The sequence below is a fragment of the Triturus cristatus genome, chromosome 11, assembly GCF_964204655.1.
Source record: "Triturus cristatus chromosome 11, aTriCri1.1, whole genome shotgun sequence".
In the NCBI taxonomy this organism is placed as follows: domain Eukaryota; kingdom Metazoa; phylum Chordata; class Amphibia; order Caudata; family Salamandridae; genus Triturus; species Triturus cristatus.
The window spans coordinates 1,081,974,976-1,083,128,408 of NC_140594.1; the positions used below are offsets into that span (position 1 = coordinate 1,081,974,976).

Genomic DNA, 1,153,433 nt, shown 5'->3' on the forward strand with positions numbered 1-1,153,433 from the left:
TCTCTCATTTTTGCAATGTCAGGGAAGGGGACAGCTAGGGGGTTAAGTACTGATGAGGGGGAAATAACAGGCCTCGACTGCTCCACTATTGTAATTAATAGAAGCCCTTCTATTACAGGGTTGGCACAATCACCTATAGAATGTGCAATATTCAAAGGAGGGGCCTCATAGACCATCATCGGCTCCGTTATTAAATCTTTATTACCGGGTATTCACAGAATCAATTTCATCTTCCAGGATCATACCTTGTGATGTATTTTGCAAGGGCTGGGAGGGACTTTCCATACTAACTGAAACATCTATGTTTTCTTTAAAACCAATTCTCCTTTGCTTCTTTTTTGGGAATCTTCATATTGGTTTCATCTTTTTCCCTCTACTCTTTTTCTTTTTCCCATTTCTCCTATTTTTATCCAGGAGCGGAGCTCCTAAGACATTATCTTTCTCACCACTTAATTAGGTTTTGAAAATGGGAAATACTTCCTGGTCTATCCTTCTAGGTGAGCCCACCAAGCCCCTTCCTTTTAGCAGAATCAGGGGTAATCTGTCTAAGTTCAGATACAAATTCAGGGATCTTCTCTTGCATCACAACTTTATTAATTATCTTATCAATTTGGGGATGGGCATCATGAGTAGTACTGATTAGTTGATCACTAACCCCATCAAGTATATTCTCTAAACCTCTTCTGTCTTTACTTCCACATTTACTTGTTCAGAATATACGCTTGAACTAGTCTCCCTCTCCTGATTACTTTTTAGTAGTACCTTTAGTATTTGAGTTACAGTTTCCAACACACAGTCAGACCCTCCTACAAATTTTTCGAGTAGCATTAAAATAGAAGATAATAAATGTTCTAAGGAAGCTTATGAATCCGAAACTATTTTATCTTTCCTTAGAGTTTGACTGGGTTGGGTATCGCTGATATTTAAATCAGGAGTAAAAGAAAGATGTGATTGCAAGAGAGAATGATTAGATTTATTTGATGGTGTACTACTAAATAATTGTAATCCTATAGGAACTGCTATTGCTGGAGTATCTACTAGTTCCATAATCTTGCTAGTATCATGAGGGATATACCTCCTATAAAGCTCTAAGTCCAAATCCGGGAGAGAAAAATCTTTATTTTGGACATCCTCCTTTAGATAGGGGCCAAGGGGTTTATCTATGATTGTATGCGGAATATGTGGTGTTCTGAGCAGAATTACATCTGCCATCTTAGGAGATGGTGAAGTAGATTCTAAGGGTACCAGAGAGTCTGGAGGGCCAATCGGGTCCCCAGGGCACCATACTGGATGCCTCTGGGATTCTAGAGGGTTTTCTCCTCCATGTTTACTATCAACAATATGTGAATCTATGACCTCAAATATGTCAACCATATCATTGACACTAATAGCATTAGCAATATTGACAGTTTTAACCATTACCCCATCATTCCCAACGACATTTTCTCCCCTATTCCGAGTGGATGAAATATTTAACTCAACTTGAAGATTTTTTTCCTTTCCCCTTTCCCATAAGCTAAATATTTGACTTTTCCCTTTTGACAGCATGCCAACAATATCCTTATTGCGTAAGGGATTTGATTTAGTTTTTGCACAAGTCCTGCCCACAATTAATCTCCCTGACCTGAGTTTTCTTACCGTCATTTTACTTAAGGCCTGCTCAATGAAATACACTACGTCAAATATATATATATATATATATATATATATATATATATATATATATATATATATATATATATATATATATATATATATATACCACAAAAAGTTCTCCGATCAGTGAGCCACAGACCCTGCAGGGCGGGTCAGCGCAGCGGCACCGGAGCTATCCGCAATCAAATCCAAACAAAGTCTCCCTTCTTTACAGAGAGGCGCGCCGACACCAGATGAAATTGGCAAAATGCTTTTTATTGTATACACGGAGCCCTTCAGGTCTGATACACCCAACGCGTTTCTCCTCTTACAAGGCTTGATCACGGGTGGAAGGTTTCTGCCTTTGACTAACCGCGTGATATTCACCACTGCCTTTATGTCTTTTTGCAGAATGAACTACAAACAGGTGAGTTTGTTTTTCTTTCTTTGAACGTAGCATGGCAAAACTTTATTCATGCTCCTTGCACAGTTGCTACTCAATGTTTAAAAGAAGAATGTTTGTAGATACATGATTCCTTTTAAAATCAGTCATTATCCGTGGCTGCTCGTGCTCAGCTTTTCACACAACTTTCATCAGCAAGCGGAAAATCCATCTCACATCCCTTGCCAGCTCACCTTCGTTTTTCATCTGGAAATTATTTCCGTCTTTTAACACTTGGTTTGCAAGGCGGGCCGGGCTCACAGCAAAATTAATACCACAAAAAGTTCTCCGATCAGTGAGCCACAGACCCTGCAGGGCGGGTCAGCGCAGCGGCACCGGAGCTATCCGCAATCAAATCCAAACAAAGTCTCCCTTCTTTACAGAGAGGCGCGCCGACACCAGATGAAATTGGCAAAATGCTTTTTATTGTATACACGGAGCCCTTCAGGTCTGATACACCCAACGCGTTTCTCCTCTTACAAGGCTTGATCACGGGTGGAAGGTTTCTGCCTTTGACTAACCGCGTGATATTCACCACTGCCTTTATGTCTTTTTGCAGAATGAACTACAAACAGGTGAGTTCGTTTTTCTTTCTTTGAACGTAGCATGGCAAAACTTTATTCATGCTCCTTGCACAGTTGCTACTCAATGTTTAAAAGAAGAATGTTTGTAGATACATGATTCCTTTTAAAACCTGTCATTATCCGTGGCTGCTCGTGCTCAGCTTTTCACACAACTTTCATCAGCAAGCGGAAAATCCATCTCACATCCCTTGCCAGCTCACCTTCGTTTTTCATCTGGAAATTATTTCCGTCTTTTAACACTTGGTTTGCAAGGTGGGCCGGGCTCACAGCAAAATTAATACCACAAAAAGTTCTCCGATCAGTGAGCCACAGACCCTGCAGGGCGGGTCAGCGCAGCGGCACCGGAGCTATCCGCAATCAAATCCAAACAAAGTCTCCCTTCTTTACAGAGAGGCGCGCCGACACCAGATGAAATTGGCAAAATGCTTTTTATTGTATACACGGAGCCCTTCAGGTCTGATACACCCAACGCGTTTCTCCTCTTACAAGGCTTGATCACGGGTGGAAGGTTTCTGCCTTTGACTAACCGCGTGATATTCACCACTGCCTTTATGTCTTTTTGCAGAATGAACTACAAACAGGTGAGTTCGTTTTTCTTTCTTTGAACGTAGCATGGCAAAACTTTATTCATGCTCCTTGCACAGTTGCTACTCAATGTTTAAAAGAAGAATGTTTGTAGATACATGATTCCTTTTAAAACCTGTCATTATCCGTGGCTGCTCGTGCTCAGCTTTTCACACAACTTTCATCAGCAAGCGGAAAATCCATCTCACATCCCTTGCCAGCTCACCTTCGTTTTTCATCTGGAAATTATTTCCGTCTTTTAACACTTGGTTTGCAAGGTGGGCCGGGCTCACAGCAAAATTAATACCACAAAAAGTTCTCCGATCAGTGAGCCACAGACCCTGCAGGGCGGGTCAGCGCAGCGGCACCGGAGCTATCCGCAATCAAATCCAAACAAAGTCTCCCTTCTTTACAGAGAGGCGCGCCGACACCAGATGAAATTGGCAAAATGCTTTTTATTGTATACACGGAGCCCTTCAGGTCTGATACACCCAACGCGTTTCTCCTCTTACAAGGCTTGATCACGGGTGGAAGGTTTCTGCCTTTGACTAACCGCGTGATATTCACCACTGCCTTTATGTCTTTTTGCAGAATGAACTACAAACAGGTGAGTTCGTTTTTCTTTCTTTGAACGTAGCATGGCAAAACTTTATTCATGCTCCTTGCACAGTTGCTACTCAATGTTTAAAAGAAGAATGTTTGTAGATACATGATTCCTTTTAAAACCTGTCATTATCCGTGGCTGCTCGTGCTCAGCTTTTCACACAACTTTCATCAGCAAGCGGAAAATCCATCTCACATCCCTTGCCAGCTCACCTTCGTTTTTCATCTGGAAATTATTTCCGTCTTTTAACACTTGGTTTGCAAGGCGGGCCGGGCTCACAGCAAAATTAATACCACAAAAAGTTCTCCGATCAGTGAGCCACAGACCCTGCAGGGCGGGTCAGCGCATTTTGCTGTGAGCCCGGCCCGCCTTGCAAACCAAGTGTTAAAAGACGGAAATAATTTCCAGATGAAAAACGAAGGTGAGCTGGCAAGGGATGTGAGATGGATTTTCCGCTTGCTGATGAAAGTTGTGTGAAAAGCTGAGCACGAGCAGCCACGGATAATGACAGGTTTTAAAAGGAATCATGTATCTACAAACATTCTTCTTTTAAACATTGAGTAGCAACTGTGCAAGGAGCATGAATAAAGTTTTGCCATGCTACGTTCAAAGAAAGAAAAACGAACTCACCTGTTTGTAGTTCATTCTGCAAAAAGACATAAAGGCAGTGGTGAATATCACGCGGTTAGTCAAAGGCAGAAACCTTCCACCCGTGATCAAGCCTTGTAAGAGGAGAAACGCGTTGGGTGTATCAGACCTGAAGGGCTCCGTGTATACAATAAAAAGCATTTTGCCAATTTCATCTGGTGTCGGCGCGCCTCTCTGTAAAGAAGGGAGACTTTGTTTGGATTTGATTGCGGATAGCTCCGGTGCCGCTGCGCTGACCCGCCCTGCAGGGTCTGTGGCTCACTGATCGGAGAACTTTTTGTGGTATTAATTTTGCTGTGAGCCCGGCCCGCCTTGCAAACCAAGTGTTAAAAGACGGAAATAATTTCCAGATGAAAAACGAAGGTGAGCTGGCAAGGGATGTGAGATGGATTTTCCGCTTGCTGATGAAAGTTGTGTGAAAAGCTGAGCACGAGCAGCCACGGATAATGACAGGTTTTAAAAGGAATCATGTATCTACAAACATTCTTCTTTTAAACATTGAGTAGCAACTGTGCAAGGAGCATGAATAAAGTTTTGCCATGCTACGTTCAAAGAAAGAAAAACGAACTCACCTGTTTGTAGTTCATTCTGCAAAAAGACATAAAGGCAGTGGTGAATATCACGCGGTTAGTCAAAGGCAGAAACCTTCCACCCGTGATCAAGCCTTGTAAGAGGAGAAACGCGTTGGGTGTATCAGACCTGAAGGGCTCCGTGTATACAATAAAAAGCATTTTGCCAATTTCATCTGGTGTCGGCGCGCCTCTCTGTAAAGAAGGGAGACTTTGTTTGGATATATATATATATATATATATATATATATATATATATATATATATATCAAAACAAGAAGGGTGCCCCAGTGAGGAGGTCACACCCGAAGAGGTTTCAGCACACCACCGCCGGCAGCAGCACTGACAGGATGCTCACATGTCTCCAAGGCCAAACGCGTTTCGAGCAATCATCCGCTCTTCATCAGTGGCAAGAAATGTAAATGCAGCCATTTTTTGAATCCATGATTTTTATTGCAAAAGTCCCGCCCCAATGGGCGCAAGGCATTTTGGCTGTGATAGTCCATAAATGATTTCCAGGACTCAGGATTCTGTAAACCCCAGTGGGTGCCACATACTGCATTGAAGTCAAACCTAGTGGAAAAAAAAAAAAATAGTATCCCAAGTGGGTGGAAGTACATGTACAGGAAACACTGCAATGCTGCCAATTACAATCCGGAGAGCGAGGCCCCATTCGGTCCAAGCGGTGCCGCGATTGCGAGCACCAAGGATCTGCTCCAGATGCAGCGGGACCTCCTCGCGGCCGGACCAGCCGCATTACATCAAAACAAGAAGGGTGCCCCAGTGAGGAGGTCACATCCGAAGAGGTTTCAGCACACCACCGCCGGCAGCAGCACTGACAGGATGCTCACATGTCTCCAAGGCCAAACGCGTTTGGAGCAATCATCTGCTCTTCATCAGTGGCAAGAAATGCGGTGGTGTGCTGAAACCTCTTCGGGTGTGACCTCCTCACTGGGGCACCCTTCTTGTTTTGATATATATATATATATATATATATATATATATATATATATATATATATATATATATATATATAGATATATATAGATATATATAGATATATATATATATAGAACAAATAAATATTCAAATAACAGATATGAAATAAATTACATTAGTTGTATTTGTTACAGACTTATTCCTAATTGCATATTGTCCCGAAACAAAATAGCTAAAGCCAATAAAGTCCATTCCCTGTTTATAAAATAAAAAATCCAAGAGCTTGGCCGTGGGATATCCCCCTGTAGACTTTCTCTGGGGTCTCTATGCCCCCTTTAATAGCTGAAGGAAGGAGAAATCCAAGAGAAAAACGTTTGCAGGGCAAGGGGGTTAGATTGTTAATTAGGGACGTAGCTGCCAGGTAACAAGGCTTTTAAATTGAGCTTCCTTCCTCAACCTCTCGCCGGGCTCCTCTTCTGCCTCCTCACCAGATGGGAAGCGCCAACATTTGCTCCACACACTCCACACACCCGCCGGCAGACGGAAAAACTGCAAAACAGCAAACCTGTTTTGTCTCCCGTCTTGCCTTGGGCGGATACAAAGGAGATGGTCAGTGAGGAATCGCACCTTTCCTCTTGTGGTTGAAAGACACAACACGACAAGAAGAGCCCCAGGGCCACAGACTGAAGCCGCCGGCTCCAGACACCCACCTCAATAGAAAGGTGAGGGTGAGAAGGGTGAGGGTCACTAGCGGCTCCTGCCGTGCCCCAAGGGCAAAACTCGTGGCTCCAGCCGCGCCTGGGATCACGCGCGGCACTGCCGCGTTCAGGAGATCTCTTGCGACTCCTGCCACCTCCACGAACACCCGCGGCTCAGCCGCGTCCAGGGAATCACCTGCGGCTCCCGCCGCGTCCACAAACACTCACGACAAGGTAAGGCCGCGTCCGAGAGACCCCCCGCGGCCCCCGCCGCGCCATCAAACACTCACGGCTCAACCACGTCCAGAAAACCACCAGCGGTTCCCGCCGCGTCAGCACACACCCGCAGATCAACCGCCTCCAGAGAACCACTGGCGGCTCCCGCCGCGTTAGCAAACACCTGCAGCCCAACCGCATCCAGGAAATCCCAGCACACAGCACGCGACGGTGAGTCAGCCCACTTCACTCGTCCACCGGAGGGATTCCTTCTAAGCAGGATAGCGGGATAGCGTCAGGCACAAGCTCAGTCTCCTGTCTTCACAAACTCTGTTAGTGCTTAGAAGCCTCTGACTTGACTGACGGGCTCCTCTGACTCAGCTTACTCGGCTTGCTTTCATCTCTTTGTCCTGCCTCACCGCTGCTCACCACTGGTCCTGTGGAGCTGCTCACACCGTCGTACCATCTGCCGTCTGCCGTGGCAGGCTGTGGAAGGCTGTGCGAGTCTATAATTTAATGCTGAAGTCTCAGGGCACGAGGTGCGCAAGGGGCACGGCGCCAACTCATGCCGATGCTGCACCAACCCGGCCCCACTGCCCGCCTCCGCGCCTTGCAGCCCACTCTGCTCCACTCAGCCTGCCTGGTTGCCGTGGACCCCAGGTACAGCACAGCGCCGGGAGCAAGAAGCAGCAAGGCAGCAATTTCTGCGTCCTTCCTCGCGTCTCCTCAGAGCCTCACAATCGGCGGTCAGCAATCAGCGTGAAATTCCGGCACGGAGCCAGTCCAACCACAGGACTGGGCTCTTTTGTCTCTGGTGGCCATCTTGGGAGATTTATTTGTTATGAAGTTTCCTAATTTTGTCATTTACTGCAGTCTCCTCAGTAGGAAATACTTTCAGTTTTTTACTTTGGTTCCATCAAGAAGGCATTCAGATGTGTCACACATTTGCCATAAATTCTGAATGTTAGCACTCTAGTTGCTCATTAGATCACTGTAGTAAAGCTACTGCTCACCAGGGAAGTCTGCTGCTGGTATTCAAAGTGCATGTTTCAGTCTGCATGTCAGAATTTTTTTATGAAATAGAAGAGGATTTGAGAAGTAAAAATGTGCCCTAATTTTTGTTTCTGCAGCACTAATCATAATTTATATGGCAAAATGAACCCCCTCATTTTGTTCCTTTATAAATTAAATGTTTTAAGTGTTACCACTTTATTCCAATCAAGATGGCTTCAGGTGTGCCATACTTTTGTCATAAGTAAGACAGTAAGCGCTCTAGTTGTTCGTTAGAACACTCTGGGACATTCTGTCATTGGGCTATACTTGGGCTACATCTGGGTGATATTTGGGCTACATTTGGGCTCTCTTGTCTCTGGTGGCCATCTTGAGAGATGTATTTGTTATGAAGTGTCCTAATTTTGTCATTTACTGCAGTCTCCTCAGTAGAAAATACTTTCAGTTTTTTACTTTGGTTCCATCAAGAAGGCATTCAGATGTGTCACACATTTGCCATAAATTCTGAATATTAGCACTCTAGTTGCTCATTAGATCACTGTAGTAAAGCTACTGCTCACCATGGAAGTCTGCTGATGGTATTCAAAGTGCATGTTTCAGTCTGCATGTCAGAATGTTTTAATGAAATAGAAGAGGATTTGAGAAATCACTCAAAATGTGACCTAATTTTTCTTTCTGCAGCACTAATCATACTTTCTATGGCAAAATAAACCCCCTCATTTTGTTCCTTTTTAAATTAAATGTTTTAAGAGTTACCACTTTATTCCAATCAAGATGGCTTCAGGTGTGCAATACGTTTGTCATAAGTAGGACTGTTAGCGCTCTAGTTGTTCTTTAGAACACTCTGGGAAGCTGCAGTAGAACACAAAGGAATCAACTGACAGTCTCTGCCCTTGTTCGATGCACATGTTTTACTGGGAATATCAGACTTCATTCCCACATGACTGAGAAACATAATGTGAATTTACAAAAAATATGCTCTCAGTTTAGCTTACAGATCACCTTCCAAAACTCTGTGGGAAAAGCATGAGAAAATAGTTTTCTCTCAAACATGAATTATGATATCACAGCAGAAGGCTTTTTCACATGGTAAAATCACCTTAGAACACACCACAATTCCTAAAATGAGTATGGAACCATTAACAAATGATTTATAATGTAACTAAAGTCTTAAAACCTTCTATTAACTGCAATGCTTTTTAATGAGGTGCTATCATGTATATTGGTCCCAAGATGGCTGCCAACACTTCTTGGATGAAGTACTGACAGCCAATCAAATCTCACGATGAGATGTGTGGTTAGGCTCCGCCCAGATATATCTATCTATTTAACTCTAATTTTCTCTGGAACTACTGAACAGATTTACACCATTTAAGCAAAAGCCACAAGTCTGAACTGAGGACTACCTCTTTGCCAAATTTGGTGTAATTCCGTTCAGCAGTTCGTGCTGTAGCTGCGTCAACAGGTCCTATGGGAAAATGCATGGGGAAAACGCGTTTTGGGACCCCCCTTTTTTTCTTGGCCCCCGCTTGACGAATCACCATACAATTTTCAGAATAGGAGCGGACCGGAGCTGGACAAAAGTTTGGAAAATTTCGCGAAGATTCGTCAATCGGCGCCAATGTTATTCCGAATAGAATGTTGCACATTTCCTATGGAAAATAGGTCCTAACTATAACTACCTACTGGCGACTGCCAGTAGGTAATATATTTATATGTATATGTATATATCATTTACTACCACTTTTTGGGAGGAAGAATAAAAATTGGTGCCCCTGAGTAGGTAGTTTTTAATCACTACTTAATTTTTTACACTCTGCCCCTCCTTACCTTTGAGTTGGGAGATCCTATACGTGCTTTGCACTCCAGCTCCTTCCCATTAGGGGTTAAGTTGTAGCTCACATGGGGTACCTTGCGGTTCCCATGTGTTGGAGGAACCCAATGATGAAGCATGTCACCCTCGGGTGAGTGAGGGTTTTCGTCCAAAACTAGTTTGTGCCCTACCTTTATCAACCTGGCTTCAAATTGGTGCTACCCTATACATTGTGTGTTTGACGATTTTCTGGTAGAAGTATTCGGTGGCATTATTCTACCTCTGACCCTCGTGTGCGGCATACATATGTATATATCATCAAATGTTATATATCTATATATCATAAAAAATGTATTTCCGCTTAAAAAATACATAACACTCATACATCTAAAATGCAATTCATAAAAACATTAATGAAATTAAAAACAGTAGGTTGCAGCCAATACTAGCAAAAGAGTCAAAACCCTAAATTTGCATTAGCACAGAGAGATTAAAGACAGAGCAACAATGTTCTGGTGTAATAAAAGTGAGTACTAATATAGCTTTAGATCCAGGGTGCAAAACAAAAATGCTCCAAACAGGAACACACAGAAATGAATACTTCATTGTTGAACGCTATGCATGCGGAAAAGCCAGGCAGCTTGAAGAAGCTTGGTCATCGCAATTACAATCACCTCGCTAGCATCTAAATGCAGAATCCGAAGTGCAGCCGCATACTACGGGAATCCCAGGAGTCTGCACAAAGGTTTTAACCATTGCTTATGAGTTTTGGCATAAGACGGACAAAAGAAAACAAAGTGATGGAGGTATTCTTTGGCCTGATTACAGGAGGCACATCTGCTCAAGCTACAATGCGTTGTGCCCATTCCTGCAAAGACTATTCACTGGGAGAATCCCATACCTCCATTTTAGGTAGAGTTGTAATGGGGTAGTTACTGGGGAGAATGCCAAAAAACAGTTCATAAGTAGGGATAATCTCAATATTCAGAAATGAATCAGGCATGTTTCCTGCTTTGAAACTTTACAGTTCGCTCAGCCGCAGATGCTCCTTTAGATGATTTATAATCACAGTGTGAGGGATGGACTTAGCTGTACCTGGTGAATCCTAAAGAGAGGACATATCAATTGCATGATGCAAGGACTTGATGTGAACTAGCCATCTGATCTTTTTCCACCCCAGTGAATTTTGGAGCGCCTCACTCAAAGTTCTGTAGGATTCCAGTTCCTCTTTAGACCAAAGTCTATGCCAATACAAGATTGATCTAGCCATAATATCATGATTAATAGGATAAAGATCCAGTTCTAGGATCTGGGGAAAAAAGGAGCACTCTGCAGAAAGTTAAGAATACTCCTCATAATCATATTTGCTATTTTACAGAGTTGATCCAATCCAGCAGGTCCCCAGAGTTCTGCACCATACATAACTGAACTTTTCAACTTAAGATTGCAGATCTCATCACTGGGTCAAGAAAGTGTCTGTGGACCTTCTTGCACAATTTAGACACAGCCCCAACTCCCTGTTGGAGTTTCAGTGCACTTTTCCTTATATGTGTGAACCAGCTAATTTTTTGGATTAAGCGCACCCCCAAATACACAAACTCCTGTACTTGTTCCAGGGAAACACGCTGCGCCGCTACCTTAGACCTGGCTGATTTATATATGTATATATATATATCAAAGCTCCAAAGGTACGAAGCACTCGCAGGGTTTCATGCAAATATTTGTTAAAAGCAGTTCTCCAGAGGCATTTCGGCGTGATGCCTTCTTCAGTGTTTGAACTGCTAACATATGGTACCTGGTGTCCCATTGGCTTATAGTCTGTGTCTCAAGTTCTAATTGGTTGGTTCTCAGCCAATGGAAGGGCAGCATCGCTTTGATGGATATGCCACGGCTACAGCGTGTCGCCGCACCAGCGCTGGCACCACAATCAATTAAGTCTCTCATCAAGCCTATATGGCAGATTAGTTCATAAACTCCCGATGGATGGATTAATGCCAGCGCAATGCGTGTCTCACGCCATTGTCCGTCACGTTCGAGCAGTCCCTGTTGGCCCTTCAGCTTGGGCGGTAAGTTGTTCATACACCAGGTACACCCCTCGCCAGCCGCTGGATGTCATCCGAGACGTAGCTACAGGCGTGGATATATATATATATATACATATATTTAAAGAGTTTCCTGTGTATTCTTTCAAAGATTATCAAGAAGAACAACAGGAGCGGCACACCATGAGACTTGCACAATAAACTGTTTAAATATTGACGGCAGCTGTCACCGTAGCTGGCACCGACACCGTGGGAAGGTGAACTGCGAAGGGCAGCAATACCTTTGGACTTTTGCATTGCATAGCAGTTCCCGCCGGTCAGGACGGATATTGCAGTGTGTGATAAGTGACATTTACGGTAAGCGTGCACAGCGGAGTTAGGGGGTGGTATTGCTGTTTTTATCACAAATTAGAGGACCGCGATATCGAACCGCGCTGACTCCCCGTTTTTCCCTGCTGATGCATGCTATTACCGAAAATCACACCCAAGTAGCATATTTGGAACAGGTATAACTCTACAAGTTCCGAGTTGAACTGTGAATGTAAGGAGACAAGCTTTGGAAGTATGAGTGAATGGGAGAAGAAAAGAAAAGCTACAGCATTATCATTATTTAATAAGTAGTTAGACGCAGGACAGATTTCTACGACCAGCCACTATGGGACAACTGGCACTGAACCCTCACTCAAAATAAAAAAACTGATATTATTGGAAAAGTTAAACAAATGATGGGAAGTCATATTGCTGACATATACGTGGAAGTAGCAAGGGACCTCAGAATTGCTATTGTACCAACGTATGAAAATCCGAATCCGGACTTACTGGCAGAATGGCCAGCATATATGGCAAAAACATGTAAAGGGATATTGGAAAAGCAAATAAAATACCCACAAATTGATCTGGACACAACAAGAAAAGAACTAGATGCCATTAGAATTGAATAGGAAAAAGTGAAACCAGAGAAAGCAGTCATTGATTTCATCAAGACATTACCCAACAAATTAAAAGAATACGAAGAAGCAATCAAAGTGAAAAGTGACAAAAAAGACGTATCACAAACGTTTTGATTGGGCACAACGAGATCTTTGATCTTCCCTCAATCAGAGGCAGGAAGAGGTTCTCTCAACAGGATCAAGTTCCAATCTGAGCTCTGATTACGAGGCCTGTAATACAAGTATCCCTTTGGGGTGCACCCTTTAACATTCCTGCACAAGTTCCAGTTGATGAAACAGAAAAAGAAACAGGGATCGTTGGATGAACACCCAACAAGGGGCAGAGGAAGAGGCAGAGGTCCAAGAAGAGAAAAGCCAAAGAAACAAAAAAAGATTCCGACTAACACAGTGAAGGGGAGGCAGAAGGAAATACAAAATACACAAAACAGACATCGACGCAAACGACAAATCCATCGTCAACTTGTCGTCCAGAGTATTTAAGCCTGAGGAAATTCACTGTTGCGCCTGGGTCTCTCGTTCTGCCAGGTGAATGACATCAATTATATTGATGCGAGGATTGATCTTTTTCTATACGTTAGGAAATTGAAACTGATAAAACTGTACAAGATGACGGTTGGACAAAAAAATAACACCTACTTTTCGAAGTGGAATGAAAAGCTTTTCAGATCTCCAGGTGGGAGATATGGAACTAATATTGGATTTGCATGATTTAAAGAAACCAACAATGAACAAAGATCACAAAGTAATATAGATCCAATTCTGGAACATTTGGGCCTAACATCCAATCAAACAAGTCTTAGTGGTCTTAAATTAAAATCGAGGTATAATCCAAATGTACCACACGACAATATTGAAGGCATGATCCATGAATTGGAAAATGAGACATAAGAGTACCATGCCTATCTGGGATAATTTATCCAAAAACAACGTATGTCATTGAAGGATTTGAAAAATGATCCTAAAATTACCATCAAGCCCTCCGACAAGGGGGGCAACATTGTAATTATGGATATTGAGCAATACAGACTGAAGGCTATGCGACAACTATTGGATTATACCTGTTATGAAGAAATTGGATGGGACACATACAAAAGGGTAATCAGAAGTTTCCATGATCGCCTGAGAGATTGGAATCAAACAGGATTGTTGGACGATGATGACTTCAATTTTTTGAAAACTGACAATCCACGAGTGCCATGTTTATATTTATTGCCAAAAATCCATAAAAATCCCACAAATCCACCTGGGCGGCCAATAGTTTCCTCTAATGGAGACCTATTTGAAAATACATAGATCTTCTTGATTTGTTTCTTTCGCCTTATGTTCGAAATTTAAGATCCTATTTTAAGGAGCTCTGACTTTTTGAGACGCATCCATGATGTCCAGTGGGAAGAAAGCTATATGATGATAGCTCTTGATGTATATTCTCTGCATACATGTATTGAACAGAAAAAAGGAGTAGAAGCTTGCATGTATTTTTTACGCAGTAGACACATCACACTCTAGGGACACAACAAGATGTTGGAGGAAATGATGTTGTATTGCTTGAAACAAAATAGGTTCCTCTTTGAAAAGACACTATATCGCCAATAGTCTGGTGCAGCGATGGGAACATGTTTCGCCCCCAGCCTTTGCCAATTTATTTCTAGGCTGGTGGGAGGAACAGATTGTGTGGACGGAGGCGAATGAAATATACACTGATCACATTCCAGTCTGGATCAGGTATATTGATGACCTTTTCCTGATCTGGGATGGCCCACAGCCGTTAGCAATGGAATTTATCCAAAACTTAGAGGTCAATGATCTGAACCTGAGTTTTACCCACAAGATGAGCATGGATTATTGTGAATTTTTGGATGTAGATGTGAGAATTGTAAATAAGCAAATAGTAACTAGTTTATTTTATTATACCGTCCTGCATGTCACAAGTAATCATCCTGCACCGTTAGTCCAATGTATACCCTATGGGGAACTTTTGCGAGCACGTCGCAATTGTGGCACCAATGATGGCTTCATACAAGAACAGGCTAGAATGGAACAAAGGTTTAAACAAAGAGGATACAGCAATAAAATACTGCTTGAGGCAAAGAATAAGGTGAAAGCTAAGAGTCAAAATGATCTGCTCTTTAATCAAGTGTCCAGATCGAATTCCGTAAAAAATAAACCCCTATAATGATCACAACCTACAGTAGAGGTGCATGGACACTACGAAAAGCAATGAAAGCCCATTGGAGTTTGCTAAAAACTGATCCGGTGATAGGCAAACACATAAGTAACTCACCTAACATCATGTATAGACGTCCAAAATCCTTGAAGGGCCGTTTGGTCCATAGTTATCAACAAGAAACAACTGCTACACAATGGTGGAATCCAATAAAAGGATTTATGGTATGTGGTGCTTGCAAAGCTTGTAAAAAGAGCAAAAGTAGTAAAACCTATGTAACACACTTAGGAACCACAAAAACTATAATGAAATATATTACTTGTACTAGTGACTTTGCTATCTACGTATTGGAGTGTCCATGTGGGCTCAGATATGTCGGCAGCACCAAGTTACCGTTGAAATCGAGAATTTTGCAGCACTTACGTGCAATCACTAATCTCGATTCCAACTATCCAGTAGCCAAACACTTTGCTGAAAATGATGACAGCAATAGGAATCATTTGCAGTTCTACGGAATAGATAGGGTTCTGCCACACCAAAAGGGAGGGGACAGAGAAAGAAATCTACGTATCCTATAATCAAGATATATAATTGATTTAAACACCAAGACCCCCAATGGATTGAATAGTGGAGAGGAATTGGCAACTCATATAGGATATCAAAAGTAGAAATCATTGAGAAATAGTCAGCTTATGTCTTCCATGGATATTTTAATCTAATCACCGATCAGTATATTTTAAGGTTAGGACAGTTAGGGACCCTCCTATTCACATCTACCTACCTAAAATTAAGCGAGAGATAATATTGTTAATATCTACACCATTTGGGTACATGGAGGTCATTTCCCAACGATGTAAACCTTCAATCTGGAGTAGAGAGAAAAGGAAATTTTTATTTTCTTTTGGAGGGTATAGCACTGTCCCAATATTTCATCATGGGTGTAGGGATTTTAACGCTTTAGGGGTCATTACACTCACACATGCTCCAATTGGAACATAATGCACCAATATGCAGTCTTTCCCAGCAATGTAGATTCAAACAAAAATTAGGGTAGCGGTACTGGGAATACATTACTCACGATTGTTTACTATTGAAGTAATTGAAGTACAGGATGATACAGTTGTACTGCATGGAGGAAGCATATTGTATGCGGTGATTACAGCTTCTATGCAATGACAAATCACAAAGATCACGATTTGCCTATCCTGTAGTAATAAATACGTTGGTAACGCGTAGTGGTTATAAACCGCCTCTACCCGCATCGTAAAATTGTTTATGCCCAGAAGAAGTATGGAAATCATACATATTTTGTTTATTATTAATGAATAGGTGTTCTCATTGGAGTTAAAACAATGTTTTGAATCAACTTTATTGACAAGGGCAGCAGGAATGACAAACATTTATGCTGACAATTGCTATTGAAAAATCACTGCTTACATTTATCGACTTGTCACTGCTTGAGCACAGGTACAAGAACGGTAAAATGTATTTTATTATAAGTTTGGATGTGGGCATTCTCATTTCGCTTTGGCAATATTGTGTAAGAGCTGTATGAGGAATTAAGAGTGAACTGAAGTATTTCTCCACTTTCAATGAACTGGAATCTATATTTCTATGGGAATTTGCATTCACAAATTACTCGATAAAGGCTAAGGCCGAAACGCGTCGTCTTGGTGCAAAATAAACTATTGTGCAAGTCTCCTGGTGTGCCGCTCCTGCTGTTCTTCTTGATAATCTTTGAAAGAATACACTGGAAACACTTTCAATTTTTATGGCAGCTATCACCGTAGCTGGCACTGACACCGTGGAAAGGTGAACTGCGCCTGCGAAGGGCAGCAATACCTTTGGACTTTCATATATACATATATACACACATATATATATCTATATATATATTCACTTAAAAAACCATAGGTTTCACACATGTTATAGCTAGGTGGATATTTCACTCGTAAAAAACCAATGAAATTCCCCCGTTATAGTTAGTTCAGATAACTATAACTCGCGCGCCCGCAATCCTCTGCTCATGACGTCACATATTACATCACTCATGACATGGTCAGTGGCATCACTCTTGACATCACTGATGACATCATCCTTGTGATAGAGTGGCGGTCGCGCGAGTTATAGTTATCTGAACTAACTATAACGGTGGAATTTCATTGGTTTTTTATGAGTGAAATATCCACCTAACTATAACATGTGTGAAACCTATGGTTTTTTAAGTGAATTTGCAAGGTTTTTTAAATGCTAATTCCTAACTATAACGTGTGTGAAACCTATGGTTTTTTCAGTGAATTTGTACGGTTTTTTAAATGCTAAGTTATGTATGTATTATTATTTTTTTTATACATTTATTTTTCAATAAACTACGTATAAATGTTTTTTTGTTTTTTTTAACCCCTTGCATGCTTCTGACGGAACCACTCCGTCATGAGCCATGGGCGCCGTGTGCTCATGACGGAGTGGTTCTGTCATGCTGCGGCCGTTGGCGGCCGCTCCTCCCACGCGGCGCTAATTCCCCGCCTGTGCGGGCGATTAGCGCAAGTGGGTGGAGTCATGACGGAACCACGCCGTCATGAGCACAGCTTGCCCGTGACTCATGGCAGCGTGGTTCCGTCATGAGCATGGCGGCGCCGCAAACCCCCCAAACCCCCCCAGCGCTGCGGCGGAATTTGCACCGCAGCGAAGGGGTTAATGGTTTTTCACCGTGCGCGCACGGTGCGCGCACACTCTCGATTTTTTTTTTTTTAAATGTAAATGTTTTTTTCTGCCTTCCGGGTCCTTCAGGGACCCCCTGACAAAGGCTAGGGAGTCAGGAACTCTCTACCCTGCCCCCTTTTCACGTTCGCCACCTTCCTTTTCCACTCTCGCACTGAAAACAAACAAAATGGCGGCCGTCACTTCCTGATTTCGACCGATTCGAACGTTGACTGACATGTAACAACCAATCAGAATTACGCTCGCGCACATTAGGGTGCGCGCACGGTGCGCGCATGGTGCGCGCACGGTGCGTGCACGGTGCGCGGCTATAGATATGTATGTGCTTTTAACTGCAATTTTCTCAGCAACTACTGAACATATTGACTCCATATATGCAAAAGGCACATCCCTGACCTGAGGACTACCTCTCTGCCAAATTTCAAGTAATTCTGTTCAGCCGTTCGGGCTGTACCTTCGACTAAAGGTCCTAAGGGAAAATGCATGGGGAAAACGCATTTTGGGACCCCCTTTTTTCACGGCCCCCGCTTGACGAATCCCCCCGAGACTTTCAGGGTAGGAGCTGAGCGGAGCGCCCCATTAGTTTTGAATATTTCGCGAGGATTCATCAACCGGCGCCAAAGTTATTCAAAATAGAATTTTCAGATTTCCTATGGAAACACGGTCCTAACTATAACTATCTACTGGCGACCGCCAGTAGATAATATATATATACATATATATATACATATATATACACATATATATATTCTGCTCTTCAGGGATATGTCCAAACAATGAGCCGCACTCGAGACACAGGTAAGCACTTTCCCGTATTGATTTTTATTGGTATAGACAGTCGCGCTATCGTAATTCGCCGCACCTGAAAGCCCAACGAGTTTCAAGTCATTTCTTCATCAGGGGCCAATCAGAAGAGGGCAACTGGAATACCTTCTCTCCATACAGCGATATCGTGCGCCCAAATGAGGGCTCTGATTGAGACATCACATTGCCTTCTGGGAGATGATGTCTGCAATTCACTCCTCTATGGATGCCGTCTCTATACCATGCGGTGCACTTCTGTCCTCAATCTATGTCCTATGCTCCACTCATGGGCCCAACATCGCGAGAGCCACGGCCCCCTCTCTCGGGGTGGTGCGGAATCAGCGGCAGGACGGCCGCTTGTTATATTCTGCTCTTCGGGGATATGTCCATACAATGAGCCGCACTCAAGACACAGGTAAGCACTTCCCAGTATTGCTTTTTATTGGTATAGACAGTCGCGTTATCGTAATTCGCCGCACCTGAAAACCCAACGTGTTTCAAGTCATTTCTTCATCAGGGGCCAATCAGAAGAGGGCAACCGGAATACCGTCTCCCCATACAGCGATATTGTGCGCCCAAATGTGCGGCTCTGATTGAGACATCATGTTGCCTTCTGGGAGATGATGTCCGCAATTCACTCCTGTATGGATGCCCTCTCTATACCATGTGGTGCACTTCTGTCCTCAATCCATGTCCTGTGCTCCACTCATGGACCCAACATGCGAGCTCCGTGGCCCCCTCTCCCGGGGTGGTGCGGACTCAGCGGCAGGACGGCCGCTTGTTATATTCTCCTCAGGCAAACCTACACAGAGGCTGTTGAGGGCTGTAAGCGGTATCCATCCATACCATGGAAAGAGAGTTCTCTTGCTGCTGCTGGCCGAGTGCGACTCAACTGATGGACACATCTTGGAGCTGAATGTATTTGCGGCCATCCTGCCGCGGAGTCTGCACCACCCCGTGATAACTGGGGGCCACTCGACAAGGTATTCACCAAATCGATTATGTGGGCCAACAGCAGAGGATTTAGGACGGGCCCGCTTGCGGGGTCCAATGTGACATATTAATAACAGAGTATAATGCGTGCATCCATTTAAGGGGATGATCGATTACGAACTATACTTCTCATAATGCACAGTTCCATATGACCATCCCATTGGAGGGAGTGCAGTATTTAAAAAGGAACGACATATGCACGCATCCTTCACGTGAAAGCCTCTGAAGAGAAAGCTGAGGAGCTTTCGAAAAGCGTCAGGCAAACCTACACGGAGGCTGTTGAGGGCTGTAAGCGGTATCCGGCCATACCATGGAAAGAGAGTTCTCTTGCTGCTGCTGGCTGAGTGCGACTCAACTGATGGGCACATCTTGAAGCTGAATATATATATATTTCCTATGGTAAGAGGGTCCTAACTATAACTACCTACTGGCGACCGCCAGTAGGTAATATATATATATATTTCTATTTTGAGTAAAGTTGTTGGAGTCTGTATTCTAAAAAACTAGGATGCACAGCAGCACTAAGCACCAATGCATATACTTCTTTTATGTCTATTGTTATGTAACAGGAACTGCTTGAAATAATGAAACAACTTCCTGGTTCATTGTAATGACTCACTGACGAAGACTGTGGTGTCAAAACGCGTCTGAGTTACCAATTACTAAAAACTTCTCTAAAGAAAAATTGTGTGCGACTGTTCTTTCTCGCGCCTGGAAATTGCGCGAAAAATATGTTGTTTAATATATATATATATATATATATATTCACTGAAAAAACCATAGGTTTCAGGGGTGTTATAGTTAGCTGGACTTTTCACTTGTACAAAACCATTGAAACTACCCCGTTATAGTTAGTTCAGCTAACTATAACTCACGCGCCCGCAATGCACTGCTGATGACGTAACATATTACATCACTCATGACATGGTCAGTGACATCACTGATGACATCACTGATGACATCACTGATGACATCACTGATGACATCACTGATGACATCATCCAGTGAATGTGTGTTTTTCTGAAAATTAAATATGTTTTATATATGTATATCTCAAGGTCGATGGAAGAATAAATGGGTATATAAGTGTCTAAATGGATTACTTGTTTTTGAAAAATTGATTGTGTAACTGACTGATTAAGTGTATCATAGTGAATACATGGCTTAGTGAGTAATGTTTAAATATGTAAATATCTGTATCAGTCTCTCACTTTGTGTATAAGTGGCTGCATGGGTTGGTGAGTAGCTACATGGGTGTCTATATAGGTTATTAGTTGGTTTTTTGAGTATCAGTCTGAGTGTCTGCATGGTTCGGTGGGGGGTATTACGTAGTGCATAGGTGCATGAATGAGTGACTCACTGTTTGTATGTGTTGAACACAGCATGTGTGCAGGACTGTATGGGTGGATGAGTGTGTGTAAGGGTGTGTTAGTGAGTGAATGACTGTCTCAATAGTGTCTTTATGAGTAACTACATATGTTTTAAACTAGTATATGTGACTATTGGTGTATATATGTGAGTATATGTGAGAGTGAGAGATTGAAAGAGTTCCTGTATGAATAAGTATGTGTTTCTATAAGTGATTGTTTAAAAGACTAAGTATGTGTAAGTTTCCGTAGAAGTAAGTATGGTGGTGTGTGTATAACTGTATATGCAAGTAAATGTATGTTTGATTCTTTATTAGCATGAGTGACTATGTGTGTGAGTAACTCTATGGATGAGTGGCATTGTGTAACAGGATGTATAGGTGTATGAGTACATATGATGAGTGAGTACATGTATGAGTGACTGTATAGGACTGTTGGTGAATGAGTGGATGTGTATGTGGATCTTAGAATTACTGAAGAGGTTGTTGTAACTGGTATTGGTATGTCCATTGTTTTGAAAATTTTAGTCTCTATTTTTGAATGTGTGTATCAAAGGTTATATTAGGGTGAGAGGAGGTCTGCCACTCTATCACAAGGATGATGTCATCAGTGATGTCATCAGTGATGTCATTTGAGATGTCATCAGTGATGTCATGAGTGATGTCACTGACCATGTCATGAGTGATGTAATATGTTACGTCATCAGCAGTGCATTGCGGGCGCGTGAGTTATAGTTAGCTGAACTAACTATAACGGGGTAGTTTCAATGGTTTTGTACAAGTGAAAAGTCCAGCTAACTATAACACCCCTGAAACCTATGGTTTTTTCAGTGAATTTCTGAGGTTTTTTAAATGCTAATTCCTAACTATAACGTGCCTGAAACCTATGGTTTTTTCTGTGAATTTCAAAGGTTTTTTAAATGCTAATTTCTAACTATGCCTACAGAGATAGGACATGTGAAGAAAGAAGAAAAAATGCACAGAAAGAAACAAAAGAAGTGCAGAAAGAAGCAACAGAAGTCCTCAAATACGAAGATAAGTGCAGGAAGAAGGATAACGTGCAGAAAGAACAAAAAGAAGAGCAGAAAGAAGCCTTGTTGCAAAATCATCCTGTACCCTCAACTTTTTCAGACGGATACTGGTGGTAACTGAGTCTGACTAACCAGTCCTAGAGCCAGTGCTATGTTAAAAGACACTTAGAATACAGTGAAAACACCTACATACACTAGGGAACATTATGCGTTGGGGTCCCCCTGTGATTAGCATGACCTCCTCTGTAAGCCCCTAGTGTATAATAGGGCATGGGGATTAAAACTACCTCTTAAAACAGGCCACAGGGCGTTTTTGCACACGTTAACTCAGGCCCCGTCCCCTCCCTTCACCACTGTGTAAACACGCCCTGTGTCCATTTTTAGTTGGGAGATTAAGTTCATTTGAATCCTGAGGGTCCCTAGGGTCCAACTAGCCCACTAGGTACCTCCAGTAAGTGCCACAGAGCTGCGTTGCAGAGAGGTGTAAAAAGTGGCACGGCCTGGACCACCTCTCTGCAATGCAGCTCAGAGGCGCTTACTGGAAGCACTTGGTGGGCTAGTTAGCCCCCAGGGGCCCTCAGTATTGAAGGGAAATTATATCCCCAATTTAAAACGTGCCATAGTGCGTGTTTGCACACGTCACCTCAGGCCCCGTCCCCTCCCTTCACCACTGTGTAAACGCGCCCTGTGGCTGTTCTAAGTTGAGAGATTAAGTCCCCCTGAATCCTAAGGGTCCCTAGGGTCAAACTAGACCACTAGGTACCTCCAGTAAGCGCCACAGAGCTGCGTTGCAGAGAGGTGTAAAAAGGGGCTTGGCCTCAGAACACCTGGCTGCAGCGCAGCTCCCTGGCGCATACTGGAGATGCCTGTTGGGGGCGCGTTTGCAGAGTGCTGCACGGAGGGGGCATGGCCTCCGGCACGATGCCAGTCTTTTATTTATTTTAGTTTTTTAAGAAGGGGGGCTGTTTGGTTCCCCTTCTTATTCTAATTTATTGGCCCTGATGACCCCATCCCCCAGGGCCAGTCTCCTAATTATATTTTTTTGACCCCAATCCCCAGGGCCGGCCACTGTTTTTTATTATTTTTAAAAAATATATATTTATAGACACACCTAGGACATGCTGGACAAACCGTACGTACCTATCACCATGACGATTTGCGTGATATTCATTAAAAGGCGACTATGCATGCAATGAATCCACGTGGAATGTATTTACACCACTAGTGAAGCTCTGACATGTCTGATGCCCTACCGTGCCTAATCCTGGTAGACACCCTTGTCGTTTATTTATACAAACATGGGTAGCTATTGACGGGCACATTTAATACACATGCACACCAAGCCATTCAAAGGGGATTCGACAAAAATTCGACCAAAACTATGCAAGAAACCCCCCTCACGGTTAATAAAACACACATCCACTGCCGGATGTGTAATACTTTTTATTTTACTCTCTGGAAAGGAGACGAACATCACTTGAGAGTCACAGCGTGCTCCTGACAGAGCCCAATGCTGTGTTACACCCACCATTGCCTGCCGAGTGCCACACACCTCTGTGTTGTATTCCACTAGCTAGTGCATATGCTATGACACTCTCTAGCCCATGTGCACTGTAACACCACCCCGTGAATATGTCATGCCACACTTGTCTTCGCACGGGTTATATTGCCCCATCTAACGTGCCTTTCTCGATGCCTATGTTATAACGCACAGTGCTATGCCATACATATTACAATCTGGGATCCATATCTTTGTCACAGTGCATATGCAACGTTACACTCCCCAGCACATATTTTATATTACAACTTTAGAGACTAGTTAGGTTACACAACACTGCCCTGTGCATATTACACTCCAAGGCGCATATCGCATAGCACGCGCTAGTGCCTGTGCTATCTCGCGCTCTCCAATGAATCTGTCATTGCGCACAATGTATTGCATATTATATTTCATGCCCGGTTCATCTTATATCACACTTTTTGGTGCATAGTTTATACCATACACTATATCTAGTTTTCATTTTCAATCGTGCTCTCAGGACTATGTTCTATATAACACTGTGTTCACCTACCCTTTTCACAGGCATTACATTTTGCGATAGGGGGTGGAGGGTCAGGGGGTGTTTCTGCCAAGTGAGCCCGGAGTCACAGTCACAAACGTCCTCTTCTTCCTGAATAAAAGTGAGATTATGCTGCATACTTGTTCATATTTTAAGTAGTTCGCACAGACACAATGTTTTAAAAACAATAAAGTTCCTAATACCCGCCTTCTCTGAACAGTTAGCTTGCTGCCCCATCCCCTTCCTCCCTATCCTCTGTTGTGTGAATCCATGGACTAGCCTCCTCCCTCCTGCCATGCATGGTCTGATGTGCTGCCACTGCCCTCAATTTAGTATGATGTACCAGTCCACTCCTCCTGCCCTCCATTGCCCAATTCTATGCCCCATCATTGACCTCCTGCTTAAACTCTGTGCTTAGCGTGTTGCCCCTATTCTCCTTCCCCCTGCCCTCCGATGTCTTTGTGCATGCCCCTGCTCCATCCTTTTTGCCCACCATGTCCCATGGACCTGCCACTCCTATCTACTCTGAGTGTTCTGTTGAGCTGCCACTCCCCTCCCACCTGCCTAGCATTGTCAGATGACTGTAACCTGTCCCTGCCACCTCCACCCTGCCTGTCCACATGCCATGCCCCTATCCTCTTCCTCCTGTCCTACATGGTCCATTGTACTGCCACACCCTTCTGCCCTCCCTGGTCTGTTGTGCTGCAACTGCTCCTCCTGCCTGCCCCGTGTGGTCTGTTGTGAGGTCCCTTCCCCTGAACTTTCTTGTCTGTGCACAGGTCCTGACCCTTCCTTCTATCCTCCATCGTCCTTTGTGCATGCCCCTCCACCCTCCTTCTTGCCCATCATAGCCATTGTGCTGCCACTAACCCTCCCACTTGCCATGCATGGTCTTCTGTGCTGCCATGGCCCCTCCCACCTTCCCTGTGTGGTCAGTTAGCTGCCCCTAACCCCCTCCCACCTTCCCTCCATGGTCTGTGTGTATGCCATCACAGTCTCACTGTTGCTCTTCATGGTGTGTCTTGCTTCTAGTGCCCATCCTGCCTGACCTCCATGGCTATCTTGCTGCTCCTGCCCTGCCCCCTTGCCCCCAGCCCTACTCCCTCCCTCCTGGCTTGTCTGTTCCATTGTAATGCCCCTGATCCGTCCCTCCTGCCCTTTATGGTCTGTTATACTGCAGCTTTCTCTCCTGTCTGTCCATTATGGTCAGCTAGCTACCATTGCCTCTTGCCCCTCTGTTCTCCGTTGTCCATGTGCATTGTCCTGTCCCCTCCCTCTTGCTTTCTATGGATTGTTGTGCTGCACTCCCGTCCTGCATGCCCTGTGTGGTGTATTGTGCTGCTGCAAACCCTGATGCCTGCCCTGAAGGGTCAGTTTGGTGCACCTCTCCATGTCCCTCCTGTCCTCTGTTATCCAAGTCCATGTCCCTATCCCATTTCCTTCCATGATCCAATGTACCATACTTGCGAACATTTTGAACTTGGTAAGAGGGAGATTTTGAAAAAAAACTGGGGTATTGATTTTCCCCTTTGAGTTAAATTGAAAAAGAGGATATTGTAGACAGGAGACAGATCAAATAAAGCCCATTTGAGCTTAAAAACATTGGACGTTTCCTGGCTGAATCGGGTCTGTTGGCATGTATGGTTGTACTACCATTGCCTCTTCCTTCTGCCCACAATGGTCTATTACATTGCCACAGCCTTGAAGGAGGGTAGATTTTGTATCACAGTGGGCCCCTGGCCCGTTCTGTCCACACCTGAAGTATGAGACCCTTGTCCTTGCCCTGCCAGCTGCATTTGTAGGCCGTATTAAATTGACAAGCGGGTCCTGTGTTGCTATATAATTATCCTGAGACATCCTTACCACTCAGCCAGCATAAAACCCCTGTGTAGGCCCTTCTGTTCAATATGTAGGCCTCTTTGTTAAATTGACCATAGCTCTGCAATTTTAGTGTATAGCAGTCTGAAGGCAGGTCTGCGAGGCCTTCTGATCCAAACTAGTAGCCCCCACCCTACCTGAGTGCTCCGTGCTCGGTATCAAAGTTCAACATCCCCCTGAAGCTGTCGACATACAGTAGGCTGCATCCTGGACTGGTACTTGCTTCCTGGGCAGGTTTCCCGCTTTTAAGGAAGTGGCAACCGCAGAGCGTCAAGTTAGGAGAACTGAGGAGATTTTATACATGAATATATTGAATTCCCATACAATACCCATTATTTTCTGCTTGCTCTATGGAACTTACGATAAGCGATTGGCCTGAGAGACTGACCTTTTCACCCAGTCCATTGTCAGCATTAAGTGGGTAAATGACGAAATGTCTGGTAAAATCTGCAGACGAAGCTTTTGGGTAGCATACGTAGGTAGATGTAGCGTGCAAAGGAGCTCACAAAATGATATAAAAAGGGAGCACCCACAGATATCGACATACTACCTCGCCGTCTGTATGTAGGTTAACAGGCAGTGCAGGTTTTCCCCAAGAGCTGGGAGCTCTTGTCTTCCTTTGCTTAAAATGTCTTGCTCTGCTTTGCTTGAAGTATCTTATTCTATTTTACCTATATGAAATGTCATGTTATGTTTAACCATTGTTCTCTTTACTTTTGCATTTAAAAGATTTTGTATTGTAATTGCAGGAATGCTTGCTCTAAGAGTAAACGTGAGTGTTCCTAGGTAACATTTTCCTTGGTGTAACTTGTTTCTCATGATGCATTTATAGATGTGTTTTCTCTCTCTCTGTCAGTACATTAATTGAGATACAGAGAATATTATGACAGCTGTATGATTATCTGGATTCTGTATTTTGTACTTTATGTCTCTATTCTGCGGTTTCTTTGAAGTTGCATCTTCTCATTAAACTGCCATTGTATTCTGCCTCCAATTCCATGTCTCATATGTCTGTTTTCTTCATTTTTGGAGCAAGCGTTCCTAGGCACCCCGGCTCAAATTAAGGTGCCCCTTTTGTCCCTGACTCACTCTCCTGCTCAGTTCTGTGGTGGCTCCCGGGGATCTGGGGACCGCCCCTAGCTTCCTTGACCCGTAATAGATCTTCCCTCCAACAGCCTCTCTTGCAAGTCCTGTATTGTTGGTTTGTTGCCCCTGCCCCCCTTTCCACTGCCCTCCATAGTCTGTTGTGCTTCCACGGCCCTTCCTGCCTGCTCAGTGTGGTTAAATTGTTGCCTTTGCACCCTCCTACCTGCCTTCAATTTTCAGAGTCCGTGCCCCTGGCCTCTGCCTCTCAACAGTATCCTAATGAACAACTAGATTGCTAACATTCTATATTTATTACAAAAGTGTGGAACGCCTGACATCATCTTGATGTAATCAAAACTGTAATACCTAGAGCATTTCCTTTAGAAATTACATATATGAGAGGGTCTTATTGGCATCAAAATTATGGTTAGTGCTCTAAAAGACTAAAATAAGGACATATTTTCTGAGTTTTCAAATAGCGACAAAGCACTTTTAAATTATTTGTTATCTTTATGTTTTTTTATCCAGTTGACCACTTGATTAAATGTTGCACTTAGGGGAGAGGATGTGGTGTTACTTCCAGAACTGCAGACTTTGCAACTGGGGAACCAGGTTGAAGTTTCTGCTTCAGCTCGACATTCTGTGATTCTGGTCAAATCACTTAGTCTCCCCATGTCTACAACCAAAATGAATTTGTTCTTGTGTGATGTAACCAATGCTCATGTAAAGCACTCCAATACCTGACAAGTCTGCACTATATAACACTGCAAAAACACAAAATAATAAGTGTTTTGCACACTTCTGTCATTGGGCTATATTTGGGCTACATCTGGGTGATTTTGGGCTACATTTGGGCTCTTTTGTCTCCGGTGGCCATCTTGGGAGATTTATTTGTTATGAAGTTTCCTAATTTCCTCATGTACTGCAGTCTCCTCAGTAGGAAATGCTTTCAGTTTTTTACTTTGATTCCATCACGAAGGTATTCAGATATGTCACACATTTGCCATAAATTCTGAATGTTAGCACTCTAGTTGCTCATTAGATCACTGTAGTAAAACTACTGCACCATGGAAGTCTGCTCCTGGTATTAAAAGTGCATGTTTCAGTCTGCATGTCAGAATTTTTTAATGAAATAGAAGAGGATTTGAGAAGTCACTCAAAATGTGCCCTCATTTTCTTTCTTCAGCATTAATCATAATTTCTATGGCAAAATGAACCTCCTCATTGTGTTCCTTTTTAAATTAAATGTTTTAAGTGTTACCAGTTTATTCCAATCAAGATGGCTTCAGGTGTGCCTTACTTTTGTCATAATGAAGACAGTAAGCGCTCTAGTTGTTTTTAAGAACATTCTGGGACATTCTGTCATTGGGCTATACTTGGGCTACATCTGGGTGATATTTGGGCTACATTTGGGCTCTTTTGTCTCTGGTGGCCATCTTGGGAGACTTATTTGTTATGAAGTTTCCTAATTTCCTCATTTACTGCAGTCTCCTCAGTAGGAAATACTTTCAGTTTTTTACTTTGATTCCATCAAGAAGGCATTCAGATGTGTCACACATTTGCCATAAATTCAGAATGTTAGCACTCTTTTTGCTCATTAGATCACTGTAGTAAAGCTACTGCTCACCAGGGAAAACTGCTGCTGGTATTGAAAGTGCATGTTTCAGTCTGCATGTCAGAATTTTTTAATGAAATAGAAGAGGATTTGAGAAGTCACTCAAAATGTGCCCTAATTTTTCTTTCTGCAGCACTAATCATACTTTTTATGGAAAAATGAACCCCCTCATTTTGTTCCTTTTTAAATTAAATGTTTTAACAGTTACCACTTTAATCCAAGCAAGATGGCTTCAGGTGTGCCATACGTTTATCATAAGTAGGACTGTTAGCGCTCTAGTAGTTCTTTGGAACACTCTGGGAAGCTGCAGTAGAACACAAAGGAATCAACTGACAGTCTCTGCCCTTGTTGGATGTACATGTTTTACTGAGAATGTCAGACTTCATTCTCACATGACTGAGAAAGATAATGTGAATTTACAGAAAATAAGCTCTCAGTTTAGCCTATAGATCACCTTCCAAACCTCTGTGGTAAAAGCATGAGAAAATATTTTTCTCTCAATCATGATATCCCAGCAGAAGGCTTTTTCACATGGTGAAATCACCTTAGAACATACCACAATTCCTAAAATGAGTATGGTACCATCAACAAATGATTTATAATGTAACTAAAGTCTTAAAACCTTCTATTAACTGCAATGCTTTTTAATGAGGTGCTATCATGTATATTGGTCCCAAGATGGCTGCCAACACTTCTTGGATGAAGTGCTGACAGCCAATCAGATCTCAGGATGAGATGTGTGGTTAGGCTCCGCCCACATATATATATGCTTTTAAATGCTATTTTCTCAGGAAATACTGAACAGATTTACACCAGACCTGCAAAAGGCACTTCCTTGACCTTATGGCTACCTCTCTGCCAAATTTCAAGTAATTCTGTTCAGCCGTTCGGGCTGTAGCTGTGTCTAAAGGTCCTATGGAAAAATGCATGGGGAAAACGCGTTTTGGGACCCCCCTTTTTTCTCGGCCCCTGCTTGAGGAATCCCCCCGAGACTTTCAGGGTAGGAGCGGAGCGTAGCGCCCCACCTATTTTGAAAATTTTGCGAGGATTCGTCGACCGGCGCCAAAGTTATTCCAAATAGAATGTTGCGGATTTCCTATGGAAACAGGGTCCTAACTATAACTACCTACTGGCGACCGCCAGTAGGTAATATATATATGTATATATATATATTTGTATTTCTAAATGTTACTAATTTTAAAATAGTAACATTTAGGATGACAATTATATATATATATATATATTCCCACCAATGGGAAAGCTGCGGGACATTTTAAAAACGAGGTTGGGCCAGTATCTTGAATGTGTGGCATCTGACGAAGGCCGAATTGGCTGAAATGCATTATGCCCTGCCATTCCAGTAAAGACTTTCCAACAGAATTTCCCCCGTGTGGCCTCTGCTTCTTCAGTCTGGAGTAGTTTTTGGGGATATTGCAGCACGTTAAACAGAGACGCGATAACAGAGGCCCCGCTCTACAAGTTGGCCTGAGCATCACTGGTCTTGCTTCTGCAAAGGTGTTTTCGTTGTCTGAGGTATCGGAATGGCCCAGGCCCGCCTCACAGGACAAGCAAAGCAAGGGCGGCTGCAGCGCAGTTCGGGACTTCACGTAGGGTGGGGTACATTGTTTTCACTGCCCCTGCCCGGTGGAAACTTGGAATGGGGGTTGGAGCATTAAAGGGGACTCGAGGAAGCCCTGGGATTGCATACCAACCAAGATTTTAACATTTGTCTTCACCACGTTTTGTCCTGCACCGCGCCAAGCCCACACGGGCATAACAACCAACAAATTCCCACGTAGCACTTCCCAGAAATAGTGAACTCTGAGACTTGCAGTTCTGATGAGCAGCGACGGAGTGCACGAACACATGACCTGGGGTGGAGCGTGTTCTCACCAATGGGAAAGCTGTGGGACATTCTAAAAACTAGGTTGGGCCAGTATCTTGAATGTGTGGCATCTGACGAAGGCCGAGATGGCCGAAATGCATTATGCCCTGCCATTCCAATAAAGAACTTCCAACAGAATTTTTTGGGATATATATATATATATATATATATATATATATATATATATATATATATATATATATATATATATATATATAAATATATTCACTGAAAAAAACATAGGTTTCAGGCACGTTATAGTTAGAAATTAGCATTTAAAAAACCTTTGAAATTCACTGAATGCAATGCACTGCCGATGACGTCACATATTACATCATTCATGACTTGGTCAGTGACATCACTGATGACATCACTGATGACATCTCAAATGACATCACTGATGACATCACTGATGACATCATCCAGTGAATGTGTGTTTCTAAAAAATGTAAATATGTTTTATATATCTATATGCCAAGGTGTATTTAAGAATGAATGGGTGTATAAGAGTCAGGATGGATGATTAAGTAGGTGTGTGACTGACTGTATAAGTGAGTGATTAATTGTGTCTTGCTTAATTCATGTGTTAGCGACCGATACAGACATTCACACAGTTTAGGTTGTCAGTTGGTGTGTAAGCAGTTCCATGGTTTGGTTAGCAACTAAATGAGGATCTATATGAACTATTGATTGCTTTTCTGAGTACCTGTTTGGGTGCCTGAGTTTCTGTGTAGGTGGGTGGGGGTGTGACTGTGCATAGATGTGTGAGTGGATAACTCACTGGGTATATGTGTTCAAGTCTGTATCTGTGAAGGGCTGTATGGCTGTGTGAGTGTGTGTATGAGTGTCTTGGTGAGTGAATGGATGCCTTAGTGGTGCATGTGTGAGTAACTCCATATGTGAAAGACAGTATATATGAGTGTTGGACTGTATACATGACTATATGTGAGAGTGAGAGATTGTGAGAGTGCCTATATGCATCAGTGTGTGCTTGTATTAGTTATTGTATTAGCGTGTAAGTATGTGTTAGTATATGTTTAAATAAGTGACGTGGTATGTGTATAACTGTACAGGTGAGAAAATGAAAGGGTGATTGATTATTTCCGTTACTGACTAGGTGTGTGAATAACTCTATGAATGAGTGTCTGTATAGATATGTGACTGGATATGATAATGCTGTATTGATGGCTGACTGTATGTATGAGTGACTGTATGGGTGAATGCATGGATGTGTGTGTAGACCTAGGAATTAGTGAGTGGATATGTACTAACTGGTATTGGTGTGTTCATGGTTTCGAAAATTATAGTCTCTATTTTAGATTGGGGGTATCAAGTGTTATATTAGGGTCTGATGAGTTGCATCAGATTTTGACGTGGATGATGTCATCAGTGATGTCATCAGCAGTGCAATGCGGGGACGCGAGTTATAGTTAGCTCAACTAACTATGACAGGGGAATTTCTATGGTTTTCGATGAGTGAAATGTCCAACTAACTATAACATCCCTGAAACCTATGGTTTTTTCAGTTAATTTCAAAGGTTTTTTAAATGCTCGTTTCTAACTATAACGTTCCTGAAACCTATGGTTTTTTCAGTGAATTTCTAAGGTTTTTTTAAATGCTAATTTCTAACTATAACGTGCCTGAAACCTATGGTTTTTTCAGTGGATTTCAAAGGTTTTTTAAATGCTAATTTCTAACTATAACGAGCCTGAAACCTATGGTTTTTTAAGTGAATTTCAAAGGATTTTTAAATGCTAGTTTCTAACTATGCCTACAAATGTAGGACATGTGAAGAAAGAAGAAAAAATGCACAGAAAGAAGCAAAAGAAATGCAGAAAGAAGCAACAGAAGTCCACAAAGACGAAGAAAAGTGCAGAAAGAAGCAAGACATGTGCAGAAAGAAACAACAGGGGAGCAGAAAGAGGCCTTGTTGCAAAATCATCCTGTGCTCACAACTTTTTCAGACGGGTACTGGTGGTAACTGACTCTGACTAACCAGGCCTAGAGCCAGTGCTATGCTAAAAGACACTTAGAATACAGTGAAAACACCTACATACACTAGGGAACACTATGCGTTGGGGTGATTAGCATGACCTCCTTTGTAAGGCCTAAGTACATAATAGGGCAGGGGGATTAAAACTACCTCTAAGTCAGAGGTGCAGAAATATGCTACTTTAACTAGTAGTCACGTTTGCAGAGTGGTGGAGAAAGGGTGATGGGCGTCCAACCAACGCTCAGGAATTCTGCTGCGTAGGACTTACAGGAGGTACCAGGAGGGATTCTTGGCCCCCAAACTCCTTCAGGACTATATTGGACTTCATCCCCCATCCCGTAGTCTGCCACGAGGCACGTTTACAAAGTGGTAGAGAAAGGGGGCCATGGCCTCCGTAGACGTCGTGGTAATCCCACTGTGTTGGACTTACTGGAGGTAACAAGAGAGGTAGTTGGCCCCAAGGACATCCTTGGGGGCCAACTTCCCAAACTATTACCTCCAGTCAGTCCCACACAGCAGCACTGGTAAGTACTTGTACCGGGCCAAGCCCACTTTGCCCACCACTCATCAAACGCGCTCCCTGGCATGCTCTTGGATGGGGATTGAAGTCCCCTTCACTGCTGGGGGTCCTTTAGTGGACAACTAGCCTACCTTTTACCTCCAGTAAGCCCCACGCAGTGGGATGGTGAGAGGTACACAAAGGTCATACCCCCTTTCTCCACCACTCTGCAAACGTGCCCACTGGCACGTTGTAAGTTGGGGGATTAAGTCCCCTTGAACCCTGAGAGTCCCTGGGGTCCAACTAGCCCACCAGGTACCTCCTGTAAGCGCCACAGAGCTGCGTTGCAGAGAGGTGTAAAAAGGGGCGTGGCCTGGCCCACCTCTCTGCAACGCAGCACAGTGGCGCTTACTGGAGGTACCTGGTGGGGTTGTTGGCCCCAGGGACCCCCAGGATTGAAGAAGAATTAATTCCCCAACTTAAAACGCACCACAGGGCGTGTTTGCACACTTGTCACCTCAGGCCCCGCCCATTCCCTTCACCACTGTGCAAACGCGCCCCGTGGCGTGTTTTAAGTTGGGGAATTATGTCCCCTTGAATCCTGAGGGTCCCTGGGGTCCAACTAGCCCACCAGGTACCTCCAGTAAGAGCCACCGAGCTGCGTTGCAGAGAGGTGTAAAAAGGGGCATGGCCTGGACCACCTCTCTGCAACGCAGCGCAGTGGTGCTTACTGGAAGCACCTGGTGGGCTAGTTGGCCCCCAGGGGCCCTCAGGATTGAAAGGGAATTAATTCCCCAACTTTAAACGCACCACAGGGCGTGTTTGCACACATGTCACCTCAGGCCCCGCCCCCTCCCTTCACCACTGTGCAAACACACCCTGTGGTGCATTTTAAGTTGGGAGATTAAGTCCCCTTGAATCCTGAGGATGCCTGGGGTCCAACTAGCCCACCAGGTACCTCCAGTAAGCACTACAGAGCTGCGTGGCAGAGAGGTCTAACAAGGGGCGTGGTCTGGACCACCTCTCTGCAACGCAGGCCTGTGGTGCTTGCTAGAGATACCTGGTGGCCTTGTTGGCCCCCAGGGGCCCTCAGGATTTAAGGGGAATTAATTCCCCAACTTAAAACGCGCCACAGGGCATGTTTCCATACATTTCACCTCAGGCCCCGCCCCCTCCCTTCACCACTGTGCAAACATGCACCATGGCACGTTTTAAGTTGGGGGATAAAGTCCCCTTGAATCCTGAGGGTTCCTGGGGTCCAACTAGCCCACGAGGTACCTCCAGTAAGCGCCACAGAGGTGCACTGCAGAGAGGTGTAAAAAGGGGCGTGGCCTGGACCACCTCTCTGCAACGCAGGCCTGTGGCGCTTACTGGAGATAAACGGTGGGCTAGTTGGCCCCCAGGGGCCCTCAGGATTGAAGGGGAATTACTTCCCCAACTTAAAACGCGCCACAGGGTGTGTTTGCCCACATGTCACCACAGGCCCCGCCCCTTCCTTCACAACTGTGCAAACACACCCCGTGGCACGTTTTAAGTTGGGGGATAAAATTCCCTTGAATCCTGAGGATCCCTGGGGTCCAACTAGCCTGCCAGGTACCTCCAGGAAGTGCCACAGAGCTGTGTTGCAGAGAGGTGTAAAAAGGGTGTGGCATGGACCCCCAGATTTGAAGGGGAATTAAATCCCCAACTTAAAACGTGCCACAGGGCGCGTTTGCAGAGTGTTGCTGGGAGTGATCTGGGCCTCGGCACGATTGTGTCTTTTTTTATTTTTAATAAGGGGGGCTGTGTGGCCCCCATTCCTTTCCTATCTTATGGGCCTTGGGGACCCCATCCCCCAGGGCCTGACCCCTATTTATTTTTTTAATGGAAGGGGCAGCATGGCCATATTCGGCTCAGGGACTCCATCCCCCGGGGCATGGCCAGTGTTTTTTTTTATTTAATATATTTGGAGGAGGGCTGCGTGGCACCCCTCCTCATGCCATTTATGGCCCCAGGGACCCCTTCCCCCAGGGCCAGCCTTTGCAGTCTAAAAAAAAAAAATTATTATAGGGGAGGGGGGCCACGTGGGCCCCTCCCGGGCCACTTCTGGCCCTGGGGACCCCATCCCCCAGGGCCTGGCCACTTTGTTGGGGAGCGTGGGGGGAGCCCCAATGCCCCACGGTTCCTCCAGCACCCCGCCTCCTGCAGGAGCGGGCATTGCTTTTCCACATGGGGAGCTGCTGACATGCAGCTCCCCGTGTGGAAAAGCAATCCAAACCAGAGTTTGCTCTGGCAGGGCGGGAGCCGCGAGGCTCCTGACCTGCCATAGCAAACAGCAGCGTCCCGGGGGTGGGCACCCCGGACACTGCAGGAGCTGACCCTGGGGGGACCCCACCCCCCAGGGACATCAGATGCTCCAGGAGGGGGGCTGCGTGGCCCCCGCATTTAAATATTAGTGCCCCGGGGAGGTGGTGGTCCCTGGGGTGTGTGGGGCGGCTCGAGCCCCCCCACACAGGTGAATTTTTTTTTTTTAAAAGCCCTGGGGTGGCGGTCCCCGGGGCAGCGGGGGGGCCATGTGCCCCCCCTAATTAATTAATAAAAGCCCCGGGGAGGTGGCGGTCCCCGGGGCAGTGTGGGGGGAATTGGGCCCCCCACTTTTTTTCACTGCCCCCGGGACCTGGCCCACCCGGGGCTTAAATACAATGAAGCACGGGAGCCCGCGCTTTGTTTTCTTTTATTTTCTCGCCCGGATTCACGCACCCAGCGCGAATTCGGCTAATTTTTTTTTGAGCCCTGGGGGTCCTTGTGGGACCCCCTTAGCAGGCCTAGGGGGTCAGGGTGTTTCTACCCTGCCCCTTTTTCTTGTTTTTTGCATTTGTTTTTCTGTTCTCTTGTGCCTCGGTTACCGAGGCACAATATGGCTGCCAACACTTCCTGGTTTGGAGTGTTGACAGCCAATTAGAATAAAGCTCGTGGTCGGGAGGGTGTGCGGATCCTCCGTGCCTCTAAATATATATATATTTTTTTATTTCTCAGGAACTACTGAATGGATTTACACCATTTAAAAAAAAGGTCTCTTTCTGAAACAAGGGCTACCTTTTTGCCAAATTTGGTGTAATTCCATTCGGGTTGAAGCCATGTCTAAAGATTCCTATGGAAAATAACATGGAGAAAACACGTTCTGGGACTCCCCTTTTTTCTCGCCCCCCGCTTGGCGAATCACCCAGAAACTTTCAGTATAGGAGCTGACCGGAGCGGGCCACAATTTTGAAAATTTCACGAAGATTCGTAAACCGGCGCCAAAGTTATTGGGAAAAGAAAAAACGTTTTTCCTATGGAAACTAGGTCCTAATTATAGCTATCTACTGGCCTGTAGATAATATATATATATATATATATATATATATATATATATATATATATTCAGTGAAAAAACCATAGGTTTCACACATGTTATAGTTAGCTGGACATTTTACTCGTAAAAAACCAATGAAATTGCCCCGTTATAGTTAGTTCAGCTAACTATAACTCGCGCGCCCGCAATGCACTGCTGATGACGTCACATATTACATCACTCATGACATGGTCAGTGACATCACTCATGACATCACTGATGACATCTCAAATGACATCACTGATGACATCACTGATGACATCATCCTTGTGATAGAGTGGCAGACCTCCTCTTCCCCTAATATAACCTTTGACACACACATTCAAAAATAGAAACTACAATGTTCAAAACAATGGACATACCAATACCAGTTAAAACAACCTTTTCAGTAATTCTAAGATCCACATACACATCCACTCATTCACCAACAGTCCAATTCAGTCACTCATACATGTACTCACTCATCATATGTACTCATACACCTATACATCCTGTTACACAATGCCACTCATCCATAGAGTTACTCACACACATAGTCACTCATGCTAACAAAGAATCAAACATACATTTACTTGCATATACAGTTATACACACACCACCACACTTACTTCTACGGAAACTTACACATACTTAGTCTTTTAAACAATCACTTATAGAAACACATACTTATTTATACAAGAACTCTTTCAATCTCTCACTCTCACATATACTCACATATATACACCAATAGTCACATATACTAGTTTAAAACATATGTAGTTACTCATAAAGACACTATTGAGACAGTCCTTCACTCAATAACACATCCATGCACACACTCATCCACCCATACAGTCCTGCACACATGCTGTGTTCAACACATACAAACAGTGAGTCACTCATTCATACACCTATGCACTACGTAATACCCCCCACCGAACCATGCAGACACTCAGACTGATACTCAAAAAACCAACTAATAACCTATATAGACACCCATGTAGCTACTCACCAACCCATGCAGCCACTTATACACAAAGTGAGAGACTGATACAGATATTTACATATTTAAACATTACTCACTAAGCCATGTATTCACTATGATACACTTAATCAGTCAGTTACACAATCAATTTTTCAAAAACAAATCATCCATTTAGACACTTATATACCCATTTATTCTTCCATCGACCTTGAGATATACATATATAAAACATATTCAATTTTCAGAAAAACACACATTCACTGGATGATGTCATCAGTGATGTCATCAGTGATGTCATTTGAGATGTCATCAGTGATGTCATGAGTGATGTCACTGACCATGTCATGAGTGATGTAATATGTGACGTCATCAGCAGTGCATTGCGGGCGCGCGAGTTATAGTTAGCTGAACTAACTATAACGGGGCAATTTCATTGGTTTTTTACGAGTAAAATGTCCAGCTAACTATAACATGTGTGAAACCTATGGTTTTTTCACTGAATTTCTAAGGTTTTTTAAATGCTAATTCCTAACTATAACGTGTGTGAAACCTATGGTTTTTTCACTGAATTTCTAAGGTTTTTTAAATGCTAATTCCTAACTATAACGTGTGTGAAACCCATGGTTTTTTCAGTGAATTTCTAAGGTTTTTTAAATGCTAATTCCTAACTATAACGTGTGTGAAACCCATGGTTTTTTCAGTGAATTTGCAAGGTTTTTTAAATGCTAATTTTTTTTTTATTCTTCAATTTTTTCAAACATATTTTTAATTTAATTTTCTTACCTTTTATAAAGACTATGCTTAAATTTTTAAAATCCTTAAATATTTTTTTTTAATATATTTTTTAAAATAAACATGTAAAATTTATTTCCAGTTCTTTTTTTTTTTTTTTTTTTTTTTTAGTACGCGTACCGTAAGCTCACGGTAAGCGTACGGTTTACGCAACGTCCGTAATCTATCTACGCTGCTTGCGTATAGTTACGCACTTTGCGTAGCCGCGCGTACTGCGCGTGGGACGCGTGCGCGCTTACGCCACACGCGCACGTTACGCGGAAGTGCCGGGGAGTGACTGTTATGCGCATGCGCGCAAGCGCGTGTCTTTTTTACGCGCACGCGTACTTTTTGCCGTAAGCGTACCGTAAGCGTACCGTAAGCGTACGGTAGGTCATGTGATCTTGAAACACAACTTTTGATTGGTTGAAACTACTTTCAGTTCTAGAACTCTCCTACACCACACCCATTCCCCTCATTTCTGCTTGTGATCCCTTGGGAGAAGGAGCTGGTTTGTCTTTGGGATATGATGGCAGAACAGCAGAGCTCTTCTGAGAGTGAGGCTAGCACTAGCAGCACTGTCTTGAGGCAGAGATCGAGGAAACAAAAGCCTTCTTATGTTTGGGATTATTTTACTTTTCCAGAAGGCCAGCAAAAGGTGAATGCACCCTTAGTTACTTGCAGGCTGTGTAAGCGTGTACTTTCTAGAGGTAATCCTGACAGGAAGTATTCCTTTGGGAATCACACCATGAAGAGACACCTCCAGGATGTACACAGAAGGACACATGGTCATCTTTTTGGAGGTTACTCTTCAGAAAGACGAGCCAGTACATCCACAGCAGCTCAGCCTGGACCATCACCTGCAGGGCTTACTCCTTCTTCTGCAGGTCAGGTGAGCCCTTCATCTGTGGGGGGAGAATCTCCTTTTGCTGGCCCTCTGGAAATGAACCCTCGATTTCGGAAGGTTGATATTCATTGCACATTTTGTAAAGATCTAATTTGCCATAGGGAGACCAGTGTTTCCCTAGTGAACAACAAAATAGATCAGCACATTTGTCGCTTTGAATAATTTTCCCATGCTTCCTTTCCTCTGTCCCTGCATGAACACAACGGTTCTTTTAAGAGCCAACCTTATCTTTCATCTTTTTTTTACATATGTTTTTTAAAACTTTTTTTTATTTTTTTTTACCGTACGCGTACGGTGCGCGTACTTTTTTTTTTTTTTTTTTTAAAAACACTAAAAATCATTTATCAGATTACATTGTCCTTGAGAGACTACAATTATTATTATTGACTTACCATACTCACTGAAAAAATATTTATTCATTTCTTTTTTTTAAAAATAGTTTTAAAAATGATTGTAGTTTTCGAAAATTTTCTATATCTATCTGGAAAAAAAGAAAAAAGTATTAATATTTTTTAAACATTTTATAATACAGTACACATATTTACATTTTTTACCAAAAAATCTTTTTGCCTTATTTTTGCTGTTTTCAGAATATATTGCATTTCACTATAAATTGTGAAAGCAATTGCATTCATCATTTTACAGCGGGCAAAAAAAAATACCAATCACAAAGATTGTATTAAAAAAGCCCTGATTCTTTTTTTAATTAAACTTAACATTATAGAAATGCATAATATTGTAAAAAAATATCATCTAATACCAATACCTATTTCTTTAAAATACCGTCTGATATGTTTGTTTCAGAACTATAATCACAATATTATATCTCAAATAACTCCAAAATACATCTGATTTCATTTCCTTTCGGCCAAATAGTAATTTTAATTTTTTTTTTGGAATAAATTTCCAACGGAAATCCAATAAAATTCTAAAGTTTAATTTGTCCAGATCTCACCGATTCTCTGTAACATTTTGGTTCACGAAAATTTTTTGAATAATTTATTTAGTCCACAATAGAATTGGTTACTTTTCCACATGGCCAAATAGTAATTTTTTAAATCATTTTTGAAAAAATTTCCAATGGCAGTCCAATAACATTCCAAAATTTAAAATGTGCAGAAGTTACCGATAATCTCTAAATTATTGGTTTTTCAAAATTGCATTAAAAATTAAAAAAGTCCACATTACAATTGGTTATCTTTCCATTAGGCCAAATGATAATTTTAAAAATCTTTTTTTTACAAAATTGCAATGGTAATCCAGTAAAATGGTAAAATTATTTTGTCCAGATCTTGCCAAGTCTCTCTAAAATTTAGGTTTCAGGAAGATTAGATAGGAATTTGCTAAATCAAAAGGCAAATGTTGTTTGAAAATCAATTGGGAATCATTACACAGTGTCCAGCCTTTTTCACATTTTAGATAAACTGTGTAATGTCCAGAAGTAACAGTAGGTCCATCATGGAAAATTATTGCAACAGTTACAAAAGTTTTTCCTGAAATTGATAATTGCTGTCCTGTAAACTTCTTTATTAAAGTATCCAATTTTGAACCATCAGCTCTACATCGTTGCATCATTAAAATTACATACTGTCCGTATTCCTTTAAAATTAATGTTGAAAACATGTCAGAATTACACTCACCACATTTCATGCTATGATTAGCATCTTTAACTAATTTTGCAAAAGTGACTGTTTTACTCTCTGGCAATGTCAAATAAATAAACCTTTCATTATCAACAATAGAGCCACATATATTATAACAATTATCACAACTATGTTCCCATTTATAAGAGAGACCAAAAAAAATGTCAATGGGAACTCCTTCTTCTTCCACTACCTGAAGAAAATACATCAAAAATTCATGTGCATCTTGCTGTTCATTTTGAGAAAACTGTGTTCGTCCTGAACATACATCTAAAAGTTTTCTAATGTCAGTAGCACTTTCTATTTGAGTTTTATCTTTACTCAGCTTTTGAAAAAGGAGACTCAGCTCTGAACAGAATCTTTTTCCCTGATTTACTATTATCTGCTCTTGCAAACTTTCCAGATAAAATGCAACATTCAGCACTACATTTGCGTAGCAGTTGACACCAGAGCTATTTTCAAAATGACATCCTACAACCTGTTCTTCATTTTCCTTTTTCTTTTTGCTTGCAATTACATCACTCCTCTTTTTTTTCCTCTTCTCTACATCTTCACTACAGATATTCTCATTTTTTCTTTTACGAGAAACTACACGTTTCTCCAACACAGGATACTGACCTAAATGAGGAGTATAGCTTCTTCTTAATCTATTATACTCCTTTACACAATTTGTATCAGCACTAACTTTTGATTCTTCAAAGTCTATCATGAATAAACCTGATAATGTTTTGACTCGTGACAAAGCAACATATGCCATATCTTCTTTGAACACAGTTGAACCAATGTTCACAAATGCACAATCTACAGTCAATCCTTGAGACTTGTGAATAGTTACAGCATATGCTAGAGAAAACGGAAACTGCTTCCTACGTACATATAAGTCTTTCACAAGCATAAAACGAACTGTACAACGACAAATATCTTTAACTTCATCTATCTGATCAAATTTTATTTTTAAACATTCAATTCCTTCTTTTTTCTGATAATTAATAAAACCCACAACTCTTCCCATCGCTCCATTAACTAAACCTTTCTCAACATCCAAATTTCTCCTTAAAAACACTCTACAGTTCATGCAAACATATAGATTTTTTCTAATCCAGCTGTTTTGGAGATGTTCTTCTCTAGTGAGTCCAATTTATTTTTCAGTTTGCCTGTTACTGTGACAGTAATTCTTCCATCCTCAATTTTGTCCACTGCTTCCAATTTCCTGATCTCTTCCTTTTCCAATTTCAAAAGCTCCTCATTGAATATTGAGCATTCACGTAGAGTAGGCATTAAGCAGATGACACTTTTGTTTTCTGCAATGTTCTTGTATATCTTCTCTGCAACTATTTCTTCCTTTGGAAATAAATTATGTAGCAGCCGAGTCTGTAATGCTTTTTTGCCAGCTTCTGTGAGTAGTCCAATCCTGATATCTTTCAGAATACTTCCATATTCTTCATCGTTTGCTTGCCTCATATTAGTTGTAAGTTCCTTGTACTCAAAGAAGGACCAAATATTTGTATTACCGATGCTTCCCAATGACTTCTTCGTGTCTTCATGTGTCACAGTATTAAACACTGGTTGTCCTTTAACTGGAGTAAGTTGCAAAAGATCTCCAAAAACTATGACGTGTTTTCCACCAAATAACACGTCATAGTCTGTCTTCAAAATTTGCTGCATTCTTAAATGCACAAAGGCAAGCATTAAGTTTGATACCATGCTCACCTCATCAATAATGAGAACTTGCATCTTCTTCAATACTCTTGAAACTTCCAAGGATGCTTCTCCAGTTAGCTTGTTGAATTGTATTTTGTTCTCATGCTCCACTGGTAACATTAGCAAACGATGTAAGGTGATTCCTTTTATGTTATATGCTGCTAACCCAGTTGGAGCAGTAACCACACAAGACAAAGTAGAATCCGTTTTTTGCTTTAGGTAGCTTCTGATGACTTTAATTAGGAAACTTTTTCCAGTGCCAGCTTGTCCGCTTACATACATCCTGATTGGATGAAATGATGTGCATGAGCACTCTTTTTTTACATGTAGAAATCCGTGATCAATTTTGTTTTTGATCTCTTCATAAATTTGTTGCTGCTCTTGATTCAGTTGTCTTTCCAAATTTTCTAAGTCTATAAATTCTTCTTGAGCTTGATTCATAGCTGTTTCCACTTCATTCATGGCTATTGATGCTTCATTTTCAACGATTGGTTGTCCTAGGGGATCTTGACTGTGTGTTCCTGAACTTTGGCTGTCCTGAGAACTGTCTCTAGCTATTTCTGCTGCAATTGTAGTTTCCTGTTCAATTTCTTCATTTAACATTTGCAGATAAGTTGTGAATGTATTGCATTGTATGCTGTCTTTGCAAGCATTAAATGAATCCTCATAGCTTTGAAATTCTCCCAGTAGTTCATCCTCTGTACGCCATGGTTTAAACAACTGTAAAAGAGCCAAGTAGTAAAATTCTTTCTTGTCGGTAGTGTCGCAACTCAGCTTCCGGTGATTTATCAAACTTCCTTTGGTTTGCTTCACCAAACATCCTTCTTCACCAACAACTTTATATTTTCCATTATTAATGTCTTCTGCAGCTTTCCGTGAATAAATGTAGTTCTGCAACACTTCATAGAGACACATGTTCTCCAGATGATGACTTCTCTTGGGATAATATGTGTCCAACATGTTTGTTTTCAATATATCTGTACTTTCTGGGTCATTCTCGGCCAAATATTCAATTTCTCCAACAGATTTCAGTACCCGATTTCTCATTGCTGCAAGGCCTAAACTTGCCCAAATTATTCTTCTTGACTTCGAGTAGAGACTTGCAGAAGATAACCTATCTGAACATTCGTAGGATCCAATTTCTCGATGCGATAACATCTTCAAACTGAAACTGTACAGCTTCTTACTGACAGTCTTCTCGTGAGAAATCTCTTCCCACATTTCCTTCAATTCTGTTTTTTCTGATTTCGTAATGTAAGACGTTACATATCGTGCAACAGCAATGGAATTGTCAGCTACATACTGTATATCCATGTTAGCGTTCCACATGGATAAAATGACTGGGTTGTAGTCATTTATATTTTTTGATTCTTCTTTTCTTTTAAGGTTGTAGGTATTCTTAGGTGATTTTCTTGTGATAGTATGTCTCACAGCTGACATAAAACTGTTTACTCTTCCATTTGAAAGAACAGGTCTAGGAAATCCAAATCGACATTTAGTGTAGTATTTTTCTTTGCTCTTGTATTTCCGTCGACAGTATTTTCCACACCGATGACTTTGGAAACGTAAAACTTGCTCCTTTAACTTGTTCTCTTCTGTGCTTTTTGGTATACCACATGTTGCATATTCTTCAATGTAAGATAACACTGCTTCATCAGTATCTGTTCCAAACTTTGGGGCATCCTTGATCCACAACAGCATATGAATATGAGGAGCACCTCTTGCCTGGTACTCTTTTCTCCAAAAGAAATCCACTACTTCTCCAAGGGGTGGATTTTTTTTATTGCAGATGAAGGACATCATAGCCTCAAATCTATGATTGAAATATCTGCAAACATTAACCGGATCCAATGAGCACAGTTCTCCTGCTGTCTTGTATTCGATGTTTTTAATGTTTGAATTGGCCTCTCGTAGAAAATCCAGTAAATCATCCCAAGCGTACTCGGCACAGCTTAGGGTAAGGAACCATGTTGGTGTTCCTAAATTGCGTAACATGCATTTTAGTTCACCATGGCGTCGGTACCAATATTCATTTGTCCCACGCTGACAAGCCATCAGATTGATCAGTTGTGTTTCCAAATGATCATCTCGGTGCTGCACTTTCTCCATAAAATCCTTAGCAGACACATTTTATAAATGTACTCCACTTTTTAAAATGTGATTTACTGCATAAGACAGTGCAGACAAGTCGCTTTCAAATAAAAGATGGAACAAATAAGGAATACTTTGTCGAAATCTGGGATCTTCAGCATATAGTCTTGTAGTCCGATACTCTGAAGCTGGAATCTGTTCTGGACGTTCATCGTATCGTCCTCCTTTTCCCGTAGGAAACAGCTGGGGAAAACATCGAGCTTCCAAGCTCTCCTCCCATACACTCACGGGAGTTCCTTTTGCTTTCTTCATCTGAAAGAGATCAATATTGTCTCCCATAACTTCTTTCGAATGAAGAGGATGTATGCTAAAATGTTCATAAATTTCTTCTTCCTTTGTCTTGTCCACTTTTTCAATTTGTCCAGTTGGTGTTTCTGTGTCTTCTTGAAAATCTTCGTCTTCTTCTTCTTCTTCTATATAAATTGATTCATACCATTTGTTATTTTTTTTCAAATACAAATTTGCTCTTTGTACTTTCCGCACATCTACCAGCTCCTGCCAAATCTTCTTATTCTTTGTAGGTACACCATTAACCAGAATAATTAATGGTTCAGTTTCCAAAGTATCCGCATCAATAGTTTCCATATTTTTTTTCAAATCCAAGGGCAAATACACCACTCTACCTTTTAAACCTCTCAGTAAATCTGAAGGAGGTAATTTACCAGTTTTGGGCTCCATACGTACTATGGTCTGGAACGGATGAACACATTGAATGAGTATAGACTCATATGTATTTAATTCAGAAAGTTCAGCAGGAATAGCATCCAATTCTAAATTATTATGTACAGCTCTGGTCGGCATTCTATTTTCCTCTAACTTGTTGTAACAGTATTTACAAATACGCTGATCTTCACCCAATTCAAAACAATTTTCAAGAAATATATATGTGGCAAAATCCATCCACTTATAATTATCTTCATTTTCACTCTTTCTGTAGAGATCAACATTCCTAGTTTGTTTTCTATAATGAGTTCTGCGGCAACAAATACAAGTAACATTTGGTCTTTCATTAGAGACTATTGCAAATTTTGTTATGTGATCATTAAATGTCTTACTTACAGAAGGTTCTACATTCTCTTCCACTTCTTCCTCATTTACTGTGTCCTTCTCTGCACTGTTTTGTTCAGGACCAAAGTAACAAAACTGAATTTCATCAACAACCTTCTCTACATCTGATACCGTTCCTCGGAACAGAGCCCTATTCAATTCATTTAACTTTATTGCTGGACTTTTGGCAAAATACAACCGTCTCACAAACTTTCTCATTTCAGTATGATGAACAGCCAGCATCCTAAAATGATGGAAAACACTATTGCACACTTTTCTAGATAGACAAGCCAGAGAATGACCCTGCAAACCAGTATTCTCTCTCACTCTGCATGGATCCAGACTTTGAAGCACCTTAATCTTCTGTTTTACACTTTTTTTACTATATTCTCTTAGAAACTCTCGAAATCTGTCAATAGATTCCTGACGCACAGTGCAAATACTACTACAATTCCAAGTGTACACTGGGGCTTTAGGACGTCTCCCCATTGCCTCATCTGCCATCACTTGTACCTCATCTCTTGGAACCATTATCTCCTTCTCCATTATGCAACCATTTTTTACTTCGTATGAACGACCTCTGGTGTCAACTGCATGCTGCAAACTATTACTTTGAAAATAGCTCTCTTCATTAAAAAAAGGTTCACTACTTGAACTATGCATCCACTTTCCTAAAAACACTTTACAAAAGTTTGTTCTGTTCACTACTCTTTTGCTTTTGCTTTGTGATTTCAGTACATTAACCATTGTATCTAATGTACGCATCCTATTCAAAATTAATATGAATAGTTTCCTTTTTAATTCTAATGCTTTTGCTGCAATGGCTTCAATTTCTTTTTTTCTCTTGTAATATTTTGCCTTTTGCTTATATTTCTTCACATCCTTTATCAAATTGGACATAACTCTTCTCTGAAACATTTTTCTACGTATCTCTTTAAACGCTGTTTTTCTGTTTATGTAAAACTTTTCAGTTGCAGAAGGTATATTTGCATTAACTAAATTCTCAATTTTTTGCTGTTCCCTTCGTTTTGTTACATTCTTCCCAGGACAGACATTTTGTACATTTTTCTTTGTTTTGAATATTTTTTTAAGAAATTGTTTTTTCTGCTTACCAGAAGATTTTTTCTTTTTCCCAACATGAGCATCTTCTACTAACTTTGGTCCTCCAGTTGTCTTCAAATATAGTTTTTTTTTTAGCGTTTTTTGAACTCGAGATTTTGTAGGCATCTTAAATTTTGTTCACTGTTCTTCAGCAATACCTGAAAAAAACTAAAAAAAAATTCCTTTATTGTATTTAAATATATTACTACATTTCTTTTCACAATAGTCACAAAACAAAATTTCTTTGCCAATTTGAATGCACACTTACTGCTCTTTTTTTTGGGCAAGTGAAAATCACTTTTACAGACTGACACATTATGAAACCTTTTTTTTTAATTTATTTAATTGCACTTGTCCAAGCTGTTTTTTTCAGACCACCACCATGTGTATTCGCGGTGACTGCCTACATTCCAGCAAGGGCAACCAGCCTTAGTGATGCTGAATGTATTTGCATTACAGACTTAAAACTGAAAACCCCACTCGCTTGTAAATACTGTGCATGACTATACATGGCAAGCACATGGGTGTGTGCTAAGACTCTGCTTCTTCCCCCAAAAATTCGCTCCCCCTTTCCATCTAATGCAACTGTGAAATCACCAGAGCAAGACGCAATAAATCTCTGCCTATAATTCCTCTATGCACACAGAGTCATTTTTTCACATTAGTCCCAAAACGAAATTTCTTTGCCATTTTGAAAGCACACTTACTGCTCTTTTTTTTCGGGCCAAGTGAAAATCACTTTTTACAATTGGAAATCACTTTTACAGACTGACACATTATAAAACCACTTTTTTTCATTTATTTAAATGCACATGTCCAAGCTGTTTTTTCAGACCACCACCATGTGTATTCTCTGTGACTGCCTACACTCCAGCAAGGGCAACCAGCCTTAGTGATGCTGAATGTATTTGCATTACAGACTTAAACCTGAAAACCCCACTCGCTTCTAAATACTGTGCATGACTATACATGGCAAGCACATGGGTGTGTGCTAAGACTCTGCTTCTTCCCCCAAAAATTCGCTCCCCCTTTCCATCTAATGCAACTGTGAAATCACCAGAGCAAGACGCAATAAATCTCTGCCTATTATTCCTCTATGCACACAGAGTCATGTTTTCACATTAGTCCCAAAACGAAATTTCTTTGCCATTTTTAAAGCACACTTACTGCTCTTTTTTTTTTCGGGGCAAGTGAAAATCACTTTTACAGACTGACACATTATGAAACCTTTTTTTTTAATTTATTTAATTGCACATGTCCAAGCTGTTTTTTCAGACCACCACCATGTGTATTCTCTGTGACTGCCTACACTCCAGCAAGGGCAACCAGCCTTAGTGATGCTGAATGTATTTGCATTACAGACTTAAACCTGAAAACCCCACTCGCTTCTAAATACTGTGCATGACTATACATGGCAAGCACATGGGTGTGTGCTAAGACTCTGCTTCTTCCCCCAAAAATTCGCCCCCCTTTCCATCTAATGCAACTGTGAAATCACCAGAGCAAGACGCAATAAATCTCTGCCTATAATTCCTCTATGCACACAGAGTCATGTTTTCACATTAGTCCCAAAACGAAATTTCTTTGCCATTTTGAAAGCACACTTACTGCTCTTTTTTTTTCGGGCCAAGTGAAAATCACTTTTTACAATTGGAAATCACTTTTACAGACTGACACATTATGAAACCACTTTTTTTGATTTATTTAAATGCACATGTCCAAGCTGTTTTTTCAGACCACCACCATGTGTATTCTCTGTGACTGCCTACACTCCAGCAAGGGCAACCAGCCTTAGTGATGCTGAATGTATTTGCATTACAGACTTAAACCTGAAAACCCCACTCGCTTCTAAATACTGTGCATGACTATACATGGCAAGCACATGAGTGTGTGCTAAGACTCTGCTTCTTCCCCCAAAAATTCGCTCCCCCTTTCCATCTAATGCAACTGTGAAATCACCAGAGCAAGACGCAATAAATCTCTGCCTATAATTCCTCTATGCACACAGAGTCATGTTTTCACATTAGTCCCAAAACGAAATTTCTTTGCCATTTTTAAAGCACACTTACTGCTCTTTTTTTTTTCGGGGCAAGTGAAAATCACTTTTACAGACTGACACATTATGAAACCTTTTTTTTTAATTTATTTAATTGCACTTGTCCAAGCTGTTTTTTTCAGACCACCACCATGTGTATTCGCGGTGACTGCCTACACTCCAGCAAGGGCAACCAGCCTTAGTGATGCTGAATGTATTTGCATTACAGACTTAAACCTGAAAACCCCACTCGCTTCTAAATACTGTGCATGACTATACATGGCAAGCACATGGGTGTGTGCTAAGACTCTGCTTCTTCCCCCAAAAATTCACTCCCCCTTTCCATCTAATGCAACTGTGAAATCACCAGAGCAAGACGCAATAAATCTCTGCCTATAATTCCTCTATGCACACAGAGTCATTTTTTCACATTAGTCCCAAAACGAAATTTCTTTGCCATTTTGAAAGCACACTTACTGCTCTTTTTTTTTCGGGCCAAGTGAAAATCACTTTTTACAATTGGAAATCACTTTTACAGACTGACACATTATAAAACCACTTTTTTTGATTTATTTAAATGCACATGTCCAAGCTGTTTTTTCAGACCACCACCATGTGTATTCTCTGTGACTGCCTACACTCCAGCAAGGGCAACCAGCCTTAGTGATGCTGAATGTATTTGCATTACAGACTTAAACCTGAAAACCCCACTCGCTTCTAAATACTGTGCATGACTATACATGGCAAGCACATGGGTGTGTGCTAAGACTCTGCTTCTTCCCCCAAAAATTCGCTCCCCCTTTCCATCTAATGCAACTGTGAAATCACCAGAGCAAGACGCAATAAATCTCTGCCTATAATTCTTCTATGCACACAGAGTCATGTTTTCACATTAGTCCCAAAACGAAATTTCTTTGCCAATTTGAAAGCACACTTACTGCTCTTTTTTTTTCGGGGCAAGTGTAAATCACTTTTACAGACTGACACATTATGAAACCACCATGTGTAACTACAACAAAAACAATTCCCATTTCTTTTATTCATTTCTTAAGTTACCACATACATCCCCTCTCAAACTGTAAACTCACCTTTAAAATTAGTTAGTTGTGAAAGAAATGTGACACTCAAACAGCAGATTATCAGAGCCAGGATCTCTGTTGTGTTCACCTCTCTCCTCTCAGCAGAACCAGATAATGGCAAACTTTCCCTCTATTTTTCCACACATATACATGTAAGTTTCAAATCTCAGTGCTTCCCCCTTTTTTTCAAATGTAATCACACATTTCTATTGGTTGAAAACCAACCCTTTTCCAAAAGTACCCTTCCCCCAACTTGACTTCTGCCTAGTACCCTTCCCCCAACTTGACTTCTGCCTGCTACCATAGCAACAGCTCATGGAACACTGCTGTGTAGAGTTAGGTCAGAAGTTCGACACACAATGTTTCAATTCCACAGAGCAAGAGTGCTTGACTTTTCAAACCTTACAGCAAATCCATAGTACTGTTCTTTGGTTACACATTTTTTTGTACCAATACAAAACATGCTTCTATTAATTTACACATACAGCCTAGTTTTTATTCTAGAATGGTATGAAACAGCCAATCAGTTCTTTTTGTTTTGAAAAAAATATGTATGCCTCCATTTCCAAACTGTCTTTCTTTTCATATTGCCATTCTACTGAAAGACACCTCCTGAGTGCATCCAGTTCTCCTTTGAAGATGTTCACAGTGTGGATTGTAGGGCACAGCTATGTCTTCTGGAGTGAAAAGTTTGCAGAGAAAACAGGTATGGTGAGAGACCTTGCTTTGCCAAATGTAGACATTAAATGGATTGGTCAGAGAGGGTTAAAGTGGCACCAATTGATGCCATTGGTGAAATCCTTCATTCAAATCCAACACCCTGACCTCATAATAGTGCACTGTGGTGGCAATGACCTAGGCACTTTGACTGGGGTAGGTCTGGAAATGCTTATGAAGGACACCTTTGCACAACTGTTTACACTTTTCCCTAAAACTGCCTTTGTGTTTTCCAACATATGCCAAAGGCAAAAATGGAACTGGTCCAATCATTTCTGTCCGCAGATTGACAAAGCAAGAAAGCACGTCAACAAATCTGTTTCTGCTTTCCTCCGTGACTATGGTATGGGTTCCATTTACCACAACAACTTGCGTTATGACATGCAAGACATTTATAGAGGAGATGGTGTGCACTTCAATGATGAAGGGAACAGAGTCTTCCTCTTGAACCTTAGACTCTGCATCGGTACTTACTTGTAGGTACCACTAAAAAAATGACTTCATAAACACAACAGCTCTTTTTAGAGCTCCCTAATTTCTAAACTCTTAAATCTGCTTTTCATTTATTTATTTTTATTTTTTTTACCGTACGCTTACCGTAAGCTTACCGTACGCGTACCCCGTGATTTTTTTTAAAATCAATAAATGTTTTTTTGTACTTTTCTGTCCTTCTTTGACCCCCTTACAAATGTTAGGGGGTCTGTAACTCTCCTCATTGCCCCCTTTCCTTGTTTTCTCTGTTTTTTTTCTGAGTGAAACACACAAAATGGCGGCCGCCGCTTCCTGGTTTCGGCCGATTCGAATGTTTACTTAGATCTATGGGCCAATCAGAATCTCCTTCGCGCACGCCATGTTTCTTCCGTACGCTTACCGTAAGCTTACCGTACGCGTACCCCGTGATTTTTTTTAAAAATCAATAAATGTTTGTTTTGTACTTTACAGTCCTTCTTTGACCCCCTCACAAATGTAAGGGGGTCTGTAACTCTCCTCATTGCCCCCTTTTCTTGTTTTCACTCTTTTTTTTTCAGAGTGAAACACAGAAAATGGCGGCCGCCGCTTCCTGGTTTCGGCCGATTCGAATGTTTACTAAGATCTAAGAGCCAATCAGAATCGCGCTCGCGCACGCCACCGTACGCTTACCGTAAGCGTACGGTAAGCGTACCGTAAGCGAGCTCAGATATATATATTGATTTAAAGGCTATTTTCTCAGAATCTACTGAACAGATTTACACCAAACCTACAAAAGGCACTTCCTTGACCTAGGGACTACCTCTCTGCCAAATTTTGAGTAATTCTGTTCAGCCGTTCGGGCTGTAGCTCGTTCTAAAGGTCCTATGGAAAAATGCATGGGAAAAACGCGTTTTGGGACCCCCCTTTTATCTCAGCCCCCGCTTGACGGATCCCCCCGAGACTTTCAGGGTAGGAGCGGAGCGTAGCGCCCCACCTATTTTGAGAAATTCGCGAGGATTCATCGACCGGCGCCAAAGTTATTCAAAATAGAATGTTGAGGTTTTCCTATGGAAACGTGGTCCTAACTATAACTACCTACTGGCGACCGCCAGTAGGTAATATATATATATATATATCGAGCCACACTCTCAGAGGTTACCAGGACGCTTATACCGCGGTTACATAATGCATGTATAGAGAATAATTACACAATTTAGAATTGTTCTGAATACAGTGATAAGCACATGAATATTCCTCTTTTTTTGTTTAATTTCCTATTGCTTACCCACTGGGGTTTTCACTTAGTTGGCATACATATGATTAATTTATAATTTTTATTTTCACCCACTGGGGTGTGAATGAGATCTGTTTATCAATATATGGTGGAGTATAATGATTTTATCTCTGCTGAAATTTCTACCATGTTATTTGCAGTAATTCGAAAGTGTTTTTTAAGATTCTTTTGAATTCCAGCATGAGCCAGAAATTTGTACCTAGCGTCTCAGGAATGTTTACTCCAGCTTTCCTGTGACATTATTGTATTTGTCACACCTATCATAGTGATGTTTGTTATTTGCGACATGCTTGCACTTGATCAGAGGCCAGAATTTAGGGATGTAGAGAGTAGGGATCTACCCGGATTTTTCTCTCTCTAACTCTGTGCTTATTCACAGGCAGCGCGCAATGTTTGTTACTACTAGTTATAGTAATAAAGTTATGTTGAAAGACCTCAAACCGATACTTATCGCAGCGCAGCCGTCAATACTCTCAATTATAAGTAAATTGTGCACATAACATCGCTGAGGCTTAAATACAACCATTCAGTTATTAACACGTGCGAACTTAGTACACATTATACATTATATGTTTACAATCCAAGGTGTCGATAATTATTGTTGTTATGCGCAGGTTTCTAATCATTGTATTTATACAAAGATAAATGTTTAGAAGAGTCATTGATATAAGAACGATTATAATTTTGCAGTTCTTTATATGTAAGTGGCACCTCTTTAAAATGGCCGACAATTTAGGAACCATGAACTGTAGTTCCTATGTATAAGTCCTATTTCTGTTTTCATTATTTTCGTCACGTTTTTTGTTTAAAATCTGTAAAGCACAAAGCGTGTAACTACCCGTGACCAAGGCGGTTACGCCGAAACGCGTTGGGTAAAAGTGGCTCGATTTTGATGAATAAACCACTGTGAAGCCGCAAGACTGTGTTTGGACTTTCATTGGGAAGGAGTGCATCGGATGCGTTGTTGCATTGTGGAACTTAATATATATATATATATATATATATTTGAATCAGTGCAAATTTTTCTTTATTGAGGAACGCCCTGGACCTCCGCCATTACGCGTTTCAGCCTGCCAGAGGCCTTGATCACATGACACGCCATGGGAGTGCTCTCACCAACTTAAAGTGCTAGTGCAAATCACATGATACGGATGTTAGGTAACCATGAAAAACATACTATTACTAACATAGTCTGTCTTCTCAATCCCAGTTTTCTTAAAATTCATTGTATAAATACAATAATTTATCAACATCATCCAATACACATCAAAATTATTTAAACACAATAATCATGTTAATACATAAATAATCAGTGTTAAAAACCAGACTGGCAAATGCATCATTAAAATCAATATAGTGATAAAACTTCAATATAATGATAAAAGTTGCATCAGTTGATCATTTCAGATCAACGAGTTGGAATCAGATAACCCATTCCATACATAAATAAGCATCTCATACATAAATACATGTGATTCAATGCTTAAAAAATTTAATGTCATTGATAAAAATTATGAATTGGGGACATTGAGTTTAAACTCCTATAAGCCTGTGTCCATTAAGATCACTTTATATGTTTTTGGATGATTGGGTTTGTTTTTAGAATACTGCCCAAGTGGGCCATGAATACCTAGATCAACCCCTATCAAAGTACTTGTGCCTAAAGTGCAAATGATATTACCTTGCTAAATCACAGCTGTGATTTAGTCAGTGCAAATGTGCAATAATAAATAAAGTTCTGTGAAAGATAAAATTAATGTCAGCAACAGCGATATATCAGTTGGTATAAATAAAGACAATATTTAGAACCAGATGCAGTTTAAGAACAATTATAGACAGGTGTAAAAGTCCTCACTGGAGTTAAGACCAGATGGTGTTTTACTGTCTAACTCCAATATATACCTCGTTTCAAGTCTCCTGAGCAGTGCCTCCCGGTTCCCTCTCCTCCTCAGGGGAAGGATTGAATCCACCACATAATATTTCAAATCCTCCAATCTCCTGTTGTGGAATTCATTAAAATTCCATGCAACCGGGTAGGTCATATCGTTATTAGTGAAGGCCCTTATGTGCTGGAGTATTCGTTTGTAGACCTGCAACTTGGTGCTACCCACATATTGCAGGCCACACGAACACTCCAGCACATATACTGCAAATTCCGTTTTGCAGTTGAGCATTTTAGTTATCGGCACTGGTTTGGGCTTGAAGGGCGTTACGTATGAAAATGTGTTACTTCCATATTTACAAGCCCTACATGAGGTACATTTATAAAACCCCTTCCTAGCACATAGCCAGCTTTTACCTGTCCTCACCTCAGGACTACTACTAACTAATGAATTGCTCATTGAAGGGGCTCTCCTAAACGTAATGTTGGGAGATTTAGTGAGCTGGCCTCCAATAATAGGGTCATTTTGTATTAAGGGCCAATTGCTGTTGAGTATCTTTCGTAAGGAGTTATGTTACTGGCTGTAGGTTAAGATCAATCTTGTAGGTTGATCAGATTGATTTTCTTCAGGTATCACAGTATCTTTTGGGCTTTTATTAATCAATGCCGTTGCTCTATACATTTTATTTACTTTTTTAATGGCACTATTGAGCACTACCTCTGAGTACCCTCTTGCTCTGAATCTGACCTTGCTTTCAAATTGAGCTTTGTGACATTCAGAGTCTGTACTACAGATCCTGCGTATCCGCACATTTACAGGTAGGGAATGCTGTGGATCAGATGTTTAGGGTGATTACTCAAGGCGTGCAATACCAAATTGCCCGCTGTGGGTTTCCTATGCATTTTGGCTTCCAATTTATTGTTCTCAATATAAACTTCTCCATCCAGAAAAATTATAGATTTGTTGCTCATTTGAGCCGTAAACTCCAAATTCAAATTATTGACATTGATCTGTTCGATAAAGTTCTGGGCACTTTCATCATTTCCTTTCCAAATTACGAACAGATCATCAATAAATCTGTACCAACAGATAACATGCTTTAAAACAGTTTCACCATGAGTTGCCATGAGGACCCGTTCCTCCCAGAACCCCATATGCAAACAAGCATAGCTCGCGGAAAAACAAGCCCCCATGGCAACCCCGCTCACTTGTTGAAACACTTAATTTTGAAATAAGAAGTTGTTTTCCAGACACATTGTAATCATTGTGCTCAACATATTATTGTGCATGTACATATACATTGGTTTGGTACTCAGATAATGCTCAACAGCTTTAACCCCGTCTTGATGGTGTATAAACTTGTGACATCCAGGACATGAGTATGAAATCCTCCTCCCACCCAATTTCGTTTAACTTTCGTAGGAAGTCTCCTGTATCCTGTACGTATGATGGTAATTGCCTCACGTGCTCTTGGAGGAATGGATCAACGTACCGTGAACCATTCTCCATCAGACTTCCTTGGGCCGAGATGAATGGCCTCCCTGGTGGTTTGCATAGTCCCTTATGTATTTTAGGTATAAAGTACACCACAGGGATTACTGGATGGTCTGTCCTCAAAAATTTTAATTCATCCATACACAGTAATCCCACTGTATTCCATGCCAGCAGCCTACTGTAAAATTCCTGTCATATATTCTTGACAATTTGTATGGTGCTTCAGATGATTGAGGGCTTCCTCCATATAGAGGTCCCACGGCCAAAGCACCACATTGCCCCCCTTATCAGATTGACGGACAATAATGTTATCATCTGATTGTAATCTCTTCATAAATTGATAATACATGTTATCCTGTTTGCTATATTTCTTTGGGGCATGAATAGTTGATAGGTACAGTTTTTTCAATTCACCGGTCACTTTGTCATTAAATACATCAAGGTTGTCCTTCATCATAATGTGGAAATATGGATTTTTATGATCAGTTATGTCCCCTATCTTGGACCCCAACGGTTTCATGTATAAATCACAAGTACATGTATGTTCCCTCCAGTTCCAGTTATGAAGACGCAAACACATGTGCGTCCACCGTCAACATGTCCTCTTTCAGATCCGCCATGAATGGGCCGGATATTCTATTCCTAAGTATGAAAGGCCACCGGCTTTATATGGTTCATTTATCCCATTTTACAGTCCAGGCGAGTAGGCCTGATTCTGCCATTAAGCCTTTTCCTGCCTTCTGCCTCTGAAAGCTCCAGTCTGAGATCGCATCTGTATCCATGAACTTTGTCCTACTCCCTGCGCGGCTAACGGTGCCTGACTCGGCCTGTCTGCCTGCCAAAAACTGTATTTCACCTTCAAGATTATCTGCTCTGCTCCGCTCCTCATCCAATACATTCCTGTCTAGTAGCTTAAGTAAACATTCTTCCAGCTACCGAGCAAAGGGCCCGGCTTCTCTGTCTTTATGCAAGTAATTCATAGCCCTGTTACTATGGAAGATTTCTGCCCTTGCATCTAGTGTAGACACTTAGACGCTTGTACACGCACTAACAGTCAGTATAGTCAGTATAGAATAAGATTCTATCCTAAGAGACCTCTCTTTTTGGATAACACAGTTCTTTAAACATAGGATATTAGATATGATTTGGGATTAGGTTGACATAACCCCAGACTTCTGTCTCCACATGTAGAGCTAAATGTCAAGTCCCATTCTCCCCCTAGTTGCACGTCAAATCACACGTCATGCTGCTGCGCACGCATCTCTGCCAAGTATTTTTGCTGACATTGCGAAATTCTTTCATGGAACCACCCATTTGTGACATCATACCTAATGACGTTTTTTAGTTACGCCTAGTTACACCCATTTTAGTTACGCATGTATGTCTTTATCTCTGTTATCAACTGTTACGCCTCCTGCATCTGTTTCACTGTAATGCCACTTCTATAAAAATGATTACCTGTCAATAATGTGGAGTCCTTCACTTCCTGAACCTCCGTGGTGATGGAATATGAAGTCCACAATTCGAATTGTTATTGGAATAAAGCCCGTTCCGAACCTCTAATACCACGGATTCTGCCTCTTATTTTAGTGAGCTATTCTTATTAATTTTCCGCATCAAATTAAGTACCGGTAATTAAATTATTTACCACATATATGGCGCCCGAATAGGGACACTTTCTCATCTCACGCGCCGGAGGTGCGTTGCAGGCCCGGTCTCCTGCCACAGCTGGATGGACAACAACGCGTACCCACAGGATTTCCTGTATCTCCCTCCTGCCGAGCGGGGGTAACTGAGGCTGCGATCAACACCCAGACGAGGCGGTGAGAAGTGCGAAGTATCCCGACCAGAGCCTAGCTGAGAGAGCAAGATCCGAGGTATACAGAGGCCCACCAGGTTCCGAAGTTCCGAAGTTTCGAGTCGAGTCCAGTCCGGTCCAAGTCCAGTTCAGTTCAGTTCCGAGGCCTTCCGTTCCGAGCTACCCGGTGAGTACCATTGCCGGGGAGGCGTTCTGACGTGCACATAGGTTGTGCCGGTCAAGACGGGTTTGGGTACACAAATCCGGTCTGCACTGTTTCAGCAGTGTATCTGTACTGTTTAGCAGTATATCTAGTATGTCTAGTATATAATTCAGAATTACCTAGTTAGTGCCGAGTATTATGCTTAGTGACTAGTTTCCCTAAATGGCCATCATTGTTGTTCATTAAATGTTAAATGTTAAATGTTTTAAATACGTTCTGTATATTGTGGTGTGAATGACTGTTCATTATTGTATTTTGTTGTATTAAACGTGTTCAAAATTAGGTATCAGATCAGTTCTCAATATGCCGCTCTTTTCGAAATTAAGACAGATCAAAACTAGAAAAGGGGTACTCGAAGAAGCTGTTCCCATTCCTCCTAGGGACACTCCAGGGTACTTCATGTATCATAAACATGGCCTAGACGCCATATTATTTCTTGATTTATGGGTAGACTACACCAAGGAATTACCAGAAAGTCAGAGGTGGCCCGCAGCTGGGACCTGGGATGCAGATTGCATCATGAAAGTAGAGGAAGAATTATGGAAAAAGAAAGCTAGACAATCACAGAAAGATGCCATTGAATTATGGCGTAAAGAATCATATAGACGTACAGAAAAAGCACTCAGACAGGAAGAGAAAAGTAAGGAGAATTCAAATAAAGTCCGAGAAAATCTATTAATTGAAGAAGGTACCCGAGTAAAATCAGAACAAGTAGACAGACAAAGAAATGCCCTTATGAATGGTATGTATCCTCTTCTGGCCGAAGGGTTACCTAAGGCTACCCCGGAGATACCAAAAGACTTGCCACCTCCATTATTTCCGATAAAAGCACATCCCAAAGGGCATCCCAGAACCGCAGAAGATGTTTTCCTTTCCTCTTATTTAGACGACGCAGCTCCCGAGTATGCTAATACTGCACCACATAGACCGCCTGCCGAGGGGGTTCAACGCCAAGACCCTCCGTCTGTACCTCCGCAACAACAAACTCCGACACAAGTCCCGGCAAGCACATCTGTTTCTACAGCTGTACCCACACCTATGGTTGCTATATCACGTTCAACGAATCCTTTCACATCCAGCACCCCAGGCGGTGCTACAGGAGGTACAGCAAACATTTTTTCCACGCCACCCAGAGTAAATAAACTTTCCTTTCAAGAATTAGCCCACCAACGTACGCCCAAACTAGTAACTCCCGACATGCTTAAGGAACTTCTAGTAGATTGTAGATATGACCCTGTGCCCGGCAAAGAGGACGAAATGCTGCTGGCATCATTACGTATCCGACGAGCTGCAATATATTTAGGGAGGCTACCAGGAATGACTACACATTTAGAAAATATATATCACTTTGTCCAGTCAGGGCGAGATTCTGAGAGTATTAATAGAGCCATGGAGTACCAGAAAGTGGAGATACAGGGGGAACTGTTACGTTTCCTCATAAATTGTGTGATCAGAAATCAAGACCGACCAGGGGTAAATCCGGAAGAAATGCGAATTCTTACCACATGGAGTCGGAATATATCAGAGGGGAGACATAATAAACTATTAAGTATAGTAGCTATGTGCCGAAAGATCCGCAAAGAAGTAGAACGAATACACGAAGAAAGATTAGCGGTAGACCAGCCTGAACAAAACGAGGAGGAGGAAGAATTAGAACTGCCCACAGGACAGTTAGAAACCATGGCCTATGTAGGTAGAGGAAGATCTTGTAATAATACTAGATGCTTTACTGATCCGATACGTCCGATACGTCCAGATAATAACAGAAATTTCCAAACCCCTATAATAAATATAAGGTCCCCCGAACATTCGTTCCAAGCCGCTGACAAATTACTCCGAGAACGAAGGGGTTATCATATACTCGATTCTATGGACGAACAAGAATTAGCCAGATCAGCCGTTCACTGGGTTGATAGTCCCGGAAAATATAGTGATGATACACTAGCGCACACGTTTTTGAACCTCACCCCAGATGAACAGCGTTTAGCTGGAATCTACATGATTCAACAACTCCTTATATTATATAAAAGCCAACACTCCGATCCTGGTCCCTTACCTGATATATTGACTGAATTACTCACGAATAAATGGAGAGGTTCAGGTACTGAGTTAATTAGAGAAATACTAGAATCCAGAAAGCAGTACATTCTTTTTGTATGTCCCGAACATGTCTCACTGCCCATCAAAGAAAGAACGACGTATTATATGGATAGACAGAATCCCTTACGCGAAGTGCACCCGATAAAAGGTGATGACAATCAGTTTAAACGTGTGTTTGTATACACACCCATATCTAAAATGGAACTATTAGAAATGAAGAAAGTGGTACCCAGTCATGACAAAGACCCAGCGGGTTTCCACCGTGAAATTAAAGACATGTTGCTCATGGGAGAGTATACCTATCCCGACATTATGAAAATATTAAAGGTATTAATGCCTGCGGGCATTTACGAAAAACTCAAAGAAAAGGATTGGGAGGTGGGAGACCAAAAGATAGATTGGACAGCATTAGAAAACGAGGAAACAGCTCGAGGTCCAGGTTTAGGGCTTGGGGAAAAGACCAAAACACTACCAGGTTTACTAGTACAGGTACTGCCACGTTTATTAACTACGAAAAAGGAAGACTGGGGTGCAATCTCAGCCTGTAAACAAAAGCAAGATGAAGACACTAGTGATTTCTATGCCCGATTCGAAAAATGTTTTGGTATAAATAGTGGAATAAAAGCAAGTAGCGAATCGTATCCACATCTGTTTGTGACAAAATTAGTTGAAAATGCCTTGCCCTAAGTTAAGAATAGAGTATTGAAATTCGAGAGTACCTGGCAAGGTAACACTCCGTCACAAATGTTACAAATGCTACAGTACCATCACAATAGAATTAGAGAGGAACAAGAACATGAACAAAGACGCATGAAAGACACGAAAATGAAAATGCTAGTTTCCCAGACAGTTCCAGCTGACGGTCATAAAAAGGGTATGACACAGTCCAGTGTTTCAGCAGGTTCTGTAAAAGGGACATGCAACTATTGTAAACAGCCAGGTCATTATGTACACGATTGTCCAGTTTTAAAACATAATATCGCCATAGGTAATACAAAAGAAAGACCACGGCCACTTAGACAGGATCAGAACCAACAAGGAGCCCCGCAGCATGCACAGTCCATGCCAGCTCCGCAACAGTCTATGCCAGCTCCACCACCGCAGCCTATTGCTGCCACACAAACAACGACACGACAGATGTACCAGACCGCACAGTATGACTATCCTGATTATCAACGATACTCATGAAACAGCCTAGAGAGGGAAGTTGGCTTACCCCTTATCGAGGTCCCTGTAGATCAAGAAGGACCTTATGTACACAGTGAACTATTAGGCCAAGATAGGAAATTTTTACTTGATACAGGGGCAAGCCGAACAACCATAAAACGTAGTGAAGTTCCAGGGGCACCCCTCTCAGGCTCACAGAATATTTCCCTTGGTTTTTCAGGAAAACCTATCATTAACGAAGTATCACAGCCTCTTCCACTTACGATTGGTCCCTTGACACGAACTACAGATTTATTGCTTACTAAATCATGTCCAGAAAACCTGTTAGGTATAAAAACATTGAAAGCTCTAGGAGCTATAATATGTTGTTCTCCGGAAGGAGTAAGATTGTTTTTACGTGATTTCAAAGGGCACTATGTGTCCCGAGACATGGATCACCGACTGCAGACTTTACCCACACATTTATGGGCACAAGGCCCTACAGATGTTGGTTGCATGAACATTACACCATATCGAGTCACACTAAAGACAGGAGTGGTACTACCACGAATGCGACAATACAAGTTACCCCCAGATGCTGTAGTGGCTTTACTGCAAATCATTGACGAGCTTATTACCCAAGGAGTGGTTGTGGAAACCGACTCCAATGTATGTAATTCCCCGATAATTCCGATTCTTAAACGAACTGATCCAAAAGCCCCGCCAGTATATCGATTGGTTATTGATCTGCGCGAACTAAATAAATGTATTGTACCACAATACCCCGTAGTCCCAGACATTTCTTCATTACTGACAGCCATTGATTCCGAAGCAACATTCTTTACTGTAATTGATCTCAAGAATGCCTTTTTCAGCGTCCCTATAGATCCGGAAAGCCAATACTTGTTCGGATTTAGTTTAAATGGACGAAGCTTTAAATTCACACGCGCACCTCAAGGATTCAAAGAAAGCCCCAGCATCTATAGCCAAGCACTGAAACGAGAACTTGACAGTATCCACATGCCAGTCAACACTGCCCTGCTTCAATATGTCGATGATCTGCTGATCACCGCTAGAAGCGAACCTGAATGTGAAAAAGCCTCACTGACGGTTTTACAATTTTTGGCCGAAAAGGGGCACAAGGTGTCCCCTTCTAAGCTGCAATTCTGTGTCCAGCGAGTTGTTTACCTTGGGCACTCGCTGTCCAAGGAGGGAAGGCAGCTTACGTCAGATCGCATCCAGTTAATTGCTAACATGCCAATACCCAAGACACAAAAGGAGGTACGGGCTTTTATAGGCCTCACTTCATATTGTAGGCAGTGGATCCCTCAGTATGCATTTCTAGCAAAACCACTCATTCAGTTGACAACACAGGAGGCAGCCACATCGACTGTCCTCCCTTGGACTCAGGAACATACACAAGCTTTTGAAAGCCTAAAGAAAGCTTTATGTCAAGCACCTGTTTTAGCAACACCATGTTACAATAAACATTTTACGCTCTTTGTTACAGAACGCGAAGGTACTGCCTTGTCAGTACTCACACAGGAACAAGCAGGATCACACAAACCATGTGCTTATTTTTCTAGTACATTAGATCCCGTAGCTCAGGCTCTGCCTGCGTGCCTGAAATCAGTGGCAGCAACAGCTTTAGCAATCAGACAAAGCGATGCCATAGTGTTAGGACATCCATTGACAGTACAAGTACCACACGCAGTAGAGGTTCTCTTGAACCGCACACAAACACAACACTTGACTATAGCGAGACTCACCGGTTACGAATTAACATTGTTTCAGCCACACATAGAAATCAGACGTTGTAATACGTTAAATCCTGCCACACTGTTACCAGTAGGCGGAACAGATCCATTGGCACATGATTGTATTGAAGTCATTACTGTCACGACGAAACCCAGACAAGACTTGACAGATATCCCTTTGACAGATCCAGACTTGACATTATATGTAGATGGGTCATGTATGAGAACAAGTACAGGAGAGTTAGTGGCCGCTTACGCAGTCACAACAGACACTGAAGTCATTGAAACAAATTGCATAAATACCTTGTCAGCTCAAGCAGCAGAGCTCATCGCTCTGACACAAGCCTGTATTCAAGCCACAAATAAGAAAGTCAACATATACACTGATTCACGTTATGCATTCGGAGTTGTACATGACTTCGGCGTGCTGTGGCGAGAGAGAGGTTATTTAACTTCTCACGGTGCCCACATTCAGCACGGACCCCTCATTCATGCCTTATTAGATGCGATTCATCTACCCACTGCAATATCAATTATGAAATGTAAAGCTCATACGAAAGTTACTGATATCATTTCCCAAGGCAATGATCTAGCTGACAGAACAGCTAAACAGACTGCTCAAACTCACACATCTGACATGACAAAGACAATAGTTCCGACACCAACACATTGCATGACGGTTAAGGATCCCGCTCTTGATATAATTGACATACAGACACATGCTACACCAGATGAAATAAAGAAATGGACTGAATTAGGAGGGATCCAAACGGATCAAGGATGGATGACGAAGGAAAAATCTGTATGGTTCCTTCCTGACTCTATGGTTCAAGTTATCATTAATACAATACATAGTCCAGCGCACCTAGGAGAAAAAGCTATGCTAGACAGCATTCAACACATTTGGTTCAACAAACACTTACGAGCAGCAGCTAAACAAAAAGTTCGTACCTGTATGATCTGTTGTCAGTTTAACCCAGGTAAAAGCATTCCCGTAGAACAGGGTGGATTTCAGCCTCCTGATCACCCTTTTGAAGTCCTCCAGATGGATTATATCCAGATGGAACGATGTCGAGGATTCAAATATGTTCTTGTAGTTGTCTGTGCTCTTTCCCGTTGGACAGAGGCATACCCAGTCTCAGATTACACTGCCCCGACTACTGCCAAACAGTTAGTTCGAGAATTCTTCCCACGGTACGGTTTACCACGTGTTGTCTACTCAGATAACGGCCAGCCGTTCTCATCCGAACTAATGAAACACGTTTCACTTTTGTTAGGCTATCAATGGAAATTTCACTGTGTCCGACACCCCGAGGCAGCAGGTCTCGTGGAACGACATAATCAAACTCTGAAAATTAGATTGTCCAAAATATGTAGGGAGAAAGGTGTCGATTGGGTAGTAGCCTTACCAGTTGCACTCTTTTACATGAGAATGGTAGCGCACTCTCGAACAGGGCTATCCCCTTATGAGGTGATCTTTGGCAGACCACCAAATATGTGGGGGACGCCTATACCACGCAAAATAACTGATGTTGACTGTAATATGCTGACAGATTACCTGGCTTCCTTGATGTCTGCACTACAATCTTGTCGTTCACAGGTAGCTGCAGCCTTTCCCGACAACACCGAGGTGAAACCCCATGACGTAGTTCCCGGGGACCTGGTGTTAGTGCGGAATTTTGACCGGAAGACTCAGCTGGATCCTAGGTGGAAATCGCCTCAACTTGTACTACTCACCACGAGGACAGCCGTGAAGATCGAAGGTCGCAAAGGATGGCTACATTCAAGTCATATCAAGAAATTTCATGGACTACCGTCTGATGTAAACGTTACACCTCGCGTGTCTTCACCGATTGACTCAAAGCTTCCTTTGGTTGAACAAAGCGATAAGGAACTATACAAACTAAAATTACGGTCTAATAAGTCAGACAATTTGATTGTTTAAGTCCTCTCCAAGGTGAATCGGTCGAATTTGTCTCTGACATGTATCCCCTAGACCTGAATAGAGAAAGAAACGGAAAGATGCAGTTGAAAAGGCATGCGTACTGTAAATCACTGCGTAGTCATTGCACAGTGACGTTATTAATTTTGTTTTTCTTAAGTCTTTTAATAATCGCTGCAAGTATATTGTTGCACATATATTATCCTATTTCTAAACACGTTTACAATGTTACTGCTGAACATTCTTTTAGTGAATTACCCCCGCATGAGTTGTCCTATAGATTTGCGCTGCGCAATAACACTTTTATTAGTATGTTACATCATTCCCATCAGACTAGCAATGCTACAAATTGTTGGATATGTGGCCGACTCCCTCCCTATCAGAACTATAAGGGAATTCTGCCTCTCTTTCCATATCCGTTCACACACAATGGCTCCTGTGGAGCATGGTTTAGTTTAATTAATTCCCTAGATTCGAATTCCGCAGTTTATCAAGACAACTGGGTATGGGGAAACCTGAACTTAGTTTTACTTAAAGTCTGCTACCCTGACAAGGAGGGACTTCCCAAAAGAACAGGAACTGATCTAGAAAATGAAGTATACGGATTAGGTAATTTCACGCTTAATCTCATGATCCTGAATGTTGAATCCGAAGCTGCACCAATTTTGCCCGCTATGTCAGTATTTCCAGTTAAAGGTGAATTGTGTGTAAGAAAGAATGGTTCCATACATATGGGCCATAGTAGATGCACCACTGTAATAGAATTCAGTGATCAAGGCAAGTCTACATTTAGAGCTTCTCGCCATTCTTACTTCGTATGTGGTCAGACTGCATATATACGTTTGCCTCTAGATTGGGATGGTACCTGTTACATCGGATTCCTTTTGCCACCTGTTTTCCTAGCCCCTCCTGATTATCATAGAAATACCCATTTAGTACACAATAGAGAACGGAGAGATCTCCCCATTGTCGATTACACTGAAACAGCATGGGAAAAATACACAGATTTCAATAAAGGTCTCTTTCCCTATATAGGTACAGTTACTAATAGTAAGTTGATACGTAGATTAACCAGAACCCTTGAAGCAGTAGTGAACGAGACTATTTCCGCCTTAGGCAATTTAACAGAAGAGCAGTCTGCTATGCGGATTGTTGTGCTTCAAAATCGTCTTGTCCTTGACGTCATCCTGGCCGATAGGGGCGGAGCTTGTAGGGTCATCGGATCAAGTTGTTGCATTTTCATACCAGAAAATTCGCCGTCAGTATATAAAGCCATAACTCGCCTTCATAAGATTGTAAGCCAGATACACCAGAATCCAGGCACCTGGACTTGGTCCGGTTGGTTCTAGGGCGTGTTGTCAGCCTGGGGATGGAGAATGCTCTCCTTCCTAGGTATTGGCTTTCTCATACTATTCAGTTGCTGCTTATGCCTACAATGTGGACCAGCGATTTGTGGTCTGTGTGCCACATCGTGTATTCCACCACCAAGATTTCATTCATCCCGGAAGAAGAAAGAAGAACAAATGATGCTATATGAACAGATCGACGGATTGATGAAGATTGATATCTCCTAAGGGCAAGTAGGGGACAAGGAGGGAATGTGGAAATATGGATTTTTATGATCAGTTATGTCCCCTATCTTGGACCCCAACGGTTTCATGTATAAATCACAAGTACATGTATGTTCCCTCCAGTTCCAGTTATGAAGACGCAAACACATGTGCGTCCACCGTCAACATGTCCTCTTTCAGATCCGCCATGAATGGGCCAGATATTCTATTCCTAAGTATGAAAGGCCACCGGCTTTATATGGTTCATTTATCCCATTTTACAGTCCAGGCGAGTAGGCCTGATTCTGCCATTAAGCCTTTTCCTGCCTTCTGCCTCTGAAAGCTCCAGTCTGAGATCGCATCTGTATCCATGAACTTTGTCCTACTCCCTGCGCGGCTAACGGTGCCTGACTCGGCCTGTCTGCCTGCCAAAAACTGTATTTCACCTTCAAGATTATCTGCTCTGCTCCGCTCCTCAGCCAATACATTCCTGTCTAGTAGCTTAAGTAAACATTCTTCCAGCTACCGAGCAAAGGGCCCGGCTTCTCTGTCTTTATGCAAGTAATTCATAGCCCTGTTACTATGGAAGATTTCTGCCCTTGCATCTAGTGTAGACACTTAGACGCTTGTACACGCACTAACAGTCAGTATAGTCAGTATAGAATAAGATTCTATCCTAAGAGACCTCTCTTTTTGGATAACACAGTTCTTTAAACATAGGATATTAGATATGATTTGGGATTAGGTTGACATAACCCCAGACTTCTGTCTCCACATGTAGAGCTAAATGTCAAGTCCCATTCTCCCCCTAGTTGCACGTCAAATCACACGTCATGCTGCTGCGCACGCATCTCTGCCAAGTATTTTGCTGACATTGCGAAATTCTTTCATGGAACCACCCATTTGTGACATCATACCTAATGACGTTTTTTAGTTACGCCTAGTTACACCCATTTTAGTTACGCATGTATGTCTTTATCTCTGTTATCAACTGTTACGCCTCCTGCATCTGTTTCACTGTAATGCCACTTCTATAAAAATGATTACCTGTCAATAATGTGGAGTCCTTCACTTCCTGAACCTCCGTGGTGATGGAATATGAAGTCCACAATTCGAATTGTTATTGGAATAAAGCCCGTTCCGAACCTCTAATACCACGGATTCTGCCTCTTATTTTACTGAGCTATTCTTATTAATTTTCCGCATCAAATTAAGTACCGGTAATTAAATTATTTACCACAATAATCGGACAGAAGGTAGATTTGACTTTAAATGAGGTCTTTGTTGTACCTCCCAGCAGTGGATTATCTTGACTGGCAACCACTTCACTTTCAGTTTCGTCATGGAGTTGCTCCAGATCTCTTAAAAGCCCTACGTCACCTGCCGTCAAGACTGTGGGGCTGCCAGTCACTGCCATTGGTGCTTCATTGGCTTTACGTTTTTGCGTACCTTGCATCAGATGAAATTTTCTCAATTTCAATTTTCGCACAAACTTAAATAAATCCACGCACGTTTCAGCATGATCAAAGTTGGATTTAGGGCTAAATGATAACCCCAGTGCCAGAATCTTCCTCTCATCCTCACTTAATGTTATTTTTGTTAAGTTTATTACAGTTCACGAGCCCACATTTGATATTGTTGGCACTACTTGCGCCTCCATCCCCTGTTGACCGGCTTTCTGTTTGTTTTGCCGCTGTTGGGAATGCTGGCGTCTTGCCCGTCGTTTTTGATTCCTCGGCTGCTTGATTTTACCTTTTGCACACGTGGGCATAGCGTCTGCCTCCTGTCTTGCCGGAGGTAGTCTACTTCCTGCGCAAGCGATGGCTTTTGAAACCCCAACCCGCTACTTGATCCTGGTTGGTCTGTTTCTGACTCGCTCTCCACTGCCGAGCTGAGTTTAGTTTCTGATGTCTCAACCGGCGCATTGCCGCCTGCTTGTGATTTTAAAGGGACACTGTTCTTATTGGCTGCTTTGACAGAGTCATATTTCTTAGCAAAAGTAAACACGCGGCACTGTTCATAGTCAAGCTTGTCGTGCTGAAATTTGAAAGCCTTGCGCTTCTTTATAATTTCCTCCTCTTTTTGTAAACGTGTCATCATATCATCTCGCAATTTCTGCAAAGCCTCCATCACTTCCAATTTGCTAATTACTTCATTGATTTCATCAATTTTAACCTGAAGCGCCGCCCGGTCACTGATGGCTACTTTACCAAAATCTGGACTAATTTCCACCTCGAGGATTTCAAGTTACTATTAGCCCACTCGGCCAACACAAGTGGATCGGGGTTCTCGTAGCTCGGGGCTAACATGATTCTTAGACCCCTTGGGATCCTTCCCACCTCTAAATATCGTGACAGGGGTTTACGCTCCCACCACTTCGATTATTCTGTTCGCATCAGTTTCTCTAATTTCTTGAACAGTTCCTTAGTACTCGAATTACCGGCTGATACCGCGCTAGGTTGCGCGCTAATTATCATTTCCCCGCTTGGGGAGTTATCAAATATTTCACACGCTGCTGCCTCGCAACTCCGTAGTGTGTCAGCGGACATGGGGCAATGTATATATTTGTCATCCTAAATGTTACTATTTTTAAATTATTTGTCTTCCTAAATGTTACTAATTAGGGAGGTTTTAAATGACTGAGAAGATAGGTATGATGAGTAAGCCGATGAGGGAAAGGGATGCTGCACTTATGAAGCCATCTCTCTCTGTCACTGTTGGTAGCCCCTTAAAAAAATACAATGTGTCTGAAATGACTCAACACCCATACCTCCTCTCACATGTTTATTCAATTAGTTTCATGCCTTCATTAGCAATTCAGTGCTCATGTACTTCAGCCATATCCTCAGGATAGGCTTTAAATTCTACTGCTTCTAATAAAACAAAATGATGTTCAGGGGAGCCTCACTTTCGTCTTAAATGCTATCTGTTCTTCATTAGAACTCTGTGGCGATGCAACAGCTGATTACTAGGATGTTAACCGACAGACTGCTGCTGGTGTTATAAGCATGTTTCACTCTGCATGTCAGAATGTTTTACTGAAATGGTTGTGGAAGATATTTGGGATCCATATTTATCTACGATAAGAAGAAACCCATCATTGTGCACATTTACTGCCATGTTCTCTGTTTTACAACTTGGATTCCACCAGGTTTTATTCAGAATGTTATTGCTCTAATCGTTCATTAGAACTTTGTGGAGAAGCTGCAGTTGATTATTAGGGAGTTAAATGGCAGATTGCTGCTGATGTTGGAAGTGCATGTTTCGTCTCTGCTTATCAGAATGCTTCACTGACAGAGACGAGGAAGACATCTGAGAACTCACAGAAGAAATGTCCTCATTTTAGCTTTGTAGAGCACTAACCATCATTTCTATGAGAAAATGAACCACCTCGTTTTGTTCATTTCTAAAGCAAATAATTTAAGTTTTACAGCTTTGCTTCCATCACGATGGAAGTCAGGTGTGCCACACTTTTGTCATCAATGCAGAATGTTAGCACTCAAGTTGAGTATGTAAGTAGGTTTTTATTGTCTGATTAATAAAAATCATTACAATACATATTACAGCACAACTCACAGATTTACATCAATCAGTATCAAAATCAAGCCATGATAAAAAAATTAAGTGCTTGGCTATAACCTTATCTCATCTGGAAAAGGAGATATTTGCAAATTCATCAGTTTGAATCTCGATTTAAAATGTTCTTTAAAGAGGTTTTGTTGATTTCTGGAGCCCAGATGGCTGGTAGTGGAAGGTATGAAAGCACAGTGATAAATAGGATCTCCAAACACTCGTAAAATCAGGATTGGTAAGTTCTTGCCAACACAAATTTGCTAAAGAGCCAGGTTCAGATAAAAACAAGACATGAAGACTTTTTGAACAAGCATTTGCAATGCAATCGGTCTTGCATTTACGCAAGTTTAAGCTATTGGCATTGTAAATGACAATGCTTCTTATGTATGCTTTGAAAACCAAATCATAAAAGGCATTGTCATTTACAATGCCAATAGCTCAAACTCGGGTAAATGCGAGACCTATTGCATTGCAAATGCTTCTTTTCACTCGCTAAGATTGCCCCTAAGCCCCGTCCCCTCATACGAGGGAGGGTGCCAATAGAGGAGGCGAGCGCGGACTTGCTGTGGGGAGGGAGTGGGCAGCGAAGAAGCAGAAGCATGTTGATAGCAACAGCTGCTCCTGGTTCAGCACGGTATCCCTAAAGTGGGCGCCGCACTTATTCTGAAAGTTTAAAAAAAGAAAAGCGAGAGTACGGCGCCCCCTTTAAGGACACAGTGCTCAATATTAACGTTTTTTTTCAAAACAGAGCACCTTGTCCTTAAAGCGGGCGCCGCACTCAACATGCAAATACAAAAAAAAAGCAGCCGCCATTGTCCCCAGTGTCAATAAACAAAATAGTGCTCACCCACTTATAACGCAGACCGTGTAACAATCTACGTAAAAGGTCCAGTCGTTATGAGCGGTAACAAATGCACACAATGAGGGACTAACAAGCCTTTTTACGAATCAGAAGCCAGCATTTAAGCAGTACAATGACACAAGCCAATGACAAAATTGGGCGGAGAGTGGGCAGGGCTTCCACTGCATACTTTATTAAGGCATGCCTCGCAGGGCGAGCAGCGCATGCACACTGCCGCTAGTGTAAACCAAACTCCAAGTGGATTTCTACCTGGCCTATGTTCTTCCATATCTTGAAGCTTGATTTATAAGCCTTAATTTGTAACTGGTCCAGTAGTTTAGCATTCACACCTCGAAAGATTACCTAGCTATAGGACAGTGCAGGAACCAGTTTTGCCTTCATGATTCTTACCAGACACTTAGGGCCATATGTAGGTAAATTACATTTACCTATTCTTAAATACCGAATTTTACCGATTCGGTATTTATGAATCGGTAAATGTAATGTAGGTAAAAAAATACCGATTCGGTAAGTGTCGGTATTTTAGAATCAGTATTTACCGATTCGGTAATGGTAACCTGTATCTCATTGATTCCTATGGGACAGGAGGCCCATAGGAATCAATGGGAAGCCAGTTACCATTACCGAATCGGTAAATACCGATTCGGTAATGGGGGAAGCTCAATCAAGGGTCGCAGAGTGTCACATTGACACCCTGTTGCACCCCTGATTCCTGCATGTGTGGACATGTGGCACACATACATGCCCTGAGGGCATGTGTGTCTGCCACATTGCACACATCTAAGGGCCAAATAATGCCTTAACTGAGACATTCGTCATTTACCACCAACTTTCAGTTGGTGGTAAATAACGAATCCCCACACCCACCACACACTCCCCCTACATCTCATTTCTGTATTCGGTATTTACCGAATCGGTAAAATTACCGATTCGGTAATTTTACCGATTCGGTAAATTACCGAATACAGAAATGATCCCCCTACATATCAAAAGCCTAAATACCGGTCGGTAACGGTATATTTACCGAAAATCGGCCGTAACCGACCGGTATTGGGCTACCTACATGAGGCCCTTAGTACTTTAGTTGTTCTTTACAACACTTTGGTGAAGGTGTAGTAAATCTCTGGGTAATTAACCTGCTGCTACTGCTGTTTGAAGTACATTTTACTTGGAATATCAGACTTTATTTTCACATGGTTGAGGAAGCAAGTGTCAATTTATAGAAAATGTGTTTTCATTTTATTTCGGGATCACCTTCAAAAACCTTCAAAACCTCCATGAGAAAATCATGAAAGAAAACGGTTTTCTCTCCAACACGATTCATCAAATCTCAGCAGAAAGGTCGGCATTTTCCGCTAGTAAACCTCATCTGCAAACTCACCATAACTCCTAAAAGGAATATATCTCCTCCAGCAAATGATTTATATTGTGACTTAAATCTGTTTTGTTAAAATGTTGATGCTATTAAGAACACTCAATTTATTTTGCGCACATGGGGGTTATGAAAAAGAGACATTTTACTATACTTAGGAACCTGTAACGGCATGGAGGCAGGGCTATGTATTTGAATACCATATGGAGAGTTGAATTAACCCGGATGTATCTGCTTACCTAATTGGATTTTGTTTTACCTCATAATGTTGGGAATTGCAAAGTTCGAATTCAAATGTAATCTATAAATATTGAGTTCAGCCTAAATAGGCAAAAAAAAATGCCACAAAGTCAGAAATTATTATACACTTAAAAAAACATCCAATAGATATCCATAATTTTTCATCAGTTTTTCAAACACTATAAAAATTACCAGCCTAAAACAAAACACATCCCAACAGTTCATTATATATTTCATTTAATCACATGGTCTCTGAAGTGACAATTTTTGAGAAATAGCAGCAGCATACTCATTTGATAAAAATCCATGTGTAAGAAAGAACAATAAAAAAAGAATAGGAGTTTGATGTCTACGGTTGTGAACATCTAGTGCTGCTTTCTTGCCGAAAATCCCCTTGCTTCCATAATTGGTAGTTGTCTGTGTCCTGGTTTTAATCAGCAGAATTTTAATGAGGTACGGTTGTGAAAAATCTGGCTGTGCTATGTCAACACGTCTGTTACCTTTTATACATACTTCTTGATCATGCAGCTGACTATCTACGTTAATTACTATTTTTATTTCCTTTTTCCACAACCCTAACCATTCTCTCCTGTATCTTCCTGGACCTATATTCAGCTTCAATCACAGAAACATATTTTGAAGGTTAGCCGGTGGGGTTCCTACTGCTGTGCGCCATGTTATAACACAATTGTTTTTTGTCTTTATTAACCGTAATTTAGGAACCTGAACAGTGGATTCTTGGCCATGATGAAATAAACCCTTAATTTATTTTTACTTGCACATCCATGGAGCACTGGCATTTTTCTCTGTTGCAGAAAGGTTCCTCCTAGACCTCTCCGCAGCATTTGACACCGTCTGCCACCGCACCCTAGTCCAACGCCTTAACGACACTGGCATCCAAGGAAATGCCCTGGAATGGATCATCTCCTACCTCTCCGGCAGAACACAGAGAGTACGCCTCCCTCCGTTCCGCTCTGAAGCCACCGAAGTCATCTGCGGCGTCCCGCAAGGATCATCGCTCAGCCCCACCCTCTTCAACGTCTACATGAAACCCCTCGCTGCCATCGCACGCCAACACAACCTCAACATTATTTCCTACGCCGACGACACCCAACTGATTCTCTCCCTCACCAGAGACCCCGACACCGCCAGAGCCAGCCTACACGAAGGAATGAAAGACGTCGCCGATTGGATGAACATCAGCCGCCTGAAGCTGAACACGGACAAGACAGAAGTCCTCATCCTGGGACCATCGCCCTCCGCATGGGACGACTCCTGGTGGCCCCCGGCACTAGGCACCGCACCCAAACCAACGGACCACGCACGCAACTTGGGCGTCCTCCTGGACTCCTCCCTATCGATGACCAGACAAGTCAACGCCGTCTCCTCAGCTTGCTTCCACAACCTTCGCATGCTCCGCAAGATCTTCCGATGGATCCCGATCGAGACCAGGAAGACGGTCACCCAGGCCCTCGTCACCAGCAGACTAGACTACGGAAACACCCTCTACGCCGGTACAACAGCCAAGCTTCAGAAACGACTTCAACGTATCCAGAACGCCTCTGCCCGACTCATCCTGGACGTCCCCCGACGCTGCCACATCTCGAGCCACCTAAGAGACCTGCACTGGCTCCCTGTCAACAAGAGGATCACGTTCAGACTCCTCAGACTCCTCACCCACGCACACAAATCCCTCCACGACCTGGGCCCAAGATACCTCAACGACCGACTGACCTTCTACACGCCCCCCCGCCAGCTACGATCCGCGAACCTCGCCCTCGCCGTCGTCCCTCGCATCCAGAGAACCACCGCTGGAGGAAGATCCTTCTCCTACCTGGCGGCTAAGACATGGAACTCCCTGCCCGTGCACCTGCGACTGACCCGGGACCACCTCGCCTTCAGGAGGCAGCTCAAGACCTGGCTGTTCGAGCAGTAGCAGCCCCTCTCCCCCAAGCGCCTTGAGACCCTTCCGGGTGAGTAGTGCGCTATACAAATTTCTTGATTGATTGATTGATTGATTGTCATTAAAAATATGAATGTGTGTGCGCACACACACACACACGCACACACACACCATGGAAGTGAAAATAAAGGTGGCCCAAAATCTCTTAGTATTTAGAGTAATTGTGCTAAAAACCCATATTTACACATTTATTACTAAAATACAAAGGTCAAATTTGGTTTTATCATCTCAGTAATTCAGTGCTTAATTTGAGCTGGTGTTACAGGTGCGGCCAACAACACTTATTTTTTGGGGTCTGGCACTTATTTTTCCAATTTAAATATTTAGGAGAGCAAGAGAGGTAACAGCACACAAATCGTAGGGATGGAGAAAGAGAAAGGCAGAAACACCATCACAAATCGAGGAAGCAAGAATCTGTAAGAGTAAGATAAAGGGGAAGGGGTGTCTGTAAATAGATTAAAGAGGCGTGAGGTGGATTTAAGACTAGACGGCGTAGGTATTCAACCCACACTAGGTTAGGGAGGGGCAGTGCTAAGCTCCCGTGATGCCAGAGGGAGGAGGAGTGGTTTCTGCACCTTAAGTGTGCATGACGGGTTGGCTGGCGGTCTTGGGTGGCTAAACCGTTATGCAAACTTAGTATGTTCTCCACTGGGCTGTAATGCACATCCTGGGTGGAGAACATGCACAGGCTGTCAGTCCCGGTCTGAGTGCCGAACCACGGAACTCAGACCAACCACAATACTGCTGTCATGGTGAGCCAGTAGAAGGGCAGCGACGAAAAAGAGGCTGTGGCTGATGACCGCGATGTGCAGGTAAGTCTTCTTTTTTTCCTAGCCTCCCTCCCCACCCTCCTGCCACTGTTCCCTACCAGCCACCACTGCATAAGACTCAAACAAAATTTGGCCTGCTCTGAACACAATCATGCATGAGTGTCCATCTCTTTTTTACTGTGTGCAACAAAGGTTGTCCCTAGCACATGCCTGGTCTAAAGTCATGCCCTGTGCCCAACTCCGTACAAGCATTCATTCCCTACTGCTCACATCCTTTGAATATGCACAGAAGGGATTGGATTAAGGGCGTGCCCTTCTGCAAAGCCTTATTCACAACTCCTCATGGGTGGCCAACTTCCTTTTAGACATGTACATCGAGGTTTGGCTGTAGTGCCCGGCTTCAAGCCTGGGTTTGCACACTCTGAAGCCGGGCTTGAGAACTGTAGACAGACCTCGAGGACGGCAACTTCAGAAATTACATTTTTCTAACTTTTTTTCGTTCTGTTCTTTAATTCTTGCAGGGCCACTAAAATTAAAGGATCACTCTCTCTAGGCTTCTGGCCACTGTCTTCATATTCTGTGTTTAATACCATTGCCTCTTGCGTCCTAGAGTCCTATTTGGGTTTTAAAAAAATATTTCTTAGTCCTGTTCTTTTTAGATTTCCCCGTCTTGTTTAGGGGCCATTGTGATTTACCTCACACTCAAAACGTAGGGGCATATTTACAAGCCCTTATCACCACCACGTCACTTTCAGTGATGTTGTGATGGTGATAGGGGCCTCTCCTTATTTACAAGGCAGCGTTAAGCAGCTTAACCCCTTCAGTGCCCATGACGAGCTGGACTCGTCATGGGCCGCGGTTGCGCTGTGCCCATGACGAGTCCAGCTCGTCATAGACCCCGCCCGCTAATGCAACGGCCGGCACAGGGCGGGGAAAGGGGCGGGCACTCAAGGGGTTAACGTGGCTTGAAGCTGCCTTGTAAATAAGGCAGCCTTCCATGCTGTATTTAGTATGGAAGAGGAGGGCTATGGGTGTTGTGTTGGGCTTTCCACTGCAACACCTATTGATTTTTTACTATGCCCCAGATTTACAAGAGCAGTTTAATAGGAGGCTGCGCCAAAATTAAGACCAGGGAAAACTTGGTCTCAAACAGGTGAACGAGGAGAAATGCTTTATTTCTCCTTGTTTTTGCTGTTTCCATGTGTGCTGCCTTGTGCAGCATACAGAGAAAAAGCAAATTGCCTATGATTGTTTATGTGCAGGAAGGTGCCCCTTCCTGCACATAAACAATAATGTTTAAAACGTGCAGTTTTGCAAGTTCTACGTGTGTTGCTTTAGGCAGCACACATAGAAGTTACAAAACGGCATTTTAAGATTGTTGACGTACAGGAAGGTGGCCCTTCAACACAGGAACCCTTACACTTTGGCTCAAGGGTGCCTGCGTTGGTGCTAGGCAGCTAAAGTTAGCGCCAGTGCATGGGGAAACGCAGGACTGCACCATATTCTGGTAAATATGGTGCAGCTCTGCGTTTCTGGAGTGGCAGAGCGTGTCGTTAGCCTTCTTGGCTTAACGACACGCTTCAACACTTTATTGTAAATATGCCCCTCTGTTTGTTGTCCCCAGGCAGGCTCCCTGAATTTCTATCTTGGAAGTTACACAGTGGGTACAGTTACACCTAGCTAAAAATGTCCTTGCTTTCTAGTCACTACTGTATCAAGGATGCCTGGGGACCTGCTTCGAGCAAGGAAATTGGCCCCTTTGACTGCTGTAAGAATTGCCTGGTCCCCCCAGGCTCTTAGCCACAGTGCCACTGCACCTGCTGCACCAATGTTATCTACGCCCCTGTTTCCAGACATACATATTGGGGTGTGAGATACTTTAGCAACGTGGACTGAAAACCCAAATGTGAAAAGGTAGCCGCGGCATACAGGGTGCAGCCAAGGCCGGACCGGGATCGCAAAGCAGGCCTGGCAATTACGTCTGACCGGCCAGGGGTTGGGGGGGTCGGGTCTGGCGGGAATACTGCTGCAAAAATGGCCCCTAGTAACAAAAACGGCCCCCACTAGTCCAAAACCAGCTCCCACCCTTCCAGCCTACCAGGAAAACGCCCATTGCCTGCTACCGCCAGTCCGGCCCTGGGTGCAGGTTTGTAAACGACATGTCACGTTTTGTTAATATGACCTATATAGCTTCATCTTCAATGAATACACTTAAGCCCATTGTTTTGTTTTTAATAAAATCTGAAATGTGCTAGCGCCATCTGAATTATGTTTAACTGGTCAGGGCAATCTAATATGAGACGGGACAAATTAAATCCGACACCAGATGACACTTCCCGCGCTTTAAAATTAAAGTGACTATCTAACTAGCACTGTTAGCTAACACAATATAATTTTCTGCCCTTAGGGGGAATGCTGGGAGGTCAATTCATGTTGAACAGTAATTTTATCATATCATGAACAAATATACAGATAATTGACAAGGCCAACGCTTGTTATGATTGCAATATGCAAGGAAGGGATCCGTAGCTATACGCAGGGCCACTTGAATTATGCGGCAATAGAGAACCAAATTATGCAGCAGTGTTGACTAAATTATGCTGATAGAAAAGGCAGATTATGGAGCATTATGACATTTTAGCGCACATTTATATAAAAAGCCCCCGAGCATAGATACACTGCATCGGTTTCTTGAAATGAAAAGAATGCGTGTGCAGCAGAACTTATTGAAAATATTTTTCACCCCAAAGTTATTATTTTGACTTGCATGGAATCTTAAGAATGCAGTTTATTTCATCTCTGTCTCTTCTAACTCCAAAGATAATACAATGTATGTTATAAGACAAGTGCACCTTTATTCCTGCTTTCTTTTGAGTATTTCTTTATTGCTGTGAACAGCAAAAACACAAGCCAGTATACACATTTTCTGTATGAAAGGTGTCCCTCTTTTATTCCAAATTTTACGTTTTCAAATTAGTCATTAGCTTTCAGTTTACGAATACTTGATCAAACTTTTCAAGACAATATTGCACGTTGTGGGGCAGATTTACAAGCCCCTTGAGCCACTTTTGAGTCACCCTTTCCTGTTAAAAGTGACGCAGAAGTGGCGCAAGGGGCTTGTAAATCTGCCCCTGTGTATGTAGACAGTGTCTCAAGTGGAGGCATTACAAGGACTGAAGACTTGTGACCTTAAAAAGAGAAATAAAATGTTTGTCACTTTCCATATTCTTTCTGAGTACCACATAAAATATCAGCTGTTTTTATAATAGTGTCGCTGCAGTAACACACGTTTGCATGAATAAAGATTGTTAACATTCTAATGACAAAAAAGAAAACCTTATTTGCACCCTCTTTGAAGAATTTTCATAAGAAGATATTCAAATATGTAAGATTTTTTCATACACCATATGAAAGCCCTTCTCAGTTCATCAATTGGGCACATTCAAGCTGTCTGGGCAAGAGTTTCATCTCATTAATATCTAAAATCTAAATACAGTAATCAACAGCTTACGTGACTATCTATCTTTCACAAAGTGGATGTCACTATGTAGCACCAAAAGTTAAGAATTTTTTTATAACGTTTGAGCTCTCTGAACGAAGAAACAACTTATTTTTTTGAGAAGATGCAAATTATGTAGCAGATGGATTAGGGGGCAGCTCTTTTAGTTTTTTGGCACCTAAACTATGGAACTCCCTCCCTCTATAACTTAGGCAAGCAAAAAACAGAGGTTCTGTCCGGAAAGATTTCAAAACATGGCTTTTTAGGTAGGCTGCTGGTTCTGTTGGCTTTCTGTAACATTTTTTGGGAGTTTCTGTCCATTTAGTGCTGGGACACTTCTTTCAAAGTCAGTGGCGTAGCAGGGGGGCAGTCCACCGGTTTTTGGGGGCGGCAGGAGTTGTGTCTGTTGACTACGAGAATCCCCCAATTACCAGATATCTGCAACTCTATCATATGACAAAGAAAAAAAATTAACTAATCCACATTAAATATATATGGAAACTTTTACAATCTGAAACATTTTCATTATCATACAGCACTAAAGTGCCATTAAATTTGAATAGATTTGATTAGAACAGTTGTAAGCCATTACCCAACAAGAGGAGAAGGCAAAATGCCTAGTAGTGTATTAAGTTGTGTCTATTGGATAGTGACATTATTCAAATGATCACATGTTGGGATATGTTCTGTACTGTAAATGTAAATATTTATGGATTTATATGTATTATATATTTGTATGTGTTTTATACTTTCAGCCCTGAGGAAGTTCAGTAGAACGAAACATGTTGTCTTTGATTGACATTAAGCAACAAGAAGAAAATGTCTGGAAACTAATAAAGAAGAATTACGAAGCATTACTGTCTGGATCTCACATTTTAATTGTTACATTCTTATTTGGGTGTGCCCTGTTGTTTTTCAATATACTATTCTGTGTTTATCCTCTTCTTCAGATCAAATGCCACATAGTTCACTTGATTGGCATGGTCTATCACCCACACGAGAAAAGGCTCCTAAACTCAATGTGGAAACATCAAAATTTCACTTTGAAAATTTACCAATTCTGGTGATGTAGGAAGCTGCGGAATTTGGTACCTGACTCGGCTAATGGAAGCCTACCAAACCCATACATTTCATAAAACTAAACACCCTAGGGGAGCTCTGTGTAGTGTGATTTGTATGGAACTTCTTATGTTTATTATTGAAACTGCTTTGCAAGCCTTAAGGTTTGTCTAAACTCACTCCTTTGCCTAACATTTTTATGAAGGAAAGTTCCTGAATCTGCACAAAATTCCAACCACCCAGAATTTCCACACTTCTTCTGATAAAAATAACACCACACTTGTGTGACTGAACCTATTGCCAATGATGGGAAGAAACACAGAGAATTGACTGTCTAGGCGCATGTATGTTCATTATTTTGGGTCTGATGTACCAACATTTAGAATAGCTATTTCCAAATAGTGATTTTTGTCAAATCGCTAATTGGTAATCACTATTCTTAATATATGAAACATTTATTTTCAAATTAGAAATTCCTAGTGGGTCGAAAATTGGCGTACCTCTTGATTATTAATGAGGTAGGTCGCAATTTGCACACATTAGGGATGACACCCATCAAATTGTGGCCTGCTGAGGTCAGCATACCACCATGTCTGTGATTGCCTTTAGGTAAAGCAATATGTCTTTTTAATGCATCCTGTTTTCCATAAAGAACCACTGTCTACTCTTAAACAATGTTTTTGTTAACATTCGCAACGGGGAAGGGTTACCTAGGGACCCCTTCACATTTGCAAATGCCTTACCACATTATTTGAGGAGGAGTTAAAACATTAATGCCTTGCAACCGTAAATGAGCACCAAAATGTTAATATATACCACTAGGATTCTGTTTTAGGACGGGACGCCCTAAACACACCCATTTCAAAAAACAAATTGGTAGTTGGTCGCAAACCCAAATTCGGATTTGGTAACTTGTTACTGAATATCAATTGGAGGGGATACAGTCGGAACACCGCGGTCTAAACCACGAGTGTTCTGAGTCCGCAAGCTTAACCACGCTTGCCTTAACCATGCAAATGCCTTAACCACGCATGTGCGTGGCTAAGGCAATGTGCGGTTTAGCTACGGGCTACATAGGACGGAAGCAGGAAGCAGGGAGAGATCCACGGTGAGGTAAGTGGGGCTGGTGGGGTGTCTTGGGGGTAGTTTTTTGGGATGGGGTTGGTCTGGGTACTTTTGTGGGCTCGGGTTGCTTTTTTCTTTGTGGGCTGGGGTGGGTTGGGGTGGGTGGGTGGCTTTGTGGGCAGGGGGGTTGGTTTGTTTTGTGAGCTGGGGTTTTGTGGGCTGCAGGGTGGGTTGGGTTGTTTTGTGGCCTGAGGGTGGGTTGGGGAAGTTTTGTAGGTTGAAGGGTGGGGCGGGTGGTTTTGTGGGTTGGGGTGGGTCGGGGGTAGTTTTGTGGGCTGGGGGTGGGTCGGGGTTAGGTTTGTGGGATGGGGGTTTGGTCAGGGCAGTTTTCTGGGCTGGGGGTTCGGGGATAGTCTTCTGGGCTGGGGGGTTGGAGGTAGTATTCAGGACTGGGGGGGTTTGGCACTAATTTTCAGGGCTGGTGAAGGACTGGGTTATTCTTAAGACCCAGCGGTGCCAGGGGACAACACCTGAAACCTTCGTGGGTTACCTGTTCTGGCGTACCAAACACAGAGACACGGGACACTTCCAGCGACGTCAGAGATCAGCGTTTATTTACTGCAGGGATACAGAGGTCACAAGAAGTACACAACGTGTAGGTTCTCGGAGACTGCTTCAAATTCGTAGAAGTGGGTCGCTCCTTTTATACACGTTTTTTGCCATAGCACAGTATGGCGAACAAAGGTTACAACTCGGTTCCCACAATAAACTTCAAAAGGGTTGCGTTCATGTTTCAGGAGGCCGGAGCATAATTACAACAGTCTTGCCGGTTCCCAACTGTAAAAACATATTCCCTCCGCAATAAACACATTTCCTCCCAACCATAAACGCATTAAGGAAGGACGAAAAACAGAATGCAGGGAAAGGACAAGGATGCACAACAGGTTAGAAAAGAGTGTTAGGGGCAATAAAGGAAACTCGATAGAGGGGTCAAAGACCTCGTGTCTAATGTATGCGTGACTGAAACAATAGACCGGAGCGGCAAGATGGGCCTTGAGCGGGGCCATCTGCCTCACTCGTGTCATTCCCCTCATCGTAAAAGTCACCTCAAAGAAACACGTGTCCTTCGTGCTAGCTTGAGTGTCCCAGGGTCACGAAGCGGACAAAAAGCCCGTTCGCTGGCTACCTGAGGGCAAGAAACAAAATGGACGCTGTATCTAAAATGGAACCCGAGGGTTCGGATGCACGAACCCAAAAATGAGGCGAACCATACGTGGCTGTATTGCGAAACTTCGTACACCCACTATACTCGTCATTTGCGGTTCATAGATACCAAACTCATCCATATTCGTCACCACTCAAAAGTGCCGTCCCGTCTCACACGGAACCTCACTGGGGATGGGGCTAGTTTTTACAGCTGGGGGTGTGGGGGGAGTTTTCAGGGTTGGGGTCAGGCGTAGTTTTCAGGGCTGGGGGTTGGAGTATTTTTTAGGGCTGGGGGAGTGTTGGGTGGTTTTTTTAATTAGGGGTTAGGGTATTAGGCATCAGGGGAGGGGAATGGCTAGTTGGGGTACTTTTTAGGGCTTAGTGGAGGACGAGGCAGTTTTTAGGGCTGAGTCAGGGCTGGGCTGGGTTAGGTTAAGGGAGAATGTTAAGGGACACGGTTTAAGGCATCAGGGCAGGGGAGGGCCCAGTGTTGGGGTTGGGAGGGGGTAGGGGCATTTGCACATCAGGGCGGGAGGGGTGGGGGGAGTTTGTACCTAAGGGCGGTTGGGAGGGGGTGGCGACCTTAGCCATACATACCTCTTTACCATTCATGCCTTTACCACAAAAATTTGTTGTAAAGGCAGGCGTGGTTAAGGCGTGGTCATTGAAAGTAGGGCTGCGGTTGGTGCTACAGCGCCCTAGGAATAAACATGCTGCAGTTCAGAAGGTAAATAAGAAATAAACGTGCCTTGAAATTTTGATTTTATCTTGTCACATTTGCATTGCATTCATAGACAGTTATTTATCAAATGTCAGAATATGTTTTCTGACAAACTGATGCTTATTCTTTTAACATGGAGACTTTACTTTTCTTTCTCTGACTGGAATGTGAGAGGATTTGGTAAAGTGAACTCTGACAATCTTGCTGTTGTACATGGAGTGAGAAAGGAAAGGATACAGGTTGTCTATTTTTTCTAATACACAACAAACAAATACCTGTAGGTTACCTCTACAAATATTTCAAAATGTATATGCAGCTAAGAAAGCACAAATGAAGCACATTTTAATATGATTAAAATAAATCGTGACACTTTCCTTGGTGATGTGCAGATTATCAATATTGACTGAAATCCCACACATTATCAGTTGAGTCCTATATAGTATTATAAGTAAAACTGCATGTCTTAGCAAATTTAGTGGCCATTTCAGTGGAAAGGGTGATGTCTGTAAATGACCATGTGCTACCACACCATGCTTTAGGAAAATATTTGCAACAGTGTGCTGTATAATGCATCACCAACTAAATACCACCCCTTTACCACTCTCCTGCTTAAAGAGCATGGCACATTTGCTACAATTTTTCTTTTGGTAATGCTTCTATTTTTCACAATCCATATGACTTCAGTGCTGTAACTATTATCTGATCTTTCTGGTAACTTTCCAAGCTCTTCCTTCCTAACAGTCTTTCTTAGTCATTAAATTATTTAATGCCCACCCCCAGATCCCCCACAATCCTTAACCAATGTTTCAATAAAGCTTTTCCAGTTTCTTGCTTTTATGTCACACTTTTACATCTGGAATCTGTAGTGGCATAGCTTAGTCTCTGAGATTCAGGGGGTGAATCTCGAATTTCCCAACTAAACAAAGCAGTAGGCTGAGTCAGATGACCAAGATTTACGATGGACTGTTTGCATGAGGAACAGGGTCAGTACTGATACTGATATAAGTGGTCCTCTGTATAGAGTGGCACAGTGTACAAAAAATCAATGGGTTGGAATGCTATCTTGAGCAATTGCCACTGGTCAGACTATTTGCAAGTATTCATCCCATCACCTTTTACGTGTTTGATTGCCTGTAGTATGCCTGGAAACTAGAGACTGGTGCTGCTTTCCAAATCTATTACTGCCAATGCTTCAGAATTCTAAAGAGTAGTACATTTGCACCCATCCAAGAAGTACTTCTGTGGCTGCAGATGTATTATTTGTTTTGGTAGAAAGTTGCTATATGGGCCTGAATCGCAAAGGTAATTTTCACATTTTTAGTAAGTTGCACTTTTGACTAAGCTTACTACTTTTTGGCTATTCGCATAATCTGAGTGTAAATTTTCCCTGAAAGTATAACTTACATGTCTCCACAAAATTCAAGGTACTGGGGGCTATTCACACTCAGCATTTTTTGTAAATGTTGTACTACTACAATAGTAATAGGAAATGGACTAGAAATTGCCCTTCATAAACTGCACTTCAAAAGTGCTGCTGCAAAAATCAGTAGTACTTTAGAAGTGCAGTTTGAGAATAGCATTTTGTAGTAGGTTTGTACCGCTATTGTAGAACTACAAAGTGTACTACAAAATGTAGTTTGTGAATACCCCAGCTTCTTCACGTAAACCCTAATGTGGCCTAGATTCTATTTGTAGATGGAGCAACAATTATAATGTATTAAATCAATTATAAGAGGTGCTGTTAAAGTGCATATCCTGAAGTCAAATATTTAAAAGTGCTCCCATGTGGGATAATAAAGTTAAAGGAGACTCTGAAATGAAATGTTGGCTTTGGATCACACATTTCAGACAAGCAGGGAAGCCAGTATTGATTCCAGTTTACCTGGTTTCACATTTTGAAATTTAACAACCAGATGCATATCTCTGTTCCTCTCTCTCATTCCTGTTTCACAGCAAAGGTCCCTGTTTTGTCTTTTGTTCTTGACCCATGGGGAAAACCACCACAGAAACAGCAGACCCAACTCAGGGCCCCTGACCCAACTACCAGGCCACAAATGCATTTATTGACTGGAGTGTCTCACCTCCTAACTCTCCTCCTGATGCTATGCCCCCTGTTTCTGTGCAGAGTGAGCCCATCTTTATCTGAGAATCCTTGTAGATAGTTACAGCAAAATAATGCTCAGTTTTTTTGTTGTTTAATTTTTGTGGCGTCTTAACCATGGATTCCATCTTCCAAGCTGCCTTGAACAAGGATGCTAGATTTCGGGTATTTAATTCTTACAAAGGAACCAGTAGTGAAGCAAGCATTCCATGGGCCCTGGGGCAAGCAATGAAAATGGTCCCTTTGGCAGCTGTTGGGGTAGTAACCTACAACAATTAGCAGTATTCAATAGCCAATCATGGCTCTGCACCTGCTCCACCCATGGTAGCACCACCCCAGCATTGCTTGATGTGGTCTTCCATTTTGAAGCCTTGTTCTCGATTTCAGGCTGGACAATGACTTCATAAAAGGAAATTGTGTTTGGTCACAGACATAACCATGAGCAAAATGTTGTTACTCTTAAAATAAATAGTTCTCATAATAATTCTTTATGTAGGCTCGATGGTAAAATTGCATGTGGATGGTCAAAATATGATAAACATGGTTCATTTTGAAGTAAAATCATGCTTGTGAGGTGAGGCATTTAAAGTTGCAAGTTCTAGATATTAACCAGTTTAAATATATTTCTTATGGTTTTTCAAGCATTGCACTTCTATCAAGCATTGTTCTTTTTTTGAAAAGAGTAATATAACAAGAAGCAATTAAAATAGCAATTATAGCGATTGCTTCATTCAATTTAGTATTTTCTGGTATATTATTATAACACAGGATACTGGGTACACGAGGAATTTCCATAATTTTCCTTATTTGTCTCCTTGGGTGCCGACAATGGCCTGGGTACACCCTGCCTTTGTTTCCTGCTCCAGCTCTACTGTTCCTGCATTCTTGACATGCCTTATTACTAGAAGTATTTTCTGAGTGTCCAAAATATAGCTATGTTCTCAGTTATTCATCATCAAAGCACACAATCACTGATTTACAGATTTTTGCATTTACCCGCTGAGCCATCCTCAGTAAAACACACACACACACGCACGCACACACGCACACACACACGCTCACACACACACACCCTGTACTTGCAGACTCTCACTCTGGAATTCCACAGATATACACAGTGCGCTGCTGATGCAGCAATTTAGTACCAGTAGCACGAATAGCACTGACAAATGTAGCTGATTTTACAGCAGCTCGAGTAAAAAAATCTACTTTGAGGGCCTGCCCAGGTTAGAAAATCTACGTGGCACCAAATCTCGGTCGCGCTTGCCAGCTTGCATTTCTGGAACCTTGCGGAAATAAATTCCGCCACGCAACGATTGTCAAAATTTGCCCGGAACTCCACATTACATGGAGTCGCCAACTTCCACCAATTCGGCAGACAGAATGAAACAATACACCCATCCTTACACACAACACAAACATACACACTCTAACTAAAACCAGGAGCCACATTATAGGCAAGACCTACTGTCTTTCCCAATGCTTACTTAATAAGGAGTTAATGTTATACATGAGTAACTTTAAAAGTATCCCAGCATGATGATTCATGGTAGGCACATTTTCACAGTTTTGAGTGCTGTAATTATGTATTCCACATACTTTATTCAGGGTAGTTTGGTGCTTGGCCGCTGTTATTCTTTTTGTGTTTATTGGACTCTGCTCCCTCTTGAGTCAACATCAGTAAAGGAACGATGCTGATGAAGTATGCAAGTGCACCATGGGGGTGAAAGGAGACACAGTGGGGTAAATATTCTGTTTCATTAGTATGTGTCAGTCAGATTTACCTTGAATAGTGCTTCTAATTCCAGCCTGGTAGAATGAAAAACAAGCAGTGAGTGGTGCTAATTAGCTTTGTTTGGGTGTACGAATTTAAGCCAGAAATAGTGCACTACACAGAGCTATAAAATAATTGTACACATGGCAAGAAAAGACACTACTGCTAGCAGCCCTAACCAGAACATTGGCACAGCTGTCTTAGGAAAACAGTGGGGTTAATCCAGTTTTCACACTCACTGTATTAACTTCCTACAATTACCCTAGCCGACATCCTAAGCACCTGGCAATGTAATTCTGGTGTGTGCATGGTGCTGCGCACTAGTCAAAATGTGGTATGATGGGTCAACTCAAAACAAATGCATAAATAAATACTAAACTACATAAATAACAGATATAATGGCTGACACAAATACAACCGGAGAAAGGTTCAAAAGCAGGATGGAGCATACTGGGTTGATGTCAAGAACTCATCTATGTGGCAGTCGCATGCACCAATGTACTTAGTCCCATATATACTAAACTTTGAAGGAACACAATACAGCAATGGAAGTTGCTCATTTGCTTTGCTTCAAAGCGAAAGGGCAGAAATACACCATATCTAATAAGATATACTGCAGTTCAGCTCTCTCGTATTACTGGTGTACTTCTGACTGCTTAGCGCCAATGCAGGCACCCCTGCGCCATGATGCAAGGATGCATTTGTTGTGGTCAGAATAGTTTTTGAGCAAGAAGGGACACCTTCCTGCACAAATACAATTTTTACAATCTTAGTCCTCTTGGTATATGTGCTGCAGAAATAAAGATATTTCTCCTTGTTATGCCAGCCTCATGCAGGCGGCACATTCAGTTGCGAAGCATTCTGACTTTAGTAAACATGGGTTTGCGTCAAAATACATGAATGGATACACAAGGATGCCCATGGTCCATCCATATACCACCTCCACGACACAAGGTAACACAAAGGAGCACTGCGTTGTGTTACTTTTGAGATACAATCCCACTCAATGCCATGCAAATCTTGATTTGCATAACTTTGTAAATCTCAAGATGGATTTTCCATCGTGATGGGAAAAAAAAGTTATGCAACCTCAATGTAAATTCTCAATAAATCTGGTCTTGTATATTATCATTGAAGCTGCCGGTACTTCATTTGAGCCAGTGGTTGTTAGTTTGGTAGCACCTGTACCTATTACTGGAAGTGAGGTCTCATGTTGGTTGATCCCCCGAGCAGTCCTGGGACTTATGCATTCAGCACAGTCCTTATGTCAGTGATAACATGCATCACTCTTGGGATGGAAGGGGAACAAATAAACCATTTCAAAGGTTTTTGGCACCAGCGAATCTGCCTCCCCATTTCCATGCTGGGCAGCATACCTCCAAGCAGTAGAGTTGTTGGCCCCACAATTATTGAATAATTTCAATTTTAATAAGGGCAGAGCAGCTCAATACTTTCCCATGTGAACATGCTATCAGAACCTCCTGTCTGTGTCCTCTGTCAGGAGAGGGCCTTCATGCAGTAAGTGCGACAGGGCATACTGTGCAGCGCTAACTGTAATCTGTGGCAAGAAAGCCTTTATCATGATCTGGCTGGTGATGACAGTGGAAGAGTCTGTTAAGGACATGCAGACTAATGATTTACACTGATGCAGGTAGGTGTTTCAGGCTTCAACATTATGTGTAGCAATGAAATCCTGCTCCGAACCTGGGCTGCGTGGGGCAGAGCGGCCAATGTGCCTAAGGCAAGCACTTCATATTACTACGGTTTTTAGGTCTCGGCTAGCGATGGCTGCGCTTGCGCAGTCTCGCTCGCGAGACATAATGACTTGGTAGAAGAGGGGCTTGAACCCGCCCCTCTTCTGCCCTGTTCTCCATTGGCTGGCCTCGTAAATGCTGGCCAGCCATTGGACAAGAGGTCCCATCACTCCAATCCTGCCCCGTCCTTTTCGGATCGGGGGGCGTGTTTTTTGCGAAAAGTCTCAGGGAGGAGACAACAGCAAAACACGCCCCCGAATCCGAAAAGGACGCTCCCTTTCTCCGAGGCATTTCTGCTCTGCCTGCCTCGGAGAAAGGCGGTGGTGTCCCGGCGTCCGGACGCATTTGTTAATTGCCAGGTCGCGATCTTCTCATAAGGTGCGTGCTTGTTCCAAGGGCAGTTGAAGCCCTTCCTGGGTCCCTCTGCCCACAACCACAATACCAAAACACAACACCTACACGCCTCGCTAAGCCTACTCGAGCTTTTTTCTCTACGTCTCTAGTCTAAAGCCCTTGCCGATTTGAGCATGTTTATCTAAATGACGCACTGTTAGTAAAAAAAAAACAGTGCGCCCTCCTAAGGGAATCGTAAATATAATGTCACTTGTGGGCGGGGCCGTTTTCCATAAGCGGCCATGTTATTTCCAGGCAAAACGAGGATTTACCAATTGAAAGCAGGAAATATCATGGAGGCGTGGCTCAATTCTAACGGCAGAATGCTTCGCTTCGCCTGGAAGCAACGTGGCAGTCACTCAAGACACTGCCCGCCCATTGCGCAGCACATGGTGCGCAGACCAACGTCTACGTTTTTTATGGTGGATACTATTTTCTCGCGAGAACAACAGATGGCAACCCAGCGTCCATTTCACTCGAAGGGGCATGAAGGCGGCCATGTTGGCATAACTGGGGTTCCCCTGTGATGGTCTCTTCTAAGTGGGAGGTTTTTGTTGTCCATCCGCATCCATCCGGACCGGTGGAACGTTCCCAAACCGGTAGCAGCCATGAGCGGCGGGACGCCCTATATTGGCAGCAAGATCAGTCTGATCTCCAAGGCCGAGTTTCGTTATGAGGGCATTTTGTACACCATCGACACAGAAAACTCCACCGTGGCGCTGGCCAAAGGTGCTGGAAATGGGTTTGGAGTTGGGGTTTTAGGCAAGACTGCGAGTAACAAAATTGTATCGGCCAATGGTTTGGGTCTGTAAGAGAGGCTTGGGTAGGGGAGGTCAGGGGTTTGGGGAGGGGTGTTTAACTTCCATAGCCTCCTTGTTGGCCTTCCCAACGGGGAGAGGGTGTACTGTTAAATATTTTTATTTGCCCCCTAGCCGCCCGCATGGATGTGCTTTGAAACCTCTGGTGGTGATGTGGTCTGCACAGGTGAACTATCACTTTACCCTTTCATATTTCACTTTTGTTTTCAGTGGTACCTCCAGTTCTCTCCCAGTTGTATTACTCTCTGCGTCCCGCTATCGATACAGCCCTATCGCGTTCTTTGTTTCTAAAAGTGCTTATCAACATCCTTGCTTGTTTTTAAAGTGCCACATATAACGGCTTCACTGAAGCGTGGCACCTCTGATCCCATGTCATTTCTTTTCAGAATAGGAGCACTTAATTGTGTGTTTCTGTAGCCTCTACATCTGTTTCCTGAAAGCATCTGCTGATGTGCAGTGAACTTTTCACATACATATTTGTGCGTTGGTTTTTCTCTTAAGTACGACTTAATCGGAAAACACTGCAAGTAGTAGTGTCTGGGAAAAATATCATTCTACTTCAGCCCCATTAACTTTATTTACTGAGAATGCTATTTACTGAGAATTATATCTACTGATGAAAACTCGCGGTAACTTCATTGTGTATGTCTTTATCTCCTAATGAACAACATGTCAGAGTTACGTGTATTTGTTTTTCTTTCATATGAGACTTGAAACTGTACAGGGATGGTGCAAGTGTCTCTCCCCATGCCATATTTGTAAATGATGCTCGTGAGGTAATTATTACCCTTTCTTCTGTAGTTGCTTTTCTCTGTTGGTTTGTAGTCTGACGGAGGATTGTGACCGACTCGTCTATTGAAATAACTAATTTAATCGCTGTAGTAGGCAAAATAAATGACTACTTAACTTGGCTGCAGAAATACTTATTCACGTTCCTTTTTTCGCTGGATATATATTTTAGGAAGGGTAGAGAGCTGAAGCTGCCAGTGTTGCAGCAGTGAGCACGATTTGAAAAACTTCACAAAGCGTGGCTATCTTTGTTTGGCGTCTTTCTGCTGTATGACATTTCAGTTGCAACAGAAGTTTAAATTCTCTACAAGGGAGAGTTACGAGATGGTACGTTATAATTAGGGCTCCCGGTTTTATGGTATTTTTTTTTTTTTAACATTTCAGTCTGTATTTATCCATATTTATTTAGTGTTTTGCGGATAAATGAAGTTGTAAAACTGTAGATTTCCATATTTATTTAACTGATAAACAGTCATACTTTGGCTGTTGTGTTTTAGCTATTTAAGCTACCAAATATTACATAACGATACATCCACTGGTAAATATTAGCATTATACCACATATATGTTGACATACCATTATTTAAAGAAATTTCATCCTGTTTTTAACTTCCCATGCTGTCCGTCTTTTCAGACAGCACGGAGAGTCACTTAAAAGAAGCTGTTTTCTGTATTTATCCACTTTTAAAAATAAATGCAGACAGAAAACACATTGCTTTCTGTCTCTGTCTGTATTTATCTGTAAAAACGGAAAACCGGGAGCCTTAATTCTAATGGAATATCTTGAAGTTTGAGTGTGTTTTAATATGTGGGAGTATACTAACTGAATTAATTGAAACTGAATGTAGTTTTTTGGGCTGTATACGATTTAAGCCATGCACCCTGCACTTCTCGATTAGCTTGAGCACACATCGGCACACCTTGTATAAACTATTGTTGGTATGGCTACAGTTGAACGATACACGAACAGGCATGCATACCCACTTATAGAGTGAAGTGCTGTTTAAAATATTTAACCACTGGAGAACCAAGCAGTTGTTCAAGCAACAAACTACTGTGGGTAATATGGACAGCATTTATTGCTAGCTTGAGAGCTGTATGGTGCCGAAGGACTGAAAATGGTGCCTCAAAAAGTTAGTCTCGAAATGGCTTGCAATATAGCCACGCAAACCTTACCTCAGTAATTTCCAAGTAGTGGAAAGTGAATAATGGAAAATAATGCATAACTCAAAGCTATGTTATGGAGGTTGCCTGTATGGAACTGGAAAGTTAGTTTGAGACCCTTGAAAGTGCACAATGGAGATGGGGTTCCTTTGGTGTGCCAAAGTACATTTGTAGATCTTTTGGAAAACATGTGGATCCTGTAACTAGAGCTTGTATCTTAATCTAGGAATACCCAGCAAATTAAGTCCAATGTGGAATCCTTTTTCATGTTTCATATTGAAAGGGATGTCGCTATGGTGTACAATAGTTTATGATGCTTCATTTGTTTGATAAGATAAAAAAATTTCCAGGATAATACAGCGTCACATCTTCTGAAGCATGAATTTACATGGGCACAGCTTGTTGGTGAACAATTTAGAGTTTGAACCCTTGCATGGGCCATTCTGCATCTCTCTCTGCGAGAGAATATTCCACTTGCAGATGCCTCTTCAAGCCTACTAGTAATAACTGCTGTCAGCATATTAGTGGCTTATGGTGTTAAGCAAGTTCCTGACACCACTGGGTAGATTCTGCTCTCACAGTACGAGTATATTGAATGCCCTTAGGTCATTAACCTGTACCAAATCTATATGTGTAGAAAGTGTGAATTGGATTGCTCTGCTTATGTGCATCATCAAATGATGGGTACATGAGAAGTAGAATACATGTTTTTTGTTGCCTTTTCCAGTGGCATTGTTCCTTAGTATTTTTAGGTCAAGCCTACAGCGCTTGCGCTGTTAAGTGATCTGTTGTAGGTACTTTGTGGAGGTCTGACTCCTCCGACGCTTTGGATTGGCTTTCATGTATGTCCTTAAAAAATTGTAGCCTACAGATGGCAACTGGTGGGTGCATTTTGCACCTTTTCTGGCAAGTTAACTCCCATGGAGTATTGCCGCGGGAATGAGCAGGGACGCGCACTATGCTTGCGTGCTGATTACCAGGAAGCACTTCTGAGACCTTTTAACACCTCCCAGCCCGTCGCTGAATATGAAGTGAGTGATGACTTATGTATCAAACAAACGATAAATCTCTGCTCAGGCCCGGATATGGGTCAAGACCCCACCCCCCGCCCACCCCCCCACCCCTCTCTCGGGTTCAATCGTACCTAATTTGCCTTTCCCTTCCTGCTGACTCGTCAGCAATAGGCTCTGTAAATACAGCTTTGGCTGGAAAGAAGACAGAGCTTCGCCACTGCATTTAGCTTAGGTGCAGTTGTAAACACGATGTTTTCCTTTTTGTTTCGTGTGCCTGTCGTAAAATGTTCTACTGATTGGTCTTTACCCAGCGCGCCGCGTCCCGGAATTATCAATGCCACTGCGTGGGCAGCCATGCAGCGCGTGGATTGTGGACACAGTATGGATGCACTGTTTGCTCTTTTAATACATTTTTTTTTTGTGTTGCATCATAAAAATGTGTAACTCAGATTGATTTTTAAAAAAAATTATCTATAATGAATATAGCGTGTACCTTATTACTAGCAGGCATGTGGTGACTTTAAAGTGCGTGAGCTTGCAGGAGAAATACGGTATTCTCTCTCGTGACATCACAAGCATATGGAAATGTACACAGGAAAAAACAAAGGCTCAGTCGAAGGGAAGACAAATGGATAACAATTTGCTGGCTATTTGGTACAAAGTGAAACGAGAACACATGGATAAATCACGGCTTCCCCAATATAAATTGTATGATTTTAGGTAAGTATATTATTTCACCAAAACTTGTTTTCCTTCATTATTGGTTATGAAAGTACGCTTAAAAATGTGCGTTCAGAATGCCCATGCACGCCCCGCACTGCAGGACACCATGAACACTGTACAGCTGCCCGCAATCTGCCCCGTGCTGCAATCAGTCATCCCGCCTCCAGGTCCGCATTATGATGGGGCATCCAGTACTTTTCCCCAGAGTTTCTCCTTTACTCAGCTCATATTGGTCTTTAAATTGTTTTATGTGAAGTGACCACTGGTTTTGTCTGTTTCTGGTGCCAATTAAAAGGTTTTTTTGTTACAATGTCTGAGATTGAAATATGACATCAGGAGATGGACCGGTTCGGACATTAAGTTTTACTGCACTGATGAGGCCTACCCATCCTGGAATGCCAGCTCCAAAGTTGTGTGCCACTTGAACATTGTCCAAACGCCCTAGGTGAAATCAAGTGTTTCTCTGATGATGGTGTTTTGTGAGAAAACGGAGCAAGCCCGACACCTAGCTATGTTTGTGTAATGTGTGTCTCGCTTGAGACCAGAGCGTGCAAACTTACCCATGGTTGGTTACTGATGGGGACCTTAATAAAATGGCACACATTTTGGAATCGTCCTATATGATGTGTTCGACAGTAGATTGTATGCTTGTTTCTGCTTTGGCTCATCCTGTACCTTTCATGCAGCTGGTCATACCTGCTCCCTCTAGTGTTCAGCGCCTTCTAACTTGGCTGCACACTAGGTTAATGTGCTTCTAAATGTGATTCTATAAAGCAGCTGTCTAGCTATCGGAAGCCGCCGCCTCCTATTGGAAATTCGGCTCTTATATGTTGTGTGTGGATCCTATTTATATTCCATCCCTGCTGCTTCCACTTTGATTGTGCGGAGCTCTGAAACCCATTTTGGGGCAGGTTTGCATGATATATAGTTTTCTATGTGTAAATCAAGTTTTCCTTGTTGAAAACCTACCAATAACTTGGGGATACAGAAAGAAGGCTAGATAAAAGGTTTCACTATGTCGCCGGTTAGGTTACTCTGGCTGCTCTCACTGCATGTTCAGCCAAAGTGCTTGCAGTGTAGTCAAAACTGAGCAAAGTACTGTCTTGTCCATATGGCCCCAATAATTCAGGGGAATCCCTCTGGGCCAACCCCAAAGTAGGTGGTGATGCTGCCCACAAATCTAGGGCTGGCTGATGCATGGATGTGAAAGTTGTCATCCATATGCCAACTGAAGAAATCAAGGCTAACTTCAGTGACGAATCACTGTGTACATCTTCCCTTCCTCCCCCCCCCCCCCCCTTTGCCAAGGATATTTAGAGGACATTTTTGTTTTAGATACAGATACCTGGGAAATGGAGAAGGGCTACGGATGCATGGAGGATTATGATTCATAAGTTGATCCTGCCTCTTCAGCAGTTTATGTTAAGTCTTATCCCCTTTTAACAAGGTACGCCAAGACACTATTATTGTAGCAAGAGAAATCTTTTCAGGCCCAGCAGTCCAAAGGCTGATAGCCAGGCGCTATAGCTTCAGCTCTTGGTGGCAAATATGTTTAGTCTTCCCATCGATCACCTGAGATTCTGGGCGTTTTTTTGTCTTTGGAGCATAACACAAATTCCTTTCCTACAGCCTCTCTAAACAGGCCAAGAAACTTGACACTTTGGCTCACAGTTTTCCCTCTGGCAGCTTGGCTTTTACTCACTGCTAATGCTGCCTGCCTTTTGGACCTTAATGTCAATGCTTTAGGCGAACTAGCAAAGCTTTGTGGTCCGTATGCCAGAGTACAGGAAGAGGCCATTTTCACACCTGGTGAGTGATGAACTTGTTGCTTCCAAGCGCATACTAAAATGTGGCTTTGACTGTAGGCACTGTGGCCTGTTCTAAGGGTGCAGTGCTCATGCTATAGTAACACATGAGGGTGCATTCCACAGTTTTTATGTCGAGCCTGGGCAGCGCAGCTCTGCGAGGCATGCTGTATAGAGTTGAAGCCCCGCTCACTCTCCACCCATATGTCATTGGCTTTTGTCATTGTCCTTTGTAAATGCTGGCTTCTGATTCGTTAATAGGCTTGTTAGTCCCACCATGTCTTCATTTGTAACCTCCCATGAGGACTGGACCTTTTACTTCTGTTGTTACACGGTAGGTCTTATTTAGTCTGTAAGTACTATTTTCTCTAATGAGTTTCTCCAACTGCTGGCACCACATGCTTTACTGCAACTTTAAGTGCGCTATGCGCTCTTTCACTCTCCAAGCATCGCGGTACAATGGCAGCTACTTCTACTAGTTCACATCAGTCTGTTATTATTGCCATGATTTGTGTAGTGCCCAGTTCCTATGGATGGAGTCGATTGCTACCCCTGCTGATCAACCTGATCTTCTACCTCATTTATGATCTATTGATGCTCTGGACATTGGCAATTAGAACCCATAGATGGTGTTACGTTTCAAGGGACTTATTGAATTCATCTGTGTATCCGCCAGTTTTCAAGTTCTGCTGTTACTCTGTACAGTAGGTCTTAATGGTGAGTGATGCTGTCTGGTGCAGAGACATTTTGAAGAATTACTGGATTGCTACAGCAAATTGCAGGCATGGGGAATTCCTGTCGCCTGATGTCCATGGTGTATTGTTTTGGGTCAAGAACAAAAAGTCTTCATGTTTTTGTAGGCATGGCCCTTAAACCACAATCCCTTTTGGTGCCACTTTTCAATCTTGCTGCGAGAGCAAGATATGTATCCCACTTTATAACAGTTTAAAACTTTTATTAATTGTCAAACTGAAATCTACTAGAATAGGTGACAGAAGACATTACCATAGATGCTTAATCATGCCCTGATGATATTCACACAATGTAGTACTCCAGTGGCCTGTAGAGGCCAGAAAAATAAGAGGGAAAAAATGCATAACTAACAGTCCTCTCAGTCTTTTTCTCCCCAGTCTGGTATACTGTGTGGAAGAATTTTGTGGCTCTCTGCAAGATTCCTGAACTTCCATTCCTAGAAATGTGAGGAAAATATGATTTAAGCCAATGAGATTTGCAAGGTATTGCGGGCAAGAAAATGTAGTTGGATCCACACAAGCTGTTATGCACACAAGCTGTTATGCCCAGGATTCCCCTAAATGTCTAGTTTTAAGAAATGTCTTTTGTTGGTTGGTTCCCTAGGGTGGAGGCCACGTCTGGGCCCAAATTCTGTAGCTACCCACACTGCCATGCTAGAAATTTGATGATTCCACGCTGCATCTTTGGCCTTAACTGTCGTAAGCCTCCACCGCACAAGTGGGGTACCGTTTATTAGGTCTCGGCTAGCGACGGCTGCGCTTGCACAGTCTCGCTTGCGAGATTTAATGTTTTTCAGTAGTGGGGCTTGAACCCGCCCCTTTTCTGCATTGGCTGGCCTCTTAAATGCTGGTCAGCCATTGGAGAAGAGCGTTGTTTGAAACAAGCCCGTCTTTTTCGGATTCGGGGGTGTGTTTTTTCGCAGCCTTCTCTTTTTTAAGCCCGGCCCTTTTACACTGGTGGGCGTTTTTTTAACATTTTTTTTTTTTTTTATAGGGACCTTCTCGTGATTAGGTCTCGGCTACCGAAGGCTGCGCTTGTTGATCCTTCGGGCCGAGTTTGCGCTGTATAAATATGCACACACAAAAATAGGTGGCTTTGGAGAACGCTATTCGTGTCCTTTTGTTGGCGGGGAGTGCTTTGGTTCTGTTCTCATGGCGGCTCCCTCTGTCACAGGACGGGTGCACAGTTGATCGAGCCGAAGCCCACTGTGCCGAAGACCGGCTTGAGAACGTCGAGGTCACGCTAACACACGGGTAAGTAAAAGCGGCCCGCCACATCCACAACAACCTCCTAATTATAGGGGCTGTTGTTTTTAATTTTGTGCTGCCGCTCCAGTCCTGTATCTGTTGGTCAGCCGTCGGCTTCCACTGTCCGCAGACCACCCCTTCTATTGTCCACAATTTGCAGTTCCCAGTCACACACCCTTTTCTGTCCCTAGGCAGACCCCAGACCTTCCCGCCTGCTGTTCTCTGGTAGCCTCTCTTCTCACTAACTCTGTACTCATCTCCCCTCACTGCCCACAGCAGATCTCCCTCCCATCCTCTTCAATGGGATCCTCCTGATCTCCTTTCCAGCCTCTTCTCACTAACTCTGTGCTCAGACCACAGATCTCTCACCCATCCTCTTCTCAGCCTCTCTCCACAGTCCACACATCTCCTCCCCTGACAAGCCACTCCGGAGCCCGCAGGTCTCTCTTCTCATTCAGGATCTCTCTCAGCCCATCATCTGCCTCTGCTCACAGACCGCAGATCTCTCACTTCCATTCTCGCTCCACAGTCGGCAGATCTTCCGCCCCGAGTCGCACCTCCGGAGCCTGTCGACCTCTTTCACATCTCACTCGGTTTCTGTCTACTTAGCCCCTCGTCTTCTGCCTCAGTCCACAGACCTCATCTGTCACCCATCCTCTCTCCGCAGTCCACAGATCTCTCTCCCATCCTCTTCCCAGCCTCTCTCCACCGTCCCCAGTCGCCTCTGACCGCTTCCCCGTCGTCTACACATTCCCCAGACATCTTCCACTTTTTTTTGGTTTTTGTTGTTGTTGTTGCATATTTATATAGCGCGAAACTTGACCCGAAGGTATTGGAGCGCTTTACATGAGCACTGTATTTACATTACACATTCAGGCACGGGAAGATTAAGTGATTTGCCCAGAATCACAGGATGTGGACGCGACCCCGAGGCTCAAACCCTGGTTTCCAACACCAAAGTCGGCAGTCTAGCCGACGGACCTCATCCCCTCCACTTTCAATCTCTCTCTCGTTTCCTGCTGGTCCTCGCCAGGCCCCGTTTTTGGGGGTCAGCCCCACTGACAGGCGTGTCTTGCTCCTCGTGCAATGGCGTTTATTCTCTCATAGAAGAGCTGGGTTCAGTTTAAGCCACCAAGTTTGGTCACCTAGGGGCTAAAAGCATGAACAGATCGGAGAGCAACACCCCCCCCCCCAACTCTCCAGCCACCACAACCGTGTGGCGGTTTCCGAAGTGCAAGTACCAGTTAAGGGGGTACTGGTCGAGGAACTCCAAACAATACACTTTGGGGGAACGTGTAACGGGGCCCCGCATTTGCGTGGAAAAAGGATGTTCGCTAGCTATATTAGTCAGCAATACTTTATTTTTAAAGCAAAATTAATCTAATACATCTTTCAATAATAATGTTCATTTGTTGACAGTAAAAGGTTCCCAAACAATCTTAAAACGGTGTCCCTTTGACAAGTGGATCACGTATTCCCACACGGTGCACGCGGTGAATTTCCTCTCTCAACAGTCATAGTGCCGGGAAAAAATATGACACTTTATTTGTGACGCAGCAGCGTGTGTGGGTTGCTCTATGTGAATGGCTCTGTGTGGGTGCAAATGCAATAGGCCTCGCATTTGAGAAAGATTAAGCTATTGCCATTGTAAATAACAATGCCGTTTCTTTAAATGTTTTAAAACCGATACATAAACAAAAATAATGTCATGAGCAATGCCAATAGCTCTAACTTTAACAATGCCGAGACCATTGCATTGTAAATACTTGTTGTGGTTGATCTGGATTTGTCTGGTGTGACGGAGTTCTGAAATCTCCATCTCTTCCTCTCACAGGCATGAGAAATGAAGTCCAGGGTGTTATTTTATTTTTGGTTAAACAAAACAGTTGCACTTGGTCAACTGGGGCTGTATTACAGATAGTTATATGGGGGCACAACATGCATGTGCCCCTATTTGGGGGCCCCTGGGACACTTTGGTATTACAGAAGGGGGCCGCAGACCCTAGTGGGCCCGCTTCTATAATACAGATAGTGCTGGTGCACATGTAGCACCAGCGCTATATCAGAGGGTGGTCCTTAATTTGCATGGGGGGGGCATGCTAATGAGGGAATATCTTTGCCTCTGTACTCACGCCTTATTATGGACAGGTGCAAAAATAACAATTGAAGGGTCCGAAGGCTGAACAATGTCAAAGGTTCACCCCAGGTACAGAGATCTGGGCCTAAATCCATTATGTTTTTTTCTCACCATGCCATTGCACTTTAGACCCAGCCATATGCAAATCAGTCTCGACCCTGCTCCCCATGGAAACAGTCCATTTTGAACTGCCAGGACAGATCTTCCATGGACCGGAAACAAGCATTGTGGGACCGGTTTCAGGGTATGACCTATCATCAGCCAGGCTAGCTTGATTCCAGTGACATGGAGAGCACGGGACCCACATCTGGGCATACCAGTCCTTCTCGGGATGACCAATGCAAAAAGAACAATTGATGGATGGAATGCTGAAAAATGTCAAACATTCACCTCTAGTACAGAGATCTGGGCCTAAATATATAGATTTTTTGCTAACCATTCCCTTCTAATTTAGACCTAGCGATATGTAAATCAGTCTCAACCCTGGTCCCCATGGAAAAAGTCCAGTCTGAACTACCAGGCCAGATATTCCATGGACCGGAAACAAGTATCCTGGGATCGGTTTTGGGGATCACCCATCATCAGCCAGGCTAGCTTGGCTCCAGTGACTGGGAGAGCACGGGACCCACGTCTGGGCATACCCCGTCCCACTCCGGGTGACATCTGGGCATACCCTGTCCCACTTAGGGTGACAAATGCAAAAAGAACAATTGATGGACATAATGCTGAACAATGTCAAACATTCATTGCCTGTACAGAGATCTGGTCCTAAATTCATAGTTTTTTGCTCACTATGCCATTCCAGTTCAGACTCAGCCATATGCAGACTAGTCTCGACCTTGCTTCTCATGGGAGCAGTCCAGCCCGAACTGCCAGTTAAGGCCCTCGTTGGACTGGAAACAAGTATCCTGAGACCGGTTTTGGGGTATCACCCCTCATCAGCCAGGCTAGCTTGACTCCAGTGGCATGGAGAGCACGGGAAATATGTCTGGGCATACACGCCCCCCTCTTGGTGACAAATGCAAAAAGAAGAATTGATGGACGGAATGCTGAAGAATGTCAAACATTCACCCTCAGTACAGAGATCTGGGCCTAAATCCATCATTTTTTGCTCACCATGCCATTCCAGTTTAGACCCAGTCACATGCAAATCAGTCTTGACCCTGTGCCTCATGGGAACAGTCCAGCCCGAACTGCCAGGCCAGGTCCTCCTAGATCGGAAACAAGCATCCTGGGACCGGTTTCTGGGTATCACCACGTATTAGACAGGCAAGCTTGACTCCAGTGTCATGGCGAGCACGGGATACACGTCTGGGTATACCCATCCCACTCTGGGCGACAAATGCAAAAAGATGAATTGATGGACAGAATGCTGAACAATGTCAAACATTCAACCCTAGTACAGAGATCTGGGCCTAAACTCCTTGTTTTTTTCCCTCACCATGCCATTCCAGTTTACACCCAGCAATATGCAAATCAGTCTTATCCTGCTTATGGACCTGAGCGCAAATGCAAAGAAGCTGTCAGGAAAGTGTCCCACGAAAATGTGGTGCACTGTCAGTGTGGGCATTGATGGCAGCCACCTGGAGGTTGCCGCCTGCACTGTGAAGCGAGGAGGGGCTTAGAAGCAGCTGCTCCGCATTTCACTTGAATGCGCTGTCCTCACGGCAACAACAGTTTGTAGCTACCCTCGGAGCCGTCCATTTACTGCAATAGGGTGCACATTCCCTGTTTGTGCACGGTGCACCTATTTAAAGGTGAGCTGTGGTGCAAAAGAAAAGGCGTGCCCTATATGTAATAGGGCCCCTGGTTGGCCATAGACTCAGCCCTTCCCTGTCACAGAAGACAATAAGTATGAAAGGCAGTGGTTTGGCCATTGACTCACAGCCTGCAGAATGCAGATCCACTTTGTTACAGATAAACAGTGAGTCATTATTGTTAGAATCGGTTACTGTTTGACTGGGTCCTGAGCCCTGGTCATGCAGTAACCGCAGTCCTAGTCCGAGTAAGGCACAAGCAAACCACAAATTAACCTGTGGTCAACCCCCTGGTAGCTTGGCACAAAGCAGTCAAGCTTAACTTAGAGACAATGTGTAAAGTATTTGTGCAACACTTCAAACTGTAAAACTGTGAAAACACCATACTAAAATACCACACACCAGGTTAGATGGATAGATCATAATTGAATGAATAAAACAAGACCAGAACAACAAATATCTGATCAGTACAACCAGAGATATGCATTTTTAAAGAATACACTTCAATATTGTGCCTAATAGAATAAAGCGCCAACCATAGCATCTGGTCACGTTGGACTGGATGAAATTCAAAAGTTCTGGCTGACTCCAATAGAGCACGGGTCAGATACAGTCCCAGATTTGTCCAGCTGAAGGTTTACTTTCTCAAGTTTTGTGCTAAGAGTCCTGTTCGCATTGGAGGGGGCCACTGGGAGAAAGGAGCTCATGCTGGCAGTGGTCAGTGTGCGTGAGAAGCAGACTGGGCATCGCAGATGGATGGGTTGGAGCCTCGTGTTAGCAGTCCTCTGCGGCGATCAGTGATTGCTGTGCAAAGAGATGGGCTGGTGGCGGTTTGCTCTGATTTTCTATGCGACCGGGGCGGTTCTGGTACAAACGGGCCATTCGCTTGGGGGCCAAAAGTTTGATTTCAAGAGCTCCAGAGTCACAACAAGGGTCCAGGACCTGAGAGGCACCACTTGAGGGTCAAAATCTCACTCAGGACAGGTCCAGTAGCTCTAGGGAAGCCTGCTAAATCCCTGAGGCTCAGATTAGGAGGCCAGTAGACTAGCCCCTTGACCTACTCTGGGGTCCTGGGTTCAAGATGGGTTGAAGGTCCAATTCTTCCTCCCAGGCAGGAGGGCAGCAGGCAGCAGGTCAGCACAGTAGGAAAGTAACTCCTTCATAGCAACAGTCCAGCGTCTGTCCTTCCAGCAGCACAGCAGTCCTCACAGTAATGAAGAGTTGGTGGCTGAGGCTCTTCTTCTATATATACCGTAGCCCTGGTGATGGAAGGTGGGAGAAGATTCTAGACAGTGTCTTTGAAATGCATAGAATTCCCAACCTCTCTTGCCCTGGCTATAACCTGGCTGAAGTGACAATGTGAGGTCGCTATGCCCTTTGTGTGGAGGTAGGACACAGCCTATGCAAGTGTAAGTGGGGTTCTGCACAGCTCCTCCCTTCCATCCTGCTTTTGATGGTCCCTTCAATCACAACTTAGCTCCCAATGTGTGTTGCTGTCTAGGAGGAAATCACACAGCCCAACTGCCAACTACACAAAGTCATGTGATCAAAGACAGGCTCGGGCACCAAATTGGTAAGGCAAGAAAATTGCAACTTTCGAAAAGTGGCATTTTGAGAACTGCTATTTAAAATCCTACTTCAGCAAAAGTTGGGATCTTAAATTGTGATTACAGAGACAGCAAACTAGAACCGGTTACCTCTTCCCATTTGGAAATTGCACTTATAAAATGAAATAAGGCAACTCTAATGTTATCCTATGGGAGAGATAGGCCTTGTAGTAGTGAAAAAATGTAAGAATAATTCAGTACCAGGATATGTAAAGTGCAAAATTAAATGTCCAATTTTTTAAATACACTGCACCTTTGGGGCTGTCCAGGCCCTACCTTAGGGGTAACTTATATTTATTAAAAATGAAGGTTTGGGCCTGGCAAAGGGTTCATTTTGTCAGGTCAAATTGGCAGTTTAAAACTGCACACACAGCCTGTGCAATGACAGGCCTGAGACATGTGTAAAGGGCAACTTAAGTTGGTGGCAGAATCAGTGCTGCATGCCCACTAGTAGCATTGAATTTACAAGCCCTGGGTACATGTAGTAAACTTTACTAGGGACTTAAAAGTAAATTAAATAGGCCAATTGGGGATAAGCCTAAATTACCATGTTTTAAGTCGAGAGCATGAGCACTTTAGCACTGGTAAGCAGTGGTAAAGTGCACAGAGTCCTAAGGCCAACAAAAACAAATTGAGCAAAAAGTGGAGGGCAAAAGGCAAAACGTTTGGACCTGCAGAGAGGGCCAGGTCCAACAATTATCAAGAGCAGCACAGGCTGTAGTTAGTGGCACTTCTTTTTCTTTGATGGCTGATCAGAAATGTGTAGCAGACAAAATTACTCTATTGGACTATATAGTAGACAAAGTCCAGGGCTACTACAAGTGGAGTCCATCCACAGCTCTTTGACCCAGGTCCTGGATATTTTGAGGCCTCACAGCCTTATTTCAATATGGATAATTAATAAAACAGTAGGCTCCTTAATGCAACTGACACAGCTACACAGCTAACGCCCAAATTCAATCTTCACAGTACTGTGGTAATTGTAAAATCAGATGCCCTAAATCCATGCCAGTACTGTGCAATTATGATTAAAACCCCAAGGCTGGTCAACTGCTGTGAGAGACCATTTTTCACATTCATAAAACCACAAGGAATTCAAGATTTCATGAAAGTATGTGGGGAGCTGTGGATGTTTTCTAGTGAGATAAGCACTGTATGCTCCACATTAGAAAACAGCTGTGCAATGAGGCATGGCTGCTGCTGCAGTCAAAATCTCATGCACTTTTTCTGGCCAGAATTACTAGCTGGGAAAATTGGCTATGGTTACTTGCACAAAATCAGGAACAGGAAATTCCCATACAGTAATTTTGCCATCTGTGACTCTGAATCAGTGTGTAGGTGTTCACATTCCCTACCATACTCATCTTCTGAATTATAAGCTGATTCTTGGTTCGGAAATGTAAGAGATACTGAGATTAAATGTTTAGTTAGTCAGAACTTGCTGTTCCCTTGGAATGAATCACTGCAATTATATTAAGACCTGTTAAATATTAGAAACTCCCTCTTCCTTGCCTACACTTTTTGACACAGGTTATGCAGTGTGCACATTGAAAGGTTGTTCAGGTACTTCTGCAGTGCTTAATTTGAGCCTGTGGTTCCCAGTGTTCAGCACCGGCACTTATGACAGTCTGCCACATGATGGAGCTGTTTGTCTGTTTAGAAATGAGCACAACAACAGATGTTTATTGATTCAGTATACATTAAAAATGACTAATAACTGCCACCCTCTGCATTCTTATAACTTAGGGGGCCTGGTACAGTCTGACTTGTCTCACTTTTAGGAGTGTGATGATTAAAAGCTTTGTGTGTATTGCCATTGGCAGCATTGGTAAGGACAATCAGTGGTGCAAAGTTCTGTGGTCTTCTAACAAGGACCCTGACACATGTTTCTTTTACAAATTAAGCAATGTGTAGCAGTCTCAGGCTATGTGTTCTCCAGTTATAATACATGACTGTGCCTGTAATGGAACAGTGGCTCTCCAGTTCTGGAAGTGGATGGAGGCCTCTTAACTAAATATTTGGGATGGGATACGTATTGGATTATTAAGCTATGTTAACAGTTAACTGTTATTGCACAATCTGCTTTACCAAATCAGTTTAGAATGAATTTAGTTTCGTGCAACGCACTTAACAATAGGGAGGAGAACTGTCAAAATTGTGGGTTTTCTGCATTCGGAAATGAAGGAAGAGGAGAAAAACACAGGTTTTCCAGGGGTTGGGCCCGGTGGCATAGCTTGGTCTGTAAAACTGAAGTGGGGGAGGATTTTGAGATTCAGAGTTTCCGACAATCACGCTGGCATATCATGTTAATCATTATATGGGAAGCAGCGCATGATGGGGATTGTGGGAAAGTGGAAAAGGAAAGGAGTGTGAATTGAGAGGGGTACTTAAAACACAGTATTTTGTACAATAACCATGTTTCAAAACCTTAAAAACAGAGACGAGAGTGTAAGTGTGTGGGTTTTTGTCTGAGTGAGTATTTAAAAATCCCAAGTGAAATCCGACAGACACCTTATACAGAAAGCTCCGGTGCCCAACTATTTATTAACTAATACATTTATTTGGGGGTGTAACAACCCAAACACCCTCCTGAAGCTACACCCCTAGTTGAGCATGTTTACTGCTGTGAACAACCACAAACTATTATGTTTGTGGCTGAAAACAAATTGCATCAACAATTTGCTAAATATTTACAGGTAATGTCTGACTTTGTGAGAAAAGAAAGGGATAAACTGTGTACTAATGCATATGTAAGCATTATTTATACCTGCAGAAGATGCCACATGATGGAATCTCTGAATGAAGGCATTTTGAGCAGTCGAGTACTCCTGGAAGTCTATGTCTGCCATACATTTCTTCCTATACTCCTGTTATTCTTTGGCCATATTTTGGTTGCAATGCTGCACTGTGTAATCTGTGGACACATGTTGCTGTTGTGTCTCTTTATTACTCATTTTATGTTATCCCCACTAATAGTCACATCATAGGGCAGGACAGTGTCCTGGAAATAATAGGGAATGGCAGAGTATTATGGCAATTTTAAGCCATGGCACCAGTTAATCATCTTCCATCGCAGAGAACACAGAGGATAATGAGTGCCCAGCAGAGGAGAGGAGCAGGAGATGAGGGTGAGGGTGAGGAATGGATGTGGAGAGGAACAAGTAAGATGGTGATCTGTGAGAGTTGGGCTTGGAGCAGCATAATTTGTATCCCACCCTAAGATACTATAGGAGGGCATTATAATCATGTGTAGTCAGCACTCAGATATATTCTATGCAATTAATGTTGCTGAGAAAAGATGGGGTATTCCATATTTAAAGTACTCTATGTGAAAACTATATTTATAAAGGGTGTGCCTGGAAATTTGACAAAAAGAAATTCCTGCAAAACGTTATTAATATGTTAAGAGAAAGCTAAAATGTATAATGTGTCTCATTGTGAAGCTGAGGAGGAGAGGCTGTGGCGGAGCGGGCAGAGGTGCCGACTCAAGAGCTCGGGATCCGGGCTTGCATGTCTGCTCAACATCCCTTGATTCTGGGCAAATCACATAATCTACCTCATGCCCTTGGACCGCGCTTTGATACCCTCACAGGTGACAATCTGCAAATTATAATTATTATATGATATTTGTGCAGACTAATGTTTAGACATGTAACAAGAAATCATATTCATATTGGTGTATTTTGAAATAACATCTTTTATGCAATCTTGCAATGTATTCATTAGTTAAGAAACTGCATTTGCTACGTGTTTGGTAATGTGCACATATTTGTAACCTTGTGTACCATTAAGTTGACATGATTTTTCGGCCTCAAGCACAGTTCATATGCTCAACACACGTTCACGTTTCCAGCCTAGCATTTATTTGCATTCACCCTTCAATGTAGAATGTGTTTGCTTGCATTTTTGCTTCCGCTGCAGGCACGGACAAAACCTCATTAGTTAGTAAAGAAGGGTTTCTCTTTTAGTAAGATAGCAAGGTATGAGAAGATAGATTTTGGCATGGAGAAATGCAATAATGAGCAAGGTGGTGAGTTCTCATGGAGGAAGAGAAGAATGGTGAAGTCAAGAATGGCCAAGAATGAATGAAGTAGTAACTTATCGATGTGGTATTGATGGTGCCACTAGCCAATTTGTGCCTTGATCATGGAATGTTACTGGAGCTGATAACATGGTTTACCTTGGAATGCATACTAATATCTTATGCTGTAACGTAGTGAGGGTCAGAGAGACATCTTAGGACTTCATGAGACACAGACCTCGTCTTCTGCTTTGAGTGGCTTCATACTACAGGACCCTTGGTTGGAGTTTCTTCTACTGAAGACTATGACAGCTGACACATTTGATATTATTCATGCTTACTCAATGCTTCTTGGTTTAGGGTTGTCCTCTTCAAGGTAGTGTGGGGAGAGATAGCATGCTCATGCTTACCTTTGATAATCAATTGATGCACTTTAACGGTCAATTCTTTTTCCTCATACTTGCATCGTCATAATCAAATTAGTTGTATGCATTTAGTTATATATGGTAAATTTCTTTAGGAGATTTGGACTCATTCTGTTCGTCCTATATTTCTATACTGTAGTGTTGAGACTGATTTATTTCAATCTGTATCTGAATTTATAATTAAAACCTTACTAATCGCAATCCTAGTTATCCGATAGTTATTGTGGAACCAAATTGGTTATACTGTATTTAGACTTTTTATTGTTATTGTTGCTCCCTCAGACCTCTCATGCAACTAAAAAGACCATTTGCTTGAGTGGGCCTGAGCTTTCTGAGGCTAAAAGGGAGTTTCGGACGATGGGATGGCGGGGTGGATGGTGAAGGACAATAGGGGTAAAATGGCTAAACGTCACCTGTGGAGAGGGGTAACTTGGGATGTTGTGGACAGAGAAGAAGTGAATCTACTCCACAAATAGGAGTGTTCCATTGAAAGTAGAGTCAGGCTTTTACAACACAAGTTTGTGAAAAGGGCCCTTTTAGTAAACACAAATCGATATATTTAGTGGTATATTTTCTCAAACTGCTTACATGATTAAGCATACACTCTCACTTTCACTGTGAGGTCGAAACATTAGAGATAAAACATTCTGTCTGTGTCCAATCACAATTGTTTTTCCCCTGTTTCATCTGATGTCCATCTAATAAAATATGGTCATTTTTTAATATGTGCAGAACCTTATTAGAAATGGTAATGTATGCCTGATTTGTGTTGTGCCATATTCAGTATCAATTCATTTCAGAGCTCTTTAGGGAAGCATATGTATGTTTGGTAAATATTATAGCCGAACAGCACAATTTTGCAAAACATATGCCTTATTTATGGTCTTGCACATATCAGTAATTTCATCCATTTGGGGGAAGTAATTATGTGCCTGTTCAGTTATGAATAATTACCCAGACTGTTTACAGTTTAGAAACACATGTATTTAATCAAAGGATTGAAAAGAGTAATTTTAAATTCAATCTTCTATAGCAAATCGGGTGATCTGTGGACATCTAGATAAAAAACATATATGAAGTGCCAAATTTCCATATTCAATTACAAAAGTGGATGCAACATGTTTTAGTTCTTTCTTTCTAAAATCAGTTCTTCAGGGCTAGCCTGTCATGTTTTCAATGTTACATAGAATTAAAGATGCTTCCTTTAAACTAGACCAAGCTTCTACTTTGTACATCTATACCAGCTTGGAAGGAGTATTAACAAAATTGATTTCGAAGATCTCATTTAATAAACATTTTGGGAGAGAGCAGGAAAGGCCAATATCTACTAAGTTGTGTCATTGTTTTACTCTTGCCCTAATGCTGGTGCACAAATGGGCTCCCTAGCACCATGCCAACAGAGCGGAAGGTTGCGATGATCTCCTTTTATGGGCAATGTCCCCTATGGGCAGTAGGTCAGTCACCCCCACAAGTGTCTGCTGAAGCGATATTCGCCAATACCCTCCTTAATACCAGGAAGTCCTACTTTCGGGTTGAGCACCACCAGCCTATCTAAAACTTATGACAACTTCTTTCCAATGCCCTTCCAGAAGCCCATTTGTTGAGGACAAGCCCACACCATGTGGAAAAAGTCCACATCCAGTTAGGAGCAGCAAAAGCAGGTTGGTTGGGAAAGCTTCCTAGCCCTCCAAAATCGCCAGGGCATAAGGTACTCAGCATGAAGGTAGAATAGTTTAATCATTCACAATTTGAATCAAATGGCTAACCCGTGAGGGGCCATTTAAGCATCTTGCCGTCCTCGTCCCCTCGTGGGCCTATCCATCCTACCCAACTCTGCCAGAGAGATAACAGGGCCTCGGGGGCATTGTTCAGGGTGCTGTTTAGGTGTGTGCGCACTTTGAGTAAATTGCATCAGTCTCAGTACATGAAATTCCACACACAAATTATGCAAAATGCTAATCTGGCATTTAGCACTTTATTTTTGTGCAAAATTGATCATTACTCCCATTTTAGACGTGAAGATGCTTTTTGTGCTAAGAAAATAGTGCAAAAAAAGCAGTGAAACAGGAATTTTCGCCATGCCTAGTGCTAGTGTATTCACCATCAGTGGCGGCTCCTCCACTAAGCGGAGGAGCACCGCCACAGTACTTTTAAGCAGTATAAATAAAGGAAAAATAAAATGATAATAATCTAAGTTATTATCATTTCAGTTTTTCCTTGTTGCAGCAGCTTTACAGGTAGGGCTGCTCTGCTGACAAAGCAGGGGAGGAGCGAATGAATGTTTGGCCGCCGTACAGGGCTGGCCAAACATTCATGCGCACTTTGCATGTTCTCCACTCAGGCTGCATTACAGCCTGGCCTGGGTGGAGAGCATGCCCAGGCCCCCAGTCCCTGTCTGAGCATCGAACCATGGCCCTCAGACCAATCACAATGCTGCATTGAAGAAATATGATTGGCTCAGGGGAGCCTGGGTGCTTCCTGGGTGCTCTGTTCCTGTTCCGGGACAGACGAAGGTGGAGAGAGCGGCGAGACGCAGCGAGGTGATAAGGCTTTTTTCCATTACCCCCCTCTTGCCCCCGCCCTCCGCCCTCTCACCCCCTATCTGTGCCAGTCGCCACTGTTCACCATAGGAAAAAGAAGTGAGTCTTTGATCAGCACACCACCGATAAATTCCCTCTCTAGTGAGCGAAATAACCAATCGGTTTGGCACTTAATATTGAATTAGTTTGTTTCATTTGCACTCATAAATACATGTCGCAGTGTACAAATATTGCTAATGATCTGAATTGTTGCGCTGTGATTTACATTTTTTTGGTTTTGAATTTCATATTTTTATTTATAAAATAAATGAATAATGTGTTTGATTCAATAGCTGAGTCAAAACGAGAGTTTTTCTTCTGTGTTTTCTTACAAGTGTACCCTCGCACTCACTTCCACGGTGAAGTAAAAAGCAAAACGATAAGATTGTGGGAATTCAGGTTCCTTTGGCTTAAATCCTGTTATCTCCCATCATCCCACCAGAATGCACGTGCCATACTCATGGTATTCTGCACGACCACGCGCGCCAGTGGTAGCTGCCAGTGCTTTATGGCACGGGTTGTGTGAAGCACATAATATATAATGCCATTATTAGTACTCTTGCCAAGCGCTCCAATGCTGCAAGTTTCCATGGTAATAAACATATTTTAACACATGTTGCAGAGAAAAAAAGTGTTATTTTTTGAGGTGGCATAAGCCTTCTGAATGACAAGCAGTCGAGTCTTGGTATATTTGCGTGGAACATGTTCAATAATAAACATTATTGTTAAAGATCCCACCTGGCATCTCTCTAATCCTTACATTCTTCAAATATTTGAAACTAGGTTGAAGGAAGGTGAGCTTTAGGTATGGAAAGTCTGTGTTTGTGCTGCACAGCGCCACGCTCTTAGTTTAATAATTACATTTGACTTTTTATTTAAAACAGTATTATATATGAATGAATTCATTTGGCCGGATGGCGCTGTGAGCGAAACGCCTAATGCTGAACCCACCAAGGGACCTAGCCCGGGGATCATGCTGCCCATTCTCCCATCCAGTGGCGTACCAAGGGGGGGGTGGACCGAATTTTGGGGGTGACGGTTTCCCCCTCCCCAACCCTGCTCCCACCTGCGGCCGCCTGCCGTAGCAGGGCGGTGACCGCAGGAATCTCCAGCGCCCCCACCTGCTCTTTCATTAGACCGACGCGGGCTGCAAACGCTGAGGCCGCCACGGTCGGCATAAGGCCTAGATACGCCACTGCTCCCATTCCTGGCATTTCTCAGGTGGGTTTGGGACTGACCCGGCTTAACAATGTCCCCAAGACCCCATCCTAGTCGCAGATCCCTAGAGAGTGGGTCTGGTTTGAACATTGTTGCCAGGGCGGATTTTGGTTTCCAGCCGTGCCTTACTCAACCCAGTATCCTCCAGAGGTAGGAAGGTGCACTGAATACTGTTACATTGGGCGTCTACAGTGCTTAGAAACAAAACGTGCCACAAAAACACAGAAACAAAACAGGCTGGGACATATTCACAAGGTGATTGAGCCACAGGAACATCACTTTTACAAACCGTTACGGTGGTGCAATGCCCAGTGGCGTAATGAAACTTGAGGGCCCCCCCTGCAAGGTACATAGAGCCCCCCCCCTCCAGACTTAATCAGGAGCTCTCAGGTCCGGGTATTTTGATGAGCGGACCCCTGGACCTTGGGGGCCCCCCGCACTGCAGGGGCTGCTGGGGCCTATGTTACGTCACTGGCAATGCCCTGCACCACATTTACAAAGCGGCGCTCAGCCCCTTTACATGGCTTAACGACGCTTGGAAATATGGTACCCTTTCAAGCAGGTATCTAGGTGAGAGGGGCGTGCAGTGGGTGTTACTGTGGGCGTTCCACTGCAACATCCATTGTGTTTTTTACGCTGCCCCAGATTCACAAGGATGTGTGAAACTGACGCAGCGCCAAAAACTAACACCATGCAACAGCAGGCGTTAGAATGGGGCAACAAGGAGAAATACTTTCATTTCTCCTCGTTTTTGCTTTTTCTATATGTACTGCATTGTGCAGCACACATAGAAAGAGCAAAACACCATTCATGATTGTTTATGTGCAGGGAGGTGTCACTTCCTGCACATAAACAATCATTAAATAATAATGATTTGCTACTTCTATGTGTGCTGCAGAATGCAGAACACATGGAAGTGACAAATAATGGTTATGTGCAGGAAGGGACACCCTCCTGCACACAATCATTCCCTGAAATGCAGGCACCCTTTCACTATGGTGCAAGGGTGCCTGCTTTGGCACTAGGCAGCTAATTGTAGCGTAAGCGCTAGGGATAACACAGGGGTGCTGCGCCATGTTGTTGCAAATTCGGTGCATCCCTGCGTTTTGCAAATGGCGGAGCGTGGTGCTGCAAATGTTGCCGCACCTCCACGCTCCCCCATTTCCTTGTAAACATTCCACGCAATCTTTCAGTAGGTGTTTTGTTTCTTGTTTTGTTTTCCTGTTTTTATGAACAAGATGGGAGATGTGGTGTGCACAATAACTGAGAAATGTGCATTTATTTCTGGAAAGAACTACGCCATGTAGACTTGATTTGAAAAGCAAATAGGCATTCATGTGAAAAGCTACAAGCTGCATATCTCCCTTCAGTGCAGGTGAAATGAAAGGTTCTGGCCACTTAACCTTGTGCCGCCTTATCCATTCTTACCTTTACTCGGAGCTCTTTCATCTTTTAACGCATTTTTATGATATGAGAAAGGAATGCACTGGCATGAAACCACAACAAAGACCCATCACTTAAGTGCTACACAACAGGAATTTGAAGGTCAGGTACTCGAATGGAAGAGTAAGCAAGGATTGAAGAGACCCAGCAGGGGAAGACAAGGAAAAAGGAAAATGCATGCTTTCCCCTCACTATTTTCAGCCCAGGAGATTAACCAAGAAGGACAACAAGGAACAGGGGAAACTTAAAAGACCCTCATCAGCTATAAGGAACAAAGAAAACACAAAAGACCCCCATCAGCTGTAAGGAACAAAGAAAACACAAAAGACCCCCATCAGCTGTAAGGAACAAAGAAAACACAAAAGACCCCCATCAGCTATAAGGAACAAAGAAAACACAAAAGACCCCCATCAGCTATAAGGAACAAAGAAAACACAAAAGACCCCATCGACCATAAGGAACAATGAAAACACAAAACAGCCTCTCTGCTATTTCATGCAGTATTCAAGGTTGGTAGGAGTGGTGTAAGTCCATAGTCATGTCATGTTATGGTGTCTTTGATGCTCTTGCAAAACTATGTGTACACTTTGTTATAACTTCATAGCATTATGAAGATCTGCCGTGCAAAATTGTAAACCCATTATTGCTCAAAGAGACAGCTGGATTGGTTTTTCAAAACGGAGATGATTATTTTCATGGTGAGTAGATTAAGTATATGTAAAGGCACATTTTGTTCTATTGACCATTGCAAATTACTCACTAAAAAAAGGAAAAATATACACAGGTTTTAAAACTGCAACCCTAATGTAGGCCCTAAATACCCATAGGGCAGGGTACATGGTATTTAAAATGTAGGACATATGTTTTTAAGTTTGACATGCCCTGGCAGTGAAAAATCTCTAAAGTCGTTTTTCACTGTGGTCAATCCATGCTCTGAATGAATGAAAGCAGATTTGTAACGCGCAACTCAGCCCAATGGGCATCAAGGCGCCTATAACATAACAAAAGAAGTGGGTTACATCATAACACCTTAAAATGCATAGCTTCTGTTTTCGGAATAGCTAGAACACTGATTTTATTTTTGCGCATAAAAAAACAATGGCTTTCTCGCCATGGGAGCATTATCCCTTGGAGGGGCAGCCATTTGAAAGTTGTCCTTGTCACTTACCACCAGGTTCTTCATGATGGAGATGGGCAGTGAAAATTGGCCATGTGTCTGTCCAATATAAATATGGTCAAACCTACAATGGCCTTTACTCTGTTGGGCCGTGTGGGTAAGTGTAAGCAGCAGAGACGGAGCAGTCTTCGTCATCCACACACTGAAGGTTGACCTGACGCGCGAGGACCATTAGCTTGTCGGTAAGGTTAAGCTTTCCACCAACATTTAAATCCGCCCTTAAGTACGAAGGTAGAATCTTCACCAGGCAAAGGCGAAAAAAGGGAGAAAGGGACATTCCTTGTGCATGAATTTTGAATTTCTCCTGCTCGAAGCTTTCCTGTCAAAAGCAAACAGCATCACTGGGACTTTGTCTGACAGCTATCCGGCCTTGTGGAACCCATCTAGGGCTGCCTTGCCCTGCTGAAGATTTTTGATTTCCATTTCAAAGACTAAGGGTCTGATTCCAATGCGGTTTGGAAATCAGTCCGACTGAATTGGTTTGAGAATGGTTTCCGACCGACTCGGATCGGGAGAGTCCGACTGAACGATTACGATGCATCCGGATGCTTCCGGATACGATTCGGTCGGACTCCCATTGACTTCAATGGGAGCCTATGTTCCGACCGAATGCATAGGCTTCCATTGAAGAAAAGGCTGGCTAGGGAAAATAGTGTGCCCTGTGGCGGGCACCCCCACGGGCCCAATTGCGAAGGTTCCAGGTGCAGGGGGGCCCGCTGCGGGCCCCCAAAGTCTGATTCCGACTGCCGATTTGAGTCAGACGGCACGATTCGGAAAGGCTGTCCGAATTCAGCATTGTAATCGGTCATCTGGAAATGCGGCCTGTAGAGGAGTACAAGTCTGCTCCGTACGCTCGGTCATTCCGAATGCCGTCGTGTTCGGATTAGGATACTCCTAACGCCTAACTCACATGATAATCGGTCGGAAACCTTTCCGATTTGGTCAGAAAGACACGTTCCTGATCCGATTTGGACGGAGCAAATGCTGTTAGGAGGCCTTCGAAAATGCATCGAAATTGGCCCCTAAGTCAGAAGGTAAAGCTTCTGACCATGTTAAACCTGGTTTCTGTATCGTGGTCAGTCTTAACTTTTGACTTTGACCTGTTCTAGCATGACCAGTTGCTCATGGGTGGAGCATAACCAGTTGCTCATGGTTGGAGCTTTGTACTTTTTGGAGCTAAAACTTAATTCAACCTTTAAAAATTCATATCTTCAGTTCCTTTTTTGGGATGTTTATACTTTTGATGACATTATGTTAATTAAAATATTCTCTACTGTTATAAATTGAAGTGGTATTTATATTGTGGTGTGGTTTCAATTTTTCAACAAATGTGTTACTGATAAATGCTTTACACATTTCTTCTAAGTGATCTTTGCTACAGCTAATTAGGGTTTAGTTCAGGTTTAAAATATGGAACTGTAACTTTATAACTTTGTGAGAACTCAAATCCTACCCAACTAATAATCCACATTATACACAGGACTTTCAAAAACATTTTGTAGATCAATGTGATTTGGGTTACGTGAGTTCTACAAAAAGGTAAGCAAGGCATTCACTCACACACAATATGCTTTTGAGTGACAGTGTTAGAGCACTCCCTTGACAAAGCTAAGCCATAATACCATGGGTTTACAGCTTTAGAGTTTAGGATTGAGGACACTCTGCAGTTATTCCCATCCCATGACTTTTATTGCCACAGAACTGTCAACTGTCTCAACTTGAAGAAGAGTTTTGCTTTTCTCTGTGTGGTAAACAATCAAGTGTCTGGTGAGCCCAAACTCTAACATGAGGACTTTACTTTGTTGGTATTGTGGGAGCCGAACCCCAATATTAATCTGAACCCCAATAATTGATCACTCCAAAAATTACCAATCGTTTTTTGGCTCCAGAACTCTCATTTGATCTAGTAGTTAGAGAATGCACTCCCCATCAGGTAATCAACAATGAGCAGAGTCAATGAGTATAAAATATAGAGCACATAAAGGACTGAGATCTGGATAAAAAAATAGGCAACACATTGTATTACAGAAAATGTGATGGTGACACAAAGGAGTATAGGCAAAAATCATTGTGAATAATTTCAATAGAATACAGAAAAATAATGCAATATCATAAAATGAGCTTGGCATATCCTAAGTAGAAGTTCTAAATGCCACACTCATAAAGAGTACTGACAGCATAATAGGGCATCTAAAGTAGCTCCCAAACGAGCTCGGAGAGAGTGCATGGGCCAATAAGGCAAATGGCATAGAGAGGTAGAAAAGAAATTTGAGCAGCAGCGGTTCCAGCATAAGCACAAGTATAGCCAGCTCGGAGCGTAAAAATCTCGAGAAGCCCACCCAACATGGGGCACAGAAGGTTTATAGCAAAAACCCCAATTTTATTAATAGATTTTACAAATTCAGCATAGCATGATCATGGTGAGGGAGGTGCATTTGGCAAATCAGAGACAACAATGTAATGACTATGACTTACTAAATCAATTAAGCATTAACCCATTTCTTAAAATAAGAGGAATCTTCCATTTATTCCTCAGCAACTACACTCTGGTGATTGTACAACACAAATGAAACATTTCTTGAACAATGGCTCATAGAACTCACACATCTCTTCTAGAGTTTCAAGCAGAAGTCCTTAAAAATGATACCTCTGGCACACCAAGACAGTCAAATTCACAATTCTATCCTACACAATATTATCCACATAATATTTCCCACGTCAAGTGCTCAGTTGTGTCAGGAAAAACAGAAGAGATAGTTTCTGCTGAAGGACACTGATAGGAGGTGGAAATGAGCAGGAACAAATTGAATAGAAAACAGAAACAGCATCCATTTTAGAAATAATGGTGTACAGCATGTAACTGTGACCCAATTCCTTCCCAGCTTAATCTACTTCTATATGATCTAAGCAACTCAGTTTATTATCAAATGTATCCATACATCAGTTACGGCTCCATGCACCATTATAAGCATAATATTTTAAAACAAATTTGGCATGAGATTTGCACATTTTGCACATTTGAAAACACTCTACAACAGTTTCTACTACTGATATTATCATGCCCTATTGGTACCCACACATATTGTTCATATGACAAATAGGCATGCATATGCACGATTTATTAATAGTGGAACATCAAGGAGTCATACTGTCATTCTTGTCATTCAGGGTACTGAAAAACTCTCATAAACAGACCCTGAATGTACTCCCTAATCTTGTGCCTATGTGGCTCCCACTTTGTTACTTCCCCCTGGTCAAAAAGACCAACAATACAGTGCAATATTTCCTGTCATTTCTGTTTCCTTACTCTACACAACTTGGTGTGCTTGAGGCTGCCCTCAATGCCAGTTTCAGCCTTTAGGTAAATTGATGCTGTCAGCATTGATTGTAGCAGACCAGTTGTCACAGAGTGAATTCAACCATACTTTCCATAGATAGCAGAAAGCACAAGTGAGCCCTTTCATGCTAGCTGACCCAAGGAAGTATGCATGCTAAAGAGCAGCAACACCCCATAGACTTATTCTTATTCTATGATGTACCAGGGAAACTATTTTAGCTTTGTTAATTTGACATGAGCTCCAATAATAGAGATGCGGATATGTCAAGGCAATACACTGTCCTCTGACCCTGAACTTTGCATAAGTGGTGCCTATTGTGCTGTCATGCTGATCTCCTATTTGCTTGCATAGAAGACACCGGGTTACCGGGAGGGGGATACATATAAATACCATGGGGCTTTTGTCTCCTGCTCGATCTGTTTAGGTTTGGATGGTTCGAATCGAAATCGCGCCAACTTTTGGTGTGGCTTACTGGAGAGATCAGAATTATAAATATATGCTTACAATTACTGAAGACATTTAGCTATAATTTTATACAAAAACTACTAACACAATTACTCCTGATTCTTTTTCCGGTGCTTCTCAGATGTTTTATACAGTCTTTAAGCAGTCCTTTGATGAGGTTGTCTTATTCTTATTATGCCAGCATTTCTTCTCTCTCTCTCTCTCTCTCTCTCTCTCTCTCTCTCTCTCTCTCTCTCTCTCTCTCTCTCTCTCTCTCTCTCTCTCTCTCTCTCTCTCCCTGTTCATATGTAAACCATGAGTTAGTGTCACAATCTCTCCATATGTAGTAAATCATCAATTCAGGCAGCCATTTATAAAAGCATTACCAGGAACTGCAGTGACAGCCATTCCTGGCAATGCATATTATTTTGTGCTACAGGACTGCGGCAGCAGCACGCAGCCCTGTAGCACAGAGTATAAAGAAAATCCTGAAATGGGATTGAAAAGAAAAAATATAAAGCTCCTCTCACCATGGGAGTCACCTCCCATTGCGGGAAGAGCATTATAATGATTTTACTGTTCCTTACCACCAGGTTTTGCCTAGCGGTAAGAAACAATAAATGAGGTGGCCCTGTCGAAATTAGTAAAGATAGGACAAACTTGAGGAAACCCGAGGAGACTTTTCTTGCTATTGCCTCATTAGTAGCTCGCTCTCTACTCCCATATACAACAAATGGCTCAATAAAATGAAATGAATGAGGGCCTTTGAAGAAGCCTATGCGATGCAAGTAGGCTCTTCCAGGAAGTTTAATAAAAACTAGAAGTTTTTGAGCAATCTAGAAAATTTGATAGATGAGTAGTACTATCCTAAAACGGAATCTAGGCTTTCTTTTATATCAAAGTTTGGTGTGACATGGAGTATTTAAAAAAAAGCTTGGAGGATGCACCTGATTAGTTTTAGCACTTTAGTACATTCTCTTTAGCACTGGGAAGCTTTATTACTACTTTACTAAAAAAATGTGCATCTTTTTTTGTATAGCTCTTTAAAACATATCTTGGCAGCTATGTATGATAGTTTTTTAGGTCTCGCGCCTAGCGTTGCAGTGCGCAACACTGCTCGCGCAGCGAGAGACCTTTTGTAGGGGTTTCCAAATGCACCTAGAAATCGCACACACTCGTGCGTGTGCTTTTTCTTTTGATCCCCGTGATTGGCTTGTGCGTGTATGTTTTTCACAAACAGAGCACGCAACAGGCCAAAGGCAGGCGCATTGCTCCGCCCACGGCCTATTGGTGTCTATTACGCGCACCGGCCGTCATGTGGTTTCAATTCTCGTGCCCAGACACGGGTGCGATAATTGAAATCACATGTCTCGCTGTGGCGCGCGCACATCACTCACTGGCTTGTTTTCCAATGGCGAACGCAGAGACCACGTCGCTTACACTCCTGGAAGGAAGGAAGGAAGGAAGGAAGGAAGGAAGTAATTACCCCTTGTATTTCCTTTGTTATGACCTTATGTAACTTGAAACTGTCGTCATCCGATACGTTCTCCGTAATTACCATTTGTATTGGTTCTCACTTGTGTACTGTATAGTGCTCCGTTACCCTTGGGTCATGTACGCGCATGATAAAACAAGGGAGAATATGACATTACAGGTCTATACCTATGCGGTACATGATGTAAACAGGGAATAGTTCTGCATAGGCATTGATCACTTTTCGCCCAACTGTCCCGGACCCCGCCAACGTTCCGTCGCTTTGCCTCCTGGACTCACAGGACTGCATCATCCTCCCAGTGTGTCCTTAATACTACCCGCCCCCGAGGGCCCTCTGCATATCCCGAAGGCAGCCGTCTGATCCACAAGCACCTGAGTAACTACCCTGCCGGCTGCCCTCAGCACTCCCCAGCATTGCTCCCTGTATAGCGCCTCTTCATCCCTCCACAGACAGCGCTTCACCCCCAGTCACACAGGGCCAAAATACTCCACTCCCCAACCCCAGGTGTAGCACCCACCAGTGCCTGGCACTGCAAACCCCCACACTCCTCCACTTCCAGATGTGGCAGGAATGCCGAGGGATTCCTGGGAAGCCCACCCCGCCCCTTCAACCCGAGGCCACAGAGAAATGAGGATAGCGGGAGGGGAGAAACCCAGATGTAATTGGACTCAAGGGGCTGTACGCCAGCCTCCCGGAGGAGCGCTTCCCTCTTATGTGCAGAAGCAGCAGTGGCCACTCTGTGCCCCTGACTCGACCTCCTCTATACCTTTGTACCCAAAGAGGTGGACACGTAATTATTCTTTTTTTTGGGACTGCAAATGAGGCTCTCGTAGCAGCGCTCCTCCACTGCCCTGCCCCCTCACGCGTGCTTCCACGGTCCCTTAAGCAGCCGCTATGACCGTGATTTGCTGCATGATAGTCATCCCTTGTAGTTTTCGATAACCTCAGCAGATGCCAATTGGCCATTACATTTTCAAAATTAACTTTTCAGATTAATTTCCGAAACCTCGGAATCGTTCTACATCCAAGGGATGAGGCGAATAGCGCCAAACCGTTCGTTTAGGGTGGCGCTCCCTGTAGTGCCTAGTAGAGCAGCCCCCCCACATCCCAGATTTGACGGCCCGCGTAATTGATCATCTCCCGCCTGCCCTGGCCTCCTTATTTGAGAAATACCTTCTCTTGGACAGCCTCATCCCCCAACCCGGTCTCCCCCCTACTTTATCCTGTAAAAAGACCTGTCACTACCTCTTCCTTAGATATCTAAGTTGGTGCCTCCCGGCGTGCTTTTTGTCCAACCCTATTCAGCATGTATGTGCTTGTTTTAGGATTACCCAGCCTTGCCCACTATGCTCGTCCCTTTGCCCTGAAACCACGACCCTCCTTCCTTGCTTCTACAACACCGTGCTCCCAACCCCTAACCCTTTCAGCATTCCTTCACCTCCATTGAGCCTCCCGCAGTCCAGGAAACAAATTCCCTTTAAAGGCCTCACCTTGCGCCTACTCCCCTGCCATGCGACCCTCCCCATCCATCCACATTTGCATCCCGACCCCCCCTCCCCATCCCTCCCGCTCAAGGTGCCGCTAAAAGGTCCGTCAAGTGGCACCCATACTCCCCGTGAGAACGCAAACACTCTGGCCCATGCCTTTATGCCCCCATTGCGTCACCCAGACCGAATTCTTCTTTTTGATACTGTGGGTGATTAATACTCTGCCCAGGATCACCGGATGTTGTTGAGCCACGCCTGCGATCTAAACATTATTCCCCTGCTCCTACGTCAGCAGTTCTGAACCCAAGGCCCCTCCACTCCTGCATCCAACCACTAAATACACTACTACCAAGCCGAGGCTTCCGCAGCAGCTCCCCCCCCACTTCACTGCAACCCGCCAGCACCTATCCTCTAGAACCAACCCAACCATGCCAGACTGATCCCCTTTCATGGCCAACCCCGCTCCAACCTGTGACAAGCACCACAACACCCATCGTCCAACCCCAGGATGCGCACCTCCCCACACATTTCTCCTGCAATCCTGTCTCCCTCCTTGCCCAGCATGCCCACCACAAATTGCAAACTGCCACCACCAGGCCAGCCCCAACACCCCAGCCTCACCATTAAGCCACACCATCTCCCACACCTTGCTCCACTCCCGCCTATATGAGATCGTCCATCTAGACTTTTTCCAAAGCTTTATATGTAGTGAAAGATTTATTTTGCTGATCTCTAAGAAGTAATACTGCATATTACAGAATGGAAATCTCTAATAAATGCATAAGTACAAATAATCTAGGACTCTGCAGAAGAGTGTTCAGCTGTAGTGTCCTTGCATGCCATGAATATAGACTCTTATGTGAAGGTTTTGTTTTGGTACGTTTGTGGAGGGTAAGGTCTTGTAATGATCATTACAGGTGGCAGAGATGTTTTATTTATCATGCTGCTTATATAGCAAGGACTTCATTGCATGGGTAGCACATCACTTCACATACAAAGACAGATTTCATAGAACTAGATAACAGCACAGAGAATTACATCGCAGATGCAAAATTGCGAGGAAAATAGAACAAGAATAGAAGCTCCCGTAGCAAGGGATGGGTCCAATAATTATCCTGTTGCAAATGGAGCATGAATAGTGAAGTTTTAGAGCCCTGAAGAAGGCTAGGGAGTTTCCATTGCATCGCAGTTCTTCAAGGAGGTTATTATAAGTCTTGGGACTTGATAGGAGAATGTTTAAGGAGCTTTTGATATTTTTTTTACTTCACTATCGTGAAATCGTGTTTTTTGTCTAATGTTTCTCTGGCCTCTTGTGATATGGAGCTTGTTTTTTAGGTATGAGTAGGAGGGCCAGCTAAGGTGAGTCCCCTTGTGAGTGAACAGACTATTTTGAATTAATTTCTAGCCTCATGCAGCTGCCTGTGTAGGTCTCTTTAAATGGATGTGATGTCTATTTGTATTGCTCCCTTCACCAAGTGTGAAGCAGTGTAAGATGGCTGAGGGGTGCTGCCGAGTATTTGTGGAGGCCAGCTAGCATGGTGTTGGCATCATCAAGGTGAGTTTGCACCAGTGAATGAACTGGTTTTAGCCAGCTAATATATGTGGGTTTGCACAGTTTGCGCTGTTGACATTGCAAATGATAATGCCTTTTATTTTTGTTTTCGTTTTTAAAACATAAATAAAAAGCATAGTCATTTACAAGGCCAATATCTCAAACTTTAATAATGGGAGACCTATTGCATTGCAAATGCTTGTTACTGTAAGCGGCGTTTTGTTCTTGGCATAATTTTAGTAGATGCAGCTTGGAAAGTTAATTAAATTGATTTTATCCTAATGTTATCTATTATTGATTCCTGTTAATTTAGTCTATATGTGATTGTTATGCTCTCGATGCTCTGCTCAATAAAAAATTAAAACAAAAAAAAAATGACTACATGTCCGAACATCCAAATTGGGAAGACATGCATGTAGCCATTTCTCAGATGGCCCTTACTCCCTAGGGCCATTGGAGACGTTTGGCCATGTTGGAGAAAGAGCATAACTGAAGCTCCACCCATATTTAAATCGGGCATGCAGACCTTCATATTGGCAGTATGAATACTCCGTTGCTGTTGCAATGGAGTATACATGCAATCCATATATAAATCGGGCCCTATGTGACTAAGGGGTTGTTTAATTCATGGCAGACAGCTGTGCCATCGGGATGGAGTAAATTACTCTGTGTGCATGGTGGAGAGGCCGCCCAACCAATTTTTAAATGACCACCAAGCAGGCTGTCATATATAAACACATTGCCAGGGTCCACAATGACAGTGGTTCCTGTCAGTGCACACAGCTCTCTGCGGCAGGGCTGTGGCAGCAGGACACAGACCCGTAGCACAGAGAAATCCTTTTTTCTTTTTAAAAGCTAATGATATAAAGCTCGCCTTGCCATGGGAATCTGCTCCCAATGGGGGGGGGGGAGGGGGGTAGGGGGGGGCATTATAACGATATTACTGTTCCTTACCGCCAGGTTTTACCTGACAGAAAGAAACAGTAAAAAATGACCTCATGTCCGCCCATCCAAAGCTGTTCCGCCATGGCCAAACTTCTCTGACGGCCCTGGGGGGTGATACGTTTGGCCACGGTGGAGACAGAGTAGTCTCCCCTATGACCAAACTGAAGGTCTCCCCATTGAAATCGGGCGGGTGGACCTTCATAGTGGCAGTATGTATACTCCATCGCCATTTCGTATACATACCACCAATTTATGAATCCGGCCCTACGTCTGTTATCTTGAGAGTGCTCTTCACAAATGCACGTTTCTGGTACAAATATTTGTAACCAATGACTAACCTTGTCTGGATTGTTACACCTGTGAACCATTGGTAAAATGTTTGTGTTTCCCTTTTCAAACATGGTAAAATTGGTATACACCTGATTACCCCATTTAATATACCTATCAGCCCTTAGTGTCGGGTAACACCTTTATCCAGGGTCCGTAAATTAAATGCTACAAGCGGGCTGCAGCACGCATTATGCTACACATTAAAGCAGCACTGTGAACCATGTCTCAGGCCTGCCTTTGCAGCTCGCAGGGCAGTTGTAAAATTCTATGTTCAATCTATTTTAAAGCGATCACAGACTGCTAGCCCCAGTAGGCCACCATCGTAGTGTGTCACAAATTGTGTCCTATTCATTAATATTCTTAAGGTCATACTTATACCCAGTATGATTTCGAGTTTTAAGATATCTATCAGAACATAGGTTGGTTCTTAAAAATCTTTACTGTTCTCAAAAATACTGCTCACAATTTGCAACCAGTATTATGAGACTAGGTATTTGTACACGAGGCCCCTAGATCACTATACTCTTAAGAGGATCTCTGCAAAGAAACTACAGCACAATCACTTGGACACAAACGTGCATTCATTTGCCCCATGACATAGATTGATCCCATTTCAAATCTGTGGAAATATTTAAAATAATTAAATTAATGTGTACCATTCAAAGCAGGTGTTATTAAATCCAGATCCCCCTAATCATCAGCATAAAAAAAATTAATCAGGGATGATATTCTGTGTTATAACATGACTGTCAATAAAGTTTTAAAAGGGAATTAGATATCAGTGCATCAATAGATAGAATCATGGCATGATTTAAAGGGATCACATGGTTCTCCTAATGCGACCAAAACATAGGATTTTATCATCAACGGGTCCTTGGGGACATAAGGTATGTAACGCTCTCAATGCATGTGGACTAAAGAGTTAAAAGATGCTAAGCTGAGGCTCATCGCCTTTAAGGTACTGCAGAACATGATTGGGGAAATATTAGCCTTTCTCCCAGGAGCCCTCAGTTGCAGCATCACCACACCTCATAATACTGCATCAGAAGGAGAACTTTACACAGTGATGATAGCTATGCTAGGAGGAGCTCAGGAGAGTGGTTACAGAGTCCATCAGGAGAAAGGTTAATTTCTGAAATAAAGTCTTGGATTATTGAGGTATGTATTCCATTATGCTTGGAAAAAGACTGCCACAAAGAAAATGTGAAGCGGGAACTTAGCATCCCAGACACAAAAAGTCTTGGGTATACTCATAGACCTTGGAAGATTCATGCTGAACACTGCATTCTTCAGCAAACCCTTGCATATCTTGTGGCGAGAAATACATATTGGAGCTGTTCTGACAGGGAGGCATCAAGAAGCATGTAAGTCATGAAACACGCCTTTCTAACCACTAGGACTGTGTTGTGACTCATTCCAGCCACTGTGGCTTCGGTTTGCATGTTCCAATTTCAAAAAAACAATTGGTCCTTCAAAAACATGAATAATAATGAATAATAAATATAGACCAGAATCGGCACTATATTGCTTTGAAATGTCCAGCCGGACATATGAATTTAATGATGTACGCAATGAATAAAATGAGAAACAGAATAGAGTGGGACTAGAAGCGATGGTGGTCATTTATCAGCGACCAGTAGACCACTCACCCCAGGCATTGATACTCTCATACAGAGATACCGTTGTAATCCATTGCTATTTTTACCATTTTACAACCAGTGTTTTTTCAAATTAGATCAGTGGCGGCTGTCATTTATGGAGACTGGGGGGAGGGGGGCAAACCGCCGCTGTCAGTGTCATGATGTCTGAGTGCAGAGGGGAGGGATGGAAGTAGAGGGCAGGAGGAAAAGAAAAACAAATCACTTACCTGGCTTGCACATCCTCGCCCCTCTCGATCTTCTTCTCCACTCCAGCATGGGCCCAACCAACTCCCTTAACCAATCCTAGCGCTGCTCTCATGCTGTGCGAGCAGTTCCAGGATTGGATGGGGCATGCTGGCTGGACACTCCTTCAGGCCCTGTAGGGTTGTGCTTGGTCGCCATCCAGCTGTCTAAGACAGCTAGGTGGATAGCTTTAAAGTGCAGATGTCACTCTGGCCAGTGCAAGACAGCCGTCCAAAGTGACATGGGTACTTTGGAGCATCCAGCCACAACTGCTCCTGTCCTCTGCTACCAGTCGGTAACACGGGTCATGTCTCTTGCTTCGGGGAAGGCAGGCTGCTGCAGTTCGATGAGTGCGCATCTTGGAAAAATAAAATGGCAATGAAATCTTTTGATTGCACTTTTAGTTTTCCTGCGAGTCTCACAGCGGTGGGCAGGCCCGGACTGGCCGTAGCGGGCACCGGGCAATCCCCCGGTGCGCCGCACGGTTGGGGTCCGGTTTTGGGCCCGTGGGGGCCGTTTTTATTACAGGGCCGTTTTTTGCAGCTTAGCTGCAAAATCGGCCCTGTAACAAAATCGTCCGAAAACCGGCCCTGGGAAAGAGCTCGGCGGCACCCCCAAGCCCGGGGGAGGGGGGCAGGGGAGGGGGCCGGCCGAGCACTTTGCCAGGGCCGGTTTTGGTTCCCAGTCCGGCCCTGGCGGTGGGGGGGGGCAAGTGAAGAAACCGCCACTGATTGACAACCTGATCCAATCAAAGACGTGGATTTTGCAGTTGCAAAACCATGATTTTAGCATTGATAAATGTTCAGGTGCTGATAGCCAGGGCCAACAATGTTGGTGAAAAATAATGACAGAGTAAAGATGTGAAGGACATCTAACCTGAGCTAAAATTGGAATTCCATAGAGCATATTATCAAGCCCCTTATCACCGTTTTAGCGGCAGTTTTCTGCCGCTAAAGCGGCGATAATTTTATCGCCTGTCTTGATAATATGCCCCGAAGTGCGGACTTTAAAAAGAACGTGCGGAAATGAGTTTGAGGGGTTAGGAGGTTCTGTAGATAGATTAAATATGTATGAGGATGTATCAAGACTACTCAGCCTCGGTATCCGGTACCACAACCTTCTGAGAAAAGGTTGGGCCCCGGCACGTATTATTTTACAAATTAAGCACTGGCCGCAGGGGCACACAAAAAGTATTGTAGTGAAGACTAAAACCTACATGAACTAAAAATAATTTTCTTTGTTACGCAGTCTACAGTGTCCAATGACAGGGACCAAAAAGAGGGACAGACAGAATAGACAAAAACGTGTTTTTTAAAGCCTCCATTTAGCGAGTAAAAAAGAAAGAGACGGGAGTCTTATTTTCACACCAAGCCGGGCCTTTTGAGATACAGAACTCTACAGCCGAGAAATAAAATGTTAGCTTTAAGCATTGAGAAACACTGCCCACAATAAATCCGGAGATGGAGAGGGGATAAAGCTCTTAAGTAACAGAATGATCTCCCGAAGCCACTGAGCGCAGAGTGATCCTCGGCACAGTGCAGGAACTGAACTTCTTCCAGATGAGCACAGTGCATCTGAGCCCTCTACTGAACCCGAGGCAGCACGGCCACACGGTGCGAGGTATTACTTGTTCCTGGGTGCAGGATGGAACATTTTCAGTTTTTAATAACACCCTTGCAAACACCCAGTACTTTTCCAAGAGTAAGAATGAATGCTCAGAGCTCTGCTGAAAAACTCTTTCCGAATGATTGTTCCTTACAAAAAAGGTCACCATACACAGCAAAACAACTCTAGAATTGTTTGCACAGTTAAATATGACAGAGGGTAAACATATTTTAGTACGTGACAGCAGGGGATAAATATCATCTGTTATTTTATGTTAATTATTCTTGTAGAGCGCTCGAATATCCGGAGGCGTCTTGGCGCTAGCTGAACTGCAGACAAAAACAGAAAGTAAGATGGTTAATGGAAAACAACCACGTTTTCAGAGATTTCCTAAATGCCAAAAGGTTTGTGGCTTCGATAAAGAAAGGAAGGTCATTCCACGCTTCAGTAACATTAAGCACGAAGCCTCTGCCACCTAGGGTGACCAACTGGCACGGGTGCAAATTCAGGACAGTGAGTGTAAAAACTCAGGAAAAAGATTCAGGACAGAAGGTCAAAATTCTGGACAAAACTTCGGGACAACAGGTAAGTTTTAAAGACACATCTGAGGAAATAGCGCGATAATATACAAGTAAATAGACAACCAACATAGGTGTAAGTCACAATAAGTTTCTATTAGGTAAACAAAAGCTCTAACTTGTACAAATGTGTGACCGATTGCATATGCTTGTTTTTTTAAAAGTGACTGGACAATGGTAATTCCATCTAATGTGTTGCATTTTCTTTTCCTTGCCTTCAGGCCCCCCACATGCCTTAATTGCCCAGACTGGCCCATTGCCATTCTGTATGCCACAATCAGCCAGCAGACAGAGGGACAATGGGTCCATTACAGTCTGTGAGAGGCTGGGGAGGGGCTGCTCTTGAGCACAGAGGAGTGCGAGACGGCCCCAGCAGGGAACTCTCAGAACACTGAGGCTTCTCAGAGGTGAGCAGTGCAGGTCGCTGTCAATCCCCAAATTATGGACAAAAGGCGTCCATAAGAGGGATCATCACGGACAATGGATGTGACTTCCAATTAACGGACGGCCCGTGAAATTTACGGACGGTTGGTCACCCTACTGCCACCTCAAGTAGCACGCTTGAAACTGGGTGCTACCCAGTGCTTAATTTGAGCCGGTGGTTTCTAGTGCTCAGCACCAGCACTTAATCCTCAACACCAGTGCTTTCATTCATATATGGGGAGATTAAGTGATTTGTCCAGAACCACTGGGAGTTGAGCCCAGAGCCGGCTTTAACGGTGGTGGGGCCTGGAGCGACAACATTTTTTGGCATCCTCAAGACCCCCTCTTCGAGCTCCCTCACTACCACCGAGCAAAAGGGCCCCTCATTTCTCCATAGCCCCTCTCTCACATACATTTCATTGTAGGCTAGCTTTACTATGAAGAATCTGCATCTACCCAAAGGAACCCTTTTTAGCAACACATGCAGACATAATAAAGAAGGGGAGAAAGGACATAACGTCCTAACATATTTTATGCAGTTTGCATACAGCTCTTCGATGACACTCCTTAACATTCACTGTTCTACTGGCATATTAACCTTCTGCGCTACATTATGACGAGTCAAAACTGCCACTAGACAAAATCCTCAACTCTCTCTCTAGCAGGAACTTTAATCACATGTTATCTTCACATTTTTACTGCTGCCTGAAAGCTGGGCGCACAATGAACTCTGCCATAGGTGTTTTTAAATCATAAGGTATTGCTAAACACAGCGCCAACCATGAAGTCAGCTCCCACGTCCCGAGGTCAGCGCCCAGTGCGACCGCACCAGTTGCACTGCCCTAAAGCCGGCCCTGGTTGAGCCTTCACCAAGCCTCGAACTTGGTTGCACAGCTCCGAAGTCGGCAGTTCTGGCCATTACACCACATCCTATCCCTACTTTCATGGTTAGCAGTTGGTTCTTTTTTAGAAGGCGCTAACAGGAGAAATGGGCTGGTACATGCTGCCTCCTGACAAGAGCCCCGGCACTTATTTATTTACAAATTAACCACTGGCACTACCACAAGTTTAGTGGATGCCGATCGTAGAGATCTGGCAGGTACATCATACCAGGTGAAGCTTTTCTTTAAAAAGTACGGAGCTTTGTATACAATAAAAGGCTCTTTGAACCTCACCCTCTGCCTTACAGACAACCAGTGAAGCTTCCTAAATCAATAGAAGATGGAGCTGCGACTGGCACCCCCTGCGAATTTCTGGAAATCCAGAAACTTTCTGGGTTTTAGCTGCTAAATCATTTTCAGTACATAAGTAGTGCTCCACTAGTGCGACTTCACATACTCCCAAATGCTATTCACTAAGGTCTGGGCACAGAGCTCTGCATAACCAACTCCCATCTCTTATGTGCATAGTTCTCCACCGCGAATGAGGAGAAATCTGCACACATAGGCAGTGCTTGAAATGGAAAGATAGACCAGGTACCCTATACCATAGTACCTACTTGCTTCTGAGAAGGGCTGGTACTCTCCAATTAAAATTGGGAGAGGATGTGACCTAACAGCTAGGGCGGTAGATCACAAATCCGAGACTCGAACCGGATTCAAATCTCAGCAATGACGCTCAACATCCTGTGATTCTGGACAAATCACTTAGGGCCCGATTCACAGAACTAACTTAAGACAAAATCCTAAACTTACTACCATTTTGGTATTCACAGAAGGCACTTACTCATTTTGGTATTCACAGAAGTTAGTAGTCCTAACTTTAGGACTCCTAAATGCCTTCTGTGAATACTGAAAGTCTTAAAGTTAGTTTTTTCTCAGTTTAGGAGTAGTAAAGTTAGGACTCCTAACTTTAGGGCTCCTAAATGCCTTCTGTGAATACCGTAAGTCTTAAAGTTAGGATTTTTCTCAGTTTAGGACCTAAACTGAGAAACAACTGGTGCTCATGTAAAGCGCTCTGATACCTGATACGTTGAGGTCAAGTTTGCGCTATATAAAACTCCGGGAAAAAAAAAAGCATTGCACCTCTGCTAAAAAGTGCAGGTACTCTCCCCCTCAAAATAAAGAAGTGCAGCACTCCATACCTGACAGTATCAGCCTATTTAAAGCACTGCACATAGGTATATGTTTTTGATGCAAATATAGTAAGGACAATGAATAGTCGCTAGAAAATGGAGAATATCTATTGCAAAATACAAGGATTAGATGAAGAAATGAAGAGGGGCACAGACTGGACCTTGCAAATATTTAAAGAAAACACATCTACAAAAAGTTCATCAATCAACACTCAGTTAAGCTACCGCCACATTTACTCTAGGAGAAGCACCGCCCACAACAAGTTCAAATCTACTCCAGCCACGCTTTGGAGTATGTCACAGGAGTGTCAGCACTAAGATTAAAATAGGAAAAACTAAAGAAAAATGTTTATATTGAAAAAAAATTCCTATAATATAATCTGAAGGATGTTTTGTACAAATTTTTTATATTTTTAATTACAATATAAAAACACAGGCGCCCAACAGTAAACATAAGCAGACATAGTAAATACACATGGATACTGTAGCCTCTAAGGTTACAATTCCACCCTACAAAACAAACTGTTAATGGAATAGGGTCGGGGAATCAATAGCCATGACTTCACAACACCAATCAGTAAAAGTCCTGGGAGAAATTTAGAATAGTCTGGTGTAATTTGTGTGATTTCGGGAAACTTGCTTTCAGCTTGTTACTTAAAATTTCCAAAATTACACCATTATGTCACTTTATGTAATTATGTGCCATTCATGACAAATAATTTACGAGGAATGCATGGAACAGCAGAGCACGAGCGGCTTTTGTTTGTTGTGCTTTTGTTTAAATGTGTTTTGATGCAACAAATTGGATGCTAGGGAACATTTTGAACTAAAATACAGCGCAAAATGACAAATTATATTGCTTGTAACTACACACACTTGTTCTAAAATTTCACACAATCACATAAAAGCAAATTGTGCAAATTATGCACACCCCTAATCAGCAGCTGAAACCTGATACACCATCAACTAATCGCACAGGCGCTGGCTAAAGAAAAGGTCTAGTGACAGCCAAATATTTTTTTTTCAATGTAGACAAATGTCTTCATCACCCTGGCCCTCATATTGAGGGCAATTACTTGCGAAAGAGAGAAATATCTACATCTTTAGTATATCCAGCAAAGCAGTACCTGATATGATCCTAGACATGGTTGCAGACCGGGAGCAGGAACTTAATTCACCTAAAGCCTGCTGACAGGCCATGCGTGCACATGTGAAATAATAATGACACTGCACTTTCCAGCTACTGGACCTGTCCAGAACATCACTGGAGACCTGATGAGTATCTAATAGGCAAGCCAATCATGATGGTTGCATCAGAAACTGAGATGCATCACCAGGCTGGTGCATTAGTGTATTGTTATGCCACAGTCACCAGTAGAAAGGAAGCAGTTGGCAAGGGAATTCTATGGCACTGACCATCTCCGTTGAGTATTAGGTGCATTGGTTGCAAACACAAAGAGATGATGATGGACGGAGCGCTGAAACTTTTCAGACACTTACACCCGGTAACAGATATGGGTTGAATCCATCGTCGTTCTTTAGCTCACTTCGCCACCCCAGTTCAGACCCAGCCATATGCAAATCAGTCTTATGGGAACAGTCCAGCCTGAACTGCCAAGCCAGGTCTACTCTGGACTGGAAAAAAGCATTCTCGGACCGCTTTCAGTGTAACATCCCTCATCAGCCAGGCTAGCTTGAATCCAGTGGCAATGTGAGCAAGGGACCCACGCCTGGGCATACCCTGCCAATTTAGGGCAAAAAAAGCAAACACAAAGAGATGATGATGGACGGAGCGCTGAAACTTTTCAGACACTCACCCCCAGTCACAGATCTGGGTTTAATCCATCATCGTTCTTTAGTTCACTTTGCCACCCCAGTTCAGACCCAGCTATATACAAATCAGTCTTGACCCTGTGCCTCATGGGAACAGTCCAGCCCGAACTGCCAAGCCAGGTCTTCCCTGGACCGGAAACAAGCATCCTGGGACTGTTTTTTTATGGTAACACCCCTCATCAGCCAGGCTAGCTTGAATCCAGTTGCAGAGTGAGCATGAGGCCCACGTCTGGGCATATCTTGCCAACTTAGGGTAAACAAAGCAAATACAAACAGAGGAGGATGAACAGAGCGCTGAAACATTTCAGGCACTTACTCCCAGTCACAGATCTGGATTGAATCCATCAGCGTTCTTTAGCTCACTTCTCCACCTTCAGTTCAGACCAAGACAGATCTGTGACTGGGGGTGAGTGTCTGAAAAGTTTCAGCGCTCCATCCATCATCTCCTTGTGTTTGCATCACTGGAGACCCGATGAGTATTTAACAGGCAAGCCAAAAATGATGATTGCATCAGATACTGAGATGCATCACCGGGCTGGTGCATTAGTATATTGTCATGCCACAGTCACTAGTAGAAAGGAAGCAGTTGGCAAGGGAGTTCTATGGCACTGACCATCTCCGTTGAGTATTAGGTGCATTGGTTGCAAACACAAAGAGATGATGATGGACGGAGCGCTGAAACTTTTCAGACACTTACACCCAGTTACAAACCTGGGTTGAATCCATCATCGTTCTTTAGCTCACTTCGCCACCCCAGTTCAGACCCAGCCATATGCCAATCAGTCTTGACCCTGTTCCTTATGGGAACAGTCAAGCCTGAACTGCCAAGCCAGGTCTTCTCTGGACTGGAAACAAGCATTCTAGGACCGGTTTCAGTGTAACACCCCTCATCAGCCAGGCTAGCTTGAATCCAGTGGCAATGTGAGACAGGGACCCACGTCTGGGCATACCCTGCCAACTTAGGGCGAACAAAGCAAACACAAAGAGATGAGGATGGATGGAGCACTGAAAGTTTCAGACACTCACCCCCAGTCACAGATCTGGATTGAATCCATCAGCGTTCTTTAGCTCACCCCAGTTCAGACCAAGACAGATCTGTGACTGGGGGTGAATGTCTGAAAAGTTTCAGCGCTCCATCCATCATCTCCTTGTGTTTGCATTGATTGCACCCACAAAGCACTACAGCCGCCCCACAAATAGAAATGCAATTTCCATAAGGGACACTGTTGGAAAACCGTCAGTGTGCGAGATGTCTTGGCACCAGGGGCTGCTTCACTGATGTGTACACTTTCGTTCTTAAGTGCACACACAACAGCTAAATTTTCTGACAGTCATCTACTGGACATCAATTGTTTGCTGGGGATTTCGGTGACATGTGGCTATTTGAAACGTTCCATAATCCCAGGCAAGTAGCCCCCTTCACTTTCTCTCTGTTTTCTTTTAGTTTCTGTGCCTAATGTGAAGTAAAACTCTGTAATAGAGGGAGATTGTTCATCTTTGTAGGAATAGAACTCATTAGCAAATGTGGAGTTTTCCCCATTGACAAACAGACAGTTACATATAGGAAGAAGAAGTAAAGTCAGTCTGCACCATTTGTGGACCAGAGCACAATTGAGCCCTCCCCCAGCTTGTTGATTCTTTCATCCAAGCAGCCCCCAAAATTGCTGAGGAGAGGGATGAGAGGGACCTGCAGAGGAAGTGGAGGAAATCAGGGAGAGGGTCCTCCAAAATGTTCCTCATCTCTATGCTGAGAAATGCAGTATGGATAGATATTTGAGCAGATTTCACCAGGCACTGTAGTGCAGTGGTTGTATGTATGCACCCTCGAGCCAGAGAGAGCCTCAATGGCTAAGAGAACCTTTGGTGCTCAGCACACCTGAAGGCACATGATGTGCTGGGGGTAACCTCCTGGGAGCAAATGTGGTACCATTGTCTAATCCCACAGCAGAGGAGGTCCCTGAAAAAAGCTTGGTTAAACCCTCATACTCAGCTTGAAGCTCATGCGCAGTAGCACACTGTTGAGCCATTGCCCATAGAAATTGTGTTGCTTTATTTGTGAATTGCAAATGCTATAGTGTCTGGTTAGTTCCTTCATAGGACTTGTCATGTCCATTTTGCCTCTGTGCCATGGATTCATACATAGAGTGTAATTGAGAGCATGTGTTCCATAAAACTATTGCCTGCATGTGTCAGATTTGCCTAATTTTATGTGTTAAATGCAGTTCTTCATCATCATTCAGCCACTCAGTCCATTGAAGAGATGTAATCGAGCAGCAGCTGCTGCGTTGGTGTTGAAGGGAGATGTGCCAGTTCTGATATGCGCAAAGGTGTTGATTCATGGATTCTGCTGGATCCACACAGGAAAGTCACTTTCAAGGGTCCAGGATAGGATTGGCACCACTTGGAAAGGCAGGACTCACGGATGGCTGAGTCCAGGTACTGTTTCAGGGTTTGAAGAAGTCCTTGATGGCCCTGAGACTTCAGAACAGTGGGTAATCCAGCAAGTCTTTGGAGTCACTCTTGGTTCAAGTGAGATGGGTCCAGTCCTTGTCCTCAGCAGGGCAGAGGGTAGCAAGCAGCTCACAACAGAAAGCACATCAGAGCAGAAAAGCACTTCATCCAGAGCAGCAGTCCTGCAGAGTAGCAGTACGTTTAGCAACACAGCAGTCCTTCTTCCTGACAGGGAGTAGGGCTCACAGTAGTGACAAATGAATTTGTCTGTTTGTCACTACCAGGGCATGCAAAACCTAATTTCATGTTTAACCTTTTACTTACTCAGCTCCCTGCCCTATGAGCTATCTAGGACCTACATTAGGGGTGACTTATATGTAATATAAGGGGGGCTTAAGGCTTGTCATGTGGCTTTAAATGCCATGTCGAAGTGGTAGTAAACTGCACACACAGGCCCTGCAGTGGCAGGCCTGAGGCAGGTTTGAAAGGCTACTTGTGTGGGTGACTCAATCAGTGCTGCAGGCCCACTAATAACATTTAGGTTACAGGCCCTGGGTGTATGATATGCCACTTTGCAAGGGACTTATAAGTAAACTAAATATGCCAATTGTGTTTACACCGATGTTACCATGTTTAAGAAAGAAGCATATGCACTTTAGCACTGATCAGCAATAGTAAAGTGCTCAGAGTCCTAAGGGCAACAAAAAGAATCAGCAAAAAGAGGAGGCAAGCAGGCAAAATATTTTGGGGAAGACCAACCTAAGGATGACAGGACTAACGCTATTGTAACAAGGACAGCAAGTATTGTTATGTGCATTAAGTAGTCCAATGTGGACTCATGAATCTTTTGTTTTATCACTGTTCCTATGTAGCAGGTGGGCAAAGACTGAGAAAAGCCTTGGTCGCTAATAGGGCATAGGATAACAAAACCACCACTGAGGATGAGGGAGAGGGCATCATAAGGGTGAGTGTGCCCACTCAGAAAGTAACAAGTAAAGAGATAAGGAAGATCAAACAACCATGGCATCCTAGGAGCAGACTCCTCTGATATTGGGGTCTGAAGCTGTCCTCTGCACCTGTGATCAGGCCCATATAACAACAGGGGGTGAAGCTGCACCCCCGTCACCCTTCCACCTCCAGAGAATATCCACAAATAAGATCAGGGACTAAGAGTGAGATTCACCCCAGAATCAGTGAGCCCTCTTGTTTAAGCCCATCCCCTCAGTACATACCCACGGCTGGAAAGCAGGGGAGAGCTTTGCGTAGGTGATGAGCACAGGCTACCAGCACTGTGAGATCAGTTTCCTCTTATCTTACCGGACTGCACCATAACTCTCAATTCCAAAACACATTCCTCCCAACCCGTTGTCTTTGTGAGGCCCAGTGCATCTTCTGCCTCTGTCCCCTGAACTAAACCAGTGTGTGGGACTGCTCGGGAGAGGTCATGTTCTACCCCATAATCTACAATACCTGCGCTGGAGGAGTAGCTGCAAGTGGTTCAAATCTGTGACCAATAAAATATCCTGGAGCTTTTGCCCTCAACCCAGAAAAACAGCACTGAAATGGCACCTGTGATGGGGTACTCATTTTTGATCTGTGTTGAACCCTATGAACTTTAATGTGGATTTTAATCCCTACTTTGAAGTTTATTACATTTATTGGGGCTATTGTTTGGAAATGTTCTTAGACTTTGTTGATTTTCCTCATTGGTCGATGTATATAGACTTTTCCCTGGCGTGTTAAATGTACTTTATTTGCCAGCCACCCTCCAATTTGATTCTTCCTCTCTGGAGTTCTGACTCTATTTTTGTTCTCACTTCCCTCCCCAAGTTCATTTAACATGTTAACATCAGCCCCAGAACCCATATCCAAATTTATTTTTAAATACATTATGTCATTACTGTTCTAAACTTATTTAGAGGTTTTCAGATTGTGTGGGTATGCCCGTGCCTGTGGAAGCGGGGACCAGCTGGGCAGTGAACCTGCGGGGCAGACTACATTTCCCAACATTATAAGTGCAAGGAGGCACTTGAAAATACCGGCGCTGGCCCGCGGCCGCTGTAGCCCGTGCCTACGGAAGCGGGGACCAGCTGGGCAGTGAACCTGCGTGGAGACTACAATTCCCACCATTCAAAGCGCTTGAAAATACTGATGCCGGACCGCGGCGCGGGACGCGCCCGGGCAAAGCCCGGGGCAAGGGCAGGCCCATCCATGCCTGTCAGAGCCAGGAGGAGGCAGAGCTGGTCCCCCTCTAACGTTTGCGCCTGAATCAAGGGATTGTTACTTGTAGTTGTTTATTACTATAGCACTGTTATTATGGTAAAGCGGAAGGGACTTGCCGAAAAAATAGGTGGAGGGACGGTAGCGACGTTGGATGCGTTCCTGACCAGAGTGGCAAGTGTTCTTTACCAAGAAATCGAATTAACTGAAAGGCGCGTATCAATTGAACGAGACTTCTCCTCAAACTCAGTCACCACCATTACTAATATCATGCGATCTTCCACCGGGTCAACGCAGACACTCCCCTGCCACTTTAGTTCATCCTGCCACAACGAGGAGGGAGCTGGATCCCTCTCCCCCTAATACATCTCCAAAGGGCACTTTGCGCAATCACCCAGCAAAACGCCGCCAGGCAGGGAAGGCTCCGAAGCCAAAAGAATCTAAATTACCCCGTGTTTCTAAGCCAAAAGGCCCACAAACTAGTGCGGTCACAGCGAATTCTATATTATCACCGCTCCCAGCAACTGTAAATATTTTACCGCCACAACCAGTTCGGATGACGTATTATGGGCAGAAGCGAGCAGAAGGATACCTATTATATTGGAGCCCATTCTATTCAGATTGACGCAAATTGAACAGAGATTAGCGGATTAAGAGATGCAGAACCATTTGGTCCTATCCCTAGTGGAGCCCCCAAGAGACCCTCTTGTAAGTGCTCCTATAACCGGAAACATAGTCCACTTGAATAAGGATTGGGGACCGCCCATTCTACCGACATTGGTAACCCCATCCACCTCTACTATCAGGGTTTTAGGACACACACCAGTTAGCACTGCGAATCCCAATGTACCTCTGGAGGTTCGAAACCCCCAAGGAATGAGTTTAAGAGATGTATTTCAGCAGGTTCCAACAGCCGAGGAGAAAATAAGAGTGGTCGCCCAGTCAGTAGGAACAAGAGAGAACTGTCCTGTGGCTATAGATAATTATTGGCAGCAGGTCTTACATCTTCCACCAGCAGCCTCCCCTCTGGTACTGGTTTTGGCGAATGTATCCCCGCTCTGAGAAAATCTGAACGAATCCACGATACGGTTAATGGACAAATATCTCCAATGGCTAACAAAGAACCTTAAGGACTCCGGACTGGGGAGCCACCAACTGGCTAATACAATTATCATGGCCAGGAGAGTTGGTGGGTGGGCAACTCAAGCAAAGTTATAACCTGCGACTGTGTGGTGATAAATTTAAATAATGCCTCCGCTGGACATTTTCTCCTAGATAATCTCTATAGATTTTCTCCCAGGAGTTCACAGATTGTTCCTTTACCACTGGACATTTTTTATAATCAGGGTCCAATGTCACTTATGGGTTACAGGGTCAGGAAAATGCCTAAACAACCCTTCCTGAGACATAGTGAGGATTCTAATATTACTTCAGAGGTAAGGTTGTACAATAGATATACAGCATTTTCAGACCTGGAATCTTGCGACTGACTAATGCCATCAGCCCCCCAATTAATAGGTATAGCAATTATATCAGCATCTCCAGTGCCTAGTTTGCAGGAGATCTTGTTAATCCCTTCATCTGTAGGGAGGGTTTCTACAGCTGTAACTCCTGTGCTCAGGAGAGCCCTCCTCGATTATTATATCACCATCGAACTTCACAGAGGAAAATAGGACTAGCCTAGCATCCTGGAATGTGGCAGGAATAGCCTCCAAGATAGGAAATTCCCATTGACATAACCTTTGTCAATCACTGGAGATTATATTCTTTCAGGAGACTTGGGCCAAAGACCAAGCTTTTTTCCCAGGGTTCCACACTTTTCACATGCCCGCTAAACCATCACAGTTAGGGCATAGCGAAGGGGAAACTAATAACCTTAACTTCTGACACAATATCCACACAAGTAAGGCAGGTTGGCCTTTCGAATAGCCTTTTCCAGCTCCTTCAACTTGAATATAGGAAAGAAGAGATCTGGCTAGTAATTAACTATTTAACAATGAATTTGGGAAAGATATGAAGGCAGTGGTAGAAGAACTAGCAAATGAGATAGAAAAAACCATTGCAAACATAAATAGGGGCCCTGTTAAAATCATTTAGGTGGGGATTTTAATATGCATCTTTGTAAGTTTAGCGGGCTATGGTGTGTGGCTTAGAAGACCCCCAGGGTAACCCTCTTCCACATTTTATGCATAACGAAGATGGTGAAGTTTTGAATAGACTACTATACAAGTGGAATCTGGGAATAATTAATTACATAAATGCAGGTGAGATAGGGATAACATTCAGGAGGGGAAATCAAGAGTTTTCGATTGACTTCATTTTAGCTTCTGCCTTGTTAAATGAGAAAGTGGTCCCCACAGGTACCCTATTTTCTTGTCATAGCGACCACGCTATCTTATTTACCCACCTAAGTATTCTGAGTAAGGTAAAAGAACATCAACAGGTAACAGATAGCGTGACCCTAATCAGGAAAAATGGCTACCAACTTAAGTGGACACAGGCACAGAAACTGAATCTGGTCCCCGAAATTCTAGCCCAAGCCAGGGAAGACATCACATATTGTTTGGAGGAGAGCTCTTCCCCTTCATTCCTAGTCACCCAGTTTAGAGCCCTTTTAATGAAGTTGAAAGAGGTTCTCACTCGCTTGAAGTCGCCAAATATTATCCCTACCACCCGCTGGTTTGATTCATTATGCTCTACTGCTAAAAGAGCCCCTGTCAACGCTTTAAAAACTCACCCTAGAGATCCCGTCATGATACGAGTACTGCGCAATGACTATAAACAAGCGAGAAGAAGAAGAGAGAAGAATCTTAGGGAGCAGGCCTGGGAAGATCTCGAACAAGTGGCTATCTCAGGTAGATTTTAAAGATCCGTCCTTAAATACACATGTAGACGAGGAAGCATGGGTGGGACATTTTGAAAATATCTTTGGCTCCAGTATTTCCCTACCATTTTTACCCCCCGAGCTAGACCCCGTATCTCATGGCAGGCTAAGCTTTTCAATATCGAAGGTTAGAATGGAGCTGGAGGTTTGTGCCCCTGGAAAGGCACTGGGCCCTGATGGTGTGCCAATCGACCTCTTCCAGGAGAACTATGATATGTGGGTCCCTCTACTGACAAACGTTTTTAATACCATTGTGGTAGAGGGTCCTTCACCATCCTGGAAACAGAGTGTAATAGTGTCCACATGCAAAAAAGGAGATAGGGGGTCCCCAAAGAACTATCACCCAATTTTCCTTCTGGACACCACCGTCAAGCTCATGGGATGGCATGTATTAGGCAGACTGAAGGCTTGGGCCGAAGAACATAGGATCTTTATGCATGAACATTATGGCTTCCGGAGGGGAATGGGGACGGTGGATCAATGCCTAAATCTCTCATTATCCATAGATAAATATACTAAAGCTAAAAGCGGGAAGATCTACATGGCCTTCATGGACTTGACCGCAGCTTTTGATTGTGTCTCTCACCAGAAGTTGTGGCCCATGATGGAAGGGATGGGCATTGATCCCCCGATAATCTGCTTTATTCGCCAATTGTACGCCAATGCCACTGCCTGTGTATGGTATGGCAGGAACGGGGAATGCACACGCTTTTTTAAGATCGAGAAGGGAGTAAGGCAGTGATGTGTCCTTGCCCCGTTTCTTTTTTCTATCTACACTAACGGAGTAGAAGCCGCCCTAACCACCTCACCTTTCGACGTGCCCACATTTGATCATATTCATCTTCCGATACTGGCGTACTCTAATGACGCAATATTAATGGCTAGACCTGGGGTAACCTTATAATCCCTTATAACATCGTATACATCATTTATGGCTTTCACTAGACCTAAAAGTAAATATATCTAAATCTTTTATAACCATAGCAGGAGCGGGTAGAGGAGAGAAACACCGCCATTTCCATTTGGCCGCAAAGACAATGAGGTGGTAGATTCATTTCCATACTTAGGAGTCCTTTTTGATAAAAAAAAATCCTGGGCTAACTTGGTGGCAGCAAGAGCACAAGGTATGGAAAGAAGCCTCCAAGCTATCAAGACCTTTGCTAAGAAGAAAGGCGCCAGCCCCCTGGACACGATTAAAAATATCTACTGCGCAAAAACCAAGGATGCAACAACCTACAGGGCAGCAGTCTGGGGGATGGCAAATGTAGACCAACTCCAGAAATTGGAAGATACCTTTGACAAAACTCGAGTATCATTATCACACTCAGTTTCAAATTATATTTTACATCTAGAATTGGGGCTACCCTATTTGAGTGATTTTATAAGACTGGCCCCAATCCTGTTGTGGCTTTCAATTTGGCGTTAATTTAACCCAACGCATCATTCAGGACTGTCGGATATTGGACTACTGTAAGAGGATAGGTTGGCTTAAATATGTAGAGGCAGAAGTGACTGCATTGGGGCAGGGTGAATTATTTAAGGACCCTGACTCGTGTAGGATGGTTTTGAAGCAAAAAATAATTGGACTATTTATGCACAGAGCAAACTATACCCGGAGGGAAAAAAACACACTTCCAAAAAACTTCCCTTGCATATGACCTAATTCCACCAAGAGCAGGGGAAGGTTTTTCGTACCTTTCTTGTATTACTAATGAACAGCATAGATTTATTCTATTGCATTTTCGTTTAAACCTGATCCCACTGATGCTAGGATACCCAGAGAGGAAATATAAACTCTCAGATGTGTCACCCTGCCCATGTAATAATCAGTCTCTTCAGTCAGACCTGCATCTAATATTATTTTGCTAGTATTATTTTGATGAAAGAAAAGCATTTATCCTTCCAATTTTAAGGTCCCATAGATTTACACAATGTAGGGTGGCTTTGTACTTTTTAAAGGCTCTCCTGCATCCGTTTGTGTGCTTTTCCCTTGCTTAATTTCTTTGGGCCTGAATGAGAAAAAGGAAAACTCGGGGGCTGTAGTCTTAATTAGCAGCCACTATGACAAAACTAGACCCATTTATGTAACACAGGCCTAACTGCTTAAGAGACCTGCTGGATTTTAAATGATTTTAATGGTTTATGATATTATCTTTGTTATGCATATGGCTAATTTGATAAAATGGTTTTAAGTCTTTTTTTTATACATGGTTATATGTTGCCTTAATATTTTGGATGAATTTGTGTTTTTATGATCTGTTTTAAAAGATCGAATAAAGTGTTGTGATTGACTCTTCCTCTCTGGAGTTCTGACTCTATTTTTGTTCTTACTTCCTTCCCCAAGTTCACTTAACATGTTAACATCAGCCCTAGAACCCATGCCCTAATTAATTATTTTTTTAAATACAAGAGGTCATTACTTTTCTAAACTTATTTAGAGGTTTTCAGATTGTGTGGGTATGCCTGTAAACAAATGTTTGCCTGTTGACCTAAGAATGAATGATACATGACATAGATGCTACAACACATTCTATTCCATTACTTGCATGTGCCTATGGCCAGGCCCAGGCCACATCAGTTGATACACAGGTATAAGTTATGTGCACTTGCTATTTATTCAAATCTTTTTACAAAAGATGTTTACTGTTTCATAGTATGTGTTATATTTGGTGAACACAAAAGTAGGGGTATGTTGCATGAGGATGGAGCAGTGACTGTAGAGTGAAGTGTTCATGGGTGGGATGGTGATTAGTGTTCACAACCACAAGTTGGGGTGTCATCTACATCACTGCCTATGGAGTACTGGACTCACATTAGGTTGATCATTTTGTGCACTGGAGGCCCTTAACGTGGTGCAGGGTGCTGGAGGGCTTGTGTGGGAGCAGGTAGACTTTTGAGGTGGGCCCTTTTCGGTTGTTTTGTCCCCAAATGTTTTGAGGTGACTGATGTGGCCAAACTGCTTGAAAAAAGCCTGTGTGAGAGGGGCTTTAAGAGTTGTATTATTCTGGCATGGGGCCTTGCATCTTCCTCTCTAAATACCCAGAGATGTTCTCTCAACTTTATGATGTTCATGAGCTCCTCATTTCATGACAATCCCTAACACAGAAAGCTGTTGTTGAGAGACTAATCAAAAGACAGCAGTTGATGATGCCAATTCCATCGGCATGTGAGGCCATCGAAAGCAGCCAGCTGCTTTTCCTTCAAGTAGAGGTTGGACATATGGAAGGCTGTAGGGGGGATTTCTCAACAGGATGAAGGTCAGTCGCATTAGGAGTTTAACTTTCCATGTGTACATATGGAGAAGCACAGAGTTGTTCCTGGGTGGGAGAATAAAAGAAGGAAGGCAACTGTGGTACGTGCAGACTGAGGGGTGTTCGGAGGTGACTCTGACATAGCCAGGACCAGTATCTGTAGCTTTTTTTAGTACCTGGGCATTTCCAACAAAAAAGAGTTCCCCAGGAGATTAAATGCTGGCTGGCAGTCATATGGTTTTTGAGGTTTCATCCTGTGTGGGACCAACAATCTTCATATGTACACTACTAGAACCCCTATGTACCATTGATTTTATGTATTTTGTTCTACTTTTAGCCTTAGCATTAGCTTCTAAAATGAAATAAAACATTCATAATCTGGCACAGTTCAGACATCACGAGCTGTCGACTTCACTGCAACCAACTATGGAAATTCACAAAAGGATCATATGAACTACTCTGCAAATGGTTCTGTTCAAGCATCAAGAAACCAGACTATGGCTAAAAACATTCCTCAGGATCGTAGAGTGATGGTGCTTAAACTACCACAGTAACATATTAATGGCACATCATGCCCTATTAGATTTTCTATAACACAACATAACATATTATCTTAGATCTTTGAGTCAAGGGAAGCCAAGCTAGGCTGGTGCCATCTGTAATGAAGTTGTCTGAATTTTGTATGTTACAATCAGGTAGACAAGCAAGACCATTTCCCCATCAATGGGCAGCACATCCATACCTTCATAAACCACAATCATAATCATATGGTTGCACACTATTGAAGAGTAACAGAATGCACTTACCTAATATACTTTATTGTTTGTCAAAGATTCTAATAACACTTTTCAGTAGATAATAATGTTTTCTCCCTTGCATCTCTAAAGTCACAACTGTTACATATATTGTCATTACTCAGACAAAATCTCTTCATTTTCTAAGGCATGAAAAGAAGGAGGTGTACACTTAAAAGAGGGTGCTTCTGCAGGCATACTGACCCAATCAATGTATATACACAAAATAAAGATTTTTCTGAATTCCTCAGAATTCATCACTTTGTCATATTTCCATTATCTCATCTCTAATTGTCCCTTAAGTCGAGTAACAAGAGGCGTTTGACTGGAACATAAACTTTTTAATTGAAGATATCTAAACATGCTAAGCGAACTTAGTGTCTGATTCACAAAGGTAAACTTACAGTTTTGTGTAAGTTTACGATTGTTTGGAATGCACAAAGGGCTTTATGAGTAGTATCTTTACGAATGCAGAGTTCTCCACTCATAAAAAGCCTATATTTTGATCTGCTGAAACTCCACCACAGGGTTGGATGCATGTAGGTCTTTACCAAGGTGTAAATCTATACTCTAACCCTGAGGTAGAGACATCTAAGGTTGAATTTAGAAGTGTAAAGTTCCTACTAGCAACTTTCCACATGATTTACCACCCTGAGGATATCCCTATGGGAAAGTATAGGACAAGCATTTGCAATGCAATAGGTCTCGCATTCACGCGAGTTTAAGCTATTGGCATTGTAAATGACACTGCCTTTTATTTAAGTTTTAAAAAAGAAAACAAAAATAAAAGGCATTGTTATTTGTAATGTGAATAGCTCAACCTTGCGTAAATGCGAGACCTATTGCATTGCAAATGCTTGTTCTGCAAATGTAGAGGGGAGTAGAATTACGTGGTGTCGAGTAGAGTGGAAATATGCAGAGTGAAATTATGATGTGTGGGGTGAAATTATGTGGCATGAAAGTATGTTGAGTGGCTTGGAACTGTGTGGCATGGAGCTGAATTGTGAGATGTGGAATTGATTGGCGTGGTGTGGCATAGACTGCAATTGTATGGAAATGAATTATGTTACCTGGAGTTAAATTATGTGGCATGGTGTGGAATTAAGGGATGTGGTGTGGAATTAGTTGGCATGGCGTGGAGTAGGATTATATGGTGTGGTGTGGAATTGTGTGGAGTGGAATTGTGTGGCATGGAATTGTGTTGAGAGGAATGGAAGTATGTGTCATGGAATGGAGTGGAAATATGTGGCATGGAATGAAATTATGTGGTGGACTTGAATTATGTGCCACTAAGTGGAATTATGTTATTGAGTGGATTCATTAATAGTGGAGTGGAATTATGTGGCATGGAATTACGTTCCATGGAGTGTAATTATGTGGTATGGCATGGAATTAATTGGTGTGGATTTGTGTGGTGTGGCCTAGAATTGAGGGGTGTTGAGGGAAATTGTGAGACATGGAATTGTGTGGCGTGGTATGCAATTGTGTGACATGGAGTGCAATTCTGCGGAGAGGAAGTATGGGGGTGGAGTGGAATTATGTGATGTGGTGTGGAATTATGGGGTGTGGTGTGGAATTATGTGGCATGCAATTGTGTGCCATGGAATGGAATTATGTGGTGTGGATTTATGAGAAGTGGAGAGCACTTTATGTGGCATGGAATTATGTGGAGTGGAATTATTTTGCATTCACTGAGATAGACATGTCACTGTGTGGCGTGAACTACAATTATGTGACGTGGTGTGCAATTGTGTGGAGAGGAATTCAGTGCCGTGAAGTGGAATTATGTGACATGGTGTGAAATCAAGTAGTGTGGCATAGAATTAGGTGGCAAGGAGTGGAATTATGCTCCGTGGAGTAGAATTATGAGATGTGACATGGAATGGTCTGGCATGGAATTGTGTGGTGTGGAATTGTGTGGTGTGAAATTATGTTGGTTTGGGGAGATTAAATTTAGGTGGTACAGTGTGGTACAATGTGGAATTATGTGGTATGGAGTGGAATTATGTCTCATGGAGTGGAATTATGTAGCATGATGTGGAGTCATGTGATGTTGCATGGAGTTAAATTATGTGGGATGGAGTTGAATTGTGTGGCATGGAATTGTGGGGTGTTGACTAGTGGAATTATGTGGTGTAGAGTAGAATTAGGTGGCGTGAAATTATGTGGAGAAGAATTGTGTTGCATGGAATTGTTTGGCATGGTATTGTGCGGCATTGAGAGGATTGGAATTATGCAACATGGAGTGGAATTATGTGGCTTGGATTGGAAATATGAGGGTGGAGTGCACTTAGGTGGCATGGAGTTGAATTGTGTGGTGCAGAATTGTGTTGCATGGAGTGTAATTGTGTTGACTGGAGTGGAATTGTGCAACGTGGAATTGTGTGGCGTGAAATGCAATTGTGTGATGTGGAGTGCAATTGGGTGACATGGAGTGTCACTGAGTGGAGTGGAAATCATATAGCATGGAGTGGAATTATGTGACATGGTAATGAATTGTGTGGTGTTGAGTGGAATTACGTGCCGTGGAATTATGTGGCATGGAGCCGAATTATGTTGATTTGAATTGTGTGGCTTGGCATTACATGCCACGGATTGGCTTTAAGTGGCGCAGAATTTTTTGGCATGGAATTGTGTGGTGTGAAATTGTATGGCGTGCAATTGTGTGCCATGGAGTGAAATTTTGAGACATGGAATTGTGAGGAGTGCCACTGTGTGACATGGAGTGCAATTGTGTGGAGTGGGATTAAGTGATGTGGAGTGGAATTATGTGACGTGGTGTGGAATTATGTGGTGTGGAGTGAAAGTGTGTGGCATATAGTAGAATTATGTGGCATGGATTTATGTGATGTGCAATTTTGTCGCATTGCAAGGAATTGAGTTGAGTGGAAATATGTTGAGCTGAATTATGTGGCACGAAAGGGAAGAGGCATTATGTGACACAGAGTGGAATTATGTTGTAGGGAGTGAAATTATGTGGCATAGTATGTGGCATGATGTGGAATTATATGTTATGCACTGAAGTGGAATTATGTGGTATGGAGTAGAATTATGTGGCATGGAATTGTGTGAGTGGAAATTTGTGGCATGAGTGGAATTATGAGATGTGGAATTGTGTTGCATGGAACTGCGAGGCCTTGAGTGGTGTGGAATTATGTGGCATGGGGTGAAATGATGTGGTATGGATTGGATTGAAAATAGGTGGAGTGGAATTATGTGACTTGGAGGGGTAATATATGGCATGAAATGATGTGGTGTGGAGTTGAATTACGTTGCGTGGAACTTGGTTGCGTGGGATTCTGTAGCGTGGAGTCGAATTGTGAGACATGGAATTGTGCAGCATGGAGAGCAATTGTGTGGCATGAAGGGCAGATGTGTAACTTGGAGTGCAATTGTGTGATGTGGAATGCCATTGTGTGGAGTGGAATTATGTTACACTTTGTTGAATTATGTGGTGTTCTGTCAAATTATGTGGCATGATGTGGAGTGGCATTATGTGATGTGGAGTAGAATTATGTGACATAGAATTGTGTAGCATGGCGTGGAATTGTGTTGCATTGAGTGGTGTAAAATTATGTGGCATATAATAAAGCATAATTATGTATAGAGGATTTGAGCTCACTGATGGATTGTTATTCAGCTGCTCACTGCATACATCTATTGTAATCAATTGCTCTTAAATGCACATCGGAGGTCAGCGAAATTAATTTAAACCGCCTTCCTTTTCTTAAGTCATGGAAACAGCTGTATTTGTGTTCATATTTTTCAAAAATGTCTGTAATTCATTTCAAACAAACGACGTTTTCGGCAAAACTCACACACGCTGGCGATTGTGTTTTCAGGAACATATATTTCCCGAGAGATATTTACCCACGCGTGTAAAACCGTGAAAGTGAGGGTTTCAGAATATTGCTGGTACGGATTTCTCGAAACATGCATTTCAAACTCAAACTACAGCAGCAATTTGTCAGAATTACTCTCTTCCCCGTTCCTCCAGACAAGATGCGTCATCGTGCATCTTACGTCTCAATGTGCATGGGGCAGTTCTCTGGTTCACACGCCACCAGTTTATCAACTGAAGCAGCAACCAGTGCCTGTGCGCTTATCCCCAAGGCCATTTCAGGAACAAGGCACTTGCGGGATCCGTAGATGTGCTTAATGAAAGAAACGCTAACAAGCAAACATTGGCATAGGTACTGAAGATAGCTCCAACCCCCCCCCCCACCTAGTTTAAAATAGCCCCCCCTTAAAGTGTGTATGTAATAGCGCCCCTGACAGCAGATGCAGTGTTTTAAACGTTGATTGGAGAGCTCTGGGGCCAGCATGCATTGGCACGGTGTGATGGTCACTCGTAAAGAAGAACCCACGTGTGCCGGCAGGAACGCCAGTGTAATTAGTGTTGTCAGAGGGAGAACACGTGGAAAGTATGCGGCCAGGAAAGTGTGAGAATGAGCCGGTTAAAGCAGGGCGAGAGGCAGAGAGGAGTAGGTGTTTTTAGCGAGATGGAGAGGGAGGGAACACGGAGAGCTATGAATGCAAAGAAAGATGTAGCGGTGAGAAAAGGAAGGGTGTAAAAGAGGAAGGTATTTCACGGGTTGCTGATAGCAGGGAGAACGGATAAAGGCAGAGGAGGAGTGAGAGAGGTGAAGCTGGCGAAAGATGAGGAGGGAGCGGGGTGTATGCTCAGAGCTTTGTCATAATGTGTGCTATTAAACGCTGCAGGGTGGCACGACTTGATGGGCAGTGCTCACGAGAGCACACCGACACCCAAACACATGGCATGTGACTCGTGTCGGTTTGTACAGATTTCTATCTGATTTTCATAGTGTTTAGCATTATTGGGGCCCCATAGGTCATTTAAGTGCCTGCTGCTTGTTTCCTCTGACAGACGGTCACTTGAGAGCAATGTATCGGAGTTCGGAGCTGATCAATAACGTGTCCACAGGACCCGATGTGTTCTCGGCTCAGAGGGGAAACAGCAATTAAGGAGGATGTCTCTGTCTCCCTTCACGCCCAGGGAGGAGGGAGATGCGAGCAGAGCATCAAAGGGCTGGGTGAGAAGGGAGGGGGGAATGCAAGGGTCAAAGCGGCGAAAGTGAAAGTAATCGAGCAGAGCATCAAAGGACTGGGTGAGAAGGGAGGAGGGAATGCAATTAGCAGAGGAGCAGCTGTGCACGTGCATGTGATCTCGTGCACTCAAGGTTTAGGCCAGCCAAAAGTGTGGGTAGCACTTTGAAAATCCCACATATAAAATGTCTCTTCGAGCCTTTGGCTCGCGAGACCTAAAAAACAAATACATTTTATTAACTTTTGTAACATATTAAAATATTTTTATGAAAACAACTACAACACAAAAAAAAATATAACAGCATATTGAGTTTTAAATAGAAATGTTTATTGAATAAATAAATACTTTAAATATATGAATGTATTTAATATTTTATAACTATTCATTTTTTAACAAAATCAAAAGATTCCACCCTCACTGTTATTTTCATTTTTAAATAATATTTAGTACATTAAAACAATTTAATTAATATAAATGATTGTATAATTTTTAATAAACATTCAAAAATATACTTTTAGTCTTTTAATAACTTAACGATTACATTTTAAAATAATAAACACTTTTTTTCTTACTTTTGTATTAGATTTTAACACTGAAATATATAGCTATTCAATTTATAAGTCAAACTATTTTAATTATTTTGGTATTGTGTTCTACTGGATGTTGTTTTAATTTCCTACTGCAGTGGTCATGTGTTGTGCTAGACTTTCTCCAAGTCTGGACTACAGTTGCATGGGTTCCATTTTGTGACCTTCATGGCTGTAGAAGCGTTTTAAGAGTAGTTTTGATCTTGCTTTATTGTGGGGTTGTGCTTGTATTACCATGTCCCTCCATTAAACCCTCCTTGCATTTCTCCAAACTCATCACATTTAGGAATATTCCCAATTTTATAACCACTGTCCCTGGTCCCTCCCACATTTACACCTGCATTTATTACGTAGGTGTGCAGAGATCTCTGCATCTAACAGCTAGGAGTGGTGCAAATCTCTGTCCGTATGTCAGTGAATAGCATTTTGCAGTTTGTGAGTATTAATACAGTAGTATGCTTCATATACTACAAATACAGCTTTTGACTTGGCCCTTTTGTGTTTAAACCATACAAATTAGAGTAGGACTTTTCGCTCTACAATGTAGGTCTCTGGAATCCTCAAATTTATTTGTGTTATACCTCAAAGATCTTTAAACAAGAAGGAAAGAGCTGTTCTCCCTTGAATCAGAATCCCCGTTGTACAGTAGGTGCATGCAGGGGTTGGGGAAGCCAATTCTCAAACACCCAGGATATTAAAAAAGAGGGGGGGAGCACACTGCCTCACATCCCAGCACTCAGTTTGCCCCATGGTAAATGCAGTGCATGACAACACTTACTTCAGACAGTCTTTAGTTTTTCATCCTTGTTGGTGCAGCCAGTGCTGTGTACCTCTAGACAAGTGTTTCAGGATAGCTGTCCATCTTCAGTAGAGAGCAACACATTCCTTTTGGGGGTGCTGCAAATGCTGCCCAAAGTCATCTCAGGTCTCTGCACCACTAATTGGGCAAAGGTGCATCAGGCAGAGCTCGTCAGCTCTTTAGCTCAAGGGAGACTTTTCAATCAAAAAGAGGGTGGAAGCACACAGCCTAACATCCCAGCACTCAGTTTGCACCTGTGCATTATGGTAAATACAGTGCATGATAACACTCACTTCAGTGAAAGTCCTTAGTTATTCAACCTTGTTGGTGCACCCAGTGCTGTATATCTCTAGACATGTGTTTCAGGATTGTTGTCCTTCAGTAGAGAGCACTCATGATATTAGGCGAGTGATCTGGCTCATGTTGATGTCCTCCGCTCCTTCTACTGGATTTCCAGTGAAATGCTTTCACTGCAACAGAAAAGTGTGCACCACTAGAGGTCGCGCCAAAGTGATTGCATCAATGAGGAAATCACAAAATCTTTTTGGTCTTCACCAGCACCTGCCTACAGTTTTACCATCAATATAATGCTCTTGATTGTAAGCAACAGCTCACCATATTTAACATAGCAGATCCAGGCTTCCCCTCACACAGCTCGCCTATTGTGTCTTGAAAGAAACTCTTCTAAAGTCCTCCAAGTAACTACAGGGAAACGCCAGCTAGAGCATCCATTAAAAAGGCATATACTGTCGGTAGGGAAGATTATTTTTTTTTTCCTCATCATCCTAGCAATATGACCAGTATCTTTGACCTGCATATCAACCAGCATGGACTCCCCGGTTAAGGAAAGTTTGCAACTCTGTTAAATGGTGAATTTGAGCTGCAAAAAAACTAAGAGTGTCATTTGAGGAGTGGCTATATAAGGAATCTGCTAAAAATCATCAGAGGTCCCTCTTCACCACACCCCTGCTTCTCCTAATTCATACAGAGTCAGGGTAAAAGCTGAATTTCTAGTGGCAAAGCCTTGTATGACAGATATAGGACCACATCTGTAGCATGTTGCAAGGTCCGTTGTAATTCCAATTCTGATTTTCTCTACCTAAGACCTCTAGTCAAGCCATGACAGTACTAGGCAGGAGAAGAACAAAATTATCCCTCACATGCAAGGAGAAATCTCCAAGCACATCAAGGATTTGTACTTTTATGTTTTTTCTGAAAGAAGCCCCCACTTTAGGAGTTTATTGCTGAAGAACAAAAACATGCTGACAAGTCCTCCATGACATTGTAACCTGGTCAGAAGGGCATTGTCATCAAAGGTGGTCCTGCTGTGTCGACTGAACATATTTGATGGGAATTCCTCACCAAAGCAATATAATTTCAGTTGGGTGGGCCGTTCTCGCTCATCCAAGTTGTATGAAGGGAGGCCTGCCATATTTAAAATAAGGCCCACTTCCACATATTTTTGTGAGCAATTGTCAATCCATCTAGATTTGGCACAGATGTCAATAAAAGATTTTTTTTTTTTACATTTTAACTTTTCGTCTTGGATATCTTTTGATACTTAAGACCTGCATGCTAACTCCTAATCACCAACAATAAAACATAGTTCTACTTGACCTGAAGTACTTTGAGATCTCTGAAATCAGACAGTCTTTGTCTGAGCCCACTTACTGGGTATAGGTGGAAACATCCAATCGTGAAATTTTAACCTGAAAAGTTAACAAAATTGTCAGCTGTTTTTGGTGTTTGCATTTCTACCTCTTTTGAACAGCTGTAAAAATAAGAAGCAAAGTTTTGAAGAGTGACTGTTATGTACCTTTATAATGTCCAAACTGTCTCAATTCACTCCTTTTGCTCCTTTGAAAGGTTGCATCTAGTAATAAAAAGCTCTTCCTAGTGCTAGTGCTACCACCTATCCACTGCTGGGGCCCTCATCGGGAGGCCACCACAGTTTGCACCTCACATTGCCACTGTACTTACACAATTACTAACCATCACACTAAAGTGTGACAATTCAGACTGTTTGATGCCACCAAAGCTAGAAGAATGGCTTGGGTGTCAGGTATTAATTCTTTTTAATATATATTGAATTAACAAGCAACAGTTTTACTTCTCTTCTATAAATTACACAAACAGCACCGCCATGTGGCAGCTGTGCAGGTTCAGGCAATTAAGTGTCATGCCGAGTACCAGAAAACCACCTGCTCATATTAAGCATTGCACCTTTCCTCGATATTAAAACCTTGAACGGAGTGAGACAAAGTGAAACAGTATTATGACATGGCACTTCGCTCGGACAGTGTGGTGATTAGAAATGTTAGAAAAAAAGTGCAGTCGATTAATTAAGCTTGAATGTGTTGCAGTTGCATGACAAATGCAAAAAGAACAATTGATGGACCAAATGCTGAACAATGTTAAAGACTCACCCTCAGTCAGAGATGTGGGCCTAAATCCAGGGGCATAGCTTTGTCAATGAGATTGGGGGGGTGAGCTTCAGATTTTCCAGCAATCACGCCAATAAATAATGTCAAAATACATAATAGGACAAGCAGGGTACATGAGAGAAGATAAAGGGACAGTGGAAAGGGAGACGAATGCAGATTGACAGGTGTAGTGAGAGAAAACAAAATATTTTGAAAAATAACCTACATTTTTTAAATTTTTTAAGACATTCAAATCAAAGAGGGAGAGAGTGTGTGTGTTTTTTTATCAGCATTTATTGTTATTGTTAATTTATATTTGTAAAGCGCCAAATCACCAATGGTCTCTAAGCGCTCTTGACCCAGAACCCCGAAGTTCCTTAATTAGTTGCTGATCGCACAGAGAATGGGGAGGGGCTTATCCGAAAGACTCAGAGAACAAAATAGTTAAGTTTCTTCCTGAAAAAGAGTAACCTAGCTTCCCCATGTAGGCTCTCCGGTAACTTGTTACAGAGCTGGGGAATCACAACCGAGAAGGCACGCCCTCCCAGAGTGGCTCTATTAAAGCGCGGATAAAAATTCCTGGTGAAATCTGAAAAACACCTCACCGTACCCAAAAGCACATGTACCCGACTATTTACCTGAAAGTACATTTATTAGCTAGGTGTAACACCCCAAACACCCTCTAAAGCAATGCCCCTGCCTAAATCCATTGTTTATTTGCTCACCAGGCAACCCCAGTTTGGACTCAGCCATACGCTAGTCAGTTGTGGTCCAGCTCCCCATGGAAACTGCCCAGCCCGAACTGCCAGGCCAGGTCCTCCCTGGACCTAAAACAAGCATACTAGGTCTGGTTTCAGGGTATCACCCCTCATCAGCAAATCGTTTTGCAATTACATAACACTAACACTTTGGAGTAATTACAAGGTCGTGTTTTTAGGTCATAATTAAGTAATTACCCTCTGGAAAGACAGATCCCATGAATGTTATTGAATAAACTAGGCAACACCATAAAAGATTATCTCCTCATCCAGGCTTGAATGCTTTATGGACACTAAATACTAGCAACACTCAGCTACGGCCCATGCAGAGAAGAGCGATGGGGCGGTGGGGCGAGGTGGGGGGGATTTCGACAGATGATAACAAGGGAAAATTAATTATTTATTTAATTTGCCCTGGTGGTCGTCTGCCGAATTCTCCCTCCCCCCCCACACGGCCCCACCGCTCTTACTTGGACGGGCCCCGGCTGGCAACACCAACAAACTCAACCTGATTAACTGGCATGTCCTCTGTGTGTTTTGGGCATTCCCGCTGAAGTGCACTGGTGGCGATGAAGGATAGCAGTCAACGTTCAGAGATAGGTCGATAATCAAAATAAGAAAAGGACCAAATCCCTCAGATACTGTTCAACCCAGCAGAGGTCATGTTAAAAGGCCTACAATAGGCATCTGAGTTGTCAGGGTCAGAAAAGAAGACTTCAATGCCGATACCCTCCATGAGCCCTAAACATTCCAGGGTTGTTTCATAGTCTGTACTATCAAAGATCTCCACCACTTCTAGCAAGGCCAGTGCAGATGGGTGGCCAGTGACCTGGTGAAATAGTTTTGACTCATAATTTAACGCCTCATTCACCCACCTTGGTTGGGGTCTAAAACATTCTGCACAATTGCTGTACACCATGGGCCCGATTCACAAAGGTAAAGTTAGACCAAAAGTCTAACTTAGACCAAAAGTCTAACTTAGACCAAATGTTTAACTTTGCCACTTTTCGTTATTCACAAAGGTAAGTTACCACTAGTAATTTTACTAGTGGTAACATTACTTCTAGTAAGTAACTTTACTACTAGTACCTTCACTAATATTAAAGTTATCTTTGTGAATTCCGAAAAGTAGTAAAGTCAGACTTTTGGTCTAAGGTAGACTTTTGTTTTACCTTTACCTTTGTAAATCGGGCCCCTTGTCTTCTAAGCACCCAGATATTTTTCAAGTAGCAGATTCGGCTCAGGTTGATGGAACACGAGACGTGGGGTTCGCAATGTTTAATTGAAATGGAGACATCACTTCTCTGCAGAATCAGATAACCCAATCTATGCATTTCCTCGTGACTTGTGTGATAAGATACCCATGGGAAGGGAAGCCCTCAGGGGCGGACCCTTAGCAATGGTGGAGGAGCGTCGGCCCACTGGCTCAGAGCCAGCAGCAAAAAAATAAAACGATATTTCAATATAGTTTTATTTTCAAGCTGCTAGCTTTGCCTGCTTGCACAGGGAGGGGCTGGGTCCAGGCATGGAAGGGAGAGTGCTAGGTGCACTCCCTAAGTGCTCATGTGTGTTTGGCTGGCCTCCTTGGGCTGACCAAAACACACATGCGCACTTAGGTTTCTCCAGCCCAGCTGTGTTGAGCAGCCCAGCTGATTAAACCCCACATACTCCATGCTCTGAGCAGTGAGTCTTCCTAGCCTGCTCAGGATTGGGCAGGGAGTCTGTGACATAGTCACAGTGTGTCTTGCTGGGACAAGGACGTCCCAGCACCAAGGCTTGAGTGGGAGGTGGTCGGCAGCAGGTAAGCGTAACTGTTAAAAAAATATTATTTAAACACATGCCCCCCTGCGGCGCTCCCCCCGCGCTCACTCTCCTCCCCCCGGCTCCTCTACTGGTAGCCCTTTCACTGCCCTGATGATGAATAAATAAGTTATAAAAATGTATAGAAATTAATTGATTCGGTAGCAGCGAAAGGGTTAATTGTTTACGCCTCTCTAAATCACCTCCAGAAGAGTCCCCATGACAGCATAAAACATGCAGTCTGTATAAAGTTGGTGAAAGTAAGACAATGAATAAAAACTCATTTCATTTTTGGATAGTTGGGAAGCGGATAGATTGTAGTTCAATGCTCTGCCTGATTAGACCACTCTGAATTTGGCAATTTGCATGGGATTGTTATAAGGCATTGCAAAAAACTAAACTGGATTATCTATCAGTAAAAATGTATTTGAAATGTAAACATAAACCGGCAAGAATAATTGAAGGGCTGGGTAAGCAGCAAACGCAACAGCTGAGTTTTGCGTTTGTAGAAGAGGCAAAGGGTAAACCAGAACATAAGAAAAAAGCCAATAAGAACGTGTGAATGCCTTCTGTGTGCCTCTCAATTACACCAATTTAAACAGTGAGTGTGAAGGAGCAGCAGGACAAGATGATAGATTGCTGGATAAGCTAACTGTGGTTGAAAGTGACATAATATAGAAATGAATGATAGTCCTACTAGGAAGCAATAATGCAGGAAGTGTTATAAATTGTGCTATTATGCTACCACTTGCCAGTCATCAGGAGAGCAAAGTTGTTATGGATGTCTTAGGTATGTCAAATTGGAACAGTGGGAATAATACACGAGGAGCATCACTCCAGTTAATGAAATTTGGAACACAAAGTGCAGGCTGGTTGTATAAAAAGACTATGGGAATGCTGCAAATAGCATTAAAGATGCAGTTGATTGATTCAAGAGTGAAAATATCAATGTTAAAGGAAGATAGGTTTAGGATGCATTTGTTAAAGATAAAACAGACCCAGAACGCCACCAGAATAGCATGTAACTACATCCAGTGTTTAATTGCTGCTGGTGGGTGGTTGACGCTAGTTGGAACCCTAACTCATTGGGGGCCTGAACTGATTTTCCATCATCAGATTTTGACCCATTCCAAGAGAGAGAAAGGTAAACAAGCATTGGTAAATGCATTAGGTTGTGCCTATGTGATTACTAATACACTGTTTTTAGTTGTAATTTGTAGCTTGCTGAGTAGTTGTACAATATAAGTTACAATATGTCTGTTAAAGTGTTATGACTTGTTTATGTACAAAAAGGGCAGCCTGTTGAGCTGTTATAGTATTATAGTGCGAGTAAGCAATAGCATAATTCTGAAAAATGAAATGAAAGAGGGAAATAATAGAATTAATTAATGCACTAGAAATATCTAAAACAAAAGCCTTAGGTTTAGCTATTTATGGAGCAGAACTGTGGGGTAGTGGGAACACCGACAGTCTCTCTGTGACCGAAAATCATTTAATAAGATCTCTTTTCAACCTCCCGGCTGGCTCTCCTCTGACTCCTATATTTCTTGATCTGGCCCATATAAAAAAATTCTCACATGATGGAGTACAAGCAGTACATGTTTTGGTACTGTTTATGGACGACCGAGGATCTTGCTCCCTATTGAGTGGGACTCAGGGATTTTATGGTGTTGCTCAGTGGTAGTAAAATCCCCTAATTCTGTTCCCTTAGAGAACTATTGAGAAAATTGGGGACGGAGGATTATTGGACTGACCCGGAGGAGATGTCCTCAATTATGACAAGTAGGGTCAATGACATCTATTGAGAATTTATTATGGTGGAGAATGTGTCTAAACCTATGGGTTCACTTACTCAACAGTTCTTAGATTTTAAATCCTATCCACTCTTTGAAGATACCATTGATTAGATTGTTCCGCCATTGGCACGGAAATTGTTTCTTCAATTTAGGTATAAGACTCTACCTATCAAAGTGTTCTATAGCAAATGGCGCAGCCATTTTCTCTCTGATATCATATGCCCTGCATGTAAAGGAAGTCCTAGATCATTAGTCCACCCTTTATTCTCTTGCCATTATTACGGTAATCTGAGGTCTAAGTGGATAATCCCCTTGTGCAGTCTCACTGGTCCTGGCCTTTACCTAGAAGTGCCCAGAACACTTAGTACAGATACTAGAAGAGTTGTGGTATTTGGCCTAGTTACATTCTTGATGGTCCTGTGGGTTAGACGCTCAAAGTGCCCTGCATAACATACTTAGTCTATTGTATCTATTAATGTATGTTTTTGCAATAAACAATATTTATTGTTCTTTTATGGCTTTATTTTGATACGGGATTCTATGCTTTTAAATAGAATGTTGTATTTTTTTTTGTCCATTGACCCCTCGGTTTCTATGTTTTTAGGAAGATACATTTTGTACTCCAAATCATTTTTAGTGTTTGTAATGTATGTATGTATGATCTGAGATGTACTTTATAAGATCTTTGTAATAGCCAAAAAGATATGTTGATGATGATGAATTAATTGGTGTAATAGCAATATAATGTATTTAGAGGAGTTCTGACACCTTTGGCCAAGTGCCACTGCACCTGCTGCACCATTCAAATCATGTCCCTTGTGCCTGCAAGGTAACTGCATTTGTGACTGCCTGTTTAGTTGTAAAATATAGCAATATTTGGTGTTTAGTGGAGTTATAACAACTTTTGGCTCTGGTGCCACTGCACCTGCTGCACCCTTTAAATCAAGCCCATTTTAACTGCAAGGTAACTGCAATTGTAACCTCCAGTATAGTAGTAAAATATAGTAATGTTAGGTGTTTAGAGGAGTTTTGACAACTTTTAAGCCCGGTGCCCCTGTGCCTGCTGCACCATTCAAATCATGACCCTGTTGTCTGCAAGGTAACTGCACTTGTGACTTCATGTTTAGTAGTAAAATATAGCAATTTTACGTATTTAGTGGGGTGCTTAGAGCTTTTGTACCTGATGTTACTGCACCTGCTGCATCATTGAAATCATGACCCTGTTGTTCACAAGGTAACTGCAATTATGACTGCATGTTTAGTTTTACATGTTAGCAATAATCTGGGTTTAGTGTGGTCCCTAGAGCTTTTAGCCCTGATGCCACTACACCTGCTGCACCATAAAAATCAAGTCCCTGTTAACTGCAAGGTAACTGCATTTGTGACTGCCTGTTTAATAGTCAAATATAGCAATATTGTGTGTTCTGAGGAGTTCTGACAACTTTTGGGCCCGGTGCTACTGCACCTCCTGCACCATTTAAATCATGACCCTGTTGTCCGCAAGGTAACTGCACTTGTGGCTGTCTGTTAAGAAATAAAATATAGCATAGCCCTTGTATATTAACTTTATTTTTAACACACAATGTTATCACAACATCTAGAATTTGATCATAATTACCAAATAGATTAAATTAAAAAAATCAATCTGATAATGCTACTAAGTGCAAAGAAAGGTACTGAGGAATGAATAGGAAATGCCTCAAATGTTCTAAGGGTAAAGCATCTGCTTTACACAACTAAGTACTAAAAAGCAAGCATTCCAGCATATTGTTAGAAGCTGCCTGCCTTTTCTGTGGGAAGAGATCTTATCTTGACAGTGAATGGGGCTTAAACAGTTTGAACAGCTTTAGTAGAAGTATTGTAAATGCGTTCAGCCATGGGAAGTTAACAACAACAAAAAAGTTCCACACAAACATGAATGAACACAGTAATTTGGCTATGGGAACTGATAAGAGCCCCCTTTTAAGATATATTAAATTCAAGATATTTCACAAGCACAATGCAAGTGTTGTGTAGGCGAAACCGAAAAAGGGAGATAGAAGGAGGAAGAGAAGATATGAAAACAAAGCCAAAGGATGTAAGGAATAGGAAGAAAGGGATAAGGATAAAGGAAGCATTGAACGGAGGAAGAAAGAAGCATGAGGTGAAATCAAAACTAGGTAGCCATGGGATTCTGCAAACCCAGCATTTGCAAGTGCTCTTGGGGGGCTCCTGAAAAACGTTTTTGGCCCTTGCACTTTTGTTATTGATTGCATTTTTAGTGCATAGTTAATAAAAAACGTTGCAGTACACAAACAGTAAAACATAGAACACATCCAGACTCATTGTGTACAATAGAAGTTATGCCAGTATCTAGTGGACTCTAGTCCCAGGGAACTGGGGGAGACAGCTGATGAGTATTTGAGAATCAGGGTTTCTAATCAACATCAGGAGGGTGATCAGATAAAAGAAGGACAGCCCCCAAGGGAAGCCCAGCAAAAAGATGATAAAAAAAATCTAAAGACCCACAAAACACCTGTGCAGGGGAAAGGGGCCACAAGCCAATCTATTTTCAAGGGTATGGGTTATCAGGGGAGGTGCTCGGACCCTGCAAAGGCAGGAAAGTTCCTTGACCTTATGAAGGCTGGAAACTGTTATGACTGTTTTCAGCCAGGACACAGGTGAGGAGATGCTGTCTGTACAAATAAGCCCCCCACTGGTGGCCAGTCCCAGGGGATTGCCAGCTAGGTGTTGCGATGGAGATTGCCCCAGAGATTGGGAAGGGTATCACGGAGGCAACCTTAGTGTCCTTGGGTGACGTGGAAATTGCAACCCTGGCCACCTTGCCTCCCAGTATGGAGAGGTACAGGCAGAGGTGTAAAATCAAGGCTCTGAGGGATACAGAAGCCAGTGTGACTATGCTCATAGAGAAACTGGTTTCCCTAGGGCAGATCATACCTGTGTGTATCACCAGGTAACATATACAGGCAGCAGATCCAGACTCCATCCCATGGCAATGGTGAGTTTGGAATAGGGAGGTGTGACAGGCCCTAAGAAGGTAGTTGTGTCTCCTACACTACCACTAGAGTGTCTACTGGAAAATGATCTCGAAGCATCTGACTGGTCAGGGGTGGAGAGAATGGCCCATGAAAGGATGCTGGCTCTTCCTCATTGGGTATGTGCTGTGACCAGGTCACAGATCGCCCAGAAGGGAAATGCTGGACACTTGGACCCTGGAACAATGGGTCAAGCATCCAATGACAGTGGTAAGGGCACAGGGTCTGGTGACCCTGCCCAAAGAACTCTAGAGGTGAAGGAGGAATCTGGACCTTATGGGGAGGATCTGACCTCTGAGGTAGGGGTTCCACCTCTGCAAGATCTGTCCAACTTGGCATTATTGACTGGAGCTGGTAGACCCTCCAGAGAGGAATTGTGTCAGTGGCAGAGAGAAGTCCTACTCTTGAGAGCCTGAGGCAGACTGCCCCAGGCAAGAGAGGGTGATGTCAGTGGATTCTACAAAGTCTACTGGGATGAGGGAGTACAATATACTGAGGCTAGAGTCCTAAAAGAAGGATCCACCAGGAGGTTGGTGGTTCCCCAAAACTATAGTGAATTCCTCCTTACATTGAGCCATGACATCCCCTTGACAGGTCATTTGGGTCAGAATAAGACTTGGAACCGGTTGGTTAACCATTTCTATTGGCCCACCATGTCTGCCAAAGTGAAGGGATTTTGCAGCTCCTGTGCGACCTGTCAGGCCGGTGGCAAGACAGGGGGCAAGCCAAAGGCTCCCTTGATTCCACTACCAGTGGTTAGGACTCCCTTTGAGAGGGTGGGTGTGGACATTGTTGGTCCCCTAGATCCACAAACTCCATCAGGGAACATATATATCTTGATGGTAGTGTACCATGCCACAAGATATCATGCAGCAATACCCCTCAGGACACTCACTGATCCTTCAGAGGCTTGGGCCCTACTTAGTGTGTTCACCAGCGTGGGTTTCCCAAAGGAGGTTGTTTCAGATAGAGGCACGAACTTCATGTCTGGCTATCTGAAGTCCATGTGGGAAGAATGTGGCATTACCTACAAGTTCATCATCCCATATCATCCCCAGACTAATTGTCTGTTGGAAAGGTTCAATAAAACCCTGAAGGACATGATCATGGGTTTGTCTGACAAACTCAGGAGGAGAGCGGACTGCCTACTGTTTGCATACAGGGAGGTGCCACGAAAGGGGTTGCCTTCAGACCCTTTGAATTCTTGTTTGGGCACCCTGTAAGAGGGCCATTGTGGCTGGTGAGAGAGTCTTGAGAAAAGCCTCTCAGGGAAGCCAATGGCAATGTGTTGGATTATGTACTAGGCATAAGATCTCACATGGCAGAGTAAATGTACAAAGAAAGCATAAACCCGGAGGTCAGCCAAAAGCTTTTGAAGCTCTGGTATGACCAAAAGGCTACTATGCCTGAGTAGACTGCAGGACAGTTGATGTGGGTGTTGGAGCCTGTGGCTCCCAGAGTCCTCAAAAACATGTGGACTGAGACCTACACAATCCTAAAGTAGAAGAGTGATGTTACCCGCCTGGTACACTTTAACACCCCCAGGAATCCCCAGAGGGTCCTGCATGTCAATAAGTTGAAACACCACCTAGACAGGGCAGAAACGAATATGTTGATGGTCACAGATGAAGGAGGAAAGGAAGCAACTGATCACTTGACAGATCTCCTCTCCACCATTGTGTAAGACGGGTCAGTGGAGGGAGTTGCACTCTCTCCCAGATTGACAGACCAGCAGCACAGAGGCTGCAAGCAGGTGCTGTAGCAGTTCTCTTTGACCCCAGGTATCACTGATTGGTGTATACATGACATTGGCACTGGTGCTAGCCTACAAACACATTTACACATTTACATTTACATGTCAAAAATAAACAATACAGGTTGTCTGACCATGTCAGAACCAGCATCAAGGCTGACATAGCTAAGATACTGGAGTTGGGGGTAATTGAGCCCTCTGATAGTCCATGGGCCAGCACAGTGGTGCTGGTACCCAAAAATAATCCCCAAGGGAGAAAGAAGGAGTTAAGGTTTTGTGTGGACTATAGAAGATTGAATGCGGTCACTAAGACTGATGCTCACCCTCTACCTAGAGCTGATGAGCTCATTGATAGGTTGGGGGCTACAAAGGACCTGAGTGCATTTGATTTGACCTCAGGCTACTTGCAGATTGCCCTCAGTGAAGGAGCAAAGGAGAGGCCGGCATTCTCCACACCAGAGGTACATTACCAGTTCAAAGTGAAGCACTTTGGCTTAAAGAATGCACCTGCCACATTCTAAAGGTTGCTGAACAGGGTCCTGTCTGAGCTGGAGCAGTACAGTGCAGCTTATCTGAATGACATAGCTGCGTACAGTTCCACCTGGGAGGGCACCTGGACCACCTGAAGGGAGTGGTTCAGGCTCCTCAGCAGGCGAGACTGACTATCAAGGCCAGTAAGTGGTAAATAAGGCAGAGTTCAGTGATATACCTGGGCTTTCTTGTGGGTGGAGGTCATTTTTCAACCTCTCCAGTCCAAAATTCAAACCATTTTGAATTGAGCAGTTTTTACAACCCAGCCAGAGGTCAGGGCATTGCTTGGTCTGACTGGGTATTGTAGAAGATGTGTTCATAAGTATGGGATCATTGTGACTCCCCTGACAGAACCCACTTATAAAAAGCAGCCCAAGAAAGTAATTTGGACCCCAGAAGGCCTTTGACATTCTGAAAGAGGCTATGTCTTCAGCGCCAGGGTTACTGTCCCCTCACTACACAAAGGAATGTGTGGTTAAAACAGGTGCTTCAGTACAAAGGATTGGGGCAGTGTTGATGTAAGCATATGAGGAGGGCCTAGATCAGCCAGTTGCCTTCATTAAACGTGACTTCTCCCCCCAGAGAACAAAGATGGAGTGCCCTTGAGAAGGTAGCCTTTGCTGTGGTCTGGACTCTGAAGAAGTTGAGGCCATACCTTTTGGCACTCACTTCCATGTTCACACTGACCAAAGACCCACTGACCTCTCAGATGGTGCATGCAGATGAGGGGGGAAATCCTAAACTGTTGAGGTGGTTCACTTCCCTACAGGTATGGACTTCACAGTGGAATGCAGATGGACTTTCTGGGTTTTTCCACTTAGCTTAGGAGGACTACCAGGGTGTAGGTTAGTTACTCATTACCTTTCATCTGGGGGGGGGGGGTGAGAAAGTCATCAGTTTTACCCTGATCACCCCCATCTTTTGACTGATACTGATGGTAATTGACTCTAAATGTGTCCTGGGCTCTGCTAACCAGACACAGGGCCAGTGCTCTGCGTGAAAGGTATATGGTAATTAGATGTAATAACAATTGGTATGACAACCTACCTGTAAGCCCCTAGTATATGGTAGGGCATATAGGTTTAGAGGCCCAACAGATTTAATGCACTTAAGAGTGCACAGCTGAGTTCCCTGCTGTGTTTTAAAGGCATCCCTGCTTTGCAGGTTGCTTTTGAAAGTAAATTATATGCAAATTTGACTTCGGAATTAAAGGTACTTCCAAAGTCTTAAACTACCTTATGTGTGCATATATCTCACCCCCAAGGTCTCCCCTAGGTGCCCCAGGGGTAGAGAGCCTTGTAACTATAAGCAGGGACATTATAAAAGATGTTTAACATGCCCTGGTGAGGAAAAAACTGCCAATTTAATTTTCTTCCTTTATAGCATATTGGCTCCATAGGCTTACATGGGAATACTTTAATAAAGTGTAAATATTGACAGGACCCAGCTAAAAATATACTTCAAAGTATTAAAATGATAGAATAAATCCAACAACTTGCCAAGGTTAGATTTATTATAGCTATCACAGAAAATAAGTTATAGAACTTTCTTTTCTGATTAACTAAAATCCAGCCTTCCAGCAGCCTCCCCTGATTGGCCCGCCTTTGGCAGGCTGAGCCAAACTGCTCTGATGAGGTGTGAAGTGGCCTGCATAGAGACAACGGACATCTGGTGGGAGGAGCTCTGCAAGCTGCAGAGCAAAAGGCAGGAAGGGAGCAGGGTAACCAAACTGGTCTTCAAAGAAGAAATGACAGTCAGAACAGGACTTCCAAGCCTTCCAATCCTCAATCGTTGCAGAAATCCTGAGAGACACACCACGATTTTCCGGACAGTTTATTTATTTCTAAAGTCATGTCAACAAACTGTGGCAGACGCGTTTCAGCTTGCGCCTTTCTCCACTTCATGTTTTCATCCTAGAACTTTAATTCATTTATGCTATCATATTCCTTAGTCCATCTGTCTGTTCTAGAGTTATTAACTGGACCACATCTCCCCTTTTCTACAGACGAAACTATTTGACCACCATTTCTAATCCTCACGCTAAGTTATTATTCTCAAATACCATATATAAATTGTTGTATTCTTTGATATTGCATTATGTTTGCACAGTACCTCTTAATTATAAATACCATTGATCAATTTACTGACATTCTGCTGATGGTGTGAACAAAGATAAATATTGTAAACATATCTATGTTACTAATTTCATTAATACATTACACATATTCTCTCCTTAGGTCTGTATATATAATTGCCTGTTTCGTCACATATATCAATAACATCCACACCCAGCCAGCAATTCTCTTATATTATTAAAGTGATATTGCAATACCAAAAATTATTTAAAAAAGTGAGCCGAAAGGCTCATAATAAAATGCTAATGCATTAATCAAATGCTTCATCAGTAGAGATCTAACATCACATTTAGCATCCCATACATATATCAATTGATTAATATTCGTAGACCATTCTCCACACGCAATTAAGTATCATATTTATATAAGCATGACAACAAATGCAATGTCCCATAACAATTTTTCAAAGTTGATATATACATATCATCCTATTCCATAATTATGTGGAAATAGAAGAATGTCATAGTATGGGACTGCTTAACATAACGTGCAATGTGCAGAATGTCATGATCATGTAAACATTCAGTTGAGTACTGATGTACAAATGTTAAACTTAATGTAAGGTGCAATATGCAATCCTATTTTAACATGCATGAAATGCAATGTACATTTTATTACAAAAATATATGTATCTTATTAAGTGCAAATGCAGAGAATATCTCAGCTTAACGTAAAGTGCATTATGCAATATATCGCAACAGCAGATAACCTTTTATGTAAAACCAGATCACTATTTAGAAGTTCATCCTTAACAGAAGGGTGGATAAATATAATCCCTGAGAATAGTGTGGGGTTCTACTCCCTTATATATACATAAGGAAATCCCCTGTTCCAGAACTCCATAATACCAAACGTGCTAGTGCATCATGTAAAGTATAACCAATTCATCATAAAAACGATACAACACGTGCAGACATTAATAAACTGTTAAAATTCCTCAGTCTCTCTTCAATTTTTTTGTACAACTCATTCTCCTTATCCTTGTACTTGAAGGCCCAATATAATTACAGTCCTCCAAGATGTTATTATGTTTCTCGTGCGGAGTTAAAATTATATAGAGTGCACCATCGTATATAAATCTCAATAGTCTTTACACTGTTCCTCAGTGATACAACCTTGATCCATTCTGGGTTCATATATTCTGTTTGAATGCAAGAAAAGACATTCTCATATCACCATTGAACCCAATTACAGATATAATTTTTTTTTTTACACTTGAGGTACAAACCCTTTTGCAGAGAACTATTTCAACTGTTCATTATGTTTGTTCATTATAAGTAGAAATGTAACTCTACATCTGAATTACGTCACCAAGGTTCCTGTCAGATACCACAATTACTGAACAGAGAGTGACTAACATATGATAAATGGCCCAGCAGGAGCGATTCACGATGCTTGTACTTCCACACCCCCTGATGCTCAACTAAGCAAGTTGGTTGTACACAGCACTCATTCTGGCCGAGCACCAAGGGTAATGGGACAAAATGTGAAAATAGCCAACTGCTGACTGTAGAAAAGCTTCCTTGTACCCCCATTAATATATTAATATTTCGAATTTGCAAAGCACAAACATATCACCCCTCAATGGTTTCAAGGCGCTGCGGGCCATTGGGGAGATTAAGTGAGCTATTTTCCAGAGTCACATGATCCTGAGCTGAGCTGCCACTGGCGATTGAACCACAGGCCCAGCTCTCCAGAGTCAGCCACTCTGGCCGCTGTGCCACACCTCTCCTATTTCAGGCTCATCTGTCATCTGCCTCTTAGTGTGCGAGTACTTGAACAACTACAAGAACACATTTTTCGGGTTTATTCAAAAACAAAACCCTTTACAGCTTTTTATTTACAGTTTCAATCATTTACATTGTCTCTCTCTCTATGTAGTCGCAATAAACCATTTAATTTGAATGAGAATCCTTTAAAACATTAGTTCTTTCTCTTCTAGTTATATCTTCACTAGAATTAAACTAGTCTCTGAATTTGGAAGACACTTCGTGATTTCCTTAATATCGCTCTCTGGTTATTGCAGATTGCACAATTCACCAAATAATAATTAAGTACCTTGTAAATATTCAAGTATCTTGCATTTTTATCCACCGAGTTCTTTCACTGATGCTCATTCATGTTCACTAAGTTCTTCACTTATGCTCAACCATGTTTCTTTTGTTCCAAATTCCTGACTTGCTTGCGTGTATAAAAGAGGTAAACAATAAATGTACTTTGCTTTCTCTTGTCTCTTTTATTTCTTGCAGATCGTCGATATCTTCTTTGAGCAAATGCAAGATTCACAGAGGAAGAAGATTTCCCAGATGCGGGTGATGTTTTCACTAGAACTTCGATTGCCTAGCAAGGGGTGTGGTCCAAGGGAGTGGTATTTACACCGTCCTAAAATCAAAGATGGCTGCCACAATCACAAGACTGTTTCGAGAATTTTCTGGCTTATTCAAGACCATTCTGGCTTGTTGCCATGTGCTGTCAATGTCTATTTACTGCCTTGTTCCAGAACCTTCTGGTTTCTTCCTGAACTTTCTGGCTCGTTACAGAACCTTCTGGATGTCTCCAGTTAGATTGCAATGTTATTTCAAAATCTATCTATAAGCGATTAGTTAACAACCTTGTTTCCCAGTCCTAAATTATGTTACAGTTCTATTACATATTAACACTTGAGAATATACCCAAAAGGACCAACCCCCTGGGATGTTTTGTGAAACACCTGACCCTGTAAATTGGGTGGCTAGGACAGTCCCCCCCCCCCTTGATAACTGCTGTCTCTGCGAGTGACCTGGCTTAGTGGGATTCTGCCTGAGAAAGTTGCAAAGGTATTGTGGTGCATGGAGATAACTAGCAATTTTCCAAGACCTTGCCTCAAGACCATACCCTTTTCAGTCATTTAAGTAGTAGACTTGACCTCATATTTTCTTAGAATCAAGTATACGTTTGATTTCATATTCTTCAATGGGAGCTGTTTGGCCGGGTTTGAGTAATGAAACGTGGAATAAGGGATACAACTGAAGTGTTGAGGCAAATTATCTTCATGATAGGGTATGGCCCATTGCATTTTGGTTATAGTTTTCTATTGCCTTTCAACATCAAATATTTAGTGGATAACCAAACTCTTTTACCAATTAGACACTGAGGTTCTGTGGAAGCTTACTAAAGCTTACTCCTCTGTTGTGCTAACTCAATGTGTTATTTATCAGATTTTAGAATGGACTATAGGTTAATGCAATGCTCCTGCACTACGGAGGGATTGGAGGTTGCTGGCCATTCAAATGGAAAAAGTTTGGATGATAACCATTTGTGCAATAGAAAGGGGACTAGCCCAAGGAAGTGTGTCCACAAATGCCTTCAGTATGAGTGATTGTTAAACACCTAGGATACTGCTCTACCATTTGATTTAGGCATTCTGTTTTACCATCAGTTTTTTGGGAAAAACTAGTAGATAAGTGAGCATTTTTTTTTTTATCACAGAGCATTACATTTGCCAAAAATGTGAAGAGAATTGAGTGTCTCGATCAGTTATAATCACACTAGGAATGCCATGTAATTAGATAATATTTTGTGAGAAAATGTGTGCTAATTCAATAGCAGTAAGTAATTTAATCAAAGATCTGAAATGTTGGTTAGGTGATCCATCAGTACTATAATGACTATGCTTCCTTGATTGTGAGGCATTTCTATGATCAAATTCATGGAGATGTTATGCCATGAGCTAGGTAGAATGGGATTGGGGTGAAGCCTCCTGCTTTTATTGTGCTTTTTCTTAGCTGGAGCACAAAATGCACAAGTTGTGATGTTTCTTAATATTGGAATTTAGTGTGGGACACCAAAAATATAATTGAGCAGTAGCAATAGATTTCTGGAATCCTGCATGACCCCCCCACATAGGATTCGTATCCAGGTTAAAACTTGACGGTGCACATCATGATTTGGGAGATAGAAATTACCTTGATGATACAATAGCACATCCCTCTCTTCTCTGCCTGGACCTGTCATCTTATAAATATTCCATATGCGCTATTTTTGTTTGGTTAAAAAGTCATGAGTGAAGTCTCTGATAGTCACTTTATTATAAACCATTCCTGGCTTTGGGAGCAATAATGGTGGTTTATAAATTGGATCTTGTCTATTTTCTACTGAAGTGACATGAGACCTAGAATGGGCATCCGCCTTCCCATTCTGAGGACCTGGAGGGTATCTTATTACAAAATCAAAATCTGAGAAAAATAATAACCATCAAAACTGCTAAGGAATGAGGTCCCTGGCGGTTTTTAAAAAGTGTAAATTCCGGTGGCCAGAATAAATTTCAGTGGCATGTCTGGCCCCCATCAAATAATGGCACCATTCTTTGAATGCCCTTTTTTTGTCAACAACTCTTTGTCTGTGATACTATAGTTTAATTCACATGGGGTACATTTTTTGGAATGATAAGCTACCGGACGCATCTGACTGGTATCCAGGTGAGGCTTAGAGAGAACCCCTCCAATTGCGTAGAATCAAGCGTCCGCTTCAAGTATGAATGGGAGGTCAACTTCCGGGTTCTTCAAGCTAAGCGCTTTAATAAATTGTTGGTTCAGAGTTTGAAATGTTTGTTTGGATTCTCCTGTCCATGTAAATGTAGCTTCTCAAGAGGCGGGTGATGAGTTAAACGATGGCTGAAAAGTTTTTAATGAAACATCTGTGAAAACTGACAAATCCTAGAAAGCTTTGACAAGCTTTTACACTTAATGGAGACTTCAATTGAGTTATAGCAGTCACCTTTTCTCATCCAATCGTATGCCTTAAACATTTATGATATACCCTAAAAATGAAATTTCTGAGATGTGAAATTGGCATATTTCAAGTTTTGCTATCAAACCATATTTTCTACATAGACTCAAGATGGCCTCTACATGACCAATATATTCCTAAATGGTATCTGAGTACATTAAAATAGATTATACAAAATATGTTGAAGTATCCTCGCAGTACATCGTCCATGAAATATTTGGAAGGCAGCCGGGGCATGGCAGAGTCTGAAGGCCAGGACCTGATACTCAGGCAATATTTGGTCCTGAACACTGTCTTCTCTGTGTCGCACTGCCGGACTCTAACAAGATGGCAAGTGCATACATCCAACTTGGTAAATATCGTCACCCCTTTCAACTGATCCAGCAACACCAGTTTCAGAGGAAGAGGATACATATTTTTGACTGTCACCTGATTTATTGCTTGATAGTCTATGTATGTACATACCTCCCATCCCTTCTTGGGCACAAAGAAGAGAGAAGAGGACGATGGCAACTGAGATGGTCGCATAAACCCTGTTGCTAAGTTCTCAACTAGGTACTCTTGCAAATGTTGGAACTCTGGCCCAGTCAGGACATAGATCCTGCTACGTGGAATTGCTGCCGTAGGGACAAGATCTATCCAGCAACCATACTCTTAATGTGGGGGCAACTGACTGGCTTTTTGTTTATCAAACACTTCCTGATAATCTTTATACCATTCCAGAAGAGTAGTAATACAACAAATCTGAGATTCTGCTCTTCTGTAAGTGTGGTATTGGACCAGGTTCTCTTGATTTGGATCTTGAAGTACTACCTTTTTTACACAATCTTTCTTCCAAAATCCAAAAATCATTAGTACTGACCACTGAACTGAGGGGTTGTGGAGTGTTAGCCAAGGCGTTACCAATATGAGCCTAAATTATGATTGTAGGGAAAGTGCCACTTTTTGACATGGTCACCCCCACTTTTTACTCACTGGTACTGATGCTCTTGATTGGAGGTGCACTGAATCCCTGCTAACCAGGCCTCAGTGCCAGTGTTCTTTCCCTAAACTGCACAAATGTTAATTGTAACCCAATTGGCAAGGACTTTAGCACCCCTATAAGAATCTGGTAAATGGTACCCGTGGTATCCAGGTCATGGGTACTAAAGAGGCACCGAAAGGGACCCACAAACTGAAAGCAGACTGCCATTGCAGGATGCATGAAATGGTCCAAGCTATTCTGAAAACACAACATTGCCCACTCCCTGTGTGCAATGCCCATGTACACTGCATGTGCTATATGTAAGTCACCCCTACAGCAGGCCTTTAGAGCCCATTGAAAATAATGGTGTTTGGTATCAAACACCTTTTCTTGATAAATCTGTACTAATGCCAGTATCAGATTTATTAGGACATGCACCCAAAGGGCACCTTAGGGGTGCCAACTGTAACCCTACTTGTCAATTAGGGCCTGATTATGACCTGGAAAGCCTTCAACCGCAGGTCGGAGGCTTTCCGAGCCCCATTGCGGTTTAGTTTCAACTGCCACATTACAATGCAGGTGATCAAAAGTGAAACCTGCCGGTCATTTCGGCTGGATTCCAACGGGCTCAAGGAGCCCGTCGGGCAGGAGGAGGCCTGCCCGTAATCCCTATGGATGAAGTTTCTGCAGTAATGATTACAATGCCAGTTTCCAAGAAGCTTTCCATGTGGGGCTTTCCGACCCGATTCCACAACTTTGTCGGACAGACGTGAGTCTGCCTGACATTGTAATAACGACCATAGTGTGTTGGTTGACTGTTATCTTCCAGTCTGCCACCACAGCCAAGTTTTTGACCCCCGGAAAGGGAGAGCCCCAGGTCTCGGAGGTCAGGAACAATGCCTGCTCAGGAGAAGGTGCTTCACCCTCCTCAAGCATGATGGCTAGCAAATCAGCATATCAAGGACAGAGGCTTCAGAGCCTCTACCACCTTTGATATGCGACCCAGCTTTCCCCAAGACCTGGGGAATTTCACCCCCTGCCTTGGGGCCAATTTGACACCAGAGAAGGCAGGAAATGAAATATTCACGAGGCATGCTGCACCCAGAAGCTGGTCCTGCAGCTGTGCATCATCCCCAACACTTGGAGGACTGCCCAGCACTTTAATAACCAGTGATCATCTCATTTGGGGTGGAGGAGCCATCCACCTGCATTGTAGGAACCAACCGCATCTGCCTGGTTCACCGCATTGCAGGCCATCAGGTCCACCGAGGGAGTATCACATCAGGAGGAGGTCTCCGTGGCTGCAGGGTCTCAGCCCCGTGTCTTTGCTGAGTTTCACATGCTAGACCCATCCAGGAGCTCCCCTGCACTAATACCCTGAGCGCCGGAGTACTTGCACCAGCCAAAGCTTGTAATGTGTCCAGACCAGACAACACTGCCTTAGAAATCTTGATACATGACCAGAGACATCAGAACAGATGAGACACATGACCAGAGTGGCCCTGCCATTTTATTTTCCTTCCCTTTGCAGAACCAACGGACAACTGTGAGAACCTCTAACTCCACTGGCTAGCCAGCCAAGACCTTCTGAACCCGAGATCCAGAACCAGGGCAGTGATTCCTGACTGTGTCCCTTTGGCCTAGGGGTCCGCACAACCTGAGACCCCCTTTGGGTTCACTCGGACCTGCCCCCAAGGCCAGCCTTGCAGCCTTTGTTTCAGGTCCCCATTGACTTCAACAGTGTAGTGCTCGAGGCTACCATCCCGACCAGCACCTCTGCACCCGAACACCCCAGGGCAACTAACCTGAAACTGATGGCGGTTCTTTGGACCTTGGCCACCAAATCCATAATGGCCCCTTTCAACTCCGACTGCAAGTATCTGTTTGCTGTGTATGTCTTTCCTCCCATAGGATAGCATTACCACGTTCAAGGCTCATACCTCAAAAAACGTTATTGCAGTATTTTTGCAATTCATTTGTAAAATCAATATCTCAGCTTAGACAAATGTCATTCTAAAGATCTTGGTGTCTAAATTCTTATAAAAAGCTATACTATTTTTATAAATGGGTCTCAGATTTCGTGACCATTTATTAACTCTGTGTGTACAACAAATGCTTATCACTCCCGACTGATAAGCCTAAGTTGCTTGACCACACTACCACAAATAGAACACTTGGGATTATTTAAATAAGCCCTGTAAATCAATAAAGGTCGTCTGGACTTTTTGCATGGTGTGCCCTTACATTGGCATCACTACATAAAAAGCCAGCCTCCTACAGTGGTGCGTCGATTAGATCAAGCCTAATGTGTTAAAAATGATTCTCACCAATTCCCATTATTACTGGGCACGTAGGGGCGGCTCCACCGGTGTGGCAGAGGAGCGTCGCCCCACTGCTTACAAGCAGTGCAGAAGCAAAAACATAAAATGATAATAACTTTCAGTTGTTAGCATTTTATGTTTGGCTGCTTTGTGGGCAGGTGTGTAGGCGGACTGCTCTGAAAGCAGGGCAGTGTAGGAGTGGTTTACCCATTCCTAAAAATGCATAGTGACTGTTTGGTCGGCCTTAGCAGGCCGCCCAAACCGGTCATGCATTTTCCCACTTTTCCATGCAGGCTGCATTACAGCCTGCTTGGAGAACAGGGCCACCCCTACAGACCCTGGCTGAGTGCTGTGTCACAGGGCTCAGACCAATCACAATGCTGCAATTGCAGCATTGTGATTGGCTTAGGGGAGGGAGCCTGGCTATCTGCTTCCTGTTCCTAATATCGGGAGCAGGAGAGCAGAAGCAGCAGCGAGGGACTGGGCGGCGGCAAGGTCAGTGTTATTTTTTAATTTCATTTTTTCCCTTCCTCCCGCAATCACGACCCCGGCAGGACCTCCCCTCCCTCCGTGAAGCTCGCTAGTCATGCCCGCCGCTGCTGTGGGCACGTATGGTAGCAAACTGGTCCCCACATCAAAGCGGTTCTTTCCGCCACTTTTCCTGGCTTCCATATTTCTTTCCTGATACAAGGAATTCACAATTCTCTAGCAAATTTCTGATCGATAAAATTCCCAGTGGCCCCAGAATGCTACCAAAGCAGGAATCTCTCGTTCCTGTTCACTTGGTAATGGGAAGGGAAAACCTCATCTTTTCTCCCAGGAACACTGCTGCACTGCTATTTTCTGGGACAATGCCTCACGCCTCCAATAGCTGGGACTCCAGGCAAAAAAGCAACAGAGTTAATGGGCTTATCCCGCACAAGACATGTGTTAGACATGTCATCCTTAAGGTGGTCTTCCCCTATACATTTTGCCTGCTTACCTCCAATTTTTGCTATATCTTTTTGCTGGCCTTAGGACTCTGAGCACCCTAACACTGCTCACCAGTGCTGAAGTGCATGTGCTTCTCCCCTAAACATAGTGTCATTGGTGTATACATGATTGGCACACTTAGTTTACTTATAAGTCCCTTGTAAAGTGGTATATCATATACCAAGGGCCTGTAATCTAAATGCTACTAGTGGGCCTGTAGCACTGGTTGTGCCACCCACACAAGTTGCCTTTCAAACCTGTCTCAGGCCTGTGTGTACAGTTTACTGCCACTTCGACTTGACATTTCAAACTACCTGCCAAGTCTTAATCTCCCCTTTTATTACACATAAGTCACCATTAAGGTATGCCCTAGGTAGACCTAAGGGCAGGGTGCCGTGTAAGTAAAGGGTAGGAAATGTATTTTTCTGTGTTGCATGTCCTGATAGTGACAAACAGCTAAATTTGTGTTTCACTACTGTGGGGCATACTTCTCTCATAGGCTAGCATTGGGAATTCTTTAATGCACTTTTAAACTGTAAGTCCTGATTAGAAAGGAATAGCTGCATCATGTTTTTATATCTTTGGATTGGTAATGATACATCTTCTTTAATGGTAAAGTTGGATTTAACATTAATATTTTAGAGCTGCCTCTTTTAGAGAGTGGACATTTTTCTGCTCTTAACTTAGCTCTGTGTGCCTGCAGCCTGTCTCCAGTACACGTCTGGGGTTAGTGACAGCTACACTTTGTGCATTCTCTCTCGAAAGCCACAAACACATGAAGGTTGGGTGTGATAGAGGACTCATCCACATTCATCTGCATTCTTCCTGGGCATGAAGAGAGGTGGGGAGCTGACACTTACACTGAAATAGGCAGTGTCCTGTTTCCCACACAAATGGCTGACTACCCCCTGCAGATAGCATGGCAAAAAAGGCTGGGATGAAAATGGATATGTGCACTTCAAGGGCCTGCTTTGAAGTCACCCCCCACTTCAAATGCACATTTGGGTATAAGTACTGGACCTCTGAACCTACAAAGGGAGTACACTACTGGACCTGTGAAGAACTCTGCCAGGAGTAAAGACTGCTGTGCTGCAAGGATTGCCATGCTGCTTGACTGCTGATCTGGAAGAACTGTTTTTCTGCTCTGCTGTGCTGCCCTGCTGCCTGCTGATCTCTGCCCTGCTGAGGAGAAAGAGTGGGCCCATTTCACTTGAACCCAGAGTGACTCCAAGGGCTTGCTGGCTTACCCCCATGTTCTGAAGGTTCAGGGTCAATAAAGAATTCCTTTAACTGTGCTCTGCCATTTGCTGGTCCTGTCCTGCCAAGTGGTGGCTAACTAAGTCCGGGGCCCTACAAAGGTGATTTATGCTGTCCAGAACCATCAAAATCGTCACAAAGACGACTTTGTGCCGATTGCCCTTTGATGCAGATCCAGGAGCCAATCGACAACATCGCTTTTACAGACTGCACAGCTCTGCGATGACAGACAGTTTGGCTCAATGACAATGCAGTGCCTGTATCGTACAGGGATTCTTCACCACCTGCGCAGATCAGAACTGACGCATCAAGTCTTCGACAGCGACACTTTTCTTCATCCAGGTTACCTTTTCAGCAGAACCTGCATGAGTTCTGTATCCGGGAGGCCCTCCATTGTGGTTAGCCTGAACTTTGGATTCACCCCGGTCCAGCGCGATGTCAAGTAATCCCCCTAAGCACTATTTGACTCTATACACTAAGGAACTTATTTACAAGCCCCTTGTGCCGTTGGTGCATCACTTTCTAACATGGGAAAAAGTGGCGGATTGGCGGTGCAAGAGGCTTGTAAATAAGCCCCTTGATTTTGGTTTAATCTTTAAAAATTCATAACTCTGGTTCTACTTATTAGATTTTTGTTGTTGGTCTTGTTGTACTCATAAAATTATTTTCTAGTTTTCTAGACCTGTGTGGAGTTGTTTTGTGGCGTTGTCATTGTATAACTGCGTGTGAGTATGTGTGTGTGTGTGTGTGTGGGTGCGCGCTACACAAATACTTTACACATTGCCTCTTTAAATAAGTCAGACCGCACAGGTTATCTTTTAATGTGTATCTGGCTTACCCTGAGTAGGATTGTGGTCTCTACTTGGACAGGGTGCATACCTCTGCCAACTAGAGCCCCAATTTCTAACAACATGGAACTGTAGAGCAGCAAAACAACACCTTTCTGCTGTGTTTTTTGGGAGCAGCTTTAGGAAAGACAGGAAGGCATTTGCCAAAGAAACTCCTGTCCAAGAAATACCATCTAGAGTTTCAGGAAATTAAAATGAACAAAATAGTTCTGATTCTCCCAAAGTGCAGCACATAGTGAGAATTAGATCAATGGCACATGTGTCATTTTCCGCCACCCCTGGCTCTTTAGTCATTTAGCTAGAAACACCCTGCATTATGTCACTGGTATTTTTACTTCTACCATCGTATGTCTGGGTGCAAAATTACAAGTTGTTGCCTAAGGTGCCAGGACAGGCTCAAGATGCCACACATGACACAGATCCACTTGATAGCTATGCTAGTGCAACTGCACATGGAAGTTTAGAAAAAGCCAGCTACCTTGGACCTATTTACATGGAGAAAATGAATGGCAGTCTACCACAAGGTACCTTCCATTGTAGCATTGCAGCTCTTCATAGTTTTCCACCAGCATCATGCTTCTTTTTAGCACTCCACACTTCCTCCACCACTAACTTTGTGGCAATCCCTTGCTCCTCTCCTACTCAAGAGAACATTTTTTAATGCAGGGAAGGGAAGACTACACCTTTCAGAAATCTGCACATATTTAATTACATGTAGCTAAGACAGCAACACTGGAAACAAGCCCTACTTTCCTTTCACAGTGGGAACTAGGCTAGGGACAATGCCTTTGGCTGATGGCAGATTTGAAGGGCGTCCTGTGTGGCTTCACAGCCTCCAAGGACTCATGCATGAAGAATGGAGGTCTTCTGCTAAAGCAAAACCCAGGGCAACAAGTCACTGATGAGCTATGCTGCTCCTTCTTTTATTTAGAAACATTATACGTGAGCACCTCACTATCATATCTCCGACACAGCCACACTCATTCCTGAAAAACACCCTGCAATGATCCATACTGTGCTGGAACATCAAGACCTACATAAGCACAGAAAGCACATTTGCACTCACAAGAAATGGAGCATCATAGGATGCAAATTTCCTCTCATTCAACATCCAAGAAATGCAGCAACATGGGACACAGTATGACCCCTTCACCTTACAGATATACTCCTTCAGTCCTTCATGCAGGGTCCTATCCTGATTGCCTCATTGCAGAAATGCATCCTCAAGTGCTGGATCTGACCCATGTAAATGTAAATGTAAATGTAAATGTAAATCCATCACACAGTCCAGGATACCTTCTTGTGGGACCTAGCTATCATTATTGCATCAGGTACAGTGGCACTGGGCCCTGGGATGTGCATCTGAACTAATGAATGTCTTTTACCAAAAGATAGATGTAGGTTGGCCCATTGTCATTGCTTGCTACAGGACCCATTGCTACGGTCCCCACTCTCAGTGTAGGATATCCTTCCAAACCACTTTCAATGTCAGTGTTCACAACCAGTTAGCTCTTGTATGCCAGAGTAGAGAGAGTAGTCCTTTTGTGGAAAATGCCAAACCTTTGAATGCCCCCTAAAATAGTCTTCCATCTCTCTGGCTGCTCTATCATCTGGCTGAAATGGTACCGAATGGACCCTCCGCCAGCATAACCTACATACATTTGTAAAGTGGATTCTTACCCCTTGGGGCACCGATGGTACTGAATAACATGTTTGCTGCTACTCAACTTAATTGCAATTATTTTATCAAATCCAGAGGGACAAAAGGTCCAGTGGACCCAAATGGATCCAAACCTGTGACAATTAGGTCAAAAACAGTTTCTGAAGAGGATCCATTAGTTCACCGAGGCAGTCACTAGCCTGTCTGGGCCAATTATTTTGCTTCATTTGTTTGAATCCCTTAATACGAAATCCAGTTTTTCAGTTTCTAAATAAAGACCTGCAAGTTGCTTCATTTAAACTGGTGTTTGTTAAAACCTTAGCACTGGGTGAAGGTGGCACACATGACGTAAAGGTCTTTCACAGCAATGGCCACTGGCCTTTGAAGTGAGAGGTAGTACTGTGTTATGTCTACGTGTGGTCACAGCAACGCTGTTACCCAGACCTGAGCCCAAATAACCACCTGAATAATATAGGGAATGTTTTTTTTCTAGCTGTGGCATCAATTAAAAAAATCTCTGGTGTAAGACCTGTCAGCCGTAGGGTGGTTTTCCCCCCAAACATTTTGCCTTCAGCCCTCCTATTTTAGTTTATCTCGTTTTTACTGGCCTTATGAATCTGTGCACTTTACCACTGCTACCTAGTGCTAAGGTGCATGTGCTTACTCCTTAAAACATGGTAATAATTGCTTATCCCCAATTGGCATATTTAATTAACTCATAAGTCTCTAGTAAAGTGGTACTACATGTACCAGGGCCTGTAAATTAAATGATACTAGTGGCCTGTGTGTACAGTTTTAAACTGCCAATGTCAACCTGGCAAAATAAACCTTCTTACTGGTGTGTTATAATGCACTCACTATTAACATGAACTTAATCATGCAATTAACATGTATACACATAAACCCCTTCAATGTGATATTTGACCTATTTTAGTCACATTTTTTCAAGCTACAAGGTTAGATTCGATAGACATAAAAAAAATTTGGACTGTATAGCGAATCGTTGATTGTTCAGTGTTGTTTGTCGATCATGATTTCATCACTGCAGACTCGATCACAACGCAGGTTCTTGCATCGCAGCCTCACAGCTCCTCAGAAATTATGCATCACCTCGTCTGGGCAACGCACCCTGAACTTCGCAGCACAAGCCCTCATCCATGGGATTCTCGACAATGAGGCAGGACCTAGTATCTCAGTTCCGCAGCACCTTGGCACTTCGGAACTGAGGCATCAACTTGGTTGTGCGATGCATCCTCGACGTGGGACCTCAATATTCTCCGCAACAAGTACTTTAGCTACTCTCATTCCACGGGCTCTCGCTCAGCTGGCCTAGCTGGGTTTCTGTAGCTGGCCCACACTCCATCAGGGTTGCCCTGAACTTCTGACCTTGTCCCTGTCAAGTGCGACCAGATACTCACAGTTGGCGCTTTGTTCTTTTAGGCACTATTTTTACTGAAATATTAAAAGCAGCACATCTCTGGTTCTACTGACTGGATTTTTGTTGTTTTGGTATTGTTTTTTTTATTAAATGGTATGCTATTTTTCTAATTTGGTTTGGGAGCCTTTTTTGGTGTGTTTTCACTGTGTTACTGTGCGAAGTGTTGCACACACACTTTCTACATTGCCTTTTAGTTAGGCCTGACAACCCTGTGCCAAGCTACCCCAGTGTTGAGTACAGGTTAATTTGGAGTTTGCTTTTGGCTTTTCCCTGACAAGAACTGGGGTTTCTGATTGAAAAGGGCTTCGCCTCCCCAACCAGTAACCCAATTTCTTACAGTTTCCATTTCACCTTACCATTATGGGACTTTAAAAGGTCACGCAAAAGCCTGTGATACAGGGATGCATCTGTGAAAATTGGTGACCATTCTAGTAGATATAGGCTCAGATTTACTTACGGTTTGTGCAGGACCTCACACAAACCAGAGCGACAGAAAATACAGAAAGTGGCAAATGCTATTTACTTTACTGGAGGGTATGTGGTGCAGTGGCCAGAGTTGCAGACTCGGTATCCGTGTTTGAGTATCGACGCTGGCGCAACATCCTATGATTCTGGGCAAATCACTTAATCTCACGTGCCCATTGACAGAGCCTGGATACCCTCACAGGTGAAAAGCTGCACTGTATACATCTACAAACTTAATTAAAGCAAGAGATGTTTTGCACTGGCAAAGTGTCCTTTTCATAATGTAAAAAAATAGTTTCCAAAACGTTGTGTCACAGTGGCACTCCTGGAGCGAATTAGAGCAAACCCCATTGTTTTGACACAAAGCCCGATATACTAAAATAGCTAGATCAGTATTTGTGTCAAAGTTGCCACAACTTCAAATTACAAATCACAGCAAATTTCACACTGGGTTCGACCCTATTATACTGCTCCACACTCCCCCAAGGCAACTTTGCAAAGAAGATCACAGACCTCATCACTCCCATAGTCCTTGACACAAGAGCTTTCATACTCATAGGAGAACTCTATTTCTATCTTTATTACCGGACTGCCTCCAACTCAGCTGCCCTTCTGGACAACCTTTGGAAACTGGGGCTAACTCAACACACCTCGGAGCCCACCCACACCACTTGACACACTGTAGACCTTATATTCATATCTTTCGAGAATATGATTATCAAGATCTGTCACCCGGAAAGCCCACACCATAGTTTTTTCAATCTACATCTATCAACCCAGAAAATCTCCCACAGCGGGCCCAGCAAACCAACACCGGCACAACCTAACAGAACAGACTCGACAACCAACTTCACAAGAACAAACCAGAACCAACAGGCATCTTAGCACACAACATTGAGAACTTCAGCAAGTGGATCACCAACTGAGCTGACACTCTGGCCCCAATGAAATGAAGAAATGCAGGAAAAACCAGAACACAATCCTCAAAATGACCAAGCGATACTACAAACAACTGGAATGGAAATGGAGCACTAGCAAAAGGGAAGATGCCTACAAAGACGCCCCAAGGAGGTTCCATCAGCTCATCCAAGGAACCAAGAAAGGGCCCTAGTCAAATGATAAATGCAAAAAAGAACAATTGATGGACAGAATGCTGAAAAATGCAAACATTCTGCACAGATTCACAAAGATCCATCATTCATTTGCTCACCACACCACCCCAGTTTGGACCCAGCTATATGCAAATCAGTCTTGACCCTGTTCCTTATGGGAACAGTCCAGCCCGAACTGACAAGCCAGGTCCTCCCTGGACCGGAAACAAGCATCCTGGGACCGGTTTCAGGGCATCACCCATCATCAGCCAGGCTAGCTTTAATCCAGTAGCGCAGTGGGCACGAGACCCACGTCTGGGCATACCCTTCCAACTCATTTTTAGGGCAACAAATGCAAAAGGAACAATTGATGGACAGAATGCTGAACAATGCAAACATTCACTGAGGAGATAGTCTTTGGGAGGAACACCTCAACATAGGAATCCACCTGTTGGCCCACAGAACATGGACCCACCCCCATGCCTGCTTCCAGGTAAGAAACCTTAAAATCATCATAGACAACAAATTGGACATGACTATTTAAGTCAATGAAGTGGTCTTAGCCTGCTTCAACATACTAAGTATGCTGAAGAAAATCTTCAAGTGGCTACCAGAAAACACTATGAAAACAGTTACCAATGCCCTCATCACCAGCAGACTAGGCTATGGAAACATCCCATTTGCAGCAGTTACAACCAGCAGACTGTTCAAAACAGCATCCAGACCAGTCCTCAACCTTCCACGCTGAGCCCATATCACACCACACTTTAAGAAATCCACTGGCTCCCAAAACACAACTGTGCACACTTTAAACTCCTCACCCACAAATTGTAAAGCTCTCCAGAACACAGGCCCAGACTACCGGAATAACCACATTCACTTCCACCAACCTTCTGAGATCAATGCAGTGAAGGGAGCCAAACCTTCTCGTACCTGGCACTTAAAGCCTAAAATTACCTCCCACAACACAGTCTTTTTCCTTCTTGAGTTTTGCAAGGAGCAAGACACCTTTTTTCCGAGTAAACCCTTTGGGCTGGCATCATACACCTGCTAAAAAGCACCTGGATATCCTCACATGTGATTAGCGCACTATAAAAACACAAATAACATAACAGTATAGCAAAAGCTAATGGCTACTTGAATTAGATCCAAACAATGTGAAATGTTTCATGTCTCAAAAAGAATAACACATTGCATGTGTGCTGAAGTGACAGCACACATCCAATGCATGTGAACTATTGGAGTATGGCTAGGCATTGGAATTTCTGCTAAAAATATGTCTTATCTTATAGTCAGTATAGCTCATTGCCTCTAGCAGGGGAATTTTATCCAAACAAAAATACAGTCTACATTGATTGAAGAATTCCTTCATTTGTAGATACTTAAAGTATGAACTATAAGGTATATCAAAATCCTGCTGTATGTCTTAAAATAAGCACATTTGCTCAGATAAAAACATATCCCCAATCCAAGTGAGTGCACATTGCTCCCATTGCCTTCCAATTACATCAAAGAAAGAGTGGAAATCGCCACAAAGGTGTGTATTTGTTATAATTTGGAATCTTCATTAATTTTCTAACCTTACTCCAACATTTTCAGGGTTTAATTATGCTCTTAAATTGAACTTTCTTAAAATAACTCAGCTCCAGTTGTCAGAGCAGCGTGCCACGCACCACTCTCCCAGCTGCGACCTCATAGGTAGCTGGGGCAACCATGGGGCACGCTTGATCTTCCCTATCTTTATTCTCAGCTGAAACAATATACCCATCTGCTGTAGAAGAGTCGACCAAGAATAGAACGATAGGCGAGGAACTGCCCAGCCACCACGTTTCTGCTGGAGAATGAAGAAGTTCAGAGAGCGCCTAACTTTCCAATATTGCCATATGAAGTTTATAAAAATTGAGTCCAATTTCTTCAATATGGATCCTTCAATCTCTAAGGGGATAGATATAAGTATAGTGTCTTTAGTAACATTACCATCTTAAGAATATTACTCCTATCGATTAGTGGCAGGTGTAGCCCATTCATACACCTTAAATCTGCAGATATTTTACCGACCAAACAATTAAAGTTAATCTGAATAATTGTATCTACCTTAGGATTGATCCTGACCCCGAGATATGTGGCAGTGCCCACTCGTTGAATATCGGAGTAGTAGATATTCTCTGTACAAATGTTTAGAATCAAGGCAGGTACAGCGCCTAAATATCTCCTTGCTTTGGCCAACCCTTATCTTCCCAAACGTAACCTCCGTTCACAATCTCTCTCATACTTCTGTGTTCCTAGATTGATTTAAATTGGCTAGAATGGGTGGTAAATCATTTGCCTACCTGGGTCCGGCACTTTGGAATACTCTCCCTCCCTTTATTCGTAAAGAAGACAACTATGGCAGATTTCGGAAAAATGTTAAGACTTGGCTATTCGAATGTTAACGTGAATAGCCAGTCTCTTCACCCCTGACTTTCTTGACTTCCTTGACTTTCGTGATGGTAACTCGGCGCCGGGAAACCCTTTTTGGGTAGCTGTTGCGCCTTATAAGTTTATGAAATAAATAAATAAATAAATTATCTGCGTCTTCTCCTTACTCTTTAAGTACCGTGAACCTTGACCATATTCCCCGGCCCTAGCTTCAACCTCCATTATGCTCTCAGGATCAATAGTAACTATTACGATGTTGTCTGCATACACCAGTACCTTGATTTCATAACCGTTTTTATTAACCGGTTTTATTGCCTGATTATGTAAGATTTGCTCAACAAATGAATTGATATAGAGGGCGAATAAGAGTGGAGTGCAGGACACACCTGTCTTGTCCCTCTAGCCACCTCTATTTTTCCAGAGTCTTCGCCCATTAAATGAAGTCTGGCATATGGATTTACGTACATTGCCTTGATAGCAGTGATCATTCGGGGGCCAAATCCCTTTACCTCTAAAAGATAACGAAATCCGTACCTTTCCAAGATTCTGGAGGAAGCCCAATCTGTTGTACTCCTAGGAACAGATCTAGGAGAAGGAGAGCTAATTCAGTTTAAAGTACCTTGTGTAGCTTCAGCGGCCTTATATCAAGGCTCGCTGCTTTCCCTAAAGCAAGTTGGTGTAGAGCATTTAATACCTCTTTGAGTGAGATATCAGCTTCCAATTCCTGCCTGGCGGCTTGGTCTATTTTTCCACCCAGATCCACCGCCCGAACAAGCCCTAGCGCAGCCACCTGACAATCATCCCAATATAGATCTTGATAAAATTCTTCAAATGCACATAAAGTATGACTAACATCAGTTGCAATTGACCCATGCTTTCTTTTTAATTGAGGCAACATTATTCCTAGCTGCTTTCTGTCTTGTACGTAGCGCTAGTAGTTTTGCAACTGACTCACCATGTTCATAGCTCTAATTCTTATGAGTCTAATATCCCTCCGCAATTTTCTGAGTATAGTAGCTGTTTATCTCTGCGTTTACCATTGTAACTTTAAGCTGAATTTGTGCTACATCTAATCTGTGACTAATCCTTACCACATGCTCTTTTTCCAATTCAGCTAACTTTTCTAGCAGAATCCTACTCTAGGACTTCTGTTTCCTACTACGTGCCACAAAGCTGATGAGCTCTCCCCTCAACCCTGCTTTAAAAGTATCCCACACAATACCCTGTGGGGCACTATACCTATTAATGTCAAAATAGCCAACCACCCAACTTCTTATATGCTCTATGAATAAATCATTTACCAGTAGTTTTCTATCAAAAGTCTATTTGTAATGGCGCTTATAATTCCCTTGGACCACTACATCAAGAACCTAGGGATTATGATCTGACATAAGCTTTGGCAGTTTCCTAATCCCTACTTTATCCAACTTTCTACCAGAAACCAAAATATAATCCAGCCTGGCATACTTTTTATGTGGGCAAGAAAAGTACTTGTTGCCAGGGTGAGAGGGGTGTTTAGTGTTCCATCGTCAGGGGAGAGGAGTGGACGCATCTAGGAGGATGGCGAGGGACGCACCTAGAGGCAAGTGTGGCTACAGGGGTCTCTATCACCCTCATCCCATGGGGCAATTAGGACCCTGTTTTGGGGTTTAAGAATCTTAGTTTTGTTAGAGGATGACACAGGTCACGCTAACATAGTGGTAACATCTGACCAGATTCGTAAGATAGGAGACATATTTTTCGTCCTGATGAATGCCACGAACCCTTTGGGCCAAAACGGCAGAAACATGTTGACGAGAATGGTGGTTCCTACATTGGTTTTTAAAATCACTTTTTCACGGGCCCCCAGTTAGATTTTTAGAAGTGCCTCCCTGTCTCCAGGTGGAGGCCTGCTCTCTACCAAACGCGTTTTTTAGAGAGCGAGGACTGCCAATAATGAAGCATGTCACCTGGTGGTTTGTGAGGACAGTTATTGACATTTTTTTAGATGCCTAGCACCCCACTGATTCAGTGCTCAGTGCTTGTGAGGATCTGGTCGCAATTCTCAATGACTATTTATTCAGGGTAGCTTCTTCCTCTTCTTCTTCTTCAAATATCAGCTAGGCCACAGCTGGCCATGAGTGAGGTCAATGCCCTGTGAACTCGTGGGTCTATTCCCTGATAGTTACTCGTTTGGAACCTATCCACTGCCTGATGTATATTCAGATCCCCACAAATTATCAGTGAATCTGACCAGGACGCTAATTCCACCTCCAAGTCTTCCAGCACTTTAGGATCATCCTGCTTTGAGCCATGGATAGAACATACTGTTAATCCCATATCCAGTTCAACCAATGCTCATCTACCACATTTGTCCACCAGTTTATGTCTCACTGGCCCCATTTTATTCCTAATAAAGATAGCCAACCCTCTGATATTAGTACTCTGAGAGAAGCAAGCCAATAAAGTATACCCTTTGATCGATAGCATTTCCCACCTACCCCATGGGATATCAGTCTCGTGTTAGCAAATTATATCAGGGGCTACTGATCCTAGAATCTCGGCAACCTTGGACTGCTTGGCTTTATCGTTTAACCCAAACACATTAATGGAGCATATAGTTATTCGATCCATTTGATATCGAACAAAATAACAATGCATGTATTCTCTTAGTCATATTTTGCCAAGATTCCAAGAAACCTGCTTTGTTCACTCTCCGGATTTTTTTTCGTATTTTCTAACCATACTCCCCTTCAACCCCTCTGCCCTCACTACCCCCACTCCTACCCCAGGCATTATCTTCTATTCCACCCCATCCTTCCACAGCCCCGAACACTCACCATCCTCCCCTTCCCCATATACCCCCAGCCCTGAGAAGTATGCAGACCGCACATCGGTCTGTGAGAAAGATAAAGGCAACCTCTTCATCCCATGGCCAATCATTACAAACAACTAGCTAACATCTATTCATCACCTATCCCTTATCCAATACATGACAGAACTCTATTTATACATATTTACAATATCTTAATGGACAGTATACCAGATGATCTTGAGAAGACTGAAAAAAACTGGGCTAGGAAACTAGAGGAGGCAGAGACCAATCTAGATATGTCACTTGGATTAGCTTCAAAGATCTTCCTCTCAGCCAATTTGAAGGCTCAAAATTATAAAACAATATCCAATCTATATTTCACCCCAGCTAAGCTTTTTGGGTGGGGAAAAAAGGAAGATGATAAGTATCCTAGGTGTGGTATTGGCCCTGCTGATTTGGTTCATATGTTTCACAGCTGTGATGAGCTACTACCCATGACAAATGGCCTAGAGACATTTTGGGAGAAATTATTTTGGAGAAGGATCTGTCTCAGCCCACTTATATTGTTACTTGGGTATGATAACAACAGCAGATTAGACACAACTCAAATTAATGTTATCTTCATATCAGTAGCAGTCGCTAGGCTTTTAATCACAGCAAGATGGAACAATCCAGAACCCCCCTCATTTCAGACGTGGCTTAGTCGATATACAACCAAGAAAGAACGTTATATAATTGTAATGGTAGACAGGCTAGGAAGTGGGGACTAAAGATCTGGTCCCCTATGTCAGCTTGGTTGAGTGGTGACCTGATCACCTCCGGTTTTTATAAACTCTTAAATATTTATATGCTCAATCATTTAAGTGAGGAGTTTAGCCTCTTTTCTTTTTTCTTTTTTATACCCTATATCTCTGAAGCTACAGCATTTGATATGAAACACTTGGCTATTATATATATTTGTACATTCATGTTGATGTTTTATACCCAATCTTTTTCATGTAACCATAAATGAAATTCATGGATGATGTAAAGTATTTATTCTCAAAGGTATGCTCCTATGTTCTTATTTCTATGTCATTATAATGTATTTGATTGTACGCTCTTATCTCTGGGTTAATAAAATATTAAAATAAAAGGAATTTCTACTAAAAAAATATGCCTCTGGGCAACATAATGCACTGCTCTACCACTTTATAGGCAGCACATATACTCAATGTGTGTCTTATAGAACTAATCCTTGTTCCTTATTCCTTATATTTATCAAATGTAATAGATGGCTATGTTAATTTTAAATAAGACATACTTATATCTAGAGTAATCATAATTAATGTATTTACTTTAAATGGAATGATATATACGTTCTTTAAACGCAATCACTGTTTGTTATGGTAACTGTACTTGCTTGGAAGCCATTGTGAATTTAACATTAACCTAACTTGTAACCGAGCCCGATGATAAAAATTTAATTTTATGAAAATTCCTTGCCAGTATTTTGTTTTTCTTTCTTCTGCAGGTGTCTTACAATCATGTTTGTTAAGTTAGGATAGGCTAATTTTTTACTGTGTTAGACTGATAGTTGCAATATAATGAGAACTTGGCATCGGACATGGAGACTGAGACAGTGGGAGAGTTCCTCCTGTATCAGGCAGACCGACCACTGTTACATCCGAGGTCGCCCAGATGGTTGCTTCTTTGTTCAGCGTTGGGAAACTATAAAGTTTACTTGCTCCTAGGGAGTGGTGATTCTTGATTGGTCTGTTTGGAGGCAACTGATATGGAGAGTTTTCTAGAAGTTTCTTTCATGCTTTAACTATGTGTTCTTTGGAACAGTTTTAGCAGACCTGGTCCTGACCATGAAAAGAAGACTTCTTCTCAATTCTGCTGATTTTGTGTGTCCTTGTGTTGGGCTTCATGCTCGAGCACTCATACTTTTCCCCTTGAACCTCAAACTTGGTTCATTTGATGTCCGTTCCTGCCTCACAAAATTTCCCCTTGCCACTTTTGATGCTTTATTTAGAATCAGGAAGTTCCTTTATGGAGACTGCTTGGTTGATATTTTGCTTGCTGTATGTAATTCTATTTTGCATCTTTTTCCATATAAGATACAGATTGAGACTGCCTGTACATGTAAAGTATGTTTTTGCAATAAATATTTTAAATTTTGTCTCAGTGAATTAACTTGTAACCTGCACTAATTTCCTAATTCACAGTGCAAACACCATCCAATATTCATGGGAGAGAAAATTATTTTAACAATGTACATTCAATTCACAGACTCATTCAACAAATCACTGCAATAAGAGTGGATAGATAAAGAGACAGAAGGCATGATAATTCATACATTTGCAAAAGGTGTGCAAATTTGAGACAGAATAATAATTAGCCAAAGGTGATTATGGAAACCCAACTCTCTGGCCAAAAAGGGCTGGTGGTGGTCTCCTGATTAAGACTCAGGAGACAAAGTCTATAGGACAGGCTCAGGACAGGGTAATACTTACTAAACTTCTCTATAGACCCGACGCACTGGGACGCATCCCTCACTTGCACTCTCTCCCACCTAGATATTCTTCCGGAATCTTCGATCTAATCAAGTATCTTTCAGAGGTGAATCTTTTCAGTCTGTTCTCTCTTTCCTCGGCAGCAGTAGTTCTTGCCTCTCTCTTGCACTCGTGCTTGCCTCGCCTCGCTTGCATGCATGACATGACAGCAACTCTTAAAAATTAAGTTACTCTAGTTATAGTCTTCATCTATGCATGTCCCACCCTCAAAAGTTACAAATCTTGATGAAATACGAACTCTGATTGGACAGGGACAGGGGAGTTATCATCACCTTATGCTGACATGTTTAATTTTTAATAATTCCTTTGCCTAACAAAACCCATCCCCTTTAGCTAATTTAATATTCTGTCTCATTTCCGTTCACATGTATTTAATGTTTCTATTCAAAAAAACATTCAATTCAGTTCTAGAGTCAATAAGACTTTTTCACACGGCAGGTGTCCTTGGCTCTTGGCAGTCTGTCAGTGACTCGGTCATCAGGTCACATCACTATTACACTGCGCGTGTCTAGCTCGCATCCATTTTCAACGCCATCTTTTCTTTTGTGTGTCACATGAGGCCCAAACGTACACTATTAACCCCTTCGCCGCGGCACGAATTTTGCCGCGGCGCTGGGGGGTTTGGGGGGTTTGCGGCGCCGCCATGCTCGTGACGGAACCACTCCGTCATGAGACACGGGCACGCTGTGCTCATGAGTGGTTCCGTCACGACTCCGCCCACTTGCAATGTTCGCCCGCACAGGCGGGGAATCAGTGCCGCGTGGGCGGAGCGGCCGCCAACGGCCGCAGCATGACGGAACCACTCCGTCATGAGCACACGGCGCCCGTGGCTCATGACGGAGTGGTTCCGTCATGAGCAGGGAAGGGGTTAATAAAGGAAAGCATTAGCAGCGTCAGCTCTTTTTAAATTCAGGCAAGCATATGCCAGGCACGCGGTACCTCAAGACCCAATGTTATTTGTTTCTTCGCATGCGTGACAGCTTTCCCTCTCAAAACGGGTTAGTCACGTTACTATCTACGTAGTTCTAATTCGCACATGCGCAAAAGCGTCTTTCAGTTTAAAGCGGGTTTTAGCTGCGTTGCGTTCTATTTTCATTAGTTAAGCATTCGGAAAGCTCTTATTCCCATATGTAAATGTTGTGCGTGCATGTTAATTTCGTTTTCTCTACTATTTCTAATAATAGTACTGTTAATGAGGGATTGCTCCGAGCAAGTTTGGTTTTCTTGAATCCTTGCTCCATCACCTGCATGGGCTGCGTCAGGGTGCAAGGCTGTGTATCGCACAAGCCAGGGCAACCGATGGCACCAGCAGCAGGCCAATCTTGGTAGATATAGCGCTGCACCCCTCGAGCAGAACAGAACAGTAAATTTGGCGCTGTACTGCTTTGCATGAGAAATTAGTGAATATGGGCCTTCGACTTTCAGCCAATTTAAAGTTTGGGAGTTAGATTTACAGCGAGTTCTGGATATCAGATTATATAGTCCTGGTTAATTTAAAGGTGCTAGGAGAAACTCAAACGTGTATGTGTTTAGAAAAATGTGTCAGCCGTCTGAGGCTAACTGCTTGCTTCCACACTTGTGTGAAGCGTCTACGGAATTACTCTTCTGCCAAATTCTGAACTTGGAGCGCTGAAGAAAAACAATTCTACAGAAGAAAGCGAGCATTCTTTGAAGTGGAGGGGTTCTTAGAATGTAATGTTTCAAACAGCCTTGAGGGCACTGTGGTGGGAGCTAAAAAAAACACACCTTGTTGTTGAAGTCGGCTCCTGCAAAGTAAGATTTTTTAATGCTATTTCCTCTCCTTGTAAGACTTGAGACAGAGATGTTTGGAAGCGAGAGAGGGGAGGGGGTGGGGGTGGAGAGAAAGGAGGTGCGCCCCCAGCAGGAACTTAATCTTTCATGAACTTTGCTGAGAATCACAATGTGCGTCGCTTTCTTTCCCTTGCATCCGCTCTCTGTGCGTTCTTCGCGCCAACATCTTTATGACTGTTCGGTCCCCCGAGAGGAGCGATGAAAGGCACGAAAATAAAAGAGACTGAAATAAATGCGGAAAAGTCAGGCATAGCTTAGTGTCAGGAATGGCAGGAATAAGAAATTCAAGGGGTTAGTCTGAAACGGGGTATTTTGTTTGCGCTCCTACTAACACCTACTACCAGCACATATCTGGGCTGCGAGGCAGCTACCTCTTGAGGTAGGCTTCTCTGCAGAGGCAGCTGAGTCACTGGAGGGGCGGCGGGGGCTTCCAGTGCAGCGTGAACGACCTCTCCACGCGTTGGAGGTCAGCACAGCTCTGCTGAGAACAAAGGTGTGATGGAAAAGCCCCAGGCAGTCCATTGTAATCATTTTCGAAGGAAGCAGCCTAGATCTGGGTGACTTTGTCTCAAACCTTAGACTCGGGTTATACAATATTTCTAATAAAATCTGCCTTTGAATGCAGTTAAAGTGGAAGTGACGGCAATCGTCAGTATTTTTGTCCAGGTTGTGTAGGCAGCTTTAGTGCAGTTTTCCACCACTACTACCAGGGTACTGAGGGGCATACATACTAAGGTTTGTGCAGGCATTCGCGCTGTGTAGTGCAGCACATCTCTGCAAATAAGAAGTTACCGCACAAGTCCTATAAAAAAAAGTGGGGGGACTGACCAAGTGAGACAATATGCAAATGACCTCATGAAGTCACGACCTAGCGCTATAAAATAAATAAAATAGTGCTACTTAAATTATTTGTGCCAATACTGGGACGGACAAACCCATTTGACAGTCTTACAGTGTCTGCATTTATATACAGGGACAGAACTAAGGTATAAGCATGCCTCTCTTAACCCCTTCGCTGCGGCGGGAATTCCGCCGCGGCGCTGGGGGGTGCGGGGGGGCAGCGCGGTGGCGCTGTGCTCATGACGGAGCCGCTCCGTCATGAGCCACGGTTGAACTGTGCTCATGACGGAACGGTTCCGTCATGACTCCGCCCAGTTGCGTTGTCCCCCCGCACAGGCGGGGAAACAGAGCCGCGTGGGCGGAGCGGCCGCCAACGGTCGTGGCATGACGGAACCGTTCCGTCATGAGCACACGGCAACCGTGGCTCATGACGGAACGGTTCCGTCATGAGCGGGGAAGGGGTTAAGTACCGGTGAAGAAAAGGCAAGCTGCCTTTGTTTCCCTCTGTGGGTGGAGGAGTGTGGCTCAATGGTTAGAGCGGCAGACCCTGAAGCAGAGTTCTGGCCAGGGACCAGGGTTCGATTCCCGCCTCGGCGGGGCTCGGTCTCAATTTCCTCGGACTTGTCTATTCTCGCCTCGGTGCCTATTCTAATCACGGGCCCCACGCTGCAACTCTGGGCAATAGCTTGCTTAGCCTCCACATCAGCCCCAACAGCGCTAAGGATGCCTGGCTTCATCCTGGGGGTGCCCAGGAGTGGACACTTCACAGGGAAAGCCAGGAGGGGTTCCACAGCGGTATGAGTATCAGCGCCAGGAAACTGCAAAGGCGACACTGCAAGGTGGCCGTCTGGTGACAGTGCGCTCTATAAGTACCTTGACATTTACATTTACATCTAAATGTAAGGTTCCAGGCGGCCCCCAGTCAGCATATACAAACAAAAGGATGCCGGATAGCCCCCTAACTTCGGCCTGGCTGTAGGTGAAAAAAAGCCCCCTGGCTGCCTGCACGTTGCTGCTGGGAATGGAAAGCAGACAACATACAGGCGCTGCTGAACGTGTCCAACATACAGGCGCTGCTGAACGTGTCCAGGTGTCTTACACTGGGACAAGTTCAACATACTTCTGTGGAGCCTAACTTCTTGGCAGGGGAGACGGCGTCCACCCTGTAAAAATAGTGGGTGGACGCAGTGTACCTGCGTGTACCCCCGACTCGAGCCCTACAAGTTACTCTGTCCCAATTTAATGGTACCCAGTTTAGGATGGACAGACTGGAATTCAAAGGCGTGACTTGCACATCACTGTGTTTCATTCATAAGCTTGACACTCACTGACCACGCTGCCAGCTGTGCAGAACTAGTACAAGATTGCACCATCACCATTGCATTCTATGTGACATGACAATGTTGTGGCAAAACCGTGCAGGGACTGACGCAACCTGCCCCAGAGTGTGATGTGATGTAGTTTGAATGGAGGTGTATTTTTAATCATTAAATTGACATTCATTGCAAATCCAATAGCTCTGGCTTGCTATAGGTGCCTGTCTTCTCCTGTGTAATAGGAGTATGTGTGTGATATGCTTGGATGCACAGACGGAAACACACGCATAGCTTCTTATATGCAAACAGACGGCACTAAAATGCAAACACACACACACACACCATGCATGCAGTCAGACAACAAACCTATGGAAATATATAGGCACAAGTGGATGTGCATTAGATGCATACAAAGATGGATTGATGATTGGTTGCTTGCATGAATAGATGGTAGGATGATTATGGCTTCATTTAATGGTGGGTGGTGGGATGTAAGGGTGTGGTCGCATTTGGTTCTGTTTGTAGTTTGACAGAGTGCTTCAAGGATTTTGTGATTTTGTTCTGTATGGTTGAGGTCTCTAGATTTCACCATTTCTAGCTCCCTTTTAGCAGAGGGAGGGTGAGCTAAGGTTAGGATTTTGAAAGGACTACAGAAGTGAACTGACCAATCCAATTTAAGATATTTGCAGATTTAATTATTTTACAATTGTCAGATATCGGGTAGAGCACTTGAGGGTAAGGAAGATGCAATGGTACAGTAAGTTAATAGTTATAGGAGGGTTTTGTCCAATAGCAAGGACTTGAGAAGAGATGTGAGCGTGCCTTCATATTTTTCCCAGTGGAGGTTGAGGTCACCAAGAACAATCTAATCAAAATTGGGGACGAGTTGATCAGTGCTATAATTAAAGAAATCAATACCATTCTATTTTTAGACAGTTGCGCAGTTAAGGATGCTCAGTGGTGTAGGTGTTATGTTTGTAAACTCCACATTAAGGCACTTGAACATGCATGAATTACTGAGTTATTCAGTTTGATTTTAAGGGATGTTTGTGGATAAGGACATCCAACCACACCATTGTTTCTGCTCAATAGTGGTGGAGGATGTATCCTAGTAGTAGGATCAGACCTAATGGCGGTATGGGAGTGAGCAGAAACAGGTTTCTCTGAACGTAATAGGGGAAGGATGCTGAGTGTTTAAACCATATTTATTTGAGTGTCCTGGGATGCGTTGACTTGTCGTGGGAACCACTTCATGCCACAGATATACAATGATAATCCATTTCTAGTGAGTGCCCAACATTGGTTCCTGATGGCCATATTCATGCCAGATATCCAAGGCATTCACAGGGGATGCATGAACAAGTTTTAAATGAATTGGCTGCTTAGTCAGAAGTCCTCCTCAAAATGTTTGATGGATCTGACACTTTAGGCCAAACGACAAAGTTTCATACATTTAAAGGAAATATTAATATATCGAATTTCCAGCTCAATGAATGAGATATGCCTCAGAGGTGAGACCTATCTCTCAGGTGCTTACCTATGCAGTGACCAGTAGGTTGGGAATTCAATTGTGGGCAAAGCCTAATCAGCCCTCTATTAGTTTTGGAGGTTGATAAATTGAATACTGTTAAATTAAGTTATAGTTAAGTTAAAAATAGCAGAAATGCAATATAAAGCTTGATAATAAAAATGTAATTAGTATTAAGAAAATTAAGAACAAAGAAGTAGTTGAGAATGGCTCAAAGCCAGTCATCATGTGATTAGAAAGTGTAGCATGGGGCACCGCATACCTGGAGTAAAAGAAAATAAAAAAATCATAGGAGGGTAATAAAGACATAAATCATGAAGGATCCAGTGAGATCAAATATATGAACAAAATATAATTTCTCTGACACCGTGTATCCATCCTGATGGATGGAATTTGGATTAGTAACTACTGGTGTGCAGTTCAGAAGAGCAGTTTTGATGTGATGTGTAAGACAAGGGTCACAGGGATGAGAGAAGGTTCGCAGGGATGAGAGGAGGTGCTTCTTCTGAGGTTGCTTAGGCAGAATGATGTTTGATTTTGTGTAGGTCAAGTACCTTTGGGGATTGTGGGCAGTGATAGAATGAGTGTGCATTCTGAGATCATTGACTATTCAGTGTTTTGAGATTTGTTTCCAGGTTGGGCTTTTCAAGCATTGGTGCCTTAAGTGAGGTGCAGCTGGGGGCTTGGAGAGCAGTTCTTTGGAGGAGAGTGCATGTGGGAGAGAGCGAGATAAGAGAATGCCATAAGAATTTTTATCAATTCATTCAGGTGAACAGTCTCACTGTAATATCAAGCAGTTTATTTTGGGGATGGATGAGAGATGTTGGCTCTCTCAGTATTAAGTGGCAGTAATAAAATATGAGGGTGGTAGTCATGCCTCTCATGTGAATCATGCCTACATGGGGTGTGGTAATTATGTGGAGAGTCAGCTTACTACTGAGAGTTGTTGGGTGATAATAGAGAGATTGTATGAATTGAAGCACATGAGCATTAGATGTTGTACTCAGTAGACATGGTATGCGTGATATCCCTGTTAATGTCCCTTGCCATGGTATAAGTTTTTAGAGCCTTCAGGGAATGCAATAGAGTTATGTAGGTTAGTATCTGAGGATTGGATCATGATCACTCCAGTTTCATAGGGTCTAATGTGTGGATAACATTTCTGGTTACGGTAACCTCAGATAGTAAGCAGTTCAGTAAAGCTTTGAGAGTAATGACCTGAGGAGGAATCAGGCAAGGCGGTATCTCTGGAGGAGACACCATTCTGTGGGAATCCAAGTGGGCCAGTGTTTCTGGACCCACAAATGAATCTGGTTTTACAGGTGCAAAGTCTCATCCAGGAGAACCAGTTGCTGCTGGAAGGAGGACAAGGGCTGCAGATGGAGGCAGAGCCTGTGATCACCTTGACTTCCGAAGCTCCATTGGGAGCTGGCAGTGTTCTCCCCTCACTCATGCCTTGCCCCTTCCTGGAGATCCAGCACTTCAACCCCAACCTCCCTCCTCCAGCTCCACCTGCAGATATGCCAGGTGTGAGTCTACACCCAGTTCTTAACTGTGAAGCACCAGGCTAGAGTCAGAGTCCCAGGGCAGACAGTGCTCTCTCCTGTCCCTGCTACAAAAGAGAGAGCACGTAATGCTAGCCCCAATGGGCAAGACTGCCCCACAAATTTAGGTTTAAGTTTATTTCGATTTGCATGATTAATTAACATAATAGCAAACATTCACAATAAAAAGTTCACTGGGACATTTAAAAAAGACAGATCACAAAAGATACCATTAACAAGTAAAAAGTAAACACAATCACATGATTATTCATAACAGCAGCAGCGGGAAATAGGAGCTTTTTACAAATGTGGCTGAAAACTTCTCCAAACTTCTGTGACTTCTTCCTGAAGTTCCTCTTGTGTGTTCAAAGTGTTCAAAATACCAATTGAAGGGTCTACAAGCTCTGAGATGGTCCTTGGGATGTTGGGACTACAATTTCCACAATGCACTGTGCCAAATCTTTAAAAGTTCACTGGATGCACTCCAGGCTGTTGACTTCTTGGTGGAGATGATGTAGGTGATCTTGATGATGTGGGCTCTGTTAACCTGTAGCTTTCAGGGAAGCTTAATCCTTGTGAATCCAGGCAAAGTCCTTAGGGCTGTAGTTCCAAAGTGTGCCGTCCTTCTTCTCTTGATTTTTCCAGGCCGGGATCTGAGTTGTCATTCAGCTCTCCGATATTTATTCAGTGGTCCTGGGTGACAAGCAGCGGGGTACCCCTGACCAATAGGAATCAGGGTGCCACCCAGATGTATGACCACAACCTCCACAATATGGCATATCTTTGTCCCAGAAAACACTATTCTTCCAAAATTCAAAATGGAGAAAGTCTCTCCTGAAGAGTTAGCTGTGGCTAAGCCAACCCACTGGTTTGGCCAAGATTATCTAACAATCCCCTTCCAGCCCCCTCACTAATCTAATTACTGGGTGTTAGATCTGGGGGTCTCTAGTTGGCAGGGTAGGTACCACTGTCCAAATAGGGACCCTTGCTTCTAGTCCGGGAAAGGGGGATACACTGTTAAGATAACCCCTGCTCACCCTCTAGGTAGCTTGGCCTGAGCAGTCTAGGCTATCAAAGGCAATGTGTAAAGTATTTGTACCAACACTCACAGTAACAGTGAAAACACCACAGATTTACTCCACACCAGTTTTAGAAAAATAATGTATCTTTACTAAAAACTTCACAAGACCAAATACTACAGACAAACCAACATATAATTCAAAAGGTTACTTTAAAGATAGTTCAAGAGTTTGCAGAAAGTACTCCAGGATGTCAAAATCAGTGTCCTGCACAATGCGACTCTCAATGCACAAAATGCGACACTCTCGTGCCCAACAGTACCTGTAGTTGCGATAAGGTTCCCAAAAGCTATAACAAGGAAGCTTGCAAAGGCGATGCGATACTCCTGAGATCCTGGGGAGGCTTTGCAGCAGCCCTGCTTCACGCAGCAGAGGTGGGTGCGCCGGCTCCGATCTTTAAGGGGAGGATGCGATGACTTTGGCCTTCGTTGCGTAAGTTTCTTAGGGGGAAGCTTCACGCACAGGTTCGATGCGACACTCTTCGATGTGGTGCGATGCGTGGCGCAGCGCTGCCTTCCGGCGCCGCAACTCTCGATGCGCCACGGGACGGGACTCTGCGTCGACGCACGCAGCGACTGGAGACTTTCACGCACCGGCAGTGGTGCGGTTCGCAAATCAATCAATCAATCAATGACACTTATAGAGCGCGCTACATACCCGTAGGGTCTCAAGGCGCTGGGGGGGGGGGGTGCCGCTACTGCTCGAACAGCCAGGTCTTCAGCTTCTTCCTGAAGGAGAGGTGGTCTTGGGTCAGGCGCAGGTCGGTCGGGAGGGAGTTCCAGGTCTTGGCGGCCAGGTAGGAGAAGGACCTTCCTCCTGTAGTCGCTCTTCGGATTCGGGGGACGGCGGCGAGGGCGTGGTTGGCTGATCGGAGGTGGCGTTTGGGTGCGTAGAAGTTGATCCGGCTGTTGAGGTAGCTCGGGCCTTGGTCGTGTAGGGCTTTGTGTGCGTGGGTGAGGAGGCGGAAGGTGATTCTTTTGTTGACGGGGAGCCAGTGAAGGTCTCTCAGGTGTCCGGTGATGTGGCTGGTTCGTGGGATGTCGAGGATGAGTCTGGCTGAGGCATTCTGGATCCGCTGGAGTCTCTTCTGGATCTTGGCGGTGGTACCGGCGTAGAGGGCGTTGCCGTAGTCCAGTCGGCTGGTGACGAGGGCCTGGGTGACGGTCTTCCTGGTCTCGGTGGGGATCCACCAGAAGATCTTCCGTAGCATGCGTAGGATGTTGAAGCACGCCGAGGAGACGTTGTTGACTTGCCTGGTCATGGAGAGGGAGGAGTCCAGGATGAAGCCCAGGTTGCGTGCATGGTCTGTCGGTTTGGGTGCGGCGCCCAGGGCGGGAGGCCACCAGGAGTCGTCCCAGGCGGAGGGTGAAGAGCCCAGGATGAGGACCTCCGTCTTGTCAGAGTTCAGTTTCAGGCGGCTGGTCGCCATCCACTCGGCTACCTCTTTCATCCCTTCGTGCAGGTTGGCTCTGGCGGAGGCGGGGTCGTTGGTCAGGGAGAGGATCAGCTGGGTGTCGTCGGCGTAGGAGATTATGCTGAGGTTGTGTTTGCATACGATGGCCGCGAGGGGGCTCATGTAGACGTTGAAGAGGGTGGGGCTCAGAGATGATCCTTGAGGGACGCCGCAGATGACTTCGGAGGCCTCTGACTTGTACGGTGGTAGGCGGACTCTCTGTGTTCTTCCGTCGAGGAAGGAGATGATCCATTCCAGCGCCTTGTCCTGGATTCCGATGTTGCTGAGGCGCTGTACTAGGGTGCGGTGGCAGACCGTGTCGAATGCCGCGGAGAGGTCTAGGAGGATGAGGGCCGCTGTTTCTCCATTGTCCATCAGGGCTCGGATGTCATCGGTGGCGGCGATGAGGGCGGTCTCGGTGCTGTGATTGGCTCGGAAGCCGGACTGTGAGGGGTCGAGGGATCCGTTCGTCTCGAGGAAGGCGGCCATCTGCTTGTTGACGGTCTTCTCGATGACTTTCGCAGGGAACGGGAGGAGCGAGATGGGGCGGTAGTTCTTGAGTTCGGTGGGGTCCGCTGTTGGTTTCTTGAGCAGAGCGGTGAGTTCGGCGTGTTTCCAGCTCTCAGGGAAGGTGGCGGTGTCGAAGGATGTGTTGATGATGTCTCGCAGGTGGGGTGCGATGACAGCGTCGGCTTTGTTGAAGACGTGGTGAGGGCAGGGGTCGGTCGGTGATCCGGAGTGGATGGAGTTCATCGTGCGGATGGTGTCTTCGGTGCTGATCGGGGTCCAGGCGTGGAGGGTGGTGGTGGGGGGTGGTTGTTCGGTCATGGTGTGCGTTGGTTGGTTGTTGAAGCTGTTGTGTATGTCCGCGATCTTGTTGTGGAAGTATGAAGCGAGGGAGTTACAGAGGTCTTGCGATGGGGTGATGTCGTTGTTTCCTGTGCTGGGGTTGGAAAGCTCTTTCACGATGTTGAAGAGTTCCTTGCAGTTGTGTGCGTTGTTGTCCAACCGGTCCTTGAATGCTGTTTTCTTGGCGGCGCGGATCAGCTGGTGGTGCTTCCGGGTGGCAAGCTTGAAGGAGGTCCTGTTGTCCGGTGTAGGTTCCCTTCTCCAGACTTTCTCGAGGGCTCGGCAGTTCTTCTTGGAGCTCTTGAGTTCGTCGGTGAACCACGGGGCTTTCTTGCTGCCGGGTCTGCTGGGCGGGGTCCTCAGAGGGGCGAGTTCGTCCGCGCAGTTGCTGATCCACTTCGTGAGGTTGTCGGCGGCCTGGCTGGGGTTCGCTGAGCTGGCAGGAGGGTGCTGGCTCAGGGAGGTGGCGAGCTGGTCTGCTGTGATCTTGTTCCAGCTTCTGCGGGCGGCCTGTTGCTGGTGGTGGTGGGTCGTCGTTCTCTTGAAGGTGAAATGGACGCAGCTGTGGTCCGTCCATTGAAGCTCTGTGGCGTGGCTGAAGGCGATGTCTGTGCTGGAAGAGAAGACTGCGTCGAGTGTGTGTCCGGCGAGGTGGGTGGGGGTGGACACCAGTTGCTTGAGTCCAAGATTGGCGAGGTTGTTGAGCAGGGTGCTGGTGTTGCGGTCGTTGTTGTTCTCCAGGTGGAAATTGAGGTCCCCCAGGAGGATGTAGTCAGCGGAGGGGAGGGCATGCGGGCTGACGAAGTCGGCGATGTCCTCGCTGAATTGTGTGCGTGGTCCAGGGGGTCGGTAGATCAGGGTGCCTCTGAGGGTGGTGTTCGGGTTGGTGTGAATCTGGAAATGCAGGTGTTCGGCGCTGGTCAGGGTGTGGTCGGTGTTGGTCGTGAGACGGATGGTGTTCTTGTGGATGATGGCGATGCCTCCTCCCATCTGGTTGGCGTTGCGATCCCTCCGGATGATCTTGTAGCCCTCTGGGATAGCGATGGCGATGTTGGGAGCTGAAGAGGCGTTCATCCAGGTCTCCGTGAGGAAGGCCACGTCAGGGGCTGTGGCGTCTAGAAGGTTCCAGAGTTCGATGGCGTGTCTGTGGACGGAGCGGGTGTTGAGCAGGATGCACTTGAGGTGGGTGCTGCTGGTGTTCGACTTGGCGGGTGCTGGAGCGAGGCAGGTCCGGATGCAGGTGAACTTGCAGGCGTGGCAGCTGAAGGGTCCGTGGGTGCGTCGTGGTGTGGCTTGATGGCATTCTGGGAGTCGGCCGGTGTTGAGTGCGATGAGGGTGGCGGCGGAGTACGTCAGGCGGGTCGGTCGGGGTCTTCGGGTGCCAGGGGTCCTGGCGCTGGTCGCGATCCGGTCGCGGACGGGCGCAGACGGGCTTACCTTTGGCGCGCCTTCGGCGCACAATCGGCGCGCCCGCTGCGCGTGACCGCTGCGCGTTCGCACGGTCGCCATTTAAGGCGAAGTGCGCGGGTGGGCGGAGCAGCTGGGAGGCGGGAGCGGGGAGGGTTACAGAAGAGAAAAAAGGGGCGGGGACAAGCGGCGGTGGCGGGAAGGGAGAGCGGAGGGCGGCGAGGTAGGCGGACAACCAGGAAGGAAGACGTAAACACAGGAACAGCAAAATATTTAAAAACAGGCACAAATGGGGGCAAAAAACAGGGAAAAAACAACACTTGGCAGCAGTAGCAGGAGAGCCGGCAGCCGATCACGGAGCACGCCGGGGGGGCGTGGTCAGCGGCAGCGAGGCAGCAGGGCAAGGGGCACACGCAGCAGCTGGTGGCCGTGCGGCGCGGGGGTGTCCCACAAGTGGGTCACACTCACCTGCGTCGCACGGTCGCCATTTAAGGCCAAGTGCGCGGAGCAGCTGGGAGGCGGGAGCGGGGAGGGTTACAGAAGAGAAAAAAGGGGCGGGGACAAGCGGCGGTGGCGGGAAGGGAGAGCGGAGGGCGGCGAGGTAGGCGGACAACCAGGAAGGAAGACGTAAACACAGGAACAGCAAAATAGTTCTGGTTCTGCGACGACCCTCGCAGCGTCAGGAATCTTCTCGCACCGGGACGATGCTCGACGCACTCGGCGATGCGGGGACCCTGCGTGTTGCGATGGTGCCGCGATGAAATTTTCCTCGCACTCTCGTCTTGCGACACGCAATCGGATGATGCGTTGGGTACCAGTCACTCTTGTTCACGCTTCTGCTTCCCAGCTCCCAAACACAGCAAAAACGACCTCCTGAGGCCCCAAGACTGGGCAAGCACTCCAAGGCAGGTCAGAACTCCTTCAGCAGAGTTCCAGGGGAGCTGGTGGTGAAGTCCTTTTGTTCCTGGGACTTCTTAACAGGGAGCCAGCTCTTCTCAGGCCCTTGGAGATCAGAATCAAAAGAAGGGGACACAGCAAAGTCCTTCCCCTCTCCTTGGCAGCAAAGCAAAACAGCAAGCAGGCAGTCTTCTCCTCTTCAGTCCTTTTCAGCTTTCTCCTTGGCAGAGGTTTCTTCTTAGTTCCAAAGTGATCTAAAGTTTTAGGTGTCTGGGGTCCTCTTCTTATACCCCTCCAAGTCTTTGTCTCTTGTGTTTCAGTGGGGGGATTCCCCTGCTCAAACCGGTTCCTGGGTGTGCTCTGCTCTGGAGCACCTGGTTCCTTTCAGAGTGAGGGGCAGGGTCGTTAGACGCTCAGCAGGAGGTGGAGCCTTCTTTGTGCCAGCAGAGGCAGAGTCCTCAGCCTGGCCAGCAGGGGGTGGAGCCAGCTTTGTGTTTGTCAGGGGCAGCCCTATTCAAACCCAGGGACTACTCCTCCCACCCATCTAAAGCAGATCTCCCTATTCACCCTGCTGCTGACTCATCCAGGCTCCTGGAGCCACCTAGCCCATCACATGACACCAGTCAGCCAACCAGCACACAGGCACACAGGAAGGTTAAACAGGAGAATAGCTACTTTCTAAAAAGTGCTATTCTCACACAGTGAATTTAAAAACCATCTTGCTAAAAAGATGTATAATTAAATTCTGAGCACAGAGATACCAAACTTTGATTTTCTATCTTGCCCTTATGGGAAGATAGGCATGTAAACAGCCTTCCCCATTCTATCCTATGGGCAAGATAGCCTCTCAGCAGTGAAAAACGAAAATGGCTGTAATTCACTACCAGGGCATGTTACACACCTCAGTACATGCCCTACCTTTCAGATACACTGCACCCAGCCCAGGGGGGTACCTAGGGCCACCATAGGGATGCCTGACATGTACAGAAAGGGAAGGATAAGGCCTGGTCAGTGGGTGCACTGGCCAGGTCGACATGGCAGTCCTGGACTGCACATAGGCACTGCAAGCAGGCCTAAGACATTATTTTAGCGCTACTCCTGTGGGTGGCACAATCAGTGCTGCAGCTCACTAGTAGCATTTGAATCACCGGCCCTGGCACACGCAGTGCACTTTACTAGGGGCTAACAGGTGAAACAAATATACCAATCAGGGATAACCAATCAATACAACAATTTACCAAGGGAGCACTTGCACTTTGACACTGATCAGCAGTGGCAAAGTGCCCAAAGCATCTAAACCAGCAAAAACGAAATCCAGCATAGCATCAAAAAAACACAGGAGGTAGAGGCAAAAAGTCAGGAGTAACCACGCCCAAGATGCCAGGTCTAACACGTGTCCTCTCCAGCTGAAAGTGGGGAGAACTACCCACCCTCTTGGGAGTTCTCATCGCTAAGGCGGAAAAACCTGGACAGACCATCAGCGTTGGCGTGTTCTGTACCGGGGCGGTGTTCCACCGTAAAGTCCATCCCCTGTAGGGAAATGGACCACCTCAACAGCTTAGGATTCTCACCCCTCATCTGCATCAACCATCTGAGGGGCCTGTGGTCCGTCTGAACCCGGAAGTGAGTCCCAAACAAGTAGGGTCTCAGCTTCTTCAGCGCCCAGACCACAGCAAAAGCTTCCCTTTCAACCGCACTCCACCTCTGTTCCCTGGGAAGTAGCCTCCTACTAATGAAAGCTACAGGTTGATCCAAGTCCTCATCATTTAGTTGTGAGAGCACCGCTCCCACTCCATGCTCAGAAGCGTCTGTCTGCACTATGAATTCCTTGGAGAAGTCAGGCGCCTTGAGTACAGGTGCTGTACACATGGCCTCCTTCAGGGCATCAAAAGCTTCTTGGCAGGCACTGGTCCAAATCACTTTCTTCGGTAACTTCTTGGAAGTTAGTTCTGTCAAGGGGGCCACAATGGTGCCATACCCCTTGACAAAACGGCGATAGTACCCGGTGAGTCCTAAGAAGGCTCTCACCGCTGTCTGGGTTTTGGGGGGTTCCCAAGCCCGGATGGTATCTATCTTGGCTTGTAGGGGCGCCACCTGGCCGCTTCCTACCTGGGGTCCCAAATACACCACCGAACCCTGCCCTATCTGGCACTTACTGGCCTTGATAGTGAGGCCTGCACTATGCAGAGCCTTCAACACTGCGCAGAGGTGTTGCAAGTGTTCTTCCCAAGTGGAGCTGAACACAGCGATGTCATCCAGATATGCGGCGCTGAATTGCTCCAGCCCGGACAGTACCTGGTTGACCAGTCTCTGGAATGTGGCAGGGGCGTTCTTCAACCCAAAGGGCATGACACGGAACTGGAAGTGCCCCTCTGGCGTTGAAAACGCAGACCTCTCCTTGGCCCCATCAGTTAAGGCAATCTGCCAGTACCCAGAAGTTAAATCAAACGTACTGAGGTAGTTGGCAGCTCCCAACCGATCCACGAGCTCATCAGCTCTGGGGATGGGGTGTGCGTCAGTCTTCGTGACAGCATTGAGCCCACGGTAGTCCACACAAAACCTAAGTTCTGGAGTGGCACCTGGCGCAGCAGCTTTCGGTACGAGTACCACTGGGCTAGCCCAGGGGCTGCTGGAGGGCTCAATCACCCCTAGCTCCAACATCTTAGAAACCTCCTTCTTGATGCTGGCCCTGACCTTGTCAGCCACCCGATAAAACTTCTGTTTCACAGGCATGCTATCTCCAGTGTCCACATCATGGACACACCAGTTGGTGATACCGGGGGTCAGGGAGAACAGAGATGCAAACTGACCCAGCACATGGCGACAGTCCCTCTGCTGTTCTGGGGTCAGGGTGGGCGAGAGGACCACTCCATCCACTGACCCATCTTGCTCCTTAGCTTCCAGGAGGTCAGGAAGTGGATCGCTATCCTCCTCCATCCCTGCATCTGTAGCAAGTAGCATTGTTATTTCAGACCTCTCAAAATGGGGTTTGAGGCGGTTCACGTGTAGGACCCTCATGGGGTTCCTGGGAGATCGCAAGTTGACCAGGTAGGTCACCTCACTCTTGCGCTCCACCACCTCATATGGCCCAGTCCACTTGTCTTGGAGCGCGCAAGGCTCCACTGGCGCCATCACCCACACCATCTGCCCAGGTTGAAATTCCATCAGAGTGGTATGCTGGTCATACCACCTCTTCATCTCATCCTGGCTGGCTTCCAGGTTCGCCTGAGCGAGGGCCCGGAAGCGCTGTGTCTGGTTGCGGATGGCCAGCACATAGCTGAACACATCCTGGGGGGTTTTCCCAGGGGATTTCTCCCAACCCTCCTTCACCAGACTGAGAGGTCCTCTAACAGGGTGCCCGTACAAAAGCTCAAAGGGACTGAACCCCAGAGACTTTTGTGGTACCTCCCTGTAGGCAAATAACAGGCATGGCAAAAAGACGTCCCACTTCCGTCTCATGGGCTCCGTCAGCCCCATGATCATGCCCTTCAGGGTCCGGTTGAACCTTTCAACCAACCCATTTCCTTGAGGGTGGTAAGGAGTGGTGAACTTATAAGTTACCCCACACTCCTCCCACAGAGACTTCATATACCTGGAGATGAAGTTGGTACCCCGGTCAGATACCACCTCTTTGGGGAAACCCACACGGGAAAAGATCCCCATCAACGCACGGCCCACCACCGGGGCTGTGGTTGTCCTGAGAGGGATAGCCTCCGGGTACCGGGTGGCATGATCCACCAGGACCAGGATGAACCTGTTGCCTAAGGCTGTCCTGGGGTCCAGTGGCCCCACAATATCTATCCCCACCCGCTCGAAAGGGGTGCTCACTACAGGAAAAGGCTGGAGAGGGCCTTTGCATTTTCCTCCAGCCTTGCCACTTGCCTGGCAAGTCTGGCATGATTTACAGAAGGAAGCGACGTCCGTCTTCATCCCGGGCCAGTAAAAGTGGGTGGCAAGCCTTTGTCGGGTCTTGTCCTGCCCGAGATGTCCTGCAAGCGGCACGTCGTGAGCCAGACCCAGTAGGAAGTCTCTGAACTTTGCGGGTACCACCAGGGTACGTGATCCACTGGGCTCAGCAAACCTAGGCTCACTGTACAACAAGTCATTCTCCCAGTAGAGAAAAAAGTTCTTCGGATCAGCACCTGCTGCCTGGTCTGCAGCCTGGTGCCGCACACCTTCAAGAGTAGGGCAAGTCTTCTGCGCACGGCAGAACTCCTCTCTGGAGGGACCACCCTCTTGCTGCCAATGGGTCAGCTCAGGTATGTCTCCCAGCTCAGCTACCTGTTCCCCTGTAGGCTCCAGGGCATCCCCCGTAGGTTCTGCTCCTTCCTGGACCGTGGGAACAGTGGGGGTGGACGCACCACGCCCCTTGCCCTTCCTCTTTCTGGCAGGGACCTGGGCCACTGTTTCAGGCTCCAGGTCTGCTTCACAACCCTGTCTGGCTGCCATGGACCGGGTGATCACACAGACCCACTCAGGCAAACCCAACATCTCCAAATGAGCCTGGCGTTCCACCTCCCTCCATGGGGAACTCTCCAGGTCATTACCTAGCAGACAGTCTACTGGCATGGATGGACTCACAACAACTCTGAGAGGACCTGAGACCCCCCCCCCCCCACTCAAAGGGAACATGTGCCACCTTGCAAAGGCGCACAGAGTTGTCTGCTGACATTACTGGGTGAAGTACGTCTGGAATGATCAGCTCCTCAGGGACCCACTGACACCTGACCGTAGTCACACTGGCTCCAGTGTCCCTGAGAGCCTCCACCCTCCTCCCATTGATGGTCGCCCACTGCCTGTACTTCTTAGTGTTATCAGGGACAGGGGTTTCCTGGACCATCTCTGTGTTTCCTAAAGAGACAAGGGACATAACTGCTAAACCCTCCAAATCGCTAGAAATTAAATCCCCACCAAAAGCTACACTAGCTATACCCGGGGTTGGAACACCAGAGGGTGCCTGGGATTTCTTGGGACACACAGGAGCTTTGTGACCCAATTCCTGACAGTGATAACACCTAATGGGACCCTTGTTATCTGACCTGCCCTTAGGGGGCCAGGTTGGTTTGGGTTTTGACTTGGGGGGCTGGGACTGGTTACCCTGCGAACTATTTTGGGGTCCTTGTGAGAACTCCTTTTGGTTACCCTTGTCCCCCCCACTCTTCTGCTGGGGACCCTGCCCACCTTTGGCAATGGTACCCACAATTCCTCTGTGGACCCTGGTACTGGTCCAGCGGTCCGCCTCCTTAGCAAGCTCAATGGGGTCCGTCAACTTGCTATCTAAAAGATGCTGGCGCAGCTCTGGAACACATAGACTACTCAAGTGCTCCCAACTAATTAAATGTAACAACCCCTTGTAATCAGTTACCTTGCTGCCCTTCATCCAACCTTCCAGTGCCCGCGAGTACAGATTCACACACTCCATCCAAGTCTCAGACTCTTTCTTCTTGGAATTCCTAAACTGCAGTCTATACTGCTCTGGAGTAAGTCCATACCTGAGACATAGGGCCTCCTTCATATTGGGATAGGTCATGGTACCTGCTAATTCTAAGGGCTCTAGAGCACTCCTCCCAGAAGCCTCAAAATGTTTCCACAGGCCCGCCCCCCAATGCTGTTCAGGCACACCATTCATCCTCAATGCAATTTCATACGATGTGAACCAGGCATAGATATCCTCACTCCTGTTATAATTCTGCACTAAATCTTTGGGGATATATACTTTACCCCCCTGCACCGGCTGTGCGCTGCCACCATTTGAACCGGACTCCACCTGCTTGGCCTTGATGTCCAGCTCCTTCATGCTCAACTCATGAGCCAAAAGCAATTTTCTTTCCTCCAAGGCACGGGCATTCTTGCTCTCCTCCGCCGCCTTGTCTACTTCCATTTGCTTCATTTTCATTCTCATTATTTCCAATTCATGGTCTCTCACCCTTTGATTCTACTCCAACTCCTCTGGAGTGAGCCCCCTACTGGAATGGGAGCTGCCAGCCCTTGAGACTGTTCTGCCCACGGGCAGATCTTGGGGAGAAAAACCATCCTCTTCATCTGCATCATCCTCCTCTTGGGCCTCCCACCAGGCCTTCAAGACTTTTTGGAGCTCATCCTTTCTAGCTCCGCTTTTAAAGGGGCAACCACGGTCTTTGCAGAATTGCTTGAGTGCTACCACTTCGTACGAATACAACTCCGTAATGGAAAACTCCACTTCTGCCTTCTCACTTGTTGCCACCTGAGACATGATGCTCTTGAAGAGTTACTCAAAAATAGAATCAAGAAAAAAAATATAGTATGCGGTTGTCTATTGGTCTGCACTCCTAGTGATGTACACCAATTACTGTGGGTCAAGTACAAATACAAGTTCAATCCTCACCGCTGACCACCAATGTTAGATCTGGGGGTCTCTAGTTGGCAGGGTAGGTACCACTGTCCAAATAGGGACCCTTGCTTCTAGTCCGGGAAAGGGGGATACACTGTTAAGATAACCCCTGCTCACCCTCTAGGTAGCTTGGCCTGAGCAGTCTAGGCTATCAAAGGCAATGTGTAAAGTATTTGTACCAACACTCACAGTAACACAGTGAAAACACCACAGATTTACTCCACACCAGTTTTAGAAAAATAATGTATCTTTACTAAAAACTTCACAAGACCAAATACTACAGACAAACCAACATATAATTCAAAAGGTTACTTTAAAGATAGTTCAAGAGTTTGCAGAAAGTACTCCAGGATGTCAAAATCAGTGTCCTGCACAATGCGACTCTCAATGCACAAAATGCGACACTCTCGTGCCCAACAGTACCTGTAGTTGCGATAAGGTTCCCAAAAGCTATAACAAGGAAGCTTGCAAAGGCGATGCGATACTCCTGAGATCCTGGGGAGGCTTTGCAGCAGCCCTGCTTCACGCAGCAGAGGTGGGTGCGCCGGCTCCGATCTGTAAGGGGAGGATGCGATGACTTTGGCCTTCGTTGCGTAGGTTTCTTAGGGGGAAGCTTCACGCACAGGTTTGATGCGACACTCTTCGATGTGGTGCGATGCGTGGTGCAGCGCTGCCTTCCGGCGCCGCAACTCTCGATGCGCCACGGGACGGGACTCTGCGTCGACGCACGCAGCGACTGGAGACTTTCACGCACCAGCAGTGGTGCGGTTCGCAAACTGGTTCTGCGACGACCCTCGCAGCGTCAGGAATCTTCTCGCACCGGGACGATGCTCGACACACTCGGCGATGCGGGGACCCTGCGTGTTGCGATGGTGCCGCGATGAAAGTTTCCTCGCACTCTCGTCTTGCGACACGCAATCGGATGATGCGTTGGGTACCAGTCACTCTTGTTCACGCTTCTGCTTCCCAGCTCCCAAACACAGCAAAAACGACCTCCTGAGGCCCCAAGACTGGGCAAGCACTCCAAGGCAGGTCAGAACTCCTTCAGCAGAGTTCCAGGGGAGCTGGTGGTGAAGTCCTTTTGTTCCTGGGACTTCTTAACAGGGAGCCAGCTCTTCTCAGGCCCTTGGAGATCAGAATCAAAAGAAGGGGACACAGCAAAGTCCTTCCCCTCTCCTTGGCAGCAAAGAAAAACAGCAAGCAGGCAGTCTTCTCCTCTTCAGTCCTTTTCAGCTTTCTCCTTGGCAGAGGTTTCTTCTTAGTTCCAAAGTGATCTAAAGTTTTAGGTGTCTGGGGTCCTCTTCTTATACCCCTCCAAGTCTTTGTCTCTTGTGTTTCAGTGGGGGGATTCCCCTGCTCAAACCGGTTCCTGGGTGTGCTCTGCTCTGGAGCACCTGGTTCCTTTCAGAGTGAGGGGCAGGGTCGTTAGACGCTCAGCAGGAGGTGGAGCCTTCTTTGTGCCAGCAGAGGCAGAGTCCTCAGCCTGGCCAGCAGGGGGTGGAGCCAGCTTTGTGTTTGTAGGGGCAGCCCTATTCAAACCCAGGGACTACTCCTCCCACCCATCTAAAGCAGATCTCCCTATTCACCCTGCTGCTGACTCATCCAGGCTCCTGGAGCCACCTAGCCCATCACATGACACCAGTCAGCCAACCAGCACACAGGCACACAGGAAGGTTAAACAGGAGAATAGCTACTTTCTAAAAAGTGCTATTCTCACACAGTGAATTTAAAAACCATCTTGCTAAAAAGATGTATAATTAAATTCTGAACACAGAGATACCAAACTTGGATTTTCTATCTTGCCCTTATGGGAAGATAGGCATGTAAACAGCCTTCCCCATTCTATCCTATGGGCAAGATAGCCTCTCAGCAGTGAAAAACGAAAATGGCTGTAATTCACTACCAGGGCATGTTACACACCTCAGTACATGCCCTACCTTTCAGATACACTGCACCCAGCCCAGGGGGGTACCTAGGGCCACCATAGGGATGCCTGACATGTACAGAAAGGGAAGGATAAGGCCTGGTCAGTGGGTGCACTGGCCAGGTCGACATGGCAGTCCTGGACTGCACATAGGCACTGCAAGCAGGCCTAAGACATTATTTTAGCGCTACTCCTGTGGGTGGCACAATCAGTGCTGCAGCTCACTAGTAGCATTTGAATCACCGGCCCTGGCACACGCAGTGCACTTTACTAGGGGCTAACAGGTGAAACAAATATACCAATCAGGGATAACCAATCAATACAACAATTTACCAAGGGAGCACTTGCACTTTGACACTGATCAGCAGTGGCAAAGTGCCCAAAGCATCTAAACCAGCAAAAACGAAATCCAGCATAGCATCAAAAAAACACAGGAGGTAGAGGCAAAAAGTCAGGGGTAACCACGCCAAAGATGCCAGGTCTAACACTGGGGATCCTGTCTGGCTGAGGGTGCAGGATGTGGGGATGATGCTGTGTCCTGTCCAAACTGTCATTTCCTCCTTGAAGACCAGTTTGGCCCCTCCTTCCTGCCTTCTGCTCCTGCAGCTTCAGTTCTCCTCCCACAGGAAATCCTTTGTCTCTCTAGCAGGCCACTTCACACCTCATTAAGATATCTTGGCTCCGCTTGGTAGAGGCTGGCCAATCAGAGAAGGGCTGCTGGCTCACAGAAAAGAAAGTTCTATAACTTATTTTCTGTAATACTTATATCAAAAATGCACAATGGCGAGTTGTTGGATTTATCATAACTATTCTTGTAAGTCCTTGAGTTACCTTTTTAGCTCCTTTCTATAAATAGTTATACTTAATTAAAATTTTCCCATGTTAGCCTATGGAGCCAAGGCATTACAATGGGGGAAAATGAAATTGGTAGTTTTTCCCTCACCAGGACATGTAAACATCTTTTATAATGTCCCTGCTTATAGTTACAAGGCACCCTACCCCTGGGGAAGACCTTAGGGGGTGACATATGTACAAATAAGATAATTTACTACTTTTGAAGTACCTTTAATTCCAAAGTCAAATTTGCATATAATTCTACTTTAAAAGCAGACTGCAAGGGAGGGCTGGCTTTTAAAATGTCAGCAGGCACCACGGTAGTGCACACTTAAGTACATTAAGGCCTCTGGGCTTCTAAACCTATATGCCCTACCATATACTAGAAACCTACAGGTAGGTTGTCAGTACCAATTGTAACTATACCTAATTACCATGTACTTTTAATCATAGCACATGCCCTGGGTCTGGTTAGCAGAACACAGGGCACAATCAGAGACAGAAGCCCAGCATCCAGTAGTCAAAATGGGGGCAAAAAGTGGGTTGACACTCAAACATTCCCTGGTTTCTCACAGGAGCCGCTATTGTGTGTCACACAATGGCGCCATGTGAGTTGGCAGGTTTGAGAGTGCACTGTACCTAAACAAGTTAAATTAGTTTGGCACTTCTTGCAGTTATACTTGTTTTTTTTTTGGTATTTGCAAAACTCCCACGTCTTTGTATCCCAAAACTATACTTGAATTGAAGTAGAAGGGGACAGCATGAAAATAACAAATGTTTTCAGTTTTGAAGCATATTAATGGTCCCATCCAAATTACGAGATCCAGGGTAGCTCTGTGGATCTGTGGAGCTTCCCCTCGGTGGAAGTCTGGATGAAATATTATTATAAATTGAGAACTTACCAGGGTATCAAAACCCATAGCTACCAGTTCTCCTGGTGTTTCTTAATAACTCAGGGGAACCTCAAGGTCCTACTTGTAATCTGCATTAATTCCACAGTAATGTAACTGGTACCTCTGATAGTTCTAATTCTGGGGGGAAGAGGGTGTGAGAAGGAGGAGCTAGTGAAGGAGATAACAAGAACCTCTTAAGAATTGTAGGAAATGAAATAAGGGGAGAAAAAGTGCACTTTGCAGGATTAAGCCATTAGGGGAACTTTGATTTGAACCATAATCTCCTTGTTTTAAGAACTGGGGACCAGATGTACTAGGAGCTGGTTGCAAAATACTGGCCACGATTTGCGACATTTTTGCGATCAGTGACGTATTTTGCGATCCAACCTATTTATTTATGAATCAGTCATTTTTCAATATTCCAAACCATTGGGAGTTGCAAATTATCCTACCCAATGAATATTAATTAACCGTGGGTGGTGAACTCCGCTGGCAGAGCTTGCAAAGTTTTTGCTCTGCTTGGCGCATGGAGTATTGGCACCTCCTGACGCCGCGTAGCGGAGTTTGCCAACGCCGGCCCACCCCTAAATTTCAGTAGGATTGCCATGCTGCTCTTGCCAATCACAAGTCTCCTCAAATTATAATGACAGTAGCGACGACTCAAACTTGATCAAACTAACTTGATGCGCCAACCCTACCCTATTTATATGCACCTGAAAACCTGTGTGTTCAGTTATCTAGCTCTATATCTGTCTCATTCTATTAACGGCACACACTGGCGGCCATATTGGAAAACCTTGTGCCTTGCATTACTATTAATATATATATATATTGGGATCACTCATCTTTAATGCAAAGCTATCGGGTGACGATATTGTCAAAGTACCTAAGAAGGACCGAGTTTCATAATATATTGTTATTTTGGTTTCCCGGCACACACTGGCGGCCATATTGGAAAACCTTGTGCCTTGCATTACTATTAATATATATATATATTGGGATCACTCATCTTTAATGCAAAGCTATCGGGTGACGATATTGTCAAAGTACCTAAGAAGGACCGAGTTTCATAATATATTGTTATTTTGGTTTCCCTATTACTCTTCCACTGCACCGGCAAACCGAGAGTTTAGGACCGCAGCCCATTTGTTCAGCTTCCTCCAGTCTTCGCCCACAGTTGCCATTCAGCTAGCTTCATGCTTACCTTTCATAGGCCAGAAAGGCACTGAAGCAGACACTTGCACAACAGGAACATATGAGGGGATGCAAATCACTCTGCCAGGAACTGTTTGCATAGTGCAATGCATGACTTGAGACGCTTTAGGCACCGGGGCAAAATGTGTTGAATGGATACAACTAGCGTAGATTAGGTGAACTAATGCAACTCATTTGTCATTGGAAGTCCAGCCTAACCTCATTCTTTCCAAATCGGGTGGGACCTGTCTACTAGTATAAGAGGGTGGAACAGATAAATGCACATGCAACTACAGCAAATTAGCACTTTGGAATTCTGTATAATGCACTAGAATTGGCTGGGATGCCCCTAATGCTCCAATCGCAGGTTACCTTATACATTAGCAATACCGCCCACTTACAGATGACTCTCCAAGCATTTCCTGCTGTAGGACTGATTGTTAAGCGAACTGGCACATCGGAGAGAGAACATAGCATGCTGGGACAGGAGTGTAGGAGAGTAGGGTCTGCTTCACATGGTTACCCCAACTTTTTGCTGGTGTTTCACTGTTTTTCGACTTTAGTCTGGCTGGGAGCCTGCCATTCAGGGCCCCAGCCTAGCTGCTTCCTCTCTAAATTGATTCCATGTACTTTAGGTACACTCCAGATTGGATTCTGGTGTACCCTTGTGAGTCCCTAGTATATGGTATACTATGTACCCCAGAGGCCTACCAGGGGCTGAAGCATGTATTATGCCACCCCTGGGAAGCCCTCCAAAATGACACCACAGGTCTGCTATTGCAGCCTGGGTAAGGTGGTGCATGCACCCCTTACTGAGGTATAGGTTCACTATACCTCACCTATCACTGCACATAGAAACCTATCAGTCACCCATATGGCAGGCCTTATCAATCCTGAAGGCAGGGAGCTTGGTTATATGTGAGAGGGTGCCCAGGCATGAGCTGAGCCCCACTGCAGCCTTCGGAATCTCTTCTCCGGGGTTGTCAGTGGTGCAGCCTAACCAAACGGTAAATGCTAACTTTGGACTCACTGCATGGAAACATGTCGTATTTGGTGTCAAACACCTTGGAATCATACCCCAACACCAGTAACTGGTGCAGGAGTATGATCCCACCCTTCTAGAGGGAGAGACATGGCAGTACTGGTATACCCGGTAGAAACGTAATAGAGCCCTGGCATCACAAAATGGATGCTGCAGCCACAGACACGGGTCTGGCCTCCTGCTGCTGACCAAAACTCCGGCATGGGAGGCCTGGACAATAGGTTTCCTGTCACAGGGAGGTGTAACCACCTCCCAGACAGGCTGATGTGTATTGAGGCTGGTTTGGAGCACTCTCAGAGTGATTTGAAGTCCTGCACTGGGGGCACATTTGGTGTCCCTGTGCATAGTCCAACTCCAACCGATTCAGGGGCTTCCAGCCCCTGCTCTGGCACAAAACTGGACAAAGGAAATGGGTGTAGCCACCCCTCTTTCCAAACCCTCCCATGGGTGGGTCCGCAGAGCTAGTCCAACCCCTTCCTTAGGTATAAGTAACAAACCCCTGGCAACAGGAATTTAGATATCCCTGAATGAAACTCTGAAGCTGAATCCTGGAACTTCGATGCTCTGCTTAAGACTAGAGGACTGAAGAAATCTCCCTGGGGGTCAATGAGTGACTCCCCTACTTGGCAGGCATCAACAAAGCATTTTGCCGGTCTGCATCGCCGAAGCTCTTGCCGGACTCCGAAGTATTTGCAGCCCAGGGAAGAGGATTTCCAGGCATCTCAGAGGCCGACCCGAGTCCCCTGCAAAGCTGAGACCCGCATCCCTTGCGAGTAGCGTGGAACCGGAACTCCTAGTCACCGTGCACTTTTGCAAGTGCATTAACTTCTCGACGTCTCTTGAAGTCATGCTCGGGGTTACTTGTAGCCCCTACCTCGAGCAGAGAATCCACCAAAGATTGTTGGCCTAGTCACCCCGAGTGACCCGGGGGCCACCATTTTGTGTTTCCTCCAGAGGCTCCTTCGGGATCCCTGGTCCGTCAACTGGTGAGTCCCTGAGAAGGCAACTTTGATTTTCCTTGGGCTTCCCTGGTAGCTCCAGATGTGCCCTGACTTCCTACCAAGTGGTGAGTCCCTCAGACCTTGCTGGTCTGCACCAAAGCATCTTTCTCCTTTCTGCGTGGGTTGCTGTTGCCAAGGCTTGTTGTGTCCAATCCGGGCACCAATGCCTGCAGTACTCAACATCCTTTGTGGGACAGCTCGATTCCAGCTCCTGGTCATCCTTGACATCTCCGGGTCCTCGTGGCTGAAGAGTCAAGTTTCACCTTCTTCACCTGAAACTCCCAACATCGGTGGGCATTTGTCTATCGGGGCCCTAGTCACTGGCAAGTGACCCAGACTCTGTCCTCTCCGCTTTCAGGTTCTTCACATCTTCGATCCAGGTTTGGATCGCTTCGGACACTTCGCATCTTCCCGGCAGCAGCACTTCTTCGCCAGCTCCCATTGAAAACGACGATGCGGCCCGACACCATTTGACACCTATGCACCCGGCTTCCCTGGGTGAGGTAACACGAGTACTCCAGTGCTCCTGTGCGTGTTGACCATAGAACTTCCTAAGTTCCAAAGGGTTTGGTCCTGACTCATTTCTAAGTGTCACTAATCTTTAAAAATCTAACAGCGACTGTCCCCATAGAAGCTAACGGGAGCTTGCGGCTGTGTTCTCACACTGCACACGGCCCCCATGGGTACCCTGAGTCACTACCTTGGGTGGTTCCTTGGGGTCCCAGCGATTCTACAGGCTCTAAGCCTTGTGTCTAGTTAAGTCGTGGTTCTTATACCACTATTTTAGAATATGGTTTGGCTCGCCCCTAGGGCATGAAGTGTATTTGTGCTATTTTACTGTCATATTTGAAGTCTAACTTATGTGTTTAGACCTCTAGCCTCATAAAGAGACTAGCAGGATGTGTTTAGAAATAATTACAAATATTTCATATATATACCTGGTGTGGTTGTCTTTCATTTAGCCATTCAAGAAATTATAGACTGGTAAAACAAGCTGCTTTACATTCCTTCAAGACTTAGCCAGAAGGCTGCTCTCCATAGCTACCACTGGGATAGCTTTCAATAAAGGTTGTCTTTACCCTATCATCAATAAGGGGTTGTTTGGACTGGTTCAAGGTGCCCACTATAATTAGTGGACAGCATATACCAGGCTAACTTCTCACAAGGAGCACGATTTGGAGTTGGCATAAACACATCTGGAACAATCTGGTTGGTGCAGGAGAAAGCAGAATGGTTGCTGCAGGTGAGGGGGCATATCAAGATGGAACAGGAGAGCTCAGGACAGCCTAACATATGAGAGACATGCTAGTAGGCCATTGCATTTATGCCTTAATTTGCGCTGCTGCAAAACTTTTCATAAGCTAGTATCAAGTAAAGCACTGCAATCGTGTAAAAGCCTGCTCAAGTCCCCTCCAACTTTGAAAGAGTTAACAGCGGGTTCTGCCCAGCTTAGCCCAAAGAACGCCTCTTTGCCACAGGGCAGGGACTCAGATTTTGCAAAACTTCTGCTGCGCTGTTCACGTCCATCTCCTGTGCATTGGACCTGAGGAGGGAGCGACTCAAGCAGCTGCACGCACAGTACAAACCCCCTCGCCCCCTAAACCTTTGCCACTTTAAGGATGCATCTCTCCCTACCGGATTTAGATTTGGTGGGACATACTGAAATGTTTTTATGAAAGGGTCATGCACTCTCTAGTGAGGGGTGCCAGCCGTGTTGTGCAGCTCCACGACGTTGACCGAGAGGAGACTGCTTTTTGGTCTCGCCTAGCGTCACAGCGCATGTGTTGCTCGCTTTGGCGAGATCTATTGTTGTCGATTTAGCTTGGGAAGGGGGACAGAAGATGTGCAAGAGTCCGGACAGGCGATGTGCACGTGTACGGCTCGCGGTGTTTCCTGCGTTTTATCTCAGACGATTTCAGCTGATGCTTGTTCTGCAAGTGAGGTGCGCTCGTCACTTCACCCTACCTTCAAGTGAGCAGGCTTCTGTGATTTCTTCTTCTCTGGGGTTACACACTGACAAGGCCAATAATTGACACTGTTACTTAGCAGCCTTTGCAGGAGAAATAAACATGGCATATACCCGCACGCAGTCTCTCCCCGCCAAGCTCAGGTCACTGACTCCACCGCTCTAATGCTACTGTCAGGCTCGGGTCCGCCCGTACGCTCTCCTTCACCTCACAGGGGATTCTCGTCACTGGCCTTGCCCAATCTGTGGTTCCGTTGATGGCCCCAGCCCACCGCACCTCTCCGATGCAACACTTGCCCGAGTCAGAACTTCCCATTTAAGCCCAAACGGGCCATCCGAGTCCTGAACATTGGCACGGGGCTGCCCTTCCTTGACCCGCAGCGGCTAGAAGCGCATGAACCTGTCCCCACGGCTCTGTGGACACACTGCACCGCCACTTCCTCCCTCTCCCTTCACCGTGTTGCCCCCGTCACACCCCTACTTCCTTCCTTCTCCAAAGCGCAGGCCTCTGGCTACCTCTGGACACACATGACCTGGCCCGGCTACAAGAATCAGAAAAAAATGCTCCTAAAACACAACAAAAAAGCATCTTATTAACAACCCAGCACCGCACCGTGCGCGCACATTCGGTCTGTGGCCTTTTCATGGATGGAGACAGTATATGAAGGGTAGAAAGATTTAGGTTGTTGGTGTATATTAAATATAGTCCCCTCTTTCACTAATGGCCACATTTCGGGCAGTGTGCATTTGTGTGGCAGGCTCAGGTCTGCCCGTACACTCTCCTTCACCTCGCGGGGGATTCTCGTCACTGGCCTTGCCCAATCTGTAGTTCCGTCGATGGCCCAAGCCCGCCGCGCCTCTCTGATGCAACACTTGCCTGAGTCACAATAGATCTCGCATTTATGCAAGCTTGAGCTATTGGCATTGTAAATGACAATGCCTTCTATTTATGTTTTAAATAACAAAACATAAATAAAAGGTATTGTCATTTACAATGCCTCTAGTTCAAACTTGTGTAAATGCGAGACCTATTGCATATGCTTGTTTAAGTAGGTGCTGTCCGGAGCCAAATTAACTGTTTCCTTTTCCAATCTGTTGTATACTAGGGCGGAGCGGCGCTCCATGGAATTTCACTGAGTTTTTATTCAACTCCTTGGAATTCCATGTAGTGCAACTCTGCGAACTCCACCCACCCTTAATATTAATGTGGTAGTTCGCAAATTTCAGCCCACTCCAATTCGTAGCCATTACAGGGATGGTGGTCTGCTGGGCTCAGCAGGCCTCAATGTCTGTAACTGCTTTCAAATAAAGCAAACATTTTTTTTTAATGCTTCCCTTTTCTTTTTTTTAAAAGGAAACAGGGATGAGCTTTAAATAAAAAAGAACTAGTTGAACTAGCATTTTCTAAAAGGAGGCAATGGTCCATGGGACCACTGCTTTCATTTGAAAACATGTGCTTAAAATTCAGATAGGGGAAGCGCCCCCTTTGGGAACCTTTCCCATTTACGAATGAGATATCACTACCTTGGCGTGATTGGTAATATACTGATGTTTTGCAACCAGATTTCAGTTGCAAAATATTAAACATCCCATTCCAAACCTGTATTTTGTAATTTCTTTCTAATTCATATTACTGTGGTACATCAATATTGTTACTGGTGGGACTGATGTTATTTATATCACCAGCGTTCAGGATCACTCAAGAAGATGTCCTCAGGATTATACTCAAGATATTGCTTTGACTTCTGATTTACTGTAAATGCTGGCAAAATATTTATCCTGCAAACATTCAGGGGCATATTTATATGGAGCTAGCACCTTCCTAGCTCATTTTGTTTGACGCAGCGGCGGCGTAATCAGTGCTCCACACTGTTCCATAGCAATGGGTCCAAATTGTAGGTTTGTAGAGGCTTGCATCACATTATACCTGCTCCAGGTATAATGTATGCAGGGCAGGCGTTCCCACGTTAAAAGCCATGTAGAACGAACGTAGTGAAATTTGCTACTTTTCACTGTGTCACTCACCGGCTTGACTGCGTCAAAATCCCTACGCCTTCTCCAACCAGGCATAAGGATTGATGCAGGGCGTTTAACCTGGGACTTGCCTCTGTGGGGCATATTTACAAGAAGATAGAGTCGCTGCGGCATCTTTTTTTATGTGGCTGTGGCGCAAGCTGTGCTCCACACTGCTCCATATTTACAAGCTGACGCATTGGGCCAAATGCGTCAGTTTGTAGATTGCCTGCAACACATTATACCTGCTCCAGGTATAATGTATGCAGGGTAGGCATTCGCACATTAAAACCCAGTTAGAACTGACGCAGTGAAATTTACAACTTTTCACTATGTCACTCTACGACTTGACTGTGTCAAAATCCCTACGCCTTCTCAAACCAGGCATAAGGATTGATGCAGGGCTTTTAACATGGGACTTGCCTCTGTATTATGATGCATTGATGGAGTTGCATCAGTCTTACGACCAACTCCATCAGTGCATCACTTTAGCGCCAAAAGGTGCCTCAGATTTTTTGACGCATCTCTGAATCCTTGCATCATAAAGCACTGTATTTTAAATACAGCGTATCCAAGACATCGTTAGGGCATTTGCAGCAGGTACAAGTATTCTGATGCATCAATCAGGGCCGGACTGGCCGTAGCGGGCACCGGGCAATCCCCCGGTGCGCCACACAGGTGGGGGCCGGTTTTGGGCCCCTGGGGGCCGTTTTTGTTACAGGGCCGTTCTTGCAGCATAGCTGCAAAATTGGCCCTGTAACAAAATCGGCCGAAAACCGGCCCTGGCACAGAGCTCGGCGACTCCCGAGGGGGCCGGCCGAGCACTTTGCCAGGGCCGGTTGTGGTTCCCAGTCCGGCGCTGGCATCAATGCTGATGCGTCAGTTCTTGGAAATATGCCCCTGTGTTCTGACGCAATCCTGGAGTCCCGTCAGTCTTAAGACCAACTCCAACAATGCAACACTTTAGCATCAAAAGATGTATCAGAATTTCTGATGCATCCGTGAATCCTTGCTCCTTTGAGCATTGTATTGTAAATACAGCATATCCATGGTGTCATTAGGGCATTTACGGCAGGAGCCAGTAATCTGACGCATCGATGACGATATAAATATGACCCGCAATTTCTTATGTGAGGTGTAAAACATTTATCCAGATGGATGTTTACTTTTGGTATGAAGGAGCAGGGCTAAAATGTTCAATGTTATTTAGTAATGGTACACCGCTGTGCGAGCGCTTTAAACTGAAGTGCGCATCCTTGTTGTGATGCAGGAATGGCCCTCTGGCCTTCTCTTATACAGATACATGTCACCCCATGTAGTAACTTAAGGGCACCGCTTCCCTGACATTTACCCAGGTGGTCAGATGCATCCATTTAGCATGTGTAACCTGATCCCCTCCATTCCTCCGTGAAGGTCGAACACCAGGATGCCCAATAGCGTGGGCAGTATATATATATAGAAAAGGGAGTATCACGGAAAAAATATACATACAATTATTCATAGAGAGAGCACATTTAATTACCCTTTCAAAAATATTAAATAATCGAGATAGAATACATCTGGCATCATTTGCAGTATATCACAAGGAAACAGGCGTTTATACAAAGAAAGATACAGACACATATATCACATACCATCAATACAATATATAACAACAAACAATTAACCCAAACAAAAACATTTTTTTGAGAGTGTCCCCTTACGAGGTATCAGGCGGACCACTCGGAGGTAGTCAAACTAAACAATGGGGAACACAAGCAATGAGGGCAAATATAACCCGAACTTTGTTACATGTGTCCCGGCGACAGTCTGTAAATCACTGAAACTCAAGTGACTCCTCCATTCAATATCTGTCGACGTGACCACGTTTCAGCCAAAGTAAACTTCAGGCCTCTTCAGGACAGGGGTTAAATGGCAACTAAAAAAATATATAAGGGGGGGGGGTTTCACCATTAAAATATATACAAGGATCTGGAACTAAGGGTGGTAACCAAGTCGTGCGCACAAGCCCAATAGCCAACAAAGGAACAGATAACACCCTATGTGCCAACGTGATTTATAAAGAGGAGAAGGAGATAAATATTAGTCATACAACGCAAGGTGCCTGGGGATATCTAATAGCAACCCTGACCCTAGTGTGAAGAGACATTAATTAAGTGGAGACAGAACTTCCGATAAAATCTCTTATATAGCCACCATCCTGGTGTGCTGTATACATGTGCCCAATTAGAAACCTTATATCCCTACTCATACAAAACATAGATACACTCACATGTATCTTCCAAATTCAAATCCAAAATAAGCTCACTCGCAATCGATGGGAACGTTCTGTAATTGAGGAAAAAATGGAGCAACAACGTGTCACCGGGGCTGCTGGGGAGGGGATATAATATACACAAGGCATACTATCGTCACATACATCAAAATGCACCTACCTAGTAGAAACTTAATCGCGCTTCATAATTTTGCCTTCGGTAGTGATCAGAACACCGTTTCACCAACTTAATCGCGCTTCACCACTTTGCCTTCGACAGTGATCATAACACCGTTTCACCAACAGTTTCTAAAACAATAATGGAGACAACTATTATGTATGCTCCGTTATTACAAAGCCTATCTAAAACGGTCTGTCCGGGGAGAAGGGGAGGCACTTACTAGGTCAAACACGGGCTGTCTCTTAACTCGAATCCTCAAAGGCACGCCAATCCAAACACACGCGGGTTCCGAAGTAACGGAGCCAAACGCGTCCGACCCGGAACTAAATACTCGCGCTCTACAGAGGTCCCTCCCTCTGCCAACGAAAACAAGGATATCGAAAGAGGACTAAAAGGCATCTAAGGCTCATAGCGATCTCGGGTCTTCGAGTTCCATAAGTTGGAAACAAACTCCTCTGACTATATACAACACGGGGCAACAGTATATACAGAAACATTCAATGAAACTATATTTAAAATAGACAACACCATAGCAAAAGGAATCTAAGGCTCATAGCGATCTCGAGTCTTCGAGTTCCATACGTTGGGAACAAACTCCTCTGACTATATACTAGATGCAGGAATGGCCCTCTGGCCTTCTCTTATACAGATACATGTCACCCCATGTAGTAACTTAAGGGCACCGCTTCCCTGACATTTACCCAGGTGGTCAGATGCATCCATTTAGCATGTGTAACCTGATCCCCTCCATTCCTCCGTGAAGGTCGAACACCAGGATGCCCAATAGCGTGGGCAGTGCTTCCCCTGTCTTAACCCACCCTAGTACACATTTTTCTTTCTCCATATAAAATCTCAAGGCATTTGTGTCTCCAGCCGAGCATCACTGCCCATTTATCCCATAAGACATTTCATAGGGACAAGGGAGAGTGAGGGAGGGGTGGGCCTAGAGCCACTGGAAGCCAGTTTTCGAAGGTCGATGGCCGCCACCTATATCTTCACTAGATTTATTTCAGCAGGTCAGTAGGAGCAAAAGTAGAGAGAGCAGTAGAAAGACAGTGAAAGAGAGACAATGAGAGAGTGCTGGAGAATGAATAAATAGAAAGTAAAAGAGGGAGGGAGCAGTCCTGGTTTGAACAATTTCCCTGGGCTGCTTTGAACTCCCAGTCTGGCCCTGGACTCCAGCAGTACAAAGTGGAAGCATCAGCACCTACCCACTCTCCACTCTGCACCAACTTCTCCACATCCTCTCCAGCTACTAAAGTATATCTCACCCATTTGCAAGGAAAGCTTGCACTGCAACTGACTGTTCTGCATGTGTCCCTTATGAGAGGGCCTGTTACACTGCAGCTGCTCCAATTTGTATCATAAGCCTGCACCATTGCTGCCAAATCTGTGCATGATGCATTTGGGAGAAAGCTGTGCAATTCTGCGGCATCGGCTGCACCTGTCACTGTTTGTGAAGGCTTTCATTTCTGTTGCCTGTGCTGGACCTGTCTAGTTCTGGAGAGTTGTTTAAACCTCTGTTGCCTTTGATGTCTTGTTTGCAGGGGAAGCTTGCACCACCTCTGCCTGTGCTGCATCTTTGCTGCCTTTGCAAAGAAGTTTTTACTATACTATTACTGCCTGCGCAGCGTGGTTTCTTTGTTTAGGGAAATTTGCACTTCTGCTTACTGCCCCATGCATGGTCAGAGTGAGCGTTAGGCAGGCTTGCACTCTTGTACTGCAATGATCAATACTGCACCTGTTCATTGAGTGTGAAGAATGTGTATTTATAATTTTTCAATGTTATTCATGGTTTATGTCATTGAACTCCCCACAACTAGCTTTCAGAAGTACCCCTGACCGTTCAACCTCTGCCTGTCCCTGAAAGTCAAAGCCTAAAAAAAGGTACCAACATTTGAGTGAACCTTCAGTGGTAACTGACTGCTACTGGGGCTGCTCACTATTTTTAGCGTTGCAGCGGGAATGCGCTGCCATCACTTTGCGAGGCATGCAGTATATACTGTAGTGTGGAAGCTTTGTGGAAGCTCCACCCACTCTCTGCCCATTGGCTTTTGTCTTAAATGCTGCCTTCCGATTGGTTTGAGGCTTGTTAGTCCCTCCTCATTCATCATTAGTATCCTTCCACGGCTATTGTCCCCTTTACTCCTAGCACTATTTTCTTCCCTGTCTCCCCACCCCATCGCCCCCTCCCTCAGTCTGTGACTTTTCAACCTCCCCTGCCCCTCCCCCCCACTCTTGTTTGGGTTTTCTTGCCTGCCGGCACTTTCGTTTTCATCTTTATTGTTGCCACCTTGAAATATGCTCGTTCAAGATGCGTGCTGTACAAAAACTTCTCTTGTTTAATGAACTAGATTTTAATGTTACTCTAAATATTATAAGACTCTAGGCAACATTCGGGGTATGCATGGCAACTGACGCCTCTTAGTTCACAAATGGCATTGTTGTCGGGCAGGAGAAGCGGCAGTGTTTTAACTCATGCTTAAAACAAGCACTTTTAATAACTTCCTCCCAATTCAGTGCTATAATCTTGTGTACTGAGGTGACGCGCTAAAGAAATGCACTTTTTTTAATTCTGAAGAGACATTATCACACATTTACATCATGTTTACTGTATGATTAACATGCTGATCATTTTCACGTCTCGCCCACTGACTCGTATACGCTTGCCTCTTCTCCGGCTGGCTCTACCTACTAATTAATATATTGGCTTGCGCACCTCTAACAAAGAGAGATGAATGGATACATGACAGTGAGCCCGGTAGATGGTAGAAAAATAGACTGGTGCAGACAAACAGACAAAGTCAGTCTCCATTGCCTCTCGTCAGAATCATCACTTTCAATAACCTGGAAATCTGCCAGCAACTCCTGCATGCCCCAACCTCATCCCCCTCACCTATTCTTAGCAGAAGCGGCAGATTCTGAGCTGTGCCCTGCTGGTGCAGAGGAGCACGGCAGAGTCTGTAGAAGTACTAGGATCCCTAGCCTCTCCGGGCAGGCACCTAAGCCTTCCGGGTGCCTTCACACTCAGGATAAATGAATACATTTTGTTCTGTGCTTTAGTCGCCCCTCTTGAGCACTGTCTGGTAGATGAACCTCTGTGTTAAAAAACACATTCAAAGAGGTGGTTGGGTACAAACAAACAACCGCCACAATACCGTACGTTTTGAACGTGTAGTTAAATAACTGCTCATCGAGTACCTCATTGGCTGATCATTCCATGGCACTACCAAAACTACATTTGGAGGCATTTGCTCAACTGTAAAAGACTCCCTTCTATGGGTCATTTAACAACTCAGGGCTTTGGGGTTAGGTAACCTACTTTGGATGCTGTGTAAAAGAGTAAATACAAAAATTAATGCAATGAAACTAAGCAACCAGTACTGTCTAAAACACTATGAAAACTGGATTCTGGCATTTTGTTTAGTTAATGTCGATTTCCTCATAGATGCGAGTAAAGTACTCTTAATATCTTGATGAAATCCGCACTCTTTTAACTAATAGCACCGGGCGACCTTTGACAACTAGGCAATGAATACATTTTCATGTACCCCCGAAGCCCCCCTGCCCTCGCCCAGATGGCAAACTTCATTGCCTCCCAGTGTTTTGGCGATAACCAAGACGCAGGAGAGTGATTCAAATAGTCCAGAAAATGAAATAAAAGCCGAGATTCAGATTCACATGCTCCGATCCCGATCGCGTTGTTTAGTCTGTAAGCGCTACTTTTATAAATAAGTTTCGCATTATTAAAGCACCACGGTGTGCATGTGGGGCGACATTCACCCATGAGGTACGTACCAAGCAATTGTTGACACAATCCACACTGTGTCTTTTTCAATATATTTATTACGAAGTGCAGGACCTTTCCAAGGGATTTTGCACACTACATACATTCACTCCAAAAATAAAACGTGTAGGTAAAAAAGAAATTGCCATTTACAACGTCAATAGCTCTAACTCACAAATGCGAGACCTATTTGCATTGCAAATGCTTGTTCTAACTGGTTTACCTACAGATGATATGTTTTTTACTTGGCCTCAGTAGTAAGACTGTACATCTGATCCACAAAGCGAAGAGACATCATTGGATGAGCCAAGAGTTGCTAAAGGAATGGTATTACCAGAAGGAGATAATGACTGTCAATGAAGGAAGACAAGAAGCAGCCTCGATAATGACACTTGTGATTCCTAGGGCTTTGAACTACAAACAAACCAGACCCTACAATGTTCTGAGGAAGATCAGTGATGTGCTTTATTTAGTTGTCATGGATGCTAGCCATAAACCTCACTGGGTATTTCATCTGGCATGCCGAATCCATACCATTGTTTCATGAAAATGGTATCAATCTTATTAACTTGGGTAATAGGTGTAAAATACAGTGAGCCCATTTTTGACTTGCAATGAGGTGATCTCACAGATGGCTTAGTGAGAAAGGTAAATCTCTTTACAGAAATTAAAGTGGAAAAAGTTAAAGTACAAGTAAGTCATAGAAGCCATGAAAGACAGTTGTGTGCTTTACTAAAATTAAAACAAGTACATAATAAATGAATCAATAAATAGAAAATATACCACTGCATCACTATAGAGCCTCTCTCCAACAGTCTCAAAGGGGCAGCAAACAAACCCACTGCCAGTATTGGTTCCCTCAGTGCCAAAGTCCAAAGGACGTGCCCAACTCCAATATATGGAGAGATTCATACTGTCCTCCTCAAATGGGCCCAGCATGCTGCTGACAAATAGCATCATGCATTTTAGTCAACACTGCCCAACGTTCAAGTTATAGTATAAATTCTGTATCAGTCACCCGTGCAGTACTCGTCTATAACTTTGTGCGGTCCTTTGCTGCCTTAATTATCATCCTGATTTCCCTCTTGTTGGTGATCTGTTTACTTTTCCTGTGTTTGGTTCTCAACAGATAAAAGCAAATCATTCATTCATTCAGAAAGTCTTTATTTATGATTATTCATCTTAAAAGACATACTATACAATCAATTTAAAAAGCAACAATCAAGTTAATACATCATAATTAAAATGTGATGACACAATTCATAAAATGTAAAATGGTCATAAAATCAGCTTTATAAGTAAAAATGGAGGGAAGCAAGTTGGGCTAAAATCCTCCGCTCCTTTCCCTGATTGCCCAAGACCAACTAAGAAATTTGGCTACACCAACAATAATTAAGTCTTTGTCACCAATTTTTAACAACCTTTTAGCAGACAGGGCAGAGGCTGTGCCCAGTGAGCGACACAGGGGTTTAAGCCATGTGTTCCTAGGTAGTTGGTAAGCTGGGCAGACATAGAGGAGATGGCTTATGTTTTCAGAATGCTCAGGGCAGAACGGACACCTGTCTCCCAGGCCTATTTTCCATTTTCTGGTAAAGTCCCTTAGAGGGAGCGTTTCCACCCTGAACTGGTGAAACAGCCTACGATCTCTGGGCTTTGTGATCAGGTCCCAATAAGCTTCAAGAGAGGGTTCGTCTTTAAAATCCAAAAAGGCTCTGGTCAAAGGAGAGTCCAATAGTATGTTGATCCTTCTTGATTTGACCAAACTCCAGAAAGCCACTCTTAAGTCCGATTTTGATGGGATTACAGTAGATGACGGGGAAAACCAGAGGTCTCTCATGCCCATATCTATAAGGAGGTTTTTGATGGTTTTTAACCATGAAATCTTATTGGAATGGTCCAACCCCCTTACTTCGAGTAGGGCCTTAGAGAATTGGACTAATTCCTGATTCGACCACAACCTTCTCCAGAAATATAACATTTTTAACTTGACGACTTCCTCAATTGGGTTGCAACCAAGATCAAACAATAAGGGAATTCGTGGGGTCGATTGTGGGAGTCCTACTAGCGATCTAAAGAATTTGTTCTGGGCCAGTATTAGGTCTGACAGGTTGCAATTCCCCCAGATCTCTGCACCGTATAGAACGGCTGGGGCGATTTTCGTTGAGTACAACTTGATTACTGGGGCTATAGGTTTGGTGATGGATAGCCTATGTTCTCTTAATAAAGCTCCCGCCAACTGTGAATGTTTTAAAGCCAGAAGCTTCATCTGGGGGGCCCAGCTCATTTTCTCACCAATGGTTATGCCCAGATAAGTGAAGACCTTGGCCTGTTCTAGTGGCTTCCCCCCCATAGACACTTTTGCTGCAACATCACCTGCCCCATGAAGGACCATAAATTTAGTTTTGTCCACATTAATCTCTAACTCATGTTCGCTGCAAAAAGCCTCAAATCGATGTAACGCCCGTTGTAGTCCCTGACGGGTTTTAGATAATATCAGGGTGTCATCAGCGAACATGAGTAGAGGGACCCTTTGTCCGTCTAATTTAGGTGCGTCAGTGGGATGGTCCTCAAAGTAGTGTACTACACCGTTAATAAATAACGAAAACAGTGTGGGAGCCAGGACGCACCCCTGCCGGACTCCCTTCTCGACCTTAAATAGATTAGTGACTTCGCCAGGGTTCCCCCACCGAACCTGAGCATAGTTAGAGCTGTGGAGCTTGACCACGAAGTCGACTAACTCCCTGGGCATCCCTAGCCTGAGTAGGACTTCCCATAGTTTGAATCTTGGGACGAGGTCAAATGCGGATTTTAGGTCCACAAAAGCTGCAAAGATAAGACCCTTGCCCAACAAGACCTCCTTCCAGTAAATTAGAACAAATTTAAAAACCTGATCCAGTGTCCCCATGCGTGCACGAAACCCTACTTGGAGGATAGATAAAATCTTATTATCGTCAATCCAACTGTGTATTCTACCTAGAATAACACGGGCGATAATTTTTTGCAGTGCATCAATGAGGCTTATTGGCCTGTAATTCCCTGGGGCAGCACGATCTCCTTTTTTATAGATCGGTATTATTTCTGCGCCCGACCAGGATTCGGGGAAAGAAGTTCCCCCGGCCAGGGAATTCATTAAGTTGGTAATGTAGGGGACCCAAAGATCTTTATCCTGTCTAAACAGGTCTGCAGGAATGCAGTCAGGACCAGGGGCCTTGCCGCTAGGTATATTTTTTAAAACCGCTTCAATCTCCTTTGTGCTAAATCTTAATGGAACCTCTATTTTAGTTTGTAAAATTGCGGGACAAGGAGTTCGAACTGGGCCCTGTTGGTATTGTGCCTTGAAGTGGGCAACCCAACTGTCAGGTTCCACATTATTGGTTGGGGCTTGAGTCCTTCGTCCATCTCCCCGCCTTATTAGGTCCCAAAAGTGGGACATATTCCTGCCTTTACAGGCTTCCAGCAGGTCCTTCCAACGTCCCTCATCCCACTCTTTTTTGGCGTGTTTTATGGTTGATTTGTAATTGATCCGTGCCTGCTTAATCAAAACATAAGACCTAGATTTAATAGCAGACAAGAGGGCTTTGTGGGTGGACCTACAGTGAGCGTTATACCATGTGGTGGGCTCATGTTTCTTTTTACTCCCCATGGGTTTTATGTTAATGAAATATGTCTTAAGCCTATTTATGAGGTCCGAGTGGATTTTTGGTAGTTTATCGTTAAGGGACTCTTGTGTGTTGCAGGTGTTTATTTCGCCCAATGCACTTGATATCAGGGCCCTTATACCTAGCACCTTAGTCTCGTCCAGTGCCACCTTGTCCCATTTAACTCGTCTGAAGTCGTTGCCAATAATTAATGGGGCACCACTTTTTATTGGATTACCACTGGTCTGTTGTGCAAATCCCTGGATATCCACTGTCAAAATCAGTGGATTATGATCACTTTCTGGCCTAGTTTGTATAACCATGTCAGACACGATAGCAAATCACATATGATACTTAGCCCACATGAAATGGTGCTCAGAACCCTATCTGCAACATCATTATGAATCTTTGTTTAGCCTTTCCTATTTTCTACTTGCTATTCTCTGTTCTCTCCCTTTTTGAGTCCACAATTGTGATCTTCCAACATTGACCATCAACTATGCACATTTGCTTCTCCATACAGCAATCCTGTGGATGAGTCAGGCTGTAAATGTTCTGATAATCACATGAATCTTGCTGAGACTCTGTGCCCTGGAGTTTACAGTTACTCCAATGGCCACAGTACTTATCTAACTTGTGCATGGCATCCGCCTCACCCGCACCCGCACTCAGGTCTCTCATTCACGTTGCCAGCATGACTGTTGACCCACTACATTATGGTATGTGTCCTCACTACCTTTGGTACATTCGACTCATGCAACGATGCAATACTAACTTTGATTGCTGGTCCCAGGAAAGAGGTGACTCTGTCTGGACAAAGACAGGGTAATGTCTTAGTTTCAGAGGAAGTGATTCACATCCTCAGTGATGAGCTGGAATATGCAAAGTCTTTAGTGAAAATATTATGGTCCTGGAAAGTGTGGGAAAAGTACTTTTAGGAAGGGTTGAAAAATAATAATGGTGAATTGTCGAAAGTGCTACCTTGATGGCACAGCAGGCAAAATGTTAGAAATACTGTTTTGGAAGCTATTATATTTAATATAAAAGCCGTCTGTGTTTGTGGTATTGCAGTTGATTTACCTGAGCCTCTCCTGTGGCTTCAATCTCTCATACTTTTCATGCACAGTATGAAGCAATGTTAGTTTGGTCTCTGTGGGGCAGATTTACAAGAAAGTGACGCATCTGTAGAGATGCGTCACTTTCCCTGCGCCAACATGCAAAACCCTTGCGTCACCATGGATGTGCCGTATTTACAATACGGCGCACCAAGGCGCAAGGATTGACAGATGCGTCAGAAATTCTGATGCATCTGTTGACGGAAAAGTCACGCATTGCTGGAGTCGTGTCGCAAGCACGATGCAACTCCAGCAATGCTCAGGGGCGCCCTATGCCTAACGTACTGCGTCACTCCTTACGCCTGCTTCAAGCAGGCGCAGGGTATTGACGCAGCATGGACATCAAAGTGACTCAGTGAAATCTTGTAGATTTCACTGCGTCACTATTACGGGGCTTCCTGCGACGGAACGCCAACCCTGCATACATTAAACCTGACGCATGTTTAATGTGGCGCAGGGCTTCACAACGTGACGCATCTCCCTAGATGCGTCACGTTGTAAATGAGCCGCAACTTTTACGCTGCTGCTGCGTCACAAAAGTGACGCAACGACGGTGCAAAAGTGACGCAAGGGGCTTGTAAATCTGCCCCATTGTATTTTGTGGTACATGATTTCTGGCACCCTTTTTCTATCTTTGAGATTTTTTGTTAGGCCCCCATACTTCTATTTCTCATACATGATTTAATTTATCAATAGATAAGCTATATTTTGGGGGTTTTCTGCCCTTCATGAGTAACCATCCCCTTAGAGATGTGAGTCAGTTCTTGGTCTGGACAACCCTCAGTGTGGTAAAGAGTATGGTTGCTTCTTTATATTGTCCAAAAACCTGTGCCTCTTCGGGCCTTGAATTTCTATTCAGTTTTATACTTTAGTACTGAAAAGCATTTTTCTGGAGCTGGCATCCCTAAAACTATGTCAGGACACTTGCTTAGACAAGCAGTCACCTCTGTGAAGCATGCACTCCAAATGCCTGGTCATTTCTTGCTCTGTACTGAGTATCATTCTTACACTCCTGTCTTAAACAGACATCAGATAATTCCTAGGCCACTTTGGTCCGGGGGTCCCTTCCCTTCTAAGGAACGCTTCTTCTATTCTGTTTCACCAGAAATAAGCAACTTTACATGTTTCATTTCCAGTAGCAGCTCACATAGGGCATGCAGCAGGGGCGGTGCGACGGGGCGGGGGAGGGGGAGGGGCAGGGTGGGGGGTTAGCAAACACGGACATAGGACGGAATGGAGGAACGTAATTATTACGTTCCTCCGTTCCGTCGTATGTCTGTGTTTGCTACCGCTCCCTCGCCCGCCCACCTCCCCGCTGCATGCCCTATGCGAGCCGCTACTGTTCATTTCTATGGTGTATTATTTTTTTCTTTGGTCTGCCTCTGCCTGTGTCATGGTAGAGGCAACAATAGAAATCTACATTTCTTGAACCGAATTTGCATTTCAAGAATTTTCTTACAGTCATGTGCACAAGACATAGAAGAATCATTTGGTGTAGCTGTTGGATTGGAAAACTCATTGCAGTTTGCTTTGTGACCTAAAGGCTGTTCCTCTTTTTGCCTTACCCAATATAAGAGGGTTATCCTTATTTTGGGCCTCTCATATCTGCCATAGCCCTCCTCCTCCAACTCCAAATATTAGACTGGTTCAGATTACTTTCAGATTACCCTGTGAATTATCTAATCACACACATTTTTGTCGCTGCCACACTATTGCTTCAAAGATAGTCACGTTTACCCTGTTGCCGTGCATTGATTTTCCAAAGTTGGCTTTGATATTGTATGAAGAAGCCCATTGTTTGCCGCAGTGATTCCAAATTATTTCTTTTGAAATCAGATTACTATCTGGTCTCTGCAGTTGTGCTGTGGATTAAAAAATAAAATATGTGAGTGTTGTTTTGATGAGGTCTGTCCTTTTGGCATGATATCAAATATATCTTGGTAATACTGAAATTGACTCTATTCCAGCATTTACATTTGCAGCTGTCAAAATTAAAGTTCAGTCATGTTTTTATAAAAGGGTACAATCTTCAAAGTAGTCAATACCAATAATCAGGGATAAGTCAGAATCTGTTTTGTCCTGTTATTGAAGAGCTCTATCAAGGATGCAAGGCAATCAATATATATATTTTACACTTAAAGAGGTTACAAAATGGTGGAAAGCGAATAGTGTCTTGCTGAATAGTTATTTCCAAAATCTAATAAGGAGTCTTATAGCTCCAACAAGTGAATCTAGTAAACTTCTAAAAATGGAAAGTGAGGTATGCATGAGAAAATAATGTGTTAAATATCAACTGAAAAAATATTGTATCTTAAATATTCTTTACAAAAATGTCTCTTCATTTGAGTTAATAGTCTGTGCACTGCCTTGTCTTACTTTGGGGCTTATTTACAAGCCCCTTGAGCCGCCGGTGCGTCACTTTTTGTGACACACCGGCGGCGCATTTGCTGCCCCATATTTACAATGACAGGAAGGAAGGCCACCCTGCATGGCTTTCCCTGTCTATGCATATACAGCCCCTTTACACGCAGCACTTTGCATGAAAGGGGCGTTCCATGGGTGTTGCTGTGGGTGTACCCACGCAACACCCATGGAGCCATACACATTTCCAGATTTTCGAGAAATTGTAAACCTGGAAATGCATTGAACGCTACACCTCCCCAGGAGAGGCATACGAAGGCGCAACAACTAGAAATATATTCATTTCTCCTTGTTTTTTCCTATTTCTATGCGCGTGCTGCATTCTGCAGCACACATAGAACGAAAACCACCTCTGGTGATTGTTTATGTGCAGGAAGGGACATAAACACTCATTAAAATAATGACATTTTGCAAGTTCTATGTGTGCTAATGCCATTTCAGTTTGTTTATGTGCAGGAAGGGACACCTTCCTGCACATAAACAATCCTCCCCATGACGCAGGCATCCTTGCACCATGGAGCCAGGCAGCTAAATTTAGCACCAGCGCAAGGTAGAGCAAAGGGATCCGTCATATCCTTGTAGATATGACGCATCCCTGTGCTTTGAAGTGCCGCAGCGTGGCGCAGCCAAAGGGCTTGCGATATAAATGAGGCCCTTTGTATTAACTAAAGCATGCAAAGCTTAGTACATGGCAAAAAGGATTTTGCGTCAGGGCTGCTCCCTAAAAGTGACTTTAATAAATCTAGACCTTAGTGAACTGTTCCAAGTGGGATATTTGTCACCTTCACTAAACTTCTTCTGATACAAAGTTTCAGTCATCAGAGCAGATGCATGCCTCCTTCTAACCGGGAGAAAACATATGCATTCATTTTCGAAATTAGACAAGTTGATGTAAAAAAATAAGAAAGTATAGGCACCCATACGAAGTGACAGGTGACATAACTATATAAACAAACTATATTTTTGAGCACACATTGTGTGAAAATCGAACTTTTATTCCCTGAGGTAAAAACTGACATGTTTACAATTTTTAAACAGGTGCACTTGATTTCGCCTTGCCATTGCTTATCATTCACTGAGCAGCATTGCCATATGTTTCATTTTCCTTGTTCTATTTCTGATTCATAACATCATGATTGCATTGTATCAGTAAAAATGCATTTAGAAGTTTTGTGCCAATATCAGTGAGCAAGTTCTGAAAAGTTTTTTAAATTACGGATACGATATTACCATAAAATTGCCAACAAGTAGAACATTTATATGTTTTGACGTAAACATTTCCCCCAAGCGTTTTATTTCCCCAAAAATCAATCCCTCTGCATGTGACCATCATTAGACGTCTCAGATGGTGATTAAGATGCGACAATGGTCCAGAGGCCGATTCACAGACGTAATCTGAGAAGAAAGTAAAATTTTACGACTTTCGGTATTCACAAAGGGCATTTACGAGTAGTAAACTTAGACTTTTGGTCTAAGTTAGACTTTTGGTCTAAACTTAGTCTCAGATTGCTTCTGTGAATCGGGCCTCAGTTTCTGAACATCTCCCATGATGTTATAGGACATTCTAATGAGATCATGAATGGGCATAATGAGTTGAACTTTCTTTTTCCAGTCACCAGTTACCTCTGTGGGGATGAATGTGCTCACATTGCGCAGACGTGTATTTTCCTGCCTGTTCTAGACTTTAACTTTCTCCCCCATGTTTTCCTCCACTGGCGCAAAAACTAAAGCCCACTGGATGGGCTCTCCGTGCCTTTATTTGCTCCCCCTCTGAATTCTACTGAATGGGGGGTGGGGTGAATTAAAAGTATATCACCACACAATGGGGCTCATTACGATGCCGGACGTCCGAGCATCCGACCGGCATTGTGTGGGAACAGGGACCGCCGGATAAAGAGTCGGCGGCCCCGCTTCCCAAATCATGATGCAACCGCCTTCACATTGGCCGGAAAGTGTATTTCTTCCATTGTGGCTTATAAAGAAAAGTACCCAAAGATGATATTCTTGAAGGAGCTGATCCTCTCCCTCTTCATAGATGTGGAGCTTGTTTAATGTCCGCAGGAAAATAACCCATGTCAACATGGAATTCAGAACCAGGCGGTACCATGCGATAGTCACCAGATAATGCGTCAACTGACCGTGTTAAAAACAACGCAACACCGCAAAAATGCGAAACGTTGACGCAAAAAATCCTGCGATGAGGCCAATCGCGATACCAAAATCCGCAAAAATCAGCCGCAGGCCTGCAAATCACACGCGTCTGGTGGGAAAATGCACCATAAAAGCTACAAAAATGACACACCACAAAGAATCCAAAGTGCATAGCAACATGGATGCACCCTAACCCAGCGCAGAGGCCAACGCGAACCCCACTAGTGCCACAGACTAGCAGCAAGGAACAACGTGGCTGGGATAGGCCAAGGAGAAGAGGGAGAGGAAGACGAGGTGCAGTCCGCAGAAAAACAAGACCAGTGTCATGGAGGTGACAGATCACATACCATCAACTGTCCCACAATCAGACTACCTGGAATACAGCCGGTGTGTCGAGGAGGACAATGGATGAGGCCAAGAGGCACTGGCATGATGTGGAAACCTAAACCAGCCCCAAAGCCACTGCCAACAGGAAGGCAGCAACGGTGACAGGAGGTGGGAGTCCTGCGCCACAGTAGGAGCTGGAGGAAACAGAGGCAAGTCATCAGTGTGGAGACGGTGCAAGGAGGTAGGAGTACGGACACAGCTTGAGAGGACCTGACACAACAACAACAGGGTGAGGATCCAACAGGGACTGGGGGACGGGGAGAGATGGGCACTATGGCACATATGCACAACGAGGTGTAGCACACCTCACAACCACAATGACACAGGGACTTGTCCCCCATCCCCATGGCACACTGCAGCACACACACATAGCAATCACAGCACATCCCCTGACAATGTGGCACAAAGTGCAACACCGACACTGCAGAACAGGGGACACAACTGGACCCGCCCATGCGCAGAAACAGGCCAATCACATTTGACAGTGCAGGGAACTGTGAGATGCATATGTGCGGGTACAACCTCACATCAGTCATGTAGTCCAAATGTTCACTGACCCAAACCATATTGCAAGCACCCCCCAAACAGTCACAGGGTACATTGTCACACAGTCTGCATGTCTACAAAAACAATGCGACAACATAAATGTCAATACAATGTCAGCATGCATCTCCCCTTCACATTGCGGAGGGACAAACAACACCTCCAGCAGGTCAGACCAGACAACCCATCAGTGATGCCGGAGACGAACACCACACCTTCGACACCAATGCCCTACAACAGCCCCTGGACATCCCACGCAACCCACCACCAGGACCAGGGCAGACAAGCTACTAAGAGGAGAACCCAGCCCCTGCAATAGACCACACAGCATGGCGCACCCACAAGCACGGCAGGCTCACAACACTTCACCGACCCACACATGGCACCCCAAGGCCAGGTGTCAGAACGCCAAAAGGAGGTGGCCCAACAGGTGCGGGTGTGGTCCACACCCATGGAAGGCGAACTAGAACACATACGTGGGTGTCCAATACCCTTCAGGGACCACCTACACCCCACAAAGAAGACCCACACTGCCATAGAGACACATGCAGATGCACATTCCAAGAACAGAACCACACCTAGGGGCACGCACATATCACACACCCACATTGGCTCTGCGTACGATGGCACAGTCCACTCCTGTTACGAATGGAGTGGGTGACGACAAAGCAACATGTCCTAGTTCGAACCCGCTGCCTGCGGTGACATGTCTGCGTCCGCTGTACACAGCACAATGTAATGTCATAGGGCCCAGGGCTCCCATGCATACGACAAGACCACAGGGACACACACATATATCATGTTGAATTTGCGATGGGCACATGCGCCCGGTCCCCTTTATTGGCAGGGCCACATGTACAGTGACACTTGTGCTGGATGTGTGTGGGGTGAGTACAAGCCAGCCCGCACTGAGTGCTTGGTGCTGGCAACAACATGAACAGTGGACACCGGTGCAATGGAAACAGAAAACACCAGCATAACAGAGTCAACTGCAGAGCAACATAGAAGGAGCCGGAGCAAGGACAGAGGTCACCCAACATTCAGTCAGGAGGTTCTGTGAGTTGCAGTGCACTGAGTTAGGGGCACTAGAGATGAGCGCACTCATGTGAAGAAATTGCGACGACTGTGTCCCTTCGGGTTAGTCCTGATGCAGATGCAGTGGGGTGTGTTACACCTGCATCAAATTCCTCATTAACGTCCCAGGTCTCCCACACTTTCTGAGGTGACAGTTGCATCCGCATCCGCAGTCCACAGCGCAATACCCAGTAATAGATCAGGGTGTGTAGCTTGACTTCCACCTCCAGTCTGCATTCCTGCCTTGGTGATGTTGCCTCCTGCCTTCCCATTGTCTGTGCCTTCTCCCGTCCGCACACTTGACACATTCTTCATCATAGTCCCATGTCTCCTCACTGTATGAGGTAACATTGTTGCGTGCACTGTCCACAGCACAGTACTCAATCAGAACAGGTCCATGAGTTGTGGTGCACAGAGTAAGTGGCCCCGGATGCAGTGCGGCCGGCACAGGCACACCGCCATGGGACGGTGATTTACGGTGCAGTGTGATAGGGACACATGAGCTGAGCGGGACCTCGTCGATGTCCAAGGTGAATGAAGCGGAGTGTTTCAGGGGACAGTGGAAGGTGTTTTTCCAGGGCCTGATGCATAAGGCAGAACCAAACAGACACAGGCAATATGTAGGAGATGAATGCTACAGACACCTACTTGACAGCAAATCAGTATCGGCTACATGATGATGATGAAAACACCCAGGCCATAGTCTTACATGCCACCAAAGTTCAAACAGGGAATGTACATGGAACATGGGTCACAGAGTCAGTGGCACCAGTGCTGAAAGCGGATGCAGTCTACGATGATGCGTGTACAATGACATAGAATGTGCCATAAATAAATCATGTCTCTGTTCCACATGTGTGACCTACTTGTCCGCAGTGCAGTCCAGAGCCATGGCTCAGCAGGGGCCCGCAGCCACGTGTCGTTGGCTCGCGATGCACAGAGTTAGTGACACCAAGGCAGTTGTCTGTAGTGTTCGATCACCTCCGTAGCGATGATCTTATTCCCTCCGGACTGCAACGCATCATCCTCTTATTACTCGCCTTGCGTGCGATGACATGTATTCTGCCTTTGAATAATTGATGTCCAGTTCCAATTCTGTGACCTACTCGTGCGCAGCATAGGCCGAGGGCAGTTGTCCGCGTAGGCCCACAGACACGTGTGGTTGTAATGCTATGCACAGACTTGGTGGCACCACATCGAAGGGAGAATAGTGACACGAACTCTGCCTTAAATGATGTTCCCTGCCATGGTGTAATCAAGACTCAGTTCCAAATGTGTGACCTACTTGTCCATAGTGTAGGCCGGATGCAGCAGTAGAGTATGTCAATGAGAAAGGAGTAAAGCGGGCCTGTGTCGTGGAGGCCGTGATGGTCTGAGGAGGCTGCCAAAGTCGCGGGCCTCGGGCTTAGAGCTTGCACCGGCATGTGGTGAGCCCTCTTTGACCCACGCCGGTGTCGGAAGGTGGACAGTATGGCCTGGCTGCACAGGGGCGGGCCTGATGGGTTAGGGTCCTGCAGGCCGGGGTACGGCAGGCGCACAGAATCGCAGGCAACTCCGCTCATGAGGATGGCGTTGGCCTCGTGGCTGGGTGAGAGGTGCCGCCCTGGCAGGGATGTTGGGCATTCCGGAAGAGGACCACGCCCAGGGCTACGCGCTTTTTATTCACACCCCTAAGCTGGCCAGGTGTACGCCGGGCCATCCCACTCCGCTCACGCTTACAGGGGGGAAGTAACAGGCAACATTTCCATGTACTCCCCCACTGGCTGGGGTGACATGGTTGTGTCCACTGTCCACTACACTCCATACACCAGCGGTGTATGTCACCGTGGATATGGGTGTGTTCGGCATTGTGTACTTTCCCAATCATTGTTCTCCTGCCTGCTTCACACATGCCTGGTTGCCACTTCTCCACACATTCTGCTATTGTGTGGCTGAGGTGTCATGCTGTTGATGGCTCATGTTCACGGCTTGATCAGGTTAACATTGTGAGTAGTTCTATCGTGTCTTGGGGGTGGGCATGTTGTTTTGAATGTCGTATGTGATTTTGTGACGTGTGCATTGCCAGGGTTATGAGTTGCATGGTTGTGGAGTTGAGGTGTGTGGGTGTTCGTTTGGTACTTGACAACGTGCAGTGCATTCCCATTGGTGCCATCCTGTAAGCGCTGGTTGATGATGGACTGTCGGAGGATGAAGGAATCATGCACACTGGCTGGGTATTTGGAGGCGTGATTGGTGGAGGTTCCACGGTGTTCGGTTGTTGATTGCACATTACTGTGAGACGTGTGCTTTCTGTTGCGGTGATTGTGTGCTGTGTTGGCAGGGGGCACAGGTATGACATGTGTGCTGTGGATTGCCCCCAACACGTGCGTGCATCCAGCTATGTCGTATGGTCCTTGCTTCGTGTCCAGCGGATCCTGCACATTGTGTTGGACGTATAGGGACTGGGGTGACAGGCTGATGGTGTAGTCCAGTTCAGGTGTGAGGGACTTGGATGTGGCTGGCTGTGTGACTCCTCCGACTGTGGCGGGTGTTGGTTGGGGGGTAGCAGGGGCCAACAGGTGCAGCACAGCCAGCAGCTTTGTGTGGGGTGGGGTGGGATGTTGGTTGTCTGCTGTGTTTGTGCCATCGGCCTGTTGGGCATTGTTGGTCAGAATGTGTAGGATGGTTATCCTTTTGGGCCTGTAGTGGGCAATGACATTGTCAGGTGCTGGGTCTGTGAGGCTTGTGCGTTTCCTGGGGGTCCGCTGTCTTTGTCTGCACTGCCTCTGTGGTGGTGTTCCAGGTGGGGTCCTGGGGTGGTGGCAGTGGGTGTTGTGGCCCTCTTGGGTGTCTGGGCAGCATGACCAGTGGCTTCATGGCATCTGTTGCCCTTCCGATGTGGCTCTTGGCTGGTCTCTGTTTTGTGGTGCAGGCTGTGGTCCAACTTAGCACCAGGTCAGAGCAGGTGTTATTTTCCTGCTGCTAAACCGCCTTATCGCCGGTTTTGTTTTCTTAACGCAGTTCTGTCTGGTTGTTGTGAATGTTGTGGAGTGGTGTTGTCGTGGCTGTGGGCACGGGAACGCCTACTCTGCATCTCATTAGCGATGGGCTTTTGTGGCGATGTTTTTTGCGTCTCCTATCACAGGTAAACTGGTGCTCTGGGCTTTTAACACCTGCTTGTTAATGGGGCGATCGATTTATCGCAACTTTGGCTGCGATAAAGTGCCGTTAACTTGGCAATAGTTTCTTGTGAATATGCCCCATGTGTACAAAACATTAGCATGCCTGTGAATAGGTGTGAAGGGTAGGAAGCAGCTTTTAGATAAGCCTGAAGCAGCACTTGTAAGAAATTGTGTGTAAGCCCTGGTTAAGCAGCAACCACAACCCTTGTCAGGGTGTAACATGAATCAAACCTAACTTAACCAATGCTTAACCCTCTGGTAGCTTACCACAGAGGAATCAGCTTAACTTAGAGGAAATGTGTAAGGTATTTGTGTAACACTTCAAACAGTAGTAAAGTGAAACCGCCACACAAAAAAAGTAGCCCATTCCTAGTTAGAAAAATAGAGCATAATTTAAAAAAGAAAACAAGATCAAAATGTAAAAAATCCAATCAGGAGAACCGGATATATTCAATTTGAAAGAATTGGGTAAAAATAGCACCAAAAGCACAAAGCGCCAATTGTGGATATCTGGTCACGTCCCAACTGCAGGGACCAAGTTAGCACCTTAAATCCTGGTGTGCAGAGCGTTATGAGGATCCACGTGAAGATGCATCACGCATTCGGAGCAATACGTCGGTTCTGAGATGCGCATGGCTGCAATGCGAGGACCTGTGTCACCGTTGAGGATCATGTCAATGGGGCTTGTGATGCAAAGTTCGGATTTGAGGATGCGGCACGCAGTCTGGGCGATGCGTCCATTCTGAACAGCTGCAAGGCTGCGATGCAGAGTCCATCATTTCTGCCAAGGCTGCCGTCAACATGAGATGTGATGGCCTGCACCAAGGATGCATTATGCAGCTAGGGTGATGCATCTGTTCTGAAGGGTCTTGATGCAATACAGGTCTTTGTGATGGGCTCAATCCACATAGCAGCGACAAAGCATCGGTTCTGCTTGGGTTTTCGCAGTGCAGTAGAGGAGATGGTTTGGTTCTGCTGGATCCACAGACACTGGCAGAGCACCTTAAGCCCACTTCCAAGGGTCCAGGACTCAGGTGCACCACTTGGCAGGGTAGACTCACAGATGTCAGCGTCCAAGTGCAGGTGTCAGGTTGTTGGAAGCCTATTATGTCCCTCAGGTTCCAGATCAGGAGGCCAGTCAACTTGTCAAGAATTCCTGTCATACAAGGGAAACACGCCCTTATGTAAACAGGAGAGCTGTTACATAACTCAAGGAAAACACGCCCTTATGTAAACAGGAGAGCTGTTACATAACTCAAGGGAAACACGCCCTTATGTAAACAGGAGAGCTGTTACATAACTCAAGGAAACACGCCCTTATGTAAACAGGAGAGCTGTTACATAACTCAAGGAAAACACGCCCTATAAAGGGAGGAACCGGGAGGTACAACGCTGTCGGATATTGTGTTCACACCGACGTACCTGCTTCGTGAAGAGCAGTGTTCCGGAGTGGTGCTCCAGTAAGGCAAGAACGGAGGTAGGTTGAGTCGTTACTCCCTGGGCCGTGTCTTGCCCCATCGTCACCTGTGAAGGACCCGGAAGCTCTACCGGTCAACCATTGAGCTTCGCTTTTTGACTCGGCTGAGTCCAAGCGCAGTGGCGCTTTTGCTGGTTGGAGTCGTAACTCCCAGCCCGACCAGAGACACAGGGACTGCCAGCTGTAACGCACACCAGGAGGTGTTTGCCGCGTTACAGACTCAGAAGTCCACAGGATCGATCGAGCGGCTGCTCTCGGTTCAGTCTTCTTGCTTGTGATTGGGGTATCGGTGACGCATCACCAGGAGGTGACTCCGCGTCCCGGTGCAGTCTGAGGAAGAGGTTGAGCGGCTGCTCCCTTCAGGTAGAGACCCCGGCTGGGTGTTTCCCCGACTCCTCGATTCTCCCCAACACTCTTCGTGCCCCTCACAGCCTACCGATTGGCATTGTCGGCCATTTCATTTCTGCCCTCTGTTGGCATACGCCGGGACCGGCGTATATGCAGAGGACGGTTAGGACCATCCGTGCTGTGGGCTGGTAACGTACTTAGCCTGGAGGATTCCAGTGACTATAACTTGTTTATTCTTTGTATTATATTTGCCTTCATTAAAACAACTAACCCTTCACTAGTGGTTGCGTCCTCATTGTCGTGTCTGTTAAACGATCCTGAGACGTTCAGGGCGTTACACAACTAGCCGTGGGAGTCAATCTGTGTTCTGGGTTTAAGTGATGCAGGTCCAGTCCTTTACACCCAGGGAAGAGGGCAGCAGCCAGCAGGCCAGATCAGCACAGCAGGTCAGCAGTTCCTTCAGAGACACAGTTCAGCAGAGTGGTTGTCCTTTCAGCAGTACAGCAGTCCTTTTTCCTGGCAGAGTATGCACAGGTCCAGAAGTGTACTGGAGATTTGGTGTCTGAAGTCCAATATTTATTCCCATTTCTGCCTTTGAAGTGGGGGAGAAGCTTCTAGAGGCTTCCCTTTGAAGTGCACAGGTGCCCAGCCTCCCCCTGCCCTGGCTCCAGACTAACTACACGGGGTATGCACGGGGTACGCTGCCCTTTCTGTGTAGGTAGGATACTGCCTATTCCTGTAAGAAGGGTTAGGGCCAGCTCCTCCCTCCCATCCTGCCAGTGATGGCCCATACAGTCACACCTAAGCTCTCTATTATGTATGGCTGCCTAAAAGAAATACACAAAGCCTGACTGGTAATTACAGCCATTCCTGTGGCCCAAAAACAGACTACAGGCACTAAATGGCTAAGGAATGAAAATGCAACTTTCTAAAAGTGGAATTTTCAAAATGTTAATGCAAAATCCAACTTCACCATAAGTTAGGATTTCTCATTAGTATTCCAAACACACCAAACATGAAACCTATTCCCATTTGGAAATTACACTTATATAATGTAATAAGGTAACCCTAATGTTATTCTGTGGGTGAGGTAGGCCTTGCAGTAGTGAAAAATTAATTCAAGAGTTGTTCACTACCATGACAGGAAACACTTAAAAGTACATGTTCTACCTTTTAAATACACGGCACCCTGCCCTCTGGACTGTCTGGGGACTGACTACCCTAGGGGTGACTTACATATATATATAAAAAGGGACGTTTTGGGCCTGGCAAAGGAATAATTTTGCCAGGTCGACATGGCAGTTTTATAACTGCACACACATGGGCTGCAATGGCAGACCTGAGAATTGTTTAAAATGTTACTTAAGTGGGTGCCACAATCAGTTGATTTACTGGACCGGGGCACAGGTGGTGCCAGTTTACTACGGACTTACAAGTAAATTAAACATGCCAATTGGAGATAAGCCAATGTTACCATGTTTTAAGGATTGTGCACATGCAATTTAACACTGGTTTGCAATAGTAAAGTGCCCAGAGTCCTAAGGCCGGAAAAAACGAGATCAGTAAAATTAAGGGGAAGAAAGCAAAATGTTTGGGGGAAGACCACCCTAAGAGTGACAGGTCTAATAGTGCTTTATTACATTGAAACAATGAATCTTCCATGACATAGCAATTTTTGACAGCTCGACACATCTCGGCTCGATCATGTCAGATGCAGACTGCATACAGAAATTATGAGAATACAGGACAGGTTTTTAAGGGTGCACAAGAACATAGACATGGTATATATGTACATGGCCGTGTGGTGGTTAGGTAATGACATTACTATATAGCAAGTCAACCACCATACGTGGTACAAAGGCACTCAAAATCTGTGACCTGGTGACAACATTGGTCACAGAGTTGATTGCACCAATGGACCTATTGTTGATGCTACTGTTAAATGAACATAAAGAACTAAACTGCTAATGTATGTAAACATGGTGCTTGGTGTATGGATGAAAGCTGTTGAACTTAAGTAGTCTTATTGTTAGAAATGGGATCTCTGGTTGGCTAAGACTTGCGCCAAAGCCAGGCAAAGACCACCACTCTAGTCAGGGCAAGGGAGTTACACGTCGAAGATAACCCCTGCTCACCTCCTTGGTAGCTTGGCACGAGCAGTCAGTCTTATCCCGGAGGCATTGTGTAGAGCGTTTGCGCAACACACACACAAAGCAGCAACACACTAGGCACACCACAAAAGGAACTCCACACAAGGTTATATAAAAATAGCCTTTGTGTTATCATAAACACATAGAATAGTAATCACACAATGTACACTGTGCCACCTGGCACCAGGCAGTATTTACAGGGGATTATATACAGAACCGGGCCAATCGGGCCACGGTCAGAACCATCAGAATGCAGGTAAGTAAATATAACACACAACCAGTCACTGCTGGCACACTAATGACCTCAGCATTATCACATTAGGCCTAAAACATATTAGGCCCAAACCTCCTATGCATAAACACATTACGCAACTAGGTACTACCACTAATCATCATAACATGACATTAGGCATAACAAGCATAAAAACATTATGCAATAATCACGTTAGGCATTACAAGCATAAAGACATTATGCAATAATCATATTAGGCATTACCCTCATAGGCAGGTACCATACTATGAAGGATCCTATTAGGCCTAAACCCAGGACTGACACCCAGGCCATCGGGCCTTTCACTTGGGGCGTCAATGCCCTATGTCCAGAAAAGTTAGGGCTTCTCCAGGGCTATCCCATTAGCCCTCTGGTTGCCAATGCAGCAATTAACAGTGCGCCGTTGCACCAGCCTAAACGTAGCAGCTGCCAGTACTTGCTGGGCAGCTGTGGACACAACTTGGAGGCACTGGCACCTTGGTGCCCTCTGGACCTCCACCGGGGCTTTCTAACAGATATGGCCAAAATGTTGCAGCTGCCCCTCCCTCGTGGGGCAGCTGGAAGCACCACCTAACAGACACTGGCACCAATGTACCTCTCCGTCCCACTCCGGGACTCTTAAAACAGCATGTGCCCCCTCGGTGCAGTGGCCTGCTATGGCGGGACCACTGAGGAAATTGGCCTCAACCCTGGAAATAGCTGGCCCCCAACGGTGGAGATAAGCATGCAGCTGTCTGCGACCACGCGGCTCAGCTGCCAAGAAAATACCAGGACGGCTCGATCTACCAAGAGAGGGGGCGGGGGTGCAACTCACCCGTGTCTTCCTCTAAGAATGCCCCTGGTCCTGGAGGTAAAATCGCAGTGAGGATGCTCCTCGAATCTCGCCTTTGCGCCAGCTTACTCACAGCCCCCCCACCGGCTTTTCACCCGCTCCCGGCCTCGCACCAACAAAGCACGGCTGGGAGCGTTTTTACCTGGAGAGTTGCTCGCAGAGCTGCTTCTTCCTTGGCAGGCGTCTGACGAGACCGGAGCCCTTCCCCTCAGGTGCGGCCTCAGTTGAGACAGGGCGTCTCGCAACACGGTCTCTTGTGAGCCGGGACTTCCTGCCTCCGCTCTGCATCGTGATGACGTGGTGGTGGGAGTCCCGCTTGCCAGGCAACGCTCCGGCTTCACTTGGGCTGCAGAGCGGCTCTTCCCTGATTACGGACCCGGCCAGGCCGCGGCGGTGATTTCACTGCAGAGATGCGGGGTGGGGACCCGCTTGTAGAAATTAATTCAGAAGGCGGCCATAACGTGGGTTGGGCACCCGTTTGTAGAAATCAATACCAAAGGCGGCAATAACGCAGGCTGGGCTCCCGCTTTTCCCTTGCCAAGTAGGGGAATCCCACACGATCGCAGCTCAGTGCTGCAGGTCCGAAAACTGAGGCACTCCTCCCAGCAATAAAGAGCAAAGCGCTCTTCACCAATAAAGGCAAAGTGCTCCCAAGGTGCTAGAAAGTTTAAAGTCCAGCACACAGGGCCCTCCAGCAGGGAGGCTGTCCCTCGTGGTGGTTCCTCCTGGAGCCCAGTAGCAGCAGGCCCCCCCAAGTCAGGAACAGCACAACCACTGAGAACATTTTCATGGGGTCACAGCCTTTATATTTATATCAGTAAATCTCTTTGTGTCACAGCACAGGGCTTGGGGATACCAGTCAGAACTGGTTTAGGGGGGATTTGGAGCACTTTGTTTTGCCCAGCTCCTCTCCCCTTTGTCAGGTGGGGGCTCAGTGATCAGACACACCACAGGGGGGCGGAGCCAACATTCACTAGGCAGGCACAATTCTATTCAGGGACCAGGGTCTTCCCCTCCCCCTACTCAGGATGCAGATGTCCCTATTCAGCCTAGCGCTGACTCACCCTGCCCCTCCTGGAGCCACCCACACCTCACTAGCCCCTGTCAATCACAAGCCAGACATGCAATTCACATCAGGCAGGAAGACACATAGCACACAGAAATGCCAACTTCTAAAGTGGGCATTTCTCCACCAGTCACCATAAATCTGCGCACACCATTGCACAGCATTTATTCTCACGAGTTCATACATACTAAACTCGCCCCTGTACTCCTCTTATACCAGGAATTACCATGAACACACATATCCCCCATGCATTCCTATGGGAGGGCAGGCCAATCTCACCACACGCACTCAGAGAGCTCACGCACTTTACACTGGGTCACAGTGCTAAAGTGCCCAGAGGCCTAAAACCACCAACACTACACAGGGAAAAGGCTAGGAGACAAGCAAAAAGTTTAGGGGTGAACCTGCCAAAAGGGCCAAGTCCAAAACTTATTACATGTGTTTGTCACATCTGCAATTCAGAGGACTTTTCTCACAGCCCATGATGGCTGCTGCTTCAGCCCTGTAGATGTAGATAGGTTTATGTAGTTTATGGATTAGTACGACAGATGAGGTGTCAGGGACATGCTCCTCTCATCATCTGCTAGCACCTTAAGTGCATTCCTCAGGAAATGGCTGATGTTCCCCAGGGAGTCAGAGATCCATCTCCTGAACATGATCATGCAATGTCAAGGTGTGGGTCACAAGCCAACTTCCACAACATATAAAGAATAAAATCCCATCACCACTTAAGCTATATGCAAAAGCAAGAGCCAAATGGAAGACCATTCTGGGAATGCTATTGCAAGACAGAGAGTGGGATGCAGTTTTAGCATATTGTAAATTAGTAAGCAAAGACACTAGCTTTAAAAATATATATATTACAAGGGAAACCACAGGGTGCATATCTCTCCACAATTGTTGCATCAAATGAACTTGGGGCAAATGACGGATGCCCTAGGTTCTAGGACGATGTAGTAACATTTATTCACACTTGGTGAAGCTGTACAATAGTGACTGTTTTTTGGGAAAGAGAGATATGAATCTCCAATACTCATTGTTGTTCCCAGCCAAACCTAAAGTTATACAGGACCAGCACGCCTATTTCTTTACTAAACCCTTATCCGCCTGGGACTGCAAAAAACACCTGACTGTCCTGGGCATCTCTTCCATCAATGAGTCAGGAACACAGCCAAGGGCCCAAATGCGGTGGGGGTGTCGAGACTGCGGATCCAAGGCCCCCCCCCCTCTCATCAAATCTGCCTTCCTACGAAGGCAAACAGTCGGCCAGCACCATGATCATGTCGTTCTGCCAACCATTGGTGCCTTCGGACTCGGACAGCGCATCCACCACCAACGTTGACTGCCTTGGTGCCGACCTGTCTACCCCTCCATGATCTGTGACAGGCCCAAAAGTTACCCCACAAACATTGATGACATACTCTGATTGCCTCAGGGGGGTCAGGGTCTGGACTCACAACTTCTGTTCTGTGGGGTCCGGCAGTGACTCGCCCCCTCCAGCCGGGAGCTTTCTATCTCGCAACTCCCGTGGACACTGCTATGTCATGGAACTGACCGTGCCAGATGTTGCCCCTCTCAACACACCCACAGGGCGTGGGCCCCGGTGGTCTAGTGCCAGATCCTCATTCAGTCTGTAACCCTGACTGCCCCTCCAGAGCTCTCCGTCTGCCTTCTGACCCCCTATCTTTTTCCAGATACTTTAGTTTGACTTGCCGATTGATGCTGTCGCCACCACCCCATCCACAATAGCTACGCTGAACTTCAGTTTGGACAAGCAGCCTGGTGCTGCCAGCTTTGGTCACAGTTCTGGCTTTTCCTTGTTGTTTCAGCAGTTTTGTCCCCATGCAGTGTAGGCAGCCATCACAAGTGCCAGGGGAGGGAAGAGACTACCCTTGTGTCAGCACCGCCCCATCCATTTTAGATGGCACACCGTCCTCAGACATAATTTCTTACCCTCAACATCAGGAGCATGCTCACAGTGCACCCCCACTATTCCATATACTTTTACCTAAAGCGACAACACACACATGTACGTTTCCTGCAGGAAACCCTTCTTACTAGTATAGAACTACAACTCCTGTGGATGTGGTGGTGGGGAGTGAAGTATGGCACAAGTTATTCTGCATACACCAGAGGAGTTTTAATCTGCATCCACCCAGGCACACCCGTTTAACTACTGGCCACCGTTGTAGACAGCGAGGTCAGGAATGACTTTCACGGAGGGGCACCTTGATGGAACCCTAGTACTCCTAGGTTGCATATACGAACACAGACCAGACCGGTTTCTCGGCCACTTTATCTGGGGTCCTGCCACAATGTCCAGACATCCCCTGGATACTGGGTGAGACTACAATAGTGTACTAAAGGCCCACCTTGATAGGTCTCATCCACCTTTCCCGCAAGCGCCCACTCACCTCCAGTCTGCACAATTTGCACACTGGGCCAGACATTGGTCATTGACAGATGCCTGGAGGGCTCATCATCTAACTCTCAAGCAGTACTCACACTATTTAGCCCTCCATGACTTGTATGTCTGCATCGCTTGCTTACTCTGCACGCTCCTCCAATACCCTCTTGCAGTGGAATCTCCGCCCTCGGGGGCAGACCTCTACTCCAACTGCGGAGATTTCACGCAGAGTGCAGAAACTCTGGCCCAAGTGTGGAAACTCTGCAGTTATAAAGATACTACTCATAACTTACCTTTGTGAATACTGAAAAGTAGTAAAGTTTGACATTTGGTCTAATCTTAGACCAAAAGTCTAACTTTACCTTTGTGAATCTAGGCCATAGTTCGGGCCCACTTTTCTAATTTGGCACTACTACTTGCCAAGAGATTTATTACCCTTACATTGAAGGGCCTCCCAGCCACCGGTCCTGATTAAATGGCAAAATGCACTTCTCCGATGTGGGGACACCAGAAGCACAAACTTGCATCACGAGGAGTCCCGCCACCTCCGTAAATGGCCCATAGCTGGCACTTAGGACACCATGCTTTCCAAATTCTGCGAGGAGATGTGGGAAGCTGACATACCTGAGGCACCAAGACATGGACCATCTACTTCCCCTACCCCCTTCCTCCTACTCCCCCACATGTCTGAAACATTATATATATTCATAGCTCCCCGAACACGCCAAGGGAGCCTCTCTTGTGCATGTCCCCTGATGCTGCCTGCTATCCAGCTTCATCATGAGTCACATCCCCTGCTATAACATATCCCTTTGTGCCCTATCCGTCTGCCATAACACGTCCCCTGACACTGTGATTCCATATATGGTTTAGCCCCCCCCTTCGCTCCCATTCTGAGCTCGACAGCAGACTGAACCTTGGACTAATGTGTTCATGTTGCCTTATGTCAATTCTGATCGGCATATTATGTTATCAATATCATGCAATTTCATATTGTACTGGTAAAATGACTCAATAAAACATTTTTGGAAAAAAATGCTTATACATGTGAGTGAATCATCTCCCAGGTGAAGGAATGGCGTTCTTCAGTTTGGGAATGCCTAAGGACGTTTGTGTAGAGTGGAAAACCCTCTGTGTTTGTGGGTGTGGGTATTCAGTAGCTGTTCAAGGGCCCACTTTCATGATTGGACATTTTCTTCTTTCCAGGGCAGGTGTACGTCTGTGACCAGTGTTGAGTTGGGCATTAAACCCCTATAATTCTTTTTAGGGGCATTATTCACTGGCAAAATATTTTGCTTGGGGAGAAACAAAAGTAAATAAAAATTATTTGTACTATGTGTTATATTTATTTATACACTTTGCAGAATTACGCATGAAAAATGATTTGGCCTGGGCGAGGAATTCAGAAAGACAATACAAGCGTGCTCCTGAGAAGCTGCGACTGTCGCAGCTAACCAAACCTATGCAAATATTTACCCCAGGTGTGAACCAGTGCAATATTGTGAGATTTCCGTTGTAAACAACAGGATTTCACTTACTTTTGTGGGATTTTGCTATAATTCTACACCTGCAGGATCCGGCCACAGAACATCGGGGCATATCAGCAACAACCGGCGATAATTATCGCTCAGCGCTCTTAGCGTGAGGATAATTATCGCCGGGTAACGTGGATTTTTATCGCTGAGATAGTGTGCTATTAGCAACGCTTATCTCCTCAGCGATAAAAATCCTCACGCTAACTGCCTAACGTGAGATTATCGCTGGAAACCCAGCGATAATCTCACGCAATGTGGCGTTAGCTTGTTGATAGGGACTCACAAACGTAGCCATGATATCCATCTTCCATAGGATATCATGGCTAAGTCAGTCCTGAAGCAGGCGTAAGGAAAGTAGCGATAATAGGGGTTATCGCTACTTTTCCTGACGCTATACTTCATAGCGTGGGGCTTGATGATAGGAGAAATGTCGCTTGTCCTGTCATGTTAGGTCAGGAACGCCCACTTTAGAGATGCAAAGCTGGGCGTTAAGAAACCCCACGCTAAAGCAAGGTTTCACGCGTTAGCGTGGCCTTGCTAATTAGGCGATAAAAGCGGCGATAATTTTTTAACGCCCGCTTGTAAATATGCCCCATCATTTGTTTTCGCATTACGTGTGTTTGCTGTGCTCCAGAAATGTGTATTTCTCCCACCACCGCTCTTGCAAGATATCAAAAGATCTTCTTTGATTAAAGGAAAATAATTTGAAATAACAGCCGCAGCATTTCTCAAAAGCAAGACATATTTTAAATCAGGCAGACGGTGACAGGGAAGAGTTTTTTCACTTATGAGGACTGACACATAATTATCTCGATAATCAAACTGAATAAAACAAAGGCCCCAAAACACTTAAGCAGTGTTTGATTTTGTTAGACAAATGAATTACTTTTGAGCAAGCTGCAATTAAAGATCCACGTTAGCCCCTCTGAAACTAATGGTGAACGATTGACAATTCTTGTTCAGAGTTAGGAATTCATTCTCTATAAATATTTTTTGGCATTACTTTTTTTAATATATTTATTTTCAGTTCCTTTTTGAATGAAGCGCATAGATTTTTGTTAAACAATTTAGGCCAGAACATGGAGTTTGGTGGCAACGGAAAAATCTCTGCTTTCTAGAGGAAGTGATGCTTTCTCAAGGAGATTCCAAGGCGGAATTTCTCTGAAATATTATGCTTGTATTAGATAAAAAAAACACTATCCAATTATCTTCCAGAATAAGAACTTTCTTCACTAATCAGAACTACCGTCCAAAACTACAGCTGACCCTATGCATTTAATGTGTCTTTCTTGTATGAATATGTTTTTTAATCTTAATGATTTCATTTAATTATAAGTTCGTAGCGGATTTCCCATCTTTAACCCCTTCAGTGCCACGCCCTTTCCCCCTCCTGTGCCGGGCGTTTCATACGCGGGTGGGGTTCATGACGAGATAGTCTCGTCATGGGCACAGCGCGACCGTGCTCCATGACGAGACTATCTCGTCATGGGCACAGAAGAGGTTAAGGTGAATGAGTTAGTGGCTTGGGTGTAAATAGTACATAATATAATATATTATAGCATTATGCTCTACTGCTGAGAACTTTACTTGTTGTTAATAGCCCTCAATATGAGTTACAGGGCAGAGCCACTGGCGAGAGCCTATAACGAGAAAGAGGATTTTAATAATTGGTATAGATCAAGGCTTTAGAGTTATGATGCTGTTATACCATTCCACCGACTGAGGGGGAAGGGTTCTAAAATGATACCTCATTTGTGTGGGTAGGGCAAGGGCCTGTAACTGGGAAGAGCCAAAAACATAGGAATAAAGAGTATAGCACTGCAAATTCTAAGCTATACATTTTTTTAAAAATACGTTTTTAGCCAATTCTACATTGGACACCCACACAAGTGATGCATCATTTTACTCGGGAGACTGAGGGGAACGCTGTGGGGTTGGAGATTTGTGCCGGCATGGCGATTCCACACAAACATATGTGGAAAATGTGTTTTTTCAGCTTAATTTGAGGTTTGCTGGGGTTTTCAGGTAGGAAAACAATGGGGGATCCACGCAAGCCATACCTCGCTGGACTCCCCGGTTGTCTAGTTTTCAGAAATGTGTGAGTTTGGTAGATTCCCAAGATGGCTGCTGTGCCCGGGCCCAAAAACCCAGGTGACCCCCTTTGCAAAACCAGGTTGTTTTGTGATAGGTCATTTTGATGTCTCCTCAATACGTTTTGGGCCCTTGCCTGTCGCGGGTACTTGGCCCACCCACGCGAGTGAGGTACCATTTTTATCAGGAGACCTGGGGGAACATTGGATGGTAGGAAATTTGTGTCAGCCCGCTAATCCCACAACTTTCCCACACAGAAATTTGTGAAAAATTAGATTTTTTTTTTCAGATAAATTTGAGGTTTGCAGGGGATTCTGGGTAGGAAAACGTCGGGAGGTCCACGCAAGCCATACCTCTCTGGATTCCCCCGGGTGTCTAGTTTTCAGAAATTTATGGATTTGGTAGATTCTCAAGATGTCTGCCAAGCCAGGGCCTAAAACACAGGGGCCCCCTTGCAAAACGAGGTTCTTTTGTGATAGGCCATTTTGATATCTCCTCAATACGTTTTGGGCCCTTGTCTGTCGCAGGTACTTGGGCCACCTACACGAGTGAGGTACCATTTTTATAGGGAGACTTGTGGGAATGCTGGGTGGTAGGAAATTTGTGTCAGCCCAGTGATCCCACAACTTTCCCATACAGAAATGTGGGAGAAAAGTGATTTTGTTCAGCTAAATTTGAGGTTTGCAGGGGATTCTGGGTAAGAAAATGTTGGGGGGTCCACGCAAGCCATACCTTACTGGACTCCCCCGGGTGTCTAGTTTTCAGAAATGTATGGGTTTTGTAGTTTCCCAAGATGGCCGCCAAGCCCAGAGCCAAAAAAACAGGGGACCCCTCTTGCAAAACCGGGTTGTTTTTTGATAGGTCATTTTGATGTCTCCTCAACATGTTTTGGGCCCTTGCCTGTTGCGAGTACTTGGGCCACCCACACGAGTGAGGTACCATTTTATCAGGAGACCTGGGGGGAATGCCAGAAGGTAGGAAAATTGTGTTTTTTCTGATACCAGTATATTATGACTCTGTAATGCAAGAAAAATGCTTGACTATTGTCACATTTTGAAGGTTTGCATGGCACTGTGAGTAAAAAAAAACTTGTTGGTATCCATGAGAGGCACACCACCCAGCACTCCCCATTTTTTGGGGTTTACAGAAATATCTAAAGTTGGTAAATTTTCCCTAGAGACAGACTACACCTTAGCACAGAGAGACAGATGAGACAAATGTAACTGCCTATCCATCTGTTCCTCAATTACACACACATACTGGTTGGATTTGGCACGAGGGTGAGTGAAAGTTTCAAAATTTATATTTAATTAACAAGAGATTTCACAAAAACGAAATGCACTGTTAAAAATTAAAAGGTTTAAAACCTGAACCAATGATTCATAGCTCCTGAGCTGTAAACCTCGGCAAGGCACCAACCTCTTTACAGGCCATTCACACACATTTTTCATACGTGACACACAAGACCATTCACACACCCAGCCGTGGGCCCAGCACATTACAACATTCACATCAACAGACAGCACCATTCATGGGCTCATCACTTGCATGCACACACATGACTGACGCAGCAATCACACCGGCTGGTGGTTGACATAGTGTGTGCAGTGGCATTTGGCTAGCAGAGTGTGTAATGACCAGCAGCAAGTCACTACTCACACACCGCCAGCCAAGCACCAGCCCACACACATCGCCAGCCAAGCACTGGCCCATGCACACCGCCAGCCGAGCACCGGCCCACGCACACCGCCAGCCAAGCGCAAGCCCATGCACACCACCAGCCAATCACCAGCCCACACACACCGCCAGCCAAGCGCCAGTCCACACACTCCGCCAGCCAAGCGCCAGTCCATGAACACTGCCAGCCAAGCGCCAGTCCACTCACACCGCCATCCAAGCGCCAGTCCACACATACCGCCAGCCAAGTGCCATTCTGCGCACACCACCAGCCAAGCGCCAGTCCACGCACACTATTAAAAAAGATGTTGACAAGAAAGAAAACACAAACCAATTGGAACTAGATACAGACCTATAACTTCAAACACAACAGCGGTAACTAGAAACATCATTCTAATGCAAACCAAGAACCTGAACAACAAATAAAAAAACATACAGACCAGGCAGTATACTATTATACTCACAGTTGCTCCCAAACTTTCTTTTAAGTCTTTTACAATCTGAAACATGTGGGCACACACAGCCCAGGATTAGAAGGACAATCGGCACAGTGCATACGACTCTCCTTCTGCATACCTCTTCGCAAACAGACTCTACATCTCTTACAGGGATTGTTTCTTTTGAGCGTGGGAGGAATTAAGTTGGGAAAGTGGAGATCTTTCAATCTAAACTGGGAGGTTGTCACGTGCACACCAAAAGGTATGAAAAGTTGTCAAAAAAGTAAAAGAGAATGTATATTTCAAAATTTAATCAAACTGGAGAGTGCTGCACAGTAACAGAGGGCTGCCACTCCCTCATGAAACATGAAAGTGTAATGTGATTCAAGACAGTGAGTCTGGAATAAAACTGTGTGCACAGCTGGAAAAAGATACACTTACTAGACCAATTGTTTTACAAATAGTGATACAATCTCATCGAATGTCATAACAAACACAATGGACTCACAATGATGCCACCATTAGTTATAATTTACTAACAATAAAGCCAAAGAATTTTTTCAACATCGTTCAATATGCCAGCCAGGCTGGGGGGTAGGTGGGCCTAAAAACAGAAGGCCCCAAGGGGGGCAGAAACAGCCAAAATATTTAACCCCATAAAGGGAAGAGACCCTTGCCCAAGGGGCCGCTCTCCACAAACATTTATATAAAAAAATAAATCCCTGGAGGCCCAGTGGGCCATCTAAAATATTTTTGGCCCAATCTACCCCACCCCCAGGGTGCAGAAATGGCTATACAAAATGCACCTCAAAAGGGAGCTACCCTTGTCCAAGGGGCCACTCCCCACAACCATTTATATAAAAATATAAATCCCTGGTGGCCAAGTGGGCCATCTAAAATATTGTTGGGCCAATCAAATGGGAATGACCATTGCCCAATGGGCCGCTCCCCACATGCATTACATATATAAAAATAAAAAAAATAAAAAAAAATCCTTGGTTGCCTAGTGGACCCTCTAAAATTATTTTTGGCCGATCTGCCCCCTCCAATGGGGCAGAAACGGCCAAACAAAATGTCCCCCAAAGGGGAGCGACCCTTACCCAAGGGGCCACTTCCCGCATATATTGCAAATTAAAAAATAAACTAAAATATAAAAAATCCCTTGCCCAAAGGGTCGCTTCCTGTATGCATTAGAAATATTTTTAAAAAATTAACTAAAACAAAAATATTATATAATATATAAATATATATATAATTAATTTGGGCCGATCTGCCCCCTCAGGGGGGCAGTAACGGCCAACCAGAATGTTCCCCAAAGGGGAGCGACCCTTGGCCAAGGGGCCGATCATCGCATACATTGCAAATTAAATAAAAAAATCCCTGGTGTTCAGTGAGAATTCCTGCTGCAGGATCGCACGATCCTGCTGCAGGAATGCTCAAAGAGACATCGGAGGAAAGGAAAACCCTTACCTTTCCCCCGATGCCTCTTTGAAAACAAAATCCCTCCTCCCCAAGGAGAAACTCACCTTCTCTGTCCTGTATGCGCTGGAAGCGAATGGCTTCCACCGCGTCCAGTTTCATCGAATGATGTCAGCGTGCGATGCGCACTGATGTCATTAGGTGATATGTAGGAGGGGGCGGGGACATGGGGGCAGCGGAAGGGCTTCCGCTGTCCTTCCCAGTGGGGGCAGCATGATGGGCAGCCCACAGGGAAAGCACCAGCGCTTCTCCCGTGGATGGGTGCTAGGACCGTGTCTCAGGACTGCTCCCGGCCCTTTGAGCGCAGAAAGGGTTAAAAGTAAGGGTGGACGCAGTGCTCCGCTCCGCCCATGGAGTGTGCATAGTACTGCCCACCCACCTCCCTCCCGTCCTCATTTTACAATTATTAGAAACATTAGATAAAGAAAAATTACTTACCTGAGCTGCCGCATCCCGGGGCTCCATCTTGCTGCTTCCTGGATAGCTTCTTCCTCACGAATACGCATGCGCGGGCGCCCGCGTAGTGGGGCTACGCGAAGTGTGTGGGTGGGCGTAGATTTGCCCCCACTCCGTATTGCTTCATGTAGCCTCACTACGCCCAGGGCTGGTTAAAAGGCACTTTCAGCGTCACTTGAATGTAGTCTTTTTCATTTCAGACTTTGAAATTTCAATGACTTCTTGTAATCATCATTCATTACTGTTTAAATCTAATTCATTTTCAAATCTTTTCTTTCTTTCACTGCCCGTCCTCTTTTTAAGTAATATCTATTGCTTTAAATAATGCAAAAAGGAATAACAAACAAGGCACTATGATTAGTATTGGCATAAATATAGGTTTCAAGATACCTCCTCCTGCTGTTGTAATCCAATTTCCAATTGTTCAAATCCATTTTCCAAAATTCTCTAAAATGCTCGGTGTTTCCAACTCTCCTAATTAACGTTTCATACCTGAAATGTTCTTTGCAAATTCCTTTATTTTCTTACTCTTGTCAGATCTGCACAAACAACAATGGGTTAATTTGAGCATCTCGCAGACTCCACCTTTTTTCTGTGAGTAAAATGCCTAATTCTAAGCGATTCTGCAAAACCATGGCTCTAATTGCTACCAGCTCAGTTTTCCTACTAAAAAAGCTCCATAAGTACTGGTTGCCAGCTTGTTGACAACAGTTGACAGTTTCCTAACCTTTTCATCATTCAACATAACTCCTACAGGTGAAATGATTGCATCAAAAATATCTCCCACTAATTCACCTCCACTTTCTGCACTACGTGTGTGTCTATGTGCTGGTGTCATTGTTAATGCATCTATACTATTCACATGGTACCATGGGTAAATTGCAAATACCCTCCAAATCAGCAGGAAATAAGCATTATGTCCACAAACAAAATAAGCTCCTAGAATTATAGATTCTTCTCCCTGTAAAATTTGACATGCTCCTCCCATTCATTCCAATTTATGTTTACAGCTACTAATCACTTCATGTCTAGTTCATTTGGGTGTCGTTCTTCTATAAATGGAAATTCTTCCTCTATGTTGACTGTCTAATCTTAATTTCGGGTAAACCATTTTCTTTCGAAATTCATCTTCTTGTTTCCAAATGTTTTTCAAAACATCCCTTTGTTTATATTATACATGTTATGTTAGTGTTTCTTTCCTCTAAAGCCATAATATTAAGTTTTTCTAGTGATCTCATTAAGAAGTTAAAATTCCTTTGATAAGCCTTAACACTATCTATAGGTATATGTGGTATGAAGTAATACCAAGCTGTGTCAATGCTTGCGGATGTAAATCATTGCTTTCTACTATAGGTAAGAAGTCATAGAACAGAAATATTCTAAATGTTCTTGTCTATATTTACAAGTGAACGCAGTATACTACATGAAGTTCCATAGGATAATGGCATATTATAATATGAGGCTTCTTCTGATGCTTATGTTGGCAGATTAGCACAGACCTAGCAGTCTTTTGCTCCCATGGTGTGTGTGTAATCCTGTGCTAACCTAGAATAAACGTTTGTTGTGTTATCCTCTCTATTGTATTCTACAAATGAAGTCTTCAATTGGTCTTCATCACTCATGTAAGTATACGTTTTAGTTGCATTTGCAGATCTAATATCTTTCTCGGGTGTTAAGTAAAACCCTACTAGCACAATTTTAATCATAATTAATATTATTACGAGAATCGAACACGTAATACATTTGCACTTATTTCCTAGGCAACACATGTCTGTCTAGAGCCAAAATAGATACAGCCAAATCCAAAGTTCAACACAAAATTCTGTAAATGGCTTCTTTATATGATTATCTTCCTGCAAAAAATCTTCATATGGACAATCCTTAACCCCACTCTGTGTTCTTCTAAAAATGTTACCCCTACTCTTCTGCTGCAGACATGCGCCTAGGTAAATCTTATTTAAAATGAAATATAGAACTTAGTTAGTGTCAATCTCCTTTGTTTCTTTTAAACTACCTGTTAAGCTGTTTCCATGTATCTTTGTAATTGCATAGTTTGTTCTTGTCAAGTACATTTCATCCAACAATGCTCACCGTGGTGAATTAATGGAGGTTCAAACAATTCGGACTTCGCATTACACAACTCATCTATTGTGACATTCAGTACTTTGTCTACTTAGTAAGACCACTCAGGTGCTGATTGCCTCAGACAAGCCACTCTTACTCTTTTTGATCTTCTCAGCTTTTGCTAATTACCTTCTGTATCACTTTTATCACTTGACTCTATATCTTCTGGAATAGTTGACGGCATCCGATTAACTGATATACTCTTTCTCAACCTTCCCTGAATACTGCTTTGTGGCCATTGAACTTTACGGGTGAATCTTATTGTGTCCGTGCTGGTTCCTTCCCCTGGTTTGTCTAACTGTACTGATGTTTTCTCAGCCACGTTTACAAATCAAGGATCAGTCCCTGCTTCAACTTTGTTAGATACTTCAATGCCACTTTGTGAAACAACAGGCACTTGGATTGGTGTTGCAGTCTGCAAATCTTCACTCCTTTCTTCTTGTTGCTGCTGCTGTGATCCTAATATCACTGCTCTTTGCGGGCTCACAATGTGGTGGTGCAGTGACCAATCCCCTTCATTCAGGATCAAAACACACAATCACTTCTTCAGGATTTCTTACTTTCTTTTGAAAGAAATATGCCCTTGTAACCAGAAACCTGATTTTGATACAATTTCCCCACTTATATATACTGTAGAAGGGCACACTGCTGTTTTCACACACAGGTACATAAACTGGTAGCGCAGAGCGCAATCCTGCTTTGCACATCTGATTCCATCAATAATGCAGTAGCCTGTTGAGCTGGTACACGTTGTCACACAGTATCTGTATAGGACAACGAGAGGCCCACAGTCACACATCTTTATTCTGCGAGGTTTAGTGGGGGTTCATTCTGGCCTGGGCACTAGAGAGGGACTGCTGCTGATCTGTTCACACTCATAGACTCCCAGCTCAACTCGTGTCCTGCTCAGAGTGAAATCACCATCAAACACTGCCTGAGGAGCTGAAAAACACATGCCAATGGATCAGTGTGTACAACTTAAAAAGGGTCTTCAGAAGTTTACTCTCCTCTCTACTGCACACGATTAGCACCTCCCCAATAACGCACACACTGCTGCAAGACTCGAAAAAAGATAAACTTACATTTGTTTCTTCTGCATGTCCAACTGTCCGCACATCCGCTGCCCTGTCTGCTCAATCAAGAAGATGTAGCGTACAATGCTGAGGTATCCTTATAAATCAGTCAACCAGGGCAGCGGAGTGCTCTCAGTAAACATGTGCTGCGTGAAGAGTCACACCCAGGGTGCTAACAGTAGTGGTGGTGATGTGGGTAATATGTTGAGGTCAGAAGTTGCAGGAGGATAAGGGAATGCCAGGAACTTGTCCTTATCCCCCACACAATCATTCAGAGTCGCAGCATCTGCCACGCAGCTCTCACCTCTTCCTGCGCTGCAGTGATCACCGACTGCAGACCAAGCCCCGCCCTGACACCAGTTGTAATCCCAACTACCGGCTCGGCTTGACATCTATTTTTGCGGGTCTCCAAAGATGAATTTATAACTGGAAGTGACATCTTTTGCAACAGAAGAACAGGCCACTGAATCAGTGCCAAAAGTAACGCTGTGCATCACTAGGAGAGAGCGCCAATGTTGAGAACGCTGGTAAACGCCACTCTGTTTGCAGTTGTGGAGGTTTTTTATTACTAAACTCCATGTTCCAAGCAGAGTGTGGAGTGGCAAAAAACTCCATTAACTCTGCCAGCGAAGTGGAGTTTGCTGCCCACCCCAGGTCAGGGCAATCTGGTAACTAACAAAATGCACCACATCAGCCATTCCTTTGCAGTAACCAAGTATCATATTAGCTGTGTTCAAAAGTGCATTTGCAGGTATAGCCGGTAGTCTCATTGCACGGCCTATCAGTATCTCATGTAGGGATAGGCTAGTTTTTCTATCAGGGATTCTTCTAATACTAATTTGAGGTAAGCATCTGGCCATTTCAGTGATGATGAAGCACAAACTTTAGCTAGTCAAGACTTGATAGTCCAATTCATTTGTTCAATTATACCTGAAGCTTCAGGTTGATAGCTGCAATGCAGTCTTTGCTCCGCCTGTAATGCTGTGCAAATCATTTTCAGGACTTTATAGTTAAAGTAAGACCCTCTATTTGATTCTAGAGAGACTGATATGCCGTAACTGGGAATCAATTTGTGCAATAAACTTTTTGCTACAGCGGGACTGTCATTTCTTCTGGTTGGAAAGACTTCTACCTATCTCGAGAAGACACATACTATGACCAGGACATATCTCAGCCCGCTATCGATAGGCATTTCAATGAAGTCCATCTGCATTCTGTTAAAAGGTCCACCTGATCTCCCTATGTGACTCATTTCATTTCATTTAATCAGCTTTATTCGGTGCAATACAAGTCACCATAAAAGCAAAACAATTACAATAAAAAGCATGCATAACACATCATTTACACAATTTAAAAAAAATACATTTGTGATATCTGAGCAGACAGTTATGATAAAAGACATGCATAACCCGTCATTTACACAATTTAAAAAAAATACATTTGTGATATCTGAGCAGCTCATAAAATGCATATTTACAAATACAATGGCCATAGCATACTATCCTGCAGAAATGATTTTTAAAAAATACAACTATGTAACAGCTCACGAGAGTGCTGGTATCATGTCTTTAAAAACTTTAGTTAAAATGGCACATATATGTCAATATAACGAGGTAGTCCACGTACAAATCAGTGCATTAAAATCTAAAACACTTCAATACAGTGCCTTCAACCATTATTCAATCCTGGTTGCCCTCTAGTGTTTCTTATTTTCAATGCAACTTTCAGAAAACTTGTTATACATGACAGGGTCAATGGGTCCTCAGCCCTTTGTAAGTACAATAGAGCGGCCCTGGCTTGTCTAAACTTGCCGTTTTTTAATATTCTTACTAAGTAATGACGCCTGGGAAAAGAATAAAAAGGGCATAACAATACAAAATGAAGGGAATCCTGCGGAGATTTACTATCGCAGCCGCAGGGTCCTTTCTGCTCAATCGTGTCGGTATAACCCACAGGGTCTGCCAACAAATGATGTATGAGGTTGAGCCTAAAACGAGTAAATAAAAACCTGATTTCTGCGTTATATATCAGACTGAGGTATGGTTCCATGCCACCTACTGTTTTGGTGGGGCTGTAAACGCAAGCTAGGGTCTTCCTACCCTCAGACTCAGATCTACAGTCTGCGGCTTTCCTCAGGAGCAAGCTCTTAATTCTGACCTTATCTTGGGGTATGATTGTGGTTGGGTTAGTAAAAAGGTCTAGACATTCTATTCCTTCTAGTGTCAGTTTTACATATTTAAACCACTGGATACGCATCCCTTTATCCCTGCTGATGCAGTCTCTAATAATTTCCCTCCCCAATTCCGCATCTGGATTAGACCAGATCCTCAGCCAAGCCATAACAGGCCTGGCCTTAATGAGATCTTCGATGTATGGCCTCCCTAGTTCGGCATGGGTGATGTAGGCTGGGGAGCTCTGGGGCGTTTTAAGTATTCTCCGCAGGAATTTATTTTCCTCAACTTGTATTTGTCGTACCCCTGCGAAGCCCCAGACTTCTGCGCCGTACATAACTTTGGGGCAGCAAATAGCGCCATAAAGGTGCATAACCTGCTCCGGCGACCACCGACCCAACCTACGGCCATAATTCATTATTGCTCCTGTGGATGAGATCAGTTTTGTGCACCGTTCTTCAATTAAAAATTAAAAATTTAAAAGCCCATCAAATATAAGACCCAGGTACGAAAATGTTTTTACTTGTTCAAGTGTGTGGGTACCTATCCGATATGTGAATTTTTTACAGGGTTTCTTCCCGGCTATTAACACATAAGACTTAGTTAGATTGGCTGCCAGGTCTAGGGTATCCATAAAGTCAACAAAGCCATCTATCAGACATTGCAGCCCTCTTGGGGTGCGTGCCAGAAGGACCGCATCGTCTGCGTATAACAGCACTGGAATTGGGCGAGACCCTACCCTCGGCGTATCAACATTCAATTTGCACAGTGCCTGTTCCAATTCGTTTATATACAGGGAGAATAAGAAAGGAGCTAGAATACAGCCCTGCCTTACTCCACTCGTGCAATTGAAAGGTGCAGTTGTGTATCCCGCCAAATTGAATCGTACTTTGGCGGAGGTATTCCAATGGAGTGCTCTCATGATATTTACAAGGCCTGGCTCTACTCCTAATCTGATCAACAGACTCCATAATTTTTCCCTGTTCACTCGGTCGAACGCGGCCGAGAGGTCCATGAATCCCAGATATATTGACTGATCACTGGCTATAGTGTATTTTGACACCAGTAAATAGAGATTCAGGCATTGATCCGTAGTTGATCTACCGGTCCTGAACCCATATTGTAAATCCGAGATTATATGGTGCTCCTCTGCCCAGTCCAGTAGGCGATTTAGTAACATTCTACCTAAGATTTTTGCGGTTACGTCAATTAAGGAGATAGGGCGATAGCACTGCGGGTCATCCTTTTTGCCCTTTTTAAAAATAGGCACTATAGTGGCTGTTGACCAAGAGCGTGGCATACCAGTGGCCACAGCTGCATTGATCACACGTGTCAATATTGGGACCCAGAATTCTATGTTGGATAAAAAGAGGTCTGGTGGTATCCCATCAGGGCCTGGGGCCTTATTATGTGATAGTCCCAGGATGCCCGCTTTAGTTTCACCAAGGGTGAATTCAATCACTGTCCTCCACGGGCAAATTTTCTCTTCAACCTCCTGGTATTCATCTAAAAAGTTATATAATTTTTTAAAATGATTAAACCAGCGCTCTGGTAGGATAGTTGTGCCAATTACTGGTGCTGCGGAATCCTGGAAGCATGGGTTGTTTATGGTACTCCAGAAGGTACTTAAATCCCTCCTCTCCGCGGCTTCCCTTAAAGTTTCCCAGGTTTGGGACTGTAAGGCAAGTCTCCTGCACTTAATGGCTTTTTTATAGACAGTCCTACAATGTGCTATATGGGGTTTGTTTCTAGGTCTCAATTTTAGGCTTTCCTTGAGGTCTTTCTGTGCCCGTGAGCAATCTTTATTAAACCATCTAGGCACATTAGTTTGTTTGGGAGGCCGGGAGGTTTTTAGTAGGCTCTCTATGCGAATGGCCATTGATTCAAAAGCTTTAGTCACTGTGCAACCATCAGCCAGGGGATCAGAGCAAATTTCAAGCTCTTTGCCCCCTTCCTTAATTAAGTTCTTGAAAAAGGCGTTTCCATCAATACGAGACCACTTTAAGCGCCTCCCCTGATCTGTAACCTTCTCAAGACTGCCATCCGGCGTACTTCTTATTTCTTTATTGGAGGACCAATTTTTAATCCATAGTGCAAGTGGATTATGGTCACTGAATATACTCCAGTCGACTGTAGCCTCTTTTATCCATTCCCAAAATAAGTTGGAAACTAATATAAAATCTATTGTGGAACTGCACCCCCTCCCTTTAAAAGTTGTTGGAGGGCCGGAGCCTTCATCTACACTCACTAAATCAAGTGTGTGTTTAAGTGAGTGAGTTTTCATCACTTTCTCTAGCTCCCGCCCCTCTTTCGTGTGTTCAAAGTGCAGACCTTTTGTCAGAGTGCAACCGGACCAACCCCCCATGCAAGATTTTAGATGTTGGCACAAATGGCAGTTTAGGTCACCCACCAGGATTATATAGGGAGCCACTGTGGATTTACTCTGCTCTATAACAGCAGACAATTGAATCTGCAAATCATACAATATAGAACCTTCCTTGCTCGATGCTGTAGCGTTATAAAAACTAACAAGGATGAAACTCATTTTATTTCTTTGGTACCTTAAACCCAGGAAGTAGTTGGATTTCCAGTTCAAACTGGACCACACTCCTTCCAGTTGCAGGTCCACATATACAATTAATCCCCCAGTGGGCCTACCTGGAGCTAGTTTTTGTGCGGGGACAGCAAAACAACCATATCCTTCTAGCTGGAAGGGGTTATGGTCCACCACCCACGTTTCCTGGAGACAAATAACATGAAACCTAGTCACATATTCCCTCCATTCATTGTTATCAAATTTGGAGGACAGGCCAGCTATGTTCCAGGATACTAGACCAATGTCACCCAACCTTGGCTTTTCGATGGGAGCAGCAATACTGGGAGAGGGAATATGCAGTCAATCGGCCCCCTCCAATCCGGAAAGTGAAGTAAAACGGTTGGAAGTGGGGATATTAAAAGTGGGATCTACCATCAGCTGAGCACTCTGATTTGTTGCGCTCACGTAATTTCCTATCAGAGATCTCGGGTAAAAATAGCTTAAATCGTGGGTGGATATACCACCATCATTCCCCTCTGGAAGCCAGTCTCTGATATAGTTTACCACTCTATGGTCTCTGAAATTGACGATTATAACATCGCCTTTTACATTTTTAGGTCTTTGTCCCACCCAGTTCAGCCTTCTTACATGAAGAATCTCACCGTCTAAGTTGGGGGGTAATGGTCTGTTCACTCTAAGCCAGTGCATTGCTTTGTTCTTAAGAGTATAATACCCTTCAAATTTCCCACATTCTAATTCAGGAACCCCAGTGAGTGCCACAACATATGGAACTGCCTCTGGCGGGAGATCAATGTGTGCAGAAGGGCCCCTAGATTTTTTATCTGTGAGTGCTCTCTCAACGCCTTTACTTGACTCATAGGTTTGACTGTTTGGAACACTGCTACACTTTGACTTCATTGTGTCTGTGTGCTTATTCTGTGGGGCTGTACAATTCTTATTAGGAAAAGAAAGCGTCTCAGCACCTTTTCCGGGGATTGTAGTGTTTAACATGTGTTCTCTTCCCTACATTCATTTGTTGACATGTCATGGACGTTTTTGAAATTATAGTGTATTTGAAATATAGAACATAGAGGGAACTAGAAATACATGGCTCAGATGTCCTAATTTGTGGTGCAATAGAGCACAACAACCGCAGCTGCTTAACTGGATTGCGTCAGTGGGATAGACAAAAAAGGACTGTATCTACCAATATATGGTGTCATTTTTCTCTCCCCCAAGGCTGGTCCCCTTTTGACAGACATGCACCAAAGTACACACCCTTGCACAATAGTGCAAGGGTGTATGCATTCTATCAAGCATAGGTTTTGTACTGAAAAGGCAGTCTGTCAATACAAAAACAGTTTTAATACCTTTTCAAAATATGTACGTGTGCTGTACAATGCATTGGAATTTAAATACTACCAGGGCTCTTTGTACTGGATTTGCATTACAAACATAACTAAGATCCGGTGCCTGAAGAGTCTTGTCATGGCATCCCTCCCTAAGTGTGTGTATCCATGAAGTATTGTGTCATTGGAAACAACAAACTATCAGGTAATACTGGTCTCACATCAGATGACATCCATATCTCATTTGCATTTTTCTCACAACCTGCACTGATTTAACTTTGTTGTTCTGCTTCTGAAACATCTTCTTGTACTCACTTCAATTCATCCCAAGTATGAGTTACTGTCAGCAACATAGAGAATTGAGTGTTCTTCTCAGACTCACATGTGAAACTTCCATAAAATGTGCAGACCAGCAAGGTACAATGCCATGCAATTGAATCAGCATACCTATTTCAATCAACAATCAACAAAGCTTTATTTCGACACGTAATGTCATAAAAGCACAAAGCACATAAAACAATTACAAATTCATTATTTTTAAAACATGTCGTTAAAAAAACAGTTTGGAATAAATATCTAAAAATGTATTAAATTTTTGCAGCTTTGAAAATTAAAAACAATATTGTAAAAAAGTTTTAATTGGACCTGGTAGATTTTTGCCTGATTAGCCATGCCCATCCTAGGAATTTCGCCACTCCACAGACTAAGGTGGTATTAGTGGTGGTTTTAAGGATTCGCATAGCAACAATGTGATCCCTTGTTCCTAACAGTAGACATGCAGGTTTAAGCCATTTCGTCCTAGGTGATAGGTAGGCTGGGCATGCAAAAAAAAGATGGGAGACGCATTCGGTAACACCAGGACAGAAAGGGCAGTCAGGGGGGGTCTTGTGGGGGGGTTTCCACTTACTAGTATAGTTGCAAACTGGAAGCGTCCCAAACCTGAACTGGATAAAAAGTGACCTGTCCCTGGGCTTGGTAATGAAGTCAAGGTATGGTTCTAAAAGAATAGTTGACTTATGTTGATAAAAAGCCTCTGTCAACCTTCCAATGTTGGGGTCTCTTTGTTCCGAGGCATCCACCCAAGCCCAATAGGCTCGCTTAACTTCAATCTTTGATAGAGGTTCCCCCGCTGGCCAGTCAGTTATAAGGCCGGTTGCAATCAGGAGTTTTTTTGTATTTACAAGCCACTCAATTTTATGGGCACCTTGTAGGTTCATAACCTCCCTGAGCCCTTCAGCATAATTAGAGAGCTCAGGGGTTCGCCACAGCCGCGCCCAGTATAACAGGGGGCGGAGAGTGGCTAAATCCCTAATTGAACGCCTGCCAAAATCACTAAAGAGTGGTTTAGTCGGGGTACCCCTGGGAAGTGATACGAGTTCCCTGAAGAACTTGTTTTCATTGGTAGTCAGTGAATCAACACAACTGTAGCCCCATAATTCGGCGCCATAAAGTGCACTACCCACAGCCTTTGCAGCATAGATGTTTAGCACTGGGGTAATAGGTTTGGAAGTGGAGGTCCGAAATTCCTTGCCCAAAGCACCAGTTACTCTTTTCAGATTAAGTGCCATTTTATCTATATGAGGCTGCCATCTGAGCCTGTCAGAGATTCTGATTCCCAGATAGTCAAACTCTCTGACACGCTCCAATGGTTTCCCCTCTAGGGTCAGAGTGGAACCAGAGTATTTTGAGGGATTAAAATAAAGGAGTTTAGTCTTGGTGGTGTTAATGACGAGGCCTCTGCGCTCACAAAACAAAGAGAAGCGCTGTAGCAACTTCTGTAAGCCAGACGGAGTTTTTGATATTAACAGGGTGTCGTCTGCGAAAAGAAGTGCTGGAACTTTATCGCCCGCCAAAGCGGGAACATCCGCTTCAACTTCAAGCAAAAAAGAGACCACGCCATTGACAAATAGCGTAAAAAGTGTTGGCGCCATGACACACCCTTGCCGAACCCCTCTATTCACTGGGATTTTATTTGTTTTCTGGCCCTGTGATCCCCATCTGATGCAGGCATAGTTCTCTTCGTGCATTCGGATGAGGAGTTTCAAAATGTAGGAAGGGATGCCCAGCTCCTCCAAGATTGACCACAAACGGTCGCGGGGGACCAGGTCAAAGGCGGTTTTAAGGTCAATGAACGCAAGGTATAAAGCACCCTTGCCGATAGAAACCGTCTTCCAATGAAGAAGCATTAACCTGAAAGCTTGGTCAATGGTGCTGGTGCATGCCCTGAAACCCGCCTGGAACTTGGTTAAAATCCCTTCCTCATCCACCCAGGAATGTATCCTCTCCAAAAGAACCCTGCCAACCAGCTTCTGACCTGAGTCGATTAAGCTGATAGGGCGATAATTCGCCGGGTCACCCCTTAGGCCCTTCTTGAAAATGGGGATTACTTCTGCACCCTTCCATGACTCCGGCACCGGGGATCCACTCAATAGGCTGTTAATATAAATGGTAAAGAACGCAGCCCAGCCTGTTGGATTTGCTTTAAAAAGGTCTCCCGGAATGCCATCAGGACCTGATGCCTTGGCAGATACAATCTTATCTATAGCGGTTTGGACCTCTTTCTCCTTAATGGTGGGGAACAGGACATGGTCATGCGATCTTTCTGTAATCCCAGGGGTGGAGAGCTGGTCTACCACAACCTCAGGATCTGCATACAAGTTCCTGAAGTGGTTGAACCATTCCCCATCCGTGATGTGATTAGGGATTTGCGCCTGGGCACCGCTGGATGATCTCCTCATAATAGACCAAAAAAGCTCGCCATTTTTTGCTTGGCTCGCTAATTTCAGGGAGACCCAACGCTGTTCTTCCCAGAGTTTCTTAGCAGATACGAGGGCTTGCCTGTAAAGCTGCCTCGCTTGCCTAACCTCAGCAGAATTATTAGATTTAATTGCGGAAATTAGGCAATTTTTCTTGGTTCTGCAGTCTTTATTAAACCAATCGTTCTCTCTTACAGCTCTTGGGATGGGTTTTTTCCTGCGGTCAATAAACAGTGCCCCAATTGCATTCGTAGAATCCACATAGACTTTAGTATGGCTAGAGATGTCCTCAGATAATGAGGAAAGCCTAGTGGTATAGTCAGCAAGAATATTCTCCAACTCAGAAAGTTTGCTGTCGCTGAGGGCGATTTTAGACCATTTAAGGAATCTTCCACAGTTAGAAGGCTCAAGCTGTTTGGTCAACAGCTGCATGCCTAGTAAAGGGGAGGTATCCTGTCTATGCCAGATTTCACGCATGGAGAGGGACAGGGGATTATGGTCACTGGATGTAGATGGAATTACAGCCATATCGACAACAAATTTCCATCCCCTCTTGTCAATTAAGATGTAATCTATTCTGCTTTGGCTGCCTACTCTATTAAAAGTGTTAGCGCCCACTAAATCAGAAGGGGTGCGCCCGTTGGCAGCTCTTAGGCCGAATTCCAACGCTAAGGCGTTCATTTGAATTACGGCAGGGGTCCATCTTTTGACAGGGTTCAAGGAAAGTGAGGGGATATTCCATCTAGTGTCCTCATCATGTGCACCCAGTAAATCTTCTGCGGCAAGTGGTTCAAAAGAACAGTTGAAATCACCGGCGACAAAAAGATAAGATTTCGGGGTGCATGCAGAGAGTAACTCTGTGAGAGCTGAGATGGTGAGCGACTTAGCACCCCCTTGAGTGCCACGGGAATAAACGTTGAAAAGTTCCCAGGGTGGACTATTCTGGGTGTCTTTAATAGTGAGCCTCATTATATCAGGCGTGGAGCGACCATCAATGGTGACCTTCAGGTTAAGATCCGCCTTGATCCATACCATTAGGCCACCAGAAGGGCGCCCACGACCTGACGAAATAGCCGGGATAAAAAAGCAACAGAACCCTGGTTTGTATATTGGATCTACGCTCCAGGTTTCCTGGAAGATACATATATCGTATTCTTCTATGAAGGTGTTCCAGTCAGGGAGATCTAATTTGTTGCGTAGACCAGCAGTATTCCAAGAGACAATCTTAAGAAGACTAGGTGTGGATACCCCGGAGGTTGAGGAGTATGTGGAATAAATATGCGGGGGATCAGAGCTACTAATGGGCCTCGTCGGGCTCGCTGACATAGTAGGTGGGTTCAGCCCCAAAAGATCAGGCACTAAGATGGGCTCTGGGGGACCAATTGCTGAGAGGAGTGGAGGAGGGGCTAGGGTGACTTTACTAACCTGCAGTCAATCGACAGCTTCAAGGCTGCTATTTCCCATGGCAAGGTTGCAGTTACCATTTTGATGAGCTGCACATTTAACAACTGGAATTTCTGTTGCGACTTGAGAGCTTCCAACAAATCTCTCACTTGCACCCTGTTTCTAATGGGGGTTCTTCAAGAGGTCATGGACAATGCCAAAGCCGTACTGACTATTTGTAAATATAGTCACTCTCATTTGAGCAGTTAAACTGCATGCTCTGGTATGGGCATACAATTCTGCAACTTGTGCTGACCTAACCCCTTACAACCATGAAGCTTTGATGGCATCATTTATTGTGCACACAGCGTAAGCTGCTCTAAGGGTACATTCACTGCTTCTCAGACATGAGCCATCCACAAAAACGATATGGTCAGGCTTAATCAGAGGTTCATCCTTAATATCATGTCTAGGCTTTGTGCATAAATCTGTGATAACTAGGCAATCATAATCAACTTAATAACAACTATACAATTTATAGGCAGCAAAGTATTCAGATTCAAAATTTGACATCTCTTCAACACAATATTCTCAGATGACAACATTCTCTGCTTCTATTTAGTGAGCTGTTAGACCTGTCAGCCCTTTGGGTGGTCCCTCCTCATCATTATTTATTTTGTCCCACTTTTGCCTCAAACCCTGTTAGTATTTTTTCCTTTTTGGGAACCACCAGACTTTTTAGTATTGATGCAGATTCAGGGAGCCATTTTATCTACCCCTGGAACTTCTGTCTGAGGGCCTGGAGCACAAAATGGTGGCCACCTGTGACATCATCAGAACCCACTGGAACCTACTAGAACCTTCTGCAACATTCTGGAACCCTGTGACAGTTGGAGGCGGTTTGGAATGTTTGGAAGCTAAGCCAGAGTGACAGTTGGAGTTGGCAGTTGGCACCTGACTGGTGAAGAGAGAGCAGCAGAAACCTGAAGGAGGAAGGAGTGAGGCAGCAGGGGTGGAAACTTGTGCCTGGAGTGGGGTCCATAAACCCACCCTTGATACTAGTCCCTACTGACTGAGCCCAGCCTGGAGCCCTGTGTGGGAGAAAGCAAGAAAAACCATCTTAAGGACCTGGACAGCAGGAACAGGCCTTAAAAGTAAAGAACAGCAAGTACCTGACCTGGTTACTGGTAACTACCTGAAGTCCGACGTCGAGAAGCCTAGAGACCTGGAGCCCGAGGTGGAGAAGCGGCGCTGACTGGAAAGCAGACGTCGTACCCGGAGCCGCCAGAGGTCGAGAGGGGGCGCCGACGGAGGTCGTGGAGAGTACCAGAGGTTGTGGAGGAAGTCACCCGAGGTCGAGTGAGCGGCGTCGACGGGGGAGTGAAGTCCGCCCTCCGGAGTCACCGGAGACCGAGGTGAAGCGTGCCGGAGGTCGGGAGTGGAGATCGCACTCCGGAGTCGCCGGAACCTGAAGAGAATCGTGCCGGAGGTCGGGAGTGGAGGTCGCACTCCGGAGTCGCCGGAACCTGAAGGAAGGAGCACCGGAGGTCGGTAGTGGAGATCGCACTCCGGAGCCGCCGGAAGTCGACATCGAGCCAAGGCCGCCCGACGTCATCGAACCGGAGCCGCCCGAAGTCGACATCAAGCCAAGACTGCCCGACGTCATTGAACCGGAGCCGACATCGAACCGAGGCCGCCGACATCGAACCGGAACCGCATACCGGCGTCGACAAGAACTGTCATTGAGCCGAGGCCGCCGACATCGAACCGGAACCGCCTCACGGCGTCGACACGACTCCAGCGGCGTCGGAGCTTCATAAAAAGGGCAGTAAGTGGAATAGAGGGCGCCTAAGGCCCTGTGGAGCCCTGAGAGACTATCCTAGGGGCTAGAGAGGTGCTGGAACCAGCTTGATTGTGCCAGGGGTGAGCTGAGACTAATACAGAGGGGTTGTGTAGTGTGGGAGAGCCAGATCTCTAGATTCCCCCTTGATCTACCTCAGTTTAGGCCTCAGCCTTGTCCAAGCCAGGGAGTATACCCCTCAGGCCATTCACCTAACCATAAGCTGTGACTGGGCCAAATCAGCCCATAGTATTTTAAATGTGATCTGATTTTACAAATGTCATTGTGGGCTGATATTATTTATTGAGGGTACTGTATTTATTGTATTTATCTAAGTTATTCCTGTGATGTATTTATTGTCCTTAGCTAACTTATTCCTGCACAGTATTTATTGCTTCACAGTATTTATTTGACCTGATCCTATTTATTGCACCTGTAAAGTGCTATTATTTATTTGACCTGCACTTTTTAAGAAAAAGCCTTGTGTACTGTGATTGTATTATTATTCATTTAATCAGCAACTAAGAGAAAAGAAGATAAAGAGATATATTTTCAGTATAATTTTTAAGGTGTAGTGTCGTTTTTGGAACGGATGCACGCATGGTTATTGTGTGGGTATGACGTATGCTTAGCACGGTGCCTGACCCCTGACCACTCGAGCCAAGCTACCACAGTGTATGTCCGGGAAAATCCCATTACCACCCTTCCGGTGTGGGAGTGGGGTTTTTCTAACATAATTGGTGTTTAGTGGTGGGATTGAGCTGTGCCTACGTATACTCGACAATAACTGTGGGTAGCCCATAGGCCTACACCTGGAGTTTTCACAAAGCGGCCTTCCTAATTGTGAGTTTTTGTTTTTCCAAATTTACTCTGGTGGTGGGAGGAGGTATTATATAAGGTACCCCCCTGCATAGCTTCCGCAAATACCTGTCTTCTGTTCTGAGTGGGCAAAATGGAGTTTGTGCTAGAAGACCTGGAAACCTATACTGTGGCCCAACTCAGGGAGTTTTGTCAGCGGGAGGGGGTGTATTGTCCCCCAGGAGCAAAGAAGGGTGCACTCCAAACCAGCTTAAGGGCTTGGGGGGAGGCACGACGAGAAAGCAAGGCTGAGGAGGAGGACAGGGATAGAGAGCCCGACAGTGAGGGAGCTGGTTTGTACCAACCTGAGGTGGGGAACCTGTTAGCGGGGCCCAGGACACTTTCCAGGAAGGGCAGCAGTGCCTCTAGCGATGGCTTGTGTGAAGTGGAGTTAACAGACCGGAGGGAGAAAAGACAGCTCACATGGGACTTAGCAAGGCTGGAGAAAGAGAAGGAGGAACAGAGGATGGCTCATGAGTTAAGGCTGAAAGAGATAGATCTTCAGATCCTAAGAGCTAGGGCACACCCTGTTCCTAATGGTGGCAGCAAAGACCAAGAAATCACCAGGGAACCCAAACCCTACCTGCCAAAGGACATAGTAGCTAGCTATGGAGTGGGTGACGATATCGCCAAGTGGCTAGCGGCCTATGAGGTCTCGTTAAGGGCCCATGGGGTTCCAGAGAAGTACTGGGGAGGGGGATTGTACAAGTACATGCCTCCAGCTGGTAGGGATGCATTATTGGCCCTAGAGGAGGATGAGCAGACCCACTACCCCACCATGAAGGTGGCGCTCATAAGAAAGTTTGGACTAACACCCGAAAAGTACAGACAGAAGTTCCGGGGTAGTCACAAACTGGGCACACAGAATTGGGTGGACTTCCTGGACTATGCAAAGAAGGCACTAGAGGGTTGGATTCAGGGCAGTGAAGTGAGGAACTACGAGGGGTTGTTTGATTTAGTACTGAAGGAACACCTGCTCGAAAAATGTTTCCCTGAACTGCGTCAACACCTGGTGGATAGCAAGCTGACCAATCCCCGGAAGCTTGCTGAGGAGGCGGACATTTGGGCTAGTACCCGGGTGTCCACAAGGGGGACTGGAGGGGATACTCAAAAGGCCGGACAGGGCGCCCCCCAGAAGAAAGAGGGAGGGGAAAAGAAAAAGGAGTTCTCCAAAGGCCCCCAAAATAATTTCCAAGGTAAGGGAACAGGATTCACCCCTAGGGCTAACCCACCCCGAAACCCTAATCCTGGCCAGAGTCAGCAGCCAAGGGTTGTCCATTGCTTCGAGTGCGGTGGCGTTGGACACTACAAGGGAGATGCGAAGTGCCCGAAACGACCACCCCCTCCCATTGGAGAAAAGGCCCCCGGAGTAGCTAGTGTAGTGCTCGGGGAGGAGATGCCTTTAATTAAGGGAAGGGAGTGGGCGGGTGTCACTTTAGTGTCCCTGGGAGAACGGGAGATGGTTCCTAAGATCCAGGTGCCCGCAAATACTATAAAGTATGGGCAGTGGGTCACCATCAACGGCCAAAGGGGGGAGGCTCTGAGAGACACAGGAGCCAGTATGACTATGGTGCGTAGTCAACTGGTGTCTCCAGAGCAGGTGATTCCCGATGTACTCCACCCTGCCGCGATGGCTGACGGCAGAATGGGCCACTATCCGGTGGCCGAGGTTCCCTTTGAATGGGAAGGGGTTGCAGGTTCACTTCGAGTTGCCGTAAGCCCTGCCGTGCCAGTCGATTGTCTGCTAGGGAATGACATGGAGCACAATGCTTGGAAAGAGATGGAATACCGGACTCACACTGAGATGCTGGGTACACCTGACTGGGCCTGTGTGAGCACAGGGTCCGCGACTACCCGGAGAGGGAGTTCGTTTCGGCTGGAGCCTGGAACAAAGGCCCAGCCAGCTGCCAGTCAAGGGAAGAACCGAGGACAGGAGGAGCCTGCCTCGGCGTCCGCCCCCCGTAGGATGGATAGGCCACCGGAGGTGGTGGACCAGGAGTCTGCGGTGGGGGATGTCACCGAACTGGAGGACCTACCCATCCCGGCCGAGTGGCACGTGGAGGGAGGCCCGTCCAGGGAGGAATTCTGCCAGGGCCAGAAGGAGTGCCCTACCCTTGAGGGACTGAGGCGACAGGCCGAAGCCCAGGCAGCAGGGAACGTTGAAGGGAACTACAGTGTTTACTGGGAGGATGGCCTCCTCTACAGTGAACCCAAGGCACCCCTACATGGATCGTCACGAGCCTTGGTAGTCCCTCAACGTTATCGAGCCTTCCTTCTGGAGTTGGCTCACGAGATCCCCTTGGCAGGACACCTGGGGCAAGACAAGACCTTCGCCCATCTTGTCCCACACTTTTATTGGCCTCAAATGAAAGTGTCGTCCGATACCTACTGCCGGACATGTGTGTCTTGCCAAGCCAGTGGGAAAACAGGGGTGAAGCTGAAAGCTCCCCTGGAACCACTTCCTGTCGTTAGCACCCCCTTTGAAAGGGTGGGCATCGACATTGTGGGTCCGTTAGATCCACCTACTACAGCTGGTCACAGGTTTATCCTGGTTTTGGTGGATCATGCCACACGGTACCCAGAGGCAATACCTCTGAGGACCATAACAGCACCTGTTGTGGCTAGGGCCCTGATGGGAATCTTTACCCGAGTGGGTTTTCCCAAGGAAGTTGTGTCCGACAGGGGGACCAACTTCATGTCAGCGTACATGCGGGCCATGTGGAAGGAGTGTGGAGTGACCTACCGGTTCACAACTCCTTACCACCCCCAGACCAATGGTCTGGTGGAGAGGTTTAACAAAACCTTGAAAGGCATGATCAGAAGTCTGCCTGAAAGCCTGCGGAGGAAATGGGACGTCCTCCTACCCTGTCTACTCTTTTCTTACAGGCAAGTGCCACAGAAGGGAGTGGGCTTCAGCCCCTTCGAGCTTTTGTATGGGCACCCTGTACGTGGACCTCTCAACCTGGTGAGAGACGGATGGGAAAGAACTCCCAGAAAGCTTCCCCAGGACGTGGTGAGCTACATGCTGGCCTTCCGGAGCCAAATGGCTAAGTTGTGGAAGCAAGCTTCTGACAACTTGGAGGCCAGCCAAGCAGTAATGAAGGCATGGTATGACCACAACGCTCACCCGGTGGAGTTGGAGCCTGGCCAGAAGGTGTGGGTGATCGAACTGGGAGAGCTTAGCGCCCTCCAGGATCGCTGGTCAGGACCCTTTGAGGTGTTGGAGAAGAAGGGTAAGGCTACCTACTTGGTGGATCTTAAAACCCCTCGTCAGCCCCTACGGGTGCTGCATGCCAACCGCCTCAAACCCCACCACGAGAGGCCCGAAGTCATCTTGATGATGGTGACTGACGGAGCAGAGGACGCGGGAAGCGAGCCTCTCCCCGATTTGTTTGCGTCTCAAGAGAAGGATGGGTCGGTGGAGGGAGTGATCCTCTCCCCATCTCTAACTCCTGAACAGCAGGAGGACTGCCGCCAGGTCCTGGGACAGTACTCTTCGTTGTTCTCCCTTGTTCCGGGTAGGACTCACCTGTGCGTCCATGACGTGGACACAGGAGACAGCCCACCTGTGAAGTCCAAGATCTACCGGATGTCAGACAAGGTGAAGGCCAGCATTCATAGTGAAGTCACTAAGATGCTGGAGCTAGGAGTGATCGAACCTTCTAGCAGCCCCTGGTCCAGTCCGGTGGTACCAGTACCAAAAGCTGCACCACCGGGTGCCCAACCGGAACTGAGGTTCTGTGTGGACTACCGGGGACTGAATTCAGTAACTAAAACTGATGCTCATCCGATCCCTAGGGCGGATGAATTGATTGACCGGCTGGGAGCTGCCCAATATCTAAGTACCTTTGACCTTACTTCTGGGTACTGGCAGATCTCTTTGACTGATGGAGCAAGGGAAAGGTCAGCCTTCTCCACGCCCAATGGCCACTACCAGTTCTGTGTGATGCCCTTTGGGCTCAAGAACGCACCTGCCACGTTTCAGCGCCTGGTAAACCAGATCCTCACCGGAATGGAGAGTTTCTCTGCTGCTTATCTGGATGACATAGCCGTCTTCAGTAACAGCTGGGAGGATCACTTGCGTCACCTGCAAGCTGTTCTCCAGGCCCTGAGACAAGCTGGATTGACGATCAAGGCCAGCAAGTGCCAGATCGGGCAGGGGTCGGTAGTGTACCTTGGACACTTGGTGGGTAGGGGAGCGGTGCAACCCCTCCAGGCGAAGATCGAGGCCATCATGGCCTGGGAACCCCCCAAGACACAGACTGAGGTCCAAGCTTTTCTGGGCCTCACGGGATACTACCGCCGCTTCGTGAAGGGGTACGGTACCATCGTAGCCCCCCTCACGGAGCTCACGTCCAAGAAACAACCTCGACGGGTAGTCTGGACGGAGGCTTGTCAGCAGGCCTTTGTGAAGCTGAAGCAAGCCATGTGCGAGGCCCCGGTCTTAAGGGCCCCAGACTTTTCCAAGAAGTTCATTGTCCAGACAGATGCATCAGAACATGGCATTGGGGCAGTGTTATCGCAACTCAATGAAGAGGGTCTGGATCAACCCGTGGTCTTCCTATCCCGGAGACTACTTCCCAGGGAACAGAAGTGGAGTGCAATAGAGCGTGAAGCCTTTGCAGTGGTATGGGCTCTGAAGAAGTTGCGGCCATACCTGTTTGGCTCGCACTTCCTGGTTCAGACCGACCACAGACCCCTTCGTTGGCTGATGCAGATGAAGGGGGAGAATCCCAAGTTGTTGAGGTGGTCTATTTCCCTACAGGGAATGGACTTTCAGGTGGAACATCGGCCTGGAGTGGACCACGCCAATGCAGACGGTCTCTCAAGGTATTTCCGCCTTAGTGATGAGAACTCCCAAGGGGTTGGGTAGCTCTCCCCACTTTCAGCTGGGGGGGACGCGTGTTAGACCTGTCAGCCCTTTGGGTGGTCCCTCCTCATCATTATTTATTTTGTCCCACTTTTGCCTCAAACCCTGTTAGTATTTTTTCCTTTTTGGGAACCACCAGACTTTTTAGTATTGATGCAGATTCAGGGAGCCATTTTATCTACCCCTGGAACTTCTGTCTGAGGGCCTGGAGCACAAAATGGTGGTCACCTGTGACATCATCAGAACCCACTGGAACCTACTAGAACCTTCTGCAACATTCTGGAACCCTGTGACAGTTGGAGGCGGTTTGGAATGTTGGGAAGCTAAGCCAGAGTGACAGTTGGAGTTGGCAGTTGGCACCTGACTGGTGAAGAGAGAGCAGCAGAAACCTGAAGGAGGAAGGAGTGAGGCAGCAGGGGTGGAAACTTGTGCCTGGAGTGGGGTCCATAAACCCACCCTTGATACTAGTCCCTACTGACTGAGCCCAGCCTGGAGCCCTGTGTGGGAGAAAGCAAGAAAAACCATCTTAAGGACCTGGACAGCAGGAACAGGCCTTAAAAGTAAAGAACAGCAAGTACCTGACCTGGTTACTGGTAACTACCTGAAGTCCGACGTCGAGAAGCCTAGAGACCTGGAGCCCGAGGTGGAGAAGCGGCGCTGACTGGAAAGCAGACGTCGTACCCGGAGCCGCCAGAGGTCGAGAGGGGGCGCCGACGGAGGTCGTGGAGAGTACCAGAGGTTGTGGAGGAAGTCACCCGAGGTCGAGTGAGCGGCGTCGACGGGGGAGTGAAGTCCGCCCTCCGGAGTCACCGGAGACCGAGGTGAAGCGTGCCGGAGGTCGGGAGTGGAGAACGCACTCCGGAGTCGCCGGAACCTGAAGAGAATCGTGCCGGAGGTCGGGAGTGGAGGTCGCACTCCGGAGTCGCCGGAACCTGAAGGAAGGAGCACCGGAGGTCGGGAGTGGAGATCGCACTCCGGAGCCGCCGGAAGTCGACATCGAGCCAAGGCCGCCCGACGTCATCGAACCGGAGCCGCCCGAAGTCGACATCGAGCCAAGACTGCCCGACGTCATTGAACCGGAGCCGACATCGAACCGAGGCCGCCGACATCGAACCGGAACCGCATACCGGCGTCGACAAGAACTGTCATTGAGCCGAGGCCGCCGACATCGAACCGGAACCGCCTCACGGCGTCGACACGACTCCAGCGGCGTCGGAGCTTCATAAAAAGGGCAGTAAGTGGAATAGAGGGCGCCTAAGGCCCTGTGGAGCCCTGAGAGACTATCCTAGGGGCTAGAGAGGTGCTGGAACCAGCTTGATTGTGCCAGGGGTGAGCTGAGACTAATACAGAGGGGTTGTGTAGTGTGGGAGAGCCAGATCTCTAGATTCCCCCTTGATCTACCTCAGTTTAGGCCTCAGCCTTGTCCAAGCCAGGGAGTATACCCCTCAGGCCATTCACCTAACCATAAGCTGTGACTGGGCCAAATCAGCCCATAGTATTTTAAATGTGATCTGATTTTACAAATGTCATTGTGGGCTGATATTATTTATTGAGGGTACTGTATTTATTGTATTTATCTAAGTTATTCCTGTGATGTATTTATTGTCCTGAGCTAACTTATTCCTGCACAGTATTTATTGCCTCACAGTATTTATTTGACCTGATCCTATTTATTGCACCTGTAAAGTGCTATTATTTATTTGACCTGCACTTTTTAAGAAAAAGCCTTGTGTACTGTGATTGTATTATTATTCATTTAATCAGCAACTAAGAGAAAAGAAGATAAAGAGATATATTTTCAGTATAATTTTTAAGGTGTAGTGTCGTTTTTGGAACGGATGCACGCATGGTTATTGTGTCGGTATGACGTATGCTTAGCACGGTGCCTGACCCCTGACCACTCGAGCCAAGCTACCACAGTGTATGTCCGGGAAAATCCCATTACCACCCTTCCGGTGTGGGAGTGGGGTTTTTCTAACATGAGCCTATTATGGATCATGTATCAGGTCTTTGTTCTGGGCTATAGAAGCTCCAAAAAATGGTGGAACTTTACAGTTAAAGGCTATCCCATTACTATTCTCTAACTCTTTTCCAGACTAGTGATCACCACAACAATGGCTTTAAGGCAGCCTTGCAATCCTTCAGCAACAGGGTCAAGGGTGGTTGAGAAGTATGACGCAGGTTTTCGAACATCACCATGCATCTGAGCAAGCACTGGGAGAATGCAGCCCTCCCTCTCACTGCAAAACAATGTACACTCTTTACTTTAATCTGGCATTCCTAGTGCTGGGGCACAACAAAGTTTTTCTTTCAGCTCTAGGGCAGCTTTCAATCAATCATTGTCCCATGGAAGTGGATTATACACATCCGTTTGGTCAGCTTCAATAAAGTCTTTGGTATCCACTGTCTACAGTGACCCGAGCAAATTGTCTCCTCCTCCTGTGCTATCATAGTCTCAATGCAACGAGCTTGCCATTTTTTTACTAAAAAAGTGGAAGCTATCCTTCGTAATTTTTCAAATCTATTGATTCAACTGCCTGTAAGGACAATCCCGCATGTCATTCGAGAAGCGGAGGATAATATTTTTTTTACTGCGGACTCAACATCTAAAATAAAGTTTTGGTCCCTGTTAAATCACTCAACTTTATTGGCCATCTTACACTCCATCAAATCGGGCTCGTCACTCAATCTCTTCCACCTAATAAGCTTTGTCTCGAAAACCTGAAAATATTGCAGGTGGTGCTGAACCTTCTTAACCTTTCTCTCTTAGAAGGAAGAGTGTCCCATAGTTGGAAACATGCTTTGATCATCTCACTTTAAAAAAAAAAAACTTTGGTCCGATATCTCTGCTGACTATTTTTTTCTAAATTTTGGAGAAACATGTTAATTCATGTCTCACTTCATTGTCAAGGCCCAAACCTTTTTACACTTCTTACCGTCAGGCTTCATGGCAGGCCACAGCACTGAATCTGTCCTACTAGGCATCATGAACATCTTAGACGTCATGTCTAGATGAGGAGGAATTGGCCGTGAATGTTCTAATCGATCTCAGTGTGGCCTTTGATACTGTGTCCCACCCTAGTTTAGTTGAAAGACTGATGATGTTGGACCTTGACAATACAGCACTGAACTGGTTTACATAATTCCTTAAAGATTGGACGTTCCAAGTTATCTCTGCTAATAAGGGGTCGGTGTCTAGGATTCTCACCCCGTATCATTTCTTACTGTTATGGGTTATCAGAGCCACTGTTAAAACTGTGGCATTCCCAGACCTCTACCCCTCTCAGAAAAAAGATCCAAGTCGTAGAAGTTTAAAAGAAACAGATTACAAATCCAGTTTCAGAGAAGGTTCCAATTAAAATAGGTTCATTTGAGAAAAGTCACAAATGTGTTGTTTGTAACTCAAGCCCCGTAAACTTGTTGGTGAGAGGTTCACTGTGCAAGTTGAATTGTGCAATCTATTACACACTGGATGGTGTGGAATTTCAGAGTCATGATGAAGATGCAGAGTTTAAAATGGGTCAAAAAAGACAGCTGTAGGATTGTTTACATTAATGACAATTGAAGAATTACCTTCTGATTTGAGAGAGACTGTGAATCCAGTAGTTTGGGTTTTCACAGGAAAAGATATTGGACTGATTAAAGGTGTAGAACCAGTCCGAGTTACCATAAAGGCAAGTGCAGTGTATCCAAGAAAATCACAGTACCATCTGACCCCAGAAACAATCGCAGGAATCACACATGTAATAGAAGACATGATACAGAAAGGAAGTTTGAGGTCATTGATTGGGAGTCAATGTAACTCTCTGATCATGGGTTTTCAGAAACTCAGTGGAAGTATAGGAGAGTCCAAGATCTTGGGAAGATTAACGAGAAAGTTCTCCCATGTTGTTCTGTAGTACTGAATCCAGCCACAATACTTTTTCAAATTCCATGTACTGCAAAATGGTTTACTGTCATTGATCTTGGTCAGGCTTTCTTTTCAGTGCCAGTGCACGAGGATAAATGCTGTGCTTTTTTTGCACAAAATGTGTCCTCACACCAAAAATAGGCTAAGGATGCATTTCACGATACAAAATAGTACAGCATGCCGAAGCCAGTATTTCGTATAATAACACATATGATTTCATGTCATTTTTGTGCATTTTGTGTTATCTCTGCAAAGGAAATTACGAAAACTTTGCCCACTCCTAGTTCATACTCATTACATATGCTCACACTCTAAACAAATGCCAGTCAAATATGAGGATGATTGTGGAAATTCTACATATGTAGTGGCTCTATTTATTACTATGTGGCGGGTGGCCCCTGAGGACTGCTGAGTAATACACGTCAGCATGTACTGATAACTATCAATTTTGCAAAATATGGGCATTTCCTAACAATAAATGGAACAATATGGAGTTCAAGAGGAAAGGATAAGTAGAAATGTTACATTTTGTTTTTTAAAAAGAGTGATGATTTCATTTTACAGTCTGTCATCAGGAGTGGTTGAAAAACACTACTTCACATTTTTCAAAATCTGCCCTTAGAGGTTCAGGGGAACAATAGTGCTAAGAAAGCAAAGAGGAATCCAAGATCATGTAAGGCTGCCTGTCAGGATTAGGCAGGAAATGGGTAAACTACATGGAATCCCCAATCTAAAGTTGTGGTCATAATCTACATTTCCTTACTCTTGAATGCCTATGACAGAATTGTCATTTGCTTTTGCAGAAAAAAATATTTAACTATAAAATAGAGTGATAAACAGACAGATTGATAGGGGTGCATTATTAATGCTGGGGAATCAGGTCCTGATTTAAAGTTAAGACAAAATGTCCTTGTAATAAGGTGGACAGATATCTCTCACTACAGTGATGGAGATCCCGTCCGCCAAACTCTAAATATCTATCAGGCACATGCATGAAAGCCAAAACCGGTCGCAAACGGGCATATTCTCAGAATCTGCCCCTTTGCGACCGGTATTTTTGCATTTGGGATGCATCATCCCAAATGCAAAAATCGCAATTTAAGGAATCTCAAAATAGCGATTCCTTAAATTGCGATTGCATTTAAGGAATCTCAAATTAAGATTCCTTAAATGCAATGCATGAAAGTGTAAAAAATAGCGATTTCGCTATTAGCAGGAGCAAATTACCATGAAGCTGGACTTCATGGTAATTTGCTAAAACTTAGAAAAAACACTTTTTTGTTTTTTTCTAAGTTTCATATTGCACACACACATGCCCTTAGAGCATGTGTGTATGCAACATTTGTGCAGAGTTCACATACATGGGTGCAATAGGGTGTCATTTTGACACCCTTGCACCATAGAAATTGCGGGAGCAATTTGCGAGTACCTACTGGTACTCGCAAATTGCTCCCGCAATCTCCAATTCATTCCTATGGGCCTGGAGGCCCATAGGAAGGAATGGGAAGACATTCCTTAATTGCGACTCGCAATTTAGGAATTTGTGGGAATCGCTATTTCTTTAGCGATTCCTACATGCATAGGGTTTTGCTATTCCTTAATTGCGATTCCTTAATAATCGCAATTAAGGAATCGGAAAACCCTATGTTGATGCATGTGCCAGTAAATCAGATTCTTAGACCAAATCAACCAAAACCTTGCACACCAATTCTTTATAATCTGCACAACGTATTTGATATCTATACAAAAATCATAGCATAGACAACATTTTCAAGACATTTATTGATAAATGTGTTATATGTTGTGGTTGTTGCGTGTAGGTCACATATATGTTTGTTTGTAACATAATTTGCATTAAAAATCTGTTACTGAATAGGAAATAAATCAGGTAATGTCTCATTGCGGAGTATAAAGGATTAATCAGCAAGATCCGGGTAGATTTGCTATTTTTGAGAAGGAGTGCGGCTCAGAACCAGCACCTTTTTAGCTGTTATATTTATGACATTTGTTGTTAGCAAATTGCTCCCTTTAGATCAAATAACAAATATCCATTCCTTTGCTTTCCTATTGCAAATGACTTTTATCAAGAGTGCGGTCCAAATGGGCAAAGACTACAATGCAGTGATTTCTTGAATGAAAATACAAGGCTATAAATAGGACGTTTCACTTTTGTGGAAATATCTGGCAGTCCAATGTGCACTCTCCAATTAACATGCATGAACTATGCCAACTTATTTTCAACACTAAACATATGTTTGCAGGGTCAAAAAATACCCTGATGCAAATGTTAAGAAAAAAAATATCTCTGTGCAAGTAAAATGTGCTCTGAAAGGTAGATATGTTTAGCAGGTAGGTTCCAAATAATGGGAAGTAGAGAGGGCAAATGCATCCATTTTGTGGATGTAGTTACCTTTAGTGCTGTGGCTTAATCTGGTGGATACCTGACTGAACGTGCTGCAACAAATACGCAAGTGTTTAAGATTGTTACACATCACTGTGCTGGGATACTACATTTTTTATTGGCTTAATTTGGTTTGATTCCTAGCAGAGAATGAGTTAGCATTAATTATGAAACATGAGGGGTGGACAACAGCTTTTGATTGTATGGATGTATGTCTTTTTCCTATGTGAGGGAAGAGCATTGCAGTGCCAAGAAAACCAGTGCCTACTTAGAGTTTGGTGGATGAGCACTAATAAACAAACAGATATAGGGCCAGATGTACGACCATTTCATTTAGCGCCTCGCAATTTGCGTCACATTGCAAGTCGCATATTGCGAGGCGCTAAATGAAATGTACAACAGTGTGTTTAACACTGTTTGCGATTCCCAATCGGGTCGCAAATTGCGAGGTTCATTAATATTAATGAGCCTCTCGCTATTTGCGAGCCCATTGGGAATGCCAGCCCTCCCAGGGATGGTGGCCTGCAGGGCTTAGCTGACAACCATGTCAGGAACTGCTTTTAAATAAAGCAGTTTTTTTTTAAATGCAGCCCCTTTTCCTTAACCCCTTCCCCGCTCATGACGGAACCACTCCGTCATGAGCCAAGGTTGCGCTGTGCTCATGACGGAGTGGTTCCTTCATGCTACGGCCGTTGGCGGCCGCTCCGCCCACGCGGCGCTAATTCCCCGCCTGTGCGGGCGATTAGCGCAGTGGGCGGAGACGTGACGGAACCACTCCGTCATGAGCACAGCTCAACCGTGGCTCGTGACGGAGTGGTTCCGTCACGAGCACAGCGCCACCGCGCTGCCCCCAAACCCCCCCCCAGCGCCGCGGCGGAATTCCTGCCACGGCGAAGGGGTTAAAGGAAAACAGGATGCATTTAAAAAAAAAAAAAGAAACATTTTTTCGTTTAATTTTGTAAGGGCAGGCAGTGGTCCCTGGGACCCTTAAAAAATAATTGCACATGCATTTGCAGAGAGGAAGGGGTCCCCTGGGGACCCCATCCCATTTGCAAATGCATTACCACCTACTTGAAGTAGGTGGTAATTGCGAGTGTTTTGCAACCACAATTGCGGTTGCAAAACATTTGTACATGGTTTACATTTACAACTAGGATTTTGTCTCAGTTAAACTTAAGTTTGTCTTAAGTTTAACTTAAGACCAAAACTTAAGTTTAACTGAGACAAAAGCCTAACTTTACTACTCCTAAATGCCTTCTGTGAATATCAAAAGTCATAAAGTTAGGATTTTGTCCCAGATTACTTTTGTGAATAGGGCCCTAAGTTCTTATAGCAAGATACGGGAGGCTAGATTAATTCGAATGCCAGCAATTCCACAGCACACAAGAATAACTAATTCATAATTTTTCTCAAAAATGTTTGGGATGCAAGTGCCACAAGCAGGATTCATAAAACCAAACCTAACAGGCATTGGTAAATTGTTTAATAATAAGCAGTTTTTTGTTGTAACTTGTAGCATGCTGAGTAGTTGTCCAATATAAGTTACAGAAAGTCTGTTAGAGGCTTAAGAATTTTTATGTATAAAAAGGCATTATATTGTGCTATTAATAGTGGTATAGTGCGGGTAATAAATATCAACATTTAGAAAAATGAAATGAAAGAGCGAAATAATAAAATTAATTGATGTAATAGCAATATTATGTGTTTAGGGGAGTTCTGACAATGTTTGGGCCAAGTGTCACTGCACCTGCTGCACCAATCAAATCATGCACCTAGTGCATGCAAGATACCTGCATTTGTGACTATCTGTTTAGTAGTAAAATATTGTAATATTTGGGGTTTAGAGGGGTTCCTAGAGCTTTTGGCCCCGGTGTCACTGCACTGCTGCATCATTGAAACCATGACCCTAGTGCCTGCAATGTAACTGCACTTGTGACTGCCTGTTTAGTATTAAAATATAGTAATATTAAGTGTTTAGTGGGATGCCTAGAGCTTTTGTCCTGGTGGAACTGCACCTGCTGCACAATTCAAATCCTAACATTATTGCCTGCTAGATAAATGCACTGGTGACAGTCCTGTTTATTACTAACATTTTGCAATAATCTTGGTTTAGTGGGGTTCTTATGGCTTTTGGCCCCCGTGCCACTGGACCTTCTGCACCATTCAAATCAAGTCCCTGCACTTGTGACTGCCTGTTTAGTAGTCAAATAGAGCAATATTATACGTTTAAAGGAGTCCTGACAACTTTTGGGCTGGTGTTACTGCACCTGCTGCATCATTCAAATCATGACCCTGTTGTCTGCAAGGTAACTGCACCTGTGGTTGACTGTTTAGGAATAAAATATAGCAATATTAGATGTTTACTGGAGTGCCTGGAGCTTTTGGTCCCAGCGCCACTACACCTGCTGCACTATTGAATTCATGAGCTTATATTTGGTGTTTAGTGGAGTTATGACAACTTTTGGCCCTGGTGCCACTGCACCTGCTGCACCATTTAAATTAAGCCTCTTTCAATGGCAAGGTAACTGCAATTGTGACTGCCTGTTTAGTAGTAAAATATTGCAATATTGGCTGTTTAGAGGAGTTCTGACAACTTTTTGGCCCGGTGCCACTGCACTTGCTGCACCATTCAAATCATGACCCCAGTGCCAGAAAGATAACTGCACTCGTGGCTGCCTTTTTAGTTGTAAAGTATAGCAAGAATACATGTTAAGTGGGGTGCTTGGAGCTTTTGGTCCCGGTGCCATTGTGTAGTATTCTGTCTTTGTAAGTGTAATACTATTCTACCACATGCCTAGCCAATGGAATGCTGCTTTGATGATGCGGTTAAGAATGTTGGGAATCTGAGAGCAGGGTTGCAGTTGAGTGGACTGAGCAGCATGCTGGCTGCTCCTCCTGGGGTCTGTACCGGACTTAACTGTATGTCCTGTAATCTACTTCAACAAATCTACTGAACATCCTCTACACGTCTGGACCTCAGTTACTACACATTGCATCTGCTGCACTATTGAAATCATGACCCTAGTGCTCGCTACATAATGTACTTGTGACTGTCTGTTTAGTTGTAAAAATAGCAATATTAGGTAATTAGAAGAGTTCTGACAACTTCTAGGCCTGGTGCCACTGCACCTGCTGCACCATTCAAATGATGACCCTGTTGTCTGCAAGGTAACTACACTTGTGACTGCCTGTTAAGTAGTGAAATATAGCAATTTTAGGTGTTTAACCTCTTCAGTGCCCATGACGAGATAGTCTCGTCATGGAGCACGGTCGCGCTGTGCCCATGACGAGACTATCTCGTCATGAACCCCACCCACTAATGTAACGCCCGGCACAGGAGGGGGGAAAGGGCGTGGCACAGAAGGGGTTAATGGGGTGCCTAAAGCGTTTGGTCCTGGTGTCACTGCAACTTCTGCACCATTGAAATCATGACCCTGTTGTCTGCAAGGTTACTGCACTTGTGACTGCCTGTTTAGTTTTAAATGTTAGCAACAATCTGGGTTTAGTGGAGTCCCTAGAGCTTTTGGCCCCGGTGTCACTGCACCTGCTGAACCATTCAAATCAAGTCCCTGCACGTGTGACTGCTTGTTTAGTTGTCAAATATAGCAATATTATGAGTTCAGAGATGTTATGACAACTTCTGGGCCCGGTGCTACTGCACCTGCTGCACCTTTCAAATCTTGACCCTGTTGTCTGCAAGGTAACTGCACTTTTGGATGCCTGTTTAGTAGCAGAATATAGCACAGTTCTTGTACATTAACTTTAACCTGCAAAGTTCATTAAAACATTTAGAATTTGATCATAATGACCAAATAGATTAAGTTGAAAAAATGAATCAGATAATGCCTACTAATTGCAAAGAAAGTTACGGAGGCATGAATAGGAAATGCCACAAATGTTCTAAGGCTAAAGCATCTGCTTTACACAACTTAGTAATAAAAAGCAAGCATTCCAGCATACTGTTAGAAACTGGCTGCCTTTTCTGTGGGAAGAAATATGATCTTAACTGTGGAAGGGGCTTAAACAGGGTGAAGAGCTTTAGTAGAAGTGTCGTAAATGCGTGCAGCCAGGGGAAGTTAACAAAAAAAAAATCCACACAAAACCGAATGAACATAGTAATTCGGCATTCAGTTATGGGATATATTGAATACAAATATTGATGAGATATATTGAATACAAAAAAATTCCGCAGGCGAAACCTAAAAACAAACTCTGCACATGTTGAGTGTAAAAGATTGCAACGGAAAATGAGTGGCGCAATTATAAAAAAAAGTGAGACTGACATGCTGAAACACTGAAAAAAATTATGAATTGTTTCTATCAATAAAAAGAGCACCGAATTCTAATAACAGAGAGCACCAACAGGTAAAAAATGTTTTAATAAGTGATCAGGCACCAGGTAGTAATACATTACACTATGTATGTTTTGAATGTCAACCAACCTGCCACTGGGACCTAGCTTAAGTTTTTTAAAAAAATTCACTATTAAAATAAAATAAAATAAATCAGTCTTTTAGCTGAGATTAGCATGAAACCGTAGCTTTAGCAATGGCAATAACAATCACATTTAAAATTTACGGGATGAATAAGTAGGCTAACTCAGAAAGAAAAGAAAAGTTGTACGAGTGGCTGTTTACAAATAAAATTTATTTAAAAAAACTAAAAGTAGCATACTTAATATAGATTTTTAATCTGGTAGTAATTCATAGAAATATTTAATTCTATGTAATATTGTTAATATCGATGAATGACTTTGCATACACCTCTTCACAATCATCTCTATCCCTCAGAATATATACTTTCCAACTACTAAAGAAGTTATACTAAAGTATGTATGTATGTTACTATTCGAACAACCACTATTTGGTTTACTCGCCTGAAAATAAAAAAGGTTTTGATATTCTACGAGAACATATGCTGTTAATCACCATAACACTTATTTTACAAAATATTGTAGCTATAGCATTGACTAACACAGGTCGATATCAATGTATTATTCCTAACTCCACATATATCTAACCTGATTTATCTAGGAGAATTTATTTTGGCCCCATGGCCGAGAGGTTTGGTGGCAAAATGCAGCTTGCTAAAGCACCATAAATCCTAGCATGGTCCTGATACATGATGAGTGCAATTCTGGCCTGGAAGACTGGTTACATAAACTGTGCTATTTTTGTTTTGCTCTGAGCTAGTTTGCAAGGAGATGCTATTCATCAACTTATCACATATTGTTGACAGTCTGATTTGTTTTGCTCCTGTTGGTGCTGGTTGGTGCCATAACATGTATTCATGCATTTGTTATATGTTTTATGTCATTTATTGTGCCACATTTTATTGCATTATATTGTGTTTTCAACACTGCCAAAATGTGAACATGTATATTTGTAACTGAAAGGCATCACTGGTCGGTGGAAAAATAAATGAAGACAAATATTTTACCATTACAACGATGTACCAAAGTGTTGCCCCTTAATGCAGCCCAAAATGGAAGTCAGTCTTTAGCAATGTCTTATTTTGCAGTATTCTGAAAAGTGATGGACTAGGTTAAAAGTGGCCCATTGTTAACAGGGTAGATCCAGGCTTCACATGTACCTACTAGTGTGGCTTCCTGGCTTTTTCTCTAGTTCAACTTTGACATTTACATATTTATTTTAGGTACTTGGGCGGCATGGAGTCAAGAAGTGAACACTGCGAGAGTGGTGTGAACAGTGCAAGCCCGCATGGCGTGTCCCAGAGAGCAAACTCAAGCAATAATGCAAACATCATCCATGAAATTAATATAGGCATCCCTGTACCTGCACAGGGGATCTTCAGATCCTGTGATGGACCACTGGAAGAAATGTTGGTGGACAGAGCTAAACAAGCAAACATTTTAAAGGAAAAGCAAAGCACTGATTTACAGAGATTGAGCATTAAGCGGAAGTGTGACACCGAAGAGATGTTTTGCACAAGGAAGGAGCCTAGAATATTAGAAATTGACTATCAATTAGTGACCGTGCCCCTGCCACGCATTCCGCTGAAAAGCATCATGGATGTAGAGACAAGGTTGGTCTATGTGGATGAGCAGGACATCAACTATGAATTTGAGGAGTCTCTAGCATCAACCAGCGAGCAACCGACACTTGAAGAGGGAGAAATTGTGGATCTAATAGGTGCTTCCAGTTCCAACCTTCGACCACAGACAGACAAATGGCTCCAGATGTCTTTGAAGGATGCAAGCACTTGTTACAGGCAAAAGAAGTATGCTGTAGCAGCAGGGAGGTTCAGAACAGCACTTGAGGTATTGCATTAGAGGTAGTCATTTCTATCATGATGTTAGTTCACAGCTTCGCCCCTCAATGTGTGTTCTCCAAGTGGCATTGGAGTGCTGTGTTTACACACTTTGGGCCATATGTAGGAAGCCTAATACCGGTCGGTAACGGCCGATTTTCAGTAAATATACCGTTACCGACCGGTATTTAGGCTTTTGCTAAGTAGGGGGATCATTTCAGGATTCGGTAATTTACTGAATCGGTAAAATTACCGAATCGGTAATTTTACCGATTCGGTAAATACCGAATCCTGAAATGAGATGTAGGGGGAGTGTGTCGTGGGTGTGGGGATTCGTTATTTACCACCAACTAAAAGTTGGTGGTAAATGACGAATAGGTGTAAAAATGCATTTTTGTGCACATTGAAGTGTGCAATGTGGCAGACATACATGCCCTTAGGGCATGTATGTGCGCCACATGTGCACGCATGGACGAATCAGGGGTGCAACAGGGTGTCAATGTGACACCCTGCCACCCATGATGATGCCTCCCCCATTACCGAATCGGTATTTACCGATTCGGTAATGGCAACTGGCTTCCCATTCATTCCTATGGGCCTCCAGGCCCATAGGAATGAATGGGAAGCCAGTTGCCATTACCGAATCGGTAAATACCGTTTCTAAAATACCGACACTTACCGATTCGGTATTTTTTTACCTACATTACATTTACCGATTCATAAATACCTAATCGGTAAAATTCGGTATTTAAGAATCGGTAAATGTAATTTACCTACATATGGCCCTTTGGGCCCAATTCACAAAGGTAAATATAGACTTGAAGTCTAAGTTTACCTTTGTCAATTGGGCCCTTAGACTTTGGGTTTAAGTTTAAATTTGTGCATCAGGCCCTTAGACTTTAGGTCCAAGTCTACCTTTGTGAATTGGTCCCCTAGATTTCAGGTCTAAGTTTACCTTTGTGAATCGGGCCCTTAGATTTTGGGTCCATGTTTAAATTTGTGCATTCGGCCGTTAGACTTCAGGTCTAAGTTTACCTTTGTGAATCGGAGCCCCAGACTTCAGGTCTAAGTTTACCTTTGTGAATCGAGCTCCTAGACTTCAGGTCTAAGTTTACCTTTTTGAATCGGGGCCCCAGACTTCAGGTCTAAATTTACCTTTGTGAATCAGGGCCCCAGACTTCAGGTCTAAGTTTACCTTTGTGAATCGGGGCCCCAGACTTCAGGTCTAATTTTACCTTTGTGAATTGCCCTGTGTGTGAGTAGTGCATCCTGGGCAAATCTTTGCTCTGTACCAGATTTCTCAGCCCAAGGCAGTGGAAAACGTCCTCATCAATATTAAAGAGACAGGATTTATTCTAAAAATCTTTATGACTATCTGCAAATGCAGGGATCGTGGGATGGAATGGTGAGCGGTTGTCCATCTCCACTTTTCGATATTTGGCAAATAGAGGAAGCGTAACCTGCTCCCTTAGATAGACTAAAGTTTTAATGTTTAAACAGTGTCTCTTGGTGACTCTGGGAGAGTGTGGTCTGCTACCAAAAATGCCTAGAGTGGAAGTTGCATCTGACAGACAGCATCCACTGTGCAAATGGTTGCCAAGAAGTGGGTATTGACATGCTTTTTGATTACTAGAGTGGTTGTATACCATGCGCACATTTCTTTGCAAATCACAAGTAATGTGAAATTCTTCCAAAAAACAAGGAATTCTACTGATAATGGGAGAACCAATCATAATTGAAGAAGATTTAGAAGCCATGTTTATCCATTCCTTTTTACTTCTATCACAAGAGTGGCTTACAGATGGGTCTCAATCTAAATCTTTACCGAGGGCATTAATGTAAATCTACATGATTTAAGGCCTATATTTTTCAGCCTTTTTCCGGATAAGTGAAGTATTTTTCCTCCTCCTTTCACCATTGTTCTTTGTTAAAGGAGAGAATTCAAGAGCTCCTTCATCAGCACTGCTGGCATCCAGTGCCTAGCTTTTGGGCCTATGTTGTCTCTTTTTGCAGCACAGGTGTTATTTTGACCCCCTATTACCCTCTTCCTTGCTTTAAATAATTTTGTATTTTTAATTTGAGAGTAATAAACACAAGAAAACCAAATCATGACATGAAAAAGTAGCATAAAAGCAATTGTGTTTCTTTGTCATGCCCTCTGGGCACTCTTGCCAGCCGTGTGCACTAAACTCACACAGATATATAATTGCTGGACCTACCAGTGGCGTAGCGGGGGCCCCTCTAATAGATGTTCTTGGGGGTAAGGTTCTCAATACTGGACTGGTGGAAGAGACTCAGGGAGTGCTAACGGTCCACCCTGGCTGCTAGCAACCCACGCTACTCTGCAGGTCCCTAACCACATTATGCAGGGACCGCAATTTACTAGTTCGTCATAATGAGGGCCTAACAGAATGCCAGAGATTCCTCACAGAAGCTGGGGTAACTTTGTGGTAAGATTGTTTGTCCACTGAAGGAGCTCAGTCGAAGAACGACCTTTACAACGCGATTGTTACACCGCGATAGCTTTACAACGCAGTCATTACAACGCAAGTCGTTACAACGACTTGCGCTGGATGGCACTCTAAACTAAGGAATAGTATGATTTACTATTTCAACACCTTCCCTACTGTTTCATAGGCTAGAGTTGGAATAGTAAATCAAGTTTCAAAACTTTATTCGGATAATAGTAATCCATAAAAGCACAAAATACAATTAACATTGCAGATGTACAATATGCAAGTATTTACAAGATAAAAGCAACAAATCGTTCATACTTTAAGACATACGGACACGAACCGCAGTTTTTAAAAAGGAACCCACATGGAAAACAAGTTCATGAATATCCAGGGTTAATATCATTGAAAGTGCGACATCCAGGCTAATCGGTTTCAATTTTTTAAAATACGGAGTTAAAAACCATTTAATTTACAAAAGAATAAGAAATGTAAAATTGTTTGATCACTCCGGCAATCACATGGGCACGGCTCGACAATTTGATCATTATGATTCCATAGCGGGAAACTAAGAGCATTTTTGATAGTGCCAGCCCTAAGGCGAAATAAGAGGCCTCGCTCCCAGTGGCTCATTGGGAGAGTTAAGTAGCTGGGTATGGGATAAGTTAAAAGATTACGGGCTAGGTATCTAGTAACACTAGGTTTCAAGGACTCTCTCGCCACCCTTTCGTCACTGAGCAGTGTATAGAGAGCTTGTTTGAGTACAGACTTGGGTGGGAGCTGGATGGTGGTGGGATCAGAAAAAACATTTTGAAAATTCGCACTACCAAGAACGCTCTGCACCCCAGAAAGCCAAGGGATGGACATGCCTCTGTCACAACATAAACAATCCTCTATAATATCCCTAGTCAATTTAGCGGCAGGATTTTTCCAAATAGCCAGCCAAAAATGAGCAGGGCGAGCATGAATAAAATCCCCTAAAAAATGCAACCCTAATTCTTTATGACATATGTAGTGGGGAGAGGAGATGGGGGCACAAAGGATAGTAAATCATACTATTCCTAAGTCCAGCGCCCTCCAGCGCAAGTCATTGTAACTTGCGTTGTAACGAACGTGATGTAAAATACCGTGTTGTGAATGTATGTGATGTAACGTCATACATTCAGCTCAGTCACATCAAAACTCTTTCCTCTCCTCCCATAGCTTAACACTATGATCCCTTGCAATTTTCCTTGCAATTTGTCACTGCCAGCTGCTTCCAACATTTTTCCATCAATGGCAATAAACAGCTGATTTGGGGTATTTTATTTACTTCTTCAGTAGGGTGTAGTTTTGTATGGCAGCTACTTCTTACATATCATTACTGGTGCGTTCCTTTTGCGGAATTCCTCTAAATTAATAAATTAAAACATGAACATCCCCAAATTTTGTATTTATCACTGAAATTACCTCCATTGTTGGTTTGTTTTAAGGATGGCTCACATGTCTGGTCATATTGCTTCCATTGCTGTCATGAAAAACCCCTCGATAGCCGCATTAAAGAAAACCCTCAACTTGTTCTTTTAAGTCGCCTGTGTGCAAAAATAATGGAAAGAATGAAATATGGCTAGAAATGAAAGAAATCAGGCCAAATAGTCACATTGCCAGAGAAAAGGATGTACCTATCTCACATCACCTGACACATACAGTTCAAATAAAGCCAAAAGCTAGGCAGCCAATATATCATGCCAGGAGAGACAAATTGACTCAACTGTGATAATTAAGGTAGGTGCAAGCCAACTGGGTTTTAGACATTGACATTGTTTCTTCTTTCATTCTGAAAATGGTGTTTACTGTTTTAATGCCGCCTGAGTAGTCCATAAAGAGATTTGCAACCAATTTTTTTTGTTTGTGTTGTGAAGCTTTGCAGTAAAGGTGCAGCTCTAGGAAGACCATTTGAAGCATCAGCAGAAGACATCTCAAGTGTTGCCAGCTTCATTGAGACAAAGCTTGTGGCCTGCTACCTGCGGATGAGGAGACCTGACCTGGCCCTCAACCATGCTCACAGGTAACACTTGGAGTAATGCCTGGCAGATGTCACTAGCGCCTTACACAGGTATTAGAGCAAGCACTTCCGATGGAGCTGACCGCTTTCACCACCACACCGCTCCCCAATTATAAACTCAGAAGGGTTATTTACAATAAAATGTTGGAGTGTGGTGTTACGCCAAAATGTACATTTTTTAAATGCAGGGATGTGTTGTATTTACAAAAACACAGCGCACCCACTGGTGCTAAACAAAACCTGCCCAGCGCCAGCACATGCACCCTTGCGCCATGTTGCAAGGGTGCCGGCACTGCAGGGGTGATTATTTATGTGCAGGAAGGGACACCTTCCTGCACATAAAAAATCTTGAAAGGCAAATTGCTGTTTCTAAGTATGCTGCAGAATGTAGCACACATAGAAAGAGCAAAATATTAGGAGAACTTAATAATTTCTCCTCGTATCCCCAACCTAAGACCAGGTTTTACCTGGCCTTAGTTTTTGGCGCTGCTGCCTCATCCTTGTAAACATAGGGTAGCGTCAAAAAGCAATGGTTGTTGCGGCGGAACGCCCACTGCAACACCCATTGCAAAGGGCTTATTTACAAGCCCCTTGCGTGTCAGGTGCATCAGTATTAACATCGGAAGAAGGAATTTACCGGTGGTGCAAGGTTCTTGTAAATAAGGCCATAAGTGAAGCGTGAAAAGGGGCCTTATTTACAAGGCCGCTTTGTAAAATGGGAGAAGGGTAAATCGCTGGTGGCGATATCCTCTTGTAAATATGCCCATTCATTTCTTTGAGTGCTGTGACCAATATGCACTTTTCTTACTTCCAGCATCTTAGAGTAGCTAAATGACTGAAAACTCTGTAGGGGTGGGAGAGATGTATCAAGTGAGTTTTACAGAAAACCTTAACGATGCAGATGACTTCTACCACCATTACAACATTCGTCTATAGCAGGCTATATGTCCTTAAGTGTGAATTACATCAGAGTGTGACTGACAGATGAAGACAACTGTGAGGTGTGAGGAGGTGTAAGTAGGGCATGAATTGTGTGTATAAAGACATATTTCTGATACAGATCATATGCACAACTCCACAGCACCCCGCAAGGACATGCTTAATGATAGCAGTGTTGTGACTCCACATGCACTCGTGTGGTTTACAACACAAGAGTGTGGCTAAAAAAAACTAAAAGCTTTATTGGATGCTGGATGGGAGTGATGTTTCTATGAAGTGACGTGAGTACTGGGAACACATTTCTGAGACGGATGGCTTCTTCCACCACCACATCACTTCTCTCGGGCAAGTGGAATTTCCTTCAGTTCTGTGATTCACATGCACTTGTGTTATTTATAAGAATGAGTGTAGCTAAAAGTTTAAAAGCTATTTGGGCGGGGAGATGTTACAATCCCATGAAGTAAGTAGGAGAGTAAACATTTCTCATACACATGACTGCTACCACTACCACAGCACACCTCTGGCAAACGCTATCCCATTGGTTCTGTGACCCACACGCATCTGCATTAATTACAACATAAGAGTACAGCAACAATATTAAAAGTTTGTTTGGGGTCGGAAAGAAGTTGCTAGGGCATGAAAATAGAGTTAGAGAAATATTTGGGGGCATATCAGTAACAACCGGCGATAATTATCGCTAAGCGCACTTAGCGCTAGGATAATTATCGCCGGCTAGCATGGATTTTTATCGCTGAGATAGCGTGCTATTAGCAACGCTTATCTCAAAAGCGATAAAAATCCTTGCGCTAACTGACTAACGTGAGATTATCGCTGGAAACCCAGCGATAATCTCATGACATGTGGCGTTAGCTTGTTGATAGTGACTCACAAACTTAGCCATGATATCCGCCTTCCATAGGATATCATGGATAAGTCAGTCCTGAAGCAGGCGTAAGGAAAGTAGCGATAACAGGGGTTATCGCTACTTTTCCTGCCGCTATGCTTCATAGCGTGGGGCTTGATGATAGGAGAAATGTCGCTTAGCGACATTTCTCCTGTCAGGTCAGGAACGCCCACTTTGCATCTCATTAGAGATGCAAAGCTGGGCGTTAAGAATACGGGTGCTAATGCAAGGTTTCACGCGTTAGCGTGACCTTGCTAATTAGGCGATAGAATTATCGCCGCTTTTCATCCGAAAACGGCCGCTAAAGCCGCGATAATTTTCTATCGCCGCCTTGTAAATATGCCCCTTGATTCCTACCACCACTGCAGTCCTCCATGGAACAAAATTATTTTTATTAGTGTTGTGACCCTTGTACGTTTGCATTGTTTACAACACCAGAGCTCACGAAGGGGCATATTATCAAGAAACGGCGTTAACATTATCGCCACTTTAGCGGCAGAAAACTGTCGCTAAAGCGGCGATTATGGGCTTGATAATATGCCCTTGAGAATTCCCATAGAAGCCCTTGTTCTGGTGTCAACATGGGCTTCTATGGGAATTCTCTGCGGCATATTATCAAGCCCAATATCGCCGCTTTAGCATCAGTTTTCTGCTGCTAAAGCGGCGATAATGTTAACGCCGTGTTTGATAATATGCCCCTAAAAGACTAAAGGGCAGATTTATAAACACTTTGAGTTGGAGCAGTGGTTAATTTGTAAAATAAGAAGTGCCGGGGCTCTCTTCAGGAGGCAGCGCTAACAGGAGAAATGTGCTGGTGCAAACTGCCTCCTGACTAGAGCCCCGGCACTTATTATTCAGTAGAGGACTTGGCCTAATTGCTAGAGCTGCCGATTTCGGAGCTGGGGAACAGGGTTCAAGTCTTCTGCGTGGCTCAACATCCTCTGATTCTGTAGAAGATCACATGCCTTCCAAATGAGTGTGTCCTTATCTGGTGCTATAAGCACCGGTGCTGAGGATTAAGGTGCCGGTGCTGAGCACCGGAAAGCACCTGCTCAAATTAAGCACTGAGTTGGAGCAAAGCAACAAAAAGTGATTCAAACCGGCACAAAGCGTTCATGAGCCATTTACCTTCCAGTTTGAAATTGGTTTTGCACTAAAAAATAGTTAGTAAAGTCATGTGAATAATGCGTTGTGCTGCTTTGCTTTACTTTGCCTCTAAGATGAATCTAATGGGTGGTACAGTGACGTGGTGGAGGGTTTCCCATGCAACCACCCATAGTATTTGATGGACAGCTCCATCTATCAACAATGATAGACAGGACTTTGTGCAAAAAAAAACCTGCTCACTGAGGCAGGCACTAATTAAAACGTCTCCTTACCTTTCTAGTACAGTATGTGTGATGTGTGGTGCACTGTAAGCACACTTACAATGTGGGGAAATATTTAAAGTTAATCTAAGCACAGTGTTTTGAACTGACAGAATTCCTTTCCACCACAAAATGTCTGATAAACATCACATATCCACCATTTGCCTATGGTGCCAAGGTGTGTGCATGACATTATGCAGCCTGTTTGAACACCAATGCAGGGGATGACAGCAGCAACATCATATGGTTGTAGATGTGGTCTGCACTATCTTCCTCCTTGCGCAACACAGAACATCAACTTTGGTTGCTACACTAAGGCCTCATTAGGATGTCGGGCGGAAACTTTCTGTCTGACACTGTCTCGGATTCGGAAACTGACCGACTTGCGGTCGGCGGTTCCGCCCAACCGATTACGATGTGACCGAACACTGTTCGGTCTGAGTCCCATTGTTCCCTATGGGAGCCCGTGTTCCACCTGACAACAAAGGCTTTGTTAGACCTGGCACCATTGGCGTGGGTCTCCCTTCCATTTTTTGCTGTTGCCTCCTGTGTTTTTGATGTATGTTTTGCTGGTCTAGATGCTTTGGGCACTGTGCCACTGCTATTCAGTGCCACAGTGCAAGGGCTCCCTATTATAAAGTGTTGTATTGGATTAGTGACTCCATGATTGGTTCCTTTGATTTACTTTTCAGACCCTAGTACAGTGCACCATGTGTGCCCAAGGCCAGTAAATCAAATGCTGCTGGTGGGCTTGCAGCACTGGCTGTGCCATCCACTGAAGCAGCTTGTAAAATGTGACTCAGGCCTGCCATTGCAGAGCCTGTGTGCAGCCTGGGGCTGCCATGTCGACTTGGCAAGTGCACCCACTTGCCAGTCTCTAAACCATCCCTTTTCTACATTTTTGTCACCCCTAAAGTAGGCCCAAGGGCAGGGTGCATTGTATGTAAAAGTTAAGACATGCCCTGATGTGTGTAGCATGTCCTGATAGTGAATTACAGCCAACATCGTTTTGAACTATTGCAAGGCTACCTGTTCCCATAGGCCAGAATGGGCAGTTTGATTAAAACATCTTATAATCCTAACTGACTCAGGGAACTAGGTAGAAATTCGAGTTTAGTATGCCTGAACTCAGAATGATAAAATACATCTTTTATTGAAGTTGGTTTAGCATTCGGTGTTTGAAAATACCACTTTTAGAAAGTAGGTATTTTCTTGCCTAACCATCCAAGGCTGCCCCTGCTAGGTTGTGTATTCCATGTCTGGTTTGTGGGTGACAGGGGCTGGGGTTTCTCCAGGAGACAGGGTGAGTCAGCACAAGGCTGAATAGACCTATCTGCATGAGGAGTGGTGGGAGGAGTAGCACCTTGGCATGAATAGGGCTGTGCTTGCCTTCCACAATGCTGGCTCCACCTCCTGTGGTGTGTCTGATGACCCTGGCCCACACTGACAAAGGAAGAAGTTGTGCACTGGCAGATTGCACCAAGAACCGGTTTGGACTAGGTACAGACACTCTGCCTTCAGAGACAAAGGATTTTGGTGTATAAAAGGGGGGACCCAGAACTTGAGATCACTTCTGGTAATCAAGACGAAACTATGCCAAGGAGATGAACCAATGAAGCTGAAGGAGAAGACTGCCCCTGTGCTATGCTGTTGGGGTTGGCCTGCAGAGGTTACTTTATTGCCAAGGAAAGGAGAAAAGGAACTTTGTGTGCACTTTTACATTCTTGAGGAAGATCTCCAAGGGTTTGAAGCTGAGCTTGCCTCCTGTTCTGAAGTCTCAGGGATAGAAAGACTTCACCACCAGCTCCCCCTGAATTTCCTTGCTGGGAATTCTACCTGCAGCGAGGTGCCTACTGTTGTTTGGGCCCTCTGAGAAGACGGCGTGTTGCTGGGAGCTGGAAGTGCAACACAACGAGGAGAAGCGTGTCACCGCTGCAGCAGTTGCCGTTGCATCGCCGAAGAAGCGTGCCGCAGCTGTTCGCCATCAGATCACCAAATAAACACGTTGCATCACAGGAGAAGCTTGTCACCGCCACAGAAGTTGCCATCGTATCACCGGAGAAGCGCATCGCAGGGCCTGTCACGGCTCAGAAGTTACTGAGTCCGCCGCACGGCCGCCAGGCGTGCATGCATTGCATCCAACGTTATCGCATCATGACGTCATTTTGCCGAATTGTCACATCGCATCGAGGCACCATTTTGTCGCATCATCACCGAACCGCAGTAAGAAACGACACATCAACTCCCCACACAGTAAGGAAGCGAGCCTCAACTCCCCTGCGAAGCAGTTAGGAACCGACATATCTACTCCCCTGAGTGTAAGGAATGACGCATCAACTTCCCTGCGACCCTCTTGCTTGCTTTGCCTGACGCATCTAAAGGTACTTTGAGAGTAAAGTGTTGCATTTACCGTCTACCTTGAACTAAACTATTTCTACTATTTTAATGTCTATTTTTGATTACAGTATTGTGAATTTTTGGTATTTGGTCTTGTGTGAGGTCGAGTAAAGATTACTTATTTTTCTAAGCTGGTGTGGTGTCCATTTGTAGTGTTTTCACTGTATTACTGTATGTATTCACAAATGCTTTACACACTGCCTCTGAGATAAGCCTGACTGCCCGTGCCAAGCTACCAAGAGGGTGAGCAGGGGTTATTTTAGAAGTGTATCCCATTCCCCTGACTAGAAGCAAGGGTCCCTATTTGGTCAAAGGTACCTACCTCCGCCAACTAGAGACCCCCAGTTCTAACAGGCTCCTATGTGGAAATGGGTGGTGTGTGTAAAACCCTGCACCCTGTTAAAGGCCCCCACGGTGCCTGCCACATAGTGCAGGGTTTTACAGGGGGGTCCCATAGGTACCCCCTTGGCCCCCAACCAGAGGCCGCAGGATGAAGCGGGCCTTGCTGGGTGTCCCCAAAGACACTTGCCGACAGCCTTTTCATGTCAGACAGGCCAACTCGAAAAGGCTGTTGGGAATCGACATCGTAATTGGTTGGTCGGCAACGCTGTTCATAGAGGTGCACAATGCAGTTCTGACCGTCACATGGATACTCTGAGAGCCAGTTGGAACTGATTCAGAATGACCGTGTGGTTTAGTTTCCGACCGTGATCATCGTAATCGGTCGGGCGGATTGTAAGCCGACCGAGTAGGTCGGAAGGATTCTGACGCGGTATAGGGAATTCCGACTGTCGGGCAGAGGCTTTCCACCAGACATAGTAATGAGGCCCTAAATAGTGCACCATTTTAATATATCTGCCCTGAAAAGTTCGGTGGAAAGTGGGAGGAGTGCTACTATGGTGAGATGTGGGTTTTGAACAAAATATTCCTCATACAAATGACTTCTACCACAATCATAGCACACCTCTACCAGTATGCTATCAGAATATCAAAGACAAAATATCGTCTTGCAAAAATATGATGGGCATAATATCTGCTACCATTATATTGTGAAGTTAAGTGTATATAGGTAAGTGTTGGTTTACATATGTACCTTGACAATATGTAACTTGAAGTTATGGGATGTGGAGTTAAAATATTGATTCCATACTTACCTATACATCATTACCTTCACAAAATTGTGGTTCTCAGTACTTAAATCATTAAATTATGCTTTTCAATATTTCTGTACTCGATATTCTGACATATAACCTCCTCTATGACATGTTTTAATACCTTCAGCATTGCTATCCACTTGCATTGGTGTTATTTACAACATCACAAGCACTGATTCCAATTTGCTCAGAATCAAGGCACCATTTTTCGCACCTCAAAAAAACAATATATAAATTAGGTAATTTATGCAAAAACTATGTGTTATGTTACATTATATGTGTTTGTATACGGCACTATCCCCCGTGGGTATTTACTAGCACTTCTTAGGTGTGTGAAACTAGTCCCAGTAGGGGAGTTACAAAAAGATACAAGTGTTCAACTTCTTTTGGAAGTCAAGGAATGAAGAGGAGGCTCTGATGTGGAGGAGGAAGTCGTTCCATGCTTTAGATGCGTTATATGAGAAGGCTCGACCACTAGATCTGCTTCTATGGATGCATGGAACGCGTGCTAGGAAGTGTCCAACTGAGCTTAGGTGCTTGGAAGGTTGGTGGAATGTATGCAGTGGTTCAGTAGGCTGGGCCTGAGTTGTGTAATGCTTTGTATATGTGGGTGAAGTATTTGATGTGTGCACACTTGTGCATCAGGAGCCAGTGGAGCTCCCTTAAGTGTGGTGTGATGTGTGACCTGCGTGGAAGATTTAGGACGAGTCAGGCAGCTGAAATCTGGATGGTCTGTAATCTTTTCATTAGTTGCTTGATGATTGCTACATAGAAGGAGCTCCTATAATCTAGACTGCTGGCTATGAGTGCTTGTGTGGCGGTTTTTCTTGTGCTGTTTGGTAGCTTCTTGTATATCTTTATTAACATCCTCAGTGTGGAAATAGGTCACAGTGACTGTATTGACCTGGGCAGGTATGTCCAGTATATTGTCAATAATGATCCTGAGGTTTATTGTTGTGTGCTGGGGATGGGAGTTTGTCCAAGGTCTGTAAGCCACCAAATGGAGTCTTACAGTGAAGCAACCTTTTCGAATATCACCACTTCTGTTGTATCAGTGTTTAGCTTAGGAGAGTTGGACTTCATCCAGGGGACACATTACATATAGTGCCCAAGGGTCACAACAGGAATGTGCACTCGCTTTCTGCACCCCCGAGTATTACTGAAGGTGCCACAGACACTTGTGTGGCCCCTTCTATAATACTGATAGTGCTGGCGCATCACATTAGATATCTGAAGAAGCGATATCTTCAGAGGGTGTTCAGAGGGTGGACCATCATTTGCATTGGGGTGTGCCCCCAAGCAAATGAGTGACTCACTTTGCCTCTCTGTCCGCACCTTATAGAGTGCTTATTGGAGGCGCACTCAAAGTGCAACCGAAAAAGATGGTGCGCTGTTGGTGCGCCCCTGAAGGCAGACATCTGAAGGGGAGAAAGGGGGTCCCATTGACCCCTCAGACATCCTTCTGTAGGTGGGTGCCGTCACTAACCACTCTTTAAAGTACAAGCAGATTGCTGCCTGCACAGAGAAACATGGAGCGGCTTGGAATCAGCCGCTCCATATTTCGCTGAATGTGCTGCTCCCATGGCAGTGCGAGTTCATGGTTGCCCTGGTAGCAGAACATTCATTGTAATAGGCTGCACTGTCCCTGTTTGCGTCATGGTGCAAACAAGGACAGTACGCCCTAAATTTAATATGGCCTAGGTGACCACTTTGATCACACAAATGATGAAGATGTTCCTTATTATGGTGGATTTGTCCGAGAGAGAGAGTATCAGTTTTGTGCCTTCAGCGTAGGATAAGATTGTGATGTCATGAGCGCAGATGACGAAGGCCACTAGAGTCATGTAGATGCTGAAGATTTTAGGGCTGATTAACAGTAACCTTGAGATACTCCCCAGATGAGTCCATGAGCTTCTGAGGAGTAAGGTTCAAAGTTGACTGTTTGGGTTCTTCTGTCTAGGAATGAGCAGATCCATTGGAGGGTGGGTCCTTGAACACCAGTCTTGTACAGTCATCTGATCAGGATAGGGTGGGAGACCGTGTTGAAGGCCGCTGAGAGTTCTATTAGAATGAGGGCTGTGGTTTCCCCTGTGTTTAGGATCCTCTGGAAGTTATCTGTTGTTGTGAGGAGGACTGACTCCATGGTGTGGTAGGGTCTACATCCTGATTAGGTGCTTTTGAGGAGCTGGTGGTTTGTAAGGTAGTTGGCGAGGCATCTGTTGATGGCTTTTTCTAGGACCTCGGCTCAGTACGCTAGGAGGAAGATTGGTAGGTAGTTTGCAAATTTGCTTGAGTCAAATTGGTGAGAAACAATGGCAAAATGAGTATAAAAAGCAATGGCACAAATGCTGAAACGAAGAGATAAAAATGATAAAAACAGCACAAATGCTAAGATTATGTGACAAACGTGTCACTTTACAAGCACACAGAAGGTGAAAAAGAGTGACAGATATAAACAAAAGCACGGGCCCACATGCTGAAAAATAGGGGGAAAAAGTGGGGCAAAACAAAGGCACAAATGATTAAAAAGAGTGACAAATAGAGGCAACACAAAGGGCACTCAAGGACAGCAGGGACAGAGCAAAGAGTACAGAAAATAAGTACAGAGACAAGAACAAAGGTCATGCAAGTGAGATATAGTGGCAAGATAGCAAGTGAGAGAGCGAGAGAAGAGAACGTGAGAGAGGAGCAAGGCAGGAGCTTTGAAGCACTGGAGCCAGGACCGAAAGGGCCTTGTCTAGTCCGAACACTGGTCCGAGTTAAGTCCTTTGGGGGTAGGGCTTACCACCTGCTTAAATAGCACATATTACAAGATTTGAGGCTTTAACACGCAGGTCTTGCTGATTAATGCACCAAAATCCGCATAGTATAGTAAACATTGTACACTTTTTCCCTGTTCAATTTCAACAGGATTGAGTAATACACCAAGGGGCAGATTTACTATTTCTGGCGCATCTCTGCTAATCAGCAGGGATGCGTCAGAAGAGTTGTGATGCATCTGCCCACCCGTACGCCACCACTGATGCGCCGCATTTACAATGCAGCGCATCATGGCGCACGGATGGGCAGATGCGTGTCGCATCCCCCGGTGGAAAGGTGGCCCATTGCGCAGCTCCAGCAAGGCTCGGGTGCCCCTATTCCCAAGCTTCAAGCAGGCGCAGGGTTTTGACGAAGCATGGCCGTAAAAGTGACTGAGTGACATCTTGTAGATGTCACACAGCCACTTTTAGGAGGCGTTCCTGCGCCGGAATGCCCCCCCCCCCCCAGGGCTGGAACGCCCACATGTGGCGCTGGGCTTTACAACGTGACGCATGTCCCTAGATGTGTCACGTTGTAAATACCCCGCCTCATGGCGCTGGCTGTGCGCCGCCGCTGCATCACAAAAGTGACGCAACGGCGACGCAAATGTGCCATACGGGGATTGTAACTCTGCCCCCAAGTAATTTCTGGTTGCGTTAAATAACACCCAACTCGGAATTCCGACTAACAGGATTTTGCACAGGGGTCAGAAAACACCAATACACTCACAATCAGGGCCAGAGTGTCTCTAGATTAGGGGATCTGTGTGGTGGGGTGATATAGACGGTGCTGTGCATAAAGATGGCATTAGGGAAAACATTTCTGATACAGATTACTTCTACCAGCACCACAGCACTCCTCTATTACAGACTATTTGCCCCTCAGTGCTGTGTAGCCTAAATGCAGTTGTGGAGTTTACAGCTCCAAGTTGTTGCCGAATGTGTAAAATCTCTGTGGGAGGAGGTAGAGATGTTTACATGACATGATGCTGGTATTTGAGAGAATATTTCTGACACAGATTGCTTGGCCACAGCACTGCTCTGTTACAAGCTTTGTGTCTACCAGTGTTGTGTAGCCCAAATGTAGTCGTGCTGTTTACAAAACCAGGGTGTAGCTGAGAGACTGAAATCTCTGTGGCAGGCGGAAGAGATGCTCTGTGAGCTGATGCGGGTGCTTGAGGAAATATTTCTTCCACAGATGACTTCTACCATCCCCACAGCCCTCCTCCATGACAAGCGTCAGCGTGTGAACCACGTGCACTTGTGTTATTTACAACATCAGAGTGCAGCTAAAAGATTAAAAGCTCTGCGGGCGGCGGGGGCGAGTGTTTGAGGGCTGCTGGAAAGATCATTTGCATGGCCATCTTTTATATATGAACATGAAATAAACCGAGGGGAACTCAGATCGATAATGGCAAAATGATCAATAATTTAATTCAGTTAATAATATAGGAACGTGGAATAAATCTGTATGTTCCCGCCGCCCTCGTCCCGCGGAGCAGAAGTGCAGACGAAGATACATACTTTAATTTGAAAACATTCTGAGACACAATTAACATAAAAACCCAATCTGAAGCATAATCAATAGCAGTATTTCTCAAAAAAAGAGAAATAAATTACTCTGATTGCTTGTACTATAAATAGCCGAGAGCCATCCGTTACCCCGGTGGATTGGAAGAGGGCTGCTTCCTGGTGTGTTTTTTCTGTTATCTCGCGCATTGTAAAAAGCTGATCGCAATCATAGAGAAAAATTAAAATGTTAATTTTCTGCATTTATTTCCATTTACTGGAACATTTGTTACTGTAATTTCATGTAAATTGAGGATGCACTGCATATATATCAAATATGCAAATAGGGACGTTCTAAGCAAGCCGCACATCATTCTGTAGACCTCACTGCATCTGCATTGTGCGGCAGAGAAGACGCTCTGCGCATGGTCTATTTTTAAAATGAGTCCCAGGAGCAAAATGCCCAGAGGGTCCTTCCTGCTTTTCTGCAAAAACAGCATTCTAGGCTTCGAGCAAGTTACAAACTGTAGACAACAAAAACACGCACGCAATGAGCACCCTCTAAAAAATGGTTCAGCCGCTGCATTGTCAGTAATGATGTTTAGTCCATCAGCTTCATTAACTTCAATTTAGCAAACATTAGCAAGAATTTCTATAGGGCAGAGGCTCATATGTTTCCTTTTCTTTGATGTCTGTCTGCCATATCTCCGTTCTGTTCATCCCAGGGCACTTAATCCAACATAACAGGTTTGATGATGTGACTAGCAGCCATCTTTAGTGTTTACAAAATGGCGTCTGTTGACCTTGCAGCAGAAGGGTCATGCATTTAATCTTATTGTGCATTCAGGTGCGTTCCAGCATCCTTTGAACAGGCCACTTAGTCTAACATAAGAGCTTTGATAATGTGACTAGAAGCCATCTTTACGGTTTACAAAATGGCATGTGTTGACCTTGCAGCAGAAGGGTCATGCATTTATGCTGGTGGTGCATTCAGGTGCCCTCCAGCATCCTTTGAATAGGCCACTTAGTCTAACATAACAGCTTTGATGATGTGACTAGCAGCCATCTTTCCGGTTTACAAAATGGCGTTTGTTGACCTTGCAACAGAAGGATCATGCATTTCTGCTGGTGGTGCATTCAAGTGCGTTCCAGCATCCTTTGAACAGATGGACTCTGCTGGCATTTTGTCGCAGATGAAGAAGCTGGAAAAGTCATATGTCTAGGGAAAGCATTAATCCATGCCCAGATGTTTAACACAATGATTTCAGATGCATTTTGTGGCCATGATGGGCCCCCATTTTACATTTCCCGCAAGAGGTGCCAAACGTGGTTCATGAAACCTATTTGACCAAGGAGGCGCCAAAAGTAGCTTTACATTTTTTTTTTCATAGGTATTGCAACCTAAGAGGAAAATTGTGTATGTGGCTCTAGCGGCTGTTTTTCTACATTATGCCCAGTAATACACCATATCCCCCACCCATATTGCAGTAAATTAAGGGAAACCTGTGTATACAGTTTCAAAGTAATGATCAAAGACATCATTTCCTTGTGGATACCCCCATAGTATCTGTAAGACTAAATACAAACATTTTAAAACATAGAATTTCCCAGGTCAGTGTACTCAAATAAAATAAAGCATGCATTCCACCATGGGGGAATCAAATTAAGAAGGTGGCTTGGTGGCGTACACACTTAAATTCACTTCCATTGACAACTAAGCTCCACATGAGGTTCCCAACATTTCAGACCACATTAAAAGAGGCCTGAATGGCAAACTTGCCACCACCACCATCTGTATTCATTCATCCTTATGGATCCAATCTGTATTGATTAATGAATGGAATTATCTCCTTTATCTCCTTCCCACTCCCATCCCACTAGATAACAGGGAGGCTATAATTCATCATTACATATGGCCCCAATTGTTTCCGCATTTTATTCTCCTCCCCATTTCCGGATGGTCTGACTGACTAAATTAAGGTGGGATTATATATATATATATATATATATATATATATTCACTGAAAAAAACATAGGTTTCAGGCACATTATAGTTAGAAATTAGCATTTAAAAAACCTTTGAAATTCACTGAAAAAAACATAGGTTTCAGGCACGTTATAGTTAGAAATTAGCATTTAAAAAACCTTAGAGATTCACTAAAAAAAACATAGGTTTCAGGGGCGTTATAGTTAGCTGGACATTTTACTCGTACAAAACAATTGAAATTCCTCCGTTATAGTTAGTTCACCTAACTATAACTCGCGCGCCCGCAATGCACTGCTGATGACGTCACATATTACATCACTCATGACATGGTCAGTAACATCACTCATGACATCACTGATGACACTTCAAATGACATCACTGATGACATCACTGATGACATCATCCAGTGAATGTGTGTTTTTCTGAAAATTAAATATGTTTTATATATGTACATCTGAAGGTCGATGGAAGAATAAATGGGTATGTAAGTGTCTAAATGGATGATTTCTTTTTTGTAAAATTGATTGTATAACTGACTGATTAAGTGTATTTATTGAATACATGGGTTAGTGAGTAATGTTTAAATATGTAAATATCTTTATCAGTCTCTCACTTTGTGTATACGTGGCTGCATGGGTTGGTGAGTAGCTACATGAGTGTCTATATGGGTTATTAGTTGTTTTTTTGAGTATCAGTATGAGTGTCTGAGTGTCTGTATGGTTCGGTGGGGGGTATTGCCTAGCGCATAGATGCATGAATGAGTGACTCACTGTTTGTATGTGTTGAAGACAGCATGTATTCAGGACTATATAGGTGGATGAGAGTGTGTATGGGTGTGTTAGTCAGTGAATGACTGTCTCAATAGTGTCTTTATGAGTAACTACATATGTTTTAAACTAGTATATGTGGGTATTGGTGTATATAAGTGAGTATATGTGAGAGTGAGAGATTGGAAGAGTTCCTGTGGAAATAAGTAGGTGTTTCTGGTATTGGTATGTGCATTGTTTTGAAAATGTTAGTTTGTATTTTGAGTGTGTGTATCAAAGGTTATATTAGGCTTAGAGAAAGTCTGCCACTCTGTCACAAGGATGATGTCATCAGTGATGTCATGAGTGATGTCACTGACCATGTCATGAGTGATGTAATATGTGACGTCATCAGCAGTGCATTGCGGGAGCGCAAGTTATAGTTAGCTGAACTAACTATAACGGGGGAATTTCAATGGTTTTGTACAAGTGAAATGTCCAGCTAACTATAATGCCCCTGAAACCTATGGTTTTTTCAGTGAATTTCAAAGGTTTTTTAAATGCTAATTTCTAACTATAACGTGCCTGAAACCTATGGTTTCTTCAGTGAATTTCAAAGGTTTTTTAAATGCTAATTTCTAACTATAACGTGCCTGAAACCTATGTTTTTTTCAGTGAATTTCAAAGGTTTTTTAAATGCTAGTTTGTAACTATGCCTACAGAGGTAGGACATGTGAAGAAAGAAGAAAAAACACACAGAAAGAAGCAAAAGAAATGCAGAAAGAAGCAACAGAAGTCCTCAAAGACAAAGAAAAGTGCAGGAAGAAGGAAGATGTGCAGAAAAAACAAACAGAGGAGCAGAAAGAGGCCTTGTTGCAAAATCATCCTGTACCCTCAACTTTTTCAGATGGGTACTGGTGGTAACTGACTCTGACTAACCATTCCTAGAGCCAGTGCTATTCTAAAAGACACTTAGAATACAGTGAAAACACCTACATACACTAGGGAACACTATGCGTTGGGGTAACCCTGTGATTACCATGGCCTCCTCTGTAAGCCCCCAGTACATAACAGGGCAGGGGGATTAAAACTACCTCTTAAAATGTGCCACAGGGTGCGTTTGCACACGGGTGAAGGGAGGGGGGGTGGCCTGAGGTGACTTGTGTGCAAACACACCCTGTGGCCGTTTTAATTTGGGGGATAAAGTCCCCTTGAATCTAGAGTGTCACTTGGGTCCAACTAGCCCACCAGGTATCTCCAGTTAGCGCCACAGAGCTGCATTGCAGAGAGGTGTAAAAAGGGGACTGCCTGGACCACCACTCTGCAACGCAGCGCAGTGGCAGTTACTGGAAGCAACTGGTGGTCCAGTTGGCCCCCAGGGACCCTCAGGATTGAAGGGGAATTATTTACCCAACTTAAAACGCGCCACAGGGTATGTTTGCACACGTCACCTCAGGCCCCATCCCCTCCGTTCATCACTGTGTAAACGCACCCTGTGGCAGTTTTAAATATGGAGATTAAGTTCCCTTGAATCCAGAGGGTCCCTAGGGTCCCTAGCGTCCAACTAGCCCACTAGGTACCTCCAGTAAGCACCACAGAGCTGCGTTGCAGAGGTGTGAAAAGGGGCACTGCCTGGACCACCTCTATGCAACGCAGAGCAGTGGCGCTTACTGGAAGCACCTGGTGGGCTAGTTAGCCCCCAGGGGCCCTCAGGATTGAAGGGGAATTATTTCCCCAACTTAAAACACGCCACAGGGCATGTTTGCACACTGTTTGGCTCCGTCCCCTCCCTTCGCCACTGTGTAAACGCGCCCTGTGGCCATTTTAAGTTGGGAGATTAAGTCCCCTTCAATCCCGAAGGTCCCTAGGGTCAAACTAGCCCACTAGGTACCTCCAGTAAGCGCCGTTGCAGAGAGGTGTGAAAAGGGGTATGGCCTGGACCACCTCTCTGCAACGCAGCGCAATGGAGCTTGCTGGAAGCACCTGGTGGGCTAGTTGGCCCCCAGGGGCTCTCAGGATTGAAGGGGAATTATTTCCCCAACTTAAAACACACCACAGGGCATGTTTGCACACTGTTTGGCCCCGTCCCCTCCCTTCGCCACTGTGTAAACGCGCCCTGTGGCCGTTTTCAGTTGGGAGATTAAGTCCCCTTGAATCCTGAGGGTCCCTAGGCTCACAGTAGCCCACTAGGTACCTCCAGTAAGCGCCACAGAGCTGCGTTGCAGAGAGGTGTAAAAAGGGGTGTGGCCTCTGAACACCTCTCTGCAACGCAGCTCCCTGGCGCATACTGGAGGTACCTGGTGGTCTAGTTGGCCCTCAGGGACCCTTAGTATTGAAGAGGAATTAATTCCCTGACTTACAAATCGCCAGGGGGCGCATTTGCACAATGGTTAAGGAAGGGGGCGGGGCCTGGGGTGACATGTCTGCAAACACGCCCTGTGGTGCGTTTTAAGTTGGGGAATTAATTCCTCTTCAATCCTGAGGGTCCCTGGGGGCCAACTAGCCCACCAGGTACTTCCAGTATGCGCCAGAGAGCTGCATTGCAGACAGGTATTCAGAGGCCACGCCCCTTTTTACAACACTCTGCAACGCAGCTCCATGGCGCTTACTGGAGGTACCTGGTGGGCTAGTTGGCCCCCAGGGACCCTCAGGATTGAAGAGGAATTAATTCCACAACTTAAACCACGCCACAGGGTGTGTTTGCACACATGTCAACTCAGGCCCCGCCACCTCCCTTCACCACTGTGCAAACGCGCCCCGTGGCGCGTTTTAAGTTGGAGTATTAACTCCCCTTGAATCCTGAGGGTCCCTGGGGTGCAACTAGCCCCCCAGGTACCTCCATTAAGCGCCACAGAGCTGCGTTGCAGAGAGGTGTAAAAAGGGGTGTGGCCTCAGAACACCTCTCTGCAACACAGCTCACTGGTGCATACTGGAGGTTACTAGTGGGCTCGTTGGCCCCCAGGGACCTCCAGTATTCAAGGGGAATTAGTTCCCCATCTGCAAACGTGCCAGGGGGCATGTTTGCAGAGTGCTGCAAGGAGGGGGCGGGGCCTCCGGCGTGATGCCGGTCTTTTTTTTATTTATATTTTAAGAAGGGGGCTGTGTGGTCCCCCTTCTTTTCCTAATTAAATGTCCCTGGGGACCCCACCCCCAGGGCCTGCCGCCTATTTTTATTTTTTTTTACACTGAAAGGGGGCCGTGTGGCCCCCTCCGTAGGACATAATCGGCCCAGGGGACCCCAGCCCCCGGGGCATGGGCATTTTTTTTTATTGATTTGGAGGGGGGCTGCGTTGCCTTCCTCCTCAGGCCACTTATGGCCCCGGGGACCCCATCCCCCGGGACCGTATTTTGTTTTCTTTTTTTTTTAAATACATTTTTGAGGAGGGGACCCCCAATTTTATTATTTAGCGCCCTGGGGAGATGAGTCCCCGGGGCATGTTGAGGGGCTCGAGCCCCCCACACAGGTTATTTAAAAAATAAAACAAGCCCCGGGGAGTGGCGGTCCCCGGGGCTGCGGGGGGCCGTGAGCCCCCGCAAATATTCTCTTAAAGCCCCGGGGGTGGCGGTCCCCGGGGCTTGGGGGGGCTGTGATTCCCCCGCACATATTGTAGAAAAGCCCCAGGGGGTGGCCGTCCCCAGAGCTGGGGCCTCCCATTACAATAAAAATATTGCTCCTGGGACTTGGCCCACTCGGGGGCTAAATAGTAACGAAGCGCGGAAGTCCGCGCTTCATTTTTTTTTCGCGGCCGGATCCGCGGATCCGTTGCGCATTTTGCCGTTTTTATGAAAAATAATAATAATATAATATTTTGGGCCCTGGGGGTCCTTGTGGGACTGCCTAAGCAGGCGTAGGGGGTCAGGGTGTTTCTACCCTGCCCCCTTTTCGTGTTTTGCTCATTTCTTTTACTAATTTCTTGGGCCTCGGTTTTACCAAGGCACAAGATGGCTGCCAACACTTCCTGGTTTGGAGTGTTGAAAGCCAATTAGCATAAATCTCGTGATCGTGAGGGTGCGCGGATCCTGCGCGGCCATAGATATCGAAACTTTTTAAATTTGGATTTTCTCAGCAACTACTGAACAGATTTACACTATTTAACAAAAAGGGATCTTTCTGAATCATGGGCTACCTTTTTGCCAAATTTGGTGTAATTCCGTTCAGCAGTTCGGGCTGTAGCCGTGTCTAAAGTTTCCCATGGGAAATTGCATGGGGAAAACACATTTTGGGACCCCCCTGTTTTTCTCGGCTTTCGCTTGACGAATCACCCCGAAACTTTCAAGATAGGAGCGGATCGGAGCGCCCCACGAGTTTTGAAAATTTCTCGAAGATTCATCAACCGGCGCCAAAGTTATTGGGAATAGAATGTTGTGAAATTCCTATGGAAAATAGGTCCTAACTATAACTACCTAATGGCGACCGCCAGTAGGTAATATATATATATATATATATATTAGCTCCAAACCGGGTTCCTTGCATACGAATCAGGCACCAACTCAGTGGGATGATTTTAAAGAAATGCTTTATTTCAAAAGCTGTGGCACAGATGCGTTTCGGCGAACGAGTCCGCGAAGCGCATCGTGCGTACATGGCCCATCCCGCTTAATGTGGGCACGCGGTGCGCGCAGCGCACCGCGTGACCACTGTGCGTGCACGGCACTAACTGCGTAAAGTGGGGGCGCGGTGCGCGAAGCGCACCACGTGCTCACTGTGCGCGCACGGTGCGCGAAGCGCACCGTGCGCGCACGGAACGAACTGCGTTAACTGGGCGCGCACGCCACGAATGGCGTAAAGTAACTTAGCATTTAAAAAACCTTCCAAATTCACTGAAAAAACCATAGGTTTCACACATGTTATAGTTAGCTGGACATTTTACTGATAAAAAACCAATGAAATTCCCCCGTTATAGTTACTGCAGGCAACTATAACTCACGCGACCGCAATCTTCTGCTGATGACATATGTGTCTTTATGAAAAAAAAATATTTGTAATATATGTAAAGCTAAAATTTAATGGAAGAAGACATGGGCAAATAAGTGTCTAAATACAGTATTAGCATCAGCAGAGGATTGCGGTCGCGTGAGTTATAGTTGCCTGCAGTAACTAGAACGGGGGAATTTCATTGGTTTTTTATCAGTAAAATGTCCAGCTAACTATAACATGTGTGAAACCTATGGTTTTTTCAGTGAATATAAACATATATATATATATATATGTACATATATATATATTCACTTAAAAAACCATAGGCTTCACACATGTTATAGTTAGCTGGGCATTTTCCTCGTGAAAAACCAATGAAATTCCCCCGTTATAGTTAGTGCAGGCAACTATAACTCACGCGACCGTAATCCGCTGCTGATGACGTCAGATATTACATCACTGTATTCACACATTCATATACCCATGTCTTCTTCCTTTTTTTTTAGCTATACATATATATATTTTTTTTTTTCAGAAAGACACATATGTCATCAGTGATGTAATATCTGACGTCATCAGCAGCGGATTACGGTCACTATAACGGGGGAATTTCATTGGTTTTTCACGAGGAAAATGCCCAGCTAACTATAACATGTGTGAAACCTATGGTTTTTTAAGTGAATTTGCAAGGTTTTTTAAATGCTAATTCCTAACTATAACGTGTGTGAAACCTATGGTTTTTTCAGTGAATTTGTACGTTTTTTAAAATGCTAAGTTACTTCACGCAGTTCGTTCCGTGCGCGCACGGTGCGCCCACTTTACGCAGTTAGTGCCGTGCATGCACGGTGCGCAAAGTGCACCGTGCGTGCACGGCACTAACAGCGCGCCCACGTTACGCTTAATGGGCCATGTACGCACGGTGCGCTTCGCGCAACGTCCGCACAAGGAGGACACATGATACGCTTTGTTGTTAAGGGTTTAGGCTTAAACTGTTCATTATTTATAAGCCATGCATGCACACTGCGCTACGCGCAGCATGCGCACACGGGGGGACTGAATTTTGAATTTTTTTAAAAACCATTTACACCGTGCTCGCACGCTGCGCGAACCACGCGGAATTTTTTTCATTCCTATAGTGCGCGCACGCTTCGCGCACTCGGCGATTTACCGAAAAAAAATAAAAAAATTTAATTGCCCTTGGGGGACCTCCTGGGACCCCTTGACCCCTGCTAGGGGGTCAGGAACTGTTCAGCGTGCCCCCTTTATATGTTTTTCTCCTTTGTGTTTCACCCCCCTCTCAGTGCGAGAGACAAAATGGCGGCCGACACTTCCTGGTTTCGACCGATTCGAATGTTTACTAAGATGTAACTACCAATCAGAAGTACGCTCGCGGGCGGCCGAGTGCGCGCACCCTGCGCACACGCTGCGCGCGTATAGATATATATATTGATTTAAATGCTATTTTCTCAGAAAATACTGAACAGATTTACACCAAACCTGCAAAAGGCACCAAACGGACCTTATGGCTACCTCTCTGCCAAATTTCACGTAATTCTGTTCAGCCGTTCGGGCTGTAGCTGCGACTAAAGTCCCTATGGAAAAATCCATGGGGAAAACGTGTTTTGGGACCCCCCCTTTTTCTCGGCCCCCGCTTGACGAATCACCCCGAGACTTTCAGGGTAGGAGCGGAGCGGAGCGCCCCATTAGTTTTGAAAATTTCGCGAAGATTCGTCAATCGGCGCCAAAGTTATTCAAAATAGAATTTTGAGATTTCCTATGGAAACTCGGTCCCAACTATGACTATCTACTGGCGACCGCCAGTAGATAATATATATATATATATATATATATATATATATATATATAATTGGTATCTCAAGGTGACAGCGACATACTAGCTTCCTAAACTTTAAGGAAAGAAAATCTAGAAACTGGGTCCATACTGTCTCAAATTCTTGTGCATCATGTGTGATCACAAGACCTCATTTGTCCATCCCAGTCTATTGCATACACGGTTGAATAATTCTTAAAATGTTGATGTTCTCATTTCACCCCACAGTGCCACGATGGTCTGCTTCATTGCACTCAGGGCTAGTGATTAGTGACACCTGTCTGCCCCACAATAATTTGAATGGAAACCTGTGTGCATTGGGCAGTCCTAATAGAGTGCAAGCTGGGAATGGTGATGTGTCTGTGTGGAACATGACATCTACTGCATCTCTGACCTCCTTCCACTATGTCTGAAGCTTTCAGCATTGCCAAGGTAGGTGAATTTGGGTGACCTTGTGTACACATCCTGCCGCATCTGTTTGAATGGCTAGTCTTCCATTCACAAAGTTTCTTAGGGGGTAGTACAAATAAATGACAATTTTGACCAGGGTCTCTCTAACTTTCATGGTACTTCCTTTTGTGCTCTCATATTTGTTTGTTCAGATCACTTTCTTCCATCTGACTCGACTGGGGATTTCCCTACCATTGATTGATAGGTGCAGAGAGTGGCCAATCTGTCAGTACTGATATCTCTCTTCCTCTGGGAATTTGTGTTCCTTTTTATGGTGTTGAGCACTTTAATACCCTTCTCATTAAAAATATCCCCCACCTTGGTGCATCTTTTTGTGATCCATTCCTGAAATGGTAGTGGACCAAGTTCTTGAGTAAATCATAGGTGTGAAAGGGGAAGGGATGGGAAGGAATTTTGTCACCTCGCACTCCCACACCCCCCGTTTCACTATGTTGCTCCACAAACTCAAAGTGGCCCTGGTGACAGAGGTTGAATAAAGACCCCATGCTCTTGGTTTCTTTTCTATCCACAGTACTTTCCATAATTTGGAGCCAGCAATCACTTGGTCAGCGATGAGCCAGTGCTTCTCCAATCTGGCCTGTTTCCACTACAGAAACAAAGCTGAGAGGCTTTGTGATATTTTGAAATGTTAGGCTGCCCAAGTCCCACTTGTCATGCAGATGTGATCATTCTACGTCTGTCAAGCATTGGTCGATTTCCATTCTCTCTACTTATTAAATACATAACCAAAGAAATAGCCAGCTGAGCTGTGCTCTCCTTTTTCATGGACTTCTGAATGGACATATGCCTACCTCAGGGTATTCAATGCATCTGTAAGAGATTGGGAGCACATTTACTAAAGTTTCATGCAACACAGGGCAGCAAGCACATTTGCTAGGCTGCATGAAAGGACAAAGATGCTCTATATTTACAAAGATATGGAGCATTTCCACTCTCTCCTCGCATTGGTGCACTGTGTGAAGCCTAGCGCCAATGTAGGCACCCTTGCATCATAGGCCCACTTGCACCACAGCCACAGTGCAATGCTGCCTGCATTACAACCATGATTGTTTTTGCATAGGAAGAGACACCTTCCTGCACAAAAAGAGAAAAGAAGAAATAATGAGAAGAAATAAAGAATATTTCTCCTCTTTACACCTCACTGGGGAAGGGGTAGCATTTTAATACATTCTCAGGTTTACAAGTCTTTGTAAATCTGGGAATGTGCCATAAACCATGGGTGGATACACGAGAATGCCCAATCTCCTCTCATAAAACTCCTCCTAGTTGAAATGTAACATAAAACAGCGCAAACAGCGACCTTGCCTCTCAAGCCATACAATCAGGCCTTGTGTGGCTTTGTAAATATTACTGAAGCCTTTGTGTTGTCCTTGCATCGCCTTGTGTGACGCAAGGAAAAAGAACAGGCGTTTATAAATATAGACCCAGGTGATGATTTTCCACCCATTTAATGGAATGCTAAGGCTTAATGGGTGCCCCCTGATATACCGTCTGTTTAGAGTGCAAATTGACCTGGTTAACATCTTTATGCCAACAAAGAGCGACGCTTGCGAGATTCTGTACCAATTGCAGTTTGTGTCCTTTATATGCCATTTCTCCCTGGGCATGGGCAATGGACATTTTTTGCCATTGCTTGGCTCACCATTCACTGTGTACGATGAATGGAAAGGTTTGTTTGCTCCACCAATTGAGGGCAATGAAGTAAAGTAGTGTGCATCTGGAGTACGGTAAACCTCGCAGACATAGACAAATATAATTCCACAGCTGTGTTTTCCCACCATTAAGGGTCATGCTCCAATTCTTGGTACATTTTTGGCAATCTTTATTGTGGCACACAGAAAGCAAGATGCAACTTTCCAGAAGGAAACAACATGTTTCCTATAATTCCTATTGATTTCTGGTCAGGATCTAAGTGGTACATTTACTAGAGGTGCGGGTGGCATAACGCACAGCAAAATATAGCGGTGCTGTTATAAAAGTCTGCGAGTGCAGCACATAATAGAGCTGCAATCTGTGGCAGCTAGTGACCTTCAAAAGTGGTGAGGCATAATCATTGGTTCGAATTCCAATGAGCTTCTTCTTGAAGGGTGCTCTCACACTTCCTTGCACTAAAAGCCTCATTTACAAATATTTTGTGTAGGTCAGCACCACAAGTCTTTTTGCTGTGCTGCCCAATGCCAAATTGCAAGGGCAGGAATGCACCGAATCTACGAGTGCCAGTGCACAATTTGGTGCATTGCGCCAACACAGGCACCCTTGTTCTGCGTTGTTGGCAGGATTGTTTATGTGCAGTTAGGGACACCATGGAGGCATTGTCCTCATTCTTTGTGTGCTGCAGAATGCAGCACACATGGATAGAGGAAAAACTATGATAAAGGAAAACATTTCTCCTCATTACACCTGCTGGGGAGGTATAAGGTTTTGGTGCTGCTCCAGGTTTATGTGAATTTTTTCATCTCGGGCAGCGTCAAAATCCATGGGTGTTGCATGGGAACACCCGGTGCAACATCCATGGAATGCCTCCTTAACACAGAGTAAGGCATGCAGCGCATTCTCACACATACTGATCATTACTGTCACTCATTTTCACTCACTCTGACTTACTCCTTCACTGACTCTTTCTCTTTTTAACTCACACACATAGTCACACTGACATGCTCACAGTGCTGGAATGGCGCAGGCACATTCATGCACCTGTGTCAGCAATCAAAACATGTCACTAGCTGCTTTAGTTTGTTGCTTATCCGAAGCGGGTCTGCATTTAATTTTTATTGTACCAAGAGTTATTAATTATTCTCTCTTGATACAATAACAATGGACCACAAATCAAGGAGGGTATAGTGTATCTGTGGAACCCAAAAAGGAGAGCCGCCACTGGTCCAGGGACACCCATCCATCAAACCAATCCATCCATGCAATCATCCATCCTTTTATGTATCCACCCTCCTTTCATCATCCATCCATCAATCCATCCAATCATCCATCCATACTTTTCTTTTCCATCCACCCTTTTGCTCCATCTATCCGTCCTTTCACTCCATCCATCCATCTTCCTCCCTGTGGCTCATTCATATATTCACGATTTCACTCAGCCATCCATCCTTACAACCATCAAACTACCCTTGGTCCCATCAATCCATCCAGCCATCCATCCATCAATTCATCCATCATTCTATCCATCCACTCATACATCCCTCAAATTACCCTTTCACTCAGTCATCCCTTCTTTCACTAACTCATTCACCCTTCATCCCATTCATCAATCGTTCCATCCATCCACCATCAACTCCTTCTTCCATCATTTCACCCTTTTTACTCCTCCATTCATTATTTCATCCTGACATCCATCTACCCTGCCTTTCATTCATCCATCTATAGTTTTACTCATCCATCTTTACATACTTCCTTTCACTCATCCATCCTTTCACTCATTCATCCATATTTTCACTCCATCCATTCATCCACCTTTTTACACTTCCACTCTTCCATCCATTGTTTCACTCATTCTTCCATCCATCCATCTTTTCTCTTATCATCCATCGATCCATCCTTTCACTCCTCTATCCATTCACACTTTCACCCCTCCCTCCACCCTAACTTTCACATGTACACCTTCTCTCCCTTTCACTCTTTCGCTCTTCCATTCATCCTTTCACTAATTAATCCATGCATCTATCCATCCACCAATTCATACGTCCATCCATCCATATCCATTCATGTATCCATCCACCCATCTTCCCTTTCACTCACTTACCCTCCCCATTCATTATGAGCCTTTGTCAGCCAAGGTGCAGACAGAAGAGGGCCATCAAGAACCCCGCTACCTCTGTAGCTGCTAAAGCAGGAATGGGGGCAGGGGTCGGGATGGGCGGTGATGATGCCTCTAATGCAGAGGCTTAACTGCACACTTACCTCTTAGTCCACTTGTGCAATTGTTGTCTGCAGCTGGTTCCATCATTCTCTTGGGCATCTACTGTTGAGATAAGGAGCACTCTGTATGCTCAGCTCGATAATGTTTTTTTCAATGTGAAGCCAAATACAATACTAAACAAGTGTTAATTCCAGGAGAGCAGCCCCATGCACTCCTCCTACAGCTTGCCCGTCTGTGATAATCAACAAATTGTTGCAACCTACTCCCTCCTTGTCTTCATCGGCCTGCCCCTCCCACCCCCCCCCCCCAGCCTCTGAAGTGAAAGGAGTTTTGTAACTCCTCCTAGGGCCACTGTTCATGCTCCCAAAAAGCAACCGGATCCATGAAATTCGAATTCAGCATTCCCTCTCATGTGATGTCACTGCTTTAGCTTGTGCCTGCAGGTCGAAGACAACCTCGCCCGGCTGACGCTTGCAGAGTAGGACATCTGCAAAGTTCACAGAGTAATTTCTTTTCAGCTGCTCTGTGATTATTTTTCCATGTTCTTGCCTCTTCCCCAAGGGTGGCAGGGCAATGCCCCTTTTGCCCATGAATACCAGTCACCCCTGGCCTAAATGTGTGAGTTTTAAAACACATTTTATTATCTATACCCCTAATTGCATGGAGTTCTAAAGATGTCTATCCATAATCTGGTGGCCAGCCACTTTCATATGTACTTCAACTTCCAATGAGGCTGTTTTTCAGTAAAGGGTCTCTTCTGAACCATAGAGACACTTTGTTTAAGGTGCAAGGTTGGCACTACTGAGCAAAATCAGGAAGTAAAGGTCCCTTCTGCCCCAAAGTATCCACATCCTTAACAATTAACAAGGGTAACCTCACAACAAACCTACAGATACTTTTGTACAGCTTTTTTTAGATTGTAGCAAGTTTTACGGTAGGATGCAATAAACTGGGATATTAAGGGGCGAGAGCCATCATTTGACCGGATGGGGCTATTGTTATTAAATCAAATATAGAAAGCCGGATGGATCACTTTCTTCTGTTTCAGTTTGCACCAAAAAAGATGGAGGTTTTCCAGGTTAGAATCAAGTACGAATGCAACTATGGGGTCAAATAGACAAAGTAAAATTGAATAAACTAAACAATGTCAATTTGAAGCAGATGATGATGACATTTGTTTTTACACAAAACCTTTCTTCTTTTGAAGTAGGAGTTCTAGCACCTGTATTTTGTATTAAAAACATATTTCTACAGATTATTTAAAACGAACCAATTATATATTGGACTTCCTATTATGCCTTAATTTGATTAATTCCTTAATATTTAGAGAAAAGGAGATATTGCAAACTGAAAAAGTCTATTCTTTAATTTGTAGCCAAAGGCAGTAGAACATTTATAACTCAGAAGAAAACTGAATGATCAAAGACAAACAGGGAACTAACAATTAACCCCTTCTATGCCCATGACGAGATAGTCTCGTCATGGAGCGCGGTTGCGCTATGCCCATGACGAGACTATCTCGTCATGGACCCCGCCCGCTAATGAAAGGCCCGGCACAGGAGGGGGAAAGGGCGGGGCACTCAAGGGGTTAAGGAGACGTGCATCGCAACTTCACCTACCCGGAGTCACATCAGGAAGGGGGGCACCCTCTCCAGACGCTCCTGCTCACCCGCCGTGAGGGCAACGGCCGCCAATTCAGCTACCCGGTCTTTCTAGCCATGACAGGAACGGCGCTCAGAGACAGGGTCCACTCACCCAGCATCCTTTGCCTGCCGCCTGACTCTGACGCCGTGCAGCGTGTCAGGAGGCGGTATTTCAACGCCCCAGCCTCCCGTAGTGCGGGCCAAGGGCGGGACTGTCCTTGCCCGTCAGTGACCGGTGGAGACTGGGCTGGGCCATCCCTCTGTCATCTTGTTCCTTCCGTTAATTGATCATCCCCATTAAGGTGAGTGCGCATATATTTTTTGTCGCGCACTGGACAATATGGGAAAGCGAGGGGGCGACCCCCACAGCAACCTGTTACCTCCAGCATAGATAGCATGCTGGAAAGGGCTGTAAGCATCGTAGCTAACGAGATTGAATTAAGTGAGAGGTGCCTTTTGCTTGGCATTGTGGCCCCTCCGATGACAGGCCCTACGTCAGGGGGAAATCATGCTACCACCTCACCTGTTTGTAACTCTAGCGCCCGTTCGCATAATGGCTGCATTAATAACTCTACCATTGATATCGAGTCCAGTGATGGTGTTGATATTGTAGCTCAGCCAGCAAAGCTGGCTCCCAACTCAGCATCGGTGGGGACTGAGATAGTTTCTGGGGCAAAACAAAAGAGAAAGCCAGCGAAAATGGTTACTGCAAAGAGGAAGCAACCAAACCGCGTAACCTCATCTCGCGCCACCCTGAGCTCCTGGATACACACCCCAGCCTCTGTTAAGACTTTTGAAGCACCTACCCAAACCTTAACCAGGGAGCTTGACAAATCCATTGGAAATCAGACTGATGCAGGTTCTCCTTTTTTAGAGGGTCATAATAATCAAGGGGACCCATTCACCTCTTTTGTTATAGATACTGTGTATGGACGCATTAGAGACCTATTGGATAATAAATACGATGTCTTGCGGAAAGGGCTGGAACGTTTGGACATGTTTAGTGCTAATTTAAATACACAGTTTAATCCTATTGAGCTGGCCAATATTAGGTTGGCGCCATTGACTGGTGTCTCTAATTCTAATCCTGATATTTTAGTCAATGCACCAACAATTGCTCCAACTATTGGTATTTGTGTAACCTGCAAAAAGGTAAAATATTGCTTTGCTCCAGAGCATAGCAGGGTAACAAATAACATTGTAGACACTGGTCGCGCTGCTAGCCATGGCCATAACCGGTCAGTTAAAAACTTGCAACTGACCTACGATCCTCCTACTTATTCTACTGGTGCTCCAGCCCTCGATATTTCTAAAGGTATTAGATCAGGTGAGGGTGGTTTAGACCCCGAGCTCATTTCAAACCTTAAGTGCAGTCAGGAGTCATTGGACCTACCACCACCAGCTTGTCCCTATGTATTGGTCCTGGCAGGAGTACCACCTTTCAAAGAAAACCAGGTCGAAACATGGGACCAATTAAGTAATAAAAGCGTTGACTGACTCTCAAAACATAAGGGATTCAGGGCATCATTTACTAACAACATCATTATGGTGCGAAGAGCAGGATGGGTGGGACAGTCCCCAAAAAACATCGAGGGGGACTGTATTATTCTCAATTTTCGAAACCCATCCTTGGTGAAATCAATAGTAATGGCCCAGGAGACCCACGCCAATGTTTCAACCCAGATCTGGGCTTTGCCTCTGGGATATTTTTATGAGTCACATTCGGGGACCCTAAACACCGCAGCTCCTGTCTCCACATACAATAGGTTTTCGACCCTGTCTGATATGAATAATCAGGATTGACTTCTCCCCATTGCTGTGTCCTCTAAGGCAACTCCTTTATGCCCTGAACCCCTAGCTTGGGGCTCTTGTACTCCAACCACGCTCACCGTTGTCCCCAATCCTGAACTCTCAGCTCGGGGCCCCTGTATTTCAACTATGCCCACCCCTGACCCTGATCTTGACTTAAAAATACTAAGTTGGAACGTCGCCGGCCTGGCTTCTAAAATTAACTTGCCAAACTGGATAGAATTTGTCCAAAAACAGGACATCCTAATGTTCCAGGAGACATGGGCAACTAGAGACCTATTTCTGGAGGGGTTTGAGTGTTTCAATTCTCTTGCTTCTATTCTAAACCTGGGTCGCCCGTCAGGAGGCTTGTCAACTTGGATAAACATCTCTGCAGGTGGTAGTATAAAGGCCTTGGATACCAATAATGACAAATTCCAGGTAATTATTTATAAAAGAGGGGTTTCTATACGTTTTATCAATTTTTATATAATGATTTTCAGAATTTACCAAATACTAATTTTGCTAATCGATTCAAATTTATAAACACTGTACAGAACTCAAATAGTTTTCCTAATTTGGCAGGGATCTGCTTAGGGGGAGATTTTAACGCCAAGATATTTAACGGTAGCTATACACTGTTTGCTCTGGTACAGAGCCCAACTAAACATGTATGATGGTATTCAGCGTCCTGTGCGTACATATCACCCACAGCCAATTTTGCAATAAGTGCTTTACCTTGAACTAGCATGGCACACTGATGAACATTAACGTCCACATCATCTGTTTTTACTTTATGCCTTGCAGATGTATCTGATTTGTTGCAAAAAAAACCAAGAATTTTATTTGGAACTGGAATTTCCAAACATGTTTTAACTGAGCTACCATATAGATCTGCATCACTATGTTTTCTTTTTAGAGTCCATTGCAGATTTGAATTGCTGCACTTGTTAATACACAATTTATGCCACACTGTATTGTTAGTCCTTAATATCTACTCAATACCAGAACCATCATTGGGCCGTTCTAGGTCAATATTCAGAGGTACGCATTCCAATTCTTTAACTTTCTTCAGGTTATGGTCTAAAACACTATATCCAGACCCACAATGTTTGCATGTAGCATCTGCTGGGCTAATAAGTCTTTCTGATGTGCTTTCCTAACAAAGAACACAGATGGATCAATTTGTTGCAACATCAATCATCATGCTGGACAGCTTGACCACCTGTTGTGGGTGTTGCAATAAGGTATTGGTTCAACATGCTACTTATTTTCAGGCAGTACAGAAGACGTATTGTAGCTGCAAAAAAAAGGGTTCATATTAATATATGATGCATATTAATAAATCTTGGTACATTTCAATAAGTATGACTATTTACACCAAGGGGCCGATTCCGATCCTGGAGAAACCGGGTACGAACTGTCGGACGGAGCATTTTCTCCGTCCGACTCATGCCCGGTTAAAAAACATTACAAAAATGCAAGTACGATTCGTATGGAAACACTATTTCCGTTACGAATCGTACAAAACACCGACCGACGAAAATATACATACAAATGTGATCCGGGAAAGCGCCGACGTGACGTCGGGACGCATTCAGGCTGCGTTTCACGAACCAGGAAGTACGATCCGTACCGACGTCACCCCGCACGGATTATATTTTCCGGCTGCCAAAAACTGCCGGGAAATCAGGACGACGCGCACAAGGAGCACCTGTACGCGACGGACAGCCATGAACCCCAACCTACGTGTCATCCCAGCCCCCATAGCAGTCCACCTGCTCTACAGGAACCGACGCAGACGCCGCAGAAGGTCAGAACAACACCCAGGGGCAAAGGGAGGGGCAGGGGCAGGACACATAACCCCCACTCAAGTCACAAATCATACATGCCCTGGACATACCTGACCTTCAGGACCTGGTCACTTCGAGGGGGTGGGGGCCTGTCCAGCAACGCATGCGTCCACCACAACGGAAGTGGATGTTGACGCGAACAGGCAACACAACAATTCTGGTACGTACCGTACCCACGCCTTAAGAGCGTGGGTACGGGTCGTACCACGCCCACCCCAACGTCACCCCAACAATGGCGGTACGGCCCGTACCCACGTTCTAAAGGCCTGGGTACGGGCCGTTCCAGCACTGTTGGGGTGATGTAGGGGTATGCGTGGTACGACCCGTACCCACGCCCTGAAGGCCTGGGTACGGTGCGCACCCCTACGGCACCCTATTGGGGATCCGCACCGTACCCAGGCCTCAAGAGCGTGGGTACGGGTCGCACCACGCGTGACCCTACGTCACTCCAACAATGGTGGGACGGCCCGTACCCAGGCCTTTAGAACGTGGGTACGGCCCGTACCGCCATTGTTGGAGTGACGTAGGGGTACGCGTGGTACGACCCGTACCCACGCTCTGAAGGCCTGGGTAAGGTGCGCACCCCTACGGCACCCCATTGGGGGTCCGCACCGTACCCAGGCCTTAAGAGCGTGGGTACGGCTCGCACCACGCCTGACCCTACGTCACTCCAACAATGGCGGGACGGCCCGTACCCAGGGCTTTAGAACGTGGGTACGGCCCGTACCGCCATTGTTGGAGTGACGTTGGGGTACGCGTGGTACGACCCGTACCCACGCTCAGAAGGCCTGGGTACGATGCGGACCCCTACAGCACCCCAACAATGGAGGTACGCACCGTACCCACGTTCCAAAGGCATGGGTACGGGCCGTACCCAGGCCTGCAGAGCATGGGTACGGGTATGTACGGAGCGTACCCCCACCCGTGTATGTCCCGAGAGTACATGCCCAGACACAGGAGGGGTGGGTGCAGAGTCCTCCCAGCAGTGCCCAGACATAGGAGTGGTGGGTGCCTATCACTCCCAGCAGTGCCCAGACATAGGAGTGGTGGGTGCCTATCACTCCCAGCAGTGCGTAGACATATGAGGGGTGGGTGCCAATCACTCCCAGCAGTGCCCAGACAAATGAGGGGTGGGTGCAGAGTCCCCCCAGCAGTGCCCAGACATAGGAGTGGTGGGTGCCTATCACTCCCAGCAGTGCCCAGACACAGGAGGGGTGGGTGCAGAGTCCTCCCAGCAGAGGAGTGGTGGGTGCCTATCACTCCCAACAGTGCCCAGACATAGGAGTGGTGGGTGCCTATCACTCCCAGCAGTGCCCAGACATATGAGGGGTGGGTGCCAATCACTCCCAGCAGTGCCCAGACAAATGAGGGGTGGGTGCAGAGTCCTCCCAGCAGTGCCCAGACATGGGAGTGGTGGGTGCCTATCACTCCCAGCAGTGTCCAGACACAGGAGGGGTGGGTGCAGAGTCCTCCCAGCAGTGCCCAGACATAGGAGGGGTGGGTGCCAATCACTCCCAGCAGTACCCAGACACAGGAGGGGTGGGTGCAGAGTCCTCCCAGCAGTGCCCAGACACAGGAGGGGTGGGTGCAGAGTCCCCCCAGCAGTGCCCAGACACAGGAGGGGTGGGTGCAGAGTCCTCCCAGCAGTGTCCAGACACAGGAGGGGTGGGTGCAGAGTCCTCCCAGCAGTGCCCAGACACAGGAGGGGTGGGTGCAGAGTCCCCCAGCAGTGCCCAGACACAGGAGGGGTGGGTGCAGAGTCCTCCCAGCAGTGCCCAGACATAGGAGGGGTGGGTGCCTATCACTCCCAGCAGTGCCCAGACACAGGAGGGGTGGGTGCAGAGTCCCCCCAGCAGTGCCCAGACACAGGATAGGTGGGTGCAGAGTCCTCCCAGCAGTACCCAGACACAGGAGGGGTGGGTGCAGAGTCCCCCCAGCAGTGCCCAGACACAGGAGGGGTGGGTGCAGAGTCCCCCAGCAGTGCCCAGACACAGGAGGGGTGGGTGCAGAGTCCTCCCAGCAGTGCCCAGACATAGGAGGGGTGGGTGCCTATCACTCCCAGCAGTGCCCAGACACAGGAGGGCTGGGTGCAGAGTCCCCCCAGCAGTGCCCATACACAGGAGGGGTGGGTGCAGAGTCCTCCCAGCAGTGCCCAGACACAGGAGGGGTGGGTGCAGAGTCCCCCCAGCAGTGCCCAGACACAGGAGGGGTGGGTGCAGAGTCCTCCCAGCAGTGTCCAGACACAGGAGAGGTGGGTGCAGAGTCCTCCCAGCAGTGCCCAGACATAGGAGGGGTGGGTGCCTATCACTCCCAGCAGTGCCCAGACACAGGAGGGGTGGGTGCAGAGTCCCCCCAGCACTGCCCAGACACAGGAGGGGTGGGTGCAGAGTCCTCTCAGCAGTGCCCAGACACAGGAGGGGTGGGTGCAGAGTCCCCCCAGCAGTGCCCAGACACAGGAGGGGTGGGTGCAGAGTCCTCCCAGCAGTGCCCAGACGCAGGAGGGGTGGGTGCAGAGTCCTCCCAGCAGTGCCCAGACATAGGAGGGGTGTGTGCCTATCACTCCCAGCAGTGCCCAGACATAGGATTGGTGTGTGCCTATCACTCCCAGCAGTGCCCAGACATATGAGGGGTGGGTGCCAATCACTCCCAGCAGTGCCCAGACACAGGAGGGGTGGGTGCCGAGTCCTCCCAGCAGTGCCCAGACACAGGAGGGGTGGGTGCAGAGTCCTCCCAGCAGTGCCCAGACACAGGAGAGGTGGGCGCAGAGTCCTCCCAGCAGTGCCCAGACATAGAAGGGGTGGGTGCCTATCACTCCCAGCAGTGCCCAGACACAGGAGGGGTGGGTGCAGAGTCCCCCCAGCAGTGCCCAGACATAGGAGGGGTGGGTGCAGAGTCCCCCAGCAGTGCCCAGACACAGGAGGGGTGGGTGCAGAGTCCTCCCAGCAGTGACCAGACACAGGAGGGGTGGGTGCAGAGTCCCCCAGCAGTGCCCAGACACAGGAGGGGTGGGTGCAGAGTCCTCCCAGCAGTGCCCAGACACAGGAGGGGTGGGCGCAGAGTCCTCCCAGCAGTGCCCAGACATAGGAGTGGTGGGTGCCTATCACTCCCAGCAGTGCCCAGACACAGGAGGGGTGGGTGCAGAGTCCTCCCAGCAGTGCCCAGACATAGGAGGGGTGGGTGCAGAGTCCCCCAGCAGTGCCCAGACACAGGAGGGGTGGGTGCAGAGTCCTCCCAGCAGTGCCCAGACACAGGAGGGGTGGGTGCAGAGTCCCCCCAGTAGTGTCCAGACACAGGAGGGGTGGGTGCAGAGTCCTCCCAGCAGTGCCCAGACACAAGAGGGGTGGGTGCAGAGTCCTCCCAGCAGTGCCCAGACATAGGAGGAGTGTGTGCCTATCACTCCCAGCAGTGCCCAGACATAGGAGGGGTGGGTGCCTATCACTCCCAGAAGTGCCCAGACATATGAGGGGTGGGTGCCAATCACTCCCAGCAGTGCCCAGACACAGGAGGGGTGGGAGCAGAGTCCTCCCAGCAGTGCCCAGACACAGGAGGGGTGGGTGCAGAGTCCCCCCAGCAGTGCCCAGACACAGGAGGGGTGGGTGCAGAGTCCTCCCAGCAGTGCCCAGACACAGGAGGGCTGGGTGCAGAGTCCCCCCAGCAGTGCCCAGACACAGGAGGGGTGGGTACAGAGTCCTCCCAGCAGTGCCCAGACATAGGAGGGGTGTGTGCCTATCACTCCCAGCAATGCCCAGACATAGGAGTGGTGGGTGCCTATCACTCCCAGCAGTGCCCAGACCTATGAGTGGTGGGTGCCAATCACTCCCAGCAGTGCCCAGACAAATGAGGGGTGGGTGCAGAGTTCTCCCAGCAGTGCCCAGACATAGGAGTGGTGGGTGCCTATCACTCCCAGCAGTGCCCAGACACAGGAGGGGTGGGTGCAGAGTCCTCCCAGCAGTGCCCAGACATAGGAGGGGTGGGTGCAGAGTCCTCCCAGCAGTGCCCATGGAAAGAAAAGGGTGGAGTACCCACAGATACAATGTCTACAATTGTCAATCAGGTGCTCAAAGACCCTGCAGAACACGTAACACATGTGTGTGAGGCTGGGAGTACACACATGCATAGTGTGTAAAAGGGAACATGTCCACATGAAGTCATGTCAATATACTCCATACACGTACAGTGACCACCAAGGATGCCACTAATGATGCATGTGGAGACTTTGCCCAGCATGCATGGCCAAAGTTGAACGGATCCGTCACACACCAAGGAAATGTAGACACAGCTCAGCACAACATTTTTGCAAACACCCTGCAGGGAAGATGTCAGGGTCCACAGAGGAAGGAACACACCTTGGGACAATGTCACCATGCAGTAAGAGCTTACATGAACAAAGATATTTCGCAAATACCTTGTGATGGCACACAGATACCAGGGTCCACCCCATGAGCAGCACAACACTACATTTCCCAGACACCTAACACATTATCACCACCCCAAATCATGGAGCAGCACCACCAACAGCAATACCAGAAAAGCAGTAGTGTTCAAAGGAAAAAAAACATTGCTTTATTCAGCATGAAAAAAAAATGTGTTAATAAAAGTTCAATATGTACAACGCCCATAGGGCAGTCCATAGTCCAATTCCTGGTGGGGGACACATAGGGACGCGTGTCCCCTAGCTTGCCTGCACAGTTCATACCTCCTTTGCTTCCACAGGGGGGGCATCATGTGGGGGGGAAGGGCCAGGCACCGCAGGGACAGGAGGGGCAAGGGTAGGTGTTGTGGGTGCAGGGACGGAGGACTCCACCACAGGGGGTGGGGCAGCGCCAAAGTTGGTGGTGAGAATGGCGCTGCACACGGTTGCAAGGTCACCCAGCGTCTCCCCTGCACCCGAAGGAACCACAGGCCCCAAGGAGGGGGGGGGGCGGAGGGATGGGTCGCAGCGCTACTGGGGGAGGGTGTGGACAGGGGGGAGGACTCAACTACTCTGACCGGGGACTTCTTAGACCGCTTGCGGGGTGGTGTCACACTGGGGCTCAGGGACAGAGCGGCCATGAAGGAATCTTTGTTGGAATCTTGGCCAGGAGAGCTGAGGGAAGTTGATTCGGAGGGAGTGGGTTGTGACGAATGTGGACTCCCACTGTGGCTGCGTGTCTTCCGTTTGCCCCCCGACCCAGTGGGTGTGCCTACTTCACCCTGTGTGTGTGTGAGAGGAGGTGTGCGCTTGGCCTTCCCTGGTGGTGTGGTGCCTGTGTCTGGTGGGGTGCATGCATGGGGACGTCTCGGTGTGCTTGGGACAGGCATGGGAGTGGGAAGTGTGGATGGTGCAGGGGTAGGGGGGACGCAGCGCTGCAGGAGATCCACTGCTGCAGTCAGTGTCGAGTTTATGGACCTCAGCAACTGGCGTTGGTCAGACTGCGCAGCTGAGATGCCCTCCATGTATGCCTCCATCTGGGTGAGCACTCGGGTGTGGCCATGGAGGACATTAAGCATCGCAGTCTGACCAACCTGCAACTGGCGCAGGATGTCCACAGACTCGGCATTCACAGCAACAGTGGAGACAGGGGCAGGGGGTGCGGTGCCTGGCAAGAAGGAGACACGTGGTGACCTAGCACGGCGGGAAGGGACCCGAGCAAGTGGGAGGCCGGTGATGGGAATGGAGGAGGCGGGTAGAGATGGAGTGCTGCTTTCAGCTGTGGGAGCAGCCTCCGCCCCCTCTGGGAGCTCAGCCTCGGACCCGTCAGCGTCATAGTCGGTCGTGGGACTGGACAGGTCCTCCGCCTCACTCCCCTCGGCCTCCGTGCCACTCGATGCGCCAGACAAGACAGCACTGCTGGCACTGGTGCTCGCTCCCTCCTCACGGTCCGTGCCAGTGTCTCCCTCGGAGTCCCCCGACGATGCTGTGGGCAAGGTAAAGAGACAGAAAATAATCAGACACCTGTATACATATGTCACATGAGTCAAATCTACATAGGTCAAAGTGCATAGCCTGAAAAGCAACATGAGTAACATCTACAATACAAGGTACATATGTAGGCCCTGCAACACACAGTTGGTTGACCCACCATGCCACTGAGAAACAATGGAGAGCATGACACAACAGCAAATAACTTGACATCAAATTGGACAGAGGAGCCAGGCTCTGGGGACAATCGTGCACAGCATCTGCACCACACAGCGTTGCCAAAAAAGGGATGAGCAGGAACCATGTCTATTAACTTTTGGCACATGCTGCAAAGCTAATACATTAAACCATGCCCAACATGACTGGGTCACTGCACCTTGAGTGTATGTCCAGACAAACATCACATACAGGCCACACCTAGCAAGGAGACTCCAGATTTTGACATGTAGGCCTTGCCCGCACAAACCACCCCCTACCTGAGACAATGTGATTGAGACAGAGGAAGTTCTTACACCTCTTACTCTGGGATAAAACACATGGCCTGCACTAAATCCTGATTGTACACAAACTACCCCTGGTGCGCCTGTCCACATATATCAGTGACAGTCAACCATCATCAGATTGTCGTACCAAGACACACAGGCACTGCCCACTGTGAGTATGCACAAGCAAAATTGGGTCACCCTGTACAGTGGACACATGTAGCACAGTTTACGTAAATACGGATGAGGCCAGGGTACAATGCCACAGAGCCCAACCTATGCCGAAGACACAGAGAATGTCCATATTGTTGGGTGACACACATGATACCTAGGAAAAGGTGCCCCAGGGCACAGTAGTGGCCACACTCCTCCATGGTCCTGTATACATATGACTGCAACTGAAGCAACCGTCCCTGCACCATGCATTACTCCCACTCATGCACATCATGTCAGAGGGCACAACATTGGACATGCATGCTGTAAGGCAGTACACTTTTAAGACACACTCCTATATCGGGACTCACCATCAGTGCCAACTGACATGGACCCCACAATGACTGAACTGGCCAGGGCACATGCAAGGTCCCAAAACCTGTGACACACCACCCCCACACATGATGCTGCAAGCATTGGGCACTTGGATTAACTGCCAGCCTAGTTAACCTTGTGCAAGAGTGACTACACACGGACCAGGGAACACATGGCAAGGAGGGGAAGGGAGGAAGAACAACACCGGTTTACATTGGGGAACAGGTTATGCACTGCACATTTAAACCCTGGCAGTGTATCCATGCAACTGCGCACTTCCAAAAGCTGGTGACACACGACAAACACACATGTACCTACCCCCTTCCTGCTGCTGCTTCTCCCGTAAGCACCTATCCAAGTCGGGGAAGACCACCGCCAGCACACGCTTCTGGATGTGGGTCAGACGCCGGCGCCCACGGTTCTTGTGGCTCTCAGGTGAGTCCCCCAGCAGGACCCGTGCGATCCTCCTTGTCCAGCACCGGATATCCTGCCAGCGTTTCCTCACCTGGGCTAGGCGCCGCTTCCGACCCTCCGTCTTCCTCACGGCACTGACGGCTTGTCTCCAGATCTCCCCCATGGCATTGACGCCTACCTGTGAGGATGCAAAAGTGAGAATACTTTAATCCACCTGAGCAATGACACAGAGACACACATATTAATCATTTGTCTTGTTTGAACAGGGCATGGTATGCAGCCAACTCATTGCACCTTTGTCATAGGGACATTATCCTCTGGGGAAGGGCTAATGCACTAGGTGGCATTGAAAGTACACAGGTGGCATGATGGGTGCAACACAATCAATGATCCAGGCTCACACTGTGCATCACAAGCTACACCAGGAGTATGTACAGCACCTCAAAGCAGTAACATGCTCCAGCCCACTGACGCAACCTCAGCAGAGTACACAGACACACACAGGCACAGGACAATCACCTGCCATTGCCAACTGCGGGTACAAACCTCACTCTGCCCATGTGCCTCTAGACTGGGGGGTGTCACAGGTGTGGGGCTGGCTCAGCACGGCAGTCACACAGCACTGCTCCCTGCTCACATCAGATGGCCAGGGTATATCCATCCCTCATGCAGCTGGCGTGCAACACTCCACATATGCACTCACCCACATGACAGGGCACTTACACACACACCAATGTCCAGGGGACGAACACATCATTTGGACACTCTCAGCACAGGTACACTAAACAAACACACATCTATGGGTACTGTCACCTGTCACACTGGGGGGACCACAGACTCACATCAGGACTGTCGAAACAACATTCCCAGGAGGAGTAGCCATGCTGAATGTGGCATGCACCATGCATTGATTGTCACAGTAAGCACTATGCATGTGAGGAGTGCACACAGGAACTACAGCATGCTCTGCATGGGAGACATGAGGCCTTCCCCACCCTGGGACCCACTCTAAACAACACTGCATGTCTGTCACACATGGACACAATGCCAGAAGTCACAGTCACAAAAAAGGGACACAGTCTAAGCTAGTGGAGTCAGCACTCACCTGCTCCCCTGGTCGACCATACAGCATGGTGTACTGTGGGAGGATCACATCCACCAACGCCATATTCTCCTCCATGGTGAATGGCTGGGCCCTCTCCACAGACCTGGACATGGTGCCAGAGGAATCACGAGCAGCAGCAGTGTTGTGGAATGAAAGGATGTGCCGGCAAGTGCTCTCTCATGGGACCTGGCTGCCTTATATCTGCCTTGCTGGCCTGTTTCATTTACAGGAGTACAGAGTGATTGGTCAGTCACATTAGCATCCTACGTTTCCTCCAATCCCTTTAAACCTACCCCAGTGAGTGGCTTTGCATGGTTTAAAAATTGAGCATGATGTCAAGTCAATAACCACTTTGCAACAAAGTATATTGTTTCCAACCGACTTTTGCTGGCCACCTGATGCAATAATTCTAACTTTAAACTCCGTCTCCATGACAACCAGCATGCATTTAGGCCCTTATACTTGTCCCTCATGTGTCCCCTATGTTATTTCAATATTCACACACAGGTACGGTGCGTTCCAGGGCCCTAGGGCACCCCAAATATAGTGATACGGACCGTACAGGCGTGTGTAGGGTCCCTATCACTATGGGAGTGCTGGCGTATGCGTACGCCATAGTAAAACGGACCGTACACGTGTGTGTAGGGTCCCTATCACTATGGGAGTGCTAGCGTATGGCATGGTGCAGGCAACACAGTACTGTGTGGGGACACACTGTTTGTATGGCTGTGCCCTAGGCCATATGGGCTGAAGGCATTGTTGTGTGCTTCTGAGTTGCTCAATGTTAGTTTTGAGGCCCACCCTCCCGGCATCGGGGACATCCTGTCTTGTGTTGGTGTTTTATGTGGCCTGTGACTTGGCATGGCCTTGCTTGGTGCATGGGGCATGGAGGCGCTAGTGGCATGTGTGTGTTTTTGGAGTGTGGTTGTGTCCGGTGCTGGCTTTGGGGGGGTTGCGTGCATGATTGGGATTTTGGTTGTGTATGGCATTCCCCCATGTGAGGTGAGTTGTTTGTGTACTCACCAGGGTCTCGGACTCCTTCTACTCTGTGTACTCCCACCGGCGGCAGCGTGGCCATCACCTTCTCCTCCCAGGGATGGTAGTGTGCCGGTCTGCGGGACGGCCCTCCTCCAGTGATGTTCCCCTGGTTGTGACCGTCCGTCATTTTGCGGCGGACCGTCCTCCGCAGATAGTACCACCTGGCTTGGCACTCATGCCTGGTCCTTCTGGTGGCCCCAACAGCATTCACAGCATTGACAATCCTCTGCCACATGGCTGATTTTGCGGATATGCTGGTCTGTCTGACCAATGTTCCAAAGAGCTGTGGCTCGACTCTGATGATTTCGTCGACAAGGATCTCCAGCTCATCCTTTGTGAACTTTGGATTCTTGTGAGTGGGCATGGTGTGGGGTGTGGGTGTGGATGGTTGTGGGGGTGTGGGTGTGGATGGTTGTGGGTGTGTGAGTGTGGTTGTGAAGGTGTGTGTGTGTGAATGTGATGAGGGGGTGTTTGTGATGGTGGTTGTGTGAAGGAGTGCAAGTGTAAGTTGTATTGATGGATGTAGTATGGTGCAGTGCGTTGTCTCTGTGGTCTGGCAGTAGTGGATCTGTTGCAAAGGATCATGGTTTGTGTGTGTTGGGCCTTTTTATTGGTCCATTTGTGGGTGTGGCTGTGTTTGAACTTTGGGTGGGTGTGTTATAAGGAGTGGTTGTGTTTTGGGCCTCTGTTTAGCTGTTTGGAAGTTGCAGGTCAGTGTATAGGATGCATTTGGGCTTGTTGGACATGTTTTGTGGTGTTGTGCGAATCGATTTGACTCTCCTTGTGTTGTTTTGCTTTGTCCTGGTTCAGTACGAGTGTTTTTGGCGTCTGTACGGTGCGTACATGGGCCATGTTGTTGTACAGTGCTGACCTTTGCTATGGCTTAGTACGACTCGTACATGCGCGATGTTGGGTGAGGGTGCTGGTGTAGGGGCCTGGGGTAGGGTGCGTACAGACACGGGCAGGGTGTTGATCCGCACCGTCCATAGGTGGTGGTGTTTCGCACCGTACATACAGGGGGGGCTGGGTGTACGCTCCGAACATACACTGGTGGGGGTACGCTCCATACATACACGGGTAGGGGTACGCTCCGTACATACACAGGTGGGGGTACGCTCCGAATATACACTGGTGGGGGTACGCTCCATACATACACGGGTGGGTGCACTCCGTACATACACGGGTGGGGGTACGCTCCGAACATACACTGGTGGGGTGTTGGTACGCTCCATGCATACACGGGTGGGGGTACGCTCCGTACATACATGGGTGGGGGTACGCTCCGTACATACACGGGTGGGGGTACGCTCCGAACAAACGCTGGTGGGGTGTTGGTACGCTCCATACATACACTGGTGGGGGTTCGGCGCATACATACACGGGTGTGGGTACGCTCCATACATACACGGGTGGGGGTACGCTCCGTACATACACGGGTGTATGCGCGTACATACGGGGTCTGGGGTGGGGTGTTCGGCGCATATGCGGGCACATGTCTCCATGGTTGCTATAGGAGTTCGGTCCGTAAGGTGTTTTTTCCATACGGTTGTAAAATCGGACGGACGGGACGGATCGTACTTGCGCGGTCGGTCTTCAATTTTCTGATTCGTACGTTAATTCGTCCGGGGATGTGTTGGACACATTTTCCGACCCAACGACGTGTGGGGAAATTTTCCTAATGCGATTCGTACGGACTTTTTCCCATACGAATCGTACTTGGCAGTTTGTACGCTACTTGTACGATTCGTACATAAAAAAATCCGGATACGATTCGTACGGGGAAAATTTTTACAGGATTGGAATCGGCACCTAAATGTATAACAGATTTTAATTTTGAAGTTTTCGGCATGGTTTTGGTGGCCATTTTGGTTTTATATTTATGATTTCACAGTCTAGATCCAAAATACTGACATGCACTGATGTGTACACATGAACCTTTGTGCCAGATTTGATGCAAATTTGAAGATTTTAAATGATTTTTTGATATTTGTCACCCTTCTTGGATTTAGATTAGTCAATATGACGTCATAAGCAAGATCTAATTAGGGTCTTGCTCTATTATGATTACTATTGCAAAGGCAAAAATCTGTATCAACTTTAAGCTTTCTATCACAAAGTGAATAATTTTCGTTAGAAAACAGGCTTAACAGCCATACTTTAGGGCTGTTGCCTTACAGAGCTTTGTGACAGATACACTGTCCCTTAAGAATAGACTGCTTGATCATAGGCAAGAAATGAAGCATGCAAAACGGTTGAAGACTTAAGTGTTGTGATGAAGTTCACGTAAAGGCATACAGCAGTGGACTGCCTTTGGTGGATCCTTTATAATACAAATAAGGGCAGCCCTACAAATAATGCAATAAAAAACAGAGTACCCCCTCAAACCAAGGGGACACCATTTTAAACCAGATTTACCAATGCGCCCCTCAGTGAATTTAAAACACAGAAATATGGCGACACGTACTCTACATGCACTTTGTCTTGCAATCCAAATAATACACTTCCAAGTAGTCGGAAAAACGCTAATGTGAATACCAAACATCTAGAAACCATATCTAAATTTAATCAGATAGACAAATATATAATGTATCAAAAATTCCACTTACACATAATAACATGTACTACACATACACACAAAGGACAAAGGAAGATTCCTTTTAAAGACAAGTCAATCTATCTTTAAACAGATACATCCCTACCAAGTGACCGACTAAGCATCTATGAAATGTATCAATCCCGTAAAAATGTCCAGTGTAGGTAGATTGTGCCGCAATATATCGTTGATGTGATCTGGTGGGTTAAATTTATAAATTCCACTTTCTTCAGGATTATAAATTTTTATCTTAAAGCCAAAAATGTTCACAGCATCCATAGGGCAAAAAGAAAACAATGGATAATACCGAAAGAGATATTATTGTTCAACATTCTTTGAACATAACATCAAGACATACATTAAAAGAGAACAATGATGTCACACACAAAACTGAGCGTACACTCTGAATAGTGGAACAAACGAAGGGGTGACCAAGTGGGGCAGAGACACACAAAGGCCTGACAATGTACCTCATTTGATACTGGTACAAGGATCACCCGGCCAGTTTGATTTTATGGCTTACCAATAGTGTTAGAAAATGGCTCCCTAGTTGGCAGAGGTATGCAACCTGTTCAAGTAAGGACCACAATCCTGGTCAGAATAAGTGAGATACACAACCTAAATTAACTTGTACTCACCTTCCGGTAGCTTGGCACAGAGCAGTCAGGCTTAACTTAAGAGGCAAAGTGTAAAGTACTTGTGCAACACTTTTACAGTAACATAGTGAAAACACCACAAAATGACTCCACTCCAGTGTAGAAAAATAAAGAATATTTCTATGAGTAAAACAAGACCAAAACGACAAAAATCAAATAAGTAGAACTTAAGATATGATTTTTTAAAGAATAGACTGTAATATAGTGCTTAAAAGCAAATATTGCTTAGGTGTTACCTGAGGCTGTTCTGGAGCAGAGTAAATCAAAAGTTAAGACTGACCATGATGGAGAGCAGGCCTGCTAGAGGCCCCATGCAGGGACCGCTGAAAAAGTACCTTGGATGTAACAAGCATCTGCCACGAAGACTCGATGTGTCATTTCCGATTACCGCATTCGGATTGATGAGTCGGTGTCGAACCTCGCAGTCTGGTCCTGCGTCGTCATCGAACCCCCCTCGATACAGGCGATTCATTGTTGTCCAGCCTCACGGGCAGGAGCCGCACCAGCGTTGAACCTCTGACAATGCAAGTGTTGCTTAGTCTTCGAGCGGCACAGTCGGGTCCCCGTTATTGCCAAGCCACACAGGATGACCATTAATCGGCGCTGTATCGGAGTCGAAGGGCACTGCATCGTTTCTGATTGGTGCAAAGTCATCAGGACCCACTTTCAATGCCCGGGACTGGATTAGCATCTCTTGCCAGAGCAGGACGCACAGGTGGCAGAGTCAAGCACCTGAAGCAGAGTTGAAGGAAGCCTTTAAAGGCCCTGAGACTTCAAAACAGGAGGCAAGCCAGCAAGTCATTGGAAAAACCTGGTTTCATTGATGTAGAGAGCAGGTCCAGTCCTTCTCCCTCGCAAACAAGAAGCAGCTGGCAGCAGACCAACACAACAAAGCAATTAGCAAAGTGGCAGACCCTCATACAGCAAAGCAGCTCTTCTTCCTGGCAGAATGACCTTAGTTCAAGCAATGTTCTCAAATCATGGTGTCAGAGGTCCAGTATTAATACTCAGGGCACAAGTCGGGGGTACATGTGGGTGGACGGCGTCCACACACTATTTTCACAGGGTGGACGACGTCCACCCAGCTAAGAAGTTGGGTCCCACTAAAAAATATATGAATTTGTCCCTGTGTAATTTGAAAACACCGGGACACATTCAGCAGCGCCTGCACATTATTTTCTGCTTTTGATCTGCAACAACGGGCAGGCGGGGAGGTGAGGTTCTCAGTTAAGACTCCTGCTGGGCCCATAATGGCCGAATCTGAGGGGTCATCAGGCCTCCTTTTGCTCGAGTCTCCTGTTTGGGAGCAGTCAGGAGACTCACACCTAGAAGCAAATGCAGCAGAAGGGAAACAAAGGCTCACACCTTGTTAGCACGTCACACATACTTTAAAGAGGCATCTTTTCACTTTGTTCAGGCTCTGTTTAGGAGATATGCATTTACTGCAAGAATGTCAGATGTGTTGGTCTTTCTCATTATTTACACAAAATAAATAGCATTTATATAGTGCCTTCTACCGCTGAGGAGGCGTTGTAATAGCTTAAATATCACTATATTTTCTTGTAAAGAACTATGGGTAGAGGAGGTTTACGCTGACAAAAGGCAACATTGTTTTATGTGTAGGTTACAAAAGTGTGAATCTTCTGCCTAAATCAGGAGGGTTTCCTTGTATACTCGAAATGTGCTCCAATGTACTCATGATAGACATGTTAAGCATATATGTGGGGGCTTAATATCTGATGTCACTTCTTATGATGCTACTTTCTGTGATGTTTCATGCTGTGATGTAACATGCCGTGATGTCATGCACCATGATGTCATGTGCCGTGATGCTACTTGCATACTGATTAACTAGGTTAGTCCTCCCACTTCTTTTTTTAGGACTTGTGCCCTGTTTATACTCATTTGAGCCTTTGAAGTAGGGAGAGTTTAAAGATATGATTTGAAGTCCACAAGGCCCTGCCTTTCATGCCCCGGCCCCAGACTCACTACAGGGGGGTATGCAACCTTTGTGTGGGGACAGGCACTGCCCTATTCAGGTGCAAGTGTCAGCTCCACCCTCTCTCCCTGCCTCAGGATCACCCATCAACATGCAGGCTGGTCAGTCACACCTACTCTGCCTTTGTGTGTGGCTGTCTAGAGGGAATGCAGGAAGCCAGCAGTCATCCACCCCTGACGTGTATTCCAGGGACAGGCAGAAGGCACCAAATTGTTTAAGTAAGAAAAGGTCAAATTTCTAAAAGTGGTATTTTCAGAACTGCAATTTAAAAACAGACTTGCCAGTTCGAAATGGCAGTTTAAAACTACACACACAGGCTCTGCAATGGCAGGCCTGACACATGTTAAAAGGGCTACTGAAGTGGGTGGCACAATCAGGGCTGCAGGCCCACTGGTAGCATTTAATTTACAGGGCCTGGGCACATGTTGTGCACCTTATGAGGGACTTAAATTAAATATGCCAGTTGTGGATAGGCCTATGTTAACATGTTTAGATTACAGATAACATGCACTTTAGCACTGGTTAGCAGTGGTAACGTGCCCAGAATCCTAAAGACAGCAACAATGAAGTCAGCAACACAGGAGGTCAGAAGGCAAAAGTCAGGGAATACCACGTCAAGGGTGCCAAGTCTAACATGTGTCCCCCCCAGCTGAAGGTTGGGAGAGATACCCAACTGCCTGGGAGATCTCTTCGCTAAGGTTTAAGAACCGGGAGAAATCATCAGCATTGGAGTGGTCTGCTCTAGGACTGTGTTTCACAGTAACGTCCATTCCATATAGGGAGCTGGACCACCTCAGCAGTTTGGGATTCTCACCCCTCATCTGCATTAACCATCTGAGGGGCCTCTGGTCTGTCGGAAGCCGAAAGTGAGTGCCAAACAGGAATGGCCTTAGCTTCTTCTGTGCCCAGACCACAGCAAAGACTTCCCTTTCTATCACTCTCAGCCTGTGTACCCTGGGAAGTAGCCTCCTTCTGTTGAAGGTTAAAGACTGTTCCAGGCCCTCTGCTTTTAGCTGTGAGAGCACAGCCCATATGCCATGCTCAGAGACTTCCGTCTGCACAACAAACTCTTGGAAGAAATCAGGGGCATTGAACACAGGTGCTGTGTGCACAGCTTACTTCAGGTTCTCAAAAGCTTTCTGGCACACCTTAGTCCAGATCACCTGACGTGGCTGCATCTTGGAAGTCAGCTCTGTCAAGGGTCAACAATGGTTCTATATCCCCTGATGAATCTCCTGTAATAGTCAAGAGAGGCCCTAGAAGGCTCTCCCTTCTGTCTAGGTCTGGGGGGTTACTGAGCCAAAATGATGTTGATATTGGGCTGCAAGGGCTATACCTTGACGTCCCCTACTTGGTGTCCGTAGAGCACATAATCCACCCGATATCTGGCACTTGCTGGCCTTGATAGTCAGGCTTTCACTCTGCAGAGCACAAAGCACTTCCTGGAGGTGGTGCAGGTGGTCCTGCCAACTGCTGCTGAACACCACAGTGTCATCTAGGTAGGAGGCACTGAAGTTCTCCAACCCAGCCTGGACCTGATTGACAAACCTCTAGAAGCTGGCAGGGGTGTTCTTCAAACCAAAAGGCATGACCTGGAACTGGAAGTGCCCCTCTGGTGTTGAGAACGCTGACCTCGCTTTAAACCCCTCGATCAAAGCAATCTGCAAGTACCCAGACGTTAGGTCAAACGTGCTGAGGAACTTGGTGCCCCAAGCCAATCAATGGGCTCCTCAGATTGGGGGATAGAGTGTGCGTCACTCTTAGCAACCGCATTGAGCCCACGGTAGTACACACAAAACCTAAGTTCAAATGTGACACCTGAACGGGAAGCTGTGAGAACCAAAATCACTGGACTGAACCAAGGGCTGTTTGAGGGCTCAATAACCCCTAAAGCAAGTATCTTAGAGACCTTCTCTTTGATGCTGGCTCACACTTTATCAGATAACCTGTAAAGTTTGATATTTACAGGCATGCTCTCCCCAGTGTCAATATCATGGATGCACCAGGTAGTGACTCCTGGGATAAGGGAGATTATAGAGGCAAACTGTCTCAGCAACTGGTGGCAGCCCCTCTGCTGATCTAGGGGTTTAAGGTAGGGAAGAAGCTCACTCCTTCCAACAACACACCCTGCTCCTTGGAAGAAAGGAGGTCAGGAAGAGGTTCACTCTCCTCTTCCATCCCATCACCAGTAACCAAGAGCATGGTAATCTCAGAACTCTCAAAGTGGAGATTGAGGCGATTGACACGCATCTCCCTTAAAATGTTCCTAACAGTCTTGAGGTCCACCAGATAGGTGTCATCAATCTTTCACTCCTTCTCCTCATAAAACCCAGACCTAGGTTCTCCTGTGTGAGTTTCCTGAAGCAGGCTGTCTAGTTGCAGAACACCAGCATGTAGCTAACTACATCCTGAGGTGACTTCTTGGGAGCGTGATCTCAGCCTTCCTTAACCAAACTGAGAGGTACTCTCACAGGGTGCCCATACAGAAGTTCAAAAGGGCTGAAGCCAACCCCATTCTTTGAAACCTCACTGTAGGTGAACAAAAGACATGGCAGGAGGATGTCCTACTTATGCCTCATGGGTTCGGGTTAGACCCATAATCACGCCTTTGAGGGTGCGGTTGAACCTTTGAACTAACCCATTGGTTTGGGGGTGGTAAGGAGTGGTGAACTTGTAGGTTACCCAACACTCCTTCCACATGACCTTCATGTAATTGGACATGAAGTTGGCACCCTGGTCAGATACCACCTCCTTGGGGAAACCCACACAAGTAGAGATCCCCATCAATCCCCTGCCCACAACGGGTGCAGTCTCTGTCCTCAGAGGGATAGCTATGCATACCAGTTGGCATGGTCCACCAAGACTAGAACAAATCTGTTGCACATGGCTGTCTTGGGATCCAGAGGCCCAACATTGTCAATGCCAACATGCTAGAAAGGGGTGCTGATAACAGGAAAAGGGCCTACAGAACGCATCTGAGGCCTTCTTCATTTCAGGCAATTAAAAGTGGGCGACAAGCCTGTAAAAGGTCTTGTCTTGTCCCAAATGAGCAGCCATTGGCACATCATGATCCAGACCCAGTAGGAAGGAACTGAAGTATTGGGGTACCACCAACACATGTTGCACCAGACCCAGGGACCTTAGGCTCACGATACAAGAGATCATTCTCCCAATAAATCATGTGCTTTCCCAGGCGTCACTAGCTGCCTGGGCCTCAGCCTGCTACCGAAGACCCATAAGAGTAGGGCTCCCTTTCTGTGCCTTGCAGAACTCCTCCCTGGAGAGACCAACTTCCTGCTGCTAGTTGGTCAGCTCAGGCAGGTTCCACAGTTCAGCTACATACTCCCCTGTAGGTACCAGGGAGTCCTCCTCAGGGTCAGCCTCCTCCCGGACCGTGAGAGTTTCAGGAGCTGTTGGCCCCCACGCCCCTTGCCCTTTCTCTTTTTGGTAGGTACCTGGGCCATTCTTAAAGGCTCCAGGTCCTCTTGACAACCCTGTTGGGCTGCCATGGACTATGTGGTCAGGCACACCCACTCAGGAAACCCCATCATCTCCAAGTGTACCCTGAGTGTCCCTTCCAGAAGGTATGCTCCAGGCCATTGTCAAGCAAACAATCCACAGGCATGGATGTACTCACAGCTACCTTAAGCAGACCTGAGACCCCCGCACTCAAAGGGAACTGAGCCACTGGGTAGTGGCTCTCACGATTATCAGCAGCAACAAACTAGGTGGAGCACATTAGGGACAACCTGCTCTGAAGACACCAGATGACACCTGACAGTTGTCATACTGACTCCTGTGTCTCTCAGAGACTCCACCCTCTGCCCATTGATGGTGGTAGACTGACTGTACTTTCTAGTATTTTTAGGCATGTGGGTTTTCTGCACCATCTCTCTGTCACCCAGGGACAATAGGGTAACCTCTACGCTCCAAAACTTTCTGGGGCAAACTCATCTCAAAGTGCTACTCTAGCCAACTCCAGTGACTGCCCATTGATGGGGAGCTCTGCCCATTTGAGACACTTGCCATCCCCTTTGTAGTGTCCTTCTTGCTGACACTCATAACACTCCACATGAGCCTTTTCTGCAGACCTACTGTCAGGGATCCACTTCTTTTTCTCATCAGCAGGTGGACGGGAACCCTGACCACCAGAAGTAGTTTGGGGCTCTTTAGTGAACTCCTTGCCCTGGTTTTTGACCCCCCTTTTTTAGGTAGGGACCCTGCTTACCATTGTGGTGATCCCTCCTAGATATCTTCTTGTGGACCCTGATGCTGACCCAGTGGTCCTCCTCCTTAGCAAGCTCCCTGTGGTCAGTGAGCTTACTGTCAACAATGTGTTGATGCAGATCTGGAATACCAAAGCTGAACATGTGCTCTGTTGCACACAAATTATACATCCCCTGGTAATCCTTTACCTCACTGCCTTTCACCCAGCCATAAAGTGCCTTGTAAAAGGAATCTACACAATCCACCCAAGTCTGTTTTGGATAGCTTCTGGCTATCTCTGAACTTCTGTCTGTATTTTTCTGTGGTCATATAAAAATATATACATATACAGATATAAAGTCTAAAACAGGTTTTCACGTACTGATATATATATATTTATATTTTTGTTGTAAAGGCATGCGTGGTAAAGGCATACATGTGGTAAAGACTTGCATGGTAAAGGCAATGCATGGCAAAGGCACTGCGTGGTAATGACTGCACAGTAATGGTAATGCATGGGAATGACTCTGTGGTAAAGGTTGTTTCCCCTGGGCTAACATTCACTAGCTCAGTTTATCAAGACAGTATCTCACTGCACAAACATCCCTATGCTCTGTCTGAGTACGTATTATATTTCATGTAAATAAATGTGAAACAATCAAATGAGCTCTGAATGTTTAGGCTCATGTAACCATTATGGATGAAAATCTAAAGACTGCAGGATATGAAACCAAGAGTACTCCTGGAAGCATCAGAAAGGAAAACAAGAATAAAACATGGAAACAATTACCCCCACAAATATTATTCAGTCTTAATATAACCAAACTGAACATACCTTACAGCATAGCACTTAGGCTGAGGTGCACTATGCACTGCTTTTATATGTTGCTGAAACTTTTGTTGCTTACTCATTTCTTTGTCGTCATGAAAAAATTAAGATCAAAATTGACCCACAATACAATGAGAAAATATGTGAAGGGTGTATTTTACACCCAGGCAAATAAGGGCAGCTGTTGGAAGGTGGTATATTAGTAGGTGTAGGTAGGGCCCTATCACTAGTAATAAAGCCACAATCACAACATAAGGTTCAGTCATGGTCTCAATAAATTATTCCCTTGCTCAACCCTAGGTAGGTGACAATAAGAAGGCAGGCTTTACTTAGGAGACAGGTGTGTAAAGCATTTAAAAACACCAATACATTAAATAAGTAAGACACAACACACAATAAAAATCCGACACAAGTTTATAAACATCAGAAATATTTGTATCTTTAAAAATGACACAAAAATGACAAAACCCCAATGGAGGGAACAGGAGATTTTAATTTTTAAAGAAGAAACACTTTCCAGTGCCTAAAAACCAAAAGCACTAACTTGGGACTTTTTGTCACGCTTGACCAAGACAAAGTCAAAGTTGGAGGTTGACCGCAATGGAGCGTGGGTCAGATACACTGAGCAGGAGGCCTCAGTCAGGTATTTACCTTCGCACTTAGTCGTTTTCTGGAGCTTTTTCTCTCGACGCCTCAGCGAGGCTCCTCGTCAGGCCAGGTTTCGAGTCGACAATGGCGGCTTGGTTCAGCGTGAGGCCTCAGTGAAATCCTGGAAGTCTTCAGTGCTGGAGTTTTCAGGGGGACGAACCTGAAATCCACGTCATGTCGTGGATCGACTTTGGCGGATTGACTCTCGTTGACGGGTCGGTCACCTTATGGATCCTTTTACCAAAAAATCTCCAATCTTCACCAAGCTTCTGGATCTTCTTCCAGAAGGTCCTTATGGGATTTGAAAGTGTCCACAACACAAATCCAAGGGTCTAGAGTTCTAAGATAGTCCTTGGTCCTTGGAATGCTGGGACTATGTTTCCCAGAATGCACCTGGCAAACTCCTTAAAAGTCCCATGGACATCCAGCTGAGTTCTTCTTGGTAGAGCTGATGCAGGTGAAGCTCTTTTAAACTGTTGCTTTCAGGGAGTCCCCTCCTTCACTTCTTGAATAAAGGCAAAGTCTGTAGGGCTGTAGTTCCAAATGTGCAGCAAGTGCAGTAATTTAGAGTGCAATCCTTTGGTGTGCAGGCCAGGGTTCCAGTAGGGCAGTCCTTCTTCTCCTTGTAGTTCCAAGCAGGGGTCTGAGTTGCTTGGCAAAGCTGCCATATTTATTCACAGTTCCTGGGTGACAAGCATGGGGCACCCTTGACCGATGGGGTCTTGGGTGCCACCCTCAGGACTGACACATTTCTCCAAAGACTGCCATATTCTTGACCCAGAAAGCACTATTCTTCAAAAATCCAAAAGTGAGAAACTCTCACCTGGCGGTTCAGATCTGGCTAAAGCAACCCACTGGCTTGGCTTTGTTTTCCTAACACTCCCCATCTGCTAATTTAATTATAGGGGCTCCTGTCTAGCTGTGGGGTGCAAGATGTGGGGTGCAAGATGTGTTGTGAGCCTATGTCCTGTCCTAACTCTCATTCCGTCTTTGAAGACCAGTTTGGTTACTCCTCCCCATCCGGACTTCTGCTGTGTAGCTGCAGTTCTCCTCCCACCAGTGTCTCAGCTCAGGCCACTTACCGCCTAATTAAGTTTGGCTCAGCCTGACAGAGGCTGGCGAATCAGAGAAGGGCTGTTGGAAGGATTTTTTTGGGTGAGTTTTTTATAGTGCGAACTAGACCCGAAGGTATCAGAGCGCTTTACATGAGCACCAGTTGTGTTACAGCTGGACCCATTTATTTTTTTAGGCACGGGATATTTAGTGGTTTGTCAAAAATCTGAGAATGTTGAGGATCCCTGCTGAGACTCAAACCCGGTTCGCCAGCTTCAAGGACAACCGCCCTGGCCGTTAGGCCACATTCTCTCCCTTAGGCTTCATTTTGGCTCATCAGAAAAGCAAATTCTATAGCTTCGTTACTGTGATAGTTATCATGGATCTAACAGTGACAAGTTGTTGGATTTATTCTATCATTTTGATACTTTGAAGTATATTTTTAGCTCATTTCTGTTAATAGTTATTCTTTAATAAAGCATTCCCATGTTAGCCTATGGAGCCATTTGTGCTACAATGGGGAAAAACTAAATTGGCAGATTTTTCCTCACCCGGGCATTTAAAACATCTTTTATAATGTCCCTGCTTACAGTTACAAGGCACTCTATCTCTGGGGTACCTAGGGGAGACCTTAGGGGTGACTTATATGTACAAATAAGGCAGTTTGAGACTTTGAAAGTACCTTTAATTCCAAAGTCAAATTTGCAATTAATTTACTTTTAAAAGCAGTCTGCAAAGCAGGGCTGCCTTTAAAATGACTACAGGCAACACCGCAGTGCACACTTAAGTGCATTAACTCTGCTGGGCTGCTAAACCTACATGCCCTACCATATACTACCGGGTTACCGGTAGGTTGACATACCAATTGTAACTGTGCCTAATTACCATATAACTTTTTCACAGGGCACGGGCCCTGGATCTGATTAGCAGAGCCCATTGCATAATCAGAGCCAGTTACTACCAGTATCAATCAAAAAATGGGAGGCAGGTGGGTCAGGGCACAAAGGATGACTTTCTCACACCGGTAGACTGTTTTCTCTGCATGAGTCTTGAGTAAGTATTCGTGGGTTATTTGGCTGTCATGTAAGCGAAACAAAGATTCAAATCAAGAAACATTACCGATGATCAGAGACAGTGAAACACCACACTTACATGTGCAAGTTGCAGTCATCTACGAAAACGTAGCTCCCACAATGCACTGTTCACAAACTCACAAAACAACATGCCACATTGTATTATTGTTCTGGTTGCGAGCAGGGCATTGGGAGAAGTTATGCTCGCACAGCCAGGGTCAGCCCAATTATTTTTGCTGCCTGTGTGAAAATGCTTCAGTGCACCTCAACCCACGTCACCTTCCTGGCATAAACTCACTCACATACACATGTAGCACACACACAAAAAACACTACAGTATTCCCCTATTGTAAATTACACCATCTCACACCTAAAGGAAACATTGAACATGGGCTCATACGAAGTAAGGCATTTTGCATTTTCTACCAGTGCAATTCGCAATTTCAGGCCATTAGGAAATGCAGAATGCCATTTCCGTATGTACGAAAGGCTAATTTTTGTGGTGCATTTTGCAAGTTCCATCATGTAGAAACCACATTTTGGGAATTCTTAAATAAGAAATCACAAATTGGGATTTCCAAATTACGAATTGCTAACACTATGTACAATGGATTTCCTAATGGCTAATGATCATAACATGGGCATTTAGGAAATGCAATTAACATCAATGTGTATCAGGTGGTAACCAGGTGCAAACTATAAAAAGTCACCCAAAATGCAAGAATTAAGAATATATGTAAGAGTGCTACATTGTATTGTATACTTAGAAAAGAAAAGTTGACAGCTTGACTCTTTTAAGGATTAGTTAATAAGTTTGATCAACAGAATTCTGAAAAGGGAATGTAAAGTGAATGGCCATATTTCAATCTAATGTAATCACTCAAATCATTTTTGCAATACACATTTATTGCATTGAGGGTCTCGGATTATTCTTTAAGAGGCACAGCCTCAGATTGCTGTACCTGTATTTTATTTTTATTTAAAATGCACACGCTGCGCCTTTTTACACATTGTTCCGCTAATGGGACAACTGAATGCTTAATAAACACAAGATTGAATCGGAGACATCAGCGCTGATCTCGGTGTCATTTACGCTTGATGAAACAGCAGGGGAGGCTCATTAACGGCATCATGCTCTGTTCTTCTCATTTGCATGCTAATACCCAGAATGCTCGCCCCGTGCCGCATCGGTAATGGGGTTGCAGAGCGCATTACAGAGTCTGCAGCAGACAATATGTACCTTTGCATAGAAAAGTAGATGGTAATTTGTTCAAAACAATTCACTGCAAACTACTGAACTGGCAGTGTGACAGACGGCACCCTAGTTTACTAGTAATAAAGTCCCATGACAGCAAAGAGTCAAAACGACAACTATATGTGGACTGTTTTCTTTTCTCGTACAAATCTGCTGCGTTTCAGTTGCAATAATAAGAACTGGTCCAGAATATTAAGTTCATGTTCTGTTTATTATAAAGGTGTAATACTGTTCAGAATCCAATGATAGTGTAGCCCTTTATGGAGATTCATGAACGTCGAATCACAAAAATCCCAGGGGTATCAGAAGTGACATCATCCTCCCTTTGACCTTTAATGACATCACAGGAAGTGACCACATAAACACACCCATGGTGGTATTACTTGGCAGCTATTTAGTGCTGAAGGAGCAACACATGTTGAGATGAAGTGACATCATCCTCCCTTTGACCTTTAATGACATCACAGGAAGTGACCACATGAACACGCCCATGGTGGTATTACTTGGCAGCTATTTAGTGCTGAAGGAGCAACGTATATGAAGATCAGTGTAAATGCAAAGAAAGATTAAAGCGTTTACTGCTACTACAAGGCAGTCACATCTGGTGACCTCATAGCACAAAAGAATAGCTTTGGTGAAGTAGGAATGAAAAATCAGTAAATAATACTGGGGACTGGCGACCCAACATGATGTGCATTAGTCATGTGTACTTTAGGGTCTGGTTGAGTCAACACTGCAGAATCCAAGGTCAGCATCAAAATCCAGTTTTGAACCTGCAGAAGGAGAAATTGTGTCTGAAGAAATCACACTGTCTACAGCACTTTGACAACGGGCATACTGTAGACTGTGAAAGACATTTGTGATTATTGTTAAAGTCATGTACACAAAATTCAAATGTTCCTATAATCAATTCTGTCTGATGTATTGGCCTGTTTAGATGATTAGAAATATTATTTTTTCTTGCAGTTTCTCCCATTATTGTAGTAAGTTGTGTGCACTATAATCTGCGTACAATTTGTGCGATACAGTGTTTTTCAACCTTTTATATGTTTTTATCAGTATTGAATAAAATACTTGTATTTTCTTAGTTTTACCTTTTTTTGGTGGTGGGGTTATGTTCTGGTGATATCATTTTGTGTATGAATGTATGGTTCCTGGTGAATTAGTTTGCCCAAAGGGGATTTCTTTCTGACCAAGGTTTATTTGGTGCCCTACTCCTTTGGTGGTAAGAGGGGCCCCTCGCATTCTTTTTGAGAAGGAGGAATTGTGTCTGAAGAAATCACACTGTCTACAGGCCATCCGCCAACCCAGTTGCTCTGCGAGTTAGAGAATGACCCCTAACAACACAGCTTAGAAATACCATGTGCCAACAACTGTTTCCATCTTTCTGAGCTTTATGAGCTCCCATTTTTGATTCAGAGTATGATGACTGATATGCTATTGTATTCATAAGCCCATAATCAAATTTCGGATGCAAACTGCTGTGTGCGCCTAACACAGAACTTCGAGTTGTTGTATGTCGGATTATTGTCAGGCCTGGGCTAAAATTCCGTTCCGCTCGCGGAAATTGCGATAATTTGACATTTTCGTGTTCCGCGGAGAGCGCGAAAATGTAAAAATTTCCGCAATCTGCATTTTACCGGAAACTTTTGCTTGCTCGCGCAGTAGAATAATACATTCTCGCGTGCGCGCGATCGCATTACCTGAATACCCGCGTTCGCCGACAAGTTTTCCCGATCAGGTCGTGTTCTCCACGAGATGTTGGATTGTTGGTAGCCATTTGCGCTGTCTCGCAACAGTTCGCGCTCGCAGTAACGTCATTCGTCGCGCGATCACGTCTTTCTTCTCGCGATCATGCACCGCGAGACAAGTGAAAACAAGATGGCCGCGCCCGCGAGCAACCGCATGGGTAAGATGGCGACCACGCAGAAAATACCACGAACGGGCGGGAAAAAAACTTCGGCATCTTCGCGATATTTCCGCGTGTTTGCAGAGATTTTTAACATTTTCGCGCTAATTTGCGAAAGTGAATTTCGCATATTCCGCCACCCCTAATTATTGTTAGGAAAAATTTCATCTGACAGAAATATTGGGCCCTGAATAATGTTACAAAAATATTGCCCTATTGGGTATGGATTTTCTATTATTAATTTAAATGGGGGTGATTTAAAAAAAAAAGATATTAAGGACAATGCTATTTTGATCATAATATTCTAGTACCATGCCTCCAAGTTGATTGAAAATTCACTCTTCTCACAAACAGAGGTGTGATTTCAGGTTGTAAATCATGATGTTACAACCCAAAAACTAATGGATGTTTATGCAGAGTAGATTCTCCAACGGAGAAATATGCTTTTATCATGGAGTAGGAAAAATTACAAAAAGTTATAAAGTGCAAACACATTTTACCATGACATTTCCTGACACAGAAATCTGAATGTCCACACCTCTGCATGAAAAGCATTTATTGTATATTATGGTACAGTGCTTTGTACCCCAATGAAGTGTCCATGTGCTTTGATGGAAGGGCAGTGTGCTACTCCATTTGTTGAAAGGATATGGCTTTGTATTGTAGTCTACTTGGGAAGTGTTTCAGTGTCTGAAGGGATAACTGGAGTTGTGTGTTGACATGTTATATATCGCTGCGCGTGGGCAAGTAGGACAGAGAAAACGAGTGAGAGGATGTTGAAAAATGTTGCGTCTGTTTGGAAAGGGGGTGGAAATGCAAGTGGCTTGTGTGGGAAGTGTTTTGATGTCGTGCATGATAGGCAGTGGCGTGTCTTATCACGGCATCACAAACATGTAGCTGCTACTATTTGTGGTGTGAAGCAAAGGAGAGGGAAAGATAGATGTGCATGGGATCATAACTTTGATACTTATGGAGAATTTATTGAGGTATGACCCTGAATCCTGTGCCATCTATACATTCCTTGTGCTTCGGAATGGATCTGTTTCTTGATTGGTCAACCATTAGTCATCTGTTGGGGTCATTATTACCGCCTTCATGAATTTGAGGTGGGCCGGGATTTTTTCTGTCTTCCTCAAGAGGGAGCAACCTTGTATTATCACCTTTACAGACGCAGAGGTTCCACCTATGCGTGCTTCATGTAGGGAGGGATGGTCAACTGTGCTACCAATCTAGAGTGAAGGCACCTGTTTGGTGAGCATCTTTCCAGTTTTAACTGCATGAAGGTTGATTTCCATATATGACACGTATTGCATATTTTAAGTGGCCTTAGGGTTATGTGACAGTGACAGCTTATCATGAGTTCCCCTTGAATCTTTTGTGAATTAGAGAAATGCTGAAAATATACTCAAAATGTGAGAGTAGGCCTTTGTATACATTTCCTACTTTCCGTCTTTTGTGAATTGGCCATATAATGGTTACGTTCTGAACAACAAGAATAACACGGGTGTTCTATGCGCTTTACCTAGTTACAAGGTGAAGCCAACAGAAAATGAAGGGATTTCTGCAAAATCACATTTCCTTTCAACAGTGGCATAGCAAGAGTGATGGTGCAATGAATGAAAATAGGCCCATAGACTACAGGCTGGATGGTAAAACAAATAAATAAACAGGGTTCAATGAGCTCTCAGTGCCACTGCATTGATTGCTACTTCCCTGTTTGTAAGTCAAGTGGAGCCCAGGAACTGGATCACCTCAAATGTTTTGTCTTGGTGGCATTAGACAATGCTTTTGGTTCTGGCTTCAACCCAAAAGCAGTTGGGTAGATTACATTTGATTTATCAGCTGTAAATGCTGTTGGAGGTTTTTGAAACTATTGTGTATTTCAAATATATAATAAAGGTGGAACTAGAAATACATGGGTCAGCTGTACTAATTTGTGGTGCAATGCAGCACAGCAACCAAAGATGCTTTACTGCATTGTGTCAATGGGATAGACAAAAAAAGGACCGCATCTACAAATACATGGTGTTGTTTTTCTGTCCCCCAGGGCTGGTCCCCTTTCGACAGTTATGCACCAAAGCACACATCCTTGCACAGTAGTGCACGGGTGTGTGCATTCTATCAAGCATAGGTTTTGCACTGGAATGGCAGTCTGTCAATACAAAAACTATGTTTTAATACTTTTCCAAATGTGTATGTGTGCTGTACAATGCATTGGAATCTAAATACTACCAGCGCTCTATGTACTGGATTTGCATTACAAACTTACCACAAATCCGGTGCAAATTGGTAGTAAATCTAGGCCTTGAACTAGTCGTAATCTGTACCAAAGCAAGCACCAAGAGATGCCACTGTTATAATGTTAGGTATGAATGTTAAAGGTACCTAAATACAACTCTATTCTTAATGGTAGAATGGTTTATACAGTGCTAGCATCACTTTGGATGCTAATAGCTCTGACAGATCAGCACTGGACGTCTGATCAGCAGCCCTTTTTAAGAACTGCACCAGAATAGTGACTTATATAAAGTGCTAATATTTGTGCTATAAGAAGCCTTCTATAGATCTCTCGGATTACGCAACTTTTGGATCAACCTACCCAGTCAAAATCCACTCGGAGTAGTGCTGTTGCAGCACCATTAGGTTTTCACACAAAGTAACAGCGTCATAGGTTACAGGTTACTCATTTTTATGTTATTTGCATTGTAGGTTTTATGTGTGGCATTACCTCACACCACCTCCTTTGAGATAATGCTTGAATGCTCAACTAGAGCGACACAGACTCTTTCTATTATAGACTGAGGGGCATATTATCAAGCCCAATATCGCTGCTTTAGCGGCTGTTTTCGGACGAAAAGCAGCGATTTAAATTTCGCTCTATTGTCAAGGACACGCTAACGCGTGTTTCCTTGAGGTAGTAGCTGTCTTTTCCCCACTTTGCATGTCAGCGATATAAATTGCTAATGACATGAAAAGGGGGGCGTTCCACACTAAAATGACATGAATACTGTCGCTGACCAAACTTCCCCCTATTATTAATCCGGCCCGGACAAAAGTCGCGCTAACCGCGATTATCGCTGGTTTCTAATGACTGTTGAAAACCTGACTTACCCATCTTGTCAATGGCAGGTGGATTGTCAGGCTGAGTCTGCACTTGCATATTAGCAAGCACTGCAATAGTGCAGTGGAAATAGCGCTTGTTTTCTAACGCTATTGCTGGTTCTCGCCATTATCACTGGATTTTGCATCGCCTCTGAGATAAGCGTTGATAATAAAGCGCAATCTCGGCAATGAAATCCAGCGATAGCCGGCGATAGAAAAAAATGCGCTGAGCGCGCTATACGATATTCATCGCAGTTTGTCCATAATATGCCCCTGAGTACCTAGGGGCATATTATCAAGCCAGGTGATAAGATTATCGCCGCTTTAGCGGCCGAAAAATGCCGCTAAAACGGCGATAATGGGCTTGATAATATGCTCTATGGAATTCCAATTGAAGCCCATGTTAGATGTGAAGGACATCTAACATGGGTTTCAATTGGAATTCCATAGAGTATATTATCAAGCCTATTATCGCCGTTTTAGTGGCATTTTTCGGCCGCTAAAGCGGCGATAATTTTATCGCCTGGCTTGATAATATGCCCCTTAGTCTCCCATATAGTGTGGCAGACCAGTTACTGTGACTGTAATAACTGTAATAACAGTTGTGATAAATATATATATGTACAAGATACTGTAATGGTAACATGGTAAACACAATGGTAAATCAAAGCAGCTTTTTAACATTTGTACTTCTATGCTTACCTTATGAATATGTTCAATTATTTCCCAAGAAAAGTTATTCTAAGAATCCTTTTGTATAAGGCTTATTCAAGAGTGCATTAAAGTCTGCCAATGTAAGTGTGATGGGTGCTGGCTGATACATTTATTAATTATTTGTTTTGTAGTTCCAACATAAATCAAGTCGAATTCACACAAATACTGCTTATGTTGTAGTTGAATGCGGTTTATTTTCAAACGGTATTATTAGGCTCAATAAAAAGAATATGGTTGTAAAATTATGTACTATGTATGCATTACACTTCTAATCTCCCAAAACAGATTACAAAATCCATGCTATAGTGATATTGTCTAATGGCGTCTCCTCTTTACATGCTTTGGAATCTCAGATGCTTCACAAATTACAAGGAGAAACAGGCTTTTATCAATTATATTGCGTTGTTGTGGAAAAATGCCCTTTTACACTGTTGTTCCATTTTTTGCTAAATTTTTATTGCTAGTTTTTAGATTCTGCACACTGTGGCACTGCTGTCCAGTGTATATCAAAAAGGGTACAGAGTTCCTCAATTGCTGTCCAGTGCCCAGTGTATGTGTTCTGACCTGTAACACATGTAGAAATTGGCTAATCTCTGCTTGGCATATTTGGCTCTCCTACAAGGCCATAGTTTTTGGTATAGGAACTGTACCCATGGCATGGGAAATTACATGCCACCTGTGGACTTCAGCACTTATTGCATATTATACTAGGAACTCCACTAGTGTAACAAGGAATCATGACTTCAGGTATACCATTGCAGCCTGACTGCTGCAGTTTAAACCTGCAGGACGATTGTCGTACTTTGAATTTCGGGACCGCGTAGGAGGCAGGGCTCTACCCCTTTTCTCTTTCGGTATTAGCGAACCGCGAATGGTCAATGCGGTATGTACAAGTGCTTTGTATAACGTTCTAGCTATGAATGCACTGTGTATACATTATTATACATCACTACGTGGGTTCCATCTTAGAGCGGTGGCCATCTTATGGTTGCCCTCACATAGGCTACATACATATCATGAAGCAAGTACGGGCCTTTAAAGAACATGTGCTTTCCTTTGACTTCTCTGTGACCAGGGCAGCTGGCTCCGCTGCCCCAGGTCAGTCCGGTCTCACGAGTTCTCCGTCCCCTGGCCACCTGTGATTAGCATCAGGGCTTGACACACCATAAAGCCTTTTCATCCCACACAAGCCTCCAGCTAATCTCTTTCACACCTGACTGTTCCTGCTTTATGGCTTGTTTTATCAACAGGAGCTGCCCGTGTTTATTGGGGGTCAGTTGATATCTGATGTGGGATCTGAGCCTTGCTGGGTAAATAATTGCGGGCTGGCTTAACTGGAATGTGGGATGGTCATCATGACTCTGCCTTTTCGTTTGAAATGTATACATTTATATGGCCGTATCGTAAACCAAGGAATGTGTGCCTGAAGCAGAATATTCTGTATTTAAGAAGAAGCCCGTTTCTGTGATTTTCAGCAGTCTCCTGAGAACATACACGCTGTTGTACTTCTAGGATACCTGTAATTGGTCTGCAGCCAATAAACTGATCTTTGACTTCACCCAGAAGACTCTGTGTTTCTGTAGGTCTGAAACAGGAAGAACCCGAAGTCTTAGGGTGTGTTCCCCTGCACCGCTGGGCTTAAAATACCCAGTACTTCACGATCTGTTAAAATAATCCTTTTTGACAGTGTTCCTGTTTATTTTATTTTTTTACTAGTCAGCCAGTAGTCCAGGGGTGGGGGATTTTCCTTCATTGCACTATCACCCTTGTCACATCTAACCCCCAGTATGAAGCAGGCACTGTAGCACAAAAAGTCAAAGAAAGAAGTCTGGTAGGACAAAGGCAGAGTCCTTCAGCAACAGGGTAGGGGATATACAAGAATGGACTTGGTGTCCTGTTGTCATCCTTTCAAGTATGCTAAAGTGTTGGCTCAGGATTTGACGATGCAATGAGTGTCGACGGAATACCCACAGCCCTACCCTGCATATTCTCTGGAGCTCAGAGGAGTCCTCTCATACCATCCAGGTCAGTCTCTTGCATGCTCCTTTGAGCAATTTCACACCTCTTCCCGGGCTGAGCACAGGCTGGTAGTTGCCGGAGAGTTACTGCAAATTAGCTCACAGGAATCTTAGGCAGAGAAAGGTAACACAGGATATTTCAGGGCATCTGCTTTCATCTGCATACTGATGGGTATTCCTGAGGAAGAGGTAAGGGAGGACCTGACACCTAAACTTCAATAGGTAGGGTGCCGTCCTCACACAAAGCACTGTTCTAAACCCCCACAGGTAGGCTGGCAAATAGATCTGGGCTGAAAGGGGACCGTTGCACTTCAAAGACTTTGCTTTGAAGTCACCTCAAAGGTACTTTTGGGTATAAGTACTGGGCCTCTCACCCCCTAAAATCAGACAATTTCTGGATCTTGAACTGAAACTCTGTCAGAAGGACTGAAGTGCTGCTTAAAGGACTCAACTGGGCTGCTTGCCTGGGAGGACTACTTTGCTGCTTGTTGCCTTGCTGCCTGCTGCTCCTTGACTCTGCAGAAAGGAGAGATGGACTCTCTGCTTCACTCTAAGTGGTCCCCTAGAGCTTGTTGGCTTGCCCCCTATTCCCGAAGTCTCAGGGCCATCAAAGACTTTCCAATAGCCATGGGCCTATGCTCTCCGGGAGCAGCGTTTGCCTAATCATCAGTGTGGTGGGTGAAATCCCTAGTGATTTTGGTTACCTCAAGCGTGCAAGGTCTTTGGAGGGCCTATAGATGCCAGCGCGTCCAAGGGAGACCCCTTTCACCGTGGCTTCAAGTTGCCTTGCCAATACAGAGATCACCAATGTCTTCAACTGTAAGCTGCAACGCCGGAGGGTGAAGCCTAACCACCGAGTCCATATGCCAATAATCGGACCGCCGAACTTACCCCAAATCCTCAAGGACAACCTGGCGTGGCCCTTTAATTCACCATCTCCCAACTCCTCCACAATTCTGCACAGGGGAAAGACACTGTGATTTGTGCACTAGACCGGCGAGGTCCTTAAATCCGATCTGCACACTCGCGGGCAGCTGAACTTCCTGCTCACCCTAGTCCCAAGGGACCCGTGCAGATCCTTTCAAAGAGTTTTGGTTGGGCACAAGATTACATGGGTGCTTTTTCTGAAGCCCAGTGATCCTCTGCTTGGATCAGGGACCTTTCACCTACAAAGTTCCAAATCCTATATAAAAAAGGTACTATGTGCTCAACATAGTACTCAGGGGACTAGTGTGAAACCCAGGGCTTTGTCTGCCTGACAGCCAGCTTTAATTGTTTTTGTTTTACTTCAGAAGGTTCTGAGACCAGCTGGAAGAACAGTCTAATAGTTATGAAGAACTTATTTATTTATTTGCGGTTTTTATAGAGCGCGACACTCATCCCATGGGATATCACGGCGCTTTATACCAAAATAAGGACTGCTGATGGCGTATGCTGAGATGTTTAAGGATTGGGGAAGAGATGGGTTTTCAACTTTCTACGAAAGTGGAGATAATTTGTAGTATGTCTTAGGTCAATGTGGAGGTCACTCCACCTTTTTGCTGCTAGGTAAGAGAAGGAGCGGCTACCTGTTCTAACTTTGTAGATGCGTTTGATTTTAGCCAAAGCTGATTGACATGAGCGTAGGTTCCTATTGGGCACATAAAATTCAATTTTCCCTTGGAGAATTGTGGGGCCAGTCTTGTCTAAAGCCCTATGGGCATGGCTAAGCAATTTAAAGGCAGCCCTCTGACGCATCGGGAGCCAGTGAAGTTTCTTTAAGCATTCTGATGCCGAGTCTCGTTTACCTTTGTTGCAGATGAGTTTGGCCGCCAGATTTTGCAAAACCTGTAGGCGGGAGAATAAATGTTCGTTCATCCCTACAAACAGCGCATTGCCATAGTCCAGGCGACTGACCAATAGGGCCTGTGTGACTGAGCGTCTGCAATCTAGGGGTATCCAGGGAAATATCCTGGCGAGAAGTGTTAGTATGGCAAAGTCCTTGCCAAAAAGGGATCGGACGTGATCCTTCATGGACAAGGCATCGTCCATGATGATTCCCAGGTTCCTGGCATGTTGTATTGGAGTGGGGGCCAATCCCAGTGAAGGTGGCCACCATGTGGCATCCCACATGCGTTTGGCACCACCGAACAGAAGATTCTCCGATTTACCTGCATTCAACTTTAGGCGGTGATCATTCATCCATTGTGCCATTTCGGAAAGGCAGTCATGTAGCTTGGTTTTGGTTACATCTGGCCCTTTGTCAATGGCCACCATCAGCTGCGTGTCGTCCGCATAGGAGCAGATGCCAATGCCCCACTTCCTTCCGATGTCAGCAAGAGATGAAATATAGACATTGAAAAGAGTGGGGCTCAGTGAGGCGCCCTGAGGGACCCCGCTGCCGATGGGGTTGGGCCTTGAATGGAACTGACCCATATGTACTGCCTGGGTACGGTTGCTCAGGAAAGAGTGTAGCCTGTTCAATGCCGTGGATTGAACTCCCTTGCTCTGAAGTATGTTCATCAGACACTCGTGGGATACCGTGTCAAATGCCGCTGACAGGTCAAGCAGTATCAGCGCCACCGCTCCACCTTGATCGGTGGAGGATCTGATACTGTCCGACACTGCCAGCAACGTTGCCTCTATGCTGTTATTGGCTCTAAAGCCAGTCTGGGAGGGATCCAGAAGGGAGTTACTTTCTAGGTACCTAGTCAGCTGTGCATTGACCAATTTCTCCAGAGCTTTAGAGAGGTAAGGAAGCTGGGAAATCGGTCTGTAGTTCTCTGGATTGAGAATGTCGGATCCCGCTTTTTTCAGAAGGGGGGTCACAGAGGCATGCTTCCAGACATCAGGGAAGATAGCAGTGATTAACGATTTATTGAAAAGTTGAGTGATCAGGGGGCAGAGCGTAGGCGCAATTTCTGAAAACACGAAGTGGGGACAGGGGTCCAAAGGAGATCCAGATTTAACTGTGTTTAGAACTGCTAGAACCTCTTCTGCAGAGAGTGGTTCAAAGCTGGTTAAGCGGGGTGCATTTCCTGAGTCTGGTGGGGCTGTGGGTATTTCTGGTAGCATCGCAATCTTAGATGGGTTATCTGAGTTGCTGTGGGTATGTTGGGAGGTGAAAGTAGAGTATATTTTCTTGATCTTTTCAGAAAAGAAGATACTGATACGCTCACAAGCCTCGGTCGAGGGGGTGAGTGTTTGTGAAGTGCTGGATGGTTTGCTAAGCTCCTTCACTATCCTAACAGTTCTTTCGCTGAATTACTGTTTTCTTGAATACGCTGAGTAAAGTAATCCTTTTTTGCATTTTTGATGGCAAGAATATACTGCTTTCGTTTATGGACATAGGTTAGTCTCGTTTCGCTGTCTTTGGACTGTCTCCATAGATGTTCAGTTTTTTGGCATTCCTTTTTAAGATTTTTTAGATGGGGGGTATACCATTTCTCTGTTATAGATTTTTTTCTGGATTCCCGCATCGGGGCTAGTTTATTTAACGTTTGCAATATTCCAGCATCTAGTAGGGCAACATCATTACAGACAGAGGAGTCCTCCGATAATTTAATAATAGCCTCTTGAAAGTGTTTCTCAAAATTGGATTAGTTGATTAGCCTCCAAGCTCGTTTGGAGATATGAGGGGTTACCTTGGATTTCGGAGGTTTACCGGGAAGGTCAAATGAGAAGGAAATAAGGGAGTGGTCCGACCAGGATAGGGGGTGGACCTCTCTTATGTTGGTGGATTCGATATTAGGAAATAGTAGGTCTAGTGTGTGGCCAGCTGTATGAGTGGGGCCCACTACCCACTGCTTAAGATTGAGAATTCCCATGTCATATTCAAGCTGGGAGGCTCCCGGGGCATCCATTTTCTCGTAGTGAATGTTAAAATCGCCAACAATTAGATAATTTTTGTGTTTCAGACAGAGTGGCCGAAGTTGATTCAATAATTTGGCGCCGAGACTGGTTTGTTGTCCAGGGGGGTTGTATATAACTGCACCAGCTAGGATGGTAAGGCCCTCGTAAAGTACTTTAAAAAGTAAGGTCTGATGTTCGATGTGGGCAGATGTAGGTTCCACAAAGCATGTTAGTTGTTCCCTGAATATCACAGCAACCCCCCCTCTTCTTTTACCAGGTCTGTCTTGCGTAATGATTTTGTAATTAGAGGGGAGGGCGTTTGCTAAGTCTGGAGCATTGGTCTCGGATAGCCAGGTTTCGGCAATGAAAACTAGGTCCGGGGTCTTAGATATAAGTAGATCCCAGATGTCCAGGGCATGTCTAGGTAAGGATCTAGCGTTAAAATATAGACAGTTCAGAGTCAAGTGATTTTTTGCATGGGTTGTATGGTTTCCTGATGGGGTTTGACCCATGCTGGACCAGCGACAAGCGAGGCAGGAGATTGGTCCATAGGATAATCCTGGCCCCGTTTGGGTACATAGATGTGTTTTTATACCCTTATTATCATTATGAAAGGCTAGCAATTCCATTGGTGTGGACAAGTTTTGAGTCGAACCAGCAGGGGGTATAGCCCCTAGTCCCGGCCGGTCGCGGACGGGCGCAGACGGGCTTACCTTTGGCGCGCCTTTGGCGCGCTGGTGGCGCGCCCGCTGCGCGTCCGGCCCAGGCACATGTTTTGGAAGGGAAGGAGGGGGCGTGGCCTCAGGGCGATGGGCGTGGCCTCACTGTCCTCGTAATTGGCGGCAAGAGAATGATTACACCCGCAGCAGCGTTTAGATCGGCTGTGCGGCGTGAGCGGCGACTCGAATTCAGAGGGGAGTGCTCAGGGCAGAGTGACACACAGGTAAAAAACAATTTTGTAGCAGATTGATTCTTTAAAAATAGCGAGCAATACTCCCGGCTTCCGCCTCAGGAGCTGTCTTTTTGGTAGAAAATTGAATTGCTGCTGTGAAAAGGAACATGCCTCTCCATAAGGATTAAGGTGTACCTAGTCCCTGGCATCTGTTGAAAATTCAGAGGAAAAAGATTGAGGAGAGCAAACTGTTCACATCTCATGTTTGTGTGGCATAAAGTCTCTTCAGAGTGGTTCTAGGTAGGAAACAAAAAGACGTGGACTGTGAGCACTAAGGATCATTCTCGGCAGTAATCTGAGAGGAATATTGGGCTTTGAGTTTCCTTATTGCCAACAAGACATCTGCTTGTGCATGTCGCATCACTAGGGGATGTTGGTTTTTGGCTGGGTACAATGACCCAAGAACTTTAGTCACCTAATGGCTGTACCTAGGCGTTAGGGTACCATTTCTAAGACCATCTGTTCACTTTGAGGTCAAGCACACATATGGGAAGGTCATTCTTGTCTTTTAGAGCCATACAGGAGCCCTGGATACTGTGCAAAAGGAAGCCAACAACATTTGAAACTGTCAAGCAGTGGAAGCATATTAACGAACATGATACTCTACAAGAAACCACAATGACACAATACTTTACTTTACTTTACTTCGGCATCTTGGCATAAAAGTTCTACCACAAACATACGAATTACGACATGTATTTCTTATAATGCAATAAAAAAACATGAACTGGTAACGGCTCTATTAAAAAAAAATCAAAACTGTCAAATGATGGTATATAAAAATGGCCATAAGTAAAATGTACAGAGGAACAATAAAAGATTTGCAATATAATACATTGAATGTATACATATAAACCGCCAATCCTCAATGGACATAAATAAAATGTTCAGTGGAAAAGTGAAATACTTGCAGTGTCATGCATTAAATTTGTCCACACAAACCACCACTCCTCAAATGATAGAGGTCACATAACCTAATAAAGCCATTAGGTAGGGTCAACTATCATTCACCCTCTGGGCCCTACTCCTAATACCCCACATTTGGACCAAAAACCTGGCCACCGCGCATGCAAACAGGGGCCTAGCAACAGGCTTCAAAATTCTCAGTGCATCCCTATGGTTATTAGTTCCCAACTGTTTGCTAATTGGGCCCACGAGTTTTCCCTCTGCATCACATACAGCGGAAAAGCAAACATTACATGGGCTACGGTTTCTTGGTAAATTTTACATCCAGGTCAACTTTCTGTAGGCACTTGGCTGCTATTCCATTTTACAGTGAAGTCATGCAAGGGCAGGGTGCCAATCCTAAACTGGATATATAGTTTCCTGTCCCTTGGGAGTTCTATGAGGTCTAAGTAGCCCTCCAGGGATCGATCCAGTATGTGGGCCATAAAATCTAAAGTAAGCTTCGTCCATGCCTCGCTGTGGAGTTCGCCCTGGATTACCCACTCCCAGTAAAGTTCCTTTATTTCACTTTTCCGGGGGAGCAGGGAGGGGTCGTTGACTTACCAGATATCCCCCAACCCGATGGCCGTAAACAAGTTCTTAACACCTCTTAACCAACTAATTTTATTAGAGGTATACCTTCAGCTAACACCCTCTAAAGTGCGGGCGTACAGCAATAATTCGGGGGTCGACTAAACCCTTGACCAGAACATCAATGGACGCAACTTAGCTTTGGTGGCGATGGAATGCCTACCCATGTCCAGCTAAAGGGGTGTGCTCTGCGGCAACATTCCTAAGGAATTTATGTTCTGAGCTATTAAACTCCTCCATTTGCTCCAGACCCCATAGTTCTGACCCATACATCACAGAGCTCAATACTTTGGCATCATATACATGCAAAGGCAGCGCAATCGGCTTGGTGAAAGACGAACAATGCTTTTTACCCAAAACCCCAGCTAACTGCTTATGTTTCAGAGTCATATTTAATATAACGCGGCGATCTAGGCTGCGTGTTGTATGTTGATGTGGACTCTGCTTATGTAATTGTACTTTGCTGCTGATTTTAATGAGCACGCCTAAAAAGCTTTTTTAAAACAGTATATTGCACTTCTTGTACTGACCTGCTTTTCGCTCCCTCGTGACCCCGTTCCGTCCCGGCTTTGTGCCGTTTGTGCGGAGGGTCAGTTCGAGGAGTCTCACTCCCTGCTCGCGACACCACTTCCGCCCTGTACGACATCTTCGCAGGTTAGCGGTCTAGTGCTGCCGAGCCTGAAGAGTATTTAGACTTCGTTTGCTGCCCCCAGCCCATTGACTAACGCGGCGATCTAGGCTGCGTGTTGTATGTTGATGTGGACTCTGCTTATGTAATTGTACTTTGCTGCTGATTTTAATGAGCACGCCTAAAAAGCTTTTTTAAAACAGTATATTGCACTTCTTGTACTGACCTGCTTTTCGCTCCCTCGTGACCCCGTTCCGTCCCGGCTTTGTGCCGTTTGTGCGGAGGGTCAGTTCGAGGAGTCTCACTCCCTGCTCGCGACACCACTTCCGCCCTGCACGACATCTTCGCAGGTTAGCGGTCTAGTGCTGCCGAGCCTGAAGAGTATTTAGACTTCGTTTGCTGCCCCCAGCCCATTGACTAACGCGGCGATCTAGGCTGCGTGTTGTATGTTGATGTGGACTCTGCTTATGTAATTGTACTTTGCTGCTGATTTTAATGAGCACGCCTAAAAAGCTTTTTTAAAACAGTATATTGCACTTCTTGTACTGACCTGCTTTTCGCTCCCTCGTGACCCCGTTCCGTCCCGGCTTTGTGCCGTTTGTGCGGAGGGTCAGTTCGAGGAGTCTCACTCCCTGCTCACGACACCACTTCCGCCCTGCACGACATCTTCGCAGGTTAGCGGTCTAGTGCTGCCGAGCCTGAAGAGTATTTAGACTTCGTTTGCTGCCCCCAGCCCATTGACTAACGCGGCGATCTAGGCTGCGTGTTGTATGTTGATGTGGACTCTGCTTATGTAATTGTACTTTGCTGCTGATTTTAATGAGCACGCCTAAAAAGCTTTTTTAAAACAGTATATTGCACTTCTTGTACTGACCTGCTTTTCGCTCCCTCGTGACCCCGTTCCGTCCCGGCTTTGTGCCGTTTGTGCGGAGGGTCAGTTCGAGGAGTCTCACTCCCTGCTCGCGACACCACTTCCGCCCTGCACGACATCTTCGCAGGTTAGCGGTCTAGTGCTCCCTCGCCTCCAGTATTTAATGGCAATATGGAGGAAGCGCAGCGGGAGCGCCGTCTTCGCGCCGAAGTCGCGCACAAGTCAAGCCCGTCTGCGCCCGTCCACGGCCGACCAGGCCCAGGGCCCTGCCGTAATGCCCAATTTTTGTCTTATTCCTCCTCCGATCTTATGAGACTCAAATCTTCAGGACCCGTTCCCGCCCGTGCTGTCAGAGCGGCTCAGGCATGTGGCATTTTCGTTCCTTCTGACTTCTCGACACCTGATTCTCTGTACGACCCTTCCCCCTCACCACCACAGATCTCCGCCTCCTTATTGATTTACTATCTTAATACCCGTTCCCTTATCCGCCATCAGCTTGAGATTTTTCAATTATTGCATCAAAGCACCATAGATATCCTTCTTTTAGCAGAAACCTGGATCACTGAAAATTCAGCCCCGGACATTCTTGCAGCAATCCCTTTGGGATATTATATCATGCACACAAACCGGCCTGCGGGGAAGACTGGTGGCGGAGTGGCGGCCATCATCCGCTCGGCACATACCTTCTCCGAGGTCACGGCGACTTCTATCCCTAAAACTGATCACTTGGCACTAAAATTCACTTCCCCTAAGTCGTCTTTTATCTGTGTTCTTGTATATCGACCCCCCGATTATATGCCTCTCTTTCCCAAACTCTTTAGCGATTCTATTGCCCAATTAGCAATTAACCACGCTAACCTCGTGGTGATTGGTGATTTTAATTATTGGCCTTCTGATGTCCACGAAAGCCAACTGTCGGTCGAATTCACTGACCTTCTAAAAGGCATGAATCTTTCCCAACACATTCACACCCCCACTCATCAAAAAGGTCATATCCTCGACCAAGTCTGGACATCTGACCTCGACATTTCATCTCCTTTAGTTTTCCCTTGCTCCTGGTCTGACCATTACTTTATCTCCTTCTACCTTCATCTGCACATTCTGTGTCCTCCCCCCCGCATTAAGAATCTTATGGCCCGAAATTGGAAAAGAGCCAATCTGTCTGAATTTTATGACACTCTAGCCTCTACTGCTCCCACATCTCTGACCTCTCTAGAGGGACAGGCAGACAATTTTGATGAATGGATACGTCAGGCTAGTGACAAAGTAGCCCCTCTAAATAAGATCAAAACTAAGCGCCCCCACGACGCACAACAATGGTTTACGGACCAACTCAAAGCAGACAAACTTGCTTTGCGGCAAGCTGAACGCCGTTGGCGTCGCCATTATGACCCACAGCTAAAACTTGTTTATACTGGGGCTTTAAAATCCTATAAACAATCGATCCTGACAGCCAAGACGGCATATTTCTCACAAATAATCCTGGACTCTAATAACAAATCGAAAGATATTTTCTCAATTGTAAATGAGCTCTCCCTGCCGGACAGGGTCACCCCCCAGTCCCAGCCGACCCAAACCCTTTGTGACTCGCTAAATTCCTATTTTATAGAGAAAATAACAATCATAAGGAACAATATCCCGAACCCGGCATCTCCTATTCCCCCCCCTCTCCCTCCAAGAAACACTAGTACCTTGTCGGAGTTTCCACCTATCTCTTTCCAAGAATTCGCCTCACTCCTTCTCAAAGTCAAGTCAGGTTCCCCCAATGATTGTTGCCCCCCGCAGATTTTGAGAGAGGCCCTCCTTGCATGTCCAGGCCCCCCCCTAGCACTACTCAACAACTCTCTTGCAATGGGGGAGGTCCCTCTCTCCTTCAAGCAAGCTGCCATCCTACCCATCCTGAAGAAATCCAACGCAGATCCCACAATACTCAGCAACTATAGACCCATCTCCCTCCTCCCCTACCTAGGAAAAATCCTGGAGACCTACGTTACCCGCTGCTTGAGCTCTTTTATAGAGAAATCCTCCTATTTGGATCCTCAACAAGCGGGATTCAGACCCCTCCATTCCACCGAGGCGGTCACAGTAGCAGTCTTGGACACCCTTAGGAAGGGCGCTGACAATAACATCCCCCAGGCCCTTGTCCTACTAGATCTCTCGGCGGCATTCGACACGGTCGATCATACCATCTTGAGCGACCGTGTCCACAATGCCGGCATTCAGGGAGTGGTCCTCGACTGGCTCAGATCTTTCCTCCACCAGCGATCACAGTCTGTCCATCTCTCCACTTTGTCCGCACCCTACACATCCCTTCCCTGCGGAGACCCACAGGGCTCTGCATTATCCCCGCTTCTTTTTAATTTGTATCTCCAACCCCTATTAGCCTCCCTTCGCAACTCCCCGGTCACAATCTTTAATTACGCGGACGACCTTCAGTTAATTTTTCCTATAGATTCCCTTCCTTCCTCCCGCGTTAATTTCCAGACCACTATGTTGACCATTGCGGAGTGGATGTATCACAGCCACTTAAAGCTGAACCCTACCAAAACTGAGCTCGTTTTGGTAGGAGGTCCTAATCACCCATGGAATTCCACCTACTGGCCAACATCTCTGGGGACAGCACCCACTCCCGTGCGCTCAGTCAAAAGCCTGGGGGTGATCATTTCTGAAGATCTCTCGATGAAACCGCAAATCAACTCGGTCACTTCAGCCTGCTTTTTCCACCTCAGGCGGATCCGTAAGATCAGCAGGTTTCTTACTAAAGACGCCCTGACCCAAGTTGTTATTGCACTCATCACCTCCAGGCTCGACTACGCCAACACGCTGTATGCGGGTATCCCGGCCTGCCTCCTTCACCGACTTCAGCTGGTGCAGAATCAAGCTGCCCGCCTGATTTTCCACCAGCCCAAACATCAGCACGTCACTCCCCTCCTCCATAGTCTGCATTGGCTCCCTATCTCCAAACGTTGCACTCACAAATTGGCATGCTCTACCTTCAAGGCCCTCTCGAATGCAGCCCCCGCGTTCATCTCTTCGTGCTTGATTCGCTATACCCCTTCTAGAGCTCTTCGTTCAGCTTCTTTCAATCTTCTTGAGGTCCCCAAATTTAAAAGGAAAAAGCATGGTGGCTTGAGTTTTTCTGTCCAGGCCTCCTCTACCTGGAACTCTCTGCCACTTTCACTCCGTCTCTGCCCACAGTATGACTGTTTCCGCAGACTTTTAAAAACTCTGCTTTTTCATTCTGCGTATAACTAACCCTCTCATCCTGGATCACGCTACCTGTCAATTGAGCGCCAAGAAAAAAATGGTGATAGCGCGCGTTACAAATATTTTTTAACATAACATAACATATGGGGTTTCCATGACAAGCTATCCGACAACTTTAGGACTAGATACTTAAATTCACTAACTCTCTCAAGCTGCATTCCCCCAAGAAAGTCTCGTCTCCTATAGGATTTGTGGGGGCTCAGGGCCATGAACTTGGTTTTGCTTACATTTATTGCTAAGCCTTTGGCATCACAACATTCTTCAAAGTGGTTAAAAAGCCGCTGTAGCCCTCCCAGTGTTTTGGACATCAGCAATGTGTCCGCAAAGAGGAGTGTCACTACTTTTCCCCTCCTAACATGAGAGCATCAGTTGGGTTCATTGTTAAAAATTGCACAACATTATTAATAAATAGAGAGAAAAGCATTGGTGCCAATACACAGCCTTGGCACACACCCATGTTAACAGGGATTGGGTGGGTAAGTTGCCCTTGTGAGCCCCAATGTACCCTAGCAACATTTTCTTCATGCAGGTGGATCACCCATGTTCCAATTTCCTGTGGCATGCCTATATCGTTAAGAGTTTGTCGCAGTTTCTGCCTGAGAACTAGGTCAAATGCTGTCTTGGGATCTATAAAGGTGACAAAAGGACTGCCCTTTCCAATGGTCACTCTTTTCCAACAAAGTAAAAGAAAGCGGAAAACCTGGTCGACAGTCCTTGTTTTCTCTCTAAAGCTGGCTTGATAAGGGGTTAGTACTTCCTTTTTCTTTGACCCATGCCTGTACCTTTTGCAGGAGTGCCCTGCCAAAAACTTTCTGGATCGAGTCAGTTACATTAATTGGCCTGTACTTACAAGGTTGGGCCTCATCACCTTTCTTAAACAGTGGCACAACTTCTGCTTCCCTCCATGAATCTGGGACTGGTATGCCATCAGCTATAGCATTGAATAACACATACATATATGGTGACCGATGAGGGGTATCCCAAAGAAAGAGGTCACCAGGTATACCATTGGGTCCCGGAGCTTTCGACGGGACTATTGTACTAATTGAGGTCATTATGTCCTTTGAAGTGAAGAAAACAAAATTCGTTTGGAAATGCCTTCTAGGTTGTTCTAGCAAGGCGTTTGGAACTTCTTGATCAGTATAAAGAGTAGAAGAATGGAAGTGCCAATCATAAGCAGAGATGTGGTGTTCCAGTTCTGGGGCTCCTGACTTGTTGCCCCACACCACCAATGATCAGAACTTTTTGCTATCCCTAGCTTGACATGCACCCTTGAGGAACTGATACCTAGCTTAGTCCCAATCCCTCTTTGCTTTCAGGGGTTCTAACCTATATTCTTTCCTATCATTTCTAGACCCCTCATGGTCCCTTAATTTGTCTGCTTTTATTAATTGGGACCTGGAGTGCCTACAGGCCTTGTTATACCATGTTTGTACATTCTTGTTGGTATGCCTTGGGTTCTTCGTGTGTATTGCCACAGTAAAATAGAAACCTGTGCGCTCGAAAAAATGAGCATTCGTTACTTCCATTCTCCTTCCTGGGTTGCCTTTAATGCTGCAACTTCTGCTGTACAGGATGGCAGATCCCTGTGCATATTCTGGAGATTATCTTGGTCTGTAGATATTTTATGCCACTTGGTGTGACACATATCATCTGTTGGCCATACCTCTTTGGTTGCCAGCCACTAGGTCTTCGGCAGTAAGGATAATTCACTCTACATTGATATCATTGTAAGGCAAAGGGGGTTGTGATCACTATCGACTGTGTCTCCTACGGGCATGTCTATTACCTTGTGCCAGAGCCTCAGGTCCAGCAAGATTTATTTGATATGGCTGGGGCCATCTAACCTTTTAAAGGTATTTGCACCCAGCTTTTCAGATTTAGTTCTGCCATTGGCTGCCCTAAGTCCGAACTGCATGGTTATGGCTTTAACTTGGAGTGCTAGTTGAGACCACCTCTTAGTCCGCTTTGGTTCAATGAGGGAACAGCCCACTGGTTCACTTCCTCTTGTGCTTTAACTATCTCCTCCTTATCGAGCAGTTCAAATGTGACATTAAAATCACCAGAAAGGAATGGGATTTCTCTTGCCCAGGAGCTCCCCCAATTTATAATGGTTGCTGAGGGTCTACCCCCACTGGTGCCTCTCACATAGACATTGTAGATGTCAATGATGTTACCTGTGGTGCCCTTTAGGTGAATTTCCATGACATCTGGAGTATCCGAGGGTAATTCTGATACGCTGCAACAAAAGCTGAGCTTAACCCATATAAGTAAAACCCCCGCTGGGCATCCCATTTATTTTGGATTGCCAGGGCACAGTAACTAGCATATCCTGTCCTTATATGCTGGAAATGTGCTCCAGGGAATGGGGCCCGGTCTATCTGAGACATAGATTGCAAAACTACCAGCAAGACCGAGCCCTGAGATCAAATCACCTGAAGTTGCTCAGAATTCCTTGTCTCCTTAGGGCCAGGATAGGCAGTAGAGCATTCTCAGTTAGAGCTGCAAAGCTCTGGAATGCTATGCCTCTCCACATCCGCATGATGGAGCCAGACCGGCCTTCAGTAGAGCTCTAAAAACCTGGCCCGTTAACCTCTCGTAGTTCCTCTTCTTGTGTCTTCTCGCTGTGAATCTTCAACCCAGCTCCGGGACACCTCCATTGGAGGTATCCGCATGCTCTATAAAATGTTCCTTTTTTTTCATTTCAGGTCTCTTGAAGTAGACATATATCGAACTTCTCAATGAACTTATTCCAATGCAGGAGGGAGCGTTTGCTCTTCACCCCTGTCAAATTCCATGAGACCATCGCAAGTTGTCTCCATTGATCTATCGTTATCGATTAGAATCATTGCATAAAAAGGCTTCTTCCCTGAATAAAACATCAAAACATATTAAATAATGAATTACTGGTTAAACTGTGTGTACCAAAAACATTTGAATAATTTTTTATAAACATTTTTTAATGTAATTTATTTTTATATTTGTCTCTCCATTAAATAAACGACCAAGAGGCCTGATTGTCTGTGGGGGCATCTGTGAGCGCCTGCCATCTAGATAGGAATCCAGAAGTTTGGCTGTCTATTGCTGACTTTCTGAGGGCCTGAATAAAAGATAAAAGGGCAAACATCGAATTATTTCCAAGAGAAGAAGTCAATAAGGAAGCGCGAAAATGTCAGGAGTACAGGCCAAGTGGTTTAAAAATGACTTTTAGCAGACTGTCTTTAGATTACAGAATGAATGAGAAAACAAATGAAAGCCTCTTTCGTGTTTGCTTTAGATGATAGCTTCCCAGAAATATGCAGCACATTTTAATATTTAGACATATTTATCCACAAAATTCGACTTTTATTAGGCCACTGCTTAAAATTGCATGTGTTGATATATTTGAAATATCTTCATGTTTTCTGTGCCAGAACAAAACATGTGTGTAAAATATATGATTATCTGCTGATTGGAACAAAAAACTAGTTAAAGCCAATTGATGAGTTTTTTTAAATGTCTGTCAAATTATGATCAAAATGGTTAGTTTCAACTGTTTTCAAGATCTGTTTTAGTGTAAATACATAAAAGTGTCCTGTTTGTCTCTGTTTTGATGCTGCGCATCGATGTTGAACAGCCATAGCTCCTTACAACGCATGCGATTTGATCGCATGCCATTACAACACGGTCGTTACTAGTCCGCAATACCATTATATCGCAAGTCATTACAACAACTTACATTAGGGGGCGAGCTGGATTTAGGCATAGTATTATTTACTATTCCTACTCCAGTTTGCGCAATAGGAGGGAAGGTGTTGGATTGTAAGTACAATACCACTGCGTGCCCTACTGCGAGTCGTTGTAATGACTTGCGATGTAATGGTATTGCATACTAACAATGCGGTCGTTGTAACGACCGTGTTGTAATGGCATTGCATTGTGGAGAAAGCGTTGTAAACGCTGTTTCCCCCATAGTTCATGATGTTTTCAAATGTCTGAATTTGGTGCTGGTTTTAATCAGGGAAGATTTTCCATAGGAAAACGTTTATTTATTGAACGTGTGCAGGTGATTAAAAAGCATTTGCTTTGAAACTTCCACTAGTAGAACCTATGAAAATACTCACAATTAAGGTAAAACAATGCTCCAAGAACAAAACTTAGTTGTACGACTGTCAACATTCTCACCCGCAGTGTCCTATGAGCTTGTCCTTCTGCCTTTATAACAATTCAGTCAAGTTACACATTAGTTTTTCAGAGGTCAACCTGAATCTCAACCTGAAAGCTAAATTTGAACATGAAAGAGCATATGAATGCTTCAGCTAAAAGTGCCTTCCATATGCTGAACTACCTTGAAAAAGTCAAGCCCTTTATCCCCATTGAAGACCTAAAGACTGTGGTGCAATCCTTAATCAAACTGGACTACAGAAACGCAATGATTACAGGTGCCCCAAAAACACACTTAGCTCCTTTGAAAGCTACATTCCACGCAGCGGCCAGGCTACTGTCGGCGAAGAGTAGCTTTGACCACATCACTCCCACTCTCAAGAAACTCAACTCGCTACCAATCGAGGTAACATATATACTCAAAACTGCCTGTACACCCCACAAAGCTCTCTACACGGAACAACCAGTTTACCTTGCAAACAAACTATCAAAAGCTGGCCAAAAGAGACCTCTTCAAAGCTCAAACAATCTACTCTTGATTACGGCCAAAAAAAAAAAAAAATCTGACACCCGCTCCTTCTCAGAGAAGGCTTCCAGAATCTGGAACTCACTGCCTCAGGTATTACGTGACAATTAGTCATACCATAATTTCAGGAAGAAACTTATATTCCTTCTTCTCAATAAATACATAGACCATTACCCCTAAGCCATCTGGCTTGCCTTATGCTCCTACCCTGCACTCCCCAAATGGATCTGTGCATCACTACCTACTACCTCGGGACTAACTGTGGATCTACTCTCCCCACCTATGCCACACCCTACCATATCTACCTCTTAACTATATTGTCAACATATCATATGGTCTATTGTGCACTTCTTGTGTATACAGTTACTATTTATTTGTATTTACTTCATGTATGTGCATTTACTCCATATGTAACTCATCTAACTGTTGCAATTCTCAACACCCTACCATACTACCTCTGAACTATATCTTCCACATATCCTGCTGTCTATCGTACACTCCTTGTATATACTGTTACCATGTGTTTGTAGTTATTCCATCCATTTGTATTTATTCCATATGTAACTCGTATAACTACTGCTTTGCCAACTCTGCAAAGCACTCTGATACCTTCGGGTCAAGTATGTGCTATACAAAACTTGATAAATGAATACATAAATATATATTTATTCTGTCCCTTAAACAAAAGTAACAGTAATGAGAACATCAGTAAAACATCAGTAAAAATGTCTATATAAAGACTGAATTTCTCTTGTTGGCCAAGAGAACCAAGCAACCCCAGACTCAAACCTGGTTCTCCACATTTACCCTACCAGGCTTAACTCCTACCCCACCAGCTGACAGATCATGCAAAATCTCTGTGAAGCAACCTCAACACAGACCTCTCAATTAATCAACACATCACAGAAAGACCAAGATAGCTTTGTTTTAACTCTTCATCTTGAAGAAAGTAAAGTTGTTTCTCATGGAAGACAACTTCAGAACAAGTGCAGAAGCATTACTCCTTTCCCTTCTAGATAGAGAAATGTCTTTCTCAACAGTCTTCCCGATATTATCCTAGGACCTCTGAAAGATATCCTACACTTAGAGGCCTATTATCATGGTGATCCGCCCGCCAAACTCACCGCCGGATGGCCGTTTACCCCCCGCCACATTAGCATGGTGGGGGGTACCGCGGCGGACGGAAAGACTGTCTGCCGCTTTACCGCCCGCAGGCAATCGTCACGATTGCCTGCTGGGCGGAAAAGGCACATAATATGGTGGCGGTGCATCCATATTATGATGGGTGCGATAGAATGCCTTTCCATGGCGGAGACTCCGCCATGGAAAGGCATGAGGTCTTTGGCTTTGGGGGCCTGTTACAGGCCCCCGGGTGTTGGGGGATGGGGGTGCACATGTGGGGTACCTATGGTACCCCCCTTCATTGGCATGCACAGGGTGGCAGGCACCGCACGGTGCCTGTCACATTGTGCATGCCAATGCACAACATGCCTTTTTAACATTGTGGGGTGTGCTGCTTAAAGCACCGCCTGCCACAATGTTAAATGTGGGGGATGCGACCGCCAGGGTGGTGGTCGCATCCTAATAGACACAGCAAGACCACCGCACCTCAGGCAGTCGGAAACGTTTACCGTTGTGGTGGAGGGCGGACCTTGTCCGCCCGCCATCGTAATGGGCCCCTAGTGTACAGCTCATCAAGGACCACTGAAAGCTATCCTACACTTAGGTACAGCTAATGAAGGACTCAAAGAAATATGACCACATCACCCCCACTTTTAGAGACGGGGTCCCACGTCCAGCCCTGAACATCTTCAAGACTAGCTCCATCACATAAAGGCCTCAACAAGACCCCAGCTTACCTTGAAAAAACTAGGCAAATGCCGGGGACAAAATCAGATCAGGAGTTTCAATATTGCCAGGGATCACTGACTGAATATCGACGGACAGAATATCGAGCTACAGGAATATCGAGTCTACAATATCGATGGACAGAATATCGACAGCCTATCTCTACAATGGTAAGTACAAAAATATCGAAACCAAAAGATCGTTGTTTCAAATATAGTATTTAAAATATAGTTTTTTTTAAATGTCTTAGAAATAATATAAAAATAATTAAATAATAAATATAATTAATGAAAACATAGAATTATTAAAAAATGTTAAAAACTGATACATGATAAATGTAATATAAAAAAATTAAACATACATATTTAATTGTATATATATATATATTAACTTAATAATAATATTAATAAATAATTATTAACTATAAAAGTAGGGAAATATTGGATAGCGTAGGGGATAAAATTACTATTCCCACTACAGAAAGTGCAACAGTAGGGAAAGTGTTGGATAGCGGAGGGGAATAATTTGCTATTCCCACTCCATCGAGTGTAACAGTAGAGAAAGTTTTAGATAGCGGGTGGGTACAAATTACTGTACCAACTCCAGCGAGTGCATCAGTAGGAAAAGTGTTGGATAGTGGGTAGATAAAAATTACTATTCCCACTCCAGCAAGTGCAACAGTAGGGAAAGTGTTGGATAGCGTGGATGTAAAAATTACTATTCCCACTCCAGTGAGTGCAACAGTAGGGAAAGTGTTGGATAGCAGGTATGTAAAAATTACTATTTCCACTCCAGTAAGTGCAACAGTAGGGAAAGTGTTGGATAGCGGGTATGTAAAAATTACTATTCCCACTCCAGTGAGTGCAACAGTAGGAAAAGTGTTGGATAGTGGGTGGGTAAAAATTACTATTCCCACTCCAGTGAGTGCAACAGTAGGGAAAGGGTTGGATAGCGGGTGGGTAAAAATTACTATTCCCACTCCAGTGAGTGCAACAGTAGGAAAAGTGTTGGATAGCGGGTGGATAAAAATTACTATTCCCACTCCAGTGAGTGCAACAGTAGGGAAAATGTTGGATAGCGGGTGGATAAAAATTACAATTCCCACTCCAGCGAGTGCAACAGTGGAGTGTAACAGTAGGGAAAGTGTTGGATAGCGGAGGGGAATAATTTATTAATCCCACTCCTGCAAAATATTGAACATTAATTAACAAATAAATAATTAAAAAAAAAAAAAAATACCTCCCACTATATTCCCCTATAAACGTCACAACCAATATTGTAAAATATTACACAATTAACATAATTATTTAACAATTAATTAATTAACTAATAACAATTACCAAGCAAATTAAAAACAATCAAAAATAAATTAGTTCACACAATTAAAACTATAAAATACATTTAAATAAATAATGTATATAAAAAAATACACATTTTATTAAAATGTAATTACTTCCCACCCTACTCCCCTATCAACCCACAACCAACTCATAAATAAATGACACAATTAACATATTTACTAATTATTTATTAATAATTAATATCCAACTAATAACTAATTAATAAAAAAAAATTACACAATTAACAATATAAAATAGTAATTACATAGATATTCATTAATAAAATGATTAATTAATTAATTATAATTAAATTACTTCCCATGCTACTCCCCTATAAAACCACAACCCGCTCCTCAAAAAATTACACAATTAACATATTTATCAACTAACTATTAATCATTAATAACCAATTAATAATTAATTAATAACAAATTAATTAACACAATTACCAATATAATTTATTAAATGCAAAAATAGTAATTATTAACATTATTAATTAATTAATTAATTTAAATTGAATGACTTCCCACCCTATTCCCCTATAAACCCACAACCCGCTACGGAACTAAAACGCAATATTTATGTTTTTTTAAAAATCAATAACTTCTAAAAAATTATAATTAAATATAGTGTAATTAAATTATTTCCTACCCTATTCCCCTATAAACCCACAACCCGCTACGGAACTAAAATACGCAAAAATTAATTAACATAAAATGAATTACTTGTAAAAAATGTAAACATTTATTACAAAAATAAGCTAGACTTTTAACACATATACTAACATATAAAACACACACACAAAAAAATATATTATTAACAACGATATCTTTACTAACGATATTACTAACATCAATATTAATTAAAATGATATTTCTTAACTGCATGTCAATATTCTGATTGACATTCTTGATGGTCGATATCCTGTCATATCGATATTTAAACATCGATATAATGGTATATCGATATTTAGACATCGATATTATGTCTGCATACCTATCGCCAGACAAGGGACAACATTTAGCAAAAAAGAAAAAACAGACAGCCGCCTTTTCCAATCATACACATAGGATCCGGAATAGCACCAGATCAGTAATACCACTCTATAATTTGGGAAAAAGCTGAGGGCACACCCCTTCAAATGACACAGCCCCTGACCCAGTAATCTACCCTGTGCCTTCCTCCAATGACTGTCTCTTCCCAATGGCCATGCCTTTGCTCAGTGTTCCGTTGGTCTCATGCTGGGTTTGAGATCTCCAAATTACAACACATGTATACATGCATACAAACATACAAGCAGTGGCATAAGAAAACTCTAGGGTGCACCCTTGCAAAATACATGGAGGGGACAACCCACCCCCAGACCCAATCAGGAGCTCTCATTCACCTTTGCTGTAACACGCACGATTATCATATTATAAAGTGCTTAATGATCTTTGGAATTTAGCGCAGTGTAAAAATAGAACAATAGTTTTATTCAGACTGGCAGGAAAACTCAATGTGATGAGTAGTAGTAGCAAGGATGGTCCACCACCTGTGCACAGTGCCGGAGGGGACCCCCTGGACAGCTGGAGCAAATTTTACTCCACTGCAAACAAGATTGCATGCAAATTACTTACAACCATACATTTTAAATTGTATTACGTAAGGAAATATTCATCGCTACCTTTGATAAGTTCAAGAATGCCCTGTAAGTTGTTATGGAAAAGGTGAATTTTATGGCAACACCAAGTGGTTCCATCTTGCTAACACAAAGCGTAAATGCCACCAACGTTGAAACATGCTTGATCATCTTAAAGTAGAACCTCCTAGTATTGAACAACTTTACCAATATAAGATCTCCACAATATCACCTACCTTGATCCCTAAAAATTGTTTAAGTTTTAGTTGGACATATGCTGATTTATCCAAAGCGTACATTCTGCTACTCTGTAATTGAGGGAGTCTTGGAGGATGGTTTATCTCTACAAGGCCCCCTCAGCAGTATTTGCTGTTCCCGAACAATTGTGCTGCTTGTGTTTTTAGTAAATAAAGCTAAAATGAAAGGAGGGAATTTTAGGACCAGCAGGCTGGGAAGTCCGCACAGTGAGTGTGCTAAGAGGAATTTTCAGATCGAGAAATGCAATAATATCAAACAAGACATGTTTTCCCCTTGTGAAACACTTTACAATTCAATTAATGCCTTGTCGCATTGTATTTATCAATCAGTCATTCAATCAGTATTTGTTAAGCACGACTACTAACCCGTGAGGGTCTCAAGGTGCTGGGGGAGTTCATTCAAAAGTGTTTCATTACTGCAGTCCATGCCACAGCTTTGAAGAACTTCTTAACAATTCTTTGCCTTTTTAATTCTGATTCAAACAAGAATGTTTGGGAAATTGTGTAATATCATACGGAAATGCTCAAAGACTTGGTAAGAGACACGGTTTGCCGGGGATCATGGCCAAGACTACGTATTGTACTTTCATCAATCTTCAATATAATTGATCATACTTTTTTACTTCTCTGATTTAACAATCCATACTGAATAAAAGACCTTGAAATGCAATGATTATTATCCTTCCATCAAAGGGAACCATGTCTAACAAGTAAAATTAGTCATTTTTTCCCAAAATGTCTAATGTGATCAATGGGTGTGAGACAAAAGGCCAGGTCTACTGATTTTTTCATGCAGTGCAGTGCAGCAACCACATTTCCTGTTCATTGCTGCAAGAGGTGGAGAAACAGCACAGAGCTGTAGCTACTGAGATTGACCTGCTGCTGCTGTCATCTTCCTTGCTGTCATGTGTGCCACTACAGTGCTTACTTTGCAAAAGAAAGATTGCTGGGGACCAAATCTCTGCTCAGAAGCTAGGGGCCGGTGCAAATGAATGTCGGCACAAAAATACCAAGGCTGTTAGTTTTGAATCCACCTCCTGTCTCTCTGATCCACTATCAACCTCTCCCTGGCCAATTATCTCACTCTTGCAGGTTCCCACTTTCTCTCTTTGTGAAGGTTTGCTGTCTTTCCCTTCCTCCGTCTTTCCGAACTGTGTGCTTTCCTCTCTCTTCGCTCAATAAATGTCTGAGACAAAAAAATAAGTGCTGGTCCCCACAAATAGGTGCTGGTGCCCCCCAGTGGAAACGACCAGCTCAGATTAAGCACTGGCAGCACACAGCCTTGCAGAAGTGTGCACTGTTGTGCACAGAATTTATATTTGAAGTATACCCTATAAGTACAAATTCCACTGCCTAAACAAATTATGAAACACTCCATACACTGAATGTGTGCTGTGTGCTGAAGCACATATTCAATGTATGATTTCTTTTGAGAAATGAAAACAGTTTTCCATGTTTGCAACTGATTCAAAGAGGCAAAGGTTTTTGATGCAAGGCCAAGTCTGGCTATCATAGTAGATTGGGTTGTGAGACAAAACCAATTGGTGTTTGCATTGATCTACCCAAGTAATACCCCAGTGACACCTCCTTGATGCAAAGCCAATGGAAGCAACAGACAGCACATTTTGGGATGAAAAAGTGCACCTCGCTAACAAACAAACATCTTTCTCCTTGGAAAGTAGATACCAATGTGAAACTTTGTGTAGCTCTCTGCCAGGACAAGGCTTAGTAAAATCTGGCCCAGACTGTCTTGCTTTTCCACAGCTCGTGCAGTGCCAGACAAACAAACATTGTTAAAGGTGAATGCTGGTGTCCTCCGCTAATTGGTTTAAGTACTTGATCTGCAATTGACTGCTGGGCTCCTCAGCCTCCTTAACGTTCTGGCTAGATGTGGATGAGCAGTGAAGGTAAACCTGAAAGAAGGTGGATTGGAGTTTAGGGTTAATCAACATACAGTTCAGAATAATTATCAAAGTAGCAATAAAAATGCGAATGTCCAGACAGCACTTGCCCTTTTTGCGTGGTCACCCCTTTTTGCTGGCTTTCTTTGTTGGTGTATAGACTCTGAACACTCTGATGCTGCCGTCAAGCACCCAGCTCACATGCTCTACCCCTAAAAACATTGTGACCGGGCTAATTCTTGCTTGGCGTATTTAACTTACCTATAGGTCCCTAGTGAATATATGACCCTACAATGTGTGCTGCTACCACGCGGTAGGTAACAACGCGGTTGTTACAACAACCGCGTTGTTACCACACGTGGCATTACATCGCAAGTCATTGCGACTTGCGCTAGGTAGTGCACTGGACTTAGGAATAGTATGAATTACTATTCCTACACCAGTTAGCACTACAGTAGGGAAGGTGTTGGATTTAAAATCCAACACATTCCCTAGTGTTGTACACCTCCAAGCGCAAGTCGTTGAAACGACTTGCGATGTAAAGCCACGCATGGTAACAACGCGGTCGTTGTAATGACCGCGTTGTTATCAACCCACGTGGTATTGCCAGTGTTGTAAACCCTGTCTCCCATCCCTAGTATATGGTTCATTATTCTACAAGTTAAATGCCACTAGTAGACTGCAGCACCTATATTTCCACCACTAAAGTGACTAACCCTGGGCGGGTAACGCCGCTCCGCCAGCGGAGTTTGTGGAGATTTGCCTACTCTGCGCTCCGTTGCGAACACGGAGGTAGGCAAAACTCCGCCTCCATGGCGGAGCGGAGTTAGCCGCTCCCTCCCCCCTCCCAAATTCTTTAAAAAAGATAAAAGAAGGTACCTACCTGAGTTTCTGCTGCCTCCCCTGCCTGGCTGCTCTCCTCCCTGCTCCTCTTGCATCCTTCTTCATTAAAAAACACTATGTTGTATGTCTTGTGAGTGCGCATGCGCTAGACGTGCAACATAGTGTTTTTGTCAATGAAGAAGGACCTGAGGAGCAGGAAGAAGAACGGCCAGGCAGGGGAGGTGGTAGAAACGCAGGTAAGTGCCTTCTTTTATCATATTTAAAGAATTTGGGAGAGGGAGTGAGCGGGGAGGGAGCAGAGCGGAGTGAAGCGTACCTCCACTTTGTTTTTTTCAAACTCCGTGGAGCTACGCGTAGAGGCACTACGCCAGCTCCGCCCACCCTTAAAAGTGACAAGACAAAGCATGTATTCAGGCCTGCCCCCAGAGCGTGCGTGTAGTTTTAAAACTGCAAATTCGACCTGGCAAAATGTAAACCTTGATTCTTAATACTGAAAAGTCACTCCTAAGGTAGGCCCTAAATACCGATAGTACAGGGTGCATGGCAGTAGGACATGTATCCTTACGTTTTACAATCCTGGTGGTGAAACATCTCTAAAGTCATTTTTCGCTGTGGCAAAGGTTGGCTCTCCCATAAAAAAGCACTGGGTTACATTATATAACCTTATAATATATAGTTTAAGGCTGGGAAAATCTAGAACCATAATTCTAGGACTCAAATTAATAGTAATTTAAAATTCAATGGAAAGGTCAAGTTGGTTTAAATAACTATTTTGAAAACACCACTTTTAGAAAGTTATCATGTTCCTGATTAAAGACTCTAGTAGCCTTCTTAAAGTAAATCCCCAGCAGTCGCCAGTAGCCTGCTGGGTGGTGGGAATTGTCCTCAGTAAAGGGAATAGAAGGGCCTTGGCTAGGAGGAAGCGTTCCCTCCTCCTGTCTAGAGGGCCTGGAGGGGGTACCCACCATATTCACAACCTGCAAAGGAGCATCCCCTGTCACAGGCAGATGTAGCTCACACCTAGGCCAGTCTCTGCCATTGTCCAAGTAGCCATAGTCACAACAATCCTGATGTGGGGAAAACCTGTTCCAGAACTGATTTGCAGGTGGAGTTTCTCACTTCCCTAGGATACACCTCAGGGGTATGCCCAGAGCTCTGCACAAGGGAAGAAAGATTTTTGCCAAAGTGGTTTTATGTAGAGAGAGGCATTGTTGGATTTTTTTTAGTACAATGCACAGGAATTGCTGCAAAGGTGGATTGGGGCATCCTTGGAAACTTTTACCTCATTGGTCAGGGAGTGGCCAGGAGTTTACCCACCCACAGGCTAGCACTATGATTAAAAGTGGTACCCTTAGTACCGTCTTCAGAACACCTCGGGACCTGTTATAGACAGAAAAAGGGCTGCACCTGCTGTTGAATCTGCGGGGAGAAACCCCAAGGGTAGGACTTGCTCCCTACACATACCCAGAACAGAAGAGTGGACTCCAAGGGCTAGTAGGCTAACCTTCTGTTCAACTCCAGGAACAAAATAAACTGCAAGAATCCCAATTCACTGCTGATTTCAGCTTCCCAGTTCCAACTGGATTTTCCCTACACCCTACTGTTGGCTTCTGGAAGATTGAGTAATAAACCTCTTGGGGTGTCCAAATGTTTCTGGTCCCTCGGCTGGTGTTAAAGTGTACTCATTTTCCCTTGTACATTTCAAGATTGGACACTTAGAAACTTTTTATCAACTGTTTGCAGCTTGGGATCCCACACATTGGCCCTTTTCATAGAACAAAAGCTATGCTGAAATATCCTCATCTCCTGCACTGTTGTGACTGTTTTCAGGCACTGGAATGTCTGCATCTCCCCTCTTTCTACTTTCCTCATGATTATATGGATTTAAATGTTTGCATTTCCCTTCAATACCTTTCCACTGGAACCATCTTGGTTGCTTGCCCCTGGGCTGCCTTTGTCTTTTATTTTCATTTTGAGATGTTGCCTTTCTATAAATGTTTAATCTTCTGCTGCTCTGATCACTTCATTTGTTCCCTTGACATTCCCGATGAGCTACACAACGGCTCTTCAACTGGAGCCTAACTGGTACAGTATGAGCTGGGCAGTTTTCTGGCAGGTAGTTTTTCATACCGATTTGAACTTTGAGATATTTGGGGCATTTATAACAGAGGAAGAGGCAGGAATACTCTGATTATGGGAATTTGTGAAATAGCATGCAGGATTTGGTGTTTCCACACTGATTTCTGTATGTTAGTGTTCAGTATTTCACACAGAGACTTCACCTGCTTGCTCTTGGACAAATCTCCAGGTGAAATACTCAAGAGCCACAAAGTTACCTGGAAACTCATAATCCCAATGGGGCCAGTAAATCCTGTTACTAATATTTACCAGCCCCACCAGGAGTACAGTGGGATTCATAATAGGTAATTGCAGAATGTAGACCTTTAATCCCTCTCCTGTATTGTGACCTGCAGTGCCACTCCTCCTCACTACCTTATTCTGCACCCAATGAACTAAGCTGTAATGCATCTCAGCTGCCACGTCTTTCCTCACTCTTCAAGTTTTCCTATACCCCATCTCATTTCCACATTTCTTTCTGGTTTCAGCTTTGCTAAACACTTTAGTTCAATGTTCATCGAGATATAACTTCCCTGGTATCCCATCTGCAATGTTCAGGATACAGATGCCAATCAAAATGGGTCATGATGCGGATCCTTGTGACGGGGGGCGTGGCTAGGCGCCGATGTAGAGGGAAGCGGACTCCGGGGCTCCGTTCGCTGCTTCCCTCCACTCGCAAAGATCCTGCCGACATTGCGGTGCCCCTTGCTGCGGAATAGGTGTCAGACCTGCCAGTGCTGGTGAGGAGCACTTGTGGACCAGTGGCGGTGCCTCGCAGGCGGCTCAGGGCTGACTTTGTTCCCGGGAGCCGAACGCCGCGAGGACAAGATGGCGGCCGTGAGCCAATGCGGTAGCTATCTTTGACCCTGAACAAGGTGCCCCCAGGACTGCAGTGAGTACTGCCGGGTGTAAGGCGTGCCTCGGAGATTGCGGCGCCAGCATTGGGGAGAGAAGTGCCCCACAGGCCGCGGGAGTGCTTCTAGCTGGAGAAGAACAATATCATCGCAAGATGACGGCAGACGGCCATTGCAGTCTGCATATATGAGTGGAGGCCTGGGGACCCGTACTGTGGAGGTGGCGATTGGGCCCTGATCCGCCTAAGCTGGCAAGCATCAAGTGGAGCTGGGAGAGCCCTGAGCGCTGGGCGGTGGAGTGGTTGTGGACCGGTGGCAGCGCCTCGTAAATGGCGCAAAGCCAACTTTGTTCCCGGGAGCCAAGCACCGCGGAGAGAAGATGCCAGCCGCACGCCGATGAGGCAGCTATTTGTGAGCCGAGCGGGGTGCTCCCGGGACCGCAGTGAGTACTGTCGAGTGTGGGGTGCACCTCGGGTACCTGGAGTGGTGCAGAGGCGGGACCCTCTGGGGTGACAGTCGGCGCTGGTGCACACACGGGGAGTGCCATTGGGGGCCGCAGACTCTGTACCGCTGGGGAGCTGCTCTCCCACAGCCTTGAGCATCGCTGGGGTGAGCGGGGGAAGTGGATTGGCCGCGCCCTGCGGAGCTTTACTGGATTGGCAGCGGACGCCGGAGCTTCCAAAATGGAGGCCGGAGCTGGCTGACGCACATGGGTGCATAGTGGAGAGCCGCACTACTGCCCTACAATTGAAACCCGCCTGCAGGAGAGGTGAAGCCTGGGAGTGAAAAGCCGGAACCTGCACACTCAGGTTGTTTCTTCGCGCCCAGTTGCGCAGCGTGCTGCTGCTGCGAGAGAACACGATCCCTCCAGTGAAAGGGACGCCGCAAGAGGCTGGTGCTGGAGATGGGCAGCTGTGGGGTCAGCCGCGGGGGGGCTGTTCCTGGACACATGAGGTAAGTCCCCTGCTAGCCGTAACAGAGCCACCTGGAAGACACGAGGACACTGTTAGTGTGGCTGGGATGCGCTGGAGGGCCTGAAGTTCACGTGCTGCCTAAAGGTGTGGTCCTGAGTGGGGTCACCGGATGTTACAGACTGCTCCACATCAGGGGCAAATGATGGTGTCAATTGTACTGGAGCACTGATTGCCAAAAGTGGGGCAGTGGGTGCCCTCATCGGAGCGCGAGGATTGGATCGCAGTGTTAGTGGCGAGTTGCGGAGGCCTCGGTTGATAGCAGGGCTTCGATGAGTGCGGGCTGAACTCTCTGCAGAAGGGACGGCTACCCTGTTTCCCCGCTGACCTGGCACTCCTGGGCGGTGCTTACTCCCCACTGTGACATCTAAGGAGAACAGATTACTGTGCCGATATGCATCCCCTGACGCTCCCGGTGATCGCTGCCCGCGCTGCTCTTCCCTGTGCTTTCTAATTAGAGGACTGGCGTGATCCCGCTCTATTGATCAAAATGGGCCGATTGTCTCGCCGGAAGGACTTCTCGGCCTTACATGTGGAGTGAACGGAACACTTAACTGATGATGAGGAGGAAGGGGCAGACACTTCGAGAAACAAGGCAGCAATGGGTCCCACGCTGGTGGACATAATGCAAGCAATCACCTCCTCAAGGGAAGCCTTGGAGACCAAAATAGACGCTATAGGGGTAGATCTCAACCTGCTGAAGGATGATCACCGCAAGCTCAAGGAGCGAGTTAAAGCCACTAAGAAGACCTTATAGGAGGAACCAGACGCGCTCTCTACCTTTCAGTGCTCTCTAAAACTGGTGGAGGACAAGGTCAGGATATTAGAGGTGAGAGCGGAGGACAGTGAAGGGTGCTCTCGCAGGAACGACCTGCGCATAGTGGGGATTCCGGAACTGGAGGAGGGAGAAGACGCCGTTCAGTATATGGAGAACTGGCTCCGGACTGCGGTGGCCCCGGAGGGTCTCTCCACCTTCTTCGCCCTTGAGCGCGCACATAGAGTCCCGGCCAGGCCTCCTAACCCGGGTGCATCTCCACAACCGATGGTTGTGCGCTTGCTCCACTACCGTGACAGGGACCACATACTACAGCAAGCGAGTGGGAAACAGAATCTCCACATCGCGATTGCAAGGGTGATGATCTTTCCGGACTTCACCAGGGAAGTGCAGAAACAACGCGCTTCCTTCCTTGCCCTGAAGCGGAGACTCCGGCAGCTGCAGCTACCATACGCCATGTTGTTCCCAGCACGCCTCAGGGTGGTAGACGGACCCACCACACACTTCTTCACCACCCCGCAGGACGCATGGCAATGGCTGGAGGCGTACAGACCAAGAACACGACCTGCTTCTCCGCCGAGCACTGTGGATTGCGGATCCCCTGCACGCCTGGGGACACAGAAGCCCATAACGCCGCCGGATCTTCAACTTGAGAGGGACTGGGCTGTGCAGGCGGTTGCAGAGATCAGCCGCGGTGGAACTAGCCCAATCTCCACTGCTACTAGCCCTGGTATGGGCAGCCTCGAGACTTCCTCTACCAGCAGCACAGCTGGGGACATTGAGACTGATTTTCCCAAGACTACACCCCAGACGGCGGACCTACTCATGTAAGATGGGGGTATGAAGTTGGATGAGGGAGGGCTCTGATGTCACGAGGGACTGGCTATAGATCACGCAATCCTCCGGGAGGTGCGGGAAGATGGCAACGGACATGAACTGTAACTGGGGGCTCCCTTGTCTGGTATGAGTGGGAGGGTGGCCGGGGGGGTCTTTGGGTCCTAGTGGGTCAGCACATGCCTCACCACGTTTAGCGAACAGTTGATAGTTGCACTAGTTTGGATGGGAGCTAGTTCGAATGTACCTGTCCTGGGGAGTGGGAGTTGGGGAGTTCAACGGGTTGAATGGGGTTCTTATCGGGGTCAGGCATGCCGCTGGGGGGGGGTCAGAATGTGAAGACGCTGAAGAAAGTGCCATGGGATCCACCGTAGGTATTAAATGTGTGACCTGGAACGTCAGGAGAATGCATACTATGTCATGACGCCATAAGATACACGCTTACCTTGTGCAGAGAGGGGTGCAGATTGCACTACTGCAGGAGACGCACCTCACAAAACAAGAGGGGGAGGCTCTGCAGCACAGATGGCAGGGGCCGGTGTTCTGCACAGCTTATTCGGCCTTTGCCAGGGGCACCTTAATTTGGGTTCGTGCAGGGGTCCCATTCCAGGGTACTAGACAGCTGATTGACCCAGACGGGAGGTACGCGGTGGTTGCGGGGCGTCTTGACGGCAGGGACATTGTGTTGGGCAGCCTATATTCCCCTAACATAGATCAGGCTGCATTTTTTGCATGTCTCTCAGGGCAACTGGTGACCATGCTAACAGGGTCCGTATTACTGGGGGGGGGGATTTCAATTGTACTGAGGATGTTTACCTGGACCTCTCGCACCCCCCTCTAGCAGATGCCCCAGCAACCAGACTAGCAGCGGTGAGACGAGCATGACAACATCAGTGGGGACTGACGGACACTTGGAGGGCATCACACCCAGGGGATAGGGACTACTCTTATTTCTCTTCTTTGCATGACTTACATGTTCGCCTTGATTCCATACTTTGCTCGCCTGACCTCCACAGAGGGATTGCCTAGAGTGAATACTTAGCTAGAACAATTTCAGACCACAACCCGCTGTTGATATCGCTGGATTGGGTGAGGGGTCGCCCTGCTATCCCAACTTGGCGGCTGCGGCCGGAAGCATTGGAGGATCCAGTGTTCAGGGGCACAACAGGCGCAGCGATAGAGGACTATTTCGAGGTCAATGCTGGGTCGGCGACAAGCCCACTAACGGAATGGGATGCCTTTAAGGCAGTGATCAGGGGACACTGCATAGGGGAAGTGGTGGGAGTGCGGAGGGTACTGTTACGGGAGGTCCAAAGTGCAGAACATAACCTTAGGAATGTGGAGAAAGAGAGACCGGGATGACCTGACAAACAGGAGGGTCTCATTGAAGCTCGCAAGGCTCTAGCGGTGCACATAGAACGATTGAGATGCTTTGACTACAAGGCTTATACTGCTTGGGCTCATGCCGACCGAGACAAGTCAGGTGCACTACTGGCATGGCTGGCCAACCCAGCGAGGAGGGGGTCGTCGATAAAGGAGTTGAGGGACCCCGGTGGTGACGCGGTGTATACTCAGTGTGCTATTAATGAGCAGTTCCTGCGGTATTACACGGGGCTATACCAGAGTAACATTGCTCCAGAGCTCCCGGGTGACGTGGATTTCCTGACTGCAGTGGAACTCCCCTGGATTGAGAAGAAGGAGGCGGAAGCACTAGGCAGGGATATAGAGGTGAGAGAGATTCCTAGCACCATCAAGCACATGGCTAGGAACAAGACGCCGATGGGCTTCCCGTGGAATTCTACTTTACATACATCGATGCACTGGCCCCGCGCTTGGTAGCCCTGTACAATAGAGCAAGATAGGAAGGTGTCCTCCCGGCCTCTACGCGAGAAGCAATAATTGTCCCCCTTCTGAAGCCGGGTAAACCGGCTTGGGATCGGACTTCTTACAGGCCACTGGCCATGCTCAACTTCGATTACAAGATACTGAGCCGTATGCTGGCTAGTAGATTGCTGACTCATATGCCGACCTTAATACACGTAGACCAGGCAGGGTTTATCCTGGCTCGGAACACAGCGATGAATGTTCAGAAACTCTTACGCATTTTAAGGGCCAATACTTATTGCAAGGAATACGCCTGTATTTTCACGGTCGACATTGAGAAGGCTTTTGACAGCCTGGAATGGCCGTATCTTTTTAATGTCCTGAGGGCATCCGGCTTGGGGGACCGATTTGTGGAGTGGGCGGCGATACTGTACAATAATTCCACTGCTAGGGTCAAGACAGGGGGACTGATCTCTGCTACCTGTTCAGTGGGAAGGGGCACGAGACAGGGGTGCCCGCTGTCCCCCCTGTTATTTGCCTTGGCAATGGAACCCATGGCTGTCCATGCCAGGACGGGTAGATATTATCAGGGGCTGCTAGTAGATGGCCAGGTGCAACATATAGTGCTTTATGCGGATGATCTGATTTTGTTCCTTGCCAACTCGGGTGAAGCGCTTCAGGGCGCTAAAGATTTGTTAAGTACGTTAGGGAGGATTGCGGGGCTCCGGGTCAATTGGACCAAGTCATGTCTGTTCCCTGCCAGTCCTGTCAGAGCTGAAATGCAGAGTGCGGAGGGGGTTTCATGGGAGTCCAATTGTTTGCAGTACCAGGGAACTCGGATCTACCACGACCCCGTGGATCTCCTGGAGGGTAATATAGGGCGCGCTGTGAATTCTGTCTGTGGCGGGTATGATCGCACTTGTGAAGATGGTCACTTTACCCAGGCATCTTTATCTCTTTGGGATGCTCCCCATCTGGATCCCGCTCAAGATCTTTGCGCAGCTCACCTCCTTGATCACGGGGTTTCTATGGGGCAGTGGGAGGCGCAAAGTGGCACTTGTCGCTATGCAGCGGCCTAGGGCGGAGGAGGGTTTTGCCTTGCCGTACCTTGAGGCCTACTATCACGCAGCGCAGCTCCAGTGGTTCATGGAATGGGAGGCGCGATGAATCCGGGATACGGAGGATTCGGGTGGGCAGGATCCCAGTTAGGACCAGCTCTCTCGGGTGCTGCTGTGGTTGCCAGTGAGTGATAGAACGATTCCCCCAGACTTACGAACGGTGAGGCAATGTTGGAATCGCCTGGCTCGGAAGTCTCGAGTACAGATCCCGTATGCGCCAGAGATTCCATTGCGGATATGTGAGGCACTACCTCATGGTGGTGACTGGAGCAAACTGCGCCAATGGGAAGATGCAGGGGTCATCACTATAGGAGACTTGTTTGAAGAGGGTAACCTCCTCCCCTTCGATGACCTGTTGGAGCGCCACGATCTCCCATGAGGGGACTTTCTCTTCCATGCGGCACTAACAGCAGCCATTAGAAAGCGCTGGCGAGAGGGGTTGGTAGAGCCTACGACGCTCCTGGCCTGTCAGTACGTGCTGATGGCAGCAGGGACAATCAAGGCGGTTACATGTCTCTATAGGAGGATTACACATGACTTGCGACAACCGTTGGTAGACTTACGCTGTAAATGGGAAGCAGACTTGGGGGCGGCCATTGGGGAGAAGCAATGGGGAGAGATACTAGAACAGGCCTGGAAGGGCACTAGGAATGCACACTTTCAGTTAATTCACTTCTATGTACTGCACAGGGCCTACCTTACACCTGGGAAAATTAACGAGTACTTTGGGGTATCGTCCATCTGTCCAAGAGGTAACCTGGAGGGGACAGGGTTCTTCCATATGCTTTGGGAGTGCCCATGCCTGGGAGAATACTGGAGAGGGGTGACAACTGATCTGACCACAGTGACAGAGAGAGAAGTAGCATTGATTCCTGGTTGTTGTCTGTTGCATTGGTTCCCACATACTGCTAAGACAAACGTTACTAGTAAATTTATCGACTTGGGGTTAGTACTAGCAAAGAGAGACCTTACCACCCATTAGAAGTCAAAGAATACCCCCAACCTTCTGAGATGGAATAGGGAATTAGTGAAATGGGCGGAGAGTGAGGGGACCTGCAGGCTACGAATGGCTACGCACACATGGAATGAAAGGTCGATGGAAATGGCACGTCCCTGGATGGCATTGGTGAACCTGATGAAGCACCCGCCTGAGGATAAAGATGATGCGGTGGAGGAGAGGGGCGAAGCACTGGGTGACTAAGTCCAGCGATTCCATGTATACTTGTACATAGTGTGGGGCCTGGGAGGGTACAGTTGCGGGCTCCCATTCATCCTCTCCATGATATTGATCCCTGAGCTCTGGGATGTGAGGGACATAGGACACGGTGTATGTATTAGGTGGCCACGAATGGATATTTTCTTGAGGGAGCGGCATGCCTGAGTGGGTTGGGGTGTGGGGGGTGTTTCCTGGGAGTTTGGGAAGAGGGGGAGGGGGGCAAAGTATGATGGTGGGTGGTGTAATAATATGTCTTTAGGAATCAATTTCATTTGTACCGAATCCGATTTAAAGGGTGGCATTTGCACGAGGCATGCCATTGGGATGTTCATTATGGGAGGTGCTCTGGGGCAATCACACACAACCAGACACATGGAGGGGAGGTGGTCCTGTGAGCAAACATACCTGTTACCCAGCCGATGAGAGGGTCGACGCTGAGAAAAGAAGGAGGACCTTACCAAAAGAGTGGGGGGGACACCTGTACTGGACTTTAATTGAATTGCTCGATCATTTGTTGTGCCCTCCGGGCTGTTTTTCTCATGATGTCACATTTAAAAAAATTAAAAAAGCAATAAAAATCTGTTTACAAAAAAAAAATGATGCGGATCCTTGTGACACCGCATTGGTCACCACAGACTGTGCAAGAAAATGACAGCTTTGCCTTCAAACTTCTATGTTACTATACACATCACTTCTTTCAGCCTGGTACTTATGGTGTGACCATGTGCCAATGTGAAACAGACGTGCAATATTTTAATTTCTGTATTCTATAATAGAAATATGACTAATAAGTACTTTGTAGAACTCAGACACCACCGACCGAAAATTAAGTTTGTCCTCCACCATGGTAGATCATCTGAAGATCTCAAACCTCCCAAGTTTCCCGTTTTTATTCCTTGCATAGTGTGTTTCAGGGGTCTCCAACCTTTTCTGTAATTAGACCTACTTATGTTCAATGAAACGAATTGAGAGCTACTATTATTAGTGTTGTATAATCTCAATTTTTTTATATGTATATTAATTCAACCAAGCAAAAGCTTTTTAATTCAATAACTGATTGGAGATCCCTGTTGGTTTTTAGTCTACTTGAACCAGTTCTAAAATTTGTTTGACAAATCCCAGAATGAAAAGACAAAAGAAATGGCTGGGTTGAGGTGCTCACACAGGGAACTAGTATACTTGCAAGTTCTGGCCATCCCTGGCTCACTGGTACAGCTCCCATTGGCTTCTCCCCATCTTCAACAAGTTCATTGGCTTTTATATTGACTACCAACTCTGATTTGAAGAACTGGTGTTTCCTAAAATAAAAGGAAGCGTAAGGTTGTGTGACTATGCGCTCGATTGTAGAATCCATGTTCGTTCTCCTGCAGGTACACACATAATCCAAAAAGACTTTACCAGTGTGCCACTAGGTTCTCCTTCATCCTTCTCAAAATATTATGGGGCAGATTTACAAGCCCCACGAGCCACTTTTGCGTTACATTTAACATGGGAAAAGTGACACAAAAGTGGCGCAAGGGGCTTGTAAATCTGCAAAAATGTATTATGCAGCATTTACCAGACCCTTGCTTCAAGGGACAAAAATTGAATTAGGACCCTTATATAGGATAGGGAGGAGAGACCCAAGAGCATCCTACCCTCTCTAACAGGGGCGTAGCTACCACTGGTGCAGCAGGTGCAGTGCCACCAGGGCCCAAATCCTCCATGCGAGTCACACTGAGCCCTGATCCTGCTGTATTTTACTACCTCAACATCAGTCAAAGGGGTTATTTTCTTTGCCTGAGTCAGGGACTAGGGTATCAGTCCTACACTACTGCTCTCTATTTTGTTTAGTTCCTTGCCATACGAGAAAGGTTGAGACAAGAATGGTGCTCATCAGAAGAGAACAGTCTCGGAAAGAAACACACATATGCTATGTAAATGGATGGGTTTGCTTGCATTTACCAGGAAATACTATAAAAGGTGAATACTTTGGGGCAGATTTATGTTGCACTTGCGCCACTTTTGCGCTGCCGTTGCGTCACTTTTGTGACGCAGCAGCGGCGCAAATCCTGCGCCATGGTGCGGGGTATTTACAACGTGACGCATCTGGGAGATGCATCACGTTGTAAAGCCCTGCGCCACATGTAGGCGTTCCAGGGCAGGTGGGGGCGTTCCGGCGCAGGAACGCCTCCTAAAAGTGGCTGAGTGAAATCTACAAGATTTCACTCAGTCACTTTTAGGCCCATGCTGCGTCAAAACCCTGTGCCTGCTTGAAGCAGGCGTAAGGATTGACGCAGCATTGTACAGATAGGGCCCCTCAGAGCATTGCTGGAGCTGCGTCGCGCTTGCGACGCAACTCCAGCAATGCGCCACTTTCACGGCACAGATGCGTCACGCATCTGTGCCGTTTTTGCCCCATGGTGCGCCGCATTATAAATGCGGCGCATCCATGGTGGCACAGCTGTGGCGCATAATAATTGGCGCATCCCTGCTGATATGCAGGGATGCGCCAGTTAACATAAATCTGCCCCATAGTTGTTTTGAACTGCATCTACCATGATGCACCTGGGGAGGATTGTTGCAGGCTTGCCTAAGCAGTGTGTTATCAATAGTTTGGTATTTTTCTATTTGCCCATCCGAGGTCAGATAAGTCATTTAAGGGTCACTTAGCTCATATCAAAATATATTGCTCCAACAGATATCTTTCTCCAATAAAAGATGCCTATTTCGACCACACTTCAAAGTCTGTGCATTCGTTCGAGAGGGATTTAGGATAAATAGAAATTAGCAGAGAACTTGCAATACGATAGAAAAAATACTTGGAGCTAGCGGCGCGTATGCGGGTAATTATTTTCAAGCTTTGGTGACGAAGCTTAATTCGCTTTATTAATCCTCGTCAATGTTTTCCCTTTGGCTGAAATTCTAAAACTTGAGGGGCCTCATTTATGAAAAGTGACGCATCACTGCGTGAAAACAGTGATGCGTCACTTCACTGCGCCCTCCCTGCGACTCCAATGATGCGTCATATTTCCAGTATGACGCATCATGTCGCAAGGAGTCACAGAAACGTCAGTATTTCTGACGTATCTGTAGGCGCAAAAGTGACGCATTGCTGGAGTGTGTCACGAAAGTGACGCTACTCCAGCAATGTGTCCTTTCACATGGGGCAAGCCCCATGTGAAAGGGCCTGCGTCAGTCTTACGCCTGCTGTGAGGCAGGTGTAAGATATTGACGCATTTGCACCCTAGAAGTGGCGCAGTGAAATCTCGTAGATTTCACTGCGTCACTTCTACGATGCTTACTTACGTGGGAACGCCCACCCTGCATACATTATACCTGACGCAGGTATAATGTAGCGCAGGGGTTTACAAAGTGACGCATCTACCTAGATGCGTCACTTTGTAAATATGGTGCAACAAGGTCCAGTTTTTACGCCGCTGCTGCGTCACAAAAAGTGACGCACCGGCGGTGCAAAAGTGACGCAAGGACTCATAAATGAGCCCCGAGGTTTTCAAGATAGCTGGTTCATTTAAGTGGCAGTTCGGGCTGGACTGTTCCCATGAGGCACAGGGTCAAGAGTGATTTGCATATGGCTGGGTTCAAACTGGAATGACATGGTGAGCAAAAAAACGATGGATTTAGGCCCAGATCTCTGCACTGGGGTGAATGTATGACATTGTTCTGCATTCTGTCCATCAATTGTTGTTTTTGCATTTGTCACCCCGAGTGGGACTGGTATGCTCAGACGTGGGTCCCGTGCTCTCCATGCCACTGGAATCAAGCTATCCTGGCTGAGGAGGGGTGAAACCCTGAAACTGGTCCTAGGATGCTTGTTTCCCAGGGAGGACCTGGCTTGGCAGTTCGGGCTGGACTGTTCCCATGAGGCACAGGTTCAAGACTGATTTGCATATGGCTGGGTTCAAACTGGAACGGCATGATGAGCAAAAAAAAGGATGGATTTAGGCCCAGATCTCTGTACTGGGGTGAATGTATGACAGTGTTCTGCATTCTGTCCATCCACTGTTTTTTCATTTAAGTACTAGCCATTGGCATCCGCTGTGACCTTTGGGTTACAAACTCAAGGACAAACCAGTCATTATCCCTTCTGATGTCAGCACACCAAACAGAAAAATCTTCTAATTTAAGCGATATGTAAAGATGTTATACTTATAAAGAATCTCACAGTAAAGTCCTCTTCAAAAGGAACAGTTAACTATTCGAAAAGTGTCTTGAAACTTTTGGCATTAAATGTAGTGGTGCTTTTTTTGTAACCTTCAATCCGTTTGAGCTTGATACAATGGTTTTACTCTGCAAATGTTGGAGTAGATCGATTATGTGGCAAAAGCTTAATTATGTGGAAATGCCATGGCGGCAGAATCGTCACGATTTCAGCAGAGTCCCGGTCATAGCCAAAATAAGATATTCATGTGCTGTTAATGGGAACTTGCTCGGCCTGATGATGCCTGCAAATTCTACATGAGAAAATGGTACCCTCACGTTTGTCCCAGCTTTGCAAATGTGGTTATCCTTGAATGTATAGAATGGAAATGCTTAATGGAGCGTTCTTAAATTAATATGTCATTATCTGTTTATATTAGACACTGGTAAAAAAAAACAAGAGAATACAACGTGCATTCTGAAAATACATTAAGCTTATTTTTACTGTAATCCAAAACATAGTTTTTTATTGTCTATGAATGTAGTAGATTTTTTACATGTTATTTTCTGTTAAGCTGTAAAATGTATTATGATGCCTGTAATAATTAATATTGTATCAAATTCTGCCGCTGCCCTGTTAACATTTATAATATATACTATACAATCCGTGGCAGAAAATGTGCAGGTGTGGAACACAAATATTAAATCTCATATATTTGAAGATTTCCTTGGCTTTATTTCACATATATCCACAAGCTGTTTACATACCCCTTTCGCTACCATATATTTGTTTTTTATGTGTTTTGTGAAGTATTCACGTTTTCTTTGCAGCCATTTAGAGCCCTATAAACCTCCCCTCTCGTGTCTCTTGTGGTGCTCAGTACTTCACATGGGTACCAATTCACAATGGAATTATGGGTACGTGGAGCAGTTTTTTGGGAGTAATACTTTATCCACTCATAAATGAATTGGCCACAAAATAGCCAAGCCCAAAGAGTGAAAGTCCTTTTTCTATTTCTACTATTTGTATATGTGTATTCCAGGACTATTTCCTTTTTTGGCATTTTAGGGCCATTTCACATAGGCATATAGGAGTACATCGCTTTAGGAATCCACTCTTAGTGTCAGTTACATCAAACGGCGAACCAGAGGCAAATACCCCGCGCGTTGTTTTCCAGCACTCTGAAGACCAGAACTGGAATTCCGTACCCAAATTACCCTCGTAATTGTTTGAATCAGACCGGAGCATGATAGAAGAGGCTTTCGTGTCGCTTGAGGCATTTTTAGGTGGACGGAACTCAAGAGAAGAAATAGGTAATTTCGCCTTAAACCTGAGCGGTTGTTTAAGGTACTAAATAACTATATAGTAACCTGGATCGTACCCAGAAAATGATGGACTGTTAATGCAAGTTATGCGTTGGGCATCGGTGTTTGATGTAACTGACACTAAGAGTGGATTCCTAAAGCGAGTCGCGCTTGGGTTTTAGTATTGAGAAACTCGTAGCGGGCAGAGAAAGAGGAGTTTTCTTTCTGGCCAGCTTTGAAGCTGTTGTAGCTCTTTGTATACATCTGTTTGGACACTTTTAAGAATTTGTTTTTACACACTGGGAGTCATTATTCTTTCCTGAGGAAGGTGATGGTCAAAATATAGTGCCTACACCGAAACGCGTCGATGCACTAAGAAGGAAAGCCTACTGTAAATCTATATAGACTACTGTTATTTAGTCTTGTAATAATGACTGTGAGATAAAATTTTCTGTATATAACATGTGATCTGTGCCAGATTCAGTCTTTCTTTCCAGGATCAGGAACTATTGTTCTCCCAATTTTAATACTGTTTGTTAGCTTTTGTGAGTCTATTTATTGTTTTAATGAGTTTTTTTTATTGTTCTCGAGTATGAATTTTGATTCATTTTGCTAAAGATTTTTATATGTGTGTGTGTTTTTTAACAATAAATATTATACATTTTATGTACATAATTCTCTACTTATTAAATCTGTATTGCCAATTGAGATTAGAGTTTGTTATTTGATTTCCTTGTGCATATGTCGTTGTCTTCCCATTGGTAACATAGGGTTTCTTCTGTGAGTGTGGATTTATGAATGTGTATCTACCCATAGGGGGTTTCTTTTGACTAAAGTCGTTTTTGGTACCCTTCTCCTGTGGTGTTTGGGTCCCTTTCTCTTTTTGAAACTTATGTACAATGCACCCTTTCACGCTAGGGGCGTGCAGTGGGTGTTCCACCGCAACACCCATTGTATTTGACGCTGCCCCCTATGTACAAGGGTGGCGTACATAGGAGGCAGGGCCACATTTAACAGCAGGAAAACCCTGCTTTTAAGGTGGCGAAACGAGGTAAAATGCATTATTTCTCCTCGTTTTTGCTTTTTCTATGTGTGCAGCCTTGTGCAGCACACATGGAAAAAGCAAAATGCCATGGTTTGTTTATGTACAGGAAGGTGTCTCTTCCTGTACATAAACAAACCTTTTTAAAAATGCCATTTTGTAACTTTCATGTGTGCTGCATGAAGCAGCACACATGAACGTTACAAAATGGCATTTTAGGATCGGTTATGTGCAGGAAGGGACAACTTCCTACACATAACCAATCCTCCCCTGCACACAGACACCCTTGCACTCTGGTGCAAGGGTGCCTGCATTGGCGCTAAGTTGTGAAACCTAGCGCCATCGCAGGGGGAAACGCAAGGCTGCACCACATCCTTGTACATATGGTGCAGCCATGCGTTTCCGAAGTGTCGTTAGCCCAGGAGGCTAACGACACACTCCGCCATGTCGTCGTACATATGGCCCTCAGTGGCTGAACACCACCTTGTAAATATTGACAATGGCGCGGAAACACCTGAGCTTAAAAAAAAAGTGATGCCCCGGTGGCGATGGGGGCTTGTAAATATGCACATGGACCTCTAAGATCGGTATGTATAGATTTCGCACTTTGGACCTTGCTCTCTCTTCTTTGCCTTCTCGCTTCAGCCCCTTCTTTCTCCCTGTTTTTTGAATTTTTTCTTACTTTTTCGATTTTTTGGGGTTTTTTGCCACACGAATACTTCCATGCATGTGGTCCCCTCTCCACCGCCACCACCCCACTTTTACACTGGAACCGTCCTGGTTCTGAGATTTATTGCGCCAGGCCACAATCACATTAGGCCACAGGTGACACAACAATACGAGTACAGAGTAAAAGTTCAGCCATCAGATTTACCATCTGATAAACTTGCAAATGACTAGCTATAGGTATGCCTCAGGGTTATTTACTGTAATTAATTGCCTGCCTAGTCGGGCTGCATCAATTGCCATAGAGTACGCCCTGAACTGCTATCATTATGTCACCCAGATATTTATGTCACCACGGACTCAGACAACAGGGAACACAAATACATTAGAATATAGGGACGATTAGCCATACTGCATACTGTATTAGCCATAGTGTGTTTACCCACATGTTTTTAAAATTTGTTTCCCCTCCCATTTGCACCTCCATTTCCCCCTGCTTTCTTTTTCATTTCTGTTCCCCGCATACCCCTTTGCCCCCAATGTCCACTGTAGCATTTCTGTATGTAATTGAGTATGTTTATATGTTCTGCACGTATATTTATTGTATGTGTTACACGCATATTTATTTTATGTATTGTAACTTTCAGCCCTGAAGAAGTTCATTGTTAATGAACGAAAAGCGTTGGCTGGAACTCAGTTCCGTCAGATGACTTTGGAAATAAAGAACTCACTTTTTTATGACACAACTTTATAAGTGAATATGCTTATTGTACAGACCACCTGGGTAGTGCACCACTCCAAATTCTGGTAAAATGCCATGGTTTGTTTATGTACAGGAAGGTGTCTCTTCCTGTACATAAACAAACCTTTTTAACCCCTTCCCTGCTCATGACGGAACCGTTCCGTCATGAGCCACGGTTGCCGTGTGCTCATGACGGAACGGTTCCGTCATGACAATCCTGTCGGCGGCCGCTCCGCCTGCGCGGCGCTGTTTCCCCGCCTGTGCGGGGCGACAACGCAAATGGGCGGAGTCATGACGGAACCGTTCCGTCATGAGCACAGCTCAACTGTGGCTCATGACGGAGCGGCTCCGTCATGAGCACAGGCCCGCCGCGCTGCCCCCCTGCCCCCCCAGCGCTGCAGCGGAATGTCCGCAGCAGCGAAGGGGTTAAAAATGATATTTTGTAACGTACATGTGTGCTGCATGAAGCAGCACACATGAACGTTACAAAATGGCATTTTAGGATTGATTATGTGCAGGAAGGGACACCTTCCTACACATAACCAATCCTCCCCTGCACACAGACACCCTTGCACTCTGGTGCTAAGTTGTGAAACTTAGCGCCATCGCAGGGGGGAACGCAAGGCTGCACCACATCCTTGTAAATATGGTGCAGCCATGCGTTTCCGAAGTGGCAGAGCGTGTCGTTAAGCCCAGGAGGCTAACGACACGCTCCATCACGTCGTCGTACATATGGTCCTCAGTGGCTGAACACCACCTTGTAAATATTGACAATGGCGCTAAAACACCAGAGCGTCAAAAAAAGTGATGCCCCGGTGGCGATGGGGGCTTGTAAATATGCCCCACCCCCCCTCCCAGTCTTTCAGATATTCTCTTAGAACACTTTGTGCAGGTTGGGTCCTGTCGAAGTTGGAAGGAGTGTACCTAAACTACACTCTGCCCTCGAGCCATGGACTTAAGGTGCCGTTGCGCCATTTTTTAAGGAAAGCTCATACAGACAAGTGTCCTTGATCCCTGAACTGTGTGATCTTCGATCCTTTCTTGATCGTATGTTTCTGCGCGCGCTCGTTTGTCTGTGTGTGCGCGCGCGCTCGTCTCAATTTGTGTCTTCATATTTTTTGTACATTGGCAGAAGGGTTTTCTGGCGAGCTGAACATCGGGTGCCTCGGCATCTTGCAGATGTACTTCAAACACTGATGACTAAATCTTCAGATTAAAGCAGTCAGAGCCAAGTTGATCAAAGATGTTATCCACACGATGGACCTCTTTTGATAAATATGTCATTGGCGCTCTTCCAAGGGCACAACTGTGCGCAATTACGAGCTATTCACGGAGCCGCGCCGGAGGCTCCGCTAACCACAGATCCGCATTCATTTTTATTGGCACAGCCGAATCTATATGTCAGCTGTGGGACATCTTGCGATATATCTCCCCGCGTCTTTTTTTTTTTATTGAGTTTATCTCAGAATATCGAGTTGCCTGTTTGCATTTATTTCAGTGTTGTGCAAGCACGCCGAATGTAGAGAGACGAACCTCTCTTTATGTGCCCGCGCTTCACGCCAGTTCACATAAAAACATAGGGGCAGATTTACAAGCCCCTTGCGCCACTTTTGCGCCACTTTTGCGTCACTTTTAAGATGGGAAAAGTGACGCAAAGGTGGCGCAAGGGGCTTATAATAAGCCCCATAATAGTCTAAGCGAAGAGAGAGATGGGTTCACTTGCATAACCCGTGCGCATTGTACTAAGCCTAATGGGGCTTATTTACAAGCCCCTTGCGCCACCAGTGCGTCCCTTTTTCCCATCTTAAAAGTGACGCACCGGCGGCGCAAGGGGCTTGTACATAAGCCCCATTGAAATTATGCAGAGTTGCGCATCTGTCGAGGGAGACGGTGAATGAGCAATCATGCCTGGGATTCGAGGTACATGTGCAAAGGATGTCTAACAGGTGCATGCGTCTCGGGCACAGCTGGATGACGGGCGTGTGTGTTGTACAGTCGAACTTTGAATGACTCTAGTGTCTCTCTCTCTCTCTCTCTCAGGAGCATCACTTTAAATCCCTCCTACTTCCGGAATCATCTCCGCCAGGCCACCGTCTTTCGATTGCTGGACAGATATACCGAAGCTGCGAGGTAAGCCTAATGTTCCCCTTGCCACTGCCCCAACTTCAGAATTCATTAGCTAGTTGCTCCGGATAATGTCCTTTATAGCCCTGAAATAAATTGTAAATGTGTTCATATGTTCAAATGTCGATCCTAAAATATGAACTGCAAGATATTTAAATTCAAAAACAACTTTATTCGGATGTGGTTTCGCCCATAAGGGTAGAATAAATACATTAAATACAAATAAAATAAAAAAAGCATACCATAAAACAGTTAAAAATTGCATAAATCATAAAAATTCAAGAGGGGCAGCAAAGACAATGAGATTGAGCGGCATAAATTATAACAACTAAGGGGCAGAATTACAAGCCCCTTGCGCCACTTTTGCATCACTTTTAACATGGGAAAAGTGACGCAAAAGTGGCGCAAGGGGCTTGTAAATCTGCCCCATAGTACCTCGACCTCTTTCGGCATATGTTAAAAAGGAACTAGTATAAAGTAACGCCTTTCGCATGGGGCTTGACTCATATGACCAGGTCTTTTCAACAATATGCTACAACTTTTAATAATACCTTAGTTCTGTAGTACATTTCTAACTATGTTTATGCAGCGCAGTTAGTGCGAGCCTGACGATGCGAAGAGTTTTTTTTACCGAAATAAATATACAACATTGGCTGCGCAGCTCCTGCTTCTGATGCCGAGTGGCAGTGCTAACGATGCCTCCAAAGCATCACACTTTAGCAAGTGTGACATTTTGCCTTACTGGAGGTCACCCAAAGCTGTTGGGAGGCCAGGAAGAGTGGGTTTTATCATTTTTAATACATTCCTATCCTAAACACGCACGCTGTGCAGCGTGCTAAAAAATAGTCTGAGAGCACCACAATGTGTTGTACTATCATAAACAAGGGCCAGTGTGTATAAAGCACCAGCAAGCACAGGCACAAATTAAGCACTGATTTGGCCACGCAGGATGGCCCACAAAGAATAGATTAGACTCAATTCAGAAAGTTTTTTCTGTGAGACGTTCTTATTTCCTTCAGTGTGTCTGAATTTCTCATGAATTTCCAGGCCTGAAATTCTTAAATTTTTTTATTTAAGCAGATTCAGGTATAACTTGCTTAAGAATTTGAAGAAGTAAGAAATGCTCAGTTATGGAAAAAACATTCAGAATGAGGTCTATGAGTAAGCGTGTCAACCACATTAAAATTCATGAGTATCTCACTGCTAAATCCACCTCATCACCTGCTGGGAGCACACCGCTGACCCACACAGAGGTTCTTGGCCACCTAGCAACCTCCCCAGCAAATGGTCCAACACACCCACACCACCCACTGGGCCCACCCGCACTCTTCCTGACATTCCCATCACTGCATTATACCAGATGCTCTGTCTGGCATGTTGCTTTTTGTCTCTGTCATAATTTAAATCCTGCATTTTGCTGAGTAAAGAAAGTCCTGTATTTGTTTAAAAATATAGCTTTGACTGGACATTCATCTTTATTAAGTATTACTGCTGATATTCTCAATCCTACTTTCATCAAACCTCAAATGGTGTATACTTCACATGAAAGTCCCAATACCATGCTGTGCAGCCATTTTCAGGTGGGGCAGTAACATAAGTTCATCTGTTTGTTGCTGGAATGGGGAATAGCTAAAGAAATCATAATTGAGAACCGATTTTTAATGTTTTTTTCTCCCTTTTTAAGTCTCGCCTACACAGCGCACATGCGCTGCTAAGGAAAGAGACCTTTAGAAATCGCTCCAGGCTTGCAGCCCAACACGTGTACGTGTTCCATTGCCTTCAATGGCAACGCGTGCACGTGAGGCGATTTACTTGCGGGAGCGAGCGCCGCCATATGGTAGCAATTAAATCATGCAGGCCCCCCTCCTCCCCGCTGCTTCTAGCGCGCACGCGCACACACACAACTCCAGGGCTTGTTTTTTTTTAACTTTAAGCGGGAGGCGCGCGTGCGGCCAATGCTTGTTTCTTTGGTCTTCGGTAGACCTGAGTTCAACATCATGAGCTGTTGTATTGCGTTTTTTTTTTTGCTCCTATAAAATGTGATGCAACGCTAGTTTTACAAGCCCGCACCCACTCTAGTTTTTTTTTCCTTTTTTTTTTATCTTTAGCGTACAATTGTAGCTGAGTAAATAAAGGCAGTGCTTGATAACGTGGAACGGCCAAGAGCTTAACTCTGCCCTTGTTTTAATTGGTCTCAATATGCCCATAAAACTGTGTCGTATACATTCCATCAATATTGCAGCTCAATAAAAATGAGCTTTGCAGTACAATATAATTTTCAAATCTCTGACTCTGCTTTACTTTTACTTACGAACAAAAACACAAATAAACAAACATTAGTCACTCAAATATAGCCCACGGTACAGTAGTGATTTGTCTTTGGTGGAGCAGCATTGATGCGCATCCACGAATTTCATTGGTTCAGTGTTAGGTGTTGCACAAGTAGGCAACACATGCTTTACATTAAACCTGCACATGTTCAATCGTAGGGCTGTGTGCTCGAATCGGAACTTGGGGAGTGGAGAGGGGGTTGTTTGCAAGCCTGTGCTTCACATGGAATTTCAGTGAATGACAGCATTTCCCTTAACACTGATAATGAAGTGCTCGCTGTAATTAAATATTTCCTGCGCGAAGCGTTGCTATCTGTAATATATGCAGTGTAATCACCTTCGTATTTCAGGCCTTTTAGAATACTTTGTAAGAGCGGCTTTTATTCCTCAATGATTTTGCATGGCAATTTTGAAACCGATTGTAAGCTCTGCTTATCAACAGAACTTTTTGTGGCAGTACATATCTGAGCTTCGATAGCTCAGTCCTTATTGACGCCTTACTGCTGCACACACAGAATTATTCTAGCTTATCGATTCCTAGAAGATCACAGATACGTGACCAGTGGTCAACCTAATGAGATCCTTTGACTTTTTTGCAGTTGCGGTGACATAATATGTGGCATCCTGCACAACTGGAGTCTGGGAAAGGAAATGAGCCCTGGGTCAAAGGAGAAGGACAAACTAAATGACAGTAATCATGTCAGATTTACTGTCTTAGTGTGTGCACACTATTGTGTTCTGTGTCCTAAATGAAAACTGAACTAAACAAGCATTTGCAAAAGGTCCCGCATTTACGCGAGTTTAAGCTATTGGCATTTTAAATGACAATGCCTTTTATTTATCTTTTAAAAACAAAAATAAAAGGCGCTGACATTTACAATGTCAATAGCTCAAACTCGCGTAAATGCGAGACCGATTGCAGTGCAAATGCTTGTTCTCTTAGATTTCCCCCATCCATATTTACCTGGTGAAGTGTGAATGGGGAAATTTCTAATATGGAAGCATTCAGGTGAAACTCTTAAGCCAAATCCTCTTGTAAATGTTTGGCTTTGCAGGTTTAAACTGCAAATTCGACCTGTCAAAATGACCTCTTTTGACAGGCCTCACACCTACTTTTAAATATCAAAAAGTCACCGTTAAGTTGGCCTCAAAAGCCAATAAGGCAGGGTGCATAGTATTTAAAAGTAGAACATGTAAATGTTTAATGTTAAACAATAGCTTACAGTGTGACTCCCCACCCCCCCCCCCAAGCTATTTTCATTGTAGCAGGATTAATAGCTCCATTGGGAAGCATTGTGATGCAATATTAAATGTAATATTTGCTAACTCTGCTTAGGAAGCGGCTACAGAGTTCATCTTTGTATTTTTTAAAATATTTATTACAAACCCCATTTATTAGCAATGCCAGATTTGCAATAAATATTTGTTAGAAATTGGATTTTTTGTTGGGGGGGGGTGTGAACCCTTCTCCAGCAGCAACCACAATCCCTGTCAGGGTAACCATAAGAATTCATTATATTAATCTGTGCTCAACCCTCTGGTAGCTTGGCACAAAAGCTGTAAGGCTGAACTTATAGGCAATATATAACGTTTTTATGCAGCAATTAGAAGGTATTATAGTGAAAACATAACACAAGGAAAATCTTAAATCAATTTAGAAAATAGAGTAAAGTTTAATAAATTATCTGATACCAAAACAAAACTATTCAATCAGTAGAACCAGTTATGAATTTTAAAAGTTTTTAGTAAAAGCTAGTGCCTAAAAGATCAAAGCACCAACTGCGGACATATAGTTGTGCAAGACTGCGACAAAGTCAGAAGTTATGGCTGACCGCGATGGAGTGCGGTTCAGATACAGAGGGTAGATTTGGCCTAGTCTCCACTTACCTTCATATTTAGAAGAAACTTGGAAGTAAAATGTCTGGGAAACTAACCTTCAGAGGGGCAAGGCAGCTGGCGTTGCCCGATGAGGAGGCCTCGTCATTGAGGACCCATTGGGCAGTGGCGGACGGTGACATTTGAAAGTGGTGTGGCGTAAAATGTTTTGCATACTTCAGCATAGCGAGCGAGCGTAGCGAGCGAGCCCGAACAACCAAAGGGGGGTTCTGGGGGGTTTTCCCCCCCCGAGAAAATTTTGAAAAAAGAGTGGAAAAATGGTGCCTTTTCAAGCAGATTTGAGAAAGCAGAAAGGTTAATAAAGCAATGAAGAAAGTGCAGTTATTACAGTAATAAAGAGATCATGTCATATAACATAGGTAGCTGCTTATTCAGTATAACCACAGAGCTTCATAACAGACTTTGAGATATAATGCATTTCTGAGTACCTCACAGGTGTTTTTTATTTAACAAACAACTAAACAGGTGGCCGGAAACTAGAAGCATTGAACATACATATGTTTACTTTTTGTATCTAAACTCAGCACGTCTGTCTTTAAGAGCAGCAAACTTTTCAATTACTTGAACGTTAAAATCAGAGATATTTTGAACTAACTTGCTCTCTATAGAGAGCATTGCCAAAGCATTCAGTCTTTCCTGAAGCATGGTGTTTCTTAGGAATGTCTTAATCCTCTTTAAGGCAGAAAAAGATCGTTCTGCCTCTGCTGTTGTCATAGGAGTGGTTAGGACAATTTTAAGTAAAGTCACTGTCTCTGTAAATGTCTTTTTCATATTAAGTTTATGAATTAAAGTCAGCAAAGCCCTGGCATCTCTGGCATTTCGGTACACAGGCATTGAGTACAGTACATTCAGCTCACTTTTGAGGTCCTCTTGGTTGAGCATAGGATAAGCTTCCACAGCCTCATGCAGAGCATGCTCAGGGAAGGATTCACCATATTTTGCAAAGTTTTGACTTTCCAATAATGCGGCACTCACCAAATGTTTTGTGAAAGCAAAACGTTCTTGTGCATACACAATTACAATGTCACATATCTCCTTTGCATTTCGGACCAGAGTGGTGATGTTTTTCCTGTGGTTTGCAAAAATTGAAGCCTCTGGCAGTTTGCTGTCTAAATTGTCAACCTCATTTCTCACTATGCTTATGCGCTCGACAAACATAGCTGTATTTCTTTTCACAGAGACAGTATCGATCTCTCGTGCTTGTAACTGATTTATAAATTTTCAACAGCTGACATTATGTCTTGAAATAAAAACAGAAAGAACTGAAACTCTCTTTTTTCTAGTGTTCTAGCAAAGCCACGGGCTTCACTTTGAGTTTTGAAATCAAAGGTTTCATTGACTTCTATATTAAGAAAACATTTCACAAGGTCCTCCCTATATTGATATATTAGTTGGACTGTACGTATGTTAAAGTTCCAACGAGTTGAGTATCCCCTTGGAACCCTTTTGTCCACAATCTCCTGAAGTGCTTCTGTTCTTTTTGGGGAACGTGAGAAGAATGCTGCCATGCCTCCTACATCCTGAAAGAAAATTCGTGTCTCGGAGATCTTTGATATTGCCTGCTGCATAATAAGATTAAGTTGGTGGGCGTAACAGTGCACGTAATGAGCATAAGGGTACACATCTCTAATTCTTTTCTGTACTCCACCAAGGCTTCCACTCATTACGGACGCACCATCATAAATTTGTGCAATAAGTTTTTTTTTTGGTGCACCTCTGGAAAAATGAAGTTCAGTTGACGCAGTATAGCTGCAGTAATGGTTTCTGCAGTTGAGTCTCTTAAATGAGTGAAACCATAGAACCTCTCCACAACATTATTGTCATTGTCCAGGTACCGAAAGACTAATATGGACTGTGTTTGTGTGGCCACATCAGTGGTGTCATCAGCCTGAATAGCCACAAAGTCTGTGTTTTGCAACTCTTGGACAATATGGCTTCTCATAATTTCGAGCATACACTCAAGGAGTTCATTTTGTATAGTTTTAGAGGTGCCCTTAAAGACTGTAGTAGTTGCTAAATGTGCTTCAATTTCCTTGTCTATGCTTGCTATTAAATCCACAAGGCCTTTGAATATTCCTGGATTTGTGGAATCTTCATATTCACCATGGCCTCGCAATGCCAGTTCGAAAGCACCACAGAAACGAATGCAATCAGTTATTTTTGATAGTATGTGCCTATTCCGATCAACTGCTTCATTGTGTTTCTGTATTGTTTGGCGGTTTACACTGTTTATGTGCTGCTCAATCGGTGTGTCTCCCAACATTCCCAGTCTTGTTACGTTTTCCATATGCTTTCTTGTGTGTGCATGCTTTTTGATTTTTTCAGACAGATGCTTCAAGTCTATCACTCCTTCTCTTGTCCAAGGAAAATCACCATTAAACAGCAAGCAGGGGAAGCAGAACAGTTTGTTTCTTGACGGACACCCTGTAAGCCATTCAGCTTTTGTGTACCAGGTGGTTGAGAATGTACGTGTGTACAATTTTCCTCTGTCCTGGGTAACTTGTTGTAGTTGTAGGTCTGGCCGATCAGGTCCTAATCTCTTTATATGTAGTTTATCTTGTAGTGGCCGTGCATGGAATGACCGTGTAATTAATTGTTCTACCGTATTCATCATGGATGTCGATGCTGTCCTTACCAATATGAAAGAAGCCTGTCAATAGTCAAAGTACAACGTATAAGATTTGGTGCAATAATATCAAATTTCAGTATAAGTACATCTATCATGTGCATTATCGCAATATATCTCCAAAGCTCCCCTTTGGACAACAGGACTGCTAAAAATACAGCCTTACTGCCTGCTGCCTCTGTGTGCCATAGTGGTTGCTGAAGACACTGCAAAAGAGACTGTTTGAGGGCCTTGAACAAGGTAAGGGATAGATAGTGCCTTTAACAACCGTTAGTGCCCAAAGCACAGGGCTAAGGCTCAGTATTAGTAAATGCTATCCACTGAGAGAACAATATTCAGAATGTGCACCCACCCCAACCACCATCTAGAGTGACCAGTGACCACAAACATAGCCCTAATTCCAATATAAAAAAGGATATCAGCAGTTTCCTTACCTTTAACACTGTTGTTTGCTGGGTCGTAGACGGGATGGAAGAGCAGCAAAGGAGGTTGGGTCTTCCTGTTCTCTGTCCAAAAATTGCCCAAAAATTAGGTAGTGGTTCAGTTAATGTTTCAGGCTTTACCAGGTGCTGAAAATAAAAATATAACAATTTATTTTTGAAACATTAGGGTAATTAAACAAAGACTGGGGGGGAAAAAACATAACGCTACAATTTTTACCTGCTTGCAGTTTGCATGCAGCTCTTACATGACAGTTAATAATAGCTCACTGTTGTATGTTAGGATTACAATTTACAAACTGCAAGTAACAAAATAATCTCTCTGACAAAGGCAGTGACTCACTGACCTATTTACATCATGTGCATTTTGTGATCTGCATCAGGTACATGTTCTTTGCAGCAGGCACATTAACCTTCTGAAGTTCTGCGCTACCTTTCTATGAGTCAAAACTTCCATTACACAAAACTCTGATCTCTCTCTAGGAAAAACATTAACAATATCCTCACAATATGCTCCTCATGCACACCAACACCCAAAGATACTACACACATTATTAGATAGTCCATTTCACCCTCACACACAATAGATCACCAGTGCCATGTAATGGGCAGCAGGATGCCCTCTAAAACGACAACTCAATACAAACTACTGAGTAATAATGCTTCTAAACAAGAGAAATGGCACAGTTCATTCTCTCACTCATTCAGATACAAAACTCACATCAAAGCGACTCTGTGCAAATTTAGACTCAGAAACGGCACCTAAGCGGCTCTTCCATTAATCCAGTAGGAATAGCTGTTAACCTGATTACACTGAAAAGTCCCACAGTTGGATTTACTGTTTACCTAAAATCTTAACAAAGAATTGTTAATACAAAGATACCCGTGACCTGTTAACCTCGGAGACATCAACATTTTTGATGTCTCCGAGGTTAACAGGATGCCCCTTTCAGGCCTTTCCTCCCTGCGCTCCGGAATGACTTGTAAACCCCCTGGTGCAAGTCAAAAATACATTGCAGATTAGGACAAGCACTTGCAATGCAACAGGTCTCGCATTTACGTGAGTTTGAGCTATTGACATTGTAAATGACAATGCCTTTTATTTATTTTTTGTTTTTGAAACATAAATAAAATGCATTGTCATTTAAAATGACAATAGTTTAAACTTGCATAAATGCTTGACCTATTGCAGGGCAAATGCTTGTTAATTTCAGGGGTATGGCCAAAGGTGCTAAGTTGCCAAGAGATGCAACAACTGGTTTATATTGTCGCTCCACTGTTAAATGTTGGTAGTGGGTATGTGGACGCCTTAACGACACCTCCCTCCCCCTTCGGTCTGTGTTCGCTGTTATTAGTCCATCACCCCCACGATGGCTTTCAGTCTTCCTTGTTGACCCCAAATTAACTGAGACAGATCCCGCCGAAAGCCTGTCTAGGAGTCTGCCCCTTCACTGCACGCGGCTGAACCTGATGCTTGTCACACATGTTCCATTATTAACCTATTACTGTACCACCTAATTAAGACCATATTAAACATACACTGCCCATACAGCGGTAAATCAAGCGGCCAATGGAAGCAAAGCAGAACTCTTTTGACACTTACACAAGAGGGGCTTGTCAAGGCGAGCCATATTTATGTCATATTTCAGCGAGATTACCCTCTTGACTATCGGACTCCACCATAATTCATGAGCCACCATGTTGGTAGATTTCAATTGATTAGGACACCTATAGTAATTAATACCAGAAAGAGGCACGTCCAACAGCAGCCATGTCAGCACCAGAGTGTAATTGAAAGGTGCCGGGGAAGAAGGGGGTGACGTATATGAATTCATAATCCCCCTTCCCAGGATAGGTCCGAGTGGGGGGATATGTACCAGACTATAGCAATAAGTAGCTTAAGGTAACCAGCAATTGTTTGAGAATATTCTGGCTCTGTGTTCGGCTCAGAGCGAAAACATTTTAGTAACTTTTTTATCTAGAAAAAGACATTTGTCAAGCTGTAAAGTGTGAAGCGGATGAAAGGTCTGGTAAGTGTGGCAAATTAATAATTACGCGGAACGGTCACACAGAACTCACAGTGGAAATATGGAAATTAATCTTATGGTAATGCTTAGCAGGTTAGACTTTCGAAAGCTAGCTGCTAGTTTGCTGGTATTGCTAGCGGTCAAAGTGGGCAGTGCGTATTGGAAACTACATTTCTAACCTCTTTTGATTTTATCAAAACGGTTTCCGTAAGGTTTGTTAAAACAATTACTGTTTCAGATTGTATGATATTAATCTTATATGCAAATAAGGCAAGGCTACTTGCGGGGTGATCCGAGAGCTCATCTCACTTCTATACCTTATCTGTGACTTGCCTGGGTGTCTCTTAGCGTCCCCACACGAAGCCTTGCTCATTATTGCGACATCGATACCACATGCAGCACAAATGTAGACCCCACCGTTTTTTGTTGGGACAAAGTGTGGCAAGTTTATTAATCTTATACACAAATAAGGCAAGGCTACTTTCGGGGTGATCCGAGAGCTCAGCTCACTTCTATACCTTGTCTGTGATTGGCCTGGGTGTCTCTTAGCGTCCCCACATGAAGCCTTGCTCATTATTGCGACATCGATACCACATGCAGCACAAATGTAGACCCCACCGTTTTTTGTTGGGACAAAGTGTGGCAAGTTTATTAATCTTATACACAAATAAGGCAAGGCTACTTTCGGGGTGATCCGAGAGCTCAGCTCACTTCTATACCTTGTCTATGATTGGCCTGGGTGTCTCTTAGCGTCCCCATACGAAGCCTTGCTCATTATTGCGACATCGATACCACATGCAGCACAAATGTAGACCCCACCGTTTTTTGTTGGGACAAAGTGTGGCAAGTTTATCAATCTTATACACACAGAGGCAGGGCTGATTTCGGGGGTGATCAGAGGGGTCAGTAAATTTACATACTTTATCTGTGCCTCTGTACTGTCAAGAGAGTGAAGCAACAGACATCTAAAAAATAAGAAAGCCTTTTCCCCAGGGTGCCTGTTATATCAAAGATATGAACATGGGTGCAGTTGGTTAATCAGAACATTTAAAGGCTTCTTGGGAGCCAGTATAGGCTTTACTTGAGGGGAGGCCGAGGGTGAAAGGTGAGACGGGGAGAGGGACATGTTGGGGACGGGGTTACATTCTGCACGTTGAAAGGAGGGGAAGGAAGCTGGTCTCAGTTATGTTCTGCAGGGTGAAAGGAAAACTTACATTTTTATATGGATGGAAAGAATAATTAAAGAGTCTTGACGATTCGTGCTCCGCTCGTGACTCGGTGACTGCAGCCTGACGCGTGTCGTCTCTCGTGTCTGTCGAGTGTTGAGTGTCGAGCACTGGCGCAGTGACGTGGTGCGCCGACAGCGTAGGAATGGCCAATCACTACTGCAGGGCTTCACATTGCCGCAGTGTGATTGGCCATACGCGGCACCATGAGTCATCATGATGACCATGCTGCTGCTGCACTGCGCGCGCGGTGAAAGACTCAGCCAATCCTGGCGCTGCATTACCAGTGCCACTGCGCCAGCAGCGCCAGGATTGGCTTAAGAGCAGGGTTACTCCCTGCCCATAATGAGACCCGGGGGGCTGCGTCATGAGACGCACCCTCGGGTCCCAGTCGCTGCTGATGTCGATGGGTGCTAATAGATAAAAGCCTAGTGTGAAGTTCTTTGTCAGTGTACAACAAGCAAAGTGGCTAGGTTATGTGTCTGCGCTTAATTATGTGTAACAAAATGTCTTCTGAATCATAAATCAAAACTTGTTCTACCAAGGAGAGAAAGTAGCCACGAGATCCTTTGGGAAACAATCGATCAATCAATCAATCAGGGGTTTGTAAAGCGCAACTATTCACCCGTGAGGGTCTCAAGGTGCTGGGGCGGGGTTCTGTTGGGCGCTGGGGGTCATCTGAAGAGCCAGGTTTTCAGGTCCTTTCTGCATTGGAGCAGTATAGGGCTTTGCTGGAGGTGTATGTTGTTCCAGGTCTTGGCTGCAAGGTAGGAGAAGGACTTTCCACTCATTCTGGTCTTCTAGATGTGTGGAATGGTGGCCAGACAGAGGTCGGCTGATCGGAGGTTTCTCTTGGGTGTGTGGAAGGAGAGGCGGTTGTTTAGGTATGCTGGTCCGATGTTCTGGATGGCCTTGTAAGTGTGCGTGAGGAGTTTGAAGGTTATTTTTCTTTCGATGTGGAGCCAGTGGAGATCACAGAGGTGTTGGGTGATGTAGCTGTGATGGGGGACATCTAGGATCAATCTGGCTACGGTGTTCTGGATGGTCTGGAGCTTGCAAAGGAGTTTTTTGATGTTTCCAGCATAGAGGGTATTGCGTAGTCCAGTCTGCTAGCGACGAGGGTGTGCTTGACCATTTTTCTGGATTTGGAGGGGATTCATCTAAATCAGGGGTCTCCAACCTTTTCTGTAGTGAGAGCTACTTCTGCTCAAGGAAAGTGTTCCCGAGCTGCTAGCAAATTTTATACCTGTAAAATAGTGACTACAAAATGTTTTTCTGAGTAGGCGGAGGGTGTTGAAGCAGGCTGAGTATACGGCATTGATCTGGCGGTTTATTGTGAGTGATGAGTCCAGTATGATGCCGAGGTTTTGTGCATGGTCTGTTGGGGTGGGTGGAGTTTCCATGGGCTTTGGGTCACCAGGTGTCACCCCATGCTGAGGGGGTGGAGCCAAAAATGAGGACTTTTGTTTTGTCAAAATTGAGTGTCAGGCAGCTATTCTTCACCCAGGTGGCGACGGCTTTCATCCCTTCCTGAAAGTTGTGGCTGGTGATGTTGGGTTCCTGGTGAAGCAGAGGCTGACCTGGGTGTCATCGGCGTAGGAGACTATGTTGAGCCCATGGTTTCTGATGATGTTTGCGAGGGGGGCCATGTAGATGTTGAAGAGGGTGGGGCTGAGGGAGGATCCCTGGGGTACTCCACATCTGGTCTCTGTTGGTTCTGAGAGGTAGTGCGGGAGTCTTTCTCACCGAGTTCTGAGTTCACTGAGAAATGAGTTTATCCAGCCGAGGGCCTTTCCACGGATGCTGGCGTCCTGGAGTCTGGTGGCTAGTGCAGTGGGAGATGGTGTCCAAGGCAGCTGAGAGGTCCAGGAGGATAAGGGGTGCTTTTTGACCGTGATTGAGGAGTGCGCAGATGTCATTGGTGAAGACAAGTAGGGCGGTCTTGGTGCTGCGGTTGATGCGGAATCTGGATTGGGAGATGTCTCGGATGTTGTTGGCTTCAATGAAGTTTGCTAGCGGGGTGTTGACAGCCTTTTCAATGACCTTGGCTGCGATAGGAATCAGTGAGATGGGCCTGAAAATCTTGATGTCCATCGGGTCTGGGGAGAGTTTCTTCAGGAGGGGGTTGACTTTGGCACTGTTTCCAGTCGTCGGGGAATGTGGAGGTCTCAAGAGAGTATTTGATTATCCGGCGTAGCTTGCGTGCAATGGCTGTGGCGGCTCTGTGGAAGATGTGGGGGAGACAGGGATCTGACATTGCTCTGGAGTGGATGTTCTTCATGGTGTTTAGGGTGTCATCTGCCGTGAGTGGGGTCCAGGTGAGTAGGGTATGTTGGGTGGTGTCGCTGTGGGTGGGAGCTGAAGGGATGCAGAGGTCCTGGTTGTTGAAGTTGTCGTAGAGCATCTTAATTTTCAGGTAAAAAAAAAGGTGCTGAGTCTATTGCAGAGGTCTTGGTAGGGTGGGAAGTCAATTGTTTTTGCTACCGAGTTCTATACGGATACATGAAGGGCCACCTGCAAAACATACCTGATGATCCTCTAGCCCGTCTGTCTCCTCTCGTTCCTCTGGCCTTTCCATTGTGATGATAAGGAAAAAAGTCTGAGTTTTTATATCTAAAGAGAGTTCCTAATCCTCACAAAAAGATGCTCGAGTGAGGCCATATTCTCGGCCAGAGAACAGACCCTTTTTTTTCCAGGCCCCACCAAAAGCCTTTCTAGTAGCCTTCTGTTCTTTCTGGATTAAACTGAAGAATCCTACATATCGTATCTAATGCTTCACCAAAAAAAGTAACCCATTGGCACCGCCCCTGTTTCCTTATTGGCAAGCTCAGTAACTTAGGATTGATTTTCATCAAAATACTCTTTCTTCTTGCCATAAATAGGGTTTCAATTCCCCAATAGACAAACTGTCCTTTGCACCCACTGGTGCACCTCTTCAACATTAATACCTGTATTATTTAGATACGCCTCTCCACACATATCAAAACCTTCGCTCAATGTCCCAGCAAATCCAGCAATCTCTCTTGACACCCAAAAGGCCCTTGTTCAAACCCTTTCTTGGATGCCGACCATATTTCTGTTCCAGAATACTGACATTTCAGGATCCAATTCAATTTTATAAATTACCTTATCACTCATCATAGGTTCTTGGACTTTCTGACTTCAACTGTGTCACTACTTCCTTTAGCATCTCACAGCTGATCCAAAACCCAACATATTGTGCTACTTGATCCTCTGGGGACCACCGTGCAGATAAGGGATGTTGAAAAAGGGTGGACAAAAGATATTCTCTCCTTAAGGATCCATTGTACCTTCTCCTCTTCCTGATCTGAATCATCCAGTTCAGAATTGCAACTTATTTCAATATCACACCACTACTTTATGTCTTCTCACAAGCCACCACTTTAACACCCCTCTTCTTGTCCTTTATAGCCTTCTCTTCCAACTCCAACTAAGTTGCCTCTCTTTTTCTTTCGCAAGAACGGTCTTGTCCTATCAAACTATGGGTCATATCTTATTTATTTTCTGTGCCACCTTGCTCCCTTCCTCACCAACACCTACCTTACCCCTCTCTCCACAAAGACCAAAAACACTCCTCCTTGCTTTGGAACCATTATTAGTAATCCCCATAGCAGGCATTAACATTTCTACACAGTCATCTAACCTTTTTCCCAACCGTTACGCTAACAATGAGAATCCCTTGTTGGCACAAGCTTGAATCTTCTTATCTAATCTCTGATTTTCCACTATGTCTTCCATTTTTATGACTTAAATCCACCCACCTTCAAAGAAATCAAACTGCCTCTTTATATTTCCTTAATCCACCTTCTAAGAAATAAATTGCCACCTCATATTTCCTCTCAATCTGTACATCAGAGTATAGTGAACCAAACACCACATCCATATGTTTAAGTCTTTCCTCAATAAAAAAACCTTAATACCCAAAACATGTCTGCCGAAAATTCATATCCAAAGCAAACACTGATAAAATGGCTGCTGTACACATGCCCGATGCACTCATTTACACCAGCTTGAAACTGACAATGCACCATTTACCCTGCAAGTAAACCAAATGTTCACTTTAAGAGGAGCTCACAAGGCAAGCAAAGCTCTCACCAGTCTGGTCATGCACCATGCTTTGGAACGCAGCTGCACGTGTGTGCCAGACACTCGCTGCATTAAAAAAAAAACTCTTGTGTCATTAACAGTAAGTTGTCCTGAAATATGCTCTAAAACGTGTCATGCCTCAAATGCCAAATACCACAGCTGTTATGTTTACCCTGTCAATAAACTAACATTAAATATTAACACTACAGACTTTCAAGTAATTTAATAGTATCTTTGCAATTGCAGATACTTCACTGTTGAGGCACAGAACTCCACACATAAAAAGATAGGCTTGTCCTATCTTTTTATGTGCAAGGTTCTCCGCCTTGACTGAGGAGACACCTCGACTGTGGAGTGTCCACAGTCGTAAAGTTACTATTAAATTGTAGTTTTGTGAATACCAAAAAAGAGTAAACTTTCACAAAAGTGTAAGTTTACCAGGACCTTTCGATGGTAAATAATGTATATGATAAAAACACTAGAAAAGATAAAAAAAAGTTTTCAAAATCCTCAAGAATGTAAAAACTATAATATTGATTCTAAAAAAGAAGAATCTTTAACTGTATAAAATATTAATTATTAAAAATAAAAAATACGTTCATAGCATTTCATTTATTTAACATTAAAAATAACAAAGATTGTTTGTTTAAAAAATACATAGAAATGTTTTTATTAAAAAATAAAACATCAACATTTTAATTAAAACATATGTATTAATTAAAATAGTGATCCATACTTCAAAAAATATTTGAACATTTAAAAAAAAAAGACAAATAAATATTGCAAAATCGCAAAAGATCAAATAGAATAATATCATATAAAAAATTATAATAAACTGCATTTATTCACAAAATGTAAAACATTATAGGCCCGCGCCACTAAGGTAAACTTACACTTTTGTGTAAATGTATTCTTTTTTGCTATTCACAAACAGATAGTTTAAAAAAAAGTTTATAACTGCGTACCCTCCGCAGTCATAAAGTTCTATTTGTGAATAGCATAAAAGAGTAAAATTATGCAAAAGTGTAAGTTCACCTTTGTGAATTGGGCCCAATATTATCAAATTTAAATATTTAAAGAATATATATAAAAATAAAAATACAGTAACATTTATTTAAAAAAATATAAAAATACAAAAGTACAGAAATACAATTAAAAAACAATTATTTTCAAAAATAATTTCTTTTTTTTAAATATTTTTTTTTATTTTCATCATCACAAATGACACATAAGTACTATAATGCAAAAAAAAAAAAAACCTAGAGAAAAATGTAACATCACCTTAGTAATAGATAGAAAAGGACATAGAGAATTACAAGGAGAAGGAGAGCAACAATCATAAATAAATCAAACAGGACCATGTAAACAAAGTTTCATATAATACTTAAATAATATAGAATTATATAATCAAAAAGACATAGGTCGCCACAATACTTCAAATTTAGCTAAGGAGTGAATTCCCCTTGCCTTTGCTAGGGCAGCCTCTAAACCGTAAGTTTCCTTAATTATGACCCAACAATCCTCAACCAACGGAGGTGTGGGAGAAATCCATACCCTGGCTATAGTTAATCTAGCAGAAGCCATCACAATTGAAAAAAGACATGCCATAGCTGGATTATCCTCCCTATATCCCAACATAATTTCTAAATCAGTAAGTGGTTGATCCAACCCAATTTTAGACTAAAAGTTGTTCCATTTTCTTCCAAAAAACCGTCAAAACTGGGCATGATATAAACATGTGTAATAAATTAGCAGCATATAATCAACATTTAGGGCAGTGTTTTTTATCACCCGTCACATTTCCTTTGGCCCATTTAGCTATTTTAGCCAGAGTATAATACAACATACAGACAGTACGTAATTGCTGAAGTTGCAATTTAACAGAGTGTACCGATTTTTTCAGATTCCCTAATGCTTGTTTGATCATGCTGGGTGAGACCGCTATGCCCAAAGTTTGACTCCAGCATTCGGCTAATTTTTTACTACCATCTAATTTAAAACCATGTAAATGTGTATACATCAGCTCTATTAGAGATTTAGTCTTTCTTCCATATATACAATCCCAGACGTTTGACTCCATAGACTCAGTTATCCTTAGATTTGAAGTCAAGTAGTTTCTTACTTGCAAATATTTAAAGAAGAAATGTGATGGTAAGTTATAAATTAGACACAAATTTTCAAAAGATTTGATTCCTTTCTCACTATATATCTCACCCACCCAGACATGTAATTCCATACTTAGCCCAAGATTTACCAGCCTGATCCTGAAAAACCTCAGGAAAAAGAGGATTCCCCCACAATGGGCATTTGTTATGAAATAGTGATAGTTTACACTTAGAAGACATATCTCTCCAGACATATACAGTATCCCTCACAGTCTTAAACTTAACTCTTTTGAAGTAGTTAGGGTCATTTATTCCATATAAAAACATATCCTGTTGATTACCTAAATTAAACTTAAAGAATGAATCCGTCTGGTCCAAGCCCAACAAACAGCGAAACCGTCCGGTAAATGAGGCCCAAAAATATATTTTGAAATCCGGGAAACCTAGTCCGCCTTGTTCGTATGAAGATTTAAGTAGCTCCATTGCCCTCCTAGGTTTCTTATAGCCCCATATAAAACTGCTACAAATACCCTCAAGTTTTTTTAAAAAAAGTATTAGGAATTTTCAAAGGTATTGAGCGAAAAAGATATAGAAATTTAGGAAGTATTTTCATTTTAATTAAGTTACATCTGCCAAGCAGTACCAAGTGAAGCCTATGCCAGATTTTGAACAACTTAGTAGTCGCCTGTAAGAGTGGTACATAATTAAGATCAATAATCTGATTAACTTTAGCTGTTATCTTTACCCCTAGATAGGTCACGGTTGTATATGCCCCAGAAATAGATTTATGTATCCCGGCTGTAGTGAGCACCTGAGTTTTATTAACATTTAATTTATACCCTGAGACATTACCATATTTCTCTGCTTCTTGCTTAATCCTCATCACAGCCTCACTTGGATTAGTTGCATAAACCGCTATATCGTCCGCATATGCCGTAAGTTTAAGTTTGAAAGTACCTGATTCCAGCGGATTAATGTACGCACAAGATTGTAAACTACGTAAAAATGGCTCTATGTATAAGGCAAAAAGTAGTGGAGACAGAGGGCAGCCCTGTCTAGTCCCACATAGAATCCTAAAAGATGCTGATCGGGATCCCATATAGGAAAGATTTGCTTGTGGGTTACAATATAGAGCCTGTATGCAAGATTGAAACTGCGTACCTATACAGATCTTAGACAGCACTGCCCATAAAAACTCCCACCTCACACGGTCGAACGCTTTTTCGGCGTCTAATAAAATCATTCCAAAATCTATTTTCCTTTGCTCTGCATAGTCGAATGCTCCAATAGCCATATTCACGTGAGCAGTGGTATCCCTCCCTAGTATAAATCCATGTTGTCTTTCAGAAACTAGATCCGGCATAAGCGGAGCTAAACGGGTTGCCAAAATCTTTGAAAATATCTTTGCATCTGCATTAATAAGAGAAATTGGCCGGTATGACCCACATTCAGTTGGTAGTTTATCCTTTTTTAAAAAGAACACAATCTGTGTCTGGTTTCATGAAGTCGGCACTGCTCCACTGACAGCTACAGATTGTATTACACTAGTAAGGGGTAAAAGCAAGGTCTTCTTAAAGGTTCTGTAAAATTCAAGCGGCAGTGAATCAGTGCCAGTAGCTTTCCCAATAGGTAATGTTAATAATGCTGCCTCCACCTCTTCCATCGAAACCATTTCATCCAAAGTAGCAATTCTCTCACTATCTGCCACTGGAAGATCACTATTAATGATGTAGCTTAATACCTCATCTTGATTAGAGGGCCATGTAAGAGAATAAAGCTGTTGATAAAATAATAGAAATTGCTCCAAGATATCTGAAGCTTCAGTATACATTAGCCCGTTTACCCCTTTAATAGAATTAATTTTAGTTTTCGCTTTTGTTTCTGCAGTCTGATATGCCAATACATGTCCTATATGCTCCCCGTATTCATATTTTTCTAAACGATGCTTACAATAATTAGCAGCCATTTTATCCCTTAGAAGCTGTTTAACTAAGATTCTTGCGTCGATTAGTAAAGAAAACACCCCATCCTGGGCCATTAAATCCTTTTTTTTAACTGCTTCTACATGTTGATTCTCCAAATCTCGCAAATTATATACCAAAGTCTCCATCTCACTTTTTCGTTTTTTATTCTGTAAGAAAATATATTTTTGTGTAATACCACGAACATACGCCTTCATAGTATCCCACACAATTACTGGAGATGCAGATCCAGCATTTGTTCCGAAGAATTCCTCCAATTGCTGAGTAGTATGTACCAAATATTTGTTATCCTTCAGCAAGTATCTAGGAAAAGAAAATGGCCTAAGTTCTTTTTTCTCAATTTTAACCCGGAAAGAAAAAATAATGGGGTTGTGGTCAGAGGTTACCCGAGGGCAACTTTCCATTTTTGATGTTAAAAGTAGACTATCAGACACAAGGGCCATATCGATCCTAGAATATGATTTATGAGGGGCCGAATAATAAGTATAGCCCGGTATTGAAGGATATATATATCTCCAAGCATCTTTGATAGACTGAAGTCTTATCATTTGTAGGATTACTCCGCGAGTTTTACGCATTCTTAAATTAGTGCTTTTCCCAGTGGAGTCTATACTATAATCTATGGCACAATTAAAATCCCCCATAACCAATTTTTTCCCCTAATAATTTCAAATAAATTAGTAAAATAAATATTGCCCCACATGTAGCTTTAAAAATGTAAAATATGACAATACCTAAAAGAAAATAGACTTGTAAACCAAAACAAATGTAAAACAATCCAATAATATAAATGTTTATACCATTTAATAAAATTAATACATTTTCTATTAACAAACCTTTCAAAAAAATCAAATTATAAAAAGATTTAATTTGAATAAGGACCCACCCAATACCCCATAAAACCAACATCCCGCTCTTAAAACATTAAACCATTTTATATTTAAAATAAATGTGATAAAAATTAAATATAGATATACAAAAATGTAAAACAACATATTGCATACATTGATGTTATCTACAACGATATTTGTAACAATAATATTAAATAGAACACTAAATATTAACACTGAAACATTAACACTAAAAACCAATATTCTTAACTGCAACATTTAAAACTAAAATATTTTGGTAATCACAATATGTAAATGAAAAAATATAATGATAACACAATACTTTTTTCATAATTTGATAAAACACCAACCATTCAAATTAGACAAATGCAATGCAACCACAATCTGGGGCAATTCCTATCAAAAACATAGAACCCTACCTCATTGCCTTCTCAGCCCTAATTTTATTCTTCAGTGCTGTCAAGATGCTCTTGTTCAAGGAAAGATCTGCCGAACAACAGGTTGGTGGTGGCATTCCCCTTTTAGGCCTTTTTACAATTGAGGAATAAATTCAGACTCTGGTGTGAATGGGTGCACCTGAATCAGGGTAACAATTTGCATGCAAATTTTGCACTGTTGTCAATGTTACCATCCTGAGTGATAGTCAAATTTTAAAGCATACAATAGATAGAAATGAGTGTTACTAGCACTTTATCACCATTCTGCCCCGCAGAACTTGAATGGTGTGGCAATACATCACCCAGGATTAACCAAAACCTGCATTGTAACATTGTCTTAGGTGGTTATCACAGGTGGTATTACCTCCTGGTACTCGTAGAATGCATAGGGAACTCACTACATTCTTTTTTTGTGTGGTCATATTTTATTGTTTTTTTAGACAAAACTTTACAACATGTGAAACATGTAGCAATGGAATAGACATGAAACATTAGTTGGTGCACCAATGGGAGAGGGAAGTGGGAGGGAAGGATCAGGAGAGATAGGAGGGTGGAGGTGCAGCAATGAAATGATTCATAACATCAATAGCAGATTCAGTATAGTTAAACAATCAACCGGGTGCCAGACCCGTAGGTGCATGGGGCGGGAGCAAAAGGGATGGGGGAGGAGGCCGCCGTCCTGGCCATGGGGTGGGGAAGATCACGAGTTTGGTTCCGTAATGAGGAGTATGTAAAGAAGAAGCGTGGTGTGCTGTTGATGTGGAGGGGTTCAAGGAGTCAGTCCAGAAAGAGTAGTAAGGTATCAGCATGGTAGGATTGACGAGGTCCCCAGGGGAGGTTTGTGTGGGGGGTCGTGAGTGCGTGGGAGTGGCAACCCATGATGAGGAAGGGGTCTGCCTGCCTCTGTGTCTGGTGGGTGGGCGGGAGGATGAGTGATGGTGGGTCAAAGGGCAAAGGAAGGGAGAGAGAGGGCTATGGGCCAGCCAGGAGGGGAGTGGGAGCATCACAAGAGGGAGTGGGGGATGGGGATTGCTAGGGGTCTTGGGGGTGGAGGGGAGAAGAGAAAGAGGGAGAGGAGGGAGTGGGTGGGTGGGTGGGGACAGCAAAGAGGAGAGGGGAGTGGGAGGAGAAGGGAAGAGTGAGGGGGTAGGGAGGGCCTGGGTGTCTCCTTGGGGGTTCATGACATCACGTGGGTCCCGTAGTCGGGACAATCGGACCTATGGCTACTGAAGGGGGGCACTAGGGATCAGCAGCCCGACTCCCCAGTGAACTGAACGTGACATTTTGTATGGTTAGTGGGGAGAGGGGAGGGGTAGGGGGCAGCGATGTCATGACCCACTTCAAGGGAACTACATTCTACCAGTAATTTATATCACCTGTTGCCTAAGAGGCAAATTTTGCTTTGCCAGACTTTGTCCATTGGAAGCAGTCATAAGGTGACATATGAGTAAAATACAAAATAACTCAATACAAAGTAAATAAAAGCATTGAACTAGGCATGCTAAAGGTAAGTACCAGGCTACCATTTGGTAGTGCCTACAATGCATCAAGCACAAAATGTAACTCAAGTTTCACAAAACACTTAACTGTTGCACTGCTGGATATACAAACCTGCAGTGCATATACTTCTCGACTGAAGCAATGAGAAAGAGTATTTGTGAGTGTTCTCCTTGTACAGCTGTTCACTGCCTTGGATATTTAGTCTGAATTTGCTGGAATATGTTTAATTGATTTAAGTGACATTTGGGGATTACATGCAGTCTCATGTAATTGGATTCCAGGTCTCTGGAGGACTGCAATAGAAATTAGCTTTGCAGAAAGGTAGCCTATAAAAACAATCTGTTTCAGTCTGTGTTAAGGCAACGCATAAACATCCTTTGTGCAATCACTTTTAATATGCAGATTTAATAGAAGTACAATAATGTTGTAGCATCATTCTAATTATGAAATTGGATACTCTTTCGGATGGTATGATCCTTATCATGGTTGAACCACATTTTACTCTGCAAAGTAAGATCTACGGGTCTCCAGGGGCTAACACTCTATTTGCTACAGTAGTCTACAGCCATAGAATTATGTAGCAGCACAAATATATCACTTACAGCTAACAGCCCACAGTAGAGCACTGTAAGCACACTGCAACACATTTACATTCATAAATACTAACCATTTTAATATAAAGAGTGTTTAGCAAACCAAAGCGGCATTTATATATGCAAATCATACCTTTTACTACGTAATGGAATAGTCTTCTTGTAGATGGTTTCTTAACAAAGCCATTGCACAAAAAATTGCTACTGGAAGCTATTGTCAACCTCTAAGACATCACATCAACCTAACAAATTGTATCCTGACATAATACCTTCCCCAGGGCTCCAGGCTTGGTGTAAGACTGTTACTTCCTCAAAGAGCACTACGAGGATGATGGAAGATAACAGACGATTGTATTTCTTTGGGGGTCAGACGTAAAAGGCTTTTTCTGTTGGATATTAACGCTTGCAGATTTCTTGTTTGAACCCTTTCCCAGGTATAGGACTGGATTCAGAATGTTTTCCTCAGGTAGTCTCCATTATCAATATCAGTGTCAGGTGGGGCTGATGACATTTACAATCAATCAATCAATCAATCATAGTATTTGTAAAGCGCGCTACTCACCCGTGAGGGTCTCAAGGCGCTGAGGGGGGGGGGAGGGGGGGGGGGAGTTTCGCTACTGCTCGAAGAGCCAGGTCTTGAGGAGTCTTCTGAAGGCGAGTAGGTCTTCGGTCTGCCGTAGGTGGGTAGGTAGGGTGTTCCATGTCTTGGCGGTGAGGTAGGAGAAGGATCTGCCACCGGAGGTTGTTCGTTGGATGCGGTGGATGACGGCGAGGGCGAGACTGGCGGAGCGGAGCTGGCGGGTGGGGGTGTGGAAGCTGAGTCTGCTGTTCAGGTAGGCTGGTCCGGTGTCATGGAGTGCTTTGTGTGCGTGGGTGAGGAGTTTGAAGGTGATCCTCTTGTGGACGGGGAGCCAGTGTAGGTTTGTCAGGCGGGGGGTGATATGGCTGCGGCGGGGGACATTGATGATCAGTCGGGCGGAGGCATTTTGGATGAGCTGTAGTCGTCGTAGGTGTTTGGCTGGGATTCCGGCGTAGAGTGCGTTGCCAAAGTCTAACCTGCTGCTGACGAGGGCGTGTGTCACCGTTCATCTTGTTTCGGTCAGGATCCACTTGTAGATCCTGTGAAGTGTGCGGAGGGTGTTGTAGCAGGAGGAGGAGACGGTGTTGACCTGTTTGGAAATGGAGAGGGAGGAGTTGAGGATGAATCCTAGATTGCATGCGTGGTCGGTGGGTGTCGGTGCTGTCCCCAGAGTGGTCGGCCACCAGGAGTCGTCCCAGGCCAAGGGGTTGGGTCCGAGGATGAGGACCTCCGTCTTGTCCGAGTTCAGTTTCAGCCGGCTGCTCCTCATCCATTCGGCGATGGCCTTCATTCTGTTGTGGATGTTGGTTTTTGCGGTGCGTGGGTCCTTGGTGAGGGAGAGGATGAGCGGAGTGTCATCGGCGTAGGGGATGATGTTGAGGTTGTGGTAGCGGGCCACTTGTGCGAGGGGGGACATGTAGATGTTGAACAGCGTTGGGCTGAGGGAGGAGCCCTGGGGGACGGCGAGATGATGTGGCTTCGGATCGGAAGGGTGGGTGGCGGACGCTCTGGGATCTGCCGGAGAGGAAGGATGTGGTCCAGTCGAGGGCCTTCTCTTGGATACCGGCTTCTTGGAGGCGTGTTTTTAGAGTGCGATGGCAGACCGTGCCGAAGGCGGCCGAGAGGTCCAGGAGGATGAGGGCGATGTTTCGCCGTTGTCTAATTGGCGCCTGATGTCGTCTGTGGCGATTGGGATTGGGACGGGTCCAGGATGTTGTTGTCTTCGAGGTGGCGGGTCAGTTGCATGTTGACGATTTTCTCGATGACCTTCGCCGGGAACGGGAGCAGGGAGATGGGCCGGAAGTTCTTGAGGTCCTTGGGTTCCACCTTGGGCTTCTTGAGGAGGGCGTTGATTTTTGCGTGCTTCCAGCTTTCCGGGAATGTCGCTGTTTCGAAGGAGATGTTGATGACCTTCCGTAGTTGGGAGGCGATGGCTGCGTCTGCCTTTTTGAATATGTGGTGTGGGCACGGGTCTGTCGGAGATCCTGAGTGGATGGAGTTCATGACCTTGCGTGTCTCGTCGTCGCTGATGTTGGACCAGGAGGTAAGGCGGTTGGCGTTGTTGGTGTTCGGAGGTGGGGTGGAGTCTGGCGTGGTCGGGTTGGTCGTGGTGTTGAAGCTGTCGTGGATGTCAGCGATCTTGCAGTGGAAGAAGATGGCTAGTGAGTGATTTACAGAGGTTTCTTGCAGATCCACCAGTGAAGATATGGGTTTTTCTACCCCCTTTCACCCTCTAATACTATAGCCATAGATCTACACAAAGCTAGTGGGTCAGATACAACAATGGGAAGCAGTTAACTAACCCTGAGGGGCCAGTATCTGCTAAATCAGCTTATCATGCAGCTACAGTCAAGAAACTGGCAGAAGCATTGAACATTGACCTTTACAAATACAGAGATTTGACAGAGAAGCAAATATTGGATGAAATCTTTCTCTTTAATGAGGCATTGATGGATCAGTTTAATGAGTCCTGGTCTGAAGCCCAGTCTGCCCACCTCTATTGAAGACGGCCTCCAGAAACACCAACCGCCTCCATCTATCCCTTCTTTAATGTCTGACCATTCCACGCTGGAAGGTTTGGTAGTTCAGGATTTGGCAAAGAATCTAAACCAGAACACTATCCCTGCACATCCAGTGAATGGAGATTAAACAAGCATTTGCAATGTGATCGGTCTCGCCTTTGGGATTTTATGAGTGTTTACACATGCATTATATTATCTTATATTATTGAAATGGACTATGTGGCAGTGAACAATACTGTAAACATGGAGGCAGGCGATCATGGTGGTAGCGACATGGAGGCTGGCAGTGATGATACCAGAAGCTGACAGTCATGATACTAGGAACATTGAGGGTGGCAGTCACGATTCTAGAGACAAGGAGGCTGACAGTCACAATCGTACAGGGAAAACCCTTCAATCTGTGATAATTCTATAGAAAAAGCAATAGTGAAGTATTGCTAGAGAGGGAATGACTCGATCTTCATGCCAGAGGAGTTGTGAGCTGGCAGTCAAAAGTGTAGCGTGGACCCCATAAAGGGGGGCTACTGGCAGTACGGAGGGGTCCTGCACAGCAGAGGAACACGCAGTCGGATTCCCGAGGCAACGGAAGCAGGTACTTGGGAGCCCAGAGACAAGGGAGATGTTGGCAATCAAGGTCCCAGAGACATTTGAAACTGGTAGCCAGTTTCCAGGGGTGCTGCATGAATGGAGATCATTTTTCACACACTCGCCATTAATTTACTGGCTGGTAACATCATTCTCGTTAAAGCACTTGGAAATGTAGGCTCTGCGGACCTCCGAGCAGCTCCTGGACTTCAGGTCCCCCAGCGCAGGGGTTATCAGAGCCGCTAAAGTGCAAAGCAGGTGCAGGCAGACCATGGCGGAGGCGCTGGGACTGCGGCACATGGGCGGCAGGCGGAGCAACGAGACACAGCACGAGAAAACCTAGACATGGAGCGTCCTTGGCTGGGCCGGAACGATGCACAGATTTACTGCTGGCGTTCCAAATCAGGGAGTTACGGAGTACTGGCACGTAGATTCACGCAGGAAGCGCGAAATCACGGATTCAGATTTATCACGTCACTTCCAAATTTCATGGACCCAGATTCAATCAATAGTTATAGATAAAGCTAAAAAGAAAAAAAGAAAAACACATGGATGTTGTAAATCCTTACTGGAATTCAGAGTAAAGCAGCAGCATTTTTTGGCAGATTTTAGGCGCGCATGCGTACGATGTAAGGCATCGCGCGAACGCAAGACAAAAAACTAGTGCAAATTCATCCACCAATCACACAACAAACAAACATTTAAAATGCAATAGGACCTGTATTTACGCGAGACCTATTGCATTTTAAACGGAAGTGCGGGTGTCCAAGAAGGCACAAACGGGAGGGGGGTGTGGTCTGAGAAATCACGGACTGTGGGAGTGTATGGGGGAGGCAGGGGAACCCAACAGTTTTAAAAGTAAAGGAGCCGATAGCCACTGAAGGACAAAAATGACGAAATGGCCGTCAGGAGGCGGGACTAATAAGCCAAAAACCAATCACAATGCAAGATTTAGAATTTAAGCCATTCACAAAGCAGTCCGGAAAGTGGGCAGAGCTTCCCCTGCTATACTGTATACTGCATGCCTCCCAAAGCTAGCAGTGCATGCACTGAAACCCTAGGCGAGTCCGATAAAGGAGGATTCTTTGGGAAACAAAATTGCTGCTTCAAGAATTCTGGAACTTTGATCACCTAATGCCACCTGTCGTTTGGCCATGCTTTGCAGGAGTTTATGACCTTTTAGTCGTTCTTGCCAAAACTTCTCAACCATCCCTTCAAGGAAATTCTACAAGATGTATTGGATGTATTTAGGCAGAGTATAAAAAATGGCTCGGACTTGGTAGATGCAGTTGCTTGTTCCACAGTATCGTTGGTGTTTTTAAGATGCCATCACTTTTTTCAACATCATACACATTGCAGACCAGGCAGCTGTCAACAGAGACAAGATTGTCCTCCATCCTTTTCCAATCCTCTGGCTGCAGGACCACTCTAGTTTTTCTCAGGAAGTTGTTCATTTACACCAGCTGGTGTTAGAGTTTCAGGAATGTCTACCAAGATGACTAGAGAATACCTTAGATCAGGGAATCTGGCAGATTCTCACAAAAATGGATCATGCTTTCCCCTCTGTCTTCATGATAACATCTTAATGATAGAGATTGCTGCTCTCGAGAACAAAAATGGTAGAGTTGATTCAGATGTCATTATTATAATTGTAATTGCATTTATATAGTACTTACTAGCCCTAACGAAGCATCAAAGTGCTTTTTGGCAAGAAGCACGCTACTCTGCAACCCCAAAAGTATTAGTGGTGAATTAGCAAGGGGAAATCTGAAATTAATTTGAGCGGTGGACATGTTAGTCTGTTAGTTGGATTTAAAAGGATATTGGAGGGATAGAACAGGTAAGGGTCTAGAAAGTGTTTATTTTGAGATCTTAGCAGTTGGATGAGGTTTCAAATGAGTAAAGGAGAGATTGAGGAGGGTCAAGTCAAGTATACTTCTATTTTATTTCATACAAAATCATAAAAGAGTTGGAAAACCACCATTAAAAAGGAATACATGAACTGAACATTTTAAAACTTGTGTTAAAAAGTGAAAAGACAAGAAGATCGTTTTGCGAGCAATTGACACTGATTGAGTTAAAAAAAAGTTAGGACATACTGTCAAGGCAATGTAAATAGGAAAATATAAATCACTTTTATTGTCCAGTTCTTTTGTCTCAATTTTCAGGAATTTTATTGCTCTACAAGACAGTTGGATCGATGACCCGCCAAGACATTGAATGACTGTGGTTCTGCAAGTTCTTATTTGTTCCTTCTTTAAGACTTCCCAAAGGACCGTTTTTCGGATTTCTAATAGGAAGGGGCAGACACAAATTAGGTGCAATAATGACTCGTCCCCTTGTCCGCACAGACGGCATTCCTTGGATTGCCAGGAACATTTTCATTTTGGAGTCAGGTCTTCGTTGAGAACAACCCTAGCCGCAGCAGCGTCAAGTAATGCTTTTTCTGGAAACAAAAGTGATCCAACAAGTGTGTTTGAGGTTTCATCCTCTGATATCCTTGAATCACTGCCCATGCATGATGTTTCTTTGAAAATGCTGTTTTATCTGTTAGTAAAGAAATCCGTTTGATTGCCTTGTTCGCTAAGGATTTGAAGGTGGAGTACGTCGTGAGGGTGAGCCAGGCCTCCTCCAGCTGTAATGCCGAGAGGGATTCCTTTAGAACTTTAATAATTGAGTTGTTAAGCCTGGCTTGTTTTTCAATTTCTACCCAACAATGATGGGCTAGAGTGTTATCGTCAGCATCTCTCATCCTCCAACAGTACTTCACTAGTGCACCTTGTCTGACAGGAATCTGATATTCTAATCGAATTTGAGCTTGTGAAATGTGTCTCTTGAAAAAAGTGGATAGTACTGTGTTTAGAGCTGTGGAGTCTTTGAGATTCAAGATTTCTGAGCCGTATGATATGGAGGGTAGAAGCATAGCTGCAATGACTTTTAACAAGTGCCAGGTAGAGGAGCCTATGAGGAGGGAAGAGTCTCTAGATGAGGATTAGGGAGAGAGATGAAGTATCAAATGAGTCTAGGAGGATACATGATGAAAGGGTTTGAAAGGCTTGTTTGGGAGATCTGAGTAGTAAAAGAGGTTTGAGATGATGCAAACAGGGATAGAGGAGGCAAGAGTCTAGATATGGTTATTTTGGAGATCATAGTAGTAGTAGAATGGGATTTGGGATCAGTCAGAGAGTGGAGGTAGAGGATATATTGAGAGAGGTATAGTACTTTGGAGAGAGTAGTGGAATGAGTTTTGGGATGAGTCAGAAAGTGGAGATAGACGATACAGAGAGAGTAGTGCATTGGAGATGCTGAATTAGGAGTAAAGTAATAACTACAAAGATACATAAGTACATAGAAGGTATATATGTATATGGCAGGAAATATAACTGTGGTTAAGTTGTATTTATTAAACTCAGACTTTCATGTGTTGCTGAACTGTAAGCTAATTTTCTTTTAATATTTTTCCTTTTTTTGTTTCAAATATTTCGGTAGCGAAGCAGTTGTAGGTTAATAGTTTTGATAAAAATGTACTTATTTATGCAGCGATCAATAGACATATTAAACATAGAATAATATAACAATAAGTAAATATGTAAATTTATTTTTTAAAATGTAATTATATTTTAATTTTTTGCTAAAAACTGTGTAAATGCAGCATCGATCACATGTACTTACAATCCAAACAACAAACCATAATTTCATTTGAAAAACAAGGGTCAATCAGGTAATATATTACGCAAAATAATCAATAAATCATAAGCTAGAGAAAGACATAATGTAACAACAGAATTTTCAGAATGGACTAAGAAAAAAAAGAATTTCAATTTATGAACAAGACACAATCCAGGAGGAGAGGGGGCCCCAGATCCTATTCCCTTTGATCCTATCTTTTCTGCCTCTCCTTCCATAAAGTGCCTTTCCTAATTTATATATATATATGTAAAAATCGTCCCTTCCACTGCTGGAAGGTTGGAGGTTGTGAATCTAGCCAGGCTGAGGCAACACAGAGCCTGAGAACTGCTATTGCTATACAAGTGAGTTCTACCCCTTTGTTGCCGACTAAATCATTTACCCCTAATAACATCAGCTGTGGTGTCAGAGGAGCATCTTCATTAAGGACCTATTGTAAAAAGCCTCACATTCTATGACTGTTAGACCTGGCACCTTGGCGTGAGTCTCCCTTCCACTTTTTGTTGCTGTGCCTCATGTGTTTTGCTGGTGTTAGCTGCTCAGAGCACTGTGCCACTGCCAACCAGTGCCACAGTGCAAGCGCTCCCTGTATAAAATGTATATGTTGGTTGGATTCCATGATTGGCTTATTTGGTTTACTATCAGACCCCAGTAAAGAGCACCAGGAGTGCCCAGGGCTTGTAAATCCAAATGCTGCCATTGGGCTTGCAGCACTGGTTGTGCCACCCACAGAAGCAGCCTTGTAAAATGTGTCTAAGGTCTGCCATTGCAGAACCTGCGTGCAGTCTGGTACTGTCATGCTGACTGGGCAAGTGCACCCACTTGCCAGTCCCTACGCCTTCCCTTTACTTCATGTGAGTCACCCCTATGGTAGGCCCAAGGGCAGGGTGCATTGTAAGCATAAGGTAGGACAAGCCCTAATGTGTGTGGCATGTCCTAATAGTGAATTACAGCCATTTTCGTTTTTCACTATTGCAAGGCTACCTGTTCTCATAGGCCAGAATGGGCTGTTAGAATTGTTACATTCTATGATCCTAACAGACCCAGGGAACATGGTAGAAATTCGAGTTTAGTATGCCTGAACTCAGAATAATAAAATACATCTTTTTGTAAAGTTTATTTTAATATTCTGGGTTTGCAAATACCACTTTCAGAAAGCTGGTATTTGCTTGCCTAACCATTTCAGACCGCCTCTGATATGATGTGTATCTGCTGTCTGGTTTCTGTGGGTGACAGGGCTGGGGAATTCCAGAGGGCATGGCTAGGTAGCCTGGTGGTGAATAGAGAGATTTACATCCAGATGGGTGGGAGGAGTACACCTAGACTCTGAATAGGGCTGTGCTCTGCCACCACAATGCTGGCTCCACCTCCTGTGGAGCGTCTGATGTCTCTGCCCTGCACCCTGAATGGAAAGTCAGAGACATGTCAACAAAGTGCTCAGGCACTGGTTCTGGCTGGGCAAAGGCCCCTCTACCCCAGAGGAACAAAGGATTTAGGGGTATAAGTATTGGGACCCTGCTCCCAAGAAATTAGATCCTGCTTGACAAGAAGAACCTCTGCCTGAGGAGAAGGAACTGGGAAAGCTGTAAGGAGGAGTACTGTCCCTGACCTGGGGGATTGGCCTGCAGTGGTTGCCCTGCTGCTGAAGGAGAGGAGAAGGACTACAAAAGACTTTATTTCAACTTGTGCTCAAAAGATCTCCAAGGGCCTGAGTAGAGCTGGCCTCCTTTTAAGAAGTCCCATGAACAAAAGGACTTCACCCCCAGCTTCCCCCTGAACTCTGCTGTGTGAGTTCCGCCTTCCTAGAGTGCTGGAACCAGGTGTGGGGGCTCTGGAAGTTGTGCCTGCTGTTGGGAAGCTGGCCAAGAAGAAAGAAATCAAAGATCTTCACTTTTTGACGCACAGCCGACTTAGCAAGAAAAATTCTGTTGCACCGCTCGTTAGCGTGCAGAATTTTCTCGCTGAGGACATCGTCGCAGAGTCTGCTGCCGCTGAGCCCGATCAGCGCTGGGAAAATCATCGCCCCGCTCGTTAGTGGGCCGAATTTGATCGCTACCAGCCCCGATCCCCGCTCCGCCTGTTAGCGGGCAGAATTCTATCACTGCGAACATAATCGCAGAGCCTGCTGCCGCTGAGCCAGATCAGCGCTGGAAAAATCATCGCCCCGCTCGTTAGCGGGCCGAATTTGATCGCTGCAGACATCGCCGCAGAGCCAGCCAAGATCCACGCTCCGCCTGTTAGCAGGAAGAATTCTATCACTGCGAATTACGTCACAGAGCCTGCCGCTGCTGTGTGGAATCGTCGCAGAACAAGCCAAGATCATCGCACTGCTTGTTTGCGTGAGGAATTTTATCGCTGCGAATATCGTCGCAGACCCAACCAAGATAATCGCTGGTGAAATTGTCGCCCCGCTCGGGCCGAATTTTGTCGCATCGTGTCTTAGCGAGTAAATTTCTACCGGAAAAGCTACGCCTTGATTTTCAACGCTGGAGCACCGCTAAGAACTTTTATCGCATCACCAGGTACTGTGGGTTAAAACTGACGCTAAGGTGAATGATTTTGTCGCTAACCTAAGAACTCTTTCTGAAATCATATTCTTGAACTGTGTATGTCCTTTTTGTCATTATTTGGTCTTGTGCTAAGTCTTTATATAAAAGATCACTATTTTTGATATAAATCTAGTGTGGTGTCCATTTGTGGTGTTGTCCCTGACTTACTGTATATGTTCACAAATGCTTAACCTATAACGCTCTGAGATAAGTCTTGTCTGCTCGCGCCAAGCTACCTAGAGGGTGAGCAGGGGTTATTTTAGGAGTGTACCCCTTACCCTGACTAGAGGAGAGGGTCCCTGCTTGTCACAAGTACCTACCTGTGCCAACCAGAGATCCCCAATTCTAACATTGGTGGTCAGCGGTGAGGATCCTGAATTTGCATTTGTGGTTCATGTTCAGTGATCAGTGAACACCACTTAGTGAGTTCAGACCATAACGCAGCTACATACTTTTTGATTCTTTGTTTGCCAAGAAATCTCCATTTTTTTTAAAGTCATGCCTGGTTCAGTCAATGGGGAGAGGGCAGCATCTGTAGTCTCTGACATTGAAGGAGTAGAATGGGAAGAAGAAAAACTAGAGGACTACACAATAGCCCAGCTGAAGGGCTTCTGCAAAAAATGTTTGGAGTTTCCCAGTCTGGGTGCAGAAACAAGTCCCAATTCCACAAGGCGCTGAGGGCCTGGATTGAGTCAAGGTCACCTGAGGATGTGGTGGTAATTGAACCAGCAGAAAGCGTCCATAGCTTTGGCAGAGGCCTGTCACCAGAAGAGTTGGCAGACAGGAAAGAAACCAGGATGCATGAAATGGAGATGGCTCAAATTGAATGGGCAACTGTAGCTGGAAAGCAAAAAACTGGCTCTGGAAGAGAGAAAAATCCAAATGGAGCATAAAATGAAGTTGAGGGAATTGGATCTAAAGGCTAAGAGTTTAGAGCTTACTCCCTCTGGTGGCAACACACCGCCAGTGCAGGTAGAATCAAGAGTGTACATACCAAAGGAGGTGGTGAAAGAATTTTTAAAGAATGATGACATACGCAGTGGTTCAAGGCCGATGAGGTAGCCATGTCTTCCCACCGGGTCCCTGAGAAAGATTGGGGAGCGGGGTTGTGGGGGCGGTTCCTGTGTGAGGGGCGGGACACACTGCTAGATTTACCCTCAGATGTTCATAATTCTTATCCACACATGAAGGATGCTTTGATGACCAGATATGGGTTAACTCCTGAGTTGTATAGGCAAAGGTTCAGGGGTTGCACAAAGATTCCTGGAAGTACGTATGTTGAGTATGTAACTTTTTTCTGCAGAGCACTGGATGGTTGGGTGAAGGGTAGCAAGGTTGATGAATTTCAAGGGCTTCTTGATTTAATTGCATGGGAGCACTTGTCCAGTAACTGTTTTTCTGAGCTATGCCAGCACCTGATTGATAGTAGGCTGACTAACCCTAGGAAGCTTGCTGAGGAGGCGGACCGCTGGGTCAGTACCAGGATCCACAAGGGTCCCATGGGAGACTCCACCAAAGGTGGGCAGGGTCCCCAGCAGAAGACTGGGGGGGACAGGGGTAAACAGAGGGAGTTCCCAAGAAGGCCCCAAAGTAATCCCCAAGGGAACCAAGAGAAAGGTTCTCAGCCTCCCCCACCCCCGAAGCCGACCGGGGCCCCGACAGGTCCCCCTGTTCAAAAGAGGCCCCCAAGGTGCTACAAGTGTAGTAGCCTGGGTCATTTTGCCTCTGATCTAAAGTGTCCCCTGTTTGGTAAACCAGCACCCACTGGTGCTCCACCCCAGCAGATGGCTAGTGTAGCCCTGGGAGAGGAGAGGGAAGTCCAAGGTGGGTGGGGTTCTGTAGAAATGTCCATTGTCTCTTTAGGAGACCGTGAGGTGGTCCCTGAAAACCACCTGCCCAATAACATTAAGAAATATGGGCAGTGGGTGACCATCAATGGCCAAAGGGTGGGGGCTCTTAGAGATGCAGGAGCCAGTGTGACAGCTGTCAAGTGTCACCTGGTGTCTCAAGAGCAGGTTGTCCCACATGCATTTTTCCGAGTTGTGAACGCCGACAACACTGCGAGACAGTGTCCAATGGCTCAGGTTCCCTTTGAGTGGGTGGGGGTCTCTGGTACTCTTCAAGTAGCTGTGAGAACCGCCATGCCTGTTGACTGTTTGTTGGGGAACGTTTTGGAGAGCTCCCCTTGAGAAAAGGTGGAGAAGAGTGATCACCTGAGGATGGTGGGCCTGCCTGACTGGGCATGCGTGACCACCCGGTCAATGGCAGCCAGTAGGGGTGCTCAAGAGGTCCTGGAGCCTGAGAGGGAGGCCCAGGGACCGGCCTTAGAGAGAATAGGCAGGGGGGCGCGGGAAACCAGCCCCTGTCGTTCCCCCGGTCCAGGAGGAAGAAGACCTTGAGGGGGATGCCCTGGAGCCTACAGGGGAACAGATAGCTGAACTGGGGGACCTGCCTGAGCTGACCCATTGGCAGCAGGAAGGAGGCCCCTCCAGGGAAGAATTCTGCAGAGGGCAGAAAGAGTGTCCTTCTCTCGCAGGTCTGAGGCAGCAGGCTGCAGACCAGGCCAACGGTGGTCAGTCTGGAACACATTTCATTTACTGGGAGAATGACCTCCTATATTCAAAGCCTAAGGTTGCTGAGCCTGGGTCAGCCCGTGCGCTGGTGGTACCCCAGAGCTGCAGAGCCTTCCTACTGGGGCTGGCTCACGATGTGCCATTGGCAGGACATTTGGGGCAGGACAAGACCTTTGAAAGGCCTGTCACCCACTTTTATTGGCCTCAAATGCGCAGGAGTTCAGACACTCACTGCAGGACCTGTCAGACTTGCCAGGCAAGTGGAAAGACTGGGAGGAAGCAGAAGGCTCCTCTCCAGCCATTCCCTGTGGTCAGTACCCCATTCCAGCGAGTGGGGATAGACATTGTGGGGCCCCTGGACCCCAGGACAGCCATGGGCAACAGGTTTATCCTGGTCCTGGTGGACCATGCCACCCGGCACCCGGAAGCCATCCCTCTGAGGACAGTGACGGCCCCCGTGGTGGGACGTGCACTGATGGGAATTTTCTCCAGAGTGGGATTCCCTCTATAGGTGGTGTCTGACCGGGGTACCAATTTCATATCCAAGTATATGAAATCCCTTTGGCAAGACTGTGGTGTAACCTACAAGTTCACCACACCTTACCACCCCCAAGGAAATGGGTTGGTTGAGAGATTCAACTGTGCCCTCAAGGGCATGATAATGGGTCTAGAAGAACCCATGAGGCGTAAGTGGGACATCCTCTTACCATGCCTTCTCTTTGCTTACCGCGAGGTGCCACAGAAGTCTCTAGGGTTCAGCCCCATTCTTTTCCAGTTTGCCCTTATCCACTCTGGTTCTTATCACCATGACTCCTTCTAGGTAATTGCATGCTTTAAAAAATACAACATACATATGACCTCTCCCCTCAATTGCATTGTCTATGAGCACAGATGAGGCACATCAAGAGGTCTGCACTGTGCATATTTATTGTCAGTGGTTATCGGTGGTGGGCACCAGCACTCATTCTTGGGTCCTAGACTTCAAGAGATAGAAAGAGAAAAAGGAAAAACTAGAAAGGAAAACAGTGCAAGCAAAGATGGAAAAGAACCTGGAAGGGTGCAATGAAGATACAGAAATTGAAGGGTGATAGAAAAAAGACAAATGGGGTGGAATCAAGACTACGCAGCCTTTCTATTCAGCAGCTCCAACATTCGGCAACAAGAGTGGGCTATTATTACAAACTTTGGACTCCTGTACTTTTTGTACAAATTAAATACCGGGCATGTGCCAGGGACCCATATCCATTCAATGATGTCTGTTACCGTGTCTTGGCTGATGCACCTTCTTTTGTCATAAGCAGTAAAAGGCTGGGAAGAAATTGTAATTGTGTCAGTAAACTATAACTGGTGTATTTCAGAGATTTTCTTTGCTTTTAAATGTTATTTTTCAATTTATTTTAACACCTAACTATCACCTCACCTTAACCATTGATTTTGTCAGTAAATGTCTAGGGTTATATTTTAATGTAAGCTAAGATAGATCTTACAATGTTATTAAAATACTTAACTATAATGTCACTCTAACCTTTGTTTTTTTCAATTTTAATTATACATTCACACACACACACACAAAGAACACATATATAAACACATATCACACACACACACATATATATATATATATATATACACTAGACAGATTGATTGATAGATAGATAGATAGATAGATAGATAGATAGATAGATAGATAGATAGATAGATAGATAGATAGATAGATAGATAGATAGATAGATAGATAGATAGATAGATAGATAGATAGATAGATAGATAGATAGATAGATAGATAGATATTATTGCCACTGGATAGTTATAGTTAGGTCAGCGGTTCCATAGGAAAGGCGTTTATTGTGTTGACAATAACTTTGGCCCCGTTTGATGCATCACTATGAAACTTTCCAAAAAGATCCTACCTTTTGACTAGTTTGTGCATTGAAAGTGTTGGGTGGTCCGTCAAGCAGGGACTGAGAAAAAAGTGGGTCCCAAAATGCAAAATCCCCTTGCATTTTCTATAGACTTTTTAAAAAGGGCCACAGCAAAATCTGCTGCGCAGAATTGCGCCAAATTTGGCAGGAACCTAGATCTTGGTCCGTGTATTGTGCTTTTTGTAATTTGGTGTAAATATGTTCAGTAGTTTTTTTTAGAATTAAGGGTAAATAATATTTGTATATCTGGACGGTTGAGTCCGCAAGAGGCTGCAGAGACTCATGCGGAAGCATCTGTTAAAAAATGGTGCATTCTTATTAGCCCTGGGAGCATTTTTTTCCCTTGAGGAAGTAACCAGCATCCTGATTCCACACCAGCAACATCAGAAACATTTTGCGGTCAGCCATCACAGGACTTAGGTCCTGAATAAAAAAAGAAATAATATAAGGGGGTAGAGCAGGGATACGCTGCCGTCCTGAGCCCCATGGGGGATCCAGTGGGACACCCCCCCCCCCGGACCTAAATACAAAAAAACACTATTTTTGCTGTGATCCACAGGATCGGGGAGGGGCCTTTTTTTCTAAAATTAAAGGCCTGTGGGTTGGGGTCCCCAGAGCCTAATGAGGCTTGGGAAGGGGGGCAAATGGCCCCCATTCCCTGTAAAATAGTTAAGGACCTGGATGATGTAAAAAAACAAAGGTTAAATTAACAGTATAGTTAGGTAAATATATCAGTGAAAAAATTGACGTTTTGAACTAAAACAATACACAGAAATTCATCTGTTGTATAAGGGTGTGCGAAGTTGAGTACCACTACGCGGAAATTTGCAGAGTTGAACAAAAACTCTGCTGTGTGACTCCGTTCTGTCTCATCCCAATTAATTAAACAGACACCTCACACACCTTTGGTAAAACAAGTATCTCTATCTTCACATGCTAAAATGCATATAGTCATCTCACAAAAATGAATATATAGATAGCAAGCAGTGAGAGATGTGATGATTCTGGGGTCCTCCCTAACCTAGTATCTTGCCCCATAATGCTTTGCTGGGCCTTTGGTTCTCATTGTATTTTTGCCCATAACTTTGCTTTGGGTGGTCCTAGGGGGATGGGACCGCCACTGAATCGTTCAGCATAATATGCTCTTTGTGTTCAAGGCATCTGCTTGGTCCTTCCCCTAGGTTAGGGGGGACCCCAAAATCATCACCTCTCTCATTGCCTGATATTTTTCACTTTTGTGAATTGCTTATATGCTTTTTAGAATGTAAAGTTAAAGTTGTTTTATCGAAGGGTTGTAGGTGCAGTAGATAACACCTCTAGTCAGAGTTTTTGCATGACTTCCGTGTTTTCAATGTAATGCATAGTTAACAAATCTCCGCAACTTCTGCTAGTGGAGCGGAGTTCATTGCCCACGGTGCAGCTGTAGTTAGTAAAGCTAACTACAACTTCCAGCCACGCACTACTTACAACCTCATAATATATTACTCATGGCTTGTTCTGGGACATCATTTATGACATGACTGATGACATCTCAAAAGTAAAATTAATGCTGACAGTTTTTTCAGTGAATATATATAGATATTTTATCTATATCTATACATATAGATATAGATATAGATAAAGATACATGTACCTATACATATACATAGAAACAGACAGGTTTACATTTTCAACTTAACAAAAATGTGTAAAGCGTTTAGACGTACCAAAAAAGTTCCACATTCAAAAACCCAACACAATAAAAATACGACTCATGTTTATGGACATAGAGAAAAATTTAATATGCAAAATAACACCAAAATAACACAAATCCTATAAAGGGAACCAGAGATATGAATATTTCAATAATTATGTGACAAAAGGGCCAAAAAGTGGAAAGAGCCAATGGTAGTCAATAGTTGCTTTAGACTGAGACCTAGGGGCCGATTGCGATCTTGTCTGGAAAGCATTCTGACCGATTTGTATCTGGAATGCTTTACAGACGACTCAGATCGGGGGAGTCCGACAGAGCAATTTGGATGCATCCAAATGCTTCCGGATATGATTCGGTCGAACTCCCATTGACTTCAATGGGAGCCTGTGTTCCGAGTGAGAACACAGGCTCCCATTGAAAAAAGGGGTGGCTAGGGAAAATTGTACATCCTGTGGTGGGCACCCCATGGTGCCTGCTACACTGTGCATGGATTGGAAGAGGGGACCCATGGGTACCGCTACAGGCCTGATTTGGAGGACCTCGAGTGACAGCCGTTTCATTTCAGGCAAACCAAATCAGGACGGCTGTCTGAATCGCTCATCATAATCGCTCACTTGAAAACCGTGTCCCTAGAGCTGTACAAATCGGCTCTGAAAGACTCAACCTGTCCCAATGTCTTTCGGAACTGATTCGGAAAGTTCTAACGGTTTCCGGGTATCGTAATCAGTTGTTCGGAACTGGGTACGATTCGGTTGAAAACAGGGGTTCCGAATAGGATTCGGCAAACCCAAATCCGAATCGGAGCCCTTCGGAATAGGATCATAATTAAGGCTTCCGTTTTTTTTGTTTTTACTGATTTTTACCGACAAATACAGACAGAAAACAATGTGTTTCCTGTCTGTATTTATTTTTAAAAGTGGAAAAATACTGAAAATGGTGCTTTTTGTGAGAAACTCTCCATGGTTTCTTTCATGAATTCTAGGCAACAGCTGAGCAGGCAGAAAGCATGGAGGGTTAAAATACAGGGTGAAATTTCCTTAAATACAGGCATATTTTAAAATATATTGGTAGTATGATGCTAATATGTACCTGTGAGTGTAGTCTTTTGGTATACATGGCTGCTTATTTTGCTAAAACGTGACAGGCATCCATGTTTGAGTGCACATTAAAGAGTCAACCAAGGGAGCAGCTTTATGATCATTGGAGAACATTCTGTCCTTACATTTCAAGTAGAGAGGCTCCAGCCTCCGCAGGTCCTAGCCACAGGTCACAGATTCCAAATGCAGCAAGTTCAGTCTGACTGGTATACCTTTGCAAGTTCAGCAGTGTTCTTAGAAAAGCTATATAACATAATGTATATTTGTAAAGCACATGTTCACCCAGAAGGGTATCTTAGCATTGAATAACAGATGTTTGTTGTTACCCAACTGAATGGTACTCATTTTATTGACCTCAGAAGGATGAAAGGCAGAGTGGACCCATCAGGATTTGAACCTGTGACCATGAGGTCGAACACAGGCCCCTATAGTGGACCTATTAGTTCACTACAGATTTGGCAAATATGAGGGTTCAGCTGTGTATGGTTTACCTGTTGGTGGGGTACACCCTAAGAAACAGAGTCCTTCTATAACAAAGGAAGTAATTGTTTCACAGGCACTGGCCTACTTGCTATTTCAGTAGTTCCTATTTGCTTCACAGCAAACAAAACCAAAATGCAATGTGTCAGGGCAAATTAAAGATGATAACGTTCTTCGGCATCCCTAGTGTTCTTTAACATTTAACACTAAAATCGAGTTTGAAACAGTCACTGTACCCACAACAAAACTCAGAGAGAGAAGTCTGGTAGGACGAAAGCAGGGTCCTTCAGCAATCAGACAGGTGATACTCAAGAATTGTCCTGGCATCCTGTTTGTCCCCTGAAAAGGACAGCGCTTAGAGACCTGCAGGTATTAAGCGCTTTACAAACTACAATTAACATAACATAACAAAACATTTACATATGCTTCAGACAGATCTGTGATGCAGAATTTGATACTGTGCCATCAACAAAATGCCCTAGCCTCAATCCTAAATATTCTATTGAGCTCAGCTCTGCCCATTCAGGCCAGTCTATTGGGGGTTCCTGGAAGGAATTTAACTCTTTCACACCTATTCCTGGGATGAGCATAGGCTGGGAAAAGCTGGAAAGTTAATTCAAATTAGGCTCATGGACCTTCAGGCAGGGAAAATATAACTTTCTAAAAGTTACCTTTCCTTACAATATATTACAAATCTGATTTCTCCATTGAATTTGATTTCAATACCTATTAAAGATAGTTAGTTAATTATTTTTCTAGCTATTCCCATTCCAGACATACAGTATTAGTAAGTTAATATGTACACTCATTTTCTACATAAAAGAGCTAGACCTGCCACAGTGAAGCTACTTTTAGGACCTTGTGACTGTAGGGGAATAGTAACATTAATTTTCTACAAGTCCCACTTTTAAATACCATTGTGGTATACACAACCTACCAAGGGGTGACTTACGAATATTTAAAAGAGGCTTATTCCAGTCAAAAAGGGTTATCTTAACAGCTCACACTGTAGATCTGAATCCATGTTTTCATTTGCAACAATAGTGGATGGCACAACTAGTGCTATAGTCCACAGATGACATTTAAGTTTTCATGCCATTGGTGACTTTATGCACTATATATTTTTGCCCTGCAGAAACGTTAAATACGCCAATTAGGGATTAGCCAATGTCTACATGTGTTAGGGATCAGAGTAAATACAGTGGCCAATGGAGAGCAGTGCCTCAGTGCGCAGAGTCTAAAACCAGCAATAAAACTCAGCATTAGTTGGGGAGACTATGCAAAGAGAGGCTTTTTCTCACAATATTTGTCTACCAAAATGTTACTTTTTAGAAATGAGGGTACTGTTAAATAGTGAAATTTTGAACTAAAGAAAAAAAATGAAATTTACCAGCTGTAGAGCTAATTATATCTAGCGCCCCAACCATGCACTGCTCATGACCTCACATATTACATCACTCATGACATGTTCCGTGACATCATTTATAATATCACTGATGATGATTCAAATTACATCATTGATGACATACTGATGAAATCAACCAATGAGTGTGTTAGTTTGGTTTACAGTATACATAGTGAAGGGTGTCTACCATATTACTTTTCTACCTAATTTTGTACAGCCTATGTCGAGCTTATGGGTGTAAGTGTTAACAAAACACTTGTGCTCCTAAAGCATCATAGGTGTGTGGAGGCATTCAACATGCTATAAGTGTTTGCATTGAAGAGTAACCCTGTGTGCAGGTGACTGTTGACAAATTGTGTTCCACACAATTTTAGGCTCTGCAGCAGAAGTTTGCAAGAGGGCAAAGATTCTATATGCAATATACTAAGTATTGTAAGCAGCCTTGAGTAAGTAGACAGAGTCATCTCAGCATGACATTTTCTACACAACATAGAAGAATGTGTGCATAACTTGCAGAAAATGGGCTATCTGTAACATTTTCACGACAATTCGAAGGCTACAGGTAGTATAATCTTTAGCACCTTCAGATGTTGCTTATTTTAAGCGAATAGTATATTTTTTGCCCAGTGTTGCATAGAGTGTACCCTGTTCTTAGTAAATGCTTTTTAATACTCTGTAGTGTATTTTTCAGGAGAGTTTCAATATCTGCAAACAGTGTGGTACAGGGTAAACTCTCTCCATAGGGTGAAAACTGTTTACAGAACCCACTTCTCATCTCATATCAACTTCATTTCTCAATGTAGGTTCGGTGACTGTCAGGGGTTTGATACAGATAATAGTTGATAAAAGTTGTAGTAGGGCATTAGGTTTTGGAACAGACGGTCAGTATTTTTAGAAACTTGGGGTAACATGTATCAACCAAATTTGCGTTCGTAAACTGGCCGATTCGCAGAATCGGTCTGTTTGTGAACGCAAAAAAAGTCTTTTAACATGTGTCAAAACCCATTACATGTAACCTGTTATCGAATCGCAAAATGGGTTTGCGATTCGGTATTGGAAGGGGCGTTTTTAGGGTGTCCCTTCCAAACAGCAAATCCTAACGGTATGTATGAATGTTTTGTGACCATGAATGCAGTCGACAACTACCTGCTCTTAAAAAAATGGAAAAAAAACTTTTTTTAAAAGCAATCAAGGACATGGTGGCCTGCACCTCTTTAATTATGTTTGCCCCGGGGAGGTATAAACAAATGACAAAGTCTCAACTGTTATCATTGACAAGATTAGTTATCAAGCATGCACAAAACATTGGAAAAAAAGGAAAGTAGGGAGACTCATTTTTTGTTTTATATGTGCCCAAGGCATCATATATTTAGTATTTAGAGGAGTGCAAGACATTTGAAGAATCAAGGCAACAAGGGATTTTAGAAACATTGGAAACAGTTGTATCAGCACTGCATGCAATTAATACATAGGTAACCCGAAAACTTTGTGCACACAAGTGCTCATGATACTCAAAGGTGGAAGACGCAGGTGACAAGTGAAAAAAAAGTGGTTGTGCAAGGTGAAGAAGTGACAAATATATACAGAGGGACTTATGGTTCATAGTCAGTTATTCACATGAATTTTTTACACATATTTTAAAGCTTTTTTATAGACCAGTAGAAGTTGCACTGGTATGTCGATGGCGTTTCAATCCTAGTGATTTAGGATCATCCTCAGGACCGGATTACTGAATGAAGGTGCTGAAAGCTTAGGTGGAAAGAGGAAGTGGAGGAGGAGGTTCACGACGGGTCAGTCAGGCTTGATCCCACGGCAAGCATGGAGCTAGAAATTGGTATGAATGGGTGAAACGTGGAGCAGAGGCGGGCATGGATGGAACCCAGAGGTACTGGAGGCGGAGTACTACTGAGCAAGCGTCCACGGTGAGGAGCGGTCAATCAATGAATGTGGACCGTGTAACAGTGAAGAGGTGAAAGGTTGGCAGCGCGCACGGTTGTGGTTGGAATCCGGAGGCAAATCTGGAGCAAAATTGTCCAAGGTCTGCGGTATCATCACCAACCTGGGCGGAGCCCCGATCCTTAGGTGGCTGTCCAATGGAGCAGCTGGCAAGGGACGATCGGATTGTAGTAGAAGCAGACGGGGCCCACGATGGTGCTAGAATCCGGGTGTGTGAAGCCTGGGTCAGATCTCATGCACGAGATTGGGAGGGGTCGCAATTCCACTGCGGCTTCAGTTGTAGATCTGAGAAGTCTTTACATTTCTCTGCAACTACTGAACAGATTTGCACCATTTAACAAAATAGTGCTTCTGGGCCAAGAACTACCTTTCTGCCAAATTTGGTGTAATTCCGTTCAGCAGTTTGGGCTGTAGCCGTGTCTAAATTTTCCTATGAAAATTAACATGGGTAAAAAGCTTTTTGGGACTCCCTTTTTCTCAGCCTCGCTTGAGGGATCACCCAGAAATGTTCAAGACAGCAGCTGAAGTGGCTGCCCCCATAGTTTTGAAAATTTCACAAAGATTTGTCAAACAACAAACACCCTGACACCCAAGGCCTGTTCAGGGGGGCCGCAAAAAGCATATTTTTAAAAAGAATTGGTGGGATTCACGGTGGATCAGCGAATTCAGCAGAATATTTTTTTAAGCAAAGCGCAGGTCCCGCACTTCACTTACATTAGGCCCCAAGACGGGCTAGTTCCGGGGGCAATTAAAAATAGTGGTGCGGTGGCCCACATGGGCCCCCGCAGCCACAGAGATCGCCACCTCATCAAGGCAAATGTGTTCAAATGCAGAGGGGGACCACGCAGTCCCCCGTAGCCCCGGGGACTGCCACCATCCCGGGGCTATATTTCCAAAAATGCGTGGTGGGTCTCCAGCCTCCCCACGCAGCCCCGGGGACCGCCACCTCCCGCGGGGATAATTATGTGAAATGAGGGAGCTCTGCGCCCACCCTGCAGCCCTGGGGACCGTCACCTCCCCGGGGCTATGTTTACAAATATGCATGGGGGGGCTCTAGCCGCCCCACGCAGCCCATGGGACCGCCACCTCCCTGGGGCTACATTTAAAAATAATGTGTGGGTGGCACCAGCCCCTTCACACAGCCTCAGGGACCACCACCTCCTCGGGGCTAATAAATGGCCCTGGGGACCGCAATCCCAAGGGCTGGCTCCAGCAATGTCCTGAGGTGCCCACCACCAGGACATTGCAGTTTGCTCTAGGATGGCAGGATAGCAAACTGGTGCTCCACTTTGAACAAGCTAGAGCATTTTGCTCTTGCTTGTTCAAAGTGGAGCACTTTGCTTTTTACCTCCAGGGAGCTGCATGTCAGCAGCTCCCTGTGGAGAAAAGCAATGCAGGCTCCCTCAGGCTCCCCCGCGGTCCCAAAGGAGATGGCCATGACCCGGGGAAAGGGGTCCCTTGCGGGCAAAAATGGCCCCGGAGGGGGGTCGCTCAGCCCCCTCTTTTTTTATTTAAAAAGAAAATGGCCTGGCCCCCTGGGAATGGGATCCCCAGGCCTGAAATAGGCCTGGTGAGAGGGACCACGTGGGCCCCTCCCTGAAAATTAAATGATTAAAGAAAAGCAAAATGCCTGACCCCAGGGATGGGGTCTTCGGGGCTGAAAATAGCCTGGGAGGTGGGGTCCCTCCTGGAAAATAAAAAAAGAAAAGTTGGCCGGGCCTTGTGGGATTCGGTCCCCGGGGACAAAATCAGCCTCAGGAGGGGGGGTCACACCGCCATCCTCCCCTTTTTAACTAAAATATAAAGAAAGGCCTAGCCTCGGGGGATGGGGCACCCGAGGCTAGAATCAGCCCCAGGAGGGGGGCTGCACAGGCCCCTCGCTTTTTATTTTAATTAAAAAATGAAATGGGTCAGGCCCTGGGGATGGGGTCCCGGGGCCAAAAAGGGTCAAGGGAAGGGGGCCACTCAGCCCCACTCCGTAAAATGGAGAAAAAAAGCAGAGGCCCCGCCCCCTTTCTCCACTACTCTGCAAACACGCCTCCTTCCACACTTTTGGTTGGGGGATGAAGTCGCCTTCACTGCTGAGGCTCCTTAGAGGCCAACTAGCCCACCTGTTACCTCCAGTAAGCCCCACATAGTGGGATTGCAAAGAGGTGGTCAGAGGCCACGCCCCTTTTCCCACCACTCTGCAAACATGCCTCTCGGCACACTGCTGGTGGGGCGATGAGGTCCTCTTGCATCCTGAGGGCCTCAGAACTAAAGTGAACTTCATCCCTCAAGCATAAGTGCGCCAGGAGGTGCATTTGCAGTGTGGTGGAGAAGGGGGGCGTGGCCTCTGACCACCTCTCAGCAATCCAGCTGTGTGGGGTTTACTGGCGGTAACAAGAGAAGTAGTTGCCCCAGGGACCCTTTGTTGATGAAAAAAAAATATATATATATATATATATATATATATTCACTGAAAAAACCATAGGTTTCACACATGTTATAGTTAGCTGGACATTTCACTCGTAAAAAAACAATGAAATTCCCCCGTTATAGTTAGTGCAGGCAACTATAACTCACTATAACTCACGCGACCGCAATCCTCTGCTGATGATGTCAGATATTACATCACTGATGACATATGTGTCTTTATGAAAAATAAATATTTGTAATATATGTATAGCTAAAGATTAATGGAAGAAGACATGGGTAAATAGGTGTCTAAATACAGTGATGTAATATCTGACATCATCAGCAGAGGATTGCGGTCGCGTGAGTTATAGTTGCCTGCACTAACTATAACGGGGGAATTTCATTGGTTTTTTACGAGTGAAATGTCCAGCTAACTATAACATGTGTTTTTTCAGTGAATATATATATATATATATATATATATATATATATATATATATATATATATATATATATATATATATATATATATATACATCACTGAAAAAACCATAGGTTTCACACATGTTATAGTTAGCTGGACATTTTACTGATAAAAAACCAGTGAAATTCCCCCGTTATAGTTACTGTAGGCAACTATAACTCACGCGACCGCAATCCTCTGCTGATGCTAATACTGTATTTGGACACTTATTTGCCCATGTCTTCTTCCATTAAATTTTAGCTATACATATATTACAAATATTTTTTTTTCATAAAGACACATATGTCATCAGCAGAGGATTACGGTCGCGTGAGTTATAGTTGCCTACAGTAACTATAACGGGGGAATTTAATTGGTTTTTTATCAGTAAAATGTCCAGCTAACTATAACATGTGTGAAACCTATGGTTTTTTCAGTGAATTTGCAAGGTTTTTTAAATGCTAATTCCTAAATATAACGTGTGTGAAACCTATGGTTTTTTCAGTGAATTTGTACGGTTTTTTAAATGCTAAGTTACTTTACGCCATTTGTGGCGTACGCGCCCACTAAACGCAGTTCGTTCCGTGCGCGCACGGTGCGCTTCGCGCACCGCGTGCCCACGTTACGCTAGATGGGCCATGAACGCACGATGCGCTTCGCGCACCGTGCGCACATGGAGGTCATATGATGAGCATCGTTGTGACAGGTAAAATATATGTTTTTTTTATCTCTGATGAGCCATGCACAAAAGGTGCCCTGCGGGCACGTTTTGCACACGGGGTGGGGAGAATGTGGATATTTTTTTTTTATTATTATTATTTCTTAGCGTACGCGTACGGTAAGCGTAATCGGCGAAATTTTCGAAAAAATTAAAATTGCCTTTTTTCACTTGGGGGATCGTTGGGGACTCCCTCGACATGGCTAGGTGCTTGGGAGCTGTGTAAACAGCCCCTTTACATGATTTGCACTTTGTTTTTCAACCCCCTGTCAGAGTGCGAGAGAGAAAATGGCGGCCGCCGCTTCCTGGTTTCGACCGATTCGAATGTTTACTAAGATCTAAGGGCCAATCAGAATCGCGCTCGCGCACGCCACCGTACGCGTACGGTAAGCACACCGTAAGCGCACCGTAAGCTGCCACAGATATATATATTGATTTAAAGGCTATTTTCTCAGAATCTACTGAACAGATTTACACCAAACCTACAAAAGGCACTTCCTTGACCTGAGGACTACCTCTCTGCCAAATTTCAAGTAATTCTGTTCAGCCATTCGGGCTGTAGCTGTGTCTAAAGGTCCTATGGAAAAATGCATGGGAAAAACGTGTTTTGGGACCCCCCTTTTATCTCAGCCCCCGCTTGACGAATCCCCCCGAGACTTTCAGGGTAGGAGCGGAGCGTAGCGCCCCACCTATTTTGAAAAATTTGCGAGGATTCGTCAACCGGCGCCAAAGTTATTCAAAATAGAATGTTGCGGATTTCCTATGGAAACGTGGTCCTAACTATAACTACCTACTGGTGACCGCCAGTAGGTAATATATATATATATATATATATATATATATATATATATATATATATATATATATATATATTCACTTAAAAAACCATAGGTTTCACACATGTTATAGTTAGCTGTACATTTCACTCGTAAAAAACCAATGAAATTCCACGTTATAGTTAGATCAGGTAACTATAACTTGCGCGCCCACAATAAACTGCTGATGACGTCACATAGTACATCACTCATGACATGGTCAGTGACATCACTCATGACATCAATGATGACATCTGAAATTACACATTGTGGATTGCGGTCGCGCAAGTTATAGTTACCTGATCTAACTATAACGTGGAATTTCATTGGTTTTTTACGAGTGAAATGTACAGCTAACTATAACATGTGTGAAACCTATGGTTTTTTAAGTGAATTTGCAAGGTTTTGTAAATGATAATTCCTAACTATAACGTGTGTGAAACCTATGGTTTTTTCAGTGAATTTGTACGGTTTTTTAAATGCTAAGTTATGTATTTTTTTTTTTTTTTTTTCTGGTTTTTCACTATGCGCACACCTATGCGCCTCGCATTTTTTTACGCAGTTACATTTGTTTTTTTCTCCCTTGTGGGTCCTTTAATTTATTTAATAAATGTGATTGTTACTTCTTTATTTATTTTTTTTATTTTTTTTGCCGTGCGCGTACGGTAAGCTTGCCGTGCGCGTACCCCGCGATTTTTTTTTTAAATTATTAAATTAATTTTTTGTACTTTTGGGTCCTTCTTGGACCCCCTGACAAACACTAGGGGGTCTGCAACTCTCTTCGTTGCCCCCGTTTCACATTCCCCACCTTTGTTTCTCAGTGCGAGAGACAGAAAATGGCGGCCGACACTTCCTGATTTCGACCGATTCGAATGTTTACAGTGATGTAACCACCAATCAGAATTGAGCTCACGCACGGCACCGTACGCGTACGGTAAGCTTACGGTAAGCGCACGGAGCGCGCTTACAGATATATATATTGATTTAAATGCTATTTTCTCAGGACCTACTGAACAGATTTACACCAGACCTACAAAAGGCACATCCTTGACCTGAGGACTACCTCTCTGCCAAATTTCAAGTAATTCTGTTCAGCCGTTCGGGCTGTAGCTGTGTCTAAAGGTCCTATGGAAAAATGCATGGGGAAAATGCGTTTTGGGACCCCCTTTTTTCTCAGCCCCTGCTTGACGAATCCCCCCGAGACTTTCAGGGTAGGAGCGGAGCGTAGCGCCCCATTAGTTTTGAAAATTTTGCGAGGATTCGTCGACCGGCGCCAAAGTTATTCCAAATAGAATGTTGCGGATTTCCTATGGAAACACGTTCCTAACTATAACTATCTACTGGCGACCGCCAGTAGATAATATATATATATATTCACTTAAAAAACCATAGGTTTCACACATGTTATAGTTAGCTGGACATTTCACTCGTGAAAAACCATTGAAATTCCCCCGTTATAGTTAGTGCAGGCAACTATAACTCACGCGACCGCAATCCTCTGCTGATGACGTCAGATATTACATCACTGTATTTAGACACTTATTTACCCATGTCTTCTTCCATTAATTTTTAGCTATACATATATTACAAATATTTTTTTTTCAGAAAGACACATATGTCATCAGTGATGTAATATCTGACGTCATCAGCAGAGGATTGCGGTCGCGTGAGTTATAGTTGCCTGCACTAACTATAACGGGGGAATTTCAATGGTTTTTCAAGAGTGAAATGTCCAGCTAACTATAACATGTGTGAAACCTATGGTTTTTTAAGTGAATTTGCAAGGTTTTTTAAATGCTAATTCCTAACTATAACGTGTGTGAAACCTATGGTTTTTTCAGTGAATTTGTACGGTTTTTTAAATGCTAAGTTATGTATTTTATTTTATTTTTTTTAAGGTTTTTCACCGTGCGCGTACGGTACGCGCACGGTGCGCTTTGCGCACCGTGCGCCCACATTACGCAGTTCGCGGAATTTTTCCGTTTCTACCGTACGCGCACGCTACGCGTACTCCGCGGTTTTTCGCAAAAAAATTAAAGGAAATTTTGGCCCTTGGGGGTCCTTCTGGGACCCCCTGACAAAGGCTAGGGGGTCAGGAACTGTCCACCCTGCCCCCTTTTCACGTTCTCCACCTTTGTTTTTCACCCCCTCAGACTGCGAGAGACAAAATGGCGGCCGACACTTCCTGGTTTCGACCGATTCGAATGTTTACTAAGATCTAACAACCAATCAGAATCGCGCACGGCAGCGTGCGCGTACGGTAAGTTTTACCGTACGCGCACGGTGCGCGCTTATAGATATATATATGCTTTTAAATGCTATTTTCTCAGGAAATACTGAATAGATTTACACCAGACCTGCAAAAGGCACATCCCTGACCTGAGGACTACCTCTCTGCCAAATTTCATGTAATTCTGTTCAGCCGTTCGGGCTGTAGATTGGACTAAAGGTCCTATGGGATGTCATCAGTGATGCCACTGACCATGTGATGAATGATGTAATATGTGACATCATCAGCAGTGGATTGCGGGCGCGCGAGATGTAGTTAGTACAACCAACTATATCGGAGGAATTTCAATGGTTTTGTTTGAGTGAAATGTCCAGCTAACTATAACACCTCTAAAACCTGTCGTTTTTTCAGTGAATTTCTAAGGTTTTTTAAATGCTAATTCCTAACTATATCAGGCCTGAAACCTATGGTTTTTTCAGTGAATTTCAAAGGTTTTTTAAATGCTAATTCCTAACTATATCAGGCCTGAAACCTATGGTTTTTTTCAGTGAATTTCAAAGGTTTTGTAAATGACAATTTTTAATGTATTAATTGTTATACTGATTTTTTTTATACTGATTTACTACATTTTTAAAACTATTTATTTTTAGATATTTTTTTAATTACATTATACATTACAATACAAAATATACTTTCTCAGAATGAATTACTTTAGTTTAAATACTTTGCAAATAGGCAATAGACTTTTAAGTACAGTAGTTACAGTTGTTGTAATGGCCAACACAATTTCAAACACAATGCAACATTGAACTCAAAGTGAATTTCTAGTCAAATGCAATTAGTTACTTTATGGATTACTTTTCTAACCACAGGACTGGATCCTAGATTCAGTCCTTGGACATCTCCTGTAAACAGTTGAGTAAAAGTGTTTTGGTTACAGTAGTGATTTTTAAGGAATATTATTGTATTTTAAAAGTTGACAGAAATTTTTTCACATAGAATCACCAATGTTATCCTATGGCAGAAAATTCACTTAGCAGGTAAGTAGTGTTATCGTTACATTTTCTTACTCATTCGTGGATCCTGGCTCCAGCACTGGTGAATCTCCTGGAAACAGTTGAAAGAATGTGTTTAAGTCATACAGACGATTTTTTAGGAATATGTTTAGTTTGTAAAAATAGACAGAAACTTTTCTGCTGAAAACCACACAATGGATTCCTATGGAAGGAAATACAAGTTACTGGTAAGTACGCTTAGAATTACTTTTTAGGGTCAGTGCTGGGCTAAAAGATGCAGCACTGGGTTCTCTCCTGATAACAGGTGAGTAAATCGGAATTCGTAGTTCGGCTGATTTTAGAGGAATATTTTTACGTTTCAAAAATGGACTCTTAGAAACATTTCTGGTGAAAACCACACAATGGATTCCTATGGAAGGCAATACAAGTTACTGGTAAGTACGCTTAGAATTACTTTTTAGGGTCAGTGCTGGGCTAAAAGATGCAGCACTGGGTTCTCTCCTGATAACAGGTGAGTAAATCGGAATTCGTAGTTCGGCTGATTTTAGAGGAATATTTTTACGTTTCAAAAATGGACTCTTAGAAACATTTCTGGTGAAAACCACACAATGGATTCCTATGGAAGGCAATACAAGTTACTGGTAAGTACGCTTAGAATTACTTTTCAGGGTCAGTGCTGGGCTAAAAGATGCAGTACTGGCTTCTCTCCTGATAACAGGTGAGTAAATCGGAATTCGTAGTTCGGTTGATTTTAGAGGAATATTTGTACAATGGTGAAGGAAGGGGGCGGGGCCTGACGTGACATGTGCAAATATGCCCTGTGGCGCGTTTTAAGTTGGGGAATTAATTCCTCTTCAATCCTGTGGTCCCCTGGGGGCCAACTAGCCCACCAGGTACCTCCAGTATGCGCCAGAGAGGCCTCATTACACCTCTCTGAACACAGCCCCCTAGCGCATACTGGAGGTTCCTGGTGGGCTAATTGGCCCCCAGGGAACCCCAGTATTCAAGGAGAATTAGTTCCCCCTCTGCAAATGCGCCAGGGGGCGTGTTTGCAGAGTGGTGCAAGGTGGGGCGCGTGGCCTCCGGCCCGATCCTGTCTTTATTTTTTTAGAAGGGGGCCTGTGTAGCCTTCCTTCTTTTTCTAATTTATTGGCCCTGGGGACCCATCCCCCAGGGCCTGCCCCCAATTTGTTTAAAAAATAAAAAAAAATCCGGAAGGGGGCCGCGTGGCCCCCCTCCTGAAGCCATAATTTGCCCCGGGGACCCCATCCCCGGGGCATGGCCCTTTTTAAAAAAAATAAATATTTTGGAGGGGGGCTGCCTTGCCCCCCTCCTGTGGCCACTTATGGCCCCAGGGACCCCATCCCCCGGGGCCGTTCTTATTTTTTTGCATTTAAAAAAAAAAAAATGTAGGAGGCGGGCTGTGTGGCCCCCCTCCTGGGCTACTACTAGCCCCGGGGACCCCATCCCCTGGGGCTGGCCCTTTTCGTTGGGGGCCGTGGGGGGGTCCCCAATCCCCCCACAGTCCCAGCCGGCTCCCTGCGTCCTGCGGGAGCCGGCATTGCTTTTCCACAGCTAACATGCTGCTCCCCATGTGGAAAAGCAATCTGCTTTGCTTCATTGAAGCGAGAGCTGGTTTCCCTGCTCTCGCTTCAATGAAGCAAAGCAGTTTGCAATGACAGGGCGGGAGCCCCGAGGTTCCCGCCCTGTCATTGCAAACTACAGTGTCCCGGGGGTGGGCACCCTGGGACACTGCAAGAGCCTGCCCTGGGGGTGGCTGTCCCCAGGGCCTATACAAGGCTCCAGGAGAGGGCAATGCGCCCCCCTCCCACATTTTGAAGTTGCCCCGGCGGGTGGCAGTCCCCAGGGCTGGGGGGGCCTGGGAGCCCTCCCACACCAAATTTTTTCAAGCCCCGGGAGATGGCGGTCCCCGGGGCTGGGGGGGCCTGAGAGCCCCCCCACACTTAATTTTTCATTATGCCCTGGGATTTGGCCCCCCAGGGGCAAATTAGCATATTTTTTTCTATTGGCCGGATATGCGCTGTCCTGTTTTTTTAAAAAAATTGGGGTCCTTAGGGGTCCTTGTGGGACCCCCTGAGCAGGCCTAGGGGTCAGGGTGTTTCTACCCTGCCCCATTTTCGTGTTTTGCGATGTTGGCTGCCAACACTTCCTGATTCAGAGTGTTGGCAGCCAATTAAAATTCAGCTTGTGATTGGGAGGGTGCACGGATCCTCTGAGGCCATAGATATATATGTACTTTTAACTGTAATTTTCTCAGGAACTACTGAACGGATTTACACCATTTAACCAAAAGGCACGAGTCTGAACTGAGGACTACCTCTTTGCCAAATTTGGTGTAATTCCGTTCAGCAGTTCGGGCTGTAGCTGCGGCTAAAGGTCCTATGGGAAAATGCATGGGGAAAACGCGTTTTGGGACCCCCCCTTTTTCTCGGCCCCCGCTTGACGAATCACCAATTGCGATGCGTGGGCTCAAACGGGCCAAATCCCGGGGGCAATATTGTTTATGTAAAGAGGGGCCCAGAGGTGCCCCCCAGCCCGGGGACCTCCACCCCCGGGGCTTTTTTCAATTATGTGCGGGGGGCTCTCAGGCCCCCCAGCCCCGGGAAACAACCACCCCCCCGCGCTTCAAAATGTAATGAGTGGGGGGGCTCAAATGCCCCCCCAAGCCCGGGGACTGCCACCCCCGGGGCTTATTACAAATATGTGGGGGGGTTCACAGCCCCCCCAGCCCCGGGGACCGCCACCCCCCGGGGCTTATAAATATATGGGTGGGGGGCTCAAAGGCACCCCCAAGCCCAGGGGACCGCCACCCCCGGGGCTTTTTAAAAAAAAAATACCCTGTGTGGGGTGGCTAAAGTTCCCCCACACACCCCGTGACCGCCACCTCCCCGGGGCTCTAAATTTTTAAATGGTGGGGTCCGTGACGGACCGCCCAGCCCCGGGGACCACCACACCGGGGCTTTGTAGATTGTGGAGCCTTGTCATGGCCCTGGGGAACGCCACCCCCCAGGGCCGGATCGTGCAGTGTCGCAGGGTGCCCACCCCCGGGACACTGTAGTTTGCTACAGTGTAAACGCACCCTGTGGCCGTTCTAAGTTGAGAGATTAAGTCCCCTTGAATCCTAAGGGTCCCTAGGGTCAAACTAGCCCATCAGGTATCTCCAGTATGCGCCAGGGAGCTGCGTTGCAGATAGGTGTTCAGAGGCCACGACCCTTTTTACACCTCTCTGGAACGCAGCTCTGTGGTGCTTACTGGAGGTACCTAGTGGGCTAGTTTGACCCTAGGGACCCTTAGGATTCAAGGGGACTTAATCTCTCAACTTAGAATGGCCACAGGGCGTGCTTACACAGTGGTGAAGGGAGGGGACGGGGCCTGAGGTGACGTGTGCAAACACACCCTGTGGCGCGTTTTAAGTTGGGGAAATAATTCCCCTTCAATCCTGAGGGACCCTGGGGGCCAACTAGCCCACCAGGTGCTACCAGTAAGCGCCACTGTGCTGCATTGCAGAGAGGTGGTTCAGGCTGTGCCCCTTTTTACACCTCTCTGCAATGGTGCTTACTGGACATACCTAGTTGGCTAATTTGCCCCTAGGGACCCTCAGGATTCAAGGGGAGTTAATCTCGCAGCTTAAAACGGCCACAGGGCGTGTTTACACAGTGGGGTAGGGAGGGGACGGGGCCTGAGGTGACGTGTGCAAACACGCCCTAAGACGTGTTTTAAGTTGGGGAAATAATTCTCCTTCAATCCTGAGGGCCCATGGGTGCCAACTTGTCCACCATGTGCTTCCAGTAAGCGCCACAGTGCTGCGTTGCAGAGAGGTGGTCCAGGCCGTGCCCATTTTCTCTGCAACGCAGCTCTGTGGTGCTAACTAGAGATACCTGACGGGCTAGTTGTACCCAAGGGACACTCAGGATTCAAGGGGACTTTATCCCCCAAATTAAAATGGCTACAGGGCGTGTTGGCTCACGTCAGCTCAGCACCCCCTCCCTTCACCAGTGTGCAAACGTGCCCTGTGGTGCGTTTTAAGAGGTAGTTTTAATCCCCCTACCCTATTATATACTAGAGGCTTACAGAGGAGGTCATGCTAATAACAGGGGTACCCCAACGCATAGTATTCCCTAGTGTATGTAGGTGTTTTAACTGTATTCTCACTGTCTTTTAGCATAGCACTGGCTCTAGGACTGGTTAGTCAGAGTCAGTTAACACCAGTACCCATCTGAAAAAGTTGTGGGTACACGATGATTTTGCAACAAAGCCTCTTTCTGCTCCTCTGTTTGTTCTTTCTGCACGTCTTCCTTCTTCCTGCGCTTTTCTTTGTCTTTGAGGACATCTGTTGCTACTGTCTGCATTCCTTTTTCTTCTTTCTGTGTGTTGTTTCTTCTTTCTTCACATGTCCTACCTCTGTAGGCATAGTTAGAAACTAGCATTTAAAAAAGCTTTGAAATTCACTTAAAAAACCATAGGTTTCAGTTACGTTAAAGTTAGAAATTAGCATTTAAAAAACCTTTGAAATCCACTTAAAAACCATAGGTTTCAGGCACGTTATAGTTAGGAATTAGCATTTAAAAAATCTTAGAAATTCACAGAAAAAACCATAGGTTTCAGGGGTGTTATAGTTAGCTGGAAATTTCACTCGTACAAAACCATTGAAATTCCACCGTTATAGTTAGTTCAGCTAACTATAAATCGCGCGCCCGCAATGCACTGCCGATGACGTCACATATTACATCACTCATGACATGGTCAGTGACATCACTCATGACATCACTGATGACATCATTCTTGTGATAGAGTGGCAGGCCTCCTCTCACCCTAATATAACCTTTGATACACACATTCAAAAATGGAAACTAAAAGTTTCAAAAAATGGACAGATCAATACCAGTTACAACAACCTATTCAGTAATTCCAAGATCTACATACACATCCACTCATTAGCCAACAGTCCTATGTAGTCACTCATACATGTACTCACTCTTCATATGTACTCATACACCTATACATCCTGTTACACACCGCCACTCATTCATAGAGTTACTCACACACATAGTCACTCATACTACTAAAGAATCAAACATCCATTTACTTGCATATACAGTTATATACACACCACTACACTTACTTCTACAGAAACGTACACATACTTACTCTCTTAAACAATCACTTATAGAAACACATAATTATTTATACAGGAACTCTTCCAATCTCTCACTCTCACATATATTCACTTATGTACACCAATACTCACATATACTAGTTTATAACATATGTAGTTACTCATAAAGACACTTTTGAGACAGTCATTCACTCGCTAACACACCCATACACACACTCATCCACCCATACAGTCCTGCACACATGCTGTCTTCAACACATACAAACAGTGAGTCACTCATTTATGCATCTATGCGCTAAGTAATACCCCCCACCGAACCATACAGACACTCAGACACTCATACTGATACTCAAAAAAACAACTAATAACCCATATAGACACTCATGTAGGTACTCACCAATCCATGCAGCCACTTATACACAAAGTGAGAGACTGATACAGATATTTACATATTTAAACATTACTCGCTAACCCATGTATTCACTAAGATAACTTAATCAATCAGTTATACAAACAATTTTACAAAAAAAAAAAACATTTAGACACTTATTTACCCATTTATTCTTCCATCGACCTTGAGATATGCATATAGAAAAAATCTTTAATTTTCAGAAAGACACACATTCACTGGATGATGTCATCAGTGATGTCATTTGAGATGTCATCAGGGATGTCATGAGTGATGTCACTGACCATGTCATGAGTGATGTAATATGTGATGTCATCAGCAGTGCATTGCGGGCGTGCGAGTTATAGTTAGCTGAACTAACTATAACGGTGGAATTTCAATGGTTTTGTACGAGTGAAATGTCCAGCTACCTGAAACCTATGGCTTTTTCTGTGAATTTCTAAGGTTTTTTAAATGCTAATACCTAACTATAACGTGCCTGAAACCTATGGTTTTTTAAGTGAATATATATATATATATATATACACACACACTGATTTTCCCTTACGTCCCCCTTTTTGTTTTTCTTCTCCCTTTGACATACGTAAAGTGTTAAAACGCTACTGATATTATCTAATATTTTCCATATATATATTTCGATTATAGTTGAGTTTAATTTTGTGCGTTGTTTTGACGACTTGTTACATTACGTATATAAAGTAAAATAAAGCATTTCAAGTGTAAAAGAAAAAACATACATGTGTTGCCCTAACTAATATCTACATGGTACATTACAAGTAATGTGCACATGCTGTTGTCAATGCTCTTCCACTGATTTCCTTCTGCAAAGAGTTGTCCAAGCCTGACCCTTGCATCTGGCATTCACGGTGCTTTCTGCCTCTGTCAATAGGAGCGCCATGATTGCTGACTACATGTACTGGCTGTCAGGAAGCAGCGAGCCGCGCATCAGCAAGCTCATCAAGCTGTATTGGCAGGTAACAATTGATGGGCAACCAGGAGGGCTCAGCCCGGCGCACTTTCAGAGCCAGGATGAAGGATGGGCGCTTAAAGGACTGCCGACAAGCGGAGCTCTGGGCGCATCAATCAGCAGGGTGGTAACATATTTATAATGAAGCTGGAGCCTTGAAGCCCTGTTAGTAAATATTTTAAGATTCCTCGCGCCGCTTTCAAGCAGAAAGGTGCCAAACGTACAAAGGAGGTCGAACCATAGCAGGCAAATGTTACTGGAAGCAAATCTTTTTTATTTGTTTTATTTGGATGTGATAATTATGCCGCACACTATTAGCTACATTATGCAATTAATTCAGCTGAAAAACCACAGTGTTTGCTAGGGGTCTCCAGTTTCCATATCAAAATGGAACTGCGTTTCTGGTCGCCAGCTTTGTTTTTCATTCTCACCTTCACGCACAAGCACTTTGGAATAACATGTGTATTTGTATTGTATTGTAATTACATTTATATAGCGCTTACTACCCCTGACGGGGCTTTGAAGTGCTTTTTCGGAGAATAGCACGCTACCCCGGAACCCGTAAAGGATTAGTGTTTAATTAGTATATTGAAATATGAAAGTAATTTGAGTGGTGGATAGGTTAGTCAGTTATTTGGATTCAGAATGATAGCGGAAGGATAGAAGAGGGAAAAAAGGTTTCTATTTATATAGCGCTTGTTACCCCTGACGGGGTGCAGAAACGCTTTTTTGGTGAGTAGCACGCTACACCGGAACCTATAAAGGATTAGTGTTGAATTAGTATAGTGAAATATGAAAGTAATTTGAGTGGTGGATGTTAGTCAGTTATTGGGATTGAGAAGGATAGCAGAGGGATAGAAGACGGGAAAAATGGTTTGCATTTATATAGCGTTTGTTAACCCTGATGGGGTGTTAAAAGTGCCTTTTTGGAGAGTAGCACGCTACTCCGGAACCCATAAAGGATTAGAGTTGAAAATTAGTATAGTGAAATATGAAAGTAATTTGAGTGGTGGGTATGTTATTCAAATATTTGGATAGAGAAAGGTAGCTGCAGGACAGAAGAGTGAAAGAAGTTTGCATTTATATAGCTCTTGCTACCCCTGATGGGGTGTTGAAGCGCTTTTTTGGCGAGCAGCACGCTACTCCAGAACCCATAAAGGATTAGTGTTGAATTAGTACAGTGAAATATGAAAGTAATTTGAGTGGTGGATAGGTTAGTCAGTTATTAGGATTGAGAAGGGTAGGGGGGATAGAAGAGGGAAAAAGGTTTGCATTTATATAGAGCTTGTTACCACTGATGAAGTGTTGAAGCACATTTTTTGGCAAGTAGCACACTACTCTGAAACCCATAAAGGATTAGTGGTGAATTAGTATAGTGAAATATGAAATTTGAGAAGTGGACATGTTAGTCTGTTATTTTGATTGAAAAGGTAGCACAAATGGGCTCCAGTAATAGATTGGAAATGTAGGTTGGAGAGAATCTAGTGGTAGATAGCTATAATTAGTGTAATAGCATGCTTTTCAAGTATGATGTCTGTGAAGGGGTGGATGGATGGGAACGAGGTATTAAACATAGTGAACTTGGGGGATCGCTGATTATCATGAATGTTTATCTTGTCCCTCCCATGAATGGGAGAATTTTATTATGGTTCTATCATTAATCATATATGTTCATGGAATTATGTTGGGATGATGTATTATACGCTACAATATTTTATTTTGGGTTTATTTATTTGACTTTTATAACTATGTGCAACATTGATTTGATCAAAGGATGATAATTAAAAAAATGTTTTAAAAAATTTAAAAAGAAAAGGATAGTGGAGGGATAGAAGGGTGAAGGATACAGACTTTTATTGTTTGTTTTGAAGGTCATAGCAGTTGGAGGAGGGTTGGGATGAGTAAAAAGGGATGTGGAGGGGAAGAGTCAGAGGGAAGAGTTTAGAAAGGCTTGTTTTTGGGGATCAGTATATTAAAAGAGGTGTCAAATGATGCAAGGAGTGGTAGAGTAGGGGAGAGTCGAGAAAGGGTTATTTTGGGGATCAAAGTAGTGGTATGGGGTTTAGGATGAATGAGAGAGTGGATGTAGAGGATATATTTATAGAGGTATAGGGTGAGAAATAGGGTAGTGAATTGCAAAGAGTAGTAGAAAGAAGTTTGAGATGAATCAGAGAGTTGAGGTAGAAGATATAGGTATAGGGTGAGAAATAGGGTAGTGCGTTGGATATGCTGAATTAGAAATAAGGAATAAATATATAGATCCATAAGTACATGGCAAGTATATAGATGCATAAAGGAATTAAGTATATGTAGATTAAAGATGCAATAGATAAACTCTGGTTTTCAAGTGTTGTTGTGCTTACAAATTTATTTTATTTATTTTAAAGCGCACATTCACCCAGAAGGGTATCATGTCGCTGAATAACAGATGTTTATTGTTACCCAAATCAATTGTACTCATTTTATCGACCTCAGAAGGATGAAAGGCCGATTGAAGCCACCGGAATTTGAACCTGTAACCATGAGGTCAAACACAGGCCCCTACAGTGGACGCATTAGCCCACTAAGCTTAAGCGTAATCTGATGCTAATTACAAAGACAGATTTTAAGAATTGTAAAAGAGAGATTTGCTATCTGTTACAAGCAGTGCATAATTTGTAAACAATTAAGTGCCAGGGCCTTTCTCAGAAGCCACTGCAGCCTGCACCACCCATACCCTGCTGGCAATGGCAGTACCAACATAACACCTAACCATCACACTCCTACAAGTGTGGCAATTCAGACTGTTTCAGGCCACACAAAGCTTTAATAATGGCATGAGAGGCTGGTATTACTAATTTTCAACTTATATTCACTTAATAAACATGGTTGTTTTGCTCATCTCCAAATTAAAAAGATAGCTCCATCATGTGGTGGGCTGTCACTAGAGCTGGTGCTGACAATTAAGTGCTGGTGCCAAGCACCGTAAACCACTGGCACATATTAAGCACTGGTTACGATTTCAGACTGGCAAAAGTGCCTTCTGATCCATTGCAGTAGTTTGTATCAGTGATTTGTAAGCTCAATTACCGTTGCAAACCATCAGTCTGATACCCAACTTGGGATGGTCTTTTATTTGTATAGGGAAGCTGTACCTGTTGGATAGCTTTCCCTTTCAGAGACACCCTTTGTTGGCCTTAGGGTTAGCAACCTGCTGGGAATCCACATTTTGCACCGTGACTCATTAGTACATGAGGTGCATCACAAGACGCAGAGCAGGCCGCAAAACGTCAGAGCGTAATTTGCAACCACTTTTTGCGACCTGCCATATGATACTTCAGGCTATTAGAGCCTTGTGTACAAAATGTACAGCTGTACAGCTTCAAATCCCTAAATAGCGAATAATAACATTTAGCTATTTAGAAATCGCAAAATGTTATGTGCTATGAGTTCTGTCTTAAATAGTGATTTCTCAGGATTCATTATTTAGGAATACCAGGACTCGTGTATAAAAAATAAATTTTGATAAAGCGGGTCACAATTTGTGCACCGACATTTACCAACTATATTTGTATTTTGTGAACCGGCCAATGTACTAATAGGTTGGTTCACAAAATACAGAATTGCAGTGAGTTGCAGTTCTACGTATCTCATTAATATCCATGAGGTATGTCACAAAGTGCGACCCACTATGATTGGCTACAATCACAGGGATGGTGGCCTGCTGGGCTTTCTGAGAAAGTTTTACATACATATTTTATTAGTAAGAAGTGGTCCATTGGACCACTGGCAACACCTAGAAAATTATTTTGCAAACGTTCACAAAGGGGAAGAGGTCCTATTATAGAATAAAAATCTGCAAGGTAGCAGGTCTAAGACAACAACTTGAGTGAATAAAAGTTAAAACCAGAGGAGTAAAGTCTTCCAAACTGTTGTAGTGTCAAAGTCTATCCGATGTCCACAGACAGGGGGAGAGACTGTGATACAGTCTTTCTTCAGTGCTCTATGTTCTTATGTTTGCTGTTATTGTTCCTGAAGCATATGATGCAGTAGTTGTTCTTATGTGAGGACTTGATGAGTGGTGTGTTTTTTTTCTTCAGTCTATTAATGTTTATTTCGGGGAAAACTCCATGAAACATTAAATATTTATAGCGATAAAAATAGTTGAAATTAAGTATTACAATATAAAACACCCGTACTTAACCAATTCAGTTACAAACAAAAGAAAATGCTAGGCCAATACTGAGTCCATAAAAATATTTATTTTGTGCCATCAATGGGGAAGTATTTGCTCACAACAAAAACAATACAACCAATTGTATCAGTTTTGAGGATCCATCTTGCAATTAAGGGCCATATTACGATGTCGGTCGGAAAGCCTCCAACCACTGGTCGGAGGCATTCCGACTGACATGGTGGGTTTACATTCCGACCGCCGTATTACAATAATGTTGGTCGGAGTGTTAACCGGCCGGGGAAACCGACTCTGGTCCGACAGGTTCAATTGGCTTATAATCCCTTAGGGACGGCATTTCTGCCGTCGGGATTAGGATTTCATTTTTCGACAGCCTTTCCATGTTGGCCTTTATGACATGGAAAAGCTGTTGGAAAGCGACTTTGGGGGCACCTAGCAGGGCCCCTTTCCCCCCCGGCCCTCCAGTTGTGGCCCTGGGTGCCCCCCAGAACATCCCTGCACTATGTGACAGGCCCTGTGAGGTGCCTGCCACATGGTGCAGGGATTTTCACAAACTCCCATTTCTCAATGAGAGCTTGTGCTGCAGCGGTTACTGCCAACCGCACAAGCTCCCATAGAGAAATGGAAGTTTGCGACCGCATCATGTGTGCTTGCATCGTAATAAGGTATGCGGAACCGCCAGCCTATGGTCCGGCGGTTCAGACACCAAAACAGTGTAGGTCGGAGGCAACTCCAACCAACATCGAAATCAGGCCCCAAATATTTTCTGACACCCAAGTTCTTATATTTCGGGCGTATACATTTACAACGAAAATGATGGTAAACTGAACAGAAGAACAAAAAACGCTCCTCTGTCTCAGCTCATGTGTCAGCTTCCTCCTTGGCCTGGGTCCATTTATTATTAAAACTATTTATTTATAGGTATAAATCTGATGTACAAGTTTTTTCCAAAAGATAGTGTTATATTATCTCAAAAAGTCTCACATATAGAGACAAACTTTTCCTATAAATCATACAATTTTTGGCCATTTCTCCTTAACATTTGTCCTGTACATAGCTTCCAGTTGGGCCACTGATGATCTTGTAATCCTGGTGGGATCATCCCAGAATTTGTCTAAACCAAAGCAATAAAACCAGGTACCTCTGGGTTTCAGCCATGGAGGCATATTATCAAGGGCCCGCGATAAAATGATTGCCGATTTAGCGTCTGTTTTCGGGCGAAAAGCGGCGCTAATTTTATCGCATTATCATCAAGGACATGCTAGCGCGTGATTCCATGCCTCAGCGCCTGTTTTGTAAATGCTCAGCATCGCAACGCTAATGATATGTAAAGGAGGCGTGCCTGTCAAAACTACACGGAAGAATATCGCCAACCGGGCTTCGCGATATTTACAACAATGTCCCGGCCGCCGTAGCGATACACAAAATCGCGCTAACTGCCCATTAACAATGGATTTTAACGTCTGCTAAAATCCAAACTTTTGTTATAAGGAAAATCCAAACTTGGGCATACTTTGCATGGGAGGTGGCTTCTTGGGTTACAACCACAGGGTTGTATCAGCAAGGTTTTCGCCGTTTTTAGGTGAACATCGCTGGATTTCCAGCGATGTTTGCACTTTTTCCCACCATGGCTGGAATTCTTATTGCCAATGCGCTGAGTGTTGTTAATACAGCGCTAGGTTGGCGATAAGTTCCAGCGATAGGCGGCGATAAAAAAAATGCGATAAGCGCGGTCAGCGATAATTATCGCTGCCTCTTGTTAATATGCCACCTGGAGTCTTGCATATTCCATCCAGAGTAAATATTTTGCTGCGACTATGGGCCTAATTACTAGGCTGGTGATACGAGGCCTGCTAAAGTCACGGAGGTGTGGTGGTGACAGTCAATCAACGCCACACCAGCGGTCCGTCTGCCCCATTACGAGTTGGACAGTCAGACTGCCATTGCAATACCACAGCCACCAGGGAACCGCCGCTCACTGGCGGCGGTGTGGTGGTCAGGGCCTTAGTAATAAACTTGTGGTGATGCTGCAGTGCTGCCATGCATATTGTGAGTTTCAGGACCGCCAGAGGTGTCATTGAGGTCTTTTCTCCATGAAAAGGCTGGCGGTCCAAAAACTACAGGGCCCCCTGTTGTCAATGTGCAATGGGATGAATGAAGGGTGCACAACATGTGCCCCCCGTGTGCATGCACCCCAGTTCCTGTATGGCATGGACTTTACAGCCCATGCCATGCAGGAACTGTTTTTGGCTATTTTCAGAGGCACTGAAATGGGACTGTCAAAAACAACCAACCAGACACGATAAAATTCGTAATCTGGTGGGTGGTGCAACCATGGGTTTGGCGATGCAGGAGGAGACCGCCAGCATGACGGTCCGCTCCCACGTTGCCAAACTCATAGGCCCTATATCTGCATGCCTCTGCTTCAACACTATATCCAGCCCTTACAGTAGCGGTTTTAAAGTGACTAAGTACGCAATTCTTCATCAAATAAAGGGTATAAGCGGGGAGTTACAGGCAAATTTATGACCAACCTGATTAATTTGCTTTCCTATACGATGAGAGCCCCGTAATTTAGCCCCATACAGGGAGCGTCCTGTGCCATCACTCTATATACCTTAAGTGCCAGGGTCACAGACCTAGAGCAAGTAGCTTGAAACATTGGAAGAAATTGTTAACTTGATCTTGCACATAACCCCTACATCATCCCCCACTATGAGCCTACCCTTATATTCTCTGTGTGCCTGAAACACCATGGATTTTGCTTTCGTAGTGTGTATCTCTAAGCCCCTTAGTTTACAAAATTCTTCACACCTATTAAGTAGAGTTTGCTTTCCCATTAGTAGGCCTGGGCAAAATTTTACTTGCACTGGTATAATTTTGGTGATTTTGCATAGAGAAATTTATGCGAGATTACTGGCATTATGCCATTACCTCACGTCACGTTATTTCGGCGAGAAAGTTTAAAGTAATAGGTACCGTTCAGGTTATTTTTAACACGAGCGGCACTTCAAGTAGATTTTTTCCCCAAGCAGAAAGTTTGGTGAATTGTTTAATGCAAAATTACAAATCCAAATGTGAGCTGCTGTGTTTTGAAGATGAGCAGCAATAACTTTAACATGGGTGGTCAACAAACATTTAAGGTAGATATTTTATCCAAGCAGACCATTTGGGTAATATTTGAGCGAAAACCTACAAATCGAAACATGGACATGTTTGCATGCAAACGACTGGAAATCAACTCAAAATTATATTTTCAAGTTGAATTTTCACCTAAACAGACCATTTGGGTAGTTTCCGAAGTGCAAAATGCATTTTGTGTAATTATGGGTTATTTTGCATACTTACGCTACAGCAAATTAAGCAGGTTTCGCACACCCCTAGATATTAGCAGAGTATCATTTTCAAACTAAAGGGCTGGGATTTTAATGCCCTTAATTTTAGGGGAGTTACTATCACAAACCATCAAAAAAATCCATTGTTGAGATAAAAGGAAAATAAGGTTGGCATTAACATATACTCTGGTATCTGATCAGGCATCTCTCCATTAGCTTCCCAACATACTTAGGTATAAGTATCTGCATATAGCCAGACTAAAATTGACATATGATTTTCTGGGGCCCTCGTACATCTGATTATCTTCCATACACAGTCTCTAGGGACCAGATCAAAAGCATCCCTTTGATCGACAAAGGCCATATATAAGTGTACTTTCCTTAATGAAACAACCTTCCAATAGATTAGGACAAAGTAAAACACCTGATCCATGCTGTTGATCTTAGAACGAAACCTGGCTTCATGGGAAGACAAAATCTGTGTTTCCTCCATCCACACTTGCAATTTATCTGACACCTGCTTGGCAAAGATCTTTTGTAGATTATCTTTTAAGCTGATGAGTCTGTACTTGGCCGATTATCGCTATTATCTCTCTTATATGGGATAATTTCGGCCTCCTTCCAGGTGTTGAGGATAGTATCACCATGCATAATAGCATTTGATAGTAAATTATGATATGGTGCCTATATAGTAGGTTCTGCGTGAAAGAGATCTCTGGAGATTTTGTCTGGTTTACGAGCTTTCCCTTCCTTCATACAATTGATGGCCTTTAAAACAAAAATAGTGGCTCAGGGTTAATTCTTTTGAAGATACTTGTATAATCCTTCGAATCTAGGCCCAGATTATGTTTTTCTAATTGAGTAGGGATGGAGTAAAGATTGGAAAAGTGCTGAATCCAAATGTGTGGATGAATGTGGTGTCGCTCTGCTGAATATATGCTTGCTACCATGCGCTACAATGTGCCAGACAGTTTTGCGGTCATTTGTCTTTGCTGCATGAAAAAGATCTTGTCAATTCCCTGTGTGCCAATTCTCCCTCAAATTTCTAAACTGTGTTTGTACAATTTCTTAGCCTCTTGGATAACTTCACGGCTATAAATGTTAAGTATGCTCAGAAGGTTGGGTTTGGCAATCATGCATTTTTTTGTAATCCATGGGGTAGTTTTGGTATTTGTTTGAGAACTACAACAACATTTCCTTTAAAGGAAGTCCTTCATGATGTCAAACATAAGGTTAGGGACTTATTTAATGAATTCTGAAATTCTGAAGCACAAGCACTATAGACTTTGGCAGTGATCTTAGGCTTAACTTGAATATTTGGACATTTGGCAGATCTGCAGTTCTTTACATTAGTTCTATCTACATGTGGTATCTAGCTTTGTGGTATTTTTTAGGGAACGTGAGCACTTGGCCGAACATGTTTTTTTGGGACCAATTGCCTTGGACCTATCTATATGTGGGATCAATCAAGGTTTTCCCTGGCCGTGTGTTTCTCTTTGGCTTCAGAGAGGCCCCACCAGTCACCTGTTATTCAATAGGCTTGGGTGTGGGTCGCAGGACCTGTCTGACCACGTATCTCTGACTCAGGGTTAATGGGGAGGTCACCTTGGATAAATCCAACAGCAATGATGCGAGTTCACTGTAACTCCTCAAAATAATATTGCAGTCACTGGTATCATTTGTATCGACATTCTCAACATTGCGTGTACAGTTGTCATAGTGTACATTGATATTGTCTTTACTGATATTGACATAGTTATGCATTCCTAAATCATGGCGTACATCGATATTGCTTTTACTGGCAACAACTTTGTAATTGAGGCATAGATTATGGAATACATTGACATTGCTACTGTTGTTATTGTTGCTGTTGTGCTGGTATAGATTATGGCATACACTGACATTGGATTTATGGGCATTAACGTTGTTGTACGGGCATAGGTTGAGGCATACCTTAACAGTGCATTTATTGGTATTGCCGTTGTCAGTCCTGCACATCATATTTACCCATTCCAACATTTGTTTAGCTTGTAATTGTGTTTTAATTATTTTATTAGTCGCTAAGTTACTTTCCTGACCAAGGAGTGGGTGCAGCCGCGGTCGGTAGTAGGAGTTCCTGCAGGACGATGACGTGGGGAGGGGGAGGGACAGGGTGGGGGGTAGTAAACTATGGATTACGGAGGTTTACAGGTAAGTAAACATATAAATTAATAAAACGAATTTCGTTGCGTGCACTGCATCGCATTTGGGGATGCAGTGCACGGAACGAAATTCGTTTTATTAATTTATATGTTTACTTACCTGTAAACCTCCGTAATCCATAGTTTACTACCCCCCACCCTGCCCCTCCCCCTCCCCACGTCACCGCCCTGCAGGAACTCCTACTACTGACCGCGGCTGAGTGGGTGTAGTGGTTCCCCTCTTGGCCCAACTTTGGTTCTCCCTTGGTTACACATATTAGCTGTTTTAGGCTGCCCTTGCTCTGCACAGCTACACATAATACGTTTGTTTTTGTGACATGATATTATTTTAGAAATACGCTGTACATGTTATTTGTTCTTCAGTGACTCTTCTTGGGATGCAGTCCAAAGATTTTGTACAAGGTCGCACAACATGGTGTACTGCTTTCTTGTGCCTGGTCTGCAACATCTCCTAATGTTTTTAGACATGACATGGCAGCACAGCTGCAGTTTTATAACACAGTAGTTCTTAGCATATAAACCATGTCTCTGCCCCTTGTAGAGCAGATAGGAGAATTCCAGCAGAGAGACAAGTTTTGGAATGGAGACAGCAACCTTGTGTAAACTGAGTTTCCACCTATTATGTGGACCACCTAACTACACCTAACTACACACACCAGGTATGGGGTCTATTGCTAATCCCAGAGATCACTAATATATCCCTGCGCTCACATAGTGAGTGTAGACTTGGATAGATATCTTGTGCCATGGTTGGGTTGTTCATTGTTTACCGCCTGCTAGTAATGTTGATTACGTTGCCTAGTTGTATCTGTTTACTAATCACAGTACACCTGCTTCAAAATAGACTAGTTTCAATAAATATATTGTTAACTTCCTTTGTGTCTTTCTTCTGTTTACTATGGACATGTATGAATGAGTGAGAACTATAGGTGATGATCTGTTTCCACGATTCTCTTGGGGACTAGAGGTTCATGTTCCAGGTTTGCCGAAATAACCTGTTACTCTGAAAAGGTTAGGAGTTTAGGTGAGGCACTGTAAACTAGTCTAATTTGTGCCTGCAGGTAGAGATACTCAGTCCCTACATTCTGACGTCCTGTTCTCCCAAGGTACAGCTCTGTTTCCAAACAGAATCCCTGCAACAAATGTTCTGCTACATTCACCTCCCAGACCATATCTAACCCTGACTGTGTTACCTGTGTGAAGCACCATTATTACTTGCATAAGAATGTCTACCCGTAGCTCTACCAAGAATCTCCGTAACATTGTCTGATCCACAAGATCGAATGCTACCTTCAAGTCAACAAAGTTTAAATACAACAAGGACTTATAGGAGATCATATTTAGGCATACTGATTCATCTATGGCTCCAACCCTTGATCTAAAACCACCTTGTGCCTCAGTTAAAATGTTTTCCTCATCCACCCAGTCTTGCAATCTATTTAAGAAAACTCTACCAAGAGTAATTGGAGGGGCAACCTTAGTCACCCTTCTCAAAGAAGGGTACTAAAGTGGCTGAGCGCCAGGAGCAAAGGACACTATTTGTAGCTAGGGATACGTTAAATACTTTTGTGAGAAATCTAGCCCATAGTTGGGGGTCTCATAATAAAGGTCAATAGGCACTAGGTCCCCGCCTAGTGTCTTGTCATTTTTTATCAGTGCCCTATCTACTTCTGGTACTTGGACATAAATGCAGTTTACACTTTACGTTGGTCTTCTTCGGGCATCTGGGAATCAGGAGAATTGTTAGTATCAGTCTTGTACAAAGCACCAAAGTATTTCGCTCAGGCCTTTGGATCAATATGGCATTTTTGCCTATTTGCCTACCCCTCTTTACAAAGGTGACAACTTCTCAAAACCTTCTGGTGTTTTTCATAATTAAACTCTCCCTCAGCACAGCACATATTCAATTCTGCTGAGCTAATTTCTTTGTTTCTAGGAGGCATTTGTACTCCCACCTGTATGTTTGGAAGTATATTTCACTCTGTAAATTATGATGGTTCTGCATTAAACCTTTTCAAGGCTAAACTCTTCATGTTAAAACATTCAGTGTCATACGTGCTACAGTGCTTTCTACCCATTTTTGATCATGGAGTTGTTTGCATCCAAAATATTATCACTGTTATCAATTGAAGCATTCAAGATAATAGCCCCCTATTTTACCATAATAGCTGCAAGGATTAGATTTCATTTGTATATTTCTTTTTGTTCCATCTTATACTACTCCTATTATTGGTTGGGAAGATCTCAGTCCCAAATTCTACCTTGCTATTGATACCAACATAAAGATGCTCCTAGTGCTCATTTTAACACACAATACAACAGGATCATGGTCGCTTTCAGCTCTTTTAGTAACTGCAATATCAAGAACATTCTTCCAACATTCTAGATAAATGTTAATATAATCCATCAGTGATGCCCTTCTACCATTATCATAGACCATTTTTGCAGGACAATCGGAAGGGGTATGACCATTGATAAACCATAGCTGTTAACATATTAAGAATGATGAGAAAGCCTCGCCCTTCTTAGTTGTTTTATATAGACTCATAGCTGGCTCGGGAAAGGCTGAAACAATGATCTTCAATCAGTGCGTGTTTATTAACAATAGCATAATAGTGTGTATAAAAATGACTATGTCAATTTCAGATGCCTTCTCCCTTTACATCTTCCAGTTTCCTGTCCAATATCATACTCGTGCTCCAATATGTTCAACATAGTCAAAAACATTCACCCAAATCACCTGGATCTCAGGGGACCAATCAGTTGAAATGTAGACATTCAGAATGTCAACCTCATCAACGTCTTGATTAATACTGGAGAGCCTCACTTGCAGAAAATTGGGAGAAAGATGTGCTGCACCTAAATGCTCTAACCCACAATTCAACTCACTGGACACCCATACAGAAAGGCCCCCTGATAAGCACTCCTTTTTAGAGATTTTTGCTGGTACACTTATTTGCAAAATTGCATTTACACTACTTTTAGACAAGACCCATTTTTACTGAAAGCAAAATACACCATGATTAATAATAAACTTTAGATAGTCCTCATTCTCCAATTTACTGGTTAAACCTGCAATATTTCATGATAAAATGTATAGGCAGTCCTCGTTTAACCTAATTTATTTCCTTATCCTCAGGTGCCCCATATAAGCCCTTTGCAGTAGCTGATGGTAATTGGCTCCTTGTTAATCGGTCGAGCTGCCCTTTAATGAAACTTCTACTGCCGCTTACCAGGGCTGTTGCTAGCCTTGACATGTTTTGACATCTTGGTTTATACACTGTTTTTTCCGTGTTTAAAAGTTTAATTGTCCTTGTAGTCACACAATTTTCGTAACTGGTCTCTTTAGATCCCGTACTGTTGTTCTTTTCGGTGCTCTACGGGGAGCAATGCTTACTTGGACTTAGCGATCATTGTTTCCCTCTTTGGGGCTAATTATGGCATGGTTAACGTTTGTCCCTGCTTGTTGATTGGTAACATGGAAGAGCAACTACCCCTATTATGTGGACCTCACCCAGATGGTTTAGGATTGGCATGCTTTTGTTTAGTGCTGCAAATTCCACTTTATTTGTTTGAACGTTACTCAGTCCAGGCACAGCTTTTTGGTTGACCAGGGTTACTCTTCTATGTCTTTTGATGTCACTACCTTTAACTCAGGGACTGCATATAAAAGGGCTAGTAGCCTAAATCTATTCAGAGGATTCTTAACCTCCGCATCAGGGAAAAGCCAAATAGGATCCTAAACTCTTTGAATATGATTCAGCGAATCGGCCCGTTTGCGAACGGTAAAACCCTTGATACATCTGGCCCGCAGCTTACACCCCTGTATTATGTATCCACACTGAAATACTATCATTCAACAGACAGAGAAGACATCACAAACATAATACATGTGCCTTTTCAATACTGCAAAGATACCAAAATATTAAAATGGGGCATTAGCATCCTGCTACTAAAGAAATACACAGCCAACGCAGTAGAGCTGGCAAACTAGAAGCATCTCTAGTCCCCCCATCATGTGCAAATTAATAGAGAGAGAGCTTTACCAAGTCCAAGAATTTTTTATGCAAACTATATTTCTTATGATATACAATAACATGTCAAAGTTGGAAGAGAAACAGAAACTCCAATGTTCAATGCCTGAGAAAAACCAATCTTTTGAATCTGGTACACCGGACATTATCTTCCATCTTGATTTATTGGTGACTTATGACACTGAGGATCACAAAATTCTCCTGGAAAATTAGAAAAAGTATCTGGGTTACAGGATTGGCTCTCCATTCCTTTCCATTCCATTCCTTTAACTAAATCCAAAGTAATAGTAAGGCATATACATCTATTCTACCAAATCCTGCACCACCTGGACTCACTTCAGTCACCATTAAGCTTCAACATTTAGATAAGATCTCTGGCATAATTTCGCACATTCAATTCCAGGCATATGCAGGTGATATTCAACTTCACTCCAGAACAGGACAATGACCCAATGAAACAAAACAACATAACAATGTGAATGAAACACACCCATTACAGACCGAAGGAGGACTTCCATCCACTGGAAAGCCTGAAAACTGAAATTCTCATCATTGATAACTGCACAACAGCAATTCAAGTGGCCTGGGTAACTGGAATTAACAAAAGCCCTGCAAAATCGTACACACCTTCTAAGTATGAATTGACATGAATCTTTTTTTTAAACTGAAGAGTAAAACACATCACCTACCACTCAAAGAGCCCTATTTGCTTCTGGTAACACAAACAATATAGTTCAACACTCAGGGCCAGATTACAATGTAAGGTAGCTTTCCACCCGACATCATAGGTTTCAGTCTGGCTGCCTTTTTATGATGACAGCAGTCAGAGTGTCAGAGTCAACTCTGCGGGGGGGGTTCCAATGTGCTGCTGACGGGCTGAAGGATCCTGTCGGAGCATCGGAAGCCACCATAATCCCCAACTGGCGATCCGCTGTCAGGATTATAATGGCACTTTCTGTCAGCCTTTTCATGTCGGCCATTTCGGCATGGAAAGGCTGCCAGAAAGTGTCTTTGGGGGCCCCTAGCACGGCCCTCTTCCCCCAGGGCCCTCCGCTATGGGGCTGGGTGCCCCCCTAATCATCCTTTCACCACATGGTGCCTGCCAGACGGTGCAGGGATGTTTGAAAACATCCATTTCCCAATGGCAGCTCGTGTTGCGGGCCTTTTCAGCACAAGCATCCTATGGACGGACGGTTCCAGACCTAATTAGGCCCTACGTTTTCAAAGGTAAAATGGACTAAGCTTTAACTACCTATAGAAATTGAAACCATATTACTTCCTAAATAAAAACTGAGATCAAGCTGAAGAAATCTGATTAGACAATTGAGATTCACCCGTAAAACTCAAGGAGGCAAGAAGATCCCATTCATTGGTGCAGAACTAAGAAACTCACTGCATTCAGACCTGAGGAGCAACTTGAATGTAATGCCCATAAGACAACTGGCAGCTACCCTATTCTTACAGGAGTTTGCCCAGTCATCTATCAGACCAACTCAACCTTTCTATGAAAAATATGGCCCGACTGCCTTTCTTGGAAAGCCCTAAAGTCTCCTATTCAACCAGGTCTCGCTTCATTTGGCTGAATAAAAAGGACATAAGAGAGGAACCTAGGTCAATTTATCAGCAAAGTACTTTGCAATCACCAGCCAGCTGATTTAAAAATAAAATAATAATTGAATAAAGTGTACCACGGTATTGTTTTCATATTAAAACACATAGGCCCTGATTACCATGCTTACCAGTTGTGGGGATACCATAAGGCCGAAATCTCCCATTATGTCTGCTTTTCTTCTGGTAATGGGGGGAAAACCACACAGTCCCGGAGATACCTGGTCCTTTCCCACATGCTTTCCCAACTTTCTATGGAGAAAATTACTGATACTTTCCACCTGCGCTGAGCAGACAGAAAGTGTCAGTGGAAGGGTTGGTGAGATTGAGATAGTTGGGGGGTCGAAGAATCAGGGTTGGCCAGTCTGGCGGTAGCATTGTTTCCTTTCCATGTGCTGCTGGAGTTGGGCTTGTCAATCAGTCAATCAACCAGCATCTGTAGCGTGCAGTACTGCCACCCCTGGTATCTGGGTGATGGGATGCGAGGTCTCCGTGGAGAAGTCAGGTCTTGAGAAAACTGCGGGAAGAGGGAAGGAACAAGCAGAGAAAGGCAAAACAGAAGGCAGGAAAACGAGTAAGCAGAAAAGACAAAATAGAGAGAAAAACAAGTGAGCAGAAAAGACAAAATAGAGAACAGTAAAGCAAAACAAGAGCAGAAGAGTAAGTAGGTCAGTAACATATTTGTAAAGCGCAACGTATGCCGAGGCGTCTTGGTGCTAAAAGCAATGCTTCACAAACTAGCCAGGGGACAATTACATAAGTTCAGAGGAAAAAAGCCAGGTTTTAGGCGACTTCATAAAATAAAGTCTGTTAGGTTGAGAATTAAGAGAGGAAGGCAAGGCATTCCATAGTTTGGCCACCAGGTAGGAGACGCTTCTGCCTCCCCATTTGGCCTTTCTGATTCTAGGGATAGCGACGAAACAGGCATCGGCGGACCCCAAGTCACGTTGAGGGATGTACCAGACAAAATGTTTCCGGAGGCCACACGGCCCAAATCCATGCAATGCCTTGTGGATCATACATAGTGCCTTGAATTTTATCCTCTGTTGGACTGGCAGCCAATGGATGTCCTTGATGCTGATCGGTATGGAGCGGAATTTGGGAATTTTCAGCAGCAATAAGGCAGCAGCATTCTGAGGAGACTGGAGTTTAGACTGCAAACGTTTATCTATTCCTAGATAGAGAGCATTGCAATAATCTATTCTGCACAGAATCAAGGCAACTGTTAAATTTTTTTGGGCATCTCCAGTGGAATAAAAGGGAAAATCTTCCTCAAGATCTTTAAAAGGAAAAAACACGAGGATGTAATGTGATTGATCTGTTCTGAAAAACAGAGTTGGTTATCAAACAGAACATCCAGATTTCTCACTTTATTTACTGGGTCAGCACGCGGTCCGGCGTCATCAGGCTACCTGGAATCATTCCAGAAGGAGGGCTCATTCCCAAACAGTATCACCTCCGTTTTCTCTGTATTAAGCTTTAAGATAGTTTTCATGCATCCAGCTGGTAATATCCACCAGGCAGTTGTTAAACTGACTTGCCACAGGGTTTATGTCAGATGTAATAGATATGACTATCCGTGTGTCATCCGCGTAAGATATGACAGAGAAACCATAGGCACAAATGAGTCTGGTCGGGGGTGACATATGTGACAATGTTGACCAATGGGGGGGATAATGATGATCCTGGAGGAACCCCTCAGGGGAGGGAAAACGAGTCAGGTGTACACTCCCCAAGTCCCCAAGTTACTTTGGGGCATATCAACAAGGGCTTTATCTCTGCTTTTTTGGCTTTAAAAGCCAAAAAAGGAGAGATAAAACTAGCGCCCCATCAACAACAGGGTGCTGCTAACATGCAAATTTGCATGTTAGCACCCTTTTACTCTACGCTTCCCCTTGCATCTCTAATGAGATGCAAAGGGGGCATTTCAGAGTAACATAATAGGAGAAATGTCGCTAAGCGACATTTCTCTTATTATCAAGAATGTCGCTAACCCTGTTAGAGACAAAAAAAGCAGCGCTAACCGCGGTTAACGCTGCTTTTTTACGTCTGGTATTTTTCTGACTTAGCCATGATATCCTATGGAAGGAGGATATCATGGCTAAGTTTGCCTGTCCCTATCAACAAGGTAACGTGAGATTTTCGCTGGGTTTCCAGCGATAACCTCACGTTAGCCTGTTAGCGTGAGGATTTTCATCGCTATTGAGATAAGCGTTGCTAATAGCACGCAATCTCAGCGATAAAAATCAACGCTAGCCGGCGATAATTATCCTAGCGCTAAGTGCGCTTAGAGATAATTATCGCCGGTTGTTGTTGATATGCCCCTTTGTGTTCTCTGCGTGAAAGGAAAGAGGTGAGTAAGGTTAGGGCAGGGCCTTTTCTTCCTACTGTCTCTAGCCGCCTGACTAACAGCTGCTGATTGACAGTGTCAAATGCAGCCAAGAGATCAAGTAGGATAAGGGCAGCTCGCCATCCCCTATCAACCTGCATGTGAATTTCCTCTGTGGCTATAACTAATGCGGATTCTGTGGAGTTATTAGGTCGAAACTATGTTGGGAAGCATCTAAAAGAGATCGTTGACTCCAGAAACACCACCAAATTCTCATTCATGGCCCTTTTCAGTTTTTTAGTTGGGAGTGGCAAACAGGATATAGGTCTGTAGTTCTTAACCTCGGTAGAGCCTAAAGATGTTTTCTTTAAGATAGGACATATGCATGTATTTTTCCATGCAGTTGTGAAATAGCCTGAAACAAGCACTTTGTTTAAGAGTGGAGCGAGGCACGTGGCAATGGTATCTGGGGCCATTTGTAGTACAAAAGGAGGGCATGGGTCAGTGGGGGGACCTGACTTAGTAGTTGCAAGTAAATGCATAACTCTATCAGGGGTTAGAGAGGAGAAGCTATCCAGTTTGTTCATAGTGTCATGCGACTAATCAACATTCGATGGTGGAGAGCCTAGAGCTGGGATAAGTGTTTGCCCATAAATCTCTCCATAACGATGTCTACTTTAGATTGGAAAAAGTTAACTTTTATCACAGAAAGCTTGGTCAAGAGAGAACTGTTTACCATGCTCAAGCTTAGAAAGCGCTGTGACTGTTTTAAAAAGTTCTTTGGTTTAATTTTTTGCTGACCCAATTTTCCTTAAAAAATAGTTGATTTTTGCAGCTTTGATAGCCGCTTTGTACTTGTCTAGAGCTAGCTTATATTTTATCTTTTCATCTATGCTGTACTCTTGCCTCCAGATACATTCTTGCCTTCTGCATTTTGACTTAATTGTTGTGAGTTTGACATAGTACCAAGGGCCTGAGGGATTTTTCCTACAGCGTTTACTGTTTTTCTCTAGGGCCAGTAGAGTCACAGCGGAACAAATTCAATTGCCAAAATTAGAAGCAGCAATGTTATTGTCAAGCCCTAGTATAGGAAAGCAGACTCCAGCCCTAATTTATTGATTTTTCACCAAGTCTGAGTTTTAATGATAGTGCTATTATTAATGGAGGATGAGTCTTCAGCTGGGAGAGCCAGTTCAAAAAAAATGGCACTATGACCTGTCCACGCAAGTGGAAGTACTTTGAGCAAAGTAATATTGGTGTTGTTGGTAAAAATTAGATCTATCTTGTGGCTGGCCATGTGGGTGGGTTCAGTTGCAGTCTGTTTTAGCCCAAACAATTAATACAATCCACCAAGTGATCAGTTTCATTAATGTCCTTGCAATCAAGATGAAAATGTAAATCACCTAACAACGTAAAAGTGGGGGAGTCCATTCCAGGACTCCAGGAAGGTTTGAATGGACCGCACAAATCGATCTCTGGTGCCAGGCGGGCGATTTATGAGAGCCCCCGCAAAAGTACTAATGTTACTAAATTTAAAAGTAAACAGTAGAGCTTCTCCTTCTAAGTGCGGGGCAGGGCCAAACAGAGGCCAGAAAACCAAGAAGAAAAGGCCAGGCAGGGGGCAAAAAAATGTGCAGAAAAGGCAAAACTGGGAGCCAAAAAACAAGCAGAATAGGCAAAATGGGGGGCAGAAAAACAAGAAGGAAAGGCAAAACAGAGAGAGGAACAAGCAGAGGAGGCACAAACCGAGGGCAGGAGGGAGACAGGCAGCGATGGGTAGCGGACTGCGGACAAGCTGTACAGGAGAACTGTTACAGAGGGAGTTGGCACGAGGACCTGCTCAATGGGGTCAAGCTGCGGACTCCAGTAAGCAGGTTCTGGGGCTCTGGGAGGCAGAAGGAGGTAAACAATGGGAAGAGGGAAGAAACTAGCAGAAAAAGGTAAAACAGAGGGCATAAAAATTAGCAGAAAAGGCAAAACAGAGGGCAGAAAAAAGAAAAAAAAGGCAAAAGAGCAGAAGAGGGCAAAAACGAGGGCAGAAAAACGAGCAGAAAAGGCAAAGCAAAGAGCAGAAAAGGCAAAATAGGGAGTAGAAAATCGAGCAGAAAAAGACACAACAGAGGGCAGAAAAATGAGCAGAAAGAGGCAAAACAGAGCAACAAGCGAGCAGAGCAGGCACAAACAGAGGGCAGCAAGTAGACAGGCAGCAGGAGGTAGTGGACTCCTGGCAAGCTAGACAGGAGAACTGTCTCAGGGGGAGCTGGCATGAGGACCTGCTCCTAGCTGTGCTAAACAGTTTTCATGCCCACAACCCCTGCAGTAAGTAACAGGGTCCGGTGTCCCCTGGTCCGGCTATTTTGGGTCTGGAGTTTGCGGCCCCGATAATTTTGAGCTCGTAGACACTTTGAATTGCAGGTGGTGGAATTCTACCCCGGCGTATAGCTCCAGGTGAAATTCCACCACTCCTAAACAGGGCCAAAGTGGTAATGTTAGCTTCAGTCTTCCATTTATCAAACCGTGGGGCATATTTACTAGTAAAGTGAAAAAGTGTGTTGTTAAGCCAAGAAGGCTAACGACATGCTCCGTCACTTTAGACAATCAGGGCTGCACTATATTTACAAATATATGGTGCAGGCCTGTGTTTCCCCCTTTGCTGGCGCTAAATGTAGCTGCCTAGCACCAACGCAGGCACTCTTGCACCATAGCGCAAGGGTGTCTGTGTACAGGGGAAGATTGTTTATGTGCAGGAAGGTCCCCCTTCCTGCACATAAACAATCTTTAAATGGCGTTCTGTAACTTCTATGTGTGCTGCTTAATGCAGCACGCATAACAAGTTGCAAAACGTAGTTTTTTTTAAATGATTGTTTATGTGCAGGAAGGGACACCTTCCTGCACATAAACAATCTTTGGCATTTTGCTGTTTTCATGTGTGCTGCACATCGCAGCACACATGGAAACAGCAAGAACGAGGAGAAATTAACGTTTTGCCAGGGTAAGACCAAGTTTTCCCTGGTCTTTAATTTTGGCGCTGCCCCATATTTACGCTGCCCTTGTAAATAAGGGGCAGCATCGAAATCAATGAGTGTTGCGGTGCAACGGCCACCACAACACCCATTGCCCTCCCCTTTCTGAAAGGGTGCCTTGTAAATAAGGCAAAGCCACTATCGCCCTCACAACGTCCTGAAAAGTGACGTCGTGGTGGCGATAGGGGCTTGTAAATATGCCCCTGTGATTGGTAGCTTTGGTGGGATACCTTCCCTAGTTCTGCATGTAGCTGCTGACTGCTTAAACATCACATTGTCCTCCCTAACCTTCCAGGGGGGTCATCTGAATACAGTGTGAATGCTCCCTTTCACAGGGTTATGGATTGTCAGTGCCTTTGCTGTCAAGCTTCACTGCGACTGCCAGGAAAATAATGAATATTCAATGCAGATTGTAGATGCACATGCACACATCCACTAGATGAATAAATGAGAATATATTATATGTTTAAAGGGAGCGTTGCATTGTCGATTGAAATAAACTATACAGTAGAAAACCTGAAGGCTGGACACTGATACTTCAATATTACTTTAAATTACACACAGATTGGTAATGTTCTGACCATATTTATGTCGTAAGAGTCTAAACTGGAAAAACAAATCTTTAAATGATTTACTGCTTTCATATAAAACTGCCTGTAACACTTATTAGTAACATAGACTAACTAACAGCCTCTCAAGCCACAACACTATTGCTCAGTGTTATGGGTGTTGTGCAGAACTCCCATGATCCTCCTTGTTTCATTTCGCCCCTGTAATCCAATATAATGTCTGTATTGCAATATTCCCAGCCATTCGGGAGAGTGACTGCTTCGCCTCGGCTGGTGCCATTAAAATAATAAAAACATCAATAGGACATCAGGAGCAGTTCCTAGTAAGATGCAAATGTCCCCGCGCCCGAAATATCACAGCTGCAATGCACTACTACTTTTAAATAGAAGTTTGAGATTTGTTGCTGATTTTAAATGGACAGATTAATAAATACAATTCAGTCATCCCATTGGTGGTTTTCCTATTAAGGCCTGGAGTAAAGAAGTGATTCACAAAAAATGAAGCATAATGTATGCTAAGGGCAAATTTAAGCTTACAACCCTTTGTACATTTCGTCTTTTGCTTATGCACAAGAAAACGAGTGATTTGTGCACGTCATTGATTAGAAATCTGCGTACCTAATGCATGCAAAATGTGCACACCGGGCCAAAAACCAGTCAATGAGGCCCTTAGCTTGGTTTGCTCTGGTGGCTTAGTGGAATAATATGTCCATTAAAGGGGCTTGTGTTTGATCTCATGGTCACAGGTTCAAATCCCGGTGGGTCCACTCAGCCTTCCATCCTTCTGAGGTCGATAAAATGACTACTGTTGTGTAACAATAAACATCTGATATTCAGCACCAAGAAGCCTAGGGGTGAACTTTATGTTATTTATGCACATGTAGACGGTGCATGACATATTTAGTATGTCATCCATGATTAATACAATTTACAAGCTTGACTGCATATCTGATTGCAAGCATGTAACCTTTGTATAGCTGAAATGTTCGTACCTGCGTACAGTGAACGCTGTGCCACAAATGTTATGTGGAGTATGGCAGGTGACCACTAGGCCGGAAGTTAGCGTGGTTTGCCTGGCACATAGAGTTTACATCTTCCATGTGGAGGTAGTTTCTTCATTTCCCAGCCCAGGACCCTTTGTGCCCCTTATGTATCTCCTGGCCAGGAAAGTTGAGTGTTGGTCGCATGCCCCCAATAGGGTAGAGCGAAAGTCACTAAGACGGGCCCTTAAGTCATGGGTTTTCTGAGGTGAACAAAGTTAAAACCAGTGCTTAATTTGCGCACAAAAAAAAGTGCCAGCGGGGGCAAGATGGCTGCCGACTGACCTCAGTGAGAGCTGCAGCAGTTTCTCGCGCCCCCTGAGGCGCCTAAGGATGTGCAGCTAATGGGATATTATGGTACCGTGCTCTTACCTGTTCGACTCGCTGGTTCGACTGCTGGTGTTCGGATGTCGCAGACGCCTGCGGAGATCAAGTGGATTTGTTTTGGCTCTCCGGTTGCTATCGTTAGAGGTGCCACTGGACCTGTCGACAAGCTATGGCCCCTAAAGCGAGCAAGACTGTTAAAGAGGCTGCTAAGCACCCCTCAACGGAGGCTGTGCGGGGACCGAGTCAAACCCGACGCGGGGCCCAGCCGAAAAAGGGTGATGAAAGCGGGACTAAGTCAAAAGATGCTGGCGTGGCAGTTGGAACTCGTCTCCGTGCGGCGGTGGCGGCTGTGGAGGGCTCTTTGCGGCAGCCGACCGTTGTAGAAGACTTCATGTCAGCTACAGCTTCTATCGCCTTTCGCGGAAGGCAGAAAACCCCCAGCTTGATGGAGACCGCAGCACTGGGCATGATGGAGGCTGCCGCGGCCAATACTAGTTTGGCGAGCCCGGATCAACTTTCTGCCATGATAGAGCATGCAGCGGGGCTGAGCGCACAACCCGGACCGGAGCAGGATCTTCCTGCGAACCGGGATCTCAAAGATGCTGAAGAGGAGCTCCAGCCACCGCAGCCGTATTCCCCAGAGCCGCTGGGAGAACAGGGTGAGACCGCGAGTGGAGATGGAAGTCCCGGGGAATCCGGTGATCGCCTCCCCCAGGTTAGTGCCAATGCCATTGCTCTTTCTGGTAGGGCAGGCGATAATGGTCCTGTTTCCACCGCGGATGGTGGTTTGATTAGCAATATTCGCCTTGTCTCTTTAATGGAAGCCTTGCATATGGCCGTATCTCTGGGCAATGCTGTTGGCCACATCCCGACCCCATTGTGGTCCATAACACCCTTGGGGTCCCCAGAAAGAGGACAAGTTCTATTCACTTAACGACGACTCAGAATCGCCCACGCCCAGTGATCCCAATACCTCTGAGGAGACAGATTCGGGGGAATCTTCTACTACACAAAAAACGCTTCGTAGTAGGTCTTCGGCTTCGAAGCGACAGGCAAGGTCCAGAGCTAGACTCGCTAAATCGGACTCAGCCACGGCTCGTAAGTTTGAATGGGATTATTCTGCCACAACTATTACCACAAGTATGACTTATGGAAGTGACTCACTGGTCGCTGCGCAAGGAGGCTCCATTGGCTCTGAACCTGCTGCTGTTCCACCCTCGCTAGAGTTATTGTATGCTACTCTCAAACAGATGCAGGGGGAGGCTATACAAGAGAGCCGAAGATCACTCCAAGCCACTAAACAATTGCAGGGCTCCATCCGCAAAGTAAATAAGCTGCGCACAGATATGGCTGAAAGGGTTACTCATATGGAAGATAGAACTGTTACCTTGGAGGAGAAAGTTGACAAGCTACAGGTATTCAAGGAATCCCAGGAAAAGCAATCCTTGGACATGTGTTGGAAGCTTGAAGACTTTGAAAATAGGCAACGCAGAAACAATGTACGGCTATTAGACCTGGCAGAAAACGTTGAAGGGAAAAATATCATGTCCTTTGTTCTTTGCTGAAAAGAGCCTTTCCCGATCTTGCCCACTGTACCTGGGAGGTGGATGTACAGCGGGCACATTGCTTTCCTATGACTTGGAGGAAAACCAACGCAGCTAGTCAAGGGGAGCGACCAAGAGCAATTTAAATTTATATTGGGAACTTTCTCCCAAGACAGGCCATAATTGGCACAGCGAGACCAGATTCCAAACTGACTTTTGAGGGACACACCTTCTTTGCTCGCCCTGATTTTTGTCACACCACGGTTGAGCGGAGATGGAGACTCTGGCAGCTGATAACTCCTTTTCAGGGGATGGGCTGTGAGGCATTTTCGTTATTCCCCGCCCGGCTTAAGGTCATCCTAATTGGGAGGGTTCGAATGTTCTTTTCGGAAGTCAAGGCACAGGAATACATTACCAAATTAAAGGATGCGAGGGGGAGGGATGGAGCTGGCCGCATATCGCACGGGGTCCGACTGCCGATTGATTATTGATTTTGATTTTGATTCAGGGTTTGGTGCTGCGGTGACCTGAAGCTTATACTGGAGCTGGTGTAACCCCCATTTTTTTCTTTTTATATATATTTCTAGGTGTAGATTGCAACTGGGGGTGGGTTTATTTGGTGTTATGGGGCTTTGGGGGAGGGGGACTGCTGTGACTTGAGATGTGAAATCGGCTGCCATACATAGGTCATGCTCGACCTATTTGCCTATAAGGTCTGTTGGGGGGGATGGGGGTGGGGTGGTGGTTTCCTGGTAGGGGGGGGTGGAGGGGTGGGGTGGGTAAGGGCACAGCACAATATTGTACAGTACAATACATGAGGGAAACCTTGGTAAATAGCTACGGTAATGGGAAGAAAATGAGCTTTGGTAGACTAATTTTTGTTGAATTAAAGATGCAATCATGGCTGTCTTTAGAAGGAAATTTTGTAATATGGTATAATGAGTTTACGAATTGCTTCAATTGATGTCTGTGGGCTAAATGACCAAGGCAAAAGGCAAAAGGCTGCAAATTTTTTTTTAAACCTTGCGACTTGATATACTATTTATCCAAGGGACCCATATAGAGGGCACCAGAGGTAACATTCTGGATCAGCTTGGATATAAGCTTATGGTTAATACCAAGCAAGTTACTCGAACAAGAGAGGTTGCTATTCTTACTTGAAGAAGGGATATAAAGGTTAAAAGAAAATTAGCTGATAGATGGGGTCGCTGGGCTGTGGTCGAATGCTCATGGGAAGGTGAAATATTTACAATTTGCTCTGTTTATGGATCAACCGGTGATGACCCTGAGGCTTTTGAATTTTTGGATACTGAGCTTGCAACATGGCCCACTCCTGTAATAATATGCGGGGATTTTAATATTAATGGGTTGGGTGGACTGTGGGGCAATCTGGGAGGTGGATATTCTGGTCGAAAAAGGAGGGTTTTTAAGCTCTCACGAATTTAGCTTGGAATAATGGACTTACTGATGCGTGGGCTTATTTAAAGCCCAAAGACCCCGGTAGTAAGTTTTTTTCGGCACCCCATAAGGCTGTTTTTCGACTTGATTACTTCTTTGTGTCTCTTTTTTTATTTCAAGGTTTAGGATAGAGAAGTACCCCTGTAAACTCTCGGACCATAACCCCTTAGTTCTCACAGTTACCTTTACTGGGGGGGTAAGGACCTTTGAAAGGGGGCTCCTAAAAAATCCAGAATGTGTGCTCCACATGAAGGGATGGATTAAGGAATTCTAGGATATTAACAGGGAGAGTGCACGTACAGGGATAGTTTGGGACACGTTTAAAGCGGTGGTTAGAGGTGAGACAATGAGCTACAGTTTGTACCGGCAGAAGAAGGCGGCATAGCAATAGGAATTACTTAGTAAAACTTTGATTGAAATAGAGGAGGAGCTTGCTATAGCTATTAATGTGAGTAAACCAATCAAGGATATATTGCTCCGTCGGGCCCTAGTCAAGGCCGATGTCGGAGATCGGATGGCTGTTAAGGCTGCGGAAAGCTTTTTGGCAAAAAGAGAACATTGCTATGAGCTAAGTGAGCGGGTGGGGCATACTCCCGCAGTGAGATTGAGACAAAAGAGCACAGCAGGGGAGATACTTGAAATTGTGAATGATAGTGGGAGTATAATGGCTGACTCATCTGGAATACGGGAAGTGTTCCGTCAACTCTATCAACGCCTATATAGTGAGGAACCTCCGATGGAGCAGAGCTTAATTCAGGAGTATTTAAGTAAAATCCCCTTGCAGAGCATTGACCCTGAAGACAACAAGATTCTTGAGGCTGTGTTGACCCAGGACGAGATTTTTTGGCGCATTGCGTAGTTTACCCTCTGGCAAGGCTGCTGGTCCGGATCAGATCCCTCTAGAGTTTTATAAAACGTTTGTGGATGTAATTGGACCTGATTTGGTTGATATCATTTGCCAAGTTCAAAAGGGTGGTTTTGCTGCCGAGTCATGGTCAGAATCAGATATTATAATTTTTTTGAAAAAGGGTAAGGCACCTAAAGAACCGGGGTCATATAAGCCAATAACTTTTATGAATAGTGACGTCAAAATCTTTTCTAAAGCAATGGCGACAAGATTAAATCATATTATTGGGAAAACAATTCATCCTTGTCAACATGGGTTTATACCTGGGAGGGGAACAACGCAGCATATTCGTCGGGTAATAACTCTTTTTGATGCAACTGAGGTCTCAGGGGACCCTATGGCTTTTATGCTTTTGGATGCTGAAAAAGCATTTGATAGGGTCTCCTGGGACTACCTATGGGAGACTTTGAGATGGTTTGGCATCGGGAGAGGATTCATTGAAGCTATTCAGGTTCTGTACAGAGCACCTACATTTCGGGTTAAGACTGAATGGGGGCTATACCACACCTTTGTTTATTAAGTATGGGACAAGACAGTGTTGCTCATGCTCTCTTCTCCTTTTTGTCATCTATATAGATCCTCTAATACGATTGCTGGAGGCTAATAATGAAGTTAAGCCTATTGTTAGTCAGTATCTGGAAACAAAAGTATTGGCCTACACAGACGATGTTGCCATCATTACCGCAAATCCCTCAACTGCACTAGCTGCAGTTGAGTCGGTAGCATATGACTTTGGCAGATTCTCTGGGTATGCCTTAAATAAACAAAAAACCCAGATAATTAAGAACGGGAATGTGGATTTGGACAACCCGCGAGTAACCGAATCAGCTGTTTACCTGGGCATTGCTATTACGCCGAAACTAGGGAAGCTAGTGGCAAGGAACATCAAGCCCGTAATTGGGAAGGCAAAATCAGATTTTGAAAGATTTAACAACTCACATATGTCATTAGTGGGCTACTGCAATGTGGTAAAGATGGTGTTTTTACCTAAAATACTTTACCTGTTCAGGGCAATTCCTTTTGAATTTGAAAAACATTGGTTTGCGGAATTGGAGAATATGGTAAATCAGTTTATCTGGGCGCAAGGGAAAACCAGCAGGGCTCTTAGGTTTATGTCATTGCCTAGGGAAAGAGGTGGCTTTGCCGTCCCTGATTTTAAAATCTATTATTGGGCGGCGGCTCTCCAATATATGAGTAGTTTGTTTGGGGGGTGCTCTATTGATCCCTGGGCCTAAGCAGGGCTCCCGGATGTGTGTAAGCTATTGCTTGGCAAACAAGCAGTGAATTGTTTTATGAAATTTACCGAGCCTAGTTAGTTTAAAATCTGGGTTGCACTTAAAAAGAAGACGGGCCTTGGGAGAAATAACTGCTATACTCAGCTGCATAAAAATCATATGTTTCCGGGAATTGTTTCTGATGTAATTATGGCAGAGTGGGCGAGGCGGGGGGTTCAGAATGCTGGTATCTAATACGGATGGACGGAATCCGTCAATTTAATGATATTCAGACTGAGTTTGGCCTTGAAAGGAGTATGTTTTTTAAATATCTGCAGCTGCAAAGTTTTTTTAGCAAGAATGTGGAAGGGCTCAATGGCTTCGGCAAAGTGAAAGTTATTAATGCTATTAGAGATGGTAGGAACTGCACTATAAAGATAATGTATGCTGAATTAGTTCAAGCAAGTTGATTTGGAAAAACATGCGGACAAAATGGACAGAACGGCTGGGTGTAGAACCGGAGAAGTTTTTTGACTCCTTAGAACTGGGTCAGGCGGTTGTGTGCTCGGCAGGACTTCAAGCTCAGCATTATAAGACTATCTTTGCACTCTATTACACCCCGGACAGGATTGCACAATGGGGGGGGCAGGTGGGAGTTAAATGCTCACGGTGTGACTCGATGGATGCTGATCTAGCTCACATGTTTCCGTCCTGTCCACATCTTGAAACTTTGATAAACTCCATCGAGAAATTTCTTGATCTGACATTGGGCGTGAAAGCTAAGCTAACCCCGGCTTTGATACTTCTCGGGGTTAGCAGCAATGGAGCACAAGACCCATCTTATTGCTTCCTTTTCCTGGCTATGGCAGTAGTACGAATATGCATCGCTTCAGCCTGGTTAGATCCAGACCCCTAGCATTCCATCATTGGCTTGCACGGTTGTTGTCAATGTTTAATGTGGAAAGAGCCATTTATGAGAGAAAGGGCAAAAGAGGGAGACTGCTGGGCAGGCGCATTTGGGCTCCTATTGTGAGTCTCAGGTTCTTAATGGCCCCTGAATTATTTGATTGCACGGGCGGGGAAATTTATTGGTATTGTTACTCATATCAAACTTTGCAGTTTGTATATTTTGTTGTGTAGTGAGGGCTGCCCTTTACATACATACATTGCTAAGTTAGCATAACCGCGTTAGATGTTAGAAAGCCATCTTGCCGCTTTTCCTGCTTTTGCACACGACACTGCAGTTACATGTTATTATTTGAAAACTGCTTGCTTGCCTTTTTTTGCATGAGAACTGTCTGTTGTTCACATCTCTAGCCGTGAGCTGCGACCTTGGTATGAACATTGTGTAAAGAAACAGTCTGGGTCGCCAGACAATGCATGTTTTCGAGTTCAGGTTGATCGGCCCACTATTTAGCCATAATACGCACGCAGCTGCAAATACCTGAAAGTCGAGTGCTTTTAATATTGCAGGCTGCATGCTTAATTCACATTCTGAAGACGAGCTTTCCCAGGAGAAGAACACACCTGATCCTGTGATGTGATTCCACTAAGCTGATCTTTACGGTATGGGGTTCCCCATTTATGCCTAGAGACCTTCTACTAGTTTAATAATACTAGTTTACTAGTGAAAGGAAGGTGGCTGTGTTCCACTGTCATTTATACTATGATTACTCCTTTCATTTTCTATGGTATTGTATCAATGCTGATGGTTTTGATTTTAATCATTTGTCTGCTTATGTTAGCCAAAGTACTGCATCTTAGGACACGAGGTTTATAAAATAAACTCCTTAAACTTTACCGTGTCTTTGTTTACTCTTGTTGTGGACTGATATGAGAATAATTACGAACAGGTATTTCTGATTCCCACCATTCCTGAGAGTACCCTAAGTCGCTTGCTCTGGGTTGTCTACACATTGGGACCTCCGTGATAATACGGATAACGAATGGGACACTGATGCTGGTCGGATAAGGGATTCTGGGTTCTGAGGTGAGTTTCTGGTACACCACAATTCACTGAGGTCCTGGTTTCCTGCGCATAGTTCTGTGTATGAGCAGAATCCCCGCAACATGGCGCACCTAACGTTTGGTCTAATGATCTGAAAAACCTTAGTAGTGCTTGTATTAGTCCATGACACCCTCACTCTTGTTTCCGGTTGACGGGAGTGACGGATTTTAACCTACCTATTACTGACGTGATAGGTTCATTCAAGCTTGATCATTAAAAAGGTGTCTGAACCCTTGTGCTACTGATTAAACCCGTTGTAGTTAATTTTTTGTGTCCACATGCCGGTCGATATTCCGGCACACAGCCGTGCAGCCCTACGACATCACTTGATGCAGTATGGGGTGCCGGACAACGGTATGGCGGTAATTTTTGTGGTAAGTGCTGATGCGTTATTTCCTTATGAGTTGTTTTACTCTTGGGTGACTTTGCCGGCGGTGGATAAGGGTGATAATACGTTTCACTCCCACACTGCCACGGCACTGCCTGCAAACTATACGCCATATAGGACTCAAGAAATTCCTCTTTCTGCTTGGCAGCATACTATTTGGTTTAATGGCGCCCTTCCCCATGCGGTTACACCGGCTACAATGGGCCCTTTGTCCATCGCCTCATCCCCGCTATCGACAGGTGACGGTGGCTGAGTTGCGTGTGCTCCACACTGCCCTTATTACAGTACATAGGGCTTTAGTGCAGTACGTGTCACGCAACGTGCAGGTGGGGGCACCTGCTGTTGCAGGACAACCGACTGATCACCATGCAGTGGTTATTAGTCCGGTTATGGTTAATTCGGGGATGGGCAAGCGCCCCCAAAATAAGGATGAATTACCTTATTGGCTTGCTGAGAAATTTGACCAATTGGAAGCAGTTTTTCCAAATGCTAGTCCTGTGGAGAAACACAGGATACTCACCATTAGTTTTCCGAAAGACTTAGTCCCAGAAATGGCCAATTGTGACAATTGGGGCAAGGTCTTTGCCGGGACGTACTCGAAGTGCTTCGGCACTCCGTCTATGTCTGTACTTCCCTCCGTCATTAAACGTGTTCAAGAGAATCACGGCGTGGAGGCAGCTGTAGAATTAGGAATGCGGCTTGTCGGGGTCTTCGATGTGGTTGCATCCATGGTAATGGGCAACCTCAAAGGAGATGCTATGCAATTCCAGGTGGCTAATAAATTGGACGCCGTGGACGAACTCGACAGACCCAAGCGATTCGCAAAAATTATAGCGGAGGCTTATAGAACTGTTGGCCGAAGTGCTTTAGGGGTTAAACCAACAGTTAAAATTCCAGATGTGCTACAGCAAACCACGGTGAGCTCGTCTGGTGATAACAAATGCCCAAATTTTCCAAAACAAAATTGGCGTTCAAAGAAACAGGAGAAGCAGCAACAGAAACAGGGGTCTCGTCCTGCAGTACAGTCGACTAGTGAACGCACATATGATCTGCGCGATCGCTCTAGTATTAAGTCACCTGATAGATTTCAGGTTTCTGAACAACGTTCTCCTCGTTCTTCACAGGAAACATCGGCTACACAGTACGGTGGCGGAGACCGTGGGAAAGGACGGGGTGCACAACAAGGTCGTGAGCAACCCCGTCAGACTGACGGTAAAGGCAAGCAGGATGAGTTTGCACGTCAACGACCCCCGTTTCAAAAGAAGAAAGTTGCTGCGCTAACAGCGAAGTATGCCACAGATGGTGAGAACGGAGCTTCGGAATCTGACATGGGCACTAACACTGCTGGACAGCGCGGCGGAAGTTACAGTAGTGCGACAAGCACTGCGTCCATATCTGGAGGCGACAGCAACTGACATGTTCATTACTGTTGAAACTGCTGATACTAGAGTGGCTCCCCCTGATAGGCTATACAATATAGTCCTCTTAATTGAAGGTGATATACAACGTACAATTCAAGGGATTTTTTGGGATAATCTGACCTCTTCTTATGACATTCTCTGGCCCCCGGCTTTCATTTTAGATGCTCCTAGAGGGGAGGAGGTGATCCTCCCGTCCTTTGCGCACACAGTGCCAAAGGACCAAGCTAAAAAGTTCGCTGAGGAGTGGGCTCTGGTGCTTGCACCAGCGTTATATCGTACTCAAGTTGGCTGGGATAAATTGTCCCCCATCCATGAGATTCCATTGCAGTCTGAGCCCCAGCCACAGCCCCAATATCCCATGCGTCGAGAAGCTAGACCTCACGTCGCAGAAATCCTTGAACAATTGGAATATCAAGGAGTTATTGAAACATGTGTGTCACCCAATGAATAATCCTTTATTCACTGTGACGAAGCCTGATGGGTCGTACCGCCTAGTTTTGGATTACCGGCATTTAAATTCTCATTGCCGGGACTTGTGCGGTACAGAATACTCACAGTTCAGCTCTCGTCGATAGTCTCGTGCGAAAACGGTTTAAAACCACACTTGACATTTCCAATGGCTTTTACAGCCATCACCTGTCCTCTATTAGCAGTCAGTGGACAGCGTTTACTTCAGGCGGCAAACAAAAACAGTTTAAACGACTAGCCATGGGCTACAAAAATAGCCCTGGTGTCTTTGCCTCACGTGTAGTCTCTCTTTTAGAGAGCATTGACCCTGATGCGTACTCGTATGTCGATGATTTCTATCTCACGGACGACGAGTTGTGGCCGCATTATTGTTATGTTGGCAGACTTCGGTTACAAATTCAATTTTACGAAGTCTCACATTGCAGAATTTACAGTGCTGTTCTTGGGCTACGAGCTCAACAATGAAGGTCGAGGTTTAGCTCCTCACTTTCTGGAGAAGTGCGCATGCTTGCGTGCTCCTACAACACTGAAGAAATTACAATCTTTGCTGGGCTTTCTGAATTTCGGTCGCACGTACATTCCTGATTATGCCCAGCGTTTCAAGCCGCTTTATGCCTTGGTACAACCTACTTTTTCCAAATCGTGCTGGCTGCCGGAGCATTCAGCTATTTTGCAATTACTGCAAGCTGATCTTCTTGCTTCAAAATACTTATTGACACGTGACAACCGCACTAGCCTGGTGATAAGAATTGTGCCTGGTGCAGTGGGTTTCACGTACTTAACGTTCAATGAGGGCGATGTCGTCCCCATTGCCTACAAATCACACCTGTACACTTCGGCTGAACTGCGCTTTTCCTCTGTCGAAAAAGTTCTTACGGCAGTGCAGATGGCGATTCTTAAAGAACAAGCGCTGTTGCAAGGAAAACGCATGTTGGTTGTCACACCATATCCTGCCCTCGAGGCAGTGACGAAAGCAAGTGTACCAAATTCTAAAGCTTTGCATCCTCGGTGGATACAATGGGTCACTTCCTTGACATCGCCTGATGTCACCTATATCTTTGATGCCTCATTACAGACTCAGGAGTACTTGCAGTATGAATTTGTTCATCCGGCTCCTTTGTCTTTGCGCCCGCTCAAAGATTACCATTGTGTCATTTACACTGACAGTTTGGCGCAGCCGGTGATTGGATCGAATCATGCCTATTCAGCGGCCTGCGCAATTGTGGTGGGTACATTCGTAAATGGTGAATTCCAATCTGATGTCGTGCATACGCAGTCATTGGGTGATTGTACCACACAATTGGCGGAGCTTCGTGCTCTGGTGCTTGCACTGGAGTTTGTTGACCCCCAAGTGACTACTCTTATAGTAAGTGACTCGTTTTATTGTGTTCAAGCCTACAACGACAATCTACATTTTTGGTCGAAAAATGAATATCGTGATTTCAAAGGTAGCAAAATTAAGCATAAAATGCTTTGGGTTCGAGTGGCAGAACTTAAAGAACGCCTGCCGCTCGTGAATGTTATTCACACTCTTGGTCATCAACGAGTTGGTGTCCATGCTGTCGGAAACAGCTTAGCTGACGAGGCAGCAAAAACAGAAGTGGCGACATACTTAGTAGCAGCAGTTACAAGATCCAAAAGTAATATTGATGATGACATCTTGGCAGCTATAGTTGCTACAGAGAAGGGAACTAATTACCCGAGGGGTTTCCCTTCCCGTTACCATTATCACTTAAGTCCTGATAATGTCCCGTTAGTGAGGATTAACGACGTTGGTGACAGATTGATTCCCAACGCGGACTGCAGACCTTCTTTGATATTAGCAGCTCACGAGGGTGTGGCCTCAGCCCACGCCGGCGTTGCAGCTACTGTATCTCTGTTACAACAGCGTTACTGGTGGTGAGGTTTATATAAACAAGCTCGCGCATATGTTCTTGATTGTGACATTTGTCAGCAGATTAAACCTTCAACTGCTGCGCGCCCACCACAAACTCAGTTGTATATATCTAATAAACCACTTGGGTGCGTTTATTTAGATCACTGTGGTCCTTTTTCCTCTGATACTGCGTACAAGTTCATCTTGGTTGCAGTGGATTCGTGCACACGTTTTCTGTGGGTATGGCCACAAAGGAGTGCTGATGCTGATGCCCGTACTGTCATCAGGGATTTGCGTGTCTTTGTGGGAAGTTTTGCATGTGGTACCTTTCATTCTGATCAGGGCCCTGCGTTCGCCTCTAAGGCGTACAAAGAAGCCATGAGAAATTTGGGGGTCCAAGTCAAATTTTCGTCTCCCTACCGGCCTGAGGGCAATAGTGTGGTGGAGCGGTTGAACCGTGATTTAAAGCAATCTTTGACAGCTAGGGTTTTAGGCACTGGCCGGAACTGGCTAGCCCATTTGAATAACGTCCAACGTGCACTTAATAATCTCCCTAGAAGGTGTCTGGGTGGGTGGACCTCATACATGATGCTCTTTGGCATAAGAATGTTTGTCCCGGACCTTGATGGTTTAGACATGGCGGCGTCAGCCGCACCCTTTGACGTAGATGATCACTGTGCTGTATTGCAGACTCTACAAGAAGCCAGAGACAGTCTCGCGAAGGAACATATGCCCTCCACATCTGATGCTGCGCTTCAGATTCCGGTAGTCTGCTGGCTACCTCGAGTTGGTGACCTGGTCCGTGAGAAGGTGGAGAACAAGAAGGAGTTTGGCCCCTCTTATTGTGCCCCGGTTACAGTGCTTGGCGTGCAGGGTACACGAACAGTCATTTTACCTCCACTTCCTGGTCGCAAGGATAATAGTTACATCTCCATTGACAATGTCAAACTACAGCGAGTGGCCGATTCTTCTTAGTATGACTCCAGTGGTTTCTTGCCCTGCGATGCTGAGAAACTCTGTTTTGGCTCCAGCTTCTACCACCTTGTCTGATGTTGCCATCGAGATGCATACAGTTACTGATCCTTTGTTACTACCACCAGCTGGTGGTCTGCCTGAAGATACTGAGTATCCTTATCCTGCGGATGTACAATTGCCTGTTTTACAATCCACAGCAGTTATCAGTCCCGTTTCTCCTTTGACACTAACTCCGTGACTTCCAATGCCACATCGAAAGTTTCTATTTTTGCTGTCTGGTTTAAGAGACATTTTTTAATTCACCCTTGGACTTACATTTGGCTGCTGCTTATATGTATTTTTTTGTTCATGTCCATTGGATTTGTGGTGGTCTTTTTTCAACTTGTGAATGGACACTACCGCAAAGAAAGATCGACAATTAGACTAATTGATGGAACTTTGGCCCCCCACTCCTCGTCACACATCATGAAAAGGGACCAGACTTTTGTGAACATTACTGCCTGGCCAGTGTTAGATGGGATTGCGTGGGATGCTGTTAAATTTCAGATTCATGGTCCGACTGTGGTTATCAATGTACCAAATGTATTTCGTGTTTCTATGGGTGATGTAGTTACACAAAACATCCGTTCTGATGATTGGGACGTTCAGGCCATAGAAGCACTGTTTTCTGATTTGAAATATTATGCTGCGTTTGATGCTGAAGATTTGTATTTAGATACTGCTAATTATGGTGAACAGTTTTTCTATCAACATTACGGCAATCACTTCCTGCATAAAGTAAATACGTTTCAAAATTTTGTGAATTTCACCCAATGGGAACATTGTCGAACACCAATTCTAGGTAGTTCAACCACGTTGATAGACAAATTCACATATTTTACTGATTTCAGAGTTTCCAATCCTGCCTCCTTTTATTTCAAAGTGGCAGCTGAGTCTGCCTCAAAGTTCTGATGGATACATCTGCCAGTGGATTCCTCACCTTGTGACTATCCCCTGCGCCAGCATTCCACGGAACTTTTTTTTCCCAGCTCTCTACGCCGACGTGGTCGACGTCATAATGCATCGGCTCCGCTCGCGACTCCGTATGACGTCACCGGAGCCATAAGAGAGCCACGTCGGCATGATGACGTCAGTTCCCTTTTTTCCGCGCCGTCGACGCGCAACGGTTTTTCTAGCACTCTCCTGCTACTTTGTAGTCGTTTGGTGTTACTATTGGAAAAAATTTGTCATGTCTTCGACAAGGAAGTCGGGTTTTAAACCCTGTAGGGAATGTGGGGGCCACATGTCTATGACAGACCCCCATGATGATTGTTTGTGGCGGCTTCCATCCGACCACGACGTGGAAGATTGTTCCAGCTGTAGGAGGATGAATCCCAAGGCGTTGAAAGAAAGGGAGGCGAAGCTCTTCATGGCCAAGGCCAAAAAGGAGAAGAGAGGTAGGAAGAAGGAGAGATCGAGGCCGGAGTCGTCGACTTCGCATTCTTCGAAGTCGAAGAAACACCATAAGAAAAGGAAACATTGCTCTCGGCGCCGGTCTTCGAAGATCAAGGCGTCGAGATCGACTTCGCCTCGACGCCGAAGAAAGGATATATCTCCTTCTCCATCTCCTTCTAAGTCTCCTGTGGGATCTCCTTCGCCGATGCGGGCTCCAGCGCAGTCTCTGGCGCAGTCCCCGGCGCAGTCACCGGCGCCGTCACCGGTTCCAGTGGAGTCTTCGGCTTCTGAGGCTGAGCAAGAGCAAGGAGAAGAGCCTTCTCTAGAGCCCGATGAGCCTGCGGCGCCTGTGGAGAACACTGCGGTGCCGGTACCAGGTACTCCGCAGACGGATCCAGGTCAAGGCCATTATCCACAGTTCCCGGCTCCGGGTATGGATTCGTCACATTTTTTTAATACAATGTATGGAATCTTCCAACGGGCTGCCTTCCCATCCGGTGCACCTGCTGGTCCCGTGGGTTCTTTGGCCTATACTCTGGGAGTGCCGCAGCATTACGCTCAGGCCCCGTTTATGCCCTTCCTGCCGATGGCGCCTTCGTGGCAGTTTCCGGCGCCGTCTGGGGATCCGTCTCAGCTTCGAGTGGATCGACCTTCTTCGGAGCCTTCTTCGACGCTGTTGCCGTCTACCTCGGTGCCGCGTCCGGCGCCGCCGACCCCGACTCTGGCGCCGCCGACCTCGACACCTCTGGCTCCACCGACTCCGTGTACGGCGTCGGCGATGCCGGTTCCACGGATCCGCTCAAGAAGAGAGGCCCAAAGGGTTTTGGATGAAGAACGATATAGAGTGGAGGTGGAGGAAGGTGAGGTTGACACGTCCTCTGATGAGTTTGAGGGGATTCAGGAGGCTAGTGGGCCGGACACGACTCCGGAGTGGGAGCATTCTTCTACTAGGTCCTCTCCGCCGCAAGAACTGGCTCCCTATCATATGGTGATAAAAAAGGCCGCAGAGCTGTTGGATTTGCAGTTGCCCTCTGCGGAGTATAAGCCTAACCTTCTGACGGAGGTGTTACACTCGCCTACCTCAACCAGTGAGCCTTTGCTGCCTTTCAATGAGGCTATTTTGGAGCCAATTGTGGAAGTCTGGCGTAAGCCGCTATCTTCACCAGCGGTCTCCAGGCAGGTGGCGAGAAGATATAGGGTGGCACCTGGGGATCCAGGTTTTCTATCTTCGCACCCTTCGCCAGAAAGTCTAGTGGTGCAGGCGTCATGCTCGAAGCATGCTTCAGGAGCATTCCCTCAGACTCCTGCGGTCAGGGAGTCCAAAAAGGTTGATCAAGCCGCTAAGAAAACCTTTTCATCTGGGAACATGGAGCTTAAGTCCACTAATGCCACGTGCTTGCTAGGGCGCTATGTCCATTCTTTGATGGACTCGATGAAATCTTTAGCCCCTAAGCTGCCAGACGGTGATAAGGCGTCCTTTATGGAGGTGGTCGCAGATACTCAGGCCGCTGCGAAACAAGTGATTCAGTCGGGCCTTGATATGGCTGATTCAGTGGCGAGAATAATGGGGTCGTCTATAGCCACTAGGAGGCAGGCGTGGCTTCATTCGTCTGGCTTCTCTACGGACGTTCAGGCCACATTGGTGGATTTGCCCTTTGACGGACAAAAACTTTTTGGTGAGAAGGCTGACTCTGCCCTACAGAGATTTAAGGAGAGTAGGGTAACAGCTAAATCTTTAGGTCTGCAGGCTCCTGCTAAAGGATTTGGACTTAAGAAATTCAGGGGTTTCGGGAGGTCTTCGTTTCGCTCCTACCGGCAGCCTCAGCAGCAGCAGCAGCAATAACAGCAGAATCCCCTCTATAGGTCCTATAGAGGGAGAAAAGAGGTCGGAGAGGTTCTGGCCGCAACCCCTCTTCATCTTCTGCCTCGTCTGCTCCCAATGAAGCTTCAGGGAAGCAGCCCTAGATCCCCCATCCTGGATCATGTAAGACCTGTGGGGGGTCGGGTGTCCCACTTTCTGCGGGGTTGGAAATCTGTTACAACGGACCTTTGGGTTTTAAACCTCGTGGAGACTGGGTACGCCCTTCCCATTCGGGAGTTTCCTCCCCCTTACCCTCCTTGCCAAGGTTACTGCTTGGAAGACCATCTGCTTCTTCTGCAGAAGGAGGTGCTAGCTTTGCTTCAAAAAGGTGCGATAGAGGTGGTTCCGGAGCAGGAAAGGGGTCAGGGATGCTACTCACGGGATTTCCTGATTCCCAAGAAGGACGGCATATTGCGTCCGATACTGGACCTCAGAATCTTGAACTTTTACCTGAAACAGGAGAAATTCAAGATGCTGACCCTTGCGCAGGTTCTTCAAGCATTGCAGCAAGGAGACTGGATGGTGTCGCTCGACTTGCAGGACGCGTACTTCCATGTCCCAATCCTGAAGTCGCACAGGAAGTATCTCCGTTTTACGGTTGGGTCGCAACATTGCCAGTTTGCGGTCCTCCCATTTGGTCTTACCACTGCACCTCGAGTCTTCACGAAGGTGATGGTAGTGGTAGCGGCCCATCTCAGGAGGTCGGGGATTCCGGTTTTCCCCTACCTGGACGACTGGCTTCTGAAGGCAGAGTCCCCAGAGATGGTGCAGCGTCATCTGCAGGTAACATCTCAGCTGTTATTCGAATTGGGTTTTTCGATAAACGTGCCCAAATCTCACTTGGTGCCCTCTCAACGCAACCTGTTCATTGGGGCGGTACTGGACACTACTGTGTATCAAGCATTTCCTCCACCTCAAAGAATTCTCGACATTCAGGAGATGGTCCCTTTATTCCACAATGGAGCGGTTGTTCCAGTTCTGAAGGTCCTTCGCCTGCTCGGTCTGTTCACCTCCTGCATTCTGTTGGTCAACCATGCACGCTGGCACATGAGGGCGCTCCAGTGGTGCCTCCGCAGGCAGTGGTGTCAGCACAACGGAGATCTCAGGGAGTCGATCAGGATCTCCAGAGAAGCTGCAGCGGATCTATCTTGGTGGAGCGTGGAGGGCAATCTGTCTCAAGGAAAGCCCTTCCATCTGCCTCCATCAGTGGCCACAGTGATAACGGATGCCTCCACCTTAGGGTGGGGTGCTCATCTGGGGGATCTGGAGATCAAGGGTCTTTGGTCTCCAGAGGAGAGGTTGCTTTACATCAACCTTTTGGAATTGTGGGCGATTCGTTTGGCACTCAAGGCCTTCCTCCCTTCCCTTCGCGGTCAGTCTGTTCAAGTTCTGATGGACAACACTACCGCGATGTGGTATGTGAACAAGCAGGGAGGAGTAGGGTCGCATTGTCTCTGCAGAGAGGCCCTGCTTCTTTGGTCCTGGGCTCAGGTCCATCGGATTTGTCTGATGGCAAATCATCTGGCCGGGGTGCTGAACGTTCGTGCGGACAGTCTCAGTCGGCAGTTCTCCGCCGACCACGAGTGGAGGCTCCATCCGGAGGTGGTTCGTTACATCTTTCGGACGTGGGGGACCCCTCGGGTGGACCTGTTCGCCACCCGCGAGAACGCACACTGCCTGTCGTTCTGCAAACTACAGTTTCTGATGCAGGGGGCGTTGGGGGACGCGTTTCAGTTGAGTTGGGGCTCACAACTCCTTTACGCGTTTCCTCCCATACCCTTGATTCCTCGGGTTCTGAAGAAGATTCGCCAAGACCGGGCCCAAGTTATATTGATCGCCCCGAATTGGCCAAGAAGGGTGTGGTACTCAGATCTTCTCCACCTCTCCTCGTGCCCTCCGCTCCATCTCCCTCTGAGGGCAGACCTCCTCTCGCAGTCGGAGGGGCAGGTTCTACACCCCCACCTCCAGAGCTTACACCTTCATGCCTGGAGATTGAACGGGGCAACCTGAGTTCTTTCTCTCTCCCGCCTGATGTGGTGGATGTTATTTTATCGGCCAGGCGACACTCCACCAAGTCCATTTACTCCTTCAGGTGGTCCAAGTTTGTAAAATGGTGTGGAGAGAGATCCATTGACCCTTTAAAAGCCCATCTTTCTGAGGTGCTCCAGTTTGCTCTTTTTTTGGCTCAGCAGGGCTGTGCTGTGGCCACGGTCAAGGGCTATCTTTCGGCCTTATCGGCTTTTCTATGTCTACCTGATCAACCGTCATTATTTAAATCTCCGGTTGTACTGAGGTTTATCAAAGGCCTTACAAACAAGTTTCCTCCTTCTCCTTTTGTAATGCCACAGTGGGACCTTAATCTTGTCTTAACTTTTCTGATGGGGTCCCCGTTTGAGCCTCTTCATAGTTGTCCTCTGAGGCTGTTGTCCTTTAAGACGGTCTTTCTTGTAGCCATAACCTCGGCAAGGAGGGTGAGTGAGCTTCAAGCTCTTACTTCTAAACCCCCTTTTCTAACATTACATGCTGAAAGGATGGTACTCAGGACCAGGGCTGCTTTCCTGCCCAAAGTTGTTACTCCGTTTCATTTGGGGCAGTCTATTACTCTCCCTGTTTTTTATCCTCCTCCTCATCCCTCCAAAGAGGAGGAAAGACTTCATCGCCTGGACCCAAAGAGAGCTGTGAGCTTTTACTTGGACAGAACGAAGGACTTTCGTCTGGACGATCAGCTCTTCGTGGGTTATGTTGGACATTCCAAAGGAAGAGCGGTGCACACGCGCACTCTATCAAGATGGATCATCCTTGCCATCAAGATCTGCTATGCCCTGGCTGGTAAGGTTCCTCCTGAGGGTATTAGGGCTCATTCAACTAGAGCTAAATCGTCTACATCTGCTCTGGCCCGGGGTGTTCCTGTGGTAGATATTTGTAAAGCCGCGACTTGGGCCTCTCTCCATACTTTCGCAAAGCATTATTGCTTGGACTCTGAGATGAGGAGGGAGGGCCACTTTGCGCGCTCTGTCTTGCAAGACTTTCTGGTATAGGAAGGTGGACACCCTCCTCCGGGAGTGGGGACTGCTGTGGGAATCTATTTACAAGGTGAGGAATCCACTGGCAGATGTATCCATCAGGTGGATACAGTATCTGCCTGTGGATTCCTCACTGGCCCACCCGCCTCCCCGTTGTCCACCTTTGTATACCTTAAAAGTTGTCTTGTTTGAGATGTTGTTATGCTTTCTGGTACATTTGTAGGAAATGCTTATTTTGTTTAGCTTTCCTTTTGTTTATGTACTGTGTATATTTGGTTGTATATTGTATACTGTGTATACTTTGAATCTGTCATTGGTCCACCTGTGCGCCTCGGAGGCACGGAAAAAATGGGTGGAACTGATGTCATCACGCCGACGTGGCTCTCTTATGGCTCCGGTGACGTCAAACGGAGTTGCGAGCGGAGCCGATGCATTATGACGTCGACCACGTCGGCGTGGAGAGATGGGGAAAAAAGTTCCGTGGAATGCTGGCGCAGGGGATATTCACAAGGTGAGGAATCCACAGGCAGATACTGTATCCACCAGAAAAAGCGTTACCGAAGGTAAGTAACTTGTTCGTTAGGCTGACGCATACAAAATTGTTATATTCTAAATCCTTTATGGATGATTTGGCAATCAGAGGGTATGATCTGTGGAAGGCTGCTATTGATCTTAAATCGGTTTGGGGCTCCAAACCGTGGCAGGTACAGGGAACAGAAGCTTTGCATCGTGCCTGCCTTATACCAAATCACATGTTGTTTTTAAATTCAACAATCTTCCAAACCACCTGCCTTGGATTGGCTACTTCGAAAAAACTAAATTTTCCCTCTACTCCGGATATGGGTGCTTATCCGAATTGGGATAACCAAACAGATCTGTCCCTTGATGTGTTGCAGTCATCTATCTCTAATACATCCTTCAATATTTCCAAATTAGATCCGGAAGGATGGTTAATATGGCAGACGAGCTCAGATTCCTGTCAACATCGTTTTCTGGGTTTAAGACCTGGATATACGAAGGTTTGCGTGGATCCTCGTTTTGAATCTTCTCATTCAGTTACTACCTACTCTGTAGGGAAGTGATGCCAATCTTGGCTGCAACATTTCACCCTGGCGTCTGTTAAACTTCATTTATCTAAATTACATGACAAAATAGATTTGAATGATTTTGTTAAGGGTCCTGTGGGTGGCAGGTCCAAAAGATGGGTGTATGCTGTTTCTAACAAAATCTGGAAATTATCACAAATCGAAGCTGCTTCCAGATTGAGGGCTATTGATCAAGCCAATATGGAAAAAGTACTAGCTGTTATAGATAATAGCAATAACACCCTTTCTTCCAGAAATTACACTTTACACAATATTGTTTCTTCTGTTGTTGATATTGTACAGGACGATGTGTCTGTTTTGTATCATGGTCAAAATCAATTGCGTTTTGTAATGCAGTTTGCATGGACATTGCAAACGTTAAAGGCTGGGAAAGTCCCATGGGACTACATGAATACTCCATCTTTGTTTCTTCCCTTTAATATAACTGCAAAACAACAATTTATGTCCATGAAAGATACAACATACTCGTTGCTGCATATTGAAAAGTTAGAACCTTTACCTTTCTCAGTGGCCGAATTGAATTCTGCTGTGTGGCTCATCCACAGGTTAATCACACTGCTGTTTCCTTTGTTTAAATTCAGTTCATACATGAAACATTATGCCCTAGGTAGATATGAAAAATTGGGTACTGCCCTCCTGCATGAAGTTTGGTCCCTCCCCTTTACATATAGATGTACAAGAGATGGTAAAGACGTCTACTTGAAGGGTGAGGAATGCACATCCACACCTGCTCATTCTGTAGTATGTAGGCACATTCAACTGCATGGTGCATGCAATGTTCACGCTCCTAATTTAGCTTGCGTCCTGAAAGGTATTCCTGTGCCTGCTATTACACCATCGTTCACGCTTCTGTCTAACGGTAGTTATTTGCTTTTAAATAATGAAGCTTGCTGCGGGATGCTAGTGGGAATTCCCTACATAGTGACTGTATCACAGAGGGTAGTCTGCTGTAAGAATGTCCTTTTCCCACCCCCGCATGGCCGGCTGGATGTATCCATCTGGCCTTCGATTCCAACCTTGAAAGCAGAGTTCAACAAGATGAGCATAATAAGGGCTCTATTGTCTCACTTCTTCCCGAGAAACGATTTTCCTTCACGTAGCAAATACGCGCACCGAGGTGCAGGCGCTTTTGACTACTGATCTCCCCTTGCATTTTGGGGCCCTGATTCAAACTATCTTTAATGCCTCGTCAACAAGTGGCTTGGCACATTTTTTCAAAATTGTGGGCTCTGGCCTCGTGACCTCCTTCCAAACTATTTTTGGTGTGATCCCGGCATTTTTTCATTCTATTTTTTCCAGCGTCTTTGGCGGTCTCCCGTTGATTCTGGCCCTCGTAGCAGGAGTGCTGTTGTTGATCTGCTTGCTGCGTAATGGCTGCACAATTTGTGTCACACGACAGCCTGCCTCGGCTGCTACATCTTCGTGACCGGATGCTTGAATACTATGGCACATTGCCACTGGCAACTTTAAGCATAGCTTATGGATTGTCCTTCCGGTTTTCCTACTTTACATGCGTACAGCCTGTTTGCCTAGACTGTCCCTTCCAATGGGCTCGGGATTTGTGCTTATCAAACTCGGTGTCTCCCGCCCCGCATTATGATCGACTAATGAGTCCCCTAGTGGCTCATGAGTTGGACTGTTCTGGTGTCGGGATTATGGCCTGTGGAGCAGCACATGGAGTCCTGGGGAATTGGGACGTCGGTACGGCTGCATATGACTTTCTGGCAAGGAGTTATCTTGAAGAACACGTTGGTTGTCCTCTGATGGTACTAGAGGCTCCAATTGTTGAGGAACATGTATGTTTGTTTCCCTTATTGAACTGGATGGCAGATACTTTTACAGACCATTCCAAGATTTCCTCTTGGAAGCTGTAGCTACTTACTGTGCATACACGTTGATGGATTAACTGGGAGGTCATCCGACTTTACGTAGCACAGATTTTTTTGATTTTTTTTAATTATTATATTTTTTTTTTCTTCTCTCTTTTTTTATCATCAAGGCTCTCTGAGCTTTGTCATTAATCTTTCCATTCGAAATTTGTTCCTTTTTCTTGTTTTTTTTTTTCTTCTCTTCGAACTTTCACTGCCCTTTATATGGATTTCCGACTAGTGCACTTAGTTCCGTTCTATCGAACTTGAACTCTGCGTTCCTTGATTGTATCCCTATTGGCTAGTGGTCCGATCAAGGGGGGGTGTAGTGAGGGCTGCCCTTTACATACATACATTGCTAAGTTAGCATAACCGCGTTAGATGTTAGAAAGCCATCTTGCCGCTTTTGCTGCTTTTGCACACGACACTGCAGTTACATGTTATTATTTGAAAACTGCTTGCTTGCCTTTTTTCGCATGAGAAGTGTCTGTTGTTCACATCTCTAGCCGTGAGCTGCGACCTTGGTATGAACATTGTGTAAAGAAACAGTCTGGGTCGCCAGACAATGCATGTTTTCGAGTTCAGGTTGATCGGCCCACTATTTAGCCATAACACGCACGCAGCTGCAAATACCTGAAAGTCGAGTGCTTTTAATATTGAAGGCTGCATGCTTAATTCACATTCTGAAGACGAGCTTTCCCAGGAGAAGAACACACCTGATCCTGTGATGTGATTCCACTAAGCTGATCTTTACGGTATGGGGTTCCCCATTTATGCCTAGAGACCTTCTACTAGTTTAATAATACTAGTTTACTAGTGAAAGGAAGGTGGCTGTGTTCCACTGTCATTTATACTATGATTGCTCCTTTCATTTTCTATGGTATTGTATCAATGCTGATGGTTTTGATTTTAATCATTTGTCTGCTTATGTTAGCCAAAGTACTGCATCTTAGGACACAAGGTTTATAAAATAAACTCCTTAATCTTTACTGTGTCTTTGTTTACTCTTGTTGTGGACTGATATGAGAATAATTACGAACAGGTATTTCTGATTCCCACCATTCCTGAGAGTACCCTAAGTCGCTTGTTCTGGGTTGTCTATACATTGGGACCTCCGTGATAATACGGATAACGAATGGGACACTGATGCTGGTCGGATAAGGGGTTCTGGGTTCTGAGGTGAGTTTCTGGTACACCACAATTCACTGAGGTCCTGGTTTCCTGCACATAGTTCTGTGTATGAGCAGAATCCCCGCAGCAGTTGGATAAATTGTGATCTTTATGAGCCTCTTTTAACTGCCTAGTGAAGCAGGATGAAATGTTGTTTTCCTTTGTGATTGTTAAACGGATTTGATTAACCCTCACGGTTTAATATGTCATATAATTTTGTGCTGTTTATCTAAAAAATCTTAACAATTATTAATATTTTTTTTAAAGTGCCAGGGCCCTTCTCGGAAGGCCACTGCAGCTTGCACCACCCATGCCCTGCCAGCGCTGTGAATGGCAGTACCAACATAACACCAAACCATCTCACTCCTACAAGTGTGAAAATTCAGACTATTTCAGGCCATGCAAACCTATAATCATGGCATGAGAGACTGGTATTATTCATTTTCAAAGTACATTCACTTAATAAACTCGGTTGTTGTGCTCATTTAAATACTAAAAAGACAGCGCCAAATATGTGGTGTACTGTCACTAGAACCGGTGCTAAAAATTAAGTGCTGGTGTCAGTACTGTAAACTACCGGCACAAAGCATTGGCTGAAAGTCCACCATCATAAAGCCTTTGTTTCTCTCACCTCAAAATGGGGCAGCGGAACCCTAAATTTGGCGAGAGGGGGTGCCTACTTTGTTTTGGCAGATGTTCTACATCTGCAATACTCAGGGCTTTAAGTGGGATGAAAACAACTGATGGAGTCTCTCAAAGGGGCGTGGCTGATGTAATCAAAGGCAGGGCTTAAAAATACGTAAGCTAAAAATCTGTGCTTAGCATAGAGTGCTGCCCGACTTGTATTTTGCTGTTTGTGTACTTGCATCCAGAAATATGATACATCAAGTAACATCATACCTATAAGTCAGGACTATTTACTTTGTCAATGGATGTTAGTTGCATACGTTAAATAAGCAGCAACTATGGCTTGCATATAATATTGAAAAAGCTTCTACTTAAAGCCCTGGTGATACCAATGGAACGTTGCTGCTCTTGAGTTTCAAAAAGAGAAGGGAAATGCAGAGAGAAAATGACTCTCTTGAAAGGATTTCCCTTCCCCTACAACCCTCACGTGGCATGACGTCATGCTGTAACTTCTACACTAGTGAGAAGTGAGCAGTGTGAGTAGGGCACATCGATGTGCCTGCTGTGACTGCAGTTCAGGGAAAAACAGACGGCCTGTGCCAGGGCACAAAACAGAGACCAATAGAGACCCGTTTTGAGGCCCCCTTTAAAAAACTGCCGGTGCTCAGCACCGGTGAGACCCAGCCCACTTAAAGACCTGGCAATACTCTAAATGGCAACATTAATTCTTTAAAAAAGGCCCTCTCCTGGAAGCCCAATGTCTGCTGCCAAAGGCATGAGCGTAATTTCACTGATTCCCCCAGTGGCAGCCACCCTCCCCAACTGGCAGCATGAGCTCACATTCAAAGTAAGGGTGGGCGACAATTTCCGTTCCGCTCACGGAACTTGCGAAATTTCGACATTTTCGCGGTCCGAGCTGAATGCGAAAATGTTGAAACTTCCGCGATCCGCGGCGGAACGGAAATATGCAGGGCAGGATTCATTCTGGCACGATGCTCCTGTCATTAACCCCTTCGCCGCGGCAGGACTTCCGCCACGGCGCTGAGGGGGGCTTGGGGGCAGCGCGGTGGCGCTGTGCTCGTGACGGAACTGCTCCGTTACGAGCCACGGTTGAGCTGTGCTCATGACGGAGTGGTTCCGTCACGTCTCCGCCCACTGCGCTAATCGCCCACACAGGCGGGGAATTAGCGCCGCGTGGGCGGAGCGGCAGCCAACGGCCACAGCATGACGGAACCACTCCGTCATGAGCACAGCGCAACCGTGGCTCATGACGGAGTGGTTCCGTCATGAGCAGGGAAGGGGTTAAACCGCAACAGGAAGCACTTACAGATATAAATAAAGCAGGTGCCCGAGTTGAAGTTCAAATTCTGTAACGCATTAATCAGCACAAAAGATTCGTGAGCACGGTGGAGGCTAGGCAGGTGTGCTTTCTCCCCATATGTACCGTCAACAATTTGCTGTAATCCTTGATGGAGCTCTGTGCACCCATGTGTTTCTCAAGCGCAATCCCCGTGTAGTTCCTGACACCAGGAGGTTCTGTCTGCTGCTCTGATCATTCTCTGGCCCTTTATAAACAAGAGGCATGTGAACTGCATGGAAGCCCCGCCCGTTTGGCCCCAGCCCACACACCAGCAGTGTGCAATGTCTTCCCGCCCTTTCCCCACTATGATGGACAGTTCACTCGAGGGACCCCGGCGCCCGTCGGCACGGTGGCACAGTTACAGACACACATGGTCGCAGGAGACAACTCTTCTGGCCCTTTACGCAGCTGTAGTGTAGGAAAAGCACTATACATTTACCCAACGAGGTAGCACTTACTGATTAGCCAGTAGAAAGTACTCCAGTTGAGTAGAGGTATTGCGCAAAACGGTGGCATCCTCTTGGGTAAATATGCAGGGCAGGATTCATTCTCGCACGATGCTCCTGTCACAAAAATTAAATCTCAACAGGAAGCACTTACAGATATAAATAAAGCAGGTGCCCGAGTTGAAGGTCAAATTCAGTAACGCATTATCAGCCCAAAATGTTCGCGAGCACGCGAAATTTCACGCGATCGCAGAGATTTTTTGCCATTTCGCAAATTCCGCCTACCCCTAGCAATGGCTGGTCATTAGAGTTTCAAAATGTCTTAAAAGCAAAGGTAGCGAATTGAAAAGAATCTGGTGAAGGCCTATATAGTGAGAATGCAGCTGACAGATGAATTCCCCCTCATTAAAACCCCCTGAGTAAATTTTAAAGCAAGAAGCTTTGAACAGGTTGAGGCTAAAAGAAGTAAAACCCAAGCCTCGTCCTGCGCAGTTCCAGCATTTGGGAACTCAACCCCCGTCCACCTGAAGATCTTGTGAGCTTGCAAAAGAAACTCTAAATCTACTTATTGAACCACTTTTCCAAGAAATCTGAACCCTGATGAGGTAATGATTGTTGTTTTCTTTTTGTTCCTGGTCTTAATCCTAGCTTCTAAACTATAGCTTTCTCATTTCCCAATTGAATTTCCTCTAGTCTGTTCTTTGTTCCCTCTTTCACTTCTTGCATCTGATACCTCACCTGTATCTCTAAGAAAGCTGACTTTGGTAGTTCTTACACCTGTACCATAAAACCTCCCTGCCCAACAGATCCCTTGATCTCATGGCGTGTTTTCTATGCTCTCTTTGATCCCTGCGCCCCCTTGTTCACTTTCTTTCTCTTTACCTTGATCTCCTGAACTGTTCTTTTCTGATGCGCGAATAAAAATTACCTGGTGCAGCTCACAGATATAGAAAAATCATAACCAAGAATTTCACACTCTTTCGATCACTGGGCTACAATGGGCTTTTTCACATTTCCTGGCTTGCCATGTCTACTTTTCATCCAGAGGACTCAACATCTTCAAGTTCGCAATGGTTTGGTTTATTCTCAAGCAGAACCAGTGCTATGGCGAATAGGAGTGCTAACAAGATGTGTCCTGAACGCATCAGGGCGTGGCTATTACCCCAACACTAGGCTTATGGCAAACATCAGGTTTCTGAGAAGACTGCAACATTCACAATTGATATTACTCTGAGATAGACCACCTATGGATGTTGACATCACACATCCCTGTTTCATATCACCCTAGTGCTTAATTTCAGCAGGTGGTTTCCGGTGCTCGGCACCGGCACTGGTCAACACCACACTTATTACAGTCTACCACAAGGTGGCGCTGCTCATCTAATTTAGAGATTAGCAGAACAAGGGTTGCTTCTGTATACAGTATACAATAATAACTACTAATACCTGCCTCCCCAGGGACCTGGAATAATCTGATCTGTCGCACTTGCAAAGAGATGGTTAGTAGTTATTTTGGTACCGTCATTGGCAGCGATGACACGGGCAATGGGAGGTTCAAACTGCAGTGGCTTCCTGGTCAGGGCCTGGGCACTTAATATTTTACAAATTAAGCACTGTATCATCCACATAGGTCCCTTGTCCCCTGAAATAGATATTATGTGCATCCTTGGTGGGAGGCATGTGAGCCACCGATTTCACGTTCAAGAGTAGATACAAACACAGGTGAGTAGATGAACTGAACGCGTAAAAAGGACAACCAATCACAATGGGGGTAGGAAGGTTAAACCAAGGAGAGCGTGGTAGACCCCTTGACTGGTGCCCTGCTTTGCCATAGAAGGTACGGAAGTGGAAGTGCTGCGGAGGAGAGAGGGTAGTGGGTGCTATTACAGTGCTGAATTTCTGAAAAAATAAGGGCCCTCGACTGCACTGGCCCATTGCTTCTGTCAGCACCGTCTATGACAGAACCAACATAACTGCTAACCTTGAAACCCTACTAGTGTGACAATTCCAACTATTCTAGGACCCCAAAGCTGTAGGAACGGCTTGGAAGGCAGGTAGTAGCCATTTTAAGGTATATTGAATTAATAACCAGCTGTTGGGTTTGTCTCTAAAATTACACAAACAGCTACACCATGTGGCAAAACTGCCATAAGTGCTGGTGTTGACAATTAAGTGCTGGTGCTGAGCACCAGAAACCACCGGCTCACATTAAGCACTGGTGCTATAGATACCATGGAGGGTGTGATTGGGAGAAGAAAGCAAGGGTGAAAGGGAACGGGAAGAGAAGTGGGGTTTTGATCTAAATCTTGGTGTGCACAGTGGTGTAACACAAAATGATGGGCCCCCCTGCAAAATTAAATGAGTGGTCCTGAGTATCCCATATTTCACAGATATTCATTAGTCTTGGTTTGAATTCATTTGGCTCCCCTTGAAGAGTTGCCCGCCCCCTACACTGCGGGACATACATTGCACCCCTGGCCTGAACCATGTTTCAGGTCACAGTAACTCGTTAGCATTTATAAAATAAAAGGATGGGTTGCAAATCTATTGATATTTTCCACTCCCTTTTCTATCGCTGTATTCCAATGTAATTTATAAATTATAAGATTATGGAAGCATACCATGTTTATACTCCATTTATTATTAAAACACAATATAAATACGGAAAAATACCAATAGGATGGCCAAAAAATAAATATGGGTAAATACAGACGGAAATGTTGAAAAAATAAATACCATAAAACCGGGAGCCCTACTTATAATTCATTAAAAAAACCACAAATATCAGTTCAGGCTGTTCATTTAACGAAGCACCAGTACCCCCACCTTGTTTTCACCTTATGTTTATTTATCTTTCAGGCTATGATCGAAGAAGCCATCACCAGAACTGAAACTTTCTCGGTGATGTACACGCCATTTGCGATTAAATTAAGGGCAGACAAGAGTGAAAAAGTGAAAGAGGTTTTTGCACAACAGCATCCCAGTTACTTGGAGTACGTGTACACAGGTATGGCATTTACATCATAGATGGCATGGTCCTTGTGCTGTTCACAAGATTACTTCTAGTGACTGAGGCAAGGAACTTGGGAATATTTCATGATATGTTCCTGCTACAGTAGTCTGAGCTTCGCCTGTTTGTGATTCTGTCTAAACTGCTGTAAGCGGGGGACAGGGAAAGAAGGTACATCCCTGAGGGGTACAGACTGGCTGTTAAAATGCTTTGTGCATTGTTTTGTGCATATAAAAAATGTGCACTCGTTGAGGGCCACATAGGGTTGATCTTAGATAGTTAAAACTAAGGGCCTAATTCAGCGACGGCCCGTATAGGGCGTGTTACCGGGGCGGTGACGTGGGGCAGAGGAGGGGCAGGGTGGGGGGTTGCAGGTAAGTTACGGAAAAAAAAAATTGTGGTGCGCGCTGCATCGCCAAATGCGATGCAGCGCGCGCAACAAAATTTGTTTTCTTTATTTTTTCGTAACTTACCTGCAATCGGCCATATGCCGCATTTTGCAACCCCCCACCCTGCCCCTCCTCTGCCCCACGTCACCGCCACCGCGGCCGTCGCTGGCCTAATTTACTAGTTTCTGGTGCAGGGCAGCACCGCAAGTCTTCTTAGAAAGAGGAAAAAATGAAACATAGTTGTCTCCTGGCCACATTTTTTATGCATTCCCAGGTTTATGTGATTTTGTAAATCTGAGAATGTGCCAATATCCATGAGCATTGCCTGGGAACACCCACCGCAACGCCCATGGCACGCCTCCCTGACACAGAGAGAGGCAATGCAGTGACTTTCTGCTGCATTGCCTTACACCGTATCTGTGAGGCCATGAAAAGCGACGCGTAGTGGCTTTGAGTAGCCTCGTACATATGGGTCAGTACACTGCACCGCCGGGGCATTCAAAAAAGTGACACATTGGAGGTGCAGGCCTCCTGTATTCACATTCTATTCCCCTTTTTTATATGGTTCTATGTACAGTTATTTGCCTTTTTATGTAACTCGTGTAATTGCTGCTGTGCTAACTCTGTAAAGCGCTCTGATGCCTCCAGGTCACGTTTTCGCTATACAAAACCGGATAAATAAATAAATAAAAGTGAGACCCTAAATTCGGATAAAGACAGAAGAAGAGACAAACACATGGTGGTGCGCATATTACCCCACTGAAATTTAAACAGATGAAAAGGCACACATCATCTCCCTGTGTAGGCAAGATGGAGTTGGGCTCCATTTTTGGGTGGTCCTATCCTCAATTGAAACTTTTTGGGAAGGAAATCTTAAATAATGTGAGTTGGGTGCAGGGATACCTACGACGACCTAACCCTGCAACGGCCTTGCTTGGTAGACAACCCAATGAATTGCTGAAAAGTGGAAGTCCGCAGCCATGCCAACAGTACAGGACTAGGCAAGCAAACTGCGAACACTATTGACAATAAGTAGCAGCTGGTGTTGTGGAAGAGTGGTGTGCCGAAGGGAAATGGGTCACGGGGTGTCAAAATAAAATAAATATTACCTACAACCCGGCAACACAGCTCTGGTTGGAGACAGCTTCAGTGCGCATGGCGGTTTGGCTGCCCAGAGATGGCTGGCCAAACCCTCACGCGCATTGACAACAGTGCCCACCACCCCTCCTGAAGCCTGTCATCCCCCATGGCCCCACCCAGGAAATGAAAAATTCTCATGGGAGTTACATGATACGGGGGGCGGGGGTTGGGGGTAAATATGAAAACATCCCGTGCCCTCTGGCTGCTTACCTATGAGGAGGGTGGGCTATCATTGGTTGTCCAAAATCTCTGACAACAGTGAAACAATTGTGGTAATTTGATGGCTAGTTTTGCTAAGTGAATTACTGACTAAGAAGCTTTTGTCAATTAAGAGCAAGTTTTTTTTTCAAAAAGTAATTTTGAGTGTACTTGGATATAACTCTCTTTGCCTGTACAGCGGGGGACTTTGGAGGAGGGACGTTGTCTCATTTGAAGTAAAAGGGATGCTGTAACAGGTGCTTGACCAGAAATACCAATAAAATACCATTGAATGAAAAAAGGGAACATTTTTCAGGTAGGCTAGCTTTTTTGATGTTTTCATTCACTCTACATCTTGGCTAATGTCAGGTTTCACAATACCATGGACTCCTCAAAGGACGGATCAAAATGCCTAGCTTCATGTGATCTTCTGTAGTTTCCCCTTCCTAGACTCTGCTGTGCGTCACAGAACTCTCCCAGGATAGGTTCTCAGACGTTTTAAATAAGCAATTCTTTTGCAAATTTAAAATGTCATTTTAAATATGCAATTCTTGTTTTTAATGCATAGAAATGTATCTGTTCAAAAATTGTCAGGCACAGTGATCCGAGAGTCTGAATCCTGCACCAAAAATCAGGGCTACATGGAAAACATAGGGCAGTTTCACAAGAAAGTGCCGCTGCGCGGCACCACAAGCCCTTTGGCTACGCCACGCTGCGGCACTTTCAAAGCACAGGAATGCAACATATTTACAATGATATGTCGCATTCCTATGCTCTCCCCAGCGCTGGCGCACAAACAGCTGCCATGCGCCGGCGCCGGCGCAGGCACCCTTGCACCATGGTGCAAGGATGCCTGCGTCATGGGGAGATTGTTTTTATGCAAGAAGGGGCACCTTCCTGCACAAAAACAATCACTGCATGCATTTTCCTCTTTCAATGCATGCTGTAGAATGCAGCACACATTGAAAGAGGAAAAAAACGAGGGGAAATGAAAACATTTCTCCTCGTTGCGCCTCGCTATGCCACCCCTAGGGTGGCGTACCATACTGACCAATTTCCAGGTTTACTATTCCTTGGAAATCTGAAAATGTGTCTGGTTCCATGGGTGTTGCATGGGAACACCCACAGGAACACCCATTGAACGCCCCTTTCACGCAAAGTGCTGCGTGTAAAGGGGCAGAATTTACAAGGACAGGAAAAGCCACGCAGGGTGGCATTTCCTGTGCTTGTAAATATGGGTTGAGAAATGCGCTGCCAGTGTGTCACAAAAAGTGAAGTATTGGCAGTGCAAGGGGGCTTGTAAATCTGCTGCATGTTTTTTGGGCTGGTCTAAGGATTCACAGGTCTGGCAGATATCTTAATATCAACTTCATTCGGAATCATCTTGCCGCTCAGGTGTCATCTTGCATGTCATCTCTTAAAATGCTTGATTTTATTTATTTATTTAAGATTCCAAAGTTAAATCCTCTTTCACCTGTTTCTGAAAGCTTTTTCTTCATTACATTTAAACAGTTGTCTTGTAGAATTGATTTATCTTTAGTCAACATTCACCATTTTTCATCTCTAGGTAGTATATATCTATATCCTCAATGAGTTTTAAACCCCATTGGGTTCTTCCTCGTTTAGGAATAATTAATTCTAAAAGACAAATGTTTAGTTGAAATTAATTAAAAGGAAAAAACTCAGAGAAATTGAGGAAAGATGACCCAACTTGTGATGGTGGCCACTAGTACGTTGGTCAGTTAGGAACCACTGCCCCACAAAATCCAGTAACTGGCATACCTACAATTTTGCACCAAATTAAAAGGCAATGTTGAGTTTTAGAAAGGCACGGGCTTAAATATTAAACCCTCTCAGACCATACAGCTCTCTGTGGTCGCACCAGAGAGTACAAATATGCAGGCACTAAGGCAAAAAAGAATATTGCTATTCTCACATTACCAAATCCTACAACTTTTCCACGCAACTTTGCCATATCTACATGGAACTTGCTGCTCCCTCTTCTGACTTCTGCTACAACATCATGTCATTCTTCTTCAACAAAATGGACTCCCTATGAGCCCAACTCACTGTTACCAGAGATTACTCCCAAGTATATTTTCATTGATTTCCCACCCTCAGCAGCGATCGCGTTCTATGAGGTTTTGTGCCTGCCATGGAATCAGAAGTCAAGAACATCCGGACCACTGTCACCTCTCCGTCCTGGGAGACTGCCAACGCCAAAGTCATCAGTTTTAAACTCCTGGCTTTGTTATTAATCATCAGCAACCAAATAAATAGTTCCTTAGCAGGGAGGAATATCATCCAGGCCAGTAATGATGCCATCATCGCCTCCATTTGAAAGAAATCCATATTAGAACATTGTAATGTTGGAAGCTCCATTCAAAACAATAGAGGGCTCCGGGATTCTAATGGCCGGTAGAAGCCGGGAGCTCCAACATTCCAATGTTGTCGTTCACAACTGTTGCTGTGAACAAAAGGCCTCACGGAGCCCGAGGGGCCTTTGTTTTACAAATTAGAACATTCTGCCCTCTAGGGACAGAATGTTCTAATAGCCTTAGAGCCCTCTGTAGCGCGCTCTACCAGCCATTAAAGGCCCGCTCCCTTGTTATCCTGTGATAGATCCTGCAATAGATTTATATTCAGCCTCCCATGTCCAATAATGCTCTTAAAACTGTGGTCTCACAAAAATTCTCCTCCCATTGGTGATCCAACGGACTCTGCAGCGACTTTCAGTCTGGATTCAGGCTGCAATGAAGCACAGAAACCACTCTCTTAAGCATCAAAAAGAAGTTCCTCTCTACCTGAGAGTGTGGCCACCTCTTTGTACATTTACTACTTGATCTCATGCCTTTGACATCATTAATCACCAGATACTTATCAATCTTTTGGCAACCTTTGATGGTATTGGAAGCATTTCTTTGGTGTGGATCTCCTCTTTCCTGAAAACCATATGCATCAAGAATAATTGGGCACCTTTGAGGTTCTGGACTTTTAAGAGTCCAGAGGTGTCAGGGAAACAACACCCGAAGACCCCTGAGTTCCACCTGTCTCGGTGCACAAATAAACAGAGACACGGGCTTCTCGATGGCGGCGTCAAAGACCAAGGTTTATTTACTGCAGGGACACAGAAATCATAGGAACCACACTGAGGCAGAATCTACGAGACTGTTCAATTCGTATCAAGTGGGTAGCGCCTTAAATACAAGAAAAATGTCTCGGGGCAACATTACACAAATATTTCAACATTACACAAATATTTCTCATGCCCAGCCCGGTATCCCAAGCAGACAATAAATAAATATCAAACAATGATTAGTTGTAGGTTTTCGGTATTCGATCAGGTTCTCTCGACAGTTCTCCATTCTTCGCCCGATCCTCCCCATCATAAAAATCGTAACCTCCCCATTGTAAAAGCCCAGAAGGAAAGGAGCAGAGCCAGGTGCAAAGGATTGAAATGTAGGATAAAAGGTGTTTATGGATCATAAACGGGCAGGGCAATCGTCTTCAGCCTTTCAGTCAGGACAACGGACACAAGAACCAGTATGGCAGGACTGGCCTCAGGCAAGGGAGGCAGCTTGATTCTGCCTAGTCATGCAGCGTCAGCCTTTCTCGGGCTCGAGCTTACGTGTCCTTAACAAGGTGACTCTGCCGGGGTCATCGTCTGTTCATTGACTATGTGAGGGCAAGAAACAAGATGGATGCCGTAACTAAAATGGATGCCATGGCTTTACAACAGAATGCCCTACTTCTTAGTGAATTCATGCTAGTTGCGCGGCGAAAACACTGTCATGCCTATAATGGATCATTTGCGGTTCATTGGTACCAAAATCGTGTCAGTACTATGATACCGAATTCACGGGTTCGGATCGCTACAGAACCTCAGACCGTCCTTTTGCCCTTACATAGGCAATAACTCACTCTATGTCAGAGTCCATTTCTATGTTCATCAGGTCACTGATATGTTGTTGTAGCATTACTCTATCCCGTGGCATATCTCTGGAAACAGGTGGTTTTCTTATGCATGAGGAAACACAAACGCTACATAAGGCAGGGCCACACTGAATAATGAGACAGCATGAGAATAAAAATACCAACGCAACACCAATGACCATTAGAACCTTCCACCCCCATGCAGATAACAGATTCCAGAACCATCCCATAAGTGACCAGTCACCTTCCTCTACATGAATGGAGTCGGAGATTTTGTGTAACTTAGAGATGGCCTTGTATACTGTTGGCGTATTATCTGGGATAAAAACGCAGCAACTTGATTGGATCATTTTGCATACCCCACCTCGATCTGCAAGTAACACATTAAGAACCATACGGTTCTGTAACGTCATGAGGCGATCCGCTTGAAGCTCAGCCGTTAGGTTACTAAGGGCACCTGCAGTTTCGGTAATGGTGGATTCAACGACTCGTGTTAGTTGACGCAGGTTTCTACTGTTGACCATAGGCTCCCAGAACGGAAGGTAACCTTTGAAAAAGTCTCCTGCTTCTTGGCCAGCAGTATCTTCTTTACTGAATACACCTCTCACAACTCTTGTTTTGTGATAGTCCGGTGCAGCAGTGTATGTCGGAGGTAACAGTCGAGCGATATAACATGAGCCTGAGAAGTCAGCGGGCAGCCATGTATATGCTCTGTCTTGACAAACAAAATAGGTACCCTTAGCGGCTAAGAATGCTGGGGAAGATTGTGACGGGAACACGTATGTTTCAATACAGTCACTCTTCCCAAGTCGAGCTTTCTGATTCCTCCCATTCCCTTGCAAACAGACCTGACCTTGGTGGGGTACGACCCAGATCGGAGTTGAGCTCTTCCGTTTGTTCTCGCCCAGAGTAATGCCATATTCTGTAATTTTCCACCCCATGTAAACTCGCAACTCATCCTTGGGAATGTACGGAGTATTATTGACATCTCTCACCATGTCAGTGATTCCTTTTACCAAGGCTCTATTAGCAGAGTTATACCGGGTGGAACGTGGAGGTCGTGGAGGGTAGGTCTCTAGAGCATAGGCGAACATGGTCTGAAATGCCCAGAATGATCCATTATAACTGAAAGGCAGAACCAAATAAGGGATGCCCTTGTCCATGGTATGTGGTATCAGGCCACATACCCAGCAGTTTGTTGTGTTAACCACTAGTTGATGTTGGTGCAAGAGCTGAATGAAAGTGTTGTTTATAAACTCAGAGCGTCGAGCTTGTTCGTGAGCAGGAAAAGGGTGGAAAGAATGAATAGTACCAATAGTTGGGGAAGCAGAAATATGGGGAGATACTGTAGACATAACAGGTGCAAAGATCAATTGAATACCAAAAATAATTCCGCCTACTAGAGTTGTAAAAACAATCAGAAGTGTCAGAGCACATTGCATTAGGAAACATTTGTTATGTAGTATATCATATAGTTTGGTCTTATGCACATTTATGACTTTAACCCGTCGTAATTCAGGAAGCTCCATCTTCTATAACCGTTCGCAACGGATGGTTTGTACCTGTTAAAAACTTACCTCTATCTATCCTGGGAGTTCCCAAGATAAACAGAAGAAATCGACCTAATGTCTGATTCCCTGTAAATTAAAACAAGGCACACGTTACGACCCTACGGTAACCCAGACGGCAAGGTAAAAGGATAGCAAAAATTTAAAAAGAGCAAACTTCCTGACAGTACGGGATGTAATGCAATCAAAACAGTTTTACAGTTTTTCAAACAAAAATGTAGTAATGCAATGTCATCAGTTCATCACATGAGAACGAAGATTGTATCTGTACTTTCCAGGTCTGGTTTGGTCTGGAAATAGCTGGTCCACAGGTGCAGAAATGTTCGACTCCACAGATGACAATTGTTCACTTTGTGCAATACTTGGTTCAGGGTTCAACGGAACGGTTTCTGCTGAAGTGTCAAAGTTCTGTGTTTCAGTTTGTGGACGGTCCGTTAGATACTCTGTATCACTGAATGGGATGTGTCTAGGAACAGGTTCTGTCTCGGATACACCAATTCCTCGTCTAACCCAGTTGTCATAGGGAAGTGGAAGAGGGACACGCTTTGTATGGCTGGCGTGCACCCAATTCTTCCTGCCGGCCAGGCGTACTGCAGTTCTGGTTACAAGGAGGACCTGGAATGGGCCTACGAATCTCGGCTGAAGGTTTCGGGTGCGTTCGAAGTTTCGCACCACGACCTGGTCCCCAGGTTTCAACGTGTGGCCTGGACTCTCCGGCAGTTTAGGCAAGGATTCGAATACCTGTTGATGAATAAGACTCAGCTTAGCAGTCAGATCATGAAGGTAATCAATCAACATTGGGTATTCAATTTGCCTAAATTCCTTTGGCCTAGGGACTCCCCAAACATTAGCAGGGCGGCCGAACACAATCTCATATGGGCTAAGCCCTACTCGAGAGTGTACCGTCGCTCTGGTGGACAGTAAAGCTAAAGGCAGGGCATCTGGCCAAGAGAGACCAGTGGAAGCTTGAATTTTCGCAAGCTTCAGCTTCAGGGTGCCATTGTACCCTTCCACCAAACCTGCTGACTGTGGATGATTCGCACTGTGGAATTTCTGTACAATTCCTAGACCTGCACACACACTCTTCATAACTTTCCCTACAAACTCACTTCCGTTGTCTGACCAAACAATCCGTGGCATACCATACCTAGGGAAATATTCTTTGAGGAGGATTTTGGCAGTAGACATGGCAGTGTTATCCTTTAATGGGTATGCCTCAATCCACCTTGAAAAGGCACATACTACCACTAGGACATACTTAAGATTGTTACATCTATCCATGTGGATATAGTCCAACTGAATCACTTCAAAGGGACAAGAAGGGGGAGCAAAGTGGCCAGTTGGGGTTGGGGTTCCCTTGCCAGGATTATGCATCAGGCACACCATGCAGTTTTTCACCACTCTTTCCGCACACTTCGTAATTCCATCATTCTTCCATACTGGAGCTAACATTTTACAGATCCCTTTCGAACTAATGTGCGCCGCTCCATGCGCCATCGTGACTACTGCAAGTACATACGCATTGGGTAACATCCAACGTTGCTGCTCAGACAGATCAACCCAACATCCACTCGAATCCATTTTACCTGTTTTCTCCTTCCATTCATTCTTCTCATCTTCAGTTGCCTCATTTTGGATTGCTTTCACACTGTCAATCGTATTCTCACACATTCCTGATTCAGCAATCCATCTTGCAGACGTTGCAACGTACATTCTGCTCATCATGTTCTTGGCCGTTTCTTTAGCGACCTCATCAGCAAACGCATTCCCTCGGCCAACATCATCCGTGATCTTTCGATGTGCACTGCACTTCACAATCGCAACTTCATTCGGTAGGGTCAGGGATTCTAATAGATCGCTGACTAACTGTCCATGTTGGATCTTAGCTCCATGGGACGTGAGAAAACCTCTTTCTTTCCACAGACGTCCAAAACTATGTGCAACGCCGAAGGCGTACTGGCTGTCAGTAAACACATTCACTCTCTTTCCCTCAGCTAAAACACACGCTCTTGTCAATGCAATTAATTCTGCTGCTTGGGCAGAATTCTGATTCACTCTTGCAGTCTCAACAATCGTACTCAAAGTCGTAACTGCATACGCGGCCGTTACATCACCATTCTGGAGTTTGAAACAGGACCCATCGACATATAACGTGCCGTCTGGGTCTGATAACGGAGTATCTTTTAAATCGATTCTACCTTTTGTCTCTTCCTCAGTTCTGAAGCAACAATCATGGGGTTCTGAATCACTCGACTCCTGGGCAATCGGCAACAGCGTTGCTGGATTCAATATGTTGCATCGCTTGATCTGAATGTGACTTGCCAAAAGTGTCAGCTCGTAGCCTGATAATCTAGCACTGGTGAGGTGCTGAGTTTTCGTTCTATTCATGAGTGTATTCACAGCATGTGGAACCATGACTACTAACATGTTGTTCATGACTAATCCAGCAGACTGTCGAATAGACACTGCAGCTGCTGCTGTAGCTCTCAAACAACTTGGCAAAGCTCTGGCTACCGGATCTAATGTGGATGAGAAATATGCACAAGGCCGCTGTTTGTCACCAAATTGTTGCGTTAATACACTCAATGCACAACCTTCTCTTTCATGGACATATAGAGTAAACGGCTTACTGTAGTTAGGAGTACCCAACACAGGAGCTGAACACAGCGCATCACGTAAGTCAGAGAAGCTCTGTTGACATTCATCAGACCATGGCAAAGGGCTTGGAACACCTTTTCCAGTCAGGGCTACCAAAGGTTTCGCCATGAGAGAAAAATTTGGGATCCATTGCCTACAGTATGACGTAATACCCAAAAACGCACGCACTTCTCTCTGTGTGGTTGGTACAGTCATCTGTGAAATTGCTTTGATTCTCTCTGGGGTCAACCTTCTTCCCTCCTTTGACAAAAGATGACCTAAGTAGGTCACTTCTTGGCAACAATATTGCAGTTTAGAAGGTGACACCTTGTGATGTAAGTCTGACAAATGACGCAATAAAGAAATTGTAGCTGCTTTGCAAGTTTCCTTGTCATCAGCGGCTAGTAGAAGATCGTCTACATATTGGATCAGAGCGACACCATGAGGAAGTACAAGAGTATCTAGTTGACTTTTTAGTGCTTGGCTGTAAATTGAAGGGCTTTCACAATAACCTTGTGGAGCGCGTTTGAATCTGAAACTGCGTCCTCCTAGGGAGAAACCAAAAATGTCTCTACTTTCTTCGGCTATCGGGATGCTGAAAAATGCATTTTTCAAGTCAATTACCGTGAACCATGATGCCGATGCAGGAATCAACGTTAATAATGCAGTGATATCTGGTACCACTGGAAACTGTGGAATCACAATTTTGTTAACCTCTCTGAGGTCGATCACAAATCTGTAGATTGGAGGTTTGGAAGGATCAGTGCGTTTCAAAATCGGCAGAACAGGACTATTACAAACATTTCCTCTAGTTTCCTCAACCACATCTTTCTGCATCAAGTCCTTTACAATCAGTAAAAGTGCTCGTTCACCTTCATTTGAAATCCGATACTGTGGGATTCGTGGAAATTTTACATTCGCTTTTAGACTTACCACGTAAGGCGGAATTTCCAATAGACCTACATCGTTAGGGCCAGTTGCCCAAAGAGTATCAGGAAGAGAACGCAGCTCCGGTGGGAGCTTATCCATCGACATGTACATCGGAGAGATGACTTTTCTGCCTAATGTGAGCTGTACTCCCGAAGGAGAACAGTACAGTGTCGCATGCAGGCGTTTCAACAGGTCTAAACCAAGCAGATTCTCATTACAACCAGTAGTTAGGATAAGGGGCGCTTCCAGTTCGCATGGCCCAACAGAGATAGATAAAGGATTAGACACAGGATTGTGAACAGGGGCGCCTGAGAAACCTACTGAAATGTTCGTTAAGCCGGACAAAGGTGCGCCAGGGAGTTTCGCATGCATGATTGAACTTTTTGCCGCACCAGTATCCAACAGAAACGGTTCGACCACGCCTGAGGTAGCTACTGCGACATAAGGTCCACTCTGATCAACTGGAACTGATACTACTCCCTCTCTCTGTCTTCGGCTGTCCTATTGCTCGCTTCTATAGATCTCTTCATTATGATCGTAATAATCTTCAACATGGTACTGTGGAGATCTACCTAGTTGCGTAGGTTGTATATTTCGCTGGTCGAAATAATTCGATTGGCGATCAGTCTGTGGTGTCATCGTACCACGCCCTCTACCTCTAGGGGCTTGCGTAAATCCAACATTTCCTCTCTGAGCTGAGATACCACTAGTTTGAGGGTGTAGTACTGGACACTCGTTCTTATAATGACCCTCCTTTTTACAATAGGCACACTGATTCCATGCTAATTGTTGTCGGGGGAAAGTTATAATTAAATCTTTGGGCCGCCCCTTGCTGAAATTGTGGCTGCGGTTGAAACCGAGGTTGCTGCTGTGAATCTGACTGATTCGAACGAGGCGGATATGCTTGTTGCAACAGAACTTTGGTTTTTAAATCTTTCGTTTTCTTTTCTGATTTTTCCTTCTCTTCTTTTTCTCTATTCTCGTAATACTGAGCAGTTGCTAGTATCTGTGCTGTCGTCGACACTGCCCATGCACTTTCTGAATCTTTTAACTTATTACTAAGCTCAGGTAATAAATTAAACACAAACTTATCAACAAACAACCTCTGACCTCCCTCGGTACTCATATCTTGCCCACTGTGATCTACGAAAGTCTCTTCAAATCTAGTGAAGAAGTCAGAGACGCTTTCGTCCTTCTTTTGCTTACATGCTGATAGTTTATCCCAATCTACTCGCAACGCTGGCATCAGCGTTTTCATCAGATTAATTATTCTGCCAGGTAAGTCAGCAATCAGGGGTTCAGGTTTAGCTCCGCCAACCTGTTGTGCATCTGCCGCTACGATAGCTGGCCAATCACCTCCTAAGGCAACTGGGTGGTTCTCTTGCCGAATCTTGGCCCATATAGGCTGTGGCACTACATTACCAAATAGCATTTCAATGTCTGCCAAATTCATGATACACGCTTGGACTGTTTGCGTTAACTCTTTATAATAACCAGCAGGATTTTTACGAGGATCTGGCAATGCTTGCTTCACTGCTAATACTTCAGCTCGCTTCCAAGGGATATGTATCCACACTCTTTGGAATTGCGCTGGGGCAGCTGCAATACCAAGGGCCGCATCAGCTTGAACTGCATCACGCCATATGGGCGGAACTTCCCTCATTGGATACTGACCTCGTCTTTTTCTAGTTATCGGTGTACCATCAGGGTCTCTTGTCGCCCTTAAAGGGGACTCGTCCCTATAAGCTAAAATCAATTCTATCGCTCTTCCTACTTCTGAACCTATCACCATTCCTGCGGCGAATTTCTGCTGAATATTTATTAAATCAGAGGGAACTGTATCTAAGTCATCATCTTCCCATTCTTCACGCACGAGAGAACACATCACGTCAAAAACATAACGTTGAGTCGGTTCATTCCATTGCATAAATGTGTCTAACACTCTTCGTGCATCATACTTCGCAGCTTTCGACATCCATCTAAGAGCTGTCGAATCTAACGTGTCTCGTTCCTCGGGACCGGGAAACTGGCTACGTCTCTGTATAGAGTCAGAAACGGAGGTCCCAATTAAAGACCTGTAGAGAGGAGTTAGGATATTAATCACAGAGTCGGTTATCTTCCGACGAACAGAAAGCGGAGTCAAAATGTTAGGGCTCGGGGACAGGGCAGTTGAAGCAGGTGAAATAGTAAGGGTGGGAGTAGTAGGTAAAGCAGTTTGTGAAACGATAGGCGGAGCAGGCAACCCAGGGAGAGGGGGTGCCGTAGGATCATTGATCACGGGAAAGACAGGAGCTGGATTCAAAGGAAGTGGAGCACCTATTCCATGCTGACCAGCAGCTGGCTGTACAACAGGTAGTAACTGTGGTGCTGTAATACCCTGTGCATACGGTGGAGGTGAACTCAACAGATAAGACAACAGGGGATCCTTTTCGGGGTCCTCTATCGGCTCAGCAGGACAAGATGGCAAGACAGGGTAGCATTTATCGATCGCCAGATTATGTCTTCTCTTCGCTATTTCTATTGCTTTTTCGGTCTCGTTGACATGCAGCTGCCTAGCAGACTCCATTAAGGTCAACCCTTTCTCTTTCTGCTCTTTCTTTGTTTTCCTAATTTCTCTCTGTTTGGCTTCTTTGCGCCATACGCGAAAAGAATCAAACATTGCCGGCCGTGCTTTTTTCTTGAACAATTTCATTTCTAAATTATCTAGAATTTCACTTTCAAAACTACCATGCGGTGGCCAACTAAGGACACCATCTTTCTTAGTATAACAGACCCATACTTCATTGTACGTAATAGGACCCACACCATGTTTACAATAGAGCTCATATGTAGGAGTTCCAATCGGAGGAACCGAACACGAATCCTCCAACCGGGAATCCCCGTTGCAACGTAATAAGGACAAGAAACAATTTTTGCTCTTAATCATGATTATAAAGACAAATTCCAACCAAAATGCGCAGAGAACTTAGGCCTACCAAAAACGAACCAATACCAGATACAAAGATTATCCTAACAAGAGCGACCAATGATAATCTACAAATCCATAAACAAACGTATCCAAATGACCAGACTGAGCACTACCCAATTAATACTTAACTGAAATGTGGAAGACGTCACCAGGGAGAACCCGTCTATGTCTCGCCGTACTAAGGTCTGCACCTCGGGTCCAAGACAGGGCGACAGTCAAGGCAGCGGTCCTCTGTAGCCGTCTGGAAACGGGAACCCTCGTGGAAGAGATCGTCGGGCCACTTTTACGACATGCAGGGATCGATGAAGCGGGGTACCTCCCTCCGGAATCTTCACACGAAACTTCTCGAATTCTTCAGGCTTTGGACCGGTACCGGATGACGTCGCCCCACGTTGGGCGCCAAATTGAGGTTCTGGACTTTTAAGAGTCCAGAGGTGTCAGAGAAACAACACCCGAAGACCCCTGAGTTCCACCTGTCTCGGTGCACAAATAAACAGAGACACGGGCTTCTCGATGGCGGCGTCAAAGACCAAGGTTTATTTACTGCAGGGACACAGAAATCATAGGAACCACACTGAGGCAGAATCTACGAGACTGTTCAATTCGTATCAAGTGGGTAGCGCCTTAAATACAAGAAAAATGTCTCGGGGCAACATTACACAAATATTTCAACATTACACAAATATTTCTCATGCCCAGCCCGGTATCCCAAGCAGACAATAAATAAATATCAAACAATGATTAGTTGTAGGTTTTCGGTATTCGATCAGGTTCTCTCGACAGTTCTCCATTCTTCGCCCGATCCTCCCCATCATAAAAATCGTAACCTCCCCATTGTAAAAGCCCAGAAGGAAAGGAGCAGAGCCAGGTGCAAAGGATTGAAATGTAGGATAAAAGGTGTTTATGGATCATAAACGGGCAGGGCAATCGTCTTCAGCCTTTCAGTCAGGACAACGGACACAAGAACCAGTATGGCAGGACTGGCCTCAGGCAAGGGAGGCAGCTTGATTCTGCCTAGTCATGCAGCGTCAGCCTTTCTCGGGCTCGAGCTTACGTGTCCTTAACAAGGTGACTCTGCCGGGGTCATCGTCTGTTCATTGACTATGTGAGGGCAAGAAACAAGATGGATGCCGTAACTAAAATGGATGCCATGGCTTTACAACAGAATGCCCTACTTCTTAGTGAATTCATGCTAGTTGCGCGGCGAAAACACTGTCATGCCTATAATGGATCATTTGCGGTTCATTGGTACCAAAATCGTGTCAGTACTATGATACCGAATTCACGGGTTCGGATCGCTACAGAACCTCACCTTCCTCTCACCAACATCCAACATGGTGTTTCCCAATACTCTGATTTCTCTCCCATCGTATTTAATGCCTCTGTGGCCCCCTTGGCAATAGCCCTTGATATGATAAGAGACAAAATATACACTCATGACACAAAACTCCACCTACAGCCCAAAGAAAACCCTTGCAACTTCCTCACATTATTCTATTGTCTCTTGCATACTCATATGTGGATGCAAAATAACTAGCTATGACTTAATGGGGAAATGACTGGAGTTCTTCTCATCGACTTTTCATTCAATCCTCTCTCCCTATCCCTTGACCCAAGGATTTTCTGTCTCTGCCCTTACCCTGGCGAACCAAACATACAACCTCTGTTTGATCTTCAATAGATATCTCTGACCTCTCCACAAATACTTGTTGTACACAGAACCACAATCTTCCATCTTGGACAACTGAAAGTGATCACAGCATTGTTATATTGCTCACAGAAAATTGCTTCTAAACTTGTAATGGTTTGTCCCATCTGAAGTTTTGTAACACTCTCTATGCAGGCCTGTCCATCTTATGCCTCACTAAGGGGCGCATTACAGTGGCGTAACGATCGCCACCGCCGAGCCGGTGGTGGTGACCGTTACGCCATCGTAGCGTGAAATACCCCCACCATATTATGATGGTGGGGGGGTATCGCAGCGGAGGCAAAGTCCGCCCGCCGCTTTTCTGCCGGTCGGCAATCCATGCACTGCCAGCCATATTACAATGTGGCTTGCAGACAGGCCTTTTCATGGTGGTGATGCCGCCATAGAAAGGCTGGTGGTGATTGGCTTTTTTGGGGTCCGTTGCGGGACCCTGGGGGTGGGGGTGCACTTGGGGGGTACCCATGGTACCCCCCTGCAGATCCCTGCACCAAGTGGCAGGCACCGCGTGGTGCCTGCCACGTGGTGCACGGAAATGCCAGGCATGGATTTTGACATCGCGGCGGGTGCTGCTGTAAGCAGCACTCGCTGCAATGTTAAAATGCGGAATGCGATCACCAGGGTGGCGGTCGCATCCTAATTCGCGGTGCGGGACCGCGGCATGTCTGGCAGCCAGTCCCAACACCGTGAGGATAGGCCCCCTAGATCCAGAGAGTACAAACCAATTCTCCTCGACATGAGTACTGCCTTAAACATGATGACCATGTTACTTCTGTGCTTTATTAACTCCAATGGTGGTACCCAGCCTGTTCTTATCAGAGCAGGGACAAGACCGATTTGCATGTGGCTAGGTCCACACTGAGATACCATCGTGGTAAAATAATTATGCTACCCCAAGCGAATTCCAGTATTTAGATCTATTACAAGCATTTCTTCCATCAACTATTGTATGTTTGATGTACCATAACATTGTCTATGTTGCGTCCAGCCAATTAACAGGGGTCCCTTTGTTGCTTCCCCCACATTCCCCTGGGGGTCAGATAATAAAGAGCATTCGGATTGTCCAAAAAGGCTTTTTTTCCCAGTGGCCCCCTTGGTACTGAGCTGTCTGATTGGTTGGCCGCAGCATCAACAGGAATGTTGCTGTCTCAGTTTTAAGACTTGTGTACTCTTCCCCCTTGTCCTGAGTTTTGAAAAACGATAATGTATAGGGTGTCAGGGTAGGGGTATCCTGACCTCTTGACCATTGTGGGGGGGCCCCAGAAGCACCCCCTCTGGAGTCTAAATCATAACACAAATAATTTTACGCTGCTGGCCACTCAGTACTCTCTCTGGGCCCAGCGAGACCCTCCTGTTTGGTGCTGCAGGACAGTGCAAGTGTTAAAAAGTGAAGCTTGCACCATCCCACAGTCCCTTGGAGGTCTGCCTGTGGCCGTAAAAAAAATATGAAACAAAAATTTGAAAATGTGTGGTGGAGGCCTGTTGGCGCTGCTTGACTGTGGGAGGTTAGCTAGAAACCCACTCACAGCAGATCGAGCAAAGGGACTGACTGCAGGCTAGACCACGCAACCAAGACCCTGCCGCTCACACCTGTGGTCCGTGTGTGGTTGGGATTGGCTGCTCATGGGGGTTGGGCCATGCTCTGTGGTCAACACCTTGCCACACACGGCCAAAGGAATGTGCACCCTGGGGTTGGCTGCCCATGAGGTTAAAGCCACCAGTGACGACTGCTGCCATATAAAGTTGGGGGGGAATAATACAAATTAAATAAAAAAGACTTACCTAACTCTGCTGCCCATTTCGATGCTCTTCTGCTGCCTCCTCGTTGCTCCTTTGCCGCGCAGCACACAGATCAGGCTCCCAGACGCCCCCTACCAAATCCTGACGCTGCTGTCATGCTATACTAAGCATAAGAGAATCGCTGATATTGGCCTGGGCGGGCAGATCCGACCCTAACTCAGGCACAGGGAGTCTGTGCCATGTCTCCACCTGGCTATGGAATACAGCTGGGTTGGAGACACCTAAGTGCACATGTCAATTTGGCCGCCCCAAGATGGTTGGCTAAACCGGCATTCGCACTTACAGTGCCCACCACCCCTACTCCCTGCCATAGTCCGGCCCCACCCTGCCCTAGACTGGCATTGGCTCAGTCGGTAAACAATTAGAATTATACAATTCTTTTAGTATCATTTTGTTTTTGGTGGCTCGTAGTGGGGCGATGCTTCTCTGTCATTACGAAGGACCCGACATTGATAGGCGGAAGACCTGGACAATGTCCCTCGATAGTTTGTCCACGATATTCTTGTATCACAATATTCTTAGCCTCAATATCCAGTACCACAATCGATGTTTGATCATGTATCAAACAATCATTTGGGCAGTACCATTTGACATTTCTCCTTCAAACATCAAATGTCAATGTTTTATCAGGAAACTGGGGAACACATGTCTCAGGTGCAGAACAACAATTCATACGGGCAATCTTGGGGCCTCAGTTGGTGTCCTGCTCCAGTGCAGAGTTTCTACAATGGCTCCACTCCGGGAAACAGTCATTGCAACGCACTACCTTTACAACGCAGTCATTACAACGCAACTGCATTCACATCGCATGCCATTACAACGCAGGCATTACAACGCATGTCATTACAATGCATGCCATTACAACACATTCCATTACAACGCCTTATAAGGTAAGTAATGGAGATTATTGTAGTTTTAGCGTGGATATGGGTATGATGGTACATGGGAATAGTAATTTTTACCACTACACTATCCAACACTTACACTACTGTTGCACTTACTGGAGGGGGAATAGTAATTTTTACCCCTACACTATCCAACACTTACCCTACTGTTGTACTCACTTGAGTTGGAATATTAATTTTACCCCTAGACTATCCAAAATGTGCCCCACTGTTACCCTAAAAGCATTATGTGCTGTAATGGTATGAGTTGTAATGGTATGTGTTGTAATGGCATGTGTTGTAAAATCATGCGTTGTAAAGGTAGCTGCAATGTAAAAACCGCATTGTAAAGGCATGTGTTGTAATTGTTTGCGTTGTAACGTCATATATTCTCCACTCCATATGGTATTCATTGTAGTTTCCAGGCAAACTTTTGAAAAAATGGCAATACATTAAATACATTTTTTTTCATTGTTTATGCTCTTTTGTTACTTCGACATGAAACGTGCTCATCTTTGTAATGCTAGAGCCATATCCATTTCCCACTCTTGTACACATGCTATTACTGTTTTTTTTTTTGTAGTTTGCACAAACTTCTTAAAGAGCTCTGCATTTGTTTAACTGCCGAATATATTTTTTTCTTTAAAAAAAAAATGCGTTTTGGTACTTGGGTGCTCCTGCCACTGCAGGGAATGTACAGCTCACTCACTGCCTGAGACCTCGCCATGTCAGCATGGCCCCAGAGCACGCAATATCCGTCTCATGATTAACACCTTATAATCTAGAAATGCGCCTCAGTGAAGGCATCCTAAGCAAAAAACGATCTGGAGCCCCAGCTAATTACAAACGAGGCCCGAAGTGACACTGGCCAGGCGCAACATTTATTTTATAATCAATACTTACTTCGGAAGCATTTATCACATTGTAAATACTGGTCTTTCTTTTCAAGCTTGTAAATTGTGTATCGAAAAAAAATTAAAATGGGGATATTTTCTGCATGTTTCATTTTGCACATCCACTTCCCTTAAAGGCCCTCGTTATTCTTGCATGCTGCAAGGCTTATGTTCCTGGCCAGCTGTCACGTGACCTTAGGAACCTCATCAATTACCTCTGACCCTTTTAACAGCACACTAGAAGATTTCGTCTTTTTTCTACTATAATACATGTTTATGACAAAACACATAGAAATTGTATACCTAAATGAGCTTTTTCAGATACAATTAAAAACTTGCAATGGTGTGGAAAATAAAATAAGCCTTAGCAAAGCAAATAGGTCTGGCTTGTGAAGAACAATGGGAAAACGTCAAAGTGAAAAACAGCTCGTATTACCGTTTTTGTTTTTCTCTGCGTTTTATTTTAGGAGCGCATCAGCATGCACTTGTACTAGGAAATAAAACAGTAAACACGCATAAAGGGTAGTTATATATTTTGTGAATATTTGTTTTGGTGGATTTGTTCACGCGTTAGTACAGTGCTGCCAAAGGTACTCTAAATAGATTAGCGCAAATTCTTGGCTGTGCAATTAATTGGTTGTAATGGGAAAGAAAGTGAGGCCTTGACTGCAAAATGCAAAGTTGAAGCAAGTGCAATAAGCTTATGGTGGCTTTAGAAACAAGCATTTGCAATGCAATCGGTCTCGTCTTTGGGATATGTATTTAGCTATACAGCACATTAGCCTGGGTGCGGAAACATCTACTTTTCTTCAACATGGAGGAAAAATAAGCATCAGGTATGGGAACACATGGAGAGAAATATTGCCTCTCAGCGGGAAATGGTATAGTCTGTTTTTAATATAAAATCAGGGCCTTCGGTGGTCATATCACTGAAAATACAAGATTTGAAAAAAATATTATAGTCTACGGGAGCTCGTGGAAGACAATTTCTATGGACTGGAATCTAGAGAATGCTAAAGTGATTCTGGTATTTTATTGACCTCTGCTGGTCGTTTTCTATCAAGAAATTTGAATAGAAGCAGTTGCCAGAAAAATTAAAAAAAGAAAGTCCCTCAGCAGAAAGCAATTCTGGTATTTTACTGACCTCTGCTGGTCATTTTCTATCAAGACAGTTAAATAGTGGCAGTTGAACAGAAAAAAAGTCCCTAAGCAGAAGCAGACAAGTCCTAGGGCTGATCTCCAGAGACCACAAAGTACATACACATATAAGTATATACTAAAGTATATAAAAGAGGTCCCAAATGCTCGACCTAATAAGGCTGTATTTTGCGTATGGAGTCTATTCACCACGATGCTAGAGGTAGAAGAAGTTACATGGCACACTCTTTAACCTTCAGACTTTTACTCAAATGCATGCTTACATATACACACACGTTCACACTTACACACTCTCTCTCACGTTGACACACTCTCACCCGAAAGCCTGCACACGATATACAATTACCTCAGCTACCAGGGAAGGTGATATTCCAGCTACTTGCGCTCTATTATTTTTATTACACTAATAGTGACTTATGTCATATTTTTTTACTGTTACTGTAATAAAAGATTCACGCAAAGCCAATGGAGCCCAACCAACGTCCTTAAGGAAGATCTGCTACTGTTTTCTGGCACTGATTATGCCCCCTCTGAGGCCAGTGGGCACAAAGTCAGTGCCAGGGGACAACAAAGGGCAAGCCAGGGGTTGCAGCTCCGACCCCTGATGATATCTAAATAATGTACATGATTGCGCGTGTCGGAAAATGGGCCGGTTACTGAGTGGTAAGCTTCATTATTTCAAATTCAAGGATTCTCCATCATAACACTTAAATAGCCTCATCCTACACACAGAATATGGATGTCTAAGTCTCTAATTAAATGCTTCAAAATCTGCACTATTCACACTGGGGGCCTGATAAAATGGGACCATGCTCAGCGGCGGCTACTCCGCAATGGCGGAGGAGCGTCGCCCCTCTGGCTGAGACCCAGCAGGTGAAAAATAAAACAATATTTTACTATAGTTTTATTTTTCACCGGCTGGCTCAGCCAGCGTGTGCAGGGAGAGGTGGGGCCAGGGCCATGGGAGAGGGGAGAAGGTCTGGTTCCTGCACTGTAAGTGCGCATGTGTGTTTGGCCGGCCATCTCAGGCTGGCCAAGCACACATGCGCACTTAGGTTTCTCCAACCTGGCTGTATTAAACAGCCGGGCTGGAGAAACAGCACAGACTCCCTGTCCTGAGCAGAGCGTCAAAGCAGTTTGCTCAGGCCAATCCCCGCACTGCTCTCATGCTTGAGAGATGAAGAGGTTGCATGGGGAGTCTCTGATGCTGGCCCAGGGGCTGCTGGGACCCATGAAGCATGGGAGAACTGAGGCACGAGGGGGCAGAAGCAGCATTAGGTATGTTTTTAAAAGCCGTGCTCTCCTCTCCCTTGCTCCACCCCCTCTCTCTCTCCCCCTTACTCCCCCCTGCCACCACTGTTTACATGCGTCAGCCACCACTGACCATGCCCCTAGTACTCACTGTAATACAAAGCAAAAGGGAACAAAAAAACTAAATACAGTGTTCCCTCCCCCACATGAATAGAAGGGGAGACGGAAATCAGGAGTATGACATTGAAGACTTGAAATCAGAATAAATGATGCTCATATGTAATTAACCTGATCATTACGTCCTCGTTCAACTTCCTCGTCTGACTCCTTACGGGGTACACACCACAAACATACAAAGATAACTTAGACCTATTTATGCAACACCCTGTGTCCTTTCGATTCGGCATCAAAAGAAATCTTTTAAAGGCCCATCCCAAAGATGCCACCACACCAGCCCCAAAATGAGGTGATAGATTAATATCCCATTTGTAAAGGGTAGAGGAAATGAAAGTGTAAGAGGATGCCCAGGTAGCAGCATTACAAACATCCTTAAGAGATGCTCACTTGAAATTGTTCATGAAGTACACTCCTCTCTTAGATCTACTCTGAGCTAAAACTGAGGAATTCTTGTCAAAAGCTTCATGGGTCCAGAGAACAGCTAATTTAACCAAGGGCTAACAATCGCGGTTTTAGGTCTCTACAAGTAGTTCCAGAAGTGATAAAAAGAGCATCAGTCTTATCAAAAGGAGCCATTCTATACATGTAAATAGGAAAGCTCCATGAACATATAATGAGTGCATCCCCACCTCCTTATTTGGAGAAAGAGCAGGAAGAAAGCTGATAAGACTACATCCTGAGAGTGGTGAAATTCTGAAGGAATTTTGAGGAAAAATTCCAGACTAAGCCAGAAAAACATTTTTTAAGTGAAAAGAAAGAAAGGGCAGCAGTACAGTAAAGCATAAAATTCTTAGATGACGTGAGTACAAAGCAACTAGAAATATTACCTTCAGGAAAGGAATCAGATAGAAGTTTTTCAAAAGGGTCCCTTTACAACTGCTGGAAAGGCAAAAGGAGATTCCAAAAAGGGAAAATAGAATGTTTAACTAGCATTTGCAGGAAAAAGCTTCTGAGTGTTCGAGAAAGCGGGGGGGCACAGAGGGTGATTTAGAGTCTCAATGGGTTGAATCACTACCCATTTATTTCATAAAGAGGAAACAGCCAACCTAACAGGAAACCGACAAAGAGAAAATATAGAATCTTAGTTGGAATGCAAGAAGATCAGTATGTACCAGGAGTCAACATTTGCACAACAGCAAGAATAGACCTTATGGCTACTTGACGTCTTCATTCTTGAAGGCAAAGGGCAATCTCTTTGAAACATCCCTGTGCTTGGAGATGCAACCTCTTTAGCTCTAAACTGACATCCTGAGATGTAGGAGGGTGGTCTCTGGGCAGAGAAATCTCAAAGGAGAGTGATGGATAGGAAATCTCCTCAAAGTAAGAATTGAGAAGTTAAATTGTAAGACCAAGATCTCCAAGGCCACAAGGGAACTACCAGGAGAACCTCTGGTCTATCCAGCTGAATCTTCTGAAGAAACTGTTTCAAAAGATAAAGAGGGAAATTCATTCATTCATTCATTAAAAACTTTATTTCGGTTTTGTTAAACAAACCATAAAAGTACACACAAGTGCGACACAATAAGAATAAATATTGGGAATAAGTTCATCATTAGGATACATCAGTGCTGAGTTAGCAGGAATTTTAGGCGGTACATACTTATAAATCCAGGCATTTTCTATATTTAACAGCCGACTTTAAAAACTCTAATACAAAAAGAATACTATCACTACATAGTAGTTGTAAATACACATGGCAGGTCTGATCTGATAAAAATCAAGTTTCTTTAAAAGCGGGACCAGATAGCGTTTGCGGGGAAATTCGTAAAATTTACATAAAAACATAAAATGCAGCATGTCCTGCGGGGAAATTCCTTTTGGCAACTTCAGAGACAGGGTATGGAAGACGGTATCCCTTCGTGATGGACCAGAAGGAGGGAGAGCAGAGATACAAGAAGACACAGGATGAAGCCAAATCTCCAGAAGCAACTCACCCTATATGACCGTATCTAACAAAAGGAAAACAACTAACTCAATCATCGCAACATATTATCAGGAGACAAAAATGCACATTGGATTGCATCAAACTTTCATGCAAGAGCCCCTACAAATCTCTAACTGTCCCTACACGACTTTAAAGTGGAAATTCTAACCTAATTATAATCTAAAGAAAGTTTCAGTAAAAATGAAAAAAGTTGTCAGCCGTTAGAGCCCTCCAAAGAAGTACTACAACTAGGGTCATGTAGCGTGAAGCCACAAAGCCAAAGATGAGGTCTGTACCTCAAGGCGTCCTAAAGCAAAAGTGTTAGCTGTCGCTAACTATGTTCCAACATAAGCAATCGCTGCATTAAGGCACCTCCCACAGTGCTACTAGTATTTTTCCATTATTCCAGCATCCTTCGGCTTTCTTTCTCCGCCCAAATGTTCACACATTGAGATATTTTGTGCGCCCTTGGTGCCATCTCCTTCTCCCATGAGAACTCGTCTCCCATCTCTTATTGCATTTCTTCTTCTCAGGCCTCTCTATCTACTAGGAACAAAAACTCTTTCTCTCACCTAATGAAGCCTTGTCTACTTGCAGTGGGAACACAACATACATGTAACATTCCATGGTGCAAACAAAATGCAATTTCAAACGTTATCTGCAAAATGGATTGAAAAGGCATTTGAGGTCTACAGGTAGGCTAAATCAACAATACGCAGGTTACATTATGTGTGCCCTTCTACAAGCAAATAAGCCCTATTTTCAATATATACCTCAGCAGTTATACATGGCAAGTCTTAAAATATTAGTGTCAAGAGTGTAATATTAAACAAATTAGCAAACACATTTAGTTTGTTATCTCTTAACAATGAGTTAATGCACACTTTTGTCAGTTACATTTCTAAAGTACACCTAAGATTTGCGTTAATCATGAGGATACTTAAACATCTTGTATTCCTCTTTCTTCTTTTCTCATATTAGTCACATAGAATATATGCGAGTGCAGACTAACCATGATTATAATACACACTTACTGTCAATTCAAAATGAGGGGCCCAAACTACTCTCCTCCAGTTTCAGTGATGAAAGAGATGTTGAAGCAGTGGACCAGGGGGCCACCATTAGACAATCGGCCATCTCACCCTGGACATGTAGACAGTCTGGTGCCGAAGACTGAGGCAGTCTTAGTAATGAGGAAAGATCAGAGAAAAGTTTCATCTTCCTTGAAGGAAGAAAAGAGTCCTGCCCCAAGGAGCCTTGTTAAGATTCTAAAGAAATCTATGTCAATGCAAGACCGCATATGCCTGGTAAATGACCTTGACTCCCTTGCATAAATCAAAAAACAAATTAACCAATTGTATATCTAGGGTAAAGGCTGGATACCCCTAGAATGCAGCATAACATCCAGAGATGCCATAATAAATGGGACGGCTTGAAACTGATAATGACAATGGAGAACGCATAATCTTAGATACGTCTGAGATCTTGGGTTGCCTGGAATCTGTAAGCTTGTATAAAACAGATCCGGTGAGGATACAAAGTCTCAGAGAGCTACCAGGGGAGGCTTGGCTGAATGTAACGATCTTGAATAGTACTTCTAGAAGAAAGTGATTCATTTCCTTAAAGTATAAAAAAGGACAGAAGTCTCCTGAATTCTTTTTCATGATAAATAAGGTTGAATAGTTACCCAGTACCTGACCTTCCCAGGAAAGGCTTTTTGAAGAGAATGCCAGGACAAAATAACAGTACACTCCAAATACTTCACTTCTTCCAGGAGCTCAAACTGGTGCCACCAACATCCGAACTTGAGCCAAGCATTTTACTAGGTCTTCTAATTGTGCATGAAAGTTGTTAGATCCACTGAGGGTCTAGTGGAGTAGGAAACGTTTTTGGGAATTATCCTCTCACAGTGAGCTCGACCAAATGTAGCATTGAACAACTTTCAAAGAACCAGAGGCCGCGCCAGCCACATAACAGAAGCCAAAGAAAATGAGTGGTAAAAAGCAGTCTTGCTCTTTCTTAGCAAAGAGCTGAGGCATACATGGCCTTATTCACAAATGTAAACCTACACTTTTGAGTAAGTTTACACTTGTAGCAACTTTACTACTTTTTGGTATTCACAAACTGCAAGTGTAATTTTACTACCAGTAAACTTCCACTTGTAAACTTACTAGCTGTAAAATGTCACTCATATGGCCTGATCCAGAAAGTAAACTTGCACTTTTATGTACATGACACTTGCTGTAGTAACATTACTGCTGTTTTGATATTCAGAAACTACATGTGAAATTTTTCTACTAGTAATTTTACGAGTTTAATTTTGCTACTAGTGACAGTCTTCACCAGATTGCATCTCTTAAGACAAAGCTTTAAAGTGGCTTAGAAGCACTTTAACTGTATGTGGCATAACTGCTGACTCTGATTGCAAAATGTAAGGAAGCAAACATTCTCTTAACATCTTAATCTGCTCTCTTGTCAACTAAGTCTAAAGTAACAGCATCCTATGAGATGATGGTTCTTTGAGAAGATAGTTCAGCTATTATGGAGTATATTGTAACTATGGGAGGAAAGTCCTCCCAAACGTTTGGAAGAGGATAACATCTGTCCAAAAATCCAGGGAACACTGGGCGATCCATATCCTTCAGACAACCAGGTTCCTTTCTCTAATACTGTTGAAAAAATTAGTCTTCATCCAAGGGAGGGACAGTATCCTGGAAAGCAAGGTTTGTACTGATGTGGTGTAAGAAATCTTCTAGCTGAGCAACACCCTGGATATGTTGACCCCTTGGGTTCTGATTTTCCTCCACATCTGGTTCTTGATCAGAATGTAAGTCATTTTAGACCTCAGACATCTTAGAATGAGATGGTAATGTTCAGCCATTTAAAGCAGCAGTGATAGTTTGATCTAAGAGCAGCTGTAATATAGCACTGAAAAGAAAATTTGTTGTTACAGCATCCTGCTCTGAGGATGAAAATCCTGCCACCTTGGAACAATGCTTTCTCCTTGTGCTCATTGTGTTCTCCATTGGGTTCAATTACTACTCTGAAAGTAAATTGTTCATACTCATTTGCAGCCACCAATAAACAGTTCCCATATATGTTTCTGTTTCTATGAAGGCGTCACCACTGGCGGTGGACTAGGGGAAGACCGCCTCTCCCTCACTTAAAAAAATGCAATGACATCTGTCACTCCACTGGAGTATGGCAATCACAGAGGTAAAGGCAGGAACACTAGTCATTGAGGACCACTAAAACAGGACCTGAACTACAAAGCTCTTCGCCTTGCCAGATGATAACTTGCTCTTCGCCTGCCGAAGTACATCCGCAGGGACATCTACTAAATGGTGACCTTGTCTGCAAGATAAGCAGGGGTGCTGGTTCTGAAGGCAACAGAGACATTTACCAAGATGGCTACAATTTGTTAGCCCTGTCAAAAGGCAGCAGACCACTGTACATTGTCAAAGGCAAGCATAAAGGCAATTAGTAGTAGGAGAGGAAGCTGGATTTTGGACTCTGGTTCTATTTTGTTGGTTTTCAGAACTGGGGCCACGATTAAGAGGGACGGCCGGGGACATTGATATTGTGCCACTAGAGGTGAAATTCTTGAGCGGGCACAAGACGAACCAAAGCAAAAGCATTTGCCAAGATTCTTTTGATTAATTAAGAGTGGAAGTCGGAGGTTCTAAGACGATCAGATAGCGTATTAGTTCCGACCATAAATGATGCCGACTAGCAATCCAGCAGCGTTAGTCCCATGACCCGCCAAGCAGCTTCTGGGAAACCAAAATCCTTAGATTCCAGGGGGAGTATGAGTGCAAAGCTGAAACTTAAAGGAATTGATGGAAGGGCACCACCAGGAGTAGAGCCTTTGGCTTAATTTGACTCAAGACAGGAAACCTCACATGGAAAGAATTTGACAGATTAATATCTCTTTTTCAAATCTGTGAGCGGTGGTGCATGGCCGTTCTTAGTTGGTGGAGAGATTTGTCTGGTTAATTCTGATAACAAATAGAGACTCCTCGATGCTACCTAGTTACATGACCCGCTGCGGTCGGCGTCCATCTTCTTAGAGGAACCAGTGGCGTTCAGCCATTCAAGATCGAACAATAACAGGTCAGTGATCCCCTTAGATGTCTGGGGCTGCAGACACGCTACACTGAAGAGATCAGTGTGTCTACAGCTTGTTGACAGGTGCGGGTAACCCACTGAACCCCATTCGTGATAGGGATTGGGGATTGCAACTATTTCCCATGAACGAGGAATTCCCAGTAAGTGTGGGTCATAAGTACGCGTTGATAAAGTCCCTGCCCTTGGTACACACCACCCGTCGCCACTATCGGTTGGATGGTTTAGTGAGGCCGCCACTGGCAGACATCCAGTATCACATCTAATACTCCCAGAAGTTATGTATGTCAGGTCCCACCCTCTTAGCCCTTCTAGGCTTTTGTTTTGTAATAGGTTTGCATGCATGTTGAGAAAAAGTTTTTTATCCTCCAAGATATAATTTGTTAATATTACATTTTGTTTAACAATATGTTGTCAGTTCTTTGTATTCCAATATTTTAATTTGTACAACATATTTTTCTTCCTAGTCCTCAGTGCATTTTGAGTTTTCCAACTCTTTTTTGGTACAATGGATATACATATTAACATCCTGTGTCTGTGAAGGCAACAATTAAAATAAGAAATAAAAGATGAATCCAACCACTTGGAAACAAGATATAAAACGATGTGTGGCTGGTGGCACACCACATTTCAATATATCAATACAAGTTGTCAGTTTATTCAAAACAGGGTGTGCTTGAAATTATATAGATTCTCAGAAATAGGTCTATAGCTTCCTTGGCAATTCCCTGGCATTTCCAGTGAATAATAGCACATTTTTGTTTCTTCCCCCCCTTCCCAAAGGCTGGTGACTTTTATCTGGAGGAGATGCTAAAATTATGTTTTCTACTTTAAATATATATATATATATATTCTGCTCCAAAGTTGTCCACCTGTAAGTAGCACTCGACCAGCAGCTTGATTTATGTGTAGGTAGGGACGGGGATCCGCTTGTAGGAGCCGCTCCGTAGTGGATTTGCCTGACGCGTTTCGAAGCTCCATATGCTTCTCTTCAGAGGCTTTTTATGGAAACGGTGTGGCGAAGTGGGTTAGCGGTTGTGCCGTTAAAGCCTCTGAAGAGAAGCATATGGAGTTTTGAAACGCGTCAGGCAAATCCACTACGGAGCGGCTCCTACAAGCGGATCCCCGTCCCTACCTACACATAAATCAAGCTGCTGGTCGAGTGCTATTTACAGGTGGACAACTTTGGAGCAGAATATATATATCTATACATACATATATACATATATATATATATATATATATATATGTATATATATATATATATATATATATATATATATATATATATATATATATATATATATATATATATATATATCCACACAAGAACTCCATGAAGGGGGCCCCCAACCCTGCAGGGCAGCCTCTGTTTATGGGAATGGAGGGACCCGTTAAAGCACGACGTGCACATATCCAAAGAGACACAGAAGCCCGATGCTGGATTCCATCAATGCATTTATTCCTCTGGGAGAAAGCAGCATATATTACCTACTGGCGGTCGCCAGTAGGTAGTTATAGTTAGGACCCCTTTTCCATAGGAAATCCGCAACATTCTATTTTGAATAACTTTGGCGCTGGTCGATGAATCCTCGCGAATTTCTCAAAATAGGTGGGGCGCTCCGCTCCGCTCCTACCCTGAAAGTCTCGGGGGGATTCGTCAAGCGGGGGCTGAGATAAAAGGGGGGTCCCAAAACGCGTTTTTCCCATGCATTTTTCCATAGGACCTTTAGAACGAGCTACAGCCCGAACGGCTGAACAGAATTACTAGAAATTTGGCAGAGAGGTAGTCCGTAGGTCAAGGAAGTGCCTTTTGTAGGTTTGGTGTAAATCTGTTCAGTAGATTCTGAGAAAATAGCCTTTAAATCAATATATATATCTGAGCCCGCTTACGGTACGCTTACCGTACGCTTACCGTACGCGTACGGTGGCGTGCGCGAGCGCGATTCTGATTGGCTCTTAGATCTTAGTAAACATTCGAATCGGCCGAAACCAGGAAGCGGCGTCCGCCATTTTGTCTCTCGCACTGAGTGTTATTTATCAAACATGATGCCCAAAAACATGTTACGGGGCTGTTTTGACAACTCCCTCCCACATAGTCATGTTGAGGGAGTCCCCAAACATCCCCCAAGAGCAAAAACGGTTTTATTTTTTTTTCGGCAATTTCGCCGAGTACGCTTACCGTACGCTTACCGTAAGCGTACGGTAAAAAATAGAAATAAAAAAAACACTATCCACACTTACCCCACCCCCTGTTTTTTTTTTGTGGCCGTAGGCCACCAAATGTACAGGGCTTATTACATCAGTAAAAAAACTATATTTTGGCAACATGAAATTATAAAATCGAAATAAAAAAAACACTATCCACATTGACCCCACCCCCTGTGCTTTTGGTGGCCGAAGGCCACCAAATGTACAGGGCTTATTAAAGTTGATAAAAACCGTGCACGGAACGCACTGCGTTAAGTGGGCGCGCACGCCTCGAATGGCGTAAAGTAACTTAGCATTTAAAAAAACGTACAAATTCACTGAAAAAACCATAGGTTTCACACACGTTATAGTTAGGAATTAGCATTTAAAAAACCTTGCAAATTCACTGAAAAAACCATAGGTTTCACACATGTTATAGTTAGCGGAAATTTTACTGATAAAAAACCAATGAAATTGCCCCGTTATAGTTAGTGCTGGCAACTATAACTCACGCGACCGCAATCTTCTGCTGATGACATATGTGTCTTTATAAAAAAAAATATTTGTAATATATGTATAGCTAAAAATGTATGGAAGAAGACATGGGCAAATAAGTGTCTAAATACAGTATTAGCATCAGCAGAGGATTGCGGTCGCGTGAGTTATAGTTGCCAGCACTAACTATAACGGGGCAATTTCATTGTTTTTTTATCAGTAAAATTTCCGCTAACTATAACATGTGTGAAACCTATGGTTTTTTCAGTGAATATATATATATATATATATATATATGTATATATATATATATATATATTATCTACTGGCGGTTGCCAGTAAGTAGTTATAGTTAGGATCAAGTTTCCATAAGAAGAGCATTTATTATTTTGCTTATAACTTTGGCGTCGTTCTATAAATCTTCATGAAAGTTTCCAAACTAATTCTTTGTTCATATCAGCTCCTATGTTGAAAGTTTGGGGGTGATTCGTCAAGGGGGGGCAGAGAAAAAAGGGGGTCCCAAAACGTGTTTTCTCCATGCAATTTCCATAGGAAACTTTAGACAAGGCTACAGGTCGAATGAGTGAACGGAATTACCCCAAATTTGGCAGGGAGAAGGGTCACGCTTTTGTTTATTTGGTGTGAATCTGTTCAGTAGTTTTAGAGAAATATTGAAATTTACAGATATCGATATTTGGGAATTCTGCCATCTGATTGGCTGAGGCATTACGAGCACGAGCTTGCTGGTTATTGGCTGCGAACAGTTGCAACTAGGAAGTGTTGGCAGCCATTTTGTGATTCCGTTGAAGCGAGTAAGGGGGAAAAAGGGCAAAAAAAGTAGGAAAGAGGAGGGTAAGAGCGCTGTGAGCTCTGTGGGGGGGTTAGGGTGTGCTATACAGGTAGTGTGAAGCGAAGTACTTATACTTACCGGTGTGAAAGTGCTGTTTTACCCAGAGTGAAATGGTGCTGCGGTGAGGTGCCGGTACACTCGGGATGAAACCGTGAGCTGACTGCTGTAAGCTGATGTGCTATGGGCGCTGTAGCATACTGGCCGCTGTAGCATAGCTGTGCAAGTGGTGTTAGTATGGGTTTAGACTATAGCAGGAGTGGGAAGCAAACTACTCACCCCTACCGGTCCAAAGACTCGAATGGAGTGTTTTAGCAAGCAGGAATAAAGAAATAATTGTGAAGAATATAATGCAGAATGTTGCAATGCCACAGAAGACAAATGGTGAAATCAGGTGTGTTTAAGAAAGTGGCTTTGTGTAATAAAGTGATGGACTCTGCAAGTTGGTGCAAGACCTAAGGCATCCAACTGAGGCAAAATCCAACCACTTCTGCTGTATTCAAACCTAAGCTCCTGCATCAGTCGATTCCACATTAAATGTTACAGTTCCATGTGACATAAACAATACCTATTAGACATGAATGACTGTAAATTATATAATGAAAATAAAGGTAGGATACGATTACCACACTGTGCCAACCAGTTCCTAAACAATGCCGTGTTTTTTTATCATGATGGCCAGCTTGTGAGCAGAGACTGAGGATGAACTAATTTGTGTGAAAGGGCTTCGTGGATAACAGGCAGGCAGAGAGACGTGTGCACAAAGAATAGACATGGTTTCAAAATGGATGTCAGGTTTAGGCTAATTTAGCAAGTAAATAGAGTATTTTCATAGGCCATACATCACCCATCCCTGGTTAGTCTGGAGATGTAAAGGGCAATAATGAAAACAGAGTTCAAATGCCTAAGCATACTTAGAAAGTTATTATATGAAAATAGTTAAATTGAAGTGTATTACATTTTTTTTATAAAAAGTCAAAAAAGTTGGAAAAAATCAACACAAGAATAAAGTGAATTTCTTACAAGTCTTGGAGATTGCAGTCTGGAAGTTCTTCAGTGGCTTGAGATGCGTAATGTTCCAAGAGGCGATTGTTGCCATCGTGTGAGAAAAGCGAAGCGATCCAATTCATATCCTCGAAGGAACAGTAATGTTCCTCAAATGTTGGAGCGGCAATTTAAATTGGCAGGCAATCTGCGCTGTTGTCAAAGGTCGCACGTTGCAGGAGATCTTTCGCGGCTGCGTAGAAATCCCATTCCGCCAGGATAACTTTTTGCGTTGCATCCGCCAATGCTCCACTGCTCGAACAATCAAGTTCATTTTTTTCAAGATACTCCATTACCTGCTGGATATCTGGAGTGTTTGTTGGGATGTTGGTAAGGCATAGATCCATTCGCCAGTCGAATGGGCAAGTTTTGCAATAAAAAGATGGTTGCACGCAGATTGCATATGTGTGAATAAATGTCATGCTGTAGCTGGCTCCGATAATAGATAGAGGCAGGCAGCCGAAAAGTTGTTCCATTTTTTCACGGTATTGATGTTGCTTCGCGTAGAGGCATATTCTGTCGGACATGATTGTTACTACAGGGAGCGCAGCCATTTTTTACAAGCAAAAATAGTACTAGGATGGCCGCAAACAGAGAGAGAATTATGGGCACTGTTCCTGTTATTCCAGAGATGGTCGAATGAATGAAGTATGGTATTATACCAAAAACAGTTTGAAAGCCTGTGAAAAGGACAGAGGAAACAATGTTAAAAAAGTGTGCCAGAGCTTAAATGTCAGATGTGTTGAAAATTGTGTAACAATTCACAAAGTGTAATGGGAGGTTCGTATTTAAAAAAGAGTGTATTTTACTTGAAGTTCGTGCTATCTGCAGTCGGTAAATTACTTTTGGAGAAGTGAGTGACACTTCTGTTTGAAACAAAAGCGCGTTCAGTTTGCTCAGTTTAATAAAATCTGTTTTCATAGTAGGTATTGAAGGCCAAGTTGAACTTTGGGAGTTACTTTGTGTGGGTGGGAATAGAGATTGCTGCAGGAAGTTACCCGGTTTGAAACAGTAAGGACATATGGTCTGCCATCTCACATTCCGTAGCAGTCCATGTTATTAAGAAGCAGATAACTGCCGTTAGAAAGCTGTGTGAATGTTGTTCTGATTGTGGGAGTTGGCGTGCTTTTAAGAAAGCTCACAAGATTGGGGGCTGTAAGCTTAGAAGCGTCGTGCAGTTGGACATTCTTGCATAGTAATGAATGACTGCCATTGTGGTCGCACTTTTCACCTGTGAGAAAAACTTCTATATCCTCTTTAAGACAGTGATACGTAAATGGGAGAAACCACTGCTTGGAAATAAACACGCTACCTTATATAATCACATACAACATGACAAACAACATGTACACCTAGCAGACACAATGACACTACGTACTGTGGGAACCGTGGCTAGCCATGTACACAAACCAAACATGGCATAGCACCTCTGCCACACAATACAGAATGTGGGGAGAGAGTGGGAGCAAAGTATGTGCGAAGGTGGCAAGTGATTCTCGATTATAAAAGTATACAAGGCAAAGTGTTGAGGGGATGTGCCGGACAGACTTGAGTATGCAGAGCACAGACATGTACATGTCAACATACACTGATGGTCTATTGAGTGAAGTGGACTAGGCTAGCATAGGGGTATGAATAAAAGGCACGTTTCTCTTGGTGTGGTTCTCTTCCGGAATGGCAAACATGTCTGCCAGGTCTCCTCAGCTTACACCGCCACGAGGCTGACGCCGTGAGCGAAGGTGGCTGCGTGAAAAATGCTCTCAGCCTGCTGGTACCCAGAAACCGTCATGGCCGCTGCGACGCAAATATGCCCCACAGTTCACCTTTTGACACCACCGTATGTGAAAGAAGGCCCACCATGTGCAGGCGGAAGCTTTGGGCCGAGGTCTGCGAGCTGGGAAGGCTCCTTAGATCGAAGCTGGCTACCGTGACACAGGCAGACAGCACCCAGCCTGAGGCCCAGCTCCGTGGAGTGCTATGTATACTACTAATACAGTAGTCCAACAGGTACCAACAGTGGAACGGTGTCTTGATCCCACAATGGACGATGTTAGAACTGCATCTGAGAGTGGATATGAAGATACTCCCTTCAACCAGGTGTCACCAACTCTAGGTCCCAACAGTGGAATGGTGTCTTGATCCCAGAATGGACGATGTCCGATATTACCTGCTGCTTGGTTTTCACAGAACTCCCTCCGTTGAGGTGCATCAGACTCTGTGCTTCCATAGCTAATTGCTGCACATGCTCATTGGGCTTGGCTGACTGCAGTCGCTGGAGTACACAGCGGTACAGGAGGTTGGAACAGTGAAACGGGGTCTTGATTCTGTGATTGAGGATGTCAGAAGTTAAAGTCTGTGATGATTTGTGGGTACCCCTCTGATCAGGTGCAACCAACTCCGTGATTTCGAATCCAACGGCACGTGGCTGTGAGGCGTTAATGACCACTGCCTCTGGCCTACACTGTGGTCAGCAGGGCTCACAATTCAGATTGAGTGGTGATTGTTTAATTACAGAATCCAGTAGGCAATTAACTACAACGTCTATTGAAATATACACAATATCCTTTTAGTATACTTGTTTGAAGAACTTTTTTTAGATGAGTTATAGGTTAAGTACACTGACCAAATTCTTCTTGGTAGTGGTAAAGAACACTGAATAACAGTCTACACTGTGGAAAGCAGAGATTGCAATTCGAATTGTTGTTGTATTTTGTAAAGAGGAAGTGAGAAAAAGTATTAATGGATGACTGTCCTGACTACTGCCTTCAATTTACACTGCAGACAGCAGTGTTCACAATTCAAATCGAGTCGCTATTGTAGACGACGCAGTCCTGTAGGCAAAAGACATTGCTCCAGTGCGCTCTGTCCGCACCACGCATACGCATCATCGCAGGGTCCGCACATGGTTTTGGTTGCTTCGCGTACTGCAAAAAGGACAGCTCAAGTCAATGCCACGTGGTTGTGGGCCCTTGCTGACCGCTCTCTGGCCTACACTGCAGACAGCAGTGTTTACAATTTAGATAGAGTCACTATTGCAGATGAGGCAGTCCTGTAGGCAACAGACATTGCTCCTAGTACGGCCCGCTCGCAGGACGGATCATTCCTGGCAGTGCACATGCTGAATGCTTTTGATGTGGCTATCTAAGTGCACTAGAACTGATGGACCCTTTATGATACAATCTTGTTGTATATTATTTCAGATCTACTGCCTGTATCTCAGTATACCACAAGTTATGGTTCTTTTACGATAGAATCTTTTGGGTATTATTTCACATCTAGTGTCCCTAACTTACTGCAGCACAAACTATTGACCCTTTTATTATTGAATCTCTGTGTGTGATCCAATGATTACTGTTGTAGTTGATGCTAGTCGCAACCATTCCCTGAGGGCTGGTTTACACTCACCCCACACGCATCCAGCACAGACGTCACTGGATATGTGACCCTGGTAATAAAGAGGAGTCAAGCACATGTGCCTGTACCCACTTCCACTATCTATCTGTAGGTGTGTTCATTATCTATGCACGATACTGCCCCTGGGCCGTAACACATTAGCGTGGGCTGTGGACAGCGTATGCAACCATGTTACCTCTGGCAGTGGGGAAAACTTTGGGTATGTAACTTTTAGGTGCATGGCTATCACAAGTGGAAGGCTACTTTACAGAGCATAAATATTGATGAAGATAATGGTTGCATGTTGTGTGTAGTGTCAAATATGTGTACATAGCAAAACGTTTTCAAAAAAGCTCTCTAAGCAGAAGAGGAGTCTCTCATCAAACGCTGTATAGAGAATGACTAAAATGGGTGGGGTCCTCCAACTGTTACAATAGGAAATGTTATGAACCAATCAAATGCTTTTCTTTAAGGTCACATGGTAATCGCGCACCGAGCGCGCAAGGAGGCCGCACCCGACGCGAAGTTTTTTACAGTTAGAAATATATAAATGTTTAAAATATTTTAGATTATCGCTTGTTCTCATATACACTTTAAAGTTATTTAGATATAGTTTTGAGACAAAAAAAATGAGGGAATGGCATACCCGGCGCGACACCATACGTCTATGATGTAACACAGGGCCGGGCAGCGTGCACTTGTTGCATACGCAACGTGCAGCGGGCGCGACCCCATACGTACATGATGTAATGCACGGCTTGGTACTGCGTACCCGTCGCATACAAAAGTAGCAGCTGGCGCGACCTCATACGTATATGATGTTACACGGGATGCGGTGCCAAGAACCCATTGGATACGAAATGCGCATCATTTACGAGTTTAGCAATATGGCGGATAGGATTCGCGTGCTGATGGAGCTTGGTTCACTACCTTTACGGGACTCCAGTATTCTCAAAAAAATAAATAAAAAAGAAATACATATTTTCGGGGAAGATATAAAACATTACATAATTTTTTTAATTAATTACAAAAAAGGGTAATAGAGTTCCAAAATATTACCAAATATATATATATATATATATAGGTTTTATAAATATTAAAATACGAAACTAACATTTAAAAAACCTTCGAAATTCATTGAAAAAACCATAGGTTTTACAGATGTTATAGTTAGGAATTAGCTTTTAAAAAACCTTTGAAATTCACAAAAAAAACATAGGTTTCAGGGACGTTATAGTTAGTTGGACATTTGACTCATATAAAACCATAGAAATTCGCCCGTTATAGTTAGTTGAGCTAACTATAACTCGCGTGCCCGCAATGCACTGGTGATGACGTCACATATTACATCACTCATGACATGGTCATTGACATCACTGATGACATCTCAAATGACATCACTGATGACATCACTGATGACATCATCCATGTGATTATCTGATGCACATACTGATGGCCTAATATAAACTTTGATACACGCACTCTAAATTACAGACTACTATTTTTGAAACATGCACACAACAGTGCCTGATACTACATACCACCCACTATTTCCTAGGTCTACACTCACATCCAGTCACTTATACATGCAGTTACTCATCAATACAGTACTATAATATACACTCATACACTTATACATACAGTCACACGATGCCACTCATCTATAGAGTTACTCACACACCTAGTCAGTCATGCAAAGAATTATTCACATACCCATTTACTCATGTATACAGTTATACACACCACCTGCGTTATTTTTACACACAGCACATCACTTATTTATGCAGATACTAACACATACTTACCGTCTTATACAATCACTGATACAAGCATACGCTCTTTTATACACCCACTCTTCAAATAACTTACTCTCACGTTTAGTCATTTATATACTCCAACACTCACATATACTGCTTTAAAACATATGTAGTTACTCACACATATACAACTGAGACATTCATTCACTCACCAACACACCCATACACATGCTAACTCACCCATACAGCCCTTCCCAGATGCACTTTTGAATCCATACAACCAGTGATTCACCCACTCAGACATCTATGCACAGAGTCACACACCCACCCGCACAGACACTCAGGCACTCATACAGATACTCAGACAACAAATCAATAACCCATATAGACACTCATGTAGCTACTCACCAACCCATGCAGCCGCTTATACACCAACTGAGAGACTAATACAGACTTTCACACAGTTTAGTCACTAACCCATGCATTCAGTGAGATATGTTCAACCACTCACTTATACAGTTAGTCACGCACCTACTAAATAATCCATTCAGGCACTTGTAAGTCCACTCATTCTTCAATACACCTTGGCATAGATATATATGAAAAATATTTAAACTTTACAGAAACACACATTCACTGGATGATGTTATCAGTGATGTCATCAGTGATGTCACAGACCATGTCATGAGTGATGTAATATGTGACGTCATCACCAGTGCATTGCGGGCGCGCGGGTTATAGTTAGCTCAACTAACTATAACGGGCGAATTTCTCTGGTTTTATATGAGTCAAATGTCCAACTAACTATAAAGTCCCTGAAACCTATGGTTCGTTAGTGAATTTCAAAGGTTTCTTAAATGCTCATATATATATATATTCACAACATCGGAGGCATCTGAAGAGGCTACCGCCGAAACGCGTCATGCCGGATAAACTTAACAAATGTTTTCCTGAAGCCCTGCCGTGTCCCCTTATCTTTTTCGGAGGAGAAGGTGTTTTCGCATATTAGCGTGGGCCAGCAACACGCAAAGGGGATCCTTCCAGAAGTGTCCAGGGACTAGTGGCAATACCCGGACCACCTCACACCTGATGGAGGCAGAGGCCCTTGCTGCCAGCTGACAGTCCGTGAACTACACGGAGAGACGAAGTTACTTTATCGTCGTCTCCTAAGCGTTTGTCGACATCGGAATGATGAGGTTGGAAGTGCAGGGTCCAGGAAATACAATCTGCTAAGCACAGTGCTGTGATCCTAAACCTACCATTCGCTAGCCACTCACCTTGAGGAGGAAAAATCTGGCTGTATGCGACACTCGTCTTTGTGTGAACCAACTGCATGATGGGACTTGCAGTCCGTAATCTTGAACTGGTCGAGTGCTCACAGCCGAGATATGGTACAGGTGTGCCCCATGAAGGAGGGGCTAAATCAACAGGAGGAAACCTTAAAATCACAACATCGGAGGCATCTGAAGAGGCTACCGCCGAAACGCGTCATGCCGAATAAACTTAACAAATGTTTTCCTGAAGCCCTGCCGTGTCCCCTTATCTTTTTCAGAGGAGAAGGTGTTTTCGCATATATATATATATATATTATCTACTGGTGGTCGCCAGTAGATAGTTATAGTTAGGACTGTGTTTCCATAGGAAATCTGAAAATTCTATTTTGAATAACTTTGGCGCCGGTTGACGAATCCTCGCAAACTTTTCAAAATAGGTGGGGCGCTCTGCTCCGCTCCTACCCTGAAAGTCTCGGGGTGATTAGTCAAGCTGGGGCCGAGAAAAAAGGGGGGTCCCAAAACACGTTTTCTCCATGCATTTTTCCATAGGACCTTTAGTCGAAGGTACAGCCCGAACGGCTGAACAGAATTACGTGAAATTTGCCAGAGAGGTAGCCATAAGGTCAAGGAAGTGCCTTTTGAAGGTCTCGTGTAAATCTGTTCAGTATTTCCTGAGAAAATAGCATTTAAAACCATATCAATATCTATACGCGCGCACAGTGCGCGCACCCTGCCGTGTGCAAGCGCAATTCTGATTGGTTGTTAGATGTCAGTAAACATTTGAATCGGTCGAAATCAGGAAGTGGCGGCCGCCATTTTGTCTCTCGCAGTCTGAGGCAGTGAAAAACAAAGGTGGAGAACGTGAAATGGGGGCAGGGTGGACAGTTCCTGACCCCCTAGCCTTTGTCAGGGGGTCACTGAAGGACCCCCAAGGGTGAAAAAAACATTTATTTTTTTGTCAAAAATGCACGGGGTGCGCGCACGGAGCGAGCACGGTGCGCGCACGGCACGCACAGCACCTCGTGGGAGCTCGGTGCGCGCACGGTGAAAAACCTGAAAAAAAAATATTAATAAATACATAACTTAGCATTTCAAAAACCGTACAAATTCACTTAAAAAACCATAAGTTTCACACACGTTATAGTTAGGAATTAGCATTTAAAAAACCTTGCAAATTCACTTAAAAAACCATAGGTTTCACACATATTATAGTTAGCTGGACATTTCCCTCGTAAAAAACCAATGAAATTCCCCCGTTATAGTTAGTGCAGGCAACTATAACTCACGCGACCGCAATCCTCTGCTGATGACGTCAGATATTACATCACTGATTACATATGTGTCTTTCTGAAAAATAAATATTTGTAATAAATGTATAGCTAAAGATTAATGGAAGAAGACATGGGTAAATAGGTGTCTAAATACAGTGATGTAATATCTGACGTGAGAGTCTCACCGGATTGGGAAACCCCCCAAATATTTTGTATATATTTGCCACAGGTGTATTACCCCTAGGACCCTCCAAAAAGGTTCAGGAGTCAGGCTACCCTTTCACTCCCCCGTTATACCTTATGTTTTCATTTTAAAAATACTTCCCTTTGTATGGCTCCCCACCTCTGTTCCCTGGGAAGTAGTCTCCTACGGATGAAACCTACAGACTGATCCAGGCCCTCTTCATTTAGCTGTGGGAGCATAGTCACTATGTCATGCTCTGAGGCGTTTTCCTGCACAACACAAACTCTTGGGAATAATCGGGGGCCTTGAGCACAGGCGCTGTGCTCATGTGTTCCTTCATGGGGTCAAAAGCTTTTTTAGCACACCTCTGTCCAGATCACCTGACGTGGCTTCTTCTTGGAAGTCAGCTTGGTCAAGGGGCCAACAATGGTACCATATCCCTTGATGAATCTCCTGTAGTATCCACAGAGGCCTGAGAAGGCTCATGCTTCTGTCTGGGTCTTGGGGGGTTTCTAAGTCAGAACGGTGTCACTTTTAGGCTGCAAGGGCTGCACCTTGCTGCCCCCTACTTGCTGTCCAAAGTAGACAACAGAACCCTGTCTTATCTGGCACTTACTGGCCTTGATAGTCAGTCCTGCACCCTGCTGAGCCCAAAGCATTTCCTAGAGGTAGTTCAAGGGGTCCTTCCAATTAGAGCTGAAAACCGCAATGTCGTCTAGGTAGGCCGTACTGAAGTTCTCCAAACCAGCCAGGACCTGATTCACCAACCTCTAGAAGGTGGCAGGACCTTTCTTCACAACAAAAGGCATGATCTTTACGGTGTCGAGAGCAATGACCTCCCTTTAGCCCCCTTGATCAAGGCGATCTGTTAGTACCCAGATGTTAAGTCAAACGTGCTGAGGAACTTGGCAGCACCAAGCTGATCTGTGAGCTCATCAGCTATGGGAATGGAGTGTGCGTCAGTCCTAGTGACTGTACTGAGCCCAGGATAGTCTACACAGAACCTTAGTTCAGATGTGACACCTGGAGGGGAAGTCTTGGGAACTAGCACCACTCTCCTAGACCATGGGCTGTTTAAGGGCTCAATAACCCCTAATTCCAATATATTGGAGATCTCCTCCTTAATGCTAGCTCTCACCTTATCGGACAACATGTAATTTCTGTTCTTCACAGGTGTACTGTTCCTAGTATCAATATCATGGGTACACCATGTAGTAAGTCCTGGACAAGGGATAACAAAGAGGCAAACTGCCACAGCAACTGGCAGCAGTCTCTCTGTTGATCTCTAGTCAGTATAGGGGAGAGGCTGTCATCCACCTCTGACCCATCCTGCAACTTGGAAGATAAGGGGTTGAGGAGAGGCTCACTTTCCTCTTCCACCCCATCAGTAACCAGGAGCATGGTTATCCCAGACTTCTCAAAATGGGGCTTGAGGCGATTCACATGCAGGACCTTCAAAGGGTTTCTAGGAGTTTTGAGGTCCACCAACTCTTGTGCTGATTCACCTAATAAGGCCTAGACCAGAGGTCTTCAAACCTTTAGATGCCGAGACCCCCTTGTTAAAAGTTTCAAGAGTAAGCACCCCCTCCTTGCAAAAATGTATAAACCTATAGACAGGGCTACTGGCATTATGAGGACCTAATTTTTGTATGTATTTATGCTGCAGGTTCGACTAAATTGTGTGGTAAGAAAATGTAAATAATGCTTTGTGATGCCGCATATTATGGTATAGTATTGCTTCATTATTTTGAAATTGTTTACACACAGTAACACTGAGGAAAGATTTCACCTCATCAGTACCAGTTTATAACCAAAATACCGCAATAAACAACAGAAAGATGTCTAGTCAACCTTTGTGAAGGGCCTTTACTCCACAGGAATACATGTTGTCACATTAAAAGCTCACCTGGCCCTAGCCAGGCGCAGCAAGGGTCATTTAAAACCCTTGCAGTCTTGTGCAGAGTTAAGCAGTTTACCCACACCTCTTTCCTCCCACCCCTCCCTTCCATCCCTCTCTGCTCTCCCAAACCCGGATCCCTCTCTCACTTTGCAGGCCATTTTCTTTCACCCCTGTTTACAACTACTGAACTCTCCCTATTCAAACTCTCACTTCACGTTTAATCACCTCTTGCCATTCTGTCTTTTCACTGCCTTCATCTCAAAAAGTCTCTTGCATTTATCTCATGACCTCTCTGGTCCCGTCGCCTCTCACGCCCCTCAGCACTTATCATTCACCTCAAGTCTCTCCCTTCAAATTTCTGTCTATTTGTATCTTACACCGCTCTAGTCCCCCATTCATCTTTCACATCTACCCTTTGTTCTTTCACACCTTCTTGAAACAACGTCCCTCTCCCCTGTTACCTTAACACCCATCCCAGTACTCGCTTTCTTTCCCTATCTCTGCTGTCCATCACCCATGTTGCATCAAATTCTCTTTTTAAATCACAGATCATCACTCAGTCATCTTCTCTCACAGTTTAACAGTAACCCTTCTCTGTGCCCTCACCTTGCGCTCACACTCACCTCTACTCTTGCGTTTCTGCACATCCTTTGGCACTTCACATTTCTCCTCATCCCTGACCTCTTAAATGGAATTCTCTTGTTCCCTTGCTGTCCTCCATCATCCCGTCTCTTCTCACCCTCTCATCTCTCATCACCGAGTATACGGGTCGGTTTATAGTATAAACCGACCCGTATGCTCCTCTCGGCCTATGCCAATCTTCTTATTGTTCCCTAATTCAGGAAGGCACGAATTGTCAGTCTCGCTGTTTTGGTGCAGGCCGCACAGTTTTGGAACTTGCACCCTCCTTTGCTTTGCTCCACCAACAATCTATTATCCTTTAGAGAACTATAACAACCTGGCTCTACGCCCTGTAGGCTACCCCATTTGGCTGGTTCTCCTTCCTCTTCTGTGTGTTTCTCATTTGCCATTTTAGGCAGCAGATGGTTATTAGCCATTACGAAGGTGGTCGCCTTTCGATTATTTGAAAAACACTGGTGAAATTTCTCTTAAAATAGGAATTGTGTAAGTGCCTCACACCCCGTGGGCCACACTGCAGCCAATTTGCGCACCCAATATATAATCTGATTTGTGACTCAAGTGTTTTGTACTGGGCACACAATTTTCTTACTGACATATGATTTTTAAAAGACTGCTGAAAATGCACTGTGATGTCCTATTTTTTCCTACACTTCCTGGGAAGAGACCCTTTTTTCCCCATTAATGACCTTGAGAATGTCAGGCTTGCTCACTATGTTCACTTGTAGCAATTTGTAGCTAGTATCGAAACCACCTGGGCTGTTTTGGGTTCCCTGTCCATCACTGAGTACATTAGATCAAACTGATATACTTAATTACATTTAATAAAGGTAATCGTTTTTAAACATGAACATTCAAGAAGCCCATCATGCCTTCGTGATGACGTCATTAGTTTAACAAGGAGACAAGTCAATTTGGTGTGCCCAAATGACTAAATAAGCAGAATAATTTTAGTATACGGTAATAATATTATTGTCTAATAAATCTGGTTAGTACTGGCCCTCAGCTGAATGACTTCAAAGTGCTCTCACATGTGATGGCAGCCTGGTAAAGTGATTTGCCCAAAATCACACAATCTGATCAAGCAAGGAAGCTGAGGTTTTGATCCCAACTTCCTGACTCAAACATTGCACAAATCAACCATTGTGTGGATATCCGCATCACTAATATTAAACACCATGGCCAAAGCTCTGGGTTTATTTTTCTGCGAGTAACTTTGCACAGTGTTGTCAGTAAATTGCATGTTGCATCAATATGACGGAAAAAAATCTTTCCTAAGAAAAGGACAAAGTTAAGGGTAATAGCAATCAAACAGAACTATTTGGGAAGTGTCAACACCTCACTGAAAGCAACTATATACAATAGCATAACAAGGACGTTTAAGAGATCCCACGAAGCTCTGACAAGCATTCACAGGGACAGGCGAAGCACCGCCTGCCTGTACGAAAACTACCTCGGCTGCAGACAAACACGAGGGCACACTTAGTTTCTGCATTTAAACTCCCAGAGCAAGTAAAAGCAGTAAAGTACCCCTGGGAGCAAAGAGGAGTGCGGCACTTACTGCACAAGAACAGAACTGCAGGCGGTCAGCACTGCCTGACACTGGTTTCAAGAACCTGCTCTCCATGTGACCACTCACTGCCTGTTGCCTCGGACTTCTGCTGGACTTTCGGCCTGATTCCTATGGTCCTTGACATGGAGACTTGGGGCCTCGCTTTCACCTACGCTATTTTCACTTATTTGACCCCGGTATTGGTGCAGAAAGGAAGACACCACCTGCATTTGGAAGGGGCGCACTTTTGAGCATTAAAAAAACTGCATTTCAGCAGAAAGGAAACAATATCTGTTGAGCCGGAAAAAAATGGAAAACTGTGGAGTTAAGCACACCCTGCAAGTTTGTGTGCAATCTACACTTCTCCAGTATTACGTCATTCCCAATTTAATGAAAGGTCTCCTGTGGGTTATGGAAATGTTATTTAGGTACCAGATGACAATTTATTCGGCAAAGTCACTTTTAGCAACAGTTGGCTAAAAACCGAGAGGGGCCTCACTGCCACTCCCACGAACACCACCTCAATCTACAACAATGACAACGACCACAGCAGCCTTGAGACACTTTACTTTTTTTTTCCTGCAAAATCCTTCAGTGTGACTGGGAATGTGCGACCCTCTTTCCATCACTCCATGACCCCCCTGGGGGTTGTGCCCCACAGTTTGAAGACCCCTGGCCTAGACCAACGTTCTTACAGGTCCCGGGGCTCCACTGGCTCCATTACCCACATTTTTGGCCAGGCTGAAACTGAACCAAAGTGGTATTCTGGTCAAACCTGCAGCTCATGTCCTCCTGGCTAGCTTCTAAGTTCTCCTGTGCGATTTTCCAGAAGCAGGCTCTCTGGTTGAGGAATGCCAGTATGTATCTAACTACATCTTGGGGTGGCTTCTTAGGAGCTTGCTCCAATCCATCCCCAACCAAACTGAGAGGTCCTCTCACAGGTTGCCAATACAGAAGCCAACCCCTTCTATGGTACCTCGCTCTAGGTGAACAAAAGCCAAGGTAGGAGGATGTCCCATTTGCACCTCATGGGTTCGGATAGACCCATAATCATGCCTTTGAGGGTGCATTTCAACCTTTCAGACAACCCATTTGTTTGAGGTGGTAAGGAGTGGTGAACTTGTAGGTTACCCTGCACACCTTCCAAATGGCCTTGATGTAATAGGACATGAAGTTGGCATCCCGGTCAGATAACACCTCCTTGGGGAAACCCACATGGGTAAAGATTCCCTTCAGTGTCCTGGCCACGACAGGCACCGTCACTATCTTCAGAGGAATAGCTTTCAGGTATCTAGTAACATGGTCCACCGAGATGAGAATGAATTTGTTGCCCATCGATGTCTTCGGATCCAGAGGTCCCACAATGCCGATGCAAACCTGTTTGAAACGGGTGCTAGCAACAGGAAAAGGTTGCAATGGGGCCTTGCACTCCCCCCCTGACTTGCTACTTGCCTGGCAGGTAGGACGGGACCTACAGAACACATCTGAGGCCTTCGTCATTTGAGGCCAGTAAAAGTGGGTGATAGGTCTGTCAGAGTTTTTGTCTTGTCCCAAATGATCTTCCAGTGGCACATCATGAGCCGGAACCAGTAGGAAGGACCTGAAGCACTGGGGTACCACCAACACATGGGTTGCACCAAGCTCAGGAGCCTTAGGTTCACTATACAGGAGATCATTCACCCAATAAATCAGATGCTTGTGTCACCAGCTGCCTGGGCTTTGGCCTGCTGCTGAAGACCCACAAGAGTAGGGCACTCCTTCTACACCTTGCAGAACTCTTCCCTGGAGGGACCTCTCTCCTAATGCCAGTGGGTCAGCTCAGGCAGGATCCCGAGTTCAGCTACATCCTCCACTGCAAGTACCAGAGCGTCCCCCTCAAGGTTTGCCTCCTCCCAGAACTTGGGAATCTCAGGAGCGGGTTTACCATGGCACTTGCCCATCCTCTTTTTGGCAGGTACCTGTGCCATTCTTCCAGGGTCCAGGTCCTCCTGACCAACTTGTCGGGCTGCCATGGACCGTGTGGTCAGGCACACCCACTCAGGCAACCCCATCATCTTCAAGAGCGACCTGAGCTCCACCTCTTTCCAGATGGTATGCTCCAAGTCATTGCCAAGCAGACAATCCACAGGCATGGATGGACTCACAGCTCCCTTAAGCAGACCAGAGATCCCCTCCCATATAAAAGGAACCTGAGACACTGGGTAGTGGCTCTCACGGTTATCAGCAGAAACAACTTGGTGGAACACTTTAAGGATATCTGCTCTGAGGTTACTAGATGCAGGCTCCTGTGTCTCAGAGCCTCCACCCTCTGTCCATTGATGGTGACCCCCCTACTTCCTAGTATTGACAGGCATGTGAGTTCTCTGTACCATCTCTCCTTCACCCAGGGACACTAAGGTAATATCTACTTTCTCCTCAAAATTATCTGGCGCAATCTACTCCTCAAGCACTACACTAGCCAACCCCTGTGACTGTTCACCGGTAGGGCCTGTGCGCGCTTAGGACCCTCTGCATCCCCTTTGTAGTGTTCTTCTTGCTGACACTCATAACACTTCACAGGAGCCTGCCCTGCAGGCCTACTGTCAGTAAACCACTTATTTTCTTCACTTCTTGTCCGCAGGGGGTGGGAACCCTGACCCCCAGAACTAGTTTTGGGGTCCTTTAGGGAACTCATTACATTTGTCCCCCCCTTCTTCTGATAGGGACCCTACCTACCCTTGTGGTGATCCCCCCAAGATACCTTCCTGTGGACCCTGATGCCAACCCAGTCGTAAACTTCCTTAGCAAGCTCCCTGGGGTCAGTGAGCTTACTGTCAACAAGGTGTGACACCAGACCCTTGGGTTTGTGGACCCTCCTGTCAGAGGGCACCACAGAAATGCTGCCACTATCTTGGCTGGACTCAGACCTCCTGGCTTTGATGTCCAGCTCCCTTAGGATCAGCTCCTGAGCCAACATCATCTTCTTTTACTCTATAGTCAATTTCAATTTGCTTTCCTCCATCTCCATGGTTAGCCTTTTCTACTCTAAAGTCTGTTTCTTTTGCTCTGCCTCAAGATTTAGGGACATATTATCTAGGGCTGGTGATAATTATCGCCGAGCGCACTTAGCGCGCTTTTCTTTATCGCCGGCTATCCCTGGAATATCTCGACAAGCTAGCGCTGTATTACCAACGCTCAGCGCTGTGGCGATAAATATTCCAGCGATAGCGGGGCAAATGGCCAAACATCGCCTAAAAAACAGCGATGTCCCTCCCAAAACGGCGATGATCTTGGTGATAAGGCCCTGTGGCCTTAACCCCATAATCCACCTCCCATGTTAGGTATGCCTAACACAGCAATTTAGCAGATGTTAAATTCCTGCGTTAGGCCAGAGGTAGAGCGATTATTACCATCGCTACCCCTCCTTGCTAATATCACGAAGCTGCCTTCGCGATATTTTCCCATGATGTTTCTGTCAGCCACGCCTACTTTGCATCTCATTATCGATGCGTAGCGAGTGGTGACAGAAACGGGAGATAAATCAAGGATACACGCACTAGAGTGTCCTTGTTAATAATGCAATAGAATTATCGCCGCTTTTCACCCGAAAACAGGCGCTAAAGCGGCGATAAATCTATCACCAGCACTAGATAATATGCCCCTTGGTTTGGCAAATTGTCATTTTGGTTTCCTCTCTTCCCTCCTGTCCTCCATCTCCACTGGGGACAGGTTTTTAGAGGGCACCCTGCTTCCTTCCCTGGGATGGACCATCTCCCCTTGCAGGCTGGTTGACCCCTGTCCCACAGGCAGTCCCAGATTCTCCTCTGATTCCTGTCCAGGCAGTCCTTCATCAAATTTTATTTCCTTATCATCATCCTCATCCTCTGGGGTTTCATGTTTCCCTAGATTCCAGCCAGGCCCTTAGTGCCTTTTGCAGCTCCAAATATTTAGTGAAGCCTTTGGTAGAAACCTTAAGCCCCTTGTAAAAATCCTTGAGTTGGCTCACAATGTATTTCTCCAGCTTGGCCAATTCAAACTCCATGTTTGCAAGTGCAGGTGCAGTTATGAGACCACCAATCAGATACATGATTTAGACAAAAGCAAAAATCAGGTGGAAGGAAAAAGTTAAAATGCCAATTTTAAGAGCTCAGAATAAAAAATACCAAATGGGTTCAGAGACAATTGATTTGAATTGGTATAGATATGGATAGTAGTGTACACCGAATTACTGTAAGGTACTGCACACGCACAAGTCCTACTTTCACCGCTGATCACCCAGTTTAGAAATCAGGTCTCTAATTGGCAGAGGTTTGCACCCTGTCCAAGCTGGGACCACAAACCCAGTCAGGGTAAGTCAGATACACTTCCTAAATTAACCTGTGCTTACCCTCTGGTGGCTTGGCACAGAGCAGTCAGGCTTAACTTAAGAGGCAATGTGTAAAGTATATGTGCAATGCTTTACTTACAGTAATATAATGAAAACACCACAAAAAGACTCCACATCAGTTTAGAATTATAAAGAATATTATTATGAGTAAAACAATACCAAAACAACAACAATCCAATAAGTAGAACTTGCAATATGAATATTTAAAGAATAAACTGCAATATAGTGCATAAAATCCAATAGCACTTAGTGGTCGCTTGAAGTCACGCTGGACCAGGGTAAATCTAAAGTTCAGGCCGACCGTGATGGAGGACAGGTTGGCAACAAGACTCACACAGGGCCTGTTGAAAAAGTATCTTGGAAGGATGCATCGAAGACTGGATGCATCGGTTCCGACCCATGCAGTCATGTAGATGCGTCAGTGACGAGCCTCGGAGTCGAGTCCCACATCTTTGAACCCCTTTCGATGCATGTGATGCATCATCACAGAGCCTCGCAATCGGGTCCCACACTGGTGTTGAACCTTTTACAATGCAAGCACTGCATCATTGTCGAGCCTCACAGTCGGGTCCCGTGTAATTGTTGAGCTACACAGGGATGTCCTCAAATCAGAGCTGTATCAGCGTCAAAGAGCACTGCATCGGTACCCATTGGCACAAATGCATCAAAGCGTACATTTTTTTTTTCAGAAAAAAAGCCGCTGAATCCACTTTAAAGGTCCAGGTCAGAATTGCCACCTCTTGTTAGGACTCACAGTTGGCAAAGTCCAGCTGCTGAAGCAGAGTAAAAGGAAGTCTGTGATAGCCCTGAGACTTCAAAAAAGGAGGAAAGCCCTAGGAGAATTTGGGTTCAAGGTTGTAGAGAGCAGGTGCAGTCCTTCTCACTCATAGGCATGAAGCAGCAGGCAGCAGACCACCACAGCAAAGCAGGTAGCAAAGTGACAGTCCCTCCTACAGCACAGCAATCAGCAGGCAACAGGCCAACCCCGCAGAGCAGACCCCATGACACCACAGCAGCTCTTCTTCTTAGCAGAATGTCCTTAGGTCCCACAGTATTCTAAAATCATGGTTTCAGAGGTCTAGTAGTTATACTCATGCTTGAAGTGCACAAGGCCTTGCCTTTCCGGCCCTGGCCACAGACTCACTGCATGGGGGTATGCAACCTTATGTGTGAGAACAGGCACAGCCCTAATCAAGTACAAGTGCCAGCTCCTACCTCTCATCCTGCCTCAGGATGACCAATCAACATGCAGATGGCTACTCCGTCACACTTACTCTGCCTTTGTGTGTGGCTGTGCAGAGGGAATGCAGGAAGCAAGCTGTCACCCAACTCAGATGTGTATTCCAGGGATAGGCAGAAGCCACCAAATGGTTTAAGTAAGAAAATCCCAACTTTCTAAAAGTGGTATTTTCAGAACTGCAATTTAAAAACTAACTTCACCATAAGTTGTGTTTTTAAAATGACAGTCCAGAGACACCAAATTTGATTTTCCCATCTTGTCCCAAAGGGACACTCCACTTAGAAATGTTATAAATGCAGCCCCTAAGTTAACCTAAGGGAGAGATTGGCTTTGCAGTAGTGAAAAATCAATTTAAGAGTATTTCATTACCAGTCCATGTAAAACTTAAAAGTACACATACTACTTCTAAACTATACTGCAACCTGTCCTTAGGGCTGCCAAAGGTCTGCCTTAGGGGTGACTTACATGTAATAAAAAGAAACATTTTGGCTTGGCAATTATGTTAGTTTGCCACGCCTAAATGGCAGTTTATACTGCACACACATGCTTTGCAGTGGCGTGCCTGATTCATGTTTAAAGTGCTACTTAAGTGGGTGGCACAATCAGTGTTGTAGGCCCCTTGGTAGCATTTAATTTACAAGCCCTGGGCACATGGAGTGCACTTTAGTAGGGACTTACAGGTAATATAAATATGGCAATTGTGGACAAGCGAATGTTACCATGTTTAGAAAACATGCCCTTCTGTACTGGTTAGAAGTAGTAAAGCGTCCAGAACCCTAAAGTCAGCAAAAAGAAATTCAGCAAGACAGGAAATCAAAAGGCAAAAAGTTAGGGGAAACCACACCAAGGATGCAGGTCTAACAATCATGAACAAAAGTTACTTCATTTTATGACTGCCCAAAATATATAGAAAGTGTTCTTTGCCTCAAAAGTTTGTAAATGGCCACAAACTCATGATCTCACCCTTTCACACCCTGAAAATGTATTTCTCCATCAACTGGCTGGGGTAACTCCACAACCTGGGTGAGAAGGCAAATGGATAACTTGGAGAGATTTTGGGAAAGCGGATTGTCCCCAGCAAGAATTTTATCCATGTTGGAAATGGCCCTTTATGCAGGGTTATCCCTAAACTTTTTGCTTCTTTCTCTTTTTTCCTGACCTGCGTTTGTTGGCTATAGGACACTGGGCACTTTACCATTGCTGATCAGTGTCAAAGTGCAAGTGCTCCCTGTGTAAATTGGCATTGTGATTGGTTCTCCCAGATTGGCATATTTTTTTTACCAGTAGGTCCCTAGTAAAGTGCATCGAGTGTGCCAGGGCTGGTAAATCAAATGATACTCATGGGCCTGCTGCACTGGTTGGGCCACCCACATGAGTAGCCCTGAAAAGATGTCTCAGGCCTGCCACAGCGATGCCTGTGCGCAGCTTGTTAACTGCCATGTCAACTTGGCAAGTGCACCCACTTGCCAGGCCCTATCCTTCCCTTCTCTTATACATTGGAAACCCCTATAGTAGGCCCAAGGAACCCCACTTGGCAGGGTGCGGTGTATGTGAAAGGTAGGGCATGTACTGGTGTGTGTAACATGTCCTGATAGTGAAATACTGCCAATTTCGTTTTTTCACTATTGGAAGGCTATCCTGCCCCATAGGACAGAATGGTGAATGCTTTGTAACATTTTACAAGCATCTCCTCCCACAGGGATAAGATGGAAATATTGAGTTTGGTATCCCTGAACTCAGGATTTAATAACACATATTTTAGTAAAGATGGTTTTTAAATTGTGTGTTTGAAAATACCACTTTTAGAAAGTGTCTATTTTCTGGTTCAACCATCCTGTGTGCCTCTGCCTGTTTTGTGGATTGACTGTCTGGTTTCAGTGTGACAGAGACAGAGGATGTGCATACCCTATAAATGGCATCTGGGGGGTTTGAAGTGTGCCTGGCCCTTCCTGGATGACCCAGCCCTGAGCTGAATAGACCCTGGCTGCATATAGAGTGGTAGTAGGAGATTTACTTTGCACGTGAAATGAGCCTGTCTCCCTTGCACAATGTGGTCATGCTGCACCAGTAAAGGCAGAACTGGTTTGAACTGGGCTCCGAGCCCCCTGCACAATTGGACAAAGACATTTTGGGGTATAAGTATCAGACCCAAAACCCCAGACTTTAGAATACTTCTGGAATCAAGAGGAACCTTTGCCAAGGAGAAGAGTTGGAGAAACTGATGAGAAGTACTGCCCTTGCTATGTGTCTGGGGTTGGCCTGCAGTTGCTGTTTCTGCCAAGGAAAAAAGAAGGACTTTGCTGTGTGATGTGTCCCCTGCTTGTGGAAAGTCTCCAAGGGCTTGAGTACAGCTTGCCTCCTGTTTTAAAGTCTCAGGGACAAAAAGACTCCCCCCCCCTCATCTCCCCTGAACTTCCTTGCTGGGAGTTCTGACCAGCCAAGAGGTGCCTGTAACTGTGTTGGGCCTCTGGAGATTGTTCCTGTTGTTGGGAGCTGGAAGAAACCTAAGAGAAGTAAGAAAACCTGTTTCTGATGCCGTCAGCCATGCCACTTTAACACCACGACTTGCACCGAGGCCCTGGGCATCGCTTGTGAAGTGAATGATGCATCTCCCGGCCTGCTCCGCAGCCCCGATGCCCTACAGCGCCCGCCGACGCCTGAAGTTATCGGCCGTGCCGGATGACAACGCTCGCATCAACTCGGTCCTCGCCAACGCCTGCATCCTGTTATCGAGGTGTCGATTATCGCCGAGGGCGACTCCACAAACTCGCCGACTTCGAATCATCAACAGAACCAACATCTCACTTCTTCGACGCCATGCATAGGATCAGACTTCATTTCCAAGGTACTGTTTGTTTGGGGGTCTGTGTGATTCAGAGCCCGACCCCGCGATCCTCGCGATTGGCACCATACTTTGGATGTATGGCTGTCACAACGCCGCAAAAGCCCCAGTTGGTGCTATTTGTTTTCTACAAGCTTGATTTTATCAAAAAACATTCTAAAAGTCAAATTTTTAACTGTGTATGTTAGATTTTTGTCGTTTTGATCTTGTTTAGTTTAGATAAAGATACTGTATTTTTATAAACTGGTGTGGTGTCCTTTTGTGTTGTTTTCACTGTGTTACTGAGAGTGTGGATACAAATATTCTACACATTACCTTTGTGATAAGCCTGTCTGCTCATGCCAAGCTACCAAGTGGGTGTGCAGGGGTTATCTGAAGTGTGTATCCCCTTTACCCTGACTAGAGGCAAGGGTCCCTATTTGGACAAAGGTACCTACCTCTGCCAACCAGAGACCTCTATTTCTAACAATCCCCATGGAGAAAAAAAATGCAATTGTCATCTGTCTGCCTTTTCCTAGACTCAATCCTCATCCTGGGCTCCACCCCCTCCACCTGGGATGACTCCTGTCCACAGTGCATGAATCCCCACCCGCACCCATGGACCACGAACAAAACCTCAGCATCATACTGGACTCCTGGCTCTCAATGAACTGCCAAATCAACGCTGTTTAGTCTTCCTGCTTCCACACACTCCAGGAAAATGGTCAACCATGTTCTTGTCAGCAGCAGACTCGACTATGGCAATGCACTCTACAATAGCAAATTTGTGAAAGTGTATTTATGCAGAGTTGTAAACCTCAGCACATACTTTCAAACTTTTCAAGTGAATCAACTCCAACAAATTTATGTCTCTTCCATATGCCGTTGGTAATTTGGGCCTGATTTAGAGTTTAGCAGACAGGGTACTCAGTAGCAATTACGACGGAGAACCCTGCCTGCCAAACCCTTAGTTTGCTTGCCTCTCTTAAGTATGGATAAACCCATTTATGGAACACATCTTCTGATTGCCCAATGGAGTAGGATCAGTTGGAGGAAGAACATTACACCACCGTCATGTTTAGGGTGGACAGTATAGTGAGTTTTGTTTGCTGTCGATCACTGCCTAGAGAAATCTATCCCTCAACAATTGATATAAATAGGAAAAAAACAACTAATGATCACTACACTCTGCGAAAAAGCGCCCAGGATGTGGAAGTCATTAGGTTTTCGTTTTACCACTTTGGGATTTTTTTTATAAAAAACAAAGCTTTGTAAACATTTGTTGAATAGCTGTTCACCGGAGTTTCAGTACATTGGACGAACCGCTGTGACAGCGTTTTCTTTCAAGATACACAGATGACTGCTGGGCTGGCAGTCATCTCTAAATTTGGCGGACTGAGTATTGTCGAGATGGCAGGGGTAATGTCCCCCGTCATCCCGGCGAGCACTACTCCATCCACTAAATGCTAAATTACGCCCTTTTAATCAATGTATTACATGACCAAGGAAGATCCTTATTGTGTAGAGTTGGTGAATGGCTTCAGTAAAATGTAGCAATAAAAAATAAATTTAAATAAATCTGAAACGTTCCGAATTTTGCTTGGATGTCAATTCTGCCTAGGGTTCTCAGCACATTTTGGCAATGGAATATGAAATGGTCCAGGCAGGTTATTATCTACTTAAGTTGTTTGATTTAAAAGAATATAAAGGATACATTTAGGAAGTAATATGAAATAATCTTCAGAGCAACAGCTCTGGGTTGCTTTAGGTGGGAGTAGGTATACCTAAGTTTAAGATTAAGGCAATCTAAATTTATTGCATGGTTTACAGAATCTGCCCCATTGTCATCTACCCAAATTAAAGGTTCTGACATGAGTATAAAATGTGTTGTGGTGCAAACATTAAGGTCCTGATTCACAAAGGTAAACTTACACTTTTGTGTAAGTTAATGATTGTTTGCTACTCACAAAGGTATTTTAGCAGTAGTATCTTTGTGACTGCAGAGTCTCTGCACATAAACAGATAGAACTGATGACACTTCACTAAAAGTTTTTGTTTAATTGTAGTACCCAGTTGGAGAAACATTTCCAGCACAGACTGAAATGTTACCTTCTATGAAATGAAATAGTGCTTTTTGGGAAAACAACTGCTGTAGTGCTGCATCTCATTATATGCATGAAGTGCATCTCTATGGAACAGCTTCGCACTGGAACGCAAAACCAAAAGCTGGTTTTGGAAACACTGGATGTCTGCAGTTATAATGCTGATGAAAGATGTTTGTCAATATTACATTATTGTTATGGTTTGCTTTGAATTCTACAAACTACACATCTAAGATGAAAAACAAAAATCTAACAAAATAGGAGAATCTTCCCTTTATCCACGCTCCCCATTACTTTGTCCCCTCAACCCAATTCATTGCATCCTACCAAAAATAATTGAAAGACAACTCGTGCTTTTATTCCTCATCTTCTCCTGCCTGCAGAAAATATCAATTTGGAATAAATAATATTTTAAAGGAATATTACAATCTATTTACAAAATTTGGATTGATATTAAAAATGTTCACATTAGCTTGCAAACTGTAGAGGATTCACTTTTTTGGGGTGATAACTTCATCAAATGTCACATTATTGCTTAGTCCATTTGCTATCACTCTCTTTAGATCCACCCTATGGTCTCAACGTTGACACAGTCAGGGTTTTAGGTTTGTCAAAAAATAATATTTCAACAAGCAATTATTTGACTGAAGATGTATTTTTACATTCAAGACCGTATACTGTTTCCTAGCTGTATTAGGTCAAATTTGTTGAATGAAATGTGAGTTGATTTCTATAAACTGCATGCTTAACTAGTGTACTTGTACCATGTACTATTGTGATCCTTGTTTATAATTATCTCTTTGAAGAATCTACTCTTACCTTAGTATTTATGGCTGTGCTTATGCCCATCAGAAAATGAGGAATATTTAACTAAAAACAATATATTCTCCAAAGACTTTTAATACTGCTCCTTGACCAGTAAGCACTATAACTTCGCCACACTATCTCTAATTGTACCGGCAGGTTCCATGCTCTTTCCCTCATGAACCTGTATCTATCATGCTATAAAAATAAACAAAATGATAGAATAAATGTATAAATTGAAAGACTGCTCTAAATTGGCAATGCTCTGTAATAAATAATTGCTTGAAACATGGTTGACTATTTTGACTGTTTGAAAATTTAGCTACGATCCTAAATCCTACAGCCTAAATCGATGCCGGTCAACATATTCCCCTAAGTAAGCTAAAGATAGCTCATACAGACATATGATTCTCTGAAAAGAACATGTCATGTTCTATTTGATGTTCCAGTATATGGTAAACAAAATATTGTGTCTAAATGACTATGCTAAAGACAGAGTTATCTTCTAGACCCTCAGGTCCTGCACATACTGCCACAAACAACAGACTGGCCACCATCGGCTTCTCAACATTACTTGCTGACTATTGGCTTTAAAACCAAGGAAGACGGCTGTTTCCTAGAAAAGATATCAAACAGGAAGCAACCAACATTCATAGGTACAGTATTTTAATTAATTATAATGACATTATTCTAAAGATGGTCAATTTGTAAATTAGAAATATAGTTATGATCCATCATGGGCAATTGCAAAGAGGTTGAAAAATACTTGACCAATGATATGCTTTTTTGTTACACCTCTGTACTAAGTTGCCCTGCCTTCCAAGTTAGGTGCATTTGATTTATGTTAGAGGTATTGCTCTGTAGGAAAGTGAGGTATTATGTAGTGAGGCCAGATGGGCTTCACTATGCAATACCTTCATGTTACCCCAAATAGGTCCTTTGGATTCACACAAATAAATCCCTATCTTAGTCCTGATAGTGTAACACAGAGCAGTCAAGTTTTACTAGAAGAACATGTGGTAAGCATTTCAGAGTACCAACATGGATGACAAGTAATTGACATGACTCGAAAGAAATCTAAACAATAAAGCAGATTGTTAAATACATTTAGACACCAAAATGGAGACAATCGGATGAGTATAACCGGAGTTATGGATTTTTAAAGGAAAAATAAATCAGTGCATCCCACTCTTACAAAACCTTAACGTTGCAGTCAATGGAGAAAAGAACTAGTGAAAATCACTCACTTGCAGGTTTATTTCAGTGAAACACACTGGTTGATAAGGTGGGGCGGGTCCCAGGACCCGGCTCCGACTGTCCGTTGAATCTTACCTTGCACGTTGGGCAGAGCCAGGCAGACTTGTCCTGGCTGTCCCTGGTGCTGAAGCAGGAGCTGCAGGTTTGCTGGTTTTACCGTTTACATGGAAATGGATGCAAAATCTCAACAACGGGGCCACTGAGGTCTTCGGTTGAAGATGCTGCGGGGTTCCGTCAAGGGACAGCATTGAACAACAAACACAGGTAGTGGTAGAAAGTCGAGCCACCAAAAAGCCTTGGCAGCGGCAAGCTCAGCCTTGAGTTACTTCGATGTCCCGGAGTCTGGGGGGAAACCGATATCCGCATGAAACTTGCTGGAAGTCAGGAATACATTTCCCACAATGCAGTAGACCATTTACTTTTGGGTGATCACTCGGCGGTCCCGATGTCCAGTGATTCTTTGGTTCTGGGAGTGTGCTTTACCTGCAGGCTGCACGGGACTTGTACCTACAGTTCACAGGAGTTCTGGTACTGCCTTTGGCTTGCAGCGGGGTTCCTCTTTCCTCTGGAACAAGTCTCTGGTCTCGGGAGAGTTGTACTCGTGCAGTTGCAGGTGGTTGCCTCAGATGCAGGTTACTGCATCTATGCTGTGTGCAGATCCTGAAGTCGCAGACTTGGCACTCTTCTTTGTCCTTGGTTGTAAGTTGTTCAGATCAGAGGTTCTGGTGCCAGGGGAGCCCCTTAAACCCTGGCTGTAGGGGTGTTGGGGGTGTGGGTGCTAGTAGCCAAATGGCTACTAGCCCTAGTGTTCACACCACCTGGCAGGGGGTCATATTTCTGTCTTGGTGGCCGCAGCTGCAGACTATCAGCCATGACACATGAAAGGCTGGCAAAACCAGGTGGGCAACCTCTAACATAGTCACCTGGGTGCATGCCACATCAAATCTGACCTTGGCAAAAGGTCGGATTTGATAAGACAAGTTGTTTTATAACAAACATGAAACCTTTCAGTGGGCACATATTGGAGTTGGCAACTGGGGTGTGCCCAAGGTCCAGCCCATGTTATTCTGTGGTCCAGATCACTTATAGTAGCCGCTAATGGAAGGGGGGGTACTGCAGGGACATGTACGCTTCCCTTATATGTCCACACCTTTAAAATACTGCACCCTATCTCCTGCATTCAGGAGCCCTACCTTAGGGGTGAGGGCAAAGTTGAGTTTGAGCAGTTTGCACTGCTCATGCAGTCTGCAATGGCTGGCCTGCTGTCATCTGTTTACTTGGATCACTCAGGGTGGCACAATCAGTGCTTAAGGCTCTCATGGCCCCTTTAACTCCCATGCCTTTGGGACCACGGTGCCACCTACCAGGGACTTATAAGGGGGTTAAAGTTCTTGTCAGTTCGGGTTACCAGTTCACATGCATTGCATTTAGGGAGACGAAACTGGCCCTGGGGCATGGTTAGCAGGCACTTTCAGAGTTATAACCATCAGTACTGGAGAAAAAAGTGTGGGGGTGACCGTACAAAAAGGGCATTTTCCTACATGCTCTTACAGGGCTTGATGACAGGTTGGGAAAATTGGTTTCCATAATTGGGATTCTGCTCATCTGATCAAAGTACCCCAGTGTACCCCGGTGTTCCTGCACTTGTGATTACTATGCAAGCAAACACAGGGCTCAATATTACCTGGAAGAAATCCCAAGGCTAAAATTGGGATTGGTTCTGGCAGGAGCTGTGGGTACAAGTGCAGCCTGTCCCCACACTACTAAAGGATGCTCCCCCAAGGTGACCCACAGTTACTGTTCCTGATACAATCCCCATCCCACACCCTCAATCTGCAACCCACATAGACCCCCCCACTCCCATTTACCACCTGCTCGTAGAAGGGTCCTTCTTTACCGGAGGAAGGTGGTTACCATAGTAAAAAGGAGGGTGGCAGAGGTTGTAATAAAAAACAGAGTGAATGGAGCTTAGCACAAGCGATTTCTATCCTAATTTACTCAATGGCCCTCACAGGAGGTCATAATATTCAATCGGTAAATCAATGGCATGTGATGCAAGGTGAAACCTCTCCTTGATTGCTTGTGTTGCAGTTCAGGGAGTACCTGGCCTGGCAGTTTGATTGCCAGTGTCTGAGATTAATTTGAATGTTTCATCCATCCCTTTTTTGTATACTTCAGTGTGACGTCCTAAGTGAGAAGGGAATGCCCCGATGTGGGTCTCGTGCACACTGTGCCACCTGAACCAAGCTATACCCAACTGATGAGCCCTGATAAGGGGGAAACTGGTCTTGGGTTGCTTGTTTTCTGGTTCATGGAGGACTATGCCTTGGAGTTTGGGCTGGACTGTTCCCATTAGAGCAGAGTCAGGACTTATTTGCATTTGCCTGGAGCTTAACTTAAGTGGCATGGTGTCCAAAAAAACAATTGACTAGTATGCAGCCCCCAGGGAACACCAATGCAAGAATTTCAACAATCACTTTTTGTTTACTTCAGTATGATACACTAAGCAGGACGGGTAGGCTGAGATGTGGGCCCGACGCACACTATGCCACTGGAGCCAAGCCATTCCAGAATGATGAGCCCTATTAAGGGCGAAACTGGTCTTGGGTTGCTTGTGTTGAGGTTCTGGGAGGACCTGGCCTGGCAGTTCAGGGTGGACCGTTCCCCCTAGAGCACGTCCAGGCCTGATTTGCATATGACTGGATTTACACAGAGGTGGCATTGTGGGCAAAATAACAATGGCCTTTGACGCAGCCTTGAGTGATTACCATTGGCTGATATTAATTCAAGCTTTCCATCCATAATGGTTTTTGTACGCCTCAGGGAAATATTCAGGCAGTCATGTTTCGCCTATCCCCTTTACAGTGTGGTTTGGTCCCCAGGTGTGCAGTAGTGGCATGTATTCACTGTCATCATGTGCACATTAAAGTAATTTGGCCCATCTGCAGGGTCTCACTTATGTGAACAAGTTTCTTTGTAAAATAATGAAGTCTTGGTCACTACAAAAGAAACACAAGGTGATTGAGCAATGTGTGTGTTCCTTTGTGCTCCATAGAGGTCAAAGAGAGGGTATAGACATGTAAGTGTACCTGGTGGTAAATATAAAAGCAGATACATCTCCTACCAATAGAATGATTGATAGAGGTTTGTGAGAGGCTGGTTATGCCTAATGATATACGGATGGTTGACATTCATTATATAAAATAGAACGTGACTGAGGGCTTCTCTATTGTTTTTAACCTGCAGATTGATGAGGAGTTGAAACTAACTAGGTGAGTTTAAGAAGTTGCTTTTACATTAGGGCCACCAGGAACTCCCAGCCATCTGACATTATGAATGAACTGGAACCCGGGTTTCCAAAAATTTCATGCAATGCAGAGCAGCAAGTTAAGCTGATGCGCTGCGATGCAAGAAAGGAATAGAGGAGAACTGTGCCATACTGTCAAAACCATTATACAGTTCTGCTCACACTCTGCTCTAGCTCACTTTAGTCTGCCTAGAGCCAACTCAAGCACCCTTGGGGTCATCTTGGGCATCTCAGAAATGCTTCCTTCTGACTGTGGAGCCCATGGGCTGCTCACCCTGCCCTCGGCATGGAGAAGTAGCGCCCCTAGGATCCATGCCCGCTGGGCCCTGGCTGGATGGCTCTCATGTTTTCAAACTAGTCATTGGATGTTCCTGCACCGGCACCATGCTTCTTCATGACTTTGTGGCTGAAGGTCTCGCAGGAGGGTAGCGAGGGTTACTTTGCAGCAGCACAGCTCCTAACGTACTAGGACTTGCATGCTCAGTTCTTTCGTGTTGTACGGTACACTGTGTATGTTAGCTGTCAAGTTAGCTCAGTGGGATTATGTATGGGTTTATAACAGTGGTGACCAACCTTCAGGTGAGATACTCGAATCATATTTGGCCAACCTCAAAATTCAATCCTTCTCAATTTGTTAAAAATTAATAACATTGAGTTGAATGATAGCAAAGATGGCAGCTAGTTAGCAGGCTACCAGGTAAACAATGACCTTCTCTGCTATTTAACCTCTGTCCTGGCTATATAGATGAAGTTAGATGCTGTTCGGACAGTAGCCGGGTAAATAGGTGCACAGACATCTTTAATATTAAAGAGTTAATTATAGCACTGCAAGACTAGAAGCAAAGTCATTAAAAAAATTATTGCCGTGTTATGTAGGAGTAATAATGTGCATGTGTGATATTCTGACACCTTCAGGACAAATGACTCAAATGGGCATCTTACTTGAGTCACTGCATGCTTTTTTTTACGTTTTAACTGTGGTTCTTTGACTTTTGAAAAAAAACCACCCACTGATAGGGTTGTATTTTTTAGTTAGTGCTTCTATTGCTTTAGAAACAAAAAATACCTAGGGGCAGATTTACAATAACTGGCGCATCCCTGCACATCAGCAGGGATGCGCCAGTTATTGTGCATCACGGCTCCGCCACCATGGATGCGCGGCATTTACAATGCGGCGCACCATGGGGCAAAAACGGACAGATGCTATCTGTGCCGTAAAGGCGGCGCATTGCTGGAGTTGCGTCGCAAGCGCGACACAGCTCCAGCAAGGCTCTGCGGTGCCCTATCGTTACAATGCTGCGTCAATCCTTACGCCTGCTTCAAGCAGGCGCAGGGTTTTGACACAGCATGGGCTCAAAAGTGACTGAGTGAAATATTGTAGAGTTCACTCAGTCACTTTTAGGAGGCGTTCCTGCGACGGAACGCCCCCCGCACAGGAACGCCTACTTCTGGCGCAGGGCTTTCCAACCTGACGCATCTCCCAGATGCGTCACGTTGTAAATACCCCGCAGCATGGCGCTGGTTTTGCGCCGCCGCTGCGTCACAAAAGTGACGCAACGGCGGCGTAAAAGAGGCGCAAGGGGCTTGTAAATCTGCCCCCTAGAATCTTTTGTCATCTTAATTCCAACGGGGATTATGTTGAAGCTGAACCCCACAGTAGTGAGTTCAGGTGCTTGAAGGCCAACGACTCTGTGAGATCTAGTGGAATCCTTTGTTCTCTATCCTGCTTAAACATGCAGTCGAATTGAAGGAGATTTTAGGAATATGAGAGTGTGTTCTAAATAAAAAATCTGTGTTGTTATAGAACACCCCAGAAATGCAATAGTACTTGCACCTGAAGCATGTATTAAAACTCCACAGAGTGGCACTGGATGGGGGTGGAAACGGAAGTGTACTGCCTGCATTCCTATAGATTGAGGGTGGAGACCAGCCTCTGAAGTGAGGAACAATAGAGATGGGGATCCCCGTTTGTAATTCAATGAGGGCCTTGTTATGAAGGGTCTGTTGATTGCTTGTTTTCCTGGATATGTCCATATTGGACAGATTGGAAGTGTTAGGGGTGGGACTAGAGCGTCTATTGGTCAGGTGAGGAAGTTTCTAGGCAGGGCTCTTCCTTTTGTGTGTCTGATTACTGCTACAGGGAGGCTAAATGACAGCTAGATACAAGATCATACACTTCATGGTGCTTATTTTGTGGATGCTCCAGATCGGAGATGCCTCAGAGTGACTAACCCAGAGAAGCATTACTTTACACAAATGCAATAAGGCGGACCTGCTCCCCTTCATCTCATCCTCATCATTCGAGAGAAAGTGGCGGGGCATAACTAGCACAACCCTTTAAAATACAACATGCCTAATTTCATATTTGTCTTCGATCAGATTTTATCAGAAAATGAAACTATATTTTTTATTTATTTTTTGCCCCGTGGGAGATGGTTTGGCGTGTACGTGTTGGGGATCCTATGGCGTAGAGTGGTATTGCAACATATGCAAATAATGTTGCTTCCTTCTACAGTTTTGCGTGTTATCTCAGAGACCATCCACAACATTCCTAAAAACCCTGCATAAAAACTGACCTTGACTTAAAACTTCTAATTGCCTTTTTTTCTGTTCAAATGTATCTCTCCTGTGCATGCCTCCACTCTCTGATCGCTACTCTAAGTCACATGCATGTTTGCCTTAATCCCTATTATGGTATCTCTGCAAACCACCCACACCTCATTTGAAAGATCACAACCTCTCTTTTAAATCATTCTGCTGAAATTAAATAACTTCTAGCACAGCTATTATTTCCGTCAGCAAATGCATGAATTCACATCTGCACCTCCCACTACAGATCACACCTAAATCTTATTAATGTAGTCCACCACCTAGACATCGCAGTAAATGCATGGCATTGTTTCCCTTATAACTCAATATTAATCCCAATTGCCAACAATAACCACAAAAAAACTACTAACCCTGGGTCCTGGAGCAGTGTGATGCCTGGCGTAAAGCACTATAGAAATGCAATTTTGAATATATCACACTATGTAACCCACATTAAAAATAATATCATAAAACTCAGCAGACAGGCAATTGTAGTGTAAACAGGCTGCATATTAAATCCCTTTTACTGCTTGACACTCTTACACTCACTGAAAACAAAACTGATATGGGTCACACCATTCAACCAGTACTGTTCGGTCCACCTCAATAAACCACCCATTTCCATCTGATTAGGCATGGAATAACTGTAGAGATCTGCCACATGCGGCTGGCCAGTGGAAGACATTGATCTACTACACCACTGCAGGTCCTAACTAGACGCACACTATGACCTCCTCTTTATGTCTCACAATCACAATGAGATATTGGGTGAGATTAACAAAGTCCATCCCAGCCGACCTTTCGACTATTTCTCCCTTCAACCTATGCCTGCTCAGGGCTACCCACTTCAAACAGAATATCCCAAAATTGCCAACCCAGTGTAGTAAACAGCTTAGTATACTATGGTCATAAGAAGTACCCTTAAAACGGCCTGCAAAGCAGATTAAACATGCTAGCCTACTGAAACCATAAACTGCGCTACTGCCTTTCACACTTCCTCATCTATCACACAGCTAAGAGGTGCGTCCCATAACATAGTGACGACACCTTGGTGGTCCTCACGCACAACACAGTAACACTTCCCTCACAGGATAAAATACAAAGACACCACACTCTACACAGGGTAGCCTGCTACCCATGTGGGCAAACACTTCAGCACCCCACATGAAAGGAAATGAAATGAAATACCAGTATTTGTAAAGCACACAGCTACCTCCAAAGTGGTGTTCCGGCACTGGGGGCTGTCGGGAAGATTAAGCAAGCTATTGCCCACAGTCTGCCGCCTGCACCGGGGATCGAACCGTGAACCGTGTAGTCCGGAGTCAGGTACCCTGGTCGCTGTGCCACACCTCTTCCACATGCAATAGAAAACACTACAAGGGTGTCTGAAGTATGGTCAGCATAATTTTGTGCAAGCAGGGGCACCTTCCTGCACACAAAATATACTTGGGGGCTTTTTCCTCTTTGTATGTTTGCTACAGAATGCAGCACATGTGCAAAGATGAAATAACGAGGAGAAATATAGAATCTTCTTCGTTACGCCAGCCTCAGGCAGTCGCATCATTTTCGTGCAAAATCAACTCATTGTAAATATGGGTTTGTGTCAAAATTCATGAATGGATGCACATGCACCACCCATGGAATGCTCAATGATGCAGAATAACACAAAGCAGTGGAAAAACCTTCATTGTGTTATATTTTATTCAAAGCAACAACAATTGATGTTTCATGCAAAGAAAGACCAAGTATGCCCACGTCTGCATGTTATTCCCCAATCCTGATGGAAATCACTTCAAATTCCCATTATTTAATGTGGGATAAAGAGATCATCTCACTAAACAAAGGGAAACGTGTAATAAAGCTCACAGTGTAAAGAATCTATTTATTTTCTATAAGAATATACCCAAGGCCACTGGAATTGTGTGATTGTGTGCCTGTGGCGTTTTTCAGTATATTTATGGATTTGACACATTTTTTGCCACATAATTTATCATCTGCTGTATAATCTGCAGATTTTAACAAAAACTAAGGGGCATATTATCAAACACGGCGTTAAAATTATCGCCGTTTTAGCGGCAGAAAACTGCCGCTAAAGCGGCGATAATGGGCTTGATAATATACCGCAGAGAATTCCATTAGAAGCCCATGTTGACACCAGAACATGGGCTTCTATGGGCATATTATCAAGCCCATTATCGCAATAATTTTAACGCCGTTTCTTGATAATATGCCCCTAAATTTGTTTCTAGCTCAAACTGGTCAAAATATTTCTAAAAGCGCAGCTACACGTGTTGCCACAAACTTGAAGGCCCTTTGCAAACGTTGACTTGTCACCTTTCTGTTGCTTGTTGCTATATTTAGGGGTCAAACTGGTACCAAAGAGGTGCAACCTAAGCCCAGAGAGTGTTAACAAAATGTAAAAGTGAGATAATTTTGAATTAAATAGGCTAGATTATGCTCCATCATTTATCTTTTCTTGCCACATAATTTAGTCAGCCCTGCCGCATAATTTGGCCCTCTCTTGCCGCATAATTCCAGTGCCCCCGATTTTAACAGTAGGAAGGACACTGTCGAGTTGTGTACAATGAGTTACAATTGTTTTTGATCAGAGTGGGCTCATGTTTCTTTAAAGGTTTCCCTAAAACATAAGAACACTTGCCCAGGATGAATATTCAGTTTTTAATATACAGTACAGCATGCCTTGCCTTTCTTTTTAAGGTTTGCAGAGACAAAGGGCTCTAGCCATCCTTCTTTGGGCTCTTAAGGGATGCGGTTTGTATTCTGCGCACATCCTCGACATTTAAAGGCCCGCTCCTTCTAGGTCGCCCAGCGGGTGCTGATGCTCATTTAATGCACCAGGCTAATGCAGATGAGGTTTTCCCAACAGGAAATAGGCCCGCAGCCACGTCTAGCATCTAGACCGGAAACCACAACGGAGCTTTAAATGGAGGCGCTTCCGGCCAACCTTAGGTGCTCACCTCGGCTCACCTCAGGTGCACGACTGAATTTTGAAAAACAAGCTGAGATTTCAACAATTAATTGAAGTCTCGGTGGGTTTAAAAAACGAATTGAATAATGAGCCGTGCCGCTTATCGCTTTACCGTATATGAATTTTGTAATTAACACTGCCAGACTTTTATGTCTTTTCAGAACACAAAAATCCCTTCTGCCCGTTCACCAAAGAGGAGGCTGAGAAGCATCTGGAGAGCTTTGGGAAGAGGATCCTGCCCATTCTGGATTTTATTAGATGCACCAAGTTAGCTGTGGGTACATATTTTATTATATATTTGTTCAAGGGATCTGAAATGAGAGGTATAGTACAACAATGCATCCCAAGGTTTTTCTATATGTTTGTGTATGCGAGAGTTCACATCTTGCTCTAAATAGTAGCTTTTCTGTAGCATGAGGGCGGTGCAGGGCCACACTTACAAACCATCATTGTTTTATGTTTTACTTTTTTGTTCATCTTTTCGTCTAAGCTGACATCATTTAAAAGTTATATTTAGTCCCTTTTAGACTTTACTTTTGTGGGGTACGAGACATAAGGGCCTGACTTCACGCCCCCCCTCCCCACATTGTTTTTGCACCTATCACTAAAAATTGAATTAGGTTTCACACTGGTAAACACATCAGCGAAGCAAAATCTAAAAAAATGTACCCACCTTTACAGAGTTAGGTGTGAAGATTAAATCAATTGGCTGGTACTTAGATTTTTTTTATAAATGTAACTGGATAATTAATGGTATAGATGACGTTTCAGTAATTGAGAAAACAACATATTTTGCAAAATAACGCAACACAATGCCCCTGTTTTGTGTCTCTTTTATAGCTAGGATGTGTCGGGTGCTCGAGCAGGGAGTTGCTTGTCCTGGGGACATAGCAACCAGTAACTCCTTTGTTTTCACTATGTATGGCACCCTACTAATTCAAACCATCAGTATTCGAAACCTCTCAAATGATTGTAGATTGAACTTATGACTTTACTTTTTAAGTAGCTATAGATATTTATTTCATATGAAAAACACTTAAAATCCTAGGGGCATATCAACAAAGATTAGAGATAAACATCGCTAAGCGCGATGTCTATCCTATCGCTGGATTTCATCGCCGTGATGTCGCTGTATCAACAACGCTTTTCACAACGGCGATAAGAAATCCAGCGATAGCGGGGAAATCGCCGTTTTTCCAGCGATGTTCCCTGCAAAACGGCGATAACCTTGCTGATACGACCCTGTGGTCGTATCAGCATAATCCACCCCCTTTGTTAAGCTTAGGTAAGTCAGGATTTTAGCAGATGTTAGTTTTGGGCGAAAACCGCAGTTTTTGCCAAAATCTAACGTGTGCTAAAATCCTGTGGGCTGCCTTGTAAATATCGCGATGTGAACATCAGCGATGTTTTACAAGGTAGTCCATTCGGGGTACGGCCAGTGACGCCCACTTTGCATCTCATTAGAGATGCAAAGGGAGGCGTCGGGAAAAAGGATGCTAAAATGCGATTATGCATGTTAGCACCCTCTTGTAAATAGGGCAATAGTTTTATCTCCGCTTTTTTGGCTTAAAAAGCCAAAAAAGCGGAGATAAATCCCTTGTTAATATGCCCCTTAGTTAGTAATGAAATGAAGTTAGAAGTTACTAAAGAAACATCACATAAAAATCTCGCAACAGAGTTCACAGCAAACCCTAGTTCCATTAAGCGGACTGGTAACCTCCTGCCCGCTAGCACAATGCTACAGTTATTTTGAAATGTTGGTGCTCTACAAAGGTAATTCTTCTCAGTGCTGTGTTGGTGAACACCTGGAACAATATTGATTTCCAGTGCAGTGTAGACCTTGGTTTCTGCACATAAGTAGTTTTGGAGCACCCCCGCTCTGCTGGTGAGGGTAACAGTCATGTACAGTGGCAGCTACCCCGCCAAGGTGGAGGAGCGTCGCCCCACTGCTCTCCGAGCAGTTCAAGAAGGTAAAATAAAATGATAATAATGCAGCTTTATTATTATTTTGTTTTTCCTGCTGTAGTGGCTCAGTAGGTTATGTGTGGGCGGAGCTGGGCTCCGTGACGCCAGAGCACTGCAGGGGGATGAGTAGCGGGCACACTCTGTAAGTGCACATAACGCTGTGGCCAGCCCTCTCGAAGCAGCCAAAGTGTCACGCGCACTTTGCATGTTCTCCACCCAGGCTGCATTACACCTTGGGTGGAGAACATACCAAGGCTCCCATTGACTGTCTGAGCGCCTAACCACGGCGCTCAGACAAAACACAACACTGCATTGCAGCATTGTGATTGGCTGAGGGGAGCCCGGGTGCTTTCTGCGGCTGGATCCGAGTTAAAGAGGATGAAGGGGAGGCCGCGGCCGGCTGGAGATAAAGAGGACAGAGGAGAGGCGGCAGCCAGCTGGCCGGCTGTAGCCAGGTACGGTTTTTATTTTTTTAAAACCCTTTTTATCCCCGCTTCACCACTCCGGTCTGGTAGAAGCCACTACTGGCCTTGTATCAGTCTGGATTGAGATGGTGAACCAGGTTTAGATAGAAACCAAAGCACTCAATTTATGTGGCAATTTGTACTGGACATGCAAGAAAAGGTTTCTATGTGAGTGCTGCATGTAGTTGTTTTCAAACCTCAGTTTGGTGCCAGCTGAAGCACCTCATGATTGGTCAGAAAATGGTCTCTCCAAGTGCTTGAGATATGCACTCAGACATCTAACACTTTCTCAGTCTGAGGTTGTCCACAACTAAGACCTTTTGCCTCTGAAGTCAATTTTGGCTGAGGTTTCAGGATTATGAGTAGAGTAGATGTTGCATTCCACATTAAAAGATGCCACTATTTCAACAAAGTACGGCATTTCGGAATGAAACGGGTATAGTTGATTAAAACTGTATGTCCTGATATGTGTGCACTCTGAATATCGAGTAGAAAACAACGTGGGACCTTATTATCAAGGACTAAACATCAAGGGACCAAATATCGAAAGGTAAGTATGTGTGATTTTCTACACCTAACTCCACATATGTGTACCTTGATGATATATATGTCATCAAGGTATGTAGATGTGGAGTTAGAAACATAAGTCTGTACTTCCTCTATGTGCATTTACCTTTCGATACTTTGGTCCGCAATACTTGTCCATGATATTAAGGTGTCGCATTATTCCTATTCTCGGCATTGTAGAAAATTGCCCTCTTTCTTTTAAAGTCACAGATGGCAAAATTTAGATGGAGCTCATCCAGGCACCTGGATTGCTTTCCAAGGCAGCACTTTGTAGGTTCCAATTAGGTATGCTCTTCATAATAAGCAAAAGTATTTGCTTAATAAGAGGAAAAGAGATTGTGCCTATGTTAGTCAATCAGGAACGTAAATGGACCATTGCAAGCTTGAACTTCTAACTCAAACTCTGACCAAAGAAACCATGAGGAGATGGGAAGAGGAAGAATGGTCCTAACTGTGGGGCCGCAGAATGGACACAAAAGGATCTTCACAATCTGAAGATCATACTAGGGACACACGTCATACTCATTAAAAATCTTTGTGCCTATCTATTCAGTATTCTTCCCCACTGCCACTCTCAGTGGTATCCATGTGCCAAAACATTCCCTCCAAATCAACATGAAAATAAAATAGACTTCAGAGGACCAACTCGTTACAATTAATCACAATAGGGCTTCAATAATCTCATATTGGATTTATGGGTCAATTTCTTAATACTTAATCAACTATCAACTCTGGGAGGCCACAAATTTAAAAAACTGGTAAATTGTGCAAAGACAGATGATCTTTCTGATAAGACAACGCAAATCGCAAATCAATAGCAGCAAGATAGTTCAGTTAACTGAACCACCAGTGTGTTTGATCCTTCCTCATCAGAAAAATGGATCATTCCGTTAGGTCGGTAACACAAAGTACACTGACTCAAACATTGGCAACGATTATGTATCCTTTGCATCAATTCAAAGTTTGCAATCTTGGATCTGGCAATATACTGCAGAATTAACCAAAGTGAGGTGCGCCGTCCGGCAAGAGTAACTCAAATCTGTTTATAAAAGGAAAGAACCTAACATTCCTTTTCTGAGCTCACAAAGATGCCATGCTCCACTGCCACAGAGCTCTACATGATCACCTATATCTGAATAAATGAATAATATATAATCAAATATGGCCTGAGGACCAGGTTGTTGTTTCACTCAATCAAACATGAGAAGTGCAAATATTTTCTTAAAGCAGACCATGTGGTTGTGCTTATCAAAACTAACGAACAGTGGTAAAGACCTTTCTACCTTTCCTGAGTTGTTCAAAACCTACAATTCCATGCGCTACAACGGGAAACCTTTAAAATACCTAAATCTCTTTTAATCTGCTTCCACAAGGCAATTAAGATTGCTTTGCAATTGATGAAGACCTACTGAGTTATCTAGTTAGATGACTATCTTAATTGGCATGATGACTGCTACCCCCCACAACTCACTTGTGCTGTAGTCCAGACAAAGAGCATCTTGAGATTAAACACACTTATATTCCAGAAGACAAACTTGAATTCTGTATTTCATGATAGTCCTATCAAAACCACTGGGAGAAGTTTTACTCTGCAGAGTGGGAAATCTCATTAGGATTGGTCTACATCTGTCATAGCACAACTTTGCACTTCAACCACAAGTCCATCATAAAAAGCAGACAGTTTGTTGTTTTTTGAGGATAGTTTTTGATGTTAAAATACTTTCCTTTATCGAGGTAGATTTGAAAAATCGGGCCAAGAGACTGATATCTGAAGAACCGTACAATGTTATAGATTTTAGGAGCAATATTAAATCAGTGTAATATGATACAAGCAAAATATAACATTGTGGTTAATAGCAAAATCCACTAGTGACAATCGGTCACTTGCAGGTCAAGTTACATGGAACCCTTACAGGGTTAAGGTCATGCAGGCCCCTGGACCAGGCCTCAACAATCAGAGCAATTTTACCTAGCCGTGGAGTCCGGATGCAGGGTTGTTGTGGCTCTCCCTGATGCTGAACAGAAGTCGCAGGGATGCTGTTTTTACCGCTTACATGAGGTTGCAAGAAACAGAATGCAAGCACACAACAGGTACACAGGTGAAGGTTGCACGGTTTTCCCTGTAGATGCAGGGTCGAGTGTGAGGGTTAGTTGCGGACCAACAAGCCTTGGCAGCGGTAAGCACAGCAAAAAGGTTCTAGAACTTCACTGGGTCCCGGGGACTGAGGTAGCAGCCTGAAACTTTGTGGCAGACGAGACTACAACTCCCACAATGCACTGAACCACCTGGATTTGGACAATCCCATGGAGGGTCCAGGGGCCAAAGATTCTTCCGATCCGGTGAGTGTTTTTACCTATAGTTTGCAAGGAGCTAGTGCCACTAGTCCAGGGGAGACTAAGAGTGCTTCTGGCTTCCACAGAGGTCCCTCTCTTTGGAAGTGTTGAGTTTTAGCCAAGGAAAAGGGTCATTCACTCAGTTCTAAGTCTGCTGCCCCAGGATAAAGAATCCCTCTTTTACTTTGGTGCTGTGGGCAAAGTCCTGCTGTCGACAACACAGGATTCCTCTTGGTCCTTCCTTAATGCAAGTTGCTCAGTTCTTTGGTTCTGGGGTTGGGGTTGGGGAAGTACCTTAAATCCTAGATGTAGGAGAGTTAGGGGTGTGGGAGCTAGTAGCCATTGGTCAGCTAGTCCGTGCAGTTAATCCGCCTCTGAGGTGACCACATCCCGGGGTGTAGGTCACTTTTCCTACCCAGAACCCTCTATGCTGCTACTCCTAAAGATGGCAGGAATCAAATTACGGCATACAGACCAGACTGCTCACCCTGGAGGTGTAGTTAGCCTTCTGGGGTGTACACCTTCCTGCATAGCTAATTTCCCGTTACCCAAGTGTAATTGTTTCTTGGGCAGGGGGAGAGCTGTTTCCTACACTGGGAATCAGAGGCAGTGCATCCTTTGAAGCTCACCACCTTGATGTGCCACTTCACTAACCTTTTTGGGAGGAGGGAGTGTGACCTCCCTCCTGCCCAAGACTTTGTTATTGACACGGGTGAGAGTGATCACACTGCCTGGCAGGAGGTCAGAACCATGTCTTGGCAGCAGCAGGCACTGGAAAACGGGGGCTGGTCAGCCAGAGCATAGTAAAGCTGGGGCAACCAGGTGAGCAACCTCTAAGGTGCTACCTAGGTGCTTGCCACATCACCCAGGACATGAGAATTTTGTCAGGGGAGAGAAGGCGCATTGTTTGATACCAAACATGACATATTTTAGTGGTACTATAATGGAGCTGCCAATCTCGAGATCGTCTGTTTGGCAGCCCATGTTATCCTATGGACCACTAACACTTATAGTAGTTTCCAATAGGGAATGACACTATTGGGACATATAGTTTGCACTTATATGACCACACCTTTAATATATGGCTACCTGCCTCCTGGGCTGAGGAGGCCTACCTTAGGGGTGTCTGACATACAGTAAAAGTAGTGCATTTGACTGTGCCACACATGGTGAGGGCACATGTGAGTTTGATCAGTTTTCACTGCTCCTGCAGACTGCACTGGCAGGCCTGCTGTCAGTAGTTTGCTTGGGTCACCCAGAGTGACACAAAATCGTGCTGCAGCCCTGCGGACCCCTTTAGCACATAGGCCCTGGGTACCCCAGGTACCATATACTAGCGACGTATAAGGGGGTAAAGTCTTTGCCAGTTTGGGATTACTAAATCGAACATAACAGTTACGGGAAATAGCACAGGCAGTGGGGTCCGGGCAGCAGACGTCAGTGCCTTATCAGAGTCTTAACATCAGCATTTGGAGCAAAAAGTGGGGGGTGACCATACACAAAGGGGAACTTTCCTACAAGATCCAATCAGGTATGACAGATGTGTTTGCACTTCTTTAGTTTAGGAAAACACTAGTTTGTGTATTGCCACCATCCAAATATGAAAGCACAAGAACTCATGTGTAATAACAAGGATCTTTGACATCTCCAACATGCTTTTCAGTTCATACATAGGCCATTAGAGGACTGCCCAGCAGTCACATATGAGTACCACGTTGATTGGTTTACTACTTCTAGTGCAAATTTCATGGTCCTGTATTGATTCATTTTGATTGGCAAGTGCCTTTAGTCTGAGGATACAATGGCTGATTATAGGTGGTGGGATCAGTATCCTCAATTTTATTTTCATTTTTCACCATGCCACATTTCACAGTCTTCTATACTCTTTGACTTGCATGATGACCAGGGAACATTTTTGTTAAGTCTCTCCAGAGCAATAAATGCTGACTCTGGCTTTTTAGTCAATTCCTTCATTTAGATTTCCAATCCATCTTGAGAAAATAATGTTATTGTAAACTAGGTAGATAGGGTGAGGGACTGAAGCTAGATAAAGGATAAACAAAATGTACACGTCGATTATATTGGTTTTGATGAGGAGGGCTTTTTTATTTTTTATTTCTTACTTTAACAATTTTTATCCTTTTTCGCTTAGTTCATTTATAGTGCACTTGTAGAATAGTTTTGCTTTTGAATATTAATTGTCATTAGCTTTCCTTAGCAGTTTAACCATACCCTTTTTAGGAGAAACTGTGATTAATTTACTATCCCAGCAATTACAACACTCATCTGCTTACAGCAAATCGGGAATTTTCTTATTGCACATATGATTGTTTAGAGAGAATCCAGGATAGTGATTAATTTGGATGTTGAGTAAACAGGCTTTACATTCTAATGGATGTTGAAAATATTTTTCATTCTAAAACCCTGCCAATATATTACTCGTACTACCTAATGTATATGCTCCTGCTCTATGAGATTTGCAAAATGGTGATCGAGTTTAATTATTTTCAATTCCCCTCATAACTAGGGGTAGATCCAAGGCTACTAAAAAGTCAAGAAAGTTCCTATTTTTTGAACAACCTACTTCATAATTGAAAATTTCAATATGAACCCCTAGTCTATTGTGGGTAACCCGAGTCAATACTGTCCTTTGTATGGGGTATATATATTACCTTCATCATAACAATTGCCCAGGTTGGTTAGGGGGTGTTGCAGAAAAGTAGAGTCTTGAGTTCCCATATTCATAGAGGGTTAAAATGAAGCTCTTGCTTCTATATGGCATGACTGTATAGAAAGAGGAAGGCCCTTCCAAAGGATGCTAAGATTTTTCTTGAAATTTTATTGATCAGTTTCACCCAGTCTGTCAGACCATGAGAAGAGTTCTACCAAATATTGTAATTGGTGATTCATATTCCTATTTTGAGCCATTCATAATGGTTATAATATGCGGTAAAAGTATTACCACATTTTTCCGCTGCAGATTTAGGCCCTTGCTATGAGTGGTGTGGAATTGTGTTTTCAGATGTTTTCTCTACAGAAATGCAGTTCAACACTATTACAGGTTCCTTCAGATGCAAATTCCTCCCTGGTATTTCTGGATGAGATTCCAACACCAGTAATACCACATCTGGCAATGCCACCAGCTTGTCCGGTCACCTACTGTATCTACCCATTGGCTTTACCAGCTCTTGATCGCAATTCTTCTCACTCTGTGCCTCACCTTTGGCTCAGATACAAAACTATGGATGGGCTGTTAACTGTAGTTAATGCCCCGCAGATGGTTTCAAACCCTGTTACCAGTATTAGGAGAGGTGACAAATGCTTCATCATTAGTCATAGGAATAGCACTTGCCAGTATATATTGGGATCCAGAAGGTTCTTCCACCTCAAAATGATAAAAATAATACTTGTAATAATGTTTTTATTAAAACACTACATACATTGTTAATTGCCATAAATAAGAGATGTACTTATTACTGAATGTATGACTATCGCAGGTATCAGTTTACCACCAAAGGTAGCCTTCATTGGAAGAAACATTTAATCTGTGCACCCTGGTTTACTGAGGACTTACATGGTACCTACTATTACTATTCTCTCGACTCCAGTGTGACTGGGTTTCGGAACCCAGGTTATATTGTTATTCAGTTTCTCACTACACTGTGGAGCAAATTTCTGGCTATAGATGCATTGTTGACATCATGTGTTTTAAAGTAATTTTAGCCACCAAAAAATATTAATCACATTTTCCTATACCCTTAACCATATAAATGTATTGCAAATGGTAAGATTCTCAAAGTATGACGTCAAAGAGTACAGCTTCACTCCCAGATCTACTCTGCGAATCTGAATGCAGCGACCAACCATGAAATGGGAGCCCAGTGAAGGGGAGGGTGTGTTTTGTGATTCTTTCCTAACGTGGTTTCTTTTGCTGAGTGGTTAGGGCAGTCTCCGCGCATGCTCAGGTGTGATCGAGAAGCTGCAGTACGCCAGCTTCCTAAACCGCCTACAGCGCATCAAAGAAGAGAGTCAGGCGATCAACCAGGCAATGGCCGAACTGGCGACCATCCCCTACCTGCAAGAGATTAATCAACAGGAGGCTGAGCTGGTAAGCCTTTTTTTTTTAACTTAGTTGGTTGGATAGTAAGAAAAAAAATGAAACATCATGTTGGTCATGTGCTACTTGATTTGTAATATGTATATTGCATATCTGACAAGGTTTCAGATTGCTATGTGTGACATTTTCATAATTTTCAGTGTATTATGAGTGCCATTTCAACGACTATGAGTGACACGTTCTCACAAGCAAAATCAAGCAATGGAGACGAGGGAAACATATAAATATCAGAAATTACACCCATTTGAGCAACAAGAAAAAGATCTTAAAACTGCTGCAAAGCACAAGAAATTGAAGGGCACTAACCTAATGTCTTTGTAATCTGATCATACTATTAAGCTGGGCGGGACAGCCCTGTGCTGGAGAGATTTTGGTTTGTCTGGTGCCTGGTGTGCGGCCAACGGCACTATAACCGGGCAAATTGCATGCAGCACTAGTCAACTTGCTGTGCACCGACCCCCTCGACTCAGTTACACTACACTAAGGTGCACGAACGTGTCGCGGCTGAAACTGAGCAGAGACAGACTGCGTGACTACACAGTTCTCAGGGTACAGGGGCACGGCAGGCAGCTCAGAATGAAGCATATGTCAGGGGTCAGGTCCTCCGGTAATGGGATACCAGCCACGGGCATGTGGTTCTACCAATGCTATATTCATTGCCAGGCAGCAGGCCAGTGTGTGCCACCTGCAGCACTGAGCAAGCTGGTCAGTGGCATCAGAAGGATCCTTATAAAGGGATGCTGTGTTTTACATTTTCTTTTTTTATGCTACTTTAATAAAAGGAACTTATGGGCCAGCACATATACTCATGTAGCAAGTTGTAGAAAAACCTTACCAATATGTAAAATGAAAAACTACCCGTCAGTATGCAAAGCGGGCCGCTTCCCAGCCACTGCGCAGTTAATCAAACTTTACAAATAGACAACACTTTCACTCTCCTATTAGGTTTTCCTACTTTTTTCAGAGATATCAAGAAAACCTACATTAATTGGGCATGAGACAGGGCCTTTTTCATGATAGATTTCTCTAACCTGGCTGCTGGACACTGACAGAATACTGGAAACAAAAATATTGTGTGGACAGAATTTTGTGTCAAGAATATCGAGAACCAAAATATCGAGAAGATAAGGGAAGGGCACAAATCAAGGGTACATGCAGGTAGACGGCATCTACCCACTATTTTCACAGGATAGACACTGTCCACCCTGCCAAGAAGCTGAGCCCCAATGAGATATGCTGAACATGTCCAGGTGTAATTTTTAGACGCCGGGACACGTTCAGCAGTGCCTGCACGTTATATCCGTTCATTCCGAGCAGCTTTGTGCATGCAGGGAATGGGCTTTCTTATTTTCAACTCCAGCTGGCCCAAACATAAAGGCCAAAGTTAAGGGGCTATCAGGCCTCCTTTTTTTTCGATATTATCCTGACTGGGTGCGGTCTGGAGCCTTACACTTAGATGCAAGATGGGAAACAAAGGCACATGGGGGCATCTTTACAATAAACTTGCGGAGCGCAGTGTTAATCCAAAAATAGCAACGCCGCGCTCCGACAGTTTAAAATGCAGGGATGCGCCGTATTCACAAGAATGCGGTGCATCCCTACGTCACCACTAGCCCTAGAAAAGTTGCCTAGCACCAGCGCACGCACATAGCGATATTTTGCTATGGTTCCTTGTTGCAGGGGCAATTGTTTCTGTGCAGGAAGGGATACTTTTGTGCACATAAACAATCTTAACACGTGATTTGCTCTATCCATGTGTGCTGCAGGATTCAGCACACGTGGAAAGAGCAATATACAAGGCGAAATAAAACATTTCTCCTCTTATCGCCTGTTTAAGACCAGGTATTTCCTGGTCTCATTTTTGGCATTGCCCCAGACCTTGCAAATATGGGGCAGCATCAAAAAGTAATGGGCGTTGTGGTGGAACGCCCACTGCAACACCTATTGCATGCCCCTTTCATTCTAAGTGCTGCGTGAATAGGGGCATTATTTACAAGGTGGCGTCAAGCCACAAAAAGTGGCTTAACACTGCCTTGTAATTAAGGCGAAGGAGTTACAGCCACCGGAACAACAAAATAAGGGGCATATTATCAAGCCAGGCGATACAATTATCGCCGCTTTAGCGGCAGAAAACTGCCGCTAAAACGGCGATAATGGGCTTGATAATATGCCCTTGAGAATTCCAATTGAAGCCCATGTTAGACGTCCTTCACATCTAACATGGGCTTCAATTGGAATTCCATAGAGCATATTATCAAGCCCATTATCGCCGTTTTAGCGGCAGTTTTCTGCCGCTAAAGCGGCGATAATTTTATCGCCTGGCTTGATAATATGCCCCTAGGTTATGTTCTGGTGGCATTAACTCCTTACTACATATGCCCCAACAGTTTGTTATCACTTCACAGATACTTAAGAGAGGCATGCTTTTGACTTTGTTCAGTCCCTGTATATAAGAGATATGCTTGCACTGTAAGAATGTCAGATCTGTTGATCTGTCCCAGTGTTTTCACAAATAACAATTTAAATACCACTATTTTATTCCTTTTGTAATGCCACTCATCCCAATGCAGGGTGTCAGAGCGATTTACATAACATACACATTATATATTGACAACAAAATATGTAAGTCTATAAATCAATGTACAAGATGTGTTACATAAGACAGTGAGTGTTACAAGCTGTAGGAGTCACATGTCCTTTATAGCTCAATGTGATTTATTAAAAGGGTTACAATTTAAGAACTGAAAGTTACAAAAGGACCTCTGTTTTAAAAGCAGTAATCCACTTACCCATCTACATAAACTAAAAATCTGTCCTCTGCATCTCACATGATGTGCTTTGCAGGAGACACATTAACCATCAATGCTACTTTGATTAAAATCTGGGACTAGACAAAATGCAGATCTCTCCAGCAAATGCTTTAACCTCCAGAGTTACCTAACCATTATTATAGTTCTTTGAGACCTACTGGGCATACAAAGATCTCATGCACCAGGTGCCTCAACCCCATAAGATATTTTAAAATGCAGACTTTGCAACCAATGAAGCAGAACAGATATACTGCAATTTTTTCTCTTTGTTTCCAATTTATTTGTGGCAGAGATAAAAGAAAATGTATTAGTTGAGGCCCAGATTTTGCGTTGAGGTTGCGCCACTTTTTTGGCACAACTTGACGCAAAATCTCATTTGTAAAATCTCGTAATGCACTCAAATGTACTCATGATAAACCTGCTAAACTTGTGTGAGCTTTTAATGTCTGATGTTACATCTTTAGATGTCATTTCCTGTGATGTCACGCGCCATGATGTCACTTTCATACTGCCTAACTTAATTAGTCACCCCACTTCTTTTTTAAGGACTTGTGCCCTGGTTAAGTGCAAATGGCTAAGTTTAGATTTACTATTAATAACTCCAAATCTGTGACCCTTGAAGATATATATATTGTCAAGGTACATATATGTGTCGTTATCTATAGTAAAACACTGCTTACCTATAAAAGCTTACCTTCACAATATTGTTGTCCTATATATTCTTGACACAATATTTAGTCCAACGATATTTTTGTTTCTGATATTCTGTCTAAACACCGCCAGTGCTCTTAAAATGAATGCAGACATGGAAAAGTTGTTTTTTCTTTCAAATTGTATATATCATTGGCAAGCTCGGCAGACAAGCCAACTTTACAAGCCACTTTCTTTGAGTAGTTCTGTTTTATTCCAACTTCACATATGGTTTACACCTGAATTTACTGTGTAAAACACATTTGCTCACAGAAAAAAGTTAATCAGGCCCTGTGTATGTAGATTCAGGAGACAGGAGGTGTGCAAAAAACAAGCACAGCTCCTTCCTTTTTAGAAGGATTGGAGACACTGCTACTTTAATAATTCTGCCTGCAAACTCTTTAGCTCTTAGTTGCCTACCTGGGACCTCATTTACGAAGTTTTGGCATAGGGCAGCGCCACACGGAATCTTGCTACACTGCCCTGCGTCAAAAGAAAAGGGCAGGAATGTGCCGTGTCTATGAGATATGGCGCATTCTAGTCCTTTTCCCCTGTGCTTGAGCACAATGGACTGCCATGCAAAAACGCAGGTACCCTTGTGCCGCAAGGGTGTCTGCATTGTAGGAGTGATTGTTTTTGTGCAGGAAGGAACACCTTCCTGCACAAAAACAACCATGAGAGGATAAAGGATATTTCTCCTTAATGCACCTCCTTAACTTGTAAATCTGGGAATGCTTCATATTCCATGGGTGTTGCGTGGGAACGTCCACAACAGCATTCATGGAACGCCCCTTTCATGCAGTGTTTTGCGTGACTGTGGCACATATTTACAAGGCCATCGAAAGTGTCTTTGCGTGGCCTTGTAAATATGCAGGGAGGAGGCAGTGGATCCATAGCAACCAGTGCTCCAAATACAGGCTCTATGGAGGGAAGTAAACCCCACCCATACGCCTTTCACTCTGCTTAGACATAGTGGTGTGAGGCAAGTTTAGGCACGGTGCAGAATAATTAATTATCACAGTGGCAATAAAGTATGAATGTCGAGTCACGGACGTTTCTTACACCACAGTTCTCCTCATATCTCACAATATTGGGGAGAGGAGTTGGCCTAACGGGTAGGGCGGTCGACCTCGAATCTGGGGAACCGGGTTCGAGTTTTGGCAATGACGCTGAACATCTTGTGATTCTGGGCAAATCACTTAATCTCTCTGTGCCTAACAAAAAAATGAATGTGTCCTCATGTAACACAACTGGTGCTATGTAAAGCGCTCTGATACCCGATACCGGGTCAAGTTCGCGCTATAAAAAACTAAATAGATAAATATATATTAAATATGAGTATAAATTCAAACTAAAAACAGTATCCAGAACATGGAATGCAGATACAATACAACACACAAATGTAATGCAATAATTATACTCAATTGGAATTGTATGCTCATGACTACACCAATAATCCTAAAACACTGTTTTTAATCACACCAATAAATCCAGAACCCCTGGTTAAACTCTCTACAAAATGTTTGTGAAACTCTGATATTTGCATTATTCTAATGTCCAAAGAACTTTCGGTATTCACAAAGGGCATTTAGGAGTAGTAAAGTTAGGATTTTGTCTCAGATTACTTTTGTGAATCGGGACCTCTGATATTTGGGAAACCCCAAACATGTTAAATGTGAGAAACACAAAACCAATATGAAGCAGATAGGAACCTGTAAAGTGCATACATCCGGTTCAGAAATTGTAACTGTTCACAAAGCCCAATCTTCAACAAACTTTAACAACACACAATATTGTATTCAAGATCAAAATAGTTACTTAGGAGCAATTCTGTAATGATGAAGACTTGCAACCCTAGTGGTTCAGGGACATTCAAACCCCACCATGAACATAACATTGCAAACACAATTTGAGCTACAGTGTATCTATTATTAGTTATTGATAGTGTATCTGGTACCTGCATAGGAAAAGGACTGAGTCTGAAGACTCGTATGTGTATGTACTGAACAGGGTTGGAGGAGCCAGACACATAATGGAGAGCGCAAGCCCACAGCCACCGGGTTTACTACAGACTAGAAGGGTCTCTGGAACTGTTTGGCTGGCTATCCCACCAGACTCTGGACCATCACACTTAAAAAGAGAAATGGCGCAAAAAAAATTCACAAAAACCAATACAATGAGGGGATTTCTCACGAGTCACCACCCTTCTCAACAGCACTCACAGAGATCAATTTCTCAGACATCCTGGGCATGAGTCACAAAGGGCCTCCGCATCGTGGCGGAGGCCCTGCCATCGTTCTAGAGTCTCCGTATTTGGGCCGGAATCTGCGGAATGAGAATTGTCCTTGCGAAGATTCCGCCCGAGTGCAGAGACTCCCTATGACTGCGGGGCCTCTGCCGCGAGTGTGGAGGTCCTTTGTGAATCAGACCCCATGTCTCCATCTCTGGTTTTATGTTTTGGGGGCTTGGCAAATGTTCTCGCAGATCAGCTGTCATAAAGATTGGTTTTCAGCACCCTGGCTCTAGTCTCACAGTGAATGGTAGAGCAAGTCGGATATGGCACTTTCTCACCACAAAGTGTCAGCAGGACTATCTAGTGGAGCTTCGACAGGATCTTGGGTTTTGGGGCTGTCCTCTCTTATCACCCTAGACTCATTTCAGAGTGTATCGTTGACATCCAGTTCTAAATAGTTTAAAGAAACTCTAGAGGGATTTGAGTGATTGGCACACATGTACCAAGTAGTACAAAAAGAGCGGGCTTTTGAGTCAGATCTCTTCAGCCTATTTCTATACTGTAGTTTTTAAGGTTTCCTCTGTCAATAGAAAGGACACATCACAAAAGGGCCTTTGCGGGGGAGCATGCAGCAGTACATGGGACAACTAAGTCGCCAACCTATGCATATAGCTGCTACTATCAAAACAGAAGCAGTACCTCACAGGCTTCTGCTACTTTGTGGATTGTTTCAGACTGACAAGGTGTAAGGACAAAGGCGTGCGACTGGTGCAGTGGTGCCCTCCTAGTCAATTTTTCCTTTATCCTTGAAGTTCTCCCATCTTTCTTTTTACCAAATGTTTGTGGAGCCCTTAATTTATATGGAATACTCAAACTGCAGACTGCTTCACAAGGTCACTCTGTTTGGTGAGCCTTCATAGATGGGGCCTTGGTTTCTGGTTCCCACCCCTTTGCTCCACCTGAGCAAGCCTATGTGCACTCAAAGATTTGCATCCTGCCATTTCAGTATAATGTCCTGAAGCTTGAGACAGAAGGGGGCCTTTTCATGTTCATTTTCTTTAATGCATTTAGGGCCCTGTTCAGGAAAACGTTCGGGTGCAGAGTTACATTTCCACCTGAACATACTTACACAGATTTAGCTTTTCGCAAACTTTTCCTGTATTACACCTAGGAAGCTGTGGCAAGTGCATGACTACTGGGCATGGACGTCGATTCACCAGAATGCCAGGGGTAGTGGAAGTGACATCACATACCCTTTAACCTTAATGACATTACAAGAAGTGACATCATCTGACCCTTGACCAAGATTTTTTTCAGGAAGGCATGTCACATGATTCTAACATCACACACTCTTTTACACCCCCTTACACTTATTCATTCTCAATGACTCACTTGCACGCGCTCTTTATATCACTCATACTCAGCCAGAAAGTCTGTCCCAGGTTTCCTAGTGCTTTGTACCATGTTTGCATCACTTTTGAGATGCAAACGCAGTGCAAAGTGTTAGGGTGGGATTTACTATCCAACGGAAATACTAATTTGCAAAGTAACACAAATTTGTATTATTTACTGTTTTAGGTTATTTTGCATCAAGTGGGCATTCTACGGGTGATGCATGGGTGTTCCAATGCCCAACCCATATATTTTGATGCCAGTCTCTAGCTACAAACATTGGTAGAGAGATATTTGTGCCAAAATCTTATGACTCCTCGAGGTGAGCATAAAAAGGGAGAAATGTTTTGATTTCTCCTAGGTTTTCCAACTGTGAATGTGTACAGCAAACATACAAAGTGAGAAAAGACTTAAAGCATAGTTTATGTACAGGAATGCACCTCTTCCATTAGAAAAATCTTTGCATCAGAGAACACACACACCCTTCACTATGACGCAAGGGTGTTGGTGTTGGCGTGTGGCTGCCAAAAGTGCAACAGCGCACAAGGAGAGAAACAATGCACCATATTTTAGGAGATCAGGTGCATTTTTTCTCTCTTCCTTTGACACAAGGCAGCGCAAGATCTTTGCTGGGTTGCCTTTCATCAAAGAATATGACAGGGCTTATTTACAAGCCCCTTGTGCCACCGGCACGTCACTTTTTCCTACATTAAAAGTGACCTGCCGTCGGCACAAGGGGCTTGTAAATAAGCCCCTAAATTTGTTTCTCAATATCACACAATCTCACTCACTACCTGTCACTGGCTCTCACTCACTTTCGCTAACACACATATGCTTACACATACAGACACATGCTCACACATACACACGCTATAATCTCATATAAACACACTGTCACCCACAAGCATGCACACAACATACATTTCAAATGTAAAAATACACTCATTGCACCAGCTTTTTTGTTTTTCCTTTGCTTCATTGACTTCGCTGAGTGTGGTGGCCCTTAGCCTTGTGGGTCAACCAGCTAACCAGTTCCGGAGACCATTCTGGTCTGTAGCGAATCCTATATTCGTTATTGTGGATCTGGCTCCTCCAACCTTGTTCAATAAATACCTGTGTGAACCTCCAGGCTTTGTTCCCTTCCTTTGTAGGTACCAGGTGCACTATCATTCAAATAGTGGCTGCTATAGTCTGCTTCTCTAGTGCGGTTAATATGACCTTGAACCACCAGCGTCACAAACCTTCACCCTTACCAAATTGCTACAAAGTTACCATTTTGACCTTTAATTCAGTATCCCGGATTCTACCGCGGCCCGTGCAGGTAAGAGCGGTGGGGCTGGATTGGGGGGGGGGGGGGGGGAAGGAGGATTCGACAGACGACCACGAGGGAATTTAAATAAATAAATAATTTCCCCTTGTCATCATCTGCCGAAATCCCCCCCCACACGGCCCCACCGCTTTTACCTGCACGGGTCGCAGCTGCCCGTATTGTTAACCCCTGCGTGCGCATGACGGAACCACGCCGTCATGAGCCACGGGCGGCGTGTGCTCATGCTGCGGCCGCTCCGTCCACGCGTCGCTGATTCCCCGCCTGTGCAGGCGAAACGAAGAGTGGGCGGAGTCGTGACGGAACCATGCCGTCATGAGCACAGCTCGCCCGTGACTCATGACGGCGTGGTTCTGTCACGAGCATGGCGGCGCCGCGCTCACCCCGCACCCCCCCAGCGCCGCGGCGGAATTTGCGCCGCGGCGAAGGGGTTAAAGTATTGCTAGAGCTCGGGCTTTGTGAACAGTCACTGTTTGCAAACATGATGAAACCACACTACCAGGTCTTTACTGCCTTGTATTGGTTTGATTTTTTTCTCAATTCCGGGCTTCTTAAACATCAGAGCTCTGTGAACATTAGGAGACTGAAAACTATAGTTTCAGAAACATTGCATAGAGTGCTTAGTCAGCGCTCCTGGATTTATTGACGTACAGTGTGATTGTGGGCTGCTCTGTAGAATTATTCATTTTTTCAGTAGGTAAATCTTTTTGTTAAGCAGAACAGTCATGCTCCTTTAGAGCGGTGCACTGCTGGGTTCCAACAGTATGTACTGCAGGGAGCACTAAGGCCATTTCCCCAGAATAATACTCTAAAAATCAAATTCAGCAAGACAGTAATAAAGCTACCACATTTTAAAGTCTGAGTTTTGCCCCAGAATTTGGAGGCCTCATTCACAAAAGCAGGCATCAGCTGTAAGTTTCCAAGCATACTCCTTGCAGAACATGTAACCTTTTTATACTCTCCCGTTTTCTTGCTGGGCATTGTATGCAAAGTGCAATGTTGCATTGTAGGAAGGCAGCCCAGCTCTTCAACTGCACATTTTTTATTTTTTGTCTATTTTCCCCCATAAGGGGGAATATTTTTACATTGGAGAAACCCTCCCCCTGTCACCTCCCACAACGTATGGAGGGGGAAACAGCGTTTACAACGCTGGTAATACCACGCGGGTAGGTTACAATGCGGACGTTACATCGACCGCGTTGTTACCACGCATGGCATTACATCGCAAGTCGTTTCAACGACTTGCGCTAGATGGCGAGAATCACCAGGGATTGTGTTGGATTTTAAATCCAACACATTCCCTGTTGTTGCGCTAACTGGAGTAGGAATAGTAATTTATACTATTCCTAAGTCCAGAGCGCCATCTAGTGCAAGTCGTAGAAACGACTTGCGATGTAAAGCCACGCGTGATAACAACGCGGATGATGTAACGTCCGCGTTGTAACCTACTGCAGGGTAATAGATGGCGTAGTAACATCATACACTCTATGGAGATGCTTCCTTTCCCCTCTATCCTGGAAAATAGATATAGTAATGCCCTTAACTAGTACAGCTCACCGACAATTTCCGGTGTGGAAATGGATCAGAAGGAAGCTTATGAATGCTCACAAACTGATATGTTTATGGACATTTGCAGTTGCACATGCTCAAAGAAAAACACACGTTGGACCGCCTTCTCCACACCCCTTGCGCGGAATTTACTCCAGTGCAATATTAGGTGTTTAGACGGAATATCGGGAACAAAAATATCGGAGGTCAAAATATTGTGTCAAGAATATTGAGGACATAAATATTGTGAAGGTAAGTTTCTATAGGTAAGCAAAGTTTTACTACATATAACGCCACATATATGTACCTTGACAATATATATCTATCTTCAAGGTACATAGATGAGTTAAGAACAGTAAATCTATACATTCCTATTTGTGCTTACCTTCTCAATATTTTGGCCCTCGATATTTTTGACACAATATTCTGTTCTCACAATATTTTTGTTTCCGATATTCTCTCAGCGATCACCTAACAGTTGTAAATCATGACAATTTCCATAATAAAAGTACTTGCAAACATATGGGGCAACTAATATCTCTGCTGAAACACCTGTGTTTGACACTCCCTCGATTAAGGCTGTTGCTTATGTGCATTTCATTAAAGCACGGGTCTCCACCCTTTCCTTAATTAAAGCAACTTATGTTCAATGAAAATCATACCAAGCTACTAATAGTTTTAATGTGGTAATTTTGACCCTGTCAGGCAAGATTACAGTGATCACCTCAGTGAATCAGGCAGAGTTACCAGCAGAGAAAAGGCTTGATCAATTTGGAATGCCTCTAGATGGATAATACATAAATATAGCTACAATGTCCCTGGCACCAAGGTCATAATATTATTAATAGGTCTCCCCAAAGACTCATCATTGATCACTCCGATATCAGCTTTAAATATATTTGTAAATCCAACCATTTTTCTCCAAACATCAGGTAATGAGTTCTGAAAATAAACACATTTTGGTCATTCTTTTTTAGTTTTGGGGTACATATATTACTCAACCAAACGAAAACATCCAGGGGCATATTATCAAGCACGGTGTTAAAATTATCGCCGCTTTAGCGGCAGAAAACTGCCGCTAAAGCGGCGATAATGGGCTTGATAATATGCCGCAGAGAATTCCCATAGAAGCCTATGTTGACACCAGAACATGGGCTTCTATGGGAATTCTCAAGGGCATATTATCAAGCCCATTATCGCTGCTTTAGCGGAAGTTTTCTGCGGCTAAAGCGGCGATAATTTTAACGCCGTTTCTTGATAATATGCCCCCCAATTTGGCAGGCTGTAAACAGGAACGCCACTTACAGGTCGCTGCAGAGCTACCAGCAAGTAGCGCAATGGGGTACTCATTGTAGATGCCTGCATTAAAGCATTATTCAGAATCAGCTGCAAAAACAGAATTGTGTAATAATCTGTGTAGAGCACTTTCTGAGCGTGGATTTAGCACGTGCACGTGTGTCACTGCAGCCATTTCTTAATAAGGGTAAATTGATCCATAATGGAAAATAAATGTTGATGATGATGTATGCGCTGTGTTAACCCACTTTTCTATTATCAGAAAACGTCAGCATTTGCTGAAACTTGTCAGGCGAGGTTTCCAGACACTGTAGAGGAATTTGTTTGTGTCTAACCATTGAGTATTTCTCCCACAACAAGGCTGGATAATGGCCGAGGAGCGGACACCATGTCCCTGCTCGTTGCACGAAAGATGAGTAATAAAATCATCAGTGTACAAATGATTTTTTAATTAGGCTGTAATCTGTGTATTTAGAGCGGTTATTTCTGTGCGAATTGCAGCCTGATAATCTTTATCTTGGTGCCGCAGCTGCAGTCGCTAATGGCAGATGCCACCGACGCCCTCGAAGGGAAGAGAAGCGACGGAGAACGTGCGTGGAATAAAATCCAAAAGGTAAAAAAAGTGCAGCTAAATACAACAGGCGCAGGATGCGAGGTTTCTCTGCAAAAAAAAAGAAAAAACACACCTGCGCTGCAGTTAATTGGAAAGTGCTTGCAGCGTTTGATCTGAATCCCTCTCAGGCCAGTGGGGAAAATATGTGGGCACCATTAAGGTGCGTTCCAAGGCGCACAGACATTCTTTTATTGTGTCCATATTTCAAAGGTGTTCTAAAGAAGAATTCTCCCTTCAACTGCCTGGTTTTTTTCCCCTTTTATTAACATTGTTAGAATTGTTTTAAAGTCCAGTTTGGTTTCCTTGCAGCCTATTAACAAATACATCTGGCACTGCCCTTAAAGGCACCTTCCGTTGTTCAGAAAAAATACGTTTTCCAAACCCCTGTAGGTTTGCTAACATTCATGACTAATGTGCATTCTATAATGTTCCTTTGTAAGATGAGATCGCTTGAGTTTTAATAGCAATTGTGACATCATTTTTTTTTTTTTTTTTTAATTTCAATAGAATTTTTATTATTATATTGTCACATACAAAGGGCATTTAACATAAAGCATAAAAAATAGCATCTACATATAACATACAAACGTGCACTCGCATCGCTTGTTGTTACAGGACACATTTGTGCATCCCATATTGTATGTCATGTTGCCTGGGTAATCCTTTGGCGTATATGACAGAGAGAAGCCCACACCTACAGGTCGCGCAAAAGAGGCCTGAAAACAAATTCAGGAGGGAAATGTAAAGGTATGCATGCTTTAAAAACACCAGGCACTGAAGCAGGAATGTGCTCATTACAACTACTGCAGAAATTCTGATGGGATTACTGCTCCATTTCATGCTTTGCACCACGAAATGGGTGGTAAAGTGGTAATACCGACAATGGCGGCTGCTCCTTTGAGGCGGAGGAGCGTCGCCCCACTACTTGAACTGCAAGCTGAATACAACAAATATAATGATGATAATGTTTGTTTTCTGTATTCAGCTTGCAGCTGAAGCCAGGGGGGCATCCATCCTTCTTCCACAGGAAGCACACATCCTCCCAGAATCCCCTGACCAGTCACAATGCTGCCTTAGCAGCGTTGTGATTGGTCTGAGCACCGTGGTTTGGTTCTCAGACGTTGCTGGCAGACTGTGCATGTTTTTCCAGGCAGGCTGTAATACAGCCTGACTGGAGAAGATGCAGAGCGCGCATGATGGTTTGGAAGGCCCGAGAAGGCTGGCCACACCATCATGCGCACTTTAGTTGCATGATGGACAAATTCTATCCGTTCAAAGAGATACAAATCAAAATACAAACTACTGCCTGATAATAAAACATCATTGTTCGCAAATGTAGAGACTTAAATTTGGGATTTTTCTCTTTAAAATGTGATCACAATATTCAGTAAACTAAGGCACTGAGATAACAGTAGTGAAGTCAACAGTTTCTCAGGTGCCAAAGCCTACTGTAGAAACACAGACCCCTAAAATGTAAACCTTACACCTAAAGACTTTTCACTGGAAAAGCAACCTATTTATGTGTCTGACACCCGAATACTCGTGTAGCCATATTGTGCACTAACTCTCTACTAGCCTTTACATGATACCTTTGGATGTGTTCTAGCTGAATATTTCTTTCCAGAATTTAAAAGGCAGAGCTCCTGCAGAACGCTCGGCCGTGTCCTCCTGGCCCAAGGCGAGTGCTTGGAGAGGCTTATAGTAACCACAGTGAACTCAAATTCTCCTACTTGACTGATTATGACCTCTGCTACAGGAAATGATTCAAGACACCTTCACTTGTGATGCCACAGTCTACACTAAGGGCCTGATAATGACTTTAACATTGTGGCGCTAGGTCCCCTCCGCCGCCGCACCACTAAAGCCGCAGTCAGACCGCACACAAGATTAGGAGATCCCTCCTGTCTGGCGGGCTTTTCTTTTGACATTCCCATGGCGGTGCCCTGAAAATTGGCACCGCCATGCGAACGCCAAAAACTATTCCTGCACGGAACTGGTGTGCATGCACACATGGGGGCATGTGCTGTGCCCCCCCCCCCCATGTGCATCCACATGCGGAGAAGGCCCCTTTGTTTCTTCTATGCCCCGGTGTTCATGGAGGAGTAACCTCCATGACACCCCGGTGGTCCCCCCCAAGCATATTGCAGCCTCCTGCCTGCCACAATACCGCCAGGGCATGGTGGTTCCCTGGCGGCTGTGGTGGTGTTATTGTCTGAATCCTAATAGGGTGGTCAGGAGACCACCACAGCCGCACCCCTACAAGTCTGGCTGTCTGTAGACTGCCAGACTCTTAATCGGGCCCTTAGACTGAACCTGAATTTCAATACATTCTGCAGTTTGTCACAAGGGGGGGGGCTTATTTTTCTAAATGCTAAACGCTGTTCTAAATTTAGAGAGCAATTTGCACTTGTATGTCCAACTTTCACATAGCATGTTTGGGAAAGCAATTTTGAAAATTCAAAGAAGTTTGCCTTGCTCTGGTAGAAAGTACTACTAACACAGAGCTTGTTGTGTGATTAAATCTTCTCCTGTGTGTAGGAAGTGGGAGTTTCATGTTGTGAATGCCACAAATGTTTGTGAATATCAAGAAAAGTAATTGTTCAAGGGTAATCACATGCAATCTTCCGATTCCTATCTCACTGTGGCATTGTTTGGAGTATGCCTGTCAAGTGAAGAATTTAATTCCTTTATAGAGTAGGAATAGCATTGCAGCTCCACCAAAACACTTGAAGGGCGCAAGTGGGGAGGGTCTTCTTGGGCAAAAATATTTTGCCTGTAGATAAAAAGGGATCAAGTGCTCTTGCGCGTGCTTTGATTGTTTTTTTCATATGAAAAAACTACACCCATATTTTTTTAATATTAAAAAAAATACTTCGCAGGATTGTACTGTGTAAGGTGTGACTGGGGCAATTGTTCAAGTGTATCCTAGAAATGTTTGTGGATTCTCAGTAAGGTCAGATATCTGCGGGTGCAGACTCGTGATTTTTTTTAAAGAATCATGCCTTAGGTACCTACAGAAAGCTAAGGGCCACCCAACAATATCGACTGCCAATTTTTTTCTGCTTAAAAACTCCTTTTGTTTAATTCCTCTTTTCCACTGGCATTTATTTTTGGAGAACCCTCAACTACATGTTTTGTATTTAACAATAGAAAGACTCATAAAATGATATTGTAAAAACTGAATTCCTTTGGAATGAAAGTATATTTCACGCATCAGGTCATACACTTACCATAACCCTAAACATAACACTAACTTTAAACTGTCCTCTAACCTTTACTCTAATATTCTCCACTCCTGTTACCTAACTCTAATCATGACACTCTGCGTAACCCGTTTATTCAACCTTACTCTTCCCCAAACTCATAATCCTAACCATAGATCTAATCCTTAACCTATCCCTTGGAAATATCTTTAAATACTTTGGGGCTTATTATTTGGTGGGTCTGACACCGATGGAATGTCGGTGTCGGACCCACCGACATCTGCCCCTGCTGATTCTGCCCACTGCATTACAATGCAATAGGCGGAGGGCTCAGGCACAGGGACTGTCTGCCGCTCTTCCGACAGGCTCACGAAGCCCGTAGGTGCATCGGAATGACACCATAGTCCCCTAATGACGGCCGCTCTGCTGTAGGGATTATGATGCAATTTTCCGACAGCCTTTTCATGTCGGCCTTTCTGACATGGAAAGTGTGACAGAAAATTGCTTTGGGGGGACCCTAACAGGGCCCTCTTCCCCCTGGCCCTCTGCAATGGGGCCTGGGGGCAGCTATGGGCCCCCACTAAACATTCCTGCACCATGTGGCAGGCACCTCATTGTGCCTGCCACACGGTGCAGGGATGTTTACAAACATCCATATGTGAATGGACGCTTGTCCTGCGGGCCTTTTCAACCTGCCGCACAAGCTTCCATTGGCAAATGGATGTTTGCAACTCCCCTGGGGCAGTCACAACATAATCCTGTGGTTGGAAACGCTGACCTAAGGTCGGGCAGTTCCAGACTGCTACTGTGTCGGCAGATGTAAGTCCACCCAACATCATAATGATGCCCTTTATTGCATTGAGTGTTTTTTAACTGACTCAGAAATAAATACTTTCTAATGCTTTTTATGTTATGATTGCAACATAAAATTACTTTTTTATAAAACTTTTCTTAAGTGTTTTCTGTACTCCAGCTTCTTTGTAATGAAATAAGCCATTTTAGGTCTCCATTGGCAGTGCTGCTTGTTTCCAGTGTTTAGAGGCTAGGCTTTGACGGTCCCCACCTTCAGTCATTGTGTTTTTTTGTGTGTTATCCGTCTTTAGTCATTGGTTTGAGACATTGTTAATCATATCTTGCCTCATCGCAGAGGATTATTTATTTCTCTTCTTTGTTTCATTAGGGATTCAGTGTGTTCTTCTTCCATTCAAGTAGCGATCTCATTGCACTACACATAGGACTTTTTAATATCTAAAAAGTCATCAGTCATTACACATTTAATCCTTTATATTTAGGCATGCATTAAACACATAAAGCAATACTTTTTGCATTGTTTTAGTGCAATAGCCTTTCTTGTAAAGTTTTGTCCAGACTCAAGTACAAGCCTGACCTGAAGATGGCCACCTAATTGTCTTTTTGTGTTTATACATTGGGACAGCCTAACCACAAACAAGTAGCCCCACAATCTCATCAGGCTCTGGCTACTAATCTACACAGTTATCCTTGCTAATGTGGCCTTGGGCATCCTCACATTTATTCTACCCGCGGGAACCACCTCACTGTTCCTCAAAGAGGTCTGGGCTCCTGCTTTGCTCGCATTAGCCACACTAGCCAGCTATGTGATATGTTTGCCAGGCCACAGATTGTTATGCAAAATGCCTTAATTTATGGCATGGTGCCACGTAACATAATTTGACTTCAGTTCAAGTACAAATCCTATCACAGGAGCATGAGATCAATGTGAATGAGCAGAACATGAGTAGCTGTTGTTCGTATCAAACATTTTTTGTGCTAAATATGTCCTTATTTCCAAATATTAACACAAAGACATATTTTGTACTAAAAAGCGAAACATTAATACATTGTGCAGTTCTACATAATTTGTGGGGAATTTTGCATCATTTTCACAAAGGAAATCTGCAGAGGTTTATGTATAAACTTTGATATCTTGAGAATGCAGGACATCTCTACTAAAGCTACTACCTTTGTCACTATTGCTACTACCATCACCATTACCACCACTGCCATCACTGCCACTAATGCCAACACTATCATCACCACCACAATACCATCGTACTTATACCATCACTTCATCATCACCAGCATTTCAAACCTACAACAACCAACATCAGTACCACCAATACCATCAACACTATTACCCCTGGTACCATCACTATCACTACCACCATGCTCCCTTGTGTTTATGTATGAAGTTCATTGTGTGTTTGAAAGAGCTGTGTGTATGTGTCTGTGTGTGAGAAAGGGTGATGTGAGCATGTGTGCTAGAGACTTTGTGTATGTGTCAGCAGTAATAAGATGTACAATGGCTAAGATGATAGGTCTGGCTTTAATGTGATAAACGTATGCAAATGGCCCTTGTGCATGCTTTTCTAAGCATTGTGGACCTGATTCACAAAGGGTCTCCGCACTCGGGGAAAAGAAAGCTTCCTTTGCTTTAAAATTACAGTACACCACTCGCTCCAGATTTCCAACCACTACGCCTTACCAAAATTGTACAAAAGGGAGTCTAGTTGTAAATACAAGGCTCTAGCACGAGAGAATAGAAAATCTATCACTTTTATTCATATATAGTTAAAACCATTCATCATAAAACATCAATCAAAACAAAGTCACATAAAAATTCCAAAATTTCAAAGTCATTCATCAAATATCTATGAAAGGATAGTTATCTTCCACCAACTTGGACAAGAAGGTCTCGGAATTCACGGATCCCCACAGAATCCGCAAGCCCTTCTTGCCATGGACAGAGATGTGTGCTAGACGCCCATCTAGGCGATGAAAAGCCTGCCAAGAGATGTCAATACATAGACTTTGTGGCAAGTGATCACTAAAAGGACTTAAGTGGGTCGTGAAATTGCCAATCCAGGGCTCTAAGTTGGCTGAAAGAAAATAAAATCAATGAAGACGTCCTTGGGGGCCTACTACCCCTCCGTTACCTCCAGTAAGTCCCACACTGCTGAATTGCTGAGAAGTTGCCAGAGACCACGCCCCTTTCTCACCCACTCTGCGAACACACCTTCCGGTGCACTACTGGTTGTGCGCGGCCCCCTCCACAACTGATTTTGGCCCTGCGGACCCCGTTCCCTGGGGCCTGGCCTCTCTATACTGGGTTCCTGGTCCCACCCAGGGCACCCCGTCATTTTCGTTAGGGACCGCGGGGCAATCCTAAAGGCCCACGCTGTCCTCACCGGTTCTCCGTGTCATACAGGAGCCCGCATTGCTTTTGGACAGAGGGAGCTGCTAAACATGGAGCTCCCTCTGTCCAAAAGCAAATCTGCTCCACTTCCAGCAAACAAGAGCATTCTTTTTAATACTCTCGCTTGCTGAATGCGGACCAGTGTTTTCTATGGCTTGGCTGGAACAGTAATGCTCCTGCCACGCCTTAGCAAACACCAATGTCCCGGGGTTGGGCACCCAGGACATTGCTGGAGTCAGCCCTGGGGGGTGGCGGTCCCCAGGATAATCTATGGCTCCACAAGGGGGCCACACGGACCCACCTTTTTCAATTTTTTAGCCCCAAGGAGGTGGTGGTCCCCTGGGCGGGCGTCTGCAGTGGACCCCCTTAATTATCTTGTTTGTGACCCGGGGAGGTGGTGGAACCGGGGCAGAGGGGAACTACATGGCTCCCCCACAAATATATCATTTCTGCCCTGGGGAGGTGGCACCCCTAGGGCTGAGACGGAAGCTGTAGGGCCTCCCCGTGTTCTTTAAAAAAAAAATCTGTGTGCCATGTGAAGGTGGTGGTCCCTGGGACAGTGGGGGAAACGCGGGGCTCCCCACCAGAAATTTGTATTTACTGCCCCAGGGAGGTGGCAGTCGCTAAGGCTGCGAGGGGGGTGGGCAGTGTCATCTAGATCCCCTACCTCCTCCCGCCATTTGTCTCGGAGCCTTTGCATGGGATCAGGCATGTTGTTAATAATCTTCCGATAAGTCATGGAAATTGCTCTTGTTGTCATATGATTTGTTAGTAGTCTATCCTCTAGCTGCGAGGCCTTGGGTGGAGTAGTGTCAGGGGGAATCGCTTCCTCTAGTGCATGCTTGATCTGGTGATGACAGAACTGCTCCGTCGGTGTCATCTCATATTGCTTCTGGAGCTGCGCAAAGGGGACCATCTTTCCCCGCACCCAGAGATCCTCGACCATAGATGTCCCTATGTGTTTGAAGCCTTTGTTCTTATCCAACCTACCTAATTTATCCGTGACCCAGAGGGGTGTTGCTTGTGTGATCTTATTATGCCACCCCAACTTTCTGCGCACCATGTTCCACACTTGGAGTGTGTGGCACGTATGGTCCATCAGGGCCCGAGTCTTGTTATAGAGCGCTCGATATAATCCCTCCTAGCCCAGTTCTAGTCTATCAAGGCTATAGGCCGGATCCGTGTGCGGAACATGGAGCAAGTGATTGATGACAGTTAATTGGGACGCCCAATAGTATACTTGTATACTTGGGAGTACGATACCACCATCGTACCATGTTCAGAAAACTTTGTCATAGCTATGCGAGCTGGTTTGTTATTCCATAGGAGTTTTGTAACTTCTGCTTCTATTGCTCAAAAGTAGGACTGGGGGACTAAGAAAGGTGTGTTCTGCAGGGCATATAGGAACCCCGGAAGCGCCATCATCTTGAAAAGTGCTGCCTTTCCTAAAAGTGTTAACGGAGCGATTGCCAGTATTTAGTGTCCCTTTGTAGCCGTCACAAGGGAGCTTGGAGGTTCAGAGCCATAAAGAGACCTGGGTCATGGGTGAGGTGGATCCCTAAATATTTAAAAGTATCCCCAGCTACTGTTATAGCACATCTAGCCTGCAGTGCCGGTGGGGATCCCTTCAGGACGTACATCACCGATTTGGTCCAATTGATTGTGTACCCTGAGGGTCTTCCATAAGAGCCACAAATGTCCAATATACACGAGAGAGAACGTTTGGGAGAGGTCAAATAGAGGAGAACATCGTCAGCTTATAAGGATATTCAATCCTCCAGCTCTCCGTCCAGCAGAGCCCGCGAATGACAGGATCTTGTCGCACCCAGGCCACCAGGGGCTCCAATATGAGGGCAAAAAGAAGCGGAGACAATGGGCAGCCTTGTCTGGTACCTTGGTGGAGTGGGAACTCTCTGGATACATGTCCGTTAGCTACAACATGTGTAAGGGAAGCAGTGTATAGCGACTTTATCCAGGCGCAGAATTTTGGCCCGAACCCCATCTTTATGAGGACGGCAAATAGGGAGGGCCACTTGACCGTATCAAAGGGCATTCGGGCATCTAGGAATAACGCAATGGGGTCCTCTTGTATGGTGTGTATGCATCCCAGTACACTGTGGCAACGTCTCAGATTAAAGGCTGTGTTCCTACCCGGCATGAACCCCGATTGATCTGGGTGTATCAATGTGGCTTAGTGCGGCGTGAGTCGATTGGCCACGGATTTAGCCAAGATCTTGGCCTCGGCCTTTATCCGGGATTTGGGCCTGTAGGAGGCTCACTCTTGATCCGGTTTGCCAGGCTTGTGAATGGCCAGTATCGTCGCTATACGTTGGTCTCGCGGAAGTTCCCCTCTATCTAGAGCAGCCTTTTACATCACCACGAGATGAGGCGTGTGTGTCATCGTGTTTCATTTGTACCACTCTATGGGGATACCGTTTGTGCCCAGGGCCTTCCCTGACTGGAGATTCCCATTCGCAAACGCTATCTCTTCCCGAGTAGCGTTGTGGACTGCTCCTTTGAGGCATTTCAAACCACTTTGGCCAGCGGGTCTCTTCCCAGTTGCTGCTCTCTCGTCCCCCGCCGCCGCTACCACCACCTGCGGCCGTGGAGCGGGGACGAAACTACAATCCCCGCAATCCCCAGCGGCTGAGGACACGCCGACGCCGGTTTGGCGCCAGGGAGGCGCATAAAGGATCGCCGGGATACCGACGGAGCGGGTCCCGAGTAGCGTTGTGGACTGCTCCTTTGAGGCATTTCAAACCACTTTGGCCAGCGGGTCTCTTCCCAGTTGCTGCTCTCTCGTCCCCCGCCGCCGCTACCACCACCTGCGGCCGCGGAGCGGGGACAAATCTACAAACCCCACAATCCCCAGCGGCTGAGGACACGCCGACGCCGGTTTGGCGCCAGGGAGGCGCATAAAGGATCGCCAGGATACCCGCGTCGCGGGACCGCGCGCGGGCAGCGCCGGGCGAAGCCCGGGCAAAGGGCGGGCCCTCTGTAGCCCTCAGGAGCCGAAGGAGGCCGGGCTGGGCCTACCCTCTTGACTCTGGACTCTTGGCGGTATTGTAGTGATTGTGCGGTAGCTACTACCTGTGGCTGCATTGGTTCAAGTAGGCTTCGTGTGTTTTGCTTTGTCACTGTTAGATTTGTACCTCAGGGGGGTTGTGTATTAATAGTTATATCATCATGACTAGTAATTCTAACAAGGGTACTCTTGATGGTTATGTTTGGAAAGTTAATTCTGGGGCTGATAAAGAAACTACTCTAGCCGAACTAAGGGCGAGACGTCGTAGCTCCATAGAGCATATAAAAAGCTTGTCTCATACTCCAAACGTGCCCCATGAAGTTATTCTATCCGATAATAGTGCCCTTTCTTACCATGAACCTATATCCTGTTCGGACACTATCATTATGTCACCACCCCCTGGTAATCCAACCATGTATGAACCATGTAAAGACCTGTCTTCTACTATCATATCTTGTCCTATTGAGGTAACCTGTCAACCAGCTGTATTGAATGACTTACAAACAGTGGCACCCCCGTCTCAAATTACTATTTCCCCAGGGGCACCTAAATTAGCAGGCCCGTTACCTAAGAAAAGGAGAAAGTTGGATCTAGAAGTTCGCAAAAATAAAGGGAATTATAACTCCTGTAACAAACCCAATCTGGCTTATACTGGTACTGGTCCCATTCATGATCCCAATGACATGCCCCCTCCTGGTACCTCGGTATCCTGCTCTATAAATGACATTACAATAGCGGAATTAATGGGCAATATAGACAAACTGTTTACAACTCATCTACTACCCATTGTCGACAGCCTAAAAATCATTGAAAAAAGGCTGGCGAAAGTAGAATCTTTAATGGGTAGCAAAAGAGTCATATCCCCGAGTCCTGCAAAGTTAACAGTGCAGTCGTCTACTGTGTCTGTTCCTACGGTATCATTTCCTACTCTACCTTTACATCAGACAGTAAGACAGGGTGAGAGTAGTGCGATTAACCCAACGAATAATTGCGCAGGAAGAACCACTATTTCTATGCCATCCCAGCTAAAAAATGACATCTTATGCCGGGGAGGGATTACTCCACTACCTGGGGTTGTCAATTCTGACAGAAAGAGTCGATGTTCGGCTCCAATGGCTAAGTTGCACGAATCTCTTTCTGTCAATATCCCACCAGAAGCTGTCCCTCTTGTAGTGGTGCTTGCTGGTGTCCCTATTTTGAAAGGCGAGGTTATAGAGGGATATTCCCAATTAAAAAATAAGGTTATTCATTGGTTAGGACAAAATCGTCCCCTTCCCTCGTACATCAATGGAGAAATTTTACATGTCAGGCGTTTACCATGGTTGGGCAATACACCGAAAAACATAATTGGAGATATTATTTTGGTTAATTTTAGGGACCCCAGGGCTGTCAATTACATCTTAAACTGGCATATTGATCCTAGGAGGTCCACCATCAGTACCTGGGAACTAACTTATTTTTTTCCTAGACCCAGGTTAGTTTCTACCTCCAATCCTGGGACCTCAACAAGTGTTCAACCAAATGTTCCGATCCCGATGAGAAATCGTTTTGAGGTGTTAGCCAATCTCGAAGAGGTAGATTGACTTGATAACAATCAGGTCATGTCAGCGAGCGCTGCTGAGTCACTGTTTGATCCTTTTCCTCTTAGCAATATGACAGTAAATCACGAAAAGGAAGTAATTATAGATACTTGTCCTAAACAAACCTATGATCCTCTATTAACCGCTACCCGCCCCAATAATGCACAGGGAACCAGGGGGAGTTTTTTGTCCTGGAACATTGCTGGCCTGAATTCCAAACTGGAATCAGCAGATTGGATTGGTTTTGTTAACAATCATGGCCTTTGTATTTTTCAGGAGACTTGGTCATGCGAACCTTGCTTTGTTCAGGGATTTTTGAACTACTCTGTGCCGGCTTCTAAGGGCCCTAGGGGCAGACCCATGGGAGGATTAACAATATGGGTTCGCCAGTGTCTTAGGCTGGTTACTAAAGTTATTGACACTAAGAATCAAGATATTCAATTGATCAGACTGGTAACAGATAAATCAGGTATATTGGATATTTACAACGTTTATGTCCGGAGCAATAAGGGGAGAAGGTCTGATATTTTAGGTGCTTTAAGTAGTCTACTCGATATTAATTCTCCAAACAACAATATCATTATTGCGGGTGACTTTAATAGAACATTCGAACCCCTATTGAACAACGATGACTTATTTGATGATGAGGAGGATCGACAATGGGGTGTTCCTAAATTAGAGCTCCCACCAGTCTTGCGATGGACGGCAGATATTATAGCCCTAAACACTTTATGCTAAGAAAAGGGCCTCAGAGCTCTAAATGGTAGGACCAATGGCGACAGGAATGGGTCAAGCACATTTGACAATGGCCGGCATAACACTAGAATTGATTATGTGATTTGTAGTCTAAAATTATGGCCTTTGATCTGTGACATGGAGGTTGTAAAGAGGATCGAGAGTGATCACAATCCCCTGTGTGCTACTCCTAAATGCTGGCTTTATACCACTTTATCGCCTTGCCTCTCTGTGACTGCTCCTCCCCGGGTCGTCCCCACAAATGACATGCGGAGATTAAGGTGGGAAAAGGTAGCTATTAACCACCAGGTCATTGCTGAGATTAATTCTCGGGTGGACACTGCAATATCGGATATAAAGCTCCTTAATTCACTTGGGACTGGCTTAGGTGAGGTTGAAGGATTACACAATTCTCTCTTTTGTAAAATCAAGGAGTATTTCTTCAAACCTGTAAAAAATAAAGATAATAGAGCTCCTAAGCCAGCCAATTGGTATAACGAACAATGCAGAAAATCACGATTAACCCTGGGTGAAGCTATCAAGGGGGGGCAATCTATTCTAATTCAAGCCGCTAGAAAGAATTATAAAATAAGTATATCCAAGGCTAAAAAAGATTGGGATGAACATCACTGGTCTGAGCTAAAGGCAGCCAGTGATAGTAGGGACTCCCGGTTATTTTGGCATATTGTTAGATGGGGTAAAACTGGTTCTCCTGGGTCCCCAAATAACAATGTGCCTGAAGAGGAATGGATAAAAATTTTTAAAAACCAGTATGCTGCCCCAAATAATGATAGCATGGCTCAGGAGCTTAGGTTAGACCTTCCCAAAGTGAACCTCTTCGGCATAGCTGAAATCATGTCGGCCCTGAACACGGTTGCCTGTGGTCGTGCGCCTGGTCTTGATGGTGTCCCAGCAGATTTATTTGTAAATGATAAGGACCGTTGGTGCCAGTATATTCATCTCCTCATTAATGCTATTGCTTTGGGTGCTGCGGTCCCAAAATCCTGGCAGGGTGCAGTTATTATTCCTATTTTCAAGAAAGGCGATCGATCCCTGCCAGGCAACTATAGGCCAATAAGTCTTATTGATACCATTCAAAAGGTCGTGGGACGTGTGATCGTCAATAGGCTCCTGGAATGGGTGGATGAGACCAATGCTCTCTCACCATTCCAGGCTGGCTTTCGACGGTCCACAAGTACGGTGGACCAGGCATTCCGCTTTACCCTAATACAATGGAAGACGGTGATGCTGGGCAAAGGCAGCTTGTATGCGGCCTTTGTCGATCTACGGGCCGTTTTCGACCTTGTTCCACGTTCCAAGCTTTGGATGGTTCTAAACAAGCAGGGCCTTCCTAGCGATTTACTGTCTTTGATTATGAGGTTGCATGAATCTAATTATGCCAGAATCCAGTGGGGAGGACTCGGTTCGGTAACCACGGACTTCCCAGTTGAAAGGGGAGTGCGGCAGGGATGCTCAATGGCTCCTGTTCTTTTCACCCTATATATTAATGATGTTGTTGCCCGCATGACCTCTGCTCAAGTGGACGCTCCTTTCTTAGCTGGGATTAAAATCCCCATTTTAATGTTTGCTGATGACACGCTCATCCTATCTAAAACCCCGAGTGGACTCCAGCGTGCCTTATCTATCTTTGACCAATTCTGTAGGGAGTATGGATTAGAAATTAACACTGCCAAAACAAAGCTAATGATATTCAATCCTCACTGTAGCTTTAAATCAAAAATTATTTTGAATGATCGCCCGCTAGAAGTAGTGAACACCTTCACGTACTTGGGCATGCATATCTCTAGCGAGCAGAATTGGCGGCATCACACTGATATTGCTACACTCAGGCATAGGCAACTGGCAGGCGCTATTTCCTCAGAGCATAGAAAATCATTGACCAAACCTATAAAACCGGTTCTACAGGTGTATGAAGCCAAAGCTCTAGGCTCCGCCTTATATGGTGCTGAGCTCTGGGGCTTTGAGAAGGTTGCTGCTCTTCAATCCTCAGAAAATAAATTTTTAAGGGCAATAACAGGTCTTCCTAAAAGTACCCCATTGTTGCCCCTTAAATACGACCTGGGCAGAAAAGCAATCTCAGATTTGGTACAACTGCGCCCTATTTTGTATTGGCGCAGGATATGGACAACTCCTGTCCTTTCTCACTATGTAGATGGTTTTTTAGATATCATAAGGTCTGATGCTTTCCATAAAATAGAATGGTTAAAGGCACTTAGAACATCTCTGTTTAAACTTGGTTTGCGCTCACTTTGGGACGACCCGGCGAGAGCCAGCTTTCCATCTAAAAGCACTTTAAAGAACATTTATTGGGAGTCGGTTGCTAGACGGAACTGGAACAGCTTGAGTGCTGGTTCCATGACTGCAGACTTTATGGAGGTTAAGATGTATCCTTGTCTGGAACCATATTGGGATATCATAACAAGGCCCTTGGAAAGAAAGCTCCTTTTCCAACTGAGAGTAGGTGCTCTTCCCCTCAAATCTTTGACATCTAAGTGGGAAGGGGGTTCGTGTGATGGATGTCCTGTGTGTGGTACAGACAAGGAAACTATTGGACACTTTTTATTTGTCTGCAAGTCTTACGCGGTCCCAAGGTGTAACTGGCTGTCTCCGATGTGTAAAAATCTAGGAACAACCAGTGGCATAGTGGCCCTGCGTATAATACGTACCAATACTTTGCCATGGATTACAGTGGCCACTGCAAAATATTTAGGCTGGGCGTGGACAATCAGACAGAGATTGCTAGTCGTTTGACTACTCTCATGACTTAGGAGAGACTGCTAGTCTTTTGATTATTCTCTCTTATGTTTTATGTTTTTTAAAACTACTTTTTAACTCTTTACCGCCTAAGAAAAACATGTTATAGGGTCATGTATAAGATATGTGTATGCTTTGTATCTATCGATCTTAATTTAATTCCTTTTTAACCATGTATGAAATTGTTATTGTAAAATGTTTTTTGCTTTTATGAATAATATTCGAATAAAGCATACTTTGACTTGACTTGAAATGCTATCTCTTCCATGGAAAGTTCCACCTCTAATAGTTGAGACTCCATCTCTGTGAGTTTGGGAAGTCGGATATCGCGGAGGAGGTCCTCCCCATCTGCCTGCGTTATTGTAAGCACCGAGGTGTAAACCTGTTTGTAGTGATGCGCTAGGAGGTCTACTATGCCCTGCAGGTTCGTTATAGCTTCTCCCGTGGGAAGTTGGAGTTCCGCGATCCACCTGTTTGCCTTTTCCCTTTTGTCAAGCCATACCAGATGCTTGCCGGCTTTATTACCGACTTCGTATACAGTGTGCTGAGTAGCGGAGATTCACATCTTCGCTTCCTCTCACAAGTAGTCCCTGTATTCCTGTTTTTTTAGGCGCAGCAAATGGGCGGTCGTGTCGGAGGGGTCCTGTCAATGGGCCTTCTCCAGGTTGCCCACCTCCCGCTCGAGTGTCATCACTGTCTAGGCTTTTTTTCTCTTATTATTTGTGATAAGGGATATCGCTTGTCCTCAGAGCACTGTCTTGCAGGCTTCCCATAGAACGAGTGGGGAGGAGACTGAGGTCTTGTTCTCACTGAAGTAGAGTTTAGTAGTTTCAGTCAGTCCCTTCCAAATTTTGGAGTTCTTGAGGTACCCCGGTTAGAGAGGGAATATTCGTCGCTGCGCTGTGGTGTGCCACGTATATAGAGCGCTGATAAAGAAATTGTCAAGGCCGTCGATTCTCCACAGAGGCAGAAGATGCTTATTCCCAATTCCTTCCTCTCAGAACACACTGCGTTAAGCAGCTGCTCTAAGCAGGGGGAAAGGGGAGTTGGACAGAGAAGAGAAAGACACTCGAGCTGGACCTGAATTCCCTTGTCTTCTGTTTTCCTGTCTTCTGGGATTCTAATGCACATAAGGGGAAAGAAGCATTCAAATACACATAACAGTTCTGCTCATTACTTATCTAAACACTTCTTATCTGTCCTACCAGGTATGGCTGGAGTATAGGCTCCTCTTCTGTAATGAGGTCTCTCAGTTCCTACTGGCCTGGAACTGTAGCTTGCTAGCACACATGGAAGACACTACATTAGAATCACAACACTACTTTCTACCTTTCTTCTATTAACTGGGAAATGGACGTCTCCTACCTAACTGGTAGCTTGACCTATCTCTTAGGTTTCTCATAAAAGGTTCGGGATATTTGTCTAATTGAATGAAGTCTCACATAAGTCTCTCTTCCTGAAGTCTGGAACAGTTCTCGTTGAATTAGTGAAGGTAAATGGCTTCAGGAAGGTACGCGCAAAAAGGAACAAGGAAGGATAGAGTGGGAGGAAAGGAAAGGGAAGAACGCTAGGAAGGAAGGGTACAGTGGCTAACACGCTTCTCCAAAGTTGCAGTCTCCTTAACGCTGTAGCAGGATAAATTCTTGGCTTACTTGACTGTGAAGGTTCTCGGGCTCACCAGCTTAGTACTCTCGAAACTCCTGGAAGGCTTCAACAACTGGCCTCTCACAATGCGAATGAGTAATGTCCCAAATATGAATTGGACACTCGAATACTGAACACTTGAATGGGAAATAATTCCCTCTGTGAAATTATGTCTTTGAATAAGCGCCGCTTCCACTAATTGCTTAAAAGGAAGCGCGCTTCGAATTCGAACTTCTCTACCTCAGGTTCAAATTGAAGTGCGCAGTTGAGCGCGCTCGCGAGCTGCATCATTCCGAAGAGCCTTCAAGACTAGAACGTCTCTTCCGGAGCCTCTGATGCTTCGCGGGCAACGCGGCGGCCATCTTGAAAGGGTCTTTTTCACCGGGTTAACATTAAACCAATAATTTACAGTAGCCGGTTTAATTACTACTCTATGTCTTTTGGGATAACACTGCCCTATGGTAAGGGCACTCACCAGGTTCCTGACAGTACCCCCTCTCAATGACCGATTTATCGGTCTAGGTTTGAGAGGATTTTGCAAATGAAAGCGTTTAATTAATTGGGAAGCATGCACGTTTAAGGCCGGTTCCCAAGATCTCTCTTCAGGTCCATACCCCTTCCAGTCCACCAAATAATATAGTTTCCCTCGAATCCTTCTTGAATCTAAGATTTCTTTGACTTCATATTCAGTTTGTCCTTTGATTCTCACTGGAGGGGGAGGGGTACCCTTGCGAAGATGGGAGACTGCTGGCTTAAGGAGGGATACATGGAATACACGGTGAATCTTTAATTGTGAAGGCAATTTTAGCTTAACTGTCACTGGCCCTAACACCTGTTCAATTGGGAAGGGACCAATATACCGTGGTTGAAATTTCCGATTCCCCTTCAATCGCAGGTGACGAGAGGATAACCACACTGAATCTCCCACCTGATACTGAGGGGCCTTCTTTCTGTGTTTATCTGCTTGTCGCTTATAACTCTCCTTAGCCTTTAGAATATTGGACTCTGCAGATTTGTGAGCTCGGGATAGTTCTTTCAAATACTGATCAGCTGCCGGAACCCCAAACTCTTCTCCACAACTGAAGGGATTCGGATGTCTTCCAAAATTGAGGTAAAATGGAGTGAACCCAGTGGAGACATTCTTCGCATTGTTGTGAGCGAATTCTGCCATCCACAGCAGGTCAGACCACTCACCATCCCGAGCCAAAAGGAACAGGCGAAGGTATTGTTCCAACTCTTGATTTACTCGTTCCGTTTGACCATCTGTCTCGGGATGATAACTGGTAGAATGCCTAACTTCTACCCCTAGTCCCAGCATGAAGGCCTTCCAGAATCGAGAGACAAACTGAGGACCCCTGTCAGAAATCAAGATCTTAGGCACCCCATGAATCTTAACTATGTGTTCACTGAAAAGTTTGGCTATTTCTCTAGCTGTGGGAACCCCTTTTATAGGAATGAAGTGACTCATTTTAGTAAAGGTGTCCACTACAACTAAAACGGTATCTTACCCCCTGCTTACTGGAAGGTCTACGATTAAATCTAATGTGACTGTGTGCCAGGGTTCTGTGGGAGTAGGTAGGGGTTATAAAAATCCTTGGGGCGCTTGCCTACTGGTTTTCCCTCGAGCACAGATGTGACAAGATTCCACATAACGTTTTACATGAGCTTTCATATCCGGCCACCAGAAGTATCGCTGGACTAAGTCAAGAGTCTTGGCCATGCCTTTATGCCCTGCTAATGGTTGATCATGACAGTCTTTCAAAGCTTGTTCTTGGATTGCTCTGGTTGGCAAATATAACGCACCTCGATGGTAAGGCAAGGAGTTGACAATCTCTCGGTCTGTTTCTCGATTTGCCCATTCTGACATTTCCTCAATAGTCATTTGTCTTCCAATTTCTTCCTTATAGTTCGTGAAACTAAGAGTGCATACAATCTTGGATTCAGGAATAATTGGGCGTGATTCCACTGGATGTTCTGAGGCCTCTGTTTGAATTCGGGACAGAGCGTCTGCTTTGCCATTCTTACTGCCTGGGCGATAAGTAATCACGAAATCAAAGTCGGCAAAATAAAGGGACCAGCGTAGTTGACGAGGAGTCAAGGTTCTGGCTGATTTCAAAAACTGAAGGTTTTTATGATCCGTGAAAACTGTGACCGTATGCTGGGCTCCTAATAAATAATGCCTCCATTCCACAAAAGCATCCTTTACTGCCAGCAGCTCTTTCTCCGCAATAGTGTAATTCTGCTCTGCTGCATTCAACTTTCTAGACCTGAAAGCTACTGGATGTAGTTGTCCCGTAGATCGGTGTCACTGAGACAGGATTCCACCTATGGCTTGGTCTGAGGCATCCGCTTCTACAAAGAAAGGTTCAGAAGGATCTGCATGAAGGAGAATTGGGGCCGATGTAAAACTGGTCTTGAGATAGACAAAGGCCTGTTCAGCCTCTTCTGTCCATTGAAATTTTTCCCCTTTTTTTTAATAATCTTGTGATGGGGAGAATCTTTTGAGAAAAACCTTGAATGAATCGACGATAGAAATTGGCAAACCCCAAAAATCGCTGTACCTCCTTGACATCTGTGGGAGATGGCCATTCGACCACAGCCTGCACCTTCCTGGTGTCCATGGTAATTCCGTCTGGTGACAGTACAAACCCCAAAAACTCAACAGTGCGAACACTGAACGCACACTTCTCTAATTTCACATAGAGCTGATGTTGTCGAAGTCTTTCGAGGACCAACTTCACATGCTTCACATGTTCTTGTGGGTTCTTAGAAAAAATCAAAATGTCGTCCAAATAGATCACCGCTACCTTATCCAACAAATCTCCCATGGCATCATTAATAAAATGTTGAAAGGCTGCGGGAGCATTGCACAGCCCGAAGGGCATCACCTGATATTCGAAGAGCCCGTACTTGGTTCTGAAGGCCGTCTTCCACTCATGACCCTCCTTCATTCGGATTAGATGGTAAGCTCCCCGAAGATCTAATTTCGTGAATATCTGAGCCTCTTTGATCTGATCCAAAAGGACGGAAATCAAAGGTAACGGATAGCGGTTTTTAATCGTTGCTCTGTTGATTGCTCGATAATCGATGCAAGTCCTCAAAGACCCTTCTTTCTTTGGAATGAAAAACAATGGTGAGGAGACCGGAGACTGGGATGGTCTAATGAACCCGTTAGCTAAGTAACGATCCAAATAATCCTTCAAATACAGGTTCTCGGCCTCCGTTAATGCATAAATCCGACTGCAGGGCAAAACGGCCCCTGGTTCAAGGTCAATGGCGCAATCGTAAGAGCGATGGGGGGGCAATCGTTCCGCTTCACATTCACTGAACACATCTCCAAATTCCTTGTATTCATCCGGAACAAGTATAGACTCGACAACCCCAATGGAATCTCCCCCGTAAGACAACAAGGTGGCTGTGGAAGGTTCTAGATTCTTCTCGTCTGAGGAGAAACAATGTTCAGAACAAAACAAAGAAGTCATCTCAACAGTCCGATTCTCCCAGTCAATAGTCGGATTGTGTGTGGTGAGCCACGGAATACCCAGAATGATCTGAAACTGTGGGGCATCAATCAAGTTAAACTGAAGATATTCTCGATGTCCATTTGATTGGACCAATTCTAACAACTCAGTGTGATGGGTGATGGGACCCGATGAAAGATTGGTCCCATCTACGGCTCGAACCAACTCCTTCTTTTCCTTTAACCTCGCTTGGATTCCCATCCTCTTCGCGTACTTGATGTCACAGAAGTTCCCCGTAGCTCCGGAGTCAATCATGATGGCTACTCCTGTGAGTTCTTGTTCACGGAACTTCAACGTCATCTGTAGGATCAAATGTGGTGCTTGAGTTTGAAGGGTGTTCATTATGCAATGGGATTCTGGAACCTTCTTTTCACATTTCGCCATCTGAGCGGCTCCTCCTACAGATGGTTTTGAGAGTTTCCCGACACAACAGGTTTAGGTCTCTTTGGGCACTCCTTCACAAAATGTCCTGCTGCTCCACAGTACATACATAACTTCTTTGCTCTCCTCGACTCCTTTTCCTCTTTACTTAAGGGACCCCTCACTGTTCCTATCTGCATTGGTTCACTCTCTGATGTAGATCCATTAGTTTTACTCCCTTCAACTCTAGGTCTGTCAAAACGTGAAAAATTCCATTTAAAATCTCTAGACTTCTTTTCTCCTTTTCTCTCCGTACAGCGAAAGTCGATTTCTAACACTAAGTCTACTAATTCTGTAAAATCAGTAGGTCGGTTTGGAATCTGTGCAAGTGTGTCCTTTATCTCATCCCGTAAGCCTCTATAAAACAGTGCAGCCCTCTTCTCTGGTGGCCAATTAGTTTCCATTAACAGTTTGTTAAATTGCGTTAAGTACGTGAGGAGATCTTTGGATCCTTGACGCAGTTCCAAAAGTTCATTGTCAGTGGCCTGGGAAATTCTTCTCCTGTCAAAAATACGAAGAAACTCTGTCTTGAAGCGTTCAAAATCATATAAAAAAGGATCATCTCGGGAAACCAGAGGCATAGCCCAATTGGCGGCATCCCCACTAAGATAAGACAAAATGAAAGCCACCCGGGATTGAGCATCTGGAAATAGGGTTGAGCGACACATGAAATGAAGGGAACATTGAGTGAGGAACAATTGGGCCTTTTGAGGATCCCCGCTAAACCTTTCGGGTGGTGCTAAAGGAATAAGGGGGGAAACCGAATGAACAACTTGGGCCACTGTTCGGGGGTTAGTTTCTGGCAAGGAACCCTTTAAATCTGCTACGGAAGGAGGAGAGTCTGAGGACATCATCTCACTAACTCTTTGGGATAGCATCATTGTTTCCTGTCGTGAAGCTACCATTTCTTGTTTAAGACTCTTATTCTCAGCGCTAAGATGTCCCACATCCCGCTGAATTCTCTCTAACATGTCCCCTAAAGCCTTCAAACTAAAACCCTCTGCCATTCTGCCTGGGTGGAGTGAAGTCGTGGGCACTTCAATCTGTCAAGGCCGTCGATTCTCCACAGAGGCAGAAGATGCTTATTCCCAATTCCTTCCTCTCAGAACACACTGCGTTAAGCAGCTGCTCTAAGCAGGGGGAAAGGGGAGTTGGACAGAGAAGAGAAAGACACTCGAGCTGGACCTGAATTCCCTTGTCTTCTGTTTTCCTGTCTTCTGGGATTCTAATGCACATAAGGGGAAAGAAGCATTCAAATACACATAACAGTTCTGCTCATTACTTATCTAAACACTTCTTATCTGTCCTACCAGGTATGGCTGAAGTATAGGCTCCTCTTCTGTAATGAGGTCTCTCAGTTCCTACTGGCCTGGAACTGTAGCTTCCTAGCACACATGGAAGACACTACATTAGAATCACAACACTACTTTCTACCTTTCTTCTATTAACTGGGAAATGGACGTCTCCTACCTAACTGGTAGCTTGACCTATCTCTTAGGTTTCTCATAAAAGGTTCGGGATATTTGTCTAATTGAATGAAGTCTCACATAAGTCTCTCTTCCTGAAGTCTGGAACAGTTCTCGTTGAATTAGTGAAGGTAAATGGCTTCAGGAAGGTACGCGCAAAAAGGAACAAGGAAGGATAGAGTGGGAGGAAAGGAAAGGGAAGAACGCTAGGAAGGAAGGGTACAGTGGCTAACACGCTTCTCCAAAGTTGCAGTCTCCTTAACGCTGTAGCAGGATAAATTCTTGGCTTACTTGACTGTGAAGGTTCTCGGGCTCACCAGCTTAGTACTCTCGAAACTCCTGGAAGGCTTCAACAACTGGCCTCTCACAATGCGAATGAGTAATGTCCCAAATATGAATTGGACACTCGAATACTGAACACTTGAATGGGAAATAATTCCCTCTGTGAAATTATGTCTTTGAATAAGCGCCGCTTCCACTAATTGCTTAAAAGGAAGCGCGCTTCGAATTCGAACTTCTCTGCCTCAGGTTCAAATTGAAGTGCGCAGTTGAGCGCGCTCGCGAGCTGCATCATTCCGAAGAGCCTTCAAGACTAGAACGTCTCTTCCGGAGCCTCTGATGCTTCGCGGGCAACGCGGCGGCCATCTTGAAAGGGTCTTTTTCACCGGGTTAACATTAAACCAATAATTTACAGTAGCCGGTTTAATTACTACTCTATGTCTTTTGGGATAACACTGCCCTATGGTAAGGGCACTCACCAGGTTCCTGACAGGAATGATCCGAAATGCCTCTCGGTAAATGCGCAACGTTAAGGAAGTTTCCGACTTCTCCCGCCGGTATCAATATGTGATCTATTCTAGATAGGCTGTTATGTGCGCCTGAGTAGTACGTGTATTGTCGTGCCTGTGGAAAACGGAGTCGCCAGACATCTACAAGACCCATGGTGTCCAGAAAGTCTGCTAAGTTAGTGTGTGTTTGATGCTGGTGTCGAGGGGGTGTGCGGTCTAGGGTATCCTCCAGTGTTGCATTGAGGTCACCACCTATGATTAAATTACCCTGTGGGAGCTGAAGCAGGAATGCGCTGAGCACCGGAAATACCAGCGAGTGGAGCGCGGGGGGGATGTATAGCGAAACTATATTGAGAACCCGGCCCTCCCATTGGCATGACAGTGCCGCAAAACGGCCCTGATCATCTGTGTATGTGTGGTTTATAATAATCGGGTGCTACTTTTTAATGAGGATCCCTATCCCCCTGGAACCGCATGTAAACTCCGAATGTACCGCTAGTTTAAAGCCCCTAGAGCTTTACAGGTTGTCCCCGTTAAATGGGTCTCTTGTATCAGGGCTATTACTGGTGCCTTATGTTTTAAATATTGCAGGACCAATCCCCGCTTGAGCTTATCCCGGAGACCGTTGACATTCCAGGAGATTGCAGTTGCAGATAGGTGCTGATAGCGTGTAGTCGCTACAACGGAGGGGGTCAGGCGGTCTCTTCATGGACAGTGTACAGGCCAGCAGTGATCAGGCCCCAAAGCCCCACTGCTGCAGCAGGACGCCACAGGAATCTATAGTCCCATCTAACCAAGTACCTACAGTGCAGCCAAATGATCCGCAACTGCGCAGTGTATCGTGGCTGAAGAATGAGTCCTTATCAAGCCATATTGGGTGGGGACAGTGTCTTTAAGGTCCAGTTAGTCATTTTTCTGCTGGGCTTCTGTTGCCGTCGTTTGCTCGGACGTTCCCGGAGATTGTGATCCTGTCGCTCCTCGGTTGATGTTGTGGCCCGGCTTGCCAGGATGCAGGACCTGTCGCCAGCCCTCAAGCCAGTCCTGTACCTCCTCCGGAGTAGTGAAGAACCATGTCTTCCCATCCGCCTCCACTCTGAGGTCGCGGGGCACAGCATTGAATATTTGAGTTCACGCTTCCTTAGTTCTTGTTTTACCGCAATGAAATTCCGTTGCTGTTTGGCCACCGCTGCCGTATAGTCCAGGAAGAAGGAGATCGTGCTTTGCTGGTAGCGGATGGGGGGGCTGCTCTGGCTGACTGGAGGATGATGTCACGGTCCCGAAAGTTGAAGATACGCGCCAGTATGGTCCGAGGGGGCGCATCTGGCCGGGGTTTGCCGCCCCCAGGGACCCGGTGGGCCCGTTCAACCGAGAAATAGTTGGAGAGTCCTCTGGGTTGCAGGTGATTCTTGACCAGGTCCTCTACAAAGAGGTCCATAGCAGGGCCCCCCTCTACCTCCAGCACTCCCACTATTCGAACGTTATTGCGGCGGGAGCGACCTTCGTAGTCGTCCAGTTTTGCTGCCATGGCCCTACTCTCCGTTTCCAGCTGTTCACTTGTTTCTTCAAGGCAGCTGTGTCCGTATTCATCTCAGTGGTTGTGGTTTCCACCTCAGTCACCTGGGAGCTGAGGTTTCTGAAATTGGCGCAGATTGGGGAAAGTTCAGTGGTAACTGTGTCTATGCGGGATTCCAACGATGTATGCACCTTATTGAGTGTGGTCATGATATCCTCTAGCGTGATCCCTTTTCCTGTTGTGGGACCCTTGGTGGCCGCCGTGTTGGCGTCAGCACGGTTGTGTTGATCTTGATACGGTTTGGAATATGCATATTTCTTGTGTTTGTTTTGGTGAGTCACTCCTTGGCCACGACCACCCATTGTGTCCTGTTCTGCTGCAATGAGCAGTAGCCGCTAGCTGCCAGTCGATGGTACTCACCACCGCCTGCCTGTGCTATCCCTTCGTGCACGCGGCCTGTCGGGTTTCCCACCAGTCGGCTGCCGTTGCAGCGTTGTCGTTGGTAAATACGGAGAGTATCTTTTCCTCTGCCCTGCTCGAGATCTGTCCTCCTGGGCGATTTACAATCGGTGGTCACCGAGCCCCCAAGACGGTCAGCTCCACAGGTGTCTGTGGGAAGGATGGAGCCCCCTTCCTGCCGTGGGGGGCTGTTGCGCAGCACGCCTCTGAGCGGCTGTCTATGGCTCACGGTAATACCCTCCTGGGGGCCAGCATTCAAGCCCGGGCCCCACTGTACAATGCTGGGATCCGGGGCGCTTCCAGGTTACGGTGCTCCGGTTGTCAAGCTTGTGGGGCATGGGGATCTTCACCACGGGCCCCTGCAGTCACGGTATGCTCCCCGATAGCTGCAGCTGTGTTGGTCTTATGTGCACTGGGGCGATCTCTGCCCTGGGCTCCCAGCTGGGATGCGTCCGGGGCTAGCGTTGCGTTGACCACGTTGTGTTATGCGGTGGCCCTCCTCTGCGCACTTACTGCCGCTGTAGGCCGCCGACCGGCCGCTGTCGTCTGAGGCCAGTGCAGGCGGTGGGCCCCCCGCGCTCCACTCCCCGTGGGTCCCACCACTTCAGCGGATAAAGGAACGGCTGCCACGTAGCTTCAAGAGGGGGCTTCTAAGGTGAGGATCAGCCCGCGGTGCACCACGTCCCAAGTCGCCTCGGGACCGCGAGTGCTGGAAGCGGTCATCGGACACAGCTGGTAATCGAGGCCCCGGTCCCTTTGTGGTCACAGGCCATGCCTCACACTTGTCAAAGGTGTGTGCGGTCGGCGAGTTTCCGCCTCGCGGTGGATCTAATAGGCGCTGCAGGGGGTCCTAATGCCTCCGCCGTCTATTCTGCTGAGTTTGTGGCACGGATCACCGTTCGGATATTAAATTCAGCCTCTGGGGGTCCGGAGCTCTTCTAGGCTGCGGCCATCTTCGTTGGCTGCCTGGATGCCATATTCTTAAACGGTATAGCCAGAAGTTTTATCTGGAGACCAGTAGTTCCTCCTTTAAGACGTGTTTCACAGGGAAAATCTTCAAATATGATAGCAAATGGTCCGCAAGGTTAAAACGATCGGCTGCAGGCTAGTCAAGTTTCTTATTAATTATTCCTGATTGGTGGTTCCTGAATCGTGTATGTATGTCATTCCCTGTTCGGCCAACATGTTATGTTTTTTACAGTTTTGGCGTTGTCACTGAATCACATAAAAAATGCATGTTGAGCAACATGTAAGATGCTGTTTATTCCATAGGTCCTTCTCATAACTGATGATGTTTGTAAAATATATTCACATGTGATGCCCCGATTTAGAATCACAGCAATGAATCCCTCAATTTGTTACAGCTTGCTTGAGTTCACCTCTGACAATAAGAGATCGAAAATTGGGAGCACTATGGTAAGCGATGATTGACGGATTTGGAAAAACCTTTTGCTGTTTTTCACAAGTGGAGAATAAGAGAAATGTTTTTGCATTATGTTTCTGTACTTGTGAGCAGATGGATGATAGTCAACCAAAAATAGGATTCTGTCACTTTTGTTCTTGCAGTTGGTGTTCTAAATAAGTGCTTCTCTGGGTAATGGCAAAGACTTGTCGATTTGTTGCTGTATGATATGCAGAGACAGACTTGCATTTGAAATACTCTAGCAAGCTCCTGTAGGTGTTTTTTACAAGTGTCCTCATTGCTGAAGAGGTGTCTTATTCTGAGTGCTTGGCTTTAGATAATGCTAAGTTTAGTGTGGTGTGGGGGACATGAAGTCCAGTTTATATACAAATGAGCATTTGTAGGCTTGTGGTACAGATCAGTTACAATTGTTTGTTCCTAAATGTTGGGTAGCGCATCCAGAAAAGGGAGATGATGCTTCTGTTTAGTATTTCTGTTGGTGAATATGAAGGCAGGATGGATACTGTTGATATAAGCTGTAAATTCTCCAATTTTCAACTTTCCGCATTCCATATTCTACATACTTCATCAATGTATCCTAGCCATACCAGTGGTTCGATGCTAGAAGTAGGAAGTATACAGTCCTCTAATTTACCAATGAAGATATTTTAATAGGATGGTGCCATACAAATGTCCATGGAAGTCCGTTGTATCTGCAGATAGTGTTTACCATTGAAGGTGAAATTATTGGATTTAAGCAATTCTTAAATCCAACATCCCATTCGGTCAGCTGCAGACCCAAAACGGCAAATATCCATTTGTGCTAAGTCAAAACCTTCCTTTTTAATATTTATAATTCACCCTGAGTGAATGCTGGCAGTCCCATTGTCTAACACGGAGTTGAACTAGTGCATGCACTGAGGGCTAATTTCCAATTGAGGCCACATATTACTCCTAAGTATTTGCTACATTAAACCAGACCCATTGATAAAGTCGGATTTAACGTAACTTTTAAATGATGGTGACTTTAGAAAATCACCACTTTCTTCCACCAACATTCTGTTAAGCATTGTTGATTGACTCCAGCAGCTGTCACCTGAGACAGCCTGCTACCCCCTCCTGCCAGGAGTTGTGAATCGCTCCCAGGAAGTGTAACAAAAGGGTCTGCTGGAGGGAGGAGGTGTGACTTCCTTCTGAAAGGATGGCCCAAGGGTGGTGGCCACAGATGAGCTAGCTTCAAAGGGGCTCCCGCCTCTGAGAGGCACATGCAAATCACACTTTAGCGTGCCTGTTCCTTTGTGTATGTAGACATGTTGTCATCTGCTCCAGCAGAGGAAATCCTGTTGCAGAACTAGTTTTCCAGAAGGGGTTGCTAATTATGCTGGACACACACTCAGAGCACTGCTGGTCTGGGAGAAGACAGAAGAAGGACTTCAGCAGCTGAACATTTGAACCTCAGAAAGAAAGGCTGCACCAAAGAAGATAATACCTGCCGCACCTGCTGATCTAAGACAGGACTTCAGAATAAGAAGGGCTGCTCCTATTGTCGACTTTGCGGTGAGAGACTCTAATGGCTGGACCTACTCTCAATCATTCCAATAACCAGTGAGCTTACTTCAAGGGCTAGCTGACTAGCCTCATGTTAAGCTTCAGGGGCATAAATGCTAAGGAAGCCTGCACCTGTAAAGTGCCCTTCTGACCAATAGCCACTAAACTTGCCCTGGACACCACCAGTGTATCCTGTGAGTTTGAGTCCTAGCCCTCAAGAGATGTGTCCCGGATCCCGGTCTCTTGTCTGGTGCTAGAATGTATTCTTTCCCCCCACAGAAATGCAACTTCTGAGCCTAAAGCAAAAAATAACTTTTTGGGAACGAAAGTCCGATGCTCATAGACTACCTCTACTTGCTGGTTTGTAGGTAACCTCTTTCGTGTAGTTCTTTTTCCAGGTTCACTAATGGTGTTGCTGTGGTTTGCAATTGACTAGCCTGAACAGACAGACATTTTACTTTGGTCATTAGTGTTTAAACGTGCTTCCTGGGTCCCGGTCTCTTGACTGGTGCTGGAATGTATTCTTTCCCCCCACAAAAATGAAAATTCTGAGCCTAAAGCAAAATATTAAATTTTTGGGCCAGGAAGTCCGATGCTCATAGACTACCTCTACTTGCTGGTTTGTAGGTAGGCTCTGTAGTGTAGTTCTTCTTTTTAGGTTCACTAATGGTGTTGTTGTGGTTTACAATTGACTAGCCTATACAGATAGACGTTTTACTTTGGTCATTAGTGTTTACAGTAGTGGTTTAGAAAATACAGGACTATCCGCCGAGAAATGTCTCTTACGTGATAAGTTAGTGTAGTAGTTGATAAGGTTACAGTGAGCTCTGTGCTGTATGTCTCTGACCTGCGTCTTCCTCTTACTTCTAAAAAGGTTTAATGGTATTTTATGAAGTATATTGAGGTTTACTTTGCTGGATGATGTCATCAATGATGTAATTTGAGATGTCATCAGTGATATCACCAGTGATGTCACCGACCGTGTCATGAGTAATTATTTATGTAAGGTCATAAGCTGTGCAATGCGGGGTGTAAGTTATACTTTGGTTAGGTAACTATAACTGCTGAATTTCTTTGGTTTTGTGTGTGTAAAATGTAACCTAACTATAACGTCCCTGTAAACTTAGGTTAGTAAAGTTTTCACATAGGTGTGGCCCTGGGGAATGGGGTCCCTGGGACCGATACATTCCTGGGAAGGGGGCTGTGTGCCCCTCCCCCCACATTAACTTTGGCTGGGTCTGGGAGATGGGATCCCTGGGTCAAAAGCTGCCCGGGGAAGGAGACCATGGGTTGGCTGCCTTTGGGGGCTTAGTCCAGCATAAGTAACTATACCTTGTGCCAAAAGGTAACTATAACTTGCGTCCTGCCATGCACTGCTAATTACCACACATATAACGTCGCTCATAACATCTTCTATGTCATCATTGATACTATCACTGCGGCATTTGCTGTAAAAATATTGATGAGTAAACTGTGCATGGCAGGGCGCAAGTTATAGTTACCTTAGGGCACAAGTTATAGTTGCTATGGATAACTCTTCCCTGTAACCTTTGGTTGTTTAGTGAATTTCTAAGGTTCAGTCATGACTAAAGCCCGACCCGCTGAATCGAATTACATCAAATTTAGCAGAAAGCTAGATCTTGGTCCAGAGAGAGTGCTTTTTGTAATTTGGTGTAACTCTGTTCCGTAGTTTTGGAGTTTTTAGAGGAAAAAAGATTCATGTATATCCAGAGACGCGGAAACACCACTGTGGATCCACGCACCAACAGCAATGACGTTATTGGCTGGCCGCAATCTCAGACAAAAGTTGTGGCTGCCATTTTGTCAATTGGGACACAGTTCCTGGGTGGGAATAAACAAATTCGGATATGAGGGTTCAGAGCAGTGGTATAAAATGTTTTATGGGTGCATGAGCATCCGCGGATCCACCGCTGTGTACTGCACAGCCGCCATGTGAATCTGTGAAGGATCAGTGGATCCAGATCCAAATTTTTAAAAATACACCCGCTCACAGACCTATTCATACACTCTCTCACAAACCCACACAACCACTCACATGCTCAGTCACCCATCCATGCAGCCACTCACACACCCAGTCACTGATGCATCCACTCAGAGACCCAGAGTACCACTCACACACTCATACAACCACTCTCACACACTCATCAAGTCACTCACACACTCACTCATAGACCTAGAAAATCATTCCCCCGCCCACTCAGACATCCATACAGCCACTCAAACACCCTCTTACAGACCGAGAGAAAAACTTATACATACAATCACAGACCCACACAGGCCTCCATTCAGACACTCACTCACCCATCTACATACAGCTAGTGAAACACCCACCTCAGACCCACACAGCCACTTACCCACCCACTAAAATAGCCAGTACATATTCACATGCACACTTACTCACTCACACAATCACTCATACACCCATCCAGACACCCATACCACCATCCACACACCCATTCAGAGACCTGAAAAACAATAGCACACCCACTCAGCTCTCACACACCCACTTATAGACCCAAAGAACCACTCACACATCCACTCACAGACCCACACAGGCACTCACACAACCATGTACACACTTATGCAGCCAGTCACAGACCAATCCAGACTCACTGCCATTCCCAGTTGCTCACACACCCACTCACACTCACACACCCATTTACACTCACACACACACAACCACTCACCCACCCACACACATACACCCACTCACACATCCACTCTCATACTCACAAAACCACTCACACACCCACTCACAGACCCACAGTCACTCACACACACACTCACACACCCACTTAAACACCCACACACCCATGTACACATACAGCCAGTAACACACATACTCACAGACCCACACAGCTACTTACCAACCAACTCACATACCCAGCACAACCTTACACACATATTTACACTGACAAAATCCCTCACAAAATCCCTCACACATCCATGCAGCCAGTCATACACCCACTTACAAACCCAGAGAACCACCCATAGGCCCATACAGGCACTCACAAACCCACTCACATACCCATGTACACACTTATATGGCCAGGCACAGACCCACTCACAGACTCTCACAGCCACTCACACATGCACTCATACACCTACTCACACTCATTTTCACACACAACCACACACACACACAAACACATACAGCCACTCGCACACCCACCCACAGACCCTAGAAACCACTCACACACCCACTCACAGAGTCACACACTCACTCGCACATACACTCACACACTCACTTAAACACCCACACAACTACTCACACACCCATACATCCACTCACAGACCCACACAGCCACTCACATATCCACTCACTTACTCACTCACACACTCACATAAATACTCAGACAACAACTCACAGACCCACACTGTCTCTCACACACCCACTAACAGACCCAGATGGCTACTCATGCACATGCCACCCTCCCATACAAAATGTGCTGGGCCTTCGGGGTAGGGTCCTCGGACTGAAATCTATCCAGGGAGGGGGTCTGCATGCCCCCCTCCCCATTCAGTATGGTGCCGGTTCCAGGTGCCCCATTTCCTGGGGCTGAAATTGGTATGGGGAGAGGTCTGCATGCCCACTCTGAAATATGTTGCCAGGCCCCAGGGAATGGGCTCTCCGTAGCCAAAAAGGGTCCAGAGAGGGGGGCCATTGCCCCTAAAAAATGCACTTAGACCCTAGGATGAGGTTCCCAGGGCTGAAAGCAGTCCATAGATGGGGCCCGTGAGTTGGCTGCCTTGGGGTGTTGACGATAGGGCCTGACCACAACGTGTGATTGGCTGCATGTGGGGGGGTGGTCTTTTACCAATCCAAATCCGTAATACTGTGCCTAGAGTGGTAAAGGGCTTTTGTCATTTTACAGCTCGGCATGGATGGCACTTGCTAATACTATGCTTAAAGACTTTCTTGTAGAAATGGCAAAATACGTTGTACCTTTCTAGCTCTGTGTTAATGGCACTGTTCTATTCTTCTGCTTAAAAACATTGCTAGAAAAACAGAGACACACACACACACGCATGCAAACACACACACACACACGGACAAAGACACATACGCACACACACCATAAGAGAGTACACAGACTATCAAGGGAAAACAGTCTAGATAGGTAGATACATTTTACAAGTGAGATAAGATTGTAAGATCCATCATAAGTTTCCTTCTGTCATCTCATCATCTCACTATTTAACCAATACCTACAGTGTTGGTCTTTTGAAAAATGCCTGCTGGCTCTTTCATCAAACTGCACGCTAGGTTTAGTTGAGAAGTGGATAAAAACTTATACTCAAAGAAAGTCAGAATCTGCACCTGCAGGTTTATGACCGCCTCTGGGTGCAGGTTTACGGCTTTCAGGAACTGACAAAGATTTTCAACAGTACTCATAGAAACCAGTAACTGCCACAGGTTTAGAGTAGTACCTTTTGAAATCTCATGTAAATTCCTACTTCGTTTAAGATCAAGCAATTCTGCATGCATAAATGTAGAATTGTACAATTATGCGTGCAGAAATTCATTGACTTGTTCGCAAGGGCTCATTTTTTACTCTACCTCTCCACAGAAAATATGATACCTGTAGAAAAAACCCTTACCCTTCACCTCCACCATTTTCGTAAAAATCAATAGGTGTAGCAGCAGAACGCCCACCACAATACCCATTGCCCACCCATTTCAGGCTAAGTATAGCGTGAAACAGTGCTTTATTTAAGGTAGCATTGGCTTAACGCTGCCTTGTAAATAAGGTTGAAGGTTGTATCACTACCACAGCGTAAAAAAAAGTGAAGTTCTGGTGGCGATAGGGTCTTGTAAATATTCTCCATAGTGTCAAACGGCATGTGATGTCACTTTCGCTACCCCTGTCTTTTTGGGATATTGATGTGAATGGTTCTGCTCTATTCCATTGACGCAACGTAGCGCAGCAACTTTACAAGCTGCGCTGCTTTGCGTCATTTCCTTGTGTAAGCCCATTGACACTAAAAAATAAACTTGTGCGAACAACAAAATTATTAAAAGTTTTTATGTGTGCTAAACTTACATGGAAAAAGAACTTTGAGAATCAGGGCCATAGAATGTGGTTTATGAAGAAATTAAAATATGCTTCACCTTGTACTCTTCAGAAAAGCAAATACTGAAGAGAAGGTGAATGTCATGGTGTGTGGGTGAATCCCAATTACTTCGTCCAGCAGGTCTGACCTTTAATTCCACATGGCTCCTGCACGCACACTGACTACTTCTCGAATTACAATAGTAAATTAGCCAGTAAAAGACAGGTTGAATATTTTTTTTTCAGTTTTAACTGCAAACTTGTCCAAGAAGCATTAGAGTACTTTAAATGAGACTAAGACAACGCGTATTTTTCTTCTAGACACTTGGGGCCTCATTTACAACAAAAGCCATTTTGCTGCGCCGAGCGTCATCATTTTAAAAGCACAAGGATGCATTGTATTTACAACAATACAATGCATCCCTCTTCTATCCCCTGCGCTTGCGCACAATTGGCTGCCATGCGCCAATGCAGGCACCCTTGCACCATGGTGCAAGGGTGATTGTTGTGCAGGAAGGGACACCTTCCTGCACAAAAACAATCATTGATGGCGTTTTCCTCTTTCTATGTGTGCTGCAGAATGCAGCCCACATCGAAAGAGGAGAAAACAAGGAGAAATAAAAGTATTTCTCCTCCTTGCGCCTCCTTATGTCTCTCCTGGGGAGGCGTAGGATTCTGACGCATTCCCAGGTTTGCGAAATGCTGTAAATCTGGGAATGGAGCCATGGGCGTTGCGTGGGAACACCCATAGCAACACACGTGGCACGCCCCTTTCACGCAAAGTATTGCATAAAAAGGGGCCGTATTTACAAGGCCAGGAAACGCCACATAGGGTGGGTTTGCGTGGCCTTGTAAGTATGGACCAGCACATTGTGCCACCAGTACGTCAAAATATTTTCACACACCGGCGGCGCAAGGGGCTTGTAAATATGCCCTTGTTGATTAAGATAAACTCCAGATGTTGAGCCACGGTTATGATGGAACCCAAACTTAGCTCCTCAGTTCCAAAGGCTCTAGGCGCTAGGCCACATCTTGTCATTGTAAATGGGGCACAGAATTAATCGCAGCCACAAAAGAGATGGACAAAGTGATTCCTGGCGAAGTAATAACACGCAATGAGGTGTGTTAGTGACAGCTTATTTGGAATTCTTTCATTCTAGGCTAGAACTAGTGGCATATAATATCAGACAAAAGGGAACTACTGATGATCCACCGCAAAAAGGAAACAATATTCAGACTGTGCCCAATCATTTGTTTATACTTCCATATCTAATCCTTGTCTATTACTTGCACAGCACCGTGGGATTGCTTCTGCAGGAGTCCTTCGCCGGTGTTTGCTTTTCCTCTTGCACCATTCTCAACTCTTTTAAAAGGGGCTGCCTGACTTCGACCCTGCTCTTAAAACCTCGAGGGCTTTTTCTATCAAAGGTTCATGGAATAGACACACACATGAAAGGGCTTTGATGAATGAAGCTTTTATCTTCCTGTTTATTTTAAAAGGTTTTGCTGTGAGTGGATCAAAAACAGGCGCCCATCCTTTGTTTCCAAGCTGTCGATATGTTTGTCACGATTTGACAAAGCAATAAAAAGCAGACCTTTTTATTTCTATAATTCTAGGTATTTCAGCTCACTCTTCGACATTTCACACAATTACGTGACCCGAATTTAATAAATAAATACTGCTAATGCACAGCAATCTTTTCAAAGCCAACAGTGTCCTCTTATTGTAAAACAGGAGTTATGTTCCCTACTGATAAGGACAGTATCCAAGGACAGTGGTTGAAGCAATGAGCTCGTCATTGGAGCACTGAGAGCCCTGCAGAGACTAAAATGCAGACTCTTGGAGATTCTGTTTTTTCAGCAATGTAGGATCACAGTATGGACAGAAAGATTTACTATTGTTTAAGCTATTTTCAAGGTAAAAATCATAAAACGGAACAAAATCCTTAAAAAACATTTTGGGGGTATTTTATGTGGACCCCTTAGAATTCCAAAATCATAATAAATAAAATCTTGGGGCAAAATCCCCAAATCAGATACACAGTGACATCTGTGTAGATGCCCACTCAACTCTCTTTGAAACCCTCAAGCATCAATGCCACTCTCAGGGCAAATAGCCCCCCATGTGATGCCCCTAAACAGAGAATTTATCTCACAGCTTCACCATATCATCTCGTAATAAAACACATCTGGATTCTGTTGTCTTCTCAGTTAAAACAGATGCACCATCCACCATGCTCCAGTGCTTTATTTGAGCCGGTACCTGCAGATCAGGCCCACCAGAACTCATTTTTGGCAGGCCGGCACTTATGTTCCCGCAACAGAAGTTGATCCAAAGCAAGAGACAGAAAAAAAACAGAAAAGGGGAAAGGAAGAGAAGGATGGAAAAACAGTGACAAACAGAGACAGTAGGGAGGAAATGGAATCTGCAAGAGTGAGATGAAGAGGCTAGGAGTGTATGCTCGTGAATTAGACACATGAGGTGGACTACACAGCCTTGGTATCCAGCACGCCAACGTTTGAAAGGTCCATCAGCGGGTTTCTTAGCAAAACTTTGGGCGCCAGAACTTATTCTTTTACAAAGTACGCACTACGGTGCTGTGGACCGCCACTACTTGACCCAACATCGCCCCCTCCCTAGAGTGGGAAAGCTGCACTGGCACGTGTTTCAGTCACACTAGATAACATACCCAACAGCATCCCTCCCTAGTCCCAATCATAATTAATATCTTGTGAGTTGTTAAAAAAATAATCTCTTTTGGACTAGACGCTGGCTAGTTCTCCTACATTCATTTTTTTTTCATTTCTCCTTGTTTTTCCTACTTTGCTGTTTGCTGCATTACATAGCACACCTACAAAGAGGGAAGAGAGTTAAAGCATAGTTTTTGTCTTGGAAGGGACCCCTTCCACTACACAAACTCTGCATCAGACAACGCAGACACCCTTGCACTATGAAGCAATGGTGTTTGCACTGGTGCATGGTGTCAAAAGTGCGCCACCCAGGGATAGAATAGAATAGCAACACATCTTAGTAGATATGGCCCTCTTCTGCCCTCTGCTGTTCGCGCAACCTGGCCCAGCAGTTTTACTTGCTGCTCTCTGCTGTTCGAGAAATGTGGCCCAGCAGTTTTACTTGCTGCTCTCTGCTGTTCGAGAAATGCGGCCCAGCAGTTTTACTTGCTGCTCTCTGCTGTTCGAGATATGCGGCCCAGCAGTTGTACTTGCTGCTCTCTGCTGTTCGCGCAGCTTGGCCCAGCAGTTTTACTTGCTGCTCTCTGCTGTTCGCACTACGCGGCCTGTTGTAAATTGCAACTTCGATGTGATTAAGCATTTACTAAAGACATGAATTCTCCTCCCTTACACATGTTCCTTTTGTTATGTTGACTGAAGTCTGGACTCCATTTTGTACTGTCATGTCTCCACGTGCTCAACACGAGGAGAGTCTTATCTTTGTGTTAGTTGCTCTTGTAATCTGCCTAGTAACAGTCTATAAATAGTTCCTTTGTCCGTCTGGCGCATGCCCAGACTTGACCACATCTGTTATCAGTTAGTCCTTGCTTGACCATGTTTTCGCGGGCTTAAGGAGTATGTCAGCTCCGCCCACATATCGATCTTGTATTGCAAATGTCCATAAAAGGTAACATTCCTCGTCTCATGTCGTGCCCTCCCACTTATGAGCCCCTTTGTTGTGTATAAAAGGGGACCGTGTATGCAAGTTCTGTGTGCTACTCTATGCAATACTGAAGGGTATTGTATGGATTGTAGGACCACCCTTAAGGGTTAATAAACCTTGTCTTTGTACTTTGCAGTTTCCGTGCCAACTTCCTTATAGATTCCATTGCAGGAGAGCGAACCCTTGTGTCCTGCGGGCCTAGCTGGGACCTGTACTCATCAATTGGCGCCCGTCACGTGGGGCTCATCGGCGACTCGGATGCTCGAAGGATTGGTCGCGACGAAGGTGAGGAATTTGGCCGGGGATGTGATCACTGCCAGAGGCACTTTAGTCCTGGCATCCCGAGGTTTTTCTTCCTTCCCTTCCGAGCTGACCATCTGGGTGGCGCCGGTCCTCGACTGAGACCTCTTCTGTCGGTTCTGCCGTGACAGCCGTTTGGGCGAATTTCGGAGCTTGGCAGTTGGAATCTGGACTCTTGATTGGTAAGAACCGTTGTACGGTACTTGCTCCGAGTTTTTGAAGCCTGGGTTGGCTATTTGAGTTTGATTTGCGATGACCGGTCATATCTTGTATTGATTATTGTGAGAATATATGCGTTGCAACACATATAGGCAGGTAATGTGGAGATATTTCTCCGGAACTGTGTAACTTTGACCAGCACAACGTTTAAGTGCCATTTTTTTGATAATACTGCATATTCTGCATTATTTTTGAGCATGCCTGCTTTTAGCGCACTCCGTAAGTGGTGCTGCTGTTTTGGAAACCGGTTAAACCTCGAGGAATCTGCTCCAGCTCCCCCAGAGGGGACTCCTAATAGGGATATGTATGTGAAGCATGGTCTTTCCTCCATAATGTACAGCACAGTATGGAGGAAATATACCAAGAAGGATCCTGAGTTACGGTGGCCGTTGTATGGGTCGTTTGATATACGTAAGATTGAGTATGTGGAACAGTGTATGTGTAAACAGCGTGCGCGGCAAGACATGTTTGAATGTGTGCGACTATGGGTGAAGGAAGTGCGTGAGCGAGAGAAACGCGAGAAAGCGCTGTTTGATAAAGAGCAACGAAAGAATGATCATGTGAGAGTGCAGGAAGCAAAGCGTCGGGAGGAAAGAGAACAGACGGAGAAACAAGAGAAAGAACATAGGTTACAAGTCTCGGGTCAATATGCTGTTCGTCAGCCACTCTATCCTGTCCTTAATAATCATGACGATGATTTTTATTTATTAGATCGTTCTCCGCCTCCTTATGTCGGCGCGTCTGCCCCGAGGCCACAAGATTCTGGATCGGGTTCGAGTAAGGTAGACACGCGGTCCATGTTATCGGCTGAGCGAATGGGTGAGCTTCGGCAGGTTTCTTATCGTGCATGTAAGGGCAAGTTATCCCTTGATGAACTGTTGGCTTCTTGGGAGTCGTGGCAGGATAGAGAAAGGTTGTATTTTTTGGGACACTTTTCTGATGAAGTGCCTTTCGGAAATATTCCAGCGTCTTTGAACCTGACGATGTGGTATTGGATGCTAAAGCATTGCGTAATGGTGTTTTCTCTCCCTCTAAGGCGCCTGAAGCAGTTCGGCGACTGTTTGCGTTGCGGGATGCGGCAGCAGACCTTAAAGAGAAAGCGCGCCAACATCTTGAGGAGGAAAGGCGGTCGGATTCGCGTACTGGAGGCGGCCATTCATCCATCTCTCAATCAGATAAGAGCGATCCAGTGCATGCTAAACCAATGCGCGAGGCGGCGCCTTTGTATGTTCCTCCTAAAGGAGCGGGGACTAGCTCGGATATTACCCCCGCCGATGCTAAGGGATATTTTGTGTATAATTGGGTTTATACTCCCTGGCACAGGGCTGACGTCATGGCATTAAAGAATGCGTTGCCTGATCCCCGCAAGAATCCAGCGGCCTTTTACGAAGAAGTCGAGGGGGCCTTGAATTCTTGTATTATGACCTTAGCGGATATAGACTTGTTCTTTGGGCTTATTCTACCACCAGATATGTGGCGATCCGTGCGGAAGGTAGATGATGTTGCCACTTTTAAGGCTCGATGGTCTGAACTTGAGGATGAGGATAGGGAGAGAAAGCCCGCGCAGAAACCACCTCAGATTATTTTAGATCTCCCCGCTGCTATTTTGACTAAGTTGAAGACCATCATTCCCCCTAAAAAGATTGACTGGAATATGCTAGCCTCGTGTAAGCAGAAAGCCGATGAATCAGTTGCAGATTTCTTTACGCGCTTTGAGGAGACGTTCCATGATTTTAGTGGTCAGTCTCTTACGGATGATACGGGTCGGCACCTTTTTGCTGACAAATATGTGGCGAATTTATTACCGGCAATTGCAGCTCGCCTCAAAGCGAGTGAAAGTTCTTGGTCCACTACGACCCCGACAGCCCTTCTGACTATAGCTCAGTACTATGAGCGCCAGGAGCTAGAAGCGAAGGGGCAGGAGGAAAAGAAATCGAAGGATTTAAAAACGAAGGTGATGTTAGCACAAGTATATGGTCCGCCCCGACGGGGTGTAAATAGAGGTAGGGGAGGATTTTATGGTCCTCCCTCGGGCCGATCTGATCTGAATAGGAATCAATGTGCGTATTGTAAGCAATCGGGGCACTGGGCCAGAGAATGCCCAGCGTTGCATGCTTCACGGCAGGGGCACGGTCAGGGACACACTCAGAGTGGCCCCAGAGGTAGAGGGGGTTTCTCGAATTTTAGAGGGAATTCTACTGATCACGCTCGTTTTGACCTTGCTGGGCAGCAACGAGATAGGTCTAATGTTTTTGATCGACAAAATCAGTATCAAGTGTCGGGAATTGACCGGTCTGGGTATCATGATTCTCAGCATGCATAGGAATGCGTTGGATGGGGGTTAGAATCAGTTGAGGTGCCAGTTGATCAGAGGGGTCCTTACGTATCAGCTGAGGTTTTGGGCTCCACTGATCAGTTTCTAGTGGACACAGGAGCGACTCGTAGTGCGCTGTCTAAACAATTGGTTCCGAGGGCTCCCCCATCTGGCTTAATGGTTACATCGGTAGGATTTGATGGAACACTCTCCCGAAGCCCTCTTTCGCAGCCCCTTGCATTTCGGGTTAATTCCTTTTCTGCACCCTGTCCGTTTTTGTTAGCTCCGAGCACGCCGGATAATATTATGGGCCTTGATATGCTGAAGCACTTCAGAGCTACGATCCGGTGTTCCCCTGCTGGAGTGCGGGTGATATTGAATGACAATTACCCCCTGTCTGAACGGATGTGTGTGGCTACAGAAGATGCTGTGTTAGCTGCCCTCCCCCGTGCTCTGTGGGCCACTTCGGATACTGATGTGGGACAGATGGTGATTCCGCCTGTTCACATTAGTGTCCAGGAGGGGGCGGTGTTACCACGCCTTCCACAGTATCGTATTTCGCAGGAGGGGGAAGAGGCTCTTATACAGATTGTGCAGGATTTGATTAAGGTGGGAGTGGTGGAAGAAGTTCCCTATAATGTTTGTAATAGCCCGATTCTACCCATTCTGAAAAAGGATACGGATGCTAAAGTCTATCGGTTTATCATTGATTTGAGAGAAGTAAACAAGATCGTGATACCCCAGTACCCAGTGGTTTCGGATATCACGACGTTGCTTACTTTGGTCCCACCTACGGCGACCACGTTTTCTGTTATTGATTTGAAAAATGCCTTCTTTTCAATTCCCATTCATCCCGATAGTCGATACCTTTTTGGTTTCACTCTCAATAATAGGTCTTACCGATTTTGTAGAATTCCCCAGGGCTATACGGAAAGCCCTAGCATCTACAGTCAAGCCTTGAAAAGACAATTGGACTCCTTTGTTCTGCCCGAGGGTGTCGCCCTCATTCAATATGTCGATGACATCTTGCTGGCGGCTGACACCCCGGAGTTGTGTGAAACGAGTACGTTGTCTTTGCTTTCCTTTTTGGCATCCCACAATCACAAGGTCTCTCGGAAAAAGTTGCAATTTTGTAGACCAAAGGTGACTTATCTAGGTCACCTTTTGTCTAAGGAGGGACGTGCACTCACACCAGACCGTGTTCAAGTGATTCTGGATACACCGACGCCGTCCACGCAGAAGGACGTGCGCGCATTTTTGGGTCTTGTTTCGTTTTGTAGGCAGTGGATATTAGGGTTTTCGTATATAGCCAAGCCATTGTTAGCCCTTTTGACAAAAGATACACCTATCCCGCTCCCCTGGACGAATGAGTGTGACACTGCCTTTCAGAAACTGCGACAGGCCCTCTGTTCAGCACCAGTATTAGGGACACCTGATTATACCAAGCCTTTTTCGTTGTATGTGCATGAGAAAGATGGATGTGCATTATCAGTTTTAGTGCAGATGCACGGCGATAAGCAGCGCCCTTGTGCATATTTTTCGGCTGTACTTGATCCTGTTGCCCGAGCATTGCCTGGTTGTTTTCGCTCGGTTGCGGCGACAGCTGTGTCAATACGCCAGAGCGAGGGAATTGTGTTATCTCATAAGCTGTTGGTATTAGTCCCCCATGCTGTTGATGCCCTGCTTAATCAGACAAAGACGCAGCATTTGACCAGTGCCCGTTTAACGGGATATGAGCTGACGCTTTTGGCTCCTCATATCACGTTGAAGAGGTGCGTGACGTTAAATCCTGCCACATTGTTGCCATACCCCGAGACTCGGTCTGAGGCACGAGAAGCACATGATTGTATCCTCATGACCGAGGAACAAACAAAGGGTCGTATTGATCTCCAGGATACGCCCTTTTCAGATGTAGATGGAGAACTGTGGGTGGATGGGTCATGCCTGAAGCTACCAGATGGTACGACTTCAGCAGCGTATGCGATTACCACATTGCAAACAATAGTGGAGACAGCACGCATACCACAGAAATCAGCTCAAGCAGCGGAACTGATAGCATTAACACGAGCATGTGAGCTCAGTACAGGATTGTGTGTGAATGTTTATACAGATAGCCGCTATGCCTTCGGAGTAGCGCACGATTTCGGCCTGCTCTGGAAGGAAAGAGGGTTCTTAACGTCGCATGGAGTACAAATAATGCATGGGGAGTTAGTTCATAATCTTTTAACTGCATTGACATATCCGAAGAAAATTGCTATCATTAAATGTAGCGCCCATAGGAAAGTAGTCGATAAAGTTGGAGAAGGGAATGCGTTAGCAGACCGAGTGGCGCGGGAGACTGCGATGCAGCCCGGTGCTACTGCCATGTATGTAGTAAAGTCGCAAGTAGAAAGATGGCATGATGCGAAGGAAGAAGTGCGAGAAATACAGAGGACCGCTTCTGATAAAGAACGGGAGCAATGGTCCAGTGAGGGAGAATTGGATGATGAGGGTTGCTGGAGAAATAAGCAGATGGATCGATGGAAATTACCCACAGCTTTTGTACAACCTATGGTTCAGATGGCACATGGGCTAGCACATGTTGGAGCTTCCGCAATTGTAAAATTGCTTACCCAAGTTTGGGAGCATCCAGAGATTGCTAGCACGGCAAAGAGAGTGGTGCAGACCTGTATGATCTGCTTGCGGTACAACCCAGGAAAGGGGACTCGGACCCCAGCAGGAGGATTCGTAACGCCTACTGCACCCTTTGAGGTGTTACAGATGGATTACATCCAGCTGGAGCGTTGTAATAATTTGAAGTATGTTCTAGTAGTGGTGTGTGCCTTTAGCAAATGGGTTGAGGCATACCCCACGAAGGACAATACTGCAATGACTACCGCTAAGATGCTGTTGAAGGAGTTCTTCCCTCGATATGGCGTTTGTAGACTTCTGTGGAGTGATAACGGGCCCCACTTTATAGCGGACGTTATAAAGTATGTTCTGAAGGGTCTAGGCATCACCCAGAAGTTCCATGCAGTATTCCACCCTCAATCTGCAGGACTAGTCGAGAAGTATAATGGTACACTGAAGCTCAAGATCGCTAAAATTCAAGCTTCAACGTCTTTGACTTGGCCAGACGCTTTACCGCTGGCATTGTTGTCAATTAGGTCGGTACCGCACTCTCGAATCGGTCTTACACCATATGAGATTGTCTTTGGACATCCAATGAATGTTTGGGGTCCGCCAAAACCTAAGACTGTGTATGATGTACCTTGCGTAATGATGAATGATTATTTGGCACAGTTAACGGATAACTTGGTTTCCATTCATCAACAGGTCCGGGAGGCGCTCCCTGATCGGTCCACCGGCGAAGGACATAGTCTCCGGCCTGGAGACTATGTCATGCTGAAAATCTTCGATAGGACGAACAGCCTGGAGCCGAGATGGGTGGGCCCTGAGCAAGTCTTGCTGGCGACAAGGACGGCTGTGCGAGTTTCCAACAGAAAGAATTGGATTCATTCCCTGCACTGCCGCAAAGTACCGCCCGGATTGGTGGAGCCCGCTGTACTGACCGATCAACGAGAGATTCTGACCACAGAGAAAGGCCGTGCTGTGGAATCGAACGACGCTGAGGAGCTCTTTCCGGACCACGCGACTCCTGGAGGAAGGCGATATCATCTGAGGCCAAGAAAGTGAATCCTTCAGTATCGGGACATGTTGTCAGAACGGCCTTTGGGTTAGTGAAACGGAGAGCCAGTGAGGCAAGGGGGGGGGATCAGCCCTGCATTAGTGTAGTGACACCCGTCTTGGCCCGTTGGTGAAGAAATCGACCGCTGCCCAAGGGGAAGAGTTCTGACAAACCTTTAGTTTCAGGAAGATATTGATTTTTTTATTTTTTGACATGGAGAAGAAGAAGATCCTCTGCGCAACAGGTTTTATGCTCACAGTAACTATTGTTGGGATAACCACATGGTTTGTGGAGAACGTGACTCCTGCCCGAGAGTTGCTTGTGTTGACCACTCCAGTGCCTGCGGAGCACTATTTCTATACCCTTCCATACCAAGAATTGAAGCATCGTCAGTCTTATTTGAATAACACTTTCATTCAGATGTTACATCATACCCATGTTGCCACCAATGCTACGAACTGTTGGATATGTGGTATGATGCCAGCTCATCAGAAGAAGGGAGGAACGCCATTTATACCTCTTCCTTTCTCTCATAATGGCTCTTGTAGAGCATGGTACACTTTGCTTTTTGCCACTCGGAAACCCACAGTGGGACGATTACTCTTCAGACTCAATAAAGAATGTCATCAGGATAAAGATGGATATCCGCAAGCGAATGGGACAATTTGGGAATGGGAAGAGTATCGACCAGACAATGAATCGATTCCATATGTTTTTACGAACACCAGAGACACTGTGGGAAGAGATAAATTTGTGATTCAAGTGGCACAAGCTCAAGCGGACCTGTGTGTCCAAAGTGTGGGTTATATTCCCGTCGGTGTTAGCGATTGTATTACCATATTAAACATCGATGGATTGAATAACAGTACTTTTTTAGCATCCCATAATACGTACTTCGTGTGTGGAACTAAGGGTTATTATCGTTTGCCAGCCGGTTGGTCTGGAGTATGTTATGTATCATTTTTGTTACCTCCTGTATTTCTGGCACCTGCATCCTATCATAAGGATTTAAAGTTGTTGAATAATGTGACTGTAAATAGGTATAAACGTACTTTATCAATTGATGATGTGGATCAAACTGACACCAGTTTACAGCAGTATATCGACTTCAATCTAGGATTGTTTTTCTTCGTTGGAGCTGCCCTAAATAGTAGGAAAATTCGAAGATTAACACGAGTGGTAGAGGCTGTGACAAACCAAACCGCTGCTGCTCTTGGGAATCTTACGGAAGAATTACAGATTACCAGAATTGTTGCATTGCAGAATCGTATGGTGTTAGATGTTATGTTAGCTGATCGAGGTGGAGCTTGTAAAATTATCGGAAGTAGTTGCTGTGTGTTTATTCCTGACCACACACCTTCAGTCTACAATGCAATTAACAGGTTGCATAAAATTGCAGCTGAAATCCATACAGAAAATGGCACTTGGTCCTTTTCTGGATGGTTTTGGGCATTGATCACTGCTTGGGGTTGGAAGGTTTTGACTGGTCTCTGTATAATTATAGCAGTTCTGTTTTCTTGCTGTATCTGTATTCAATGTGGTCCTTTGCTCTGTTCCGTATGTGTATCATTCTGTATCCCCGATAAGAAAGCTATTGCCAATGTCACTTATCAGAAACGTTTAGCTAAGGAAGTAGAAGAGATGATGATAATTGATATATATGATGATTATTCTAACAAGCCGGATGTCTTCAGTAAATGCTGAAAGGGTCGTCTGTTGTAAATTGCAACTTCGATGTGATTAAGCATTTACTAAAGACATGAATTCTCCTCCCTTACACATGTTCCTTTTGTTATGTTGACTGAAGTCTGGACTCCATTTTGTACTGTCATGTCTCCACGTGCTCAACACGAGGAGAGTCTTATCTTTGTGTTAGTTGCTCTTGTAATCTGCCTAGTAACAGTCTATAAATAGTTCCTTTGTCCGTCTGGCGCATGCCCAGACTTGACCACATCTGTTATCAGTTAGTCCTTGCTTGACCATGTTTTCGCGGGCTTAAGGAGTATGTCAGCTCCGCCCACATATCGATCTTGTATTGCAAATGTCCATAAAAGGTAACGTTCCTCGTCTCATGTCGTGCCCTCCCACTTATGAGCCCCTTTGTTGTGTATAAAAGGGGACCGTGTATGCAAGTTCTGTGTGCTACTCTATGCAATACTGAAGGGTATTGTATGGATTGTAGGACCACCCTTAAGGGTTAATAAACCTTGTCTTTGTACTTTGCAGTTTCCGTGCCAACTTCCTTATAGATTCCATTGCAGGAGAGCGAACCCTTGTGTCCTGCGGGCCTAGCTGGGGCCTGTACTCATCACGGCCCAGCAGTTTTACTTGCTGCTCTCTGCTGTTCGAGAAATGCGGCCCAGCAGTTTTACTTGCTGCTCTCTGCTGTTCGAGGAACGCGGCCCAGCAGTTTTACTTGCTGCTCTCTGCTGTTCGATAAACGCGGCCCAGCAGTTTTACTTGCTGCTCTCTGCTGTTCGCACTTCGCGGCCCAGCAGTTTTACTTGCTGCTCTCTGCTGTTTGAGAAACGCAGCCCAGCAGTTTTACTTGCTGCTCTCTGCTGTTCGATAAACGCGGCCCAGCAGTTTTACTTGCTGCTCTCTGCTGTTCGTACTTCGCGGCACAGCAGTTTTACTTGCTGATCTGTGCTGCATGACATCTATGTAAATCTAGGCCATAGTGTTTCTAGGAAGACTTGATTCATCTTGGTCTCCGAGTAGCTGAGTCCAGGTGCTATGAAAGCCCAGATGTCATATGTTATGCCTTCATCTTCTCTACTGTTTCTTCACAACGAGAGGCTTATAAATATGGACTCTAGTATAGAAACCTGCCCAGTGCATTTTACTAATCAATGAAAATTGTAACTGTACAGTATGCAGTAGCTGAATTTGTATAATATGCATTTGGCCAAGCAGGACCATATATTCTTTATGTGTACAAAGTATGACTTTGTTTACATTCAACTAATTCATTAACATATACCTTTCTCTAATTTATTTGTGCACCAGTGGAACTTTTCTTTTTGTTATGTACATTTTTTAATGTGTCAATGCTGCAGTGGCCAATGGGGGTATGACTTCTAAGATATATATTTACTTTTATATGCCAAATTTTCTGGCGTTTTAACTTTTCAAATGTAGTACATTGCTCATCTTTTTGCTGTGCATGGCTACTCTAAATGTTTATTAATAGCGAAGAATATCCATAAATGTCATTGTAAGGTGAGGCTCACTCAGGCTGTATGAAATTGGAAATGGTGTCCTCATGCTCTGGTTTGCACCAACATTGAACATAGGGCTACAGTGCCACACCACTGGCAGTAATGTGCTAAAAACTGGCAATGCAATCCAATATTCATCCTTGGGGGGGTGGGGGGAATAACAGGTAGGTCTGTTCTGGTAACGAATGAGGACCGAGTGCACTGCTTGGACCTTCTGAAAAACAAACAAACAAACAGGGGTGGCTCCTCTATTTGAGTGGAGGAGTGTCACGCCACATGCCCCGGAGCTGAAATAAAACGGTAATAACGTTTATTTATTACTGTTTTATTTTTCAGCACCCCTTCCTGAACTAAGTGGCAGCAGCAGGGAGCTGTGAGCTTTAAAATGCGCATGTCTGTTTGACCGGCCATCTTGGGACGCCCCGCCAGACATGCGCATTTCTAAAGTTCTCTAACCTAGCTGTCGTACACCGCTGGTTAGAGAAAGCAGGGGCCTCTAGTATTCTTAGGAGCACGGAGAGAGCCTGCTCTATCCAATCCTGGCACTGCTTTCATGCTGTGAAAGCAGCTCCATGATTGGGTAGTGCACTTTCCTGCATCGGGAGCTTCCTGGAAGACACCCGAGGAAGGAGGACGTCACGCTGCGGAAGTAAGTGAATTTATTTTATTTTTATTTTTGTCTCTCCACCTTACCACCCTGGAAACAAGCTAGCCGCCACTGACAAACACAAGCTTGTAGGGGAATGAAGGTGAATTAAAGACTTGATTTCACCTATGAGAAGGTGTGAGGGCTTGGAAAATAGTCAGACTGTGTAGCCTGTAGGAAAATTGAGAGATATCTGGCTAGAAAGCGGCCTCTTAGAAGATTGACGGGCCAGGACAAAGTCAGAAACTTGCAGGCTGATTGGGAAAGCAAGAGATTTCAGGACATCCTGGAAATGTAAAAGGTTGGAAAAGCTGATGAAAAGTCAGAGTGAGTGTGGTCCAATTGGCACTAGACAAATATCAGGATATCATGAGCCTCGGATAGGTTTATAGGTATGTGACAGAGTTGGGATGAAGAAGGCCTCCAAGAAAAGGGAGTGCGTGCTAAATTTGGTGCAAGTAGGAGTGAGGTAGCCCATTAAGAGCTGACCCATTAGGCCCTGGGCCAGATAACATGTATATGACCTCGAATCTGGGGAACTGGGTTTGAGTCTCGGCAACGACGGTGAACATCCTGTGATTCTGGGCAAATCACTTAATCTCCCCGTGCCTAACAAAAATGAATGTGTCCTCATGTAACGCAACTGGTGCTATGTAAAGCGCTCTGATACCCGATACCGGGTAAAGTTTGCGCTATATAAAACTCTGTTAAAAAAAATATATATATATATATAAGCAACAAAGGGGACAAGTTAGCTAAAGGGGATGGAAGCCCATAAGAGCCACCAAGAGTTGGCCTACAATACCAGATGAGCAATGCAACCAGGGGCAAGTGGCAGCAGAGAGGTCCTTAGGTAGAACCCAGGACTGAGGACAAAGGAGAAGCCAAATGGACAAAGTGGTGGCTCAAGGAGCTGAGCCATGAGAGCTATTTGCCGAAAACTGGGGGTAAAGGAAGGGGAGAGGAACATGGACATGGGAGAGTCTGCAAGGAACAGATCTACGAAGTTCTGGTTCAAATAAACCAGGGAAAAAAGGGGGTAAAGTTCACCACTTCTACTGATCTTGAAAATGTGTCTTGGGGAGTCAACTGACACGCCGTTGACCCTGAAGAGTTTTACATGCAGTGTTGAACTATCACTGTGTACTGCACTTAAGCAAACAAATCTGATGTGCTGTGGTGAAACCAGAAATTAGGCCTATTTACTGATTGCCCTGTTGTTGCTTCTGTTATTCCCTGTGCTGGTGCACAAACAGGCTGCCTTGCACAACACACAACCTTGCACCATGGCACAGAGGCAGGTGAACTAGTATGGCATGGAAGCATATCATTCAAGATGAATTCCTAGGCCTAGACGATCAAAGAACGATCCACATATTGGGTGTGTTCTGTGCACTGCAGCACACTTTCAATATATTGTTTGCTGGCGAAATAAACTCATTTGTATGCTTTTAATGTAAAGTACGGTCTGGATGGCTTAGTAATCTAGTTTTTCATTGAAAGCTATGGGTATTTGTTTTGACCCCTTAATTTGAGTCGGTGGTTTCCCGGTGCACAGCATCGGCACTTAATCACCAATACCAGCGCTTTTCATGAGTACCAGTTAATAACACATTCATTTATGGGGAGATTAAGTGATTTGCCCAGAATCACAGGATTTGGAGCCAACGCCAAGATTCAAACCTGATTCTCCAGCTCTGAAGTCGGCAGCTCTTGTCATTATGCCGCATCCTCTCAGCCCTTTCATGGTTAGTGGTCGGTTCTGTTTTAGGCGGCGCTACCAGAAGAAATGGGCTGATGCAAGCTTCCCCCTGACGAGAAACTCGGCACTGCCACCCAGTGTAATGCCTGAGCAATGCCCCTGTGGTGCAAAGCCATGTAAAGCTATGCAAAGCAGTGCAAAGGGAGTTTTGCACTGAGAAAAGGGCACTTTTCCAGCACAACAGCTTTTATGCTGAATAGTTAGTATCAACCGTGACTGCAACTCTACACATTTTTGCTATTTATCAATTTCGAGTGTAGATTTGCACCTAATTGTAGACATTCATATCTTAATTACCCTTCAAATCATGGGGTAGAGCCTCCTGCAACAGGATTGTCAAGTGTAAAGTTACCACTAGTAACTTTGCATAAATAGGTGGAGAGCTCTACCACTGTAATGAAGATCTTACTATGGAAAAGTGCAGGGAAATTATTAAAGTTTATTATTTTCTAAAGCAATTTGTCAATCATCTTTATTCGGTCAAATATATATGACCATAAAAGCACAACAAATATAAAATGCACATATATAAATACATAGTCCAATATGTTATCAAATCTCATTTCATTATCAAATAGGTAAATAAGCATTATTGAAAATATCAAGCATTATCAAACCTTAATACATTCTTAGTAATAATCCCCTTAAAAATCTTTACAGTGTGTATCGATCTAAAGTTCATCTATACCTTATATTGGTTCTCGCTCATTAAAATACATACAGATAATCAATAATAGTGAAGGAATACAATTATTGAAAATATTTTAATATATATGTAAATAATTGTTTATTAAAATAGACCTAATAACATAATGTAGGATAATGCATTAACAAATGTAATTAGTTGTGTATTACATTATTAATATTAATAATTAATGTAAATAGATGAATTTAATTTATAAGTAAAAAAAATCCCACCCTCAATAAAATATTTATTTTGGTTTACTAAGAAGTAAATTGTGTTAGAAGTTATGTGTGGATTTAATGTAAGTTGTTTTTTAATGTTTAATTGTACTTTAATTGAGTGTATTATTTAATTTTTAAATAATACAATTATTAATTTTATAATAGTAATAATACACAATGCTGAAATATTTTAATTGATTTAACATTAGTTCCTTTGGGGTATTATTTTATTTTCTTGTCTCCACTGTTTTCTATGGAAGTGTGTTACAGTCCCTGTGAGTGGCCATGTGTGATGCGTGACTTGCTCCAAAGTTGGGCTGGAGACTTAGGGGTGTAATACCTCAGGAGACTAGTTTATGTATAGCAATTGTCTTACTCTTCTGTAGGTATTTGATTGTGCTATCATGTCCCTCCCTGAAACCCTACTTAAGTTTTCAACATTTTCCTGCCACCCCACTTAGGCTTCCTAGATATACTAGAAAAATATATACTGACATTTGCAGAAATCTTCAACATCTGCGTGGAGAACTAGCCCACAGAAAAGTTAGGCAATGCGAAGGCAGTGTGTCAGAAATTGGGATACTGGTTGAAGGGGGTTGAAACCCCTCTCAAGCAGCAACCACAATTCTTCTTATGGTGAAGTCACAAGCAAACCCAAAATTAACTGTGGCTCAACCCTTGGGTAGCTTGGCACAGAAAGCAGTCAGGCTTAACTCAGACGCAATGTGTAAAGTATTTGTGCAAGACTTCAAACACTAATACAGTGAAAACGAACCACAAAAGGAGTCCACAGCACATTTATCAAAAATAGAGTAATTTATCATTAAAACAAACAAGACCAAAAAGACAATAATCCAATTAGTAGACACAGAGATATTCAATTTCAAAACATTTTAGTAAAAATAGCCCCAAAAAGTACACAGTGCCAACTGTAGCTATCTGGTTGCGCAGGACCGGGGCAAAGTCACAAGTTCAGGCCGACTGTGATGGAGCATGCGCTGACTTCAGGGACACAGTTAGTCCCATCTGGTTTGCGGAGTGTTGTGAGGATCCGCATCAAAGATGCATTGTGCAGCCAAAGTGATGCGCTGGCTCTGGGATGACCTGCATCATCGTTGAGGATCCAGTTGACTAGGGATTGTAATGCGAAGTACTGCATCGAGGATGGACCGCACAGCAGAGGAGATGCGTTTGTTCCACTGGATCCACAGAGCCTGGCAGTGCAACTTAGGCCCCCTCCCATGAGTTCATGACTGGGGGGCACCACTTTGCAGGGTAGACTCACAGATGGAAGAGTCCAGGTGATGGTTTAAAGTTTTGGAGCCTTCTGTGACTGAGGCTCTAGTCAGGAGGCAAGCCTTGGAGTCACTTTGGGGTTCCTGGGTTCAACAGATGGCGATCCAGTCGTTATCACCCAGGCAAGAGGGCAGCAGGCAGCAGGGCAGCACAACAGGGCAGCAGTCCTTCAGAGCAGCAGTCCAGCATAGTAGCAGTTCTTTCAGTAGCACAGTAGTCATTCTTCCTGGCAGAGAATCCACAGGTCCAGATGTGTCCTGAAGAGTTTGTGCCTGAGGTCCAGTATTTATACCCAGTTTGGCCTTTCAAGTGGGTAGAAGCTTTTAAAGGTTTCCCTTTGAAGTCCCCAGACATCCTGCCTTCCTTGTCCTAGCTATGGACTAACTACAGGGGGTATGCAGCCCCTCTTTGTGGAGGACAAACACAGCATATTCAAGTATAGGTAGGACTGGGCACAGCTCCACTCTCCCATCCTGCCAGTGATGGCCCATCCAGGCACACCTAAGCTCTCTATTGTGTGTGGCTGTCTAAGAGGAATAAACAAAGCTCAACTGTCAGCTACACCCAGCCACATGACCCATAGACAGGCTACAGACACTAAGGAGTATATTCAGAAGAACATGTGATAAACAAAACCAAAAAATGTTAACGCAACTTTACACATCGCAGCCTATCGCGGGAAAATAATCCCGTGTCTACGTGGAATTCACAACAAGGCGGTACCATGCGATAGTCTGCCGACACCGCGGACAATATCCGCGATACAACCACGTCGATGGAGATAAAAACACAAACCACAATGCAAGAAAACCTGGGGATGGCGATGGGCCAAAGCGCGATGAGGAAATCAGCGATACGCAGCGCCAGGCCTGCAACACACACCTGGCAGGTGGGCAAAATCACCATAAAAGTAGAAAAAACACCCGAACACAAACTGACCAACACCCAAGCACCATGGAGGCAGCCGGAGCAGGCGCAGAGGACGAGCGCAACCCCACAAGCACCCTGGACAACCAGCCTGGGACCTCGGGGACAGGGAAGGGCAAGGACAAGAATAAGAGGAAGATGAAGTTCAGTCAGGATCATAGTCACGGAGGTGATGGAACACCATCAACAACTGTTTGTCACCTCCAACGTGTCATTGGGCACCAAAAATGTAATATGTGGACAAGGTGAATTCCATCGGAGAGCACAAGAGGACAATGGACGAGGTCAAGAGGCGATGGAATGACATCAAGCGAAAGACCAAGGAGAAACTCGCAGCCAACCAGAAGGCAGCAATGCAGACTGGAGGTGGGGGCCCAGTGCCACAGCTCGTGCTGGATGACATGGAGGAGCTGGTGTCGACAGTCATCTGTATGGATACTGTGGCCGGAGTCAGGGGATCGGACACTGCTCGACAGGACACAACACAACTGCAACAGGGTGAGTGACCACAAGGTACTGGGGGGATGGGTGGAGATGGCCATGATGGCACATATGCACAATCAAGCAGAGCACAATGCACACCCTCAATGACTCTGGGCCATCGTCTAGATCTACAGACTGTCACAATGTACAGTGCAATGCTGTCTGAATGTCAACATGTACCATGTGGCTACATACATGTGGACACATTGTAATACACCATCTCACCTTCACATTGCAGGGCTACAGTCAACACCCCCTGCAGAGTAGTCCCTGCCACTCTTCACTGATGACGAGGAGGACAACCCCACCATCGATGCACAAGCCCTCCTAGACATCATTGACATCATCCGCGACACACCTCCAGGATCAGGGCAGCCCAGCTGCCACGAAGAGACCCCACCCACCACCCAAACCACCCAGCAGGAGGCACCCACGGCCCCATCAGTCTCCCAAGACCCCCAGGAACAACACACGGCCTTCCAGCGCTGAGTTCTGGAGGGCCAGAGGGAGACAGCTGAGCAGGTGCGGATGGGGTTCGACCTCATGGCTACCAAAATGGACACCATTCTTGGGAGTCTAGGCCCGCTCCATGGTCTCCAACGAGCCCTGACTGACATCGCTGGAGTCATGACACGGAAAGAAGAACGACTGTCCGCTCAGAGGGGCTCCAGCGATACCAGCCATGAGCTGGCACACATGTGGAGGCTCATGGAAGACATGGTGCGGATGGAGACAGAAAGGATGGCAGCCACCGCTGCACACCAGCTGGGATCTACCATGCCCTGCAGATCCTCATCATGGCATTGCTGCCACAAGGCGTGGCGATGATGAATGCTGCTGCCCCCACACCATCCACATCTCCACCCCCTGGTGTGCCATTGCCTCACAGTACGGCAGGCGTATCTACTCCAGCACCTGATGTGTCAGTGGCACACAGTGCCTTAGCCGGTACTGCAACACCCCAGGTGGGGCAGAGCACATTTCCGAGGTTGAGGACGTGGATGGGATGGGTTCAGAAGGAGGCACTAGCATTCATTTCTGCCACCTGGCCTGTTTCTGCTTGATGCCGCACATGGCCCCATGACCGCCCACTGACCCCCGAAACACTCCGATGCACTCACCTTGGACAGCGACATGGACTGCCATATCCTATTTGATGACCAATGACACGGCGACCAGACTGCGGACTGTACCCTTCCTCTCCCGCAGTAATTGTCATCCCCGGATGGACACTGGCTGGCCCTCCACGTGCCCATATTGTGTAGTGTGCTTGGCATTGCCCTGTACCGCTCCAGCTGCAAAACTGCACTGGATGTGCAATAAACATCCAGTAACGCACTGCTGTATCATGTCTTTCATCAACCATGTATGAATGTGTGGATGAATGTAGGGACAGTGATTTCCCTTGCGTCAATGATGCTCATTCTGTGGGATGCCAGTCAGAGGGTGCTACATTGCCTATTGTGTTCCAGGTGCCGTGGACACTACAACAGGGATACACGCATCAGTCACTTCCTTGTCCGGTCATGGACTGAACCACGCCCAGAGCCCGCGAGTCGTTGTTGCAAGCCCAGCGCTGGTCCGGCATACAGCTGGCCAGACCACACCGCTCCGCTCCAAGGGTGGCCCTCATTGCTACCCGTCACAGGCGTACTTGCTGGTGGTGTGCAGGTCACTGGTCTAGTTGTCAGCATGTCACAGCCACTCCCTGAGGGCAGGTTTGCACACACACCAAACTCATCTGGCGCAGGCGTCACAGGCCATGTGACTCCGCCAACAGAAGGGACCGACGACGTCACATTCCCTTCTGCCGGTGTTGACTGGAAGACGGACGCTCCACGGTTCTCAATCATAAAGGGCCAATGAGTTGTTGCGCACAGGGTTAGTGGCACCTGAGGCATTGCGGCCGGCACGGGCCTACCACCACATGGTGCTGACTGGGGTTGCACAGGGTTAGTGGCGCCCGAGGCCTTGCGGCCGGCACTGGCCTACCACCACGTGGCGCTGACTGGGGTTGCACAGGGTTAGTGGCACCTGAAGCTTTGCGGCTGGCACAGGCACCCCGCCACAGGACGGTGACTTTGGGTGCACTGAGGTAGGGGCACTTTAAGTGCTAAGCGGGAGTGCAGCCTGCGATGATGCCCTGTCCCGGTGGTCCAGACAGCTCAGGTTTTGTGTGCCTTGCTGGACCGCAGTGTAGGCCAGAGCCAGCGGGCAGCGCGGGCCTACTGCCACGTGGCATTGCTTCCGGGATCACAGAGTTAGTGGCACCTATTGGGCTGAGCGGGTGTGCAGCCTGCGTTGATACCCTGTGCACTGGTGTGTCCTCTGCCATGGAGTAATCAAGACTCAGTACCATACGTGAGACCTGGTGGTCTGCGGAGTGGGGCTGCATGATGTGGAGGGTTCCATGTCCGCGGGCCCCAGGCTTATGGCTTGCAGCGGCACGTGGTGGGAACCTCTTTTATGCACGCCAGTGGCAGAAGGTGAGCAGTGAGGCCTGGGTGTGCATGCTCCGATGGGCAGCAGGAGGGGCTGGGGGTCATCTGCCTGGATGTGCAGGGGTGAGCATGCACTGCTGGGCGGCGGGAGTGGCTGGGGTGCATCTGCCCAGGTGCGCAGGGGCGGGCAGGCGATGTTGTCTTGTATAATTGTGTGTACTGTGCCAATCATGTATCTGGACTCTGTTTCAGATGTCGGGTGTGTCTCAGATGTGTGACCTGGTGGACTGCAATACATACCGGCAAGTGGTTGGAAACACACCAGTGGCAGCAGGTGAGCAGTGTGGCCTGGGTGTGCAGGGGCGGCACTCTCTTTCTCTCTTCTCTCTCTCTCCCCCTCCCTTCTTTTCTCTCTCTCCAACCTCTCTTCTTCTCTCTCTCCCGCTCTCTTCTTCTCCCTCCCCCTCTCTGTCCATCTATCTCTCTATCCCTCTCTTCCTCTCTCTCTCCTTCGCTCTCTCTCTGTCATTTGATGTGGGCAGCACACACCTTCTGATCATGGTTTTTGTCTTGCAGACTGTGACCTACGGATTGTCCCGAGGGGAGCCGCCATGGGTCTTTATTTCAGTTCAGTATTCCTTTTAATAAAGTTTCATTTGTTGCTTCGGAAGTGAATGTGTGATGCTCATTTTTGTGACGACACATGCATGTCACCAGTTGTGATGTGCGAAATCATGCGGATTATTTTGTACATGTTTCGGTGTTGCTGATGTGACATGTCTTTGGTCAGGGGTGGGTGCCGGGGAGGGGGGTCCTGGGGGTGGTGGCGGCGGGTGTTGTTGCCCTTTCGGCCCTCCGGGCTGCATGTTCAGTTGCCCGGGTGCATCTGTTGTTCTTCAGGTTGGCTGTGGGCTGTGCTCCCTTTTGTGGTGCAGGCTGCCATCCGACTTTGCACCAGGTCAGAGCAGGTGTTAGTTTCCTGGTGCTAACACACCTTATTGCCTGTTTTGTGTTCTTAGCGCCCGATCTGGCTGGTCGTTGAGAGCGTGGAGGTGTGGTGTTGTCGTGGCTTTTGGCACGGGAACGCCAACTGTTCATCTCATTAGCGATAGTTGCGAGGGTCGTCTGTGGCGATGTTTTTTGCGGCTGCTATCGCGGGTAAACTGGTGCTGTGGGTTGTTAACACCAGCTTGTGATTGGGGCGATAAATATATCGCAACTTTGGCTGCGATAATGTGTCGTTAACTCGGCAATGGCTCTTTGTGAATATGCCCCTTAGAGGCTTATTTATGAGAGCCCTGCGCCACTTTTGCAACATGTAAAGTCGCTCTCAATGCGATTTATGAAGCCACGCAAAGCCAACTTGTGTAGCCTCATAAATCTTCAGTAAGTCAATGCAGCACAAGTCACTGCATTGTCTTACTCAGTGCCTGGGAGGCGTTTCATGGGCTTTGCAGTGGGTTTACCCCGCAACACCCATGGATTATGATGCTGCCCCCAATTTACAAAATCATGTAAAAACTTAGAGAGCGCCAAATCCTCACGAGGTGAGGCGTAACAAAGAAAAATACGTTATTTCTCCTAATTATTTCCTCTTTCTGTGCGTGCTGCATTCTACAGCACACATAGAAAGAGGAAAACGCCTCTTAGGATTGTTTTTGTTCAGGAAGGTGTCCCTTCCTGAATAAAAACAATCCTGAATGCAATGAAGGCAACCTTTCAACATGGTGCAAGGGTGCCTACATTGGTGCTAGACTGCCGAAATTGAGCCAGGGCAGGGAGACAGGACAGGAATGCACTTTATTGCATAAATATGGTGCATTCCTGCTCTTTCGCTTTGGCTTAGGGCAGTGCAGCAAGGTGCCTTGCTGCACTGCCTTACGCCAAAATCCCATAAATGAGAACCTAAATGGCTAAGGCAGGAAAATGCCAACTTTCTAAAAGAAACACACAAAAGGTGATGGCAGGCTGCTTGCAAAAAGTCTAACATCTGTCAATCGCCCGGGTTGGCATTCCAACCAAATGTTCTTTTGCTCCCCATGCCACCTCAGTTTGGACCCAGCCATATGAAAATCAATCTTCACCATGCTCCTCATGTGAACAGTCAGTCCAGAACTGCCAAGCCTGGTCTTCCCTGAACCAGAACAGAAGCAACCTAGGACTGGTATCACTCTACTTATGGGCTCATCAGTCAGGTACAGTTTGTTTCCAGACTCAGAGTTGTAGAATGTTGGTGTGCATGTGTTGCTGTGTGGATGAGGTGCTCTTAATGAACAACCTGAGAACCTATTCTGCACTGAATCTTTACAGTGCCAACGACTGGGCAGGTGCACTTCAACACTGTAGCTACAGCTTACTAACTGCCTCGTGGTGAGTGCAGTGGTGCAGGCGCTTCAAGGATTGTGTCGATGGTTTCTCAGCTGCTTTATTTTCTCGGCTCTTCAGCTTCCTTATTTTGAACTCTCACAATTGCGAGTATGTGTCTCTGACATTTATATTGTTTATATGCCAACAACAGCGCTAGGTGAGTGAGATATTTGGAAAAGAAGGTGTACCAAATTAAATTCTTACAGATAATGGACAACAATTTGTTTCAAAGGAAATTAAAGACTTTCTCGTCCGAAAAGGCATAAAACATAGGGGGTGCTCCTTGTACCATCCTGAAGGTAATGGAACTGTGGAGAGGGCCAATAGGGCAATAAAGGAGTGTGTGCAATTGGAAATGTTTTAATTCAATCTTATTGCGGTGTGGATATATGAGTTTAATATACCCACCAGTAGCAAGGGTATTAGGACTAGGCAATAGGTAATGCATGACAGAAATGTCAATGAAAACGTTGTTAGGTTGCTGTTCTTTATACCACCACATATCTGAAAGTTGTACTTAAAAATAGTCCAATATATACGAGTTTTGGATTGCTGTTTCCAAAGTTGACATTGCATGTAATGTCATCTGCCTTTTTCTGTTTGATTAGGTTGTAATCAAAATACATTTTTGAATACAGAGAAATAAAAGGGTGTGAATTTGAATTAGGTGTGCCACACACATTTATCTCAGCCATTTCATCAAGGGATATGATATTAATTAATGTTGGTCATGGCATCAAAGATGAAGTCATTGATAAATAAACTAATCAGAAGCAGTAGAAACCATTAACACTCATCATCGTACAAATATAGTAGACCTGCCCCATCTTGAACAAGGCACCAGTCACTGTGCATAAGCCACCAGCCCATGTCTACATGGGTTAGGTTCCGTTCACACTATGAGCCTACATGAATTGGCCCTCCAAAACGAAACTTGTTTTGTGCACAAACTTTGCATATTTCTCCCAAATACTCAGGGCCCCATTAGGATGCCGCCACCCTAGCGGTGCTGGGACCGGCCGCCAGTGGTGCGGTGGTCCAGCACCACCAATTACGATTCCGCATCTTTAAAATTGTGGCGGGTGCTGCAGGAAGCAGCACTCGCCGCAATGCCAAAGAGGCATGTTGTGCATTGCCATGCACAAGGTGGCAGGCACCGCGCGGTGCCTGCCACCTTGTGCATGGCAATGTACCCCCCAAGTGCAGCCCCCCACCCCCGGCCCCTGGGGGTCCACAACTGGCCATCAAAGCAATTCACCGCCTGCTTTTCCATAAGGCCTTGAAAATCCGGCATTGTGATATGGATGGCAGTGCCTTTCAGGCACCACCACCATATCATGCCCCAGTTCTGCCTGGCCGGCAATTGTAACGATTGCCGACCAGCAGAAAAGCATTGGACGAACTTTCCATCCACTGTTGTACCCCCCCACCATGGTAATGTGGCAGGGGGTAAATCATGTTGTGAAGGCGGGCGGATCGCCACCGTCGGCCGGACGGTGGCGATCCGCCCGCCATTATAATGACCCACTCAGTTACCAGTTACCAGTTTCATAGTCCTATGCTATTCCCCTCCAGACCACCACTCTTGTCTGGGATAGTCAACCCAAAGTACCAAATATACCATATAAAGTATTCAAAGTCATCTTTGGAGATACTATCTTGAGCAACCCCCAGCACCACCATGAATATGATGATCTATATGGTAGACATATCTGGTTGAGTTTAGCAATCAGTTTTGGTGTAAAACATTGCAAATTCTTTTGTGGGGCTCTGTCAAGGGGATCAGCTACACAGTCATCTGAAATATGTAAAACACGGAGGGAGAGTCCAAAGGGTGTTCATCTCTTTCCAAAGATTTGCCAGCTAATGCCTCTTCCTCTGAGATGTTTGGGGCAGATTTACAAGAAAATGAAGCATCTCTGCGTTAGAGCAAAGATGTGTCAGTTTCCCTGCTCCTGCGTGCGAAACCCTTGAGCCACCATGGATGCTCCGTATTTACAATACGGCGCACCATGGTGCAAGGATTGACAGATGAGCAAAGGTCATGCATTGTCGGAGTTGTGTCGCAACCACAATGCAACTCCAGCATGGGGAGGCCTATACTTATTGTGCCTGGTCATTCCTTACGCCCGCTCCAAACAGGCTTACGGTTTTAATGCAGTGGCGTCCTAGAAGTGGCGCAGTGAAATCTTATAGATTGTCACTTCTACAAGGCGTTTTTGTTTGGGAACGCCGACCCTGCCTACATTATACCTGAGGCAGTGCTTTACAATGTGACGCATCTCCCTAGATGTGTCACGTTGTAAATGGGCTGCAACGTGACACATTGTTTATGTCACCGCTGCGTCACTAAAAGTGATGCTACAGCGGAGCAAAAGTGATGCAAGGGGCATGTAAATCTGCCCCTGTGTGTGTAAGATAGTGTTGCTTAAATAGACATAATTGATCAAAATCTATGACGACTGACCTTACCTAAATGGCATTAGGGAGGACCATACTGGTGTTGAAAGACTTTAGAGTTGCACTAGTAAGGATTGCACAATGGAAACCACTACAGATATGTGCTGTATGCATCCAGCGCTGAGATGCCTTCGGGTCGCCATGCGCTCTACAAATCCAATAGTATAGTATCTACGTATGAAGAGCGAACATAGGTGTGTCCCACTCTGATCAGTGCAACAGGAATATTACTAAATGATTGTGGGAGTGTGGTAGACCCGCAGGAAGGATGTGAGTCAGGCAGGGTATGCTGGTAGAGTCTTGGGCTAGTGTATACATTTTAGAGGAACTTTGAGGGTAATTTCTCACATTATTTTCAGAGTTGAGACTTGGAGGTGAGAAGCTTGTTTTTTCACTACATGTCAATGCTTGCATTTTTGCCAGTCATGAGTGAATCCATTGTGCTGATATGAACAAAATGAGCACAAAAACTGCATGTGGCCAGGATCATTGTGATCAGCCACGGGTTTGGAACCAAATATAATGACCAAAATATCCTGTGATAGAAATATTGTGTTCTAAGTATTGCTTACAAAAATATAGCCCCTTTGGAGTTCATAATAGAAAATCCATCCAATAGGACGATCTCTTTGTAAACAATAATTACGACACTATATTTCTGTCACAATATTTTCTCTACAGATTTTCTGACACTCAACCCCACCACCTTCACCTGAAGAAAGTATGAATGATAGCCTGTATCCAATAGGATTGTTGTTGTTGAAGTGCCCAGAGCAGTAGGGTAGGGTGACATATGAAATGAGGTGCCAGCTACTGCCTCAGTGCTGTCACCTGGGGCAGGAGAATAGTCCATCCTTGCAGTGTGCTAGGCTGATGAGTATACCATGTTAAGAGGAGCTAACAGACAAGGCCATCGAGAAGATTATTGAGGCCTTTCTGATTTTTATTCCCAAAACTTATGAACAGATACTTAAGCATGCCCAGTATGGTCCCAGCAATTACACCATGAAACGTCCATGAAAATGTACCAGTCTGAGCACAAAAAAAAATATGTCCTACTGACTGTATCGGCTTTTGGGATTCCAGTGTAAACTTGACATTTGTCATTATAGCAAGGCTGTCATGCGCAATGCTCAACTTCACACCATGATGTAGAGGTAACTGTGCGCCTTCTAGCATAGGACTTTTTCTGGAAGTATATCCTTTTAATCTAAACTCATGTTCTAGATAAACTCCAGACCATTCCACACATTTGGATGTGTGATGTGCACTGCAGTAAATATGCAGTAGATTGGTTATTTTGAGAAATTAATATATTTCCGCTTATTTACGCCTGAATTAAATAGGCAAACATTACAGAGTACCCTGTCCGCCAAACTGTCCATCTGTCCACCTTATTTACGGATGGACAGACTGTAACCTTTCTGCCAACAGAGACCACATTAAAGGCATTTAGCCAACCCCCCTTTTTAGTGTGGACAGTGTAATGTCCTGTAAAAATAGGGACAGGTTTATCTTAGAGGCAATGTGTAAGGTATATATGCAGTAGACAAACAGTACAAAAGTGAAAAACAACAAAAGAAAAATTCCAAACCAATAATTTAGAGAAAATGGAGTACATTTAAGAAATAAAATGACACCAATATGAACAAAAAAGCCAGTAAGTCGACCCAGCGATATCAATTTTTAAAGTTTTAGGTGAAAATAGCAAAAAGAAAGACAAATCACCACTCGCGGCAATCTGGACGCACTAGATCATAGGACAGTCACAAGTTCAGGTTGACCACGATAGAGTGCAGGGCAGATACAGGGACAACTTGGTCACATCCAAGGCTCTCAGGACCTCAGGGCAGCACTGGGTACCTGGAATCACTCCAGCAGAGGTCACCAGCATGGTTCAGTTACAGTCCAGTTGACACTGTTCAACTGGTCACTTCAGGAAAAAGAGGTATGTTGTTGTGCTTCTGTAGCCACACAGGAGGTCAGCCAACTGACACTTGGAGTCCACCTCTTTGCCCTGGGTATAAGAGGGAGCAGGTCTTGTCCTACAGGGTTTTCCTCGGGTCACAGACAGCAGTTCTAGTCATTTTCTCAGCTTCTGCCGCTCCTGAAAGTGTTCTGAAGAGAGTGGGCCTTTTTGAGCCACATTTATGTAAATGGGAGTGGCAACTGGCATCTCCCTAACCAATGGAGTGAAAGTTCTGAAGAGCATCTCTTCCCATGTTTTCAGCAGTTCCTATTTCCCCTACTGCAAACAATCCCAGAGGAGCCTTTACTCCTAAAATCCAAGAAGAAACCCTTTTACCCCTGTGGAGAACGTTTGTGCTCTCCCAGATTTGTGCCCAGGGAAATGAGTAACCGCCTCTTTTGTGGTCACCCAGAACTGATTCTGGAGGTAGCTTCCATCCCACTGGGTTCAGAGCCAGACGATAAAGGGGAACAAAGGTTTGCCTTCCCCAGATCTCACCTTACATTTAAAGGGCAGGCACTTTGCAAGCTACTAAAGTTCCCGGGTAAACCCTAACTAATCTTGTTGCAAGAGGAAGAAAACTCTTCCCCACACCCAGGCTACTGTCTTTAGTCTGGAAGCAGTTTTCACACCTCATTAAGGCAAAGAACTAACAGACCAGCTGTCAGTAGGCCAATTCTTATTAGCCCACTGGAGGTTCAGGCAGGTAAAAGTTAACTTTCTAGAACTTTTACTAAATATTTGCTAAATACCACTTTCCATTGAATTATATTTTAATAGATATTAGAACATTGGAATGTGGAGCACTTCATTGAAGACAATGGAGAGCTCCGTGCTTCTACGGGCCTGTAAAGGCCCGCAAAGCAACATTCCAATGTTGTTTTCACAAAGGCCTCTCGGAGCCCGAGGGGATTAAAACCCCCTCTGCTCCAAGAGGCCTTTGTTTTATTTGTTAGAACATTCTGCCCTCTAGTGGCAGAATGTTCTAATAGCCTTATAGCCCTTTGTAGCTGGGATATACCGGCTATTAAAGTCCTGTTTCCTTGTTAAAGGCCCGAGCCGAATATATAGCCGGTATAGCCCGCTAAGGCGGTCTATAAGGCTATATTAAAAATAGTTCTTTGAATGACTGTTGCAGCTGTTTTTCTCTCCTTAAAGTTTATAATCTTTGCGTTAAAATTTTTCAGGATTCAGCTATTGCACTGCCAGCGAAAATAGGTTTTGTTGGGCTAGTCACTAGGGGGCATATGTATCAACATCTCCATTTGCGATTCGCAAATAGCGATTTTTTGAGATTCGCTATTTGAGAATTGCAAGACGGGATGTATCTAAAAATTCGCAAAAATTTTGCGAATTCTTAAAATTCCTTAATTGCGATTAGCAAATTGCGAAATCGCAATTAAGGAATACCTTCCCATTCATTCCTATGGGCCAGGAGGCCCATAGCAATGAATGGGAAGTCTTTCTCAATTTGCAAATCGCTATTTGCTAATCGCAAATTGAGAATATTTTCAAAGGTGCAAGGGTGTCATGATGACACCCTGATGCACCCCTAAACTCCGCATGTGTGCGCATATGGTGCACATACATGCCCTAAGGGCATGTATGTGCGCCACATGGCACTTTCAAAAATGCCAAAAAGTGCATTTTTCAAAGAAATCGCAAATTACCACCAACTTGAAGTTGGTGGTAATTTGCGATTTCTTAAGGAGAAATCGCACAACTTGGGTGCGTGTTACATAGCATTTAAGGAATCGCAATTTGCGATTTCTTAAATGCTTACGCAAACTTAAGAAATCGCAAAATTAGCGATTCCTTAAGAATGTGCTGCTGAAATGCCTCATACATCTCATTTTGCGATTTTGTATTCGCAAACGCTGTTTTTTTGCGATTCGCAGCGTTTGCAAATACAAAATCGTTTGATACATGTGCCCCCAAATTTTAATTTTCCACATGTTCCACTTTTAAATATCAGGCACCTTAGCATGTGAGCCACATGGCGAACTTAGGGGTGAATTATTAATCTTTAAAAGCAGGGTTTCCTGTCGGTCCAAAAGGTTTACTGTAACAGGTTTAATAGCACTGGTTTGTAGGCTGATACAGTCAGGCTACACATGGTAGGCCTGAAGCCATGTTTTAACGGTCCATTCTGTGGATGGAATAGGTAGTACAATCCACAGGTGCCATTTAACTTCTAGGCCCTAAGTGCATTTTCTACACCATGGGTACTCCAAACATTTCCCCAGGGGCCACAAAGTACTGTCTCTGGCATGCCCGAGGGCCACACTGATGGCAGATGCATGGTTTAGACAACAAACTGAGCCTTCATGTTACTTCTGTCTGCCACCAATACTCTATTCTCATGCACCAAGAATAAAAACAAATAATTAACTTCTAATGTAAAACAAGAGAGGGAAAGAGATACTCATCCGGTGGCTGAATTGCAAAATATGAAACCAGAAAACCTGAGATCAGTCCTGGCTCCACCACTTGACCAAATTGTGTGATCTTAGGCAATTTGTTAATTTCACTTTGCCTCTTTTTTCTTCATTACCACACATGAGGTTCCCTTGAAATACACAAGTTCATGATGTGTGCTGTACAAAACCTTCACTTGTGTTTTATTTAATGAACTATAATGTTCCAACTATATAACATTGGAAGCTACACATAAGGTGAACCTGACAAATGTATTGCCTCTTGCTTCACTAATGACATTGGGCCTCATTTATGAAAAATGACGCATCACTGCGTGAAAACAGTGATGCGCCACTTTTCACTGCGCCCTCCCTGCGACTCCAGTGATGCGTCATATTTACAGTATGACGCATCATGTTGCAAGGAGTCACAGATACGTCAGTATTTCTGACGTATCTGTAGGCGCAAAAGTGACGCATCGCTGGAGTGTGTCACAAAAGTGACGCAACTCCAGCAATGTGTCCTTTCACATGGGGCAAGCCCCATGTGAAAGGGCCTGCGTCAGTCTTACGCCTGCTGTGAGGCAGGCGCAAGAAATTGACGCATTTGCACACTAAAAGTGGCGCAGTGAAATCTCGTAGATTTCACTGCGTCACTTCTACGACCCTTTGTTGCGTCAAAACGCCCCCCTTGCATACATTATACCTGGCGCAGGTATAATGTGGCGCAGGGGTTTACAAAGTGACGCATCTACCTAGATGCGTCACTTTGTAAATATGGCGCAACATGGCGCATGTTTTATGCCACTGGTGCGTCACAAAAAGTGACGCACCGGCGGCGCAAAAGTGACGCAGGGGCTCATAAATGAGCCCCATTGTTTTCAGAACTAGGGTAAAACGCTCATGCATATTAATAAAATACACTTTTTAATGTTTGCAGAGCGTTTATCATGTTTTTACATGTTTAGTGCAAGATGCCTTTAAAACTAAAGGTGTTCCTAAAGATAAGTTTTCTAGGACACCTTCTTTGCTTGTGTATCATTAATCATTACTTTAGTTAACGTAAAGTATACCCATTTCACAGTTTTCTGAATGCTTCTGCTCTGTCAAGTGAACAGCAGACCCTGTTTAAGGGACTTGTAGACATGTTAAAAATGTCAATCAGTGATAAACCAATATAAACAGGTGAAAAGGGGGAGCATAGGCAATTTACTCCTGTTCAGCAGGGGCAAAGGTGCGTAGATTTCAAAGTCCATAAAAATGGAAAAAACTGGGTGACCATGCAAAAAAGGCAGTTTTTGTAAGTGAAAATATTTTAAAAGTTTGGGTGACGGGCATCAAACTGTTGGCGGCCATCTACTAAACTTTTTATACCTTGAAGTGAACCTTCGTAACAAACGTTCCTTTCACTATACAGAGATGACTGTTTGACAGACTGTAGTCCGTATGCCTAAATTGAGCCCTTTGTCATTAACACTGACCATCTGGGGACCAGGTGTTGGAGTCCGGAGTGCTGATTTGAATTCCTTTCAAAGTTTTATATTAAATATTAATATAAATTGGTTTTCTATATTCATTTTTATATATAGAACACAATTAAAACTGCTCCAGGTCTATTAACTTAATTGTGTATAACATTTTTAATTAATTTAAATATTGCAAATTGAAAATATTTTTCTGATTCTTGAATAAAAACACTAAATTCCCATTTAAAGTAATAGTTTTTTATTATGCATTAATTATTATTAAAAGTGGTGTATAGAATTAATTAAAAGTCATTTATTTATATTTTGTTAAAATGGTATACTACTTTAATTTATAGTTTCAAAGAAGGTTTATATAATATGTCATAATTAAATAATATATATGTATTTGTTTTAGATATTTTGTAACATCAAAATCATTTATTGATATTTTAAGTATTTTAAATAATTATATTTAACATTAGGGTTTTATTTTAGGTCCTTACCTCCATTTTGTTATGGGACCGTGTTGCAGTATCTGTGGTTGGTCATGTGTAGTGCTGGACTTACTATTATTTCTTTTTTGGCAATAGCAACTTACACTCATACATTTGGCCCACACCCTTTTTCAGGGGATGGAGACGAGTAAGTCTACACTCCTATGTAACTGGACACCGGGATTTTGTGAAGAGCCAAACTAAATGTTTAAATTACTCACAAGTTTCTTCTGCGAATAGACCCTTACAAATCAGATAAGATGATGGTCAAACGGCTATTGTATTTACCAATGGATAGTAGAAGGAGGAAAATTGGATCAACCAGTAATACGACATGCTACCATTACATGACACTATTGTAATTTAAATTACACTGATGCACGTAACTGATATGTACCAGTAAGGCGTCTCAGTGCACAATAAGTATATGGAAAGTATACCTATATGAGTAATGTATGCTGCAATTGTTGTAATAAAATAAATACAATACTAAACAAAATAAGACAAAATAGCATTATGCCAAGGCCATGACCAAATGAGCAGTGGAAAATCCAAAACTTTCCCAAGGCAAGATAAATACTATAAATAGTAGAAAGTGCTCTGACTCCGAAGAGAAGGACAGAGATATGTCAAAGCAGCATAAACACTCTACATGCAAACTGTTAGAAATGGGATTCTTGGTTGGCTGAGGTATGCACACCTGCCATGCAGGAACTACCACTCTAGTCAGGGTACTTTAGATACACAATAAGATAATTTGTGCTCACTCTCTGATAGCTTGGCACAAAGTAGTTGGGTTTCTCTACAAAGGCAATGTGTAAAGTATTTGTGCAACACACACTGTAACACAATGAATGCACCACAAAAAGACTCCACACAGATTTGGAAGAATAGAGAATATTTATCTGGGCAAAATAAGACCACGATGACAAAACTCCAACCAGAAGAAGTCGAGATATGAATTTTTAAAGATTAAATGCAAGAATAGAGTGTAGAAGCCACTAGCAGTCAAAAGGTTACTTGAGATCGTGAGGGACCTGTGAAAATCCAAAGTTCAGGTCCCGCTAAAGAAATACCTTAGATAGAGCTTTTGTCAACGTCAAGAGTCTCCTGAGTCATCATCGAGTTGTGCAAGGGTGTCCCGCATCATCGTCAAGCTCTGTTGAAGTAAATGCAATTTGTTGTTGTAGAGCACGCAGAGTATTGATGCCCAGCCAAGCAGGCTGTGGAACCGCTGTCGTCGGTCAGCATCTGGGCTGCGTTGAAGGGCAATGCAGCAGACTTTCTCACGCAGTGGATGCAATGAGTCGTTTTTTATGAAAACAACTGAAGGACCCAGTTCTGAGGCCCAGGGTTTGGAGGGGGCACCTCAGGCACGGGTAGGACTCCTAGAAAGCACAGTCAATCAGCATCAGCAGAACTTAATCAAACAGAAGGCAAGCCAGCAAGAAAGCCTTGGAGATCACTTGAAGGGAAGTTAAAGTACTTCCAGCAGAGTAAGGGAGCAGCAGGCAGCAGGGCAACAAGCAGAAAAGCAGTCCTTCCAGAAAAGCAGTCCAGTTTAGTCCTTTAAGCAGCACAGCAGTCCTTCTCACAGACGTTCAGATGAAGCTCCAGAAGTGTCTGATTTTAGGGGGTCAGACACTCAGTAGTTATACCCAAAAGTGCTTTTGATGTAGGGGGTGACTTTGAAAGATCTCTCTTAAGTGCACAAGTATTCCTTTCAACCTAGTCTTGTCTGGCTACTTCTGGGGGGGTAAATCAGTGTTTTGTGTGTGGACAGGACACTACCAATTGAGGTGTAAGGGTCAGCCCCTCCCATTCCTCCCGGGCCAGGAAGACCCATCACAATTCAGATGAGTGATAGAGGGAATCTGTTTTTACATTTTCTGTCCCGCATGAAACTACTTTGTTTCCCTCTACATACTGATACTTGCCGACATACATTCCGGCTATATTTTAAGAGGCATACGGGATTAGAACAATGACTATGCTTGATGGTATCCTGTACGCTCACACTTGCCATCACCTATTTTGCATTACTGTCCCACAGGAAACGAATGTGTTTCTCCCCTTGACGACGCGCCATGTACCAGATGATGAGGTTTTTATATTAGGATTAGGTGAGTCCATACTTAACCATGGCACCCTATCACAACTGTCTAACCACAGCTGTTTTTAACCAGATGTTGCTATGCTTCCTTAAAATTAATTTTAATCCTTTTTGCAATAATCACAAGTATTGATACATTGATACATGGACATTAAGACTGCCTGCTTGTTGTCTAGAATGTGTGAAACTGCAATACCGGTTGATTATGAACTGGTGCAATTTTTGTACAGATCTCAAGGAATGGGGTTTTTCACTATGTCCCTTTCTCATTGTTTTCTATTTTTCTAGGTTACCCCCTTGATATCAGAATACAGACAAATAGGGGAACCAGTAGTGGGTGGGTAGTCAATTTACACCCACCCTAGTACACCACACTGTAGATAGTTCTTGCACATATCACTATTGTATCACCGGTCCTGACGAAGCGCCAATTTGGGCGCGAAACATGTTGACCAGAAGAGTAGAGCGTAGCTAGCCACTCCTCCCTTCGTGAGCACTTTAGCTTTAACGCCACTCAACCTTTTTAATAAGGTGGTTTACTGAGTCAATAAAGTCGTATTTCAGACTAACCAACCTTTTTTACTCACTCACACACATCTACACGCACGGGCCCTCACACACACGCACCAAACGGCAGGGAACAAATGATCTCCGGTAAAGAGCCCCTTTATGGGTGCCCGTCGGGTATTGCACCGCCGACCCGACGAGGAGCAAACCCAGATGATGAAGCATGACACCTAGCTTGCTGGGTGTGTGAGGGTTTCAGTTCCACCCTTAAGGGACCCCCATCCCTTGTGCACTCACATTCCATTGGTGAGAGTCTGGTTTTGGATAACCCTTCTCCCCCAGACCTTTCACTTTGTAGGAACTGCACATCTTTCTTTGTTGTGATAGAGGGAATACACACAGTTTAGCTGTCTTCCAACCCATATGTATATTGGAGACAGGCTGTCAGGCACAAAGAGCAGTAAGTACAGAGAGCAATGTCCACTTCTTAAAAATGGCATTTCTAAAACAGTAATGTTAAATCCAAGGACACCAGTAAGAGGGATTTATCATTACCATTCCAAACATATCAAACAAGAAATAGCTACTCCTCTTTGATCAGAAATTACTGCTTAAATGTGTATTAAGGAATTTCCCATGCTGGCCTATGAGAGGGGTAGGCCGCACAGTAGTGAAAAACAAAATAGGCTTTTTGTCACTACCGGGTCATGAAACCAAACAGTTACATGTTCGACCTTTTACTCACTTGGCACCCTTCCTTTAGGGTTACTTAGGGCCTACCTCATGGGTGACTTATATGTAATAAAAGGGGAGTTTAAAGATTGGCAAGTAATTTTAAATGCCAAGTCGAAGTGGTAGTAAGCTGCCTACTAAGGCACTGCTGTTTCAGGCCTGAGACAGGTTTTAAAGGCTACTTCTGTGTGTGGCACAATCAGTGATGCCGCCCACTAGTAGCATTTGAAGTGCCATGGTATACCAATTTACAAGGGACTTACCAGTACAACGGATGTACCAATCAGGTATACACCAACATCATCATGTTTAGGGGAGTGGTAAAGTGCTCAGAGTCCTAAAGCCAACAAAAAGAATCAGCAAAAACAAGAGGCAAAAGGTTGGGGGAACGACCACCCCAAGAATGGCAGGTCTAACACAAACATACATATAGGCTATGGTTGACAAACTTTAAGGATTTGCGAATGCCAAATAAGTCGCTTGAATGGCCAGTTGCAAATTGCGGTGAAAGAGCATATTGGACATCCTACATATACTACTGATGGGCCAATCTAAAGATCAGGAAGAAAATTAAAACAAATGTTTTTCTCCTTGGGTCAAATGACCACACCACCTACAGTGATTAACCCTGCTTTAGTTGAAAACCTTTCTTAGGTGAACCTAATATGTACAATAGCCAAAATCCATGTGGCCACACTCAAGATAACCTGGTGTTTCCCAATTGCCTCCAGCTCTGGGTTTCAGATGAAATATGGCTTTGCAATCCTCCCAGAGCATTGTGGTAAATGTAGGCCATTTATGCAAAGGTGCAGTTGATCCAATGAGGCAACACTTAATAGCTATTTTAATGTTTCTTTGATTATTATTGTCAATATGTTTATAATTTTAGCTCCTGATACGTGTTTCATGCATGTGAAGCTCATAAAAGGAGCTCAGGAGGTGATGATTATTAAATGTGTCTACTGCATGACATTTAAAAGGAATGTCTTCTTACCAATTCAGGTATCAGATTGGTTCTATGGGGGCATCCTCTTCAGTGCAATGAACCACATTTAAAAAGAATGCAAAAAAAACACTTAAAAAATGAGGATTAGAAATTATCAACGAAAGACTTGAATACCTACAGCTCCTCAACTGAGGGCAGAAGAAACACAACTGTATCCCCACCTGAGCTTAGGAAATGCCAGATCACTAAAGTGGAAAAAGGCAGGTAAAAATGGGAAGACGGTGTACCCCAAGGTTAGCTTGAATAGCTAGCTCAAATTTCAAGAGAAAGTTGTTGACTAACATATCAAATATGCTAGTCAAGAACTTTTCCAGAAGTGCCTCAGAAAAGAGCAACTGGGCCTTCTAGGTAAGTCTGAAAGTTCTGATGACCCCACTGCCAGAAATAGTTCTATCAAATACTTACAGACCTGTTGATTGAGAAGGTAGCTTTCAAAATCCTCAGGGTGAAAACCTAATGAAAGGCAGTGAGGAGTGGAAGACCATGAGGCTCAAGCGAGATAAGCGTGACATTCAAGACCAAAGACTGGATCATAGGGGAAATGACAATAGAGACATGCTGATTAGTATTGTGCACAGACCTCAACATAGGGAAGAAATATGTTTTTAAAAAGCTTGAGTATATCGGGATATATAAACCGGTCAAGGGATTATGAAATCACACGACCTTAGAAGAGACCAGAAGGTGCAAACTAAGGAGTGATTCAATCTCAAGAATTGTTCTGAAATTGGCTGTGGAAAAGAAAATCAGCTGCAGTTTCTGAATAACAATAAGGATCTGGTGAAGAAACTTGAAGGCAGCCCCGACCTGAAAATAGATGTGAATAGTTCTTTATCTTACAAGCCTGAAATGATGCCTAGCTCTCACCTACAATATAATTGACCAGGCATTAAGGCTAACGATATAAATGTGTTCTATCTAACAGAAACCTATGAGCAATAGGCACAACAGCATTTAAAACTCACCTCTCTACTAAATTGCGGCATCCCACACCTATATTTAACAACTATCACAGACTAGCTCAGAAAGGCATGTCATCATATCGTGTTTGAAACACGGAACTAAAAATATATCGCATCCACTGTTTCAACCACCATTGCATCATCAAGGCATGTATATATTTACTATTCTTAACTCTATGAACAATATTAAATCTATTAACTCTATTTCTAACTTTATTAACATGAACTCTATTAATGAACTATGGGACAGATGTATCATCATTGTAGTTTGCGAGTCCTTAATAGCGAAATCTACAGATTCGCTGTTAAGGATTCGCAAAATGTATGTAAGTTTCTCAATAATAATTGCGATTCCTACATATTCCTTAATTGGAAATCGCAAATTGCGATTCAGAAATAAGGAATACCTTACTTCCATACAGGCCCATAGGAATGAATGGGACGACATTCACAATTTGCGAGTACTCAATAGATACTCGCTAATTGCAAATGCAATTTCAAGGGTGCCAAAGGACACCCTGTGGCACCCCTGAAATATGCATGTGTGCACATGTGGCGCACATACATGCCCTAAGGGCATGTATGAGCGCCACATGGCACTTTGAAAAATGCAAAAAAGTGTATTTTTCTAGGAAATCGCAAATTACCACCAACTTGAAGTTGATGGTAATTTGCTATTCCTTAACACCAAATTGCAAATTTCGGATGCTTCCAGAATTGCATTTAAGGAATCGCAATTTGCGATTCCTTAAATGCATTCGCAGAATAGGGAATCACAAATTTTGCGATTCCCTATTTTGCGATAGCCTTTTGGGATGATACATCCCAAAAGGCTTTTTCCCTTTCGCAAACGGGCCGATTCTGAGAATTGGCCCGTTTGCGAATGGGAACAAGGTTTGATACATCTGGCACTATGTTAGGTCTATTTACAAGGCATGTGTATATTTACTATTATTACCTCTATTGACTATATTATATCTATTAAGTATGCTTAACTCGTCTTTACTATTCTTAACTCTACATTCACTTGATACAGTGGTAATTAATATAGTGAAGATCAAATCCAATATGCTGTGTCCTTGTGATAACATTTCAAAACAAAGCTGCTGTCACTTTTTATTGTTTTGTAAATTTTATCGTCATTTTAGGAAGTTTTATCTTAAACCTATCCTTTTAAAATATAAGATTCGGTCCACCAAATCAGCAATGAAGTTTTTAACAACTCTGGAAAGTCCTGATACCTGTTTTTTTTGTGGCATCATATTTGCTAAAATGCATAAATATAAGGAAGTCTATAGTCTGTTCTGCCTAGTTTTATCATTCTATGTACTTTGCACATTTAGGTATCGCTCAGACTTTTATATGCACTTTTAAAGTTCGAGATGATTCTGGATGAACATTGTATTTTTGTTATTGTTACTATACATAGCATCTTTTGCACATTTGTACGCATTAGACACTTTATATGGAATCTGTACTTTGTTAAATATATATTGTAGATGTTTTGTTAGTAAATTCCTAAGTCTAATTCTGAACTGTTCAAGGAAGCACAATGCACTTTAATAATGTTTTTTTAGATATTGTTTTCTGTAACGTTCAGTGTACAAGATACTCTAGCTTGCTATGTATTTTAAGTGTTTCGTTCTGCTTATATGGTTGTATTTTACATACCGAATAAAGCTTTTGAACTTGATACAGTGGTAATCAATATAGTTCATGTGATATTTTTGTAGGCTGATATTTTGACAAAAATACAGGGGTAGAACTCCAATGAAAACGTATATAGTCAAACATAAGTTCATTGTGATATGTACATATACTTCATTCACTTTCTCGAAGGTATAGAAATTTAGGGTCAAGTTCAGCTGGCCAGTTCATCATCTGGAAGGCAAAATCTGCTGCGCTTGGTGCAAAACTAGCCAGACCACGGTATACAATAGTATGCTCCTGTCTTTGTTAGGCTTGTATATGCCGCTGTTGTGTTTTCGGCCCCCAGTATTGCACCGCGACGCATTCTCTCAGCTGAAGCCTTGGTAAGCAGGGGCGTAGCTTGGTCAGTATGATTGGGGGAGGAGGGTGTAGCTTCAGATTCCCCAACAATCACACTGGGACATCTTGTTAAAACACATTTTATGAGAAGTAGGACATGAGGGAGGCTTAAGGGTCAGCGGAAAGAGAGAGGAGTGCGGATTCTTAGGGGTACTCAAAACACAATATTTTTCCAACTACTAAACATAAGACTTCAAAACATAGACGAGAGAGTGTGTGTTTTTGTCAGAGTGGGCATGTAAAAATCCCAGGTGAAATCGTACAGACACTTAACATTACCCAACTGAAAGCACTTGTACCCAACTATTTACTACGCAATACATTTTTTAGGGCGGTGTAATACCCCAAACACCCCCCTAGGAGCTACACCCCTGTTGGTAAGCAGCCTTTTCTGGTACCACACTGGATCCTGTAGTACATCCCTCATTACCAATTAGGACAAAAAAAAAATGATTTACCCTGTAATGGTCTAAAGGTGTGTTCTGGGGGCTGGGGCAGACCTAACTGCCATTTTTACATAATAAGAAATGTGTCAGACTAAATGGGGCGTGTGAAGTCGTGCTCATTTGCATAGGACTGGCCCTTTACAAATTTGGCCCACATTAGGAAAAAATACCCAGAATGCCTTTTTTGCCAGCACATTCAGCATTACAGATGCAGTGTTGTGGTCTCTTCATTAATACCTACACCACACACTGCGTAAAAACCACCACAAGCGTGCTCTGATGTGTATGTGTGTCTGCATGCATGCGTGGCTTCACGCATGTGTGAATGTGGTATGTGTGCATGTCACAATTTGCACAAAAACATGATTTTAGTTAATTTGTTGCACACTTGAAATATTTCCTAATTGTAGCATGAGAAAAAAATATTGTAATCTTGAGTGTTGCTAAATGTGGGTCATTTCCACTATAAATGGGCCTCACTCAGGTGCTTCTTAGAGTGACGCTTTGAGGCAATGACCCCAGCCCACCTCTAGTTGCTCCCCTTTGACAGAAGAGTTGCTGGGTCAGGTTTCCAGTTGGTGGTGTAGATGCAGAGAGACTAATGGCTGCCCAGGGTTGCATTTTGAGTGGCTCTCCGGCTTCAGTAATGCATTTCCTTGAGCGAGGGTTTTGAAATTCAAAGGTCTCACCACGCACATGAAAGCCCCAGCGTGGAACCGTGGGGAATCCTATTTTTATCTTCACAGGGCTCCTCCACAGAACGATGATTTCAGCAACATTGCTTTTTTTCCACTTTCAAAGCATTCCGGCCGCTCAAAGTGATCTAATGAAGCAGGGGGCTCAAGGTCACCGGCAAGGTCGCCAAACTTTTGCCGTGCATGTATGTCATGTTTTACGAAACAGCCAAACTTTTTATTTTTTTTGTTGAAATTATTAATATGCATGCCGTCCAATGAGATGCTGTCCTTTGCAGAGAGAAGAGGTCTTATGCCTGCAATCGCACTATGGACAGTGTCCTACTTTGGTTGGTTTTTTAGGTTTATTTTGTTAAATATGCAGTTTCTTCGCAAGCAATAAATCATGGCATTCCCTTCCTCGTCTGTGAGCTCTCCCGAAGAAAGCAGGTAGCAGCACAGTGTGTGTTTCCAAAAATCTGACAAAGTTACATGTTGAGCATGCTCTGGGAATTGCAATTTGCTTTGAGCCCAATTCGTTTACGACTCAGGAAAGAAAATAACCAAATCAAATCATAACGTTTAATAGTGGCAAACAGAGGGGCATATTATCAAGCACGGCGTTAACATTATCACCGCGTTAGCGGCAGAAAACTGCCGCTAAAGCGGCGATAATGGCCTTGATAATATGCCTCAGAGAATTCCAATAGAAGCCCATGTTGACACCAGAACTTGGGCTTCTATGGGAATTCACAAGGGCATATTATCAAGCCCATTATCGCCACTTTAGCGGCAGTTTTCTGCTGCTAAAGCGGCGATAATGTTAACGCCGTTTCTTGATAATATGCCCCAGAATGTCAAACTTTCAATCACACTTTAGTCCCTATTATGTACCCCATAGATCTCCGATTGTGCATATTTGCGTTTAAACCGTAACATCTTGATTCCACGTCTATGCAGTGTGTCACGCTTACCCTCATTCAGATTTGCTTTATTGGGTAGACATCTTACTATTGGCACTTTTACGCCCTAGGAACATCCCTTTTTTGACGTTCCGGTGGCGCAATGTGCCACCGCATATTTATAAGGCCACATAAAGCCACTTTACATGTCTTTTCATGGCCTTATAAATTTGGCATACATTGTACTTTTGTTCTATGTTTCCCCCTGTAAAGCGCTCTGATGACCCCACCTTCAAAATAAAAATAAATAAATGAGCAGAAAGCTGCGTGAAAGGGGTTCTCCATGGGCGTTCCCATGCAGCACCTATGGAACCTGACACATTCCCAGATATACGCAGCATCATAAACCTGGGAATGTGTCAGAACCAAACGCCATCCCAGGGGTTGGGTTAGAGAGGCGCAATGAAGAGAAATGAAAAAATGTCTCCTCGTGCTTTCATTTTTCTATGCGTGCTGCATTCTGCAGCACACATAGACAAAAGAAAGCGCCCAAATGGATTGATTTGGTGCAGGAAGGGTCAAAGTTGCCTGTGGGAAAAGGACTGGAATGCGCTGTATCATATAGATGCAGCGCATTCCTGCCCTTTCCTTTGCCGTAGGGCAGCGCAGCAGGGAGGCCTGCAGCACTGCCTAAGGCAAAAGCCCATAAATAAGGCCCTTTAAACTTAATAAATAGTGCATTCACTAGTGAAGAGGAACCTCTGTGAAAATTCAAAACTTATCTGACATTGAGCAAAATGCAAACTTTATTCTTTGTATTGGGACAGAAAAGTCCCTGTTTGGTGAGAGACGTGTATCCCTGTCCTGAGTGCCTAGCTGTACTGTTATCTGAATCCCTAATGTTGTTTTCTTGTCATAGGCAGATATAGATCATGCATGTGCACCATGACATAGACCTGTCTCATGGATTAAGTTCTGGCCCTCAGACAAGGAAAGCTCCAACAGGAAAATCAACTTTGCATTGATGAGGGGTTCCTGGTAGCCACCATGTGAGAACGTGGGGATGACTCGATCACCTAATATAGAAGAAGCAGCTTAATAGCCCCCAAGCAGTCCCTCTGGCTAGAGATTACTGTCAGTATTAATGGTCTGGCAGTAGCTGTCCAATCTGTTTATATAATCAAAATTCAGGGTTAATACAAAAAGTTAAATCATTAGGACACAACTGACAGTGTGCTACTGACACTGATAAAGACTACCAAAACAACAGAGCCTAGGAACCTCCTCACCCCACACTGACACTGAATGAATTCAATGGTAATTGCAGCAAATGAGTTTCATGGAGACGGGCTACAGTGGCTAAGTTTACAGTACACGGTTTAACGTAAGTCCCAGTTAACATGTGCTTTCTGTGAGTGACACTGGAATAACTTGAGTGAAATTGAACATGGTAGCCATGTGGGTCAATGTGTATGCTGACCATTCACACCATCAAGCAGATGCACAGGGTGTGGCTTAATCCACATTTATAATCCACGTTTGGAAAGCAGAAACAATCACCCGTAAGGGTCTCTAGGCGCTGGGGGCCGTTAGGAAGATTAGGCAAGCTATTGCCCAGAGTCACATGGTGCTGGGCTAATTTGCCGCCGGCACCGGGGATCGAACCATGATCCCCAGATTCCGGCGTCAGTCGCCCTGGCCGCGTCGCCACACCTCTTCCGCTTAGAGAGAGGTATTGTCTCTGTGTGATAAAACGTCTGCAAGAGAGTAAGGGAAAGAGGAAGACAAAGAAGGATTTAGACAAAGAAGGAAGGAAGGAGGAAAGGAAAAGAATATATGCTTGGGGAAAAGAGAGGAGGGATGAAAGAGGAAATAGAGGTGGGCAATCCAAGTATTTAACAGGGAGAACTGAGTCACAGCAGAGCCAAGGGTTTCGCTTGGCTCTAAGAGCCAATGAGCAATGTGAGCCGTGAAAGTATTTGGCATGTGAATCATGCAACAAACATAATTTAAAAATATAATAAAGACTCTTCAAAATTTAAAAAATATTTCTTTATCATACAGATTATTTTCACCTTAGTACATCAAATTCTATCACTTCATTGAGATGCATTAATTAAAAATGATAGTTTTTAAATGTGAAAATGTTTCCGCCACCCGCCCTGATAACAATGCTATTAGTGACCTAAGCCGCAAGTCAGTTTTCATGTGTACCCTATATATGTCCAAGATTCTTATTATAGATTGAGCAACAAAATACTCTAATAAATCAAACACAAAATGTTTTTATAGAGCACACATTCATAACTCACATACTTGAAGGTGCTGTCATGTGTCATAATGAAGAACAAAATTGGCTATTTGCCTAGAATCACACAGCCTGGTCAAGCAGGGAAGCCAGCATTGATGTCAGGTTTTCTGCTTTCCAACTGTGCAATTCAGCCACTAGATTGGTATCTCTTTTGCGCATCAAAAGTTGATGCCTTGTTGTCTTTACTTCTTGGCATAGAGGGTGAGCGTGGGTGGTAGGCAGAAACCACATTTTTTGACAGTGTTTCATAGAGCAAACCTGGTTCAAGGACATTAGAGAGATTATAATAGGCCAAGACTATGTTAAACATTTTGTTCTCCAGAGCAATTAAGTGATTTGCCCTTGATTCACAGGACGTTCAGCCAAGGCCGGGTTTTAAACCTGGTTCCCTGTGTTCCAGGGTTCACAGCTCCGGCCACTAGATGTTATGTTATGTTATGTTATGTTATACAGGTTTTTTGTATAGCGTGCGGCTACTCGAAAGAGTGTCCCGACGCTTTAAATTGCACGCTAATCGCAAAACACAACAGGGAAAATGAACAGAAACAGAAAAAGAAGAGACCTGATAGGACCAGAAACTAAGAAGTGAAAAGCCAAGTTTTAAGCCCCTTCCTAAAAGCCAACAGGTTGGTGGTGCTGCGCAGGGACACAGGCAATTTATTCCACAGCTGAGGCGCTAAAAATTTAAAGGAGCGGCCACCGATGCGAGCTCTCTTCACGCGGGGCACTACCGCAAAAAACAAGGCTTCAGACCTAAGCGATCTGGCAGGACGATAAAAGGACAGCCTTTTCTGAAGATATTTTGCTCCAGATGTGTGCAAGGCTTTGTGTGCCAGGGTGAGAGATTTAAAAACTATCCGCTTCCGGACAGGAAGCCAGTGCAGAGCCTCCAAAAGGCCCGAGGCTCTGGCACGGCGAGATAGTCCAAAAATAGCACGTGCTGCCGAATTCTGAACAACCTGTAATCGTTGAAGCAGGTATTCTGGCAGGCCGAGATAGAGAACGTTGGAATAGTCTATTCTCGAGCCTATCATCGCCTGCACCGTGATCTTCCTGTGTTCCTCCGATAACAAGGGAAGGAACTTGCGGAGCATCCGGAGTAAGCCAAAGCAGGTCCCTGTGAGACCGATTACCTGCGAGCGTAGTGCGAGGCCATTGTCGATCTTAATCCCAAGGTTTTTCGCTACCTGGGACGAACTTGCTGGTGGAAACATGTTCTCAGGCCACCACACTTTCCAATCCGGGTCCGAGCTGCACCCAAAGAAGAGGACCTCGGATTTATCCGAGTTGCACTTGAGGCTGTTATGATGGAACCACTGAAACACAGCCTCAAGACAACCCTGGATCCTACCTCCATCGAAGTCCGCACCCCTCTCACAGGTAAAGAGGAGCTGGGTGTCATCAGCGTAAGAAATGATCTGGGCCCCGAAAGACTCCGCCAGGGCCGCCAGAGGGGTCTATTTCTGTGAACGCTCAGCTCATTTTAGGCTTGAGGTTCCAGGAGGACTTTGAGCTAAGCAGGAGCCCATCATCTGGCTCAAGTTTGGCTAGAACATTCAGTGCTCCACCCACCTCTAGGAAAGAATGGTGGAAAAAGAAACAATAGAGGGTGTGATACACGCAATTTATTTATGTACTCATTCCAATGCAGAGGTGTCTTGTCAACCTATGTGTCATCATTACATAGGAGAAAACAACAGTATTTTTCTATTCATTAAATTGTTTACTTCTGGTTTGTCAATAACACATAAGAAAGAAAGGTCTATTTAACCCCTTCAGTGCCACGCCCTTTCCCCCTCCTGTGCCGGGCGTTGCATTAGTGGGTGGGGTTCATGACGAGATAGTCTCGTCATGGGCACAGCGCGACCGTGCTCCATGACGAGACTATCTCGTCATGGGCACAGAAGAGGTTAAGGCTCCCAGTTTTTACTGATTTTTACAGATAAATACAGTTCAAAATGTTCATCATTGTTCTTCTTAACAGTTATGAGTCTATTCCAGCATAATGTCCTGGCTCTTGCAAGCTGCCATTTGACCAAAAAACCAATGGCAATATATTTATTAAAAGTCACGTGTGCCATGCACACGTCTGATTTAGTACTTCATTACTACAAAGGCCCTGATTCTAAGTTAGTCAGAGTTTACAGATCCCTGTACAAGCCGGGGCTTGCATGAGGGTTAGAATTCTGAATTGAATGGTATTTACCCCATCTGGTTATAAACTGGTATGCTGAATACCCTTTGTTACATTTTGACAGGTCAAACTTGCTAAAATTGAAATAAGGAAGAGTATGCTGACTTTACCATACAATGTGAATTTTGGTGCAATAAGCACCAAAATCTGCATGTTATTCCCCAAAACTCAGAATAAATTCTATTTATCCCACTCGATAAATAGCATACCTCAAGAAATTGTTATTTATCAAGTGTGATAAATAGCACTGATTCCTCCAAACAACTCAGAACCAGGGCCTTAATGTTTGCATGACACAGGATCAATAGAAAAGAGTGTGCCATGTTCCACTGCATTGGACTCCACCACAGCAGCATTTAAGCCATTATCTATATTCATACTGAAGCCTACTCTCATTTGGGGCATTAATGTAAAGATTAAAAAAAATAATAATACATTTTCAGGCAAGTACAATTAGGCTACTTCTTTAATTTCTACTTGTTCCACCTATCAGATCTAAGGATATTCCTTTTCCATAAATTCTTTTAATTCTAGTTTCAATATCAGTCCCTTTCTTCAGACTTCAATGCTCTCTTTGCAATGCAGAAACAAATAACTTGCCCATGTGTGTAGGTGACAACAGCCACAGAGATGTGCGTAACATTGTGGCCATTTACAATGATAGCCGCTATTGTCAGGAATACGCCCGTTCCCGTGAGGGAGAGCCAGGCTCTGGACTCATGCGACAATCCACCAATGTCACTGAAAGGACTTCTAGAGAGATGGAATGGTAGAGCATCCAGCACACACAGGTGAAAGGAGTAATGTCTACAATGAGACTAATTATAAGTCTAACCACTGGCAATCTCTCAGGTAGCTTACCAACACATAGTTCATTGCCTTGCTCCTGCTCGAATAGGAACAGTCCAGCCTGAACTGTAAAGCCAGGTCATTTCTTTACTAGAACACAAGCAACCCAAGACTGTTTTTGCCTCATAGAGCCTGTTTAGTCGGGTAAAGCTTAGTTCCAGTGGCACGGTGAGCATTATGTGAATTGTAATAGTTGAGGTTTTGTTCCATCCTCACTGGTCGGAATCAGTCAGTGCACTTTCTTGCTCCTTTCACTGTTTCTTGTCAAACCCCTTTAATCTTTACGGTGTCCCTTGGAAGAGCTCATCAATGCCAGACCAGTTACTTCCTAATATCTGAAAGCTATAGATCGGCTTAGGGAGGTACCTTGTCAGACACTATTGTCCATCAGTTCATGAGAGATGTATGGGAGAGGAGGGGAATATTTAGCTCTAAATCTTTGGACTTCTACAATAAATGTTTGAGTTAGCCTCCTCGGTGAATGTAGTCTTCTGTATTAAGGTCCACACATGTTAAACCATTCCCTTGGGTGTACAGTCATCCACATTATTGGGAGATGGATTTGAAATTGATATGGTGTCCTCATCATGCTCAAGTTTACATCAAAAAGGTCTATACCGTAGGAAACAAGCGGAGAGAGAAGATTAGATTGAGTCTGCCACACTTCCTCCCAAGTTAATATCAATTCAAAATTGTTTGACATTCTGAAAGGGGTAACCAAAAGGTGAATATACCCATGAGCTGCCAAATGTTAGGTGCCCAAAGAATAGCCTATATGTGATGCACGGACCCTTATAAAGAGATTTTTGAAAATATTTTTGTGTACAAGGATAAGGAATCCCAAATTTGATGTTCCCTAAATCTTTCTTATATTTTGTATTTTTATGATTTTAAATTGGGTGGATTTTACAGATATTAAGATAAAACAGAGGTGTGGTTGTGAATTGCTGTGCAAATATTTTGGACTCCTGCTGGCCGATGGAGATAGGCTCACTTCCTGTTTGATTGGCTCTAAATCAAAATTTCATAAAGGACTCCAGACTATCTATAACTATTTGGATTTCTGCTTAGATGTCCACAGCTTCATACAGTATGAGAAAGTTCAGAAAAAAAATTCCTTTCCTTTATATAGATTACAAAACATGGCTTAAGGCTGGGCTACTCTAACTCTATAGCTCTAGGATTACTTGATGAGTCTGCCGGTCATTCAGAATCAAACCATCAAGTTCGTAACAGGGGCTCTTAGATTCAGCCACACTCGCCCTTTGCTAAAATCTTTACAATGGCTTCCAGTCAAAGAGCAAGCATGTTCAACCTTGACCACCCTTCATTCTTCTTTCTCCAAAAGCATGTCTATTCGGAACCTCTTTAAAGATTGAATGTGGAACAGCAGTTTCTCCTCTTGTTTCCAAACAGTGGATTGCTGTCCCAGGCAACTTGAAAGCCATTGCTTACTTATGCAAGGTTGGACAGTCCTTGATGATTTAGTTCGAAGTTATCCTTGTTGGGTGCTTTATTGTTTTGTTGGTTCTCCCCCATTCTGAGTGGAAACCCCACTGCCATAAAACCATTGGTGTACAAGCACTTTACAAAACATACTAACATAACCCTTGAGCTTAAAAACAAATCTTATTTGCCCATAAGTGAGACCTTGAGAACCTCTGACCCCTGTAGATGCACTCACCTTGTTCTCCAATTCCAGTTTCAGCCACTCATTCATTTTTTTCACATGATTCTTTGTCATGAAATCTTCCCATAAACTCATATTGCTCTCTGTCTGTGTTGCTCTCACAGTGGGCTTCCTGCTTTGCCCACTGCTGCTCACAGAGGGCCATATTCTCAAGGAGCTATCGCCGAGTTAACTGAGCTTTATCGCAGCCAAAGTCGTGATAAATTCATCACCCCATTCACAAGCTGGTGCTAACAGCCCATATCACCAGTTTACCTGCGATAGCAGCCTCAAAAAACATCGCCACAGATGACCCCGGCAACTGTCGCTAATGAGATGCAGAGTAGGCGTTCCTAAGCAAAAAGCCATGACCACACCACTCCGCAACATTCTCAACGACCAGCCAGATCAGCGAAAGGACCACAAAACATGCGATAAGGCGCGTTAGCAGCAGAAAATTAACACCTGCTCTGACCTGGTGCCAAGTCAGACGGCAGCCTGCACCACAAAAGGGAGCACAGCCCAGAGCAACACCTGAAGAACAACAGATGCCATGGAGCCACTGACCATGCGTGCCGGATACCCAAGAGGGCCACAACACCCACCGCCACCACCCCCAGGACCACACCCCACCCCCGGGCTCCACCCCAGGCACCCCCCAACTCCCCCCGGACCAAGACACTGTACATCTACGTCACAAAAACATGAACAAAAGCACCCGACTGACACAATTGCAACAATCAAATTACATGTGAGCACTGAAACCCTGATTCACACATTCACCATTGAAAGACCAAACCAAATATCACATCCATATTTGTCACCAAACAACTATTCTGAAGAGTCATGGCAGGGCATTCCTTGACAATCTGTGACTCACAGCCTGCAAGACAATATCCAAGATAAGAAGGTGTGTCAGGCACTCATCAAAGGACAGGGAGAAAGAGAAAGAGAGAGACTGAACAAGGTGCGCAAGGCCAATCGGGCCCTTAGCCCATACAAACATTCCAACAGCTGTGTGTGTCTCGAAATCTGTGCACTCCAGATCACAGGTCTGGCATCAAAGCCAGCGCGAATTCCACATTACATTTAGGAAATGCAAGCAGTAGCCAGACTGAAATCAGGAATGAAAGCCCCTTTGTCTCAACACACAAGGCTGAAGGCCAACCTAACCCCCGACCTTGGTCCTGAATGCGGCTGGGACACCCTGCGTGGGATATCATACCAGCCTCCAACGACTCCCACACCACGGACTGCGCTAATGAAACACCAATGTGCCAACACCCCACACACACTCGTCCCTGCATGACCTACACCTGCAAGGGATGCCCCTGACACATTGGCTAAAAACTACCCATACGTCCAAAACGTTGCACACACATACGACTCATTGCCCAGAGCTGTGGCATATCGTCCACCGCCCTTCTGCCAGTCTGAGGAGTGCCGGTCCATGAGCCCAACAAACGTAATGGCAGGCATTCTCAGGCACATGCACAACCCCTGTCACGTGGAACTGTACCGTGCACGAATGCTGCATCTGTTGGGATCCCTGCCACTGGCGGTGCTGCGAATCAGTTACCGTCTGAGTTTCCGTCTTGCCTACATCACCTGCATCCAGCCCTGGTTCCACTGTCGATCATGCACATTCGAGTGGCCCATGGAGTTCTGCCTATCCAACGCAATGGTAGCTGAATTAGATCATGACCTGACAGTGCGCCCCCTGTTGGCCCAAGACCAGGACTGTCACCGGGATAGCCGTGCATGGGATGCACTGATCTCTGGTGTATGTGCTGGCAGTTGCGCATGGGATATTGCACAACTCCTCGTGCGGTGACCACATAGAGGCTCTCCCCTATTGGGCTGTGTTGCCGATCGGGGAAACGGTGTGGACTGAGCACATCTGCCCGGACCAGTTAATGGATTGGCTGACCCTGGTGTTCCTAGAACCCGACAACGACGTACTATTGGAACACATTGCACATGAAGCTGCGCTGGCATTTATGGACGAGTAACTACGTTCCTGCAGCCACATCAGATTGTCACCCACAGCACAGGTCTCAATACCTTGTTGCATCGTGGGGAATGCGAACATATCCCACCACAACAGAGGACATGTCTGCCTTGGTCTGGGCTCTGAATGCATGTGCGTGCAACTACACATGTGTACACACACCTCTGCAAGGTGATGCAGTTCCATGGTCGGAGCAGCACAGCGTCGTTTGGCAACGTTACCAATTCGGACACACTGTTGGGCGAAGAGCACACACATGGCAACACAGCAAGACATGTGACCATGTCGGACCCTTTCACTTGATCACTGTCAGCAGACAGTCGGCGCAGTCCTGTGGCAGAGCACTATGCAGATCCCATGGGCTGTGAGGCTTGCCCCTTCACACGGGGCAATGGGTAGACTCCAAACACATGACTCGTCCAGCAAGGCAAGGTGGGCTGAGACCGTTTCCATCCGTAATGAATGGTGTTCAATTCTGCCTCTCCATCTCCTGCACCTCGACATGTTCCCATGCTGCGTGTAAGTGTCTTGAACATATCCCTGCATGTTGTGGCCGTTGCCTTGTCCGTACTGACACGCACATGCCAATAAAGTCTACGCAACTTCACTGGTGTCTAACTGTGATGAGTGTTGATTAGATTGACCACTTGTGTGTCACAATGAGCATCGTCTCTACACAGGGAGGGTCTGACTGACACATGTACAATGGGGGTGGGTCCCTTTTGACAGCTCGACCTCTGTGAGCCAGACATTGTTTTAGGAAAGATGCTGGCAGAAATGTGCACTTGCGTTTCTTCAGTAATGTGGGTATGGTGTTCAACCTCTGACCATGTGGAGCAATGTCATGATTCATGACAGAATGTGTCCACACAGATGTGTGTGAGTAGGTATGCGACGTGAAGTTCCGTTGTCACATGTGATGTAGGACACCACTCCTGGCCTGGTACCGATTTGGTCATTCCTACACACAGCCCTATTCAATTCATGGACGTGTGCCTACGTTGAGGGGTTGTGAGATTGTTGTTAATGTGCAATGGGGACACAGCTAGTACTCACCTTCACAGTCATCCAATTGGCTGTGTGTCTCAGGGATAAACATGTACATTGATGTCATTCACCAGGGTGTACCTTCTCGTGCAGTCATTGTCCCTACATCCAGCCATTCTTTCATACGTGGGTGAACATAGTCATGACACATCTGTGTGATTATGAATGTTTTATTCACATTCTGGTGTCGGAGCAGGAGCTGTACATGGCCATCCAAAACCATATATCATGGAAGCCCAGTGGTGGGCCAACCAGAGTCCTTTGGGGATTGATAGGTGATTTGGTAGAGGGAGAGTGCAGTCGACAGCAGGATTGCTGTTTAATTGTCAAGCCGTGAAGAAGTGGCAGTCCATGTCGGGGTCCGGGTGGATGTCGCAGAGTGTTCCGGGGGTCAGTGGAAGGTGTTGTGCCAGGGCATGATGCATAGGGCAGAACCAGGCAGGGACAGGCCATCTGGCGGTGATGGATGCTACTACCTCCTTCCTCACACAGCAATTCCCATCCACGTCTTACTCCTCTGATACTTCTTCTGTGTCCGGTGTATGTGGCGGTGTAATGGCTGCATCACTGGGTGCCACTAACACATCAGGGTGCGTAGGTGATGGGGCTGCATCACTGTGTGCCACTGACACATCAGGGGTCGGAGCTGTGTGTGCCGAAGTTCCCGCTGCAGTTATCTGGGACTGGTTCAGTGGCAGCAATGGCAAGATGATGACCTGCAGGGCTTGGAAGATCTCAGCTACATCTTGCTGGTGTTCAGCGTGGCAGATGTACTTCCAGTCTGCATCTGCTCCATGGTCTCCATTGTCCTCCGATTCTGTGCCAACTCTGGGCTGTCATCGCTGGTGCCTGTCTGACTAGACAGTTCCTGTATGCGAGTAATGGGCCCAGCGAGATCAGCCAAGGATTGTCGGTGAGCATGGTGAGGACAGGGGGTGTCCGTTAGGTACTGTATGTGGTCCCTGATGGGACTCAGACACCCACCTATGGCATCGAGTTTGGCTGCCACGAGCTCGAAACCCATCCGCAGCTGATCCGCCAACTCCACCTGGCAACACAACATACGGTGTTGAAATTCCATGTATGGTTCGTGGTGTGTTTCCTGCTGTGTGGTCTGTGCAGGTGGTGGGGTCACCTCGAGGCAGCTGGCCTGCCCTGCTCCTGGGGGGTGGAGTGCAGAGGCTGTCCATTATCCATTGGAGGGTGTCTTGACATATGTGCAGGTTGTCCTCTTCATCATCAATGATGGGGTTTGTGGTCTGCTCTGCAGTAAGTGTTGATTGTCCCTCTGCAATGATAAGTGGAGATGCAGGTTAACAGAGTTTCCAAATGATGTTGACGCTTAGCAGATGTTTACATACAGACTGCATGACAAGGCACATTGTGACTGTTTTGGTGGAGCTGGCTATTTGTTGGCAGACAGTGGAATTTTCGACTACATGATGGATGTGTGGTAGTACCCCTACATTATCATCACACAGTGACCGGGAATGCCAGATGTGAGTGGACAGTTACTACGCACCCGTGGAACCTGTTGTGTCCTCTGTTCTGCAGTGTAGGTGTTGCACTTTATACCACACTGTCGTCGGATGTGCTGTTATTGCTATGTGTGTGTGCTGCAGTGTGCCATGGGGATGAGGGACATGTTCCACAGTCACTGTGCGTGTGCAGTGTGCTACACATGATTGTGCATGTGTGCCATTGTGCCCATTTCCCCCTGTCCCCCCAGTCCCTGGTCATTACTCACCCTGTTGCTGTTGGGTCAAGTCATATCGAGCTGTGTCCATGCCCCCAACTCCTGCCACCGTCTCCACGCTGATGACTGTGGCCACCATTTCCTCCAGCTCATCCAGCTCCTCCTGTGGTGCAGGACTCCCACCTCCAGTCGTCCTTGCTGCCTTCCTGTTGGTGGCGAGCTTCTACTTGGTTTGGCTGTGCACTTCATGCCAGTGCCTCTTGACCTCCTCCATTGATCTACTCGACACTCCGACTGCATTGGTGTTGGTGACGATGGACTGCCATATTTCCGTTTGGGTTGCCAGTGCCGCAGTGGAGGTGACAAACAGTTGTTGATGGTGTTCTATCACCTGCATGACGATGATCCAGTCTTCCTGAGGACTGAACCCTGTCTTCCTCTTCTCCTTGCCCTTCCACAGACACGGGGTTCCAGGCTGGTCCTCCGTGGGGCTTGTGGAGCTCGGGTTGACCTCTGCACTAGGTCCGGGTGCATCCATGGTGCTACGCAGTTCAAATTGTTTTTTTTGTTGTTTTTTTTGCTTTTATAGTGCATTTTCATGCATGACGCGTGGGAATTGCAGGCCTGTCGCTGATTTTGGTATCGCGCTTTGGGGCATCACAACTTTTTTGGGTGTTCTTGTTTTGCATTTTTGCGGCGTGGCGTCGATTTTGACGAGGCCATTTGACGCTTTGTCTGGTGACTATCACATGGTACCGCCGTGTTGTGAATACTTGGTTAACAAGGCGTACATTTCCTGAGATAGACTGCGATGTTGTACGTTGCGTTGTTACTTTTGCGATGATTATCACACGTTCTTGAGAATATGCCCCAGAGTCATTAGTTTACTACTACCACTGTTAATCCACAACATCAAGGTGCCACTAAATCGGAGGTGCTATATCAGATTTACCAGTACCAAGGATAGCAACAGCATTTAATATAATTCCAAGGTAATGTAATGTATTTAAGTGGCTAGGGCTTTTATAGTTTGATAGAATTTAAATTTAAGTTTAGCGTTTTCCTTACTTATTTAGTTTTATTTAATATAATGTTATTAAGGGTTTGATTTGGACTTCAGTTGGAGTTGCATCTATATTCCATTTACTTCAATCATAGACAAATATTTTAGGAATGGGTTTAGGGTGAGCATTAGAATTATACTAATTATTTACTTCAATTTCATTTCAATTCAGGATTAGGTTAACACAGTTAGTAATTAAATGTAATTAAATTGTACTAATTTACGGCTAAGGAAACAATTTTGGAGAGGTTTAAGTAAATTAATCAACTTCATGAAATATAATGTAACTTAATTAATTTTACTTTAATCTTATGAGGTCGGTAAATATGTAGGGCTGATGTATTTGGCTCAAGTTAGTGGTTCATTAATTTTAAAGCTTACTTTGCCATACTAAACTCACTTAATAAATGTCATATTTGCTCTTTGACTGTTCCTTCAAGGCCAATACTGGCTGATTGCATTGTTGGTCTCACTGGAACTTCATGTGTGTTGTTGGAGGTAGTTGTGACACCCAACAGTGTATCTCCGCCTTCAGGTGTCTGTGACATTCTTTTGAATCTAATGTGATCTATTGTACAGGATTGGTGCTAAAAGTGTCCAGGCATTTTGGTACATCCTTCTTCCTGCCATTACTCTAAAAGAAAGTGTATTTTTCGTGATTGTTCCAGACTTTTCGTGTGTCCTTCCCATGAATCTCCATGCTTGATCTGAGATTTTTTTGTTCACCACTTCAAATATCTCATAGTCTCCTTTTAAAGGATTTCCTTCTTTGAGTCAATTGTGTTCTTTTAAAGGTAGATGTAATTAAGTCAGCCAAGCAGTACAAACATATGGTGGTCTCCCAACTGCCCTATTAAGTATAGGGTGGTCAAGCCATCCTGGGACCACCGCTTCTGCTGCAACTACCATGGAACCACCGTTCCCTGGTGGGTGCACGGAAGTCCTGAGGCCGCAATATGCTTGGCGGGGCTGTTACGGCCCGCAAGCATATTGAGAGATTCCTCCCCACCATACCTTTCAAGGCGGTGCGAATGGAATGAAAAGTGGCGGTGAGGGAACAAAGGGGGCCCTACAGAGCCCTTTTGTGCCTCACACCATGTGGATGCACACAGAGGGGAACAACATAGCCCTCAAGGTTATCGCCGTTTTTTTTTAATACCAAAATGAAAACCTTTACATTAGCAACGTCTATTTGTAGATGAACACATTCACATTATTTGTAGATGAACACATTCTTTAATTTTGTATTTACTTGCAAAAATAATCTGATTAGTGTCTTGGTATGATTTTCTCAAGTCAATGATGCACAGGAAAATGTATCTTTATGGCCGAAATTAGAATGAATGCACAGCTCAAAGTAAGAGAGTTGCTAGGCATTCAGTCAGCCAGTGTTTATTGATGGCACTTCTCCTCTCTCCACCAAGCGAGGGAACAAAATGCCTTTTATTTGAAGGTGGCAGTGAGGGAAGGCTCATCCCTCCCCTCTTTCTATTTATATCCCTGCTGAAACAAAATGATAAGGTGGTAAGATACAATTCTGAAAAGGACACCTCCCCAGAGGTTAAAAATTCCTCCAGGCCTTCTTGATATAGAGGGAGGGATCCCCGTTCTGTGAACTTCATGAGGGAAAACATTGATGTCAGGAAATTCACAAGGAAAAGAGAGAAAAAAAAGTATGTAGGAGAAATACATAATGGATGCCTGCTGTGTTTTTTGAAGAAAAAAAAAAGATGATAAATGCATTCCCTGTATTACTGCTCATATAATGTTGAGAAATAGAACCATTTTGAATTGCATTCTCATTTTTAATTGTAAGTAAGATGTGGATGAGATGCACAGGATTAATCTGAAATAATGTGTCCATGAAGCTGTGATTGTTCACTATTGAAATGGTCCTGGGTAACATCAGCTAATTTGATTGCCTGATTGGCTGCATTTTGTAAAGCCTCTGTGTGAATGGAGCGATCTAATTGTTAAAAGATGATTAGCAATGTCAGATATCAGCCGCCTCCTAGCTCGTGCTGAACATCATAAAAGAAGTGAAAAATAGTGCATTCTGACAGCAGAAAATAAATGGTATTGTCTGTAACAACAATACCACGAATGTCCTGGATGGGGCCTTTTACTAATGATATGTTTTCAATATTTAGATGTATTTAAAACAGGGCTGTTTTGTGAAATTATGTGCAAGTCCTGAGATTAATTGTAGTATATGTGTGTATGTGGGGGGTGGGGGGTGGGTGACGGGTGAGAGAGAGAGGGAGGTAGGACAAATGGAAAGAGAGCAAACGAGAGGGGAATGGAGCCGGCTGAGCATTTTGGCCAGGGCTGCTTTTGAAGCCCCAGACCCTCCCTGACAATGGGCCTCATTTACACTTTTTGCGACGCCCTAGTGGCACTGGGGCCTGCTTCATATATATCAGGCAGCACTAAGCCCCTTTGCATGGCTTAATGCGACTTTTCAAATATCGCTCCCTTTAACGCAGTTTTCTGTGTTAAGGGGCGTGCAATGGGTGTTGCTGGGGGCGTACCCAGCAACACCCAAGGCTTTTTGACAATGCCCCAGATTTACGAGGAATCTTAATTCTTAGGCAGTGCCAAAAACTTACACCTTCCCAGGGGAGGCAAAAGGGAGGGGCAGCGAGGAGAAATACCTTTATTTCCCCTAGTTTTTCTTTTTCTATGTGTGCTGCATTCTGCAACACTCATAGAAAGAGGAAAAGGCCTCTCACAAATGTTTTTGTGAAGGAAGGTTTCCCTTCCTGTACAAAAACAATCATACCCACAATGAAGGTACCCATGCACCATGGCGCAAAGGTGCCTGCGTTGGCACATGCCAGCCCTTTGTGCGCCACCGCAGGGGAAAAGAAAGAAATGCACCACATCTGATAGATACAGAGCACTCCTGCCCTTTTCTTTTGCCGTAGGGCAGCGCAGCAGGAAGGCCTGCGGGGATGGCCTACAACGAAATCATGAAAATAAGGCAATTTGTGGTTTTTCCCAAGTACTTGTCACCAGCCATTCTAAAAAGGTTGCACAAAACTGCCCTTATTTTACTTGTTGTTTTGTTAAGTGCTCCCACTGCCTCTGTGCAGCTCCAGTGCTTAATTTGTCAAATAAAATAAGTGCCAGTACTCTCATCAGGAAGGCACTGCAGTTTCCACCACACATTGCCTCTGCCAGAGCTGCCACTGACAGTAACAACTGCTAACTAACACTCCTACAAGTTTGGCAATTTGGACTATTACAGGCCCCCAAAGCTACAAGAATAGCTTGGGTGGCAGGTAATAGTACTTTTTTATGTATATTGAGTTAATCATTGACTCTTCTTGTGGCTTGCATGTGTCTAAATCAGTCAGATAGCACCACTTTGTGGCAGACTGTCAGAAGCGCCGGTGTTGACAATGATGTGCTGCTACCGAGCATGGGAAACCACTGGCTCAAATTAAGCACTGACTGTATTCAAATTACAACTCGAGCAAAGGATCAAGGAAGAAATTTCAAAGTGTGGTGCCTTGTGAATGTAGGGGAACTATTTGCGTCTTATTGGGTGGAACAAGGGATGATCTTAAATGCATCAGCTTCAAATGTTAGTCAGGAGAACCAGCATGGAGTGCCTCGGATTTGAGGCTTAGGGATTTGTGAGGGAGTTTATGCTTCACCAAATACCTATCGCAAGACACCACAACCAGATTTTCGTAACAGTGACTATGAAATTGTAATAGTCAAGTTTGAAAGTATTTGAAAGTGAAATACAGCATAACATAACAAACCACAATAAGTGATGCCAGAATATCAAAAATGTAATGAATCCACGAACTACTACAATATATGAAAATAAGTGTATATATTTAGGTGTACATTTACTACACTTAACTCCACATCTATGTACTATAATAATATCCTCAATGTATGTAAATCTGGTCTTAGGTATAGTAAATGTATTCTTAACTTCATAATATTCTGGTAGTCAATATATTGGCCACAGTATTTTGACAGGTCGATATTTTTATCCTTGAAATTCTGTCATTCAGCCAACCACAAGCCAGGACTGACTAATGTCATGTCACATCCCATCTTCTCATGATTTCTATATATCTATAATGTATATTTGTACATCACATCTTCCAATGATTTATGTTTCTTGTTCATTCATCTGACTTTACCTGAAAGCACCTTAATCAAGATCAATTGATTATTAGCGGTGATTTTAATTGTCATTATGAACCTCTGAATGGGTTGTCCACCCCTGTCTCACAGGAAGAGGACCAAGCTTGGGCAATCTCCCCATGCATTTCATATACCACGAAGGGTTGGACACCTCTGGTTCTCCAACTCACCTCGTTAACCCTCACTTTTTCATTAAGGGCATGTAATGGAAGGCTCCATGCAGATAATCCAGGCAAATTTACATTCGAAAGGAATCGACAAGCCTCCATTATTGACTATATATTACTCAATATGGGACTGTGGGCTAGGATCCTGGAGTTTCAAGTAAAGCAACGCAGTGAAAGCGATCACAATCCCCTTGTTGTAACTATGGAGGGTTTTGGGAATAGCTCATATCAGGGCAGAGACATCGACCCTATAACAGCAATAGTCACAACTTGCGGTGCTCGAAGAGTTAGATGGGAGAAGATTGCCCAATCTCAAACGGAGATAAAAGATATGTACAGGGAGATTTATCCCCTCTTGGAGCGGGTGTTGGACCAGGTTGCCTTGGGTGAGGGTCCCCCAGAACACGATAAGATAGGCTCCACACACGAAGAATTTTGCGGTATCCTGGCGGGTCACTTCTACCGGGAAATTAGGAGGAAACCGGAAGCCACGAGGGGGAAAAATGCATGCTACAACAAATCTTGTAGGGAAGCGAAGCTAGCTCTTTTAACAAACTTAAAAAGGGGAAATAAGATATTGATCAAGGAAGCGAGGGAACATTTTAAGAAAGCTATCAAAGAAGCAAAAAAAGAATGGGAGTATAACAGATGGGAGGAGATTTCTATTGCGTTAAAGAAAAGGGACTCTAGGTCATTCTGGAACTTGGTTAAAACAGGGACATCTGGTTCTCAGTATGCAGTACAACCTAACCTAGGGGAAGATATCTGGCGTCGACACTTTGAAGATCTCTACGCTTCTAAATCAACAGACACAGAGGTCTTTGTTCCTCCGCTTAATGAAACCTTATCCCCTAATTTGGGTGAGGTCCAAATCTGTACGCTTGCAGAGGTCAAAGTGGCTCTGAGTAAAGTGTTGCCAAACAAAGCCCCAGGCCTAGACAGGATCCCAGGTGACCTATACAAGAGCGAGCCGGTCATCTGGGTCCCCTATCTACAGGCTCTTTTTAATGCAATCTTTGCTGGAATGCCGCCACCTCCGACATGGGCCGGCGCTGAGATCATTCCTATCCATAAAAAGGGCTCTCCCCTTGACCCGGCAAACTATAGGCCGATTAGTTTAATTGACGTGGCACAGAAGATCTTTGCGTGTATTTTATTAGGGAGGCTTCAAGAATGGATGGATGAATCAAACATTTTAACACCACTGCAGGTGGGCTTTAGAGCTAAAATGTCAACAATAGATCAACTGTTTAGATTACAGATGATCTACTGGAAATCTATTATTTTAGAAGGAGGCAGCCTATATCTTTCTTTTGTTGATTTAAAGTCTGCCTTCGATATGGTAGATCGCCGACAGTTGTGGGAGCTGCTGAAAGGGATGGGAGTGCCCCTTTATCTATGCCATTTTTTAGAGTACTTACACAAAGATACCTTGGCCAGAGTTAGGTTCGGCCTAAACGGGGAATTAACATCCCCTTTTCGAGTTGAGAAGGGAGTGAGGCAAGGCTGTGTACTTGCCCCAACCCTCTTCTCTCTCTTCTTAAATGGGTTGGTCGATGAACTCTTGGATTTAAGAGATGTAGATGCACCCAGGCTGGCAGGCAGGAAAATACCTGCACTAATGTTCGCAGATGACACCCGGCTTTTGTCCAAGACGCCCATGGGGATGGAACGAGTCTTGGATGGATTTGCTTCATTTTGCAGGAAAAGGAACCTGGTCATTAACGTGAACAAGACCAAATATATGGTTCTGCACGCGGACACTACAAATTGCCCTATTCCAAAATTGGATGGATTACATCTAGAACGGGTAAGCATTTTTGATTACCTGGGCTTAACACTTAATAATAAAATGGATTGGGGTTCCCAGATATCAAAAGCTAACCTCAAATTCACACAGATAACAGGGGGCATTTTAAAGATGCATAAAGATAGCTCATTGAAGTTCATTAGCCCACTCGTAGAGGTATATAAGGCCCAGGCGAGAGGTGTGGTGGTCTATGGCGCTGCACTTTGGGGCCACTACCCAGCCCAGATTTTAACTAAGTCAGAAAACCGTTTTATGAGACAACTTTAGGCACTACCTATGAGCACCCCTATGCATCCACTTAGGCTGGATTTGGGTATACACCCAATAGCTGACCTGGTAGCTTCACGCCCGGTCATGTATTGGCGCCGATTATGGAGCACTCCTGAGCTTGACAACTTTAGGGAAGAACTGAAATCAATCTTGATGCTCCCAAAGGCAGGCGCCATCCCGTGGCTTGCCAATGTCAAAAAATCCCTAAGGGCAATTGGGAGAGAAGATCTCTGGCATACACCTGAGGAGTCATGTCCTGCCCTACCAAAAAAGTCCCTGGCTATACGGACAGAGAACAGAATTAATCTGACTTCGGTATTCCTCGAGGTGAAAATTGGATATAGCTTTGAGCCTGTATTGGATTTGATCCAACTGTTACTTGCTAAGAAGCTATACATTCAGTTTAGACATGGATCACTCCCTCTATATTCTAGGACGAATAAGTGGGCGGGTTCTAGCAGGCAGCCTTGCCCTGGCTGTTGCGCTGATGAAGAAACAGAGGTCCATGTTATATTTTTTTGTATGGCTTATATAAATCCCCGCAGAAAATGGATCATTCAGCTTGCTCAAAACCTGGGGGTTAGAAATTATAGAGATCTTTATAGGCTGTTGAAATATGATCCATCGCCTGTATTTGTCACAGTGATTGCCAAATTTTTATTCTCAATGTGGCTGTCTAGAAGACGCTTAATACAATGATGAGGTATTTACATGTATCAATTTTTTTACTTTAAGTGTATACTTATTTTTTTAATTTATAGTTTTAATGTTGGTTTCTAAACTACTTTTATTGTCTTAAAATTGTGATGTTTGAACTTTTATGGCTAACAGCCGAAATAAAGTCTTCTGACTGACTGACTGACTGAAAGCACCTTAGCCCTATAAGCCGTTTTGAGGGGAGTAAATCTGTGATTTCTCTTGCATCTGACTTCCTCCACTTAACTTCCACATGCCACTTGGATAGTCACGGTTATCTCGCTGATAGAAGAAATTAAATTTGAAGGGAGGCCTTACATGTATTGCAAGTGAACTCTAGACCATGCATTATTGTAGGATTTAGCACAAATTGATGAAGCATGAATATCATAGGACACAGTTTTTGGCCATGTCAAGAAAAGAAGAAATCTAGAGAATTTTCTCCTTGTGAATTTGCTTGTATCAACTCTAAACACAATACCCTCAGAACTGCTGAACTTTCCAACATTCAACTGCATGAGATCCCAGTCAGTCATTGACTACATTATCATGCAGGTGAAGATCTGGATCTGTTTGAGAAAATAACCATTAACTCATGCATGGAATATGATTACAATCAACTTGTAGTTAACATAAACTTGAATCTAAAGGACTGAAAGCCAGATGTAAAAAGCATTTTTAAGGTCGCAAATGGACGATTCACGGAATCGAGCCCTTAGAGACCAAAAAAATTATTTTAAATGATCAAAATGCAAAATATCTTACGGACCACTGCCTACTCTTAAAAAATGAAAGTGCAAAGTATCATTTTTTCTTTTTAAATGCATCTCAATTTCCTTTACAGAAAACGGGCTGCATTTAAAACATGAAAAAAAAAAATTTCTTTTTCTAAAAGCAATCACAGACATCACAGACATCTCAGCAGCCCACCATCCTTGTGATGGCTGCATTTCATAATGGGTCGCAAATTGCCACCTGACTCTTTAATATGCATGAGTTAGGTCTATTTGCGACCACCAGGAATCACTAATGACAATCAATAGAGTTTCATACATTAGGAATACCGATTTCCTAATTGCGATTCGGAGAGAATGCCTCTTAGGAAATCGGTATTCCTAATGATAGCACATCTATCCTAAAGACTCCTACATCTCTGAAGACTCAGAGGTGGAAACAGTAAGCAAGATCAGTGGGAGAGGGACACAAATGATGATGGATGAACTTAACCTCTTTCAAGAAAAAGATCTCTAGCCAGGCCATCCCAAGCTGGCACAACCGAAGCCAACTGAAGGGACAAAGAATAATAGCAATATGGAGAAGAAGGAAGATATTTTAAAATTGTGGTTTATATCGAACCATGGGGGATACTAGCAACAGGAAAATAACAGACAGAGTACAAAATAATCAAAGGGCCAGATGAACAAAGCAATTTTGCATTTGCAAACTGCCCGATTTACAAAATCGGGCCGTTTACGACCACAAAAATGCTTTTTTAAATGTACAGACAGCAAATTGTGATTCAGTACCTTGTTACCGAATCACAATTTGTTTTTGCAACCCAATTCCTATTTGGTGTTTGGAAGGGGCGTGTTAAGGGCATCCCTTCCAAATACCAAATCAGTACAGTAAGTGTTAATGTTTTGTGACCAATATACAGTTGCAAAACATTGATTTTTTTACAGAGTACTGAAAGGTAGTGATAACCGTTCACAAATGGGAGTGAAAAAAATATCTTTTAAGAGCAGGCACTGGGCCCATGGACCACTGCTACTCATAAAAAAATTAAACGTAAAGGTTTCAGTTTTTCTTTTCAAATACATCCCAATTTCTTTTCTGAACAAAAAGGCTGCATTATAAAGAAAAAAATGACTTCTTCATTTAAATCCAATCACAGATATGGTAGTCTGCTGAATACAGCAAACCACCATCCCTGTGATGGCTATCATTAATAATGCGTCTCAAAAAGTGACCTATCGCCGATTTACGACCGACTAGGAATCGCTATTTTAAAATTTAAAGATTAGTACATTAAGAATAGCAATTGCCAAATAGCGATTTGATAAAAATCACTATTTGGAAATCACTATTTTTACAATTCATCCATCTGGCCCAAAGTGCCTGATTTAGAATTTGCAGTTGGGATACTCTGTCACAAACGTATCACCAGTGACATACGATATAATGCTCTTGTAATACAGCAGACAGGATAGCCTTCATGTTTGTGATGTAGTATCCCATCTGCCAAACTCTAAATCAGGCCCAAAACCAACCTTGTTCTTGGTTTGATGAAACTTTGAGTCTGATTCATAAGGCAAATGTGCATTTTTGTTCAAGTTTACAATTGTTTGCTTTTCACAAGGGAGTTAAGAGTAGTATCTATGTTTACGCTATGAGAAAGCTTCATTTCGATCTCCAGGATTATAAAAGCAGAATACAGTACGCAACAAAACAACAATAAATAATTACACTTAAAAATATACATAAGCTGCTTGGTTAAACCTTTTGTGTGAAATTAAAATTAATATTCGCACCAGCAGTAATTGGTTAAAAAAGAAAAGAGTTAAACAACAGGGCCAACCCATGCGCAAATAATCGTACCCAGTACAAGGTATCTCTCCTGTGACAGTTTTGTAGACAACCCTTACATGTATGATTAAATAAAAATATTGTATTCAACAGTTTTATTAAAAGAACAAGGAACAATGGCCTATGTCTTTCAGCCTTTTAAAAGGGAAGAGGTCAAAGTGCAAGTGCAGTTGTGATTAAATCCACAGGCAGTTAAAACCATGTGCTGATAAGCAAAGGAAAGTGCATGTTCTCCATCGTCTAGCATACAGTAAAAGTTATAAAGACGTCCTATTCAGTGTGCAGTTGTGTTTAAGAAGAGGGTCAAAAAAAGGCAGCCATTGATGACCTATTGTTTGATAAGTAAAATTATTGCTATTGGCAAAAAAAAGTAACTACTACTCCCAACACAATCAAAAAGTATAACATTTATATATTAATATATACATTGGATAAAACTCCCCTTCTAAAAGTGAGATAGCCCTCTTTTAAGAGCAGAAGCAGAGTTGCTCTAAAGTGCCTACGTGTTCACAGTTCAGCAGATCAGAGTGTTGAGTTGCTGCGATGCTTAGAACCAGCTGGCCAGTCTAATCGTTAGGCAGGCGGAAAGTGGTTTGGAAATGCTCTAAGGAGAGCAAGGATGTTCTGTATTTTGCTACCGCAGAGGGATCCGGGTGGCACTGTTCAGAACAAATCAGTGATGATTCAATTTAAACCAAGTAATTCTATGTTGCATGTGGAGTTATGATTGATGGTAGCAAAGACCATTCCAAGACATACTTTTAGCTTTATAACAGTAGTATCTTTACGAATGTGGCGTCTCCACACAGAAATTACCTATCTTTTTATATGTGGAGATTCCGCATTTGTAAAGGTACTACTCATAAATACCTTTGTGAACAGCAAACAATCATAAACATACACAAAAGTTTAACTTTGTGAATCAAGCCCTTCAAGGATAAATAGACGTAGAGGCTGCCTTAAAGATGGGACAAAAAAACCTTCAATAACAGCAAGAAGCAACATAAAGAGTGGCAATGGGAACACTTAAGTGAAGTAGTTACCTTATGTGACACTAACAATTTTCAGGGCCATGGTAGCTAGGGGCACAAGCACTTGCATAGCTATATAAATCAGCAGTACTCCCTGCTCCTCCAAAGTGGTTCCTCTGCGTTATATAGTCATAGGAAGCGCCAGGTTTACACCAGAAGAGCCTCAGAGGCTTCACCAGTTTAAACATCTGAATGTGCAGCCTGGCCACCAAAGGGCCACCAGGCCACAGTGATATCCACCCCAATTTATTGATGATAGGGAACTGTCATTGATCTTCCCTGCTTTTGTCTACCATGCAATGCATACAAATGCTGGCAAGATATACAAGGAATGTCCTTAACCGTAAGGAGAAAACTCACTACTCATCGGGCCAATCATTTTGTGTTGATAGAAAACAAATTCCCGCTCTGGGCCAAAAAATGTTTGTTGATCTGGTGTTATAAACATAGTGCCCACTCAGAAAACTTGCTGTGCAGTGAAAGGGCTGCCGTAGTGGTTGCTCCCTTCACAAGGCAGACATCCCTGCCATGTAGGAAGGAATTGTTAAATGATGCAGAGGGCAGACAAGTCTCTGCCCCCACTTCCTTGGCAGCCTGCCGACTTATTCTAAACGACAGAAAATATGGTTAGAACTAAGCAGCTAATGGTAGTGGTAACTGGAGGAAGTGCTCTTTCCAAAAGAAAGTGTCTCCTGTTGATTTTCATCTAAACTTATCACTTCCTCCTGAAATCAGAGCATTTTCTACTATCATCGAATTATACCATTTGTGGAATTTTGTAAATTCCACTTAAGACAGTGAACATTTTCAGGTGTCACATGTTTCTGAAGTAATGGGAGAATGTTTGTACTCGGGAGAGGGCAAGGGAGTAGCCAGTGGGAATATTGAGAACATCTATTGAGGTGGAAGTTTGTGGACTACCACAAATATTCTCAATGGTATATATAGATATCTATCTATCTTAGGGGTGGGCGGAATTTGCGGAATTAACCTTCGCAAATTATCGCGAAAATGTTTAAAATTATCGCAAACAAGCAGAAATATCGCGAAGATGCGGAAGTTTTTTTCCGACATGTTCGCGAGATTTTCTGCATGGTTGCGGGTCGCCAACTTACCCATGTGGTTGCTTGCGGGCGCGGCCATCTTGTTTTGAGTTGTTCTCGCGGTGCATGATCGCGAGAAGAAAGACGTGATCGCGCGACGCATGACGTCACTGCGGGCGCGAACTGTCGCGAGACAGCGCAAATGGCTAAAAACAATACAACATCTCATGGAGAACGCGACCGGATCAAGAAAACTTGTCGGCGAACGCAGGGATTCAGGTAAGGCGATCGCGCGCACGCGAGAATGTATTATTTTACAGCGCGAGCAAGAAACAAATTATCGCCAAGCTGCGGAAACCGGAATTTTTGACATTTTCGCGCTCTCCGCGGAACGCGAAAATGTCAAATTATCGCAATTTCCGCGAACGGAACGAAATTTTTGCCCAGGCCTAATCTATCTATATATATATATATATATATATATATATATATATATATATATATATATATTACCTACTGGCAGTTGCCAGTAGGTAGTTATAGTTAGGACCTATTTTCCATAGGAAATCTGCAACATTCTATTTGGAATAACGTTGGAGCCGATTGACGAATCTTCGCGAAGTTTTCCAAACTTTTGGCCAGCTCCTGTCCGCTCCTATCCTGACAATTTCACGGTGATTCGTCAAGCGGGGGCCGAGAAAAAAGGGGGGGTCCCAAAACGCGTTTTCCCCATGCACTTTCCCATAGGACCTGTTGACGCAGCTACAGCCCGCCCTGCTGATCGGAATTACACCAAATTTGGCAAAGAGGTAGTCCTCAGTTCAGACTCATGCCTTTTGCTTAAATGGTGTAAATCCGTTCAGTAGTTCCTGAGAAAATTAGAGTTAAAAAGATAGATATATCTGGGCGGAGCCTAACCACACATCTCATCGTGAGATCTGATTGGCTGTCAGAACTTCATCCAAGAAGTGTTGGCAGCCATCTTGGGACCAATATACATGATAGCACCTCATTAAAAAGCATTGCAGTTAATAGAAGGTTTTAAGACTTTAGTTACATTATAAATCATTTGTTGATGGTACCATACTCATTTTAGGAATTGTGGTGTGTTCTAAGGTGATTTTACCATGTGAAAAAGCCTTCTGCTGTGATATCATGAATCATGTTTGAGAGAAAACTATTTTCTCATGCTTTTCCCACAGAGGTTTGGAAGGTGATCTATAAGCTAAACTGAGAGAATATTTTCTGTAAATTCACATTATCTTTCTCAGTCATGTGAGAATGAAGTCTGGCATTCTCAGTAAAACATGTACATCCAACAAGGGCAGAGACTCCTTTGTGTTCTACTGTAGCTTCCCAGAGTGTTCTAAAGAACAACTAGAGCGCTAACAGTCCTACTTATGACAAACGTATTGCACACCTGAAGCCATCTTGATTGGAATAAAGTGGAACAAAATGAGGGGGTTCATTTTGAGTGACTTCTCAAATCCTCCTCTATTTCATTAAAAAATTCTGACATGCAGACTGAAACATGCACTTTCAATACCAGCAGCTTTACTACAGTTGATCTAATAAGCAACTAGAGTGCTAACATTCTGAATTTATGGCAAATGTGTGACACATCTGAATGCCTTCTTGATGGAATCAAAGTAGAAAACTGAAAGTATTTCCTACTGAGGAGACTGTAGTAAGTGAGGAAATTAGGAAACATCATAAGAAATAAGTCTTCCAAAATGGCCACCAGAGACAAAAGAGCCCAAATGTAGCCCAAATATCACCCAGATGTAGCCCAAGTATAGCCCAATGACAGAATGTCCCAGAGTGTTCTAACGAACAACTAGAGCGCTAACAGTCTTACTTATGACAAAAGTATGGCACACCTGAAGCCATCTTGATTGGAATAAAGTGTTAACACTTAAAACATTTAATTTACAAAGGAACAAAATGAGGGGGTTCATTTTGCCATAGAAATTATGATTAGTGCTGCAGAAAGAAAAATTAGGGCACATTTTAACTTCTCAAATCCTCTTCTATTTCATAAAAAAATTCTGACATGCAGACTGAAACATGCACTTTGAATACCAGCAGCAGACTTCCCTGGTGAGCAGTAGCTTTACTACAGTGATCTAATAAGCAAGTAGAGTGCTAACATTCAGACTTTATGGCAAATGTGTGACACATCTGAATGCCTTCTTGATGGAATCAAAGTAGAAAACTGAAAGTATTTCCTACTGAGGAGACTGTAGTAAGTGAGGAAATTAGGAAACATCATAAGAAATAAGTCTTCCAAAATGGCCACCAGAGACAAAAGAGCCCAAATGTAGCCCAAATATCACCCAGATGTAGCCCAAGTATAGCCCAATGACAGAATGTCCCAGAGTGTTCTAACGAACAATTAGAGCGCTAACAGTCTTACTTATGACAAAAGTATGGCACACCTGAAGCCATCTTGATTGGAATAAAGTGTTAACACTTAAAACATTTAATTTACAAAGGAACAAAATGAGGGGGTTCATTTTGCCATAGAAATTATGATTAGTGCTGCAGAAAGAAAAATTAGGGCACATTTTAACTTCTCAAATCCTCTTCTATTTCATAAAAAAATTCTGACATGCAGACTGAAACATGCACTTTGAATACCAGCAGCAGACTTCCCTGGTGAGCAGTAGCTTTACTACAGTGATCTAATAAGCAACTAGAGAGCTAACATTCAGACTTTATGGCAAATGTGTGACACATCTGAATGCCTTCTTGATGGAACCAAAGTAAAAAACTGAAAGTATTTCCTACTGAGGAAACTGCAGTAAATGAGGAAATTAGGAAACTACATAACAAATAAATCTCCCAAGATGAACACCAGAGACAAAAGAGCCCAAATGTAGCCCAAATATCACCCAGATGTCGCCCAAGTACAGCCCAATGACAGAATGTCCCAGAGTGTTCTAACGAACAATTAGAGCGCTACCAGTCTTACGTATGACAGAAGTATGGCACACCTGAAGCCATCTTGATTGGAATAAACTGGCAACACTTACAACATTTAATTTAAAAAGGAACACAATGAGGGGGTTCATTTTGCCATAGAAATTATGATTAGTGCTGAAGAAAGAAAAATTAGGGCACATTTTGGGTGACTTCTCAAATCCTCTTCTATATCATTAAAAAATTCTGATATGCAGACTGAAACATGCACTTTTAATACCAGCAGCAGACTTCCGTGGTGAGCAGTAGCTTTACTACAGTAATCTAATGAGCAACTAGAGTGCTAACATTCAGAATTTATGGCAAATGTGTGACATATCTGAATACCTTCTTGATGGAATCAAAGTAAAAAACTGAAAGCATTTCCAACTGAGGAGACTGCAGTAAATGAGGAAATTAGGAAACTTCATAACAAATAAATCTCCCAAGATGGTCACCAGAGACAAAAGAGCCCAAATGCAGCACAAATATCACCCAGATGTAGCCCACATGTAGCCCAATGACAGAAGTGTGCAAAACACTATTTTTTTGTGTATTTGCACTTTTATATAGTGCAGACTTGTCAGGTATTGGAGTGCCTTACATGAGCATTGGTTACATCACACAAGATCAAATTCATGTTGGTTGTAGACATGCGGAGATTAAGTGATTTGACCAGAATCACAGAATGTTGAGCTGAAGCAGAAACTCCAACCTGGTTCCCCAGTTGCAAAGTCTGCAGCTCTGGGAGTAACACCACATCCTCTCCCCTAAGTGCAACATTTAATCAAGTGGTCAACTGGATAAAAAAACATAAAGATTACAAATAATTTTAAAGTTCTTTGTCGCTATTTGTAAACTCAGAAAATATGTCCTCATTTTAGTTTTTTAGAGCACTAACCATAATTTTGATGCAAATAAGACTCTCTCATATATGTAATTTCTAAAGGAAATGCTTTAGGTATTACAGTTTTGATTACATCAAGTTGACGTCAGGCGTTCCACACTTTTGTAATAAATATAGAATGTTAGCAATCTCGTTGTTCATTGGGATACTGTTGAGAGGCAGAGGCCAGGGGCACGGACTCTGAAAATTGAAGGCAGGTAGGAGAGCGCGGAGGCAACAATTTGACCACACAGGCAGGAAGGGCAGTGGCAGCACAACAGACTATGGAGGGCAGTGGAAAGGGGGGCACGGGAAATAAACCAACAATACAGATCTGGCAAGAGAGGCTGTGGCAATATAATAGGCCATTGTGGGCAGAAGGAAGAGGCAGTGGTAGTACAATCATACATGCCAACAGACCCGTTTCAGCCAGGAAACGTCCAATGTTTTTAAGATCAAATGGGCTTTATTTGATCTGTCTCCTGTCTACAATCTCCTCTTTTTCAATGTAACTCAAAGGGGAATATCAATACCCCAGTTTTTTTTCAAAATCTCCCTCTTACCAAGTTCAAAATGTTCGCAAGTATGGTACATTGGATCATGGTAGGCAGGAGGAATTGGGGTAGGGACATGGACTCAGATAACAGAGGACAGGAGGGACATGGAGAAGTGCACCAAACTGACCCTACAGGGCAGGCATCAGGGTTTGCAGCAGCACAATACACCACACAAGGCATGCGGGACAGGAGTGCAGCACAACAATCCATAGAAAGCAATAGGGAGGGGACAGGACCATGCACATGGACAACAGAGAACAGAGGGGAAGAGGCATTGGTAGCTAGCTGACCATAATGGACAGACAGGAGAGAAGGCTGCAGCATAACAGACCATAAAGGGCAGGAGGGACGTATCAGGGGCATTACAATGGAACAGACAAGCCAGGAGAAGGGAATAGGGGTCTGTACATGAAAACAGAGGGCTGGGGGCAGGGCAGGAGCAGGAGCAGCAAGATGACCATGGAGGTCAGGCAGGATGGGCACTAGAAACAAGACACACCATGGAGAGCAACAGTGAGACTATGATGGCATACACACAGACCATGGAGAGAAGGTGGGAGGGGGTCAGGGGCAGCTAGCTGACTACACAGGGAAGGTGGGAGTGGCCGTGGCAACACAGAAGACCATGCATGGCAAGCGGGAGGGTTAGTGGCAGCACAATGGCTATGATGGGCAAGAAGGAGGGTGCAGGGGCATGCACAAAGGACCATGGAGGATAGAAGTGAGGGTCAGGACCTGGGCACAGACAAGAGAGTTCAGGGGAAGGGGCCTCACAACAGACCGCATGGAGCAGTTGCAGCACAACAGACCAGGGAGGGCGGAAGGGTGTGGCAGTAAAATGGACCATGGAAGACAGGAGGAAGGGGATAGGGGCATGGCATGTGGACAGGCAGGGTGGAGGTGGCAGGGACAGGTTACAGTCATCTGACAATGCTAGGCAGGTGGGAGGGGAGTAGCAGCTGAACAGAACACTCAGAGTAGATAGGAGTGGCAGGTCCATGGAACATGGTGGGCAAAAAGGATGGAGCAGGGGCATGCACAAAGACATCGGAGGGCAGGGGGAAGGAGAATAGGGGCAGCAAGCTAAGCACAGAGGCTAAGCAGGAGGTCAATGATGGGCCATAGAATTGGGCAATGGAGGGCAGGAGGAGTGGACTGGTACATCATGCTAAATGGAGGGCAGTGGCAGCACATCAGACCATGCATGGCAGGAGTGAGGAGGCTAGTCCATGGATTCAGACAACAGAGGATAGGGAGGAGGTGGATGGGCAGCAAGCTAACTGTTCAGAGAAGGTGGGTATTGGAACGTTATTGTTTATAAAATGTGTTTGTGCGAACTACTTAAAATATGAAGAAGTATGCAGCATACTCTCACTTTTATTCAGGAAGAAGAGGACGTTTGTGACTGTGACTCCGGGTTCACTTGGCAGAAACAACCCTGACCCTCCACCCCATCGCAAAATGTAATGGCCGTGAAAAGGGTAGGTGGACGCAGTGTTATATAGAACATAGTCCTGAGAGCACGATTGAAAATGAAAACTAGATATAGTATATGGTATAAACTATGCACCAAAAAGTGTGATATAAGATGAACCGGGGCGTGAAATATAATATGCAATACATTGTGCGCAATGACAGATTCATTGGAGAGCGCGAGATAGCACAGGCACTAGCGTGCTATGCGATATGCGCCTTGGAGTGAAATATGCACAGGGAGTGTTGTGTAGCCTAACTAGTCTCTAAAGTGGTAATATAAAATATGTGCTGGGGAGTGTAATGTGGCATATGCACTGTGACAAAGATATGGATCCCAAATTGTAATATGTATGGCATAGCGCTGTGCGTTATAACATAGGCATCGAGAAAGGCACATTAGATGGGACAATATAACCCGTGCGAAGGCAAGTGTGGCATGACATATTCACGGGGTGGTGTTACAGTGCACATGGGCTAGAGAGTGTCATAGCAAACGTACTAGCTGGTGGAATACAACACAGAGGTGTGTGGCACTCGGCGGGCACTGGTGGGTAAAACACACCATTGGGCTCAGCCAGGAGCACGCTGTGACTCTCAAGTGAGGTTCGTCTCCTTTCCAAGAGTAAAATAAAAAGTATTACACATCCGGCGGTGGATGTGTGTTTTATTAACCGTGAGGGGAGTTTCTTGCATAGTTTGGTCGAATTTTTGTCGAATCCCCTTTGAATGGCTTGGTGTGTGTGTGTATTAAATGCGCCCGTCAATAGCTACCCATGTTTGTATAAATAAACGACAAGGGTGTCTACTTGGAGAGTATCCACCGGCGGGGGCGGTGGGATTAGGCACGGTAGGGCGTCAGACACGTCAGAGCTTCACTAGCGGTGTAAATACATTCCACGTGGATTCATTGTATGCATAGTCGCCTTTTAATGAATATCACGCAAATCGTCATGGTGATAGGTACATACGGTTTGTCCAGCATGTCCTAGGTGTTTCTGTAAATATATATTTTTTTTAAAAATAAAAAACAAAGGCCGGCCCCGGGGGATGGGGTCATAAGTGGCCTGAGGAGGGGGGCAACACAGGCCCCCGCCTAAAGAATACAAAGAAAAAAAGGCCATGACCCTGGGGTTGGGGTCCCCGGGGCCGATTAAGGCCTTGGGAAGGGGGCCACGCGGCCCCCTTCCAAATTTATTTTTTTCAACAAAAGAAATTAGGGTGCAGGCCCTGGGGGATGGGGTCCCCAGGGCCAATAAATTAGAAAAAGAAAGGGGGCGACACAGCCCTCCTTCTTAAAAAAATAAAATAAATAAAAGACCGGCATCGTGCCGGAGGCCACGCCCCCTCCTTGCAGCACTCTGCAAACGCGCCCCCTGGCCAGTTGTAAGTTGGGGAATTAATTCCCCTTCAATAGGGTCCCTGAGGGCCAACAAGCCCAACAGGTATCTCCAGTATGTGCCAGGGAGCTGCGTTGCAGACAGGTGTTCCCCTTCAATCCTGAGGGCCCCTGGGGGCTAACTAGCCCACCAGGTGCTTCCAGTAAGCGCCACTGAGCTGCGTTGCAGAGAGGTGGTGCAGGCAGTGCCCCTTTTTACACCTCTCTGCAATGGCGCTTACTGGACGTACCTAGTGGGCTATTTTGCCCCTAGGGACCCTCAGGATTCAAGGGGACTTAATCTCCCAACTTAAAACGGCCACAGGGCGTGTTTACACAGTGGGGAAGGGAGGGGACGGGGCCTGAGGTGACGTGTGCAAACACGCCCAGTGGCACGTTTTAAGAGGTAGTTTTAATCCCCTGCCCTGTTATATACTAGGGGCTTACAGAGGAGTTCATGCTAATCACAGGGGGACCCCAACGCATAGTGTTCCCTAGTGTATGTAGGTGTTTTCACTGTATTCTGAGTGTCTTTTAACATAGCACTGGCTCTAGGACCGGTTAGTCAGACTCAGTTACCACCAGTATCCGTCTGAAAAAGTTGAGGGTACAGGATGATTTTGCAACAAGGCTTCTTTCTGCTCTTCTGTTTGTTCTTTCTGCACGTTATCCTTCTTCCTGCACTTTTCTTCGTCTTTGAGGACTTCTGTTGCTTCTTTCTGCATTTCTTTTTTTTCTTTTTGTGCGTTTTTTCTTCTTTCTTCACATGTCCTATCTCTGTAGGCATAGTTAGAAATTAGCATTTAAAAAACCTTTGAAATTCACTGAAAAAACCATAGGTTTCAGGCACCTTATAGTTAGGAATTAGCATTTAAAAAACCTTAGAAATTCACTGAAAAAACCATAGGTTTCAGGGGCGTTATAGTTAGCTGGACTTTTCACTCATACAAAACCATTGAAATTCCCCCGTTATAGTTAGTTCAGCTAACTATAACTCGCGCGCCCGCAATGCACTGCTGATGACGTCACATATTACATCACTCATGACATGGTCAGTGACATCACTCATGACATCACTGATGACATCTCAGAAAGCGATTTTTTTTTTTAAATGGTGTAAATCCGTTCAGTAGTTCCTGAGGAATTCAAAAAATAAAAATATCCATATCTGAGCACCAAGGAGGGTTTGTGAACTCTCCAGAGCACAAGCTTCATTCTGATTGGCTGCCAACACTCCAAACCAGAATGTGTTGGCAGCCATCTTGTAACTTGGTAACCGAGTCACAAGAAACAAATTAAACAAAGATAAAAAAAACAAGAAAGGGGGCAGGGTAGAAACACCCTGACCCCCTGGGCCTGCTCAGGGGGACCCACAAGGACCCCGAGGGCCAGAAAAAGCATTACAAAAAAAAATGGTCTGATTTTGCACTGGGTGTGTGAATCCGGCCGGAAAAACGAAAATGGGCTCCCGCGCTTTGTTATCTGTAAGCCCCCGGGTGGACCAGGTCCCGGGGCAATGCGCAAATAATAAGCGGGGGCCCACGCAGGCCTGGGGACTGCCACCTTCCCGGGTCTTAGTTTATTATGCGTGGGGGCAAGCGGCCCCCCCTGCAGCCCCAGGGACCGCCACCTCCCCGGGGCTTTGGTAATTAAAAGCAGGGGGGGGCCTTGCAGGCCAGCCAAGCCCCAGGGACCACCACCTCCCTGGGGCTTTATTTTAAAAAGATTTGGGGGGCCTCACAGGCCCTACCAAACCTCAGGGACTGCCACGTCCCTTGGGCTTTATTCTAATAGGGTTGGGGGCCTCGTGGGCCCTCCAAGCCCTGGGGACCGCCACCTCCCCGGGGCTTTTTTCTAATATTTAGTGCAAGGGGCTTGAGCCCCCCCACACTGCCCTGGGACCACCACCTCCCCACACTGTTTTTTAAAATATGGGGGTCCGTTGTGGACGCCTGGCCACGTGGACCACCACCTCTCCAGGGCTATTTGTATGTTGGGAGGGGGCCATGCGACCCCCCTCCTGGAGCCCTCGATGGCCCTGGGGACCGCCACACCATAGGGCCGAATCCTGAAATGTCCCGGGGTGCCCACATATGGTTTTTTCAGTGAATTTCAAAGGTTTTTTAAATGCTAACATCCCTGAAACCTGTAGTTTTTTTTTATATATACATATATATATATTCACTGGGAAAAAACACAGGTTTCAGAATTGTTATAGTTAGAAATTAGCATTTAAAAACCTTTGAAATTCACAGGAAAAAAACATAGGTTTCAGGGATGTTATAGTTAGTTGGACATTTCACTCATACAAACCAGAGAAATTTGGCCGTTATAGTTAGTTGAGCTAACTATAACTCGCTCCCCCGCAATGCACTGCTGATGACGTTACATATTCCATCACTCATGACATGGTCAGTGACATCACTGAGGACATCACTGACATCACTGAAACAAAAGAAGAGCAGAAAGAAGGAACAGGAGTGCAGAAAGAGGGAAGAGGGGTGCAAAAAGAAGCACAAGTAGTGCAGAAAGAAGCAAGAGCAGTGCAGAAAGAAGCTTGAGAAGTGCAGAAAGAGACAACAGAGGTGCAGGAAGAAGAAACAGAGGTGCAGAAAGAGGCAACAGGGGTGCAGAAAGAGGCATGAGGGATGCAGAAAGAGGCACGAGGGATGCAGAAAGAGGCAAGAGATGTGCAGAAAGAAACAAAAGAAGTGCAGAAAGAAGGAACAGAGGTGCAGAAAGAAGCAACAGGGGTGAAGAAAGAGGCAGGAGAGGTGGATAAGAGGCAAGGGGGTGCAGAAGAAGCAGGAGAGCTGTAGAAAGAAACAAAAGAGTTCCAGAAAGTAGAAACAGAGGTGCAGAAAGTGGCAAGAGGGGTGCAGAAAGAGGAAAGAGGGGTGCATAAAGAGGCACAAGGGTTGCAAAAAGAAGGGACAGAGGTACAGAAAGAAGCAACAGAGATGCAGAAAGGTGGAGGTGAGGGGATAGAATGAGGCAATAGAGATACAGAAAGAAGCAGAAGAGTTGCAGAAAGAAACAAAAGAATTGTAGAATGAAGCAATAGAGGTGCAGAAAGCGGCAAGTGGAGTGCAGAAAGAGGGAAGAGGGGTACAGAAAGAAGCACAAGGGGTGCAGAAAGAGGGAAGAGGGGTACAGAAAGAAGGAACAGAGGTGCAGAAAGAGGCAAAAAGGGTGCAGAAAGAAGCAAGAGGTGCAGAAAGAAACAAAAGAAGTACAGAAAGAAGGAACAGAGGTGCAGAAAGAGGCAAGAGGGGTCCACAAAGAGGGAAGAGGTGTGTGAAAGAGCCATGAGGAGTGCAGAAAGAAGCAAGAGGAGTATAGAAAGAAGTAACAGATGCAGAAAGAGGCAAGAGGGGTGCAAAAAGAGGGAAGAGGGGTGCAGAAAGAGGCATGTGGGATGCAGAAAAAGGGAAGAGATATGCAGAAAGAACCAAAAGAAGTACAGAAAGCAAGAACAGAGATGCAGAAAGAGGCAACAGGGGTGGACAAAGATGGTGGATGGGTGGAGAAAGAAGCAAGGGACCTGCAGATAGAAACAGAAGAAGTGCAGAGAGAAGGAACAGAGGTGCAGAAAGAGGCAAGACGGGTGCACAAAGAGGCACATGGGATGCAGAAAGAGGCATGAGGGGTGCAGAAAGAAGCAAGAGATGTGCAGAAAGAAACAAAAGAAGTCAAGAAAGAAGGAACAGATGTGCAGAAAGAGACAACAGGGGTGGAGAAAGAGGGACGAGAGGTGCAGAAAGAGGGAAGAGGGGTGCAGAAAGAGGAAAAAGGGGTACAGAAAGAAGCAAGAGAGATGTTGAAAGAAACAACAGAGCTGTAGAAAGGGGAGAGGGGCGGAGAAAGAGGCAAGAGAGGTACAGAAAGAAACAAAAGAAGTTTAGAAAGAAGGGACAGAGGTGCAGAAAGGGGCAGAAAGGGGCAACAGGAATGCAGAAAGAGAAGAAGGGTGTAGAAAGAGGCAAGAGAGGTACAGAAAGGGGCAAGAGGGATGCACAAAGATGCAAGTGAGGTGCAGAAATAGGCAACAGAGGTACATTAAGAGGCAAGAGGGGTGCAGGAAGAGGGGTGTGAAAGAGGCACAAGGGGTGCAGAAAGAAGCAAGAGCGATGCAGAAAGAAACAACAGAGGTGCAGAAAGAGGCAAGAGGAGTGCAAAAAGAGAAGAACAGTACAAGAGAAGTGCAGAAAAAAGCAACAGAGATGTAGAAAGGGGGAAGAGGGGTGGAGAAAGAGGTATGAGGGGTTCAGAAAGAAGCAAGAGCGATGCAGAAAGAAACAAAATAAGTGCAGAAAGAATGAACAGAGGTGCAGACAGAGGCAATAGGGGTGCAAAAAGAGAAGAACAGTACAGAAAGAGGCACAAGTGGTGGAGAAAGAAATAAGAGAGGTGCAGAAAGACGCAAGATAAGTGCAGAAAGAAACAACAGAGATGCAGAAAGAGGGGTAGAGTAAAAGGCATGAGAAGTTCAGAAAGAAGCAACAGACATGCAGAAAGGGGAAAGAGGGGTGCAGAAAGAGACAAGAAGGGTACAGAAGGAAGCAAGAGAACTGCAGAAAGAAACAAACGAAGTGCTGAAGGAAGGAACAGAGGTGCAGAAAAAGGCAGAAGGGGTACAGAAAGAGGGAAGGGGAGTGCAAAAAGAGGCAAGAGGGGTGCACAAAGAAGCAAGTGAAGTACAGAAAGAGGCAACAGAGGTGCAGAAAGAGGCAAAGGAGGTGCAGAAAGTAGAAGAGATGTGCAGAAAGAGGCAAGAGAAGTGCAGAAATAGAAAGAAAGGTGCCGAAAGAAGCAACAGAAATCATGAAAGAGGCAAGAGAGCTGCAGAAAGAAGCAATAAGTAACAGGTGACCATTCTAGGTTTGCAAAGGATCTTCCACCATGCTGTAACACTTGTCGCTGCATTTTTGGTAACGTTAGAGCCGTTGGAGCTAGTAACAAGGCTTTTTTTGTTCTAATCTTCAGATTATGCAGTGGATGATGGATTATGTGGCAAATGCAAAAAATGTATAATAGTACGAAAGTTGGTGCAGCCAAACAGTCGCATAATTCCAGTGGCCCTGTCAATATCTCTGACTAGGTCCAAAAGTGTTTGTCAGTGGTCCTTTCTTTTTTTGGCTCATTGAGTTTGTAGTTTAGTTTCCATAGAAACGAGGAAGACTAAACCTGAGGTTACTACTCCACAACACAGGCTACCATACCACATAATTATTCTCCATAACACATAATCCAACTCTACATAATTCGTATAGACTAAATACCACATACTTTCTATCCACATAATTTCATTGCACAACATACCACATAATTTCACTACACACAACATGCATCCACTCCAAAACAAATTAATAAAAAACTTTTATATTTACAATGCCAATAGCTCTAACTCTCGCAAATGAGAGACCTATTACATTGCAAATGCTTCTTTAACTGGTAGTCAGGTTCGCAGAGTGGTGGAGAAAGGGGGCTGGGCCTCCAACCAGCGCTCAGGAATTCCGCTGTGTAGGACTTACAAGAGGTACCAGGTGGGCTTCTTGGCCTCCAAAGTCCCTCAGGAGAAAAGTGGAATTCATCCCCCAACCCTGTAGTGTGCCAGGAGGCGCATTTGCAGAGTGCTGGAGAAAGGGGGCCACGGCCTCCGAAGACCTCTTAGCAATCACACTGTGTGGGACTTATTGGAGATAACAGGAGGGGTAGTTGGCCCCCAAGGACAACCTTGGGGGCCAACTACTCATCCTATTACCTCAAGTAAGTCCCCCACAGCAGCATTGGTATGTTCTCATAGCAGGCCACGCCCCCTTTGCCTACCAGTCTGCAATCTTGCTCCCTGGCACACTCTTCGATGGGGATTTAAGTCCCCTTCGCTGCTGGGGGTTGTTAGGGGCCTACTAGCCTACCTGTTACATCCAGTAAGCCCCACACAGTGGGACAGCTGAGAGGTGGACACAGGCCATGCCCCCTTTCTCCACCACTCTGCAAACACGCCTCCTGGCATGCTCTTGGTTGTGGGAGGAAGTCCCCTTGCCTCCTGAGGGTCCCTGGGGGCCAACTAGTCGGTGATCCCGCCCTGTCATTGCAAACTGCAATGTCCCAGGGGTAGGCACCCCAGGACATTGCTGAAGCCGGCCCTGGGTGGTACCCAGGGCCAAGGAGTGCTCCAGGAGAGGGGCTGCGCGGCCCCTCACCCAACATGTGCATTGCCCCAGGGAGGTGATTGTCCCCGGGGCTGCAACAGACCCCTGTATTTCCATACATAATGCCCCGGGAAGGTGGTGGGCCCTGGGGCAGTGTGGGGGGCTCGAGCCCCCCACACTAATTATTTCTAAAAGCCCCGGGGTGGTGGTGGTATCCAGGGCTTAGAGGGCCCACGAGGCCCTCCGCCATAAAAAAAAATAAAGCCCCGGGGAAGTGGCATCCCTGGAGCTGCAGGGGCCACCACTAATTAATTGGACATTGCCCCCAGGACCTGGCCAACCTGGGGCCTGTTAAAATGAAGCGTTTAAAAAATATATATTCTGCTGAATTTGCGCACCCAGCGTGAATTTGGCCGAAAATATAGAAAAATAAAAATGCTTTCTTTGGCCCTGGGGGTCCTTGTGGGACCCCCTGAGCAGGCCTTGGAGGTCCGGGTGTTTCTACCATGTCCCCTTTTCTTGTTTTTTATCCTTTCTTTTTACTGTTTTCTTGTGACTTAGTTTTACCGAGTTACAAGATGGCTGCCAACACTTTCTGGTCGGAGTGTTGACATCCAATCAAAATGAAGCTCGTGCTCAGGAGGGTTCGCAAATCCTCCTCTGCCACCAGATATCGATATTTTTATTTTCTGAATTTCTCAGGAACTACTGAATGGATTTACACCATTTAAAAAAAAGATTGCTATCCCGTTACGGAGACAATCATTTAAGTACCTGGGGATCTGGGTGACTCTGCTTCCGGAGCTGGAATGGGCCTTTAACATCACACCCCTGGTCACAAAAGCCAAAACCAACCTTAAGCACTGGCAATCTCTTCCCCTCAACCCCCTTGGACGAGGGGCTCTCTTTAAAATGATGATCCTCCCTTGTTTCCTGTACATTCTTCAAAATATCACCTTTCATCTCCCGGGTAGTTTATTTTGAGACTTTGATGATGGAGTGATTACTAGGTACCTGTGGGGGAGTGGGAGACCATGTATAGCCCTGGCTCCTTGCTGGATTCCTCCCTTTGACATGGGCATGACGAAACTTCACCTCTGCTACCTGGCCACCAAACTGATAGTTGTTCACGATTGGTTCAATGGAGGCTGGTCTGACCCAGCCTACCGGGTTGAGCTTTGCACCATGGACTTCCCACAAATCCAAGCCTACCTGTACGGGGTCCCCATTCCACAAGCGATTCCTCCCATCACCAGGGCGGTCCTAGTGGCCTGGCAATCTGCCCTCCGCTATACGAGATGGGACAAGAGACTTACCCAACACATACCTTTATGGCACTGCACATGGTGGCATGAAACATCGACCCTTGAGGTTTCTGGCAGTGGGATCGGGCCGGGATCTCGCTCCTTGGGGATGTCTGGGTGGGAGACCATGTCAGGGCCTTTTCAGACCTGCAGTAGTGTCACTCCCTCAATGCCATTCAATTTTATAAGTACTTACAGCTCCGCCACGCCCTTCATACGCATATCTCACCAGGCACCTCGCTCCCTGAGTTTAGCCCGCTGGAGGCTCAGGTTATGATGGGGGACTTAGGTAGGGATCGGGTGTCAAGGATATATCGATCCCTCACGAAGAATGGCCCTACCACCCTAGACTCGCTGCGAGCCCGCTGGGAGGGATGGCTGGGCCCCCTAGAGAGGCAGACTGGCGCGATGCCCTTTTGGCTCCCAAAACTTTGACGACCTCCTCTAAATTGCGTCTCGTCCAACTATATTACCTACACATGGCTTATCTCACCCCAGCGCGCTTACACAGGCTAGGACTGTGCCCCTCCCGAGACTGTACACGATGTGGCCAAGCCCCGGCCGACTTCTACCACGTGGTCTGGTTATGCACTGGGCTCGCTCTATTCTGGTCGGGCGTGGAGTCTGAACTCACACAAACTCTGGGGTGGCAGGTCCCTCATGATCCTCTACGCCTTCTTATGGGTGTTTTTGATGGTTTGGACGACTCTCTAGCCGATAAGCGCTTTCTGGGCACTGCGGTAGCGGTGGCCAAGCGAGACATCGCTGCGGTCTAGGCTCTGGCCAAACCCCCTACTATACGAAAGTGGCAACGAGGGATGGATTGGTGCACAGCCCGGGAAGATCCCCTCTTTGAGGCCCGGGGATGCCCTGATGAGAAATTCCTTCAGGTATGGGGCAAATGGCTAAACCTACTGTCTTGAGTCACAAGTCTGTTTTTTCTCCTACCTCATTACATTGCTTCTCAGGTGGGGTGGTATGCTCGGGGGTGCTACATCATGGCTGGGACTTTTGCTGTTTGCCAAAGATGGACTTTGAATTACTATGTACTTACATGCTGTGCTTTGTATGCTTGGTCATTCAAATGCAAATAAAGTTGACTATCCCCCAAAAAAAGGTTGCTTTGTGAACAAAGACCTACCTTTTTGCCAAATTTGGTGTAATTCTGTTGAGCAGTTCGGGCTGTAGCTTTCTCTAAAGCTCCTATGGAAATTAACATGGAGAAAACGGGTTTTGGGTTTTTTTCTCGGCCCCCGCTCGATGAATCACCCGAAACTTTCAAGACATGAACTGACCTGAGCGAATCATTAGTTTTGAAAATTTTATGAAGATTCGTCAAATGTAGTCCAAAGATATTGGCAAAACAAAAAACGCTTTTTGAATAGAAGCGAGGTCCTAACTATAACTACCTACTGGCAAGTGTGTGTGTGTGTGTGTGTGTGTGTGTGTGTGTGTGTGTGTGTGTGTGTGTGTGTGTGTGTGTGTGTGTGTGTGTGTGTGTGTGTGTGTGTGTGTGTGTGTGTGTGTGTGTGTGTGTGTGTGTGTGTGTGTGTGTGTGTGTGTGTGTGTGTGTGTGTGTGTGTGTGTGTGTGTGTGTGTGTGTGTGTGTGTGTGTGTGTGTGTGTGTGTGTGTGTGTGTGTATAAAAGACAAAAATGTGTGTGTTTTCACAACTCATAAGCTGATGTTTGTTGAAAAATTGCTGAAATTCCAAAATATATTTAAAGCTGATACTTGAGTGCTAAATTATTTAACATTGTGGAGACTTACTTTTATCATTACCTTGGTGCTTGGGCATTGTAGCTATTGCTGTGATCTATTTATCATGTAGAGGCATTCTGAATTGACAAAGCATTTTTACAGTATTTGCTGACAACCCTGTCTGATGCACTGAGGTAATCACTGCTAGTAATCTTGCATAAGGTGGCCACTGATGTAATATTGTCTGATGTGGTTACCACACTAATAATTTTAGTAGTTTGGGATGATTCTCATTGAAAAGAAAAGAAGTAGATCTTATTACAGAAAAGGTCTGAGATCCCGGCACTAAAACCTGCAGCATCATTGGTGGGTGGTGGTGGTCAGGGCCGGATATGTTCAGGGAGTTTCAGTGTTATCATGTAGGTGGTTAGGGAGGTGGCATTACATTTGAGGGATGGCAAGAGACTAATATTCTGAGCCTTGCTGGGAAGTGGTGGAGTGTTGGAGTGGTGATTGAAAGCTCTTAACAGAACAAGCCTCTTTTCGCTGCAGACGTTACCAATGTATGAAAGAGTTAACTTTTTATCGCACTAATGCAAAGTGAAATTGACAAAGTCAGGAAATGTATCCAATATTCCAATCAACTGGATGTTAACTGATCAAGCTTTAACGAGCAAGAATTAATGGCGTAGTTTCAAAAAATTATACGCTGGAATTGACGCACGCCCACAATATTCTCACACTTGGCATATGTGGCAAGGAATTTAAAGGTCTTTAAAAACAATGTTAAAGATCTGTGCTGTGCTGAAAGTGTTTTTCTTCCTCTATATATTTCTTGCCATATGCCCATGACTCACCGAATTATGCAGCTCTTTTATATTATATTTTTTCATTTGAAGTCACTGTCACATAAAGCGACCGGCAGGCAATGTTTGTCTCACCTGTAGGCACTCAGGTCTCAAATCATAAATATGTTTGCACACCTAAGTGGAACTTAAGTGCCCAAAAATAGCAATTTACTCATGTAAATTCACAGAATCAAGATTTAAGAAATGTTATGTTTATAAATTGTGCTTACAAATGTAGAAAATCAGCCCCCATGGTGAAATTGTTGCTTTCTCAAGCTTAGGGCTCAGATATTACAAAGGGGTGGTCTTGAATATTGCAGTAAGGTTGTGAGTGTTCATAACCAACCAGTAGGTAATTTTCAGGGCTGAAAACACCCCTAAATTAATGAGGACAATAGACTTTCCTCATGAGAAGAATATTTTCCATCTGGAAAAGAAAAGTAAATGGCCAAATGCAGGTTTGCACTTCAGTTATGCCTGCAGAATTTTCCACCTAGTACAAATTCCGAAAGGGTATAATTTTCACATTAGAGCACTCCACCAAGTCTACAGTTGTTGTGAATTACCACATCGTGGTATATAGGTGTGAATATTCGTCTTAGGTCTGAAGCAGGCATGAGTAGAGTGCCAGGAAGATGAAATGTGTGCTGCAGAGAGTTCTGAGTGTCTGAGCATCCCACCAGGATCAGTTGGTGATCTCTTCACAAGAGCTGAGCTTGCATTAACATCTCACTCCTGGTGGGGAGTTATGTACATGGGAGTTAAGCTTTACTTTAAATTTTAAATAGTTCAATAAACATATTGAACAAAACTGTCCTGCGTGTGAGCAGAAAATACTACACTAACGTACTCCTACCATTCTTTGTGACTCACTAAGGACCATATGTATCATTCCAAATTGCGATCGCAAACGCCGAAATTCGCAGAATTTCGGCGTTTGCGATCGCAATTGGGCTTAGTGGTATGTATTAATGGAAAACTGCCTCGCAAAATAAGGAATCACAAAATTTGTGATTCCCTATTTTGCGATTGCATTTAAATGCAATGCAAGAAGCACAGAATACGTGCAATTTGGTCTTAAGGAATCGCAAATTCCCACCAACTTCAAGTTGGTGGTAATCTGCGATTTCTTTGAAAAATGCACTTTTTTGCATTTTTCAAAGTGCCAGGTGGCGCACATACATGCCCTTAGGGCATGTATGTGCACCACATGTGCACACATGCACATTTCAGGGGTGCAACAGGGTGTCCTTTTGACACCATGGCACCTTTGAAATTGCATTCTCAATTTACGATTCTCTAATTGAGAATTACAAATTGAGAATGTCTTCCCATTCATTCCTATGGGCCTGTAGACCCATAGGAATGAATGGGGAGTTATTCCTTAATTGCGAATTGCAATTTGCAATTTGCAATTAAGGAATATGTAGGATTCGCAAAATCATTTGCAAATCCTACATACATAGCGTTTTGCGATTCTCAAATAGCGATTCGCAAAAAATCGCTATTTGAGAATCGCAAAAGAACATTTTGATACATATGGCCCCTGATGTCAAGAACCTACTCTACAAATCCCTAAATAATGACATTATTCACTTTTTCAACAAGCATTGGCAAAATGATCTGGGTTTAGTGAATCAAAATGTAAAGAAAGACATGCACAAGTGCTATCGTAGCCTGAGCAATGAGAAGTCGACAGAAAGAGGGAGAGGAAAATGTAAACTAGACCCTCTTGTATGGCTGATCGTGCAGGGGTGTACCTTCGGGAGGGGTTGGGGGGGGTCATCATATCAAAATACATTGATTGCCAGTTAATAGGACAGTCTGCCCAGTCTGTGTTGGAATGTAGCTGTAAACAGTAATTAATCCTTGCAGCTTAAACAAGGATCCCTCTGAACCTTCCAAGTTTTCATTTGCCCAGCCCCTCCCAAATGTAGAAGCCAGAGAAAAACATTGGGAGTCATTCACAAAAATAAATACCTGATGGTTCTTTCATCCAACTGAAGTTCAGAAATATCAGACGTTTGAAAAGTATGTTCTTCTCCTTTTTCTGCCTGGAAATAAGTTGTTTTCACTTAATCATGTTTTAATCAACTGATTAGTTATAGGTTCAAAGAGACATCGTGCAAAATTTAATATATGACAAAAGGAGACCAAAAAAGTCTCCCTGTTAAATAGGTTGCCTATTTGTGAGAGCGTAAAGGAAGCAGGGTGGGTGGGTAGGGCAAACATAGTGGCGCATTGCAGGAGTTGTGTCGGAAGCCTGACGCAACTCCAGCAATGTTCCTTTCACATGGGGCAAGTGCCATGTGAAAGGGCCTGCGTCACCCTAACGCCTGCCATGAGGCAGGCATAAGGTTTTGACGCATTGGCGTCCTAGTAGTGGCGCAGCGAAATCTCATAGATTTCGCTGCGCCACTCCTACGACCCTTTCTTGCGGGGGTACGCCCACCCTGCATACATTATAGCTGGCGCAGGTGTAATGTAGCGCAAGGGTTTACGAAGTGACGCATCTACCTATGCATGTTTTACGCCACTGGTGTGTCAGAACAAGTGACGCACCGGTGGCACAAAAGTGACGCAGGGGCTCATAAATGAGCCCCACAGTATCGCTGTACAACGCAGTCACAGCCTTTTTCACAAAAAATTGCTGGTTACCTTTCAGCTGCGGACTGCTGTATATAGGTGTTTAGCGTGTGCTCGTGAAAATAAACTGTAGTAGACAATATTAACGACCCCAGGTGGTGGACACGGAGGGACTGCTGGAAGGACTTTTGTCCTTTACATTTTTAGATGTAATTTAAGCAGTGTCGAAATAACAATTCTTACTTTGTCAAGAGAATTATGTGTGCACGTTCTTGTTACTCCATAGATCATGCTTGGGTGTTGTTTATGTCTTGAATCTTCCAGTGCCTCCTAGCGAGTCAATTACATTAATAATATGTCATGTACAAAACTGAGATGAAGGGTTCTTTCCTGATGGAAAGAGGGTCTCCACAAGTCCAAACTGTGAACAGAGTAAACTAAACAAGCATTTGAAATGCAATTGGTCGTGAATTTTCGAGGTTTTGAGCCATTTGGATTGTAAATGACAATGCCTTTTATTTATGTGTTATTTTTTAAATCATAAATAAAAGGCACTGTCATTTGCAATGCCAATAGCTTAAACTCTTGCAAATGCGAGACCTATTGCATTGCAAATGCTTGTTTTAAGAACGGTATCAACCCTACTTCTGATGGGACAGGCCTGTAAGTAGCAAAAGGATCCACTGGCAGTGACGCGTGAACCTACTATGCTACCAGAAAAGGGGATAAACACTTTCTAAGAAGTAAAACGGGTGACACCTTACAAATGCCTTGAGTTGCAAGTTAGGAAGTGGGAGGTTTTAATCTGTAACATGAATTGCTATGAAGTACATCGCATTCTACAAAACACACAAGATGATGGACGGAATGTTGCACATTGGCAAAACATTCACCCCAGTCACAGATCTGGGTTTAATCCTTCGTTATTTTGCTCACCACGCCACCCCAGTTCACACATGGCCATATGCAAATCAGTCTTGACCCTGTGCCTCATGGGAACAGTCCAGCCCGAACTGCCAAGCCATGTCTTCCCTTGACCGGAATCAAGCATCCTAGGACCGGTTTCGGGGTTTCACCCCTCTTCATCCAGGATAGCTTGACTCCAGTGGTGTAGTGAGTACGGGACCCACGTCTGGGCATACCCTTCCCACATAGGGCGAACAGCAAAACACACATTCTATGCATTTTGTAAGGTCCATTTATGTAGTGACGCTACATCAGGCAATCTGTCCATTACAAATCGAAATGGAACCTTAGAAGCAGGGACGACTTTAGGGCAGTGCGACCGAAGCAACCGCACTGGGTGCTGACATGTGGAGGGGCGCTGATCTCAAGGGGGGGGGGGCTATGCTTAGCATTTTCTTATGATTGGAGAGATAAGGAGCACTTTTGTCCAGGGGAAGTGAGAGAATCCGAGAAGGTGGTCATTGGGTGTGGGGAGCACCAAAAGTGATCGTCGCACTGGGCCCCACCAGCGGTATTAAAATTAACGACTGAGTGAATTAGTAACGTGTATGGGGAAGACAGGAAAGCGACTCGATCGCAACGTGAACATAGCCACTGCATTAAGAGCTACTTTGCCAAAAGTGGAAATAACACAGTAAAAACATTAATGCAGAGAATCAGCGAAGCCCTCTGTAGTTACGGCGACGTGGAAGGGCATTATTTTGGAAAAGATGAGTGACCCAACAGGATTTATGATAAATGTTTTAATGTTTTTATATTTGATGTTTTTTAGAATGCTTTTATGGCTGTATACTAACCGAATAAAGCTTGTTTTGAATTGAATTGAATTGAGTGACCCAACATGGTCTTGTTAATTGGCAACGGCTGTCTGCCACCATGCACAAACCAGCTAATCTGTGTCTAGTATGTTTTAACCCCGCGTCGGAAAATTACACAAATGAAAGTCCAGAGCATTTAGGATCCTGAGAACACTATAGTCCCAGCAATATGGAAGACACGAGGGCTCCTAACTCTAAAGCAGGGCGTAGCTCCCGTTGGTGCAGCAGGTGCAGTGGCGCAGGGCATCTGAGGCCTCAGAGGGCCACTGAACCATGATGATTGCTGTACTTTATAATTCAGACTGCAGCCATGGGGCCCACTCCTTTCCTTGCACTAAGGTCCATAATAGACTGGATACACCCCTGCTATGTTATAGATTTACAATTTGTTTGACAACCAAGCGAAGCACACCGAAAGGAGCATTTTAAAAACTGGCATTTACGAATCATTACATTCTTTGTATCGGTCAATTTAAAGACCGATTCCTGCGACTGCCTTTCCCTGTAAAACACCTTTATCTAATCAATTCTTCTTTTTTTTTTAATTATATTACTTATTTACATTTAACCTCATAATGCAGCAAAAATCGAACAGCGCTGCAGGAATGCCTCGCCTGGGAATTCACTTGTATGAACGGGAGATGTTACAGAGTGGCTTCCAACTTCACAAAGCTTCTTGGAGTTGTCTGCCTGCCAAGCGTTAGAACTGTCCTGCTTTCGCTATACCTCAAACGAAATTTAAGAAGGGCGTGGCGGCATTTTATTACCTTGCACAGGCATCCGACCCCAAGTAATCCCCATTTTAAAACTGTTGCGGCACTACGTATGCCACCCCACACACAGCAGTTAATATAGTTAATCCAACCCTGAGTTTCTCACATAACCTAAACCCTCTAGCAGCTGATTGAATTATGCGCTTGGAGATTGTAACAAGCATTGGCATAGCCAATAGGTCTCGCTTTGGGAACCTTATAAGTGTTTAGTTATCCAGCACAATATCCTTGGTGCAACAACATCAACTGTTGCATGGCTAAACACTTATAAGGTCCCAAAGGCGAGTCCTATTGGCTATGCCAATGCTTGTTCTCGGTAGGCACTGTGGTGACCCCGCAATAAAACAGCGCATCATGTGACGTGTCAGTGAAGCGGTCACAGCAGAGCGCCGAATTAGTTAAAGGACTTGACAGTTGTTCCAAGCATTAGGCAGAGAGTAGCTAGTAATGTCCAGTAATTCTATTCATGTTTTAATGCCGGAATTCATTAACGTGTCTCTCGGGCTCTCATTATTGCCAGATATGGAAACTGCGACATAAGGTAACAGTGCTGTAACCAAGATCACAACGTTTTCAGAGAGAGCTAGGATTAAAACTCAGGTTACAAATCAGGTAGGTAAAAATCACTAGCTATGCAGTGGGTAATGTATCCCCGTGGTCACATTTCTTCCTTTTCCAAGTATTAAGGGGAAATGTAGAAAGTAACAAAACTAGCCAAAAGCATGTAAAACAACAAAAATGCCCTACCCGGCCAATAAAAATGGGAAGTTCACTGAAAAAGAAGAATGCAAAAGAAGACGTAATACCGGTTATGTGGGTACAGCCTGTTGTGTGCACATACACATATACACACAGACGCCTGAAAATGATGGGTTCTGAAATGAAATCCTACGTTTTTAATTTAAATTTAAAAACAAAATTGTAGTCAATATATGTATGTATGCATATATTTGTATTTATGAGAGGTAGAGGCAGAGAGGCAGAGTGTAGAGTAGTAGAGAGAGGTCGAGAGGTAGAGAGTAGTAGTATAGAGTGAGTATTTGAGAGTGAGTAGTAGAGGGTGAGTATTAGGTAGTAGAGAGTGAGTAGTAGAGATTGAGTATTAGAGAGTAGTAGAAAGTGAGTATTAGTGTAATAGAGAGTGAATAGTAGAAAGAGAATAGTAGAGAGTATTAGAGAGTTAGTAGAGAGTAGAGTAGCAGAGAGTGAGTAATACAGAGTGAGTAATAGAGAGTGAGTAGTAGAGCGAGTAGCATAGAGTAATAGTGATTAAGTAGTAGAGAGTGATTAGTAGTTAGTAGTAGAAAGTAGTAGAGAATGAGTAGTATAAAGTAGAGAGTGATTAGTAGTTAGTAGTAGTGCTAGTAGTAGAAAGTAGAAAGAGTAGTAGAGAGTGAGTAGGTAGCAGTAGAGAGTGAGTAGTTGAGAGTGATTAGAGAGTAGTAGAGAGAAGTAGAGTGAGTAGTAGAGAGTAGTCTAGATATACCCTGTAGGTGGTACCCTTAATTGCACATTTCACGCCCCTTTTAAAGACCCCCCCACTTTCCTCATCTCACGTAAAACCCTGTCACGAAACTTTGTTCTAAAAGAAGAAAGGATTTCTGTTTTAACATTTACTATTTTGCGCCACATGACTTTAGTGAGATATTTACATTGGAAAACCAACTGACGGGAAAAGCGCACATCCGGCAGGTACACGCACAACAAATAAAGTGCTAACGCCAGAACAATTATTCACGGTGTCTGGCCCATAAACACTTGCTGCAAGTTGGAAGAAGATGAGGGGTGTCGAAGGACAAAAGGCATTTATGATGTTTGGGCGGGCATGGGTATTAGTGGTTACATCTGCCGTCAGTCACACATTAATCAGCCCCTTTTATCTGAACAGTGTCTAAATGCCCCGATAATTAATTGGCGGTAACGAACCAATCACGGCCTGCTTTAACGTAACAGCTGGCACTCTCGAGCACTGAGATTGTATCTCACTCTCAAGAGTTAACTTCTTCTGCCCGGGTTTCAGGTTAGTTAATCATTCAGCAACAATGGATGTCAATTCACGCACAGTTCTTAAACTAGGCCCTGGTCCCCACCGTGCTTCTTTGCTGAAGTTGCATTGTACTTACTAGAGACGCGACTCCGGGGCAATGAGTGAACCATGAAAACGGGGCGGCGACTCTCGCCCTGGTGGCGCTGCACACAGAGCAGGGTATCTCTTTCATGGACGTTTAGCTCGGGAATCAGCCTGGTATCAGAGTAAACAAGCGCGTTCCTCGCGCTAAAAGGAGGCAGCAGGGGGAGGGGCAAGAGGAGTGGGCGAGTGAAAGCGTTTCACTTGCGGGAGCGTGCAGAGCCAGGAGCGATAATTGCTACCATATGGCGTTGCGCGCTCCCACAAGTGAATCTCCAGACGTGCAAGCGTTGCCATTGAAGGCAATGGAACGCGTGCGCGTTTTTGGCTGAATTGCCAAAGCGATCGGAAAAGGTCTTTTTGCCTATGCAGCGCATTTGCGCTGCGTAGGTGAGACCTAAAAAAGGCTGGCAGAAAGACAACAGCGTGTGTTACTGTACGGACGACGAGCTCCGGTCAGATTAAGAGGCTACTCGCCTTCCCTAGGAAGCATAACTGGCCCCAAGCACATGGAGTAGTGCACGCGCCAGGCACTTAGAAGCAATCGCGTTTTACGCACATGGAACGAGAGGCAGCTGAGAGGGTTGAAAGGGTGCCCCACCAGAGATGCTTGTCGCCTGCCACAACATGCGAAGAAGACGCCCACCCCCTCCCGCACACTGAAGCCTTTTCATGGATGGGCACAGTGCGCACTCTTCCAGTTGCACATTTGTAGCAGCATTTTCTGTACAACTATGAAGTTGTTCCTAGCTCAGGATATTTTGCTACATTCTCACCAATAATTTCCTAAAATGTGCACAGGCAAATGCGGAAAAATGTGAAATGCGTAACTTCGCCATGGCAAATGCGGAAAAATGTGAAATGCGTAACTTCGCCATGGCAAAGTTTGGCATGTGCGCAAACTGAGCATTAGGCAAAGGAATGGTGCACCAGGAGGTGCATGCGCAGAGGATGAAGGTACCTTGCTGGCTTGTGTGACACGTGTCTGCTCCAGATATCTGTGTACTTTGTCCATCGACAGAAGGGAGGAGAAACAGGAGCTCGCCTCCTGGGAAACTGCCCTCGGTGCACACCCTGTGGACTGCCTGGGCTATCCAGATCCATGTATGTTGGGGTGCAGTCCCAGCTAAAGCACCCCCTATGCTCACCTGCCCGGTAAAAAAAACAAAAAAAGGAACAAACAAGCCATATGAAGGGCATAGATGGGGGAGGGAGAGGGAACAACACTATTTTGCTTTTGGAGTTGATGGTGTTAGTAAAATAGTGTTCTTGAGCTTCCGTGCAAGACTAAATCATTATTTGCTTGTAATGTTTGTTGGGAAAAATCTTAGACTCCAAATTATGCTGACTAAAATACACCCCTGCATCTGTGCACTTCATTGGCGATGGAAAAAAACACTCCAACAGCCAATTGTGTTAGGTGAAAGAAAAAGCCCACTGTATGTATATTGGGAACAATATGTCTGTTCTGACACTTGCAAGGTCAACCCCAGACCCAAAAAGGAATGTGTAAAGCAGTAGCGGATCCTTCGCTAAGGTAGAGGAGCATCGCTCCAGTGCTAATTCAGCAGTGTACAAAGAAAAAGAAAATGATAATGACACAATGTTAGTATAATTTTCTTTTTCTTTGCGGAACTCGGAGGCATGTGTGATCGGGGCTGGGCTCCATGACACCAAACAGAGTGAGGAGTGGTTTGCACTCCTCTAAATGCACGTGACAGTTTGAGCGACCCTTTCGGACCCGGCAAAACCGTCATGCGCATTTGACATGTTCTCCATTGGGCTGTGTTGCACAGCCCCGTGGAGAACATGCCCAGCCTCCCCAGGCACAGCCTGAGTGTTCAAACAGCAGGACAATCAGACCAGACCAATCATGACGCTGCTTCTGCAGCGCCATGATAGGCTGGAAGAGCCCGGAAGCCTGGGTGCTTCCGGTAGGTCGTGAGGAAGAGGACAGAGGAGAGACATGCAGCAGTGCGGTTGCGATAAAAAAGGTAATTTACATTTTTTATTATAATTTTTTTTTTGTAATTCCCCTGCCACACCACCTCTATTCCGAGGCGGCCATCACTGGTGTAAACTGGATTTGAAAGAGTACAAATTGGCTGAAGTTATGGGGCAAACCCTGAAACAAGTGGCATTGCAAAAACTTGTTGGTTAAGCAAATAACTCCACCTACAATTCAGGCAGTTGTCTGCAATCAGAAACAAACACTGTTGACCCCTATTTGTAGCAAATTTCCCTGGTTATGGAGAAATATCGGCCCAGGTTTGCTAATACTTGATGCAAGTCAGCGCAGCAACTAAAGTTGTTGCGTTGCCTTGCATCAAAGGGAAAAAATGTGCCATATCTGTTAAGATAAGGTGCATTTTTTCTCTCCCTCTGTGTTTGAGGACGGTTGGCTGACGTGTCAATGCGCACACCCGTGAAACATAGTGCAAGTTGTTCGCATACTCTTTGCATGCATTTTGAACTGGAGAGGCACCCTTTAAGTACTACAAAAACTATCTTTTAATACATTTCTCTCTTGTCAGTGTACTATACATTGCAGCACACACACAAAGTTGGAAAAATAAGGAGAAATGGAAACATTTATCCACATTATGCACCCATGGAAGGTCCCACTTGATGCAAGGTAACACACAGTAGCGAAAAGTGCAACTTTGCATGACTTTGGAATACTTTCCAATGAAAATCCTGGTTTGCGTTGGATAGCAAATCCCACCCCAATACTCTGCGCCGGGATTGCATCACAAAAATTATGCAAACCCAGCACACAGACTTAATAAATCTAGACCATGAGTATTAATGAGATATTAAACATTTTTGATGGAAAACGCATTTACCAAAGAGAGTAAAACTGCTTTTTGGACTGGTATTATTTACGCCCCCTTGGCGCTAAGTAATTCAAAGCAGCGCTACGCGCTGGGTCGCGTTACGCGCTGGGTCGCGTAACTTTCCCGTTATTTTCAGCGCTACACAAGTTTAGCGCTGGAAAGCAATTTGCAAAAAAATGATTTTTCACCGACAAACATGGCATCAAATCTTAGTAAATCTCCCCCTGAGTGTCTGCCACGAATTTGGGCTGACTTACGCTTACATAGCTGGAGTGCTCGAGCAGTGCTATTCTATCACCTTAGACAATGGTAAGTGATTTTTTTCAAAAGGAACTTTAAAGTAATGTGTGTATTTTGTCCAGAAATGTAGCATCATTTGCTGACACATCTAAAGTAAACAACAGACCATAATACAATAACACACAACACTACATAATAACACACTTTAAAGAAAATCAGGGGCCGTCACCACAGAACAGTCAAAGAAGGGCACAACGCAGCTACTGCATTGCCTTACTACAAAACTGCATTGCAATAATACAACATAAAAACACAGGGACAGATTTACAAGAATGTGCCGCAGCGTGGCAATGCGAGCCTTTTGGCTGTGCCACGCTGTGGCACTTTCAAACCACAGGAACGCAACATATTTACAATAATATGTTGCACTCCTGTGCTCTCCCCTGTGCTGGCGCACAAACAGCTGCCATGCGCCGGTGCAGTCACCCTTGAACCATGGTGCAAGGATGCCTGCGTCATGGGGAGATTGTTTTTGTGCAGGAAGGGACACCTTCCTGCACAAAAACAATCACTACAGGCATTTTCCACTTTCAAAGCGTGCTGTAGAATGCAGCACGCATTTAAAGACGAAAACAACGAGGAGAAATGAAAACATTTCTCCTCGTTGTGCCTCACTACGCATACTGACGCATTTCCAGGTTTACGATTCCTCGTAAATCTGGAAATGTGTCTGGTTCCATAGGTGTTGTGTGGTAACACCCACAGCAACATCTTTATAATTTTCATTTTGAAATGTTCATTTATGAAAAATTGATTTATCTGTTCAAAATTGATTATATTTTTATACAGAAAAAATGAAATTATAAAAATACGAAAAATAAAAAAAATATTAAGAATACACTTTTGTGCTTTGTGTGCTAGTTTATATATAAATAACTGTTGTTTAGGTCAAGAGGGAGTATTATTAGGTAGATTGGCTTCATTTTCCCCTTTTCTCCCTGACCTATTGGAAAATTATCTCGTATAAAGGGGGTCCCAGTATTTTCTGCATAACACCCACAGCAACACCCATGGAACGTCCCTTTCCCGCAAAGTGTTGTGTGTAAAGGGGTCGTATTTGCAAGGACAGAAAAAGTCACGCAGGGTGGTTTTTCCTGTACTTGTAAATAAGGGGCAGTGAAATGCGCCGCCGAGGCGTCACGAAAAGTGACGCACTGGTGGCGCAAGGGGCTTTTAAATCTGCCCCACAGTTACCTAAAAAGGCAATAGAACACATCACCACCACAACAAAACACCACACAACAAATATGCGTAAATTTTCTTGCCACAAACTACCACCTCCAGCATCCGGTGATGAAAAGGGTTTAGTGCAAGCACTGCCTTAATTTACCACCAAGAACATGAAATAGCTCCAGTCCAAAATGGATTAGGATCCAACACCCTGTGTTTCACCCAAAAGCTCACCCTGAGGGGTTTAATCACGAAACCACACCATGGATCCTATCACCTTTTCATACCTAAAGCACCAGGGGCGTAGCTCAGTCAGAAAGATTGAGGTGGGGGGGAGGGATTGAGCTTCAGACTTTCTAACAATGACGCTGGCATATAATGCTGAAATACGTTATATGACAAGCCAGACGCATGAGAGGTGCTAAAGGGGCAATGGAGAGTGAGACAAATGCGGGTTGGTAGGAGTACGCAGTGAGAGAAAACACATTATTTTGTAAAATAACCTACATTGTTGGAGACTCAAAACAGAGATGGAAAAGTGCGTGTGTATTTTTGTCTGTGTGTAGATAAAAATTGCAGCTGAAATCCGACAGACTCCTCACCATACCCAACTGAAATCCCCTGTACCCAACTCTTTAGCAGAAAATACATTTATTAGGGAAGTGTAACACCCCAAACCCCACCCCCCCCCAAAGATACGCCCCTGTAGAGTACCCTTGATGAGCATTTTTTATCATGCCATAATTTATGGGCTTTATTGTGCTCAGGTGGAGGCAGGTGGAAGGCGCACATTCACCACGTCACCAAAAAATATTTAAATAATAAAACTTAAGGCCTAGAAAAAAAGGCGTAAGAGTGTCGTATATGTTCATGAGTAGAACAAACCTTGCATAATCTAAGGGGCAGATTTACAAACCCCATGCAACACTTCTGCACCGCTGTTGCGTAATTTTTTTGTGACGCAGCGGCGGCGTAAACAATGCGACACACTGCGGCCCATTTACAACGTGATGCATCTAGGAAGATGCATCACATTGTAAATTTTGTGTCACATTCTACCTGCATCAGGTATAATGTATGCAGGATGGGCGTTCCCACGCAGGAAAGCCTCGTAGAAGTGACGCAGTAAAATCTATAAGTTCTCACTACGCACTTCCAGGATGCCACTGCGTCGAAAACCTTACGCCTGCTTGGAGCAGGTGTAAGGAGTGACACAGTGCATCAGGAATAGGCCTCCCCATGCATTGCTGGAGTTGTGTCGTGCTTGCGACACGACTCCAGCAATACGTGACTTTTGCGCCAACAGATGCATCCGAATTTCTGACGCATCTGTCCATCCTTGCGCCATGGTGCACCATATTCTAAATACAGAGGGGCAGATTTACAAGCCCCTTGAACCACATTTGCGTCACTTTTCCCATGTTAAATGTGACGCAAAAGTGGCGTAAGGGGCTTGTAAATCTGCCCCAGAGCATCCATGGTGGCGCAAAGGTTTCGCAGGCTGGCGTAGAGAAACTGACTCATCTATGCTGGATGGAAATGTACGTAAATACAGGGAGGGAAAAAGCTCACCGGAAAACTGCGTCCATACCCAGATGTAAACAATCTGGGCCAGGGTTCACACGTTTTTTGGCTACTTTTATGAATTGTTTTTGCGGCTCCTCCGGCGCTTAATGGCCGGCCCAGAGGCCGGTTTATTCACCGATGCGTTTTGATTTAATGGGAGCGTGGCACGCGCCAGGGCAGCGTGCAAGGCTCGTTTTTCCACCCCTGCGAGCGTTCACTCAGCATACAAATGCCAGAGCCTCTGTCCTCGTGCAGCCTGCCTTTCTTATCAAGGAGCGGCGCGAGATGAATCCCCTCATCCGCTATTCCTTTTAAAGTGGCTTCTCTTCGGTCTCGACGAGCGGTGTGATAAATTCATATTCCCACTGTGCCCGAGAAACAGAAGAGCGACTCGGTGTCTGTTCCACATCTATAAAGTAATTTATTCCCGCGAGACCTGGGCAAAAAACAGTATTTCAAATTTAGTTTGCAGCGCTCGATTTTGCAGTAAGGCCGCATTGTTGGAAGATTCGGCTTTTAAAAGTAAAATAAGGTAATATGCACAGGCGATTGAATGTGAGCTGTGTAATATCAGGACTTCCTCGTTGCTTTGTGACACACAAGAGCTGCAGCCCTAGATTTTTTTAAAAAATAAGTATTTAAAATTCAAACATTGCTGATGAGAAGGGACCTACAGACATCACTGACTTACATTTTAATATGTTAGGAAATGCCCTTATTGTTTGGGGTCCACAAGTGATTCATTCAACAATCTGCTAAAATGCCACATTTCCCAAAGTATTACTATCAACTCTAATCATAGTGGGGATCGCCTGTAGCCTGGACAATCTACAGGTTAATGGTATGGATTAAGATGCCAAGCTCCAGGCATGGCCGACCTGGCTTTCCATTCTTCCAGAGTCGGTGCGTTGAGTACTTTGGAGTCTTCAGTCACTTGGACCAGCATCCAGTCTGCTGAGGCATAGTGGTGACCAGGTGGGCATTGTGCCCTTCACTAATATGCCGGAGGCAGTTGTGGAGATGTGTGCTGCCTCAGTTGGTCACGCTCAAACATGTATTGACTGGCAGTGCCCATCTCCAAGGGTCAATTGTCATGAGACTCATAGGCAGCTGAGGGCTTGGTCGGTGGGGGAGACATCCTCCATCGGTGTATGGGCTTCTGAGGGATTGCTTCTGGAGTCAATGATGGCTTGGTGCAGTGGTTCCCAGGTAGTGAGACGTGGCACCCCAGTGCCCCTGGCTGGATGTGTCCTTCTCCGGGCTGGGTGCGCACAAGTAGGAAACAGATGCAGCCACTGTATGGCCCGGGGGCGCACACATGTTGTGAAAAGAGAGTAGATATATCCTTGAATTGCACACACTATCCTCCATCCCCTCTTCACAATTATTTTGAGGCATTAACATGGAAGTACTACAGAGGGCGAGCTTACATTCCCACACATCAAATATAGTAATGAAATAGGGAGCAGCAACCAATGGCCATTTGGTCAAGGAATCCGCGAGTCAAAAAAGTTTGGTAACCACTGCCCTAAATAATAATAAAAAAAGTCCAGCTCTGAAACAAGTGTTTTCAGGCACTTGAGATCCTACAGGCAACGTTTTCAGAATTGCGAAATGACAGAAGACTATGCCTGAGAGCGATCAATTTGCTGACATTGTTCTTCAGAGCAGGGAGAACACCCTCATCTCATAGCTGATTCTAACAGATTTAGCTAGATGGTGATCGGATCAGCGTCGTGCACAGTCCAACCTTTTACATTCTGGCTTAGACACTTGTTGAAGTTGGATCACCTTCAGTAGGGCAAACCCCCAAATTAAGGCCAACCAGCTATTTGAGGCTGGGGCATCAATGGCAACCCCAGTCTCTGACGGTTCTCCATGCAGAAAGTTGGTAAAAAGTTTCATAGTCTGGGGAAATGAAGGGGAACTCCCCAAAACCAGCCAATAGTCCAGGGCCTTGGGGTCACCATTTGGGGGTTAGGATTCACTCCAGGAGAGGCCAGCAGCAGGGACCAGGGCAAATTCAATTCGAACTGATCAGCTGGGCAGTTGCAGGGAGAGAGGCTTCAGGAAGCATGTGGTGTCCCTGTAGGTCAAACAGGAGGTCAGCCTACTGACCCACGGAGTAACTTCTGTCGTCCTCGATTCAAGGAATGCAGGTGCAGTCGTCCTTCAGTTTTTTCATACAGGAGGGCAGTATTTCTTATTTTTCGCAGGTTCAGGAGTGTTCTGAGTAGGCGTCTGTGGGGTTCACTTTTATGCCTGTGGGAGGCGGGCACACTTTTGTCCAACACCTACATCAGTTCTGTTCAGTTTATCCCCTCCCTCTGGGGGTGGAACCAGCCCCACTAGAGACAAAAGGGAAGCATGCTTGGTTGCGAGATTAATCTGTCAGACACAAGTAGGTAACTTATGAAGCCCAGCAAGGGGCTGGGAACAGCCCCCCGAGGTCATCCTGCCAAGGGAGGAGTCCCCCACCCCACACTCACAGCCTTGTGTCCACTGTCTGGGGGCAATACACATCTCATAATAGAGGAGCCATAATGGGTCAGGTGAAAGCTGGACACTGGCAGGAAAACCTTTTGGTTTTAGGTAGGAAAATTACAACTTTCTAAAAGGATCATTTGCAAAATGGTAATATAAAATCAGACTTGACCATAAGATGGTTGTTAAATTAATATTAAAACGAGTCTATGAACCATTTCGCTAGCTACTCCTAAACTGGATTTAGCACTTATTAAATGTAATAGTATAAACCAGTGTTAACGTTTGGGAGAGCCCGCCTTGCCACAGTGAAAAAAGACTTTGGAGGTTTTTCACTGCCAGGACATATAAAACATTAGGATACATAGCATACTTTTTAAGTATCATGCACCCTGCTCTATGGGCATTTAGGGCTCACCAAAGTAATGACTTATAAGTAGCAAAAATGAATTTTTAGGCCTAGAAAAACTTTGGGTTTTTTTGCCAGGTCATAATGGCTGCAGTGGCAATTATACAGACATGCTTTACAGTGTTACTTTAGTGGAGGCGGGGGGCACAATGAGTGCTGCAGCCCACGAGTGGTATTTAATTTACATTTAATGTACGTGCCCTGGGTTCAAGTAGGACCATATAATAGAGAATACATTAAAGGTGCCATTGAGGTGCATGTCAATTACACCATGTTAAAAAAGGATACCACTAACACTTTACCGCTGGTTACAAGGGGGAGTTCTACAGCCAAAAAAACGCATTCATCAACAGAAAGCAAGAATCTTGGGGAATTCCATGCAAAAGATGTTCATTTCCAACATGTACCCTGGGCAGGGAAAAGGTGACTTTCCCACCGAGGTCCAAAAACATATGGACACCTTCATCAAACCAAGCAGAATATTATTTAATCTGATTGAGTAGAAGGATTAATTTTGCCTCATAAAAATATTATTTCAATCAAACTCTGGCCAAAATAATTTGAAATCCATGATCTTTCCCAAAAGTTACATTTTGTTTCTCAGTTTTCATAAACACCTCCAAGAAGATCTTCAAAATGTTCATATTAATTTAATCAGATGTTCGGTCTCCCAGGGAATGATTTAGCCCTTGGCGTGCCAGCCACCAAGCCACTGGAACAGGGATGGTTTTGCCTCTGCCAACCCAAAATTCTGACCAAAGTTGTTGGCGCCTGGTCCGCTGTTTGTGGCTTGGAATTTCAATTAAAGTGCTGATGTTTACATGACGGGAGCACTTTCAGCAGAAATTGTAATATCTTCCGGGCACCTTCTTACCCAGTTGGAATAGTTTTTGTACGGAATTAACCTCTAAAAAAGTATTTGTTTCAGTAAAACACAAAAAATAAGTGACCCTGACAATAGCATACTGAAGTTTCCTCTCTTTCGATTTTTTTTTATACACTTTTCTAACGAGTAATTTGGAATTTTGGCTTGCTTTGCCTTCAGGACATCAGACACATCAGAGATGTGGGCACAATGTATTATTTCCTACGTCTCCTTCACTAGTCGGACAGAAGACCAAGAAGCTGATAATGACCCAAACTGTTGTCACTTTGAGTCTTTAGGCACCCAGGTTTTCATGGGTGTAGTTTCAGGGGGGGCTTGGAAGTCGGGTCTGCTATGTCTGTGTCGGTTTTTCTTGTTGTGGTCCAAGAATAAAAGCCAAACCAGTGACCTCTGATATTATGCAGAAGAGAGAGGGGTAAAGATAATAATATGGTGGCTGAATTATTTCAAAATGTGAAACCAGATAACCTAGAACCAATTCGGCTTTCCTACTTGTCCAAATTGTGTGACCCGATGCAACTATTTTATTTCACAGAGCCCCCTTTTAGTTATTATCGTATATTAGAACATTGGAACGCTGGAAGCTCCATTGAAAACAATGGAGTAGCTCCGGGCTTATAATGCCTGGTATAAGCCCGGAGCTCCAACATTCCAATGCTTCTTTGTGGCTGTGAACAAAGGCTTCAGGGGGCCGGAGGGGATTTCCATCCCCTCACGCTCCCTGAAACCTTTGTTTAATTTGTTGTAACATTCTGCCCTCTAGTGGCAGAATATTCTAATAGCCGTATAGCCCTTCGTAGCAGGGCTTTACCGGCTATTAAAGTTCCGCTGCCTTGTTAACCCCTTCAGTGCCACGCCCTTTCCCCCTCCTGTGCCGGGTGTTGCACTAGTGGGTGGGGTTCATGACGAGATAGTCTCGTCATGGGCACAGCGCAACCGTGCTCCATGACGAGACTATCTCGTCATGGGCATTGAAGAGGTTATAGTCCCTTGCCTTCGGCTCGGGCTTTAACGCTGCAGCGGGCCTTTAATAGCCGGTATAGCCCGCTACGGCTATATGAGATCACTTTTAAATACTTGAGTTCAGGATGTGTGCCGTACAAGCACCTCTTTTGTTTCATTTAATATTCAATAATGTTGCTCCATCTATAAAAAGAATATAGGCCACGTTTAAGGTTTACATGACTACTGACTTGCCTCTTAGTTCACTAATGACATTGTCATTGACCGGCAAACCATTAATGTTTAAGTTCATGTTTAAAAAACTATTGCTTTTAATAAATATCTGACTATGCAGTAATGTAATCTGATATACAAAATGTGAAACGCTTATACTTGTCAGAGAAATAGTTTTTTTCAAATTTTTAAGAGAATGTATCATACTTTTACATTATGTTTGTTGCACGATATACATGCCAAACATTTTCAGGCTTGGATCATGCATGTACTCTTGGTGCCAAGCCAGACCCTTGGCTCGTCTCTGACTCAAATTGCCCTATTAACTTGCCTGTACTCTATCCTCTATTTGCAACTCGTCTTAGTACATAAGCACTGTCATTCATTCAAAATGATTCATAAAAGGTGAGGACTGAAACATGGAGCCCTGCCTACATGTATCAATTTGACAAATCTACAACCAAGGCTTCTTGTAGCACAGATGATAAAGAGTGTGTGGTGAAAATACATTTAAAATAAGTGATACCAGGGCAAAGACTCCAGGCCATTGTGTTGTACATAACCATAGTTAGGAGTTTCCAGGGAGAACTACCAGGCCCAGGTGGGATTGGCAGGCGCTTAGCATTAAGGGTGTGTTCGGAGTGTGACACTCCCCAAATGCATTCTTGGTAGCATGGTTTTGGGGCCCTGAGTCGGTTCTGCCATATCTGTGTCAGTGTTTCTTGTTGTTCTCATTTCACTAAGAGCTTGTAACCTTTCTGGAGCAGAAACTTAAATATATATAGTGACTGATTTATCTAAACAGTAATAAATCCGCACCAATAGAAGTACTCCTTGAATGGGTGCAAATTTACTACTAATTTACTAGTTTTTGAATTCACAAACATTGTAGTAGTAGGCTTGGAAATCTGTGCCAGTCTCAGGTTTCCAGGTACACTGCTGCCAATCGAACACCCAAAAGATGATGGGATGAATGTTTACAGATAGTCTAACTAGTGGCAATCACTCTGAGTAGCATTTTAACACATTGTTTTTCATCTGCTGTGCCATGGTAGACAAAGGTCCTCATGGGAACAGTCCACCTATAACCTTGGTCATCTCAGGCCTCCACCCTGTGGCCCACTTCTTTTTTAGCTTGGAAATTTGAGATTCAAACACCCAAATCTCTCTGACTAAGCTACACCCCTGCTAGTTTTGACATGTTCATGGTGTACTTAGTACTTAATTTGCAGTATACGTGGAATCCAATTGTTAGCCATCCTTTGAATTTCTACTTCTACTGCCGCTTGCAGGTTTCCTCCCACATTAAATCGTTTGTCTCTAGTCAGGCCACTTCACACCTCATTAAAGACAGCCCGGCTCAGCCTGACAGACGCTGACCAATCACAGCAGAGCTGCTTGAAGGCTGGATTTTGGCTTACTGAAAAGAAAGTTCTATAACTTCTCTTCTGTGATAGTTATAATAAATATAACAGTGGCAAGTTTTGGGATTTATTCTAACTATCATTTTGATACTTTGAAGAATATTTGTAGCTTCTTTCTTTGATTAGTTGCAATCAATCATAACCCCCTCCCCGGCTGAAACCAATGGAGTCTCGGGTTTAGCGCTGGGATGCTCTAGGGTTACTATGCGCTCTACAAAACCTTTAAATAAATAAATAATAAATAGTTAAACTTTAATAAAGTATTCACATGTTAGCCTATGGAGCCTTTGACTGCAATGGGGAAAACACATTTGACAGTTTTTCCCTCACCAGGGAAAATCATTTAAAATGTCCCTGCTTATAGTTACACACACCCTATCCCTGGAGCACCTAGGAGAGACCTGTCACAATAGGTTCCCTGGTAATACATACCAGGTATGATCTGCTCTGGAGAAACCTGTTTCTCTGTGACCATAATCACACTGGCTCCTGTGTCTCTTATATGTACAAATAAGGTAGCTTAAGACTTCGGAAGTACTTTTAATTCCAAAGTCGAATTTGCATATGATTTTAATGTAAAGCCAGCTAGAAAGGCAGGACTGCCATTGAAATGACAGCAGGCAGCACAGTAGTGCACATTTTAGTGCATTAAGTCTACTGGGCCACTAAAATACATGCCCTATTATATACCAGGGACTTACAGCTAGGCTGTCAGTATTAATTGTAATTAACCCTAATTACCATATACCTTACAATCAGAGCACTGGCCCTGGGTCTGGTAAGCAGATCCAGAGCACAGTCAAAGTCAGTTACCACCATTATCAATCGAAAAATGTGGGTGATCAGGGCAAAAAGGATTTCTTTCTAACACAGCCCCCCTAAACAAAAGGTGATGGGTAACTAACCTACACCCGGTAGACCTCACCAGCTCAGTGGAAAAACTTGGAAAGTCCATCTGCATTGGCATGGGCCGTCCCAGGTTTGTGTTCCACTGTAAAGTCCATCCCATATAGGGAAATGGACCACCTCAACAGTTTAGTATTTCTCCCTCCTCATATCCATGAGCCATCTGAGAAGTGTGTGGTCAGTTTAAACACAGAAGTGAGTGCCAAACAGGTATGGCCTCAGCTTCTTCATGGACCAAACCACTGCAAAGACTCTCAATTGCACTCCATCCTTGTTCTCTCGGGAGAAGTCGCCAGCTGAAGAAAGCAACTGGCTGATCAAGGCTATCTTCATTTACTTGGGCCAACACTTCCTCAATCCCTTGTTCTGAAGTATCTGTCTTAATCACAAATTCCTTTGTGTTGTCAGCGGCCTGTAACACTGGTGCTGAACACATAGCATCTTTCAGAGTGTCAAAGGCCTTCTGACACTCTGGAGTCCAATTGGTTGCTTTTTAGAAGTGAGTTCTGTCAGGAGAGCCACTATGGTCCTGTAGCTCTATACAAATATTCTATAATACCCAGTCAGACCAAGGAATGCCCTGACCTGTGTCTGGGTAGTTGGAGCTGTACGATCCAAGATAGTTTGAATTTTGGGCTGGAGAGGTTGTACATGGCCTCCACCTATAAGGTGGCCCAGGAACACCACTGAACCCTGCCCTATTTGGCATTTGCTGGACTTAATAGTCAGGACTGCCTGTTGCAGGGCCTGACGCACTTCCTTCAGGTGGATCAAATGATCCTCCCAGGTGGAACTGTACACAGCTATACTGCACAGATAGGCTGCACTGAACTGTTCCAGCCCAGACAAGACCATATTCACCAACCTTTGTGAGGTGGCAGGGGCATTCTTTAAACCAAAGGGCATTGATTTGAATTGGTAATGTCCTTCTGGTGTGGAGAATGTGGGACTCTCCTTTGCTCCTTCACTGAGGGCAATCTGCCAGGAGCCTGAGGTCAAATCAATTGTACCCAGGTACTTAGCAGCCCCTAACCTGTCAATGAGCTCATCAGCTCTAGGTATAGGGTGAGCATCAGTCTTAGTGACTGCATTCAGTCCTCTGTAGTCCACACAGAACCGTAACTTATTCTTTCCTCCCTGGTGATTAGGATTGGGTAGCAGCACCAATAGGGTGGCCATGGACTGTCAGAGGGCAAAATTAACCCCAATTCCAGCATCTTAGCTACCTCGGCCTTGATGCTGGCTCTCTCTGACATGGTCAGACAACCTGTACAGTTTAGTTTTGGCAGGTAGGCTATCACCAGTGCTAATGTCATGAATACACCAATCAGAGATACCTGGGGTCAAAGAGAACAGACCAGCAGACTGCCCCAGCACCTGCGTGTAGTCTCTGTGCTTCTGGTCTGTCGATTTGGGAGAGAATACAACTCCTTCCATTTTGCACATTGCTGTAGAGGAGGTCTGGCACTGGCTCAGTCTCCTCCTCTCCTCCCTCATCTGTGACCATCAGTTTGGTCATGTCTGCCCTGTCTTGGTGGGGTTTCAACCTATTGGCATGCATGATCCTGCCTGTGAGGGTTCCTGGTGGTGCTCAGGTAGGTTACCTCACCCATCTTCTCTAGGATTGGATAGAGCACAGTCCACTTGTCCTGGAGGGCCCTGGTAGCTACAGGCTACAACAACCTCACCAATTGTCCTGGAGTGTACTCAGTCATGGTAGCCTTTTGGTCATACCAGTGCTTCATGAGATCCTGGCTTGCCTCCAGTTCCCTGCTTGCCTTGTACATGTACTCTGCCATGCGAGATGTCAGGCAGTGTACATTATCAAGTACATTGTCCTTGGCTTCTTTGAGAGGCTTTTCCCAAGACTCTTTCACCAGGCACAATGGCCCTCTTAAAGGGTGCCCAAACAGCAATTCAAAAGGGCTAATGCCAACTCCCTGTTGTGTGACCTCCCTGTAGGCAAACAGTAGGCATGGGAGGAAAATATCGCATCGCGTTCTGAGTTTATCTGACAACCTATTGATCATGTCCTTCAGGGTCTTATTGAACCTTTCCAGCAGACCATTTGTCTGGGGATGATATGGGATGGTGAGCTTGTAGGTAACACCATATTCTTCTCACATCACCTTCAGATAGCTAGACATGAAATTCATGCCTCTATCTGAAACCACCTCCTTTGGGAAACCCACTCTGGTGAGCACACCAAGTAGGGCTGTGGCCACTGAAACAGAAGTGACTTTCTTGAGAGGGATTGCTTCAGGGTATCTTCTGGCATGGTCCACTTCCACAAAGATATATTTGTTCCCTGATGCAGTTGGTAGGTTTAGGGGACCAACAATGTCCACGCCCACCTTCTTACAGGGATTCCCAGCCACTGGCTGTGGCATCAAGGGAGCCTTTGGTTAGCCCCCTGACTTGCCACTGACCTGACATGTTGCACAGGAGCTACAGAACTCCTTCACTTTGGCAGTCATGTTGGGCCAATAGAAATGGTAAACCAACTGGTTCCAAGTCTTATTGTGACCTAAATGACCTGCCAAGGGGGTGTCATGACTTAAGGTGAGGAGAAATTCTCTGTACTTTTGGGGGACTACCAGCCTCCAGCCTCCTGGTGGACCCTTCCTCTTGCTTTCAGGTAGTAATGGTGTGCTGTTACTCCCTGAATTGTGGCTAGCAATGGGACTTCATCTGTGATTGTTTTTTTGGCTATATGGCATGTCCTCATGGTTTCGTTCTTGTTATTATAATCTGTGCATCTCCATTCTTTCCTTGTGGCTGTAGCTCCTACTATATTCCACACCCTGAGAGTGTCTTTTATAAAGCCCCCAGGTATGTTGGGAGCCATTACCCAAGCTTGACTCTTTGTTTCTTTATATAATCTAGGTTGCAAGCCACTTTAGCTGCTCTGGTTTGGGACCCCAGGTGAAAAGGCTTTTCCCCACCCTAGGAGGTATTGCTGGTCTCTCTTTCTCTGGTGTCAACTTGGCATTTTGGATTCTTGGTTGCTTCCTTGGTATCTTTTTCACTCCCAATTCACCTGGCCAGTCTTTGCTGTGGCTCGTGCCCCTACCAGTTCATCAGCAATTCCATTTCTCACAGGATGGGTTTTAGCCCTTTGGTGCCTCTCTTCGATTGAAGGGGTTTTGTAGGTTCTCTTTAAGGATTCCTGGTTGGTCTCTGCTACTGCTTCAACTCCTTCTCACAGGAGGCTCTGCATAGAATGGGTCAGCAGTCAATGGTGCAGTGTGATGTGACTTGCTAAATAGTTGTGCAAGTTTCAAACCTTTCCTGCTCAACAGCGGTGGTGGGAGAGGAGGTGGAATCTCTCTGGATCCCTGTTCCTTCCTTATTTCGGATCCCGTTGGACAGGTACCTCAGGAGGCTTGCGCCTTTTCCTTGAGCCCAGGCATCAGTTCCAGTTGTTCTTCCCCTCTCTATTTCTGTCTCTTTCTTATATTGGAGAATATTGAGGACTCTGCTCAACTACATTATATCCAATGGCTCTTAAAATAAGGTGGGCTGTGAATCTGCCATGTTTGTGATGGACAAACATGTCCCCCAAACTCTAAATCAGGACCTACGTTGTTAGCAGGATAGGTTTCTAAAAGCACAAGATTTTCAAAACAGGCCAAAATATCTCACCATGAGTGTAAAAGACATCAGTTCCATAAACTACTATATGGAGAGAATCTGGGCCAAAAGTACCAGGCCAAATAAAGCCAAAATAAATTTATGACATGGACCACAAGACCAAAAGCTGGCAGGCAATCTCCCAACATGGTGTTGCCATCATCATTGTTGTGCACCATTGGTAATGGTCATTGCAACCATCACTGGCAATTTAAAATGTGCTTTAAGGTAACCTGTCTCACTGGTATTTAATTAGAGTTTAAGCTATAGTGCTGAACCTGGAACCACGTTTTTCCACTTATAAATGTGTTGTGCTTAAGTACACTGCAGCCCACATGTGACATTCAGTTTCACGTGGCGGGTGACCTTCCTGTGCCAACTTACAGTGGCCTTACTGAAAAGTCAAACAAGTCAATTGGGTCTGGCCAAATCTGCTAATGTTATAGGGACAGAGCATATGCAGTGTGAGATGAATAGTATTGCCCCAGTGCCAGAGCCACAAAACCAGGACAAAGTAATCCAAACAAGAGAGGACAAGTCAAATAATTGTCCTTATTCAGACTAGCACTTTGCAAGAAAGTGTTAGAAACTAATCATATATTTGCCATAACCTAAATGTATAACTTAGGCGCAATATATTGATAAAAACCTCCAGCCTCTTGTAAACCCTCTTCAATAATAAACCAGGCAGAGAAAAACCAGGCACCACCTCTGGAGGGCGGTACAGCAGGTCATGTGGCAATTTAGAATTCAGTACTCTTAGCATAAGCAGTCTCAATATTAAAGCTTCTCATTAGAATACTCTTGAAATTAAATTCACAAACGGCCTATTCTGCTAAGTGGTAGATACATTGTCAAAACGTCCCCTCTTTCTACATTGCAAAATTCAATATATGCATTTAACTATGGTGCATATAAGAATGTTTATTTAAAATATTTTACTGTCTATGGAAGATGCAATCAGTTTTCATTAAATAATTTCTGCATTTCTGCATACTCCATATATGATTTCTGAGGATGTACTATCTACATCTTACTATAACATATAGATGCAAGCATAGGTTGGTATACAAAGAGTGCGTTTTAATATCCATTGTATATATTTCAAAATGAATTGTGTGAATCTCAGTATTCAGTTTCATATATTTTGTTTATATCTGGGTATTTCTATGTATAATGAATGAATCGAGTAAAAATATTCTCGAGTTATAGTGTATACATTTTACTCTGTAGTACATTTATTTATGAAACTTGAATAATATCTCCAAAGCACTCCCCCCCACATACCATCTATATCAAGGCAAATGTTGTGCCTTTTCTTTCAATCTGAAAGATATTCTGGGTGTGAGGCCAGAGCTGATGGGAAGTTTTATTCCACTTGAAAGCATCTTGTTAAAATGACCTGCCTGTTTATAGAGATTGACAGAGAGGAGTTCAGGTTATTAGATATATTCCTGTTATGGATTTAGACATGTCTAATTCTGCACTATGTCCTAAACCAGTTGTGGCATTTTTCATAAACAGCCCTGGCTCAGAGTTTCAGCAATGAATTCTGATATGCAAGAAGGGCAGGCTCTATTAAATTCTAAAGTAGATGCATTTCTGCCTCTCAAGGACAGTGAGCTCACTTTGCACTTTGAAGCATCCCTCCCAGTTGAAGAGACCAAAATTAAGAAACCCCAGGGCATATTTACAAGAAACTAGGGGAGCACAGTGTTATGCCTAAATTGGTAGCGCCGCGCTCTGGCAGTTTCATAACGCAGTATTCACAAGATTGCGGCGCACCCCTGCGTTACACCTAGCGCTGGCACTAAAAAACTGCCTAGGGCCAGCGGAGGCACCCTTGCACCATTTTGCTAGGGTGCCTGCACTGCAGAGGTAATTGTTTATGCACTGGAAGGGACACCTTCCTGCACATAAACAATATTGACAGGCGATTTGCTCTATCTATGTGTGCTGCAAGAAGGCAGAAAGAGTTCACCAGAAAAAGTGACGTTCTGGTGGCGTTAACTCCTTGTAAATATGCTCCCACCTTTTCTAAAAAGTCTTGCGGCCGATGTACCAATTGGGTGCAAAGTAATTTAGATATGTTTGATGATGCTCACTTAGCTCACCTCATTAATATACATGAGTCAACATTCAGATGCGGGTCTGGCTGGCGACTGCTACAAATATAGGGTTAGAGGCCTAAAAGTAACAACGGACCTCCACCCTGCATTCATTTTCGCAATGCTTGCATTTGCCCTTCAATGTAGAAGCTGTCCACCATATACAGTGTTCACTTTACATATAGTTGCCGACTGCCTCAGTATTCAACACTTAATAAACCGCAAACGTTCATAAAAAAAATGTTTAAAAATTTTAAAAACACAAAAAAAAGTTTCCGAAACATTAATGCGCTCCCTTGAGAGATACAAAGAACTGGGGATGGCCCCTTACCACCGCCCCTTCCTAGATACTGCAGAACGTGCATTGCGAATTTACGATTCCCAGTGCCGGTAGTGGATTGGATTGCACAAAAGTTCAGTGCAAATGATGTTTTGCATTCACAGTGGGTTCAAGTGCACAGTGTACTGCAAACAACGTTTATGGATGCACAAAGGGAGCTATTTCACGCTGCTTTGCCTATGCACTTTCAGGCCCAGTGCCAGAGGAGCAACTAGAGCCAAATTTCGGATGGGGGCAACTAAAAATTCCAGGAGGGGGGTGGGCTGATTCTTCCAGCAATAGGCAGTGGAGATGCAGGGGCTCTAAGAAGGGGTGAAAAACAACAAAGCCTCGTTAACAAGTAAAAGGTCTTTTAACCTCTTCAGTGCCCATGACGAGATAGTCTCGTCATGGAGCACGGTTGCGCTGTGCCCATGACGAGACTATCTCGTCATGAACCCCACCCACTAATACAACGCCCGGCACAGGAGGGGGAAAGGGCGTGGCACTGAAGGGGTTAAAGATCTGTGAAGTACTCGGGTGCGGCTGTGTGTGTGTTTGGGAAGCTGTCTCAGCCGGGGCTGACACACACGACGGGGGGCAGGGCGGCTAAAGCCCTTTGAGCCCAATGGGCGTTGCGCGCCTGCCCAGCGCATTCATATTTACTAGGAATAAAAAACAAGCCAAACTCCAGTCAGATACAAAAAAAAAAGCATTTGCAAGGGGGCGAATCCCTCTGCCTACAATTGTAGGGGCTGTCAGCTGCACTAAAATCTTTGAAAATAACTTCCGTCACAATTTTCCAGAAAGGTAGAAAAAAGTTTCTCAAAGTAATTATTAACAATTTTAAAAGCGGTGTGACGCTGATCATGCCTGATTTTCAGAACATAGAATTTCAAAGACAGAAATTCAGTTGTCTATAGAGTGTAGGAAAGATTAAAGTAGGCCTGTTTAGTGGCAAGTAATGCTCCTTAGGAAAATGTAAGTGCTTTTAGCAACAGACCTGACACTCATGTTATTATCCTTAGAGTAAATTGGAAAAATAGAAGCACCAAACTCCTGAGGATGGTTGCCTGGGCTACTAATTGTCTTTTCTCAGTAGCCAATGATTTAGCGATTCTGTGTTTTAGGTTACAGTGTGAAATTCTATTCCCTTTGGACACGAAATATCTCCAGATAATGTGTCAATTAGCAGATTAAGGGCCACTTTCACATGTGTCCTTCTAGGGACCATCTCTTGTAAGGTGATGTTAATATATATCAAAATTAAAACTACCCGGGGAACAAGCAGCTGCAAATACAAGATGGTGGGGCAGATTTACAAGGGCTTATTGCCACCATAATTTCACTTTTTATGGCGTTCTGGTGGCAATAATCCCTTTGTTATCTACAAGGCAGCGTTAAGCCACTTAACTTGTAAACAAGGACCCTTTTCACGCAGCACTTAGTGTGAAGGGGCGGGCAATGGGTGTTGCCGTGGGTGTTCCACCGCAGCACCCATTGCTTTTGATGCTGCCCCTATTTACAAGGATGGCGTAAATATGGGACAGCGTCAAAAATAAGACCAGGGAAAACCTGGTCTTAACCTGCCGAAACGAGGAGAAATGATTCATTTTGCCTTGTATTTGCTGTTTCTATGTGTGCTGCAGCAAATCGCCTTTAGTGAGTGTTCATGTGGAGGAAGGTGCCCCTTCCTGCACATAAACAATCATTAAAGAATGACGAGTTGCAACGTCTATGTGTGCTGCAAAGGCAGAGGTGGGCCGCATTCTTGTGAATACGGCACATCCCTGTGTTTTTAAACTGACGGAGTGCGGCGTTAGCAGTTTTGGAGCTACACAGTGCTCTGCCAGTTTATTGTAAATCTCATTGGTCTACAAGAGATATCTGAGCAACATCCATTTATTTAGGATAGGGATGCTTAGAATTACAAGTAAGAATCTAGTGGCATTCTTTTGAAATCCAAAGGCCAAGATTTACTAAATGTTTTGCACGGGTGCTCATGCGATGCACAGCAACACAAAAATTGCCATCAAACAACTTTCTCGCTGCCAATCAATGTAAGCATATATCTACAAAGTGGTGCATCCCAGCGATGCATGGAATGCTAAACCCAAGCAAAAACAGGCAAAAGGTTGGCAAAAGTTGAGATGGGTGACAATGATTTTTCACTTTATGATACCCGTGTCAATCGCAAAAGTGCACATATTACACAATGTATCCTTGGGCGGTTGATGCCTGGGGATAATTTTATTCGACTACAAGAGTCATGCACACAAGGACACAATGCCACATTGTGGTTGTATCATGCCAAGTCGTTTGTGTTTCCATCAACATTGACACCATCACCTTGCAATACTAAGGGCCTGATTGACAAAGGTAAATTTAGACCAAAAGTCTAAGGGCCCGAGTCACAGAACTAACTTAAGACAAAATCCTAAACTTACTACCATTTACTCATTCTGATGGATACATCTGCCTGTGGATTCCTCACCTTGCAATGAGTAAGTGCCTTCTGTGAATACCAAAATGAGTAAGTGCCTTCTGTGAATACCAAAATGGTAGTAAGTTTAGGATTCTGTCTTAAGTTAATTCTGTGAATTGGGCCCTTTGTTTACGACTTTCGGTATTCAGAAAGGTGAGTTACTAGTAGTATCTTTACATCCGCACTCAACAGGCCCAGTGAAATATCCTATGCAACTGTCTTTTGCACAGCTTATGTTGCACCGAATATTAGTAAATCGACCCATAAGATTCTTTAAATATTTTGCAATTAGCTTGTATTGGTCTTGTGATGAAGAAACAGCACCAGTGAATCGTGTTACGTTTCCTAAGAGAACATTCTAAGAATGGTACAAAAGGTAGAAAGTGACAGTGGACAGGTCAAGCAAAAGTGCCACAAATCACTTTGCTCTTTGCCTATTGTCAGAAGATGACCATGTCTCCCAGAAATATAAAGCACCAAATGTAAATATATAAGAACAACTGTTCCTACACTTACTAAGATGCATTCTTTAACAATCCTAAGGAAAACATGCCTGGCTTCCCAAGCTATAGTAGCTGATATTTTTTTTTAATTTAATTTAAATTGCAAGTCTATGCATAAATATAAAAAGAATAAAATAAGTAAACTTGCTAACATCTAAATGTGATGGCCATATCCTGTCAATAAAATGTAATAATAAAAAATGAACTATCGGATGTAATTGAATTGACCATTGTGGGTGCCTCCTGAGAGACAGGTGTAATTAGAGCAGGTATAGAACTCCTTTTTAGTATTAATACCCATCACAGGAAAGTATGATTCTTTTTGGTGCAGAGAAAAGGCACTATTGACTTTGAATTATGCAACCTGAAGACATAGTTCAAACTCACAAGGAAGACAAAAAAATAAAGATATAATAAAGAATGGAAATAAAAAATAAATTGGCAGAGTATTAGCCCACTAGCCGTAGCACTGAAGTGCACTTCTTTTTAGGTGGATGTGCACATGTGATCAGAATTAAAACATCCCTCCAGTGCAAGACAGCCAATGGCTGAAGTAGGCTAACCCTTAGCCGCATACAGTATGGTGTAGTGGACTGGAGGAAAATGTGAATGACAGTCAAACAGACCAGGGAATGAGGGGACTCAGCCAAAGCCCCTTCCGTATGTACATATGTATCTTCTGATTTTTTTTTATTACATGAGGCTGAAGAGACAGAGATGTCCATGGGTCAGAGGTATAAATAGTGAAGCATGGATTCAGAAGGATTTGGAAATACATTTCATAATCTGCATCTGCATTTTTGTTTTCTCAATGCTTTCTGCCAATGGCAAAATAACAACATTAGGACCCGCTGAACCAGTACAAAAAGTATATCCGCACACTGGGGCATATGTACAAGGAAATGGCGCAGCACGTTGCTGTTGTATATTTCGCAGCACTGTGTCATTTAAAAAACACAGGGATGCACCTTATTTACAAGAGTACGCTGCACCCCTGTGTTTTCCCATGCGCTGGTGCTATAAATAGATGCCTAGCGCTAACACAGACACCCTTGTGCCATAGTCCAAGGGTGCCTGCATTGCAGGGATGATTGTTTATGTCTAGGAATGTGTCCTTATAGATAAAGCAAAAGCGAGGAGAAATAAAAGTATTTCTCCTCTTTGTGCCCATCAAACCCCTGCGTTTGCATGGTGTTAGTATTGGCACTTTCTCAGATTTACACATCCTTGTAAATCGGGGCAGCTTCAAAAAGCAATGGGTGTTGAGGTAGAATGACCCACCATATTGCCATGGAAAATGGCTTATCAACGCTTTGTAAATATCGTGCAGGCCATTGTGCCACCGTAAAGTCAGAAAAAGTGATGTTCCGATGGTGCAATCCCCTTACACATATGCCTCATTGTTTTCAAGCACAGCGGTAAGTAGGTAAAGCACGATGGGAGAGAAACTGTGGTAAGTCCAAACAGAAAGTGGGGCAAGGGTTCATGTGACTTATATAGAGATAGTGGAGACAGACACCATTGACTGGGAGGAAAGAGATAGGGCTAGCTAAAGAGAAAGGGCTGACAAGGCGAACAGAGTACAGGGCAGAGTAAAAGGATTTAAGATATGAAGTTGCATATAGAAAAGTATAGATGCATATGCTAACATTTTTAAACGTTCAAATCATGTATCTGGTGCTCTGCTGTCTTTTGTGTTTTCCCCAATTTGGCCTTTCTTATGAATTGCAAACTTTTCAAAAACTGGAATTGTGTCAGATGCATGGGTCGACGCATGGGAACACCCATGCTCCCATCGAACGCCTCCCAACTTGAAATGTAACTTAACACAGCACAAGCTGCTGCATTACATTACATTTCTTTATATAGCCACACAAGGCAGCACAAATCTCCCCTTGCATGTCTTTGCAAATTGTAATTAAGGCTTGATGGCCAGATATTTTAAGGAGGTGCTATATCCTCCCGTCAAGCAGAGTGACTCAAAGCAGCACAATTCCTTAATTCAGATTTACAAAGACTCACAAGGGGCGATTTGTGTCACCTTTCGTGGCTTTGTAAAGAAATATAATGCAATGCAGGTCCTAGCTCTGCATTACATTACATTTTGATCTGGAAGGCATTCCGTGGGTGGAGCATGGGTGTTCCTATGTATCCACTTATGGATGTTGATGCAATTTCAGGTTTACAAAAGTTTGCTAACATGGGATTGCATCAAATGTGTATGTCTGGGAGCTGCATGGAGATAGCTATTTGCAGAGCTACAGCATCCCAGCCCACAAGCCAAATCATCCTGACTCCTCCCGCCCCAGGAGGGCACTGACTGTAGACACACAGTCCCGGGGGTGATGTAGTCATCTGGGGCTCGGGGTAGTCATGGAGACAGTGAGAGAAGCAGGGATCAGAACCTGCACCTGCCTGCGAGACTTGGCCACCATTTTGCAGAGCTAAGAAGTACTTATGCTGCTGCCCACGTGGTGAGAAGCGGGGCACAACGAGTGAGTAGGACAGCGGGGGCCTATTCTCCCCTGCTCCAATGGACAATGACAATCTACCTCCCATCTGCAAGAGAACCTTGATGGTGCAGAGGAGTAATGAGGGAGCAGAGGCTCCTGCTGCCTCATTGCTGGATAGTGCCCGTCGCATTAGGACCACGCAGAGAATTGGCACTCGCGCGGGCAGCCTCCAGGTTGCTGAGCCCAAATGTAGGAGAGGCCCTGAAGCCTCCCTTTTCAATCAATCAATAAGGATTTATTTAGTGCTGCTAATCACTCAATAGGGTATCCAGGTGCCTGCAAGTCCCAGAGGCTCATATGAACTGCCAGGTCTTGAGTGCCCTTCGGAACTCCAGAAGAGAGGTGATGGATCGGAGCTGAAAGGGGAGGATGTTCCAGGTCTTTGCTGCGATGTAGGAGACTCCACTGCTGCTTTGGTGGATGTGGGGCATGTGGGCAAGTGATAGGGAGGTGGAGTATAAACTTCTTGGCAGTAGGTGGCAGTTCAGACGGTGGTTTATGTAAGCGGCTCTTTGGTTGTATAGAGTCCTGTGTGGATGGGTTAGCTGTTTGAAGTACCATCTCTTCTGTACGGGAAAGCAGTGGAGTTGCCTGAGGAGGGGTGTGATGTGGGAACGTCAGGGGAGGTCAAGGATGATCCTGGCTGCGGCATTCTGTATGGTTTGAAGTCTCTGTAGGAGGTGTGCGGCAATTCCTACATAGAGAGCATTGCCATAGTCTAGTCGCCTGGGGATAAGTCCCTGTGTTATGGTGCGTCTCGTGTGTAGGGGTTGCCACTTGAAGATCTTCCGTAGCATGCACAGAGTGAGGAAGCAGGCAAAGGTGATGGCATTAATCTGTGATTTAATGGTGAACTTGTAATCAGTTATGATTCCAAGGGTTCTGGCATGGTCGGCAAATATGGGTGCGCGTCCTAGGTCTTTAGGCCACCACGAGTCGGTACAGGGGTTGCTGTTGTTGACAAAGAGCAGTACTTCTGTTTTGTCCGTGTTCAGCTCCAGGCAGTTCTTCATCCAGTCGGTGATGCTTGTCATGCATCTGTTAAAGTTGGTCCTGGTGGTCATAGGGTTTGCTCCTGCTTTGGCCCTGGTGGCTGTTGGGTGACGGTGGGGCCCTATGTGGAGGGGGCATTATAGAGCCTACCAGGAGGATGGCGGGGCCAGGATGGAGACATGCAGGTGACTGGTAAGGATTCCAGTGGACCACCCACAGGGTTCCTCACGAAGGAGGACTGTGATGTGCAGGAGACCTGGTGCAACTTCTGTCCACTGGGCTGCCACAGACCTATTAGATGTAGCAGACATCATGTTCCGTCCCAAAGCCATTAGAGCCCACCTGGGTGTGAGCACCCCATGCCCAGAGATCAGGGAAAATGGGCAAATAACCCCTAATGGACAAAGAATTGCCAATTCTAACTGCGACCACCCTGGCAGGAATAAAGGAGACCAAGACAGTCCTGGAACAAAAATAATTGACATAGTGGCACAAGCCGTAAACCTCCTGTGGGCCAGACATAGAAATTGGCAGACAGAGCATAGGACGTTCAATCTACTCTAGCCCAGGTCCACCCCACGGTGAATGAGACTATCGCTCGCATGCGGGTGTTGGAGAAGGAGGTGGCTTCCTTGGCAGGAAAGGTAAATGGTGCGGAAGGCAGCTCCCGCCACAATAACATTGATTTGGTTTGGATCCCAAAGAGACTTGAAGGCCCAAGTGTGGAATTATTCCTGAAGGAGTGGCTGTCCTCGGTGATCCAGGTGGTCCTCAAAATTTCAAGTAAGCATTTAAATTGAACTGCATGTACCAGGATGCAAAGGGGCGAACTGTGCTGGGAGGTAGCAGTGTGCTCCCATCCCCCTTCTGTTTCAAAAAGGCTCCCTTGAGCCACTGGGCTGACGAGCTCATGGGAGGCACCTGTGCGCCAGGGAGAGGTACAGAGACCTGAGAGGATTGTGGCAGCTTTCTCAGCAAACCCCAGAAGAATTTCGTTTTATCTCTACTGAAGAAAGATGAAATCCAGAAACACATATGTCTAGAGATTAACAGCACTAACCTGCTCCAACTTTGGTGAGACACTCTGCAAAATTTCAAGTAAGCATTTAAATTGAACTGCATGTATCAGGATGCAAAGGGGCGAACTGTGCTGGGAGGTAGCAGTGTGCTCCCATCCCCCTTCTGTTTCAAAAAGGCTCCCTTGAGCCACTGGGCTGACGAGCTCATGGGAGGCACCTGTGCGCCAGGGAGAGGTACAGAGACCTGAGAGGATTGTGGCAGCTTTCTCAGCAAACCCCAGAAGAATTTCGTTTTATCTCTACTGAAGAAGGATGAAATCCAGAAACACATGTGTCTAGAGATTAACAGCACTAACCTGCACCAACTTTGGTGAGACATTCTGCAAAATTTCAAGTAAGCATTTAAATTGAACTGCATGTACCAGGATGCAAAGGGGCGAACTGTGCTGGGAGGTAGCAGTGTGCTCCCATCCCCCTTCTGGTCCTCAAAATGGATTACAGCGGAGCGAGGGTATAGGGTCTGTGGAAGGTCACCACCCCTTGGAGCTCTGTTGTGGCCTTTGGTGGCCAGATTGCTGAACTTTTGCACCAGAGATACCATTCTTCAAGCTACGAGGGAATATGGCCCATGGATGGTAGAGGTAGTGAAGGTCAACATATTCCCAGATTACACCGCAGTTGTACAAAGGCAAAGGGAGACCTTCCTCACGGTCAAACAACATCTCCTGACATTGGACATCGCTACAATCTACTCTACCTGGTGTGGCTTTGTGCTGTGGCCCAGGGTGAGACCCACTTCTTTACAGAGGCAGAGGAGGTATGAGACTGGTTGGACAGACGGGTCAAACCACCTACACCCCAGTGGTGGAGGGACGTTCCAGATTCCGCAATGGTAGGAACTCAGAAATGCTGCAAAGTGAGACGACAATGGACACCTATGGCATCAACCAGGGTACAAGCAACTCAGTAAAAGCAAGGGGGTGGTGGACCTCCAACACAAACACTCCCTGGAGACCATTAGAGAGTCAGGCTGGGGGAATCACAGGAGGAAGAATCTGATCAAGGGGAAGATGGAGACCACGGGCCATTACTGGTGGTCACTCCAATGACCCCAGAGGGAATAATCTGAGGATACCCACTGCTGTCCCTGCAGAACTGTGGTGTCTTGGCAGAGTCTGGATGATCTGGGGCTTGTGAGTTGGGGGGAGATCCCAAAAGGGCCTTGAGTTTGTACACAGCTTGAGCTTTAGCCCTTTAACCATGAATCAGAGTGACACTGCACTAACTGCAGATGATGAGACACCAAACCTTTGACTTTATTGGGCAACAGACATGCATAGGGGTGGTGGCCAGTTTGAAACTTTTGCATGGTAATGTAGGGAGGGAGGGGAGTAGGGATACTGTTAATTTTAGTGTTGACTAGTTAGCAGTTACGTTGGGGAACACAGGATGAGGGAGAATGAGAACACAGCTGTAAGCATCACCAACATGCATGTCTCCCCCCAGGAGAGACAAATGTGAACACAACATAATGATGACACACACCCTCTGACTGCTCACATTGACTGTTAATGGGATAGGGAGCAAAATTAAGCAGGGACTGGTAGCCAAGGCTATTACACGTTATGCAACTGACATGGTGCTTCTACAAGAAACACACTTAAAGGGATCAAGCTATGGGCCCTTAAGCAGAGGGAGGTATGTTGTGGCCAGCCACTCAAATTACACCTCGAGCTCTAGAGGAGTGGCAATTCCACTAAAAAAACACTCTGTTGCTGTTGACACATTTCTGAGCAGACGACCGGGAATGCTACCTTGTGGTTCTGGGGAACTGGGAGGGTGAACTCCTGGTGTTGGCTAATATCTATGTTCCACCTGGACTGCAGACTGATTCACTGCAACACCTGGGACACCTACTGTGGGACCTACCCCTGGCGACGGTAATAATAGGGGGAGACTTTAACAAGATGATGTATCCCCACATGGATAGGACAGCCCTCGTTCGGGCCCACGACAGCCAGACTGAGAAATCAGTTGCCTTTATGCAGGCGATGGAGTTGGGGATATATGGAGGTCTTTGCATGGAACACAAAGAGGTTACTGTTACTACTCTTGGATGCATGATACTTACTCACAGATAGATTACTTCCTAATGCCTCTAGTGATGCTCCATTGATATGTGGAAGCTAAATTCAAAGCAAGGGGGATCTCAAACCACTCACCATTAAGCATGACACTGACAACAAAAAAGCAGAGAGGCAGGACCGATTGGGGAATGGTGTGGTGGCGACTGACAAATGAGAAAGTTGTGGAATGCCTCACCACGGCCATGGAGCACTATTTTAAAGAAAACTCTGAGACAGAAACTGAGGCAGTGACTAGTTGGGTAGCATGCAAGGCCACAATCCGGGGGTAGTTATAGCAGACAAAATAGGGGAAAAGAGGAAACAATCACAATGCCGCCTAAATCTATAACAAGAGCTTATTGTAATGGAGGCAGAGCACCACTCAACACCATCAGCTGCCAAGTGAATGAGTATCCTCACTAAAACTGAAGAGCTCCGTTCCCTAGTAACCAAGGAGGTGAAACTCTCACATATTGCCAAGCAGAAAAGTATATATGAAATGGAGCTTAAAGCACAGAAGCTATTTGCATGGCTGAGTAGTGGCAACAGGGACAGGAATCATATTGGACGTATTGCAGCACTGGATGGCTCTGCCACTGTGGGTAGTGAGGAAATAACAGAAGTGTTGACTGGTTTTATGCAGACATTTTATGCCCCCCTAGTTGACAGTCACAGAGCAGGACCTGAAACACTGTGTGGGAGACTGCCCTTATGGACGGCTTGAAAGGACAGCTTACCTAGAACTAGAGAACACATGCACTTATGCAGCTATGCTCAGAAAGGACCCCGGGCCCAAAAGGGCTCCCGCTGAATTTTTTAAGAGATTGTTGGAAAAGGTTCACTGTATAGCATGTACACAGCGACATATCCAGGAGGGGAGTTCCTAGTATAGTTCCTATTGTACCCTTCATGCAGGACCTGTGCTGTTTACGGATCACATAAACTATGGGTTTGGTGGTAGACTGACCTTGTACACCCCCACCGAATATGTTAGCCTATGTTTTTGCTTTAGCTAGCTCGCAGTGCCACTAGAATCTCCTTCTATCAGAGAGATTAGTTTTTGGCAACCTCAGAACACATCAAACTCTGACTCCTCAGACTCGTGTAAACAATATACTACTTTTCACCCAGTCACTCGTGCTTGCTTGTTTTGCTCTCAGTGAGATACACAGAGGGAAAAGTCGGGCGTGTTTACAATAAGAATTAATTGTACCGTTGTTCTTCTCATGTAAAACAAATGTGCTGCTACAACTGTAACACAGTAGCAGAGATATAGAACCAGCAGTACAGTGAATAAAAAGGAATAGTATTGTTCTACCATTTTCCAATAGTCATGAACACATACATGAATATAAAATGCATTTATACAATGAAGTGCGTACTCCTAAGATGCCTGTCTAGATGTATCTGAGTGTACCTAGCATGTGAGTAGGCACGAAAGAGCTAATGAGCCTAAGAGCCTAATAGCCTAGAATCTAAGAGCCAAGAATCCCGCTAGGATTTAGTCGAACCCCCATACCTGAATATTGAGAGTGTGGGACTTCATCCTGGACTTGAGTTGGACACCCCGTCAGGGATAGTTAGACCACTGTCAGCTGGAGTGATGGTATGCCAGAGCCGCAGCGTATCTGGTCAGTGTGTCGGCCTTGAAGTCTTGGTTCCCTTTTGACTACTGATAGCAAAAGGTGCTGTATTTATACAGTCTATGTGCGTATGTTAGCCATTGTTCAGTATGAGGATGACGCTGGGGATTAAACCTTTGTGCGTAGATAGGAGAGGTGAAGTATGTCCCCCTGGAGAGTGTACTCATAAATTATTAATATGTGCTAGGGATGACGTCTTAGCAATATCGATCGGGCAGAACCCACCCTCGTCATAGAACTAGGTGAAAGTTTTAGTCTTTAAAAGGCATCAGTCCTTATAAGGCGTTCAGTCCCTATAAGGCATTCGGTCCTTATTTGGAGTTATGTCCTTATAAGGCTCGTTCATATGAAATGAAGGGAAGATGATGTAGGGAAAGAGTACGATGTTCTCTAAACCTATATTAGGATACCAATATGAAATATAACACTGAGAGATGTGTGCACAGCGACCCTTGTACTTATTCTCAAAGCCGGCCAACCTCGGCACAATTGGACTCCTCTAGACCGATATCCTATCTTAATGTGGGCAAAAAAGTCTTACCTAAGGCTTTAGCGAACTGACTAGAGGGCATGATCTACTCTGGTACACCCAGACCAGAATGGGTTTATACCCCAGAAGTCAACTAAACTCAATCTCCGACACCTATACAATAATATGAGATAGCAAACAAATTAGAGACCCCCCCCTGGCAATTACGTCACTGGACACGAATAAGGCATTCATTTCGATAGAGTGTCCATTCCTATATGTCATTATGGAGAAAATGGTATTCAGGACAAGAATTCTGAAAAGGATACAAGTCATTTACACAAACCCTAGAGCACGCCTCAAGTTGAATGATATCCTGTCCCTGGACTTCCCAATCCAGAAGGGCACAGGACAGGGATACCACCATCATCCATGTTATTCGCCATAGTCTTAGAAGTCCTGGCGGAATGGATACAGGTTGATGCCCATATATGGGGACAGCATTGGAGCGGATTATGGGAAAATCGAATATCACTATACACCAATGATATACTGCTGTATATCGTGGAACTGGAGGCTTCACTGGAACATCTGATCTGAAGGAGATATTTGCTGTCTATGGAGCATATTCTGAGCTGGAAAGAAATGTCTGCTCGTCCCGGCAGCCGGTTGGTTGGCCGCAGTCAAATTGTCATTGCCTCTGAAGGTGGAAGCCCAACACTTCAGATAGTTGGGCCTTTTGGTATCCAGGGACACACAAACACATTACGAGGACAACCTGATCCCACCCTACGGAGACTGGAGAGGGTTTTAAAACACTTGAGAGCCCTACCGCTTTCACTTCTGGATAGAGCAGCATTATTCAAGATGATAGCATTTACTTCTATACTGCATAATAGCACATATGCCATCCCAGATGCTTTCTTCCTGGCTACAAATAGACTCATGCAGTCGCTGCTCTAGCTGGATGTGCCAGCACTGGTTGCACTCTTTACACTTTACAGATCGGTGTACGAGGGTGGCATTGCACTACTGAACATTCGTAGGTACTACGAGGCATCATAGCAACACATAGTGAAGAAGTGGGCATAAGCCCCACTTTAGGATCCGGCATTTAGAATGGACCGGAAGACATTAGGACAAAAAGGCTACCACCATGTGCACTATGGAGGACGGATGTCCCACCTGCTACGGTTACGGTTGTGTCCACCTGGCGCAGATTGACTAGAGAAGTGGGGTGGGGAAACTGGTTTATATCTAGAACTCCCATTTGGGTGGGGACGAGACTACACCCGGTACCGAATCTCTTAGGCTTTAAGCAATGGGATCAGACTGACTACACTAGACAAAGTATGGGATGCAAATGGAATAGTACCATTAGCTCACCTACAGGCTTAATATGATATGGTTGACACGCAATTGTTTAAATGTTTGCAATTAAGACATGCCCTGCAGGCCAAGATCCACATGGGAGAGGAGAGAAAAGGAGGACTCCGCGTGGAATGTTGGCTTTTAGAGGGTCATATGACAAAAAAGGCCATCTCCCTTACCCATGCCACGCTAACAAGGAATACACAGAGAAGATGCCCAGCACTCAGCACATTAGACTTAGCTACCACTTGAACTTGGGGAGGATATTGTCCCAATATCCTGGATTTGTACGTGGTGTCCGGGTAGAAAGGGGGTGAGGAATGGAAGAGGGCACCGTGTTGAACACTATGTAACCATATGGCAATTGCTTCATCTGTTGTTCTGTTTGATAACTTTGAATGATAAAATAAAATCAATAAAATGTTTTTTTTTAATCTATATGTCTATCAGATGATGGCATAAGAACGAGAAAAATCTTTTTTCTCCTCGTTATTTCCTGTTTCTGTGCATAATGCATTCTGCTGCATACATAGAAAGAGGAATATGCCTCTAAGTATTGTTTCTGTGCAAGAATGAACTCTTTCCTGTGCAAAAACAATCCTGTCACTAATGTGGAAAACTCTTGCACTATCATGCATGGGTGCCTGTGTTGGCGCTAGGCAGCACACAGCGTGCCAGTGCAAGGAGAGAGCAGAAATGCTTCATATCATTGTAAATATTGAGTATTTCTGCTCTGTCTTTTTCATGTAATGCAGCGCTGCAAGTTACCTTGCTGCTCCGTGTTGTGTGAAATAATAGTAAATGTGTACCCCATGTTTGGCATGCAAGACAAACTCTGCCTTCCTTGACCAGTAAATTGTGTACAGTTAAATTGGGTAATATTGATTGACAGCGCCTAGAAATGTCAGAGGTGAAGTATGAAATGCTATTTATAAGAAAGTTTTTATAATTTATACTTAGGCTTTGTGCTATTTATATAGTTTTGTTTCTGTAATATTGGATTTTGATGATGTGTTTGTATTGTACATTTTGTAAATATGAGTAGTTTATTTATGCTGTTGATGATTATATGCAGATGATTTATATTACTTCATAAAGATATTTACCGTAGTTTTTTCCCTCTGACAATGAAGATGGGCCCTGTAAATTAGTAGGTTTTTTGTTGGGGACTGTGAGAAATTGACGATCTGAAAGGTGCACTTATAAGGAGAATTTACCCATGAACTATCAAATGTCAGAGGTTTGAAGAGTACGCTATACAGGATGTACTATCACTCACTGTGAGGCATTTGTTTATTGGTTGAGGAGGGTGAAACCCTACTCAAGCAGCAACCACTATCCTTGTCACAGTGAGGCACAGGCAAATCCCAAATTAACTTGTGCTCAATCCTCTGGTAACTTGGTACAGAGCAGTCAGGCTTAACTTGGTGGCAATATGTAAAGCATTAATGCAGCACTCAAAATAGTAATAAAGTAAAAGCACAACACAAGAAAAATCCCACACCAGTTTAGAAAAATCGAGTACATTTTAATAAATAAATCAAAACCTAAAGTACAAAAACCTAACCAGCAGAAATGGAGATATGCTATTTTAAATATTTCAATAAATTTAGCACCAAAAAGCCATGAATGTCTGGTTGCGCAGGACATGGACAAAGTCACAAGTTGGGGCCGACCAAGACGAGGTGCCCTGTTGGGACCCTGGAAGGCCCGTAAAACAAGAGTACCTTGATTCCTCGTTGTGAGGTCCCATGTCAAGGTTGCATCTCGTAGCCGAGGCAAAGATTCAGATCTGAGGAGCTGTGGAGCTGGGTTGTGAGATCCTCCGCCATCGTCAAGAATCCCGTTAATGAGGGCTTGCAATGCAAAATCCTGCATTGAGAATTCTTCGTGCAGTCGGGGCGGTGCATCAGTTCCTAAGAACTGCAAGACTGCGATGTGAGAACCGGCGTCAACATCGAGGTTGCCGTCAAAGAGAGCTTTGCAATGCAGGGGCCTGCATCAGCGAAGTTTCACACAGCACCGTTCTGATGCGGGCTGCAAGGTCGATGCGGAGTCCTTGTGCTGAGAGAACCCTTGCAGCAGAGGCAATGCGGAAGTTCTGCTCGGGGTTGCGCCGTGAGCAGAGGTGATACATCAGTTCTTCTGGATCCCCAGATAGGTTGACAGAACACCTTTATGCTAATTTCCTAGGGTCCAGATCTGGGTGGCAACCCTTAGCAGGGTAGGACTCACAGATGGCAGTCCAGGTGCTGGGTTCAAGGTTGTTGGAGCCTTCTCTCCATGAGGCTCTATTCAGGAGGCCAGCCAAATAGACCTTGGATCACTTAGGGACTCCGTGTTCAACAGAAGCAAGTCCAGTCCTTCCTACCTAGGCAAGAGGGCATCAGGTCAGCACAGCAGTGCAACAGTCCTTCAGAGCAGCAGTCCATCAGACTCGCAGTCCTCTCAGCAGCACAGCAGTCTTTCTATATGGCAGAGTATCCACCACTCCGGAATCGTGAAGAGTAGGTCATAGGAGCAACGCGATCTCTACTAATGAGTTGCAATTGTGGCCAGTGCACGTTCCTTGACTCTGGAGCGGCGGCCCTCTTTCTCTCCTTTTTTATCTAGGTCCCTACTTACTAGGAACCAGATTGCAGATGGTGTATTTTGGTGAGCATCACCCACCATTGCACAGTTTTCTTTATATTTATGTAAACCCGGACTTGGTAAGAGAAGACTAAGAAGTGGTCGTCTCACAGCTTGCTATACCTGTTCCTTGACTGCAGTGATAACTCTAACTTGATTTTCACTGTAATGAGGATCCAGCAGTGAATAAACGTGATATGATTCACATGTTTTTGAAAATGTCCTGTTGTTGTGAATCAGATGTGTGTTGCACAGATTGGCAACTCCACAACTAGTCCCTTAACCAGATAAATAATGTGTTGTTATTTGCCCTAATAACATAGTTCATAGGTGGCAGTCACTGGATGGCTTGACCAACTTTAACGTTCAAGGTCACTTAAGGATAAATTGATGATAAATTTAACAGGGAAGGAACTTTCATATTCTGTGTTGACAAGCAGTTTTTCAAACATGAAAACTTGTGTTTTATATGTACTTTATTGGTTGCAGCAATTTTTAGCCATCAAGGACACCTTCTCCAAATCCCTAGCGCATTGAGAAAAAGTTGTTCCTAACATATTATGATAGTCATTAAAAATAACCTACAGTGGCCACAAAGACAGACAGTCCCCTGGGATGCTGATAAAAAAATTCTGATAGTTGAACTCACTGATATTGACCGAGACAACTATAAATTCTACTTCAATGTTGCTGTATTTTCTCAATTTATCTGAACAGCATGTCAGCTCTTTTCTGTTTGCTAATTTAACTCGGAGCATACAGTGTTAGGGAATCCCACAAGGGTCCTGTCTTAATATTAGAAGTTTAAATATTGCGTTGCATTTGCATAGACTGCACAGTAACGACTATCAGCATATCAAGATAAGTAGATGTGGAATTAAGAAAAGTAAATCTATACTTCGAGATGTATGCTTACCTTGATGATATGATGGTAGTCGATATTATAAAGTCAATATAATGGCGGATCAATATATATGACCTCTGTATTATGCACACCTCTGTACAACACCGGCCATACAGTGTAAAAGATAGTAATTCTAACCTAGAAAATTCTAATCTAGAAAGAGCATCCTGTGGTTTTGAAACATGAATTTGGTAATTGAGAGTATTCAAAGTGGAAGTTCTCTACAGTTGCGAAAGATAACCATATACTATTCTCATTTGGACAGTATCAGTCACCCAAAAGGGCCAGCTGTTAATGCGGGATTACAATATGGTCATTTATTGCTCATTTACTAAGAGGTCTTGTGAGTTGTGTGTCCCCTGCAGTGATTAAGGTACAACCTGTGGTACAGCCTGTATCCACAGGTTAGGTTTCCAGCAGGTGTTTCCTGTTGAGTTGAGTCATTGTTAGCATGTATATTAAAGGGCTAAGCAGCAGGAGGAGTCTGACATGGAAAGCTACATAATAAAGAAATCTATTTATTATTATGTATGTATGTGCCTATGTTATATAGGACTTCTTTTGCTGGTTTCAAATGATGTAAATATCCAACCAGTGGCAAGAGGCCAGTGGGCTTTTGATAAACTGGTAAATAATATATATTAGTGGTATATCTGAAAATTTGTTTGATCACAATATCAAAGGAAAAATATTGTGTGACAGAAAGACACTCACGCAGCACTGTACCCACAGGCTTTTATAATGCTACGTAAATTGACGCAATCCTTAGCATCAAGCGAATGCCGGCTAAAAACCCTAGTATAAATGACCCTTCGCTTCTGAGATCAGATGAGATCAGGTGCTTTCAGGATGTTTCGGCCATGAAGAGATCGCTGTTGATTATATTTCAGACCGTTTGACTCTACGCCTCCCTATTAAGGTGGATTCAGGATCTGGATAAACCCGGACCTAGAATTAAACCAGATAATCATAAAAGATTGCCTGTTCCTGGAGAGGGGCAACTATCCCGCGGCTAATACATAGCCGGAAAGCTGAGACGACCGGATTATTGAGGTCCCCAGATAGGATCACAAGAGAGGGCCTGGGCTGGCTCAAGAAATGTTTCCTCTCTGTTGCTCAATTTGAGAGAGAAGCCAGAGAGGTAAGCAAACCTTCAGTAGGAGATTACATTTTATTAAAGTCAAGTAGCCGCTCCTCCGTTAATGCGGAGGAGCGAAGCCCTGTTGCTCCTTGAGCAATGCAAAATAAAAATAAAATGATAATAACAAGAAGTTTTTATAATGTTATTTTTCTTTGCTCCAGCAGGTCGGGCGGGGCTGGCTCGCCGCAGAGGGAGCAGGAGTGGTTTGCACTCCCTCCTTACGTGCACATGAAGGTTTGACTGGCCCTCTAGGGCCGGTCAAACCGTTATGCGCACTTGGCATGTTCTCCATGGGGCTGCATAGCCCCATGGAGAACATGCACAGCCTCCCCAGGCACTGCCTGAGCGTCCAAAGAGGCTACTCAGACCAATCACGACTCTGCTCAGGCAGCGTTGTGATTGGCTGGGAGAGTCCAGAAGCGAGGGTGCTTCTGGTGCTGCCAGCAGACGGAGGACATGCATGGGGCAGCGGGAGAGGTGTTCGGCAGTGGAGAAGGTAAGTTTATTTATTTGAGTTTTTTCACTCGCCACCCCCCAGCATCCCTGCCCCCCCGCCGCATCACCCCCGTTCAGAGGCAGCCGCCACTGTTAAACTCTTGCCCCTCAATAGAGCCACAAATCTTTACCATCAGTTTCTGTTAACGAGATTCAGGTTAATTGCGATTCTCCTATTAACATGACTAGAGAATCTGGATTTCATTAAAGACACGGAGGCTATCATTATGCATTAATCTTTTAATGCAGATCACAAGCAGCCTCACTACATCACAAAGAAAACAGTTCTAGAATGTAGTGAGCACAAGGTATAAATGGCATGAGGCACAAACAGACTGACTCTTTTAAATGAAATGAAGCAATAAAAGTTCAAAGAAGAGATACAACTTGATCTTGAAACTGAAGGTAGTAAGAAGTCCGAAGTGAGGTAAAGATGAGAGTAGGTAATCAGGCGGGATTATCTGAAAAGAAAGAGGAGAATGGTAAGAAGGTCATAAGCTACCATTAAAGTCAAAATATAAGCAAATGCATACAGTAGTATAATATAACAGTGCAAGAAGTACTCCGTCCAAGGGGGAGAACGGGTGGGATAATGATAGCCTCCGTGTCTTTAATGAAATCCAGATTCTCTAGTCATGTTAATAGGAGAATCGCAATTTCATTACAAGACCGGAGGCTACATTATGCATGTTGGGAGCCCTGAAGTACAACATCAGACATATGTTCAATAGGTTTACAGTAGTGGTGAGCGAAGGTTGAAGCATTGGACCAATCGGCCGCTTTAAGGATATCATTCAACTTACCGCCAGACCAAAAGGATTTGCTTGCCATAGCACCTCTGAGAGAATGTGCTTGGAATTTAGAAAGGTCAATTTCGGCTAGATTCATAACTGACTTGACCCATCTAGCAATGGAGGAGGAAGCAACTGGTTTAAAGGGATTAACCAAGGACATGAGGAGTTGTTTAGGATCTAAAGGGCGAAAGTCCTTCATTCTCAAGTCATATTCTCTCATACAGTCTACGACACACAGCCTTTTGCAAAGATCAAAACGAGGATAAAAAATAGAGTCTGACATGGTTTTAGTCCTTCTAAATATATCAAATTTAACCCCAAACATATCATAAGATCTATAAGAAATATCCAGACATTTGACATCGGAAACTCTACGACAAGAGATTATACATAAAAGAGTAGCAAGTTTAAGCGAGAGGCATTTTCTGTTAAGATAAGCATTATCGGGCCAAGAGGAGAACAGGTCTAAAATAGCTTTAACATCCCACATGGTGTGGTATTTGGGTCTAGGAGGTCTTTTCAGTCTAATGCTTTTCATAACTCTACAAATTATATTGTTCTTACCTACCGTTTTACCATTGACAAGGGAATGTCCAGCGGAGATTGCTGATCTGTAGCAATTAATAGATCTATAAGATAACCCCCTGTCAAATTGTTCGACAAGGAAATTGACTATATTGACGATAGGAGCTTCCAAGTGATCCACGTTCCTCTCCATGCACCAACAAAACCATTTTTTCCAAATGTTATTGTATCTATAGTGCGTTCCAGGTGCCCATGATTCTCCGAGGAGAGAGCTGATGATGAAAGGCCAGACAATTTGTTGGATTGCCTGACACCTTCCAAGCAAGAAGATTCAAATTCCCTGAAGTAATTAGGTGATGATCTTCTCCGTCTGCGTTTGAAACCAGACTCTTGCTCGCTGGAATGAGGAAGTGTATGTCGCAGGACAGTTCCAGAGTAGTCGCTAACCATGCCTGAGAGGGCCAGAATGGGGTTATCAGAACCAAAGAGCCTTGGTCTATTCTGACCTTCTGTGGGACCCTTTGGATCATAGCAAAGGGAGGGAAGGCGTAACCCTGAAGGTAGGACCAGGATTGGAGGAAAGCGTTCACCGCTAGAGCTCCCGTGTCTGGCATCCAGCTGAAATATTTCGGGAGTTGGAATGACAGCCTGCTGGCGAATAAGTCCATATCCAGTGGACCTCAAAAATGAGATAGAACATTAAAAACATTCACTTTGAGTTTCCAATCGGTACGGTCTGAAAGGAATCTTGAGTTCCAATCCACGGAGAGGTTCGACTTTCCGGGAAGGTATTCCGCCTTCAGAGAGATCTTGTGTTCTAAGCAAAACATCCAGAGTTTCTTGGCTAAAGCGGATAGGTCTGCTGATTTGGTACCGCCAAGGCGGTTGATATATGAGACTGCAGAGATGTTTTCCATCTTGAGAAGAACAGATCTCCCTTGAAGTGAGTGTTTGAAGCTCATTAGGGCGTATAAGCCTGCTGTAAATTCTAAGAAATGTATTTGATGGGAAGATTCGGCCAGAGACCAAGCGCCACCAGTGTTTTGTTCGAGGAGACGAGCACCCCAACCATGGAGGCTGGCGTCTGATTCCAGGACAAATTCTGGGGCAGAGGCAAAGATTGCATTTCCATTCCAGGCATCCAAGTTCTCCAGCCACCAGGAAAGTTCTGACCTGGCTTCCTGATCCAAGGTCACAGAATCTCCGTACCAGAGACCAGACCTGAGAGCTTTCCCTTCTAATCTCTGAAGGGCACGGTAATTCAGAGGGCCCGGAAAGATAGCTTGGATGGAGGAGGAAAGGAGGCCTAGAAGTCTGGCTAATTCTCGTAGGGTTAGGGATTCTTGGTTTAGAACATACCTGATCTCTTTCCGAATTTTCGCGATTTTCTTGGTAGGGAGAAGGAGAAGGCAGCTCGAGGTATGTACAGTGAAGCCGAGGAATTCTAGAGACTTGGAGGGGGTAAGGATAGATTTTTCCCTGTTTATAATGAAGCCGAGACTTTTGATAAGTTGCATGGTGGTATTGAGGTCTTTCAGTATTTGGGAGTAGAGTTGGGACATGATGAGGATGTCGTCTAGATAAATGATGAGGCGAATACCCCTCTCTCTCAGAATAGAGACAATGGTCCTCATGATCTTGGTAAAGCACCAAGGGGCACAGGAAAGACCGAAAGGAAGAGCTTGGAGTTGGTACAGACGCTTTTTCCAGATGAATTGGAGAAAGCGTTGGTGTTCTTGTGCCATGGGGATGGTAAAGTAAGTGTCCTTTAAGTCCAGTTTTACTAGCCAGTCTACTTTCAAGAGAAGGTCCCTGAGGAGGTGAATACCTTCCATTTTGAAGTGCCTGTAAACTAGGTATTTGTTCACTTCCCGAAGGTTTATGACTGGTCTCCACCCTTTTTCCTTTTTTTGAACTAAGAAAAGAGTGCTGACAAAGGTTTTTAAAGACCATGGTACTTGTATGATAGCTCCTTTTTGGAGCATTGAAGAGATTTCCTCTTCGACAATCTTCTGATGTTCTTCTGAAAGTGTTAGAGGTTTCGGGAGGTGTGATTGAAAGGGAATATCTATAAAGCCTATTTTGAAACCCTGAACAGTCTCGAGAACCCATGGATCTTGAGTTAGGGATTCCCATATATGGTAGAAGTTTTTTAGTCTGCCCCCTACTTGGGAAGAAGAGGAAAGAAGAGGAAGACTTACTTGGAAGGTTGGAGTTGTTGGGATTTCCATGGGATCTGTAGCCTCTGTTACATGATCCTCTGCCTCGTTGAGGATAGAATTGTGGGTTGGATGGGTAAAGCCTCTACCTGAACCTCATAAGGATGAGAAGGGCCGCTGGTTACCATGGTCGGAAGATCGGCCCCTTCTTCCAGCCTGTCCAAAAAGGTTGGTGTTGAAGACCCGCTTCATATTTGCTTGGGCCCTATCAAGGGCGGTAAAGGTGGCAACATATTTACCTATTGATTTAATTATGTCTTCTCCAAAGAGGAGGCCCTTAGGGTTATCAGATGGTTCTTTCTCGGCTAGATTACCCAATTTAGGGTTGATCTTGGTAAGGATGGTTCTTCTTCTTTCAATGTTGAGGCTTGAATTTGCATTTCCTAAGAGGATGATGGCTCTTTGGCTCCATCCTCGAATGAGGTTGATGTCGAGAGGGGTATTGGAGATGTGGGATTCTTCAGCTAAGTCTAGAATCCTGGTGAGGGGGCCGAGGATGTCAAGGAGGCGATCCTGGCAGCCCTTGAGCGCTCTCTCAAGACTTTTTCTAGGGTCTTTCCCTAGTTTAAATAAACATTTGATCAGGTCAGGGTCGAGGTTAGGGGTTTGTGAAACCTTATCTTGAATGGAGGGTCTTGGGCACTCTGATTTAAGAGTGTTCCTAGTTTCTCTTTCGAGAGAATTTCTTAGCCATCTTTTAATAAATTTTGAAACGTGTTCCTGAGGGAACCATTTCGAGGCTATTGGGGTGGGAGATATTGAGGGGTGAGAACATTTATTCTCCTAAAGGGTTGAGGATAACGTTATCAGAAGAAGAAGGTGATTCTCCGTCGCCAAGGTAATTAAAGTATTGGTCTTGGTCTTGGTCTTGGTCATCCAAATCCAGAACAAATTTGTCGTCGGGATTATGAACATTTTCTTCCTAGGAATCAGAGTCTGTGTCATCCTGAGCACTATTTGTGCCGCTAGGGACACCCATCAAATTTGTTTCGCGAGGGACACCAATAGCATTTGAGGCGCGAGGGCCTCCCATCATGAATGAGGTGCTAGGACCTCCCAAATCAATTGAGGTGCTGCAACCTCCCATAGTGCAATCTGAAGGATTTTCGCAGTTTTTGATTTTTTACTCTTTTTGCCACGAAGTGTGAGATCGTAGGGGAGATCGTCATGATCGAAGGAGAGAGATATTTTAGAAGACATGACTTCTTTTAGAGTGGATAACATACAAGATTTCATTTCTTTCTGTAAAAATTATTTAAAAGAATCATTGTTATGATTGGGAGAACTGGCAGTGGCGTAATCGGATTCAAATTCTGACATGTTGACAGATCTAGCGACGCCAGTTGCTCCTGAGGCGGAAGCCGGGAGTTTAGCTAATTTTAAATCGTTGTTGAATTTTATCTTGACCTTTTAATTAAATTGTACTTAATTGTATTTTACCTGTTTTACTCGCTCTCACGCCCACCGCTCGACACCTTCTTAGCGCTGTACCTCTGGGGCCATCCTAGCTCCTCGTATCGCTGTTTGTTGGTGCCGGACGGAGAGGGGCAAACTCATCACAGCGGCCATCTTGGGGAGGACGAGGTTGGCGCGCTAGTTGTTGGGGAGGTAGGGCGGGACACGCAGGCAGAAGACACATAAATTGACTGATACTGATCAGCCTGGTAAGATCTAGCGACGCCAGTTGCTCCTGAGGCGGAAGCCGGGAGTTTAGCTAATTTTAAATCGTTGTTGAATTTTATCTTGACCTTTTAATTAAATTGTACTTAATTGTATTTTACCTGTTTTACTCGCTCTCACGCCCACCGCTCGACACCTTCTTAGCGCTGTACCTCTGGGGCCATCCTAGCTCCTCGTATCGCTGTTTGTTGGTGCCGGACGGAGAGGGGCAAACTCATCACAGCGGCCATCTTGGGGAGGACGAGGTTGGCGCGCTAGTTGTTGGGGAGGTAGGGCGGGACACGCAGGCAGAAGACACATAAATTGACACGGTCCACCTACGCGCTAGCGTACGCGTTTGCGGACGCGCCGTTGAGCACCGAAGGAGCGCCTAAGGAAAGCCCGTCTGTGCCCGTCCGTGCCAGGCCGGATCAGGACGGGGCACAGGGCCAGCGCAATGGATTCTATCCTCTCCAAAACTATTATTTACAATGGTGAGCAGTTAAAGGCATTTAGTAAGACGGCGAGGCCCAATTGCCCGATAGAGGCTCTACCTGAAGATATTTGCACTGTCTGCCCACACTGTAAGCCCATGAACCTTGGGATAGCCAAGAACGTTTGTTATTCATTTGCCCTGCTAAATTGTAGATCCCTTCCGAAGCACGCCCTCGAGATCCATCTTTTGTTAGAGGAGTGTGATCCTGACATACTCTTCTTAACGGAGACATGGCTGACAGAGTCATCTGATCCAGATGTAGTTCAGGCGCTCCCGCCCAACTACTCCATCATCAGACAGGACCGCCTGTCAGGTCGGGGAGGCGGAGTTGCAATCATACATAAAAATGCCGTCAGATGTAGAACCTACGAAAGCCCTCTTATTGATTGCGAAAGCCTTGGTTTCTCCATTTCCCTTTCACCCACATGTTCCTTTTCGGGGATCTTGGTTTATAGACCTCCGGGCGCCCATCATAACTTCTGTCTCAACCTTGTAGACAAAATCTCTCACTCTATCAGTAACTCTCCCAACTTTTCCATTCTGGGTGACCTTAACATCCACCTTGATGACAGTGATGCTGCTGCCTCGCAATGCCTGCTTGATTCTTTGGGATTAGTACACTTGAAACAAATTGTGACAGAGCCTACACATGTTGCTGGTCACTTATTAGACCACTGTTTCACTAATCTCTCGAACTTGGCATGTGAACGGCCCCTCTTTGTCCCCTGGTCAGACCACGCCCTACTTTCTTTTAGGTGGTTGCCAGAAACACCACACCACAGAGTCACCCTCTCTAAGAAAGTTAGTCGAGTGTGGTCCAGACTCCCAGTTGGGGAGTGGGAGACTGCCTTGAAGAGCTGTCCGCCTTCTCCTCACGAGGATCCAGTGGTTGCGAATGAAGCCTTTGACAACTGGCTCAATTCCACCCTTGACACCACTCTCCCCAAGAAAGAGATACATCATCGGAAGGGCCAAAACAAACAACCTTGGTACTCCGATAAACTCAAGGAACTTAAGCGGGTGTGTAAACGCGCGGAAAGGAAGTGGAGAAAGGATTTTGCACCAGCTTTGAAAACCCAATACAAAGCCTCTCTCAGATCCTACAAAAACTTATTAAAATCTACTCAAGCAGCATACTATCAGGGTAAAATCTCAGAAGCAGCTAATGCTCCTAGAGAGATTTTTAAAATCTTCCAATCTCTGGTGACTACTCAGAGACCAACTATCCCAGCTTTGGATCCCCAAAAACATTGTGAGGATTTAGCCGTTTTTTTTTAATCTAAAGTCTCCAATATCTACTCGAGTTTTGCAACAACGTCACATAGTCTAGATGACTTGGAGACTAGCCCTGACACGCCGGCTGTGGCTACCACTAATTCAGCTGGAGTTCTCCAGATCTTTCCGCTGCTTGATTTGGCCAATGTTGAAAGGCTCCTTAACCACCTCAAATCAGGCTCTCCACAGGACGTTGCCCCCCCAACGGTTCTCAAACAGGTCTCTGGTACAGTATGCCCGGTGATAATGCAGGTCATCAATGCCTCTTTAGCTTCAGGAGTTGTGCCCCCCAATTGGAAGAAGGCAAAGGTTCGTGCCCTATTGAAAAAACCTAATTTAGACCCTGAAGATCTGGCTAATTACAGACCTATCTCGCTTCTCCCGAGCCTTGGTAAAATAGCCGAAAAACACGTCAACCAGGTTCTTTCCTCATTTGCTGAGTCCTCTGATGCATTACATTCATCCCAGACTGGATTCAGAGCGAAGCAAGGAACAGAAACTGCACTGGTGGCGGTAGTGGAGGCGACCAGGACTATTGTAGATGCAGGAGGCTGCGCTGCGGTGGTCCTATTGGATCTCAGCGCAGCCTTTGATACTGTAAACCACTCTCTTCTGCTGCATAGGCTACGTCTTGCAGGGATTTCGGGTCTGGCTCTTAAATGGCTTCAATCCTTTCTATCGGATAGATACTTTTCCGTCTTTGAGGATGAGGTGGCTTCAAGCCAGCTGCAACTGAGTCACGGCGTTCATCCCTCAGCCCTACTCTGTTTAATATCTATATGAGACCTTTGGCTGAGGTGGTGCTTCCTTGGGGAATTCAGCTTGTCACCTACGCCGATGACACACAGCTGGTTGTTTCCCTGGTGAGAGACGATACCTCACCTCAGGGGATTAACAATCTTACCCCCTGTCTCTCCAATGTACTTGATTGGATGACCTCGTCCTGTTTGAAGCTGAATGGAGCCAAGACAGACATCATGCTGCTGGGCTATAAAGCCCCAATCAACCTGGACCCTTGGTGGCCGCAGCGTCTTGGACCCCCTCCGAAGCCCAAGACCAAAATAAAAAGTCTAGGGGTCTGGCTGGATTCTGCCTTGAACTTCCAGCATCAGGCCAACAAAGTAGCCTCGACTTGCTATGGACTCATGAGAGCTCTTAAAAAAATCCTAGACCTACTCCCTTTTGAAGCCAGACGCATATTAGTACAGTCGCTGGTTCTCTCGCGACTGGACTATGCGAATGCTATCTATCTGGGGGCCCCTGCTACTACAATAAAAACTCTGCAAGCTGTACAGAATTGTGCAGCTCGCCTACTCATGAAAATCCCTAAACGATCATCAGCTAAACCCTCAATCAGACTTCTACACTGGCTTCCAGTCCATGAAAGGATTGTGTTTAAGACTCTGTGTCTGGCACATAAGTCTATTCACAACCTCGGCCCATCCATTTTGGATCCTCTCTTTCGGCGCTATCATTCGGTCAGATCTCTTAGATCTAACCAACGCAATCTGCTGGTTGTGTCAAAGGTCAGACTGGCCCGTATGGGTGGCCGTCGACTTTCGGTCCTAGCAGCTAAAGAATGGAATAAACTCCCTGACAACATCAGGCATGAATTAAATCATACTGCCTTCAGGAAGCAACTAAAGACATTCTTGTTTAAGAACATCCTCTAATGCCTGACAGCGTCCTCAGTCTTAACAGCGCTGGGATGCCCTAGGGTAGCCATGCGCTATATAAATAGGTATTCATTCATTCATTCATTCATTCAAATGGGAAGTTATTAATGTCAGAAAGGAATAATATTAATTTCCCTTGAAGGTATGGTTAATATCTCCTTTTTTTTAAGTAATCTCCCAAAATAAATATGCAGTGGATGGCAAGTGTAAGTATATTAATTTGACCCTCCTGAAAAACAAGGCTTAATATATATGTTTGGGGCTCCTTGTAATTATCTCCTGTGTTCCTTGTGAATATGATGTGAAATTCACTCCCTCTCTGGTTTTTTTTTTTTATGCAGAGAAAGGCGATCTCCGGCAGCAGCTGATGGGAGCGAAGTAACTGAAGCTCTCGCTCGAGCTCAGCTGCTGCCGGAGAAGGGGAATTAGAGGAAAGCTCGTTGGCTACAAAGCGACGCGGGGGCACCGTTGCTAAGGGGCTTTTGTCTAATAGCTCAACGCGCTCGCGAGGACGGAGCGAGCGCGTCGCTAAACTTCCCAGAAAAACGGGGTTAGAAATTATAGGGATTTTACAGAACGAAAATATAGCCTCACATCAAAGAGGGAGAGCGCGAGTGAAGGCAAGCTTCTGAGTCAAGGTAAATAACTCTAAATACTTAGAATCGTCATCTTGAACATAATTCTCAATTGAGGAACAGGGGAGAGCATGAGGATCGACAACCACAATAGGAAGTCGGTGGGAAGGGGTGAAAGTAAGCCCAGGATCACCCCACGATAAAAAAGCGAGAAGCCATGAAGTCAAAGCGTGTTTAAGAGGGTATAAATATGGAACAAATCAATAAGTACATGGCATATACAAGTATGGCATATTATTGATCATAACATTTTCTAAGTCTAAGAAGAAGGGATGTTACTTATCTGCTTGCGAGCCGCATTTAAAAGAGGCAGTCTGTTTGTGCCTCATGCCATTTATACCTTGTGCTCACTACATTCTAGAACTGTTTTCTTTGTGATGTAGTGCGGCTGCTTGTGATCTGCATTAAAAGATTAATGCATAATGTAGCCTCCGGTCTTGTAATGAAATCAGCTGCACTGGTTGCTGGCGGAACCTCAGAGGTGGAATAAAGTTGTTAATTTGGACCCCTGTAGTTGTAACAGTTTTTCTGCACAAGACACCATGCATTTCGTAATGTTTTGTGTTCATTACTATTTGTTAAGACAATATATTGTACTACTGCTAAGAGAAAAACATTTTATACAAGCAAAACCTGCTCTAATATATCTACAGATGCTGCCGAGTACACTAGTACATATTAATGTAGGTAGTTTTTTAGTAGGGGCTGCTAGAAGTAGAAAGAGATGACTTGCTCTGGCTCGGGGTCTTGAGCTAAATTGATATCATGTTGTTCTGGCACTGTATTTTTTTCTATAGGACCAGAGTTGGATTTGAAATCTTTTACTCCAAATTTTTAATGTTTTATGTGTATATTTTTACTGAGTCATTTGATGTAGTTTGTATTAATTCGTGAATTTATGTTTTATTGTAATTGTTTGTGTCTTATATGCTGTTAAATAACAAAATAAAGACTATTTGATGATGATGCTGATGACCCCTTCTGTTTTCAACTGCAGCCAATGAATAGAGAGGGTACGAGCAGTGCACACGTCAACATCTAGTATGTCTAATCAAAACACGGGATATACAGCAGGGAAATATTTGCACTTAAGCCGCACTTGCTGCAGTGTGAGCTACTGCACCTTAACAATGCAGATCATAAGTCGGATGCCTGGAGAATTGACAGCAATTTTAAGTATTTTGCTAGGAGACAACCTCGACCAGACTGGGAACCAAAACCGGCCCTTGCAAAGAGCTCTGCCGGCCACCCGGGAGGGTGGTGCTAGTTGGAAGCACCACTCCTGTCCTACCCCCATTTTTTATCTCAGTGGGCCCCAGGCAACAAAAATGGCATCCCAGAGGTCCAAAACCGGCCCACATCCTGGCAGCTCACCCGGGAAACGCCCGGTGCCCGCTACGACCAGTCTGGCCCTGAAGACAAGATGTCTATTGGTTCTCCTTGGCTATTTAAAAGCCCTCCTGGTCAGGGACTCCGCACTCCGCCCCAGCAGCTCCGCTGTTGTGCCACTGCTGCTGCCCCCTACACCTCTGAGAAGGTAGATGTTCGAGGCCCTCCTCCCCTGCAGGCTCCTGCCTGCTCCTCATCCCTGGTGGTCCAGTGGGCGAGCCTTGGTCTTCTGCTGGTCCGCTGTTGTTTGTCTTTGCATTTGTGCCCGTTTTCTGTCTTTTGGCTGTCTCTTTGTTATTGTGCCTTTGTAATTGTTATTTTCTGTGTTTCTGTTTTCATTTTTTGCTTGTACCTCTGCTGTCGTTTGGGTCCTTCGTGCCTGTTTCGCAACCCTTTCCCGCCGCTGCTGCCCCCGCATCCCCTCCCACTTGCCAGTTCCCGCTCCCACCTCCCAGCTGCGCTTCCCTCCCCCTTCCCTATTTAATGGCGGCCGCTCCTATGGTGTGTGAGCAAGACCTCTGACCTCCTGGTCAGGGACTCTAATCTTTGCCCCAGAAGCTCCGCTGTTGGTCTGAAGCAGCTGCCCCCTACACCTCTCTAAGAAGGTAGGTGTTTGAGGCTCTCCTCGCCTCATTCCTGGTGGTCTAGTGAGAGAGCCTTGCTCTTCTGCTGGTCCACTGTTGTCTGTCTTTGTGTTTGAGCCCGTTTTCTGTCTTTTGTCTGTCTTTTTGTTATTGTGCCTTTGTAATTGTTATTTTCTCTCTTTCTTTTTATTTTGCCTGTTTTCATTTATTGCTTAACCTGTGCCGTTTTTTGTGTCCTCCATGTCCGTTTTGCCAGCCTTTCCCGCTGCTGCTGCCCCCGCGGTACCTCCCCCCTGCTGGTTCCCGCTCACCCCTCCCAGCTGTGCTTCCCTCCCCCCTACCCTATTTAATGGCGGCTGCTGTGCGTGCGCGCCTCTGGAGCGCCAAAGGTGTGCCAAAGGGAAGGCCATCTGCACCCATCCGTGACCAGCGCCAGGGACCCTGGCTCTCTGGCCACCCAACACTATGACTCAGCTGACCTACACACACTCAACCCCGGAAGGAACAACAACTGCCAGCTGTCTATGCTTAAACCTACCCATGGACAGTTCTCGTGCCAACACTGCTGACAAACCCTCACCATCCTCCACACCCCTACGGCCACTGCCCTCACACCATACACCAGGATCCCCAAAGCCCTGAAGTGTATCCTCCTCAACATGCGTTCCCTGCACAGACATGCTGTAGAGATCTGGGACCTCCTCGACCCCCTCTCGCCAGACATCGCCTTTTACACGGAAACCTGGACCAACCCCACCTCCACCCCAACATCGCCATCGCTGACGGATACAAGATCCAGAGGAAGGAACGCCCCAACTGCCCAGGAGGTGGACTCGCCATCACACACAAGGGCTCCCTCCGACTCACCACCTCCAGCACAAGCGACTCCTCATCCACCACCGAACACCTCCATTTCCAGATCCAGACCTGCCCCAGAATGACCTTAAGCAGCACCCTCACCTAGAGACCCCCGGACCAAGAATCGCATTCACCACTACCATCGCTGACCTCATCGTGCCCCACGCCATCACCTCCATGAACTACATACTCATTGGAGACCTCAACTTCTACCTCGACAACCTCAGCGACCCCAACTCTTCCACCCTCCTGGACAACCTCGGACTAAAACAGCTCGTCACCACCTCCACCCACAAGGCAGGACACACCCTGAACCCCATCTTCCCAGGAAGTAACAACCTCCACTTTAGCCACACCACGCAACCCCCTGGATGGACCACCACTGCGTACACTTCCCTTTCGACAAAGCCACCGCCCCCAAACCTACACCACGCCCTCCGCAAAGGAACTGGAGCAAGGTCACTGAGGAACACCTCAACTCCACCCTCATTCATGATCCCACCCCACCTTGACCGACGCCAACTCCTCAGCCAAATAACTTCACAGATCAGCAACTGCACAGACAAACTCACCCCCCTCCACAACCCTGACAGACAGCTCCCCAGGAAGGCCACCTGGTTTACCGCTGACCTCCAAGAAACCAGACACACCTGCAGACGTCTCGAGAAGCTATGGAGAAACAGCAAAACCTTGGAAGACCGTACCACCTACAAGAATGCCATAACGGAATACCACCAACTCATCAGATCCACCAAAAGGACCTCATCCGAAACAAAATCCACACCAACACCAGAAACTCCAAGGAACTCTTCAGCATCATTCAGGAATTCACCAAGCCCCCCAGCGAAGCCACAGACTTCACACCCTACCAAGACCTCGCAACAAACTCGGCTCCTCCTTCCACCTGAAAATAAGATCCCTCTACGACAACTTCAACTAACAGACTCCAGGCACCAAACCCATTCCTCCCCCCAGCAATGACAGCCAGCCTACCATCTCCTTCTGGACCCCAGTCACCACCGAAGACACCGCATTGACCATGAAAGGCATTCGCTCAGGAGCCCCCACTGACCCCTGCCCTCTGCACATCTTCCACAGAACCGCCACCGCCATAGCACCTGAGCTACAACGCACCATCAACGCCACCTTCAAAGCAGGCACATTCCCCGAATACAGGAAATGTGCGGAAGTCAAGCCCCTCCTCAAGAAGCCCTCAGCAGTTCCAACGGACCTCAAGACCTACCGACCCATCTCTCTTCTCCCTTTCACAGCCAAAGTCACAGAGAATATCATCAACGCCCAACTCTTTGCAGCCTTCGACACCGTCTCCCACCACACTCTCACCACCAGACTTCACAACTCCGGCATACAGGCTGCCGCCCTCGACTGGCTCCACTCCTTCCTCACCGGCAGAACCCAAAGAATCAGACTCACGCCCTTCCTCTACGAACCCACAGACATCAACTACGGAGAGCCCCAGGGATCGTCACTCAGCCCCACAATCTTCAACATCTACATGGCCCTCTTGCCGCCATCGTCAGACAGCATGGACTAACATAGTATCCTATGCCGAAAACACCCAGCTCATCCTTTCCCTCACCAAGGACCCCCACACCACCAGACCCAGCTTCCAGGAAGGAATGAAGGACGTTGCATCCTGGATGAGCAGCAGCTGCCTGAAGCTCAATTCGGAGAAGACAGAAGTCCTTGTCCTTGAACCCTCCCCCTCTGCATGGGACAACACCTGGTGGCCTCGGCAGCCCCCCACCCCCACGGACCTTGCCCAGAACCTGGGCAACATACTCAGCTCCTCCCTCACCATGACCCGACAGATCAACGCCCTTGCCTCCACCTGCTTCAACACCCTCCGCATCCTTTTCAAGACCTTCAAATGGATCCCCTCGAAATCAGAAAGACCGTCACCCATGCACTTATGACCAGAAGACTGGACTATATAAACGCCATCTGCACCGCAATTAACAAATCCCTGCTCCGCAAGCTCCGGAGCATACAAAACACCTCAGGCAGACTCGTCCTCGGCATCCCTCGACATGAACCATCACCCAATACTTGTGAGACCTCCACTGGCTCCCCATCGAGAAGAGAGTAACCTTCAAGATACTCACCCATGCCTACAAATGCCTCCACAACACCGGACCCAAATTTCTCAACGAAAGAATCTCCTTCCACGTACCCAAGAGAAATCTCCGATCCACTGATCTCACCCTCGCCGAAACCCCCGCGCATCTGCAGAGCCAGAACGGGTGGAAGAGCCTTCTTCTATATTGCAGCAAAGACCTGCAATGAGCTCCCTATCAACATCAGATGTGCCCCCACTCTGTGCACCTTAAGGAAGAGCCTCAAGACCTGGCTCTTCGACTGACCCGGAGCTGCACCCCCCCAGCCCCTTGAGACCCTCCGGGTGTATAGCACGCTTCACAATTCCCTGATTGATTGATTGATTGATTGATTGATTGATTGATTGATTGATTGATTCTAAAGCCATGTGTCAGAAAAAATATTTGAATTGTTGCTTATATAACTTAGCTTTCTGTCATCCTAGCCCGTGGTACTTCTAATAAATCGAGTTTCTAAGGCGAATCTGAGTGATGCTGGTGTACTCCGGGCTGATTCTTAGGGTGTGACCTCACAGTGACAGTCTGGCAGGGAGACGCTAGAAGTGTGAGGGCTGGGGAAGGGTATTAATTCCAATAAATACCAGGCTGCTGCTCACAGATGCCAGTGTGCTTCTAGGATTGTAAACGTTGCCACGTGTGTGTTCAGGTGCAGGTTCTAATAAAGGTCAGAGGATGCGCACTTAATGGCTCATCAGAATGGAATGGATCAGCGTGAGCTTTCCTCAGAGCTAAATAGGTGCATTATAGACAGAAGCAGTGGAAGCTTGCACACAGCACAGGCAATAGCAGTGCAAACTCCCTACAGACGCAAGGAATAACGAATAACTACAGTGGCGGCTGCCATCTACCAAGGGTGGTGAGGCTTGTGACAAAAAAACAGAAAATAGACTTACCTTCCTCTGTGTCGTCTTCCTCCTTCAGTATTTTGATGGCAAACTCCAACTGGGACCCAGCCAACTCCCCTAACAAGTCCTGGTGCTGCTCTCACAAGCATGAGTACAGCACCAGGATTGGAGAGAGGGTCCTCACACAGCACTCTCAAGAGCACTGGAGGCCTGTGCTTTCTATAACCGAGCTGTCTAAGACAGCTCGGTTAGAGAAGTTTAAAATGTGCATGTCTGACTGGCCCTCGTAAGACGGCCGGCCAAAAGGACAAGCACATTTTAAACTTAAGCCCATAGCTCCCTGCTGACACTCTGCAGCACTGGCCCCGCCCAGTCCAGTCAGCTCTGGCCTGGGGCTTTTCCTAGTGGGATGATGCTCCTCCGCTCACATGGAGAAGTCGCCTCTGAATAACTATGCAAGGGAAGCCCCAGAGCATGTATCCAGAGGCTGCTAGAAATGGTGACCTGTTCCCACCGTCTGCATCACTAAAGGAAATTAAGATCCTTGATGGGTTCTGGCTTTGTGAATCAACTAATTCAGTTTGGAAACCCTGCTTGGGACGGTGGATTCCCTCGTCCCTGTCTTTGTGGTAATTGGTGATTAACAGGATCCTGGACTCATGGAATCGAGGAATATTAATCCTAATTGCGCACAGTCATGGCCCTTCTCTTACCTTTACACTCTCCTCCACATCTACCAACTACTTACCCTTCACTTAGGAACACCATCTCACCACCTCTTTAACCAGAGATTAAGGGTTGAGGCATTGATAGAGCTGTACCAGCCACCAGTAGCGGCAAGTCTGCAGGTAGAGTGGTGGGCCGGGTAGGGGGTGCGATGGATGACAGGGAAGTGGGGGGGACAGACAATGAAAAAAACATAAACAAAATATGGAATAAAGATCTTAACTGACCCCGACGCTCTTCTGCTCTGTGTCCTGCTGCAGCAAACAGGCTCCCAAGTGTCCCCTGCGGCCCATCCTGGCGCTGCGCTCATTCTTAAAGACAGCGTTAGGATTGACCTGAGCCCCATGAAATAGCGCTCCGAGAGATACTGGGAGCCTGCGCTTGCAGTCTCAAACCCGGCAACACAGAGGGGTTGGAGACAGCTCAGTGCGCATGTCGGTTTGGCCGTCCTGAGATTGATGGAGTTGACTGTACAACTGTTAATTAACCAAAAAAATACCACAAAGCGCTCTAAAGCATCGCGCATCATCAAAATAGATGAATGAGTATATAATCTTTTAAATACAAATGCACTGGCAGGCACCTTCTCAAATGTATCAATGCAGATTAATCGGCATGTGATGTAAGTCAGCGGCAGTGAGGTCACGACACGATGGGAGGTTCATATGACGTCATAAATACAAATGCATAACTCCAACTAGACCAGGCTATACCATGACCATAAACTGATATTTCTTTGCAAACTCTTGAGTGTCAGAAATCCTAAAAAGCTGATGCGCTTTCAGCACGGTCGGAGATGGGAGATTTGTGCCTGTGTTTAATCCCATGTACATATATTGCACTTTTTTGTTGTTGCAGGTCGGGCTAATTGAAGACTTTATATACCAATTAGAGGATAGTTTCTTGAAGACCAAAAAACTTCGGACTGCTCGAAGGCAGAGGATGAAACTGAAGCGGCTTGAAAGCGCGCAGCTCTGTCAGTCACTGGGGAACAAGGCGGCGTCCCCCCGACGCGCGGAGGGAGACAGAAAGGACATTAACACAGGCGCGGTTTGACGGCTGCAACAACAAAGGCCTGTCTTGAAATTAATGAGGTATCCCCTCTCAGCGGCTCGTCTTTGGAAAGGGGCTGCAGCACTTCATTAGCCTAGGCTGGCAGAAATAAATGTTTTCTGGAGCTTAACTTGTTTATTAAAAATGCTATGCAAAATGATGGCCTCCATCCCTCCGTTTCTGTTTGTTACACAGTTGCCTGATATACATATGCATGTCTGGTGGGAAAGCAGATTCTGCTAAACTCTCTAAATACAAATAAAGCTCCTGCTTTACATGGGTATATTGATCAAGGTGACTGCAAGGGCACGTGGGCACAAATGTGCATATGGCTCCAAAAGACACTTAGGTCCAGTGTTACTAGCACTTAGTGCCAGGTGTGAGTCACAAAAGTGATGCAAACCTAGCACAAAGTTGTGCTGGAATTTACTTTGCAAAGCTAATCACGATTTGCGTGGAACCAGAGGAGTAATAAAGGCCCTGCAGCCCCCGCAGTACGGAGGGGCCCCCGAGCTTTGGGGTGGCCCCCTCAGCACAGTACCCTGGCCTGAGAGCTTTAGAGTGAGTACGGAGGGGGGGCCCTCTATGTCCCTTGCAGGGGAGCCCCCTCAAGTTTCGTTACGCCAGTGCGTGGAATGTTGCCTGAAGTAACGCTGCACGCATCTTTGCATCGCGGGGACGTACCATGGGTGGTCCATGGGTGGCTACTTGCAGACAACTTTGGGTTATGATCCAAGTCAGTGCTTAATTTGAGCCGGTGGTTTCCGGTGTTCAGCACCAGCACTTAATCATCAGTACCAGCGCTTTTCATTAGCATCAGTTAAGGACACATTAATTTATGGTAGGCAAGGGGAGATTAAGTGATTTGCCCAGAATCGCAGGACGTTGAGCCGACGTCGAGACTTGAACCTGTTTGTCCAGCTCTAAAGTCGACAGCATTGGCCATTATGCCACATTCTCTCCCCCACTTTCATGGTTAGTAGTTGGTTCTGTTTTAGGTGGCACCAACGGGAGAAATGGGCTGCTGCAAGTTGCCTCCTGATGAGAGCTATGGCACTTCTGCAAATTAACCACTGATCCAAGCCCAGATCTACAAACACTGTTAGCCAAGGACTTGTCAAAAAAATTATGCCTCCTCGAGCCAGGCATAAAAAGGAAGCAAGTTTTAAATCTCTTGCACATTTTTTTTTACTTTGACTGTGTGGTGCACTGTACAGTGCACATACAAGAGGGGGGACCATTAAAGCTTAGTTTTTGTATTTGACTGAAAGTACACTTCCTCGCTTTATGGTGCAAGGGTGTGTGGATTGGTGCAAGGCAGCCAAAAGTACACCATCGCAGGGGGAGAGAAAAATAGCCCCATCTCTTAGTAGATATGGTTCTGTTTCTACCTCCCTCTGATGCAATCCAGCTTCAAAGAGAGCGTCAAAGGTTAGTAAATGTGCCCCATTAATCAGGGGTTAATATGTCACCAACTCAAAGATAAAATGCTGTTTTTGTTAAATGTGTTTGTGTACTGCCCATTGCTAAGTGTGTTTTCACCATACAGTAAATGCAATAGAGATAGGAAATAAAAAGTCCAATGCTTCCTCAAAATCAAAGCATTTATTGGCTGGCCCTGCATTTAGAGATGGGTTTTTGGAATACTTACCACCGGTGGCATAACACAAAATGATGGGGTCTCTCTGTGGTGAGAAGCCTTTGAGACAGCCATATCTTACACCTATATGTATGTTTTGGACTGAATGGGGGTACTTTTAAGGGTGTGGGCCCCTTTAAACCACAGGGGACTGCATTATGCCGCCACCCTACCACAGGCAGAGCTATTCTCCACCGGTCTCAGCAGTCATAAAGACAGTGACATGAAGATGAAGCAAGCAGAGCTCTGAGAACCTTGTTATTCCAGTGGATTCCATCCCTTGCCCTTACCATAGCCCCTCATCAGCAACTGGAAGCTCTTAAGGGGTGGAGAGAAGAAAAAGGCATCACCTGAGGTCATTGGGGTCAAGGGATATATGATGTCACTTCTACAACCATAGAAATCAGTGAATCAACATCCATGTTGTGTTTATTAAGGAGCTCAGAGTGAGAAAGGCACGGTGGAAAACTATGAAGGGATGGTGGGGGGAGGGGGCGACAAGATCTATTCCTACAACCCCTTTTCTCCTTTTGCCTCGGGGTACATCCCACCATCACTTTGCCCACAGTTAATATTCCGTATCATCCTTCTTCCCCATCATAGTCGCGATAGTATTAGGGTTGAGTCATTTGAGGGGTACAGGTAACCACAATACGCCTTGAAATCTCACAACAAATGTTTGCCCTAGACTTCTGGACATAAATAGCTGGGGTCCTTCTGATGATCAACTGCACAAATAGGTACAGGTGACGCAGGGGGGTGCATAGTCGACTCAAAGAAATATCACAGGGTGCATTGTAGGTGCTAACCTCGAGTTAGCGTGTGCACCGCAGATAGCACAGGTGATGGAGCGGCCACCACACAGGTGTGATCTTATGCGTGGGCAAATACATTTATGGGTATCTATTTATGTTTGGTGACTAAAAACATAATTTTGCACTTGTAAATAGAGGAGTTGAACTTTAGTGTGTAAATGCATTGTAGAATTAAGTCCTTAAAGGTTTGGGGGCACATTTATCACATTTTCACGCATCGCAACGCAGCAAGCTACCTTGCTGCGCTGCGTGAAAGGCAAATGGCAGGGATGCTCCATATTTAACATCATACGACGCATTCCTGTGTTTTCCATGCGCTGGCGCACTCTTGACTGCCTGGCGCCAACACAGGCACCCTTGCACCATGGTGCAAGGGTGCCTGCATTGTAAGCAGGATTGTCTTTGTGCAGGAAGGGACACCTTCCTGCATAAAAAATCCTCTCAGGCATTTCCCTCTTTCTATGTGTGCTGCAAAATGTAGCACACATAGAAATTACTGCAGCACACACAGAAAGAGGAAAAACGAGGAGAGATCAAGATATTTCTCCCTGTTACGCCTCACCTGGGGAGGCGTGGCATTTTGACGCATTCCCAGGTCTACCAGTAATGGTAAATCTGGGAAAGGAACAAAATCTATGGGCGGATACGTGAGAACACCCACGCTCCACTAATGTACGCCAGAGTAACGCAATGTAGCGGTTTGCCCTGCGCTCCGTTGCTCTATATTCATAAAGCCACTCCGGGCCACGTAAGGTGGCCTTGCATGGCTTGATAAAACTCACTTAGTAGTTGCGTCGTCCTCGCGCCCCATTGCATTGCAACTCTTTGATAAATATGCCCCTTGGTCCTTGTGCAAAGGCTCCAACTCTTTGATAAATATGCCCCTCGGTTCTTCTGCACTGGCTCCAACTCTTTGATAAATATGCCCCTTGGTCCTTGTGCAAAGGCTCCAACTCTTTGATAAATATGCCCCTTGGTCCTTGTGCACTGGCTCCAACTCTTTGATAAATATGCCCCTTGGTCCTTGTGCACTGGCTCCAGCTCTTTGATAAATATGCCCCTCGGTTCTTGTGCACTGGCTCCAGCTCTTTGATAAATATGCCCCTTGGTCCTTGTGCACTGGCTCCAACTCTTTGATAAATATGCCCCTTGGTCCTTGTGCACTGGCTCCAGCTCTTTGATAAATATGCCCCTTGGTCCTTGTGCACTGGCTCCAGCTCTTTGATAAATATGCCCCTTGGTCCTTGTGCACTGGCTCCAGCTCTTTGATTAATATGCCCCTCGGTTCTTCTGCACTGGCTCCAACTCTTTGATAAATATGCCCCTCGGTCCTTGTGCACTGGCTCCAACTCTTTGATAAATATGCCCCTCGGTCCTTGTGCACTGGCTCCAGCTCTTTGATAAATATGCCCCTTGGTCCTTGTGCACTGGCTCCAGCCCTTTGATAAATATGCCCCTTGGTCCTTGTGCACTGGATCCAGCTCTTTGATAAATATGCCCCTTGGTCCTTGTCCACTGGCTCCAGCTCTTTGATAAATATGCTCCTTGGTCCTTGTGCACTGGCTCCGGCTCCAACTCTTTGATAAATATGCCCCTTGGTCCTTGTGCACTGGCTCCAACTCTTTGATAAATATGCCCCTTGGTCCTTGTGCACTGGCTCCAACTCTTTGATAAATATGCCCCTTGGTTCTTGTGCACTGGCTCCAACTCTTTGATAAATATGCCCCTTGGTCCTTGTGCACTGGCTCCAACTCTTTGATAAATATGCCCCTGGCTATGCTACTCCTTTGTTGAGCTCCTTTCTTCTGAGCATTAGAAAGACTCTTTGAGGTGGCCTCCTGCTTGGTAAGAATAATAATATATCTTTATATGAACCATAGATTATTCGTTATAAACAAGGCTAAGAGATACATTGATCGTGATAAGTTCAAATATATTTACTCTAAAATGAAAAAAATAAAAAATCCTATAAATTGTAACGTAGAAAAACAATGAGTTAAAATAGGGAACCCCCATATTACCTGCTAAAAACAACACTCCTTCACCCTCCCCCTATTTGCATCATTTAAACTGCATATTCAGACAATGCATAGATACTATAATGCCTAACACTGCTCCATCAGTTTTGATTCGGATACAGTACAAGTGTACTAAGCCGTAACCATTTTACTTGCAGAATTTCAGAGGTAAGCCAGAAGTATCATAAGAGATAGTAATATTCCCGAATGTGGAAAATGTATTTTTCGAAAAGACTATTTAGAACAGATATATTTAGTACGCATCACTTTCGACCAGATGAAGGATTTCAAGGAAGTCACTTCACTTCTCTGCAAACTTCTTAGCGTTCAATTAGTGGAGTTACAAGTAATGCTAAGCAGATTCATTTGCAAGCCAAGCAGCAAAGTTCCTCCAGCAGGAAAGTGCAACACAAACAATAAATGTATGTGACTCAGGTCTGAGTAACCAAGCATCAGATATTTGCGTCTTTTTTCTATTTTCCAAGTTTTTAAGCAGCAGCAGTTCTCCTCCAATACAGGGCTGGGGTGGGAAACCCAAACCAGCCCTGGCAGACATGATCTCACCATTCCTGCTCCCTTCATCTCCTCACTCACTCCATCTACCTCTCTCTTTCGATTCACCCATTCTCTCTATCCTCTGCCTCTCTGAACTCTTTCTCTTTCCCTTCCAAGCTCCCCCTCCTTATCTCTCTTCCCCTCACTCTTGAAGCCTCCCCCTGCCTGCTGCAATGAATCAGGGGGGGCTGGGGAAAGTGGCAAAGCCACCAGGAGCGAAGTGCTCCAGCCCACCAGGGAAATACCCGGCGGAATAACAGGCCTGTCTGGCCCTGCTCCAATCAACCACTATGGAGAGTAACTAACTACTGGAAACAGTCGAAAACAATATCCAACAGTAGTAGAACCTGTTTCCAGCATTTGATAGTTTGAGTACTTGGCAAACCTGCAAGAGCATCTTCTGTGAATAGAGAATACTTGCTGATGGGCTGGTTGTTGGGCTTACTTTATGAAGAGAATGGTATGCTGTGGAGGGTTTGTGTGCCCAGTGCATTCAGCAGTTTGCCGCTTGCCCACTGCCTGAAGTGGGGCTGGCAGGTAGGTCACTGGAATGGAGGCCGAGACCTGGTGGGATGAGGAGGCTGGACAGAGGAAATAAAATGGCTGTGCTCAGGAATCAGACATCTTGGAGGAACGGGAACGAGCTAATCAATGACAACCCTGCCCACCACAAGAGCCAACTTAAGAAGAGCCTTGCCTTGCCCTGCCCTGCCCTGCCCTGCCCTGCCCTGCCCTGCCCTGCCCTCCCCTCCCCTCCCCTCCCCTCCCCTCCTTCCTTCCTTCCTCCCTCCCTCCCTCCCTCCCTCCCTCGGTGGGGGGTGGGACTGTGAATTTCGGTTTGGGCTCTAATGGGGGCATTATTATGGTTTATCCCAGCCTATGTTGTCTTTTAAGACATGCTTCGTTTGCATCAATACTTTTTACACCAATATGTCTTGGCTTATGCAATGTCTTTTATCATATATGTTTGTAACTTTCTTTTATGTATATATGAGTTTTTTCTGCCCTCTGATAGGTTCTGATAAGCAGCAGTTCTTCAATTTCAGCACAGCATTGCATCAAAGCGCATGCATGGTTGCATCGCAACACCCATGTACCACACAAGTTACCACCCCTTGACACAAAGAAACGCAAATCAGCGCAAGTGACTACTTTGCACTACTATAGGGCTATTTCCAGCACAAATAAAGTGTAGACTGTTAAGTAAATTCCAAATAAACATTTTGCGCCGGTTTTGCATCACTTTTGTGATATAATTAGTGCAAAATGTTAGTAAATTTGCCCGCCATATCTGATCTTCATTGGACAAAGCACTACTACTATTGCTATCCTGTTCCTCACTCCTTTTCACCTCAACCTCATGCATAGACACACCAACAGAAAGAAGACATGTGCCCTTCTCTGGCAGGGCAGGACTGTCTGTACCGGGCATCAGGCGTTTCCCCGGGAGGCTGGAAGTGCGGGAGTCGGTTCGGTAGGAGTGGGGCAGCTTTTGTTATTGGGAGACGGTTTTGCAGTGGTGCGGCAATATCAGCCCCCTTTAACAATAGCACTTGGCAAGCATTTTCATCCTCCAGGGGCAATACAGTGCTTCTTCAGAGGGTGGTCTGAGAATACTGTCAGGGCTGCTTTGAGCTCCCAGTTCTCGGGTCTTGAGCATGTCTTCCACACTACCCGTATAGACCTTAAGACTGGGGATCCTACGCCGTAGCGAGCTACCTGCCTGAAAATGTGCTTCTGCATCTTGTCAGCAGTAAGAAGACCTAAACAGATGCAAATGCAATCTAATAAAATTGATTTGTTCCATTTGGACAAGTATTTGCAATGGGTAAGAGGTTTGTTATTTCTTAGCTGAGATTCTCATAGACTGTAGAGCTCTCAGACCAGTCTGCTTCTTTGTCTGTTGATAGGCATCTTTATTTTGCAACGTATTGGCCTCATTTATGAGGAGTTTGCGCCACCTCTGCATCACTTTTTTTTATGCAGCGGTGGCGTAATCAGTGCCCCACACTGTTCCATATCTACAAACTAACACACCAGGTCCAATGCGCCAATTTGTAGAGTCATGCGTCACGTCACATTGTACCTGAGCCAGGTATAATGTATGCAGGGTAGGCATTCCCACACAAACAAGCCACGTCGAAGTGGTGCAGTGAAATCTACAACATTTCAGTGCATCACTCTATGATTTGACTGCGTCAAAATGCTTACACTTGCTCGGACCAGGCGTTATGATTGACTCAGGGCTTTTACAATGGGACTTGCTTACGTGTTCCGAAGCATTGCTGGAGTTGTGCCACTTTTACGACCAACTCCAGAAACTTTTGTGCCAAAAATTGTGCCAGAACGCATCTGTTAAGCCATTGGGCCATGGAGCCCTGTACTGTAAATACAGTGCATCCATGGTGTTGCAAGGACATATGGCACCGGTGCAAAGAAACTGATGCATCGATGCCAATGCCTCAGTTTCTTGTAAATGATCCCTTTTTTGTTTGCAAATTTGTTCTTTGTTTTTTTCATTGGGTTTCGACTTTTGCCTTCTTCAACTTTTGATGTAATGGCCTCTCAGTAATGGACAGCACTGTGATTTTTACCTCCGAGACAACCACCATGATGGATGGCTGCCATGTCCTTTACTCTTTTGACAACAGCATTGAATGCTGGGGAGGGTGTTGGTGCATTCTCCACCTCATTTGTCCTCTCTGTAGATGAGCCTGGCCTAATGTGCTTAGTCAATGGAATACCCTGGAGTGTAAACTCTTTTAATCACCTCACATCATGGATACAGCGCTTTCATCTGGTACCAATGCCCCATATTGCGCTCATCGCAACCAAACAGAAGCTGCTCCTCAAAGGTTCATGCTTTATGCGCTTTGTTGCCCGACATTCCATTGGACAGCCTTTTCAGCTATCAGTTTTTATTTTACTTTGGTGACACTTTTTTTAAAATAGTCACATTGGTATTGTTTTTGTTTAAGGCAGAATTTGTCCCGAATAGGTGGTTTTGTGGATCTGCTGGTTATCAATATTTCTGGCGCTCTTGTGATTTTTATGTCTGCCTTAGAGTGTCTGTGCTTACGGTCATCCTTGGAACATGTTCATATAATAAAGCTTACGGTTTCAATATGGTGTATTCATTCCTTTGAATAATTACTCATTAATTCACTTCTAGTTCAACATTCCTTGATGCTCTTCTGTTCTGTTCCTGATGACCCATCTGCTGATTTCTGTAGCTCTTTTCTCTAATGGCATTTTATTTGCAGGTACATCGTGTGTGTACATTCAATAGACAGTGCATTACATAGCCACAATTATCCTGGTTGAAGTTCCTTTCTATTCCATACAGTTCTCCCTGCATGGCCATATTTTATGTTTTATCAAATGTTATGTATTGTGTGATGTTTTATGTTAATGTTACTAGGGGGCGCTAAACAGTTCCACTGCCCCCGGTCTTGATGGCTTCACAGGGGACTTTTACAAATGATATAAAGGTATATTAGCCCCGAAGCTCATATAAGTCTACCATGAATCTTTAGAACGGAACCAGTTACCGCCTACTTTGCGGGAAGCAGTGATTGTCTTATTACCAAAACCTGGCCAGGATCCCTTGCACTGCGGTTCGTACAGGCCACTATCACTATTAAACTTCGACTATAAATTACTGGCGAAAACGATCTCGGTTCGTCTCGCTCTGCTGTTAGACAAAATAATATCCCCTGCCCAATTGGGGTTTGTTCCCCATAGATCTACTTCCCTAAACCTGTGCACTCTCTTTGCAGTCCTGCACAGAATCAACCCGGCTCTACCGGCCGTGGCAGTTCTGCTGGATGCAGAGAAAGCAATTGACTCCCCAGAGTGGCCATTTATGTGGACAGTTATGTGCAGATTGGGCATGCCCTTTGGGTTTGTCAATCTCACGGCACTGCTATACTCGGCCCCTACTGCCAGACTGCGCTTAAACGGCACGCTCTCCCGTTCCTTCACATGATTACGAGGTACCAGTAAGTAAGTAAGTAAGTAAGTAATTTTTATTAGCATAGTTACTTAAAACCATTGCTGTACAAAGTTGATTAAGAACAGGTATGATAAAAATACAAAAATAACAATTCTAAATAAAAACAGAATATAATTTGCACGCTTCTATTTAATAAGGTAATTTCTTCTTTCTTTGTTCCCCTCATGAGTTCGTATGGTCAATAATGTCAGTCGACAAGCAGTGTTGAGTCAGTGATACAAGGACCATTATAAGATAATTTTTGGCATCTTTCTTTCCACTGCCTTCATAAATTTTACAAAGCTGCAATTCATGCGAGGATCGTGGGAAGAAAAGCAAGCCAGAATTGCCTTTCTACGTGTACGAATCCCTTGCTGGTTGAAGTGATGTTTCAACAGGAGTTTTCGTTCGTCACGTAGTTTCTCACAGGAGCAGATCAGGTGCAGCATATCCTCTTGCCCTGATCCACATAGCCGACAGAGAGGCTCGGTTTTTTTTTTGATCCAGGTTGGAAGATTTTGAATGCAGGGGAGCAGGCCTAACCTGTACTTTAAAAAGCACATTTTGGTGGATTTAGGATATCCCTCGCCAAAATAGTGCTGTGGTGCCTTCTTTGAATACGAATTTAGGATCATCCATCCATGCGTTCTTTTGGAAAGGGCGGCCTTGTCGTGAGTCCATGAAAGCTGTTTGATCGATTTTTTGACCAGTTTTTTGAAAGTTGTATGATTTGATGGGGTATCCCAAAGCTGCTCTAAACCAGTATTCTTCAGGCTGTCCCGTAGGAACTTGGCTGCCGCCGAGGACGGGTGTTGGGCTAACTCCATCCACAAGTATTCATTTAATGATCCTTGTGTCGATTTCCTCACTTTATCCCAGGCTATCATGTAGGCTCCCTGCCTTGCTAGGATCTGTTGGTCAATGCCAAATTCAAGCCTAATTTGAGCTGGTGAGGTTTGCTTGGGCAAGCTGAAGATGATCCTGTAGGCAGCTGTTATAGTGTTATCAAGGGTCTTGGCGTCTCTTCCTCTAAGCACCTCACTCCCGTAGGTAATTGTTGGGAGAAGTTTGGCGCGGATTACTTGCGTCAAGGGCAGGAGAGACGGGCCAGAAAGTTTGTTGTTTAAAGATTTTAGAGAAATTGCCAAAGAAATCCCTTTCCCTCGAATACTTGTTTTTTGGACTGAAAACTGCCCTCCGTTATCAATCTTCACTCCTAGATATTTGTATGTTGGCGTGTCTCCGATTCTTGTTTTATCCCAATACCATGATGTTGATTTATTTCTTTTCTTGCTGATGGTCATTGACTTGGTTTTCTCCAGATTTATTGTGAGATCGTTTTTGCTTGAATAGCATTGTGTTGCGTTCAGGAGGTGCTGAAGTCCCACCTTGGTGTGGCTTATAAGGACGATGTCGTCAGCATAAAGTAGGCAAGGTAGTTGTAGTCCTCCTAGTTTGGGGGCGTGGGAGTTGCAACCATTTAAAATAGGGACAAGGTCACTTAGGAACAGATTGAAAAGGGTGGGGGCCAGGACGCAGCCTTGTTTCAGGCCCTTGTTGGTCGGTATGCGCCTGGACAGGACGGAGCCATCCCCTACCTTTATCTGTATCCAGGTCTCTGTGTGGAGATTAATCAACAGATTCAAAAGGGGTCTAGGTATCCCCCAATCATTTAGTTTAGACCATAGAAGGTTCCGGTTTATGTTGTCAAAAGCAGCCTTGTAATCAATGAAGCAGAAGTGTATGGGCATTTTGTTGGATTCTGCCTTATCTATTAGCAAGCCCATGCTCAAGATGTTCGTCGTTGTCCCTACTGCTTTGGCAAAACCAGTCTGGTTTGTTGGGATTAAGGATCTCTCTGTTGCCCAAGCCGTCAGCTCTTCTAGTAGGATGCCTGCAAAATATTTTGCCTCAATGTCAATTAGGGCCACCAGTCGATAGTTTTGGGGGGAAGCCTTATCTCCTGCCTTGTGAATTGGGGAGATAATAGAGCCCTTCCAGGAGCTTGGCAAGATGTTATGGTGACTTATCTCCAAAAAAAGTGGTTCGAGGGCTGTTGCCCAGCCTACCACATCTTGTTTGTAGAGGATTGGCGGGATGCCGTTCGGCCCTGGTGCTCCCTCTCTTCTTCCCTTCTTTATTAAACGCTGAATGGTGTTTTGTAAGTTCGGCAGATTCTCTCTGTCATTTTGAGGCTGCCCTTCTGTATAATTTGTGTTGTCCCTCATTAGTGGTTTTTGCGTGTCAAGCTCATGGTCCTGGTTGTGACCCGCAGCCTGTTGAAAGTGGTTGCCAAGATAGTTTGCCCATTTGTCCTCTGGGATGTTAGATGAGACCCCATGGTGCATAGGTCTTGTGAATGTGTTGATTGATTTCCAGAACCTTGCCCCATCGTTCCGTTTGATATCAGAGTGTAGTCTCGCCCATAGGTTGTCTTCAGCGGATTTGTTTGCTTCCCATTTTGATTTTTTCAGTGTTAATTTTAATTTCCGTAGTTGATCACGCTTTACTAGGTTCGTAGGATACTGTTGAAGTTCTCTCATTGTACGATAGATTGAGGTTTTTATGCCTCTGATTTTTCTTTTATGTTCTCGGGAGAATTTGCACGATCTTCCATTGCTTAATTGTGGTTGTGTTTTAGATCTTGTGGCGTACATGGACATGGTATCAGTAAAATGTTCCCAGTTTGTGATTTTACTGTATCCAGTATAACTACCAAAATGCTGTTTTGCTCTTTCCCCTAAAGCTCCGTCTATTACTGCTGAATACTTGATTTTTTTGAAATTGACAGTATGGGTTGACTCTTTTGGTTCTTTCGAAAGTTCGAAGTTGGGTTTTGCAATTTTAAAGATGGTTTCTTGGGGGCAATGATCGCTGTCTCCGCTGCGACCTATCTTATATGATTTTAAAAACTGAAATAAAGGAAGTGAAATGAAGGTATAGTCTAAAATACTGCTTGCTCTTGTTGAATGAAAAGTTGCAGCTGGGGGATTGTCTCCGGATGTCCTTCCATTTAAGGCCCTGATGTTGAAATGGACCAGATCTTCCAGAATCTTATTACCTAGCTTTGTTTGCTTGGAGATCTGTGAAAACGCTTGTGGAGGGATGTCCCAATTTGCATTTTGAATTTGTGGGTCAACTTCTTGCGTGGCGCCCATGAGGTTGAGATTGAAGTCCCCAGTGAGAATAACTTTTGTTGTGGGTCTTTCCCTCATGCAAGACTCCATGAAGCTGCAAAGATTTTTAGCTTCTTTTCTTTTCTTTCTCGGGTGAATGTAGACATTGATTAAAGTAATATCATTTTCAGTGGGGCCTGTTGTAAGTTGTGGCAAGTGAATGTTTACCGCCAGCAATGCTGTGAGGGTTGGACCAACTTCTTTTGCTGTCAAAATGCTTGAGGCTGCTATGTAAGTTACTAGACCACCTTGAAGGTGCCCATATTTGGCTGTCCTTTTTGCAGCGGTGAAAAAGCGTAAGTAGCCGTGTAGATGCGGGGGGTCAGCAAGCCATGTCTCTTGGAATGCCACGACATCGAAGTTCCTGATATATGTCATAAACTCTGAGTCTGATATTTTGGCGGCCAAGCCATTGATATTCCATGAACATGTTCTTAATGAGTCGGGTGCGGCATCCCTTAACTTGGGCCCGGTTTGTCATTCGTTGATATTTAAGGTTCTGGCTATCCATCTTGGGTCAAGCAGTCCCGATGATTGTGGGTGTTCGTCTACTATGCGACGGGCGCTCTCGTTGTATTGATCAACCTTTTCGCCTTCTGGCCCTGCCGCGCCTCTCAGGACCGAGTTTCTGAGGCTATTAGTAGTAGTTGATTCTGCCTTTTTTCCCACCGGGGCAAGAATTTCAGGGTATCTAGGCTTTACGTATGGTTCTATTGTGATTCCCCAGTTTTTGAAGGTTTCTGCCTCCGCGTATATTTTTTGTGATGTTGCCAAGGTTGTCCAAGTTGCTTTTGTTTTTTCTCTTCCTGTGTGCTCATCGACTACAAATTCAATGGATACCAGGTCTGAGCTTTTTACTTCTGCCAGAGAGGTGACATGAGATAGCAGTCGCAGGATGTTGCCCCTATTCAGTATGTCATGTCTTCCTTGCGAGTTGTAGTTCGGATTGAACCAAACAACGCCAGTTGTGTGACCTTGTTCGCTTGTCTGCTCGCTCTCTGTTTTTGGTTGGCTGGATCGCATGTCCTCTACTAGTCTTATTGCAGTTGTTTTCATTTGGCAAGGGTTAGATGCAGTGATTATTAGCTCTCGACCAGGTATTTGGCTTCGTACCAGAGCCTGAGCGATTCTTTGTTCATTTGACTGTCCACCCTCCTTTTTGAGGGGGCTGAGACGCTTGTCCTCTACTAAGCGTTTTGCGTTTGTATTCGCCTGAATTGCGTTGGGCGCGGTTACTCTTAAGTCACGACTGATTATATACTTGGTCAGTACTGGATGCCCGGCTGAGTGGCGCGTTTCGCCTGGCCTGGCGATGTTACGTGCTAAGTCCATTGGCCCTATAGTAGATGTTGTTTCTTCTTCTCTCTTCGTGGGCGATGCTCCTTGGGTTGTTTTCAATGGATTACTTGCTGATTGCCTTATATCTATCTCTGCCTTTTCTGATCCCTGATTGCTCCCAGGATGTTCTTGGTTTTTTGTTTGCTGTAAGTTGGGATCGTGCTGTCCGCCACTTTTTTGTGCTTGATTCACACTAGATTCACAGAGAGTATTGCGAGCTACACCGGATTGGAGATGTAAATTTTGTGTAACTATTTCGAGCTCTTTTTGAATGCGAATCCCGGGTGGTTCCATGGTTTTTGTTTTGGGGTTAATGTGCCTCCCCGTCTTAATAGGGGTTTTTGCCTTAGTGGGAGTCTCAGATGTGCTAAAGGCTTCATCACTTTCCGGTGGGCACAAGGCATGCTCAGATTGAGCATTTACGTTGAGAAGCAATTTTTTGTTTCCTGCCTTTGCGTTTTTTTGCTCGTCTTTGTTTGGCGTTCGTTATTGGGCTTTCTTTTTCTTCCTCGGGGTTTGCAGAGAGTGGCATTTCTGTTATTCCTGGTGCACAGATCCCTGTGTTTATAGCTCTTGGATTGCAAATGCCTTGTCTGTTACTCACCGGCGTTTCATTAATCCTTGAGTTGTTTGTGTCGGCCACAGTGGAGCTGTTACGAGGGTTGCATTGTCTGTACTTGGATGGCTTTCTAAGCTGTGTGCACAGATTGCTCAAAATCGTCGGTAAGGTTGCCAATTTGTCGATAATTGGGCTGCATCCGCACCCTTCTTTTGTATTCCCAGATCCTTGATTCGGCTGAGCCAAATTGTTTTGAAGAAGCGTGTTTAGCGTGCCCAACTTCCCGTCAATGGCAACCACAAATACAGCCAGTGTGTCAAGTAGCGTCAGTTGAGTGTCCATTTTATCCGATTGATAATTGAGGGCTTCTACTAAGAGTTGTATAGTTTTAAGCAGACTGCACCAGGCATTTTCATGCTTTGGAATTTCTTCATGAGTGTCAGAAGTTGTGGGGCTTTTTTGACCCATCTTTGGTGCCTCCTGTCCCCGCTGCTTTTCATACTAGCGATGGACCCACTCATTCAACACTTCCAGGAGCGTCATCTACAGAGAGGGATCCAATTTAACACAGGGCCGCTATTGGCGTCATTATACACGGATGATATCATCTTATATGTCCGGGACCCCCAAAACAATTTAGATCCACTAATTCGAGAGATCGTTAGATTTGGCGGCTTCTCTGGCCTTGGTGTAAACTGGCACAAATCTGTGATATTCCCCTTCACCATGGGCACAATCCGCTGGGAGTGTGACTACCCACTAACCTGGTGTTCGGACTCTGTTAAGTATTTGAGGATAAACATACACTTAAACACCAACAAAATCAGACTTCCACTCTCGATTGCTGGACGCATAGCGCTGATTAAAATGATTGTCCTGCCCAAATTCCTGTATTTATTTAATAATATTCCTATTCCGCTCCCGAGTCGTTTTTTCAAATCCATTCACACCCACCTTATAAGGCTGACTTGGGGGGGCAAGCGCCCCAGGGTCCGATGGGAGGTCATGACACTCCCGTACCATAGGGGTGGCTTGGGAGTTCCTTATTTTCAGTTATATTATTTGGTCACTCAGTGCAGCTATGCTCATTCCTGGTTTCACCCTGATGCCAGAAACCCCTATTTACGACCTGAGGCAGATTTAGTCCTACCGGATACACTAAACACGGTCTTACCCCTGGGATACCCTCGCGACCCTCTAGACATTCAGACGGTCTCCAATACCAGCTGGGCTTTGCTAAAATTGGTTAGGATACTGGGATCGCCGATTCTGTACTCCCCGAGCCTACCGATCCCGAATCAACGTTGGATACCCATTACTGGGGAGAGGATAGTGCAACGCACCCTTACTCGGTTTGACATGACTACTATAGGTGACCTTTATACTGATGGCCGAGTTTTTTCTGTCTCCAACGGAGACAAGTTCAATGAGGCATCGTTTATGGACAAATTTGTGCTTGCCCGACTTCGTGCCACCGTGAGAGCCAAGATCCCTGACTTCCCCATCGAACCCGACCTGTTCACTCCATTGTCCACAGTTATAGATGGCGACACTGGGGACCACTTGATTTCCAAACTATACAGATCCTGCACAGAGATGATTCCAGTCCATGATGCTAAGGTACGGGCCGCTTGGGAGGCGGATCTGGGTCACCCAATTACTGATGACCAATGGGCTGCATGCTGCCTGCAAATCAAGGCCGTTTCCCTGAATAGCCGCCACAAGCTCATCCACTTTAAATTCCTGCGCAGAATTTACATCACACCTGAGATGACACACAGAATAGACCCAGACAGGCCCCACTGCTGCCCAAAATGTAAATTCCCACACGCAGGTTTTGCGCACCTTCCTTGGACTTGCAGCAAAATCAACACGTATTGGACTGAAATACAAAACACACTCGGGGCAATGATAGACTTAGACCTTGACCCCATACCGGAAGTGGCCTTATTAGGGTATGTAAACAGCATCCCAAAGTCAGTCTGGAAAGTCACCGCCTTGGGATTATTACTGGCCAAGAGGGAACTAGCGTTAAGATGGGAGCGGAGGGCTGTACCAACGTGCAAAGACTGGCTAAACAGTTTGGCATATTGTAACCTAAACTAGGATTTATATGCCTCCACATTGCCCAGCACATCTCGCCCACGAGACATTTGGGGCCCTCTTAAACAATACACGGCAACATCGCATTCACAACCTACCACACGGCTGGAATCCAGACTGGTACCTGCGGGTATTGGTTGATCCAGTGCCACCTACACGATGGACACAGATCGGTGCCAATTAAATTGAAAATATGATTGTTCCCATGTTGCGCTTTGGCTGCATCACAGGTACAGGCACTGAATGCTGGGATTATCGAGGGTGCATACGACCCGGATGTAACCCCGACTGAACAGACTGTCTACCTTTCTGTGGTGATGGATGTCATGCATCGCACGAACTATGTAACAAGCACTGTATTGTCTTAACTGTCATGGAACTGGAGCTGGTAAAATATATTGTTTTCCATTCTGAAACTGGTAAATAAAGATTTTTTTAAAATGGGCAGCTGATGTCATCTGATACAGAAGCCTTAGGATTGCTTTAAAAACTACCCCAATTTGGTTTTCTGCCATGCTCCCTCAGGTAGGGTAAGTTTAATGTTCAGTAAGGCTGCCAACTCTTATTAGGTTCTGTTGCCACCATTTGCAATGGCTGCTGAGTGTTTAGCTTCTATGGATCAATTCTGTTCATTTATGCCCAAAGCAGAACATTTGTATACACAGCTGTCCACCTACAACCCAGGGGCCGGCAGTGTCAGTAACGCACAGTTAGAATCAAACCTTACACTGCTGTCCGCCTACAACTCTGGGGCCAGCCGCGTTTTAAGGCGCATTTGAAATCAAAACATACAAACATCCCATGAACGCCTCCCTCCCTCTGACTCCTTCGAAAGAGATGGCTGCAGTGAACTATGAGTACAGTCAGTGGCTTAGGGTACAGGTCTGTGCAAATGTGTGTCAATTTGTGGTGCTTTTGGGTAGGGTTGGGCATTCTGGTATCTCTGTCAAAGGGAATAAGTGCAGTAGTTTAGGATAAGTTGGGCAGGCCAGCTCATTGAACAGGACTGTGATAAATGGGACCCACAAGCTGGGAGATGAGTCACCTTTTGAATCAGCCTCCATAGTTTTTCCATCCATAGAATGAACCATAGTTTATGGAGCCATGCTGTTTAGTTGGGGGCCCTATTGGAACCCCATGCAGAGAGAATAACTTGGTGGGCAGCACCCAGGACTAGGGCCATTTGTTGACCCTTCAGTGAGCGTAAGGTGTATGTCAGAGGATTGGGAAGCCCCAGGATGGTGCAGACCGGGAATCTCAGGATGGTGGTATTGAAGGCCTTATCTATATCATCTAAAATACAATCCCAATACTGGACCAGCATCGGGCAGTGCCAAAGAAGGTGGGTCAGAGAGTGCCTGTACCCCCTCGTCCCCTCCAGCATTCTTTTGGGCGCCCTGGGCTCCACTCGTGCAGATGCTCAGGTGTAAAGTACCAGTAAAAGACTATTTTATATGCCGTCTCTCAACTTGCCATATTATGGGCACTGTGGCAGGCCCGGTAGTAGATGTCTTCCCATTCTTTGATGGAAAGGGCTCCGCCCAGTTCCACCTCCCACCTCCTCTGTCCAGCTGTCTTGGCCGGCGGTGTCTGCCCTTCCAGTAGTGCACAGATCTCCGTCATAAGATGTCTGTCAGTTTTCTTAAGGAGAACCAATTTTTAAAAAGGTGTAAGGGGTCTCTCTGCGTAGTGGTGAATGATGGGTTGCAGCACCCAGTGTCGAATTTTCAAATATTGGATGCGGTCTGCCTCTTTTAGGTGGTACTCGGCCTTCAATTGCTCAAAAAAGATTATTGCTTGGGTATCGAACAGACAGCCTATGCACTTGCAATCTCCCTCCTGCCAGTGCCAGAACCCCTCTTGGTGCATTCCTGGGGTAAAGTCAGAGTTAGCTAATATTGGCATCATTGTGGATGGGAACGAAGTCAGCCCGGTCCTGTTCATCACCGTGTCCCAGACCCTGAATGCAGAGCCAGTCACTGGGGAAGAATAGAGTCCCCACAATCGATGTTTGTGGGGGAGCCAGGACTCTTTTCATATATGGGAGTGCTCCTTGGAGGCCGGTCGGCTCCATTCCGCCAGAAAGCGCAATTGAGGGTCTTGGACAGAACGTACAATCATGCTTACTGCAAGACCACCTTCTTGTGTTGTGTGATAGTGTAACTTCCTGTGGAGGTGCAGCTTCTTCCCATCCTAGAGAAAAATGTTGATCCCTAGCTGCAGGACCAAAGTCTTTGTGCTCCTGGAGACAGTGGAAGGGCCTGAATGACAGAGGATCCAAGGGAGGACTGTCATTTTAATTGCCTCAATCCTACTATTGAGCCAGGTCTGACAAGACCTTGGTGGTGAGGGTGCCATAGTTATGTGTCATAGTCTTAGCCACTGAGTGGGCCAGGGTGATGCTGAGATAAGTTATATACCCTCCTGCTCAATCAAAAAGGACCAATGAGTGAAGATAAGTTTCCTGGGACTGAGCTAGTGAAAGGTTTAGGACTTGAGATTTCTGCAAATTAACCTTAAACCGGATAATTCCAGAATGAGTGAAATTCCGCCACTAGGGCAGGGAGGGATGACTCCGGGTCAGTGAGGGCAAGAATGACATTACCCACATATAGGCTAATGAGATGACGATCACTGCCAAGGGGAATTCCTACGATAGGTGGATTGGCCCTAATTCTTCATACCAGGGGCTCTATGGACAGTACAAATAAGAGAGGGAAGAGTGGGCACCCCTGTAAGGTGCCTCTCTGGATATAGAAGGGTTGGGAGAGCATGGTGTTGACACCCACAGATGCCCGCGGGACAGTGCAAACACTTCAGAACCACCTTCGGAATCTATCTCAAAGGTCAAACTGTTTCTGAGACTCAAAGAGCCATGGCCAATGTACCTTAGTGTTCGTCTCTTCAGCGTCAATGGAAAGGGGGAGGGCCTCCCTCTGGAATACGTGTAGCTTGTCCATCAGATGGAGAATGCATTTGGTACTATCCCCGCACTGGCGGCTGGGAATGAAGCCCGCCTGATCAGGATTGATAAGGCCAGGCATGATGGGATTTAGGCAGTGGGCCAGGATGCTGTCAGATAGTTTGGCATCTAAATTTAGGAGTGACATAGTTAGGGGAGGCCCACACCTGGAAGGGTCTTTACCATGCTTTGGGATAACTAAGATAGAGGCGTGCAGCATAGTGTCTGTGATGACCCCGATTTCAGCAAAGGAGTTAAACAGGCGGGTGAGCAATGGAGCCAGATCTTGGCAGCAGACTTTATAAAACTGTGGTGAATAGCCATCGGGCCCAGGAGACTTCATCAGCTTCCGACGGGCAATAGCTGAAATTACCTCCTCAATGCAAATGAGACCCTCCAGGCTCTTGGCGTTGTGTGGCGAAAGAGGGGTGACAGTTATTGCCCCACGTATCCTGTAGGATCGGTAGCAGTGTCACTGGAAGCTCTGTATAGCGTACGGTAGAAATCTTGGAAGATTGCTGAAATTTGAGTGCCTAAGCGCACTTTGGCACCCAAACTGGTGGGTATCAATTTGATAGTGTCTCTATGGATTTTGGCCCAGAGGCCAGTGTCCAGCCATAGCGCTTGCTCCCTAGATAAAATTTATGTTTTAGTCGTGCCATCAAGTATTCCGCCCTATCAAGGTCCAGGTGCTTGAGAAGCAGGCGCACCTTTTCCATGTCCTTCCACACCCTTGGATTCCCAGTGCATTTATGTATGGCCTCTAGCCCTAGTACCTTCTGTTCCAGGCCTGCTTACTTCTCTTTCTGATAGCAATTATCAGCTGCCGAAATGCCAATAAACTCTCTCCGGACCGCCAGCTTCAAAGTATCCCACAAGGAGGCCAGTGATGTCTCCCAGGTGTCGTTGTTCCGGAGAAAGTCAGCGATCACCTTGCACAAAGCTTCTATGTTAGATTTGGGATTGAGGAGACTATCCCTAGCTTCCAGTACGAGGACCAGCTCAGGCGTTGATCCACTCGTAGCACCAGAGAGAGGGGGCATGGTCAGATAGGGACATGGGGCAATGTAGACCTCTTGGACAAGGGCCTGAACCGCTGGGGATGCTCGGAAGTGGCCGATACAGGCCTAGGTTTTGTGTGGTGCGGAGTAGTATGTGTAGTCCTGTGTGTTAGTATGTAAGAGACACCAGACGTCCCCCTAAGCCACAGTAGTCTAACTACCGGAGGCCCAGGGCTGAAAAGTCTTCGGATTGACCGAAGCGTTGGCCTGATCTATCCTGGTCGGTGTCCATGACTAGGTTCAAGTCCTCACCCATGAGTATGGCAGCATCAGGAGATTGCAAAACTGATGTGAGGGACCCCTTGATCAACAACTCTTGGTGGTCGTTGGGTGAGTAGATGGAAGCAGTGTAAAGTGAAAGTTGTCCAGTTGCAGCCGGAAGGCAAGAAGTCGCCACTTAATCTCTGCAACTCTGTTCAGGACCTCTCCTTTGAAACCCCTGGAGATCAATATCGCCACCTCCCTTCATTCTTCGCAGGCCAGAAGACCAGTTTTGGCATGGAAACCAGCGGAACTTAATCTTTTGCTCATCTTTGGGGAGTAGGTGAGTCTCCAGCAGGAGGCACATGTCGCTTTCAGAGCACACTAAGAGATATAAGACAGCAGCTCACTTAGTCGGGCTATGGAGGCCTCGTACATTGAGGCATGTCTCCTTAACCTCCAAGAAAACGGCTGAGGGTAGAGGTCTGGGATCTGCTACCCGAGAATCTCACTATGTCATGAAGGTTAAATGGTTGGGTCAAAGGTGGCCCGTGGAAAGATATCAATAGGTTGTGAGAAGTGAAGGAGTAAAAATGAGTAATAACTAAACCCCATTAACATTAGTAGCACAACTAAAACATTAATAATGGATGGTCGTAAGGTGGGGATGAGCCAATTGGCCGAGCAAGGCGCAGTCATCAAAGGGCATACTGATTTATCAAGCCACCCGCCACCACAGACTTTGGCGAGAAGTGTAGACCCGGGCATGTTATGAGAAGCATAGGTGCAGCTCCTATCTCGAGTCATAGATCTGGCGGTGGACTTGCCGGTTCCTGATGCTAGACTATCCAGGACCACCTGATGTTCCTGACCATTTTCTTTTGGACCGGGCTGTGAGTGTTTCCTGTGTCTGCCAGCATTTTGCCATAGTGGAGCCCGTGTGGGGGAGACCCTGGGGGAGCCAGGCGTGGAACGGGTTGGGGAGACTCCTGGCAAGTCAAGAAGGTGATAGTGCTTTCTTGAGTTTTTTAGGTTGATAGAGTTGACCATCTCTGGGGAGAGGATGTAGCCTTGCGGCTAGAGCGGTCGATGTCGAAGCTGGGGAACCGGGTTCGAGTCTCGGCTACGACACTCAACATCCTGTGATTCTGGGCAAATCACCTAATCTCCCCGCGCCAAAGAAAAAAATGAATGTGTCCTTGTGTAACGAAACTGGTGCTATGTAAGGTGCTCTGATACCCAATATATCGGGTCTAGTTGGCGCTATATAAAACTTCCCCCCCCCCAAAACAAAAAAATCTCATCGGAAAACCAGTCTATGGGGGAGCCACCGATCCATAGGACATCTCCTTGGCATGCAATAACTCAGTGACTGGCTTGAAGCCTCTGCGGCGCTGGAGATGAGGAGCAAAATATCTTGGAGGAACTCAATTGGATGACGGCAGAAGCAGATAGCTTGTTTAGCCCTGGCTGTTTTCATGATATCTCCCTTGGTCTAAAAGTTATACACACATGCCTGGCTATCTGGAGGTTTGGAGTTGGGGCCACCAGGGCAACCGACGTGATGTACCCTGTAGAGCCAGAGCTCGTTGTCTTCAGCCCACCTCAGGATTGAGCGAACCAGCACCTGTATGTATCTTTGAATGTCAACACTCTCAAAACCCACGGGGATCCCCCTGACGAAAACGCTATTATGGTGGGATCTGTTCTCTAGGTCCTCCCCTTGGTCCAGAGCTCATCATATTGCTTGTGAAGCTGTATGACCTCCTGGCTTAACATCTCCACTTTTCCACCTCTTGCTGGGTCATTATCTTCCGGGAAGGAAACCTGCTCGCCCATGGAGGACAGGTCCTGTCTCACATCCCACAGCTCTTGAGAAAGGTCTCGTTTGAGGTCTTGGATGTCCACCTTGAGCAAGTCGAACAGGGAGTCTAGAACGGCTCTGGTCTCTGGGGCCTGCTCTGAGTCCAAAGCTTCTTTCGCACCCAACTGCAGGGGTCGCTGTGAGGCTGGAGCTGGGTCCCCGGAGGCAGGTGGCATGGAGTGGGTGAGCATATCCTGCCCTGACTGGTCGTGCTTGCCCTTTGCTGCTGCCATGACCTGTGGGGTTGAGGTTGGATGAAATGTCTCTGGTCTGTGTGTTGCAGTGGCTTGCCAACTGCACCGTCTAGCAGGGTTTTCTGGTAACAGGACCTTATTCCGGCAGACCTTCCTGGGCTCAAGTGAACCTGGGGGCCCCACCAACTGTCGACAGGCAGATCTCCGGTGGATGTATAGATCGGCTAGTCCTGCATAATGCCCTGCAAGCCCAGTCACATTTGCCCTTGCTGCTGATTAAGTTCGGTGTGAGTAGCCGGGCTCTGCTCTCCACACAGTAGTGTCTCGTGCCATTCAACTCCCTGAAAGCCTCCCAACGTCCAGTCCACACTCCGACGGCCTCTTCAGAGGGCTGGAGACCCTGGGGTTGTGTCCGCTGTCGCCAGGTAATCTGATTCTGCTGGCAGAGAACCGGCGTGGGAGCAGGGGAGCGGCAGGGCCCACTGTACGCAAACCAAGCCCATTTGTGTTGCCCGGAGCGGCACAACGCTAGCCCCAAACTCAGTACTCACAGCGTCAGGCTCAGCAGGCGAGTGTCTGCTCTCAGCCAGGGAGGCTGAACCCCATGGACAATTCAGCTGCCTCTGGAGATCACACCCTCCGTGTGGGCCTCAAACAAGGCCGTCAGCCAAGAAAGTCCAAAAGGCATCATCACTACTGTGAGAGGCAGACCAGTTTTGGTCTGTGGCCCGCCGCTCAAGCAGTCGCCATCTTGCGTGCCTCACAGGCGGGCTGCAGTGACGCACCCAGGTCACCTCCAGAGCCGGGAACAGCCCGTTGATGGGAAGCCAGGCAGTCACCCGGCCATGGCAGAAGGACCATGTGGAGGCTGCCAACCCAGGGACACTGCTAGCTGCTGCTGTAGACAGACCCGGCGGCTGAGGAGCGAACCGCACGTCTTACTCCGCCACCATTAGCATTTAGAGCACTTGGTAACATCAGTGTAGTTGCTATTCTGCCTGTAATACAGTTACTACAATGCACCATCGCAAACTGATGGTTCATTGCATGTGCCCTGGCTTTAGAGAAGCACATGACACCCCAGAATTGGCAGTCAATGCAGATTGTCATAACAATTGTGAAGGAAAGTCTTGGTTTCATGTTTTGTGTTCTTAAGCTTCCCAGTGATGTAACTGGATTCTGATTTTATTCTTTGTAGCACTGATTTTTATTTTGGATTTTTTTTGCTGCATATTTATATAGCGCGAACTCGACCCGAAGGTATTGGAGCGCTTTACAGGAGCACCGTATTTACATTACACATTCAGGCACACGGAGATTAAGTGATTTGCCCAGAACCACAGGATGTGGACGCGACCCCGAGGCTCGAACCCTGGTTTCCAGCACTAAAGTCGGCAGCGCAGCCGACGGACCACATCCTCTCCCCACAGCACATACTATTAGCACATACAGTGAGCGTTTACGCAAAACGTGTTTGACTCCAGGACAGAGATGCAGCAGTTTGAGGTGAGACATGGCTGAGTTCCCAGACGGTGCAAAACAAAACCTGACAGACTAAGGTCAACTATAATTTGGGGAGAATCCTTCACTCATCTTTAGAACTTTGCTTCAAGCAGAAAGGCCTTTTTGCATCTGGAATGTATGCCAAGAAACAGTACAGTTAGAAATAAAGAACTTACAAAGTTCTAATTAAATTTTATAAGAACATGTCACAAAAGATTAATCAATTTGTAACTATGGAAAGAAAAAAGACGTCCTTCGGGAGAGGTTTTGAAAACACTTTTTAATGTTCAGCAGGACAAACCTGAAAAAATGTCCCATGAAGTCAGATAGGATGGTAAGTAATCCTTCTGCAACCTCAAAGTTTCCACCAATTATCTCAGAGAGGAAAAATCAGTCAAGCTGAGCATTCCAACGTTGTGTGTTTTTGAAGGAATGTTTGCAATCTGCCCCCAGTCCAACAGTGGCAGTCTTTTAAAAAGTCCAACAGTTTTTTCAGCAAATTCTGTTCGCAGAACTACCTTGAAGGAATACATAAAACCTTCAGGGCCGGCCCCTCAGACTTTAGCTGGCTTCTTTAAGTTGCCTCGTGGTCCCCACAGTTCAGCTTTCAGATCCACGAGGAATGAACTGGTCAACTGGAATCATTCCAGGCAGACAACACCCTCCTCTTTCTCAGGACATTCTGGGCCCTCCAGTCCTTGGATGGAAGTTCCAGAGCAGGACTGTTGCACATATTAGCCCTGTGGGTCAGTAGGAGACTGGCTTGGAAAGTGCTGCAGTAAAGTGCCTGAAGCTGAATGGCAGACATAGGAGGAGACAACTCTCTCCAAAGGCATCTAATAGACATGCAGGGATTCTTCAGTCACACAGCCAGAGAAGTCTACATCTACCTTTCAATCCCAGACAGAACATCTCCCTCAGTTGGGTCGAGATGGTGCATTAAACAGTGAACCAGCAGCCATTACTGACGAGACTCTAGTGAACTGGCTCTGGAAAGAAGAGCGATGCAATTTCAGAGGTTTTTATTCATGATCAAATGGAGACAAGCCACCCAGGATGAGGTGGAGCCAATGCTAATGAAATACCCTGACTTCCCATTCCAAGGTTTCTTTTTAGCAAATGTAAAACACTATCTGACTGGGGGTTGTGCTTTGTGCAAACAAAAACTATCCCACAGTTTCATGCACCAAAATTAAAATGTTACATTTTTGTTTCAGCTGGGAAAAGCTGTCCCCTTTCTCCCAGCTCCTTTCAGCCCTCTCAGGTAGCTCCAGAGCTTCAAAATACATATTCCCCCCTTAGCCAATGCTTGGCCTACCCTCTGCAGGAAATGGCTTCCTGTGCTCCTTTCTGAACTGAGAAATATGTTACAGATTCTAGTAATGCACAAAGGCAGATATCCCACATTTCAGGCCCAGAGTCCCCTACCTCGCACAGAGGGCATTGGGTGGCCAGCCCTCTGAAGTGAAAGAGGGAGGACTAGAGGCAAAGTGAAGATACTTCCAGACAATAAAAGAATATGCATGTCAGTGGAATGCAGAGCACCTTTTGTCAGGGGAATAATTATAATACCTGATAGGCATTTGGTATTACAAACCTAACTTCACCATTAGTCTTTTTAGCCCTAGTCACTCAGTGCCTATTTGGTTATCGTTGCATTTCCCAATCAAAAGTTATAAATTACATGCCAAGTTAGAGGTGATTCGCCCTGGAATAGAGTCTGTCAGGATAACATGCAAACTTTAGAAGGAGGTGGAACAAATGTATTGTTCACCGATGCTTCCTCATCCTGGACCTCCCCAAACGTACCCACATCTCCCCCCACCTGAGAGACCTTCACTGGCTCCTTAGCCAGAAGAGATGCAAGTTCAAGATCCTCACGCACGCCTACAACGTCCTCCATGACCTAGGACCTGCCGACATCAACCACCAATTTAAATCCCACCAATCCTCCAGACACCAGCGTTCCTCTTCACTCACCCTCGCACCCCCCCCTCGGATCCAGTGGCCACTCCTTCTCCTACATCACTGCCAAGACCTGGAACGAACTAGCCCTCCAGCTATGTACAGCCGACTCGCTGGCAGAATTCAGAAAGAGACTCAAGACGTGGCTCTTTGACAGAGACACAGCGCCCAGATACCCCTTAGGGCAGAGGTCTTCAAACTTTTGGATGCAGAGACCCCCCTGTCAACATTTTGAGGCGTAAGGACCCCCTCCTGACAAAAATTTCTAAACCTGTAGGGAGGGCTACTGGAATTATGAAGCAGGTGAGGACCAAATTACGCGACAGGCTTGACTAAATTGTGTGGGAAGAAAATGTAAAGGAGGTTATGTGATGCCATGTATTTTGGGATAGCATTGCTTCATCATTTTGACATTTTTTACAAACAGTAACACTGAGGAAAAATTTCACCCGATCAGTACCCGTTTATAACCAAAATACAGCAATTAACATCAGAAAGATTTCTAGTCAACCTTTGTGATGGGCCTTCCACTCCCCAGCAATACGTGCTGCCATATTAGAAGCTCACCTGGCCCTGGCCGGGAGAAGCAGGAGCCCCTTAAAACCCTGGTGGTTTTGTGCAGAGTTAGGCAGTTTACCCATGCAGCTTTCCTCTCACCCCCTCCCTTCCATCCCTCTCTCACTTTGCAGGCCATTTTCTTTCACCCCTTTTTACAACTTCACCTTTAATCACCTCTTGCCATTCTGTCCTTTCACTGCCCTCATCTCTAACAGTCTCTCGAATTTAACTCATGGCCTCTCTGGCCCTGTCACTTCCCGTGCCCCTCAGCACTTCTCATTCACCTTGTCTCTCCATTCATATTTTTGTCTATTTGTATCTTACACCTCTCTAGTCCCCCCATTCATCTTTCACATCTCCCCTTTGTTCTAACAGAAGCCATCACCTTTGGCTTACACTCACTTCTTGCGTGTCCACACTTCTCTTCAGCAATTCACATTTCTCCTCATCCCTGACCTCTTCAATCAAATTCTCTCACTCCCTTGCTGTCCTCTCTCATCCTCTCATCTCTCCTCACCAAGCATACAGGTCGGACCCGTATGCTCCTCTCGGCCTGTGCCACTCTGCTTATTGTTCCCTAATTCAAGAAGGCATGACTTGTCTGTCTTGCTGTTTTGGTGCAGGCCGCGCAGTTATGGAACTTGCACCCTCCTTTGCTTTGCTCCACCAAGAATCTGTTATCCTTTAGGCAGATATAAAAACCTTTCTCTATGCTCTGTAGGTTACCCCATTTGGCTGGTTCTCCTTCTGTGTTTTTCTCACTTGCCTTCAGGCAGCAGATGGTTATTAGACCCAGGACATCTTTTGGTAACAGTAGCACACTACAAATGTAAATAATAATAATAGGCAGAAGCAGGGGAGTCACTAGACCAGAACTTCGGAGGGGGGGGGGCTAACACTCCCAGCCAGGGCTGGTCCTAACACTGGTTGCAACAGTCTATTTTTGGTGCCCCACCCACGTTTCCTCCTTCTCTATGAATTCCTTCCCTGTCACTCACCAACAATGCACCTCATCTCTCTATAGCACCTTTATGAAAAACATTTCATTTTTTTATAGCGCTACTCATAGTTTACTCACACTCATTTCTGGGATATGCATGGTACATATTCTTTGTAGCAGGCACATTAACCCTCTGCACTGTGTAGGTGACAAGAGTGTCCATGTGAGTGCACGGTGAGCGATGCAACAGTGTGAGAGTAGGGTAAGAGGAGTGACTGCAGGGTGAGTGAGGTGGCGTATGTATTTGGGTGCGGATGCAAGTTCAGAATGGGATGAATGAATGTATGATTACTGATGGGCTTGTTTGAGTGAGTTGCATATTGAGCAGTGAGGGGGACAGGTGAGTGAAGTATCACATGAGTGCAGGATGAGTAGTGTGCTTGTGTGACTGAAGGCTGAGGTACAGGGTGAACAGCGCAAGTGCATTGTGAGTGCAGAGTGATTACTGTGAGTGCAGGGTGAGCGGGTGAATGGTGTGAGTGCATGGTGATCAGTGTGAGTGCATTGTGATCGCTGTGAGTGCAGTGAGAGCGTGAAAGTGAAGGGCGAGAATGAGGAGTGAGTTGTCTGAATGCAGGGTGCTTTCCCAGACACATGAAGAAACTCAGCATATTGACGGCGGCGTAGTGTTTCAGATATAAGTTAAACTATTGCGGCATTAATCGGGGATCAAGTGTGAAGGAAATAAATAATGTGCTGATCCTGCAACAAACTTACAGTCCTATGGTTAGGGTTGCCAGCAGATTATTTTGATGGCCCAGTCCATACAAAAATAAGCAGTCACCTAAAGCTGTATTTTCAGCACTTATCTGTGCCTACTTCGAACAGCAAATATAAATAGAAAGCACTTTTAATTGTGTTCTAAGGCTGCCTCAATGATCCATGACTGATAATTAAAGAGAACAAAGACAGAAAAGTCACATAATGAATGAATACATTCTTTTTTATGTATAAGTCTATTTAGTGTCAAGACTTGGTCTTTGCAGGCTCTTTAAACAAAACACGGCAGGCATTTTTCTTTTGGCAACCCTACTTAATATTCCTTTACATGAAAGGTATTCTCACACTAGGGCAGTGAATGTAAAATCCAAATGTATGGAATAGGCACAGTGGGGACCCAGGGGGTACTGGAACCAGGAAAAAACACTAAGCCTCTGTAACCAGTTTACAAGGCATGTAAATATGCAAATGGTCTTTAAAGACCTGTGAAAAACTCGGGCGTGCCCGGAGATAAGACTCCAGACACTGCCCAGCTGAGCCCCCAGCAGCTCGAGTTGCACTGCAGCAGCCCGGGCTGAGACACAGGACGGGGGAAGAGTGGGGCTGAAGCCCTTGGGCCTGGGAAGAAGTGTGACTGGAAAGGCGCGACCCCCTTTGCAGCGCTCCACGGCCCCCCTGGGGGTCACTCTCCACAGTTTGAAGACCCCTGCCTTAGGGTTACAGCGCTTTACAAATGCTCTTGATTGATTGTTGATGCTTCCCATTTTTGTACTCCGGCTAGCGCTGCAGGGGACATGTGATTTAAATAATGCACTTGTGGTTGGTTCTGGTTAGTAGCCTGCAGCTCCTACTCACAATTCCAGCTGTCAATAGCAAATTAACAAGTGGAACTCAGCAAAAAAGATGGCTATCAGGCACTGATGCTCTTGGTTTTCTGGTGAGGAGTCCTCATTCCAGTACTTCATACCAAGACCTGCATAGACCAAAGAAAGGACTTATTTGCTCCACAGGAAGCTCCAATGGGTTTAACTGACTGATGATCGTGTAGGCTGTGCTCTCATTGGTTACATTTTCTTTCCAAAGGTTCATGGGATGCTGTTTACTAAGGCAAGAAAAGAGAAATCATAACATTCACCTCTGTGTCTTTAAGAAGGGATGAATGAATGAAGTCATTTATATAGCGCAGCTTTCACTCTGAGGAGCCTCTTGGCACTGAAAGCGGGTGAAATGAGGCATAGAGGAGAGCAGTCTCAAACTGGAAACTGTCAGAGAAGAGATAAAACCAGATTATCTGGGGCTACGAAAATCCAGGGTTTCAACAGTTTCTTAAACATGGTTTCTGGCTGCATGAGTCTCAAATGGGTGGGCAGCCAGTTCCAAGCTTTTGTTCCAAGGACAGCCATTGACTTTCCCCCATTGGATGTCCGGTAAAAGCGGGGATGTGCAAGAAAATTTTCAGATGAGGAACTCAGAGGACGTTGGGTAACAAAAGGTTTAATTCGCATCCCGAGGTATTTAGGTCCAGTTAACCTGACCGTTCTGAAGGCGATTACTAGGATCTTAAAGAGGATCCTTTTGTGTATTGGCAGCCAATGGGGGATATGGAGTGCCTCCGAGGCTGAGGGCCCCCATGGCAGTTTCAGGACCAGTCGGGCCACTGCGTTTTGGACTATCTGTAGCTTTTTCAGAGTTATTTTCTTTGCTCTTGCATACAGACTGTTACAGTAGTCCAGGCGAGACAAGATTAAGGCCCCTGCCTTACAAGCAGTAACTGGAAGAAGATCAAAATCTTTTTTGAGGGTTTTTATCCTATGGAAGCAGGCGCCGGCCACCTAAAGTGCTTGCTGGTGGAAGGACAGCAAAGTGTTGAATCAGATCCCCAGGTTCTTAACAGTATCCACTGTATGCGGAGGGGGTGCTGCGTCAGTCGGCCACCACAGTTTGGGCATGAATATGTTCTATTTCCCAAGCAGCATGATCTCAGTTTTTTGGCTATTACACTTGAGGTGGTTAGATTTCATCCATTCAAAGACAGCAGAGACTAGGCATCGCTGAAAGTTTTCTTCTGCCGCTGTGTACTCTTTATCTAGAGTTAGGATAAGCTGAGTATCATCAGCATAGGAGACAGACTCGATGTCAAAGGGTGTCACCAAGTCCAGTAGACGTACCATAGATATATTGAAAAGCGTTGGGCTCAGGGCTGAGCCCAGAGGAACACAAGAGAGCAGCTGTTTCCTCTGTTGATTGGTAACTGCCGAGGGTTACTATTTGTCTCCTGTTCTCCAGGAATGATGTTAGCCAGGCTACGCTTTGTGTGAGATGCCGTTTTTTTAAACTGTTCTCCCAAGATGTCATGGGAGACAGTGTTGAAGGCGGACGATAAATCCAACCGAATCAGTACTGCAATTTTACCTTGATCTTGGGCAAATTTTAGTGTTTCCGTAGTATGTATCAGCGCTGACTCTGTTGAATGACCTAAACCCTGACTGCCTGGGGTGTAGAATGTTGGCTTGTAGGAGAAAGTCAAGAAAGTCATTTAGTTGTGTGTTTACTAATTTCTCAGTTATTTTGCTTAAACATGGAAGCAGAGAGATGGATTGGAGAGAGTTGTTGGGTCCGGTAGTTGTTTTTTTTAAGGGGTTTAACTAAGGCGATTTTCCAATTTTCGGGTACTATTGCTTGCCTAAGAGAGTAATTTATGATTTGATTAATAATTGGATTTATAATGCCGATGAGCGCATGTAGGATTTTTAGGGGGCAGGGGTCAAGAGGAGAACCTGATTTACATGTGAGGATAGCTTGTCTGGACTGTTCGAGGGTAATCTCCTTGAAACACTTAAGCCTCTGTCTGATTTCCAGATCCAAATCAGCTCTTTCTACGGGTAGTATGTCGGTTGACTTAAAATCTTTTTTTTAGGTCTTTGACCTTTTCATCAAAGTAATCAGTGATCTGGTCACATAGTTTTTGTGACGGAGGGATTTTTTGATCGAGCATCTTGGGGTGGGTAAAGGATTTTACAATTTTAAAGATCGTCTTTTGATCAGATGCTGCTTGCTTGATGAGATTGGTGTAATGGGCCTTCTTTTCTGATTAGATTTTTTGATGATAGTTTTTGAGTGCTGCTCGAAAAATACAAAGCTTTTCAGATTTATAGTTTATCCTCCATTTCCGTTCGAGTTTTCTACATTGGCCTTGCAGTTCTTTTAGCTGAGTCGTGTACCAGGGAGCAGAGTTTTTACCAAGGAAAGCTCCACTAGGTGCAGCCACCGGCGCTAAATTATTAGCAAGTGTGGCCATCCAGTCATTAAAGATGTCCGTGTCTAGCGAAGGGTCCCCTGTTAGAGTGGGTTTGCCCAGTTCCGCCATTGTATGCAGGTTCGGGTTCATTAGCATTTTATTCCATTTTCGTTTGGTTGTATTGCATGTTTGGCCGGAGTCTTTCACCGGTTGTGTAGTGGTACATCTAATCCCGAAAGGGATGAACTTGTGGTCAGACCAAGCTATAGTTACCGAAGGGTCTACTATAAGGTTGGGGGAATTGGTGCAAATTCCATCCAGGGTGTGCCGTACGCAGTGCGTCGGACCAGCTATCAGCTGCTTAAGTCCTAGAGTTTCTATAATTTCTCCGAATGTTTTTGCAGTTTGGGAGTCTCTAATTCCAAATGCAGGTTAAAGTCTCCCAGTATAGTGAAGCTAGAGTACCTGACTACCAGGGTACTAAAACTTTCTGCCAGGGTATCTAGAAACTTAAGACTAGTCCCCGGCAGCCGGTAGATCAAGGCTCCTGCGAATGACACCGAGCTATCTAGTTGGAAGCAGAAGCCCAAGCTCTTTCCCCTTTGATCTCTGTGATGTCAAACTTGGAACATTTCAGTGTGTTCCTATGGATTATTGCTAGTCCCCTCCTCTTTGTATAGGTCTATCTCTTCCGGATATAGCATATCTTAAGAGGAGGGCTTGTACGATATTGGGGTTGGACCAGTCTTTTAGCCATGTTTCTGTGTTAAAGCTAAAGAAAATCAATATTTCTGTTCAAGATAAGTAGTAAATCTGCTCGGTTTCATTTTACACAGTTATTTCTTTTCTGCTCTACCCTCAGAGACTGATCTGTGCAATTCACTGAGGTCAAACCAGTCCAATCACTTATTCAAAATGTGAAATGGAAGTGTGTGTTAGGTTTCATTTTCTAAGCAGAATGAGGTACAACACTTACATGTGATAAGTGTACTCTGAGAAGGAAAATACACAACCTTTTACCCCTCAAACGCTGTCACAGTAATAGAATGCCTTATTTCAAACTGAGTTGAGGTAATTTTCAAACTCAAACGCTGCTCTTTGACACCACCTGTCCCTTGCATTAATAAGAAAAAAGACTTTTTGTTCTGTGTTGCAAGCGAGTCCTAACCTTCGCAGGCAGACATGTTTACCCTCTCAGAAGGTGGTCCAGTTTCTTGGTGTCTGAGCTGAAGTGCATCTAACTAATTATTTCATTTAATTAGCCATCAGCATTATTCTGTCAGTCATGGCCACTGGAAATTGTGAAGTGTTGAGTCAAAGCAAAATGGCATTTAATTATACGGAATCCATTAGACCTTTGCTAGAATTCACATTTCTAGTCTTTCTAATAGGAAAATAACAAATAGATGTGGAAAGTTCCTTAATATATTCAGAGCTCTAATTAGCAATCAGCTACTGGTTCGTCATCCATGCAGAATTCAAGGCACGGAGCAGTGAAACAGAGAAAAGGGAGATATTGAGAAAATCAATTCTGTTTGGATTTACATTTGCTCAAAGCTGTACCAACGTAGAAACTGTTCCAATGAACCCTTTACCGCCAGTGACTGACAGAAAATAGAGTCAGCAAATCACTGACTGCAAAGCTAAAGATTGAGATCATGAATATTAATGAGGAGGATGTGCCAGGCATGCTGACGTCATGATCATGGGCAGATTTCTGGAACCTTTTACAAACCTCCCCGAATAAAAATAACATTAATTTGGTAGCACAGTGCAGGGTGTTTGACTTGCTCAGTGACTGTGATAGTTTTCCTTGAACTTCGGTCCTATAAGAGCAACTACGGGGGGCGGTGATAAGTGGGGGCACGAGGGGAGGGGGGCGATTGACTTCCAAACTACATTGCAGGGAAAATACTGGCTTCAATATTAACTCATAATGAGATATCAGTGGTCTCTACAAGTCATAAAAAAACAATTTCTTGAGTAGCTGACCATGCAAAAGGCTTGGATTTGGGCTCGTACAAGACAGTGCTTAATTTAAGCCGGTGGTTTCCGGTGCTCAGTACTGGCACTTAAATATCAACATTGGCGTTGTGACAGTCTGCCACAAGGTGGCCCGCCTATCTAATTTGGAGATGACCACAACAATAGTTAATTATTAATTCAATATGCATTAAAATGACTATTACCTGCCTCCCGAACCATTCTTGTAGCTTTGGGGGCCTGGAATAGTGCGAACTGTCACACGTGTAGGAGTGTGATGGTTAGTAGTTGTGTTGTTACTATCACTAGCAGAACAGTGGGGGCAATGTGTGGTGCAAGCTGCAGTAGCATCCTGACAAGATCCCTGGGACTTATATTTTTATTACAAATTAAGAACTGGTAAAAGATCAAGCAAAATAAACAGCGGGAATATAAAATGTTGAAAAAGTAAGACCATCAAAATAGGCTAAAATATCTACAAAAACATACTCCCATTAAGAACTGATCATATAGATGTGATCACTTTATTAAGCACCGTAAGTCAAAGAATCGAGAAAATGTGAATATGGTCAAAATGAGATTACAAATGCCAAGAAAATAATATACTGTTGAGTCATCAGTTTTCAGGAAAGTAACTCCAGGTCGAAATGCGTCAAAGAAAATCACCTAGCCAGGTGGCCAACATGACTTGCCCAGTCAGGTGACTGTAGACACACTTAGCGCTAGATGAATGCATTGTTATGGACATCAGATGCCTATGCTGTGCATAATGGCAGGCTTTGCATTTGGATGAATCCAATTTGCAATGTACAAAATGGACACTGTGAGGGCCAATGTCTTTGTAACTCACAAAGTGAAAATTTTGACTCCAGGTGAGTCGCAAAGCAAGAAGGCTCTGCCCACTTGCAGTTCTCTAAGGCAGTGGTTCTTAACCTTTTGACTTCTGTGAGCCCCCACATAACCATTACTGAACCCCAGGCCCACCACCGAATCATTATTGGAATCTGTGGACCCCCTCAGAGCCATGACTAGAAGCGGATGATGATTTTAACCAACATAATACAGAAAATATACAGAGACAAACATTAAACAAACAGATGCACAAATGATTAAATATTTTATTTTTAACTCACAAATAAATGTACAAAAAACATTTTAATAGGAGGTTTGGAGATTTTCTAAATTAAATTGAGGCCACTCATCGTCCATACAAGGCGGCGGTCCCAGTGGGCTAATTATAATGCGACCGCCACCGTGGCGGTCTCATTTACCATGTTTTGTATGCAGCGGGTTCTGCGCTCAGCAGCACCCACCGCAATACAAAACAGAGACCCCACACACATCCCTGCACTACGTGGCAGGCACCATGCGGTGCCTGCCACATGGTGCATGGATATGTAGGGTGGCACCATAGGTGCCCCGCGGGTCCCGTGTCTGTGGGCCAGGGTGGGCCAGGGGGGGACAGCTACGGGCCCTCATTGTCCCTTTCCACCAGCTTTTCTATGGTGGGTTACCCACCATAGAAAGACTGGCGGGTAAAGGCCACCGCAATCCCTACGGCAGTGCGTGGTAGGCACCGCCAGTATTGCAGGGACTACAAGCCCCTCCGATGGACTGACATGCTCCTTGAGCCCGTCGGATCCACGGTGGTCGGTCTTTCTGACCGCCACACAGCTGCCCGCGATCAAAATGTGGCATGCGATAAACTTAATTAAAATGGCGGGGAGACCGCCACTGACAGCCTGTCGGTGGTGGTCTCCCCGACACTAAAATCAACCCCTTCATTTTTAGCTTCCAATTTCAGATTCTTTCACATTTACAGAATGTTTTAGAAATTTCAATTGTACATTGTGTTTTTTCATTTATATATACTTTATCTGGTAATATTTCATGTTCTAAGGAGTCACAAACCCCCTTGGTAGGCTTAACAGACCCCATATTAAGAACCACTGCACTAAGGTAATGTATTAGTGGTTTGAGACCAATTCTGTGGGAACCAACAACTGAGAGTTTAACAAGTGGAAAAGGTAGTTTGTGGAGTGGACATGTTGAGGGATGTGATGGATTCAGTGAAAAACTGGTAACTATAGGTATCATATGGAATGTACAGAGCCCCCTTGACTCCTGTAACTAAGTTAGCCACTGAACATAGATCTGTGATTTAGAAGTCTATTATGAAGTGGAGGCATAAACGGATAATGTTGGGCCTTGTAGTATAAAAGAGACAAAAAATGTTGAAAAACACAAAGCAGACTAGGAACTATGAGGAACTTTTAGTATTGCCGCCTCCATACCTTATCAGAGCTATGTGAATGGTGGCCAATTGAGGCCGGAGAATGCTCATGCCCGGTAAATAAGGTTAAGAACCTTGGGGTCTTTTTTGAATGACAAATTGAACTTTGGTACCCAGGTAAACAGGCTTATTTCATCCTGCTTTTTCCTATTAAAAACTCTGAGAACAATGTTTCCATACATTTCTCATGAGTTGCAAAAGACTGATGGTAGCTCTCTTCTTATCCAAGTTGGACTACTGCAATGCCCTATTTTTGAGCATTGACAAGGCCCAACTGAGAAAACTGCAATCCCTACAGAATGCCGCAGCAAGACTACTCCTGGGCATACCTAGGGGACAGTCAATTTCTGCAGGAATTAAATCACTCCACTGGCTTCCCATCAAACAGCGTGTGGAATTCAAGTCTCTAAGCCTTGTGCACAAGGCAATATACGGGGGTGGCGCTGAGGATATCCAAAAACTGTTCCCACCGTATATTCCCCCATGTGCCCTTAGATCTGCAAGCCTGGACCTTATTAAGACCACAAAGACCAGACGGGCAAGATGGGGGTAGGGCTATATCACAATGTGCGGCTAAGCTTTGGAACAAAATGCCGCTAGCCATGAAGCTTCAACCTAATTTCCAGCTTTTCAGGAAGAGCCTGAAAACATGGCTGTTTACCTCCACATAGGTTTTCCGGTCAATACTGCGTGTTGTTCTTGTTCACTCACCACAGCTATTTCTGGGTAATTTTAAATTTGACTGCTGTTTGTGGCTCATTGTAGCACATTTATTTACAGTATTTGTTTAGCTTGTGGCTCAGGCCTCTTTGGTCCATTTCTGTGTAGATTTTGGCCCGCCCACTCCTGCTGTTTTTCCCCGCTGGTTTCTGGCCTCCCAGGACTACTTATGAAATGCGCAGCGCATCTGCACCAAAGGAAAGCCCGCCTGAACCACATTAGAAACCCTGGCCCTCCCACCATCTGCCTCTCTACCACCAAGGAGCTCCTGGACCACAGAACAACAGCTGCTATACGTCCTCCCGCAAATGACCAAAGGCCCCTTCACATGCCGCCACATCTATTTTTCCTGCGACATGGGGACACAAACCCAAACCAGATCCCATGCCTCTTCCGCCCAGAAGACCACAGACAATCTGGAACCGCTCCAATGCATCCTGCTCAACGCCCGCTCCGTCCGCAAACACACCACGGAAATCTGGGACACTATCACCACCCTCTCCCCAAATGTTGCCTTCATCAAAGAAATGTGGCTCAACCCCTCCTCGAACACCATCACCACCACCTCTCCCGACAGATACAAGATTATACATCGAGACCACACCAGCAAACAAGGTTGGACATTGCCATCATCTTCAAGGAAACCATCCGATGCACCGTCACCAACGACGACCCAACAACTCTCATGGAACACCCCAACTTCGAACTACAGACCAATGATAAGAGGCTCCCTCTCTTACAGACCCCCAGGACCCCGACCAGCTTTCTGTGATGCCATCTCCAATCTCTGCAACACCCTCTCAGACTATTTCCACAGCAAAATTGCTACCATCTACAACAACTTCGATCCCCAACCCACCACTCCCAGCCTCAACAACCAGTGAACACCAGCAGAACGATCACCATTTAGTTTCCGCTCACTACTCTGACCACTACAGCTAATCATGTCGTCCATCCACTCTGGGGTGCCCAACGATCCTTGCCCCCACCATTTCTTCAACCTCAGAACCAACCTAATCAGTGCAGAACTCACCAGCATCCTCACCACCTCCATCTCCACAGCAACCTTCCTTCACAGATGTAAATATGCAGAGGTCAGACCCCTCCTAAAGAAAACCTCAGCCGACCAGAGATATCTCAAAAATTTCTGACCGATTTCCCTGCTCCCCTACCCAGCCAAAAGAAAGCCATCATTAAACAGCTCACTGAATACCAGGAACAAAACCACATACTCAACACCTCACAATCAGGATTCCATGCCAACCACAGCACTAAGACTGCGCTGACATCATCAGGACTCTCCTCAACCATGGAGAAACTGTGGCCCTGTTCCTCCTTGACCTCTCTGTTGCATTCAACACCTTCTCCAACCGCACCCTCATCGACAGACTCCACAACATCGGCACACAGCAAAACGCCCTCAAGTGGATCGCCTCTTTCCTTACAGGATGCACAAAGAGCATCCAACTGCCTTCCTTCACCTCCGCACGCAAGAATATCATGTGCAGCGTACCCCAAGGGTCGTCCCTCAGTCCCATCCTGATCAACATCTACTTGCTCCACCACCGCTCCCCCTGCGGACGCTGTCAGATTCACGGATTTAACATACTCTCCTACGCAGACTACACCGAACTAATCCTGTCGCTCACCGAGGACTCCTCAAACGTCAAAACCAACTTCTGAGACTCCATGCCTAATGTAGCCAAATGTATGAGAGACAACTACCTCAAACTCAACTCAAACAAAACAGAAGTACTGATCTTTGGGAAGAATACTTCCATGTGGGACACCAGCTGGTGGCTAGCGGAACTTGGACCAACACCCACACCAACAGACCATGCACACAACTTTAGCATCATCCTCAACAGCCAACTGACCATGAAACGCCAAGTCAACGCAGTCTCCTCCTTATTACTAATATCTGAGGAGACCCGTGGTGTAGCACTTCATAGTCCCCTTGTACCATAGACCTAAAAGGAAAAGCATAATGGGTTTATATCCAACGAGAAAAAAGAACAAGCTTTCAGAAAATTCAATAAGAAATTGTATTAACCAGGACATCCAGATGGTGGCTTGCCAAATAAATGAGGACAGGTTTATACATTTAAGAAATGTAATTAAGAACAGAGGGAGGGGCAGGAGGTCATAGTTTAAGACGAGGAGACATTGTTTCCTAGGGCCCTGAGACAAGCAGGTTGCAGCCTTTTAAAAAAAAACAAATAATAATAATAATTAGCTGGTATTATATGTTAGCCCCACTAGCAAAAGCATATAACTTTTTCTTTAGGTTCTTAAGGAAATTATCGGAACCTAGAACAGTGATGGAAGCATCGATTACTCTTGTATCCAAACATGGTGCAGACCACCACATATGTGAATCTTACTGGAACACAACCTCACTGAAAGCAGGTCTTAAAATTAATAATCAAATTCCGGCAATGATATTTCTCACATACAATGCATCAGCCGTTCATCCATTGGTCCTTGATAACTTTGGTTTCAGCTAAGATGTTAAATTAATGATGCTCACTCCAACCGAATAAAAATATAATTGGGATTGTGGCAAAGCTGCCTCGCTATCCCACTGAATCTGTGCAATAGCTGTGAAACCTTTGACATAAATGGTATTGGAAATTATGTTAAAAAGGTCAATGCAAGGCAAAAACCCAATTAATTGCCTGTGGGCAATGTCAGACATGACATCCATGGCATGGTTTCCCCTGACATTTGGCCTTCAGACCTCCTGTTTTTGCTGACTTGTTTTTGCTGGCCTTAGGATTCTATGCATTTTACCACTGCTGACATGTGGTAACGTGCTTGCGCTCTTTCCCTTACACATGGTAACATTGGCTTATACACAATTGGGATATTTTATTAACTTATATGCCCCTGGTAATGTGCACTACACGTGACCACAGCCTGTAAATTAAATGCCTGCTGCACTTGTTATGTCACCCACTTAAGTAGCACTTTAAACACGTCTCAGGCCTGCCATTGCAGAGCCTGTGTGTGCAGTTTTAAACTGCCATGCCGACCAGGAAAGTAAAATCTCTTTCCAGGCCCAAACCTCCCTGTTCATGGTCAGTCCAAGAGCAGCGTGCAGTGTATTTAAAAAGTGGGACATGTACTTTTAAGTTTTACGTGCCCTGGTAGTGAAAAACTCCTAAATTCATTTTTCATACTGCAAGGCATATCTCTACCGTAGGATATCATTGAGATAACCTTATTACATTTGAGAAGTGTAATTCTCAATTGGGAAGAGATGAGACCTCCAAGTCTGGTGTCTCTAGAATCACTTTCTAAAATCCCAACATATGGTGAAGTAGAGTTTTAAATTTCAATTCTGAAAATGCTATTTTTGAAAAGGTGCAACAAAGAACAATTGATGGACAGAATGCAGAACAATGTCAAACATTCACCCCAGTACAGAGACAAGGGCCTAAATCCATTGTTTTTGTGCTCCCCATGCCATTCCAGTTTGAACACAGCCATGTGCAAATCAGTCTTGATCCTGCTCCCTATGGGAACAGTCCAGCCAGAACTGCCAGACCAGGTCACCCCTGGACTGGAAACAAGCATCCTAAGACCAGTTTTGGGGTTTCACCCCGCAACTGAACTGAGGTGGCGAGGTGAGCTAAAGAACGAAGATGGTTTCAACCATGATCTGTGACTGGGGTGAGTGTCTGAAAAGTTTCAGCGTTCCGCCCATTATCTCCTTGTGTTTGCTTTGTTTGCCCTAAGTTGGCAGGGTATGCCTAGACATAGGTCCCTTGCTCACTTTGCCACTGGATTCAAGCTAGTCCGGCTGATTAGGCTTTTACCCTGAAACCAGTCCCAGGATGCCTGTTTCTGATTCAGGGAAGACCTGGCTTGGCAGTTCGGGCTGAACTGTTCCCATGAGGCACAGGGTCAAGACTGATTTACATATGGCTGGGTCTGAACTGAGGTGGCGAAGTGAGCTAAAGAACGATGATGGATTCAACCAAGATCTGTGATGGGGGTGAGTGTCTGAGAAGTTTCAGTGCTCCGTCCATCATTTCCTTGTGTTTGTTTAGTTTGCCCTAAGTTGGCAGGGTAAGCCAAGACGTGAGTCCCTTGCTCACTTTGCCACTGGATTCAAGCTAGCCTGGCTGATGAGGGGCGTTAGCCTGAAACCGGTCCGAGGATGCCTGTTTTTGGTTCAGGGAAGACCAAGCTTGGCACTACGGGCTGGACTGTTCCGCTGAGGCACAGGGTCAAGATTGATTTGCATATAGCTGGGTCTGAACTGAGGTGGCGAAGTGAGCTAAAGAACGATGATGGATTCAACCAAGATCTGTGACTGGGGGGTGAGTGTCTGAAAGGTTTCAGCGCTCTGTCCATCATATCCTTGTGCTTGCTTTTTTAGAATGGTTTCATTTTCTTACTTTAGCCATTTGGTGCTTCCAGTCTGTCTCTGATCATATGTCTGGGGTGGGTGACAGTTGGGCTTTGTGTATTCCTCCTAGACAGTCACACACTAAAGGAGCTTAGGTGTGACCTGATGAGCCACTCTGTCAGGATGGGAAGGTGGAGCAGGGCATAGCCTCACTTAGACCTGAATAGGCTGTGTCCTGTCCAAACACAAAAGGCTGCATACCTCCTGTAGCAAGTCTGGAGCCAGTGCAGGAAGAGCAGGGACTCTGTACATGTCTAAGGCATATCTTTGATGTTTCCCCACTTCAAAGGCACAACTGGGTATAAGTACTGGATCTCTAACATCACAACATGAGTACACCTCTGGACACTCTGCCAGGAAGGACTGCTGTGCTGCTAGGAGGACTGTCAATCTAGTGGATTGCCACTCTGAAGGAGATGCTGCCTTGCTGTGCTGACCTGCTGACGTCTTGTCTGGAGAGCAAGAACTGGTCCTGGAACCCATTTTGAACCCAGTCCAGAGGGACTCAAAGGGCTAGTCTGCTATCCTCTTGATCTGAGCCTCAGGAATATAACAGTCTCCCCACAGCTCCTGGACTTGTCTTCTAAGAGTTCCTGACTGACCCCCCCCCCCCCACCCACCACCTAAAGGTGCCTCTCCGGGTTCTTAAGACCTTGGATGGATCTGATGCTCTTGAGATCAAGCTTTTGGGTTCTTTGTGAATCGTCCCGTTTGCGCTGGAACTGTGCTGCTTACCAGAAGAATCAGCTCGAGCCACCACAAGTCCATCTCTTCGCACAGAAAGCATCCTCCACCAGTGTGGATCGCCACAGTGAGGCTCCAGCCTGTCCATCCACGATACCTGGCCTGCTCATCATTCTCTGCCGACAACTGCCAGTGATGCTCTCTTTCTCCCGGCAAACTTCGCTCTTGCGAATGAGACTCAATTCTTGAGAAGGTAAAACTTCAGTGGGACTTACCTGGAACTGTATCTGACCCATACTCCATCGCGGTCAGCCTGAACATTTGGGTTTGACCCGGTCCAACGCAACCAGATATCCCCGGTTGGCGCTTTATGCTTTTCAGTGCTATTTTACTGTTTCTGCTTTAAAAATACATTGCATTTTTGTTGTTTTAGTCTTGTTTCATGTATAAAATTAAGCTCTATTTTTCAAACGTGGTGAGGTGTGTTTTTGTGGGGTTTTCACAGCATTGCTGTTTGAAGTGTTGCACAAATACTTTACAGGTTGCCTCACTGCTCTGTGCCAAGCTCCCAGAGGTGAGTACAGGTCAATTTAGTGGGTGTTTGTAACTTCCCCTGACTAGGATTGTGTTTGCTGTTTGACTGAGACTCACACCCGAGCCAACCCACAACCCAATTTCTATCAGACAGCATTACCCTGAAGGAGATCAGGTCATCAATTCCAGGTGCTATTTTTGGACTAGAACACTAGAGCAAAGTATGAAGTCTTAAATTTCTACCACCAGATCAATGGTGATATGATATTGATATTGATATTATTTTATTATGTTTTGGCACTCCAAAGAGGTCCACATAAAACAAGATACACAAATACAAATACACATTCTCAAAGTAAAATTGACAACTACAACATTTTCCACTGAACAAGATAATCAGCGACACATACCTCCATATTTCATCAATAAATAGCTAAAAAAACTTTTAAAAAATTAAAAATATTGAAGCAAAACATTTCATTTGGAGGAAAATATAAGGCCTGTAAAAAGGAATTCACATCGAGGATACCCAATTGCAAGCATATTGATCTTAACCACTTCGAACGAAGTGGACGCAATGCGGGACATATAAACAGTACATGGGAACGATCCTGAACAGACATATTATAAAAGTTACATGTGGGAGAGGACCCATACCATTTTGCCAAAAGAGTATTTAGGGGCAGCAAGTCCTGCCTTAGGAGGAACCAAAATCTCCGAACACCATGTGGTAGGTTCCAGGTGACATAGGGTTGGGCAAGCTTCATTGAATATGTGTTAGAAAGGAGATCACCTCCCATCTTTACTAGCATGGACTTCTTGTCCAACGTGAAGCAAAAAGCCCAAGAAGCCTGTTTCAAAAGAGATTTTAGCTGGGAAGAAGAAATAGTAAAAAAGGTACTCTCTTCCAATTCAAGAAATGCCACAGCCTTTCTAAAATTCTTAACAATTTGGGAGTACTCTCTTAAGCTACCCAACAATTCCCCCTTGAGAAGGGATCTCAAAGTCCCCGTTTCTCCTCTAGCCAGGCTGGCAACCCATCGTACTAGAACGGACAGGCCCTGCGCCCAACTACTACGGAGGCCGAATTCAAGTCTACAGGCAGCCACAGAACAGGCGGGGTTGAGAGAAGTTATAGACCTTAATAATTTTCCTTCTACCGTCTGTAGAAAACCCCAGTGCTTTAAGTCAACCAGTTCCATTCCGTACAGGAGGGTTGAAGGAATTTTTGCCCTATAGACCTCCAGTAAACAAGCAAAATGTCTTCTCCCTGTGGCGGAATAAAGGGTGCTCAGACTTTTGCCTTGGGACAGGGCTTTACGGGAATTATTATCGATATGAGGCTTCTCACTCAGGTTGGCAGAAATTATTTTTCCTAAGAAGGTGTATGTCTTAACCACCTCCAATTTCTGACCACCGACTGACAGATCAATGGTGCCTAACCTCACAGATTCAGATAACCACAAGATAGGTACACGTGCACAGCTTTACATACCAAAGGTCTGTGTAACATATTTAGGCATACATATTTCAGAAAATTGACCATTTTATAGAAGTTGAACTATCTGACAACTGAATAGAATAAAAGGGCTTGTCTCCTTCATAAATACGCTAGACTTATCCTCCAATTTTACTAAATCTAGAAGGGCTCAAACGCAATCTGAAGAAATGTGATTAATATGAATCCTCGTGTAATGGTTACATTTTCTCTCTACATGTTAACTGATTCCTCTCATTTTGATGCTTTTCCACTTCCAAACTTCTGGAAATATTGCTTTAATTAAATGTTTTGCACATCTAACGACATTAATCCACAACACATAATTGCATTTATAGTGGATGTTTCACATTTTACTTTACTGTAGTTAACATAGGCCGCATACATGACTTAAGTTAAATTCCATGTTATTCTTGTTGTGTATCTTATTAACTATTTCAGGAGAAAAGCTGTACCCGCAGCCTTGAACAATGTATCATTTGTTGATGTTTTCATGTGAATGTTTAGTTTATGATATCCTTGAAGTATCTGCTAAGGAGCTGCAGGGGAGAGAACAACTTGGAACAAAGGTATCCTCTTTTGTTGCAGATATGGGAACTGAAGGATTCTTAATCGAGAGGTCATAGAACTTTAAAAGCTTGTGACACTATGAGGCTCGCTTATCAAAATGTACCCTAACCAGTAACGGCTCCTCACACTGCATCACCATTTGGCGTTGCAGCGTGCGCAATGTAATTCGTTTTATTTATTTATTTACTTACCTCCGTTTGGCCATATACTGGGGTTTACTACCCCCCGCCCTGCCCCTCCCCCGCCCCCCCGCCCCGCAGCACTCCCTCGAGGAGACGCTACAAACCTTAACCTGATTAGTTCCTTCATGAGAATCATGTGTGGGGGTAGAAAACCGATGAAAATGTGTTTTAAACTAACGCAATGTAGACTTGCGCTCTGCATGCCTTCCCAGCTTCCTTTAGCGATACCTTTTTCTCTTGCCTGAAGGAGTTCGACTCTTGGGCAGACACCTTCCCCACTTGCTGACCGAATCTTCATTTGGTTCATAGATAGGATGCTGCCTTTCAATGGCTTTTCATTTTGACACCTTCTTCCCGAGTTCTCAGACTTTCCCCTAGCCTAGACGAGTAGGGTTTTCCCTTCATGGTAAAGTGACTCTGCTTTCTGTTATTTGAGAACGTTAAACTAGTTTGACTTTCCATTTACAATTTTTAATTGCTTTGACATATATTGACAATGGCATCCATGTGCTGGTTGTTGATTCACAACTAATTTGATGATTTGAATTTGTAACTTTGCTAATCTTTTAATAAACCTTCAGGTTTGCAAATTTAACACTTTCTGTTTTCTTTGTTAGGTCTAATGTGCTTCACATTATTTAAATATATTGATTGTTGTGTCAACTAAGGCTGGAACTAAAGGTCCATCTGCTTGAGGGCAGCCTGTACTGGAGTTTGCACCAGAAATGTACTCACTGGAAAGTGCTGCATCACAGCTGCATCAAATCCAAAGAACAGACTGACTTTACCAGAGCCCAGATTGTGATATTTCACTAGGATGTGGCCTAACGGCTAGAGCGGTCGACATTAAAGCTGCGGAACCGAGTTAGAGTCTTGGCAGGGACGCTCAACATCCTGTGATTCTGGGCAAATCACTTAATCTCCCTGTGCCTAACAAAAATGAATGCGTCCTTCTGTAACTTAACTGGTGCTCATGTAAAGTGCTCCAATACCTTTGTGTCCAGTTCACACTACATAAAACTTAGAAGAAAAAAAACTAGAAGGAAAAGGATGCAACACTGGTACTTCTCCAGACTTTAGAAGGGGAAGGCCGGCCAGACCTTAAGAAATATTATTTAGCTGCCCAGCTGAAGGACATCTGTGAACTGGACTTCCTTGTGTACCATAATGAGTGGTTTTCCATACAACAATTTGTCATCAAAGACCGAAAACTAAACAAATGTTTTAAAACTCAATCTTAAAATATACTACCTGAACTAGATATGAAACTTAAATCAATGACCCAGCAACATAATTGACTGACCTTCATAAGGGATAATCCTACATTTCCCCGGGGAGGATACACAAGAGTTCACTAGAAGGAGAGTTTTGCACAAATTGGACACTAGTATGAAACACAAGAGGCATTATCCCTTGAAGGATGGAAAGATATTTTAATGGAATAGTAAGGAATTTGATTTGAAAACTGAGATGGTGGCTAAATCATAAGAATGAGGAATTTTAGTCTCTCCTCAGAGAACAGTGTAAAGTTAGGAAAAAAAATAAGAATTAACTTCAACGAGCTATTTGATAGAGCGATTGTTGGACAACAATCTGCCCATAAAATAAGATATAGGTGCTATGTGACCCTAGCACAGCTTAAAGAAAACTTCCCTTACATATCAGGTGAATGATTGAGACAGTGCAGTATAAAAAGTACCTTACTACTTACTCTAAGAATGCAAGATTATTGTGCTACTCAGGTAGGTTTTACTATCCAAACCAAGGCCATCGCACATACAAGGGTTCCAGAACTTCTGCTGGAAACCAGATGGGAAGGTTGAGCACAGATTACTAATCTTTCTGTCACAGCCACTGGAATCAAGCTATCCTGTCTGAAGAGGGGTGAAACCCCGCAACCGGTCCTAGGATACTTGTTCCCGGTCCAGGGAGGACCTGGCTTGGCAGTTCGGGCTGGACTGTTCCCATGAGGCACAGGGTCAAGACTGATTTGCATATGGCCAGGTCTAAACTGGGGTGGCATGGTGAGAAAAAGAATGATGGATTTAATCCAGATCTCTTGACTGGGGGTGAATGTTTTGATTTGTTCTGCATTCCGTTTATCAATTGTGTTTCTTTTGCCTTCTCGCCCTAAGTGCGCCGGGTATGCCTAGACGTAGGTCCCGGGCTCACTGTGCCACTGGAATCAAGCTATCCTGGCTGAAGAGGGGTGAAACCCCGAAACCGGTCCTAGGATACTTGTTCCCGGTCCAGGGAGGACCTGGCTTGGCAGTTCGGGCTGGTCTGTTCCCATGAGGCACAGGGTCAAGACCGATTTGCATATGGCCAGGTCTAAACTGGGGTGGCATGGTGAGCAAAAGAATGATGGATTTAACCCAGATCTCTCGACTGGGGGTGAATGTTTTGATTTGTTCTGCATTCCGTCCATCAATTGTGTGTCTTTTGACAGCCAGTATTACTGTCACATAACATTTTGTATACCGACAGGCACAAACTGACTTTTTTTATCCAGAAATGTAGGTTTACAGACAGCATGGCTTTGTGCATTAGTCTCAATGGGCCAGATGTACCACAATTTTTTGCGGTTGCAAATGGGAAATCGGCCCATTTGAACCTGCAACAAGGGTGGTGGTATTTACAAACACTATTTTGCGAGTCGGTCACTCGCAAAATAGTGTTTGCGAGTCGCTATTAGGAAGGGGCATACCAGGGGGTCCCTTCCTAATAACGATTCAGAACGATATGTATCACTGTTTTGCCACCGCATTTGCGGTAGCAAAACACTTGCTGTTTACCACCTACTTCAAGCAGGTGGTAAGCCACTCGCAAACGGGAAGGGGCCCCCATCTCTTTTCATATCCCCTCCTATCCTTTCCATATCACCCATCCTATCCCCTTTGTGAATGGATGCAAAACAAAAAATTTAAGAGCAGGCAGTGGTCGTACGGACCACTGCCTACTCTTAAAAAACGTAAACAGCAACGCTTAATTTTTCTTTTTTAAATGCATCCCGATTTTCTTTACGGAAAACGGGCTGCATTTACAAAAAAAAATGTTTTATTAAAAAAGCAGACACAGCCATGGGGGTCTGCTGACCCCAGCAGGCCACCATCCCTGCGAGTGCTGGCCATTCCTAATGGGTCGCAAATTTTGACCACCTCATGAATATTCAAGAGGCAGGTGATTTGCAACCCCCATTAGGAATCTCAATTTGCGACTCGCAAAATGGAATGGTTGTACATCTGGCCCCAAGTGTTTCAAATGGTGTAAGGACATGATGAATTTAGAATTTTACCCTTCATCAATTGTAAACGTGAATTGGTCATTTGAGCACAACCGCTCAATCACGGCAGACTGCAAATGTGTGCCTAAAAGACTTTAACACTGCAGGTCTGAGCCTGCAAATAAACGCGCACCTGGTGTACTACCCCACAGACTAACCCAAGTATACCGGACTAAAATTGCTATAATTGAAAAACCTATTACAGTGAACTCACAATTTGCCCCGCTTGTAACAAGTAGCAAAAGATTCCATAGTGGTAAATTGAAAGGCTTAAATATTGTCGACAGCAAACTCTGGCTTGTGGGAGTCTACGAAAATCCCATACAGTGTGTAGTTATCAATAGTGCAGCGGCACCATGCCCTTTGCACCCCAGTTGTGTCTGTATTTAAGTACCCACCCATGGAGTTTTTTGCCCTAAGTTGCGCCCTTAGGAGAGCAGAGGATTTCGTGTATGCTCGAAAGGCAGAATTACTATTCTGTCTCCAGACCAAGAATTTTTGGGGAAAGTGCAACTTTCCCCAAAATATTCGATGAAGCTTATCTACTAGTCTAACTCCAGTCCTTAAGTATTTTGAGAAAGGTTATGAATTCCATAAGTACTCTAAAAAAAATGATGAAAGTTGTAGTTTAGCATTCCTGGGAAGTAGCTTAAAGCAATAAAAAAAAAGGGCACCGTTTTCCTTGCTTGCTCTGCGTACAAATAGTACTGTTTCCCATAAAAAAAAAGCATGTGAATGTGAACGGGAATCAGGTTTTCCAGTTATTGTCACTCGTGATCATTCCTTACTTTGCCCACTAGAGGACACCATTGGATCACGTACAGAGGAGTAATTTGTTTTTAAAATGTCATGTTGAAAAATATATATATTTTGCTTATGTACGAAATAGATCAGGTTAAAGTGACAGTGAGGACAGGATAGAATGGATATGGCAAGGATAAGCTTGTGATTAGTGTTAACATGTTTATAACACGTGCTGCCTTCAATTCCGCCCCTGGTCTTCACCACTGATATTTAACCACATTGCTTGTTGCATTACACGATTAATTCGGTTTGCTTCTTGAAGATTGTGGCTGACGTGCCATGCAGATTAATGCTAACTTTGATAATGTGGTAAATGGCTGCATTATTAGTGATTAGTTGTGTGCATGGCAGACCCGAGGAAACTACAGAAAGTGTGTTAGCGAGCTTATTAGTTATATTTGTGAGTTTTGGGAAGCACAGCTAGCAATTCTGCAGTCGATTCAGTGGGCTTTCTGCAGTGCTTAATTTGTAATCAAATAAGTGCCAGGACACTGCAGCTTGCAAAACACATTACCCCTGCCAGCGCTGCCAATGGCAGTACCAAAACAATGACTAATCATCACACTCTTACCATGTGACAATCCAGCCTACTCTGGGCCCCAAAGCTGAAGAAGCGCTTGAGCGGCAGTCAATAGCCATTTTTAGCAGCACCACCATGTGGCAGACTGTTATAAGCCCCAGTGTTGACAAGTAAGTGCCGGTGCCGAGCACCGGAAACCACTGGCTCAAATTAAGCCCAGGATTCATAGTACTCAGAAGTCACCAGAAAATCTTATACCATGAAGTTTCAGAGGCATTTAAACCCCCTCACCCCCAACCATTGTAAATGTTAAAGGGGCCATCCAATGCAGAGATTAAAAAAAACAACAAACAAAAGTTCTATTTCCCCACCTGTGCACTGTTAACAATCACCAACAGGCATTGCAGAATGTATCTTTTGTTTGCTGCTCGGGTTCGAGACCTAATATAATTCGCCAGCTGACCCCTTAAGCAGGTTCATCAGGAAAGAGGAGGGTAAGTTGATGGGTTTTCTCAGTTTAATTGCCTTTGGAAACATAACTTGGCATGAATAAATTTGGAATCTAAAAATATCAGAAACAGAAACCTCAGGAAAAGCGGACTAGCCTTAATCACACAGTCTTTACCACAAAATGGCATTACCACGCATGTCTTTACCATTTACACGCATATTCGTAAGTATTGGTAAGCATTTTTAAATGTATTTTAAATACATCTTTCCATGTTTATTTAAAATATAATAAGTATATACATTGATATATAACGTTTTAGGAGCGAGATATGAGGGATATAGGCTTACTAGGTAGGGAAGTATATTAATACTCAGGTATCAACTATAATACCGGAGTATTAAATATGTAATATGTTTTGAAATGGTTTAGTATTTTTAAAATAACGTATGCAAATTAATTTTAAAATATGCAAATAAAGTTTTAGTTGTGGGATGTATGGGACATAGTGGTAATGGATGGGGCAGTGTATTGATACTCAAATATCAAATATGATTCCAGAATATTAATACAAATATTTATTTTAAAGATATTTTATATTATGTAGTATTTTTAAAAAAAGTAATACTTAAAAACTGAAACCTACAATTTTTAAAAATAGCACAACAGGAATCGTATTTAAAAAAAGAATATTGAGTATAACAAGATGTATAATATTTAAAATAATTTCTAAAAAAAAAAAAAAGACAACAACTATAATAGTAATAAAAAAAGATCAAAGTAATTTAAAAAAAATTACAAAATTAACAAAATATAATTTTTTTCTCAAAAATCTAAACATTTTTAAATAAGATAGAACACTTATTTACATATTTAAAATATTTTTCAACAGTTTACCATTGCCCCTAATGGTAGAAATTGCCATTTTTTAGTTTTCTCTAAGTAGGAGCTGCGGTCAGGTAAGAACAATTTAATTTACTTTTAACAAAATGAAATGTCAGTTCCTAAACTGTCTTTTATGAGTGAAGCAGTGTGTTACAGAGCATTGTATTCATCTCACAGCACATTCTTTCTTCTATGGTTGGGCATCATTTGGAGTTTAGCAGGCTAGAAACTCGGTCAGATACGAGTCAGCTATCCCATCTGACATATTACAAGTACATTATAGTGGATGGCACTTGTGATGGGATATCTACCGTTTTTTGATGGATTATTGCGTCCTCCAAACTATTTATAAGACCCTTTGTCTTGAATCTTCTCTTTCTGAACAAGTTAGCAAGGCAAGATTGTATGTACCACATACTTCAAAAGTATCAAATCTCAGCTGTTATTTTCAACTTTTTTCTTTTTGTTTGTACTTTTAACAACTTGGATTTCTGCCATGCTCTTCGTTCTAATCCTTTTTTCATTTCCTTTTTTAGCTTTTTTTATTCTACCTTTTTGTTCCTGTGAAGTGGGAAGGATAACTACATGTACTCTTTCTATTCTTATTTTCGCCCTGTTCCTCACGGTCTCCTTTGGCTTCTTTTGATTACTCAAGTTTCCGTTTTTCTTTCCTCATGGCGTGAATCTTATCTACCTCTCATTCACTCTAATCTCCTTTTTCCCTGTTGCTTCACATTTTCTTGATCCATTTCCTGATCCCTTCCTTTCTTATTTTCCGTATTGTAGAATAAGTTTTGCTGGCATTTTGAATGTCACTTTCAAAGTGTTGAAGTGAGACTGAAGCTCGAAATGTTGGGGTACTACCACCACAAATTCCTGGGAGGGGTTCAGTGTGCTGCAACATCTGTCAGATCAAGGTGTAACCACACAAGTCATAATGTGCTGTACATAGATGCTTCAACTACATTCCTTGATCTACTTGGAGTCAGTGAAGTGCTTTCAAGGCGTGGGTTAATTGTGCTGAGTGATCACCAATTAATAGAAAATATGGAGAACAGACATTTCAAATTGCAATGAATTCTAATGTGGAAAATAGTATTGGCGTTCAACCTCGTAGAAAGTTTTCAAATGCCAGTAACACATGATGACCCGAAACCCTTCCTTTCAGTTCCGCCTGCTTCCCTTACCATAGGTAAACACACACTTTTCCTGATGGCAAATTTGATGCTGGCACAACATTGTTCACAATGGCATGTCAGAGGCAGTGCTATTTATTGTGGAGCACACACACAGTTCTCGGTGACTTTGCTCATTGGAAACTTTAAAATCTTCAGTTGCCTTCAGGTCGTTGATCAGTGGATGACATGGGGCCATCTCAAATTGAATGCGTCCAAACCAGAAATACCTGTGGAGATCGGAAAAATCATGTTCCACTCCTGGCCTGAATATCTAGGACCACCGACCAAATTATTCAAGGAAGTAAGAAATCTTGGAATTACTATGGACTCCAAGCTATCAATGAATGCCCAAGTGGATAAGTTAGCAAGATCAAGCTTCAATACAATGAAAACTCTGCAACGCATTTTCCCCCACCTAGTATTTTCACTGAAGGTCCAAGCCACTATCTCTCGTGTACTGTCTACACTTGATTACGCCACTGACCTCTACAATAGATCACCTCTATCAACTACGAATGGAGTGCAATGAATTCGAAACTCTGCAGCCAGGCTACTTCTACATATAAAGCCATAAGCCCGCGTCTCCCCTGTCTTAAGGCCCCCACATTGGTTACTGGTTGCCAGAAGATCCCATTTCAAGCTGCTTTGTATCACCCACAAAGCAACCCATGGAACAGGACCACTTTTTATCAGAAAGAAAATCATAAAAAACATACAACAAAGAAACCTCTGCTTCAGATTGGCGTCTGCCTCAAAATGAACATAGGTGGACCATCTTTCTCTATTCAAGCGGCCAAACCATGAAATTAATTACCCCAATCATACATTCCACAGGTAACCATCTCATCTTCAGATTACTCAAGAGCTGGTTCTTCTTTACATGGCCACATTCAAAATACAAATGTACAGTAACAGTATGCACAAGACACAAATGGTGCATATACATGTGTTTGTAAACGTGTATACTTTGATTTTATGCATGCATTCAGTTATGTGCATTTCTTTATACAAATGCACATTACTTATGAATAAAAATATATATACTCATATTTATGCTTTACAAATGTATATATTACTTATGGTTAAATATATACTCTCCTTATATTGATGCTTAAAACATCTATAGGTTATTACATAAAAGAGTGTTTGACTACATACTTATAGATCTCTATTATGATCACTCATATCACAACAGGAATGATTATACAAAAATATGAGCTAATGTTAACTATTCCATATACTTATTACTAACAAATCATTAGTACATAAATACAAATGCATAAATAATGAAAACAAATACTAATTAGTTAATAAAAATAAATATGGGTATGTATCTCTTTCCATATTTTTATACTTACTCGAAGAATGAAAATAAATATGTTTAAATCAAAATATATGCATACATTTATGTATAACCTAATTACATACATATTTAAGTAGATTAATACATCAATAACATAGCAGGATGTGTATGCTAATGGCTTTACTTTCTTATAATAACAAATACTACTATAGCAAATGCTTCACTATTGAAATATTAGGGGCAAATATAAATATATATATATATATATATATATATATATATATATTACATTATTTATTTATTTATAGCATTTGTAAAGCGCTCTGCAACCCTACGGGCATCCTGGCGCTGTGTACATATAGCTGAAAACGCTGTGCATCAGGGGCAGAAGGGATATCTTTTGATTCTGGATAGTTAGATTTTAGGGAAAAGCCATGTTTTCACCTTTTTTCAGAAAGCCATCAGTTCATCTGTTTTCCTGATGTCAATAGGTAGTCTATTCCACAGATGAGCTGCCGCTATGCTGAAGGCTCTGCCACCACAGGTGGCTTTCCTGATCCTGCGTATACTGATGAGATTAGAAGAGGAGGATCGAAGGGACCGAGTGGGTTCATACCACTTAAATTTGTTTTGAAGTGGTCGGGGGCCCATCCCATGCACTGCCTTAAAGACAGTGCATAGGGATTTAAAAAGGATCCTCTGGATCACATTAGAAAAAGGTAAGTTACAGCAAACATGGAAAGCCTGAGTTTGTAAATATTTATTCATCCATGTACATATGGGACCTTATCCAGTACAACCTCAGAGATCCTGATTTTTTTCTATATGCTTATCATGTTAAAATCTCTATGTATGATCATGTATCTGCATATTTGTATATTTTCCACCCATTGCGGAGAGAAAAATAATTAACTAGTCATCCGAAACCTCATCAAATCACCACTCTATGACTCATCCTATTTCTCTTCTGAAAATATCAAATACCTCCACTCTGAGTCATCCCAAACCTCTTTTACTACCATGAACTCCCAAACAACTCTTTCTGAACTCTTCTTTCCTCTGTCCATTCTTTATCCTGTTCATCCATCCATCAATCATGTTTATGTACCTAGAAGCGGATCTTCTATTTGGGAGAAGCCACCTCATCAGACATGAAACACAAATGCAATACAGGTTAAGAATACTTGGTGCACTACATTAACCTCATCTACTAAACATTACATTTTTATGTCTCGCCTACGCAGCGCACATGCGCTGTTTGGAGGGGACCTCTTGGAATCGATTCACTTTTTTGCCCAAAAACGTGCACGCTTTGCAATGCTTTCACTTGCAAAGCGTGCACGTTTAGCGTTTCCCTTGCGGGAGCGAACAGGGGCGCCATCTGTTTGTAATTATCACGCCTTGCTTCTCGCTCCCGCAAGGTAAACGCTCTGCATTCACGAGTACTGTTATCTTTCGCGGCTGCGGGCCGCGATTGTGTTTCAGCGCTTGTTGTACTTTCAAGTGTCACAAAATTGAATATGATAAAGGAAGAAAAATAATAAAATGATTTCGAAATAACGGTGACTTGGGCGTATAAACAGCGATGGCAACAAACTGTTTTGAGTTTTACCCGCAATGTTCACGATTTCATGATTTGAAAAGCAGCAGTTAACGATTCAAAGGATAAAAAAAAAAGTTAACATTTCGCAGCAGCTCCCACTCCTTACACTTGGTTTAGCGGTTGGGGTGTAGAGGGTCGCAGGGGGTGCATGCTAGTCTCTCAACATACTCCAGGCGAACAGCATAGAAACGAAATAGAGCACTGGCTGGTTGTAGCCTGAGGCGGGGTTTATTTGGGAATGGGAGGAGGAGGTGTTGCTGACCCGCTCCTGTCTGAGGTTGCTATTGGCAATGGTCCCGGTTTTCCACGATTCCTCTGCAGGAGCAGCCACTGCGCTGGACCAGCACACACCCGGCCAGCTAACCCCAACTCAGGGTGGACACGCGTGCCCAGCCCAGTCCCGAGCACGCGCACATCGCTGCACCGTGAGTACTCCCGGTAGAAGAGTGTGGAGCAGCGCGGCACATGACCCAGACCCTGGGCTTGCACTGCAAAGCGGCTGCTGGGCTGCTTGCTCCTTCCTGACCGGCAACCGAAGCACCAGCGCGTGGAAAGGTAACGACAAAAACTCTTCAGTCCCATATAACCAACCGTCCGACAAATGTGTGCTACTTATAGTCCCTTCCGCTGCCCCCTACACACATACAAGAGGCTTGAATGGAATGGCCCCACTTGCTCCTGTTATTTGGTTGGCTCCATTTAACCTGCTGGAGGGGTCAGCGGCAGAGAAGACACTATCGCAGGACACTTGTAGAGTGTTCCCTGCGAGATGCGAGCGGGAAGGCGGGTGAGAGCGGAGTCAATAATGAGACCCTCCTATATAACGAGATCCGTCCTGGCACCTGACAGGAGCCCCGGCCTGTCAAGCAGCGCACAAGGTGATGTGCGAAGCCCCAGCGCCTTGCGTGGGAGGGCGGTGGTGTCATCACTTTCCCCTCTGACCCCCCCCTCCTCCCCCCTGGCCTAGCCAGCCCGTGATAGCATACACGGACCTGTGACACAAATTAATTTTGAGAATATTACGTTGTGATGCACAAACTTAATGAAAGGAAAGGAAGGTTACCCAGAGAATAATGCATTTACCTTTAGTGAATGAAAAGTTACTTTATGGGATCGGGCAACAGGTAGGCCCAAGGGGACAGACAGCCAACGAAAATACAGATACTAATTTGAACGTCCCGCAGTTTTGCCACTTCATAATAATGTTATCGTCTTATGTTTTGATGTCACTGACACGCAACAATTAACTTTTCGTACACCTGTTTTTTTCAAAATAATGACACTTGTTTTTTTTCTGTACTCTAAGCGCAATATACAGCAGTTTACAAATATTAAGGATTTGTATAGCGGAAGACATGCCACTCAGATTGGCCACAAAGTAACGTTTACTTTTTAACAGTGCGTCATTTATATTTTTAAAAAATCGCAGTACTTATTTTACAACACAAATCTTTGTTTTTATACATATTTATTGTGTTCTTCCTGCATGTAAATTGGCACTGCTTGTCAACAGATCACCATATTAAATTTCCAGTTACAAGGAAAGTTGATCCTGAAACATTCTTTCAGTCCAGTGACTCGTGTACACAACTGTGTTATTACATACAGACTCAAATTGGCTTTGCAAACCTGGTATCTGACTTTGAGGCACCCACAGACAAAAGATCAGAGAAGTCATGGAAGTGAAATTACAGTGAGTCTTGAAAGGATGCTCTAGGGTCTCAGACCTATATTTTCAATACATACACACTTCACCTATCTGCTTGTTGGGCCAGTGACTCCAGGACAAATCTCCTTCAGCTTGGAATCATAGCCCTGCGGTTGGGCTTGTTAATATTTTTTAGGTTTGAATTGGCCCAAGGAAATACATTGTAGTTTCCCTAGAAGTGCCCCATCAGTGGCCATACTGAGTGATTCAATAGTGAGGATTGCTTTAACTCGGTGGAAATTAAAACGAGTCAGAAATCTAGGATTTTGCAGTGAAAACAGAGCTCTTCTGTCCCGGTTGTTGAAGTGTCAGTCATCTACAGTGTGTCCATATGGTACTGGGCCAATAATGGGTTAGAATGTACATTCTTTTTGTAAAAATGTGTAATTTAAATATATATATATATATATATATATATATATATATATATATATATATATATATCTGTTTCCATGAAGGTTAACATCTTGAAAGATTATCAAAATAAGTAATTTGAAAAGTTTTGAGGGTACGCCGCTGCATTGCCTCATTTGTTTACATGTTGTGCAGAAAAGCATGTACAAAAAACATTTTTAGAACATTCTAATTTCTACACTCCCGAATTCCCTTGAAATAAAATGCTTTCTGTGGATTTGAAAAGCAGCGATGAAGGTTGTTCGGTTTAAAAATAACAAACCTTAGCTTAGCTTTGAAATGTATTGAACAAAGTTAGCACATAGAGATACTCGAGAGTTGGTTGAAAAGTTCCTAATTGTATGCAGTAGTTTTTTGCTTCTGGTTTCCACTTTGCATCTATACAGGGTTCGTCAAGAGATTTTTTATGGGCACTTTCCTCCGCATCCTCAATAAAGGTAATTCTGAAGGCAAAACAATGTGGTAACTAATATCTAGCTAAACAAGCAATAGGCCGTGGGAGGAGCAAAGGCGGGACATGCACCCGCCTTTGCCCAATTGCATGCTGTCTTTCTTAGAAAGAAAGCCCATTAGCCTAGGAGAAAAACAAAAGCACACGCACGAGTGTGTGGTGAGCTTTCTAAAGCCCATTACTAAAAGTCGAGCAAGCAGCGCATGCGCGCTGCTCTAGGCTCGACCTAAAAACTGTCACAGAGACGCTTGCCGACCCATATTCGCATTTTCATGCCACAAAATCTGTAAATGGTTGTAATAAATAACCTAATGGCAGGCACAAATCATTTTACACTGGGCACTTTTTTGCACACAATGCTACAGCAGCATTCGGATTCAGTCAGTGAATTAGTGTTTTTTTATTATGAAACTATAGGGCATAATCCATATACCGTGACCTGACTTTCATAACCAGGTGATTTTATAGCAGTGGAAAAGTGTGCTGCCAATCTGCAACCTACATAATGGTCATACTGATTTGCAAACCTGTTATAAGCAAACTTTATGTCGTTTTTTTAAGTATCGTGAATTTTTCCAAGATGTTTCCACGTGCTTTTTTCCCCCCCATTTTTTGTACCCACAGAAAAAGATTTACAAAACTTGGCAGTACAAATTTTGTAACATTGGCAAATGCTGCAAGCAAATGTCATCCACACAATGTAGCTGATTGATCTGTCACTCTTTCCCTGGTGTCATTGCCATTAAATTTAAGGGATAGCACTTGGATTACATCACCTACATTTTGATCCAGAAGACAGATAATTTAGATTTAACCATCTATTTTGAAAACTTGAGGCATGCTCATGAACAATGATTACTAACAAACACACACCTCATTCTTCTAAAACTAGCAGAAGCTTGAGTAATCTGGGGCGTACATTAACAAAAATGATACACAATTCAGCCAACTTTAATCTGGGTTACTCTGATGTTGTTCTCCAGCTATAAACAAAGAAATGAGTAAGTCCAGAAATGAGTACCACAAAGGCTGCTGTTTTTAAATGCATTGGTATAGCCAATAGGTCTCGCCTTTGGGACCTAATAAGTGTTTAACCATGCAACAGTTCATGTTATTGCACTACGGATATTGTGCTGCATAACTTAATACTGATAAGGTCCCAAAAGCGCGACCTATTGGCTATGCCAATGCTGGTTTACATAGGCTTCGATATTTTTAGATCTCGCCTGCGTTGCAGCGCATGAGTTGTTCGCCTTGGCGTGACCTATAGTCGTTGGTTTTGTGCCCCGCTTCTTTGGAAGCGGGGTTTGTGTCCGCCCCGTCTCCCTTAGGCCCCGCCCACCCGGACTGGAGATTTAGCTTGCGCACGGCGTCTCTTCCAGGCACACATGTTTATTTTTGCATCGTGCTTTCACTTAAGGTGAAAAGGCGATGCATATATAAAGAAGCGGCAGACACACGTGGTGGTGTGCACGCACACAGCGTCTGTTGTGCACGGCGTCTCTTCCATTTTGTCCTTGGTCCGGTGGTTACTGGGACCTATGTCTCCCTCCAGCAGTGGCTGCAACAATAACGTTGGGTGCGGCAGTCAGGATGATGACGGGTTTGGCTGGGCATCCCAGAATTTGCCTTCTCTCTGAAAGACAAACACTGCTTGGCAGTTAATCTCTGTTGCGGGTCCCTCAGAGTGCTCGCTCCTTGGCGTCACTCCAGGTCTGTTCCGGTTCACGCTATGGCTAGCATCTGGTCAGCGAGCAAAGAGCCCGGGAAGTTGCCCGCAGTCTCAGTCACGAGCAGGCCGTGGTCCAAGCCTTACGAGCTCCCTGGTCTTCGGTGCGTCCCTTGCAGCCACGCAGGTCAGAAGCAGGTAGGGTAGTATGCACTATATAAATGCAATCACAACACAATACAGCAAGCATACTGTACCACGAAGGATGTTGCCCTCGCAGTGAGAGTTCGGTTCCATGACAGGGTCTGTGCGCCCCTCCAGGGAGAGCAGAATGCAGCCGTCCTGTGGATTTTATATCGAGCCGTGATCTGCCAGTGAAGCTCAGATACGGACGTCTTCCCTTAAGTGTCATCAGCATCGGCCACGACTGCCATTTTGCTGCAAGAGGATTACATGGAATCATGTCATTGCCTCGAGCCGTGTGTCTGTGGAAGCAGCGGGTTAGTGATGCCAGCACTCGGCTCGGAGATCAGAATCACTCCCCCGTATCATGATGGTTAGTGCAGAGTGCCTGCGCCATGTTAGCACCTAGAAGAGGGCGCCTTTTCCATCACGCGCATAAATACCCACAGTCTTCTCGACGTGTAAGCAGTAGGATACAGTGCAGTCCGGCATACCTTGTTCACTACACCCAGGGCCTGGGAGGGTCTCAACACTTTGAAATATTTTATGGGAGGGAATTAAACCTTCAGTGAGATAGGAGAAGCCAGAAAAGACATATATAAAAATGTTTTTCACTGCTCTGGGAAGAGTTAGGCCAAGAGTGAAGAAAATGAAAACTGCCAAAGCTGCACCACACCTCTGTCCTGGCAGGGAGTCAAGCAACTGTGCACCAGTAGAGTGTTGCTCACAATACTGTGTGGGCCGGCCTTATTCATCTATTATAGATAATACACAGTCAGTGGTTCAAATGGGCAGAATCGATCAGCCCAACATGCCTTCCCCCCACTTTTTGGTACAAAACGCAGCTTTATCTGAAGGGGTAATGCCTACCTCGCGGTTTTTGGTAAACAAGCATTTGCTATGCACTGGGTCTCGCTTTTTTGAAACTTTGACGTATTGGCAATGTAAACCACAATGCCTTTTATTATACTGCAGGTTTTTTTAAACATAAATAAAAGGCAGTCATTTACAATGCCAATAGCTCAATATCTAGCAATTGCGAGACCTATTGCATTGCAAATGCTTGTTATAATGGGGGTGACGCCCATTTATGGAGGTAAAAAGCATGCGACGAAGCAGTTTCTTTGAAAAATAGTTACCTTTGCAATATGAATCAGGGTTGCTGCAACAACCCACCTAAAATCCTTACTAAATGTAAACCTATGCAGTGTGCTGAACGTGGCCACTGAGGGCAGTGCATGCAAACCATCGCAACTGAGAATTACCTATATCACTTCATAAATGCAAAATTGTCACTAACTGCAACAATACAAACTACCACAGGATGGCAGTATCGACCCAGAAATAAATGAATAAAGGCGCTTTCAATATTGAGTTCACTAACACACATGGCGTACTTTCTAAGCCGGAATGCAATGTCACACTTAAGGGCCAAGGGAATTGAAAAGTCGGCTCTGTATTGCCCATAAGGCGAAGCATTTGAAAAGGTAGAGCACAGAAAAAGAAAACAAGGGTAATCAACGTTCACAAAATCCTAATAAACAGCTCACAAAATACTATTAGGAAGCCGTATCAGGCGGGATAAAAAAAATGCTTTCTCAGCATTTGCAATTTAGCATTGGACAACAAACACTATGCTAGGCAAAATAACCATTTTATCTGCCCTCGAGTGTTTTTTTATGTTGGTTTGTTTACGTAGCCCGAAGATAACTTCAGGTTCACTCAGCAAGCTATGCAAATTCAATAAAGCGCCCGACTTCGGAAAATTAATTGGCCATGAAATATAAAAACAACGTAGTCTGAGCAGCTGCATTATTTATTTTAATGTATCTGGGCTAGTTTGCACAGAGGGAAGGTCCCAATATCTGATTAACTTCGGTATAAGCACATAAACTAAACTGCTGCTGTGTGTATTTGTCAACACAGCGCACCGTTTGAGGTGGACTCTTTGAAGCCAGTTAGAGCTTGGCGGAAGGGCACAACCGTCACAAAACCTAGTGGCATAGCAGGGTCAGGTGGTACCTGGTGCGGAAAATTTGTCACCCCTGGCTTGACGAAATGGCATAAATATGTGTTCAAAACACATATTTTTGCCATTTTGTCACCCCCTCAGTGATGACACCCGGGGCGGCCCGCACCCATTGAATCCCCCTTCCTACGCCACTGATAAAACCGCCAATGTTGTGCTCTGCTAAACGCACACTTAATCCACCCCTTTAAAAGGCGAGAAAAGTACAAGGTTTCTGCCGGAGGAGCGGTCATGTCCGCATGTTGGAACACGCAGGTAATAGAGCCCACTGATGTCTATTCTTTATTACTGACCTCCTCTACTGCTGGACTCTTAAGTGTAGTACTTAGAACTGGCCACGAACACGTGCACTCTGGCCTTTTTTAATGGCAGGGTCACCTGACTGGTGACGCCCGTGTTGGAAGGGTGTGGGGTGGGTGTATGGGCCAGCCCTTGTGGTAGAGGCTGGTAAAATACTAGACTGTGTCTAGCAGGACAACACTGGTCTCCACAACCATGGTGTCCCCCACTCTCCCGTGACCTGGGTGCCGTCCTCCTCCCCACACTTGTCTTCCTGGTATTCTGTGTTCTGGCTATGGGCCTCCTAATGCCCCCACATCTCCCACTTCCTAGTAAACACACAATAGCAAACTGGTCCCAGGACGCTTGTTTTCCAGTCCAGGTAGAACCTAGCCTGGCAGTTCGGGCTGGACTGTTCCCATGAGGAGCAGAGTCCAGGCTGATTTGCATATGGCTGGTTCCAAACTGGGGTGGCATGGTGAGCAAAAGAACGATGGATTTAACCCAGATCTTTCGATTGGGGGTGAGTGTTTGAAATGTTTCAGCTCTCCTTCCATCATCTTGTTGTGTTTCCTTAGAGAAAATAATGCATCTCTAATATGTCGGGAGCCGCATCTTCCTGTGACAGCAAACACGATGGACCTTGCAGTCAACACAGAAACGTTGGCTCTAAGTGGAATCAGTAATTTTCCCTACCATGCAAAACAAGGAGGCAAGCTGGTGCCAGTGAGTTCAATCACAAAGCGACATGCATGCATAGGGAGAAAATTCCTCATGCAGCAGCCATTAGTTTGCTTTGCAAGAACAAATTCTTGCTTTTGGACTTTCTTTTTGCAGAACAAAATACTTTGCTCAGTAGATCAATAGATCAAATGCAGCAGCTCCACTGAAGGCACTGAGATCCACAGTAGGCAGATCTTTAATCGTGGCAGTCAGTCCTTTGCTGGGGCAAAGACGCCACAGCCTCCACTGACCCCACAGGCTGCCTACCAGACTTTCAATGAGGGCCCAGGGTAATAGACACATTGTTTTTGGATTATATTCCTGGCTATTGACTGTTGTGCAATTAAGTAAACATATTTATCCATATAGATTCAATGCACTGATGCCTTGTCAGCCCCAGCATAGCCGGGCTAAAGGACAGGACCATTGCTATGCCTAAATATCCGTATTTTTCCTACACACACTCCTGGTAGATATCACCGGCTAAACCTACATAGTCTGGCATGAATACGGCACCAAGGTATTATTACATTACAAGGAGCTTTCCCAACTTGAATGCAAGAGCTGCTTTTCAGTAGAACCTCCCATATATAGCCATAATTCTTGTCCTCCATTTTGAATTACTATTCTGTGGAGTCAATTTATTATATTGCTGGAGAAATAATGAGTTGAGCTCAGCTTCTACAAGGGTATACACTCCCTGGAGGCCTTATTTGATATATTACCTTTAGCAAGTGAAGGGTCCAGTACTTGATCTATTTGAGATGTAATCCATCTTGCTCATTTGGTTTACATCACTTTTACAATCTACACTTTATCTGATTTGTTTTTTCCAGATGGAATGCATCTCAGGGTCTGGCAGCCCCAACTTCCAGATCTTAAACTCCTTTCCACCATTACAAGGTTGGAAGGAGTCTTTTCAGCAAATGTATCCCACATTTCCAACCTTGTCCTGGATATCTCACTTACCTACATATGTTAGGTCTATATTGTTTTGGGGAGCCAGCTCTTCTAACAGAGGCCAGGGGTGGGAGCGCTAAACCTACATGGATCCATTTCTTTTCAAAGCACCACTCAACCAGCTCCCCCAAAAAGAGTAGCAGCGCAGTCCTAAAATATTTTTGTAACCTGGCATTGCTGGTCCTGCTCTCTATAAAGATCTAAGTGCCCGATGGATTTTTCCCACTTCAACTCCAAATTTCACAAGCAGGTAGGGTTATTGAGGCAAATGATAGGGACAGACCACATCACTCCCCAACTTCACGAGGGACCTCAAAACATGGCTCTTCGATAGACCTCCTCCTTGATGGACAGGATCCTGTGCCTCCCACCTCAGCGCCTTGTGACCATTACGGATGGGTAGTCGTGCTTAACAAACCCATCATTGATTGATTGAAGATGTGAAGCCTACCCACAGTATAGACCACTCAGAAAGATATTCACCATGATCACTTCTATTCTTTAATGCAGCAAGATGCATCTTTTCCAATAAATAGGGCTACTTGGCACAACCAGGCGGTCTACTGGATGATTGCATTAAAGGGCAGAAAAGTCACAGCTTTGATGCGAGATATGACTGGACTACAGAAAAGTTCAAACAATCCAGGTGACGCAGCAATAGCTTATGTTCTACAGAAGAAGCTCCTCGGGGTAAATAGGGTTAGGATGACCACTGATCAGTCATTATGGACATTGGCTCTAGTCCTGAACATTTAACTTACAAATCATAGATTTTAGGTGCTTTATTCTAATTAGTTCAATAGAAGCAGAAACAGGCTCTACCGGCCGTTGAAGGCCTGCTCGTTTGTTAAAGGCCCTAGCCTTCGGCTTGGGCCTTTAGTGCTGGAGCTGGCCTTTAAGGGCCGTTCGAGCCCGCTACAGCAGGCTCTAAGGCTATATTATCAGTGTGTAGTAAATATTCTTCCAAGACAGTCGACCTTGTTCAGAAAGCTAATGTCCAAACAAGTGTATGTTGCAAGACGACAGTATCTTGCAGTACGTGACAGCAAATCTAGTTCACTTTTATTTACAATTCAAGATGAAATGTTCTACTCCAAAACACGAGTTATAAAAAATGTGGTTGCAAATAATCCATTCCTAAGCATATGAGCCTTAAAACATTATCAAATGGTACATTTGGCAAGCACATGATCAGTAAACATTGGCCACATTCAGTGATGATTTAGATGTATTTGTGATCAAGATTTGTTTGATATGTACGTTTTGACAATCCTAGATCTGCTCCTTGATTTTAATTTTAAATGCAACATGCTTCTTTCATAGCTGCAAGAGTGATTGTGTCCATTTAAATGATGCGGTCATAAATTTCTATGGCAGCACCAGTATTCTGAATGGACAGAATATGAAATGAGCTAGAGGAGGAATTATATGGACACGGAAAACGTTTAAAAAATGTTAGCTGAGAATCTTGTTATAAACGTCATTGCTTGTCTCGGTTTCTTAAGCATGAGAAGAAACAGCCTTGGTCACAGGCAGAAGTCTTGCAGAGCTCCTTCTACTTACAGCCTGAATGGGTGCTTGCCAGTTGACAATTTTTGGGGTGTCAAGCTCCCCTTCTTATAGTCCATTTCCAGATACCAAAATCATTTAGAGTCTGAGTCTTTGAAGTTTATGTTGGGGGCCGGCTTCCTTTTGAAGTGCCCACTCTCTGCCCTCTCTTCTTCTTGAGAGCAGTTCGTCACAGAAGGAGCCACTTCCAAGCTCTTACCCAGACTCACAGTACACGGCCTGAGAGTGACTAGAGTTCACAGCTGGATGTCAGCCACAGTGATGTGTATTAAAAGATTAGCCCAGGGCCTTAGCCGTCCTCTCTATAATTACCTTATCAACCCAGTCACCTTCCTCGTGAGTTCTATTTGAATCAAAGAGCAACCTTTGAAGTGTATGGGGAAAGCCTGGTTCTCTGGTGTGTCCACCCAGCTTTCAGGAATGCAGCCATACACATTAGTCGGGGGGGGGCAGGATTCCTCTACCACCACAGGTTTCACCATGAAGGCCTGGGTCTCCCAAAAGGGAACCCATAGTCTGCCATGCATTATGCCATTCACAGGCTCACAGAGAAATAGTGCATGCCTGTACCACTCACAGGAAAACATACATTTATCATGCATGCACTGCACAGCAGTATATCCTTCATGGGTTGCACCACTTACAGACACATACAAGCAGACACATGCATTTACCATACACACACTGTACAGCTTACATCAGTCTTGTGCTGAGCCACTCGCAGGCACGCATACTTCTAGCACATATATTTACCCTGCATGCACTGCCCAGTACTGCATTAAGTCTGTAGAGTACCCTTCCTAGGCCCACATACAACCAACACATATACATCACCCAGGTGCCGCACAGATGCAGGCCAAGAAGTGAATTAAGCACACAGCAGTGGAACTTTGAATGAGTGAGCCTTCAGGCCATTTTCCAATGACACAGGTTAACGAGGACCTGTTCACTCCTATTGACCGCTACACCATGCCATCACCGTGCTCGTAATGCTCTACTCCTACTAAAGGCAGTAGCCTTTCACCTCTTAGTGTAGTGCTTCATGCACCCCTCCTGGTCCAACAAGACCACAACCCGTCAAACTGGCCTATGGCGTGGGGCGCACTCATGATCCATGCTTGCCTAGGACAGCAAAAATCAGCAGTAGGGATCCAGATGTCAGTACAGAAGTGCAAGTCCATTTCCATGCAGAGGACATTCCCATCACACCAGGCAAGTAGATAGTAAACCTTAAAAAAAATAAAAAGCGATCCACCGCAGTCTGGAGGTGGTTGCTGACTGCCTGGGCCGAGCCCACCTTCAAGAGCCAGTCACAGATGTAGGGGAAGAATGGGACACCAGACATCTGAAGGTGCTCTGGTACCACCATGATCACTTTTGTGAACACCCCAGTGGGGCTGGTGACACCAAAGGGGAGCACAGTGAACTGTACATGCTCACGTCTCACAACGAACCATGGGTAGCCCTGATGGGCCTGCAGGACAGGTATATGAAAATAGGTGTCTTGCAGGTCCGACCCCACCATCCAGTCTCCAGGGTCGAGGGCAAGCAAAATATGGGCCAGTATGAGCATCCTTAATTATTCCTTCAAGAGGAAGGTATTGAGAGGGTACAGGTCTAAAATAGTGGAAACAACAACTAACTTCTGTCACAGGCACTCTGTATATAACCCCATTGGCCAAAAGGGTTTGCACTCCTGCCACAACACGTATAGATGGGGCTTCAGTCAGTTACTCTGGGGACAGCAAAAGATGGAACGAAGAACAAGGTGTATCCCTTCCAGACTATCTACACAGCCAATCTGTTGGATGTTTTGGTCTGCCAACCTGGCAAGAATTGTCCGATCCTGGCCACCATCGGGCAGCTGTGCTGCACTAGATGCACAATTAAGGACCTTCGGAGGTGGTGGCTGAGTGGGGAGGGGGACTGAAAGGCACATGGACCCTGACCATGTGGGTACTGTAGCCTCAAAACTACCCGGCACCTTTCTGACTGAATTGGCTTATGGTATGGGGGTAGATCTGCCAACGCCAGATGAACTCAGAGTGTGTGCTGTAGTCCTGCTTTCCTTGAACAATTTCAGAATGGAATTTGACTTGTCCCCAATCAGGAAAATCCTATCCAATGGAATGTTCATCAGGGAAAAATGGATGTCGCCTTGAAAACCAGGTGTGAGGGGAGAATAGCAATGCAGGTGTAATAGCCCGTCAGATGGAATTGTGATGTCCAAGCCACAATGGATTGTGAACTTGGCTGCATCACAACCGTCCTCTATAGCTTGTGCTAAGATAGGTCCATTGTTTTCTGGGACGCCTGAGAGGACTGGAGCCACCTAATCCTAAAGAGTATGGGAGAGCAGCCCAAGAGGAAGCTGGCATTCACAGACCTGTCCAAGATGGTGGAACAAACCTTCCTCTTCCCAAAGGTCTCCAGTCATTTGACTTCCCTATATGAGGGGAGGGTGAGCAGCAGGGGGGGGGAGAAGGGGAAGCTGGGTGAGGAGGGAGAGTAGTCTGAAAGGTATTACTGTTTGTCTGTGTTATAGATACCTCACCACCAATCTATCGGGAAGGGGGTGAAGCCAAAAATACAAGGCTGTCTGGGCTGGTTAGTCTTAAACTGCGATCTCGCGATTGATCAGCGTGCCAGAACAAGGTTTGGCCCAAGCCCACAAAAGCAGATCTATAATTGCCTCATTGAAGGGCAAGAGGGGCTCAATAGAAGGTTGCTTCTGCTGGAGCACTTTTGTCAAGACATTGGTGTTGATATCTATGGGGGATAGCAGGAGGTCAAGACCTGGCTGCCCTACACAACCAATGCGCAAAAAGAACTCTCCTCAGGGCAGGAGCATGGGTGAGAGGAGTCCCACCTCAAGGAAAGTGCCAAGGCCACCAGCCTCTTGAAGATAACCATACCAATTTTCCTCGTATGGTTGCCCTATTTCATCACCCACACCATAATCATTGTCCAAGCATGTGCCAAACAAGGAATGCAACATGTGTCCTTCCTTGTGGGGTGGCAAGTCAAGTGGGGGAGGTGGCGCTTTAATGGATGCCAAGCGGTGCCTCAGTCGAGGGCATAGTGGTGCTGACTTGTAGTTAGAGAGCAGAACGGGCACCTTATCCTCCAGAGTCAATTGAGTTGGTACGGACGAGGCACCGGAAACCGGCATAGATCATTGCACCGGTGGCGGAGTCAGAAGGGGAGCTTGAAAAAGACTCTGGTTGTGAATTCGGAGGGTCCAAATGATGCCAATGGAACACCCGCCAGTGGTAACCCAGATGGTGAGTAGGAGAACTGCTTTCGCAGAAGACCTGCTTCCCTTGGCAACGGTACGGAGCGGCTGGAGGGGGAGGGGCCTGCATACTGTGATCGTTGCCGAGGTTGCCTGAGGGACTGGGACATCAGTGGGATACTCGGGAGGGGGGCCCCAAAGTGGGTCTCATGGCCTGCGAACTTCCCCTTCACCCGGCGGCTGCTCTATGAATAACATTCAAGAGAGTCCAAAGAGCATACAGCTCGCGGACGATTGCGCAACAGGGACTGGCGCAGAAGAGCCCCCGGTCTGGGAGACCCTTCTACAGTGAGTGCCTTTCTCTTCCAGTCTGACTCCCTAAAATGGTCCCCATAAGTATGCCCTTGTCCAAAGCACTCGTACTCCCCTTGTTGGGGATGGATCCAGCTTTTTTGCCATGGAGTCTCAGAGATCCTTCTGAGAGAGTCCACAGTGACAATGGGAGTCACACATATTGGAGAACTGGGATTGATCCCCCTCACCACTGGTAACCGTCTCCTAAAGAACCGTCTCTTACCCTGCCAGACGTCGGACACTGTGCTCACGCTGGGTTTTCTATCCCCTCCCCCACCTCTTCCCTCCTTCAGTCATCTGAGTGTGCCCATGACCAAAGCACTCCTCTCCCCTTGTTGGGGAGGGATCCAGCATCTATGCTCTGGAGTCTAGGCGACCCCGCTGAGAGAGTCCACCGCGACAAGGGAATCACACAAAACAGAGGGCTGGGAATTATCCCTTTACCGCGGGGAGCCGTCTCCCACCCAGCTGGACATCAGACACAGTTACTTCCTCGTCTCCACGCTGTGTCTCCTACCCCCTCCCCTACCTCTTCCCTCCTTCATTCTTTGCGTACCTCCCTTATTCGTTTCCTCTCTCCCCTGAATTTCTCTCCCCCTGCCTGCTTTGTATATCCTTATGCCTATGCTCCGCTTAATCTCCCTCCCCATGACCCTTTTACATTAGCCCCTTACCCTTCTACATGCCTTGAACCAATGGATGTAACCTGTAACTGATGTACCTTCTGTAACAATGTGTAACTTGTAACCTATGTAACTCTCCTCATGTAAAGCGCTCTGATACCTCCAGGTCTTGCCAGCGCTATATAAAACTCAAGTAAATAAATAAATGGAGGGTCTCTTGGCTTCGTGGGGCTCAAAGATGTCAAATTGAGTTGGTAAGGATCCGAAGAGTTGGAGCATGGGCTCACAGAACTCTACGATCTGCTTTGGTGTCGCGAATGGCCCTGGAAACTATGATTTAACTAGGACAAGTTGCTGGATAAGCTTGGACAACTGACCCCTGGAGGAAGATCAAAAGGCATAGTGATGCCCTCAAGCTTTTTCAGGAGAATGGGAGTAGCGGAAAAAGGCATAGTCCTACTTACATTTTGGAGTTTTTGTGGGTTTTGTTTGACTTGACAGAAGACTTTGAAAGTGACAATGACCAGCCTCTGGAAAGACTTCTAGACCAGGAACGACCTTTCAAGTTCATTGATGTGCAAGAGTTGTGGCTAGACCCCAGGCTCGACGTAAACCTGGTAAGGATGTGTCACAGACATTTGTTTGTAGCAGTCCACGTAGAGTTTAAATCCGGTCATCTTGGGAGGAGACCATTCCATTCTGCACTGAAGTTTTGGGTTGGAAAGCTACCTCAGAGACAAGCAGTAGCTCCGGATTAGCACCTAGTTATACAGAAAAAAGCAACTGATATCTGTGTGTGGAGTGTCACATGTATAGGCCCCTCCCGTCATTTTCAAAGCGAATGGAGTCTGTGCGGAGCTGCATGGCGCCTCCTACGGGCATGCAGGGATACTACTGAAAAAGTTTCCAGATCTAGTCTGACACCTGTGGAATATTAAAAAGGTGAGGAATCTGCAATTAGAAGTCTATCATAAAGATGGAAGTTGTAGATCTAGGACCTCAAAAGCACATTTTATGACTACCTCAAAGGAAGCAATCTGGAGAAGTATCAAGCCTACTGGCCTCTTATAAATCCTTATACAAGCTATCACCATAATGTGAGGGTAAATCTTCCCCATCATCTCCAAAGTCATTTCCAAGTGGTGGCAAACTCTATTCAGAGTTGGAACAGAAAACCTGATGGAGCAACTGAGGATGGCTCTGAAGATAGATGTTTTTGTCTGAATCTGCTTGTAAGGGAACTGGGTGAGCTGAAGCAGTTGGGGCATGATCTCAGTCTGGGTGGAGTCCGATTCAGCTCAGAGTAGGTTCTATCTCTGGTGCCCGTGAACTCAGAACCAGCACTGAGGAAGGAACCGGTACAGATGTTGGAGCCAATATGCAAGCCAGCACCACAGTCCACATAGAACCTCAGGCATGTTCCAGGGGCTGAGGATGGATCTGCCGACAGAAACCTGAGTGAAGGCCTCTGCATACCCTTGGGACCAGAAGGCGCTATAGAGGGAGCCTGAAAAGTGCCTAAAGTACACAGCAGTGCCTATGTAAGTCTCAACCTGCTGCAGATGCCCACGGCACACAGGATGCTTTACGATCAACTGTGATACTCGTTCCTCAATCAGATCTGAAGAGAGATGGAGACTGTTAGACCTGGCACCTTGGCGTGGGTCTCCCTTCCAATTTTGCTGTTGCCTCATGTGTTTTTGCTGGTGTTAGATACTTTGGGCACTGTGCCACTGCTGTCCAGTGCAAGTGCTCCCTATTGTAAATTGATATATGAATTACTGATTCCATGATTGGTTGGTTTGGTTTACCTGTCAGACCCTAGTACAGTGCACCAGGAGTGCCCAGGGCTGGTAATCCAAACACTGCTGGTGGGCTTGCAGCACTGGTTGCGCCACCCACAGAAAGCAGCCTGTAAAAGTGTGCCTAAGGCCTGCCATTGCAGAGCCTGTGTGCAGTCTGGAACTGTCATGCTGACTGGGCAAGTGCACCCACTTGCCAGTTCCTAAACCCTCCCTTTTCTTCATATCAGACACCCCTATGGTAGGCCCAAGGGCAGGGTGCATTGTAAGTATAAGGTACGAAATGCCCTGGTGTGTGTGGCATGTTCTAATAGTGAATTACAGCCATTTTCGTTTTTCACTATTGCAAGGCTACCTGTTCTCCATAGGCCAGAATGGGCAGTTTGATTATTACATCTTATGATCCTAACTGACTCCGGGAACATTATAGAAATTCGAATTTAGTATGCCTGAACTCAGAATGAGAAAATACATCTTTTAGTGAAGTTGGTTTTAACATTCTGTGTTTGAAAATACCACTTTTAGAAAGCAGGTATTTTCTTGTCTAACCATTTAAACCTGCCTCTGAATTCCTTGTCTGGAGTTTGAGTGACAGGGCTGGGGGATTCCAGCAGACAGGGTGAATCAGCCCAGTGGCGAATAGAAATCAGCATCTAGATGGGAGGGAGGAGTTGCACCCGGGACCTGAATAGGGCTGTGCCTTCCCTCCACAATGCTAGCTCCACCTCCTGTGGTGCGTCTGATGTCTCTGCCCTGCACTCTGAAAGGAAAGAAGGAGTCATGTAAACAAAGTGCTCCAGGGCTGACCAGAACTGGTTTGGACTAGGCAAAGGCCTCTCTGCCTTCAGAGAACAAAGAGAAACTTGGTATAAATATTGGGACCCAAACCCAAGAACTTTAGAACACTTTGGGAAACAAGAAGAAACCTTTGCTGAGGAGTGGAACCAGAAGAAACTGAGGAGAGACTATGCGCAAGCTGAAGTGCTGCTTGGGGGATTGGCCTGCAGTGGTTGCCTGACTGCCAAAGAAAGGAGAAAGGACTTTGAGTGCATTTTCATTCAACTTGTGTAAGGATCTCCAAGGGCTTGGAAAAGAGCTTGCCTCCTGCTGAAGTTTCAGGGACAACAGACTTCAACCACCAGCTCCCCAGAGTTCTTTGGAAGTGCCTGCTGCTGTTTTGGGCCTTCTGAGGGAATGCATGTCACAAGGAGCTGGAAGCACGACTCACGGAGAAGAAGAGCGTCGCCCTCACAGCCGCTGCATCACTGAACAAGGGTGTCGCCGCTGTAGGTGTCGCATTGCACCACACCACGAAAAGCGTCCCGCAACACCAAAGTGTGTCGCTGTCGCAGGCGCTGCCTTCGCATCACTGAACAATGGTATCGTAGCTGTCGCATTGCACCGCATCACGAGAAGAGTCTTGCATCGAGGAATAAGCATGTCGCCGTCGCAGCCGTCGCATCGTGGATGTCGCATTGCACCGCATCAAGAAAAGCGCCTCGCAGCCACGGAGAAGCGTGCCACTGTTGGAGCTGCTGCCGTCGCATCACTGAACAAGGGTTTCGCCGCTGTCGCATCAAGCGGAAGCGTCTCTCATCATCGGAGAAGAGTGTCGCCGCCAAAGCCGCTGTCCTCGCATCACTGGACAAGGGTGTCGCCGCTGCAGCGGACGCAGAGTCTTCTCGCAACATCGGAGAAGCGTGCCGCATCAGGAAGATCTTCACATCTTTATTTCTTTGCATCGAACTTTCATCACATCCCCATCGTTGCAACACTTTCGTTGCCCTGCGTCTCGCATCTAAAGGTACATTGACTCAAAGTGGGGCATTTAAAAACTAAAGAGAACTAAGCTAAATTCTACCATTTTTAAAGTAACAGTATTGTGGATTTTTGTCGTTTATGGTCTTGTGTTAAATCTATATAAAGAATACTTATTTTTAATATAAAACCTGTGTGGTGTCCATCTGTAGTGTCACTTGATTACTGTATGTGTTCTCAAATGCTTTACACACTGCCTTGGAGATAAGCCTGTCTGCTCGTGCCAAGCTACCAAGGGGGTGAGCAAGGGTTATTTTAGGAGTGTACCCTAGAGGCAAGGGTCCCTATTTGTCACAAGTACCTACCTGTGCAAACTAGAGACCCCCAAATCTAACAGAGACACACCTTTATACCATTACAACCTCGGTTTAATTATAGCATGGCAGGTGGGGTTGAGCCCCACTTCGCTTTCTTCCACTTCCACTTCTGTTTGGACATTGACTTACCAGAAGATCACGAATGGGAAGAGGACCGGTCAGTGGATAAGCCTCTATGGCCAGAATGGGTCTATGTCCTCATCTCAACTTAAAGCAGGACTCAAGTGGCTTCTTTCAATATTTGACAATGTGCATCTTTGTAGCCCTGGATCACCTTTGGGTGCATGAGGGCATGTCCTCACATGACTTGGAGTTATGCCATAAGTACCCCAGGCACCCATTTGCATGAGTCGGTCACCAACAACTGTTTGACAGTGACAGCATGGTTTGAGCCCAGTTGTCTTGGGTGGGCACATATTTTTCTTGAACACATGAATTAAGTGTGAAAACTTGCCAAACAGACTAAAAAAGGGAGCAGAGCTTCCAAACCACATTTGAAGGCACAGACAAAGTAATTGGCAACGGCATGCTTCAACGCTCCACTACTGGTGGCATGCAGAAGCAAAACTCAAATTCATAATTTCTCACCAAACTAGCAACCACCTCACTGTATATGCCAATTACACTGCTTCCTTTTGTCTTTAAAAGAATTATGGCGTTGTTCGATTGATCAGCGAGCAGAGTCAATCCCCTATTTGCTGCAGGTAGCAAGCCTTTTGGAAACCTACCGACTATTGGTTATCGTGATGAATTACTGTTACAACTGATGTAGCGCCTAAAGGTTTTGAAATTTGTAGGGGTGCATCATATTCTCTGTTAGTTGGCATCCGCATATAATCAATGTATATTTAGATGTGTCGTGCGAAATGTATTAAGAAATGTATTAGCTATATCGCAACATAGCAGTGTTAGAGATGTGAACACATATTGTGAATGTATTCAGTAAAATGCATGACGATTAGTTTCCGTTCAATGCAATGTATTAGGTTAAACGTGTGACATGATTAAAATTACTCATGTAGGTCGCTTATTCATGTATATGAAAGTAAAAACACTAATACTTAGAATGTGAATCTGAAAGAAACACGTTAGTTAGATTCCTCACCTTAGAATATCCCCAGGCATCAGACTGAATCCGGAAGATTTTTCGTCAGCAATACCCCTTGCGCGTCGCTAGGCGTCGTCTGAGGCTCCGCGTCCGTCGTCGGCGTCGTCGTGCGCCGGGATGACGTCGGAGTACTTAGACGCCGCCCTCGCGCGCTGACGTCAGTTCTTCTTTTTTCCGCGCCAGTAAGCGCAGATCCGGGAGAGCTACCCCTTTAGTCAATTTTTGACTAACTTTTTGATCCTGTCAATCGACACCGGTGCCGGTAGGATGCCTGGGTTTAAAGCCTGTACGGACTGTAACCGATTGATGTCGGTTACGGACCATCACCGCCGGTGCCTGTACTGCTTGGGCCTCGACCACGACGCGGAGTCGTGCTCGGACTGTAAGGCCCTGACCTCGAAGGCTAGACGGGAGCGGTCCCGTAAGCTTCTCGAGATTCGCCACTCGGCTCCGCGCGCCTCTCGATCCCGGTCCAGGAGGAGGTCCAAGGATCGGTCGCGGAGCCGCAGCCGACGTCACCATCGGTCGTCGGGATCCAAGTCTTCGGGTAAGTCGAAGCATTCCAAGAAGTCCAAGAGGCGACATCGCTCTTCGGACGCCGGTCGCGCGACTCGGCCGAGGGTCAGGTTGGTTCCACCCCCGCGGCTCCGGCGGTGCCACAGGCGCCGCGCCCGTCCCCATACCCTCCGGTCCCTGGGACTAACGCGACGCCGGCGGAAGTCAGTGCCTTCCTCTCGGCCATGAGGAACCTGGCTCCGCCGTCGGCGCCCGCTGGTGCGCCTTCGGGCCCCGCGGACCCGACTGGGCTGCCTTGCCTGCCGGTGGCTCCGGCCCCGGCGCCGTTGACGGCTCCGGCCTAGACGCCGCAAGTGCCCGAGGGACCCGTTCTCGAGTCCCCGTCGGCGCCGGTCGACCTCGTCACGCCTCCTCCGCCGGCGTCGACACCGGTACCACCCCCGACGTCGACTCCGCTCGACGTCGAGCCCCGGTTCAGTCCCACTCCGGGCCCGGCGTCGATGGACGCCGAGATCGACGCCGCTAGAGACACATTATGTCTACCGCCCGGCTCCGTTACTTTCTCCTCTATACCAGGAGTCGGATGATGGGGACAACTGGGAGGGATCTGAGGATCCTATGGCTCAACTCTCCCAAGACTGGGCAGATGAACTGGGGGAGGCCAGTGGCCTGGATACCTCTCCAGACACTGGATTCGTCTCTCCTCCGACTGTGGCTTCGGAGGAGGGCGCTGCTTTCTCTGTGGTGCTGCGCAAGGCGGCCGCAGCCCTTGGGCTCGAGCTGCCTGCCGTCGCTGTGAGGACTAACGTCCTTACTGAGGTGCTTCAGTCTGCAGCAAGCTCCACTGAGCCTCTGCTGCAATTCAATGAGGCCCTCATTGACGTTCTGCAGGGCACCTGGTCCAAGCCCTCCACAGTTCGTCCTGTGGACCGGAACGTCGCCAGGCGCCACCGCCCTGCTCCGGGCGACCCCAGTTTCCTGTCCCAACACCCTACCCCTGAGAGCCTGGTTATCCAGGCCTCCACCTCCCAATCCTCTTTCCCGACCGCCCCGCCGGACCGGGATTCCAAGAGACTAGAACAGTTTGGCAAGAAGCTGTTCTCTTCCCTTAGTTTGGGCCTGCGGTCTTTGAACACCGCTTGTCTCTTGGACCGTTATTCCCACTCTCTGTGGGATGCGGTGGAGGACGCGCTGCCCCTGTGTCCGGAGGAGGTCCGGACACGACTTACCCAGGCTCTGGCCGATGGGAGGGATGCCGCGCGACATGCTATACGTTGTGGGCTTGACACCACGGACTCGCTGGGTAGGGCCATTTCTACCACAGTGGCGCTTAGACGTCACGCCTGGCTGCGGTCCACGTCATTTTCGGGCGATGTCCAGAGCACTCTCATGGACATGCCGTTTGATGGCACTCGCCTGTTTGGCGAGAAAGCGGACAGTGCCCCGCGGTCGCAATCTTCCGCTTTTCGCCCCTTTCGTGGCCAAGGAAGGGGTGCCTCCTCATGTGCGCCTAGCCACCAGCCGCAGAACCAACCTGCGCGCGGTCGCGGACGTGGTTTCCGCCGAGGCAGTTCTGGAGGACGACGAGGTCAGCCCACATCCACCCCGGCAGCATCCGCCTCAAAGCCTTCCTAGTCCGAGCTTTCAGGCCCATTCCACGCCAGTGGGCGGCAGAGTTCGCCATCACCTGTTCCACTGGCGTACCGTCACTTCGGACAGGTGGGTGCTGCAAATCGTCCGAAGGGGCTACTCCCTCCCCTTCGAGACGACCCCTCCAGCCATGCCACCGCAGCACCACCGTATCTCGGGGGATCATTTGAATCTTCTCCACGAGGAAGTTTCGGCCCTCTTGGCCAAGGGGGCCGTCCAGCGCGTTCCGAGTCCAGAAGTGGGTCGTGGTTGTTATTCCCACTACTTTCTGGTTCCCAAGAAGGGCAAAGGGGGCCTGCGCCCTATCTTGGACCTCCGGAACGTCAATGCCTTCCTCCGGAAGGAAAGGTTCAAGATGTTAACTTTGGCTCAGGTTCTAGCTGCCCTAGACCCCGGAGACTGGATGGTAGCGTTGGACTTGCAGGACGCATATTTCCACATCCCCGTCCTGCCGGCCCACCGGCGTTACCTGCGGTTCACGGTGGGCCAAGAGCACTTTCAGTTTACCGTGCTCCCCTTCGGCCTCACCAGTGCCCCTCGGGTGTTCACGAAAGTGATGACGGTGGTCGCAGCTCATCTGCGCAGATCAGGGGTTCCAGTCTTCCCCTATCTCGACGACTGGTTGTTGAAGGCGGGCTCGCCCCAGGCAGTCGTCTCCCACCTCCAGACTACGGCGGATCTCCTGCATTTGCTGGGGTTTTCCATCAACGTACCGAAGTCACACCTGAATCCCTCTCAGAAGCTCCTTTTCATCGGAGCGGTTCTCGATTCGGCGCAGTTCCGGGTCTATCCACCGGGACAGCGGGTCCGGGATATACAGGCCCTGATTCCCATCTTTCGGCCTCTATCCTGGGTTTCGGTCAGGCTAGTGTTGCGGCTTCTGGGGCTGATGGCCTCCTGCATCCTACTAGTGCATCACGCCAGGCGGCGCATGCGGGCTCTGCAGTGGGACCTGAAGTTTCAGTGGGCCCAGCATCACGGCAACCTGTCCGACCATGTCTTGATCTCGGAGGGCACTGCACAGCAGTTGCAGTGGTGGCTCACGGACCGCGATTGGGTCATGGGCAGAAGCCTCTCCCTTCCCCAACCGGAGCATGTCGTAGTGACGGATGCGTCCCTCCTGGGATGGGGTGGCCATATGGGAGAGGCGGAGATCAGAGGCCTCTGGTCTCCGGCGGAGTCTCGTCTCCACATCAACCTGTTGGAGTTGAGAGCGATCCGGCTTGCACTGAAAGCCTTCCTTCCCTCTGTCAGGGGCAGTGTCGTGCAGGTGTTCACGGACAACACCACCGCCATGTAGTATTGCAACAAACAGGGCGGGGTGGGGTGGGGTCGTGGACCCTTTGTCAGGAGGCTCTGCGCCTCTGGACGTGGCTGGAACACCAGGGCGTCACCCTAGTGGTTCAACATCTGGCGGGCTCTCTGAACGCCAGAGCAGACGAACTCAGCCGCCGGTGCATGATGGATCACGAATGGCGTCTGAACTCCGAAGTGGCACAAGGTCTCTTTCAGCAGTGGGGAGAGCCTTGGTTAGATCTATTCGCCACCGAAGAGAACGCGCAATGTCAGCAGTTCTGCGCGTTGGAATTTCCAAGGCGGCACTCGCTCGGCGACGCTTTTCGTCACGAGTGGAGTTGCGGTCTGTTGTACGCCTTTCCGCCTATACCACTTCTGCCCAGAGTGCTGAAGAAGATCAGGCACGACCGGGCCCAAGTCATCTTGGTGGCTCCGGATTGGGCACGAAGGTACTGGTATCCCGAGCTACTCAGTATGTTGATCGATCCTCCGATACGTCTGCCCCTTCGGGAGGATCTTCTGTCGCAGCAGCAGGGGACGGTCCTCCACCCGAACCTGTCCAGCCTCCACCTCCATGCGTGGAGATTGAGCGGCGGCAGTTGATGCTATTTGACTTGCCTCCTGAAGTCGGTGATATCATTCTGGCAGCCAGGCGTCCCTCCACAAAGACGGTATACGCCTGCCGGTGGAACAAATTTGTGGCATGGTGCACAGCAAAGGCTGTGGATCCCCTTTCCGCCCCTCTTTCTGAGGTTCTACTGTTTCTTCTTTCTTTCGCCCGGCAGGGCTCTGCCCTGGGCACCCTGAAAGGTTATCTTGCTGCCATCTCTGCCTTCTTACGGCTTCCTGATCAGCCTTCTCTTTTCAAGTCCCCTGTAGTTACACGCTTTCTAAAAGGCATTACTCACACGTTCCCTCCTGTCCCTTTTGTAATGCCTCAGTGGGACTTGAATCTTGTCTTAACATTCCTGATGTGCGCTCCCTTCGAGCCTCTTCACAATTGTCCTCTTCGTCTTCTGACTCTTAAGACTGCTTTTCTGGTAGCCATCACCTCGGCTAGACGGGTGAGTGAGCTCCAAGCTTTATCTTCAAAGCCTCCTTTTCTGTCTGTTCATCCGGACAAGGTTGTCCTTCGGCCTCGTCCCTCCTTTCTTCCGAAAGTGGTGACTCCATTTCATCTTGGGCAGTCTGTCACCTTGCCCACCTTCTTTCCGCCTCCGCATCCTTCCAAAGAGGAAGAGAGGCTCCACCGTCTGGACCCAAAACGTGCGCTCTCCTTTTATTTGGACCGCACTAAGCAGTTCCGGGTGGACGAACAAATTTTCGTTGGATACGTGGGTGCTAAGAAGGGGAAAGCGGTGCACAAACGGACCATCTCTCGGTGGGTCGTTTTGTGCATCAAAATTTGTTATTCCTTGGCAAAAAAGGACCCTCCTGTTGGGCTGCGCGCCCATTCCACTCGGGCCACAGCGGCTACTACTGCTTTGGGACGGGTGTCCCTTTGCAGGACATCTGTCAGGCGGCGACGTGGGCTTCGCTACACACGTTTGCCAGGCATTATTGCCTTGACAGCCAAGTCCGGAGGGATGGCTTCTTTGGCCGTTCTGTCCTCCAGGACTTTCTGGTGTGATCTTGGTTCGCAGACCCACCACCGGGGATGGTATTGCTTGGGTATCTATTCTAAGGTGAGGAATCTAACTAACGTGTTTCTTTCAGATGAACAAGTTACTTACCTTCGGTAACGATGTATCTGTAAGAAACATTAGTTAGTTAGATTCCTCACCGACCCACCCATCCTCCCCGTTCTGCGAACTGACATCTAGGGTTAAGGTTGTCCTTTCAGGCCCCTAGATTTTATTTTTGGCACCAGTGTCGGTCTTTGCATGGCTCTGCGTTCCTGGCGCGGAAGGCTATGTACAAGAACTGACGTCAGCGCGCGAGGGCGGTGTCTAAGTACTCCGACGACGTCATCCCGGCGCACGACGCCGACGACGGACGCGGAGCCGCAGACGACGCCTAGCGACGCGCAAGGGGTATTGCTGACGAAAAATCTTCCGGATCCAGTCTGACGCCTGGGGATATTCTAAGGTGAGGAATCTAACTAACTAATGTTTCTTACAGATACATCGTTACCGAAGGTAAGTAACTTGTTCTTTAATAGCGTGTTTAACTGAGTAGAGGCCCGAATGCACATATATCGTTGAGAAGAAAGGCCTGTTATTTCTTATGTTAGCTGAATGCAGTAGGCCGCAATGATTTATTCTGTTAGAGGTTTTGGGCTGCAGTAAATTGTAAAGTTAAAAGATGCGAAGTATTTTTCCATCCCATGATCTCACCGCAGGTGCAAGGACAGTTGGTTCTTTAGTAGAAAAGGTCTTTGTCTAAGAATTGAATTATGGGGGAAGCCGGACATGGGAGTACTTTGGAACCATCCCTTGTTTGAACTGCAACAGCTGCAATAACATCATAAAAGGTGACCACATCACACACCCTATGAAAGGGCATAAAATTAAACTAAGAACAACGGCAACCTGCGACACATCCAACGTCATTTACATGCTCAAATGCCCTTGTGGCAAAATTTACGTTGGACAAACCGAAAGAAAAATGAAAATAAGACTCAATGAGCACAAATCCGACATTAGGACCAAACAACAAAAATCATCAGTTGCTCAACATTTCTTGGAAGCCGGACATAATGTTAGTCAACTAAAATTTTGTGTTTTGGAAATTGTCACAAAGAAAGAAGGGAGAGACAATCGCAACTTTATGCTGCAAAGAGAAAATCATTGGATTTATTTTTTAAACTCGATGAAACCGGATGGTTTAAATGATCGCACTGAATTCTCATGTTATTTGTAATTGTAATTGTATACTCAATCACGTATTCCTCATGTTTTCATTTCCAATTGAATTTTGAATACTATTACTCACTAGATCAACTACTGATTCACTAACACCCGCCAACCCTCTAATGCACGCTACTTGCCTTTCATCGCATATCTCATCCCTGACTAAAATCCATTTACAACATCCCTTACAACTGACATTCCTGTTCATACGTGTTCCATCACTATCACACCTTTGACATCTTCCATGGTAATTTCATTGTTTCCATACACGATTTTCTGCACACACCCCCCCCATACACACTCTTTTCATTAGCGATGACGGATTAAACATACCCAGCCGTTTTTTTCCCTCTATATTAGACAGCACCATCGGTTTAGTCTTTTTACTGTTTTCACGCTCACATCACTACAGTCCTATGTCTATACACATTGCTATCCAACACGTCACACGTCTCCAACGTCCGCTTCCCAACACTTAAATCCGTCCCAATACGACCTTAGACGCGAACAACCACACACGGACCACACGGACGACATGATGAGGCTTTAAGCACCCGGTAAGAAGATATTACACGTTTTAACTTGCATGTTTTATAGCAATTTCCCACCACCTCACTAGTTAACACAGTAAACCCGCCTGTAACGCACTTTTTCGGGTAATATGTTTTCAGGTACCTTCTTCACGAACAGTACTTTAAATCTCGCCGACACGGAGCTGCATATACGCGGCCACTCACCCCTCGTAATAAGCAAATCACCCACATTCCCACGATTTATTCATTATCTTTATTAATTCACTCTTCCACTTTATTTCACATCGCTCATTCAACTATTTCACATCGCTCATTCAACTAACATCACTCCGTGTAAATAATTGCTACACTATTTACCGATCCTACACTCATTCATCCTCTTTACCACTTGTAGATTTCCCCTGACGAAGGCTCATGCCGAAATGCATTGGGAGCTCACAACTTATGTCAATGTTACCGTAACGTGTTTGAAATGAACGCCACTAAAAACGACGAATAACGCTTTTTCAAATTGATGAAATCTCCACTTTAATCATTCGATCAACATTTTGAAACCTCCCTGTGAGGACTACACCTGTGCCCGAGGGACACACACCAGGACCTGGGGAGTGCATCTTTCACATTTTCACTCACTCACTTTCGGAGAGCGAGACCTTGGAGCACGAAACAACTGATAAACAACCAAGCAACCACCTACGCAGTGCGTGTACTATATACCTTGCTTTCTTCCTGATACCGTACTTTGGAATGTGCCAATCGCAACTCCTAGTGCGGACGGTGTCTGGGACCCAAGGCCAAGCTGATGGACGATGGAAGATGGACAGCTCTGGATGGAAAATTACTGGAAGAAGACCTGGTCGAGGAGGTGTGCCGGAGGGCGTGTTCTATGATTTGGGGTTTTGTAATAGGGACAGCGCCCCGTGGGTTGAGCAGAGATGAGGTAGGCGAGGAGCTAGAAGGAGCGCTTTAGATCAAGCTCTCTCTAAGTGAAGACTTCTTAGGAAGTTTCACTTCGGACACCTTTTCACGATTTCTTGTGTCTTAAGGGAATGTTAAGCAGGGATGTCATCTAGTATAGAGTAGGGACAGAGATGCTTTTGTTTAATGATTCCTAAAATCGACATTGGCTTGGTAGTTATCTACCTCATGCTTTTAGAAGTTGTACTTTTGTTTATATTTAGCTGAATGCGGATTCTTCGTAGAGTAGCATTTGTGTTAGTGCCCATTTACCTGTTGTGCCTTGTGCTAAGGTGCCTATATCTGCAGATGTTTTTGTTGATCATAAAATCCCTAGAGAAATAGAGATTGAGTTCGAGTCCTTAATTATGTCAAATTGCGGAAAATATTCTCTGATAATTGTGTTTGCTCCCTCCACGCTATTGGGCAAGTAAAAAGGTTCAATCGACCAGAGTAGGTTCTTGGAGACTAATGGAAAACAAGAAAATTGGGCCCCAGCAGTTGGTAGCAGAGTCGGATGGTTACTTCCGATAGCGAGGGACGATTAGAATAGGATAAGGGATCCTTGAGACCCATAGACGATAAGTGATGGTGAATCATCAGATGGTGAGCAGCAGACGACAGCGGATGATGAACATTGACGGCGAGTAGCAGTGCGGCAGGAAGCAGCAGTTCGTTGAGTGAGTATGAATAGGATGTGATGTTGTAGATTGCGGTGTTGATTCGTTGTGTGATGTCTTGCGGAGTTGGAGTGAATGTTGAGTGACCGTGAGATCAGGCTGTGAGCGCGCGCAGCCCGGGAATTGTGGTGTGGAAGACACCCGTGGGAGATTTTGTTGACCACCCAAAGGAGATCGTGAGGTACCATCGATCACCTGGACCGAGATAGGGGGAGCGAATGTGTGAGTGCATGACAGCTCGACGCTGGTCGTGGGTTGCTGTGTGTGGATTTGGGTATTTGTAACCTATCAAGAGGCGATCTGTCTGGCCAGACAGGGACAGACAGTTGCCAACCGAGGTCAACAATTTCGAGAGACTGTGGACGAACAGTCAGAGGCTGTGGACGGACAGCCAGAGAAGTAACCTGTTTGGGACAAACGGTTATTTCAGTGTATGAATGGGACGAGTGCAGGCGTGAGACGTAAGCGTAAGGAAAGGGAACTGCTGCGAACGAAGGAAGGTGACGTCAGAGAGTGTCGCGCTGTGATAGGCTGGTTGGTGTTAGTCGCGCTGTTATTGGCGGGTTCGACATCAAGAGGTAAAAAGAGTGTGGGATCGAATTTTGTCAAACATGAAGTGTTTTAAGGTTTTTCGAGAACTGTGTAGAGGTGACAAACATGTGGTTACTCGAGAGGGAGAAGAAGCCCCTCCCGAGGATACCCCAGAGCATTACATGGCAAGAAATGTGGGATTGCATACGATAATTTGGCTTGAGAATTGGCATAAAAGGACTCAAAATGAAGGAGAATTAGCTTTCCCGAGATATGGTTCATTTAGATTAGCAGTGTTGTACCAGTTGAAGTCTGTGATGGCGGCTTTACGACCTTTGCCAAGGCCAACACAATTTGAAGCACTACATGCGTGAATTAGAGCAGCGCATGATAGAGAAAGAGGAAGAAATCAGGAAATGGTGAAAAGGTCGATCAGGGCTTTTCAGGATGCCAGATGGGATGCAGCGGAGAAAAAAAATGGAGAGTACAGGCAATAGAGGGAGATAAACTGTATCCCTGATTGATCACTTTGGAAGGGGTAAAGAACGTAAAGTCAGAAGATGAGGATGATAGTGATACCGATGATAGCTTATTGGAGAGGTTGTTATCAGAGAGACCACCTCCGTATAACCCAGAGGTCCCAGAAGAGACGTTGGTGCGGATAGAAGAGACTAGAGGAGTAACAATCCAACCAGAGACGAGAGTAGAAGGATCTCGATAGGAACAGAGAGTACAAGGAGCCAGTCTGTGGCTAGCGTAAAGGTCGAGAGAGATGTGAGGTTACCGGATGCTCTAAAGGTACCGGTCACTATTGGACCTATTGTTTCGATTTACCACCCAGATTCAGAGGAGGTTGCGAACCCAGAGCAGACAGCCGAGGGGGTAAGGAGAGAGGTCGCAGGAAGTGGCCTAGTGGGTGGAATGGCTCGGACTCCGGACCCTATAGAATGGAGTACACCATTTGCCAGCTATGTCAGACTCATCTAGGGGACAAGGAGAACAGAGACCAGAGAGGCCGAGGTCTCCGATGGAGTCAAGATCAGATTTACGTTCGTGGGTACCACCAGTGAGAAACCAAAGCCCAAGAGTGATGACAGCAGAGAGAGAGTGGGTCATTTTCATGAATCGGTCCGCTCCAATGGGTATACCAGAAGAGAGTAGGTCGCAGGAACAAGAATGTGAGGGCAGCGATAGAGAAGGGGTAGTCTTCCGAGAAGTGCTGAGAGGAGCCCTGAAAGGGGGGGGGATGATAGATGTAGTAAGGTTAAAGGCGGAAGTGGATGACATAATAGGTGGAAACTTACCCCTTGAGAGAGTATTAATATATTTACCAGATGAATTACTCTTCGTAGCGAAGGATGTGGCTCGGAAGGCACGAGTTGCACATGAGAAATTGTCAGAATTGGCTAAGCGATATGAGGTGGATCTGTCCAAGACTAAAACATTGCAAGGAAATCATAGGTTGCAGTACAGTGACCAGGAATTGGAGGAGAAAAGGGTTACCGGACTGAGGACCCACATCAGAGATCTGATCACAGCCATGCGTGCATGGATGATGCTTGATAAATGGGAAGAAAGATGGTCCAAGAAGAAAAGCTCTAGGAGAACGATAGGAGAGACCCCACCTCTGGGTGGAGGGGTGTCGGAGATAAGGAATTTCCCTTTACGGGAAGTGCAGAATGGAGGATACGTGCATGTACCCTGGAGCAGGGGTGATTTGGCGGCTTTTACAAATAATTTTCCCCGGCTTAGGAAGAAGCCCGCAGAGTGGTATAAGCAGGTTGACCGCTTTGTTAAGATCTCGAAGGTATTGTGGATCGATCTGAATACCTTATTAGATATTGTGGTTCCGGGAGATTTGTGGGCAGCATGCAAGATTGCTGTTGAGTGGCCGACTTACGAGCCTGAAAGAAACGCGATCACGAATGGTCCGTCACCGCTAGTGATGAGGAAGTACGAGCAAGTGATTACTTGGTTGAAGTCGAAAGTCTCACCACAAGACATCGATTGGGTGAAGATAGACAGGACAGTGCAGGAACCTAAGGAGACGGTACATGAATTCTATGAGAGACTCTTGCAGGCTTTTAAGCAGTACAGTGGCCTGGATGCGTTGGACACGAAAGATATGGGACAGTTTGTTTCAAAGTTTGTGTTGGGATTGAGGCCAGCGGTTAGTCTCATGATACAGCAGCATTTGATTTGTTGGCAGAACAAGACTGTTGATGAGATTTTACGGTACGCCCGATATTGCACAGATGAGATTGAATCCAAACACAGGAAGTTGAAAGATAACTTGATGCTTGTTCAGATGCAAACCGCTCAGGGACAGCCTAATGGGGGAGCGTTGGTGAGAAGACAGGGAAATTATCAGGCGGGAAATCAGAATGTTCAGGGGCAAGGAAGGCCAAGACCAATAGATCCTAGAACAGGTATGGATGTGGCGACATTGAAAAAGACTACAGCATGTCATCAGTGTCACCAGGTTGGGCACTGGAGACGCGAGTGTCCCCTGAACCCATGGAATCCGATACAGCCGGAAGGAGAAGTAGTTCAGGTCCCTGGGGCGGAGGCGGTACCGACAGTGACTAGACCTAGAACGATAAAAGGGGGGACTGGTGTTCCGCAGGTGCAGGTTCCCCAGCCACCCAGAATACAGAATGTACAGCAGGGAGCTTGAACCTATTTGCAAATGCCAATGTTTGAAGTGAGTGAGGAAAACGATACAAGCCGGTTGGCAAGATCATGTTCAAAGAGAGATAAGGATTGCATGCTTAGAGCCATCCTAGAAGTAGGTCAGAAAGGACCCTTTGTGGAAGCAGACCTTGACGGTCACCCTACAACCTTTTTGGTTGATACAGGGGCTACCAGATCGACTATAAGATCGGCAGTGGTTCCAGGTCTAGCTCTTTCTGGACAAAGTATCCAGGTTGTTGGTGTGGCAAATAAGAAACTGATTAGTCCACTGACGGAGCCAATTCCAATCAGGATAGGAAATTTTAGTGATCGACACCAGTTCGTGGTGTGCGATTCGAGTCCGGTTTGCCTGTTAGGGAGAGATCTGTTGTGCAAACTCAACTGCACGATCTACTGTACCCCGAAAGGAGTGAGGGTACAGACGAGAGACGATGACGCGACCTTTAAGGTTGCAAATCAGCGTGTGTGTGTGTGGAAATGTACCCAGCATTGACGGTGGAGGAGCTTCCACTTGATCTGAGGGACTCAGTGTCTATTGATGTATGGGACCTTAGTGGTGAGGAGATTGGTTTAGTCAAGGAAGTAGACCCAGTGAAAATCCAGATTAAACCAAACGTAGAGTTTCCGAGGACACCCCAGTATAAGTTATCTCCTGAAACTATTACAGGGATTAAAGCTGTGATTGAGTCTATGATCAAGCAGGGAATACTGATGGAGATTATGGGTAGCCCATGTAATTCGAGTATCATGGGACTACAGAAACCAAGTGGGAAATTTAGGATTGTGCAGGATTTACAAAAAATAAACAAAATAGCTGTTCCATGTTGTCCAGTGGTACCGAATCCATCTGTGATCCTATTTCAGATCCCATGTGAAGCTGAATGGTTCTTTCTTTTTTCTCGATTCCTCTACATGAGGAAAGCAGATTTCTTTTTGCATTTCGGCTGGAAAATCGTGTGTTAACGTGGTGTCGTATCCCACAGGGGTATACAGAGAGCCCATCTATTTTTAATCAGATCTTGAAGAAAAATCTTGAAGGTCTTGTGTTGCCACAAAACTCTGTTTTAGTGCAATACATTGATGATCTGCTTGTTGCGTCGGAGACGGAACACGCCTGCAGAATTGATACCGTTGCTCTGTTGAATTACCTGGGAGAGAATGGTCACAAGGTGTCTCCAAACAAGCTGCAATACTGTTTGAGCGAGGTACAGTATTTGGGGCACCGAATTGAGAAAGGCGTCTCCAGATCGTATTGATGCGATTTTGAGAATGCCGGTTCCCTCGACTCAGAGGGAAGTCAGAATGTTTCTGGGAATGGTGGGCTATTGCCGCCAGTGGATCCCAAACTTTTCCTTTGAAGCGAAGCCTTTACAGCGGCTGACGCGTAAGGATGTGAGTGATCCGGTACCATGGGACGATGACTGCTTAAGGTAATTTTTGAGGCGGATAGAAGCTTTATGCAGCGCGCCAGCTTTGGGAATGCCAGATTATAACAAGGCATTCGCCTTATTCTGTTGCGAAAAGGAAGGTTGCGCATTAGCAGTGTTGACTCAGTCACGGAGGTGTCCGTAGCCCAGTTGCCTACTTTTCAACTACTTTAGATCCAGTAGCTTCTGCGTTGCCCGGATGTCTCAGATCCGTTGCTGCAACAGGTGTCAGTATCGAAAGATGTGAGAGCATTGTGATGGGTCATCCGCTTACTGTTCATGTGCCACATTCTGTTGAGTTGTTGATGACAAGGACTAAAACACAGCACCTCACAAATAATAGGTTGACTCGTTATGAGCAAGTCATCCTTGCTGCAGACAATGTGACGCTGAAGAGGTGTTCCGTTTTAAAACCTGCTACACTGTTGCCTATTCCAAATGTAGATGATGATGATGAAGATTGTGAGGACGATGATTGTCTCGATGTGACGGAACTATGCACCAAACCGAGACCTGACATTGTCGATGAACCGCTCCCAGTTTCAGATGAGATTTTCTTTGTGGACGGTTCATGTTTAAGAGACAGTGTTGGTCGACTGAGAGCAGCGTTTGCTGTGTGTACCATCACAGGGGTGGTTGAAGCCGCTTGTCTAGAAGGAGTACACTCCGCACAAGTGGAGGAGTGCGGCTCAATGGTTAGAGCGAGGTACACAAAGAACTGTCACAGTGGAAACACATTTAGAAATGTAAAAGAACATACATCTGTTAGCAATACAAACAAATTTTGCGACAACACCTGTTACTTGCATGTATGCTCATCATTTAATTGATTGTCCAATTTTTCAGTCAACCAGAGGATCAGTAATTCAACACAGCGCCAAAAGCATCACAGTATCAACATTTTCAAATGTATATAGGTGTAAGGTACGTGATAGGTGCAGGATTTTGGGATTAGTGCAGGGCGTAGTGAGGGAGGGAGGTTGTGAAAAATTTAGGAACATCCACAATTCATTGAAGAACCTAACCTGCCAGTTAAATGGCCACAAAACTAAAATTAAATAACACAGACTAAGACAGCAGTTGTGCATTCACTGACAATCTCCTGTGTTGATTGAAGATAGAAAAAAGTCGACGTTTCGACCCCTGTTAAAGCCAGCAAATTGGTTTGCTTGGGGTTGGGGTCTTCATCAGGACCAGGGAAAGGGCTTACACCTGGGGGCAAAGGTCAAAGATAAAAAACCGTGAGGTGTGTCTATGGAGGACCATTATAATTAAGAGAGAACAATTCTGAAAAATTAATTACCAGCATCAGCAGCAGATATCAAGCTGGAAAAATTGGGAAGGGGCCAGTCAGTGCTCCTAGGAAGAAGGAAAAGAGACGAGGAATACTAAAACCATACTTAAAAAACAAACGGGTGTCAATAAAACCTAAGTTACCAGAAACACTCACCCAAGGTGTAATATTCCAATGCTCGAAAAATGAGACAAGGGAGGGCTGAATGTATCAGCATAAACACTCATCCAATGGTGTCAAAAGCTGGAAAGAAAGGGGGGGGGGGAGGGGAGTTAATGATCTCCCACACTCGGATCCCGTTGAAGAACAAAGCGCATATAAGGTTACTTGACCTGAATATATTACGCGGGAAAAGCGCGAAGCAAAATTAAATCGCAGCGCATTACCGGTACGTCTGCATGCTATGACAGGGCGTATAGAAGTGTAGGGAATCCCATGTACACTGAAAATGTGGCAAAACTCACTTGTAACATTACGGGAAAAGCTACTGAGTGCGTAGACTGCAACATACCTCGAGGGCCGCGCCGTGAAACTGACAGCTAGCCCTGGGTGTCGTCACATGACTAAACAAATACGGGCCAATCGCGCGCACAACCAAATGGTCGCGCCTTGATTGGTAGACTTGGGGGTGTGTCAGGTCACGTGTTCGAGTACGAACCCGGCCGAAGGTCTGGAGATTAAAGAGAGACGGAGGGAAGCGAAACCACCGAAGCTGCAAGCGATAACATACCTCGAGGGCCGCGTAAGTCGGTCTGACAGCTAGCCAAGAGCCGCGTCACATGATCAATTATATATCCATCAGACGCGTGCTGATTGGTGGAAGATAAGGGGTGTGTAATGTAAACTGAGCTGATGTCAGCTCGTCTAAAGCAGGGACCAATTTGCTGGTTCTAGAACCATGATCACAGTATTAAAAAGCAATACATTAACTTAAACAGTAGTATGGTAACAGCAATAGATGATACGGAAAACAACCAAAACATTGGGCATGATTAATACATCCCATGGTGACGCTCAAAATAGTATACGGAATAACACAGGTGAATGGTATCACTAAACGGCACAGCAATTGAGGTGTACTCATATAACCACGGCAAATACCCAATGTAGTGGGGTTCACCATGAATTATACCAGACAATTTGAAAGAGTGTATCCCATAATGGCTTAGATGTTTAACCATTGTTTATTAAAGATATTTGGGTGAAGGTTGCGTCAAGTTCATTCAGGCCACAAATGACAGAGTCAAAACGGTCCATCCACTTACATTCCCTGATGTTAAGAATTGAGCCGAGGTCACCACCCCTAACACCCAGTGTTATGGCTTCAATTACCAGCCATCTAAGCGATTCAGGGGAATGGTTACATGTATTGAAGTGGTCAACCAAGGGTGCACCAGGTGTGTTACATCTAATCCTGCTACAGTGTTGTAGTATCCTGCATTTCACTTTCTGGGTAGTCTGGCCTATATAGATCTTGTTACAAGGGCAGACTATTGCATAGATGACATTCTTAGTGTTACAATTGGTGAGCGTCTTTAAATCCACCGTGCAGTTGTTATGTTGGAACGTCTTTGTTTCAAGAGTCAAATTGCAGGCTTTGCACTGTCCACATTTAACATGGCCCGTGGGGGCCGGAAGATGCCAAAGCGATTCAATTGTTGGTCTAGGTTGTGTTTCCAAGAGTGATTTCACCACATGATCGCGGACATTTTTGCCTTTTTTAAAGGCATGCATTGGGGGTTCGGTGAGCTGGAGTTCTGCTGAAACCAAGTGCCAATGTTTATTGACAATTTTGCGGATATCATTACTCCTGGTGTTAAAGGTCGTGACACATATAAGTCTGTTGGGATCATCCATCCGTGCTTTAGGGGTGAGGAGGAGGTCTCTATGATTGTACCAGGCTCTCTTGCGGGCCCTCTTGACAAGCCTCCGAGGGTAGCCGCGTTCAATCAGTCTGAGGATGAGGTCATCAGATTCCGTGAAGAAATCGTCTTTTCTGGAACAGTTCCTCCTGATCCTCAGGAACTGTCCGAAAGGGAGGTTATCACGTAGTCCTCTCGGGTGGTGACTTCCATACCTCAATAGGGTGTTTCTTTCCGTGGTTTTTCGGAACAGGGTTGTGTACAGACAGTCGTCCATAGCCTTGATAGTGATATCAAGGAAATCGATACTGGACTTGTCCTTGATCATGGTAAACCGAATGTCTGCCGATCTATCATTCAACCAAAGGAAAAACTCATCAAGATCCTGGTCGTTGCCTGTCCAAATCATCAGGACATCGTCGATGTATCGTTTCCAATATTTGACTCTTTGCCTGAATGGGTTGGTGATATTACTGACAAAGGTCTGTTCGAAGTTGTCCATATACAAAATGGCCAGGTCTGGGGCAAAGCTGGCACCCATCGCCACGCCTTTCGTTTGCATGAAGAAGTCATTTTGGAAGAAAAAGAAATTCTGCGTCATTGCTATGTTGAGTAATTTGATGATAAAATCCGAGGGGACTTGCACCGGTTGGCTTCTTGTCTCCAGATATTTCAAGGTCACCTCCAAAGCATGTTGTTGAGGGATACTTGTGTATAAAGACACAATGTCCATTGTCACTAGAATCTGGGTGGTTGGATCGAAGGGCATCCCATCAATCAGATTAATAACTTGCATCGTGTCCCGCAGGTAAGAATCTGTATTCTCTGCCAAGGGCTTCAAGAAGAAATCGATGTATTTACAAAGGGGCTCGAGGATTGAGCCACACCCCGAGACTATGGGGCGGCCGGGTGGTCTTTCCAAGTTTTTATGTACCTTAGGTAAGGTGTAGATTGTCGGAAGACGCGGCTGAGGTTGATTCAGGAACTGAAACTCCAGGTTCGAAAGGAAGCCTTGGGCAAGGCCTTCTTGGGTTACTCGAAGGATCATGGTACTAATCTTTTTCGTGGGATTTAGGTTGAGTCTAGTATAGCTAATGCCATCATTCAATTGAGAGTAAAGTTCTTCTTTATAGTTATCCACGTTCTGTAGTACGATGGCTCCTCCCTTGTCAGCGGGTTTGATGACAATAGAACGGTTATTCCTCAAATCGTCCAGGGCCTTCCGTTCCGCTGAGGTGACATTATGTTTGACATACTTTCTAGTGGAGCATACTCCTAGCGCCTCCTTTAGTACAGTACTTTCGTAGGTTAAAATCCGATGTGAAACCATCTGAGAGGTAGGTGTAAATGTTGATGGAGTGCGTAGTCCAGTACACGATGTGATCGTATTCACAGGAGCCTGACGGAAGTAGCGTAACCGTATCTTTCGAAAAAACCGGTACAGCTCAGTCTGTAAGTTGAATTTATTGGGATAGGTTGTAGGAACATATGATAGGCCTTTACTGAGAATCCGGTGTTCATCAGCGGTAAGTATATGATCAGACAGGTTCATAATGGGATCTTTGGATGTGCCTACCAACGATAAACTCGACGTCTCGTTTGGATTTCCCCATGTTGTTCCTGAGGGAAGTGTACCTGCTTCTGGGCAGTGTTCATCCCTTGTTGTTGAGCTCTGTCCCAACCCTGGACTTGTTGCAGGCGGCCGCGTCCGCGTCCCCTGTTCCAGTTCCAATTCGTATTCCTTCCTCTGGGTGGTCGCCATTGTCGGTCTTCTAAAAAAGCCGGTCCAGAGGGTGGGTAATAGGTAGTATCCTGAGGTTGGTATCCTGTGTAGTTCCCTGCTTGTTCTCCTTCACTGCCTGTGGAGCCAGACGACTCCGAGAAATTCGTGAATCTACGGGTGCCTCGATAACCCCCTCTCCCTCTGTTGAAGAAACGGCCTTGTTGGTCTTGTTTGTAGTAGTCTTCCTGTAGGTATGGGTAGGTCACTTTTTTATCATAAAAACGGACGTCTTTAGACAGTTTATCCAATTTCTTGGTTTGCGTATTCACATCAAATTCCTTGATGGTTTTCTCAAGGCGTTCTAGAGCTTCCTTGGCATTTGTTAGAGCATTGTCTGTAGAAATGTCCCGCTTTAAATCAGCAATCTCCTTCATCAACAGTTCCACCTGTTCAAGGGCAGTCTCCACTCCAAGGACCATCCAGTGGCGCGAACAGTTGTTAGCCACGAAGCTGAATCCCTCCTTGAACTTTGGTTGGTCCACAAAGATCGCTGGTTCGTTTTTAACCTGTAAGCCAACCGGTATGACATTCGACTGTAAGTACTTGGTCAGAAAATGGCCGTGCAGCCTCGTGCGGATCAGCTTCTTCTCTAGTCTCTCTAGTTTATTAATCTTCTCATTAAGGGACACATCAATGTTTGGGGTATTCGAAGAAATGAATAGGTTGGAGGGGTCTTGAATAAGTGTGGTGATGTATTCCTCAGTGTATGATAGCGTCTCATTGCCTAACATAGTGAAAAAAAGTTACAAATAGATAAAAACAGATACCCTCGCAGGACGGCGCCTGCACTATAGAGAGTTATGTATTAAAGGGGTAACCCGGTAGACCACTGGACTCGGGTATAACTAGGTACACAAAGAACTGTCACAGTGGAAACACATTTAGAAATGTAAAAGAACATACATCTGTTAGCAATACAAACAAATTTTGCGACAACACCTGTTACTTGCATGTATGCTCATCATTTAATTGATTGTCCAATTTTTCAGTCAACCAGAGGATCAGTAATTCAACACAGCGCCAAAAGCATCACAGTATCAACATTTTCAAATGTATATAGGTGTAAGGTACGTGATAGGTGCAGGATTTTGGGATTAGTGCAGGGCGTAGTGAGGGAGGGAGGTTGTGAAAAATTTAGGAACATCCACAATTCATTGAAGAACCTAACCTGCCAGTTAAATGGCCACAAAACTAAAATTAAATAACACAGACTAAGACAGCAGTTGTGCATTCACTGACAATCTCCTGTGTTGATTGAAGATAGAAAAAAGTCGACGTTTCGACCCCTGTTAAAGCCAGCAAATTGGTTTGCTTGGGGTTGGGGTCTTCATCAGGACCAGGGAAAGGGCTTACACCTGGGGGCAAAGGTCAAAGATAAAAAACCGTGAGGTGTGTCTATGGAGGACCATTATAATTAAGAGAGAACAATTCTGAAAAATTAATTACCAGCATCAGCAGCAGATATCAAGCTGGAAAAATTGGGAAGGGGCCAGTCAGTGCTCCTAGGAAGAAGGAAAAGAGACGAGGAATACTAAAACCATACTTAAAAAACAAACGGGTGTCAATAAAACCTAAGTTACCAGAAACACTCACCCAAGGTGTAATATTCCAATGCTCGAAAAATGAGACAAGGGAGGGCTGAATGTATCAGCATAAACACTCATCCAATGGTGTCAAAAGCTGGAAAGAAAGGGGGGGGGGGGAGGGGAGTTAATGATCTCCCACACTCGGATCCCGTTGAAGAACAAAGCGCATATAAGGTTACTTGACCTGAATATATTACGCGGGAAAAGCGCGAAGCAAAATTAAATCGCAGCGCATTACCGGTACGTCTGCATGCTATGACAGGGCGTATAGAAGTGTAGGGAATCCCATGTACACTGAAAATGTGGCAAAACTCACTTGTAACATTACGGGAAAAGCTACTGAGTGCGTAGACTGCAACATACCTCGAGGGCCGCGCCGTGAAACTGACAGCTAGCCCTGGGTGTCGTCACATGACTAAACAAATACGGGCCAATCGCGCGCACAACCAAATGGTCGCGCCTTGATTGGTAGACTTGGGGGTGTGTCAGGTCACGTGTTCGAGTACGAACCCGGCCGAAGGTCTGGAGATTAAAGAGAGACGGAGGGAAGCGAAACCACCGAAGCTGCAAGCGATAACATACCTCGAGGGCCGCGTAAGTCGGTCTGACAGCTAGCCAAGAGCCGCGTCACATGATCAATTATATATCCATCAGACGCGTGCTGATTGGTGGAAGATAAGGGGTGTGTAATGTAAACTGAGCTGATGTCAGCTCGTCTAAAGCAGGGACCAATTTGCTGGTTCTAGAACCATGATCACAGTATTAAAAAGCAATACATTAACTTAAACAGTAGTATGGTAACAGCAATAGATGATACGGAAAACAACCAAAACATTGGGCATGATTAATACATCCCATGGTGACGCTCAAAATAGTATACGGAATAACACAGGTGAATGGTATCACTAAACGGCACAGCAATTGAGGTGTACTCATATAACCACGGCAAATACCCAATGTAGTGGGGTTCACCATGAATTATACCAGACAATTTGAAAGAGTGTATCCCATAATGGCTTAGATGTTTAACCATTGTTTATTAAAGATATTTGGGTGAAGGTTGCGTCAAGTTCATTCAGGCCACAAATGACAGAGTCAAAACGGTCCATCCACTTACATTCCCTGATGTTAAGAATTGAGCCGAGGTCACCACCCCTAACACCCAGTGTTATGGCTTCAATTACCAGCCATCTAAGCGATTCAGGGGAATGGTTACATGTATTGAAGTGGTCAACCAAGGGTGCACCAGGTGTGTTACATCTAATCCTGCTACAGTGTTGTAGTATCCTGCATTTCACTTTCTGGGTAGTCTGGCCTATATAGATCTTGTTACAAGGGCAGACTATTGCATAGATGACATTCTTAGTGTTACAATTGGTGAGCGTCTTTAAATCCACCGTGCAGTTGTTATGTTGGAACGTCTTTGTTTCAAGAGTCAAATTGCAGGCTTTGCACTGTCCACATTTAACATGGCCCGTGGGGGCCGGAAGATGCCAAAGCGATTCAATTGTTGGTCTAGGTTGTGTTTCCAAGAGTGATTTCACCACATGATCGCGGACATTTTTGCCTTTTTTAAAGGCATGCATTGGGGGTTCGGTGAGCTGGAGTTCTGCTGAAACCAAGTGCCAATGTTTATTGACAATTTTGCGGATATCATTACTCCTGGTGTTAAAGGTCGTGACACATATAAGTCTGTTGGGATCATCCATCCGTGCTTTAGGGGTGAGGAGGAGGTCTCTATGATTGTACCAGGCTCTCTTGCGGGCCCTCTTGACAAGCCTCCGAGGGTAGCCGCGTTCAATCAGTCTGAGGATGAGGTCATCAGATTCCGTGAAGAAATCGTCTTTTCTGGAACAGTTCCTCCTGATCCTCAGGAACTGTCCGAAAGGGAGGTTATCACGTAGTCCTCTCGGGTGGTGACTTCCATACCTCAATAGGGTGTTTCTTTCCGTGGTTTTTCGGAACAGGGTTGTGTACAGACAGTCGTCCATAGCCTTGATAGTGATATCAAGGAAATCGATACTGGACTTGTCCTTGGTCATGGTAAACCGAATGTCTGCCGATCTATCATTCAACCAAAGGAAAAACTCATCAAGATCCTGGTCGTTGCCTGTCCAAATCATCAGGACATCGTCGATGTATCGTTTCCAATATTTGACTCTTTGCCTGAATGGGTTGGTGATATTACTGACAAAGGTCTGTTCGAAGTTGTCCATATACAAAATGGCCAGGTCTGGGGCAAAGCTGGCACCCATCGCCACGCCTTTCGTTTGCATGAAGAAGTCATTTTGGAAGAAAAAGAAATTCTGCGTCATTGCTATGTTGAGTAATTTGATGATAAAATCCGAGGGGACTTGCACCGGTTGGCTTCTTGTCTCCAGATATTTCAAGGTCACCTCCAAAGCATGTTGTTGAGGGATACTTGTGTATAAAGACACAATGTCCATTGTCACTAGAATCTGGGTGGTTGGATCGAAGGGCATCCCATCAATCAGATTAATAACTTGCATCGTGTCCCGCAGGTAAGAATCTGTATTCTCTGCCAAGGGCTTCAAGAAGAAATCGATGTATTTACAAAGGGGCTCGAGGATTGAGCCACACCCCGAGACTATGGGGCGGCCGGGTGGTCTTTCCAAGTTTTTATGTACCTTAGGTAAGGTGTAGATTGTCGGAAGACGCGGCTGAGGTTGATTCAGGAACTGAAACTCCAGGTTCGAAAGGAAGCCTTGGGCAAGGCCTTCTTGGGTTACTCGAAGGATCATGGTACTAATCTTTTTCGTGGGATTTAGGTTGAGTCTAGTATAGCTAATGCCATCATTCAATTGAGAGTAAAGTTCTTCTTTATAGTTATCCACGTTCTGTAGTACGATGGCTCCTCCCTTGTCAGCGGGTTTGATGACAATAGAACGGTTATTCCTCAAATCGTCCAGGGCCTTCCGTTCCGCTGAGGTGACATTATGTTTGACATACTTTCTAGTGGAGCATACTCCTAGCGCCTCCTTTAGTACAGTACTTTCGTAGGTTAAAATCCGATGTGAAACCATCTGAGAGGTAGGTGTAAATGTTGATGGAGTGCGTAGTCCAGTACACGATGTGATCGTATTCACAGGAGCCTGACGGAAGAAGTAGCGTAACCGTATCTTTCGAAAAAACCGGTACAGCTCAGTCTGTAAGTTGAATTTATTGGGATAGGTTGTAGGAACATATGATAGGCCTTTACTGAGAATCCGGTGTTCATCAGCGGTAAGTATATGATCAGACAGGTTCATAATGGGATCTTTGGATGTGCCTACCAACGATAAACTCGACGTCTCGTTTGGATTTCCCCATGTTGTTCCTGAGGGAAGTGTACCTGCTTCTGGGCAGTGTTCATCCCTTGTTGTTGAGCTCTGTCCCAACCCTGGACTTGTTGCAGGCGGCCGCGTCCGCCTGCAACAAGTCCAGGGTTGGGACAGAGCTCAACAACAAGGGATGAACACTGCCCAGAAGCAGGTACACTTCCCTCAGGAACAACATGGGGAAATCCAAACGAGACGTCGAGTTTATCGTTGGTAGGCACATCCAAAGATCCCATTATGAACCTGTCTGATCATATACTTACCGCTGATGAACACCGGATTCTCAGTAAAGGCCTATCATATGTTCCTACAACCTATCCCAATAAATTCAACTTACAGACTGAGCTGTACCGGTTTTTTCGAAAGATACGGTTACGCTACTTCTTCCGTCAGGCTCCTGTGAATACGATCACATCGTGTACTGGACTACGCACTCCATCAACATTTACACCTACCTCTCAGATGGTTTCACATCGGATTTTAACCTACGAAAGTACTGTACTAAAGGAGGCGCTAGGAGTATGCTCCACTAGAAAGTATGTCAAACATAATGTCACCTCAGCGGAACGGAAGGCCCTGGACGATTTGAGGAATAACCGTTCTATTGTCATCAAACCCGCTGACAAGGGAGGAGCCATCGTACTACAGAACGTGGATAACTATAAAGAAGAACTTTACTCTCAATTGAATGATGGCATTAGCTATACTAGACTCAACCTAAATCCCACGAAAAAGATTAGTACCATGATCCTTCGAGTAACCCAAGAAGGCCTTGCCCAAGGCTTCCTTTCGAACCTGGAGTTTCAGTTCCTGAATCAACCTCAGCCGCGTCTTCCGACAATCTACACCTTACCTAAGGTACATAAAAACTTGGAAAGACCACCCGGCCGCCCCATAGTCTCGGGGTGTGGCTCAATCCTCGAGCCCCTTTGTAAATACATCGATTTCTTCTTGAAGCCCTTGGCAGAGAATACAGATTCTTACCTGCGGGACACGATGCAAGTTATTAATCTGATTGATGGGATGCCCTTCGATCCAACCACCCAGATTCTAGTGACAATGGACATTGTGTCTTTATACACAAGTATCCCTCAACAACATGCTTTGGAGGTGACCTTGAAATATCTGGAGACAAGAAGCCAACCGGTGCAAGTCCCCTCGGATTTTATCATCAAATTACTCAACATAGCAATGACGCAGAATTTCTTTTTCTTCCAAAATGACTTCTTCATGCAAACGAAAGGCGTGGCGATGGGTGCCAGCTTTGCCCCAGACCTGGCCATTTTGTATATGGACAACTTCGAACAGACCTTTGTCAGTAATATCACCAACCCATTCAGGCAAAGAGTCAAATATTGGAAACGATACATCGACGATGTCCTGATGATTTGGACAGGCAACGACCAGGATCTTGATGAGTTTTTCCTTTGGTTGAATGATAGATCGGCAGACATTCGGTTTACCATGACCAAGGACAAGTCCAGTATCGATTTCCTTGATATCACTATCAAGGCTATGGACGACTGTCTGTACACAACCCTGTTCCGAAAAACCACGGAAAGAAACACCCTATTGAGGTATGGAAGTCACCACCCGAGAGGACTACGTGATAACCTCCCTTTCGGACAGTTCCTGAGGATCAGGAGGAACTGTTCCAGAAAAGACGATTTCTTCACGGAATCTGATGACCTCATCCTCAGACTGATTGAACGCGGCTACCCTCGGAGGCTTGTCAAGAGGGCCCGCAAGAGAGCCTGGTACAATCATAGAGACCTCCTCCTCACCCCTAAAGCACGGATGGATGATCCCAACAGACTTATATGTGTCACGACCTTTAACACCAGGAGTAATGATATCCGCAAAATTGTCAATAAACATTGGCACTTGGTTTCAGCAGAACTCCAGCTCACCGAACCCCCAATGCATGCCTTTAAAAAAGGCAAAAATGTCCGCGATCATGTGGTGAAATCACTCTTGGAAACACAACCTAGACCAACAATTGAATCGCTTTGGCATCTTCCGGCCCCCATGGGCCATGTTAAATGTGGACAGTGCAAAGCCTGCAATTTGACTCTTGAAACAAAGACGTTCCAACATAACAACTGCACGGTGGATTTAAAGACGCTCACCAATTGTAACACTAAGAATGTCATCTATGCAATAGTCTGCCCTTGTAACAAGATCTATATAGGCCAGACTACCCAGAAAGTGAAATGCAGGATACTACAACACTGTAGCAGGATTAGATGTAACACACCTGGTGCACCCTTGGTTGACCACTTCAATACATGTAACCATTCCCCTGAATCGCTTAGATGGCTGGTAATTGAAGCCATAACACTGGGTGTTAGGGGTGGTGACCTCGGCTCAATTCTTAACATCAGGGAATGTAAGTGGATGGACCGTTTTGACTCTGTCATTTGTGGCCTGAATGAACTTGACGCAACCTTCACCCAAATATCTTTAATAAACAATGGTTAAACATCTAAGCCATTATGGGATACACTCTTTCAAATTGTCTGGTATAATTCATGGTGAACCCCACTACATTGGGTATTTGCCGTGGTTATATGAGTACACCTCAATTGCTGTGCCGTTTAGTGATACCATTCACCTGTGTTATTCCGTATACTATTTTGAGCGTCACCATGGGATGTATTAATCATGCCCAATGTTTTGGTTGTTTTCCGTATCATCTATTGCTGTTACCATACTACTGTTTAAGTTAATGTATTGCTTTTTAATACTGTGATCATGGTTCTAGAACCAGCAAATTGGTCCCTGCTTTAGACGAGCTGACATCAGCTCAGTTTACATTACACACCCCTTATCTTCCACCAATCAGCACGCGTCTGATGGATATATAATTGATCATGTGACGCGGCTCTTGGCTAGCTGTCAGACCGACTTACGCGGCCCTCGAGGTATGTTATCGCTTGCAGCTTCGGTGGTTTCGCTTCCCTCCGTCTCTCTTTAATCTCCAGACCTTCGGCCGGGTTCGTACTCGAACACGTGACCTGACACACCCCCAAGTCTACCAATCAAGGCGCGACCATTTGGTTGTGCGCGCGATTGGCCCGTATTTGTTTAGTCATGTGACGACACCCAGGGCTAGCTGTCAGTTTCACGGCGCGGCCCTCGAGGTATGTTGCAGTCTACGCACTCAGTAGCTTTTCCCGTAATGTTACAAGTGAGTTTTGCCACATTTTCAGTGTACATGGGATTCCCTACACTTCTATACGCCCTGTCATAGCATGCAGACGTACCGGTAATGCGCTGCGATTTAATTTTGCTTCGCGCTTTTCCCGCGTAATATATTCAGGTCAAGTAACCTTATATGCGCTTTGTTCTTCAACGGGATCCGAGTGTGGGAGATCATTAACTCCCCTCCCCCCCCCCCTTTCTTTCCAGCTTTTGACACCATTGGATGAGTGTTTATGCTGATACATTCAGCCCTCCCTTGTCTCATTTTTCGAGCATTGGAATATTACACCTTGGGTGAGTGTTTCTGGTAACTTAGGTTTTATTGACACCCGTTTGTTTTTTAAGTATGGTTTTAGTATTCCTCGTCTCTTTTCCTTCTTCCTAGGAGCACTGACTGGCCCCTTCCCAATTTTTCCAGCTTGATATCTGCTGCTGATGCTGGTAATTAATTTTTCAGAATTGTTCTCTCTTAATTATAATGGTCCTCCATAGACACACCTCACGGTTTTTTATCTTTGACCTTTGCCCCCAGGTGTAAGCCCTTTCCCTGGTCCTGATGAAGACCCCAACCCCAAGCAAACCAATTTGCTGGCTTTAACAGGGGTCGAAACGTCGACTTTTTTCTATCTTCAATCAACACAGGAGATTGTCAGTGAATGCACAACTGCTGTCTTAGTCTGTGTTATTTAATTTTAGTTTTGTGGCCATTTAACTGGCAGGTTAGGTTCTTCAATGAATTGTGGATGTTCCTAAATTTTTCACAACCTCCCTCCCTCACTACGCCCTGCACTAATCCCAAAATCCTGCACCTATCACGTACCTTACACCTATATACATTTGAAAATGTTGATACTGTGATGCTTTTGGCGCTGTGTTGAATTACTGATCCTCTGGTTGACTGAAAAATTGGACAATCAATTAAATGATGAGCATACATGCAAGTAACAGGTGTTGTCGCAAAATTTGTTTGTATTGCTAACAGATGTATGTTCTTTTACATTTCTAAATGTGTTTCCACTGTGACAGTTCTTTGTGTACCTAGTTATACCCGAGTCCAGTGGTCTACCGGGTTACCCCTTTAATACATAACTCTCTATAGTGCAGGCGCCGTCCTGCGAGGGTATCTGTTTTTATCTATTTGTAACTTTTTTTCACTATGTTAGGCAATGAGACGCTATCATACACTGAGGAATACATCACCACACTTATTCAAGACCCCTCCAACCTATTCATTTCTTCGAATACCCCAAACATTGATGTGTCCCTTAATGAGAAGATTAATAAACTAGAGAGACTAGAGAAGAAGCTGATCCGCACGAGGCTGCACGGCCATTTTCTGACCAAGTACTTACAGTCGAATGTCATACCGGTTGGCTTACAGGTTAAAAACGAACCAGCGATCTTTGTGGACCAACCAAAGTTCAAGGAGGGATTCAGCTTCGTGGCTAACAACTGTTCGCGCCACTGGATGGTCCTTGGAGTGGAGACTGCCCTTGAACAGGTGGAACTGTTGATGAAGGAGATTGCTGATTTAAAGCGGGACATTTCTACAGACAATGCTCTAACAAATGCCAAGGAAGCTCTAGAACGCCTTGAGAAAACCATCAAGGAATTTGATGTGAATACGCAAACCAAGAAATTGGATAAACTGTCTAAAGACGTCCGTTTTTATGATAAAAAAGTGACCTACCCATACCTACAGGAAGACTACTACAAACAAGACCAACAAGGCCGTTTCTTCAACAGAGGGAGAGGGGGTTATCGAGGCACCCGTAGATTCACGAATTTCTCGGAGTCGTCTGGCTCCACAGGCAGTGAAGGAGAACAAGCAGGGAACTACACAGGATACCAACCTCAGGATACTACCTATTACCCACCCTCTGGACCGGCTTTTTTAGAAGACCGACAATGGCGACCACCCAGAGGAAGGAATACGAATTGGAACTGGAACAGGGGACGCGGACGCGGCCGCCTGCAACAAGTCCAGGGTTGGGACAGAGCTCAACAACAAGGGATGAACACTGCCCAGAAGCAGGTACACTTCCCTCAGGAACAACATGGGGAAATCCAAACGAGACGTCGAGTTTATCGTTGGTAGGCACATCCAAAGATCCCATTATGAACCTGTCTGATCATATACTTACCGCTGATGAACACCGGATTCTCAGTAAAGGCCTATCATATGTTCCTACAACCTATCCCAATAAATTCAACTTACAGACTGAGCTGTACCGGTTTTTTCGAAAGATACGGTTACGCTACTTCTTCCGTCAGGCTCCTGTGAATACGATCACATCGTGTACTGGACTACGCACTCCATCAACATTTACACCTACCTCTCAGATGGTTTCACATCGGATTTTAACCTACGAAAGTACTGTACTAAAGGAGGCGCTAGGAGTATGCTCCACTAGAAAGTATGTCAAACATAATGTCACCTCAGCGGAACGGAAGGCCCTGGACGATTTGAGGAATAACCGTTCTATTGTCATCAAACCCGCTGACAAGGGAGGAGCCATCGTACTACAGAACGTGGATAACTATAAAGAAGAACTTTACTCTCAATTGAATGATGGCATTAGCTATACTAGACTCAACCTAAATCCCACGAAAAAGATTAGTACCATGATCCTTCGAGTAACCCAAGAAGGCCTTGCCCAAGGCTTCCTTTCGAACCTGGAGTTTCAGTTCCTGAATCAACCTCAGCCGCGTCTTCCGACAATCTACACCTTACCTAAGGTACATAAAAACTTGGAAAGACCACCCGGCCGCCCCATAGTCTCGGGGTGTGGCTCAATCCTCGAGCCCCTTTGTAAATACATCGATTTCTTCTTGAAGCCCTTGGCAGAGAATACAGATTCTTACCTGCGGGACACGATGCAAGTTATTAATCTGATTGATGGGATGCCCTTCGATCCAACCACCCAGATTCTAGTGACAATGGACATTGTGTCTTTATACACAAGTATCCCTCAACAACATGCTTTGGAGGTGACCTTGAAATATCTGGAGACAAGAAGCCAACCGGTGCAAGTCCCCTCGGATTTTATCATCAAATTACTCAACATAGCAATGACGCAGAATTTCTTTTTCTTCCAAAATGACTTCTTCATGCAAACGAAAGGCGTGGCGATGGGTGCCAGCTTTGCCCCAGACCTGGCCATTTTGTATATGGACAACTTCGAACAGACCTTTGTCAGTAATATCACCAACCCATTCAGGCAAAGAGTCAAATATTGGAAACGATACATCGACGATGTCCTGATGATTTGGACAGGCAACGACCAGGATCTTGATGAGTTTTTCCTTTGGTTGAATGATAGATCGGCAGACATTCGGTTTACCATGACCAAGGACAAGTCCAGTATCGATTTCCTTGATATCACTATCAAGGCTATGGACGACTGTCTGTACACAACCCTGTTCCGAAAAACCACGGAAAGAAACACCCTATTGAGGTATGGAAGTCACCACCCGAGAGGACTACGTGATAACCTCCCTTTCGGACAGTTCCTGAGGATCAGGAGGAACTGTTCCAGAAAAGACGATTTCTTCACGGAATCTGATGACCTCATCCTCAGACTGATTGAACGCGGCTACCCTCGGAGGCTTGTCAAGAGGGCCCGCAAGAGAGCCTGGTACAATCATAGAGACCTCCTCCTCACCCCTAAAGCACGGATGGATGATCCCAACAGACTTATATGTGTCACGACCTTTAACACCAGGAGTAATGATATCCGCAAAATTGTCAATAAACATTGGCACTTGGTTTCAGCAGAACTCCAGCTCACCGAACCCCCAATGCATGCCTTTAAAAAAGGCAAAAATGTCCGCGATCATGTGGTGAAATCACTCTTGGAAACACAACCTAGACCAACAATTGAATCGCTTTGGCATCTTCCGGCCCCCACGGGCCATGTTAAATGTGGACAGTGCAAAGCCTGCAATTTGACTCTTGAAACAAAGACGTTCCAACATAACAACTGCACGGTGGATTTAAAGACGCTCACCAATTGTAACACTAAGAATGTCATCTATGCAATAGTCTGCCCTTGTAACAAGATCTATATAGGCCAGACTACCCAGAAAGTGAAATGCAGGATACTACAACACTGTAGCAGGATTAGATGTAACACACCTGGTGCACCCTTGGTTGACCACTTCAATACATGTAACCATTCCCCTGAATCGCTTAGATGGCTGGTAATTGAAGCCATAACACTGGGTGTTAGGGGTGGTGACCTCGGCTCAATTCTTAACATCAGGGAATGTAAGTGGATGGACCGTTTTGACTCTGTCATTTGTGGCCTGAATGAACTTGACGCAACCTTCACCCAAATATCTTTAATAAACAATGGTTAAACATCTAAGCCATTATGGGATACACTCTTTCAAATTGTCTGGTATAATTCATGGTGAACCCCACTACATTGGGTATTTGCCGTGGTTATATGAGTACACCTCAATTGCTGTGCCGTTTAGTGATACCATTCACCTGTGTTATTCCGTATACTATTTTGAGCGTCACCATGGGATGTATTAATCATGCCCAATGTTTTGGTTGTTTTCCGTATCATCTATTGCTGTTACCATACTACTGTTTAAGTTAATGTATTGCTTTTTAATACTGTGATCATGGTTCTAGAACCAGCAAATTGGTCCCTGCTTTAGACGAGCTGACATCAGCTCAGTTTACATTACACACCCCTTATCTTCCACCAATCAGCACGCGTCTGATGGATATATAATTGATCATGTGACGCGGCTCTTGGCTAGCTGTCAGACCGACTTACGCGGCCCTCGAGGTATGTTATCGCTTGCAGCTTCGGTGGTTTCGCTTCCCTCCGTCTCTCTTTAATCTCCAGACCTTCGGCCGGGTTCGTACTCGAACACGTGACCTGACACACCCCCAAGTCTACCAATCAAGGCGCGACCATTTGGTTGTGCGCGCGATTGGACCGTATTTGTTTAGTCATGTGACGACACCCAGGGCTAGCTGTCAGTTTCACGGCGCGGCCCTCGAGGTATGTTGCAGTCTACGCACTCAGTAGCTTTTCCCGTAATGTTACAAGTGAGTTTTGCCACATTTTCAGTGTACATGGGATTCCCTACACTTCTATACGCCCTGTCATAGCATGCAGACGTACCGGTAATGCGCTGCGATTTAATTTTGCTTCGCGCTTTTCCCGCGTAATATATTCAGGTCAAGTAACCTTATATGCGCTTTGTTCTTCAACGGGATCCGAGTGTGGGAGATCATTAACTCCCCTCCCCCCCCCCCTTTCTTTCCAGCTTTTGACACCATTGGATGAGTGTTTATGCTGATACATTCAGCCCTCCCTTGTCTCATTTTTCGAGCATTGGAATATTACACCTTGGGTGAGTGTTTCTGGTAACTTAGGTTTTATTGACACCCGTTTGTTTTTTAAGTATGGTTTTAGTATTCCTCGTCTCTTTTCCTTCTTCCTAGGAGCACTGACTGGCCCCTTCCCAATTTTTCCAGCTTGATATCTGCTGCTGATGCTGGTAATTAATTTTTCAGAATTGTTCTCTCTTAATTATAATGGTCCTCCATAGACACACCTCACGGTTTTTTATCTTTGACCTTTGCCCCCAGGTGTAAGCCCTTTCCCTGGTCCTGATGAAGACCCCAACCCCAAGCAAACCAATTTGCTGGCTTTAACAGGGGTCGAAACGTCGACTTTTTTCTATCTTCAATCAACACAGGAGATTGTCAGTGAATGCACAACTGCTGTCTTAGTCTGTGTTATTTAATTTTAGTTTTGTGGCCATTTAACTGGCAGGTTAGGTTCTTCAATGAATTGTGGATGTTCCTAAATTTTTCACAACCTCCCTCCCTCACTACGCCCTGCACTAATCCCAAAATCCTGCACCTATCACGTACCTTACACCTATATACATTTGAAAATGTTGATACTGTGATGCTTTTGGCGCTGTGTTGAATTACTGATCCTCTGGTTGACTGAAAAATTGGACAATCAATTAAATGATGAGCATACATGCAAGTAACAGGTGTTGTCGCAAAATTTGTTTGTATTGCTAACAGATGTATGTTCTTTTACATTTCTAAATGTGTTTCCACTGTGACAGTTCTTTGTGTACCTAGTTATACCCGAGTCCAGTGGTCTACCGGGTTACCCCTTTAATACATAACTCAATGGTTAGAGCGGCAGACCCTGAAGCAGAGTTCTGGCCAGGGACCAGGGTTCGATTCCCACCTCGGCGGGGCTCGGGCTCAATTTCCTCAGACCTGTCTATTCTCGCCTCGGTGCCTATTCTAATCATGGGCCCCACGCTGCAACTCTGGGCAATAGCTTGCTTAGCCTCCACACCGGCCCCAACAGCGCTAAGGATGCCTGGCTTCACCCTGGGGGTGCCCAGGAGTGGACACTTCACAGGGAAAGCCAGGAGGGGTTCCACAGCGGTATGAGTATCAGCGCCAGGAAACCGCAAAGGCGACACCGCAAGGTGGCCGTCTGGTGACAGTGCGCTCTATAAGTACCTTGACATTTACATTTACAAGTGGCTGAGCTTATTGCCTTGACCCGTGCCTGTTTGGCCGCTAATAAGATCCATGTAACGATTTACACTGATAGTCAATATGGGTTTGGTGTAGTTCATGATTTCGGACAGCTATGGTCCCAGAGAGGGTTTATGACATCTTCTGGTTCACCCATCAGAAATGGGGATTATGTACGACAATTGTTGGAAGCACTGCAAAGCCCAGATGAAATTGCTGTTGTTAAATGTTCGGCACACACTAAAGGAAACGATTTTGTGTCATTGGGTAATAATTACGCAGATGAAGTTGCTCGATTTTGTGCAGAACAGGGATGTAACTTTACTGAGAAACATGTGGAGAGCGAAGAAAAAACAGATTACAATGTGATGTTAGCTATGGCAGACTCATGGGAGGAACTGAAGCAGTTGCAAGATGGAGTCTCTGATCAGGAGCGGGACAGTTGGATACGAGCTGGATGCGATAAGGGAGATGTGGGGATATGGGTTTCGAATGATGGACGAGCTGTGTTACCGGAATGTTTGCTGAATCCCATGGTGAGGTTGATACATGGTGCTGTACATCTTGGCAGAGATGCAATGATGCGAGTGTTTCGCCAGACATGGTACAATCCGAAGTTTCGGACGGTAGCTGAAGCTGTGTGCCAGAGGTGTGTTACATGTCAACAGTTGAATGTAGGAAAGAGGACCGCTGTGACGTTGAGTCACATAGGTAGGTCAGGTGGACCTTTTAATAGAATGCAGCTGGATTTTATTGAAATGCCGAAGTGTAATGGGTTGAGGTACATATTAGTCATAGTATGTGTCTTTTCCAGGTGGGTGGAGGCTTACCCGACACGTAGGTGTGCCACACTCACCGTAGCTAAGTTACTATTGAGAGAACTAATCCAGAGGTACGGTTTTCCGACCTCTTTGGAATCAGATAGAGGAACGCATTTCCACAGTGAAATCATGAAGCTGCTTTGTGCTGCCTTGAATGTGGACCAAAGATTGCACTGCAGTTACCGACCAGAGGCGTCTGGGATTGTGGAGCAAGTTAATGGAACTTTGAAAGCCCGAATGGCGAAAGTGTGTTCTTCGACATCTTTGAAGTGGCCAGATGCATTACCTTTAGTTCTCATGAGTCTCCGTAGTGTCCCTGATAGGAGGACTGGATTGTCACCCCATGAAATTCTTATGGGAAGGGCGATGTGCTTGCCAGCAATACCTGCCACTGCTTTGATTAATATCACTGATATGATTTTGGACTATTGTAAAGGCCTGGCTGCCGTGGTCCGTTCTGTGTCTCAGCAGGTGCAGACAGCAACGGTTCCAGCCGCAAGTGACCTGTGCCACGATTTGTGCCCAGGGGACCGGGTAATGGTGCGCAAACACGTGAGGAAGAGTTGCTTGGATGCTCGGTGGCGTGGGCCATATCATATCATTCTAGTTACGAACACAGCAGTGAAGTGTCGAGGATTGCCGAACTTGGTACACGCCTCCTATACCCGTATAGTTCCAGCACCCTTGGAAGAAACAGCCCCTCTCGAGAACGAGAACCCAGCTGAGGTGGCAGAGCCATCTGAGAGGGCAAGTCAAGCTATAGGGGTTGCTGACGCAGCTGGTTGTGCACTAAACCAAGCCGAAAGGGAACGTGACAGTAACACTGAAACGGACTCGGAAGAAGAAGAAAGAGCTGCAGTGGGCAGTACCAAGTCGAATTCTGCTGAAGAAGAAAGTAGTGCACAGGGTACCAGTAGGGAGAGTGGAGGTGTCACAGAAGCAGAAAGGGTTTGGCCCGTGAGTCAGAGACGGGTAAACTTGAGATCGGCACCAAGAACAGATCTCGCCCCAGTTTCCGAAGAATCAGAAGCAGAGCAAAGCGACGAAGGTCGACCCCAAGGTGCTCTGAGAAGATCGAAGAGAAGAGTGCTGTGCCAAAAGTACGCCTCACCAGAGTGGGCATACACAGTGACTGATGCAAAGTCTACTGAACACGGGAAGGTTGAGATCGATCACACTGGTCAGCAGTTTCCCGTTTCCGAGAGTGGAAGTGCTGTTGAGGATTCCAGGATTGGAGATCGAAGGAATACTGACCATCAATATTCCGAATCCACCATTTTTGAGTATCATCCGTGGTCTGATTTTGGAAACGCTGGACTTCCCAACCTTTGCAGTCATACCAGCTCCCCAAGTACTGACAACCCTTAAACTTGAAATTTTGCAGGGAGTCCAAAGCTGTTGGGATCGGCAGTTATTCTGGACTGATTGTAAAATTTGCTGTATATAAAGTTTGAAGAGAAAATAACCTAGGCCCGAGAGGAAGAATAAATTTAGGGATTTTCCGTTGGAAGGCGAAGAAGAACTAGGGAAGTCTTCCTGATCCAAGGAGATGAGAAATTGAACTTTGTTAGAGGCTTCCCCGGTTTAAGAGCGCAGCTGAACTGAATTGCTGGATGAGAAAGAGACTTGTGTCAGCAGAGACTGTACTGAACATTGAGAACATTCCAAAGATGGCGGAACCTGGAAATACACACCGTAGAGCCAAAATAGTGATCGGCACACTGTTAGGGGTAGTGATAGCTGTTATATTTGCAGTAGTAGTAACTTCATACATGGTGGCCCATAGACAGGAGGGGGAGGTTCAGGGAACACCCACACCTACCACTCTAGGACAGGGAGGGGTCACTATTAGAGATCAGAGAGCTTGGACGCTTGAGGAGAGTCGTATGTTTCATATAGATTTGTCTAGAGCTGATTTTAAACTTAATGCTTATGCGAAGCTGTTGTAGGAGTATGTTGATGCGATGGATTGTTGTGTGCATGCAGTTGCCTGCTTCAGTAGACGAAGGTATTAGATATCATCATCTCCCATTGACATATGGGATTTCTTGTAGCCTATTGCTTAGTTTGTTTTATGAAAGGAAACAGTTTGAGTATTTCTTTTCAAATTATGATACAGTACTTCCTGAAGTTCCGGCATATAAGCATTTGAATAAGTATGATTATTACAAGTCAGAGGATAGACTTCGGAAGTATTTCATACCGACTGTGAAGCTAGATACAGCCTATGCTCATAGACATAACTTGACATGTTGGTTGTCCGAAACGGAAAAGAAGTTCATAGGTCAGATGGAGGATAGGTATAGAAAACTGACCCAGACACTAGATACAGGAGATAGTCCAGTGGATTGGACTGATGAGGAGAGATTGCACAAATCTAAGGGAAGTTATGGACCGATTGCATTAGATGAAGTCCAGAAGGGGAAATTATGTGTTGCCCGTCCTCAAACTCCTAAGGAGAAGGTTTTAGTGGGGCATAGTACGTGTGAACATACCTTTACCATGGAGGACTCTGCTAAGAACTTCTTGCAAGGTCCGGTACAGGTGATTCCGACTGTGTATTATGTATGTGGGAGGAATGCATATGTGAAATTGCCTGCGAATTGGTATGGTACGTGTTATTTGGCTATCATTTTCCCAAAGATTTATCATGCTGAAGATTTGAATCTACTAGAGACGGGACGTCATTCTAAGGTGCGTAGAGCTGTAAGTGCAGGAGCGGTGATTGGTGATATATTCGGAGTGACTATACCTAGTTTGGGTGTGGTCCTGAATCATGTGAAAATAAGAAGATTGGCGACTGCGGTGGATGAATTGTCAATGAATTCGGCGTGGTCATTGTTGTTGGTGAATGGAGAAATGTTATCGATACGGAATATGGTTTTGCAGAATCGACTTGCGTTAGATGTATTATTGGCAAAAGAGGGCTGAGTCTGTAAATTGCTGAAGGTCCAGGTATGTTGCACGTATATTCCAGACAATAGTAAGGACCTGGATAAATACATAGACAACATTACCACAATCCATAAGGAAATAGTAGATTTGACAGAAGAGAATGTGTGGGAAAAGATTGGTCAAGGATTTGGTCGAGTGGGGACTTGATTTGCGAACTTGGGAATGGGATTTCTTGGATCTGTGTTGAAGCCAATAATAATTGCTGTGGTATGTGTGATATGACTGTGGGGACTTGTAAGAGCCCTGAAATGGTACAGAGGGAATAGGGTCGAAAGAGCCCTCAGAGCGAATGAGCAGAGAATGGCGAAATTGCAGGACCATCAATATCAGAATCTTAAAAGGATGGAAGGGATCCGACAGAATAGAATGGTAATAAGTACTGTTTAGATCAGCTTCTTATTTCAGGAGAAATGAGAATATGATGGTGTGATGACAGTTGTCATCAAAGAGGGGAACTGATGTAGCGCCTAAAGGTTTTGAAATTTGTAGGGGTGCATCATATTCACTGTTAGTTGGCATCCGCATATAATCAATGTATATTTAGATGTGTCGTGCGAAATGTATTAAGAAATGTATTAGCTATATCGCAACATAGAAGTGTTAGAGATGTGAACACATATTGTGAATGTATTCAGTAAAACGCATGACGATTAGTTTCCGTTCAATGCAATGTATTAGGTTAAACGTGTGACATGATTAAAATTACTCATGTAGGTCGCTTATTCATGTATATGAAAGTAAAAGCACTAATGCTTAGAATGTGATTTAACAGTGTGTTTAACCGAGTAGAGGCCCGAATGCACATATATCGTTGAGAAGAAAGGCCTGTTATTTCTTATGTTAGCCGAATGCGGTAGGCCGCAATGATTTATTTTGGTAGAAGTTTTGGGCTGCAGTAAATTGTAAAGTTAAAAGATGCAAAGTATTTTTTCATCCCATGATCTCACCGCAGGTGCAAGGACAGATGGTTCGTTAGTAGAAAAGGTCTTTGTCTAAGAATTGAATTATCGGGGAAGCCAGACATGGGAGTACTTTGGAATGTGCCAATCGCAACTCCTAGTGCGGACGGTGTCTGGGACCCAAGGCCAAGCTGATGGACGATGGAAGATGGACAGCTCTGGATGGAAAATTACTGGAAGACGACCTGGTCGAGGAGGTGTGCCGGAGGGCGTGTTCTATGATTTGGGGTTTTGTAATAGGGACAGCGCCCCGTGGGTTGAGCAGAGATGAGGTAGGCGAGGAGCTAGAAGGAGCGCTTTAGATCAAGCGCTCTCTAAGTGAAGTTTTCTTAGTAAGTTTCACTCCTGACACCTTTTCACGATTTCTTGTGTCTTAAGGGAATGTTAAGCAGGGATGTCATCTAGTATAGAGTAGGGACAGAGATGCTTTTGTTTAATGATTCCTAATATCGACATTGGCTTGGTAGTTATCTACCTCATGCTTTTAGAAGTTGTACTTTTGTTTATATTTAGCCGAATGCAGATTCTTCGTAGAGTAGCATTTGTGTTAGTGCCTATTTACCTGTTGTGCCTTGTGCTAAGGTGCCTATATCTGCAGATGTTTTTGTTGATAATAAAATCCAGAGAGAAATAGAGATCGAGTTCGAGTCCTTAATTATGTCAAATTGCGGAAAATATTCTCTGATAATTGTGTTTGCTCCCTCCACGCTATTGGGCAAGTAAAAAGGTTCAATCAACCAGAGTGGGTTCTTAGAGACTAATGGAAAACAAGAAAATTGGGCCCCAGCACAACTTATGCTGCTCTCTCTTTTCGGCCTTATTTTGGAGTCTTGAACAATTATAAATGATTTATCGGACTTTCCTCACTTCAAACCAATGTGGATGATTTATTTCCCACATTTACCCATGAGAGGCATAATATAGGTGAATTTCTTGTTTTTATGGCCATAGATTATGATACAATACCTTGTTACTTTAGGATAGATATCTTCCAAAATGCCAAAGATACCTACTATTCAGCCAACTTTTAACACTGCGAAAGAACCGCACTGAGATAAGGGATTTATTAAAACATACAGAAAAAAAGATCAAACTTGTGGAAAGAGGTTAAAAGAAGGAAATGGTATAGCACGCTTTGGAAAGTGAGAATTTATTTAATTTAAAAAAAAAAAAAAAAAGGAGGGACCGTAGGACTCAACGGCGAATGGCTCCTCATCGACTATGACCTCGTCTGGAAACCTAGCTTCTCCCGCCATCGTAGACTGCTTAACCGAGAACTCTTCCAGCACTTGCTGGTGACAATTCTTCAGACACGGCCTGTTTCCTTACCTGGCTGAACATTACTTTCTCCAAGACTTTCTATCCAAATTTCTTCCAAGCCCAAAGGTACGCAGAGACCGGGCTCAATCCACCTCGTGTATCCGAACCAAACTCTATTGCGGCCATCCTTAGCCTTGCCATGGTCTCGCAAGACTAGATACCCACGGTTGACGCTTTGATCTTTTAGTTGCTATTGTTTACTAAAAGCTTAACTCTGGTTCTGATTGGATTTGTTTTGATGTCATTTTGTTTATCAAAATGTGCTCGGTTTTTAGGTCTCGGCTGCGAAGGCTGCGCTTGCGCAGTCTCGCTCCGAGATTTAATGACTTGGAGAAGAGGGGCTTGAACCCGCCCCTCTTCTCCCCTGTTCTCCATTGGCTGGCCTCTTGAATGCTGGCAAGCCATTGGAGAAGAGGTCAGTCATTCAGATTAGGCCCCGTCCTTTTCGGATCGGGGGGCGTGTTTTTTGCAAGAAGTCTCAAGGAGGAGACAACAGCAAAACACGCCCTTGAATCCGAAAATGCCGCTGCCTTTCTCCGAGGCATTTCTGCTCTGCCTCGGAGAAAGGCAGTCGTGTGCTCGTCCGCTCCCCCTGCGTCCGGTGGCCAAATGTTACAGGTATGAAAGGGCTACGCGCGCCAGCGTTGGAAGTAAGTAAGCACACGGAAGACAATGCGACACTACGAGTGCTTTTCATTGTCGTGCGTCTGCACTACTCATGTTTTGAGGTGCTGCAGCCTCGTTCACTTATGGGTTCGAACAAGGCCAGGCAAAAGTGTGCTAATTTGTCTCGCTTAGGAAGTGGCGGGGCTGAAGAGATCGATCTTTGTAGAAGACCAAAGCCCTGGCACATAGGCTGATCGTGGCTAGCCTTTAAGCAGGGCATTGATCAGCCTGTGTATTTTCATAAACGATTTAGAGAATGTATTAAGTGTTCGACTGCTTGTGTGGGCTTTACGTGTCTGTTAGGGGCTTGGGGGTACACGTCTTATTCACAGCTGTAAACTGCGGTGCTGCTACTCTCAACCTCTCCCCAAGTTCAGGTAAACTAAGGTTACTCTGGTGGCGTCTGGCTGCCCGGCTGCCCCGCTGGACTCCGCGGCAGCACTGACCTGTTGACATCTCGGCTTCAAATGGTGTTTGTTGCCAGAGGGGTTTCTTCTAATTGCACCAGAAGCAGAGGCAGTCGCCGCCATCAGCTAATGCAAACTACAGCCCTGCAACCACAGCCCGAAGCCCATCACGCACTCCAGTCACAAGGGACCCGCTAATTTCCGGACTGCGTCTCCCCAACCCCTCCTTAGCCCGAGCCCCCCTCTCCACTCCCACATTTGGGAGAGGATATGGTCCGTCGGCTAGACTGCCGACTTTGGTGATGGAAACCCGGGTTCGAGCCTATGGGTCACGTCCACATCCTGTGATTCTGGGCAAATCACTTCATCTCCCCGTGCCTGAATGTGTACTGTAAATACGGTGCTCGTGTAAAGCGCTCCAATACCTTCGGGTCGAGTTCGCGCTATATAAATATGCAACAACAACAAAAAAAACACTAGACTCTAACCAATAGGAGTGTCGGACTCTCGCAGACGCTGGTCTGCATCACATAGAAGCCATAATCTCCCTCCCGATTGGCTGTCTGTGCCAACGAGAGCCAGGGGTAAACTCTAATCACGGAAAGAGCCTGTTCTCCACTGTGGCTCATCGCATTAACGCGAGTTCGTGGCAGTGCTGGGAGTTTCCCAGAATTAGTTTAATCGTAATCCCTATTGACTGATTTTGAAGGGCTGTGTTTATGTGGTATACAAACCCCAGTGATCAAGTATAACCGCAGATTTTTTTTATTAAATAAGTGTATCTTCTCTTGAGCGTCTCAAGGGAATGCTTCTGTTTCACACTAACCTGCGGTCCTGCAAGAGGGAGGGGAGCCAGGGCCCCGATAGTTATCTTGCAGGGTGACAGCGGTGTGCGGCTCAAATCTGTCAGTGTTTGTGAAGGAGTATTTGGAAATAATTATTGCACGCCTCCAAGCGTTGACATACTTTGCCCAGTTGTTGCATCATCTAATTTCTTGTGTTTGCCGCCTCTGTAGACGCTGAAATTAATATTCTCCAGATGCAGCGATGATCCGTTCCAAATCAAGTGCTGAGTCACTCCATTGCGCATTGCGAGTGATTAGCAACAGTTGTCATTTCAAAACCCTTATTAACCGGCCTTGACGAAGCCAATAGGCCCCTTCACATGAGCGCCTTTGGCAATGAATTTTAGCTGCTGTGCTCTAATGCACTTTTTTAATATTATAAAAACGAACAAACGGGAGTGGGTTGGGGGACAAGTCAACAGAGGCAGGGCTGGAGAGGAGGACGTGGATGGGATTAGGACATACAAAATGTGGAAGCACACGGACAACGGAAGGTAGACGCAAGAGCGAGGGAGGCAAATGGACAGTGGAAAGAGGTTGAGGTAGCAAGCGGAACGGAGATCCGACGGAAGGGGTAGGGGCAGCAGGTTGACTGCAGAAATTGGGCCAGAGGGGCTGAGGAAGCAAACTGACAACTGTGGGTGGGAGGAGCCGGGGAAGCAAGCTGACAGCGGATCGTGGGTGGGACTGAGGAAGCAGGCTGGCAAGGGAGGATAGTGTTTAAACAAAAAGTACAAAGTAGCTCCTGAAAAATAAGCAGTGGAAGGACACAAGTTGTGCCCAGGGGAGAAACCAACAGAATAGGAGGAAGAAAACGCCTACTAAAGCTTACAAATGAGAAGCTATCAAATTACAGTGAAAATGAAGCCAACCAATAGCAAGCACTTGGTGTGCTCTAAGCCTAGTGTAAGCTAACGAGATGTCTCGTAGCAGAAAACTATGCGCTGTCTTAGGCAAGAACTAACAAGCATTTACAATGCAACGGTCTTTGCATTGTTAAAGTTAGAGGTATTGGCATTGCTCATGACATTTTTGTTTATGTTTTTGTTTTTAAAACATGTAGAGAAACGGCATTGTTGTTTACAATGTCAATAGCTTAGTGTGTGTGTAGGTGGCTCTGTGTGTGGGTGCAAATACAATAGGTCTCGCATTTTAGAGTGATTAAGCTATTGACATTGTAAATAACAATGCCGTTTCTTTAAATGTTTTAAAAACAAAAACATAAACAAAAATAATGTCATGAGCAATGCCAATAGCTCTAACTTTACCAATGCCGAGACCATTGCATTGTAAATGCTTGTTTAAATTGGTTTGGGATTTTTTTGTGTTCATTTTTCACTTTATTACTGTTTGTGTGCTGCATAAATACTTTACACATTTCCTCCAATTTAAGCCTTACTGTGTTTGTGCCAAGCTACCAAAGGGTTAGGCACAGGTTAATTTAGTGACTTTTGTGGTTTACCGGGATTGGGGGTTTCACCCCCCTCAATCAATAGCCCAATCTGAACCCTGAAAGTGACAGAGCAAAGCCACATGGAAGCTCTAACTCTGAGAGCGGACATCGCTTTCTTAGTCAGTCCTTCCTCGCCCTAAAATATAGAAGGCAAACTTATTAAAAGGTGGCAATCTATGGTGGTCGAAAGTCCACTCTCCAGAAAGGGGAAGTGGGAGGGTAGTGGTGAATCTACGTTTAGATACAGTAGCCATAAGAAAGAGTTACAGAAGGTAAGCAACTTGTTCTCATCAAAACTTCTAACAGCAAATTCATCACCTTTATAATAAATGCCACAGCAGTAGCTCCATAAAGGTGGAGGATCTTTGCATGGACTTAGACAATTAAGTTTTGCAGGACTGAGTGGGCAAAGTGTTCTTCCCATCGGACAAGTCTGTCAGGGTAGTGCTTTGTTAATGTTTGCAGTGACATCTATGTTGCAGATGTCAAACACCAGCAACCCCCCCCTCGCCAATGTTGAAGTACTGTCCTTGGCCCAAAGGGAATGAGACTGCAGGCCATCAGGGGGTTGTTTCCTGGAAAGTGCAGAGCACATTAGGATACAGAGCACCACCCATCCCAACAGCGCCCTTTTCTGCACCACCTTCTTTCTTTTCGACTCACTAACCGCTGACCTTTCACACAATGGTCTTTCCAAGCCCCCTTTGGGTCAAGTAAGGGAACTTGACTCGAGGGTGAGGTGGAGCAAGAAAACATTGACAGTGTGATAGATTAGTATAAAAAAAATGCACCACAACTTTGGGTAAGAATGCTCTCTGTGCCACAACACCAATTTGTCCAGGAAGGTGGAGGTGTATGGCAGCTGCACAGAGTGCGCCTGGTGTTCTCTCATGCATCACGCAGGAATGGTGGCAATCAGGAAAATTATTTTCAGCATCAGTAGTTGAAATGACTGCTGAGAATCCGCTTAAAAGGCATTTGAATTAACACCAAGTCCAAATGTGGCCTGATGAATGGCTTCCAGGGAAACAGGTCAGCGCTTTGAGAAAACGAATCACAGCAGGTGATTTAAACAAAGGGTTGATCAAAAAAACATAACGGTAGACCAACAGATAACTCTTAACTGTGTCCAATGGAAGAACCTGCTGGCCAACAGTAGAACACATACCCATTCACAATTTTAGCCTGCAGAGGGTAGGTATGACTAGCAACCTACCATGAATGAAATTTCTCCGAGCACCCCAAATAGATGGACTTTGTAGAAGGGATTCTGGCAGAGAGAAAGAACTACATCAGATTGCATATCGAAAGGATTTAAAAGAGGCAGCTCAAGCTCCATGCATGGAGGTATAGACTGCCGAGGCTCAGGTGAAGGACCCCTCCCCTGTTGGTGGGACAGGAGGTCCTCCTGAATTGCAACAAGATTTGGGGGCAAAAGCTCCTGGCTCAGGTGCTCTGGATACCATGCTCAGAGGCAATTAACAGGACAATGGCCTGGTCAGTCTCTATTTTCACAAGGTCTCAAGCAAACTCAAAGGACCAATGTGGCTCACTGCAGATGGAATGCATCTACTAAAGCAGGCTTCCCCAACAGGTAGCTTGTGAGCTACTGGTGACTTACCAGAAACCTGTAGGTAGCTCTCCTGTGTGCAGCCCCGCCTAATAAATTAGAAGTTTTTCTCTGGTCAATTTAATATGTATAGAAAGTTGATCTTTGGAGAAATTGTTTTTATTTCACTGAGCTGGGTAAGGAAATGTTATTTAAGAGCCTAGATACCTTTCAGTGGGGGCAGGGGGGGGGGCGGGGCTGTTCAGGATTATCCATTTAACGCCTTTTTTTACATTACCTCTGGCAACCCTGTATGAAGTATTGAGGGAATCACTGCAGATAATCTTGCATGAGGTGGCCACTAATGTCATCTTGTCTGATGTGGTCACCTTTAAAACACTTACTAGCTCAAGACGTATTTCATTGAACACAAGCAACTCTTATTACAGAAGAGGCTCTCTGCACTAGGGTGCCTTGAACAAAGTCCAGTGCTCAAAAGCTTTTACGTTACATGTTAGACAATAGCTAACCGATGTAGCCAGGGTGTACCCCAGACTAAAGACACCCTGTGCCACTTAGAGATCGAGATATAATTTGTGTTCTGCCAGTCGACGTGTGTTCAGCTTGTGTGCTCTGGCATTCAGTGATCACACCAGATGGTTGCAACCAGTAAGGTGTTCTGGATGTCCAGACACCTCCAGAGATGTAAGGCCTCCTGCCATGTGATTCAGGGCATCAATCAGCCCTGCTTGTTGCAGTGCTACGTGGCAGGCGGACCTCCTCTAGCCTCCCCTTGATGAAAGGTTTTCAAGACAAGATGGATTACTCGAAACTGCAGAAGACTTGTGGAGCTGGCCATCTGCTGGAGGCCAGAGGCCTCTGATCTCCACCTCTCCCAGATGACTGCAACCTACATAGCAGGGATACGTTCATCATAGTTCAGGAGAACACACTGTTGGGAGAACTGCATGACGCAGGGTAAGACATCCAAAGCTCATGATGAGGGTCAACTATCCTTAAATTGTTTGAGCACCAAATCAGTCTTCTTCAAACAATCTTGAGCTATCAAACGCATGGCAATCAAGGATGCTTGGTCATCTCCTGAAAACCTGTCTAGCTCATCCAGGAGTGTCTTCTAAGCATGGCACTGGAGACAATAGCGATCTATTCAATGTGGTTTATCCTAGCAGGCAAGACATACACCACATCCTGTCCACATTGTTTGAGCCAGCGAGGCACCAAGGTCTTCCGGGACAACCAATAAGATCTGGCCAGGTCCCAAAAAACATAGGTGTACCAGCCCAGAAGGTACACATTTTTCTTTTGGCATGGATCTTCAGAAAGTAACAAGACACTACACCAAACGTCTTGCCGGTCTCCTTTGTGGGCATCATGGTCTTGAAATAAACATTCTTTAATGTTATCTTCATCCACCTAGAACCCTTCCTATTCCTCCTCATGTGGCTCCGCAGTTGTCAGGGGTTTGAGATTGGCATGCAGAATGCAAAGTGACTGTTCACCCTCTCCATCAATGGCACAGAGTCCCTGGTTGCTAATTCTCTGACCGCATAGCTTCTCTGGTGGTAGTTTTGAGTGAAATCTTAAGTGGTTACCAGTGTTGTCCAAAGTCTTCAGATCAGTCTGTCTTGCCTGATTTTTTTTAAACAGGTTTGACTTTGTGGCGAACGCCTAGATTCCTTCTGGAGATCTTTCGCAAGCCTGCTAACCGAATGGTGGAAAAAAATAATCTGAAGATGGTGATGACCACACAAGGACTTCTGGGACATACTCCTGGTGTCACGGGGGGGGGGGGCTGGGACATACTCCTGGTGTCACGGTGGGGGGGGGGGGAGGTAACTGACTAAGCCACGCCCTACTACTAGATGGATGATTAATGCACATCATGTGAAGTCAGAGAGGATTCATGCTGCAAAACCATATACATATCACTATAGGGAATTTGTCAGGGGGAAACCGATGGTAGGCCTCCCATCTGTGTCATGGGGAATATTATAGCCTAAAAAGTGTCTGTTAAATCCAAGTAATGCCTACTGTTGAATAATGTTGAGGGTCTAGGCATAAGCGAGGATTAGTTAGGTTGTATTAGCGCTGGCTGAGCTTTTGGAATCTAGTAGACCAGCCAGGGTCAGGCTAACATGAGCCCCAATCAACAGACGATTTGAGTCCAGGGCTTGCACCCAAGGAGTCACCTACAGCACAGAAAGTACCGGCATGGAATCGGGGTGTAAGTTTGAAGAGGCCTCGGTAGTGGCCTGGAATGCAACCTCAAAGGATCTTTTAACACGGGGGGGGTCCACTGGTGGAAGCCCAATCATAGACCTCTGCTGCTCAGTAGAAGGTGGTGTGCGACATGTGGTCAGAAACATCTGAAAGAGTTGCAGTATAGCATTCTTAAAGGCCACCATTTGTGTTGGGGATGGTGACAGTCTGGAGAATTTGGGGTGCACCAGCATTAGTTATGGCCCAGATTAAAGTTAGAACTTTGAGGGGTATGATCTTTCAATTGACTCATCTGATTTTGAGTGGTGAAAAGTGATTAAGTCTTGCTAAGCTTTCTTGCTCTTATAGTGATCGAACACAAGACTTCAAGTGGGATAAGTACTTTGCACTGAAACAGACTCTTGAAGAAGTCTGCAATGGTTCCATAATTTAGAACCAGACTTCAGTTTCTACTGCAACCTTTAATATTTGGCGACCGTTTCACCTCCTGCTCCGGGACTGCTTTTTCCTGTACGAGGGCACAGTTATTGCACATTTTAGAGTCCTAACAGAAAGGTGCACAGTTTGCTTATTTGAAGGCGCCCTTATTAATGGTTATAAAGAAGGCTTGGTGAAATAAAATATTTGCCTAGGATCACACAATTTCGTGAAGCAGGGAAATAGATTGAGCCCAGGTTTCTTTGTGTCGCATAGTACCATTCAGCCTCTAGAACAGTATCTCGCTCTCACCTGTTTGATATCAAGGGTCACTGCTTTGTCTTAAATTCTTGGCAACTGATAATACAGCTTTGGTATGTGGCAGAAGCCACATGAAAGCTTGGCTTCTTTTTAGCTAGAGGGTTCAAGAGGACCTCAAGGGGATCCAGGAATTTGCCTCAAGCTTTTAGTGGCTCATTAAATGCTTCTACTATACTAGATTACATTTAATTTGTGGATTGACCTTTGGGGATGCTACAAAACCATCTGGGGGCCATAACATTCATTACCCCAACATAAATTAATAAAGCTAATTCTATGTCAGGACAGGAGGCAAGGATTATGCTTTTATCATTCTCTACTTAATTGAATAGCAGTAATTTTTTATTCAAACTACATTACCCATGGAATACTGGGAATACTATAAAAAATTGACTTACAACATTGCCACAATCCAGTAAGTGTCCAATCAGAAGCCAGTATCCCCAACGCAGTCCTTTGCCTCTGTCACCATCTCCTCTATCTTCAAAGCTCGCAGCCCAGATAAGTGTTTCTCATCCTCGCTCTGCATTGCATGTGCTATTCGTTTATTTTCTTGTACAAGTGTGCATGTTTTAAGTTCACAGGAACGCTTTGCGCTCCTACACGAGCGTACTATATTCCTGCCAGAGGAAGAGGGCAGTAGGGTGCCTAACCCCACTAGGGGGATGGATGGTAGTGCAGTTTCTCTATGGCCCACAATGTGCAATTTTGGAATTTCAGTAATTGGGCATCCAGAATCGCACACCATAAGCCTCAGCCACTACCTGCCCCTGGAGAGTGATATCCCTATCTGGGGTCTGTACAGGCTTGCAAGCGAGAAGACCCATAGGCTACATTAAGTCTTCCATCGAGGAAGGTGACGAAAATTGGGCACGAGTTGTGGCGCACGGTGACCAGTGTCCTTGAGACCGATTGCACACATCGTGGGCCTTTCTCTTCTTCGCCATCCAGGAATACTTTCCGGGACCTTTACACTACCGCACTCTTCAACGCCTCAAGGCAACGCGCCTGTGGAGGGAACTCTTGTATTACCAATCAGTATTCCTTTTGGAGGAGGCATGCGAGGAGATCCGTTGGTGGCTTTCACATATAGAAGCGTGGAACAGCGGAGCTAAAAATCTCTCTGCCACAGATCTTAACAAGCAGCACACGGTGTGGAGATTTTTCCACAGGAGGGTTTTGGTTCCCTGATGAACAGGAATTGTACATCATTTACCTGAAACTCCTGGCAGGATCCTTCGCGGTACGGTGTTGGACACGAGACAGAATCCAGTCCTGTGTCCTCTTAAAGATGGATGTCTCTGCCGTTAGATACATAAAATCACCTAGGGGGCACCCAGTCCTGTCGGATTAAGCGACCAGCTTTTGGTAGTTCTGCCTAGAACACTAGATATCGGTCACGGCCGAGTAATTTCCAGGACAGGAGAACATTATGGACTACTGGTAATCTCAGCATTTCAGGGACCGCAGTCTTTGGAAACTTCATCCAGAGATTATTGCGAATCTCCAGGTTGGATCACCAACTACCCAGATTTTTCAGTTGGAGGGTGGATTTCCCTGGTGACCTCCACGGATGGTTTTCTACAGAACTGGTAGCACATGTACTGGTGTGAGTTGCATGTCCCAATAGTGAAATACTGTGCATTTAGTTTTCAATGTTGAAAGGCTATCTCTCCCATAGGTTAACATGGGAGCTGCTTACTTTACCAAGGTAGCTTGCCAGTGGGAGCCGTTAGAGAAACTGAGTTTAGTACGCCTAAACTCAGGATTTTAAAATACATCTTTAAGTAAAGATGATTTGTAGATTGTGTGTTTGAAAATACCACTTTTAGAAAGTTGGTATATTCTTGCCTAACCATCCTGTGTGCCTCTGCTTTAGTGTATTCCCTGTCTGGGTTTAGAATGGCAGGAGCAGGGGATGTGCATTCACACTAGACAGACCAGGAGTGGGTGGGGGGGTTGTGTCCTGCATTTACTGGGTGACTCATAGCCAGGCTGAATAAACGTGGCTACATTTATAGTAGTGGGAGGAGTTGTAACTTGCACCTGGATGGACTGTGGCTGCTTCTCACAAAGCTGTCTCCACCTCCTGTGGTGAACCTGGCCTGAGCCAGGCTGAACTGGTTTGTGTGTGCCGGAGAAACTTTGTACCAACTTCAAAGGAAAATGTGATATAAGTATTAGGGCCCTGACTCTAGAACTTTAGATTACTGCTGGACTAAGGAAAGTCTGACAGGAAGAGCTTGAAGAGCTGCGAAGAGGAGTACTGTCCTTTGCTGTTGCTTTGTTTGGTTGGCCTGGAGCTGCTGCTTCGGTCTTGAGCAGGGAAATGACTGGACTCTTCTCTCTGCATTCTAATTATCTTCAAGGACTTTATGTATAGCTTGCTCCTTGTTCAAGAAGTCTCAGGAACAGCAAAGACTTCAACATCTTCTGGGTACTGGCTCTGGAACTGAAGGTTTCAGCTGCCACAGAGGAAAAAGGTAACCCGACGCAGTCACCAAGACTGCCGGCGGTTCTGTGACCTGAAAGCACCGCAGAGGGCATAGCCACCACACTTCGCCCTGCAACCCTAGTCTCACCGACTACTACGTCCGCCCCCACCAAGCCGCTGTTTGCACAGTGACCTGTGGGCACCACACACTGCACCGTCTCGCTTCACTCCATTGCCCTGGTCTCACTGACGACACTGACAGCTAAAATCGCCGCCACTGCCTGCACTGTGGTTTGGAGGTACTGCTCATAAGTTACACAGCGCACCTCTCAGTCCCACACCGGAGTCTTGGCCCATCAACATCAGCCCCAACAACTTCAGATCCTCAACTAGGACCATGGCTTGCACCGTGACCCATCACCACAGCCCCACTTCGCAACTTAGCCCTGGTCTGACGCCGCTGGATGACAGTCACCGAACCACTGCCTGCACTGTGACCCGAGGGCATTGCATGCCGCACTGCTCTACTTGACGCCGCATCCTAAACGCCCACCATCGCTGGCCCACACCAACGCTGTCGGCCAGAATACAAACGTACTGTTTTGAGGATCTTCTAACACCGCAGCGGTCAGCTGGAACAGTTATTGTTTCAGACGGAGCTATCAACTTAAAGGAACTGCATAAAGTCTATTTTTGCATTATTGATTATTCTGTTTTTGTCTTGTTTCTCACAGATAAATATTGGATGTTTTTCTAAAAACTGGTGTGGTGCCCTCTTGTAAAGTTTTCACTGTATTACTGTTGGTTTTGTGCAAATGCTTTAAACATAGCCACCGAGATAAACCGGACTGCTTGTTCCAAGCTATCAAAGGGGTGAGCAGGGGTTATTTTATGGAACCATTCTTTTTATTGTGAGGTCCAAGAGAAACACAGCAATACGCCTTCAACCCTGGGGCCGCCTGCATATCAACTTTACCTGAAGTACACAGCTTTAATGCCAACAACCCAGTGGGCAGGCAGCGATCAAGAGTCATAGGACCTAAATAACAAGCAAGGAAAGCAAACATAGAAAAAAAAACAAATCAGCTGGGGAAGAAAAACAGAGAAAGAAAAAGTAAATAACTCCCTCCCTCCCCACCTACCTACCCTCTGTACAGCAGTGAAGCGCTATCCTTTTAGTAAGTCTATCTTCTACTCGCAGCCTATGGAGGCCTGCTACCTAAGCAGTCAGCTGGTTTGCGGATAAAAAAGCCATATTAGTTTGGGATAAGTCAATATCTTTACATATTGCAGGCAAGTCACCTCCCGCAGTTCAAATGAGTATCTGGATGAAGGGGGCCCAAAGGTCGCCATAGGTTTCCTCGTTGTGGTCCACCACCAGTGACAGGTGCTCCATTGCTAATTTATGTAGACAATGTATATGGTCTGGACCATTTGCAGTTCCCCCATCTAGCCAAAATTACCTGACGCGCAGCTAGAAGTGCAAGGGAGATTTGGTGCCCTCTCAAGGAGCGCAGAGGAAATGTTAGTGGATTCGACAGACCTAACTGTGTAAGCTAGAAAATGTGGGAGGTTAGTATTGAAGGCTGTCGATATCTTCCAGAACCGCCGCCCAAAAGCATTCCAGCTCACGGCAATGCTAAAGCAGATGGACGAGGGAACCTGTCTGACCGCAGTCCCACCAGCATTTCTCAGACCTGCTCTTATCCCAACTGTTGCGCGCTGGGGTGAGATACCAATATGAGAGTACTTTGCACGTGGACTCTGCCCCTTCGGTGCTGTGCGCTCTGTGGGTGGCTCTGTAGTCGATATTTTTCCATTTCTGTTCGAGAAAGCCCGTCCCAGTTCATCCTCACACCGCTGCTGGCCTTTAGTACGTTCCCCTCCTGCCCGAGTTGTCAACATCGAATAGAGTTCCTAAATAAGGTGTTTATCGTCTAACGTGCATACTACCCATTTTTCAAAGATTGTCAGCTTTTGCGACGCTGCCTCCTGGTAAACTGGCCCTGAGACCCAGTGACCCAACTGACCGTATGAGAAAGGGTCTGCCTGGGAGAGCCCATAGTCTGGTTTCAATCGGTGAAAGGGGATTATGCCATCTGGATCAAAAAGCAAACCAACCCATTTACAGCCCTGATCTCGCCACTTATCAAATGTGGAGTTGCGTGCCGGCAGAAAAATCAGGGTTCCTAGTGATTGGAGTCATTGATGAGGGAAATGTGGTCAGGGATTTGGTACACGCTACACTATCCCAAATTTTCATTGTGTGGGATGTCACTGGGGAGGAGTATAGCCCCCACACTCTATGCTTGTGGGGAAGCCAGATTTCCCTCAAGATGTTGACACGTGCTACTGTTTGTTCCATGAATGTCCAATGCTTTTCAGACAGGGGACAATTCCATTTGAGTATGTACCTGAGGTATGATGCTTGAAGGTATCGATGGATCAGGGGGAGACCCACTCCGCCTTCCAGTTTGTGTTGTGTCAGTTGGGTACTGGATAGCCGTGCTTACTCACCGCCCCACACAATATTGTTGATGGCTAGCTGCAGCCAGCAGATAACCTTAGGGGGAAGGGAGCTGCCGGGATGGTCTGAAAGATGTACAGAATGCGCGGCAAGATGGTCATCTTAACCGCGGCCACTACCAAAACAGGAGGCCCATCCGGCTCCAGTTGTTCAGAGCCTGCGACGTTTGCGTTGCAAGAGCAGTGTAGTTCATCGTCAAGGTCTTAGGAACAGTGGTGGCAAGTGAGATACCCAGATAGGTAGTGGACTTTTCTGTCCAGGAGAGCGGGATCGTTCTCTTGAGTAGGTCTCTCTGTGCAGGGGCCACTGAGAGGGTCAAGATCTGGGATTTGCCCAGGTTAACCCCGAAGGGGGTCCATCTCCGACAGCAGAGCAGACCAGGTTTGTAGCTGCGTCAACGAAAGGATCACATCAGCAGCATACAAGCTAATGGTGTATCTGTGTCAAATTTAATACCGCAAATCTGAGGGTTGTCCCGCACCTACTGCGCGAAAGGCTCCATAAAGAGTGCGAAAAGAAGTGGGGACAAGGGACAGCCCTGTCGAGTGCCTCTGGCTATGGGGAACCGAGATGACTACGCCCCATTTACCCTCACAAAATCTCTGGGAGCGCTATAGATGCAGGAGACCCATTTAATAAAGCCCTCCCCGAAGCGACGTAGCGTATCGAACAGGTATGACCACCTCACTCGGTCAAATGCTTTTTCAGCGTCAATGGCAAGGAGTGCCGCCTCCCTGCCCGATCTGTGGAAAATGTCTAAGATGTAACAACCTTTGTGTTGTCGCCGCTCTGCCGAGTGGGTATGAATCCAGATTGGTCCGGGTCAATCAACCCTACCATCAGCTGGTTGAGTCGGGCCACTAATATGCCTGTGAATATTTTCGTGTCCATGTTTAATAATGAAATCGAGCGATAGGAGGCACAATCAGCAGAGTCTTTAATTGGTTTTAGGATAACATATCGAAGCTTCCAGCATAGAATCCGTCCGAGATCCAGTTTCACGGAAAGAGTTAAAAACTCTGCTCAGCAGGGGAGCCAGTTCAGGACAAAATAATTTATCAAATTTGGATGTGAACCCGTCCGACCCCGGTACCTTAATCCTTTGGAGATGTGCAATGGCTGTGATCACCTCATCCGTGCGAATAGGTTGGTCTAACTGTTACGCAATGGTTGCCGCCAGTCTAGTGACCTGAACGTCCCGCAAAAAAATAAACAGAGGGAAAATTCGGGGTTCGTCATCCTCCACGTACAGTGAGCGATAGAAGCAGGGGTTATTTTAGACGTGAAATCCCCTGATCCCGACTAGAGTGGTGGATTCTGCCTGGTTTAGGTGCCTACCTTAGACAGCCAGAAAACCCATTTTCAACAGTGACGGAGGCAAATAGTACTTTGGGGAAACTAGCCTCCGATTGGACACCTACTGGATTGTGGGACTGTTGGACATCAATTGTTATTACTATTCCCAGTGTTCCACGTGAAATCTTTGATGTATAAAAAATGTCTGTCATTCAATAAAGTAGAGGAAATTAAGCATTATATTAGTCTCCGAGTCCATAATAGAATGGAAACTGGATTGCGATAGCTAGGAAATTTCTCATTACAGTACGACCTTGATAAGTATTTGAAACATGTAGATCACATTAAGTGAGGCAATTTATTGGTGTGAGTCAGTCATGGGGACGTCCAAGGAATCATTAATAAGTAAATACATTTTATAGACCGTTGGATCCCATAGCGCAACCACAAGTAGAATGTACATTTTATCTAATTAGTGAGGTATATTTCTCTATGGATATGGTTATCTTTTGCTTTTCTTGCTGTGTAGCCCCCCAGGAATTCAAAAGATGACACTCAGAAGCAGGTTGATGAAATTCTATGAATTTGTGTGCATGTAGTGAAGGCAGAGGGAATAGTGTGGGACAGCAAAAAAGTGGAGTTTACTAAGCTGAATATTACTTTTAACACTGTGTATAGCTTCAGACGGATTATTAACTACAAAGCTATGTAGATGTTTTCAGAATCTAGAGGTAGAACATGGGTATCAGTGAGATTATGTATGAACAATGATGTGCTGATATTGGCATTAGAGATCTCAATTAATGAAATATAGGTTTTCTGTAAAAATCATAAAGGTATTCTGAATTAATAAACATTTCATTAAAAAAAATACATTCACAGATGCAGTTCAGTTGAACTGCTCTTGCAGATTTAAGACATGCTACTTTGTGGGCAAGGAGACCTGAAACTCCCTCCATACATCTGAGGCTCTACTAACCACACCCTTGAGAAGTCCAGAAGGCATGTTAAATACACACAGGACCTCCCTTAAGGTGTTGCTGTGAGGTGTCTCCTTTGCCTCTTTTTGCACACCGAGTGAGGTCTATGTATGGCTTCAGTTTAAAAAAATTCTCCATGGGAATAGGTTACATTCTCCCCGTTTGATCCTGCTTAAATACAGTGGCATTTACCCCACCATAACTTAGGATTTAATGGAGGGTTGTTTCATTGTACCTCTATTTTAGAGATGGTGAATCTCGGCGCGTGCCCCTCTAGCTCACTATTTTTGTTGACGGTGCAGCTTAAGATTGCCACCAAGGATTTAAAAGCCACCCTACACAGGTTTTAAGAGCGTGAAGACTTATGCCTTCCATCAGTACACATCAAATTATTTGACTGAATGCAGATGTCACACTTCTTTTGTATGTATAGAGAAAAAAAGACATTACATGCAGCTCATCTGCATATATTTTATTCTCACCGCAGGTTTAACCTTGTCTCGAGACTTTTTTTGTTGGTCATGCTGGAAGAGCTCCAGATACTACTGAAAATAAATACAGCTGTGTTCCCCCTTGTTAGGGGTGTTGGTAAACATCTCAACTGGAGAAAAAAAAGTCTAGAAAAAATAAGTCTATGATGAAAACTGTTCAGGACAGAGCAGATTATTCCTTTTCAGCATCATCATTGAGAAGCGGCGTTTAAAACCCTCCCACTTTGTTGGCTGGAGAGGTGGTCACATAAGGAGGATGACTGGTTAATTCACGTAATGCACTACAACTATGTTAAATTAAACGTTAACTATTTAACACAACTATGGTCACCCGGTCTCTTATCACAATAGGATTAGATTACGGAGACTCCCTCTACATCGGAAATCCCAGTCCATGTCGTCCGTCTACTCCAAACCACTCAGAACGCTGCCGACAGACTTATCTTGAACACCACACAAAATAACCACATTCCTCCACACCATAAATCGCCACTGTCTCCCAGTCCAGGAAAGATGTATGTTCAAGTGTTCTGTATTTTGCATCATGTATTTAGACCGCACTGTGAACAGACTGGTATCCTGGCGCTAAAGTGATAAGAGGGGGAAGCTATCCTCCTGATCAATGTTATTTTGGGAAAAGCCAGGTCTTAAGGGCTTTCCTAAACTTGAACCGATCCGTCTGAGATCTCATTTGAGGTGGTAAAGTATTCCATATCTGCACAGCTTTAATAGAAAGATCACACCGTCCTTGACGCACCCTACGGAATCCGTGTTCTTGAACAAGGTTAGCTGTAGCTGAACGTGGCAACCTACCTGGAGCGTGTTTCCTCAGTCTGGCCTGCAATGGCTTTGGGCCCTTATTCAGGAGGGCGTTGAATGCAATACAAAGTGATTTAAAGAGGATCGTCTGTGTAATGGGCAACCAGTGAAGATCCCCAAGAGCACTAGAGGTGGAAGAATTCAGAGGTCTATTTAACATCAGTTTGGCTATAGCAACCTGAGCCCTATCCAGTTTCTTAATCAGATTAGGAGCTCCCAAAAGAAGGGCATTACAGTAGTTCAGCCTACTAAGCAGTACACATGTGGCCATTAGAGAGTTGACTTGAGCAGGTAACATTGGAAAAAACTTTAAGGCTCCATAGAAGAGCAAAGCAGACTCCTACTACTCCATTACATGCTTTGAGTGATAGCTACTCACCCACACCTACAAAGCTCTCCACAGCACTGGTTAAACTCAACACCCGCCTCAACTTCTACCAACCGATCAGACACCATTGATCTGCATCCCAGGCAAGAAGACACCTCCCTCGCATTAACAAGACCAGGTGCAGGGGATGCTCCTTCTCAGACCTCGCTGCCAGACCTGGAACGACTGCTTGACATACCTCAGAACCTTCCCCTCCCTCATGTACTTCCAACCTCAAGATAAGTCTATTCCAGACGAAACAGACATGGTCTTCTCATCCCCCCCCTCAGGCCTGCCCTACTCAGGGCCTGGATACCCTCACGCGCGATTAGCCTCACTCTACATATGCACATAACATTTACTAAGGTTCCTCAGACCGCAAACTGAAAATCAAACCTGTGAATCTATGAAAGATCCAGTGCCTGGAGAATAACTAAATCTGTATTTGCGAGCTGGGCACTGGGGATAAACTAAGCTGCTTAGCTCATGCTGCGTACAGAGGCAATAAAGTTCTACAGTATGCCACAAAGCAAACTTTGTCAATGCACTAGAACGTCTTGTAGAAAGTGTTTCCCAACTCCAGATAACGAATATGGAGACACTAAAAAGGCCGATGTATAATGTTGGCGCATGTGCCTGAAATAGAGAATATGGGTCCAGGAATGCAAGAACTACAGTGTACAGGTTGTGAATAACGGATCTGCTTCTGGCTCAGGGAGAAAAGATGGGAGGCGATGCAAGCATGACTTAGAGTGCCATATTAAAAATACAGGCAATCACAAGTGTTGCTAAGTAAACGTTGACTATTTTGAACAAATATCAAGAACACAAATAAATTACATTTGTTTTTAACATTTTATTAATACACAGTTTTAAAATGGAAACCGTTGAATTGCTTAGTTTACTTTTGAGACATTTTTAAAAAAAATCTTTTTTAATTAACATGTACAGTAATATTTGCTGTCAGTGCTTGACAATTAAAAAGCATCCAACAGACCAGTGTCATGTAATGTGGGTCTGAAAATATGCTGAGGCAGAAAATGCAGATGAACCCAAGTGCATGATTGGTTTGCAATGGTCTACTGTACAACCAGCAATAAAATAAGAACTGTTCAAATACATATTTTCACCTTACAGCTTCAAAGTCTGACTTCACCCACAGTTAAGGACACTGCTTCACGAAAACCCAAGGAAACAAATCTTTCAGGTTATCCACAATGAAAATGGAAAGTCATAAATATTATAATCAATACAGTGATTTTAAAAGGGGTACCATGAAAACTCACTCTGCTCCAACTATTAAACTGTTAACTCCTCCAGGTAACAGTCAACAGATCCCTTTTCAAATTCTATGTTAGGACAGAACATACACAGAATAAGAATAACCACTGATGGGCCCCTGTGACGACCACCATCGATTGACTCGCTTGAAGAATTTTTAAATACATTGTGAAACAGGAGAGCTAAGCACTTGGAGAGCCTACAGAATAGATGAAATACAATACAAAGATATATACATTAAACATTTAAAATGAATTACAAAGCAAACAAAAGAGGACTATACAAGTGTTAGATAAATTAACCACCCAGTGAACACTGGTTTGCATACCAAATGAGAGAAGTTTGGTTTAGCAAGCTGGTATTTGTCAGAACGAAGATGGCTGCTGAAGAGTGCTTCCACATCTTGCGTTACCATTTTGATAACTCTGCAATTCCTCGCAAAAGTGGTGTGTCAATACACCTGGGGTTTACCATCCGTGGCACCTGATAGTTATATTACAAAGAATGTACAATTGAGTAAAATATTTAAAGCCAAAGGAAATCCTTCACTTTTCAGGGAGACTTGGAAAATAGTCAGTTTCAGGCATTACCCGGACGTGATCTGCCATAGACATTCTGGAAGTTAGCATGTGCAGAGTCTTAGTAACAGCCATCTGCTTCGGTCAGTCGTCGTCAAATACCGCTTCAAGGGACATGATCTCTGGGGACAACACTGCTTCAGATGAGGTGCGTCGTTGATCGGCTTATGGTATGGTACTTCCTTTCGAAGAAGGATGACAGGTTGACAAGTGAAGGGGACGGGACACCCTGATGGGGAAAAAGACGAAATTTACATTAAGAGGTAGTGCTTAGAATGTACCACTAAATTAGCCCACATTTCGCTAGCCACATAAATCCCATTTAGCAAATAAGAGGCAGATTTAGCCTGCTTCCAAGCCACAAAAACATGGTTGCTCTGAAGATTTGTAAGACCCAAACCAATGAGGCTGACACTACACCTGTGACTCGGGTAACATGACATTCTAAGATATCTGTGATTGTGACCACCAACACCACCAGTGCGCTCTCCAAGTGCGACCCATCCTTTTGTGACATGCAGATTCTTTCTTTCCAAGTTTCATTGTACACATTGCTTTTATTTTTAATGGATGCACTGATGTTTTCTTTCAAAAGCCATAAACATTTTCAAAAGATTGCAAAAGCCAAATATTTTGAAGATATTCTTAAGCCACCACCAGATATTGGCATTTAAATTGCATCCATGATGCTCTTATGAATCTGTGCCTTTGAAACCCCCAGGATTACCCAGCTGCCTATGCTACAATACCTTGCCTACATGTGTAAGTTTGGATCTCGCAAACAAATAAAGTACTCAAGATAAAGTTTAGCAACCAGGTCCTCTGCGATCCACCAAACATCTCATTCTGCAAAAGAATTTCAAAATGTTAAAACGTGATATCAATGAGGACAGTAGTAGAAACCGCAATATGACGGGACCCGAGGAACTATTAAGACCAGCAATTGTCTCTTGAAGCTGGAATCAGCAGCAGCTTTGTGGCTCCACTTTGGTTTGGTGAATTGCAAGCAGCCACATAAAGGAAGATCAAAAGGAAACCTCTGAAATTGAAGGCAAAGTGCACCTGGTCACTTTAAAAAGGCAAATATATCTGGCCTTGGTAGAAAGAGTCCTATTTCAACTAACACCTCAAGTAATGGACTCCAAGATCTTGACAAGACACTTGCTCCTGACGGGGCAGGAGTTACATGCCCACCACGATAGCTGTGCAAGTTGGCAAACCTGGACTCCAATAACACCTCACCACCCCCTTTAGAAAGAAACAGAGGCTAGAATTCAGGCATACAACAACGCTGCCGTCATGATCGCCACTTCCATTCTCTTTTGGGGCATAATTACATTACTCTATAGAGCAGCAAATCTTGATAGAACTAGAAAGCATTCCCAAAAGGAAAAAGAAACATCTAGTTAGGTTGGTGGGAACAGCACATCGCACCAATCCTACGGAATAACACCCAAGGGATTTAGACACCACTTACAGGTCACTCAATTCCTAAATGGTTCCAGGCAAGACTATAGAGTATGCCAAGAAATGCTGGGTGAATGGCAGAACAACTAAAAATAAGAAGAAAATGCATGCGTCAAGAGCAAATGGACCACAGATACACAATTTTCTTCTGATGGATGCTAGCTACTTGGGATGCAAATTGCTCTTCATGGAGAGATTTGCCCACCAATGTCTAAAGAATGTAGATGGAGGGAACATACATTGCCTGTCAACTGGTTTGACAATGTTTGACCACAGAACTTCCAAACATGGTATCTGCTCTAAAATCCAGGATTCAGTTAAAATGTGATTCTGTCCTCAGTGGGATATGCAAGAATGGTCAGGTTCACAAGGAGAACTAATGCAAAGAAAGTAAGTTAATGCAATCAAACGACTTACAGGCCATTTAATAAAGAAATGTCTAAATAAAAAATAAAATCTGACTCCATTTGCAGGATTGTGGCACATACTATATACAGTTGGCATTTTCAAAAATTGTTTAGTAAAGAAAGGTTCTCTGAAACATAACATGGTCTTTTGTGTTAAATTGAACCAGTTTACTTTAAGTTTGTTTTATGTTTCAGGAGTAACATTTGGCTTACATTTTCAATTTAATCCATAGAGAATTGTGGATACAAGCCATTTAAGGGATCCAGGAGTTTCCCTGCCCAGAATGCACAAGTGTCGGACAGATATTGCTTTTTGTTGTGAATTTTGTTAGGACCAGGTCCATCAAATTTCCAACTGTTCACCTGGTTTAATATGGAAATTAGGATGCCCATGATGGACAACCAGTAAAAAGCGGAGTGGGGAATGTCAGAACTGAGCTTGTGCAAATTTTGTAAAATATCAAGCACCTATTAGTCTAGATATATTCTGCCAGGGAAGAAGACCGATTGATAAGTTTCCTCGAAGAAAGGCAGGGTGCGTGAGTTTTTTTTATTTTTATTGAGCGAATAATTCAGCTTTAGACATAATGTAGGACATATACAATCATCAAAGTTTCATATGAATCAATATACACAACCGTCCAGGGCTGCAGAGGTCAGTGGATCCCACAGGGCCCACTGTGATATTTGAAGTGTAACATATGTGCTTTTACCTCTAGCCTCACAAAGAGACTAGTAGGGTGTGTTTAGGAATAAATACATATATATTTTATATGTATACCTGGTGTGGTCTCCTTTCATTTGATCATTCAAGAGATTATAGACTGGTAAAACAAGCTGCTTTACATTCCTTAAAGACTTAGCCTGAAGGCTGCTCTCCATAGCTACCACTAGGATAGATTTCAATAAAGGTTGTTTTTAACCAATTCCCCATAAGGGGTTGTTTGGACTGATACAAGGTGCCCACTAGAACTAGTGGACAGCATATATGAGGCCAACTTCTCACACCAGCAAACTGATTAAGTACCCTGTGGCTAATATAAAAGTGTGTTACCACACTAACCCCAGGAAAATCCTGGGGAGGGAGCTAGAGGCGCGGGGCGCTAGGAGCAGGCATTCTCCAACATCAAATGTTCAACACAAAAAAAGGGGGCTCCCAGTATAGTGACCAAGGTGCACAAAGATTAAATAGTGAGGGTGCACATCTCACAAAACGTGAAGGACTGGCCTCACACACCACCAGGTGTCATGTCTCATCGGCAGTCCTAGATGTGTGCTCCTTTCCTCCCCGACCAGGGACTCTCGTCACGGGCCCCGACTTAGTTTAGAAGTGCATCTCTGTCGTCAATGTATGCCCGCCCTCTACCAAACCGAGTTACTAGAGGACGAGGCCTGCCGATGATGAAGCATGACACCTGGTGGTGTGTGAGGCCAGTACTTCACTTTTTGTGAGATGTGCACCGTCACTATTTAATCTAATGCCAATAATGCTTGCCCAAGCTTGACACACCAGAATGTTACCATACACCTGTGCCAGATGGACTTCAAACCCAGTCTCCCAAATTGCCATATGTCAGAGCGTACCTACGTTTTCATTCAGAGGCAAAAATGCCCCATATCATAGCGTATCACTTTATTGATCTAAATATGGTACCAGAGCTCTTTCACTATCTTTAACCTATTAGCCCATTCAGCAAAAATAGGGCAGATAGATACTTCCAATGTTTATAAATAATCAAGCGGGCAACTACCATTGCAATAAAAAAACAGTGTGCATCTTATTTTCCATACGTGGAGTTTGCTGCAATGCCACAGAGTGCCAAAACAGGCGATGGTTCATCCTGCTGATCTACTGGACCTGAAATCTGAGCAAAGAGCAGAGTCTAGAAATCTTTAAAACATTATCAAAAAAACATGTTTCCAGTCCCCTCATTAGCCACACCTGGGGCATTTCCCACTGACTGCCTGGAATAATGAGTCTAGCAGGAGTGTAATACAGCATCCAGCCGTTGTAATTCACCCTATGAAAATTGGCCCCTCTCAGCAAAGAAAACCCAAACTAAAGTACCTATACCATCTTTCTCAGCCCATCTCAACATCCGTGCGGCACTCCCATTTAGCACAGATCCCCTCGATGACTTGATTATGGATGAGGCTAAGTTCCTTATACCAAAGATAATATGAATCTCCAATCTCATTTGACACAAACACTAGGGCTTCCAATGCATTAATACAGACCAGAGAAAAAGATTTAACAACTGAAGCCAATAGATTGTACAAAAACCTATACAATGCACCGTGTCAAAGTGCAGGCATCGAGATTTCTTCTAGGGACTTTATTCCAGTGCCTAGAATAAAATCACCTACCTTGTTAATCTGGATAGCTGTCCAACGATTAATAACATCCCCAGAAAAACAAGGGGATAAATGTTTGCAACATATGGGGTGTTTCAGCAGGAATTGCAGGGATCTTGTACTTTGCAAACAGTGGAAGCCAAGTACACCAAAGCACACACAAGGTCTCACCTTTTTCGGTTCTTTAAGGGCCTGGGGAAGGCTGCAGAGCCCATTATTCTTCAGCATGTATAACATGACAGAATTGTCAAATCAGTGATTGCCCTAAAAATCTTCTAATCTGTAATACAAAGCACGGCCCATAGTACTGCTTAAAGTTAGGACTTACAAACCCTGCCAATTTAGAGAGTTGTAAAATTTGTAGGTTAGCACGAGGCGTCTTGTTTCTCATAACACATTAAGTCCTCATACTATGCAATCTGGTGAAGTAGTGTGACACTGCCTTCCATTTGCTGGGGTTTGTCCCAGTGCTTTAAGATGTGTCTGACCCTGCTGGATCGCCTCTTCAGCGTTAAAAAGGCAGGCCCTTACTGTTGTAACTAAGATACAAGATCAGCTTACGGGAGAAGCCTTGCATGCTTTGAGTGGGAACCTAGAGAAGTTCATCTTCTTTAATCACACCAACTAGGCCTTACTTGTCCTCTAGAAATCTTCAGCGTAAGAACTAGTTAAAGAATGAATCAGATAGACATATGGCGATGGTGATTGAACCCTTAGGTAACTAAGCTGTTATTTGGAATCGCCGCTACAGAGAACTAAAAAAATATACGGTTCAACACTGGTGAATATTCATGGTCAGTGGAGCTCCAGGACTGTTTCTAAACAGCAGAGTCAAGGAGCATACATGTTTAGAAGGTGATGTCTATAAGAATCATTCCCTGCAATGATTTTGGGGTTTCTGTTTTGGACAAGGATAAAAGTTGGCTTATTGACCACATGTTTGATAGTGCTTAGATTTATATCAAACTGGCTCCAACAAAGTCTGTAGTCCTTTCTGTATATTCTCTATTAAAATTTGTTTCCATTAGCCTCACATTCTGCATTACTTTAAAGTTCCCTCTTCAGATGAGAAAACAAGAAAGTGGACAAATGCATACGCTGGTATGGGAGTCTTTGGAAAAAACTATTCAGTTGCAACTTAGTGGACTGTATATATTGAAACAATAATAGTGGTATGACTGCCACCTTAAATTACAAAGCCTCTCCAGCTTCCTCAGAAATGGATATTACAACATAACCCAATTTAATACTTGCAGACTTTACTCGTCAAGAAGCAAAGCGAAATACCTTTGACAAAGGACCTACATGTTTGTTCAAATGAAGATCGTGCCAGCAATATAACCTTAAAGAGCTAGAGACAGCAAGAACAAAGGTACTGCCCTAGCATACCTACAAATTTAATTACTAAACCTCAGCCTTTCAGGCCTAAATGTGTAACGATAAACTGTTTAGAACCGGATTTTCTAAAAACAAACATTTACAAATTCTCCTCCGAGAGATGAAGAGAAACACAAAAGCTTGCCGCATTGGTACTTTATACAAGAACCACTAAAGGGCTCTTATTGGAGACCAGGTGCCAGCAATGAAGAGGCTAAGGCAGTTTCTAAACCAAACACTTGAGAAGAGAGCTACTATATTTCTTCAAGTCAGCATTACTTCTCACTTCACAGTGCCACTTATCTTAAAATATCTGTATTTTGAGACACATGTTGCAATACTGGCAGTCTTGACACACACAGCGGTAATGAAGATGGAGCCTTCAGGAGTCATCAATTGTACTTAAATCCCCCTAAGGTACTTTGCTTATTTCCGATGGTAAAAAGTCCCAACCCAAACTCAGGCTACTTTCAATATAAATAGAAATGTTCTACACAGGCCCACATGCGAGGGGATCCTTTCCCTGATCAGAAATTGAGGGGGCAACCCTATTTATACAGCAGGGTGGAATTCTAGGCACCATAACGATTTGCAGAAATATATTCTTAATGAGGGAAGAAAGGCCTGTTGGTTCAACTCTTTCAGAAACAGCGAATCACTAGTGGAAAGAGTAAGCGTCAAGTGAAATTACCCAACCGATTTATTCTACAATTTGGAAGCCTCATCTGTTAACACCAACACACAAAACATTTTCTTTTGCGAAACAGGCAATTCAGGTTCAGAAAATACTGCTAAATTTGGTCTCTCTTGCAGGCATCTCAAATGTACACCGAAACCAGTTGTGTGAGAAAGTTGAACATATAACGAATCTACTTTAACACCTTTGAGTATGAGGTCTAGATATTTCAACAATGGCAGCGCAGTACAGTGACAAACATCAAGGGGAGGTGGAAAACGCATTTTTAACAAATTTGAATTCTGCTTTTAGTGCAAAAAGGTCTCTCATGACTAGAGTGGAGGAGTAGCTTACATAAAACAAGCACTGGCAAAGCCAATAGGTTTCGCCTATGTGAGATTTATTGACTTAATTTTATTTTGTTACATGGCAGTGAAAAACAGCTGTGAGGACTACTCCTTCCAGGGGCCAACATTGGGAATTCCTTAAAACACATTTTAAGCCGTAAATCCGGATTGTAAAGGAGTAGCTACTTCATGTTTAGTATATTTGGAATGGTGGTGATGGATGTTCTAATGGTAAAGTTGGATGTGACATTACCATTTTAGAAATGCCACTTTTTAAAAAGTGGACATTAGTCTGCTCTTAACTTTGCTCTGTGTGCCAGCAGCCTGTTTACAACACACGTTTGGGCGACAGTTCCGCTTTGTGCATTCCCTCTAGACAGCCACATCACAGGAAGGGTTGGATGTGAAGGGGATTAATCTGCATACTTATAACCTTCCTGGGTAGGGAGGGGGAGAGGTGGCTCACATGTAAATAGGTGGTGTCCTACCTCACACAAAGGGTCAATTTACCCCCCCACTGGGGGTCGGGAGCCAGGGCTGGGTTGAGAGGGATCCTTGTGTACTTCAGAGTACTCCTTTGAAATCACCCCTAACATCAAATGTACTTTTGGGTATAAGTATCAGGGCTCTGGCCCTATCAAGTCAGTACATAAGTGGACCCGAGAAGAACTCTGCTGGAGTAAAGTCTGCTGTGCTGAAACTGCCACTTTGCCATGACGGACTGTTCTGATGAATTGCTTCTCTGCTTTGCTGAGTTGCCCTGCTGATCTCTGGTCTGTGGGCAAGGATGGGACCCTGTTACTTGAACTCAGAGTGACTCCAAAGGCTTGTTGGTTTCTGAAGTCTGAGACACAAAAGACTTCCTGCAACTCTCCTGGTACTGCTGGGTTCTTCAGCCTGCAAGTCCTACCCTTGCCTGAGGTGCCCTCTCCAGTCCTGCGCCTCAGAAGTGGGTCTCTGCATCTTTTTCTACATCGATGACTCCTTATCTGCATTGTACGAAGCTTCAATTGATGGCGCGGATCATCACTGACACTCCTCCGACAACGGATCGACGACGTTGCGACTCCTAAACTCTTCGCCACCTTGCTCAATACAAGGTACTTTTTCAGCAGGACCGGTCTGTGTCCTGTAGCCAGCCTGCAATCAATTAGGGTCGGCCTGAACTCCAGATTTGCACGCAGGCTCAAGAAACTTTTTGAATGCTAGTGCCTTCTAAGCACAATTTTTACATTTTGAAAATTCATAACTAAGTTTTTACTTATTGGATTTGTCGTTTTAGTCTTGTTTTACTCAGATATTCTCTATTTTTCAAAACCGGTGTGGAATCTTTATGGTGTTTTCATCGAGTTACTGTAATGAAAGTGTTATACAAATACTTTACACATTACTTCTTAAGTTAAGCCCGACTGATCTGTGCCAAGCTACCAAAGGGTGAGCATAGGTTAATTTAAAGTGTGTATCTGACTGACCAGACTAGGATTGTGGTCCCTACTTGGGTAGGGTGCAAACCTCTGCCAGCCAGAGGCTCCATTTCGAACAGAGGTGCTTTACTATTTGCATCCTTCCCTTTAAGCTGTTCTGAACAATTAATCACATCCTAAAGACAAAAAATGAATATGATGAAATGTGTCAGTCATAAATCTTTGAGCGATGTATAATTTTGTTGACAAGGTCACATTCAAAGTGCCACTGCTTATAAAATTTACATAACCCGAAGATTTTGTTCAAGGATATGGACTTGTTTTAATGACCAGCACTGGCAAAGCCAATAGGTCTCTGCAATGTCCAATCTATTGGCCTTGGTAATGTGAATGTCTTTTACCAATGTTGTCTAGAAGAACATCTGCTGTTCAACACCGCTGAAAGTCACGGAAAGGCCAGAATCACAGGATGTTGAGCCGACGCAGAGTCTCTTGTTGAGTTTATTGCCCTCCTGACCCCCCCCCCTACCCACACACAAACATTTGCTATAACACGGCCTGCCATTGCCGCATAATAGCACTTTTTTAGTTACTTTAGCCATGCCGAACAGCAGATGTGCTGCTACACAACACAGATAAGACATTCACATTGACAAGGCCAATAGCTAGGGCAGAGATCTATTGGTTTTGCCAATGTTTAATCAGTGCTGACTGGGTATTGCTGAACAAATGTGGAAGTGATAGTGAGAAACAGTTGAGGAGCTTCGAGAAGAGAGGATGTGGCATAGCAGTCAGAGCTGCTGAAAGGGAACCTGGTTCGAATCTTGGGGTCGGCTGAACAGTTTGTGATTTGGGCAAATAACTTGCACTTTCCCCCATGTACGACAATGAATGAGTCATTGTATAATGTAACTGGTAAGCATTTAAATCATCCTATTCCATCGGCTCATGTTTGCGCTATGGCAAGACGGAGTTAGCGTTCCATTACCATTGGATCGGGCAAAAGAAAAATAACTAAACTAACAAGTGCTGTTTATCTTTTAACTAGTTTAAGTGCATTCGTTTATGTGTGCATTTGAGTGGTGTGTATGTGTACAAGGGAGACTGCCTGAAAACACAAATACTCCTATGGAGTGCTTGAAAACAGAACAAATGTCTGCGCAAAGCGGGAGCAGTGTAAGGAGACATGTACTTGGTCCATGCGCTATGGAAGGGCCAAACACAAGCAGAGGGCATGACACCTGCATGCCATGACAAATGGCAAAGAGAATGAGAGCAGTGCTAAAGTTTAGCAATGGAAGGGGATTGGCGGCCTGTAAGCCCACAGATAGAACACAACAAGTCTCTTTGAGACAGCACATGCTCCATCTAGTTGAGATCTAAAAACAATAGTTCCACAGTATTGAATCTTTCATAGATTAACATGCTTAATTCTTCCTTGTTACTGAGGCGGGAGCCCCACTGCAATTATAACTAGCAGTAAAAAGCTCCCACTTAGATATGCTATAATTACACTTCCTCATAGGATTGAGTAGTAATCTGCATAGTTTTTTAAAGTTCAACCAATCTGAGCAGAGATTGCACCCTTTCCTCCTGTGCAGTGACTTCACACCTCAGATTTACCATACATTGTAGATAGGTGCTAAAGGAAAAAACGGAGCAGAGCTCAGGAAGACTCCCTGACTTTATACACTGGTGGCCTGCAGGTGAACTTGGATATGTGAGCTTTACTAGATACTCTGGCATGCTGTTAGGATCTGTCAAAGGGCTCAAAACAGGGTTTATTTCACCAAATGTAAAACCTGTGTGTAGATGAGGCTCTTCTATGAAGATCCTCATAAGGAGGGCATGTACTGCCAGCACCAACACCATAAACCCAAGGACTGCAAATATTGCAGAACGATTTCAGCCAAGACTTTCAAAGATTAAGAAAGGCTTCTACTATGACTGCAGAAGAAAAAAAACTACTGACACTCCAAAGTCTGGAGAGGAAGGGCCTTCCCTCAAAGTGAAAGTCTCTAAAGAGAGCGATCTGAAAAAGACCTAACTGGAATTCCAAAAAAGACTGCTAAAGATGGAGACAATGCTAACACTGGACAAGGGGACTTCTCCAAGACCCCAGGAGAAAATAGGGCAAACATCAGCTTCTTGACCATCATTACCTCTTGACAAGGCATTAGCATCCGTCAATGTCAGAAAACTAGTATCGGAGAAATCAGACAAGTTGCAAATTAAATGGTCAACAAGACTGCCTAGGGAAAGGATGGCCACATCGACAACTACAACCATGGTGTCTTCCCCTTCCCCAAAAGTAACCGTAACAACTTCTTCATTGATGACAAGTTTTTGACAGGACCTTTGTTCACACAATCAATGCCCCTGCCGTCATAGACTGTCATCGGAAGCACCGATGCCCCTTCAGACAACGCAGTTCCTGACCCCTCTGAAACAGACCATTTCCTCTAAGAGAACAACATCTTAAAAAACAGAGCAAGCTGGGGCACCACAAAGAACCTTCATTGCAGCAACCAACTCAGACACCACAGCAAACAGAAAACCCATAACCAAGGCAAACAGAAAGCCCATAACCAAGGCAAACAGAAAGCCCATAACCAAGGCAAACAGAAAACCCATAACCAAGGCAAACAGAAAACCCATAACCAAGGCAAACAGAAAGCCCATAACCAAGGCAAACAGAAAGCCCATAACCAAGGCAAACAGAAAACCCATAACCAAGGCAAACAGAAAACCCATAACCAAGGCAAACAGAAAACCCATAACCAAGGCAATTAGAAACCATTGCCATACATGATGATTATGTGGACCAAGGAGACTGAAACTAGAAGAGGGAGAATCATCGCAGGAACAGACCACTACTGCTGTGGGTAGTGAATGGGATCAATACATTATCCCCTTATCAGTGCCAAAAAACACCACCTGGTACTAGTTAGCCTCCTGATATTGAAGGGTTCCATGCGATTCTTGAAAGAGCGGCGAAGCATTCCACCTATCAATCCTGGTACAATATACAGTGCTTCTTGTATGATTTCAAAGAAACAAACATGAAATTGGTAAGATCCATACCAATTGTGGATTACATTTGAACCAAGGCCTCAAGGACCTAAAGATACCAGCCACAGTGGCCACAGTGATACAGCGATTGGACAATTAGTACAAGGCTACAGAGGACTTGCCAGCCTGCTTCATAGGCCATCCAAAGCATGACTCAGTGATGCAAGCGGCACAAAGAATCAGGCAGCACCATGTTCCGCTCCTCCAGACAGAGGGCAAGGGACTTTACAATATAGGAAAACATTTCTCTGCCATGGCAGCGATCACTATAAGGGCGTCCAATGATCTAGCCAATCTGGGCAGATATGATAGTCAAATGTCGTTGGAACTCGTTCAGGTCCTAGAATGTCTGCTAGCAGATAAAAAAAAAAATCTGAAGTGAGAATCATCCTGCAAGCAGGGGAACGCACATCCGCTGAAAGGATTAATACTGCGATGGATGTGGCCCTAACAGGCTTCAGACAGATGGCTGCTGCAGTAGTCTTGAGAAGGTAGGGCTGGCTCAAGGCAACCCATTTATGGCCGGAGGTACAGTAAAAAAAATGTAGACATATGGTACAACAGTGAAGCCTTATTTAGAAAGCACAATGATGACGTCCTGCAATCCATCAAGACTGACAGACTGTTCGATCCTTGGGAGCCCTACAACAGAGAACATTTCCATCTTCTTGAAGTGGCTGAGGCGGACACAGTACTCCTTTCATGGAGGCTATTAACCTTATCAATACCAAACTTACAATTAACAAGCACAGGGTTACTGTCAACAATTCTCCCAACAATATAGACCCTCAGACCACAACACACTCCACACAGGGAGCTAGAAGATGAACTGCAGCAGCAGGAAAAGGTCCAGAATCCTGCAGAAGACTGTGACAAGACTGTGACAAGACAATGACACCGGTGGCCTCAGTGCCTTCACCTCCCTTGCATTTCAGAGAATTTTCAGCTGTTACAAAAATAGGCCTTCCATCTCCTTAGAAAGGTGGGTGCTGGCCAAAGTATGGTCACACCCTATAGTTTGACAGGTGGATAAGGAGGATTCTGGACCAACATCATTGGCTTTTACGAGAAAATCAACTCTGATTTCCAAGAGTGCACTAGAGGTCCCACAAAAATGCAGACAGGTTTCTACTCCAACTTCTTTCTCCTGAGAAAGAATGACATATGGAGACAAATCAACAAATCTCCGAAAACAATTCAGAATGATAATGCTACAGGATACATTTTGTTTCTTAAACAAAGGAGATCACATGACAGATCTACTTGACGCACATTTTCATATTTCCATACATTTGGATCTCAGATTCAGGCGGCCAGAAGTCACTTCCAATTCAGAGTTCGACCGTTTGGACTAAAATCAGCGCTAAACCTTTCACCAAGCGCATGGCACCAGTAGCAGCTTATCTCAGGCAAGACCACTAGGTATCCAGGTATTTCCATACTTAAATGATTGGCTTAGAAAAGCAAATACTTGCAAAGGAATCTAAAAAGGCATGCCTGCGCCTCTTCTAGAACCTGGGCCTCCATCTAAGCAGGGAAAAATCCTGTTTAACGCCACAAAAGACAGTCACTTTTCTGGGAGCGGTCATGAGACAAATGTTTGCAAGGTATATCCAACAGAAGAGTGGGTCACAAAGATTGGAACACTGGGATCTTCACGGTCAAGAAAAAGGTCCACTTCAGTAAGGCAGTTGAAATTGTTCCTGGGAATGATATTGTAATGCATACCTCTCATCATAAATGCCGGTTGTACATAAAACCGCTGCAAGAACTGGACAAGAAATGGAAGCAAGATACGGGCTCATTTAACGACATGGTCCTTATAACTCAAAAAATGGTGTACGCGATGCAGTGGTGGAAGAAAAAAAGAAAACATTGCAGTGGGGTCAACATTCTTGATAAGGACTCAAAGTCTCATTAGGACAATGGATGCCTCAAAGGATGGATGGGGAGGACCTCTCCAAGACCTGGAAGTGAGCAGAAAGTGGTCAAATGAAGAGAAGAAGAATCAGTCTACTGGAACTGAAAGCAGTACATCTGGGGCTCGTCTATTAAATGAAACAAAATAGTTTTTTATAGCAGACATACAGAACTCGAACATTTGAAGGTGCTCTCATATTTGATAATGAAGAAAATGATGGCTCAATGGATTAAAATATTTGCCAAGATCACATCATTTGAAACCAGTTTATGGGTCAAGACCTTACAAATAGGTTGAGTAGATGTTTTAAGTCACTACAGGTCTACACATTCATTTATTTACAGAGGCCTGCCTTTAATCCCAAGCCTACTGAACAAGAGGAAATGGGAACCATGCTGGATCATCATGATAGCTTCAGTGGGGCTGAGACTATTCTGGTACACAGCTTCTCCTAATGTCGAAACGGCCACATACAATTCAAGCCAGTTCCAAGTTTGCTATACAGAGACTGTGGGCAAGTGCTTCATCCAAACCCAGAATCTCTCAATTTAGCTGCTTCAATCCTGAATACAATGAATTCCATCAGCTAGATATTTCCCAGCAATGCAGAGACATTCTAGCTAAAGCTAGAGCAGACTCCACAAATCAGTCCTAAAAAGCTAAACTGCTACGATTCTGTAATTGGTCAGAGGCTAATGATGGTCACCCTTTCTCCTCCCAGCCAGTGTAGATCCTACAATACCTTTTATCATTAGCTGGGTCTGGTCTATGCCATTGCTCCATTCAAGTGCATTTAGCAGCTAAGATGCTCTCGCAACAAAAACTTAGTGCTCGGACAGGTTAAAGAATTTGAAAAGGAGCTATTTAAAGCTTTTCGGATATGAAAACCACCCATAGCTTGGCAGTTGTACACATTCTTGACAACTGAGAAGCCCCATTGCGCTTGTACACAAAGCAGAAGAACAACTTAAATGGAAAACTGCATTAAAAAAAAAAGTGTAATTTTGCTTACTAACCCTCAATACATACCCATAGTACCTACAGATTTCGGACTAACCATTTTTCGGAGGCGCAAATGCAGTCAGTTTCAAGAGCAACTATAGCGAGATAGGTATCTGCGACCATCACCCTTTGTCATGAAGCGGGAAGACCCCTTACATCCAAGGTGCACTTCCACTCTACCAGGCGTATAGCAACCTCAGCTGCTTTGTTTGCAGAAGTACCACTGTCAGACATATGCAGAGCAGCCACATGGTCTAACAGGCATAAATTTAAGGGACATTACTGACTAGATGCTGCCAATGATAAAGATGTGTCAGTGTTTGTCAAGCTCTGCTTCGAAACCTTTTTCAATAGGGTGAGATAGTTTGTATTTATTCATACGTTAGTTTTTTATACTCTACATTAAGGATACTTAAATAACTATGTACATGACCCCTCCACAGAGTCTTGATCTCACTTATTTTAATGGGATACTGATAGCTATTCAGATGCAAGCATGTGAATCTGTGAAAGATTCAATATTGGAGAAAAAACAAGTTAACCTGTATACTGTAGTTCTCAGATCGATAGCTTTCATAGATTCACAAATGACCCACTCGTCTCACCTTCAGTCATTCATCTAATTTATTTTCCCCACATACCATGGGCAACCATATGCACTTGTATTTTTAAATCTGAGGTGTGAAGTCACTGCACAGAAGGAAAGGGCGCAAGCTCTGCTCAGTTGAACTTTGGTTGTGTACAAAACTATGTGGATTGCTACTCAATGTATGAGGAAGTGCAATTATAGTTATCTAAATTATAGATTTTTATTGCTAGTTATACTTACCTCGTGAATCCCACCTCAGCGACAGGGAAGATTCAAGCATGTGAACCTATGAAAGATACCTGTATACTGTAGTTGTCCAGTATTGAGACGTTACTTGTTTTATTTAGCATAGGCGAAACCTACTTGCTTTACTAAGGCTGGTTTTGTTTCGAAACGGGGAAATTAAGTAATTTATTCGTAATCACAAAATGTGGCACTGAGACAGAGGCTAGTGAGTTATGGCGTCCTTCGAGAGGATGCAGCGTAAGGGCCAGAGCTGCCAAATCTAGTACTGGTAAACAGGTTTCGAGTTTCAGCATCTGCATAACATCCTTGATTTGGGGCAAATACCCCAATTTCGCTGTGCCTAAAAATGGAATGTGTCCTTGTGTGAAGTAACTGGTGCTAATGTAAAGCGCTCCAATATCTTTGGGTGGTAGTGGTGCTATATAAAACTGCACACAAGAACAAATTTGAAAAGCAAGGTCAGATTAGGGAGTATGGGGGAGGAGGGGGATCTGGGTGACGAGGGGGATCCGTGCAAAGGGAGTTCAGCAGGGGCAAGCAGCACCAGGAGGGAGGTTGACAGGCAACCAACAGCAACTGCGGGCTGCCACAGAGATGAAGTGATTTGCCTAAGTTTACGGTGTCCTCGTGCAAACTAACTGGTGTTAATGTAAAGCGTTCCAATACCTTCGAGTTGTGTTGCTGCTATAGAAAACTGCACAAAAAATGAAAAGCAGAGATGGAGGAGGGGATCTGTGCAACTGAGTACAGCAGAGCAAGCAGCTATGGGAGGGAGGTGAACGGGCAATGAACCGTAAATGCTGGCTGCCATGGGAAGATTTAGTGATTTGCCTGCAATCACAAAATGTAAAACTGAAGCACAGGCTAGGGAGAGGATGTGGCGGCCTCTTTGGGAGAGGAAGTGGCATAAAGGCAGAAGCTGCCGACTCAAACTGAGTTTGAGTTTTGGCACCGGCTTAACATCCTTGATTCTTGGCACATCACTTAATCTCCCCGTGATTACAAAACGTATGAGATGGCTTGCTGCAACCACCAACAAGCAAGGAAAACGGTGAAAAGCATACGAAGAAATGGAAAGTAAGGACAGGCTGTAAGCCCCTTTTAGGATTCTTTTTTTTTTTTTTTACATACAAGAGAGTTCACTGGCTCAGCGCAAGCGCTGGGCAGGTGAAACCTAAAAAAGTCACGTGAGATCCCAGCAGAATGATTGGTATGTCTCTTGGCACAACCATCTATAAGCCAACCATCCAGCCAGGGTAAAATTATGCACATTTGCATAATAGGACATTAAAAATGTTTGTGAATTACACAAACCAAAACATGGGTGTTTTGTTTGCATAATTAAACTTTCCCCCAGACCTAAGCATCAGATAATGGAAGTTATTAAACAGTCCTGTAAAAAGGATCTAAAAAGGCAAACATTCAAGTTATACATATTTATGTTAAAATATTACTCTTTGAACCACATGTTCTCTTAATAGGTTTGATGTTGTGTGAACTAATTTGTTCACAACTAGTCTTCCTTCTCCGAAAATATTCAGAGTTAAAATTTTGTTCCAAGAGTCGACTACTTTAACGTTTTTGTAGCAAACCTTCATGAGGTTGGATAGTCTATGCGCCCATATTTAATTCAACTTACTTAACTACAAATAGAGTAAGATACTCCATAGTACAATCTTGGTTATATGAAATCTTTTGAAAAGGTTTAGTGACTACAGAAGGCACGTAAATACTTTTTCTGACTCACTATTAAGAAGGCATCTAAAAAAAGCAGCAATGTGAAGTGACTGGAGGGCTGGAGTCATTTATCAACAACTGTAGGGGAAGCAAAAAGGCATTGTTGAGGAGATTCTGAAACAGGACAAACAATATTCCTTACAGATTTAAACGACAACTCTCAGCAGACTTTGCAACTTCATGATGGTTTCTGAATATTTGTTAAACAGTGGGTGTTACTAGTGACAATTCACCCAGACGACTTGCACCTTCCATTTGTGCATGTGATGTACATTCCTCCTTTGGGAAGGAGACTAAAGCACCTGCCACAGCACAAAGGCAGAGGATGACGGCTCTGCTGCCTTTCCTATACAGATTCTGATCTCACAATGTCAGGAGGTAACAAAGGCAAAATAACTAAGATCACAAGCCAACTGCTTGAAGGGGGATCAAAGGAGAGCAAGATGTAGCAGAAAAGAGGCACTACATAGATTTTGTCTTGCATGTGGGAAGATGCTGGAGAGAAACTACAAGGCTTCAACTAAAGGATTCTCAGCACTGCCTGCCAAAACGAAGCTTTAGGCCTAGCACCTAATGCACGCAAAGTATTGAAAGAGTGAGAAGACCGCTTCATATCAATTTTACTTGATCAGTATTTCAAAAGTTATTGAGACGTGGCTTTAAGAAGACTGGAACAAAGTCCAGGTTAATTATCACTGGCTGAGATTAATTTGGGTATTCCTTGCATTAGTTCTCTTTCAATAATCTAAACCAGCCGCATGCAAGCATGTACCTCAGGACAGAAATTTCAATAATTGAGTAACATACAATGTAGGGCGTCACTAAACAGCCGAAGAAACGTTTCAAGTCAACCTCGAGGCACAGGGTCTCCAAAGGTGGCTGGGTGTAAACGAGAAACAGGCAGGGTATACAAGATTGGGAAGGTTTCAGACTAGCCTCAAATTGGTTGGCAAATGTTAGGACAAAAATAACTTGCATATAGGAAACTCAGAAAACTTTTTAAAAATGTGTTCTAAAGATATGCATTGTTCATCAGCAGAGAACGCATGCAAGTCTACCATGTTACCAGTTTCCCAACAAATCCAAGTTATCTAATGGCTAATAAGAGACCGCTAGGAGTTCCTTTAAGCAGCATTCACGGTATGCATGAGCTTCACGTCTTCACTGGAAAGTCTGAACTGGTAGGGCGTGACATGGGCACCAGATTTTCCAGATAAGAGTATGTGACAAGCTTCAGAGAGCAAAGAAATGCTTTTATATTTGCTCCTTATGGAAAGCTCACAAGCAGAATGAGGATAATGCTATAGTAAACCATTACCAGCACATGCTCAAACTATAGATGAGGAACACATTAAACCATAAAACGCAAAGGGATCTGTCCCCAACTATGGTACATTGGCCCCTGTGAGATGCAACAGACTTCTTAATTTAATTGGAGGAGAAAAATGCTTCACAGAGGGGTCACTGGAGTTGAAGAATTTGCTCTGCCACATTCGCGTAAACCAGCCCAGTTTCTTCAACTCGGTAATAGTCACATGGGCCTGCAACAGTCCACTGTATTTTTGAACAACTTTTGCACCTTGCCTTCAATATAAATAGTAATTATAATTGAGAATAGATGCTTACACTGGTTGAGTACTGAAGACCAAAAGCATAGTCTGCCCCAAACAAGGATCTTAAATAAGTCCTAACTATAGAAGTATCTCTTCCATGGTTACAGCTGCATCAGTATTTCCAGGTCTGGAAAAACGGATTTATAGATATGGGGAGCCTAATAGGGCAAGCTAAACTACAGAAATAAATTCTGGCTAATGGCAGGTGCTTTTTGTGACTACACTAGCAGACATCCAACATCCAAGATGAAGAGAAGGCGTTGGAGACTAAGTAAACATTTACAGGCATATCAAGGCAAATCATTGTTTATTTGTCTTCTGGAAAAAATGAGTTACACCTTTCACCAGTTTCCACAAGTTTTCAAAAACATTCTACTTAAGTCCGAAAGCTTGGAAAGAAAGAACTGAATGTTATGGATATATAAAACACATAACTATACACACAAACCGTAACCAAAGTGTTTAAGCATGCCAAAGTCATCTATGTGTTTTTAATACAAAGTACACCTATTTTTCAAGGCTAGTCATTCAAGGTAATGTTTAAAACAGAAATGATTCAAAAAGTCAACGTGAAATCTTACTAAGCTCACATGTAAGCAAATGTCTCAGAGAATAGTCTCATGTCTTATGACCGAAGTGGTCTTACTGTAGGAGCCATCACTGTTTCCTCCAGTTATAGTAGATGACCAAGACTGCAAATGATTAGGAGACAATTTGTTGGGGCTAGGAGGACTACTTGGGGGACCTTGACTTAAGACAAGCTGAGGTCTAGGACTTGGTGTACTCCCATCTAGAGAGTTAGAGCGTTGAACACTAATGTGTTTGGCAGGTCCATTTAAGTTGAACGTGGAAGAGGAGCGACACATCTACAAACAGGAAGGAATTAAAATGTTACCATCATACACAACATGTTCAAAGCATGATCAGAAAATTTACAGAAATCTTGAAATCAAAGGCATATAAACAGGAAATAGTCATAATAGCAGAAACCTTAATTTTCTTGGCTGCATTAGTTTAATGTCACTCCTACAATATTTCCCATGCCACCACATACTCCACCGGCCTCCAGATCAACAGGCACTCATTCTGTACACGCATGTGCTGCTGCTTCTTACATGCGGAGGACATCAGAGGAATCTTGAGGAAAATGGGGTGGGTGGAATGGGATTGCATGAAATACCCATTAGTGCCAGATATGGATACTGGACATTAATTTACGCAGCTATTCTCCAGATTCTGCTAGCTTGACTAGATGTTGGTCCTAGAGGAATTGTACATAACCAGTGACCACAGTCATCACATATTAAAACATATTTATGAAACTGTTACAGTCTTTATGAAGCTGAAACAGTGTTCAGATTTATCCAAGAGAGGATAAATAAGCTGAAGGACAGTGTGAAAAGGGGTAAACAGTCAGACACGATGTATGAAAATATATTCATCCCTAAACAGTCTAGAGGTAAGAACAAACATGGGCCTTTCTGAAAGAAAGCCTGTACATTTGTCTTTTCATCGCTTTTTCATGACTGTACCTAGCCTTTAAATCCAACTATTATCCCAGATGGGAAGCCTTATTTCATAAGCTGTTGCTGGACTAAGTTAAGCCCTTTGGATCTACTTTATTATTCGGGTCTTAATATGGTTTTACCCACTGTGAGAATACGCTAGAGAAAACAGGGCAAGAAGGCGTTACTAGGGCACTACCATAGTGATTGTGGCCTACTACCACTGTTGTCCCAAGGCCAGTCTTAATAGAACACTGCTACCTGAACACCAAATACACACTTTCAGCACTGGACACTCAGGATAGCGAGTCGAACAGTTCAAGACTTCTCAGAAAGTTATTGTGGGTGGGATGTGGAGGCTCAGCACAGCAGTTAAACATTCAATGGCTGTCCATTCCACAGCAGTACTTTATCACAGGAAAGTGAAACATTACACAAAGGAACATTCTGTGAGCATAGCCCCCGAAACAGGTACTATGCATCAGAACAATCTCACAGGTTCTGGCTCACTGATTACAAAATGCAGACAATTAGTGGCATGTAGGCCAGTCAGTCAACACTTAAGGCACACACTACCCCCACTGTAGCATCTACTAAAGACAATTGTCCCTTTAAACCAGACATGGAGACTCATTTGTCTTTAGGAAAAAGACCAGAATATACTCCTGCAGAAGGAAACTACCCAGAGCAGCCCAGATGATGTGCATTGATTGTATGGGGGTAAGTGGGATGGGGTGTTTGTGTTCAGAGATTCCTCCTCATCTCCCCCCTGATGGAGCTGCACCTGCTGACCATTTGAAAACTGCATGGAGCAACTTAAGTTCGTGAAGAATAGCTGAACGCAAGCATCCTTCACCCCACTTACTTCCAAACAATTGAGTTTCATATGGTGCAGGTGATTATTCTGTTTGATGATCCTACGCTCAACAGCAGAGCAGCGCTGTACAGCAGGAGGTCTGCTAGAGCAGCTCTATCCTTTGTACCAACAGTGCACCAGTAACGGTTTAAGCTTCGATCTGGACGCAGAGACCATCTTCATCACTCAAGCCCAACTCCAGTGTTGCCACTACACTTGTCTGCACGTCTGGAGCAGTCAATACCACTTTGGCAGAGCAGCTGGGCGACTCTGGGTAATCAAAGTCTGCAGGGGTATATTCCGCCTCTTTGAAAGCCAGAGAGGCTCTAGTACAAAGGAAGCATTACAGCTAAACAGAAGCTTCTCGTAAACTTTTCAGGTGATGCGCCTCAACAGGGGCTGTCAGTAACACTGGCAATGGGTCTCCAGAAGTTCTCTGGCACTTGAGTACCACCTCTTCAGTTAGCCATGTAATCAGGCACCAAGTGGGGAAGTTTGAATACTGGTTCTATAGCCCTGTTGCAGATAGGAAATGTTGATTCCACTCTTAGGGTCCTGAAACTTGTGGTAAGTGTCTCCCTATTAGTTTCTACAGCAGGCAGTGGAGAACTGTACTGCATGCCACACATTTTAGTTCACTGCACCTGGCAACAATCGGCTTTTAATATAAAATGCATCCCACTCACATTTGCATTCTTTATAAGGTCACAGTGCCAATCACCATGTATATCTACCATGCACTTACCACTCTTAAAGGCAGACTGTTTTTGCAGTGTTTGACTTCAGTTTAGCATAATCATAGTTTACATCATGGCTATAATAGGAATGCAATAATAAGGGATGGGTTCAAACCAGCTATGCCCCAATCATCATCCTACCCCCTGCAAAAAACCTCCAAGAAGGGCATGGACCCCGCAACTCAGAGAGGTGCAGAGTTGTGGCACATCCATACAGGAAGATGTTGTGGTGGATAGGTGTGAGGACCACTGGAAACCCCCACTGTCCACCTCCCAACTTTGTGGACACACAGTATGCCTGGTATCCATATATGTTCGGAACTCAATCTCCTGATGGCTTGTTTGCCCTTGTACTCCTATAATATGGCATAGGAACAGGAGCTAAGATTTATCCTCATCTGCATGGAGCCACGCCCTGTTTAAATAGTGGAAAGCCTCCTTTGGATCATACCAGAGCACATTTTTGGCATGTATAACCTCATAAGACAATGGTCATTTCAACACTGCTAACAAGATTTCTGAATCAAAGACATGAATGCTGCTAGGAGATACAGGCTGTCCACGTTTTCAGCTAGGTCAAGAAAACAGGCAAATGTAAGATTAAGAATATCTGCATGTGGACTCAGCCCAAGGAAACCGCTATGACATACTGAAGAGAGCACAATTAACTTACTGCTAACGATGAAGTGCTAGTGAGGTGGCTTGGAGAACTCCTTCCATCAGGTGTACTGTGCACCATCAAAACTCTTTGTAGAGCTCTTTTTGGTGTTTTGGAAAAAGAAAATGCCCTCGTGACCTGAAATATGAACGAAAAAAAACACATGTAAGTCCTGATAAAATGCTAAAGACCACATGGGTGGGTTGTACGCATATTACATGCATGTTCATTTAATGCGGACAGAGCCACACAAATTATTGTGCAGTGAATATAAGAGTATGAGAAAGCAGTGGTGAGGCCTTATTTGTACGATGAACTGAAAACTACAAAGTTTCACATTTCCAGTATAAGAAAAAACATCTAGTCAACAATACTTTAATGAACTGAGCTGTCTAGGATTTGCATGGAGAAATCCCAAGTAAGTCTAGCTACATATCTTTCTTTGACAGAAAGAAAGTCAAAGAGTTGGACATCGGGATGGAAAAAGATAATGGAGTAACGATAGAAACGCTATCAAATACCTTGCAATGCTTGGACACGGACTGATGTCAGTCCAGATGAGGGAAACAGTTTTGAAATGACAGATAATCCAAAATCCTCAATCTCCAAAAGGAAAATAGAACAACATTTCTGTTATGCGAATGGTTTCAATTACTAGATAAGCAGTCTTCAAATTGGACTCATTACACATTCTACTAAACCACGCTATAACAAGTTTTCCAGAACACCGCCATACCTTATGCAGAGCACCAAAACTCATTACCTAGAATAGGTTGCCAAATGAAACAAGCATTTTCAATGCAATAGGTCTCGCAGTTACACGAGTTAAAGCTATTGGCATTGTAAATGACAATGCCAATAGGCATTGTTATTTGCAATGTCAATAGCTCAAACTCGCGTAAATGCGAGACCTAATGCATTGCAAATGCTTGTTCTCCCAGTTGCGCCTGGGATCCCGAGTGCTATTGATTTCTGTTTTTCAAAAGGGCAAAGCCATACAAGACAAAGGCGGCTTTTGGCACCTTTGGTGCCTTTGGGCGGTAGAACTCAAGGAGAATGCATTGTATTGATCGCCCGTTATGCAGAGTTACGTTTCAAACGGGGAATGACGAAACGCGCCGTTTTAGAATGCAGAGGTCCTGCTTTTGATGTTATCTGATTTCTGCTTTCATTCGTGCACGAGAATGTGATCAATTGACTTGCTGGATCCAACCAAGGTCGTTGCGCATACGTAAGCTGAGTAATTGGGGAAGGTGAAAAGAGGTACATGGATATGTTAGTAGCGTTACGTCACACTGGGCCTCCATGTGGCTATGAGCATAAAGTTCTACTTAAGAATCATGCCCAGACTTTTTAAAAGGTTAACAGCTGGCTGTTTATTTCCCGCTGGGATTGGTGGCAACCCTACATTCAACACTCTTCAAAGAACAAACAACCTGAGGACTAGGGCTGCAAATAAAAGAACAACATTACAGCTAAAGCTTCCAGGACAAAATGAAAGCAGAAAAGGGAAGCCTTGGCAATGTCAATAGGTTTCGCCTTTTGCATAGGCAAAAATAAAAATACCACAATGATGTAAACAAACATGCATGTTTATGTCATTCTGCTGTGGCAGCTATTTCCTTTCTTTGTAAAATACCGTTCCGAGATTGCAGATACCCATCTAGGAACAGTAAATTAAAAGTGCGTGAAATGCCTTTATTTACAACGGAGCAGCTTTAAGCCCGACCTTTCCAGCTCCTGAAGAGACACAGAGGGGAAGGGGGGGGGGGGGGGGGTGGGAGAGGAGGTGGAGACATTCAGGCTGGCAAATGGTGATCATTTTGCGGCCGCTTTGATGTTCTCAGTGGCCGCGCGGCTCACTGAGATCAAAGCGGCCACGAAATGATCACACAGGCTGCCTAATGGTGCGCGCGCCCGGCGCACATGCACTGTATTTGAAGGCCTGCAAGCACTAGTTTGCACTTCCAAATCCCCCTGTTTCCAAAAGCTCGCGCGAGAGCAGCGCTAAAGCGCTGGCTCAGGCGAGACCTAAAAACGGTTCCAACCATTCACAATTGGAGTAGCTACTTTCTATACTATTATACTATTAAAGAATGCTATGGAGTCTCTAAAGGGGTAAGAAACACTATACAAATGTTAATACATAGCGCGCATGAGTAGGAGAGGAACTGCTGAAGATAGATGGCCAAGTGTAATATGGATCAACTTAAAGTTGTGTACTGAATTGTTCCACGTTTAGTTTTTTTTTTTTTATTTCTTAACTTAAAATAAAAAAAATAAAAAAAATCACCAACTAAAGTTGAAAAATCAGCTTGAAGATTCAGACTAGGGTACAACAGTCACAGTTCGAAGTCAGACAATACAAGTCGACTTGGCTCTTTATCCCGAAAAAAAACAAATCAACCATTCCTCCCTAATAACATGCACTGTGCGGTAATCCAGGCCACTACGAGTCGCCTCTACCTGTAGAACAAGTTACTTGCCTTCGGTAACAATGTACCAGTTGGAGACATATTAGTTATAGATTCCTTACCTTAGAATTACCCCCAGGCATCAGACTGGATCCGGAGAAATTTGTTCTTAGCAGTACCCCTGCGAGTCAGTTCGGTGGCGTCTGTTGACTCTGCGTCACTAGTCATGGTTGCCGGGATGGCACTGCGGTGTCTACTTCGACACAACCCCCGCGCGCTAACATCAGTTCTGACACTACTTTCCACGCCAGAACCGCAGAGCCATGCAAGACACTGACCACTGGTGCCCAAAACTAGGGCCCTGCAAGTGGGTCCCTATCCTGCGAAGCCAATTCACAGAAAGGGGAGGATGGGTAGGTAAGTAACATGCTCATCGGAAAGAGACTAAGATCAATTTGTTACCTTAGAATAGATTCCGCAGCAATACCAACCCCGGAGGTAGGTCTGCCGTCTAAGTTCCCACCAGAAAGTCCTGGAGAACAGACGGCTGAAAAAGCGGTCTCTCTGGACTTGGCTGTCCTGGCAGTAATGCTTAGTAAACTTGTGCAGGGATGCCCATGTGGCTGCCTGGCAGATGTCAACCAGCGGAACTCCATGTCCCAAAGCAGTAGTGGCTGCCATCGCCCTGGTAGAGTGGGCGTGCAGTCCTACTGGAGGTTCCTTTTCACCAAAGAATAACAGATGATGCATAGGATGACCCATCAAGGGAAGGTACGTTTTGTGCACTGCCCGACCTTTCTTGGCGCCCACATAACCCACGAAAAGTTGATTGTCCACCCAGAAGTATTTAGTGCAGTCAACGTAGAAAGACAGCGCACATTTTAGGTCCAGACAGTGGAGTCTCTCCTCCTCTTAGGAAGGGTGCGGAGGCGGGAAGAAGGTGGGCAATGTGATGGTCTGACCTATGTGGAAAGAGGTAACCCCTTTGGGCAGAAAAGACGGCCTGGTACGGAGGACTACTTTGTCCGGATGGACAGCAAGAAACAGACGTCTGTAAGATAAGGCCTGAAGCTCACTCACCTCCGAGTGGATGTGATGGCAAGCAAGAAAGCAGTCTTCAAAGTAAAGAGACGAAGAGGATAATTATGTAGGGGCTCAAAGGGAGCACACAAGAGGACAAGATTAAAGTCCCACTGGGGCATTACAAAAAGAGAAGGAGGAAAGCGGAGTAATACCTTTAGAAAGTTGTTAATAGGGGACTTGAAAAGAGAAGGCTGATCAGGAAGGTGGAGAAAAGCCGAAAGATAGCCTTTAAGAGTGGGCAAAGTAGAGCCCTGCTGGGTCAAAGAAAGAATAAAGAGGAGAAACTCTGAAAGAGGGTCAGAAAGGGGATCCACAGCCCTTGCTGTGCACCATGCCACCAATTTGTACCATCTACAGGTGTATACCAATTTAGTGGAGGGACACCTGGCTGCCAAGATATTACAGACTTCGAGAGGAAGAACAAAGGCTGTCAACTGTCACCGCTCAATCTACACGCAAGGAGGTGGAGACTGGACAGGTTTGGGTGGAGGATCGTCCTCTGCTGCTGCAACACAAGATCCCCATGAAGAGGTAGCCTGATCAGAGGATCGATGGCCATGATCAAGAGCTTGGGGTACCAGACTCTGCGTGCCCAGTCTGGAGCCACAAGAATGACTTGGGCCCGGTCGAGCTGGATCAGCATCAGCACTCTGGGCAGAAGTGGTACAGGCGGAAAGCATACAGGAGGTCGCAACTCCACTCGCCACGAAAAGCGTTGCCGAGAGAGAGCCGCCTTGTAAACTCCGCCGCATATAACTGCTGACATTGCACGTTCTCTTAGGCGGCGAAAGGATCAAACTAAGGCTCTCCCCACTGCTGAAGGAGACCTTGCACTACCACAAAGTGAAGACACTATACGTGATCCATCATGCACCGGCAGCGAAGTTTGTCCGCCCTGGCGTTCAGGGAACCTGCCAGGTGTTGAACCACCAGAGATATGCTCGGATGTTCCAGCCATGTCCAAAGGCGCAGAGCCACTTAACATAGGGTCCACAACCCCACCCTGCCCTGTTTGTTGCACTACCACGGGCGGTGATGTTGTCCGTGAACACCTGCACCACTCTTCCTTTGACAGAAGGGAGGAATGCCTTCAGTGCAAGACTAATCGCTCGGAGCTCCAGAAGGTGGATGTGGAGCCCAGACTCCGCCGGAGAACAGAGGCCTCTGAACTCCGCCTCTACCATAAGGCCACCCCATCCTAGGAGTGACGTATCCGTCCCTACTGCGAACTTTGTTTGAGGAAGGGAAAGGGATCTGCAGCTAACCCAATCCTGGTTCGTGAGCCACCACTGCAACTGACTTGGAGTCCCCTCAGAGATCTGAACGACAACGAAAGATTTTGTTGGTGCTGCGCCGAATGGAACTTTAGGTCCCACTGCAGAGCCCGCATATGCCATCTGGCATGATCCACCAGCAGGATGCAGGAGGCCATGAGGCCCAGCAGCTTCAGGGCCATTCTCACCGAAATCTGGGATAGAGGCTGAAACATCGGTATCATAGTCCGAATATCCCAAACTCACTGCTCGGGAAGATCGATACGAAACTACGCTGTGTCCAGAACCGCTCCGATTAAAAAGGAGCTTCTGAGAGTTAATCTGGTGCGACTTCGGCAGGTTGACTGAACCCAAGCGACGCATTCGATAGCTCCCTAGGCCAAGAGAGCCATAACCTTCCTGGTGAAGGGACAAATGATGCTTCGACATGCGATGGAGGGAGGGGTAGTCTCAAAGGGGAGGGAGTAGCCCCTTTGGACTACCTGCAAAACCCACCTGTCTGACAATGTTGTGCCAGTGGGGAAGGTGATGGCAGATCCTGCTGCCCACTGGCAACTGGTGGCCCTGGAATGTCAGACTAGGAAGGTTTGGAAGTGGCTACGGGGGGCAGAGGGCTTTGGTGGACTGGCCCGCCTGCTGGCCCCAAGACGCTGGGTCCCATTTCCCCAACCACGCAGAGGCTGGGTAGCTTGCGCAGCCCTGTGGCTCTGGGTGGAACGTGGTGGGGAACCCCTTCCGTAGCCACGAAAGGGGTGAAAGGCAGACTGCATGGGGCTAGAAGTTGTTGCGAGGCCCAAGGATGTGACAGTAGCACTAGAGTCCTTGAAACGCTTGAGCGAGTGTTCGCCATGTCACCAAACAGGCGATGGCCATCAAAGGGCATGTCCAAAAGGGTAGATTGGACATCACCAGAGAAGCCAAATGTTCTCAGCCAGACATAGCTCCTCAAAGCTACCGAAGTGGAAACTCTTCTACCCCGTGTGTGTGTGTGTGTGTGTGTGTGTCAGCCCAAGAGACATGCAGTGTTCACCGACCGCAGTCCTGAGCTGGCAGAAGAAAACATCTTCCCAAGATGGTCCAGCTTCTTGGATTCCCTATCTGGGGGAGCAGTAGGGAATGCGCCCTTTAAGAATGAGGCTTGGATCACCAATCTCTCATGGGTAGGGTGTTGGGAGAGGAAAAGTGGGTCGGCAATGGCATAGGGCAATCATCCTGTGCACAGGAGCCGCTGGGCTTGGCTTGGACCAAGTGCCCAAAAGGAGGTCAGTGAGGGCCTCATTAAAAGGCAGCAGGGGCTCCGAAGAGGCTGCTGCCAGCTGAAACACCTCAGTCAGGAAGTTAGTCCTGACAGCCACCATAGGAAGCTCAAGGCCCAAGGCCTCAGCCGCCCTATGCAACACCACAGCATAAAAGGCTCCCTCCTCTGTAGCCACGGTAGGAGGAAAAAGCATAGAGGTGGTATACAGACCACTGGAATCACCCAACTCCTCTCTCCAGTCCCGCTCCTCAATTTGGTCTGCTAGAGGGTCAATAGACCCCTCCCAGTCCGCCTCCGACTGCCACTCAGGGCAGTAGGGAACGCCAAGAATGAACAACCTCGGTCCGGCACCATGTCCACGTCAGGTGTGAGGTTGGGGCAGACGCCGGTTGGCGGCACAACCGTAATCAGGGGGAGTCTCCACTGGTATCGGCACCGGGGAAGGTACTGTGATGTCGACCTGCACCGATCCGGACCTGGATCATTGGGGACTCTGCAGCGCCGGAGCCGCTAGCATTGAAGGCTTAGGGCCCCCAGCAGAGTCCATGGGGCCTGAAGGCGCGCCTGCAGAGTCGGGCTGCCCAAAGATGCTATGCAGCGCTTTGTAATATTGACAAAACTTGGCAGGGGGCGCTCCAGCTTTGGAAAAGGGAGGGAAGCGCAGAGCCATCCCAAAGGGCTACGAGGAAGGAGCCGGAGAGAGACGACGCTCCGGGTCCTGCGTCACATCAGATGACGGACAGGGAGAAGGCGAAGAGTGACTATGCTTCTTCGCCTTCTTGTGCTTTGACTTACCCTAGGAGTGCGAAGAGTTAGATGACAAATGGTGATGGCTCCGCGACTTTCGGGACCACTGACATAAAGACTTTGGGTTCAGGGCTTGGCAGTCGAACCAAAGGCGCACAAGGTGCAGATCAGTAACCGACATCAACTTGTGACAGGAGTCACAGGGCTTGAAACCGGGCCGACAGCTGGACATCCCTTGTGCACCAGGAGTTGAAGACTCAAAAGACGTCAACAAAAAGTCGAAAAATGTTAGTCAAAAAGCGAATAAGGGGCAAGCTCTCTAGATCTGCGCTGGCTGGCACGGAAAAAGAAAACTGATGCCAGCGTGCAGGGGTGGCGTCTAAGTAGACACCACGTCATCTCGGAGACCAGGACGCTGGACGTGGAGTCGACCGATGCCACCTACCGACGCGCATGGGGTACTGCCAAGTAAAGATTTCTCTGGATCCAGTCTGACGCCTGGGGTAATTCTAAGTTAAGGAACTAAGTCTCTTTCAGATACTTCCTTTCTTAGGTATTTGACCAAGGCCTCCCGGGAAAGCATTTCCTTGGTTACAACAGTTTCTCTTCTTGAAGGACCTTGCAGACCCATTACACAGGCATAGTACTATAGCAATTGTAGTGTTCCGACCTATTACTGTGGTGTTTCCACTAACTCAAAGGGGACACTATCCTAATCACGTGACTATTCATCAGGTGCCTAGAAAAATATTGCAGGAAGCACGAGCTATCCTCATAACATAACTCGATAAACATTTGCACTTACTAGAAGCATAAAGTTTGCTAGTGCGGAACAGACTAGTCGGTATCCATGCCCCCACACAACATAAGAAATACAACCATGCACTCTCAAACCATAAATACAGGTCTGCATTAGGTCTGGGCAAGAAAGTGGCAATGACATACTAGTATGCTATACAAATCAAGTCATTCCGAACAGATTGAGATTCGCACAATTATCCATCAATTGAGCCACAAATTCTTCTAATTTTTGAAGCAGGCTTGATTGTGCACAGATGGCTTCTGCCACCCATGGAGAGCATGTATTAGGTAAAGGTTAAGTCATCTTCGAGTGGGCTTCAAAGATAAAGACCTCTGCGGTGGCTTCTGCGGAATTTTACATCTTAAGATGGTGATTGTGTCATCAGTTAGCCCCAGTTTCTCAGGGAAGGACGACAGCAGAACACGGAAATCACATGGAAGATTCTCATTCAAGTGCCCAATGGGTATAAATGAGGAAACAGAAAAGGTTATTTGCAGCCTTAGTTCTTCATAGGCATTTAACCTAGTGCATCTGCCTACGCTTGTAATCGCACAACATTTCTTGAGAAATATCTCCAAAAGATTACACTTAAACAGAAGCAACACTTATTTCGTTTTTTGATTAGAATTACAATTAAGACTATAAAAGCAAATGGGTTTGTGATTTTTTTTTTTATAGTCTTAAGAACAAGAAATGATAGATGCAACCTAATTCATTAGAAATTTGAGTGCGTTACTTATAGTGCTGACTTTAGTAAAGAGGCAGAAAGGTTCTTTACGGTTCTATGGATAACCATGATACAGAATAAGGATTACAATGAGTAAATACTTATATGAAGCTCACAACAGCAGCTTCATTAATTATAAACCTAAAAGAGGTAGTGTTACACCTATCAGGCTTAGGGTAGTCTTCCCAAAAGTTTTGCCTTAACACTTTTTTTTTTAATGTTTTTTGCTAGCTTTAGGACTGTGCACTATATCACTGCTAACCAGTGCTAAAGTGGTCCAGCTCACTCCCAAACAAACTAAAATTGGCTTACACCAGATTGGCACATTTGTCTTATAAATCCCTAGTAAAAGTGGCATACCACATACCCAGGGACTGTAAATTAAATGCTACTGGTGGGTTTGCAACATTTGTGCCACCCACTTTAGCCCCTTAAAACAGGTCTCAGGGCCTAACATTGCAGCCTGCATGCAGTTATAAAATGCCAACTTGACTTGGAAATATAACTTCCTTACCAAGCCTAAAACTCCTCTCAATATATACAAGTCACCACTAAGCTGGTCCCTAGACAGTCCATGGTGTAGGGTGCATTGTAATTAAGAAATGAAACATGCACTTTTTAGTTTTACATGTCTTGGTAGTGAAAAACTCCTACATTAACGTTTCACTACTGTGAGGCCTACAATAGGAGACAATTGGGATGCTTTATTACAAGCTAAGTTTTGATTGATTTTTGGTGCCTGAGAAATTGTAACCAATTTGTAATTTATTGCCAATTGATTTTTGCTTTGAGACTATGCATTTTCCTAACACTAAAGCATTGGTATTCAAATTAGGAATTTCCTTGACACTACAGTCCAAACTTCCTCCACCGTAGAAATCGGAAAATATATTAGTTAATCAAGTACCTCAAATTGCGAATATCCCGGATGAATAGTTCCTGTGATGTGTGGCGGGTATATCCATTTTTCTATATTAAGTTTAAGAAATGTCGACTTCAAAACAAACTTGTAAATATTAGTGTCACAGTACAGTGAGCAACAGTTTGTTGCCGCTGAAGCTATAACTAGTTCCTCATGCTAATTAGAAATTTGGTTTGACAGATTACTTTGTTTGACTTTCTAGGGGCTCTGCTGGGGCTAGACCGTCTTACAATGCTTCTACTCTTCTGCCCTTTTGGGAGCCCTCCGGGCTCCCTACATTCCACCTGATGTAGAAGCACAGCCTCGCATCATTCCTAGAAATATTTTCTCCATCCACTGTGCTGCTTTAGATTTAATTCATCTGCAGTTTCATGATTAAAAAACACCCTAGTGAAATTAAACCTGTATATTCTTATAAATTAGGTCTTACTTTTGTGAGATATTAATCTCTGTTCAAAAAATGTTAGCCAGGTCTCTGAGACGCTCTGCATTTTATCCTGTGACTGGAAAGGGGGCCTTCTGATGTCTGTCTGCAGTTTGTAATGCTCAGGTGTCCTATGGCTGGCTGTATTGGTACCTCCAGTTTGGGTGAAGGAGACTGTTCGTTTGGTGTGCTGCCGGCCTAGTCTGGGAGAAGGTGTCTCCTGATCTTCAGGTCTGTTCAAGAGGTTCCTGCCTCTTCTATAGGTTGCAGTATCTAAAACAAGTTCTAGACTGATGACTGCAACTTTAATTGTGGTCTAGAATCAGAGGTAAACATTAAAAGTAGAGTTGATGTCAAGCAAGTCCTTAAACATGTGTGTGATGCAGCTATCCAAGTCAATCCACTAATGATGCAATTTTAGTGTCGAGAAATGCCTGAAGATCGAGGGAGTATTAGCAAGATCTGAGGCAGAAGCATGGCCTCCCAGTCTCACTGTGCAGCCTGGGGTGAGTTATAAGTACAGCACTGCTTCCTGAAGGGCAGTGCAAGAACTTCCTATACAAACACAGCCATGCAGCATGCAAGACTCTTGCCCATTGTCCAAAAGAAATGGCTCACTCTGCATCAGTGTTTTTCCAGAGGACATTTTTCTAATGCAGAAAAACAAGTTGGCAATGAGTGCAACTAGGAATATGCACCACACCTTCATTATTAGGAATTGTAAAGGAACAAAGAAATTAAATAAAAACAATTTAAACCCATTTCTGAAGAGAAGCAAGGGACTAAAGAAAAGCTATTAACAGCTACTCTGGGAGAGGGGTGAGTCTGCCTCATGGGGACAGTGCTGAATATCTATTTACACCTATATCGCTCCAGATCCCTTTTTTATTTTTAAAGGGAACATTCTATGCCTAGCTGCAAGTCTACATGTAAAAGCCAAATGCAATTAGATTTTCTACTTTAATTAACCTTTTTTTTTTTTTTTTTTTTTTTTTAAACACGGTTGCCCTCAAGTAACCATTAGTTTAAATGTGTTTTGGAAAAGTAATTAGTCTTTAAAATGGAGTGTCTGGCACATGCATAAAGACCTACATTGTTTATGTTTATTAATCAAAACCCCTCCTGAACAGAGAAACTTTTGCAGAGAAGTCCTTTCTTAAATACCATAAATTTCTGTGGAACACAATTTCCAAAGACGTCCAAAAACCAGTGAATCAAATTTATCCTGCAATATTTATGTGGTACGGTGGACTAGAGCAATGCAAACGCAAGTGATAAGGGTCACCACCTGAAAGGTTCATAACATTTGTTTAGAACCTTAAAGAGCAGATGTGAAATTCTGAACCAGATTGAGTACAATTCAGAACTACTATGCAAACAGTACCTCTGCGGAGAAAATGGGACCGATTGGAGTTGGAGCCTGGTATATTTTGGTGGCTTAGGGTGCTGGGGACACTTTTGTAAACCCAACAGACTGCTGGTGTAAACAGGACTTTTTCTATGCAAAATGCACACATTTATGCTAGAAAGGATCTTAACCCTTTCGCTGCCAGGCCTTTTCCCCCTCCTGTGCCAAGCCTTTTTTTGGCTAATTGGGGTAGTGCGCGCTTAGGCCCCTGTAACTTTGACCACATTAGGTATCCACGCCAAATTTGCGTCCTTTTCTTCCAACATCATGGGGATTCTAAAGGTACTCAGGGTTTGTGGATTCTCCTAGAGGGGTCACCGAAATGAGCCAAAATACAGCAAAATTGTTTTTTTTGGAAAAATGGGAAAAACGGGCTGCAAATGAAAGCATCTGGGATTTTCCCTGCAAATGTTATCAAAAAAGGGTTTGTGGGGTTGAAATTACCATTTTCCGAGCTTTTCGGGGATACCAGACTTTTGTCAGAAACCCAACATTTTTTTTACACAGTTTTGGCATTTTTCTGGGACATAGCCTATTTTTGCTATTTTTTGTGCTTTAGACCTCCTTCCAGTTAATGGCAAAAATGGGTACAAATGCAATAATGGATCCTGGAAAGCTATACATTTTCAAAAAGAAGACAAAATTCTGAATTCAGCAAGGGGTCATTTGCGTAGATCCATCAAGGTTTTCTTATAGAAACTAACAGTTAAATATAGGAAAAATTGAAAATTAGTTGAAAAAAACAGCATTTTGTGTCAACGTTTTCACCTGTAACTTCGTCTAATTATAACAGCTCTTTGAAAGCAATATACCATTACATCCGCTGGACATTACTGGTTGTGGGGATATAGGACTTGTAGGTTCACCAAGAACCCGACGAACCCAGAGCCAAAAACTGAGCAGCAACTTGCAATGGTTTATTATGTACCGGGTATATATTTATTATTCTGTAAAAATGTGTACATGGAAAAATCGGTATGAAAGACACCTATGTATTTCTGAAATGGGAACAAAATATAGAGTTTAGAAACAATAGATATTTGCACATTTCTGAAATTGGGAATACTCATACTAGCATGAGAATTATCAGTCCTTTTTTAGAATGACTTCTTTTTTACACAATATCTTTCATTTGGAAGGAAGAAATGCATCGAAAGTCAATAGATAATAACAGTTCCTTTACAAAACTGAATTACCCTAAGTCTCCTGATAAAAATGGTACCTCACTTGTGTGGGTAGGCATAGTGCCCGCGACAGGAAACGGCGCAAAACGCAACGTGGTCACAACTCAATTTCGCAGTGAAAAATGACCTTTTGGCAAAATGTCTAGCTGTAGTTTTTGAACCCTAGCTCTGCGGGCACCTTGGGAAACCTAGCAAACCTATACATTTTTTAAAACTAGACACCCAGGGGAATCCAGGATGGGGTGACTTGACTGCCTCCCACCAGGGTCTGTTATCCAGAATCCCTTGCAAACTTAAAAAAATTGTCAAAAAAAACATTTTCTCCACATTTCTGTGGTGGAAAGTTCCGGAATCTGCGTGGATCCACAAATTTCCACCCACCCCGCGTTCCCCAAAGTCTTACGAGAAAAATGGTACCTCACTTGCGTGGGTAGGCCTAGTGCATCAGGCAAGGGACCAAAACCAATTGAGGAGACATCAAAATTACCTAGCACAAAACAACCTGGTTTTGCAAAGGGGGTCCCATGAGTTTTTGGCCCCGGGCTTGGCGGCTATCTAGGGAAACCTACCAAACCAACACATTTCTGAAAACTAGACACCCGGGGGATTCCAGGGAGGTATGGCTTGCGTGGATCCCCCAACGTGTCCTTACCCAGAATGCCCTGCAAACCTCAAATTTAGCTGAAAAAAAAAATCACCTTTCACACATTTTAGTGTGGGAAAGTTGTGGCATCAGCGGGCTGACACAAATGTCCTACCACCCAGCGTTCCCCCGGGTCTCCCGATAAAAACGGTGCCTCACTCGTGTGGGAGGCCCAAGTACCCGCAACAGGCAAGAGCCCAAAACGTAGTGAGGCGACATGAAAATTGCCTATCTCCAAACGACCTGGTTTTGCGGGGGGGGGGGGGGGGGGGGTGGCTCACTTGGGTTTTTGGCCCAGTGTTCGGCGGCCACCTAGGGAAACCTACCAAACCCACACATTTCTGAAAACTAGACACCCGGGGGATTCCGGGGAGGTATGGCTTGCGTGGATCCCCCAACGTTTCATTACCCAGAATGCCCTGCAAACATCAAATTTAGCTGAAAAAAATCACTTTTCACACATGTGTGGAAAAGTTGTGGCATCACCGGGCTGACACAAATTTCCTACCACCCAGCGTTCCCCCGGGTCTCGTGATAAAAACGGTGCCTCACTCGTGTGGGAGGCCCAAGTACCCGCGACAGGCAAGGGTCCAAAACGTAGTGCGTCTCAACAGGCAAGGGTCCTGAACGTAGTGCGTCTCACTACGTTTTGGACCCTTGCCCGCGGCGGGTCCTTAGGCCTCCCACACGAGTGAGGCACAGTTTTTATCGGGGGACCCGGGGGAACGCTGGGTGGTAGGAAATTTGTGTCAGCCCGGTGATGCCACAACTTTCCCACACAAAAATGTGTGAAAAAGGTGATTTTTTTCAGTTAAATTTGAGGTTTGCAGGGCATTCTGGGTAAGGAAACGTTGGGGGATCCACGCAAGCCATACCTCCCTGGAATCCCCCGGGTGTCTAGTTTTCAGAAATGTATGGGTTTGGTAGGTTTCCCTAGGTGGCCGCCGAGCACCGGGCCAAAAACCCAGGTGACCCCCCCTTGCAAAACCATGTCGTTTTGAGATAGGCAATTTTGATGTCACCTCACTACGTTTTGGGTCCTTGCCTGTCGCGGGTACTTGGGCCTCCCACACAAGTGAGGCACCATTTTTACCGGGAGACCCAGGGGAAATTTGAGATGGACTTCAGTATGGATTGTGGTGGACAGGCCTTCAAGGTTAACCCACAATTGACACCACTAGGGTACACCTGCTTGTGCCAAGACATCAAGCCTTCTAAGGTCTAGTGGGGCCTTCTACGGTCTAGCATGGGAATGTGCTCCCTCAGTACAGTGGTGTGGTGGACTGGTCATGAATGCAGAACCCGGTACCCAAGTTCCAAAGCTCTGGCCATAGTGCCACATCCCCACTGAACACCATACTTGCCCACTGAAACTTGCACTGCCTTCAGCTGTAACCTAATTGTGCCCGCTCCACTTGGATGTGGCTCAATTCAAATTATGCACTTGATAAGAGTAATATGCTGCCTAAAAAAAAAAAAAAAGCAACCACTCATAGGGAATGTAAAGCATGTGAAATGTAAGCAGAAACATGGTTACCTTAACGATCTCTCACTAACTATTCAGAAATCAGCGAGTGGTTTCACCTGAAAGGGAACCGTATCACTGTCCATTGCTTACATCCTTACAAAACCTAAGCAGTATGGTATAAAAAGACCACATCCATAAACACAGAGCCATGGTACACATTGTGTTTTCCAATCCACCCATCAACCAGGTATTGCAGTACCTCCAGGAATGGTACACTCTCCCAACCTGGAAACAACAATGCTCTTCAAAGAAAGACGAGAAAATGAAAGTAGCACTTCACTGGCAAACTCTGTAAAGTGATGCTGGTGTATTTGGATGTAAAAAAAACCAATCTGGCCACTTTGCAACCCCTCTGTCTTGCTATTAGTTAGGTATCATATAAGAAATTCTATTTCTCTACATGCTGCTGCACTTTGGATTTGAAAAACTAAAAATAAGGGCATTTCTCGGATCCATTTCACAGGGAAGCAACAACAGGCACACACGAACGAAGCCGAGCCTCTTGGCATGCCAAAGTGCCCCCACCCTAACCCAAACCCACTGATGCAAAAATCATGCTGCTGCACTTTGGATTTGATAAATTAAAAAGGGCATTTCTCGGCATTTTTAGATCCATTTCAAAGGGAAGCAACGAGAAAGACGAGCGTTTTTCAACTTTGGAAACAATTTACAGGGAAGCAACAACAGGCACACACGAACAAAGCCGAGCCTCGTGGCATGCCTTAGTATACCAAAGTCCCCCCACCCTAACCCAAACCCACCGATGCAAGAAACCCACCGATGCAAGAAACCCCCCTCCCCAGCCCCAAAACTCACCTTTACTCTCCGTGGCGCAGGAAGCAAATGGCTTCCTGCGCCTCGGAGAGCAAAGGGAAACCTCCAATGACGTCAGTGCAGCTCGCGCGCTGACGTCATTGATGACGCGGGGGGGAGGCAGGGGGAAGGTCTTCCCCTGCCTTCCCAGTAAAAAAAAAAAAAAAGAAAAAAAAAAAAAAAGATCGACCACTCACGGGGGGAGCGCCAGCGCTTCCCCGTGGGTGGGTGTCATGACGAGATGGTCTCGTCATGGGCACAGCGAGACTGTGCTCCATGACGAGACCATCTCGTCATGGGCACAGAAGGGGTTAAGGTGTGCTCAAATGGATGCGTTTTAGGATAAATGCCTGCCAGACCCTTATAAGGTTGCATGTGACTGCAGAGTAAGCATGCAGAGTAAACTCCCAAATCTGCTTCTTTTGTTAGTTTTAAAGCAGCGCAAATAAAAAACTTACTTCACATATCATAAGCAAGTACACTTGGACACCTATCAGGCTTTTAGCTATCCAAGTGCTCCAATCACCAGCCAGCATGCAATATGTCTGCCAATGAGTTTTAAAGTAGAAGTCCACAACTCTAAGTAGTGTGAATACAGGTTTTACAAGCTAATAAAAGGATTAACAAAATATTCATATCTACATTGTAACAAACCATGCTACTGGATCAGATTAAACCGTATATGAATGTTGCGGAGTCAACAATGTCTGGTTCCCAGTGCGCAGAACACAAGCCTCATAAGTTGAGATAAATGACAGCCACATTGCTACAAAGCTGAAAGGCCAGAAGGAAAGGTATGTAGTTCCAAACAAAGTTGTTTTTATGTAATCAAGGGATCTCAAAGCTAAAACTGGAAAGGAATCCAATATCAACCAAAATAATGCAAATCACAATGAAAACATAAAGGTTGGAAAAAAATGCAAATACCTAGGCTTCTTACCTTTTTGGACGTCTTTTTAATAGCTCTAGATGCCTTACTCAAAGTGCTTTCCATGTCTTTTGTATTAACTTCAAGGGAATCTGGATCTGTGGTGTAAATTAGACTTTCCTATGAAGAAACAGATGCAGTTAGATCTCTAGAGGTAAATGATAGCGATATTTTTAAATATAATGCCCTCTACAGGCTCTAATGCCCGCTATAGGCTGGTCCATGTTAAGATTAGCCGATTCTGTGCGTTTCCGCTTTTTTGTCCCAACTTACATCTCAGGTAGCGCATGTGTAAGTCGGTATTTCCTCTCCAATAGGGCGCACTAGTCTGCACCATAAACTCCACCACACACATTACCCGGGAACCATTTTTTAAAAAATGTGAAAAAGGAAGCCATAACTTAAAACATTAATTACATCCAGTACAAAAATATCTGGAGCACAATCATATGACTAGTAAAGGTTCCTAAAGCAAAATGTACGTAATGAAAAAACAGGCCCCCAGATGCTTTCCCCCACCAAGCTTACATATCACAAGTAGGTGAAGTGAAATACCAAGGCTTCAGACAATCAAATGGCCAATGAGGTCCGTTGGATACTGTATTTCACATGCAGATACACTGATTTAGAACATTTATTCCCAAATTGAATACTGGCCACCAAATTGATATATAGGTGAAGGGACCACACAAGCATCTATCAAGAACTGACTTTTCTACATGCTCAAATACGCAGCCAGGCAGAATGTACATCCCTCTCTCAAGACATCTCAAATGGTCGAGTGAGAAGCAAATGAGGCATGGTCCATACTACAGGAAAGTGGATACATCGCCTACTGTGAAGCCCAGGGGGCTAAATCATTTAATTATATCTCAAAACCTAGTTGGGTGCTTCTAGCAGTTTTAGCTATCCAGAGCTCATGTCTTTGGGAACAGTGGAGAGAAAACGATCGAACTGGAGAGCTGAAATCTTAATGAGCAAGATCTATTTATACGGAGAGCAGGGTAAAATGATGAGCATCCTTCGGTCCAGTGGACTATATATCTACTACAGATCAGCTTGTTTTTATGGAAGTTGGCCGAGGTGTTTGAAGACCAACAATATTACTGATTACAATAGGCAAGGTACCATTCAGAGACCACTTCCATAGTATGGATGTGAAGGGTTAAGTTCTGCTTAGACCATACAATGATAAACACTGTGTGAGAAAGTGCCTCTTTTTGCATGATTAGACCCCATTGTTTTCCTTGTTTTGATGTGGTTTCAATTGTAGTGTACAGGGTCCCTGCCAGCCACGTCCCTTGCGCCACTGCATCTTCACTAAACACAAATCCCCGATTGATATAGGGCCTGGGAGCTGAAGAGGATCCCCTGGGACCATGCAACTGCGCTTGCAGCTTGCAAGCCCCTGTGAGGGAGAAAACAGTCAACACGGCACACTCCCTGGGTGCAATGCCAACCAGCACTGCCTGAAGGCATAGTTAAGTCACCTCTCTAGCAGGTCTCACAGCCCAAAGGCAGGGTGCACTATGCCACAGGTGATGGCCTATTTGCAGGAGCAGATATGCCACTACAATATTGGGGCCCATTTCTTAATATGGTAAGTGCCAGGGAAGCCATAGAGAGTACATGGCCTGGAAACTCGACAACTCTAGTTGTACAGCAGTGTGCTGCCTTAACTGAACACAGGAGTTTTTGGTACCGAACTACTCCTTTTCAATAAATCCACACTGATGCCAGTGTGGGATTCATTGCTCCATGTACACAGAGGGCAACTCAGAGGTGCCCTTTGAAAACCTACCAAACCTGGTGTTGTCTTGGATTGGCTGGGTAGAGAGTCCCTGCTCTCTGGAACCAGAAACGATGCACATCCTGGGCACAGGTGTCACCTCCTCCCTTCAGGATGAGCCAGTGCTTGAAGAAGGAAGCTTCAAAGGCTTGCCACCTTTGTACTGCAACCCCCACCCTCTGCTGCTACCAGCAGATGGCAGCTCCTGGTTTACACCCCCACTTTGGACATGAAAACTAAGAAAACTAGGAGGTGTGCCCACCACTGCCAACTCCACCCCTAAGGTGGGGGAAGCGAGGTAAAGCACATCTTTCAGTTCCCGCCATCATCTCACATATGATTTTCCTGCCATAGGTTAACATTGCTGAACTTGCAATGCGTCGACTAACTGAAAAGAATTCATATTTAAAACCACTTACCTAAACGTTTGTATTCTGATGCGTAAACATATAATGATGCTTGCTAATTTTAATAAATTGGTGTGGATCGCCTTCTTGAGTCGTGTCATTTATTGACCGTTGTGTGTATTTTCAGATGTCTTGCAATCCCGGTTAAACCCAAGGCTGCTCAACTACTCCACACCATAACAGAGCACTTTGGCATTGCCCCAGCAAGCCGCTGTGCACACAATGGAACCCCTGGACTCTTTACACAATCTCATTTTGATACCAAGTTTCGAAAAAACAATATTACGCAGATTAAGAAGCAAAATGAAAGTGGTCTTTACTGAATATGTTTAAAGAGAAGACTCTGATCACTTGATCAGTGAACGAAAAGTAATCTCACCAAAATGACACTACACCGCATGCTTCCTACCATGTGAACTCAAACCAACCTGTCAACTGCACCATTCTGCAGACGTTCACTGGAGAATACATACGAGGACTTGATAATGGAAAAACACTAAATATATCTTGTTCACAGACGCTTCATATCTACCACCATTTGTGTTTACTCAGCCATGCTAGTTAGAAGAAAAACACAATTGCTCATATTCAACAGAAGCAGCTCATTAACAAGTGCTGAAAGGGGAATTACTAAAAATACTTTCCAGAAAATCTATAATCCATGTCCATATCAGTTGCAAATTTAATAATCAGCATGCATAGGAGAAGAACTTTGATATTACAGGATTAGCGTAGAAAAACAAATCACAAGCACATGCTCAGAAAAGACCTCAAGTACTGTAGATACATAGCCCAGAATGTTTCTTGCAGATTTCCATCAGTCTTGTGGGCTTACTCTTACAAAAGGCATCTTTTTGTTATCAGTGTCTATTGACATATTGTGTTGACTCCTGTATGAACAGCTGAAACCAGTCCTAATGCAACTGGTACATCAATTAAATGCCATGAGGGTAGTGCAGAAGAAATACTCCAGGTCGATGCAAAATGTTTGCCTTTCAAGAAACCATGTCTGAAGACCACAAAAAAAAAAAATGGCTGGAGAAGAGTTTATGCACACTCCATACGCTTTATACTTTTTTGTTCATGAATGTTTGGCTTAGCCAAAACAAAATGCAGAGTTCTGATTTTGGGCACTTTTCAGCGTCATAACATTGACTACCACTATCAATCTTCAAGCAACTTGCAAAAATTTAACAAAGTAAGACTTTGTAAAAGACCAAGCAGATTTATCAACCAACCAGTGTCAAATTCATAGTAAACATGCTATTCTGTGTAAAGACCAATTCAACTCAAATAAAAATATATGCACCACTAAATTAAAAGGTTATAGCCAACTCTAGGGGCACCCTTTCAGAATAGTAAAGGTAAATCTGCAATTCACAAAATTACTGGAATTTAAATAGAGAAACTTTGATCTGCATATTTATTGCATATGCAAAATATAGACAATACTTGGACAACTCACAGAATCTGCTTTGCAAATGGTGTTTGCAACATGTCGACACAGCATCTTCAACCAATCCACTTTAGGTGGCTCCTCTGATGTCAGCTGGAAGATGAATAACTGGTTTGTCTGCTCTGTTGGCGGCCTGACTACCAAAGCAAAAGCACTGCGACAATCTGCAATTAATAAAAGAAAAGGCCAGGTTTACAAAAGTTTTCCTTCCTGGGGCAACATTTATGCCTAGTCCTACACACCCCAACATGCAGGATTATAAATTAGTATTGAAGAAGTTACTGACTTTACATTGCTTATAATTCAATAATACACCTTCCAGGGAATATGGTCAAGCATGGTATGAGATTTTTGCATCAGCATAAATATATAGTAAAAAAAAAAAAAAAAAACAATGGAAACAGTTGGTTGAAAGTATTCATTCACAAAGAATAATCTTCAAGTTTGAAAACCGTGCATATTTTGGGACCACTGTGTACATTAAATATTTGTACTGCCAATAAACATGTATAGTTTTAGAATATATTTTAATAAAATCATTTTCACCAGGGTATCAGTACAGCTTGAAAAAATAAAATAAAAATAACACTTCTGAATGCCTCCAGAAATCATTCTAATGGGCGAACACACCATCTCCAGGGATATACTATCATAAGCTTCCATACTAACAGTTTGGTAGCGATTGATGTAAAAATAACTAACTTGCTGAGAAATTCTCCAACACCCATGCGAAACTGAGCACCATTTTCAAACTATTTTTTATACAAATCTGAATATACTTCCGGTTTATACAACATGCTCTTGGGGAATAAAGGGAGAAACTGTAAGCCCACTCACTACATTATCTATATTGTAGTTTAACATTTGACTTAAAAAAACAGCAGACTGGTAATCCAAGACAAATATTTTAATTGTCTGAAACATCTAAATTGTATCACAATGGTTGGTCTAGATCAGTTTTAAGTAACATCCAGAACATGCTGACAACAATGCACTCAAAGTTTAGACTGAACCTTAATTTATGGAAAATTCTTGCAGACCGTCATAGGGCGGAAGAAAAAATGCAACAAGAAACACGTTTTCTGTAACTGTGGTACTCCAGTGTTTGTATCATTCACAAATTCACTTGCTTAAAATCATTCCCCAGAGAAAGTGCAAATTACTCTGTAGTTTCAGTATTGCACAACAAGGCATGGACAGGTTGAAAAAGCCCAGACAGCGCTTAATCGGTGAGGTGAGAGCGCTCTCTACCTCACCCCTCAGAGGACGGCACACCTCAGATTTCTACCGCACACTGTAGACGTTCCAGAGCAAACCACAAGTCTATCTTGAAACTTAGGCTTTAGGAGCAGATTTCTAACACTACTGCCTCTGAGAAAAGTGATCAGGCCTGTGATTATGCAGAAATAGGGTTTTCTAAGATAATCCACACAATAAACGCAATTACAATCCCTACCCAGACCACAAGGCTAAAGATTGTAAAATCAGCAGAACACTCTCTGCCAATACCTTCAATGACTGCGAAGGAAGACTTAAGATGGAGCCAGAACAACAAAGGTGCTGAATGTCCCTCTTCAGGGGAGGAGTCTAAGGCCAGCTCTTCTAAATCTGGAGAGAAAAAGGTACTAAAAGCAAAGCCTGAAACTACTGAGGCCTCAAAGGAGAGATTAAGACCAACATATTCAGCCTCAGAGTAGGAGGAAAAGAAATATGAAAGGCTCTAAATGGACTAGTTTTTCCCACCATTAAGTTTCCAACGTCATCTCCTCCAGCAAAGAAGACTAAGAAAACCCTTTTCTGCAGTAAGCCCATCCACTGCTTTGTCAACGACTACTGCTGCCAAAGCTTCAAACACTAAAGAGGAGGATACGGCTCTCTCAGTCAAGCCATCTGAAGTCACCATCTCTCAAAGCTTTGCAGACAACAAGGTCAGCCTCGCTGGACGAAAGAATCCTTGATCAGAGAAGCTGTACTGATGCATCAGTCAATGAAGCAGGAACCTCCATCGACGAGACTATTGACACTGCTGTCACTACATCATTAATTTGATGCCGGAGCACATTTTGCACAACAAAATTCCACACCAGCCACCAGTTATACTGGACACTGGGGGTGAAGTGAACTCAAATAAACCACATGGTTCATCTGTAGTTCAAGAAAAGCCAAAATAATGTCAAGACACTGAGGAAGAATAAACAAGTATTCTCAGGTTCAGCTGGAAAACCTTCATTCCAACTATCCTCCACAGTATTGGGATGATGGGGTGTTCGAAGATCAGGAGTTAGACATCTGAGGCTGTATACGAAAATATGAGCAATGCCTGATGAGTGTCAATAGACCTTATAAAAGACCTATGAAACAATGAGGGACTACTACACAAGGTTTCCATCAGGTAATCAACCGCAATTACCTCAAACTCCCCATAAACTGCCAGATTCTCATTTGAGGAAAAAGCAAGAACAAGCATAGAATGAAATCATAAAAAGGAAATTAACAGGAAGCCTAAATGCAGTTTATAAAAATTAACTTTTCTAATGATATTTGCCGATACATTTTAGATACTTTACAGAAGTACACTTTGTTTACATAAAATATTTACCTTAATGATACATAAAAAAACAGTACATAGAGACATCATTAAGTGAACATTTTCCACCACCATTTTAGAAATGCTTGAAATCCAAAGTTACTGCCATCAAAGGGGTTGCGCTGTGTGCAGACCACCATAAGAGTCCCATTTCCTATTGATCAGAATAATCCTAAACATCCTTACCTTCAGTCTCCCGGATATCCAGAACTTTCTTGATCTGGGACAGAGGCATTAAACTAATGTGTTTGAGAGATGCTGGAGGTCTTGTTTGTCCATGAGGACTTTTGAAAGATGCGACTTTGTGCCTCTTCCTTGCAATCTGAAAATAAAAAGTAGGAATAAATACCCCGGTCTGTAAAATGCAATTGAGAAATGTCTTGGAAGAGACATTTAACCGAATTGCTGTTAAAGCTGAAGAAACTGTCAGTGAAGCACAGAAAGAGCACTCTGGACAATTTCAATGAGAAACAAAAGAAAGACTGCATGTTGGCACCTTTTATACATTAAGTCTGGTCATATCTGGCAAGCATAATCATTCATAGCTTAGAAATAAAGTTCACTGTACTAATCTGACCCTTGGGAGGATATTCTTAAAGTGAGTAATTTGAAGGAAGATGTATCCATTAGAAAACAGATTTAGAACTGTGACAAAAGGGTACAATGGGGAGGCTATGAAAGAGTGAACTAGGGGTCACAATGTGTTCGACTATAAACATGCCCGCTGGAATTATGCGATTCTGCAGCATTTTCCGCATAAAATATGGATTTGCAGCATTTGCCAAAAACTAATATCTGCAGCATAATCTGAGAGATTAAGAAAAATGGTTGCCATCTCAAAGGGACTAAAGTTAACAAAAAAATGCAGCGGTGTGTGGCCGCTCAGTTGAATGTCGGTTTTAAAGGTTGTGTGTCAAACTCTGGCATTGCTTACAAGGTTTGCTTTCACACCCACGGGTATCACAAGTGAACTTCGTTCAATGCACCAGCGATTAAATGTGAAAGGACAGGCTGTTGCAGCCCCATACAATCCCACTCAGTACATAATTGATGCTGCGTTTGTGCTTTCTGGGTTACTAACAGTCACTAAACATCGATTCAGGGACGCAGTGGAAACTTGAAAATCTCAGTTTCATTCTTTACAATATCCTACACGAATACTGCACCAAGAAAAGACTAGGATTAAAAGTTTGTATTTCAACAGTCATCCTTTTTGCCTAGCATGTGAAAAATAACCATACAGAATATTAAGACACTATTTTATGTTGCGAACAATGAAAATATAAAAGTTTCTACCACAGTGATTTTCATCTCGCAACCCAAACCCTAATTCTGTGTGCTATAGTAGCAGAGAATGGAGGGCTGCAACTTGCATCTAGAATTTTAGGTAGAATCAACGCACTGCATACCTGTTTACAGCAAAAAGCTGCACTTATCAGTAGCTGGGAGAGAAAGTGCTCTCAAAAGGAAACAACGGATCAGCAACAGCTCCCCTCAGACTTGGCTCAGTATCCGCTTTCAGTGCAGAACAGGATGCTGCAGTGGCACATTGTGTCAAGACCTTCTGGCAGTATTTTGTACGATGATCTGGAGTGAAGGAAATGCCCTGCCAAGTGGTCACTTGACGGTCCTTATACAAAGTGGTTTATCTGATACGGGAATTTCCGACATAACCATAGAAATGTCTCACATAACCGGTGTGCAACAATATGCTAGTCTTAAATACATGCTTATAAAAAAAAAATAAGACAAAAACATGTCATTTCAGCCTACATTGTTATCAGATCTTGAAATATAGATAACAGGGCACTTGTCCCAAATGGATGTCATATCAGGCATCTCATCGATGTCCTTGTCTGAATGACTGGCCACTTTCACAAGTTCTAATAAAGATATGGACAGATGATTGGCTTTAAGATTCTTGTAGTGGTCTCATGTGCAGCCTTGCGTGAGTGGTCAGTGGGATGCAGAAGAGCATCCTGCCCATTATCTTTCCCACAGTTCATTGTCAGACAGACCCTTGCAGTAGAGGTGAGCCGTTTCTGTGATTGTTTAAATCCTCTTCATGATCAGACAGTCTCTCGCCACCAGTGTGGATTCTTGTTCCCAGGAAAATATTCGCTCTCTCCTGTTTCAATGAGTACTTTCCTAGGTTGATGGTGAAACATAGTCCATGAAGTGGCCATGACATGTCCTGGTGTCCTTGAAGTATGAATAGTACAAGCTTGCTTGGTTTACCCAGTCCTTCAGGCATGGATAGATATGTATTCCTTTCCTTCTTAGATGGGCCGCCACCATGACAAGACATTTTTATGAATACTCCGGGTGCTGGCTTGATTCCTAAGGGGAGCGCCCTGAAAAGGTAGTGCTTTTTGTGGACTATAAACTGTAGATACCTTGTGTTTGTGGTTCATGCGGTGTAAATAAACATTCTATAGGTCCATATTTGCCATGTAGTCTGTAACCAGCAGGATGACCTCTTGCGGTGTGGTCATTTTTAATTTTTGCCTCCTTATGAACTTGTTTGAGAAGTGAAGTGAAGGTCCAGAATTGGTCTTCAAGATTTGTCCGGTTTTGAGACAAGGAAGTATGAGGAGTAGTTTCCTTCATTGATTTCTACTGTGGGCACTCGCTATTACTCCTTTTCGAAGGAGTTCCTGTACCTCACATTTCCTCTTCAGGGTGTGATCTTTATTCTGACTCCTGGCAGTTCTATGCAGTACCTATGTTGGACTATGTTTAGGATCGAATTGTCGGAACGAATTGTCTGACATGACCCTTCTCCACTCCTGAAGGAACACCACCATTCCAACCCCCCTTGCCTTTGCCCCATCCTTCCACAACAGGTGGCTATGGGGTAGGCCACTCGATAAGCATAGTCACTTGCTGGAAGAGTTAGCACCCCGGGAAGGTTTCCGCTTCCTCTAAGCTCAGCCCCAAAAGGACCGATGCTGTGGTATTGTGAACTGCCAGCGTTGCTGCACTCCTTTGTGTGGTGCTGGCTGCTGGTATGGTGGTTGGGGCGCTGCGCTGCGCTATGAAAGCTTTCACAGCCTGCAGGTGTTCTCACATGCGTTCTTGGTTGACCCCAGAACGGCAACACCCCTATAAGGTCTTTGAAGTGTAATTGTCTTTATCTGCTGTAGTGTCGTCTACAGTGGATCCATACAGCCTCTCTCATGGAAAGGGTGTGTTTAGGATGTTTGCCTGGACCTCATTTCTGAAAACAGACACCCATAACCAGGCAGGTCTCCTCATGAATGTTCCCGATACCAGCTATCAACCAGCTGTCTGCCACATCTAATGCAGATTTCAAGCATGTGTTTGCTATTTTACCCTCCAACAGTGCCACTCCTTTTTTTGGTGGTGCTCTGGAAGACAATTCCAGAGTTCTTCCCAGTGGCAGTGGGCATAGTAGTTTAGGATTGTTGTCAGGTTTATGGTCCCCCATTGTGTTGCAGCTCCCCTCTCTACACTTCAATGCACCATTTCCAATCTTGCTTTATTTCCTCTGGAACGTGTGCCGTGGACGTTGGAACGTTTGATCTCTTCTTCGCAGTCGCCATGATGGATCCACCACTGCACTTCCCTTGATGTAAACAGAGTCTTTGGAGGAATGCTTATACTTCTCTATTCATGATGTTACTGCTTTGATTGGTGCTGGTTCTCCGAGAGCTTCCCTCCCGATCCAGGATGCTTACTTAGCAACATTGGGAGGTATTGTTTTTGGATCTGGGATGGAAGGAGTGTATCGAGGAGGAAACTGGCTTGTGTCTTCTCTTAATTGTACCCTATACTTATCTCCAGCTCTTTTTACAGCAGTATTATACATCGCAAAGTCATCGGGCAGCGATGGCTTTGAAAGGTAGGTGCCAACAGCTTCTTTGGGTGAGTCAGTTTCGAGGTCCTGCCACTGTTCGTCACCACTTACTGCGTCCTGGAAGATAACTTAATCCTCGTTGTCCTCCTCATGGAGGAACAGCTCTTACTGGTGGATCAAGTGCCATGTGTTTTTTGCTCCCCTCTCTTCTCCCTTAGTGGTTGAGGAAATTCTGCCTTTCATTGAAGCCTCGAAATCCTTATTTTTTTTTAAGGACTGCTGCCATTTCAGCTTTGAGCAAGCTCTCCCTTGATTGTATGAGCTCGGTCTTCGGCATCAAGTCTTTGAATTTTTTCTTCTGATCCGGCGGTTCTGCAGAGACTTACTTGGCCCACTTCTTTTCACGATCACCTTTCAACGTATTAAGTTTTCTCCACAGGGGAATCATCATCCATGTATTTCTGGGGCGGTCTTTTGATCTCAGTCTATCAGTCAAAGAGTGCTTAGTCGCTGAGGTAGTCTTGTGCGACCTGAAGTCCCATGTCTTCACCTTGGCCCCAAAATGTTTATCCAATGTAACCCGGTGTTTGAGCCCCACCTTTTCATTCGGCTGTTTCGCCTACATTTTGCCAGCCTCTTATTTCAGCATGAGAGCCTTCAACCTGAGGCACTTGTGCCTTAGAAATTGTCCTTTTCCTCACACGAAAGAGGTACAACCACGCACAAGAGCTTTAATGACACTCATCTGACATCCTGGGAGAACGGAAATAGCACCAAATGACTACAGACAACGCCCAAAAGACAAAAAAACAAGGATGAAAAGAGGACAAACGAAGATTCCAGGTCTAAAAACATTTTGCAATAATGCAAGGCATGTAAATCCAGAAAAGGATTTCAGCTGCAAAACCACAATTAATTAGCATTTAGACTTTTGTATAAACCAGCTGTACCATACACACAAATGGTGCAAGTTGTTTAAACGCCAAATCCCCAATATGAGCATGCAGAGAAATTTCTCCACGCCTCTGTAGGCAAAATGCAGCAACATGCACCTAGAAATCAAAGTGGCATCCCTGGGCAGGTAAGGGCATCACAAGTAGATACCGCCATGTACTTAAATTTAAAATACCATATTTAACACTATTTTCGTTACATGAAATATATATTCAAGCAAAATATATTCAAGCAAAGTTGGGTTTCTAACGGCTTAAAACTTGTTTAATGTGTATTGGTGCAATGTTAAAGAATTCTTACCTCAAGGCAGTCATTGAATAGAAACAGTGTAACCTGTTCTCCCCGATCACACAAGTCATCGCCAAGAGCAATGGTTTCCATTCGCTGAACTAACAACCGGTGAGAGGACAGGAGATTAGCCTGCAAAGAAAACAAATGTAAAACAGTACAAAAAGAGAAGTCAATGAATAATACTGTGCTGCAATTAAAATAATTCAACAACTATTTATATAGCTAAAGAAACTAGCATCTTTAGCCACAGGATCCACCATCAACGCTGCCTCATTTTGTTTTTACTGTCAGTGAGCCCTAAGAAAAAAACTAATAGTCAAGATATACTTTTTGCATCATTCCCTTAACTGCAAACGTAATACGTTCATTACAGTAGTTAATTATGAAGAACAGGACATCCCAAACAAGGTAGGCAAATCACTGATTTTTAGATGGCACCACTGCTGTATGTGGTCCAGTGCATCCAATTTAACCGTGGAAGAGGGAAACTCTACATCTAAATTTCAGCCACATCCTTAAATAATGATAAGGCACAAGTTACTTACCTTTGGTAAGGATATATCTGGAAGAGACATTAGTTAGTGATAGATTCCTTACCTTAGAATAACCCCCAGGCATCAGACTGAATCCGGAAAGTTTGTCAGCAGTACCCCTGCGCGTCGGAAAGTGTCATTGTGCGGCGCCGCATCAGTCGTAGGCTTCGTGATCGCCGGGATGACTTCGCGGCAGATGCTTAGAAGCCGCATTCACGTGCTGACGTCAGTTCTGTACACTACTTTCCGCGCCAGGAACACTGAGCCATGCAAGATACGGACCACTGGTGCATTGAAAATAGTGCCCTGAAAGGGATGACCTTAACCCTAGAAATCAGTTCGCAGAACAGGGAGGATAGGTGGGACGATAAGGAATCTATCACTAACTAATGTCTCTTACAGATATATCCTTACTGAAGGTAAGTAACTTGTACATCTGAAAGAGACACGTTAGTGATAGATTCCTTGCCTTAGAATAGATACCCCAGCAATACCAACTTCGGTGGTGGGTCTGCGAACCAAGATCACACCAGAAAGTCACTGAACAGAACGGCCAAAGAATCAGTCTCTCCGGACTTGGCTGTCAAAGCAATAATGCTTAGTAAAAGTGTTCAGTGAGGCCCACGTGGCTGCCTGATGTCTTGCAGGGGGCACCATGTCCCAATGTGGTAGTAGCTGCTGTCGCCCTGGTGGAATGGAGGCAGAGCTACACCAGAGGCTCCATTTTAGCCAGAGAATAGCATGCTTTTATACACAAGACCCAGCCCGGCCTTTCTTGGCGCCCACGTAGCCAACAAAGAGCTGGTCATCCACCAGAACGGTTTGTGATTCAGATAAAGAGAGCGCGCGTTTTGGGTCCAGATGGTGGAGCCTGTCTTTCTCTCTGGAAGGGTGCGGAGGAGGCAAGAAAGTGGGAAAGGTGATAGATTGCCCGATATGGAAGGTAGTAAAAACCTTTGGCAAAAAGAAAGGACGAGTGTGGAGCACAACTTTGTCCGGATGAACAGACCGAAAAGGAGGTTTACGGTTAAGAGCCTGGAGCTCACTCACACGCCTAGTGGAGGTGATGGCAACCAGGAAAAATCAATAAACAAAGAGGACAGTTGTGCAAAGGGAGCACATATCAAATAGGTAAGAACCAGATTCAAGTCTCACTGCGGCATCACAAAAGGAATAGGAGGGAAAAGGTGAGTAATGCCTTTGAGAAATCTATTTACTACAGGGGACTTGAAAAGAGAGGGCTGATCGGGGAGCCTGAGAAAGGCGGAAATTGCAGAAAGGTAGCCCTTAATAGTGCCCAGAGCAGAGCCCTGCCGGGCCCCAAAAATAAGGACCAAATGGACTTCTGAAAGAGGCAGAAAGGGGATCCACAGCCTTTGCTGCGCACCATGCCACAAATTTGTTCCACCTGCAGGCGTACACCGATTCAGGGGAGGGACACCTGGCTGCCAGAATTATATCACAGACTTCAGGAGGCAAGTGAAATGGAATCAACTGTCGCCGCTCAATCGCCACGCAAGGAGGAGGCTGGACAGGTTCGGGTGGAGGACCGTCCCCTGCTGCTGCGACAGAAGATCCTCCTGAAGAGGCAGTCAGATCGGGGGATCCACGCTCATACTGAGTAGCTCGGGATACTAATCTCTTCGAGCCCAGTCCGGGGCCACAGGAATGACTTAGGCCCCGTCGCGCCTGATCTTCAGCACTCTGGGTAGAAGTGGTATAGACAAAGGCGTACAATAGACCGCAACTCCACTCGTGACGAAAAGCGCAGGGCAAGTGCCGCCTTGGAAATTCTAACACGTAGAAATGCTGACATTGCACGTTCTCTTCGGTGGCGAATAGATCTAACCAAGGCTCTCCCCACTGTTGAAAGAGACCTTGGGACACCTCAGAGTGAAGACGCCATTCGTGATCCATCATGCACCTGTGGCTGAGTTCGTCCACCCTGGCATTCAAAGAGCCTGCCAAGTGTTGAACCACTAAGGGAATGCCTTGATGTTCCAGCTATGTCCAGAGACGCAGAGCCTCCGGACATAGGTTCCACGACCCCACCCTGCCTTGCTTGTTGCAGTTCCACATAGCGGTGGTGTTGGCTGAACACCTGCACTACTCTCCCCTTGACGGAGGAAAGGAATGACTTTAGTGCAAGTAGGATCGCCCGGAGCTCCAGAAGGTGGAGATGGAGCCTGGACTCAGCTGGAGACCAGAGGCCTCTGATATCCGCCTCTCCCATGTGGCCGCCTCATCCCTGGAGTGCGGTTTGGGAAGGGAGAGTGATCTGCCGCTGACCCACTGCTGGTTCGTGAGCCACCACTGCAATTGTTGTGCAGTGCCCTCTGAGATCTGGACGTACTCGGACAGCTTGCCCTGCTGCTGCGAATACTGGAACTTCGGGTCCCACTGCAGAGCCCGCATATGCTATCTGGCATGATTTGTCAGCAGGATGCAGGAGGCCATGAGGCTCAGCAGCCTCAAGGTCATCCTGACCGAAACCCAGGACAAGGGCCGAAAGATCGGAATCCTAGCCCGAATGTCCCAGACTCGCTGTTCGGTAGGATAACCCCGAAACGGCGCCGTGTCAAGAACTGCTCCGATAAAAGGAGCTTCTGAGAGGGAATCGGGTGCGACTTCAGCACGTTGGAGAATCCCAGCAAATACAGGAGGTCGGGCATAGTCTGGAGGTGGGAGAATACTGCCTGGTGCTAGCCCACCTTCAACAACCAATCATCAAGATAAGGGGGGGGAAAGACAAATCCCTGATCTGCGCAGATGAGCTGCGACCACCGCAATCACTTTCGAGAACACCCGAGGGGCGCTGGTAAGACCAAAAGGGAGCACCGTGAACTGAAAGTGCTCGCTGTGAGAAAGTGCCATCTTTCTTGCATGGTATGCCCCCACTTCTTGCTGAATTGCTGATGTACTTTGACTGAGTGTGCCCTGGGCTCCTGCCAATCAAGTACCCAGGGCCTGTGTTCCTTACCTAAAACTGTGTTGAAGTCTAAACCCAATTGGCATCTCTGGCCACATGTCAGCCCCTGGTAAATGGTACACTATGTACCCAGGGCATTGTGACCAGAGAAGGACTGCAGCACTTCTTGTGCCACCCTTAGAGGCCCTGTACCCTGACACACATTGCCCTTGCAGGCTGAGTGTCTGGGTGCAGAACAAAACAGTCTACATGGCACACATCCCTGTGTGCCATGCCCACAACACACTGCCCTGGCATACATCAGCCACCCCTCTAGCTGGGTGCCCTATGCCAGTGGTGTGGGCACAGGTACATGAGCCCTGTGCCCCTACAGTAACCAGGTACATTCCTGGGCACTGTAAGTGCAGTGCTGCCATTTAAGAGTAAATGGTGCTGGGAGATAGTCAACATGAACTCCACAGCACTATGATGGCTCCACTGAAGACTGAAGTTTGGTATCAAACTTATCAGCACATTAAACCCACACTGATGCCAGTGTGGGATTTAATGTACAATGCCCCCTGAACCTAACCTAACCTACAATCCACGTCTTTTCTGAGGGGCTGCCTAGGCTGCCACACAGCATACATGTTGCTGTCGCTCTCCTGGGCCTGCAACAATGCACATCCTGGGCGAGGTGCTAGGTCTCCTCCCCCAGGATGGGAAGGGGAAGCTTCAAAGGCATGCCGCCTTTGTGAGCTTCTCCAGGCCACTTGCTGTACTCAGCAAATGGCCTCTACCAGTTCTGACCCCCACTCTGGCGGGAAGACTATCCGGAGACCCCAAGGAAGAAAAGGGGGTGTGCCAGCCCTGCCAACCCCACCCCTCAGGTGGGGGAGGTGAGGTGAAGCACATCTCCGGGCTCTCGCCATCTTGAAGATGGGAAGCCCTGCCCAATCAGGACTAGGCTACTGCCCCCCTCCCACAGGAGAGTGGCAGGATAGGGGGTGTACCCACCCCAGGAGGGGACCCATTGGTCCCTGCCCTTTACCCACCTGCAACGCCGCTAAATTTAGTATTTAGGGGCCCCCTGAACCTTCCTTCCTCAGATCCAGATTCTGAAACAAGAAAGAAGAAGATCAAGAACAAGATTAAGACACCAACTGATTTGGCCCCAGCCCTATCGACCCTCAAACCTGCTCCTGCTAAACCCAGACATCTCCAGTGGTCAGCAACCTCAAAAACCCCGGCAGACCTGACTGCCTTGTGACTAACTGGGACTCCCACGAGCAGTGGTACTGCTCAAAGCAAGTAACAAGTCCCTGGCATCAGCCAGGAACCGCGACTCCTGCACACTCTGCACCCGCCAAGCCTGGCCTCTGTGCTGGCGTGAACAAAGACCACGAGGACATCCCCCCCCCCCGGCGACACTGACCCCGAATCCAGCACCCAAGGACCCACCTCGACACGCCTGCAGCCTCAGAACCAGGGACCCCTCCAACCGCGACCAGCAGAGGGTAAGATTCCCCGACACCAAAAGGCACCCCTGCACCCGGTGCCCTGCGGCCCCCTGTTCAAAACTCCTGGGTGCCTACCTAACCTCCAACTACCCAACTTACCTCTCGAAGTGGTGGTCGCACCTGAAAATCTTCGTCCCAGAGCTTGCAGCCTTTGTTCGTCCTGGAGCTTCTCCGTTGAAATCCATTGAGCGCCCGACTGCTCAAAAGGACCCTGCACCCAGCCGCCCAAGTAACCCAGGCAGTGCAACCTCTACTCTAATCTACTTCCCCATTTGCCCTGAGCAAGTGACCAGGAGCCCAGCTCCCACAGCCGCGTGACAACTAGCCAGCAGCCACTAACCAAAGGCCCCCCGTCTCCCATAGGATAACATCGGGCCTAACTCACTCTGCACCCGGCTGCCCCTGTGGGTGAAACAACTGTACCTACCTGACCCTAGGAGACCCCTGAGTCTATGCCCAGAACCTTAACTCTGCCAGTCGAGTACTTATCCAAAAGCCGATAACTCACTTTTCTTCCATAGGGTAACATTGACTGGTTTCACTTGGAAATTCTTCTGTCGAGTTTTGAAACTTTAAAATATTCATCTAAAATCAGCCGAATTACGAAAACAAATTCTCACCTGGTATCAGGAGAGATCCCAGTGCTGGATCTAGGTGCCCAGCACTGACCCTGAAAAGTAATTACAACCGTACTTATCTACAACTTGATTTTCCTCTATAGGATAACATTGCCTGGTTTTTGCCAGAAATTCTTCTAAGTGTCGATTTTGCAAACTTGCAAATATTCGTTAAAAATAGCCTGTATAACAAAAACACATTCTTTCAACTGTTTACAGGAGATGCCCGTGTGCTGGATCCAGGATCCAAAACCGAGTTAGACGAGCATTGGCAAAGCCAATAGGTCTCGCTTTTGGAACCTTATAAGTATTTAGTTATGCAGCACAATATCCTATAACTGTTGCATGACTAAACACTTCTAAGGTCCCAAAGGCGAGACCTATTGGCTATGCCAATGCTTGTTCACCAAGACAACAACTACCAAGAAACGGTCTCCAAAGCTCCCCCATGTGGTCAGTGTACCACACATGGTTATTTCATATAGCGCTGATTTATGCCAACCCGATGCAATTCTAAATTGTGCTCTTAACTAGAATTACTCGCATGGAAATAAAATAACCAAAGATCACGCGCTGGGTCAGAAGGAGGTACAAAGCGGAAGGTGGATGGGTGATCGGGGGGTCTCAGTGAGAACGCTGTATATTCACTAGAAGTACACCACTGAGGCACGCTGAACACGCCTAGTGCGCACTTTAGCACGCAAATCACTGTACAAACAGATTCATATATAGTGCTCCCGGCCATTCCATGCTGTCGATTTTTAAAAAAAGAAGTCCCCACATCAGCACATGTGCGATTACACGTATTCCAAAATCATAGCGCAATTTTTTTCAAACAAGTATAAAACAACCAGAGCCACTTCGAAATGTTAATATAAATTCTAATTCGCGCACATGTCATCAGTTCACGAACACAGAAATGGACCTGTAACCCGCACACTAGCAATAAACAGTTTAAGCCGTGAATGGGAACACATCAAACCCACGACTCTAAGAGGGCAGAGACAACTGATCAGTAGTTCAGATGCGGTGAGCTATCAGGACCGGAAGTAAACCCGCAGAACAACAAGAGCGCCTTTCGGGAACGAACCCCCAACACAACATAACCCGGGCGGCTCCACTCGCACGTGTCGACGAAGCTCAAGACAGCGGAGTCCAATGGTCTGGCATCGCCAAAGGCGCCCCAGAAAACTTTGGAAAGAAAGGAAGGCGACCCCTTAAAGCAAACATTTCCTATGAAGTAAATTAGCATCACAATAGAAAATATGCAGAACTTTTTAACACAATCCTCGTAGATGTACAAGAGATCAGTGACTCAGTCACCAGGTCTCATGATAAGTTATATATTTGCATATTTGGAACATGTGGTTTCTGGGATTTTGTGCGAGCCGCCTACAGTTCTGCTTTATAATCTAAAGGACAGCAGAGCAAAAAAGGTCAAATAAAGTTGATGGCAAGAGTGGGGGTCCTCATGGGAGCATCAAAGAGAAGAGCAAGGCAGAAGAGCAGGGGCGAGGTAAAGAGCAGAGAAGAACAAGCCCGGGAGTTGTGGAAGACGCGCGGCCGCGAGTCACACTCTGTGGTGGGGGAGGAACATTGAAGCACGCGCTAGGGATAGACAGCTCCTCGCGCTATAAGTAAAACAAGCAGGAAGTGGGATAAGGGAGGGGGTGGCAAATGGTGGGCACTTTCGCGGCCGCTTTGATGTGCTCAGTGGCCGCGCGGCTCACTGAGAACATCAAAGTGGCCGCGAAATGACCACGCAGGCTGCCAAATGGTGCGCGCGCCCGGCGCACACGCACTGCAACCTGAAAGCACTAGTTTGCACTTCCAAATCCCACGTTTACAAAAGCTCTTGCGAGAACAGCGCTAAAGCGCTGGCTCAGGCGAGACCTAAAAAAGTAACAATAACCCCACTTACCTGCTAAGTTAATTTCCTCCCGTAGGATAACATTGGTGATTCTATGTGAAAAAGATTCTAAGTGTCAACTTTTAAAATACAATATTCCTTAAAAATCACAACTGTAACCAAAAGTTTTTAATCAACTGTTTACAGGAGATGTCCCAGGACTGAATCTAGGATCCAGTCCTGTAGTAAGAAAAGTAATACAGAAAGTAATCAATTGCATTTAACAAGAAATTCCCATTGAGCTCAACGTTATATTGTGTTTGAAATTGTGTTGCCTATTGCAACAACTGTAACTATTGCATTCAAGTCTATTGCCTATTGAAATCTATTTATCTAAAGCATCTCATTCTGAGAAAGTATTTTTATAGAAACCGGTGGTTCTAAAATAAAAGCATATATTTTGTATATACAAACCATTGGCCTAGAGTTCAGTTCTTGAGTGTGTGAGACCATTTGCTGACTGAGTGTGTACAACAAATGCTTTACACTGTCCTCCGATACTGCCTTACTGCTCGACCAAGCTACCACTTTAGAGTGTAAGGTTATATCCAACTTTAGCCTCTGCCAAACCTCTGGGGATTGTACATATTTGGGAACAGTATATACAGAGCTACTTTAATACACTCGTGGCCTACCGTGAACCGCAGGTAACGCTGGTGGGCCGGGGATATGAAAGTAAGTGTCCTGCAAGTCCAACGCTACCATCCAGTCTTGCGGTTCTAGGGTGGACAAGACCTGAGCAAGTATGAGCATCTTGAACATCTCCTTCCGGAGGAAGCGATTGATGTTCCAAAGGTCTAAGATAGGACGCAGGCCCTTGTCCTTCAGAACCAGGAAGTAGTGGGAATAAGAACCACGACCCACTTCAGGCGTTGGAATGCGCTTGATGGCCCGCTTGGCCAAGAGGTCCTCAACTCTCTGCTGGAGAACTGTCAAGTGATGTCCCGACATGCGGTGGAATTGAGGTGGCATGGTTGGAGGGGTAGATTCAAAGGGGAGGGAGTAGCCCCTTCGGACTATCTGTAAAACCCATCTGTCCCGTGTGATGGTGCGCCAGTGGGGGAAGTGATGGCAAATCTTGATGCCCACTGGGGTTTGATGGGCCTGAAACCACGGACTAGGAAGGTTTGGAGGCAGTGGCGGCAGGGGTGGTGGTGGACGGACCCGCCCCTGGCCTCGTGACCCACCTCGGCAGGTCCCACGTCTGCAGCTGCGCTGAGACTGTTGCTGCGCAGGCTTGTGGCTCTGAAACAAATGTGTTTGGACGCCCCTTCCTTGGCCATGAAAGAAGCAAAAAGCAGAAGCCGAAGGAGTGCGCGTGGCCAAAAGGCCCAGGGACTTGGCTGTAGCCCACGAACCCTTAAAGCGTTCCAATGCACTATCTGCCTTGTGCCCAAAAAGGTGAGTGCCATCAGAGGGCATGTCCATCAGTGTGTTCTGGACACCCCTGAAAAGCCAGTTGTAATCAGCCAGGCGTGACGGCGTAGCGCCACTGTCGTGGAAATCGCTATGCCCAGCGAGTCAGCGGTGTCAAGACCACAACGAATCGTCAACTTGGCCGCATCTCTTTCAGCAAAAGCTTGGGAAAGCACCGTCCGGGCCTCCTCCGGACACTGAGGCAGCACCTGCGCCACCGTATCCCACACACAGTGGGATTAACAGCCCAAGAGGCATGCGGTGTTCACAGACTGCAACCCTGAACTGGCGGAAGAGAAAATATTTTTCCCAAACTGCGCCAGTTTCTTGGATTCCCCGCCCGGAGGCGCAGAAGGGAATGTCCTTGGGGATGCAGAGGCTTGGACAAGCTCTCAGGGGTACGGTGTTGGGAGATAAAAAAAAAAAGGGGGGGGGGGGTTCCCCGGGGCCGGGTGATGGCTAAGGGCCACGTTCCTATCCACAGGAGATCCTGTGTTGGGCCTGGACAAGGTGCCCAAAAGAACGCCTGAAAAGGCGTCATTAAAGGGCAGCAGCGGCTCTGCAGTGGAAGCCGTCGCCCGAAGCACTTTCGTCAGGAGGTTAGTCCTGACGGTCACTGTAGGGAGCTAGAGGTGGAGCGCCTCGGCTGCCCTATGCAACACCACTAAATAAGTACCACCCTCCTCCGTAGCCACGGTAGAAGGAGACCGTGCACCAGGTTCTGGAGAAAAATCCAGACCACCTGCGTCCTCCAAATCCTCTGCCCAGTCCAGGTCTAACTTGCATTGGGCTGCGAGAGGGTCTTCAGACCCCTCCCACTCCTCTGTAACCTGCTGGGAAGGTGGAAAAGGAGGAGGCTGGAGATGGGAATAGAAATTCCCCATAGGGCTCGGAATCGGTGACGTTGGGCACCGGTCCGGCACCATCTCCATGTCAGGGGGAAGCAGGGGACGACATCGGCCGGGTGGCCAGCCGACGTGCCATCGACTGAGGTCAACCAACATTGACTTTGATCCTTGCATAGATCCATGGGGGTCTTGCTGCACCGAAGCAGTCGGGGCTAGAGTCCACGACAAAGGGCAAAGACCCCCCAGGGCCCGAAGGCGGGGCCTGACGGGCCAAAAAGACGAGCCATGGCTGACAGGAAGTCCTGCAGCTGGGCCGGAGCTGCAGGCGGACCTGGGAAAGGCAGAGAGGCCGTCTGCGACTGCGCAGGCTCCGCCGGAGCCGTTGGGTGGCACCACCCGCACCCTCAGCCGTGTCGCGTAACACTAGAAAAGGCGAAGAGCAACATCGCTTCTTCAACTTCATGTGCTTCGTCTTACCTGACCCAGAGTGCGAAGACTTCATCGAACGATAATGGCGGCTCCTCGACCTCCCATGGGACTGGGACCTTGAACGGCGTGGAGCAGACTCCCGGGCCTCAAGCAACTTTCGGACCGCTCCCGCAAAGTTTTCAGAGCCGTGGCCCATCATTCGGGGCACGACGTGGGGTCATGGTTACACCCCAGGCAGTAGAGACACTCGCAGTGTGGGTCAGTCACCGACATGTGGGGACAAACTTCGCAAGATTTAAAATCGGGCATCCCAACAGCACCAAGAGTCGAAGACTCAAAAAAGACAGACAAAAGTCCCAAAATCTCAGACAAAAATTGGCTGGGGGTACCCCTCTCTTCGGATCTGTGCTTGCTGGCGTGGAAAAAAAGAAGTAACGTCAGCATGCGAGGGCGGCGTCTAAGTAGCTGCCGCGACGTCATCCCGGCGATCACAACGCCTACGATGGACGCAGAGCCGCACAACGCCACCTTACGACGTGCAGGGGTACTGCGGACAAAAACTTTCCAGATCCAGTCTCGGTTATTCTAAGGTAAGGAATCTATCACCGTGTCTTTCAGATAAACACTGCAACAAAAAGGTCAGTATGGCCCCCAACATATTGGCATTTCCAGGATATCAACAATCAACTCAAGACACCTCGGGAAGAACCAGCTACTCGACACCTCCCAATCCGGGTTCTGTAGCAATCACAGCACTAAAACTGCCCTAATCACAGCCACTGATTACATCCAAACCCTCTTCAACCAAGGAGAAACAGCAGCTTTGACCCTCCTCGACCTCTGCTGCCTTGAATGCCGTATCCCACAACACATTTATCGAAAGACAACCACATGAGCATCCAAGGGGATGCTCTCCGATGGATCACCAGCCTTCCTCACTGGAACAATCCAGAGGATTCACCTCCCACCCCAAGGAAATCACCTGCAGTGTCCCCAAGGGCTCATCCCTCAGCCCCACGCTCTTCAATGCATATATAACTGTGCCGGCCAACAGTCAGATACCACGGTCTAAACATAATTTCCTACACAGACGACACCCAAATCATCCTCTCACTGACGCCGCCACTACCACCACCAGAACCAACTTCCACAGACGCTTGACAATTGTCGCTGACTGAATTAACTGCCTGCAGCTGAAAACAAACAAGACAGAAGTACTGAACTTTTCCAATAGCAGCAACACATGGAATGACTCCAGGTGGGCAGACTTAGGACCCGCACCAGCTCCATCTAACCACGCCAGAAACCTCTGAATTATCAGTAACAAGAAGTGCATCATAAAAAGCACAGATCAACGAGTCTCTTCCGCCCACTTCCTCACTCTGCCCATGCTACGCAAGATCTACAAGTGGAAACCCCTACACAGGAGATGCACCGTGCCACAAGCCCTCATCACCAGCCAACTGGACTACGGCAATGCCCTCTACATAGGAACTGCAACATACCTTCTACTGAGACTTCAGGCCATACAGAACGCTGCACCCAGACTCATCCTCGGCCTTCCCCAACGAATCCACATCACACACACCACCTCCGGAAAGTCTGGCTCCCAATACAGAAGCGATGTCAATTCAAGCTGCTGACTCACACACACAAGGCTCTACACAACCAAGGACCCGCCTACATTAACCACCATCTGAACTTCCACCAACCACGAGAAGACTACGCTCTGCCTACCTTTCACTTGCTCATACCCCCACATCTACTGAAGCAGAAGTGGAGAAGTTTCCTTTGCCCACATCGCAAAAAAAACATGGAACAGCCTCCCCACGCACCTCCAGACCATCACCTCAGTTCTAGAATTTCGACTTGACTGCAAGACCTGGCTGTTCTAATAAATCGCCGGGGCCCGCAAGTGCCTTGATACCTCCCCATCAGGTGATTAGCTGCGCTTTATAAATCCTTATTGATAATGTCAGTTTTTTCACCTTGCCATCAGAACCAGCTCACATATGTGGTGATCTAGTGGTCAGGTGAAAACTAAAGAACCAGCAGAAATGGGTTATAATCCCAGCCTCCCCATATGGCCAAATGACATGGTCTTTGCCAACCATTTTTCAAACTTAGTCCTCTTAGTTTTGCTGGCATTATAACTTTTCCTAGTCAGACTGAAAACTATAAACCGGATTTAAAAAAAAACAAAAAACACTGACTCAAACACTGGCTACTACCCTGATGGAGACAATCCTTTTTAAGAGAACAAAGCCTGCTTTTTCCTTCCTCCAGTGTGTCCCACCTAGCGCTCATTAACGTAGCAATCCACAAATCCATTTGGGGCTTCCTCTACCACCACATACTGCTCCAGCAAACCCTGGGACTTCCAAAAATAGAATAGAATCTAGAGACTACTATGCCCTTAAACACACACAAATCCCTAGGCAGGGGCTCATGTTGTGCATCACAGGCACACATACACCCCAGCATGCAATCATGGACTTGAGCAGATCGTTTGAAAATAAGCGTATGTATATAAAATCTTTCAAAGCCCTCTCAGTTTATAAAAGAATGATCCTGTGGGATAGTGCCTCTTGACACTGTTGGCGTCCACTTTTTGCCTGGTATTTGATGTGGTTTCGACTGTAGAGCACAGGGTCCCTGCACCAGTGCCCCCGAAAGAAAATATCCACAAATGGGACCCCCCCCTTCACTTGGACCATGCCACTACCCTTGCATGCCCCTGTGAGGACAAATTAGATTTTGCACCCTGCCTGGCTGCCATGCAGCACTACCTGAAGGTATAGGTAAATCAACCCTCTAGCCGGCCTGACAGCCCTAAGGCAGGGTGCACTATACCACAGATATGCCCCTACAATACTCAAGTCAATTCTTAAATATAAGGGCCACGAAAGCCATAAGGAGCATATGGGCTGGAAACTCGACAACTTGAGTTCCCCAGCAACATGATGGCTTCACAGAACAGAAGAGTGTTTGGTACCAAACAACTCCTTGTAATAAATCCACACTGATGCCAGTGTGGGCTTTTTTAAACCATGTACTCCGAGGGCACTTCAGAGGTGTCGCCTGAAAACCTAATCGACAATGGTGTGGTCACGGACTAGTTTCAGGCAGCTGGCCACACAGACATGTTTCTGGACCCCCTTTGGTCAAGCCCCTGTGCTCTCTGGGACCAGACAAAATGTGCATTCTGGGCAGAGGCTGCACACCTCCTCCCCCAGGGTGGGCACAGTGACCGGAGGGGACCCTTCAAAGGCCTGCCGCCTTTGTAATGCAACCCAGCCACTGCTGCTAGCAACAGATAGTAGTCCCCAGTTTTGAACACCCACTTGGGGTGGAAAAACCAGCAGGAAACCTTAGAAGGCATGTGAGCACACTTTTCAGTCCCTCCATCTTGAAGAGGAGGGGACTCCTCAAATCAGGGCTACAACAATGTCCCCCTCTATGTCCCTGTGACAAAATGTACATTAGGCAGACATCTCAGAAAGCACGCATCAGGATTTGCCAGCATCGCAGCCATCTATGGTGCAAAATGCCGAATGCCCCACTTGTAGAATATTTTATGGCCACTGGGCACACCGAGGATGACATCAGGTGGACCATTATCAGTGTGATCAAACGACCACCAAGAGGCGCTGACATTATGCAATTCCTTAACAAAGAAGAACTCAAGTGGATCCTATGCACAGGCAGCATACGAACAGGACTCAATCAGCTTGAGGATCGGACAACTCTGCCTTAAATCATACTGCAATGGTCCTTCTTAACCTCTTTGCCATGGGTTGTCTTCAGACTTTCCCAACTGTCTAATCTGAAGGTCACCTTGGCCCTTGCTGAATCCCTCTAATTCTGTTATTCTACCTTATTTGGCTCATCTTGCCTCTTCTCTTGATTATTCGGCGTTCTTGCTATAAAGTCACTGGGCCTTGACCCTTGTGATACGGTTCTTTCACTTTGACGTCTCAAAATGGCACCTCCACTGTATTAACAGCAAAAGGGAGCTCTAACTGTCTTAACTGTGTGTTAACTCATTCAAGTATTGAACATGCCCCTTGTGCTTTTTAAATATTGTCAACATACAAACTGCAATGTTATTCTTAATGTATTCCGTGTTCCAACTTTCCTGGCATTATATATTCTGTGCTTCCTAATTGGTTTTCCACGACCTTCCGGTATCCACTTCACCACCTTTACCTTCACAATATGGCCACCACCTTTAGCACAGTACACCGCATACCGTTCATGTTGATCATGTGACCCTTCACTGCCGGTATTTCATCTGTTCACATAGCAGGACCGCACTTTCTCGCCCCATTTGGAATACCTGCTTTGAAGACTTGATTGCAGTGCTTCGTGACATCAGGTAAGCCCTACACTGCAATCATATCACCCCCAAAGGTTATGCACTACATCGCATTTACTTTCATCCGTTGCTTTAGGTTCACCGAGACCGCCGCTCTAAGCCCACAAGGCGCATAACCGCGGACGGGGTTCACCTCCTTCCTGTTCAATCCTAACTGGAATGCGGTATGTACCCGATCCACACTATGCATGTAACACTGCTTGTCATGCGGTCCATCCCTGCATTGACCTTTCACTCGCTTATTTAGGTATTCCACCTTGCTCCTATCAGGTCCATCGCTGATCCCTACACAAAATGTAATCGCGGCAGCGGTACACAACTTTTCCAGTCCATCCTCCACTTGAAACCGGTACGGTCATTTACCATTCACCAAGCATGGAAACTCCATTTAAATCACTGAAAGGAACACCTCTCCTCCACCGCAGAGGACACATTGACGCAGTCCACTTAGTGGCATGTTTTTATATATTCTTTATACGCTAATCTATACGGCCATCTGATCCAGGGTCACTGTCCATTGTTTTTTACATCGTGTGCCTTTGGACACCGTTCCTCGCATGGCACGTGCTCAACATGCCAATCAGGTATAATCTACATCTACACAGCCACCGATGGCAATTGGTCCTTATGTTGCACCACGATCACTTGCCATGATACAAACGGCTGTTTTCATATCACAACGCCCCGCCTATGATCTTTGACATGGCCTGAATGACAGTGCCGCTGAAGTTCTCACCGGCTCACTTGCGTCTGCATGACATTGTATGCCGTTTTAAAGCTCATCCTAACTGTCTTTCCCAATTCTCCCTCTTTCATTATCATTACAGGCAATTTTTACTCAGGCATGTAAATACTATGTCCTCTTGATCCCAATATTCGAAACTTCCTCGACTACAAGTACACCGTAAACGCTTTCCTAACTAATATTACTCCTGTGTAACGGTGTCCCACCACATCTTTGCTTGTGCCAATTGAATGTATAATATACAAGCAAGTCGCTCTGCCGGAGCCTTCCTGTTTGTTTTTACTATATACTGTATGTATGCTTAGTAGGATGCAGGCTTGTGTTCCACTTAGTTTGAGTCAATTTTAAGAATTAAAAGCATTTGTCAGGCTGGACAGCTTCAAATATAGTGCTGACTTTGGTTCTATATTTATTCTTTAAAGTTAATCGTCCTTGTTTAGGGACCACTGTTTAAAACTCGCAACTACCCGAGGTCCCTGACCAATTAAATTGGGTTACCTTGTCCTTTACAACATAACAGAGGGTGCAGTCACCCCAAGAGAGGTGTCCATTAGCCCTATTACTCCCTTAAAACGCCCCCTAAATCTAGTATTCAGGAGGCTCCGTCAGACCTTGAAGTTAGTAACCTGCAACCTAAGAAGGACGAAGACATGCAACGAAGCCTGAAGACTGACTTGGCCCCAGCCCTTCCGGCCTGTCTCCAGCTTCAAAGCTCCTGAGAGAAGACCTTGCCTATTCTGCAGCCAGTGACTTACAGAAACCCGAGGAAGACTGCCTTAACTTTGGAGACCAAAACTCCAGAGGATAGTGGTTCTGTCCCCAAGAAATTAACACAAAGGGCTCAGGTGCCCTCTGGAATGTTCCCCAGCGATCCTGATCTCAAGTCCAGCATTGGCTGGCCTCCTCCGCCACCCCCTCTTCCTGGACTCCACGACAAAGCATGCGGTCTGAATACAGAGACCCTGGGCCTTGGTAAGCTGAATCAATGTGGCCCCTACGACCCCCTACATCTCTACCTCACCCTTCCATCACTGGTCTCCCTTATGCAACCTGCGGTGCAACACCTGCAGTTCATTTGTCCTTTGGAAAGCATTGGGTGCCAGACGCTGTATTTGCTCCATGCACCGGGCCGCCCCGTGCCGCTGGTGGTGGTGGTGGTGGTGCATGTTTGGTGCCACTTTGTTCCCCCTGTGCTTGCTCTTACCCTCAAATGTGACCCCCTGCAACCAATTTACCTACCTGCTAACAGTGTGGCTTCGAGCACCCCCAGTCTCCATTGGAATGCATTGGGCTGAACTCAGATTTTGAACTCTGCACCCTGACCCCTGTAATTTTGGATCATGAAGAGTGGAACTGTAAGTTGTATACTTGCATGTAAAACCACATTCTTTTTCTCCTCTGGATAACACTGAACGCTCTAAAAATTGCACTGTGTCGACTTTTGAAACTGAAAAGTATTTTTCTATAAAAATGTACTTGCCTTATTGCAGAGATGTTGGTCTTAAAATAAAACACAAAGCTTATTTTTATAAAAATTGGTGCGGGTATTTTGAGTCGTGCGTAAGTAATTTGTCAGGTGTGTGCAATAAAGGTCTTACACTCCTCTGTTCTAAGCCCACAGCTGCTCAACCACGCTACCACTAAGAATAGGGAGACTAGTTGGCTTAACGGCTAGGGAGGTCGACCTCAAATCTGGGAAACCGAGTTAGAGTCTCTGCAAGGACGCACAACATCTTGTGATTCTGGGCAAATCAATTAATCTCCCTGTGCCCCAAAAAAATAAATGTGTCCTCATGTAAGCAACTAGTGCTTGTGTAAAGCGCTATGATACTTGATACCGTTGAGTCAAGTTTGCACTATATAAAACTCCATTAAAAAAAAAAAATACATAATTTTTTTTTTAAACGAACATCTTGGGTTTGCATTGAGCCCTGTACTCTTCTGGGGGTATCTCGGGACTCTTCACGGTTTGACCACCTAAGGGTATACCATATACTGAGCCAGCTTCCTACAGATCCATGGAAGGCTACAAGTGGATTACTTCATTTTAAGGGTGCTGCTACCACTGCACAGTTTTATGGTCAATTTAATCTAGTAAAAAAAAAAAAAAATTGCTCCAATGAGTAAACATTTAAGCCCTGTAGGAAAGTGCCCCTTTTTGTCATGGTGATCCCGCACTTTGACACTAGTACTGAGGTCTTTCGACTGATGTGCACTGGTTTCCTGCTAACCAGGCACCAGTGCTCTTCACCTAAAACAAGGTAACATTTTCTAATTGTCACATACATTAGCACCCCTGTAAAGCCCTAGTAAGTAGTACCCCTGGTACCTAGGGCATGGGTACTTAAAAGGGTCTCTTAGGGCTGCAGCATGTATTATGCCACCTGAAGGGACCCACACGTAAATTGCATGCAGACTGTGTGCCATGGTGCAAACCATAAGTGAAAACACGACATGGCACACTCCCGGTGTGCCATGCCAAAGTCACTGCATTTGGTATATGCACGTTCTCTACTGCAGACCTCGTAGCCCTAAGGCAGGGTGCATTATATTACTTGTGAGGGCATATCTGCATGAGCAGATCAACCCCTGTGCCGTCAACCCCTGTGCTGTCAATTACTAGATGGCACAACTGAACAGGAAGGCCATCTTAAGTACATGTACTAGGCACTAGTCATGAGTTACCCAGTTACGAGATGGCTTTACTGAACCCTATGGAGGTGGTATCAAACACCTTGTCTTAATAAATCCATACTGATTCAAGTATTGAACTTCTTATGGCCTGCACCCAAAGGGCAGCTTGGTGGTGCGGCCTGAAACCTACTAATCCTCTAGTGTGCTGGATGATTGGTATTGTCCACCATGCCACCACAGAAGAGTTTGACACCCTGCAGGTGACAGCCCCTGCTCAGAGGCCAGAATCAATGATTGCTCTGGTGGAATGTGTTCACACCTCCTCCAGCTAGTGGCTAGTGATTTAGCAAATCAAAGCCAGGGGCATCAAAACCCCTGCCACTTTGAAATGCGACCCTGGCTTACCCCCACATCCCCCCCCCCCGACCTAGGATATATCACCCTATCCCCTGAGGCCCATTTGGCATCAGGACAGGCGGGTATTCAGCTATGCAGAAGAATTCCACCATCTTGTTTTTTGTGGAATTAGAAACACTAGGACAGGGTTATGCCAACTACCCACAGGAAATTGTCACATGGGGGGGTGTAGTGAGCCCATGGCTAAGTAGCCCATTGACTACTACATTTGTTCCCCTTAATGTCCGAAAGTAGTAGTTAGCGCCCCCACAGACATCCGGAACTCTGATTCACCTGATAAAAAAAGGGCAAAGAAGAGCTGAATTACGCAAGAACTGTGGACTAGCTGTGGACTTGGCACCAAACTCTACCTGCTCCTGTATTGGCAATTGCAAAGACCCGGCTCGTCCTGCCGCTATGCATCCTCCAAAAGCATTGGAGGGCAGCCAGCACCTCACCACCCAGCCAGCATCTTCTCTGAAGTGGAAGAGCCACTTCACTGCAGCTACTGACTGCTTCAACCCGATACGCCAATCCGCTGACCCCCAAGTCCACCGAGTAAGCAGCATCCCAGAAAGGTCTCCATGCTCCAGGAGGTCAGATCTGTCTCCCTACCCAGTTTGGAGAAGTCAGGACCCCCAGAAGCCGCCCTGCACCAATGCCTGGGTTACAGGTGCCCTTTCAACAGCCATGGCTTGTTTATTGTCCAGCCCAACACCAACATCGTCTAGATAAACCTGCTGATGTTGGACGTCAGCATTACGGAGGCCAGCACTGAGAGTGGCCCTGCTGTCTTGTGTCCCCATCACGTGGTAGACCTAAAAATTGAGAGCCTTTAACGAAAGCAAATGCCGGCAAAATAACTCTGCATCAGAGCCCCACAGCCCAAGTCAGAGTCAATCGCCAATGTACCCTTGCTCCAGAGACCCCTCAAGAGCCAAGCCTCTCTTTGGGTTCTGCCGAACTGGTCCCTCAGTCCTCACTTGCAGCCATTTTCTGTTGGAGGTTTTCTCCATAAACTTCAGCTGTAGCGTTCCAGGCTACCCTTGTGACCAGTATCCCTGCACCCAGATACACCAGAGCAGGTGGTTCGAGGGGCCTTGGACCAAACTTATCTTAAGTCCAGAAGTACAACCATGTAACTCGATTGCAAGTACTCCTATGCAGTGTATGCTTCTCCCTTAGGAAAACATCACATGTTGGAGACTTATGCCTCAAATCTGAAAGCTGCATTTCCTGTGTTTCTGAAAACCACTAACTCGAAAAGTACTGATCTAATCTCGTAGATCTTGTCTAAATTAATATAAAAATCTGCTATTTTCCTAAATTGGTGTGGGATTTCCTTATTGAGTGGTTCTCATGTATTGATAATTTGTGTGCAACTAATGAATGACACTCCCCTCCGATAAGCGCATAATGATGCTCAACCACACTACCACAAATAGAGCACCATGGGATCGTTAAGGCAAGCCCCTGCACACTAATAAGGGATACTCAGACTCACTGCACCTCATTTGGGTACATTATACAGAGAGGCAGCTTCCTACATGCTCCTACTTAAACTTTAGCATGCACCAGAAAAACATATCAAGACTTAATGTTTACAAGCATTACTTACAGGACATCCATCTACTTCATAAACCACATCAAAGATTTGCCTTTGACTTTCCGTTTTTCTTTTATCTTCATTAATATGCCTACAGAGAAACCGTGAAACAAGGATTATAGTAAGCCATGCATTCTGCTCATTAAAATGGAAGCATTCCAAAGCATTCATTTTACAAAGGTATATCACTAATGGAAGATAAGCTTAATTGTAGGTTTTAAATTCTTCTTCCTCCATTCCTTCAGTATCTCAACACACATTAAGGCAACACATTTAGAAGTATTGCTGAGGAAGCTCTGGAATTCTGTGTGATGGGTAAGAGGGATATACATTTAGAAAGTAGAGTTTCAGGAGCTGTCCAACAAGTATGACAACTAACAGACCAAAACTATTGGGAATTAACGGCATTTTAGTTGTTTATGCCACTAGGGAAAATATACAGGATACTTTTACCAATTCATTCTATGCTGTTCATTCTAAATATGTGGTTTGACCACTGACAATTTCATATTCAATGGTTGTAGTGCTTTCAGGGTCCATACTATGCCTGAACATGTTAAAGACTGTGCTCACTATGACAGGTCCAAAGGAAAGTTGTGGTAAAGATTGCAGGCCTCACTCCAAAAGCTCCACTTAGACACATACCACTCCCTTTAACCCCTTCGACGCGCATGACGGAACGGTTCCGTCATGCACGTCGGTTGCGCTGTGCGCATGACGGAACCGTTCCGTCATGGCCCCGCCCGCGCACGGAACCTTCAGTGTGGCGCGGAAATCCGCGCCGCGCTGAAGGGGTTAAAGGAAAAGGCCAGTGAATGTTTTTCTCCACTGGATCTGTGCCGAGGCCTGAATTCTGAATCAAAGTTGTTTGGGTTGACTACTCATCCACAAACCCAGGGTGATCTGTGCTCCCAACAGTTTGAGATCTGGCAAAAAAAAAAACTTGTTCTTAAAGGTTTTTCATTTCACCAAACTTGCATTCAGCTGCCACTGGCAAGTTGCATTTGTAGGTATACTCAGCCTTACTATTTAGTGCAAAGTTAAAGCATGGGAAACAGACTGTTCGATGTCCCTCCACTTACAATGTACACATCCAGACAAACTGAGGGAACAAAGAAGCTACAAATCCAAAGGTAAACTATAAGAGGCACAGAAATACCATAAGAAAATGTTATACAAAAAGGCAACGATCTGTAGAGCTGCTTTGAAAGTGCATATTCATAACTCACATTTTTTTTAAAAAACCTTACTTACGTCATAACCTCTTTTAATGATTCAATTGCTTTTTCCAAAGTAACTTTATCAGGGTTGTCATCAGATGTATGCTTCTTTAGGTCTAAATATACAAAACAGGTGTTTAAGTACAAATGAGAAAACGTTTACTAAAATAAGCAGAGCAAGCTTGCTTTCTCTTAACGAAAGTTACTTACCTTCAGTAACGATATATCTGTAAGAGACTTTAGTTAGATTCCTTACCTTAGAATATCCACAGGCGTCAGGCTGGATCCGGAAAGATGTGTCAGCAATACCCTTGCACGTCGCTAGGTATCGTCTGCGTCTCCGCGTCCGTCGTCGTGATCGCCGAGATGACATCGGAGTACTTAGACGCCGCCCTCGCGCGCTGACGTCAGTTCTTGTACATAGCTTTTCGCGCCAGAAACGCAGAGCCATGCAAGAGACAGACACTGGTGCCATGAATCTAGGGCCCTGAAAGGGAGGACCTTAACCCTAGATATCAATTCGCAAAACAGAGAGGATGGGCGGGGCTGTAAGGAATCTAATGTTTCTTACAGATATATCGTTACCGAAGGTAAGTAACTTGTTCATCTGAAAGAAACACGTTAGTTAGATTCCTTACCTTAGAATAGATACCTCAGCAATACCAACCCTGGTGGTGGGTCTGCAAACCAAGATCACACCAGGAAGTCCCGGAGAACAGAACGGCCAAAGAAGCCGTCCCTCCAGACTTGGCTGTCCAGGCAGTAATGCTTAGCAAACGTGTGCAGCGAGGCCCACGTAGCTGCCTGACAAATGTCCTGCAGAGGGACTCCCTGACCCAGGGCAGTTGTAGCCACTGTGGCCTGAGTGGAATGGGCCCGCAGCCCCACAGGAGGTTCCTTCTTAGCCAAGGAATAACAGGCCTTAAATGCACAAGACGACCCACCGAGAGATGGTCCGCTTGTGCACTGCCCACCCCTTCTTCGCGCCCACATAACCAATGAAGAGTTGGTCGTCCACCCGGAACCGTTTCGTACGGTCCAGATAGGACAGTGTTCGTTTTGGGTCCAGACGGTGGAGCCTCTCTTTCGAAGGATGCGGAGGCAAAAAGAAGGTGGGCAATGTAACAGACTGGCCGATGTGAAAGGCAGTTACCACCTTAGGGAGAAAGGAAGGACGAGTCCTGAGAACAACCTTGTCCGGATGGACAGAGGAAAGGAGGCTTAGAAGAGAGCCTGGAGCTCACTCACCCATCCAGCAGAGGTGATGGCAACCAGGAAAGCAGTCTTAAGAGTCGGAAGATGAAGATGACAATTATGAAGTGGCTCAAAAGGAGCGCACATCAGATAGGTTAACACCAGGTTCAAATCCCACTGAGGCATTACGAAGGGGACAGGAGGAAACATATGAGTAATGCCTTTAAAGAATCGAGCAACAACAGGGGACTTGAAAAGAGAAGGCTGATCAAGAAGCTGTAAGAAAGCAGAAACAGCTGAAAGGTATCCCTTGAGGGTGCCCAGAGCAGAGCCCTACTTGGCCAGGGAAAGAAGAAAGAGGAGAACCTCAGAAAGAGGGACGGAAAGGGGATCCACAGCCTTTGCTGTGCACCATGCCACAAATTTGTTCCACCTGCAGGCGTATACAGTTTTCGTGGAGGGACGCCTGGCTGCCAGAATGACATCACAGACTTCAGGAGGCAAGTCAAATGGCATCAACTGCCGCCGCTCAATCTCCACGCATGGAGGTGGAGGTTGGATAGGTTCGGGTGGAGGACCGTCCCCTGCTGCTGCGACAGAAGGTCCGCCGGAAGAGGCACTCGAATCGGGGGATCGATTGCCAGACTGAGTAGCTCGGGATACCAGTATCTTCGTGCCCAATCTGGAGCCACAAGGATGACTTGGGCCCGGTCGCACCTGATCTTCAGCACCCTGGGCAGAAGTGGTAAAAGCGGAAAGGCGCACAACAGACCGCAACTCCACTCGCCACGAAAAGCGTCGCCGAGCGAGTGCCGCCTTGGAAATTCCAACGCGCAGAACTGATGGCAGTGCGCGTTCTCTTCGGTGGTGAATAGATCTTAACAAGGCTCTCCCCACTGCCGAAAGAGGCCTTGCGCCACGTCCAAGTTCAGACGCCACTTGTGATCCATCATGCACCGGCGGCTGAGTTTGTCCGCCCTGGCATTCAGAGAACCCGCCAGGTGTTGAACCACCAGGGTGATGCCCTGATGTTCCAGCCATGTCCAGAGGTTGAGCCTCCTGAAAGGGTCCACGACCCCACCCCGCCTTGTTTGTTTTAATACCACATGACGGTGGTGTTGTCCGTGAACACCTGCACTACACTTCCCCGGACAGAGGGAACGAATGACTTCAGTGCAAGCCGGATCGCCCACAGCTCCAATAGGTGGATATGGAGCCGGGACTCCGCCGGGGACCAAAGGCCTCTGATCCGCGCCTCTCCCATGTGGCCCCCCCAATCCCAGGAGGGACGCATCCATCACCACTACGTGCTCCGGTTGGGGTAGGGAGAGGGATCTGCCACTGACCCAATCGCGGTCCGTGAGCCACCAATGCAACTGTCTTGCAGTGCCCTCTAAGATCAGGACCCGGTCGGACAGGTTGCCCCGATGCTGGGCCCACTGGAACTTCAGGTCCCACTGCAGAGCCCGCATCTGCCATCTGGCGTGATGTACCAGCAGGATGCAGGAGACCATCAGACCCAGCAGCCGCAGCACCAACCTGACTGAAATCCGGGATAAAGGCTGAAAGATCTGAATCAGAGCCTGAATATCCCGAACCCGCTGTTCCGGAGGATAGACCCGGAACTGCGTTGAGTCCAGAACCGCTCCGATGAAAAGGAGCTTCTGGGAGGGACTCTGATGCGACTTCGGCACATTGATGGAGAACCCCAGCAAATGCAGGAGGTCGGCCGTAGTCTGGAGGTGGGAAACTACTGTCTGGGGCGAGCCTGCCTTTAACAGCCAGTCGTCGAGATGGGGGAAGACTGGAACCCCTAATCTGCGCAGATGAGCTGCGACCAGCGCTATAACTTTCGTGAACACCCGAGGGGCACTGGTGAGGCCGAAGGGGAGCACGGTAAACTGAAAGTGCTCGTGGCCTACCGTGAACCACAGGCAACGCCGGTGGGCCAGCAGGACGGGGATGTGGAAATATGCGTCCTGCAAGTCCAACGCTACCATCCAGTCTCCAGGGTCTAGGGCAGCCAGAACCTGAGCCAAGGTGAGCATCTTGAACTTCTCCTTCCGGAGGAAGGCGTGGACGATCCTGAGGTCTAAGATAGGGCGTAGGCCCTCTTTGCCCTTCTTGGGAACCAGAAAGTAGTGGGAACAACCACCCCGACCTACTTCTGGGCCAGGAACGTGCTTGATGGCCCCCTTGGCCGAGAGGGCCGCAACTTCCTCCAGCAAAAGTTGCAAGTGATCCCCCGACATGCGGTGGTACTGCGGTGGCATGGCTTGGGAGGTCGCCTCGAAGGAGAGGGAGTAGCCCCTTCGGACAATTTGCAGCACCCAACTGTCCGATGTGATAGTATGCCAGTGGAGCAGGTGATGACTAACTCTGCCTCCCACAAGCGTGGAATGGGCCTGAAAGCTCGGACTAGGAAGGCTTTGAGGCAGATGTTGCTGGGGCATATGTGGGCTGACCGGCTCTCTGTCCCCCTGCTCCACCTCAGCGGAATCCACGTCTGTAACCGCGTTGAGGCTGGTTCTGCGGCCTGTGGCTAGACGGACATGTGGGGGTGCCCCTTCCTTGGCCACGAAAGGGGCAAAAAGCGGAAGTTTGCGGGCGCTGGGCCGAGGCCCCCAAGGACTTGGCCGTAGCCCTGGAGTCCTTAAAGCGCTCCAGCGCACTATCCACTTTGTCGCCAAAAAGGCAACAGCCATCGAAGGGCATGTCCATGAGGGTGCTCTGGACATCCCCGGAGAAATTTGTGGCCCTCAGCCAGGCGTGGTGACGAATTGCCACCGTGGTCACAATTGCCCTACCTAGCGAGTCCGTTGTGTCAAGCCCACATCGTATCGAATACCGTGCTGCATCCCGCTCCTCGGCAAGAGCCTGGGCGAGCCGTGTCTGGGCCTCCTCCAGACACTGGGGCAGCACGTCCGCCACTGTATCCCACAAGGAGTGGGTGTAACTGTCCAAAAGGCACGCGGTGTTGATAGACCGCAACCCCAAACTAAGGGAGGAAAACAGTTTCCTCCCAAACTGTTCCAACCTTTTGGATTCCCGATCCGGAGGAGCGGACGGGAAGGCGGTCTGGGAGGTAGAGGCCTGGATAACCAGGCTCTCAGGGATGGGGTGCACCGACAAAGCTGGGGTCACCCGGTGCGGGGCGGTGGTGCCGGGCAAAGTTCCTGTCCACAGGACGGACTGTGGAGGGCTTGGACCAGGTGCCCATCAGAACGTCCGTCAGTGCCTCATTGAACTGCAGTAGAGGCTCCAAGGAGCTTACTGGCGGTTGAAGCACTTCAGTGAGGTGGTTAGTCCTCACGGCCACTGCAGGGAGCTCCACAGAATAGGTAGCACCCTCCTCCGTAGCCACAGAGGGAGGAGAGATGATGTCAGGGGAGGTGTCAAGACCACTGGCATCCCCCAGCTCTTCTGCCCAGTCCTGGCTTAACTGGCACTGCTGTGCCAGAGGGTCCTCAGACCCCTCCCAGTCATCCCCGACATCCGACTCCTGGTAGACAGGCTGAAAGGTCGGAGCCGGGCGGTAGATGAATAGGTCATCCATCACCGGGCCTGGACCTAAACCTGGGGACGAGGTAGTCTGGGGGCGGTACCGAAGGGGTCGGCGCCGGCGGAGGGGTCGTAGGGCCTGCGTCTGGACCGAAGTCGACGTTTGCGCCGGAGCCGCCGGCTCGCTAGGTCTCCCAGTCGGACATGCGGGGCCCGAAGGCACGCCGGCAGGCCTCGACGGTGGAACCAGACTCCTCATGGCCACGAGGAAGTCTCGGATCTCCAGAGTCGCATCAGGCCCAGGGACCGGAGGGTCTGGGGCCGGATGAGACTCCTGCGGCGCCGCACGGGTGGTGCCACCCGAACCCTCAGCAGAGTCGCGCAACCGGCGAGGGGGCGTCAGAAGAGCGATGCCACTTCTTCGACTTCTTACTGTGCTTCGACTTACCGTAATGAGAGGACTTCGACCGCGAAGAGCAGTGATGGCTGCGGCTCCGCGACCGGTCCCTCGACCTCCTCCTCGACTGGGACCTTGAGCGGCGCGGAGCAGACTGCCGGATCTCGAGCAGCTTGCGGGACTGCTCCCACCTAGCCTTCTAGGTCAAGGCCCGGCAGTCGAGGCACGACACAGCATCATGGTCAGCCCCTAAGGCAGTAGAGACACCAGCGGTGGTGACCCGTGACCGACATCAGGCGGTGACAGGCGTCGCACGGCTTTAATCCAGGCCTCCCTACCGGCACCAAGAGTCGAGGTCGACTCAAAATGGGAACCAAAAAAGTTCAAAAAAAAGTTTAGTCAAAAAGTGACTAAAAGGGTATGCTCTTCTCGGATATGAGCTTACCTGAGTGGAAAAAAGAAGAACTGACATCAGCGCGCGAGGGCGGCATCCAAGTACTCCCTCTACTTCATCCCGGTGATCCCATCGACAGACGCGGAGCCGCTGACGACGCCTAGCGACGCGCAAGGGTATTGCTGACGAAAATCTTTCCGGATCCAGCACGACGCCTGGGGATATTCTAAGGTAAGGAATGTAACTAACGTGTTTCTTTCAGATAGGACTATGTAGTTGGGAGGAAATACCCAAGTCTAGTTTTCAGATAGCGTAACTTCTGGAGTTGAGATCCAAAACAAAACCCTTTTTCTAGTTGCCCTTGCGCCAGATGCATGGATGTTCTAAAAGAAAGCAAAGTCACCAAAATATTCTTTAACTGTTACGCATACACAGCACTAGCTGCAACCATCATGCACCCAACGGGACTATTACACCAAATAAGTTTCTCCTCAATGACTAGTACAGAAGGCAGAGAGTGGGATGCTTGGTCTGGAGGAAGAGCAAATATGAGACCACATGACTGCTATTTAATTAAGGACTTTTAGTTTACTAATTAATCTAATTCTCCAGCAGTAGCATCTTTTGTCCATACATAATTTTGAACATATCCAACCCCTAGGCTGAAACACACATAAATAAGCACCCAATGAAGACTTCATTTTCCAAATTTCATCTTAGAGCAACCTTTTTGTGGAGGTAGCGCAAGTCACAAATTAAAGCATAAGATTAAGAACCATGTATAATAGCAAGGTAACTTTTTCCACAAGTGTACTACTTCCATAACCACTTTTTTTTTTTAACTTGGGTAGGAAGCAGTAAACACCTGGGAGATGGGCCAAGATCTCCTCTTTGGGCCAACTATTTCAGGGATGTCTGTCCAACTCAAGGGTCTGCCAATGAATTGATGTAAAGAGTGCAGGAATGGCAAACAAATGAACATTCATATTGCTACCTTGAGGTTCTCCTATCGGAGTGATTAACCAAGAATAAGTTTATGGATTTCCTCTTGCAGAATGTCCTGAAAATGGCTCTGTAATTGTTAGCTCTGGCATAAGTGAAAATAAGGCAGTCTACAATCCATATGTTTACATCTTTTGTTTCTTGTCCATGTTATAAATTAATAACGACAAATGAGTAACAACCACCATGTTCATTTAACATAATACCTTAAGGTCTGCCCACATGCCCCAGTCTCTTGTATGAAACATCACTTCCAGCAGACTGGTTTGGGTTTTTCAAAAAGACTAACTGTGTGAACCTGGATAGGATCAAATTCAGAACATTACTTGGGGGCAGACCTCAGATGGCCCCAGAATAACTTGGTCAGTACAAACGTGCAGGAAGGGACTCCTCCGACAATGTCAGAATTTCAACTACACTTAATACACTTTCCAGTCCATATGATTGCATGAACTTAAAGGATAAAACATTCATCTTGAACAAACTATAGTCTCCATCCTAAACCAAGTAGACATCAGTGAATTATAATTAAAATTCTTAGGAAATCTCATTACAGATTTTAGCTAAAGATATCCTCGTTTAATTTTCTTCGAAAATGACCTTGCAGCCACATGAACCATAATACGTTTGTTGCAGAACAATCAAAGCTAGATGAAGGAATTTGCTGGAATTGCAGAGGTGAAAGCACCAAAAATATTCTTTTTTTAAAAATGTTGTGTTGGCTAAACAGGCTCTGGACATGAACCATAAATCCACCGAAGACTATTCCAGTGGACCGCACTCTAGGATCAGGCGTTTAAATATAAAGAGGCGGGATTGTGATGAATTCTGATGAGTCTCGAGAAGGGAGCTAACACAGTACAGGTTTATTAAAACAAGGTGTTTGATACCAAACACCACGAGTTTCAATAAAGCCATCGTGTAGCTAGGGGACCCAATGACCAGTGCCCAGTACACATACTTAAGATGACGCCCATATTCACTAGTACCATCTAGTAATAGGACTCGACAGCACAGAGGCATTTCTTCTCATGCATATATGCCCTCACATTTAACAATGCACCCTGCCTTAGGGCTACAAGGCGTGCTGTAGGGGTGACTTACATTTACTACATGCAGTGACTTTGGCATGGCACACAGGCAGTGTGCCATGTCGTGTTTTCACTCATGGTTTGCACTGACATGCAGTCTGTTCAGGTGGCCTAATACATGCTGCAGCCCTTAGGGACCTTCTTTGGTACCCATGCTCTAGGTACCAGCAGTACCACTTACTTGGGTCTTACAGGGGTACCAAAGCATATGCCAATTGTGCTACAATTAGGTGATTTTACGTTGTTTTAGGGGAAGCATTGGCACTGGGGCCTGGTTAGCAGGGACCCAGGGCACATAATCTGAAAAACATCAGTAGAAAACAATTGTGGGTGACCATGACAAAAAGGGGCACTTTCCTACAGTGCCGCATTGTGCCGCATAGTTAGCATTTTCTTGATGCATAATTTAGTCAATCCTGCAGCATAATTTGGCACTCCTCTGCTGCATAATTCCAGTGGCCCTGCCAATGGCGTAAGTCTGGAAGGTCTCTGGCAGGGACCCTACAAAACATTCAAGGTATACACAAGAATCGTCCTGCTGTCATGTTCTCCCACTTTCAAGTTCACCAAAGTGTTGAACATAGCTAAAAACAGACATGACAGGTATAATTTGACAAATGTCAAAAGGATACTCACATCCCCACCCTGCACATTCTGATGAGCTCAGATGAGTCATCTTTGTCCAGTCCGATAAATCCCATACAGGCCAAGTATTAGGTCGGCAGATGCTGGAGAGCCAAATCGCATTAGTCTCCAGCAACTTCAGACAGAATAAAGGTAACTTTCTAAAAGTTAGAATCTCCATATATTTAATAAAAATTAGACTTCACCAATAGATTGGAGTTTCATCAAGTATAAAAATAAGTCTTTGAATTGAATCTTTAACTGGTACAGGTTAAAAAGTGAGACTAAACTGTATATTCTAAACTTTGACTTTTCCTATGTGCCAGGTATAAACAAGTGAATGCCATTTGGGCCTAGTCACTGAAGAAATATGCCATTTCTAATGTCACATCTCCAACTCTTAATTATCCACCCTACCTTGTACACAGCAGGGTACACTTGGAGGTGATTTATGTAATATTTGAAATCAGTTTCGCTACCTGTGAAAAAGGTGATTGACAGGTCTGCGCAGCAAAGATCAGTGTAGGCTTGACGCCATGTTTTCACTACAGTGGATGGCCAAATAGGTGCCCAAGTACAGTGGCAATTAACTATCTATGCCACTGGTGTACTTCTGCACCATAAACTGTGGCTATATAGGAGACTTAAATGTCCCAATCTTATTTTAAACCAATTGTGTCATGTTTTAGGGGCCAGAGCACAAACTGTGTACTGGAAAGCAGTGTCCCGGAGTTGCAGTTCCAGATTACCAGCAGGCGAGAAAAAAATAAATGATTAACTAGGGGCAACCACCAAGAAATTAGTCACTTTGCAACAAAGAGCTTCCTCAAAGTACATTAGTCACACTGCTGTTAAAAATAAAAAGCTGTGACCACTTTATTTTAAGAACACTAAACCATAAACAATAAATCGGTTTACCATTCAGAAGCAGTGCAACACTGGGTAACCTCTGAACTGGTCGGATGAGCAATTCTGCTAGTGTCTGACGTCCGCATTCTGGTCTTGCTTGATTAATCTGTTAAAAACAAAACAAGTGCTATGAGTATTTGTACAGTGCATGTCTGCTACTTATGGATCATGTATTGCGTCAGGGCTCTACTAGGCATGCAGACCAGAATCTCAAATGATGGCTAGTGTTGGAGGAGTAGAATGCTATACCAAAGACGTGATGGGGAGGAGCCGGAGTGTAAAATGGGGCGTTCATGTTTGATTAGTGGGCCTGTGATCCAGAGGATGGCCTGCTTGCAGCTTCATGCTTGATTGGTAAAAGGTGGCTTATGCAACATGCTTTGCTACAGATATTTGGGTTCAGTTTTCAAGTTGTGCATCATACAGGTTGTGGTACATGTAAATCGCAGAGCCCAATGCAGGTCCAGAACTGGGAGAGCCATGCTACATGTTCATGAAACACTGAATATGTAAATAAGCTCCATCCTAATTATTTTATGTACATTTATTGTATGTACATATCCTAAAATATTGACTGAGTAAGCCTGTGGCAGTGTAAAGAACTGAGCAAAAAAAATACAAACGCTAGAGGAAAAGCACACTTATTAGTGAGGTAGGCTAGAAGTGAGTAATGTGGGCCTTGATAGCACCAAGGAGTTCAGCTTTTCAATGGTTCATGCAAGAGGAGTCCTTGTTTAGAGGGTTGAAGATGGAGCAAGATTTTCATTTTCCTGTTAAACAGAGTCCACCAGTAATGGAGGAAATTGGGAGGGGCGAGTGAAGTCAGGCTGGCTACCACATGGATTTGAATACTTATGCGCTGTCCCCAAAACAAGCAGCTTGGACATAGCTTATTGCAAAGAACATGTTTTGCCAGATGACAGATGAGAACTACCTGATTAACAGTGTCAGCTGTTATCAATCCAAGCTCAATGAATGAAATGTTACTACTCACTATGTGCAAGTGTTTCTGGACATTCTGCTCTTGGTAAATGGGAGTGGTAGCCTGGGTGAAGACTTATTTGCCTTAAAGCTTACATGTTTGCTTAAGGGTCAAAGTAGAGTGAACCGAATACAGGGAAATACCAGTAATTGACACGCCAGGCAAATTCCTCTTGGACAACCTGTAACCTAATTTTAGAACAGTGACTACAGAATATTGAAAACAGCAGATATCAGCATAACGTTTTTGTGATATTAGTGGGCCCGTTTTGTGGTCTGGTCGGTAAAATACCTTTACAGTTTGTCCTTACAAGTTCAAAACTGCCCTCATTAGCAAGTGTGGGACACTGTTTAAGCTACTTGATTTTTTAATGGAGGCCTCTTAATTTGGTGACGGAGCCCATTTACTGCCCCATCATAACCATGCTTGTAAGTTTATGATGGAATTTCACTTTTAATTTTGTATTTGCTGAGGGCAGATCTACGTGACAATGAAGCAGTGCAAAAACAGTAGTGAAATTTACAATGTAGGTTTGTGCATTCAGGACTGTGCAGAAATTCCAGATGGACAGAGGCAAGAGATACAGATTTTAGGGTTTACACAATGGAGCAAGAGGTAATTTTACTTCTGCAGCATGAGATCCGGGGTGAGTATTTCAATATGTAAGGTTTCTGCTTTATTAAGGCAAGTGGGGCGGGGATTCAAGAGACAACTAAACATCCACAAAAAGGAAAATCTCTAGTTTTCAGGGTTTTTTTAATACATTTACATATTTTTGACATCTTGCAGTGACAGATTATAGCCTTGTATTTTGCAGTGCTCCCTCAAGAGGAAGAGAATTACAGTTTCAGATAGCACTGTGGGATTCTTGTGAGAGTCTGTGCCCCTTCTCAAAGGATATCCTTTTGGGGGCGTTTCCTCAATGGGAATTTTTTAATTTGTAGATATTAGTTTTCAGTCCTTAGGCCAGTGATGAGCTGCTAAACAGTTTCCCACTGCAGGTGCAGTCTCCCTAGAAATCAGAAACCGCTTTTTTGCTATTTCAGTGACAGTTTGGCATTTCTATAAGTCAGTTTCAAAATAGGTACAAATGCCATAAACTGCTTGAATGTTACATTTCATCTTTCCACTGACTGGGGAAGCGTTTCTGTGAGAAAGTGGCTCTGTATATACTGTTCCCAAATAGGTACAGGGTGTACAGAGTCCACAGTCCCCAGAGGTTTGGCAGAAGCTAAAGTTAGATATAACCTTACTCTCTAAAGTGGTAGCTTGGTCGAGCAGTAAGGCAGTATCAGAGGTTAGTGTATTTTGTTGCACACACTCAGTCAGCAAATGGTCTCACACACTCAATACCTGAACTCTAGGCCAATGGTTTATATATAAAAAATATATGCTGGTTTTATTTTAGAACCAACAATAGGTATTAAAATATACTTTCTCAGAATGAGATGCTTTATATAAATACATTTACAATATGCAATTGACTTTTTGTAGAAAGTTACAAGTGGTTGCAATAGGCAACACAATTTTAAACACAATAATGCATTGAGTTCAATGGAAGTTTCAAGTTATTTGTAACGGATTACTTTTAGGATTACTTTTGGAATTCCAGGACTGGATCCTAGATTCAGTCCTGAGTCAGTACTTGGAATCAAGTGATAAAAGTAGACTTAATTACTGTTATGATTTTTAGACAATATTTTGCTATTTTAAAAGTTGACACTTAGAAAATATTTCATAGAAAACATTCAATGATTCCCTATGGCAGAACATTCAAGTTGCAGGTAGAGTATGTTCTCATTACTTTTGTAACCCAGTACTGGGTGCCTAGACTCAGTACTGGGACCTTTATCCAAAACAGGTAAGTAATTACATTTTCAGAAGTTACACGATTTTAAAGAATCTTTACAGTTTGCAGAAATTGACACTTAGAAGAAATTTCACAGAAAAACAGTCAATGATTTCCTATGGGAGAATATTGGGTTACTGGTAAGTACAGTTGCAAGTATTTTTCAGAGTCAGTGCTGGGCACCAAGATCCAGCACTGGGAGCTCACTTAATAGCAGGTGAGTATTTGTTACTCGGCTGATTTTTGGTGAATATATCAAGTTTTGGAAAGTCCACATTCAGAAGAAATTTCAGGAAAAGCCAGTCAATGTTACCCTATGGAGAAAATTGAGTTATCGGTTTAAAGGTAACTACTCGACTGGTAAAGTTAAGGTTCTGGGCATAGACTCGGGGGTCTCCCAGAGTCAGGTAGGTACAGTTGGTTCACCCTCAGCGGCACAAGGGCGGCCGGGTGCAGAGAGAGTTGGGCCCAATGTTATCCTATGAGAGGTAGGGGGGCCTTGGTTGGTGGCTGCTCACTAGCCGGCCACACGGCTGTGGCAGCTGGGCTCCTGGTCACTTACTCAGGGCAAGTGGGGAAGTAGATGGGTGTAGAGATTGCACTGCCAGGGCCACTCGGGCGGCTGGATGCAGGGTGCTTTTGAGCCTTCGGGCGCTCAATTGATGTCAATGGGAAATCTCCGGTTTAGAAAAAGACTGCAAGCTCGGGGACGAAGATTCTTCAGGTGCCACCACCACTTCGAGAGGTAAGTTGGGTAGTTGGAGGATAGGTAGGTACCCCGGGATTGGGCACAGGGGGCCGCGGGGCACCTTTTGGTGTCGGGAAAACTTACCCTCTATTGATCGCGGTTGGGGGGGGGGGGGGGGGGGGCACCTGGTTCTGAGGCTGCAGGAGTGTCGAGGGAGGTTCTTGGGTGCCAGACTCAGGATCACAGTCGCCGTGGGATCGTCCTCATGGTCTTTTTTCATTCCGGCACAGGCAAGGCTTGGTGGGTGCAGAGTGTGAAGGATTCGTGGTTCCGGGCTGCTGCCAGGGATTAGAAGTAGATTGTGAGTAGAGCCTCTACTCATGGGAGTCCCAGGGGCTTAGAATCAAAAGGTAGCCAGGTCCTCTGGGGTTTGTGAGGTTGCTGGCCACAAGAAATACCAGGTTGGAGCAGGAGCAGGTTCGAGGGTCGACAGGCCGGTAGGGCTGGGGCCAAAGCAGTTGGTGTCTTCCTCTTCTTAGCAGCTGCAGGGCAGGTCTTCTTTCTTCTAGCTCTTCTTTGGATTTTGGAATCTGGAAACTGGGGAAGGAAGGTTCAGGGTGCCCCTAAATACTAGATTTAGGGGCGTTACAGGTAGGTGAAGGGCAGGGCCCAATGGGTCCCTGTCCTGGGGTGGTTACACTCCCTATCCTGCCTCTCTCCTGTTGGAGGGGGGCAGTAGCCTAGTCCTGATAGGGCAGGGATTCCCATCTTCAAGATGGTGAGAACCCGGAGATGTGCTTCACCACGCCTCCCCCACCTGAGGGGTGGGGTTGGCAGGCTGGCACATCCCCTGTCCTTATTTGGGGTTTCCGGCCAAAGCTTCCCACGAGAGTGGGGGGTTGCAGTGGCCTGGGGAAGCTCACAGAGGCGGCATGCCTTTGAAGCTTCCCCCTGCCCATCCTGGGGGAGGAGATTTAGCACCTCGCCCAGGATGTGCATTGTTGCAGACCCAGGAGAGCAGGGGCTCTCCTACCCAGGGGTCCAGCAACATGTCTGCTGTGTGGCAGCCTAGGCAGCCTCTCAGACCAGACGTGGATTGAAGGTTAGGTTTTAGGGGGCATCTCCAAGATGCCCTATGGGGTGCTTGGTACATTAAATCCCACACTGGCATCAGTGTGGGTTTAATGTGCTGAGAAGTTTGATACCAAACTTCTCAGCCTTCAGTGTTGCCATTATGTTGCTGTGAAGTTCGTGTTTGACAAGCTCTCAGCACCATGTACTCTTAAATGGCAGCACTGCACTTACAGTGCCCAGGAATGGACCTGGGTACTGTTGGGGCACAGGGCATATGCTCCTGTGCCCACACCACTGGCATAGGGCACCCAGCTAGAGGGGTGGCTGATCTATGCCAGGGCAGTGTAGGTGGTGGGCATGGCACACAGGGATGTGTGCCATGTCGACTTTGTTTTGTACCCAGAGACTCAGCCTGCAAGAGCAGTGTGTTCGTTTTAGGGTACAGGGCCTCTAAGGGTGGCACAATGAGTGCTGCAGCCCTTAGTGGCCTTCCCTGGTCACAAGGCCCTGGGTACCTAGGGTACCTTTTACCAGGGGCTGACATGTGGCCAGGGTTTGCCAATTTGGGTTTTGGCTGTTAGGCAGTTTTTAGGGAAGGAACACAGGCCCTGGGCACCTGATTGGCAGGAGCCCAGGGCACAACAAGGAAAAGTGCATCAGCTATCAGGCAAAAAAAAAAGGGGGGGGGGGGTTCCTGCAACAGAAACCCACTTTCATACAGTTTCCCACTCACATTTGGTGCACACTTACAAAATGAGCTTAAGGTCATCATTGTAGTACCCAAAGCTGCCTCCAGATGTTAAAAGGAAAAACTAAACAAGTTGTTAAACTTAAACTGGCAGATCTGTTAGTGTTCAGTTCTAATATGTCATTTCATCGTATTTCAGGACAGCCTGCAGGTTCACAGTCTTCAATAAAGCAGTCATAGTAACCAAATTATTATAATTTCATGCAGTCCTGTGGAGTCAACACTCTTAATTGTTCTACCACGTTGATTGAGAATAGTTCATTGGGTAGGGATTGGTCTCCAAAAGTAGATTTGACTATTAGTGGTGCCCATGAAACATGATCAGGTGGAACGAGATTTAGAGTATTAGAAAACAATATAACATATGAGAACATGTGGGGCATGTGAAGGCAAATGCTGCATATTTGGTCGTGTTACACCTGTAACAAGGGATACTTTTTTCTACATGGTGAATTTACCCACAAGCACTTAAGTGAAAAAACTCAAAGTAAAGCACAAAAGCTTTTTTTATCCGACCCTCTACTGAAAGCAATTAGGCCATGAAATTAAATAGCAATTGCAAAATAAACTATAAATGATTTTATTCAGGAAAGCAGGTCCTAAACAAGACTTGTGTTGGGATTACCCCACCAATGAAAACACTGAAAGCATTCTGCACGCGAATACATTGCCAAACTTAACTGGCAGCCGTTGGTGAAATTCCCATATACACTGAAGGGAAACATGTCAACATGTAGATAAGGCTATTTACCATACTAGAATAGTAGTGGTAACATATGTCTACCCTAAAAATACCATTTAAATTACAAATAAGGAGACAAACTTTACAATTGAAAACTTTTAAAAATCATTGAAGCATACCTTAAGGAAAGCATGGAATCTGGGCTTCTGCTTTTCACATTTGGCAATGGTTTCTTTGCTCATTTCAAAAAAGTTCACAAACTGAGGGTAGATTTTCACCAAATCCTTCGACTAAGGGGAAAGCAATATGGAAAAAAGGACTACTTAATTGATGACAAACATTTTTGGAAGGAACAGCAGAAATGCTCTATATAGCAATGATGCCGGCACAGGTCAGTAAGAATGGATTAGTGAACACAGGATAACCAACAGCTGTTTCATGAGTTAATTGCACTGACAGTGTGATGGCACTTGGCAAAAGAAACGCCTACATAAGGCTATTATGATAATTTCTTCATGCAAAATTAACAAGTCTAACATGATCAGCGCAGTAGTACAGACAAAAACATTAGGTTTGTAGGGCAGGAACTACTAATTACTTGCCTTAAACCAGTATATTTGTTATGAAGTTTTAACTTCCATAGCCAGGACCCCGGAAACACTTTCTAAAAATTTGCAAACTAAGAAACTGAAGGGCTCTGAGTCGCCACTATTAGAGACTGCAAACCATACAGCAAGCCATGTTGACTAACTACATTAAGTTTATTTACAAATATTTATACAAGTATTTAATTGCAATGAAAATACCATTGAATCCGAAGTCTCTCTCCAAACACATTCATACATCCTCTCATCATTACCTCCTCCTCCTTCCAAAATTACCCAGAGAAGAGTCTGAGAAGGGAAAGACTAAAGGGGAGAAAGTAGGGTAGACCAGAAGATTTATTCCACACCCGTATTTTCGTTAAACTACAACCATTGCCAGAAGGATCCAACAACAAGAGGCTGGAGTAGGGCGGGGAGTAGATTAAATGATTTACATTTTAGCCAAACCTGAAGCAATGGGGCTTTGACAGACTATACTGATACCAACAAAAACTCTGCTCAGACTGCCCAAGACAATTTTGAGTAGTGCCATCCCCTACGCCCCGTCCCAAGACTGTTTGAGAGGTGCGTACATACATCAAAATCGACTCCAATGTCTAATATTTATTGACCCAAGACTACTACTATATAAATTCCATCCCTTCGTGGATTACAGATCCTGGGGAGTCACATCTGTCAGAAAAATGATTAGAAGGAAACAACCGCACGACTAGTTGTTTCTGACATACAGATAACATTTTAAAGACTGATGGGTTGCTTTTTTTATTTTTATTTTTTTAATATGGAACATTACGACAGCAGATTTAACCACAATGGGCAATGTCTGGCATTCACAGACTATCTAGAGGATGGGAAGTTAATGAAAACAAGGTGATCAGCAGAACTTTAGAGTAACGCAGGTCCATTCGGTGTTAGCAAATGTCCCTAAAGACGACAAAAATGGTTACTAAAGCAAATTGAGACTTATGCCCAAACTCCAAATGCTTGTTGAATGAAGTAACTTTAAAGAATGAGAAAGGCCATTTCTCTTTCCCAGCATGCGGAAAGTGACAGATTGTGTTGTAGATAAGTAAAGGGACTTTGTTCTAGCGTTCACACTATTGACATCATCGCCAAATAAGTACACAAGCATGTATATTGTTAACGGGACTAAAAGCAGCTTTCATCCAACGTAATCTTTAAGTCCTGCTTTGAATGCTGCAAAGGTGCAATTTTACACAGCTTGAATCCACGATTCATAAAGATATCCCCATATGACTAGTCATAGCCCAAAGTAAAGCACCTCGTCCTAAGGATTTTACTTTGGCTGTAACTAGTGTCTAGATAAACTGGCCTCATAAAGCTAACCTTTAAATAAGGCCATAAGGTATCCCCCATCCTTGTATTCATCTTACCCCGAAACAGAAAATTAACTAATAGGCTAAATCCAACTATCGGCTGGGGCCATGTCACAATTTTCATGAATACTTTAACCTTTACAAAGCTGTACACTGAACAATTAAGGACAGGTACTGTAAGCCATTTTCATATTAGATGCAACACAGCAAGTCATATGCTCAGATGGGGATGCCCTTGCTTCCACCTTTAGAGTTGAATTCATTTGGATTTTATAGAATTATGGTGTACTAGATAGATAAATTACAAAAACATTTGTAACATACACACAAGAATAAACAGATTTCCAAAATGGTACAGTTGATGTTACAACTCTAAGCATTCACACAACTCGTTTAAATGGAATTAACTTACATAATTAAGAATAATTGCACCAATACTCTTGTTCTCTACCCAACTTCTCATCAGGTTTTCAAGATCATCCTGTGGAATTAAAAGTTCATCAGGATTGTGGCGTTACGGTTTTATACATACAATTAAAGCACACCCCAGAATATTTACAACGCAGCAAATCAAACGCCTTGTCCAAAGAGTAAATGCTTAAGTTGGTGGTCCATTCACTGTTCAAAGACTTCAGCTCTGGTGGTTATCCTCCGGTGTCACAAAACCTAGAAACTGCCCAGACAACAGTAATGGAGGGGCGCATGTAGAATGGAAAGCAATATGTATGTAATCAGCCCACTGTTTTCTGCCAGTTGTCTAGTTCTATGAACTGCCAGCAAAAAAAAACAGCAGTAACAAAATAAATAAACAGCAAAAAGACAGCAGTGCAGGGATTGGAACATGTCATCTGTGGGTTGCACAGTGATTTATTTAGCTGGCGCATGAACACATTGAGCAATCCAGCAATGTGAAATTAGAAAAAACACAAATCCCATATAAATGAACAGTCAACTATTGTTTCTCTTAGCAGAGACTGTCCAGACCAACATTTCATTGTAGTTTGAGTCTGGCCCGGAAAACCCCAACTCAATAATGGTACAAATACAAGGACACAAATCAGAATCCACTGTACAAGTTTAAATTCAATTAAAAAAAAGCAACCAACTAGGCCACATTTGTAAAAGCGCAGTATTGATTTAGATGGCACACCTTTTACATTCATATTCTTCTAATGGTCATTTAGGTTTGTAAACATTTTTTTTAAAAATTGTTACTGCTCTTACCACTGATTCAAATTTGCGACGAATTAAAATCTCACAAAAATAAATAATGAAGAACAATGCAGAGCGAGTTTTAGAATACAAGCCATCTCATGCAGGCGTTAAAATCGATGTGTTAAAAAGATGTCAGTCACCTTAATTTTAGTGTGAACATCAAGAATGTCTGGAATACTGCCAAAAATTGTTTTAATCTCTTCTTGTGCCAGAATTGGACCACCACACTGCTCTTCTTTTTCCAAAGGTATCTGAAAAATCTAAATAAAAATGTCAACTTTGAATTTTCGGAAGGTTTTTCAAGTTTGATAGATAATTACATGTATAACCCAATACTCAAAGTTAATTTCAAAATGCTAGTCTAATTAAACAGATATTTATGGAGAATATTGATCATTAAAAATTTGCTTCAATTAATTTGATATTAAGTGAAAGGTATGAAGTGGAACTTGATAAAGAACAGCAGTAACCTCCACGAGGTATGACCGTACTGGAAATGCAAAATTAATAGGATAGTCTGAAAAATACAGCCCGTTCATTTGAAGCTTCTTGAGTGGGGACCTGAGAAAAACATTATAAAGAACATTTTACAATAAAAGCAGCGTCTAAAACAGGGGTGTGGAATTCCTATAGCTTGACACCCAGGACAATATTTGGGGTCAAGGACAACAGGTTTTTATGTTTATTTTGTCCTTAGGACAACTAGGCCCAACCCCCTGCAGCACAAACCCTATGGCTGCCATTTTACAGTAGCACTTTATGGATCAGGGAAAGAAATGGTCTGCTGCTAAAGTAATGTGTGTCTCCCTATGTTAATGCTATTCAACTTTGTATTTATGTTTCCTTAATACAAAGCCTTTGTTATTAGGTTGAGCACTCAGAGAAATACAAGCTTGGACTGCACTACTGGGAGTTGTTCCAGTATAAAAAGGTGTACACAAGTTTGTAAAGTTTAACAATATGAAGCTAGGTAGAATGCTCCCAGAATGCTCTCTGATAAGATGCAAATATTTGCAAAAGTGTGAAAGCAAGATCGATCATTCTTTGTTTTCAAAATAAAATACTGACTATTGCAACTAGGAAGAAAAAAAAAGTTTTGCTAAATTACTGACAATTTTTTATGTACCATTTCTTTGAAGCATTAGTTAGTAAAATGTGTTGATACAGGCTAGTATTTGCCCCAAAAATTCATAATGGAAAAATCAGTTTCAAGACGATTATGGGAAACATGAAAATAAACTAGCATTGGCAAAGACAATTGGTATGGCATTGGTAGTCAGCCTATTTGGTTTTGTCAATGCACGTCTTGTTTTGACATGGCTTATGCAAAACTTTGTTGTAGGAGCTGCCGGGCCCTCGCCATTATAACAAACATTGGCAAAATACAAAAATATTTGTTGCTCTCAAAAAGCACACATTGCGACAACAGTTCATAGCAGTGAACACAACTGTGTGCCAATATGCTTCTTGTTAAAGAACTGCATGCAGTCACGGTGAAGCCAGCCGATAGAGGAAGAGATACACTTTCAATTAAAACAAAAGACCTTGGTTAGCACCAGACCTAATTAGATGCCCAAGACTTAAAGAAAATCACAAAGATACATCCATGGTATAGGTGTTTGCATTAGTGCAGATTTACGGAAGTAGGCCTGGAAATCATACTCCTAGATAATGATTGTGAGCTCCATTTTAGCAGGAGTAAGTATGCATGTGTAGTTGTGCTCATGCAAAAGTCTGTTGAGAGTTTACAAGTTCGCTTTCCCTTCCATCACTTGTTTTCCAGCCCTGGAAGGAGCTTTACTTTTGCTCGTCGAGGAGTAAAATTTCCAACCTCTCTCCGTATGGGAGAAGATTAGAGAAGAGTTGGGGAAAACCCCTAAAACATACAAGTTAGTTTGTTTGCACAGACTCAAAAGGGCATTCCAACTATGGAACTATTGCCTTCAGCTACCTCCAATCCCAGTATGCAGATCTGCGGAAAGGTGGCAAAATAAAGGAATTGCTAGTTTTCAGACCTTACTATAGTAAGGGCCCCGACATTACAAGAGAGGCTATCATCAGTGCTCCTTTATAATGGGATTGCTGCTAAAATTTGTTGCTGCACAACATGGCAAAGGGACAAGTGGACTGTTACAGGACAAGTACCAACATGTCCCACGGACACGTAGATATATATTTGATGAAATTCTACACCCCTGCTAAACTGATGGAGATTCCATCCAGCCAATGTTGGATTACGGTCCAATCATAACTGGGTTTCTAGGGAAATACATTTCCGTGATGACAAATGTGAAAGGAAAAACTGATATAGTACCAGCATGAATGCCACCTCAATCCCCTTGAAGCACTGGCATTCATTTGCATGGTAAAGCATTGCAGTGCCCCACTCTGGATGGCAATCACAGTACAGTTTGATAAAGGTGTCAAGAGTAGCCTATAAAACTGTCTTACTGATTAATGTACATATTAAGGCATTGAACTTTTGCCCTGCAGCTTCGAAGGAGACTTCACAGTGCTAGACTGTCCATAGGCAGACTGTCTGGAAGTGATAATTGTAGAATGCGGACCCATTTTGACATGGTCACCCCCACTTTTTGCCTGGTACCTGATGCAATTTTGACAGGCGTGCACTGTAAATGTAAATGTAAATTGATACTTGTATAGCGCACTACTCACCCACAAGGGTCTCAAGGCGCTTGTACGAATACCGCTGTGGAACCCATCCTGGCTTTCCCTGTGAGGCGTCCACTCCTGGGCACCCCCAAGGTGGAGGCCAGGCATCCTTAGCGTTGTGGGGGCCGTTGTGGAGATTAAGCAAGCTATTGCCCAGAGTTGCAGAGTGGGACTCCATGATTGGAATGGCACCGAGGCTAGAATTATCAGGTCCGTGGAATTTTTGAGCCCAAGACCCGCCGAAGCAGGGATCCTGCTATCCAGGCCAACTGGGATCCTGCTATCCAGGCCAACTGGGATCCTGCTATCCAGGCCAACAGTGCCAGATTTGTCACTAAAACAGCACAATTGTTTCCCCAACTGGCAATACCCAAACATACAACCTGCAGTTGCAGGCTGCATGCCATGGTGCTGAGAAAAGTTAAGACACTTGTGTGCCATGCCTGCAGACACTGCATGCAGTACAAGTAAGCCACCCCTACAACAGGTGTTACAGCCCTAAGGCAGGGTTCCCTATACTACGTGTGGACATATTTGATCGTGCATATATGCCCCTGTGTTGTCCAAGTCAATTGTTAGATATTACAAGTGAACAGGGAAGCCATTTTGAGTACATGTGCTGGACACTGGTGTTAAAGAGTTCCCCAGCTACATGATTGCTACACAAACTAGGACTGTTTGGCATCACAAATCTCATTAATAAGCCCACACTGATTTCAGTGATTTTTTTAAATTAATACATGCACCCAGATGACACCTTAGAAGTGCCTCCTAAAAACCTACAGAGCACCTGCGCACTGGCTGACTAGAGCAGACCAGCCTGCCATCACAGATCAGTTTCTGACCCCGGCAGGTGAGAGCCAGCGCTCTGAAGGCAGAAACTATGCCTGCTCTGACCAGAGGTGTCGTCACCTCCTCCAATTAGGATGGCTAAGCAATCAGTATATCGAGGCAAGAGGCTTCAAAAGCCTCTGCCCCCTTCGATGTGTGACTCAATTCTTCTCCAGAGAGGGAAAATGCCTCCCCCTAGCCCCGGGCCCATTTGGCATCAGGAAAGGTAAGAACATTAGCTATTCACGAGGAGAGTTCACCTCTTAGGCTAGTATCCATCCCCAAGGTGGGCTACCCAAAGTGGACACGACTTTTAGAATTCCACCATCTCAGTTTTGGTGGAATCTGGCTCTCTGGGACAGTTTTATACCCACTTCTCACTGGAAGTGGTCATATTGAGGGTGTAGACAAAGGTTAGTGGCCCACTGGCTACTACCCGTCACTCTCCATAACAATCCTAAACTGAGTATTTAGGCGGCAATCCTAACTCCATGAAATTAGATTAGATGGATCAAAAAGAGTATAAAGAGCTGTGAGAAAATGAGAACTGAAGACTGCTGTGGACTTGTGATGCCAAACCCTGACTGCACCAAGACTCAATCGCAATCTCCTTGGAGTACAGGAGCTACTCCTGCAGTACACAGGCACCAAATTAAAAAGTCCAGTCTAAAGAGTTGCCAGTCCCCAGCTAGCCCGACGTAGCAGCCACCCAGGAAGAGGACCCTGTGCTCCTGAAGGTCAGATCTGTCCTCCCACCAAGTGAGGATACCATGTCCAATCGGAGCAGTACAGAACCAATACCCGGGGAATCAGACCCCTTGCAGCAAACTGCGTCCGCGAGTCCAATCTAGACACCCCTTGCACTGAGACCAGGCAGCCATCAAGGGACATCAGAACCGAGACATCCACTTCCGGGGTGGCCCAAATGTACAGATTTTGCATCCTTAACCGGCAAAGACCTACAACCACTAAGCCCTAGGATGCACAGAGCCCAGCCGACCCTTCCACTCTGCATACAAACGCTCCAGCCCTGGTACTCCAAAACAGGCTGTGCCCCCTTGTCCACAGGACCCTTGTGACGCCCAGCCCCCCCCCCCCTCATTGGGAGCACCCAGACTTGTCCTCAAGTCCCCCTCTACGGCATGTTTCTAGGTGCCCCCCCCCTTCTTTCCACCAGCGTAGCGCACACAGATGCCAACCCGACCAGCACCTCTGCGCATGGGCATCCCAAGGCAGGTAACTAATAACTGCTTGTGGTATTTTGGACCTTGCCCTCTACGACCCAAAGTCTCAATGGAGAGCCCCAAAAACCGATCGCAAATAACTGTATGCAACATATGCCTTTTCTCCCATAGGTATTCATTGCTGCGTAAAGATGTATTGAATTGAAATATTTACTTACCTGTAAAAATTCCTATTTAAAAAAGAGTACTTACTTGATAACGAAGTTCTTGGTATCAAAATGTACATAAAAATTGGTCTCAGATTTATTAGAGTGTGTGTCCCATTTATTCTCTCTGCAAGTACAACAAATGATTAGCACTACCTTCTGATAAGCTTAACTGCTCTCCCACACTACCACAAAAGAAACTGTTTGTTTTATCATTTGGGCCTCTGTAAAATAGGGGTTTGACTGGACTCTTTACCCAGTGTACCTCTTTTTGGTCCAATATAAAAGCCAGCTTCCTACAGTAATGAAATACAAGTCCTGCTCATCAACAGCAGTATTTCTGTATAACTAGGTTCTTTATCACACGTTGAACTAGATGTAAAGGTGATTGCAAAAAGGATAAATTATAGTGCTCATGCTAGCCTTCCCTCGGATTCCGGAGGTTTCAATCTTAAGACCTATTGGCTTATTGACTGATCAGTAAAAAAAATATATAACCTGGTCTTTTACAGACAGCTACGCCAGACACTCCCTTCTTGATACGAGGTGAACTGGTATACTGTGGCCTACATTACACTTTGCTTTATTTAGTATCCTTCAGAGCAGCTGCAGTATTTTCTGCCACTGCTTTCTTTGTATATCCAATTAAGGAAATACAAGAACAAATGGTTTCAAAAATAAAATAAAAAAATAAATAAAAATAAAATAAAAAATAAAGTCTATGGAGCAAGGACACAACGTGGTCCCTTCAGTTAACAGGGAACCTTCATAGACTAGCCAAAACAGCAGCACTCCAGGTCCTGTCAAATAACTGAACGCGATCACATGAAGGTACAGGGGGTGCGTGCGGTTGCTGAAGCAGTGCCTTGTTTCAGAAAGGGAGCAGGTGAGGGTGCCAGATGTCTCCAAGAAGAGAGAATGCGGCTATGAAGCAGCATCTCATGGATATCAACAAGCTGGGTTGGATCCTTTAGCGAGTGCTCAAGGAATTAGAGGGTTGTGGGCATTGAAATAGGACACTTAAAGTGAGCGTCTTCACTTGTATCTACTGTTTGAGCGGTTTGCAATCAATAACCTGAAGTAGTGCCAAGGGATACAAAGGGGTGCCACCTTGTGCCTTTCAGTAAAATGCCTTCATGGAAGCATTATCTATTTAATCCTTTTCTAAAAGGTGAACCGATGGATAATCTGGGATACCCCACCTCACCCACAGTGCGCCATATCCTTGTAGACTTGAGGGCTACTCAAAGGTATGTTAGTCAAGCATGATATTACGCTTTTCCGCAAGTGAAAATTGGTTGCTTTTGAAATGCGATGGCTGCATTTTGACTCCAGCCTTTTGGGTCTGCAATGGCAGTCTTAAAATTCATGCTTTTACAGTCACTAATATAGGTGGTTCAACTCTATAATGCACATGGCATAGGACATTTAAGCTATGTGTAGGTTTCATGTGTCATTACTTTGGCCTTACAAGAGAGTCTGGTATGCCAATAAAAATTAACCATGGTTGCAGTGTCTAAGCGGCATGAAGAGCGTACGCACTAGGACTTAAGCAGTCTTGTAGTGCCTAGAGTCCAAAATGCCTGCCATTACAAAGATAAAAATGGAGGTACATACAAAAAAGCAGGAAAGTCCAACATACAATACGAGCAGGCATAGAGTAACCAGTTTCCAAAAGTGCAGAAGGTAGAACGGACTATACGGATGTAAGTGCTTTAGCCTAACTACAGAAACAGAATGCTCCATCACCAGAAATAACTGAATGGCATGTGTGAGAAGGCAGCCACGTTAGATGACTAAAGTTTCCAAGAAGGTGCCTGCCATCTACATTTTCCTTCCCAAAAGTCAGGCTTTTGCTAGTGAACTTCTTTCTGTATGGTTATCAGCCACAAATATTAGTTTCCACACTGACAACCACACCAATGAGCACAGCATGGCAGGAATACATGGCCACTACTTGTAGCCTATTTAGAGTCACACAGCAAGCCCTGTATCATATGGAAGGGGGAGTCAAGAGAATTGAAGGATGCTTTTCAGATCTCAAAAGATAGTGAAAACACAAAGACAAAAAGGATGCTTGTGTCCTGAGAGACTGCTTTTGAACGAGTTGCAAACAGATAGTTAGCTATGGAAATAGGAGTCCTGTAAACAGACTAGGATGAGCTATTAACTGTACTGCAGAAAGTAATGTCCTGCAATATAATTGTTTTTAATTTCATTTTTTAAATAATTTGTGATGTGATGCATCTAGACTACCAAAAACTTTTTCCTACAGAAATAGTTATTAGAAACCCTTGTTAACCTGTTAGCGAACATTCTCAAAGACTCCTTGAAAAGGACTACATGCACCAATTCTTACGGGCATGGGTCAATTGTGGTTTTACTTCTTTGGATAACTTTAGTGGGTATTTCAATAAGTCCAGAGAACGGCAAAAACTTCATAACCAGTTTCAAGTATCTGAAGTGATACTGAGCTACCAACAAATGGTTTGAAATCCCATCTCAACTGGTGTGAAAACAATGTTGCAATGGGAGATCGAGGCCGGTCTCACTCCAGTTTAACATCCAAGATGGCAATACGCTACCTTGTAATCAACTTGGCGGCGTGAAGTCTATTTTGGAAACCTGGGTATCTGCAGACTGTGCATATTGACTGTTAAAAATGGATAGCAATGCTATTTGAAGTAGCCCCTACAGGTATGAATTTCTAATTCTGGACCTACAATGGCCAATAGAATCTGCCTAGTACGTAGACTAAATCTGACATTTAATAAAGGGCTGCAAATTTGTTCCTCTTTCATTCCAAAGAAAATTACGGCACCTGCATTCTTTGGACAAAGGAGGATGTGGCCCAATTCCTTCAGGATCCTTGGGCTACAGCAGATACAGCCTCCCCTGGTTGACTAAGTTACCTCATCCGGTATTCGGGGCTTGTACTTTACAACCCTGGAGGATGGAAAGTTACTTGTAATTCTACTTCTTCACCATGGGTTCTCTGAAATCATAAAAGGTGAATATACTTGTGTGCGTCAGCTTTCCTTAAACACCTTTCAAAGTCAAATTTAAAACTTCAACCAAAGCTAGGAGAAGGCTTCTAGGTAAAACTGGGTTAAAAAAACAAAATTTTTTAAAAAAATTGATTAAAAAAAAAACCAACCCCATTTCACCTCTAAACATTAAAAAAAGGCAGGAAAAGGTGAGCTACTGCAAACCCAAAGTATATAAAAATAAAAAATAAAAAAAAGGGAAATCCAAACCTGGCCATTACAGGATCAAAACACCATCAAGAAAATAAGTAAGTTACTTGTAATTGTAGTTCTCCAGTATTGGAAGCTTTCATAGATTCGCATGCTTGAATCATTCAGTCATGGAGATGGGAGTCCCCGGTACATCAAAAAAGCGATGCTAACCCAATACAAAGCAGAAACTAGCAGTAGGCCCATTTCAGTTATGTAACCCATAGGTCTCATTTTGTAAAAGGCGAAAAGCAATTCTTGAACCATTAGGGACTCTTCACCCTCTAGAGCACTCTTGAGTGAACCTTAAATCTTCAGATTTTCAGAGCACTTGTGCCAAAGATAACCCTGGAAAAACTAAAAGGTGGGTCTCAGGGCAGGAGGGTCGCATGTGAATCTATGAAAGCTTCCAATACTGGAGAACTACAGTTACAGGTAAGTAACTTATTTTCTTACTGCAGGATTGGAACTTTCATAGATTCACAGGCCTGAATTAAAGTAGCTAGCAATCAGTAGCACATTTTTCCCCTACTTAAGTAATTGTAACGGTGTGCTTCAAATTCTCGATCTGTAGGAAAAAACTGAATTAAAAAAAATAAAAAAAACAAAAAAAAAAAAACAGCCAAAGTCTCCAAACAGATCAAGGCTCCGTGCTTAAATCTACAAATTTAAACACCATAAAAACAAACCCTTATCAGGGTAAATAGCATATTATAAACATCTATACCAAAATACATTTATATGAAATAAAATGTGCATAGTGTATTAGTAGAAAGGAAGGAGGGATGAAGGAGAGACCTCACTGTCATTGGAAAAGGTTAATCAGCACCACTTGTCCTACTGCCACATCATTGTTAGAGGCTGTCTCCTAGCAGTAATGTCTGGTGAAGATGTGAGCACTCCAGCAAACAAAGCAGTGGATGTAGAAATTGCTCTCGTAGAGTGAGCAGGCACCTGTGCTCAGTTTTCCAGCTGCTTGATGTCAATATTGGATTGCAATCGAGATCCATCGAGCATCCCCCTCTTGGAAAGAGGATAGCCCTTTCTGGGCGCACTGAAGGTTACAAAAAGCTGTGATATACTAAAAGTTTTTTGTTCTTTGCAGATTGAATTTCAGACAACGCTGAATATTCAGCGAATGAAGAGCACTTTCCGCTGCGAGAGTTGGTTGAGGGAAGAATGTCTTAATGCTAAGAGGTTCATTCAAATGAGTCTGATGGCACCTTGGGGATAAACTTGGGATTAGTATGAAGGACCACTCTGTCATCTCTAAACTGTAGAAACAATTCCTGTATGTCAGGGCCTGAATTTCTCCAACTCTACTGGCCGATGTCAGAGCCAAGAGAAGAGCCACCTTCCATGAAAGGAATTTAAGGTCCGCCTTATGAATGGGTTCAAAGGGATGTTTCATGAGTTGTGATACTACTACATTAAGATGCCATAGAGGTGGCAGAGGTTTAACCTGAGGGAAGGTACAGAAGAGGCCTCATGAACTGCTTTATGATTCTCTCAGACCATAACGATGGTCCCGAGGATGTCCTCCTAAAGCGAGATATAGCAGCTAGATGGACTTTGACGCATGGGCTAGTCCAGATTTTGCCAATAGCAGAATGTAAGAAAGGATCTCATGAGAGGAGGATTAACATTGGAATCCCCGCACCATATACAGAATTTCTTCCATTTCATCCTGTACGTCTTATTTGTACTCGGCGCCCGGGCATTTAAAAGGACATTCCTGCATTCAGATGGGATCTCTAGATGTTGAAATTCACAGTGTTCATGAGCCATGGTGCTAAGCGAAGTGATTTGGGATCTGGATGTAGCACTTGTCCCTGCGACATCGTCAGAAGAGATGGAATTGGATGGAGGAGAATAGGTTATACCTCGGAGAGAAGGTTCTGTGAACCAATGCTGTCTGGGCCACGATGGGGCTATTAGGATCATCCTGCACGGCTCTGCCTTGATCTTCATGAGCAGTCATAGTAGGAGGGGAATCAGTGGAAAAGCGTAGGCAATGATGCCTGACCGTACCATCGAAAATGCATTCCCCGGGATCCAGGTTGGTGACGGCAACTTGCAGAGTACCAGCATTTCTTGTTCTGAGCTGTTGCAAAGAGGTCCACTGTTGGCCTGCCCCATTTTTGAAAGATGCGGTCTAGGGTTTTCTGATCGATTTCCCATTTGTGCCAGGTAGACTAGAGTCTGCTTAATGTGTCTGCCGTGACATTTTGATCCCCCAGAAGGTGTTCTGCATTCAGAGAAATTCCGTTCTGTAGTGCCCATCTCCAGATGCACTGGGCTTCTTGAGATAGGGGAAGATAACTTGTGCGCCCCCCCCCCCCCAACCCCTTGCTTGTTGAGTTAATGCATTGCCGTTGGGTTGTCTGTCCTGATCAGCACAAATCGAGTTCTTTATCTTTGGCAGAAATGCTTCCAATTCTAATCTCATTGCTCTGAGCTCAAGCAGACTGATGTGAAGCTGCTGGTCTTGACACTGCCAATGCCCACTGACCCGATTTTGAAGGAATGCTCCCCAACCTTCCAGGGAAGCATCGGTGGTGATGACATGTGGAGCCAGCATGGAGAAAAGAAAGACCGACTGAAATCTTTCGACGTCCGGTCCACCAAGACACGGCGTGGATCATGCCCGGCATGACTGCAATGACATCCTCGAAGGAACCTACAGCTTGACGCCATTGCCAATCCAACTCCTCCTGTAAAAGGCGCATCCTCAACCAGCAGAAGGGGATGAGAGGGATGCAAGATGACATTGTTCCCAAGAGTGACTTGTATCTGCAAACTGAAAGGGACCTTCTTTTTGCGAATGATCGGGCCGGAGAAATTAGTTTCATTTGTCTCGAGAGACAAAGGAGGGGGGGGGGGGGGGGGCGGGAGGAACGCCTTGTTTAATGTGGGGTCCAAAATTGCTCCTAAGAAGGTTATGTACGTGGAAGGGTGCAGAGATGGCTTTTCCTTGTTCAGAGTCAGGCCCAACTCAAACCATCTTGTACAGGCCACCGTGGACGACTGAAAAACTTTGTGTGAAGGTGCTTTGATTAGCCAAGCGTCCAGGTAAGGAAACACCAGAGGTCTTTGCTTCCTCAGAAAAGCTGCTACTGGAGCCAGACATTTGGTGAAAATTCTTGGAGCAGACTAGAGGCCAAATGGCAGTACCTTGAACTGGTAATGGCTTCTGGCTACGGCAAATGGAAGGTACTGCCTGTGGGAGGGATGGATGGGGATGTGAAAATATGCATCTTGTAAGTCTAAGGTGGTCATATGATCCCTTGGGTTTAGAAGTCATAGGATGTCCTGAAGAGAGACCAAGCGGAAGGACTGCTTTTTGAGATAATGGTTTAGAGTTCTCAAATGCAGGATCGGACGCCATTGTTGTAAGTTCTTGCGTACCAGAAAAAAACTGAAATAGAATCCCTTCCCTCTGGGAGTTTGGTACCGGTTCTATTGGTCCTTTTCGGAGTATTGTAAGAATTTCCAAACACAAGAGATGTAGGTGTTTTTCCTCTTGCTGCCCTGGAGGAGTACAGTGTGGTATATGGAGAAACTCCAACATGTGGCCGAATTGTATTAGATTGAGGACCCATCCGTCCAGGATTATGTTTTGCCACTGGTGAAGGTTAAAAGAAATTTGCCCTCCTAGGGGAACTTGTGGAAAGGTGGGGACAAAAATAGCCGGAGCCTGAAGTTAGTCATGAGGTGTCCTTTCCCAGACATCCTGCCCTTCCTCTGGGGGCAGATTTAGATTAAGCCCCTGACTCTGGCTGTCGTTAAACATACTGTTGATATGCCTGGGAAGATGTAGCATACGAGGGGTACCTATACTGCTGAAATCCTCCACTGAAGGAAGGCCCCTTCCTCTAGCTCCTCTAAAGGCCACCTTCCAATACTGAAGCGTCCCTAGAGCCTTCGCTTTGTCGGTATCTTTAATATTTTGAAGTGCATCGTCAATGTGCTTTCCAAATAAAGCCTCTCCATCATATGGAAGGTCTAGGATCTTATTCTGATCCGCCATCGTAATCAGACGCTTGCTATTCTTCTGGCAATAGACTGAGCTGCCTGCTCTCTGTTACGAGCTAACCGCCGAGGATACAGTGTGCTTTGGATTGGCAGCTCATCCATATCACCACTACTATAAATAAGTTTATTCTATGAGAATGCTACATTGAAGACGCTTGGTTCATTTCAGTCCAGGCTCGTAGGCTCGTCACACACATAAGTACTATCTAACAATGGACAGCTCTGGATTCCTACGTGGGTTTTCATATTTCATGTCTTAGACCCATCTTGACTACCAAATCGGACCAGTAATTCTTAATTATATTGGGTACATTCATTTATACTGACTAAGGATAACCATCTGTAGTATCCAGCATTACTCACTCAGTGAACATACCATTTTGGAGGTGGAACTCCTGAGGAAGACAGTGTGGGCTGCCAAAACGTGCGTTGAGGGATAACTTTGGAAACCACCAGATAAATGTGTTCTATGGACATTTTTTTACCAAGGAGTTGTACTTTCATCTAAAGAACAAAATTGCAAATAATTTATTCATAAGCATGAATGCATGATGAATGACTGAAGTTAAATGTTGCTCAAGTCATTTTTTCATATTGACGTCTAATGTTTAGACTTCTTAAATTTACTACCATGAACAACAAATAAATATGTATTTTTCTATAATTTAGTGTCACTACTTCTTATTTTTGTATCATTTAGTATCTGTTGAGCTCTTTATTCAGTTGAAGTTGCCCTAGTTTATTTACAGTAGGATCTTATTCTGTACATTTGGTCTAAATGAAGTAGTCCGGAGCCATCCTTGACCGCGTAAAATCGCTGCACCCACCAGCGATTTAAATAATTGCGATATCCATTGCACAATCCATCACCCCTCCAGATGCTCTCTCGCCTTCCTGGAGAATTTTCTTAACTTCCGGCTTGCTCTCCTTCGGAAGCTGATCCATATACAGAGCCAGATCACACCACATCGGTCTGTCATATTTACCCAGTATGGCAAGGGCATTAGCTGCTCTGACCAACAGAGCTGACTGATGAAAAACGCTTACCAGCGTTATCCAGATGCCCGCCTTCCTTATCAGGAGGTGTAGTAATGAGTGCGGATTAGTTTTTAGATTTTCGCTGAGCTGCCTGAGAAATAACCGAATCCGGTTTGGGATGGCCCACCAAACAAGCTGGAGCATCCTCTGGGGCCGTGTATTTCTTCTCCAACCTGGATAGCACTGGTGTCACTGTCCTTTTCATGACCTTGAGTCCTTCTTCCCATACATGACCTATAATAAGAATAGTCCTCACTGATTTCCTAAAGGGCTCTTTAAAGTCATAAAAAAAAAAAAGCAGTCTGTTTGGTTAGCCGGCATAGGTAGATCAAATCTCTTTGCAGCTCTCTAACAAATTATGTCACCCACCAATATCCTCTGGTGGGGAGTCAACAGGCACTGGAGAAGAAGGCGTGGGAATGAGGTAAACATCCCACTCTATGTGGATCTCTAAGCTCTCCCTCCTCCTGATCATCACCCGTAGTAACTGGATCCTGCTGAAGGACTGATGGAGGTGATTTCTGTAGTGGTCCGCCAGCATAGTTTGAACGTTCTTTGGAGTAGACTGAATAGAACGTGGATAAGGAACTATTGATGGTATTTCCTGAGGTACAGGAGCTGAAGGGAATCTCTTCCTGTAGTCAGCCAACATGAATTGCAGGTCAGTTAGTAAATAAGACGGCATCCTCCGGATACTATTGATAGTATTGTTGCTGAGGAGTATATTCTTGATATTCTCCATAATCCTCCTCAAAATCATCCTCCTGACTCAACGTGCAGCTGGGACAGGCTACTCACGTAGCCAAAGGACCCATCATTTTCTTCCTCAGAATCCAGCTCTTCCAACAGGTGAGAAGGTAAAAGAGGTGTAATTTTGCTAGGTGAAGTAATTTCCAGTGTAATTCACCTTGTTCTGATTTTCTCGGTTTTATCTTGTGTTTTTTCCCTAGTCGACGGGCCAGTCGACGAGATCGCAGACTACATCATAGTCTGAGAAAGCCGTAGACTAATTTGGAAACCATTGGCAATGGTATCACCGCCGAAGTAGTAGTCGTTTGAGCTTGCCGTCGGCGCTGCTGTTGTCACGGTCGACGTCCTCCTAGTCAGACGATACTGGCGTCAACATCAAACTAGACCATGACAAACCCTTAAACGACGAAGCACCCAACGCAGTCGTCGACGCCGATGCCTTCTATGATGACAGGCGAACTTCAATCTTCGTCGACAAGGAAAGATGGTTTCTTCGAAGACTGTACCGTCAACAATGAAGTTTGTTGACGACGTTCCATCAGGAGGCATGGAAGAAGGTTTTTTGAAGGAGTGCCTGACTTGAGGGGGTGTTTTAGGTGGCTCAGAACTCGCCTTTTTTAGTTGTTTGTCCCCCAAAGAAAGTCCCTTCCTCTACTTTTAATGTTTGTGAGGAGAGTTTGAAGGAATGCACCCTTGGGACCCACAAGAAGTCTTTTAAAGGGCCTTCACGGACACTCACTAGATGGACGGGCGTGAGGTGTTCTCTTAAGGGACCTCCTGGATGAAGACTATGCCTCATCACGGTCCTCACTTGAAATCACTTATTTTCTGGCTTTGAGTTTCTGAAGCCATATACGAAGAACTGAGAGGCATGGTGCTAATAAGCAAACAGATATGCACTACAAAGCCAAAACTACATACAAAAACAAAAAAAAGTCTAATAAAAACATGGCAACTTATTAATCACGTACCTGAACAACCGAGCTAAGGATATCAACATAATTCCTCTCAGTTTGATACAGCTCCATTGCAACCTGCCATCTTGCGGATTTAGTCTGTGGTATGGAAGTGGAATTCTTGGACGTTTTTCTGTGATTCGTTGGAGTTTCTGATTAACAAACGTTATTGAAAAAGGACAGGTTAGCTGTGGACCTTTAAACAAAACCACTAATAAATCTGATTGTTTCAAGTACAGCTAAACTAATGTCAATTGTGCAGAAATTGAAAGATTTTTGTATAATTATCTACAAATTCTTACTGCTATTATGTTAAGTAAAGACACTTGATACACAGCAATTTTCAATAAGGAGTTCAATTTGCTTTTGAAAATGTAAACCACAGTTTAAGATACAGCACAAAAGGTTTGGCTAATTCTTCTGATTGATATTTATAACAGCAAAGTCTTCACTTTGTAAATCAATACCAAAACAATGGCCCCTGAAGGATGCACACCTACAAGACTGAGCAGGAAAAAAGACCCTTCCCGCTGACCTGAAAAATCAATATTCGATTCCCTGGAGAAAAGTATGGATTGAGGCCTATGTGGCTAGCTGGCAGATCTACAAAACAGGGACACCTCAAAATATGGTTCTAGTTGCAGCCTTTGCACTGGTGGAATTGGGTCCAATGCCCGAAAGCAAGATCCTTCGTGGCCAAGGCATATGTTTGATGCAAATGACAATCCATTGGGATGAGGTCCCTTTCCTTTCTTCACATTGGCAAATCCCACAAAGTTCTGTCCATTTAGCACTCCCTAGTCGTTTCAGGGAAGCAAACGACCTTCATGGACCTCTCCTCCTCCTCAGAGGGACGTGGCTGAGAGAAGGCAAGTCAGTGTGACTGCCCCACTTGGGACACTTTCAGACGAATGGATGCACCAATCCTAAGTGCCAGTTTGTAAGAAGGTATTATTGAGTTTTTGTATAGCGCATAGCTACCCTTAGGGTTTCCCAGTGGTTGGGGACAGGTTCTGCAGGCTCGAAAGTGACAGGTTTGTAGCTACTTAAGAAACATGGACAAGGAGGTACAGCCTCAGAGTCGGAAAGAGCATTCCACAGCTGAGGGCCCAGAACGAAAGAGAACGAACAGTCACCCATTTGGCTGTATCTGACTTTGGGCACCTTGAAAAGGCAACAGTTGTTGGAGCGCAGAGAGAATGGGGGATGGTAGGGAATGCCTACAGAGGCTCACTGCATGCTTGTAGCTCACTAGCACAACATGAAAAAGAGATTGCAATGAGAAACATTCTTCAGGAAATGTAGTCTTGAGGCTCTCATGGGTAATTTGAATAAAGTTGGCTGAACAAGCAAACACAAGAAAGACCCCAAGGCTGAAAAGTAACCTTCAACAGTACCCACAGAAAAGTCTTGCCAGTCTAAAGAGAACACAAAATGAAGAATATTAAACAACTTGAACCATAAACGGTCAACCCGCTCTTCCACGAATAAGGCAACAAACGTGGACCAATGGCCTGAGTAGACAGACTGAGATACAGCGGCAAGCAGTCAAAATGGCATACCTCACCCCCTATGCAACACAAACCTCACAGTTGATTCTACTTAATCTCCGTGCCTGAAGATGTAGATTGTGAAGGATGAGATGCAGTGCTCTGCATGGGCCAGCAGATCCCCTCTAGGAGGAAGACACAAATGAGGGCAGATGCTGAGGTTTGGCAGTGGAAGAACTGACGTCCTAGCCCTATCCACTCAGACTCAGCAACTCAGTCTTCACAGACTTTTTTCCAGGACCCATGGGATCAGAGGCAGAAGTAAAAAAAAAAAAAAGGCCGGAAACTAATTGAAGAGAAAATGTGTCTCCTGGAGACCCATAGAGAGGAAACTCTAGGGGCAGAAGGCGAGACTGAGGGTTTCCGGAAGCAGAGCACACATCAACTGAAGGGACGATGTTGCAGACACCCATTGCCACATACAGGTTCAAACACCTATGATCGGCAAGATGACTCCTGCAGAGATAGTTTTCCCCGATGTTAAGGACTCCAACGTCATGATGGACTGCCTAGGAGTTCCCATGAAGGTTCAGGTACTGCCAAAACCATAGAGCCTTCAAAAAAAAAAAAGCCATGGTACAGCACTCCATCTTGCTAGCTTGAGTACACCACGTCATTCATGTAGTTTACACTTGTATCAAGTTGCCCTTTCTGAAGGCCAAAAAGGTACAGAGGGCCAGGCAGATTGAGCACAGCTTCAAACGATAGATGATATGGCTATTTTCCACATAAAACCAGGCTTCACTTCGCTCTGGACTCTTGAATTTGAGAGTCCACCTTGATGTCTTAGAGATATGTCCAAAAGTGCAGCTTGGACAGCTTCAGAAAAAATAGGCATGCATCCGAGAGTGGTGTCCAATGACAGTACAGGGTTATAGCATGGACAAAAGAATACATTTTACTTAGACCAGACTGCTAAAAATATTTGGTTGCATCCTGGTCATTTTGTACTGTATGGAAGAATGTTTTTTTTTTAAGTCAGCAGGCAAACCTCACTCACCATGTTCTAAAGGGCAAGTGTATAGTGATGTGGACACAAAGATCTAAACACCAGGCTAGCTGATTAAGACCTGCCCATACCATAGTGACTATCTTTTTCGATTGTCGGTCTAGAGGAGAAGTAGAACAGTTTAGAATGGCTTTGCTCACCAAAGCATGCATTAGAAGCCTATCAGAGCAGCCAACTGCATCAAGAAAGTTGGCTCATCTGATGAGGGTTGTGCTGTCTTGCAACAGGGAGACTCACTGGCTGGCTCGAGAAGGAAAAAGATCAGGTTGTTAACAGGAACTCAGTCAGTGCTCTGTTAAATGGTAGTAGGGGGCTCCAAAGACAAGGGACCGTGCTTCAAAATTTTAGTCAAGAGTTCCGCCCAAGTATCCAATATAGGGAGAAGTACATCTACAACATCTGCAGCTGTGTAAAATAACACATCTGTTTGCAGACTCATGGGCAAATTCAGTCTCTGGATAAGCTCCAAGAACTTTTTCAGAGTAGTGCTGTATATAACTGCCAATAGTAATGTATCTGAGCCATTTAGCCAGTTGTAGGAAACTGTTTTTGTGGCAGTGCAATTTTGACTGCAGTATACTAGGTACCTTCTAACCAGGTCCCCAGTACCAGTTTCATTTCCTGAAAATGTACACTTGTTTTCCCTAGTTGGCAATACCTTTAGCACCCTCAATAAGCCCCTAGTAAGTTTTACCCCTGGTACCTAGGGCTTGGGGTACTAAAGAGGGTCCTCCTAGTTCTGCAGCACAAATTATGCCACCCCAAGGGACCACTCAAAATCATGTAGGGCTATCACAAGCTGCATGTTTTGGTGGAAGCAACAGTGAAAATACAACCCGACATCCCAGTGAGCAAGGTCCCCTAACACTGCATGTAGAACTTCTAAGTGACCCTTAAAGCCCCAAGGCAGGTGCTTGGTATTACATGTGAGGGCAAACCTGCACAAGCAGATATGCCCCTGTGCTGGTCAGTCCCATTACTGCCAGTGCAAGTGGACAGGAAAGCCATTTTAAAACAAGTGCTGGACACTGGTTAAAAATGCCCAAAAAAAAAAAAAAAGTTCCCCAGCTACACGATTGTTTCACTGAAAATGGGGATGTTGGGAATCAAACCTCTCGCAATGAAAAACCCACACTTATTCCAGTGTTGGATATACCAATACATGCACACAGACGGCACCTTAGAGGTGCCCCCTCAAAACCTACCAGCCTGTGGTGTGCTTGCCGACTGGTTTCTGCCAGCCTGCCACCTGAGACTTTTCTGACCTAGGGTTAGAGCCTTTTGCTCTCAGGAGACAGAACAAAAGCGGCTGATTAGCGATCCTAGGTCGGCAAGCTCCAAAGAGCTGCCGCCTTTGAAATATGAATCTGGCTCCCCTCATAGGAGAAGCCGACCCACTTTGTCCAGAGACCCTTTGGCACCCGGACTGGTGGGAAAATCAGCTAGTCAGGTGGGTATGGCAGCCCCAGGCTAGTACCACTCCTAAGGTGGGATAAACTGAGGTGGACACTTCTTTTCAGAAGTAGCCATCTTTGAGATGCCATACTTGGGAATTCTGGAACATGGTTATACCACTTCACACAGGAAGTGGTCATATGGGGGGGTGGGGGTGAATAGTGATTCCAAGGGTCAGTAGCCCATTGGCTACTACCCTACACTCCCCTAGATTCAGTATTTAGGGGAGCCCCTGGCACAAGAATAGATGTCGACCTGAAAGAAGAAGGATGAGAAGAGTAGCGTCCTGCAAGAACAGAAGATCCCGCAACTGACTTTGCGCCAATCCTGCCTGCTGCCTTCGTCAACTGCACCAGAAGTCAGCTGTCGAGTCTCCAGAGCCTGAGAGACCTGCCAGCACTCCACCCAAGAACGAAGACCTCCCAAGAAGCAGCAGACCTGCTTCCCGGCATCCTGCAGGAATCCAAACAGCCCTGGAAGGACTTCGTGACCACAGAAACCAGACGCCTGAAGACAACATGGCACCCGTCGCTGAAAAGCGAGTGGAAGTGGGCCAACGGTGTCAGCATGGTCCCCCCCAGCCATCCAGAGAGTCCAGTGTGGTGACACCTCTTGGCGACATCGGGGAATCTACTGCAACCTCTGCACGCAGGCCCCTTGTACAGAGACTGCTCCTGGTCAGAAAACCTGACGCTTAGACACCGCTGCACCAGTCACCCCTGGGACGTGGAGAAGGGGACCACAATAGAAAGACAATGTGGTTTATAAGGCATCCAAATTAAGGTTAGTTAATCTAATCAAACATTTAAAGTATGAAGAACACAATCTGTTCTTCAGAACACATCATAAGCCTACAAAACCGCATTAGAAACACCATGCGCATTACAATGAATTGGGATTTGTACTATACTCTGCTATACCCTCTCAAGAGACTGTCAGTTAATTGAATTTTCGGTGAAAAAAAGTGACTTTAAAATTCAGAGTCTGTTGATTTGATAAACGTCAACATAGCTACATCAGGGGAAAAAAATGATCTAATTGCCATTGCTCCATCTTTATGAATGCAAATTTTCATAATCACACCTAAACTCTAATCTTCCTGAGCTAGGAGGTAGCTGTGCTTTTCCACTTAAAAGAAATACATTTCAAACTAGAGAACTCATACAGATTATATACAATATCCTGTGTCTCGGAAGCACATGCCGTATGAATGTCAAAAAAAGCTATCCAGCAGTGGATTACGTTTTGCAGAATTAAATTCCATTTTCCTTGTGCTCCTCCTGGACTGACTACCTCTACGACTTTGATGGCAGATGGCCTCTCTATCTTTGCGTGCATTCCTGGTTTCTAAGCTGCCTCCTGCACAATTTGAAAAACAAAAGGTGGTTACTTATAAGAAGCTAAAGCAAGGTAAAATCTACTGTCACTGTTCCAGCTTTAATCACAGGGAAAATGTCTATGTTCCAGGAAACCCAAGTTGCTTACTACAGGTTAGGCATGTCAGACAATAAAATACCTGAAAACTTTCCAGTATCTGGCGTGTTGGAGATGTCCAATAAGGACCCATAGGAAAGCGAATGTTCAGCTGATGGCCGTTTAAGGGGTGGAAAGGCTTCATTGTCTCTGCTCAGTTGCGCGATTGTATCTTTCAACCGACGTTTTTTGCGGTTGCTGTTGGGTGTGCTCAACGAAAGCGAAGAGACAGACTTCTTAAGAGCTGGACTTTCAGCCTGCAATACAACATGCAACTGTTTACAACAAGACACATTTCAGGTAAGGATCTAAAGATATGTGGCGCATAAATCTGTACACATTCAGTAAAATCACAGAGAAAAGGAAGTGCAGTGCACAACACTGCTCAAACAGTAGGCTTCCAGGGCATACCACAGCGAGAGGCACTCCTTTCATTGTCCTTCAGAGGAAGGAAGTAAAACTAAACTTAGATCTCAAGTATATCCTACAATTTCTGTTGCCAGGGAGAGCCAGGGTTGCATTTAGTAATACATTCACTAGACTGGCAGAGTGTTGAAAACCAAGACCATCCATTTCATTCTTGTACTGTTATGAACAGCTTAAACTGAGACAGCACATATAAATGAGCCCTAAAACACTTTAGGCTTGGCATTAGCAAGGACCTTTTGATTGTACCAAAACGTATGAAGTACTTTATAGCGATTTTCCGCTAGCTCTCTTCAGCCATCAGTCTGTTATTGTGTAATTCACATTTTACTACAGCATGAAGCACAGGGCAACAGCACTAAGAATAAGTATGCAGTTTATGCTAGTCTGATGTTGACCGACAACCCATCATCCTAAACCTGCTCAGATTGGGCTATCGGCCATGCCTCAGGCCCAAAGTCCATCATTTATAGAACAGCAGATGACATGACTAATAGCCCTGCTATCAAACTTCAGCCCCTTTATCGGCAAGGTGAACTTGGGCACCAAATCCATTGTACAAACTGGTCCCAATTCCGTGTCTCTAAATGGCATTCCCCCTATAGGTAAGGCAACTTTAAAACCAGTTGTAACAATGGTTTCGGTGACTAATTACCGGCCTCCTCTCACAGCACCACAAAATCCGTTCAAGGCCCCTGCTGAAACTTCTTAAAGTGTAGATGACTTTATGGGCTCCCTTAGCTGCCCTGACATTCGCTTTTTAGATCCTAACAAGCATAAAAACACTACCAGCGCCTCAGGAGTCCATTCTCAATACTACTGGTTTTCCATCGCCCCTCTTAACCTTAGTTGTCACCTGGCCAATCTCATCCATGTTATTTCATGGAATGTGGCCGGTCTTCGGATCAAGTTATTATCCCCTGATGGGCATAACGTAGCTACAACAGCACAAATCTACTTAAAAGAAACCTGGACCTTGAATGATATTACTTACCTTCGGTAACACCTTAACTTTTAGAGATGGGATCTAGCTGCAGATTCCTTACGTTTGAATTCTCCTCAGGCGCCAGACTAGATCCAGAAAAAATAAATCCAGCAGTACCTCTACATGTCAGAGGACGTCATGCAACTACCTAGTGACATCGCCACCAGATGTGCAATCGATGGAGTCCATATATGCCCCTTCTTGACACACTGATGTCCGTTGTTTCAGGGACTACAGTCCATGCAAAAAATGCAGAGTCAGTTACAGAAATTGGCCAAGCAAAGAGTGCCAATAAAGAGATAGCTCTATCTCAGTCAATACAGACGTATCTGCAAGGAGGTGCATTCCAATATCAAGCCATAGGAATATCCCAATACCAAGCAGGATATTAAAGGCAGGAATAAATCAGTTTGCAGAGCTGGGAGGATGGGAGGGTCGTTAAGGAATCTGCAGCTAGATGCAGTCTCTAACAGACAAGGCTTTACTGAAGGTAACTTGTTCATCCGACACAGCCATCTAGCCGCAGATTCCTTATCTTTGAATTAGATACCAAAGCAAACACATCCACAGAGGAGGGCATTCAAACTGATTGGATCAAAATCCCCGATTAGAACTAGCCGGTGTCTAGCGGGAGCATAACACCACTGAAGAGTTTGGCCGCCCTAAGGCAGGAAGGTAAATGCTCTGTAGCTCAAGAACTGTGGTAGTAGTCACAGGTAACGAAAGCAGAAAAAAGCATGTAGCTTTACTCCAGTCAGAGGAAGAGAATTGCGTACTAAGACCACATGGACCCAAAAATGAGTGCACTGGCATGGCAGAACTGGAGAAAGGATTGTTTGTCACTAGAGTAACACAGGACAGAAGGAGAGACTACTGAGCCATAGCTCCTCACCGCTGGAAAACATTCTCCTAGCCAAATTGTTTCGCAGACACAGAAAGAGAAACCAAGAACCCATGCACACAGGAGAGCATAGAGCAAGACCTGAACAAGAATTTAGCAAAGACAACCAAGTAAAACAGTTGTCTTAATGGAAAAAACTACAATAGAGCTAGCACCTCTAGAATCACCCATAACACCTTTACATATGGGAGGTAAAAAAAGAACACTGGTAGTTTTAAGAAAAGGAAGTATGTGTGTGTGTGTGTGTGTGTGTGTATACACACACACACACACACATCTATACAAACACAAACATACACATGCGCGCACCCACTTTAACTGTAAAACTCAAGGGTACAGGGGCATTATAGTCAGTCTCAGATTTCACTTTTACAAACCTATTGAACTTCAGCAGTTATAGTTACATGAGCAAACTAGATCTTAAGCCCAAGCAATTCACTGCTTATGACCTCACATATTACATCACTCATGACATGGTCTGACATCATGGATGACATCAAGTGAGTGCTTTTAAGAGTTTATGGGCGTTAAACATGTATACTAACCTACTACAAAAGTTAGAGAAATTATCACTCAGTAGTGCAATTAGATACTAATCTAAAGTCCGATTTGAGTGGGTGACTATCAGTGTGTGAGTGGCTGTATGGGAATGAGTGCATGCATGAGTGACTGGGTGATGGAGTAGAATTCTGACTAGACTTGTAGGTATGCGAGTGGTTGCGTCAGTGGCTGCTTGGGTGTGAGTGGCAGTATAGGTGCATGATTAGGTAGGTGGATGGATTGTGAGGATGACTGTGGGTGACTGGGTGTATGGGTGAGTGTTTGGTTAAATGAGTTGGTGTGCGAGTGGTTATATTTGTGAGTGAGCAGATCTAGGAGTGCTGGTGTGGAAGTGTGAATAGGTATGTAAATGGTTGTGTGGGTGTGTGAGTGGCTGTATACATGAATAAGTGAGTAGCTGTATGGGTGAGTATATGGCTGTGTGAGTATATGGCTGTGTGAGTATATGGCTGTGTGAGTATATGGCTGTGTGAGTATATGGCTGTGTGAGTATATGGCTGTGTGAGTATATGGCTGTGTGAGTATATGGCTGTGTGAGTATATGGCTGTGTGAGTATATGGCTGTGTGAGTATATGGCTGTGTGAGTATATGGCTGTGTGAGTATATGGCTGTGTGAGTGGGTCAATGGACGAGAGTGAGTGAGTGAGTGAGTGAGTGAGTGAGTGAGTGAGTGAGTGAGTGTGTGTGTGTTTTTGTATGGGTCTGTGAATGGGTATGAGTGGTTGTATGTGGGTGTGCGAGTGGTTCTGTGGATGAGATCAGTGATGTCATTTGAGATGTCAGTGATATCACTGACCAGGTCATGAATGTGATAATGTGATATGTGAGGTCATAAGCAGTGACAAGTGAAATCTGTGCCTAACTACAACATCCCTCTAACCTTTAGTTTTTCCAGTGAAGTGCTAGTTTTTTTTTTCGTTTTTTAACTACTAGACTCGTTTAGAGAGTGGTAGAAAAAGGGGAGGGACCTCAGACCGCTGTGAGGTACTTACTGGAGGTAACAAGAGGGGTTCTTAGCCCCCCCACCCCAGACCCTCAGCATCCTAAGGGACTTCATTCCTCAACCAGTAGTGCGCCAGGAGACGGGTTCGTATGGTGTTGGAGAAAGGGGGCACGGCCTCACATGACCTTTCAGCAATCCACAGTGTGGGACTTAATAGAAGTAACAGGAGGGGTTGCTGGTCCCCAAGGAACCTCAGTATCTATGAAGATTTCATCCCCCAAAAAGTTATGTTCCGGGAGGCCCCTTTGCAGTGGTTGAGAAAGAGGACATGGCATCCGGCGACTACCCCCAGGGCTGGTTTTGTTTTCTTGGTTGAGGAGGGGGAGAGGGAGGGGGGCGGCATGGCTCCCCTTCCCAGGCAGATTTAAACTCCAGGACTCCATCCCCCAGGGCCAGCCAATGTTACTTGGGTGCCCTTACGGCACCCAGTATGCAATGGGACTGTGGGGGGAAGCCTCAAGGCCCCCGTGGACTCTGCCAGCCCCCGCCTCCATCAGGAGCCAGCACTTCTGTGAAAGACAAGGGGCTGCTGAAAGGCAGCACCAGGTCTGTGAGAGCAAATGTCATGTTTTTCTGCACCCATATTGCATGCAAGAAAACAGATGAAAACGTTCTGCAAACCGGAGCTTCTTGCAGAAAGCGGATTTATGTTAGATTTTGCTTGGTGGGAGCTGCGAGCACCTTTGCCCAGGGGAGGTGGCGGTTCCTGGGGCTACCAGCCCTAGCAGTGGGGCTCCATGCACCCCCCTGCTTTTTTAGCCACCAATGACCCTGGGACCTGGCCCACCCGGGGGCAAAATAAAAGGAGAAGCGCGGGAGACCACTTTGAGAGTATTTTCACTTTTTATAAATGCATTATAGCCATGACGGGGTCTTGGAGTGACTCTTGCACCATGGCTAGGGGTTCAGGTGGTCTACTCTGGCTCCTTTTCTTTTCAATCTTTTTTAAGTGACTCAGCTCAAGTAGAGTCCTAAGATGGCTGCCAACATTTCGAGGTTGAATGGTTGACAGACTTTCAGATTTCAGCATGGGGACTGTTGGATCCGTGTCCCTATATAGCTATAATATTTTACCTTTAATATCCAACACTACTGAATGGATTCATACCAAATAACAAAAAGCATGATCTGTAGACCCCAAATCTTCATTTTTACCTAATTTGGTGTAATTCCGTCCAGCAGTTTGGGCTGTAGGCTTTTTCAAAGGTCCTATGGAAAAAACAGGGGAAAACGCATTTCTAGACTCCCTAATCGGCTCCCACATCAGCCAAACCAACCAAAGTATAGCTTTTAATTTTCTTTTTTTTTTTTTTAAAGATTAGTCAAGCGGGGCCAATGTTATTGGCAAAACAAAAAATGCTATGCCTAAATGAACTAGGTCCTAACCTTAGCAACCTATTAGCGACCGCCAGTCAGATAGAACAAACACATATACATGCGCACACACACATTATGTACATACAGAGGATTACCAGGGCGAATGAGCCATGCAACTGGGAAAAATTAAATGGAGAGAGTGGGAAACACACAGATGGAAAGGTAATTGGCTGGCACAAGAAAACACGGCCAGCAGCCTGATGCAGCTGCCAAAAGACCCAAAAGGTTATATCATGCAAGAAGATTGCAGGGTGAAAAATCTCACTAGAGAGAAATCAGTACCTGTATCAGTGTTCAAGAAATGCTAACACCCAGAGGAGTAGGATAGGAAGGCCTCCAGAACCACAAATAGTAAGTGAGACAGGAGAGCTCGACTGGGGCATCGGACGAGCAAAGGAAGGTACATCCTATGCAAATAATAGCATGCATGAAAAGCAGAACCCAAAAAGGGTTGCAGAACATACAAGAGTACAAGTACGGGGTACAGGGAAGAGCGTCTCTACCGGAGACCGAAAACACAAAAAGTGCAGGCAGTATAAGTTTATCTGGAGAAAAATCCTGCAGGATATTACATACTGGGAGCGCAAAGCATTCCGTTTTCTGCTGTACATTAAGGTAAAAAACACTCCACAGCACTCAAAGGGAGCTGAAGACACAAGAGAAACAAACTTTCAGGAGGAGATCACAAAATCAAAGAATAACCAATACTACTAACCCTGAATGGGCTAGAAGCACAAATGTTACGCATAGGGGAAAAAAGAAACCCTTGAAGAAAAGAATGGCCGAGAAGAGGAACCATGTTCCTGATTAACTACTCTAGAACAAAAGGAAGACAAAGGGTCAAAGACCCTTGTTAAGAGAGTTAAACAGAAGCCAGCCCACAGAACAAGTAGTCTAAGGTGAGAATAAAGGGATGGACAGGTAGAGGCTGTGGCGATAGCGGACTTCAGAGCGGTGCATGTGGTAACAAGAAGGGACGAGGTAGGCCCCCGTAGCAAAAAGACGAAATCTGTCTGGAAGGATGAAGCATTCAAAAGAGGTCAAGGGCAGCAGTACAAGAGGGCAGGCCCAGAAGTCCTAGCAACTGCCACAAAACGAAAACAAACCAGGAGGAACAAGCACTGAAAATGCAATAGGTCTCGCCTTTGATTAAGTTAAAGCAGTTTGCTTTGTTATACAATACCATTAGCAAAGCAAATGGCTTTAACTTAATAGTAGACAGTAGTACCACACTGTGGGTGCTTCTAAGGGCTAGATTTACCTTTAAAATAGGAGGTTTACAGTTCACAGGCGGGTAAAGGTCAATAGACTCCAAAATGCACCAATGTCTATCATATGCTGGTGAGCCCCTTTAATACCCCAGAGTGAAAACAGCCATGGGGCTTTAAGGCACATCAAATATGTGTGAAGAATTCTGAAATTACCTACTTGTGTTTTCAATAAATATCGGAGCCGAACTTGTATCTTTATTATTAGACATACCCGATTTGCTCAGTAGATGGCTAAGCATGAGCACTTACCGGAAGTTTAAACAGGATTTAATTTGTAAAATATCCTACAATTTCTCAAACTTCCCTGGGACAATTTTCACGGGGGGGGGGGGGGGGGGGGGGGGGTTCACTTGTAAAAACATCTCAGAGCCGCCGTCGGATTACTGGTTCATTCCCGTAAATCTGCCAGACAGCTAGCGCCACACCACAGCGCCTCGTCTGCTGGCAGTGGAAGTCCTGGGGAATGCTAGTGTGCACAAACCCCACCAGGAGAGAGAGCGAGTGTGATTTAACGGAGTAAATTAACTAATGAGTGAGCAACTCAGTGGGTAGTGAGTGTATGAGGGTGCATGGTTGAGAGTGAGTGTATTAGACAATGAGTGCATTGTAGAACAAGTATAAGCGCAAGTGATTAAGTGACCGATGCATCGCAAGACTATTGCCAGACAGCGGAACCGCTCCTATAGTGCCCACAATTACTCTAATAGCCTCGTGGGGCTTTCAGTAGCAATAAAACTTCCCCACGGGCGTGCCACAATCCCACTGTGCACCGCAAGTAAATGCATAATGTGAGTGGGGAATGCAGCAGAGAAATCAAGCTTCACCCCCCTTACCAGGTCAGATGCCCCCAGTGACATCATAAACCGTGTGCACCTGGGCAGGAGTGGAGACAGCTGTTTCACCAGGTAGAGCGGGCGGTACAGGACTTTTGGGTATAATGGAGCAGGAAGCTCCCTCCTGACACCCGCAATGTCCCCAACAAATGCCCAAGTGAGAGAGATAGGGTTACGGGTAGTGAGGGCAGGGAAGGGTTCAGCGAGGATCGAAGAGGGTGGGGGGGGGGGGGGGGGGGAGCGTAGTTATTTTAATTGCAGAGTTTGAGGTTTAATGCGGATGAAGGCTGTGTAGTGAGCTTGAGAAGCAGGCAGAGTCTGAGGGTGCAGTGAGGGCTGACGCGAGTGCACCAGTGCAAAGGGGAGTGCTGGAGGGGGAGTGTTGCAGTGAGTTCTGGAGTGGGAGTGTGTTGCAGTGAGGGTTGTAGTGAGTTCTGGAGTGGGATTCAGTGTCAGCGGTTTTGAGTGTTGGAGTGGGTAAGTGAGTGCTGGAAAGAGAGGGCGATATAGTGAGTACTGAAGGGTAAGTGCGGTGTGGGTGTGACTGCAGACTGACATGACCACGATCGGTTTCACTGGCGCGGTGTTACACTGAGCAATGTGCAGCAGCGCACACCTGAATGTGGCTGATTTTGGGGTTCAAGTCTGGCATGCACAGCAGGCGCAGGCCCGTAAATACGCATGTCACGCACAGAACATGTGTGTACAGTGCATGTTCTGCATTACGCACACGTGGCGTTGTTGGCTATACGTACATTCTGGCGTGCAGAGTATTGGGTACACGAGGGGGTACTCCCTGCTATAGAGCAATGGCGCTTCGCCGAAGCTGTGCACATGGAGGACACGTGGACGACACGCCATGTATACACTGCAAAGACTAACAAGTAACAGAAAATGTACTGCTGTGTTCGCCTATGTGAGACGGCGTCAGACCATTTTAGTGCACACAGTACTCACTGCCAGAGTTTATCAGAGGCTCGCTGGGCCGTGCCTTGTGCACACCCGATGCAGGGTGAGCTAGAATAGCTCAGGATTCCAACAGTATTCCTCGGGTACCGTATACTTTGTAGCACAGTACTGGGCACTGCACGGTGTACGTACTCACCACCACAATTTACCACGGGCTCGCTGGCCATGGCGTTGGGCACACGCCGTGCGAGGTGAGATAAAAAGCGCTGTACACGTGAAGTGAGTGCTAGGCGTGCACATGGTGGTTCATATCAGGTGCACATGTGGTGCTGGGTGTGCACAGGGTACTACATACAGTAAACACTGGGGGTCAGTAGTCGCCACCAGGGCTTGGCATAGTACTCACGCTGAGCTGGGCACTGCGCACGTGACGTGAGTTCTAGGAGCTCACAGGGTGGTGCATACAATACACATTATGGTGCAGTATTCACTGGCAGAGCTCGCCCAGGGGCTTGCTGAGCTCGGCGTTTTGTACTTGTGGTGGTAGGTGCTCACGGGTGATCTATACAAGGAACGTAAGTAAACACTGGGGGTCCGTACAGCACAGTGCCACCGCCAGAGCGTGCAAGGGGCTTGCTGAGCTCGGCGCTCTGCACACGTGATGGTAGATGCCCACGGTACATACAGTAAACATGGAAGTGCAGTACTATGACCGTTTGCTCGGCGCTGTACACGCGTGGTGCTGGGGGCTCACACTGACCACAGTGGTGCACACAAAGTAAATACAATACAGCAACAAGCATTTGCAATTTAATTGCAGTTTAAAGCTGAGCACGGCGCTGCTTCACGGACACCGCGCTCTGTTTCTTTATACATTTCTTAACTTTAACACGGAGCGCGGTGTCCTTGAAGCGGGTGCTGCGCTCAGTGTTAAATTTAAGAAATCTATAAATAACCCGAGCGCGGTGTCCCTGAAGCGGCGCCGCGCTCACTTTCAAAGTTAAATTTTAAGAAAAAAACAAAAACACAGAGGGCGGTGCACTCATTAGTACTGCACTGAAAATGAAAACAAAAGGGCGCTTACTGAGTAATAAAAGAGGAGAAGTAACTCCGCCAGTATACGATCCAATCCCGGTGGGCGGGGCCAAAAGGGGACAGAGTGGCAACCAGGAGTGATTGAAATGCCTCCGATGCAATCATTGCACTACCTTTAGCATAATTAATGACGCCAAACGACGCGCACGAATGAAACCTGCAGGCGGAGCTGAGACACTGCTTTGGAATCCGTATTGATTCCAAGAAGCCCTCGTATGACGAGAGCAGCGCATGTGCGCTGCTTTCGCCAGCCGAGACCTAAAAAGGGGAGTAAGAAAACGTTGCCCCAGTTCAACGAATGAAATGACATCTCTCTCTCCGATATCAAATGTAATTGGTCTAAAGTCCTATTTATTATTATTTTTTACAAACCAGCACCACAGGCACCCAAGAAAGGAGCGGCCAGTCCATTTGGTCCAGAATATCAACAGAGGTCCACTAAAGTAGTGCAAGATGCACCGATGGGGGCACCAGACACCGCAAGGATGGAACTATACCACGCTTCCCAAAACACTACTAGAGAAAGAGCGATCAGTAACACTGATAAACGCCATTAGAAAGCAGAAGAAATGCTTCATGGATGAAGGTACCTGAACGAGAGAAACAATACTGTAATTCAAGGCAGAAAGCAGTGTGTGCGCAATGTTTCAGTGTACAAAGGAAAATCCCCTATAAGGGATACTAAAATACCATAAATACACCCAGGTACGCCCAAAGCATACAGACTGTGTTCCACAAGGAACAGGGCACAAGGCAATAGTGCATCTGCACAAAATAACAGAATGATGAGTTGCATGAAGTCTGGAAAAAAGAAATGCCCCTATATCAGAGTGATTGAAACCCACTCAGGGCCACAAAAAACAAACAAACAAAAAAGCACAAACAAAACACCAACTCAATCCGTCTTGACGGTTAGGAAGAAAAACTAACACCTGCAGAAGGCAAGAACACCTCACCAGGTGCCATATTAATCTGGAATGTTTTTTTTGTTTTTTTTAAAGTAGAAAAGAACCAGAAGCCTGCCAATTGCTCAACAGAAGAAATGAAAAACAATCATGCAGACAGTCCGTGGAGAGCTAGGGAGGCAAATTCCCTGGACAGAGTAAAACTTCTCGAAAATGCTTTAATGTAGTTGGCATGGGCGCCAAATAGTCTGGCTCAAAGGGCATGTCAATGTGTTTTGAACAGCTTCCGAAAACTCAGAGGTGCGCAACCAGGCATGCTGACGTAGTGCCATGGAAGAGACCATAGCCCAGTCTACGGCGTAAGTGGTATCCATACCACATCGAGTGATTAGTTTACCTACTTGGTGCCCATCCCTTAGTAACAGCGAAAGATCGTTCACAGTCTCATCCAGAAGGGAAGGCAGCAGACCTGCAAATGAGTCCCACGATGTCTGGGAAAAGCATTCAAGGATGCAAGAAGTATTAGGGGATTGAGGTGCAGAACTGGTAGAGGAGAAAATATGCCTGCTACAAGCGCCTAGCCTTCTGGCCTCGGTCCAGAGGGACAGTAGGAAGAGGGTTATTTTGGGTAGCCGAAGCGGCCTGGATCACAAAACTGTGATGAGTAGGATTGCAGAAGAGAGGGCCGGATCACTGGGAGCCAAGCAGTGTGTGAGAAATAGAGCAAATCACAGGGGCCCCAGTTTTGGGTTAACCCAATCCTCCAACAAAATGACAAATAGAGCTTCACTATTAGGAAGCACCGGCTCTATCCCCTTTTGGGCACGATGGAGGACGCCAAGTAATCAAACACTAGTCATTTCCACAGAAGCAAGTGTCATATCCAAAATAACAAACTCATCGGAGCATGTCAGCTAGAGAGGAGCTCACCTCTGTAGCAAGGCTGAGAGAGAAAAGGAGGCCAGAGGCTGGGGAAGACTTAAAGCCACCAGTGTGACCCAACTCAGTAAGCCAGCTGTGCTCCATAAGACGATTGGCAGTGTCAGATGGGGTGGGAAAACTCCAAATCACCTCCAGAATCGTGTTCCTCAGAAGGAAAAACAGGAGGGGGCTCCCGAGACAGGCGGCTCCATCAGCACTGTATCAGAGTAGTCTAATGCTGAAGCAGCGATGCCTGTGCTTCAGAAAGGGGGGTTGGTGTGGTGTCAATCGGCACCACCAGCGCTGCCTGTCAGCTAACTGGACTCAGGCACCAAAGGTGGGAACCCCAAAGGGTCCTGCACCAGCATCAAAACGGATTTAAAATCCGAAGGCCTAACTGAGGCAGAAGGCAAACCTGCCTGTGTGGGCACTATCACAGCTACGTGTGCCTCCTTGGGGCCCAAGGGCACTCCAGGGGAAGGTGAAGACCCAAAGATAGTGTTAAGAGATTAGTAATAGCCTCGCATTTGGGTCAGAGGCGCCACGGTCCAGGGAAGGTTGGGAGCGACGGGGTAGACTCTTGCACAGACTCTTAACCTGCAGATTAGAAACAGGCTTTATGCGAGGGGGGGGGGGGGGGTGGAGGTTTCACAACTTTAACCGCCTGCGTCATGACTTGCCTCAGGATGTCGATGGAGTGCGATGTCCATGGAAAAGGCTCCTGGACCAGGCCCTCAGCCAGTCCATGGAGCAGGACGGAGGTAGAGGGGAAGACTGACATCTGCACCGCTACCAGCTTCATTAGACGTTCCCTCAGCGCCTTCGGGCAAAGTTGGTGACTGGAGTCTCACTCCTTGTAGTCATAGTGCTCCCCCCCCCCGGCACCACATACCAATAGAGTGAGGGTCTGTGACAGACATTTGTGGCCCACAGGACCCACAAGGCTTGAACCCAGAGGACACGTTCCGTTCCACTAAAAGGTCGAGGTAGGCCTAAAAATGGCCGGAGGAACCGCTTACCGGAACTGCGTTGAAAGCGCGGAAAAGAATAAATTCTGGGGTAGGGGCAAATTTGCACTCAGTCTACATCACATAGTGGTAGATATCACTATGCACACACACAATACCCTCTACCAACGCACAGAGGTACTGCTGAAAATGTTTGCCAGATCCAAGCCGGTGTCTGGGAAGAATTCAAAGGTAAGGAATCTGCATGCTAGAGGTCTCTATCCGATATTGAAGGATTTTACTCAGTAGTTACTGCAGCCACACCTTCCTGTTAAGGGAGAGCAGAAGGAGGCTTAGTTTTACTACTGTCAACTCTGTTCCTAGTAGACATGATTAAGACCTTTACACACTCTCCTTGTTACGAACAGTCTGTTATTGGTTAGGAAATGCCATTATGTGTTAATTATTAATTTTTACAACATTGGATTCCACACGTAGTGAGGTGTTGACAAACTTGGAAGACCTGTACAAATTTGTCCCCGCTAAGGTGACCCAATACACACTCCTTTGGGATTGCGATTAACATTTCAAAATGTACGCTACCTTCCAAGGGCGTGTGTGGCATCGGACTATTTTGAGATAGATCAGTCACATTTTTCACACAATACATATGTCAAAGCACTGAATAGTAGGCTGTTTGGGTATAGCCTAATCGGCCTGGATCCGGGTGGTACTCTTCTTGGTCAACACTACATGTTCATAGGTAGGGGAGCCAAGACCAACAGATCATATCCTGCAAACTGTATCCCTAACCTAACTCGGTTAGTGACCATAATCCTCCGGTCCTCACACTAGGTTTTCGAGTTAGTAAGCAAATCGACCCTACAATTACAGGCAATATCAGCATTCAAAAGGGCCCGAAATGGACAGGCATCGTACTCCCCCAGTTTATAACGAAATTGATAACAAATAGGACTTTGAGACCTGTTTATCGGAGTTACAAAATTATGTGGCAGCCCTTATAACCTATGAAAATAACACTTCTGTTAATGCTCTACTTTTGAGGATTTAGGGCTTGTAAGCATGAAGAATCGGGTTGTATTTTATTGAGATCTCTACTGGGCCCACTTTGGCTCTCCCTTAGCTGCGCATATTGGATGTTTAGGGCTACTTCTGCTTGCACGGCCGCACAAAGTTTGTGTGACATTGTATTGGAAATGTACCATACAGGTTGTTATTCAGTGACTCTTGCTGGGATTTCGTCTGCATATTTCATACAAAGGAGTTTAGAATAGCTATCATGTCGAACTGTTTTCTGCTCAGTCAGCAACAGATCCTAACATTCTAGACATAGCACGGTAACACAGCTGCGGCTTACCAACAAAATGGTTTTATCATGTAAACTGTTTTGTGCCTTTGTGGGCAGAGAGGAGAATTCCAGCAGAGACCTGTTCTGGAACGAACGCACACCAGGTATGGGATCCATTGTTTATCCCACAGATTATTAAAATATCCCTTTGCTCACACAATAATAGGCCTAGACATACAGGTATTATGCCATGGTTGGGTTGTTCATTGTGGTGTTAATATGGATTGCTTTACTTAGTTGTATTGGTCTAACAATAGGTTCAATAAATGTATTGTAAACTTATCATGTCCTTGCTTTGTTTCCTAAGGGCAGGCATGAGTGAGATACGAAAGGTGATGATCCGTTTCCATACTTTCCTTGGTTCTAGGTTTGCCAAGAATACCTGCTACTCTGGGAAGGTTAGAAGCTCAGATGAGGCACTGCGAGCTAGCCTGGATTTGGGCTGCAGGTACTGACTTGGTTGGAAAAAAAGGCTCTACAGGAGGGGGCTTGGTCTAATTTGGAGGTAGCTGCTGCCACTCATAACTGCATTATGTTTTGGAAGACAAACTTATTTTTTGAGAAAAACAGCCCCTGATCTTGATTCACTAGTACCAATGCAGGCATGTGTTGATACCTTTTTCTAGCATCTTTAGTTCTACATCTATATTAGAACCAGTGGCTGAGGATCCATCCTGTACTAGCCTATCTAATAAAGTATAGTTTCTTACTTGTCGGTGTAGTTTGAAGAATTTTCTGGATTCACTTTGGTGTGCATTATTCCGACATCTAGTGGTTTGGTCCGGAATTGTAGTATTTCTTCCTTTTTTAGGTCTCGCCTGACCCAGCGCATGCGCTGGTCTGGCGAAACTTATTGAGAGGGCTCCAAAAAGTGCTAACAGGCCAGCCTAGAGCTACAGTGCATGTGCGCGGGCGCGAGCTCTTTACCGCGATTACTTTCACTTTCGCGGCCCCACGGCCGCTTTGATGTTTGATCGTGATCGCGATCACTTTCACTTTCGCGGCCGCTTTGCATAGCCAATAGGTCTCGCTTTTGGGACCTTATAAGTATTTAGTTATGCAACTGTTGCATGGCTAAACACTTATAAGGTCCCAAAGGCGAGACCTATTGGCTATGCCAATGCTTGTTTGTCGTGGCCGGTGGGTGTCTACACACCACCATTTGGTGTCTGTCCTTCTGTGACGTAGACGTGCTTCCACCGGAAGCTCCCACCTTTGGTCGCCATCTTCTGATTTTTTATTTTTATCGTTGGTTCTTGTTTTTTCTATTTCTTCCTCCAGTCTCATCTTTCTGGCGGAGGAGGGTGGGTTCGCTAGTGAATCCAGAAAACTTTTCAAGCTGGAAAACTACCCCGACTGGTAAGAAACTATACGTTTTGCAGCGTGAATCTATTCTGGATTCACTATACTGTGCATAGACTTTGAAGCGGTTTGTTAGTCTTGTGGTGGTTGGGTGGAAGATGAGCGTTGCTTTGTGAATATATGTTGTAAGACCTTCTGTCCTACTTGTGTTTCTTTATTCATTTGAATATCCACGAAGTAGCTTTGTGAACGTGTGCACTAAAGACCATGTTGCTACTTGACAAATGTCTTGAATAGGCGTATTTGCTAGAAAAGCTACTGTTCCTTTCTTAGTTGTTGAGTGAGCGTGTGGTGCTCCTTGCAATGTATGACCTGCCTGTTTGTGGCACAACTGTATGGCTTGTGCAATCCATCTTGCAATGGTATTCTTTGTGACTGGTCGTCCAAAAAAAAAAAAAAAAAAAAAATGTTGGCAAATGATACAAAGAATAGTTTTGTTTTCCTGTATTCTTTGGTTCTTTCTTTGTAGTACATGACTGCCCTTCTGGTGTCCAGGGTGAGTAATGCCCATTCTGCTTTGGTATTTGGAAAAAACTTGGTATTTGTATTGCTTGGTTTACGTGGAACCTGGATACCACCTTGGGCATAAAATGTGGAATATTTCTCATGACTATTCTGTCATTATGTATTTGGAAGTAGGGCTCTTGCAGTGTTAGAGCTTGCAATACACTTACTCTACGTAGTGATGTAATTGCAACTAAACACACAATTTTTACTGTAAGCATTTTAATCGTTGCTTTGTGGATTGGTTCGAATGGTGCTGCATCATTTGACCTAGTACTACATTGAGATTACATGCAGGTGCTGGCATCCTTTTTGGAGGTGCTGCTCCTTCTAGGAATCTTTTGACTACATGGGATGTGAAGAAACTCTTCCCTGTTTCTCCCCTTGTGTACGCTACGATTGCCGCTTGGAATTGGTAGTGTTTTGTTGATCACAAATCTTAATAGGCCTTTGTGTCTGTTGATCATGGGGATGTGCAAGTAAGCGTCCTTTAAGTCTATAGTTGCCATGTAGTCCCCTTCCTGTATCTGAGGCATTACTTCTTTTAAGTTTGTCCTTTTGAATTAGAGTCTTTATGAATTTGTTTAGGAACCTTAAGTCTAGTATTGTTCGTAAGGTTCCATCCACCTTTGGTATGAGGAAGTACATGGAATACACAACCTTGTTTCTTGCCTTGCATGGTACCTTCTCTATGGTATTTTTGTTCAGAAGCTCTTGTACTTCTTCGAGCAAATGAGTTATTTTGCTGAATTAACCTTGTTGCAAGTTCTATGCAGTATCCGTATTGTATTAGGTTTAATATCCATGTCTCTGATATTTTCTTCCACTCATGGAAGAAGTTTCTTAGCCTGCCTCCCACTGGTGTTATATGTTGGAGGAATGGTTTGTTCTTTGGGACATGTTCTTGTGTTCTGTTTGTCTGTTGTTGCACCCTCTGAGATTTTGTTTGAGTGTGCGTAAACCTTGCAGTGAAGTCACTTGGAGGTGGGTTGCTGTCCCCCTCTTTGCGTTTGGCCTCTTCCTCGAGGGCGCCCTTGAAAGGATTTTCTGCAGTGTTGGTATTGCCAACTTTGCTACTGGCCCTGTTGCTGACCCTGGCTTCCTCCTTGGTACCCTTGCTGAAACTTTTGGTGTGAGGCTACAGGCTGGTGGTTACCCCTGCCAGCTGGTCTCCGTGATGGTGCCCCCTATGCATGCTTCTGAACTGTAGTGCCCCCATGGACCTTGCAGTCTCATTCTTTTTCTTGAATTGATTTAATTTGTCGTCCACAGCTGTTCCGAATTGTTGTTTACCATTGAACAGGGTGTTTAACATGTTTTGTACCTCTAGTTTGAAACCTGAAATCCTTAGCCAGGCATGCCTTCTCAGTGACCCCGATCATCATCTGTCTGCTAGATGTTTCTGCTGCATCTAGGGCGGATTTTAAACATGTGTTTGCCATGTTCTTCCACTAAGTGGCTTGCCCTTCTTTGGAATTGTTCTGGCAGATGTTTTAGTAGTTCACCTACTTTCTCCCAGTGTTGATATGCATGTCTATTGATTAATGCATTTGAATTTGCTATGCGCCACTGAATTGCCGCACTTCTATCCACTTTCTTCCCATGTGATCCAATCTCTTGCTCTCCTTGTCTGGTGGAAGTCCCACATTAGTGGATTCATTTAGCTCTCTTCCTAGCCGTGGAAGAGATCATAGAATCAGCTGGCACCGATACCCTGATATATACAAGATCCTTAGAGGAATGTTTGTACTTAGGGGGCAATGCTTCTGTTACCTTCTTTGGAGTTTTGTTTGACCGACAACTCGGATGTGCCCGTCCTCTTCACCTTTGTCCTCTTCTTTGCTGGAGAGGCCCAGGTCTCGAAGCGATGAAGATGGTCCTTGACCCTGCATGTTCTAACTTGCTCTTCTCTGCCTCTCGCTCACCCTCCACTTGGGGGTGAACTCCAAGCATGCGTTGCAATCTTTGCTTCAATGGTCCAGCAGCAGGCAAAGGTTACAGACTGGATGCGGATCCTTCTGTGCGTACTTGGTGACAATTGTCGCAGAACTTGAATGGTGTCTTGTACATTACCGTGCAGAGGGAGCCCCCTGCATGCGCTTTCTCCATGGGACGTCAAAGCTTTGGTCTTTTTCCTCTTCGCTGTGTCCCGGTTCACCACCTCAAAGGCCGGTACGTTGATAACGTTTTTATTTTTTGTCTATTTTTCTCTCCGAACTTCTGGAGCTCCTTCCGTATCGATCCAGACCCAATGGCAGGAAAAAAGAATCTGAAGATGGAGACCAAAGGTGGGAGCTTCCGGAGGAAACACATCAACGTCACAGAAGGACACCAGATGGTGGTATGTCAAAGCCCACTGTCCACAAAAAAACAAAAAGTTAGAAATACTACAATTCCGGACCCACCCACTAGATGGTGGAATAATGCAGAGCATAGTGAATCCAGAAAAGATTCACGTAGCAAAACTGCTGTAAGCTTATAAAGTACTCGTTCAAGTTATAACAGCCATTGTGAAGAGCACCAATGGGAAAGTTGCAGGATCATATGGGGCCCCAGGCGATATGTACCAACATAGGATTGAATTACGGGTACCAATCCAGACTAGTATTAAACTGGCAGTCAACGGTCTTATTCCTACAACCTAAGCAGAGATATAGAACAAGCATTTACAATGCAATGGTCTCGGCATTGGTAAAGTTAGAGCTATTGGCATTGCACATGACATTATGTTTTTGTTTTTAAAACATTTAAAGAAACGGCATTGTTATTTACAATGTCAATAGCTTAATCACTCGCAAATGCGAGACCTATTGCATTTGCACCCACACACAGAGCCACACACACAGTGATTAAGCTGACATTGTAAATAACAATGCCGTTTCTTTAAATGTTTTAAAAACAAAAACATAAAAATAATGTCATGAGCAATGCCAATAGCTCTAACTTTAACAATGCCGAGACCGTTGCATTGTAAATGCTTGTTCTTTGTGCAACGAACACTAGAGTAGATTTCTGTTGTAGATCTGTTAGATTGTTCCGGGAGGTTGTGATGGCTATAGAGGCGAGTGGTGTATTTCATAAGAAAGGCAATTAATATTGTTGGGAGTGTGGAACCGGTTGTGTATTGAATGTTACAAGTCATGGGCATCCGAGGGTGAAAAGCCAAGAAGTAGCTCATAAAACAATGAAGCCATGCCCTTTTCTGTAATGAATCAATGCAACAGTATTGTTTTATGTTGAATAAATCGCGTGGTAAATCTTTAGCCTTAGACAGTCATTTATTTTATTTTGTCTTATGTCGCAAATCTACCGGATCATCAGAAACTAGCCCTCTCCATAGACTGGTGTGAAAAGGGGTTGACTTTAATGATGCCTCAGGGCCCCTGGGTATTATTAGGTGGAACCCGTTTACATGTTACTAGTTTGTGATCTTTTAAAAGCAGAAGTCACATTGAACACCTGTACTTTGCTAGTCAGAATCTGGCATAACGGGTGTCTAAGTACCCTGCACCCCTTTTCACCGCCGGGTACCCAGCCATTGATTGTGTGCCTTTATTGCCCAAACTCCCTCCTCCCCTGTTGAGACCTAACGAGCTGCCACCGTGCCTCCTTCGTAGCATGGCACAGTTACTTCCGCCAGTTTTCCTCCAGGCGGTGAGGTGCTAGAATGTCCCAGACTGGTTAACAAGACTGACGCGCGTTTCCCCTTGGGCTGGGCAAGCATTCCGGGAATGCTGCAAGGCTAGTTGGACAGCTGAGCGAGCTCGTGCACACGCACCTGCGCGGCAGGGTACGTTGTGTGCTTTTCCTCTCACCTCTTTCTCAGTCTGTTGTGTTTTAGCGTAAAGTGGGCCGAGCGAGATTGTGAAGCAGTTGCATACATGTAATGTGAAAGCTAACACGAGCTGTGGCAAGAAACCAAAGCATTTCTAAGGGAATGAAATCCCGGCGGAGTGCGTGTGAGACGTGACAGGCCGCCCGCGTCCCTTCAGTGCACAGTCACGCGTTTACCTTGCTGCAATTGTCTGCTTTACGTCACGATGTGCTCTGTTGCCGCCCAGTCTACACAGATTATTGCACACTGCCGGCGCAAGGACCTGTCGGTATGCGTAGTGGTCTTCATGTCTCGACAACATTTGGTCGCCTTTCTCCGAGGCGAAGCAGAAATGCCTCGGAGAAAGGCAGCGGAGCTTTCGGATTCGGGGGCGTGTTCTCCTCTTGCCATTGGCTGGAGGAGATAATCAGAAAAGTTGAAAAAAAACACGCCCCCGAATCCGAAAAGGACGGGGCCTGTTCGGAGTGACGAAGCTCTTCTCCAATGGCTGGCCAGCATTCAAGAGGCCAGCCAATGGAGAAGAGGGGCGGGTTCAAGCCCCTCTTCTCCAAGTCATTAAATCTCGGAGCGAGACTGCGCAAGCGCAGCCTTCGAGCCAAGACCTAAAAAAAAGGGGGTGGAGGTTGCGGAGGTGGGCACACCTATTCTAGATTTTCCTGCCAGTTTTCCTGTTTAAAGGTGGGGTGTAAACCGGGGGATGCCATCTGCTGAGGCTGAGGGTCGCCTTACAAAGGCAGCAGGTCTTTGAAGCTTCCCACTCGTGCACTGTACCCATCCTGGGGGAGGAGGTGACACCTCTGCTCTGGATGTGAATGGTCTTTGGTCCCAGAGAGCAGAAGCTCTTGACCCAGTGGTCCAGAAACATGTCTGGCAGTGGCAGGCTGTCTATGACCACACCAGGGTTAGCTGGTTTTCAGGGGGCACCCCTAAGGTGTCCTCTGGGTACACGGTTCAATAAATCCCACACTGGCATCAGTGTGGGTTGATTGAGAGTAGTAGTTTGGTACCAAACACTCCTGGTTTCAGAGAAGCCATCAGGGTGCTGGGTAACTCCAGTTTCCAGCCCATGTACTCTCTATGGCTCCTGGCACTTACAATAACTCAGAATGGCCTTAAATATTGTAGGGGTATATCTGCTCATGCAGATATGCCCACACCTGCGGTATAGAGCACCCTGCCTTAGGGCAAGAAGGCCTGCCAGAGGGGTGACTTACATATACTTTAGGCAATGCCAATTGGCATGGCGCACCCTTGGCATGTCACCTATGTTGTTTTGCCTGCACAAGGCAATGCATACTGCAGTGGCAGTCTGCATGGCCTAGGTGAGGGTTCTCTAGGGGGCCTTCAGCCCAAATGCCCTAGGTATCCAGGTACCATTAACTAGGGACTTACAGGGGGCCTGAAGGGCCAATTGTGGAATTATTTTTTAGGGAACAGGCACAGGGTAACCGGTTGACAGGGACCCTGTGCACTGCAATCAAAAGCTCATCAACTACCAGGTAAAAAAGTGGGGAGATAACCATGTCAAAAGAGGCACTTTCACACATGGAGGGCTTAACATCAAGGGCACTCTTGACCCAGAACGGCTTTAAGATCCTTTACAGGTCGATTCTTGAAGGTACCTAGAATTCCCAAGGCCAGATGGGGCAGGTGGGGATGAGATATTTAAAGGATCTAACTTTGGAACGCGCTCCCCATAGAATTAAGATGCCTAAACAATGACTAACAGTTTGGAATAAGGCTAAAAGCATGGTTATATCCACATTAATAGCCCCCCTGTATTTCTCCACTTGTGCCGAAGAGCTGGGAAGCCTACAGGCAGCCATGCGCTTTTCCAAATACACATAGCAAAAAACGGTCAGCAACAAACAACCCACTGAACAGCTTATCACCACAACCCTATTGCCTCCCATCACAAGTTGCAAGAGCCCACAGTATTTCTGGTTGATATATTGGAGGGAGATTGTGTTGCTTGTCAGAACCTAAATGGTGCTTGTAATAAAGTGCCCTCTTTTTGCATGGTTGCCCCCATATTTTGCTAAAATGCTGATGTGCTTTGACTGAGTGTGCCCTGGGTACCTGCCAAACAGGTACCTAGTGCCTATGTTCTTTCCCTAAAACTGCATTGAAAACCAAACCCAATTGGCACTCTTTAGACACAGGCCAGCCCCTTGTAAATGGTACCACAGGTACGAAAGGGAACTGTGGCCAGGGAAGGCCTCTAAGGGGACGCACTTATTGTGCCACCCTTAAAGGCCCTGTACCTTTACACATACACACTACCTTTGCAGGCTGAGTGTTTTGGTGCAGAACAAAGTGAAGAGTCAACATGGCACACATCCCTGTGTGCCAAGCCTACAACCCACTGCCCTGGAATAGATCAGCCACCCCTCTTGCTGGGTGCACTATACCAGTGGTGAGGGTACAGATGCACGAGCCCTGTATCCCTGCAGTGTCTAAGCCAATTTTTAGACATTGTAAGTGCAGTAATGCCATTAAGAGTACGCGGTGTCGGGGGTTTGTCATTACAAACTCCACAGCATCATAATGGCTTTCCTGAAAGCTGGGAAGTTTGGTCTCAAACTTCCCAGCACATTAAACCCACACTGATGCCAGTGTGAGATTTAATAAGAAATGCACACAGAGGGCATATTAGAGAGGCCCCCTGAAAAACGACCTAACACTAGGCTGAGTGGCTGCTCACCAGCTGCCTCCACCTGACATGTTTCTGGACTCCTGGGTCTGAGCCTGCTGCTCTCGGGGGTCTGAAACAATGAACATCCTGGGACAAGGTGCCAAGCCTCCTCCACCAGGATAGGCAGGGCCCACAAAGGGGAAGCTTCAAAGGCTTACGTCCCCAGGCCTTTTGCAGATTCCAGCAACTTGCCCCCACTGATTCAGACCCCCACTTTGGACAGGAGAATCGGCGGGCAAAACAAGTGAGGAAGGGAGGTGTGCACACCTTTACCAACCCCACCCCTCAGGTGGGGTAGGCGAGGTTAAGCACAACTCTCAGTCCACATCATCTTGCAGATGGGAGGGACCCAGCTAACCAGAGTGAGGTATATGCCCCCCTTCCCACTGGAAGGTGGCATAATAGTGGGTGTCCCCATCCCAAGGAAGGCACACATTGGTCCCAACATTAACTTACCTATAACACCCCCACATTTTTGTATTTAGGGGCACCCCTGAACCTTGCATCCTCAGACAAGAACAGACTAAGAAGAAAAGAAAAAGGATAGAAAAAGCAGTGCCCATGCTAAGAAGGACGACGCCCACTGACTTGGCCCCAGCCCTACCAGCCGGTCCCGACCTCGACCAGCGATATCCCCATGTGTCCTGCGGCCAGCAGCCCCCCAGAACCTGCCTTCCCAAACCAGACTTTGTCTCCCATGAGCACCGGATTTGCTCACCCACAGACTCTGGCCAAATCTGCAAGTCTGCACTACTCTGCACCAGACGCCCACAGACCGAGAGTGGCCCAACCCCACGAGGACATCTCCCACGGCGTTCCTGACCGGAGATCTGGTGATCTCGGACCTGCCAACATTCTCCAAATGAAGCCTGCAGCATCTTTCTGGAGGATTCCTCCAACCGTGACAGGAGCTGGTAAGGAAACCCAGATGCCTAAAGACACCCCTGCACCCGAAGTCCCACGGCCTTGGGTGGCCCAATCAGCAGTGCACGAGCATCCCAACTAACCTCTCCAACCGGTGGTCACCTCCAGAAGATGTTCATCCCCGAGCCTGCAGTCTTTGTTGAAACCGGAGAATCCGCATTGAAATCAACAGGGCACCCTACACCAAACCAGCACCGACGCCCCTGTGCCGCTGCGGGTGTACTGGGTGCTAAAACGTATCCCCCTTGGAGCTAAACCCCAGGAGCTTTGCTCCCACAACCTTGTGGTCCGCTCGTGAGCAGCCACCAACCGGAATCCCCTTATCCCGCATTGGATAACATTGGACTTCAGCACTCTGCACCCGGCCGCCCTAGTGCCACTGATGGTGTTTTGAGAGTGCAGCCTTGACCCTGGTTCTAACCCCAGAATACCAACTCCCACAACAAAGTACTTACCTGTTAACTAATAATTACTCTGCATAGGAATACATTGACTTTTTCCTAGAAATATGTGGTAAGTGTGGAGTTGGTTTTCTATTGAACTTAAAATAAAAAAAATATTTAAAAACTGCAAAGAACTAAAAATTGTTCACATGCCTTTTCTCTAGGAAATGTCCCAGTGTGATACGAGTAGAAAAAGTAATCCAGAAAGTAATCTGAAATGTAATTCAAGGCAAACTAACAGTAATTTCCACTGTATTGAAAGCATTTACATATCTGTAACAAAGTCTATTTCATTCAGCTTGCTTGTATTGTTCCACCTGCCTGAAAATTACCAAATACTCTTAAATGTGCCAGGCTTGCTTGGCTCTAGGAAATAAATACAACTAAATATTTTTATACAAATCAAATTTGTCCAAGTTCAGTCTTTGAGTGTGTGACCTCATTTGCTGATTGAGTGTGTACAACAAATGCTTAACAGGACCCTCTGATAAAGCCTTACTGCTCGCCCACACTACCACAAATAGAGAGTAAGGGGCTATCTACTTCTACCTCTGCCTACCTTTGGGGTTCCACTGGACTCTGTGCACACGGTCTCATTTTGGAATAGTATATACAGAGCTAGCTTCCTACAGTGCGCCATAATATGTAAGAGCTGAAGGTCTTCAAAGCAAGGCAGACCACCTGCTCTTCCAGCACATTTATATGTAGGCACTGAGACAGGGCCCACAGACTCCCTTGCCGTGATGGTGGCTGGAGGAATTACTCTACCAAATGTGGAGGTATCCATAACCACAGATGCCGGTGATTCAAGAAGGTTGAAGGGATGAATTATCAAAAGACTGTAGGGCCACAAATGTAGTATAAATCCAATACAATACAGCTGTATATCTGCAAAGATAAGAAGCTCTCCTGACCCTGGAGCCAATATGCCCTTAAACACAAACTGAGGAGTTAATGCTCACAAGCTATGAGCAGTATCAACAGGATTCATAAGATCATCGAGCTCAGACATAGAATTCGAATCCGTGCGAGCAAGAAACCGGATCATACTGTGAACGCCTCTAATTCTCTGCAAGGAAAAACCGTCATACATGGTGGGACAGTCGATGTTTGTGAGAAAGTGCCATCTTTCTTGCATGGTATGCCCCCACTTTTTGCTGAATGTACTTTGAGTGTGCCCTGGACTCCTGCCAATCAGGTGCCCAGGGCCTATGTTCCTTCCCTAAACAAAAACCTCAAAACCAAATTGGCAAACCCTGGCCACATGTCAGCCCCTGGTAAGGGCCTCTAAGGGCTGCAGCACTAATTGTGCCACCCTTAGAGGCCCTGTACCCTAACACACACACACTGCCCTGGCAGGCTGAGTGTCTGGGTACAGGACAAAACAGACGACATGGCACACATCCCTGTGTGCCATGCCCACAACCTACACTTAAAATCTGCGCTCAGATGATCTCTTCCTGACTGACACTCCCAGAATCAAAAAGGCGCAGACCGGCGGTCGCCTCTTCTCATACAATGCGTCAAGGCTATGGAATGCCCTCCCTCTATCCATCCGCAAGGAACCCAATCTCCTCACCTTTCGCAAGCACCTGAAAACCTGGCTATTTCCGCAACTTCATCCTTCCTCTATCCACACTCCGCAGCGCTGGGATGCTCCCGGGTAGCCATGCGCTATATAAAAAAAATCTTTCATTTCATTTACACTACCCTGGCATACATCAGCCACCCCTCTAGCTGGGTGCCCTATGCCAGTGATGTGGGCACAGAGGCAGAAGACCTGTGCCCCTACAGTACCCAGGTCCATTCCTGGGCCTGTAAGTGCAGTGCTGCCATTTAAGAGTACATGGTGCTGGGAGCTTGTCAAACACGAACTCCACAGCACCATAATGGCAGCACTGAAGACTGAGAAGTTTGGTATCAAACTGCTCAGCACATTAAACCCACACTGATGCCAGTGTGGGATCTAATGTACCAAGCACCACAGTGGGCATCTTAGAGAGGCCCCCTGAAACCTAACCTACAATCCACGTCTGTTCTGAGACTGCCTAGGCTGCCACACAGCAGACATGTTGCTGGACCCCTGGGTAGGAGAGCCCCTGCTCTCCTGGGTCTGCAACAATGCACATCCTGGGTGAGGTGCTAAATCTCCTCCCCCAGGATGGGTGGGGGGGAGGCTTCAAAGGCATGCCGCCTCTGTGAGCTTCCCCAGGCCACTGCAACCCCCCACTCCGGCGGGAAGCTTGGCCGGAAACCCCAAGTAAGGATAGGGGATGTGCCAGCCTGCCAACCCCACCCCTCAGGTGGGGGAGGCGAGGTGAAGCACATCCCCGGGCTCTAGCCATCTTGAAGATGGGGAGCCCTGCCCAATCAGGATTAGGCTACTGCCCCCCTCCCACAGGAGAGAGGCAGGATAGGGGGTGTACCCACCCCAGGACAGGGACCCATTGGTCCCTGCCCTTCACCTACCTGTAAAGCCCCTAAATCTAGTATTTAGGGGCACCCTGAACCTTCCTTCCCCAGATTCCAACATCCGAAGAAGAGCTAGAAGAAAGAAGACCTGCCCTGCAGCTGCTAAGAAGAGGAAGACAACAACTGCTTTGGCCCCAGCCCTACTGGGCTGTCAACCCTCGAACCTGCTCCTGCTCCAACCCGGCATCTCTTGTGGTCAGCAACCTCACAAACCCCAGAGGACCTGGCTACCTTTTGACTCTAAACCCCTGGGACTCCCATGAGTAGAGGCTCTACTCAAAATCTACTTCTAATCCCTGGCAGCAGCCCGGAACCGCGAACCCAGCGCACACTGCACCAGCCAAGCCTGGCCTGTGCCGGAGTGAACAAAGACCACGGGGACTGTGACCCCGAGTCCGGCACCCAAGGACCTCCCTCGACACTCCTGAAGAAGCCTGCAGCCTCAGAACAAGGTGCCCCCCCGAAACCGCAATCAACAGAGGGTAAGATTTCCCGACACCAAAAGGCAACCTGGCGCCCCGTTGCCCCCTGTGCCCAATCCTGGGGTACCTACCTATCCTCCAACTACCCAACTTACCTCTCGAAGTGGTGGTGGCACCTGAAGAATCTTCGTCCCCGAGCTTGCAGTCATTTTCTAAACCGGAGATTTCCCATTGAAATCAATTGAGCGCCCGAAGGCTCAAAAGCACCCTGCACCCAGCCGCCCAAGTGGCCCTGGCAGTGCAACCTCTACACCTATCCACTTCCCCACTTGCCATAAGTGACCAGGAGCCCAGCTCCCACAGCCGCGTGGCCTGCTAGTCAGCAGCCACCAACCAAGGCCACCCCTACCTTTCATAGGATAACATTGGGCCTTACTCTCTCTGCACCCGGCCGCCCTTGTGCCGCTGAGGGTGAACCAACTGTACCTACCTGACCCTGGGAGACCCCTGAGTCTATGCCCAGAACCTTAACTCTGCCAGTCGAGTACTTCCCTTTAAACCGATAACTCAATTTTCTCCATAGGGTAACATTGACTGGCTTTTCCTGAAATATTCACCAAAAATCAGCCGAGTAACGAAAACGAAAATACTCACCTGCTCTTAGGTGAGCTCCCAGTGCTGGATCTGGATACTTACAACTGCACTTACCAGTAACCCAATTTTCTTCCATAGGAAATCATTGACTGTTTTTCTGTGAAATTTCTTCTAAGTGTCAATTTCTGCAGTCTTCAAATATTCTTTAAAACCCGTATAATATCTGAAAACGTAATTACTTACCTGTTTTGGATAAAGGTCCCAGTACTGAGTCTAGGCACCCAGTACTGGATTACAAAAGTAACGAGAAGATACTATACCTGCAACTTGAATTTTCTGCCATAGGGAACCATGGAAAATATTTCATAGAAAACAGTCAGTGTCAACTTTTAAAATAGCAAAATATTGTCTAAAAAAAAAAAAAACAGTAATTAAGTCGACTTTTATCACCGGATTCCAAATACCGACCCAGGACTGAATCTAGGATCCAGTCCTGGAATTCCAAAAGTAATCCTAAAAGTAATCTGTGGCAAATAACTTGAAACTTCCATTGAACTCAATGCATTATTGTGTTTAGAATGGTGTTGTCTATTGCAACCACTTGTAACTGTCTACAAAAAAGTCAATTGCATATTGCAAAAGTATTTATATAAAGCATCTCATTCCGAGACGGTATATTTTAATGCCTATTGTTGGTTCTAAAATAAAACAAGCATATATTTTTTTTATATATAAACCACTGGCCTAGAGTTCAGTTATTGAGTGTGTGAGACCATTTGCTGGCTGAGTGTGTACAACAAATGCTTTACACTGTCCTCTGATACTGCCTTACTGCTCGACCAAGCTACCACTTTAGAGAGTAAGGTTCTATCCAACTTTAGCCTCTGCCAAACCTCTGGGGACTGTGGACTCTGTACACAGTGTACCTATTTGGGAACAGTATATACAGAGCCAATTTCTCACAATGTTCCTATGAAGGTCAACCTCAGCAAAGGGGAGAGGTGTCTTCCGAATGATTGTAAAGACAAACTTTACTCAGGCTAGTCATGGTGCACACTTAAGGTGTACTGCAACTAGCGCAGAAGAATCTAGCATCAAGTATGGAAATATATGGACACCCAATCTCCTCCGTTAATCTAGCACCACTTAGTAAACACGAAGTGTGTTCGCAGATCACATGACAGAACCATGACCTAACAAGGTGCTGCAAACCTGTAGTGAACCTCTGGTACCACCGATGAGTATGCAAGATTGGTAAAAGAAATATTGTGCCCAGGAGGTCAGAGTCACCAGCTAATTCCACATTTTAATCCCACCTGCTCCAATATCGGTTCTTCACAAACCTGGTCTCTTGATACTAAACTTAAAATTGGAAGCAGCATCGAAGTCGGATTCTAGGACAACACCAGAGATGGCTCAGCATCTTGGATGGCATTTATTCTTCAGATGTGGTGCAGAGGCTGGGGACAGAGTTGGGTGGCATCCAGGTCGGAGCTGGTGGAATTGCCAAACCAGCATAAACAGGCCCATCCTTTAGAAGTGGTTTAGTGGGTAGCCAAGCAGTATTGAATATCCCAAGCATGGCAGCAGAATGGGCCAGCGCAAAGAAAGCAGATCAAGTCAGGCATTCTAGTCTCACTTTTCTTAATATCGGAATGTGCTTCAAGGAAGATAGGAGTGGGACCACTTTCACAAGAAAGACCCCTCCCTATGAGACAGACATTCATGGGAAGATCGAGAGATCATTCGGTCTGTGACTTGCCTTAAGGAGACAAGAAGCACTGAGGTATCCCTAGGAGCATTGACCAAAAAATAGCCTGTCCTCCCATTTTCTGATATTCAGGTGCAGGGGTCAAATCGAGCACATCCTATATACATGTTGTGCTGATCTGAAAAATACATATTTTTGTGGTTTGAAATACTAGGGTGCACTGCATATTTAATTAATCATGGGTGGAGGTCCACTCGAAAGACTAAAGCAGGCTCTGAGATCATGAATAACGGAATGGACAACGGCTTCTACATGCCATAAAAAAAAAAAATCTCCTTTGAACAGTAAAGTTTGAAGTTTCTCTGTTCTCTTTTTTTTAAAAACCATTTAACAATGGTCATTTTTGACCCAATAAAACCAGGAGAGAGCTTTTATAGTACAGAGATCTAGATAAATGGCCCCCCAGTCAACGTTTGCAGGATTTTCATTTTGTCTTCGCAGACAAAAGACACCCCAGTTGATGCAGTCCTGCTCCATTAGCCGTGGTGAGGTAGCCAGCTTCATAAATGTCAGCCAACAAATTGACAGCCAGATTAGCAGCAATTTGTGCCGCGTAGGAAGACCAGGTCATTCAGACTTCCTTCTAAAAAATACAAACTTGACTTTTTGGTTATTCCGTCACTGAATTATGGCAGCCCACTACCCTATCTGGTTGAAAATGGTGCACTTAAACAAACCAAAAGATGCAGTCACTTTTGGTCTTTCAAGAAGGGAGGGTCCCTGAATGAGATTCCACTCTTCCATAAACAGCACCACCTCCTACTTATGCGTCACAATCATCCCTGAGAGGTATCATGTGATTTTCCGCCCGACATGGCTGCAGCTTGGCACAGTTGAAATTAATGGGATAATGAACACGTAATATCGTGAAGGGAAACCGAACAGTGCCGCAGGTCCATGAAATTACGAGGTATTACTCCTGCCATCCGTTTAACTAGACAGGAACTGTAGTTCATTGTCCAAAAAAAACCACAAGTGTTAAGAGATTGCATCTGCAAAACCAGTCTTCAGGCATGCTGAATGAAGACAATTTCTGGCTTAAAGACGTTTACAGTGAGTTTTGATTTGTACAAAGCATGCAGTGTTGCCGAGAAACGAAGGGACAGATTTCTTCAATGGGGGTTTGTCTCGAATGCCACTGCTGCTACCAAAGTTCTGGCAAAATGAGCATAAAGGAACCAAAGTGAACAACTCATGTTACACCTGTAAGAATTCACCAGACAATAGCAGTCCATGATACTCTGAGATCACCATAGGAGACAAAGATCAGACTATCTTGTTGTGAAGAGTTTGAGCGAAGGAAATGGATGCTATGTGGAAGATGGAATTTTGCCAAAATCTTAATAAAATGGAACAATTCCTTACACCTTTTTATTTATGAAGAACCATGCCAGGATGCTTCTTAAACCACTCACCAATCCTACATGCAGAGTAAGGGGCAACTAGAAAGACATATTTCCATGTTGAATTGTCAGTGTCCACATGTGATCCCTGTGGGGTACACAATCATGGCAGACTGTGCTATAAAAATGCTAACGGTATGAACCTTCAAACAAACAATGAACAAGACCATCAGAGCGCACCATAGGCAGGCATCGATGCGGAAAATCTTTAAAGGAATCAAACTGGATTTCTCCATCACATAGCTGTCACATGAAAATTAAACTAGCAATGAAAGGGGCTTGCAAAGGGTTCGGGCAATTATCAATGATAATCAAAAAACGAAACCATTTTCTCATACGACCGCAAACTGTGCCTTTTCAGGCAGCACATAGCAGTGTTAGACAAGCCCAAGGGTATGAATGTTTGCATTTGAAGAAGCAAGTTTTCAAATTCAGCAATGACAGGAAGGTAATGGAGTAAAAGTTCTTCCTCTCGAAGAAAAAAATAAATAAATAAATAAACATAAAATCGGATACTTGAGACAACTCCAGGAATTTATAGCCGTAAACAGAGTGTGGTCCAAAAACTGACATGGCCTGAACACTGCCAGAAGCTTCTAAAAATATGGAAGCTTTGGCTTTCTGTTCTGCATTGTTATTCAAGGGAGATAGAAGAAAAGAGAACAATTTGACCAAACCGGATCAATACATTCTCTTGAGCTACAAATGAAAATGCAGACTAGAGCACAGGTAACACACCTCTCTCAAACAGGTCTGTCACAGGACACCCAAAGTTTAAATGATTGGAATTTCATTTCCTGGGCTATCCAAACAAGGGGGTGGGCTGGTTGGTTAGTTTGCATCCTCCCAACCATAAAGAGAAGACTTTTGTCAAGCAATTAGCAGTTATGCACTCAAGACAGCAGTCATGAGAGACAACACAAATTTGCCTATATCATTGTCTTTGACTGCAGCGGTGATTGTGGGCCTCAGTAAGAGGTCAGAACACTAGTTACAATTTAAAAGTTGTGACACCCAAGAGGAACCATATGGATGGAGAAGGTGTAGGAGTGCCTTGAATCAAACATGCATATTTAGATCAAGCAGCAATTATCTTCATGTACCCATATTCCCTGGTAGAACAGGGACCATTACCTAATCATTCGGTGCCAATAAAAAAAAAAAGTGTCTTTGCTTCGAGACCAGGGTGACGAATTGGTTTTAATGGAGAATCCCAAGGTGTGTAGCTTGCTGCATACACAAATATTCTCTGTAGTTTTTCAAAGGCAGTCATTGATTTAAAGGTATAGTTTGATTTCCTACAGGAAACAGAGGTATTCAACACTGTAGAAAGTACCTTCATGATCAGAGGAGAGAAGCATACAAATAAAACGTTTAGGTTTAGAGATGCAAGAAAATTCCAGTGAAACAACATCAAAGAATCGGTTACCACTCAGGCCCACCACATGTAATTGGTTCAGATCATACAGATCTAGGACAGGCTCTATACCCCTGTCCATAAATATCTGTAGCAAAACCTGATCTGAAGCCAGATTGATTATCCACAAGCCAGTACTCCTTTTATAACAAGCTCTGAAGTTTATTTGTTAAATTGTGCAGCAAAGGGATTGGATATTTGGGCGAAAAGCGCTACAAGATCTGTAGGAAGTGGCTTCTGTATATACTTTACCAAAGTAAGGTATAGTGTGCACTGAGTCCAGAGGATCCCCATATAATTCCTTACTCTCAAGTTAGTGACGGCTGAGCGGGTAGGCTCATCAGAGGGTAGTGTTAAGCATTTGTTTTAAACACTCAAAGACTGAATCCAGACCCATTGATTTTTGTTTTTATTACTAGAACCAACCCCCAGCCTCTGCTAGCAGGGGAGGCTGAGCGGTTGCAAAGGGGGAAGGCCTTTGAATCTCCCTTTCCACAGATAGCTCTTCCTGCCCTGGGTGGGGAGGGAAAGGGTGTTTCTGGGCCCTGGAAGTGAATGCTCCCACCACAGGGATCCAGAAACCTGTCTTGTGATGGCATGCGGGTATTCAGTCAGCAACCCACCAGTGGCCGTTTTGGTTCAGGGGTCCGCCATGAAGGGACCCCCGTATGCATGGGATAATAAATCGGAACAAACAAAAAAAAGCCGCGGGTCTAGCACACTCTCAGAAGGAGAGGTCAAATTCACAGTCAGTACAAGCAAGTAATCTTATACCATCATGAAAGGAGTCCTATTTGCAGTAGCACTACCATCTAGGTCCTGAGGAAGGCCATGATAGAAGTTCGATCACCATGGCTGAAACAGGTAGACCCTCTATTTAGACCAGCGAGCTCAACACATTTTTCAGATCGTGCTTGCACTGTTTAACAATTGACACCAAGAGTTAACCATTAATTTTTTTTTCGCTTGGTAGCCAATTTTAACACCCACCTTTAAAACATGTTTCATGCTTCAAAGATCTTAGGAGATCAGACCAACTGACCTAATTAAAAAACATCCGTGAGCTCCTACCTCAGTGAGGGGGTTGTAGCCCTTGTTTGCACTAGGTTTTGCAACCAAGAGGAGATCCCAGATGAAGCATGCCACCTTGGTGGGTGATGGATTCCGTCCTCTTAAATAGGACTCCATCCATGATGATACAAGATTACTTGCTTGTACTGACTGTGCTTTTGACCTCCTTCGGAGAGCGTGCTAGACCCGCGGATTTTTTTGTTCGTTACGAATTGTATTGGGGATTTTGTCCGCGCAGGTCTTTAAACCTTTCACCGAGACCCTTAACCCACCCTATGTTTTGTATATAATAAATCGGACACATGAATCGGTGCCGGTTTATTATTCTGAAAGGTTGGATACCAAACATCCTAGGATTCAGTAAAGCCATTATGGTGCTAGGAAACTCGTAATGACCAGTTTCTAGACCATATACCTCATTATAGCCTACTGGACAATATCTGAGGCCATGATCTACGAATGGCCTCAGATATTATAGGCACATGCAGATAGGTCCTCACAGGAGGGATAATGCACCTTGTCTTAAGGGCGATTTACCTAGGCCTCATGCACTGCTGGGCAGGTATGGCACACAGGGATGTGTGCCATGTCGACTTCACTTTTACCTACACCACAACACGCAGGCTGCACCGGCAGTGGGGGATGTTTGTGGCAAGAGGTCCCATGAGGGTGGCATAATACAGGCTGCAGCCCTCAGAGGCCTTGCCTTGGCTACCATACGTATCCCTTACAAGGGACTTACAGGTAGGCCAGAGTGGTGCCAACTGTGGAAACAATGGTACAGGTTTAGGGAAAGAACACAGGCCCTGGGTCCCTGATTGGCAGAGACCCAAGGCACACAATAAAATTGCATCAGCAATCTGGCAAAAAGTGCGTGTGAGGTGTTATTGCAACAGAAACCCACTTTACTACAGAATTATATTCAATATGCATTGATCTGGTGTGATTAAAGTATACATTATTGCAGAGGAAGGAAGAGACCAGAGTGACTACCTTTATTGTTGGTGCTGACGATAACTAAAGGCAACAAAAAGGAGTCATGCTCACTTTATTAAATCGGTCTTTGGAGTAGTAGAATGAAAAATATACACGAATGGGGTGTAACCCATGTTTCCAGAAAACACATTTCAGAACTGTGCCTTAAGCACTGTGGTTGACTAAGCCCTACTTGGATGAAGCTTTTTGGTAACTCTAGCATTGTAAGTGGAGCCCTCAATTAAAGGTTAAAACTTTAGTACCACTATACAAGTTCACTTCCAACAAAAAATAAACAACTTAAAATCAAATTTATAATGTCCCTAGATTCGATTTGAGCTTTAAAGGAACTTCCAAGTTTGCAAGCCTACATCAAATGGTACATTAGACCTCTTGATGTTGGGTTGCACATTTATTAGCTGCTGTCAAGAAACAATACAGTCTATTCGCTTGCTACGCACTTATGGAATGTCAGCTACTCAGAGGATTGGCTCTGAAAACGTATCGGAAATCACACAGTAAGCCCGCAAAACCAGATGCACAGCTGGAATTTAATTCTGAACATGCAGCATAAGTACAAGAACTATAGAGCATGAAGAATTCGGGTGCACGATCACCACATCTGAATGTGACAACTGCAGGAAATAAACCTAGGTTGCACACACTCTCCACTTAACTTCCATGGCTACCATTTGCTACAGGAATGCTCCTTCTGGGATATGGATACTTCAAAAAAAAAAAAAAATCAAGAACTGTCATGTGAGCTTAAGAAAGTTCTCCTGCATCCAACCAGCAACCAGGGACATGCATGCTTTTACATTCTCTTACTTTAAGTCACATGCTCCCTCCGGTCTACGGAGGATTCGTGTAGAATTTGTGTACGACAACAAAAACATTGAACATGGTAGGGTGCAGTGACCAAGTTTAGAGAAACTCCTATAGCCATGTCCTTAAACGGAGATGAAAAGTGGAGTTAGGACAGCATTCCTGTCCATAAGTCAGGAGTTAGTAGTGTGCTGTGCCCATCATGGCTGCCCCTATGAAGACATTAAGCCAGCAGGGTATTAGATCCCCATGTGAATACAGCCTACAGATTCAGCAGGATGAAGGTGGCCACAGCCCCAACCCAGTGAGTGTGTACACACACACACACACACACACACACACACACACACACACACACAGCATCACTTAGATAAATGAAATCTTACAGAGGTGGTAAAAGAAGCATGTATTAATGAAGCCAACATTGAAATGTTTAGGTTTGTTAAAAGGTCTGCTTCTAACAGCAGTGAGGTCTTTTCCAATCAGAAGGGAACCTAGATAAGTCAACTCGCTTGCAACTTCTTGTGGAATGTACGATATAAAGTGGCCCCAGTATGCAATATTTCAACACCACACAAAAATATACATTAGCAGAAAAACAAATAGAAAAGGACCACGTTGAGCAAGGGATGGAACAGTGGTATTAATCACACCGTCGCGTTACAATATATATTGGTATGATCTTAAAATATTGTACAAAAACAAGTGCCCGGAATAAGGGGAAGAGAAAGGGGGGGTTGTAGGAAAAATTCAGTGATTTGAGTGAGGATGAATTATTACGGGAGGGTAAGATTATCGTGCACAACATATATTCATGGTTATCATGCAGTGGCCAAGATTCTGTATTGATTATCATATAGCCATGCTAGACGAGAAAAACAGTAGAACAATCTGTTGATTTAAGCTGGCTCATAGAAAAGTGTTGATGTTTCGACCCCGAACAAATGTAGGTTCATTAGCACCTTACATAGGGGGAGCCTTCCTCAGGACTGTGATACGGGGGTGGGCACTATAAACAGCCCTACGAGGGTCAGTCTTGCGACAGCTTGGGCACATATGCTCCTGACGCACGAGAGCGAGATAACTGCACAACGGATCAATATCCGACATGTCCCATCCAAATTAGCGAACTGATCCAGCCTGGATTAATCGGCTAGGACCCCACAGTTTAAAAACCTGCCAATTCCTTCAATTGCCGGTGCACCAAAGGTCACAAAAAGTCGCTCCTCAGTGGTTCAGTGTTGCTTCTGAAGGAAATAGTCCGACCCAACGGTGCAAAGTCGCTACACGTCGGGAGATGCTTCAATCAGAAAGGAGGAATCCCTCAAAACGTCGACACTTTTCTTTGAGCCAGCATAAATCAGAGATTGTTCTGGGTGTTTCTCGTCTAGCATGGCTATACAATAATCAATACAGAATCTTGTGAACTTGTGGCTAAATAATGAGCCATTACATGATGTTAACCATGAACATATGTTTTGCACAATAATCTGATCCTCCCGTACCACTTCATCCTCACTCAAATCACAGAATTTTTCCTACAACCCCCTTTTTCCAGGCACTTGTTTTTGTACAATATTTTAAGATAATGCCAATATATATATATTATAACGTGACGGTGCGATTAAATAACACTGTTCCATCACTCATTCAACGTGGTCCTTTTCCATTTGTTTTTCTGCTAATGTGTATTTATTTTGTGTGTTGAAATATTGCATACTGGGACCACTTTATATTGTACTGTTCATTACCCAGGTCCCAGTACCTTTGGGTTTACCCTTTTATGCAACTACAACTTCTTGTGGGCATTCTGAAATCTACCTGGGAATGCATTTCGCCCATTGCTTAAAGTTGGCTTTGTGATTTGCAACTCAGTTGCTTGCTTCCTATATGCAGGCTTTATTTGCTGTCCAGCTTGAGTTTGTCCCTCCTGTGAGCATCCCTTGTTTACGGTACCCTTCAGAGTGCTTGCTTTCTCTAAACATGCCTTTAAATAGTGTTATTTGGTCACATTTGCTGAGCATTCAAAGACAAATGTCAAGCTCGGTCTTCCGAGGGGGCTTGCGTTTACTTTTCTTTCTCCAACTTAAAAATAAGAAAATGTATGACAATCCAGCTGGCTACTCAGGAGAGGGGAGGGTGTGGGATGTTATTTTTCTAGTACACAACAAAATGAACTGTGCTGATGTTTCACAATATATCAGAATTATGACAAGTGCAAATGAAGCACTTTTTTGTAATACTGAAGCGTTGTATAAATAAATGTAAATATGATCAAAACATCAATACACCAGGTGATGACTGACTGACTATTTATAAAGCTCACTATTGCCAAGGCGTCTTGGCACTGTGGTGTGGGAGACCAGGCAAACGCTGAACAGATCTAAAGCTTAGTGTAAAGCCATGTTTTTATAATTTTTCTGAAAAGTCCTACCAGACTGTAGTCGAATCTGTATGGTGAGGGAGTTCCATGATTTGGCCACTTGATAGGAGAAACCCTTTGCTCCCCAGCTGACTTTTTACCTTAGTGGTACGTACCAGTCGGCATTAGTGGACCTGAGACAGCATTATGGCACGTAACGGGGAAAGAGGAGCTGTATATCCATCGCTCCTCCTCCATACAAAGCTTTATGCACTAGGCAGTGGGCCTTAAAGTCCACACTCTGCCGGACTGGAAGCTAGTGGAGCTGCCTCATACTAGCGGACGTGGGATGATGTTTGGTTAGATCGAGAAGACGACCTTTCCAAACATTGTTTGTGCACAGTAAAAACTACATTGGTGCAAATGTAATCGTTTCAATTGAAAAAGGTGTTGTCAGTCATGGCAGTGTGCTACCACACCATGCATACTCAACACTAAGCCACTGCACATCACTCCACGTTCTTCCACTCTACACCACTCATTCCATGACTTTCCAGGTAACTCACTCCATGACATGCGAGTATGCCCCTCTACGCCACGCCCAATCAACCCCACTAACTTTTAGTGCTGCTGAACACCAGCCATACTGGAGTAAACAAGGCTGAAACACTTTGCCAAAGCCAATAACTGTCGCATAAGTGAGACCTATTATCTTTACCAATGCTTCTTTAGATTGAATGTGGTTAAGAGTAGGGCCAGTGTAGTCACAGAAAACTCAAGGAATGATCAGATCAGCTCACTGGCATGTGCTTAAAGTGAGATATAAAGTCACTCTTCACAAATAACTGGTTCAGGCAATAGTCTGCTCCCATGTGTGGAGAAATCATTACAGTTCATTGATGGTACAACAATCAACGAAGCTCTTAGTAACTTTCCATAAATTATAAAAACTGCTAATATATTGGTCGAGTGGCCGTTCCTTTTTGCTGTCCTTGAACATTTGGGGTTCGGGCCAAAATTCTGCTCATGGGTTCGATTACTATACACTAACCCACTTGCACACGTAGTAGATACGGACATATCTTCAATGAATTCTCTCCGGAACACGGCAGGGCTGCCCACTATCACCACTCCTTTTTGCCTGAGTACTAGAGCCACTGGCAGCCTGGATAAGAAAAGACCCAATTATCCCCGGACACAGAGGGATGGGAAGACCACATATCCCTCTATGCGGACGATATCCTGGTGTACATAGCATCCCCAAAACGCTCCCTCTATAGGCTCTTAAACATATGCGAAATATGCGGGACAGTTTAAGGATACACCATCAACTGGGGAAAATCTGTATTGTATATCCTCCATGGGCCCCTCCAGTCTTACCGAAGAATTGTGCAGTTAGAATAGTCGTGGACAATTTTAACTATTTGGGGATTCAGGTCACGTCCAACCCAGACGACTTCATGGTAAGAAACCTCCGGGAACCGCTGCAGAAACTACGATGGGACACCAAACACTGGAAATCGCTGCCCCTCACCCTCCTAGGTAGGGCGGCGCTTTTTAACCCGTTGTATGCTCATGACGAGCCCAGCTCGTCATGAGGCACAGGAGCTGTGCTCATGACGAGCTTGGCTCGTCAGGACCGTCGCGCCACTCCCACGCATAATTGATTCCCCGCCTGTGCGGGAGAATCAATTAGTGGGCTGAGTCGTGACGAGCCCAGCTCGTCATGAGCACAGCTCCACTGTGCAGCATGACAAGCTGGGCTCGTCACGAGCACAGCGCCACCACCGCCCCCACCTCCAGCGCCGCGGGGGAATTACCCCCGCAGCTTAGGGGTTAAAATGATGGCACTCCCTAAATTTCTTTATGCTCTCCATAACACTCCCTTCTACGTTCCCACATCATAGTTTAAAGCAATAGATTCAGAGGTGAACAATCTCCTATGGGATGGGAAACCCGCTAGGATCGCCGCGGCGAAACTGGTCAAGAGCTGGTATGACGGAGGTATTGCCCTTCCAAATGTCCGGACATACTACCGGGCCTCTCAATTAGCAGTGATTAATCAATGGGTCCATTCGCCCCAAACTGACCCTGCATACCGACTAGATAAGACATGCCCTGGGAGTGGGAGAGATTGAGTGCACTAGAATAAAATGCGAAAATCAGACCTAATAGGACCAATTGCGCATACCATCCACGTATGGTACACGGTAACACGACATCTGGGTTGGAATGACAAATTAACAAAGCAAACCCCACTATGGGACACAGGCAAGCTGGGCACACAGTAATAGTAAGGAGTTTAAACAGTGGACGCAATGGGGATCTCCCGACTGGGTGCCCTCTGGAAAGGAGGAAAAAATAGTCACCTTTGCCCACTTACAAAACGAATACGAAATAGCGCCCACTGAGCCGTTTCGATACATACAGATTAAACATGCACTAGAAGAGACCATCCCACTAGATACGATCCTTCCAGAGGCCTCCCCATTAGAAAACAGACTTCTGACGGACTATATGGGCAAAAAAGCGATCTCCCTCCATATCGAAAAGGTAGTCAATCAGCTGGATCCTCTACAACTGCTGCGGGAAAAATGGCAGACCAATGTGGGCGAGTTGGACGTCACGGCCTGGCAGGAGGCGAGAGTCCCCTAGGGTGGTGGCAGTTTTCTCCAAATTACGTCTTATACAACTTAAAGTACTTCACAGGACATATTTTAGAGTGACATTATGCAAGATAGGGAAGACCACCGATCAATCCTGCCTGTGCCAAAGTGGTAACATAGGCACATTTATCACACACTTTGGTAATGCCATGCAATTAAACTGTACTGGACGACAGTAATGAGCACCATCACACAGGTTAGCGCCAGTCCAGTTCCGCCTAAGCCTAAACGATGTCTCTTGAATATTTGGTAAACCAACAGATATGAATCATACAGCCCAAGCTTGGGCAACCCTTGGTATGACAACAGCGAAGCGGAATGTTGCCAAACATTGGGGGGAGGCTGAGGCCCCAAACCTTGAAGACTGGGGTATAGGCACAAGTGACATACTTGTGTAACGATACATCTGCAAGACACATTAGTTTGTGATGGATTCCTTTCCTTAGAATATCCCCAGGCATTAGACTGGATCCGGAAAGTTTATCAGCAGTACCCCTGTGCGTCGATAGGCGTCCGGCTCCGCGTAAGTCACTGGCATCGTAGCCACCGAGATGACGTCGTCCAATCTACTTAGACGCGCCCATGCGTCAGTTCTGTACACAAATTTTCCACCCCAGAAGCGCAGAGCCATGCCAGAGACAGACTACTGGTGGAATAGAACTAGGGCCCAGAAAGGGATAACCTGAACCCTAGAGAACAGTTCGCAGAACGGGGAGGATGGGCGGGCGGTAAGGAATCTATCACCAACTAATGTCTCTTACAGATATATCATTACACAAGAAAATAACTTGTGCATCTGAAAGAGACGTTAGTGATAGATTCCTTACCTTAGAATAAATACCCAAGCAATACCAACCCCAGTGGTGGGTCTGCGAAGTGAGATCACACCAGAAAGTCACAGAAAACTGAACGGCAAAAGAAGCAGTCTCTCCAGATCGGACTGTCAAGGCAATAGTGTTTAGTGAAAGAATGCAACGAGGCACAAGTGGCCGCCTGACAGCCTGCTGTCGCCCTGGTAGAATGGGCGCTCAGCCTAACCGGAGGTTCCTATTTAGCCAGAGAATAACAGGCTTTAATGCACAAGACAACCCATCTGGAGATAGTTCGCTTGTGCACAGCCCGGCCTTTCTTGGCACTCACGTAGCCAACAAAGAGCTGGTCATTCACCTGGAACTGTTGTGTGCGTTTGAGATAGAACGAGATCGCACATTTTGGGTCCAGACGGTGGAGCCTCTCCTCTTGAAGGGTGCGGAGGCGGAAAGCAAGTGGGCAGAGTGACAGTTTGCCTGAGATGAAAGGCAGAGACTACTTTTGGTAGAAAGGAGGGACGAGGTCGAAGCACAACCTTGTCCGGATGAATCGCCAGGAAAGGAGGTTTGCAGGAAAGAGCCTAGAGCTCACTCACCCGCCGAGCGGAGATGATGGCCACCAGGAAGACAGTTTTCAAAGTCAATAACCGCAAAGTACAGTTATGAAGAGGCTCAAAAGGAGCGCACATCAGATATGTGAGAACCAGGTTCAAGTTCCATTGAGGTATCACAAAAGGAATAGGAGGGAAAAGGTGAGTAATGCCTTTGAGAAATCTATTGACAACCGGGGACTTGAAAAGAGGCCTAATTCGGCAACCTAAGAAAGGCTGAAAGAGCAGAAAGGTAGCCCTTGATAGTGCCCAAACCAGAGCCCTGCTGGGCCAAAGAAAGGAGGAACAATAGGACCTCAGAAAGAGGGGCAGCAAGAGGATCAACAGATTTTGCTGTTCCACCGACAAGAGTATACCGTTTTAGTGGAGGGACGCCTGGCTGCCAGAATCACATTACAGACTTCGGGAGGCAAGTCACATGGAATCAGCTGTCGCCGCTCAATCTCCACGCAAGGAGGTGGAGGCTGGACAGATTTGGGTGGAGGACTGTCTCCTGTTGCTGCGACAGGAGATCCTCCCGAAGAGGCAGTCGGATCGGGAGATCTACGCTCATACTGAGTAGCTCGGGATACCAAACTCTTCGAGCCCAGTCCGGTGCCACAAGAATGACTTGGGCCCGGTCACACCTGATCTTCAGCACTCTGGGCAGCAGTGGTATAGACAGAAAGGCGTACAACAGACCACAACTCCACTCGCGACAAAAAGCGTCGCCTAGCGAGTGCCACCTTGGAAACTCCCAACGCGCATAACTGCTGACATTGCGCATTCTCTTTGGTGGCAAATAGATCTAACCAAGGTTCTCCCACTGCTGAAAGAGACCTTCCATCACCTCAGAGTGAAGATGCCATTCGTGATCCAACATGCACCGTTGGCCTAGTTTGTCCGGCCTGGCGTTTAGTGAACCTGCCAAGTGTTGAACCACCAAGGAAATGCCTGGACGTTCCAGCCACGTCCAGAGACGTAGAGCCTCCTGACATCTGGTCCACGACCCCACCCAGTTTGTTGCAGTACCACATGGCGGTGGTGTTGTCTGTGAACACCTGCACTACTCTCCCCTTGACAGAGAATGAATGCTTTGAGTGCAAGTAGGATCGCCCTGTGCTCCAAAAAGGTTGATATTGAGTTTGGACTCCGCCGGAGACCAGAGGCTTCTGATCTCTGCCTCTCCCATGTGGCCACCTCATCCTAGGAGGGACGCGTCCGTCACTACTGTGTGCTCCGGTTGGGGAAGGGAGAGGGATCTGCTGCTGACCCAAAGCTGGTTCATGAGCCACCACTGCAAGTCCTGTGCAGTGCCCTCAGATCTGGACGTAGTCTGACAGGTTCCCCTGATGCTGCGTCCACTGGAACTTCAGGTCTGTGAGAAAGTGCCATCTTTCTTGCATGGTATGCCCCCACTTTTTGCTGAATTGCTGAATGTACTTTGACTGAGTATGCCCTGGGATCCTGCCAATCAGGTGCCCAGGGCCTATGTACCTTCCCTAAAACAAAACAAACCCAAATTGGCACACCCTGGCCACATGTCAGCCCCTGGTAAATGGTACCCTAGGTACCCAGGGCCTTGTGACCAGGGAAGGCCTCTAAGGGCTGCAGCACTCCTTGTGCCACCCTTAGAGGCCCTGTACCATTACACACACACGCACTGCCTTTGCAAGCTGAGTGTTTGGGTGCAAGACAAAAACAAAGTCGACATGACACACATACCTTTGTGCCATGCCCATCACCTACACTGCCATGGCATACATCAGCCACCCCTCTAGCTGGGTGCCTTGTGCCAATGGTGTGGGCACAGGAGCAGGAGCCCTGTGCACCTACAGTGCCCAGGTCCATTCCTGAGCACTGTAAGTGCAGTGCTGCCATTTAAGAGAACATGGTGCTAAGAGCTCATCAAACACGAGCTCCACAGCACCATAATGGCAACACTAAAGACTGAGAAGTTTGGTATCAAACTTCTCAGCACATTAAACCCACACTGATGCCAGTGTGGGATTTAATGTACCCAGCACCCCAGAGGGCATCGTAGAGGTGCCCCCTTTAACCTAACCTATAATCCACGTCTGCTCTGAGGCTGCCTAGGCTGCCACCCAGAAGACATGTTGCTGGACCCCTGGGTAGGAGAGCCCCTGCTCTCCTGGGCCAGCAACAATGCACATCCTGGGCGAGGTGCTAAATCTCCTCGCCCAGGATGGGCAGGGGGAAGCTTCAAAGGCATGCCGCCTCTGTGAGCTTCCCCAGGCCACTGCAACCCCCCACTCTGGTGGGAAGCTTTGGCCGGAAACCCCAAATAAGGACAGGGGATGTGCCAGCCTGCCAACCCCCACCCCTCAGGTGGGGGAGGAGAGGTGAAGCACATCTCCGGGCTCTCGCCAGCTTGAAGATGGGGAGCCCTACCCTATCAGGACTAGGCTACTGCCCCCTCCCACAGGAGAGAGGCAGGATAGGGGGTGTACCCACCCCAGGACAGGGACCCATTGGTCCCTGCCCTTCACCTACCTGTAACGCCCCCAAATCTAGTATTTAGGGGCACCCTGAACCTTCCTTCCCCAGATTCCAGATTCAAAACTACAAAGAGCAAGAAGAAAGAAGACCTGCCCTGCAGCTGCTAAAAAGAGGAAGACACCAACTGCTTTGGCCCCAGCCCTACCGGCCTGTCGACCCTCGAACCTGCTTCTGCTCCAACCCGGCATCTCTTGTGGCCAGCAACCTCACCAACCCCGGAGGACCTGGCTACCTTTTGGCTCCAAGCCCCTGGGACTCCCACGAGTAGAGGCTCTACTCAAAACCTACCTCTAATCCCTGGCAGCAGCCCGGAACCGCGAACCCAGCACACTCTGCACCAGCCAAGCCTGGCCAGTGCCGGAGTGAACAAAGACCCCGAGGACGACCCCACGGCGACTGTGACCCCGAGTCCGGCACCCAAGGACCTCCCTCGACACTCCTGAAGAAGCCTGCAGCCTCAGAACAACGTGCCCCCCCCTACCGCGATCAACAGAGGGTAAGATTTCCCGACACCAAAAGGCACCCCTGCACGCGGCGCCCCGCGGCTCCCTGTGCCCAATCCCGGGGTACCTACCTATCCTCCAACTACCCAACTTACCTCTCGAAGTGGTGGTGGCACCTGAAGAGTCCTCGTCCCCGAGCTTGCAGTCTTTTTCTAAACCGGAGATTTCCCATTGAAATCAATTGAGCGCCCGAAGGTTCAAATGCACTCTGCACCCAGCCGCCTGAGTGGCCCCGGCAGTGAAAACTCTACACCTACCTACTTCCCCACTTGCCCAGAGTAAGTGACCAGGAGCCCAGCTCCCACAGCCGCGTGGCTTGCCACTCAGCAGCCACCAACCAAGGTCCTCCCCCTATCCCTCATCGGTTAACATTGGGCCTAACTCTCTCTGCACCCGGCTGCCCTAGAGTAGCTGAGGGTGAACCAACTGTACCTACCTGACCCTGGGGGACCCCTGAGTCTATGCCCAGAACCTCAACTCTGCCAGTCGAGTACTTACCCTATGAGGAAAATAGAGTTCTCGGTTTAAGGGTAACATTGACTGGCTTTTTCCTGAAATTTCTGCTAAGTGTGGACTTTTCAAAACTTAAAATATTCACCAAAAAATCAGCCGAGTAACGAAAACGAAATTACTCACCTGCTATTAGGTGAGCTCCCAGTGCTGGATCTTGGTGCCCAGCACTGACTCTGAAAAATACTTACAACTGTACTTACCCGTAACCCAATTTTCTTCCATAGGAAATCATTGACTGTTTGTGAAATTTCTTTTAAGTGTCGATTTCTGCAATCTTTAAATATTCTTCAAAAATTGTATAATATCTGAAAACGTAATTACTTACCTGTTTTGGATAAAGGTCCCAGTACTGAGTCTAGGCACCCAGTACTGGATTACAAAAGTAACGAGAACATACTGTACCTGCAACTTGAATTTTCTTCCATAGGGAATCATTGAATGTTTTCTTTGAAATATTTTTTAAGTGTCAACTTTTAAAATTGCTAAATATTGTTTAAAAATCATTACAGTAATTAATTCGACTTTCATAACTTGATTCTGAGTACTGACCCAGGACTGAATCTAGGATCCAGTTCTGGAATTCCAAAAGTAATCTAAAAAGTAATCTGTTGCAAATAACTTGAATTTTCCATTGAGCTCAATGCATTGTTGTGTTTAAAATAGAGTTGCCTATTGCAACCACTTGTAACTGTTTACAAAAGTCAACTGCATATTGCAAAAGTATTTATATGAAACATCTCATTCTGAGAAAGTATATTTTAAATCTAAGTGTTGGTTCTAAAATAAAACAAGTATATATTTTTTTTTATATAATCCATTGGCCTAGAGTTCAGTTATTGAGTGTGTGAGACCATTTGCTGACTGATGGTGTAGAACAAATGCTTTACACTGTCCTCCGATACTGCCTTACTGCTCGACCAAGCTACCACTTTAGAGAGTAAGGTTATATCTAACTTTAACCTCTGCCAAACCTCTGGGGACTGTGGACTCTGTACACCCTGTACCTATTAAGGAACAGTATATACAGAGCCACTTTCTCACAAGGTCCCACTGCAGAGCCCGCATATGCCATCTGGCATGATCGATCAGCAGGATGCAGGAGGCCATGAGGCCCAGCAGCCTCAGTCTTCTTGACCAAAACACAGGACCAGGGCCGAAAGATCGGAATCATAGCCCGAATGTCCCAGACTCGCTGTTCGGGAGGATAAACCCGAAACTGCGCCATATCCAGAACTGCTCCGATGAAGAGGAGCTTCTGAGAGGGAATCAGATCCTGCAAGTCCAACGCTACCAGCCAGTCTTGCGGGTCTAGAGCAGACAAGACCTGAGCTAGCGTGAGCATCTTGAACCGGAGGAAGCGATTGACGCTCCAGAGGTTTAAGATCGGGCGCAGACCTTCGTCCTTCTTCGGAACCAAGAAGTAGTGGGAGTAACAACCACGACCTACTTCTGGCATCGGAAAGCGCTCAATGTCCCCCTTGGCCAAGAGGGCTGTAACTTCCTGCTGGAGAAGTGCAAAGTGTTCCCCCGACATGCAGTGGCACTGAGGTGGCATGGCTGGAGGGGTAGATTCGAAGGGGAGGGAGTAGCCCCTGCGGACTATTTGCAGAACTCACCTGTCCGAGGTGGTTCTGGAGCACCAGTGGGGAAAGTGATTGCAAATCTTGAAACCCACTGGCGTCAGGTGGGCCTGAAACACCGGAGTAGGAAGGTTTAGAGGTGGCGGCTGCAGGGGAGGTGGTGGACTGACCCATCCACTGTCCTCTGGATCCACAACGGCGGGTCTCATGTCCGCGGCTGCCCTGAGACACTGGCTGCGCAGCCTTGAAGGTCTGAAAAGAACACACCTGGGCACCGCGACCTGGACCTCGAAAGGACCGAAAAGCAGACCCCGAGCGAGTACGCGTGGTGGCGAGACCCAAGGACTGGGCCGTAGCCCGAGAGTCTTTAAAGCGTTCCAGGGTGCTATCCGCCTAATCACCAAAGAGGCGTGCACCGTCAAAGGGCATGTCCAACAGGGTGTTCTGGTCATCCCCAGGGAAGCCAGTAGTGCGTTGTGGAAAGTGCCCTACCGAGAGAATCGGCCGTGTCAAGCCCACAACGAATAGCAAATTTTGCAGCATCTCTCCCTTCGGTAATGGCTTGGGAGAGAACTGCCCGTGCTTCCACAGGGCACGGAGGCAGCACCTGTGCCACAGTGTCCCACACAGAATGGGAATAGCAGCCTAGTAGGCACGCAGTATTCACCGCCCGCAACACAGAGCTGGCAGACGGGAAAATCTTTTTCCCAAATTGCTCCAGTTTCCTAGATTCCGTGTCCGGAGGAGCAGAAGGGAACGCACTCGGCGAGACAGAAGCCTGGATAACAAGTCTCTCAGACGTCAGGTGTTGTGTGAGAAAGCTGGGATCGCCTGGCAATGGCGGCGCGCTACACCCTCATCTACAGGGACTCCCGTGTTAGGTTTAATCCAAGTGCCCAACAGGATATCAGTAAGCTCTTCATTGAAGGGCAGTAACGGCTCCGCAGAGGACGACTGCGGCTGCAGGACCTCAGTCAGGAGATTGTCCGGATAGGTACAGAAGGGAGCTCAAGGTTAAGAGCCTCAGCTGCCTGACGTAAAACCACCGAAAAAGTCCCAACCTCCTCCATGGCCACGGAAGAAGGGGACAAAGTACTAGGGTGTGGAGAGAAATCCAGATCCAGTGGACCCTCCACATCACCTTCCCACTTAGGCTCATCCTCGCATTGAGCTGCAAGAGGGTCCTCAGACCTCTCCCAGTATTTCCCTTCGTCCACCGGATGCTGTAGGGGCCGGTAAGGACGAGGTACCCTGGGGAACGGGATAAAATCCCCTCCAAGAATGGGAGGGTAAGATACCAGCCCCGGGTCGGTGCCGTCTGGCATCAGCGGCGGCGCCGGATCTAGGGCCGGAGCAGCCAAGGCCAGAGGTGGCAGCCCTTTCCGATGGATCCACGGGGCCTGAAGGATCTCCGGAGGGACCCTGCGGGGCAAACAAATAGCGCTAGGCCGACAAAGGCCTGCATCTCTTCCGTAGTCGCGTGCGGCCCCGGAAAGGGAGGGTAGGCCGCAGGCAACGACGGATGCGCCAACGGAGCCGCGGGGCTGTTACCGTCCGCCCCTCCACAGCGACTGGTGAGGGGTAGAAGAGACGACGCTTCTTCGACTTTTTATGGTGCCAAGTCTTACCTGTCCCGGATTCAGACAAGCAATGCGGATGGCTCCGCGACCGGTCCCTTAACCTCCCACAGGATCGGGACCTTGATCGGGACCTTGCTCGGCACAGAACTGATTGCCGGACCTCCAACAACTTTCAGGAATGCTCCCGCAAAGCTTTCGGCGCGATGGCCCAGCAATCGGGGCACGCTTCGGTGTCATGGGCATGCTCCAAGCAGAAGAGACACGTCGTGAGGGTCCGATACCGACAGCATGCCCGACAGGACTTAAACCCGGGCATCTCTATTGCATCAGGAATCAAGTACACGACAAAAGAAGTTGTCAGAAACCAAGTTAAACTTTTAACTAGGGGTACAGCTTTCTCTCGGTTCTGCGCTGCTGCGCGGAAAAAGAAAGAACTGACGTCAGCGCGCCTGGGCACGTCTAAGTAGCTCCAATGACGTGATCTCGGCGGCTACGACGCCAGCGACATACGCGGAGCCGTACGACGACGCCTACCGACGTGCAGGGGTACTGCTGACGAAAACTTTCCGCATACAGTGACGCCTGGGGATATTCTAAGGTAAGGAATCTATCACTAACGGGTCTCTTTCAGATATATGGATACAGCCTTGGCGGCTGAAGGAGCCACATATGTTAACAGAGGGTGCCCTAAATAAATGGGAGAAAATGGGGGTAAATTGAATACGTTCAGGGGCGGTATTTGCGCCCCTCCGACAGTATGTCCGGTCTCAGAAGAGGATGAGTAATAGGGAAGTTGTTTATTTACTATAAACATTGTAATGTATGCCAGATGTAGGATATACTGAGGTTTGATGGAGTAGGATGAATGTGTCATGCTGTAAATGTCACTATTGCAAGTCCAATTTTTAATGAAACTTTTGTTTTGTTTTTAAACTGCTAATATATATGCTTTAATTGACAAGGATACCAGCTAGTGAATACATTCAAATCTAATATCTGTAGAAGAAAAACAATGCAAATATAACTGAGGAGGAAGGGGTAAGGCTAGAATTAAAAACCAGTCAAATTGCTATGAAAGGTCGATAAGAGATTTACATCCCCCCAAAAAACACCACTTCCCCCTCCTGTCTGCGCCTCCCTTTCAATATGTTAAATTGTATATCCCTCAGGATTATGAGAGTGGTTAACTCACTCAATGTGAGCATTTGTTTCTCTAAAGCAGTTTAACGGAAGAGAATGTCAAATAATAAGTAGGCTTTCAAAAAAAGAAGTTACCACATGGCTACCACACACCAATAATAACAATCAATATCCGGTGGCATAAGTGGCAGCCCTAGACACAAATGCGAGTGTGCTAGGTCTAGAGAACAATTACAGCTGAGGAGGCGCCTAGTTTCCAAGGAAAGCAAAGTGACATACCTGAGATGCGCTAACGTCATATGGTACGTTGGGGATATTTGTAAAGCAAAAGTATCCTAAGCTTTGGTCAGTTGTCAAAGGTTAAAAAAAAAAAATAAAAAAAAAAAAAAACACAAAGTGAGACCGAACAGAAGAAGAAAATCCTAAATTGCATTGGCTAAAAAGCCACCTTTTCAAATTGTTGTCATGGGCATAGTCGGAGAGCAGTAGGCCCCCACATTTCTAAAGTTGGGGAGGGTTGCTACAGTCTCCTGCAGAGAAAACATTACCCTGAAGGTAGCTAAGTGAGACGTTGGGATTTTTAGCGGGTGTCGACATGCAGGAAAAACTGGGGAATGTATAGGTTTTTTTGTAGCCATAAAATAGGGGGTTGTGCTATGGCGTGTCCAATATTCTACTATAAAGAATCTAAATAGTATAATTTTCCTGATGGGAAGTCAAGGTAGGAATGGTGATACACGGGATAGGATCACACCCTCTGGCAAATCTGGTACTGGCATATTAGGGCAGAAGGACTGAGGCATAATTAAGACGGTTTAGGTCTTCACCAGAGCTACAGCTTTCAAAGTACTTTTACCTCCTGTGACACAAATATTCTGCTAGTCTAGTCAGCAACTTGCACACAGTAGAACAAAAAATAACTTCCCGGCCAAATAATTCAACTCTTGCTTTATTTACGCATGCCCTATTCAGTTCCAACTGTTTACAGGAGGTGTGGTAAAAACATAATATATATAGATTTTTAAAAATATTCATAGTCACCTTATCTGACCACAAAAGGTATTCATCTTATATGACAAACTGATTTCAATAATAGAACAGCAGTATAAATTATGGAGTCATTTCATTTTACTTCTTAGAAACACAATTCAAAAGAAATGTCACCACGCAAACACATGCCTGTCGCATGGAACATGCACTAGCAAATGGAATGGGGCAACAAAGTAACAGAATATAAAGAAACAGATTAGAAGTAGAAAAGGGGATTGCACAGAAGTTCAAGTTTTGCTAACCGTAGAAAGGTGAAGGCAAAGGAGGGGGAAAAAAACAATAGCATGAAGAGACTAGCAAATGCAGACTAAACGTTTGGAAGAATGATATAAAAAGTAGAGGACAACAGAACTAAAATGATAAACGGAGGAGAAAAACCAAGAGGAAATGAAAAATAAGTATAACGATAGTGGGAGCTTATACGGAGATAAAACAAACATTTAAAAATGACAAAATCGATAAAGAATAAAATGTAGTGAAATATTGTAGAAATAAATTAAGGACATACAACCCAGCAATCCTGGACGAAAGAAACTGTTTCTAGCTTTTCCTAAAAACCTTTCTATTGCCTTGGGTATTGGTGGTAGTAAGTAAAAAATGTGGATCAATTGGCCTCTTGGAGGGATACCATAACAAATGACAAATACAAAACAAAGAAGGCAAAATTATATATTCTAAATCATGCCTCATTTCTAGCTTCAGCAACAAAACCTAACATTCTCTCCAAATCGTACAATACCTGCATTCACCAACCCACAAAATAACCAATTTATTTTTCATCAGATAATTTATCTCCCAGCATCTTATACAAAGCAAATTCATTAAATGCGGCCTCCACATACACAACCCTCAACATAGTCACAACTGTACAGCACACACAGCACCCCACATTTTATAATTACACATTCTGTACTTGTGGTGTTTAAGAACAATCAATTCCCCTTCTTTAATGATTCCATTTAGGGCTCACCATTATTTTCACAGATTTTCTGGATTCATACATTGTCCAATGACAGTCTGACAAGTTTTTTAGTCGGCCAGGGGAAAAATACCGCTGTAACTGTGCCATGTATTAGCAGCAATGACAGAAACCAGCATTTCGGCTTTTGTTACCGGTGGCCAAAAGGAAAGAAAACGTTTGTTCATAAAGTCTAACCTTCTCAAACGAATACATAGTTTCTCCTGCTCTGGCATCCATCTGAATGCTTCCCCAGAACCACTAAGAAAAAGAAAAGCACACATCAAAATAGGTTAGATTGACAAAGTATCCTCACCAACCTTCCCAGCTCATATTACCAAAATGTTGAAATAAAAATCGGTCTTAATAAACATACCTCTTGCTTAACAACATAAAGCTTTTTTGAAGGTTCAAAAGGTAGTTGTTTCACTGTATTTTCTTCCACTACAAGATGAGAGCAGTTTTCATCTCCAACTGGCAAACACTGGCCACCTAATGTGAAAAAATATAAAACAAATCTATGTAAATCTGGCTGCATTAATAATAGATACAGTCATTTGCATGAATCTAAAAGACCAGATGGTAGCAAAAGATTTCCAAAGTGTTGGATACTTTTAAAGGAGTGAGAATTTACAGTAGAATGCAAACCCAGAGTTTATTTGCCAAACTGATTGTACAACTAGCAAGAACATATTACCCTACTGAATGAGTATACAGGTTGCCACACAGTTTCAGCTACTAACACTACAGTGAAAAGTAATGTTAGCACTCATATCTAGCATTAACAGTAGTGGGTTGCTGACAGCATATCAGGTAGGCACCGAGCACTTCTGTACTTCAACATGGGGAGTCCCACAGGATCTACGCAGGGTGTAAAGAAAATGGATAGTGGCAGTTAGAAAGTCTTGCCACTCATGCTGGCGATACCCTGTACTCCCTTTAACAGCTATTGTTGGCTACATGTTGTGGACCTACCCTTGGTATAGTAAAGTTGGAAACGGGCAACACAAACATTAATCAGATTCTCTTGTTCATCTGACAAGAACAGCAGAGCACAGCAACCGCCACAACTGGTTGAAGGATTGTCTGGGAAAGATATAAGCCCAGTGGAAAATACAGCATGGCTCGCATCACCAGGAAAGAGTGGTCATTTTGGGATGCTGGTTTCCATAATCACACTGCACAGATGTTGGGGTGCACCTAGTACGGATTGGATTTTGCCAAATATTTGAATGCACCAATAAAATACTAGCAACAAGATGGCTCATAGCCCACTCCCACTTTATACATCAGCTGCACAGTTAACCAGATATACAAGTTCTCCATTTGACTGCAAGAAACTGTGCACACTCATGGAGGAAAGAAATGAAATTAAAGTGGGAAGCTTGGTTTCCTACCCTGATGGGCATATTTGAAGTCTAAGAAAAAGACCGTTCTAAGAAGAGAAGCGGTAGAGTGCATGGTATGGAGAGACCAGCCTTCTGCGGCCAAGAGAGAGGTGCAGATCAATGTACTGCTATGATGACCTTTGTATGCAAACCGTTTCAGAGAGATGGCCTTTTGCTCTTACCCAGTCTAACAAATCCGCAATAAACGCCTTTTATTCTTTGTACATACCACAGACTGGACCCAGTGTACACAGACTGGACCCAGTGTACACCCACCACCGGAAAAGCAGGAGTTAAGAGAAAAACCAGTTGAAAGGCCATTGGCGTTCTGGGTAGTTGCCACTACAGGCCAAGAGCACAAGGATTCACAGAGACCTACTCAGTCATAGCCCACGCATCACACGGTTTCACCAGATCAGTACAACTCAATCAGTGCCAGTATAATGTCACCTCCCTCGTCAAAGTCAATAGAAGAAAAAAACAAAAAAACATCCACTGATCATACCCAACTTGCAAGGCTTAAGTCGTCAACTTCCAAAAACAAAGCAATGAAATGCCAAAATATTGCCAGGGATCAGGGCCATTGGAGTTGAGATAGATGCAATTTGTCCAAAAAAAATCCTCATTTTGCGGTTCAGGCGCAAAGAGATTTTCTAGAAGGCATGAGAGGATAAAATCTAATGCATTAGTTTCCCTAGAGAGTGGGATTACAAAAACAGGAGTTTGATTTCAGCGTTGTGGAAATGATTATATTTTTTATACAGATTGTTCCAGACAATATTTGCAGTTAGCCTGCCACTTAACAGGAGTAACAATTATCAAAGCTTAAAATTATTTTATTATCCTCTGAATGCTCTAATCTACCCCCTTCAGAAACTGTATCTGTGACCCGTCAGTATGATAAAGAGCTTTAACTTTAGAAGTGAACTTTCCAGAAACTGCATTTTAAGAGTCGAGGCTCTCAATGCCTTACTAAAATTAATATCAATGGTCAATTCGATCAAGAAGAAATGGGAAGGGTGTAGAAGAATTGAGTAAGAGGGGAAAAGTGTGCAGACAAACGTTTCAAAACAGAAGGCACAAAAATAAAGTAGGAATTGTGATACCAAGAACAGAAAATCTTTCAGAAAATAAAACAGGAGGGGGAGAACACTGGCTAGATGAAAAACATTCCCAAAAAACATGGGGAAAAAGAAGAGCAGGCATTCCGAAAACCAACGAAAATGGAAAGCTGAAAAACACCATAAGTAGCAGAGCAGTAACGACATAAGGACACAGAGGTCTGCTATAGAGGCAAACATTCATCTAGGCAAACATTCATCTAGGACTCTGCCTCCCCGCCTCCACTCTCACCCCCATGCACCCCCCCAAAAATGAGTCTACACACAAAAGCCAGACATTCCAAAATAACATTCCCCACTTCCTAGAAATAAAACGGATCAAATGTTAATGTTCAGCTAGGACCATTACATTTTAGCCATTGCTTCCTTGACCACTATACCCTTTAATCATTCCTTACTGGTCACCAATGTTTAGTGGTAGCAACAAGGACATCATTCTTCAAGGAGCAGCCCCAGTTTTGATAATGGCGCAAAGTTATAACCACTCGCTCCTCTGAGCCATTAAACAATACATGATCCGAGTTACCAGGCCAGCTCATTCTAAAGTCTGGGTGGAGGTCAGATGTATGGAGGAACAACGGATACTGTAGGAAACTGGCTCTGTATATGTTATGGCCAATAGGTCGAGGGGTTCCCCCAAAAGCGTACACGACAGGGTAAAACCCAAAGTGCTCTATTAGAGGTAGTGTGGGCGAGCAGCCTTCTCCCTAACGCACAGGAGTGCAAGACATTTATTGCACAACAGATCAATAATGGACAATACTCAAGAAGATAAAGTATATTTTTTCTAAAATTGGTCTAAGACCAAGATCTACGTAACAAGGTAAGTAAGTTTTTAATTAAAAATACATTTCACTTTGAAAAATTGACACTTCAAATCTTTTCAGCACAGTCCAATGTTATCCTGAGAGGAAGAGAATATATTGGTTTAACAGGTAAGTACTGCACTTACAATGCCAGTCTTCGGAGCCAAATGTCAGCAAGGGCCAGGTGAGGTGAGTACCAAAACTGGACCATCGTTACAAGGGCGGCCGTGTGCAGAGATCAAAATCAGAGTTCGGCCCTATGCAGAGTGTGCCGAGAGCCACACTGCTTGCAGCTAATTAGATTGGTTGCAGGGGCCAAGCTTTGGGGCTAGGTTAAGCACGGGGCACAAAGAAACACCAAACATTCACCACCACAGAGCAGCTGGGTGCAGAGTGCAATTTCAACATCAGGCGCCCCATGCTTTTCAAAGGAGATTCTTTCAGCAAAGAGGCTGCAGGCGTGGCACCGGAGGCTGTAGAAGGAAGACAAATGACAGCAGAGGTAAGCAGAAATGTAGAGGGTCATAGGGGCACCGTTGGTTCAGCTCACCAAGGCTTCTTACTGGATCCGCTCAGGGGGAGCCTCTGGATTCACAGTGCATGCGCCATGGTGGTGGTCAGGAGCGGTGAGTCAACGTTGGACACAAGGTCAGGATCACTGGGGAGCCTTCACTTCACAGGTGAGTCACTCAGACTTCGGGCGTGGGCTTTTGGTGCAGAGTGAGCAGAGACCGGGATTCTCCTGAATCCAGAGTCCTTGGAGTAGGTTTTCTTCTGGGCAGGTCTGATGTCCAGGGGAGATTGGAGACGTTTTCGAAGGCAGCCGTCCTCCCAGGGTTTCAGAGGTTGCTGCCTGCATGACTGGTCGCAGGTTCGCAGAAGCTGGAGACAGGCCAGCAGGGCTGGGGCCAAGGCAGTCGTCCTCAGTCATCTCCGCAGGATCATCTTTCTTTGTAGGTCGTCGCAAATCTAACTTCCAGGTCTGGGATAGTCACGTAAACACTAGATTTAGGGGCATTTAAGAGGAGCAGCAGGTAGGGTCAGTGGGCACCTTACCTGGGATGACTACACCCTCTTATGCCACCCTCCTGTGGAAGAGGGGCATAGACCTAGTTCTGATTGGAGGTGTCTCCCATCTTAAAGATGGCGAGAACTGAAAGATGTGCTTCACCTCTCCTGCCCCACCTTAAGGGTGAGTTGGCAGAGGTAGGCACATAACCTATGCTTAAGTTTCCCCACGCAAAGTGGGGGTGTAAACAGAGGGCTTCCATCTGCTGCTAGCAGCAAAGGCTGGGAGGAGGGGGGCCGAATTACAAAGGTGCACAGGAATTTGAAGCTCCCCTCTTCGAACACTGGCCCATTCTGGGGAAGGAGGTCCGACACCTCTGCCCAGAATGTGCACTGTTTCTGGTCCCAGAGAGCAGGGGCTCTCTACCCAGAAGGTTAGTACCACATCTAAGGTGGGCTAAACTGAGATGGACAGGACTTAAGAAGTAGCCATCTTTGTTATAGCATACATAGGAATTCTGGGGCAGGGTTATGGTAACTTCCCAAAGGAAGTGGTCATATAGGGGGCGTAGTGTCCCAAAGGGTCAGTAGCTCATTGGCTACTACCCTACACTCCCCATATTCAGTATTTAGGGGAGCCCCTAGTACCTGAAGAGCAGATCATGCTGACATGAGACGAAGAAGGGCAAAAAGATATGCATCCAGCAAGAACAAAAGATACAGCAACTGACTTGACGCCAACCCTGACAGTCTGCCTACTGACTTCGCCAATTGCAATACATGTTGATTGTCCTGCAGCCAGCACCTCACTCAGGAACCAAGACCTCCCACGAAGTAGCAGACCTGCTTCCTTGCAAGCAACCAAAGATCCACGGTAAGACTACGTGATCACAGACACCAGACTTCTGAAGACACCACTGCACCAGTCGGTCAAAGCCAGAGTTTAAGGGGGCCAACAGTGTCAGCATAGTCCCCCACCTCCCCCCTCCAGCTCTCCAGAGACTGAGTCCAGGGTGTGGACACCTCTGCGACAGCCTGCAGCCTCTACACGCAGGCCCCCACCACCACGACTGCTCCCAGTAAGAAAATCAGATGCCCAAGGACAACTCTGCCTGTCACAGCTGGGCTGTGGAGAAGAGGTGCAAAGGTAAAAACATACTTACTGATGCCTAAAGATATATAAAGATAGCTGCAATTTTTGTAAATTGGTGTGGATCTCTTCCTTGAGTCGCGAGTTTCATTCGTTGACCATGATGTGTATTTTCGTATGTCTAGCACTCCCCTGTGGTAAGTCGAAGACTGATCGACCACACTACCCCCACTAGCAAAGCACCTTGAAATTGTCATAGAAAGCCCTCTGTCCACTGATAAGGGATCCCTTGGACTCTATACGATACATCTCATTTTGCTATATCATATAAAGAGCCAGCTTTCTATAAAATGTAGATCATTACCATACAGGTTTTTGAAAGTGAATATATGCCTCAGAACACAGCTATACCTTCAAACTACGGCTTCTTAAAAATAGACTATTCCATACCATGTGATACAGCCATTTCCTCCATGCTGGCCTGCTCCTCGTTGGAAAAACCAAGAAAACTTAAAATGCAGTCTTGGAAAGGTGAAACTTTGAACTCGTTCCTAAATTCCTCATTGGCTGCAGAAAATCCCCTAAAAATGAAGTTGTGAAACAAAACTAGTCAAATAAAATATATTTATTTTTTTACTGAAATGAGGAAAATAAAAATTTCGACAAATATAGAAGCTGAAAAAGTTCCTATCAACAAACTAAACATGCAATTTATACAAACGGAGAAGATGACAACGGTAAAACAAAGATGCCAGCACATACACAAATTCAGGAAAGTGCACAATACACTCAGAGTAGGTGTGCTCAATGGAAACAAGGACATGTCATCCCTATAGTGTCAAGTACAGTGGGAGGAGCTCATCCATACAAACAAATGTCAAGAAAATGTCGTGAGCACCACCAAAAAAGACAATTTTAAGGTCAGTCACCCTAACGGGACCTTATAAGTAAGTTCAAAAGCATTCAGCAAAAAGGTACTCAGGATGTTTGGTTTCATTCATTTTATTCCAAATGATCGATTAAAGACAGCAAACACGTGTTTCGTCGCACTCAACGACTTTTTCAAGGCTTGTAGAAGTCCGGCCAAGCGAAACCGAGTGGTGTCAAGATTTCAGTCCCAATAGCAATCCCAATTTATGGAACCATAGAACACCACTCGATGTTTCGCTTGGACTGACTTATACAAGCCTTGAAAAAGTCGTCAAGTGTGACGAAACTCGTGTCAGCTGTCTTTAAATCGATCATTTGGAATAAAATGAATGGAACCCAACAGTCTATGCGTACCTTTTGCTGAATGCTTTTGAACTTACTTATATGGACCCGTTAGAGTGATGAACCTTCAAATCGTCTTTTTTTGGTGGTGCTCTGGACATTTCTTCAAACAGGCAATTTGTTAAAAAATGTGAATGCAAAAATGAGAAATGGGTAAAGTGGATGGAGGTATTCACCAAAATCTTTACAAGAATATTGGGTTGAAGGACCACACAAGCAAACAAAAAGGTAGTGTATACAAACCGTACAAGATTAACTTCAGAAAATCGTTTTTCCAATCAATGGAAAATGCTTGGGAACCCAAAGGAATTTTACAAAATTATAAATTTAAACTATTTGCTGAAAAGTAATGCTCACTTTTTCCATTTCTAAATTAGACTTTTGTACAACGTGCAAATCATGAAAGCAAAAAGCATGTCCAGTAGTGTTTCCTATGCTTTTGAAAGTAAGGCTGCCAATGAAGGGTGGGTGGTACCATACGTACACTTCATTTCTTCTCTCCCAGGCTTTCAGAATCCAATCCGTTTTCATGATGGGAGTGCCTAGACTCACAGCGACCTAAACACAAAGGCAAAATAGGCAATTTTAAACACATGACCACAGAAAACTACTTGCAACGCAATCACTACAAGATAGGCAAAGTAGAACGGTCGAGGTACGTGCTGGCAATTGGAATTACGAAATACAAGGACATTAGAGCTACATGGCGGTTGCATCAAGAGCTGGGAATAGGAAGGGATACACAAGATTTATTCAGATAAATCTTCATTTGCACAGGTAGTGCTGGAAAGGATTACCTGAAACAAATGCAATTATGCATTCTCCCTTCAATGTAAAAGTGCAAACTGTACTTCTAAAAAAACATTTTTTAAAGGAGGGAGTGAGACTTGCTTATGGATGTTTGGGAAGATGCTCTTAATGGAAAAAATAACTTTCATTCTTCCACAATAGACTGTTTGGGACATAAGCTTTAGAACAGATGCTGTAGATATGACAAGAGTACTTTGCCCAAAACATGGTGATGTGTGTGGCCAGCTTAACTCCAAAGAATGAAATGTAGGAAACTGGGCTTTTGTTGCAGTTGTGCCTCCACATTATAGCTGCTGGATGCAGATTTTCGACTGACAGTGCACGGAGGCCTGCTAACCAGACCTCAGTGCCAGTGCTCCTTTCTTAAAACAAAGTGATGTCTGATTGTTTCACTATTGGCTAAGGACTTTAGCACCCTTTAAATCACTAGTAAATGGTACCCAGGGTCCCAAGGGTATGGGTACTAAAGAGGGTTTCTACAGGCTGAAACATATCTTATGCCACCCTCAAGGGCCCACACAAATTCCACACATCGCTGGCTGCATGACATGGTGCAAACCAGGTTTGAAAACATGACAAGGCGCACTCCTGTGTGCCATGGGAAATAAATTGTATGTTCTATAGGCGAGTCACCTGTACAGCAGCCCTAAGGCAAGGTGCATTAAAGCACATGTGAGGACATATTTGAATGAGCAGGTATGCCCCTCTAATGTCTAGTCAATTACTAGATATTGCACATGAACAAGGAAGCCATCTCAAGGTATGTACTGGGCAAAACTTGGTTTTCCCGCTTCATGATGGATTCACTGAAACCCAAGGTGTCTGGTATCAAACAACTTAGATTAATAAACCCTCACCAATTTCAGAGTTGAATTAAATATTTCATGCACCCAGATGATACCTTAGAGGTACCCGCTGAACCCTACTAGTCCTCTAGTGTGCTGGCTGACTGGTCCTGTCCAGCCTGCCACCGCAGACTAGTTTCTGACCCCCTAGGACATGAGAGCCCCACTGATGTCAGAAACAATGTCTGCTCTGGCCAGAGCTTCATAGAGCCCATTGACTGATATGAGGGCGTGGCTTCCCCCCCCCCCCCCCCGTCTCATTTGGCACCAGGATGTGAAGGAAATTAGCAATGCAAGGAGGCGTGCTACGCCTCCAGGCTAGTCACACCCCTAAGGTGGGCAGCCTGGAGTGAACATGAAAGCGAGAATTCTAACTGATTTTGTGTGGTGAAACTAGGAACTCTGGGACAGGGTGATGCCCCCTCACCACAGAAAGTTGTCATCTAGTGGGTGTAGTGACCAAAGAGGTGAGAAGCCCATTGGCTACTATGCTTTACTCCCCTTAACATCCCTTATGGAGTATTTATGTGGACCCCTGACACCAGGCAATCAGATTCGACTACTGGGAACCAAGGAATAAAGAAGGACCGAACAGAGCGAGAACTGAAGACCTGAACCAAAGATCGGCACAAAACCCTGCCAGGCTGCTAGCACTTTGACCCCTGCTGGGACCGACTTCGCCAAACGCTGGACACCCTCCCCAAAATCCTTAAAGGACTGCCCTGCACCTCAAAAATCGTAAAAGATTTCCCTTGGAGTAGAGTATCTGCAGGGTCTGCAAAGCATCTGCTAGTCCACCGTGTTGCTAGCCATCAGACTCACTGAAAGAGCAGCATGACGAGAGAAAGGTCTTCGCGCTTCAGGACGTCGGATCCATCGCCTTACCAAGACGCCCAGAGAACCGGAGCAGTTGCCGCAACAAGGCTTGTTGATGGCTTAGTACGCACTCCAACAGAACAAATCAAGACCTACCATTGAGGGACATCAGGGTCCACCAGGCCAGCACCAAGAGTGGCCCTGCTGTCCTGTTACCCCTCTTCACTAGGTCCCCAAGATCGACAATGAGCCACTGACTCACTGCGAACCAATGCCTCAAAGCACCCCCAAGCATGCCCAAGTGTCCTTTTCACAGACCGTGTTCCACTTGTGAAAAGGCAGGCTTGAGAGAGGTTCCTTGGAATAACCTTCGAGTAAAGGAGCGACGGACTCTCAAATGCTTTATCCCGGTTTAACAAAATGTTTATCTGCTAAAAGTTCCTAAAGGTCACTCATCCTCCCTATTGGAGCAATGGTTACTAGATGTCAAACACCATATGTCCAAGAAAGAACCAACCTCTGACTGCACCTTTAGTTTATACACCTTACAGTCTGCTTACAAAGTCTGCATTTTCCTCTCAATCACAGGAATACCACTACAATATCCCATGATGACTTCGCCAATTCAAGAGAAGCTGAACTTCGGTATAGAGAGTCAATCAACATGTTTTTTCTGCAATAGGACAGGTCAATGCTAAGATGGATGGGTTAATAGAACACTTTTGAACAGCAACATATCTATTACATGCTGGTGGGAGAAGGGTGCACAGATAATTGTATGTTGAAGAAACAATCTAATGAACTGCAGATTGTCCAAATGCTTTCCCATCTGGTCTGGGGCATTATACCGAATAAAATATTAGGACAAAGTATGAAGACAGAATGTCTAAGAGGGAAGTGAGCATTAACAGGTTCTGAAAGGAGGACTTCTTGATGAAGTCTTAAGGATACAAAAAAAAAAAAAAAAAAAAAAAAAAAAGAGAACAGTGTACCAGGTATACTGTAAACAGTCAGGACCACATCTCTAGCAAACGGAATGCTTGTAAGGGACATAAGATAAAGTCCAAAAGATTTTATATAGGAGAGAATTGTACAAGTAGAATCGTAGAACTGTAAAGTTCAACTTAGTCAACCGAGTAAAAAAATTTTTTTTTAACTCAAATTAAATGATTAATTACTGATCAGCATCTGACAGACTTAGCAACTTAAATAGATGGACTCATTTTAATTTTTCTGCCTTGGAGAGGGACTTACACGTGTGGAAACAGTATGCTTTTCTCCAATTTATTCTGATTATGTAGAAAACAAAAAGGCTATTAAAGTACATTCTGGAGCATAAAGCAATTAAGAAGTCGCCCTGGTCTCTCACTATCTCTCCTAGCTTCAGTCCCAAGGGCAAATAAAGCGAATTGGGGTGGACGAAGCTTCTTAGTGAAAGCAACTAAGGCATGGAATACACTTCCATTCCATCTTAGAAATATTACTAATCATCTGGAATTTAGGAAGGCCTTCAAGACATGGCTATTCACACTTTAACGCCTTTTTTACCTACCCGGTTTCGGACCAAGGATGGACTCCTCTTCTATAGCGCCAGGACACCTACGGGTACTAGTCGCGCTTTATAAAAATTAACATAACATAACTATTAAATGTTATTTAAAAGGCACAGAATGTACAACTTATCTCCGGGTACATTCATACAGATGCAGAGGACCCATCTCTATTGAAACTAGGAGACCGGCATAGAAGTGAAGTTGTTCCATTGTCATTGCGAAGTGCTTGCTACGCTTTACAATTAAATAAATTGTGTAGTATGCCAACAAAGGGCAGATAAGAGTAGTGTAATGGGGAGACCAAACTACTAACCGAGTTCTTGTACAATAAAACGAACAGGGGAAACATTTACCAAAAAGAAAAAACAAAAAGCTTGTATCAAAAATATTAACATACCCTGAATTTGTCTCCGTGTGTAGAACTGGCAACAAGGTGAGTAACTTTAGAACTGAAATCTCTTTTAATAGTTCCTCCCATGTGATGCACCAAATTAACAAGTTTTACCTGAACAGAAAAGGAAATGGGTTCATGTACAGTTTGAAAAACATGTTACTGAAAACACAGGCTAATAAATAGGTCACTGGAAAATAGGCTTCAAGTGCAAAACTACTACAGTCAATAAAAAGCATTGAAATCCATTTGAAAAGAAAAAAAAAGTCCAAATAAATCAGTGTTGCAAGGTGCATCATCATAGAGGCTAAACGGCCATTGGCAGTTTAGAATATGCTGTGAATATCTTGCCGAAAGATTAGGACAGAGCCATAAACCTGTAACAACAGTCCTGAAATCCAGGCATGTGTAAGAGGAAGAGACAAAGTACAGTCAAAACAAATGTAAACAAATATCTGAAAGGAATCCACATTAAATGCCAGTTATTCATTGCCTTTAAGTGGAAAACATTTTAGTTTTAAGCCCTACATATATAGGCAATATTTCACACAAACATTACATCCTATACAAGCACATGCACCCAAAATGCATTAATATATACATTTAGAAACAAGTGGCTTCTAAAGAGAGTACACTCCGAGCTTATGAACGTGTCCTTTATCTATTCTACAGTGTTTCTATTGTACACTGCACTGTACAAGGTTCTATATAGTAAATATACCATTTATTTAGGTGGTTACAACAGGTGTACTCCACCATCAGGACAAAAAACATTTAAACTATGGTACACAATGTGCATATTATCTGATAAAATACAGAGGATGTCCAACCATCATACTGTGCCACAGCATTTAGTGCTGCTTCCTAATGAAATTTCAGAGGATGTCCAACCATCATATTGTGCCACAGCATTGAGTGCTGCTTCCTAATGAAATTTTATCTCAAAGAACCTTTTGTCTCTCTGCATGACTTTTTCCTTCATCTTCCCTGGCCCCCAAAAAAATAAAAAAAAAGTGCCGCAAGCCATTCCGCTTACTCAAAACAAAAGGGGGGAGAGACCTTCCAGTAGAGATTTTGCTTTCATGATCATTCCATGTGTAGTATGTATGGTGTGAAAGCATGTTACAAGCTAGACACGCCCGATTGTATGTAGGCAAAAACATGACTGCATTTTATGACGCAATGCATGCAGTAGCTGTGGTGCCTAATAAAAGTACTATGATTAAAACAGTAGCGCTACTAAAATGCATGCTCAAACTCCACATTTTCCATTTAAAAACTCCATGTTTTCTAACTGGGTTTAAACTAACAGGACAGAGGAGGAAACGTTCCACTTCTCTGGTGCATGACTTGCAGCCACAGCTGAAAGGGAAGGTGAACCTGTAGCGATACATCTTGGAAGGAAAAAGCTGATTTAGTTTCTTTAGCTACCATGTGCTTAGGCAAAGGGGCATAATCAAATTTTTCTATCAGGGCAGGAGCCGAGCACAAGTGACCATTCCTTGCTCCTTAAGACAACATTAGTCAAAAGGTATACAAGGAGCCAGAGTGGGGTGCGAGTCTGCAGAGGGGTGATTCCGAAGGACTGAATTCCCATTGCTGAACTAATTCCAACAGAAGTCATGTGGGGACAATATATACCACTGGTATAATTAAGGATTTGTAAACCATTATAAATCATACATGTTAGATGAATAACATTTAGACATTCTGAGTAGGGAACCCACTACTAGGTTAGGGATGTGTGATATCACTTCTATGCGGCGCCAGGAGAGACCAAATGGGTTGGTCACCGCTCACCTTGACGAAAGTGTGACTATAGGGAGCTGTCCTCGCTCCCCCGGCAGCTAAGTCTAGATTTTTAAATGAACTTGGTTCCTCGTGGAGAGCAAGGAACTCTCCCACATTTAGCCTGAGCAGCTACTCAGAAGGGTGACTATCCTTCACCCATGGATCAGAAGGAAGTAGGGTTAGCACCCATGGGATCATATTGGTGCGAGTCCTGATGAAAGCCGGGGTAGTACATTTGGCCGGCTGAAACATATCACGGTTTTGCAGAGTGGAGGGACTGGCGTCTCATTATAAGCTCCCCAGTCAATCATCCACTGGTCCTGTTGTGACCATTCTTGACTCTAGACAGGGTACCCAGTATTAAAATTATAATAGGGACTCCCTGGAACCAGTTTTATTCACGTTTTCTGCACATATTTTCACCTGTGATCCCACATAGTCCATTGTGTGTTGTATGGTCTTCCCCCTCCCTATTGCTCCACTTCCAGCGGAGGTGTGTTAGCAGCCCTATGATGAAGCATGACAGCTTGCTGGTGTGAGGGCAGTTTTAATACACGTGTTTCCCTCACATGTACCGACAGCTATCAGAAATTTAAAGTCCCTCTTCTAGGTTGTGTTTTATATGGAGGCCCATCTAAAATGTGCCACAATATGATTATCTGCAGAGTCATTTATAATAATTATAATCATTCTGATATATAGGATGTGAAGACAAACACTGCATATCTATACAACTGTAAAAAAAAAAAAAAAAAAAAAAAAAAACACTGAAAAATTATTTTGTGGAAACAAGGTTGTGCTCCATTTTGCCCTTCACCTGCAGATTAGATTGATGTGTTTGCCAGACTCTGGTCACTGCTCGAGAGTAACTCATTAAAAAAAATGAGTGGGAAGTTCGCCAGTTCTTTTCCCAGAAAAAGCACACCTTCCCTTTTGGAGCTAATGAGGTCTACCAGATGTTACCCCAGTAATGCTGAAGTGAACAAAATTCCCTTTGCTTTCCTTAAATGTACCAGATTGAGATCCAGCTTTTCCGTCTTATAGAATTAAAAACCTATTTTAAGCAAATATTTCAAAATGCTCTCCCATTTCTAAGCAAGCCAGTCTGTAGATACATTGACAAGGCAGGTTTGGTCCATGAGGCAGGATTCAAATCTCTCCCTGAACAGGTAGGTCTTCAAGGTTTCCTTGAAAGACGGAAAATCAAGAGAATTCCTCAGTACAGAATTCAGTTTGTGCCAGAGTCTAATTAAAAACACTCCTGCGATTTCTGTGTGTTTGAAGCTTGGAGTTCATCTGGACCGCTTGTTTAATATTGCTTGATCTCAGGCTGCAAGTGTCATATTGGTATTGTTTCATATGCAGCTATCACATAGGTCATAGACCAAATGACCTGCAGGAAATTGCATACAATTCTGGAAAAGTCACAATCTGTGTCAAAACAATGCTCCAATGCCCCTTAGCCAGGTTTGTGCTATAAAACAAGCTACAGTAAAAACTTTTACAAAAAAAATCCTCCGGTAAACCAATGGCGCCCTCGCAAAACAGGTCTGACTTCAGGTTAAGTTCATTTTGAATTTTTGTTGGGGAGAGTGAGAATCCGCTTCAACATTGTAAGGTGATGTATGAAAGTGATCAGGATCGAGCCAAGCAAAGAGTTACATGCCTTCTGTGTGGGGTTAGCACGGTAGCAAGGTTGGCAACCTCTGAATGGAGATGGGAGCCACATATGGGTTTACGGTGATCATTTTAATCATCCATTTCATATAGCAGATGGGATTTCGGTATTTTCTAATTTTCTCAGGATATTCTTGCATTTTTACCAACTTTGTGGAGCTAGATTTCGTTGACATACATGTTTTGTGACTGGTATTGGGAGAGGAGGTTTAACAAGGGACAAATATCGAACAACTAATTGTTATTCCCTATTCTAATCAAATTGCCCGATTCTTAAAGTGAACTCACATTTTACGCCCCAGCCAGTTTTGAGCAATCAATCTGTCTGGAGCCCTGACTGCTGGTTATTGAGCGACTTAAGTAGTTACACTTTAATCCTCAATCGCCTGTTATTGTTTACTTCAACATCAGCGTTATTGGAAGTCAAGTTCAGAGAAGCACAGGATGATTTCACACCATGGAGCTAAAGTATAAGACGGCAAGGTTTGTTAGCTTAGATGGATAGTGAAATAATTTATCTTATGGGACTCAAGCTCACCCACCTCAGGTTCTTCGAACTAAACACAGTCTGTTCCTGCACAAAGGCAAGGCAGAAGTAAAATGTCGCAAAAGACAACCCAAAGGTTTACAGCAGAATACATATGGGACACTCCCGAGTACTTGGGGTAGATGTCTAAAAATGAATTTACAAGGACAGGCATGCCTCAAAGACCATATTCAAGCACACCCTTAGCTAACGATTAGTTAGGGGAAAGGGCTTTTTATATAGCTCAAGGACAACACGGAGTTGGCAAACTGAAAGCAACTCATACGTGCTTCGTCAGACAAATCTATATATATATATTTTTTTTTTTTAAAAGAGCAATGTTGAAAACTGGATTCTCCAATGAATCACTCACGAGCGACCAGTAGCTTTACACCTGAATACATCTGAAGCTTTTGTATATATATTTTCTCCCATATCTACCATACTTTGTTACTGCTGGCAATCTTTCCTGATGCACTAAGGTGATCACTGATGACAATCTTGCAAGGGGCCACACTAATGTAATCTCAACTTATGTGGTCACTATTACAAAACTAATATAGTATTAGTAGCTTGGGATAATTTTCGTAAGTAGCTCCCATTATAGCAAAGGTTGGAGACCCCCAAGATTAAAGGGTAAAAGGTCATTCTAGCAGCCAGATCGGGAACCCTCTTCAAAACACAACCTATCCTGTAGCTGCAACAGCTAGTGAAAGACTGAACGCAAGGCCAACTGTTCATATTGCAAAAGAAATGCAATACTTTCTTTCCATACCCTTTGGTACAGTTTGAAACATCCATAAAAGTAGAGCAAATTCACTTGCCAATAAAAACTGAGATTTATAAAGTGCGATGTATTTACACGAAGTATAATCCCTCAAAGGTAATATAGTAACTCAGATTTAAACACTCAAAGTTAATACATACTGGACAAAGGGTTTAAAATCTCTTACCAGTTCATCTTTTCTTCTGAAACCGGTGAAGCATAGCACAAGGTTTAGCATGCTTGGGGAGTACAATGGGCGTGAAGTGAAGGGCAAAGGCTGAAAAACAAATGGATTAAATACAACGTAAGAACATAAGAGGAAACCAGCTAGAAAGAAGTATTCATCACATAGAAGGTTGCAATAAAGCATTTAAAGTTATTCAACAAAGTACAGCTATATTTATTTATGGGTTTTTATAGCGCTGGAATCTACTCCAACTGGAGTATCTCTGCGCTTTTGGGCCGGTTACAAACCCTATATTATAGATCTCAAATCAGTTTGTGCTACACAAGTGCATTATTTACTTTAAAAAAAGATTAGACAGCCTGCGTACAAAGAATCGTCACATTTTTTTCACCAATGTGACTTTAGTGCTGTTTGTGGGGGTGTTTGGGGTACTGGTTCAAAAAGGATTTGCAACAAAAAAAAAACAAAAAAAACAAACAAAAAAAAAAAAAGACTTACTTTCCTTCACAAAGCATTTAGTTGATTTGACAGAAACATTGGTGGCAAGACAGTTCTAATGATAACACAGTAACAAGGACATTTCATATTTGCGTCATAGCACTTTTCTTTGATACTAGTTCTACTCTTAGTAGCCATACTACTTGGAAGCTAATAGGTCTCTGTGCCAGTCAAAGCAAGAGGCTTTATAATGAAGACTCAATTCGTACTAGTGTACAATCTGGATGGACAGTTATTGCTAAAGTTTTACGTGACGAAAGAGGTGGCGATTTGGAACTTATACGATCTAGAAAAGAAGCAATGTTGATACTTAAATTTGACACGGTCACCATTCAGTGTTACCATCCAGATTGTACACTAGTACGAATTGAGTCTTCATTATAAAGCCTCTTGCTTTGACTGGCACGCAGCAGCTTAGGCAACGCCTATTTACAGCTTCACCTGCCCAAACAGAGCACCGAAATAGAAACCTAATTTTGCAACAGTGGATAACAAATATGTCTCCAACTATACCTGCGCCTAATCAAACAAGCAAGCATGTAAAAAATGTCCTTTTTGGAAAACAATGTCAGCCGCATGTCTTCAATAAAGATTGAAGATAAAAAAACTGCCGTCCAGCGAAGAGTCCTTCCTCCATTTCCACGTATATTAACAACATGAGATCATGTACGATTACGTGACTAACGCTGACTCAACCCCATTGGATAACCGCGAAAGACTAAGCTAGGACACAAGTCGGTCCTGACTCATACTACGGACCTACTCTGCAATGCGTGAATTATTAGCTCACTAATGTTTTGTTCAAACCCTTCCACCCCTTAAAAAGAATTGGAAGAAGACTATAAAAGAGGCCATTGAACACCCCTTGATGCACGAATAAGGTACGATGTTGCTTTCCCATACACTGGAACTTACATAACTGTCAGCACCCGCCTCTACATGGTAATTAAGCGCAACTTATACTTTTTCTTCAGGCGCCATCAGATTATTCAGCGGACGCTTCGCTAAAACAAAGATTCGCCGCAAGCTTCAACTTGCTGCCCCTTTCTGTCTACACAACAGATTCTCCAACAAGTAAGCCAACATAATTGTAGGTTTGTTCCTGACTAAGATGTGACATACTGGTCCAACACGTAGCTACACCATTCTTTTCCATTTTTCTCACTCAGGTGACTTTCTTCGTTAGATCGGCTGATCGCAACGTGTTTCCATTAGAGGTAAACTTAATTTAAATGAGGTCTTGTTTTGCATACAAGTGAGAGGGGCACCAATTTTACTGAAAAATGGCTCTATTTTTAATTTACAGGTCCTGATGAGAGCCCCAGAAAAGAATGTGTCTCGAAACGCGTATCCCTCGTGAAGAAACCACAAGAAATTTCAAATAATCCAACAACCTTAGAGACTAATTAGCTAAAAAAAAAATATTCTTTCTGTGGTCCTAATAGAAAAAATTTGATTGTTTTGTTCATCAATTAATTGCAGGATATATCTATTTTAGAATGTGTCAGGAATGTATGTGTATGATGATATTATAGGAATGAATGGGATGCCTGACAAGTATGCTTGATGTGTTTTCAACGAATGGTGTGGTGAAATTTCTCAAAACTAGTCATTAATAGATGGTTGAAGTTTCAAATCATTCTTATAGATGGAAGTCTAAATAAATGAAAAGACAAAATAAATTCATTGATTAATTCAAAGAAAACGAAGGTCTTCTACACTTTGTTTCATCTCAAAATGTGTTCTCAAAAAAGAGGATAGAAGAGTAGTTGCAGTATTAGGAGTTTTTTTGTTATATCTGATTAGCGGCCTAGCTTTACTGCTTCCGGCCCACCTCCAGTGTTGGTATTGGCTCTTCTTCTTAGGGGCATTAAAGAGAGTGAAGGGCTGTGGGTTACCCCACTTCATCCATTGGCGGACTTGCACTGTGAGGAACAGAAGTTTGCTTGATAATACTTGCGTAGCTGCATGAAAAGATGTGCCCTTCAGTGCAAGGGTTAGGTGACCTGAGCTGTTGCAAAAATACTTTGACAAGAATTTCACACTTGCCACAGCCAGACTTAGTTGTTTTGCCCATACTGGTTTTCTTGATGGACATGAGTGCTTTGACTACATGCAAAAGAAAGTTACAGGAGACCAGTTTAACAAAAGCCAGATGAGCAGAGAAACATACGGAGGTATGCATTAAACAAAGTATTTTCCTCCAACAGCAGGACGGACATTCCAGTGTTTTTATCAAGGCCCAGGCAACTTGATACCATTTAAAAAAAATAGTTGCCGATTTTTAATAGTGATATTAAGAAACTACTATTTAAAAGCATATATCGACTGTGACAAGATAAAATAACTAAATGGCTGGTTAATAAAGAAAATGGACAATAATATGCCTTTAACCATAAACTCAATAGTATGCATTTTTCTGGTTGAGCAATTCAACTGACTTTGCATCCTACGCATTCACATCAGGCGGCACTCAACATTCGGTGAGATTATGCCAAAGTGGTAAGAGCTAAGAACATTCTACCTAAAAGCAGCAGTTCACAGTATCAAACACAAAGTACATAAGAGTTTATATACAGACCTCTCCTTTTTGTGAGCAATACAGTACGATGGGAGGTCCAAGGATACGGCATTCTGCTTTGTACAGGTGACTAAAGACAGGATTCTGGAAGTCTGACAGCACAAACACCGTCTCAAATTCAGGGCTATCTGCATCTCCAAATTCTTCCACCGTTTCCGTCTTGATGTACGACACTTTAATTTCCTTAATTTGTTTCACAATAAAGAATAATTATCCTTCTGAATCCCTCTCACACCCAGTTGACATTTTATACAAAGGACGTCTTCCTTGATTACAATTAAGAAAAAAATGAAACCTATAATAGCTGTCAATTTTTCTAAGCATTTATAGAGATAAGGTAAATTCACATTGCAAACCTCAAATAATTGAGATCCCTCCTAAAACTTTTTTTTGCAAAGATTGAGATCCCTTCACCGAAAATCAAAGATTATAATACAAGACAAACAAAGCCAAGTGAATTCCTCCAAGTATGTGAATCAAAAATTAGTATGGTTAAAATAGCACAACATTGGTGTCCCAATTTCAATCTATGACCCCTTAAATAAATAAATCAATGTCCCACTTCACCAAAACAATCACTCTGTTGCTTAAGATTATCATGCACCCAATTCCACAATAGAAACCTTAATCGGAAGTGCTTTCAGATTGGCTGTAAGCCAGGTAGAACGCTGGGAATTACCAACAAGAGATATCAAATGTAATTTAAAAACTTAGTAAAGCTTACAAGCAAGAACTCTCCTCTTGGGGTAGATTATACATAAAATAAGAAAGCCCGCTTCATTAATGTAGGGATCCATATGCAGGCTCATACGGTCAGATAAGTTAATGGAGGTTGATAAAAGTTCCTTTAAAAGGACTAATAACTGGACTGTGTGTTTTCAATGGTATATAAGAAATGCCTGTCACAAGTATGGATTGTTCTACTTAATGTACGAGACCCAGCTCATTACTTTTTCACAAGCAAGGTCAAATCCAAAACAACGCGAATTGCTTTAAATACACTAGGGCTGCAATCAATTTCCTGAAATCCACATCGATACAGAGAGAATCAAAAACACATTATGCATTGGAATGTTAGTTGTGCACTTAGATCAAGTCATCCAGTGAATTGCCGCATGCTCCATGCAAGTCCAGTGTGCAGAAGAAACGGACATACCATATTCACAATACTTTTAATAAACTTTTCACTTGGCTTTCCAGGACAGGGTTCCTTTAGCTTTACAACTGGAACTTCCATTATTTTAACTGTCTGAAAAAGGAAGACTCATATAAATCACAGACGACTGGGAGAAACAAGGATTATGGGGGTCGTGGCTGTAGATAGACCATTTCAAAACACAGGTGTCCCATACCTCCAAAGCTTTCAACAGCTCCTCGTTTTGTCCAGCGTCCTGCACCAAGACAACCCTAGTTTCAATTTGTGGCATTTCCTCTGTCGGGAAAACATGGGTATTTGCTTAGTTTTTCTACAGTAATCCAAATACCAAATTTCAATAAATAAAATACCCCCAAAAAAAAAAAAACAAATAGGCTGTAGTAGAGAAACATTCCCATTTCAAGATCAAAACACAAAAAAACACAATTCAGTGTGTAAGTGAATTCAAAAGAAATATAGGGTACAAAAGTAAACATTATCCGCTCTTCCACTGAATGTATTAGTGGACATTAAAGACTGCAATGACTTGCTTATATTTAAAATGAAAAACGATCATTTGCGTGAAACTGATTTATAGTAGAAAATTTTTGTCCTATCATTTTTTGGCCTAATTGGCTTTATGGTAAATATGGTTGTCCAGCATACTATTAAATTGTGCTTCCATGAAGGTGAGTTTTATTACGTCTCCATATCAAATGTAAACGGAGTCTCAGGACACAATTACTGTTCAGATTCGAGAGGGGGTGTTTAGGTTCCAGCAACAGAAGCTGGTACTTGGAAAGTTGGGACGGTGGGGTTCTGGAAAAGTTGGTTGCTGCTGACTGAGAAAACTCTTGACTGTCGCTAACTTGCAGTTACCACAACTAAAGAGGATGACCAGCAAATACATATGCATGCGGCAATAAGGTATTCGTTAACACCTTGTTTTGAAGAAAAGGCACTTCTACTAAAAGTGAAATCAGTCAAGATCTTCATTGTAGTATAATCCATTTACTGCTCTATGCATTTTATACGAGTCATGTATGCAAGGGCAGTGAATGGGCCACAGTGGCACAATCCTAGAATGTGATAGATACTCGTGTACACAGCAGAGTTCATAAACTAGACTATCACATGAAAGCCTACTTTCCTGGTGCTCATACGCCTGATGTTCTTCTACCCAACCACACCAAGAACACATGCCTTGATAACATTATCAAGGGAATAGTGAGCCTCTTTTCCAAGAGTACAAAACAAACATGATTTCTTGCACATAGATTACAAATAAAAGAAAGAAAAAGAATAGTTCATAGTTACCATCAATTTCTGAACCATTAAATAGGTTCTCCTTGGAAGTTTCTGCTATAAAAACAGAAGTATCACTCAACAGACTCCTGCCGGTTACAGAGGACATCACACTCTGATCGCACATGGCGTGGTCCATCATTCAGACACTACAAAATAATGCATTAATTAGAACATTAAAAGGCCTAAAAGAATACATCTAATGTGTTCAAAAGTCATAACAAGAGGAAATCAAATGCTGTGCCCCCTGACAATCACCTTTCTAAAAGTACACATTTTCATAATATCTCAGACTACTTTAGAAGCACAAGCCTCTACGTACCCTTGAAAAACCATGGAGTAGGCTTATTAATGTGAATGCCTGACGTGGATAACTTTTCTTTTTTAAATTTACCGATCCAAGATGGTTCAGTAAATTAAATAGTGTGAAAGAGCTTTTTATTTTTTTTTATTTTTAAGGCCAAGGGGCTGGAAGCAATTGGTTGTCTGTTACTCCCAAGCACACCTGGGACCATGGGAGATCTCGAACTACCGAACCTAGAACTAGATTACCTGGCCGCACAACTGCAGCACATGGTCCATTGGCTTGAAGAGCATGCTACTGAGGGGTACCTGTGGAGACGTCCAGCCCCAACTCTAAAGATGGGGCGAGAGTCCCAGAAACACTGCCTTATGTGGCCCGCCAGTTGTGTGGAGCTTGGGACAGGACAGCCAGGATTGCCCTGAAAGGGGTCCTATATATCGGATATACCCCTCTGGAAGCTGCATCAATTTAAACCCATTGCTCGAACTATGGTGATCAACAAATGGCGGGACTGGATTTGAGCACCTACGAGACCTCTACCCGATTGCCAGGTTCATCACATTGGCCAATGTTATAGAAACATTCCAGATAGGAACTGTCCTGTTGCTACAGTTTGCGAAAATTGAGACGACGGCCCCTGAGATATGGTTGACCGTTCCTTGACGTCCCCAGGGCGTCTCAGACCCTGGGAACATTGTTACACATGGCTGGTGGCCAAAGGATGATCTCACACATTTAATGGGCATGGAGGGAGGATATGCCTATGGGTGTGCTGCGGTGCAGGCCATGTGGCAGGACGTGTTGGGAGGAGCCCCTCTCGACTAAAGAGTGAAAGAAGATCCACAAGGGGGTCAAAAACAATGCCCCGTTAAAACTACTTTAACATAATGAGGAACACCAGGTTTACCTCACCCGCGCAAGCTTCATGCTACATACCAGGTATGAACCCCCCCCCTTCCATGCTGCTCTGGGAAAAGGGCAGGCTTCCTGCATGTATTTTAGGGGTGCCCGAAGCTTGCGGATAACTGGGAGGTGATCCTCAAGTCCCTGAACACCACCACGTGGTGGGCTATTCCTAGGGAGGAGAGTCAGTTGGTTAGGGCTGATCTATAATTTTAAAAAAATAAATAAATAAAAAAATTTAAAAAAAAAAAAAAGAAAAAAAAAAGAAGAAGAAACTCGATTGAGGATCCCTTCTGCTGTGCCTTGCCTGGCCAAGTGTAGAATCGTTCTCCGCTCGTTGCCCCCAGCTGTACCAGACATAAAAGACTAGATGAGAGATATGGCTGGATGGGCAAAAGCTCAGGAGAGCCACATGCGCAAAACACGCATAGACAAACTTGTGGACGACTTGTAGGCATGGCTAGCAATGCTCACCAAACTCTTAGAGCCCACAAATGCACTACCACTGTAGATGCACATGCCGTCATGAGTTGCTGAGGCTACCCAAAAGCCCTGAAGAGAGGCAGATGGCGTGGGTGATGGGGGGCCTGGGGTGGTACACAGTTTAAGGAAGTCATCCCCTCCTGCTGACCGCAATTGAAATATACAGTGCCTATGATGCGCTAGAGCCAGGGAGGGAGGAGGGATATGGTTACAGACGCTAGTTGAAATTTGTGTGGTTCACATAGAATATGTAAAATGCTAATAAAATAAAAAAATGTATAAACTCACATAGAAGAGGGGTAGGAGGATTAAGTCCCGCTTCGACCTCCTTCAGCAACTATGAAACCACTACATAGAAGAGGGACTGTGTGCATAAGATGCTGTAAGTCAGAGGGGGAGAGGGGAATCACACAGGAGTGTTAAAACTGCCCTCACACAGAGCAAGCTGTCATGCTTCATCATAGGGCTGCTAACACACCTCCGCGCAGACCAACGGACAGTTTGTATAATAGTCTGATTAAGGTCCACTCTATTCCTGCTCCAGATCGAGGGCCAGAGCATGATCGGGTCAACTCTCGCAATGTAAGACACATACGGCAAATCCAGCTCTAAGTGAGTGACAGAATTTAAAAAATAGGGAGGGAGGGAGGGAGCGAAGCGATCCTCTTGAAGAACCCATTCTCTAATCTTCTGTAGGGAGTCAGTTGATACAATGCCCCAGACCCCTGCCCCGTATATCATTGCCGAGATTGTTTTGGCAATTATTGTTGGGGGCTTTGACCCCAATTTCTTAATGAAACTGGAAACTGCAGCCAGAGAGCACGCCATTGTTTGTGCCCTGCTACCCACCATGTGTGACCACGTTTGTTTAGTATTGAAAACAAATCCTAGATAACAGATAGTCTCCACAACGGCTAGCTTGCGAGTCCCAATATGGAACGATGGAATATTTTTAGGAGGAGGTAGTCGTGAAAAGTTTTTGACTTGTTTACTTTACGTCCCTGTAATCTTTGAGGAGGAGGTAGTCGTGAAAAGTTTTTGATTTGTTTACTTTACGTCCCTGTAATCTTTGAGAATGAATATATATATATATATATATATATATATTTATTTATTTTCACTGAAAAAATAATAGGTTTCACACACGTTATAGTTAGGAATTGGCATTTAAAAAACCTTGCAAATTCACTTAAAAAACCATAGGTTTCACACATGTTTTAGTTAGCTGGGCATTTTCCTCGTAAAAAACCAATGAAATTCCCCCGTTATAGTTAGTGCAGGCAACTATAATTCACGCGACCATAATCCGCTGATGATGACGTCAGATATTACATCACTGTATTTACACATTTATATAGCCATGTCTTCCTTTTTTTTTTAGCTATACATATATTTTATTTTATTTTTTCAGAAAGACACATATGTCATCAGTGATGTAATATCTGACGTCATCATCAGCGGATTACGGTCGCGTGAGTTATAGTTGCCTGCACTAACTATAACAGGGGAATTTCATTGGTTTTTTACGAGGAAAATGCCCAACTAACTATAACATGTGTGAAACCTATGGTTTTTTAAGTGAATTTGCAAGGTTTTTTAAATGCTAATTCCTAACTATAACGTGTGTGAAACCTATGGTTTTTTCAGTGAATTTGTACGGTTTTTTAAATGCTAAGTTACTTTACGCCGTTCGTGCCGTGCACGCACGGTGGGCACGCGGTGCGCTTCGCGCACCGCGCGCGTGCCGTGCACGCACGGTGGGCACGCGGTGCGCTTCGCGCACCGCGCGCCCACTTCACGCAGTTAGTGCCGTGCACGCAGGGCACGCGGTGCGCTACGCGCACTGCGCGCCCACGTTACGCATTATAGGCCATGTACGCACGGTGCCCTTCGCGCACCGTCCGCACACGGAGGACACATGATGCGCATTGTTTTTAATGGTTTTGGCATAAATTGGTGTGGTTAGCTATGCCATGCAAGAAAACTGCGCTACACGCAGCTTGCTCACACGGGGTGACTGAGGACGTCTGAGAAAAGAGGCTGTAGTGTGGGAGAGGCGCCCCTACAAATCATGGAGCGGACAGGGAGTCCTCACGAGCCAGAGCGAGTAGTTTACTGGGTACTGAAGGCAGAAGTGGGGAGCCCCGCCAGGTGAGGTTCTACTAAGAAATTCTACTACGAAGGATTCTACTAAGAAAGCAGCGGAATTCGCTATATTCTTTGACGAAAAAGTGAAATCACTTGTAGATCAGGTCATTCATTCTACCCCTACAGAATCCTTAAACATTTGGCAGAACTTTGACCCCATCTCTGAAGACGCCCTCCTTAAAAGCATCCTCAATACAATGCCCTCCAACCATTCTCTGGACCCCATCCCTAGTGCCATTGCCATCTATACCCATTGTCTTTCCTATTGGACCACTCTGGTCAACCTCTCCCTGTCTCAAGGTTCCCTTCCTGTTTCCTTCAAAACTGGGCATGTCACCCCTCTGCTTAAAAAACCCACCGCTGACGCGAACGACCTCAACAACTACCGCCCCATCACTAACATACCTTTTCTTGCGAAAATCACAGAAAAATGTGTAGCGAAACAACTCGTCATACCAAGGACAATGATCCTCGACAATTTTCAGTCCGGCTTCATTCAAAACTGCAGCACTGAAACAGCCCTGCTGCAAGTGATTGATGACGCGCTGCAGATACTCGATTTGGGAGAGTCTTGTCTTATAATCCTCCTGGACCTTTCTGCAGCCTTTGACATTGTCAATCACAACACTCTCCTTAACACTCTTCAACAGAGAACGGGCATGGAGGGCACTGAGCTTAAATGGTTTGCCTCCTTCCTCTCCGATAGATCCCAAATGATCCAAATAGAGAAGTCTTTTATCTCCTTTGGCGGTCGGTCAAGGTGTTCCTCAAGGCTCTATACTTGCACCCACATTGTTCAATCTCTATTTAGAACCTTTGGGAAATCTCCTAAGTAAATCCGGGATCCACTATCATCTATACGGACGACACTCAAATCTACCTTAAGGTGGCCTCCACTCACGATCTCTCCTTCTTAAGCTCTACTCTCGACTCCATTCAAAACTGGATGTTAACTCATCAACTGATTCTGAATCCCTCCAAAACGGAATTCCTCCTCCTCACTTTCTCCTCCCCAGTTCAATCATGGATGTATCAGATGAATCTACTTAACCCATCATTGTCGACAGCGCAAAATCCATTGGTGTCATACTCAACAAAAAACAATCTACTCTCCCACATCGTTTCCATTGTAAAGTCTGCTGATACCAACTGCGCCTTCTTTGGGGGATTAGTCGCTTCTTCCCGGAGCACAACCTTAAAAACCTGGTCCAATCGCTGGTTCTCTCCAGCTTGGACTACTGCAATTCTCTTCTTACTGGCCTCCCCAAATCCCACCTGTCCCCCCTGAAGTCTGTTCTCCATTCAGCAGCTCGTTTCATATATGGGGCCAAAAGAAGCGACCACATCACACCCATTTTATCCACCCTCCGTTGGCTTCCCATCGAGGCAAGATCTATCTACAAGACTGCCTGTATCACCCACAAAGCCTTGCACTGCTCCTCCCCTCGCTACCTGGCAAATAAACTGAAACTCTGGAGGCTCCAGACCATCACGTAATGCAGAAAATGTATTGCTTGAGCCTTCCATTTTTAAGAAGGAAAGATCGATGGCCCAATCCTTTTCAGGCAACGCGGTGAGAATCTGGAACTCACTTCCACCTCAGCTCCGGACCACCTCCTCTTCCCAGGCCTTCAAAACTGACCTCAAAGCTCTCCTCCTTCAAAGACACTTCCAAATTTAATTCACGCCCTCTATTTTCTGAAGGAAGTCCTTCCATTATAGGAAATTATGTTCTCCATGCCTATAGAAATGCCTTCCCAATGTGTTCTTATGTTTGGAGTGTCTGCCATTTAGTGCAGTATTATACCTCTACTTGTACTTTGTATTCTTTTGTAACATGCACACATCACCTTTCCTTTTGTAACGTATTGTTTGCTACCGCTTGTATTTTGTTTGCTTTTAATACATGCACAATTGCCACCATTGCCTCATGTAACGCAACGTGTGTTTTAGTGTTTGAGTGTCTGCCATTTATTGCAGTTTTTTACCTCTACATGTACTTTGTATGCTTTTGTCACCTGCACATGTCACTTTTTCCTTTTGTAACGCATCGTTTGCTACCTCTTGTATTCTGTTTGCTCTTGATACTTGCACAATTGTCACTATTGCCTCATGTAACGTATGCTTTTGTAACATGCTCACTTGTAATTTACTCCTCATGTATCATTACTGTTCCTATTGTGAAGCGCTCTGACACCTTTGGGTAAAGTCCGCACTATATAAAAACGCATTAAATAAAATAAAGTTGTACTGGAAGGCAGTTACTCAGTGTGACTGCCCTCCCCAGGGAATAGTGTCTCTGGCTTCAGAAATGACTTGAAGCCCAGTGGGAGGGGTGGGCGACGCACCCCATTCACTAGACTGAGGGGGCCAACCAAGGTGAGATTACCACGGCGCAAAGGAAGCCACCGCCCGGCAAGAGTCGCTATACTCCCTAAAATAGCACAAGCAGTTTATCAAATTGGGGAGAAGGTACCTTGAGTACACACCAAAGTAGGATCCGGTACACATCCCGAGGATGGTGCACCCTGGGAAGGTGGGAGGAAATCAAAGGGGTTGAGTACAAATAAAGAGTAAAGCACATCTTTTGCAGTGTTATGTAGCAGCAGTTACATTACAGAAAGTCACATTCATTTTTTGCGGAGGTGAGATTACCACAGCACAAAGGATGCCACCGCCCGGCAAGAGGCGCTATCCTCCCTAAATAGCACACGCAGTTTAGCAAATTGGGGAAAAGGTGCTTGGAGTACACACCAAAGTAGGATCTGGTACACATCCCGGCACAGGGAGATTAAGTGATTTGCCTAGAATCACAGGATGTTGATCTGACGCCGAGACTCGAATCAGAGGTGTAAAGCACATTCTGAGGTTAAAGCACAGTAAGAGGGTTAAAGCAATGGAGAGGTAAAGAAGAAATGGTGGAGGTTAAGGACAAGCACAGTGGTAAAGCATGCATTAAAGAGTGAAGGCGAAACTAGAATAATAAAACACAAGTCACATGGGTAAAGCAAACGTCAGGGCGGAAAACTACAAGCCACAGAGGCAATCACAGATCAGAGGAGCTCGAAACGTATCGGAAGGGATGGCTCCACCCAGAGGAGCAAAGCACTAATCAGGGTGTTAGGGCACACGCCGAGGGGTAAAGCACAAGTCAAAGACAGGATACAGCACACATCAGAGTGGTAAAGCACAAATCAGTACTAACAAGCGACACTCACTCCACCTCCCCCACCGCGCAGCCACAAGTCCTCAAGGAAAACAAGCATGACGTGGTCCCGAAAATGAAAGAGGATCTCTTGTATTTATGGGGCCATGTGTTTAAATACATGGCCCCATAAAGATAAGAATCCTTTCACGACGCACGGAAGGCAGACGAGCCCGTCCAAATGGGACGGCTCAAAAAGCCAATCGAAAACGTCAAGAACAGCTCTTTTCCAATGGCTGACCAGCATAAACGGTGACGCCGGCCAATGGAAAAGAGGGGCGGGGCTTAATGCCCTTTACAGAAAATACCCCAAATCATTAAATCTCACCAGCGAGACTGCGCATGTGCGCAGCCCACACCAGGCAAGACCTAAAAATAGAAGGAATAAATAAACATTACAGTTGTATGCCAGATTTTGTTCAGCTATGTTAAACTGCTTCGGCTAGAAGCAAATTGTGTCAAATATTTTATGGAAACTCAGTCATAACCTAACATCTGTATAATTGAAAGCAAAAATTGCAATCTTGCTTTAGACTTGCTGTCTTATTCGATTATAGACCTTTTACCTGATTTTTCTGTCAGACTATGCAGAAATGTTTTTTAATAAAATAAATACATTTCAGGATGGTCGTGGAAAAAAAATGTAAACGCTCTCATCTAGTGAGACATATCTCACATGAAATTATTCTTGAACTCTTCTTGTGAACAGGCATGTTTTTACTGTTGCTGACAATGTAGAAGGTAGGCTACAGGGTTGGCTACTCCTTTATGGCGAAGGAGCGTTGCCCCACTAGCTAAAATGCCCTAGATGAAAAATAAAATGGTAATAGACATGACCATCTTTTGCATTGACTCTGCAAACCTCCGTCCTGAGCAGAGTCTCAGGACAGCGGTGGGCTGCTGTTGATTGGCAGCAGCAGAGAGGAGTGATGGGCTGGGCACTTTAAACCTCTCACCCATCTTTAACAGCTGGGTTTAGATCGAGCAAAGGCCTCCAGTTCCCTTGGAGCACTGATAGTCTGCTCCATGTAATCCTGGCACTTCTCTCATGATGGTTAACAGCTGGAGAGCAGCGCCAGGGTTGCTTAGGCGAGTTGGAGAGCAGAACACCGAGACATAGAAAGGACATGCAGAAAAGTATGTATGTTTTATTTCATTTTAATGTTCATTATTTTTATTATGCAATGCATTAAATTACCGTTTTAAAGTTACACGTTTAAGCTTTAAAATGGTAATGTAAAGTATGTCGGCATGAATTTTGTATATTTTTACCCCCATTTGCCCCACCCCCTTCCACAGAAGGTACGACTTACTTGGAGAACTAAACACTCAAGTGAGAGACCAGAGGACTATACTATCCACATCGCTCCAACTGAGATAATATACGCTGTTGGCTGCGATAACGCAGTTTAGGGTCTCTGAGGCAATCTCTTTGAGGTCCTAGAACAAGATGCGTAGACGGGGATATATGGGAATTGTCCCTTTCAACCATTGGCTTTCTTCTGCCAGCCTTTTCAGCTTGCCTCTGCACAGTGGATGATTTATTTCTCATGTAACCATAATTAAAGGCTGACCCAAAGCCCCTCCATGAATATATGCACATTGTTTTTTAAAGTTTTTTTTTATTTTATTACATCTGGCAAAAATTCTAGAGCAGTCATTGTAATTTCATTTATATAGTACTTAGTATCCCAGACAAGTATTGTTAGCGTTTTATGCCGGGCAGCACGCTGTCCCAGGAACCAGAGGTTAGAATCTTAGGATGGAACACCCAAGATAAAAACATTTGCTTGCGAGATAATGCTTTACTGGGTAATTATGATAACAGTCATTCTGCTGCTCAACAAACACTAGTCCACCACAGAGTAAGGACAGCTGATCAGCACAGGGGTTCAAGTGGTAAGTAGCAGGGGAAAAAAATTCCTTGCAGCATGAAAACGTCCAATCTTAGTTTTGAAAACTGGTATTTTAGTTAATAAATTAACCACCACTAATTTTATGAATAGTTCTGAAGGGTTTAATCCAAGATCTACAGGCTGGTCTCAGGTTGCTACGGTTGTATTTCCAGTTTCCCAAGGTGCAATTTTTTTAATTTATTTTTTCACCAGGCTTACTTTTTTAGGCTTGGCATAAATCTCACATTGCTATGATCTCATGGCTACTGCTAGCTAAATTTCTTGATAACTACCAACACGCATCAAGACACTGCACCTTTGCTACCCACTCACATCCATAATCAGTATTCCATAAAACCATACCTAAATACTACACAATTATGACCTTACCACAACGTGCACCTCACCGCTCTCAACAATAATCACTGCCCATCACGAACCAGACCTAAGCAGAATGCCCTCCATTCTGAAGATCAACGAAACACACCTACTCCCGATTCTCACCCCCCACACCAAACTAGGCGTCATGCCTATGAAAGAGGATTTATAATTAAATGCACAATAGTATTAACACAATCTGAATAAATGTAGTTCAACCAAAAACATAACGCTGGGTAAACTGCATTTATTCTAACATTGGACAATGTAGTCTTCAATGTCAGTGCTGCTTGCAAAAACAACAGTTGATGGACAGAATGCAGAACAATGTCATATTGGCAGTTCGGGCTGGACTGTTCCCCATGAGGCACAGGGTCAAGACTGATTTGCATATGGCTATGTTCAAACTGGAACGGCATGGTGAGCAAAAAAAACGATGATTTAGGCCCAGATCTCTGTACTGGGGTGAATGTATGACATTGTTCTGCATTCGGTCCATCAACTGTTGATTTAGCAAGTGGTGCTTGCAGCCATCTTTTCAACATGCTATCACCTTTACTTCTGTCGGACCCTGCACACAAGCTATTCATCCACATGCAACTCCAAAGATACTTTTTCCATGTACAGAATTAAGTTACGTTTCCTTACAGCTCTGTAATACGCCATGTCAGGAAATTTCTCAAAGCCTCGCCTATTGGAACCATGGTGAAATTCTTCATGAGAACTTGTTATTGTATATTAAGCAGCGACATTTGAATTAGCAATTGAACAGAGGACCTGGCAGCCTTGCAATGGACTCAGTTGGTGAGGTCCCCCACCCATGAAAAGGGAAACTTGCTCGACCCAATCTTTAGTAACTGCACCGGACTAACGGTCGGGCAACCCACTCGCCTCCCATGGACAGACCATTTTCTAATCCCATTCACTTGGTCTACCATCAAACCTCCCTCATTGCCTCCTCGTTCTATAACTAGGAGGAATTGGAAAAAACTTTCCATAGAGCCATGGACAACTATCCTTGAAGACTCCCGTCCTCCTCCCTGCACTAACCCCAACCAAGCAAATAACTATGAGGATTGGATCAGGAAATCACTGGACACGATCCTTCCTCTAAGGAAATCCGCTCCCAAGAGAGCACACAAGTCCGCTCCCTGGTTCTCAGATTCCCTGAGAGACTTAAAACGCCTCTGCAGGAAAAAAGAGAGAGCCTGGAGAATAGATTTCCTCCCAGAAAACAAAAAACACTATAAAGAGGCTATTAAGGCCTATAGAAATGGGGTAAGAACAGCTCAGTCCGCCTACTTTGCAGACCAAATAATGGCAGCAAAATCAAAACCTAAGGAGATCTTCCATCTGGTCAAGAAATGCATTACTGTCAACACTGCCCCCCCAGTCCCGAAATCACTAGAGCAATGTAATGAACTGGCAGACTTTTTTCACAATAAAGTCACGCAGATCTATTCTGCTTTCCCGGTAACAGCCAACAATTCAACTAACCAAAGCCCCCTTAACAATTCCCTCCGGCAAGGACAACCTATGCTGGATCATTTCTCCTTACTAAACTTGGAGACACTGCAACAACTGGCAGTCCAAGTCAAATCTGGGTCTCCCCTCGACCCTGTCCCACCAGAAATACTGCTCCAGGCAGGCCAAGCCATCCTTCCAGTAGTGCTAGAGCTCCTTAATTCATCCATTTCCTCCTGCACAGTACCTACCGGGTGGAAGAAAGCCATGGTACGGGCTCTGTTAAAGAAACCCACCCTCAATCCAGAAGATCACTCTAGCTACCGTCCAATTTCATTACTTCCCTGGGTAAGTAAAGTGCTAGAGAAACACAAATACCCAGTTGACACAATTTCTGGAAAGCCATGCACTCCTGGACCCATCCCAGACAGGATTCAGGCCAAAACATGGCACTGAAACTGCGTTACTGGCAGTCGTTGAAGAGTCTCGAAGGATACTGGATCAGGGAGGATCAGTGGCAGTGATCCTCCTTGATCTAAGTGCAGCCTTCGACACGGTCAGCCACGCCACTCTGCTGAACCGTCTGCATAACATCGGTGTCGGAGGCGACGCTCTAAAATGGCTGGAATCATTCCTGCATAATAGATCCTTCCAGATCTTTGATGGGGATAGAACATCAGTCAGAAAACCCCTAGACTGTGGAGTACCACAGGGCTCCTCTCTGAGTCCTGTGCTCTTCAATGTCTATATGAAACCATTGGCTGGGCTCGTCGAACCATCAGGCATAAAAATTGTATCATATGCCGACGATACCCAGCTAGTGGTTTCATTGACGCAGGAAAGCACCGGCCACACTTCAGGAAACCTGATAAACAGCCTGGAGGATATAAAAAAGTGGATGACAGGCTCTTCATTAAAGCTGAATGGAGATAAAACGGAGCTCATGCACCTAGGCACCGCTTCACCCACCTTAATCCCTTCCATGTGGCCTGGATGTTTGGGCACACCCCCCATCCCCAAAGAGAGTGTAAAAAGCCTGGGAGTATGGCTGGATACAAATCTTTCCTTCTCCACCCAGGCCACTAAACTCTCTGCTATCTGTCTTGGCTTACTTAGAACACCAAGGAAGGTCCTCCCCCTCCTCCCTAGGGAAGCTAAACAAGTGGCAGTTCAGGGCCTAATCCAGTTCCGGCTGGACTCAAATAACGCTCTGTATGTGGGGGCCCCAGAGCTGTCCACGCGTAAACTGCAGGTCATCCAAAACTGCGCAGCACGCATGTTGCTGCAGATTCCTAGGACGCAGTCTGCAAAATCTGCCCTGGCCGCCCTACACTGGCTCCCAGTAAAGCAGAGAGTGGCATTTAAGGCACTATGCATCGCCCATCGAGCTTTCTGGGGGTCTGGTCCAAGGATCCTCAACAAACTGGTTACTCAATACCATCCTAACAGAAACCTTCGATCCACGGAAGCTTTTTTAGCCGTAGTCCCAAGAGTGCGAAGAGCCAGGACCGGAGGAAGGATGTTCTCCTTAAACGCCGCGAAGATGTGGAACACTCTCCCGCTACAAATCAGGTCCAACCCCAACTTACTCTCATTCCGAAAGCAGCTGAAAACTTACCTGTTTGCTAAGTCCACCTAAGCTCGTTTTCCATCCCTCATCAGTTTTGTTTTTTATGCCTTTAGCGCTTGGACGCCCATTGGGCAGCAATCGCGCTCTATAAATCACAATACAATACAATACAATTTACGATTCTGAAGGGCACCAGGAAAGGCAATTGCACTATGTTAATCTGAGGGATAATGCGAGCTCAGAAAGTGTATTGTTCTACCTACAAGGGATTGGTTCAAACCATGTGACACTTACACGGCTGTATTAGATGTATGACTGCCATTGTATAATATGTTATAATATAAGCCTCTTGGGCGTGGTGGGCTCATTCTTTCCCCTTGAATTTAGAAGGTGGCACCACGCTGGTCACACTTCGGATTTATTCACAACTAAACTTTATTTGGATCAGTTTAATTATTTCTTGCATTTTATTCTTAGCTTCATGCTATTTCTTGACATAAATGACTGACAACCATTCAATTTGCTTTTTGTAATGATTGCAACCTAAAAAAAAAAAAAAAAAAAACACCTTCATGGTTTTAGCATTATTTTTGGTTTGACATTTGCCTAGCCATATGGACATTTTGCAACTAAAATGACAATGCGGTGATGAACAGAGCTGTGTGTTCTGGACACAGGCTGAATTATCTTCCACTCAATCTTGGATTTGGAAACAGCCAAGCGTAACTTCGCATTCACATTACATGCAGTAAAATGTGCACGGGTGCATTGTGTTGCGTTGACAGTTCTTAACCCCTTTAGTGTCCCGCCCTTTCCCCCTCCTGTGCCGGGCATTGTATTAGCGGGCGGGGTCCATGACGAGATAGTCTCGTCATGGGCACAGCGCAACCCCGCTCCATGACGAGACTCTCTCTCGTCATGGGCATAGAAGAGGTTAAAGAGCCTCAGAGAAAGTGCTTTAGTTGAATAGTTGCAATCAAAGATCTCTTCTTTCTCTGTTCACTGCCGATCTATTCATTCACAAGACTTATTCATGTAACCAAATTTGGGCCAAGTCTTTTGAAATTAGGTCAGAGAAGACCAACATTTAGGGGGAAAGTGATAGTATGGTGGTATACAGCATTTCTATAATTCTGCATTGTGATTTGAGGATCTGTTGATACATTTGCTTACCCTATGCCGGTCCTGCGGTTTCTATTGCATTCTATGGTGTAAAATATAGAACATAAAAATACAAACAGGATGCTGGACTCCTGGAGGCTTGGTTTCAAAACGTATTCAGGTTATCATCAGCATGCCACCAAAAGCCACCATGTTTCAACTATTACTCTCTTGTTCACGGTGGCTAAGTCTTCTCAATTTAAGTTCATACCTTTTAAACAATGATGGGCATTCTAGGACTTGTGGTTCAATTGATATTAAGAACAACGCAGTTACTTTCAATAATGGAAAGAGATGCTTAGGCACACCAAGAAAAGTCTGAAATGATACACAGAGTAATGCTGTGGAAATGGAGTAACGTTGGGCCAGCACAAGTGTAGATGAATACATGTCACGGTAAGCGCGCAGACGGTTTTTGCTGCAATGTATAGATATTAATGGTTTTATGGGTGAACTCGGGGTTCTAAGTATCACAGTGTTGTAAAGATGTTCAAATAAGCAGCAGGATACTTCTGGATAGGTTACAGGATAGGTGTATTAAGTTACAGCAGAGCAACACACCTCGCCAGCTGACCAGACCATCAACTGACAAGAGTAGAACACTCTGGCACGAGTTAGAACAGTCACAGGTATTCTGGGAGGCTAAGGAGGTAAGAACACTAAGGAAGGGCTAATGACCACTGTCAGACATATTACATGAAGAATCAATATACAACATATCTTCCTCCTTTACAGAAAAAATAAATAAATAAATCATAAAAATTAAGCTTAAAGTATGGGAGACAACAACAATAAACATTAAGAAAGATAGGTCTACTACGTCTTGAACTATTTTTAGTTTGAATGCAGAGTGTAAAAGTGAAGTGTGAAGTGGACAACACTCAAAACAGCTAATAGGCATCACCACTACCTACTCCCCTTAGACTGACAAAAACAAGTAAAGACAGTCCACTCTCTCAAATTTGTTTCCGTCCACCAACATTTTGCGCTCTAAGCTGAAGATGAACAGCTCAACATACGCCTCCGTGCTTTATAGATACTACAGTCTTAGATACTCTTTAAGAACTCCAGACTTAGGTACTCTTCAAGATTTCCAAGTGCAGTATCGCATGTGATGTTATGAGATTTAATTTTAGCTTGAAGTTCTCTCTCTTCAAAAGACGGACACATAGTCTTAGTTGTGACTATCTTTGTCTTGGTCTAGTTCTGGGACCATTGCCACGGTTGTGGGCCCCCACTTGTTTCTAGTTCTAGAACATTTGTCCATCCTTGGTGTTAGCACTGGGACCTTTGTCCCCGTTTTTGGACTTTCTGTCCAGGCTCTCCATCTTGTTACTGAAACAGTCATTCCACTCCTTCTTCCAGGAGGGACTTTGTCCCCTCTGGTCAACCATTGTCCATTCTTTGTTTTGGAAGGACCTTTGTCCCCTCATGGTTCTGGGACCAGTCTTTGCCCCCATCTGTATCTGGTTCTGGTGTCTCCAAACTGATCTTAAGCTTTTTGCCCCCAACATGGGCTGTCAGAAATGTTCCTGCTTTTAATTCCCTGGTACTGAGGGTTTCCATCTCATTTCTGGTTTAGTTTACTTGGTATAAACCAAAGGAAATGATGGACGGAGTGTTGAACATTGCAAGCACTCACCCCCAGTCAACTGATCTGGGTTTAATCCATCACCGTTCTTTAGCCCACTCTGCCACCCCAGTTCAGACATGGCCATATGCAAATCAGTCTGACCCTGTGCCTCATGGGAACAGTCCAGCCCGAACTGCCAAGCCATGACTTCCCTGAACCGGAAACAAGCTTCCTAGGACCGGTTTCTGGCTATCAGCCGTCATCAGCCAGGATAGCTTGACTCCAGTAGCGTAGTGAGCACGGGACCCACATCTGGGCATACCCATCCCACTTAGGGCGAAAAGCGTTACAACAAACAAATGATGGACAGAATGCTGACAATGCAGACATTCTCCCCCAGTCAAGAGATCTGGGTTAAATCCATCGTTCTTTTGCCCACTACGCCACCCCAGTTCAGACATGGCCATATGCAAATCAGTCTGACCCTGTGCCTCATGGGAACAGTCCAGCCCGAACTGCCAAGCCATGTCTCAGACGTGAGTCCCGTGCTCTCCATGCCACTGGAATCAAGCTATCCTGGCTGAAGAGGGGTGAAACCCCGAAACCGGTCCTAGGATGCTTGGTTCCAGTCCAGGGAGGACCTGGCTTGGCAGTTCGGGCTGGACTGTTCCCATGAGGCACAGGGTCAAGACTGATTTGCATATGGCTGGGTTCAAACTGGAATGGCATGGTGAGCAAAAAAACGATGGATTTAGGCCCAGATCTCTGTACTGGGGTGAATGTATGACATTGTTCTGCATTCTGTCCATCAACTGTTGTTTTTGCATTAGTTTACTTGGTGCCAAGTAATCTAGAAGTGTTCTTGTTTGTTTTGTTTTTTTTTTTTAAACTTCAATGGCACTAGGTCATTCCAACACCCTTATGACCACATCTTTAAGTGCTGCGTTTACCGGCATGATAACCAGAAAATGGAGAGGCCAAGTCAAAATTTATCAACGTGGCAGGCATCACCCTCATCGCCAAAATGTTGTAAAGATGTTCAAATAAGCAGCAGGATACTTCTGGATAAGTTACAGGATAGGTTTATTAAGTTACAGCAGAGCAACACACCTCACCAGCTGACCAGACCATCAACTGACAAGAGTAGAACACTCTAGCACAAGTTAGAACACTCACAGGTATTCTGTGAGACTAAGGAGGTAAGAACAATAAGGAAGGGCTAATGACCACGGGCAGACATATATAGTGAATAAATAAGGGCCCCCTGTAAATAATAGGTACTCCTAGAACAGGGAAATAGTTCAAGAACAAAATAACATTCCTAGGCAGTAAACATGAATAATTGTTTCATAATTCTATGTCAAAATTCTAATTAGTTAAAACAGTGTACTCTCACTGAACAAAAAATTAGTTCAAATTATTTTATTTATATTCAATAAAACATACAACAATGTGTACAAAAAACAAAAAGACTAGCAGCAACACAAGATAGACATTACTGGCACAGAAAAGAGTTTCGAACAAAATACATGTGACAAAAACAGGATACTTTATATAATGGCTTATAGAACAGAAAAAGTAGTGGTAGTTTCGGTAGAGATGGTTTTCTACGCACGTTTCGGCATTGAAATACCTTCTTCAGAAAAAAAGCCAAGATAATTCTGTGTCCATGATGGACATTTAAAGAGAAATTTCCTCAGGATACAGAGAGCAATCTACAAATGTGAAGAGGAGATGCTGAATATCCAGGATCTTGAGATACACGGTGGACTCCACGGCAGAAGGGTCCTAGTGTTGGATCTATGTTGAGTCTTGGATTTCTAGGCAAACTAGAGTTCCATGGTAGTGAATCAATCAAGGAAGGTGCTTAGTCCTAAGTCGCCAAAGTAAGTTCCAGGATCTTGAGATACGTGGTCAAGCCTGCAACAGAAGGATCCTAGTATTGGATCTATATGAAGTATTGGGCAGCCAAACTCAGGATTTCTAGGCAAACTCTCGTTCCATAGAAGTGAATGAATGAAGGATGGCGCGGGTCTGGAACATAGAGAGGCGAATGTCCACACACACCAAATTATTCTTTACAAATACCGAGTAGTGCAGTGACGATTTTATCCTTTTATCATCCGCATCTCTACATAAAGATTCATGTTGCTATACAGCCTTAAGCAAGACTTTACCGCTCATGCTCCTTGATGTACACTATGGTTACTTTGGCGACTTAGGATTAAGCGCCATCCTTGATTGATTCATTCACTTCTATGGAACGAGAGTTTGCCTAGAAATCCGGAGTTTGGCTGCCCAAGACTTCATATAGATCCAATACTAGGACCCTTCTGTTGCGGGCTTGACCGCGTATCTCAAGATCCTGGAACTTACTTTGGCGACTTAGGACTAAGCGCCTTCCTTGATTGATTCACTACCATGGAACCTTAGTTTGCCTAGAAATCCTGAGTCTGGCTGCCCAGGACTCCACATAGATCCAACACTAGGACCCTTCTGTTGCAGAGTCCACCGTGTATCGCAAGATCCTGGATATTCAGCATCTCCTCTTCACATTTGTAGATTGCTCGCTGTATCCTGAGGAAATTTCTCTTTACATGTCCATCATGGACATAGAATTATCTTGGCTTTTTTCTTGAAGAAGGCATTTCAATGCCGAAACGCGCGTAGAAAACTACATCTCTCTACCGAAACTACCACTACTTCTGTTCTACAAGTCATTATATATAGTATCCTGTTTTTGTCACATGTATTTTGTTCGAAACTCTGTTGTGTGCCAGTAATGTCTATCTTATGTTGCTGCTAGTCTTACTTTTTTTTGTACACATTGTTGGATGTTTTATTGAATATAAATAAAATAATTTCAACTAATTCTTTTGTTCTCAGTAAGAGTACACTGTTTTAACTAATTAGAATTTTGACATGGTTTCACAATTCTATTATTCAGGTTTTCTGCCTAGAAATGTTATTTTGTTCTTGCACTGTCAGACATATTACATGAAGAATCAATATACAACACACAGCAATGTTGGATTCTTTTTATTGCAGAAACACGAGGGTTTTAAGAGCTGGGGCGTGTAACAGGGATTGCTGTTTGTTGCTGTACGTGTAATAGAAAAATGATTATTGAAACATGAATTTAGGCAGCTATGGAGGCAAAGTCTTAATGGTGAAATGAAACGGATGCTTTTAGGTTTGTTCAGTAAGTCTAGAGTGTAATAATCACGCTGATGGTTGTTCATCGATTCTTTTGTATTTTAGATACCCCTGAATAAGAGAAATATCCCGAAATGTATTGGGCGATTTTTTTTAATAAAGGTGTGATATGTGGAATCGTGTAATTCTCCTGGGTCTTTATGATAATCACATAAATTAAGGAATGAATAAAATGAATTGAATTGATGAAATCAAGATTAAAGGTGAAAAGAAATGGAGCAAATTGTGGAAGATTAATATTATAATTCGATTGATTGGATTCATTCAGGAATGGTTTGGCTGTGCAGCTTGTATGGGAATCAGATGAGGCCCCCTCGTGTCAGTTCAATTGATATTACGTCTGAAGAGAATTGCTGGATTCACACAATTTGTAAACTGCATGTACAAACGCAATTCGTAATGGTCTTATGTTGAGATTCAAAGGAGTGCATCGATAATCATTTTAGAACAAGGATAGTGTTGTGAACAGTTTCTGCTGAAAGACTCCCCACTATTTCCTTAAGCTATCGGTGTTTGCATTCCAAAACACACGTTTTAGCCTTAATTCTGTAACCCGCAATGCTTCTGCTCACCAATATTTAAAAGTTCCCAGTCGCTCTTGGTTGGCGTTTATAAATGCTCTTATATCAAATTTGGCGCGCAGGGCCCCCGGACCCTACTCTGCTGTATATTATTTCAGTTGAAAGGTTGCATTGATATGAAAAGGCATTTAACCCCAGACATGTGCTCCATGAGGCGGTCCTTGGTATTCACCACCACAAAATCTCCCAAGGAGTTTTTGAAGTAGAACCTTTCCTGGTTATACAGGTCTTAAAATGTGTAGTACAAACACATGAGATTAAGATCTCTTTTTCAACTCTGCAGCAGTTTAGAGTCTTTTACAAGTTACTGTGATACTGGGCTCCACCGCTTTGGTTTAATCCGGATTCAAAGAGGTTGTGAAAATGGCACGCTCTAACTGCTGGTGCAGTTGATGGGGTATGACCACAATATTGCAAATATAAAAAATAAAAATAAAAAATGTAAATGTTTTTTAAAAAGTCATGCTTTTGGGGAGAGCCGGAAGATTTTTCCGGAGCCTCTAGGGTTGCTGCCCGATTTTCAATTTATCTGCTGCAAATTCTAAACTTCGACCATTTTCCAGATTTGGATCATGCTTCACCTGTTTGACTTTATTTTTTAGCTTTATGCTCATGACTGGAATACTATGCACCCAATTTACGAGATTACTGTATTTTTGCCTGTATTGCACTTTATTTTAATAAACCGACAGTTTCCAAAATACTTATCTCCAGTCTTTTTGAATCAAGACTAATTCTTATTGGTAGTTATGGAAATGCTGTTTGAATCTCATCTTTAGGGACACATTTCCCAATCTATTCTTGAGGTTAGCACTGGTCCCGCCCCAACATAAGGAACCTTGTTTCTATCATGTCAGACTATCAGAAATAGTGCCAACAATAGTTCGATTATACTATTTGTGCCATTTTCATTGTAAAGCCGAATGCGCTGTAAAGCTTGTATCATGTTGAGCAGATCCAGTCAAAGAGCAACAAAATCCTAGGGGGGGGGGGGGGGGGGGGGGGGGGGGGTAAGAGATTAACACCGCTCCCCGTTTGTCAGAGGCGGTTTAAAATGTACATATAAGGGAAGAAGCACCATCACCTAGGCAAGTTTAGCAGCTAATCTCTGTACCAAGACGTCTGACAAACCCATAATGGCCGATTAGACCGCACAGATTATAGGGATTTGACACAGGATAAGGCAGTACCGTCATGTCAGAACACACACAGGGAGGCAGAGCAATTTTTTTTTACCTCCACAGAGTTTAGATGGCAGTTTATAAAATCTATATCACCACCAACTCACAGCACTTTGGAAAAGGGCCTTAAGAAACTGAGCTTTCAACACAAGATGTTGCCTGTCCTTGGACACCACCATTGAACACCCCTCTGGATACGGACACATGCCTCCTGCTAAAAGGGTGAAGGAACACAGGTAAGGAGGTGGTATTGGGCATAGGGGAGGCGCAAGAGAAAAATACACTAGCCGTAGGGAGACTTACACTATTTAGGGACGGTGCAATAAGGAGGAGAGAACCACCAACTACTCCTAATTAGCAGCCAAGGCCGCCACAAGACACAGAACATAAACCCTTAGCACACGTCAATATTTATAAACAATCACATTCCATCAATAAAGTTGTAAGCAAGAAAGCACATCAAAAATCCACAGCTGGCAGCATGTATTTCTTCACTCTTTAATCCGTATTGTCATTCTTTGTTATTCAGTAACTATTCAACGTAGCTGGTCCAGAGTTACACCATACAGAGCCCGAAGCCAACACGTGTTTCGTCGCTATTACTTATATGTACATGCGACTTTTTCAAGGCTGAAGAATAAAGTGTCCTAAACCTGCTTAAAAATGGAGTCCGATTCAAATAAGCATGCAGTGCGGGGTGGCAGCGTAGCAATAAAACATCCAAAAGGTAGAAACCGTGTACGGCTCAATAACCTGTACTCCTAGCCGGAAGCGGTCCATAGTAAAACGAACGTCTGCCACAATTCGGCCGGTGTTCTCGAGTACAAGTAAAGTGTGAAGGGCCACGAAACAAGCACGCGAGTGCTGCAGAAAAATAATAACACATGTAAGAGGGCACTCTGGTATACATTGTGTTAATCTGCCTGTCAAATGCAGTCCTAAATGTGGCTCCAAAGGTCCTCCGATGGAAAAAGCCACTGACACCTAACCAGGTAGAGTTGCACTTGGGGAAAATATTACATTAGCATTGTAATTAAATCTATATACAAAATAGAATCGTGTATAGGAGAACTGCTTATAGAACAATTTACTTGCAATTAATCCCGCCTATCCAGTACTTCCTTAAAACACTCCTTTTTCATGGGAACAGGTTTTCCGGTTGAGTGCCCCTTTAATATTTGTACCAATACTGGAGGAAGTTTCTCGCAAAGAAATGCAGACAGGGGCATTCAAGCGGTTAATATCAAAACCCAGAGTTCAGATGATTAAATATATTCAAAATCCAGCCCCTCTCTACCAACCACTACCACCACAAGCCCACACCCAACATCTAGGCAGAAGTTAAACAAATGTAAACAAAAACAAAAAAATAATTCGGCCCCTACAGTTGTAGATCCAATGACATCCTAAATATCGCACTGCACCTTCACAGCTGTTCCCGGGGAGGCAGAAAGTATTAAACGTCCTCCCAACTAAGAGAACCCAACCTTACATATACTCTACGCAGGTTTATACAGCAAGACGCCCTTCCGCCTCCCCTGTAAATACACACAACCACACCGGGGTTAGAAGACACCCCTTTCTAGAGTGCACGCGGGCAACCCCACATCAGTACAGCTGTGTTACTAAGCGACTAAAATATAAACTACATATAAATTGCGTCACAACAACTACTAGGAGTTCAGCAGATGAGAGCATACAGACTGGTTGCGGATCAGTTGTCTAAAACACCCACAGTTAACGAAATTCAAAATTCTGGTCAGGCCATTTAGTTAGAGCTCAGCAGTGTCTTAAATGGTTACAGTATCCATTAAACGTTAGGTGACCTTTGATCCTGTACACCATCAAAAGGAACCAATAATCCAAAGCGGATATGACCGATTACCTAAACACGTGCAGGTAAAACGTTCCAGATTAGTGGCAAACCTAGGAAATGAATCGGGCTTTCTTCTAGGGCACAGCAAAAGCATATTTGCAGGCATTTATATTTTTTTTTCTAGGAGGCAACGTTTGGCACCAAACGAGCATGGCAATGGGCCGTTGTGAAATCTCGCGTCCAGGTGCCTCAGGAGTTTGGAATTTGAAACGCAAACAGGGCCTCCTCTCCTTTTATGTTTGCAGATTGATAACAAGATAAAAATCCCACAATGTGCTGCGGGTTCCTGCGAAACCGAGTGCGACAACCTACATCACTGTTTGCAATAAGCAATGACCAAGCCAATCGAGGTCGTTTTGTATAGAACATTCACTCAACATAATGGTACACAGGGCATTAAACACGCCTATTTTTTTTTATAATAGTCAAAGACCTGCAATTATCCATGCACACAGACCAACATAATGCACAAGGATGGCACGTGTTGATGTACTGTAGGCAGGCACCGGGTCTTTTACATGGGTCTCTAGGCTTTGCACGCGAGGCACCAGCAGCAAATGAGTCCTACATTTTCCTTTTAATTTTTGGAGTCATTCCTGACTGGGATACCAGCCGCTCAACTAATCGTAAAGCCAAACAAGCATTGGTAAATGCTTTAGGTTTTGCATTTGTGATTAATTATAAGCTGTTTTTGTTCTAAGTTGCAGCTGGCTGAGTAGTTGTACAATATAAGTTACAGAAAGGCTGTTAAAGTGTTAGGACTATCTACAAAAAGGCAATATATTGTGCTGTTACTAGTGCGGGTAAGCAATAGCAAAATTTTGAAAAGTGAAAGTGGGAAGTTAGTTTAAATGCTGTAATAACAATATTGTGCTTAGAGGAGTTGCGACAACTTTAGACCTCAGTACCACTGCACCACCATTGAAATCATGGTCCTACTGCCCGCTAGATAACTGCACTTGTGACTGTTTAGTAGTAAAGTTTAGCAATATTCTGCGTTTAGTGGGGTGCCAGAGCTTTTGGCCCTGGCACCACTGCACCTGCGGCTTGCAGATAACCCTGTTGTCTGCAAGGTAAACAGCACTTGTAGCTGCCTGTTTAGTAGGAAAATTTAGTATTGCTCTTATAGATTAACTTTATTTTTAATGTGCAATGTTTATTACAACATTTAAAATTTGATCATAATGAGCAAAGAGATTAAGTTGAAAAAAATCAACCCGATAATGCCTACAAAGTGCACAGAAAGGAACTGAGGCATGAACAGGAAATGTCACAAACGTTTTAAGGCTATATAATCTGCTTTACACAGCTAAATTATAAAAAGCAAGCATTCCAGCATACTGTTAGAATAGGTCTGCCTTTTCTGTGGGAAATAATCTGATCTTGACAGTGAATGGGCCTTTAACAATGTAAACAGCTTTAGTAGAAGTATAGTAAATGCGTGCAGCCAGGGAAGTAAAAAAAAATAATAATAAATACACGAATAAACAGTCATTCGGCTGAGGGAACTGATAAGAGCCCACTTTTAAGATATATTAAAACAAAAGATTTCACAAGCACAAAACAAGTGAATCCTAAAAATTACACATTTTGGGCAACAGCTCCTAATACACAATAGTTTAAGGCCTATGACCGACTACTTCCTTACAGTATTTATAACTGAAGTAGCACGCCCTGTATGCAAGAGAGAGAGGCCATCTATCATTTGCAACCAAAAAGGCGCCTGTTCCACACCACACACCTATAAGCGTACACAGTGTGCGTTTATACCTGCCCAGATTTAAAGGGTTTCTAAGTTTCGAAACAAGTAACCATTAGGTGCACATACCCCAATTTCGCCCAAACGCCGGTAGAACTTACAATAAAACACTGTTAACAATATTTCTCCCTTATCGGAGGGACCAAGGACTCAAATGAAAGCAATAACATGCAGCAGGCCAATAATTGTGGCGATCACGAGTTTTCCCAGATTAGGTTTCAGCCCTCTTTTTATGGCATGTTGGTATTCTATTTACTAAACACATTAGAAAATCAAGAGCACGAGTCATAAGAACATGAAAAAAAAAAAAAAAAGAAGATTAAATAAACTATTTGCCGCAGATATGCGAAGTGTCAGACTTGGCATGCTGGCACCTAGAAATATTTGGTGTTAGGGACCCATGGACAAGCGCAGCCACCTCCACAACCAGCCCCACTGGTCATATTTAAGTTGAATCCAACACGAAAGGAGGTATAAAGTGTGCCTTAATTCTATCTCATCAGATTTCCTTATGGTTATACTTAATCTCAAAATCCATTCACATCATCTTCCACCTGGGCGAAAACAGTCTAAAATGAGGCCACGACTTGCCGATGGAGCAGAGACTGGGTTGCTAGGAGCTGAAGGCTAGAAGTGGGATTCCACCCAGGTGCCCGTTGCTAGGATCCACCATAAAAACCCCCGAAGAGGCGTTGTTCCCTCAAAACAAATGATGGCTGGTTGTCTTTTCAGTAAATGAATAAAGATGGATTCGTATAACATGACAAAGGTGTGATGTGAATTCATTTTAATATTAAATATTGCCTTAAGGAAATCTGATGATCTAGAATTAAGGTATGCTTTATACCTTCTTTTATGTTGGTTTAAACTTGAGGAGTTGCGAGAAGCCTCAATTAGAGTAATCGCTGAGTTCAGATTATGTTCCACTGAGGACAACTCCTAAAATAGAAGAAACATGGGCCTTCCCCAAGTACAGAAACAACTCACATGGTTGCTAGCCCCAACAGGTAGCAGCCCCATTATGCCACCCACCTACTGATTCTACCTACAGGTGTTCATGAGGAAGTTAGACCATCAATTGTGTTGCAAGCTCCAGTTATATGCATCAACGCAATGATTTTAACACGCAAAATCAGCTGTACGAAGTACAGTGTTGTACAAGTCAAAGGCTCCAAAAGCAAAGGATGGGCAGGGGTAACCACCCAAAATGTGGGGGCTATATTCTAATGACTTCTATGTGGGGGCAGTGATGGCTACCAGAGACAAGGTGTATTTGTAAAGAGAGGAATCTTCAGCTGCTTCCTGAAAAGGAGGGTGGGTAGCAGGATGTTTATCAGATGGATCAGAGAGGAGGTCTATAGCATGGAGATGGACAGTTTTTGGTCTTTTACTTCCTAGTTTAATTCCTCGTGGTTTCAAGGCTGACTATGTTCCTTTCTCCTTCACATATCTTGATCTGGTCAGTCAAGTGGGGATACAGTGGAAGCAACAGCCCTGAAGACTATTCAGCAGGTAATCTGGCTGGGCAAAGGGAGCAAGAGGAGTAACTGAAGCATATGCACGATATGGGATTACTTCTTCAAGCCCTTGATGAGTCATATGGAGGACACTTCTAGTAGTGCTAGGTGGCTGTTGTGAATAGCAGCAAGCAAAGCCTTGCCGCCATCGAGACAGGATAGGGCCATTGCCAAAATGGAAGCATTGGTTCTAAGAGACATAGCTGGACTTTCCCAACACAACTGCTGGTCCAGGTGGTCTAAGGTTTTTCTTTGGGGGGGGGGGGGGGGGGGGGGGAGATGCAATCCTTAAAGCGGTGCCTGCTAACAGAAGCAAGGGCACCTGGTGCAGGTTGAGGGGTGAAATATTTCCAGATCGTTGCTGTAAACCATTCTTGAGCACAAGTATGCTGTCAATGGAAAATGTGAAAGTTTAATGGCTGTGCGCTCTACATGTCAACTATAGATTTTAAACTGCAACCGCAGACCACGCTTTTGCTTTAATCTAGTAGAAGAATCACAATAATCTGTTGTGCAAATGGCCATCTAGGCTGTCAGCTGCTCCAGTCTTTTGTTTCTAAAGTATATGAGACTCCTTCCCGCTCCTAGTAAGTATCCAGTAGTACTGCCATCAAGAGCTCCAAAAGGAATGACATTGATCATTCACCCTCCTGGAGCATAAATCCATCATCTTGTCAGCTCATTGGAGTCCCTTTCAACGTTCAGGATTATTCATAAAAGCTTCAAATGATACTATATAACCTGGCACTTTACCACTTGAAGTAAACAAACACCTTATTCCACAAACACATTAGGCTGTTTCAAGGAGCTTTGTCCTGGTTCGAAAGGCAAATTAAAAGAAAATTCTAGTTGAAAAAATATAAGCCAAAATTTACACTTTTTGTGTAACCCACCACAAACAAGCATTGGCAAAGCCAATAGGTCTACGTTGGCCTACAGAAAGTTGGTGCTGTCAATGCTCATTTTGAGATGGTTTTTGCAAACTGTACTGTAGGGTAAACTACTTGGCACCTTAATCAAACACAAATCACAGCCCCCGGCACAGGGAGCTAATTTGTATGCGTGCTCCTTGTGAAAGGGAAACATATTGTCACTCACAGTGAAGGTGGCTCATCCATCATCCCATGATGTGGTGGGTGAAACAAAAATGTGAATGACACAATAATAGACCAATGGATGAAAACGGTTGACTGGAATACATACAACTTTAGTAACATTGTAATATCTTTGTTAACACCAGTCATACGGAGAAGTATTCCATGAAAGTGGCCCGATACAGTTGTGCACATTTATAATGCAACATTTGACTGTTGTAGCGGAGCAGGGACGACTCACAGACTCCGGGGCAGATCTATATCGGAGATGCGCCACTTTTACGCCGCCGTTGCGTCACTTTTGTGACGCAGCGGCGGTGTAAACCCTGCGCCACGTTGCTCCATATTTACATCGTGACGCATCTATGGAGATGCGTCACGGTGTAAAGCCCTGCGTCAGGTTTCACGTGGGCGTGTCGACAGAGGGGGGGGGGCGTTCCGTCGCAGGAACGCCCCTGAAAAGTGACTCAGTCAAATCTATAAGATTTGACTGAGTCACTTTCCCAACGCTGATGCGCCAAAACCCTGCGCCTGCTTGAAGCAGGCGTAAGGCTTGACGCACCATGTTAGGGATAGGGTAGGTTGGAACAGTGCTGGAGTTGCGTCGCGCTTGCGACGCAACTGAAGCACTGCGCCAACCTTACGCCATCGGATGCGTCACGCATCTGTTTATTCCTGCGCCATGATGCGCCGCATTGTAAATGCGGCGCATCATGTGTGGCGCAAGGGTAAACTTGCGTGACGCATCATTCCTGGCGCATCCTTGCTGATTTGCAGGGATGCGCCAGGCAACATAAAAATGCCCCTTCGTGTTTAAAACTCCAACACTGATTGCAGGCGGAGATATGGAACGATACCACTGCGCAGGTGGGAGAACCACCGTCTGCGATGTTGGAAGAAGTAACACCGATAGTGCACCATGACTGCTTGCCAATGGAGCAACCATTCGTAAAGCAATAAACCACTTCCGGGATGTAGTTTTCTAGATGACTTCGTTTTACATTTCACGTTAGGATGTTAAAGGGCCTTGAAGTCCCAGCATGCAAGGCTAGGCGTGGGTTAATCGTTCACATGCACGGCTAAACTTGCCAAAGAGGAACACTTGTGATGGCAAACTAGTTGCCAAAGCTTACTTTGCATACATGCCAGTCCTACGAGATTCAGATGTCCGCTTCCACAATGGGTGAATGAAAAGCCTCGGGTTACGCCCACATCGCCTCTAATGTTTTCACAAACGTCAGTGTGCATGCACAGGGCATGGTTTAGGGGTGTCACAAAGAAGCTATACGAACGACCAGAGCTGTAAACTAAATAAATGCAGACCTCGGGTCTCTGATGTTCCTCTTACCCAGTCCAGCTTTTGTATTATGTGAACTGACCCTTTTTCCCCCCTATTATAGCAAGGACTACAAGTCCCAGAGTGCAAAGCACAACCCTGAACTGAGTTTACTACTCACGCACGGAGCTAGAAAACATGAAATATCTGCAAACACTAGAACATTCACCATAAGACCACGATATACTCACAGTTCAACAATCCGATGATGAGAAGGCACCGAGCAGCGCGACCGGGCCAGGCCTCTAGAAGGCTGCCGTAGCGGGTCAGAACTCTCGGTTAACTCTGAGAGTTCTCAACGGCAGTTCTTGCCAACACCAGCAGTCGATCCTTAGCCCAAGCACTAAACGCAACAGGGTCTCCTCCATTCACTCCCACGGATCAGCGTCTTCACTTACCCGCGGCAGCCATTTCAAAAATCAGGACGGCTGAAGCAGTGGATTGGTCAGCCTGCCATGAAAGCATAAGAGATAATGAAAGCGGACTTCTGATTGGAAGCTTTTGAAACGATTACACTGACTTCCCTTCACGATTGGAAGACGAGCAGTCCACCTGCATCCTTAACCCGCCCCCGTGATATCGCTGATTGGAGGAATTCCTTTTGAATCTAACTCTGTCTGCTCAATGGGTTGACAGCGTGTCCCTGGGGCTTGCTCTACAATGCTGGATTTGTGTGCGGCGTAAGAACGAGTCTGCCACCGGCTACCTACTTGTATATTTACATTGAAATTGACCATGAAATTTCAAGAAAAATGTATATAGATATTACAGAATTAAATAGAGAATTACACATTTCTAAACGCATTGTGACAGCACACATCACATGAGCATACATAAATGTCCAGTTGTATTACCCCGGTGTCTTGCGCTAGCATACAACTATAATATATAAAATGTGGATTGTTCAACAAAAATGCTAACACGTGTAAATTTAGTGAACCTGATAGATGAACAGTGAATCGTGTTATATTTATTTCACCAAAGTGTAGCTTTCCATTTACACAATTATTTTAAACAAAGGCTCGACCGCAGGAATAACTAGTCGCCGCATTGCATAAATGCAATAATCTAGTTGGTGTAACAGAAATTACACAGGTAAGCAGTTTCATGTGTAGGTTCACAAAGGCCAGGGCATGCAAACAGCATATAAAATCAAGTATGTCCGTTAGGATGTTGTTTGCTTGGACTGTCAGGGCTAGCACTCAGAACTGACCTCTCAGGTCTCAACATCGGAATCCGCTAGACCCTGCCTTCTTAAAGGGACCCGCTGTCCCTAACTGCTGTACAATATATCCCTTCCCCATATAATGACACGAATCTTGGGAAACCCAATACAAATCTTTTTTTATTAGAGACATTGCTTCTTCATTGGTTGTTTTGATGGATGGATGGATGGGTTATTGGGGCAATAATTCAAATGAGGAATGATAATCACATAGGCGAATCTATTTATGAATGAGTGTGTGGATAGAAGTCGAGATGAATGCACACAAGTATGTGTGTTTTAATGAACCACGTGTTTCCTTGCTTTGCAATTTACCGGCAATGTTCACGCTGGTTATGTTTATCCATGGAGTCCCAGGATATATCTGTAGAGGGGGCGGGGGCTGCGAGGATGCACTGTTTGTGTGTGTGTATGTGTGTGTGTGAGAGAAATGAGTTGTTCAGGGGTTTAAGACCTCATAATATGCGAGGGCGGATAACATTGCTGCTGAAAATAAACACGCATACAATGCTGCTTAAAATTTCGAATGACAATGAAGTGGCACAGTGGGTGTCAGTGTTTTAGGCTGATATTTCTGTGTAACCTCCCGGTCACAAGTTGCTTTTCGGATACATAGGTCACTGGGTTATGCGTCCGCTGCAAAACGTATAAATGTTTGTTGGGCCAACTGTAACTTTTGTTCTTATGAGGTCAACAAAATGAGTGTACATTTTTTGAGCTGTTTACAACAATTAATATTTGTCAAACATAATTCACTCATATCATTATACACCCTGGCATACGCATAGTGCAGTATATTAAATATCAAATGAATTGCATACCCATTACATTTTGTCTTAGTAAAAAGAAATTAGAGCTTTTTCTCCGTGTTCTCCTGATAGCGTCACTCATACTTTCTTTATAAAATGCTCTTTACTATTCACATAGCTTAAAACACCGAGAGCCATTGATATGGGTCGATTTCCTTGCCAAGCTCTGCTTCTTTGTTTTCGTCCACTGGCTGGCTCATTGAGGTCCAGAGACGCAGAAATGTGACACTGGTTTCAGGGGCTATTTCAGGAGCCTAATCTTGACAAAAGGCGTGACTGATTGCCCTTCAGGAGTGAGGGCCTGTGGGTCTGCAGCCCTGGTTCTCTACTTTCAAAAATCACTACACTCTAGCATCACTAACAGGGACATCTTAAGGATTGTTGGGGCTCAGGGAGAAACATATTTTTTTGGGGGGGGCCCTGTTCCGAACACTTTAGGATTAATGATCCATTTTCAGGTCTCATGCCCTCTTTGTCCAGTTCACTGATAGTACGCAGACACACTCGTCGAAGTTCTAAATGTGTTTACATTTACTATTCAGGGATAATGACGTGTGTTTTAATATTGTAACACAGCAGCAGTTCACAAATATTACTGCAAACAATCTTTTTGACACCCTCCCATTTCACATTCCTGAGGCCCTGCTTTGATCTAAAAGAAACTTTTTTTATGTATGTTGCATAAAACATAAGCACAACATTTTTCTGCAAGATGTCTGTAATAGACTCCAATACATCACCAACATTAAAAATAAATTAAAGGAAAACGGTATTTAAAACAATCTTTTTAAGAACTATTCAAGGTCATCAGGGTAAGACTCTCTGCAGAACAGAGCTGGCTCTGTCAGGCCCCCGCCCCCCTGAAAAGCTGGGGCCCTGGGCAAAAGCCCACTTAGCCCATGCCTTAAAACGTCTCTGATCATCAAAGCTTTCCCCACCCCACCAGGCTCATGCTGAAAACAAGACAAAAGAGCAGAAATATGGGTGAATGGGTTCAACCCCGAAAACAGAGGTACTCCTGCCTAAATCTAGGCTTTTGGCAACACTAGTGCAAAGAGAGTATGTGGGAGAGAAGTAGGGGGTTAAGGGCAAGGAGAGGATGGTGTGGATGCTGCTGTGTGGCAAAAGAGGATATGTATTGGTTAGACACAGCTAATGGATGAGTGATTAAATGTGTTAATGTAAGAATGAGTACTTGGGGGTTGCATGAATGAGTGAGTTCATGGATGGTTGTCTAATGGGTTAGTAAATGGACGAAGGGCAGAGTGTGGGAACGCCATATGTAAGAAGGATCAGTGTGTGGGGGCAGAAGTAGTATATGTGCGAAAGAGTGAGTGCAGGGCTGTAGGAGTGAGTGCACGGATGATTGGTTTGAGGGTGAGTAGCTTGATAAATGGGTGAAAAGTGAGCACTTGAATGGAGGAAGAGGCAAGAGTGATGTGTTTAGCTGACAAGGGAAGCGTGTGATTGACAATGTCAATGTGAGGGCAAGCAGATCTGGTTCACTAACATGGCACTTGCAGACGTTTGTATGGGAAGGCAGGAGAAAAGTGCTAACAAAATAATTTCATCCAGGGTGCCAGTCCTAAAAAAAGAAGTGGGGGGACTAACCATGGTAGGTGGTATGCGTGTGACATCATGGTGCGTCACATTGCACATGGCATAACGGGAAGTCACATCACAACCTATGACCTCACAAGAAGTGAAATCAGATTTTAAGACCACACACACATGTTTAGCAGGTCTATCATGAATACATTTGAGTGCATTATGATATTTAACAAAATTAGATTTTGCGTTGTGATTGTTCCAAAAAAAGTGGCGCAACCCAAAGCAAAATGTGGCCTCAATTTATACATTTATGTAAAAAAATCTGTTCTGCTTAATTTGTTGCAAACTCTCTATTTCAAAGTATTGTATGGGATGAAGGCACCAGTTGCAGAGATCTGTGTGTGCCCAGTAAGGGGATAATGATAATTGTAAGATTACCCTGAAGGTTAACATATTTGCTGGAGAGATCTGTATTTAGTCTAGTTCCCATCTTGAATCAAAGTAGCATAGAGGGTTAAGGTGTCTCCTGCAAAGTACATCATGTAACATTCAGATGACAGGTTTTTATTTCATGTTGCTTGGTAAGTCGATCACTGTTTATAACACACACATCCTTTTGTTACTTGGACTTCATAAACTGTAAACCTTCTAATACAACACAATGAGCTATAAAGGACATGTGACTCCTACACCTTGTCACACTCACTGTCTTATGTAACGCATCCTGTACATTGATGTACTCTCATATGATTTATTGTTAATATAAGATGTGCATGTGTGACGTAAAGCGCTCTGACACCTTACATTGGAATGCAAGTAAGATTTTATTGTGTATAGTTAATTAAAACCATTACAATATTGTATTAAAAATCATCAATTTTGGCGAAACTTTCCTATTTACAAAGGAAGAAAGAATTTGCATTGTGTCTAGTTAATTCAAACCATTAGCATTATGCATTAAAAATTATCAATTATATCCAAACTTTCCTGTTTAAAATAGAAAGAAAATCTGTATTCAGATTAGTGATCAGCATTAATCATCCTCAGTTGCATATCTGATTTCATGTGCAAAACTACAAATGTCAACTGGATGTTACGGCTCCTCGGTTTCTTGACTAAAAACATGTGTAAAAAATGCAAGTATGATAAATATACGGAATAATGCCAAGCATTAATGATCCTCATTTTCATGAATGGATTCATGTGCAAAATCTGAGACGGCAATATTTACTTCACCCATTCCGCTTTCTCCAAGTTAGATCATGTCGACCGGCCGTAATGTCACTTCTAAACAGCCAGTCGCTCCAGATTTCATGCAGGGCAGCCAGATTTTTGCATAAAGTCAGCATATTGTTACAAAAATCAAACAAATAGTACTAACAGGGCATGACTGCTATATCACACTCACACAGGTTGCACACTTGGAATCCTGGTGGCGGATACCAAGGGCAGAGTATGGAACTATAATGCATGATTATTGACAGGACTCTGATGACGAACAACCATGTCATATATCACACTGTAATTCTCAATGCCATTCGCGCAAGAACTCTGAACACTGTTCATGGTCCCAGTGAAAAGCACATCTTGTATTTTGCACACAACTACAGCCATGAAATCGAGGACTTTTAATATAGGGTACTAGCTTGTATAATTAGTGGACATTCCTACCATCTTGTCGAATAATATATTTGATTATTCACCACTGGGCAAATACATAAGAAATGTAGAATTGTTTCTTCGAGCTGGTCGCATAGTCTAAACTGCTTTGTACATTGGAATGCGCATCGCTATTAAAGAAATGAAAAAAAAGAATGTTATTTAAATAGTTATTTGTGTAAATACAGGGACAGACCAATACATTTGACATTCTTACAAAGCATGCATATCTCATATATGCACGGACTAGAAAAAGTCAAAACCATGTCTTTTAAGTACCTGTGAAGTGAAAACAATATGTGAGCCTTTGTTTCCCCTCCATTGCCTTTACATTTAAGTGTGAGGCTCCAGACAGCTCCCAGCCAGGATAGAACAAAAACTCTGAGCACATGCAGTCTTTAGTCCAAATGAAAGTACTCCAGTAGTCTTCAAGTCCATCAATCTTCTCTTTAATAGCAAATTTCACACCAGCCTCGCACCAGCCATCACATTTTTCATCTTCGGGTTTAGTCACCCTACAACTTCCTCAGGGCTGTAGAATACTTCTTTATTCTTCATGAGGTATGTCACTGACTACACTGTGTCAAATCCTTATCAGTTGTGACCAACATGTCATTAACAGTTGCAGTATCTGAGCGTCTAGATGTCCAAGGAAGAATGCCGCCTCCCGTTTCCGATCTCTCAGCATAGCATTTCGGTCTGTGCCAGTTACTTGAAATCAGATTGTGTTGTGTGCTGAGATATCGGAAACGCTGTTACAGGGAAGTTATAGTTCGGAAATAGAATTACTAAAACCATAGAAATTCACTGGAAAAAACAAAGGTTACATGGACATTATAGTTATAGTTAGATTCAGATTTTGCACGCTCAAAACCATAGAAATTCAGCAGTTATAGTTACCTGAGCTAACTTTTACTTACGCCCCCGCAATGCACTGCTTATGACCTCACATATTACATCACTCATGACATGGTCAGTGACATCACTGATGACATCAAATGACATCTCAAATGACATCACTGATGACATAACTGGTGACATCATCCAGTGAGTGTTTTGTAAAAGTTTCTGAAACCTAAAGAAATATACTAAGCTACTGTTTAAGTTAAAGTACTATTTTTGTTCTACTAACGAGTGATACTATTTCCAATATCTGTCATCTGAGTGGGTGTGTGAGTGGCTATATGGGTGTGTGAATGGCTGTATGGGTGAGTGAGTTAGTGGCTATCTGAGTGGCTGTATTGGTGTGTGAGTGGCTGAATCAGTGACTGAGTGGCTGTCTGAGTGACTGTATTGGTGTATGAGTGGCAGTATGGGTGTGTGGGTGGCTGTATGGGTGTGTGAGTGGCTGCATCAGTGACTCAGTGGCTGTGTAAGTGGCTCTATGGGTGGATGAGTGGGTGCTTCAGTGGTTGTATGGGTGAGTGAGTGAATGAGTGGGTGTATGTGTGAGTGAGTGGCTGGTTTAGTGGGTGTTTGGTTAAGTGAGTTAGTGTGTGAGTGGTTGTATTGGAGAGTGTCTGTGTGAGTAGCTATATGGGTAAGTGAATGAGTGTGTAATTGGTTGTATGGATGTGTGAATGGGCATGTACATGGTTATGTGGATGTGTGAGTTGGTGTGTTACTAGTTGTATAGGTGAGTGTATGGCTGTGTTAAAAGGTTATATGGTTGAGTGAATGGCTCATGAGTATTGTATGGTAGAATAAGTGGGTTTGTGAGTAGCTGTATGGATGAGTGTGTGGCTGTGTGAGTGCCTCTGTAGGTGATTGAGTGAGTGGATGTGTGAGTGGCTGTATGGTTGAGTGGATAGGTGTGTGAGTGGTTGCATGTGTCTGTGAATGAGTATATGAGTAGTAGTGTGGCTATGTTAATGGGTGTATGAGATATTATATGGGGGTGTGAGTGCATGTGTGAGTTGTTCTGTGGATGATGTCATTAGTGATGTCATCAGTGATGCCATTTGAGATGTCATCAGTGATGTTATCATTGATGTCACTGACCATGTCAAGAGTGATGTAATAAGGTCATAAGAAGAGATCATAAGCAGTTCATTGAAGGGGCGTAACTTATAGTAAGCTCAGGTAACTATAGCAGCTGAATTTCTGTGGTTTTGTGTGTGTATAATTTGAGCCTAACTATAACTTTCCTGTAACCTTTGGTTTTTTCAGTGAATTTCTAAGGTTTTTCAAATGTAAGTTTCTTAAGTATAACAACCATGTAACCTTTGGATTATTCAGACATTTTCTAATGTCATATATTTTAACTTTTGTATTTAATTTTTTGGGGAGAACTTGTAATGTTTATTTCAAGATCATGTGTACATATTATAAGATGTTTATGTAGGTTACATTTTTCTTGGATTGTTTTTAATGTTTACTATTTTTGGTAATTTATATTGAATATTTTTTTTCATTTATGATTTGTAATTTTTCTTATTTTGTATTTTTTTATCTTAAAATATTATTTTAAAGAACATTTGCTTTCTTAAATGAAAAACACATTTCTACATTTTTATGAGAAATATGCAGTCATTTTTTACTATTGTTTTTCAATTTATTTTTTTTCCCAAAAGGTTTTAGGACCGCAGTACATCCGTGGTAGCAAGAACACTATAGTTTCCTATTCCAATCACGTGATCACAATGTATCTGCAATTTCCGAAACGCACATGCGCCAAAAAAAAAAAGATTTTCTACATATATAGTTCACTATTTTGATGTTTAAAGTTGGTAAAACATGATAAATTGTGGAGCGTCCTAAAAGACATGGAAGTGGACCCACCTTTGTTATTATTTATTAAGGAATTATACAGGGAGGCAGGGGCTAGGGTGCGTTATGGGAGGCAGGGGGAGTGTTCAACTAAGTTTCGTATAAGAAAGGGGGTGAGGCAAGGCTGTATACTTGCCCCTTTCCACTTTTCCTTATACATTAACACCCTTGGTGAATACCTGATTAAACATCGGCAGGATTATGCGATCATCATGAATACTCCTGTTCCAATATTATTGTATGCGGACGACGCAGTTATCATGGCGCGAACGCAAATAGGCTTACAAAGAACTGTCACTAACTTCATTAATTACATGCAAGACAGGGGCCTAAATGTAAAAATTAGTAAGAGACATATGCAATGAGCTGTGGAACCAAAAGGAGTAAATAATGTGATATTTTTATTGATAGTAAAAAAATCGAAAGTACAGATATGTTTTCCTATCTGGGAATAAACTTTGATAGAGCGGGTTCATGGAAATCGGCCATGCAGGCTAGAAAACTAACATTTTCTAAGCAATAGGAGCAGTTATTAACTTCTCAAGAAAATTAGGTTGTAGACCTGCCCCTGAGTTAATAGACATCTATAAAGCAAAATGTATTTCAACAGCGACATAGGGGGCAGGCATTTGGGGCATCATCGATGCCCAACAAATTCAATACTGTGAAAATGCCTTTATCCGTTATCTGCTGGCAGTTCCCAGCTCCACTGCTACTTTTGGTTGTCATAGGGAAATTGGCCTCCCATTTATTTCTGACTTTATTAAAATGAACCCTCTTTTACATTGGCATAAGGTCTGGGCTACCTTGGAGACAGGTTTTAACTGGGATGTAATTGCAGATTGTTTAAAACTGGATAGGGTGGCTAATATACCATGGATTAGTTACATAAAAAAATTGTCGTATGATATTGGCCATCCTGAATATTTTGATACACCAGAGTGTTTGGAAATAATACCTAGAAAAACCCTGAAAATAGATTTCCTGAACCATCTAGAGAATAAGCGTTGGCTCATTGAGAGAGAAAAAATAACTGTCATGGATAAATAACCATCTGATGTTAATATGTCCAGGCATACAACCGTATCTGGTACAGGTTCAGGGAAGTTTTAGTCGTATGCGTTTAACTCGCTTTCGTTTTGGGTCTTTTTTTTAGAAATTAATGATTGGTCGAGAAATTTACTCCAATGTCCATGTGATGACATTTCAACTCAATCAATGTTGCACTATATCTTATTCTGTAAATACTATATCACACAGAGGAAAAGGTTTATAATTCCCATTTTGAAGAACTTCGGCTTAAGACAATGCAGAACAGCTTTCCAGAGGCTACAATGTCTAGAAAATGAACAGATTATTATGGCTATCTCCTCATTCTTAAAAGTTGTTATCAGATATAGGAATAGAATGTACGTTTTTTAATGTGATGGTATTTTTGTGTCTTTTGACCCTTTCCAACTGTTTTCTTATCTTCATGAAATTTAATGTGAAATGTTTTTTAACTGTGCTTTTATGATTTTTACCTTAAGAAAAATCGAATAAAGCTGAATTTGATTTGTTGTTTAAAGTTAGTGTAGACATATTTGAGTCCAGCAACTTCGGAATATATATTTTTATATACGATTACACACACAGTTTACATTTTTTATAGCCTCGCAAATCTGGCGAGGTGCACAGTGGATTTGCACGATGACACAACAAAACCTGCTCATTTCATTGGCCACATACGGACCACACCTTTATTTGAATAATACCCCACCAAACACCTGCTATTTCTTGTTGGACAGTGAAGGAGCAGCACTTAGTTATTAGTAGCTGGTGTTTTTGAACTTTCCACCTGCTGTGAAGTGTTGGTTTATCCAAATGGCTGCAGCAAAATCATCTATGCAGAAAGAAGATCCTGTTGTTGTGGAGGAGGAGAAAGAACAGGATGCCCCACCTCTCAAAAAATAACTGAGGTATGGAAGTTCTTCTTCATTCTTTCTGGTGAAAAGAAGGTGACAGCCAGGAGAGTGAAGTGGACCATCTGTGGGAAGGAACTGTTTTAAAGAACAAACAAGATATACAGCCATGGGACGTCTTCAATGTGGAAACATCTGAAGACTAAAAATGAAAAATCATATCAAAGAGTAATCCACAAGAGAAAAACCAGTGCTCGTCCTTCTGTAACAGGAGCAAATCTGCCAGCACCCTCCACCTCAGCTACAATAACAGTGTCAGCTGTGTGTCCTAATTTGGGGGCACATGACTACCCACTATTGTCTTTAATACTACATCTGTAGCAGAATATTTGGATGCCGTGAACAATCATCCCTAATCATTTTTTTGGGTTATAGCATCCAAATTTGTGGGCTCTAATTTCCAGTTAGAAAGCATGTAGGTTTTCATTCTTGCTTTAGAACACTGACCTTACATTAATGATCAGTGTTTATCGGGCATCATGTTTGGCTGCCATGATGAAAATGTTAAACAAGTGTGTTTAGTTTATAAGTACACGTAATTAAGCACAAATCATAAAAATGAAGGAAGGACCAAACTGCTACTGTCTGGCTGGTTAGCGCCATAGTTAAACAGTCTCTGTAGAAAATACACCAGTAAAGGCTAGTCCCACACTGCTATCTTTTAGAAAACATATAAAAACCTGGCTCTTTAAACAATAGGTCTCCACCTGGTCCCTGCGAACACTCCCAGCACATAGCGCCGAGACACCTACGGGTATTTGTGCACATTACAAATTGCTAAAATAATAATAATAATAAAAGACCCCTTACGGTGTGGCTGCAACTATAAAGTATACAAACATTTGTGGCGAATATATAAGGTGAAATGAATGTGGGAAGAAGAAATGCTTTATTTGTTGATTTATTAAAATCATTACAAACAAGGTTAAAAACACTTTGGGTTGTGACAAAAACTTAAATATTCCAATTTGATCTGACCAGAATCACCTCTTTATCCAACAAAGCACATAAACTACATTGTATAAAGAATTATATCAAGGTACATTGTAAAGTGCACTTGTTCAGTGTATTACATCTAGCGGTGATAATGAAAGAGCATTTAAATATACCAATTAGATCCGTCTAATATCCCAACTTTAAAGAGCAAGAACCCATATAATACATTTATTTGCGAGTAATTTAAAGGAACATTTAAAATTGATTCATTTTTCGCACCAGTCATGGAAACCATTACTCCAAATGGATGATAAAACATTCTCAAAGGAACTACCGACCTACCCCCAAATTTTAAATACATATACACACAAAAGTACAAAAATTAAGATACAATAAATAAAATGTACCTGTGCTGAATCTTACAACTAGCAGCAGTAGTTATGAAGCACTTATGCAAGGCTTACATTTAGGAGCAAAAGTTAAAGTGCGATTGTGCAATGTCTAGCATCAACAACATTCTTAACAATTAATTAGAATGGATAATTTCTCCTCCTCAAAACAGGCCCACACAAGCAAATAATTGATTTGGTATTGGGATTATACCCAGTTACTACTAGCAATTAAAATCTTTTAAAACCTCATTTTAAGGACCATTCACATAACTTCAGGAACAATTTTATGGGATTTCATATTCTTTCTTTAACATTTTTAGAGTTTTACAACATTATCCTGTAAAACCAATCATGAATATTGTAGGCATGTCAGGTGTCACATTCAGAAAGCAGCTTTTTTTCTGCAGAGAGGACGAACTTTACAAACTGTGGGATCAGACGAAGTGTGTTCCCAGAGAGACAAGTTATTATAGCTTGTAAACATGTTCTCACCCCTTATTCGTTAAAGATGGATTTTAATAGAGCTTTCCTCTCTTCTGACAACCGAGGGCAAGTAGTTACAATATGCATAAATGATTCTTCATAAAAACCACATAACCTACAGCTGTTTGTGGGCCAAATACGTTCCCATGAAGGGATTCCACCCTTTGTGGGATATCTCCCAAATTGTAACAACATAAATCTGTCCCTCGAAAATGATTTTAAATGGGTTGTGAGATATGATTCTGGTCCTAATTTAATGAATGAATTAATAACTGACCTGGAGTGACTCTTTTTGGCGAGCTCATCCTTAGCTGATCGATTTATTGTCTGTTTAAACACAACTTCTCTCCTGGTTATGTCTTCAAGGGGCGGCAACTTAAAGTTATTTAAACTTTCCATTAAATATGCTCTCCAGTCCTTAGCATGCTCATACTTCATTATCTCCTGCCAGCATTGGTTAGCAAGGGGTCCCATATCTGAGCAAAAAAAAGAATGTAACAATTTAAAAAAAAGGCAGTTTGTCTGATCAGAGTTTGGCTTTTCAGACCAAATTCCAATCTGACATTGGCATGCCCAATATACCTTGGAACCCTGAAAACAGATTTAAAAACTTTTATTTGGAGGTTGTCAAGGATTTTTGCATCTTTACCTCGAACAAATCATTGAGCCATAAGCCAAAGAGGAAATCAACTTTGATTTCATGACCTTAAGTAAATGCTAATGGTTTGGACATGCATGCGTATCTTTCAACTTTCTAAAAGCAAAGGACAAGGCTGTAATGAATGTGAATGCTCAACATAGCAAGTAAAATTAATTCTGACAGTAAGGTCGATAGCCCGTCTTGTGTCTGAAACAAAGATGGTGTAATCACAATTATACAACGTACTTTATAATGAGTACATTAAGTAGACTTGATGTAGATAGGTAAAAGTGAAAGCAATCTGGGGTGGCCCATGAGTCAAGCACCACTGCATATGGAGTGGTGGTCGTGAATGTAAACTAATAGGCTAAACAAAGCAGATGTAGTAAAGCACTCCATGAAGAATTAACAGCAGATGCTTCAGAAGTTTAAAAGCAAGGAAACCACGCACCCAGCTGTGTCCTGCCACAGTAGCCCTCAGGTGAATGTGCGTACACAAAGAAAAGCCCACATTGAGTGCTTAGCCATGCAGCACACAATCATGCATATAGGATCGGGTGAACACATGTACACGAACAAAAGCCCAAATTTGAACAAAATGCAAATGCAATGGGAAATATGAGGGCGCTGTGCTGATACATGAACTGTGACAAACAATAAGTAAAAGAATGTGCCCAAAGAAACCGAAAAAAAAAAAAGAGTACGCTCACATGTAACAGGGGCAGTCCCCTGGGAGGGTCAGAAAGACCAAAAGGCAGGACCATTTAAACATACCGACCAAACAAAAGCAGGCATTTATGAAGGGCAGCAACATGAGCCAATGGAAAAGATGGGAGATGCCTGAAGCTCCTATTCCAGATACAACATGCCTCGCACAGCAGCACATAGGCTGCCTAGGTTCGACCTAAAAAGAGCCGTGTTTATCCTTTTAGTCAAAGTCAAAATCAAAGTCAAAAGAACTTATTGAGCGCACAAATCACCAAAAAGGTCTCGTGGCGCTTGGGGAGACTCCGCATGAGCTGTCGATCTAATGTAGCAGCGTTAATGATGGTCGAAAAACCAGGTTTTTAATTCCCTGCGGAAGTACTTGTTATCAGAGATGGAGAGAAGCTGGGGTGGGAGCTTGTCCCAAAGGGCGGGTGCAAGAAAAGAAAAGGATCGACCACCATTTCTTGCCATGCAAATTTGTCGCGGGGTAAGGAGATGTTTGGTGCTATTCCTTTATTTTTATATATGGTGTATAAGAATGTGTGTGGGTGTGTGAGTGTATGCATAAGTGCATCCCTGGGTGTGTCAATGTATGTATGAGTGTGTCCTGGGTATGACATAGTGTATGAATAAGTGTGTGTGAAGGTGCGTCTTTGTATACATAAGTGTGTCTGTGGGTGTCTCAGTGTATGCATCAGAGTGTGTCTGGGTATGTCAGTGTATGTATGAGTATGTCCTGGGTGACTAACAGTATGAATACATGTTTGTGTGGGTGTCTCAGTGTATGGGTGAGTGTGTGACTAGATATGGCAATGTATACATAACTGTGTGCCAGGGTGTGTCAGTATCTGTATCCCTGTGTCTGTATTAGAGTATCCCCGGGTGTCTGAGTGTATGAATAAGTGTGTGCCTGAATGTGTAAGTTTATGCATCAGTTTGTGCCTGCGTGTGTCAGTGTATGTATGAGTGTGTCCTGGGTAGCTAACTGCATGAATACTTGTGTGTGTGTGTGTGTTTGTGTCAGTGTATGCATATGTGTGTTTCTGGGTGTCTCAGTTTATGGATGAGTGTGTGCCTAGTTATGTCAATGTATACATAAGTGTACGCCAAGGTGTATCAGTATCTTTATCACTGTGTCCGTGGTTGTCTCAGTGTTAGCATCAGAGTGTGCTTGGGTGTGTCAGTGTATATGTGAGTGTGTCCCTGGGTGGCTCAGTGTATCAATGAGTGTGTGTCTGAGTGTGTCATTGTATGGATCAGTCTCTTCCTGGGCATGTCAGTATGTGTATGACTGTGTCCTGGGTTACTAACTGTATGAATAAGTGTGTGTGTGGATGGATGTCAGTGTATGCATAAACGTGCTCCTGGGTGTCTAAGTGTATGGATAAATGTGTGCTTGAGTATGTAAATGGATATATAAGTGTGCACCAGGGTGTGTCAGAATCTGTATTACTGGGTCCGTGGGTGTCTCGGTGTATGTACTAGAGTGTTCTTGTGTGTGTCAATGCATTTATTATTGTGTCCCTGGGTGTCTCGCTGTATGAATGAGTGTGTGTCTGGGTGTGTCAGTGCATGTATAGTGTGTTCCTGGGTTTGTTAGTATCTGTATGAGTGTGTGCTTGAGTTTCACAGTGTATCCAGCAATGTCTGCCAATGTGTTATTAGATGTATTATGAAGCTTAAAGAAGTAATTGTCACCTAATTAAGTGCAAAAAATGGTTCCGCTGATCTGTGTAAAAAGAGAGAAAACAAAAATGGAAGATATTGTTACATGATTTAAACTTCACAGTAAGGTTGAAATTTATGCAATACAACTGTTTATGTTAATAATAAAGCAGTATACAGCTGTAATACTGTAAAGGACGTAAACATTTAATTTAAACAATTCATTTTCCCTTTTTTACTGTTTCAGCTTTCATACTTGTAGACCATAAATGATGTACTGTTTAAAGATTCATCCTTGAACAGTGGGGAAAAAACAATCATTTAGATCATAGAAAAAACAGAACTGCACAGAATGACACCATAAATAATTGACACTATGCATTGCACTCACTACAAATATTTAATCAAATCTTTTACTTATAGTTACGGAACTGATGTAAACAAACATATCTTAAAAATAACTCTTGTAATATTAGAAGTGGTACAATACTACTTACAGATAGAAAGCATAGGTGAATTTTGGAGCCCATTTTGTAGACATGACGCCTGGTAGGCCGAATGATGTCTTAAACACTAACGATCCACATAGAACAAATACCGTATACTACTTTTTTAATAGTAATCCTCCTTAGAACTTTGGTTAAAGAAACAAAAGGTAAGCCTTTGGTAGCTGGAAAGGCAGTTTTTGTTTGAATTTAAGGTTGCTGTCATTACATACCAGTTTCACTCTTTAAATAGACAGTATAGTTTCCAGATGTTATAATAAGCCCTTCGTGAAAGCTGATAGCCAAAGTAGTATTGTCGGGGTCACAGCGGTTGCCGTTCCCCCGACATCCTGTAAACACACACAACACTGCCGGGAGACTCACTTCCGGTTGGAAGATGAGCCCCGGTCTAGTTCCTGCAGAACACTGAAGCACTTCCGGGGAAACGCTTTTAGCCCGCGCTTCCCGCCGGCTCTGTGCTTCAGATTTCGCCAGAGGCTCACGTCGAGTGGGAGTATTCCAGTTACCCACCGTTGTGTGAGCACCAGTCTACTGTTGCTGAACGCGTTGGAGCGTTACCTTGTGTTCCGGGTTATCGCGCTGTAGCGGTAACACCTGCGGTTTCCTGTACACCGCGCTGGAGCGCATATCTTGTTTTAGCTTTTGAGTTTTAGTTCACCGCGCTGAAAAGCGGATATTGTTTGTCTTCGCTACCGCGCTGGAGCGCGTATATTGTTTCGTCTTCGCTACCGCACTGGAGCGCCAATCACTTTGTTTCGTCTCACCGCGCTGGAGCGCTGACCTTGTGTATTTTGGTTTCCGCACTGGAAACACCAACAGGCTTGTTTTCTTTTTCCCAACAGCGCAGAAGCGCCACCTCTTACGTTATAGGGAGTCAGAACCTTGCGCAATCCTTCTTCCATTGTGACTAGCGCAGGAGCGAGTCATCCATCAGTTCCTCGAACCTTCACAAGGGGGTCCATGCTGGGGAACGCCCCTGGAGTATTCAATCCGTCTTGAGCAAGTTGAAGGCCTGGAGCAGCAGACACACCGGTGAGTCCTGGCAGGATAACGCTTGTGTGTGTTTTAGGGAAGGCTTGATAAGGGGCGGAAGCAGGGGATCTTACTTAATTTCATTCTTGTTCTGTTTTCAAGTTGCCCCGGGGATATCCTGCGCAGCACCTTCCACGCATTCCCACCTCATTCCCGTTTTCTGGCTCCTTTCCTTGCGCCCATCTCATCCCTGTTGGGTCCTGATCCCGGGAGAGGTCAGGTGGGGGCAGGGACGGGTGTTCCTGTCGTCTCTGCGGAATCACTTCGCAAGTAAAGTAAGTCTTGTGGGGTACCCGACAGAATCTGAAGCCCACGTTACATATTCCACCCAGACGACATGAACGACCAGGAGGTCACCTTGCACGACATAGCAGTCATGCTGACTGCCATGCAAACCGAAAACCTAAGCCTACGCCACGATATCACTGCCCTACAGAGTCAAGTGGCGTCCGGGGTCACCAGTCCTTGGGGAACCACTCCTAGTCCCAGAGTCATTCAAGAAGGGTTGTTGCGCCCACCAACCTTCACCTTTGGGGGGCCCTCCGCTGCCACCGACCCGAGCACTGCTATACAAGTCGTCACACCCCATCCTGTACAACTGGCACCACCTGAACGTTTCTACGGCGACAGTACCAAGTATGGGATCTTCATCCACCAATGCCACTTGCACTTTATGGCCAGACACACGGCTTTTCCCGATGACGCATCCAAGATCGCTTACATCTTATCATACATGGGAGGAGACGCAGCTCAGTGGTCCATTTCATTTGTGGAAAATGACGATCCCATGCTTCATCACTTACCAACATTTCAGGAAACCATGCGGCGTATGTTCGCCCGTCACACCTTTGTACAGGCTGCAGACAATGAGTTGCTAAGCCTAAAGCAAGGCAATCAAGACCTGCTACATTACGTTACCCAATTCAGCCGGCTTGTCATCGAGGCCCATTGGCCAGAGGATAAAAAGGTGTCAGTTTTCTACCGAGGCCTACGGGAAGATCTGAAGGATCTCATCTCTCAGTTGCCCAACCCGCCTGAGGAAATAGGTCCTTTCATAGACTTAGTGGTGAAGATGAATTTCCGACTACAGGAAAGAAGGACCGATAAAGGGAGAAACAGTGACCTTCGTTTCCTGTCCAGCGGAGATAAGGGCGCCGAAAAAGCCAAAGAAGAAGCAACAACTCCTAGTGACACATCCGAACCCATGCAGATAGGGGGCATAAGAGGGCCGTTGACCAGTCAGGAGAGGGAAAGAAGGAGAAAACAAAACCAATGTCTCTATTGTGGGAAGAGCGGACATTTCGTCAGGGAATGTCCAGTGAAACCCTCCAAAACAAGAGGTAAAAGGCCGTTTGCGTTACCCATTACCAAAAGCGAGTTGATGGGAAACGAGACAACCCAGTAGACAAGGGGATCCGTCCTCTGGGTTCTTCGTATAACACCTCAGCGATCCCTGCAGTACTGGACGGCAGTCGTCACGTAGGAATAGACGTCACCTTACACAATCAGGCGGGCAGAACCTGGTCGGTTACTGCCATGCTGGATTCCGGTGCGACAGGCAGCTTTATCGACACCGTTTATCTACGCACCTTGGGCATAGCCATAGTAGCCAAGGAGCAACCTGAAACGGTCAAGGCTGTTGACGGAACGGATTTGACTTCCGGTCCTATCAGGCATCAAACAGAGAACCTGACCATGTCCTTTGTCAACCAGCACGCTGAGGCTGTTTGTTTCGACGTCATCGACGCTCCTCAATTCAAGATCATCCTGGGGTTACCATGGCTAGTGAAGCACAATCCCCGGATCGATTGGGTGGCCAGAACCATACACCTGGATTCTGAATACTGCTGTACTACCTGTTACATGAAGGACAATCTGACAGGGACTCGCTCCATACAGGCGCGGTCCTTACCGATAGATGGCATGGGGACGGTTTCCCAAGCAAACATACCAGAGGAGTATCAGGACCTAGCGGAGGTGTTCGATAAGAAGGGGGCCAACACTCTGCCTCCTCACCGATCGTTCGACTGCCGCATTGACTTGATCCCTGGCTCCACGCTGCCTTGCAGCAGGATATATTCGCTCACAGAGAAGGAGAATACTCACCTTCGTTCGTATCTGGATGAGTTCTTGGACAATGGCTTTATTCGCCATTCCAGGTCTCCGGTTTCCTCTCCTCTTTTCTTCGTGTCGAAGAAGGAAGGCGATCTGAGGACCTGTATTGACTTTCGGGCGATGAACGCCATCACGGTGAAAAACCGATACCCTTTACCGTTGATCTCAAGCCTCCTGGAGCAAGTAAAAGACGCATCGGTCTACACGAAGCTCGACCTGCGGGGTGCCTACCACCTCGTCAGAGTTAGGAAAGGGGACGAATGGAAGACCGCCTTCCGGACGAAATTCGGTCTGTTCGAGTACCAAGTGATGCCTTTCGGACTCTGTAATGCCCCCGCAGCGTTCCAATTCTTCATAGACGAGGTGTTGAGGGACTTCATAGACGTCTTCTGCATTGTCTACATCGACGATATCCTGATATATTCCCGAACCATCAAGGACCACGTACAGCACATGCGCGCAGTCCTCCAACGACTAGGGGAACATCGTTTATACGTCAAACTGGAGAAGAGCGTCTTTCACGTCACCTCGGTGGAGTTCCTGGGGCACATCATCACTCCGGCAGGCATCCAGATGGACAACAAGAAAGTCGAAGCCATCTTGACTTGGCCTTCTCCGGAATCCGTAAAAGGGGTCCAGCGGTTCATAGGTTTTGCCAACTACTACCGTAGGTTCATCACAGGATTTTCCGCGCTGGTAGCTCCTATCACGCGCTTATTACGGAAAGGAGTACAGTTTGGGTGGGACCAGAACGCTGACAGCGCCTTTCAAGAACTCAAGAGACGATTCACCATCGCCCCCGTACTGGTGCATCCTGACACCGAGCAACCCTTCATAGTGGAAGCAGACGCCTCACAGGACACGATGGGGGGCGTGTTATCCCAACGAAGCACCAGCACAGGACAACTGCATCCGGTGGCTTTTTACTCTAAAAAGCTACAACCAGCCGAACGCAACTACACGGTGTCTGACCGAGAGCTCTTAGCCATCAAAACGGCGTTTGAAGAATGGCGCCATTTTTTGAAAGACGCCAAACACACGGTGACCATCTACACCGACCACAGGAACCTTCAGTTTCTCCGTTCAGCCCGTGCCCTCACAGCCCGACAGTTGAGATGGACTCTATTCTTCAATGAATACAACTTCATAATTACATTCCGACCCGGAAAAGACAACGCCAAAGCGGATGCCCTTTCACGACTAGAGGAACGGGACGGTTATGCCGAAAACACCGAGCCAAGCCCTATACTGGCTGAGAAACACTTCCAGGGAGTGGTTGCATCCTCTGACTTCCTGTCTCTCGTGAAAAGGGAGATGACACGGTCAGATCCGGTGGTCCTGGCTGCGGAACACGATGGACTAAACCGTGCCGACGGACTGCTGTTTCATGACGAACGGTTGTATCTACCTGAAACACCCAGCCAACAAAGGGCGCTACACCTGTGCCATGATCAAGTCCTCTCTGGCCATCCCGGTTACCACAAGACACTGGACCTCGTACAAAGACAGTTTTGGTGGCCATCATTGGTAACCGACACCCGTACTCATGTGGCGAATTGTACCATTTGCCTTCTAGGGAAGAACAGGTCCGACCCTTCTGTGGGTCTACTACGGCCCATTCCAGTGCCGCCCTTTCCCTGGCACACCATCTCCATGGACTTCGTGGTTGATCTCCCCATCACCAAGACCGGGCATACCACGGTCCTCACCGTCGTTGACCACCTATCCAAAATGGCGCACTTTATACCCTTGTTAAAGGTGCCCACCGCATCGGAGCTGGCGTTGGTCTTCGTTCACGAGGTGGTCCGCCTCCATGGCATCCCTTCGGTGGTCATAACGGACCGGGGTTCTCAATTCGTGTCCCGGTTCTGGAAGGAGGTGTGCACCATTCTCGGGATGGACGTACGCTTATCCTCCGCCTATCATCCTCAGACCGACGGTCAGGCGGAGAGAACGAATCACACCATGGAACAGTACCTCCGTTGTTTGCTTCTGATGGTGGAGAAGGAATGGTCAGCGGTGTTATGGATGGCGGAATTTGCGTACAACAACAGCAAACATTCAGCCATAGGCGTGTCTCCTTTCTTTTGTCTTCACGGCCGTCACCCCTGCACCACTGCTTGGGAGGTGCCTCGAGACAGCCAGTTACCATCGGTGCGTGCTTATCATGAGACCCTGCGCGACCTCTGGCAGCAGGCGCGGTTTGAGTTGGCAAAAGCTAAAGACACCTACAAGGCGCATGCCGACGCACACAGACAGAAGGAGCCCGACTACCGTTTGGGCGACAAAGTGTGGTTGTCCATTCGGCACCTTAACGTGCATGGTCCCAAGAAACTGTTGCCTCGTTTTGTGGGTCCCTTTGCCATCGAGAAGGTGATCAACCCTGTGGCCATGAAGCTCTCGCTGCCTCCACACATGCGGATCCACCCAGTTTTCCATGTCTCCCTGCTGCGGGCGGTCCGCTCTGGTGCACCGATTCCCTCTCCTCCGTCTCCGGTGGTGGTGGAGGGCCATGTTGAGTATGAGGTCAGGGCCATCTTGGGGTCTCGTCGTGTCCGAGGTAAACTCTTCTACTTGGTGGACTGGAGGGGTTACGGTCCGGATGAACGATCCTGGGAACCATTGTCCCATGTCCGTCATGCTCCCCTTCTGGTCCGTGCTTTCCATCTGAGTCACCCCCTGAGCCCTCGCCCTGCTTGCCCTTTCTGAGGTCCGGGGTTTCGGTGGGGGGGCTTGTTTTTGGGGGGGGGTTCTGTCGGGGTCACAGCGGTTGCCGTTCCCCCGACATCCTGTAAACACACACAACACTGCCGGGAGACTCACTTCCGGTTGGAAGATGAGCCCCGGTCTAGTTCCTGCAGAACACTGAAGCACTTCCGGGGGAAACGCTTTTAGCCCGCGCTTCCCGCCGGCTCTGTGCTTCAGATTTCGCCAGAGGCTCACGTCGAGTGGGAGTATTCCAGTTACCCACCGTTGTGTGAGCACCAGTCTACTGTTGCTGAACGCGTTGGAGCGTTACCTTGTGTTCCGGGTTATCGCGCTGTAGCGGTAACACCTGCGGTTTCCTGTACACCGCGCTGGAGCGCATATCTTGTTTTAGCTTTTGAGTTTTAGTTCACCGCGCTGAAAAGCGGATATTGTTTGTCTTCGCTACCGCGCTGGAGCGCGTATATTGTTTCGTCTTCGCTACCGCACTGGAGCGCCAATCACTTTGTTTCGTCTCACCGCGCTGGAGCGCTGACCTTGTGTATTTTGGTTTCCGCACTGGAAACACCAACAGGCTTGTTTTCTTTTTTCCAACAGCGCAGAAGCGCCACCTCTTACGTTATAGGGAGTCAGAACCTTGCGCAATCCTTCTTCCATTGTGACTAGCGCAGGAGCGAGTCATCCATCAGTTCCTCGAACCTTCACAAGGGGGTCCATGCTGGGGAACGCCCCTGGAGTATTCAATCCGTCTTGAGCAAGTTGAAGGCCTGGAGCAGCAGACACACCGGTGAGTCCTGGCAGGATAACGCTTGTGTGTGTTTTAGGGAAGGGTTGATAAGGGGCGGAAGCAGGGGATCTTACTTAATTTCATTCTTGTTCTGTTTTCCAGTTGCCCCGGGGATATCCTGCGCAGCACCTTCCACGCATTCCCACCTCATTCCCGTTTTCTGGCTCCTTTCCTTGCGCCCATCTCATCCCTGTTGGGTCCTGATCCCGGGAGAGGTCAGGTGGGGGCAGGGACGGGTGTTCCTGTCGTCTCTGCGGAATCACTTCGCAAGTAAAGTAAGTCTTGTGGGGTACCCGACAAGTATAAGTTCTTATGGAAATTGATATTTGTCCAGCTTTGAAGTTTGTAAGTTTGGTTTCCAATTTAGAACCATCTGCTCTGCGTCATTGTAGCATTAATAAAAGGTATTTTCCAATGTAGACTTATCATCTGATCTACAATTTGGGCAGGTCAAATTTTGGTTAACCGTTTTGATCAATCTGTCTAAAGACATATGGCCTGATTTAGATGTTGGCATGACAGCGACGGAGTGGGCTTTTTTGGCAGTCTCTCTGCTCACCACCCTGGAGGTCCACGTGCCCCATTTAGATGCTGGCTGGCAATGGGAGAGAAGACCGCCGCGGTCCCACCGACTCCGCCAGGACTTCGCTCCCCACACCTACAGTGGGATGAGCTGCAGCAGACGGGGGTCCAGTATTACTGGCATCCAGATTTGTATGTGAGCTGTTTAGAAGGGAATTCCAGCAGGAATCTCTCCTACTTTGAGTCAGCGGAATGAAAAGGGTTGAAAACTCACTTGTTTTTTGGGGCATAGCCTTGGATTTTGTCCTCTACTCCTTCGCCCATGTCCCCCTTTGCCTACTGCACCTTGACCGCAGTGGACCAGGCACCCCGTTTTGACTGATCCGAAGGTAGGTGTTTGTGGTGTCTGCGAGTATACTTTGCATGGTTTGGGTAGGTTGGTGGGCTGCAATGCAGAATGTACAAACCTTGCTCACTACACGTAACCTACATACACATATGTACCCATACACAACATATATGTGTTTTATGTGAATAAACATTTTTTACTTACCTGTCTCCCCACCACCATGGTTGCCCCCATAAGTACTCTGCCGACAGGTCACCGCCAGCCCAATGGGCACTTCAAACTCTGCTCAGCAGGCCCCACAGTCGAGACGGCAACGGCAGGTGGTTCACCAGCACAGAAGACCACCACCCCGGCGGTCTTCTGTTTATCACATATACATCTAAATACGGCAGGCGGAATACCGTCAGCTTGGTGGAGTACTCAGTCCCGACACTGTAGTAGGCCGGCGGTCGGACCTCCAAGATCTAAATCAGGCCCACAGTTATGGAATCTGGTAGTGTTAAATACAGAAATCTTACACTCATGGTTCCATGTGCAACTCAGTCCAAATAAGTCATCAATACTGATTTCTTCTTCTTCTAAAACTTCAATGATGACCATTATAAATTCCTGTGCATCTTGTTGACTGTTGTGAGTAAATGCTACTGATCCACTACATATACCTACTAGATCTCAAATGCCTGCAGCAGAATGCATTACAGTCCTATCACTATGTAAACATTGCACTAAACCACACAGTGCACAGCACAGTCTCTTCTGTGGTTACTGTTCAATTGTATCTATAAGATGTGGAAAAATGAATGAGTACATTGAGAACAACATTTGTATAGCAGTTGACAACAGAAGGGTTTGATAACTGGTAACCTACAATATCTCCTTCAGTCTCCAGTTTTTTCTTCATAACAACTTCCTTGTCCTCCTTCTTTTCAGGAACATCTTTTGTAAGCTTCTGCTTGGGACAGATTATCCATGTCTCATAAATAGGATACTATCCTAAATGAGGAGCATATTGTCGTACTTTAGAATTTGGGACCGCGTAGGAGGCAGGGCCCTACCCCTGTCTATCCCAGTATTAGTGAACCGCGAATGGTTAATGCGGTATGTACAAGTGCTTTGTGTAACGTTTTAGCTATGAATGCACTGTGTATACGCTATTTCACATCACTACGTGGGTTCCATTTTGTATCGGTGGCCATCTTATGGTTGCCCTCACATAGGCTATATAGCATGAAGCGAATACGGGCCTTTTAGAGCATATGTGCCTTTCTTTGACTTTTCTGTGACCTGGGCAGCTTGGCTCCGCTGCCCCAGGTCAAACTGGTCTCACGAGTTCCCCGTCCTCTGGCCACCTGTGATTAGCATCAGGGCTTGACACACCATAAAGCCTTTACATTAAACACGAGCCTCCAGGTAATCTCTTTCGCACCTGACTGTTCCTGCTTTATGGCTTGTTTCCCAAACAGGAGATGCTCATGTTTATTGGGGCCTATCGATATCTGATGTGGGATCTGAGCCTTGCTGTGTAAATAATTACGGGCTGGTTTAACTGGAATGTGGGATGGTCATCATGACTCTGCCTTTTCGTTTGAAATATACATGTATTGCCCATATCGTAAACTAAAGAATGTATGCCTGAGGCAGGATATTCTGTATTTAAGAAGAAGCCAGTTTCTGTGATTTTCAGCAGTCTCCTGAGAACATACACGCTGTTGTACTTCTAGGATACCTGTAATTGGTCTGCAGCCAATAAACAGATCTTTGACTTCACCCAGAAGACTCTGGTGCCGATCACGATCCGGTAAAAAATTCCCCCGTGCGACTCGTATCGGGTCTTTTTACCGTACGAATCGTCCAAGTGCCGTACGAACTGGCAATCACGATTCGCATGGTAAAAAGTCCATACGACCCGCACCGGGAATCATTCCCCACACGTCCTCGGGTCGGAAAATGTGTCCGACACGTCCTCGGACGATTTACCTTACAAACGTAAAAATCCAAGTCCGACCGAGGAATCACGATCCATCCCGTGCGTCCGAGCCTACAACCGTATGGAAAAAACACCGTCCGCACCGAACACCAATAGCAACCATGGAGACATGTGCCCGCATACGCGCCCAACACTCCCCCCAGCCCCCGTACGTCCGACACGTACCCCCCGTATATGTATACCCCCACCCGTCTATGTACACCCCAGTACGTTCCAGTCGTACCCCCACCCCAGTACGTGTCGTACCACCGTCTATGTACACCCCCCCACCCCTGTACGTGTCGTACCACCGTCTATGTACACCCCCCCACCCCTGTACGTGTCGTACCACCGTCTATGAACACCCCAGTACGTTCCAGTCGTACCCCCACCCCAGTACGTGTCGTACCACCGTCAATGTACACCCCCCACCCCTGTACGTGTCGTACCACCGTCTATGTACACCCCCCCACCCCTGTACGTGTCGTACCACCGCCCATGTACACCCCAGTACGTTCCAGTCGTACCCCCACCCCAGTACGTGTCGTACCACCGTCAATGTACACCCCCCACCCCTGTACGTGTCGTACCACCGTCTATGTACACCCCCCCACCCCTGTACGTGTCGTACCACCGCCCATGTACACCCCAGTACGTTCCAGTCGTACCCCCACCCCAGTACGTGTCGTACCACCGTCAATGTACACCCCCCACCCCTGTACGTGTCGTACCACCGTCAATGTACACCCCCCACCCCTGTACGTGTCGTACCACCGTCTATGTACACCCCCCCACCCCTGTACGTGTCGTACCACCGTCAATGTACACCCCCCACCCCTGTACGTGTCGTACCACCGTCAATGTACACCCCCCACCCCTGTACGTGTCGTACCACCGTCAATGTACACCCCCCACCCCTGTACGTGTCGTACCACCGTCTATGTACACCCCCCCACCCCTGTACGTGTCGTACCACCGTCTATGTACACCCCCCCACCCCTGTACGTGTCGTACCACCGTCTATGAACACCCCAGTACGTTCCAGTCGTACCCCCACCCCAGTACGTGTCGTACCACCGTCAATGTACACCCCCCCACCCCTGTACGTGTCGTACCACCGCCCATGTACACCCCAGTACGTTCCAGTCGTACCCCCACCCCTGTACGTGTCGTACCACCGTCTATGAACACCCCAGTACGTTCCAGTCGTACCCCCACCCCTGTACGTGTCGTACCACCGTCTATGAACACCCCAGTACGTTCCAGTCGTACCCCCACCCCAGTACGTGTCGTACCACCGTCAATGTACACCCCCCACCCCTGTACGTGTCGTACCACCGTCCATGTACACCCCCCCACCCCTGTACGTGTCGTACCACCGCCCATGTACACCCCAGTACGTTCCAGTCGTACCCCCACCCCAGTACGTGTCGTACCACCGTCTATGAACACCCCAGTACGTTCCAGTCGTACCCCCACCCCAGTACGTGTCGTACCACCGTCAATGTACACCCCAGTACGTTCCAGTCGTACCCCCACCCCAGTACGTGTCGTACCACCGTCAATGTACACCCCCCACCCCTGTACGTGTCGTACCACCGTCAATGTACACCCCCCACCCCTGTACGTGTCGTACCACCGTCTATGTACACCCCCCCACCCCTGTACGTGTCGTACCACCGTCAATGTACACCCCCCACCCCAGTACGTGTCGTACCACCGTCAATGTACACCCCCCCACCCCTGTACGTGTCGTACCACCGCCCATGTACACCCCAGTACGTTCCAGTCGTACCCCCACCCCTGTACGTGTCGTACCACCGTCTATGAACACCCCAGTACGTTCCAGTCGTACCCCCACCCCAGTACGTGTCGTACCACCGTCAATGTACACCCCCCACCCCTGTACGTGTCGTACCACCGTCCATGTACACCCCCCCACCCCTGTACGTGTCGTACCACCGCCCATGTACACCCCAGTACGTTCCAGTCGTACCCCCACCCCAGTACGTGTCGTACCACCGTCTATGAACACCCCAGTACGTTCCAGTCGTACCCCCACCCCAGTACGTGTCGTACCACCGTCAATGTACACCCCCCACCCCTGTACGTGTCGTACCACCGTCCATGTACACCCCAGTACGTTCCAGTCGTACCCCCACCCCTGTACGTGTCGTACCACCGTCTATGAACACCCCAGTACGTTCCAGTCGTACCCCCACCCCTGTACGTGTCGTACCACCGTCTATGAACACCCCAGTACGTTCCAGTCGTACCCCCACCCCAGTACGTGTCGTACCACCGTCAATGTACACCCCCCACCCCTGTACGTGTCGTACCACCGTCCATGTACACCCCCCCACCCCTGTACGTGTCGTACCACCGCCCATGTACACCCCAGTACGTTCCAGTCGTACCCCCACCCCAGTACGTGTCGTACCACCGTCTATGAACACCCCAGTACGTTCCAGTCGTACCCCCACCCCAGTACGTGTCGTACCACCGTCAATGTACACCCCAGTACGTTCCAGTCGTACCCCCACCCCAGTACGTGTCGTACCACCGTCAATGTACACCCCCCACCCCTGTACATGTCGTACCACCGTCAATGTACACCCCCCACCCCTGTACGTGTCGTACCACCGTCTATGTACACCCCCCCACCCCTGTACGTGTCGTACCACCGTCAATGTACACCCCCCACCCCAGTACGTGTCGTACCACCGTCAATGTACACCCCCCCACCCCTGTACGTGTCGTACCACCGCCCATGTACACCCCAGTACGTTCCAGTCGTACCCCCACCCCTGTACGTGTCGTACCACCGTCTATGAACACCCCAGTACGTTCCAGTCGTACCCCCACCCCAGTACGTGTCGTACCACCGTCAATGTACACCCCCCACCCCTGTACGTGTCGTACCACCGTCCATGTACACCCCCCCACCCCTGTACGTGTCGTACCACCGCCCATGTACACCCCAGTACGTTCCAGTCGTACCCCCACCCCAGTACGTGTCGTACCACCGTCTATGAACACCCCAGTACGTTCCAGTCGTACCCCCACCCCAGTACGTGTCGTACCACCGTCAATGTACACCCCCCACCCCTGTACGTGTCGTACCACCGTCCATGTACACCACCCCACCCCTGTACGTGTCGTACCACCGCCCATGTACACCCCAGTACGTTCCAGTCGTACCCCCACCCCAGTACGTGTCGTACCACCGTCTATGAACACCCCAGTACGTTCCAGTCGTACCCCCACCCCAGTACGTGTCGTACCACCGTCAATGTACACCCCCCCACCCCTGTACGTGTCGTACCACCGTCCATGTACACCCCCCCACCCCTGTACGTGTCGTACCACCGCCCATGTACACCCCAGTACGTTCCAGTCGTACCCCCACCCCAGTACGTGTCGTACCACCGTCCATGTACACCCCCCCACCCCTGTACGTGTCGTACCACCGCCCATGTACACCCCAGTACGTTCCAGTCGTACCCCCACCCCAGTACGTGTCGTACCACCGTCTATGAACACCCCAGTACGTTCCAGTCGTACCCCCACCCCAGTACGTGTCGTACCACCGTCAATGTACACCCCCCCACCCCTGTACGTGTCGTACCACCGTCTATGTACACCCCCCCACCCCTGTACGTGTCGTACCACCGCCCATGTACACCCCAGTACGTTCCAGTCGTACCCCCACCCCAGTACGTGTCGTACCACCGTCAATGTACACCCCCCACCCCTGTACGTGTCGTACCACCGTCTATGTACACCCCCCCACCCCTGTACGTGTCGTACCACCGCCCATGTACACCCCAGTACGTTCCAGTCGTATCCCCACCCCAGTACGTTCCTGGCGCACCCCCAACACAACCTTCTAAGTACGGAGCGCACCCCATGCCCCAACATCACAACCGCATGTACGAGTCGTACAAAGCCACACACAAGGACCAAATCGTACAACCAAATGGCCCATGTACACACCGTACACACGCTCAAAACGCACGTACACAACAAGGACAAAACAAAACAACTCAACAATACACCATTCGCAAGGCACACAGCCACTAAACATGGCCAACAACCACTAAAATAACACAATCACTGACCTGCAACTGTCAAAAACAAACAGAGGCCCAATACACCACCACTCCTTATAACACACCCACCCAAAATTCAAACACTGCCACACCCACCCATGGACCAATAAAAAGGGCCCACACACACAAACCATGAGCCTTTGCAACAGACCCACTGCTGCCAGACACCACAGAACCAGACTACAAGCGACACCACATCTTACACTTGCACACCTTCACACGACCACCCTCACAAACACCCTCTCATCACATTCACACACACACACAACCATCCACACCCCCCCCCAACATCCACACACCCCCCACACCCACACCATCCCCACCCACACCCCTCACCATGCCCACTACCAAGAATCCAAAGTTCAGTCACCGAGAGTTGGAGGTCCTTGTTGATCAAATCCTCAGAGTCGAGCCACAGATCTTTGGAACATTGGTCAGAAGCACCAGCCAGGCAGCCAAAACAGCCATGTGGCAGACCATCGTCGATGCTGTGAATGCTGTTGCGGACACCAGGAGGACCAAGCAGGATTGCCAGAACAGGTGGTACGATCTGCGGAGGAGGGTCAGAGCCAAGAGACAGGAGGAACACGACCAGGCCAACGCCACCGGAGGAGGGCCCTCCCGCAGACCCGTACAGTACCATCCCTGGGAGGAGAGGGTGATGGCCATACTGCCGGTGGAGGCAGTTGAAGGAGTAGAAGGACTCCGAGACCCGGGTGAGTACACAAACAACGCACCTCACATGGGGGGAACTGCAACCACAACCAAAATTAATAACAGGCACGCAAACACCACAAGCCATCGCATTACTCAACCACACTCCATGAGCAGGCACATGCCACTGCTGCCACCATGCCCCATGCACCCAGCTGGACAATGTCAAGTCACAGGCCACAGAAGACAACAACACATGACACGGTAACCCGGATGGCGGGAGTGTGGGCACCAAGAATCACATAGTGCGACTCCAAAGCAGACAACAATGCCCTCTGCCCATATGGCCTAGGTCACAGCCAGACAAACACTGTGTCCCAACACAGGAATGACTTGCCAGCAAATGGCGGATGCCTTGCATCAACACATGGGGGTGAAGGCACTGTTTTGCACATGCCAGCAGCTAATGAACAGCCAACAGTGTGAAAGAGTGGCAGCACACACCACCACAGCAGCAGCGCACAGACACACAGCAGACAAAATGGGTGCCTGGAGATCAGAAACAAACTCACATCAACAGGCCAAGGGCCACTCAAAGATCTGCTAACAGTGTGTGCCCAGGAAGCTGGGCCAAGGTGACAGAGGGTGACACACGGAGGGAGGGAGAGGGGGACACAGAGGGAGGGAGAGGGGGACTGAGAGGGAGGGAGACACAGGAAGATGGACAGAGGGAGGAGGCTGACACACAGAGGGAGGGAGAGGGGGACAGAGAGGGAGGGAGAGGGGGACAGAGAGGGAGGGAGACACAGGAAGATGGACAGAGGGAGGAGGCTGACACACAGAGGGAGGGAGAGGGGGACACAGAGGGAGGGAGACACAGGAAGATGGACAGAGGGAGGAGGCTGACACACAGAGGGAGGGAGAGGGGGACACAGAGGGAGGGAGAGGGGGACAGAGAGGGAGGGAGAGGGGGACACAGAGGGAGGGAGAGGGGGACACAGAGGGAGGGAGAGGGGGACAGAGAGGGAGGGAGAGGGGGACAGAGAAGGAGGGAGACACAGGGAGAGCAAATCAGTCCTTTGGTGTGTGGGAATGTCTGCTCGTCAGCAGGTGGACTGCGTGCATGTAGACAAGGGTGCCCAGTGCCAGAACCCCCCCTCTTCATCATGGCAAAACGCAGGGCCATGTCACAACCTGTACACGAGCACAAGGACAGCCACCTGCATCATATGAGTGTGTGGATCCACTCCATGTGCACATGTACAGTGCTACAAGGAAGGCGCAAACGCATAGCTCGGCACACATGCACACTCCACTGCTGACTGCAGTCACACTTGACGCAGCAAGTAAGACTGTGCCACACATAGTTAAAGGGGCCAAATTGGTGCCCAAGGGACACACACATGCACAAGTGCACTGTGAGTGGAATGCAAGACAGATCCTAATTCCAAGAGGAAATGTGCCAACTTTGTAACGGATGAAACATGGATGTTGCATGGATCCAAAGTAACATTGTCTCTCTCACACACAGGTCAACGTCGTGCTGCACCCCCCAACACTGGGGGGGAACACTCACAGGACCCGGATCTGCAGGAGACCGATCCCACCGGCAGCGACCACTCTCACCACTCTGCGGACGACCCCGACCGACCTGGCCCCTCTGGTGTCCAACCACCTGCAGCACCTGCGTCAGGTACAACCGTGCCAACCACCACCCCCACTCCTGCCACATCCCAGGAGACACCCAGGATCCCTGCCCCAACACCACAATGCAGCCAGGCTCGCCAGGAGGGACACGGTGTCCCGGGCACCCAGGAGGAGGCAGGCGACAACGCCAATGCCACCCCTCAGGGGTCCCGGAGACCCCATGTGCCCACAAGTGCAGGCCAGACGCAAGTGGGCAGGGGTGGTGGGAGTGGAGAGCGGCGGAGGCGCGAGCCTGACCAGTTGGCTGGGGATCCGGTATTTTCACATGTCCGTAACATCCTGGACTCATACCGGCAGGACACCACGGGCATGGCCCAGGTTGTGTCCGTCCTCGAGGGGATCAAGGTCCAGCAGGCCCAGCAACATGCGGAGCTAATAGCCTGTCTACAGCTACACCAACGGAGGATGGAGGACAGACAGGCTGAGCAAGTGACGGCGTCCCAGGGGATTCACGCTGAACTCCGTCGGATGGCCGACACCATGGCCGACCCTCCCTGTGCCAGAAGGCGGAGAACATCACCACCCACAGGGAGGGATCATGAGGAGGAGGAGGAAACATCCGACGGAGCATCCCAGACGTCGTCACGGCCTGCTGCTGAGGTTCCCCGCAGGAAGCCGGGTCGTCCACGGAAAGGACCGTGAGGGTGGCTGCTACATCACCATCTCCCAGGACACCTGGCCTGGCACCTGGCCCACTGGAGCAACAGCATCACAGCATCAAGAGACATTCTCTGACACATGGCCCTGCTGGTCACTGGCTGACCAATGTTGACAAAGACTGTGGCATGGACTCTGAGGATTTCCAATGGCAAGGACACCAACTCCCCTACTGAACTTTGGATTCCCTAATCCCGGAAAGGCCCTCACTTGGCCCCCCCCCCCCAATAATAAATCACACTATTATGAGTTGATGCCTGCTGGTAGCATTATTACCTAACATGTGTCTTGTACAGTCTAAACATGCCTGAGTCATCTGTTCACTTCAACCATCCACACCCTGGGGCCTGAGTCTGGCACAGGACACATGGGTCACAGTTTACTAGGCAAGACAGACATGGAGCACCATACACACCCGTGATGGTCAGAACCAGCTGAGGGGGTGGCCGAACAACCGTGCTGACAGACACATTGAGTACAGCAACAGTCATGCGCAGAGGTCAGGGATCCTGGCCCGTGTCCTGGGGGGCACCCAGGTACGTGTAGACAGGTGGCAGAACCATGTCCTGCAAGCTTGAGTCCGGTGGATGCAGAGAATGGGGTCATGGACAACGTTGGATGCATGGGGATGGCACATGTCACAATACCCACACAGTCATGGACATCATGCCCATTACACAGTCTCAGCACACACACACAGCTTGCATCTTGCCACTCGACACATTGACACATAGCCACAATCAGGGAATACCATGCCAGACATGCAGGATGCACCGTGCCAACACACCAGCATTGACTGAGAAGAGGCACCTTGGAGGCATAGGGACATCTTTAATAGTCATGTGTTTGGGATTGCAGAGGCAACTTGAAGTACACATGAACACATCATGTGGAGTAACATGTGGCTCCAACACTGGCACCCCACTCTGCAGCACTAATGCGTGATAGCCATGGAACTGGCACACAAGTGTCGGATAATAGCTAAATACCCACAGCTGCTCACGGAGAGCCTGCCATACACCATACATCCGCTGATGTGGAAGTCCCACGCCATGTCAAGACAATGTTAACCGTATGTGTCCGAGGGCAGTGTCACACACATTGATGCCTTCATCACAATCCACCATCCCATCACTGATGACTGACAACCAGGCAGCCCATCTATTCAGGTGTACCCAGCTGCATGTCGTGTCCCATGGGGATGCCACATGTCTGCAGAGGACCCAAACCCCGACCGGGGCAGTGTGCACACATCGTGAACAACTGCCACACCCAATACACCCCAGATGCATCCCTTACCCCATGGAGACTTCCAAACGTGTCCGTGCCTGTAACTCTGAGTCAGCCCACGATGCCATGTCCATGAGGAATAGCAGTGCCACAACAATGCAACCAGCAAACGGCATGCGCAGGTACCTGGGGAAGAGAGACACACAAGAAGTCAGCCACAAGAAGCACAGCCACTTGCATGTGCATGTACTCGACACATGTATGTATGACAACATGCTAGGTCACAATTATGTCTGGGGAAATACTACCATCACTGCCACCATCACTCCAGTGACACACCCACACACACCTCTGACCCACGTGCCATACATGCAGGTGGAGACACACATCACAACGCATGCCACACGTGGACCAATGCGTGCACACTCAGACCCTGGTACTCACCACTAAGCAAAGAAGTCGCGTATGAGCCGAGTCCGGATGTCCTCTTGAGGCTCCACATCCTCCACATCACTAGCCCCATTGCCAAGCCCTTCGTCCTCCACGGGTGGATGGTCCTCGTCATCTTGATCCAGGATGAGGGGCACAGCTCTTTCAACTGCCATGTTGTGCAGCATGCAGCAGACCATGAAGATCTTGCAGACCTTCGCCGGGGCATATGGGAGTGCGCCGCCGGTCTTGTGGAGGCACCGGAATCGGCTCTTCAGCATGCCAAACGTCCTCTCTATCACTCGCCTTGTCCGGCCATGGGCGGTGTTGTAGCGGAGCTGGGCCGGCGTGATGGGGTTGCGGAGAGGTGTCAGCAGCCAAGGCATGTTGGGATAGCCAGCGTCCCCTAAATGGAAAGCACATGGACATCGTTAGAACTGGCGAAGCGGTAGTGCTGCTCAGCCAAACAGAATACAGGACCGACAGACTGTACCCACCAACAACACATGCACGTTCGTTGCGCAGCTGCATCATCATATCAGGCATCCCGCTACGCCTCATGATGTAGGCATCGTGTGCTGATCCTGGAAAACGAGCACAGACATGTGAAATCACCATGTTGGACAGACACACCACAAGGGCATTGATGGAGTGGTAGTGCTTCCGATTGCGGTACGCCACCTCCCGTGCGTGTGGTGGTACCAAACCTACATGTGTCCCATCTATGGACCCAATGACATGGGGCATCCCTCCCAGGGCATAGAAACCACGTTTGACCTCAGTCATCTGTTCAGGGGTTGGGAACTTGATGAAGTCATCCAGGTGAATCAACATGGCCTCCAAGAAATCATGCAGCACACCGCTGAACATGCTCTGGGACATGCCACCAACATGGGCTATGGTATATTGGAAGGTACCCGTGGCAAGGAAATGTAGGGCAGCCATTACCTTCAGCTAGGGTGTCAGTGCCGTAGGATACCTGTGCTGCGGTTGCAGGTGTGGTGCCAGTCTCGCCGTCAGCTCCAGAATCAACGGTTGGGTGAAGCGGTAGAGCCGGATCCTGTCATTCTCCTGCATGGTGGCCAAGTCTGGAATTCTTCGGGCAACAGGAGGCGCTCTGCAGTAATTTGGAAGTGACAAGGAAGAGTGAGTGCACTACGAGAACAACTCATGTCTACTGAGCACATGTAAATCTGCCAATACACACATGCCACATAGGGAGTCAGGCATGTGCTACATGCCCAGGACACGTATGGATGCAAGGTGACACTCCTTCCAAGACCCAGCTACACACGGTGATTGAGAACCTCCCCATGCCACGCCATGGGAATAGCTGTGTCCCAGTGCAAGTGAACAGCCCGACGCAAGACAGGAGTGACATACGCCCACACATCAGCAGAAGTAGGATGCCGATTGTAGAGACTGGTAGCGGAACACCGGAGCCACAGGTCACATGACATTACACTAGGCCTGCCCACACACCTTGCCATGAAGGTGCACATGTCATGACTCACCACACATTCCTTGTGAGGATGCTGACATGGCCTTGTCACGCTACTCCGTGTCCCATGCATACATGTGCACCTCACATCAGATACCACATGTGGCATGGTGTGCGGAACAGTGTGCAATGACAATCTACACACAGACACATGTTGGTTGCTGCAACGGCTGCAGCTTTTGAGGGTGCTACAACATCAACCTGATGTAAATCCCGGACACATAAATGACATAGTCACATTGTGCACTGTGGGTAGTGACAAGTCAGGTGTCATGACCCCTGTACCGGGCATCATGGGACACTTCCGTGTGTTGGTGTCCGTGCCATGCCAGTGACGCTCACCCCAAGTGCGCAGTACGACATGCACACATGTCAAAGGAGTCAAGGGCATGCCTGGCACACATTGCACCCTCACACAGTACACCTGTACACATCTCATCATACATCTGGTGCCTCCTCCACTCAGGAGGCATGTTCCACATCACAGCCTGTCACACCTGTGCCCCACACATGTAGTAATGCACAGACGATGCCTTGATGTCCATTCCTGGACAAGTATGTCCATCCATGGACAAGTATGTCCGCCCTATTCCTACCTGTGTGTCGACTATCACCACAGTGATGTGTACAAACCGGCGTACTGCTGCTAAGAGGGCCTGTGTATGTTCCCCAATCACTGTGGGAGTGCTGCCGTATGTGTACCCATCGTGATGGCGAGCGTACAGGCATTTGTACGGTCCGTACCACTACGTGTACGCATACGCGTGCAGAACCATAGTGATAGTGAGCGTACAGGCATTCGTACGGTCCGTACCACTACGTGTACGCATACGCGTGCAGACCCATAGTGATAGTGAGCGTACATGCGAGTGTACGGCCCTCTCACTATGGGTCTGCACGCGTATGCGTACTCGTTGTGGTACGGACCGTACACTCGCATCTACGCTCACTATCACTATGGGTCTGCACGCGTATGCGTACACGTAGTGGTACGGACCGTACAAATGCCTGTGCGCTCACTATCACTATGGGTCTGCACGCGTATGCGTACTCGTTGTGGTACGGACCGTACAAATGCCTGTACGCTCACTATCACTATGGTTCTGCACGCGTATGCGTACACGTAGTGGTACGGACCGTACACTCGCATCTACGCTCACTATCACTATGGTTCTGCACGCGTATGCGTACACGTAGTGGTACGGACCGTACACTCGCATGTACGCTCACTATCACTACGGGTACACAGACCCATAGTGATAGTGAGCGTACAGGCATTTGTACGGTCCGTACCACGACGAGTACGCATACGCGTGCAGACCCATAGTGATAGTGAGCGTACATGCGTGTGTACGGTCCGTACCACTACGTGTACGCATACGCGTGCAGACCCATAGTGATTTTGAACGTCGGCATGCATGTACGGGCCGTTGCCATGCATTTGGGGTGCCCTAGGGCCCGGAAACGCACCGTACCTGTGTGTGATTCTCCTAATTACATAGGGGACAAGTATTAAGGCCTACATGCATGCTGGTTGTCATGGCGACCAGGTTCAAATTTCGATTTTGTTCTGGAAGGTGCACAGCAGAAGTCAGTTGGAATTCTTCTACTTTGTTGCAATGTGTTTGTGGGGCTGACATCATGCAGGAGAATGAAACCGATAGAGAACCCACAGACTGCTAGGTTTGAAGGGATTGGTGGAAACATAGGATGCAAATGTGAGTGACCAATCACTCTGTACTCCTGTGCATGAGACTGGGCAGAAGGCCACATATAAGGCAGCCAGGTCCCATGAGGGATTACTTGCCTGCACATCTTTGCATTTGTCGACCAAGCTGCTGCTACTGATTCCCTGGAACCATGTCAAGGGCTGTGGAGAGGACACAGCCATTCACCCTGGAGGAGAACATGGCTCTGCTGGATGTGATCCTCCCACAGTACCCCATGCTGTATGGGCGACCAGGGTATCAGGTGAGTGCATAGGCCACTGCCACAGACTGTCCCTATGTTGTGACTGTGTCTTCAGGCATTGTGACCCGGTGTGACACACATGCCATGTACTGTCGGGGGGGTACCAGGGGGGGGGTGCCTGATGTCTCCCAGCAGTGCCCTGAGACAGGAGGGGTGTGTGCAGAGTCCTCCCAGCAGTGCCCTGAGACAGGAGGGGTGGGGACCTATCACTAACATCAGTGCCCTGAGACAGGAGGGGTGGGTGTGGAGTCCTCCCAGCAGTGCCCTGAGACAGGAGGGGTGGGTGTGGAGTCCTCCCAGCAGTGCCCTGAGACAGGAGGGGTGGGGACCTATCACTAACAGCAGTGCCCTGAGACAGGAGGGGTGGGTGTGGAGTCCTCCCAGCAGTGCCCTGAGACAGGAGGGGTGGGTGTGGAGTCCTCCCAGCAGTGCCCTGAGACAGGAGGGGTGGGGACCTATCACTAACAGCAGTGCCCTGAGACAGGAGGGGTGGGTGTGATGCACAGTGTGAGCCTTGATCATTGATTGTGACATTGCCATCATTCCACCTGAGTACCCACTATGGCACGTACTGCCTTTTCCCTCACCAGAGGATGATGTCCCTATGACAGAGGTGCAATGCGTTGGCTGCATTACATGCCATGTAGTAACCAGCTATTATGTTCACATATGTCTCTCTGTGACATGTGGCTGGTGTATTGATGTCGTGTCACTTGTACTTCCTCACAGGTAGGCGCCTCTGCCAAGGAGCAGATCTGGCTGACCGCCGTCAGTGCCGTGAGGCGTGTGGATGGTCGGAGGCGGAGCCTGTCCCAGGTGAGGAAACGCTGGCAGGATATCCGGTGCTGGACGCGGAGGATTGCACGGCTCCTGCTGGGGGACTCACCTGAGAGCCACAAGAACCGCGGCCGCCGCCGTCTGACCCACCTCCACAGGCGTGTGCTGCCGGTGGTCTTTCCAGACCTGGAGAGGCGCTTACAGGCGATGCAGCAGGCGGAAGGGGGTAGGTACATGTGCGTTTGTTGTGTGTCACCGGCATTTGTAAGGGCACAGTGGCATTAATTCACTGGCAGGGTTTAAAGGTGCTGTGCCCATCCAGTTTGCCCAAGTGTAGCGCTGCGCCCCTGCCACCCTTCCCCTCCTTGCAATGTGTTCCCTGGTCTGTGTGTAGTCACTCCTTCACAAGGTAATGTAGGCTGGCGCTTTGTCCACGAGAACAATGACTGTAGCATCATGGGTGGTGGTGGTGGGTAACAGGTTGTGGGACCTTGCCTGTGAACTGTCAAGTTCACTGCATGTGGGTTCCATGTCAGTTGGCACTGATGCTGGCTCCAGACATGGGAATTGGTCTCTCATGTGTCATGCCTTACAGCGCGCATGTCCTATGTAGTGGCCTGTGACATGATGTGCATGAGTGTGCGCTACGCATAGTGCAGGGATGGTGACGTGTGTAGCAGTCATTCCCATTCAGCCATTCAGTAGCATGTAGTTGCGTGCCCAATACTGTCCCCTGGGGCACCTTATCCTCAGTGTTGTTTGTGTCATCATCAACGTGGACACTCTCACTGTCTACAGCGTAGGTTGTGCTCTGTGCCATTGTCCCCTGTCACCATGTATATAGACGTGCTATTATGTACAGGTGTCCACTGTGCAGCCTGACCTGATTGTCCCTCTTCATACTCACAGTTGCCAGTGCCTGTGTGTCTTGTTATACTCATCTGAGGATGGGCACTGGTACCTCATTATTTGTACAGGCGCACCTTTGCTGTTTTGCGTCCAATCTAGCCTTTTGCCTGCCACTGTGTTTATCACCCAGACTATGAGATGTTGGTGCCACCTGTGTCTCAGCAATTAGCATCGTGTGGGGGTTGCTTGGGGCGGGCAATGCCTATGTGTCAAATCCTGATTCCTAATTGCTGGGTCTGGACAGTGTGTGATGTTACTGGACACACACGCAAGGTGCAGTGACCGAGTTATGTTGGGCATGTTTGCAGCATTACCTATGCAGCATGTGTCTCAAGTTCATGGATATTGTCCCTGGTCATAGGTATTTTCACAAACGCTGTGTGGTGCAGAGGCAGTGCAGGATTGTCCCCAGGGCCTGGGTGCTATGTCAGACTCCGTTTCCTGTCATCAGCTATTGTCTCATGCTCTCCATGGTATTTCAGTGGCATGGTGGCTCAACCAACTGTGTTTCATGCCCTACATCGGTACCTTGTTTTGCAGATGTTAGGGATCTGCCTCTTCAGGCTATGCAATGTTGACTATGTAGATTGGACTCATGTGACAGATGTGTACAGGTGTCTGATTAATTTCTGTCTCTCCACCCTGCCCACAGCATCGTCGGGGGACACAGAGGGAGACATGGACACGGACCAGGCGGAGGGACCGAGCACCAGTGGCAGCCGTGACATTGGGGCTGGCACATCGAGTGGGACAGAGGCGGAGGATAGTGTGGCCGAGGACCTGTCGACTGGCACATCAGACTACGAAGCTGACAGGTCCGAGGAGGATGTCTCAGGGTTGGCGGAGGCTGCACCAGCAGCTGACAGTGGAACAACACCTGCCACCGCCCCCTCAGTTCCCACCAACCGCCTCCCACTTGCTCGTGTCCCTTCCCAGCGTGCCCGGTCACCGCATGTCTCCTTCCTGCCAGGCACCGCACCCCCTGCCCCTGTCTCCACTGCTGCCGCCAATGCTGAGTCTATGGACATCCAGCGGCAAATGCAGGTTGGTCAGGCTGCGATCCTGAATGTCCTCCATTCCCACGGGAAAACCCTCACCAACATCGAGGCATTCTTGGAGGGCATTCATTCTTTGCAGGCTGAGCAACGCAACTTGCTGAGGTCCCTAGACTCCACACTGACTGCAGCAGTGGGTCTCCTGCAGCGCGACCTCCCCCCACCTACCCCTGCCCCATCCACACTTCCCACTTCCATGCCTGTCCCACGTACACCCAGACGTCGGCATGCACCCACCACAACAGACACAGGCACCACACCAGCAGGGAAGGTCCACCGCACTCCTCCTGACACGCACACACAGGGTGAGATAGGCACACCCACTGGGTCGGGGGGCAAACGTGTGACACGCAGCCAGAGTGGGAGTCCGCATTCCACACAATCCACTCCCTCCAAATCCCCTCCCCTCAGCTCTCCTGGCCACATCTCCCCCAAGGACTCCTTCATGGCCGCTCTGTCCCTGAGCCCCACAGTTACGCCACCACGCAAGCGGTCAAGGAAGTCCTCGGTCAGGGTGGTTGAGTCTCCCCCCCTGTCTCCACCCTCCCCCGGTGGCGCTGCAACCCATCCCTCTGAACCCCCCCCCTCCTTGGGGCCTGAGGTCACTTCGGGTGCAGGGGACTCCCTGGAGGACCTTGCTAAGGTGTGTAGTGCCATCCTGGCCTCCGCCTTTGGCCATGACACACCCCCTGTGGTTGAGTCCTCCATCCCTGCACCCACAACGCCGCCCCTTTGCCCTGATGTCCCTGCGGTGCCTGTTGCTTCCCCCCCCCCTGATGCCCTCACCAGTATGGAAGACGATGGCATTTGACTGTGCAGGCAAGGTAGGGGACACACATCCCACTGTGTCCCCCATGCAGATGGGAATAATTGACTGCCCTATGGCCTTTGTTGACTTTGAACTGCCGTTGATCCACGGACATTGTGCTCATGCTGATTAAAGCTTATTTTTTTTTTCATTATCACACTCCTGCTATGGTGGTATTGGTGTTGGTGGGGCTGCTACATTGTTTTGGGTGGTGTTTAAGGCTTTGGGTGTGTGGGATTTGTAGTAGTGTTCTGCTCTTTGGGGCCACCCTAGGATCTGTGTGCCATCACAAGGTGTTGGCTAACTTCCTTAGGTCATGTCAGCAGTTACTGCATGGTTCAATTGTCCCAGGGTGTATTCCTTCCTCTGTGTACCCAGTTTCTTCCCTGCAGGGTGTTCCCAATGTTTAGCGCAGAGCTGTGTGTACATGAGCTGTGTGTGTGACGGAGCCCTTCTACTTTGGCCATGCATGCATGGCCATGTCTCCACCTGCAACAATCGTGGCATCCTTGGTGATCACTGTACTTGTGTGTGGAGTCAGTTGACATGAGTTCATGGGGACATGTTCCCTTGTAGGCAGTATGGATGTGGGTAATTGTGGCATCACACACATGTGTTACACCCCTCCTGGGTGTGGACACTGCTGGGAGGACTCTGCACCCACCCCTCCTGGGTCTGGACACTGCTGGGAGGACTCTGCACACACCCCTCCTGTCTCAGGGCACTGCTGGGAGGTCTCTGCACCCACCCCTCCTGTCTCTGGGCACTGCTGGGAGGACTCACCACCCACCCCTCCTGGGTCTGGACACTGCTGGGAGGACTCTGCACACACCCCTCCTGTCTCTGGGCACTGCTGGGAGGTGTCTGCACCCACCCCTCCTGGGTCTGGACACTGCTGGGAGGACTCTGCACCCACCCCTCCTGTCTCTGGGCACTGCTGGGAGGACTCACCACCCACCCCTCCTGGGTCTGGACACTGCTGGGAGGTCTCTGCACCCACCCCTCCTGTCTCTGGGCACTGCTGGGAGGACTCACCACCCACCCCTCCTGGGTCTGGACACTGCTGGGAGGACTCTGCACACACCCCTCCTGTCTCTGGGCACTGCTGGGAGGTGTCTGCACCCACCCCTCCTGGGTCTGGGCACTGCTGGGTGGACTCACCACCCACCCCTCCTGGGTCTGGACACTGCTGGGAGGACTCTGCACACACCCCTCCTGTCTCTGGGCACTGCTGGGAGGACTCACCACCCACCCCTCCTGGGTCTGGACACTGCTGGGAGGACTCTGCACACACCCCTCCTGTCTCAGGGCACTGCTGGGAGGTCTCTGCACCCACCCCTCCTGTCTCTGGGCACTGCTGGGTGGACTCACCACCCACCCCTCCTGGGTCTGGACACTGCTGGGAGGACTCTGCACACACCCCTCCTGTCTCTGGGCACTGCTGGGAGGTGTCTGCACCCACCCCTCCTGGGTCTGGACACTGCTGGGAGGACTCTGCACCCACCCCTCCTGTCTCTGGGCACTGCTGGGAGGACTCACCACCCACCCCTCCTGGGTCTGGACACTGCTGGGAGGACTCTGCACACACCCCTCCTGTCTCAGGGCACTGCTGGGTGGACTCTGCACACACACCTCCGATTTCTGGATATGTGCGCTTGGCACATACACGGTGGGGTTACGCACACTGCATTAGAGGTGAGGGTACGTGTCTACTGACACTGGTGTGGTGGGGGTACGCTCCGTACGTCCGCGGGTGGGGGTACGGGTCGTACTTACACTGTTGGGCTGGGGGTACGCTCCGTGCGTCCGCGGGTGGGGGTACGGGTCGTACTTACACTGTTGGGCAGGGGGGTACGCTCCTTGCATTCGTGGGTGGGGGTTCGAGTCGTACTTACACTGTTGGCATGGGGGGTACGCTCCATGCATACGCGGGTGGGGGTACGGGTCGTACTTACACTGTTGGGCAGGGGGGTACGCTCCTTGCATTCGCGGGTGGGGGTACGGGTCGTACTTACACTGTTGGGCTGGGGGTACGCTCCGTACGTCCGCGGGTGGGGGTACGGGTCGTACTTCCACTGTTGGGCTGGGGGTACGCTCCGTGCGTCCGCGGGTGGGGGTACGGGTCGTACTTACACTGTTGGGCTGGGGGTACGCTCCGTACGTCCGCGGGTGGGGGTACGGGTCGTACTTACACTGTTGGGCTGGGGGTACGCTCCGTGCGTCCGCGGGTGTGGGTACGGGTCGTACTTACACTGTTGGGCTGGGGGTACGCTCCGTACGTCCGCGGGTGTGGGTACGGGTCGTACTTACACTGTTGGGCAGGGGGGTACGCTCCTTGCATTCGTGGGTGGGGGTTCGAGTCGTACTTACACTGTTGGCATGGGGGGTACGCTCCATGCATACGCGGGTGGGGGTACGGGTCGTACTTACACTGTTGGGCAGGGGGGTACGCTCCTTGCATTCGCGGGTGGGGGTACGGGTCGTACTTACACTGTTGGGCTGGGGGTACGCTCCGTACGTCCGCGGGTGGGGGTACGGGTCGTACTTCCACTGTTGGGCTGGGGGTACGCTCCGTGCGTCCGCGGGTGGGGGTACGGGTCGTACTTACACTGTTGGGCTGGGGGTACGCTCCGTACGTCCGCGGGTGGGGGTACGGGTCGTACTTACACTGTTGGGCTGGGGGTACGCTCCGTACGTCCGCGGGTGGGGGTACGGGTCGTACTTACACTGTTGGGCTGGGGGTACGCTCCGTACGTCCGCGGGTGGGGGTACGGGTCGTACTTACACTGTTGGGCAGGGGGGTACGCTCCTTGCATTCGCGGGTGGGGGTACGGGTCGTACTTACACTGTTGGGCTGGGGGTACGCTCCGTACGTCCGCGGGTGGGGGTACGGGTCGTACTTACACTGTTGGGCTGGGGGTACGCTCCGTACGTCCGCGGGTGGGGGTACGGGTCGTACTTACACTGTTGGGCAGGGGGGTACGCTCCTTGCATTCGCGGGTGGGGGTACGGGTCGTACTTACACTGTTGGGCTGGGGGTACGCTCCGTAC

At 45.0% G+C, this 1,153,433-nt stretch overlaps 2 protein-coding genes and 1 pseudogene across 7 annotated transcripts; 2 read left to right on the forward strand and 1 right to left on the reverse strand.

Moving 5' to 3' along the window:
• Positions 1-286,628: 286,628 nt before the first annotated feature.
• On the forward strand, positions 286,629-769,720 carry SPATA16 (spermatogenesis associated 16). Its single transcript, XM_085633135.1, has 10 exons — positions 286,629-287,240; positions 291,585-291,730; positions 396,637-396,726; positions 453,463-453,547; positions 504,194-504,341; positions 560,413-560,559; positions 570,207-570,319; positions 579,319-579,483; positions 591,318-591,401; positions 769,523-769,720. The coding sequence occupies exons 1-10, from the start codon at positions 286,629-286,631 to the stop codon at positions 769,718-769,720; spliced, it is 1,788 nt and encodes a 595-aa protein (XP_085489261.1).
• On the forward strand, positions 531,176-532,374 carry LOC146786027 (18S ribosomal RNA; annotated as a pseudogene).
• Positions 769,721-899,775: 130,055 nt separating the features above from the next.
• Positions 899,776-1,110,256, reverse strand: ECT2 (epithelial cell transforming 2). Of its 6 annotated transcripts, none has more exons than XM_085635424.1 (26): positions 1,109,983-1,110,217; positions 1,082,160-1,082,296; positions 1,081,060-1,081,139; positions 1,080,864-1,080,956; positions 1,079,708-1,079,890; positions 1,076,629-1,076,718; positions 1,071,688-1,071,795; positions 1,067,751-1,067,824; positions 1,066,445-1,066,575; positions 1,060,958-1,061,073; positions 1,060,780-1,060,842; positions 1,010,137-1,010,350; positions 1,004,622-1,004,758; positions 989,838-989,957; positions 988,895-988,963; positions 986,720-986,830; positions 980,527-980,623; positions 971,440-971,521; positions 970,198-970,276; positions 950,256-950,375; positions 945,368-945,503; positions 942,604-942,758; positions 938,955-939,062; positions 922,803-922,925; positions 919,622-919,897; positions 899,776-901,027 (listed from the first exon to the last, which is right to left on the reverse strand). In XM_085635424.1, exons 2-25 carry the CDS (start codon positions 1,082,287-1,082,289, stop codon positions 919,637-919,639), a joined length of 2,880 nt encoding a protein of 959 aa, XP_085491550.1. In that variant the 5' UTR covers positions 1,082,290-1,082,296; positions 1,109,983-1,110,217; the 3' UTR covers positions 899,776-901,027; positions 919,622-919,636. The 6 variants fall into 6 exon arrangements, with proteins under 6 accessions (XP_085491550.1, XP_085491554.1, XP_085491553.1 ...); XM_085635429.1 differs by lacking the exon at positions 919,622-919,897 and adding an exon at positions 917,429-917,496 and having other exon boundaries at positions 900,889-901,027; XM_085635426.1 differs by having other exon boundaries at positions 900,890-901,027; positions 919,613-919,897.
• Between the last annotated feature and the right edge of the window lie 43,177 nt (positions 1,110,257-1,153,433).

Bases quoted from the DNA above. Each gene is read 5' to 3' on its own strand.
- SPATA16 (XM_085633135.1), top strand. From the start codon at position 286,629: ATGGAGTCAAGAAGTGAACACTGCGAGAGTGGTGTGAACAGTGCAAGC. The intron at 291,731-396,636 runs GTAACACTTGGA...TCTCTCTCTCAG, and splicing joins GCCCTCAACCATGCTCACAG to GAGCATCACTTTAAATCCCT. The intron at 591,402-769,522 runs GTAAAAAAAGTG...TTGTTGTTGCAG, and splicing joins CGTGGAATAAAATCCAAAAG to GTCGGGCTAATTGAAGACTT.
- ECT2 (XM_085635424.1), bottom strand. From the start codon at position 1,082,289: ATGATGGACCACGCCATGTGCGATCAGAGTGTGATGTCCTCTGTAACC. The intron at 1,081,140-1,082,159 runs GTAACTATGAAC...TTTTCCCGACAG, and splicing joins TAATGGTTCAGAAATTGATG to AGGAAATGCCACAAATTGAA. The intron at 1,066,576-1,067,750 runs GTACGTATGGTA...CTTCATTTTTAG, and splicing joins TGGGAGAGAAGAAATGAAGT to GGGATTTTCTGCAGCCAATG.